Genomic DNA, 1,153,433 nt, shown 5'->3' with positions numbered 1-1,153,433 from the left:
CGTTGTCCATTTTTCACTCCATTTCACGTGACGTAAGCTGACGGAATCATCAGAAGAAAGCAGCAGTCGGCCAGTCACAGAAATGAAAGGCAGCGGATACTCGCGTTGACAGTAGCCTTCGCCCTTCGTTGCGTGCTCCGGTTCAATATCGGCTGCAAGGTGCATCCAATAGTGAGGCCCGGTCGCCAATAAGTCAATAGTCAGGTGGCTTCTCACAGATGTTTGAACGGCACGGCTACGTCATCGAACCATAATGACCTGATGCAGAGGACAAAATGGATCATCAAAACAAAATGGATAACAGATCCTTGTAGCTTACTGCATATGGAGAATTTAACTAGTCATTTATTATCGCAAATCTGCTTGCTTCATCCCCAGTGAACGCGACTGAAGCACACTCTCAAGGATGTCCTAGAAAAACGGCGCCCTTGCTGTCTACAAAATTTCTGCTGCTTTATGTAACTAGAGTGCGGCCAAGAGTTTCCGTTGTTCTGGTTCGAATAAGTGCCAGAGGCGCTTGTTGCTCTCGCCGCCTCGATTCTTCTTTCTTTTCCTGGGCATAAGCACAATAAACAGTTTGCGTTTTGAAGCCGTTGCCTGCTGCGTTTACTACCCACCGACCAGCTCCCCTTTGTGGGGCAACGCCACGTGACCCTGCGTTTCAGCCTTCACTAAGCACAGTGACTCAAGAACAAGTCCTCAAACTTGATATTTTATTGAAGTACCTGAAGTTCTGCTGAACTTAGCGCAAGGCACACTATTGCCACGTATCATTGCAGTGTTTGTTCGTTCACGCTCAAGGCAGCAGGAAAGGGTCGTTATCACTTTTGTTCATGACGCGAGAAGCGACCAGACTAATCTCGATTGTTCGCAGCCATGAAAGGCTGCATATAGGTTTTTCCAGATTACCGTAGATGATCTTGACCTGTTATCTGGAAGTTTCCTTGCCGGGTTTAAATTGAGCGATGCCGCGAGCGCGGACATTCGTAGTTCGACGATCGCCGAGCACGCCTGTTGCTTACGCCGCCGCCGAGTGATTCAGTTCTTTTGAGGGCGCAAGTCAGCCCAAACAAAGAGCTTCGTTTGAAAGTCCTTGTTGCTGTCTTCCTGACCGCTGGACTGCCGTCACTACAACGTGACATCTGGTGGAGGTGCTGGGTAGCCTTTCATGTTCCGGACACCCCCAACAAGTCGTGACGCCAGCCCTCTGAGTCATCTACCGCAGGACCTGAGTCCAGTCCACCGCGCAAGCCGACGCCTAAAAGGGGACGCACCTGACTTCGGCACCCTGCCGGACCCTACCCGGAAGCGAAAGCAAGTACCAACGTCCATCATGACCTTGCCCCAGACGACCACTCCAATCATTCTGCAGCAGCCCCGGGTGCCACCAACCTTCGATGCTTCGCCTGGCGCCGACCCCGAGGAATGGCTGGAGCAGTTCGATCGTGTGGCTGTCTTCAACAACTGGGACGATGCCATGAAATTTAGGTACGTCTTCTTCGCCCTGGAGGGACCAGCAAGAGTCTGGTTCGAGAATGAGGAAGCCAGCCTTGCCAACTGGGAAACCTTCAAGGAACAGCTTCTGAAGACCTTCACAAACGTCGTGCGAAAGGAGAGAGAGCCCAGCAGCTGCTACAGTCTCGCATACAACATCCAAACGAGACCGTTGCAGTGTATACTGAGGAGATGAAGCGTCTCTTCCGGCGTGCCGACATGAACATGAAGGAAGAAGAGAAGGTGAAGTTGCTTATGCGAGGAGTTAAAGAGCAACTCTTTGCCGGCCTCGTCCGCAACCCACCGAAAACCGTCGCGGAATTCGTAGAAGGGGCATCCACAATGGAAAAAACCCTTGACGACCGAGCCCGCCAATATGACCGCCAGCAGCGCGTCTCCTCAGCAAACTGCCTGGACACCGTTAACAACGATAACTTGCGGGAGGTTATCCGTCAAGTTGTGCGAGAAGAGCTCCAACGATTGCTGCCAACGGGAACGCAGCCGCAACTTTCATCGCTCACTGACGTCATCCGGGACGAGGTTCAACAGGCCTTGGGTGTGACGCCGACACCCACGCAGCCACTGCAGCCCCCAGCCATGACTTACGCCGCAGCTGTGCGCCGCCCTGCCCCTCGACGCCAGGACCCAAGCCCCTATCGCCCTCAGCCAGCTGCGTTGGACCGCCGCCCACTCGCCCCAACCCGCCCGTCCTACAAGCGACGCGCGCAGCCGAGGAAATGCGACGAGTGGAGAACTCCCGACCAGCGCCGCCCACTATGCTTCCACTGTGGCGAAGCCGGTCACGTCCTCCGGCACTGCCCATACAGACGACTGGGCATCCGAGGGTTCTTTTACGACGCTCCACGACCCCGACCCGGGCAGCGACCAGCCGAAATCGAGGAGTTTTTGCGCCGGAAAGAATGCTCACCGCCCAGCCGCCTATCACGTTCCCCGTCGCCTTCGTCTCCGCGCTTTGTATCTCCTAGCCGAGGCTACGCAGTGCGTGGACGCTCCCCCAGCCCCCGAAGGTTAAACTGAATAAAGCAGCCTCTGGAGGTGAGGTTGCTTCCGAGCGCAAGCACAAAGATCCTCCATCGACGAAAACCCAAGTCCATGCCTCAACTACGACGACAACTACGACGACAACTACGACGACAATTACGACGACAATTACGACGACAACACCGACGACAACACCGACGACAACAACGCCGACAACAACGACGACAGCACCGACAACGACGACGACGACAACGCGGCCAGACTTGAAACTTTTACCGCTGCCCAGTGAAGTAACGTCGGAGTACGCCCACCGCAGCCTTACTACTCGACGAAGCCGAGATCGGACACCGAAGACAACGTACAATACGAGAACGCGAACAAGTGACCTTGAAGTTACGGTCGACGGTCACGCGGTTACTGCCTTGGTCGACACTGGAGCTGACTACTTTGTCATGAGTGGCCCACTCGCTGTCCGACTCAGGAAGGTAACAACAACTTGGGATGGCCCGCTGATCCGCACCGCAGGTGGCAACCTGATTACGCCGTCAGGACGCTGCACCGCGAGAGTTAGTGTAAACGGGAGAACCTATGCGACAACCTTCCTGATCCTACAGCAATGCTCGCGAGACGCGATTTTGGGAATGGACTTCCTGAATGAACATCGAGCGATCATCGACCTTCGATCTAAGTCGATCAAGCTTTCCACGGACAAAGCCATATCTGCAGCGACGACAGCGACTCATCCCGTTGCCTTGAACGTCCTCGACGAAGCATTGAGCGTGCCGCCCCGATCAAGTGTCGTCGCCTGCATAGGTACTGGAGACATCGAAACTGCCGAAGGCGTCATCGAGGGGAACACCCAGCTACTCCTGGATCGAGGACTGGCCGTCGCAAGGGGAGTCGCCCAAATCCGAAATGGCCAAGCCCAGGTCTTGCTAACCAACTTCACCGAAGAATACCGGCACCTAAACAAAGGTACGACGATCGCTTTCCTCGACGAGCTGGCAGACATCAGAGACATATTTGCCCTACCCGACCAACCTGTAGAACCATCTGACCAACGCCGTCAACCAACGTTCGATATCAACCCAGCATTACCACGGAGCAGACAAGACCAAATACGCAGTCTTCTTCAAGAGTACAGCGATTGCTTCTCATCAGCATCGAATGTGCGACGAACGAGGCTTGCCAAGCACCGAATTGTCACAGACGAACACGCCCGACCACTGCGACAGAGCCCTACCGCGTATCGCCGCTAGAACGCCAAGCTATCCGTAAGCAAGTTGAGGAAATGCTTCGTGACGACGTTATGCAGCCATCAAGGAGCCCCTGGGCAGCACCAGTCGTCCTAGTGAAAAAGAAAGACGGCACCCTTCGCTTTTGCGTCGATTACCGCCGCTTGAACAGCATTACGAAGAAGGATGTCTACCCCCTCCCCCGCATCGACGATACATTGGACCGGCTGTGCAACGCTAAGTACTTCTCATCGATGGACCTGAAGAGCGGCTACTGGCAAATTGAAGTCGACGAAAGAGATCGCGAAAAGACTGCGTTCATCACGCCAGACGGACTCTTCGAGTTCAAGGTGATGCCATTCGGCCTCTGCTCTGCCCCAGCGACGTTCAAGCGAGTAATGGATACGGTGCTCGCAGGCTTGAAGTGGCTGATTTGCCTAGTCTACTTAGATGACGTTGTTGTCTTCTCCTCAAGCTTTGAAGACCACCTCAGAAGGCTTTGGATAGTGCTGGAAACAATCAAGTCTTCAGGCCTGACACTGAAACCAGAGAAGTGCCACTTCGCCTACGAGGAGCTGCTGTTCCTTGGTCACGTCGTAAGCAAGGATGGAGTTCGCCCCGACCCCCAGAAGACGGCTGCGATCGCAGAGTTTCCACAGCCTAATGACAAGAAGGCTATACGCAGATTCCTTGGATTGTGCGCTTATTACCGACGATTCGTCAAGAACTTTTCGCGCATCGCTGAACCTTTGACTCAACTTACCAAGGCTGACGTGCCTTTTATATGGGAAAGGCCACAAGAGGAAGCTTTCAACGAGCTGAAGCGCCGCTTACAGTCCCCTCCTGTGCTCGGGCACTTTGATGAAAACGCCGAAACCGAAGTTCATACCGATGCAAGCGGGGTGTGCTTAGGAGCGGTCCTCGTTCAGAAAAACGGCAGACAGGAGAAAGTTATCGCGTACGCTAGCCGTTCACTGTCGAGAGCCGAAGCCAACTATTCGACGACAGAGAAAGAATGTCTCGCCATTATTTGGGCCACGTCCAAATTTCACCCCTACCTATACGGACGACCATTCAAGGTTGTGAGCGATCACCATGCTCTGTGCTGGCTGGCCAATTTGAAAGATCCCTCCGGCCGCCTTGCTCGTTGGAGCCTGCGTCTTCAAGAATTTGACATAACTGTAGTCTACAAATCTGGCCGCAAACATTCCGATGCTGACTGCCTATCGCGAGCCCCCGTAGACGCAGCACCGGAAGAGGAAGACGACGATGCTTTCCTAGGACCGGTAAGCGCCAGCAGTTTCGCGCAGCAGCAGCGCTCGGATCCTGAGTTGCAAAGCCTAGTTGATTATTTGAAAGGCAAGACCACCTCGCCTCCCCGGGGGTTCAAGCGCCAACTGTCGTCCTTCGTCCTTAACAATAATGTCCTCCTGAAGAAAAACTTCGCGCCCAACAGGACAGTACATCTTCTTGTCGTGCCCAAGAATCTTAGGCAAGAAATTATGCAGGCATGTCATGATGAGCCGACTGCAGGGCATCTCGGGATTGCTCGCACGTTGCACCGCATCCAGGAGAAGTACTATTGGCCACGGCTAGCTACCGACGTTTCCCATTACGTGAAAACGTGCCGTGAGTGTCAGCGACGCAAAACGCCTCCGACTAGACCAGCCGGACTCCTGAACCCCATACCACCGCCAACTAAGCTTTTTCAGCAAATAGGGATGGACCTCCTCGGCCCCTTTCCGACCTCTTCATCAGGAAACAAGTGGATCATCGTGGCCACCGACTACATGACCCGCTACGCCGAAGCAAAAGCGTTGCCTAGTGGTACCGCAACAGAAGTCGCAAAATTTTTTGTCGAACAAATTCTGCTGCGACACGGCGCCCCGGAAGTGCTCATCACAGACAGAGGAACGGCGTTTACAGCGGAGCTGACGCAAGTCATTTTAAACTACAGCCAGACAAGCCATCGGAGGACCACTGCCTATCATCCACAAACCAACGGACTCACAGAGCGTCTGAACAAGACCATCGCAGACATGCTCTCCATGTACATCGACGCCGAACACAAGACGTGGGACTCCATTCTGCCCTACGTGATCTTCGCTTATAATACTGCCGTCCAGGAGACAACCAGGTTTACCCCATTCCAGCTGGTATACGGCAGGAAGCCCACGACAACACTCGACGCAATGCTCCCGCACGTTTCTGACGAAGACAACCTCGACGTCGCCGCCTACCTTCATCGCGCCGAGGAAGCCCGAAGACTTGCGCGGCTTCGCATTCAAGACCAGCAGCACACCGACGCCCGACGCTACAATCTGCGCCGACGAGACACGCATTACAAGCCAGGTGATCGTGTTTGGATATGGACGCCAGTTCGCCGCCGTGGAGTGAGTGAAAAGTTGCTGCGACGCTACTTTGGCCCGTACAAGGTTCTCCGTCGCATCGGTGACCTCGACTACGAAGTCATCCCCGACGGCACGGCAGCATCTCAGCGACGCCGCGCACGCCCGGAAGTTGTACATGTCGTACGCCTGAAGCCATATTATGAACGCTAAAGGACTGGAAGTTTTCATTGTCCGTGTTTATTTTCATTTTAAAGCATCGAGACGATGCTTCTTTGGAAGGGGGGTAATGCCACGTATCATTGCAGTGTTTGTTCGTTCACGCTCAAGGCAGCAGGAAAGGGTCGTTATCACTTTTGTTCATGGCGCGAGAAGCGACCAGACTAATCTCGATTGTTCGCAGCCATGAAAGGCTGCATCTAGGTTTTTCTAGATTACCGTAGATGATCTTGACCTGTTATCTGGAAGTTTCCTTGCCGGGTTTAAATTGAGCGATGCCGCGAGCGGCGGACATTCGTAGTTCGACGACCGCCGAGCACGCCTGTTGCTTACGCCGCCGCCGAGTGATTCAGTTCTTTTGAGGGCGCAAGTCAGCCCAAATAAAGAGCTTCGTTTGAAAGTCTTTGTTGCTGTCTTCCTGACCGCTGGACTGCCGTCACTACAACGTGACACTATGGGCATGATCCTCGTGCTGATCGGCACATTGCTTCGGTTGTTTTTCTTGCACACTGCCGAACTCGGGCATGTGACCAAGAGAGTGTTCACAGCGGTCCTTATTGTGAACCTCAGCGTTCTGATGCAAGTGCTTTGGAACCTGTATATTATCTTGTTCGCATGTGCATGCCTCTCCGAATCCTTGTTGTATGCATGGGATATTTCGGACTTTCCCAAAGAGGAAAGGGCAGAACCGAACATTTACAGAGCAAAGGAGACCCGAATCGAAGAGACCCCTGTTGCAACAAGAACCCAGAGTGGACAGCCTCACACTCCCGTTACAGAAGCACAAGTAATATATTTGCAAGCCTGCCTTGAATTTGCATTCATCGCTATCATAACATTGTGCTAGTGCGTTGCCGAGTGGGGGCGTGTATTGTTCGGACAACTGCCGAATAACATGCGCGAAAACATCATTGAAGAGATAATGTATTTGGGCATTCGCCATTGAGTGTGCGAGCGCATGCATATGTGCCCGAGTTTTGAGTTTTGTGAATATTGTTGCACAATATTCTTAAAGGAAGGGGCAGAGATCTAGGAAATGGCGAAAGGTGACAAACACAACTTCAACGAGTTTTAATCGCCACTGAGAGGCAAAAGAAGATAAGTAATTACTTAATACTTGACTACCTTCTTTTGCCTCTCAGTGGCGAATAAAACTCGTCGCATATGTGTTTGTCACCTTTGGCCATTTCATACCTCACAATGCCCGGCGCGTTCACAGCAACTTGCACTGCCACGATTGCAGACTGGCTCGCGCGGGCGCCGCAACCACCGTTCACATATCGGCCTGCCGGCGCATTGGGGTCGTCGCGCGTTGCCACCAGCTGTTTCCGTTCACTCAAGCCACGGTTGAGAGCAGCACAATCGTGGGGCGCGAATGCGCTAGTCAGGTGTTTTTTTTTTTGTATTTCGCGGGTTTTCTTCGGAGCTCGTAAAAAAGATACACGTGAGGTTTATTATGTCGCAAATAAATGGAATGGGGGTTTCTGAAGCTACTTTCCCACTTTGCTATTCACATTTGCTGTCTAAGTCAATATTTACGCATTTAGAAAAATTATCTTAATTGCTAATTAATTGCACAACACAAAATTGCCTATGATGCGCACGCCGGTTTGTAGATGTATGTAAGTGGTTTCCCTTGCTTACCTCAAATATTTTATTTTTTAACCCTTGGCTAAAGTTAGCGTGCACACCCTGTATATAGCAGTGTGTGTGTGGCTGCCCTCGCCACCATCGCTCGACGGCGCAGTTCCAAGGAATGGCGTAAACCTATGACGTCGAACCTTACAGAATGTCGGAGTCGTTTCTACTCGATGCTGACAGAGAGGACGCAGCATTCAGTGTACTAAGTGATGCCCCTCCCTCTTCACTCGCGCGTAGCCGGCGGCGCCGCACCACAAAGATCTCGAAGAATCTCGAAGCCAATCTGAGAGCATGACCAATGGGGACGCGTGCCGGCACGAGAAGGAGAAAGATTGCACAGCCTATACTGTGTGTATGTCCATGCCTCTTCTTGGCGCGAAGAGCCAGCACACGTGGACCACGCCTATATATGAACGGCTTGATAGCTGTCGGTCAGCCCCAGCAGCGTTTCAGCCTCAGAGAAGCGTGCACGCTTGACTCCCACGACAACACCACTCGTGCAACCACGGTCGAAGGAGGCAGCGCGTGCCAGGCTGCGGGACGGCTTTGTCGTGAACCTGTGGCCGTCGGGCTGTCACAGTGGCCGGTGAAGAAATGTGTTTGGTTTCTTGGCCTCTCTTAGGATACTGCACTTTAGTTGCAATAACTCATTTGCATTGCAATCTCTCAAGTGTAACTTTGCACTAGTCGCATTGTTTTGTTAATCACTTTGTGTGTGCTCGTACGGGCGATTGTGAAATCCTCTGTATATTACCCTTCGTCCTGTTAATGGCATCATCCGTGGTCTGTAAATTACAGACCACGGATCATGTCATTAACAGGACGAAGGGTAATGTCGCGGATAACTACGCCCACTCGCTGCGTTGTCAAGTGCGCATATAAGAAGCGGCCCATTCCGCCCATCATTCATTGTGAATAAGGGACCCGTACGGGTCCCGAAACGTCAAGTCTTTTATAATCCATCTTTTGGCGAGTGTATGTTTTAATTTACCACAATGCCTCTCCCTCGCCAGACAGGATTCTGTCGTACCCTTGATTAGGCAAGGACAGCTTCCCCAGGCCTGGTCACCCGGGTTCAAAAAGCCGTTCAGCCGTGACCTCGCCTGTTCGCTGCCGGAGCTCGTCTCCTCGAGCCGTTCGCGCCATGCCCCGTGTCTCATCTTTTCTTCTCTTTTTCCAAGCGAGCATCAGGCCGCCGCTAGTCCTGCAGGGCGCTTGTGGCATCACAAATATGCCCCCCCCCCCCCCCTTCGAGAAGTTTTTGTTTTCATGAAAAGAAAACTTTTGCACGAAGTACTGTTCGGAGCACTGCAGCACACCAGACTGAACACTTTCTCACGCACAGCACCAACCACTGGCTGTTGTCAGTCTGTCTCACGCGCACATTGAAAGAAAAAATGCACCGATATACAAAGTCTAATTTGACAATTCTATATAGATGGCAAGGTTATACACAGAGCACATCACCTAAGGACGAAGGACAGGAATACTACTGCAAAAAAAAAACACAAAAATGTTGTTCACATGGCACAATGTCCGCCGAAACAAACGAAAAAGCACACAACAGGAACAAAAAAATGGTTTGCCATTAAGGTGAAATCTGACAAGACCATGGGATTCGACATCAGGTGATTCCATCCCACACTAGCCTAGAAACGCGCCTATGAAATATGGGATGACCGACCAATGGGCACTCGAAAGATCCGGCAGAACAACAAGCTGGTTTTCATAAGTACACAGGGCGGAAAAATAAGGCACAACGGCTTCTGCACAGATATCTCTGCTATATAGTAGTCAACCGAGGGCTTGACGCTTTGTGCCGTTTTTGCCGTTTCAACCCCGGAGCCCTTGCGAGATTCAGAACAATACCCCTTCTCTATCGCCTTTACAACGGATAAACCGAATTCATAGGGTGGAGAATTCGCTCCTGCCTTTTCGTGAGCTTGAATAAAACCATTCTGTGGGCAAGGATATTAATGAGAAGTGGTTGCGGCAGCACATCAGTGTCTTCCACAACTTCTACAATGAAGCACAGGTCATGGCAGCCTGATATTTGGGGCTCTTTCAACCATTTCCTCACAGCAAGGACTGGCGCCGTTGCATCCCCTGATTGGCATGAAATCGTTACAGTACCACGCTCGATTTTGTCGCGAATTTCGCCTTCCAAACAAGAATAGACGTCTATTCGGCCTGCTTGAGTCAGTCCATGTTTACTAGCAGAGTCCTGTACGATGCTGCATTCTGTCTCCATGTGCTCTTACTCGTCATGTCTTATCGATGCGGCCGATATAACCAAATGCACGAACTTATGTACTACTTCATCTTCGAAAGAACCCCAACTCGAAGAAAGCTTCCAGTGCTCTTTGAGTGCGTCGCTACTTGCAAACACCTTCAATGAGCTGCCATCACATCTGGCACTGCCAGTTACCTCCGCAGGCTAACACAGAAATACACCGAATGCCTGAAACCGATCTGTCCGAGCACAAATGAAATAATTGTAGAAGGAATCACACACATTGCCTCCAAGGTAATCTGCTGGATTGACAGTTCCAGCTCTGCTGTGCATCTCGTAGCCACTCTGTGCGCAAGTAGTAACATGATGGACTACACATTTGTGGTCGTCTACACCCTTGTGCTTGAAGACACCATGCCCTAGAATTCAATTCCTAGCACACGAAAGGACCAGCAATCTCCTCTACGAACGCTGTCCTCTGTCCTGGTAGAAGAACCTCTACTTTTCCTAAAGGCAGTTTTTGAGTCATTTGCTCTTCATACATCGCTATAAGGGCACACTCCTGGCCACTGTCGGCCTGCGTTGAGCGGAGTTCTACATCTAGACAGCCTTCTAGGCAAGGTGCTGCTGCTTCGGTACTAGGCTCCAAACTCGCCATTCTTGTCACGTCCTCGACAGCTCTCTGATAGCCCGACCCATGTCCAGTTGGCAATAGGACTATTGTGTCATGTGAGAGCTCAACACTTTCCGCGAGGCTAAGTGCCTTCTTTGCATATAACGAAGCCACATGCAACTCGAGCACACGATGATCTTTTTCAAGACGCGATAATTCTTCCATACGATGGGATATCTCTGCCATGCGGCATGCTATCTCCGCTCGCCGTTAAGCTGCACGCTCCTCACGCGCTCCCCGCAGTGCGTCACTGACATATCCCCGCAGTGCGGCTCCCTGAAGCCCCATGAGCTCTCCTGCAGCTACCAGCTCGAGCGCACTGATCCTCTTTCACGAACACCTGAAACTGGCAAACATTGCTCGGTCTGGTCCCGTCGTAGCGGACGCCAAATTTGTGAGATGAAAAGTCCCCCAAGCAGGTTCGAGCGTCCTCCGAGGTGGGGTCCCGGAGGATCCAGAAAATTATCCCCGACCGAGCACGTGTTTGGATAGAACAAAAATAGCTTTACTTAAAGTCAATCAGTCATAGGTGGGTAGAGAAGCGTGCGGCCGAAGCTCGAGGAGCGGTGCCGGCGTGGGAATCCGCGGTCCGTCGCCAGAAAGGCGCCGCGGCCAAGCACCACCGCAGGCCTGTTCTCCTAGCGGCCGGAAATCGGGCGCGGAGCACTAGCCGCAGTGGCTTCGATGACGCACAAAAGAGAGAGAATGGCCGCCCAGGTACAGGACACCCGGGCGCTGCCAGGGAGGAGCCTTTTCACAGTAGCAGGTCCTGACCACGGGACGACAGGCCTGAACCGACTGCAGGGCCGGCAGGATACCCGGACGGGCAGCACCAGCCTGTGCCCACCACGGCGCCCACTATCCCAGGCAGCAAGAGGCAGGCGGGAGACGGGAGACAGCAGGCTCCTGGTTGCGCTGAACTAGGCGAGGACGGCTTCCCCAGGCCTGGTCACCTGGGTTCAAGAAGGCGTTCAGCCGTGACCTCGCCTGTTCGTTGCCCGAGCTCGCTCCTCAGGCCGTTCGCGCCACGCCCCGTGTCTCTTCCTTTCTTCACTTTCTCCAAGCGAGCGTCAGGCCACCGCTAGTGCTGCAGGGCGCTTGTGGGATCACAATTACGAGGTAGTGGGGCGACGGGGACGGCGACGGCAGCAGTCCGGGATCAGGTCGGCGAAGCACACCCAAGCGTGCACACCCAAGCACTGCCACCCCGTCTTCGCCTGTTGTTGTTGTAGCCTTTGACAGAATGGCACATACCCACACTGGGGGATCGGCCAATAATTGGGAGGTAAATGGTGGTATTCACCTGTACATAGTGAAGGCAAAAGAAAAGCACACGGGAGAGGAACACCGGGGGTGTCTACCACAAGAAGGGCAGTGAGGGGATGAAAAATAATATATATATATATATATATATATATATATATATATATATATATATATATATATATATATATATAAGTAAAGAGTTGAAGTACACTTCTTAAAGAAACATTTATTTACCGACGGTTTCGGACGGTGGACCGTCCTTCATCAGGGTAAGGACGGTCCACCGTCCGAAACCGTCGGTAAATAAATGTTTCTTTAAGAAGTGTACTTCAACTCTTTACTTATGTTGTTAGCAGTCGAGCAAGTTTTTTCATCGTAATATATATATATATATATATATATATATATATATATATATATATATATATATATATATATATAACCTCCCCTTGTCAAAACACATTAATGAAAAAAAAACACCCATTTGAAGCACTTAAATTAACAGTCTTACAGGGTGGGTTCAACAACACCCGGCAACGGGAGCAACGCGAGTCGTACTTTATTTATAAGTTTGGAACAATTGCCCAAGGCCTTAATGAGAACCGGGGCGCTTTGTTTTCAATACGCCCTTTGAAAATCTAGTACTGGCCACGGAGTACCGGCATGACAAGCCTCGCAAGCTTTCCCCGTACGCTTACACCGATGTCCTCATCGCACACCGCGCTCTTACCTTCCCCCGTTCGACCATCTTGACGAGAGCGACGCCGTCAAAGAATCCTAAACACTCCCGCCATTCATAGTGGCCCCACGCGACGATTCTTCCCCAAAGTCGCCTCCGTTTCCGGCCTTTTCCTTTCCTTTTTTTTTGTTGCTTCTGTGGGTGAGTGCAGGTGAGCTCATCTACACTACACGTGTGTCTCGTTAAATTCCACTCTGCCCACCTCGACTCATCCTGCCAAAGAAGTTGCACATGGCGGTAGTCCCTCCCCTCCCCCCGCCTTTTGCTCCATTGTATCTTGTTTACTAGTTTAAGTGGACAACATTTTGAGTGCATCTAAAATCTATGCTGTACTTCGGCGACTGTTTGTCTCCATACACTTTGCTAGCAGTCCGCTGTGTTAGGACTCAGTTCTCCGTCCATTCTCCCCTCCCGCTCATTTTTTCCTCCCCTTTTCTCCTTTTTGTTCTTTTCTCCCCGAGACCGCATACGTGGGTGGCGGGCGACGACGTTTACCCTCCCCGCTCCCTGTCCCGCTTGTGTATTTTTGTTATTTTTTTCTTTTTTTCTCTTCCCTGAGCTGTTCTTCCTTCTGCATCGCCGGCTTGTTTTGGCTCATGTGTCGAACACCTGTACAGATTAAGACCCTTTAAGAAGAGAAGGAAGAACCATGTAACTTCAGTCTTGAAAAAGGACAGGCTCTGTCCGAAACGTCGACTCCTAATAAATGTTTACTTAAAAAAGCGTTTCTCAATTTAGCATCTTATATATATATATATATATATATATATATATATACAGAGAGAGAGAGAGAGAGAGAGAAAAGAGAGAGATTAATTAAAAAAATAATGAAGCATAAAAAAGAAAATACAGAATGCTTTAGCAAGGCAGTCGATGAGATTCCAGAAAGAAATTTTGAACAGCGTCACAAACAGACTTGTGGCTGGACCCAAGTGTGGTGGCACCAAATGATAGCAAGTGTGGGCTGCTCAAACTAAGGCCAAGTTCCTGTAAGGGCAACTCCAGCAGTCTTCTTCTGAAAGAGGTGAAACGACGACAATGGAGCCAAAAATGATCGATAGATTCAGGCTCACGGCAAAATGCACACAGGGGAGATAACGCCAAACCAGATCTCTGCAGATAGAAATTTAGAGAGGGGATGCGGCAGCGCAACCTCGTCATAGATACTTCTAGCTGCCGAGATTGAGAAATTTTCCTGCTCCAGGAATATTTCAGATGCTCATATTCCGCCGATGTTAAAATCGCTGTGTCTTGCGCGCTTAATAACGCTCGTCGCCGGAACCTAGATGCTGTGATATACGCTGTAGGCGGGATGATGGGCAACACGGTGCCGCCTAGGGAAGCCTTTGCGAGGTAATCCGCGATCTCATTTACAGTCACGCTGCTGTGGCCGGGTACCGATATCAAGTGGACAAGGCTCATATGCGAAGGAAGTAGCGATAAAGAAGTGCTTAAAGTGTGAAAGTCAACATGCGATGCGAGGGACGAACACAAGGATAAAGAATCGGTAATGACTGCCACTGCAGAAATAGAAGCATCAAGCTTGCGCAGAGCAAGAACTACTGCCAGAAACTCAGCTTGGAAAATAGGGGTTGAATCCGGAAGGCGCAGCTAAAAGAATCTGTCTAAACTCGGACAGAAAATTCCCACTTCTGCCTTTTCGTTGCACTGAGAGGTGTCGGTTGCTATTGCAATTTTTGTAGGTAGGGACATTAAATGATCTTCTAATAGTCCATTTATAATACGGGGTGGTAAAAGTTTCGCGTTTTGAGGAAAAATGTTGTCGAAAACAATGTGGACAGAGGACCCACTGCTTAGTGCTGGAAGGATGTTGTAAATCTGCATGTTTAAAGGCTCAAGCAGCCTTTGCACAAACACAACCTGTGGGGTATGAAAACGAGGCCAGTGGACACCAAAAAAGGAGGTCGGTAGGCAACAGAAAAGGCTTTGCGAACGGTGAAAATGGGATTCAAAATTTTGAGGAAAGTCTGCATAGTTAGAAAATGAAATCTGGATAACAGAGGGCGAATGCGGTCCTCAAGGTACAGCACATTGGTAGCCACGAATTTGGGGACGCCAAGGCACATCCGAAGCACCTCTCTCTCCTAAAGGATGAGAGGACGAAGTTTGTATGAAGCCGAGCCTGAAAACAACACAGAGCCAAATTCTAAAATTGGCCTGACATACAATACGTAAATCATTAGGAGCGTATCCCTGCGCATACCGTACCTGTGACTGCATAACCTCCGTAACATGCCTGCGGCACGAGTCCCTTTCTCAGCAACATGGTCAATGTGAGGCCGCCAGGTGAGTTTGTCGTCATAAATGACGCCTAGGTATTTTAGGGATTGAACTTGAGGAATTGGTTGAAATTTGCATGAAAGAGAGGCCACAACAGGATCCTGTAGAGGAAAAACAAGAACGGCACACTTGTTAACATTTAATTTGAGGTGTAAATGCTCAACCACTCCTCAACAGAACTCAAATATGATTGCAATTGATCATAGAGGGAATGTATATCAGGCGCAGCAGCAAAAAATGCAATGTCGTCTGCAAAGAAGTAAGTGCGAACATGGTGGTGGAGAGGATTGGAGCTCAGAAGAATATTGAACAGCACAGGCGAAAGGACAGCTCCTTGCGGAACACCTCTCGTCTGTTTGTACCTCTCGGATTGCACCCCATTATGGACGCAGGAGAATTCCCTCTTATAGAGAAATGCAGATATCCAAGCAACTAAATATTCTGGAAACTGGAGGTACTGTAACCTGTGTGTTAGGATGGGATGCTCTACACTGTCGTAAGCTTTAGAGACGTCGAGCGTAACCAAAGCAGCTTAGAGACGTTGACGACTAGCAAGAAGAGTACGACTCTCAAGATCTACATGTGCATTCCATATCGAACATCGCGGCCGGAAGCCGTGTTGACACGGGCTGAGAGTAGTTCTGCGGTCCACGAAGGCAGAAACCCGCATAAGTAACACCCTTTCTATTAATTTTACCACGTCTGATGTTAGCGAAATAGGCCTAATATTTGACAATTCAGAGCCACCACCCTGGTTTTTAAGTAAAGGGATCACCTTCGCCAGCTTCCACTCAGAAGGGATCCAAGATTGTTTGATAGAATAGTTGACCAGGTGTAACAAAGAGCCCGGAGACGCCTCAAATAGAATCTTGAGCATCTTTGAAGTGACACCATCAGGACCGGAGAAGAAGCTGGTAATCTCTAACCAACTTGAGAAAGCTCCGAAAGAGTAACTTTAGCGAAATAATTATTTGGAGTCCTTGGCGCAAACAACATGGGACGTAAAGGAAATAGAGACGAGAAAAGCTTATGCAGGCCCGCGGCAATTGATTCAACCGCCTCGACAGCTTCCTAAGATGACATAACCAGTGACTGTAAATCAAAAGAAGGCATGACCTGTTTTCTGGACCGTAAAAAGCCAAATAATGCCCGTTGGTTGCCCGACTTTGAGAGATAATCAAAATGTTCAGAGTGATATTTCTCTTTCGAACGAGAAACTGTGCGTTTACAGGTGGCTGCTATGAATTTATATTCTTTCCAGTTATTTGGGCATTGGTTATAAAGAAACTTTTTCCATGCTGCCTCTCTCCGCCTGTAATCCCTCGTACAGTCCGCGTTCCACCAATGATTAAAGGGATTCCCTTTTGACGGCCGCCCCAGGAACTCCCACTTTTTTCCGGCATTCCTCTAAAGGCCGGCATATGCTTGTTGACTTGTGGTCCTTGGCGATGTTAGAAACTGACGCGAGGGCAGAGCGCAACATTGTCTGAAATTTGTCATAATTTACATGCGTCCGCAGCGGACGATCCGTAGTTGTTACACGACATATGATATCAAAACGAACAGGTATATGGTCACTTGAGGAGCTGCAATCAACAGTCGACCAATTCATTATGCCAATTCCAGGACTGGTTAATGATAGATGTAAAACGGATTTAGACTGAGCGCAAAGGTAAGTGGCCGATCCAGAATTTGAACACATAAGGCTGTTATCAGAAACCCAGTCCCAAAAGGCGCTTCCCACAGAGATTTCTGCGGTAGCCCCAATACACATGGCGGGAACTGAAATCACCAGCCATGAGAATTGGGTTTCCACAGCTAGCAAGAAGCGAATCTAGCGGTCTCTTATCCTGGACTCCATAGGGGAAGAAAAACATTTACTAAGGAAAATGGGGAGCACCCGGGAAGAACAAAGTCTAATGCTAAAATCTGACAGTCAGGGGACATTAGCTGAAAATATACCTTAGCCTTGTGACAAATCTTAAAGAAACTAACGTTAGCAAACCTTCTCCTCGTGACTGGCGATCTAGACGAAATTAACGATAATTTTTAATGTGAAAATGTCTGTCAGCTGAAAGCCACGTTTCTTGAAGAATTATGACATCCGGATTAAGCTGGGAAGAAGTACAGTGCAATTCTGTTGAAGCTGTAAGAATAGAGCGACAGTTCCACTGTAAAACACGCAACGACGCTATGGTTTCGAGACCAGAGCAGCAGCAGCTGACTGCTCTAAAATGATATCCTTCGGCATAGTGCCAAGCTGCTGCTTCTTTGATTTGGATTGTGAACGAGGAGAAGTAGATGAAGGAGATATTGGGGACCCGCTGCGCTTTAGGACCCGCACATCAGGCGCCATCATCTCGGAATCAGAGATAATTCCAGCGTCACTGGAAGTACCCGAAGTAAGTACAGTGTTGGGGGCAGAAGTTTGTTCCTGGGACTGAGATCTCGCAGATAGTGAAGAACGGACAAGAGGAGGGGTAATTACATTCGATAGAGAAGCCAAACTGGCCTGCACAGCATTAGTAAGCTGGGAAGTGAGGACGTTGATGAGGCATTCCGAAACACTTGCAGCAATTCTCTCTACCGTTTTTCTCATGGACGCCTCCACAGCAGACACAATTGCCTGAGTCAGCGACGAATCTAATATCATTCCCTGATGAGCGGTCACCCCTGCATACCCGTATGCCCGTTCCTTAATCTCCAGTACAGCTTCTCGGCGCGAACACCGTTTCCTGTCTATAGACCAGAATACGATACTCTCGAACCGGACGAGCCATGCGCATACTCCGGAACCCAGCGACCGGCCGCCATCTTTGCTGGACTGCCAAAACGCGTTCGCGCAGCGTTCGCGTGTACGTGGGTGTGTGTGTCTGCGGTGCTTTTCGATGAGCCAATATGTCTATTCCTGCCGCAACGAAGTACAAAGCTTCATCAGGGCTTCACTGCGCCATTTATGGATGTGCGAATAACCAACGGAAAAGAAGCAGGCTGCTGACCACCGTATGCGACGAGCACGGCGTACGTCGCGAGTTGTGCCGCTGTGGCATATTCAGCCTGCATCGCTTTCCGCCGGGCATAAAAAAACGCCGAGCTCCGCCACAAGTGGATTACTGCGGTTCATAGAAAGGACTATGTTCCCAGCGCAAATGCAAGAGTAAGTTGATTTTCGTTAAAATGCCGGTGCGACTGCCTCGTTGCCGCAGCCACCGCGCTATGCTTACGATGTCGCGGCACCTGGTAACTGCGTAATGGCATATGCAGGTCTGCTCGGACCAATTTATCGACCAGCGGCCAACGGAGCTGAACCCTGTGCCTATGCTTCACCTCGGCTACGCTAAGAAGGTAAACGCTACGTTCAGTTTACACCACCTTGCTGCGTGCGCACTGAGCGGCGCCGGCCTGCACTGTACGTAGCGCGGCGCGGCGATGCTCGCTTGAACAAATTTGATTTGTGGGATAAGGAATCCTGCTACGCAACATGGTTTTTCTATCGTTTAACATAATAATGGTCGGAGTGATGATCAGGCTAAGTTATTTCTATAAGGTTAGTGCTTTTGCTAGTTGCTACAATACTCAGATAGCCTACAAATGTAGAGCTTGCCAGAGCTCCATTTACATTATTCGCTGCACAAAGAATGACACGTACACACGTTGATAATAAGTGGTTTTGAAAGGAACAGCGAGGTTTTGCTATGTGGTGAAAGTTGATGCGTTGATGCACTGTACAGAGGAGTCACCTAATAATGTTACATCAGAGAAGTGTTTTGCAAATGAAATGAAAGGAATGAAAAGAACGATTACAAAGCTGAAATACATTTCAAATTTTCTTTAATTAAGGATCGTTTACATCGATACCAGGGAGCCGTAGACTAAAAGCCACGCAAACGGCTTGACGAAGCCCACGGTCCCATACACTTGATATAGGCTGACACGGCAGGAAATCGTAAATTAGGAATATACACACACTGCCCGCATGCAAGCAGGAAAATAAAATTGAAACCAGAAAGAAGGAAATACAAATCCACTAAGAGAAATCAGCTTACACAATGCTTTTTAAATTGCTGAGAAGCAGAAAGTGAAGCATTCGCATTCCGTAGTTAGTGCGAGTGCGTGGAACTTTCCACTTTTGCGACGTTCGAGTGTCACGCACATTTCTTGTTTTTGTGAGACGGGAAACAGTATTAAAGAAATTGTTATTGTACTTATGCCCATTTTATAGCTCTTAAGAAGGGTCATTTGATAAAGGTCACGTATTGAGAGTAAGTTGAGGTCTTTAAAAAAGGGGTTCAGTATGACAGCATGCCTATATTTAGTTATAGCACGGACTGCTTTCTTTTGAATCTTATGAAGTTAGGTAATGTTGGTAAAAGTGGTGGTTCCCACACTAAATGACAGTAGTTAATGCCGGGCATGAATAAACTATTGTAAATTATGTGTTTGATGCTTCTTGGTAAATAGAACTGTAATTTGTTAAGTATTCCGCACACGCGGGAAACACTGGCTGCAACCAAATCTATGTGCATGTTCCAGGTCATATGTTCTTCAAAGATTACGGCAAGACATTTTATTTGAGGGACAATTTCAATTTGAGATGTTCCGTATCTTATTTCTAAATTAGTGTTTATTCCGCGGTTTTTTGGCCGGAACAGCACGGCTTTTGTTTTAGTTGCATTAATTGCAAGAGAGTTTGCCTTGTTCCATAAGGAAAGTCTTGCTAACACAGGGTTGGCATCGTTAACCACGTCAGTTAGATCTCGCCCAGTGAAAAGCAATGGGGTGTCATTCGCGTAAATGATGAATTCAGTAGCGTTATCTGTGTTAACGACACCATTTATATAAAGACAGAAGAGTAGCGGCCCCAGTATGCTTCCAGTATGCTGAAATGTGAAACAAATGTGAAACATGATTGTTAATGCATACTTGCAGCTTGCCGTGTTTTAGATACGATTGTAATAATTCATAAAAAACTCCTCGAAAACCATAATGTTTCAGTTTTTAGACAAGGTAGTGTGATTAATTCGGGCGAATGCTTTTGAATAGTCCACAAACACAGCCAGAGAGCACTCATCGCGTTCAAAGGATTCTAATATTCCTTCTTTCTGTAACAAAAGTGCATGTTCTGTACAGATGCCCTTCATGAATCCAAACTGAACGCTTGTAATTATATGGTGCTTACTGATAAAGGAAGTCATGCGTGTACGTATCAGCTTTTCGAAGCCTTTTGAAAATACGGGAAGTATGGATATTAGTCGACAATTGGAAAATGTATTTTTATCACCACCTTTATGTATTACAGTCACTTTCGTCTCCTGCATTCTTTTCGGAAAAACTCCTTCAATGAAAGAAAGGTTAAAAATGTATGTTAAGAAAGGGGAAATTGCGTCTATAACTTCTTTGACTGCTTTAATTTGCAAACCATCGACATCACGGCAATAAGTGTTGTTCAGCGATCTAAACACACTCACTACCTCTCCTTCAGTGGTAGGAGCGAAGAACGCACTTTCACGCGTCTGATTCCTAAGGAAAAGCATTCAATCTTCGTTATGGCTGCCACACAATGATCTAAAGTAATCGTTAAAAGAGGTCGCTAAATCTGTACCTCTAATGGCTGTGCCGTATACTGTAATGTCATCAATATCTGTCTTCTCGCGACTCTTACGCCCTAAAAGCATATTTAATCGTCGCCACACAATATCTCTATTTTGCATTGCATTTTTGTCATAAGATTGTATTATTGTCAAAAAAGGTTGTGTAAGTATCTCCTTTTTTCGCACCGCAAAAGTGTATTCACCTTATTTCTTTGGGCTTTGGATTGCAGTACAGTTCCAGCATTTATGTTATTTATAAATACTGCATAGAGTTTTTTTAATACGTATTTCTTTGAGGCATTTCTTGGTAATCCTCGGCTTTCTGCCTTTGCGCGCTTGATTTAATGTTAGATAAGTAAAATGTTCATCTTAAGCAGGGAAGAACTTCTTCAGAAACACTTCATACGCTGTTTTGACTGTGTTGGCGCGCCAAACATCTGACCAATCTGTTTGCAAGATTTCCAACCAAGGGCGGCGAAGAGTGCACAGATTTGCTCTTCTTTGTTCCTGGCAGCCTGGGCATTCATATGTATCAAGGTTATGTTTCTCTTATATTTAGCACGTACCGCACCGACTTGGCATGGTGTGAAAAAGTTGTCGCCCATATTCAATCCATGCGTTATGTTGTCGTGAAAAGAGGGAAACTTGCTCATACTATCTTATCTAGATCACGAATGTGGGTAATGCGCAAAGTCTGTGAAGAGTCAGACTTTGCGTATATATTGCCACTCCTGGTCCACGTATAGCTCCAGCCTTTTTCCTTCTTTCTTGCAACAGTCATGCTAAAAAGTTTTTTTAGTTGAGGACACATATGTTCGTTTACGAACAGTGAAGCATCATCTGAGAAAACAAGATCTGGGGTTTAAATGCGTATTTTTAGAGCTTTTTCAAACACAGAATTGCACTTTGCTTTTCTCGAGAATTGAACGATTATGTTCGATTGGTTGCAATCCTTGACTAGCACCCTTTGGGAGACTTTGACGTCATTTACAGTGATTTTTTGTTTTATGTTGTTCCCTATCTTTTCTAGGAGGGCTTGCAAGCTTTCACCTTTTTGAAGTCGGAATACCTTTGATTTCTACATTCCTATTCCTAGAGTATTGCTCGAGTTGTGTTATTTTCTGCTCGTTTGCGAGCACTGTTTTCCTCAGCTCTGTACATTCAGAACAAAGCGCAGCATTTTCAACTTTTATTGGAATATTTTCTTCTCTCGTGAGTTTCAGCTCAGCGCTCAGGTCTTCAAAGCATTTATTAAAAAATTAAAGGCTTTTATGTACTTCTGATTGCTCTTTCTAAAATTCTCTTTCAAGGGACCCTCGCATTTCCTTCAGATCTTGGGGTATCTGTTTTAGAGCTTTGACAATTTCTAAATTCATTTTGACAAAAAGCCGCGGTGGCTCAGCGGTTATGGTGCTCGGTTGCTGACCCAAAAGACGCGGGTTCAATCCCGGCCGCGGCGGCTAGAATTTCTTTGGAGGAGAAATTCTAGAGGCCCGTGTACTGTACGATGTCAGTGCACGTTACAGAACCCCAGGTGGTGGAAATTTCCGGAGCCCTCCACTACGGCGTCTCTCATAGCCTTAGTCGCTTTGGGACGTTAAACCCCATAAACCAACCATAAACCAAACCAAAAACACTTTCAATGAGCTTGGCAGCAGCAGCAAAGAAGCAAATACCTCAAAATAAAGAAACTTTTTTCCAACCTGCAAAGGGATGAACTGCAGGCTTGAAAGATGCAACGTTTCCTCGGTGCCGCTGCCGCCATGGCAAACAGAAACCGGATACAGCTGGCGAGGCAAGGCGGTCAAGATTTTGACTAGTACCGTCTACAACCAATGTGTTATGCCCGTAAACATTTCATACTTACTCTACTCTCGGTTACGGGGGCGGCAGAGATTTTTTTGTATATGGTTTGAGAGGAGCGTCGGAAGGCCTAGTCGTGCCAGTCAGATTTTTTCAGTTTCGCGGAAACCTTTGTTGCTCATAATTTATCAGCTGTGTGCAGTTGCGGTACTTAAAAATTAAGTCACGTTTTGGTTTACTTTACTTTCTCACCCTCTTAGTCGACATATTGATTCTATGTTAAGCCTAACTAGACTTAGGAAAGCGAGTCTTTCGGTTTTATTGTGCAGCTCCGCACCTTCTTTCGCTCGTCGTTTTGCGAATTTTCCTTATTCGGATAACAGTATACTGGGCTCACCCGTACATCTTTGTTACATATCGGTGGAGCAATAAGAGCTGCTAGGCTCAAGCGCGTATTTGCCTTCGTTATTTTTTTGTCTGTGTGCAGCGTTCGTTAAAATACCCTAGAAAGTGAAAGCACTCTGAAACTTGTATGCGGGCTACAAATACCCTTAAGGAAGCTTTGCAGTTATGGCATCGAGCTTTTGTTACGAAGCCACAGTCGACGCAGCTCTCATGCGTGCCTTCTCTTACAAGCAGTGACTCTAAGTGGAATGTATTTGACCGCGACCTCGCGACACTAGTGGCTCATTCCATTCCCAGATACGGAGCAATCGAAGCACCTCAAAAGTGTTCTCTCAAAAAATTAGCTTCGGTTCAACTACTGCTGAGCCTGGTTAAAGAGCGAAAGCTATGGCGCGTCGGGCAACGATAAGCGGCTTGGCGCCTGTAACATTGAGTGTGTTTGGGACACTGGATAGGCAGCGCACCCACCATGCCACCCTGACAGGTGCCAGTGATTGGTTTACGGAGAGTGCGAGCTCACCCAATGAACGCTGCGGCCTATTGCAGCACTGCTGCGTGTCTGCCACAACGTTGTCAGCGCATACGCATGCAGGCCACACTCTCTCTCTCATCACCCCACGTACCTATGCGCGCGATTCAGGCGTACATTGACCCAGGGAGCCAGTTATGCACACTTCCTTTCCTTAAAATCATCGGAGTGTAAAATGTTGTCAACGCCAACGCCAATTAACACAATGAACACCGGCGGCCTATGGCTTCAATGCCGCATTTCTGCCGACACGTTGCCAATGCCAAAGCATGCAGCGCACATCTGTCACTACCGCCACCGCCACATGGCTTAAAGCACGACTGAAGAGCCCATTCTTCCAAGAGGGCAGTTATGCGCCTTTCCTCACCTTTCCAAACTGCCGTCCCATTGGTTTCGTAGCTTAAAGCGCGACTAAGGTGTACACTGTCCCAGGGGGCCAGTTTTGGGCCTTTCCTTTCCTTTCGAAGGTCAAGTTGATTTGAAGGTGAAATCTAGGCACCCGGCGATCGAAGCACGAGATCCCGTAGTGAAGCTTTCCATTCAAAAGCAGCGGCGTTCCAGTAGGCGAACAGGGGCGCGATTACGAGTCGCCTGAAATTGTCTTAATCGGAAAGTGTCTCAAAAAGTGTCTCATTTGCCCCGTTCCTATTGGTCGGTCGTGACCAGCGGCCATATTGTTTTTTGCGTCACCGGCCCACGTCATAAAACGGGCAGAAGTATTGACGTTGCTTACCTAATTATGCGAGCCGATTGAGACGATTTTTCGGGATTGTAACGAGTGGTCTCAAACCGCTTGAGACAGAAAATGGCGGTTGTTTACATGGCCGGTGGCCGCGCGAGCAGCGGTGTAAGAGGGTGCATGAAGACGGTTTTGACGTGCCGGACGAGTTGTTTCGACGTTTTGACACAGGAAGGAGCATAATGGCTGCGCGACGAACTCGCCGTTGAACTTGGAGGTGTGCGGGTGAGTGCGCGGTCAGTGGAGCGGCAAGTGCCTGTGCGCGCCTTCGCCGCCGGTGGGTTTCAAGACACCGTAGGAAATGAAGTAAACGTCGGTGTAGCCCAACCGACTGTGCAAGTGTTTGCGGTGAGTTGCTGAGACCACTGTCAAAGTTAAGTCGCAGAAGGTGCGCGCTTTCCGGCGAGACCCCTTAAGACAAGGCGGCGGCGAAGGTGGACTTCCTTTGCATAAACTTTCGCCACCGCAGTGTCCCCGGCGGCGTCATCCGACCATCATCCGAACGGAACGGCAACAACACCAACACGAATGTCAAGTGCTTAACCCGAAGCGGGCGGCATGAGTTGGCATGAGTTGGTTACGAGGCGGCATGAGTGATTGTTGGCGCAGTGACCAGGCGTGCCGGCTCTTAATTCCCGCAGTGAGATTGCAAGCTCCCAGCAGCTGCACCAGTCTGCTTCCGTATGTCGGCAGTTGCTGCAGTGTGATTATTCATGGTCGCCTTGTATTTTCTGAACAAAAATAAAAAGAATCACGCATCGCCTTTGGAGCACATTTGCCATCAATAGCAGGCTAGGTGAGTTCACACTGGCGAGACGCGGAGGTCGCGCGACAGGCTTAAATCGATTTGTTACGCTCCCTCCCCGCTTTACATGTGATTCGCGAACCGTAACTAATTGACCGAAATCGGTCGCCTAGAATACTAGCGCGACGTTTGAAACTCGCCTGTTTGAACTTGCCTTGAAGCTGCCTTCGCCGGTTTTCGAGCCAAGCGCTCCTTCCAAATTGATCTCGGCAGACTCGTAGCAATCATTGCCTTTAAGCAGATTTTTCCGCGCACTTAAGACGTCTGCGCAGTACTTTGATTCTACGTAATGTTTAAAAAAAAGAGGACAGCCGTCGAATCAGCTGATTTTTTTTTTCTGTCTGCCATGTTTACGATGGGTGAATATGTGGGTGGAGGGATAAGGCTGAATGTAGCTGAATCCTTTGAGTCAGGCGGCAGCTCACGCCACCTAGCCGACGCTTTTCCGCCGTCAGCGCACCCTCGCGGCAGAAAAAGTGGCTGAAGAGCAAGCTTAATTGCAAATTTGAGGACGCTTCTTCTTTTGCTTCATGTCGTTGAGTTTGAAACATAGTTTGTTAGTGAAATAAAATATTCTTCAAATTATTAACGGTGTGTTTACAGAAAAACTTTAGCATACGGTCTCTTATGGCGCAACTAAATGCTTCCTGGGTGGAACCCTACTATTAGACACCACAACCTCGCTGCTAATAGGTTGATTCCGCCGTCAACGACTCGCGGTGTCGTCATTTTGACGTCAGAGTCTCAAAATTGAGACAAAAACTCGTAATCGCGCCCCAGGAACAGGAGCAATGCGATCCGATCCCAGAACAAGGAGCAGTTTGGCGACGCCGAGAGCAGTCGGGAGGAGATGGAGTTGCTCCCGCGCGATACGCGGAGTGCAAAAGAAGTCAGGTTACGCAAACGCGTCATATGCTCTTTTATTGCGAAGCAATACTACTTTAGGTACCACCTCAGACCGTTCCAGCGCGAGGCGGTGGTAGCCACCACTTGACCTTTGGCACGACCATTGGCATGACGTGATACTATGTGTGTAAAAACGGGGCCTCATCTCGCGCCGACGCAGCGCGAGGCTGGTACGCACCAACGGCGGCCTAACTCTCGCTCCTCTCACCAGGGGGGCCACGAGCGGAGTGACGTCATACCATCTGTGTAAAAACGGGGCCCGATCTCGCGCCGTCGCAGCGCGAGGCTGGTAGGCACCAACGGCGCCCTAACTCTAGCTCCTCTCACCAGGGGGGCCGCGAGCGGAGTGACGTCATAACATCTGTGTAAAAACGGGGCCCCATCTCGGAGTGTATCTGTTCTCGCTTCGGCGAGCGCGGCTTCGGCCGCTTATTTGTTTTTTGAGCAGCGTCCGCTCCGGCGGATGCAGTTGTTGCTGCGACGCGCGTCTTTCCTTTCCTCTCTCTCCTTCCTCTGATCTTTTAACTGTCTTCTATCTGCACGTGGCAGCGGTGGTGGCGCTTGGCTCGAGCCAGTAGCAGGCCCGTGCAATTTCCTTTTCATCCTTCTCTCAGTCACAACAACAACAACAACAACGCGCCGTCGCAGCGCGAGGCTGGTAGGCACCAACGCCGGTTCGCTCCTTTCGTCAACCCTGTCAGATGCCGCCTCAAGCAAGCAAGACACTTCGGCTATGCGTCATTAGCCGTGTCAGTACATGGGAAACCAATAAAATAGCGGAACCTATCGTATTGCTTCGCAATTACCTGGCTTGACCAAGCTAAGCCACAGCCAGTTTTTTTACGTTTCCTTTATTTTGGCTCGACTTGTGCGCCAAAGAAATGACGGCTGAGGACAAACAATTGCGTTCTAGCGTGAATTTGTGGCCGTTGAAAGCAGAGAAGACACGATTGACTCGGCATTGTATGTTCAGCTTCAGTCGTTTGGTGAGCGCGAGATGGCGGCCGTGAAACCTCATAGAATAGCTGAACATTATAATAGAGACGTTGGGCGACACCAGCAGTGGCAGCTGCTTACAGTTGGATTGACAGCGTTCCAACCGTGTTTCGGACACGAGTGGAACACGCGCAGAGTTGCAATTGCGTCTCATTGCACTTTGGCCCGTATTGTACAAGACGGGAACGGCCAGTCAGCGAAGTTGGGAGAATTAAGGGGTTCGGAGTGAAGAGTGGCTTTAAAAAGTGCCGAAAACACTTCGGAAATTCTAAAGTGCGCTTGGCGGAAGCCTTGTGGTCAATCCGCTGCAGCTTCCCCGAGGTAGGTAGGAAAGACATTTATTGCTCTAGAAAGGTGCTAGTAGCACAGGAGAAAGAAGAGGTCCATCTTCCTTCTTCTCACAGGGTCGGTGCCCCTATTCCAGGGCTCCGCTGAGCTTCGCTGCTCGTTGGGCGTGCTGGATCAGACCTTGTTGGCAACTCAGATCGCCGCTGGAGAGCCGGCTCTCCTACTGTTCTGCACTCGGGTCTTTGCGAAAGTTGTCGTTTTTACTGCATTCCCACGTGATGTGGTACAACGATGATTTGCTGCCACACCACGGGCAAGTGTCCCGATATTGCGTCGGGTAAATCTTGCTAAGGATATGCAGGTTTGGGAATGTTCCTGTCTGCAATCTTCGCCAATACACTGCCTCTAATTGATTTAGATCAGGATGAGGCGCCGGATAGCGGATCCGTACCCCCTTATAGTAATTGAGAATGTCTGAGTATGTAGGGCCGACTCAATCGTGTAGATCGTCCGATTGGGAGGAAGCTCGGCTCGTATACCCTCGAGCTACCTCGTCGGCGCGTTCGTTCCCCGCTATGTCGGTGTGTCCTGGTACCCAGTAAATGCTATGTGCGACTTTTGGTGGGGTCGCGCTCTGGAGGAGCCGGAGCGCGGCGCGACCTATGCGGCCGGTCATGTAGTTACGGCACGCTTCTCTCGAATCTGAGGATGGTAAGGGACATGTTGCTTCGATAAACGGCTACCGCCGCTAGAGCTACGGCCAGCTCCTCCCCTTCGGTTACCGTGCAATCCCTCACTGAGGCACTAGCTAATTCCTTTAAGTTCGAATCAATAACTACCGCCACTGTGCTGTTATGTGAGCTTCCTGTATACGGAGCCGCGTCCGTGTATACCGTTGTGGATTTTGTAGCTAGAGTTTGTTGTGCATACCTCGCCCGGGCTCCCCTACGGGCCGCATGCAAGTTGGGGTCCATGTTCCGGGGAAGGGAGCGAACGTTTAGCGTCTGGCGAATTGCGTCCGCTATGCTCGCAGTACGATTCTCGAATTCCGCAGTTCCGCCTAGCCCCAGTCGCCTAAGGAGCGAGCGCCCCGTAGGAGTCTGCTGGAGCGTAGCTAACTGCGTGACCAGTTGGGCTTCTTTGATCTCTTCGAAGGTGTTGTGAATTCCAAGAGCCAGTAGTTTTTCTTTGGAGGTATTCATTGGTAGATGCAGGGCTGTCTTGTAAGCTTTGCGGAGTATGGTATCTGCACTGTCCACTTCTCCTTTGTTGAGGTTGAAGTACGGGAGGGCGTAACCCACGCGACTAACCACCAGGCTCTGAACCAGGCGCAGGGTATCCCCCTCTCGCAAGCTGCTCCGCTTCTGCGACACGCGCGTGATCATTCTGGCGACCTGAGTGGTTGATTGCTTGAAAAGACCGAGCGTATGGCCGCATCACTGGTTGCTCTGCAGCCACATTCCCAAGACTCGTATCTTGTCTCGTTCGGGAATTAGCTGTCCTTCGAGGGAGACATTGATGGACCCTTCGTTGTGTTTCCCTTTGTGGACTCGCAGGAGTTCTGATTTTTCGGTGGAGCAGGCGAGGCCTCGTGCACTGACATATTCTTCCACGCAGGTAGCCGCTGCTTGCAGTCGTTCTTCTTTCTGGCCGAGCGACCCAGTGGTAACCCAGACCGTGACGTCGTCAGCGTATATTGCGTGCTGTATGCCTTCGATCTTCTCGAGTTGTCTCGCGAGGTCGATCATGGCCACGTTGAAAAGTAGTGGCGAGATGACGGACCCTTGAGGTGTGCCTTTGTTGGGGGTCGAAAATTTAGCGCTGCGAAGGTCTCCGAGCCCAACCGTTGCAGTGCGGTTGGAGAGAAAGGCCTTCACGTAGCTGTGAATCTTCTCGCCGCAGTGGAGTTTGTCGAGTCCTTCCATTACAGCCGTGTGGCTAACGTATCAAAGGATCCTTTGATGTCGAGGGCCATAATCCCGTTCTCGCCTACGCTCGGGACGTTGGTGAGGACTTCCGCCGCAGTGTTGCGCGTGCATGCCTTTAAGGCAGCGAACACTTCTTCCCTGCTGATCGGCCTGTCTAAGTGGGTGTTCGGTTTCCCCAGGTATGGTTTCGCGTATGCCGCAGACAAGGTCGTGCCGTAGCATTTCTCTTTGGCCTTATCTAGCAGTTCCTCTTCCGTACCCTCGAAGGTGTGGACGAGTCTGCGGATAGCTTTGCCGCTTTCGGCCCTTGTTTGGGTAGGGTCGAGGAGGGTCTTGAGTATACGCCACGTTTTGGCCGTGCTGAGGGTGCCGTCCAGCGAGCTACTGAACTGCTGCCAGCTCTGCCTGGCCAGTTGGGTCGCGTACTCCTCCGCTATCTTGGTGACTTCTGCGATCTTGAGCTTGAGCTTCCTGTTAAAGCGCTGCTTCTTCCAGCGCTTGGTGAGTCCTCGACGTGCCTCCCATAGCCTGATGAGCCGAGGGTCCACCTCTGGTGTTTGCTCGGTGCGATCCACTTCCTGAGTGTACCGCTTCTGCATGTCTTTAAGTTGTTGGCACCACTCATCTATGGAAGTAATCCCCCCTTCCAGGTCCGCGCCAGCCTTGCGGAAAGCCGGCCAGTTGGTGATCTTGGCCGTGCCGAGCTTGCGCTTGATGTTGGTGGCTGCTATCGTAGTCTTCAGGATATAGTGGTCACTGCCTAGATTCTCCAGCAGATTCTCCCACGTTGCGTGCTTCACTCCCCTGACAAACGTTAAGTCCGGACACGTATCCGGGCAGGTCGAAGTGCCAAGTCGCGTTGGTTGAAGTTCGTCTGTTAAGAGGGTACATTGGATCGCTTCCGCCGTGTCCTCGACCTGTATACCTTTGTGATTATTAGTGGGGTATCCCCATTGCTGTCCGCGAGCGTTGAAGTCGCCTACAATGAGCAACGAGTTGCTTTTCGCAAGTTTTCTGGCCCCTAGAAAGAGTGTATCAAAACTCGCATCCCGCTGGCGAAGCGGGCTATAGAGGTTTACGAGAAAGGCACTCTTTTCCTTACGCTTCTTTCGGGAAAAATTTCCGTCACTAAGTGTTCAATTCTGGTGTTGGCAATTGGGTCATAGGGTATGGCTACCAACTTTTTGCTGAACAAGGCTGCCGTGCGTCCGCTATCGTAGCACGTGTATCCCCTGAGTGACGGTGTCGTGTTAGTTTCCTGCAAAGCTATTATATCGGGTGTGGAGCCTTGCGTATGTAAAAACTCCATTAGGAGTCCCTGCTTTTGGCGGTACCCCCTGCAGTTCCATTGCCAGATTTCTAGTGGAGTTTGTTTAGCCATGGTTTTGGGCATTCTTCTGATTGGAGCCTTCAGTTCCGAAACGGCGCTAGTGTATGAGCCTGTCCCGGTCCTCGTTTCTTATTCTTCGCGTATTTTGACTTTTGACGTGGTTGCGGAAACTTTGGTCCTGCAACGCAACAATTTCTGCAGTAATGTGACGTTCTGTTCTGACAGGTTGAGTTGGACCTGCATGGCATCTAATCTTGCATGAGTTTGGCGGAACTGTCCTTCGGTGCGAATCATGAAATCCTCCATGCGCTGCATGAAAGCTCTTAATTCTTCGGGGTTCACTGCTAAGGGGGTTGGAGATCGTTGCACTTCGGTCGAACCGCTTGGCGCGTGGCGGGCTTCCCGCATGTGTGGTTTTTATTGTCTGGCGATTGCGGTCGCTCTTTTATTGTAGCGTTTGAGACTGCAGCTCTTTGGCGACCGTTTCACGACGTCGCCGTCGCCGTTGCCCTTTCGGCGTTCATTGTTTTCATTGGCGTTGACGTTGACGTTTTACACTCCAATCATTTTAAGGAAAGGAAGTGCGAAAACTGGCTTCTGGGTCAGTGGACGCCTGAATCGTGCTGATGTGTTTTTGGTGCGGCCGGATGAGCCGTTGCCTAGCAAACCGTCGCGGTGGACACCCGAACTGCACCATATCGGAAAGGGTGAAGTGGGAGTGAAATAAGAAAGTGAAAGACGGGGCGTGTATAGTGAAGAAAATGAAAACTGTATTTGAGGAAAGGAAATTAAGCAGTAACTGTCTCGCATATCTTGGTGGACTCCAGTCATTCGTTTGTAGAGGAAAGGAGGAAGTGGGAGTTAAAGGAAAAAGAGGGGCCGTAATGAAGAAAACGAATTTAATGAAAGGAAATTGCGGAGGAGGGTGTGCCGCTGCGCGGAGGAGATGCACAACTGGTGGAACGATTTCAGTGCAATGGACACCGCTAGCATGGACGGACAGCACGAACATGAGCTATTAACGGGATTCGCCTTAACAATGCGAAAGTTATAATGTGCCGCTGCTCGTCGTGAAGGTAAGGTCAAACTCGTCTAGCCTTACAGCCGTACCGGCCACACAAAGCAAACGCGTTCATCGCACAGGATGCGCGGAAACTAGACGACCAGGTCACGTGATACAGCTTCGCTCGCACGCCTGCTCTCCGAGAGCACAGAAAGTTTCAATTGGTGGTGGTGTGACATTTTTTATTCGAACATCCTTTTTGTTAGGCGTTCAGTACATCCTGGGCCAAGGCGACGAGGGCACGTTGCAGTCTCAGATCCAGGGAGGCGAGCCAGATGGGCCACGGTGGGGGTGGGGGGAAAGGATAGGCGGGGGACTGGAAGGCTGCGTGACACTGTGTAAGGCAGTGTTCTATGTCTGCATATGTGTGTGGACAGTTCGGGCACTGAGGTGTGGAAGTGTACCGGTATAGGTAACGTTTGGCTGGTGTATGTAGGAGATTAAACTGTATTCGGCCAAGAATGCGAGCTTCACGGATCGATAAGGATGGGTGCGGTGGTGGTAAATCAGCTAAATCCAATTTTTGCTGCGCGTAGTATTCGTCGACAGTGCGTTTGTAAGCCCTGACCGCCTGCTCCGTGGGTGGGCTCATCCATGGGATCCCCGGCGCCCGGTGTATAGTTTCGCAGGCAAGCTGGTGAGCCAGCTCATTGCCGGGGATGCCCATGTGACCAGGGATTCACCGAAGGGTCACCGGTCGTGGGCTTAATGCTAAGAGGGCGGCATCTAAGGCCGATCGAGTAGGGAAAGGGAGGGCCTTTCATGTAAGGCACGCAGAGCTCCCTGCGAATCTGTATAGACAACGTATTGGGCGGCGGGGGGCAGGGTGGCAAAGTGTGTGATGGCATCGGCGATCCCGTGTATTTCTAGGGCGAGCGTGGAGGGTGGGGAGGTGTATGGACCGGTTGTGTGAGTGCTGGTTGTAGAGAGGGAAGGGTGGAAGAAGAAGGCTGCTGTGGAGCCCGCGGTTTCCATGAGACAGGCGTCTGTGTAGGCCACCGCCGCAGCGTCCAAAGGTGGTTTGTGGTTGTATGCGTATGCCTGGCGGCGGCCTGCGTGTGTGTGTGCGGACATGTTGCGTGGAATGGGTGCGAGGCGGAGGTTAGGGGGATAGATCGGAGACTGCGGTGGGTCTGGGAAAGAGATGGGTGTGTAGGGAGTCTGGGAAAGTATCCACAGTCCAGCTGGTGTACTGGACAGGCGGATGATCTCTCTCTCCCGGTGCAGGTTAAGGAGGGCTTGAAAAGGATGGAAGAGGCCTGTTCTGTACAGGGTGTCTGTAGAAGCCTGAGGGGGAAGTTCTAGTGTTGCTTTATATAGTGTATTGAGGGCCCGGGTTAGTTTGTCTTGTTGTGTACTTGTAAGTGGGAGAGAACTCAGTTGCAGTCTCGCTGTGCCATTGCGCTTCTGATTGCTCTTTGCTTCTGCTCCTGTTCTGCCTATGCAATGCCCCTAGGCCGACGCTACTGGCTGAAAAGCCTCCTTCCAGGGAAAATAGACCCGACATCACATTCCTCTCCTGAGCTTTCATCCCGCACGCGTCGAGAGCAAGGTGTTTGTAACATTTCATGCACCGATGATGATATTCTAATATTTATGCCTAATACACCAATGAAAACAAGCGGGGCGCGTTTTTTCATTGGTAACTTGCTGTGAGCAGAGCGAATTGCTCAGACAAGCTGCACGCGAGCGAAAATAAAAAACGGCAGGGGTTTAGATCTGGTTAAACTTGGTAAATTGCGTTAGCAATGGTGCCCGCGTTCTTCTGGCGATTCTTCGGCGCGTTGCCTTCGCCTGGTAGCACTGGGGCGTTCCTGAGCACTCAAGTGTTGAGATTCATCGGTGACCGATGACGTGGAACCACTCTGCGAGGTTGAGCGTTGTCGCCGAGCTGCATCCTTAGCACGACACTTTGCAAGACGTTCTTCACGCTGTTCTGACTTCTCTTGTGCACGTTGTCGCTTTCTCGCTTCTTCCTGTCGCTGACACTTCTGCTTATAAGACTGCTTATAGGAATGCATAGGAAAGCATTCACGCCAAGACAAGCACGCATTTTTTGACGCTTTACAGCGCGGGAGCATGGGCGCCGCCGTAATTGTTCATGTGACCATTCCGTCACACAGCCGGGGAGTCCGGAGAACCCCATCGCCCGTTCGGCTGTAGGCCTTGCCATTCGGTATGATGATGAAAAAACTTTATTTGCACCCGTCAAGGAATCGGAGGGCGATTAAGACTTGAGTCTTGACCGCCGTCATCTTCCTCCCCTTTCAGCAGGCTGGGATCCCTTGGGATTCAGCGGAGTCTAGGGCCAGACGGATGACTTCTTTTTGTTCTTCTTCTTTCTGACTGGCCGTTAAAGCCTCCGAGGACTCTATATTCCTGTCTGTTTTGTTCTGGCTAGGGCATGTCCACACCATGGGGAACATGCCTGCTATTTCATTACACTGTTTACACCTCGGGTCTTGGATCGCCGAATGCCATCTGCTAAGTGCGAGTGGGTTCGGAAAAACTCCATCCTGTAACTTTCTCCATATGACCTCTTCCTTTTTGCTCAGGCCCTTGCATCCTCCAGGTAGTGTCTGTCTTCCTAATCTGTAATGGCTAAGAATATATTGGTACGTGTTGAGCTCCTCGTCCCTCTGAAGGGGCTCTCTGCTCGACAAGACCGCATTGGGGTCCCGGCATGTGAGTCCTCGGGCCAATGCGTGCGCTGCCTCGTTTCCCCGAAGGCCCTCGTGGGCCGGAGTCCAAACAAGGTTAATTAGCTCTGCCGGTGTCGGGCCGGCAGTAAGAATTTTGACTGCTTCGACAGGTACTCTACCTTCGTTGTAGTTGCGGATAGCCGATTTGGAATCTGTCATAATCACCCTGACATTCCGTTGAGTTGGAGCCAGCGCAATGGCTACCTCCTCAGCCGCTGTTGCCTCTCTGTCGGATGCTGCAGCACGAGACTCGGTCTCCGCCCTCCCTGGTCGCTAGGGCTACGAATCCCGTTCTGCCTTCATATTCCGCCGCGTCCGTGTAAACCACGTCCTCTCTGTTGGCTAATTTTTCTGTACAGCTTTCGCTCTGTCCTTTCGCCTACCCTCACGGTATACCGCATGCATATTCCTTGGCAGTGGTAGGATTCTGATTTTGTTCCTTATGTCTTTTGGGATATTCTCCGTGTGTTTGAGCCGCGATCGAGGTGCGAAGCCTAGCTTTTCTAGTATTTTTAACCCTGAATGGCTGCGTAGGACTCGTAGTTGTTGCGCTACTCTGGTAGCCTCAATGAGCTCGTCTCGTCTAGTGTGTTTGAAATCCCCATGTTCCGAATTATCTGGGTGGTGTGCACGGGGTGAGGCCCAGAGCGGTTTTGACGCCTTTCCTAATTAGGATTTCAATCTTGTTTTTTTTCTGCTTTGGCTAGCCGTAGGTATGGTGCCACGTATGTGATTCTGCTGATTACGAATGATTGAACTAGTCTTAAGAGGTTTGTCTCCTACATTCCCGCGTGTTTATTTGCTATGCTTTTGTGTAGCCTACACGTCTGGCCTACACTCGATTCGAGTTATTGTATCGTTTCGGTGTTCTTAACGTTTGTCTGTATCCTAAGACCCAGTACTCCAATCATCTCCACTGAGGGTATTTTGTCCCTGTTTACCGCTAGCGTTATTCCATGTTCATGGGGCTTTGTCTCTTTTGTAGGCCGAGGAAGAGCGCTTCCGAGTTCTCGGCAGAACATTTGAGTCCTTGTTTTAGGTACGACTCAATTTCCTCGATCGCTCTTTGGAGGGTACCTTCGATATGCGCGTCACTGCCTCTGGTAACCCAGAGGATGAGGTCGTCCGCGTATATTGTGTGGTTGAGTCCTTCTATACCCGCCAATTTCTCTGGTAAGCCAGTCATTACAATGTTGAAGAGTGTTGGTGATAGGACCGAACATTGGGGAGTACCTTTGTTGCCCAGCCTTATGCCTTTCTCTTCCTTCCCTACTAGGCTGATAGTAACTGTTCTGTTTGAAAGAAAGTCCTTCACGTAGTTGTATACCTTTCCCCCTACATTTAGAGTTTCTAAGCGTTCTAGTAAGGCTGCGTGGTCAACGTTGTCAAAAGCTTTGGCCACGTCTCGCCCGAGTATTACTCTGGTATGAGCTGTTTCGTTGTCTAGCACTTGTTCTTTGAAGTATAACATCATTGAAGCATAACATCGCATGCAGAAAGATCTGTCCTGAATCCGATCATCGTGTCGGGGTAAAGTTTTTGTTCTTCTAGGAATCTGTTTAGCCTCGTTTCAATAACGTGCTCCAATAGCTTACCTACACATGAGGTAAGCGAAATGGGCCTCAGGTTTTCGAGACTTAGCTTCTTACCTGGTTTCGGAATAAGGACTAGGTTGGGCGCTTTCCACGTAGGTGGGATTCGGCCCTTGTCCCCACATTCCTGCATGCACGCTGTTAGGTTTCTAATTGATGCATCATACAAATTCCTCAGCATGCGATTGCTGATTCTGTCTGGACCTGCCGCTGTTTTAGTTGTGAGTATGTTCAACTCCGCCCTAGCCTCTCCGATGGTGATGGGCCCATCCAGAAGAGGATTATCTTTGCCATTGTACTCGGGCAGGGGTGTCGGTGATGGGCACCTCAAATACCTGTCCCTCACTTCAGAGATTAGTTGGTCGCTAGTGCCTTCGTATTTATATACGAGTTTCTGTAGTTGTTGTCGTGCCTCATACTTTGTCTTGTCCGGGTCTAAGAGATGTCTGAGCATTTTGCACGTGTTGGCTTTGCTGATTCTCCGGTCCATTTGATCGCAGATACTACCCCAGTTTTGTCTGCTTAAGTTCAGCATGGGCTCCTCTATATCTCTATTCTGTTTGGCTAGAAGCTTACGTATGTTTCTGTTCCCCTTGTTTTGAGCAAGTTTTGCTTCTAGCTCCCTTTGCTTGCGCCACAGGCCTATCATACGCCTGTCCACCTCTTCTTGCGTTTCGTCTGCTTCCACCTCTTCGGTGGCTTCTTTAACTGCCGCGAGAATGTCTGTGCCCCAAGATTCTATGTCCCTGATTGCGTCTCGGGTATGAAGGTTCGCCCTGAATAGATCACAATTTACCGCTGCGACCTTGTTGGGTTTCGGTGTGGGCTATCCGTCTTCTACCACGATCTCAATAATTTTGTGGTCGCTTCCACTACCTCCCCCGTGTTACACCACCTTGCCGTGATTTGGCCTCCGGTGAGTGTTAATTCAGGTGTAGTGTCCCTACTCACGCTATTGCCCTGTCTTGTTGGTTTGATGGGGTCAATGATTAAGATGAGCTCATTTTGGAGAATGCTGTCCCAGAGTTCTCTGCCCTTGATTTGCGTAAATTTGTATCCCCATGCGGGGTAATGAGCGTTAATGTCCCCGACAATGACGATAGAGTTTTTGCCCGCTATCTGTTTCGTTGTTGCGAATAGCCTGTCAAAGCCACAATCCTCTCTCTGTTTCGGAGAGCTGTACACGTTTAAGATGAATAGGCTTTTCTCTCTTCGCTTACGCGGTATCTTTCGATTAGTGTGTGATCTAATTGGACGTGCCCTGTCTCGTGCTGCAGCGTGGTTACGTTGCGTTTGACAAGGGTGGCAACCTGCGTATTGTCCCCTCAGCACGGGTACGATTTGTAACCGGGCAGCTTCCCGTTTTTGCCGCACTGTTTTAAAGCTAAAATTTCGGGTTTGTCTCCCTTTGCAAGGAACGATTGTAAAACGGCCCGTTTACGCAGAAAGCCCCTACAGTTCCACTGCCAGATAGTATTATTGTTTCTTGGCCAAGGCATTTTTGGTTGCTTGTAATTCCGCGTATATCCATTGGTCCCTGTTTTCAAATTCCGCCGTGAGAGCAGCGTCTCGCTTTGCAAATTCTACTCTGATCGTTTCTGTGACTTGTTTCATGAATTGCATTAGTGTTCCGTTCAGTAGTTTCATGTCCTGCTATTGTTTGTCGTTTCGTTGATCGAATTTGGTCTCAAGATCCGACTCTTCCGTACGTTTCTTTTTTAATCGGGCTTTTTCAACCTTCACTGTGTCAACCTCTTTATCCTGCTCCACCTGCATAGGCGCCATTGCCTTTTCCTGTTGCGGTTTGTTTTCTAGGGCAGTTTAGCTGTCGTTCCTAGCATTTTGATCCACTCTTCTGGCTTCTTAATATAATCAGTTAGCCTTAATCTGATCTGCCTGCTGTTTAATGAGCTTTTTTTAATTATTTAACTGTCCCGGAGTCCTGAGCAACTTTAGCTGGCCAGCTCACCTTTACTGCTTGCTCCTTGCGACGCTGTTGCTGTCCGGTTTGTAGCCGGGGGAAGGACTCTGACCGAACCTCGTTTTGCTGTTGTTGTTGTTGTTGTCCTCTAGAAAATGGCGCATACCCACTGCGGGGGATTGGCCAAGACACAGGCGGCAACTGATAGGTGTACAAAATGTTAAACAAGAAAATAATGGTGGGGAAAAATAAAATAATCATGATAATAATAGCAATTAGGAAATAAATGAAAGGATCTCAGATGTGTAATTGAAATAGGTTAAACAAATGCTGTAAGATTGCTGCCGGATCTATTACGGGAGCGGCTGTTCCTTCGGTCTTCTTTCTTCGCTTCTTCAGCCTCCTGTTTGGCTCCCCATTGGCGTTTCTTGACAATATAAGGGGTGCGAAAGAGATTTTTGCACCTCTTGTCCCCGGTGTAGTGTTCTTTGCCGCATAGATGGCACTGCGGTGTGCATTGGTGCCCCTCGGGGGGCGATGTCGTGCCACAGCCGCGGCACTTGGTCGCCTCACTGTCGCAGACGTCCGAGCGGTGGCCAAGTCCTCCGCACTTGTAGCAGACCTCATAGCGTTTCTTGTGAAGAAAACACTTGAAAATGATTGCGCTCAAGACTACTCTGCGTGGTACTTTCCCTTCATCGAAGGTGATTAGGAAATATTTGGTCTTGCCCATTCTTCGTGCGTCTATGACTAGAGGGTTGAATCCGTTAATGCTCATTCCTTCTAGTACATACTTGTGTGTGTATTCCTCATCGATTCCATGGATGACTCCCCTGCCGCAACTCTCTGGTGCGTTCATGTAGGTGGTCACACCGCGTTCCTTGTCTCCGATCTTGACAGTTTCAATTTTCTCCACCTTCCTCGCGTTTTCGTAGCAATGCGAGTGGTAGGTAATCGTTCCTTGCTTGGCGTTTATAGCTAGTCTGGCCTTCAGTGCCTCCTCGTTCTTGATTCCGGCTTTCTCCCTGATGGACGCCGCAATTCTCATCTCGGTGGTGCTCTTCAGCATTGTAAGTCCTTCTTTGGGCCGCAGAACTACTTTCCATCCGGTCGCTGGAAGTCTCAGGAGGTCTGAGGCTATTGAACGTTGAGCGAGTTTCCGTCCCGCCTCTCTCTAGGCTCTCGTGCCGCTGCCGTCGGTAGTCGCAACAGTGGCGGCATTCGCTTCCGCCGCGTCTGCGGCACCATGTTGGCGTCCTAGGTGGCGTTCTTCGTTCTCCATTCTTTCGGCTCGCTTCTTCAGCCTCATGATCCATTCGTCTTTTCCTTGTTCCTTGGGATCGATGTCGGTTCCCACCACCGTCACTTCCATCGTCATTGTGGAGCTGGCCGTGGTCGGCGGTGGCGGGAGCTCGCCGGTCGCCGCCTCCCCGGTCGAAGTAAGCCTACCATGGCGTGTAACGCTGGCGAAATTGGAATGACGATACAGTCTTTAAAGATGCACTTGCCGGCACAAATGTGGTATCCTCGGGTTCCTTGTACCTTAGGAAACAGGTTTAAAACACATTTACGGTCAACGTAGGAAAAAATCCGCCATTAAACCACTCAGTTCGCGGAGCCGACGTGTCCGTGTCCGTACTCCTCGACGCTCGCTGACCGGACCTGCTCTTCGGTAAATTGTTTCTTGAGGAAAGGAAATGTGTATGTCTCGCATATCTGGACGAACACCTGAACCTCTCCGTAACAGGAAGAGGAACGCCGCGTTTGAGCGCGGAGCGATCGGACGCATGGCGCATCGCGCCGTCAATTTTCGGTTGGAACCGTGGCAGTCTGATGTAACACCTATCAAACCTGTGCGACTTCATCCGTGAAGTCAGCAGGATCCTAGAGACCCCGATCTGACCCAGTTACGCCCAATTTCGGCCATTTCGAGCAACCCTCCGCATCACCACGTAGCGGTCGAGCTGAGCCTAACGACTCCGGCTCCCCCGCAAAGGGTTGCGGAGACGCCCACCGGTCAACCTCTCAACATGGCTCTGGCTGAGCAAAGCGGCTACGTTCCCACGACTTCGTCGTGGTCGTCTGTCAATGTAAGCCAGCCAGGGGACGGCCCATCCACCATTTCGGCGCAGCAAGCTTTCGTTTTTCAAGTCGTTGAGAGCCGGCGCTGCCGCCGGCAGAACGCACGAGGAGCTGCAATGCCGAAGAGTCCTGTCGACAACTCAGCAACGGGAGACGCTCGCACTCCGTCTTCTAAATCTCCACTGAAGACTTCTTCACCACTCTCCAAGTGCAGGCCCAAGCCAACAGACATGATGAAGCCTGTCGATTACTTGATCGTGCTGAGGCCACGCAGTATGGTCGCCCTCAAGACAGCCTTTCAGCAGTGAACTCGGGGCTGCCATATCTCAACTCATCGGTAGGCAGCACATTCACAACGTTGCTATTTCTCCAAATTGAGAACAAAACATAATTGTCTGTGGCACGCAGAACCCCGAAGTAGGTAAAAAGCTCCTCACGGACATTCAACTCCCCACGAGCAAAGGATCACTCACGCTTCACGGACACCTCAAGTTCACCGGTGAAGTGTGTTCCGGTGTGATTTCTGTTCACAACCTAGGAACAAGTGAGTCCCAGAAACATAATGTGCAGTGGCGCGGTGGTGAAGTAGTCCATGGGCGGAAGCTGGGACAATCGAACGTAGCTGTACTGACTTTCGAAGGACGCAACGTTCCACGTTGCGTCCCTATAACGCACAACTGACTCCCGCCAAGGAATACAAAAAAGCAGTGACAGCGTGCTACCGTTGCGGCACACTGGGGCACTGGGTGGACAACTATCCCACCCCGGTCAAAGAAAGATGCGGCCTTAGTGGCCAAAACGTGGGTGTTGGTACTGAGGTTATGGCCCCCCACGATTGCAATCCGATGTGCACAATCAGCGGGGGCCCGAACCTCACTAGCTCTCCCGCGAAAGCACCAGCAAATTCATCCGGCTTCCGCAGCCAGGGCCCAGGACGCCAATCAAGCCACCAAAGGGAGCCAATTCTGGCCAGAAGACGCCACGCCATGGCGTGCCGCCTCCCCCTAGAAAGACAGCAGCAGTAACGCCACCTCCTGGAGAAGCAAAGTTCCCAGCTCTCAGCGCTTCATCTGGTGGCGCCACCTGCAACCAACCCAAGGTAGGCAGCTGGGCGACGGCCGCCTCCTCTCCTTCCCGTCCTCCCTCCTCCCCCACCAGCACCACCCAGACATGGGAACTAAAGCGCGCGCTCGCCCTCTTGCGAGCTCAAAACGACAAACTAGTCATCGAGCTTTACTCGCTCTAAGCCCAATTACCTACTCCGCCCGCGTCGAACGACGAGAAAGGGAGGTTCTTAATCCTGCGGAGGGTCGCGCCGCGGCCCTGAAGACTCGGGTGACCGCGATCAAAACACAATTGGCTGACCTCCCCAAAATTATCCACGATACCATCGCGCGTCACAAGGAGAGTGCTATCGCACAGGTGACACAAGTCATAACACACATTATCAAAAAATGGATAAAAGACAATCCGCGTGTTATAACACGCACAGGGCCCATCAGGGACGCTAACCGCCCCTCAAAATTCAATACAGCGATTCCCGATGAGCTTGACTCTTCGGAAGACTCCTGCACGTCAGCGCGCCCCACCCTCCGCCTCCGATCATTGCCCCCAACCCTATGTCGCGAGCAAGAACAACTCAGTCGCTTACACTAACGCAGTGGAACTGCCGAAGTCTCAAGAACCGCAAGAAGCGGGCTGATCTCCGCCTCTATCTTGAGACCCTTGAGTTCCTCGTCCCCATGGTTGCCCTTCATGAACCCGGCGCCGGTGCCAAACTCACAAACTACACTACATTTCAACACAACCCGCAGACATGTACACGCTTTCACAAGCGATATACTGCGCAGGAGGTCACGCTTCCCAAAACACCGCCTTTCCCATAGACGATGGTGTCAGTGCTGCTCCTAAAGCGGTCTGACCCACCTATAACTATAGCCAAACGGGCGAGTTGGTGGTACATATTGAATGCCAACAGCGCAAACGACGCAGACAAAGTAGAAGAAGACACAGGACAAGCGCTGACTCACAACTGAAATTTTATTCAAGGAAAGTAGTACATTTTATAGAAAAAGTGGCCAACTTATCAGCTAGTGAACACAACCCATGTTTCTACGTGGCATCAAGGTATGCAACCTAACTCTTATATAATGAAATAGATGGCTTACTGACGCATAACCTTGTTTTTTTCCTCATGTGATATGCTTCCATAATCTTTGTTTGGGTGTTTGTAGAGGATATCACAGTAAGGCAATGAAGGAAAACAAGATTGGCATTCTCGAACATGGTCAACTAGATTATTAGATTTGTTAGCTTCCAGATTATTTGCATGCTCTTTCAAACGTGTATTGATGCAACGCCCCTGTGTCCTGTGTCTTCTTCTACTTTGTCTGCGTCGTTTGCGCTGGTGGCATTCAATATGTACCACCTATAACATTTACTGCCCACCGAGACTTAAGAACGTCACGTTCAATGAAATTTTCACCCAAGCTAAGCAGGTGACACCGCCTTTCACATACACGATGGTGTGAATGCTGCCCCTAAAACGGTCTGACCCACCTATACACATTCTAAACATATACTGCCCACCGAAACTCAAGAACGTCGCGTTCAATGAAATTTTCACCCAAGCTATGCAGGTGGCGGGAATGGCGGGAAGGGATCCCCTCCTGATCGTCGGCGTCTTCAACGGCCCGAGTAGGCTATTGGGGTACCCCCGAGAGGACAGGCGTGGGCGGAAGCATGCGGAACTTTTTTCCACACTTTAACTCACCCTACACACTGACCCCGCTAACCCAACACGTGTCGGCAATTCGATTCAACCAGATACTTGCCCGGACATCACATTTACACGCAACATACGCCATGCCGACTGGCTGAATACAGAGGACACTCAGGGTAGTGATCACAGTATAATCAGCACAACCATTTACATGCGTCCTCTGAAACGCCCACTAGCACAAGCTCGTGTCCCGGACTGGACGGCTTTCCTCTCCTCTCTACCTATCGTAGACCCCTTCCAGTCGGGGTACGATGCCTGGTCCAAATCGCTCACGTCTCCACTAAGAGGACACGAAAAGCAGATACAGCTCACAGAAACACAAACGGACGTGGAAAACCACTTGCTCCACCTTTGGGAAACACGCCGCAGCCTTACCAAACGGTGGAAGAAACAGAAACATAGCAGCGCCTAAGGAAACGCATCCTCGAACTTCCACAACAGCCAGCGGAATATGCTACTCAGCTTGCCGACACTAACTGGGTGGACCAGTGGAACGCGGCTGCGCGCCAGATGTCTGGCCGTAACACGTGGCGCCTTTTCCGCGCTCTCATCGATCCAATACAAACACGCACGGAAACCCAACGCCAGTTCCATAGGGTCTTGCCCAACTTTACAGGAACTACAACACAGCTAGCGCATACGCTCAGGGGTGGATACCTGTGCACCACTAAGGCCCCCCGGCCGGCGGAATACTCGTATGCAGGCGAAGATCACAGGGTGCTGGACATCCCGTTCCATCTCCACTACCTCTGGGCGGCCTTAAGCATGATGAAGCGGGATAGTGTACCTGGGCCAGATAAAGTTGCGGTCAAGCTCTTGGCCAACCGTCCAGACGCAGCCTACGCAGCGCTCCTCGACTACATCGATAGCATTTGGGACGGAGAAACTTCCCTCCCTCTTCATTGGAAATTGGCTCTCGTGACCTTCATGCCGAAGGCCGGCAAACCTATTGATGTGGAGAACCTTCGCCCCATCTCCCTCACGTCTTGTGTCGGCAAGCTGATGGAGAGGATGGTGCACGACAGACTCTCCGATTATCTCGAAACACAGCGCATTTTCGCGGACACCATATTCGGTTTTCGCCCTCACAAATCAGCAAAGAATATACTTCTGCAGCTCCACCACGACATCTTAGATCCTGTCGAATGTCCCCCCACAAAGACAAGGTGGTCCTTGCCTTGGATCCTAAACGCGCATTCCACAACGTCCAACAGAAAGTAACCCGGGACCCCCTCAGTAACACCAATTGTGGCCACAAAACATTCCATTACATAAGACAATTTCTTACAGACTGTCAAGACTATACACACGTACAAGATGTGGAGCACGGGCCATACACCATCAGCTGGAGGGGAACACCTCAAGGCGCGGTCCTGTCTCCCCTGCTCTTCAATTCGGCAATGCTTCGTGTTCCCTCCAACTTGTCCTCTTTGCGCGGGATACATCACGCTCTTTATGCGGATGACATTACAATCTGGGCCACGCAAGGTAACCTGGGCCACATGGAATCCTGCCTGCAAGCAGCGACTACCCTAGTCGACGACTACGCGGCCTACTGCGGACTCAAGTGCGCCCCAGCTGAATCAGAATTTGTGCACTTACGTCCCTCCCCTCGAGACACAACTCCGCTTCGCATCAGTCTCCCCTCGGGACCGATCCGGGAGGCCAAGGAGATCCGTGTCCTCGGCCTCTTCATACACCACCACCGCAGGGTCGACACCACCCTAGCGAAACTTCGCACGGTGGGAGGCCCGGTAAGCCGCATGGTCCGCCGGGTCTCCAACAAGCGGGGTGGATTACGAAGCAAGGATTTACTACGGCTTTCCCATGCTTTCGTAACGAGTATGATCCTCGCCTCAACCCCCTACTTGCACCTGCGCAAACACGATGATGACCAACTGGAGGTCATCCACAGGAAGGTCATCAAGCGGGCTCTCGATCTCCCGGTCGCTACATCCAACCAGAGACTACTGGCCTTGGGTGGGGTGAACACATTCCGGGCACATCGAGAAGCCCACTTAGTCAACTAATACACGCGTCTTGCACAGACCACGTCTGGTCACCGCCTCTTGGACCGACTACACATCAAAGACGACTACCACAATGAGGAAAGGGACAGAGTGCCAGAACCCTGGAGACGCGCCCTCACGGTCGGACCCTATCCCCGTAACATGTCCAGAGAAGGCCATATCGGTCGTCACCAGGCGCGCGGGGAAGCGTTGGCTCGATAGTATGGTAACACACAACACGTGTATTACGTGGACGTTGCCGGCCCACTCCACGGGGAGTGGTACAAGGCCGCAGTCGTGCACAACACAAACGCAGTTACCGGGCTCACTTTCAAAGCCTACAGCGCAACACACGCGGAGGAGATTGCCATTGCTCTGGCTCTCACTAATCCCAAGTCGAACCACGTCGTCACTAGTGGTGCGCGAATAGTGGTTTTTTGATTCGAAGCGAATTCGAAGCGAATAGCAATTTTCTTCGAATAATTTCGAAGCGAATAGTTCGAATAGTACTTCTGGCACTAAAAAAAGGCTGAATGACAGTAGGCCTTTCCAAAACCATTTATTTTCCTAACACACGAGGCCATTACAAACTGCACTGAGGCTTTATTTAAAACCATGCTTCAAAATTTTAAGAGAGCACCTAAAGTGAGTTAAGAACAATTTTTACCGCTTTTGTATTAAAAAGTTAAAACACATAAAAATACCGCCTGCTTTCTAATCAGAAATTAGAGATAAATACAGAAAATAACAGTATAACAGAACGGTGCCAGTAGTACAGCCAGTAACTGAAACCATAGGAGTAACTGCACTACACTGCAGCAAGAGCACTGAGAACAATAATGAAAAAAAAAGGATATTCTGCACTACCGGTGACCAGTGGTCGAACGGGTCGAATGTCTAACACTGAGCTCGGCAATCACGTTCGGTGCACCGACTTGCCACTTGGGTTGCTTGAGTTTCTATAGTTTAGGATCCTCACTTCTTGGCTTGGATTGCGCCTTCTTTTCGGTTACGCCGATGGGACTGCTGCAGCCAAAGATGTTAAAATCGAACATAGGCTGACCGGACCTCCTAGCAGCACTGGCAGCATCGCACCATCGCGTATCCAAAGCTCCCACAACGCCGATAGGTTGGCCGTACTGTCGGGGACATAGCGTTCAGGACGCTCCGCGCGCGGTTCAAATGTATCGCCATCACCTTGCGGCCGGAGATTGGCGCGTCTATTTCGCTATCCGAGGGGTGCTCGTATGGAAACGTTGGCTCTGCTCTGTCTCTCTTTCGTTTAGGGCGGCAAACTGGCGCTCTTCCCAGCCTATGCCGTCACTCTGAGAAGGCGTGTCGCACGATGCATTTTTTTTTGCATTTCACTAGCAGCTCGTGGCTGATGTATGCCGGAGCGTTGCTTCGCTTATCAAACTGAAGGATCTGAACATCGTTCCGGTTACATTAAAACTCTAAAAAAACTCTTAAAACTCTAAATCTCTAAAACTCTTAAAACTCTAGCGCAGCAAGCGAAACGTCATTCGCACCGCTCGCGCCTCCTGGCAAAATTGTCCCCAGTAGTACCTCCGAGCAGCACTTAGCATCGCGCTTCCAAAAATGATCTGAGCCTCCAACGTACCGGATGCCCGAGTTGCGGCGACGGAGGGCGGCACACCACCCGAAGACGGCTCAATGCCCTGATTACGACGGCGTTCCGTTCCCACCAATCCGCAAGCCGTCACAATAGCAAGAAAAGACGCCAGTCATAGACGGATGCAATCATTCCGACCTACTAAAGTTCGGCAGTCACGTATGCGTCAGCAACCTCCCCGATGCCGAGCGTTAACGGCAGTAATCCTCCACGGGTGCAAAAAAAGCTTGGCGTTATCACATGCTAAATACGCCCTTTCCATTGAAGTAAGTATACACTTCGGCGACATCGGGTCCCCGCGCTGCCGCTGCATTTTCCTCGCCTCCGCCGGTAATACGATGGCTTGCTTCAATGCTGCCGAGGGAACGGTCGCCCATGTTCGGTACGCATGATTCGTCACCTGATAGGGTGAAGCGATAGCGCGGTAGGGCTGCGTGTTTATCGTCGCATCTGTCCTATCAGATAATCTTTTCCGCAGCTCTATTGAAAAAAAAAGGGGGCCGGGAGGTGGGGGGGGGGGGGGGTTAAAAGCGGTAAGGCGATGCCCGCGTTCGAGTACTTGAGGTGTGCGAGCTCATCGATAACGTCACCGCCAGCCATAGAATAAAGGGTTCGCTGACAATAAACGGAGGTTTCTTGTTTTGAAGCTTAGACGACTGTCGGCTGTGTTCTTCCTTCATTGCGTCTGCCTCGACATGGTGGTAGGGACGCGACTTATGGCAACCTTAGTGCGGAGGTTCGAAGACGGCCAGAACACACGATCTGTCGCAAGAGCGCGTCGCCCTCACCTTTCTTTCGCGTGTCGCTGGGTTCGCACCCCGGCGCGATCGTGATTTGCGTATTGGCTGATCCCCGAGCGTTGAAAGTGCGATAAAAAAAAGGCCATCTATGCGGCAATACTCGGAACCGAAACCACATAAAGCAAGCGGGCAAGCGTCCCAGTAACACTATTCGCGCGAGACGAATACTTCGAAATTTCGAATACCGAGAATTCGGTTCGAAGCGAATATCGAATACCGTGCTATTCGATCGAATATTCGAAATTATCGAATATTCGCACACCCCTAGTCCTCACCGACTCGCAAGGGGCCTGCCGGAACAATGAGCTGGGCTGGGCTCCCCCGCTTGCCTGGCGCATACTGCAAATACCTGCCTATGCGAAGATCCAACTGCACGCAACCTGATTGAGGGCCCCGGACAACAGGGAACTCCATGGAAATGAACAGGCCGATCAGGCCGCCCGCGCACTCTCTCCCCGGGCTATCTCCCTGTTCTTGGAAGGCTACTTCCAATCAGACTATCTGGCCCTTACATTCAAACACATCCGCGATTACTACGAGGAGCATCGGCGCTACCCGGCCCCTTCTAAGGGTCTGGATCGACCGGAACAACGCCTCCTCCAAATTTTCTCTCAGCACTGTACTATGCCCGGTGGTGCTTAAACATTTCAGTAATCCTTTGATGGCGCGTGCCAGTTCTGTGGGGAGGTTGGCTGACACCTTGCACATGGTTTGGGCGTGTCAAACAAACCCATCTACCCCCCTCAACTCCAACCGCACCAGAGGGGACTGGCAGGCGGCCCTGCTCGGCTGTCGCCACCTAAAGACCCAAAAGGCCTTGGTTCGACGGACGCGGGCGGCGTTGCATGCCAATAGGCCCCAGAATAGGGGCTCCACCTAGTATTGTGAGGCAAAGGGCCAATAGTGTCCTACCCCAATCCCCTTTCTGTGAAAAAATTATTAGACGATAAATGTTTTTCACCACCACCACCACAGGAAGGGCGGAAGATGGGAGTGAATGAAGACACCGCACTCACTAAATGCGCCTTTGATCATTCAAACCCATCGAGCTGGCATGGCGCAATAGCTAGCGCTCTCGTCTCCCACTCCGGATACCCTGCTTCGATTCCCCAACTCGGCCACTTTCTTACTCGGTGTTATTTATGCGGTCTGACTAGAAATCAGGCTAATTGCTTAACCGATATCATTAGAGTACCATCGATGCACTGCGCGCCACTGCGCGCCAAGGCCAGAAGCGGCGAGCCTCATAGTGGCGCCATCTGTCGTAGACGGAGCAAACTACTGGCGCCGCTGCCGCGTGGCGCTCCGGTGGTGCTGCCATCTGGCGCAGCACGGTAGAAGCAACGCTGTTCAAGCTCATCCATCCCTACCGACCGGGTCTACGCGTCGAGGCGAAACCTACAGTAGTACTACTGACGCACTAACACTGAGAGGAAAAGCGCGTCTGGTACCACTAGCGCGATGTCGTCTTTCTCACGCCTCTGTCGCCGCAGCAACGCTAAGGCTGCGTGCGAATTTGGCCGAAGGCAAGAACTACCCAGCTCTTTCACGTACTTGATCTCTTCCCTCACGGCATAGTTTTGGTGTTAACAACCAGCTCCCAGGCGAGAAAAAGTTTGGTTGTCAGGAAACTAGAGGACAAAAACATTTTTGTAGGAATACATCACTACGGCAGGTTTCAAGCCGTCGTCGTGGCTGCGCCTCGGCCGTGTCGGTGCCGGAGAGCATAGCCGTTCTCATGGCAACCGCCGCAGCTGTGATGGGACTTGGCCTTGCCTGGCTCTTCGTGCGTTTAGTGTGGCTACAGCGGCCGTGTGGTTGCCGGCGCTCCACCAGCTGCACATGTGCGTGACGTCTCCACACACCGCTCGCCTCGCACGGCGTTTAGCGCGGTTAGCGTGCCTGCGGCGGCCGTGTCGGTGCCGGCGCTCCGCCAGCTGCGCATGCGCAATAGAGCGGATAGGCGGCGCGGCGGTTGTATAAAGGGGCGTTTGGCGATGCAGCCCCGGCTAGGACACCTGAACATCGAGAGAACAAACTCCGCAGAACTGCGCATGCGCGCCCAGAGAGCAGGTGGAAAGGAGGACGGTTGGCGGATGTGACGCCGGAGGGTTTTTCGGTTTTCTGTTTTTGCGGCATGTAACTCTCAAACCCAGACGCCTAAAGTTATGCCGAGGCTGGCCGAGGCCGAGGATGGCGCGCGTTTCAGAGAACGGGCGAACTCGTGCATGCTCCAGCGCCTCGTTGCGCTATCTGCGCTTTCGTTTCTCTCTCGTGAATCGGCCCGCTGCTGTTTTGGTAGATGCGAGCTCGGTGAATTTTGCTCTCAGTTCATGGTTTAGGCAGTCCTACCTTCAACCTTTTCCATACTGAGGTGAGTGCTGTCAAAGTAATTCGTTGTGCACGCGCGATGCTGTTTCCTACTTGCCCGCCAACCAGATAAAAAGTGTTCGTCGTCGCTCTGTCACCGCCTTGTGGCTTGTTGAAAGAGCTGCTGCACGACTGCGCAAGTATGTGACGGTCTCGATTATTAATGCGGCGTCTTCTGATGTAAATTTCGCGACATCATGCGGGTGAAGGCGCGCGAGGAGACCGCGGAGTGGCGTCGAGTAGGTCATTTTTTCGCGCTTGAGAGGACTGTTGCATGTTTGTTACTGTGCACCTATAGATAGTCGGTTGCCTCTAACGAAGGTTTGTCTTTTTCAAGATTCATCTCCTTCGCTCATGGCCTCTGTACAATTTGGCCGCAGCTGTTATTTCTGTGTGTGCCAGCGTAAACGCGCTGGACTGTGGGATTTTACTGCCTTCCTCGCAGCTTCAGCAGATGGGGTACGTGACTTGCGCTATGAAAGCGTCGGGATTCCCGACAGGTAGGTGGCGTTTACATGTGCAGACCAGTTGTATGTTTTCCTTCCTTTTTCACGCGGTGCTGCAATGCAGGAGATCAGCTTCTTTGTGATACTTCCGAAGAGCGAAAGAAGGGGTTGCTGGCCAGCGGAGAGCCTAAGTTTAAATATGAGCTGGCTCAGTGTGAAAAAAATAACTGGCGTACCTGGGAGTGCCACGAACCTTCTGTACAGCATGAGACTGCAGCAATGCATTCATTGTGCTTATCCGCTCAGGCCCGTCACTGCCAAGTAACTCATGTGTAAGGCGACGGATGCCGCAAGGAATACGTGACTTCATTAGCCTTCAGCTAGCACTAGGTCGATGCCCATGGAAATATTTATCGTTTTACAACCGAAATAACTGCATTGGTATAATTCTTTCAGTTTGTTTAAACATTTGGGATGCCTGTCCCTACCATAGTTTCCCAACACTTGTTCTGTGTGCTCCAATGCATTCGAGGAAGCTATGGCAAAGATTTCCAGAAAAAAAATTAATGCATTCATAAGTAACAGGCAGTGCGTGCCTTTAAGCCGCTGCCAAGGGCACTGAGAGGGTATTCAGACAAACCAAAGATGACGCTGAGCCAGCATGTCTTTTGGAGGAGAGCTAGCGGCTGCTGTGTGGACTTCACGTGGCTGTCAAGGGACAAGGCAGCAGCTGCTATAACCACTTTCCAGAACAGTTCATCCATGCAAGCAGCATATGCAGCATTTACCGTATCAGTGAATCCACTACACTGTTTCGTTTGTTGTAATTAATTGTTTTGGAAATGCACATCTAGTGCATTTACGAAACAATTAATTCGTGTGTGTATCAACCAGCAGCTACCAATGTCGTTACTTCGTTTTTCTGCTGCAGCAGGAGCCCTCACTTGCTGTACTCAATTCTCGGAGCGAGTTTGTTGAATTCATTTGTGCAAACTGGCCGTGTTTGTAGCATTACTCTGATCTGCAGCTTCTGCAGCGTGCACCTTTATTTATTTGCAGATCCTTCCACCAGCTGGATTCTACCTTGACCTCATTACCACAGTGAGCCGAGATTGGTATGGCGTAATGCATACTTTCGCTGTTTCCACAGGTTCAGAGCATGCTCCTGGTCAAGTTTTAAAAAGTTTGAATTTTTGAAAGCATGCCCGCAATGTATTTACTTTTATTGTGGAGTGTGTATTTTGGCACCTCTGCATTTTACGGTACGCTGTTGTTTGGAAAGTTGTTCGGAGCACTTTCGGCTACGTGATTTGCAGAGAGAGAAGTTGGGGAAACACAAATGCACCTATGTAATTTGCCTACGGAATGAAAGCAGCAGATTTAGATCTGTACAAGTCTGTACTAGATTCATAAGCAGACAGTGTGCCATATAGAACAAGCTATACACAGCCTCTTGTACATATATAACAGCTATTGTTCTGTGGGAGCACCCTTTATGTGAAGCTGCTGTGGTGGCTCAGTGATTATTTTGCTCTGCTGCTGACCTGAAATATGCGGGTTTCCTAATGCCTAAAATTCCTAAAAAAAAAAGTCTTGTGTGGAAGCACTGTGCGATGTCAGTGCACATTAAAGAACCCCAGTTGGTCGAAATTTCCGGAGCCCTTCACTATGGCGTCCCTCACAGCCTGAGTTGCTTTAGGACGTTAAACCCTCATAAACCATAAACCTACATGTGCGGTGGTGTCCAAAACATAGCTTTGTTGAAGGTATCTTGGCATGTAATAGGCCACAGCTTCTTGCAATCACTTGAGAGCGTCTGTTGCAACTTCTATGAGGCAACATGCCCCCAGATCTGTCGCCGTGTATAGCAGTTGCTTGGGTATACTAGAATTCAAGACAACCCTTCGTCTGGTTGCCTTTGAGTCAGGTGCCCAAGTGGTTCAAAGTTGAAACTCTTAATGGACTACAGACACCTATTTTTAGTTGCATGTTTTCTTCTTGCAAATGACGCATTGGACAGTGAACTTATGAATCACCACTTGCTTTTGCCTGCAACTGCTAAATAATTTATAACTGAATTTCTTATTTCATGTTGTTCTTGTTTCAGTTTTATCAACCGAACAATGGCAGTGACATGTAGTTGGCCTTTAGGTTGCGTCAGCAGGAAGAAACTTCATTATACATGCTTTTACGTTGGTTTGATTCAATACAACATTTAAACCAGCCTGCTTCTAGAAATGGAATGGCAACAAATGACGTATCAGCAGTTGTATTGCCGTTTTTATCGTGTCTCATGTGACCTAGATACCAACTACACATCACAGCCATCGTTCAGTTGATGAAAGCGAAACAACGTCAAGAAGAAATATAATTCTAAATTATTTACCGGCCATAGGCAAATATCGCACAGTGGTACATGTATATTAATGTCTAATGCATCATTTGAAAGAAAACACGAAACAAAAATTTGGTGTCTGTACTATTTTAGGCACCCTGTGAAATACTCTTGTGGAAGTGCTACACTGCATTGACAGCATTTTTGCTGTTTTCCTTCATGCGTTTTATCACCTGGAGAGTTTTTCTGTAGGTAATGTGCAAACACAAAGAATTGAAACTTCTGTTTCTTCAAGTGAGGACTAAATTTATCTTAATATCTAATATTTTATTATTGTATTATTAGTGCACGATTTATATTGATGTTTCTTCTTCCAAAACTTCAGGGCCTTATTTAGCTCTCTTAGGCTGTTGTGCCATTCTTTAAATCTCTAGAGCTGGTTAACTGCTTCATGTTTTTGTGCTTTCTGTTGTAGTATTTCTGCTCTGTTAGCAAGAAAGATTAATCTCCAGCAAAGTGCGCCCTCCCAAACAGAGTGGTAACATGCTCGGTTTATTAATACCCCTCCGTCTATTCGTTATACTCCTGTGTACATGTAGGTCTTTGAGGAACTGAAGTTTTTGTGCAGAGGTGAGTATATATAGTTTGGAATTGAGATTTGAACTTACTGTTGTAAACCACAATTCTCAATTTCGCAGTACATGCACCATGACATGGTGCACCATGTCATGGTGCATGTACTCGTGTGGGAAAAAGTAACACACCTGTCCCCTTTGTTTCAAACTGCATTTGATTTCCACTCTTTGGAGTGCAACTTTATTAAATCAAGCTTTGACTATAGAATGACAGCAGCAGCTTTGTTAGCCGGGCCACCATCAATGCAGACAACAGTACCGTCGATACACCCAGCTCTGTATGGCATTTGCGAGTGCACCGTAAGCACAGTTAGAGTAGTTCTAGGCAGTGGTGGCGGCAACGAAGACAGCACACTATTGGAGAGATCAGTTGCCAGTGCTGATCAGTGGCAGTCGTGGAAGTAAGCCAGAATCTTGAGCTTCTTTCAGCAGCAGTCCTAGTGGGCAGGTCGATGCAGGCGTAAGTCATGAGCAGGAACAGGGCAGTCTGAAGTCCATAGTCACCACTCATGGGGAATGCTGGGAGAGAAGAAGGTATCTGGGTTCACAGACATACTTTGGTGAGGAGTAGCTCAGCTGCAAAAGAGCAATGTCATTAGAGGGCAGGGACTGCGGAACTTTTTTGGGGGGTTGGGGGGCAGGACTTGGAGTTTGTTCAGTTATTTGTTTATTTATTCCATGTTTTACTAAAATGATTATTGAATTTTATTTACTTTTTGTTTTTACTCTTATATTTTACTGCTCAAAAATATATTTGTTATTGCATGTAAAACTTAAATTGAAATCGGCAGCTTTATAACCTTTTCCAACCTAGCGACCACTACACTGGACATCAGAAAAAAAAGCAATGAAAAAAATCAAACAAAGCTAAATCAAAACCAAAACCATTTCGACGGCTTCTGGAAGAGACGAGGAATATCTCCATCATGATAGTTCCTCTCTTGGCCGCATCTTTTTAGGAGGGCAGCTTCCACGAGCAGACCGCCACGCGCAACGTGCTCAAGCAAACAATTTCTTTTAAAGTTTCCTCGTCATCCAATTCAAATATATAAATTCTAGCAAGTGAATCAAATTTCATTTGAAAGAATGCGGTTAAAAGTTTGCCCTAGTTGTGAGTAGTTTTTTCGCAATGTGATAATATTTTTATCTCCAATGTACTGGTCACTACGATTTAATTGTTCGTATTGTTCTAATCCGTGCGCAAGCAGGTTACATTTGATTTTCAATATTGTTTGGTGCCAAAATTAAATAACTCCCACTATCGTTCGAGAAACACCCTGATGTGGATTTGTCGTCCAAGTAATATACTTCTGAGCACCATTCGGTTGTTTTATTTGTAGGAAAGACTACCTAATGAGGAAATTCAGGAAATTTTGTTTGGAGACTACTCAAACCTTGATGTCAATTCGTACTCAGGCGGCAAAGCGGAAAAATTCCAACCACAGTCTGTGCTTCATAGTGAAGAAAGTAGCTACAATTCTTAAAGTGAAGATGAAAATGTGCTATTCCTAGGGCAACAAATAAATCCCCGTGTTCAGTATACTGGACATGGTTCTCCCTTGAAAACCGCTGTACTTACTGCCCTCGTAATTTGTTTACAAGCTTTTTAATAGCTTCTTAACGAGATAAAACCACCACAAATTTTTGTGCTCGCCACAAAAATTCGGGATGAAAAGGGATAAAGATGTAGATGCAAGGAGTGATCAACTGCATTCAGAAAGTTTGCGCATAGTCTGTGTGAGTTCTGCAGATCACATTCATGAACAGGGGTCAGTACAACTAGTACTGTAGCGATGTGATTGGTTGAGGATACTCAGATGAAATGCTTTATGACTGCCTATAAAGCAACTAGCTGAGCCGCGCTGTGCTTTACATTAATAATGTCCTAAATCTGAATGTCAGAAATCTCATCTGGGTGCATATATTAAGTTAGTCCGTAAGGTGTATTACAGTATATTTAAGAAAGTGATGAATACATGCATGATACAGTAAAATACAGTGAACATTCCAGTAACTTGCATAAACATTTCTTTCATAACAGCTATATATGAAAATCAAACTTTATTTGGCTGTTAGCACTCCCCTTCCCCCCCTTATATGAATGTGCCAGTCATGCCAAAATTAAATTTATTCATTCATTTACTTGGCCGTCATGTTCAACAATGGGAAATGGACACTTGCTGCTGGAGGAGTAAGGTAGAAATTGAAAGCTCCACCTTAAGGGTATGACGCGATGAGTTGAACGTAGTGGGTTCTTTCCCATAAATGCAGAACATCATTCTCTACTTCACACTCATAGATCCCCGGAAGTTTTCATACGACTCCTGGCGCAGTGGTTAAGCGATGCACCACTGCTCTGCGATGGCAGGTGCTGTCACCGGTGGGACTTGAGCGACAAAGGTTGCTCTTCCTGAGCGACCAATCATTAATTTAACTGCCACCCGCCACGGTCACCAGAAAATCCGGTGTCAGCGTCGGCATTGTGAGCGAAAAACCGCGTGCATGGCTCGGGCAGGTGGTGCCCATAGAGCAACCTAGGAGGCAGGTGGGCCATCTTGGTCACGTGACCTTGAGGCGTCATCACAACCTGCCCACCAGATAGTGAGCAAACTGCCCACCACGGCAGGTGGCAGTTAAATTAATGATTGGTCGCTCGGGAAGAGCAACGTGGGGCTCACCACTGGGAGTACCTGTCATCGCAGGGCGCAGTGGTTCATCGCTTAACTGCTGCACCACTGCTCCAGGAGGGGCATGTGGAGTCCCAGGAGACCAATAACGCTATTGTGTCATACCCTTAGGGCCGATATTAAGTGTCCCTTCCAATTTTTCTTATTCTAGGTCGTGGTCTAAATCTGCAATTCCTTCTGTTTCGGTTGCTATAATTTTTTATCAACTGCATAAAAACCTGCATACTTTAATTGTGGCGGTCAGTGCAATTGCTTCATCCACTACGCATTTCACTGTGCTAAGCAAAAACTTATTCAAGTTGTCAGGAAGCATGGGTAACCACAAGGGGAAAGTTGCACTTCTACTGCCAGGGCAGCTGTGGTGGTTCTTTTGTGTGCTTGCAGGTCCAGATCAGCTTCTTCAAGCCCTTGTGCTGCACTGACAGCATCCAAGCAAGTTGTATTCCTTCGGTCAAGGAGGATGTTGTTTTCTGAAAATGTTCTGCGAGGACTACAGCAATGCATCGATTGCTCCAATGATGACATACTGCGTGCAGCATGAGAAACCAAATGGCAATAGAAAGAGCACATACAGATACCAGCACTGCCTCACAAGTTCAGGCTGCAGATATTATTTTGTCACAGCTACAAGACAGTGCTGGCACGCATATGTGTTTGCTCTATTGCTGTCTAATTTCTCACACTGTGCACAGTTTTATGTGCTGCCTCCAACTAGCCCAGCTTGCATTGCAACCTCATTCACGGCTGATAGGAGACTGTGCATGCAAGCTGCTGTTTACAGAAGTGGTATACAGGGTGCTCCGTATTTATCAGTCGGGGTTGTAAAAAAATTCTCCTGCGCAAACTACTTACCTGTCTGGACTTGAGCACTGGCCATAACGTAGCTTATTATAGTCTGCGTTTTCAATAATTGGTTTAAACATCAGAACTTGCTTGAATTGTCTGGAAACGGCTAAAAACTACACTTGTCTGCACGGAGAATTTTCGTCTAGGTAAGCGGAGCAGCATATTTGACAGGCTGTGCCAACTGGGGTACTGCGAGACCTACCCCAGCTCCGAGCAGGGATATTGTTTGCCTCGCAGTTCACCAGATGGCAAAGCCTCTCAAACCGGCTATCCCGCTCGCCTCCATGAAAATTCCGCGCGCAGACGACTCCAGTCCTTCACCGATTCTTGGCAGTCCAGGCAAGTTCCGGCGTTAAAGTATTTATCGGAAAACACAGATATCATAAGCTACCCTGTGGTCTGTGCTTTAGCAGAAATATACCAGTGGTTTGCGCAAGATAATTTTTTTACAACCCTGACTGATAAATATGGAGCACCCTGTACATGGTGCCTGTACCATGCAGTGAATGCACTGGCAAAAAGTACTGCAAAAAGCGATCTACATTACGATGGTCATTTTTCTTTCCACGATTTCATTCCAGAGTGAAACAGTTATATTTTACTTCTGTTTTCGGAAAAAAAGGACACACAAACACGTACAAAAAAAAACACGCAGTGGCTCAGTGGTTATGGTGCTTGGTACCTAACCCGAAAGACGTGGGTTCAATCCTAGCTGTGGCAGTTCCATTTCAATGGAGGCGAGATGCTGGAGTCCTGTGTACTGTGCGATGTGTCAGTGCATGTTAAAAGACCCCGGGTGGTTAAACCCACAGCCCTTCCTCCACTATGGCATCCCTCATAGCCCGAGTCGCTTTGGAACGTTAACCCAATAAACCAGACCAAACCTGTTCTTGCAAAATGTGCTTCTAGTTCCTCACTCTCATGCTTTTTGCTCTCATTCGGAACATAACACTGCACAGTGCTGTGACCGACAAGAAAAATGACCTGTAGTTGATCTCCCGCTCTTGGCTTCCACTTACCAAATCCTGGCAAATCCTGCGGCTGATAGCAAGGGCCTTGACGAGTCGGAGAGTGCTGCTTCACGCATGCATTTTCCGTGCCCCACTATTCGGCGGATCATGCGGGTGACATTGAGACCTGAGGTGCGGAGTGTCTACAGGGTGTGGGTGGGTTTTCCATCATGTTGAACCCAGAGGCCAAGGACCCGGATAAGCGGGGCATTTCTCAATGAGATGGTCATGGCTTCGGAGGCAGATAGAGCCAGGTGACTTGTAGCGGGGTCCGTGTGTTTGAATCACTTCAGTTTTTTCCAGGGCTTGTTGTGTGCCACTGCTGGTGAAGAAATCCTCAACGGTTAGGATGGCTTTTTGAAGAGCCTCTTTCTTGGCTGCGAGGAAGCCCCGTGTAGACCTTGAGGAAATATTGTCTGCATACGTGGTGTAGCTGAGGTCCTGTTGAGCTGCTATTTGGGCCAAGGGGGCCGTAGCAGTATTAAAAAGGAGTGGGGAGAGGACAGCTCCTTGCAAGGTGCCCTTATTATGAGTGTCGAAGGGTTGGGATCGCATAGTGCCTATGCCGATTGTGGCGGTGCGGTTGGAGAGGAAGGCGGTGATGTACTGATAGATGCGGGTGCTGTAGTCGATATGATTAAGGTTGTTCAGGATGGCTGTGTGGGTGAAGTCGTCAAATGCCCCCTTGAAGTTCGCCTCCAGATGGCATGCCCGTGAGTACGTCGTTTTTAGCAGGAGGAAGGCGTCTTGGGTGGAAAGTCCAGGGTGGAAACCGATCATGTACAGGGGAAAGAGGTTTTTAGCATCAGTACGGTTTCGGAGATGGGTATGAACGATCTGTTCATAGATCTTGCCCAGGCAAGACATGAATGGGGCAGAGTGCCTTAACTGAAGGAGGTTTGTTGAACTTGGGAATGAGGATGACCTCCACATGTTTCCACTCTGGGGGAAGCTTTGGCTGGTGCATGGCACAGGGATAATGGCAGATCATTGGGAGAGCCCTTTATCCTGCACAGGCATGATGAATCGAAAACGCAGTTTCAAATGTATTTGACCGCCATTCAGAGTTATCTGTCTGAACAAACATTCAAGGTCCGTGTAGGGAATTCCTTATCTAAGCAGTTTTTCACATCAGAATGGTTTCCCTCAAGGCGGCGTTCTTAGCTGCACGCTTTTCATGGTCAAAATGAATTACTTGAAGAGCATCCTACCGAGATCAATATCCTACACTATTTATGTTGATGATTTGCAAATAAGCTACAAGTCGTGTAATTTGTCCATCTGTGAGCAGCAAATTCAGCTAGGAGTGAACAAAGTATCAAAGTGGGCACACAAGAACAGATTTAAACTCAACACAGAAAAGACAGTCAGTGTACTCTAAAAAAAAACGTGGTGTTAGACCTGAACCCGACATCACACTGAACGGGCAGAGTATTGCTGTCCAAAAAGACCACAAATTTCTTGGCGTCATAGTTGACGAAAAGCTTATGTTCGTCACACACATTGAGCAGTTAAGGCTTAAATGTATGAAGGCAGTGAACCTTCTAAAAATCGTGTCACACCAGTCGTGGGGTACAGATGGAGACTGCCTGCTGAGTCTTCTAAATGGCGTAGTTCTATCATGTATAGACTACTGCTGAGTAGCGTACGAGTCAACTCGAAGAACCACCTTAAAAATGGTCGATGCAGTGTACCACCTGGGTCTGCGGTTGGCTACTGGTGCTTTCCGTACAAGCCCAATTGCTAGTTTGTACAATAAGGTGGACTGATAGCCATTTGAACTAAGGCGAAGTTTACAAGTATAGCATACGCCACCAAGGTATTATCTCATGCCGACCATCCATGCAGTGTGCTTATGCGAAACCCGACCAGTACACTGACTGTTTTCAAAGAGACCGTCTGAAACCCCACCTTCACCTATTAGAGTCGCCACACTTGTCCAAGAAATGAGTATACCAGTCTCTAATACTGATGACTTCTTCTAGAGACGTGATTGCTCCCTGGGAAGTGCATCCAGTTGTCTGTGAAAGAACTTTTTGTGAGGTTGGCAAGCATGGGTCGCCAATTGGCATAAAACAGCACTTCATGTCCCTAAAAGCAAAGTATCAGTGCACAGAGTTTTACACTGATGACTCCAAGACATCTTCAGTTTCGCGGTGGCTCAGTGGTTACGGCGCTCGGCTGCTGACCCGAGAGACGCGGGTTCGATCCCGGCCGCGGCGGCCAAATTTTGATGGAGGCGAAATTCTAGAGGCTCGTGTGCTGTGCGATATCAGTGCACTTTAAAGAACCCCAGGTGGTCGACATTTCCAGAGACCTTCACTACGGCGTCCCTCATAGCCTGAGTAGCTTTGGGGCGTTAAACCCCAATAAAACCAAACCAAACCAAAACCAAACATCTTCAGTTTTCATGTGCAGTTCACAGCTGTCAATTTTCTGAGACAAAAACAACGAATAGACACAAGCATATTTACTGCAGAATGTCATGGTATCCTGCTGGCTGTTAGGTCCATCCTGCAAAAGAAAATCCTTACCTCTGTTATTTACTGTGATTCCTTAAGTGTGGTTATAGCCCTGTCCCCTGGGAAACCCTATAAAAGCCCCATTATGAATCCCCTGCGCGCAAACTTCCATTTTTGCGCACACATTGAACCTTAAAATTACAATATGCTGGGTACCAGGTCACTGTGGCATCGATGGAAATAAGGGAGCTGATAGGCTTGCTGCGTCAGCTGCTGAACTGCGTCTTATCAATGTTAACCAACTTCCATACCAGGACCTCAGGCCACATATTAGAGGACTACACTCCGCAATGAGTGACAGCAGGACTGGGATGAACAGAGAACAAACTGCACACAATAAAACCAAGGATTGGAAGGTATGCCACGGAAAAACAAAATAGATTCAAAGAAGTTGCTCTCTGCACACTGAGGATAGAACATACATCACACACTTGCATCTTTTAAAGGACACCAGCACCGCAGTGCGCAAGATGTGGAGTCTACCATCTCAGTTGTGCACATTTTAATCGTGTGCCCGAGATTCGAAACAGAAAGACGGCAGCACTTCCCAGAGCTATACACATACAAAATACCATTGCACCCTTCTTTATTTTTAGGTGATGACTGCATGCTTTCATTGGGTAGGGTTTTCAGAATTTTAACACATGTAGGATTTCTGCAAGAGATCTCTTACTCCAAGCAACCTCAGCCCCTCCTCATTGCTGAGGAGAAGGCTGAGCTTAGCCGTAGCTGCTAGATGCCTCGCTCTTCTTTTCCAAACAAGGACTGCGGTTGAGGCTACCTGGCTTCGTCTTTTATATGCAACAATTCTTAACACAATTTTTTATTGCGAAAGCCATACTACTTGCACTTTCACGCCTTTGCCGTGCCGCAGCGGTGACCACCACTGACCTCCATTTGACCTTGATTGCATTAGATTGGATCAGATCAGATTGGATTGGATTGGTTTGGATTGTATAACCGATGCATCACCACAAGTCTAACCACAAGCACCAACACCAGCTACACTACCAGCTGTACCATGGCGTAGGTACGGATATTGCTTTCGCAATTACCGGGCTTAACCAAGCTAAGCCACAGCGAATCTTTGGCACTATACACCTCTTTAGGCCATTCTAGCTGATTTATACACCCTCCTGACACACTGTGGTCATGAACATACTCACTACTCTTGGGCTCTATACACCCGGTATTGATTTTAACACGTGTAGTACATACTTTAGCCTGAGCCAACCAAAAACCTTGTGTTTGGCGCTCTTTGGCCTTAGATGCCCTTGAGTCAAGAAAACCCAGCATCATCATCAGTTTCCAATGTATTTCAACTTCACTGCCCATCACTGAGTGGGAAGCTTATTTGCCCAATTTATTCCATGTCAAGGTTTCATTATGAACGGAGTGAAAAGACACAAGACTAACAGTCTTTCACTTGGTCTTCATCTTTTTGCGCTTTTTGTCATGAGCTATTTCCACTTGCCTGTTAACTGTCCATTTATCACCATGTTTTTGACCTGCAGTAACTGGGGAAACTCTTATTTTCTTGGGAATGTTGCAGTTATATTACAACTGAATCAGACCACATCTCTTTCTTTGCCACTTCTGTTCCACTGAGACAATGGATTTTCTACAGCGTAAAAAAAAGTTTAGCATTGCTCAACAGCAGGTGCTTGTGTGCAGACCCGCAAAGAGACTCGTACGCGCACACTGAAACTAGTGAGTTCAAATGACGCGCCGTTGCGAAGGCTTGAGTGACAGCACTACAGATGGCGACACTGACGAAAACCCACCGAACTATTTTTTTTTTTTTTCAAAAAGCAGTGCACTTAAAAAAAGTTAAAATATCGTGCTTGTGATTTTGTGCACTGTTAGTCTTTCTCTAATTAAAAGGCGTAGTTTCGCCTGCAACAAAATTTCAGTAATGGCGCTGCGTGCGCTTTTCTCATTGCCCCTCCCCTTTTTTTTGTGTGTGACGTAGTGCTAGGGTCGTGGCGCGTGTATGAAATGTGTTGTAAATGATGTGTGTCGTGTTATTACTGTCCTTTTTGTGCTCTGCTGCACCTGTCGTATGCTTTTGCCAGGTGCTGTAAATGCTAACGAACCATAAAGTGACATATGTTCAGGCAGGCATCCCTGCAGAGTGCCGGCGAACCTTCTCACTCAATGAGCATCATTTCGGTAAGTTCAGCAAGACAACTGTCAGTTCTGCGTAAGGAAAAGGTGGTGTGTGTTAATAATTTCTCGAATGTCAACATACTTGAGTGCCATGGTGGCAAGTACCGCGCCTGCCGTTCGCATATCGTCCACAAATCGGAACGATTTGCTTCGGCACGTTGAACTCCACGGAACTTAGCGGCTAAAAAATATTTTTTGCCAGCATATGAGCTTGTCTGCGCGAAACGTATGCCAGAAATGTTTTCACTTGAATTGAGCACGAATAGGATGCGCGCGGCTTTCACTGGCAGTTCTAGCTAGACCATCGAAACCATGAAACATCGGGTTTACATTCGCAGCTGACATCGGACGCAACCTTTCGAGCTGATATTGCAAGTGTGCTGCTCGGTGTCTTAATCTTTTATGCATGATCATCGTAAGGTTTTAGCTTGCCGACTAATTGGAAATGTATGTTTGAAATGTGCTGGCCGCTTCTTTTCTTTGTGGAGTGTAATAGTAGTTGTCTAGGAAGGAAACGTTTGCACAAATGGGAAGCTTTGCTTAAGTGGTGCACTGCAGAGCAAGAAAGCGTGATTATTCTTTAGCTGATGGGGTTACATACTCGTTGACCTGATTTCTGTAAGTACAGTGCACTAATACGTAAAGCTGTCGATTGGTTCCTTCCTCATGTATTCTTTTAAAGCAGATTTACTGAGCGTAACCGCGCAAAAATGTGTAGTGTCTCATATTTTCCAAGTTTTTAGGGAAAGCACTGAAACAGGCTAACTGAATGAGACGGCGTAGGATCTTCCTCTGTTCCTGCTCAAATCTGAAGGCAACAGATTTCATCTCATTTTGTCAGCTTGATTTCTGCTTAACTCACTTGAATATTGTGGATAGCCATTTGGCTTCCCAGTGCGCATCCCTCTGCCTGTTAGGATAGCCGTTTTTATAGACCAGAACATGGAGGAAGCCTGTTCGTCCATCTTATCCGCTGATAGCTACCTGCCCCGTGGAAGTGGTGTGTGGTCAGCCATCGTGGGGTCTGTGATGCCGTGTACGAGTCATCTCATGTTGTTGCTTTTATGCAGCCCACCTTTGTGCACTTTGGTGCAATGCTCTTTCATGCTTCTCAGAAAGGGCAGTATTTATTCTGTTCTGGCATCATTTATGGAGTTCACGCTTGCACTTTTGCATTGTTCGGTTGATCGACATCTGAAAGCTGTAAAGGACCTTGAGGATTTACCCAGTGCATTCAACTCTGGCTGCAGTATGTGCATGCAGTCAGTAAAAGTGCCATTATTTTTGTGTATACAAAATAAAGTTCTACCTTTTGCATGTTTATTTTTATTATCCAGAAAATATTAGTTGCTGCTAAGAAAGGCTGCAGTGTAGAAGAAGCTTTTGAATGCCTTTTTGCTGTTTTATGTGCCTGGTTATTACTGTCTAGCACACTAAACTTTGCAGCCTATGTGCAAAATATGAGAACATTTTTACTTTACTTATCACTAGAAAAAACTAGGGAAAAAATGTTTCAGTCCGCCAAAATGTCTAATTCTATACACTGGTGTGATGCGTGTTAGTCCTCTACTTCTTAATATAAAACCACACTAAAACAAGCAAAGGAGTCACTTTTCAATCACACTTTGCCACTGAGGCTAACTGATAACCAACAATTTCGGAGCGTTGCTAACAAAACGGATTACTCTGCAGTTAATCTAAAAGCATCAGGTGGCCAGGTAATATCGCATAACCTCGTTATCCACCTTGTAATTTCCTTCTTGTGAACCCCATTGTTATGAACCTGTGGGGGTTGAAAAAATCAAGATCTCACCGCCATGCGGTATGGACAACATCAACTCTAAACTTCAAAAAAAATATGAAAGCTTTTAGGGCTATAATTCATTTCTAAACTGTTTGAGCAATTTATGGAGTCTGGTTGGGTCCCCAATGATTGGAAGGTGGTTTTAATGCACAAGTCTGAAGACAAGCATTCTTCTATTAACTACCAACCCATTTCATTTATTAGCATCCTCTGTAAGACCATGGAACATGGCATCTACTCTCTCCTTGCAAGTTTCGTAGAGTCAAATTCCTTTCTCAGTTACTGCCAGCAAGGGTTTCATGAAACATTTTTATGCAAGACACAGCTTTTTTTGTATTACACACGATGTGCATTTCATCCTGGTCAGGGTTCTATGGCAGACTGCATGTTCCTCGATTTGTACCGTGACTACAAGCGCACCTTCTTCACAAAATCAGATGCCTCCCAACTCGCCAAACCATATACCCAGGATGAAAAGAACTGCCTCTGGAACTCGCCAAGTCATCATTACCCCTTTCTCCATTCCATCGACCCACAGCTCAAATCAAGACTACCACTTGGGCCTCCGCGTCATCTAGAAACAGTTTATCATTGTGTTTGTCTTAGTGTTGCGTTTACGAACAGTCTACGATACTGCTTCAAGCAAGCAGACAGTCCGTATTGTGACAACTGCAGCTCAGTTGAGACTGTGCTTCATATCCTCTTCGAATGTCCAGCGCACGCCAACGGACGTGCGCGCTACGAACAATGCATGCAGTCCGTCACCCGAGTGCCACTCACAGTGGACTCTATTAGGTTATTCACAGACAGCAGCAACGTACAATCATATTCTTATTTGCCTATTTCGACGCTATTGGTGTTTTAGACAAACTCTAAATTGCCAAACACTTGATCACCCTGCTGTCCATGCACAGAACTTGACTTTGGTCTCATCCAAAGAAGCCATCATGCGGTGAGCTACTGCGTTGCAACCCTCTTCAATGACTGCACTGTTTTCTACCATTCTCCTTCCATCTTTACTTCCCTATTCCCTCCCCTACGCAGATTAGCATGTCACCGAATATTCACGCCGGCTAAAATCTGTTTTTCATTAAATAGCTCTTTCTCTCGATTTCTGGAAAGCCTTTGAAAAAGTTCAAATTCAGTAACCTCGTCTTCCCTCCTTAACTAGTATTCTCAATGTGTGACTGCAGATCAACTTATCTCCTGTTCTTCTCCAGTGGGCTCAGGCATTCCCCAGGGTTCTTGGGCCCTTACTTTTTCTCGTTTGTATTAATGACATGACTAACAATGCTGCCTCTTCTGTCTTTAGGCTCTGAAATTAACAGCGACTCTTACGCTTCTATTCTTCAACCTGATATTAACCGAGTTTTGAAACGAACATGGCACTAGGAACTTAACATTAACAAGTGTGTGCTTAATGTGGCGTTGTAACAGCCACTTTTAAACTTTGCAATACTCCCTTGGAAACTGTCTTTGTACTAATACTTCAGTGTGCATATAACTTCTCACCTCTTAGAAATTGCATTTTGAATTTACTGCTAACAATGCTAACCGTACGTTAGGGTGTCTGTATCTGCATCAAAATTCTACCTTTCCTCTAGCTCAGTAAAATTACTTCACTCGTTCTGTCTAAATTGGAGTATGTACCATAAGTCTGTGGTAGATCACTAGCATCTGAATCTGAATCTGCACAAAACCAACCATTGCGATTCATGCTTTCCAGTTATCACCATAGCTCCAGTGTTACCGCTGTGAAGGCTACCTTATGATTGCCGCTGCTCTCATGCCAAAGAAAAATTTCTTGCTTATGTCCTGTTCACAAGATATATGATACCAATCCTCTCCTTAAGAGGTGGCTGCTAACCAGGCCTACATGTTACAGGCTGCATAGATCATCTCCACAAAATAGGTGTTCCTTCATGTCACACTGAACATTTCTTTTATTAATTTGGCCGCCGCGGTGGCTCAGTGGCTATGGTGCTCGGCTGCTGACCCGAAAGACGCGGGTTCGATCCCGGCCGTGGCGGTTGAATTTCTTTGGAGAAGAAATTCTAGAGGCCCGTGTACTGTGCGATGTCAGTGCACATTAAAGAACCCCAGGTGGTCGAAATTTCCGGAGCCCTCCACTACGGCGTCTCTCATAGCCTTAGTCGCTTTGGGACGTTAAACCCCATAAACCTAAACCAAATTCATCCCCAGTACCTGTGCGAGTTGGAACGACCTTCCCAACCATGTAGTTGACATTACTAATACTTTTTTAATACTGCCATATCTAGTCTCTCTCTTCAAATTTTTGTGTTTTCTTGGAATTTGTTTTCACTGGCCTATTTCCCACAATAATTGTCTTTCTGCCGCATTTGTTCTTGCTGTTTTCTTTTTCTTTTCTTTCTATACTTTATGGTATTTACTGTACGTTATCCCACTCCCCTCTGTATTGCCTTCAGGCCCTGAGGGTAATTAATAAATAATGGTGGTACACACAGGTTGTTTTTGATATGCATTCTTCAGCGTCATACTTGATCTCCAGTTTCAGGCGAGGTGCAATCTAATTATCGGGCTGTGCGAGTATTTTTACAAATACATGATGTCCTGTATCCACGTTTTGTAGAACTTGGCTCATGGGCAGTGGTTATGCGGTGTCCACTTTCAGCTAATGTATTCCATTTTAGCATGGCCATGGTATTGCTATGAATTCGGTCACATGTATTTTTAACAGTGCTGTTAGTGGACAGCCATATCCAGTTTTTTTCATCATGTTGCACGAGTTGTCTGGCGTATGGCTGTTGAAAAATACCGGATGGTTACCGAAGCTTTTGCAATCATTGTGGTCAATTACGCACCTTTTAGGCCTTCTCATGATGATGTGTGCCTGTCACCAGAAATGTTCTAAATTGTGCTTAAATAATGTACGCCTGACAATCTCGAGCCTTTCTGTCCTCAAAACTGCTTCAGAATACAGCGATTTTCAAATCTTAGTGACCAATCATCCCACCAAAGAATCGCCAGTCTGTATGCTAGTCATCGATGTTGGTCTCTCTGCCTCTTCCTGCGTGATGGCACATTTGCCAGGAACACATGTATGTATTGCCAAGTTTAATTTAAGAAACCATATGCCGTATTTTTCTGGAGAGAAAAAAAGCTGCTGTGAAGCTCTCATCTTCACTGTAATCTTTTTTGCTTAATAAACACCAAAAAGGTCAGGAACCAGACGTCCTAATGAACTAAAATTGGTTAGTGCACATTACAGTTACTGGTTTTGAGGCCTAGGCTGCAATGGTAGGTACAGACGAGGTTAACTTGGCTGCCTTACACGATCTTAACCATTCTCGAGATATTTGTCAACAATCTTGAAATGCATATTTTCTGCTACTCATGAAAGATGAGGGACAAGGAGAATGCTACACAGTGTACGCCAGACCGGTCACAGACTAGTGCAGTGACATGAGTTGAAGGAGTAGAGGCACCAAATTTTTCGGCTTGTGCTTTTGCCCTGGAATAAAGTACGAAACATTAGTAAACATTGATCATCGCGTGGAGTTCATCAGTACTCAATAAATAATTTGTAATTTTTTTTTCCATTGTAGTTTCAGTTGCCATATCACTAGCAAGTACAAGGTCATGTAAGGCATACAGAAGCGACAGTATAACCACTGCTCTGTAGCTTTAATGCATTGAAACACTAGCACTAAACTGCTCCAGAAGCCAGAATGGCAGCACGTGAACAAAGAGCTATTATAGTTCAGACTGTGTATGCCTCGCATGATCGGATGCTTACTTGTGATGCCACAACCATCTTTCAACTGCTGAAACCAAAACTGCATCGAAGAATTAATCCAATAATAAGGTTAGGCAAAAATAAAGTACACCGAATTCAGTTTTCAAAATTTGGTTATAAGTGAAAAAGGATAGTCAGTATTCTTTAATAGACACGTTACACGCACTAGGGCAAAGAAGAAAATTAAGTTAGGAGGGTAGATGTATAGGCCAGTTGGTGAGACATGAAGGAGCTAGACACCGCAGCGGACACGGGACAGAGAAAGACGACGACACAGGGCGGCGGTACTTGCAACTGTGTCGTCTTCTTTCTCTGTCCCGTGTCCGCTGCGTGTCTAGCTCCTTCAAGAAAATTAAGATTAAGTAGCGCAGTCATGCGTTCTAAGGTATATTACTCTGCTATTCTGCACACCTCTGCAAACTGGGAGGCTTCAAGCAGTCAAATTGATGGGCTATAGTGCAGAGGGTCATAAAACAGCCAACACCCGGATCCACTAGCTCAATGTTTTCTTCAGCTATTTCCTTGGGGCTTATTGTGAGGCCCTCTCTCCCGTCTCCTACCTTGTGCCATATGAGTGGGCTTGTTTGAAAACAAACTGTAAACTGCAGGAATGGCGGTCTACGAAAAGTCAAGGCCTTGGAAGGTCTTCCTTCCTACAAGGCGCAGTCAACACACAGACGCCTCAGGTTTGTGGCACTTCAGCACCACACCGCGTGATGAGGACCACACGTTCCAGAGACTAACAGTGAAGAAGTGAGCGCGGGCAGAGTCGTGCGCTCAGACCTAGCTGAATGGTGGCTCCCATTCAGTTGCTGCTATCGTTTTGAGTGTGTGGTCTGTGCTGTAACTGTACTTAAATGGCTTCGTGGAATGCACAAGGTGCTCGTGGGCATCAGCGTGCTACAGGTAAGGTGGCTTTCTGGTGCCAAAAGGGGAGACTCGACCCTGCTTTTGGTGGAGTGATGTCTCGAGAGAGCAGGCAGGGCCAAGACAGGGTGCTGACGCCAGTCCAAAAGAGAGGAGCCACTGCGCTCTGCACTTGTTAGGCTGGTCAGGCTGATGGAGTTGTGTGAGAAGGGAGCTCTGGCCCAACATTCCTGATTGTTAAATTTGCATGATAGCAACTGCCTTGGTTGATTTGTAGACAGGTTGTAAATAAACTGCTGCATGTTGTTAACTGCCATCACCCACTTAGTGCAGTTGCTTAGTTGAGTGGGCTCCTCCACTGTATGTAGGGACACTCATGCGAAGCCATACACAAGTGCCACGAAAAAGTATGATATTCCGGCTACCTCGATGGTTAAGCAGCAGTTCCGTCGCTGTCAACATGCAGACCACGTGAGACCCAACCTCTCTCTCCATTCAGTGCAGAAACCCAACATCAGCATGACAACCTAGCTTTTGCAAGTCAAATTGCACTTGTATTTTTGACTTACAGTTTCTTCCATTTCTTTTTTATAGGTGATGGCATTTCTAAGTACAGCTGTAAATTTTTTGTGCCATTTTTGTGTTGATTACTAGTAAATCAAATCTCTGGCTGAAAAAAGGTTAAAAGAAATTCTAGGCAACTTTCTACCACACAAGAGTACCATATTATGTTGCCGAAAAAAATTAATTCTGAAATAAGCGCCAAAAAAAGTCAGCCAAATTTTAGAAAATAAAAACCGAAAAGCCTGACACCTGTATATAAGTTCACTACTGAGCGCAGGTGAATTTCACATTGTGATTTACGTTGGCTAATGTCTTACACATCATTGAAATGCAAAAATACAATATGAAAATTTTGGTGTCCCTAAACCTTGAACAGTTGTCAGCAGTTCCTTGTTTGAAACTGGACAGTGGCACGCACACAGCACCGAAAGTGGCACCCATGTAAAGCTTGTGCAACCAGTGAGGGACACAGACGCTGCTTCGGATCTGTACAATGGCTTGCCTAACTTGTCATTATTGGGACCCACAATCAGTTGTCTGTCATCAACGCTTAATGAGATAAGCTGCATGCATGGACAATGACTGCCTACGGACTTAAAAGGACAAACTGAACAAAACACCCTACTAGGTTAAGTAGGAAACAAAATGACCCTGCCTCATATTGGCAGATCCAAGCATTATAATACCCGTGGAGTCAGAATAATTTTTATTTACCACTGAAAATTGCATAAATCAAGCTGAAGCAACATTCCGCAGAGCAAAACTGCCATTATTGGTGTATCTGGCTCAGTGGTTTGGCGCTCGGCTACTGAGCCGGGGTTTCCGGGTTCAAACCCGGCCGTGGCAGTCGCACTTTGATGGAGGTGAAACGCAGACGCCCATGTGCACGTTAAAGATTCCTAGGTGATCAAATTTATTCCGGAGCCCTCCACTACGGCACCTCTTCCTCTCTTTCTTCTTCCACTATCACCTTGATCCCTTCCCTTGCAGTGCTGTTCAGGTGCCCACCAAGATACGAGACATTTCCTTTCCTCAAAGACCAAAAATGGTGCAAAACCATGTGACGACATCTCAGTAAAATGTGATATAGAGTTGATTTTTTTTAACTTTTGCACAATTTTATTTTGAAAAGCATGAGAGATACATCAATGTGGCCTGTTGAGTTGGATTGTACAGCAAGGCAGACATTATGTGCCTCATATGAATTTATAGCATGCCATCGTGGTTCGGCCACAGAAGACGACGACAGTCCCAGCACACCTGCCAAGCACGCGCAGACTAGATTTCGTGGCTGCTCAACTGGATGCCGGAGGCACTGTCCCGTTCCCGCCTGGATGAGTGGGTCCTGCCAGATATATTTGTGGAGACCCGACAACGACTTGTGTCTGCGATTCATCTCCACAAATTTGGTTATCCGGACGTGATACATCGATAGGTCGCCCTCGACCCTACGTGCCTCCACCATACCGACAAACTGTCTTTGATGCCCCCATTCTTTGGCCCATCCTGGCATCCGCGCAACACAGCGCCTTGTCACGGCTTGTTATGTCTGGTCTTGCATCAACATCGACGTTCACTGGTGCTCGCGCACATGGCTCAGCTGTCAGCAAAGCAAAGTGCACCGACACACTGCGACTCCGCTTGGCACCTTCCCGCCTCCCCGCTTCAGCCACCTGCACGTTGATATTGTCGGTCCCCTTCCTCCCTGCGGGAACCACCGCTACCTGTTAACCTGCACTGACAGGTTCACGAGATGGCCTGAAGCGATGCCCCTTCTAGACATAACCGCAGAGTCGATCAGAACAGCACTCATCACACTCTGGGTAAGCAGCTATGGTGTCCCTTCCACCATTACAACTGATCGTGGCTGTCAGTGCAACTCCACATTACTTGCCGACCTAACTCGGCTCCCCGGCATCAATCACATCAAGACGACCTCTTACCACCTAATTTCGAATGGTGTCATTGCGCATTTTCACCGGAAGTTGAAGGCTTCAGTTATGGCATCCGCTTTTCCTTTGCCATGGATCAAGTGCCTACCCCTACTCCTGCTTGGTTCCCGCACCGCACTTCGCAGTGGCTCTTCTACCTGTGCAGCAGAGCTAACGTTTGGCACTACTCTCCGTGTTCCTAGAGAATTCTTCTAGACCTCGCCACCCATGCCTGCTGACATCTGAGATTACGCATACCGTCTACACAGCGCTATGAGCACTGTCGTTCCGCCACATCAGTGCCAGTATTCCGTCGTATCCATGTCCCTCCCAGACATTCAGCAGTGCACTCACATCTTTGTTCGCCACGACGCTGTACGCCCACCCTTGCGGCCACCATACGATGGTCCGTTCAGGTGCTCTGGTGTGCTTCTAAGCACTTTCTTCAGCTCATCAATGGCCGAGAGGACACAATCTCAGTTGACCGCCTTGAACCTGCTCACCTTGACACCGACGTCATCGCCAACTGCGCAGCTGCATCCTCACCCGACCGTGCCAGTCCTCGTCGCGTACGATTTGCGCCAAGAGTATCCGCTTTTCGCCGTTCACACTTTGCTCATGGTTTCATCGCTAGAGGGGGGGCCCTATAGCGTGCCATCTTGGTCCGGCCGCAGAAGATGGCGACAGCCCCAGCACGCCTGCCAAGCACGCGCAGACTGGATTTCAGGGCTGCTCAACTGGATGCCGGCGGCACGCTGTCCCGTTTCTGCCTGGCTGAGCGAGTCCTGTCAAATAAATTTGTGGAGACCCAACAATGACTTGTGTCTGTGATTCATCTCCACAGACTAATGATGAATTAACTAAAATCAACTAATTTTTTATAGCAAAAGGCAAGGTTATATTGCAAAATTGATGGCAGTCAGCATTGAAGGTAAGCTGCATTTTTTAAATTTTATTAATTACCAGTGCGGTTCAAAATATTGACCACCAAAAGTATGCATTTGAAAGCTAGCCGAGTTTGCATTCCTGCATTGGATATTTATAACAAGCCTTCTCCCACACTTCTTACGTGTCAGAAACAGCAGGTGCAATTGGAGCATTTGATGATGTAGAAGAAGTTGATTTCGGCGATGCCAGGTGCAGTGACTGCATTCTATAATTAGTGTGTGAAAATCAGCTCAACAAGGTTTCAAATGCACGTTTTTGACGATATTTCGAATGATATCGCATATTAAGAAACTTTAAAAACGGGACTCATCTTCGATGTTGAAGGCCAGCAATTTCGCAGTAGAACTTTGCCCCCTACAATGAAAACTTAAATAGTTCATCTAGGTTAACTAATCGTCTAATTCTTGATCCATATGAGGTACCTAATATCCGCCTTACTGTACTAATGTAGCTCAACAGACTGCACCAAAAATCGCAGTTTTTTGAAGAAAAAAAATCTGTAAAGGTTAAAAAGAATCACCCTGTATGTGGTTAAATGGCCACAGTTAAAGTGCCACTGTGTTTTGCATCTGTCAGTCACAGTCAGTCAGTGTCAGTCTGTCAGTGTGCTAAAACTCATCAGCAAGACATACGTGAGTGTGCTGGCTTTCAAATGCAGAGAGGCAGGTTAACACTGATTGCCAAGCTCAGTTTCTGATTCCTTAGTTTTGTCAGTGTGCAATTGCTACTGCACTCACCATTCATTGTTTCCAACATTGGGAGTACTACAAACAACTGTAACCGCTGAACGAAACTTTACCCATAAAATGCATGCCATTTCTAACAAAACCATTGCCAAATTGCGTGTCTTGCATACTAAAGGTTCATCGTCATCAGCCTGACTACGCCCACTGCAGGGCAAAGGCCTCTCCCATGTCTCTCCAATTGATCCTAACCTTCGCCAGTTGCGGCCACTGTAGTTACTTCTAATTACAAAATTACAGGTAATCAATTACCTGTAACACATTATGTACATCTCTGGCACTGGCTACCTGTGTGTTTGAGGTCGTGATGCACTGTGTCAAGATGTGCAATGGTGCTGTTCAATCCAACATTCCCGTCGTCTCAACACACCCGTGGCTTTTGCATTTCCCTCTCTCTCGGGATTCCGTGTAAAGGATACCCAATGGATGCCTACCTGTGGCATCCATGTCAATGTTCTGATGTGACCTTTGTCAATTAAAGTATAATTTGAAAAATCTATTTGGCTTACTGTTATAAACTTTTTCTGCTTTTAACTGAGAAGCCAACGTGTAACTATGCGCGACCAAGTTCTTTCTTGGAGTCCGATTCTCAAGTTCATCAACTCTATCGTAAAGCACTAACTGCATGAGGCGATGATTTGCAGCAATGAGCTGAGGGCCGCTGAACCACTGTCACTCAGGTTCTAGGTTTGTAGGAAACTTCGCCCATCGCCCAGTCATCTTGTTCCACTCCTTAAACCGGGAAAATCACCACTCGACATTTCAGCATACCGCCCAACTGCACTCTCCAGCAGTGTCGGGAGAATCATGGAATGTTGTTAACACATGCGGAATTGTACCTGGAGCGATACCAAATCTACCCTGGATTTATGTCTGGGTTTCAACGTGGCCGCTCTTACATCGACAATATGGCTGACCTGTAATATCCGTCCAGCACCAAAAAAATTTGAAAAGATTGACCGTGGCGCTGTTCTTGGACATAAAGGGCGCCTACAACAACGTAACACAGGCCATTTTGGATGCATTAGAAACTGCTGAGATTTGAGGCCTCATGTTCAGCTGGATACGCAGCTATTTGGTCGAGAGGTCGTGTTTTGTTCAGACTCAAGACGGACCAATCTCTTTGCATCTAAATTCACGCGGAGTCCCACAGGGTGGAGTGCTGCGCCCAATACTTTTCAACCTTGCTCTCATCAGCCTGGTTGACTCATTGCCACAATCTGTTCAGATCTCTGTATATGCCGATAATATCTGTATTTGGGCATCAAGCGTGACCCGTCCCTAAGCTCATGCAAGACTGCAAAAGGCGGCAACGATACTGACGTTATACCTTCGTCAGCAGGGCCTAAATATTTTGACAGAGAAATGTTCCCACGTGGCATTCACACGAAAAAAAAATGACAAGTTACCCCATATATATTAATGGCAACGCCATTCCCTATGAGAGAAGTCACCGCTTTGTTGGCACTATTATCGATGGGAACCTGTCGTGGAGTCTCCATCTCTACCTCATGCGAAAGAGACTGACAGCGATTGTTCATATTCTCTCCTTCCTCAGGGGAAAGCCCTGGGGCACATCTGTGCACTCGATGCTTCTACTATACCGTTCGCTGTCCCTGGGATAGATGCGGCATACCTTTCCCATTTTAAGCAATATTAGAAAGACAAACCTTCAGACACTTCATAGTGTTCAAGCGCGTGCTCTACAAATCTGCCTTGGACTACCTAAATGTGCCTCAACAGCAAGCACAATTTTTGTCGCTGGGGGGCATCCTGTTACTTCATACATTGCTATTGAAACCATGAGAACACACATTCGGCACCTCACACGAGTTCCGAGTCATCATCTTGAAGCTCTTCCAACGCTCAGACCACATACTGCATTGGCAAAAGTAATTCAAGCTCATCGTGCCTATCTTCCTTCGCAGTTCACTCATGCTTCAAGACCATGCTCACCCATATGGAGTCTATGAACCTCGGGTACACCTCTCTATTCCGGGAATTACTAAGAAATCTGGTGTATCATTGCCTGCTCTCAAACAACTGACACTGCATCATCTGCATTTTAACCATAAACACCGCCTACATGTCTACCCACATGGCTCAGTCACTTCAACAGGCTCTGCTGGGTCTGTGGTGATACCGGCCACGTCTATTTTAATGAAGGTGAGGACTACCTATCTCACCTCTTCAACTGGTGACAATGCAAGCAACATGGCTGGCAAGTACTCCGGCATGCAGGCGCAATTGAAAAAAATCAACCCTCAAGCTAATTTTATCCCTTGCATGGAGACTGAGATTCTGAGGCGGGTCAATGTTGAACATCTGATCAACAAACTCTCCCTGCAGAAGGCCCAAAAACGCTTGTAGAACTTGTAGAATGTGGGTTAACATCCGTGCCTTTCCGCCCTCTCTGTATCTATCTATCGCCCATTACCCGAAAAAAAAAATGGCTCGTCAAAGTAGCCAACAGAAAAAGGTGTTGCGGGTACAAATGTGACTAGTTTTTATCACATCTGCTTGCGCTAGCACACCCATGTGCGCCAGTCATGGGCTCCAGCAGTCGGGAGCGTGCCCGTGTCGGATGCACGATAACGCATTCACCTTCTTACGTATAGAGTGTACTAAAAATAGCCGCGTTGCATCAAGCGGCACGAGAAAGGCAGAGATGCGGAACAGGCACAGAGGCGGCCATAGCCCTGGTGTTAAAAAGGGAAGGTCAGGGGCTCTTTCGCGGGGAGAGGACTACTGACGGCGGGAGTGCTTGCCCGATTGCGTCATACATAAGTGTGTGCTCGGGCGCTTATGTCCAATTTCTTTATGCCTATTCGGACAGGTTACCATTGCCTAGCCTAGGCGCTTCATTTTTCGAACTCGCGCAGGCGTTTATGTTGTGCTTTGTTTTACGTTGCCATAATAAAGGCACCTTTTTTGTTGAACCTGCGTTGTTTGTCGGGTCATTCGCCATTCCCGAACCCCTTTGGATCAAAAGGCATGGATTCCAGCATTTAATAAAGACAATAGTTCACTGCTCCCAGTAGCTGCATCCACAATTCACTTCGGCAAGCCCAGCAATGATACGTATTTTACAAGAAGAGTTTGTGTTTTCAGCATGGTTTAAGCGAGCAAGCTGCCAACATGCATACACAATTCACTGAAAGTTTGGTAGGAGCTGTGGAAAATTGAAGGGAGTATAGGCTGCACCTCTCACTTATTACATTTTATAGCACCTCAGAAATGTAATTAGGCACCACTGTGCAGTGTACTAGTGCAGGTGTCTGATAACACAAGGTCACTGAAGCAGCCACAACCAAGCAACACTGCTGAACGCGCCGCTCTGCTGCCAAGTTTCGCTTCACACGGGTGTACCAGTGGCAGTGGCAACGGTAGGCAATTGCCGTTGTCACTGTACAGTACGTCGCGACGAATGTCACTTCATGCTGTTACACTTCAGGTAAGATCAAATGCGCTTTTTCTGCCGACATACATTTTCTTTTTAATTGTTTACATGTTTTCAATGTGTTATGTGCCATTAGTGAGACTTTGGCCCAGAAATTTGCTCAAACAAGATTTTTTGTTTTTCTATTGCTTTCCCTTGTTTGATGAGAACATTATAAATAGAGGATCTCATGTTACTTAGCCCAGCCACATACCGCATTAACATTTCTTTTTTATTCGGGACAGTGTTTGACTCGATAACACAGATCATAAACGCGAGCAGGGCCGCAGGAAAAGAAGAAAACGATTGTCACTTCTGTAGGCACCCATCAGTTGTAAAAGTGCTCATACTGAACAAGGTTCATGCCTGTGGAACAAGGGTCCTCAAGTTGCTGCGGAACCCTGTGTCCCGACTTCACACCTTCCTACCTAACATGGACAAAAATACCCAAATGCTATTTGTAACAACTGGATGAACAGTGAAATATCCTGCTATCAGTAGCCATACTATTAATCAGTCCCAAAATAAAGTGGGCAAAGGGAAGAGGGAAGAGAAAGGAGACTGATCTCGGGAACCAAAAAAGTACTCCAAGGAGCCCATTTTCAAAACCCCCGCTTTGAAAGGAGTCCGAGTCTAGCTTGTTTACATGGCACACTGTATGCTTACGAATCCAGTGCAGATTTGCGCAGGCCTAAATCTTCCATTCATTGTGAACCTGGCAAGGAACTGCACACGCACATTTGTGTTTCCCCAACTTCTCTCTCTGCAAATCACGTAGCCGAAAGTGCTCCGAACAACTTTCCAAACAACAGCGTACCGTAAAATGCAGAGGTGCCAAAATACACACTCCACAATAAAAGTAAATACATTGCGGGCATGCTTTCAAAAATTCAAACTTTTTAAAACTTGACCAGGAGCATGCTCTGAACCTGTGGAAACAGCGAAAGTATGCATTACGCCATACCAATCTCGGCTCACTGTGGTAATGAGGTCAAGGTAGAATCCAGCTGGTGGAAGGATCTGCAAATAAACAAAGGCGCACGCTGCAGAAGCTGCAGATCAGAGTAATGCTACAAACACGGCCAGTTTGCACAGATGAATTCAACAAACTCGCTCCGAGAATTGAGTACAGCAAGTGAGGGCTCCTGCTGCAGCAGAAAAACAAAGTAACGACATTGGTAGCTGCTGGTTGATACACACACGAATTAATTGCTTCGTAAATGCACTAGATGTGCATTTCCAAAACAATTAATTACAACAAACGAAACAGTGTAGTGGATTCACTGATACGGTAAGTGCTGCATATGCTGCTTGCATGGATGAACTGTTCTGGAAAGTGGTTATAGCAGCTGCTGCCTTGTCCCTTGACAGCCACGTGAAGTCCACACAGCGGCCGCTAGCTCTCCTCCAAAAGACATGCTGGCTCAGCGTCATCTTTGGTTTGTCTGAATACACTCTCAGTGCCCTTGGCAGCGGCTTACAGGCACACACTGCCTGTTACTTATGAATGCATTAATTTTTTTCTGGAAATCTTTCCCATAGCTTCCTCGAATGCATTGGAGCACACAGAACAAGTGTTGGGAAACTATGGTAGGGACAGGCATCCCAAATGTTTAAACAAACTGAAAGAATTATACCAATGCAGTTATTTCGGTTGTAAAACGATAAATATTTCCATGGGCATCGACCTAGTGCTAGCTGAAGGCTAATGAAGTCACGTATTCCTTGTGGCATCCGTCGCCTTACACATGAGTTACTTGGCAGTGACGGGCCTGAGCGGATAAGCACAATGAATGCATTGCTGCAGTCTCATGCTGTACAGAAGGTTCGTGGCACTCCCAGGTACGCCAGTTATTTTTTTCACACTGAGCCAGCTCATATTTAAACTTAGGCTCTCCGCTGGCCAGCAACCCCTTCTTTCGCTCTTCGGAAGTATCACAAAGAAGCTGATCTCCTGCATTGCAGCACCGCGTGAAAAAGGAAGGAAAACATACAACTGGTCTGCACAGGTAAACGCCACCTACCTGTCGGGAATCCCGACGCTTTCATAGCGCAAGTCACGTACCCCATCTGCTGAAGCTGCGAGGAAGGCAGTAAAATCCCACAGTCCAGCGCGTTTACGCTGGCACACACAGAAATAACAGCTGCGGCCAAATTGTACAGAGGCCATGAGTGAAGGAGATGAATCTTGAAAAAGACAAACCTTCGTTGGAGGCAACCGACTATCTATAGGTGCACAGTAACAAACATGCAACAGTCCTCTCAAGCGCGAAAAAATGACCTACTCGACGCCACTCCGCGGTCTCCTCGCGCGCCTTCACCCGCACGATGTCGCGAAATTTACAATAGAAGACGCCGCATTAATAATCGAGACCGTCACATACTTGCGCAGTCGTGCATCAGCTCTTTCAACAAGCCACAAGGCGGTGACAGAGCGACGACGAACACTTTTTATCTGGTTGGCGGGCAAGTACGAAACAGCATCGCGCGTGCACAATGAATTACTTTGACAGCACTCACCTCAGTCTGGAAAAGGTTGAAGGTAGGACTGCCTAAACCATGAACTGAGAGCAAAATTCACCGAGCTCGCATCTACCAAAACAGCAGCGGGCCGATTCACGAGAGAGAAACGAAAGCGCAGATAGCGCAACGAGGCGCTGGAGCATGCACGAGTTCGCCCGTTCTCTGAAACGCGCGCCATCCTCGGCCTCGGCCAGCCTCGGCATAACTTTAGGCGTCTGGGTTTGAGAGTTACATGCCGCAAAAACAGAAAACCGAAAAACCCTCCGGCGTCACATCCGCCAACCGTCCTCCTTTCCACCTGCTCTCTGGGCGCGCATGCGCAGTTCTGCGGAGTTTGTTCTCTCGATGTTCAGGTGGCTAGGACTGGCAGACAGATATATCGAGATATGGCAGACAGGCGTCGTTTCATTTCATTAAAAGCAATCTTCATTTCATTTTCCTCCCCTTAGGTGCAGTTCGGGTGTCCATCGGGATATAAGAGACAGGCGTCGTTTCCTTTCCTTCGGCCAAGGCGTCGCGCCGAACGGGCCATGCGTGGACTCCTTGGCAACCCTGCAACACGCTGTCGCGTCCCACTTTTAAAAACGGAGCTTAAGCATCATCCAATTTTGAAGCGAGCACAATACGCTAGATAAAGCCAGCTTCACTGTCGCGAAGTTTTACCTTTATGTGACCTTCATCCTACCACACTACTAAACACGGCGCAACGGCGGTGATTCCCTCTCAGAGGAGACACTTGAACGCGCCGTGTTCCCCTTTTCCAACTCATAATCATGAAGAACCTCAAGAAGAAGAAAAAGTGATCATCACAAAAGCCCATGCCACGCTGCTAACAAATAAAGTAAGAGAAAAGGTGCATATCTGGCCCCTGGGACAGGACACAGTCGCACAAACCTCAAAATGGAAGAGCGGGAGCTTCGAAAGCAGGGGAAAGGCGCATAACTGAAGCAATGGAATGAATGAATCAATGAATTCATTCATTCATTCATTTAATCATTCGAAAGCGAAGGAAAGCCACATAACTGAAGCAATGAAAAGGCACATCGCTGGGACTCTCTTACAGTGGGTACCTTAGTCGCGTTTTCGTATTAGTGTGGAAACATTAGATGGCTATGCTCTTGCCGAATGACTTGCTAAATGTGTACCCGCAAATTCGTCCCTTGATGTTATTGCTCATACGACGTCATGAGACATTAGAAAAGGATATCAAAATTTTGGTCGAGGTGGGAATCGAACCCGGCCGCTCGCGTCCGAGATGACGGGAGAGGATGGTGCCGCATTTAAAGAATGAAGTCACACCCGAGCTGAGTGACAATCCCTGCCATTTGAGAACTGTAGAGAGAAGGAATGATAGAAAACGCGCGGCGCAAAACCGTGTCTGCCGAAGCGAGATGGATGGATGGAATAAACTTTAATGTCCACGAATAAGACGATCTACCCATCCCCCAACACGCAGGTCAGGGGGCCGGTGCCGCCGCCTTAGATGCAGACTGCAAGGCCTTGGGTCTCAAGAGCGTCTTGGAGTTGGACGAGCACGAGCTGGAGCTCAGGGACCCAGCTACGCAGCAGGGTCTCCCAGGTGTCTGTACTGTCCATATTTTACATACCCCCGAGTGAGTACGGGCGTTCCCATATTATGTGGTCCAGGGTCTCCCTCGCTCCACAAAGGTTGCATTTATCGCTCCTGGCCTCGGGGAACATGTGGTTCGCCATAACCGGGTGCGGATAGTGTTTGCAGTGCCTGCACGCCCCTGCTTGTCTGCTGTCTAATTTTATGTCTGGCGGGGTAGCAGTCTACGCTCCGATATATAATGCTGCGTGATCTCCCCATATTTTAGCATGCACTCTCCGCTCCCTCTGGTATCGAGGGGCCAGCAGCGCCTCGGCAGTAAAGATCTCGAGCCAGTTCGTGGACCATCTCGTTGCTGAGGACGCCTACAAGCGCCAGAGTCCAAATTATTTTAATTCTCCCATGTAGCGTTCTCTAGCCTAGGACTCTGGCCGCTAAGGGCGAGATCATTCCCTTGCGAAAATTTCGTATGGCAGTTTTGCTCGCACTGATGACACACTTCGCTTCCGTTCCACAGCAAGCTAACGCGATCGCACTTTCCTCGGCAATTCTGTGCTCTGCCTGCGTAAAGTGGCAGCTGTCACGGGATTGCCCCGGCCGCTGACGGCCGTTGCCACCATAAAACCGCCACCACCTCCCACCGCATCTACATAGGAAACCTCATGTTCCGAAATTTTGCCGCGTCTACTAATTTCGGCTCGTTTTTGCCTCAGTGTGTTCGTTTTACTCTGGGCACATGTTCTTTGGCAGGGGGCGAGGGAGGGGGGGGGGGCGGAATCATGAGATTTTGTCTGACTTTTCTATCCACCTCCGCCTTAAAGGCCAAAATTCGCGGTCCCAATGTGAAACGCGTCCGCTCGCTTTGGTATCCCAGTTCCCAGCCCCCCCCCCCCCCCCCCCGATGTGAGCATTGGTTTTTTGGGGAAAGACAGTTGCGCAGTATATGCCTCACATATGTCGGTGGACACCTGAACAGCGCTGTAAGGAAAGGGAGAAAGGTGGGAGTGAAATATAAGAGAAGGAAATGCGGTAGTGGAGGTCTCCGGAATAATTACGACCACCTGGGGATCTTTACCATGCACTTACAACGCAAAGAACACGGGCGCCTTGCGTCCGCCTTAATCGAAACGCGGCCGTCTTTTCTGATTCACCTCCATCGAAACGCTGGCGCCACGGTCGGTATCCATCCCGATTACTTCGGCTCATGATGGCCGATAGGGGCCCGAGTGGGCGGACACGTTTAATAAATGCTCTGGAGGCAACTCCAGACCAGGGACGGTATTACGAGTTTTTGCCTCACTTTTGACGCTCTGACGTCAAAATGACGATACCGCGAGACGTTGACCGCGGAATCAACCAATTAGCAGCGAGGTTGTGGTGGCTAATAGTAGGGTTCCACCCAGGAAGCATTTAGTTGCGCAATAGGGGCCGTATGCTAACATTTTGCTGTAAACACGCCATTAATAAAATGAACAATGTTTTATTTTCCTAACAAACTCCTTCAAACCTCACAACATCAAGCAAAACAGGAAGGGTTCTCAGTTTTGCAATTAAGTTTGCTCTTCAGTCACTTTTGCTGCCGCGAGGGTGCGCTGACACTGGAAAAGCGTAGGTAGCGTCGGCTAGGTGGCGTGAACTGCTGTCTGATTCAAAGGATTCAACCATGGATTCAGCCTTATCCCTACACGCACATACTCAGCCATCGTAAACATGACAGCCAGAAAAAAAATCAGCTTATTGACGGCTGTCCTTTTTTTTACACACTACATAGAATCAAGGTACTTTGCGGACATCTTAAGTGCGCGGAAAAATGTATTTAAACGCAGCGATTCCTACGGGTCTCCCGAGATCAATTTGCAAGGAGGTCTTGGCTCGAAAAAAAGCGAAGGCAGCTTTAAGGCAAGTTCACACTGGCGAGCTGCAAACGTCGCGCTAGTTTTCTAGGCGACCGATTTCGGTCAATTAGTTACGGTTTGCGAAGCACATGTAAAGCGGGGAGGGAGCGTAATAAATCGATTTAAGCCTGTCGCGCCACCTCCGCGACTCGCCAGTGTGAACTCACCTTGCCGATGGCAAATGGGCTCCAAGGGCGATGCGTGATTATATTTATTTTAGAGCGCAGCTCTTTGGCGTCCGTTCCTGGGTTTCGCGTCGGCGTCGGCGTCGGCGTCGGCCTCGTAACCAGCTCCGCCCCCAATGTCACGCTTTTCAATTGGTCGAAATGCTCGTGACGTCACAGTGCGCGAATTTCAAATGGGGCCAATTGTACTTTGGCTAGTAACCATGCAACCAATCAAAGGGATCGTATAGTGATGCTGCAACTAAGTTGGACTGAGTTTAGTTAATTGCTTAATTAATCAATTAGCCAAATTAATATAGAGGAGAATGAAGATGTCAGAAGAAAAGAAAAGAAAGACGCGCGCCGCAGCGACAACAGCGTCCGCGGAAGGAGACGCTGCTGGAAAAAAACATAAGTACGAAGCCGCGTTCCCTCCACCACCACGCACTTCCCCACTCAGCAAGACGTTGCTCGTTTCATATACGTTGTGTCGAACATCCTAGACAGTTCCAACAATTGACAGGTTAATGACAGAACACGATGGATAGAAATACAATAATATAAATATGAAATAGCCTAATTAACCTTTCTAGTTAGACCGCATAAACCAATAAAACCGAGAACGAAATTGGTCGAGTTGGGGAATCGAACCAGGGTCTCCGGAGTGCGATACGAGCACGCTAGCCACTCCGTAATGCCAGCTGAATGGTTTGGAATGAACAAAGGCGCGTCTAGCTAATACGGCGTCTTCGTTCACTCCCATCTTCCCCCTTTCCCTTACGGCGAGGTGCAGGTGTCCACGCAGATATGCGAAAGAGATACATTTCCTTTCCTCAAAAAATAAATTTACCGTCCAGCAAGGCGTACAGCCGAATTGGCGATGGCGTTCTGTGGACTCCCTGGCAGCGTTGCAAGACGCTGTCGCGTTCCAGTCTTACAGGCGAAGCTTAACATGTTAACCACACATCAGTAACACACGCAGACAGCCAATGGACGCGTCATTCGCTGGCAGCACTTGATTCATCATTCACAACCACATTCTTAACGTACGCTCCCTTGCCGCACATGTCAAGGACGTACACCACGATCACATTCTGCGCCATTCCTCTGTACTTTGCTTTGCTGAAACCTGGATGGATCCCGAAGAGCCTCTCGAAATCATAGATTTCCTATACTGCTGTGGTGCTCGCAGAGACCACAACAGAGCGGCGGGAGTCGCTATCTACTTGCGCACAGGTCTCTCTGCAATACCAGTCGAAATGTTTGGCACGTCACATGAAGTTGGCGAACTGTGCGCCGCAAAGTTGCCCAACGGCTTGCTGGTAGTAGCTGCCTACTTCGCCCCTACCGCACTCACGAAAGACGTCGTGCACTTCCTGCAACTCGCATTAACCGTCCATCGATCCACACCGATGTTAGTAGTGGGGGACTTTAATGTTGACATAAAGACAAACAGCAATTTCCTAACACTTATGCGGGAGAACATCCCGTTCCTCTAGCTCGTAACGCGTCCCACGGCTGTGACAACCTCGCGAGGCACTTGTATAGATCTCGTCTTTGAGAATCAAGCATTGGTGTACCAAGTCGAACATATATCAGTCTATTTCTCCGACCACAAAGCTTCCTTCATGACTGTCAAGAACTGTTAGTGGAATCTTTGTTAAAGGAATACGTGTGAAAAATAAAAAAAAAAATCTGTGATAGCGCATACATGTGTTGCTCGATTTCTTTGCCTCAATCTATCGAAAAGGTGAAACAGCTTATTTGCTGCGCTCAAATTTCGCATTAGGAAGTAACGTAATCGTCGGTAATTTTTTGTTCAAAAAAACCAAGCGACCATGAATAATCACACTGCAGCAACTCCCGACATACGGAACCAGACCGGTGCAGCTGCTGGGAGCTTGCAATCTCACTGCGGGAATTAAAAGAGGGCACGCCCGGTCACTGCGGCAACAATCACTCTTCCGCTTCGTAACCAACTCATGCCGCCCGCTTCGGGTTAAGCACTTCATATTCGTGTTGGTGTTGTTGCCGTTCCGTTCGGATGATGCTCGGATGACGCCGCCGGGGATATTGCGGTGGCGAAAGTTGATGCGAAGGAAGTCCTCCTTCGCCGCCGCCTTGTCTTGGGGGTCTCGCCGGAAAGCGCGCACCTTCTGCGACTTAACTTTAACAGTGGTCTCCGCAACCCACCGCAACCCACCGCAGACACTTGCTCACAGTCGGTTGGGCTACGCCGACGTTTACTTCATTTACTACGCTGTCTTGAAACCCACCGGCGACGAAGGCGCGCACAGGCACTTGCCGTTCCACTGACCGCGCACTCACCCGCACACCTCCAAGTTCAACGGCGTGTTCGTCGCATATGCATTATGCTCCGGCCTATGTCAAAACGTCGGAACAACTCGTCCGGCACGTCAAAACAGTCTTCATGAACCCTCTTACACCGCTGCTCGCGCGGCCACCGGCCATGTAAACAACCACCATTTTCGGTCTCAGGCGGTTTGAGACCACTCGTTCCAATCCCGAAAAATCGTCTCAATCGGCTCGTATATTTAGGTATGCAACTTCAACACTTCTGCACGTTTATGGCGTCAGCCGGTGACGAAAAAAAACAATATTGCCGCTGGTCACGACCGATCAGTAGGAACGGAGCAAATAAGACACTTTTTGAGACACTTTCCGATTGAGATGATTTTGAGCGACTCGTAATCGCGCCCCAGGACTCTTCCTACCCCTCATCTTCTATCCTACTTCCGCCCCGTTTCCCCCCGTGAACACTCTCTGCGGAGAAGCGCGCGCCATTCTGGACGACATCCTCTTCGGCTGCCCTGCCCATCCTCCCCCGCAGGGACAGCCCGCCATCGGAACATGGGAGGCCCTCCTCGCGTCGCAGGACCCGTACACGCAACTTTACTTTGTGAACCGCGGTGCCCGTGCCATGGCCCTACGTGGCCTGGAGACATGCGCGTAATGTGAGGGCTGTGCGATGGCCCTGAGACCTTGCACGGTCCAAACTCGCTTGTATATTAAGTTTTCGATTCACCCATTCATACGGCTCAGTAGACGGGTGCTTTGACCCACCGCGGCGAGTATGCGCGGCAGCTGGCTTCACCAACACATGTAGCAGCTGGAAACGAAGTCCCAGCGATGTCAACACTGGTTGGCCCAAAAAGAAATTGGCTTTCGAGGAAAGGAAATGGGCAGTATCTGTCTCGCGTATCTCGGTGGACACCTGGACCACGCTGTACACCTTAACCGCGCCGTAAGGGAAGGACGGATGGCGGGAGTGACGGAAGGCCTGAAAGTGTTTGGTTTTGGGGGGTTTAATATCTCTGAGCAACTCAGGCTATCAGTGCCGCCGTAGTGGAGCGCTCCGGAAATTTTGACGGCCTGAGGTTCTTTAACGTGTACTGACATCGCCCAGCAGACGGGCCGGTAGTATTTCTCTTTTATCAAAATTCGACCACCCCGGCCGGAATTGGAACCTGCGTCTTTCGGTGAATTGCTATGGTGCGCGCGTTCTTCTTGCCATTCTTCGGCGCGTTGCAATTCGCCTGATAGCATTTCGCCTGATAGCGTTCACGTGAACCACTCTGCGAGGTAGAACGTTGTCGCCAACCTACATCCTTAGCACGACGCTTCGCAAAAAGTTCTTCACGCTGTTCTGGCGTCTCTTGTGCATGTTGTCGCTTTCTCCCTTCTTGTCGCTGCCACGTCTGCAATCCTATGTGCTTAATCTGCGGGGGCCCGCACCTCACCAGCTCCCGCGAATGCACCGCCAAATTCATTAAGTTGCTGCATCCAGGGCCCAGGACGCCATCCAAGGGAGCCAATGCCGGCGCTACACGGGGAGGGCGGCAGCAAAACAACCAGAAGACGCCACGGCGTGGCGTGATGCCTCCCCCTGGCAAGACTGCTGCAAGACTGCGCTGCCTGCAACCAACCCAAGGTAGGCAGCTGGGCGAGGGTCGGCTCCTCTCCTTCCCCTCCTCCCTCCTCCGCCACCAGCACCGCCGAGACGCAGGAACTCAAGCGCGAGCTCGCCCTCTTGCGAGCTCAAAACGAAAAACTAGCCAGCGAGCTTAACTCGCTCAAATCCCAATTCCATACTCCGCCCGCGTCGAGCGATGAGGCAGAAAACATTACAGGGACATCCCTCCTCCTGTGGAGAGTCGCGCCGCGGCCATGGAGACCCGGGTTACCGCAATTGAAACACAATTGGCTTAGCTCCCCAAAATTATCCATGATAACATCATCCATCAGGTGGAGAGTATCATCGCACAGGTGACACAAGCCGTAACGCACATTATCCAAAAATGGATAAAAGACAATCCGCGCGTCCTTAAACGCGTAGGCCCCATCAGGGACGCTAACCGCCCCTCAAAATTAAATAGAGCCATTCCCGATGACTTCGACTTTTCGGAAGACTCCTGCACGTCTGCACCGGGCACTAGCGGTCTGGGGAGTCTGAACAAAGTGACCCCACCCTCCGCCTCCGACCATGGCCCCCAACCCTAAGTCGCGAGCAAGAACAACTCAGCCGCTTACACTAATGCAGTGGAATTGCCGGGGTCTCAAGAACCACAAGAAGCGGACTCATCTCCGCCTCTTTCTTGAGAACCTTGAGTTCCTCGTCGCCGTGGTTGCCCTTCAGGAACCCGGCGCCTGTACAAAACTCACAAACTACACTACATTTCAACACAACCCGCAGACATGTATACTTGTTCACAAGCGATACACTGCGCAGGAGGTCACACTTCCCACAACACCGTCTTTCCCATACACGATGGTTTCAGTGCTGCCCCTAAAGCGGTCTGACCCACCTGTACACATTCTAAATATTTAATGTCCACCGAAACTTAAGAACGTCACGTTCAATGAAATTTTCACTCAAGCTCTGCAGGTGGCGGGTAGGGATCCCCTCCTAATCGTCGGCGATTTCAACGCCCCGAGCAGGCTATGGGGATACCCCCGGGAGGACAGGCGTGGGAGGAAGCTTGCGGAACTTCTTTCCACACTTGTACTCACCCTGCACACTGACCCCGCCAACCCAACACGTGTCAGCAATTCCATTCAACGAGATACTTGCCCGGACCTCACATTTACACGCAACATACGCCATGCCGACTGGCTGAATACAGAGGACACTCTAGGTAGTGATCACTGTATAATCAACACAACCATTTACATGCGTCCCCTGAAACGCCCACTAAACCAAGCTCGTATCTCTGACTGGACGAATTTCCGCACCTCTCTACCTATCGTAGACCCCCTCCAGTCGGGATACGACGTGTGGTCCAGAACGCTCACCTCTACACTCACACAACACGAAAAGCAGATACAGCTCACAGAAACACAAACAGACGTGGATAACCACCTTCTCCACCTTTGGGAGGCCCGTCGAGACCTCACGAAGCGATGAAAGAAACAGAAACATAACAGACTCCTAAAGAACCGCATCCTCGAACTCACACAACAGGCAGCGGAATATGCTACTCAGCTAGCCGACACTAACTGGGTGGACCGGTGCAACGCGGCTGCTCGCCAGATGTCTAGCCCCAACACGTGGCGCCTGTTCAGCGCTCTCATCGATCCAATACAAACACGCAAAGAAACCCAACGCCAATTACATAGGGCCTTGCACAACTTTACAGGAACGATAAAACAGCTAGCGCACACGCTCAGGCATCGATACCTGTGCACCACTAAGGACCATCGGCAGGCGGCGTTCTCGTATGCAGGCGAAGAGAACACGGAGCTGGACAAGCCTTTCCAACTCCACGACCTCCGGGCAGCCTTAAGCGAAATGAAGGTTACGGTCAAGCTCTTGGCCAACCTTCCCGACGCAGCCTACGCCGCGCTCCTCAAATACATCAATAGCATTTGGGGCGGAGAGACTCCTCTCCCTCTCGATTGGAAATCGGCTCTCGTGACCTTTATTCCGAAGGCCGGAAAACCTATTGATGTGGAGAACCTTCGCCCCATCTCCCTCACGTCTTGTGTCGGCAAGCTGATGGAGACGATGGTGCGCAATAGACTCTCACATTTTCTGGAAACACAGCACACTTTCGCGGACACCATGTTCGGTTTTCGCCCTCACAAGTCAGCACAGGATATGCGTCTGCAACTTCACCACGACATCTTAGATCCTGTCGAATGTCCCCACAACGACAAGGTGGTCCTGGCCTTGGATCTGAAATGCGCATTCGACAACGTCAAACACGAAGTAATCCAGGACCACCTCAGTAACACCAACTGTGGCCACAAAACATTCAACTACATAAAACAATTTCTTACAGACCGTCAAGCCTACATACGCATACAAGATGCGGAACACGGGCCATACACCATCGGGGGGGGGGACGCTGAGGGTGCGCGTAGGGAGAAGACGTGCGCACATCGGCTCCGCTTCTGATCGGTCCTTATTGCGGTCTGTCAACTCGGACCCCACGAATCTTGGCACCATCGTCTCCGCGAAGATCAGCGGGACAAGTGGGCACCACTTTCATCCAGGTGGGCCCATTTCTGACAAAATTCTGAGATTTTGAAGATTTCGCCCACCGCCGCGGCGCTAAGCCTAACGGCGGCGGGGCGTCCGCCGGCGTTCGCCAGCCCCGGCTGGGGATTCCCCGGCGATGGCGGCTCCCACTACGGTTACCGGCTATGATCCGGTATCCATGCAAGTCGTACGCATGGAGACCGCTCAACCCGAGGACCTTCCAACATCGGAAGATGACTGTTTGGCAGATATGGTCAAAATCTGGAGACGCCGGCAGAAGACGAACGCTCCCAAAGCAAATGGAGCCGCCGCCCAGCACCAGGCGGCAGTTCGGTCCCCGAACGCTTCGCCAGGGAGTGTCGGTGGCGCGGCCTTGAAGGCCGCAACATGCAAACCCCGGTGGCGGCCGCAGCAGACGCCACGCATTGGACGCGACGAACTCATCGTGGTGCTCAAGCCACGCAAGACGCTGGATCTGAAGGCCACCTTCGCTCCAGGTGAAGCCGGAGTTGCCGTGCGCAGCATCATACGGGACTGTGGAGAGGTGCAACTCTGTGTGGCCCGTGTGGGACCAAAATGTGCTAGTGTGTGGGCTGAACTCTGTGCCAGCCGCTGAGAAGCTCCTCGGCGATGTCACGCTGACGGTCAGCGACCGCCAGCTTCTGTTTCGCGGGCATGCCAAGGCTTCTGGCGAGGTCTGCAAGGGAGTGATCAACGTTCACCCCGGCGAAACGTCGGCCTCCCTCAAGCAGAAGCTGGAGTGGAGACACGGAGAAATCCTATCTGTGCGCAAACTGGGCGGCACCGCCATCGCAGTGGTCACCTTTCAAGGGAAGAAGGTACCCCGCCAAATCTTCTACAGCGACCAGGGCATCCCCGTGAGGCTGTACAAAAAGACGATCCCCGTTTGTCATCTATGCGGCACGGTGGGGCACCGGGCTGACATCTGCCCGCGGCCGCAGTCGGGACGCTGCGGCCTCTGCGGCTCTCAGGTGGCCACCACACCCGACGGCATAGCACAACATGAGTGCACCCCCCGATGTCTGCTGTGCGCGGGTGCCCACTTCACCGGTGCTGCCGGCTGCGTCGGCAAGTACCGGAAACCGATCAAGCCAGGACTATCACAAAGTCAAAGCAAGCGGAAGACGACTCAGAAGCAAGCTCCGCCCACCAATGCCAAGGACAGCAAGTCCACTTCTGCACCGGGCAAGTCCGGGCATGTCAAGACGGCTGTGAAGTCCGGGACCCAGGCGAGGTCGCCGAACTTCAGCGCTGGGGATTTCCCGCCTCTAGCGACCGCCCAAAACAAGGTGAGCGATTGGGCTAGGGCTGCCTCCGGGCCTCTCTCCCCCTCTCTCTCTCCAACAGAAGCCGCCCTACAGAGGCAAAATGTTGAACTTAGGCGCCAAACAGAATTCTTAGCGCGGAAAATTCAGGAGCTGGAGGCTAAGTTAGAGGGACGTAAAGAACCTCAAGATGGTCCTTCCGAGCCTATAGAACTAGCCGAGCCGGAGGACCGAGATGAGAGTGCCTCGGTCGCATCTGGGCTGACAAGCGTGTCGCACAGTGGTTGGTAGGCTGCCAATGGTGGAGAGCCGCCTGTACAACCTGGAGAGCGAAATTGATGCTCTGCCAGGTAAAATCATGGAAGCGGTCCGGGGCTCCATTCAGCAACTTCTTCAGGCCTAATTGGCAAAAATCATGCCTGCTATAGCGGCACAGGTTACTGAGACAGCTCTCTCTGTCGTTCAGGACCAAATTGCAGCTCAACTCAGTCAAAGCCGCTCCCGCTCGCGGTCTCCGCGACCAGACCTCCGCAGGCGGAAGGTGGTCCTTCGCCAGGCCACAGGCTCACTAGAAAACATTCCGGCCGCTCTCTCTCCGGACGTGCTGGTGCCTCTGCCTGAGGCCCCATCACCTTCGGGGGTGGACCCTGGCCCCCAAAATTAAATAATCACGTTCACGATGGCTAGCCGACCCCAGCGGAAAGCCAACAACAATTCGGAGCAATTCGAGATCATACAGTGGAACTGCAGGGGTCTACGGAGCTGGAAGAAACGGTCACACCTCCAGCTCTACCTGCAGTCTCTCGGTACCGAACCGGCGCTCCTAGCTATTCAGGAACCCGGCGCAGATGCTAAATACACAGGGTATATATAGCTCGTTTAAAGGCGGTCCTACAACGTGCATCCTGGTGAACAAAGCGTACACCGCAGTCCCAGTAGACCTCGAACTGGAGACTGAACAGGAATATAGTATGGTCAAGGTCCTGCCGCTCAAGCGCCGCGACCCATCAATACATGTCCTTAACATTTACTGCCCCCCGCATAAGCCGCGCGTGACCTTCAATGAAATCTTCTACCGCGCGCTCAAATCGGCTGACAAGGAACCTCTAGTGATCGTTGGGGACTTCAATGCTCCAAGCCTACATTGGGGCTAACACTTTGAGAAGGCCAGAGGACGCAAGCTGGCGGAGCTCATCTCCACACTTCGTCTTACACTCCTCACGGATCCGTGTTGTCCCACACGTGTGGGCAACTCGGTTACGCGAGACACATGCCCTGACCTGACTCTCGTTACGAACACCAGAGATGCTACCTGGGAGAACCTGGGAGAGACTCTTGGTAGCGATCACTGCCTTCTCCGGGTTACTCTTCTGGCGAAGGCGGCTCGCAAAAAGTGGGGCCACACTAAATTGACCGATTGGCATAAGTTTCGAACAAAAGAGATACCTCCCGACCTCTTTTCCGGCGGATATGCGCAGTGGGCAAAGCAATTAGACACAATACAAAGACAACACGTCACGACACTTCAGACCACTGAACAGATCCCTGCAGTGGACAATCACCTCCTGCACTTGTGGGAGGCTCGCCGGAGTCTTACCAAACGGTGGAAGAAGCAAAAGCTGAATCGCAAACTTAAGGCTCGCATTGTCGACCTCACGGAGCAGGCTGCGGCGTATGCTGCCCAGCTCACCGATTCAAACTGGATAGAGAAGTGTAATTCGGCAGCGCGTCAGATGAGCTCGAGAGGAACATGGCGCTTCTTTCGCAGTCTCATCGACCCCGCTCAAACGAGAGGGGAGACGCAAAGACAGCTCCGGCGGGCTTTGCACGGGTACCAAGGTACGACGGCTCAACTCGCGGACACCCTGTGCGACAGATATCTCTGCCGTATAGAGGACCCAGTTGGGCCCGAGTACGAGTACGCGGGAAAGCCGAATCCCGACATTGATGCCCCTTTTGAGTTCGCGACCTTAAGGCGGCTTTAGCTAAAATGCGGCGAGGTACGGCTCCGGGTCGGGATCGCATAACAGTCAATCTGTTGGCCAACCTCCTAGATTCGGCCTACCTCCACTTGCTAGGGTACATTAACCAGATTTGGGACGGGCGTCCACTCCCTCCCGAATGGAAGACCTCCTTGGTCACTTTCATCCCTAAGCCAGGCAAGCCAGTGAATACCGACAACCTGAGGCCCATCTCACTAACCTCTTGTGTGGGCAAGCTTATGGAGACGATGGTTAGGGATCGCCTCTCTCCACACATAGAGACCAAGGGCCTCTTTGCAGACACTATGTTCGGGTTCCGACCGCATATGTCTGCGCAGGACGTCCTCCTCCCCTGCTGAAAAAAAGTTCTATGATGCAATAACCTCATAGATCATTCATCATAGAATATCATACAATCTGTATGACATATCATACAATCTGTATGATATATCATACGAATTGTATGATATATCATACAGATTGTATGATATGTCATACAGATTGTATGATATTCTATGATGAATGATCTATGAGGTTATTGCATCATAGAACTTTTTTTCAGCAGGGTCCAGTTACACCGCTACATAATACGACCCACTGCCATGCGCCACAACGACAAGGCCATCCTTGCCCTTGATCTTAAGGGGGCCTTTGACAACGTTCGTCATAGCAGCATCTTAGCTAACTTGAGTACCATTGATTGTGGGCGCAAGGCATTCACATATGTAAGAGACTTTCTCTCGAAGCGTCAGGCCTTCCTCAAGATTGAGGATGACGAATACGGACCATACACGATGGGTACACGGGGTACACCCCAAGGGGCGGTCTTGTCGCCACTTCTTTTCAACATTGCCATGATGCAGCTTCCCCACCAATTGGCCCGGGTGGAAGGCATTCATCACGCACTATACGCGGACGACATAACAATTTGGACTACCGAAGGGAGCCTTGGGGAAATGGAGGACCGCCTTCTGCGGGCCGCCACCATAACCGATAGCTACGCTATCGGCTGTGGTCTCCAATGTGCTCCCGCAAAATCGGAACTTCTGCGCATCAGATCCGATCCTAAGGACAACACGAGTTTGCAAATCTCTCTGACAGGAGGCCCTATGAAAGAGGTCGGGGAGCTCCGCATACTAGGTCTGTTCATCCAAAACAGGCTCAGCCCGGAATCCACTATTGCCAAACTCAAGCGCGTAGGCGAACAGGTCGGACGCATGATCTATCGCGTTTCTAACAAGCGCGGCGGGTTGCGAGGCAGGGACGCGCTTCGGCTCGCCCATGCCTTCGTGACCAGCAGGATCCTCTACTCCGCTCCCTACGTTCGCACTACGAAACAACAAGAAGTAAGAATCGACACCATCGTTAGAAAGGCTACAAAGCGAGCACTGGGCCTCCCAGTGGCCACCTCCAATGCTAAGTTCTCGGCGTTGGGAGTGATCAACTCCTACGAGGAGTTACGAGAGGCCCACCTCGTGAACCAATATACGCGACTCTCGCAGACGGCATCCGGGCGCCGCCTGCTAGACCGCTTGCACACCCAACACGAGTGCACTCCAGAGGAGACGTGTCGGATTCCGGAGCTATGGCGTCACAAGCTCTGGGTCCCTCCACTCCCGCGCAACATGGACACACATACACACGAAGGCAGACGAGAGGCGCGCGCTCGGGCCCTCGAACACCAACACGGATCCAAACAGGGTGTATACTACGTTGACGTGGCAGGGCCGTCGTCCAATGGATTCTACACGGCCGCAGTAGTTCACCAGGATCAATGCGTTAACGGGCTCTCCTTTCGGGCTCGAAATTCAGCACAGGCTGAGGAAGTAGCCATTGCGCTTGCCGCCTCGGACTTGAATTCGAAGGTAATCGTGACAGGTTCGCGTCGAGCCTGTCAACACTACCTGGCTGGCGAGATTTCACCTTTAGCCTGGAGTATATTAAAGCGCGCAGTGAGGGAATCTGACCCTTCGCCCAAACGCATAATTTGGACTCCAGGCCATCAGGGCGTTAGAGGTAATGAGGCTGCGGACGCGGCTGCCCGAGCGCTTACCTACCGGGCACCTCACCCAGGCTCTTCCGGCTCGGAGATTGTGCAACTGCTTCTGCGGTTCAGAGAAATTCTGGACGACTATTGCGAACGCCATCGTCTTTTCCCGGTCCCTGCTAAGGGCCTGAGTAAAGCTGATGAGCGAACTCTGAGGCACTTGCAGACCAACACTCTGTTGTGTCCTGCAATAGTGCAACATTTCGACCCCAAAATTAATGGGCGCTGCCCTCACTGTGGGGAAGTTTCCGATACCTTCCACATGGTTTGGGCCTGTCAAAAGAATCCTTCCCTTCCCCCCAATCCTTCCCCTTCCCGAGAGGCATGGGAGGCAGCCCTGCTCAACTGCTCGGGGCTGGAGTCTCAAAGGGCTCTAGTCCAACGGGCGCGAGTAGCGGCCTCGTCCAGCGGGGTCCCGGACTAAGGACTCCACCTAGGTAAAGGGCCATTTTTTGTCTGCAAACTCTCCTGTTGTTTATTAAAAAGTTTTCACCACCACCTACACCATCGGCTCGAGGGGAACACCTCAAGGCGCGGTCCTGTCTCCGCTCCTCTTCAATTTGGCAATGCTTCATCTTCCCTCCAAATTGTCTTCTTTGCCCGGGATACATCACTCTCTTTATGCGGATGACATTACAATCTGGGCCACGCAAGGTAACCTGGGCCACATGGAATCCTGCCTGCAAGCAGCGGCGACCCTAGTCGACGACTACGCGGCCTACTGCGGACTCCAGTGCGCCCCATCTAAATCAGAATTTGTGCACATACGTCCCTCCCCTCGGGACACAACACCGCTTTGCATTAGTCTCCCCTCGGGACTGATCCGGGAGTCCAAGGAGATCCGTGTCCTTGGTCTCTTCATACACCATCAACGCAGGGTCGACATTACCCTAGCCAAACTTCGCACAGTGGAAGACCAGGTGGGCCGCATGGTCCGCCTTGTCTCCAACAGGCGGGGCCGATTACGAAGCAAGGATGCACTGCGGCTTGCCCATGCTTTCGTAACGAGTAGAATCCTCTACTCAACCCCCTACTTGCACCTGCGCAAACATGATGATGACCAACTGGAGGTCATCCACCGGAAAGTCATCAAGCGGGCTCTCGACCTCCCGGTCACCACGTCCAACCAGCGACTTCTGGCCTTGGGCGTGGTAAACACATTCCGGGAGCTTCGAGAAGCCCACTTAGTCAACCAATACACGCGTCTTGCACAGACCACGTCCGGTCGCCGTCTCTTGGACCGGCTACACATCAAACGTGACTACCATATTGAGGAAAGGGAGAAAGTGCCAGAACCCTGGAGACGCGCCCTCCGGGTCCGACCCCTTCCCCGCCAGGCGCGCGCGGAAGCGTTGGCGCGATACTATGGTAACCAACAACATGTGTATTACGTGGACGTTGCCGACCCACACCACGGGGTGTGGTACACGGCCGCAGTCGTACACAACACAAACACAGTTAACGGGCTCACTTTCAAAGCCTACAGCGCAACACACGCGGAGGAGATTGCCATTGCTCTGGCTCTCACTACTCCCAAGTCGAAACACATCATCACTGACTCGCGAGGGGCTCGTCGGAACTATGTGTTGGGCTGGGCTTCCCCGCTTGCCTGGCGCATATTGGAATATAGATGCCGATGCGAAGATCCAACTCCACGCAACCTGATTTGGGCCCCCGGTCACCAGGGCCTACAGGGAAACGAACAGACCGATCAGGCCGCCCGCGCACTCTCTCCGCGGGCTATCTCCGTGTCCTTGGAAGCCTACTCCCAATCAGACAATCTGGCCCTTACATTCAAACACATCATTGATTACTACAAGGAGGAGCACCGGCGCTACCCGGCCGCTTGTAAGGGACTGGATCGCGCTGACGAGCGCCTCCTCATCAAAATTCTTACTAACACTGTACTGTGCCCGGCGGTACTTAAACATTTCAACGCATCCTTTGATGGCACGTGCCAGTTCTGTGGGGAGGTGGCTGACACCTTCCACATGGTTTGGGCGTGTCAATCCAACCCATCTATCTCCCCCAACCCCAACCCCACCAGAGAGGACTGGGAGGCGGCCCTGCTCGGCTGTCAGGACCTAAAGACCCAAAAGGCCTTGGTTCACCGGACGCCGGCGACGTTGCTTGCCAATGGGGCCCCGGAATAGGGGCTCCACCTAGTATTGTTAGGGGAAAGGGCCAATAGGGCCTACCCCAATCACCTCTCTGTAAAAAAAATTTATTGCACTATAAATGTTTTTCACCACCACCACCTTAGGGGACTGCATAGCAAAGCATTCACGCCAGGGCAAGCGCGCATTTATAGACGCTTAACAGTGCGGGAGCATGGGTGCCGCCATATTTGGTCACGTGAGCATTCCGCCAAGCGGCGTGGGAGTCCACAGAACGCCATCGCCCGTTCGGCTGTACGCCTTGCTCGTCGATAAATTGTTTTTTTTTTGGGGGGGGGGAAGGAAATGTATCTCTCTCGCATATTTGGATGGGCACCTGAATCTCTCCATAACGGGGGGTGGACACCCAACTGCGCGGGAACGCGGACGTGCTCTGCATGGGCTCCGTGAATCGTCAGTGTTTTTGACCGCAAAACCCCAGTTTATTGCAAAGTATTTATTGAATGTGTTCCGTGAGGTTACGAGGACCATCTGGACACCAATTTTATCTCTGTGAGTAGAATCTATTTCCACTTACGGGACATTGAAATATTGAGGCGGCGAGAGTCACGCTAACCCTAACACCGACGTAGCGTCGGCCGTGGCCGGAGCAGGAGACGCATGGGCTTCGCTGGCCCTACCGGGGCTGAGCAGCCTCGACGGCGGCATGGCGTCAGCATCGACTGCGACACACATTACGGCCCCGGTTATTGAAAATAGCCCGGGTAGGGACCAGCCCCAAGCCATGGAGCTTGCAAGCACCAACAACGCCGGAGGTACGAGGGGACCGCAAGAACAACCAAGAGTCTACCCAGTCAACGAGACCCCGTGGCGAGTGATGAAGGAATTAGTGGAGCGCAGAGCCCAGAAGGATAGGAAAGCTACCGGTCAAGCAAGTACACCTTCCGAGGCAAACAAGACACCAGTGAGCACGAGCGAGCCGCAGCAGCAGAAACCTGGGACGCCAGGACCGACCGTCATGGTCCCGAACGCGCCACCGGCGTCCGCTGTAAACAACCAACTAAAGAGACTCGCTGGTAACAGGCGAGATTTCGTATAGCTCCCGAAAGGAGGATACAAAATCGTATTCCGACCGATGATCCACAACCTAAGAGTGGGAGATTTCAAGCCCAGCGATTACATACAAGCCGTGGTGAAGGAATGCAACCTGGTCTACATCGGCGACATGCTTGTCGCGGTGAAAGCCATCTCAAACATAATATTAGTCCGGACGCCAGAGGGTGCGAAAGCAGAAGCCCTGCAAAAGACGACGAAGTTGTGTCTCGGAGACAAACAATTCGAGTTCAATGCCTACTGCTCCACGGCGGAGGGAACTGTCCGGGGTGTGGTGCATGGAGTGATGGCCGGCACCACGCAAGAAATCCTAATGAACCACATCCAAGTAGCAACGCCGGGAATTCGTGCAGTCTACGCAAGAATGCTCGGGAAGTCAGAGTCAGCGCTCATCGCGTTCGACGGACCGAGGTTGCCCAAGCACACCTACGAAGCAGGTGTGCTTCAGATGCCACCTGCAGGGGCACCGATCAGACGTCTGCCCGGAACCACAACCCATTCCGCAGTGCCCTAGATGCAAACGTGCCAACGTCGACGGACACGAGTGTGGAGAGCCCAGGTGTGAGTGGTGCGGCGAAGCTCACGCCACAGGCGATATAGGATGCAAGAGACGTCTCAAACAAAAAGGCTAGCAGAACCAGCAAGGCAAGAAAAAAGAAAGTAATTACCACGGTGGCCACAGGCCGCGGTGGTTCGACAGCGAGGAAGCCGAAACGAGAGGAAAGAACGGATCTTCGAGATCTGCGTCCCGGAACAGGCGCGGCAGCAGCAGAAGCCGAACGCCGTTCTTCAAAGATGGAGACTTTCCGGGGCTAGCAGACGCGAGATCCACCGACCACGGTGGCGGCAACGCCTGGGTTCCAGGGAACGCCCATAACGCTTCCACATCTAAACAGAAGACCAAGAAGTCCAAGAAGGTGAGTCAGTCTATGAGCGAGTCTCCAGTCTATCCCACTGCTATAGACTATTCGATACAGACTAGATTCGAAGCTCTAGAAAAAACAAACAGGGAACTTAGAGAGGAAAATGAACGACTAAAAAGGAGGCTTTCATTTATAGAACAGCGACAACAAAGAGAACATGATACAAACCGAGGAAAAGTACACGGAGTACAATCGCCCACGACGACAACACGCACGCAGGGGCCTGCAGCCGTACAACCGCAAGTAAGGGAAGAAATAGATGCTACTACACCACTACACCAAATACGGGAGCAACAGAAAACAGTCTTGACGACGCTGGAACAAATCATGACCAGACTGAACGCGACCGATCAGAGACTGGCAGAACTGTTCAGGAGACAAAACTAGAGAGCACCAGAACAGGTCGACCTAAACGAAAGCGCGAAGATCTTCGTGGCGCAGCAGTAGTGTCACATCATGGCTAGCGCAGAAGAAAAATTTACAATATGGCATGGAAACTGTAGAGGATTTAGAAAAAAAAAACGATTTCCACATACATGTAATGCAGCATAAACACCCACCTACTGTAATAGCGCTGCAAAAAACTAACACTTCGCCGAAGATAATCGGCTACGACACCATAGTAGATGAAAGATATAAAAAAGTGGCCATTTTATGTCAGAAGGGGGTCACTACGCACAAGCACACGACACCAGAAGAAGATATAGAACACCTTTTAATAGAGGTAATACCTAAGAAGCGCGGGGAGAAGAGCCTATTCGTACTTAAAATTTACTCACCACCGCGCAAGAAGAGACATGACTTCAGAGAAATCATTAGAGCGGTGATCGGCCTGGTAAAACAAAACCACCTTGTGATTGTAGGAGATTTCAATGCTCCGCACAAAGAGTGGGGCTACAACATGAATACGAAGAAAGGAAAAACCATCCTAGATGGAGTGGATACGCACGGGCTGGAAATCGTTACCGATAGCAGATACCCTACTAGGATCGGAAACAGCGTTTCAAGAGACACTAGCCCTGATTTGACCATCATAGGAAATATCCTAGACTATGAATGGTCTAACACCGGGGAGCAGTTCGGAAGTGACCACTACGTAATTCAAACGCAAATTAAACTTACAAGGTTCAGCACAATCCAGAGGAAGAAAAAAATCACAGATTGGAAAACATTTCGGGAACAGTTGGAGAATGAAGGCGGAAGAACTGCGATAACGGACATCGAAAAGTGGACCAAACGACTACGGGAGGTCCACAGAGACAATACTACGACGCTAGAGGTTACCGATGAATTTCCACGTGCGGATAAACGAATGCTACATCTTTGGGAGGCTCGTAGGGGGCTGACAAAAAGATGGAAGAAACAAAAACATAACAGAAATTTGACTCAGAATAGCTCAAATCAATAAGGAGATAGAAGACCACACCGCAAACTTACTTAGAGATAATTGGCACCAAATTTGCAATGAACTAAACGGCAACCTGGGTAGCGCTAAAACATGGGCGCTGCTCAGGCACCTCATAGACCCGACAAAATCGAAGAGAGAAAACAGCAGAACGATAGAACGTATCACGCACAATTTTCAGGGAACGGACGCCCAGATTACAGATTTTCTTTGGTCCAGGCACGTCCGAAGCACGCAGGTGCCACCCTCCACCATGGTGTATTCAGGGACAAGGAACTCGAAGCAGGATGAACCCATAAAAGAATACGAGGTATACGCGGCTGCCAGGTCATTCACGAGGAACACAACACCGGGAAAAGATCAAGTAACCAATGCAATGATCAGAAACCTCAGTGATGACCAAATCGAAAGCCTGACCGGACTAATCAACGAGCACTGGGAAAGGGGCACGGTCCCGGCGGAGTGGAAACACGCTGAGATTATCGTGATACCTAAACCAGGGAAAACACCCAGTTTACAGAACCTTAGGCCAATATCACTAACTTCCTGCCTTGGTAAACTATACGAGAAAGTGGTCAAGACTGGACTGAGCAACTACATGGAGGACAACGGTCTGTTTCCGGATACCATGTTCGGGTTCAGAACGGACCTCTACACGCAACACGTGATGCTCCAGTTAAGAGACATGGTACTAAAACCAATATCGGGAACTCGAGAAGGCGTAATTTTGGCTGTAGACCTCAAGGGGGTCTTCGACAACATCAGCCACAACGCCATTCTAGCAGAACTCTCGACAACAAACTGTGGGGAGAGGATCTTCGCATACGTAAAGGCCTTTTTGTCTAACAGAACAGCAACGATCGGCATCAACAACATTAGGTCAGAAAAGAAGACGACGCCAAACTGAGGGACACCACAAGGATCCATCATCTCACCTTTGCTCTTTAACATAGCAATGATTGGATTAACTAGGAGACTGAAAAAGATCAAAGATGTAGAACATTCAATTTACGCGGACGACATAACAGTGTGGACGACAAAAGGATCGACAGGAAACAAGCAAGAAATACTGCAAAGAGCGGCGGATGAGATCGGTCAATTTGCTTTATTTAGCGGGATGCAGTACTCTCCAGAAAAATCTGAATTTATTAGACTTCACAAAAACAAAGAGGACAGGGGAACGATAGAATTAGAGATAGATGGACAACCCGTAAGAAGGACAAATAAGCTTCGCATCTTGGGAATGTGGCTGCAGGAGAAAGGCAAACGGGACCATACCATCCAGCTCTTGGAATACTCCACGAAACAGATATGCAGGATGTTAAGTCGGATTACGAACAAGAGAAAAGGGGTGAAGGAGCGAGATGCGTTACGGATCACTTCTGCGCTCATCATACCGAGGATGACGTACGCGCTTCCGTACCTACAACCTAATAAAGGGGAAAATAACAAAATGGAAACATGCATCAGAAAGGCGTATAACAAACCTTAGGCGTCATGACCTGCGCCTCGACAGAAAAGCTAATCAATATGGGTGTGTACGGCACCTATGAGGAGCCCATAGCTCTAGCCCTGACTGAAGCCCATCGGCAGGGACTGAGTTACTGGATAGCGACGGATTCTCAGGCTGCAGCGAGGGCATACAGATATGGAAGGATCGGCCAGAAAGCCGCGAGGATTCTCTTCGCACAAAACGAACAAAGACATGGATCAAACAACACACACACTCAACACACCGTCAATTTGGGTCCCTGACACTGGGGTTGAGGGAAATGCTGCTAACGCCCACTTCGAAGGCCAGAAGTGTCAGACCTCCTAGTGGCGCCATCTGTCCTAGACAGAGCAAACTGATTGCGCCGCCGGCGCTGCTACCTGGCGGAGCGCGGCTGATGAAACAGCGCCCTACCTGCTCGGCGAAGTCGCTGTTCATGGTCATGGCCATGGTCATCCATCCCTACTGACCGGGGCTACGCGACCAGGCGAAGCCTACTGTATTATTGCTAACGCAACAAAAGTTGGCAGTGGCTGAGCTCTGCTATGCCAGGATATACGTAGCCTGAGCAGTGATGTCATGTGGCTCTGCGCCGGCGGCAGAAGTGGCAAGCGCGCGCGGTGAGGCGCGCCTGCTGTGCGCAGTCACGTTCACTGTAAAAAAAAATGCTCCACAGTACAGAGAAACCCGCTGGTAATGCGTTGCCGGAGGGTTTTCCGCAACATGAATACAGCGACTCCGTCCGACGGTTGTCACATTCTTGGTAACGGAAAGTTACGCTATGCTATGCACGAGAATGAAATCGTTTTTTTGCAACGAATGCTTTTGTTGTGTCCTTATTAAAGGCCCCGTAATGTGTATGCATACTTCCTCCGTTCACTTGGAAGTCATCTGATCTAGAACGGAAATAATCTGCATTGTAATTATGTACTATCGAGAGCAAAAATAACAGACCCCTGCCAGCGTGTGCCGATCCACGCCAAACTGCATGTGAGCACCGCCTGACGAAGCGCTCCTAGTGCCGAGACCAGCTCAGTGGCGTGCGCCCATCTCGAGGAACGCTACGCATTGCGTCCCACTGCACTTGTCTCAGCATCTGGAGTGCTTCGTCAAGCGGCGCTTGCATGCAGTTTGGCACAGATCGGCATGCGCTGGCAGAGGTCTGTTATTTTTGCTCTCGATAATACTTTCAGTAGTACATGCACATGCATCTGTGTATAGCTTCTGCCCAGAACGTTCACTGCAGATATAGCAGTCCAGAGGCCGAGGAAATAAGTATTATGTACAAGACTTTCATGCATATTATGTATGGCACACGTACAAAGAATGCAGCTTAGAATGAAAGAGTGGCAAGTGTTTGGGTGAGTACAAGTACATACGTTTTATTTTCATGACAAATTGTATACGCTGTACCTCTAAACATTGCTGTCGGATTCATCTGAAAAGATAAAAAAATCCTCATTTAGTAGCCACACAACACAAATTATAAATTTCACAAATACATTTGAACCATCCGCTATTGAACAATCGGCTTTCGTAGAAGCTTGTAAAAGCTATTTACTCAGAACCAAACCAATATGATTCATTGCCTAAAATTGATTTTTCATAACAGTAAACAGCAAAAACCACAGGGCCAGGAAGAAGCAGACAAAATGCGCTTACTCGGACACCACTGTGTGCATGAAAGTCTTTACGGTTGTCTACAATTTCGTGGAAATAGAAAGTAGCTAAGGATGGGTGCCAAATACAATTCAATGCAGATGCCTTTCATTACATAGTACTCAATGCACAACTTAGCGAGCAAGGAACATTGGTAACATCTGAAAAAGGCCGGACACTTGCCCACAAGCATGATGATTATTGTGATTTTTGATGGCGCGAGGGAATCTGAGGACAAAGAGCACCATGGCACAAGGTATTTTCTACATCTCAAGGTGGGGCAACGAACCATTTGGCAGGCATTTTACCCTAAAGACGAGCACCAGGTGAGGAGAAAGCTTGTACCCATTGGATTGGTGGTAACCCAGCACTTGCCAACAAGCAATCAGGAAGCATACTTCCCCGAAACCTTATGCTTTCAGTCATAGTTTCCATTATCTCAGCATCTGTAAGAAAATGTACTAATCTCTGATGTCAGGGAAAATGCAGTCACAGGTGCTGGTTGCAGCTCACTAAGGTATTCAAATATCTCTGCAGTGTGCCTCACGAGGAACAGATGCTCAAGTTTCCACAAAGGGCTCTTTGCAGAAATTTAACTGAAGGCCGCTGCCATGTTAACCTTTTCAAAATGATGGCCCAGAAAGACGAAGTGTCGTCATGTGTCTGATGTAGAAAAAGGATGAAGGCATGAATCTTCCAGCTTCTTCAACAGCTGTGATGTGTTTGCTACTGGTATTGCTTGGTTTGGTTATTGGGGTTTAACGTCCCAAAGCAACTCAGGCTATGAGACACACCGTAGTGAAGGCCTCCGTAAATTTCGACCATCTGGGGTTCTTTAACGTGCACTGACATCGCACAGCACACGGGCCTCTAGAATTTCGCCTTCATCGAAATTCAGCCGCCGCGGCCGGGATCGAACCCGCGTCTTTCGGATCAGCAGCCGAGCGCCGTAACCACTGAGCCACTGCGGCAGGGCTGTTGCTGGTATTGCTTCGCACAGCTTCAGTCTTCTCTGACATTTCGTGAAATCATTCCATATCTGTGAAAGATCTCGCTCGCAAACATTTTGGTTCTAATGAAGGAGCAAAAAAGACCCATGTCCTAGGCCTTTTTGTGACACTAAAGGAAGGCTCACCTTTTAGGGTCATTATTAAGAAGAGGTTCATGTGGCAACAAACTTTGAAACAACTTCTGCAAGGGCTGAGTGTTCTGAAGCCTAAGAATTTCTCATGAGGCGCCCTGTAGATTGAGTGCTCTGAAGCCTAACAATCTCTCATGAGGTGCCCTGTAGATGCATCAGAACACCTCAGTGAGCTGTTACTGGGCACTGTGAATGCTCTGTCACTTGATATCAAGGGTATGTACTTTTCCCCGACACATGCAGCAATGATGTATATGTCGAGCGAAAGCATAAAAGACTTCGAAGAGGTGCGCTTCCAGATTGCTTGCGGAGGAAAGCACAAGAGTCTGGCCATGGTCAGCTGTTACCTTTCCTTCTTGCTTGTTGAGTTCTGCAGTGAGTACTACGTAATGACAGAAGGTATCTGCATCGACTCATGTTTACCATGTCTGTGCGACCTCCATCTTGCACGACACGACAGGCAACTCCATAATGCCCTTCATGCACCGAGTGTCAGTGTGTTCTGTCAGCTTCCTGGTCCTGTGTTTTCTATTCTTAAAGTTATTACTGCCTTCATTCTACACTCCATGAAGCCTGAATGTGCTACACTGGGTTGCTCCACGTGTCATGCAGTAACCTGGCCATTTTTTTCATACATCGGAGGCACTCAGGTCGCAATCCATGCTTACTATATTCAGCAGATAAGTGTACATGTGAGACATCATTTATAACCAATTTTAACAGTGGTATTTCGTGTAAGAATACCTAAATGCTACTCAATTTTTGCTCAAATTTTCAGATACACACTCTTATTCAGATTAAAAACATAATTTGGCTACTGTGCTCTCGTGATGCCACGTCTCGAGTTTGCATCAGTAGCTTGGAATAGTGCCTCTGTTACCTCTGGCAATGAAATCGAAAATGTTCAGCAGAAGATTGTATGCACCCTTTGTGATAGATATATTGAGCGCTGTCGTTTCTAAGACTACGACTTTCTTCTAGCAGACCTCTTTATGACAGGTGACTCACGCGTGACATGCATTTTCTACATAAAGTTGTGCTCGGCTCTATTGACTGTGAGCGGTTATTGATGTTACTGCGATTTCGTGTGCCTCAGGGAAAAACCACCAAATGCTATGATAGATTTTATCCTGACATGCATGCCATTTCACCAATGACTCGTTTGCAAATAATACAATTCAACTTTTTATGACACAGAAATATTTGCCTAATTTGCTTTTTTCATTGTTTATTTCATTATGCTTCTTTTTCTTTACTATTATTATCATCGTATTGGTGATCATTTTTCTGTATTATGTCTGTTCACGTCATGGTGTTTGTATTGACTTAGCGTGCACTCGTTTAGGCCAATTGGCTGTTCAGGCACATTTAAAATAAAATATCTACCTATCTATTTAAGCAGAAGCACAGCACCAAAGTACTCACCAACTTTTTGAAGCAGTGCGCGCAAGTTCTCGTGCCGACATGAATACAGGTACTTTGGAATGCATACTGTCCAAGTCTTCATCACGCCATGCCACTCCAACTCTCTGGTAGCAAAATTTTCCACTAAAAAAAAAGCAATTTTGTTTGTTAGACTAGTAATATTAAATTTTACTATATACTAGGAACTTCTCATCATTCTACCCCAGACTAAACCATTCCAGTGATCATCATGTTTTGAATTTTGTTGTATATGATCACGAAATGTGTATTAACATGTTAGAAATTCTGGTCAAAATAAATCTAAGTATTGTTTAAAAAATCTGGGCACAAGGAAGAAGGAAGCTAGCCAGATAGCCTGGACGAATGTTTTCAGTTTCATGCAAGCATCAGTACCCTTGCACACAAAATGTACAATTTAGTGGGTTTACCCTTCCAGAATGGAATTTCATGCTGCAAACATCCAGCTATGCGAAAAAAATTTTAACTTCCATTCCAGACAAAGGAAAGAAAATTCCTCTGGTTTTTCTTCACAAGCCTCTGCAAGTATACAATTCAGTGAATCTACTCTGCAAGTACATGAACCTACCAGCACGAGACAATGACAAGAAAGGAGACAAAACAGGCACTGACTCGCAAATGAAGTTTATGGAAGCAAACAGGGAGTACATACCCAAACAACACCACAAACCACACAGTTACAGATAAGCTATACCACAACATGAGTAAAAGATCGCCCTTAACTTTCTCTTATCTAGACAGTAAAACTCGTTGCATATTAACGTGATGGACAGCACACTCAGAGATTTGTCACCGGGTCATAAGATGTGTCTAGCCTCGATAATTTTCCGGTTAATCTGCTCCGAATGTATCGCCAAAATGAATGTTGCCAAAAGGAATGGCTAGCAGCCTTCACATTCCTTGCGATGTACAGATAAGTTAGAACCCCTACCAATATCCAAATATCTGTTGTGCTCCCGTAGTCTTACATTCACACATCTTCGAGTTTGACCAACATAAACCCAACCCCAAGATAACAGTATCCGATACACCACATACATTTTACAAGGCACATATGCTTTTCCCGGACCAAATTCACAAAATTATTCTTCACAATTTTACAGATTGTAGACAACTTATTAGGGCCAAGAGCACCATTTCTGCGCCATACCTTCTGACCGCATTTTTCAAATTGTGCGACAATCTACGTATATACAGTAACACAGTCGATCTTTTGGCATCTCGATGGCTGGCCCCGGCCGTATCCTGCCAATCTCTGTGAAGGGGTTTTAGCTTTAACATGCTAAAGGGAAGAATGGCGCAGCATCAAGTAATAAGGACAGCAGGACAGCAAGCACACACACAAGTGCCAACCTTGGAGCGGACACAAAATCCAAGAGCGCGTTCTTGACAATCAGCACTGACAGTAAAGGAAATGAGAAAACACTGATTTGAATATTCAAGATCGAATGAGCCCGATCCTTGACTGCCAACGCTGAATGTTAAGCACACGCTCTTGGATTCTGTATCCGCTCCAAGGTTGGCACTAATGCGTGTGTGCTCTCCTGCTGTCCTCATTACATGATGCTGTGCCATTCTTACCTTTAGCATCTTATACGCTCAGCTTTAACAATTTATCACACACTCTTGCAATAGCATGGTTGGGGAATAATGCTTTCGTAAGCCTTAAAATCTGCTCTTGGAGACCACTTGTCATGCTGTGAAAGCATCACTTCATCAATACCGAGCCTAGCCTAGATGACGTAATGCTATCTTTTACTAGCTTAGAATGGTTCGGCCAATAGTCAAGTAGCTGCTTGACATTCCTGGGTGAATATCGGCAGCATACATGACATGTGCAGAACATCAAGGTGAAGCCCAGAAACCACAGCTCTTTTTGATGGGACATTTCCTCCAAGGAAAACCTAAGACAAAGAAAGGCCTTGCTCCTTAAACAACTTGACAATATGCACAGGTCCCACACTATCGCAACCTTTTGTAAAAGACCAGAAAATCAGACGCAGTGAAGATTTTCCCCCAGCCCAGCGCAAGTTCTTGGCAATCACTCCATCCACCCTGCTTAAGAGAATATTACTTAGCACAGGGGCATTAAATCGATGCATATACTAGACTTTTGAACATATGCCGCGCAGCCATACTCCACAAACATGCTCTTCAAATAAAAAGGGGTAGGTCCAAAAAAAAAAGACTATTACGCACCTGTTCCCAAACACAAGCTCATCATTGTGCTCCGATATACACATTCACAAGCTTTTCAAGAGGTCCTCATACGGGATGGAATAAAATAGTTCTACATCGACACTAACCGCCAGACAATCCACTAGATTGCCATTCATAAGATACTCAACCACGCTGCGAATTGAGTACGAGAAACGGATCTTCAAGATGTGAAGTAAACACATGCTTTTGCAAATAACCAGACAAAATTTTGAAAGAACCCTTTTCTGAAATTTATCTGAAGAGCATGCTAGTGAATAGCATTTATTTTAAGAGCATGGTTGTAGACTATTGTAGTGTGGTATGTGTTCAAAAATCTGGTATATGTAGTGGTTCGAAGATGGGCCTTGTGCTAAGAGATATTTTAAGCAGGGTGGATAGAATGATTGTCAAGGACTTGCATGGACTGGGGGAAAAATCTTTGCTATGTTGATGATTTTCTGGTGTTTTACAAAGGCTCTGATAGTTTGGGACATGAACATATTCTCCAGCTGTTTAAGGAGCAAGGCCTTTGTCTTATGTTTACCTTGGAGCAAATGTCGCCACAAAAAGAGCTGCGGTTTTTGGACCTTACCTTGATGATCTGCACACACCATGTGCGCTGGTGGTATTCACCCAGGAGTGTTAAGCTGCTACTTGGACACAGGTTGGCTATTCCAAGCTAGTGAAAGATAGCATTGGACTGTCAAGCCTGGGCTCAGAATTGATGAAGTCATGCTTTCACAGCAAGACTACTAGTTTCCAAGAGCACATTTTAGGTTAATGAACGCAGGATTTCATAACCAGGTTATTGCAAGAGCATACAATAGATTGTTAAAGAAGCCGAAAGCTTTTCACGGTGACCGGTGCAATCAGGCCGGGGCCAGCCAACAAGATGCCAAAAGACTGGTTGTGTTACCATACGTACATAGATTGTCGCACAAATTGAAAAATGCGGCCAGAAGGTATGATGGAAAAGCGATTTTCTTGGCCCCTAATAAGTTAGTTAATACATATAAAATTGTTAAGAATAATTCTGTGAATGTGGCTCGAGAAAAGTACACATGTGGAGTGAAATGTATATGTACCTTGTAAAATGAACATGGTATCAGACACTATATCTTGTGGTCGGGTCTATATAGGTCAAACTGGAAGGTGTATCAATGTAAGATTACAGGAGCACAAGAGGGTAGGGGTTCTAACTTTTCTGTATATTGCAAGGGATGTGAAGGCTGCTACCTTTCCTTTTGGCAGTAAATTTAGAGTAGACTATTGAGGCTAGACACACCTTAAGATTCGGTGACTAATGTGCAAGTGTGTTGTCTATCGCACTAACACGCAATGAGTTGGACTATCTCGATCAGGGGAATGTTCAGGGGCATTGACTTATGTTGTCATGTATGCTTATCTGTAATTGTGTGGTTTGTGGTGTTGCTTGGCTTCTTCATGTATTCCCTATTCACTTCAATAAACTTTGGCCACGACTCAGCGACTGTCTTGTCTCTTGTCTCGTCTTTCGCACTGGTAGATTCACCATGATGTCTCACCTCTGCAGAAATCCAACACGACATTTTCCTCTTCACACTTGAGGTTCAGTACATATTAAGGCCAACACTAGTCATCCGCAAGAAGACTTCATGGCTCCATTAACACCGCCTCCTGCTTACAAGACACAGTGCGGCATTCATTGTAGATTCTACCTGCAACACAGAACGCAAAGTTTTAGTTTGAGTGGACTAAACTAGGAAAGAAGCACAAAATATCTACAGCCAAACGGCCGAGCTGAAAGAAACAGAGGGTAGTGTAATAGTGAATATACTGATATAGTTTTATGTAACATCTTCTGTTCATATAAAATGTACACTTTTTTTTTCTTATGCTGACGCCTGGGAATAAAGTGATACTGATATTGCATGCAAGGTATATGTATGATATATTGTGATATTCAACACTGCTACCATTGGCTTAGCCAACTGTTTATGCATAACAAAAATGCAGTATCACATAAATACTGATACAGTACTATTAGTGTTAATATTAGCAGTGCAGGTTCGATGAAAAAAAGGGGCCTAGTGCTAGCTGCCATTCCCACAGCAGGCTTGTGACCAATCGCCAGTTTAAAGGAAAAAGGAATGACTGAAAAGGGAGAGAGCCAGTAGGAAGACAGGCATAAAAGGACTTAGGATACAATAGGCAAGCAAAGTTATTTAGACAGCAACCACAAAAGAAACATTAACACCGAAGTAAAGATGTACAAGACCAACCATACCATTGTGCAGAGTGGAAAACTTGTTAACCTCATTTAGCCCAAAATATATTTTCATATATACTTGATACTTGTGCTATAAAGTGATTATATTCATTAATAGCATAACTGACCGACTGAAACCAAAAGAGGGATGAAGGGCGGTGAATGAGCCCTAGGCGTGATGCTTTTGCCTTCCTAGTGGGACACAGAAGGATCATTCAGTTGAACATCGGGTCTCTGAGATTAATATGTAGTTTAATATTAGCGGAAAAATAGAAGTAGTAACAACAAAGCAAGCAATGTAGCTGGACATTGTTCTATGCACATGAGAAAAAAAAAGCATTATGAATAACCAAGTATGAAATGTTTGTAGCTGCACATTTCTTCACACACGTGTCTCGTTTAGATGGGGTACCTGCTATGGCAGTAGTGCACAATCAGGCTGGAATGAAATGCAAACAGCGCCTATGAACAAGACAAAATATTTCACCTGTGTGATTTCAGCTTGAGTATGCAGCTAGCCTGAATCCTGTTTCAGGGTAAGAGATCTACCTAATACACATATATGAACCCTTTCTAAATGTATACCTCGCTGCAAAGTAGAAAAGTACTGCACATGTATGTTCGCATTTCGTTCCGGCCTAACTGTAAATGCATAACGTGTGTCTAATGCATATCATTATCAGTCAAGGCTGTCACTTCCAACACCAAGCAGATATGTGAAACCTGTAAGAACTCCTTGAAGGCAAGAGTCTGGAGACAAGCTTCTACACCCACTCTGAAAAATGTAGATTTGGTGTTTATTGTGGCATATAATTACTTCTGCATTAATAGCGAGCATGTAAGGCCAATACAGGGTGCTTCTGAATTTGGTCGCCTAAAATTTGCTTGGGAGAACGCAAAATAATGCTAAAGAGCAATCTATAGACACAATATTGCATGCTGAATAAGCAACAAGAAAAAAAGAAGGAAATGCTCTGGAAGCACATTCAGTCATTCAAGAAAAAAATGATGAGGCATGCTGATGCTGCTACTTCAATAGAAAAAAGCCACTACTGCTTACAACAAATGCTTTCTCTGAGCAAGCAATGAAAGAGAGCTGTAACTCATGAAACCTCACGCCATTCTTTTTACAAAAAAAGGAATTTAATAGGTTGCAATGCAAGAATCCCGGCCATAATAGTATTCTCCTCACACTTGGGTTACACAAGCCAAGGCTTTTAACAGCATGTGTTTTTGCATGTGTTCATTTTGAAGCTTTATGTGGTTGAAGCGACACAAAATATTTACTTCCCCATGAACCTGTGCGTGTAGCATAATCACAGAAAATATTTTTTACACTGGACAGAAATACAACAGCATAGTGGCGTGACTGACAGACAAAGGCTTCAGGGACAGTGCAAGACAATGATCTGAAATCCTACACAACAGACCTGCGACATTACAATGGCTAAATCCTTGATAGTAGCATTTAACAGCCATCTAAATGCTCGTGCGCAACAGGTGGGAGCGCTTTACTGCGAAGCAACAGTAAACCTTTGCCACTAGTCTAAACAAAAGTGCGCCTCATCGCGACTTCCGCTAAACTTTTTTGGTCCCAGTGCGACAAAGCAAGTACACAAGAGGCTCGAGTGGCAACAATACGACTTGTTAGGCTATCATGTCATCATCTTAACATAAACAATGCATGTGGTCTCTGTTCCAGACTGCCAATCAGCCTCGAGAAGACAAAGATGCTTATAAAAAAGAACAAAGCAACAACCTCTCAAACCTCACAGTGAACATAGAAGTAGAAGAACCATGTAACCTAGCCAATAGTTCGAAGCTAAGCCGCAGAAGAAAATATGTTAAGGTCAGGACTGAGCAAACAGAAAATCATGGAGGAAACCTAAAAGCAGCAACAAGCAATGAGAGTGGAGTTGCCTTGATGTTCATTGTCAATACCTACAGCTCAAAATAAAGGAAATCAGGGTATAAGAAACACAGCATTTCATATTATGCTTTGAGCAAATGCAGTGAGAATGAAACAGGGTAGAGACTTGCCTTATAACATTTTCACTCTTTACTTTGCACCAGAGGAAAATAAATGTGTGTGCAGTTCACCTACTGCTTGGCACTGTCCTAGAAGGAATGAATCCAGGTCTCGAAAAGTCTACAGAGAGAATACTGATGCTGCATGTGCATTTCTCTCTAGACTCCCTCGTTTATTCCTTCCCTTAGGTTCAGGAGTCCACCGAGAGAAGTGAGACAGTTACTGCCCCATTTTCTTTCCTCAAAACCAATTTTCATTTCATTTTTCTGAACTGTCCTGAAATGTGTATAAGTTACCAATTTTTTTAGTGCTTAATTACTGTAATTTTTGCAAGGAATATGAGGTTGATGAACAGAAAAAAAAATGTCTGGAATGGTACCTTTGGTAACTTGGCACCTGGACAAACAGCTGACCCACTGGGCGTCCCTAGGGGCTCTGCTGCGAGGCGCCCCTAGCAACAGTAGCCGGTTGTCCAGATCCAAAGGAACCACGCGAATGATTACCGAAAAGTTTAAGGATAGCAGATGCATGAACACAAAACAGCTTTTCAGCACTGTTGCGGTGGGATGAACGGTTCCAAATCTCTAGACTATACCTGGTAATAAATAAATTATCAGAAGACCATCTCGAGCGCAGAATGATCTCAAATAGAGTTCAGTAAAGCAGAAAGTTGGGCTAGTTGGTATCGATCCATCTAAAAACGGCGCAGAGAAAAACACGCAGAACACAGGGAGAGCGGACAGGACATGCACATTCAACACGCACTACCAACATGGACAGCTTGTGCTTAATTGAATCCAAAAGTTTACGCTGACCGACCAATGTTACTTCAAATAGAAACAGAAAGCGCATGCACGTTGTACTGATGTTACCGTGAACACAACATGCGACGAGACACAGGGTTACAATACAAACAAAAAAACCGCTTTCAAAATTTGAAAACAAATTGCTCACCTTCTCACAAGTTCACCAAACCGGAGACGATGCCGTGTGGCTGCCGCCAGTCACTCGCGATGCACAGAAACAATAAAAAATGCAATGCCGCTGACTTTCCTTGAGCAATTTTCAGTCGATTAAACTTCAAACTGTTCGCACCGACCACCGTTCACCTCACCAAGCATGTGTGCACGGAAGAAGTAAAATTCATGCGGGCAAGTGCCGCGCAAAACGTTGAGCACGATGCCATTTGTAGAGCTTTGGTGGCGAGCAGAACTGCACGGGAAATTCATAGCCCCATTCGCGTATTCGCTTCCGTGCTTACATCGCTGACGCCGCAAAAGCGCACCACCTTGAAAACATATCAGACGTAGTTAATTTTACCGTAGCTTTTTTAGCTGACAACTTGAATGGTTTTACATATTAAAATTTTATTTTCGTTTCATGAGCGTTGTTACCACAAGAGCGCAGGGCATGCAGCTTGGCCATGACGAGTCGAAGCGCTAGCCAAGCCCGCAGTCGGAACGGTCGGAACCATGCGCGGAGTTGCGGAGTATGTGTGGTGTTGAGTGAACAGGCGCTTTAGAACGGTTTTTGTTCTTCCGTGTTCGCTGCGTGCGTCCTGCGCGCTGTATTGTCGTTACGGTGTGTGTATGTGTGCGGCCCGTACGCCGCATTGGAGTGTACGACCGCTTGCTGTACCATGCGGCATCGATGCATAGTAAAACGACCGTGCAGAATGTGCGTCACAATGCCAGTGGCCCTGCACTAAACAGGAGACGAAGCCGGCGGAAAAGCTGTTCACCCTCGTGGGACTGCAAGAATCTGGCGAGGAACAGTCGACGCGTGTTTCTGTGGATGATTTCGTTTATCAAACTAAAAAACTCAGCACTGGCCAATAGCAGTGATGAGCTGCGGCTGCGTCATGATAAACACCTGTCGAATGTTTATTACAAGCTTGTCGGATGTGAACGTGGCCATGAGTGGTATTCGTCGAGCAGCGGCCCTCAGGAGGTGGAACCAGTCGATACCCGAAGACAATTACTGTTTGCCCGCGCCCTGGCGCCTCGCTTCCCACCGCATGCGTTGGCGTTATTTATATCTGAATTTCACACGTAGTTGAACTGTCGCAAACATTACAGCCGCATCTTTCAAACGTGCCGTGTGAAGTGGACCCTTTTTCATATATTTTTGAGGGAGGGGGTGGGGGGAATGAGCGGCTGCTCAAATGCCATTCTTTATTATTTTGAGCTTATTTTCCATATATGTGCCAGGTTGTCCCATTCTTGCCTCTTGGTTGCATGTAAGCAGTGCATTTATTGGGCATAAATTTCTTTCCTGTTGTATTGGCACAGGGTTAATGATTCTCATTGTATTGTGGTGACACATCATTGTATACACTCCTTGTAGAATGTCTAAGGGGGTAATAAATTACTGAGCAGAGAGTATGCCCTGTGATAAATGCGAGGAATATTACTGATTTACTTCACACTTGGCATGTTCTGTTGTCGTTAGTGGTTATGTATGCCTTGCCTGCTGCTTTCCAGTGTAGGGGCGAGAGGCATGTCAAGCTCCACGTAGCAGCTTTTTTCCTTCCACTCTTTACTGGTCAACATGGTAAAATAAACTGAACATAATGCATGCTTGCTGAGACTTAGCTTAGACTACAATTCATTTATTTACTCTCAGGGCCTATCAGCGCCAGACAGAGGAGTGGGTGGCTAACAAAAATACATGTGTAATAGGCAGATTAGTTAAGGTGATTATACACAGCATACTTGAAGGCGTCGGATGCAGTGATGAACATGACGAAGGCAGAGAAGATGTGACAGTTGGAAACATAGAAAAGTAGAGATCTGCGTGAGCTTGCATATGACTTAAGGTGAACGCTAGCAAAAAAGAAGGTGCAGAGGACTGAGGCCAGAGTTAAAGCTAGTTTAACAAAGAAAAGAACCTCCCAGCAAGCCAAAATGAGCACATGCAAGCAGTTACGTAAACACAGAACATGGAACATCAAACTTTTTGGATAGAAGAAAAGCCAAGGCACATTTCTCATTGCTGTGTTGCCTAAAAAGTTGGTGTCTAGTTGTTCACCTTCGTATCCAGTCATTCCACACCTAGCAACTGAAATGCCATCAAGAAGGAGCATCTCCAATCACTCTAATTGCATGGGAGGTACACATCTCCAGATGTCAGAGGCTTGGTGTCTCATTTTAGTCTAGATAGTTTGGTAGATATAAACATTACCGCATGTAAGAGGCATGTGGTAGCCTTGCAGGGGGTGTATTTTGTAAGTCTTACAGCATGTTGTGCAATGCTGGCATGTTTCGTTATTTACATTGCAGTAATATGTTAGCACAGGCGAGAAAGTTTGTAACTGAGCAGAAAAAAACAATATTCATGCCATGTCTTAGCCGCATTCTTAGTACCATATAAAAACAGTGCGTATAAGGAACCCCTCATTTTTTTGTCAAATTTTTCTTTCTGAGCACTGGTTTTTTGCAAGTTAGCAGGGTTCTACAGTCTTCTGTGGCTGTCGACTGGCCCACATGTTTGTCAAAGCTGCAGAGTTCATGATGGGTCGTGTCAGTGCAAGCTAAATAAGGGTGTATAGGAAATTCATGCTTCCAGAGTACATTCCAGAAAAAACAGCTATTATTTCCTAGTCAGGATGAGGGAGCAGCACCGACAGTGCACATCCTCCTTGTCACTGCAGCAATTATGGCTGCTCACTGCTTTTTGGCAGCGTTTCATTTATCGGCAGGAAGACCAGGCATGAATGGCCGGCTATAGGTACCTAATAAATTAAACATTGCAATGAGCAATATTTTGTTGTGCCTGTGCTTTTGTTATCCATGAAGGAGTTAGCGTTTTTGATTGATGGTTGTGTAGCAAAGATGTGACTGCTACATTGCACTGCATTCACAAATTTGTTTGCCCATGCTTTTGGGTTTCTCAGTGGTTCGTTTCCTTATCAAACGGCAGACGGAAATTCTGCTTTCACGTTGTGCACTTTCATCATGTTTGTAATGTATTTTCAGCTGGTGTTCAGTTTTAATTTGGAGAAGTTGTCTAACCATTGTCTGTGTCTAAATGTTTTTTTAACTCTTGACCTCATTGCGCTGCATTTCTAAATTATTTATTGAATGCATTTATTAATTTTTACCCTGTCATGTGGCTAGCAACATAGTGAAAACATTTTTTATGAAGTCAACGTCCTTCTTTTAAAGTTATAGCAAAGTAAGTCCTTTGTTATTTAATGTTGCTCACAACTTGTAGCAATCCCTCAACGTTGAAGCAACATTATGCGTCACTTGGGTCTAATTTGATTATCACCCCCCCTCGGATCTTCACCTTTGCACACGTGGTTAATTTCATTTTTGCCATGCTAGTTTGCGGACATTGTTGAACAAGTGTAAACCACACAGATCGGAAATGGGACATCATGTGGTGCCTAGTCCGGGGGCCAACAGTTACGGCGAGTAATACGTTTCAGAAAATGCATAATACGGCCAGCCACCTTCACGAATGTGTTACGGATGGACCCTCCATTTTAGATGCAACAGAGCAAGCGTTTGCTCTGTTATGGAGAGTTTGTACGTAACATTCACGGAATTTTTTTGCAGTGTTACTCACTCTTCGCGGATGCGCAGTATGGACGACGGAGGGAGCACGCGAAACGGCGAGACTGCGGCCAATGTAGCTGATGCTGCAAAATAAGTTGTCTGCAATTGTACATAAATATCTGGGTCGAATTCTTACCTCAATCCAGCGAAAAGCTGGAACAGCTGATGAGCTGCGCTCAAATTTCGCATTACCAAGTAATGTAATCGTCGGCAGTTTTTTCCATCGTTCATCCTCTCCTGCCTGCACATGGCAGCGGTAGTGTGTCAGCTCTGGTGTGACGTCTCTGAATTTTGTGTTATGCTGTCACGTCATCTCGCACGCCGGCGGCCCGGGTTCGAGTCCAAACTAGACCTCCAATTGTTTATTTTTTATTCTAAAACCTCTTGAATTAGTTTCTCATGATGGCACATACCGAATCACTGGGGACAAATTTCTGGCGTCAGAATTAGCGGACACTTCCGGCGTTAGCGTCGCCATTTAATTTCACATTTAATAAGCAGTGTTGGAGGTTGCATAAGGGGCAGGGCAGTTAGCAGTCGTCATGAATGAAAAATTGTTTTTGAATAATGAAATGACGCATTTTCTCGTATATATGGTTGGGCATCCGGGCCGAGAGGGAAAAACCAGGAAGTGAGAAATTAGCTGTGGTTCAAACCACTCTTGAACCTAGTTGGAGAGTGAATGCTATAGTGTATCGGTCAGCTATGCACGGCTGGGCGTATGTATCGTTAAGTGCGTTCCGGACACTGGATAGCCGGACATCCTGCCGCCCTGGCAAGTGACAGTTATGGTTGATCGCAAGAGTTTGCTCACCCAATGAGCGCTGCTGCCTGTTGCTGCTGTGCCGCGTGTCTGGCACAAAGTTGTCCCCGCTAACGCAGGCAGCCCACATCTCGCCACCCCACGTATCTCAAAGCGCGAATCAGGCGTCCATTGACCCAGGCAGCCAGATAGCTATACAACTTCCTTTTTTAAACTAATAGGAGTATAAAACCCGAACACCAAAGAACACAATTAACGCGGATGACCTTTGGCATCAAGCCGCGTTTCTGCCACAATGTTGTCAATGCCAACGCAATGTCAGTACATCTGTCGCTACCACGTAGTTTAAAGAACGACTGAGGTGGATGGATGGATGGAAACAACTTTATTACAAAAAAAAGAAACATCCAGGGTGGCCCCCTACTGGTCCATGAGTCCACGGGCTTGTGCTTCACGTAAAGCCCGATCCACCAGCCACTTCTAGCCGTTGGGCTGAGCGGTCCGTAAAGCAGCCTCCCAGGAAGAATGAGTGGGATTGAGGATTAGCGGTACTGCCTTTGGGGAAGGACATTCCCAAAGGTAATGGAAAAGTGTGGATCTGGGCACGCCACAGGTGTTACAATCAGGAGGAAAGGTGGGGTGGAGCATGAGAGACGGTGGGGTGAAATAAAACAGCCTGTCTGTAATTCTCGCCATGTGGCGCTGGATAAGGGCGACAAGGTACTGTGGGGTGGTGGCAGTGTCATGTGGCTGAATATGTAAAATGTGGTGATTTGGTGATATGTAGAGAGGACCGATGGGGCTTCTTGTGCAGGGTTGGGTGCCTGATCATCCGGAGTCCGGGAGGAGAGTTCTCGGGCCAGCGCATGAACTCGATCATTACCGGGCATCGAGGCATGCCCAGGGACCCACGATAGAGTAACCGTTCGGTCGAGAGAGGTGGCCACGGTAAGAATACGGTGTGTTGCCGGCGTCTGTGCAAATTTCGGTTAAGCTTGTTCGAGCTCGAGCTCTCGACGCGCGCACTCGACACACAAATCGCTTCGTCGTCGTAGGTGCTGGCGCACTGTCTTCATCGTTGCAATATATACATATATATATATATATATATATATATATATATATATATATATATATATATAAGATAAAGTCACCAGAAATTGAAAAAACATGACATTTAATTCAGGACGTTTCGGCTGGAGGACCAGCCGAAACATTACGCGTCCGATGCTATAACGCTGAGCTACAGCGACGGCTCCCAAATATTCTGCTCTCAGGGGTATTTATTTCTAAAAATAACTTTACCTTGAGAGTGTTCATGAGCGCCACCCACGTTCTTAAGCGGCGGATGTAGCACGTCCTGACTTACCGCTGAAATGACGTAGAACGTCATCGAATGGCGAGGGTAGAAGCTGTGTGAAATACCTCTTATCCTTCCTATGGCGTCAAGGCTGCCAGAACCGATGCCCTCGCTAAGTAAGTAAGCAAACAATTGAAGGGGAATGAGGGGCTCATTACAAATATGAGAGAACCCAACAGCCACAGAAACCAAGGGACAGAGGGGATTTTAATTAATTTATTTTGTGCAGTTGTTCGATTTAGAATATTACTGAATATGTTATCACTTGAAGCTAATTGATTAGAAAAGCAGAAGAAAAAACAACCACATGCCGTCGGTAGGATCCGAACGCACGGCCTCCGAATTACGCGTCCGGTGCTCTACCACTGAGCTACGGTGACGGCTGTCAAATCTTCTGCTTTCGGGGGTATTTATGTTTACAAATAACCTAACCTTGGGAGACAAGGAAAGGGGAATGAGGGGCTCGTTATAAATCTGCGAGAAGCCAACAGCCACAGAAACCAAGCGGCACAGGGGACTTTTAATTTTTAATTATTTATTTATTTTGTGGTGTTGATCAATTTATAATATTACTGAATATGATATCGCTTAAAGCTAATTGATTAGAAAAGCAGAAGAAAAAACAACCACATGCCGCCGGTGGGATCTGGCAGCCTTGATGCCTTAGGAAGCATAAGAAGGTTCTCACAGAGCTCCCACCCTCACCGTTCGATGACGTTCTACGTCACATCAGCGGTCACTCAGGACGTGCTACGTCCGCCGCTTAAGAACGTGGGTGGCGCTGGTGAACACTCCCAAGGTTAGGTTATTTGTAAATATATATGCCCCCGGAAGCAGAAGGTTTGACTGCCGTCGCCGTAGCTCACCGGTAGAGCACCAGACGCGTAAATCGGAGGTCGTGGGTTCGGATCCCAATGGCGGCATGTGGTTGTTCTTTCTTCTGCTTTTCTAATCAGTTACCTTTAAGGGATAACAGATTCAGTAATATTACAAATTGATCAACACCACAAAATATTTAAATAAAATTAAAAATCCCCTATGCCCCTTGGTTTCTGTGGCTGTTGGCTTCTCTGATACCTTTGGAGTGTTCATCAGCGACACCCACGTTTTTAAGCGGCAGACGTAGCACGTCCTGAGCTAACGCTGATATGATGTAGAACGTCGTCGAACGGCGAGGGTGGAAGCTGTGTGACAACCCTCCTATGCTTCCGATGGCGTCAAGGCTGCCAGAACCGAGGCCCTCGCTAAGCAATTAAGCTAAGAAGCGAAGGGGAATTAGGGGCTCGTTATAAATCGGTGGCTCGTTGTAAGGGCGGTGTGGAATGACACACCGCCAATCCAACGCAGTCTGGGAGTTTCTTGGAACCTGAAAAAGGATGTCTTCACATTTACGACTCCAATCCAAGAGATGCCATTCACTCGGCGCGGTGTCTTGTCAGTGGTGAATAGCCTGTACGACCCACTTGGGTTTGTTGCTCCAGTCATCGTTCAAGGGAAGTCCCTCCTCCGACAGCTAGTCGTTGGGACATGCGTCTGGGACTGTCCACTTCCTGAAGAATAGGGCCGCGTGGGAGACGTGGAAAGACTCCCTGCAAGTACTCGAGCAGCTGGATATACCTCGCACCTATTCCCCTGCCTCGCTCACTACCGCACAGCGCAAGGTATTGCACATATTCTCCGGCGCATCAACCAACGCTGTGGTTGCAGTGGCTTACCTCAGAGTGACATATCTAGATGGGGCGTGCCATGTCGAGTTCGTCATAGGAAAGGCTAAGCTAGCACCACAGCCGGAACACACCATCTCAAGGCTTGAACTGTGCGGCGCGGTGTTGGCAGTGGAGCTAGCAGAGCTCATCAGTCGTGAAATAGATATGGAACTCGATGCTGTAAGTTTCTACGCTGACAGCAAGGTGGTCCTAGGTTACATATATAATCAGACTCGGAGGTTTTATGTGTATGTCGGTAACAGGGTCGAATGCATCAGGAGCTCTACACGGCCAGAGCAATGGCACTAAGTTCCTTCCGACATGAACCCTGCGGACCTCGGAACGAGGTCTGTGCCATCAGCTCAAATCGCAGGATCGGTCTGGCTGACAGGCCCGGAGTTTTTCTATCATCAAGAACACTGCCCGCGGGTAATGAAGGACAAGTTTGACTTGGTCGATGCTGATTCTGACACGGAGGTGCGGCTCCAGGCAACTGTTCTCACAACCAGTGCAGGCAGGCAGGCAGGCAGGCAGGCAGGCAGGCAGGCAGGCAGGCAGGCAGGCAGGCAGGCAGGCAGGCCGGCAGGTAGGTAGGTAGGTAGGTAGGTAGGTAGGTAGGTAGGTAAGGTAGGTAAGGTAGGTAAGGTAGGTAAGGTAGGTAAGGTAGGTAAGGTAGGTAGGTAGGTAGGTAGGTAGGTAGGTAGGTAGGTAGGGTAGGTAGGTAGGTAGGGTAGGTAGGGTAGGTAAGGTAGGTAGGGTAGGTAGGGTAGGTAAGGTAGGTAGGTAAGGTAGGTAGGTAAGGTAGGTAGGTAAGGTAGGTAAGGTAGGTAGGTAAGGTAGGTAGGTAAGGTAGGTAAGGTAGGTAGGTAGGTAGGTAGGTAGGTAGGTAGGTAGGTGGGTAGGTGGGTAGGTGGGTAGGTGGGTGGGTGGGTGGGTGGGTAGGTAGGTAGGTAGGTAGGTAGGTAGGTAGGTAGGTAGGTAGGTAGGTAGGTAGGTAGGTAGGTAGGTAGGTAGGTAGGTAGGTAGGTAGGTAGGTAGGTAGGTAGGTAGGTAGGTAGGTAGGTAGGTAGGTAGGTAGGTAGGTAGGTAGGTAGGTAGGTAGGTAGGTAGGTAGGTAGGTAGGTAGGTAGGTAGGGTAGGTAGGGTAGGTAAGGTAGGTAGGGTAGGTAAGGTAGGTAGGGTAGGTAAGGTAGGTAGGGTAGGTAAGGTAGGTAAGGTAGGTAGGTAAGGTAGGTAGGTAAGGTAGGTAGGTAAGGTAGGTAGGTAAGGTAGGTAGGTAAGGTAGGTAGGTAAGGTAAGGTAGGTAAGGTAGGTAGGTAGGTAGGTAAGGTAGGTAGGTAGGTAGGTAAGGTAGGTAGGTGGGTGGGTGGGTGGGTGGGTGGGTGGGTGGGTGGGTGGGTGGGTGGGTGGGTGGGTAGGTAGGTAGGTGGGTAGGTAGGTAGGTGGGTAGGTAGGTAGGTGGGTAGGTGGGTAGGTAGGTAGGTAGGTAGGTAGGTAGGTAGGTAGGTAGGTAGGTAGGTAGGTAGGTAGGTAGGTAGGTAGGTAGGTAGGTAGGTAGGTAGGTAGGTAGGTAGGTAGGTAGGTAGGTAGGTAGGTAGGTAGGTAGGTAGGTAGGTAGGTAGGTAGGTAGGTAGGTAGGTAGGTAGGTAGGTAGGTAGGTAGGTAGGTAGGTAGGTAGGTAGGTAGGTAGGTAGGTAGGTAGGTAGGTAGGTAGGTAGGTAGGTAGGTAGGTAGGTAGGTAGGTAGGTAGGTAGGTAGGTAGGTAGGTAGGTAGGTAGGTAGGTAGGTAGGTAGGTAGGTAGGTAGGTAGGTAGGTAGGTAGGTAGGTAGGTAGGTAGGTAGGTAGGTAGGTAGGTAGGTAGGTAGGTAGGTAGGTAGGTAGGTAGGTAGGTAGGTAGGTAGGTAGGTAGGTAGGTAGGTAGGTAGGTAGGTAGGTAGGTAGGTAGGTAGGTAGGTAGGTAGGTAGGTAGGTAGGTAGGTAGGTAGGTAGGTAGGTAGGTAGGTAGGTAGGTAGGTAGGTAGGTAGGTAGGTAGGTAGGTAGGTAGGTAGGTAGGTAGGTAGGTAGGTAGGTAGGTAGGTAGGTAGGTAGGTAGGTAGGTAGGTAGGTAGGTAGGTAGGTAGGTAGGTAGGTAGGTAGGTAGGTAGGTAGGTAGGTAGGTAGGTAGGTAGGTAGGTAGGTAGGTAGGTAGGTAGGTAGGTAGGTAGGTAGGTAGGTAGGTAGGTAGGTAGGTAGGTAGGTAGGTAGGTAGGTAGGTAGGTAGGTAGGTAGGTAGGTAGGTAGGTAGGTAGGTAGGTAGGTAGGTAGGTAGGTAGGTAGGTAGGTAGGTAGGTAGGTAGGTAGGTAGGTAGGTAGGTAGGTAGGTAGGTAGGTAGGTAGGTAGGTAGGTAGGTAGGTAGGTAGGTAGGTAGGTAGGTAGGTAGGTAGGTAGGTAGGTAGGTAGGTAGGTAGGTAGGTAGGTAGGTAGGTAGGTAGGTAGGTAGGTAGGTAGGTAGGTAGGTAGGTAGGTAGGTAGGTAGGTAGGTAGGTAGGTAGGTAGGTAGGTAGGTAGGTAGGTAGGTAGGTAGGTAGGTAGGTAGGTAGGTAGGTAGGTAGGTAGGTAGGTAGGTAGGTAGGTAGGTAGGTAGGTAGGTAGGTAGGTAGGTAGGTAGGTAGGTAGGTAGGTAGGTAGGTAGGTAGGTAGGTAGGTAGGTAGGTAGGTAGGTAGGTAGGTAGGTAGGTAGGTAGGTAGGTAGGTAGGTAGGTAGGTAGGTAGGTAGGTAGGTAGGTAGGTAGGTAGGTAGGTAGGTAGGTAGGTAGGTAGGTAGGTAGGTAGGTAGGTAGGTAGGTAGGTAGGTAGGTAGGTAGGTAGGTAGGTAGGTAGGTAGGTAGGTAGGTAGGTAGGTAGGTAGGTAGGTAGGTAGGTAGGTAGGTAGGTAGGTAGGTAGGTAGGTAGGTAGGTAGGTAGGTAGGTAGGTAGGTAGGTAGGTAGGTAGGTAGGTAGGTAGGTAGGTAGGTAGGTAGGTAGGTAGGTAGGTAGGTAGGTAGGTAGGTAGGTAGGTAGGTAGGTAGGTAGGTAGGTAGGTAGGTAGGTAGGTAGGTAGGTAGGTAGGTAGGTAGGTAGGTAGGTAGGTAGGTAGGTAGGTAGGTAGGTAGGTAGGTAGGTAGGTAGGTAGGTAGGTAGGTAGGTAGGTAGGTAGGTAGGTAGGTAGGTAGGTAGGTAGGTAGGTAGGTAGGTAGGTAGGTAGGTAGGTAGGTAGGTAGGTAGGTAGGTAGGTAGGTAGGTAGGTAGGTAGGTAGGTAGGTAGGTAGGTAGGTAGGTAGGTAGGTAGGTAGGTAGGTAGGTAGGTAGGTAGGTAGGTAGGTAGGTAGGTAGGTAGGTAGGTAGGTAGGTAGGTAGGTAGGTAGGTAGGTAGGTAGGTAGGTAGGTAGGTAGGTAGGTAGGTAGGTAGGTAGGTAGGTAGGTAGGTAGGTAGGTAGGTAGGTAGGTAGGTAGGTAGGTAGGTAGGTAGGTAGGTAGGTAGGTAGGTAGGTAGGTAGGTAGGTAGGTAGGTAGGTAGGTAGGTAGGTAGGTAGGTAGGTAGGTAGGTAGGTAGGTAGGTAGGTAGGTAGGTAGGTAGGTAGGTAGGTAGGTAGGTAGGTAGGTAGGTAGGTAGGTAGGTAGGTAGGTAGGTAGGTAGGTAGGTAGGTAGGTAGGTAGGTAGGTAGGTAGGTAGGTAGGTAGGTAGGTAGGTAGGTAGGTAGGTAGGTAGGTAGGTAGGTAGGTAGGTAGGTAGGTAGGTAGGTAGGTAGGTAGGTAGGTAGGTAGGTAGGTAGGTAGGTAGGTAGGTAGGTAGGTAGGTAGGTAGGTAGGTAGGTAGGTAGGTAGGTAGGTAGGTAGGTAGGTAGGTAGGTAGGTAGGTAGGTAGGTAGGTAGGTAGGTAGGTAGGTAGGTAGGTAGGTAGGTAGGTAGGTAGGTAGGTAGGTAGGTAGGTAGGTAGGTAGGTAGGTAGGTAGGTAGGTAGGTAGGTAGGTAGGTAGGTAGGTAGGTAGGTAGGTAGGTAGGTAGGTAGGTAGGTAGGTAGGTAGGTAGGTAGGTAGGTAGGTAGGTAGGTAGGTAGGTAGGTAGGTAGGTAGGTAGGTAGGTAGGTAGGTAGGTAGGTAGGTAGGTAGGTAGGTAGGTAGGTAGGTAGGTAGGTAGGTAGGTAGGTAGGTAGGTAGGTAGGTAGGTAGGTAGGTAGGTAGGTAGGTAGGTAGGTAGGTAGGTAGGTAGGTAGGTAGGTAGGTAGGTAGGTAGGTAGGTAGGTAGGTAGGTAGGTAGGTAGGTAGGTAGGTAGGTAGGTAGGTAGGTAGGTAGGTAGGTAGGTAGGTAGGTAGGTAGGTAGGTAGGTAGGTAGGTAGGTAGGTAGGTAGGTAGGTAGGTAGGTAGGTAGGTAGGTAGGTAGGTAGGTAGGTAGGTAGGTAGGTAGGTAGGTAGGTAGGTAGGTAGGTAGGTAGGTAGGTAGGTAGGTAGGTAGGTAGGTAGGTAGGTAGGTAGGTAGGTAGGTAGGTAGGTAGGTAGGTAGGTAGGTAGGTAGGTAGGTAGGTAGGTAGGTAGGTAGGTAGGTAGGTAGGTAGGTAGGTAGGTAGGTAGGTAGGTAGGTAGGTAGGTAGGTAGGTAGGTAGGTAGGTAGGTAGGTAGGTAGGTAGGTAGGTAGGTAGGTAGGTAGGTAGGTAGGTAGGTAGGTAGGTAGGTAGGTAGGTAGGTAGGTAGGTAGGTAGGTAGGTAGGTAGGTAGGTAGGTAGGTAGGTAGGTAGGTAGGTAGGTAGGTAGGTAGGTAGGTAGGTAGGTAGGTAGGTAGGTAGGTAGGTAGGTAGGTAGGTAGGTAGGTAGGTAGGTAGGTAGGTAGGTAGGTAGGTAGGTAGGTAGGTAGGTAGGTAGGTAGGTAGGTAGGTAGGTAGGTAGGTAGGTAGGTAGGTAGGTAGGTAGGTAGGTAGGTAGGTAGGTAGGTAGGTAGGTAGGTAGGTAGGTAGGTAGGTAGGTAGGTAGGTAGGTAGGTAGGTAGGTAGGTAGGTAGGTAGGTAGGTAGGTAGGTAGGTAGGTAGGTAGGTAGGTAGGTAGGTAGGTAGGTAGGTAGGTAGGTAGGTAGGTAGGTAGGTAGGTAGGTAGGTAGGTAGGTAGGTAGGTAGGTAGGTAGGTAGGTAGGTAGGTAGGTAGGTAGGTAGGTAGGTAGGTAGGTAGGTAGGTAGGTAGGTAGGTAGGTAGGTAGGTAGGTAGGTAGGTAGGTAGGTAGGTAGGTAGGTAGGTAGGTAGGTAGGTAGGTAGGTAGGTAGGTAGGTAGGTAGGTAGGTAGGTAGGTAGGTAGGTAGGTAGGTAGGTAGGTAGGTAGGTAGGTAGGTAGGTAGGTAGGTAGGTAGGTAGGTAGGTAGGTAGGTAGGTAGGTAGGTAGGTAGGTAGGTAGGTAGGTAGGTAGGTAGGTAGGTAGGTAGGTAGGTAGGTAGGTAGGTAGGTAGGTAGGTAGGTAGGTAGGTAGGTAGGTAGGTAGGTAGGTAGGTAGGTAGGTAGGTAGGTAGGTAGGTAGGTAGGTAGGTAGGTAGGTAGGTAGGTAGGTAGGTAGGTAGGTAGGTAGGTAGGTAGGTAGGTAGGTAGGTAGGTAGGTAGGTAGGTAGGTAGGTAGGTAGGTAGGTAGGTAGGTAGGTAGGTAGGTAGGTAGGTAGGTAGGTAGGTAGGTAGGTAGGTAGGTAGGTAGGTAGGTAGGTAGGTAGGTAGGTAGGTAGGTAGGTAGGTAGGTAGGTAGGTAGGTAGGTAGGTAGGTAGGTAGGTAGGTAGGTAGGTAGGTAGGTAGGTAGGTAGGTAGGTAGGTAGGTAGGTAGGTAGGTAGGTAGGTAGGTAGGTAGGTAGGTAGGTAGGTAGGTAGGTAGGTAGGTAGGTAGGTAGGTAGGTAGGTAGGTAGGTAGGTAGGTAGGTAGGTAGGTAGGTAGGTAGGTAGGTAGGTAGGTAGGTAGGTAGGTAGGTAGGTAGGTAGGTAGGTAGGTAGGTAGGTAGGTAGGTAGGTAGGTAGGTAGGTAGGTAGGTAGGTAGGTAGGTAGGTAGGTAGGTAGGTAGGTAGGTAGGTAGGTAGGTAGGTAGGTAGGTAGGTAGGTAGGTAGGTAGGTAGGTAGGTAGGTAGGTAGGTAGGTAGGTAGGTAGGTAGGTAGGTAGGTAGGTAGGTAGGTAGGTAGGTAGGTAGGTAGGTAGGTAGGTAGGTAGGTAGGTAGGTAGGTAGGTAGGTAGGTAGGTAGGTAGGTAGGTAGGTAGGTAGGTAGGTAGGTAGGTAGGTAGGTAGGTAGGTAGGTAGGTAGGTAGGTAGGTAGGTAGGTAGGTAGGTAGGTAGGTAGGTAGGTAGGTAGGTAGGTAGGTAGGTAGGTAGGTAGGTAGGTAGGTAGGTAGGTAGGTAGGTAGGTAGGTAGGTAGGTAGGTAGGTAGGTAGGTAGGTAGGTAGGTAGGTAGGTAGGTAGGTAGGTAGGTAGGTAGGTAGGTAGGTAGGTAGGTAGGTAGGTAGGTAGGTAGGTAGGTAGGTAGGTAGGTAGGTAGGTAGGTAGGTAGGTAGGTAGGTAGGTAGGTAGGTAGGTAGGTAGGTAGGTAGGTAGGTAGGTAGGTAGGTAGGTAGGTAGGTAGGTAGGTAGGTAGGTAGGTAGGTAGGTAGGTAGGTAGGTAGGTAGGTAGGTAGGTAGGTAGGTAGGTAGGTAGGTAGGTAGGTAGGTAGGTAGGTAGGTAGGTAGGTAGGTAGGTAGGTAGGTAGGTAGGTAGGTAGGTAGGTAGGTAGGTAGGTAGGTAGGTAGGTAGGTAGGTAGGTAGGTAGGTAGGTAGGTAGGTAGGTAGGTAGGTAGGTAGGTAGGTAGGTAGGTAGGTAGGTAGGTAGGTAGGTAGGTAGGTAGGTAGGTAGGTAGGTAGGTAGGTAGGTAGGTAGGTAGGTAGGTAGGTAGGTAGGTAGGTAGGTAGGTAGGTAGGTAGGTAGGTAGGTAGGTAGGTAGGTAGGTAGGTAGGTAGGTAGGTAGGTAGGTAGGTAGGTAGGTAGGTAGGTAGGTAGGTAGGTAGGTAGGTAGGTAGGTAGGTAGGTAGGTAGGTAGGTAGGTAGGTAGGTAGGTAGGTAGGTAGGTAGGTAGGTAGGTAGGTAGGTAGGTAGGTAGGTAGGTAGGTAGGTAGGTAGGTAGGTAGGTAGGTAGGTAGGTAGGTAGGTAGGTAGGTAGGTAGGTAGGTAGGTAGGTAGGTAGGTAGGTAGGTAGGTAGGTAGGTAGGTAGGTAGGTAGGTAGGTAGGTAGGTAGGTAGGTAGGTAGGTAGGTAGGTAGGTAGGTAGGTAGGTAGGTAGGTAGGTAGGTAGGTAGGTAGGTAGGTAGGTAGGTAGGTAGGTAGGTAGGTAGGTAGGTAGGTAGGTAGGTAGGTAGGTAGGTAGGTAGGTAGGTAGGTAGGTAGGTAGGTAGGTAGGTAGGTAGGTAGGTAGGTAGGTAGGTAGGTAGGTAGGTAGGTAGGTAGGTAGGTAGGTAGGTAGGTAGGTAGGTAGGTAGGTAGGTAGGTAGGTAGGTAGGTAGGTAGGTAGGTAGGTAGGTAGGTAGGTAGGTAGGTAGGTAGGTAGGTAGGTAGGTAGGTAGGTAGGTAGGTAGGTAGGTAGGTAGGTAGGTAGGTAGGTAGGTAGGTAGGTAGGTAGGTAGGTAGGTAGGTAGGTAGGTAGGTAGGTAGGTAGGTAGGTAGGTAGGTAGGTAGGTAGGTAGGTAGGTAGGTAGGTAGGTAGGTAGGTAGGTAGGTAGGTAGGTAGGTAGGTAGGTAGGTAGGTAGGTAGGTAGGTAGGTAGGTAGGTAGGTAGGTAGGTAGGTAGGTAGGTAGGTAGGTAGGTAGGTAGGTAGGTAGGTAGGTAGGTAGGTAGGTAGGTAGGTAGGTAGGTAGGTAGGTAGGTAGGTAGGTAGGTAGGTAGGTAGGTAGGTAGGTAGGTAGGTAGGTAGGTAGGTAGGTAGGTAGGTAGGTAGGTAGGTAGGTAGGTAGGTAGGTAGGTAGGTAGGTAGGTAGGTAGGTAGGTAGGTAGGTAGGTAGGTAGGTAGGTAGGTAGGTAGGTAGGTAGGTAGGTAGGTAGGTAGGTAGGTAGGTAGGTAGGTAGGTAGGTAGGTAGGTAGGTAGGTAGGTAGGTAGGTAGGTAGGTAGGTAGGTAGGTAGGTAGGTAGGTAGGTAGGTAGGTAGGTAGGTAGGTAGGTAGGTAGGTAGGTAGGTAGGTAGGTAGGTAGGTAGGTAGGTAGGTAGGTAGGTAGGTAGGTAGGTAGGTAGGTAGGTAGGTAGGTAGGTAGGTAGGTAGGTAGGTAGGTAGGTAGGTAGGTAGGTAGGTAGGTAGGTAGGTAGGTAGGTAGGTAGGTAGGTAGGTAGGTAGGTAGGTAGGTAGGTAGGTAGGTAGGTAGGTAGGTAGGTAGGTAGGTAGGTAGGTAGGTAGGTAGGTAGGTAGGTAGGTAGGTAGGTAGGTAGGTAGGTAGGTAGGTAGGTAGGTAGGTAGGTAGGTAGGTAGGTAGGTAGGTAGGTAGGTAGGTAGGTAGGTAGGTAGGTAGGTAGGTAGGTAGGTAGGTAGGTAGGTAGGTAGGTAGGTAGGTAGGTAGGTAGGTAGGTAGGTAGGTAGGTAGGTAGGCAGGCAGGCAGGCAGGCAGGCAGGCAGGCAGGTAGGCAGGCAGGCAGGTAGGTAGGTAGGTAGGTAGGTAGGCAGGTAGGCAGGTAGGCAGGCAGGCAGGCAGGCAGGCAGGCAGGTAGGTAGGTAGGTAGGTAGGTAGGTAGGTAGGATAACTTTATTCTATAGAGCCCAAGGTTTTTTATGTGATCAGATGAGTCCATCCGCAACCGTCGGTTGCCCCTATTCCATGGCTCCGCTGGATGCTGCCGTCAGCTGAGCTCGCCGTATCAAACCGATCTGGTCATCGCGGCAGTCGCTGGAGAGCAGACCCTCCCATTGCTCCACACTTGGGTTTTGTATAACTGGGACGATGTCGACTTTTTGACATGCCCATGTGATGTGATACAGTTTAGGTTTTTCATGACACCACGGACAGTTGTGTGCGTAAAGTGTGGGGTGAATTTTACTCAGTGTGTTTAGATTTGGATATGACCCCGTTTGAAGTTGTCTCCATGTGACAGCCTCTTCTATGTTTAAAGATTTGTGCGGTGGTCGGTACCGCATCCTGCTGCCTTTGTAGTTGTTTAGTATGGCCGAGTATTCCTGAGGTACTGGCAGGGATTCCTCAAGGTCGTTGACGTTGGATGCTCGGTAGTTAGTATATCCTCGAGCTATCCTGTCTGCCTCTTGGTTTCCTGCCACCCCCGTGCGCCCCGGTACCCAGATGATCTTATGTTTGATCGGCTTGTGTGGTTTTGCATGTGTTTGTTGCGTCTTTCAGTCTACAGAGCGGAGTATGCGGAGCGCTCTGTGACAGACTCTGCCGCAAAGATAGTTGTGGCAGGCTGCTTGTGAATCAGTAAGAATTGAGGAGTTTTTTTTCGAAATGAGCCAAATCCACAAACCGAAAGTAACGCAACCCCAACTGTAGTGGCAAGCTAAGCCAGTCAACTTTCCTTTAAAAAAGAGATCAGAACAAAATGGGTCAAATCACACCAACTGAGCTAGCCCGTAGATCACGTTTCAAATCGAAAACGAGCCAAATCCTTCCACTGCGTGGATCGAAATGAGCCAAATCCGTTCAACCAATAGGAGACTGACCCGAAGACCACGTGATTCAGCCAACATGGCAGACTCCTTGTAGGCTCGTGCCGGCGGTGCTCGTGCGTGATAGCGCGGACTGCGTGGTCTGTTTCGCGAGCTCCTTTGTTTTTTCAAGACTTTTGCTTTGACGGACTTAGTTCCGCATGGATTGCGACGGGTATGAAGAGGTCGGTGAACGTTCCCTGGAAGGCGTACTGTACGGAATTAATGAGATCAACGTCCAACCTGCCTTTCATGGTTACTGAAACGAAGGTTTTTTACATTCAGAGAAATGTGACAGGCCGAAGCCCTCAAATTAGAGCCGAACCCCACTACAGGGTTTCGGTGTCTAATTTTGCATCGGTCCTAAAGAGGGGAAAGACCCTTGTACAAACACCGGAACAGTGCGAGCTGTATGCACACCACCTCAACGAACTGAAGGTGAGAGGCGTGACCAACCTTCTGGTGACTCAATTTGGTGTGTCATGGAACGAAAACGAAGAACTTGCGTATTTTCAGGCTGCCTTTCGTCGCTGTGAAGAAAAGGAGCCCATGAAGATTGGGAAGAAGGCTGCTTATGCTGCTAGGAAGACGGGCCTGCTATCCATGTATGAGTGTAAAGTGGGTGACGCATACTTGTAATTTTTTTTCTGCTAAAGACACAGCACAAGCATTTTTCCATATTGTTTTGAATGTAACCTGAAACATACTGCAGTAATAATAAAGTTTCGAGAAGAAAGTTGAGTCGAATCCAATGCTTCACTTCGATATGAGCCAAATCCAATGTTTCTATTGTTGTATAGGCCAAACTATGCACGTAAATTTTTGGCGATTAGTGCTGTTCGACTGCTCTATCTGCCCCATAAAACTTGTGAGGTACTAGGTTGAATAGCAGCGCATTCCTTTCAGACAAGAAATTATGGCCTTGTTCTAAGTTTCTGTTTTGGTGGATCTGGCTCATTTCGAAAAAAAACTCTTCAATTGTCAGTGACCGCCCAGTCCGATAGCCCTCCGCTGCCGCTAGAGCGACGGCCGCTTCTTCAGCCTCAGCTATCATGCAGTCTTTCAGGGAAACGCTGGTAATCTCGTGTAATTCCGAGTTGACTGCAGTTGCCACTGCGTTGTTGGTGCCTTGTCCCCTAGTCATCGCATATGTGGCAGCGTCGACATACACTGTTGTATCCTGGTATACGTGTGTTTTCTGTAAGCGGTCGGCCCTTGCCTCTCTTCGGTCTTTGTGGAGGTTCGGGTCCATGTTTCTTGGTATCGGTGCCACCTTGAGCGTGCTGCGGTACTCATCGGGGATCGTTTTAGTTCTCAATATTTCTCGAATTTGTTCGCTGTAGCCCAGTTTCTTTAAAAGTACTCTGCCTGTGGGGGTCTGCTGTAGTCTGCGCATTTGGGCAACATGCTGCGCTTCCCGTAATTCCTCGAACGTGTTGTGCAGTCCCAAGGCTAAGAGCTTTTCAGTTGAGGTGTTATGGGGTAGTCGAAGCGCGGTTTTATACGCTTTGCGCAAAATCGCGTCCGCCTGTTGTATTTCACTTTTGATATGATGGTAGTACGGGAGACTGTATGTCGCCCGGCTTACCACTAGGCTCCTGACCAGCTTGAGTGTGTCATCTTCTCGCATGCCATGACGTCTGTGTGAGATGCGCGTAATCATGCGGGCCACTTGGAGTGTAGATGCCTTTAATAGCGCAAGGGTGTGAGTACAGCGTTGATTTGACTGTATCCACATCCCTAGTACCCGTATGAGTGTCTTCTCTGGTATTGGTTCTCCTTCGAGGTAAACTTGTAGTCGAAGTTCTTTACTGGTAGGGACTGTTCGGTTCCGTTTTCCTCTCCAAACCCGTAAGAGCTCAGATTTTTCGGTCGAGCATGCTAGCCCTCTTGCTTTGACATAGCTTTCAACGCAGGTGGCCGCCTCTTGTAGCCTATCCTCTTTCTCGCCGAGTGAGCCAGTGTTAGTCCATATTGTGATGTCGTCGGCATAAATGGCATGGTGGATGTCGTCAACCAGTGTAGACGTGCAAGAACTCTGCAGCAGGCGGTTCGAGCGCTTCTCGAGTTGGATTAAGCTGACTTGCGCAGTTGCAATGCTTGTGCGGCTGGTGAGCAAATTTTGGGGCACCTCTCGCAACGTGTCAGACTGCCCGCATAACAGCTCATCTCACCAATTAGGGCCTTCTACAGAACACCTAGCCCGAGCGAAGGCAGTCATTATTCTGTCTGTCCAGAAAGAAGCCTTTTCAGAAGAGTTGAAAAGCTTGCAACAAGGAAAGCGACTCCTGAAGTCAAGCCCTCTGTGGAGACTGGACCCATGGGTCGATTCCGACGGGCTTTTGAGGATTGGTGGCAGACTAGAGAGAGCCAACTATTTCGACCAGCAAGAGCGGAAGCCCATCATCTTGCCAGGAGGACACCATGTCACCACCCTGATTGTGCGGCGTTACCACGAGCAGGTCAAACACCAAGGACGCCATTTTACTGAGGGAGTGGCCAAGGCAGCTGGGTTCTGGATCGTCGGAGCTAAGCGTAGCATCGCCTCATACATACACAGTTGTGTTACGTGTTGCAAGCTCAGAGGAAGGCAGCTGCAGCAGAAAATGGCAGACCGGCCTGCAGAAAGACTAAGCACCGAGCCACCTTTCACTTATGTCGGCAGGGAAGTATTTTAGGAACGTTACTTTATAATCTCTATCTGAATGATGTCGTAACTATTACCCCTAAAGCAAAATTTATTATCTATGCAGATGACACTACTATTTTTTTTTGCTCGCAATATTAATCTTCTTGTTGAACAATGTAACAGTGCAATGAAATCCTTAGAGGAATGGTCGAGAGTAAATGCAATGAAGGTAAATGAAAGCAAAACAAAAGCGATTATATTCAGGGCGAAAAACAAGCACATACCTCCGCATCAAGATATCATAATAAACTCACGATGCATCGCTTTATTCGAGAATTTCAAATGTCTGGGTGTCACCTTTTCCGCAAAGATGTTCTGTGATAATCACGTCAAGCATGTTCTAAGCAAAAGTCAAATAACTGGGGTAGTAGGTGGTTTAAGGTATATCATTCCCACACGCATCAAACGTGTGCTTTATCATTCACTCTTTCAGTCACACTTGAACTATTGTCAACTAGTATGGGAAAACATAACATCCACTAATATAGAACACATCAACTTGTTACAGAAAAAGTATCTCCGAAACACATATAATGCTTCTTATGCTGCTTCCACCTCAACTTGCTTTAGGAACTCTGGTGTAATTCCAGCTCACAATCTCTGTAGATATCGCTTAAGCCATGTATATAAGCAAGAAATCCACAGGAATATCAAGAATATACGTAACCTATCCCATTTACAAGACAGAACTCCAAGTTACCTTACAAGACAATTCGAGGATTGGTCAGTACCAATGTCATGTTCAAGTTACGGGAAACAGTGCCTTTAGTACACAATACCAACTCTTTTGAATTATTATAATTCTGTCCGTTTTGACCTCTTCACGGCAACCTACAAGGACCTCCGGCAGATCTTTTTCGTTTCGTTAACGAGTACTTAGTCTGTATCATATTAAATATATATGTATATGTTTGCATATCAATAATATGTTACGTGATGCCGCCACTCTGCCAAAATAAGGGATTGTGGACCCGTCAAGCTGTCCAAAGACAGCTTTTTTTTCTACAATCCCCCATCTGTATTTGATGGCAAATAAAGATTTTCATTTCATTTCATTTCATAGATATATTTGGCCCGTGACAAGTCGCTTGCCGTCGGACCAGAGGCGGTGAGGCCCAAAGCAAAAGGTGGGCCGTGCTCTTCACTTGCATGAGTATCTACGCTGTTCACATCGAAGTGATCGAGAGAAAAGACACCTCAAGTTAATGCTCTCCGAAGATTCTTCGCCATAAGGGACCCCGGCAAAGCAACTGAGGTCCGATCGGGACGAATTTTGTTGGAGCGTGCTCACAACTAAAACTGGACAGCAGTGGCCCAGACCATGAGAAGCTAGGATCATTCCTGTCAGACCAAGGATGCACTTGGGTATTCAAACTCTCTCCTGCTTCTCACATGGTAGTAGTGTGGGAAAGAATGATAGGAGTCGCACGGCGAATTTTGGACTCCATGCTTCTTGATAGTACCTCTCGTCGCCTTACTCACGAAGTCTTGGTAACCTTCTTGGCGGAAGTCTCGGGGATCATAAATTCCCGACCCCTCGTTCCTGTCTCAACGGACCCCGAGTGCTGGGAAGTGCTGACTCCTTCAACGATCCTGACCCAGAAAGTCGGCGGCAACACAGTGCGACCAGCCTTCGGTGAAAAGAATATGTATCGGCGACAGTGGCGGCAGGTTCAGTGGCTGGCCGACGCCTTTTGGTGCCGTTGGCGACGCGAGTTCCTTACCACCCTGCAGAGTCATCGGAAGTGCAGGGGAAAACTCGAAATCTCAAGGCAGGTGACCAGTGCTCCTGAGCGACAGCCAAGTTTATCGCAACGAGTGGCCTATGGGACTCATTGTGAACGCCATCGCGAGTGCGGACGGCAGGGTGCGAAAGGTCGAGATCAAGACGGCGACGCGGGGAGTGATAAAGACGGTTCTCCGTCCTGTGACTGAGACAGTCCTGCTTATTCCGTGAAGCAGTTCTGCTTATTCCCCGTCTGGTTATATGTATAACCAGACGGGGAGTGTGCTGTCCCGAGTCCAGTTTGAATATCCCGCCGGTGCCAGCTTCATCTGCGAACACTGGACTTCTCTTCTCCCTGCTCTTTCTCTTCCTTCCTCCCGTGCGCCTTCCCTCTCGCCCGCGCGCTTTCTCCCTCTTTACACCTCCCTCCGGGGTTTCATCTTACGTAACTCGTCTCTCTTTCGTTCCTTACCGCGCTGCACGACTGTAGCAGCACCGCGTTTTTACAGGTTGTAAATGCCTGGATAAATGTTGATTTTCCTTGTGTTTGCGACCTGTCATCTATCTGAAGAGTGGCCGCAGCCCCAACGCGTGCCACGGAATCAGAATAGTGGTGTATATTAAAAATTATGTTGTGAACGCTCCGTCTTCACTAGGGCGAACGCTCTGCCTTCACTAGGGCGAACGCTCTGCCTTCACTAGGGCGAACGCTCTGCCTTCACTAGGGCGAGGCCCTGTCTTCACTACGGCGAACGCCATGTATCCCGAACGCTAAGCGCACGCTCCTCACGCTTTCTCTCGTCCCTTCCTCCTGTCCTTACCCTCACCAGGTCACCTATATAAGCTGGCTGACCGGGATGAATAAACGCGCTTTCTATCCCCAGCGTCCGTTTGTGTTCCATGGAAGCACGGCACGCGCAATGCGCGTACGAGCCTTGTAACAGTGGCGACGAGCGCAAAGCGAACCCACGACAAGTGCCAACCTGAAACGTCGGTAAAGGCTGAGTCACTGGACACAACCATCTCGGCCATGGCACATCACCAGCTTCCCAGAGTATGACGAACGCTGTGACAACTGGAGAGCCTATCTGACGAAAGTTGAAGCCTACTTCGAAGCAAATGGAATAGAAGATTCAATGAAGAAGAGGGCGTTGCTCATTTCTGCACTGAGCACAAGCACAGTACAAGTACTTTAAGGGACAGTTCCACCGAAGAAGCCTAATGCGCTGAAGTACGAAGAAGTAATTCAAGTCATAAGTGCGTATTTTGACCCAAAACGCCACGAAGTGACGGAGCGCTCCCGCTTTTTCAACCGGCGTCAGCTGGAAGGTGAGTCTGCTCATACATTTATTGTTGAAGTTCACCAAATAGCGGATGGCTGCCACTTCGTAAGCATGCTCGACGGAATGCTTCGCGACAATATAGTATACGCCGTCAGGTCTAGTGTCTGCAAAAGCAGTTGCTGGCGAAAACAGACCTCCCCGTGAAGTAAGCCGAAGCGATAGCGCTTAGCTCCGAGGCAGCAGAAAAGGACGCTAACGCGATTTCTTCAGGCTTGACGGCCGTAATGAAAACAAACGCGCGGAGACGGACCAGCGAGGAGCCGGTATTAGAGTGTGGACGGTGGGGAAGCACAAAACACAATGGAAAGGCGTGCAGCTGGATTAAAGCTCGATGCTGCCGCCGCGGCAGGTTCGGGCACCTTGCGAAAAAGTGCATTACCGACGACAGCAAGGAACGCCAGAAAACCCTTTCTCAAGGCAGGTCAAGCCAAGCTTTAAATGTAACAGAGGAAGCATTGGATGACGCGGCCGACAGCATGCACATCTGGACTTTGGTTGCGTGTCGGAAGTCTCAGTTGGAACCTGCGATTCGCCGAACGTTCACGTGGTGTGACAGCAATATACCGATGATTGTCGATACTGGTTCAGCTGTGTGTGTTGTGCCTAGGCAACGTTTTGAGCAGCACACGAAACAGTGGCCACCATTATCACTGTGCAACATAGAACTTTCCTCTTACCTAGCGACCTTGCGAACAAGACAGTCTACCTCCTTGTTGTACCTGTAAGTCTGCGCGGAGAAGTTCTTCAGGCCTGACACGACGAGCCGACAGCTGGACATCTCGGGTTTTCTCGCACCCTCTGCCGCATTCAAGACAAGTATTACTGGCCCCGACTGACTGCCGATGTCGCACATTATGTGAAAACCTGCCGAGATTGTCAGCGACGACAGACCCCCCCCAACCCGACCACCAGGAATTCTGAACCCCACTGAACTCACCTCAAGGCCCTTTCAGCAGATCGGCATGGACTTGCTTGGCCCGTTCCCGAAATCAACATCTGGAAATAAGTGGATCATTATAGCGACCGACTACCTCACCCGCTACGCCGAGGCGAAATCCCTACCGAGCGGAAAATTCTTCTGCGACACGGCGCCCCTGATGTGCTCATCACTGACAGAGGAACAGCATTCACGGCGGAACTGACGCAAGCCATCCTCCATTACAGCCAAACCAGCCACCGGAGAACACCTGCATACCATCCGCAGACCAACGGACTGACCGAGCGCCTCAACAAAACCATCGCCGATATGCTCGCCATGTATGTCGATGCCGAACACAAGACCTGGGACGTCATCTTGCCTTAGGTAGTCTTCGCCTACAACACTGCAGTGCAGGAGACCACCCAGATGACGCCTTTTAGGCTCGTCCATGGCAGAGAGGCCACGACCATGCTGGACGCCATGCTACCGAACGTTAACGTGAAAGATAACGTCGCCGTCGCCGCCTACCTACAACGTGAAGAAGCCCGAAGACTTGCCGATTAAGGATCAAAGACCAGCAGCGGTGAATTGGGCAGCGAAGTCCTCCCTGACCAAATGACTGCATCCCAGCGACGCCGCGTGCGACCCGAAGTATTCCATGTTGTACGCCTAAAGCCCTATCATGCACGCTAAAGGACGCCTTGTTTCCACATTCGGTGCTTATTTTTGCACAATCCGTTTTTGATTATTGATTGTTGATTATGTTCTAAAGCATCGAGTCGATGGTTCTTTGAGAGCGGAGTAATGCAGCGAATCTTTGTAGCGTTTGTTTGTTGTGTTTATTTGTTCATGCTTCATGGCTGCCGGCACGCCGCTTTATCTTTTCGTTTGTGACGCAAGACGCGTCTAGAATTATCTCGATTGATCGCATCCAGGCGGACCCGATTCTACTTTGTGCCAGAAAGTTCTAGAACCTTCCACGCTTTATCTGGATGGTTCGCTATCAGCTTTAAAAATAGCACGGCCGACAGCGGCGGGTATTCTGTTCGACGACCGCCGAGCACGCTTGTTGCTACGCCGCCGCCGCGTGATTCAGTTCTTTGCGGGCGCAAGTCAGCCCGGATAAAGCGTTTCGTTTCGAAGACGTTCTCGCTGTTTTCCTGTTCGCCGTACTGCGGTCACCACTATGTGACAATATCGTCAGCGCAGAGTGCGTGTTTTATGCCCTCCACCTGAGCCGCTCGGCCGGGCAGGTGAATCATGGCGATGTTGAAAAGGAACGGCGATGTTGAAAAGGAACGGCGATAACACCGCCCCCTGTGGTGTACCTCTTGTACCCATAGAGTACGGGCCGCATTCCTAGTCCTCGATCCGGAGGAACAGCTGACGCGCAGAGAGGAAGTCGCTGACATAGGCGACGACCTTCGCCCCGCAGTTAGTGGTGTTCAAGTTAGTATGATACCATGTTTAACAATGGCCAGGCTGTCCTTGCGTGGGAGGATCAGCAGGGAAGCCTAGGAGGATGTGGTCCAGGTTGGCTTTCGATTCTCCGCAGAGAGCGCACTCTAGGGAAATAGGGTGGAAGTGGGATAAAAGCTGAGGGGTAGGAAGAGCTCGGGTGTGGTGTCTCCTCCTGAGAATTTGTTGGGAGTCGGATAGGCGGGTGTGGGGACCGGGGTAGAGTCGACGGGTGAGGCGTGCTTATTGAGTCAGTTCTGAGAACGCGTGTGCCCGCTCCCTAAAGAAATCCCGGCTGGGGTTGCCATTCTCACGGTAAATAAGTCATCGCGCTATGTTATCGGCGGCCTCATTTCCGCGATTGCCAGAGTGAGCCGGCGCCCACACGAGCTCAATAGGGCAATCGAAATTTAGTGTGCACATTCTCAATATCTGCCAGACCTCTCCAACCCTACGCGCTACCATCGTACCACGTGCTAACACAACCCCCCTCTTTTCCGCGGTCAAGCCAGACCTCGCCAACCCTGGGCGCTACCATCATCCAATACCACGTGCTAACACGACCCCCCTCTTTTCCGCGGTCAAGCCAGACCTCGCCAACCCTAGGCGCTACCATCACCCAGTACCACGTGCTAACCGACCCCCCTCTCTTCCGCGGGCACGCCGACGAAGACGTCGACGACTGGCTCTCCACGTTTGACCGCGTGAGCCGCCATAATAACTGGGACAGCACCACTAAACTGTCCATGGTCTTCTTCTACCAGTGGGGTGTTGCCCTTCAGTGATGTAGGAACTGTGAAGCAATCCTTCCGACTTGGTCGCGATTTATAACTGCCTTTAGGGTGCATTCGGCCGGCCTGCCGTTCGATAGCTTTGCTCCGAAGAACGGCTCTGTGGTCTCGCCCAGCGGATGCTGACCGCGCGAAAACATCCTTTTTTCACCCCAGATGGCTTATGGAATTAATGTTAACAAGTGTAAATTTATGCGTGTGTCAAGAAATGCTAATGAACTTCCAGTGTATTCTCTTAATAACGCACATTTAGATCCGGTAACTACTTACAGTATCTTGGCCTTCACATCACCTCTGATCTAACATGTGAAGTTCACATCGCGCATATAATATCCAATGCTAATCGAATGCTTGGCTACTTACGACGCAATTTTTCTAAGGCACCATCCTCTTTAAAATTACTCCTTTACAAAACTCTAATACGGCCCAAACTCGAATACGCCGCGTCAATTTGGGATCCCGGCCTAACAAACCTAACACAAGCTTTGGAAATGGTTCAGAATAACTACTCGCTTCATTTTTTGTAACTATACCAGAACAGCAAGCATCAGTGCCATGAAATCTAGCCTAAACCTACCATCCTTATCATCACGTCGCAAAATTTTTCGCCTTTCCCTTTTTCACAAGTTGTTCTATCACCCGCAGTTTCATACCGAACTTATCTCACCCCCTCAGTACGTATCATCAAGACTAGATCACATTCATAAGGTTGGCATCCCTTTCTGCAGAACTAGAACTTTTTTTCAGTCATTCCTACCACGCACATCGAATGAGTGGAATCACCTTCCTTCTTCGACGGCCACCATCACCGATTATCGTTTATTCAAGAATGTCATAGCTAACATTGTTTAATTAGGGTGTATTTTATCCTGTGTTATTGTATTTTTTCTTTCCCTGAACGCCTTAGCTAACAATGTATGTGTAGTAGTCATGTTTGTACTTTGCCTGTTTAATTAACTCCTGTTTGTTAAATTTCATTTTTTGTAACCACTCCCCTCTGTAATGTCGTAATGGCCCCGAGGGTATAATAAAAAATAAATAAATAAATAAATAAATAAATAAATAAATAAATAAATAAATAAATAACAATTTAACTTGATCTCTTTTGGCTTAATAAACACACTTTGACATTCGAGCGAATGATGGACACTGTCTTGAGCGGACTCAAGTGGCATTCCTACCTTTGTTTCTTTGATGATATGGTCTTGTTCTCTCCGGACTTTCCTACCCACCTCCGTCTCTAGCACGCCCTTACTTGTCCGAGTGCTCCTGTCCTTCAAATAAATCTGCATAAGTGTTGCTTCGCCACTAAGAACCTCTATTTTTTGGGCCATGTGGTCTCCAAGGCTGGCGTTCTTCTCGATTCCGCAAAACTTCGTACGGTCGCTGATTTTCCCAAGCCCTCAAATCTTGAAGAACTGTGAAGGTTTATATGTTTATCTTCGTATTTTCAGCTCTTTATTTGAAAACTTTCTTCTATTCTCATAACGTTAACCCGCGTGCTCTTTTCAAGCGACAATCTGTCCACTTGGACACCAGCTTGCAATGACGCCTTTACCACCTTACGCCACTTTCTCGTGTCACCCTCGATTCTACGACATTTTCACCCCTCTGCACCGGCTAAAATCCACACTGACGCCAGTGGAGTGGGTCTTGGCGCAGCGATCGCGCAGCCGATGCCGGCTTCTGGTGAATGCGTGGTGGCTTACGCAAGTCGTACCTTAACAAAAGCTGAATCGGTGTATTTGATGACCGGAAAAGGATGCTTTGCCTTCTTCTGAGCGATTGGAAAATTCCGCCCTTACTTCTATATCCGTGCGTTTTGCTTCGTGACGGATAATCATGCCCTCTTTTGGCTCTCTTCTCTGAAGGATCCATCTGGCCTTCTCGCTAGTTAGGCTCTCCGCCTGCAGGAGTACGACATTCATGTCGCTTACCGCTCCGGCGGCAAACATTCTGATGCTGACGCCCTTTCCCATACACGTATTCCGAGTGACTCGTCTCCACCATTAACAATTTGTCGTCCCTTGAATTCTGAGACATGCCGTCTGAACAGAGCAAGAGACATTGGATTGCCGCCCTCATCACTCTGCTGTCTCCTTCCCGCCATTCTGCTTCTCCAGCTCTCCAACGCCAAGCTCGCCACTTCGCCGTTCGGAATTATTTGCTCTACCGCCGTACCTATCTCTCCAAGGGGCGCAAGTGGCTCCTGGTTATTCCCCGCCACCTGAGCTCTGACATTTGCGCAAGTTTCCACGATGAACTCGAGTGCGCTTATGCCGGAGTGTTTCAATCGTATGCACACTTGCCTCTGCTGTACTATTGGCGAAGCATGTACTGCTTTGTGCGGCAATATGTACGCTTGTATATGTAATGCGAAGGCAATATGTAATGCGAAGGCAAGATAACCGCTGGTCCTTAATGGTAACGGAGTGGATTCCAAGGGAGCAAACGTAGCAGGGGACGGCAGAAAGTTAGGTGGGCGGATGAGATTAAGAAGTTTGCGGGGAGACAGCGGCGGCAACTGACAAAGGACAGGGTTAATTGGAGAGACATGGGAGAGGCCTTTGCCCTGCAGTGGGTGTAGTCAGGCTGATGATGATGATGTCCGCTTGCTCAGTTTGCCAATACCGAAAGCCACCGCCTCGCCTTCACACCTCACCCATGCTGCCACTCACCTGCACTGAAGACCCATTCGGCCGCGTTGGGATCGATCTTTGCGGTACCCTTCCACCGACTCCTGACGGCCATCGTAATGTCATCGTCGCCATCGAACCACTCACCCGTCACGGGGAAGCCGCGCAGTTGTTGTCCGCCTCCGCGATTGATGTTGCCCCTTTCATCTTTCATCGCCTCATCCTTCGACATGGCGCACTGTAAGAACTTAGTGACCGTGGCCGAGTATTTCTTTTGGATGTCGTCGAGGCAGTAATGAAGGAATGTCAAATTATTCAGCGCACTACTCTGCTTACCATCCCCAAACCAACGGCTTAGTTGAGCGTTTCAATCGTACTCACAGAGACATGCTCGCTAAGTATGTGAACCGCTACCACTTTAATTTGGAGAAAATCCTTCCCTTCGAAATATACGCGTATAATACCGCGCTGCAAGCTACCACTGGGTTGTAGCCCTTTGCTTTCCCTACTGTCGGGAACCTATGTGCACAATTGACACCATCTTCCTGTATCGCCCTGACGCTTCAGAGTAAATGCTGCTTTCCCAGGCTGCTCAGTACGCCGAAGAGTGCCGCTAGCTTTCCGGTGAATTCACAACAGGAACACAGCAACGCCAGCAACTCAGCGCCCTCCTACCCTCCAGATTCACTCGTCTAGCTCTGGGTCCCTTTCCCCCTTCCCGTCCTCTGCATCAAACATTTGTCTGGCTAAACAGTCCCTTCCACTTAATCGCACAAACTTCGCCGGTCGTTTACCGCGTCGAGCAGCTCCCCTGCTCATCGGATCGGCTTCGTCCTGGGCGCGAAATTGTCCACGCCGAATGGATAAAGGAGGTAGCGAAAGGAAGGAAGAAAGTGGTGGCGCAATGGAGGTATCGATGAATGATTTCGGCCACCTGGGGATCACTAACGAGCACTGACATTCGCACACCACAGGGGCGCCTCTTGCGTGTCGCCTCCATCGAAACACTTCGGTCGCGATCGGATTCGCACACGGCTCCCGCTCAGTACACGAACGCCTTAAGCACTGAGCCACCACGGACCTGCATTTCCCGTTAATCGAAACACAGCCGCCTCGCCGAGATCTCGCGCTTTCTGCTGAACAGCCTAACGCCCTTAGCACTGCGTCACTGCTGCTGCTATTAACGCGGCGTTACTGCACCGTGGGCATTGAGGTAAAATTTTGGTTTTAGGGGGTTTAGCGTCCAACATCGACTCGGGCTCTGATGTACCCCGAAGTGGATGGCTGCGAATAATTTCGACAACCTGGGGTTCTATGCACAGATTTCACAATCTACACTGGCCTCTAGTATTTCTCCTCCATTGAAACGCGACCTCCGCGTGCCTGATCGCGCCCGCGTCTTTTGGGTCACCAGCCGCGCACCATAAGCACTGAGCCACCGTTCCGGCTAGAAGTGCAGGAGGTCAGAACAGGTTAGTTGGTGCAAGACTCGCTGCTCGCTGTTCCCAAATATGTACGGCTGAGCAAAAAAAAAATACCTGTCCAATCCGTGCTGCGGCTGATTGTTCCGCTGGAAGAATTCATGCGTGCTGACCCATGTTCTGTTGCCATACACAAGGTTCGGTCTATCAGGAAACATTTAATCACGCCTGCCGTCTGTGCTGTCGCGCAGGACAGCGAGCAACGGCATGTTTTCAGAGGCATTATCAGGCCTATCATGTATTGCTGCTGCGCAAATGTCGCATTAATAAAGTTCATTATTATTATTATTAAGCAAAATAAATAGCTCTTGCTGGTTACATCGATTTGTCGTGCAAAGATGTAATCAATGCACATTGCAGCTCTGGTACTGGTTTGAAGTGGGTTGTTAGCAGTTGCTGCACCGAGTAGTTCGCCAGTGAAAACGGAACCACTCTGATTTCTTAGCGTCGACGTTAAAGTTGGCACAGATTATGAGGGGAGCGTCCGGTGACTACGTAATGCGTTTTGTGATATTCACGTAGTTCGTAAAAGCTATGACTATGGAATTTTTATGGGTGTTTCGGCTGTGTTTGCCGAAATGTATATACGCGCTGTCACTTCGTCTCGCGCTCATTAGTCCCGAGATATCGGCTTTTCGGCCATCTCGCTAGGGTTACTGTATATGCTACTATATATGCTACCAAAGGTAGCAGAGTTGCGCATAGGTCCGCCATAATGCCTGTCAAGCAACCGAGTTCATGCGGCAAAGCCGCACTCGGTTTGTGCAGGCGACATGCCTAGCACATCACCGATCGACCGTGGGCGCTTTTCTGAGGAATGTAAAAACTTTTTCCCTTGACTTTAAAAAAAAAAATCGGAACAGCTGACTGCGTAACCCCGTCAAAAAATATAGTCGACAAAAAGCGCTGCTCTTACTAGCGCGTTCCGTGAGCTCCGGCAGCAGCCAATTCCTACAGTCGCCTTTCCCGAACTGTTTACCTGACAACTTAAGGGCAGACTCAGTATTCTAAATACGCCGTACAAATGCAGCCTTGATTCATCTTCGCAGCGACATTTAATTGCCGCACCTGCGTTAAAAAACCTGTTCATAATTCCCGTTATTGATTCCGAAACTCCTGCAAAAAAGTTATTAGGCGGAACTAAAGAACAGTATAAAATCCAGAATGCAGTTTACTCATAAATGTTAGTTTACTCATTTGCAGTTTACTCAGAATGCAGTTTACTCATAGAAACTGCATAAATGTTAGTATCTGTAGTAAACAATCAGTTGCCTAAACATGTTTTCACTCGCTTAAAAATATTTTGCCATTCAGGTTTTATGCCAACAGGAATAAATACAATACGCAGAGCCCTATTATAGCAGACACGTACAAGCGCAAAAAAAACGGACAGAGATGAGACTTGGACAACACGAACGATTTGAGCATTTAAGCAGCGTAACCAATAAAGAGCAGAGCCGCAAGTCCAGCCTCTTTTCGCTAAAGAAACCTCACTGCAACTTGTAGCAAAAAAAAAAAACACAACGCGTGAGCTACGCGCATGAACAGTACCAGAAGTAAACAATAATTTGATGATGGATGCGCTTCGAAATTGGCCGGCTGTCAATGCAGTTCGCTGCCGCAGCGATGTCGGGTACTGCAAATTTGTCCCGAGCGTCGCTTTCTCCGCAGCACACGGTTGCTTGGACACCACGTCATGGCGTTCTGTCAATGGAGGCGCGAGCGGCGTTTTGAAAACAGACGCGCACCTCTCCTACCTTTGGTAGCAAATACACTAACTGTACACATCGCAGACAAAGGGCGCAATCTTGCGCCATCAACGCGTCTCTTGCTTGAGGGCTGGGTACCGCGCGGCGGTGGCAATCCGCGCCGGGCGCACGCGCTACTCTCCCAAACTAATAACCTTGAGCCTTGTGTCATTATTAATGCGAAAGCATATCTTGGCTATGTCGCCGGGGTCGTGTCGCGAAAGCGCGGCACCAAAACGTGTCCGCAGTGATTGTGACGTTATTAGAAGCGGTAGCATGAAACGAACAGTTGTGATTGATAGAGGACGAAGCGAGTATGATGAGCAAAAAAATAATGGCAATTGGATGCAGAAATATTTATACAAGCCAGTAATATAAAAAAAATGTCGAAATAGCGCTGACAGCGATATAATGAGTGGAACGGAAAACATACGTGTACGGCAAAATAATGGAATAGTCACTGAAAATAAAGATCGAAACGGATTGAAACGTGTTTGATGAGTGATAATTAACAAAACGAAGAGATTGGTTGATTAGATGAATTAGTTAATTAACTCATTACACGGTTGAATCGGCTAGACGGCTATATAAGTGGGTGGGAAAGCAACCGTGGCGGCAAATTTGAAAGCCGAGAAATGTTTGAGATGAAAAGACGGTATAATCAGAGTAAATGAGATTAATTAATGTAATAAAATTAGATGTTAGGAAAATAATGAATTAAAATCGAACATTGTAAGTGATATACAACCAATAATTCGATAATTGATCGTTGAGTCGATCGATAATTAGTGATCAATAAATGAATATTTAATGATGAGTTTCATGTAACTACAGACTAAGGTAATTGTGGTGATTAATTCATTTGAGTAACGAAAAACAACTAAAACGATTGGCTCTGGTTTAGCTCTGGTTAAACCTAGGCAGTAGCGATAGCATTCGTCACCAGACCTCGGCGCTGAGATTCGTCATTAGAGGCTAAGCGAGCCCGTCTAGCGGCATCGCTTTCACAGCGTTCGGCCAACCGTTCACAACGCTCCTCTGCTCTTCAGTCTCTTCAGCGTGCTGTCTCCTCTTCATTTCCAAGGCAATCCCTGGCCTCCTTCAGGCTGGCAGACTTCTCACCATCCATATTGGGGACTCAACGATGGCTGTGGTGAAGCGAGCTCTCCCCGTCTATATTCGCGGTTATCACAGCTGCGGAGCGCGGGATGTGACATCACGCAGAGGGCGCAGCGAGCGCCCAACGTCAGGAGCGGTGGCCGCGCGGCGACCGCGACGAGCCGGCTTCCCGGAGGATCATCACCATCATCAAAACTTCTATTTCCACCAAAATTAAACCCCTTTTTGGACCCCCCGGCACGCAGCCCTAAGGGAGCCCTACTCAGGAGACTCGGAAACCAAGGTCTGGTGAAGATGCATTGTGGTTTCATGGACTCAGCAGCCAGGCGGATATCTTGTTGCTGTTGAGCGGGCTCCTCGCTCCGCAGCAAGGTCTCCCAGGCTTCTGTCTTCTGTTTTTTGTTCGGCGTCCGGGCTGCTAGCACACTCCCATATTACGTGGTGGAGAGTGCCCCTCTCTCCGCACGTTATGCGATATTGGTCTTTCTCCTCTTTCGACAGTATGTATACCTAGAAGAGGCTTAGATGTTTCCCCCCTTGTAATCTACCCCACACTATTGCGTCCTGGTTTCTGAAGGAACAGTCGGGCGGCGGATGGACCCTACTGCTCAGCATAAAATGTTCCGTGATCTCGTTGTATAAAATCAAGCTATCTTTCATGTATATGCAAGAGGGCTGTTCTTGTTTAATAGCAAGTTTATTGTTTACTAGCCGGAGAATCGAGGCCCGTGGTGTGACGTCACACAGAGGGCGCGGCGAGTGCCCAACGGCAGAAGCGGTGACCGTGACGAACCGAGTTGCTGCAAAATCGACGGGCGTGGTGTGATGTCACTGTGCGGCCACGGCTTAAAGTGCGGCAGTGGCGAAGAGGCGAAAATCCGGCCTAGCGTAGCTCTCGCTACAAAAGAAATGAGAACGTTCGAACGAAATGCGAAAATAAGAGAGGCAACGCGAATCAACAAGAGGGAAGGAGAGGCAAAGAGAACCATTCGGGTAGTCGCATGTGGGTAGCCGCAGTGATTAACGTTTTTTTGTAGGTAGGAATCTTCGCATATAGTACTGCTTCGCATGACTATATATGAACCAATAATTACAAAAATACAAGTTAATTTTTTAAATGTATCTCAGCCTCAGTAGGGCACCTAACAATGTCCTCTAGCCTTCGCGGCGGTTGAATTTCTTTGGAGGAGAAATTCGAGGCCCGTGTACTGTGCGATGTCAGTGCACGTTAAAGAACCCCAGGTGGTCGAAATTTCTGGAGCCCTCCACTACGGCGTCTCTCAGAGCCTCAGTCGCTTTGGGACGTTAAACCCCATAAACCAAACCAAAGCTTCGTCAGTTGGTAGACCTCTTCTAGTAACATTGGCATTCATGGCCGAAGCCTTGGCGGAAAATGGAAACTTAAAATGCAGTCGCTAAATGCACTCCCGCATAATACGAATATGTCCGATTTGCAAGCTACCCCGGCTTAGTGGAAAACGAAAGCTGATTGGCATTACTAGCCGAGAGGTCCGGTGTGGTAGGGCCATTTTTACATTTCAGAACTGACTGCCGGTTCGGCGATCAGTAGGCCTCTTATGGCGTGTATGTGCTCATGCGCATACTCTGCCGCTTTCCGCCTGCGGTCTTCCGCTCGACCGCGTTCCCGGTACACTTCACAAGCTCCAAGGCCAGCTTACTCGGTGCGAATAGTCTTGTTCCCAATGTATGTTCTTATTCTGTCTAAACTCTTTCGAGGGAGCGAACTGTCTCACTGACCAAGTGGTCGAAATCGCTATGGGGGGTGGTGCCCTCATATAAATTAAGACACCTAAGTAGCCGCGATTAATCCAAGCCGCTGCTGCACCCGACAATGTCGTTTCTGTGTATGCAGAAGTTCCACGTCTGTTGTCGAGTTATTGTCCCTCTTGCACCGGCGGAAGATTACAGTCACTCCGAATAGGAGGCCCATAAATGGGACAGGGGATCACTGAAGGCATTTCTACGGTCGCTCCACAGCTCCGTCGGGTGCCGCCAGTCCTTACGCCTCCGTCAAGCGTCAGGTCACCCTCTTCTGCTGGCGGCGAGCGACAACGAAGCTATACGAGACGCGGACTCGACGCCGAAGAAACGGTGTCTTGTGTTTCGGCGTCCACGGCACTGTTTGAGTACCCAGCAAAGTTTGAGTTACTAAGGCAGTTACATCCTCCATTGAAACGCGACCAGGATTTGATTTTTGTCGTCAGGTTTAGCAGGGAAATGCCCGTGGAAACCATAAACGATGGCGACGGTGGCTGAAGAATGCACCAGCGAGATGCTTGAGCAAATGAAAGGAATGGGTATCATGCGTATAATATCGTAAAAGGCACACGTGAGCTCAGTATTTGGCGAATGCGGATGAAGGAGCGCGCGATGAAGGGCACTGGCAGTTGTTTTGAAATTATCAGTTAGCAGGTGCCTAGACACTCGTTGCCCTAGACTGCGACAGCACAAGGAGCCCGCCGAGACATTTTCCGGTGCTTGCCATTTGCTGACGTCACTTTTGAATGGGGGCTTCCGGTTGCGTGACGCCACCTCCGAGTGGGAAAGCTGAACTTCATGGCGTGCTTGTCATGGCCACATATGACGTGGCATGTTCAGGGATCCATCACATCATCCTCACACACAACGTAGCCAGCTCGATGGCTCAGTGCTTATTTATAGTGCTCGACTGTTAACCCAAAAGACGGTGGCTTGATCCCTGCCGTGGCGGTCGCATCTTGAATAGGGTGATAATTTATTAATTAATTTATTTAAAACGTGCCCACAACGGCATAAATGGCATTACAGCGGGGAGAGGGTAGTACAATGAAAGGGGAACAAAATTTAAAGATGAACCGTAATGAAAACCAAAAAAAATGCACAAGAATAAACTCTGCTACAACGAACCATAAAAATAGGCTGGAAAAATTGCACCCAAAGCACGCGTAAGAGTGTCTGGCAATTACAGGAGAAGAGACGATGAATGCGAAAAGTATCCATGTTTACAAAACTACAGTGCACAAACAATACAGTGGCAGCGAAAAAAATGACGAAAACGCTGAGGCAGCGTATGAGTTTCGAGCGTTAGCAATATCGACGAATATGGCGTTGACCCATCTCCGCTATATCCGGTACAAATTTTTCGCTGCATTCGGATATATTTTTAATGCCAACAAACAGAATGCAAGAAGAGATCGTTTGGCACCACTTCGAATTTCCTACGTCAAATAGCTTGACCCTAATGGATATTTCAAGATTTAAGAAGCCTGAGGAACCGAAGGTCACCTATGCAAATCACTATATCACCTACGCTTTGAGTTGATTAGTAATGTCGTGCTCCGTAACGCGGTGAATTTTTTCATAACCCTAAGAATTCCAAACATTCTACGCCAATTAGGTGGTTCATGATCTTGCAGCAGGGCTACCGCCCCCTAGTCCCCTTTTAATGATCTTATGCTTCACACTAACGCGACTTCGAGTAATGCAAGTATTAGAGCCAACGCTCCGAAAAGGAGTACTTTCCAGCGATGATGGCGACAGCTTTGGGGTAACTGGTTCCAATCCAAAACTGTCCGGGGAAAAATGCCATGTTAAGTCTTAGTCATACTTTATTTCTCTATTTTGGTTGACATGGTCTCGTCGTAAAGTAACAATCAGGAGCAAGAAAGTACAGGCCCGTGTGCTGTGCGATTCTCACGGCACATTAATGAAATCCAGGTGCTCTAAATAACCCGCCCTCTTCCACGTGACACCGGACGCCGCCAGACGCACCGACGGACGCTTACGCTTTCCAAAATACACTTTTTTTTCGGAAGCTGAGGCCATTCTTACCAAATTCACGTTGAAGACAGGAACAACCTGGCTGGCTCACTTTTTAAAGCGGACACTGACATCTTTCTCAAAGCTATTTAGCTTAAGCTTGTAGTACCTCGGGCGCTCTCGGCGAATCTAAGTTCTAAGCTTCCGTGAAGCATAATGCGTCTGGTTTGCGCCTGTACTCGAAGATAATCTCTCGTGTCTGTACCTTGACCAAATGCTGTTCTCTGCAGGTGACAAGAAATTCCCTCTCATCCATAGGCTTATGCGTTGTTGATATCTCTCGGCCAGGAAGAAAACAAACTGTTTATAAATGGACCAAATACGCTTTCTTAAGAAAACATAACCAAACAATCTGCATTGATCTGAGCGTCGAGGGCGTGACACACGCGCTGCATGAGCGGCGGTGCGCGAGTTGCTACGTGATCACTCCGGTCGCTCATTGTAGCTCACAGTCGATACGCACAGATGGAGGACGATGCCAGGAAAAACGGAATAAAACGGCAAGGTCAGGAGCACATTTTCTCTCGCTATTACTTTGGTCCCATTGCTGTTCGCCGACAACCGTACTGTCATTTAAAATGTTCGATCCGAACATTCACCTTGTACGATAGCGAAAATTTACATTTTCCAGTTCATCAGAAATGTAATTTTAAGATTTTGTCCATTTGCTGCGTTTATCATTATTGTCAGCAGTCCAATAAGCTCATCAGTAAAAGTGCATCCTTAAAAATACTACCAGATTCTCTTCTACGAAAACAATCTATCTTCAGACAATGGCAAACGCTTGCATCCCGTGAGCCCTGCTGGTGTCAAAATCACACATGTCAAAAATGAGTTCAAGCGCAGCGCTTAAGCATTCGATAATATTTACGTGTGGACATGAGCTTGGATAGGCATTTCACAAAACATTTAAAATTTGAGCGCGAACTACCAATGGTTTAGTGAGATATAAGCCTACAAATTTTCTATACCTCGGCTTCTTCACCCCATGCCTACCATGCAGCTGCTTCCTATTCCTTAGACCGCAGAAGTGAGTGGAAATGCGTAAACAGCGATGCCGATAGCAACAAAGATCCCGCAGGTGCTATTGTGTTAAAATTAATAGCATGTTCTTCTGTTACTGAGGCTCGAGTGGAATATTTGTGTTGTGGTGTCAATTGAAACCATAAGGGTTGAAACGACTAGGATGAGTTCTGTCGGATATGGACAGCTCCTTGCAAATGTTGAGAGCGGCAGGTGTGTGTGTGATATCTCGGTTTCCGGTCGACCTTAAAGCAACCCAAACTCGGGGAGGCAAGGTAATAATCGCTGTGCGTCTCCACTCTCCAGATATGCAGCGAGCATGTGCTTGATGTTGCGGCTCACGCTTTCCGTGGGATCGGCCTGGGCTCTGTATGTGGTTCTGAAACGCGTAAGCCAAGGCCACATAGGAGTCCACGAAGAGTACAGCAGTGACGCAGGATGCATTGTCAATTTACAATTGCCTGGGATAGCCGAATTCTCTCAACACCTCTACCAGATTTCCATGATTAGGCATGCAGTCAGCGCTCGTATAGGGAACAGTTCCTCCAATATACTGAAATGGACTAACAACAAGCAGAGATTGGTTTCCACTCGGGGTCCTAGGGTAAGATCCCATGACGTCGGAAGCCGCAATTGTCCAAGGAACCTTAGCATTTATCGGCTAGAAGAGCCCGGGAAGGGGTCCGCCACATGGCTTCTTGCTTTGGCAAAACCACGCACGAGCGGGCTTTGCGAATCGCATCCTGCTTCATGCCACGCCAGCTAGTGAGGCGGCACAAGTTAAGTTACTCTTAGGGCCACTAGCATCACAATGGCGGTCAGTGGGTTGTGCTGCGGCGTAACGACGACAACATAAAATAACTACAGTTCTTGCGCACACTACAACACCCTATCGTGTGTGCATGTTTTGTCCTTTTTTTGCGTTGTCATCGTTGCGCCGTAGTATATTCGGCAACTTGCATGCCCAGCACTGTACGCGTCATCAAATACGTCTGAAAGAAAGCCTGAGCTAGTAAGTATCGCTCGCAGCCGGGATTCGATACGGGAAACTGTGCTAATTATGTTAGCGCTCGATATTCGATCGCTGCCTCAGCGTCGGTCCATTATGGAAGTCTTTTGTAGAGAGCATCCAAAATAAAATGTTCCTGCAGGAAACATGCTGAAATGCCTGCCACTGATTTGTTCTGACATTGGGGAGTGCAAAGCGGCTAATATCAACCTTCCTGTCACAGAAGGTCAGTTACAGGGTTTTCAAATCGCCGCTTCAGAAATGGGAAGGTAATACCCCTTTGTCTGGATGGACAGACAGAAAAACTTAATTTGTGGCGAGTTATAGAACCCGCTGGTTCCCTGGGCCACTGCGCAGTCCCGCAGAGCTGCAGATTGGTCATGTCAGGACAGGACGTAGGCATTCCTAGTCACTGCATCAAGCTGCGATGTCGGGTCTGCAGACGTGGGCAGTACCTCCCAGTCTTCTCAGCTCGGTATTTTAATATATCTCACGTTACAAACGAGGGAAATCGCGTCCTTGGATATTTTCAACGAACCCTACGACTAGTACCCCCATCACTGAAATCCCTTGCTTATTTAACACTTATTCGTCCCAAATTGGAACATGCATGCGCGATCTCGGACCATCATCAAACTAACCTTTCCACTACTCTCGAATCTGTACAGAATCGCTCAGCTCGTTCCATTTTCTCAGCCTATTGTTATCTTGTATGTGTAACTGAACTAAAACGGAATGCTCAGCTCACCACCTTAGCGAACAGCTGGATAATTTCCAGAATGTGTTTGTTCCATAAGTTCTATTATCATTCATTTCTCAACTCTATTATCAGCCCCGCACATCGCATCTTCAGTCGTACAAAGCATGGGTAGGCCGTCTATCCTCCCCCGCCCGCACCTCTGCGCTTCTGTCATCATTTTTCGTTCATACAGCAAGGGGCTGGAATGACCTGCCAAAAGCCATCGTGGATCAGACGGACTCATCGTCATTCATATCGTCCATCGAAGAAATGGACTGCGGAGTATTTCACCCCCTCATGTGATACCCCCTCAATAGGGCCTTCGAGGTACAAATAAATAAAAAAAAATTAGAAAAACAGATGCTAAGCACGGGATGTGGAGAGATTGCCACGGAGGCCGTCAGAAACCTGAGCCCAGTTACCTTTCCAAAGAGAGGCATCACCGCATCCTATTTGTGATTGAATCTGGACAAGTTTGAGCTTTATTTTGCTACTGTACTTTTGAGTGTTCATTTCTGCGTTATGTTATCTTGGAGCTGGGCGAGCTGACTATCAATAACGGAACTGTGTGGGGTAAAGTTTAGCGTTTCAGTATGCTGGCGAATCTCTTTCTGGAACTGATTAATCGAAGTGTTTAGGTCTAAGGGTACCGATGTTGGCTGCGCTTGCCTAATTTTGCGGAGCTCGTACCAATTAGTGTGCTAAACGGTAAATTTCCGCTGAGGTTGGCGATTGTTTAGCGTTGTGCGAATTATATGGTGACCGCTGCCTAGTGTGGTGTTCTTTCCAACTGAAGGTGTGACAAGTTTCTACCAAGCGCGAGGTCTGGGCTAGTATCGGCAGTAACACTGTTACCAATCCGCGTAGGCAGGCGAAAATCAATAAAGATGGTGACGTGGAGCACCAGGGTTTCATTTTATAACACTATGCCTCTGTGGTTGCATGTTGTGCCGATAACTCCAGTCTACGTGAGATCCATTAAAATCGATCTAATGAGTAAGGCGTTCGATCCGGCAATTGCGTTGTGGAGTTGAGGAGTGGAGCGAGTGGGTTAATCCGCTGGCGTGGGAGACGATAGCAGTTAAGGAGCATGGGGGATTTTGCGGGGGTGGGCACTAAAATTTCAATAAATAAGGTTGTGAGCGATAGGGCAGCTAACTGCGTGCTGCACGCACTGCAAAGACATACACACGTATATGGCCACCCGAGGAACATCAATTTTCTGAAGGGATAAAAGCGCAACCTCTCAGTTGCCTGCAAACATTGGCAGCCTAAATAGCGTTGATGTCGGTGGGGATGATAATTGGTCATAATTCTCAGTAGAGGATCGCGCCTTCGCTGAGAAAGCCCCTGCAATTGCATTCAATACTGTGTAAAGATATATGGCCCGTCGGAGGAGCCATGTTGTTGGGTGGTGAGGGTAAGGAGCGGTGTGGAGTGGGACTGAGGGAGGAGAGGCTGGTAAGAGTAAAGGAATGATGTGAGCTAAACGCCCCTCTTACTTGGTCATGGTGCTTGGGATGACACTGTCCATTAGACTAGTAATGGTAGCTTCAATCATCTGGCAGTGTGCAGTGACCTGCGCTGTGAAGCGCTCTATGAGCCTGGCTTCCAAGTTTTCAGTGAACTCCTGAAGTTTGTGTTTAAGGTGGTCGAGCTGGACTGCGCTGGACTCAGGCCTCTGTATTTTTCGGGGGAGCTTCGGGGGTTGGGTGGGCTCAGTGGATCAGGTGGTGGATGAGGACATAGGGCAGAGATGGCAGTAGAAAGGGCTGTCCTGAGCTGCTTTACGTGTTCCCGCAGAACTTCCTCGCTCGGGTCAAGGGAGGTCGTAGTGTTTCCCCGGAAGCCTTGGAGGCCATGTTGATCTGGACGGGAGGTTTGAGCGGAGCGAAGGAAAGTCCGTCTTATTGGGGAGCATTCTTTTCTGGGATGATGGGCTGCGTGGCTTGGCGGAGGGATTTCTTGCCTTGCACGAGCCAGTGCCCATGAGGATGTCGGGATGCAGGAGGGCACATCTTGCAGTTCATGTTTGTCTCCTCACCGCGGATAAAGACCAGTCTTGGGATGCGGGCACACGTGATACCTGTGGCCAGGCCGGCGGCATTTTTTGCACACGTCTGGACTTCCCTTCTGCAGAGTGCACCTGTAAGCTACACTCTTGTAGCCTTTGGTATGAACACTGGTTCGTGCCTAAAATTATTAGAATCGCATGAGTCCTACGCATTCTTTCGGGCTGCGGTGATATAGCGTACGGGTTGCGAGTCTGGAGGTTCCATAGCATCTGCTCCGGTTTTTCCTCCCAGTAGGTTTGCGAGATGACTCCGCGTAGCAGCCGACGGCTGTGCAATGTATGCTGCCACAGTGTCTCTTGGAGAACCACTTACTTTAAGCTGGACGAGGTGGAGGGCGATTGTCTCGTGCGGCGTAGCGACTGTTAAGCTGTTATTCACATGGGTGGATGCTGAGTTGAAAATCCCATAGGTCACGTCCAGCGGTGCTGGTTTGCATGGCTTGCGTGAGTGGCTGCCACTTGGTAGCTTGCATACCGAGGCCTCTTCTTGGTCGGAAAACGACCCATATAGCGCCGTGGGGGACTTACGCAATTTCTTTACTTCGCAGTTGAACTGCGTGCATCACGAGCCACCTGGTGCGTGACGTCACAGCAGATGATAAACGGGGGCCCAGCTCGCGCCGTCGCGCGAGACGTCGCGACCAAGGAGGACCACGTGATGCGTGACGTAACGACATAGGAGAAACGGGGCCCCAGCTAGCGCAGTCGCGCGAGGCGTCGCAACAAAGGAGGACGCCTCCTTGGTCGCTTCGCATATGACTAGTTTCGCATCTGACTAGGCTTAACCTAAGCAAAGCCTCAGCCATTTTTTCTATTTCGCCCGGTAATGCACGCTAAAAGATGCATAGAGCTGGAGTTCGCGTACGTGGACCGTCTACATGAAACAAGTTCCGCAGTAGTGATTTTAAAACGTTTTAATGCGTTCAGTGCTTTGTGAAATTGTGACAAAACTGCACGGCTAAGCTTCTTAGTGGAACACGCACCGGATTAGCATTATGGAGAGAAAACCCTCAGTAGTCTTTAAAAAAAAAAGATTTTACAGAGCATTAATAATTTGGCTATGTTTCACTTAAGTAAACTTATCCTCAGAAATCTTAAGGTCATTACAATAACTAAAAGGTATCATTATCAACTGCTACGCGAATATAAACTCCGCGTTAAGGAAAATCAAAGGCTGTTTTTGGACATGTCGAACTTAGAATAAATAGGCAACGCGGCCTATAGTACGAGGACAACAGACCGTTGAAAAGTGTTAAAATGCCGCACGAACTATCGGTTTCACAGTCTTAGGAGAAACATGCCTCGATTACTAAATAAACATATTAAAGCAGAAACAGATATTTTATAACTAAATTTCCGGAACCTGAAGGCGCTGTTTTATTAATTTGCATGTCCGTAATACACACCACGCATCACATAAACAAAACACCGTGTAGATAGATTTCTCCACTGTTTCATTACAACTGTCTTTATTCCCCGACCGTGACATGAGCTTGTCGCCGTACATTAATAAAGATGTCAAGTTATAATTTTGTTTGTTTCTGTATATGTCTGTACCTTTGTTTCTGGACTGTGTTGCTTCGTTGCCGTCAATGCCAGGGGGACCAATAATTTTTTAAGCCGTAAAGGGACGGCTTTTTTACTTGGCCCTTTTCCCAATATGTACGTCATGTTGTGAAGAACAAATAAAATGAATGAAATGAAATGAATGCCAAATTCCGTCATAAGCTCTCAGGGTAACGAGGAAATGGCAGGAGTCTATTAATGGTCATATGTTTCCGAGATAATATCGGTAATTAGTTTGAACTGTAGTGAAGCTGTGCCGAACCCGTAGACGTAAAAGAAAACGAGGACTGTAGCCACCCGGCAGACTACGAGGCAACAACTACGAGTCTCGAAACCAGAACATCGATGCTGCGTTTCTGACGGATACCTGTGGCACGTGCTTTAAATCCTGCCGTACACTTAGGGAGGTCACAGGTTTCGATGTTCACTGTCCACCCTGGCGCTCCGCAACCATCGGCTCCACACCTCGATGACTGCCACCGGCAGCACCAGCTCCGGCCCCACTTCTCCCTCCCGACAACCTCGCCCCCGCCCCCCCCCCCCCCCCACGACAGCCTCAATTCCATCAGCCCGCCTCGTTGCTTGCCGCCTCATCACTACCGGCTGCCTTCACCGCCGCCGTTCACAACGGCCTCTTTCCTAATCAAAGCGCCCAGCTCCTCGACTTCCACCATAGATTCTGCACTTATTTTGACGCCCAGCAACCATCGTTGGGTCGAACCTCAACAGTGGCTCATCGCATCTTCACTGATGAGCATGCGCTATTACACCAACATCCCTACCATGTATCCGTCTCAGAGCGCCGCATTATTGATGAGCGAGTAGATGACATGCTCCGAACGGGCGTGATTCAGCCTTCCAACAGCCCCTGGGCTTCGCCGGTCGTCTTACTTTAAAAAAAGACGCATCTTTTCGGTTCTGTGTCGATTAACAACGTTTGAATGCAATCACATGCAAGGACGTCTACCCCCTACCACGCATAGATGACGCGCTTGACTGTCTGCATGGCGCCGAACTTTTCTCCTCTCTCGATCTACAGTCTGGCTACTGGCAAGTCTCCATGGCGGTGTTTGATCGGGCCAGGACAGCTTACGTCTCTCACTATGGGATCTACGAGTTCAACGTCATGCCGTTCGACCTATACAACGCTCCCGCCACCATTGAACGCATGATGGACACTATCGTTCGGGGTTTGAAGTGGCACACATGTCTTTGCTACTTGGAAGAGACTTGTGGTGTTTTCCTCCGACATCGCTACCCACCTCACTCGCCTTGAGGCGGTCTTGAAGTGCCTGACTGACGCCGGTCTGCAGCTCAATCTGAAGAAGTGCCGTTTCGCCGCCCGCCAACTAACCATTTTAGGGCATTCCGTGTCAAAAGAAGGCATCCTTCCTATCCCAGCCAAACTCCGAGCTGTCGCTGCGCTCCCGAAACCGACTTCAATCAAGGAACTCGGCAGCTTTATTGGTTTGTGTGCTTACTTTCGGCGCTTCGTCCGAAACTTTGCGACCATCATTGCCCCCTTGACGCAAATTCTTGGTGGCCACAGCGACCTTTATGCCTGGTCGCCCTCTTGCCATAGTGCGTTCATGAAACGGCGCACCATACTTACCTCGCCTCCCATTTTACGCCACTTTGACCCGGCTGCGCCTACCAAAGTTCACGCCGACGCCCGTCATGCCGGCCTCGGCGCTGTTCTGGCCCGACGCAAATCTGTCGATGAAGAATACGTCGTGGCGCACGCGAGTCGGACTCTAACCAAGGCCGAGATCAATTTTCCGTCACCGAAAAGGAATGTTTCGCCATCGTCTGGGCACTTCAGAAATCTCGGCCGTACTTGTACGGGCGCCTATTCGATGTTGTTACTGACCACCATCCTCTTTGCTGGTTATCTTCAATGAAAGACCCCACCGGTCGTCTCGCCCGCTGGTCGCTTCGACTGCAAGAATATGATATCCGCGTCGTCTACCAGACTGGGAGTAAGCACATTGATGCCGACGCTTTATCCCGCTCTCTTGTGCCCCCCGACGTCCGGTTTTCGTCTGCCTCCAGCTCCGTCTTGTCTTTCCTGTCCGTTGACGACATGCCTGCAGAACAACGCAAAAACCCCTGGCCGGCGTTACTCACCGCACTCCTCACCAACTCGTCGCCCTCGTCGGCCCCGCGTGCCCTTTGTCGTCAGGCGCAGCACTTCGCTTTTTGTGACGACCTCTACAAACGCAATTACATGCCAGACGGCAGTAGGTGGCTGCTTGTCGTACCTCGCCACCTCAGCAGTGCTGTCTGCACTTCTTACCACAACGACTTCCAGTGTGGCCATGCGGGTCTGTTGAAGACTTATGAACGGTTGCGACAGCGCTTCTACTGGCGCGGCATGTATACCTTCGTTGTTAGGTATGTGCGCTCGTGTACCGATTGCCAGCATCACAAGCCTCCTACCCCACATCCTCATGCTCCGCTCCAGTCTCTCCCTTGCCCAGACCGACCATTTGATCGTTTTGGCATCGATCTCTATGGGGTTCTGCCGCACACGCCAGCGGGGAATCGGTGGATAATCGTGGCCGTCTATAACCTCACTCGATACGCGGAAACTGCAGAACTTCCGGCCGCCACCTCAACTGATGTCGCCTCCTTTCTTCTTCGCCACTTCATTTTGAGGCATGGCGCCCCTCGCGAACTTCTCAGCCATAGAGGCAAACCGTTCTTATCTGAAGTTGTTGCAGCGCTCCTCCATGAATGTCACACAGTTCACCGGACCACAAGCGCTTACCATCCTCAAACCAATGGCTCACGCAACGCTTCAATCGCACACTGGGCGATATGCTGTACACGTACATCGCCTCCGATCACTCCATTTGGGACCGGATTCTGCCATTTGTTACCTATGCCTACAATGCCGCTGTACAAGCAACAAAGAGATTCTCTCCATTCTTTCTCCTGTAGGGTCGCGAGCCTTCGCCTCCGCTAGACACCATTCTGCCCTACCGACCGGATATTTCGGAGTACACGTCGTTTTACGAAGCTGCCCGGCACGCTGAAGAGTGCCGCCAGCTGGCGCGTTCCCTGACACAGAAGATCAGTGCCACAACAAAGTCCGCGTCGACAATAGTCCCTCCGCCCTTCTTCCTGGTGATCGCGTCTGGCTGTGGGTCCCTTCGGCACCACTGGGCCTGCCCAGCAAGCTGGTTGCGAAATATCACAGAACCAACGTTTCATTCAACAGACTTCCCGTGCTAACTACCTCGTTGAACCTTTAGCTCACTCCAGCGACCTTCGCCGCCATGGCCGTGAGATCGTTCACGTCGAGCGCTTGAAGCCATACTATGATCCCGCCATCATTTCGTCGCCCTGAGTTGCCAGGATGGCTTCCCCTTTCCTGAATGGGAGGGGGGGAGGGGGTGGAGATTGTAGTAAAGAAGTTGGGCCCAACCCGTAGACGTAAAAGAAGACGAGGAGTGTAGCTGCCCGGCATACTACGAGGCAGCAACTACGAGCTTCGAAACCAGAACATCGGTGCTGCGTTTCTGACGGCTACCAGTGCTCTAAATCCCGCCGTAAAGAAAAAGCAAATGGGCAGTATTGGAATTTATCATCGACATTTCCATTCCCAAAATTAGCTGATGCCAGATATTGTATGTCTTGAAGGATGTGCGCGCCTTAGTGTAGCTTTACCTGCGTATCTAGGACCCTTCCCACCTTCTACTTTTCCACGCACATTTAGCAGCATTTTCGGCACAAGACAAAAGCTATTTTCATATCTTTCGTTCGCAAAAATGCATGAAATGAACAGTATTAATTTTTATTAATTCCGCATGTAATACAATCCCAATATTGAACTAATTTGGCTCTTCTCATCTTCAAAAGGTGGAAGAAAACTATTTTTTGAAGCTTAACCAGAAAAAAAAATCGGAAGAAGAGGCCACCTTGACTAGCTCTCTGCTGTAGTATGTTCTCCACACTGCTCTTGCTGAAATAATTTAACCGGCGCGTTCCTTTGCTGAGCGTCCGTCCCGGAGTTAGTGATCTCACGAACTGAAAACTGCTTTATCAACAATTATAAACACCCAGTTATGTCTTCTGTGCCAGGCCTCAGTAGTTTTTGCTTGAAAACGATAGGCGTTGGGCGCTAAGCACAGGACGAGTCATCAACGAAGGGAGGAGAAAAAAGAGAAGGGGAGTTGTGTGAGCTTATGGGCAGGGTCCTCATTCCAGAGCTCCACTGGCTTGAGCTGCCCTGCGGACCTGTTGTATTAGGGGGCCCTTTTGTACTCCAGACTACCGCTGGTCAGCAGCGCCTCCATCCGCTCAAAAGACGAGTTCTCCATCTATATGAGTGTTGGCTTGGCCTCGCATCACCACAAGTTGTGGAAGAATGTAGGACGAGCCTGGCACCAGGGACGCGAGACGGAGTATAATGTTGGGTGCATAATATGCACACAATGGATGCTTCGAAATGTGTTCATCAATATCTACTGCGAAGAGAGGGTATCTGGGTGTCTAATTTCCTGTCAGGTGGGAGGAAGTTTCTCCTTTGAAGAGGATGAAACTCGAGGCGTCGTTCGTTGAACCTGGAAGGTAGATGAGTAAAAGCGACCACAGTGTGTGGCCCCGCTCTGTTGATGATGCCTTTGAGTTAGACCATGTGCCCTCTCGTTTACCTCCAGTCCCTCATGCTCTGGGGATAATGTTAATAGGTGGTGCTTGGTGAGGGCTTTAGTGCCCATGAGGCGGCTGACGTGCTTGCAAACTCGGCCTCTCAAGAAGTTTCGACACGCATGTTATGTTTGTTATTACATGAGCGCTTTGGCTTTGGGACTCGTAATGCCTAATGGCGGTGTTCTTCGCGGCGGCTGGTGTTTCGGACCTTACTGAAGCAGTGAACAGTGTACAGAAGTGGTGGTCCACTGCCGCCACTGCGTACTTGTCGCGGTGCAGGTATGCTGCCGCGTCCAAATATTCCACGTTCGGCGAATTGGCTTTGCGAAGCCGTAAGGTAGGACACTGGCGCTCGTCGTGTGCCTGTGTGAACGTCTTTAAGCATGTTTAGATATCGGGGTAATAGCGATATCTTTCCTATGTTGTTTTACTGAGGTTTCAACATCCAGTGCACGAGTCAGTGCAACTGTGCCTGCTCGGAGTATGATAGTTCGCCTAGCTTCGGTCTAGCTTAGTATTTGAGATGCACGGAAGGCTTCTGTTCCGTAAAGATTCGCAGGGTGGTAGGACGCTCCGTCGAGGTCTTTTTTGGAAGGGTAAAAGCCGTATTGTATATCGCCCTTATGATGGAGTCAAGTTGCTCTTCCTGACCCTTTGGTAGCATGTGAAACTGGAGTCTGATGTGACTCGGCTGAGTACCAGTGCTTACACCAGCCGCCGGGCGTCTTCTCGCATTGTTTGGCGATATTTGGTATTGCGGCTGATCATGTGAGCTATTTGGCTTGATGCGGTTTTGCGAGTCTGGTGGTGTGGATGTCACGAAGGTTGTATCTAAATGACCAAGAATGCGGATTAGGTTAACTTCCCTGATGGTTGACCCTCGATCGTGACGCTGATGGAACCTGGAGAGACGTATCTCGGGCCATGTACCCTTATGACCTCTGGTTTCTCCGGGGCGCGGAGTTGGCTTCTTTGAGAGGCGAATTCCTCGACGATCCAGGCTGCTGATTGTAAGATGGCTTCTTTTTAACCCAGGAGGCCTTTGTGGCCCATATACCTATATCATTCGGGTACATGGTAAAGCCAAAATTTATAAGTGCTTGTAGTGCACGCGATAGCCTGAGGCGTTGCTTTGTGTGGCATATCTTTGACATCGAAACGGGTTTGACCAATGCCCACTTTGGCCGTGCGGCCCGTGAGGAACGCACGCATATAAATTAACTATTCGTCGCAGTTGAGGTCATTTATGGCTTGGAAGGGTCGCCTTGTGGGATGTATTGTCGAAGGCGCCCTTTAAGTATAAGGCCAACGCGAGATGTTCTTGACATCTGGCGATGTTGGTAAGCATTTCGCGCAGGAGCTGGAAGGATTGTTGGGCCTACTGCCATGGCCTGAAGCCGACCTTAGTAGGCGGAAAGAGATAATGTCCTGAATATAATTTTGGTTGGGGGTGTGAATGACCTGTTCATATGATGTTACGAGACACTGGCCCGAGGGAATCAAGAGACAGTCGCTTGCCGTGCTTGGCAATGGTGATAACTTCATGTGGTCACTTCCTTTTCCCAGAAGTCATCACTGAATAGTCAGTGATGGCTTTGGTATGCGGATGACTATGATTACGAATAATAGCGTTTGTGATTTTATGCGCTCCAGTAGCGGTGTTCGGCTGCGATGCACGGGCTGCGGCATGCACCCCAGATGTTTTTATTGGGGCATCAAGGATAGGTGTTTGAGACCGTTCCCGGTGGTGGAAGAAGATGGTATTGGAGTGTCGCGAATATAACGCGCCTACAGGGCTTCCGTGAGCTCCTTGTCGGACCCATAAAATTGTTGAGCTATTGTTTATAGGGCACGATTAGTGGCCGATTTGGCTTTGTAGGGTTGAGTCTGCTGAGGATGGGCCAGATATGAGCAGTACTCAGGGCTTCTTAAAAGCGCCTTCCACTTCTTTTCCCTTCCTTTCACTGAACTGTACCCAATTCTGTTGGGCCAGTTGGCTGGAATAATGTTGTGCTTGCTCTCTGACCGAAGCTTATGCGCAGACACAGTTCGTTATTGAGTCTCTACTGTTTCCAACACCTAAAAAGATTTTCTTTTCCCACAACAGTAGAAGATGTCGATGGACTTCCGGAGTGGCGGCCGTGCGAACGCATTATTATATCGTATGTTTTGTGTCCACTCTGCTACGTTCTTGATCCTTCTTTCGGGAGTGGGGGGGGGGGGGGGGGGGGGGGGGTGGGGGAGCATTTACGAAACGCTTCCCAATTAGTGATGTTCTTATCCCCCATGCTAAGTTTGAGCTTGCGAGAAGTCGTGATTGCTGCACTCAGGATGCAATGATCACTCCCTAGGGTCTCTCCGAGGTTGATCCATGTGGCTTTGGCAGCGTTCTTCGTAAAACATACATCAAGGGTGGTGTCTGTGCGTATGCTGCTGCCGATTCTGGTAGGTGTTGTGAAGTCCCTAGCTAGCCTGAAGCCATCCCTGTCCGATGGTTCCAACAAGGAGGTGCCCTTTCTGGTGTCCTTTTTTTATATACCCTAAGGCCGTATGGGAGGCGTTCAGGTGGCCCAACACCAGAAGCTGGTTTTTGCCTGCTATTCAAGCACATTCCTGGATAACGTTTCCGAACTGTTCCGCACGCAGTGGGCTATATAGGTTTAATATAAAAGTGCTGCGTTTCCCTCGCTTTTGCGAAAGGACTTCCAGTAATATGTGGTTAATCACGGTAAGTTTGGGGGCCTGTGCCACTGAGGCTATAGATTTTGATACATACACAATGACGCGTGGGCAATCCGGATTAAAAGCCTGTAGTAGCCTCTTAGGCAGGCAGATTGCGATACTATTCCTTGAAGACTGATGATCGCGAGTGGAGTAGGGAAGGTCTGAATGAAGGATTGTAGCGAGATTTCTTATTTATGGAAGGAGCCATTTTCCACTGCCATATTTCCATTTTATTTGGGATGTCAGGAAAAGTATTAGTAGAGGCTGCCGTCGAGGCTCCATTCTGCATCACTGCCGTCACTTGTATTGATGCGCCTGTATACCTTCGCTCTTGGGTTATAGCGTGGGCTGTGTACCAGGACACGAACGCTGCGTTGGAGCTCGGTTACGGTTTGCCCTAGCTCTGTACTGGTCTACGTCTTAGCTTGCATCTGGTTGGCAAACTACTGCTACTGGGTGATGAGAGTTTGAATTGCAGCTTGTAAGCTTAGGGAACTAGGGAGTTCTGCAGAGGATGCCATTACTTGCGCAGTGGGTCTTCTCTAGTTTCCGCCTTTTTTTGACAGTTGTGCTGACTCTGTTACTTGTGCTTTTACGCGCTGTAGGCGCCAATTTAGCTCACTGACTTGTTCTCTAAAGTGTGTGTTGTCCGTGCGTTGTTGGGAAGATTAGGAGCAGATGTTTGAAGGACGAGAGACGCTCAAAGCTCGCCACACCACCTGGTCATTGGTGTTGGGTGTTGTCATTTTCGTGGATATCTTGAGGTTCTTCCCAGTAGATGTTGACGGAATGTAGGATCGGTCTTCTGCATGGCGTAGGTCAACCTTGGATCTCGAGTGGGAACGTAATCTCGACCGCGATAGCGATGAGGTTATTGATTAGAGCTGAGCAACCTGAACCTTAGGTTGGATGCATTGTCGGCTCTGCAATGATGTTCTGGATTTGGCTCGTTTGCAAGTTGCACGTTTTATTGGGTAGGACAGGATGCTTTTAGCGGTGTCGTGTGTCTGGCTTAAGGCGTTTTTGGCAATCCCAGGACCCTGTGTTGCGGGCCTCTCCGCAAGCTGCGTAGCGTGAATATCATGTAAGGAGTTCAGCTGCATCCCTCGTACCACAGTTGCGGCAGATCTTTTTTATTTTATTTATTGATCTTTTATCTTTTATCTTGATGTCTTGTGTTCGGCACATATACGACCAGCGTCCGATGCTCTCTGGCATACCTGGAAGAATTGATGGGTAGGCTTATAGGGGCAGCATGCCATTCCTCCCGCGTAGTATTAGACCCAACGGGGAGGAGTCGGCGAGCTGTAAGTGATGACCGCTGAAGTCGATTTACCGAGCATGCGGGCTTGCAGGAATTCTAACTCCTTGGGTGCGAACTCTGAGGTGGGACATGAGCTCGTCCGCCGGTGTGTTGTGTCCCAGTACGGGTATGACTCCTCTCAATACTCTGTCTGGTGCAGCCACGTATGTGTTGCGGTATTTCATGCATTCGAGCGTGATCTGGGAGATTTTCTTTAGTAGTACGGCTACCTCCTGGTGAGGGGTGCTGATTCTAATGAAGTTAAAGCCGGGCCGAAGTCGAAGCAGGAATTTAGAAACTTTTGTGCGCTTGTAGACGTTTAGCGTTGTTAAAGCTATGGTCTTCCGGCGGGATCCGCAGTGCTGGTCCCTCCTCCTTCGAGCGTTGCTCGTAAAACTCGGGTGCAATGTCCTCTACTTCCCATTCAATTGAGTCTTGACTTCTTCCGGCAGCAGTAGGCATTGCACAAAATCCTCTGGGGCCAGGCTAGCAAGCGGTGCAGTTTCTATATGGCACGCAGACGTGACGCGGGGCTTGACGTGCACCGACGGAGGGGCGTTTGACTTAGCGCATTAGTGTCGCCTCTGTCTTCGAAGGCAGCGTTCCAAAAATAGGGAGCACTCACGGCCAACGAAGGTCTCTCAAAGGACCCGGCCTGCACTGAAGATTTCGGAACCGCATATGAGGCGATTCGGCAAAAGGGCAAAAGGTTGACGGAGCCCATACAGAGCGTGTCCTCTCCGCTAGGCTCCTCAGGGTTCATCCCCGAGTCATTAAGCACTAATATATTCTGATGCAAAATTAAAGTTTCCATACGAAGCTATATAAGCGGGCTTTCCCAGGGAACGTGTTTTGGGTAGCACTATCACAAAAACGCGGTAGTATTACAGCATCAGGAGGTGCGGACAAATGTAAGCAGAGCACGCCTTCGAACCCCTCTCGGAAGTTGCTAACTGCAATTGGCAGCTATGGCGTATGTATGGAGGTTTATTTTTCTTTTATTTTCAATAGGAAAGGCATAGCTGCACTACAAACGGAATAGCGTACTGCGTTTAATTTCGCAAGGCGAAAGATTTTTATATATTTTCACGCAGTAGTGGTTTCGAGAGCAACCTAACGTCTTCCGGTAAGTCAGAAATGTCCCAATATCAAATGCTTTCTTACCAACAATCGATCTTTGAAACTCTTTTGTACTTGAGGGGCATAGCCGCGGGACTCAGCTGATCTCGAAAGCTTGGCTACAGCGCACTGTGCAGGCAAACAAAGCATGAGAGCCAGCACACCTTACAGCCGCCTCTGTGGCTGCACTACCTCCTGTTAAATGGCATTTACACACACCCCTACTGCAGTCAAAATATTAGCAACAAAGAAAATGTGTCATGCAAATGTTCGCAAGGACTGGAAAAAAAATGTGCAAGAGAAATCAATGAAGGAAGTAAGTTTAATGTAAGCCTACTAGGGTAAATGACTCTGCGGCAATTTATATTTGCAAAACATCCAAAACAAAGCACATGAGTATATCTCGCTCTTTTATCCTTCTACCCTTAAATTCTAGTTAAGGAGAAAGAGGAATTGTGTAACGAGAAAAAAAATTAATCTCTTGCTTCGGCCGTCAAGAAAGCGATCACCTTCAAGTGTTTCGCGAGACAATGCAGACATAAAAGAGGGCCCCACAGGACTTTCGCGCACTTGCATTGATCTCAGGGCATTGTTATCGTGTCCCGGAACGTGACGAAGCAGATGTGACTTCCCTGCTTTGTTGCAAAGAACAGTTCATTCTAAAGATTGCACATAAAGCAAATATTCGTACAGCTTCACGTGCAGCAGACCACGCATTGGGCCGGAAAAAGACTCGACTGCAGCGCCGTTATTTGGCGTGGCCGCCAGTGGGGCCAGAGTTTTGGTGGAGCTGCGAAACTAGTTGCACTAACGATGGTCCAGCCAGTCTGTTAAGACTAGTGGCATGTAGCGCTTCCATGGCAGGCCCTTGCTAAATCGCTCGCTTTGTCAATGCGCCATTTTTTATGTTAAGAGCCATGCACCACGTGGTTGCAGCCATGGAACTAGAAGCGCTTGTGCTCAGTTCATGCTAATGCTTAGGTCGACACGCTTTATGGCGGCTGGTCTTTGTGGCACTCTCTTGCCTTAGTGAAATCCACTGCACAACCATCATGGCCTACATTTCTCCGAGGGAAGGGGAGGGAATCTCTTCGCAGTGAATCATCGCAGTTTTTGCGAGACTTTGTCACGCTATAAATCTATGTATACCGAGGGGCGTCTTCAGCCGGAGAGTGCATCTTGCAAACTTGTTTCTTTCTACACCCAGGTCCAATTCATCCACGTCAAAAACTACAAGTTGGACATTTTCAGAAACGCTGCACAAGGAGGAGTCTTGGCATATTCCGTCCCATGCCATGCCCGACGGGGCAAACTGGTCAGTGGCATCAGCTGTCCTGGCGAGCGCGTTCTACATAGCGCCGCAAATGCGCTAAGCTCGAAGGAAGACCCTTACAGCTTATTTTCGCTTTTTCTAGAGCGAGTTCTAGAATTAAGACTTTATCGGTTAGGGGACAGGGAATATGCCTACTGGCACCCTGTTATTTCCTGTCCCGCTAACCGGTTGGGTCCCCCTATTCTAAAGCTCTTAAACATCTGATGGACTTTGGAGTGGGGCGAATGAGGCCTGCGGAGAGTGGGCAGTGCGACAGGCGGGACTGCAACAGGTAAACTGGTTGCTTGGGAAAGGAAATGGCGCAGTGTCTGTGTCACATATGTCGGTGGACACCTCAACCGCGCTGTAAAGAAGCCATAAAGCAGCGTGTGAGAGAAGGAAGGAAAGAGGTGCCGTTGTGGAGGGCTTTGCAGTAATTTAGACCTCCTGGGGATCTCTAACGTGCGCTGGCATCGCATAGCACACGGGCGCCTTTTGCGTTTCGTCTCGATCGAAAGGCTGCCTGCGGGGTCGAGTTCTTAGACTCGGTAGACGAGCGGCCTAACCACTGAGCCATCACAGCGGGTCGGGACTGATCTGTTCCTGTGAAATTGGGTCTCGTGTCTTGTAACGCTGCCTTTGAAATCGCCAACCGGAACGGAACAGCTGAGGGATGCTTACGAGTGCTTTTCATACCTGCCTTTTGTTCATGCGTATTGTGTTCATCCGTACTGCGTTCATAGAGGTGGAGCAAAACCTGTGTTGAAAAGCGTTTTAAAATCAACCAGGACACACTTAAGCACTGTTGACATAAAACACCTTTGGAATAAGAGCACTCACTACTACTTCAGCCAGTGATTGATACTGAATTTCCTAACTGTTATCTGTGCCTCAGGTGGGTTGTTTTTAAAAGCAGTATTTAGTAGCAATGGATCACTGCCCGCGGTGTCTTGTAATGCTACACTGGGCAATTCGGGCAGTGAACAAAATTGGGTTTTTATTGCTTGAAAAGATCGATCACTGCAGAGATGCCAAAATTATAGCGCTTACAATTTCGTTATATTATTGTTGTTTAGGTACTATCTAATAATCTGCTGACGAATCACAGCTGAGAGCGAAAGCAGGTTCTTAATGTGTGACTATACAAACAAGAGAGAGATAAGGAAATTCTTTCGCTTAAAACATGCATTTTGCGGACCCGACCCATCCAGACAAAAGCATTTTTTTGCCGGAAACACTTTATGGACGCTCTTTTTTTACGTATATTGTAATATTATACTATGACAGTTACTACATCCGCAGACCAGGACAATTTTCCAGTTTTTCTTGGTATTAAACTTGTTGCTGTTGTCAAAAGCGTTCCCCATTAGTTTAAATGGAAGTTTTAAGAGCTCGATGCGATAGATGGAAACAGGGAAAAGAAAGATTTCGGTACACAGCCCAAAAGACCATTACCTTCAAGATTTCCATACCAGTATTGTGCATTTACTCAATATTCAGTATTTTTTTCAAGAATCTTAGACATGTGCATTCGTGCTTAAGCAGTAGCAACGCAATAATTATGTGGCCATATGTTCACGGCAGAATTACCTGTGTCCGACTATAATTTCTAATGAAATGAATATCGCAAATTCGGTACCTTCCACAGGATCATGACGCTGCAGGTCTCGAAAGTTTTCTTAAAGCCATCCTGGCAAGAAGAGGCCACGACGAACTGACCAAGGTAATGACAGCCGTTATTTCCACATGCGTGCAGTAGATATACCTTCAATGCCCACATCTGCTCACAGATGTACCGAGGCTGTTCTCTGCAGAGGGGCAAGCTCATAATCCTCCTCTAACTGCCACTGGTGGTCGATACACATGGGTGCTTGGTAAAACACCGAACACTCTTGACACAGGAAAGCTGTTCCTACTTCTCGCTTTTCACTTCCCCATGTCGCTTCCAATATTTGCTTCACGCCGTAACTACTGTGCCCTCTCCCTCCGCACAGCAGCTGCTGGGCTTCTTTTATGCAATAAGTGTCACCGTGCAAGTCACCCCTGCCACCGCAGTGTTGCCTTTTGCTGACGCCTGCGACAACGCTAGAGAATGGAGTATGAGTTTGACAACCCTCGCTGTGAAGTCTTATTTTGCTTGTTTGTGTACAAACCGCTTAACGAGAATTTTTAGCCTATGGGTTACATAAGCCTCTGTCCCGAATTTATGGCGTTTTCCCGCATGTGGCCTCTGCCCGTCCTCTAAATCTAATTGAAGCAGTAGAGCATAAGAAAAAAATCCAGAGGGGCCTTTTAATGTGATTATTGTAGAGCAGCCACTAGCCTCTTAAGGGGGGACACTGTGCCTAAAATAATTTTCGATCCTTAAACACCGACAGCTCAATCCAGGCCGATCAATAATTTTTATGCAGTTTTCACAATATCATATCATTTTAAGCTATCTGTTGAAATTGCTAACCAATTACAATTACCATCCTTGTAAAGTCATCCCGGTCACATTGAACAGTCAAAACAAACAAACTAGAGACCATAATTGTATTCCTCAGTGTCAATATTTATGCTTTCATTCTGAAATGCTGTAAGGACGAGTGGTCGCAGAAAATTTGAAAGCTGAGAAAATTAAACTTAATATATTTGCACACCACGTTTAACTCGACCAACAGCAAGATCAAACCTGGCAGTAAACGATGCAAGCAAAGAGATGTCCTTTGTGTTTGCATCGTTTATCGCCATGTTTGATCTTCCTCTTGGTCAAAAGAAGTTTGGCTGCTGACCAGGGGAAGATGGCGGAATGCCCCATTCGCAGGGGCCACCAGAAGCGAGATTCGCTCAATTGTCGACGACCACACATTGATGAAGTGCATATTTAGTAGTATTTTGCTACGAGTCGGGTGAATACTCGAGTATAGGAAAATTATTTTAAATATAGGACTACCACCGAGTAACTTATAATCACTGAGCCCCTTCTGATTTCCTACCGCGGGGAAAATATATGACAGTATTTGAGGTTTTGCTTTTAGTCTCCGGCTAGAAAACCACCACATCAGGCTCTATTGCTGGGCACGCCATCGGTCCAGTAAGTCAGGCGCCCTTCGCCGAGTAAGTAGGAGGTATCAAGCCTGTTAAAATGCGCGCACACTGCAAATGGGACATATAAGATCGCGATACAGCATGCCGTTGGGCTATTTGGTGCATCGTAAAATTGTAACACGATGGGAGTCAGCGCATGCAAAGACGCGTGGACGGGCGCTAGCCTTCAAACTGTGTTTTTTTGAAACCTACAGGGGCGGTGAAAAGAAATGGGAACACAGCAGCTTTTTAGCAACCAGCTTAAATCACGATAAAAAGAAATAAAAGCGTAGCGCGTAGGCACCGCGTTGTTTGCGTTTCTTTCCATCGCGATAGAGCAACTACCGCGCGTAATATCGGACGTAAATGTATCCTCGACTACTCACATGCCACGCGCATTGATGACACCTCTCATCATTATTACCTACCGTCCAGGTAAGCACGCTTCAAAGATTTCCTGCTTTTGAACAACTGCCCAGTTTGCCTTATTTGAAGCTCCTGCAATAGACGAATGTCCTCCTATAAGTCTTTTCATCCTATGGAGTTATCCTGCAAGCGTTTAACGCAACTGGTTTTCTGTCCTATATGCTTTCCCAAGTCAACGGACTGCGATAACTACACCAGCCTCGCACTCGAGGAAGGCTTTAACATAAGTTTTATCTCACAGGCCCCTTTTTCATGAAAGTTTTTATAAAGTTAGACTTGTAATGCACAGTCGCTGTGTTTAAGAACAAGGAATGTGCATGCCTGGAGGGTACCTACTCCATAAAATGGGGCCTGCTCACGCCTAAAACACCGGAACAAGTCTCCATCGACGAAATATCCACCGTGCTCTCCGGCCGCTACACTGCGATGCCTTCCGGGGGGGCTTGCCGCTTCAAATTCAATAGTCGCTCTCGCCACCCGGAAGAATATGTCAGCGACTAATTGCATCACTTAAAAAGCTTTCAGCAAACTGAGTAGGTAGAGCACCTTCCTTCCTGACGTGCTTAGGGACAGACTCCTCTGCGCCTGTAATAACGTGCCAATGCAGCGGCACCTGCCTGAAGAGTCAAACCTAACGTTCGAGTCAGAAGTCAAGCTCCTGTTTGAAATGAAGATGGCGAAAAAACTTTAGCATACTAATGCAAGCTCAGTGTATGGCCGAAGCGCACCCAGTTCACAGTGCCATGCCCAGAGCATATGAAACAGACGATAAATTGCTATTGCAGGGGATAGCTGCTCTATGCTGCTCAGGCAGGCCTCTTAGAATGAAGGTGGCCACTGGGGCCAGTGTGAGCGCAATTGGGGAGGCCGCATTCCAAGATCGGCTACCTGAACCGTCAGTAGACCATGAGACATGATTCTGAAGAGTAATTGCGGAAGAATGACACCCGGTAGGGGAAAGGTAACCGTTCCGGTCCTGCTCGGACGAAGAGGGGCAACCCTGCCTTTATTTTTAGCTTCGGACCAGTCTCCAACCTTTCTCGGACGAAAGTGGATTAGTGCACTGCAGCTCCATCTCAATGACGTCAGATACATTGAATCACGAGCGTTAAGGAGCTGCTGACGTGCTACAAAGAAGTATTTTCAGAGGCACTAGGAACATTCAAAGGTGTGAAAGCCAAAATTGTCGTCAAGGAAGATCCAGTTCCCAAATTCTTCAAACCGCAAACAATTACTTTCGCAATGCAAGACAAGGTCGCAGAAAAGTTGCAAAGAATAGAACGAGAAGGGGTACTTACACCAGTAAGAACATCCGGTGGGGCAGCCGCAGTTGTTCCTGTGCTCAGTTAAGACGGCCGCGTGCGCATATGTGGCGACTTCAATGTCACTAAGGTGACACAGTGCTCGAAAAATATCCCCTTGCCGCGAATCGTAAAAAGCACCCAGGTGTGGAAAAAAAGAAAGCAATCGCGCGGAGCCAGATCCGGTGAGAAGGGGTCAACATCAACATTGCACCAAAAGTGCGATTTTTAAAAATCTTTCGACACCAGATGGCCTATCGGAGTAGCTTCAGCGCCAGCCATATTCAAGAGAGAACTAAAACATTTGCTACAGGACATGCGACACATCACCGTGTACTTCGATAACGACTTGGTAACGGGAATGGACTACGCAGAACACTTGAAGAACGTGGCCAGTGTGCCACACCGTCTACAGCAAGCAGGCGTCAGGCTCAATTTAGATTTATGTTCATTCTAGCAACTGTGGGCCATGTCATAAACGCAGATGTAGTGAGGCCAACACCAAGGAAGATAGAAGCTGTCCTGAATGCCACAAGTCCCAAAGACGCCAGGCATCTTCAATGCGTTTTCTACCTAAGATTTCGACAGTTGTCCGGCTCTTGAATCTGCTACTTACAAAAACTCTGTGGAAGTAGGTAAGTGTAGAGTATCGAGCTTTCAAAAAAAGTTAAGATGTACTGACTTCTGCGTCGGTACTACATCGTTTCGATTCGTCCAAGCAAATCTTTCTCAGCTGCAACACTTCATCATCAGGAATAGGAGCTACTCTCGAACACAGACAAAACACGGAAACATCCTATTGATTTCGCATCGAGGAGCCGAATTCGAGCAGAAAAAAATTAGTCAGCTATAAACAGAAGCCCTTGCCTCAATTTTCGGCGCCTCGAAGTTTCATCGGTATCCCTGGGGCCAACATTCTGATGTTGTAACTGGTCACAAAGCACTTCTGGGCCTTTTCGGCCAAGACAAGCCCATTCTCACCGAGTATGATAACTTGGTCAATTACCCTGTTAGCGTACAAATAAACGCCTGTGTACCACCCTGGCACCAGCATCAGCAATGCTGACGCACTGACGCGGCTACAGGCTCCTACAGAGCCCGGTACAGTACCCAAGCCTACTGGCATCTTCATGCTTGAATGCTCATATCTTTGACTTCGTCATCCGCCATCGCCAAAGCTACAAATCGTGCTTCCTACGCCGGGCGCTCCTTAGTGTAGATGAGCTGCCAAGAGGAGGTAATCGGACACAATTTCAGAAGAACCATACAGAGTTTACTGTTCAGGAGAACTGCGTCTGGCGAGGAGCATGAGTCTTTCCTGAAGAACTGCAAGCAAAAGTTCTTGAACTGATTCGTGAAAATCACCCAGGTGTGGAAAAAGACAGCAGTCGCGCGGAGCCAGATCCGGTGAGAAGGGGTCAACATCAACATTGCACACAAAGTGCGATTTTAAAAAATCTTTCGACACCCGAGAATGGGACGGAAAGCATGAATCCGTGGCTGTTTCCGAAGAAACCATGGTCTACACTGTTTGTCAAGTTTGGTGGTCCATTCCAAAGACAATACTTTTTCAGCCTAGCCAATGCCTACTCTAAATGGGTAGAGGTGCTTCCCTTTTATGCAACTTAAGCGGACGCCACGATTCGATGCCTCCGAAGCATATTTTGCGCGCATGGCATACCAGACATCATTGTCTCCGACAACGGCACCGCATTCAAGTAGACAATGAAGGCGGCGCCTGGGTATATCCAAACATCGAGCGGATCCTGCTTTCCTGCAGGACGACGCCACACGCGTTCTCTGGGTCCCCACCCGCTGAGATCCTCATGGACAGGCAGCTGCAAGCGCCCACTCAAGGAATGCACCTCGGCCTAAGAACGTATGTGGACTTCAAGCGATTGAAGCAAAAGATGCGCTGCGTTAGTAACGTACGCAAAAGCTCTTTGCTTTCGTCCGGCGAGCACTTCTTTGTTCAAAACATCCGTCCACGCCCAGCTTCGATTGCCGGAACGGTTCGCCATCCCACAACATCTTCGTCGCTTCAAATACGAGGAACGCTGTGGACCACGGACCACGTGCGGCCGCGAAATAGGCCCGCCGTTCTCTCAGACTTCTTCAGCAAAAACGGCATCAGGCGAAACCGGTTTCCGCCATTGCACCCAGCATCGAATGGAGCAGCGGAAAACGTCAAGTAGACAATGAAGGCGGCGCCTGGGTATATCCAAACATCGAGCGGATCCTGCTTTCCTGCAGGACGACGCCACACGCGTTCTCTGGGTCCCGACCCGCTGAGATCCTCATGGACAGGCAGCTGCAAGCGCCCACTCAAGGAATGCACCTCGGCCTAAGAACGTATGTGGACTTCAAGCGATTGAAGCAAAAGATGCGCTGCGTTAGTAACGTACGCAAAAGCTCTTTGCTTTCGTCCGGCGAGCACTTCTTTGTTCGAAACATCCGTCCACGCCTAGCTTCGATTGCCGGAACGGTTCGCCATCCCACATCTTCGTCGCTTCAAATACGAGGAACGCTGTGGACCACGGACCACGTGCGGCCGCGAAATAGGCCCGCCGTTCTCTCAGACGAGGAGGAGCCTCTTGCTGCACCTGGCGCGACAGCGGACAGAGCTGTCGTCCCCGCCTCAATGTGCGGGATCACCCCCAGCTTCGCCGGTCTTCCCGGATCCGAATACTGTTAGCTACTATGGACTATAGAAGCGCAAACATGGCACCGTTTGTGCCCAGGTGCCGTGCAGCAGGCTTCATAACAAAGGCAGGGATCTGACGATTCCCCAGAGCAGCGGGTGCCTTCTCAGCGGCACCCAGTTACAGGGGGAGAGAGAAACAATAATAAAATCTCTTCCTTTTACAGGAAGAGAAGAACTCCTCGGGGCACGTCGGTGACTCGTTTCATCGTTCGCTTTCAGGCTCGCCCACTTAAAATACAATAACAGCAGTCGTGCATGGAAATGCGTCATGGCGGTAAATTTTACCCTCAGTACAGTCGACGTTTAGTGGAAGTCTCAGCAAAATTAATAGCTTCCAATTTCTCGGCTGCTATGTTACAAATCATGACCCTTTAGTAGCGCCAAATATGAAGCAGCATAAAGCCTGTTATTAGAGTTCCTTTGAAACACATGCGAGTACATGCTGGCTACACGTACTATCGCATCACCATATGAAAGAAAAATCGGCTCCTTGCCTAGTGGTTCTGAGGTAGCGTCTCTTTGCAAGCGTGGAATTCTTTTGCATAAGGCTTATTGCGTGCTTCTTTCCCAGGGCTTGTTTTTTAAAAACATTATGTGGAATCTGATCAGGTGAATTATTCCTTATATTTCAATCATAACTTAAGTGACAGTTTAGAGTTCAAGATCCTTAATGTTGAGATTTTTTTTAAAAACTGCATGCTTCTTTATTGTAATGAATCTCTATAGCAGCCTCAGCTGTTCTGTAGCCGCATTTCCTAGCATATGGAGGAGCTTCAACTATTTATTTTGCAGCAAGGAGCCTATTGTCATTTGCGTGAAATATATGGAGCACATTTTGAAATCTTTGGCTGGAAAATTATATTCTAGGTACAACTGCTTCGGGTGTCTGGGGTTGTACATTGTACCCAACAAAGGGCACGTCAAAAATCCTTCATGCATTTCATTCTTGACTGAATTGAGAAATTCGGACCTTTTTTTCTTCGTTGTGCATAAATATGCTCAAATACTAAAGTTCATATTTTTTTTTAATCAGCTTGGGTGCCTTGGTGTGGTGCAGGGCGTGTCTCTGGCCGGTTTTTTTCGGAACGAGACGAAAGTCCCCATGTACTCCTACAAGGGCTCTTTGACTTATCCACCGTGCAGCGAGGGTGTCACGTGGCTATACAATACAAAGCAAGTGGAATTTCAAGAAACTACCGTGAGTCGCTTGCATGTTATACCAATATGAACTTCCGCCGAGGCTATCTCTTTAAGGAACCACTTTTTTCCTCGGCCGGAAGCGCCGGCCAGGTGTTAAACGTAAACGCAGGTAGCGATGCAACTGCTTTCAGTTCCAAGGCCAGTCTTCGCAGTATGCGCAGATTTCGCGCGCTGAAAATATAAGGCGCGCTGTAGAAAATGTTTAGCCAGTTTTTTGTTAGCACGTTCTAGCTACCACCGATTTCTTCGTTCGTTGTGAAGTCAGTATCCTTAAGCTTGCGCACATAAGTCTTTTTTTTAATGGAAACTACCGGTTGTCGCAAAGATTCTCGCAAAGCAGCGACATTGATTGCACAAAAATAGCTTCCTTTCTTCCCAATAGATTTGCAATCGGGGCTAATCCATATTTTAGGTTTAAGGTCATCATGGCAGTCAAAGTATGTTACAAACTAAAAGTGAGCATCTCACGAGAAGTTCTCAGTGCCTAATCACTTAAATTCGAGATCTTTAGGCTTTTATCGCAGTGTTCTACCACATATTTCTTCGTTTCATGTGAGGTGAGCATCTGTGCCTTGAAACTGCAGACCCGAACGACGCACGATCGATCCCGGCCGTCGCGGACGAATTTCGATGGAGGCGAAACACTAGAGACCCGTGTAATGTGCGATGTCAGTGCAGGATGAAGAACCCCAGACAGTCGAAATTTCCGGAGCGATTCACCACGGCATCTCTCATGGCCTGAGTTGCTTTGTAACGTTGAACCTAACAAACCAAACCAAACAAAACGGGGCTTCTATGCAAACTACCAAATGTAGCAACATCAATTGAACCTTCCAGGTCAACTAAATCAGTGTCATGTGTGTGAAAAGCATAGAAAACTCATTTGTGAGGAGTGCGGTGGGTTGCGGGTTGTGCGGTCGTTTGAAATGGTGTACATTGTTCAAATGTCTTGAGACGGCTGAAAGCATAAACTTTCACTGCAGAATAATACGTGCTCTCACTTACCCGAACACTGAGAGGAATATGGTAAAGAGAGATTCCTGAAATAGTGCACGGTGAAAGAGCTTGGAGAGCACGCAAACTGGTCGAGGCTTATAAACCGAAAATCCCTGGTGGATTAGCAGTGCTAACCTTGGAGGATTGTGTGAAACCAGGTTATTGGAGAGGGACAGCAGCGCCAGGTGCCCCAAAGCGCGATTTCTTTCCTGTCATGACGCTCACAGATGGAAGTCAAGGCGAAGATTTGCACTGCACATCACGAGTGTGATCGCCTGTTGCAATAGCTTAGTGCTCATGTGCAGTGGCCAGTGATGCTTATCTGTTCGCCCTGCCTCATGTTTGAAGCAAAGTAACTGCAATAGTTATTCGATACCTCCACGTTGCCCAAGGTGAGCCTCATTCAAAGTTAGAAGGGTGATAGTTGCAGCTAGCAGGTCGTTCACATGAGGTTCCATGGCGCAAAATGACGGGACAAGGCAGGACACAAGCGCTAAACTTCAACTAAACGCTGAACTTCCACCACTAAACGCTTTATTGGCGCTTAGAGGGGTTTATAAAGGTTCAAAGCAAGCGCGTGAGGTAGGGGGGGGGGGAGAGGGGGGAGGAATCAGACATCTTGAAAAACACATTGCAACCGAAGGAAACATAAAAACTAGCTAGCACGTTTTACAAGTTGCACTGTGCACTGCATACAAGAAATAAATGTCTTTTATTGATAGCGCTTAACCGCTTACTGCATGATTCATTTATTTCTCGCTAAAAAAATTAGTGAGCTCCAGTAAAGCGAAGGAACCGATACGAACCTTGGTTCTAAGTAAAACTATCTGGTTGCTGCATTTCAGCAAAATATTTACGCACATCATGTTGGCACGCCTTGGAGACAGCGGGTCTTTTGTGACAATATAACCGCACCACACTAAATCACAGAAAGCGTATTCATTCAGAGAAAAGTATTTTTTTTAGATACCCAGCCAACCTAGCGACTAAAATGCATGTGTAACAGTAGTGGTGCGTCTTTTGTTGCAACCTTTAGAAGCAGAATACCATTTCTCATCCAAGTCGAACCTAATCACGCGACTACTCAAGGGCGGCGTTCAGCGCGCCTAGTTCACTAGGCAAATGGCAGCTTTTCTTATCCATAAACTGCCTTCGAAGCCCCAGTGACACCAATAGGGCCACATGGTTGGCTGCTTCGACAAACACTCTGATTTAGTTAAATAGCGCACCTCTCTAAGATTCCTGTTCACCATTACATCTGAATAGGCTCGCGTATATGGTTTGCTTTGTTCGAACGCGGAAATTTTCCTCAGAAAATGTGTGCTGTCTAATCTTGTATCGGCTTTGTTGTTGCCGTGCAACAACTATGCCCGTTGCGTCACTGTGAAATCCAGTTTCTTTGGCATCCCTTCCAATGCTTCTCCGCAATTTATGGGCCGTATTCCTGCCTTTAATATAATGCACTTGCAGAAAACTACCACCATTATTCCTTGCTTTATGTCCGTAAAGATTATTTCCCTCTTCGTCTCTCTTGACTCCCGCGCTTTTGCTGCCTGTACTAGCTGTAGACAGTCCTCTTCCTCACACCAGCTGCCGGAAAGATATGGGAACTTTCCTTTCGGTATGGAATAGGCTAGTGTCCTGTAACCGCTTTCATCCTTTAATCAGGAGGAGTAATTAAGAAGGCCGCGTAATTTCGCCGAATACGAAAAAGCTTGTAACATGACTCGATTGTGGGTAATTTATGTTTAGAGCTTAATTCATGGAACACCACATAGGTACAATTATTCATAGCTGCATGCTGCATCAAATACAATACGGAAGTAAACACCTCTCTTGAGGGCAGTTTGACGGATTATCGTGACGACAAAGAGCTAATTTATGAAAAAATTAATTCTGGGGGGTTTCTAGCGCAGTTTCGCATCTGCAGTCAGGGCCAACGCCATTCCGCTAGCTCGACCACAGCTGCGGCCATGAAGAACCACACCACCGAGGAATAGCCCGCAGGCAAAACCATTTATTGGGATTTCCCAATTCTGACGGCCTTACTCGGTTGCGCACAAGCAGCAACGGTGGCCCGAGTAGGAAGGGTGTTTGAGTGCTGCCGGCCCAGCAAAATACGAGTATGCAGGCGAATCAGAAGCCGCTTTTCTTCCTTTGAGAGACCTTCACAAGGGCGGGAATAACGGCCATGGCCATATTGATGAAGTAAATGTCTTTGAAGGAGTAAGCTGGAGTGAATTCGAGATCCTGAACGTCGGAATCAGAGGGGAATGTCCGGTTAGAAGGCGCGCCTCAAGGCCCATGCGAGGAGGACCCCAAACTATACGCCGGTGAGCGGGGTCCTCGGTCTAGAGGCTGTTTTGGAGGAGGTGGTAGGCTAGTTACGGTACCCAGCCCTGCTCGGCGTTGTGCCATGCAACAGCTTGCCCTAGAGGGTCTCACTTAATATGGCATGCGTGGTATGGTGATGCGGTTTTTTGTTGTCGACGTAAACAAGCCCAGGAAATCGCTCTTCTCTTTAGCTCAGCCGTCTCCACGTACCACGAGGCACTGAACGTTATTCAAAGTAACCGCGCGAATTTCAGATTTTCACTACATCTGATCGATTTTGTTGTCCGTCTGAAATGGTTGGTGCGAGCGCAGGAAGCATTTTATAGGTAAGATTTTTCAACGAGGAGGAAGAGTCTTCAGTGATGAGTGTCTCGCTCTAGAGCTTGGGTTTCTCAGAGTAAAACATTCCTACTCAGTTACGAGGTGTTCGCTACTGGTGACAAATAGATGATGTTACTTGATAAATGTCAAGGTGTTATATGACTTATTAACACATAATCATATTCTTGCACTGTGGTCACTACACAATGTAGAAATGATCAAGGGGCTTAGTGTCCCAAAGCGGCTCACGCTATGAGGGATCACGTAGTAGAGACCTCCAGAAAATTTCGACCGCAAAGGGTTGCGGTCTTGCACTGAGATCGCACAATGGGTCTCCAGCAGTGCGACCGCTATGGCAAAAATTGAACACGCGTCATTTGGGAACGCAGCCGAGTGGCGTAACCACAGTCACCGCGGCGGCATATATAATTAGGGAGCTCCTCTGGAGCTATTTAGTGGTAATGCATGTGTGATAACTGCTTTTAAACCAACCTCAATGAAAACATAATAATTAAGAGCTGCAATTTTTGTGTAAAATATACGGCAGCGGTTCAGTTAGTTTTAAAGCTAACTCTTCTATACAAATAAGTGCTTTATATAATGACTGCAGTAGCATTGAACGTAATTCTCCCTAGAGGAAAACGATTATATAGGCACATGTGCATGAAGGTAAAGAGGTAATTTTCGGAGGCAAAGGAGAAACTGAGCTTTAAGTTAAGCGCAAGAATTAAATCACGGTTGGTGGTATGAACCGATACCACTGATCAGGGGCTTGCCATAGCCCATATAAGGCCGTCTCGGCGTATTCTTAAACCCAGAAAAGGCTTCTAAGCTGAAAGGGTGGAGATCCCGTGATAATGAAGCACAGATCATAGGACTCCAAGAGTTCTGAACGCATGAGAATCATTTCTAATGGATTATCTGCAGAGCTTAATTTTGTGCCTTGAGGCAGATCTGTCGAGTGCAAACATAAGCCACTTCTGTTGGCCGAATATCATTAGGTGTTCACGGCGAAACCACATAGGTCGTATAGATGGGCATCATATGATGCGCTGGCAGGACACTCACTGTACAAGGGAGGGAATTGTCAATTTCATACGTTTTAAGCATTTTCCATAGCGCCCTACGAATGTCTACTTTACAGTTTTCAGGCAGGTCGTTTGCAAGTCTCATTTGCGCCTTAAGCAAAGGACGCGCACACTCCAGGTACCCACTATCGACGCACAAGCGGAAGTCTATTGCAAAAGTCTTACCTATTGTATCTTTGTAGTTGTGTGCCTTACTATAGTGTTTGCCTCATGTTCCATGCGGTTTTTGCTTTCAGCTTGAGGCCCTACTCACCACGGTACCCAACAGCGGCTCGCGGCCAAAGGTTGATGTATGGTCGGAACATAATCTCCGCATCTATTCGGTATACAAGTCTAACCCCCAAACTCTGAAAGCTTCCTTACCTCAGTAAGGGAGCCTTCACTGCAGTGAGGAGCCCTCATGTCAATCTGAAAGCTTCCTTACTGAGGAGCCCTAAGTAAGGTCGTCCTTGGTGCCTCCTCACAGTTGAGGCAGCTGCCAGCTGCCTTCATGCGTCCTTACGTCGCTCCTGGCCCTGGAGGAGTGCTTCACCTCACTGCTGCCACAAGTGACTCCGCACACTCATGCGGGCGGCGAGACGCGGCGCAAGGACGCGAGCCCAGCGTGAGTGCAGTTGAGCTGGCGGGGGAAAATGGCAGCGTGGACTGACCGCTACGCGGGCGACTACACGCAATTTTTTAACCGTGCTTGTGAATACGCATTCGATGAAGTGTACCTGTATCCTCGAACAGCTAGGTTGCTTCCCGACGCGGTGAATCCAGTGGAAGTGCACTCAGAGGAAGAATTTGCGTTCAGATTCTGCAACGGTGTGGCTCTGTCACACTTGGGCATTCGGCGGCGAGAGCGAGCGAAATCCACCGCCGCCGAAATGTTGCCTCGTTCACACCTCCCGGCCACCACGTCGCCGCTCGTGTGTGCATACTTACGTACGCTAAACGCAGGTATTTTGCGGGACGTTACAACGTTTCTCAAATTTCCACTTTTAATTCAGCTTATGCAAACAGCGACGCAATGACATGACGATTGACGTTTACGTGGCTATTCCCTTTGCATCTGGTGGACGAGTTTTCCGCCTAGCCCAGCCTAGTGGCGCCATCTCGTTGTTAGGACGGAAACCATTTCTGTCAACAAACCGATGGCCTTAAGCCTAACAGCTGCTGAATCGCCAATCTAAATAAAAAATTAAGGCAAATTTATCACTCATACTTTCCTTAGAGGCGAGATGAGAGGAAGCGAAAGACCGATGGCCCATTTATGGCCAGCGAACGCACTGAAAAACGCAGTAACGACGACGAATTCAGTTTGAATCGAGGGGCCCAGCTTCGAAGGGCGCCGCCATGTTTGTTGTCAGCACGGGAATGCAACTTCCTGCTCGGCGTCCTATTGGCCAATGTGAAGGAACCCTCAAACCCAGACACGCGGCATGCGTTCCTTACTTGAGGAGAGGCGAGGAGAGCTTTCAGAGTAAGCTGGCTTCCTCCATCGAACATTCGCGGAAAGGCGGCCTCACGTAAGGTTAGGAAGGCTTCTAAGGAAAGGAAGCTTTCAGAGTTTGGGCCTAAATCTGCGTAAGAATAAAACCTCACTGACCGCATGCCAGAGTATCGAGGACACTTGCTGCTCGCCGCGCGAATCATACTTCCGTTACGAAAATGCATGGTTGACTTTATGTTGAAACTACAGCAGCCCGCAACACACCCTGTTGAAAGAATGTTGAAAACGTGGAGAGTTTTTGGTGATGCAGTGTGTACAGCATGTGGAGCGCATGTTGATAACTGGCACATGAATTGCTCTTGAGTATGCGCTAAATTAACACAAAACAAAAGAAAAAAATCCTATTAATACATTCGCATTGCGCCAGATGGACTGACGACCGATGCAATTCCCGGCGGTATATTCACATTTTTGCTGCCATATCTCGTTAACGTGACGCTGACCTCCCCACTCGTGTAGTGCTCCAGATATACGCACAAACATACTTGTGCATACATATAAATACACATCCATCAGATAAACTGCATGGAACAGTATTTCACACTAGGCTATGGCATGAAATAAAAGTTCATAACTTTTCAATCATAAGCGCAATCTCGGTTCAACCCTTATATAGTCCTGCCCACCGGCGTTCGGATCTGCGCAGGTAGTGCCCTACCGATCAGCAAAGTTATGTCAATTATTACTATTAATATTTCTTTTCATGTAGTAGAAGTAATCGAGTTCACATGCATTGATCTGTTAGTTGGAGGCCTTGATTCATGCATAAACAATAGAAATGAACCCCTAAAAAAGCTCGCCTTTTTTATGAGCGCACATACGAATCCTCCTATGTAGGTATGCCTGATAGAGCATATTGCACTACAAGCACTTTTTTCTATGCCAGAAAATGACTGAGCGGTTTACGAGAATTTTAACAGGTGCTGCATGCGTTCTTAATATGTAAAATGTTATACAGCAGCCGAAGAGTTGTACACAAATGCATACAGTAGCGAATGTAATCATCAAGCTACTGAGAGATGCAGTCGAGCACAGCAATGAGATATCCCAGCAGTAACGAAAGGGGAAGAAAAGGAAGCCTTAGGATCAATGCGAAGGGGGAAAGCAGCTGGTGAGGATCAGGTAACAGCAGATTTTTTGAAGTACGGAAGAGACATTGTGTTAGAAAAACTTGCCAACTTGTATACGCAATCAATGCCTTGTACCAGAAGCTTGGAAGAACGCTAACATTATCTTAATTCATATTAAAGGAGAAGTCAAGGACTTGAAAAATTAGACCTATCAGCTTACTGTCCGTTGCCTACAAAGTGTTTACTAATGTAATCGCTAACAGAGTCAGGACAGCCTTAGACTTCAGTCAACCAAATAATCAGCAGGCTTTCGTAAAGGATACTTTACAATAGACCACATTCATGCTATAAGTCACATGACAAAGAAATCCGCAGAATATAACAAATCCCTATATATAGCATTTATTGATTACGAGAAAGCATTTCACTCAGAGCAAACCTTAGCTTTCATGCAGGCATTGGGGAGTCATGGTGTGGCACAGTGTTATGCGAAAATATTGGAAAATATTTGTAACGATTGCACAGCTACTATAGTTCTCCATAAAATCAGCAGTAAAATTCCAATACAGAAAGGTGTCAGGCAGGGAGAAACAATCTCGGCAATGCTATTCACCGCTTGGTTACAGGAGCTATTCCGGGGTCTGAAATGGCAAGAGTTGGGGATAAGAGTCAATGTAGAATACCTGAGTAATTTGCGATTCGCCGATGACATTGCCTTGCTAAGCCACTCAGGACATGAACTGCAAAACATGATCGATGAGTTAGACAGGCAGAGCAGAACGGTCGGGCTTAGAATTAACATGCACAAAGCGAAAGTAACGTTCAGCAGCCTAGCAAGGGAACAGCAGTTCGCAGTTGGTAGCGAGCTGCTGGGAGTAGTAAGAGAATATGTCTACTTAGGGCTCATAGTGACCTCTGATCCGGATCATGAGAGCGAAATAGCTAGAAGAATAAGAATGGGGTGGAGCGCATATGGCAGGTGCTCTCAGATCATGAATGGTAGTTTACCAATATCCCTGAACAGAAAAGTATACAACAGCTGCATCTTACCGGTACTCACCTATGGTGCAGAAACGTGGAAGCTAACAAAGAGGGTTCAGCTTAAGTTAAGGACAACGGAGCGACCTATGGAAAGAAAAATTGGTAGGTGTAACGTTACGAGATTAGAAGAGGGCGGAGTGGGTCGGGGAACAAACGCGGGTTAATAACATCCTAGTTGAAATCAATAGGATGAAGTTGGCTTGGGCCGGGTATGTAATGCGAAAGCAAGATAACCGCTGGTCCTTAAGGGCAACGGAGTGGATTCCTTGAGAAGGCAAACGTAGCAGGGGACGGCAGAATGTTCGGTGCGTGGATGAGGTTAAGAAGTTTGCGGGGATACAGTGGCCGCAACTGGCAAAGGACAGGGTTAATTGGAGAGACATGGAAGACGACTTTGCCCTGTAGTGGGTGTAGTCAGGCTGATGATGTTGATGATGATGATCATACAGTACCGGCGCTACGCGTGGCGCTGGTACTGTCGTGTATGTTTCTGTCTTCTCCCCGTATTTCGCGCAGTTTTCTTTTTACATGATTCAAGAGTACCCTTAGCGAAAAAGAGGATGTGCTTAAAATGCATTTCAAACATATTGTATTAATTTCATATCTATTTCGCATTTTTTTGTCCCTATGCTTAAACTAAATGCTTTCTAAGCATACTGCAAAAAGTATTTTGAACTTTCTTTAATATACGTGAAAAGCGCATTTTTGCCCGCTTGGCATATTTATAATGCATTAAAAATATACTAAAAATATACAATAAATACATTAGATAACACTAGAAATACACTAAAAATATACATTTAATACATTAACCCTTTGAGGGTCGAATTATTTTGAAGAAAACTTTCCCAGGTGGTCAAATTACTTTATTGCGGATCTTGAATCTACAAAATGTATATAATCGAGAATAAATAGTAAAAAAAATTAGGAACAGTACTTTGGTGACAGCATCACTCACAACTGGAAAATGTTCAATAGAATAGAATAGCAATGGTGATAAGCAAGCTAAGAGCAGCACCAATAAAGATAGAAATCAACTTTCGCCGCCTCTGCAAAACAGTGCCCACAAAGAGAAAACACGTTTCGTGCGACTCCGTTGCGATCCCGCAGCGGTATCGAAACCGCGTAGGCGCGTTGCCACAGAGGGCGAAAATACCTCGCGAGCAACGGTGATAAGCAAGCTAAGAGCAGCGCCAATAAAGATAGAAATCAACTTCGGCAGCCCCTCCAAGATAGTGCTGACAAAAAGAAAACTCAAATTTCGCACGACTCCGTTGCGATCACGCGGCGAAACCAAAACCTACAAAAGGGGTGTTGCCGCAGTCTGTGCCGCCGCGCTAAAGCTAGACATAAGTTCTGCTTATCTCCGTAAGAAGGCAGCACAAAATTCAAACACTTCTTGTAAGTCCTAAGAGGTGGAAGCACCCCCCAGTGAGCACGCATTGTTCTATTGGCGCAAAATTTCAAACAGAAAATCGAAACCGAACCCGTACGGCAAAGACCTTGCGGGACAGAAAACCGCCGCCGTACATATACGGCAAAAACCTTCAAAGGGTTAAAAATATATTGCTAGAATTGCTAGTCGAAACTTGCGTCAGATATAGGTCGGGAGTCGAACTGTCAACCAATAGATACACGGGCGTCTAAGTGAGCCGGTCGGCCTTCTCAATTGTGGTCCTTTTCGCTGGCATATTCAGGCCCGGAAATTCCCAACGCGTCTTTGTCGGTATCATGCTATCAAGTTCTCCGCACGTAGTGTAAATAAGTGGTGATTACGATCCTGCTAGAAGTTACCATAAACTATTGGACTTAGAACAGAAAAGCCTTGAGCAGTTTGGTAATTCATCGCAACACTGTAATCATAGCGCGGGAACAACGCAGGCGTTCTCGTCACGTCTCGTCTTTGTCCTGCGATGTTCCCGCGCTATGATTACTGTATTGCAACGAAAGGACAACAGGAAAGGGGGAGTTTTCACTGTTTCCTAAAATGTCATTTCGAGCACTGGATTGTTCCATGGTAGCTTGAAGTGTAATGCAAATATTTTTACGCGGACTACCGATTTGTTAGAAATTAACTATACCTGGACGGATGAATTGCGTATTTACTTTAGAAACATTGCCAACATAAAAATGCAATTTCCCGAAACTCGGTTTCGAGCTTTCGGTTATTCAACGGCAGCTTGAAGTGTGCTGCAAATATGCTAAGGCGGACTGCCAATTTGCTAGAATTTAAGTATTGTTTGGACGAATTAGTTGCGTATTGACGGAAGTCCGCTTCAAATACGTTGACAACACGCAAATGCCATTTCCCGAAACGCGATTTCGAGCCACTCGACTGTTTAACAGCAGCTAGAGGTATGCTGCAAATACGTTTAGAAGGGCTGTCCGTTTGTTAGAATTCAAGTATACTACGGATGAATTAACTTCATATTTACGAAAGTAGACTTTTAATACATTGACAAGATGCTAAAACTGCATACATATACGCTTACAAGGACTGCCCGTTTTTTAGAATTGGAGTATACTTTGGATGAATTAATTTCATCTTTCTGAAATTACACTTTTAATACACTGACAAGATGCTAATGCTGAGTACACATTTTTTCACGTATTTGAAAAGTGCTAGAAGTATGCTTTAAGGGAGGTATATTTGGCATATTTTAAGAATATATATTTCGAATACCAAGCATGAAATTCCAGGAAAGTATTTCCTACATATTTTTAGTGCATTCATGAACACAAAATATGTCTAAAATGCAATCTAAATAGCCCGCCGTATATTTCAAACGTATTAGCTTTTGCTAAGGGTAGAAGAATATTTCTAACGTAGTATTACATTCTCCTGTCGGAACAGCTCATAGAGTCGCACACAGTGTCACGGATGGTTGCAAACCACGTATTGTCAAATATATTTCTCAAAGAAAAAACAGCAGTAATTCAATAGTAATTATGCACCATATTTGTTAGGTTTTGGGGCACAGACCATCTGTTGAGTGAGTGTTGTGTAAACATAACTAAAGTTAAATTTCAGTTAAATTTCTGTTGGCTGAACACATGCTCAGCATTGCGTGAACAGAAAAACAAAGCTAATTTTTATAACGGTTGCCGGCCATACACTGGAGTGACGCCAATTTGGTTCTATCGTATCTCTCGTGCCTTAGACACACTCTGTACAAGTCTGGAAATGATCCCTGTAGCCCATATGTTCGGAACGGCTAAACCCTGCTGCTAGCCGTGGCAGTGGTAGTAAGTGCTCACCCTATCTCCCACACTGTGCAAGTGCACCTAAAACTTGGGAGCAGACCCTGCCCCCCTCCATATATGAATCCATGAGAATAGCTGTTTGCTACGCCGTACTGGTGTACAAAAAATCTAAAAGATGTTGCCGGCAAATGCAATTGCCGGCAGTGCACCCGCCCGTGCATGCCCTTTGACCGTTACTGGCTGTCAGGCCCTCATCAGCTGGCTGTAAAACTCTCAATGCAATGTACTGGCTCCATCTGATGGCCCAAGAGGCAGGCTGCATAATTTTTCACAGGTTCATTGCGGTTCGCAGCGGCCGTACAGCCGGGCAAGCCGATCGGCGGATCGGCTGCTCGGATTTGTGCAACTTAACCGTATGATTGCCCCTCGGTTGCGACGGCGAAGTGTGCAAGAAATAACACCTGAAAATCAGATCTGTTACTGTTTGGTCCTTAGACGAATATATAGAGTTTTTAGTAGCCAGTCACATGGGCAGGCCGAGAAAATCTCTTCATGCTGCCACGCGCCTTCAGCGTTCAAAGCTATGATTATCCCCAGATATAATCATTACAGTTCGTTGAGAACCTGGTTAGCACAATGCTACACAAAAATCCAGTCAAACAGGTTAAGAGTCTTCCTTACAGTTATTTAATTAATTGATTTAAATATTTAGTGCAGTAGTAAGCTAGAACAATTCTCCGGAGAAAAGTGGTTGGGAGAAAACCAAGCACATCGCAGGGTGTGTCATGTGAAAATGCAAATGTAGAAGATCGATTTATACATCGGTCTTTCTCTAATCTGCAACCATAGTTGCCAGCCGTTCCCTAAATCTCATCAGTTCGGAGTGCCGGCTTGCCTAACCCAAACGTCTAGATATTTAGCCAATTTAACATGTTGCTGCGTAGCTTCAAGGAACGCAGATTCCACGTTCCCCGGATTGAAGTGGCTAGGAGAAAATTTGCGTCAAAGTGTGTGTGCCACAGAAAAGTGTGCCTGCGAAGTTTTATGGTATGCATTCTGTGTGTGTGCAAGCATATAAACCAGAGAAAAGGCTTCGAAGGGGAAACTCAAGATGCCACACTTTATGCGTGCCTAAAGAACTAACAAACATCACACTACACGCACAAAGATAATACTGCAGACAACCACCGCAGTCCTACCACACTAAGGGTCCTGGCGAGTAAATCACAGCCGCACTCATACAGGCTTGATACCAAAAGCGGGTGGTCCGCACGCTATGTCGGACGCGGAGTACGGACAAAATCCCAGGTGGTACCTTGTTTCATGAGACGCCGCTTTTCTACGACAGGAATTTTGAGGATTAGGTGAAGCTGGATGCCGACGTAGGAGCGTCCTCACACCGGTGACGAGGTCTGGGAGGTAAAACCAGCGGCTGGCTGTGTCGGCGTTTTGGAGGGGTTAACACAACGCTCACCTTCCGAATACGCGGTCAGCGTCGTGATCCACGGGACCGGGGCATCAGCCTATGGAACCACTTCGAATCAGTGGGCCTTACGATGAAACACCTCTGGCAGCTGCCGACGGCCGTGCGCCAGCGTCCTCCGCACCTGGAACGTTCCTCCTCCTGTTCACCTCGCAACTCCTCCTTTTATACCTCTTCATTTTCTTCTTCTTCCGCCTCGTTTTCGGATTCGTGGTCTTCTTCTCCATCTCCTTAAAATACCACTGCACTCACCTTTCTTCGCCCTTCTATTTCTCTCAAGTGTCACGTTCCACTTAACATGCCTTTTCATAGGTCTATCGTTTTCTTTTTCTCTCGTGACAGTGTTTCACGCGAAAAAAGTGGCAGTGGCTTAGATAACCTATGCCAGGATATACGTAGCGAAAGGTACAAATTTATCTTGGTTACACCTTTTCAGATAGCTTTGGTTTCTCCCCCGAGTTGCGTGATAAAATCACGTGATCGGATACACGGCGGGCCTTCACGTCGTCTTCCATCGCCGCATCGCCTTCCGGCTAGGCCAGGGCACGCCGCTCCGCGTCGCGATGTATCTCCAGGCCAGGCGCTCTCTCTCTGCTCCGGCATCTCAGCCTCTGGCTTGGCCGCGCGCGGTTCATTGTTCCTGTTCTCGGCAGCCAGCCGCCAGGCCGCAACCTAGGGAGTCGGAGAGTTGAGATTCTCCAGTCTCCAGAGCCGCTTGACAGCGCCAGACTCTCCTTATTCCATATGTAAATTGATATAAACCGCGGCGGTGTCACCCTGCATTTATACGGCGACGCAGCTTCCCTGCGCATGCGCAGTAGCGCGCGCCCTGCATGATCACATCTGGCTAGGGGCCGGCGCGCGTAATGACTTCACTCGACTCCTCGCGCATGCGCACAGCTGGCGAAACGATGCGATCGGAGCGGCGACGAGGCGGGAGGTGAGGCGCGCGCCGACTGCGCACTGTCACGTCACTCAGCTCCTCGCGCATGCGCAGAACTGCACCTGTTCGAGTTACGCGAAACGGGGAATCTGTGCACAATGTAGCTGCTACAAAAGCTACAGATACTTCTCCAACAGTTAACATACGTATACTCCTCCGTAGCCTCACTCTAATCTTTGTGCACTACTGGCAAGACGAACGCCACCCGGAAAGCGCCACCCCTCACAATCATTAGGTGCGCTGCTTGTTCTAGTAGCCCATTGGTCACCTCCGCGGATCGGGCTTGGCCGACCCAGGCCTTCTGGCTCACCAGGTCGGAGCAGCCGATGAAGGCTGCCTCGCAGTCCTCCTGGCTGGGCTTGTGTTTTGGGGCGAGGTTCTGGGTTGATTGACATGTACACATCATGTTGAAGGTGTCCGATGACCTCCCCGCATATTGCGGGCAATGTCCTGTACATGCAGTCTCCGAAGATTTTTCCCCTCAATGCAGGCAATGTCCTGTACATGCAGGATCAGTGTTATAAAACTTCCGTGCACAGCAGTGTTTATGTAAAGGCGGAGGAGAGTGCGTTCGTCTACCTTTGTAAGGCCCTTACAGGGATTAGAATAAATTGCCGGACCGAATTGTTATAACTGAATAATTTCTCAAAAATTGAGGCCATGAATGGGTTGGAGATCCGTTTCGGAAGGTTCTGCAGGTGTTTCCCGGAGAGTGAGAGCGTGGGTGATGGCGTCTACCGTTTCATTGCCTTCGAGGCTCACTTGAGCAGGAGCCCACACGATCGCTCGAGACGGGGAGGCTCCGAGGTAGTCGCTATATTAAAGGATGTGATAAGCAAAGTGAGCAATGTACCCCTATTGAATAGTTCTGCAGGCCCCTCTCCAGTCGGGGGTGATGACTGTATGGTCCAGGGACCGTATTACGGATCGCTCTTACTCCAAAACATTATCAAAAACGTTGTCACTGCACCGTTCTGGTCAGCCGTGACCGGCAGCCATACTGATTTTTTGCGTTACCGGCTGACGTCGTAAACGTGCCGGATGTTGCTTACCTAATTATGCGAGCTGATTAAGAATTTTTTTGACAGCGAAGAAAGTTGTGTGGATGTGTTTGAGACCGAGTATGGCGGCTGTTTACATCTCGGGCGTCCCCGCGAGCAACAGTGTAGGAGGGTGCATGAAGACTGTTTTGAAGCGCACACGAGTTTTTCAGTTGTTTCGAGGCTTCGACATAGGAAGGAGACTGCACAGTGTCTGTGCGACGTACTCGCCGATGAACAGGGAGGTGTGCTTGTCACAGCGTTCCCATTGGAGCTGCAAGTGCTGTGCGCGCTGCGCTTCTTCGCCACCAGTGTTCTAGGCACCGTAGAAAGTGAAGCACGCGTCCGCGTTGCCCAACCGACTTGTCAACGTTGGATGGCAGAAGGTGCGCGCCTTCCGGCGAGACTCGAAGACAAGACACCACATCGGGTGGCTCGATGGCATACTCATCGCCAGCAAAATGCCCCGGGGCTCTCCTGCAGACATGCTGCAAAGGGTTCTACGCTGCGGGCATCATGATAGTGAGTAGACCTTAGCGTCTGTTTTTGATGACATGAATTCGGTTAAATCCGGACCATGGCAACAAACCTTGAGGGGTAGCTTTGTGCTGTGCACGTTTTCTTCTAACATCTGTGGCGCTACCATGCGCACTCTGGCCATGGGCCCGCGCTAACCCGTATCCTTCAAAGACGCGTTCGTCTCGCAGCATTCCACGATGGCGGAAGGCCAGCTACACGACGGAGATTTTTTCATTGTAAGCAGTAAAAAAGCCCTGTCAACCGTCGGGCCACCTAAATTGCAGATAGAGAGCTTCAGCACTATGGATTGGCCCGGATCTGCTTACAGCTACGTTACACCAAAGCAGACTGATTACAGTATGGTAGTGTATTGCCAACCTTTACATTATTTATAATTGTAGCAGAAGCACAGGAAGCATATAACATTGTTGAAATACATGGCATTTCCTGTCTAAGAAACCAACACAAAATGTACCTGACGGCACTTGTGTTGTATAGACAATCATAGCGCATCATTTTTCTCAGTATGATGGTAAAAGTTGTCCTTACAGCAGTGCTCAGTCGTGCATCTCAATCATGCATTGTCTGGCAGTGGGCTACTTAGCACGAGTCGTCCATTTTATAGAAAAGCGCCCCGCAAGGCTTTTTAGATCACCGAGGAAGGGCATGCGTAACAGCGTAATTTTTTGTTATGCAGGAGACAATGTCTGCCCACTGGAGCCATGGCTGCTTGCGCCAGTGGCGTGGCACCACATACCCGACCCAGCAGATGGCCTGTACCACAATCCAAAAGCTTTCACGCAATTTGTCGTTGACGCTGCGTCGGTGCGCCGCGGAGCTGCTTCTGGTGCTTGCGAAGGTACTGGACACACCAGTGTCAGTGGGAGTGCGCATTGTGCATAAACATCGCGCGTAACGCACTTCACAACCTCTGTTTGGATGCGCCCATGTTTTCAGAGGGTGCAGGTGACCTGCCACTGACCAAAATTATGGGCCGCAACTAAATGCTGGCAGCCTAGTAGACTGCTTCCCTCCTGACCTACCTCCTTGGGAGAGCAATGTGCTACGGTATTCTCGGCCTCTTTAGGGCGACTCGGCTCCAGAGGCAGGCGTACCGAAAGATGGTGCAGCTGCAGTGATTGCCGCGTGTCGGCGCACAGCACGCATCTGCAAGAGTGTGAGCAACTGTATGATTTTGTGTCCTTGGCCAGTGTGTGTGTGGCGAGAAGCCTGCAGTGACAAAAGAAGTACCCCCACCAGCTGCCACTCCATTGACAGTGCGTTCGCCAGTATACCTCTGTAAGGAGCCAGCGCCTCACTGCAGCCAGAGAAGGCGACGAGGTGGCGGACGAAGAAAAAAGGCGGAAGTGGAACTTGGCGAAGAGAGCGTGCGAGGCAGAACAGGAAGAACGCGGTCGGCGACGGACGTGGACCATATCTGCTGGCTTCCCAATTTCGCCGGCTTGGGCCTCAGCCGCGGACGCCCCGGCTACCAGACCTGGACAGCCGTCATCAAGAGCCTGACCCACCAGACCCTGGCGCCGCTGTTCCCTTCCTGTCCGGCAGCCTCTGAACACCGTCACCCCCGCTGCTTACCCGGCTGCCGTACCTGGAGGCCATGCCCGTAACACACAGATGTGACGGCTTCCTGCGCCAGCGTTGAGACCCGCCGGGACATCGGCGTCAACCGTACGCCAACGGTGTGGCGCTGACGCTGCCCCCGGGGAGACTGCCGTCAGCACCACGTCTCCGTTAGGGCATAGACCTGAGCCTACTGACTGCGCCGACGCCCCGCCACACGTCCTCGCTCGACGCACCAACTACCCGCCACACTCATCACTCGGACACGAAAAACTTGATTGCAGCATTCCTTTTTTTCAGCTCTGCCTTTCACCTATCGAGAATGTTTTGTTTTTCCGTTCTCGTTTTTTGTTGTTTCCTTTCAACTCCTCCTTCCTTCCTCTACAGGCCCTCGTTGATTTCTTTTACTTTTTACGCGTGGTAAATTTATCCTGCAGTCTTTCCCCACAAAATCTGCCAGCCCGTCAGCACCGTGTTGCACGACCTCTTTCTCCCACCCTCACCGTTCGATGACGTTCTACGTCACATCAGCGGTCACTCAGGACGTGCTACATCCGCCGCTTAAGAACGTGGGTGGCGCTGGTTAACACTCCCAAGGTTAGGTTATTTGTAAATATATATGCCCCTGGAAGCAGAAGGTTTGACTGCCGTCGCCGTAGCTCAGCGGTATAGCACCAGACGCGTAAATCGGAGGTCGTGGGTTCGGATCCCAGTGGCGGCATGTGGTTGTTTTTTCTTCTGCTTTTCTAATCAATTAGCTTTAAGGGATAACAGACGCAGTAATGTTATAAATTGATCAACACCACAAAATATTTAAATAAAAATTAAAAATCCCCTATGCCCCTTGGTTTCTGTGGCTGTTGGCTTCTCTCATAACCTTGGGAGTGTTCATCAGCGAAACCCACGTTTTTAAGCGGCGGACGTAGCCTGTCCTGAGCTGACGCTGATATGATGTAGAACGTCGTCAAACGGCGAGGGTGGAAGCTGTGTGACAACCCTCTTATGCTTCCGATGGCGTCAAGGCTGCCAGAACCGAGGCCCGCGCTAAGCAATTAAGCAAAGAAGCGAAGGGGAATGAGGGACTCGTTATAAATCGGTGGCTCGTTATAAGGGCGGTGTGCAATGGCACACCGCCAATGCAACGCAGTCTGGGAGTTTCTTGGAACCTGAAAAAGCATGTCTTCACATTTACGACTTCAATCCAACAGATGCCATTCACTCGGCGCGGTGTCTTGTCAGTGGTGAATAGCCTGTACGACCCACTTGGGTTTGTTGCTCCAGTCATCATTCAAGGGAAGTCCCTCCTCCGACAGCTAGTCGTTGGGACATGCGTCTGGGACTGTCCACTTCCTGAAGAATAGGGCCGCGTGGGAGACGTGGAAAGACTCCTTGAAAGTACTCGAGCAGCTGGATATACCTCGCACCTATTCCCCTGCCTCACTCACTACTGCACAGCGCAAGGAATTGCACATATTCTCCGGCGCATCAACCAACGCTGTGGTTGCAGTGGCTTACCTCAGAGTGACATATCTAGATGGTGCGTGCCATGTCGAGTTCGTCATAGGAAAGGCTAAGCTAGCACCACAGCCGGAACACACCATCCCAAGGCTTGAACTGTGCGGCGCGGTGTTGGCAGTGGAGCTAGCAGAGCTCATCAGTCGTGAAATAGACATGGAACTTGATGCTGTAAGTTTCTACACTGACAGCAAGGTGGTCCTAGGTTACATACATAATCAGACTCGGAGGTTTTATGTGTATGTCAGTAACAGGGTCGAACGCATCAGGAGCTCTACACGGCCAGAGCAATGGCACTACGTTCCTTCCGACATGAACCCTGCGGACCTCGGAACGAGGTCTGTGCCAGCAGCCCAAATGGCAGGATCGGTCTGGCTGACAGGCCCGGAGTTTTTCTATCATCAAGAACACTGCCCTCGGGTAACGAAGGACAAGTTTGACTTCGTCGATGCTGATTCTGACACGGAGGTGCGGCTCCAGGCAACTGTTCTCACAACCAGTGTAGACGTGCAAGAACTCGGCAGCAGGCGGTTCGAGCGCTTCTCGAGTTGGATTAAGCTGACTTGCGCAGTTGCAATGCTTGTGGGGCTGGTGAGCAAATTTCGGGGCACCTCTCGCAACGTGTCAGACTGCCCGCATAACAGCTCATCTCACCAATTAGGGCCTTCGACAGAACACACAGCCCGAGCGAAGGCAGTCATTATTCTGTCTGTCCAGAACGAAGCCTTTTCAGTAGAGTTGATAAGCTTGCAACAAGGAAACAGACTCCTGAAGTCAAGCCCTCTGTGGAGACTGGACCCATGGGTCGATTCCGACGGGCTTTTGAGGATTGGTGGCAGACTAGGGAGAGCCAACTTTTCGACCAGCAAGAGCGGAAGCCCATCATCTTGCCAGGACGACACCATGTCACCACCCTGATTATGCGGCATTACCACGAGCAGGTCAAACACCAAGGACGCCATTTTACTGAGGGAGCGGCCAAGGCAGCTGGGCTCTGGATCGTCGGAGCTAAGCGTAGCATCGCCTCATACATACACAGTTGTGTTACGTGTTGCAACCTCAGATGAAGGCAGCTGCAGCAGAAAATGGCAGACCTGCCTGCAGAAAGACTAAGCACCGAGCCACATTTCACTTATGTCGGCAGGGAAGTATTTTAGGAACTTTACTTTATAATCTCTATCTGAATGATATCGTAACTATTACCCGTAAAGCAAAATTTATTATCTATGGAGATGACACTACTATTTTTATTGCTTGCAATAATATTAATCTTCTTGTTGAACAATGTAACAGTGCAATGAAATCCTTAGAGGAATGGTCGAGAGTAAATGCAATAAAGGTAAATGAAAGCAAAACAAAAGCGATTATATTCAGGGCGAAAAACAAGCACATACCTCCGCATCAAGATATCATAATAAACTCACGATGAATCGCTTTATTCCAGAATTTCAAATGTCTGGGTGTCACCTTTTCCGCAAAGATGTCCTGTGATAATCACGTCAAGCATGTTCTAAGCAAAATAAGTCAAATAACTGGGGTAGTAGGTGGTTTAAGGTATATCCTTCCCACACGCATCAAACGTTTGCTTTATCATTCACTCTTTCAGTCACACTTGAACTATTGTCAACTAGTATGGGAAAACTTAACATCCACTAATATAGAGCACATCCACTTGTTACAGAAAAAGTATCTCCGACACACATATAATGCTTCTTATGCTGCTTCCACCTCAACTTGCTTTAGCAACTCTGGTGTAATTCCAGCTCACAATCTCTACAGATATCGCTTAAGCCATGTATATAAGCAAGAAATCCACAGGAATATCAAGAATATACGTAACCTATCCCAATTACAAGACAGAACTCGGAGTCACCTTACAAGACACTTCAAGGATTGGTCAGTACCAATGTCACGTTCAAGTTACGGGAAACAGTGCCTTAAGTACACAATACCAACGCTTTTGAAATATTATAATTCTGTCCGTTTTGACCTCTTCACGGCAAGCTACAAGAACCTCCGCCAGATGTATTTGGTTTCGTTAACGAGTACTTAGTCTGTATCATATTAAATATATATGTATATGTTTGCATATCAAGAACATGTTACGTGATGCCGCCACTCTGCCAAAATAAGGGATTGTGGACCCGTCGAGCTGTCCAAAGACAGCTTTTTTTTCTACAATCCCCCATCTGTATTTGATGGCAAATAAAGATTTTCATTTCATTTCATTTCATAGATATATTTGGCCCGTGGCAAGTCGTTTCCCGTCGGACCAGAGGCGGTGAGGCCCAAAGCAAAAGGTGCGCCGTGCTCTTCACTTGCATGAGTATCCACGCTGTTCACATCGAAGTGATCGAGAGCATAGCCACCTCAAGTTTTATTAATGCTCTCCGAAGATTCTTCGCCATAAGTGACCCCGGCAAAGCAACTGAGGTCCGATTGCGGGACGAATTTTGTTGGAGTGTGCTCACAACTAAAACTGAACACCAGTGGCCCAGACCATGAGAAGCTAGGATCATTCCTGTCAGACCAAGGATGCACTTGGGTATTCAAACCCCCTCATGCTTCTCACATGGGATGAGTGTGGGAAAGAATGATAGGAGTCACACGGCGAATTTTGGACTCCATGCTTCTTGAGAGTACCTCTCGTCGCCTTACTCATGAAGTCTTGGTAACCTTCTTGGCGGAAGTCTCGGGGATCATAAATTCCCGACCCCTCGTTCCTGTCTCAACGGACCTCGAGTGCCGGGAAGTGCTGACTCCTTCAACGCTCCTGACCCAGAAAGTCAGCGGCAACACAGTGCGACCAGCCTTCGGTGAAAAGAACATGTATCGGCGACAGTGGCGGCAGGTTCAGTGGCTGGCCGATGCGTTTTGGTGCCGTTGGCGACCCGAGTTCCTTACCACCCTGCAGAGCCATCGGAAGTGCAGAGGACAACTAGAAATCTCAAGGCAGGTGACCAGTGCTCCTGAGCGACAGCCAGGTTTATCGCAACGAGTGGCCTATGGGACTCATTGTGAACGCCATCGCGAGTGCGGACGGCAGGGTGCGAAAGGTCGAGATCAAGACGGCGACACGGGGAGTGATAAAGACGGTTCTCCGGCCTGTGACTGAGACAGTCCTGCTTATTCATGAGGCAGTTCTGCTTATTCCCCGTCTGGTTATATGTATAACCAGACGAGGAGTGTGCTGTCCCGAGTCCAGTTTGAATATCCCGCCGGTGCCAGCTTCATCTGCGAACACTGGACTTCTCTTCTCCCCGATCTTTCTCTTCCTTCCCCCCGTGCGCCTTCCCTCTCGCCCGCGTGCTTTCTCCCTCTTTACACCTCTCTCCGGGGTTTCATCCTACGTAACTCGTCTCTCTTTCGTTCCTTCTACCGCGCTGCACGACTGTAGCAGCACCGCGTTTTTACAGGTTGTAAATGCCTGGATAAATGTTGCTTTTCCTTGTGTTTGCGACCTGTCACCTATCTGAGGAGTGGCCGCAGCCCCAACGCGTGCCACGGAATCAGAATAGTGGTGTATATCAAAAATTATGTTGTGAACGCTCTGTCTTCACTAGGGCGAACGCTCTGCCTTCACTACGGCGAACGCTCTGCCTTCACTAGGGCGAGGCCATGTCTTCGCTACGGCGAACGCCATGTCTCCCGAACGCTAAGCGCACGCTCCTCAAGCTTTCTCTCGTCCCTTCCTCCTGTCCTTACCCTCACCAGGTCACCTATATAAGCTGGCTGACCGGGATGAATAAACGCGCTTTCTATCCCCAGCGTCCGTTTGTGTTCCATGGAAGCACGGCACGCGCAATGCGCGTACGAGCCTTGTAACAGTGGCGACGAGCGCAAAGCGAACCCACGACAAGTGCCAACCTGAAACGTCGGTAAAGGCTGAGTCGCTGGACACAACCATCTCGGCCATGGCACATCACCAGCTTCCCCGAGTATGACGAACGCTGTGACAACTGGAGAGCCTATCTGACGAAAGTTGAAGCCTACTTCGAAGCAAATGGAATAGAAGATTCAATGAAGAGGGCGTTGCTCATTTCTGCACTGAGCACAAGCACAGTACAAGTACTTTCAGGGACAGTTCCACCGAAGAAGCCTAATGCGCTGAAGTACGAAGAAGTAATTCAAGTCCTAAGTGTGTATTTTCCCCCAAAACGCCACGAAGTAACGGAGCGCTCCCGCTTTTTCAACCGGCGTCAGCTGGAAGGTGAGTCTGCTCATACGTTTATTGTTGCAGTTCACCAAATAGCGGATGGCTGCCACTTCGGAAGCATGCTCGACAGAATGCTTCGCGACAATATAGTATGCGCCGTCAGGTCTAGTGTCTGCAAAAGCAGTTGCTGGCGAAAACAGACCTCACCGTGAAGGAAGCCGAAGCGATAGCGCTTAGCTCCGAGGCAGCAGAAAAGGACGCTAACGCGATTTCTTCAGGCTTGACGGCCGCAATGAAAATAAACGCGCGGAGACGGACCAGCGAGGAACCGGTATTAGAGTGTGGACGGTGGGGAAGCACAAAACACAATGGAAAGGCGTGCAGCTGGATTAAAGCTCGATGCTGCCGCCGCGGCAGGTTCGGGCACCTGGCGAAAAAGTGCCTTAGCGACGACAGCAAGGAACGCCAGAAAACCCATTCTCAAGGCAGGTCAAGCCAACCTTTAAACGTAATCGAGGAAGCATTGGATGACGCGGCCGACAGCATGCACATCTGGACTTTGGTTGCGTGTCGGAAGTCTCAGTTGGAACCTGCGATTCGCCGAACGTTCACGTGGTGTGACAGCAATATGCCGATTATTGTCGATACTGGTTCAGCTGTGTGTGTTGTGCCTAGGCAACGTTTTGAGCAGCAGAAGAAACAGTGGCCACCATTATCACTGTGCACTATAGAACTTTCCTCTTACCTAGCGACCTTGCCACTTCTGGGGCAGTTGGATATGCCTGTCTCGTATAAATGGACTGTCGTCGAGGGCTCATTATTATCGATTGCCCAGGAGAAAGCCTCTGCGGACGCGCCTTGATATCAAAACTCAGCAACGCAGGGTCCTCAGTCCTCAACATCGGGGCAAAGCTGGGGGCGAAGCTCGGGGCGCCCCTCGGGAAAAACTGTGCATCAACTTTGGGCGTGGTGATCTCGGACTTCCAAGACGTCGTCAGCACAGAATTGGGCCTGATTGACGGACCACCAGTGCATCTTCAACCGAAAGAAGGAGCCCCACAAAAATTCTGTAAGGCCCGTTCTCTTCCATTTGCTGGGCGCGACAAGGTATCCAAAGAGATTGAAGGGCTGGTAACCATCGGAGTGTTGTCCCCTGTAACAAACGCAGAGTGGGCTATAGCAGTTGTGCCAGTACTACAAAAAGGATGGCACCGTTCGAATCGAATCTGCGCAGATTTCAAAGTAACCCTAAACCCTGCATGTGAGCTGGAGGAATGCCCGCTACCTGTCATTGATGACATTTTTGCGTCCTTGAATGGTGGCGAGCAATTCAGCACGCTCGACCTGCGTGACGCCTATAATCAGGTCCCTCTCGATGACCAGTCCGAGGAATTGTGCGTTATCAATACGCATCGGGGGTTGTCCTGCTACAACCGCTTGCCTTTCGGTACAGCTTCCGCGCCTGCAACTTTTCAACGGAAAATCGACAATGTTTTGAAAGGCATATCAGGTGCCCAGGCTTACCTCGACGATATACTGATATCGGAAAAACACGGTGGAACCGACACATGAAGGCTGGCGCTCCGCATAGAAATTACAGAAGTCGCAGTTAAGTGACTAGCAAAGCACGTTCCCGCTGCTCTTCCTCTTCGCTTCGAGCGCACGTACGGCCATCAGGCGGTAGTTCAGGGGACACTTTCACTGTCTAAATTACTTAGACGCGAAAGCGTTTTCCGTACCACTTTGACTGCATCTGTGGCACTGGTGACGTCACCACTGGATAACGTCACACAATTATTGACTTAGTATGAAGGAATAAAAATTACTAATTAACGCCTAATTAGGCCTACTTCATAATGACTAGATGCAAATTAGCCGCTAATTATTGCCACTTGAACTTCGCCTTTAGGAGTACAACGCGACCGCGTGTTGCAGCGCTGCCAGGGAGTCCCCACCCGTTCTGTCCGATGCCTTGCCCTTTGAACGCACCTTTTTTGAAGAAAGGAAATGGCGCAGTACGTCTCTGTCACTTCAGCGGACACCTGCACCGCACCGTTCAGGAAGGGAGGAAGTGGGAGTGAAGAAAGAAAGAGAAAGAGGGGCCGTAATGAAGAAAATGAAAATAGCATTTGAGGAAAGGAAATTCCGCAGTAACTGTCTCACAAATCTCGTTGGACACTCATCATTCGTTTGTATAGGAAGGAAGTGGTAGTTAAAGAACAAAGAGAAAGAGGGGGCATAATAAAAACAATGAAAATTTTATTTGAGGAAAGGAAATTCCGCAGTAACTGTCTCATATAACTCGTTCGACACCGCTCCAAAAGCGTGATGCCTCTACTGACAAGCTTGTGCTGTCAGCCTTCTGTCGACAATGATGAGGCATTAACGGCTTTCGCCTTGAAGCCGACCCCTCCTCTTCCTTCTCGTAATGTACGCCACTGCCCCAACAGATAGAGCTCGACGGCAGCGACTCCCAATGGTCTCGTTCTAGCGTAGTCAAGCCGCGCGGGGATGCAGGAATCACGCGGTGAGCGGCGAACAACGCAGCGCGCATCCAAGGCGCGTTCACCAAGAAGCTTGCGGCTTGCTGGCCGTTCGTTCGGCGCGGCAGCTACGCAAGCGTTCGGGGCATCAGGTTTGTCGAGGATGATGTTGCCTAGAACTACGAGTGCAACTTCAGAACGCGCGTTTCAGCAAGGCGCCTGCCAGCACTTCTACCTGATTTGCAGCTCCGCGCCTATATTTCACTGCTACATAGGGTCAGCAGCATAAGGTTCAGAGAATGGCCAATTCGGAATATATGGGCATTAATAAAATAACGCTCTCGCGACCTGTACACATGTTAATATGTAAAATGACTTATTACAGTGTACCTCTTCCCCTGTCCTTTCTACTATCCTTTCACTCCTTTCATTTCACTTCTACACTGCCTGCTTTGTTCCTTTTGTTCCGCTACCGCAGCTCAGGTGCTTCCAGCAAAGATAGGAGATGCCGGGGAGAGGAAAAATATTTTCCTTCCATTTATTATGTCACTAAAAGCCCTTACTACCACTTAAATCTCTCCGCCGAATTTTAGGGGAAAGGAAAGTGCGCAGTATATGTCTCACATACAGCAGACACGCGCAGTAAGGGAATGGAGGAAGCTTGGAGCGAAAGAATAAAGCGAAAAGTAGCTGCGGTAGTGAATGGATTGATGGACGGATTTAAAACTTTATTATGCAAGCGAGTTTGGACCTTGCAAGGTCTCAGGGCAACCGCACAGCCCTCACATTACGCGCATGTGTTCAGGCCACGTAGGACCATGGCACTAGCAACCCGCTTCACACAGCGAAGTTGCGTGCCCGGGTCCTGCAACGCAAGGAGGGCCTTGCATTCGTTTCATGTTCCTATGGCGGGTGGTGGAGGTGGCGAAAAATTTTAATACTCAAAGAGAGTTCGAGGGGACTCCAGCTCGGGACTCCAGCGTGGAGCAGTTGAGGAGGGCAGTCTCCCATGCCTCTCGGGTTGGGGTGGGGAAAGGGACAAGGCGAGGATTCTTAGTAGATGCCCACACCATGTGAAAGATATCGCACATCTCTCCACAGTGCGGGCAGCGCCCATCTGTGTTCGGATCAAAGTTTTTTGCTATGGCAGGACAGAGAAGAGTTCTTGTCTCCAGGCGCCCCAGAGTTCGCTCCTTCAACTTACTCAGCCCCTTGGCAGGTGGCGGGTAGAGGCGGTGGCTCTCGCACTAATGAATTAGGATTTCGCGGAACCGAAGAAGCGGTTTATGAGCTTCTGTGCCAGGAGAGCTAGGGTGAGGAGCCCGGTGTGTGAGCACTCGGGCGGCCGCATCAGCGGCCTCATCGCCTCGTAGACCATGGTGGCGCCCAGATCACGTTTGTGCGATTTGGATCGGCGGGAGCGCGTCTTAGGATTTGGGAGGCAAGAGGTGATATTTGCCCGGCAATATAATGTTCACAGGCCCGGCGAGAGTGTGTGAAAACCGTTCTCGATTTTGGATCGGCGGCAGCGAGAGCTATTGCAACTTCCTCCGCTCGTGTTGAATTTGGGGCCAGAAAAGATAGCCCATCGACATTCATTCTCCGGTGGACTACGGCCGCCGTGTAGAATCCCGCGGCCGACGGCCCTGTGATGTCCACGTAGTAGACGCCCTATGTAGATCCATATTGCCTCTCGAGCGTGCGAATCCACGCTTGTCGTCTACCTTCATGTGAAGCCATGTCCATGTTACGCGGGAGCGGAGCGACACGGAGCATGTGGCGCCACAGCACTGGGATGTTCTCCGTCTTCGCTGGCATGCATGTGTGTTGGATGAGTAAGCGGTTTAGCAGGCGGCGCCCAGGAGCCGACTACGATAGCCGCGTATATTTGTTCACGAGGTGGCCCTCCCGCAACTCCTGATAGGATTTTGCCACTCCCAACGCTTCAGTTTGGCGTTGGAGGTAGCAACCGGGAGGTCCAGTGCTCGCTTTGTTCCCTTCTTGATGATGGCGTCAATGCGCTCGTCTTGTTGTTTGGTGGCGTGTAGGTACGGCACGTCATAGGTTATCTGGCTCGTCACGAAGGCCTGGGTGAGCCGAAGCACGTCCCTGCCCCGCAGACCATCCCGCTTGTGGGAAACGCGGTGCAGCATGCGCCCTACCTGTTCACCTATGCGCTTGAGTTTTGCAATTGTAGAGTCCGGCCTAAGATTGTTATTGATGAACAGACCCAGGATCCGGAGCTCTGCCACTTCTCTGATGGGACCGCCCGGCAAATATATATGTAGAGACTGTTGTCCTTGTGGTTTGTCCTGGCGTGTAGAAGCTCTGATTTGGCGGGAACACATTGGAGACCACAGGCAGCAGCATATGCATCGACTATGGAGGCGGCCTGCTGAAAGCGGTCCTCCATCTCCCCAAAGGACCCCTCGGTGGTCCAGATTGTAATATTGCCCCGAATATTTGTAGCGTTTGTTTGTTGTGTTTATTTGTTCATGTCAGGGTTGGCGCGCTTGAAAAGGCGTTTCATATCTTCCACATACGTAGTAACGGTCTCGTTTTGGTGTTGAAATCGCGACTGCAGCAGGATCTCCGCTCTTTCCTTGCGTACCACGCTAGTGAACGTAGCCAGTAGTTGCTTCTTGAAGGTCGCCCAGGTCGTGAGGGAAGATTCGCGGTTTTCAAACCATGTTCTGGCGGAGCCGTCCAATGCAAAATAAACGTTTCGAAACTTAGCGCTGTCGTCCCAGGCGTTCAGCGCTGCTACATGATCGTACATGTCCAGTCAGTCTTCCCCATCTTCGTGTGGTTCTCCACGAAAAGTCGGTGGCTCACGGGGCTCGCCCACTTTCGACATAAAACCAGCCCTGCCCCGGGCCAGAGAAGACCAGATCCGCAATCTTCTTCGGAACTACAGCCAGTGCTTCTCATCGTCGCCAAAAGTCCGACAAACGCCAATTGCCAAACATCGCATTATAACCGACCAGCACGCCCGACCTCTCCGCCAGAGCCCCTACCGAGTGCCGCCGCGAGAACGACAAGCCATCCGGGACCAAGTTATCCAGCCTTAAAAGAGCCCCTGGGCGGCACCTGTTGTTCTAGTGAGAAAGAGAGACGGTGCACTTTGATTCTGCGTTGATTACCGTGCTTGAACAACATAACAAAGAAGGACATCTACCCCCTCGCTCGCATCGACGACACACTGGACCGGCTCTGCAACGCCAGATATTTCTCATCGATGGACCTCAAGAGCGGCGACTGGCAAATTGAGGTCCATGAAAGAGATCGCGAGAAGACCGCATTCCTCACTCCAGATGGCCTCTTCGAGTTCAAGCTGATGCCGTTTGGTCTCTGTTCCGCACCGGCGGCATCTCAACGAGTAAAGGATACAGTGCTGGCAGGCCTGAAGTGGCAGATTTGTCTGGTATATTTAGATGAAGTCGTTGTCTTCGCCTCCAGCTTAGAGGAACACCTGAAAAGGCTTCGAACAGTACTAGACGCAAAAAACTCGTCCGGGCTAACCTTAAATGCAGAGAAGTGCCACTTTGCCTATGAAGAGCTGCTGTTTCTAGGCCACATTGTTAGCAAGAAGGGAGTACGGCCAGACCCGCAGAAAATAGCTGCTATCGCAATGTTTCCGCCACCGGCCGATAAGAAAGCTGTGCGCAGATTCCTCGGACTGTCCGCGTATTACCGACGTTTCTTAAAAACTTTTCGCGCATCGCCGAGCCACTGACCCACCTGACAAAGGCAGATGTGCCATTTAAATGGGAAGCGCCGCAAATAGAAGCCTTCAAGGAACTTCAGCGCCGTTTACAGACCCCACCGATCCTTGCGCACTTTGATGAAAACGCCGAGACTGAAATTCATACCGACGCAAGTAGTGTGGGCCTAGGTGCTATCCTCGTTCAGAAAATTGACGGAGTGAAGAAGGTCATCGCGTACGCTAGCCGTTCCCTGTCCAAATCCGAAGCAAATTATTCGACAACTGAGAAGGAGTGCCTTGTCATCATCTGGGCTACGTCGAAATTCCGCCCCTACCTGTACGGACGACCGTTGAAGGTGGTGAGCGATCACCACGGACTGTGCTGGCTCGCCAGTTTGAAGGACCCCTCTGGCCGCACCGCTCGATGGAGCCTACGGCTCCAGGAGTTTGATGTAACCGTCGTTTACGAGTCCGGACGCAAGCACTCTGACGCCGACTGCCTGTCACGAGCCCCTGTAGATGCACCGCCGCTGGACGATGATGAGGACGCCTTCCTGGGACCCATCAGCTGCAGCTCTTTTTTACAACAGCAACGCGCGGACCCCGACATAAAATGCCTCATCGAATACTTGGAAGGCAAGGTGTCTTCACCCCCCGCCTCGTTCAACCGAGGATTGTCTCCGTTCTGTTTACGGAATGATGTCCTCGTGAAGAACTTTGCAGCGAACAAGACAGCCTACCTCCTTGTACCTGTAAGTCTGCGCGGAGAAGTTCTTCAGGCCTGACACGACGAGCCGACAGCTGGACATCTCGGGTTTTCTCGCACCCTCCGCCGCATTCAAGACAAGTATTACTGGCCCCGACTGTCTGCCTATGTCGCACATTATGTGAAAACCTGCCGAGATTGTCAGCGACGAAAGACCCCTCTAATCAGACCACCAGGAATTCTGAACCCCATTGAACTCACCTCAAGGCCCTTTCAGCAGATCGGCATGGACTTGCTTGGCCCGTTCCCGAAATCAACATCTGGAAATAAGTGGATCATTATAGCGACCGACTACCTCACCCGCTATGCCGAGGCAAAAGCCCTACCGAGCGGAACATTCTTCTGCGACACGGCGCCCCTGATGTGCTCATCACTGACAGAGGAACAGCATTCACGGCGGAACTGACGCAAGCCATCCTCCATTACAGCCAAACCAGCCACCGGAGAACAACTGCATACCACCCGCAGACCAACGGACTGACCGAGCGCCTCAACAAAACCATCGCCGATAAGCTCGCCATGTATGTCGATGCCGAACACAAGACCTGGGACGTCATCTTGCCTTAGGTAGTCTTCGCCTACAACACTGCAGTGCAGGAGACCACCCAGATGACGCCTTTTAGGCTCGTCCATGGCAGAGAGGCCACGACCATGCTGGACGCCATGCTACCGAACGTTAACGTGAAATATAACGTCGCCGTCGCCGCCTACCTACAACGCGCAGAAGCCCGAAGACTTGCCGATTAAGGATCAAAGACCAGCAGCGGACCGACGCCACACGCTACAGCCTACGACGACACAACGCGGTATACAAGCCAGGAGGCCGAGTCTGGGTTTGGACGCCCATTCGCCGCCTAGGATTGATCGAAAAGCTTTTGCGGCGCAATTTCGGCCTGTACAAGGTTCTTCGTTGGATTGGTGAATTGGACAGCGAAGTCGTCTCTGACCAAATGACTGCATCCAAGCGACGCCGCGTGCGACCCAAAGTAGTCCATGTTGTACGCCTAAAGCCCTATCATGCACGCTAAAGGACGCCTTGTTTCCACATTCGGTGCTTATATTTGCACAATCCGTTTTTGATTGTTGATAGCCGCATTATGTTTAAAGCATCGAGTCGATGGTTCTTTGAGAGGGGAGTAATGCCGCGAATCTTTGTAGCGTTTGTTTGTTGTGTTTATTTGTTCATGCTTCTTGGCCGCCGGCACGCCGCTTTATCGCTTCGTTTGTGACGCAAGACGCGCCTAGAATTATCTAGATTGATCGCATCGAGGCGGATCCGATTCTACTTTGTGCCGGGAAGTTCTAGAACCTTCCACGCTTTATCTGGATGCTTCGCTATCAGCTTTAAAAATAGCACGGCCGACAGCGGCGGGTATTCTGTACGACGACCGCCGAGCACGCTTGTTGCTACGCCGCCGCCGCCGAGTGATTCAGTTCTTTGCGGGCGCAAGTCAGCCCGAATAAAGCGTTTCGTTTCGAAGACGTTCTCGCTGTTTTCCTGTTCGCCGTACTGCAGTCACCACTACGTGACAATATCGTCAGCGCAGAGTGCGTGTTTAAATGCCCTCCACCTGAACCACTCGGCCGGGCAGGTGAATCATGGAGATATTGAAAAAGAACGGCGATAACACCGCCCCCTGTGGTGTACCTCTTGTACCCATAGAGTACGGGCCGCATTCCTTGTCCTCGATCCGGAGGAACACCTGACGCGCAGAGAGGAAGTCGCTGACATAGGCGACGACCTTCACCCCGCAGCTAGTGGTGTTCAAGTTAGACAGTATGATACCATGTTTAACAATGGCGGGCTGTCCTTGCGTGGGAGGATCAGCAGGGAAGCCTAGGAGGCTGTGGTCCAGGTTGGCTTGCGATTATCCGCAGAGAGCGCACTCTAGGGAAATAGGGTGGAAGTGGGATAGAAGCTGAGGCGTAGGAAGGGCTCGGGTGTGGTGTCTCCTCCTGAGCATTTGTTGGGAGTCGGATAGGCGGGGGTGGGGAGCGGGGTAGAGTCGACGGGTGAGGCGTGCTTATTGAGTCAGTTCTGAGAACGCGTGTGCCCGCTCCCTAGAGAAATCTCGGCTGGGGTTGCCATTCTCAAGGTAAATAGGTCATCGCGCTATGTTATCGGCGGCCTCATTTCCGCGATTGCCAGAGTGAGCCGGCGCCCACACGAGCTCAATACACCAATCGAAATTTAGTGTGCACATTCTCAATATCTGCCAGACCTCTCCAACCCTACGCGCTACCATCGTACCACGTGCTAACACGACCCCCCTCTTTTCCGCGGTCAAGCCAGACCTCCCCAACCCTGGGCGCTACCATCATCCAGTACCACGTGCTAACACGACCCCCCTCTTTTCCGCGGTCAAGCCAGACCTCGCCAACCCTAGGCGCTACCATCACCCAGTACCACGTGCTAACACGACCCCCCTCTCTTCCGCAGCCACGCCGATGAAGACGTCGACGACTGGCTCTCCACGTTTGACCGCGTGAGCCGCCATAATAACTGGGACAGCACCACTAAACTGTCCATGGTCTTCTTCTACCAGTGGGGTGTTGCCCCTCAGTGGTGTAGGAGCTGTGAAGCGATCCTTCCGACTTGGTCGCGATTTACAACTGCCTTTAGGGTGCATTCGGCCTGCCTGCCGTTCGAGAGCTTTGCTCCGAAGAACGGCTCTGTGGTCTCGCCCAGCGGACCCTGTCCGCGCGAAAACGTCCTTTTTCACCCCAGATGGCTTATGGAATTAAATGTTAACAAGTGTAAATTTATGCGTGTGTCAAGAAATGCTAATGAACTTCCTGTGTATTCTCTTAAGAACGCACCTTTATATCCGGTAACTACTTACAAGTATCTTGGCCTTCACATCACCTCTGATCTAACATGTGCCGTTCACATCGCGCATATAATATCCAATGCTAATCGAATGCTTGGCGACTTAGGACGCAATTTTTCTAAAGGACCATCCTCTTTAAAATTACTCCTTTACAAAACTCTAATACGGCCCAAACTCGCATACGCCGCGTCAATTTGGGATCCCGGCCTAACAAACCTAACACAAGCTTTGGAAATGGTTCAGAATAACTACTCGCTTCATTCTTTCTAACTATACCAGAGCAGCAAGCATCAGTGCCATGAAATCTAGCCTTAACCTACCATCCTTATCATCACGTCTCAAAATTTCTCGCCTTTCCCTTTTTCACAAGTTATTCTATCACCCGCAGTTTCATACCGAACTTATCTCACCCCGTCAGTACGCATCATAAAGACTAGATCACATTCATAAGGTTGGCATCCCTTTCTGCAGAACTAAAACTTTTTTTCAGGCATTCCTACCATGCACATCGAATGAGTGGAATCACCTTCCTTCTTCGACGGCCACCATCACCGATCATCGTTCATTCGAGAATGTCATAGCTAACATTGTTTAACTATGATGTATGTTATACTGTGTTATTGTTTTTTGTCTTTCCCTGAACGCCTTTGCTAATAATGTATGTATAGTAGTCATGTTTGTACTTTGCCTGTTTAATTAACTCCTGTTTGTTAAATTTCATTTTTTGTAACCACTCCCCTCTGTAATGCCGTAATGGCCCCGAGGGTATAATAAATAAATAAATAAATAAACAAGAATTTAACTTGATCTCTTTTGGCTTAATAAACACACTTTGACATTCGAGCGAATGATGGACACTGTCTTGAGCGGACTCAAGTGACATTCCTACCTTTGTTTCTTTGATGATATTGTCTTGTTCTGTCAAGACTTTCCTACCCACCTCCGTCTATAGCACGTCCTAACTTGTCCGAGTGCTCCTGTCCTTGAAATAAATCTGCATAAGTGTTGCTTCGCCACTAAGAACCTCTATATTTTGGGCCATGTGGTCTCCAAGGCTGGCGTTCTTCTCGATTCCGCAAAACTTCGTACTGTTGCTGATTTTCCCAAGCCACTAAATCTTGAAGAAGTGTGAAGGTTTATATGTTTATGTTCGAATTTTCAGCTCTTGATTTGAAAACTTTCTTATATTCTCATCACGTTAACCCGCGTGCTCTCTTCCAGCGACAATCTGTCCACTTGGACACCAGCTTGCAATGACGCCTTTACCACCTTACGCCACTTTCTCGTGTCACCCTCGATTCTACGACATTTTCACCCCACTGCACCGGCTAAAATGCACACTGACGCCGGTGGAGTGGGTCTTGGCGCAGCGATCGCGCAGCCGATGCCGGCTTCTGGTGAATGCGTGGTGGCTTACGCAAGTCGTACTTTAACAAAAGCTGAATCGGTGTATTTGGTGACCGGAAAAGGATGCTTTGCCTTCATCTGAGCGATTGGAAAATTCCGGCCTTACTTCTATATCCGTGCGTTTTGCTCCGTGACGGATAATCATGCCCTCTTTTGGCTCTCTTCTCTGAAGGATCCATCTGGCCTTCTTGCTAGTTAGGCCCTCCGCCTGCAGGAGTACGACATTCATGTCGCTTACCGCTCCGGCGGCAAACATTCTGATGCTGACGCCCTTTCCCATACACCTATTCCGAGTGACTCGTCTCCACCATTAACAATTTGTCGTCCCTTGAAATCTCAGACATGCCGTCTGAACAGAGAAAGAGACATTGGATTGCCGCCGTCATCACTCTGCTGTCTCCTTCCCGCCATTCCGCTTCTCCAGCTCTCGAACGCCAAGCTCGCCACTTCGCCGTTCGGCATTATTTGCTCTACCGCCGTACCTACACTGCAAAAAAATTCCGTGAATGTTACGTACAAACTCTCCATAACAGAACAAACGCTTGCTCTGTTGAATCTAAAATGGAGGGTCCATCCGTAACACATTCGTGAAGGTGGCTGGCCGTATTATGCATTTTCTGAAACGTATGACTCGCCGTAACTGTTGGCCCCCGGACTAGGCACGATATGACGTCCCATTTCCGATCTGTCCTGAATTTTTTAGCTTGATAAACGCAATCATCCACCGAAACGCGTGTCGACTGTTCCTCGCCAGATTCTTGCAGTCCCACGCGGGTGAGCAGCTTTTCCGCCGGCTTCAAGTCTCCTCTTTCGTGCAGGGCCACTGGCATTGTAACGCACATTCTGCACGGTCGTTTTACTATGCATCGATGCCGCATGGGACAGCAAGCGGTTGTACACTCCACTGCGGCGTACGGGCCGCACACATACACACACCGTAACGATAATACAGCGCGCAGGACGCACGCAGTGAACACGGAAGAACAAAAACCGTTCTAAAGCACCTGTTCACTCAACCAACTCAACAACACACATACTCCGCGCATGGTTCCGACTGCGGGCTTGGCTAGCGCTTCGACTCGTCACGGCCAAGCTGCATGCACTGCGCTCTTGTGGTAACAACGCTCATGAAACGAAAAGAAAATTTTAATATGTAAAACCATTCAAGTTGTCAGCTAAAAAAGCTACGGTAAAATTAAATACGTCTGATATGTTTTCAAGGTGGTGCGCTTTTGCGGTGTCAGCGACGTAAGCATGGATGCGAATACGCGAATGATGCTATGAATTTCCCGTGCAGCTCTGCTAGCCACCACCGTAGCTCTGCAAATGGCATCGTGCTCGGCTTTTTGCGCGGCTAACTTGCCCGCACGAATTTTATTTCCTCCGTGCACACATGCTTGGTGAGGTGAACGGTGGTCGGTGCGAACAGTTTGAAGTTTAATCGACTGAAAATTGCTCAAGGAAAGTCAGCGGCATTCATTTTTATTGTTTCTGTGCATCGCGAGTGACTGGCGGCAGCCACACGGCATCGTCTCCGGTTTGGTGAACTTGTGAGAAGGTGAGCAATTAATTTTGTTCTCAGATTTTGAAAGCGGTTTTTTGTTTCTATTGTAACCCTGTGTCTCGTCGCATGGTAACATCAGGGTAACATCAGCACAACGTGCATGCGCTTTGTGTCTCTATTTGAAGTAACATTGGTCGATCAGCGTTAACTTTTGGATTCAATTAAGCACAGGCTGTCCATATTGGTAGTGCGTGTCGAATGTGCTTTGAGATCATTCTGCGCTCGAGATGGTCTTCTGATAATTTATTTATTACCAGGTATGGTCTAGAGATTTGAAACCGTTCATTCCACTGCAACAGTGCTGAAAAGCTGTTTTGTGTTCATGCATCTGCTGTCCTTAAACTTTTCAGTAATCATTCGCGTGGTTCCTTTGGATCTGGACGACCGGCTACTGTTGCTAGGGGCGCCTCGCAGCAGAGCCCTTGGGGACGCCCAGTGGGTCAGCTGTTTGTCCAGGTGCCAAGTTACCAAAGGTACCATTCCAGACTTTTTTTTCTGTCCATCAACCTCATATTCCTTGCAAAAATTACAGTATGTAATTAGGCAATAAAAAAATTGGTAACTTATACACATTTCAGAACAGTTGAGAGAAATGAAATTAAAATTGGTTTTTGAGGAAAGGAAATGGGGCAGTAACTGTCTCACTTCTCTCGGTGGATTCCTGAACCTAAGGGAAGGAATAAACGAGGGAGTCTAGAGAGAAATGCACATGCAGCATCAGTATTCTCTCTGTAGACTTTTCAAAACCTGGATTCATTCCTTCTAGGACAGTGCCAAGCAGTAGGTGAACTGCACACAATTCTGTTTTCCTCTGGTGCAAAGTAAAGAGTGAAAATTTTATAAGACAAGTCTCTACCCTGTTTCATTCTCACTGCATTTTCTCAAAGCATAGTATGAAATGCTGTATTTCTTATACCCTGGTTTGCTTTACTTTGAGCAGTAGGTATTGACAATGAACATCAAGGCAACTCCACTCTCATTGCTTGTTGCTGCTTTTAGGTTTCCTCCATGATCTTCTCTTTGCTCAGTCCTGGCCTTAACATATTTTCTTCTGCTGCTTAGCTTCAAACTATTGCCTAGGTTACATGGTTCTGCTACTTCTATGTTCACTGTGAGGTTTGAGAGCTTGTTGCTGTGTTCTTTTTTTTATAAGCATCTTTGTCTTCTCGAGGCTGATTGGCAGTCCGGAACAGGGACCACATGCATTGTTTATGTTAAGATGACGACATGATAGCCTAACACATCGTATCGTTGCCATTCGAGCCCCCTGTGTACTTGCTTTGTTGCACTGGGAGCAAAAAAGTTTAGTGGAAGTCGCAATGAGGCGCACTTTTGTTTAGACTAGTGGCAAAGGTTTACTGTTGCATCGCAGTAAAGTGCTCCCACCTGTTGCGCACGAGTATTTAGATGGCTGTTAAATACTACTATCAAGGATTTAGCCATTGTGATGTCGCAGGTCTGTTGTGTAGGATTTCAGATCATTGTCTTGCACTGTCCCTGAAGCCTGTTGTGTGTCAGTCACGCCACTATGCTGTTGTATTTCTGTCCAGTGTAAAAAATATTTTCTGTGATTATGCTAAACGCACAGGTTCATGGGGAAGTAAATATTTTGTGTCGCTTCAACCGGGTAATGCTTCAGAATGAACACAGGCAAAAACACATACTGTTAAAAGCCTTGGCTTGTGTAACCCAAGTGTGAGGAGAATACTATTATGGCAGGGATTCTTGCATTGCAACCTTTTAAATTCCTTTTTTGTAAAAAGAATGACATGAGGTTTCATGAGTTACAGCTCTCTTTCATTGCTTGCTCAGAGAAAGCATTGTAAGTAAGCAGTAGTCGCTTTTTTTCTATTGTTCAAGTAGCAGCATCAGCATGCCTCATCATTTTTGTCTTGAATGATTGAAGGTGCTTTCAGAGCATTGCCTTCTTTTTTTCATGTTGTTTATTCAGCATGCAATATTGTGTCTATAGATTGCTCTTTAGCATTATTTTGCGTTCTCCCAAGCAAATTTTAGGCGACCAAATTCAGAAGCACCCTGTATTGGCCTTACATGCTCGCTATTAATGCAGAAGTAATTATATGCCGCACTAAACACCAAATCTACATCCTTCAAAGTGGGTCTAGAAGCTTGTCTCCAGACTCTTGCCTTCAAGGAGTTCTTACACGTTTCACATATCTGCTTGGTGTTGGAAGTGACAGCCTCGACTGATAATGATATGCATTAGACACACATTATGCATTTACAGTTAGGACGGAACGAAATGCGAACATACATGTGCAGTACTTTTCTAATTTGCAGCGAGGTATACATTTAGAAAGGGTTCATATATGTGTATTAGGTAGATCTCTTAACCTGAAACAAGAATCAGGCTAGCTGCATACTCAAGCTGAAATCACACAGGTGAAATATTTTGCCTTGTTCATAGGCGTTGTTTGCATTTGATTCCAGCCTGATTGTGCACTACTGCCATAGCAGGTACCCTATCTAAATGAGACACTCTCTTGTAGCAAATCATGCGCATATGTTTTAGACACGTGTGTGAAGAAATGTGCAGCTACAAACATTGCATACTTGGTTATTCATAATGCTTTTTTTCTCATGTGCATAGAACAATGTTCAGCTACATTGCTTGCTTTGTTATTACTACTTCTATTTTTCCGCTAATATTAAACTACATATTAATCTCAAAGACCCGATGTTCAACTGAATGATCCTTCTGTGTACCACTAGGACGGTAAAAGCATCACGCCTAGGGCTCATTCACCGCCCTTCATCCCTGTTTTGGTTTCAGTCGGTCAGTTATGCTATTAATGAATGTAATCACTTTATAGCACAAGTATATATGAAAATATATTTTGGGCTAAATGAGGTTAACAAGTTATCCACTCTGCACAATGGTATGGTTAGTCTTATACATCTTTACTTGGGTGTTAATGTTTCTTTTGTGGTTGCTGTCTAAATAACTTTGCCTGCCTATTGTATCATAAGTCCTTTTATGCCTGTCTTCCTTCCTACTGGCTCTCTCCCTTTTCAGTCATTCCTTTTTCCTTTAAACTGGCGATTGGTCACAAGCCTGCTGTGGGAATGGCAGCTGGCACTAGGCCCCCTTTTTTTTCATTGAACCTGCACTGCTAATATTAACACTAATAGTACTGTATCAGTATTTATGTGATACTGCATTTTTTGTTATGCATAATAGTTGGCTAAGCCAATGGTAGCAGTGTTGAATATCACAATATATCATGCATATATCTTGCATGCTATATCAGTATCAGTTTATTCACTTTGGATGAAGGTTATACAAACAGGGTGATAAAAGCATCTGGGCCCTTAGCAAGCTGCTAGTTCGGGCCCATGCAATAAGTGCACAAAATAGTGTACCCAGGCGTCAGCATAAGAAAAAAAAGTGTACATTTTATATGAATAGATGATGTTACACAAAACTATATCAGTATATTCACTATTACACTACCCTCAATTTCTTTCAGCTTGGCCGTTTGGCTGTAGATATTTTGTGCTACTTTCCTAATTAGTCCACTCAAACTAAAACTTTGCGTTCTGTGTTGCAGGTAGAATCTACAATGAATGCCGCACTTTGTCTTGTAAGCAGGAGGCGGTGTTAATGGAGCCATGAACTTTTCTTGCGGATGACTGGCGTTGGCCTTATTATGCACTGAACCTCAAGTGTGAAGAGGAAAATGTCGTGTTGGATTTCTGCAGAGGTGAGACATCATGGTGAATCTACCAGTGTGAAAGACGAGACAAGAGACAAGACAGTCGCTGAGTCGCGGCCAAAGTTTATAGAAGTGAATAGGGAATACATGAAGAACCCATGCAACACCACAAACCACACAATTACAGATAAGCATACATGACAATATGAGTCAATGCCCCTGAACATTCCCCTGATCGAGATAGTCCAACTCATTGCGTGTTAGTGCGATAGACAACACACTTGCACATTAGTCACCGAGTCGTAAGGTGTGTCTAGCCTCAATAATCTACCAGTTAATTTTCTCTGAATTTACTGCCAAAATGTGTGCTGCCAAAAGGAAAGGGTAGCAGCCTTCACATCCCTTGCAATATACAGAAAAGTTAGAACCCCTACCCTCTTGTGCTCTTGTAATCTTACATTGATACACCTTCCAGTTTGACCTATATAGACCCGACCACAAGATATAGTGTCTGATACCATGTTCATTTTACAAGGTATATATGCATTTCACTCCACATGTGTACTTTTCTCTAGCCACATTCAGAGAACTATTCTTAACAATTTCGCATATTTTAAACAACTTATTAGGTGCAAAGAAAATTGCTTTTCCATCATACCTTCTGGCCGCATTTTTCTATTTGTGCGACAATTTATCTACGTTCGGTAACACAACCGGTCTTTTGGCATCTCGCTGTCTGGCCCCGGCCTGATTGCGCCGGTCGCCGTGAAAAGCTTTCGGCTTCTTTAGCAATTTATTGTATGCTCTTGGAATAACATGGTTAGGAAATCCTGCGTTCATTAACCTAAAATGTGCTCTTGGAAACTAGTCGTCATGCTGTGAAAGCATGACTTCATCAATTCTGAGCCCAGGCGTGACAGTCCAATGCTATCTTTCAGTAGCTCGTAATAGCCAACCTGTGTCCAAGTAGCAGCTTAACACTCCTGGGTGAATATTACCAGCACACATGGTGTGTGCAGATCATCAAGGTAAGGTCCAGAAACCGCAGCTCTTTTTGTGGCGACATTTGCTCCAAGGTAAACCTAAGACAAAGGCCTTGCTCCTTAAACAGCTTGAGAATATGTTCACGTCCCAAATTATCAGAACCTTTGCAAAAGACCAGAAAATCATCAACATAGCAAAAGATTTTTTCCCCAGTCCATGCAAGTCCTTGACAATCATTCTATTCACCCTACTTAAAATATCTCTTAGCACAAGGCCCATCTTCGAACCAGATTTTTGAACACATACCACACTACAGTACTCTACAACCATGCTCTTAAAATAAATGCTATTCACTAGCATGCTCTTCAGATAAATTTCAGAAAAGGGTTCTTGCAAAATTTTGTCTGGTTATTTGCAAAAGCATCTGTCTACTTCGCAGCGTGGTTGAGTATCTGAAGAATGGCAATCCAGCGGATTGTCTGGCGGTTAGTGTCGATGTAGAACTATTTTATTCCATCCCGTATGAGGACCTTATGAAACGCTTGTGAATGTGTATATCGGAGCACAATGATGAGCTTGTGTTTAGTAACAGGTGCGTAATAGTCTTTTTTTTGGACTTACCTACTTTTATTTGAAGAGCATGTTTCTGGAGTATGGCTGTGCGGCATATGTTCAAAAGTCCAGTATATGTATCGATTGAATGCCTCTGTGCTAAGTAATATTCTCTTAAGCAGGGTGGATGGAGTGATTGCCAAGAACTTGCATGGGCTGGGGGAAAATCTTTCACTGCGTCTGATTTCTGGTCTTTTACAAAAGGTTGCGATAGTGTGGGACCTGTGCATATTGTCAAGTTGTTTAAGGAGCAAGGCCTTTCTTTGTCTTAGGTTTTCCTTAGAGGAAATGTCCCATCAAAAAGAGCTGCGGTTTCTGGGCTTCACCTTGATGTTCTGCACATGCCATGTATGCTGCCGATATTCACCCAGGAGTGTCAAGCAGCTACTTGACTATTGGCCGAACCATTCTACGCTAGTGAAAAATAGCATTGTATCATCTAGGCTAGGCTCGGTAGATGAATTGATGCTTTCACAGCATGACAAGTGGTCTCCAAGAGCAGATTTTAAGGCTTACGAAAGCATTATTCCCCAACCATGCTATTGCAGGAGTGTGTGATAAATTGTTAAAGCTGAGCGTATAAGATTGACCAAGTTGGTCAGACATGATAAAGGTAAGAATGGCGCAGCATCATGTAACGAGGACAGCAGGAGAGCACACACGCATTAGTGCCAACCTTGTAGTGGATACAGAATCCAAGAGCGTGTGATTGACATTCAGTGTTGGCAGTCAAGGATCGGGCTCATTCAATCTTGAATGTTCAAATGAGTGTTTTCTCATTTCCTTGACTATCAGTGCTGATTGTCAAGCACGTGCTCTTGGATTCTGTATCCGCTCCAAGGTTGGCACTTGTGTGTGTGCTTGCTGTCCTGCTGTCCTTATTACTTGATGCTGCACCATTCTTCTCTTTAGCATGTTAAAGCTAAAACCCCTTCACAGGGATTGGCAGGATACGGCCGGGGCCAGCCTCGAGATGCCAAAAGATCGACTATGTTACTGTACATACGTAGATTGTCGCACAATTTGAAAAATATGGTCAGAAGTTATGACGCAGGAATGGTGCTCTTGGCCCCTAATAAGTTGTCTACAATCTGTAAAATTAAGAATAAATGTATGAATTTGGTCCGGGAAAAGCATATGTGCCTTGTAAAATGTATGTGGTGTATTGGATACTGTTATCTTGGGGTTGGGTTTATGTTGGTCAAACTCGAAGGTGTGTGAATGTAAGACTACGGGAGCACAAGAGATATTTGGATATTGGTAGGGGTTCTAACTTATCTTACATCGCAAGGAATGTGAAGGCTGCTAGCCATTCCTTTTGGCAACACTCACTTTGGCGATACATTTGGAGCAGATTAACCGGAAAATTATCGAGGCTAGACACATCTTATGACTCGGTGACAAATCTGTGAGTGTGCTGTCCATCGTGTCAACATGCGACGAGTTGGACTATCTAGATGAGAGGAAAGTTAAGGGCGATCTTTTACTCATGTTGTGGTATAGCTTATCTGTAACTGTGTGGTTTGTGGTGTTGTTTGGCTTTTCTATGTACTCCCTGTTTACTTCAATAAACTTCAGTTGCGAGTCAGCGCCTGCTTTGTCTCCTTTCTTGTCATTGTCTCGTGCTGGTAGGTTCACGTACTTGCAGAGTAGATTCACTGAATTGTATACTTGCAGAGGCTTGTGAAGAAAAACCAGAGGAATTTTCTTTCCTTTGTCTGGAATGGAAGTTAAAAATTTTTTTTCGCATAGCTAGATGTTTGCAGCATGAAATTCCATTCTGGAAGGGATCCACTAAATTGTATATTTTATGTGCAAGGGTACTGATGCTTGCATGAAACTGAAAACATTCGTCCAGGCTATCTGGCTAGCTTCCTTCTTCCTTATGCCCAGATTTTTTTAAACAATACTTTGTCAGATTTATTTTGACCAGAATTTCTAACATGTTAATTACACCACATTTTGTGATCATATACAACAAAATTAAAAACATGATGGTCACTGGTGTATGGTTTAGTCTGGGGTAGAATGATGCGAAGTACCTAGTATATAGTAAAATTTAATATTACTAGTCTAACACAAACAAAATTGCTCTTTTTTTTAGTGGAAAATTTTGCCACCAGAGTCGGAGCGGCATGGCATGATGAAGACTTGGACAGTATGCATTCCAAAGTACCTGTATTCATCTCGGCACGAGAACTTGCGCACAGTGCTTCAAACAGTTGGTGAGTACCCCTTGGTGCTGTGCTTCTGCTTAAATGGATAGGTAGATATTTTGTTTTAAATGTGCCTGAACAGCCAATTGGCCGAAACGAGTGCACACTAAGTCAATACAAATACCATGACGTGAACAGACATAATACAGAAATATGGTCACAAATACGATGATAATAATAGTAAAGAAAAACAAGCATTATGAAATAAACAATGAAAACAGCAAATTAGGCAAATGTTTCTGTGTTATAAAAAGTTGAATTGTATTATTTGCAAATAAGTCATTGGTGAAATGGCATGCATGTCAGGATAAAATCTATCATAGTATTTGGTGGTTTTTCCCTGAGGCACACGAAATCGCAGTGACATCAATAACTGCTCACAGTCAATAGAGCCAAGCACAACGTTATGTAGAAAATGCATGTCACGCGTGAGTCACCTGTCATAAAGAGTAGACATACCAAGGTCTACTAGAAGAAAGTCGGTAGTCTTAGAAACGACAGCGCTCAATATATCTATCACAAAGGATGCATACAATCTTCCGCTGAACATTTTCGATTTCATTGCCAGAGGTAACAGAGGCACTATTCCAAGCTACTGATGCAAACTCAGGACCTGGCATCACGAGAGCACAGCAGCCAAATTATGTTTTTAATCTGAATAAGAGTGTGTATCTGAAAGTTTGAGCAAAAATTGAGTAGCATTTAGATATTCTTGCACGAAATACCACTGTTAAAATTGGTTATAAATGATTTGTCTCACATGTACGCTTATGTGCTGAATATAGTAAGCATGGCTTGCGACCTGAGTGCCTCCAATATATGAAAACCCAGTGTAGCACATTCAGGCTTCATGGAGTGGACAATGAAGGCAGTAATAAATTTAAGAACAGAAAACACAGGACCAGGAAGCTGACCGAACACACTGACACTCGGTGCATGAAGGGCATTATGGAGTTGCCTGTCGTGTCGTGCAAGATGGAGGTTGCACAGAAAGATGTTAAACATGAGTCGATGCAAATACCTGCTGTCATTACGTAGTACTCACTGCAGAACTCAGCAAGCAAAAAGCAAAGGTAACAGCTGAGCATGGCCAGACTCTTGTGCTTTCCTCCGCAAGCAATCTGGAAGTGCAACTCTTCGAAGTCTTTTATGCTTTCGCTCGACATATACATCATCACTGCATGCGTCGAGGAAAAGTACATACTCTTGATGTCAAGTGACAGAGCACTCACAGGGCCCAGTAACAGCTCACTTAGGTGTTCTGATGCATCTACAGGGCACCTCATGAGAGATTCTTAGGCTTCAGAGCACTCAATCTACAGGGCGCTTCATGAGAAATTCTTAGGCTTCAGAACACTCAGCCCTTGCAGAAGTTCTTTCAAAGTTTGTTGCCACATGGAACTCTTCGTAATAATGACCCTAAAAGCGAGCCTTCCTTTAGTGTCACGAAAAAAAAGGCCTAGGACATGGGTCTTTTTTGCTCCTTCATTAGAACCAAAATGTTTGCGAGCGAGATCTTTCACAGATTTGGAATGATTTCGCGAAATGTCAAAGAGAAGACTGAAGCTGTGCGAAGCAATACCAGCAACAGCCCTACCGCGGTGGCTCAGTGGTTACGGCGCTCGGCTGCTGACCCGAAAGACGCGGGTTCGATCCCGGCCGCGGCGGCCAAATTTCGATGGAGGAGAAATTCTAGAGGCCCGTGTGCTGTGTGATGTGAGTGCACGTTAAAAAACCCCAGGTGGTCGAAATTTCCGGAGCCCTTCAACACGGCATCCCTCATAGCCCGAGTTGCTTTGGGACGTTAAACCCTAATAACCAAACCAAACCACATCACAGCTGTTGAAGAAGCTGAAGGATTCATGCCTTCATCCTTTTTCTACATCAGACACATGACGACACTTTGTCTTCCTGGCCCATCATTTTAAAAAGGTTAACATAGCAGCAGCCTTCGGTTAAATTTCTGCAAAGAGCCCTTTGTGGAAACTTAAGCATCTGTTCCTTGTGAGGCACACTGCAGAGATATTTGAATACTTTAGTGAGTTTCAACCAGCACCTGTGACTGCATTTTCACTGACATCAGAGATTAGTACATTTTCGTGCAGATACTGAGATAATGGAAACTATGACTGAAAGCATAAGGTTTCGGGGAAGTATGCTTCCTGATTGCTTGTGGGCAAGGGCTGGGTAACCACCAATACAATGGGTACAAGCTTTCTCCTCACCTGGTGCTCGTCTTCTTTAGGGTGAAATGCCTGCCAAATGGTTCATTGCCCCACCTTGAGATGAAGAAAATACCTTGTGCCATGGTGCTCTTTGTCCTCAGATTCCCTCGCGCGATCAAAAATCACAATCATCATCATGCTTGTGGGCAAGTGTCTGGCCTTTTTCAGGTGTTACCAATGTTCCTTGCTCGCTAAGTTGTGCATTGAGTACTATGTAATGAAAAGCATCTGCATTGAATTGTATTTGGCACCCATCCTTAGCTACTTTCTATTTGCACAAAATTGTTGACAACCGTAAAGACTTTCATGCACACAGTGGTGTCCGAGTAAGCTCATTTTGTCTGCTTCTTCCTGGCCCTGTGGTTTTGGCTGTTTACTGTTATGAGAAATGAATTTTAGGCAATGAATCACGTTGGTTTGGTTCTCAGTAAATGGCTTTTGCAAGCTTCTACGAAAGCCGATTGTTCAATAGCAAATGGTTCAAATGTATTTGTGAAATTTATAATAGGTGTTGTGTGGCAAATACATGAGGATTTTTTTATCTTTTCAGATGAATCCGACAGCAATGTTTAGAGGTACAATGTGTGCAGTTTGTCATGAAAATAAAACGTATGTACTTGTACTCAACCAAACACTTGCCACTCTTTCATTCTAAGTTGCATTCTTTGTACGTGTGCAATACATAATATGCATGAAAGTCTTGTACATAATACTTATTTCCTCGGCCTCTGGACTGCTATATCTGCAGTGAACATTCTGGGCAGAAGCTATACACAGATGCATGTGCATGTACTACTGAAAGTATCATCGAGAGCAAAAATAACAGACCCCTGCCAGCGCATGCTGATCTGTGCCAAACTGCATGCAAGCGCCGCTTGACGAAGCACTCCAGATGCCGAGACGAGCGCAGTGGCACGCAATGCATAGCGCTCCTCGAGATGGGCGCACGCCACTGCGCTGGTCTCGGCACTAGGAGCGCTTCGTCAGGCGGTGCTCGCATGCAGTTTGGCGCGGATTGGCACGCGCTGGCAGGGGTCTGTTATTTTTGCTCTCGATAGTACATAATTACAATGCAGATTATTTCCGTTCTAGATCAGATGACTTCCTAATGAACGGAGGAAGTATGCATACACATTACGGGAACTTTAATAAGAACACAACAGAAGCATTCGTTGCAAAGAAACGATTTCATTCTCGTGAATAGCATAGCGTAACTTTCCGTTACCAAGAATGTGACAACCGTCGGACGGAGTCGCTGTATTCATGTTGCGGAAAACCCTCCGGCAACGCATTACCAGCGGGTTTCTCTGTACTGTGGAGCATTTTTTTTTACAGTGTATCTCTCCAAGGGGCGCAAGTGGCTCCTGGTTATTCCCCGCCACCTGAGCTCTGACATCTGCGCAAGTTTCCACGTTGAACTCGAGTGCGCTTAAGCCGGAGTGTTTCAATCGTATGCACACTTGCCTCTGCTGTACTATTGACGAAGCATGTACTGATTTGTGCGGCAATATGTCCGCTTGTATATGTAATGCGAAGGCAAGACAACCGCTGGTCCTTAATGGTAACGAACTGGATTCCAAGGGAGCAAACGTAGCAGGGGACGGCAGAAAGTTAGGTGGGCGGATGAGTTTAAGAAGTTTGCGGGGATACAGTGGCGGCAACTGACAAAGGACAGGGTTAATTGGAGAGACATGGGAGAGGTCTTTGCCCTGCAGTGGGTGTAGTCAGGCTGATGATGATGATGTCCACTTGTGCAGTTTGCCAATACCGAAAGCCACCGCCTCGCCTTCACACCTCACCCATGCTGCCACTCACCTGCACTGAAGACCCATTCGGCCGCGTTGGGATCGATCTTTGCGGTACCCTTCCACCGACTCCTGACGGCCATCGTAATGTCATCGTCGCCATCGAACCACTCACCCGTCACGGGGAAGCCGCGCAGTTGTTGTCCGCCTCCGCGATTAATGTTGCCCCTTTCATCTTTCATCGCCTCATCCTTCGACATGGCGCACTGTAAGAACTTAGTGACCGTGGCCGAGTATTTCTTTTGGAAGTCGTCGAGGCAGTAATGAAGGAATGTCAAATTATTCAGCGCACTACTCTGCTTACCATCCCCAAACCAACGGCTTAGTTGAGCGTTTCAATCGTACTCACAGAGACATGCTCGCTAAGTATGTGAACCGCTACCACTTTAATTCGGAGAAAATCCTTCCCTTCGAAATATACGCGTATAATACTGCGCTGCAAGCTACCACTGGGTTGTAGCCCTTTTGCCTTCCCTACTGTCGGGAACCTATGTGCACAATTGACACCATCTTCCTGTATCGCCCTGACGCTTCAGAGTAAACGCTGCTTTCCCAGGCTGCTCAGTACGCCGAAGAGTGCCGCCAGCTTTCCGGTGAATTCACAACAGGAACACAGCAACGCCAGTAACTCAGCGCCCTCCTACCCTCCAGATTCACTCGTCTAGCTCTGGGTCCCTTTCCCCCTTCCCGTCCTCTGCATCAAACTTTTGTCTGGCTAAACAGTCCCTTCCACTTAATCGCACAAACTTCGCCGGTCATTTACCGCGTCGAGCAGCTCGCCTGCTCATCGGATCGGCGTCGTCATGGGCGCGAAATTGTCCACGCCGAATGGATAAAGGAGGTAGCGAAAGGAAGGAAGAAAGTGGTGGCGCAATGGAGGTATCGATGAATGATTTCGGCCACCTGGGGATCACTAACGAGCACTGACATTCGCACAGCACAGGGGCGCCTCTTGCGTGTCGCCTCCATCGAAACACTTCGGAGGCGATCGGATTCGCACACGGCTCCCGCTCAGTACACGAACGCCTTAAGCACTGAGCCACCACGGGCCTGCATTTCCCGTTAATCGAAACACAGCCGCCTCGCCGAGATCTCGCGCTTTCTGCTGAACAGCCTAACGCCCTTAGCACTGCGTCACTGCTGCTGCTATTAACGTGGCGTTACTGCACCGTGGGCATTGAGGTAAAATTTTGGTTTTAGGGGGTTTAGCGTCCAACATCGACTCGGGCTCTGATGTACCCTGAAGTGGATGGCTGCGAATAATTTCGACAACCTGGGGTTCTATGCACAGATTTCGCTATCTACAGTGGCCTCTAGTATTTCTCCTCCATTGAAACGCGACCGCTGCGTGCCTGATCGCGCCCGCGTCTTTTGGGTCACCAGCCGCGCACCATAAGCACTGAGTCACCGTTCCGGCTCGAAGTGCAAGAGGTCAGAACAGGTTAGTTGGTGCAAGACTCGCTGCTCGCTGTTCCCAAATATGTACGGCTAAGCAAAAAAAAAAAAAAATACCTGTCCAATCCGTGCTGCGGCTGATTGTTCCGCTGGAAGAATTCATGCGTGCTGACCCATGTTCTGTTGCCATACACAAGGTTCGGTCTATCAGGAAACATTTAATCACGCCTGCCGTCTGTGCTGTCGCGCAGGACAGCGAGCAACGGCATGTTTTCAGAGGCATTATCAGGCCTATCATGTATTGCTGCTGCGCAAATGTCGCTTTAATAAAGTTCATTATTATTATTATTAAGCAAAATAAATAGCTCTTGGTGGTTACACCCATTTGTCGTCAAAGATACGTCGCCGATTTCTGGCCATAAAGACGACGCTGCCTTTCAACGTACCGTCACCTGCATCGACAGTGCTGCCGCCTGATTCCAGAGACGCCAAACTTGTAACTGCCGTGGCGCTTCGAACCAGTGGGCGGTGTTTTTCGGCAAAGCTCATCACTTCGGCAGTGGCAGCGATGGACTAAGGACGCTCAGTAACCGCGAACGTCTGTTTTTGCAGGTTGGTGTTCTTTTTCCGTTGCGTTACCTTCGTAAACTGTATTGTGACCTCGCCCTCGCTGCTACTGCCAAGTGTCTGTTGTGAAACTTTTGCCGTTTCTGGGATTGAGTTGTAAAGTGTTTGTATGTCTGTAGATTGTGAATTATGGGAGGGAAGGCTGAAATTGAGAAGTTGCTAGCAGACTTTCGCAGAGAGATGCGTGCAGACATCAGGGAGCTAAAAGATAGCATTCGCTTCTGTAGCGACACTTATGATGAGGTCAAGGAAATAGGGAGTGATGTCAAGGCCCTCAGAAAAGAAATACAAGCACTCACGGATCAAAATCAACAGCTAAAGATCGAAAACCAAAGGCTTGAAAAACGCCTTAATGAGCTCGAGCAGCACAATCGGGCAATAACTTGGAGATTAAGGGTGTTCCAGAAGAGCATGACTCGGCTACTGTTGTAAAAAAAATTCGTGAAGTGGTTGGCGAAGCCATTCATGACGCAGATATCGATATCTGCCACAGAGTCCCGACCATGAAAGAAAGTGGTAAGAATATTGTTGTCCGGTTTGTAAGTCGCGCAAAGAGGAATGCACTGCTTGCCAAGACCAAGAAAAAGAAAATTTCCACAGTTGACCTTGGTATCAGCGATCCAAGTGATCCAAGTGTCCCTGCTTACATAAACGAACATTTGACGAGGCTGAACAAAAAAATTCTTGGCGCTACGGTTGCAAAGACAAAACAAGCTAAATGGAAGTTTGTCTGGACAAGCGGGGGCAAAATCTTTGCGCGAAAGGATGAATCATCCGATGTCATCCACGTTGCTGCAGAAGATGACATTGCTCTTATTCAGTGATTGTACCCCAGTTCTCGCTTTATCAACACAAATTGTTTAGCACATACCTCGCATCTAAATGGGTAAATGTACGGAAAGTTCCGCACTCAGTGAAAAGCTCAGCATTTTTCAACCATCCTTCTCTCTTTTTTACATGAATTTACGAAGCATTCGCAACAAACATGATGACTTAGTTAGCTACCTTGATGAACTACGAGTGAATTTTGATGCGCTGATGTTTTGTGAGACATGGCTATGTAAAACAGATACCTCGCCTCAAGTTCAAAATTATTCATGCATAAGGTTGGACAGAGGCGGTAAAGGGGGTGGCGTTGCCATTTACCTGAGGCGACAGTTTGCAAGTGAAGTAATTGAAGACATAACTACTTCAGATGGTGATCTTGAATGCTTGGGGCTTGATGCACAGAACTTCATACTTGTGGTTGTGTACAGACCACCAACTGGCTACAAGCGACCTTTCTTGGCAAAGCTGGAGGGGGTCCTTGAATCCTGTAAATCTTATCAAAAACCATTCTTTATCATGGGTGATATTAACATTAATACAATTTCTGATGAAATCCATTCGCCTGATTTTAACAATCTTGTTGCATCGTATGGATGCGTGGACAGTATACGGGTACCAACTCGAATCACGCCCAGTTGTTCTACATCCATTGATGTGTGTGTCACTGACAGTAACGCATCGGATTTCATTTCCGGCACGCTTGCATGTGACATCACTGACCATCTACCTCTTTTTTTCGCCACACATTGCTTATCCTATAAGGTATACAATGACGACCATTTTCAGTATAGAAATATCAATGAGGTATCATTAATAATTTTAAAGCTTTAATTCAACAAGCGGATTGGTCACCCGTGTGCCAAGAGCATGAAGCAAACATTGCGTATGAAACATTCTTACACATATTCAAAAACTGCTATGATTCTGCATTTCCCCTTCAGAAATCAAAGAAACGTAGCAGGAAAATAAGGAAACCGTGGATTAATAATGCACTATACAAAAGAATAATAACTAAAAACAAAATGTTTTACAAATTTCTTGCCAGTAAAGACAGAAACCTTTTTGCTCAACTCAAAAAATTTCGAAACCAATTACATGCTGATATAAAGAAGTCCAAGTTACAGTATTATGAAACCATGTTTTCAAAAACAAGAAGCAATTCTGCGAAAATATGGAAACAAGTCAACACCCTAACGGGAAAAAGCCTAAAATCCACTTCAGTTGAACAGATAACAGTAAACTACCATATTCTCAGTGGAAGAGAGTTAGCTGATGAAATCAACAAGTATTTTATTAATGCAGCAATGTACCTTCAATCCCCAGCCGAACCCAGAACCCAGGCAGGATCACAAACAAACTGTATAGTGCTAAGTGCCGTTACACCGTCGGAAATCGACAAACTGATAAAGCAATTAAAGCCAAACGCGGCCTGTGGTTATGACGACATCCATGCCTCAACTGTTAAGTATCTAGCTCCTGAAATAAGTCATCTATTATCACATCTAATTAACATATCTCTGTTGACTGGAACTTTTCCCGACCTGCTTAAAATAGCTAAAGTGATACCTGTACACAAGGGAGGTACGCGAAATGATTTTGGTAATTATAGACCAATTTCAGTCTTACCGGTTTTTTCGAAGGTGTATGAAAAGGCTATAAATAATCGCTTGACCATGTTCATGCTAAAGTACAGTATAATCTCACCATCTCAATTCGGGTTTCAAAGAAACAAGACACCCGAAAAGACCTTGCTCAAAGTAAAAACATTAATTATAAAAAATTTTGAAGCAAAATTATATACGCTTGGAATTTTTCTTGATCTACGAAAGGCCTTTGATTCTGTTAACCATGAAATATTGCTCTACAAGCTTCATGTATGTGGAATTAGAGGCGTTGCTTCAGACCTCATTAAAAGCTATTTATCATTAAGATACCAGTCTATAAACTTGAAAGGAGAGCGCTCTCAAAACCTAGAAATAAAACTAGGGGTACCCCAAGGTTCCATATTAGGTCCCACACTTTTCTTGTTGTATATAAATGATATTACGGAAGTTAAGTATACGCCTGACATAACTCTCTTTGCTGACGACAGTAGTTTATTTGTCACAGGTAAATGTACAAAGGATGTAGAAAAAGCGGCTAATCTTTATCTCTCTCAGCTGTCTACTTGGCTACAGGACAACTGCCGACAACTGAATACGCACAAAACGAAGTTTATACTTTTCAAGCACGTTAACAAACCTACTAAAGAAAGCATTACTCTTAACTTCAGACTACAACGCATTGATCAGGTACCAACACAGAAATTTTTAGGTGTCTGGTGATGTCACTGTGCGGCCACGGCTTAAAGTGCGGCGGTGGCGAAGAGGCGAAAATCCGGCTTAGCGTAGGTATCGCTACAAAAGAAATGAGAACGTTCGAACGAAATGTGAAAATAAGAGAGGCAACGCGAATCAACAAGAGGGAAAGAGAGGAAAAGAGAACCATGCGGGTAGTCGCATGTGGGTAGCCGCAGTGATTAACGTTTTTTTGTAGGTAGGAATCTTCGCATATAGTACTGCTTCACATCACTATATACGAACCAATAATTACAAAAATACACGTTAATTTTTTTAATGTATCTCAGCCTCAGTAGGGCACCTAACAATGTCCTCTAGCCTTCGTCAGTTGAGAAGAATGGCCTGAGGGGCGAGTTGGTGCATGATGAAATGAACGGCGGCGCAACAACAACACAACAAGAGAGGGGAGACCACATGCGCATGTGGCGTCCCCTCTCTTGTTGTGTTCTTCTTGTTGCGCCGCCGTTCATTTCTTCTTCGTCAGTTGGTAGACCTCTTCTAGTAACATTGGCATTGATGGCCGAAGCCTTGGCGGAAAATGGAAACTTAAAATGCAGTCGCTAAATGCACTCCCGCACAATACGAATATCTCCGATTTGCAAGCTACCCCGGCTTAGTGGAAAACGAAAGCTGATTGGCATTACTAGCCGAGAGGTCCTGTGTGGTAGGGCCATTTTTACATTTCAGAACTGACTGCCGGTTCGGCTATCAGTAGGCCTCTTATGGCGTGTATGTGCTCATGCGCATACTCTGCCGCTTTCCGCCTGCGGTCTTCCGCTCGACCGCGTTCCCGGTACACTTCACAAACTCCAAGGCCAGCTTACTCGGTGCGAATAGTCTTCTTCCCAATGTATGTTCTTATTCTGTCTAAACTCTTTCGAAGGAGCGAACTGTCTCACTGGCCAAGTGGTCGAAATCGCTATGGGAGGTGGTGGTGGTGCCCTCATATAAATTAAGACACTAAGTAGCCGGGATTAATCCAAGCCGCTGCTGCACCCGACAGTGTCGTTTCTGTGAATGCAGAAGTTCGTCTGTTGCCGAGTTTTTGTCCCGCTTGCACCGGCGGTAGGTTACAGTCACTCCGAATAGGAGGCCCATACATGGGTCAGGGGATCACTGAAGGCCTATCTACGGTCTCTCCACAGCTCCGTCGGGTGCCGCCAGTCCGTACGCCTCCGTCAAGCGTCAGGTCACCCTCTTCTGCTGGCGGCGAGCGACAACGAAGCTATACGAGACGCGGACTCGACGCCGAAGAAACGGTGTCTTGTGTTTCGGCGTCCACGGCCCTGTTTGAGTACCCACCAAAGTTTGAGTTACTAACGCAGTTACATCCTCCATTGAAACGCGACAAGGATTTGATTCGTGTCGTCAGGTTTAGCATAGAAATGCCCGTGGAAACCATAAACGATGGCGACGGTGGCTGAAGAATGCACCAGCGAGATGCTTGAGCAAATGAAAGGAATGGCTATCATGCGTATAATATCGTAAAAGGCTTACGTGAGCTCAGTATTTGGCGAATGCGGATGAAGGAGCGCGCGATGAAGGGCACTGGGAGTTGTTTTAAAATTATCAGTTAGCGGGTGCTTAGACACTCGTTGCCCTTGACTGCGACAGCACAAGGAGCCCGCCGAGACATTTTCCGGTGCTTGCCATTTGCTGACGTCACTTTTGAATGGGGCTTCCGGCTGCGTGACGCCACCTCCGAGTGGGAAAGTTGAACTTCATGGCGTGCTTGTCATGGCCACATATGACGTGGCATGTTCAGGGATCCATCACATCATACTCATACACAACGTAGCCAGCTCGATGGCTTAGTGCTTATTTATAGTGCTCGACTGCTAACCCAAAAGAGGGTGGCTTGATCCCTGCCGTGGCGGTCGCATCTTGATGGGGTTGATAATTTATTAATTAATTTATTTAAAACGCTACTCACAACGGAATAAATGGCATTACAGTGGGGAGAGGGTAGTACAATGAAAGGGGAACAAAATTTAAAGATGAACCGTAATGCAAACTAAAAAAATGCACAAGAAAAACTTTGCTACAACGAACCATAAAAATAGGCTGGAAAAATTGCACCCAAAGCACGCGCAAGAGTGTCTGGCAATTACAGGAGAACAGACCATGAATGCGAAAAATATTCATGTTTACAAAACTACATTGCACAAAGAATACAGTGGCAGCGAAAAAAATGACGAAAACGCTGAGGCAGCGTACGAGTTTCGAGCGTTAGCAATATCGACGAATATGGCGTCTACCCATCTCCGCTATATCCGGTACAAATTTTTCGCTGCATTCGGATATATTTTTAATGCCAAAAAATAGAATGCAAGAAGAGATCGTTTGACACCACTTCGAATTTCCTACGTTAAATAGCTTGACCCTAATGGATATTTCAAGATTTAAGAAGCCTGAGGAACCGAAGGTCATCTATGCAAATCACTATATCACCTACGCTTTTTATTTGATTAGTAATGTCGTGCTCCGTAACGCGGTGAATTGTTTCATAACCCTAAGAATTCCAAACATTCTACGCCAATTAGGTGGTTCATGATCTTGCAGCAGGGCTAACGCCCCCTAGTCCCCTTTTAATGGTCTTGTGCTTCACACTAACGCGACTTCGAGTAATGCAAGTATTAGAGCCAACGCTCTGAAAAGGAGTCCTTTCCAGCGATGATGGCGACAGCTTTGGGGTACGTGGTTCCAATCCAAAACTGTCCGGGGAAAAATGCCATGTTAAGTCTGAGTCTCACACTTTATTTCACTACTATGGTTGACATGGTCTACTCGTAAAGAAACAATCAGGAGCAAGAAATTACAGGCCCCTGTGCTGTGCGATTCTCACGGCACATTAATGAAATCCAGGTGCTCTAAATTACCCGCCCTCTTCCACGTGACACCGGACGCCGCCAGACGCACCGACGGACGCTTACGCTTTCCAAAATACACTTTTTTTTTCGGAAGCAGAGGCCATTCTTAACAAATTCACGTTGAAGACAGGAACAACCTGGCTGGCTCACTTTTTAAAGCGGACACTGACATCTTTCTCGAAGCTATTTAGCTTAAGCTTGTAGTACGTCGGGCGCTCTCGGCGAATCTAAGTTCTAAGCTTCCGTGAAGCATAATGCGTCTGGTTTGTGCCTGTACTCGAAGATAATCTCTCGTGTCTGTACCTTGACAAAATGCTGTTCTCTGCAGGTGACAAGAAATTCCCTCTCATCCATAGGCTTATGCGTTGTTCATATCTCTCGGCTAGGAAGAAAACAAAATGTTTATAAACGCACCAAATACGCTTTCTTAAGAAAACATAACCAAACAATCAGCATTGATCTGAGCGTCGAGGGCGTGACACACGCGCTGCATGAGCGGCGGTGCGCGAGTTGCAGCGTGATCACTCCGGTCGCTCATTGTAGCTCACAGTCGATACGCACAGATAGAGGACGATATCAGGAAAAAGGGAATAAAACGGCAAGGTCAGGAGCACATTTGCTCTCGCTATTACTTTGGTCCCATTGCTGTTCGCCGACAACCGTACTGTCATTTAAAAAGTTCGATCCGAGCATTCACCTTGTACGATAGCGAAAATTTACATTTTCCAGTTCATCAGAAATGTAATTTTAAGATTTCGTCCATTTGCTGCGCTTAACATTATTGTCACCAGTCCAATAAGCTCATCAGTAAAAGTGCATCCTTAAAAATACTACCAGATTCTCTTCTACAAAAAAAATCTATCTTCAGACAATGGCAAACGCTTGCATCCCGTGAGCCCTGCTGGTGTCAAAATCACACATGTCAAAAATGAGTTCAAGCGCAGCGCTTCAGCATTCGATAATATTTACGTGTGGACATGAGCTTGGATAGGCATTTCACAAAACATTTAAAATTTGAGCTCAAACTACCAATGGTTTAGTGAGATATAAGCCTACAAATTTTCTATACCTCGTCTTCTTCACCCCATGCCTACCATGCAGCTGCTTCCTCTTCCTTAGACCGCAGAAGTAAATGGAAATGCGTAAACAGCGATGCCGATAGCAACAAAGATCCCGCAGGAGCTATTGTGTTAAAATTAATAGCATGTTCTTCCGTTACTGAGGCTCGAGTGGAATATTTGTATTGTGGTGTCAATTGAAACCATAAGGGTTGAAAGGACTAGGATGAGTTCTATCGGATATGGACAGCTCCTTGCCAATGTTGAGAGCGGCAGGTGTGTGTGATATCTCGGTTTCCGGTCGACCTTAAAGCAACCCAAACTCGGGGAGGCAAGGTAATAATCGCTGTGCGTCTCCACTCTCCAGATATGCAGCGAGCATGTGCTTGATGTTGCGGCTCACGCTTTCCGTGGGATTGGCCTGGGCTCTGTATGTGGTTCTGAAACGCGTAAGCCAAGGCCACATAGGAGTCCACGAAGAGTACAGCAGTGAAGGAGGATGCATTGTCAATTTACAATTGCCTGGGGTAGCCGAATTCTCTCAACACCTCTACCAGATTCCCATGGTTAGGCATGCAGTCAGCGCTCATATAGGGAACAGCTCCTCCAATATACTGAAATGGACTGACAACAAGCAGAGATTGGTTTCCACTCGGAGTCCCAGGGTAAGATCCCATGACGTCGCAAGCCGCAATTGTCCAAGGAACCTTAGCATTTATCGGCTAGAAGCGCCCGGGAAGGGGTCCGCCACATGGCTTCTTGCTTTGGCAAAACGACGCACGAGCGGGCTTTGCGAATCGCATCCTGCTTCATGCCACGCCAGCGAGTGAGGCGGCATAAGTTAAGTTAGTCTTAGAGCCACTAGCATCACAATGGCAGCCTGTGGGTTGTGCTGCAGCGTAACGACGACAACACAAAATAACGACAGTTCATGCGCACACTGCCACACCCTACCGTGTGTGCATGTTTTGTCCTTTTTTTGCGTTGTCATCGTTGCGCCGTAGTATATTCGGCAACTTGCATGCCCAGCACTGTACGCGTCATCAAACACGTCAGAAAGAAAGCCTGAGCTAGTAAGTATCGCTCGCGGCCGGGATTCGATACGGGAAACTATGCTAATTATGGTAGCGCTCGATATTCGATCGCTGCCTCAGCGTCGGTCCATTATGGAAGTCTTTTGTAGAGAGCATCCAAAAAAAAAAATGTTCCTGCAGGAAATGTGCTGAAATGCCTGTAACTGATTTGTTTTGACATTGGGGAGTGCAAAGCGGCTAAAATCAACCTTCCTGTCACAGAAGCTCAGTTACAGAATTTTCAAGTCGCCGCTTCAGAAATGGGAAGGTAATACCCCTTTGTCTGGATGGACAGACAGAAAAACTTAATTTGTGGCGAGTTATAGAACCCGCTGGTTCCCTGGGCCACTGCGCAGTCCCGCAGAGCTGCAGATTGGTCATGTCAGGACAGGAAGTAGGCATTCCTAGTCACTGCATCAAGCTGCGATGTCGGGTCTGCAGACGTGGGCAGTACCTCCCAGTCTTCTCAGCTCGAGATGGCGTGCTGTCCCTGCGGGGCAAGATGAGCAGGGTAGCCGAAAGAGATTTGGGAGATGTACCATGAAGGCAACCACATAGGAAGCATGCAGGGCATGGGCCACAATTGTGGGCTAACAGCTCACGGGATGACAGAGAGCGGCTCTAGTGGCGTCTGAAGAAGCTCTGTTGGGAGCGTATAAGAAAGGGTGGAAATGAGGGGGGGGGGGGGGGTAAGTGCGACGATCCAACGGGGTATTTGGCATACAGTGGGCGAAAAGGTGCTTGTCTTCCATGCACGTCTTTAGCCGGGCAAGCATTATGTGCTGAAGGCCTTGCTTAGGCAGGTTGTAAGAGAAATAGGGCGGACATTTTCTAGGGTGGTAGGATTATGACGTTCTGGAATAAAGATGATATTTCAATGCTTCCAGGAGTCAGGAAGAGTACCTGCTTCCCAACATTCGTTGAAACCGTGAAAAGGTCTGATATAAAATCATCGACAAGATTTCAGATGGTTGCATTGGTAATCTGACCATCTCCGGTTGCGGTGTTGCGTAATTTTAATGGGGGGAGGCTCGAAATTCAGTCTGTAATAAGGCCGTCAAAGTCGGGCTTGGGTCCACCTCTGTTATCGGGGTACTTAAAAGGGAAGCCGGGGGTGGAATAGAGACATTCCACCTGCGCGAGAAAGGCGTCTGTGTCCTGTCGATGCCTTCTGAGTCTGGGATTTTGAACTACTTGGGTTCTAGCATGCACTGTAGTCGGTCTATACCGACCTATATCTAACAGCGTTGACATTTTGCTTCTCCAATATGACATTCAGCACGTAACAACGTGGTGTATTACATGGCTCAGGTAATAAATGTGGAAAAATCATCTCTGCTATCATTCCACCGACTTCATTCACAACTATCTTCAAGATATCTATTCGGGAATGGAGAATATCTCTTCAGTATCAACTTACAAGTATTTAGGCATCCATTTGATAACTGATCTAAATTGGTCTTTTCATATATCTCACGTTACAAACGAGGGAAATCGCGTCCATGGTTATTTTCAACGAACCCTGCGACTAGTACCCCCATCACTGAAATTCCTAGCTTATTTTACACTTATTCGTCCCAAATTGGAACATGCATGCGCGATCTGGGACCATCATCAAACTAACCTATCCACTACTCTCGAGTCTGTACAGAATCGCTCAGCTTGTTTCATTTTCTCAGCCTATTGTTATCATGTAAGTGTAACTGAACTAAAACGGAATGCTCAGCTCACCACCTTAGCGAACCGCTGGATAATTTCCAGAATGTGTTTGTTTCATAAGTTCTATTATCATCCATTTCTCAACTCTATTATCAGCCCCGCACATCGCATCTTCAGTCGTACAAACTATGGGTAGGCCGTCTATCCTCCCCCGCCCGCACTTCTGCGCTTCTGTCATCATTTTTCGTTCATACAGCAAGGGACAAATGACCTGCCAAACGCCATCGTGGATCAGACCGACTCCTCCTCATTCATATCGTCCATCGAAGAAATGGACTGCTGAGTATTTCAGCCCCTCATGTGATACCCCCTCAATAGAGCCTTTGAGGTACAAATAAATAAAAAAAATTAGAAAAACAGGTGCTAAGCACGGGATGTGGAGAGATTGCCGCGGAGGCCGTCACAAACCTGAGCCCAGTTACCTTTCCAAAGAGAGGCATTACCGCATCCTATTTGTGATTGAATCTGGGCAAGTTTGAGCTTAATTTTCCTACTGTACTTTTGAGTGTCCATTTCTGCGTTATGTTATCTTGGAGGTGGGCGAGCTGACTGTCAATAAGGGAACTGTGTGGGGTAAAGTTTAGCGTTTCAGTATGCTGTGAATGTCTTTCTGGAACTGATTAATCGAAGTGTTTAGGTCTAAGGGTACCGATGTTGGCTGCGCTTGCCTAATTTTGCGGAGCTCGTACCAATTAGTGTGCTAAACGGTAAATTTGCGCTGAGGTGGGCGATTGTTTAGGGTTGTGCGAATTATATGGTGACCGCTGCCTAGTGTGGTGTTCTTTCCAACTGAAGGTGGGACAAGTTTCTACCAAGCGCGAGGTCTGGGCTAGTATCGGCAGTAACACTGTTACCAATCCGCGTAGGCAGGCGAAAATCAATAAAGATGGTGACGTGGAGCACCAGGGTTTCATTTTATAACACTATGCCTCTGTGGTTGCATGTTGTGCCGATAACTCCAGTCTACGTGAGCGCCATTAAAATCGATCTAATGAGTAAGGCGTTCGATCCGGCAATTGCGTTGTGGAGTTGAGGAGTGGAGCGAGTGGGTTAATTCGCTGGCGTGGGAGACGATAGCAGTTAAGGAGCATGGGGGATTTTGCAGGGGTGGGAACTAAAATTTCAATAAATAAGGTTGTGAGCGATAGGGCAGCTAACTGCGTGCTCCACGCACTGCAAAGGCATACACGCGTATATGGCCACCCGAGGAAGATCAATTTTCTGAAGGGATAAAAGCGCATCCTCTCAGTTGCCTGTAAACAATGACAGCCTAAATAGCGTTGATGTCGGTGAAGATGATAACTGGCAATAATTCTCAGGACAGGATCGCGCCTTCGCTGAGAAAGCCCCTGCAATCGCATTCAATACTCTCTAAAGATATATGGCCCATCGGAGGAGCCATGTTGTTGGGTGGTGAGGGTAAGGAGCGGTGTGGAGTGGGACTGAGGGAGGAGAGGCTGGTAAGAGTTAAAGAATGAGGTGAGCTAAACGCCCCTCTTACTTGGTCATGATGCTTGGGATGACACAGTCCATTACACTAGTAATGGTAGCTTCAATCATCTGGCACTGTGCAGTGACCTGCGCTGCGAAGCGCTCTATGAGCCTGGCTTCCAAGTTTTCAGCGAACTCCTGAAGTTTGTGTTTAAGGTCGTCGAGCTGGACTGCGCTCTACTCAATCCTCCGTATTTTTCGGGGGAGCTTCGGGGGTTGGGTAGGCTCAGTGGATGAGGTTGTGGATGAGGACATAGGGCAGAGATGGCAGTAGAAAGGGCTGTCCTGAGCTGCTTTACGTGTTCCCGCAGAACTTTTTCGTTCGGGTCCAGGGAGGTCCTAGTGTTTCTCCGGAAGCCTTGGAGGCCATGCTGATGTGGACGGGAGGTTTGAGCGGAGCGAAGGATAGTCCGTCTTATTCGGGAGCATTGTTTTCTGGGATGATGGGCTGCGTGGCTTGGCGGAGCGATTTCTTGCCTTGCACGAGCCAGTGCCCATGAGGTGCCGGTCTCCACAAAGAATGCATGTCGGGATGCCGGAGGGCACATCTTGTAGTTCACGTTTGTCTCCTCACCGCGGAGAAAGACCAGTCTTGGGATGCGGGCACATGTGATACCTGTGGCCAGGCCGGCGGCATTTTTTGCACACGTCTGGACTTCCCTTCTACAGAGTGCACCTGTAAGCTACTCTTGTAGCCTTTGGTATGAGCACTGGTTCGTGCCCAAAATTATTAGAATCGCATGAATCCTACGCATTCTTTCGGGCTGCGGTGATATAGCGTACGGGTTGCGAGTCTGGAGGTTCCATAGCATCTGCTCCGGTTTTTCCTCCCAGTACCCTACTGAAAAAATGTATGAGAAATGAACGAGAATTCTAGGAGATGTATGTGTTATGAATGAGATATCTACGAGATGGGGTGATTTGTACAAGAATTCTATGATGTCTCGTAAAGCTTCTATGATGCCTCGTACAACTGTACAAGATCTCTACGTTGTCTCGTTCATATGCACCACGTCTCGTACATATGAACGAGACATCTTAGAGATCTCGTTCAATTATCGCGTAAAAACTCGTAGCCGTCATACACGGTCTCGTACAGCAGACTGAACCTTGTAGGGCTCGTACGCAGCGTCGTAAAGACGTCATACAGCTGGCGTAAAATCGCACTGGCGTCATACATTGCCTTTTATTGAAGCCTATCATATAGGCCTCATCCACAAAGACCGTAGAGGATCCCACTTGTCACTCGGAAGGCCTGGGTGTGCAGTTACAAAAACGTCTAATAATCGCACTGGGCATGAAAAAATAGAATGCATCGATCGATCACTTGTGCAGCTGATGTTAAGGTAACCAAACTGTGTGGCTATATGCAACACCACTAAATTCGTACCTATAGTTTGTTCGTCCTTAATCTCTTGAATGTATAATTTCACAGGCAAAATTTCACAATTTCATTCAAGTTTGCTAAAGACAAATAAATATATAAAGTTGAAAATTATAATCAGTTAATCAGTCAAATATGGTAAGTGATCATAAAGTATTGCATTGAATCGGTCTTATTAATAATGAAAAAGATATGCGGAAAATGTGTGTTTATTACTTCTTAAAAAATCACATACATGGTAACAGTAGAAAATTTGTTTACTTACATATAAGAGAAACACATCAAATATTATTTACAGAAGACAATACATAAAATAACAATGATAACATCAAGAAGCAGATATACCCCACAGCACTGCAGAGGGACAAAAAAATTAAGGGTGCACTTTGTTGACCTACTAAAGTGCGGCGAGGCGAAACCCTTAAGCGCGGTGTTGCTACTTGTGTCACTGATGTGTGGTTAAGATGTAAGCTTCGCCTCCAATAGTGGAACACGTCAGCATCTTGCAACGTTGCCAGGGAATCCACAGAATGCCATCGCCCATTTGGCTCTACCCCTTGCTTGTCGGTAAATTAGTTTTTGAAAAAAGGAAATGTATTTGTCTGGAATATCTCGGACACCTTAACCTAGCCTAAAGGAAGGCAGGAAGATGGGAGTGAACGAGGACACCTTATTCACTAGACGTGCCTTTGTTCATTCCAAACCATCGTACTGGCATGGCGGAGTGGTTAGCGTGCTCGTCTTGCGCTGCGGAGACTCTGGTTCGATTCCCCAACTCGGTCAATTTCCTACTTGGTTTTATTTATCTTTCTGGCCTGACTAGAAATGTTAATTAGGCTAATTGGTTAATTAACTGAACTCAGACCCTCTTACTTGGAGCATCACTATACCATCCCTTTAATTGGTTGTATGGTTACTAGCCAAAGTACAATTAGCCCCGTTTGAAATTCGCGCTCTGTGACGTCATGACCACTTCGACCAATAAAAAAGCGTGACATTTCTGTCAACAACTCCTCCTTACAGCGATGAGGCATTAAAGGCTTCCGCCTTAAAAATCAACCTAGCTGTTATCAATGCTACAACAAAAGAAACCAAAATAAGAAAACATTCATGATAGTGTTAGTGATGACCGAAAAAGGTAAGGGGGAGCAGGTAAGAATACCCACGCACACACAATGTTTGGGGAATAAAAACGGATAATATATTGTGGTTACAATTCAAGTTCGCGCACTTCAAAAGGGTTCGCACTGTCTTGCACGCACGTCCGCTCAGATCGCTCGCGCACCACACACTCTCGCTGCGCTTCTTGCCGCCGACGCTGATGAGTCGACGCGCCGCACTCGCGAAAACACAAAGCATCACAAACACAAACGGCGTCCTGACGGCACCGGGATGAATTGGAAGAGGATAGGCAGGAGATGCGGTGTGCACTCCGGACCGACCAACGCACCGAGCCACATTCACGTGAGCGCCAGTCGAGGCAGGCGATGCGGTGTGCACTCTGGACCGACCGGCGCACTGAGCCAGATTCACGTGAGCCTCTTGAGTCGAGGGGATGACTGCCGCCGTCTCGACGGGAGTAGGCGCCGATGAGAAATTGCGTCGTATGATCGCCTACATTCGGGCGTCCTGACAGAATTTAACGTCCTCGTTAAAACCAACGAACAAAAGCTTAGAACGAACAGAAACAGTGCGCACACGTAAAAGAAATATTTAACTGACGGGAACATCAGTCAGCAGAAGTTGCCTGCATGCTCAAACGATTCGTAAAATGCTGTTTATCTCTTCACCGCTCGCTTGCGTGTTGAACGCCTCGGAAGCGGTATACTGTCCGCCTCAGTCCTATTCTCTTCTTCCTCAGCCGACAACTCATCGTCTTCTAGACAATCTTGATATGTTGTCGACGTCCAGCCTTTTAGCTGCGAAACGTGAGCTGTGGTCGCAAAACGGGTGTTCTTGCCCTGATCAAGCTCGGTCACCCTGTACGTGTCTGACGGTAAGACCTGAGTGACCAACAAAGGCCCTCTGTATTTCGGCTGAGCCTTCGTCGGCTTCCCTGTTTGTTCAGGCGCTCTGGTCATGAATACGATGTCGCCGGCACTGAAGAGACGCGCTGGGAAGTGTCTGCGGTCGTAGGCTGTCTTGCCGTTCTTCTGTTCGGCGAGAATGCGCTGACGAGCACGAGTTCGCATTTCCTTGAGATTCCCGGACTGGGCGTCGTCGCTGCTCACAATTCTTTTCAGCGCGGTGCCGTAAAAGTTCGGCTGGTATCCGTACAGCATCTCGAACGGTCTTTTCCCAGATGTCTTGACGGAATTATTGATGTCGCGCTCTGCCTTGCCAAGGTTTGCGTCCCAGTCGCGCTGGCTGGGGTCGTCCATTGAAGTCGTAAGGACCGGCAGAATGGTTCTATTCACTCTCTCCACGAGGCCGTTTGCCTGTGGGTGGCGTGTCGAGTTGAGCACATGGTGTATGGATCGCGCAGTGCAAAATTCTTCGAAGGCGCGCGATGTGAAACAACTGCCTCTATCGGTAATAACAGTTCATGGAAGGCCCCTTTCAAGGACGAACTCTTCCAGTGCACGGAGCATGTGCTTCGTTGAAGTGTCGTGTGTAGCGATGAGTGTCACGAATCTTGTGAGGTTGTCAATGAATACAAGTAGATACTGGTTGCGCTTCTTGCTTGGGACGAACGGCCCCATGTGATCCATGTGTATTGCCTCGAACGGTCGTTTACCTGGTGGGATCGGATGTAGAAGACCGGCTCATCTGCCGGCAGGCGCTTTGTTGTATATACACTGGAAACATTGAGAAATATGCTTCCAGATGTAATTCCTCATTCACGGGAACCAAAAGTTCTCTTGAAGTTTGGAGACTGTCTTGTCGACTGCGAAATGTCCCATAAAATCATGAGACTGTACCACAAATGCCTTTCTCGTGCACTTGGGTAGTACGAACTAGAACACTGTTCTTCCGTCTCGTTCGAGTTCTCTCACTAGCCTGCCTTCTCTAAGGCTGTAGTCTTTTACTTTCGCCTTCTCTTCTTTGGTACGTGCGCTCCCAGGCTTCTCCAGAACGGTTATAAGTTCTCGCAGTTCTTCATCTCCTCTCTGAAGAACATTTACTTGATCGGCGAGTTCACATGTAATACACACTTCAAACCTGTCTTCAAGCAGGGAGTCCATTTTCAGGACGGCCGTGCATCGGCCACCCCTTAGCCGATGCTGCGTCTCCACCTCCCTCGAAGTCCGCGATGTTCTTACTCAGGTTATGCATCATATGATAGCTGGGTGTTGCCGCGCTTGGAGTTCCTGATGGAAGGACGAGTCGCTCCAATAGGCTTGTCAGAAGCCGGTCCTTTTCACGCATTGCGCTCAGCAGCTCCGTCACAGTAACGCTCTCGCTCGCCTTAGCGCCATCCTGGGCGTCGCTGGTGTCCACTCCTTCTCCAGGTGTATCGCTCATGATTCGCTCTGTGCACGCGCCCAAGTCACTGAATTCGCACTCGCAGTCTTCTCCGGTTCTTGTTGGCTTTGACCCCACTTCTGATATGTTAGTGATGACCAAAAAAGGGAAGGGGGAGCGGGTAAGAATACCCACACACACACAATTTTTGGGGAATAAAAACGGATATATTGTTGTTACAATTCAAGTTCGCGCACTTCAAAAGGGTTCGCACTGTCTTACACGCACGTCCGCTGAGATCGCTCGCGCACCACACACTCTCACTGCGCTTCTTGCCGCCGACGCGCTGCACTCGCGAAAACACAAAGCATCACAAACACAAATGGCGTCCTGACGGCGCCGGGATGAAATGGAAGAGGATAGGCAGGAGGACCGACCAACGCACCGAGCCACATTCACGTGAGCGCCACTCGAGGCAGGCGATGCGGTGTGCACTCTGGACCGACCGGCGCACCGAGCCAGATTCACGTGAGCCTCTTGAGTCGAGGGGACGACTGCCGCCGTCTCGACGGGGGTAGGCGCCGATGAGAAATTGCGTCGTACGATGGCTTACAATAGTGCATCTCTCACTGAGCAGCACTGTCCTCTAGAACCTTGACAGGTAGGTAGAGGAGCCCCATCAACACATCAAGCAAGACTCCATATATGCAGTTTGGGCTAATTACAATATACTGTTAATTAAAGCAGTGACAAGGATTTACTGCTGGATTCTCTGCAGAGCAGGTCAAACAGCGGATACAAGTAAACAACAAAATAGAACGAGGTTAATATGGATGAAATGACATCACATAAAACAAGGAACTTGTACATTCTTGCCCATTCTTGCGTGTTTTGTACAGTTTCCGCTGTTTTCACGATTGTGACTCCTTAAAACCATATTCCTCGCTTAATCACGCTCGATAATGTTCGGCAGTGTACAAACATAACATCGTCCTTCAGTCTTCATATCAATGAACAAACACGGCGTTGCAATATCTGAGGGCCTGGGCACAGCACACGTTGTAACAGGTGAGCGGACGCACTCTCTAATGTGTGGAGGAAATTCTACACCACTCTGCTCCACAACTAACTTCTGACAAATGAGAAGAACTGTCTCAGAAGGTTCAACATCTGGTTCAAGCACATGCAGGATGTGGCGAACAAGCAAAAAATCCCCATACGAAGCCAGTACAGCAGAGGAGTCGCTTTTTTTTGCCTTTCTGTACTGCTCACTGTTGATTATAGTGCCTTCGAAGCTGATTCTGTGGTACTCATTTATGATGCTGATCGGCACACTCAAAGTGTTGTACACCACATGTAGCTCCTGTGGCGTCAGAGATCCCTTTACTGGTGCACCGAAGAGACACACGTCACCAACCCGAAGAGCTTTTTTGGTAGTCCCATTGGCCACCAAGCTAGAGCAGAAAGACATAACCTTTTCTGGCATAGAAAGCATCTGGAGTGCTAGCTCTAATTCCTGCTCAATGATTACTCTCTCTATGATTTGAGATGGTCCCCCCTTTGCAGCATTAACCATTTTTGTCACTTTACCATTGCCACTTTCGAACGGAAAAGCTGAATGAGCCCATAGTGGTCCGAGATTTTTGACACTTGAAGTGAGGTGCAAAAGTTGATGAAGGTTGAATGTCATAAAGCGGGCCCCATACAGTTCTTCTGTTTTTGAGACATACGCTGTCAGCAGATTTTCTGAAAAAGAAAAGTCATGTAGCTATAGTAAATAAAATAATAAAAGTAAACAAATTCATGCTCATGTTTCTGTCACATATAAGGTGTTCAAAAGAAATATATAAAATAGCTGCTCAAATGAGTTACTTAAGCTCTTTATGTAATTATGAAAAAAGCTTTCAATTTTCTTGTTGTCTTAATGCACATGAAGGCCAATGTAATCGAACAATGAACATCCATAGACTCGTGCACAATCAGCGAAATTAATTTTCAGACTTTGAAGATCGCATCTGCGTACCTAAGAAACAGGTAAATTTAAGCACCTTGTTTCACTTTCACTGCACGCATTTTATGAAAATAAAAGCATGTAGTAATCATGCATCCTTTGGAAAAGTGGGATGGGTCCAATTTACCTGCACGCTGAAGACGTGCTGTTGATATCTCCATCATCAGCAAAGAGTAGATTCCTTCCATCAACAGAGCTGCATGTTTCCAAAATCGTGGCTGCAAAACTCCAAGCGTTACTGGGAGGCAGTAGAACAGCAGCCAGTGTTTCCATTCACTGGCCTTCCAGAAACACCGGTTAACCAGGGATCTCGGAAGCCGTGTGAAGCTGTGAGGTGGCCGGATACTCAAAAGTCTCTTCTCCAAAGTGGCTACGGTTGATGGAGTGCCTGCAAAAAATAGCGAATAATATGCACCTACGAGCAAGCCATATAATTAAGCATGAACCATTGCATTAGGAAAAACTACAATACAGCGTGCTGTTACACAAAGTACGTGCTGCTGACAGTGTCATGCGCATGTGGCATTTTAAGGTCTTGGCTTCACATGATCTGTACGTTGCATATAACATTGCTTCTTTTCATCGAAACAAAGGTGCTAATGGGGAATGGCAACAGCAAGCCAGTCGCAGTACAGCTAGGTACCAGCCTGAGAGTCGCTGCCCCCGTAAAACTGTGTATACACTACGATACCGTAGTATCATGAAAATAGCTTGAAAAGAAATAAAACAAATGATGCTGTGATACCGTCCAATCACGAATTGAGGTTGGTAAGTGGAATACTCACCGATGTAGAAAGGCTCATGAGAATTCGTCGAGTCCAGCCAATACTCTGTCATCTGCCTGGCAACGCCAAGCAAGACACAGTGCATGTACTCCACTGCCAGGCCATTGACGACATCAAAATTTTTCAAATTGATCAGAGGCGACGGCCCCTTCAGGCCATTCACATGTACACCATATTCAAGGGCCCGGTCCATATCCTGAAGCACACCGGCTGCCGTCCTTGGGTTCTTTATGGTAATTTCACGGTAACACCGAGCACCTGAAATTATGCACTTGAAATTAGTTCTGGAACGAACTTGATAAGAAAATTTGAAAGTAAAAACTGAAACAAAAAAGGTGGCGATATGCATACCGTGACAAAAAATCAAGCCATCATTGTAAACGGTTATGGCTAACAAGAGACATTAATCTATTGTTTAATTATATGGACTATTGATATGCTATATAATCAATAGCATAAGTAAAAATGTTGCTGTGTGAATATTTGCATGTATTTCTAACAGTTACCTTAATGATTTTAACAAAATCGATGCGAATTCTTGATGCGGCATATTATGGTTTTGCTGGCAAATACGCATGTCTTTTTGTCCTTAAAGCATTTCATAAAAGCACTTGTGTACCACGATAAGTGGGGGCCTGCATGGTTGATGTTTAGACAGTGATGTATGATATCATGCAAGTAAGACCTCTCATTATAGTTAAACAATGAAAATCATACCTTGAACCATTTCTCCGCATGTTTCACACCATGGGCAACCAAACCTTCCGTTGAATTGGACGTAGTTGGCCACTGCAGCACGAGCAGGAGCATCCAGTGTGCAGCAAATCACGTGGACAGTTGACCTTATAGTTTCTTGGCCACATGTCCACAAAAGCGTCCCAACGGATGTAATAGCTTCGACAAATTTGTCAATGAAGACACCCATATTTGGATGCTTCGGGCCGAACCAAAGACCAGCCAGGACTGGAGTTTTTTGGCGAAGCTTTGGAGGAAGCTCATTGATTATCAGCTGTATCGGCCATACCGACGTTTTTGAGGACTTGTACACCGGGCTCCCATCAGTATTAATGGTAACAGTGAGGTCGCCAGAAGAAATGTGTCCTTGGCTGCGGAGGTTTTTGTAGAGATTTCCAGTTGTTATGTCCCAGATTCCATCTTCTGTAAAATTTTGTTCTATCTTTCTCATTTGCTGTAGTATCAAATCCTTGCATGTTTCGATTTTGTGAAGAAGTTGCTTTTTCAAGTTAAGAATAGAAAAAAAACAACCTCGTTCTTTGAGCTGCGATTTTCTTAGCGCTCTTTTGCACGTGTCACACCGCATCTGATCTGGCACACTACAGTCGCTGCGCAAAAGGCTGCCGCAAACATCACAATAGTAGTGGTGTTCTACACTGCCGTTCACTTGAGGCGCCCATAGCTTCCTAAGCAGGTATTTGCTCCGAGGCAGTACATCACGCTCAAGACCAAACAGTCCGTTGATGAGCCGAAGCAAGCCGTCAACGGCGTCCCATGGCATCCCATGTGCAACCACGAAGGCTAAAATCATCACGATGGCGGCCGCTTTTGTTGTTGAGGAGCCGGGAAGAGTTTCGTCTCCGTATTCATCCAGAGTAGCACCAAGAGTTTCCTCATAGTGCATGGATTCCCCTACTCCGGCACTACACGCGCTTTCGTCGTCTTCGTGCGATGGTGGCACGTTGTTCTCAGTGCTGCTTGACGGACACGGCGAGCCACCGGTGACAGCGCCAGAGGCTACAGAAGCTTCGGCAGTATCGTCGTCCGTTGCGGCTGCTTCATTCACGACCTCTAGCCGCTGCCTGTAGCGACGCGTCGATGCAGGCACAGAAAATTCATGATCCTCGTGCAGGTATTCTTTGCGCCTCTTCCTCTCCGAGCGATCGCACATTGTGTAGAGTCAAAAAAAAAAAGACACACGAAAAGTCAAAGCGCAACTTGTTCAAGTGCAGGTAACACGAACCATCGATAACGGCAAATGCCTTCACCCTACAACAAAAGGTAGTACATACAAATTAGAAATCGGCCAGAATCAACGACAGGATATTACAACGAAGCCAGCACTTCGACATTTGATGGGCTAGCAAGGCATAGAGACATAGTTGGTTATATTAACTCTATGCATAGAGCACACGGGAGATGTTATACAGCGCCACGCACGAGAGCAGGGTTTCAACTGAACATTAAAAGAGTACAAAAAACTAAATTTTGGGTGCATGTTTTCTTGTTTGTATTGATGCGTAAGGCATTATTATACATGGGTTACCACCTGGTATTCTTCCTACTACCGCTACATAATTTATAATCGCATTTCTTTCTCGTGCTGTTTCGGTTTCGGTTCAACAGCCGACTCAGCACTACATCAACGTGTACTTACAGGTCAAGTGAGACATGAAAAACGTTCATATCATCGCTGCTTCCACATTTGTTGTCATTCCGGCTCTTGAAGAATGGCTTGAGCACTGCAGTAAATCAAAACGATGAAGCAGCGATTATATGGACGTTTTTCCATGCCTCACGTGACACAAAAGCACACACTGTCGTCACAGCCATCGTACGGGTGTTGAAACCGAAACCGAAACAGCACGACAGAAAAAAAATTGTTTATCAATTATTTAACAGTCCTAGGCGAATATCACACGGTGGTTCATTCATAGTGGTGTCTTCCGCATCATTGTAGAGAAGAAAGCATGCCACCAAAATTAGGTGTCTATACTTCTTTAATTCTTTACAGGGAGGAGAACAAAAAACAGAGGGAACGACAAGGGCGGAAGTGTACCACAGGATCCAAGAACCAAACAAAACCAACAAAACAAAAAGAAGGCAAAGCAAAAGCTAAGGGCGAAGCGCCACACGAAGTATACTCAAGGTGCATTATTTGGCATTGATGTAAGCGCGGCTTAGGGCAGCTTAGGGCACCATGGTCGCATCCCCTTTCAGCTCCAGCCTCTAGTAAAGGCACAATACTTGCTCTCTATCCCTTTGTGTTCCCAGCAGGGGTACGAGCGCGAGAAGAAAGCAGCTAAGGCGAGCCACCTGCTCTGCAAGCAAATGCAGTATTAACCCTCTCAACAAGTGCCGTTTACAACCGGTCTCGAAATCTGGTAGCAGCGAGAGTACTGCGGGCTAATTGGTGTAACATGACAAAAGTAAGTAGTGAAAGAAACAGGACGTGGTAATAACTTCCGGGGATTCCGGTTCATACAGATTAAGGGGCAGCCCCACCCTTTCCGGCCGAATTTCGACGAAGGCGAAATTCTAGAGGCCCGTGTGCTGTGCGATGTCAGTGCACGTTAAAGAACCCCAGGTGGTCGAAATTTCCGGAGCCCTTCACTACGACGTCCATTACAACGTGAGTCATTTCGTGACGTTAAACCCCAATAAACCAAACCAAACCACTTTTTTTTAAAATAGATACAGTGAAAGGCGACTGACTCATACTTCATCGCACTTGTCTCGCTGACAAAATTCTTTTCGCCTTCAGTAAGGTAAACGCGGTTGCTACTGGAAATAGCCTCTCGCCATGCTTCCAGGCTAGTTCCGTCTTTGGGAACACTAAAGAGCTAGGCCTGCTTCATGTAGCTTGTGTAGCTCCCATTGCAGCCATGTAATTATAATTTTCTTGCAGTAGCCAAATACGCGCAATATTCACGACAATGGACCGAAGCATGTGCGTCTCTGCAGTCTCATTCGAAAGGAGCACAGTCGGGTCCTTCGCATTGTTTGCACACCTGTGAGCTCAGCTCGGTCATGAATCAGTGATTGCTACTTGTGGCACGATTACATGACACGGCTCTTAAAACCTTTGTGTGCGCCTGCTCCGAGGCGCAGAGCCGGCGAGCGCCCAACGTCGTCTGCTCGAGCAGACGACGCCGCTCCTCTCTATGGTCGGAAATATAGGTGCTTGGACAGCGAGCTGGATAAAAGCCTGTACCGTCTCAGAATTAAGTTGTTGAACAAAGATAATAGGGATATATCAAGGTTGGCTAATTTGATGACGAATCTGGCAAACTTTCTGCTCGTGCGCCATGAATAGGGGAGGCATCTCTCCGTGCTGCCCCCAGCGGCGGGGCCGTTTTCCGGTCACATGATTTTTTTCTTTCCTCCATGTGGCCACATGTTTGCGTGCTCGTCTCATGCTCGTTCGTCGTCGTTGTTGTTTGTGTGCTAGTGTGCTCAGGCCTCGCCCGCGTTGTTTTTGCCGTTTAGCTGTGTTACCTTTCATCGCAGTAAGACCGCGGTCGAAGATGACAGCACCGTCATACGCGTACGTTGAATACAAGGACGGCGCAAAAGCCATCGTGCATATTTCAATGGTGAAGGACTTCGAACCGAAGGACGTGTGGGAAGTGACAAACAACAGGAAGATTTATTGGCGGCCGGGCGATGGCGGCCATGAAGGCGAAGAAGGATTCTACGACGGCGATGTTGTGATTCTAGGACGTAAGTACGCATTTCAGATGTCGATTTTCTTATACCGCTATCTCAGTAGCTAATATAATATCATTCAAATTGAATAGCGTTAGCATCAAATATCTTTAATGAGCTGGCGCATGGGACATTGAATGTCGTTGGGTTCGAATGATGTCCGAATTCGAGCCGCTCGATCTCGTACTTCGATGATGTCTCGAGACGTCATGTACGCAGCAGAAACAAGGAAAGAGAAAGATAATGTGCGCGCCGCCAAAGTTTAAATTTCTTTAATCCAGTTCTGCTAAAAAATTTGTTAATTTTGTAATGAAACAATTCGCAAAGTAGGTTGTCGGTCGTGGATAGCCATTCCTCTCGTATCCGGCAGCGGCCGAGGACAAGGCACGGCCCTGCCAGGGACCGTCAGTCATTTTGGGTTCTATGCTTCTTGTTGGTTGGCGTTCCGCGTGCGTTTAGCTCTGGATTGCTTGAAGTTGTAACTTAGCTCCTCACGTTTACGATGTCATCTGCACGTTTCGCGTTTCTCCACTTTACACCATGTTAGTCATGTTGCATGTATATTATAGTGCCTAGAATATTAAGCACCATATCGTTTGTTTACGTTTATTGAATATTTCCTGTACATTGCTATTGCTTTTGATGTTCAAAGTGCGGCAGCGTGATCGTGTAGCTGCTGGCTGCGCCCGCGTATATGAAGGGCACGAATTTAAAAATTCATTCTTTTTAACCAGCCATAGGTATTATGCAGAGCGGCAAAAGGCGATGGTGTAGAGGGGGAGCTGAAAATCCAAAGGCTACACCTTATAGCTAACAGACCACAACTGAAGGTACCAATCAAGAACATACAACTGGAAGTATTCATGTGATTTCATGGATATTATTTGGTGTCCTACTCCCAGCTTCAGGGCGCAGGTTGGTGGAGGAAGGGCTAAGGCAATTACACACACACTGTAGCTTCTTGACATGCTTCATGGGCACCAAAGGTATTGTTCCTGGAAGGAGGGTGCTTGTTGAGATGCCAGCTGTACAGTAGAACTGCAAAGCAAATTGAGCCCCTTCTTTACTCCTCCTTAGATACCTGCCTGCCGCGAATTATTTTCAACTACCCAGAGCATTCAGTGTCCACTGACATTTCACGGCACACGGGCATTTTTGATTGTCATCACAAAAATACAGCTGCCACGGTTTGAATAAAAAATTAGTCTGTAGCGGTTTGCTTTGATCGAAGGGCACGCTGCTGTCTCAGCTAGGCTGGATAAAGATTAAAGAAAATCCAATCATTCTTTTGAATTGGGATGAAGTGAACATTGTAAGGAGTAGAGTATCTGTCAGTGTTTTCTTGTAATTCCTACTTTAATAATTAGTAGATCCTAGGCCCAATCCCCGCTGCGGCACCCGTGCGATTCAATGGGAGTGAAATGCACAAGGTCCCCCCATGTGCAGTGATGACAGAGCGTGTGACGTTGAAGAACCCCAAATTGTATAAATTATTCTGCCGTGGGATAAATTATTCAATAGCCCGCCACTATGGCGTTTTGAAGCCCATCTGCCGTTTGGGATGTTAAACCCCAAAATTCACTTTATAGTCGACATTAATAATTCACTCTTTTAATATGGGTTTGAAGAGTTAGACCAAAAATTTTTGCTTGCGTGTTCTGTTCTTTCAGATGATGTGCTAGACATTAGTATACATGAATTACATAGTGGTATTAGGCTACGACCACTAAATGATTTATAATTAGATTTCCTCTTTATGCTGGTTCGGTTTTGCTCTCATCAGCGATTTGATTGCTGTGACATGTGGTTCATGTTTCAGTCATGTGTAGCATGAAAAAAAAAAGCCAATATGACTGCTGATGCGTCGTACCGCCTGTTGCAGCAGGCTTGTTTGTGTTGCAGAAATTAAAACAAATTAACAACCTTAGTTTTTTAGCAGCTGTCATGACCTGAACACACACTGTTACTTGTCATTGCTATTGCTTGGTTGATGAACCCAAACCCAGAAAAAGCTTCAAGAAGAAATTGAATTATAAATAATTTAGTCGTAGTGGTTGAATACCACATTGTGAACCATCTGTATTTTAAAAGCCAACACATCCTTTGCAAGAAGAAAACATGTGACTGAAATTTGTGTCTATGGTTGTTTAAATGCTCAATTAAGATTTGGAAAGTTGTTGAGTGCCATGAAAATGGTGTGGAATAGATGCTTCTGAAAAACTACCCTTTGCATGGCTCAAGCTTGTTTTTTTAGCACAAATAAAAGCCCGTGAAAATTTTGGAAGTATTATGGGGCAGCTTGCTCCATGTGCTCAAATTCGCTGCGACTGCAGCACTTCTATCTTCGACTTCATAAAGGGCCACTTGTGTATCCCTTCTGCACTACCCACGAGGCTTTACATTGCCGGTGGTTTCGAGCTATGTGCTAGCAGCCGTTGGTGGTAAGCGTATTTCACCAGAGGTCAGACTACTACAGAAGCAATGATTTATCACTCACTGCTGCTGCTTTTGGCTGTTGTCAATGGCCAATATTGAGTAGAGTGCGAAGTTCTGCTAGCCAAAAGAGGTAATGAAAATTACATTGAGTGGCTTTCACTTCACGTTGTGTAGCTGCCAATAGCAGTGTTGTGTTCCTTTAGCGTAGCAATGGTTTTAATTCACACTGATTACATTCTTACATCAATCATTGTCTGGCCACACACACCACAGCTCAGCAGCATCTCTGTCAGTTCACACAGACGCACACGTAACTGTTGCTACTGGGTCGGTTGCTGGGGCAGTGGCTCCATCTGCCGTAATGTGCACGACACACATGCATACACAGCATGCAGAGTCGGGACGACAACAATTAGTGGCTCCTCTTTGATATAACAAATTAGTAGCTGCTGCTGCGCTGCTTTAAGGGTGTCTTGGACCGTGAGAAAAAGAACAGAGAAAATGCTTAAACTAAGCAGAAAAAAAAACGATGAGTGCCAATATTTCAGTGGCGCATTTTGGCCGGCTGCCCGCAGAATAGATGTTTTCTTTAAACACGGATGTAATAGCTGTGCTCGGTTTGTGGGAGAAAACCTCAGTAAAGTTTTTGTCACATGGTTTGTACTTGCACAGTCCTTCAAGGCTTGCAAATATTACTCAGTAAAATTAATTTCTTTTGCAGTTGACAAGGCAGACCTCATCAAAAGGATGATGAAGAAACGGAAGAGTGTGCCACGCACAGTGATAGAAGAGGCAAGCCACCGGGTCATCAATCGACCATTAGAGGTAGCCTTACTGCTCATGTGAATTCTGTAGCCTTTGCATTTAATGCATTACTGTAATTTTGTTTTCATATTTGTTTCAAGGCTCATCAGCTGAACCCCACAGCAAAAGAAATGAAAAAAAGTGCAGCTTCTGCAAAAAGAGCAACAATGAAGCATATCGCCAAAAAGCGGGCACAAGCCTGTCAGTCTGGCACAGACAGCGACGATGACGTGGTGCCTGGCAAACTGTTGAGGAGAGCTGAAAAGCGGATCTTAACGCTTGAAGAGAAACTCAAGACATCAGAGAGGGCCCGGCTGGATGAAGTGCAGCGAAATCATGAGCTCCAGGAGCTCGTGGGCACGACCATAAGTAAGTGGCTAATTAATATTGCAAACATCTGATTGTCCCAGAAAGAAAAAAAAAAATAAGTGGCTTTTGCGCTGTTTGAAGCAGGCAGCATAAGAAAGATGTCGGCAATGCAGTAATTTTTATTTTTGGAAATAAAAAATATGTACTTTGCTTTCAGTAAAACCTGTGTCTAGTGTGCAGTTTGACTGAGCATTTAGTGTATGACTTTGCTCTGGAAGTGCACAAGCAGGATATTAAACCATTATCTTGCAGTGAAGTGAGTACTGACTATAAATCATTGCTGCAAGGGGCTCCTGGATTTGATTGGCAGGGAGTTAGGAACAATTTCTCATCGGTTGCATTTTGCAAGCCATGCTTGGGTATTTCTGAGGCGAAAATATCAGACATTTAAATCTCATGGCTGGCAACTGTGCTAAATATCGATTAATGCCCACTGAAAGCTCTTATTGTGGAATGTCCAATTGGTCATTGTGTTCATGGCTTCTGCAGGGCGACTGGAACACAACGTGATGGCTGCACTAGCATGCATGAAAACGCAAGCAGCTTCGAGGCAGCCATCTGAGGTATGAATCACAGTACAATAACGTTGCATTATCTCTCATCTACAGATATACATTCAGTGTAATGAACCTCATACTATATGTGCAGCATATTTGTGTCGCTTTTTATGTTTAGGTAAAACCCATATGCTCACTTGTGTCTCGATGTGCTCTAAGAATTAACTAGCTAACATAACGCATGGTTGGCAACATCTTTAAACTAATTTTTCATTTTTAATGCCTTCCTAGATCAGGGTCCCGAAGAGAAGACTGAAAGATTTAAAGCACACTGATAGGAAATCACAGTATGATTCTAGAGATTGTACAGCCAATGTAAGGTGGCTATTTCTACAAAATAATTGCCTGCCTATGGGTAGCACAACATGGCAATCCTGTAGCCATTCAACGCCATGGCGATTCGAGGCATTCACCGAAATATCTTTGCTCTTCGATGTGTTGAACGCTTTCTTGACACCACTTTCAGGAGACTGACTTTGACCCAGCCAACCGAGAGCTGCAGAGTCCAAACTCAGCAGCCCGCTCCCAAGATTCAGTCATGGAGATGGTACTCCCCCAAGAGGCTTGTGAGAGCTACCAGCAGGAGGCCAGCCCTGTGTCTGAATATCTGGGGCCAGTAATTGCCCCTCCGAACACAAACAGAACTTCAGGCACCCCTGAGAGGCAAGAGGTGCCACCAAACCTTCAGCTGTCATCCTTATGCAACAGGCAGGCCAACCTGCAAGAGCCAGAAGAGCACCAGCCATCACCCAGGTCGCAGATTCAAGTAAGAGGCTCTGTGTCTCTTGAAAGCTTCACAAATGCGGGCATCTTTTTGTGCTACTGAAGTCATTAGGTCTCCTGATAAACAACCAGTTCAATTCTTTTTTCGCGGCAACAAAGTTTTGAAACATAGGAGTCAGTGCCCGAGCATTGAAAATGGCTTGTAGATGAGAGGAATACCTTAGTTTCGAAGCACACGCAGGAGCTGCCTGCTAGTCCCTTTTTACACATATGAATAGCTGCATGCAGCTTTGGTGCCGATGATGATTGCTGTTCTTTCAAAGCGATGGAGGAAGTAGCAGGAGAAACCGGACCACAGCACGATGGAACCTACCAGTCATGCTGTGCAAATGAAGCTTTTATTATATACCACTTCGGCTGCTGAATTCTGGATTTTCTCTTTTTTTTAGCCTGTGTTCTGTAGTGCAGGTAGTCTTGGACCAAGAAGAGCCATCAAAACCTGAAGGCATTGAATATAGTTGCTGTCACTGTGTGTAGTGTATATGTAGATTTTACTATCAGAAATGCTTTCATGGCTCATGCACCCACGTGTAACGATAATGCAGTCGGTGCGCGTTCTTGTGTGTGACGCTGGTCATTGCTGCTTGCATGTTTTGTCATTTCCCCTCTCCCATAGTTACGTGTAGCCTTCTTGCTTGCTTAAATGAAGCTTTCACTGTTTCTTCTCTCCTCTGGCTTCATAAGAAGTAGGACTCTTGCCCTTATTTCGCTGCCTCTTATTTTAGTTTAACAGCAGCTGTGGAGGCTGACTGGCGATCATAATTAGTGCTGCTCCGAGTAGACATGAAGAGGCCATATTGTGAACTTTATTTTGGTTAGAGGTCTCGAGCCCTAAGACCTCAACCCTTGGTAACTCCTCTGCTTATGTAACGCCCTCTTTGGCACACCCGTTTCTTTTGTCCGCAACTTGTTGCATGTACTCCCATCCATATGCTCAAGTTGTCGCTGATGCGCTCACTGCATTCTTTTGACCTGAAGGCTAATGAGTAATTTCATGCTAATTGTGGTGCAAAGTTTACTTCAGTACGCCCATGCTAGACTCAAGAGTGAGCTGCTGGTCATGTTGGCAAATTTTCTTCCTGTTTGTAAGCATTGAAAGAGGATATGCGGCTTTGATTTCTACTAAAATGTGTAATAAATTGCAGACACTCCAGCCAGCAGCTGCTGGAGGCGACACTATTTCAAAGGCTCCACTCTTCGTGGCTGTGGATGGAAAGGCAAGCTCAATTTTACACTTTACAACAAACTGCTTTTCACTTATATTTGTGTGGGTGATGATAATCCTGAATAGACACCAAATTTTAGTTGCATATTTTCTCCTTTTTATTAATGTTTAAGACATCTCAATAGATGAAAAACAGCTGGTATTTCCCAACAACTGAATACTTTATAATTGACATTCTTTGAAAAGCCAAATGATGGCTATAATGTCAAATGTCAGTGTAGTTCACGAGGTATACAAGAAGCTTAAATTTAAAAATGTGCCTTAATTAAAAAAAGGGGGGGACTGGTTTTAAAAGGCCACTGCGATGTTTTCTTCGGTGCGTATTAATCACATTAAATTGAATCAGCATGCGTTCCAGAGGACAGTGTAAAAAGAATTATTCAAATCGAAGCATGCAAATGAGTTATTACTTTTAAAATTTAAAATAAAGAGATGAGATGAAAACTCGTTTCGCTCGCCTGTTTCACCCACCCAGTACTGAGATAAGGCGCTACCAATTGGAACTGTGCCTAGTAGGCAGTGGAAGCTTGCATGCGATTTTAGAGCGCAGCTCTTTGGCGTCCGTTCCTGGGTTTCGCGTCGGCGTCGGCCTCGTAACCAGCTCCGCCCCCCTTTCATCCCCCCAGTGCTATCGGCGTCAGCGGCATCAGTCAGTCACTGCTATCTCTTCCCTCCTCCCTTTATTGTGTTGTCCGCTTGCTGCGCGCGCTTCTGCCCCCATCGTTTGCCGCTGGGTGTACACGCCGCCCCCCTCCCCCCTCTTCCTGCGAGTCTCCGGTTGTCAAAGCGCCGGCTCGAACTTAATTCCTTTCTTCGCTCCTCCTCCAATGCAACCCCTGTGCGTTGGCAATCAGAGAGCCAGATCGGTGGCGGCGGATCTGTATATGTGCACCGCCCGAGCCGAAATTAAAAATAAAAAAAAATTCTGTGATAGCGCATACATGTGTTGCTCGATTTATTTGCCTCAATCTATCGAAAAGGTGAAACAGCTTATTTGCTGCGCTCAAATTTCGCATTAGGAAGTAACGTAATCGTCGGTAATTTTTTGCTATGCTGGTGCAGCCCACATCTGAGCATTTGGAGGGCAGGGCAGAGCCCAACAAAAGAAGCTCCTAGATGTTCCTTTGTTGGTTAGATTTAAGGTATCCCCCTCCACCTATTATCCCCACCCTCGCCTCCCGTCGTGTCTGCCCTTTCTCCACATTTTTGGGAAAGGTGTGTGGACCGGCTTTTTTTTCCTGCCTTGGACTTCGCGAGTCGAAATATGACGAAAATGTTATTTTCGCAAATTTTTGGCTCTCGAAACCTATGTCCCCCCTCACATGCTCAGGTGGGAAGTGAAATGTTTTTAGAGCATGTAAATGGCCGACCCTGGTGCATTTGACAAGAGCTTTAGCATTGCCCTTTTTTTCTTCAGCAAAATGGAAGGTCAAGAAAAAAAGTGTGATGTGTAGGCGAGCACTGTGCACCTAATGCAACGCTATTAAAGCATTCTCATTTGTGACTTGGTAAAGCACTGCTAACTTTATGCTGCCTGCTCTGCCCATGACAGACTACAGTTGAATGGTGGTTCTGAGGTTAGTGGCAGTGGCTGCTTTTATCAGTCAGCAAAACGTAGCTGTCTTGGGCAGTAGTGTGAACAAGAACCTTGGCAGATTTCTCGAATAAAGATAAGAAAATGATGCTCTCTCTAACCTCCTCTTTTCTCACAGCGCTCAGTTAGAACTGAGTACTTTCATTGAGTTGGAATTTTCAATTGAGTTCACTAAAATGTTTTGCTTCTTTTGTTAGGTCCACATTGGCGATAACTTTTTCATCGACGCTGAGAGATGGAAATGGATGTCCGCGGCAAGCACAGACTCCCAGTTTACCAGAGAAATCATGCGCTACTTCTGGGATTCAGCGACGCTGAAGAACAGGAGCGTTACAGGAAGAGCTTGCCAATACAAGCTGAAAGACGGGGCCCCGGCAAAGCCAGCACTGACGCCCGAAAAGCTCAAAGCAGTGCGGAGTGAGTAGGCTTACATTGCTTAAATGAAATCTCAATGTGATTCAACGAATTGTAAAGGCTTGAATATGTCAAGCTTTCAGCTAAACCATGTCAGGTTCTTTTTTCCGTCACTGAAATCTTGAATGGTAACGTAATCGCCTTCCTGCTTTATTCTTTAAAACAGTGTTATCAGTCTCTTTTGCTATTTTTATTTTACTAGTAGCCTTTCAGCACTACATTATGGCACCCGCTGTGTATAAACAAAAAAATGGGGACACAGGCAACTACTATGTGTGAACTCGGATGTTTTCGCCATGAGGACAGAATATGGCATATGGTCCCATGCACAGTGATGTGATTGCTGCGCCAAACTGTGCCAAAAGGCATAGCTTGCAACATGCTGCTACATTAGGCCAAATTACAAGAAGTCTGCGCCAGGCCTGCACCGGAACTCCGTATTTCCATGGGAACAAAATTCTCGGGAGCTGCGTTTTATCCCTCGTGAACATATGTATGCTGGCCTGGTGCCCGTTGCTTCCCAGAGTCATGAAAACAGGAGCGAAATAGGCCTGCAGCACACAGGGATTTACTCTGGTCATCCTGCGGCGGGGAGGGTACGCTGGGTATGCGCATGGCACAAACATTCACAATTGGTGCCGGCCATGAATTCCATGTCATTGCTCGGCATAGTCAACTGCACGCAACTTCAGTTTTGCATCGTCATGTTGAGTGAGAACAGTAAGAACAGTGCACGATGCGCGCAAAGTCATACAGGTGCCTCGCATGCGACGCTAAAATTGGAACTCTCGAGAAAGTGACTGTACTGGTGCAGCGGCGGCACTTCACGCCGCCGCTTTAGTATACTGCCGCATTCATCTGATTGATGCAAGATTACTTGTTCATAGCTGCAGGGTAGCATTTTAAATAGTTTTAGCGTAGTGCGATTCGCATCATCATCATCAGCCTGACTACACCCACTGCAGGGCAAAGGCCTTTCCCATGTCTCCCTCCATTTAACCCTGTCCTTTGCTAGTTGCCGCCACTGTATCCCCGCAAACTTCTTAATCTCATCCGCCCACCTAACTTTCTGCCGTCCCCTGCTACGTTTGCTTTCTCTTGGAATCCACACCGTTACCCTTAAGGACCAGCGGTTATTTTGCCTTCGCATTACATGCCCTGCCCAAGCCCATTTCTTCCTCTTGATTTCAACTAGGATGTCATTAACTCGCGTTTGTTCCCTCACCCGCTCCGCCCTCTTCCGATCTCTTAACGTCACACCTGTCATTTTCCTTTCCATAGCTCGCTGCGTTGTTCTTAACTTAAGCTGAACCCTCTTTGTTACGTGGAGGCGATTCGCATACTGCTACCGTAAACCGTGCCCACGTTGAGCTATCTGCACGTGCTTTGATCGCCTTGAAGAGCGCACATCGGCCATTGTGCAGGCATAGTTTTGTCTGCGACTCATCTGCGAAAGCGGACCATGCTGTAGTAAAACTAGCTGATAACTTGATTGTTTTCTTTTACACATTGTTTTTCTTTTCAAACATATCTGCTACGAACAGCAAAATATGGTGTGCGGTGACGCGTGACACTTTGTCCTATGTGAGTTGCACCGAGCTGCTCCGTAGTGGCTTCGGCCATCTTATCACTGCATGTATGTATAGGCGCACTAGGTCCATTCAAGAGGCAGAATAAAGGACGTCAGGACAGCGTTGAGATGTCGTGCAGACTGGGTTATTTTTCGCTCCAAGGGAACAACATAAGTGGGAAGGAGGAAACAAGCGAGAGAGAGAGGCACGGTTCCCTTTCATCGCGTCCCCCACATATGAATCCAGTGATGGACCCGAAGTGTCTTTTTTAGAAGTGAATAATAAAAGTGTTGTACTTTCAAGGCAGGCGTTCTTGGAATTTTCAGTGATTGCATCAATTTAACTTCTTTCTGCATCCATCTGTAGGATGTCTAATTTCTGTGCAGCAGTCATTCCTAACAGAATTAATTGTTTTGAATAGCCAGTATATGTTAACTAGCAAGCCTGCTTGGAATTGGAACAAAACTTCATTTTGTCATGCTTACAAAGGGCACATTGTGCTGAAGACCACCGATTCAATGTGTGATTAACAGTGGCTTGTGTTTATCTGCTTTTTTGCGAAGAACAGAATTTTGCCACTTTTCTTTTTCAGCTGCATTTCGAGATTTCTTGTCCTTCAATCACAGTGACTTGAATCGGTTTTCTGATTTGTATTTTTTTTTCTTTGTAGGGGCTTATGGTGCATATGTGCAGGGACACCCGAATGAAAAGCGCAGTGAGGACGAGAGGATAAAGTTCCTGAACAAACATCTGGCCTCCATGCTACGTGACATGCATTAATAAAGGATGTCCGCGAAAGCATTGCAGTCCTTCAAGCTGAGCTTTAGAGCACCATCCTTTTTACGCATGCGTGGTGCAGCAACATTATGATGCATATTTTGAAGACATTTTAAAAAAATTTTTTATTATTATTTACAAAATACTGCGGACACTTGGTCCAAGCAGGGTGGGCGAACAAGTCAATCAAACAGCAAAAAACGCAACAGTTCAAAAAAAAGAACAACACAATACAGCATTAATTGGTTACAACTCATGAGACAATGGTTTAACTAGCTGATTCTAATCTGTTATTGTGCGTGGAAAGAACGAAAACTTGTCTGTTCTAGCGAATATAGGGGTTAGAGAAGTGGAATGGTGTTGACGAGTTTGTCTGGTTGGTGCCGGCGTTAAGTATGATGAGGGATCCAAACCAAGTTTGTTATGTAATAAGAGAAATAAATTCTAACCTAAGCTTTCTTCTCCAATGTTCAAGTAGTTCAATTTTATGAATCTTGAATGCAAATACCACAAGGTTAATGTGGATTCACAAGGCAGACCATTGCCCATGGTACAGGCATTGTGACATTTCTCTTTTTCATGGGCTTCATGCATGGCCAACATTGCTGGTGAGCGTAGCAGGGTGAAAGATTATGTCTATCTTTTGCCCTGCTATGCTCACCAATATCGTTCCCTACAGAACAATGTTTTCCTGTGCAGGAACAAATTATGTAGATAGGAGGCCTGCGTCTTTTTTTAAAGTACATTCTGGACATCGACGGTAGTCCCCAGATGGTGACAGCACGAGTGACTATTTGTGTTGATAGGTTAGTGTCTGATTATATGATTTTTTTATTGTGAGTGTCGTTACGGTGGAGCAATTGCCAGCAGAAACCACAAGGCTAATCCCACCTGAAGCATACATCTCAACTCATGTTCAGATTGTGATGCCTGGTCGATGGGTAATTAAATTGTGGTACCGTGATCCAAGCATTATGATTCTTGTAGTACATCATGAAAATAAGTCTGAAACTAATAACATATCTCTCTCATATTACCCTTTAGTTTTATGACTTGAAATTATGCCATCATGCCTCGAGTATGCATTGCACACCTTCTAGCTGTACGACCTCGTTGACTACACGACCTCTTACGGTGTACGACCTCTTAGAGTGTACGACCTCTTAGGGTGTACGACCTCTTAGGGTGTACGACCTCGTAGAGTGTACGTCCTCATAGGGTGTACGTCCTCGTGGGGTGTACGTCCTCATAAGGTGTACGTCCTCATAGGGTGTACGCAGCAATAATTGCGTACAGAATTCTCATACATATCTTGTACATTTTTTTTCAATAGGGTAGGCTTGCGAGATGACTCCGCGTACCATCCGACGGCTGTGCAATGTACGCTGCCACAGTGTCTCTTGGAGAACCACTTACTTTAAGCTGGTCGAGGTGGAGGGCGATTGTCTCGTGCGGGGTAGCGACTGTTAAGGTGTTATTCACATGGGTGGATGCTGAGTTGAAAATCCCATAGGTGACGTCCAGCGGTGCTGGTTTGCATGGCTTGCGTGAGTGGCTGCCACTTGGTAGCTTGCATACCGAGGCCTCTTCTTGGTCGGAAAACGACCCATATAGCGCCGTGAGGGACTTACGCAATTTGTTTACTTCGCAGTTGAACTGCGTGCATCACGAGCAGCTGAATGAATTAATGAATAAACTTTTGTTAATCCACCGACAAGGAACTCCCAGATCCCCTCCCGCAGACTCAGGACTAGTGAAGCTGCTTCACGGCTTCAGCCGCCAGACGGGTGACTTGCTGCAGGATGGCGCCGTCCTCGCTCCGTAGCAAAACTTCCCAGGCTTCTGGACTGTTTGTTGATGCCGGCGCGCGGGGAATTGCCGCATTGCCATATGATGTTATCGAGGGTGCCCCTTTTTCCGCAGTTCTTACATTTTGCGTCGTTTGCATCCCCCGTCTGTGTCAAGCAGACCCATACCGGGCAGATGTTATTTACGGCTTGTATCCTCCTCCAGATACGCGCCTCATTGTTGGAGAGTCGCCGAACTCCAAGACATCGGAGTGGTCGAGAAAGCGTACTACTATAGATGAAGTACTTCCTTTCAAACAGTCATGAAATTCAGAGATTTCGAATCCCCCAAGACAAAACTAGCGAGCAAGGGCACCCTTCAGAGATCTTTCCTATCCTCGTTTCTATTTGATTCAGCATTGAGTGCACTCCCCCATTTCTGGATTGAATTCAAGTCTTATTGTTCAGCCGGTACGCGGGCGATATAAACTTCTGGATAAACAAAGGTAGCGACGCGGAGATGGAACAAATGCTGCAAGCTGCCGCAGAAACAGTAGCCAGGTACGCCGCAGGCATAGGTCTATCATTAACATACTCCGCGGAAAAATCGGAATTTTTTCGTCTACAGCCCCGGGAAGAAGACGTAAACGTAAAAATCGATGTAGAAAGCAAGGCCGTCCCGACAGTGGATGAATTTAGAATTTATCAATCTTCATTCACGGAAACGGACCAAACGCAACTACACGGCGGAAGTAACGGGTAACAAGCGGGAAGCATAGAGCGGCAGTATCGGCAGTGGTAAATAGAGCCAATGGGTCAACAGCCTAAGTTCCAATGGCGCTCGCTCAGCGTCAGTACCCGACCGCATACAATTATTAGCGAGAGCTAAACAGCCGCATGAAATATCGAAAAATGTACAATTTCAGAGGAAGCCATGCGCATCTTTAAAATGAACCTAATTAATAGCGAAAAATCCGTAATGTGGACGCCTGCGCAGGAAATTGCTCCCGGCAACGAGGCTGCGCACGGGCTCGCTCGGGATCTGTAGTGCCGAGGGGTAGTACAGCAACGCGAATAGAGAAGATTAAAAGATAGATAGCCACATGTAACGAGTGTACTGAACACTATAAATCGCAGAGGACATTTGAATTCTTCGATTTTCCTCACGCGCAGCTGTTGTTGAGGCCTTTATGTCGGCTTCAAATCGGAGGAGCAGCCGACGCGGTATTCTTAGCTGCAACAGACGCTGCTTGCGGGAATACGGCCGGTGTTTTCGCGTTTGACTCCACCCTTGTACGCACGGAGTATCATAGTCCACTCACTTCGTTCAAGGTCTTCGCCCCTGGGCTTGCATCTCCATGGCTGTTGGGGGTAGTTGTACTGCCCTTGAGTAGACCAGCGTGGCGGTTAGGCTCGCCTTGTTGAGGGGAGGCTTAACTCAGCGGCGTGGCTGGCGGAGACGCTTCCACCGGAGAGTTAACGTAGATCACCACGCCCTGTTCCTCCAGTGGTAGATTAAAAAACGTGTAACCCAACTTCTATGAATGGAAGAACGGTGGAATACATTCGCCGAATTTCCTGCAACGAGCATACTTAAAATTTCTCTTCAACCATATGTAAACATAACATACAGCAAAAGCGAACAATTTGTTTTACATAAAAATTAAATTCCATGTTTGGAATCGCCTTCCGAAGATACTTGTTGCCTGAAGATTTGTTCCCCTTAATTGAGAAAAAAAATCTAGATCGAAAGCAGAACAGCGGCGCAGAAAGGAATAAAGGACGGAGTGAAAGAAGAAAGCATGAACGAGGTGCCGTTATTTTGTTGTTGTTAGCGGTTATTCATTAATAAAATTAAAAATGGAAGAAAGATTTTCTTAGCCGCAGCATCATTCATCAAAACCTGAAGCACCTGGGCTGCGACTATTTATAGCGGGAATAAAAGAACAAGGAGAGGGAAAGAATGGGGAAGCGATAGTAAGAAAGGAATGGGGTTGTGCAGCGATATACACTTTGTACAAATACAAGATATGGGAATCCGCTGCGGAGGGATCCTGAATGCTGTCGACTAGCTAGGGATCTCTTCACATGCACAGACATCGCTTCACACACGGTGGCTTGAGGAGGAAAACTGATAGGGGTATCTGTCACAGCCGGTGTCGCCGCTTCTGCGAACGCGGTTGTTGCTACGCGCGCCTGTTTTCTCTTTCCTCTCATATATTTAAACTCTGCTCTACCTGCATGTGGCAGCGGTTGTGGCTGAGCACGAGCCAGTGGGAAGTACCGTGCTGTTTCCTCTTCCTCCTCCTTTCATTCGCAACAACAAAACATGGCCGCCTTCTGCGTTTCGCCCTCATCGAAACGAGGCCAGCAGGGTACGAATTGCGCTAGCTGCAAAAATATCTGCCTACGACATATGTTTCTTCTTTCACTCCCACCTTCTATCTCTTCCGTTAAGGCGCCGTTCGGGTGTCTAACGAGTTGTTTGAGAATTAGTGCGCCATTTCCCTTTCTTACATATTTCTCAATTTTGCACTTGTCGGTTACCCTGTGCGCTATTAGGTAGGTACATGGGCGCAGGTATAACGAGAAAGAGATCACTTCTTCACGAAAACCAACACATTTTTCTTAAATTTATTCCAAAGCTAGAGCAAAGGTTCATCAACTTCCATCATTGATACTGGGTAGGTCTTCGAAAAACTCCCAGCTTTTGTCATCTAAGGTGGTTTAAACGGGGGGATTTACATAGAGAAACGGGGTATTTTTAACGAAAATTAGTTTGTTAGCTGAAATTTTCTTTGAGAGACACTGGCTGTTCAACCTGCCTGCACTGCCTCGCGTATTTTTCCGTATCTAGCTTCACAGTGATGTTACTCCACGCGTATGGGGAATGTTTGTCGGATTATTCCTTAAATTACTTTTACTATTCTATTTACAGAACGGCCTGAAGTTTGAAAATGCCTGTTGCGCAGCTTTCACTGACGCATCATGGTTGATATTCCGGCGGCTGCTAAAATCAATCTTCTATTAATTTATACTAATATGGCAAATGTTTAAGCTTATACTGTTAACATATTATTTTTTAAGCGAACAACATGCACCATTCACAATTCTCTGTATACTGTTAACGTGTTGTTAGACTTGGCTCAAGCATAGTCATCGTTCGCACAGCATGCACCATTTGCACATACTCGCATATGCCGCAGCACTGGCAAATCCAATCTGTTTATCGCTCGGCGCCTTTACAGAGCAGTTTTTGCGTAGCTTACCAATAACAAGGGTTAATGCATTGTGAGTATTTTTATTTTCGAGCACAAATCTGGCTTATCTTTCATAGTTTCACTGGCAGCATGCACCATTGATGCTGACTGGTAACGCTTCTATTTGCTGTCAACCTCATATATGCTATGCTATTTACGCATTTGGAGTGCGGTTTTCCAGGTGGTCGCAAATATTACAGTGCCATCCATTACGGTGTCTCTCATAGCCCTACGTCGATTTGGAACGCTCGAAGCCACCGTACCGTTATACACTGTACCGTTGCCATGCTAAGGCGTTCCCAACATAACACCCTACAAATCGAATCTAATTCCTGCCCGGTAGGCGCATTTAGATGAGGCGAAATGCAAAAACATACCTGTGGTACGCGAGTCTGTGCATGTTCAGAATCAAACCGAAGCATTACGTCCCTCACACACATTTTCGCGTGGATTCTTCGGCAGCCTCCAAAGCCGTTATTTAGTTGAAATGCTAAATAGGTTGCACTGTTCTATTCTTATAGAACGGCCTCAAGTTTGAAAACCATACTGCAAGAAACCGGCACCTTTGACAGAGCTCCTGGTGGGTATTCTTCAGTGGCGGCGGTGCACTCATGTGCCGCACTACCGCATTGAGCGGGAAAGCAATACGTCTATTAAGAGAGAAAAAAAATGCAATTTCACAAAGATGTAAGCCGTACATGTGTTGCTGAATTCTTTTTTTTGTTTAGAATTGCTGCTATATAACTTAAAACTAAACTGCGCTTACTATAGTACATATATTGTACTTTTACAGCTATGGGGTCAGCAACTCGTCGCATCAGTCCACGGCCAGGATGATCTACCACAATTACAGCATGCTCAAGTTACGTCATAATCTAATGTCACCTCAGTATGTCGCGAGTAGTAATGCATGTGGAGGGTTCGACCTCCATCGCGACCATGTTAGTCTTTTTCTCGACAGGAAACGTAAGTAAACGCCCTGGACACGAAAAGCGCACTCTATGAAGCTTGCTGAATGTACTAACTCGTTTCTCTCCTGCGCGGGCGTTGCGCGGCTGCTGCATTGCACCCCCCACCCTCTCGATTGGCAACTGACAATACATTAACTTCAGAGGGCGCTTCCTCTCAAGTTAACTGTTAAGGATTATTAACTCGCAAATGCTGATTTCAAGTTAAACAGAAGCTCCGCATCTTGCTGTGGCTCGAAATGTGCTTTTACCGAGTTAAGTACCAAAGGCAGAACAGTTTTAGTTGTTAACTTGAAAGCGGGTCCCGCCGACCCTCTTCAAGTTAAGAAAGACGACGGAGCGTAGACTAGATATATAATACCGGACGCAGCGTATCGTACGTTTATGCTTTTGTTGGCGCAGTACTGTGTAGCCCAGGCGTGATAATCCATAGCACGCATGACAAAGCGGGTGCGTTATCTTCGCTTCTGGCGCAGAACAAGAAAAGCCAGAAGACAAAAATGGGACTGAAGAGCCGACCGTCGCGGCCACAATACCCACCAAGGCCCCCAGTCCAGGTACCTGCACACCTGAATGGAATTTCACAGGTAATATTGCAGGGTGGCTCATGTATAGAGTTGTCTTAAACGCAAAGCAATCAGGAGTAGAGGAAATTTACAGAGTACCGAGGTTAGCCTCTCGATTCATATTTAATAAATATCGCCGAGTTCACTCTCCCTCAGAGCTGTTTCACATTGCAGACCTTCCCAACTTAGAATTAAGGACGAAATTCGACAGGCTACAGTTTCTGTTCCTTATTATCAGTAACGCAATTAAAATCAATAGGACCGATTATTTCGACATTCGTTCTAATGAATCATCTAGACATCGCCATAGCATGTATACTCCGCCTCCAGTAACTCGTAACGATGCATTTAAATATACATTTTTCCCCAGAGCAATAAAATAATGCAACATGCTTCCTGATTCCGTAGTTCAATCTTCTTCGCTCAGTGCATTTTTGGTTAATTTAGAGTCTTTTATTTATTCCGGGAGCGCGCTGTGCTAACATGACTGGGTTAAGTCCGTGTATTGTGTTTCGTGTATTTATTGAGTGTTTTACTGTGTAGATGCTCTTGAGTGTGCGTGATTATGTTTTTTGTTGCTCTCTTCTACAATGTAATAGGGCACTGTGTAACCTTCTCTCGTCCTCTTTAATGATTTGTTTCGTGTACAATGCGCTTGATGACAGATTTGTTGGTATTTTTGCTCTCTTTTTTTCCTACCACTCCTGTAATCACCCTTGAATAGGGTTAACAGTATCAGTAAACAAACAAACAAACAAATTCAGCTCCGGCGGGCCCTTATCACTGCGAACAACTGACAGGCGGACTAATAGACCAACCGAACATGCTAACAGCACCGCACGTAGATAGTAAACCAAAAAACCTGCTGGACGCTTAAGCTTCGCCTTTAGGAGTGAAACACGACAGCGTGTTGCAGCGCTTCCAGGGCGGCCTCTGAACGCCAGCGCCCGTTCGGCGCGACGCTTTGCCTATTGGAAAAATCTAAAATTGCTTTTTTTAGGAAAGGAAATGACGCAGTAAGTCACTCATGTTAATGGGCACCTGAACCGCGCATTATACAGTTCTTGTTCCGCAGCCCGGGATTACAGGTCACCGGTTCCCTCAAATATAGGTCGCCGCTTCGAATCCCTGTCACGAGCGAGGCTCTAACTAGTACGTTTATGGGGCACGCAACGCGGAATCGTATGACGCTATCGTGAACATTCTGCGGCAATTTTTACGCAGCTCCCGATGATTTCCGAAGCGCGGTGCCGACTACTACTACAACGTCGACGGCTTTCGGCAGAACAAGCTCTATACTGTATCGCATAAATATAAAACTAAAGGTTTAGCTCATTAGCTCAAACTAGCTCAAACTAGCTCATTTAGCTCAAACTAAAGGTTTAGCTCCATACCTATAATTCGCTTGGCGGAGATTCACAAAGCATTGCAGGGCTGATGGGCGGCTGATGTCCTCCTAGTGGCACATAAGGCTCCTGGGGTTGGCTTACGGGACCCCTTTGGCAGGTACCCGGCCACCGTAGGTCATGGGCTTGGTTTCTTGGGCAAGATCCGTCATGCGTGAAGCCTGTCTGCTGTTATTGAGGGATAGCATCCTCCAGTGTTGGGACGTGAGGCACCGCTGCTGTCGGCAGCAAACAGCACAGTTATTAGTTGCAGTTACTAGCAGATGTTGGCGGGTGGAATGCGGCGTACAAAGTTTGAAGGTTTCATTGGCTTCTCTGAACATTCAGCGACTTCTCTATAGTGCTTGCTTCCCGGAGATGTCCGACGGTCGTCGGGGAATCGCGCTCGAGTCTGGCAAAAGTTGCTCTTTGACACCCAGCATCAGGGCGTTTTCAAACACCCCATTCAGTGTAAGAACATGGCCCAAAATTTCCTGCGCGCTGCATACACCCCCCCCCCCCCCCCCCCTGACGATTTTATGGTCGTGGAGGTAAACGGACGACTTTCGATAATGTTCTGCTTTTATAAGAATTTACAGAAGTCTCATTGATTAATGTTCTGCTGTATCTGCGTTTTCTGTGAATTCTCGGAAGGGTGATGTACGTAGGGGGGAGGAGGGGGGGGGGGGCTTTATAATCGAAATCGCAAGTTAAGCAGAAAAGTCACTCTATTTCGCTATTGCATGACATATGGCAGTATATTTAATTTTAATTCTCACGTCAGCTTAATTTTCCGTCTTTCGAGTTTTCTCAAATGATCAGGAACTGCATCGAAAATCAAAACTGCTTTTATTTTTTTAAACGATTCTGTGGCCCTGCGCAGGTTCGCATGCATGGGTGGAAGTTTTGACAAGTGCAATTCGTTCGCAGTTGCTTACTTTGTTGTCGACTTTGTATATATTGCCGCACTTACGGCGCTAGGATCGGTGGCTGCCCTTACAAAAATTTTAGTATCATTCTTTAGAAAGCCTTTCGACAATTGTTAATAGAACCTATCAACATTGAACAGAAAGTCTTTTGAACGTCTTTATACATTGTAGTAACAACCTATCAACCGTCTTCCGACAATTGGCCACCGATATCCAAAAGACTCAAGTACATTGAAAGTCTTTACACTTCTTATCAACCACATACCGACAATGTCTACCAACACCCTATCAACGGTCTTCCGACAATTGGCCATCGTTATCCAAAAGTCTCAAGTACATAGACAGTCTTTACACTTCTTATCAACCACATACCGACAATGTCTACCAACACCCTATCAACGGTCTTCCGACAATTGGCCATCGTTATTCAAAAGACTCAAGTACGAAGAAAGTATAATTCTTACATCAACGTTTAGAAAAGTGTGTCTTAACTACACAGTACAACACTTTTACCAACATAGTGTTATCACATCAAAATCATTTTGTGAACACTGTATCCTGGACTGCTTAAAGAATAATAGAAGCAAAATGCAAATGATTATATTTATTGTGCACAAATGTACATAAGCGCTAGAAGATATGCATGATGCATCAAAATATTTTATGGAGAAGAATAGAGGAACAGAATATTGCCTTCGGCACAGTTCCCCTCAGTTCCCTCTTAGTAACAATGACTGACAAAAAGAAATTTAAAAAGATAACAGGTTTTAATTCACGATGTTTCGGCTAGAGGTCCAGCCTTTTTCTAGTATAGTAAAGCATTCAAAATAAAAGCTGTGTGCTTCAAATGCTGTAGTACACTTGAAAACGGCTGGCCCTCCAACCAAAACGTCGCGAATTAAATACCGTTAGGTTTTTCTTACATATATACGAGGTGTTTCAGGGAAGACTAAGTAATTTTCAAAAAACAGGTATTTTGAGATGAATATATGGCTTTTTCAGCATAGTATTGCCAGTGTTGGCAGGCACCAGAAAACTGGTGAATCGTCTTACCTAGTAAGCTGGTTAACTAATTTTTTTAATGAACTTTTTAACTATCAGAGTTAGGCGTCTAGTTGCAATTAGAGACTTGTAGCAGTTACATGAACTGGAGGGGTTGCTCTCCCTGTGTGCTTTCAAAAGAGCATGTATTTTCGCACGATGCAGCCAAATTTTGTCGAGCCACAGCGGCGAAAGTAATGTTTTGTACATTCTAAAAACTGATATGGCTACTACTCACGACCGGCTAAAAGTCTCTAACTGCAACCAGTTGCAAACCTGTGTTAGTTAAAAAGTTAATTATCAGAAATTAGTTAACCAGCTTACTAAATACACCTCACCAGCTTTCTGGTGTCTGCTAACACTGGCAATACTATGCAGCAAAAGCCATATTTTTGAAAACTATTTATTCTTCCCTGAAACGCTTGGTGCATATAAATACTGCTCACTTTCCTGTACAACATGAGAAATGAAAAAATTTCTTCTCTAACATGACGGTTCCATGAGCCACATAACAAACCCGTGGAAAAAAACGGTGCGTGCATACACACACACCTCTCCAAAACAGCTAAAAAATCCCACACAGTGAAACAATGCTTACGCTGCCTTAAGACCAACATTAAAGGCTGCAAACACTAGTCAATTAAAAGTCAGACAGGATGCCAAACATATGATAAATGTCCACATGGATGTAGATATCAAGCTATGAGCTGATTTTAATAAACATACAGCAGCACAGAAATTCTTAAGCAACTTTGTTGGTGCACTATCCTGACACTAGTCCTCAAAGTCAGGCAGCCTGCTTGTTCATCATCATCATCATCCCGACTACGCCCACTGCAGGGCAAAAGGCCTCTCATGTCTCTCCAATTAACCCTGTCGTTACTTGTCTGCATCACCAGCGGAAGAGGTAGCGTCTTAGTGATGAGACGTGTGCACCAATTAACAGGTAGCCTCCTCCATGGCGGAATGCAGCAGCAAGAGAACTGCAAAAGAAAACATTCAACGCACACAGTTATAGTAACTTCTAATAGAATCAAACACAGAGAAGCAATAATCAGTTAAATGTGCACTAAAATTCAGCACTCCGAGTGAGTTTGATAAGTCTGGTGAGTAATAGCATAAGCAGCAGTCACAAGACTAGAGCTAAATGCAATGCTTCCCTGAAAAAGAAAAAGCTATAACATGCTTTTCTGTTCAATTCTGCCCCCCCCCCCCCTCCATTCAAAGACTGAATGATATTCACAGGAACTGACATTAACGTGTTACGCCTAATTAGGCTACCACAAAGATATTTAGCCATTCCTGTCATGTGAAGATAAGATGCAGGCCATCAAATATGAAAATTGTTTTGTGTTTCTGATCTGTCAGTACAAAAATTCAGGCAGCTTTTGTTTTCAAAAGTGATCGCACAAACACATTGCAATATAACGCATATGTTTCTTTCCCTTAGAGCGGCTAGGAGGGAGTAACTTAACTTTACTTGCTGTTCATTTTATTTACCAGCTTGTAGATAATGTTGCATCATTTGGAGCTATGCCAGGTGTGAGGGGAAAATGTATGAACAAAGAGTACAGAGGTAAGCAAGTTCTCAGGGCAAGAGTGGCACACTCTAAAGCAAATGAATCAAAATATTAAGGCACACACTGCGTCAGATACAACACTTGTAAGTAAAGATGCATAGAACTACAAGCGATAAAAGCCTCAGCAACGTGTCCCTAAGGGAGCAGCTGGACTGGTAGTTTTTTATTTGTCCCACAGCACATCCCTCCAGTGCTGAGGCCTGCTAATATCTGTTTAAGGGGAAACAAGCAAACAAGTGTTCCAAAGGAGTACTTAGGTTGTTCTTTAGGAAATTACCTGTTACTAATTGCAGCAATAAATACCTTGAGAAAGTAAATTAAGTTGTTTACACAGCTTATTACAAACCTTGATGGCACGGGAGAGAGGCAACATCAAACGCATTGTTTCAAGTACAGCAAGGGGTCATGTTAAGGTCACAGCAATATTTGTTGACTTAAGCTCAGCTAGTGTAATGGAACCAGTAACTGAACTTCGGCATGAATAAAAATAACAATGCACCAATACTCAATTCCAAATGCATTTCAACTGTACAGTGCAGTCGGGTGTGACAAAAGGAGTGTGAAAGAAAACCTCAGCAATGCTCATGACATATCGAATAAGCACCTTTCTTCTGTACAGCTTCAATATAAGCTTTACAGGGTTTCATGTAATGCAAGGATAATCTGGTAAGTTATCAATTATTGATGCTAGCAACACCTATGCTTCTAAAGCAGAGTGCTCCACTTGAACGCTAATATTCAATTATGCAATTATGCCTGTTAGCCTATGCCTGGCATACAGTTACCACACCACTGGTTCACTTCAAACATGCCATACCTTGTAAGAGGTAGGTACTGCTGAAGTATACCTATAAAATTTATTTGCTGTTTTTAGATTACTGTATAAAGGTCATGAAGCAGATAATTGTTTTAATTTGGTCTATACTATGATCAAGATTCCCAAGCACGAGAGGCATGAGGGAAAAACTATAAAAAAGCATTTCACACTATTACACCATGCGCTTGACGGGGGAGTGCTTTCATGACGCCCGCAATATCTTTTCCCTTTCTCTTGGTCCTCTTTTAAAAGATCAAAAAAAATGAAAGAAAGGGGGAGCCTGGACCAGAAGACTCTTGTCAGGCTAAAAAAGACAAGGAAAAAATACCCACTCGTGTACCTATCCTTTTACAAGTGGCACATGCTTGATAGCCAGTGCCAATGGCTGACAGGCTGCACCAGCAGGTCTTGATGTCATTTGCCTCCGGTTGAGGTAGCACTGGCTCGATGACAGATGAAAGCTGGTGCAAAAGTAGCGTGATGATACCGGTGGAGCAGCCGTACAGAGCTTGACTGCTGGCACATTTGAAGAAAGGCTGTATTAGAGCCATGCTTTCATAAACATCATCACAGAAGCCACATCCCACTGCAACCTCCAGCTGTTCAGTGCAATGTGTTCAGGAGTGGAGGCTAACGATTAATTGCCTACGCCTCCTATAGTTTGCATAAAAATGGTTTACAAAGCTAGTCATACTTTTCTTAGAGCTATTATTCGCGAATCACGTTATAATTTATCACTTCGGGCTGAAAATATGGGAGTGACATGAATGTACTGAATGTAATCCAAATAAAATGACTACAAACTTTCCACTGTGCGATTACCTCAGCTGCACTGCAAACGAATGGTTCTGCTATTTTTAATCGTCGTTACGTTGACCACAGGTATTAAGAACCACAGCACTTAACGTGAATGAGATGTGGAACGGGCAATGCTCCATATCCAGTAAACACTCAGACAGCAGAATCAAAAGACGCACGCCGATACAAGCACTTTTCGTTCTTATGGTCTCCTTTTCACGCACTGCTCCTGTTCAGTCGGAATAACGAATCAAGCAGCACCCCATAGTTCTCAGCACGACCGATAAAGCCGGTCGTGGTTCTCAGTGTGCAACCAAATTCTATCACATAACTTCTCCGCCGAGTAGCTGACGCTAAGAGCGCAAGGCGGCGGGTTAAAAGTTGCATAGTTGGCAAGCGAGCGTGTCAGAACACCTTCTCTCTGCAAACGATCGCGTGGTGCTCGCATTTTGCATCTCACTGCGAACAACACGGGAAGAGCAACCCAAATGCATTCGCAGCCCTCAAGCATCCCCCCGACATATCGCAGAAGTCACTTTCCAGTTCTGTACTTACATTCGTCAACGTTCGCGGCAAGCCGTTTCTTCTATCGGGCATCGGGCGCCGGCCGCTCTCGGCGTGGTTGGATGCAGTACGTCAGAGCAGTTTTTGAGAACTGCATGCGCGTAAGAACGTCTTCCGCAGCACTGGAGCCAACTGTCACCTTCCAGCGCCTCCTCTATGTTTAGATGCCGGTCAGATCGTGCGCCGAACAATGAGAGCTCGCGGGACGCCGCGCTTCGCACCGTTGCCGCAGTGGGGCGCCACCAGCTGACACTATCGCCGGCCAACCCCTGGATGACCGGCCCAGCACCCGCGCTGCACGCTTGCTGTGCAGGTTACTGAATCGGCTGCATTCCCACGCTACGTTTTGGTTTATCGAATACAAAAACTTTGCATTACTCTTATATGTCGCAAGCAGGCGGATTTTACGACTGGGTTTAAACTGGCTCATTCACTAGCTCTGCCGTTGTTTTCACAAAAAGCTATGCAACGCGCTTTCGTTTAATATATGCCACTTTATCCTGAGCAATGAATGCTTTTATGTTTCTCAGCTTCATGAATGATAAATGATGACGACACAAATACAAGGCAGGGCGATTATATTTTCGGCACAGTGGACAAAATCACAAAACACTAGAAATGACAAAAGCAACACAACGTCCACTCCTTACAGTTTGAGCACCTTACGCGACAATGGCTTTTTCGCGTACATTTTTGCCACAGAGTTCTTGTCTGTGATGTTCACGGCGTGATTGCTCAGCAGCGGCTTAATAAACTTGCGGCATAAAAGCAGTAAAAACTGTTTCCTGTGAGCCATGTCTTCGTTCTTGCATTCCAAGATTGGAAGGTCCATCAAAATGTTGACAGCACGCTCCACACTAGTTTTCAGTGGTTTTTCAATTGCTTTCCTGTAATCAAGCACAATGCCCACAAACCTCTTGAGGCTTATCAAAACAGAAACTAGCTCTTTGGTCGGGTACTTCAGTCCTCCCCTGTCTTGGTAAGCAATGATGCCATCCACAGGAGCATTTCCTTTAGGCTTCTCAACAATTTCATTGCAGCCTTCGCAGCACAGCTTCTCTGCCACAACACGGGCCAAATATCCTCCTATCAGAGCTAAGTTGGCAATCTCTGGCTTGGGAAGCCATTGAGTCTGCCTAACACACACCTCTCGCAGCCTATTTTCTGCTGCCAGTGGAAAAAATGTCATGTCTGGGTGGTTAGCGTTCAGGGTGCTGGGGCTTGAAATTGCTGTGGCAGCACAGAATGATGTTGAAGCATTTACATTGTTTTGCAATGATGAAGAAACGATGCCGGTCTTCAATATTTTTTCAAGGCCAGATAGCGCACTTCTTACGTCCATAGCATCGTTGCACCCTGCTGTTCTCCGAAGAAATCCAAATAGTGCCTCAATTGGGTCACTAGAGAATTTTCGTGTTAGCACAAACATGAATTTTTTTTCATAGAGCAGGAACCTGATGCACATGACATTTGAGGTTGTGGTAAGCACCAGTGCGTTGTAAGTCTCTTTGCTCAAGAAGCTATCAGGGTGACTTTCATCCTTTAGCCTTTTCAGATAGTCCAGGAAGGTTTTCTCCAGCCATTCCAACCTAGAGTCATTTGGATCAGTGAAGTGCCGAGTGTCAGGATCATTCTTATGGATATGCTGCTGCGTGTTACTAACATCCATTAGAACAAACCTCTTGTGCATCGCAACCATAAATTACACAGTTGGGCCAACTGTTAATGTCGCAAGTGTGGTCTGCCTGATCCTTCATGTACTGCAGTGCAGCTGTGACAGGGGGCGAAATGATCTGTACGGCATGTCTGACGCTCATTTTTTCTATATTTGTGGGGTACAAATGTTTGCGGGTCAGAAACCTTATTGGTTTCAATGATGAAAGCTGATCATCGGGAGAACCAAGGTGTAAAAGCAGGCGTTCAGCTGTCGCCGTAAACAAAGCGCGAACGCGAAGCCTTGGTGCGGTGGGACGGCAGCCGAGTCGCCGAGTACTGACAGCTGCCAGCGCCACGAGCGGCGAAAGCAGGCGAATGGGTGAGGGCGATAGGAGAGGGCTAGCGGCGTGAGGCGCAGTCTTTCTGCCCGGCAATAAAAAAATAGAGGAGGCGCTGCACCTTCCGAGTTCAGTCACACTACCACAACACTAACGAGGCGGCACATTCAACACAAACAAACCGAAGAAAGGCACCCACAACTTCACAACCGTCGCACACCGTCAACAAAGAGTCGTTTCAGCGTACTCAAAAAGGTAGTGTAGCGCGCGGGCTACATGGGACGCGCAATCCGCCGCCAGCGAACGGAAAGGGGGCGCTAAGTTCGCCTATTGTTACACACTTAAAAAAAAAGCATTTAAAAAGCTCTTTTTGTCAGATAGTTGTGCATTAAATGTCAAAATATTTTGTTTCAATTACAAAGTCATTAAATTGATAATAATTTAGGCGAAAAAATGACTATTCACAACCATCTGCTTCTGGCGGCGCTGCGAACGAAAGCTTGCAGAGGCGGGCAGCTACAGGCGACGGAGCTGGGCTCATGCGGGAAGCCGGACCCACTACATGGCAGCACTAACTATTTAGTTCTAAGACTATAATCGAGCTCCCCGTAACTGCGTCGCAGAATCAGGAATGATGATGATGTTGGCGAACGCTAATGGTTTCGGTTTTGATTTTCTCATATTGTGTCGCTTAGTGTACACGGCTTGGCTCATGCCATTTAGTGTAAGTACGTCTGTGTGCCTTGGGGATGCGAGCGTTTGCACGCCGCTCTAGCGTGACATGCGAAACTTTCAAGGCCGCGCTGCAGCATTGCCTCTGTTTTGTGTGTGTTTATATCACGCCACTGGACACCTTGCACGCTCTTTGCTCGAGCGAGCCGCGCCGACAGTCGCGCTACCGTAGTATTTTTGTGTGCTACCGTGATTGATTTTTGCCTCTGCCTTTCGCGGTCCTCTGCTCGGCCTCACGTCCGCTGATGCCAGTAAAAAAAGGCGAAGAATGAACACGTTTTCGCGCGTCTGCTCGCTATGAGTACGTTAAAACCCAACACTTTATTCCAGGGTTTCTTAGTCATTGCATTACGGGAAGATAGAAAATACAGCTATCGCCACGTTTTCCCTCGCCACAGCATCGTACCGTGTTTGCGTTGAAGGAGATGCAAGTTAAGATGCGGAAGAGGCACTGCGCCGGTGCTTTAGCGGTGCTCAAAGCGGGGGCTGCTCTCACCCTAGCTTTTTCCATACTGGAAGCTCCTCTGTGGCTCAGTACTAGTGAAAAATGTAACAAGTCAAGAATGAGGGCTTAAAGTGCTCCAATTGCCGTGCACCTTCCTCATGCAAAGCCCTTGTTACCGGAGTTGAGTACAGCGGGCCGCTGTTACCTGTTTTGTGTCTCTATAGTTCTCTTATAGTATCAGCCGCCGAACATGAATAAAAATTAATATTGCCTTGCGCGAAATTTCGCATGTAGAGTCGCTGAGGAACAAAGCAGCTTGAGTTCTCGAAGCTGTAAGCCTGCACACGTTACACAGAATTTACTCAGAGCGCGAAGCGGGACGGCCCTTTTCGCGCGGGTTTTTCAGTCCCGTGCGATCAGCCATTGCTGGTCGCTCGAGGAGGAGGGTAGTGAGAGGGTTTAAATTCGGCGCTCCCACGTGGAGTGGCATCAAGTGTACCGGGCACTTTTGCATGGCGGGCAGTGTGCAGGTTATTGTGAGGGGAAGAAAGTGTGCTTGCGGTGGAGGTTCAGGAAGGAGTTCTCCTGAAGCTGGCGATATAATTTGGGCGCCTTTTGAGCTAGCGAGAACGTGTCATTCAATGAGTGTGGAAACACATCGGTGCAATGCTAAACTTGAATTTTTTTTTCTAGCTCGCAACAATAATCCCTCTGAAACCTCAGAGCGAAACGCTCTTACCACTAGTGTGTTTTAGCACCGTCGTACGGTACATTACTGTTCGACTGCACGTTAAAATATGACCTATCAAGAATTGCAACAATAGCAACACCATCATGTTATCGAATTGGCAGAGTGGTTGTACAGCTCTGCTGAAACTCTTTGTTAGTTCTGAAATGTTAAATCTGATGAATGACTGCCTGAGTACAGAATTTAAGGCCGAATACGAAGCACAAAGCATTGTTTTCGTGTGGAAGAAGCCATCACTGAAACTTATTCGCTGTAACGAAGTCATCATTGCGCTTATGTAACTCAATATGTCACTAACTCCTATTTTTGCTTAGAAAGTTTTTAACTTCATTGAAGTGCGAGGCAATAAAACTTGAGTATTCTATGAATTCATTCACTTTGTACCAAAATTATTTCGCTTGGTGGTAACTTTTTTCGTACAATACTTCATACAATGAAAAAATTACCGACGATTACGTTACTTCCTAATGCGAAATTTGAGCGCAGCAAATAAGCTGTTTCACCTTTTCGATAGATTGAGGCAAAGAAATCGAGCAACACATGTATGCGCTATCACAGAATTTTTTTTTAATTTTTCACACGTATTCGCAATTTCGGCTCGGGCGGTGCACATACACAGATCCGGCGCCACCGACCTGGCTCTGATTGCCACCGCACAGGGGTTGCATTGGAGGAGGAGCGAAGAAAGGAATTAAGTTCGAGCCGGCGCTTTGACAACCGGAGACTCGCAGGAAGAGGGGGGAGGGGGGCGGCGTGTACACTCAGCGGCAAATGATGGGGGCAGAAGCGCGCGCAGCAAGCGGACAACACGATAAAGGGAGGAGGGAAGAGATAGCAGCGACTGACTGATGCCGCTGACGCCGATAGCGCTGGGGGGATGGAAGGGGGGGCGGAGCTGGTTACGAGGCCGACGCCGACGACGACGCGAAACACAGGAACGGACGCCAAAGAGCTGCGCTCTAAAAGTGTCACTAAATATCTTCGATTCAGGGCGCATTTCTGAATTTCGGGATGAATGTTCTGTTATGAACTTTGCCCTTTTTCCCGCACTCGAGAATTCAAAAGCAGTAAGGCTAGTATTGAGAAAATTGAACTGAAATTTCTAAAAAACCACAGTGTGCTCGGCTATGAGAATGTGATTGCAAATTTTTGTTTCGTCTTCAAGGTTAGTTTAGTTGCCGCTTTGAAGTTGTCGGCTACAGTACTTGATTACTTAAGGCTTTGATTCGCATCACCAAAATGCTTTCTCGGTTTGTAGTATATTTCTATTGACAGCATATAAGCAGTAATAAAATTGTATGAACTTTCTATCAAGAAATGTTGATAAAATATGCCCGGCTAAGAAAATGTGACTGCAAATGTTTGTTTCGTGTTCAAGGTTGCTTTAGTTGCTTTGACATGTTAGGCTAGAGTACTTAATTAATTTAGGCATTTATTCCCATGATAAAACGTTCTGTCGGTGTCTTGTATGTTTCTACTGACAGCAGTACATAGAAAGCAGTAAGGAAGTTGTATGAACTTCCTGTCAACGAATGTTAATAGAATATGCTCGGCTAAGAGAATGTGGCTGTAATGTTTGTTGCGTGTTCAAGGTTGTTTTAATAGCTTTGAAGTGTTCGCCCACGGTACATGATTTGAGGCAACTATTCGCATGAGCAAAAATGTTTTAAAATGTTTCTAGAGTATTTCTGCTCACAGCAGTCCGTAAAGTACATAAAGTATTAAAATGGAATATATCTTCTGTTTTAAAACGTTTTCCCATATCCTGATTTGATTCCAAACGCATTTCCTGCGAATAATGTTGGTCGCTTTTCGACATAGTGAAATTGTTGACTAGCTGCAACAGATTCCACCATGCAATTAGGCAAGATGTCGTCACGATTATGCGAACTACATAGTGTTAATCACCTCGAACACAATGCAGTTTGTTCATTTATTTCTCTCGATGTGTCAAACTGTACCCAGATTTTCTAGTAACTTTCTATTGACCGCAGTAAATACAAAGAAGTAATAGTCTACCAACATTGTATTAACAAAGGTGCATAGAATGTAAAAATTATTTTCTAGTAACTTTCTAGTGACAGGAGTACATACAAAGAAGTAACTTCTACCAACGTTGTATGAACAATTGTTGACAGAATATAAAAGTTAATACAAGGTTACTAGAGTCAATAGAGTGTTAATACAAATTCTGAAGAAAGTTGATATCCATTTTTGTAAGGGTGCGCTCTGCCCAATGTGCTCAACAGGTACTGTTCTGCCAGCGATAGAACGTTCTACCGGCGTCCGTGACAATATTATGTGAAAAGTAGTGGAAATAGCCGAGATTTTTACACAAGTGTTTTTTTTGCCGCAATAAATGTCGTTTCCGGATCAAGTCCTCAGAGTCCGGTATGCACTCGTATTTTGATGTAAATATTGCATTTATCCGAACAACTAGCCCTTCTGCTTTATTAAAGAAGAAGAATGACCAACATATTGTTTGCGCGCCGGCTCTTTCCTTTTCTAACCGCCGGCGTGGACCCCCCAAGAAATATTTCTGGCTACGCAATTGCCCTGCTTCTTTGCCTATGTTATTTCGGGATTTGCTCGATGAAACGGGCGCCCCATTCCTTCGACGTATGCGCCCACTCCTTCGTCCGGATCTTATTGTTACAGCTAGCGCTTTTCTTGAAGAACAGGCTCCCCAGCGCCAGTCCTCAGAATGTCCGAGTCTCATACCTCAACCTGAGTCCTCGGCCTCAGATTGAGTCCTCAGGAGCTCATTCTTAAATGTGTCTCATCTCCTCAGGAAGATTTCGTGGTTCTCGTAGTACCTACGAGGAACCCCATCAAGTGCAAAGAAAAAGTTTTGAAGGTTCATAGCACCGTCCCAGTTGAATACGCAGACCTGCTACTCGCCCGTAGTTTAACAATACTGCAGATTGGGCGAGTTGGTTAACATACATCTTGAAAAATTTAGCGCGACACACAAGGACAGAAAGAGTAGACGACACGAGCGCTCGTGTCGTCTACTCTTTCTGTCCTTGTGTGTCGCGCTAAATTTTTCAAGATGTCGCCCGTAGTGTTGCAACGAGCCATTAGCGTTCGGGGATGCTTGAGGATAAGCTGAGCTAACGCCTTTAGCGGGGTCATCATCGAGTCGAGCCTTTTGTTCCGGGTTCGAGTAGGGTCCGGGAGAAGGCTGTGTTCAGGCTGAAGCTTTTGAAGATGGCGGCTGCTCAGCAGGTCGTCGTCTGTCGGAGCGGCTTCGGTGGCCATCCCGGTGCTCGCTCCTTGCGGACTGCTTCGGCTGCTTCGGCGCCTCCTATCGGGCGTGAGTGACAAGCACATCTTTCGGAACTTCCATAAGATGTGACGTATTGGCGACGGCAGTCCAGCAGTGAAAAAAATAGCGAAAAAGGCATCCAAGAGAATGGTTCATTGGACGGAGCTGCGTGAGGAGATGACTGAATAACTCGGCTGCGGCTGTATCAAAAAATGTGCGCCGTGGTCACTGAACAGCGAGAAAACCGAGGAGCCGGTTGTATAAGCCAATATTGAGAGGTATTGAAATAAATTTATGTAAATTAGCGAATTCTTTTGAGCGACGGGTCCTGTGGTGCGCCGGAGGACCGGACGTAGAGACAAGGATTATTCGTTATAAAATAAAGTGTAAAAAAACTGTTGCCGGTTGCTATGGGATCTAACATTTAATAGTAGCCTTTAGTGTGTAAGATTGTCGTGAGGTTTTCACGCTCACGCGATGACATTACGGTAAGTGCACGGGGTAGTAGGTCGGATTAAAGTGTAGACAATGTCATGTGTTCACGCAGATATATCAGCGTGGAAAGACCTAACTTGCTATTCAGAAAACAAGTGCGGAACGGGCACGTCACAGTCTGCCATCAATCTAGAAAGTGGTGCTGCTACCTTGGGTGTACAATATGACAGTGAAAGCCAACTATCAAGCGCTTTTGAAATTCAACGTGACATTCGACAAATTCTGTAAGTGCGCACTGGCAGTGTTTGTGTGCATTCCATATTAGAGTGCCTCCCTGGCAGTGAGCCTCTATATTCTCCACTTCTTGGTGGGGATAATTACGTTTTACGAGAAATTCGTCATTACCAGGGATTTGGGACTGCAGCAAGCACTAATTGCGCATAGCGGCTAATAGCGCTGCAATGCCAGCCAAAAATGTCATTCTTAAGTCTGGTGCATTGGCGCACTATTTTTAAATGTTCAAAGCCATCCGCCACGTGGCTGTTGACCGCCAAAGGAACTAGAGGCGCTTGTCCAGAATTCCTGGCAGTGAGACCTCATTTATGGACACAACGCTTTTAAATTTCTGCTTTGATAAAATTTAGTCCGGTGGTGGTAGTGGACAGTGCTGTGGTGCACAAAGCCGGAAATATGGTGTCTTTTGGCGCCAGCCTCTTTGGATGGAAGCGCATAAGTTGTAGCGGTACTAGAAGTGCTCTCCGATAAGCAAGCTGTGAGCAGGGCTTCTATTAAATATTCGGTTCGCCGTTTCTTGGGCGGCATATTTCCAATGCTTCCGTAAATCTTCTGCGGCCCCAAATCTCTCTAATTTGAGGTAACACCAATTCGCTATTGGCGTTAGCAGCCACTTCTGTTGTTGCACTTGCACAGCTTGTGCACTCAGTCGCTGCTGCATACGGCTGCTGAGACCAGACCAGGCGGGCTAATACTGCAACCGCACGACGTAAGTTGACCTTCCCATCCTTCATGCGTACCTGTCGACTTGAGCAGTTGGGATGCATTTTTTTTTTACCGCCCGTGCGAAGAGATTTTATTCCTCGCAAAAATAGTGCGCGAAAGTTTGCAGCTTCGTTCAGTAGCCTTATCCCGTCTTCTCTCGTCTCCGAATCGCAGTGCGAATGACTATTGAAGAACCCTCAAAGGCAACCATCACAATCAACACGATTGAGTTCTACGACCCAAAGAAGTACTTCTTGAAAGAAGTCCACTTCCGCTTTCGAGCCACGATCAAGGATGAAGATGGGAGCAAGCACACTATTTCCTGACCACACACTCAGGCATAAACGTGTAGCCTTGGAGGTGCGTTTGACTCGCAGGCTTATGCTGAGGAACGGCAAGTAATATCACGTGAAGCAGGAATCATTCCTTAACCAGCAATTATGGACAGCGCCCAGCCCAATGATAATAGAATTGAACCAGTTTGGCAGCTTCCCATCCTGGTAATCCGCGGAAGGTGGTCCTTGTACAGGTCACGAGGTTAGCGCTGCAATAATCTTGCTTCCCGTTGAGTGCTGTCGTCTCCTGCTGGCCTAAGGAAAACGCAGGAACAAGAGGCGAGGTAACAATGCTCGCGTGCGTTTTCTTTATAGTTTTTAGTTTTTATTTAGCTGACCTTTATTCGATACTGATGCTAAGTGCATAAATCGCCGGTATTGGCTCTCAGCTCTGGCTGTAAACATAATGTCAGTTTTCATTGTTTATCATTCAGTGTCAAAACGTGTTGCCTGTATGAAACAGGTGCAGAAACAGTGTTCGTGCATCAGTGCTTAGACAAATTGTATTTCTAATTGCATGTATACCGTGAATATACTGAGATCAACTTTCAGACGAGCGTACACAGGAGCTAATTGAGCCCTATATGGTGCTAAACTGTTTTTATGCGAAGCATACTAAAATAGCCCAACCCAGCTCCTGTCGTTACCATTGACCTTTCGTGACGTCCATGTCATACCACGTGGTGCGTGACGTCACAGCAGATGGAAAACGGGGGCCCAACTCGCGCCGTCGCGCGAGGCGTCGTGACCAAGGATGACCACGTGGTGCGTGACGTCACAGCAGATGAGAAACGGGGGCCCAGCTCGCGCCGTCGCGCGAGGCGTCGCGACCAAGGAGGGCCACGTGATGCGTGTCGTAACGACATAGTAGAAACGGGGCCCCAGCTAGCGCAGTCGCGCGAGGCGTCGCGACCAACGAGGACGCCTCCTTGGTCGCTTCGCATATGACTAGCTTCGCATCTGACTAGGCTTAACCTAAGCTAAGCCTCAGCCATTTTTTCTATTTCGCCCGGTAATGCACGCTAAAAGATGCATAGAGCTGGAGTTCGCGTACGTGGACCGTCTGCATGAAACAAGTGCCGCAGTAGTCTTTTTAAAACGTTTTAATGCGTACAGTGCTTTGTGAAATTGTGGCAAAACTGCACGGCTAATGCTTCTTTGTGGAACACGCACTGGATTAGCATTATGGAGAGAAAAACCTCAGTAGTCTTTTAACAAAAAAGATTTTACGATCATTAATAATTTGGCTATGTTTCACTTAAGTAAACTTATCTTCAGAAATCTTACGGTCATTACAATAACTAAAACGTATCATTATCAACTGCTACGCGAATATAAACTCCGCGTCAAGGAAAATCAAAGGCTGTTTTTGGACATGTCGAACTTAGAATAAATAGGCAACGCGGCCTATAATACGACGACAAGAGACCGTTGAAAAGTGTTAAAATGCCGCACGAACTATGGGTTTCAGTCTTAGGAATAACATGCCTCGATTACTAAATAAACATATTAAAGCAGAAACTGATATTTTAAAACTAAATTTCCGGAACCTGAAGGCGTTGTTTTATTAATTTGCATGTCCCTAATACACACCACGCATTACATAAACAAAACACCTTGTAGAGATATTTCTCCACTGTTTCATTACAACTGTCTTTATTCCCCGACCATGACATGAGCTTGTCGCCGTACATTAATAAAAATGTCAAGTTATAATTTTGTTTGTTTCTGTATATGTCTGTACCTTTGTTTCTGGACTGTGTTGCTTCGTTGCCGTCAATGCCAGGGGACCAATAATTTTTACAAGCCGTAAAGGGACGGCTTTTTTTCTTGGCCCTTTTCTTAATGTATACGTCATGTTGTGAAGAACAAAAAAATGAGGTTATGGTTTATGGGGTTTAACGTCCCAAAGCGACTAAGGCTATGATAGACGCCGTAGTGGAGGGCCCCGGAAATTTCGACCACCTGGGGTTCTTTAACGTGCACTGACATCGCACAGTAGACGGGCCTCGAATTTCTCCTGCAAAGAAATTTAACCGCCGCGGCCGGGATCGAACCCGCGTCTTTCGAGACAGCAGCCGAGCACCATAGCCACTGAGCCAGCGCGGCGGCCCACAAATAAAATAAATGAAATGAAATGAATGCCAAATTCCGTCATAAGCTCTCAGGGTAACGAGGAAATGGCAGGAGTCTAATAATGGTAATATGTTTCCGAGATAACATCGGTAATTAGTTTGAACTGTAGTGAAGTTGTGCCGAACCCGTAGACGTAAAAGGAAACGAGGAGTGTAGCCACCCGGCAGACTACGAGGCAACAACTACGAGTCTCGAAACCAGAACATCGGTGCTGCGTTTCTGACGGATACCTGTGGCACGTGCTTTAAATCCTGCCGTACACTTGGTGGAGGTCGCAGGTTTCGATGTTCACTGTCCACCCTGGCGCTCCGCAACCATCGGCTACACACCTCGATGACTGCCACCGGCAGCACCAGCTCCGGCCCCGCTTCTCCCTCCCGACAACCTCGCCCCCCCCCCCGACAGCCTCAATGCCATCAGCCCGCCTCATCACTACCGGCTGCCTTCACCGCCGCCGTTCACAACGGCCTCTTTCCTAATCAAAGCGCCCAGCTCCTCGACTTCCAGCATAGATTATGCACTTATTTTGACGCCCAGCAACCATCGTTGGGTCGAACCTCAACAGTGGCTCATCGCATCTTCACTGATGAGCATGCGCCATTACACCAACATCCCTACCATGTATCCGTCTCAAAGCGCCGCATTATTGATGAGCGAGTCGATGACATGCTCCGAAGAGGCGTGATTCAGCCTTCCAACAGCCCCTGGGCTTCGCCGGTCGTCTTACTTTAAAAAAAGACGCATCTTTTCGGTTCTGTGTCGATTAACAACGTTTGAATGCAATCATACGCAAGGACGTCTACCCCCTGCCACGCATAGATGACGCGCTTGACTGTCTGCATGGCGCTGAATTCTTCTCCTCTCTCGATCTACGGTCTGGCTACTGGCAAGTCTCCATGGCGGAGGGTGATCGGGCCAGGACAGCTTACGTCACTCACTATGGGATCTACGAGTTCAACGTCATGCCGTTCGGCCTATACAACGCTCCCGCCACCATTGAACGCATGATGGACACTATCGTTCGGAGTTTGAAGTGGCACACATGTCTTTGCTACTTGTACGACATTGTGGTGTTTTCCTCCGACATCGCTACCCACCTCACTCGCCTTGAGGCGGTCTTGAAGTGCCTGACTGACGCCGGTCTGCAGCTCAATCTGAACAAGTGCCGTTTCGCCGCCCGCCAACTAACCATTTTAGGGCATTCCGTGTCAGAAGAAGGCATCCTTCCTGACCCTGTCAAACTCCGAGCTGTCGCTGCGTTCCCGAAACCGACTTCAATCAAGGAACTCGGCAGCTTTATTGGTTTGTGTGCTTACTTTCGGCGCTTCGTCAGAAACTTTGCGACCATCATTGCCCCTTTGACGCAAATTCTTGGTGGTCACAGCGCCCTATCTGCCTGGTCGCCCTCTTGCGATAGTGCGTTCATGAAACGGCGCACCATACTTACCTCGCCTCCCATTTTACGCCACTTTGACCCGGCTGCGCCTACCAAAGTTCACGCCGACGCCCGTTATGCCGGCCTCGGCGCTATTCTGGCCCAATGCAAATTTGGCGATGAAGAATACGTCGTGGCGCCCGCGAGATGGACTCTAACCAAGGCCGAGATCAATTATTCCGTCACCGAAAAGGAATGTTTGGCCATCGTCTGAGCACTTCAGAAATCTCGGCCGTACTTGTACGAGCTCCCATTCGATGTTGTTACTGACCACCATCCTCTTTTCTGGTTATTTTCACTGAAAGACCTCACCGGTCGTCTCTCCCGCTGGTTGCTTCGACTGCAAGAATATGATATCCGCGTCGTCTACCAGACTGGGAGTAAGCACATTGATGCCGACGCTTTATCCCGCTCTCCGGTGCCCCCCGACGTCCGGTTTCCGTCTGCCTCCAGCTCCGTCTTCTCTTCACTGTCCGTTGACGACATGCCTGCAGAACAACGCAAAAACCCCTGGCCGGCGTCACTCACCGCACTCCTCACCAACTTGTCGCCCTCGTCGGCCCCGAGTGCCCTTTGTCGTCAGGCACAGCACTTCGCTCTTCGCGACGACCTCTACAAATGCAATTACATGCCGGACGGCAGTAGGTGGCTGCTTGTCGTACCTCGCCACCTCAGCAGTGCTGTCTGCGCTTCTTACCACAACGGCCTTCAGTGTGGCCATGCGGGTCTGTTGAAGACTTATGAACGGTTGCGACAGCGCTTCTACTGGCGCGGCATGTACACCTTCGTTGTTAGGTATGTGCGCTCGTGTACCGATTGCCAGAACCGGAAGCCTCCTACCCCACATCCTCATGCTCCGCTCCAGTCTCTCCCTTGCCCAGACCGACCATTTGATCGTTTTGGCATCGATCTCTATGGGGTTCTGCCGCACACGCCAGCGGGGAATCGCTGGATAATCGTGGCCGTCTATCACCTCACTCGATACGCGGAAACTGCAGAACTTCCGGCTGCCACCTCAACTGATGTCGCCTCCTTTCTTCTTCGCCACTTCATTTTGAGGCATGGCGTACCTCGCGAACTTTTCAGCCATAGAGGCAAACCGTTCTTATCTGAAGTTGTTGCAGCGCTCCTCCATGAATGTCACACAGTTCACCGGACCACAAGCGCTTACCACCCTCAAACCAATGGCTCACGCAACGCTTCAATCGCACACTGGGCGATATGCTGTACACGTACATCGCCTCCGATCACTCCATTTGGGACCGGATTCTGCCATTTGTTACCTATACCTACAATGCCGCTGTACAAGCAACAAACAGATTCTCTCCATTCTTTCTCCTGTAGGGTCGCGAGCCTTCGCCTCCGCTAGACACCATTCTGCCCTACCGACCGGATATTTCGGAGTACACGTCGTTTTACGAAGCTGCCCGGCACGCTGAAGAGTGCCGCCAGCTGGCGCGTTCCCTGACACAGAAGATCAGTGCCACAAGAAAGCCCGCGTCGACAATAGTCCCTCCGCCCATACCTTTCTTCCTGGTGATCGCGTCTGGCTGTGGGTCCCTTCGGCACCACTGGGCCTGCCCAGCAAGCTGGTTCCGAAATATCACAGGACCAACGTTTCATTCAACAGACTTCCCGTGCTAACTACCTCGTTGAACCTTTAGCTCACTCCAGCGACCTTCGCCGCCGTGGCCGTGAGATCGTTCACATCGAGCGCTTGGAGCCATACTATGATCCCGCCATCATTTCGTCGCCCTCAGTTGCTAGGATGGCTTCCCCTATCCTGAAGGGGAGGGGGGGGTGTGGAGATTGTAGTAAAGAAGTTGGGCCGAACCCGTAGACGTAAAAGAGGACGAGGAGTGTAGCTGCCCGGCAGACTACGAGGCAGCAACTACGAGCTTCGAAACCAGAACATCGGTGCTGCGTTTCTGACGGCTACCAGTGCTCTAAATCCCGCCGTAAAGAAAACGCAAATGGGCAGTATTGGAATTTATCATCGACATTTCCATTCCCAAAATTAGCTGATGCCAGATATTGTATGTCTTAAAGGATGTGCGCGCCTTAGTGTAGCTTTACCTGCGTATCTAGGACCCTTCCCACCTTCTACTTTTCCACGCACATTTAGCAGCATTTTCGGCACAAGACAAAAGCTATTTTCATATCTTTCGTTCGGAAGAATGCATGAAATGAACAGTATAAATTTTTATTAATTTTGGCTCTTCTCTTCTTCAAAAGCTATTGAACTACATAATTTGGCTCTTCTCATCTTCAAAATGTGGAAGAAAACTATTTTTTGAGGCTTAACCAGAAAAAAAAATCGAAAGAGGAGGCCACCTTGACTAGCTCTCTGCTGTAGTATGTTCTCCACACTGCTCTTGCTGAAATAATTTAACCGGCGCGTTCCTTTGCTGAGCGTCCGTCCCGGAGTTAGTGATCTCACGAACTGAAAACTGCTTTGTCAACAATTATAAACACCCAGTTATGTCTTCTGTGGCAGGCCTCAGTAGTTTTTGTTTAAAAACGACAGGTGTTGGGCGCTAAGCACAGGACGAGTCATCAAGGAAGGGAGGAGAAAAAAGAGAAGGGGAGTTGTGTGAGCTTATGGGCAGGGTCCTCATTCCAGAGCTCCACTGGCTTGAGCTGCCCTGCGAACCTGTTGTATTAGGGCCCTTTTGTACTCCAGACTACAGCTGGTCAGCAGCGCCTCCAACCGCTCAAAAGACGTGTTCGCCGTCTATAGAGTGTTGGCTTGGCCTCGCATCACCACAAGTTGTGGAAGTATGTAGGACGAGCCTGGCACCAGGGACGCGAGACGGAGTATAATGTTGGGTGCATAAGATGCACACAATGGATGCTTCGAAATCTGTTCATCAATATCTACTGCGAAGAGAGGGTATCTGGGTGTCTAATTTCCTGTCAGGTGGAAGGAAGTTTCTCCTTTGAAGAGGCTGAAACTCGGGGCGTCGTTCGTTGTACCTGGAAGGTAGATGAGTAAAAGCGACCACGGTGTGTGGCCCCGCTCTGTTGATGATGCCTTTGAGCTAGAGCATGTGCCCACTCGTTTACCTCCAGTCCCTCATGCTCTGGGGATAATGTTATTAGGTGGTGCTTGGTGACGGCTTTAGTGCCCATGAGGCTGCTGACGTGCTTGCAAACTCGGCCTCTGAAGAAGTTTCGACACGCATGTTATGTTTGTTATTACATGAGCGCTTTGGCTTTGGGACTCGTAATGCCTAATGGCGGTGTTCTTCACGGCGGCTGGTGTTTCGGCCCTTACTGAAGCATTGAACAGTGTACAGAAGTGGTGGTCCACTGCCGCCACTGCGTACTTGTCGCGGTGCAGGTATGCTGCCGCGTCCAAATATTCCACGTTCGGCGAATTGGCTCTGCGAAGCCGTAAGGTAGGACACTGGCGCTCGTGGTGTGCCTGTGTGAACGTCTTTAAGCATGTTTAGATATCGGGGTAATAGCGATATATTTTCTGTGTTGTTTTACTGAGTTTTGAGCATCCAGTGCACGAGTCAGTGCAACTGTGCCTGCTCGGAGTATGATAGTTCGTCTAGCTTCGGTCTAGCTTAGTATTTGAGATGCACGGAAGGCTTCTGTTCCGTAAAGATTCCCAGGGCGGTAGGACGCTCCGTCGAGGTGTTTTTTCGAAGGGTAAAAGCCGTATTGTATATCGCCCTTATGATGGAGTCAAGTTGCTCTTCCTGACCCTTTGGTAGCATGTGAAACTGTAGTCTGATGTGACTCGGCTGAGTACCAGTGCTTACACCAGCCGCCGGGCGTCTTCTCGCATTGTTTGGCGATATTTGGTATTGCGGCTCATCATGTGAGCTATTTGGTTTGATGCGGTTTTACGAGTCTGGTGGTGTGGATGTCACAAAGGTTGTATCTAAATGACCAAGAATGCGGATTAGGTTAGCTTCCCTGATGGCTTGACCCTCGATCGTGACGCTGATGGAACCTGGAGAGACGTATCTCGGGCCATGTACCCTTATGACCTCTGGTTTCTCCAGGGCGCGGAGTAGGCTTTTTTGAGAGGCGAATTCCTCGATGATCCAGGCTGCTGATTGTAAGATGGCTTCTTTTTAACCCAGGAGGCCTTTGTGGCCCATATAGTTATATCATTCGGGTACATGGTAAAGCCAAAATTTGTAAGTGCTTGTAGTGCACGCGATAGCCTGAGGCGTTGTTTTGTGTGGCATATCTTTTGACATCGAAACGGGTTTGACCAATGCCCTCTGTGGTCGTGCGACCCGTGAGGAACGCACGCATACAAATTAACTATTCGTCGCAGTTGAGGTCATTTATGGCTTGGAAGGGTCGCCTTGTGGGATGTATTGTCGAAGGCGCCCTTTAAGTATAAGGCCAAGGCGAGATGTTCTTGACCTCTGGCGATGTTGGTAAGCATTTCGCGCAGGAGCTTGAAGGATTGTTGGGCCTACAGCCATGGCCTGAAGCCGACCATAGTAGGCGGGAAGAGATAATGTCCTGAATATAATTTTGGTTGGGGGTGTGAATGACCTGTTCATAGGATGTTACGAGACACTGGCCGGAGGGAATCAAGAGACAGTCTGTCACGGGTTTGGCGACTAGTCGACATCATCACAGAGTCCGGACAAAGAGGGGGTGGCCGTTTGATGCCCGGTGTAGCCGGTAAGGAAACGCAGTGACTGAGACCGAGGCGTGTTTAAGAGGAAACAACAACAAAACAACGTTTATAGTTTCGATTGAACAATGCGGCAGCTTTTACAGACACATAATTTACATTCTACAAAACAATTGCGGAAGGCACATAGCAGTAAACACACTGAATTAAGTTATACATTGAATATTTCTACACAAGTGAGAGGCCAATTAGATACAGTCGATCAAAAGTCAGAAGGTGAACAAACATACAGTCAACCGGGAAGCGCGGCTGCATTCCATCCACAAAAACGCAGTCAGTGCGGCCCCCGAAGGCGACGTCCGTCCAGGGCAGCTTGCGGTTTCGAGGATGCGGTGCGGCGGCTCGGAGACCCGGGAGTTCGCGGCGGCAGCGTTTCCACCGACGAGCGGACTGAAGTTCGTTTCCATACGGCCCCCTTTTAAAGCCCTCGGGCGCTAGCGAGCGAGCACTCGCGGCGCCACAGCGTCGGCGTAGAAAAAAACAAAACACCAAAAAGCGCGACGAGAGCACGTAGGCACCTACGCATTGACTCTGCTTGGCCGCCATCTTGGAGGAGGAAAAAATTAACGCACAACTAAAAAGAAGCCCCAGGCTTCGACTCTCGATTCGGTGACCTTGGAAACGCAAAAAAGTAAAACACAACCAAAAAGGCAGTCACGTAGGCCGCAGCTTCTTTCCCTCTAATGGTCAGCTCAAGACTTCGGCAGTATCGGAGCCGACTTTGAGCCGCCTCCGCTTTCGCAATGCGAGGGGTTGTCTACATAACTGAAAAAAAGCGTGCATGCATTCTTGCTCTTCCCGAGACACATACAAACAAATGCAGACGCATTAGTTTTATACAAACAAAAGTAATTTACAGGCTTCCGCCACTTCCGTGACACGGCCCCCCACTTTCGGAATATTATCCGATAATAATCTAAACCCACAGAAGTCGGCGAGCCGGCCTGTGCACAGATATACAGCGCGTAACAGACCACTTATATAGATCTAGCACACACACAGTTCAAGTCAGCGTGTATACATGCACCATAATACTTGAATAAATTAATAGCGAAAATTAATAGCGCGCGACAAATCTACAGCCTGCTAAGAAAATCAGCACCGACATTGTCCTTGCCCTTTATATGCTCGACGGTAAACTGATATTCTTGGAGCAGCAAGCTCCAGCGCAGGACTCTGCTGTTTAGCTGTTTGGCTCTCTGGATGTAGCTCAGTGGTTGGCGGTCTGTCTGAACTAAAAACGGTACCCCATACAGGTAGGTGGAAAACTTCTGTATTCCCCAAACTAACGCTAAGCACTCCCTCTCGATTGTGCTGTATGCTGCTTCCCTGGGGAGCAATGTTCTGCTCGCGTATGCCACCGGGTGAAGCGTTCCGTCATGCCGCTGCATTAGTACCGCGCCAAGGCTGGTATCAGAGGCATCCGTGCGCAGCACAAACTGTTTGGAGAAGTCTGGCAGCCGTATTAACGGAGGGCTTGAGACCCGACGCTTGAGCTCTTCGAAAGCTTTCTGATGGGCCGGCGTCCACCTTACGACGTTCCTCTCTCCCTTTCTCGTCAGCTGGGTGAGGGGCTCGCTTATTCTTGCGTAGTCGGGTATGAAGTCGCGGTAATACCCCGACAAGCCAAGGAAAGCGCGTACCTGACGCTTTGTTCCAGGAGTTGGCGCCGCCTGTATCTTGTCGAGCGTTTTCCCGAGTGGTGCCAGCTCACCTCTGCCAATGCGATGCCCGAGGAACTCGATGCTTTCCATCCCGAATTCGCATTTGCTTGGTCGTACTGTCAGGCCGGCCATCTCGATTCTCGCAAACAGCTGCCTCAGCGAAGAAAGATGCTCCTCCCACGTAGCACTGGCAACGAGGACATCATCATAATAGTGCTGCACTCCGGGAATTCCCTCCACCACTCTTTGCATCAATCTTGAAAATACTGCCGGGGCAGTTTTTATGCCGAACGGCATAAAACGGAATTGAAAGAGACCCGATGTCGTTGAAAACGCCGTTTTGGGCTTGGACTCTTCAGTCAATGGGATTTGCCAACATCCTTTGGCAAAGTCTACCTTTGAGAAGTATTTCTTCTCTCCAGCTGCAGCGAAGACCGCGTCCGCTCTGGGCATTGGCTCCGAATCGGCAACCAGGACGTCGTTCAGGCGTCGGAAATCAATGCAAAGCCGGTTCGTGCCGTCAGGTTTCTTCACCCAGAGGACCGGTGAATTGTAGGGTGACTGGGACTTTTCGATTATTCCCAGTCGCTCCATCTGCTGCATCTCTCTTTCTACGGCTTCTCTCGTCGCAAACGGAAGTGGGTATTGTTTTACGTGGACCGGAGTGCGGGTAGTGAGCTCAAACTGGCACCCGGCCCAGTCCGTCTTGCCCGGGACGTCGGAGAAGATGCGAGAGTGTTCTGAAATGACTTTTCGGAGCTGTCTCCGTTGATCCGCTGTGAAATCATTAGAAAGCTTCACATGTCGCTCGCCCTCCGACTGTTCAAGCGCCGGAACAGGAATGGCTCCCTCGCTGTCGGATTCGGTGACGCCGCAGATCGCGTGGCACACGCGTTCTATTGGCTGGCTTTCCCGCTCTTCGTACTTTTTAGGCAGGTTGGCGTGAAAAATCTTCCTCCCTCCGGCTGTCTCGATAACGTAGTCGGCCTCTCCTTTCTTCTCCCTGATCTCGAAGGGCCCCTTCCACTGAAGCAGCAGCTTGTTGTTGTCCGTAGGCAGCAAAATCAGGACCTTGTCTCCCGGATCAAACATCCTCTCTTTGGTTTTCCGGTTGTACAGTTTTGCGTAGCGCGCCCCGGCCTTTTCGAGCTCCTCGTGCGCTAGCTTGCACGTGTCTTCCAGTCGATTACGGAGGTCAAAGACGTGCTGGTATGTAGTCTTCGCCTCCTCGTCGAGGTGATTTGTCCAGAGCTCCTTTAAAATGGCCAGGGGTCCCCTCACGTGCCGCCCATACAAAAGCTCGAAGGGTGAAAAGCCCGAACTTGCCTGTGGGACTTCCCTGTATGCGAAGAGCAACGGCGCCAGATAGCGGTTCCAGTCTCGCGGCTTTTCGGCGCACATTCTCTTCAACATCAATTTCAGGGTGCCGTTGAATTGTTCGACCATCCCGTTCGCCATGGGGTGGTACGGCGTGGTATGCAGCTGGCGTATGGGGAGAAGTCGGGCCACCTCCTTCATCAAGTCAGAAGTAAAATTGGTGCCCCGGTCGCTTAGGACTTCGTTAGGGACTCCAAACCGAGAAAACATCTCGACCAGTGCCTCAGCGACCCTCTCAGTTTCCACGCTCGGCAGCGCTACGGCCTCTGGGTACCGGGTAGCATAGTCCATTAAGGTCAGGATGTACCGGTTGCCATGTTTGGAAGGGGGCTGGATTGGGCCCACAATGTCTATGGCCACTCTTTTGAATGGCGTTTCGATGAGCGGCGTCCTCCCCAGCGGCACCCGGGCGACCCGGCCCTTCAGGATTGTCCTCTGGCAGATGTCACAGGAGGCGACAAATCGCTTCACGTCCGCGGTGATACCCGGCCAGAAAAAATCTTCCAAAATCCGGTCCTTTGTCTTTTGGGCGCCTAAATGTCCGGCCATTATTCCGTCGTGCGCAGTTTTCAGCACCGCCTCTCGATGACACTTTGGAATGACGAGCTGGCACACGATCCGCCCAGTTTTCTCGGTGTAGATTCGGTACAGTACTTCATCCTCTTTCTGGAATTCTATTTTGCCTTGCGAATCCCTACACGACACTTTCTTGCCAATTTGGGAGAAGCAGTGCTTGAGCGACTGGTCCTCGGCTTGCTCCTCTGCATAACTCTTCCTGCTTGGCTCCACTGCGACGCCGGGGGTTTTAAGCGCTTGGAACTTCTTGTTTTGCTCCCTTGCTTTCGCTCTTATTACAGCCGCTGCAACTTCCTCTTCAGCGAGCTCGTTGCTGACCGGTTGATCAACCAATTCCTTCGGGTCATCTGGAGCTCTTGCGCCTTCTACGTTTCCGAGAATTAAATCATACGGCGGCTCCTCCATGCAGAGCGCCGAGATAATCCCAGAAAAATACGGGGTGTCGATGTGAACCCGCGCCTCAGGCAGCATCTTAGCTGTTCCATTCACTAGATAAACTGGCCTCTTCTCTCCTGTGAGCTGGTCGTCGTTGATGAGCTCTCGTCTCACGATCGCCGTATTGCATCCGGTATCCCGCAGTACCGATATGCTCTTGCCTGCCAATGTTCCAGCCACCACCGGCAGTCCTTCAACGAGGAATTTCGGTCGCGTCATCATGACCGCGTTCACAACGGGAATTTTATCTCCATTTTTGAGCTCCAGGTAGCCATCACGAATGCTCTCCTCACTGACGTTCTTGGCGGGTGAGTAGACGCACGATGCCTGTGCCCTATCCTTTACCGCTGAGCGGCACGCATCTGCCTTGTGTCCCTTTCGACCGCACTTGAAACAGGTGACGCTAGTACTGTTACTGGTGTGGGTACGGCACTGTGAAGCCTGATGCCCAATGCGGTTGCAAAGGTAACAGCGAGGCGGAGCTCGTTGATTGATTCTCTTTCATTCGCTTTCGGGCCTCCCGGCATCGTCTCGGTTGTATTTCTTCAATTTGGAGAGATTCAGGCTTCCTTGCGCTTCTAAAAACTGATCAGCTAGGTCCAACATCTCTCCTAGCGATTTTGCTTTCCTCTCCTTCAGGTAAAGTGCCAAGTTGGAATGAGAGCCTTGTAGGAATCTTTCCTTAATGAGGAGCTCTCTGAGTTCCTGAAACTCTGTCTTGATGCCTGAAAGTTCGATCCAGCGGTCAAAATAGTGGCTGAGACACGCTGAGAACTGAGCTGCAGTTTCGCCATCCACCGGTTTTCCTGTATTGAATTTCTCTCGAAAGCCTTCTGCGGTGAAACGAAATCTCTTCAAAAGGGCGGTTTTCACCTTCGTATAATCCGCTGCATCACCCGGCGGCAAACGCCCATAAACACTAAGGGTTTCCCCACTCAGACAAGTAGCTAGCGCTGTCGACCACTGGCTCTCCGGCCACTTCTGGCTCTTCGCAATGCTTTCAAATCCTTTGATATACGCATCTAAATCATCCTTCCGGTTGTCAAATGGGATCAGGAGTTTACTTGTGTTTAACTTCAAATCACCTTTGTCCTGGCTCCCTTCTTTCTCTCTTGCCTCTTTCTCTAGCCGCTGAGGCTCTATTTTTAAACGCATAATCTCTATCTGACGTTCGTCAGCTGCCTTCGCGGCCGCGCGCTCCGCCTCAGCGGCCGCGCGCTCCTGCTCTGCGGCCGCGCGCTCCTGCTCCGCGGCTGCGCGCTTCTGCTCCGCTCTCTCTCGGGCAAACGCCCGCTCTTCGCGCTGCTTATCTTCGGCCCATTTTCGCTCTTCGCGCAGCTTATCTTCGACCCATTTTCTGAGCTCAGCGTTTGTCAGCCCCAACTGGCTACCCATAGCTATCAACCTTTCCAAATCCATGCTTCTATCTCCAAGCACACTTTCAATAACACAGCCACAAGCTCAGCACAAAGCAAATCCTGTTGATACACGACACCTCTCTTAAGTCGGCACAGTTCAGCACCTCAACAAGCCTTCCTCTCAGTTCACCACGTTCTCTTCGCATCAAACGTCCTGTCGCGGACGCCAGTTAATTGTCACGGGTTCGGTGATGATGTCGACTAATCACCGAACCCGTGACACAGTCGCTTGCCGTGCTTGGCAATGGTGATAACTTCATGTGGTCACTTCCTTTTCCCAGAAGTCATCACTGAATAGTCAGTGATGGGTTTGGTATGCGGATGACTATGATTACGAGTAATAGCGTTTGTGATTTTATGCGCTCCAGTAGCGGTGTTTGGCTGCGATGCACGGGCTGCGGCATGCACCCCAGATATTTTATTGGGGCATCAAGTATGGGTTTTTGAGACCGTTGCCGGTGGTAGAAGAAGATGGTATTGGAGTGTCGCCAATATAACGCGCCTACAGGGCTTCCGTGAGCTCCTTGTCGGACCCATAGAATTGTTGAGCTATTGTTTATAGGGCACGATTAGTGGCCGATTTGGATTTGTAGGGTTGAGTCTGCTGAGGATGGGCCAGATATGAGCAGTACTCAGGGCTCCTTAAAAGCGCCTTCCACTTCTTTTCCTTTCCTTTCACTGAACTGTACCCAATTCTGTTGCGCCAGTTGGCTGCAATAATGTTGAGCTTGCTCTCTGACCGAAGACAATGCGCAGACACAGTTGGTTATTGAGTCTCAACTGTTTCCAACACCTAAAAAGATTTTCTTTTCCCACAACAGTAGAAGATGTCGATGGACGTCCGGAGTGGCGGCCGTGCGAAAGCATTATTATATCGTATGTTTTGTGTCCACTCTGCTATGTTCTTGTCCTTCTTTCGGGTGTGGGGGGCGGGTGAGCATTTACGAAACGCTTCCCAACTAGTGATCTTATCCCCCATGCTAAGTTTGAGCTTGGGAGAAGTCGAGATTGCTGCACTCAGGATGCAATGATCACTCCCTAGTGTCTCCCCGAGGTTGATCCATGTGGCTTTGGCAGCGTTCTTCGTAAAACATACATCAAGGGTGGTGTCTGTGCGTATGCTGCTGCCGATTCTGGTAGGTATTGTGAAGTCCCTAGCTAGCCTGAAGCCATCCCTGTCCGATGGTTCCAGCAAGGAGGTGCCCTTTCTGGTGTCCTTTTTGTTATATACCCTAAGGCCGTATGGGAGGCGTTCAGGTGGCCCAACACCAAAAGCTGGTTTTTGCCTGCTATTCGACCACATTCCTGGATAACGTTTCCGAACTGTTCCGCACGAAGTGGGCTATATAGGTTTAATATAAAAGTGCTGCATTTCCCTCGCTTTTGCGAAAGGACTTCCAGCAATATGTGGTTAATCACGGTAAGTTTGGCGGCGTGTGCCACTGAGGCTATAGATTTTGATACACAATGACGCGTGGGCAATACGGATTAAAAGCCTGTAGTAGCCTCTTAGGCAGGCAGATTGCGATACTATTCTTTGAAGACTGATGATCGCGAGTGGAGTAGGGAAGGTCTGAATGAAGGATTGTAGCGAGATTTCTTATTTATGGAAGGAGCCATTCTCCACTGTCATATTTCCATTTCATTTGGGATGTCAGGAAAAGTATTAGTAGAGGCTGCCGTCGAGGCTCCATTCTGCATCACTGCCGTCACTTGTATTGATGCGCCTGTATACCTTCGCTCTTGGGTTATAGCGTGGGCTGTGTAGCAGGACACGCACGCTGCGTTGGAGCTCGGTTACGGTTTGCCCTAGCTCTGTACTGGTCTACGTCTTAGCTTGCATGTGGTTGGCAAACTACTGCTACTGGGTGATGAGAGTTTGAATTGCAGCTTGTAAGCTTCGGAAACTAGGGAGTTCTGAAAAGGATGCCATTACTTGCGCAGTGGGTCTTCTCTAGTTTGCGCCCTTTTTGACAGTTGAGCTGACTCTGTGACTTGTGCTTCTACGCGCTGTAGGCGCCAATTTAGCTCACTGACTTGTTCTCTAAATTGTGTGTTGTCCTTCCGTTGTTGGGAAGATTAGGAGCGGATGTTTGAAGGACGAGAGACGCTCAAAGCTCGCTACACCACCTGGTCATTGGTGTTGGGTGTTGTCATTTTCGTGGATATCTTTTGGTTCTTCCCAGTAGATGTTGACGGAATGTAGGATCGGTCTTCTGCATGGCGTAGGTCAACCTTGGATCTCGAGTGGGAACGTAATCTCGACCGCGAGAGCGATGAGGTTATTGATTAGAGCTGAGCAACCTGAACCTTAGGTTGGATGCACTGTCGGCTCAGCAAAGATGTTCTTGATTTGGCTCGTTTGCAAGTTGCACGTTTTATTGGGTAGGACAGGATGCTTTTAGCGGTGTCGTGTGTCTGGCTTAAGGCGTTTTAGGCAATCCCTGGACCCTGTGTTGCGGGCCTCTCCGCAGGCTGCGTAGCGTGAATATCATGTAAGGAGTTCAGCTGCATCCCTCGTACCACAGTTGCGGCAGATCTTTTTTATTTTATTTATTTATCTTTTATCTTTTATCTTGATGTCTGTGTATCTTTTATCTTTTATCTTGATGTCTTGTGTTCGGCACATATACGACCAGTGTCCGATGCTCTCTGGCATACCTGGAAGAATTGATGGGTAGGCTTATAGGGGCAGCATGGCATTCCTCCCTCGTAGTATTAGACCCAACGGGGAGGAGTCGGCGAGCTGTAAGTGATGACGGCTGTCGTCGATTTACCGAGCATGCGGGCTTGCAGGAATTCTAACTCATTGGGTGCGAACTCTGAGGTGGGACATGAGCTCGTCCGCCGGTGTGTTGTGTCCCAGTACGGGTATGACTCCTCTCAATACTCCGTCTGGTGCAGCCACGTATGTGTTGCGGTATTTCATGCATTCGAGCGTGATCTGAGAGATTTTCTTTAGTAGTACGGCTACCTCCTGGTGAGGGGTGCTGATTATAATGATGTTAAAGCCGGGCCGAAGTCGAAGCAGGAATTTAGAAACTTTTGTGCGCGTAGACGTTTAGCGTTCAGTTAAAGCTAGGGTCTTCCGGCGGCATCCGCAGTGCTGGTCCCTCCTCCTTCGAGCGTTGCTCGTAAAGCTCGGGTGCAATGTCCTCTACTTCCCATTCAATTGAGTCTTGACTTCTTCCGGCAGCAGTAGGCATTGCACAAAATCCTCTGGGGCCAGGGTAGCAAGCGGTGCAGTTTCTATATGGCACGCAGACGTGACGCGGGGCTTGACGTGCACCGACGGAGGGGCGTTTGACTTAGCGCATTAGTGTCGGCTCTGTCTTCGAAGGCAGCGTTCCAAAAATAAGGAGCACTCAAGGCCAACGAAGTTCTCTCAGAGGTCCAGGCCTGCAGTGAAGATTTCGGAACCGCATATGAGGCGATTCAGCAAAAGGGCAAAAGGTTGACGGAGCCCATACAGAGCGTGTCCTCTCCGCTAGGCTCCTCAGGGTTCGTCCCCGAGTCATTAAGCACTGATATATTCTGATGGAAAATTAAAGTTTCCATACGAAGCTACATAAGCGGGTTTTCCCAGGGAACGTGTTTTGGGTAGCACTATCACAAAAACGCGGTAGTAGTACAGCATCAGGAGGTGCGGACAAACGTAAGCAGAGCACGTCTTCGAACCCCTCTCGGATGTTGCTAACTGCAATTGGCAGCTATGGCGTATGTATGGAGGTTTCTTTTGCTTTTATTTTCAATAGCAAAGGCATGGCTACACTACAAACGGAATAGCGTACTGCGTTTACTTATGTCCCCACCTCTTCAACTCGCAAGGCGAAAGATTTTTTTATATTTTCACGCAGTAGTGGTTTCGAGAGCAACCTAACGACTTCCGGTAAGTCAGAAATGTCCGAATATCAAATGCTCTCTCACCAACAATCGTTCTTTGCAACTCTTTTGTACTTGAGGGGCATAGCCGCGGGACTCAGCTGATCTCGAAAGCTTAGCTACAGCGCACTGTGCAGGCAAACAAAGCATGAGAGCCAGCACACCTTATAGCCGCCTCTGTGGCTGCACTACCTTCTGGTAAATGGTATTTACACACACCCCTACTGCAGTCAAAATATTAGCAACGAAGAAAATGTGTCCTGCAAATGTTCGCAAGCACTGGAAAAAAATGTGCAAGAGAAATCAATGAAGGAAGTTTAATGTAAGCCTACTAGGGTAAATGACTCTGCGGCAATTTATATTTGCAAAACGTCCAAAACAAAGCACAAGAGTATATTTCGCTCTTTTATCCTTCTACCCTTAAATTCTAGTTAAGGAGAAAGAGGAATTGTGTAACGAGAAAAAAAAATTAATCTCTTGCTTCGGCCGTCAAGAAAGCGATCACCTTCAAGTGTTTCGCGAGACAATGCAGACATAAAAGAGGGCACCACAGGTCTTTCGCGCACTTGTATTAATCTCAGGGCATTGTTATCGTGTCCCGGAACGTGAGGAAGCAGATGTGACTTCCCTGCTTTGTTGCGAAGAACAGTTCATTCTAAAGATTGCACATAAAGCAAATATTCGTACAGCTTCACGTGCAGCTGACCACGCATTGGGCCGGAAAAAGACTTGACTGCAGCGCCGTTATTTGGCGTGGCCGCCAGTGGGGCCAGAGTTTAGGTGGAGCTGCGAAACTAGTTGCACTAACGGTGGTCCAGCCAGTCTGTTAAGACTAGTGGCATGTAGCGCTTCCATGGCAGGCCCTCGCTAAATCGCTTGTTTTGTCAATGCGCTGTTTTTTATGTTAAGAGCCATGCACCACGTAGTTGCAGCCATGGAACTAGAAGCGCTAGTGCTCAGTTCATGCTAATGTTTATGTCGACACGCTTTTTGGCGGCTGGTCTTTGTGGCACTCTCTTGCCTTAGTGAAATCCACTGCACAACCATCATGTCGTACATTTCTCCGAGCGAAGGGGAGGGAATCTCTTCGCAGTGAATCATTGCAGTTTTTGCGAGACTGTGTCACGCTATAAATCTATGTATACCGCGGGGCGTCTTCAGCCGGAGAGTGCATCTTGCAAACTTGTTTCTTTCTACACCCAGGTCCAATTCATCCACGTCAAAAACTACAAGTTTTACATTTTCAGAAACGCTGCACAAGGAGGAGTCTTGGCATATTCCGTCCCATGCCAAGCCCGACGGGGCAAACTGGTCAGTGGCATCAGCTGTCCTGGCGAGCGCGTTCTACATAGGGCCGCAAATGCGCTAAGCTCGAAGGAAGACCCTTACAGCTTATTTTCAATTTTTCTAGAGCGAGTTCTAGAATTAAGACTTTATCGGTTAGGGAAACAGGGAATATCCCTACTGGCACCCTGTTATTTCCTGTCCCGCAAACCGGTTGGGTCCCCCTATTCTAAAGCTCTTAAACATCTGATGGACTTTCGAGTAGGGCGAATGAGGCCTGCGGAGAGTGGGCAGTGCGACAGGCGGGACTGCAATAGGTAAACTGGTTGTTTGGGAAAGGAAATGGCGCAGTGTCTCTGTCACATATGTCAGTGGACACCCCAACCGCGCTGTAAAGAAGCCATGAAAGAGCGTGTGAGAGAAGGAAGGAATGAAGTGCCGTTGTGGAGGGCTTTGCAGTAATTTAGACCTCCTGGGGATCTCTAACGTGCGCTGGCATCGCATAGCACACGGGCGCCTTTTGCGTTTCGTCTCGATCGAAATGCTGCCTGCGGGGTCGGGTTCTTAGACTCGGTAGACGAGCGCCCTAACCACTGAGCCATCGCAGCGGGTCGGGACTGATCTGCTCCTGTGAAATTGGGTCTCGTGTCTTGTAACGCTGCCTTTGAAATCGTCAACCGGAACGGTACAGCTGAGGGATGCTTACGAGTGCTTTTCATGCCTGCCTTTTGTTCATGCGTATTTTGTTCATCCGTACTGCGTTCATAGAGGTGGAGCAAAACCTGCGTTTAAAAGCGTTTTAAAATCAATCAGGACACACTTAAGCACTGTTGACATAAACCACATTTGGGGTAAGAGCACTCACTACTACTTCAGCCAGTGACTGATACTGAATTTCCTAACTGTTATCTGTGCCTCAGCTGGGTTGTGTTTAAAAGCAGTATTTAGTAGCAATGGCTCACTGCCCGCGGTGTCTTGTAATACTACTCTGGGCAATTCGGGCAGTGAACAAAATTGGGTTTTTATTGCTTGACTAGATCGATCACTGCAGAGACCAAAATTATAGCGCTTACAATTTCGTTCTATTATTCTTGTTTAGGTACTATCTAATAATCTGCTGACGAATCACAGCTGAGAGCGAAAGCAGGTTCTTAATGCGTGACTATACAAACAAGAGAGAGATAAGGAAATTCTTTCGCTTAAAGCATGCATTGTGCGGACCCGACCCATCCAGACAAAAGCATTTTTTTGCCGGAAACACTTTATGGACGCTCTTTTTTTACGTATATTGTAATATTATAGTATGACAGTTACTACATCCGCAGACCAGGACAATTTTCCAGTTTTTCTTGGTATTAAACTTGTTGCTGTTGTCAAAAGCGTTCCCCATTAGTTTAAATGGGAGTTTTAAGAGCTCGATGCGATAGATGGAAACAGGGAAAAGAAAGATTTCGGTACACAGCCCAAAAGACTATTACCTTCAAGATTTCCATACCAGTATTGTGCATTTACTCAATATTCAGTATTTTTTTCAAGAATCTTAGACATGTGCATTCGTGCTTAAGCAGTAGCAACGCAATAATTATGTGGCCATATGTTCACGGCAGAATTACCTGTGTCCGACTATAATTTCTAATGAAATGAATATCGCAAATTCGGTACCTTCCACAGGATCATGTGGATGCAGGTCTGGAAAGTCTTCTTAAAGCAATCCTAGCAAGAATAGGCCATGACGAACTGACCAAGGTAATGACAGCCGTGATTTGCACATGCGTGCAGTAGATATACCTTCAATGCCCACATCTGCTCACAGATGTACCGAGGCTGTTTTTTGCAGAGGGGCAAGCTCATAATCTTCCTCTAACTGCCACTGGTGGTCGATAAACATGGGTGCTTGGTAAAACACCGAACACTCTTGAAACAGGAAAGCTGCTCCTACTTCTCGCCTTTCACTTCCCCATGTCGCTTCCAATATTTGCTTCACGCCGTAACTACTGTGCCCTCTCCCTCCGCACAGCAGCTGCTGGGCTTCTTGTATGCAATAAGTGTCACCGTGCAAGTCACCCCTGCCACCGCAATGTTGCCTTTTTGCTGACGCCTGCGACAACGCTAGAGAATGGAATATGAGTTTGACAACCCTCGCTTTGAAGTCTTATTTTGCTTGTTTGTGTACAAACCGCATAACGAGAATTTTGAGCCTATGGGTTACATAAGCCTCTGTCCCGAATTTATGGCGTTTTCCCGCAAGTGGCCTCTGCCCGTCCTCTAAATATAATTGAAGCGGTAGAGCATAAGGAAAAAATCCAGAGGGGCCTTTTAAAGTCATTTGTGTAGAGCAGCCACTAGCCTCTTAAGGGGAGACACTGCGCCTAAAATAATTTTCGATCCTTAAACACCGACAGCTCAATCCAGGCCGATCAATAATTTTTATGCAGTTTTCACAATATCATATCATTTTAAGCTAGCTGTTAAAATTGCTAACCAATTACAATTAACATCCTTGTAAAGTCATCCCGGTGACGTTGAACTGTCAAAACAAACAAACTAGAGACCATCATTGTATTCCTCAGTGTCAATATTTATGCTTTCATTCTGAAATGCTGTAAGGACGAGTGGTCGCAGAAAATTTGAAAGCTGAGATAATTAAACTTAATATATTTGCACACCACGTTTTACTCGACCAAAAGCAAGATCAAACCTGGCAGTAAACGATGCAAGCAAAGAGATGTCCTTTGTGTTTGCATCGTTTATCGCCATGTTTGATCTTCCTCTTGGTCAAAAGAAATTTGGCTGCTGACCAGGGGAAGATGGCGGAATGCCCCATTCGCAGGGGCCACCAGAAGCGAGATTCGCTCAATTGTCGACGACCACACATTGATGAAGTGCATATTTAGTAGTATTTTGCTACGAGTCGGGTGAATACACGAGTATAGGAAAATTATTTTAAATATAGGACTACCACCGAGTAACTTAAAATTACTGAGCCCCTTCTGATTTCCTACCGCGGGGAAAATATATGACAGTATTTGAGGTTTTGCTTTTAGTTTCCGGCTAGAAAACCACCACTTCAGGCCCTATTGCTGGGCACGCCATTGGTCCAGTAAGTCAGGCGCCCTTCGCCGAGTAAGTAGGAGGTATCAAGCCTGTTAAAATGCGCACACACTGCAAATGGGACATATAAGATCGCGATACAGCATGCCGTTGGGCTGTTTGGTGCATCGTAAAATTGTAACGCGATGGGAGTCAGCGCATGCAAAGACGCGTGGACGGGCGCTAGCCTTCAAACTGTGTTTTTTTGAAACCTATAGGGGCGGTGAAAAGAAATGGGAACACAGCAGATTTTTAGCAACCAGCTTAAATCACGATAAAAAGAAATAAAAGCGTAGCGCGTAGGCACCGCGTTGTTTGCGTTTCTTTCCATCGCGATAGAGCAACTACCGCGCGTAATATCGGACGTCAATGTATCCTCGACTACTCACATGCCACGCGCATTGATGACACCTTTCATTATTACCTACCGTCCAGGTAAGCACGCTTCAAAGATTTCCTGCTCTTGCTTTCCTGCTGTCCTGCCCAGTTTGCCTTCTTTGAAGCTCCTGCAATAAATAGACGAATGTCCTCCTATGTCTTTTCATCCTAGGGAGTTATCCTGCAAGCGTTTAACGCAACTGGTTTTCTGTCCTATATACTTTCCCAAGTCAACGGACTGCGATAACTACACCAGCCTCGCACTCGACGAAGGCTTTAACATATGTTTTATCTCACAGGCCCCTTTTTTATGAAATTTTTTTATAAAGTTAGACTTGTAATTCACAGTCGCTGTGTTTAAGAACAAGGAACGTGCATGCCTGGAGGGTAAATGGTGATCAAAGGTGTCATCAACGCGCGTGTCTTGTGAGTAGTTGAGGATGCGCATGCGCCGTTTGCTTAGTTCAAACAAGAATTGTTCCAATAAATCACACTGGCAAGTAGAGTGCCCACCCGTCTCTTAACGTCTCGTTTTATTGCGTAGGTGCCTTGTAGCCGCGGAGACATCCATTGCGTTAATTTAAACCTGTAATATCAATATGCCATTCAAAACAGCCGCTTGAACCGGAACCGAATATGAACAAGTCGACGCGCTGCCCCAGATGTTTTTGGAAAATTCTCTGAACGAAAGTCGGATGAAGCAGCATCCTAGCAAGTCTAGAAACGCAACTGAGGACGCATCTGAATCACCAGGCTTCCCGCGCATCAAGGGCGCCGCCCTCCATGCCGCAGGTGGTCACTCTAAACTTTTACGTCCCGCTTTTTTCACGAGCACTTCGAAAACGGCCGCCCTGCGGAAAACGAAGTGGCAGATTGCACATTATTAGAGGACGGCGAGGGAACGTCTGAAAGTGGCGTTGGCGGTCAAACGACAGTCAATAAGCGCGGCATGGAGAAGGCAAGAGGGTGGAATCTATCGTTCAGGAAATCTCGAAAAAAATGACCTTCTCGGGTTGGCGACATTAGTTTTCGACATAGAAGCGAAATTTGGTGGTTGAGGAATGAGGAGTTTTTGAAAAATTATCGTCGGCAGAAAACATCAGAAAACATCCATTCTATATGCCTTCACAATTCATAACCAGTTGCCATAATGCGGTCTGCTCGGTCTCAGTGAAAGTGCTGTTCTCCGGAGAGAAAGCACACCATAAAAGCTACCTCTCGATTGGCTGGTTTGTACAAATTGACAAGTATGTAAATAAGCAAAATATAAGCAGCATCACCGAAGAATCGACGTCGGCAATTTACAAGAGCGGATATCATGTACGATAGGTGGGGAAAGCAAAGCTGCCAGTTGATTTCGAGAGAGTAGGCTCGAGTCGGAATCCGGCGGTGGCTGCTACATAGTTGTTTTGATAGGCCAAACTTTGAGCGCAGCCGGCTCGGGTGGATTGATGAATATTCCCCAAAGCATCAGACGCCACGGACGCCGTAGGCGCCTTCTCAGCGGCGCCCAACTGCACGGCGAACAGGGTAAGCGATAAACGATGCCCCTTTTTAAGGGAGACGGGCTAGACTGACTCCCGCTAGGAACGTGTACTGTCGGTTTACAGTGCGCCTCTTCCTGCGCCCTCCTCAGGACACGTCGGTGATCTGTTTCGACGTTCGCTTTCAGGCTCGCTACTTACAATCCCAGAACAACTGTGGCGACGAGGTAAAAGTTTTCCGGGATCGCGTTACTTTACCTGCAACCATGCCTACCTTCGGATCAGTTGAGCTAATCCACTGCTGCGGAAGAGCTTGGACGGAGTACTTGGAGCGTGTAAATCTCTTCTTCGACGCCGACCGCGTTCCGGAGGTGAGGAACAGGCGCGTGTTCTTGACCTGCTGCGGCCCAGTACCTACTCCATAAAATGGGGCCTGCTCACGCCTAAAACACCGGAACAAGTCTGCATCGACGAAATGTTCACCGTGCTCTCGGGCCACTACACTGCGATGCCTTCCGGGGAGGCTTGCCGCTTCAAATTCAATAGTTGCTCTCGCCAACCGGAAGAATATGTCAGCGACTAATTGCATCACTTAAAAAGCTTTCAGCAAACTGAGTGGGTACGGCACCGTCCTTCCTGACATGCTTAGGGACAGACTCCTCTGAGCATGTAATAACGTGCCAATGCAGCGGCACCTGCCTGAAGAGTCAATCCTAACGTTCGAGTCAGAAGTCAAGCTCCTGTTTGAAATGAAGATGGCGGAAAAACATTAGCATACTAATGCAAGCTCAGGGTATGGCCGAAGCGCACCCAGTTCACAGTGCCATGCCCAGCGCATATGAAACAGACGATAAATTGCTATTGCAGGGGATAGCTGCTCTATGCTGCTCAGGCAGACCTCTTAGAATGAAGGTGGCCACTGGGGCGAGTGTCAGAGCAATTGGGGAGGCCGCATTCCAAAATCGGCTACCTGAGCCGTCAGTAGACCCATGAGACGTGATTCTGAAGAGTAATTGCGGAAGAATGACACCCGGTAGGGGAGAGGTAACCGTTCCGGTCCTGGTCGGACGCAGAGGGGCAACCCTGCCTTTATTTTTAGCTTCGGACCAGTCTCCAACCTTTCTCGGACGAAAGTGGATTAGTGCGCTGCAGCTCCATCTCAATGACGTCAGATACATTGATTCACGAGCGTTAAGGAGCTGCTGACTTGCTATAAAGAAGTATTTTCAGAGCCACTGGGCACATTCAAAGGTGTGAAGGCCAAAATTGTCGTCAAGCAAGATCCAGTTCCTAAATTCTTCAAACCGCAAACAATTCCTTTCGCAATGCAAGACAAGGTCGCAGAAAAGTTGCAAAGAATAGAGCGAGAAGGGGTACTTACACCAGTAAGAACATCCGACGGGGCAGCCGCAGTTGTTCCTGTGCTCAGTTAAGACTGCTGCGTGCGCACATGTGGCGACTTCAAGGTCACTAAGGTGACACAGTGCTCGAAAAATATCCCCTTGCGCGATTCGTGAAAATCACCCAGGTGTGGAAAAAAAGAAAGCAATCGCGCGGAGCCAGATCCGGTGAGAAGGGGTCAACATCAACATTGCACACAAAGTGCGATTTTTAAAAATCTTTCGACACCAGATGGCCTATCGGAGTAGCTTCAGCGCCAGCCATATTCAAGAGAGAACTAAAACATTTGCTACAGGACATGCGACACATCACCGTGTACATTGATAACGACTTGGTAACGGGAATGGACTACGCAGAACACTTGAAGAACGTGGCCAGTGTGCCACACCGTCTACAGCAAGCAGGCGTCAGGCTCAATTTAGATTTATGTTCATTCTAGCAACTGTGGGCCATGTCATAAACGCAGATGTAGTGAGGCCAACACCATGGAAGATAGAAGCTGTCCTGAATGCCACAAGTCCCAAGGACGCCAGGCATCTTCAACGCGTTTTCTACCTAATATTTCGACAGTTGTCCGGCTCTTGAATCTGCTACTTACAAAAACTCTGTGGAAGTAGGTAAGTGTAGAGTACCGGGCTTTCAGAGAAATTTAAGATGTACTGACTTCTGCATCGCTACTACATCGTTTCGATTCGTCCAAGCAAATCTTTCTCAGCTGCAACACTTCATCATCAGGAATAGAAGCTACTCTCGCACACAGACAAAACACGGGAACATCCTATTGATTTCGCATCGAGGAGCCGAATTCGAGCAGAAAAAAATTAGTCAGCTATAAACAGAAGCCCTTGCCTCAATTTTCGGCGTCTCGAAGTTTCATCGGTATCCCTGGAGCCAACATTCTGATGTTGTAACTGGTCACAAATCACTTCTGGGCCTTTTCGGGCAAGACAAGCCCATTCTCACCGAGTATGATAACTTGGTCAATTACCCTGTTAGCGTACAAATAAACGCCTGTGTACCACCCCGGCACCAGCATCAGCAACGCTGACGCACTGACGCGGCTACAGGCTCCTACAGAGCCCGGTACACTACCCAAGCCTACTGGCATCTTCATGCTTGAAGGCTCATATGTTTGACTTCTCCGTCGTCCGCCATCGCCAAAGCTACAAATCGTGCTGCCTACGCCGGGCGCTCCTTAGTGTAGATGAGCTGCCAAGAGGAGGTAATTGGACACAATTTCAGAAGAACCATACAGAGTTTAGTGTTCAGGAGAACTGCGTCTGGCGAGGAGCACGAGTCATTCCTGAAGAACTGCAAGCAAAAGTTCTTGATCTGATTCATGAAAATCACCCAGGTGTGGAAAAACAGACAGCAGTCGCGCGGAGCCAGATCCGGTGAGAAGGGGTCAACATCAACATTGCACACAAAGTGCGATTTTTAAAAATCTTTCGACACCAGATAATGGGACGGAAAGCATGAATCCGTGCCTGTTTCCGAAGAAACCATGGTCTAGACTGTCAACTTTGGTGGTCCATTCCAAAGACACAACTTTTTAAGCCTAGTCAATGCCTAATCTAAATGGGTAGAGGTGCTTCTCTTTTATGCACCTTAAGCGGACGCCACGATTCGATGCCTCCGAAGCATATTTTGCGCACATGGCATACCAGACATCATTTTCTCCGACAACGGCACCGCATTCACTTGCGATAAGTACGCAGACTTCTTCAGCAAAAACGGCATCAGGCGAAACCGGATTTCGCCATTGCACCCACCATCGAATGGAGCAGCGGAAAACGTCATGTAGACAATGAAGAAGGCGGCGCCTGGGGATGTCCAAACATCGAGCGGATCCTGCTTTCCTGCAGGACGACGCCACACGCGTTCTCTGGGTCCCCACCCGCTGAGCTCCTCATGGACAGGCAGCTGCAAGCGCCCACTCAAGGAATGCACCTCGGCCTAAGAACGTATGTGGACTTCAAGCGATTGAAGCAAAACATGCGCTGCGTTAGTAACGTACGCAAAAGCTCTTTGCTTTCGTCCAGCGAGCACGTATTTGTTCGAAACATCCGTCCACGCCCAGCTTCGATTGCCGGAATGGTTCGCCATCCCACAAGATCTTCGTCGCTGCAAATACGAGAAACGCTGTGGACCACGTGCGGCCGCGAAATAGGCCCGCCGTTCTCTCAGACGAGGAGGGGCCTCTTGCTGCACCTGGCGCGACAGCGGACAGAGCTGTCGTCCCCACCTCAATGTGCGGGACTCTATCACCCCCAGCTTCGCCGGTCTTCCCGGATACGAATACTGTTAGCTACTATGGACTATAGAAGCGCAAACATGGCAATGTTTGTCCCCACGTGCCGTGCAGCAGGCTTTATAACAAAGGCAGGGATCTGACGATTCCCCAGAGCAGCGGGTGCCTTCTCAGCGGCACCCAGTTACAGGGGGAAAGAGAAACAATAATAAACGCTCTTCCTTTTACAGGAAGAGAAGAACTCCTCGGGGCACGTGAGGTGACTCGATTCATCGTTCGCTTTCAGGCTCGCCCACTTAAAATACCATAACAGCAGTCGTGCATGGAAATGCGTCATGGCGGTGAAATTTTACCCTCAGTACAGTCGACGTTTAGTGGAAGTCTCAGCGAAATTAATAGCTTCCGATTTCTCGGCTGCTATGTTACAAATCATGACCCTTTAGTAGCGCCAAATATAAAGCAGCATAAAGCCTGTTATTAGAGTTCCTTTGAAACACATACGAGTACATGCTGGCTACACGTACTATCGCATCACCATATGAAAGAAAAATCGGCTGCTTGCCTAGTGGTTCTGAGGTAGCGTCTGTTTGCAAGCGTGGAATTCTTTTGCATAAGGCTTATTGCGTGCTTCTTTCCCAGGGCTTGTTTTTTAAAAACAACATTATATGGAATCTGATCAGATGAATTATTCCTTATATTTCAATCATAACTTAAGTGACAGTTTAGAGTTCAAGATCCTTAATGTTGAGATTTTTTTGAAAAACTGCATGCTTCTTTATTGTAATGAATCTCTATAGCAGCCTCAGCTGTTCTGTAGCCGCATTTCATAGCATCTGGAGGAGCTTCAACTATTTATTTTGCAGCAAGGAGCCTATTGTCATTTCCGTGAAATATATGGAGCACATTTTCAAATCTTTGGCTGGATAATTATATTCTAGGTACAACTGCTTCGGGTGTCTGGGGTTGTACATTGTACCCAATAAAGGGCACGTCAAAAATCCTTCATGCATTTCATTCATGATGAATTGAGAAATTCGGACCTTTTTTTCTTCGTTGTGCATAAATATGCTCAAATACTAAAGTTCATATTTTTTTTTAAATCAGCTTGGGTGCCTTGGTGTGGTGCAGGGCGTGTCTCTGGCCGGTTTTTTTCGGAACGGGACGAAAGTCCCCATGTACTCCTACAAGGGCTCTTTGACTTATCCACCGTGCAGCGAGGGTGTCATGTGGCTATATAGTACAGAGAAAGTGGAATTTCAAGAAACTACGGTGAGTCGCTTGCATGTTATACCATTATGAACTTCCGCCGAGCCTATCTCTGGAAGGGACCACTTTTTTCCTCGGCCGGGAGCGCCGGCCAGGTGTTAAACGTAAACGCAGGTAGCGATGCAACTGCTTTCACTTCCAAGGCCAGTCTTCGCAATATGCGGAGATTTCGCGCGCTGAGAATATAAGGCGCGCTGTAGAAAATGTTTAGCCAGTTTTTTCTTAGCACGTTCTAGCTACCACCGATTTCTTCGTTTGTTGTGAAGTGAGCATCCTTCAGCTTGCGCACATAAGTCTTTTTTTTTAATAGAAACTGGCGGTTGTCGCAAAGATTCTCTCAAAACAGTGACATTGATTGCACAAAAATATGTTCCTTTCTTCCCAATAGATTTGCAATCGGGGCTAATCCATATTTTAGGTTTAAGGTCATCATGGCAGTCAAAGTATGCTCACAAACTAAAAGTGAGCATCTCAGGACAAGTTCTCAGTGCCTAATCACTTAAATTCGAGATCTTTAAGCGTTTGTCGCAGTGTTCTACCACATATTTCATCGTTTCATGTGAGGTGAGCATCTGTGCCCTAAAACTGCAGATCCGAACGACGCAGGTTCGATCCCGGCCGCCGCGGACGAATTTCGATGGAGGCGAAACACTAGAGACCCGTGTAATGTGCGATGTCAGTGCAGGATGAAGAACCCCAGGCGGTCAAAATTTCCGGAGCGATTCACTACGGCATGTCTCATGGCCTGAGTTGCTTTGGAACGTTGAACCTAATAAACCAAACCAAACAAAACGGGGCGTCTATGCAAAATACCAAATGTAGCAACATCAATTGAACCTTCCAGGTCAACTAACTCAGTGTCATGTGTGTGAAAAGCATAGAAACTCATTTGTGAGGAGTGCGGTGGGTTGCGGGTTGTGCGGACGTTTGAAATGGTATACATCGTTCAAATATCTTGAGGCGGCTGAAAGCATAGACTGTCACTGCAGAATAATACGTGCTCTCACTTACCCGAACACTGAGAGGAATATGGTAAAAGAGATTCCTGAAATAGTGCACGGTGAAAGAGCATGGAGAGCACGCAAACTGGTCGAGGCTTATAAAATGAAAATCCCTGGTGGATTAGCAGTGCTAACCTTGGAGGATTGTGTGAAACCAGGTTATTGGAGAGGGACAGCAGCGCCAGGTGCCCCAAAGCGCGATTTCTTTCCTATCATGACGCTCACAGATGGAAGTCAAGGCGAAGACCTGCACTGCACATCACGAGTGTGATCGCCTGTTGCAATAGCTTAGTGCTCGTGTGCAGTGGCCAGTGATGCTTATCTGTTCGCCCTGCCTCATGTTTGAAGCAAAGTCACTGCAATAGTTATTCGATACCTCCACGTTACCCAAGGTGATCCTCATTCAAAGTTAGAAGGGTGATAGCTGCAGCTAGCAGGTCGTTCACATGAGGTCCATGGCGCAAAATGACGGGACAAGGCAGGACACGAGCGCTAAACTTCAACTAAACGCTGAACTTCCACTAAACGCTTTATTGGCGCTTAGAAGGGTTTATAAAGGTTCAAAGCAAGGGCGTGAGGTAGGGGGGGGGAGAGGGGGGAGGAATCAGACATCTTGAAAAACACATTGCAACCGAAGAAAATATAAAATCTAGCTAGCACGTTTTACAAGTCGCACTGTGCACTGCATACAAGAAATAAATGTCTTTTATTGATAGCGCTTAACCGCTTACTGCACGATTCATTTATTTCTCGCTAAAAAAATTAGTGAGCTGCAGTAATGCGAAGGAACCGATACGAACCTTGGTTCTAAGTAAAACTATCTGAATGCTGCGTTTCAGTAAAATATTTACGCACATCATGTTGGCACGCCTTGGAGATAGCGGGGCTTTTGTGACAATATAACCGCACCACACTAAATCACAGAAAGCTTATTCATTCAAAGAAAAGTATTTTTTTAGATACCCAGCCAACCTAGCCACTAAAATGCATGTGTAACAGTAGTGGTGCGTCTTTTGTTGCAACCTTTAGAAGCAGAATACCATTGCTCATCCAAGTCGAACCTAATCACGCGACTACACAAGGGCGGCGTTCAGCGCGCCTAGTTCACTAGGCAAATGGCAGCATTTCTTATCCCTAAACTGCCTTCGAAGCCCCAGTGACACCAATAGGGCCATATGGTTGGCTGCTTCGATAAACACTCTGATTTAGTTAAATAACGCACCTCTCTATGATTCCTGTTCACCATTACATCTGAATAGGCTCGCGTATATGGTTTGCTTTGTTTGAACGCGGAAATTTTCCTCAGAAAATGTGTGATGTCTAATCTTGTATCGGCTTTGTTGTTGCCTTGCAACAACTGTGCCCGTTGCGTCACTGTGAAATCCAGTTTGTTTGGCATCCCTTCCAATGCTTCTCCGCAATTTATGGGCCATTTTCCTGCCTTTAATATATTGCACTTGAGGAAAACTACCACCATTATTCCCTGCTTTATGTCCGTAAAGATTATTTCCCTCTTCGTCTCTCGTGACTCCCGCGCTTTTGCTGCCTGTACTAGCTGTAGACAGTCCTCTTCCTCACACCACCTGCCGGAAAGATATGGGAACTTTCCTTTCGGTATGGAATAGGCTGGTGTTCTGTAACCGCTTTCATCCTTTAATCACGAGGAGTAATTAAGAAGGCCGCGTAATTTCGCCGAATACGAAAAAGCTTGTAACATCGTTCGATTGTGGGTAATTTATTTTTAGAGCTGAATTCATGGAACAGCACATAGGTACAATTATTCATAGCTGCATGCTGCATCAAATAGAATACGGAAGTAAGCACCTCTCTTATGGGCAGTTTGACGGATTATCGTGACGACAAAGAGCTAATGTATGAAAAAATAAATTTGGGCGGGGGGGGGGGGTTTCTAGCGCAGTTTCGCATCTGCACTCAGGGCCAACGCCATTCCGCTAGCTCGACCACAGCTGCGGCCATAAAGAACCAGACCACCGAGGAATAGCCCGCAGGCAAAACCATTTATTGGGATCTCCCAATTCTGACGGCCTTACTCGGTTGCGCACAAGCAGCAATGTGGCCCGAGTAGGAAGGGTGTTTGAGTGCTGCCGGGCACAGCAAAATACGAGTATACAGGCGAATCAGAAGCCGCTTTTCTGCCTTTGAGAGACCTTCACAAGGGCGGGAATAACGGCCATGGCCATATTGATGAAGTAAATGTCTTTGAAGGAGTAAGCTGGAGTGAATTCGAGATCCTGAACGTCTGAGTCAGAGGGGAATGTCCGGTTAGAAGGCGCGCCTCAAGGCCCATGCGAGGAGGACCCCAAACGATACGCCGGTGAGCGGGGTCCCCAGTCTAGAGGCTGTTTTGGAGGAGGTAGTAGGCTAGTTACGGCACCCAACCCTGCTTGGCGTTGTGCCATGCAACAGCTTGCCCTAGAGGGTCTCACTTAATACGGCAGGCGTGGTATGGTGATGCGGTTTTTTGTTGTCGACGTAAACAAGCCCAGGAAATCGCTCTTCTCTTTAGCTCAGCCGTCTCCATGTACCACGAGGGACTGAACATTATGCAAAGTAACCGCGCGAATTTCAGATTTTCACTACATCTGATCGATTTTGTTGCCCGTCTGAAATGGTTGGTGCGAGCGCAGAAAGCATTTTATAGGTAAGATTTTTCAACGAGGAGGAAGTCTGCAGTGATGAGTGTCTCGCTCTAGAGCTTGGGTTTCTCAGAGTAAAACATCCCTACTCAGTTACGCGGTGTTCGCTGCTGGTGTCAAATAGATGATGTTACTTCATAAATGTCAAGGTGTTATATGACTTATTAACACATAATGATATTCTTGCACTGTGGTCACTACACAATGTAGAAATGATTAAGGGGCTTAATGTCCCAAAGCGGCTCAGGCTAGAGGGACGACGTAGTAGAGACCTCCAGAAAATTTCGACCGCAAGGGGTTGCGGTCTTGCACTGAGATCCCACAATGGGTCTCCAGCAGTGCGACCGCTAGGGCAAAAATTGAACCCGCGTCATTTAGGAACGCAGCCGAGTGGCATAACCACAGTCACCGCGGCGGCATATATAATTAGGGAGCTCCTCTGGAGCTATTTAGTGGTAATGCATGTGTGAAAACGGCTTTTAAACCAACCTCAATGAAAACAATAATTAAGAGCAGCATTTTTTGTGTAAAATATACGGCAGCGGTTCAGTTAGTTTTAAAGCCGACTCTTCCATACAAATAAATGCTTTATATATTGACCGTAGTAGCATTGAACGTTATTCTCACTACAGGAAAACGATTATATAGGCACATGTGCATGAAGGTAAAGAGGTAATTTTCGGAGGCAAAGGAGAAACTGAGCTTTAAGTTAAGCGCAAAAAATTAAATCACGGTTGGTGGTATGAACCGATACCACTGATCAGGGGCTTGCCTTATAAGGCTGTCTCGGCGTATTCGTAAACCCAGAACAGACTTCTAAGCTGAAAGGGTGGAGATCCCGTGATAATGAAGCACAGATCACAGGACTCCAAGAGTTCTGAACGCATGAGAATCATTTCTAATGGATTATCTGCAGAGCTTAATTTTGTGCCTTGAGGCAGATCTGTCGAGTGCAAACATACCCTATCAGAAAATCCAACAGGCTGTAGGTCTGTTGGCAATCCGTAAATTGGGACCCTGCTGGTGTCGGGCCTGCTGGTGTTGGGCCTATTGGTGTTGGGCCTATTGGTGTTGGGTGTATTGCTGTCGGGCCTATTGGTGTTGGACCTAATGGTGTCGGCCTACTGGAATCGGCCTACTGGTATTGGCCTGGTGGTGTCGGCCTACTGGTATTGGCCTGCTTTTGTGCATGCCTGAAGGCCTGTTGGCCCGTGAGCATGAAGCTCACGCAGACACATGACCATGGCACCTTCACATTGTTTCTACACACAATCCTGCTGGTATCTTTGGACAAGCTTAAAACGATTATCTGAATACTAGAAAAGGAGAACTTGGATAAACTGGAAAATTATTTCTGCATGCTGCAAATAAATGGTGCAATAACTTTTTTAGCAAAATGTGTGTCTCTAGATAACAGTCACAAAAAATTTCACAGAACACCTTTATTATGTTGCGCACTATTTGCGCTGTACATCACCCAGTTTCTGAGCAAGATGCTTGCGCACTGCTTTCAGCCGTTTTGCAGACTCCTCTGGGCTTGTGTCCCCCATGTAGAGGCGGAACAAAGCTGCAGAAAGAATAAATATTAAGGGCAATGTATGGATTGAGGGGCATTACACAAAAATTTCCACAAGCAACTCTCAAAAGAAGAAGTAAAGCAAAGACGCCCAATGCAGTCAAGGACTGCAGTTTCAAAAGTTGCATATAGTGCATTATATATAGCCAAATGAAAAATTGCTTTGTGACTAAGGGCCAGCCCAATCTGGAACACAATAGCCACTGGTGGTTCATACAAGTGCATTGTAGCACTTTGCCTTTGGCAACATACATTTTACACAATAAACTGACAAAATAGTGGCAGCATAAAAGCACCATCATGCTACTCTGCAAGGAAGAAACTTTTTTCTGAGATGATTCGACGCGGTCAAGAGCTTTTAGGTAGTCAGTGCAGACTGCGACATATTCATGAGAAGGACTAGCTGTATTTGCTTAGTGGTTAGGATTTCAGATACCGAGCCTGAGTATTCAGGCTCGAACCCAGTCGCGGCCACCCAATTTCGATGAAGGCAAAATGCAAAAGGCGTCCATGTGCTGGACGATGTCAGTAAAGGTTTAACACTTCTGGTGATGTAAAATTATTCCAGAACACTCTACTACAGCATCCCTCATAGGCTGAGTAACCTTGGGACGTTAAATTCCACACACCACAACAAATTTATGAGAAGCCTTCTTAAAATATATGAACTCAATCTCAGACTGCTGAGCTAAATCCAGCTAGGCCAACTTCAATTTCTCCTCCGTATCTCTGTAAGCTCTGCCACGGACAAACATTTAACGCTTCAATAATAACTATGGGCAGAATACAATGAATTCTTAGTTAAGAGCAGAAGAACAAGTTTAAGTAATACAGCTTGCTGCAGAACCAGCTTCATTAACTGCTGTGGTATAGCGCAGTGTTCTGCATTGAAAAAAATGCAAACATGATAACTTTAAAAGTGAGTGAGCTGCCATTAATTACAGGACACAGCTCTGGATCTGTGAACTATAAGCAGTGTTGTCCGGTGGTGAAAATTCCTTGAACAATGGGTCTGTCATGACTTCCTAAATTTGTTTAATTCCAGTTTTATTAACATACTTTGCACGTACACGATGATGCAAATGATGATGCATTTAATGTGACCAGTTCCAGCAAACAGCTTCCTGCTTGTCTAGTGTTTGTAAATAACCTGTGGACAAGTTGTATCCTGAAGTGCAGTCATTGAAACATTTTTCCTTCTGTACCAAAACTCACAGCCCACAAGGTATGATGAGAAGTTTAGGTTCCAAATTATTGTTACGTCGCCATTTACTAACTGAGCAACGCTAGACATAAAGCAAAAGAGTCACCAAAGGGTCAACACACCTTTCAAAGAAGTCAGCTTCTGCGGCGTCAATGCAGGCTTTGGCTCTGTCTTGCCCAGAGACAGGCTTCTGTTTGAAAGCGTTCCAGTCAAACTCCTGTTTTTTAACTCTTCTGTGCTCCAGTACACCTGAGCCGCCATCCGGCAGAACATCGAGTCGGATGGCGCCTGGAAGAGCCTAGTCCACACCTGTGGCTCCACCCAGGCACCGCTTCCAGCATAGACCTGCAAAATATGTGCACACAGCTGTTAATACTTTCCTGCGGCCTATTTTTTTCAGACCTCTTTCTGCGCTCTGAGGCTATAAGTACCTTGACAGAGGAGCTTTCAGTAGCACCATCAAGCATTACATAGTACTCTAGCACATGATGGTGACTTAAGGTCACTTGACAATGACGCAAAACAAAAACTGTCACGCTATTTAGCACTTTTTGTATAGTCCCCTCAAAGCCAATATGACAGGCTGGGCAACTGTTTTCTCCTGAGTCTCATGGTATGGAGCACAAGAAATGCAGAAGTCATGAATATCACAATAGCATCCATATGAAAGCAGTTCTACCACACCTTATGAGTTTTTAGAGTGTTGCATTGTCACTTTTTTCAAGCGTCACATTAGTGTATTGCCCACATAAGACTTCAAACTCCAATAACAACAGCAACGCGTAATATGACAAAACATTGCTCCAGATTCCATACTCCACAAAAGCTTGAGCTATCAATCAGAAAAAGCTACTACGGGTTCTTTACAAAAATAGTGTTCCAGTTTAGACATGAATGCAAAAACGACTGCCTAAATTTGTCTTTGAGCAATATAGTTAAGGAGAAAGTGGATTCTACATCTGGCCCCAAAATATTCAAAGCTAATACACCACTGATGATAACATGGGCTTATGCAACTCGTTCAATACATTGGACATTGTTAGCAGTTTAAGCATGATCAATGCACCTGTGTTGCGAACAGGCTTACCAGCTGCACAACTAAAGTGCCTGACAGCAGGTTAGAAATGCAGGAGAGGCTTTTGTAAATTTACTGCTCACATGAAACAGCAGTTCAGTATGACAAATTAACTCTCCTTGCAAGCACCCAATTAGCAGCTTGAAGTCTTCTGCCACATCGAAAAGCAGCAATTAATATGCTTGTGCTACAGGTTATTCCCTTAGAGGTGCTATCTTCCTGACCTATGCACTCTTAAAACTAAACAAAAAATTAAGCAGACTCAAAATGTTATTGAGTAGGCTTAATTTAACATAGGGTCGGATATACGGCACTCTCTTGGGGCAGCAGTCACATTTTAGCCATGTATTTCTTCGCCTTTTGTTAAAAAAAATGGTGTTCTGCATGTTTTCCTTAAACGAAATTTACCAATGCCCCACCACCTCCCTCCATAAATGCTCCCCTGAGACTCATTTAAAATGAATACTGTAGCTGTCTGCCTACCTGTTCACATCTATCTATAATAATTCAAAAAGCCTACTTTAGACCATAAGAAATTTGTCGTCCCATTTAAGCTGACAAGATATTTTATATTTTAAAGCACAGTCCTTACAGTAAAACTGGGAGCCATGGAACACCATCTCCACCAGATGTTTACATGCTTGCTTGTAAAAAAGAAAGGTGATTACTTTTCCATCATCCCTGGTAGAGCCCACTTGTATGTCAGCTTCAGTGACAGGGCAGTGGCCATGGCCTCCTTCTCCTGCACAAAGACAAAAATTGACTTTTTGTTTTGGACACCAAAAAAAGTATAAAATGTGCATGCACAGGGATGATCAAACCATAAAATGATCAATTAACATAGCTTCTTATATACTTAACTTTTTCATGGGGGCTGGAATATTCAAACACTGCATGTGGTACCTCTACTCCGAAACTGATATAAAAAAAAGCAGTGCTCGTCGTGGCTTGTACCACAGGTACACAAGTAAAAAGTAGTTGTAGAGGCGTTGCTTTTCAGTTAAAGCTTGCACTAAGGTGTGCAGATAATCTAGACAGTTGCGTGGCTATATTAGGCAAAACAACCATGGAAAGTCATTCGAGGAAATGGTAATCTTCTGAAAGCGTTCCATTTATTCTCACTCTAAAGGAGTTATAGCATTTTTTCGCACTGTATGGAGAATGCAATGGTGCTAAATAACTGAGAAATACCAAAATTATTTGACACTCATTAGCTTTTAAGCATTAAGCAAACTCTCCCAGGCAAGTCAGCTTCAGCTTATAAACACTATATTTTGAAGTGGATCAAAATTGTCAAATCACCAAACCAACAATCGAGTAATCTTACCAAGTAGACCTGGGCTCTCCAGGGGACCAGCACTTGTCGAGGCTTGTCCTGCGGATGGAGTGAGTAAAAAGGAGTTCCAGATGTGTTATTCTTCCACTATTACCTGCAATAAGGCACGCAGGCACTCCAGACTGTTGCATGGCTAATGCAGGCAAAGAAGCCGTGCAAAGCCTTGGCAGTAAGACGAACAGGTAGTCTTCAGAAAGTGCTTTCATGTATTGTTGCTTTCAAAGAATTAATCAGGGCATTCTTTTCGTACTGCATGGGCCGTGCAATGGTGCTAAGTAATTCTCAGCAACATCAAATTGGTCTGATGCTCATTGGCTTTCAAGCATTAAGCAAACTTTCCCAGGCGAGTCGGCTTCAGCTTATGAACACTATATTTTGAAGCAGATCAAAATTTTCAGATCACCAAACCAACACGGGAGTACAATGGGAATCTTACCAAGCAGACCTGGGCTCTCCAGGGAAGAAGTGCTCGTCAAGGCTTGTCCTGCACGTACAGCAAGTAATAAGTTAGCCAACTACCGAGGCTTTTTTCTCCCAACATACGACTACGATCGAAAACAGCGCTAAATTGTCAGATCACTAAACCCAAAACATGAAAGAGTATCTTACCAAGCAGACCTGGGCTCTGGGAAGCAGTGCTCGTTGAAGCTTGTCCTGTAGGTGCAGCAAGTAACAAGTTAGCCAACTACCGAGGCTTTTTTCTCCCAACATACGACTACGATCCAAAACAGCGCTAAACTGTCAGATCACTAAACCCAAAACATGAAAGAGTATCTTACCAAGCAGACCTGGGCTCTGGGAAGCAGTGCTCGTTGAAGCTTGTCCTGTAGGTGCAGCAAGTAATAAGTTAGCCAACTACCGAGGCTTTTTTCTCCCAACATACGACTACGATCCAAAACAGCACTAAACTGTCAGATCACTAAACCCAAAACATGAAAGTGTATCTTACCAAGCAGACCTGGGCTCTCCAGGGAAGCAGTGCTCGCCGAGGCTTGTCCTGTAGGAACAGCAAGTTATAAGGAGCTGCAGAGGAATTTCTCTTCCATAATTATTTGCAGTAAGGCATGCCAGTACTTCCGACTGTTGCACGGCCACATCAGACAAAGCAGCCGTGCAAAGTCTCGCCAGTGAAAGGTATACTTACGTCAGCACTTTCATTTTAGCCTCACATTCAAGGAGTTAAGCATAGCATCTGTGTCAGTCTACATGGTAATGCAACGGTGCTCTATCATTCTGATAACTCTCAAATTGACCCGGTTCAACTAAAAAGTGTTCTCTCCCTAGGTTCAAGAAGTTTACAGATTCTGCTTACAAACACACGTCCTGAAATGTCATGAAACTGCCACCAGCAAACCCCATTTCAACAAACCAATACGTGTTTAGAATGTATACACCTTACCATGCTGAACTTGGCACTGTGGGGATGCAACGCTCGCCGAGGCTTGTCCTGCAGATATTACAAGTAAAGAGCTTCAGAGGCATTCAAATCAGTTTAGAAAAGTAAAAGAATGCAAGTGGACAAATAATTACTTACCATTCTTCTCCATACTATCTAGTGCGGGCTGATACACAATATTCAGTGGAAGATCAGAGGCAGCTGCATATATCAGCCTCACTTCTGAAAAAGAAAAATAAATTTAAAAGTAATCCCTTCTTTCCCCCTTACATATCATAGCACATAAGAGTGAATAATTCGGTTTTTAAGTACATAAGTTTAGTTGCCTAAAACACTTCTGTTAATTCATTACTCCAGCTTCCTATACCTGAGGATATCAATGCCAATCAGGTATCACATAAATTCATCAAACACAGGCCATTGAGCTGGCACTTAATGATTTTGCTCACAGCGCAACTTAATACCGAGAAAAGATTACTGATAGCATTACCTTGTTATTTGGAAAGCCCATACAATTACTTCCAATGTCATAATTGAGTAAACATTGCCGTATCGAACAATAAATTTTCTCTGAAGTAGAGTTTAGAGAAAAGGTAAAAATTTATTGTCCCCTATGGCAATGTTCACCAGTGCCACGACACTGGAAGAAATTGTATCGGCTTTACAAACAGCAATGCAACGCTACCGATAATCTTTGCTAGGTTTCTTCATACAACTCTTTTTTTTACCTGTATACAAGAGTTTACTTCCACGTTATCCAGCTTGTCGCCTTCCACCATGCTATCCAAATCTCTGCTATAGTTGCAAGCAGTACCTGCGTGTCATGAAACTGAACTCCTGCTGTTGGATACTGTTTGCAAACGAAATCTGCCTTGCCTACTCTGCAACACTGAGGCCGCAGGAGGGGTAATTCCATGGTTCACAGGCTGCAGTACTGGTACATACTTTAGCAGAAAAGTTGCAATCTGGGTCAGCTGGTGCACTGTATTGAACAAATAACCCAGGCAAACGCTGAAGGACAAGGAAGGGACGAGGCGCACACTGCAACTGGAACTAACAACAGTGTTCTAATGAAGCACATCCATCTCCCAAGAAAACTTGCTGCACAGTTGTTAGTTTCAGTCGCAGTGTGCACCTTGTCTCTTCCCTGTCCTTCGTCCTGTGGCTGGGTTATTTGTTCAATACAATGCTAACCTTCCTGCTTCAGTCTGGCAACTTCTATGACATACTCAGGCTTCCTGTTTATGATCAAAAGCCTAGCTATGTGCATGGAAAAATCAGACCTTTTTCACTGATTTCTAATCAGCTCAGTCCTGTGACAGCCGCAGCTAGCCTATTTTAGAACATTTCTTTTGGTGCCGGCACTGCATGGTTGTGGGCACACTGCATCTTCCAAATAACAGCACTATAGAATGCTTACACCTTGTTTATTCTACTGCACTGCAGTTATAATGCATGAACGAGGAACAATATTCAGCACTTATACATGTTAGTTTCATTTTTTTTGTAGTCTTCCTAAATTAGAAGCAAAGAAATATATATGAGGAATATGTTAAAGGGACGCAAAACAAAAATTTAGGTTCACCTGTATCAGTACGGTAGCGTGTTCAAAACAAACTGAAAACAAAGCTTTCATAAGCTAGAACCTAGAAACGAAATACAGGTGTAGCCATCACTGGCCGTTCTCATGAATGAAGCATGTGTATCAACATCAATTTTATTGCGCGCATCTCAGAGGATATGCTAGACCATCATTAACTTCAAAACGGTGGCAACCTGTCCTTTTCAGCAAAGACTTCAAAAGTTTGAATCAGCCAGTGGAAAGATTTCCAATCTGATTTTACCAGCAATAATTATGTCCTTTGCTGCCAAATTAACAACAACATACCAGTGAAGAGGCTAAGATTCAATTTTCACTGAAAACAATGCAATTGTTCTTTATACCCAATGGAAATCTGGTACTCAGCACGAAGGGCTACATAAAACACTAGATCATTTCTGTAATGCAGCTCATCAGCTTATAATGGCCTAAATAGAAGCGAAACATGCTCTTTCTTCTGAGCTCCCAACAAAAATACTGCAGATTACTGTTTCATAATGCACTAAGATTTCACTTGGCCACTTAGCAATGCGCGTCCACCATCAACTAGCCTCCTTTCCAACTTTTGTTGACATAAGCAGTGCCGAACTGTGTGCTGGCATGCCATTAATGTGCGCTACCAAAGTCATGCATATGCCACCCTGTTTTTTTAATGTGCAGTGAAAATGAAAGCTAAGAAATTAAGGAAGCTTCCGCTAGCTAAGATATTGAATGAATGAATATGCAGAGCATGCACTGATATATATTCTGAACGCGATGAGCACATGCAGAAACAAAAATTTCCGATAAATGAAAAAACCTGGCCTGCCTCAAAAAAGAAAAAAAAGATTTTAAATTCTTTTTTAATGCTTAATGATCTCCCGTTAAGTTAAAAGGCACATGATACACCGAGGGTTCTTTGCACAGACCAGCTGCCTATCCTCTTCCTGTCTTTTTGGAAACTTATAGCCAGCGAGTTAACTGGAAATTTGAGGAAGCAATCACGACAGCAACAAGCATCCCTCCACACAGCTATGATGGATTTCAGAAGTTTAGAAGTACCTGTTCCCCACCATCTTCACAACACATTTACAAGTGTGTGTCTGTGTGGGGGAAACAAAAAAATTGTTTCACACTACACATGATTCTGTAGATGGATCTGAAAGTATGCTCTGCATCAAGACATAACAGCTCCAAAGAAGCTAACTTTTCAAGAAAATTTACCAGCATCGAAGAGCTTGGAAGTAAAGCTGCGCTGCAGTTCCATATTCAGAATACGGAGCTGTCCAACTTCGCCCTTAAGAGCTTCAAATTCAGCTGTAGCTGGCTGGTCACCCCTTGCTTGCTTCAACGCAGCCAGTTCAATCTCCAAGGCCTCTGTTTTGCGCTTCAGCTCGTTGTGCAATCCAACAGGAACCATGTCGACGGCTCCATCCACCACTGCCTCCTCAATCAACTGCAGCTCCTGTTGGCGCTGCACATCAAGCCGTAGCTTTTTTGCTGACTTTGTCACCTGCAACTGAATAGGCGCAATTAAAATTTCCTACTGAACTGTTTCCTACTGAACACACCAAAATATGCAATCCATCAGGATTAATCCTGACAGCAGCATGCCACAGCATAATGGGGAAAGTTGTGCAATGCACTAGTACAGGGGGGAGGAGGAGGGGGGGGGGGCAAACTGTAGGTCGCGAGCTACATGTGGCTCTTCACAGGTCCAAGTGCAGGTCGCAATTCTCCTATATCTGCAACTTGCAACTTCCTACGCAAGAGCTCAAGTTCAAAAATTCTTTTCTCCCTTTAAACAAAAATTACCTCGATTAAAATGTAAGAAATGAAAGGCAATAAATTGTTCTATGTAACCTGTCATTGTTTGTATTTTTACTTGGATCACCTCAGGGTGAAATTAACCAGTGTTTTGGCTCTAAATGCACTTTTTTGCAACCTTAGTATTTTTCTTACTTCAATGTACACAGTTTCATCACCTGTAACATTGGTTATAAGTTCTAGACATCTAGAGAAGCCAAACGGCGATTTCTGAATATGCGAGAGCAAGTTGGTATAAAAAAACAGCAGAAATGGTGCATTTTCATATTTTCTTTAATTAAAAAAAAAAAAGATTTGAGCCGTAAAAACCTATACGCTCTGATTTATGCCGAAAGCCAGAATCTGCGCAAATGTCACTGAAAAAATTGTGGAGTGTTTTCTAAAAATTTGTTTTTCATTAATCTTTTCTCTTAATTAGTTTGTTCACAGAAGGTTGTGGCCAAGTACTACACCAGGGTGGCCAAATCCTGCTCTGGTGAGGAAGTGCGTTGTCGGTTCTGGTCACCGAGATCAGGCCGCACTTCAGGCCTGGTTATGCAGTTCCATCGACAGGCAGAGTATTTTTTTTGTGGGGGGAGACATGGGAGAGGCCTTTGCTCTGCAGTGGGCGTAGGCAGGCTGATGATGATGATTAATCTTTTCTAAATGTTATTATTTTCCAAATGTTAATATTATAGTAGAATACAACTTAAAAAAACAGCAGTTGCTAACACTGGGGCGCAGTCGCCGCTTTCCAATTGGAACAGAAACAAAATCAGCCTGACTTTTGTAAACGGAACAGTAAACGAAATCAGCTTGAATGTTTGATTTTATAAACAATCCCCATATCAAAATTCAAAAGCTCATAATTTTTTTTCTTGCAATAAGCTTGTTTATAGGTAACAAGGTATGTTTAAGCAACGGACTACTTTTTCGTCGTGGAGGAATTCTTGCGCGGAGGCTAAATATATGGGCGGAGCTTCACTGCAGACTTAAGTTGTATCCGACTATAAGTGTTTTTATTAAAGCCTTCTCTAAATGTTCAAGCTGCACTGACCTCACAAATAAATTTTTTCAACGAAAATGTTTCAGGCTTTGATTAGGCACATTGGCATAACTTGCCATGAATATTTTTGAACAAACTGTAGATGGCTGTGTGCAACGTCTGGGGTGTTTGGCATGGAATGACCCAGTAGAACTGTGTTTGGTCACTCAGAGTCAACCCCTAAGAAGGCTGCTAGCCTGGTGCACAAAGGTCAGCTGACCTTGCAAGCTGATCCAAGTTGAGCCAGGAATCACGTGGAAGAGTGTGTGGGGAAAGGAGCATACTAAATGTCAGCACGGCATCCTAGTAGGCAGTGTATTTAATGTGGAGCAGTCCCTGAATATAGATTAGCTGTCCGTTCATCTTCGTGTGTACACCTTCTTCCCATGGCCATATTTTTTAACACTGCTTTCAATAAATGTAACTCACCTGCCCGACAACCTACTTAGGATCAAATATTTTACAGCTTGAAATAGAAGTGGATATCTGGAGGCAATGATCTGTCTTCAAGGCCAGTCACAAGCCCCACCTTGTGAGCTGTTCATCAAGTAGACACACACTTTTACAGTGCAAAACTGCACATTTGAAAGTAATATTACCAGCCTTTAAAAGCTATGACTTTACCTTTCCTTTTGTCCTTTTCTTCCCTTCGGGTGGTATAAGAGGTCTTCGGTGTCGTTTTTCATTGTAGATGTCCATTTCCTCCTTTGATTCTGCACAGCACATAGAGAAAGTTAGAAGCAATGTGCATTGATAAAAGGTTAAGAATGTATCATGGAGCTGCACCGCATATTATTTTGAATTTTTCCAATCTGATATGCACACAACCTTTACAAAATGTTCAATTTTTTTGTATTGTAATGGAACAAACCTGCATCCGCGAATTCTGTGTACAAGTTCCTCTCCGTCTACTGCAATCATACTGTATGCAGCTTACCAGATGATGATGATTGCAGATCTTACTGGTTTAAAGGCAGCTTTGTCCAAAGAGCACCATGGCACAAGGAATTTTCGTCTACTCAAGGTGAAATTAGAGACACATTTTTCGAGCATTTTACCGCACATATGCCAAACACCAGGCCAAGGGAAACCTTGCACACACTGCATCATCTCTGAGCACCTGGGGGCACTGTATGGGGATTGAACCCAACACCGCTTGCACGCAAGGTGGATGCTCAAACCAAGAGGGCACAGCTGCGGTACTTCACGCTGCATTCATATGTCCTTTGTTGAGCAAGAATTAGTTGAAGACACATTAATTAACGTCTTAAGCAGTAAAAGCTTGATTACAATTTCTAAGCACATACACACTTCATTTTAGTGTTTGAGGTTGAGCACATATTCCCTCCTTTTGTCCTGCCTTGAGGGCAGGAACTCTGTATGGTAATAAATTATAAAACACTAAAAACAGAGAAACACATGCTCGGCTGAGCCACTATAGCAACATGTACCCCACAGCGTTTTGCCTCAAGGAGGGCATCCCTGCTGAAAAAAACTTCTATGATGCAATAACCTCATAGAGGCTTCATCATAGAATATCATGCAATCTGAATGATATATCATACAATTTGTATGTTATTCTATGACATCTCTATGATGACTATGATTTATAGAAATGTATGACATTTCTATGATAATTTTCTATGATTTGTATGATAAGTCTATGATATTTGTATGATAAACTGTATGAGTTTATTGCAACATAGAACTTTTTTCAGCAGGGATGGCAGTTAAAACTATTACCATTATTTATAAAATATACCTTAATTTAATATATATATGTGTATACATACATACTACATAAAACTTTGTATGCTGATTTCACATTTGGATTTTACGCTCCGCTAGCTGCAACAGTTACTGAGTCATTAAAACTAATACCCTCATATAGTCCTCCCCGGGACATCAATGGTTAATAAGGAAGTATACAAGTGTATAATTAGTAGTACACAAAGCCTTGTTGTGTGCAATAAAGCCATTTTTTTCTTATACATGAAGCCCAATACTCACTGAAATAAAATTAAAAACACGAGCAGAAACCCGCGAAATACACGAGGCACCGCGACCCGCGAAACCGGCGGCACCGGCACCGGGAGGCACCGGCGGGGTATCAGAAGCGCAATTCGTTGACAATGTTAGACAACTACGCATGAGAAAACAAGTCATTTTATGAACTTCGCAACCTTTCGTTATAATTATTCGCTAGAAGACAGGTGAAGATACGAGAATTACAAAAAAAAAGAGAAATCGAAACTTTAGAGCACATGTTTTCCATTCGCCGCTTCCCGCGACCTCAACTTGCGCGCTTTGCGTGGTTTACTTGTCATGCCTCAAAATATTTTCACGAGCCCTTGACGAAGCGACAAATATCTATAATATAGCCAATGGATCCCCGAAAGTGCTCCATTTTGAGCTCTCAAGACGGTTGTGTCGTTGCGTAGAGCAGCGCGCGCACAGGTGCGGAAGTCATGCATACTTAGGGCACGCGCTTGTATATACACCTTCCTAATACCGCAAAAAGTTGTTCAGCCGCAAAAAAAAAAATACAATGGATGGCCTTTTGGCGACTTACCTGTCATGTGTATGATTCTGGCATCGTAGTAACCGCCAGCGGTGAAGTCGTCGCCGCACCAGTAGACGCTGTAGTTTTTTCCCGGATCGAAATCCGCGACGTTCTTTGGTTCAAATGACTGAACTTTAGTGTGTTCAACAACAGCAGTTGTATGATCACACACGTACTCACAGTAGACGAACATTTCGGGAACAATTAAAACGAACCGCAAATGCGCACTAAGTTTGCAACGCGACGCGCCTTGATTTGGCAATGGACGCATCTCAACTACGCGGACAAAACTATAAGGCGTGCATAGGCTTTCATGCATCATGCGCAGCAAAATATAGTGCCACCTGTAAGCGATCGTACGACGCAATTTCTCATCGGCGCCTACTCCCGTCGAGACGGCGGCAGTCGTCCCCTCGACTCAAGAGGCTCACGTGAATCTGGCTCGGTTTGCCGGTCGGTCCAGAGTGCACACCGCATCGCCTGCCTCGAGTGGCGCTCACGTGAATGTGGCTCGGTGCGTTGCTCGGTCCGGAGTGCATACCGCATCTCCTGCCTATCCTCTTCCATTTCATCCCGGTGCCGTCAGGACGCCGTTTGTGTTTGTGATGCTTTGTGTTTTCGCGAGTGCGGCGCGTCGACTCATCAGCGTCGGCGGCAAGAAGCGCAGCGAGAGTGCGTGGTGCGCGAGCGATCTGAGCGGACGTGCGTGTAAGACAGTGCGAACCCTTTTGAAGTGCGCGAACTTGAATTGTAACCACAATATATCCGTTTTTATTCCCCCAAAATTGTGTGTGCGTGGGTATTCTTACTCGCTCCCCCTTCCCATTTTCGGTCATCTCTAACACACCATACAAGTACTTTTCCCACGTAAAACGTGCTGTTATAATTTATAGCTGTACTCGTATATACATGCGTGCTTTTATGTACGAAAAGGCAAAATGTCCAAGCAACCTTGCTCAAATAGTTTATGATTTTTTATTTCGACTTCGAAATTCATACGAAGTACATGCAGAATTCAGTGTCGCCATTTTAGCGATTTTCCCGCTAAATTAAGTGACTGTTGTTGCCTCTTAGCGGGAAAAATGTTTGTCTAGCGGCTAGCAGATTTTTTAGCGGATTTTGAATCTTTATTTCGTGGGTCTCATTGTTTTACCGGATTTCAGGACGTGAAGTGTATCTGAACGAAATGAGCAATTCTCTTCGTAGGCTTCAGTAAAAAAATAGTGGCCGGCGGGTTATGTGCGAGGAAGGGAATTTATCAGCGGTGCCGGCCGCTGGCTCGTTGGTGTGGCCAGTCAATTGGCGTGGGCCGTTGCATGGCAATAGTGTACTAGAATTAGTACACTATAATGGCACGCCTCGAAGAAGCCCACGGAGAGATTCGTAGCTTGCGCCTCTCCGCACCTGGCTGCTGTAGGGTTTCAACTGATTCTATGCATGACACCATGCATCGACCCTGCGAGGCGCGGTGAAAGGCGCCTAGGCGCCTCGGTCACTTTGCTACACCCTATCTCGCAGATTACTTCGGAACCAGCGTCTTAAAAAAAAATCAGTCACTCTACACTTTGAACGCTCACTCAGTGCTTCCTCCTTGCTTCTTTGAGCAGAATAAAGCAGTCCGCTTGGTATACAGGGTGTTTCACCTAAGACTTTCTGCAATTTTTAAAAATAAGCTATTTGAATTAGATGCGCGCTTTCTGTGGCATAGCATTGTCAGTGGTGTACTACATCATAATGCAGCTAAGGCGTGCTAACTAGCAGGCTTTATAACCAACATTTAATAATTAACTTTTAAACTATTACCGTTGAGCTCCTTAATTATTGAGAGGCATGTAGCCCATCGTAAGTAATACCCATATCAGTTTTTAGAATTTCGAAAATGCGGTTACCCTTGGCGCTGTGGCCCAACAAATTTCGCCTACATGTACTGAGCTAGTCCGAGTAATGTGTACTTGGAGTTATGGACACAACTTGAAATGTAGGAGACAGTGTGTCCTGTTTTGTCTTAATTCACATTGAATCAATCAACAACAATATTTATTCTAAATAATGTGCACATGTATGAACTACATCTTGAGGTGAGGGTACAAATATGCTTCCCTTCCTTTTTTCTTTATTAGTATGAAAAAAGCGTGCAGATTCATGCTGATATGCATCCTTTAAATTAAGGAACTATGAGTGGTACTTTACTTTTGGCTTTGGCAGTGCGCTGCTAGTTGCAGGCACGAGAATTAGCTGCATTGATGTGCGAAGAAGATGGACGGATCTTAAATGTTCTGTTCTCAGACTTGTACAACTGTACACACATATATACTTCACGGCACGGGCGGGCACATTACAATATTTTATTTTCTTATCCCGCCAGATGGTACTGGTCCGCAAAACCGGAAAATCAAACGAGCCGGCAACTGCGCGTAACGTGTGCGTCGACGTGAGCTGTACGTTCCTCTATGTATGTAGCCAGCGTACGCTACGCTTCAAACTAGTCCAGACATGTAATTTAGTTGTCGCATATGCGAAATGACCTCTTTGGCACGAATTACGCGGTCTGGATACGCTGTACGAAAGGATCGCGTCGATGAAGAAAAGTATATCGCATACAGGGCAAATGCATAGCTTTAATGCGAATTCGTATGATTGCTGAGCGCTTGTCAGTCGGCCGCGAACCGAAACTTGGCGTCAGATATAATCTTGCCAATATTTGTTAAAGAAATGCAATCGCGGGATTGGTTTTGACTGTTCGATGCCACCATCCGGCTGGGTCACGGTCGCTGTTTGTTACGCGTTCATATGCAATGCACATTTCACAAATGTTTATACGTAGGAAGGAACGCATATATAGCTGCGCGGCGAGCCTTAACAGCACATTGTCGGCTTGCATATTCATCGACCCACTGCAAGGAAGCATGGCGATATGCGTTAGATCTGCGCGCTACGATAACATCCAGTGCTATTCGCACTCTTGCAAAACACATCCAGCAGCCGTCGAATGAATTGCGTAGACGCGAAGGCAATACGAGGGGGTACCCAAAAGAAACCGGACTAAATTTTTTGGTCGGCAAAGCTTCTGTGGTACCGCGTTTTGCCACTAGGAGCGCATAGAACGAACATTCCAGAGTCAGTAAGCCGAGTGCCGTCGTTGAAGGAGGTCAGGCTAGTTTAGGCAGAGTTTTAGAGTGACGACTGTTTTGTGTGAATGTCGTTTTTGCAATGGCTGATTTTCGTGAACAGCGCGCGCCGGTGAAATTCTGATTTTTGCTCGGAAAAAGTTGAATGGAAACTCTTGAAATATTAAGAAAGACGTACAAGGACGATGCTATGGGGACAACTCAAGTGTTCCTGAATCGAATCCTGAATCAAAGCAACAATCATGCCAATGGAAAACTTCAAATTCACCTCGCCTCAAGAAAGCTCGTCAGGTGAAACCAAACCTCAAAACAATGCTGATTTGTTTTTTCGCCGTGAGAGGAGTCGTCCATTGAGAATTTGTTCCGCAGGGTCAGACAGTTAGCAAGGCTTTCTACTTGGATGCTCTGAAAAGATTGGGCAACAGTGTGCGGTGGAAGCGGCCAGATTTGTGGCGGTCGGGTGGCTGGTTTTTCCATCATGACAATGCCCCTGCTCACAAAGCCCTGTCTGTCTCTACGACAATTTTGGACCAAAAATGGCATTACCCCTATTCCTCAACCCTCATACTCTCCCGACCTTGCCCCGTGCTACTTTCTTTGTTTCCTAGAATGAAAAAATAGGTGAATAGAAAGCGTTTCGCCGATGTTGCTGAGGTGAAGAAAAAAACGACGGAGGCACTGTCAAGCATCACAAAAGATGAATTTAAACAATGTTTTGAAAAATGGAATGAAAGATTCGACAAGCGTATCATTGCAAGTGGGGAATACTTTGAAGGAGATTGAAGGTCTGTGCTTAAAATGTGAACAAATAAGTTCAAAGAAAAATAAGTCCGGTTTCTTTTGGGTACCCCCTCGTATATGCGTGACTGAGCTCGGCGATGCATAGAGCTAATCGGCGATGTATGCATTGATCAGTGTGGTATCTACTTTGACAAACTGATTCGAGCTTCACTGCCCATTTTAACGAACACACCGCACATGCATGGAGACTGGATCGCGTTGATATGTTGAAAATCGAGCCGCGATTCTTTTCTATTAGTGCACAGAAAATTACCTATGACACGGAAGGAGACCATCCGAAGCAAAGCATGCTGACTGAATAACCGTACGGGTTGTCTTCATGGCATACAGTGTCAATATTTTGCTGCGCATACAAATTTACCTGTTTGCACGTTGCTATTGGCTACATGGCGTGTTCACCCAACAAGTTTCCTGCTTGCGATTCAAGCCACTTATTGGTGTTGGCTTACTGGCGTCTTTGACCAACAGCTGTACCAGTCAGGATTTTCTTTCCCATTCAAGCCACTCTGTTGGTGTTGGCATAATTTCGCGTTCCGCCAACACGGCCCAATAAGGAATCTGTTGGTGTTGGCTTACTGGCTTGTTTGACAAACAGAGTGCCAATAGCAATTCCTGTTTGCCATTCAAGGGCCAACAAGGAGAGACTGTTGGATTTTTTGATAGGGTAAGCCACTTCTGTTGGCCGAATATCATTAGGTGTTCACGGCGAAACCACATAGGTCGTATAGATGGGCATCATATGATGCGCTGGTAGGACACTCACTGTACAAGAGAGGGAATTGTCAATTTCATACGTTTTAAGCATTTTCCATAGCGCCCTACGAATGTCTACTTTACAGTTTTCAGGCAGGTCGTTTGTAAGTCTCACTTGCGCCTTAAGCAAAGGACGCGCACACTCCAGGTACCCACTATCGACGCACAAGCGGAAGTCTATTGCAAAAGTCTTACCTATTGTATCTTTGTAGTTGTGTGCCTTACTATAGTGTTTGCCTCAAGTTCCATGCTGTTTTTGCTTTCAGCTTGAGGCCCTACTCAACACGGTACCCAACAGCGGCTCGCGGCCAAAGGTTGAGGTATGGTCGGAACATAATCTCCGCACCTATTCGGTATACAAGTTTAAATCTGCGTAAGAATAAAACCTCACTGATCGCATGCCAGAGTATCGAGGACACTTGCTGCTCGCCCCGCGAATCATACTTCTGTTACGAAAACATGGTTGACTTTATGTTGAAACTACAGCAGCCCGCAACACACCCTGTTGAAAGTATGTTGAAAACGTGGAGAGATTTCGGTGATGCAGTGTGTACAGCATATGGAGCGCTTGTTGATAACTGGCACATGAATTTCTCTTGAGTATGCGCTAAATTAACACAACACAAAATAAAGAAATCCTATTAATACATTCGCATTGTGCAGATGGACTGACGACCGATGCAATTCCCGGCGGTATATTCACATTTTTGCTGCCATTTCTCGTTAACGTGACGCTGAGCTCCCCACTCGTGTAGTGCTCCAGATATACGCACAAACATACTTGTGCATACATATAAATACACATCCATCAGATAAACAGCATGGAACAGTATTTCACACTAGGCTATGGCATGAAATAAAAGTTCATAACTTTTCAATCATAAGCGCAATCTCGGTTCAACCCTTATATAGTCCTGCCCACCGGCGTCCGGATCTGCGCAGGTAGTGCCCTGCCGATCAGCAAAGTTATGTAAATTATTACTATTAATATTTCTTTTCATGTAGTAGAAGTAATCGAGTTCGCATGCATTGATCTGTTAGTTGGAGGCCTTGATTCATGCATAAACAATTGAAATGAACCACTAAAAAATATCGCCTTTTTTATGAGCGCACATACTAATCCTCCTATGTAGGTATGCCTGATAGAGCATATTGCACTACAAGCACTTTTTTCTATGCCAGAAAATGACTGAGCGGTTTACGAGAATTTTAACAGGTGCTGCATGCGTTCTTAATACGTAAAATGTTATACAGCAGCCGAAGAGTTGTACACAAATGCATACAGTAGCGAATGTGATCATCAAGCTACTGAGAGATGCAGTCGAGCACAGCAATGAGATATCCCAGCAGTAACGAAAGGGGAAGAAAAGGAAGCCTTAGGATCAATGCGAAGGGGGAAAGCAGGTGGTGAGGATCAGGTAACAGCAGATTTTTTGAAGTACGGAAGAGACATTGTGTTAGAAAAACTTGCCAACTTGTATACGCAATCAGTGCCTTGTACCAGAAGCTTGGAAGAACGCTAACATTATCTTAATTCATATTAAAGGAGAAGTCAAGGACTTGAAAAATTAGACCTATCAGCTTACTGTCCGTTGCCTACAAAGTGTTTACTAATGTAATCGCTAACAGAGTCAGGACAGCCTTATACTTCAGTCAACCAAATAATCAGGCAGGCTTTCGTAAAGGATAGTTTACAATAGACCACATTCATGCTATAAGTCAGATGACAAAGAAATCCGCAGAATATAACAAATCCCTATATATAGCCTTCATTGATTACGAGAAAGCATTTGACTCAGTGGAAACCTCAGCTTTCATGCAGGCATTGGGGAGTCATGGTGCGGCACAGTGTTATGCGAAAATATTGGAAAATATTTGTAACGATTGCACAGCTACTATAGTTCTCCATAAAATCAGCAGTAAAATTCCAATACAGAAAGGTGTCAGGCAGGGAGAAACAATCTCGACAATGCTATTCACCGCTTGCTTACAGGAGCTATTCCGGGGTCTGAAATGGCAAGAGTTGGGGATAAGAGTCAATGTAGAATACCTGAGTAATTTGCGATTCGCCGATGACATTGCCTTGCTAAGCCACTCAGGACATTAACTGCAAAACATGATCGATGAGTTAGACAGGCAGAGCAGAACGGTGGGGCTAAGAATTAACATGCACAAAGCCAAAGTAATGTTCAGCAGCCTAGCAAGGGAACAGCAGTTCGCAGTTGGTAGCGAGCTGCTGGGAGTAGTAAGAGAATATGACTACTTAGGGCTCATAGTGACCTCAGATCCGGATCATGAGAGGGAAATAGCTAGAAGAATAAGAATTGGGAGTAGCGCATATGGCAGGTGCTCTCAGATCATGAATGGTAGTTTACCAATATCCCTGAACAGAAAAGTATACAACAGCTGCATCTTACCGGTACTCACCTATGGTGCAGAAACGTGGAAGCTAACAAAGAGGGTTCAGCTTAAGTTAAGGACAACGGAGCGACCTATGGAAAGAAAAATTGGTTGGTGTAACGTTACGAGATTAGAAGAGGGCGGAGTGGCTCGGGGAACAAACGCGGGTTAATCACGTCCTAGTTGAAATCAATAGGATGAAGTTGGCCTGGGCCGTGTATGTAATGCGAAGGCAAGATAACCGCTGGTCCTTAAGAACAACGGAGTAGATTCCTTAAGAAGGCAAACGTAGCAGGGGACGGCAGGAAGTTCGGTGCGTGGATGAGGTTAAGAAGTTTGCGGGGATAGAGTGGCCGCAACTGGCAAAGGACAGGGTTAATTGGAGAGACATGGAAGACGGCTTTGCCCTGCAGTGGGTGTAGTTAGGCTGATGATGTTGATGGTGATGATCATACAGTACCGGCGCTACGTCTGGCGCTGGTACTGTCGTGTATGTTTCTGTTTTCTCCCCGCATTTCGCGCAGTTTTCTTTTTGCATGATTCAAGAGTACCCTTAGCGAAAAAGAGGATGTGCTTAAAATTCATTTCAAACGTATTGTAATAATTTCATATTTATTTCGCATTTTTTTGTTCCTATGCTTAAACTAAATGCTTTCTAAGCATACTGCAAATAATATTTTGAACTTTCTTTAATATACGTGAAAAGTGCATTTTTGCCCGCTTGGCATATTTATAATGCATTAAAAATATACTAAAGATATACAATAAATACATTAGATAATACTAGAAATGCACTAAAATATACATTTAATACATTAAAATTATATTCACTTCGACTTCAAAAAGGTCTTCACAGAATGAGAAGGGTGAATGCTTCAACTGCAGAACAAATCGGACAAGCGCAGTTACAAGCGCATTAGGTCACGGGATGACATGGGAACGGCAAAGATAGGAAACAACAAATCCTCCAACAATCGCCATACTTCGCTTGTTTTATATATAGCCACCGAGAGCGATGCACTAACTTGCCCGGTGAGGCGTTATTTGCGCAAAGACTGGGCACAAACATTATCCCAGGTGTGCCCTACTGGTCGCGTTCAAATCGGGAGGCGATGTAGAACAGAATTGCTAGTCGTAACTTCCGTTAGATATAGGTCAGGAGACGAACTGTCAACCAATAGATACACGGGCGTGTAAGTGAGCCGGTCGGCCTTGTCAATTGTGGTCCTTTTCGCTGGCATATTCAGGCCCGGAAATTCCCAAGGCGTCTTTGTCGGTATCATGTTATCACGTTCTCCGCACGTAGTGTAAATAAGTGGTGATTACGATCCTGCTAGAAGTTACGATAAACTACTGGACTTAGAACAGAAAAGCCTTGGGCAGGTTGGTAATTCATCGCAAGACTGTAACCATAGCACGGGAACAACGCAGGCGTTCTCGTCACGTCTCGTCTTTGTCCTGCGATGTTCCCGCGATATGATTACTGTATTGCAACGAAAGGACGACAGAAAAGGGGGAGTTTTCACTGTTTCCTAAAATGTCATTTCGAGCTCTAGATTGTTCCACGGTAGCTTGAAGTGTAATGCAAATATTTTTACGCGGACTACCGATTTGTTAGAAATTAACTACCTGGACGGATTAACTGCGTATTTACTTTAGAAACATTGCCAACATAAGAATGCAATTTCCCGAAACTCGGTTTCGAGCATTCCGTTATTCAACGGCAGCTTGAAGTGTGCTGCAAATATGCTAAGGCGGACTGCCAATTTGCTAGAATTTAAGTATTCTTTGGACAAATTAGTTGCGTATTTACGGAAGTCGACTTCAAATACGTTGACAACACGCAAATGCCATTTCCCGAAACGCGATTTCGAGCACTCGACTGTTCAACAGCAGCTAGAGGTGTGCTGCAAATACTTTTAAAAGGGCTGTCCGTTTGTTAGAATTTAAGTATACTACGGATGAATTAACTTCATATTTACGAAAGTAGACTTTTAATACATTGACAAGATGCTAAAACTGCATACATATACGCTTCCAAGGACTGCCCGTTTTTTAGAATTGGAGTATACTTTGGATGAATTAATTTCATCTTTCTGAAATTACACTGTTAATACACTGACATGATGCTAATGCTGCGTACATATTTTTTCACATATTTGAAAAGTGCTCGAAGTATGCTTTAAGGGAGGTATATTTGGCATATTTTAAGAATATATATTTCGAATACCAAGCATGAAATTCCAGGAAAGTATTTCCTACATATTCTTAGTGCATTCATGAATACAAAATATGTCTAAAATGCAATCTAAATAGCCCGCCGTATATTTCAAACGTATTAGTTTTTGCTAAGGGTAGAAGAATATTTCTAAAGTAGTATTACATTCTCCTGTCGGAACAGCTCATAGAGTCGCACACAGTGTCACGGATGGTTGCAAACCACGTATTGTCAAATATATTTCTCAAAGAAAAAACAGCAGAAATTAAATAGTAATTATGCACCATATTTGTTGAGTTTTGGGGCACATACCTTCTGTTGAGTGAGTGTTGTGTAAACATAACTAAAGTTAAATTTCAGTTAAATTTCTGTTGGCTGAACACATGCTCAACATTGCGTGAACAGAAAAACAAAGCTCATTTTTATAACGGTTGCCAGCCATACACTGGAGTGACGCCAATTTGGTTCTATCGTATCTCTCGTGCCTTAGACACACTCTGTACAAGTCTGGAAATGATCCCTGTAGCCCATATTTTCTGAACGGCTGAACCCTGCTGCTAGCCGTGGCAGTGGTAGTAAGTGCTCACCCTATCTCCCACACTGTGCAAGTGCACCTAAAACTTGCGAGCAGACTCTGCCCCCCTCCATATATGAATCCATGAGAATAGCTGTTTGCTACGCCGTACTGGTGTACAATAAAACTAAAAGATGTTGCCGGCAAATGCAATTGCCGGCAGCGCTCCCGCCCGTGCATGCCCTTTGACCATTACTGGCTGGCAGGCCCTCATCAGCTGGCTGTAAAACTCTCAATGCAATGTTCTGGCTCCATCTGATGGCACAAGAGGCAAGCTGCATAATTTTCCACAGGTTCATTGCGGTTCGCAGCGGCCGTACTGCCGGGCAAGCCGATCGGCGGATCGGCTGCTCGGCCTTGTGCAACTTAACCGTATGATTGCAAATCGGTTGCGACGGCGAAGTGTGCAAGAAATAACACCTGAAAATCAGATGTGTTACTGTTTGGTCCTTAGACGAATATAGAGAGTTTTTAGTACCAGTCACATGGGCAGGTCGAGAAAATCTCTTAATGCTGCCACGCGCCTTCAGCGTTCAAAGCTATGATTATCCCCAGATATATTCATTACAGTTCGTTGAGAACCTGGTTAGCACAATTCTACACAAAAATCCAGTCAAACAGGTTAAGAGTCTTCCTTACAGTTATTTAATTAAGTGCTTTAAATATTTAGTGCAGTAGTAAGCTAGAACAATTCTCCGGAGAAAACTGGTTGGGAGAAAACCAATCACATCGCAGGGTGTGTCATGTGAAAATGCAAATGTAGAAGATCGGTTTATGCATCCGTCTTTCTCTAATCTGCAACTATAGTTGGCAGCCGTTCCCTTAATCTCATCAGTTCGGAGTGCCGGCTTGCCTAACCCAAACGTCTAGATATTAAGGCGGAAGCCTTTAATGCCTCATCGTTGTGAGCAGGAGCTGTCGACAGAAATGTCACGCTTTTCAATTGGTCGAAACGGTCGTGACGTCACAGTGCGCGAATTTCAAACGGGGCCAATTGTACTTGTGCTACTAACCATGCAACCAATTAAAGGGATCGTAAGTAAGTTTGACTGAGTTTAGTTAATTGCTGACTTAACCAATTAGTCTAACTAACCTATCTAGTAAGACCAGATAAATAAAACCGAGTAAGAAATTGGCCGAGCTTGGGAATCGAACCCCGGTCTCCGGAGTGCGAGTCGAGCACGCTACCACTCCGCCATGCCAGCTCGATGGTTTGGAATGAACAAAGGTGCGTCTAGTGAATACGGTGTTCTCGTTCACTCCCATCTTCCTCTCTTTCCGTTACGGCGAGGTTTAGGTGTCCACCGAGATATAACAGAGAGATACATTTCCTTTCCTCAAAAACCAATTTACCGACGAGCAAGGCGTATTTGTCCGCGTTTCAGATTGGTCCAAATTGTCGTGACGCGCGCGAATTTTGACGGGTGTCCACCGAAATATGTGAAACAGTTAGCACACAGCTTATGCTGGTGACGAGGGCCAAGGCAGCGGCAGAGGCCAACGGGATCCTGGACTAGGGAAGACCGACCACTGAAGCTCCACATCTATCTATCCCCATTCCCCTACTCCCTAACTCTTCCTTTTGAAAAAAAAAATAATAAATGTTTTCACTACTACTACACTACTGCGCAACTTCCTTTCCTCAAATACAATTTTCGACTAGTGTCTACTGAGATATGTGAGAGAGCTAATGCGCATTTTCCTTTCCTCAAATACAATTTTCATTTTCTTCATTATGGCCCCTCTTTCTTCGTTCACTCACACTTCCTCCCTTCCTGTACGGTGCGGCTCGGGTGTCCACCGAGATGACTGAGAATTACAGCCCCATTTCCTTTCCTCAAAAAGCGTTGCGTTCAAAGGGCAATGCATCGTGCCCAACGGGTTGTGGCGTTCCTTGAACTCCGTGGCAGCGCTACAACGCGCTGTCGCGTTCCACTCCTAAAGGCGAAGCTTGAGCGTCATTAATTGGCAGTTAATACACCAACAGAATGGGAAGTGAACAATCGCGCAGCAGAATGCAGCACTCAGGCTTTCGCCTTTCACCACTTTAGCCGCTAAAGTTCCTCGCAACTTTTTAGCCAAATTAACATGTTGCTGCGTAGCTTCAAGGAACGCAGATTCCACGTTCCCCGGATTGAAGCGGCTAGGAGAAAATTTGCGTCAAAGTGTGTGTGCCACAGAAAAGTGTGGTTGCGAAGTTTTATGGTATGCATTCTGTGTGTGTGCAAGCATATAAACCAGAGAAAAGGCTTCGAAGGGGAAACTCAAGATGCCACAATTTATGCGTGCCTAAAGAACTAACAAAACAGCGCACTGCACGCACAAAGATAATCCTGCAGACAACCACCGTAGTCCTACCACACTAAAGGTCCTGGCGAGTAAATCACAGCCGCACTCATACAGGCTTGATACCAAAAGCGGGTGGTCCGCACGCTATGTCGGACGCGGAGTACGGACAAAATCCCAGGTGGTACCTTGTTTCAAGAGACGCCGCTGTTCTACGACAGGAATTTTGAGGATTAGGTGAAGCTGGATGCCGACGTAGGAGCGTCCTCACACCGGTGACGAGGTCTGGGAGGTAAAACCAGCGGCTGGCTGAGTCGGCGTTTCGGAGGTGTTAACACAACGCTCACCTTCCGAATACGCGGTCAGCGTCGTGATCCACGGGACCGGGGCATCAGCCTATGGGGACCACTTCGAGTCAGTGGGCCTTACGATCAAACACCTCTGGCAGCAGCCGGCGGCCGTGCGCCAGCGTCCTCCGCACCTGGAACGTTCCTCCTCCTGTCCACCTCGCAACTCCTCCTTTTATACCTCTTCATTTTCTTCTTCTTCTGCCTCGTTTTCGGATTCGTGGTCTTCTTCTCCATCTCCTTAAAAATACCACGGCACTCTCCTTTCTTCGCCCTTCTATTTCTCTCAAGTGTTACGTGCCAATTAACATGCCTTTTCATAGGTCTATCGTTTTCTTTTTCTCTCGTGACAGTGTTTCACGCGAAAAAATTGGCAGTGGCTTAGTTAACCTATGCCAGGATATACGTAGCGAGAGGTACAAATTTATCTTGGTTACACCTTTTCAGATAGCTTTGGTTTCTCTCCCGAGTTGCGTGATAAAATCACGTGATCGGATACACGGCGGACCTTCACGTCGTCTTCCATCGCCGCATCGCCTTCCGGCTAGGCCAGGGCACGCCGCTCCGCGTCGCGATGTATCTCCAGGCCAGGCGCTCTCTCTCTGCTCCGGCATCTCAGCCTCTGGCTTGGCCGCGCGCGGTTCATTGTTCCTGTTCTCGGCAGCCAGCCGCCAGGCCGCAACCTAGGGAGTCGGAGAGTTGAGATTCTCCAGTCTCCAGCGCCGCTTGGCAGCGCCAGACTCTCCTTATTCCATATGCAAATTGCTATAAACCGCGGCGGTATCACCCTGCATTTATACGGCGACGCAGCTTCCCTGCGCATACGCAGTAGCGCGCGCCCTGCATGATCACATCTGGCTAGGGGCCGGCGCGCGTAATGACTTCACTCGACTCCTCGCGCATGCGCTCAGCTGGCGAAATGATGCGATCGGTGCGGCGACGAGGCGGGAGGTGAGGCGCGCGCCGACTGCGCACTGACACGTCACTCAGCTCCTCGCGCATGCGCAGAACTGCACCTGTTCGAGTTACGCGAAACGGGGAATCTGTGGACAATGTAGCTGGTACAAAAGCTACAGATACTTCTCCAACAGTTAATATACTTATACTCCTCCGTAGCCTCACTCTTATCTTTGTGCACTACTGGCAAGACGAACGCAACCCGGAAAGCGCCACCCCTCACAATCATTAGGTGGGCTGCTTGTTCTAGTAGCCCATTGGTCACCTCCGCGGATCGGGCTTGGCCGACCCAGGCCTTCTGGCTCACCAGGTCGGAGCAGCCGATGAAGGCTGCCTCGCAGTCCTCCTGGCTGGGCTTATGTTTTGGGGCGAGGTTCGGGGTTGATTGACATGTACACATCATGTTGAAGGTGTCCGATGACCTCCCCGCATAGTGCGGGCAATGTCCTGTACATGCAGTCTCCGAAGAATTCTCCCCTCAATGCAGGCAATGTCCTTTACATGCAGGATCAGTGTTATAAAACTTCGTGCACAGCAGTGTTTATGTAAAGGCGGAGCAGAGTGCGTCCGTCTACCTTTGTAAGGCCCCTACAGGGATTAGAATAAATTTCCGGACCGAATTGTTACAACTGAATAATTTCTCATAAATTGAGGGCATGAATGGGTTGGAGATCCGTTTCGGAAGGTTCTGAAGGTGTTTCCCGGAGAGTGAGAGCGTGGGTGATGGCATCTACCGTTTCATTGCCTTCGAGGCCCACTTGAGCAGGAGCCCACACGATCGCTCGAGACGGGGAGGCTCCGAGGTAGTCGCTATTTTAAAGGATGTGATAAGCAAAGTAAGGAATGTACCCCTATTCAATAGTTCTGCAGGCCCCTCTCGAGTCGGGGGTGATGACTCGATGATCCAGGGACCGTATTACGGATCGCTCTTACTCAAAAACATTATCAAAAACGTTGTCACTGCACCGTTCTGATCAGCCGTGACCGGCAGCCATATTGATTTTTGTGTTAGCGGCTGACGTCGTAAACGTGCCGGATGTTGCTTACCTAATTATGCGAGCTGATTAAGAATTTTTTTGACAGCGAAGAAAGTTGTGTGGATGTGTTTGAGACCGAGAATGGCGGCTGTTTATATCACGGGTGTCCCCGCGAGCAACAGTGTAGGAGGTTGCATGAAGACTGTTTTGAAGCTCACACGAGTTTTTCAGTTGTTTCGAGGCTTCGACATAGGAAGGAGACTGCACAGTGTCTGTGCGACGTACTCGCCGATGAACTGGGAGGTGTGCTTGTCACAGCGTTCTCATTGGAGCGGCAAGTGCTGTGCGCGCTGCGCTTCTTCACACCAGTGTTCAAGGCACCGTAGAAAGTGAAGCACGCGTCGGCGTTGCCCAACCGACTTGGACAAAGTGTTTGCGCATTGTCAACGTTGGATGGCAGAAGGTGCGCGCCTTCCGGCGAGACTCGAAGACAAGACATCGCATCGGGTGGCTCGATGGCATACTCATCGCCAGCAAAACGCCCCGGGGCTCTCCTGCAGACATGCTGCAAGGGGTTCTACGCTGCGGACGTCATGATAGTGAGTAGACCTTAGCTTCAGTTTTTGATCACATGAATTCGTTTAAATCCGGTATCTTGGCAACAAACCTTCAGGGGTAACATTGTGCTGTGCACGTTTTCTTCTAGCATCTGTGGCGCTACCATGCGCACTCTGGCCATGGGCCCGCGCTACCCGTATCCTTCAAAGACGAGTTCGTCTCGCGGCATTCCGCGATGGCGGAAGGCCAGCTACACGACGGAGATTTTTTCATTGTAAGCAGTAAAAAACCCCTGTCAACCGTCGGGCGACCTAAATTGCATATAGAGAGCTTCATCACTATGAATTGGCCCGGATCTGCTTACAGCTACGTTACACCAAAGCAGACTGATTACAGTATGGTAGTGTATTGCCACCCTTTACATTATTTATAATTGTAGCAGAAGCACAGGAAGCATATAACATTGTTGAAATACATGGCATTTCTTGTCTAAGAAACCAACACAAAATGTACCTGACGGCACTTGTGTTGTATAGAGAATCATAGCGCATCATTTTTTTTCAGTATGATGGTAAAAGTTGTCCTTACAGCAGTGCTCAGTCGTGCATCTCAATCATGCATTGTCTGGCAGTGGGCTACTTAGCACGAGTCGTCCATTTTATAGTAGAGCGTCCCGCAAGGCTTTTTAGATCACCGAGGAAGGGCATACGTAACAGCGTAATTTTTTGTTATGCAGGAGACAATGTCTGCCCACTGGAGCCATGGTTGCTTGCGCCAGTGGCGTGGCACCACATACCCGACCCAGCAGATAGCCTGTACCACATTCCAAAAGCTTTCACGCAATTTGTCGTTGACGCTACGTCGGTGCGCCGCGGAGCTGCTTCTGGTGCTTGCGAAGGCACCGGACACACCACTGTCAGTGGGTGTGCGCAGTGTGAATAAACATCGCGCGTAACGCACTTCACAACCTCATTTTGGATGCGCCCATGTTATCAGAGGGTGCAGGTGACCTGCCACTGACCAAAATTATGGGCCGCCACTAAATGCTGGCAGCCTAGTAGACTGCTTCCCTCCTCACCTACCTCCTTGGGACAGCAATGTGCTACGGTATTCTCGGCCTCCTTAGGGCGACCCGGCTCCAGAGGTAGGCGTACCTAATGATGGTGCAGCGGCAGTGATTGCCGCGTGTCGGTGCACAGCACGCATCTGCAAGAGTGTGAGCAACTGTGTGATTTTGTGTCCTTGGCCAGTGTGTGTGTGGTGAGAAGCCTGCAGTGACAAAAGAAGTACCCCCACCAGCTGTCACTCCATTGACAGTGCGTTCGGCAGTATACCTCTGTAAGGAGCCAGCGCCTCACTGCAGCCAGAGAAGGCGCACGAGGTGGCGGACGAAGAAAAAAGGCGGAAGTGGAACTTGGCGAAGAGAGCGTGCGAGGCAGAACAGGAAGAACGCGGTCGGCGACGGACGTGGACCATATCTGCTGGCTTCCCGATTTCGCCGGCTTGGGCCTCAGCCGCAGACGCCCCGGCTACCAGACCTGGACAGCCGTCATCAAGAGCCTGACCCACCAGACCCTGGCGCCGCTGTTCCCTTCCTGTCCGGCAGCCTCTGAACACCGTCACCCCCACTGCTTACCCGGCTGCCGTACCTGGAGCCCGGAACACACAGATGTGACGGCTTCCTGCGCCAGCGTTGAGACCCGCCGGGACATCGGCGTCAACCGTACGCCAACGCTGTGGCGCTGACGCTGCCCCCGGGAAGACTGCCGTCAGCACCACGTCTCCGTTAGGGCATCGACCTGAGCCTACTGACTTTGCCGACGCCCCGCCACATGTCCTCGCTCGACGCACCAACTACCCGCCACACTCATCACTCGGACATGAAAAACTTGATTGCAGCATTCCTTTTTTTGAGCTCTGCCCTTCACCTATCGAGAATGTTTTGTTTTTCCGTTCTCGTTTTTTGTTGTTTCCTTTCAACTCCTCCTTCCTTCCTCTACAGGCCCTCGTTGATTTCTTTTACTTTTTACGCGTGGTAAATTTATCCTGCAGTCTTTCCCCTCAAACTCTGCCAGCCCGTCAGCACCGTGTTGCACGACCTCTTTCCCAACACGGAATACATCTTGAAACAGCGCGCCAGATGTGTGAAAAGCATTATTGTGCACTCTCTTTTGCCAATGCTTACGTGAACCCACCTGCCCCTTTCCTGCTATTACTTTCCAGCTTGGTACAGTGCCTGCGGTCATTATTCGTGTGATGAACATGCATAAGGCAAAAGTGTAGTGCCGGAATGAGGCACTAAATATTTGTGGCGCTTTTTTTAGTGCAGCATACACTGGGTAAGCCTGTTTATTTTTTTAGGAAAAGAATTTCAAAAGAGCGCTTCTGTTGCAAAAAGGCAGTGTACATACAAGCATGCTTTAATTTTGACATACAATAACCATATTGCATTTCGAAGTGCAGTTGAGAAAAAAGTTGAGTTCAAAATGCCTACTTTCTTTTATACAGAGACTGCCTGTGTACACTGTGCTAGAGTAATGCATGGCAGATTATTAGTAATGCATTTTCAGTATTAGGAAACGCTTTAGCACTTACAAAATGCGTAAATATCAGAGATAAACAATCAACCTGACAATATGTGACTAGGGGTTTCCCTGGGTGCTAAATAGCTGTAAGTACAGCAAGGAGAACGCTGTAAACAAAAGCATAATAAATTTTGTAAGATGCAGGGGCCGCAGTGGCTGCTGAATGACTAAACAGTCCTTACTGGTAGACAAGGATGTGTAAAAATCAGTGCCGCCGCGGTGGCTAAGCGGTTATGGTGCTCGGCTGCTGACCCAAAAGACGCGGGTTCGATCCCGGCCGCGGCGGCTGGAATTTCTTTGGAGGAGAAATTCTAGAGGCCCGTGTACTGTGCGATGTCAGTGCACGTTAAAGAACCCCAGGTGGTCGAAATTTCCGGAGCCCTCCACTACGGCGTCTCTCATAGCCTTAGTCGCTTTGGGACGTTAAACCCCACAAACCAAACCAAACTAAAAATCAGATACATCATTGAGGAGATAGTGCGCGAGTAGAAGTCATTTTAAAGTAACAAAATGTGCAACACCTTACTGGGAATGTTTAGCAGCTCAAGGATATACAGGCAGATAAGTTACGGGAATCTTGAGCACTCAGGGATTGCCCCATAACTGACACCTAGCTTGGTTTGTGATCGAACAAGGCTATGCAGTCTTGTCCATGATGACCCGAGATAGTCACATTGCCAAACGGCTCGAGAAATTTTTTAATCTACGTAGTGTGTGAGAAGTGTAGTTGTTTTCAAGCCAATTTTCCTGTTTGAATTTGTTATCCCAATCGTTTACAACTTTAGTCATTAGTATTTTGTACAAACTGAAGGCTACCTTTCCTTCTGGAATGGCCTATATACAGCCTGCCTGAGCTAAGATGGACCAAGATTTAAAGAAACAATAAAACGTGTTCTTCTGAGCTGAAATGAAGTGCATGTTAGCAGCTTTGAGAAGCATGTAAAATCCTTCAAACACTGTCCTCACCACACCCAGCGATTCCAATACGATTGCTCCGTCTGACCTGCAAAATGCAACATATTGCACACCACTGCCACCTCCTACTTCGATTGCCTCTGCTTTACCTCGCGTCTACCCTTGCCTGGTGCTCGGCTTATTTAGCACGATATGCTTGAGAAATGGGTCTTTCACCCTACCTTGAGCAAACAAAAAATACCCTTGTGTCATGGTGCTCCTTGGCGGCAGATGCCCTCGGGCCATAAAAATTCACTACCATCATGCTCTGCTTCATTTCCAAGGATCATACGCAAATGTAAACACTGCCTCTACACATTAACTGTACAAAAATCAGGTGCTGCGTGCCAGCGAACGCACAACTTGCTCAGCTTGCTGTCCTGTTAGTCGTTACACAAGCCATACAAGCAACCCACTTCTTCCTTTGTTTAACCGCTGATGAGTGAGATCAGCAAATGACCTTGATGGAACAAGCTCTTTCCCTCCACGGTAACAATAGTAGAGTTCCCTAACCAATTTTGTCTCTCTCCAAACAAAATATATGTGGGGTAAACATCACAATTTCAGCATCTCGCAGAGGGACTTTCGCCGAGCGGGACAGCCACAACACATACGGAACATCAAGTGGTTATACCCATGTTTTCGTTACGAGGAAGTGTGATTGTTTCCAGTGGCCGGGCTCTCAGTGCAGTGCTCCTAGCAGCTGCGCCTCTCTGCTTCCGTATGTCGGCAGCTGGTGCAGTCTGATTCATTGTCTTGTGGTATTTTTAAACAAAAATTAAAAAGTGCACGTTACCCTGAAAACACATTTGTCATCGAGAGTAGGCGCCGACCGAAGACATTGGCTAAATTTTTCTTCGTCGATTTTTCAGATGTCCTTGCAAGTTGATCTCGGCACATCCGTAGCAATCACCACCTTCAAACAGAATTCTCCGCGCACTTAAATCCGCAGGCGCGCTCTAGACGACGCGTAAAAAGCAGGAGTGCCATGGAATGAGCTTTTTTTTTCTTGCTGCCATGTTCCTGATGGATGGATCGATAAATGGGTGGATGGACATGGCTGAATCCTTTAAATCGGGCGGCAGCTTGCGCTACCTAGCCGACACTTCTTTACGGTTAGCGTACCCTCGCGGCAGCAAAAGTCACTGAAGAGCAAACTCAATTGCAAACCTGCCAAGGCTTCTTGTTTTGCCTGGAGTTCTTGACTTCGAAACAGATTTTGTTAGCAAAATAACACATTGTTCATTTTAAGCACCGCGTGTTTGGAGCAAAACGCTAGCCTCGCGACGTCATTTGAAGATCACGCTCTCAAAACAGAGAGCGACATTTCGGGTGGTTCGTAATTTGGCCCCTGGTCGGCGGCGGCTAGTGAAAGGCTCGCAGAAAACCAAGTGCATCACAGGGTGCGCAAGTGAAATACCTGCTACTGTAGATTAGCTGATATATCGCTTTTGCTAAATCTCTTAACATAATGCAGCACAGCTTTTTAATGCTCATATGTTAGTGTTTAACGCCGCCGGCACGCGCATAATAGATAAATTGGTGATGCAAGGTGCAACTGTATATATGTCGTAGTATCGAAGCCAGGCTGAAGTGATTCAACATTGTTCCAAACTGTTGTGGTCATTTTGTACGCTTCAAGTTTAGTTGAGCTTTAAACTGCGCATGGCTGAAAGTGGCAGGCATTCTTTCTGATGACCGCAGAGGACGCTTGAGGGCGGCGCCGCCGAGTCATTTAGTTCTTAAGGGCGCTAGTCAGCGAAATGGTGTTTCGCTTGGAAGCCACTGCCGCAGTCTTCCTGCACGCCGGACTGCAGTCAGCACTACGTGCCAATAGCCTCCTGCCGTGCCGTAATGAGTATGCATTTCCGGCAGGACGAACTCCAGACATACATATCGATTTAGTCAGGCAAAATTCACCAGTTAATAGGAAATTTGCGAGGAAGGGCTATCGCATTTGCCTGATTACTCTTATTTTCCAAGTTAGTCGGAGTACCGTAGCTTGGAGAACAATAAGGGCATCAGAGATTGCGTCATGTGGAAAAATGGGCTGATGGTATAGCATGGTTAAACCTGGTAAAAAGGGATAACTTCATCTTTGATCTCTTCTACACGCCACCGACGGATGGCTTCATTCCAACAGCGGTCTCTGGCTTCCTCCAGCAGAACTGACTCGTCCATCTCTAGCCAGGGCTGGACCGCCAAACGCCTCTTGTATACAACCGCCTCGCCTCCTCTCCGCTCCACTGCGGAGCGACGGTTTCGACACGTCCGCCGCAGCCATGCTAACCGCGCGAAGCACTGCGTGAGGCGAGTGGTGTGTCGTGACGTCACGCGCATGCTCAGTAGGCGGAGCGCCGGCACAGACACGGCCGCCGCAGCCACGCTAACACCACCAAGTGCCAGGCAAGGCGAGGCCCCATCCCAGCTGCACCGGTTACCATGACAACGGCTATGCTCTCTGGCACCGACACGGCTGAAGCGCAGCCACCTTGACGGTTTGAAACCTGGCGCGGTGTAGCGGTCGCTTCAAAACTGCTACTGTAGACTGTAGATGAATTAACACCTCGCACACGCGTGTTTCCGACAGCCGCTATCTTTGCGCAGTGTTGGCATGCTGAGTCTTTGCCTTCGCTCCTCTTCGCTGTCGATCGCAGCGCTGCCGCCGCGCTGCCGGTATTTACAGCAGTGATGATGATTACCACATTTTAAATTTAAATAATATAATAATAACGGCCGACGTAGGGCACGTGTCCTTGAGGCGTCATCACAACCTGCGCACCTGATTGTGAACTGCGCTCCGCCACAGTGGGCAGTGGCCAACCTGGGTCTCACAACCCCCACCGGTGGCAGGACCAACCATCGCACTATAGTAGCACATCGCTTAACCGCAGCACCACTGCGCCTGGAGTTTTGTAAATGCTCCCAGCTATCTCTGAATGCAGAGCGTGACCATTTCTGTATTTATGAGCGTTAATCCATTAACGTTCTAATGTTATATCTTTCAAGCGGAGATCAAGTGTCAACATACTTGGTTTATGAGTAAATGTTTTAAGGGTGACAAAGCAGAACAACCTTGGTTGGCAGCTTCCGGCACTTCGTTTTGCAAACTAAAGGAGCTCTGAACTACCTTCGGAGGAGAGCAAATAAACTCCCTCTATCACTACAATGTCTCGACTTCTAAGCCTGAGCCAGACAGTAAACTTCAAGAAGATGCAAAGAAGCGGCAATCGCGCGCGAAAGTTGGAGAATTCTTTCTGGCAACTGTTTCATGATTGCGCATGAAACATGAAACAGATTCATGTGAAATCTTGGGTTCATAAGGGTCTCTCACTTTCGCTGTTTACGTACTATTTTAATCGAATGGCTGGCACTGCTCTAACTAAAAAACCACCTAGAGAGAATAGCCTCCCTTTCTTTGTGTCACGTGCGATAAATATATGAAACAGGTGCAAATACCCATCACGTTGTTCAACATTTACTTTCGAAGGCACTCGTCTCCGACACCTGATATTTGGTTAGACTGCTCACAATCTCTCAGTGGCTGAGGTGGCCAGTTGCTTAATCTAAGGTCGCGGGTTCGATCCCGGCCGCAGGGCCGCATTTTGATGACGGCGAAATGAACAATCCGCGTGTGTTGTGCGATGTGAGAGGACGTTCACGAACACCAGCTTGTTTACATTGATCTTCAGTCCTCTAATACGGCGTCTTTTATAGCCCATGTGTCGCTTCGACACGTTATCAGCAGATATTACTATTGTGATATGTATCGGTAAAAGACTTTTTATTGCGCATCCGAATGCTGTTTGTTGCACGCGACGCAAAATAAGCAAGGAAAAGAGGGCTTGTACCCAGTAAACCACATACACTTTATAGATGTCTATTACATGTACCGCCTGGACATGATTAATCTCCATCAGACATCCATATATATCTGGCTGACTTAGAAACAATGTCCCCACAACTGCAAAATGCCCCTCCATATCTGGTAACAAGGACGTACTATAGAGGTTGCAGGAGGACGTTAGGGATATGCCGTGGACCTTCTTTGTGTAGCCCATGTAGACTTATTGGAACATAGTGGAGATGTTGCTTTTCAGTGTGGAATGTTGTTGTAAAGGTAAGTATGAATATTACCATTTAGGTTTGCCAAGGGCATTCAAAAATATTGATATGATATTCTCACGGCTAGAGATTCGGGACACCCAGGACACGTTTTACTGGCATGCCCCAGGCAGCACCGAACTCCCGAGCTGAACACAAAGAAGAGCCGACGAAGAAGAAAGCACTGCCCCCACCATCTCTAGAGGGAAAGCTGGCCATTCAGCCCATGCATACCAGTGGGCAACGCATGAAAGCCGCCATGATCCAGCGGTTTGTGTATGTTGCCAGCTGTTTAGACACTCTCTAAATCTGGACAAAGAACGGAGTTGGAACCTGGCAACGTAGACCGTGGGAAGATGGCGGTATGCAGAGTAGCTATCGACTACTCTAAACTGCTGTAAACAACGGGAAAATCGCCGCGTTTAGACCATTTCCAATTGTATGCAGTGTCGCATACCGACTGCAGTTTCATGTAGGTGGCTTCTGTGTACTGAATTGTTATTTGAAGGCAATTACAGCGATTGTGACGCGCTTGGAGTGTATTTCGTCCGTAGAGCGCGCGGGAGTTTGCATGTCCTCTGTTGCCGAGTGCAAATACACGTCAGAAATTTGCTTTGGCCCCAAAAGGACGAACACAATTCGCAAAGGAAACGTATGCCCAAGGTAAATGGAGCAAATGCTCTGCCTGGTTTCTTTTGAATGTTCAGCGTTTTGTTGTATTAAATGTCGAAGGTTTGTTTAACTACCGCGGGCCTCTCGCATTTTTTTTTATCCTTCGCCGAGCGAGACTGCGCCGTGTCTTTACTCGCGCGGGACGAGCTCATAATGGTTTTTTTTCGTACGCAGCAACGCCCAGAGCTTGATCACGAATGACTGAAACAAGGTGGAGGCAGAAATATATGAAACAGCATGTACCGCTCGGGAAACTTTCGTTCGATGTGTAGCATTGTGCACACTAAATTGTGAGTGCTTGGTTGGTTGTTGTGGTGTTTTGTGTTTTGTGCTTTTGCTTCTAATGTATGACACTGCTTTTTTGCTGCGATTTTTTTATTCCTCTGTTTGGTTTAAAAACCTTTTTATGAGAAGCTTGTGCCGCTAGTGCTTTATACGCACGGGATACAAAAGAGTCCTGCGATTACATGTATGCTGTCTTGTTTTCATGCCGATTTCCTGTCACTGGCTTTGTTCGGAGCGATAATGAGCTGTGTCGCATGCTTGAGCTGAGGATGATTAGTGTGCCTCTTTTCCGTCTAATAAACAGTTGGTAGAATGCGTATGTGTTGTCCTTCTTCTTGTGCCGTTGTCGTTGCGGGGCCGTTCATTTCAACAGTGTTACCTTTAATTACCGCATGCATTAGTGCTGAACAACGTAATAAAAATGCATTTAAACCAGAACACCTACATCCTTTATAAACAGCACCAATGTGTACTCTGTCAAGCAGATTGAGGCAATGGCGTTAAGAAAGCCGAATACCGTGAAAAAGTAAACGGCAGCAAAGTTGATTCGCTTCGTGTCATCGGCCTTTAAAGAGAAATTCCGAGAACGGGAGATTTTCGTTCACACCCTTTGCAGTACGCTGTTGTCGCTAACTGTGCATATGTACCACTTCCCACGTTTACTCACAAAATGATGCGAAATGTCCAATTCTTTTGGAGCTTTTGACATGCAGCAACGCACGAAGGTGGCATCGCGGTGCACGAGAGCGCGAGTGCCTTGTTGTATGCAGCTCCCCATAGTTAAGCAACTTGAAATCAGATTCAAAAGCAGAAGTTTAAAACCGAAACTCCGAGAGCGTGTTCTCAGTTTACTCGTGAACATGTTCACAATCGTCCGATATTAAAAGAAATGACCACAATCAGTATGCTACAGATTACAAAACGTATTTAAAACATTCAAAATATGCGTATGAGTGACATAAAATTATTTTCTCTGCCGTAGTTTTCCGAATTCAAATTCGAACTTCACCCATCCTTGATTTCGCGAGAAAAACTATGCTGGCCACATTAATGTGCTGTAAGACGGCGTCCAAGATGGCGACTTACATGCGTGGACCCATGGAGGAAGGAAAACTAAGGAGAGGCCCTTCGTATTCCCAATGCATTGGCGAGAATGTGGCGGAAGTGACGTCAAATTTTAGGCTTAAAATGTCGGGCCACTAGCAACGTTGTCGTTGTTGCTAAGAAAACTCGGGCCACTAGCAACGGCGTACGGCGTCGTTAGCGTCGTTGTTGCTAGGGGCCCGAGTGTTTCTCGGTGGCGGTGGACGGGCTTACGGCTCGGTGGGTTCGGCCTTGCGTGTTAAAGTCTACATGCCTGGCGTCGTGAGGTTACGCACGCATCTAATACTGCTTTTAAATGCAGCAAATAACCGCTCATTTGATATTTTGTTCGTCAAACTTGGTGTCGTTACGCGGAGCGATCGATGCATTGAAATGAATCTCGCGAAAAGGTGGCAATCCGGAACCGCGCTTCGACACGCGAAGAAGCGTAGATTGTTTTGATCAGCGAACTTTCGCACCTCACCAAACAGCACAGAAACATGAAGCCGCTCTCGGCGATGCTGAGCTGTGTGTCGAAGGCCACACGGCGGGTGTACGGTAGCCCGAGGAGGATGGTGAGCTGAGCTATAAGCGGCGCGCAATGTCGTCTTTCTTCGCCTGGCGTCGGAAAAGGTTCACCGCACCTGTGCGCCGGTCTGTGTCTAGGTGCGTGTTTGCGGGGAGGGAGGTGGAGGAGTGTAGCGGCGAGCGGCGCGGTTTTTTTTTATTCCTTCCTTTTACGAAGCGCTTGCGAGCCGCGTACCCCGCCCCGTAGCTCGGTGGAGAAAGAAGATAGTGAGGAGAGCCGATCCAACTTCCGGTTGCGGGGCGGCTTCAAAAAAAGTGACGTCAGGGCCTCTCCTTAGTTCTTTCCTTCCTCCATGCGTGGACCGCTTTGCTGAATCAGCTTTAAGGCTCATTCACACTTGCGAGTCGCAAAGGGCGTGCGACTCGCAGTCGCTTGCGACCAAGTAGCAGCTCGACAACACCGTTGTTCACACTTGCAAGCGCGACCAGCGGGTCGCCTTCTCGTTAGATTCTCGTTTGAAGCGAAAACTCTCGGGAATGACGTTGTAATTCGCGCGCTTTCAAGAGTTTGCCTGTTTTGGCCGCGCCTCCTGTACTCGCGCTCGATAGTCTACACTGCTATTCGCAATGTAATACAACTACCCGAGCGAAGATTAGGTTGTCGTGACGGTTTTGATGTGCACCGAGGTCGTACAAGCGTCACGAAGACAGAGGCGCGCTTCTCTGTACGGCCGGCCTACCAGCTTGCAGTATGTCGGCCGCCGCGGCGTCACAAAAATGCGCAAAGATTGCTTGTTCGCGTTCATACCAAGCCCTTGGGTACAGGAATGTAAAAAATGAATCATTTTTGAAGATCGCTGGCCAGTACCGAGTTGCTGGTAGAAGGGATAACAGCGACAAAAGCAAATTTCTTCCCAGAGCCGCTTTGCTGCTGCTGCTCCATGCGGCTCGACTGTTGTCTGCTAGCTCCGCTGCTGAAGGCGTCGCAGAAGTCGAGCATGTCTTGAAATTATTATGATACAAGGTCCGCAATAAAGTGGTGACGAAAGCAGCATCTTAATTACTAGCGCTGGCCAGGATCCGAAGCGCCCTCAGTTGCGACATCGATATGAAACCGGCTAGGCTTAGCGACGACTACGGCAGCCCGCTGGGAGCAGCGCAGGTCGTCGCCCGGCGCGCCCGCGAGCGGTGTCGTTGCCGGAAGCTTGGCTCGCTCGCTGATTGGTTCAGAGCTTTGCGACTCGCAGTCGCGAGGCTGAGAAATCGAGCACCGAGCGACTGGCCCGCGACTGTCGCTTTTCGACCAGAGCGACCGTTTGCGACTGTCGCTTTTCGACCAAAACAGTCGCGCGACCTCTGCGACTCGCAAGTGTGAACGGGCCTTTACCCCCCTGCCCGCCACCATGGGTAAGGCTAGCCAGAATAGCAGTTAAGGCAGTTCGGCCGGGAGGCGGCGCCACGAGAATGCACAGGAATGTGGCATTGCTCCCCCTCCCCCTTCAGGAAAGCGCCGCCCTCGGCGCGGCAGGTCGTGCGGGCCGACAGCCGCGTTCCCGGGCGCGAGATTTTGAGGCATGAACACCTGCTGTTCATGGAGGGCCCGTTCTGAGGCGCAGTAGTCCTGGTGCATAAAGCAGTTATCGGGGAGGGGCGCGAAATCAGCCTTGTCGGTCGTCTTGATCTCGTACGCGAGGAGTGAGAGGCACTAACACAATCATCTTATAAGCGGACAGCTGGACAATATGGGCGGTCAGGATGGAGAAAGCCAGCACCTTTACGCTCTCAGTCGTCTGGACATTGGCTACTTCCAGTTTGAGGAGCGCGCGGTCGTTGAGCGTTCCCGACACCGAGGCGTGGGGACTCTGTCCGACGAAGTTTTCAAGCCGCAGCGTGTTGTGGTCGGACAGCACAGCGAGTGTGGGATGGACATCGACGTTGCCAAATTCCATGAGGCAGTTCTGGCCGATCACCATCGCGACGGGTGCGCACGCTGAAGACCTTAGTAAAGAAAGAGAGGCTAGAGAAGAGTGAGCTGCTAGAGGGCGTGGTAACATAAGGGAGTACTGCATCCCAGTTGCGGTGGTCCTCGTCGACATACATGGAAATCATGTCGGCGATCGTCTTATTTAATCGCTCAGTCAGTGCATTAGTTTGCGGGTGATAAGCTGTTGTTCGTCCGTGACTGGTAACGCTGAGTCGCCTAACTTCCTGTGTCAGCGCCGAGGTAAAGGCCGTTCCTCTGTCAGTTATAACGACTGTGGGTGCGCCATGATGAAGCACGATGTTGTGCATGAAGAAGGTGGCAATTTCCGCAGCTGTTCCACGGGCAAGAGCTTTCGTCTTACAGTATCGACTTAAGTAGTGGGTGGCGATCACAATGTACCGGTTACGCAGCGAAGACTCCGGAAAGGGGCCGAGCAAGTCATGCCGACCTGTAAGAAGGAATTTGTGGTGGATCAATAGGCTGCAGTAGTCCGGCCGACTTATTCGAGGACGTCTTGCGACGTGGACACTCACGGCAACTTCTGACGTAGCATTTCACAACCTCCGCGAGCTTGGGCCAGTAAAACTTATGCCGTTTGCGTGCCAACGTTCGGGAGGAACCAAAGTGACCAGAGGAAGGGTCATCGTGACACGCGTGCAAGACTTCATCGCGAAAGGCATTACGTACAACGAGCAGATAGACAGCCTCCATCGGCCCACAGTGTTTTGTTTTTTTTGTACAGGATGCCGTCTCGTAAACAGAATGATGACAAGCCGCGTGAAAAGATTCACGGCGGAGTCTGAGCGCTTCGTTCAAGATAGTCAATCAGAACCGTAATTAAATGTCGTCTCGTTGGCGTTGAGCCAGGCCGGACGCGGAGATGGCCCCAAGAAAAAGGGAATCGTCGTCAAGGTCGGCGCAGTTGGTTGGAAGAGGGGCACGTGAAAAACAATCTGCATCACTGTGTTCTTGCCCTGACTTAGGCACGATGGTGACATCAAATTCTTGCAGTCGGAGGCTTCAGCGTGCGAGTCGCAATACAACCAATACAGCGAGTGGTGGTCGCTAATCACTCGGAAATGGCGGCCATACAAATAGGCTCGGAATTTCGTTACTGCGCGCACAATACCCAGGCATTCTTTTTCGGTGGTGGAATAGTTCACCTCAGATCGTGATAACATGCGGCTTGCGTAAGCGATTACACGTTCGACACCATTCTGCCACTGTACAAGGACCGCGCCAAGGCCAACGTTACTCGCGTCTGTGTGCAGTTCTGTGTCAGCTGCCTCATCTACGTGCCCAATTATGGGTGTGCTTTGAAGACCCGTGCGTAGCTCTTCGAAAGCACGTTGTTGCTCCCGACCCCAGAAGAACGGGGCGTTATTTTGGTGAGGCGGGTAAGAGGCTCAGCTATGCGGGAGAAGTTCTCAGAACGCCGATAATAGGCGCAAAGACCCAGAAAACGGCGCACACTTCGCTTGTGTGCAGGAGTGGGAAAAGAAGGAACGGAGGCAGTCTGGTAGGGGTCTGGGCTGACGCCCTTGGCGCTCACAATGTGGCCCAAATACTTCAGGTCCTCGAAAGCGAAGTGACATTTTTCTGGCTTAAGGGAGAGACTGGCTGAACGGACCGCTTCGAAAACATCGCGCTGAGGTGTTCTTCGAAAGTATCGGAGAAGATGACAACATCATCCAGGTACACGAGGCAGGACTTCCATTTGAGGTCAGAAAGCACAGTGTCCTTCACCCGTTGGAAAGTTGCCAGAGCTGAGCATAGACCGAAGGGCAGTACCCGGAATTCGTACGAACCGTCCGGGATAGTAAACGCGGTCTTCTGTCGGTCACGTTCGTCCACCTCTATTTGCCAGTAGCCACTGCGTAAACCGAGAGATGAAAAGTATTTAGCGTGGCGCAGCCGGTCTAGGGAGTGATCAATGCGCGGCAAAGGATGAACATCTTCCTTAATTACTTTGTTGAGACGCCAGTAATCAACATAAAACCGTAGGGTCCCATATTTCTTTGAAACTAGGAGCACAGGCGAAGACGACGGGCTCTTCGATGGCTGTATCATGTCGTCCTGGAGCATTTCTTGAATGTACCTTCGAATTGCATCTCGTTCCTTTGAAGATATCCGCTACGGCGACAGGCGTAATGGTCTCTGGCTTTCGTCAACTAATATTCGATGTTTTCTTATCGGCGTTTCTCTAGCTCTGGAGGTTGAGGCAAAACAGTCTCGGAAAGAGTCAATGACAGTCTGCAGCTTGCACTTTTGCCTAGGCAGGAGATTCGGGTTCACGTCCAGTTTAACCGGAGCATTCGTTCATTCTACTGATTTCGTAGTCCCGATCAACACGTACTCTCCGGCGAATTCCCCGAGTTCTTCAAAATAAGCAATCGTTGTGTTGGCCGCTAAACGTTGGGGTTCACAACCGAAATTTGTTATCAAAAGCTCGGCTCGCTTATTGTTCAATTCTATAGTCCCGCGAGCTACACACACTTTCCAACCCAGGAGCAGCGAGATGTTGGCTTCAGCGATTCCAGGAGTGCCGGCGCTGTTATCGCACTGCACAGTTACTAACATTCTGGTTAGCGACGGAATCGCCACGTCATCATCGCACACCCGCAACTTAGTCCTGCGTTGCTGGGGTTCATCGACAACAGTGCGGTGTGAAGCAAACGAGAGAATCAGCTCCTTTAAGTCGATGACTGCCCCATATTCTCGGAGGAAATCTAAACCGAGCATCAGATCTTTAGAGCACACAGGAAGCACAGCAAAGCAGCCGGGGAAAGTGACGTTGCGGATCTGAATTTGCACGCTGCAGATGCCGGTCGGCGTCACAACATGGCCGCCGGCTGTGAGGTTCTGCGGCCCAGTCCAAGGTGTCAAAACCTTTCTGAGGGTCGTGGCTAGCCGGCTGCTTATCGCAGAAAAGTCAGCGCCGGTATCCACCAGTGCTGTTATTTCCCAATTATCGGCGGTTACTGGGATTTCAGTACAAGCCAATCGCTGGCTCTGTCGGTGGGCTCGTCGAGTCAGTTGGTCGTCGGTCTCGTCTTCGCTGAAAATCGTCGCGTGGAGGCCCTTGCCTCTGTCCAGCTGACATCAATTATTGGCATACTGAAAGAACACAACGTTTTTATTTTGGAAACATTTTGGAACAACATTTATTGATATATCAAAAGCGTCTTCGTATACCCAAAATCATAATGTCTATATAGACGTCTATATAAAGAGAATATGACTATACATAGATCAATACCCAGGTGAAAATTTCTAACTGGTTCCAGTGTAACTGTTTTAAGGGACACATTTCCAGTTGTTGCAACTGGAAATTTGTTCCTTAAACCAGTTGGGACTGGAACGACATGCAGCTGACCCCTCTTACAATTCCAGATGGAACGGAGACCTACTGCATCCCAGCCACAGACTTCCCTATGGAGTCGTCGGGACGTCCAAGCATTCCAGCTAGCTCACACGGGAGTACAAAATACTGCTGATGACTTCCGAATGAGTCAGTGTTGTCTTGCGCTCGGCGCTTTCACTGAATCTTCTCGTTGGGCATAATCGTCAGGTTTACAGCTGCGGTGGCATCAATACTCTTCTGCCCAGCCCGATAAGTCAGGGTTGCTGCAAAAGAAAGCATAATTGTTCACCTTTATAGGTGACAAGAGAATAGCACAGCAACCACAACAAACAAACCCAGTAATTTACGCCACTTTTAACGACGCAAGTCTATGAAGCGTCAAAGGTTGCCCTTGCAGCACTAAGAGGCAGTCGTGCTGAGCGGAGTGTGCTTGCACACGCACTTCGGCACACCATCCGAACGCATGCCCACATTTCGGTAGTAGAGGCCAGTTGCATACATCACCAGCCTTTGTTTCAATACACAGCGAGTTTGGCAAAACACTAAACAAGTGAGCGTAAAAATATAACGTGCCGATAAATGCGTTAGAAGTTTTTTCATTACGAACACAAAAAAGCATAAAATACAGTTCAATGAGTAAACTGAGACTGAGTACACACCAGGAAAGGTCACGATTCCTGCCGGTGAAAAAGACTTGTAGTCCTAATTCGTACTGACGGGTCCACTTCGCCGAGTAGTAAAAGCAAGCAAACCGTCTTCCTTCAGCTCCATCAAGGAAAGAACGGTTGAACAATCTCGCCAGCAATAATAAGGCAATAATTAATTCTTGTCGAGGTTCTTCAAACACAACGTTCCCACGGAACACGATGAGAAATCGCACACGCCGTGCGCTCTACCACTTCCACCATGGCTGAACCTAGCCTCGTGCGGAGTGTGCGAAACTGACACATACGAGGGGGTGCTGAGAAGTTCCTGGCTTTGCACAGAAAGAATGTAGCCAGAGTTTTGAAAGTGCCTATTTATTCAACATATTCTCTCCTGAGTCTGATGCAATTATTGCATTGTTCTTTCTACTTTTCTAGTCCATTTCAAAAAAATTATGTGACAGATCGTCAAACCAGCCTTCAGCAGCAAGTTTGACGTCAGCAATGTCGTCGAAATGACGACCCTTCAGATGTTTCTTCAAGTTCGGAAACAGATGGTAGTCAGAAGGAGCCATGGTGAAATGAATACAGGGGATGGTGGACCAATTAGAAATCCAGGGCCCTCAGTTTGCCAGTCACAACTTTGAACAAATGCGCAGATGCATTGTCCTGCAGCAAAAGGATTCCTTTGCTGAGCTTTCTCCAGAGTTTTTCTTCCTAATTGCCCCTTTCAGCTTGTCGAGGAGGCCGGCGTAATATTCTCCGCATATACTACAGCCTTGAGGTAGGTCGTCTATCAATAGAACTCCATCGTTGGCCCAAAAATTTGGAGGCCATGACTTTTTTGCCGATTTTTGGGCGCAGAATTTATTCGGTCGCGGGGACCCACTGTGGCGCCATTCCTCTGACTGTTCCTTAGTTTTGGGATCATAAATGTGGAGCCATGTTTCATCCTCAGCCAGTAATCTATTCAAAAAGTCTTTTGTAGTATCAAAATGAGTCAAAACAGCTCTGGATGCCTCAACTCGAGCCTCCTTCTGTTCACTGTTCAAACATTTCGACACCCACTTCGCTGAAAGCATGCACATGTCTAGGATATCCGTAATAATAAACCCAACTCGCTCCCGGGAGATGTCCAGTATCTGGGCTATCTCTTTGGCGGATATTCGCCAAGTCTCAAGAATCAGCTTACGGAGAGAATCATTTGTTGCCGGCTCTGTTGAGGTTGTGGGGCCCCCACTACCGGGCTCATCTTCAACAGTGAAATGTCCAGTCTTGAAACGAGCAGCGCAGGTTTTGACAGTGCTGTAGGAGGGACACTTCTCCCCTAGTGTTTGTGACATCTCACTGTGAATGTCCATTGCAGACTTTCTCTATAGAAACAAAAACTTCATCACGACCCGTCACTCCACAGGCGTGAAACTTGCTTGTGCCTCTGCCATCTCACGTTCTACCAGAAATTAAAAATAGTTATAAAAACAAGAAACATCTGATACTCGCACAATTACATAAAAAGATATCATGCTTTTTATGATACCCAACTAATTTTTCAGTTCGACATGAAAGGGGGCAAAGCCAGGAACTTTTCAGCATCCCCTCGTATTTTGTATCGTCTCTTTTTTGTACTTAGTAGCAGGCTTGCTGTGGCACGAAAAATAAGTTAATAATTTTGAAATTGTAGCATATTACTTTTTTGCAGCTGCAATCACCCTGCGCAGTTTGCGCTATTTATGATAAAATACGATACGAACTACAACGCGATGGCGGCGTAGACAATTCATCGCGCTTTCCCCGCCGACACCTGTCCGCGGCCCAGAACAGGCATATCGGCAGCGCATGTAGCATGAAGGCAAGATAACCAATTATCATTAGGGTAACGGGTTGGATTCAGAGAGAATGCAAGCACAGCAGAGAGGATCAGTGCAGGTGGGCAGATGAGGTTCGGAAGTTTGCTGGGATAATGGGGCCTCTGCTGGCACAGGGTTAACTGGAGAAACTTTTGGCCTGCAGTGGACGTGATTACAGTGTTGGCATGATAAAAAAAAGCGGGACTCAAGAAGTTTATTCTCATGAAATACGAGGCCACACATTCAGCTACACAAATGCCTAAGCTTTCCTCAGTTCAACATTTCAATAGTTAGTTATCATTGCTAGCGCGATTAGCGGATTTAACACATTTTTTAGAAAATTTAACTCCCAAAAATTGAACTGAACCAATTTTTGTACTTTAAATAGTTAGATAAGTTGAATAAAACATGCTTAATGATAAAAAATGGTTATTATATAGACCTGGCTGCTAAATAACAAGAAAGTTTTTTAGTGTGTCGTCACTTTTCAGTGTGCTTGAGATAGCTTGCAGGCTGTAGCACAAGGAATAAATTGAATGCAAGAATAATAATGAAATAACAATGCGAAGCCTGACCAAAGTGACTGGCATTTCAAACCAACTGCGTACAGTTGAGTCAGAAACTTAATGCGTGTACATTCAGATTTGTCTTTACTACTTCCCGTATTTTTCTTCTTTCTAGGTAGGAAAATGTTGCCGTGAAGCGAGCACGAAAAAACACTAAAACACAGGCAGCGCTGGTCATGCCTCCGATTTGTAGTCAACAGCGATTTCCAACTTTACATGCAGTAAGGCAACACGAAATATCGAACTGTTGAAAAATATGGAATTCTTAAATTATATATCTCACTTACATACCCAGGAGGTGACAAGTTATATCTACGAGGAGCCTAGGTTAAGGCAGATATAATGTCGTGGGTACGTCTCCAGCTTTTCCACAAAAAAAGGTTGGTAGATAAGACGGGTGAGAGATTTTGCTTTTGTACATAGACGTTCAGACTTAATCTGGACATCTATGGGAGGTTTGTGGTTTGCTGGGTTGTTTTAAATGAAAACAGCATTTCCACTTGCTCGGAAAGTAAAACTCCGTACATGAGTGAGCCCAAGAAAAGCGGAAGTTGGTCGAAATAAAACACAAAGAGGCTACTGTAAGGAAGCAGCGCACTTAACACAAAATAAAAATGAAATCAGACGAGATATAGCAGCTCAACTGCAGAAACGTCTAAAATGACCGCCATTCCAAATCTGTCTCGGATACAAGGAGTAAGGCACTTGCCCACATTATAAACATAATTCTCATCCCTGCAGCATTCAGAACATTAAGAGTGATACATGTTGGTCGGAACAATGTAATGACGACGCAAAATATGCTGGTTAAAGCAGCTACTCCCACAGTATCTCAAAGCATTACGACCCGTAGCGTTGCAGAGAAAGGCTCTAAACTCTTTGAACTCTTAGGCAAAGATAACAAAACAAGTCAAAGCACATCAGAGTGTGCATATCCTTGACAAGAAATGAAACAAATAATACAAATAAGTATTGTACAGGCTGCCATTGCGGAGGTGTCATATGTGTAACTGAGCCTTAAGATGATTTGAAGTGGAGTAGCGCTCAATGCACAACCGCTTCGATAAAGTCTACAGTGGCTGCTAAGACATTTGACACCTCAGATGCATGGAGCAGTGAGCTCATCGCACTTGCACATCCATTGTGACAATGAAAGTGCGTGTCGTAAGTCAACAGTCTAGTACATGGTCCAAGGGTAGCAATCATAGAAGTAGATGAGGTACTGTACATATCCACCTTGAGGTGTGGAGTCGTATGGAACAAGCCAGTGTGTATAACAGCCAATGTGGTATTGAGTGTTGCAGCATTGGCCTGCACCTTGGAGTACGGAACTTGTGTTACTGATGCCAGACTTGCTGTAAATAAGGAACAGGTCCCTATAAACCAAAGCAAATGTGTGCAAGGGAACTGTTTATCCATGAAAGCATTTGTATTCATCCAGCTGGCTCATGGCCAAGGCAGCCACATTTGACTAAAGCCTACGCTGAAAACCAGTCCGCATGCTAATAATGCTGATACATGCACGCAAAACGTATCTTGTGTTCTCGAACACTGCGTCTTTCTCTTCTGTCGTGGGGATAACTAGGAGATAAACAAATGTGGTGACGCGCATGAAGGTTTTGCAACATGCAAACCATGCAAAAGCTTCATTTGCTGGCAGGCTAAGCATACCATCATGAACTGAGTAATGTACTCTGAACCCTCCAGCGTGAGTCACTGCACCCATTTGCCAGGCTGCACTTCCAGGCACTAAAATAATTCAGGCTTTAGTTGTGTTTAAAAAACATCTGCAAGCACGTCTATGCACATGTACAGTCCAAATGTGTACAGAGCCGGTCACAGTTCTAGAGTGCTAGAAAGGTGCCGGTCGGGTGGAATGCAGAGAAACTATGGAGCAGGAATTGGCTTCCATTATTAATGCTAGCGCTCGGGAGCAGCTGAATAGGGACATGAACGCACAGGCAACAGCGCCTTACTGCTAGCAAAGCATCTGCCAAAATATTTCAGTTTATTTGCTCCGCAGCACACCGTCCGAGCACTCTATAGCCAAGTGGGATTCACTTTTTACTGTGCAGGGCTATTTAGTGAGTCATTGGAATGTTTGTCAATCCACAAGTAGCTCATTTTAGTGCTGGTAATATATAGACACGCACAAGTGCCATACTTCATTGCAAAGCTACAAAAACACTAGAAACGCATGAACATCTTAACGAAAAACAGCTATACTAAATGAGAAATGAACATGCAAATTACATTCGAAATGTAGAAGTTTTGGACAGCCAAAAACTGCGTCATAACTTATTTAAACTGGAAAGTTTTCGCAAGAAAAAGAGCTGCATTACCTTCACTGTGGCGCTACGGTGCCGGGCAGGAGCATGGCGTAGCCATTCACGGATGGCTGCTTGAACGATGTATTAACTGAATTCATGGCTCCTCTGAACGGCACCTATGAGAAAAATTTCTTCCATATAATTTTTCCTCTCTAGATTTACAGCCACAAGTTTTATTCTGAATTTCTTAAAGCTTACAAAACTTAAACAACAATCATAAAGCATTTAGTCAAATAGTCAGGGGAAGTATTCATTGCAGTAAATTTCACAAAGGCTGTTAAGCATGCGAACATTTTCTTGATAGATATCAACCACAAGAAACGCTCAAGTTTGGCATGAAAGTTTGGCCTCCATCAAAAAGTATTTACTTACTTATTAGTCATGAGCACAGCCAGAGGTCATTGAAAGCATGTTTCCCTTTCTTGCCCAACCATGAAACATGGCATTCAAGGCCGTCTTCCAGCAAGCATCGCAGCAGCTGTCTAGTAAATGACGTAACATTTCCTCCCACGTTTACAGAAATTTCTTGAATCTAGGCAAATTTAAGTGAAGATACAAAATTTAAAGTCACATTAAAGTCTCATATCTAAAGCATAGCCGAAGGCTGCCTCTTAGGAAAACAGCATTAAGAAATTTACATTAGTGTAGGCACAACAACTTGACAATTCTCGTTGTTACCGGTATAAAAATTTTATAAGTGTTATAGTACACGCACAGATTTAGGTGAAGACTGCAATAATGCACCGACACGGAGATTGCAGTTCAATCTCTCTCTGATCCATGTAAAGCCATATCAAACTATTTCAATGCCGCATAGTGTTTAAAGGGAGAAGTAATGGACGTTTTCTGTTCTGGGGAAACGAGGTCCTTCGACTGTTTGCGAACCATTGCCATAAGCAGTTCGCCATGAGGCTGCTGGGCAATCTTCAAGAGAGAAAGCGTGCTCAGTACCTGACACGGGAACTCTGGAATTCAGTGTAGGTAAATGAGACGAGAAGGTAAATAAGCAAGACTGCAAGACAAGCAAACTATTGAAAACTGTCAAATATTCGATTGTTATCCGGGCCACACCACAGCAGTTTCAAAAATAATTAAAACGAGGCAACAAATGTCCACTAACATAAACCATGCAGAACGAAACTGTCAAGTAGTGTGAAAACATAAATCGTGCACAACTGCTCGCGTGCAGAAGCTTAAGGCAGAGTAGTCTGTATATTTATTGAACCTTCATGCCTGCTCTATGAACTCTCACCTATATGCATGATAGAGTAAAAGCACATAGGCATATGTAACAGGTCGAATGTGAGAAGTGCAGACAAATTTGAAGTTTTCCTTTCATCTTCAGTCACCTTCAGGGGGCATCAGCTTTCGCCGTGACCAATAATTCACTACATCCTGGCCTGCAGTTGACGGCAGGCCTGTATAAATGATTGGTGTGCGTGTTCAAACAATCACAAAACGTACAACACAAACACCACTATGCCTTTGGACCAGAGTAAAGAAGCCTATGCAGTAGGATACAAGAGAACTGCGATATTTAGCTTGACTCAGAGATGGTGGAAATTCGACTGCTGTGTTAGTGGTGCAAGGGCAAACAGTTCTGTAGTGTATATTTTCTTCCAATCATCTAAAGGTCATATCTACATGTTGAGTGCCACACAGACTACACTAAAGGGCTAGCAAATAATTTAGCATTCAAATTTCGTCTCATGTTGTTTCAACTTTAATGCTTGAAAGTGGCTGTGATGTAAAAGAGAAGTCACATGCCGTGAGAGGAACGCGAAATCTGTTATTGGCATTCATTTCAACTCTTGAAGCTAGTTAGCAAAAGCTACACATTGAATTAAAGCAATGAAGCATAGATCATACGACAATTATTGTAGGCCTCACGTGGCTCAGTACATTTTAATGCCACAGTCACATTTTTTGGGGGGAATTGAGATGAAAGCATGTGGCACATTAAATTAGAGATTATTACTGGGAGCTGGTGAACGTCACATACGGACCAATGCTTATTTATGTAACACGAAGCATAAAACTTCGCAAAACAAAAGCATAAAAACAAGATAACTTGAATCCACAAGTGAAAATACTAAATTGCACTAATTCAAACGACGCATGAAAATTCGCAAAACAAAAGCATCAAAATAACTTAGCTTGAATCTACAAGTAAAAAAATATTTCCAAAATTGAAAGTTAATTGCACCACATTCATTTCATGTGAGCTTTTCAAAATAGACCATTCTATTCAGTCTATATGAGGCCTTTAGCTGAAAAACTAAATTTTGTTTTTAAGTTACCCGCCGAGGTGGCTCCGTGGTTTAGGCGCTTGGAGTACCCGGGTTCAAACACGACTGCGGCGGCCGCGTTTTTATGGAGGCGGAACGTAAAAGGAACGCAAAAGGGACCCCTGTGCTGTGCGATGTCAGTGTATGGTAAAGATCCCCAGATGGTCGAAATTATTCCTCCTCTACCGCACCTCCTTCTGTCTTTCTTCTTTCACCCCCACCTTCCCGTTCCCTTAAGGGTCCGCCGAGATATGTGAGGCAGATACTTCGCCATTTTCTTTTCCTCAAAAACCAATTTAGCATTTTCCTGCCCTGTAAAGCTTAATGGCCAGGTCTGTTGGTTATTTGACACATAAAGCTTTCTGTGTCTTGTCATCACAAGATCAGACTTCACCAACTTCCTTGTAACCTCTACAGCTGCAGTATATAGGAAAAAGAGAAAATGGCTTGCATTCCCCTTTCATTACCACATAACTCCTGCAAGAAAAAGCTGTGCAGCATGCCGCAAGAATTAGCAATGCAGTTTCTACTGAGTGAATCTCACTAGTATCAGTCTCCGCGGGCAACTCGTGGCTTAGATCTGAAAGTTCAGCAAAAGATGTTAAGCTTTTGTGGTTAATGCTACTTTACGAATTATTACCTTCATCGTCAGGTAATTTTACAGCTTTGTCGTTTGCTGAAAGTTCAATGCACGCATGTGAGACAGCTGCAGAGTTGCCCTATGCAATATACTTGCTTTTGCTAGAGGATGGTATTGGAAAATTCCTAGGTGGAGTCATCGCTAAGTAGTGACTCGGTCGTGACAGCTGAAAAAAAAAGAGTGTGCACAGAACAGCTGAAATCAAACACTATAGTATAAATAACTCAGCCGCCATCACTCATTACCTTTCGCTTCTCCATATTCTCACTATAAAGGTCGGATGTGTATTGCGCACGGTCAAGCTTGCGTCTCGCATCTTCATAGCGGCCTGAAACCAAACCAGTGCCTTCCGCTTAACGCTTTCGCTGCGTAGCCCCTCATCATAGTGTTGATCTCTGTGCGTCGGGACCCACCGGTGGATCACCTGATGCTTCCCTCGGGTGCAGCTTGACACACCGGTGGGGCAAACATCTGAACCTATTATTTTAACCTGCTGAAAGATGGCTTTACTGGCATTTTCGGTGGTCTACAGCTTGTGCGCGCTGCTTGAAACATGTATGCTAGCGCAGAAGGTCATCGCGTGGTTCACTAGGCCCGTGCATTTCCAGGAATTTGCTTTACCTCGGGCTGTATTTTATAAGAAACCGTTGTCCATTTTTCACTCCATTTCACGTGACGTAAGCTGACGGAATCATCAGAAGAAAGCAGCAGTCGGCCAGTCACAGAAATGAAAGGCAGCGGATACTCGCGTTGACAGTAGCCTTCGCCATTCGTTGCGTGCTCCGGTTCAATATTGGCTGCAAGGTGCATCCAATAGTGAGGCCCGGTCGCCAATAAGTCAATAGTCAGGTGGCTTCTCACAGATGTTTGAACGGCACGGCTACGTCATCGAACCATAATGACCTGATGCAGAGGACGAAATGGATCATCAAAACAAAATCGATAATAGATCCTTGTAGCTTACGGCATATGGAGAATTTAACTAGTCATTTATTATCGCAAATCTGCTTGCTTCATCCCCAGTGAACGCGACTGAAGCACACTCTCAAGGATGTCCTAGAAAAACGGCGCCCTTGCTGTCTACAAAATTTCTGCTGCTTTATGTAACTAGAGTGCGGCCAAGAGTTTCCGTTGTTCTGGTTCGAATAAGTGCCAGAGGCGCTTGTTGCTCTCGCCGCCTCGATTCTTCTTTCTTTTCCTGGGCATAAGCACAATAAACAGTTTGCGTTTTGAAGCCGTTGCCTGCTGCGTTTACTACCCACCGACCAGCTCCCCTTTGTGGGGCAACGCCACGTGACCCTGCGTTTCAGCCTTCACTAAGCACAGAGACTCAAGAACAAGTCCTCAAACTTGATATTTTATTGAAGTACCTGAAGTTCTGCTGAACTTAGCGCAAGGCACACTATGGACATGATCCTCGTGCTGATCCGCACATTGCTTCGGTTGTTTTTCTTGCACACTGCTGAACTCCGGCATGTGACCAAGAGAGTGTTCACAGCGGTCCTTATTGTGAACCTCAGCGTTCTGATGCAAGTGCTTTGGAACCTGTATATTATCTTGTTCGCATGTGCATGCCTCTCCGAATCCTTGTTGTATGCATGGGATATTTCGGAGTTTCCCAAAGAGGAAACGGCAGAACCGAACATTTACAGAGCAAAGGAGACCCGAATCGAAGAGACCCCTGTTGCAACAAGAACCCAGAGTGGACAGCCTCACACTCTCGTTACAGAAGCACAAGTAATATATTTGCAAGCCTGCCTTGAATTTGCATGCTTCGCTATCATAACATTGTGCTAGTGCGTTGCCGAGTGGGGGCGTGTATTATTCTGACAACTGCCGAATAACATGCGCGAAAACATCATTGAAGAGATAATGTATTTGGGCATTCGCCATTGAATGTGCGAGCGCATGCATGTGTGCCCGAGTTTTGAGTTTTGTGAATATTGTTGCACAATATTCTTAAAGGAAGGGGCAGAGAGCTAGGAAATGGCGAAAGGTGACAAACACAACTTCAACGAGTTTTAATCGCCACTGAGAGGCAAAAGAAGATGAGTAATTACTTAATACTTGACTACCTTCTTTTGCCTCTCAGTGGCGAATAAAACTCGTCGCATATGTGTTTGTCACCTTTGGCCATTTCATACCTCACAATGCCCGGCGCGTTCACAGCAACTTGCACTGCCACGATTGCAGACTGGCTCGCGCGGGCGCCGCAACCACCGTTCACATATCGGCCTGCCGGCGCATTGGGGTCGTCGCGCGTTGCCACCAGCTGTTTCCGTTTACTCAAGCGACGGTTGAGAGCAGCACAATCGTGGGGCGCGAATGCGATAGTCAGGTGTTTTTTTTTTTTGTATTTCGCGGGTTTTCTTCGGAGCTCGTAAAAAAGATACACGTGAGGTTTATTATGTCGCAAATAAATGGAATGGGGGTTTCTGAAGCTACTTTCCCACTTTGCTATTCACATTTGCTGTCTAAGTCAATATTTACGCATTTAGAAAAATTATCTTAATTGCTAATTAATTGCCCAACACAAAATTGCCTATGATGCGCACGCCGGTTTGTAGATGTATGTAAGTGGTTTCCCTTGCTTACCTCAAATATTTTATTTTTTAACCCTTGGCTAAAGTTAGCGTGCACACCCTGTATATAGCAGTGTGTGTGTGGCTGCCCTCGCCACCATCGCTCGACGGCGCAGTTCCAAGGAATGGCGTAAACCTATGACGTCGAACCTTACAGAATGTCGGAGTCGTTTCTACTCGATGCTGACAGAGAGGACGCAGCATTCAGTGTACTAAGTGATGCCCCTCCCTCTTCACTCGCGCGTAGCCGGCGGCGCCGCACCACAAAGATCTCGAAGAATCTCGAAGCCAATCTGAGAGCATGACCAATGGGGACGCGTGCCGGCACGAGAAGGAGAAAGATTGCACAGCCTATACTGTGTGTATGTCCATGCCTCTTCTTGGCGCGAAGAGCCAGCACACGTGGACCACGCCTATATATGAACGGCTTGATAGCTGTCGGTCAGCCCCAGCAGCGTTTCAGCCTCAGAGAAGCGTGCACGCTTGACTCCCACGACAACACCACTCGTGCAACCACGGTCGAACGAGGCAGCGCGTGCCAGGCTGCGGGACGGCTTTGTCGTGAACCTGTGGCCGTCGGGCTGTCACAGTGGCCGGTGAAGAAATGTGTTTGGTTTCTTGGCCTCTCTTAGGATACTGCACTTTAGTTGCAATAACTCATTTGCATTGCAATCTCTCTCAAGTGTAACTTTGCACTAGTCGCATTGTTTTGTTAATCACTTTGTGTGTGCTCGTACGGACGATTGTGAAATCCTCTGTATATTACCCTTCGTCCTGTTAATGACATCATCCGTGGTCTGTAAATTACAGACCACGGATCATGTCATTAACAGGACGAAGGGTAATGTCGCGGATAACTACGCCCACTCGCTGCGTTGTCAAGTGCGCATATAAGAAGCGGCCCATTCCGTCCATCATTCATTGTGAATAAGGGACCCGTACTGGTCCCTACACGTCAAGTTTTTTATAATCCATCTTTTGGCGAGTGTATGTTTTAATTTACCACAATGCCTCTCCCTCGCCAGACAGGATTCTGTCGAACCCTTGATTAGGCAAGGACAGCTTCCCCAGGCCTGGTCACCCGGGTTCAAAAAGCCGTTCAGCCGTGACCTCGCCTGTTCGCTGCCGGAGCTCGTCTCCTCGCGCCGTTCACGCCATGCCCCGTGTCTCATCTTTTCTTCTCTTTTTCCAAGCGAGCATCAGGCCGCCGCTAGTCCTGCAGGGCGCTTGTGGCATCACAAATATGCCCCCCGCCCTTCGAGAAGTTTTTGTTTTCATGAAAACAAAACTTTTGCACGAAGTACTGTTCGGAGCACTGCAGCACACCAGACTGAACACTTTCTCACGCACAGCACCAACCACTGGCTGTTGTCAGTCTGTCTCACGCGCACATTGGAAGAAAAAATGCACCGATATACAAAGTCTAATTTGACAATTCTATATAGATGGCAAGGTTATACACAGAGCACATCACCTAAGGACGAAGGACAGGAATACTACTGAAAAAAAAACACAAAAATGTTGTTCACATGGCACAATGTCCGCCGAAACAAACGAAAAAGCACACAACAGGAACAAAAAAAAAGGTTTGCCATTAAGGTGAAATCTGACAAGACCATCGGATTCGACATCAGGTGATTCCATCCCACACTAGCCTAGAAACGCGCCTATGAAATGTGTGGGATGACCGACCAATGGGCACTCGAAAGATCCGGGAGAACAACAAGCTGGTTTTCATAAGTACACAGGGCGGAAAAATAAGGCACAACGGCGTCTGCACAGATATCTCTGCTATATAGTAGTCAACCGAGGGCTTGACGCTTTGTGCCGTTTTTGCCGTTTCAACCCCGGAGCCCTTGCGAGATTCAGAATAATACCCCTTCTCTATCGCCTTTACAACGGATAAACCGAATTCATAGGATGGAGAATTCGCTCCTGCCTTTTCGTGAGCTTGAATAAAACCATTCTGTGGGCAAGGCTATTAATGAGAAGTGGTTGCGGCAGCACATCAGTGTCTTCCACAACTTCTACAATGAAGCACAGGTCATGGCAGCCTGATATTTGGGGCTCTTTCAACCATTTCCTAACAGCAAGGACTGGCGCCGTTGCATCCCCTGATTGGCATGAAATCGTTACAGTACCACGCTCGATTTTATCGCGAATTTCGCCTTCCAAACAAGAATAGACGCCTACTCGGCCTGCTTGAGTCAGTCCATGTTTACCAGCAGAGTCCTGTACGATGCTGCATTCTGTCTCCATGTGCTCTTACTCGTCATGCCTTATCGATGCGGCCGATGTAACCAAATGCACAAACTTATGTACTACTTCATCTTCGAAAGAACCCCAACTCGAAGAAAGCATCCAGTGCTCTTTGAGTGCGTCGCTACTTGCAGACACCTTCAATGAGCTGCCATCACATCTGGCACTGCCAGTTACCTCCGCAGGCTAACACAGAAATACACCGAATGCCTGAAACCGATCTGTCCGAGCACAGATGAAATAAATGTAGCAGGAATCACACACATTGCCCCCAAGGTAATCTGCTGGATTGACAGTTCCAGTTCTGCTGTGCATCTCGTAGCCACTCTGTTCGCAAGTAGTAACATGATGGACTACACATTTGTGGTCGTCTACACCCTTGTGCTTGAAGACACCATGCCCTAGAATTCAATTCCTAGCACACGAAAGGACCAGCAATCTCCTCTACGAACGCTGTGCTCTGTCCTGGTAGAAGAACCTCTACTGTTCCTAAAGGCAGTTTTTGAGTCATTTGCTCTTCATACATCGCTATAAGGGCACACTCCTGGCCACTGTCGGCCTGCGTTGAGCGACGTTCTACATCTAGACAGCCTTCTACGCAAGGTGCTGCTGCTTCGGTACTAGGCTCCAGACTCGCCATTCTTGTCACGTCCTCGACAGCTCTCTGATAGCCCGACCCATGTCCAGTTGGCAATAGGACTACTGTGTCATGTGAGAGCTCAACACTTTCCGCGAGGCTAAGTGCCTTCTTTGCATCTAACGAAGCCACATGCAACTCGAGCACACGATGATCTTTTTCAAGACGCGATAGTTCTTCCATACGATGGGATATCTCTGCCATGCGGCATGCTATCTCCGCTCGCCGTTAAGCTGCACGCTCCTCACGCGCTCCCCGCAGTGCGTCACTGACATATCCCCGCAGTGCGGCTCCCTGAAGCCCCATGAGCTCTCCTGCAGCAACCAGCTCGAGCGCACTGATCCTCTTTCACGAACACCTGGAACTGGCAAACATTGCTCGTTCTGGTCCCGTCGTAGCGGACGCCAAATTTGTGAGATGAAAAGTCCCCCAAGCAGGTTCGAGCGTCCTCCGAGGTGGGGTCCCGGAGGATCCAGAAAATTATCCCCGACCGAGCACGCGTTTGGATAGAACAAAAATAGCTTTACTTAAAGTCCATCAGTCATAGGTGGGTAGAGAAGCGTGCGGCCGAAGCTCGAGGAGCGGTGCCGGCGTGGGAATCCGCGGTCCGTCGCCAGAAAGGAGCCGCGGCCAAGCACCACCGCAGGCCTGTTCTCCTAGCGGCCGGAAATCGGGCGCGGAGCACTAGCCGCAGTGGCTTCGACGACGCACCAAAGAGAGAGAATGGCCGCCCAGGTACAGGACACCCGGGCGCTGCCAGGGAGGCGCCTTTTCACAGTAGCAGGTCCCAACCACGGGACGACAGGCCTGAACCGACTGCAGGGCCGGCAGGATACCCGGACGGGCAGCACCAGCCTGTGCCCACCACGGCGCCCACTATCCCAGGCAGCAAGAGGCAGGCGGGAGACGGGAGACAGCAGGCTCCTGGTTGCGCTGAACTAGGCGAGGACAGCTTCCCCAGGCCTGGTCACCTGGGTTCAAGAAGGCGTTCAGCCGTGACCTCGCCTGTTCGTTGCCCGAGCTCGCTCCTCAGGCCGTTCGCGCCACGCCCCGTGTCTCTTCCTTTCTTCACTTTCTCCAAGCGAGCGTCAGGCCACCGCTAGTGCTGCAGGGCGCTTGTGGGATCACATTTACGAGGTAGTGGGGCGACGGGGACGGCGACGGCAGCAGTCCGGGATCAGGTCGGCGAAGCACACCCAAGCGTGCACACCCAAGCACTGCCACCCCGTCTTCGCCTGTTGTTGTTGTAGCCTTTGACAGAATGGCACATACCCACACTGGGGGATCGGCCAATAATTGGGAGGTAAAGGGTGGTATTCACCTGTACATAGTGAAGGCAAAAGAAAAGCACACGGGAGAGGAACACCGGGGGTGTCTACCACAACAAGGGCAGTGAGGGGATGAAAAATAATATATATATATATATATATATATATATATATATATATATATATATATATATATATATATATATATATATATATATATAGCCTCCCCTTGTCAAAACACATTAATGAAAAAAAAACACCCATTTGAAGCACTTAAATTAACAGTCTTACAGGATGGGTTCAACAACACCCGGGAACGGGAGCAACGCGAGTCGTACATTATTTATAAGTTTGGAACAATTGCCCAAGGCCTTAATGAGAACCGGGGCGCTTTGTTTTCAATACGCCCTTTGAAAATCTAGTACTGGCCTCGGAGTGCCGGCATGACAAGCCTCGCAAGCTTTCCCTGTACGCTTACACCGATGTCCTCATCGCACACCGCGCTCTTACCTTCCCCCGTTCGACCATCTTGACGAGAGCGACGCCGTCAAAGAATCCTAAACACTCCCGCCATTCATAGTGGCCCCACGCGACGATTCTTCCCCAAAGTCGCCTCCGTTTCCGGCCTTTTCCTTTTTTTTGTTGCTTCTGTGGGTGAGTGCAGGTGAGCTCATCTACACTAAACGTGTGTCTCGTTAAATTCCACTCTGCCCACCTCGACTCATCCTGCCAAAGAAGTTGCACATGGCGGTAGTCCCCCCCCCCCCCCCCCCCTTTTGCTCCATTGTATCTTGTTTACTCGTTTAAGTGGACAACATCTGAGTGCATCTAAAATCTATGCTGTACTTCGGCGACTGTTTGTCTCCATACACTTTGCTAGCAGTCCGCTGTGTTAGGACTCAGTTCTCCGTCCATTCTCCCCTCCCGCTCATTTTTTCCTCCCCTTTTCTCCTTTTTGTTCTTTTCTCCCCGAGACCGCATACGTGGGTGGCGGGCGACGACGTTTACCCTCCCCGCTCTCTGTCCCGCTTGTGTATTTTTGTTATTTTTTTTTCTCTTCCCTGAGCCGTTCTTCCTTCTGCATCGCCGGCTTGTTTTGGCTCATGTGTCGAACACCTGTACAGATTAAGACCCTTTAAGAAGAGAAGGAAGAACCATGTAACTTCAGTCTTGAAAAAGGACAGGCTCTGTCCGAAACGTCGACTCCTAATGAATGTTTACTTAAAAAAGCGTTTCTCAATTTCGTATCTTATATATATATATATATATATATATATATATGTATATATATATATATATATATATATGTATATATATATAGAGAGAGAGAGAGAAAAAAGAGAGAGATTAATTAGAAAAATAATGAAGCATAAAAAAGAAAATACAGAATGCTTTAGCAAGGCAGTCGATGAGATTCCAGAAAGAAATTTTGAACAGCGTCACAAACAGACTTGTGGCTGGACCCAAGTGTGGTGGCACCAAATGATAGCAAGTGTGGGCTGCTCAAACTAAGGCCAAGTTCCTGTAAGGGCAACTCCAGCAGTCTTCTTCTGAAAGAGGTGAAACGACGACAATGGAGCCAAAAATGATCGATAGATTCAGGCTCACGGCAAAATGCACACAGGGGAGATAACGCCAAACCAGATCTCTGCAGATAGAAATTTAGAGGGGGGATGCGGCAGCGCAACCTCGTCATAGATACTTCTAGCTGCCGAGATTGAGAAATTTTCCTGCTCCAGGAATATTTCAGATGCTCATATTCCGCCCATGTTAAAATCGCTGTGTCTTGCGCGCTTAATAACGCTCGTCGCCGGAACCTAGATGCTGTGATATACGCTGTAGCCGGGATGATGGGCAACACGGTGCCGCCTAGGGAAGCCTTTGCGAGGTAATCCGCGATCTCATTTACAGTCACGCTGCTGTGGCCGGGTACCGATATCAAGTGGACAAGGCTCATATGCGAAGGAAGTAGCGATAAAGAAGTGCTTAAAGTGTGAAAGTCAACATGCGATGCGAGGGACGAACACAAGGATAAAGAATCGGTAATGACTGCCACTGCAGAAATAGAAGGATCAAGCTTGCGCAGAGCAAGAACTACTGCCAGAAACTCAGCTTGGAAAATAGGGGTTGAATCCGTAAGGCGCAGCTAAAAGAACCAGTCTAAACTCGGACAGAAAAGTCCCACTTCTGCCTTTTCGTTGCACTGAGAGGTGTCGGTTGCTATTGCAATTTTTGTAGGTAGGGACATTAAATGATCTTCTAATAGTCCATTTATAATACGGAGTGGTAAAAGTTTCGCGTTTTGAGGAAAAATGTTGTCGAAAACAATGTGGACAGAGGACCCACTGCTTAGTGCTGGAAGGATGTTGTAAATCTGCATGTTTAAAGGCTCAAGCAGCCTTTGCACGAACACAACCTGTGGGGTATGAAAAGGAGGCCAGTGGACACCAAAAAAGGAGGTCGGTAGGCAACAGAAAAGGCTTTGCGAACGGTGAAAATGGGATTCAAAATTTTGAGGAAAGTCTGCATAGTTAGAAAATGAAATCGGGATAACAGAGGGCGAATGCGGTCCTCAAGGTACAGCACATTGGTAGCCACGAATTTGGGGACGCCAAGGCACATCCGAAGCACCTCTCTCTCCAAAAGGATGAGAGGACAAAGTTTGTATGAAGCCGAGCCTGAAAACAACACAGAGCCAAATTCTAAAATTGGCCTGACATACAATACGTAAATCATTAGGAGCATATCCCTGCGCATACCGTACCTGTGACCGCATAACCTCCGTAACATGCCTGCGGCACGAGTCCCTTTCTCAGCACCATGGTCAATGTGAGGCCGCCAGGTGAGTTTGTCGTCATAAATGACGCCTAGGTATTTTAGGGATTGAACTTGAGGAATTGGTTGAAATTTGCATGAAAGAGAGACCACAACAGGATCCTGTAGAGGAAAAACAAGAACGGCACACTTGTTAACATTTAATTTGAGGTGTAAATGCTCAACCACTGCTCAACAGAACTCAAATATGATTGCAATTGATCATAGAGGGAATGTATATCAGGCGCAGCAGCAAAAAATGCAATGTCGTCTGCAAAGAAGTAAGTGCGAACATGGTGGTGGAGAGGATTGGAGCTCAGAAGAATATTGAACAGCACAGGCGAAAGGACAGCTCCTTGCGGAACACCTCTCGTCTGTTTGTACCTCTCGGATTGCACCCCATTATGGACGCAGGAGAATTCCCTCTTATAGAGAAATGCAGATATCCAAGCAACTAAATATTCTGGAAACTGGAGGTACTGTAACCTGTGTGTTAGGATGGGATGCTCTACATTGTCGTAAGCTTTAGAGACGTCGAGCGTAACCAAAGCAGCTTAGAGACGTTGACGACTAGCAAGAAGAGTACGACTCTCAAGATCTACATGTGCATTCCATATCGAACATCGCGGCCGGAAGCCGTGTTGACACGGGCTGAGAGTAGTTCTGCGGTCCACGAAGGCAGAAACCCGCATAAGAAACACCCTTTCTATTAATTTTACCACGTCTCATGTTAGCGAAATAGGCCTAATATTTGACAATTCAGAGCCACCAACCTGGTTTTTAAGTAAAGGGATCACCTTCGCCAGCTTCCACTCAGAAGGGCTCCAAGATTGTTTGATAGAATAGTTGACCAGGTGTAACAAAGAGCCCGGAGACGCCTCAAATAGAATCTTGAGCATCTTTGAAGTGACACCATCAGGACCGGGAGCAGAAGCTGGTAATCTCTAACCAACTTGAGAAAGCTCCGAAAGAGTAACTTTAGCGAAATAATTATTTGGAGTCCTTGGCGCAAACAACATGGGACGTAAAGGAAATAGAGACGAGAAAAGCTTATGCAGGCCCGCGGCAATTGATTTAACCGCCTCGACAGCTTCCTAAGGTGACATAACCAGTGACTGTAAATCAAAAGAAGGCATGACCTGTTTTCTGGACCGTAAAAAGCCAAATAATGCCCGTCGGTTGCCCGACTTTGAGAGATAATCAAAATGTTCAGAGTGATATTTCTCTTTCGAACGAGAAACTGTGCGTTTACAGGTGGCTGCTATGAATTTACATTCTTTCCAGTTATTTGGGCATTGGTTATAAAGAAACTTTTTCCATGCTGCCTCCCTCCGCCTGTAATCCATCGTACAGTCCGCGTTCCACCAATGATTAAAGGAATTCCCTTTTGACGGCCGCCGCAGGAACTCCCACTTTTTTCCGGCATTTCTCTAAAGGCAGGCATATGCTTGTTGACTTGTGGTCCTTGGCGATATTAGAAACTGACGCGAGGGCAGAGCGCAACATTGTCTGAAATTTGTCATAATTTACATACGTCCGCAGCGGACGATCCGTAGTTGTTACACGACATATGATATCAAAACGAACAGGTATATGGTCACTTGAGGAGCCGCAATCAACAGTCGACCAATTCATTATGCCAATTCCAGGACTGGTTAATGATAGATGTAAAACGGATTTAGACTGAGCGCAAAGGTAAGTGGCCGATCCAGAATTTGAACACATAAGGCTGTTATCAGAAACCCAGTCCCAAAAGGCGCTTCCCACAGAGATTTCTGCGGTAGCCCCAATACACATGGCGGGAACTGAAATCACCAGCCATGAGAATTGGGTTTCCACAGCTAGCAAGAAGCGAATCTAGCGGTCTCTTATCCTGGACTCCATAGGGGAAGAAAAACATTTACTAAGGAAAATGGGGAGCACCCGGGAAGAACAAAGTCTAATGCTAAAATCTGACAGTCAGGGGACATTAGCTGAAAATATACCTTAGCCTTGTGACATATCTTAAAGAAACTAACGTTAGCAAACCTTCTCCTCGTGACTGGCGATCTAGACGAAATTAACGATAATTTTTAAAGTGAAAATGTCTGTCAGCTGAAAGCCACGTTTCTTGAAGAATTATGACATCCGGATTAAGCTGGGAAGAAGTACAGTGCAATTCTGTTGAAGCTGTAAGAATAGAGCGACAGTTCCACTGTAAAACACGCAACGACGCTATGGTTTCGAGACCAGAGCAGCAGCAGCTGCCTGCTCTAAAATGATATCCTTCGGCATAGTGCCAAGCTGCTGCTTCTTTGATTTGGATTGTGAACGAGGAGAAGTAGATGAAGGAGATATTGGGGACCCGCTGCGCTTTAGGACCCGCACATCAGGCGCCATCATCTCGGAATCAGAGATAATTCCAGCGTCACTGGAAGTACCCGAAGTAAGTACAGTGTTGGGGGCAGAAGTTTGTTCCTGGGACTGAGATGTCGCAGATAGTGAAGAACGGACAAGAGGAGGGGTAATTACATTCGATAGAGAAGCCAAACTGGCCTGCACAGCATTAGTAAGCTGGGAAGTGAGGACGTTGATGAGGCATTCCGAAACACTTGCAGCAATTCTCTCTACCGTTTTTCTCATGGACGCCTCCACAGCAGACACAATTGCCTGAGTCAGCGACGAATCTAATATCATTCCCTGATGAGCGGTCACCCCTGCATACCCGTACGCCCGTTCCTTAATATCTAGTGCAGCTTCTCGGCGCGAACACCGTTTCTTGTCTATAGACCAGAATACGATACTCTCGAACCGGACGAGCCATGCGCATACTCCGGAACCCAGCGACCGGCCGCCATCTTTGCTGGACTGCCAAAACACGTTCGCGCAGCGTTCGCGTGTACGTGGGTGTGTGTGTCTGCGGTGCTTTTCGATGAGCCAATATGTCTATTCCTGCCGCAACGAAGTACAAAGCTTCATCAGGGCTTCACTGCGCCTTTTATGGATGTGCGAATAACCAACGGAAAAGAAGCAGGCTGCTGACCACCGTATGCGACGAGCACGGCGTACGTCGCGAGTTGTGCCGCTGTGGCATATTCAGCCTGCATCGCTTTCCGCCGGGCATAAAAAAATGCCGAGCTCCGCCACAAGTGGATTACTGCGGTTCATAGAAAGGACTATGTTCCCAGCGCAAATGCAAGAGTAAGTTGATTTTCGTTAAAATGCCGGTGCGACTGCCTCGTTGCCGCAGCCACTGCGCTATGCTTACGATGTCGCGGCACCTGGTAACTGCGTAATCGCATATGCAGGTCTGCTCGGACCAATTTATCGACCAGCGGCCAACGGAGCTGAACCCTGTGCCTATGCTTCACCTCGGCTACGCTAAGAAGGTAAACGCTACGTTCAGTTTACACCACCTTGCTGCGTGCGCACTGAGCGGCGCCGGCCTGCACTGTACGTAGCGCGGCGCGGCGATGCTCGCTTGAACAAATTTGATTTGTGGGATAAGGAATCCTGCTGCTCAACATGGTTTTTCTATCGTTTAACATAATAATGGTCGGAGTGATGACTCAGGCTAAGTTATTTCTATAAGGTTAGTGCCTTTGCTAGTTGCTACAATACTCAGATAGCCTACAAATGTAGAGCTTGCCAGAGCTCCATTTACATTATTCGCTGCACAAAGAATGACACGTACACACGTTGATAATAAGTGGTTTTGAAAGGAACAGCGAGGTTTTGCTATGTGGTGAAAGTAGATGCGTTGGTGCACTGTACAGAGGAGTCACCTAATAATGTTACATCAGAGAAGTGTTTTCCAAACGTAGAGAACTTTCAAATGGTTATGCTGCATGAAAGAACCGCCAGTGTGGTAATTCTGAAAGGGAGCTAATTATGTTGTATAGAAAACAGCCGATGCAGAAGTGTGGAAATCGATATTGCTAATTAGAGCACAAAATTGGCTGAATGCTCTAAACATAATAGATATGAGCTAATGTGAACGGATATTTCTGTTTCAAAGAAAGAGTCTCAGACTTTTTTTGTCATTTTCAAATTAGAGTCATTTGTTTCAACTGTAAAGTTGCCTTAATGTGGGGAGGCTGCCATTTGATTAAAATGTATTCTAAATAAGGCTTCATAAGCAAATTATACCTTTGATCTGGAAATTGCTTAAATGCCCAGTGGGACAAGGGACAGACAAACGGAACATAGCCACCATTAGACGCAGCGCTGGGTGCTAGAAGGAAGTTGTGTCTCACTGTTGTCATTATCTCATTTCTGTTATTGTGTTCAGTGTAACTGCAGGTAGAAGTGTCAGTATTTTAATGCTTTTAAGTTGACTTGTTACATAAGAAATAAACAAAAAAGCCAAACTATATATGAGAAGGATTCCAATAAATTATTGCATCCTTATTTGTGTAAATGTAAATATTGCTTGTTTCCGTCTTCTGTGTACATCTAAATTATGTCCTGCTGTTCTGAGTGAGATTTGAGATAAGAAAATTGTGTAACCTTTTATATTGTCAACACAGGTTGTCGAGGGAAGGCGGAAGCTGTTGAGGCAGGCAAGTTACCGTGTTAAGAGGCGACACAAGAAGGCCGCAGAGCACAGCCCACAAGAGCAAAACGACAGTGAGACTGCACAAGCCATGGACATGACATCAATTCATGTCCGCTGCAATTGTGGACACAGGGTTTGCCTCCGCCATCGCCAGATGTGCAGAGCGACCTTGGCATGAGGCTGAAATTCACCTTATATGATTGTTCTAGGAACCCGTCACAAAATCTTCTATGAAACGTAAGAGCGCGAACGATACCCATACCCGCGGCCGCCTCGCGTGGCAGTCCAGTGCCGCCGTTTTGCCGCGCGCCCCATAGATGGCGCCACAGCTCTCTCAAAATGGTGGATTTCAATTTACCCGCCGTATTCTGGTCTATAAGCTCCAAGATCCGAATCTCCTGCGCACGAGAGGGGCAGTTGGAGGAATTAGCAGCGTGGGCGCCACAGCAAAGACAGCACTTCTCATTCTGCTCAGAGCAAGTGCTCGTGTCATGACTCTCTCCACAGGAACAACAACGCAAGGTGGATTTGCAACTGCTGGCGCTATGGCCGTAGCGTCAGCAGTTGATGCACTGCAGAGGCCCAGACGACAACTGGTCAACCCGAAAAATTAGAGGCCAGGCCTTTATTTCACTGGGGCAAGACGTGCCGGCAAAGGTGGCAATCACCGACTTTGTGGGCACCCGCATGTTGCGATTATCTCTGTTACAGCGGTGCACAGTAACGACACCTGCGGCGGACAGCAGATCAAGGGTCTCAACTGGAGACAGCGAAGAGCCGACGCCTCGGACAATGCCCTTCGTACAAGCCAGATGTGGTGGGATAAAAGAGCTTACCAGGAGAGATGCAAAAGACGAGGTAGCTAGGAGATCTCTGACGCAGGCGAGGTCTGAGGATCTGCAGAGAATACCGCCGCGTCCAAAATGGCGGACCTCACCAGCGCAACCGGGATGCTGCCGACGCCACTGTGCAAAAAATCCTCCAAGGGCAAGACTTCAGGGGAAAGGGATGCCGACCAGGAGGAGCTCCCCTGGCCGGGAGACTGGGCAGACATACCCCGGGCTTACGGCCTCACCGTGTGCTTGATTCCCACAAAACGATAAGGGAAAAGGCTCAGAGAGAAAAAAACCTCAACCAACCACCCGAAACTCAACCGATCGTTCCTAATGGCACAAACCACGTGCCATCATCGGACGCATCTTCTTCTTTATCCTTACAATCGACCCAGGGACAAGACGAGCCGTCCTGGCGACTTAGTGTGATAGCAAGACAGCGGGGTCGTAGCATGGCTTGAGGCGCTGGATATGAACGGTCTCCCGTCCGTGGCGGTGCAGACCACGAGACAACGTGAGGGGTTCCACGACATAATTAACGGGAGAGGCGTGCTCCAGTACACCGTAGAGACCTTGGTACTTGGTTAGAAGTTTTTAGGAGAGACCGGAAGTTCCTGAAGGGTTCCAGAGCCACACAAGTGCTACATAAGAATAGCTCGGTGAGGTGTGGTTTTGGTCGAGAGGGCAGCGCTGGCGATATGGGGTGTCAGTGGTGAGTGAGCAGGCGACTTGGCTGTAGGCTTCGGTGTGTTGCGCGGCTTCGGAAACAGGCCGATATACGGATATACGGTGGTAAGGAGCATTGTGTCGATAGTAGCAGAGGGTTAGCGGCCGTAAAGTAGGAAGAAAAGAGAGAAGTCGGTGGTGGACTGCGTAGCGGTATAGTACGCATTAGTTACGTACGGAAGAAGAGATCCCAATTCGTGTGGTCAGAAGCGAGGTACTTGGACGCCATCTCTCCGAGAGTGCGGTGAAATCGTTCAGCGAGGCCATTGGTCTGCCGATGACAGACGGTGGTGGTTCGGTGAATCGTGCTGCACTCTTTGAGAAGATCTAAGAACACGCGGCCTCGGTCAGTGAGCAGTTCAGGAGGTGCACCGCGACGTAGGATGAATCGGTGCAAAATGAAGGAGGCGACGTCCGTCGCTGTGGCAGCCGGAAGGGCAGCAGTTTCGACATATTGTGTCAGGTGATCCACCGCCTCAATAGTCCAACGGTTGCCGGCTGCAGTGTATGGAAGCGGACTGTATAAATAAATGCCAACACGGCCAAATGGGCGTTTAGGGCATGGTAACGGCTGCAGCTCTGTTGCAGAACGAAGGGGAGGTGTCTTGCGACGTTGGTAGGGAATGCATGAGCGTACGTACTTCATGGTGAAGGTGCACATTCCACGCCAGTAGTAGCGCATCGTGTGCGGGTATTGGTCCTGAAGACACCCGCTTGACCGCTGTGCAGGTAGCATGAAAATATTGACGCCAGCGCTCGTGCAGACGGAAGCGCCTCTCATAACAAGTTTACTTCATCCGTTTCGCTTTGTCCACACGACTCTTCTTTCGCTTTGACCTTGTCAATTAAGTCCGCACGACTCTTTGCCCACAGTGACGGGATTTGAAGGCGCAGGCTCCTTTCCCAAGCAATGCAGCCCTAGGAAGCCGAGCGCCAGGCCGGGGCATAGCTTGTACGCATTTTGAGAAAACAGGTGGGTAACCGGCCGGTGGCGGGAGTCGAACCCACCACCTCCCGAAGGCGAAGCGGGTGCTCTACCACGAGGCCACGGCTGCGGTGGAATAAAACGGCGTGTGACGGCGGCATAGCTGAGATTCGGTGGCTGAGGCTGCACAGGGCCGGCAACAGGTATTGGTGTACAAGTGCCTAGAGCTTGCTGGACCTCCTCACGGACAACGTCAGCAAGAGTGCTAGGCGGGGGTTTTTCCTTGTCCGGAAAGTGATTTGCCAGTTCCTCCCTCACAATACATCGCATCATCTCACGTAAGGAGTCTGCCGACTTCACCGTGGCGCCCTCCACAGTGGCCGTGAGCATCGACGCTGTTGTACGGTCGTACTGTCGGGCCCTCATGTCCAAAGACTTTTCGATGGTGTTCGCCTCCTTTACGAAGTCAGCTACCGTGACTGGAGAACTTCGAACCAGGCCGGCGAACACCTGCTCCTTGACGCCTTTCATAAGGAAGCTCACCTTCCTCTCCTCCGACATGTTTGGGTCGGCACGCCGGCACAGCCTCTTCATTTCCTCAGCATACACCGTCACACTCTCGCTGGGGAGTTGATGTCTGGCTTTTAAAAGCAGGTCGGCATTCTCCCTGCGCGACGTGCTGTCCTTGAAGGTTTGGAGGAACTCTGTCTTGAACGTATCCCACGTTCCAAGGCCAGATTCATTGTTCAGAAACCAGGTCCTCGCGTAGTCTTCAAGGGCGAAATAAACATGCCGCATCTTGCAGTCAGCGCCCCAACCATTGTAGATGGCCACTCGGTCATACTGGTCTAGCCAGTCTTCGGCGTCCTCGTGTGGTTGACCGCGAAAATGGGGTGGCTCTCGCTGGTGGTGGAGCAGTACCGGCGACAATGTAGCTGGAGGATTCATCGTTGTAGGACCTGCCCTCCGTGAACAATGGGAAACAGGGAGCAGTCCAAATTTATTTATTTATTTATTTATTTATTTATTTATTTATTTATTTATTTATTTATTTATTTATTACCTCAAAGGCCCCGGTTGTGGGGCATTACATGAGGGATGGGCGGATTACATGCAGATTATATAAAAATTACAGAGTACATAAAGATCAGGATACATAAAGATTACAGGATACATAAAGATTACAGGATACATAAAGATTGCTGATTACATAAGGATGGCCTCAATCTTTTTTTTGAAGTCGATGCAGTTGACGATGAGTACGGCTTCCGGCGGCAGATCGTTCCAGTCCCGAGATGATATGACAAAAAAAGAACGGAAATGAGATGTTGTTCTTGCAGCGGGTGGGTATACGGTCTTGATGTGGTTGTTGCGGCTAGAAGGACGATGAGCTGTTGATATGATAGATGATCCTAAAGGTGAATGATAGAACTTGTGGAATAGGCATAGTCGAGTTATTTTTCTTCTAGTTTCAAGGTTAGGCAAGGATGCTCTGGATTTTAAAGAGGACACGCTAGTATAGTAAGAGTAGTCACAATAAATAAAACGGATAGCGCGGTTTTGAACTTTTTCAAGGATTATAGAAAGGTTAGATTGATGAGGATCCCATACTGCTGACGCGAATTCTAGTTTAGGTCGGACGAATGTTTTATAAGCTAATAATTTGATAGAAGGGGTAGTAAAACGAAGATTTCGACGTAGGAAGCCAAGGGTGCGGTTAGCGTCATTAGCGATGTTTGTGATATGCGAAGACCATGTTAGGGTATGAGTTAAGGTGATGCCAAGATACTTACAGGAAAGAACAGATGATACTTCAGAACCGAAAAGAACATATTTTGAGGGAATATGGGATTGCCTGCGATGAAAAGAAAGCATGCATGTTTTAGTAATATTAAGGGACATTAGCCAATGCTTGCACCAAGTTTCGATTTGGGTTAGATCAGTTTGGAGGGTGTCAGAGTCAGTTCTGCTGGTAATAGGGCGGTAGATTACACAGTCGTCGGCAAATAATCGGATGTTTGAGTTGACGTTAGAGGGAAGATCGTTAATGTAGATTAGAAAAAGCAAGGGTCCAAGCACTGTGCCTTGTGGTACACCTGAAGTAACGGGGGAAAGAGGTGACGATGATTTGTTGGCGTAGACAAATTGCTCTCTGTTGGTCAAAAAATTTTGTAGCCATTTTAACACCAAGGGGGTAAGGTTAAGACGTGAAAGTTTTAGTAGTAATCTTTTGTGGGGTACCTTATCAAAAGCTTTTTCAAAGTCAAGGAAGAGCGTGTCAACGGGAATGTTTAGGTCAAGATGAGAGCTAAGATCATTAACAAAAAGGGCTAGTTGGGTGTCACAGGAAAGTCCTTTTAGAAAGCCGTGTTGGTTAGGATGAAAAAACTTGAGCGAAACTAAAAATTTAACGATGTGAGAATAAATAATATGTTCCATTAGTTTTGAACAGATGCTCGTAAGAGAAATAGGGCGGTAGTTTTTACATGAAAACGATGAACCTTTCTTGGGGACTGGAACGATCTTACCGATTTTCCAGTCTTGCGGAAGCACGCCTGATGATAATGACTGTTGAAAAAGATGGCACAAAATGACACTAACCACGTTTTTAGTATTTTTTAGCACTTTAGAGTTCAAGCCATCAATGCCAGATGACGATGACACTTTCAATGATTCAATTAGTTTCATAATACCATTGCTATCGAACAAAATGTCTGGCATAGCTGGATGATCGAAGACAGGGAAGTGCGGTAACTCGCCGTCCGGTTCGTTAGTAAAAACTGAACAGAAAAAAGAATTTAGAACGCGACAGACATCATGTTCCGGAATGAGATTATGGTCCTCATCATGTAAAGTAATAGGTGTGTTGCGTGAAGGATTAATGGATTTCCAAAACTTGTTAGGATTAGTGAGAAGCATAGAAGGTAATACTGATGAAAAAAAGGAACGTTTAGTTTGGTTTACCAGAGATTGGAATGTTTTTTCAGCACAATGGTACTTTTTCCATGAGCAGTCAGTGTTCACACGTCTGGCTGTACGGAAAAGCCGTTTCTTCTTGTTATTAAGGCGCTTCAGATCGTTGTTAAACCACGGTGACGATGATTTTTCTGTGATCGTGATAGTACGGATGTGCTTATCTATTAGTTGATGCATTTTGTGTGTGAAAAGGGACCAGTTAGTTTCTACTGACCGGCTTGAAAAGTCATGGACGAACCACGCCCCAAAATCGGTTAGTTCTGTGTTCATGGCAGCGTAATTACCTTTGTCGTATAATGTAAGTGTTTTTTTGGTTTTCTTCAAACTTGGGACTTGGAATGAAAATGTGCTTAGTATAATGGAGTGGTCACTAAGTCCGGGTAAATGAAGTGGCGTAGAAACTTTATCAGGGTGGGAAGTGAGAATGAGATCGAGAATGTTGGAGGAATGATCAGTTTGCCTAGTAGGTTCAGATACGACTTGAGACAAGCCAAAGGTTAGGCACGTGTTAACAAAGTCACTTACAATGTTATTTTTTGATGTAATGGTGGGAAGATCGGACCAGGTAATGTCAGGAAAATTGAAGTCACCATAAAAAAGAATGGGTATGTGCTGATAGGACGTAGTTATCACGCGGAGTGCTTCGTGTAAGTGGGCAACAAAGGAATCAGTTAGATCAGGGGGCCGATAGCAAACACCAATGATAACAGGAGGGAACGAGGCATGACACTTAATGAAAAGGAGTTCGAGAGGGGAATCAAGTTTAATCTCGGAACAAGGATAAGAATGATGAACACCTATTAGTACACCTCCTCCTCGCCTATTAATTCTGTCGCGTCTAAAGATATTGAAATCAGGAAACATGGAAGTTACTTCGGAGTCAGCTACTGTTGAATTTAGCCATGTTTCGGTTAGTACAATTATGTTGATCTCCGTAGTGTGTATAAGACTTGAGAGGGAATCTAACTTCGGTACAAGGCTGCGAATATTAGTGTAAAGAATGGACAAAGGGCGGAGCTTAGGCTTTTCCGGAGGATTACGTAGTAGCTATGGGGTGCGGGGAACAACTTCGTTTGAAATATGGTCATAAATGTAGGTAGTGCTGCCGATGATTAACTTATTGTAGCGGAGTTTGTATTTTTCACTTTGTGATTTACCAAATGCAAGTAGCTGTTTCCTGGCAGAGAGGGTAGTTTTCGAGTAATCTTCCGAAATACTGTAGGAACTGTTCTTTAGTTTGCTAGCAGAGGAAAGAATTTTCTCTTTTGTTTTGTAGTGAGCAAAGTTAACAATGATTGGTCTGTTTTTGTTGGCATCAAATTTTCCTAATCTGTGACATCTTTCAATGTCTGTGGGGCTGATTGTTATATCTAGTTTTTCTTTGCATACCGTCGTGATCAAGTTTTCAGATTCAGCCCATGTTTCAGGGTTAGTGTCTTTTAATCCAAAAAATAATAAATTCGAGCGGCGCGCCCTGTCTTCGTAATCAACCAGCTTAGACATAATGTTTGATATTTCACCGGCATTGTGCTCCGCAAGTTCCCTAACATCGCTGATATCGGTTTTTATTGCGGCAAATGTTGCGCAATCATCTTCAATCTTTGCTAGTCTGGTTTTTATTTCCCCCAGCGCTTTGTCGTTTTCAGTTAACGTGCAACGAATTGTTTTCATTTCTGACAACAAAGATGCCTGGCCAGATCGCAGTTCTTGCAAAGCCTCCATTATGTCAGAGTTATCTTGCGGAGCAGCGCCGCGGGTGTTGGGACCCGGGTTAACCTCAACGTCACCCGACAAGATCAGCAGTTGACGTATGACGCCAACACATTCAAAGGTAATTGCGACACAACACTGTGGGCTCGGCAGCACTAGCAAGGCCGCATAACGCGTACGCCGCGCAAATAGCGATTGATCATACCTCACCTGCACGACAAAGAGGCGATGTAGGTGAGTGTACGTTGGCATCGTTGCAGTGCTGCCGAGCCCATTAAGCGGCGCGGGCGGTGATGCAGTCCTTAAGTAGCTTGCACGCTCTGGTGACGTAGTCATGCTGGTTATCGTTGGGAGGAGGGTGGGCGGGTAGACTGGAGCATGCGCCGTACTCGGGCAGGAACCAAAGTTGGCGTCCGTGCAGTATTCCGTGGTAGGCCAGCTGAAGGGGGCACGAAGAAGGCACTGTGCCGACTCAAGTGAGCCAGCTGACTGCGGTCCGGCCGGGATGGAGGACGGAAGGTCGGAGTTCCGGGGACAAGAGGACGACGTTCCCGGCCGAAGAGTGCTGCCGATGGCTCCTCTCGCGTCAACACCACCAGCAGGCGGACAGAAAGGCACGAGCGCGAACATCAGCATCTGCACGACAAAGAGGCGATGTAGGTGAGTGTACGTTGGCATCGTTGCAGTGCTGCCGAGCCCATTCGGGAGGTAAGCCCTGTAATCGGCGACTGCCCTGGTGGACTGGCGTGTCTACCTTCGGTATTTGTACGGGGCTCGAATTGCGGCTTGAAGGGGGCGTACGGTGCATTAACGACGTACCCAGCACCTGCCCCAGATGTCACGTTGGTAATCAGCGGCTGAGGGTCCACAGCGGGTCAACAGACGTGCGCTTCCAGATGACTTTCACTTTCACACACACACTTCCTCTTCTCCTAGAGAGGCGCTTCCGTCTGCACGAGCGCTGGCGTCATTCCACCGTTTTATTCCACCGCAGCCGAACCGACGTTACGACACACCTGCCTCCGCCGCTGCACGAACTCCACCTCCCCAGCCGAATTCTCCACAGCGGCTAGGACGCCGCAGAACGGATGTCTGGAGAGCGCCAGACAATCAGCCGCTGTGCTACCACTGCGGTGAGGCTGGACATGTTTATCGTCGCTGCCCATACAGGGAGATGGGCCTTCGAGGATTCCCCGTCGGTTGTCATCGTCCGATGTATGGAGAACGACCGCAGGAGATCGCGGACTACATCTCGCAAGCGGACTCCGTACAGCGCCGTTTCTCTCGATCTCCATCGCCGCGTCGCTACAGTTCCCCGGGCTGAGGCCAGTCTCAGAGTCCCCGCAGGGGAAACTAGATGCAGCCGCCTCTGGAGGTGCGGCTGCTCAACGACAAAGTATACAAGATCCTCCATCGCCGCAAGACAGTTCGCAACCAACGCCGAATTCCGTAGCCGTACCGACGATTCTTGAGCCCACGTACCTCAAAACTAGCCGATGTCCTGACGCACCCCTCCATGGCCGCGACGCCTTTCCTCGATGCCGAACTCCTTCGACGCACCGCGCCGAGACCGAACGCCTCGACATCCCCAAAGTAAGACACCACCAACTGCCGACTTGGAGATTTTGGTTGACGGCGCCGATGTAACTGCGCTGGTGGATACTGGTGCCGATTATTCAGTACTTAGCGGACAATTCGCCGCGGCACTAAAAAAGTTCACAACCGCTTGGATGGCCCACAGTTGCGTACTGCAGGAGGACATTTATTTACACCTACGGGAACGTGCACGTCGAAGGTAACCGTGCAAGGCCAAACATTCTTGGCGACGTTCGTAGTGTTAGCGGAGTGCTCCCGAGACGTCATACTCGGTATGGACTTTCTGACCGAGAACGGTGCAGTTATTGATCTGCAATCGCAGTCCGTCAAGTTCTCGACCGAGAAGGCCATATCCGTGGATAGTGTTCTCCCAGCGGCGCTGCACATTCTGGACGAACACGTGACCGTGCCTCCACGTTCCAGTGTGATGGTAACCGTCGGCTCAAAGCACATAAGGGAACTTGAGGGTGTCGTCGAAAGCAAGCAGCTGTTGCTACTGGACAGAGGAATTTCCGTCGCCAGGGCTGTTGTCTTCCTTGACGATAGCAAGGTCAACGTTCTTCTCACCAACTTCAGCAACGAACACCAACACCTTAACAAGGGAACTACTGTGGCGTATATTGACGCTCTTAGTGAAAATAGGTTTGTGCACAGTTTAACATCTGCTTCAACAACTGAGCCCGACGGACTTGCTGGTGTCAAGTACGATATTAACCCAACCTTGCCGCCCGACCAGCGAGACAAAGTACGGGAACTGCTCAGTCGCTACCGTGGTGCCTTCGTGTCCTCGCCACGCGTCGGGCGGACGCATCTTGCGAAACATCGCATTATTACAGACGAAAATGTTCCGCCACTCCGGCAGTCACCTTATCGAGTGTCTACCAAAGAACGAGAGGCTATTACCACACAGGTAAAAGAAATGCTCGCAAACGACGTTATTCGCCCTTCTAGGAGCCCGTGGGCGGCACCTGTTGTGCTTGTGAGGAAAAAGGACGGCACCTTACGATTCTACGTTGACTACAGTCGGTTAAACAACATCACTAAAAAGGATGTGTATCCGCTGCCCAGAATTGACGACGCCTTGGATCGCTTATGCAACACAAGATATTTTTCTTCCATGGGTTTGAAGTCTGGATATTGGCAAATTGAGGTAGACGAAAGAGACCGCGAAAAGGCGGCATTCATCACTCCACACGGGTTGTACGAGTTTCAGGTGATGCCATTTGGTCTTTGCTCGGCACCCGCGACTTTCCAAAGGCTCATGGACACCATCCTTGCGGATTTGAAGTGGCAAACTTGTCTGGTCTACCTGGACGACGTCATCGTTTGTGCCCCGTCTTTCGAGGAGCACCTTCGTCGCCTCGAGGAGGTCTTGCAGGCCATAACATCATCAGGGCTTACTCTCAAAGCCGAAAAATGCCATTTTGCTTATGAAGAGCTAGTTTTTAGGCCATATCGTCAACCAAGAAGGGGTTCTTCCGGATCCTGAAAAAACATCTGCCATTGCCAATTTTCCACCGCCGCGTGACCAAAAGGAAGTTCGTCGCTTCCTCGGGCTATGCGCATATTACCGCCGCTTCGTGGAGAATTTCTCTAAAATTGCTTCACCCCTTACTGATCTGACAAAAGCGCATGTACCGTTCAAGTGGGAACCTCCGCAGCAGAAGGCGTTTCAAGAGCTTCAACGCCGCCTGCAGTCACCCCCCGCTCTGGCGCACTTTGATGAGCTTGCTGACACACGGGTCCACACCGATGCGAGCAACGTTGGTTTGGGTGCTGTCCTTGTTCAAGTTCAGCGGGACCAAGAACGTGTCATCGCCTATGCCAGCCGTGCACTCTCCAAGATAGAGGCCAACTATTCTGCCTCTGAAAAAGAGTGCCTCGCCATCGTGTGGGCAGTTTCCAAGTTCAGACCATACCTTTATGGCCGATCCTTCAAAGTAGTGACCGATCATCACGCCCTATGCTGGCTGATCAATCTCAAGGATCCTTCCGGCCGCCTAGCTAGATGGAGCCCTCGACTTCAAGAATTCGATATCACCGTCATCTACAAATCCGGTCACACACATGCAGACGCAGACTGTTTATCTCGTGCTCGCGTGGAACCAGCTGCGGATGATGCTGCTGACGACGAAGAAATATTCCTGAGTGCCGTCCATACCAACGATTTCGCCGAGCATCAACGCGCCGACCCCGCTCTTCGCGACGTCATTCGTTATCTTGAAGGAGCCAGCAGCACAGTTCCTAAAGCCTTCAGGCGCTCTTTGTCGTCTCTCTGCACACGTAACGGTGTTCTCTTTAAGAACTTCGCTGCCAACACTAGGCCGTACTTGCTGGTCGTCCCCGTGTCCCTACACAATGAAATTCTTCATGCCCGCCATGACGAACCAGCTTCCGGCCACCTTGGGATTACTAGAACACAAGCCAGAATTCAAGAGAAGTACTACTAGCCGCGTCTGGGTCATGACGTTGCACACTACGTCCGCACTTGCCGGGATTGCCAGCGCCGTAAGGTCCCGTCCGTGAAGCCAGCCGGATTCCTCAAGCCCATTGAGCCGCCTTCACATGCATTTCAACAAGTCGGCATGGACTTGCTGGGACCCTTCCCTACATCAAGCTCAGGGAAAAGGCGGATAATAGTAGCCACTGATTATCTCACGCGTTATGCAGAGACAGTATCCCTTCCGAGTAGCACCGCCCTCGACGTAGCCCAGTTTTTTGTGCATCAAATCGTCTTACGTCATGGAGCTCCACAAGTTTTGATTACGGACAGAGCGGCTGCCTTCTCCTCTGAGCTCTTGCACCATATTCTAGTTTTTGCTCACACCAGTCATTGTAGGACGACTTCTTATCATCCCCAAACTAACGGACTGACGGAACGTCTAAACAAGACGCTTACAGACATGCTTTCCATGTACGTGGACGTGGAACATCAAACCTGGGACGACGTCCTGCCCTATGTCACGTTCCCGTATAATACAGCCGTCCAAGAAACCACCAACATGACACCCTTTAGCCTCGTTTATGGCCGTCAGGTGACGACAACACTCGATGCCATGCTGCCCCATGACGATGACCACCCAAATGACGACGTTGCATCCTTCTTACAACGCGCCGAAGCTGCCCGCCAACTCGCATGGCTTCGCATTCAAGATCAACAGGGCCAGGACGCGCAACGCTACAACCTACGGAGACGGCTTGTTGAATACCTCCCGGGTGACCTCGTCTGAGTTTCGTCCCCAATCCGACGACGCGGCCTAAGTGAAAAGCTCTTGCGCCGCCATTTCGGTCCTTACCGAATTGTGCGATGCCTTGGAGCCCTGAATTATGAGGTCGTCTCTCACGAGCCTTCGCTTGAAGCCCTACTACGAAAGGGCGCACTAACTCTTCTCGAGACCACCCCTGCGTTCGTGGCGGCATCGGGTCGAGGCCTTCGCAGGAGGGAGTCTAATGACGCCAGCGCTCGTGCAGACGGAAGCGCCTCTCAAGAAGAAGAAGAAGTGTGTGTGTGAAAGTGAAAGTGATCTGGAAGCGCACGTCTGTTGACCCGCTGTGGACCCTCAGCCGCTGATTACCAACGTGACAATATGCGCATATCTCCGATCGTAAGTGACGTGAAAGAACAAGCAGCCACTTGCGGCCTTCGGAGCTGTTGTTGCGGCGTAAAGTAGGTTCTCACGAATCGAAAAATGGCCAACTTGCCGGTGGAGCGCACGTGACGATGAAGCAGCCGTCGGGTTGGCGAGAAAGTCGAGAAGGGAAGGAATCCATGGATCCATGTGCTTCTCTGAAGGCATGTCGCTGATGCGAACGAAGGGCAGAGAAACGCCTTAGGTGGAAAGTCTGGCGATCTCGGCTGGAAGGGGGCAGCGGAACAGTGCACCGGCGTCTTGATGGTTGCCGCCGGTGCGATATACGACACGGATATCATACTCTTGCAAGCGATGGGCCCACATAGTGATGCGGCCGGAGCGGTCTTTCAGGTTGCAAAGCCAATAGAGCACGATGGTGGTCGGTTACAACGTCAAAAGGGCGCCCATAGTTGTGCGGTCGTAACTTCGCGAGGGCCCAAGCAATCGTCAAACACACGTTTTCAGTTACAGAGTAATTACGTTCTGCTGCTGTGAGTGTGCAGCTAGAATAGGCAACGACGTATTCGTCAAAGCCGGGTTTTCGGTGGGCGAGGACAGCGCTGCGTCTACTGGCGTCTCTGTGAGAACTTCGTTAGGAGCGGCGCAGAATGGCGCAGAATGGTTGTAGATTGGGCGCAGAATGGCGCAGAAATGGCGCAGAATGGGCGGCGCCGTGAGGAGGCGGCGCAAGGTGTTGTATGCGTCGCGCTGGAGACCGCAGTGATAAATCGTACTTCCAGGCAGCAGCTGGGTCAAAAGCGCACCGATGGACACAAAGTTGCGAGTAAACTGACGGAAATACGCGTACAAACCCAAGAAGCTGCGCCGGACTTTGATGGAGATAGGTTTCGGAAAATCAACCACAGCACGGAGTTTCGCTGGGTTGGGACTGACCCCCTGCTTAGAGACAACATGGCCTAAGATGGTTAACTGAAGGGCGGCAAAACGGCATTTTTTTTAGTACAGCTGTAAGCCGGCGTCAGAGAGGCAGGTGAAGACGTGCTTAAAATGGGAGAGGTGGGTGTTAAATTCCGGGGAAAAGACCATGATGCCGTCGAGGCAGCAAAAGCATGCCTTCCACTCAAGTCCATGCAAAATAGTGTCCATCATTCTCTCAAAAGTAGCGGGGGCGTTAAATAGTACAACGGGCATCGCCGGAAATTCATACAAGCCATCCTTTGTCACTAAGGTGATTTGTCACTAAGGTGATCAACAGACCAACGGGGGGCGTAGACATCACGCGCTACAGCGAGAAATCCATCAGGCAAGCTATCGCATCAGCGAGCGGCATTACCGCGACCGAGGCTGACAAAGGCCAATCCAGAACGAACTGTACAAAGAACGTGTTCACCATATCGACGCCGGTGCAGGCAAACGTACTACGTTACGTCGCAGTCAAACAAATCAAGATGGAAGGCAAAGACATCATCATGACGGCGTAAATCGCTCCTCCGAACAAGGCCTTGCAGGGCATCATCTACCGGGCTTACGATGGCGAAACTCAGCAATAAATGATGACAGAACTTCGCAAAAGAATCCCTGAAATTGTGCAAGCACGAACCATGGGAAGAACATCAAAGTCCCTCCTGCTCCACTTCGACGCGGACGAATTGCCAGATAGCATCGTATACTTCGGCGTCCTGTATCCGGTCTACCCCTTCATTCCAAAAGTAGAGACGCGCACGAACTGCAGAAGAGTCGGACACAGAAGAGACGTATGTCCGGAGCCACCGCAACAACGGTGCCCGCACTGCGGCAACCAGCACCTCAAGGAAGAAATCTGCGACCCAGTCTGCATTGTCTGCGGAGAAGGGCACCGCACAGGTGATAACAGCTGCAAGAAAAGATTTCAACGACCCCACACTAAAACGTCGGAGCACCAGTCAAGATCAAAATCCCGGAACAGCGACGGCTCAACATCCACCCAAAGGAAGGACCGCTCGAGCTCCTTCCCGCCCTTAGACAGCGGACACAGCAGCCGCCGCAGTGGACGCAGCAGCAGCCGCAGTGGAGGAGACAGCGGCACCAGCAGCCGGACGCAGAGCCCCGGACCGAAACAGGTGAGCTGGGCGGGAGTGGCCTCTCACGGAAAGGGTACGGAGCTGCAGTTATTACAGCCTAAACTCGATCAGGCACTCCACCACATTGAAATACTTACGGACCGAATCAAACGCTTGGAACAGGAAAACAGTAAACTAAAAGCACCCGCCAAATCTAAGGACCCTCCTCCAAAACCACTTGCAATGCAGGAAGTTACAGAAATGGAAACTACTGTGTCCGCAACAGTCGACACCCCAGTAAGCGCAGTAAGCAAGGAAGAAACACCTCGCAAAAAACGAGCAGTAGCTGATGTTATAAATCCCTCATTGCAGGATAGAGTCCAAAAACTGAAACAAAAAGCGGAAGAGCACAGTCAGAAACTCGATAACTTAACACAAACAGTGGACAATTTATCACAAAGACTCGAACAACACATACAGGATGTAAATCACAAGTTCGGCGTAATCGACGCCATTCTACAGGAAATTTTACGTCGGCTTCCCCCGTCAGCTCAAGGGGCGCCAATCTATCTATCCCAGCACAATGGCCAATCCTAAAACCATAACAATTTGGCTGTGGAACTGCAGATCTATGCGCAACAAAAAAGCAGATCTGCAATTACACATTCAATCGCAATCCGAAAAACCTGACGTAATAGCGATCCAAGAACCCAGAATATCTCGACTAAAACTGCCAGGGTACCGGGCAGTTCTGCCATGTCACATCACAGAACGACCTTTAACCACTACGATGGTACAGAGAAACCTTACCGTGGTTAACCACGACATTGAAAACGTAGAGCTCGACTGTATATTAATCGAAATTTTAACAAGCAAAACAAACTCCTCTTCTCTGTTCATACTGAACGCATACAGCCACTGCAGGGCGCAGGCTGGACCAGCGAAAGCCGCTATACTGAAAGACCTACAAATTGCAGGACAAAAGCCAACCCTAATTGTGGGCGACATCAACGCTCAACACGTGCAATGGGGACACGCAACTATATCTAAGAAAGGCACGGCCCTAATTGATTTTATCCAGCAAAGAGGGCTAACCCAATACACGGATCCCATGCATCCTACCAGGATAGGCAACAGCGTGAGCAGGGCCACGTGCCCGGACCTCACGGTAGGCAAAAATCTCCCAGACTTAAGCTGGAGCAACACCAGACAAAATCTGGGAGGTGACCATTATATCATAGCATATAAAATCACCATTGGCAAGCTCAAACCCCAACCCAGAAAAAACAAGATCGCCGACTGTGAGAAACTTAGGATGACCCACGACCAAAATCAGGAGCCGATCACAGACCTAGAACAGTGGACACAAACCCTCCTATCAGACATGGGAAATGCCACTAAAGTACTAGTACATGACCTAGGCGTAAATGCGAGTGACAGCCGGCTTACACACATGTGGGAGGCAAGGCAAAGCCTAGAAAAAAGATGGCTTAAACAAAAATACAACGAAAAGCTTACAAACAAGATACTCACACTCACAGAAGAAATTCAACACCACTCCGCAGAAATCACAAGGCAGCAATGGGACCATATCTGCGAAAATGCAAATAGCAATCTAGGCATGAGAGAGACGTGGAATCTTCTGCGGCATCTCCTTGATCCGGAATCAAACAAAGCTACGACTCAAAGGGAAATCATCAAAGTTTTAAACATGGACCGAGGCACGGACCAAGATATTAAAAACACGCTACAGCAGAAATACTTCTGCACAACCCGAAAGACGCAGTCACTACCAGATTATAAAAGACAACCTAACCCCCTCCTGGACGCTGACATAACAATAGCGGAAATAAGAGCAGCCCTCCATAAGATACGCACGACATCCGCCCCGGGAGAAGACGGCATTAACAATAAGACACTCAGAAACCTAAAAGACGCTTCCATCACAGCCCTCACGCATTCTGCGAAGAAGTGTTGGAGGGAGGGAAAATTCCCAGCGGCTTGGAAACGTGTCAATGTCAAATTCATCACAAAACCGGGCAAAAAGCTCGCGCTCGAAAACCTCAGACCTATTTCGCTTACATCTTGCATAGGAAAACTGATAGAGCACGTCATACTAGACAGACTCGAGTCTCATATGCACAAAAAGAATTTATATCCAGACACTATGATTGGCTTTAAACCACGTTTATCAACACAGGACACGATGCTCAGACTAGCAAACGAAGTCCTATCTCAGGAGCAAGAAAGGAGCACCAGGGCAATCTTAGCTCTAGATTTAACAAAAGCGTTTGATAACGTCAAACACAAAGCAATCCTAGAATCTCTTTCACCGTTGAATGTGGGCGAAATAGCGTTTAACTCCAACAAGGACCTTCCCTCTGATAGAGCGGCTAAAATTCAAATTGGCGAAATCAAATCCGACACCTTCAGTTTAGTAGACAGAGGAATGCCGCAAGGATCGGTCCTCTCCTCCTTCTTGTTCAATATAACCCTCATCAAAATGGCACACGCACTCGCGAAAATCCCAGACCTAGAACACTCTTTGTACGCGGACGATATCACCCTTTGGACAACCAAGGGGAGTATCGCCACAATACAAGATACGCTACAACAAGCGGCAGATGTAGTAGTAGAGGAGGCACAAGCCGCGGTGCTCGCGTGTTCCCCCAAAAATCTGAAGTCCTCATCCTACACCAAAGCGTCAAAGGAAAAATAAAGCGCCTGAGATCAAAATCTCCCAGGAAGGGGCAGCCATTCGAGAAGTGGAGACACGAAGAATCTTAGGAATGCTGATACAGTGAAACCAAAAAAACAACACGTTAATTAAGAAACTGAGAAACACTGTCAACCAAATCTCCTTCCTCATCAGACGAATCGCGAATAGGCGAGGAGGAGTTAAAGAAGCCGAGACCAGGAGACTAATACAAGCCTTCTTTCTTAGCACAGTCAACTACACTACACCATACGTCAACCTTACAGTGAGAGAAAGAAACGACCTGGATTCGCTAATTAGGCAGTCCTACAAAATTGCGCTCAACCTCCCTCGTCATACTCCAAATGAAAAACTATTACAGTTAGGAATTCATAACACCTTACCGGAAATGATAGAAGCACACCTCACCGCGCAATATGAAAGCCTATCAGGCACTGAAACGGGACGTTTAATCCTAAAGAAAGCAGGAATACAATATGAAGGAATCCGTACACACACCTTGTCAAATCCAAGACACGTACACGAACACTTAACAGTCCCTCTTCTGCCCAAAAACATGCATCCACACTACGATACGGACAAAAGAAAGGCTAGGGCACAAAAACTTCACGAAATATTTTCAGTTCAGAAAGACACGGCGCACGTGGACGTGGCAGAACATGCGGACAGAGACGCCTTTTCTCTGGCAGTTGTCGATCATCGAGGTTCTCCACTTGCATCGGCGACAATAGATAAAACAAAATTTCCGGAGGAGGCCGAAGAAGCTGCCATTGCTTTAGCCATTATCTCCACCACTGCCAAATACATCATAAGTGACTCCAAAACAGCAATTCGAAATTCTGAAAAACGAAGGGCCCACTCAGCAGCCATCAAAATCTTACAAAAAATCTCCTATACCAGCCAGATAACATTGATCTGGGTCCCCGCCCATTCGGACCATCCTTGAAACGAGGCGGCGCACCAATTTGCCCGAGGATTCGTGGTTAACCGGGAGGTGCGCGACCCCAAGCTCAGGTCGGCCAAGGAGCGAATGACAACCTACAAAGAAATTACTACCCACTTCAAGAAAGAAAGACAGATTTTCCCAGAAGCACATAAATCCCTGAGTAAAACACAACTCAAGTCAGTTGGCGGCAGCTCCAAACAGACACTTTCTTTAATCCGTACATGTACTCCATATGGTTCCCGGAGCAGTACAGCCCCGTCTGTTCCCTCTGTGGGCACCAGGAGGCAGACACACCGCACATCCTATACTCATGTACTCAAGACAAGCCATCGCACAGTCTGCAGCTCTCTACCCAATCTCAGTGGGAGGCCGCGCTGCTCATCTCAAACCCTGAGGTTCAACTTCGAGTCACAGAGCGAGCCGAAGAGGTCGCCGAACGACGTCGTCGGTCGGCCACCTGGCGTCCGTCCTAGAAGAGGAGCCCACCGCGGGGAGGGGAACATCACCTCAATCTGCGCCTAAGACTTCCTCTTTAATAAAGTTTACCTCCTCCTCCTAGTAACCATGCAACCAATTAAAGAGATCGTGTAGTGATGCTACAAGTAATTGGGACTGAGTTTAGTAAATTGCTTAATTACCCAATTAGGCAAATTAACCCTTCTAGTCCGGCCAGATAAATAAATAAAAACGAGTAGGAAGTTGGTGGAGTTCGGGAATCGAACCCCGGTCTCAGAAGTGCGAGACGAGCATGCTAATCACTCCGCCATGCCAGCTCTTTTTTTTTCTTTATTGCCTGTCTTTGGGTCATGACATTGCACAACAAAAATACACACAACGCTATATACATACGACACTGTCGTGGTCAGCCAGCACGAGACTGGCTTCGTCAGCTTAAAATTCCCGCAACATACACAACGGCTCTAGTCTTGAGAGCCATTCGGGAGGCTCCGCAGCTGCTTTTTGGATTGCAAGAAACCAGTCCACGCTTTCCCGAAAATAAATTCGGGCCGGTCGTGCGTCTTTGTCACAATGGTAGCCTGCCATTCTGGAGCGCCATATACAGTGGAGGCCCAAGAGCATTATGAGATCAAAAGGTGCCCCATCCTCATTATCAGTGCTTAAATAGCGAATTCCGTGCGCGTCAAGTGGTAGCTCTTTCTTTATGGTCCTTTGTAACACGTCCCAAAAATAAACCCCTTCCCAGCAATGCAAAAAAACATGGTCTATTGTTTCAGGCTGTTTACAAATTAAGCAGTTCGATCCCCACGGTAAAAAGAAATCCTTTCCCTCTAGAAACTTTTTAAACGGGTAACGTCCCGGTGTGTAAATTAAAAAAGAAAGTCTACTCCTGGTGGCACCTGCATTGTCTTCACCCTTTTTAAAACATCCCCTCCCGGACCTCCACTGTACAAGGCCCTGTACATGGGCTCTGGGAAAACAGTATCACAAAGATCATTGTACAACTTTTTCCTTTTGCTTTTCCACAAATAATCGGTGGAAAAACGTGCCGAAAGAAACCGAACGCTTGCTACAATCTCTTTGTAGTAACCAAAACTTCCACCAGAGAGCTCTTCTGTGGATACCACAAACTCCGGCAGCAATCGCCGCAGCTTCACTTGGCACACGGTGCGCAAGAACGGGTCTATGACGTCGCGAAAAAAGAAAAAACGGTTCACCAGCTGCCTTAAAAAGAGGTGCCCTAGCCCTAGCCCCCCGTCTTTTACCCGCCGGAACAGGTTCGTTCTGCTACGACGTTCCCATTCGGACGCCCATATGAAAACTGCAAAAGTCCTTTGTAGCTTCTGAACGTTCACACGCGAGCAATGCAAAACCTGCATCACATACCAGAGTTTGCTAATAAAAAAAAGATTGCAGACTGTAGCTCTGGCGAAAATTGAAAGGTTGCTGCCTTTCCATTTCCCAGCTCGGTCACGTGCGTCTTTAGTTTGCTCTTTCCAATAGTACTCGCTATCGCGATAAGCATCGAGCGGAACGCCCAAATACTTGCCCGGGGTCGTCGCCCACGGTACGTTGGCGAAATGGTCCGGGTGGGATGGCCACCATCCATGCCAGAGCCCAAGGCACTTGGACCAGTTAACGCCGCTACCTGTGACTTCGCTGAACGCGCGTACACACCCGACAGCTTCACTTATGCTCCCCTGATCAACCGTAAATACAGAAACGTCATCTGCATAGGCCAGCAGCTTAACTTCAGCTGCTTGTAACCTAAAGCCATTAATACTATTGTTTTCTATGATTTTCATGCACAGCGTTTCGATGTAAATACAAAACAAGAGAGGGCTGAGGGGGCAGCCCTGACGCACCGAACGCTGCACGCTAATGGGCGCCCCCAGACTCTTGTTAACAATCAGCCTCGTCGTGCAGTTTCGATACGCCAGGGCTACACCCTTACGGATAAATGAACCGACGTTCACATGGTCTAAAACGGCAAATAAAATTTCATGAGAAACACAATCAAATGCCTTTTCAAGATCAATCTGAAGCATCGCTACTCGCCCATTGATGTCATCACAGCTATCAAGCACACTGCGCGCTTTGTGAATGTTGGAAAAAATTGAGCGCCCTTTGATTCCACATGTCTGGTGGGGTCCAACAATATCCAATATCACTGTCTGCAGTCTACGCGCCAATACCTTCATAAAAATTTTGTAGTCCACATTAGTGAGTGCTATGGGTCGATACGCTGTAACCAATTGTAATTTCTCTATATCATCCGTTTTAGGTATGAGCACTGTATGGGAGGTCCCAAAAGACGGAGGCAATACGTTTATTTTATAGGCTTCATTGAAAATTGTGCACAGCACTGGGTAATTTCGTGCTTAAATTCTTTATAAAATGCCGCACTGAATCCATCTGGTCCTGGTGATTTTCCTAGGTTTAACTGATCTATCGCGTGCTCTACCTCGCTGTGAGTTATTGTTAGTTCCATTTTCTTTTTGCTTTCTTCGTCAAGCCGTGGCATTGCACCAAGAAACTGATGCGTAAAGGCTACTGCGTCTACAGGAGTCGATGAAAAAAGCCTCTGGTAATATTCATTAAAGGCTTCTTTGATGTGGTCAGTGTCTGCCGATAAGACACCCCCCCATTCTATTTTATCGATGTGATTTCTTTCAGCGCGCGCTTTTTCTAGACCAAGAGCACGTTTCGATGGCGCTTCGCCAGCAGCTGTGTCTTCCGCCCTTGCCCTCACTAGTGCTCCGCGATAACGCCGTTCTTCCATAAGCTCTATCTTTTGTTTTGTTTTCCTGACATCTTCTATCCATTTCCCAGGCTCTTTGCATTCCTGCTTCATCAGCGTTTGAAGCAGTGCCCTTAGCTCACCTTCGTCTTGTTTTTCCTTATAACGAATACATGTCGCCCTTTCTATTGCTTTGATTTTTAAAGATCCTTTACTTAGCTCCCACTGTTGCCAAATCTTCAAGTTCTTGCGCGGGTTTATTTTACCTATTTCGTCCTTTACTGCTCTGCAGTAGATTTCGTCTTGAAGAAGCGTGTTGTTTAGTTTCCACATTTCCCACGAAAATGCCTTGCTTCGGTTCACACTTCCCAGGTAGCACTCAACTAAACAGTGGTCTGAGAAGGAGACTCCCACAACTTCATAATGGTTGCAAACAGGGGCAAGGTCGACTGATGCGTAAATGCGGTCCAGCCGTGCATGGCTTGAGCCCTGGAAATGAGTGAACTGCACTGTCCGCGCACCCTCAATAAGTTCAGCCACATCCTCAAGGTTTCCGTTCTCGATCATTCGCATCAACACTTCAGTGCTCCTGTCTCGAAACCCCCGGATGCCTGACCTATTGCGCGCGTTAAGAACACAATTGAAGTCGCCTAATACAATGAGCCACCTCTCCGTACAAAGGCGCTCTTGGAGGCTTTGGAAAAAGGCAACCCTTTTCTCAACCACATTCGGCGCGTACACAGTAACAATGCGCCACTCATTGCCGTTTAGACAAAAATCAAGCACAATACACCGGCCATACACACACGAAAAATAAGCCTGCACCTCTAGCCCCGGCATCTTCTTTACAAAAAGCACGCAGCCAGCCGATGTTCCCACTGCTTGACTGACGACAGCATAAAATCTAGTCGTGAAACGTCGCACCATGCTGTCGGTTCCTTCGTTGCCGTCCACTTTCGTCTCCTGCACGGCCAATACATCTATCTCGCGCTCCGTAAGAAGTCGGTACACCTGACCTTGTTTCTTCCTTGCCGCCAGGCCCCTCACATTCAATGTAGCGACTCTAAAGGCGGAGGCGGGAGCCATTTTTACACAAGAGGAAGGAACCAACAGCACGGTGCTTACCTTCCACGTCTAGCGCGCCGCTAGACGCCACTGTTGCCGCCGGTATCATCCGGCGCAAGAACATCAGTCTGCTCGAGTAGTACCTTGCCTGCGGAGGAGTACCGTTTGTCATCTGCATGGTTTGGGCGTGGCCGTAGCGACGAACGCCGGGCTTGAGTCGTCTTTGCAGGGGGCTCCTCGACGCCGGGTGCTACCACTTTGTCCCCTTCAGGGCTGGCCTGGTCATGGGAACGCTTCGCCGGGGTGTTAAGGGGGGGCGAGACGCTTGTTTTGCGGGCGCCGGTATTCTCGTGGTGGTCCTCGTTCAGGTCCTTTCCCTCGACGACTACGGGCTCTGATGGGCACGCCCCGTTCTCTGGCGTCTCGTTAGAGACGCCGAGGGAGCCTCCCGTCGGCTGTTGGCTCTCTGTTTCGTCGGCCGCTTTGGTGTCGTCACTGGGAGTCCCTGACGTCGCAAGTGTGGAAGCCGACTTGCCCGCCTCGTCCGTACAAGTGGCTACTTCCTCCGCCTCAGCGATGTCCATGAGTTCCGCAGTGTCGTTCGCCTTTCCGAGCCCGGTAGCTGACGCGTAGGTACGGACGCAGTCCGCGTCCATGTGTCCGTAGCGCCTGCACAGGGAACACCTGGGCACCTTGCAGTCGCGGCGAACGTGACCCGTGCCGTGGCAACGCAGGCACTGCATCGGTCGCCCAGGGACAACAACGAGGGCCAGCTCACCGGCTACTCGGACCTGGTGTGGCAAATCATCCACCTTGATTCCCGGCTTCAACTTCAGTAGCACGGTCCTGGTGGTCGAGCCTTTCTCCTTCAAGCCTTGGACACGCCAACGCTCCCGCGTCACCTCCGTCACGTTGCCGAACGCCGCGAAAGCAGTCCGGATGTCGTCGTCCGCCACACCGTGCAGCATCCAATGCAGGCGCAGCTTTACCTGCTGATCTTCAGGGTCGAAAATAATGCACCGGCGCCCTTTCACTTGTAGCTCTTTGCAGGCAGCAAGTTTCTTCGCAGCTTCTGAGGTGCTCATCGTCACCGCCCACACGTGGTTAATCTGATACGCCCCCAACGCCACGACGTCGGGGAGCGCACCAGCGTTGGCCAGGGCGTCCCGAAAATCTTCCACCGTGTAGGGCCTCGCTCTCACGTCTCCGTGAAGAAACACCGTGTTAAGAACAACACGTCCTGTAGGCAAGTTAGGCAAAACAATTTCGTATTCCTGATCTGCGTCGGCAGCTAACCTGTTTCCGCGGCCAGCAAGTGCCGCTATCGCCGCTCCGCCGGAGCTCATGATCCTGCGTCCGTCACGCTCGGTGGCCGGAAGCTCTCTCTCCGCCATGCCAGCTCGATGGTTTGGAATGAACGAAGGCGCGTCTAGTGAATACGGTGTCTTCGTTCACTCCCATCTTACTTCCTTCCAGTTACGGCAGGCTTTAGGCGTCCAACCAGATATGCGAGACAGACACATTTCCTTTCCTCAAAAACCAATTTACCGACGAGCAAGGCGTACAATCACACGGGCGATGGCGTTCTATAGACTCCCTGGCAGCGTTGGAAGACGCTGTCGCGTTTCACTCTTAGAGGCGAAGCCTAACACTTAACAACGCATCAGTGACACAAGCAGCAACACCGCGCTTAAGGCTTTCGCCTCACCGCACTTTAGGTCAACAAAGTGCCCCCCGGATTTTGGGGCGGATGGCCTCTTTCATAGGAACTTGCCAGTACCCGGAATGCAAATCCAGGGAGGAAAGGAGTTCTGCCCCTTGCAACGAATCCACAGCGTCGTCTATGCACGGGAGGTGATAGACGTCCTAGCGCCTAATCCTATTAAGGCGGCGGTAGTCTACACCGAAGCGTATGAAGCCATCCTTCTTTTTCACGAGCACTATAGGCGACACCCAAGGGCAGCTTGAGCGCTGAATGACGCCACTCTGGAGCATCTTGTCGACTTGGTCTTCAAAGACACAGGATAGGGACGTTGTCGCAGCGGTGCGTGGTGACCTGTGTCGACGCCATGGGTGACACTGGAGGCTTGACCCAAGGAACTTTGATGAGTCAAATGACCAGCGAAACTCATGAAGTAAAGTAACAATCTGTGCCCTTTTCAGCGCTGGAAGGTTGTCGTCGATGGAGCGAAGGAATGCTTCGGTCGATGATGGAATCGGGCGGAGCAGTAGGTGGTCTGAGGGCCGCTATGGAGAGGTGGGCGCGTCGTCCGAATCTTCCTGGATGTGCAGAGATGCGAATGGTTGTACGTTCCCGACACATTCACCTAGGCGCAAGGCGTTGGGGGATGAAAATGGGTTAGAGGCGAAAAGTACGGAAAGGCCAGCGGATATAGTCAGTACGGCGTATAGCATAGGAAGACGCTTGCGGTGCAGAAAGATAGTGGACGGTGTGAAGACGACAGTGTTGTCGCGAAGAGAGCCGCAAGAGAGGGGTACAAGCACCGAAAAACAGGTAAGCAGGTCAATGTCTTCGGCAACGAGGGCTTTAACGCAGGCAGCAGAAGGGGCAGCGTCCAAGACAGCTTCGGAGAGGTCAGAGAACTCGACATCAGCTCGAGCATAATCGATGATAGCAGCATGGGACTGGGACGATAGTCAAAGCCCAGGATAACAGCATGAGATCATCAGGGCAGTACGACGAACTCGTCTCGTCGGCATAGATGGTCCCCTTCATGACAACTCGAGCGGTACACGCTGCAGACGGCTGGATGTTCTGAGCGCTTCCAATGAGCAGTGAGAGTCCAGCAATTGGCGTCCTCACTTTTTTTAATTAACTACACTGTTTTACGTCCATGACGGAAACCGCAGAGCCAGTGTAGACAAGCGCCATGACAGAAACGCCGTCGACGGATAATTCAATGAGGTTACCGGCTCGTGGGTGAGGCGTTTCGAAGTTCGAAGGGGACGCAGTTCTGCCTCAGGAATGGGGGAGCCTAGTTTTCCTGCTGGTTAGAGGTGGGGAGACGTCGCATATGCGAGATAGACCCAGCTATGTCGTGGAGTAGAGGGCCGGCGGCTGCAGAGGGCAGAACTGTCCGGGGAGAAAGCACGACTTCGCGGCGGTGCAGCAGGCACAGAGTACTGTCTCGTTGGAGGCCAGTACCCAGGAGCTTCGGGAGGAATTTCTACGTGTGGAAGACAACGGCGGATATGCCGGGCTACATGACCAGGGAGGCCACAAAAGAAGCAAATTGCCCGATTGTCCGCTGTGCGCAAGGAATCGCTGACCCTTGAAGTAGGTCGACGGTAAGGCACCGGCCCTCGCAGATGCGCCAAAGGCGCACTATAGATTGGCGGCTGCGGTATTGCGACGGCATCGGCATAAGTCACATGAGCCACGAAAGGAGGCGGTCTCGCGAAGGCGTCGGCATATGTGAGCGGAACCGCCACAGGTTGTGGTCTAGCGACAACATCAGCCTATGGAGACGGAACCGTGACAGGTGGTGATGGATCGGCTGGTGGAAGAGCCTCAGGCATTTGTTATTGAATTGCATGTTGGAGTGCTGGAGCCAGATATGATGGTCGGTCTTGAGCGCTCGGCAGAAAGGAAAGTTCACGTGCCACTCTTTCCCGGAAGAATTTACCACATGAAATCGTACTCACTCACCTAAGCCGGACCGACTGCGGCCTGAACACATTTCGACACATATGCCAGCTTCTAATCGGTCGTCAAGCTAACACCCGCGTCCAGGATAGAGAGCACGGTCCCTACCTATTCGGCAGGAGGGGAACCCCAAGGCGCGGTACTTTCCCCACTGCTCTCAGTCTGGCTATGATGCACCTGACGGCCCAGCTGGGCGGTGGCGCCGGCGTGCAGCGCGCCATGTACAGTCTGGGACAAAAGTCTCCTGACCACATGTTCCTCTAATGAAGCCGATACCTCTGCCATTAGTCTGCGGCTGGAGACCACACTTGCCGAGGTAAAAGTTAAATTTCTGTTCTTTCATCTCCACCTGTGCGGTCTCCAGCCGCTGTCTGATAGTAGAGTTATAAGCTTCGTTTGAGGAACACGTGGTCCGGAGACTTTTGTCCCCGACTGTACGCCGATGACATTACTCTGTGGGCCACGCAGGGTAGCACCGGGGTCATTGAAACCAGCATGCAAACAGCGGCGACTATAGTAGACCGCTACGCCCACCGCTGCGGTCCTCATTTTTCCCCTCAAAAATCGAAATTTGTGCACCTCCGCCCCTCACAACAGTGCACAACTAAAATATCTCTTTCTATTGAGAATGGTCCCATACATGAAAGTGATGAGATACGGGTACTCCACTCTACATCCACAAACACAGATGGCTAGACGTTACATTGGCCAAACTGCGTAAGCTGGGGCACAAGGTGGGCCGCATGGTCCCCCGGGTTTCCAACAAACAGGGGGTTATGAAGTCAGCATGCCTTGCGGCTGGCAAACGCCTTCGTAACTAGCACCTTACCTTATATGGGCCCTTCGTAACCATACCTTATAGGGGCCCCTGCTAATTAGGGGTTGGCAGGAAACGAGGCAGCAGACGCATCCGCCCGCGCGCTCTCTCACCGGGCTGTTTTCTCCTCCCCACCCGCTCAGGAACCCGATGTAAAAAAAAAAATAACCCGGTCTATACGTTCAAAGATATTAAAACCTATTATCAAGATAGTAATCGCATTTACCCTAACCCGTGTAAAGGCCTCAAGAAGGTGAATGAGTGACTCCTCCGCCTTCTCATCAATAAATTGCTGTGCCCGGCTGCACTAAAACATTTTCACCCATCCTTTAGGGGCAGCTGCCGGCACTGTAGTGTGGTGTCTTCGGACACCTATCACATGGTGTTGGCCTGCCCCTCCAACCCGGCCATTCCCTCCATCCTCAACCCAACCCGGGAGGACTGGGAGGCGTCCCTGCTCAGCTGCCACGACTTACATGCCCAACAACCCTTAGTCGGGCGCGCCCGGGCGGCGCCAACCACCACTGGGGTTCCAAACAAGGGACCTCCACATAGTGTTTGTAAGGAGGGGTCCCTTACGGTCTGATCCAAACATACCTCCTGTCCCTTCGAAATAAATCTTTTCACCACCCCCCCGCACGATGTCGTTAATCTGCTGTAGCAGCGAGGGGTCAGGAGCAGGCGTGAGCGTAGCAAGCGACTCAACCTGCTCTGCCCGCTGCCTATGCAGAATCTTCTGCTTGTGCAACTGCTAAAAGCATTGAAAGATCCTGAAAACTTTAGTAACGGTGCGCAAGTCGCGCGCTAAGAGCATCTGAAAGGGGTCGTCATCAATGCCTTTCAAGATGTGTTGGTCTTGGCGGCTCCCGGCATATGAGGATTGACCCGCTTGCAGAAGTGAACGACATCTTCGATGTAGCTAGTGAAGCTTTCACTAGCCTGCCGAGATCGTTCGTGCAATCGCTGTTCGGCTCGGAGTCGCCTGACAGCCGGTTGACCAAATACTTCTGAAAATTTAGTCTTGAAGGTCAACCAGGTTTGAATATCTGCCTCATGGTTGCGATACCAGAGCTTAGCCACACCGGCGAGATAAAAAAAGGACGTTGTTTAGCAAAAGCCTGTAAGCAACCACTATTTATAGATCTCTGAAGTGCGACCGTTCAGCCGTAGAGGCATTGTCTGCAATCCTCTTGTATTGCTTGCATCACAGACCTGTTCCTGTCCGTGACTCATTGCAGGTGAAAGCCTTCTTCCCGGAAGAGCTCGCATGCTCCAAAGAAATTGACCGTGGTGTCGATCAGCATCTTCCCCGCAGGAAACTGGAAGAATTTCAGGATGCAGGTGTGGGCGTTCTTTCTGTCTACCGGTGCAGCAGAGAATTAAACGATTTCCGCATACCGACAGAATCAGTCGTAAAAACAAGTGCTTGCTCCCTTCTGAACGCAAGGCCTCGCCTGTAGTTTTCCGTGTGCACTTCCTGAAGCCGCGTCCTCTGCAATACACCAACTGCTGGTTGTTTGGTCATAGTGAAAAAGCGCGGAAATCGGTGACCCGCTGCCATGTTTGTGGAAACAGCCATTCGGCTGAGGGCCTGTGCTGGGCCCCAGTGTTGTCGCTGCAATTGCAACCTCTCAGTTGATGAAGTCAACTGTTTGAAACAAGATGACGAACAAAAGCTCTTCTACACAATACAGGTGAAGGAATGGTCTAAGCAAATTCGTATGCATGTCTGCACCTGAAGAATAATTCATACGACAGCCATACGCGATCACCTGTTGGAGATGTCCAGTCAAGTCTGACGGCTTAGATGGTGTCCACAATAGAACAGGCTTTTTCTGTGCTGGTGAAGCAAATGCTGTGCCCTTTTACCGAGGCTTTATTTCAACTTTTTCCATGCAAATCTATGCTTTCTCAATCATCTGTTCTGGCGGCGACGTCTCCATATCTTCCAAATTGTGCTGCTAATACTAGTCATTCCATGTCGCCTCTGACGCATCCCAACTCCCGCTGCCACCATCGCTCCTTGCAGTGTCTCTCGCGTCGATATTTGCACCACGGATGTTGAAATGCTCTGCCCTTCTGAGAAGTGTCGAGCTCTTTCTGCACCGTCGAAGTCTTCTGTTCCACAATCCAAAACAAGAAAGGAGCCCCAAATAATCCCCCAGACTGATGTATTGAAGGATGTTGTTGCTGCCTCTTTCATCAGTCAGTAATCACGGCGAGCCTAAAGATTATGCAGTGGAATCGCCTCTCCGTTCTTTCTTCCCTCCACGACCTTGAAAATGTTTATAAACTTAATCTAGATATAGTGATTTTGCAAGAAACGTTGCTCTGTCCAGTTCAATCATTTTCAATGAAAAAATTTCGCGTATTCAGAGTAGATCGCATTAACGGCCGCGGCGGCAGGTTAGTAACTATGATCTCTAAAAAAATATGTTACAAGGCCTCTATCTCGCAGAAATTACACTCCCTGACCGTGAATTGTTGGCGTTCAACACCTCCCTTCCGCAGTGCGCCAGTTGAATTTGCAAACGCCTACTTCAGTGTAGGCGTTCGCAGGCCAGGCTGTTTGGATAGCTTACTCAAATGCGCAAACAGTAGAATTATGGCCGGAGATTTTAATTCGCACCACAGTGTCTGGGAGTTCAGACTTCTGCTGCCAGCTTCTTTGGTAATGGATGGCCATGCATGCTGTGCGCTTCTGCAATTCCGGAGCAGCAACCTTAATGCGAGGAGCTTCTCGCTCAGTCATAGATTTAACATTAGCAGCTCGTGTGGTTCAGGTATCTACGTGGCCAACAGAGACTCAGATACATCTAGTGACCACCTTCCAAAAACGTTTACTATTCCTCCTCTCCCCTCAGAAAAGTTGGTGCAACCATGACATCGGTAAGTCACATTTCTTATAAAAAATTGATGTCAGCCTCACTTCGCTCTATAGTTAGCTCGTGTCGGGCAGAAAGAGCTTAGCGGGCAATCTCCTTTCTTCAAGATGCTGCTGCGCGTTCTGTATTCTCCGTGTGAGCTACAGCCCCTGACACCTACCTGCCTCCAAGGTGGACGGGAGTGTATGCGAACGCTTACCGTCGTAGAAAAGCAGCCTGGAAAATCCGTTCGTATAATCAGAGCCCACCTAATTGAATAAATGATAAGTTTTATGCGCCTTCCAAAGAGGCAAGAGAGAAATAAAAAATCAAAATAAGAATAAAATAAACATTGAAATATATATCTCTCAAGCCCCTGAACGAGAATGTTCTGTATAAATTCGTGGCGTAGAATAAGAACGTTTTGCTTATGTCACCAGTTTCCACTCCCGCCAGCATATTCAGAAAAACGTTATTGAAGGCGAACGTGCTATGGATCGGTTGACGGGAGTAGGTAAAATTAGAGATCACTGCGGCTGCCACAGATTACTGCGGCTACCATCATTTTATGTGTTAATTTAACTACTGAATTAGCGTAATGATTGCATGCTGTAATTAAAGGTCGATTTATTTGCCCTGAATATTCCTTCTTCTATCTTTCGGCAACCATTTTGGTTTTTGAAATTTGGCGCCATGGTTGCTGTTCCTTCCACTTCCTGTCCAGCCTATTTAACCATTCAATGGTTTTGATGATGTTTAAGTAACTAATTAATGCATGCCCAAGAAATGTCATCAAAAATATTTCAATTTATTTGAAACTTTTGTTAAACTCAATTGCATTTTTTTGCACTATTTGGCCATCCACGGCTCTTTTCTCGTCCAATAATTACATGAAGGTTTGTGATATTTCGACTTTTCTTCAACAGTTTGAATTAATCAACTGTAGATAATAAAGTAGTCATCCTACCGACATAGCTGTTTCGCGCAGCATCCTCGCGTCGATTAGAACCACTCGTTTGATGCTACCTGTTCTGAGAGCGTCACAACTGCTGCGGACTCGTTTTGGGTTATATTCGCAGGATATCGCTTGGAGTTATTTCGTTCGTATCCTTGATTATACTCCTAAATTCTTTGCAGGGTTTTTGCTATTGGTCTGGCCCTTCTCAAAATTCCGAGGCATGTAGCACGGGTACTTAACCTTAGTCTGAGTCTCTCTCCAAAATTCCGGCAACTCTCTATTGAATCGTTCCCTTAGGTTTTTTGCTCCGCGCACAATAGGGGCGGTCCGCTTTGTCTGGTGGTGGTGGTGATGAAAACTTTTATTTTGTGAAAAAGAGTTTGGGAGCCACAGAGTGGCCCCTCTGCATGGTCGGCGTCCCTAGTCCGGGACACCGCATGACGAGGCCCCGTCTCTCGCCCGTTTCACGAGAGCCCTTTGGGACTCAGGCGAGGAGCAGTTGAGGAGGGCAGTCTACCATGCCTCTCTGGAAGGGGTAGGGGAAGGGGGAAGGTGGGGATTTTGAGTACATGCCCACATCATGTGGAGGATATCACAGGTCTCCCCACAGTGTGGGCATCGCCAATCCGTGTTAGGATCGTATTGTTTTATTATTGCAGGACAGAGTAGAGTACCTGTCTGCAGGCGCATTAAAGTTCGCTCCTCCGTCTTACTCAGCCCTTTCGCAGGGGCCGGGAAAAGGCGGTGGTTGTCGCTATAATGTGTTAATATTTCCCGGAATCGCAGCAGCGGCTAGTTAGTCTCCGAGCCAGAAGAGCTGGGATGAGGAGCCCGGTGAGTAAGCGCTCGGGCAGCCGCGTCAGCGGCCTCATTACCTCGTAAGCCCTGGTGGCCAGGAGCCCAAATGATTCGTTTGGGTGTTGGATCAGTGGCAGTCCGTCGTAGAATACAAGCAGCTAAGGGGGAGATCTCCCCTGCCAAGTAATGTTCACATGCTTTTCGGGAGTCCGTGATGATTATTCTCGAATTGGCGTGGGCGGCAGCAAGCGCAATCGCAACTTCCTCGGCCCGCATTGAATTCGGGGCTCGAAAGGAGAGTCCATCGACGTGCATTTCCTGGTCAACGACAGCGGCCGAGTAAAAGCCCGTGGGCGATGGCCCTGCTACGTCTACATAATATACACCGGGTCGGGAGCCGTGTTGTCTCTCAAGAGCCCGAGCCCGCGCTTGTCGTCTGTTTTCATGCATGTCGGTGTCCATGTTACGGGGGAGCGGGGAGACCCAGAGCATATGGCGCCATAGTAATGGGATACGCTCCGCCTCCTCTGGAGTGCAGTCGTGTTGGATGTGTAAGCGGTTTAGCAGGCGGCGCCCAGGAGCCGTCTGTGTGAGCCGCGTGTATTGGTTCGCGAGGTGGGCCTCCCGCAGCTCCTGGTAGGAGTTTAGCACCCCCAATGCTTGGAGTTTGGCATTAGAGGTAGCCACCGGGAGATCCAGGGCTCGCTTAGTTGACTTGCGGATGATGGCGTCTATTCGCGCCTCATCTTGCTTAGTAGTGCGAAGATATGGCACGGCGTAGAGGATCCGGCTAGTCACGAAGGCAAAGACGAGCCGAAGCGCGTCCCTGCCCCGCAGACCACCCCGCTTGTTGGAAACGCGGCGGATCATGCGCCCTACCTGTTCGCCTACTCTCTTGAGTTTCGCAATAGTGGTGTACGGTCTGAGTCTCTGGTGAATGAAAAGGCCGAGAATACGGAGCTCCTCCACCTCTGTAATAGGACCTCCTGACAGAGAGATGTGTATTGCTGTCCTATCCTTTGGGTTCGCTCTGACATGCAGAAGCTCTGATTTCGCTAGAGCACATTGGAGCCCGCAGTCATTAGCATACGCATCGACTATGGAAGCAGCCTGCTGAAGGCGGTCCTCCATGTCCCCAAGGCTCCCCTGAGTGGTCCAAATTGTAATATCATCTGCATATAACGCGTGTTGAATGCCTTCCACTCAGGCCAATTGGCTTGGGAGGCGCATCATAGCAATGTTGAACAGGAGCGGTGATAACACTGCTCCCTGAGGGGTACACTCTAAGAACTGCTACTCCTGCATTAAGAGTAAAAGAGCCTTGCTACTCCTGCAGGTCTCAATCTACTCTCTCTACAAACGAGAAAGAGTGAAAGGTCCTATTCACTCCTCTTGACAAAAGAGTAAAATGGCATTTCCACTCCTGCATACCCCAAGGGAGTTCAGTGCTTGTTTTACTCCTCCGCCAAAGGAATTAACAAACAAATGATAACGTTCATGCGGCTCCACAGGCTGCACAATAGATATCATTGCTCATCGTAGCAGGCAACTCGTATTATTTTCTTATGCCGCAAAGAATAATCTACAGCGAGGACGCGTTGTTCATTTTGCTAAGAGCGCTCGCCAGGCATTCCTTCAAACTTGCGTTTAACTGTATTTTCGCGGAAGCACTTACTATATACGTATACGTGAACTACGTGAACTAAGGGACTCGCTACTGCAAACGGGCATTGAATGCCCATTCACACTTGCAAGTAGCAAAGGGCATGCGACCCGCAGTCGCTTGCGACCAGGCAGCAGCTCCACGACACCGTTCCTCACACCTACAAGGGTGACCTGCGGGTCGCCTGCTCGTTTGATTCTCACGTGAAATGAGGTCTCGGGAATGACGTCAGTCACGCGCTTTGGCCCAGGCTCCTGCGCCCTCGCGCTCGGTCTTTTAAAGTGGTCTGGTTCCTCGTTATTAGCAGTGTGCTGCTACAACCTGAGCGAAGAGGAGAATATCGTGGCGGTTTTTGATGTGCGCCACGGCCATACAAGCGTAAGGGCGCGCTAGCTTCTCGGGGCCGGCCTGCCAGCCTGGATGCCGGCTGCCGGCGTCAGAAAAATGCACTGGTATTGTTTGTTCACGAACAAAGCTCTGGGATAGAGTATCATTAGCCAATGTCGAGTTGTTGGTAGAAGCGATAACAGCCATACAAATTTCCTCCCATAGCCGCTTTGCTGCTGCTCTGGAGTTCGCCTGGCCTCTGCTATAGCTCCGCTCCTGAAGGGGTCGCGGAAACCGAGCATATATTTATTTCCCTATGACGCGGGGTTCAGAGTAAAACGGTGCCGAGGGTAGCACCTAAGTGCTGGCCAGTTTCGAAGCGCATTCAGCTACAGCATCTATGTGAAATCGGCTAGGTTTAGCGACGACAAGGGCAGCCATCGAGCAGCGCACAGTTCGTCGCCCGGGGCGACCGCGGGCGGCGTCGTTGCCGAAAGCTCGACTCGCTCAATGATTCGCTCCGTAGCTTGCGAATCGCGCACGCAAGGCTGGAAAATCGAGCAGCGACTGGCCTGCGATTGAGCGAGCCTTTATGCCCACGTTTGCAGCACAGGTGAACAAATTTAGCACACATGTATGCATGGAATATCGGCTGCGTTGCGGCGATTCTTAAGCTCGTACTCGACGCCATCATCACCGTTCGGGTGGACCCGAGCATATCTTTATTTCACTACGAGACATAGTTCACAATAAAACGTACTTACAATGCAAAGAGTAGCACCTCAGCGCTAGCCAGTTTCGAAGCGCTCTCAGCTCTGGCATCGAAGTGAAACCTCCTAGGCTTAGCTACGAATACGGCAGCCAGGGAGCAGGCAGAAGCTTGTCGCGCGGCGCGCTCGCGAGCAGCGTCATTGCTGAAAGCTCGGTTCGCTCACAGATTGGCTCAGAAACTTGCTAATTGTACTCGCAAGGCTGGCAAATCGAGCAGCTAGCTGCTGGCCTGCGACTGAGCGCACGTTCGCAGTACAGGTGAACAACAATTAGCGCATGAATGCTTGGGATACCGGCTGCGTTGCGGGCACGTTAAGGCGATTCTTAAGCTCGTCCTCGACGCCATCGTCACCGTACGTGACACACAGGCTGAGAACTTGAATTCGAGTACGTGCTAAAGTAAGCTGCGTATTTCTCGGAACAATCTGAACTCGAAAAGACAGTTGCTTCTGTCGGCTTCCATGCATGTGGGCTCTTGCTAGTGAAAGTACACTCGAACGGGGTGCGGCGAGTGCGGGCCGCTGTTGCATATAAGCTAAAGTGTGAAGCAAGTATCGTCGTAGTTCCGTAACGCAGTTGATATCACAGTAATCCGCTTGTACGGGTCACATTTAAGCTCTGTTTCATGCAGATCTCCGTCGAGCATGCCAGTGTCGCGTAGAGTAATGCATCGCAGCTGCTCTTTGTCCTACCGCTCGCGTCGAACATATCCTTGATATGGACCAGTTTGCGATACGGTGCGTTTCTTTGCCTTTTTTGTCGCATTTAAGGGATTTTCGCTGCCGTCAATCGAAATTGCATTCCGTCAACAGCGTCGTCTGCGCCGTCGTCTGCTAGGACACCCGGAGATGGGATCACAGGATCGCAGCTTCTACAAACGACATGTCAGCAAAAGTATCTAAAAGCGCTTTGGTATTCGCATTTAATAAAGAAATAAAAGGAAAAAATATACTTTGTTTTTGTTGCGAACACAATTCAAATATGGTAATAAAAAAAGCGCATTTGTAGGCTTTTTCAACGAAGCAAAACTGCAGCCGTCGTCACGTTTTGTGTTATTTGGGTTTTCGTAGCATTGTTTGAGTGCTCGTGCGGTGGACGTGTATGAAGAACACAAGTGTGTTTTGGAAACCAACAACGAGAATTACGCCCTGTCAACACTGGTGATTTTGAACGGGTAATGCCGTGAAGAAAGGTAGCGCTACGACTTCTTGTCATCTGGAGAGGCAACGAAGAAGAATGTGCGGTTTTGCTAAGCCTTGATGAGCCGTCTGAACGGTGAGGCCCGTGTACGTTTCTTTACTTCTGATCTCTATTCGCACGCGTTATTAGTGTGCGCCTATATAGGGATGGCAGTGCAGGCAGTCTGCGTGCGGTTGCCTCAGCTATAATGCGTTAAGGCCGATTCACACGACGGTCCGTTCGCCCGCGGCCCGCGCACTACGTATTCATGCGTCACCACATTGAGATGCGCGCTGTCGGCCGCGGCAACTGTTGCTCCATAGTCTCTATCTGCGTTTAGTACTCGGGTGCCGCGGTGAATAAAAATGCCACCAGTTATCACAACAGAGTTATGCGGTCGCTTGCTAGCGCTGCGAAAAACAACAATGTTTACTACATTCCAATAGCATAGATTTGTGCTACGTAGGAGAGGATGATGAGCGTGCAGTGCCACGTTAGGAAGCGCTCTTGCTAGGCCAGCTGCAGACAGACAAGGGAACTGACAACGGTCGAGTTGCCTCGCGGCTGGTGCCCGTCGGATTGATTTGTGCTACTTAGAAGATGACGATGAGCGGCAGTGCCGCGCGACAGAGCACTCGCGCTAGGCCAGCTGCCAACAGACAGGGCTGGGGCATATCCCTTGCCTAGTCGTTTGTAAATTTTTATCTGTGCTTCCCCATGGAACAGAATTTGACACAGTATTATGTCAGTTAGATCGTTCTTGCGTCTGCCCTGAGGTGTAGGTGTCGATGCTTCCTCGCCTTCAGATTTTGAGAACTGTTTGGGATGCAACTGCGCACTTATTTAGGATTTCCAGCTTTTTGCTATATCCCTCGTTTGTGCGGCCCGCTTTCAAGTCGTTCGCTATATCGGTGATGGTTTGTTATTGATTTTCACTTTCTCTTATTTATTCTTTGTTGACTGCCACCAGCTGTGCTGCCGGCGATTCTCCGCGCTCGGAACTATTCCCAGGCACGAGACCCTACCCACAGACCTCCCTGCACCACACTCACCAGTTTTCTTCGGTATTTTTTTCCCTTGCTCTTACTTGCATTGCCACTAGGCAGTTTTTATTTCTGTGCAGATTTGTTAAATGCAATACCAACTTTCGTTTCATGCTGTAATGTGAGATATCGTGCTTCTTGCTAATGAATGCATGCCTTTTCCATCCTCTCGTCATTTGTGCAAAGCAGACGGGTCTACTGGTCGCTACGTTCAATTTAAAAATACCTTCGGTGCTGCTGCAAAGCACCCTAGTAGTAATAATTAAATCCTGTGCATGCTATATTCGAATAGTCACGCTCTTTTCATCATGCATAAAAATAGTGGTATTCAAGCCTGCTCATCTTTCTATACGGTTGTGACAGTCATGTAAATCTACTGAAAAAATGTATATCGGTGCATCACATACAATCTGTTCATTTCTTTTGTCATGGGCCATCTCATTGCTTTTTGTGTTCCTATGTTAATACCTTATTCTAATTTATGAAGCAGTAGACAATTTCTTCTCTTGTCATTCATGACATTGTTACGGCCACTGACAGCAGTTGCTCTGACATATTTATTTGCAGTTGCCAGCTGCCAGTATCTACTGGGTCATTCGTGCTTCCAGCTTTTGGCTGTGCTATCTCTCCTCAGCTGTTTGTGGTAGGTATTGTTTTCCAGTGATGCATACCTTACCTGCCTATTTAGAAAAATTTCGTAGACATAGGCTCACAGCCGGGTTTAGAAAGGCATGCAGAGCTCTACGTGCACTTAGCAGCAGTACCTCCCTGTATAATCACATGAATCTGATCCTGAATTACATGGATGTAATTGCATGATCTGTATGAAATAGTCGCTCGTGAAGCTTTTGACTGCTGCTGTTAACATAATGGAGTTTACACTGCTTCAGGTGCAGTGACTATTTCACACATGTTGCCTCTTATGCATATGTGCCCTCTGAAAGGGCGAACATATTCCTTTATCCCTTTAAAAAACATTGTGTTCTATCATGATGCTTTACCGGTATTTCTGGTGTATAGACCAAAATGTCACTCAGTATTGTAACATGAAGCGGGAACTCAGTTTGTCCAATGTTTTAGAGGTAACATGAAGCGGGAACTGAGTTTGTCCAATGTTTTAGGGGTCCTAAAACATTGGACCAACACAGTTCCCACTCGAGTTATTGATCAATTCGCTCTCGCCCTACCATAACCTTGCCGTCCAGGTTGGACAAATTTGTAGAGCGACTGCTCCAGTGAGTGGTGGTTCTGAGTTCGAACACCGGACCAGGACGAATCTTTCTTTAACTACGAAGTTTCTGTGAAACTGTGTAGCTTTCCTTTGTAGCCATTTGGCTGTGCTCGAGTGGATGTCAATTAGTAATTACTCCTTATTACAGATCTTTTGTCAACGCCAAACTGATTCAGTAGCAACAAATAGTAGAAGGGTAAAAGCATGCTGCTCCCAAAAATTCGTTAAGCATGTTATAAAATGTGTGCTGTATTGTTTTAACTGCTGCAAAGAAATAACGGTGATGTTAGATGCCCAGCCCCTATTAGGTAAACATAGCTCGCAATTAACACAGTCGATGTAAAAGAAATATGGACTTCAACCCTCACGACGACCCTCACCCCAGTAAAACAAAAAGTGCCAGTGTTGCCATACTTGAGAGCTTTGCTCTTTAAAAGTGCAGTAGACTGCTACTCAAAGTTGACAAAAAAATGCGTCTCGTTTTCTCCATGTGCATTCCACAGTGCTTATGCCATTTTCACTGGCCATTGACATTCAGTCGCATGATGTGCACCCCGCTCCTCGAGTTGATTTTGTTTGTCTTGTGAACCTGCCGTCAAAATCAGTGGAGGATAATGCTTCCCCAGTTGATCTGCAGTTAACCTTGTCCTTTGCCAGCTGCTGTCACCCTTTCTCCACAGAGAAGGGCGGTGGGAGTCCAAGCCAGGTGGAGTTGAAATATTTGACTAGTAGTGGACAGGGATCCTGCGGTTTGTTGAGAACACAGGCAAATTGGAGACTTATGGAAGAATTTTTTTACCAGCCAAAAAAGACGCATACACAAGAGAGAACGGCACAGGACAAGGGCTGGTAAAAGCCATAGTCCTCTGTGGTTCCCTGTTGTGTATGTGTGTTCCTTGGCGGGTAAAATATTCCTCCGTAAGTCTCCAATTTGCCGGTGTCCTCCACAGATTGGAGGATCCCTGTCTGTTACTAGTCAAATTTCACTACTCCACCTGGATTGGACTCCCACTGCCCTTCTCAAACTTTTGAAATCCTGTTGCCCTAGCAGATCATCAGCTGTGGGTTGTATTACTTCCGATTCAGTGAAATTTGACATCTAGCGGACAGGGATCCTAGAATTTGTGGAGTACACAGGCAAACTGGAGACTTATAGAAGAATTTTTTTACCAGCCAAGGAAGACGCATACACAAGATTCGTTGTTTGTGTTTCACAACTGAAAGTTCTAAATGCGTGCAGAAGTGTATCGTGCATTCGCACGTATTTTGGAAACTCAATTTTTGCAGCGTTAGTTTTTCGGAATTGGAGCTGTAGCATTGCCGCCACAGAATCCCGCTCGTTAACAAAGCGCACACTTATTTGCTAGGTATATATTCGGTATACCGCAACCAGTATACGTCACTGTTTGGAAGGTTCTGTCGCGAAATTTCTGATTGTGCAAGGTAGCTTTTCATTTAAAATCAAGCGCTCGCTATTTGCTTTTTCCTGTGCATATTCATCGGTCGTTTCAATTCGGAAGCGTTGGTGCTGCAAGACGTGCATACGGAAGCTACGTTTGTGCACAAAGCTCCTGAATTTTTGAAAGCGCAGCTGTGACAGTTCTCGTTGTCATAAATAAGTACAAAGCAGCCTAATCTTTTTGGACACACCATTTCATGCTCTTAGCTGTTTCTGAGAAACAGGCTGCCTTTTTTTCTGTTTTTGGTGTGAAACATTCCTAACAACTTCTTTCTTTCTCCATGCACAGATAGCCTATGCATACACGGGCAGCTTTATTGCAATATTTAGGGCAATATTTATAACAGGTGCAGTGAGCCTTGGTGCATGTGGACAGAAATTAAGCTAGGGTGGGGTGGGGTATTTTCGCACAGGGTAATGTTATGCGGAGGGTCTGGCGTATTGAAACCGAGTCCTTCTGAGCTCTTATTAGACGTCCCAGCACCAGGACAGTAGATGAGGCTTTTCTTCTTTGTTGCCTTAAGCCTGCCTTAAGAGTCGGAATCACAATGAATGACAAAGCCGCAATTATATTGCAGTTTTCCTCATGCCTCCCCTGGCTTATACTGACCTTTGATGCCATTGCCATTGCTCAGTTTTCAAAAGTGAAGCAGGAGAGAGAAGATATTTAATTACAAATTATTTAGCAGTCATAGGCGAATACTGTGTGGTTATCCGTGCATAGTAATGCCTTATGCATCATTAAAAAAAAATGTGCAACTGAAATTTGCTCGGCTGCTGACCCAAAAGACGCGGGTTCGATCCCGGCCGCGGCGGCTGGAATTTCTTTGGAGGAGAAATTCTAGAGGCCCGTGTACTGTGCGATCCCTTAGCGAAAAAGAGGATGTGCTAAAAATGCATTTCAAACGTATTGTATTAATTTCATATTTATTTCGCATTTTTTCGTCCCTATGCTTAAACTGCAATACGAATGCTTTCTAAGTATACTAGGAATAATATTTTAAACGTTCTTAAAAATACGTGAAAAATACATTTTTGCCCGCTTAGCATATTTATAATGCATTAAAAATACAATAAAAATATACATCAGAAATATACTAAAAATAAACATTTAATACATTAAAAATGTGTTTACTCGGGCTTAAAACAAGTCTACTGGGCGGCTCCTTGGAATGACACGGGTTAATTCATCAACTGGAGTGTTAACAAATCGTACACGGGTATTTATCATTAATCAACAGGAGTCTGATATTATAAGGTCACGTGATTGAATGGGAACGGGAGATACCTACATACAGCATACCAAGACGACAGCGACACAGCAAACAACAAATCCTACGACAAGCGCTGTACTTGGCTTGCCGTATATATACCCAGCGAGCGACGCACTATTTTGCACGGTGATGCCTTTTTTTGCGCAAATACTGTGGGCTTCCAAATTATCGCAGAAGTACCCTACTGGTCGCGTTCGAATCTGGGATTAATTGAGAACAGAATTACTAGTTGAAACTTGCGTCAGGCACAGGTCAGGAGTCGAACTGTCAACCAACAGATACATGGGCGTGTAAGGGAGCCGGTCTGCCCTATTTTCTAGTGAAGCAGCGCAACGGCACAAGGCCAACGGAAGAAGAGGACAAACACAGCGCTGAACTGACAACAAATGTTTATTCCGGATGCAATCAGCATATATATACATCAGCACCTTTGAAAAAACAACAAAAGAAAGAGATAGGAGCGGAAGGTATCATCCCAGTCACTATGCGCATGCAGCTGTATCGCGTGTACATCGGTCAAATGACATCAGATAGTTGTGCTCTTTCAACGAAATGGCTACGGAAGGTGTGCTGATACAATTCTCATCCAGCTTCATGATTTCAGATGCCTCGATTATCTCTCTAGTAAGTTTATCTTTGTGTTTGGTAACTACATGGCTGTTTCTGAATTTCGGAAAACAGGAACAATCCCGACAGTGAATACCTATGTGGCGGGCCGCATTCTTAACGTTGTTTCCATGCTCTCTAAATCTTTCATTTAGACAACGGCCCGTTTGGCCGATGTATGAAGCACCACACGTCAGCGGGACTGAATACACCACGTTATCTTGGCATGGCACGTACTTCGTCCTGTGGTTTTTCTTGCAGTCACGACCAGATTCTGATCTTTTATCCTGGCCGTTCACCCTCGCACACAAGCCACTGAGTCTCACAGGCGCTGAAAAAACAGCATCAACTCCAGCCTTTTTACCTATTCTTTTGAGATTGTGGGACAAGACATGGACATAGGGTATAATTGCCAGATTTCTTTGTTTAGAAAGAGGAGCAGCGTTGCCCCCCTTTAGCTTTTTCAAAATCCCTTCTGCTACTGAGGCCAGAATATGAAGGGGGTATTTTGCATCGGTTAGTCTTTCAACCTGATTGAAGAAACTATGTTTTATCTTGTGTGGACAAGATTTTTTCATGGCATTTTGAAAACATGACGCCACAATGCCTCTTTTCACGAGCTTCGAATGGGCTGAGCTATAAGGAAGTAAGGGCTTTTTGCTTCTAGGTTCAAAAGCCCAGCATACATGGAAATCATTGAAATATAAGGTCAAATCAAGGAACTTAATGCGATCGTTCACAGCCACTTCATGTGTAATTTCCAGCGGAGAAAGCACTTCCGAGAACATCGCGCACAGGTCATTCACTTCCGAAGCGAACCTAGCCGGGTCACAATCTAGCAAAATAAGGTAATCATCTACATATCTGAACACTCTGGAAACTGTAGAGTTCATCAGCGATTGTTCGAGTGCCCTGTCAAGCTTAGCTAGAAAGATGTCACTAAGCAAAGGAGCGATACAAGATCCTATGCAGATCCCATTCTTTTGAATAAAAACAGTGCCTTCCCATTCTGCATAGGTTGACTGAAGGTACACTTGCAGCAGGTCTAAAAAGCTCTCTGCAGAAATGCCACAGGCATTCTGAAATGCTACCGCTCCGTAGTCGTCAATTGCTTCACTAACGCACTTTAACAGCTTGTCATGAGGGATGGAATAATACAGGTCTTTTACGTCAATGGAAAATGCGCGTAATGACTTGGTCTGGTTAGTTTTTAAAAATTCAATCACTGCCCTGCCACACGGGGTCCTTTCCGCTGGCTTATTCGGACCCAGAAGTACCCAAGGCGCTTTTCCTGGTATAATGCTATCACGTTCTCACACGGAAATGTTCGAATGACATTGAGTGGAATGGCATTCGAGAATAGGAATGACATTCGGACTCGATGGACTGCCGCGGTGCTGCACGACACTTTCGAAACGAATTCGAAAGCCTCAGCTCGTTTTCAGTGTACAGCGACGATGACGACGGCGGTCACACTGGTCCGACAACGACAGTATATATCACGCTGAACAACAGCATGTAATTATAGTGAAATATCTAGTTTACTATAATATGATTCTAGAGGGACACGTTTTTCAGGCCAACGACACCGACGAATCCGGTCGGCGGACGGTCAGCCTTGTCAGCGGCTGAGCGAGAGCACGGTGATGAGGCGGCGGTGTGTGTATGCTCGCACTTCTAAATGAGCGAAACGAACGGCTATATTTCACGTGTGCATACCTGAACACTCACCAGCGATAAGCGCTTGCAAAATCAGTTTCAATCGACGACGGCTCTGTTCCCTTCCGCGACGACTAGGCCCAGCGAGTTCGCAGGGTTGGATCTGTGATTTCGGCGGTTGTGAAGAGCGAATCACAAACTTTAGCGAATGCAAACGGTCACCAGGTGTAGTTTTGGCAACAGTGACCTGAAATCAACTATTGCTTACATCGCAGGGCACGCGTACGATGAACGGGTATCGCCGGTGTGACCCAGACTGCCGAGCCGTGCTTTACGGCCAGCAGCAGTCGTCGCCGTCGCTAGCTTGTGGATAACAAGTTAGGCCGTTTCAGTTAAAGCGAACAGTCGCCATACATACTTCTGGATAAAGTAGGTTAAAAAAAAATACTGGTCACGTCGGAGAAAGCCGGGACAAGAAGCGAGAAGCGCCAGTCCTGCGCGATGCCAACAACCCGGCTTTCTCAGGCGTGCGATCGCATCATCGCTTCCCACACATTGTAGCACTGCGTAAACAATCACTAGTACAACCAGCAAAAAAGAAAACAGATTGTTTATTAGAACCAAAGCGCAGATTGCGTTTTATGTTATGTAAACAAGCGATGTAAACAACAGTATGAGTGCAGTCGTCCTCATCGGCGCACTCCCGGGGAAATTTCATGCTGACGCGGTTAATATTCATTGGCGTAATATTATCTTCAAGCACTCCCTTAGACAGAACACGTGTAGCATCGTTAGATGACATTCGGCTGGAAGGCATTCGAAGCGCCCGTGTAGCAGGGGTATAAGTGGTGATCACCTTCCTGCTAGAAGTTACCATAAACGAAAGGATGACAAGAAAGGGAAAGTTTTCACTCTTCGCTGAAACGTCATTTCGAGCCCTAGATTGTTCCACGGTAGCTTCAAGTGTAATGCAAATATGTTTACGCGGACAACCCATATGTTAGAATTTAAATATACTTCAGACGGATTAATTGCGTATTTACGAAAGTACACTTTAAATAGATGGCCAGCACCAAAATGCGATGTCCCGAAACTCGATTTTGAGCATTAGATTGTTCAACGACAGCTTGTAGTGCGCTGCAAATATGCTAATGCGGACTGCCAATTTGCTAGAATTTCAGTGTTCTTTGGACGAATTAATTACGTATTTACGGAAGTACACTTCAAATACATTGACGACACGCAAATGCCATTTCCCGAAACACGATTTCGAGCACTCGACTGTTCATGGCAGCTAGAAGTGTGCAAAGACGTTTAAAAGGACTGCCCGTTTGTTAGGATTGAAATATATTTCGGATGAATTAATTTCATATTTACGAAAGTTCACTTTTAATACATTGACAAGATGCTAAAACTGCATACATATACGTTTACAAGGGCTGCCCGTTTTCTAGAATTGAAGTATACATTCGATGAATTAATTTCATATTTCCGAAAATACACTTTTAATACACTGACAAGATGCTAAAACTGCATGCATATTTTTTCATGTATTTGAAAAGTGCTCGAAGTATGCTTTAAGTGAGGTATTTTTGGCACATTTTAAAAATATATTTCGAATACCAAGCATGAAATTTCAGAAACGTATTTCCTACATATTTTTAGTTCATTCATGAATACAAAATATGTTTAAAATACATTTTAAATAGACCTCCGTATATTCCAAACGTATTAGTTTTTGCTAAGGGATGTCAGTGCACGTTAAAGAACCCCAGGTGGTCGAAATTTCCGGAGCCCTTCACTACGTCGTCTCTCATAGCCTGGGTTGCTTTGGGACGTTAAACACCATAAACCAACCCAAACCAAACTGAAATTTGTTGTCTGCCTCTTTGAGATGAAAAATTTTGAATTTTTCCTTCACTATTTTAGAGCATGAAATTCAGTTAATGGTATCTGAGAAACAGGAATTGCAACAGCCATTTCTCTTCAGCAAGAAAACTGTCATTGGTTTAAGTGTTTTCCCGATTCAAGGTTACCCTATATTTTAAACTGCACAATGTATTATGTGACAAGAAACCGTCAAGCACAATAGGTGTGGTTTTAGAAATGACTGGAAGTGATAAGGGAATACATTTACTTAGAGCAGGTAGTGACCGCTGATCCGGATCATGAGGAATATGAATATGAATATGAATATGAACTAGAGGAATATGAATGGGGTGGAGTGCATATGGCAGGTTTTCTCAGATCATGAATGGCAGTTTTTCAATACCCCTCAAGAGAAAAGTATACAACAGCTGTATCCTACCGGTATTCACCTATGGGGCAGAAACGTGGAGGCTAACGAGAGTTCAGCTTAAGTTAAGGACAACGCAACGAGCTATGGAAATAAAAAATTACCGACGATTACGTTACTTCCTAATGCGAAATTTGAGCGCAGCAAATAAGCTGTTTCACCTTTTCGATAGTGAGTCAACCCCAGCTGCGGAGTTGGTTTCAGGGACAACGCCGCCGATGCCGACACAAACAATATGATACCCTCGCTTCCGCAGCGCTAAGAACCAGGTCTAGCCGTGGGAAGGTGGTCACGTATTCGTCGACGTGCCGGGGCCTACGTGAAATAACCGGCGCGTCGGCAACTAAAGAGCACCCTATCCGCCACACAAGAAGAGGGGGGGGACCCTTTCCTCCTCTTTCTGCATGGCGGCGACGGTGTTCTATGCAGTCACGTTATCTGGACTCTCTAGCGCCGTCAGCAGCATCCAGCGGTATCAGTCGGTCGCTGCTAGCGCTGGGGGGATGAAAGGGGGGCGGAGCTGGTTACGAGGCCGACGACAACGCCGACGACGACGCGAAACCCAGGAACGGACGCCAAAGAGGTGCGCTCTAAAATGATAGGCGTAACGTTAAGAGATCGGAAGCAGGCGGAGTGGGTGAGGGAACAAACGCGGGTTGAAGACATCCTAGTCGAAACAGGAGAACAAAGGGTGCTTGGGCAGGGCATGTAAGACGAAGGCAAGATAATCGCTGGTCCTTAAGGGTAACGGAGTGGATTCCAAGAGAAGGCAAGCGTAGCAGGAAGCAGCAAAAAGTTCCATGGGCGGAGGTTTGCAGGAACACGGTGGACATAGCTGGCGAAGGACAGGGTTAATTGGAGAACATGGGAGAGGCCTTTGCCTTGCAGTGGGCGTAGTCAGGCTGATCATGATACTTGCAGAAGAGCTTGCTCATGTTAAAATTTTCATTTGGTAAATATGTGCTTGTTTTACATGCACACAGCTTTTGAAAGGACTAGCATAGTGATAATTGCATTGGGCTTCATAAAATTGTAGCTCTGAATGAAGGTTTGCAATGAAACGTGTCTGCACTTGGTCACAATATTGGTCATGTCACCACATGTCACCATGTCACCATATTGTCATGTCACCATATTGGTCATGTCACCACACTAGTGGTGACATGACACACGATCAGTACATTCTAGTTGTATTCGTTCTTTTTTTTCATGGGGTTACATGCAGGATAGTATGAAAAGGGCATTGGAATTGACTCTTACTTGCATTATGTTCATTCATGTTTGCAGGCACCCGGAGAAATGCACGCATAGCCAAAGCTCCTTCACTCAGCCGAGCAAGCTACGGCATCATCCAGCATGTTAGTTTCTTTTGACCGCTTACAGCTCACTGCGGTGGATTTGGTAGATGGGTTTACTTTGCTTTTTGCAGTGTTCTTGGCATTTAATGTCAAGTACACCCCAAAAACAAAGCGGGCTTGTCTGCTGCTTGAGACACTAATGGGGCTTGATCCTAGCGAGCGCCTCCCGAGCGTGTTTTGGGCAGCCACAGCAATCACAGCAATGACTTGAGAAATAAAAGTTATCAGTGTTGTACATTTGTGTCATTATTTCTTGAACCATTGTTATTCCCAACGCAGACAGAGCACCATACTAATGTGCAAACTGTAGTGTATCCATAAAGTAGTTGTATGAGCAAAAATTATTCTACTCAAAGATTATAATCCCTTTTGCTCATTACTCTTTTGTAGATGTAGCGCAGGTGGATCCTGCAAAACATATGACCAATTTGCTCTGAAGAATATGCGAAATAAGAAAATTAGTAGGACACATTGAAAACACGTGAAACTCCTTTTGAAGGAGTAAAATAAGATCTGGGCTGATACTCCTTGAAGGAGTATAGTCACTCTAACAAACGGAGTCCTGGAACTCTACCTGAAAGAGTAGTAGGATGCTGTTTCAATGTGGTAGCTTTACTCCCTCGGAGGAGTGCCTGTACTCTATTGCAGGAGTAGTACAGTACTCCTTGAGTAGGTGTTGGATCACTCTTTGTCCAGAGGGAGTAATTTTATTCTGGAAAAAGGAGTGGAATATGGGACAAGCGAATACTCCTTCAAAGTGTGTTCTGGGCACTCCTCTGCACTCCTTTAGTTCTAAGAGTGTACCCCGTGTTCCCATCATGTAAGGGCCGTATTCCTCGTCCTCAATCCGAAGAAAGGCCTGGCGATTAGACAAGAAATCTCTTACATACGCGTAGGTCCTAGCCCCACAATCGGTAGAACTCAAGTTGGCCAGGATGCTTCCGTGTTTCACATTGTCGAAAGTCTCTTTCAGACCAAGCGCAAGGATGGCTTTGTCATTGTGTTCCATTGTTGTGGGTCGTATTACATCCCTGTGCAGCTGGAGAAGGACATCCTGTGCAGACATGTGAGGGCGAAACCCGCACATGGTGACTGCAAAGAAGCCCTTACTCTCCAGGTATGGAGAGAGGGGATCCCGTACCATCGTCTCCATAAGCTTGCCCGCACATGAGGTCAGTGATATGGGCCTCAGGTGGTCCGTATTCACGGCCTTACCTGTTTTAGGGATAAACGTCACAAGTGACGTTTTCCACTCGGGAGGGAGTGGACGCCCGTCCCAGATCTGGTTGATGTATTCTAATAAATGAAGGTAGGCTGAATCCGGTAGGTTCGCCAACAGGTTCACTGTTATGTGGTCCCGTCCCGGAGCCGTACCCCAGCGCATTTTTGCTAAGGCCGCCTTAAGGTCGTGCAACTCAAAAGGGGCATCGAGTGTTTCATTAGGCCTGCCAGAGTACATGTACTCTGGCCCAGGCGGGTCCTCCATACGACAGAGATATCTGCCGCACAGAGTGTCCGCAAGTTGCGCCGTCGTACCTTGGAACCCTTGCAGAGCCCGCCGGAGCTGCTTTTGCGTCTCCCCTCTTGTTTGGGAGGGGTCGATTAGACTGCGAAAGAGACGCCACGTCCCCTTCGAGCTCATCTGATGAGCTGCGGCGTCGCAGCGTGCTATCCAATTTGAATCTGAGAGCTCGGCAGCATACGCTGCAGCCTGCTCTGTGAGTTTGGCTATGCGGTCGCGTAATTTGCGATTAGTTTTCTGCTTTTTCCACCGTTTAGTTAAGCTCCGGCGCGCCTCCCACAAATGCAGGAGGTGGGTGTCCACTGCGGGGATCTCTTCGGTGGTTTGTAGTGTTGTGACGTGTTGTTTCTGAATGTTGTATATGTGGTTAGCCCACTCCGCGTAGCCGCAGGAAAATAGTACGGGAGGGATAGTGTGATTCCGGAATTTGTGCCAATCGGTCAGTTTGGCCTGACCCCATTTTTTTCGCGCTGCCTTTGCCTCGAGTGTAATCCGGAGAAGGAGGTGATCGCTACCTAGAGAATCTCCCAAGTTCTCCCAGGCAGCCACTCTAGCATTTTTAACGAGAGAAAGGTCTGGACACGTGTCGCGGGTTACCGAATTCCCCACTCGAGTGGGATACGCCGGGTCCGTGAGCAATGTGAGGCTGAGGGTGGAGATGATCTCCGCCAGCTTACGTCCTCTTGCCTGTTCCAAGTGGTAGCCCCAATGAAGGCTGGGAGCATTGAAGTCTCCAACGATCACTAGAGGCTCTTTGGCTGCCAATTTTATCGCGCGAAGGAAGATTTCATTGAAAGTTACGCGCGGCTTACGCGGAGGGCAGTATATGTTGAGGATATGTATTGACGGGTCGCGGCGACTGAGAGGCAGTACTCGGACCATAGTATATTCTTGCTCGGTACTCAAGTCTAAGTCGACCTGAACCACGGTGTAAGCCTAATTCACCAGGATGCACGTAGAGGGGCTCCCCTGAAAGGTGCTGTAGCCTGATAATTTAGCGTCTATGCCGGGCTCCTGCAGGGCAATGAGCGCCGGCATGTCACCTAGGGACTGCAGGTAAAGCTGGAGGTGTGACCGCTTTTTCCAAGCTCTGAAACCCCTGCAGTTCCATTCGATGATCTGGAATTTTTCAAAGTTTTTAGCATTCCTATTACATCTGGTAGCCATCTTGTTGTATTTATTTAAGGGCGATCGGATTAGCTCTGGCCGGGAGCCGGCGCAACCCCAGTGAGGGGCCGCACCGCAATATTTTAAGGTCCCTCAGATGAGGTTAGGACTCCCCGTGTCTCTACCAGCTCTGTCGTTCCGTGCGGGCGCCAAGGGATTCTCGTAAAGTAGTCTTTGCGGCTACTTACAAAATTACGTTATTGCAACTGGTGTTCTACCTTGTTAACTATACATAAAATTTCCCCGAATGTACACAATGTGTACTTTATTCTATCTTTGGTAACTTTAATTTGTTTATTTCGCAATGGCTTTTTTGAGCACAAAGCACACAGCACAGGACGGCGTTCACTGGCAGTCAGCGTTTCTAGCAGCACCAAACCGAAGCACGCGCTGCCGAGAGCAGTCAGGCTGCCGCGCGGGCAATTTTTCGTTGATGAAATGAAAATTTTTCAGCAATTAACATACCTTTTTGTCTATTTTCAGTCATTCCACTATTCCACTTCGCCGCATCACGCCTTTTTTCCCGTGCCAATGCATCCTTCGCATTCGCCGCTGTACCACGGACAATCCCCCCGCATGAGCATCTGCTATTTTTACAGAGAAGACAAAGAAGGCATGCACAGCTCCCGCCTCCTCTCGAACGCGCTGCGCCGAGACGCCAGAGCCGGGCTTTCTCGTGCCGCGCCAGCAGCACGCAGAAGAAATTCGATGCCTTGCCGCTGTGGTCCCGGACTCTACGCTCCTGAGCTGGTACCCTGACCCGGTTGCTGGCCTCCGTGGAGGCACTCCACTTCGTGCTGGTGGCCTGCACTTGTCCTGGGTCGGAAGGCATCGCCACTGCAGACGTCGACAAGGCAATGGTGAGCTTTTTGTACCGTTTTCGCCGGCGACAGCAGGGGAGAGGCATTGACAGGAATCAGTGATTGTAGTAACTTGAGGATTTTTCTCCTCTCGCCTCCAGCCGAAGCCTTTGTGCGTTCTTGCAGCGCTGGGATGCCTTTCTGAAGGGTGTTGGCTAGGGAGGTGACCAGAGTCAGAAGAAACTTGAATCGAGGCATTTGTTGGCTAAGCCTCGTTAAGAAAAAGGCTGAAGTGGACCGTAACCCTACTAGCCTAAACTTGTTTTCCCACCGGTCCTGCTTTCGTAGTTAATTTATTGCGGTTTCTTTTTTTACAGTGACATGTTTTTACTGAGACTTTTTATTGAAAATTGTTTTGCAGCTTGCGTTTGCTTATGCGTACCTTAATGGTTGTCCTAGCACGCCTCGCTCAGCCTTGACGGGTCCTTGCACTTCCGGCCAGCTCTTGTTTTACGTTAGTCCTGCATGTGCGCTCGTTCTCATTTCTTGTGCAGCATCTGTTGCGTCACAATTTTTTAAAATGCCTTCTTTGGTCGAGACGCTAGAGCACTTAGCCGTGTATTTTCGAGCCGCATCAATTAACCGAAGGGTCTTGTTAAGCTTAAAGGGGTCGTTGACCCTTCCAGCACCTTTTGTTTTCACCAGACCCGTGCACGTGCTCTCGTTTTTCATATTGCATTACGCATCTTGTGCCAGTTGCGGTTTCTTAAGGCGGGAGGGTAATGCACTCACCCTTACATGTTCGTGTTTTAAGCATGAAATGCTTTTAGCTCCCGTTGTGGCAGTGTGGTGCCGTCACGCCGAGACCGAGAGCGAACACCCGGGCACTAAATTCCACTCATCTGGGCACTGAAACGAGATCATCCGGGCACCATACGGGATTTAACGAGACTATGCGCTCCTACAGGACCGGCACACAAGCACCGGTAGCGTCGCGCCGAACGTGTGGTGGCGTCCCTTCGTTCCTGTACGGTGCAGTTCGGGTGTCCACCGAGATGACAGAGAATTACTGCGCCATTTCTTTTCCTCAAAAAGCGTTGCGTTCAAAGGCCTCGCGCTGAACGGGTGGTGGCGTTCCTCCCTTCCGTTACGGTGCGCTTCTGGTGTCCACCCAGGTGACAGAGAATTACTGTGCCATTGCCTTTCCTCAAAAAGCGTTGCGTTCAAAGTCCAAGGCATCGCAATGAGCGGGTGGTGGATAGGTAGGTAGGAAAGACTTTTAATGCTCTAGAACGGTGCTAGTAGCAGACGAGAAAGAGGTCCATCTTCCTTCTTCTCACAGGGTCGGTGCCCCTAATTCAGGGGTGGTGGTGGTGAAAACATTTATTCAGAACGGACAGGAGGTGTTTGGATCAGCCCGTGAGGGGCCGATCCTTACAAACAGTAGGTGGAGGTCCCTAGTTTGGGACCTCAGTGGCGGTAGCCGCCGCCCGGGCGCGCCCGACTAAGGCTTGTTGGGCCTGTAAGTCGTGGCAGCCGAGCAGGATCGCCTCCCAGTCCTCCCGGGTTGGGTTGGAGATAGGGGGAATGGCCGGGTTGGAGGGGCAGGCCCACACCATGTGATAGGTGTCCGAAGACACCGCACACAGTGCGGGCAGTTGCCGCTAAAGGAGGGGTCGAAATGTTTTAGGGCTGCCGGGCACAGCAATGCATCGGTGAAGAGGCGGAGAAGCCGCTCATCCGCCTTCTTGAGGCCTTTACATGGGCTAGGGTAAAGGCGATGGCTATCTTGATAGTAGGTTGCGATATTTTTGAACGTATAGACCGGATTAAAGGCGGGTTCTTGATCACGTGGGGAGGAGAAAACAGCCCGGTGAGAGAGCGCACGGGCGGCTGCGTCTGCTGCCTCGTTTCCTGCCAACCCCTGATGAGCAGGGGCCCATATGAGGTAACGGTGTGCGCGGTCCGTATCCCGTATGCAATTTTAAGGCGGAAGCCTTTAATGTCTCATCGTTGTAAGCAGCAGTTGTCGACAGAAAATGTCACGCTTTTCAATTGGTGGAAACGGTCGTGACGTCACAGTGCGCAAATTTCAAACGGGGCCAATTGTACTTAGGCTAGTAACCATGCAACCAATTGAAGGGATCGTATAGTGATGCTCCAAGTAAGTGTGACAGAGCTTAGTTAATTGCTTAATTACTAATTAGCCTAATTAGCTTTACTAGTCAGGCCATATAAATAAATAAAACCGATTAAGAAATTGCTCGAGCTCAGGAATCGAACCCCGGTCTTCGGCGTGAGAGACGAGCACGCTATCCACTCCGCCATGCCAGATCGATGGTTTGGAATGAACAAAGGCGCGTTTAGTGAATACGGTGTCTTCACTCACTCTCATCCTCCTCCATTCCCTTCCGGCGAGGTTTAGGTGTCCACCGACAAATGAGAGACAGATACATTTCCTTTCCTCAAAAGCCAATTTACCGACGAGCGAGGCCTAGAACCGAATGGGCGATGGCGTTCTATGGACTCCTTGGCAGCGTTGCAAGACGCTGTCGCGTTCCACTCTTAGGGGCGAAGCTTAACATCTTAACCACACATCAGTGACCACACTTCAGGTCAAAAAAGTGCCCCCCTGAATTTTGTGAGACAGTTACTGCGTAATTTCCTTTCCTCAAATACAATTTTCATTTTCTTCATTACGGCTCCTCTTTATCTATCTTCTTTCACTCCCACTTCCTCCCTTCCTCTACGGTGCGGTTCAGGTGTACACCGAGATGACAGAGAATTACTGCGCCATTTCCTTTCCTCAAAAAAGCATTGCGTTCAAAGGGCGAGGCATCGCGCCGAACGAGTGGTGGCGTTCCGTGGACACCCTGGCAGCGCAACAACACGCTGTCGCGTTCGACTCCTAAAGGCGAAGATTAAGCGTCATTAATTAGAAGTTAATTAGTATTCAGCCATTAATCAGTAATTAACCATAAATTAGCGATTTGTCATCACTTAGTAATTAGTACTCAATTATATGTGATGCCACCAGTGCCACAGAAACAGCGAAGGTGGTGCGGAAAACGCTTCCGCTTCTACCCACTTTAGACTGTCAAATTGCCCCTGAATTTTTGGTATATTCGATAGGCTAGGAAGGGAGTGCAGCCTTGTTCGACGTTCCGACAGGCCCCTCGCGAGTCGGTGATTATGTATTTTGAATTGGAATGTGAGGCCGCGAGAGCAATCGCGACCTCTTCTGCTTGTGTTGCACTGCGGGCTCTGAAACTGAGGCCGTTAACTGTGTTGCTGTTGTGAACTAGAGCGGCCGTGTACCATCCCCCGTGGTGAGGGCCGGAGGCGTCCACGTAGTCTACACCTGTTTTGTTGCTATTCCAGGGCTCCGCTGAGCTTCGCTGCTCGTTGGGCGTGCTGGATCAGACCTTGTTGGCAACCCAGATCGCCGCTGGAGAGCCGGCTCCCACACCACTGTTCTGCACTCGGTTCTTTGCGAAAGCTGTCGTTCTTACTGCATTCCCACGTGATGTGGTACAACGATGGTTTGCTGCCACACCACGGGCAAGTGTCCCCATATTGCGTCGGGTAAATCTTGCTAAGGATATGCAGGTTTGGGAATGTTCCTGTCTGCAATCTGCGCCAATATACTGCCTCTAGTTGATTTAGATCAGGATGAGGCGGCGGATAGCGGATCCGTACCCCATTATAGTAGTTGAGAATGTCTGAGTACGTAGGGCCGACTCGGTCGGGTAGATCGTCCGATTGGGAGGAAGCTCGGCTCGAATACCCTCGAGCTGCCTCGTCGGCGCGTTCATTCCCCGCTATGTTGGTGTGTCCTGGCACCCAGTAAATGCTCTGTGTGACTTTTGGTGCGGTCGCGCTCTGGAGGAGCCGGAGCACGGCGCGACCTATGTGGCCGTTCATGTAGTTACGGCACGCTTCTCTCGAATCTGTAAGGATGGTAAGGGACATGTTGCTTCGATAACCGGCTACCGCAGCTAGAGCTACGGCCAGCTCCTCCCCTTCGGTTACCGTGCAATCCCTCACTGAGGCGCTAGCTAATTCGTTTAGGTTGGAATCAATAACTAAGGCCACTGTGCTGTTATGTGATCTTCCTGTATACGGAGCCGCGTCCGTGTATACCGTTGTGGATTTTGTAGCTAGATTTTTCTGTACATACTTCGCCCGGGCTGCTCTACGGGCCGCATGCAAGTTGGGGTCCATGTTCCGGGGAAGGGAGCGAACCTTTAGCGTCTGGCGAATTGCGTCCGGTATGCTCGCAGTACGATTCTCGAATTCCGCAGGCCGATCGTATGGCCGCATCGCTGGTTGCTCTGCAGCCACATTCCCAAGACTCGTATCTTGTCTCGTTCGGAAATTAGCTTTCCTTCGAGGGAGACATTGAGGGACCCTTATTTGTGTTTCCCTTTGTGGACTCGCCGGAGTTCGGATTTTTCGGTGGAGCAGGCGAGGCCACGTGAACTGACATATTCTTCCCCGCAGGTAACCGCTGCTTGCAGTCGTTGTTCTTTATGGCCGAGCGACCCAGTGGTAACCCAGACCGTGACGTCGTCAGCGTATATTGCGTGTTGTATGCCTTCGATCTTCTCGAGTTGTCTCGCGAGGCCGATCATGGCCACGTTGAAAAGTAATGGCGAGATGACTGACCCTTGAGGTGTGCCTTTGTTGGGGGTCGAAAATTTAGCGCTGCGAAGGTCTCCGAGGCCAACCGTTGCAGTGCGGTTGGAGAGAAAGGCATTCACGTAGCTGTGAATTTTCTCGCCGCAGTGGAGGTTGTCGAGTCCTTCCATTACAGCCGTGTGGCTAACGTTGTCAAAGGCCCCTTTGACGTCGAGGGCCATAACCACGTTCTCGCCTACGCTCGGGACGTTGGTGAGGACTTCCTCTTTGAGTTGTAAGAGGAAGTCGTGGGTGGAGAGGTGGGCTCGGAAGCCGAACATACTGTGGGGGTACAGGTCTTCGTCTTCCATGTAGCTTTGGAGCCTCCGAGTAACGACTCGCTCGTAGAGCTTGCCTAGGCAGGAGGTGAGTGAGATAGGTCGGACATTTTCGATCTGGAGTTTCTTACCCGGTTTGGGGATCATTACGACCTCTGCATGCTTCCACTCTTCAGGAACCGTTCCTGCGGCCCAGTGCCCGTCGAGGAAGGTGGTCACTTGGTCGACCGCCTCGTCGCAGAGGTTGCGTATGAGTGCGTTCTGGATCTTGTCTGCTCCCGCCGCAGTGTTGCGCGTGCATGCCTTTACGGCAGCGAACACTTCTTCCCTGGTGATCGGCCTGTCTAAGTGGGTGTTCGTTTTCCCCAGGTATGGTTTCGCGTATGCAGCAGGCAAGGTCGTGCCGTAGCATTTCTCTTTGGTCTTATCTAGGAGTTCCTCTTCCGTACCCTCGAAGGTGTGGATGAGTCTGCTGATAGCTTTCCCGCTTTCGGCCCTGGTTTGGGTAGGGTCGAGGAGGGTCTTGAGTATGCGCCACGTTTTGGCCGTGCTGAGTGTGCCGTCCAGCGAGCTACTGAACTGCTGCCAGTTCCTCTCACCTTTCCGGTGCGGTTCGGGTGTCCACCGAGATGACAGAGAGTTACTGCGCCATTTCCTTTCCTCAAAAAGCCTTGCATTCAAAGGGCAAAGCGTCGCGCCGAACGTGTGGGGGCGTTCCTCCCTTCCTTTACGCCGCGGTTCAGATCTCCACCGAGATGTCAGAGAATTACTGCGCCATTTCCTTTCCTCAAAAAGCGTTGCGTTCAAAGGGCAAGGCTTTGCACCGAACGGGTGGTGCCGTTCCTCCCTTTCTTTACTGTGCGCTTCGGGTCTCCACCTAGATGGCAGAGAATTAGTGCGCCATTTCCTTTCCTCAAAAAGCCTCGCGTTCAAAGGGCAATGCATTGCGCCGAAGGGGTGCTGGTGTTCCTCCCTTCCTGTAGGGTGTGGTTCGGGGGGGTGTAGTTCGTGTTGGTTTTGTTGAGTACGCAGGGTGACCAGATCTTTGGCAGTCACTGATTCAAGCTGCCATTTTTATGCGAAGAATATTACTAGAGGTACACTACAGCCCTTCGCCGTGGTTACGCGCCGTGCACACCACGTGGTACAGTGACGTTACACCACGTGACATACCACGTGACACATGACGTCACGACAGAAGAAGACGGGGTCCACCTCGCGCCGTCGCTGTGGTTGCACGCCGTGCACACCACGTGGTACAGTGACGTCACACCGCGTGACATGCCACGTGACTCATCACGTCACGACAGAGGAAGACGGGGGTCCTCCTCGCGCCGTCGCTATGGTTGCACGCCGTGCAGACCACGTGGTCCAGTGACGTCCACCGCGTGACATACCACGTGACACATGACGTCACGACAGAGGAAGACGGGGGTCCACCTCGCGCCGTCGCTGTGGTTGCACGCCGTGCAGACCACGTGGTATGGTGACGTCACACCACGTGACACAATGAAGTCACGACAGATCGCCGTCACGCACTGGGAGAGGGAGAACGATGCCATCGCACAGACGCCGGAATGTCCTCGAGCGGCATTCCCGCGCATTTCGAACGCGCGTTCACACTCGGTGTAGGTGAAACGCTCGCACCACCGGGCAGGCGGAAGCGGCTTCCGTGTCAATCGAGGCGCTCACCCAAAGCGCGTCTCGGGGTTAGTCGGCGTTCCGCTGTAGCCATGCCGTTGTCTTCTAGTGGTTGTATTAAAATGACCAAGTATTTAACCAAGGAAAGCCATGTATTACCAAGCCTAGCCACCAATATGCTTCGCATCTGACTAGGCTTAATCTTAGCTAAGCCTCAGCCATTTTTTATTAACACACACAGAGAGAGCAAAGCAAAGGTGAAACGGTGACGGCGCACCAACGTATACATGGCGCCATCTTGTGACTGGCCATTACAATACTAACGCCCCCCCCTTAATGGACTGTCATTGCACCGACACTTTTGATGCCCAAGCATTCATAGTGCTTGAGAGTCGTTCTTCCATTTAAGGCCATAGTGAAGAGGTCAGCACAGTTCTTCGACGACTCGATGTACTGGAATTGTAACTTTAACTCTTCGACCTTTTCTCTCAGAAAATAATCCTTTTGGTCAATATGTTTGCTTTTATCTGAAGTAACTTGGCTTTTCCATGCGCAATTGCACCCTGCTTGTCAGCCATTAAAATGTGTGGTTCGCGCATGAATTCGTGCGCATTAAGTTCCTTCATGAGGTTTTGGAACCACATTACTTCCTTTGCAGCGTGACACATTGCTACATATTCTGCTTCGACTGTTGACATTGCAGTGCTTCGCTGCTTCTTGCTACTCCAGTAAATCTCAGAACCAGCTAGCGTGGACACGTACCCGCTGAATGACTTCCTGTCAGCTTTGTCACTAGCCCAGTCTGCGTCGAAAAAAGCTTGTATGCACTTCTTAGTTCTCTGGTAGACTAGTGCATTATTCTTTGTACGTTTCACACAGCGAAGAATATGCTTTAGCCCATTCCAATGTTCTTCTGTGGGATGTTCGTTGAACTGGCTCATGTAAGTAGTCGCAAAAGCCAAGTCCGGCCTTGTGCCTCCGGTAAGATAAAGCAATGCACCAATTGCTTGTCTGTGCTTGCGAGGTAGGTCCTCACTTGATAAATTATTCCCTCCTCTCCTGAGTTATTGTCTCCTCTTTGGTACTTGCTTCCATGATGCAAAGGGGACGATACTGCCTCTGCGTCTGACATGCCAAACGTCTCCAGTATGATGTTAGTGTAGGCCGTCTTTTCCTGGGTTAGTTTTCCACCTCTTTCTCTCTTCAGTCGTATGGAAAGAATGTAGCTAGCCTCACCCAAGTCTTTTGCATCGAATACTTGACCCAAGCGGCTCTTGAAGTCGGCAATCTCATTCTCATCTTATGCGATGATCAGCAAGTCATCAACGTAGACTCCTACCGTGAGGTTCTTCGTCTTGTTCATATAAACAGAGGGTTCTGCTTTTGACCTTGTAATCCCCTCTGAGTTGAGCATATATTCCAAAGCAAGGTTCCACTTCCAGACTGTCGTAGCCCGTAAAGGCTCTTCTTCAGAAGGCAGACTTCAACCTCTTACAGTCATTCAAAGGCTGCGGTAGTTTCATGTAGACGCTCTCCTTTAGAATATCATTTAAGTATGCTGTCGGGATGTCCATCTGGTGCATCTTCCAATTTCTCTCAACTGCTATGGCCAGCAGTGTCCTGATGGACTTCAGCTTCACCACAACAGAGAACGTTTCCTTGTAATCGGTACCTTTCACTTGTGAATATCCGCATGCAACCAAACGTGCTTTGTACCGCTCTTGGTCACCATTTTCGTTCTACTTCTTGCGGAACACCCACTTGCATTTTAAGACTTGTCTGTCTTTCGGTCGTGGCACTACCTCCCATCTATTGGAAGCTTCTAGGCTGTCCAGTTCACTCTGAATAGCTGCTTTCCATTCGTCCTTGTCTGGTGAAGATAAGGCTTCATGTAGAGTTTCGGGATCTCTATGGCAGTTTTGCCAGGCTATGCAGCAGCCGTGTCATTCATTTTGACGTGGTTTCTCGTTTGCTAGTCTTTCCGACGGTCTTAGTGCCTGTGTACCACAATTTGCCACGCTGCACAGTCGCTGCGTAGCCCCCTCGGTATGTGTAGTTGCCTCGTCTTCATCAGCTAATGAGGCAACATCTTCAGCACAGTTGTAATCAGTATCATTGCGATCTAAACTACCAACATCATGTGGCTCGCTCAAGCTGTCTTCAACTTGTAACATGACAGTGCAATCAGTGTCGCTATGTGCTTCAGTCTTGCTACTTGTAACTTGGGTAAGCTTGCATGGGAAGGACTCTTCTTCAAAGGTAACGTCTCGACTTACAAAAAAGCGATCTTCCTTCTGGTTCCACAGCTTGTACCCCTTCACTCCTTCTGGGTAGCCGACCAATATGCACTCCTCTGCTTTTGGGCCCAACTTGCTCCCCTTGCACCGTCTGTTTCGCACACTCCATGCTCTGCACCCAAACACTCTTAGGTGGTCCAGTTTCACTTCTCCGCCTGTCCACAGAGCTTCTGGTGACTCTCCTCCAATCGCCTTCGATGGGCACTTGTTTCTGATGTGACCTGCAGTGTCAACGGCATCAGCCCAGAGCCTTTTGATGACACCTGATTCGATGAGGAGGCACCTCGTCATGTCAAGCAACGTTTGGTTCATTCTCTCTGCGACTCCATTCTGCTCAGGTGTGCCAGGAATGGTCAGTTGGTGCTTTATACCATGCTTGGCCAGGTACTCGTTGAACTCATCGCTTGAGTACTCTCCTCCATTGTCACTGCGCAAGGTCTTCACCTTCATATTGTGCAGATTTTCCGCCGTGCGTCTGTAATGGTCAAATTTCTCAATTACTTCACTCTTGGCCTTCATGGGGTACACAACAGTATATCCAGAGTAGTCGTCTATGAAGGTAACAAAGTAATTTGAGTCCCGTTTGGTCGTTGGTGTGATCTTTCCAACCACAACTGAATGCACCAGCTCCAGTGGAACCTTAGCCCGTGTTGTCTCACCCTTTAGGAAACTGTCTTCCCTTATCTTTCCAAAACAACATGTGTCACATTTGTCCTTCACAGGGTCTTCAGTAGCTCCGCAGAGACGTCGAACAGCATCCTGGTAAAGGTGGCCTAGTCCTCTCTGCCACAAAGCCGTGTCTTTGGTCTTTGCCATCTTCGTTGACATAATCTCTTCTTTGACAGAGTACAGTCGTCCTTCTCGAGTTGCAGTAAGGATCAGTTCACCAGTGTGCTTTGTAACTTCGGCATTTCCCCCGGCGAACGTCACTTTCAAACCTCGCTCTTCAATTCTTCCGACTGATAGTAGGTTGCCGTTCAACTCGGGTACATAAAGGACGTCTTCTAGCGGGATGAATGACCCACCACACTCTTCAGATAGTTGAATCTGAACTCATCCTTTCCCCATGACACACATGGATTATTTGCTAGCCGTTTCCACTCTTGACTCGCATGGCTTGAAGTCACTGATCTTTGCCTTGTGCGATGTCATGTGATCTTTAGCACCGCTATCAAGATGCCACACATGAGGAGGCGATGTTATCACATTTTTGGCTCATAAAGCCATCTGTGTTGCAATATTTGCCTGTGATGAGTTTCTCTTCTTCTGGTCATCCCCTTCGTCTTGAAACTGGTCACAATCTTTGGCTATACGACCAATTTTGCCACAAGCAAAGCATCGCGCCTTCTTTTGCATACTTGAGGTACATTGACGAACCTTCTCTTCCTTCTTTACCGTGAGTTGATGATTCACCTTCTCGTTGGGTTGCTTGCTCTCAGTCCTTAAACGAGCTTTAGTGACTAGGGTCCTCGTCTGACTCTCTTCGCCGCTTAACCGATCTTCCTCACGACGCAGCTTTCTCTTTTCTTCGATCAGCAGCCTTGTCTTCACTACTTTGGCCGAGAGGGTTTGTTCGTCTTGCTCCATGTTCAGAATGAGCGGTTCATATGAGTCAGGAAGTCCCATTAGCATCACTAATGCAACCTCTCTGTCTGTAAATGCATAGCCTGCGCTTGACAACTTCCTATGCAGGACCATCAATCTTCCTAGGTACTCTTGCATTGACTCTTCTCTCTACACTTTCACATTGAAATAATCGCGCATCGATTGGAGTATATGCAAGAGTCCTAACTTTGAGTGCATTTCCAGCAGCGTATTCCAGGCTTCATTTGCAGTTTTGTAAGTCCCGATGTCATCCAGGTAGTTGTCCTCGACGATATGGAACAGAAAGGTCAGGGCCTTGTTGTCAGTCTGCTTTTCTCGCTCGTTGATTTCTTTATTCAAGAATCCGAGGTCGATCGCTTCCCAGCATCCCTTCTGTACGAGAGGAGCTCTTGCCCTTATCGACCATGGGTGATAGTTATCTCATGACAACTTCAGCAGTCTCAACTCGTCTAATGCCATGTTCGCTGATACTCGAACGCAAGGGGGACAATGCACTGCTTTTTCGTAGCTGTTTCTCAATTAGTGTACGCGAAAACGATTTTTCAGTCACTTCTTTCCGAAAAATTTCGCCACTAAGATGCACTGAAAAGATTCTGTCAGTCACTTCTTCCTAAGAATTTTGCTGTACTCACGCCGGACGAGTCGAAGCGTCTTCCGTACACATCCAACACGGAGTCTCCAGCAACGCCGGTGTCGCGTGGCGGTCAGTTTTTCTTCCAACAAAAAACGCACTACTCATTTCACGGGCACACACCACTTGTCAGTCACTTCTTCCCGACAGTTTCACGCAGCCCACGCCTGTCTAAAACTTCCGAAGACATCGGCACGACGTAGTGAAGGTGGTGTAGCTTAACGTTCTTTTCTTCAACGTGGTCGCACCTTTTCATCACTCAGTCAAGACAATTTTCTCATTTCTTCCAAAAATGCGGTTGGTGCGTTGTCTTCGGCCCATAACCTGTTGGTCTTGTTGAGTACGCAGAGTGACCAGATATTTGGGAGTCGCGGATTGAGTGGATTTGGCACGAAGCCAACAGAACGACACACACTGTCAAGCTGCCATTTTTTATTAACACACACACTCCTCGTTTCATCTTCGGGCACCTTCATTCGCGCTAATTTACTTATGTCCTTGTATTAATACATGCTGCTCACGTGAATGATAATTGTTCAGGTACGTCTTGAAAAAAAATGGGCAGAGGTGAGATGAGCTGAAGAAACTTTATTTTCGCCAGAAGAAGACCCGTGCCCCTCCGGGTCCGCACGCAGGCGTCCGGGGAGAGGCATTATCGCAGCTGGAAGACTAGCAACGATATAGTCGCGCAGCTTCTGCTGCCAGGCGGGTAGCGTATCGTTGTATGCTAAGGTCGGCACTTCTGAGTATGGTCTCCCATTCCTCTGCATTATTAATTCTGCCATATCCTGGGGCACTGGGGCATCTCCATAGTAGGTGTTCGAGTGTAGCGGTATGCCGGCAGAACCTGCACACATCCGCATCCTGCCTCGGGTCACCTCCTGTCTAGCTCCTCCAGAGCGGGGATGCGAAGTTTCTAGCTTGGAGTCTTCTCCAGTCATAGGCCTCGGCCGAGCTAAGCGATCTATCCGGAGGAGGATAGATTCTTTTGTTCTTTTTCTGATTGTCTGTAATGCTATTAAAGGTATTGGTTTCTTCTTTAGTGCTGAATTCGTATGAGGCGTTAACGGCTCCCCGGGGTAAAGAGGAGCGGGAGACCTGTGGGCAGCCTCGTTTCCAACCAGACCCGAGTGGGATGGGGTCCAGATGATTAGTATATTGTGGGCTGGGATAAAGTCTTTTAGATATTTAGTCGCCATTTCGTGGACGTGTGCCTTGCTGTAATTTCTAATTGCGGCTTTGCAGTCGCTTACTACGTATTTGGTACCTGGCTGAGTTAGATCGATCGCTATTGCAACCTACTCCGCCACAAGGGGTTTTAAGTCAAGGTGTCTTAGAACGCCTAACGTTCTGCCTGTGTCCCCGACGGCTACGGAGACGGTGTCTCCTAGCGTGCCTACGGCGGCATCAGTGTAGGCCATGGTTCCCAGTGGCATCTTGCCTAGCTTAGCAGCCATCTTTGCGACCCTGCTTTTCCTTCTGCCTTTGTCGAGGATGGGATGCTGTTTCTCGGTATGGGAGCGATAATAAAATGCTGTCTTATTTCTCTTCCCAGATCTGTTCTGGTGTTCACTGTGCTATCTACGATTACCGATTTCGCTAGGTCTAGGTTTTGTTGAGTACGCAGGGTGACCACGTCTTTGGGAGTCGCGGATTGAGTGGATTTGGCACGAAGCCAACGGGACGACATACACTATCAACCTGCCATTTTTTATTAACACACACACAGAGAGCAAAGCAAAGGTGAAACGGCGACGGCGCACCAATGGATACATGGCGCCACCTCGTTACTGGCCATTACACTACTAACAGTTCGGGTGACCACCGAGATGACAGAGAATTACTGCGCCATTTTCTTTCCTTAAAAAACGCTGCGTTCAAAGGGCAAGGCATCGCGCCGAACGGGTGGTGGCGTTCCTCCCACCTGTACGGTGCGGTTCGAATGTCCACCGAGATGACAGAGAATTACTGCGCCATTTCCTTTCCTGAAAAGCCTTGCGTTCAAAGGGCAAGGCATAGCGCCGAACTTGTGGTGGCGTTCCTCCCAGTACGGTGCGCTACAACACGTGTCGTGTTCCACTCATAAAGGCGGAGGTTAAGCGTCATTAATTAACAGTTAATTAGTATGTAGTCATTAATCAGCATTTAGTCACTAATTACTAATCTGTCCTTACTTCGCCATCAATTATGTGCGACATAATCTTGTGGTGACGTCACCAGTGTAACACAGGCAAAGTGGTACAAATAACAGAGGAATGAAAATGAAAGAAGCCAACAGCCACAGAAACCAAGGGGCACAGGGGATTTTTAATTTTTTTATTTATTTATTTTGTGGTGTTGATCAATTTAGAATATTACTGAATATGTTATCGCTTAAAGCTAATTGATAAGAAAAGCAGAAGAAAAAACAACCACTGCCGCCGGTGGGATCCGAACCCACGACCTCCGGACGCGTAATTCGGAGGTCGTGGGTTCGGATCCCACCGGCGGCAGTGGTTGTTTTTTCTTCTGCTTTTCTAATCAATTAGCTTTAAGCGATAACATATTCAGTAATATTCTAAATTGATCAACACCACAAAATAAATGAATAAAAAAAATTAAAAATCCCCTGTGCCCCTTGGTTTCTGTGGCTGTTGGCTTCTTTCATATTTATAACGAGCACCTCGTCCTCCTTCCCTTGTTTGCTTAGAGGAATGAAAAGAACGATTACAAAGCTGAAATACATTTCAAATTTTCTTTATTTCAGCATCGTTTACATCGATACCAGAGAGCCGTAGACTAAAAGCCACGCAAACGGCTTGACGAAGCCCACGGTCCCATACACTTGATATAGGATGACACGGCAGGAAATCGTAAAGTAGGAATATACACACACTGCCCGCATGCAAGCAGGAAAATAAAATTGAAACCAGAAAGAAGGAAATACAAATCCACTAAGAGAAATCAGCTTACACAATGCTTTTTAAATTGCTGAGAAGCAGAAAGTGAAGCATTTGCATTCCGTAGTTAGTGCGAGTGCGTGGAACTTTCCACTTTTGCGACGTTCGAGCGTCACGCACTTTTCTTGCTTTTGTGAGACGGGAAACAGTATTAAAGAAATTGTTATTGTACTTATGCCCATTTTATAGCGCTTAAGAAGGGTCATTTGATGAAGGTCACGTATTGAGAGTAAGTTGAGGTCTTTAAAAAAGGGGTTCAGTATGACAGCATGTCTATATTTAGTTATAGCACGGACTGCTTTCTTTTGAATCTTATGAAGTTAGGTAATGTTGGTAAAAGTGGTGGTTGCCCACACTAAATGACAGTAGTTAATGCCGGGCATGAATAAACTATTGTAAATTATGTGTTTGATGCTTCTTGGTAAATAGAACTGTAATTTGTTAAGTATTCCGCACACGCGGGGAACACTGGCTGCAACCAAATCTATGTGCATGTTCCAGGTCATATGGTCTTCAAAGAGTACGGCAAGACATTTTATTTGAGGGACAATTTCAATTTGAGATGTTCCGTATCTTATTTCTAAATTAGTGTTTATTCCGCGGTTTTTTGGCCGGAACAGCACGGCTTTTGTTTTAGTTGCATTAATTGCAAGAGAGTTTGCCTTGTTCCATAAGGAAAGTCTTGCTAACACAGGGTTGGCATCGTTAACCACGTCAGTTGGATCTCGCCCAGTGAAAAGCAATGGGGTGTCATTCGCGTAAATGATGAATTCAGTAGCGTTATCTGTGTTAACAACACCATTTATATAAAGACAGAAGAGTAGCGACCCCAGTATGCTTCCAGTATGCTGAAATGTGAAACAAATGTGAAACATGATTGTTAATGCATACTTGCTGCTTGCCGTGTTTTAGATACGATTGTAATAATTCATAAAAAACTCATCGAAAACCATGTTTCAGTTTTTAGACAAGGTAGTGTGATTAATTCGGGCGAATGCTTTTGAGTAGTCCACAAACACAGCCAGAGAGCACTCATCGCGTTCAAAGGATTCTAATATTCCTTCTTTCTGTAACAAAAGTGCATGTTCTGTACAGATGCCCTTCATGAATCCAAACTGAACGCTTGTAATTATATGGTGCTTACTGATAAAGGAAGTCATGCGTGTATGTATCAGCTTTTCGAAACCTTTTTAAAATACGGGAAGTATGGATATTAGTCGACAATTGGAAAATGTATTTTTATCACCACCTTTATGTATTACAGTCACTTTCGCCTCCTGCATTCTTTTCGGAAACACTCCTTCAATGAAAGAAAGGTTAAAAATGTATGTTAAGAAAGGGGAAATTGCGTCTATAACTTCTTTGACTGCTTTAATTTGCAAACCATCGACATCACGGCAATAAGTGTTGTTCAGCGATCTAAACACACTCACTACCTCTCCTTCAGTGGTAGGAGCGAAGAACGCACTTTCACGCGTCTGATTCCTAAGGAAAAGCATTCAATCTTCGTTATGGCTGCCACACAGAGATCTAAAGTAATCGTTTAAAGAGGTCGCTAAATCTATACCTCTAACGGCTGTGCCGTATACTGTAATGTCATCAATATCTGTCTTCTCGCTACTCTTACGCCCTAAAAGCATATTTAATCGTCGCCACACAATATCTCTATTTTGCATTGCATTTTTGTCATAAGATTGTATTATTGTCAAAAAAAGGTTGTGTAAGTATCTCGTTTTTTCGCACCGCAAAAGTGTATTCACATTATTTCTTTGGCCTTTGGATTGCAGTACAGTTCCAGCATTTATGTTATTTATAAATATTGCATAGAGTTTTTTTAATACGTATTTCTTTGAGGCATTTCTTGGTAATCCTCGGCTTTCTGCCTTTGCGCGCTTGATTTAATGTTAGATAAGTAAAATGTTCATCTTAAGCAGGGAAGAACTTCTTCAGAAACACTTCATACGCTGTTTCGACTGTGTTGGCGCGCCAAACATCTGACCAATCTGTTTGCAAGATTTCCTTTCTTAATGCCGTCAGGTTAAAGCTGTTTATGTCTCTGAACGTTCTGGAGTTCTGAGGTGCGAGATGTGGCATTGAAGTTTATTGAGCTGTAATAAGAAGTATAGGTAGATGGTCACTAATAGGTGCACAGATTACACCAGACGTTGAATCTGGATCATCAATGTTAGTAATGAACATATCAAGCAATGTTGATATACTACTCTGAATGCCTGTTGGAAGCGTTATTGTTTTAAAAAAGCCACTTCACCCCAAAATTCTGCACAATTCTTGCTGTTGCGGGGATATTTTAAGAGCATCTATATTCAAATCTCCCGCTAGAACCAATTTGATATGGCTGTCGTTAACCACGCCAAGGTAATCGTCAAAAAAGGACAAGAAATTCGGCACACTTCCTTTTGGAGGTCGGTGTAAACCACAGAAAAGGTAGTCGCTGTAGCGGAAAGTCAGTATTTCATAGTGAGACGTTATACAAGGGCGGGAATCCACAAGATGACAAGGTATAGCATTTTTTGCCATTAACATAACGCCTCCCCCATTCATTTTTAGTGAAGCGATTTAAAAAGGTTTTGTAGCCAGGCGGTCTAAGCACATCTGTTTCACTTCTATACCATGTTTCTGTTACCATAAAAATATCGGGTTCAAAACCAAGGGCGGCGAAGAGTGCAGAGATTTGCTCTTCTTTGTTCCTGGCAGCCTGGGCATTCATATGTATCAAGGTTATGTTTCTCTTATATTTAGCACGTACCGCACCGACTAGGCATGGTGTGAAAAAGTTGTCGCCCATATTCAATCCATGCGTTATGTTTCGTGAAAAGAGGGAAACTTGCTCATACTATCTTATCTAGATCACGAATGTGGGTAATGCGCAAAGTCTGTGAAGAGTCAGACTTTGCGTATATATTGCCACTCCTGGTCCACGTATAGCTCCAGCCTTTTTCCTTCTTTCTTGCAACAGTCATGCCAAAAAATTTTTTTAGTTGAGGACACATATGTTCGTTTACGAACAGTGAAGCATCATCTGTGAAAACAAGATCTGGGGTTTAAATGCGTATTTTTCGAGCTTTTTCAAACACAGAATTGCACTTTGCTTTTCTCGAGAATTGAACGATTATGTTCGATTGGTTGCAATCCTTGACTGGCACCCTTTGGCAGACTTTGACGTCATTTACTGTGATTGGTTGTTTTATGTTGTTCCCTATCTTTTCTAGGAGGGCTGGCAAGCTTTCACCTTTTGAAGTCGGAATGCCTTTGATTTCTACATTCCTATTCCTAGAGTATTGCTCGAGTTGTGTTATTTTCTGCTCGTTTGCGAGCACTGTTTTCCTCAGCTCTGTACATTCAGAACAAAGCGCAGCATTTTCAACTTTTATTGGAATATTTTCTTCTCTCGTGAGTTTCAGCTCAGCGGTCAGGTCTTCAAAGCATTTATTAAAAAATTCAAGGCTTTTATGTACTTCTGATTGCTCTTTCTAAATCTCTTTCAAGGGACCCTCGCATTTCCTTCAGATCTTGGGGTATCTGTTTTAGAGCTTTGACAATTTCTGGATTCATTTTGACAAAAAGCCGCGGTGGCTCAGCGGTTATGGTGCTCGGTTGCTGACCCAAAAGACGCGGGTTCAATCCCGGCCGCGGCGGCTAGAATTTCTTTGGAGGAGAAATTCTAGAGGCCCGTGTACTGTACGATGTCAGTGCACGTTACAGAACCCCAGGTGGTCGAAATTTCCGGAGCCCTCCACTACGGCGTCTCTCATAGCCTTAGTCGCTTTGGGACGTTAAACTCCATAAACCAACCATAAACCAAACCAAAAACACTTTCAATGAGCTTGGCAGCACCAGCAGCAGTAACAAAGAAGCAAATACCTCAAAATAAAGAAACTTTTTCCAACCTGCAAAGGGATGAACTGCAGGCTTGAAAGATGCAACGTTTCCTCGGTGCCGCTGCCGCCATGGCAAACAGAAACCGGATACAGCTGGCGAGGCAAGGCGGTCAAGATTTTGACTAGTACCGTCTACAACCAATGTGTTATGCCCGTAAACATTTCATACTTACTCTACTCTCGGTTACGGGGGCGGCAGAGATTTTTTTGTATATGGTTTGAGAGGAGCGTCGGAAGGCCTAGTCGTGCCAGTCAGATTTTTTCAGTTTCGCGGAAACCTTTGTTGCTCATAATTTATCAGCTGTGTGCAGTTGCGGTACTTAAAAATTAAGTCACGTTTTGCTTTACTTTACCTTCTTACCCATACCTCTTAGTCGACATATTGATTCTATGTTAAGCCTAACTAGACTTAGGAAAGCGAGTCTTTCGGTTTTATTGTGCAGCTCCGCACCTTCTTTCGCTCGTCGTTTTGCGAATTTTCCTTATTCGGATAACAGTATACTGGGCTCACCCGTACATCTTTGTTACATATCGGTGGAGCAATAAGAGCTGCTAGGCTCAAGCGCGTATTTGCCTTCGTTATTTTTTTGTCTGTGTGCAGCGTTCGTTAAAATACCCTAGAAAGTGAAAGCACTCTGAAACTTGTATGCGGGCTACAAATACCCTTAAGGAAGCTTTGCAGTTATGGCATCGAGCTTTTGTTACGAAGCCACAGTCGACGCAGCTCTCATGCGTGCCTTCCGTTACAAGCAGTGACTCTAGGTGGAATGTATTTGACCGCGACCTCGCGACACTAGTGGCTCATTCCATTCCCAGATACGGAGCAATCGAAGCACCTCAAAAGTGTTCTCTCAAAAAATTAGCTTCGGTTCAACTACTGCTGAGCCTGGTTACAGAGCGAAAGCTATGGCGCGTCGGGCAACGATAAGCGGCTTGGCGCCTGTAACATTGAGTGTGTTTGGGACACTGGATAGGCAGCGCACCCACCATGCCACCCTGACAGGTGCCAGTGATTGGTTTATGGAGAGTGCGAGCTCACCCAATGAACGCTGCGGCCTATTGCAGCACTGCTGCGTGTCTGCCACAACGTTGTCAGCGCTAACGCATGCAGGCCACACTCTCTCTCTCATCGCCCCACGTACCTATGCGCGCGATTCAGGCGTACATTGACCCAGGGAGCCAGTTATGCACACTTCCTTTCCTTAAAATCATCGGAATGTAAAATGTTGTCAACGCCAACGCCAATTAACACAACGAACACCGGCGGCCTATGGCTTCAATGCCGCATTTCTGCCGCAACGTTGCCAATGCCAAAGCATGCAGCGCACATCTGTCACTACCGCCACCGCCACATGGCTTAAAGCACCACTGAAGAGCCCATTCTTCCAAGAGGGCAGTTATGCGCCTTTCCTCACCTTTCCAAACTGCCGTCCCATTGGTTTCGTAGCTTGAAGAGCGACTAAGGTGTACACTGTCCCAGGGGGCCAGTTTTGGGCCTTTCCTTTGCTTTCGAAGCTCAAGTTGATTTGAACGTGAAAACTAGGCACCCGGCGATCGAAGCACGAGATCCCGTAGTGAAGCTTTCCATTCAAAAGCAGCGGCGTTCCAGTAGGCGAACAGGGGCGCGATTACGAGTCGCTCGAAATTGTCTCAATCGGAAAGTGTCTCAAAAAGTGTCTCATTTGCCCCGTTCCTATTGGTCGGTCGTGACCAGCGGCCATATTGTTTTTTTGCGTCACCGGCCGACGTCATAAAACGGGCAGAAGTATTGACGTTGCTTACCTAATTATGCGAGCCGATTGAGACGATTTTTCGGGATTGTAACGAGTGGTCTCAAACCGCTTGAGACAGAAAATGGCGGTTGTTTACATGGCCGGTGGCCGCGCGAGCAGCGGTGTAAGAGGGTGCATGGAGACGGTTTTGACGTGCCGGACGAGTTGTTTCGACGTTTTGACACAGGAAGGAGCATAATGGCTGTGCGACGAACTCGCCGTTGAACTTGGAGGTTGAGTGCGCGGTCAGTGGAGCGGCAAGTGCCTGTGCGCGCCTTCGCCGCCGGTGGGTTTCAAGACACCGTAGGAAATGAAGTAAACGTCGGTGTAGCCCAACCGACTGTGCAAGTGTTTGCGGTGAGTTGCTGAGACCACTGTCAAAGTTAAGTCGCAGAAGGTGCGCGCTTTCCGGCGAGACCCCTTAAGACAAGGCGGCGGCGAAGGTGGACTTCCTTTGCATAAACTTTCGCCACCGCAGTGTCCCCGGCGGCGTCATCCGACCATCATCCGAACGGAACGGCAACAACACCAACACGAATGTCAAGTTCTTAACCCGAAGCGGGCGGCATGAGTTGGCATGAGTTGGTTACGAGGCGGCATGAGTGATTGTTGGCGCAGTGACCAGGCGTGCCGGCTCTTAATTCCCGCAGTGAGATTGCAAGCTCCCAGCAGCTGCACCAGTCTGCTTCCGTATGTCGGCAGTTGCTGCAGTGTGATTATTCATGGTCGCCTTGTATTTTCTGAACAAAAATAAAAAGAATCACGCATCGCCTTTGGAGCACATTTGCCATCAATAGCAGGCTAGGTGAGTTCACACTGGCGAGACGCGGAGGTCGCGCGACAGGCTTAAATCGATTTGTTACGCTCCCTCCCCGCTTTACATGTGCTTCGCGAACCGTAACTAATTGACCGAAATCGGTCGCCTAGAATACTAGCGCGACGTTTGCAACTCGCCTGTTTGAACTTGCCTTGAAGCTGCCTTCGCCGGTTTTCGAGCCAAGCGCTCCTTCCAAATTGATCTCGGCAGACTCGTAGCAATCATTGCCTTTAAGCAGATTTTTCCGCGCACTTAAGACGTCTGCGCAGCACTTTCATTCTACGTAATGTTTAAAAAAAAGAGGACAGCCGTCGAATCAGCTGATTTTTTTTTCTGTCTGCCATGTTTACGATGGGTGAATATGTGGGTGGAGGGATAAGGCTGAATGTAGCTGAATCCTTTGAGTCAGGCGGCAGCTCACGCCACCTAGCCGACGCTTTTCCGGCGTCAGCGCACCCTCGCGGCAGAAAAAGTGGCTGAAGAGCAAGCTTAATTGCAAATTTGAGGACGCTTCTTCTTTTGCTTCATGTCGTTGAGTTTGAAACATAGTTTGTTAGTGAAATAAAATATTCTTCAAATTATTAACGGTGTGTTTACAGAAAAACTTTAGCATACGGTCTCTTATGGCGCAACTAAATGCTTCCTGGGTGGAACCCTACTATTAGACACCACAACCTCGCTGCTAATAGGTTAAATCCGCCGTCAACGACTCGCGGTGTCGTCATTTTGACGTCAGAGTCTCAAAATTGAGACAAAAACTCGTAATCGCGCCCCAGGAACAGGAGCAATGCGATCCGATCCCAGAACAAGGAGCAGTTTGGCGACGCCGAGAGCAGTCGGGAGGAGATGGAGTTGCTCCCGCGCGATACGCGGAGTGCAAAAGAAGTCAGGTTACGCAAACGCGTCATATGCTCTTTTATTGCGAAGCAATACTACTTTAGCTACCACCTCAGACCGTTCCAGCGCGAGGCGGTGGTAGCCACCACTTGACCTTTGGCACGACCATTGGCATGACGTGATACTATGTGTGTAAAAACGGGGCCTCATCTCGCGCCGACGCAGCGCGAGGCTGGTACGCACCAACGGCGGCCTAACTCTCGCTCCTCTCACCAGGGGGGCCACGAGAGGAGTGACGTCATACCATCTGTGTAAAAACGGGGCCCGATCTCGCGCCGTCGCAGCGCGAGGCTGGTAGGCACCAACGGCGCCCTAACTCTAGCTCCTCTCACCAGGGGGGCCGCGAGCGGAGTGACGTCATAACATCTGTGTAAAAACGGGGCCCCATCTCGGAGTGTATCTGATCTGTTCTCGCTTCGGCGAGCGCGGCTTCGGCCGCTTCTTTTTGAGCAGCGTCCGCTCCGGCGGACGCAGTTGTTGCTGCGACGCGCGTCTTTTCTTTCCTTTTTCTCTTTCCTCTGATCTTTTAACTCTCCTCTATCTGCACGTGGCAGCGGTGGTGGCTTGGCTCGAGCCAGTAGCAGGCCCGTGCAATTTCCTCTTCATTCTTCTCTCAGTCACAACAACAACAACAGTGTATCTGTTCTCGCTTCGGCGAGCGCGGCTTCGGCCGCTTATCTGTTTTTTGAGCAGCGTCCGCTCCGGCGGATGCAGTTGTTGCTGCGACGCGCGTCTTTCCTTTCCTCTCTCTCCTTCCTCTGATCTTTTAACTCTCTTCTATCTGCACGTGGCAGCGGTGGTGGCGCTTGGCTCGAGCCAGTAGCAGGCCCGTGCAATTTCCTTTTCATCCTTCTCTCAGTCACAACAACAACAACAACAACGCGCCGTCGCAGCGCGAGGCTGGTAGGCACCAACGCCGGTTCGCTCCTTTCGTCAACCCTGTCAGATGCCGCCTCAAGCAAGCAAGACACTTCGGATATGCGTCATTAGCCGTGTCAGTACATGGGAAACCAATAAAATTGCGGAACCTATCGTATTGCTTCGCAATTACCTGGCTTGACCAAGCTAAGCCACAGCCAGTTTCTTTACGTTTCCTTTATTTTGGCTCGACTTGTGCGCGAAAGAAATGACGGCTGAGGATAAACAATTGCGTTCTAGCGCGAATTTGTGGCCGTTGAAAGCAGAGAAGACACGATTGACTCGGCATTGTATGTTCAGCTTCAGTCGTTTGGTGAGCGTGAGATGGCGGCCGTGAAACCTCATAGAATAGCTGAACACTATTATAGAGACGTTGGGCGACACCAGCAGTGGCAGCTGCTTACAGTTGGATTGACAGCGTTCCAACCGTGTTTCGGACACGAGTGGAACACGCGCAGGGTTGCAATTGCGTCTCATTGCACTTTGGCCCGTATTGTACAAGACGGGAACGGCCAGTCAGCGAAGTTGGGAGAATTAAGGGGTTCGGAGTGAAGAGTGGCTTTAAAAAGTGCCGAAAACACTTCGGAAATTCTAAAGTGCGCTTGGCGGAAGCCTTGTGGTCAATCCGCTGCAGCTTCCCCGAGGTAGGTAGGAAAGACATTTATTGCTCTAGAAAGGTGCTAGTAGCAGACGAGAAAGAAGAGGTCCATCTTCCTTCTTCTTACAGGGTCGGTGCCCCTATTCCAGGGCTCCGCTGAGCTTCGCTGCTCGTTGGGCGTGCTGGATCAGACCTTGTTGGCAACTCAGATCGCCGCTGGAGAGCCGGCTCTCCCACTGTCCTGCACTCGGGTCTTTGCGAAAGTTGTCGTTTTTACTGCATTCCCACGTGATGTGGTACAACGATGATTTGCTGCCACACCACGGGCAAGTGTCCCGATATTGCGTCGGGTAAATCTTGCTAAGGATATGCAGGTTTGGGAATGTTCCTGTCTGCAATCTTCGCCAATACACTGCCTCTAATTGATTTAGATCAGGATGAGGCGGCGGATAGCGGATCCGTACCCCCTTATAGTAATTGAGAATGTCTGAGTATGTAGCGCCGACTCAATCGTGTAGATCGTCCGATTGGGAGGAAGCTCGGCTCGTATTCCCTCGAGCTACCTCGTCGGCGCGTTCGTTCCCCGCTATGTCGGTGTGTCCTGGTACCCAGTAAATGCTATGTGCGACTCTTGGTGGGGTCGCGCTCTGGAGGAGCCGGAGCGCGGCGCGACCTATGCGGCCGTTCATGTAGTTACGGCACGCTTCTCTCGAATCTGAGGATGGTAAGGGACATGTTGCTTCGATAAACGGCTACCGCCGCTAGAGCTACGGCCAGCTACTCCCCTTCGGTTACCGTGCAATCCCTCACTGAGGCACTAGCTAATTCCTTTAAGTTCGAATCAATAACTACCGCCACTGTGCTGTTATGTGAGCTTCCTGTATACGGAGCCGCGTCCGTGTATACCGTTGTGGATTTTGTAGCTAGAGTTTGTTGTGCATACCTCGCCCGGGCTCCCCTACGGGCCGCATGCAAGTTGGGGTCCATGTTCCGGGGAAGGGAGCGAACGTTTAGCGTCTGGCGAATTGCGTCCGGTATGCTCGCAGTACGATTCTCGAATTCCGCAGTTCCGCCTAGCCCCAGTCGCCTAAGGAGCGAGCGCCCCGTAGGAGTCTGCTGGAGCCTAGCTAACTGCGTGACCAGTTGGGCTTCTTTGATCTCTTCGAAGGTGTTGTGAATTCCAAGAGCCAGTAGTTTTTCTTTGGAGGTATTCATTGGTAGATGCAGGGCTGTCTTGTAAGCTTTGCGGAGTATGGTATCTGCACTGTCCACTTCTCCTTTGTTGAGGTTGAAGTACGGGAGGGCGTAACCCACGCGACTAACCACCAGGCTCTGAACCAGGCGCAGGGTATCCCCCTCTCGCAAGCCGCTCCGCTTCTGCGACACGCGCGTGATCATTCTGGCGACCTGAGTGGTTGATTGCTTGAAAAGTCCGAGCGTATGGCCGCATCGCTGGTTGCTCTGCAGCCACATTCCCAAGACTCGTATCTTGTCTCGTTCGGGAATTAGCTGTCCTTCGAGGGAGACATTGATGGACCCTTCGTTGTGTTTCCCTTTGTGGACTCGCAGGAGTTCTGATTTTTCGGTGGAGCAGGCGAGGCCTCGTGCACTGACATATTCTTCCACGCAGGTAGCCGCTGCTTGCAGTCGTTCTTCTTTCTGGCCGAGCGACCCAGTGGTAACCCAGACCGTGACGTCGTCAGCGTATATTGCGTGCTGTATGCCTTCGATCTTCTCGAGTTGTCTCGCGAGGTCGATCATGGCCACGTTGAAAAGTAGTGGCGAGATGACGGACCCTTGAGGTGTGCCTTTGTTGGGGGTCGAAAATTTAGCGCTGCGAAGGTATCCGAGCCCAACCGTTGCAGTGCGATTGGAGAGAAAGGCCTTCACGTAACTGTGAATCTTCTCGCCGCAGTGGAGGTTGTCGAGTCCTTCCATTACAGCCGTGTGGCTAACGTATCAAAGGATCCTTTGATGTCGAGGGCCATAATCCCGTTCTCGCCTACGCTCGGGACGTTGGTGAGGACTTCCGCCGCAGTGTTGCGCGTGCATGCCTTTAAGGCAGCGAACACTTCTTCCCTGCTGATCGGCCTGTCTAAGTGGGTGTTCGGTTTCCCCAGGTATGGTTTCGCGTATGCCGCAGACAAGGTCGTGCCGTAGCATTTCTCTTTGGCCTTATCTAGCAGTTCCTCTTCCGTACCCTCGAAGGTGTGGACGAGTCTGCGGATAGCTTTGCCGCTTTCGGCCCTTGTTTGGGTAGGGTCGAGGAGGGTCTTGAGTATACGCCACGTTTTGGCCGTGCTGAGGGTGCCGTCCAGCGAGCTACTGAACTGCTGCCAGCTCTGCCTGGCCAGTTGGGTCGCGTACTCCTCCGCTATCTTGGTGACTTCTGCGATCTTGAGCTTGAGCTTCCTGTTAAAGCGCTGCTTCTTCCAGCGCTTGGTGAGTCCTCGACGTGCCTCCCATAGCCTGATGAGCCGAGGGTCCACCTCTGGTGTTTGCTGGGTGCGATCCACTTCCTGAGTGTACCGCTTCTGCATGTCTTTAAGTTGTTGGCACCACTCATCTATGGAAGTAATCCCCCCTTCCAGGTCCGCGCCAGCCTTGCGGAAAGCCGGCCAGTTGGTGATCTTGGCCGTGCCGAGCTTGCGCTTGATGTTGGTGGCTGCTATCGTAGTCTTCAGGATATAGTGGTCACTGCCTAGATTCTCCAGCAGATTCTCCCACGTTGCGTGCTTCACTCCCCTGACAAACTTTAAGTCCGGACACGTATCCGGGCAGGTCGAAGTGCCAAGGCGCGTTGGTTGAAGTTCGTCTGTTAAGAGGGTACATTGTATCGCTTCCGCCGTGTCCTCGACCTGTATACCTTTGTGATTATTAGTGGGGTATCCCCATTGCTGTCCGCGAGCGTTGAAGTCGCCTACAATGAGCAACGAGTTGCTTTTCGCAAGTTTGCTGGCCCCTAGAAAGAGTGTATCAAAACTCGCATCCCGCTGGCGAAGCGGGCTATAGAGGTTTACGAGAAAGGCACTCTTTTCCTTACGCTTCTTTCGGGAAAAATTTCCGTCACTAAGTGTTCAATTCCGGTGTTGGGAATTGGGTCATAGGGTATGGCTACCAACTTTTTGCTGAACAAGGCTGCCGTGCGTCCGCTATCGTAGCACGTGTATCCCCTGAGTGACGGTGTCGTGTTAGTTTCCTGCAAAGCTATTATATCGGGTGTGGAGCCTTGCGTATGTAAAAACTCGATTATGAGTCCCTGCTTTTGGCGGTACCCCCTGCAGTTCCATTGCCAGATTTCTAGTGGAGTTGGTTTAGCCATGGTTTTGGGCATTCTTCTGATTGGAGCCTTCACTTCCGAAACGGCGCTCGTGTATGAGCCTGTCCCGGTCCTCGTTTCTTATTCGTTGCGTATTTTGACTTTTGACGTGGTTGCGGAAACTTTGGTCCTGCAACGCAACAATTGCTGCAGTAATGTGACGTTCTGTTCTGACAGGTTGAGTTGGACCTGCATGGCATCTAATCTTGCATGAGTTTGGCGGAACTGTGCTTCGGTGCGAATCATGAAATCCTCCATGCGCTGCATGAAAGCTCTTGATTCTTCGGGGTTCACTGCTAAGGGGGTTGGAGATCGTTGCACTTCGGTCGAACCGCTTGGCGCGTGGCGGGCTTCCCGCATGTGTGGTTTTTATTGTCTTTGGCGATTGCGGTCGCTCTTTTATTGTAGCGTTTGAGACTGCAGCTCTTTGGCGACCGTTTCACGACGTCGCCGTTGCCCTTTCGGCGTTCATTGTTTTCATTGGCGTTGACGTTGACGTTTTACACTCCAATCATTTTAAGGAAAGGAAGTGCGAAAACTGGCTTCTGGGTCACTGGACGCCTGAATCGTGCTGATGTGTTTTTGGTGCGGCCGGATGAGCCGTTGCCTAGCAAACCGTCGCGGTGGACACCCGAACTGCACCATATCGGAAAGGGTGAAGTGGGAGTGAAATAAGAAAGTGAAAGAGGGGGCGTGTATAGTGAAGAAAATGAAAACTGTATTTGAGGAAAGGAAATTAAGCAGTAACTGTCTCGCATATCTTGGTGGACTCCAGTCATCCGTTTGTAGAGGAAAGGAGGAAGTGGGAGTTAAAGGAAAAAGAGGGGCCGTAATGAAGAAAACGAATTTAATGAAATGAAATTGCGGAGGAGGGTGTGCCGCTGCGCGGAGGAGATGCACAACTGGTGGAACGATTTCAGTGCAATGGACACCGCTAGCATGGACGGACAGCACGAACATGAGCTATTAACGGGATTCGCCTTAACAATGCGAAAGTTATAATGTGCCGCTGCTCGTCGTGAAGGTGTCAAACTCGTCTAGCCTTACCGCCGTACCGGCCACACAAAGCAAACGCGTTCATCGCACAGGATGCGCGGAAACTAGACGACCAGGTCACGTGATACAGCTTCGCTCGCACGCCTGCTCTCCGAGAGCACAGAAAGTTTCAATTGGTGGTGGTGTGACAGTTTTTATTCGAACATCCTTTTTGTTAGGCGTTCAGTACATCCTGGGCCAAGGCGACGAGGGCACGTTGCAGTCTCAGATCCAGGGAGGCGAGCCAGATGGGCCACGGTGGGGGTGGGGGGAAAGGATAGGCGGGGGACTGGAAGGCTGCGTGGCACTGTGTAAGGCAGTGTTCTATGTCTGCATATGTGTGTGGACAGTTCGGGCACTGAGGTGTGGAATTGTACCGGTATAGGTAACGTTTGGCTGGTGTATGTAGGAGATTAAACTGTATTCGGCCAAGAATGCGAGCTTCACGGATCGATAAGGATGGGTGCGGTGGTGGTAAATCAGCTAAATCCAATTTTTGCTGCGCGTAGTATTCGTCGACAGTGCGTTTGTAAGCCTTGACCGCCTGCTCCGTGGGTGGGCTCATCCATGGGATCCCCGGCGCCCGGTGTATAGTTTCGCAGGCAAGCTGGTGAGCCAGCTCATTGCCGGGGATGCCCATGTGACCAGGGATTCACCGAAGGGTCACCGGTCGTGGGATTAATGCTAACAGGGCGGCATCTAAGGCCGATCGAGTAGGGAAAGGGAGGGCCTTTCATGTAAGGCACGCAGAGCTCCCTGCGAATCTGTATAGACAACGTATTGGGCGGCGGGGGGTAGGGTGGCAAAGTGTGTGATGGCATCGGCGATCCCGTGTATTTTTAAGCATGAAATGCTTTTAGCCCCCGTTGTCGGCAGTGTGGTGACGTCACGCCGAGACCGAGAGCCATCATCCGGGCACTGAAATCCACTCATCCGGGCACTGAATTCCACTCATCCGGGCACTGAATTCCACTCATCCGGGCACTGAAATCCACTCATCCGGGCACTGAATTCCACTCATCCAGGCACTGAATTCTACTCATCCGGGCACTGAATTCCAGTCATCCGGGCACTGAAATCCACTCATCCGGGCACTGAATTCCAGTCATCCGGGCTCTGAAACGAGAACATCCGGGCACCGTACGAGACTTAACGAGATTTAACGAGACTCTCTAAGCCCTCCTACGCGACCGGCATGCAAGCGCCGGTCGGTCTCCAAACGAGACAAAAAATAACTGCTGCCAGTGCCTTCTCAATGTTTATCAAGATATCAGTGGAGCTGTGGGTTTGATAATGCACGGAATTATAATTTCCGATTTCTAATAACGCGTGCAAAAAGCACATAAATGCCACGTTACACTTCGTTGTCATACGTGATCCGGGGGAGAAGCGCTGCGTTCAAAGGGCAAGGCATCGCGCCGAACGGGTGGTGGCGTTCCTCCCTTCCTTTACGGTGCGGTTCGGGTGTCCACCGAGATGGCAGAGAATTACTGCGCCATTTCCTTTCCTCAAAAAACCTTGCGTTCAAATGGCAAGGCATCGCGCTGAACGGGTGGTGGCGTTCCTCCCTTTCTGTACGGTGCGGTTCGGGTGTCCACATTAGGCCCGTAAACATTTCATGCTTACTCTTCTCTCGTTTACGGGAGAGGCAGAGATTTTTTCTAGGGCGAGCGTGGAGGGTAGGGAGGTGTATGGACCGGTTGTGTGAGTGCTGGTTGTAGAGAGGGAAGGGTGGAAGAAGAAGGCTGCTGTGGAGCCCGCGGTTTCCATGAGACGCGTCTGTGTAGGCCACCGCCGCAGCGTCCAAAGGTGGTTTGTGGTTGTATGCGTATGCCTGGCGGCGGCCTGCGTGTGTGTGTGCGGACATGTTGCGTGGAATGGGTGCGAGGCGGAGGTTAGGGGGATAGATCGGAGACTGCGGTGGGTCTGGGAAAGAGATGGGTGTGTAGGGAGTCTGGGAAAGTATCCACAGTCCAGCTGGTGTACTGGACAGGCGGATGATCTCTCTCTCCCGGTGCAGGTTAAGGAGGGCTTAAAAAGGGTGGAAGAGGCCTGTTCTGTACAGGGTGTCTGTAGAAGCCTGAGGGGGAAGTTCTAGTGTTGCTTTATATAGTGTATTGAGGGCCCGGGTTAGTTTGTCTTGTTGTGTACTTGTAAGTGGGAGAGAACTCAGTTGCAGGCTCGCTGTGCCATTGCGCTTCTGATTGCTCTTTGCTTCTGCTCCTGTTCTGCCTATGCAATGCCCCTAGGCCGACGCTACTGGCTGAAAAGCCTCCTTCCAGGGAAAATAGACCCGACATCACATTCCTCTCCTGAGCTTTCATCCCGCACGCGTCGAGAGCAAGGTGTTTGTAACATTTCATGCACCGATGATGATATTCTAATATTTATGCCTAATACACCAATGAAAACAAGCGGGGCGCGTTTTTTTCAGTGGTAACTTGCTGTGAGCAGAGCGAATTGCTCAGACAAGCTGCACGCGAGCGAAAATAAAAAACGGCAGGGGTTTAGATCTGGTTAAACTTGGTAAATTGCGTTAGCAATGGTGCCCGCGTTCTTCTGGCGATTCTTCGGCGCGTTGCCTTCGCCTGGTAGCACTGGGGCGTTCCTGAGCACTCAAGTGTTGAGATTCATCGGTGACCGATGACGTGGAACCACTCTGCGAGGTTGAGCGTTGTCGCCGAGCTGCATCCTTAGCACGACACTTTGCAAGACGTTCTTCACGCTGTTCTGACTTCTCTTGTGCACGTTGTCGCTTTCTCGCTTCTTCCTGTCGCTGACACTTCTGCTTATAAGACTGCTTATAGGAATGCATAGGAAAGCATTCACGCCAAGGCAAGCACGCATTTTTTGACGCTTTACAGCGCGGGAGCATGGGCGCCGCCGTAAGTGGTCATGTGACCATTCCGTCACACAGCCGGGGAGTCCGCAGAACCCCATCGCCCGTTCGGCTGTAGGCCTTCCCATTCGGTATGATGATGAAAAAACTTTATTTGCACCCGTCAAGGAATCGGAGGGCGATTAAGACTTGAGTCTTGACCGCCGTCATCTTCCTCCCCTTTCAGCAGGCTGGGATCCCTTGGGATTCAGCGGAGTCCAGGGCTAGACGGATGACTTCTTTTTGTTCTTCTTCTTTCTGACTGGCCATTAAAGCCTCCGAGGACTCTATATTCCTGTCTGTTTTGTTCTGGCTAGGGCATGTCCACACCATGTGGAACATGCCTGCTATTTCATTACACTGTTTACACCTCGGGTCTTGGATCGCCGAATGCCATCTGCTAAGTGCGAGTGGGTTCGGAAAAACTCCATCCTGTAACTTTCTCCATATGACCTCTTCCTTTTTGCTCAGGCCCTTGCATCCTCCAGGTAGTGTCTGTCTTCCTAATCTGTAATGGCTAAGAATATATTGGTACGTGTTGAGCTCCTCGTCCCTCTGAAGGGGCTCTCTGTTCGACAAGACCGCATTGGGGTCCCGGCGTGTGAGTCCTCGGGCCAATGCGTGCGCTGCCTCGTTTCCCCGAAGGCCCTCGTGGGCCGGAGTCCAAACAAGGTTAATTAGCTCTGCCGGTGTCGGGCCGGCAGTAAGAGTTTTGACTGCTTCGACAGGTACTCTACCTTCGTTGTAGTTGCGGATAGCCGATTTGGAATCTGTCATAATCACCCTGACATTCCGTTGAGTTACAGCCAGCGCAATGGCTACCTCCTCAGCCGCTGTTGCCTCTCTGTCGGATGCTGCAGCACGAGACTCGGTCTCCGCCCTCCCTGGTCGCTAGGGCTACGAAACCCGTTCTGCCTTCATATTCCGCCGCGTCCGTGTAAACCACGTCCTGTCTGTTGGCTAATTTTTCTGTACAGCTTTCGCTCTGTCCTTTCGCCTACCCTCATGGTATACCGCATGCATATTCCTTGGCAGTGGTAGGATTCTGATTTTGTTCCTTATGTCTTTTGGGATATTCTCCGTGTGTTTGAGCCGCGATCGAGGTGCGAAGCCTAGCTTTTCTAGTATTTTTAACCCTGAATGGCTGCGTAGGACTCGTTGTTGTTGCGCTACTCTGGTAGCCTCAATGAGCTCGTCTCGTCTAGTGTGTTTGAAATCCCCATGTTCCGAATTTTCTGGGTGGTGTGCACGGGGTGAGGCCCAGAGCGGTTTTGACGCCTTTCCTAATTAGGATTTCAATCTTGTTTTTTTTTCTGCTTTGGCTAGCCGTAGGTATGGTGCCACGTATGTGATTCTGCTGATTACGAATGATTGAACTAGTCTTAAGAGGTTCGTCTCCTACATTCCCGCGTGTTTATTTGCTATGCTTTTGTGTAGCCTACACGTCTGGCCTACACTCGATTCGAGTTATTGTATCGTTTCGGTGTTCTTAACGTTTGTCTGTATCCTAAGACCCAGTACTCCAATCATCTCCACTGAGGGTATTTTGTCCCTGTTTACCGCTAGCGTTATTCCATGTTCATGGGGCTTTGTCTCTTTTGTAGGCCGAGGAAGAGCGCTTCCGAGTTCTCGGCAGAACATTTGAGTCCTTGTTTTAGGTACGACTCAATTTCCTCGATCGCTCTTTGGAGGGTACCTTTGATATGCGCGTCACTGCCTCTGGTAACCCAGAGGATGAGGTCGTCCGCGTATATTGTGTGGTTGAGTCCTTCTATACCCGCCAATTTCTCTGGTAAGCCAGTCATTGCAATGTTGAAGAGTGTTGGTGATAGGACCGAACATTGGGGAGTACCTTTGTTGCCCAGCCTTATGCCTTTCTCTTCCTTCCCTCCTAGGCTGATAGTAACTGTTCTGTTTGAAAGAAAGTCCTTCACGTAGTTGTATACCTTTCCCCCTTCATTTAGAGTTTCTAAGCGTTCTAGTAAGGCTGCGTGGTCAACGTTGTCAAAAGCTTTGGCCACGTCTCGCCCGAGTATTACTCTGGTATGAGCTGCTTCGTTGTCTACCACTTGTTCTTTGAAGTATAACATCATTTAAGCATAACATCGCATGCAGAAAGATGTGTCCTGAATCCAATCATCGTGTCGGGGTAAAGTTTTTGTTCTTCTAGGAATCTGTTTAGCCTCGTTTCAATAACGTGCTCCATTAGCTTACCTACACATGAGATAAGCGAAATGGGCCTCAGGTTTTCGAGACTTAGCTTCTTACCTGGTTTCGGAATAAGGACTAGGTTGGGCTCTTTCCACGTAGGTGGGATTCGGCCCTTGTCCCCACATTCCTGCATGCACGCTGTTTGGTTTCTAATTGATGCATCATACAAATTCCTCAGCATGCGATTGCTGATTCTGTCTGGACCTGCCGCTGTTTTAGTTGTGAGTATGTTCAACTCCACCCTAGCCTCTCCGATGGTGATGGGCCCATCCAGAAGAGGATTATCTTTGCCATTGTACTCGGGCAGGGGTGTCGGTGATGGGCACCTCAAATACCTCTCCCTCACTTCAGAGATTAGTTGGTCGCTAGTGCCTTCGTATTTATATACGAGTTTCTGTACTTGTTGTCGTGCCTCATACTTTGTCTTGTCCGGGTCTAAGAGATGTCTGAGCATTTTGCACGTGTTGGCTTTGCTGATTCTCCGGTCCATTTGATCGGAGATACTACCCCAGTTTTGTCTGCTTAAGTTCGGCATGGGCTCCTCTATATCTCTATTCTGTTTGGCTAGAAGCTTACGTATGTTTCTGTTCCCCTTGTTTTGAGCAAGTTTTGCTTCTAGCTCCCTTTGCTTGCGCCACAGGCCTATCATACGCCTGTCCACCTCTTCTTGCGTTTCGTCTGCTTCCACCTCTTCGGTGGCTTCTTTAACTGCCGCGAGAATGTCTGTGCCCCAAGATTCTATGTCCCTGATTGCGTCTCGGGTATGAAGGTTCGCCCTGAATAGATCCCAATTTACCGCTGCGACCTTGTTGGGTTTCGGTGTGGGCTATCCGTCTTCTACCACGATCTCAATAATTTTGTGGTCGCTTCCACTACCTCCCCCGTGTTACACCACCTTGCCGTGATTTGGCCTCTGGTGAGTGTTAATTCAGGTGTAGTGTCCCTACTCACGCTATTGCCCTGTCTTGTTGGTTTGATGGGGTCAATGATTAAGATGAGCTCATTTTGGAGAATGCTGTCCCAGAGTTCTCTGCCCTTGATTTGCGTAAATTTGTATCCCCATGCGGGGTAATGAGCGTTAATGTCCCCGACAATGACGATAGAGTTTTTGCCAGCTATCTGTTTCGTTGTTGCGAATAGCCTGTCAAAGCCACAATCCTCTCTCTGTTTCGGAGAGCTGTACACGTTTAAGATGAATAGGCTTTTCTCTCTTCGCTTACGCGGTATCTTTCGATTAGTGTGTGATCTAATTGGACGTGCCCTGTCTCGTGCTGCAGCGTGGTTACATTGCGTTTGACAAGGGTGGCAACCTGCGTATTGTCCCCTCAGCACGGGTACGATTTGTAACCGGGCAGCTTCCCGTTTTTGCCGCACTGTTTTAAAGCTAAAATTTCGGGTTTGTCTCCCTTTGCAAGGAACGATTGTAAAACGGCCCGTTTACGCAGAAAGCCCCTACAGTTCCACTGCCAGATAGTATTATTGTTTCTTGGCCAAGGCATTTTTGGTTGCTTGTAATTCCGCGTATATATATTGGACCCTGTTTTCAAAATCCGCCGTGAGAGCAGCGTCTCGCTTTGCAAATTCTACTCTGATCGTTTCTGTGACTTGTTTCATGAATTGCATTAGTGTTCCGTTCAGTAGTTTCATGTCCTGCTGTTGTTGGTCGTTTCGTTGATCGAATTTGGTCTCAAGATCTGACTCTTCCGTACGTTTCTTTTTTAATCGGGCTTTTTCACTGTGTCTACCTCTTTATCCTGCTCCACCTGCATAGGCGCCATTGCCTTTTCCTGTTGCGGTTTGTTTTCTAGGGTTGTTTAGCTGTCGTTTCTAGCATTTTGATCCACTCTTCTGGCTTCTTAATATAATCAGTTAGCCTTAATCTGATCTGCCTGCTGTTTAATGTTTTTTTTAATTATTTAACTGTCCCGGAGTCCTGAGAAACTTTAGCTGGCCAGCTCACCTTTGCTGCTTGCTCCTTGCGTTGCTGTTGCTATCCTGTTTGTAGCGGGGAGAAGGACTCTGACCGAAACCTCGTTCTGCTGCCGGATCTATTACGGGAGCGGCTGTTCCTTCTGTCTTCTTTCTTCGCTTCTTCATCCTCCTGTTTGGCTCCCCATTGGCGTTTCTTGACAATATAAGGGGTGCGAAACAGATTTTTGCACCTCTTGTCGCCGGTGTAGTGTTCTTTGCCGCATAGATGGCACTGCGGTGTGCATTGGTGCCCCTCGAGGGGCGATGTCGTGCCACAGGCGCGGCACTTGGTCGCCTCTCTGTCGCAGACGTCCGAGCGGTGGCCAAGTCCTCCGCACTTGTAGCAGACCTCATAGCGTTTTTTGTGAAGAAAACACTTGAAAGTGATTGCGCTCAAGACTACTCTGCGTGGTACTTTCCCTTCTTCGAAGGTGATTAGGAAATATTTGGTCTTGCCCATTATTCGTGCGTCTATGACTAGAGGGGTGAATCCGTTAAGGCTCAGTCCTTCTAGTGCATACTTGTGTGTGTATTCCTCATCGATTCCATGGATGACTCCCCTGCCGCAACTCTCTGGTGCGTTCATGTAGGTGGTCACACCGCGTTCCTTGTCTCCGATCTTGACAGTTTCAATTTTCTTCACCTTCCTCGCGTTTTCGTAGCAAGGCGAGTGGTAGGTAATTGTTCCTTGCTTGGCGTTTATAGCTAGTCTGGCCTTCAGTGCGTCCTCGTTCTTGATTCCGGCTTTCTCCCTGATCGACGCCGCAATTCTCATCTCGGTGGTGCTCTTTAGCATTGTAAGTCCTTCTTTGGGACGCAGAACTACTTTCCATCCGGTCGCTGGAAGTCTCAGGAGGTCTGAGGCTATTGAACGTTGAGCGAGTTTCCGTCCCGCCTCTCTCTAGGCTCTCGTGCCGCTGCCGTCGGTCGTCGCACCGGTGGCGGCATTCGCTGCCGCCGCGTCTGGGGCACCTTGTTGGCGTCCCAGGTGGCGTTCTTCGTTCTCGATTCTTTCGGCTCGCTTCTTCAGCCTCATGATTCATTCCTCTTTTTCTTGTTCCTTGGGGTCGATGTCGGTTCCCACCACAGTCACTTCCATCGTCATCGTGGAGCTGGCCGTGGTCGGCGGTGGCGGGAGCTCGCCGGTCGCCGCCTCCCCGGTCGAAGTAAGCCTACCATGGCGTCTAACGCTGGCGAAATTGGAATGACGATACAGTCTTTAAAGATGCACTTGCCGGCACAAATGTGGTATCCTCGGGTTCCTTGTACCTTAGGAAACAGGTTTAAAACACATTTACGGTCAACGTAGGAAAAAATCCGCCATTAAACCACTCAGTTTGCGGAGCCGACGTGACCGCGTCCGTACTCCTCGACGCTCGCTGGCGGACCTGCTCTTCGGTAAATTGTTTCTTGAGGAAAGGAAATGTGTATGCCTCGCATATCTCGATGAACACCGGGACCTCTCCGTAACAGGAAGGGGAACGCCGCGTTTGAGCGCGGAGCGATCGGACGCGTGGCGCATCGCTCCGTCAATTTTCGGCTGGAACCGTGGAAGTCTGATGTAACACCTATCAAACCTGTGAGACTTCATCCGTGAAGTCAGCAGGATCCTAGAGACCCCGATCTGACCCAGTTACGCCCAATTTCGGCCATTTCGAGCAACCATCCGCATCACCACGTAGCGGTCGAGCTGAGCCTAACGACTCCGGCTCCCCCGCAAAGGGTTGCGGAGAAGCCCACCGGTCAACCTCTCAACATGGCTCTGGCTGAGCAAAGCGGCTACGTCCCTACGACTTTGTCGTGGTCGTCTGTCAATGTAAGCCAGCCAGGGGACGGCCCATCCACCTTTTCGGCGCAGCAAGCTTTCGTTTTTCAAGTCGTTGAGAGCCGGCGCTGCCGCCTGCAGAACGCACGAGGAGCTGCAATGCCGAAGAGTCCTGTCGACAACTCAGCAACGGGAGACGCTCGCACTCCGTCTTCTAAATCTCCACTGAAGACTTTTTCACCACTCTCCGAGTGCAGGCCCAAGCCAACAGTCATGATGAACCCTGACGATTACTTGATCGTGCTGATGCCATGCAGTATGGTCGCCCTCAAGACAGCCTTCAGCAGTGAACTCGGCGCTGCCATATCGAAACTCATCGGTAGGCAGCACATGCACAGCATTGCTATTTCTCCAAATTGGGAACAAAACATAATTTTCTGTGGCACGCAGAACCCCGAAGTAGGTAAAAAGCTCCTCACGGACATTCAACTCCCCACGAGCAAAGGATCACTCACGCTTCACGGACACCTCAAGTTCACCGGTGAAGTGTGTTCCGGTGTGATTTCTGTTCACAACCTAGGAACAAGTGAGTCCCAGAAACATAATGTGCAGTGGCGCGGTGGTGAAGTAGTCCATGGGCGGAAGCTGGGACAATCGAACGTAGCTGTACTGACTTTCGAAGGACGCAACGTTCCGCGTTGCGTCCCTATAACGCACAACTGACTCCCGCCAAGGAATACAAAAAAGCAGTGACAGCGTGCTACCGTTGCGGCACACTGGGGCACTGGGTGGACAACTATCCCACCCCGGTCAAAGAAAGATGCGGCCTTAGTGGCCAAAACGTGGGTGTTGGTACTGAGGGTATGGCCCCCCACGATTGCAATCCGATGTGCACAATCAGCGGGGGCCCGAACCTCACTAGCTCTCCCGCGAAAGCACCAGCAAATTCATCCGGCTTCCGCAGCCAGGGCCCAGGACGCCAATCAAGCCACCCAAGGGAGCCAATTCTGGCCAGAAGACGCCACGCCATGGCGTGCCGCCTCCCCCTAGAAAGACAGCAGCAGTAACGCCACCTCCTGGAGAAGCAAAGTTCCCAGCTCTCAGCGCTTCATCTGGTGGCGCCACCTGCAACCAACCCAAGGTAGGCAGCTGGGCGAGGACCGCCTCCTCTCCTTCCCGTCCTCCCTCCTCCCCCACCAGCACCACCCAGACATGGGAACTAAAGCGCGCGCTCGCCCTCTTGCGAGCTCAAAACGGCAAACTAGTCATCGAGCTTTACTCGCTCTAAGCCCAATTACCTACTCCGCCCGCGTCGAGCGACGAGAAAGGGAGGTTCTTAATCCTGCGGAGGGTCGCGCCGCGGCCCTGAAGACTCGGGTGACCGCGATCAAAACACAGTTGGCTGACCTCCCCAAAATTATCCACGATACCATCGCGCGTCACATGGAGAGTGCTATCGCACAGGTGACACAAGTCATAACACACATTATCAAAATATGGATAAAAGACAATCCGCGTGTTCTAACACGCACAGGGCCCATCAGGGACGCTAACCGCCCCTCAAAATTCAATACAGCGGTTCCCGATGAGCTTGACTCTTCGGAAGACTCCTGCACGTCAGCGCGCCCCACCCTCCGCCTCCGACCATTGCCCCCAACCCTATGTCGCGAGCAAGAACAACTCAGTCGCTTACACTAACGCAGTGGAACTGCCGAAGTCTCAAGAACCGCAAGAAGCGGGCTGATCTCCGCCTCTATCTTGAGACCCTTGAGTTCCTCGTCGCCATGGTTGCCCTTCATGAACCCGGCGCCGGTGCCAAACTCACAAACTACACTACATTTCAACACAACCCGCAGACATGTACACGCTTTCACAAGCGATATACTGCGCAGGAGGTCACGCTTACCAAAACACCGCCTTTCCCATAGACGATGGCGTCAGTGCTGCTCCTAAAGCGGTCTGACCCACCTATAACTATAGCCATACGGGCGAGTTGGTGGTACATATTGAATGCCAACAGCGCAAACGACGCAGACAAAGTAGAAGAAGACACAGGACAAGCGCTGACTCACAAATGAAATTTTATTCAAGGAAAGTAGTACATTTTATAGAAAAAGTGGCCAACTTATCAGCTAGTGAACACAACCCATGTTTCTACGTGGCTTCAAGATATGCAACCTCACTCTCATATAATGAAATAGATGGCTTACTGACGCATAACCTTGTTTTTTTCCTCATGTGATATGCTTCTATAATCTCACGTGTTAATCAGGACGGGTGTTCGTAGAGGATATCACAGTAAGGCAATGAAGGAAAACAAGATTGGCAGTCTCGAACATGGTCAACTAGATTATTAGATTTGTTAGCTTCCAGATTATTTGCATGCTCTTTCAAACGTGTATTGATGCAACGCCCCTGTGTCCTGTGTCTTCTTCTACTTTGTCTGCGTCGTTTGCGCTGTTGGCATTCAATATGTACCACCTATAACATTTACTGCCCACCGAGACTTAAGAACGTCACGTTCAATGAAATTTTCACCCAAGCTATGCAGGTGACACCGCCTTTCACATACACGATGGTGTCAATGCTGCCCCTCAAACGGTCTGACCCACCTATACACAATCTAAACATATACTGCCCACCGAAACTCAAGAACGTCGCGTTCAATGAATTTCACCCAAGCTATGCAGGTGGCGGGAATGGCGGGAAGGGATCCCCTCCTGATCGTCGGCGTCTTCAACGGCCCGAGTAGGCTATTGGGGTACCCCCCAGAGGACAGGCGTGGGCGGAAGCATGCGGAACTTTTTTGCACACTTTAACTCACCCTACACACTGACCCCGCTAACCCAACACGTGTCGGCAATTCGATTCAACCAGATACTTGCCCGGACCTCACATTTACGCGCAACATACGCCATGCCGACTGGCTGAATACAGAGGACACTCAGGGTAGTGATCACAGTATAATCAGCACAACCATTTACATGCGTCCCCTGAAACACCCACTAGCACAAGCTCGTGTCCCGGACTGGACGGCTTTCCTCTCCTCTCTACCTATCGTAGACCCCTTCCAGTCGGGGTACGATGCCTGGTCCAAATCGCTCACGTCTCCACTAACAGGACACGAAAAGCAGATACAGCTCACAGAAACACAAACGGACGTGGAAAACCACTTGCTCCACCTTTGGGAGACCCGCCGCAGCCTTACCAAACGGTGGAAGAAACAGAAACATAACAGCGCCTAAGGAAACGCATCCTCGAACTTCCACAACAGCCAGCGGAATATGCTACTCAGCTAGCCGACACTAACTGGGTGGACCAGTGCAACGCGGCTGCGCGCCAGTTGTCTGGCCGTAACACGTGGCGCCTGTTCCGCGCTCTCATCGATCCAATACAAACCCGCACGGAAACCCAACGCCAGTTCCATAGGGTCTTGCCCAACTTTACAGGAACTACAACACAGCTAGCGCAAACGCTCAGGGGTGGATACCTGTGCACCACTAAGGCCCCCCGGCCGGCAGAATACTCGTATGCAGGCGAAGATCACAGGGTGCTGGACATCCCGTTCCATCTCCACTACCTCTGGGCTGCCTTAAGCATGATGAAGCGGGATAGTGTACCTGGGCCAGATAAAGTTGCGGTCAAGCTCTTGGCCAACCGTCCCGACGCAGCCTACGCAGCGCTCCTCGACTACATCGATAGCATTTGGGACGGAGAAACTTCCCTCCCTCTTCATTGGAAATTGGCTCTCGTGACCTACATGCCGAAGGCCGGCAAACCTATTGATGTGGAGAACCTTCGCCCCATCTCCCTCACGTCTTGTGTCGGCAAGCTGATGGAGAGGATGGTGCACGACAGACTCTCCGATTATCTCGAAACACAGCGCATTTTCGCGGACACCATATTCGGTTTTCGCCCTCACAAATCAGCAAAGAATATACTTCTGCAGCTCCACCACGACATCTTAGATCCTGTCGAATGTCCCCCCACAAAGACAAGGTGGTCCTTGCCTTGGATCCTAAACGCGCATTCCACAACGTCCAACACGAAGTAACCCTGGACCCCCTCAGTAACACCAATTGTGGCCACAAAACATTCCATTACATAAGACAATTTCTTACAGACTGTCAAGACTATACACGCGTACAAGATGTGGAACACGGGCCATACACCATCAGCTCGAGGGGAACACCTCAAGGCGCGGTCCTGTCTCCCCTGCTCTTCAATTCGGCAATGCTTCGTGTTCCCTCCAACTTGTCCTCTTTGTGCGGGATACATCACGCTCTTTATGCGGATGACATTACAATCTGGGCCACGCAAGGTAACCTGGGCCACATGGAATCTTGCCTGCAAGCAGCGACTACCCTAGTCGACGACTACGCGGCCTACTGCGGACTCAAGTGCGCCCCAGCTGAATCAGAATTTGTGCACTTACGTCCCTCCCCTCGAGACACAACTCCGCTTCGCATCAGTCTCCCCTCGGGACCGATCCGGGAGGCCAAGGAGATCCGTGTCCTCGGCCTCTTCATACACCACCACCGCAAGGTCGACACCACCCTAGCGAAACTTCGCACGGTGGGAGGCCCGGTAAGCCGCATGGTCCGCCGGGTCTCCAACAAGCGGGGTGGATTACGAAGCAAGGATTTACTACGGCTTTCCAATGCTTTCGTAACGAGTATGATCCTCGCCTCAACCCCCTACTTGCACCTGCGCGAACACGATGATGACCAACTGGAGGTCATCCACAGGAAGGTCATCAAGCGGGCTCTCGATCTCCCGGTCGCTACATCTAACCAGAGACTACTGGCCTTGGGTGGGGTGAACACATTCCGGGAACATCGAGAAGCCCACTTAGTCAACTAATACACGCGTCTTGCACAGACCACGTCTGGTCACCGCCTCTTGGACCGACTACACATCAAAGACGACTACCACAATGAGGAAAGGGACAGAGTGCCAGAACCCTGGAGACGCGCCCTCACGGTCGGACCCTATCCCCGCAACATGTCCAGAGAAGGCCATATCGGTCGTCACCAGGCACGCGGCGAAGCGTTGGCTCGATAGTATGGTAACACACAACACGTGTATTACGTGGACGTTGCCGGCCCACTCCACGGGGAGTGGTACAAGGCCGCAGTCGTGCACAACACAAACGCAGTTACCGGGCTCACTTTCACAGCCTACAGCGCAACACACGCGGAGGAGATTGCCATTGCTCTGGCTCTCACTAATCCCAAGTCGAAACACGTCGTCACTAGGGGTGCGCGAATAGTGGTTTTTTTTTATTCGAAGCGAATTCGAAGCGAATAGCAATTTTCTTCGAATAATTTCGAAGCGAATAGTTCGAATAGTACTTCTGGCACTAAAAAAAGGCTGAATGACAGTAGGCCTTTCCAAAACCATTTATTTTCCTAACACACGAGGCCATTACAAACTGCACTGAGGCTTTATTTAAAACCATGCTTCAAAATTTTAAGAGAGCACCTAAAGTGAGTTAAGAACAATTTTTACCGCTTTTGTATTAAAAAGTTAAAACACATAAAAATACCGCCTGCTTTCTAATCAGAAATTAGAGATAAAATACAGAAAATAACAGTATAACAGAACGGTGCCAGTAGTACAACCAGTAACTGAAACCATAGGAGTAACTGCACTACACTGCAGCAAGAGCACTGAGAACAATAATGAAAAAAAAAAGGATATTCTGCACTACCGGTGACCAGTGGTCGAACGGGTCGAATGTCTAACACTGAGCTCGGCAATCACGTTCGGTGCACCGACTTGCCACTTGCGTTGCTTGCGTTTCTATAGTTTAGGATCCTCACTTCTTGGCTTGGATTGCGCCTTCTTTTCGGTTACGCCGATGGGACTGCTGCAGCCAAAGATGTTAAAATCGAACATAGGCTGACCGGACCTCCTAGGAGCACTGGCAGCATCGCACCATCGCGTATGCAAAGCTCCCACAACGCCGATAGGTTGGCCGTACTGTCGGGGACATAGCGTTCAGGACGCTCCGCGCGCGGTTCAAATGTATCGCCATCACCTTGCGGCCGGAGATTGGCGCGTCTATTTCGCTATCCGAGGGGTGCTCGTATGGAAATGTCGGCTCTGCTCTGTCTCTCTTTCGTTTAGGGCGGCAAACTGGCGCTCTTCCCGGCCTATGCCGTCACTCTGACAAGGCGTGTCGCACGATGCATTTTTTTTTGCATTTCACTAGCAGCTCGTGGCTGATGTATGCCGGAGCGTTGCTTCGCTTATCAAACTGAAGGATCTGAACATCGTTCCGGTTACATTAAAACTCTAAAAAAACTCTTAAAACTCTAAAACTCTTAAAACTCTAGCGCAGCAAGCGAAACGTCATTCGCACCGCTCGCGCCTCCTGGCAAAATTGTCCCCAGTAGTACCTCCGAGCAGCACTTAGCATCGCGCTTCCAAGAATGATCTGAGCCTCCAACGTACCGGAGTGCCCGATTTGCGGCGACGGAGGGCGGCACACCGCCCGAAGACGGCTCAATGCCCTGATTACGACGGCGTTCCGTTCCCACCAATCCGCAAGCAGTCACAATAGCAAGAAAAGACGCCAGTCATAGACGGATGCGATCATTCCGACCTACTAAAGTTCGGCAGTCACGTATGCGTCAGCAACCTCCCCGATGCCGAGCGTTAACGACAGTAATCCTCCACGGGTGCAAAAAAAGCTTGGCGTTATCACATGCTAAATACGCCCTTTCCATTGAAGTAAGTATACACTTCGGCGACATCGGGTCCCCGCGCTGCCGCTGTATTTTCCTCGCCTCCGCCGGTAATACGATGGCTTGCTTCAATGCTGCCGAGGGAACGGTCGCCCATGTTCGGTACGCATGATTCGTCACCTGATAGGGTGAAGCGATAGCGCGGTAGGGCTGCGTGTTTATCGTCGCATCTGTCCTATCAGATAATCTTTACCGCAGCTCTATTGAAAAAAAATAGGGGGCCGGGGGGTGGGGGGGGGGGGGTTAAAAGCGGTAAGGCGATGCCCGCGTTCGAGTACTTGAGGTGTGCGAGCTCATCGATAACGTCACCGCCAGCCATAGAATAAAGGGTTCGCTGACAATAAACGGAGGTTTCTTGTTTTGAAGCTTAGACGACTGTCGGCTGTGTTCTTCTTTCATTGCATCTGTCTCGACATGGTGGCAGGGACGCGACTTATGGCAACTTTAGTGCGGAGGTTCGAAGACGGCCAGAACACACGATCTGTCGCAAGAGCGCGTCGCCCTCACCTTTCTTTCGCGTGTCGCTGGGTTCGCACCCCGGCGTGATCGTGATTTGCGTATTTTACTGATCCCCGAGCGTTGAAAGTGCGATAAAAAAAAGGCCATCTATGCGGCAATACTCGGAACCGAAACCATATAAAGCAAGCGGGCAAGCGTCCCAGTAACACTATTCGCGCGAGACGAATACTTCGAAATTTCGAATACCGAGAATTCGGTTCGAAGCGAATATCGAATACCGTGCTATTCGATCGAATATTAGAAATTATCGAATATTCGCACACCCCTAGTCCTCACCGACTCGCAAGGGGCCTGCCGGAACAATGAGCTGGGCTGGGCTCCCCCGCTTGCCTGGCGCATATTGCAAATACCTGCCTATGCGAAGATCCAACTGCACGCAACCTGATTGAGGGCCCCGGACAACAGGGAACTCCATGGAAATGAACAGGCCGATCAGGCCGCCCGCGCACTCTCTCCCCGGGCTATCTCCCTGTTCTTGGAAGGCTACTTCCAATCAGACTATCTGGCCCTTACATTCAAACACATCCGCGATTACTACGAGGAGCATCGGCGCTACCCGGCCCCTTCTAAGGGTCTGGATCGACCGGAACAACGCCTCCTCCAAATTTTCTCTCAACACTGTACTATGCCCGGTGGTGCTTAAACATTTCAGTAATCCTTTGATGGCGCGTGCCAGTTCTGTGGGGAGGTTGGCTGACACCTTGCACATGGTTTGGGCGTGTCAAACAAACCCATCTACCCCCCTCAACTCCAACCGCACCAGAGGGGACTGGCAGGCGGCCCTGCTCGGCTGTCGCCACCTAAAGACCCAAAAGGCCTTGGTTCGACGGACGCGGGCGGCGTTGCATGCCAATAGGCCCCAGAATAGGGGTTCCACCTAGTATTGTGAGGCAAAGGGCCAATAGTGTCCTACCCCAATCCCCTTTCTGTGAAAAAATTATTAGACGATAAATGTTTTTCACCACCACAACCACAGGAAGGGCGGAAGATGGGAGTGAATGAAGACACCGCACTCACTAAACGCGCCTTTGATCATTCAAACCCATCGAGCTGGCATGGCGCAATAGCTAGCGCTCTCGTCTCCCACTCCGGATACCCTGCTTCGATTCCCCAACTCGGCCACTTTCTTACTCGGCGTTATTTATGCGGTCTGACTAGAAATCAGGCTAATTGCTTAACCGATATCATTAGAGTACCATCGATGCACTGCGCGCCACTGCGCGCCAAGGCCAGAAGCGGCGAGCATGGAGGTAAAAAAAACTAGGAGAGAGTGCACTCAGCCTCTGCAAGCCATCCTCCTCTGACGCCGCTGCCGAGGGCCCTTTTGCGCACTGACTCATGGGAAATAGGCCCTCCTCCACAGTTACCAGACTGCCAACCAGCGGTGCTTTTTAGTGAACGTCCGTGCTCCGATGTAGCGCAGAAGCGCAGCGCCTGTGTTGCAGCTTTGGCGGAATGCGTACCGAGCTCGAGGTTGTCTGAAGGCTCCGCGTCTCAACACTTCTGTTGATTACACTCTTGAGTTTTTGGGTGCACTGTAGAAAACTGCAGGTAAACATTTCATCAAAGGGTGCGGCCGCGACCTCGTCACTGTTCAACTGCGGTTCATAAAGAGAATGGAGAGGAATTCCTTTCGTCGTTATACTCATATACGGAGCGTTTATTTCAGCGCATGCTATAAGCGGAGAACTCGAGAGTAGACGAAGAAACGAGCCTATAAAAAAGGGCGCAGCGGCTTCCAGAGCACTCACGGCGGACGGACGTGTTTTGACGAGCGCTTCGGCGCGCTGCGCAAGATTCTATTTCTCAGGCGGACTTCGGCCCGCCCATGGGCCCGGCACAAGTCGTGCCGAATACGCTCGCGCACATACGCGGTTCCGACGTGAAATGCAGCAGTGAAGTATTTCTCTCCCTCTCTCTGTCGAGAGAGAGTGCCGGCGGCTTTACGTCTGCCCCTGCGCGGGGTCTCCCGGCCACTGCCCACAATCACTTACAAAAAGAAGTAAACTGTATGTATACATAGCCGCGCGCTCGTAGCGTCCTGTCTCGGACTAATCGCGCGCGCGGCACACTGCACTAGCGGCCGGGGTGGGTCCGAGGTGGCACCCACGGAGCGTTTGTGTCACGGGTGCACTACCTGGCGAAGAGCAAGCGGGAAGTCAAGCCCGCCTGCTCGATGAACGCACAGAGGCTCACCATTGTTCTGTCACGGTTGCGCGCACTGCCGCGCGGCCACAGGAGCGCTTCGAGACTGTCCGGGATGATTCCCAACGCCCTGCAGGCCGCGAGAATCTCGCCACGCGGCACTGCAGAAGCGGCACAGCGAAGGAGCATGTGCTCCAATATCTCCACTGCGCCGCAGTCAGCGCACGCGTCGCTCGGGGACGGTGGCCGCTGCGGCGAGCGAGCAGTTTGCGCTTACCACGGAGCCGTCAGTTAACACAAGCAGATGGTCGCGCAGTTGCTCGTAGAACGAAAGAGCGAAACCGAAACCGAAATCCAGCTAAGAACTACCACTGCCTTGTCACGTGAGGGCCTATTTCCCATGATTCTTTTCATTATATTTTTTATGACTAGGCTTCAAGATTGTGACGTCATGCTCCCTCCTAGTTTTTCTTTCTCCATGGCGGCGAGCCTCATAGTGGCGCCATCTGTCGTAGACGGAGCAAACTGCCTGGCGCCGCTGCCGCGTGGCGCTCAGCTGGTGCTGCCATCTGGCGCAGCACGGTAGAAGCAACGCTGTTCAAGCTCATCCATCCCTACCGACCGGGTCTACGCGTCGAGGCGAAACCTACAGTAGTACTACTGACGCACTAACACTGAGAGGAAAAGCGCGTCTGGTACCACTAGCGCGATGTCGTCTTTCTCACGCCTCTGTCGCCGCAGCAACGCTAAGGCTGCGTGCGAATTTGGCCGAAGGCAAGAACTACCCAGCTCTTTCACGTACTTGATCTCTTCCCTCACGTCATAGTTTTGGTGTTAACAACCAGCTCCCAGGCGAGAAAAAGTTTGGTTGTCAGGAAACTAGAGGACAAAAACATTTTTGTAGGAATACATCACTACGGCAGGTTTCAAGCCGTCGTCGTGGCTGCGCCTCGGCCGTGTCGGTGCCGGAGAGCATAGCCGTTCTCATGGCAACCGCCGCAGCTGTGATGGGACTTGGCCTTGCCTGGCTCTTCGTGCGTTTAGTGTGGCTGCAGCGGCCGTGTGGGTGCCGGCGCTCCACCAGCTGCACATGTGCGTGATGTCTCCACACACCGCTCGCCTCGCACAGCGTTTAGCGCGGTTAGCGTGGCTGCGGCGGCCGTGTCGATGCCGGCGCTCCGCCAGCTGCGCATGCGCAATAGAGCGGATAGGCGGCGCGGCGGTTGTATAAAGGGGCGTTTGGCGATGCAGCCCCGGCTAGGACTGGCAGACAGATATATCGAGATATGGCAGACAGGCGTCGTTTCATTTCATTAAAACCAATCTTCATTTCATTTTCCTTCCCTTAGGTGCAGTTCGGGTGTCCATCGAGATATAAGAGACAGGCGTCGTTTCCTTTCCTTCGGCCAAGGCGTCGCGCCGAACGAGCCATGCGTGGACTCCTTGGCAACCCTGCAACACGCTGTCGCGTCCCACTTTTAAAAACGGAGCTTAAGCATCATCCAATTTTGAAGCGAGCACAATACGCTAGGTAAAGCCAGCTTCACTGTCGCGAAGTTTTACCTTTATGTGACCTTCATCCTACCACACTACTAAACACGGCGCAACGGCGGTGATTCCCTCTCAGAGGAGACACTTGAACGCGCCGTGTTCCCCTTTTCGAACTCATAATCATGAAGAACCTCAAGAAGAAGAAAAAGTGATCATCACAAAAGCCCATGCCACGCTGCTAACAAATAAAGTAAGAGAAAAGGTGCATATCTGGCCCCTGGGACAGGACACAGTCGCACAAACCTCAAAATGGAAGAGCGGGAGCTTCGAAAGCAGGGGAAAGGCGCATAACTGAAGCAATGCAATGAATGAATCAATGAATTCATTCATTCATTCATTTAATCATTCGAAAGCGAAGGAAAGCCACATAACTGAAGCAATGAAAAGGCACATCGCTGGGACTCTCTTACAGTGGGTACCTTAGTCGCGTTTTCGTATTAGTGTGGAAACATTAGATGGCTATGCTCTTGCCGAATGACTCGCTAAATGTGTACCCGGAAATTCGTCCCTTGATGTTATTGCTCATACGACGTCATGAGACATTAGAAAAGGATATCAAAATTTTGGTCGAGGTGGGAATCGAACCCGGCCGCTCGCGTCCGAGATGACGGGAGAGGATGGTGCCGCATTTTTAGAGAATGAAGTCACACCCGAGCTGAGTGACAATCCCTGCCATTTGAGAACTGTAGAGAGAAGGAATGATAGAAAACGCGCGGCGCAAAGCCGTGTCTGCCGAAGCGAGATGGATGGATGGAATAAACTTTAATGTCCACGAATAAGACGATCTACCCATCCCCCAACACGCAGGTCAGGGGGCCGGTGCCGCCGCCTTAGATGCAGACTGCAAGGCCTTGGGTCTCAAGAGCGTCTTGGAGTTGGACGAGCACGAGCTGGAGCTCAGGGACCCAGCTACGCAGCAGGGTCTCCCAGGTGTCTGTACTGTCCATATTTTACATACCCCCGGGTGAATACGGGCTTTCCCATATTATGTGGTCCAGGGTCTCCCTCGCTCCACAAAGGTTGCATTTATCGCTCCTGGCCTCGGGGAACATGTGGTTCGCCATAACCGGGTGCGGATAGTGTTTGCAGTGCCTGCACGCCCCTGCTTGTCTGCTGTCTAATTTTATGTCTGGCGGGGTAGCAGTCTACGCTCCGATATATAATGCTGCGTGATCTCCCCATATTTTAGCATGCACTCTCCGCTCCCTCTGGTATCGAGGGGCCAGCAGCGCCTCGGCAGTAAAGATCTCGAGCCAGTTCGTGGACCATCTCGTTGCTGAGGACGCCTACAAGCGCCAGAGTCCAAATTATTTTAATTCTCCCATGTAGCGTTCTCTAGCCTAGGACTCTGGCCGCTAAGGGCGAGATCATTCCCTTGCGAAAATTTCGTATGGCAGTTTTGCTCGCACTGATGACACACTTCGCTTCCGTTCCACAGCAAGCTAACGCGATCGCACTTTCCTCGGCAATTCTGTGCTCTGCCTGCGTAAAGTGGTAGCTGTCACGGGATTGCCCCGGCCGCTGACGGCCGTTGCCACCATAAAACCGCCACCACCTCCCACCGCATCTACATAGGAAACCTCATGTTCCGAAATTTTGCCGCGTCTACTAATTTCGGCTCGTTTTTGCCTCAGTGTGTTCGTTTTACTCTGGCAGGGGGCGAGGGAGGGGGGGGGGCGGAATCATGAGATTTTGTCAGACTTTTCTATCCACCTCCGCCTTAAAGGCCAAAATTCGCGGTCCCAATGTGAAACGCGTCCGCTCGCTTTGGTATCCCAGTTCCCAGCCCCCCCCCCCCCCGATGTGAGCATTGGTTTTTTGGGGAAAGACAGTTGCGCAGTATATGCCTCACATATGTCGGTGGACACCTGAAAAGCGCTGTAAGGAAAGGGAGAAAGGTGGGAGTGAAATATAAGAGAAGGAAATGCGGTAGTGGAGGTCTCCGGAATAATTACGACCACCTGGGGATCTTTACCATGCACTTACGACGCAAAGAACACGGGCGCCTTGCATCCGCCTTAATCGAAACGCGGCCGTCTTTTCTGATTCACCTCCATCGAAACGCTGGCGCCACGGTCGGTATCCATCCCGATTACTTCGGCTCATGATGGCCGATAGGGGCCCGAGTGGGCGGACACGTTTAATAAATGCTCTGGAGGCAACTCCAGACCAGGGACGGTATTACGAGTTTTTGTCTCACTTTTGACGCTCTGACGTCAAAATGACGATACCGCGAGACGTTGACCGCGGAATCAACCAATTAGCAGCGAGGTTGTGGTGGCTAATAGTAGGGTTCCACCCAGGAAGCATTTAGTTGCGCAATAGGGGCCGTATGCTAACATCTTGCTGTAAACACGCCATTAATAAAATGAACAATGTTTTATTTTCCTAACAAACTCCTTCAAACCTCACAACATCAAGCAAAACAGGAAGGGTTCTCAGTTTTGCAATTAAGTTTGCTCTTCAGTCACTTTTGCTGCCGCGAGGGTGCGCTGACACTGGAAAAGCGTAGGTAGCGTCGGCTAGGTGGCGTGAACTGCTGCCTGATTCAAAGGATTCAGCCATGGATTCAGCCTTATCCCTACACGCACATACTCAGCCATCGTAAACATGACAGCCAGAAAAAAAATCAGCTTATTGACGGCTGTCCTTTTTTTGACACACTACATAGAATCAAGGTACTTTGCGGACATCTTAAGTGCGCGGAAAAATCTATTTAAACGCAGTGATTGCTACGGGTCTGCCGAGATCAATTTGCAAGGAGCTCTTGGCTCGAAAAAAAGCGAAGGCAGCTTTAAGGCAAGTTCACACTGGCGAGCTGCAAACGTCGCGCTAGTATTCTAGGCAACCGATTTCGGTCAATTAGTTACGGTTTGCGAAGCACATGTAAAGCGGGGAGGGGGCGTAATAAATCGATTTAAGCCTGTCGCGCGACCTCCGCGTCTCGCCAGTGTGAACTCACCTAGCCTGCTATTGATGGCAAATGTGCTCCAAAGGCGATGCGTGATTCTTTTTATTTTTGTTCAGAAAATACAAGGCGACCATGAATAATCACACTGCAGCAACTGCCGACATACGGAAGCAGACTGGTGCAGCTGCTGGGAGCTTGCAATCTCACTGCGGGAATTAAAAGAGGGCACGCCCGGTCACTGGGGCAACAATCACTCTTCCGCTTTGTAACCAACTCATGCCGCCCGCTTCGGGTTAAGCACTTCATATTCGTGTTGGTGTTGTTGCCGTTCCGTTCGGATGATGCTCGGATGACGCCGCCGGGGATATTGCGGTGGCGAAAGTTTATGCGAAGGAAGTCCTCCTTCGCCGCCGCCTTGTCTTGGGGGTCTCGCCGGAAAGCGCGCACCTTCTGCGACTTAACTTTAACAGTGGTCTCCGCAACCCACCGCAACCCACCGCAGACACTTGCTCACAGTCGGTTGGGCTACGCCGACGTTTACTTCATTTACTACGCTGTCTTGAAACCCACCGGCGACGAAGGCGCGCACAGGCACTTGCCGTTCCACTGACCGCGCACTCACCCGCACACCTCCAAGTTCAACGGCGAGTTCGTCGCATATGCATTATGCTCCGGCCTATGTCAAAACGTCGGAACAACTCGTCCGGCACGTTAAAACAGTCTTCATGAACCCTCTTACACCGCTGCTCGCGCGGCCACCGGCCATGTAAACAACCACCATTTTCGGTCTCAGGCGGTTTGAGACCACTCGTTCCAATCCCGAAAAATCGTCTCAATCGGCTCGTATATTTAGGTATGCAACTTCAACACTTCTGCACGTTTATGGCGTCAGCCGGTGACAAAAAAAAACAATATTGCCGCTGGTCACGACCGATCAATAGGAACGGAGCAAATAAGACACTTTTTGAGACACTTTCCGATTGAGACGATTTTGAGCGACTCGTAATCGCGCCCCAGGACTCTTCCTACCCCTCATCTTCTATCCTACTTCCGCCCCGTTTCCCCCCGTGAACACTCTCTGCGGAGAAGCGCGCGCCATTCTGGACGACATCCTCTTCGGCTGCCCTGCCCATCCTCCCCCGCAGGGACAGCCCGCCATCGGAACATGGGAGGCCCTCCTCGCGTCGCAGGACCCGTACCCGCAACTTTACTTTGTGAACCGCGGTGCCCGTGCCATGGCCCTACGTGGCCTGGAGACATGCGCGTAATGTGAGGGCTGTGCGATGGCCCTGAGACCTTGCACGGTCCAAACTCGCTTGTATATTAAGTTTTCGATTCACCCATTCATACGGCTCAGTAGACGGGTGCTTTGACCCACCGCGGCGAGTATGCGCGGCAGCTGGCTTCACCAACACATGTAGCAGCTGGAAACGAAGTCCCAGCGATGTCAACACTGGTTGGCCCAAAAAGAAATTGGCTTTCGAGGAAAGGAAATGGGCAGTATCTGTCTCGCGTATCTCGGTGGACACCTGGACCACGCTGTACACCTTAACCGCGCCGTAAGGGAAGGACGGATGGCGGGAGTGACGGAAGGCCTGAAAGTGTTTGGTTTTGGGGGGTTTAATATCTCTGAGCAACTCAGGCTATCAGTGCCGCCGTAGTGGAGCGCTCCGGAAATTTTGACGGCCTGAGGTTCTTTAACGTGTACTGACATCGCCCAGCAGACGGGCCGGTAGTATTTCTCTTTTATCGAAATTCGACCACCCCGGCCGGAATTGGAATCTGCGTCTTTCGGTGAATTGCTATGGTGCGCGCGTTCTTCTTGCCATTCTTCGGCGCGTTGCAATTCGCCTGATAGCATTTCGCCTGATAGCGTTCACGTGAACCACTCTGCGAGGTAGAACGTTGTCGCCAACCTACATCCTTAGCACGACGCTTCGCAAAAAGTTCTTCACGCTGTTCTGGCGTCTCTTGTGCATGTTGTCGCTTTCTCCCTTCTTGTCGCTGCCACGTCTGCAATCCTATGTGCTTAATCTGCGGGGGCCCGCACCTCACCAGCTCCCGCGAATGCACCGCCAAATTCATTAAGTTGCTGCATCCAGGGCCCAGGACGCCATCCAAGGGAGCCAATGCCGGCGCTACACGGGGAGGGCGGCAGCAAAACAACCAGAAGACGCCACGGAGTGGCGTGATGCCTCCCCCTGGCAAGACAGCAACGCTAACGCCACCACCCGGAGCAGCGGAGTTCCCAGCTCTCAGCGCTTCATCTGGCGGCGCTGCCTGCAACCAACCCAAGGTAGGCAGCTGGGCGAGGGTCGGCTCCTCTCCTTCCCCTCCTCCCTCCTCCGCCACCAGCACCGCCGAGACGCAGGAACTCAAGCGCGAGCTCGCCCTCTTGCGAGCTCAAAACGAAAAACTAGCCAGCGAGCTTAACTCGCTCAAATCCCAATTCCATACTCCGCCCGCGTCGAGCGACGAGGCAGAAAACATAACAGACAGGGACATCCCTCCTCCTGTGGAGAGTCGCGCCGCGGCCATGGAGACCCGGGTTACCGCAATTGAAACACAATTGGCTTAGCTTCCCAAAATTATCCATGATAACATCATCCATCAGGTGGATAGTATCATCGCACAGGTGACACAAGCCGTAACGCACATTATCCAAAAATGGATAAAAGACAATCCGCGCGTCCTTAAACGCGTAGGCCCCATCAGGGACGCTGACCGCCCCTCAAAATTCAATAGAGCCATTCCCGATGACTTCGACTTTTCGGAAGACTCCTGCACGTCTGCACCGGGCACTAGCGGTCTGGGCAGTCTGAACAAAGTGACCCCACCCTCCGCCTCCGACCATGGCCCCCAACCCTAAGTCGCGAGCAAGAACAACTCAGCCGCTTACACTAATGCAGTGGAACTGCCGGGGTCTCAAGAACCACAAGAAGCGGACTCATCTCCGCCTCTTTCTTGAGAACCTTGAGTTCCTCGTCGCCGTGGTTGCCCTTCAGGAACCCGGCGCCTGTACAAAACTCACAAACTACACTACATTTCAACACAACCCGCAGACATGTATACTTGTTCACAAGCGATACACTGCGCAGGAGGTTACACTTCCCACAACACCGTCTTTCCCATACACGATGGTTTCAGTGCTGCCCCTAAAGCGGTCTGACCCACCTGTACACATTCTAAATATTTAATGTCCACCGAAACTTAAGAACGTCACGTTCAATGAAATTTTCACTCAAGCTCTGCAGGTGGCGGGTAGGGATCCCCTCCTAATCGTCGGCGATTTCAACGCCCCGAGCAGGCTATGGGGATACCCCCGGGAGGACAGGCGTGGGAGGAAGCTTGCGGAACTTCTTTCCACACTTGTACTCACCCTGCACACTGACCCCGCCAACCCAACACGTGTCAGCAATTCCATTCAACGAGATACTTGCCCGGACCTCACATTTACACGCAACATACGCCATGCCGACTGGCTGAATACAGAGGACACTCTAGGTAGTGATCACTGTATAATCAACACAACCATTTACATGCGTCCCATGAAACGCCCACTAAAACAAGCTCGTATCTCTGACTGGACGACTTTCCGCACCTCTCTACCTATCGTAGACCCATTCCAGTCGGGATACGACGTGTGGTCCAGAACGCTCACCTCTACACTCACACAACACGAAAAGCAGATACAGCTCACAGAAACACAAACAGACGTGGATAACCACCTTCTCCACCTTTGGGAGGCCCGTCGAGACCTCACGAAGCGATGAAAGAAACAGAAACATAACAGACTCCTAAAGAACCGCATCCTCGAACTCACACAACAGGCAGCGGAATATGCTACTCAGCTAGCCGACACTAACTGGGTGGACCGGTGCAACGCGGCTGCTCGCCAGATGTCTAGCCCCAACACGTGGCGCCTGTTCAGCGCTCTCATCGATCCAATACAAACACGCACAGAAACCCAACGCCAATTACATAGGGCGTTGCACAACTTTACAGGAACGATAAAACAGCTAGCGCACACGCTCATGGATCGATACCTGTGCACCACTAAGGACCCCCGGCAGGCGGCGTTCTCGTATGCAGGCGAAGAGAACACGGAGCTGGACAAGCCATTCCAACACCACGTCCTCCGGGCAGCCTTAAGCGAAATGAAGCGGGGCACTGCACCCGGGCGCGACAAGGTTACGGTCAAGCTCTTGGCCAACCTTCCCGACGCAGCCTACGCCGCGCTCCTCAAATACATCAATAGCATTTGGGGCGGAGAGACTCCTCTCCCTCTCGATTGGAAATCGGCTCTCGTGACCTTTATTCCGCAGGCCGGAAAACCTATTGATGTGGAGAACCTTCGCCCCATCTCCCTCACGGCTTGTGTCGGCAAGCTGATATAGACGATGGTGCGCGATAGACTCTCAGATTTTCTGGAAACACAGCACACTTTCGCGGACACCATGTTCGGTTTTCGCCCTCACAAGTCAGCACAGGATATGCTTCTGCAACTTCACCACGACATCTTAGATCCTGTCGAATGTCCCCACAACGACAAGGTGGTCCTGGCCTTGGATCTGAAATGCGCATTCGACAACGTCAAACACGAAGTAATCCAGGACCACCTCAGTAACACCAACTGTGGCCACAAAACATTCAACTACATAAAACAATTTCTTACAAACCGTCAAGCCTACATACGCATACAAGATGCGGAACACGGGCCATACACCATCGGGGGGGGGGGGGGGACGCTGAGGGCGCGCGTAGGGAGAAGACGTGCGCACATCGGCTCCGCTTCTGATCGCTCCTTATTGCGGTCTGTCAACTCGGACCCCACGAATCTTGGCACCATCGACTCCGCGAAGATCAGCGGCACAAGTGGGCACTACTTTCATCAAGGTGGGCCCATTTCTGACAAAATTCTGAGATTTTGAAGATTTCGCCCACCGCCGCGGCGCTAAGCCTAACGGCGGCGGGGCGTCCGCCGGCGTTCGCCAGCCCCGGCTGGGGATTCCCCGGCGATGGCGGCTCCCAATACGGTTACCGGCTATGATCCGGTGTCCATGCAAGTCGTACGCATGGAGACCGCTCAACCCGAGGACCTTCCAACATCGGAAGTTGACTGTTTGGCAGATATGGTCAAAATCTGGAGACGCCGGCAGAAGACGAACGCTCCCAAAGCAAATGGAGCCGCCGCCCAGCACCAGGCGGCAGTTCGGTCCCCGAACGCTTCGCCAGGGAGTGTCGGTGGCGCGGCCTTGAAGGCCGCAACATGCAAACCCCGGTGGCGGCCGCAGCAGACGCCACGCATTGGACGCGACGAACTCATCGTGGTGCTCAAGCCACGCAAGACGCTGGATCTGAAGGCCACCTTCGCTCCAGGTGAAGCCGGAGTTGCCGTGCGCAGCATCATACGGGACTGTGGAGAGGTGCAACTCTCTGTGTGGCCCGTGTGGGACCAAAATGTGCTAGTGTGTGGGCTGAACTCTGTGCCAGCCGCTGAGAAGCTCCTCGGCGATGTCACGCTGACGGTCGGCGACCGCCAGCTTCTGTTTCGCGGGCATGCCAAGGCTTCTGGCGAGGTCTGCAAGGGAGTGATCAACGTTCACCCCGGCGAAACGTCGGCCTCCCTCAAGCAGAAGCTGGAGTGGAGACACGGAGAAATCCTATCTGTGCGCAAGCTGGGCGGCACCGCCATCGCAGTGGTCACCTTTCAAGGGAAGAAGGTACCCCGCCAAATCTTCTACAGCGACCAGGGCATCCCCGTGAGGCTGTACAAAAAGACGATCCCCGCCTGTCATCTATGCGGCACGGTGGGGCACCGGGCTGACATCTGCCCGCGGCCGCAGTCGGGACGCTGCGGCCTCTGCGGCTCTCAGGTGGCCACCACACCCGACGGCATAGCACAACATGAGTGCACCCCCTGATGTCTGCTGTGCGCGGGTGCCCACTTCACCGGTGCTGCCGGCTGCGTCGGCAAGTACCGGAAACCGATCAAGCCAGGACCATCACAAAGTCAAAGCAAGCGGAAGACGACTCAGAAGCAAGCTCCGCCCACCAATGCCAAGGACAGCAAGTCCACTTCTGCGCCGGGCAAGTCCGGGCATGTCAAGACGGCTGTGAAGTCCGGGACCCAGGCGAGGTCGCCGAGCTTCAGCGCTGGGGATTTCCCGCCTCTAGCGACCGCCCAAAACAAGGTGAGCGATTGGGCTAGGGCTGCCTCCGGGCCTCTCTCCCCCTCTCTCTCTCCAACAGAAGCCGCCCTACAGAGGCAAAATGTTGAACTTGGGCGCCAAACAGAATTCTTAGCGCGGAAAATTCATGAGCTGGAGGCTAAGTTAGAGGGACGTAAAGAACCTCAAGCTGGTCCTTCCGAGCCTATAGAACTAGCCGAGCCGGAGGACCGAGATGAGAGTGCCTCGGTCGCATCTGGGCTGACAAGCGTGTCGCAGCAGTCGGCCACCACAGTGGTTGGTAGGCTGCCAATGGTGGAGAGCCGCCTGTACAACCTGGAGAGCGAAATTGATGCTCTGCCAGGTAAAATCATGGAAGCGGTCCGGGGCTCCATTCAGCAACTTCTTCAGGCCGAATTGGCAAAAATCATGCCTGCTATAGCGGCACAGGTTACTGAGACAGCTCTCTCTGTCGTTCAGGACCAAATTGCAGCTCAACTCAGTCAAAGCCGCTCCCGCTCGCGGTCTCCGCGACCAGACCTCCGCAGGCGGAAGGTGGTCCTTCGCCAGGCCACAGGCTCACTAGAAAACATTCCGGCCGCTCTCTCTCCGGACGTGCTGGTGCCTCTGCCTGAGGCCCCATCACCTTCGGGGGTGGAACCTGGCCCCCAAAATTAAATAATCACGTTCACGATGGCTAGCCGACCCCAGCGGAAAGCCAACAACAATTCGGAGCAATTCGAAATCATACAGTGGAACTGCAGGGGTCTACGGAGCTGGAAGAAACGGTCACACCTCCAGCTCTACCTGCAGTCTCGGTACCGAACCGGCGCTCCTAGCTCTTCAGGAACCCGGCGCAGATGCTAAATTCACAGGGTATAGCTCGTTTCAAGGCGGTCCTACAACGTGCATACTGGTGAACAAAGCGTACACCGCAGTCCCAGTAGACCTCGAACTGGAGACTGAACAGGAATATAGTATGGTCAAGGTCCTGCCGCTCAAGCGCCGCGACCCATCAATACATGTCCTTAACATTTACTGCCCCCCGCATAAGCCGCGCGTGACCTTCAATGAAATCTTCTACCGCGCGCTCAAATCGGCTGACAAGGAACCTCTAGTGATCGTTGGGGACTTCTATGCTTCAAGCCTACATTGGGGCTACCACTTTGAGAAGGCCAGAGGACGCAAGCTGGCGGAGCTCATCTCCACACTTCGTCTTACACTCCTCACGGATCCGTGTTGTCCCACACGTGTGGGCAACTCGGTTACGCGAGACACATGCCCTGACCTGACTCTTGTTACGAACACCAGAGATGTTACCTGGGAGAACCTGGGAGAGACTCTTGGTAGCGATCACTGCCTTCTCCGGGTTACTCTTCTGGCGAAGGCGGCTCGCAAAAAGTGGGGCCACACTAAATTGACCGATTGGCATAAGTTTCGAACAAAAGAGATACCTCCCGTGCTCTTTTCCGGCGGATATGCGGAGTGGGCAAAGCAATTAGACACAATACAAAGACAACATGTCACGACACTTCAGACCACTGAACAGATCCCTGCAGTGGACAATCACCTCCTGCACTTGTGGGAGGCTCGTCGGAGTCTTACCAAACGGTGGAAGAAGCAAAAGCTGAATCGCAAACTTAAGGCTCGCATTGTCGACCTCACGGAGCAGGCTGCGGCGTATGCTGCCCAGCTCACCGATTCAAACTGGATAGAGAAGTGTAATTCGGCAGCGCGTCAGATGAGCTCGAGAGGAACATGGCGCTTCTTTCGCAGTCTCATCGACCCCGCTCAAACGAGAGGGGAGACGCAAAGACAGCTCCGGCGGGCTTTGCACGGGTACCAAGGTACGACGGCTCAACTCGCGGACACCCTGTGCGACAGATATCTCTGCCGTATAGACGACCCATTTGGGCCCGAGTACGAGTACGCGGGAAAGCCGAATCCCGACATTGATGCCCCTTTTGAGTTACACGACCTTAAGGCGGCTTTAGCTAAAATGCGGCGAGGTACGGCTCCGGGTCGGAATCGCATAACAGTCAATCTGTTGGCCAACCTTCCAGATTCGGCCTACCTCCACTTGTTAGGGTACATTAACCAGATTTGGGACGGGCGTCCACTCCCTCCCGAATGGAAGACCTCCTTGGTCACTTTCATCCCTAAGCCAGGCAAGCCAGTGAATACCGACAACCTGAGGCCCATCTCACTAACCTTGTGTGGGCAAGCTTATGGAGACGATGGTTAGGGATCGCCTCTCTCCACACATAGAGACCAAGGGCCTCTTTGCAGACACTATGTTCGGGTTCCGACCGCATATGTCTGCGCAGGACGTCCTCCTCCAGTTACACCGCTGCATAATACGACCCACTGCCATGAGCCACAACGACAAGGCCATCCTTGCCCTTGATCTTAAGAGGGCCTTTGACAACGTTCGTCATAGCAGCATCTTAGCTAACTTGAGTACCATTGATTGTGGGCGCAAGGCATTCACATATGTAAGAGACTTTCTCTCGAAGCGTCAGGCCTTCCTCAAGATTGAGGATGACGAATACCGACCATACACGATGGGTACACGGGGTACACCCCAAGGGGCGGTCTTGTCGCCACTTCTTTTCAACATTGCCATGATGCAGCTTCCCCACCAATTGGCCCGGGTGGAAGGCATTCATCACGCATTATACGCGGACGACATAACAATTTGGACTACCGAAGGGAGCCTTGGGGAAATGGAGGACCGCCTTCAGCGGGCCGCCACCATAACCGATAGCTACGCTATCGGCTGTGGTCTCCAATGTGCTCCCGCAAAATCGGAACTTCTGCACATCAGATCCGATCCTATGGACAACACGAGTTTGCAAATCTCTCTGACGGGAGGCCCTATCAAAGAGGTCGGGGAGCTCCGCATACTAGGTCTGTTCATCCATAACAGGCTCAGCCCGGAATCCACTATTGCCAAACTCAAGCGCGTAGGGAGAACAGGTCGGACGCATGATCCATCGCGTTTCTAACAAGCGCGGCGGGTTGCGAGGCAGGGACGCGCTTCGGCTCGCCCATGCCTTCGTGACCAGCAGGATCCTCTACTCCGCTCCCTACCTTCGCACTACGAAACAACAAGAAATAAGAATCGACACCATCGTTAGAAAGGCTACAAAGCGAGCACTGGGCCTCCCAGTGGCCACCTCCAATGCTAAGTTGTCGGCGTTGGGAGTGATCAACTCCTACCAGGAGTTACGAGAGGCCCACCTCGTGAACCAATATACGCGACTCTCGCAGACGGCATCCGGGCGCCGCCTGCTAGACCGCTTGCACATCCAACACGAGTGCACTCCAGAGGAGACGTGTCGGATTCCGGAGCTATGGCGTCACAAGCCCTGGGTCCCTCCACTCCCGCGCAACATGGACACACATACACACGAAGGCAGACGAGAGGCGCGCGCTCGGGCCCTCGAACACCAACACGGATCCAAACAGGGTGTATACTACGTTGACGTGGCAGGGCCGTCGCCCAATGGATTCTACACGGCCGCAGTAGTTCACCAGGATCAATGCGTTAACGGGCTCTCCTTTCGGGCTCGAAATTCAGCACAGGCTGAGGAAGTAGCCATTGCGCTTGCCGCCTCGGACTTGAATTCGAAGGTAATCGTGACAGATTCGCGTCGAGCCTGTCAACACTACCTGGCTGGCGAGATTTCACCTTTAGCCTGGAGTATATTAAAGCGCGCAGTACGGGAATCGGACCCTTCGCCCAAACGCATAGTTTGGACTCCAGGCCATCAGGGCGTTAGAGGTAATGAGGCTGCGGACGCGGCTACCCGAGCGCTTACCTACCGGGCACCTCACCCAGGCTCTTCCGGCTCGGAGATTGTGCAACCGCTTCTGCGGTTCAGAGAAATTCTGGACGACGATTGCGAACGCCATCGTCTTTTCCCGGTCCCTGCTAAGGGCCTGAGTAAAGCTGATGAGCGAACTCTGAGGCGCTTGCAGACCAACACTCTGTTGTGTCCTGCAATAGTGCAACATTTCGACCCCAAAATTTATGGGCGCTGCCCTCACTGTGGGGAAGTTTCCGATACCTTCCACATGGTTTGGGCCTGTCAAAAGAATCCTTCCCTTCCCCCCAATCCTTCCCCTTCCCGAGAGGCATGGGAGGCAGCCCTGCTGAACTGCTCGGGGCTGGAGTCTCAAAGGGCTCTAGTCCAACGGGCGCGAGTAGCGGCCTCGTCCAGCGGGGTCCCGGACTAAGGACTCCACCTATGTAAAGGGCCATTTTTGGTCTGCAAACTCTCCTGTTGTTTATTAAAAATTTTTCACCACCACCTACACCATCGGCTCGAGGGGAACACCTCAAGGCGCGGTCCTGTCTCCCCTGCTCTTCAATTCGGCAATGCTTCATCTTCCCTCCAAATTGTCTTCTTTGCCCGGGATACATCATGCTCTTTATGCGGATGACATTACAATCTGGGCCACGCAAGGTAACCTGGGGCCACATGGAATCCTGCCTGCAAGCAGCGGCGACCCTAGTCGACGACTACGCGGCCTACTGCGGACTCCAGTGCGCCCCATCTAAATCAGAATTTGTGCACATACGTCCCTCCCCTCGGGACACAACTCCGCTTTGCATCAGTCTCCCCTCGGGACTGATCCGGGAGTCCAAGGAGATCCGTGTCCTTGGTCTCTTCATACACCATCAACGCAGGGTCGACATTACCCTAGCCAAACTTCGCACAGTGGAGGACCAGGTGGGCCGCATGGTCCGCCGGGTCTCCAACAGGCGGGGCGGATTACGAAGCAAGGATGCACTGTGGCTTGCCCATGTTTTCGTAACGAGTAGAATCCTCTACTCAACCCCCTACTTGCACCTGCGCAAACATGATGTTGACCAACTGGAGGTCATCCACCGGAAAGTCATCAAGCGGGCTCTCGACCTCCCGGTCACCACGTCCAACCAGAGACTTCTGGCCTTGGGCGTGGTAAACACATTCCGGGAGCTTCGAGAAGCCCACTTAGTCAACCAATACACGCGTCTTGCACAGACCACGTCCGGTCGCCGTCTCTTGGACCGGCTACACATCAAACGTGACTACCATATTGAGGAAAGGGAGAAAGTGCCAGAACCCTGGAGACGCGCCCTCCGGGTCCGACCCCTTCCCCGCCAGGCGCGCGCGGAAGCGTTGGCGCGATACTATGGTAACCAACAACATGTGTATTACTTGGACGTTGCCGGCTCACACCACGGGGTGTGGTACACGGCCGCAGTCGTACACAACACAAACACAGTTAACGGGCTCACTTTCAAAGCCTACACGCAACACACGCGGAGGAGATTGCCATTGCTCTGGCTCTCACTACTCCCAAGTCGAAACACATCATCATTGACTCGCGAGGGGCCTGTCGGAACTATGAGTTGGACTGGGCTCCCCCGCTTGCCTGGCGCATATTGGAATATAGCTGCCGATGCGAAGATCCAACTCCACGCAACCTGATTTGGGCCCCCGGTCACCAGGGCCTACAAGGAAACGAACAGACCGATCAGGCCGTCCGCGCACTCTCTCCCCGGGCTATCTCCGTGTCCTTGGAAGCCTACTCCCAATCAGACAATCTGGCCCTTACATTCAAACACATCACTGATTACTACAAGGAGGAGCACCGGCGCTACCCGGCCCCTTGTAAGGGACAGGATCGCGCTGACGACCGCCTCCTCATCAAAATTCTTACTAACACTGTACTGTGCCCGGCGGTACTTAAACATTTCAACGCATCCTTTGATGGCACGTGCCAGTTCTGTGGGGAGGTGGCTGACACCTTCCACATGGTTTGGGCGTGTCAATCCAACCCATCTATCTCCCCCAACCCCAACCCCACCAGAGAGGACTGGGAGGCGGCCCTGCTCGGCTGTCAGGACCTAAAGACCCAAAAGGCCTTGGTTCACCGGACGCCGGCGGCGTAGCTTGCCAATGGGGCCCCGGAATAGGGGCTCCGCCTAGTATTGTTAGGGGAAAGGGCCAATAGGGCCTACCCCAATCACCTCTCTGTAAAAAAAATTTATTGCACTATAAATGTTTTTCACCACCACCACCTTAGGGGACTGCATAGCAAAGCATTCACGCCAGGGCAAGCGCGCATTTATAGACGCTTAACAGTGCGGGAGCATGGGTGCCGCCATATTTGGTGACGTGAGCATTCCGCCAAGCGGCCTGGGAGCCCACAGAACGCCATCGCCCGTTCGGCTATACGCCTTGCTCGTCGATAAATTGTTTTTTTTTTGGGGGGGGGGAAGGAAATGTATCTCTCTCGCATATTTGGATGGACACCTGAATCTCTCCATAACGGGGGGTGGACACCCAACTGCGCGGGAACGCGGACGTGCTCTGCATGGGCTCCGTGAATCGTCAGTGTTTTTGACCGCAAAACCCCAGTTTAATGCAAAGTATTTATTGAATGTGTTCCGTGAGGTAACGAGGACCATCTGGACACCAATTTTATCTCTGTGAGTAGAATCTATTTCCACTTACGGGACATTGAAATATTGATGCGGCCAGAGTCACGCTAACCCTAACACCGACGTAGCGTCGGCCGTGGCCGAAGCAGGAGACGCATGGGCTTCGCTGGCCCTACCGGGGCTGAGCAGCCTCGACGGCGGCATGGCGTCAGCATCGACTGCGACACACATTACGGCCCCGGTTATTGAAAATAGCCCGGGTACGGACCAGCCCCAAGCCATGGAGCTTGCAAGCACCAACAACGCCGGAGGTACGAGGGGACCGCAAGAACAACCAAGAGTCTACCCAGTCAACGAGACCCCGTGGCGAGTGATGAAGGAATTAGTGGAGCGCAGAGCCCAGAAGGATAGGAAAGCTACCGGTCAAGCAAGTACACCTTCCGAGGCAAACAAGACACCAGTGAGCACGAGTGAGCCGCAGCAGCAGAAACCTGGGACGCCAGGAACGACCGCCAAGGTCCCGAACGCGCCACCGGCGTCCGCTGTAAACAACCAACTAAAGAGACTCGCTGGTAACAGGCGAGATTTCGTATAGCTCCCGAAAGGAGGATACAAAATCGTATTCCGACCGATGATCCACAAACTAAGAGTGGGAGATTTCAAGCCCAGCGATTACATACAAGCCGTGGTGAAGGAATGCAACCTGGTCTACATCGGCGACATGCTTGTCGCGGTGAAAGCCATCTCAAACATAATAATAGTCCGGACGCCAGATTGTGCGAAAGCAGAAGCAATGCAAAAGACGACGAAGTTGTGTCTCGGAGACAAACAATTCGAGTTCAATGCCTACTGCTCCACGGCGGAGGGAACTGTCCGGGGTGTGGTGCATGGAGTGATGGCCGGCACCACGCAAGAAATCTTAATGAACCACATCCAAGTAGCAACGCCGGGAATTCGTGCAGTCTACGCAAGAATGCTCGGGAAGTCAGTCAGCGCTCATCGCGTTCGACGGACCGAGGTTGCCCAAGACAGTCGCAGTGATGGGAGGACTGTATAGAGTTTACCCTTACCAACCTACGAAGCAGGTGTGCTTCAGATGCCACCTGCAGGGGCACCGATCAGACGTCTCCCCGGAACCACAACCCATTCCGCAGTGCCCTAGATGCAAACGTGCCAACGTCGACGGACACGAGTGTGGAGAGCCCAGGTGTGAGTGGTGCGGCGAAGCTCACGCCACAGGCGATATAGGATGCAAGAGACGTCTCAAACAAAAAGGCCAGCAGAACCAGCTAGGCAAGAGAAAAGAAAGTAATTACCACGGTGGCCACAGGCCGCGGTGGTTCGACAGCGAGGAAGCGGAAACGAGAGGAAAGAACGGATCTTCGAGATCTGCGTCCCGGAACAGGCGCGGCGGCAGCAGAAGCCGAACGCCGTTCTTCAAAGATGGAGACTTTCCGGGGCTAGCAGACGCGAGATCCACCGACCACGGTGGCGGCAACGCCTGGGTTCCAGGGAACGCCCATAACGCTTCCGCATCTAAACAGAAGACCAAGAAGTCCAAGAAGGTGAGTCAGTCTATGAGCGAGTCTCCAGTCTATCCCACTGCTATAGACTATTCGATACAGACTAGATTCGAAGCTCTAGAAAAAACAAACAGGGAACTTAGAGAGGAAAATGAACGACTAAAAAGGAGGCTTTCGTTTATAGAACAGCGACAACAAAGAGAACATGATACAAACCGAGGAAAAGTACACGGAGTACAATCGCCCACGACGACAACACGCACGCAGGGGCCTGCAGCCGTACAACCGCAAGTAAGGGAAGAAATAGATGCTACTACACCACTACACCAAATACAGGAGCAACAGAAAACAGTCTTGACGACGCTGGAACAAATCATGACCAGACTGAACGCGACCGATCAGAGACTGGCAGAACTGTTCAGGAGACAAAACTAGAGAGCACCGGAACAGGTCGACCTAAACGAAAGCGCGAAGATCTTTGTGGCGCAGCAGTAGTGTCACATCATGGCTAGCGCAGAAGAAAAATTTACAATATGGCAATGAAACTGTAGAGGATTTAGAAAAAAAAACGATTTCCACATACATGTAATGCAGCATAAACACCCACCTACTGTAATAGCGCTGCAAAAAACTAACACTTCGCCGAAGATAATCGGCTACGACACCATAGTAGATGAAAGATATAAAAAAGTGGCCATTTTATGTCAGAAGGCGGTCACTACGCACAAGCACACGACACCACAAGACGATATAGAACACCTTTTAATAGAGGTAATACCTAAGAAGCGCGGGGAGAAGAGCCTATTCGTACTTAACATTTACTCACCACCGCGCAAGAAGAGACATGACTTCAGAGAAATCATTAGACCGGTGATCGGCCTGGTGAAACAAAACCACCTTGTGATTGTAGGAGATTTCAATGCTCCGCACAAAGAGTGGGGCTACAACATGAATACGAAGAAAGGAAAAACCATCCTAGATGGAGTGGATACGCACGGGCTGGAAATCGTTACCGATAGCAGATACCCTACTAGGGTCGGAAACAACGTTTCAAGAGACACTAGCCCTGATTTGACCATCATAGGAAATATCCTAGACTATGAATGGTCTAACACCGGGGAGCAGTTCGGAAGTGACCACTACGTAATTCAAACGCAAATTAAACTTACAAGGTTCAGCACAATCCAGAGGAAGAAAAAAATCAGATTGGAAAACATTTCGGGAACAGTTGGAGAATGAAGGCGGAAGAACTGCGATAACGGACATCGAAAAGTGGACCAAACGACTACGGGAGGTCCACAGAGACAATACTACGACGCTAGAGGTTACCGATGAATTTCCACGTGCGGATAAACGAATGCTACATCTTTGGGAGGCTCGTAGGGGGCTGACAAAAAGATGGAAGAAACAAAAACATAACAGAAAATTGTCTCAGAATAGCTCAAATCAATAAGGAGATAGAAGACCACACCGCAAACTTACTTAGAGATAATTGGCACCAAATTTGCAATGAACTAAACGGCAACCTGGGTAGCGCTAAAACATGGGCGCTGCTCAGGCACCTCATAGACCCGACAAAATCGAAGAGAGAAAACAGCAAAACGATAGAACGTATCACGCACAATTTTCAGGGAACGGACGCCCAGATTACAGATTTTCTTTGGTCCAGGTACGTCGGAAGCACTCAGGTGCCACCCTCCACCATGGTGTATTCAGGGACAAGGAACTCGAAGCTGGATGAACCCATAAAAGAATACGAGGTATACGCGGCTGCCAGGTCATTCACGAGGAACACAACACCGGGAAAAGATCAAGTAACCAATGCAATGATCAGAAACCTCAGTGATGACCAAATCGAAAGCCTGACCGGACTAATCAACGAGCACTGGGAAAGGGGCACGGTCCCGGCGGAGTGGAAACACGCTGAGATTATCGTGATACCTAAACCAGGGAAAACACCCAGTTTACAGAACCTTAGGCCAATATCACTAACTTCCTGCCTTGGTAAACTATACGAGAAAGTGGTCAAGACTAGACTGAGCAACTACATGGAGGACAACGGTCTGTTTCCGGATACCATGTTCGGGTTCAGAACGGACCTCTCCACGCAAGACGTGATGCTCCAGTTAAGAGACATGGTACTAAAACCAATATCGGGAACTCGAGAAGGCGTAATTTTGGCTGTAGACCTCAAGGGGGTCTTCGACAACATCAGCCACAACGCCATTCTAGCAGAACTCTCGACAACAAACTGTGGGGAGAGGATCTTCGCATACGTAAAGGCCTTCCTGTCTAACAGAACAGCAACGATCGGCATCAACAACATTAGGTCAGAAAAGAAGACGACTCCAAACAGAGGGACACCACAAGGATCCATCATCTCACCTTTGCTCTTTAACATAGCAATGATTGGATTAACTAGGAGACTGAAAAAGATCAAAGATGTAAAACATTCAATTTATGCGGACGACATAACAGTGTGGACGACAAAAGGATCGACAGGAAACAAGCAAGAAATACTGAAAAGAGCGGCGGATGAGATCGGTCAATTTGCTTTATTTAGCGGGATGCAGTGCTCTCCAGAAAAATCTGAATTTATTAGACTTCACAAAAACAAAGAGGACAGGGGAACGATAGAATTAGAGATAGATGGACAACCCGTAAGAAGGACAAATAAGCTTCGTATCTTGGGAATGTGGCTGCAGGAGAAAGGCAAACGGGACCATACCATACAGCTCTTGGAACACTCCACGAAACAGATATGCAGGATGTTAAGTCGGATTACGAACAAGAGAAAAGGGGTGAAGGAGCGAGATGCGTTACGGATCACTTCTGCGCTCATCATACCGAGGATGACGTACGCGCTTCCGTACCTACAACCTAATAAAGGGGAAAAGAACAAAATGGAAACATGCATCAGAAAGGCGTATAACAAACCTTAGGCGTCATGACCTGGGCCTCGACAGAAAAGCTAATGAATATGGGTGTGTACGGCACCTATGAGGAGCACAGCGAAACCATGCTCAGATTTCAACTCGAAAGACATAAAAGAACAGCCGCTGGCCGCGCACTACTGCTAAAGCTAGGATACCCGGTAGAAGGCGAAGGCGAAGACAAGACAGACATTGACAGCCAAATTAAGAGCACTTTCTTGGTTAAACCAGTGGCCAGAAACATGGACCCGAAGAACCACGAAGGAAGACCGGCGGCGAGATCCTTGGAGTTGGACAGGTTCCTAAAGAAGAAACAGATGGTTCTGTATGTTGACGCGTCCAAGTACAGAACGAAGGAAAACGCTAGGGCGGTAGCAGTAGTGAACGCCAATGGGAAGATAATTACTGGTGCATCAGTGCGCACAAGGACAACACAAGCAGCGGAAGAGATCGCCATAGCTCTAGCCCTGACTGAAGCCCATCGGCAGGGACTGAGTTACTGGATAGCGACGGATTCTCAGGCTGCAGCGAGGGCATACAGAGATGGAAGGATCGGCCAAAAAGCCGCGAGGATTCTCTTCGCACAAAACGAACAAAGACATGGATCAAACAACACACACATTCAACACACCGTCAATTTGGGTCCCTGACACTGGGGTTGAGGGAAATGCTGCTAACGCCCACTTCGAAGGCCAGAAGTGTCAGACCTCCTAGTGGCGCCATCTGTCCTAGACAGAGCAAACTGATTGCGCCGCCGGCGCTGCTACCTGGCGGAGCGCGGCTGATGAAACAGCGCCCTACCTGCTCGGCGAAGTCGCTGTTCATGGTCATGGCCATGGTCATCCATCCCTACTGACCGGGGCTACGCGACCAGGCGAAGCCTACTGTATTATTGCTAACGCAACAAAAGTTGGCAGTGGCTGAGCTCTGCTATGCCAGGATATACGTAGCCTGAGCAGTGATGTCATGTGGCTCTGCGCCGGCGGCAGAAGTGGCAAGCGCGCGCGGTGAGGCGCGCCTGCTGTGCGCAGTCACGTTACTCACTCTTCGCGGATGCGCAGTATGGACGACGGAGGGAGCACGCGAAACGGCGAGACTGCGGCCAATGTAGCTGATGCTGCAAAATAAGTTGTCTGCAATTGTACATAAATATCTGGGTCGAATTCTTACCTCAATCCAGCGAAAAGCTGGAACAGCTGATGAGCTGCGCTCAAATTTCGCATTACCAAGTAATGTAATCGTCGGCAGTTTTTTCCATCGTTCATCCTCTCCTGCCTGCACATGGCAGCGGTAGTGTGTCAGCTCTGGTGTGACGTCTCTGAATTTTGTGTTATGCTGTCACGTCATCTCGCACGCCGGCGGCCCGGGTTCGAGTCCAAACTAGACCTCCAATTGTTTATTTTTTATTCTAAAACCTCTTGAATTAGTTTCTCATGATGGCACATACCGAATCACTGGGGACAAATTTCTGGCGTCAGAATTAGCGGACACTTCCGGCGTTAGCGTCGCCATTTAATTTCACATTTAATAAGCAGTGTTGGAGGTTGCATAAGGGGCAGGGCAGTTAGCAGTCGTCATGAATGAAAAATTGTTTTTGAATAATGAAATGACGCATTTTCTCGTATATATGGTTGGGCATCCGGGCCGAGAGGGAAAAACCAGGAAGTGAGAAATTAGCTGTGGTTCAAACCACTCTTGAACCTAGTTGGAGAGTGAATGCTATAGTGTATCGGTCAGCTATGCACGGCTGGGCGTATGTATCGTTAAGTGCGTTCCGGACACTGGATAGCCGGACATCCTGCCGCCCTGGCAAGTGACAGTTATGGTTGATCGCAAGAGTTTGCTCACCCAATGAGCGCTGCTGCCTGTTGCTGCTGTGCCGCGTGTCTGGCACAAAGTTGTCCCCGCTAACGCAGGCAGCCCACATCTCGCCACCCCACGTACCTCAAAGCGCGAATCAGGCGTCCATTGACCCAGGCAGTCAGATAGCTATACAACTTCCTTTTTTAAACTAATCGGAGTATAAAACCCGAACACCAAAGAACACAATTAACGCGGATGACCTTTGGCATCAAGCCGCGTTTCTGCCACAATGTTGTCAATGCCAACGCAATGTCAGTACATCTGTCGCTACCACGTAGTTTAAAGAACGACTGAGGTGGATGGATGGATGGAAACAACTTTATTACAAAAAAAAGAAACATCCAGGGTGGCCCCCTACTGGTCCAGGAGTCCACGGGCTTGTGCTTCACGTAAAGCCCGATCCACCAGCCACTTCTAGCCGTTGGGCTGAGCGGTCCGTAAAGCAGCCTCCCAGGAAGAATGAGTGGGATTGAGGATTAGCGGTACTGCCTTTGGGGAAGGACATTCCCAAAGGTAATGGAAAAGTGTGGATCTGGGCACGCCACAGGTGTTACAATCAGGAGGAAAGGTGGGGTGGAGCATGAGAGACGGTGGGGTGAAATAAAACAGCCTGTCTGTAATTCTCGCCATGTGGCGCTGGATAAGGGCGACAAGGTACTGTGGGGTGGTGGCAGTGTCATGTGGCTGAATTTGTAAAATGTGGTGATTTGGTGATATGTAGAGAGGACCGATGGGGCTTCTTGTGCAGGGTTGGGTGCCTGATCATCCGGAGTCCGGGAGGAGAGTTCTCGGGCCAGCGCATGAACTCGATCATTACCGGGCATCGAGGCATGCCCAGGGACCCACGATAGAGTAACCGTTCGGTCGAGAGAGGTGGCCACGGTAAGAATACGGTGTGTTGCCGGCGTCTGTGCAAATTTCGGTTAAGCTTGTTCGAGCTCGAGCTCTCGACGCGCGCACTCGACACACAAATCGCTTCGTCGTCGTAGGTGCTGGCGCACTGTCTTCATCGTTGCAATATATATATATATATATATATATAAGATAAAGTCACCAGAAATTGAAAAAACATGACATTTAATTCAGGACGTTTCGGCTGCAGGACCAGCCGAAACATTACGCGTCCGATGCTATAACGCTGAGCTACAGCGACGGCTCCCAAATATTCTGCTCTCAGGGGTATTTATTTCTAAAAATAACTTTACCTTGAGAGTGTTCATGAGCGCCACCCACGTACTTAAGCGGCGGATGTAGCACGTCCTGACTTACCGCTGAAATGACGTAGAACGTCATCGAATGGCGAGGGTAGAAGCTGTGTGAGATACCTCTTATCCTTCCTATGGCGTCAAGGCTGCCAGAACCGATGCCCTCGCTAAGCAAGTAAGCAAACAATTGAAGGGGAATGAGGGGCTCATTACAAATATGAGAGAACCCAACAGCCACAGAAACCAAGGGACAGAGGGGATTTTAATTAATTTATTTTGTGCAGTTGTTCGATTTAGAATATTACTGAATATGTTATCACTTGAAGCTAATTGATTAGAAAAGCAGAAGAAAAAACAACCACATGCCGTCGGTAGGATCCGAACGCACGGCCTCCGAATTACGCGTCCGGTGCTCTACCACTGAGCTACGGTGACGGCTGTCAAATCTTCTGCTTTCGGGGGTATTTATGTTTACAAATAACCTAACCTTGGGAGACAAGGAAAGGGGAATGAGGGGCTCGTTATAAATCTGCGAGAAGCCAACAGCCACAGAAACCAAGCGGCACAGGGGACATTTAATTTTTAATTATTTATTTATTTTGTGGTGTTGATCAATTTATAATATTACTGAATATGATATCGCTTAAAGCTAATTGATTAGAAAAGCAGAAGAAAAAACAACCACATGCCGCCGGTGGGATCTGGCAGCCTTGATGCCTTAGGAAGCATAAGAAGGTTCTCACAGAGCTCCCACCCTCACCGTTCGATGACGTTCTACGTCACATCAGCGGTCACTCAGGACGTGCTACGTCCGCCGCTTAAGAACGTGGGTGGCGCTGGTGAACACTCCCAAGGTTAGGTTATTTGTAAATATATATGCCCCCGGAAGCAGAAGGTTTGACTGCCGTCGCCGTAGCTCAGCGGTAGAGCACCAGACGCGTAAATCGGAGGTCGTGGGTTCGGATCCCAATGGCGGCATGTGGTTGTTTTTTCTTCTGCTTTTCTAATCAGTTACCTTTAAGGGATAACAGATTCAGTAATATTACAAATTGATCAACACCACAAAATATTTAAATAAAATTAAAAATCCCCTATGCCCCTTGGTTTCTGTGGCTGTTGGCTTCTCTGATACCTTTGGAGTGTTCATCAGCGACACCCACGTTTTTAAGCGGCGGACGTAGCACGTCCTGAGCTAACGCTGATATGATTTAGAACGTCGTCGAACGGCGAGGGTGGAAGCTGTGTGACAACCCTCATATGCTTCCGATGGCGTCAAGGCTGCCAGAACCGAGGCCCTCGCTAAGCAATTAAGCTAAGAAGCGAAGGGGAATTAGGGGCTCGTTATAAATCGGTGGCTCGTTGTAAGGGCGGTGTGCAATGGCACACCGCCAATCCAACGCAGTCTGGGAGTTTCTTGGAACCTGAAAAAGGATGTCTTCACATTTACGACTTCAATCCAAGAGATGCCATTCACTCGGCGCGGTGTCTTGTCAGTGGTGAATAGCCTGTACGACCCACTCGGGTTTTTTGCTCCAGTCATCGTTCAAGGGAAGTCCCTCCTCCGACAGCCAGTCGTTGGGACATGCGTCTGGGACTGTCCACTTCCTGAAGAATAGGGCCGCGTGGGAGACGTGGAAAGACTCCCTGCAAGTACTCGAGCAGCTGGATATACCTCGCACCTATTCCCCTGCCTCGCTCACTACCGCACAGCGCAAGGTATTGCACATATTCTCCGGCGCATCAACCAACGCTGTGGATGCAGTGGCTTACCCCAGAGTGACATATCTAGATGGGGCGTGCCATGCCGAGTTCGTCATAGGAAACGCTAAGCTAGCACCACAGCCGGAACACACCATCCCAAGGCTTGAACTGTGCGGCGCGGTGTTGGCAGTGGAGCTAGCAGAGCTCATCAGTCGTGAAATAGATATGGAACTTGATGCTGTAAGTTTCTACGCTGACAGCAAGGTGGTCCTAGGTTACATACATAATCAGACTCGGAGGTTTTATGTGTATGTCGGTAACAGGGTCGAATGCATCAGGAGCTCTACACGGCCAGAGCAATGGCACTAAGTTCCTTCCGACATGAACCCTGCGGACCTCGGAACGAGGTCTGTGCCATCAGCTCAAATGGCAGGATCGGTCTGGCTGACAGGCCCGGAGTTTTTCTATCATCAAGAACACTGCCCGCGGGTAATGAAGGACAAGTTTGACTTGGTCGATGCTGATTCTGACACGGAGGTGCGGCCCCAGGCAACTGTTCTCACAACCAGGGTAGATAGATAGATAGATAGATAGATAGATAGATAGATAGATAGATAGATAGATAGATAGATAGATAGATAGATAGATAGATAGATAGATAGATAGGATAACTTTATTCGGCTCTAGCCCAAGGTTTTTTATGTGATCAGATGAGTCCATCCGCAACGGTCGGTTGCCCTTATTCCAGGGCTCAGCTGGATGCTGCCGTCAGCTGAGCTTGCCGTATCAAACCGATCTGGTCATCGCGGCAGTCGCTGGAGAACAGACCCTCCCATCGCTCCACACTTGGGTTTTGTATAACTGGGACGATGTCGACTTTTTGACATGCCCATATGATGTGATACAGTTTAGGTTTTTCATGACACCACGGACAGTTGTGTGCGTAAAGTGTGGGGTGAATTTTACTCAGTGTGTTTAGATTTGGATATGACCCCGTTTGAAGTTGTCTCCATGTGACAGCCTCTTCTATGTTTAAAGATTTGTGCGGTGGTGGGTACCGCATCCTGCTGCCTTTGTAGTTTAGTATGGCCGAGTATTCCTGAGGTACTGGCAGGGATTCCTCAAGGTCGTTGACGTTGGATGCTCGGTAGTTAGTATATCCTCGAGCTATCCTGTCTGCCTCTTGGTTTCCTGCCACCCCCGTGTGCCCCGGTACCCAGATGATCTTATGTTTGATCGGCTTGTGTGGTTTTGCATGTGTTTGTTGCGTCTTCCAGTCTACAGAGCGGAGTATGCGGAGCGCTCTGTGACCGACTCTGCCGCAAAGATAGTTGCGGCAGGCTGCTTGTGAATCAGTAAGAATTGTCAGTGACCGCCCAGTCCGATAGCCCTCCGCTGCCGCTAGAGCGACGGCCGCTTCTTCAGCCTCAGCTATCGTGCAGTCTTTCAGGGAAACGCTGGTAATCTCGTGTAATTCCGAGTTGACTGCAGTTGCCACTGCGTTGTTGGTGCCTTGTCCCCTAGTCATGGCATATGTGGCAGCGTCGACATACACTGTTGTATCCTGGTATGCGTGTGTTTTCTGTAAGCGGTCGGCCCTTGCCTCTCTTCGGTCTTTGTGGCGGTTCGGGTCCATGTTTCTTGGTATTGGTGCCACCTTGAGCGTGCTGCGGTACTCATCGGGGATCGTTTTAGTTCTCAATATTTCTCGAATTTGTTCGCTGTAGCCCAGTTTCTTTAAAAGTACTCTGCCTGTGGGGGTCTGCTGTAGTCTGCGCATTTGGGCAACATGCTGCGCTTCCCGTAATTCCTCGAACGTGTTGTGCAGTCCCAAGGCTAAGAGCTTTTCAGTTGAGGTGTTATGGGGTAGTCGAAGCGCGGTTTTATACGCTTTGCGCAAAATCGCGTCCGCCTGTTGTATTTCACTTTTGATATGATTGTAGTATGGGAGACTGTATGTCGCCCGGCTTACCACTAGGCTCCTGACCAGCTTGAGTGTGTCTTCTTCTCGCATGCCATGACGTCTGTGTGAGATGCGCGTAATCATGCGGGCCACTTGGAGTGTAGATGCCTTTAATAGCGCAAGGGTGTGAGTACAGCGTTGATTTGACTGTATCCACATCCCTAGTACCCGTATGAGTGTCTTCTCTGGTATTGGTTCTCCTTCGAGGTAAACTTGTAGTCGAAGTTCTTTACTGGTAGGGACTGTTCGGTTCCGTTTTCCTCTCCAAACCCGTAAGAGCTCAGATTTTTTGGTCGAGCATGCTAGCCCTCTTGCTTTGACATAGCTTTCAACGCAGGTGGCCGCCTCTTGTAGCCTATCCTCTTTCTCGCCGAGTGAGCCAGTGTTAGTCCATATTGTGATGTCGTCGGCATAAATGGCATGGTGGATGTCGTCAACCAGTGTAGACGTGCAAGAACTCTGCAGCAGGAGGTTCGAGCGCTTCTCGAGTTGGATTAAGCTGACTTGCGCAGTTGCAATGCTTGTGCGGCTGGTGAGCAAATTTCGGGGCACCTCTCGCAACGTGTCAGACTGCCCGCATAACAGCTCATCTCACCAATTAGGGCCTTCTACAGAACACCTAGCCCGAGCGAAGGCAGTCATTATTCTGTCTGTCCAGAATGAAGCCTTTTCTGAAGAGTTGAAAAGCTTGCAACAAGGAAAGCGACTCCTGAAGTCAAGCCCTCTGTGGAGACTGGACCCATGGGTCGATTCCGACGGGCTTTTGAGGATTGGTGGCAGACTAGAGAGAGCCAACTATTTTGACCAGCAAGAGCGGAAGCCCATCATCTTGCCAGGAGGACACCATGTCACCACCCTGATTGTGCGGCGTTACCACGAGCAGGTCAAACACCAAGGACGCCATTTTACTGAGGGAGTGGCCAAGGCAGCTGGGTTCTGGATCGTCGGAGCTAAGCGTAGCATCGCCTCATACATGCACAGTTGTGTTACGTGTTGCAAGCTCAGAGGAAGGCAGCTGCAGCAGAAAATGGCAGACCGGCCTGCAGAAAGACTAAGCACCGAGCCACCTTTCACTTATGTCGGCAGGGAAGTATTTTAGGAACTTTATAATCTCTATCTGAATGATGTCGTAACTATTACCCCTAAAGCAAAATTTATTATCTATGCAGATGACACTACTATTTTTTTTTGCTCGCAATATTAATCTTCTTGTTGAACAATGTAACAGAGCAATGAAATCCTTAGAGGAATGGTCGAGAGTAAATGCAATGAAGGTAAATGAAAGCAAAACAAAAGCGATTATATTCAGGGCGAAAAACAAGCACATACCTCCGCATCAAGATATCATAATAAACTCACGATGCATCGCTTTATTCGAGAATTTCACATGTCTGGGTGTCACCTTTTCCGCAAAGATGTTCTGTGATAATCACGTCAAGCATGTTCTAAGCAAAAGTCAAATAACTGGGGTAGTAGGTGGTTTAAGGTATATCATTCCCACACGCATGAAACGTGTGCTTTATCATTCACTCTTTCAGTCACACTTGAACTATTGTCAACTAGTATGGGAAAACATAACATCCACTAACATAGAACACATCAACTTGTTACAGAAAAAGTATCTCCGAAACACATATAATGCTTCTTATGCTGCTTCCACCTCAACTTGCTTAACAACTCTGGTGTAATTCCAGCTCACAATCTCTGTAGATATCGCTTAAGCCATGTATATAAGCAAGAAATCCACAGGAATATCAAGAATATACGTAACCTATCCCATTTACAAGACAGAACTCCAAGTTACCTTACAAGACAATTCGAGGATTGGTCAGTACCAATGTCATGTTCAAGTTACGGGAAACAGTGCCTTAAGTACACAATACCAACGCTTTTGAAGTATTATAATTCTGTCCGTTTTGACCTCTTCACGGCAACCTACAAGGACCTCCGGCAGATGTTTTTCGTTTCGTTAACGAGTACTTAGTCTGTATCATATTAAATATATATCTATATGTTTGCATATCAAGAATATGTTACGTGATGCCGCCACTCTGCCAAAATAAGCGATTGTGGACCCGTCAAGCTGTCCAAAGACAGCTTTTTTTTCTACAATCCCCCATCTGTATTTGATGGCAAATAAAGATTTATTTCATTTCATTTCATAGATATATTTGGCCCGTGACAAGTCGCTTGCCGTCGGACCAGAGGCGGTGAGGCCCAAAGCAAAAGGTGCGCCGTGCTCTTCACTTGCATGAGTATCCACGCTGTTCACATCGAAGTGATCGAGAGCATAGCCACCTCAAGTTTTATTAATGCTCTCCGAAGATTCTTCGCCATAAGTGACCCCGGCAAAGCAACTGAGGTCCGATTGCGGGACGAATTTTGTTGGAGTGTGCTCACAACTAAAACTGGACACCAGTGGCCCAGACCATGAGAAGCTAGGATCATTCCTGTCAGACCAAGGATGCACTTGGGTATTCAAACCCCCTCATGCTTCTCACATGGGATGAGTGTGGGAAAGAATCATAGGAGTCACGCGGCGAATTTTGGACTCCATGCTTCTTGAGAGTACCTCTCGTCGCCTTACTCATGAAGTCTTGGTAACCTTCTTGGCGGAAGTCTCGGGGATCATAAATTCCCGACCCCTCGTTCCTGTCTCAACGGACCTCGAGTGCCGGGAAGTGCTGACTCCTTCAACGCTCCTGACCCAGAAAGTCGGCGGTAACACAGTGCGACCAGCCTTCGGTGAAAAGAATATGTATCGGCGACAGTGGCGGCAGGTTCAGTGGCTGGCCGATGCCTTTTGGTGCCATTGGCGACCCGAGTTCCTTACCACCCTGCAGAGCCATCGGAAGTGCAGAGGACAACTAGAAATCTCAAGGCAGGTGACCAGTGCTCCTGAGCGACAGCCAGGTTTATCGCAACGAGTGGCCTATGGGACTCATTGTGAACGCCATCGCAAGTGCGGACGGCAGGGTGCGAAAGGTCGAGATCAAGACGGCGACGCGGGGAGTGATAAAGACGGTTCTCCGTCCTGTGACTGAGACAGTCCTGCTTATTCCGTAAGGCAGTTCTGCTTATTCCCCGTCTGGTTATATGTATAACCAGACGGGGAGTGTGCTGTCCCGAGTCCAGTTTGAATATCCCGCCGGTGCCAGCTTCATCTGCGAACACTGGACTTCTCTTCTCCTCGCTCTTTCTCTTCCTTCCTCCCGTGCGCCTTCCCTCTCGCCCGCGCGCTTTCTCCCTCTTTACACCTCCCTCCGGGGTTTCATCTTACGTAACTCGTCTCTCTTTCGTTCCTTACCGCGCTGCACGACTGTAGCAGCACCGCGTTTTTACAGGTTGTAAATGCCTGGATAAATGTTGATTTTCCTTGTGTTTGCGACCTGTCATCTATCTGAGGAGTGGCCGCAGCCCCAACGCGTGCCACGGAATCAGAATAGTGGTGTATATTAAAAATTATGTTGTGAACGCTCCGTCTTCACTAGGGCGAACGCTCTGCCTTCACTAGGGCGAACGCTCTGCCTTCACTAGGGCGAACGCTCTGCCTTCACTAGGGCGAGGCCCTGTCTTCACTACGGCGAACGCCATGTATCCCGAACGTAAGCGCACGCTCCTCACGCTTTCTCTCGTCCCTTCCTCCTGTCCTTACCCTCACCAGGTCACCTATATAAGCTGGCTGACCGGGATGAATAAACGCGCTTTCTATCCCCAGCGTCCGTTTGTGTTCCATGGAAGCACGGCACGCGCAATGCGCGTACGAGCCTTGTAACAGTGGCGACGAGCGCAAAGCGAACCCACGACAAGTGCCAACCTGAAACGTCGGTAAAGGCTGAGTCACTGGACACAACCATCTCGGCCATGGCACATCACCAGCTTCCCAGAGTATGACGAACGCTGTGACAACTGGAGAGCCTATCTGACGAAAGTTGAAGCCTACTTCGAAGCAAATGGAATAGAAGATTCAATGAAGAAGAGGGCGTTGCTCATTTCTGCACTGAGCACAAGCACAGTACAAGTACTTTAAGGGACAGTTCCACCGAAGAAGCCTAATGCGCTGAAGTACGAAGAAGTAATTCAAGTCCTAAGTGCGTATTTTGACCCAAAACGCCACGAAGTAACGGAGCGCTCCCGCTTTTTCAACCGGCGTCAGCTGGAAGGTGAGTCTGCTCATACATTTATTGTTGAAGTTCGCCAAATAGGGGATGGCTGCCACTTCGGAAGCATGCTCGACAGAATGCTTCGCGACAATATAGTATGCGCCGTCAGGTCTAGTGTCTGCAAAAGCAGTTGCTGGCGAAAACAGACCTCCCCGTGAAGTAAGCCGAAGCGATAGCGCTTAGCTCCGAGGCAGCAGAAAAGGACACTAACGCGATTTCTTCAGGCTTGACGGCCGTAATGAAAACAAACGCGCGGAGACGGACCAGCGAGGAGCCGGTATTAGAGTGTGGACGGTGGGGAAGCACAAAACACAATGGAAAGGCGTGCAGCTGGATTAAAGCTCGATGCTGCCGCCGCGGCAGGTTCGGGCACCTTGCGAAAAAGTGCCTTACCGACGACAGCAAGGAACGCCAGAAAACCCTTTCTCAAGGCAGGTCAAGCCAAGCTTTAAATGTAACAGAGGAAGCATTGGATGACGCGGCCGACAGCATGCACATCTGGACTTTGGTTGCGTGTCGGAAGTCTCAGTTGGAACCTGCGATTCGCCGAACGTTCACGTGGTGTGACAGCAATATACCGATGATTGTCGATACTGGTTCAGCTGTGTGTGTTGTGCCTAGGCAACGTTTTGAGCAGCACAAGAAACAGTGGCCACCATTATCACTGTGCAACATAGAACTTGCCTCTTACCTAGCGACCTTGCCACTTCTGGGGCAGTTGGATATGCCTGTCTCGTATAACGGGACTGTCGTCGAGGGCTCATTAATTGTTATCGATTGCCCAGGAGAAAGCCTCTGCGGACGCGCCTTGATATCAAAACTCAGCAACGCAGGGTCCTCAGTCCTCAACATCTGGGCAAAGATGGGGGCGCAGCTCGGGGCGCCCCTCGGGAAGAACTGTGCATCAACTTTGGGCGTTGTGATCTCGGACTTCAAAGACGTCGTCAGCACAGAATTGGGCCTGGTTGACGGACCACCAGTGCATCTTCAACCGAACGAAGGAGCCACACCAAAATTCTGTAAGGCCCGTTCTCTTCCATTTGCTGGGCCCGACAAGGTATCCAAAGAGATTGAAAGGCTGGTAACCATCGGAATGTTGTCCCCTGTAACAAACGCAGAGTGGGCTATAGCAGTTGTGCCAGTACTAAAAAAAGGATGGCACCGTTCGAATCGAATCTGCGCAGATTTTAAAGTAACCCTAAACCCTGCATGTGAGCTGGAGGAATGCCCGCTACCTGTCATTGATGACATTTTTGCGTCCTTGAATGGTGGCGAGCAATTCAGCACGCTCGACCTGCGTGACGCCTATAATCAGGTCCCTCTCGATGACCAGTCCGAGGAATTGTGCGTTATCAATACGCAGCGGGGGTTGTCCTGCTACAACCGCTTGCCTTTCGGTACAGCTTCCGCGCCTGCAACTTTTCAACGGAAAATCGACAATGTTTTGCAAGGCATATCAGGTGCCCAGGCTTACCTCGACGATATACTGATATCGGGAAAACACGGTGGCACCGACACATGAAGGCTGGCGCTCCGCATAGAAATTACAGAAGTCGCAGTTAAGTTACTAGCAAAGCACGTTCCCGCTGCTCTTCCTCTTCGCTTCGAGCGCACGTACGGCCATCAGGCGGTAGTTCAGGGGACACATTCGCTGTCTAAATTACTTAGAGGCGAAAGCGTTTTCCGTACCACTTTGACTGCCTCTGTGGCACTGGTGACCCACTGGATAACGTCACACAATTATTGACTCAGTACGAAGGAATAAAAATTACTAATTAATGCCTAATTAGGTCTACTTCATAATGACTAGATGCAAATTAGCCGCTAATTATTGCCACTTGAACTTCGCCTTTAGGAGTAGAACGCGACCGCGTGTTGCAGCGCTGCCAGGGAGTCCCCACCCGTTCTGTCCGATGCCTTGCCCTTTGAACGCACCTTTTTTGAGGAAAGGAAATGGCGCAGTACGTCTCTGTCACTTCAGCGGACACCTGCACCGCACCGTTCAGGAAGGGAGGAAGTGGGAGTGAAGAAAGAAAGAGAAAGAGGGGCCGTAATGAAGAAAATGAAAATAGCATTTGAGGAAAGGAAATTACGCAGTAACTGTCTCACAAATCTCGTTGGACACTCATCATTCGTTTGTATAGGAAGGAAGTGGTAGTTAAAGAACAAAGGGAAAGAGGGGGCAAAATAAAAACAATGAAAATTTTATTTGAGGAAAGGAAATTCCGCAGTAACTGTCTCACAAATCTCGTTGGACACCCATCATTCGTTTGTATAGGAAGGAAGTGGTAGTTAAAGAACAAAGGGAAAGAGGGGCAAAATCAAAACAATGAAAATTTTATTTGAGGAAAGGAAATTCCGCAGTAACTGTCTCACAAATCTCGTTGGACGCTCATCATTCGTTTGTATAGGAAGGAAGGAAGTGGTAGTTAAAGAACAAAGAGAAAGAGGGGGCAAAATAAAAACAATGAAAATTTTATTTGAGGAAAGGAAATTCCGCAGTAACTGTCTCATATAACTCGTTCGACACCGCTCCAAAAGCGTGATGCCTCTACTGACAAGCTTGTGCTGTCAGCCTTCTGTCGACAATGATGAGGCATTAACACGGCTTTCGCCTTGAAGCCGACCCCTCCTCTTCCTTCTCGTAATGTACGCCACTGCCCCAACAGATAGAGCTCGACGGCAGCGACTCCCAATGGTCTCGTTCTAGCGTAGTCAAGCCGTGCGGGGATGCAGGAATCACGCGGTGAGCGGCGAACAACGCAGCGCGCATCCAAGGCACGTTCACCAAGAAGCTTGCGGCTTGCTGGCCGTTCGTTCGGCGCGGAAGCTACGCAAGCGTTCGGGGCATCGGGTTTGTCGAGGATGATGTTGCCTAGAACTACGAGTGCAACTTGAGAACGCGCGTTTCAGCAAGGCGCCTGGCAGCGCTTCTACCTGATTTGCAGCTCCGCGCCTATATTTCACTGCTACATAGGGTCAGCAGCATAAGGTTCAGAGAATGGCCAATTCGGAATATATGGGCATTAATAAAATAACGCTCTCGCGACCTGTACATATGTTAATATGTAAATAGACATATTACAGTGTACCTCTTCCCGTGTCCTTTCTACTATCCTTTCACTCCTTTCATTTCACTTCTACACTGCCTGCTATCCTTTTGTTCCGCTGCCGCAGCTCAGGTGCTTCCAGCAAAGATAGCAGATGCCGGGGAGAGCAAAAATCGTTTCCTTCCATTTATTATGTCACTAAAAGCCCTTACTACCACTTAAGTCTCTCCGCCGAATTTCAGGAGAAAGGAAATTGCGCAGTATATGTCTCATATACACCAGACACGCGCTGTAAGGGAATGGAGAAAGCTTGGAGCGAAAGAAGAAAGAGAAAAGGAGCTGCGGTAGTGAACGGATTGATGGACGGATGCAAAAATTTATTATGCAAGCGAGTTTGGACCTTGCAAGGGCAACCGCACAGCCCTCACATTACGCGCATGTGTTCAGGCCACGTAGGACCATGGCACTAGCAACCCGCTTCTCACAGCGAAGTTGCGTGCCCGGGTCCTGCCACGCAAGGAGGGTCTTGCATTCGTTTCATGTTCCTATGGCGGGTGGTGGTGGTGGCGAAAAATTTTAATACTCAAAGAGAGTTCGAGGGTCAAAAAACCCCGTGCATGGTCGGTATACTTAGTCCGGCACACCGCACGACGATATCCCGTCTCGCGACCGATTTACTAGAGCCCTTCGGGACTCCAGCGTGGAGCAGTTGAGGAGGGCAGTCTCCCATGCCTCTCGGGTTGGGGTGGGGGAAGGGACAAGGCGAGGATTCTTAGTAGATGCCCACACCATGTGAAACATATCGCACATCTCTCTACAGTGCGGGCAGCGCCCATCTGTGTTCGGATCAAAGTTTTTTGCTATGGCAGGACAGAGAAGAGTTCTTGTCTGCAGGCGCCCCAGAGTTCGCTCCTTCGGCTTACTCAGCCCCTTGGCAGGTGGCGGGTAGAGGCGGTGGCTCTCGCACTAATGAATTAGGATTTCGCGGAACCGAAGAAGCGGTTTATGAGCTTCTGTGCCAGGAGAGCTAGGGTGAGGAGCCCGGTGTGTGAGCACTCGGGCGGCCGCATCAGCGGACTCATCGCCTCGTAGACCCTGGTGACGCCCAGATGACGTTTGTGCGAGTTGGATCGGCGGGAGTGCGTCTTATGATATGGGAGGCAAGAGGTGATATTTGCCGGCAATATAATGTTCACAGGCCCGGCGAGAGTGTGTGATAACCGTTCTCGATTTTGGATCGGCGGCAGCGAGAGCTATTGCAACACCCTCCGCTCGTGTTGAATTTGGGGCCAGAAAAGATAGCCCATCGACCTTCATTCTCCGGTGGACTACGGTGCCGTGTAGAATCCCGCGGGCGACGGCCCTGTGATGTCCACGTAGTAGACGCCCTATGTAGATCCATATTGCCTCTCGAGCGTGCGAATCCACGCTTGTCGTCTACTTTCATGTGAAGCCATGTCCATGTTACGCGGGAGCGGAGCGACACGGAGCATGTGGCGCCTCAGCACTGGGATGTTCTCCGTCTTCGCTGGCATGCATGTGTGTTGGATGAGTAAGTGGTTTAGCAGGCGGCGCCCAGGAACCGACTACGATAGCCGCGTATATTTGTTCACGAGGTGGCCCTCCCGCAACTCCTGATAGGATTTTGCCACTCCCAACGCTTCAGTTTGGCGTTGGAGGTAGCAACAGGGAGGTGCAGTGCTCGCTTTGTTCTCTTCTTGATGATGGCGTCAATGCGCTCGTCTTGTTGTTTGGTGGTGTGTAGGTACGGCACGTCATAGGTGATCTGGCTGGTCACGAAGGCCTGAGTGAGCCGAAGCGCGTCCCTGCCCCGCAGACCATCCCGCTTGTGGGAAACGCGGTGTAGCATGCGCCGTACCTGTTCACCTATGCGCTTGAGTTTTTCAATTGTAGAGTCCGGCCTAAGATTGTTATTGATGAACAGACCCAGAATCCGGAGCTCTGCCACTTCTCTGATGGGACCGCCCGGCAAATATATATGAAGAGACTGTTGTGCTTGTGGTTTGTCCTGGCGTGTAGAAGCTCTGATTTGGCGGGAACACATTGGAGACCACAGTCAGCAGCATATGCATCGACTATGGAGGCGGCCTGCTGAAGGCTGTCCTCCATCTCCCCAAAGCACCCCTCGGTGGTCCAGATTGTAATATTGCCCCGAATGTTTGTAGCGTTTGTTTATTGTGTTTATTTGCTCATGTCAGGGTTGGCGCGCTTGAAAAGGCGTTTCATATCTTCCACATACGCAGTAACGGTCTCGTTTGGGTGTTGAAATCGCGACTGCAGCAGGATCTCCGCTCTTTCCTTGCGTACCACGCTAGTGAACGTAGCCAGTAGTTGCGTCTTGAAGGTCGCCCAGGTCGTGAGGGAAGATTCGTGGTTTTCAAACCACGTTCTGGTGGAGCCGTCCAATGCAAAATAAACGTTTCGAAGCTTAGCGCTGTCGTCCCAAGCGTTCAGCGCTGCTACATGATCGTACATGTCCGGTCAGTCTTCCCCATCTTCGTGTGGTTCTCCACGGAAAGTCGGTGGTTCACGAGGCTCGCCCACTTTCGACATACAACCAGCCCTGCCAAGGGCCAGACAAGACCAGATCCGCAATCTTCTTCGGAGCTACAGCCAGTGCTTCTCGTCGTCGCCAAAAGTCCGACAAACGCCAATTGCCAAACATCGCATTATAACCGACCAGCACGCCCGACCTCTCCGCCAGAGCCCCTACCGAGTGTCGCCGCGAGAACGACAAGCCATCCGGGACCAAGTGGAAGAAATGCTGTGCGACGGCGTTATCCAGCCTTCAAAGAGCCCCTGGGCGGCACTTGTTGTTCTAGTGCGAAAAAAAGACGGTGCACTTCGATTCTGCGTTGATTACTGTGATTGAACAACATCACAAAGAAGGACATCTACCCCCTTGCTCGCATCGACGACACACTGGACCGGCTCTGCAACGCCAGATATTTCTCATCGATGGACCTCAAGAGCGGCTACTGGCAAATTTAGGTCGATGAAAGAGATCGCGAGAAGACCGCATTCATCACTTCAGATGGCCTCTTCGAGTTCAAGGTGATGCCGTTTGGTCTCTGTTCCGCACCAGCGACCTCTCAACGAGTAATGGATACAGTGCTGGCAGGCCTGAAGTGGCAGATTTGTCTGGTATATTTAGATGACGTCGTTGTCTTCACCTCCAGCTTTGAGGAGCACCTGAAAAGGCTTCGAACAGTACTAGACGCAATCAAATCGTCCGGGCTAACCTGAAATGCAGAGAAGTGCCACTTTGCCTATGAAGAGCTGCTGTTTCTAGGCCACATTGTCAGCAAGGAGGCAGTACGGCCAGACCCGCAGAAAACAGCTGCTATCGCAATGTTTCCGCCACCGGCCGATAAGAAAGCTGTGCGCAGATTCCTCGGACTGTCCGCGTATTACCGACGTTTCGTAAAAACTTATCGCGCATCGCCGAGCCACTGACCCACCTGACAAAGGCAGATGTGCCATTTAAATGGGAAGCGCCGCAAATAGAAGCCTTCAAGGCACTTCAGCGCCATTTACAGACCCCACCGATCCTTGCGCACTTTGATGAAAACGCCGAGACTGTAATTCATACCGGCGCAAGTAGTGTGGGCCTAGGTGCTATCCTCGTTCAGAAAATTGACGGAGTGAAGACGGTCATCGCGTACGCTAGCCGTTCCCTGTCCAAAGCCGAAGCAAATTCGACAACTGAGAAGGAGTGCCTTGCCATCATCTGGGCTACGTCGAAATTCCGCCCCTACCTGTACGGACGACCGTTCAAGGTGGTGAGCGATCACCACGGAGTGTGCTGGCTCGCCAGTTTGAAGGACCCCTCCGGCCGCCTCGCTCGATGGAGCCTACGGCTCCAGGAGTTTGATGTAACCGTCGTTTACAAGTCCGGAAGCAATCACCCTGACGCCGACTGCCTGTCACGAGCCCTTGTAGATGCACCGCCGCCGGACGACGATGAGGACGCCTTCCTGGGACCCATCAGCTCCAGCTCTTTTGTACAACAGCAACGCGCGGACCCCGACATAAAATGCCTCATCGAATACTTGGAAGGCAAGGTTTCTTCACCCCCCGCCTCGTTCAACCGAGGATTGTCTCCGTTCTGTTTACAGAACGATGTCCTCGTGAAGAACTTTGCAGCGAACAAGACAGTCTACCTCCTTGTTTTACCTGTAAGTCTGCGCGGAGAAGTTCTTCAGGCCTGACACGACGAGCCGACAGCTGGACATCTCGGGTTTTCTCGCACCCTCTGCCGCATTCAAGACAAGTATTACTGGCCCCGACTGACTGCCGATGTCGCACATTATGTGAAAACCTGCCGAGATTGTCAGCGACGAAAGACCCCCCCCCCCAACCCGACCACCAGGAATTCTGAACCCCACTGAACTCACCTCAAGGCCCTTTCAGCAGATCGGCATGGACTTGGTTGGCCCGTTCCCGAAATCAACATCTGGAAATAAGTGGATCATTATAGCGACCGACTACCTCACCCGCTACGCCGAGGCGAAATCCCTACCGAGCGGAACATTCTTCTGCGACACGGCGCCCCTGATGTGCTCATCACTGACAGAGGAACAGCTTTCACAGCGGAACTGACGCAAGCCGTCCTCCATTACAGCCAAACCAGCCACCGGAGAACACCTGCATACCATCCGCAGACCAACGGACTGACCGAGCGCCTCAACAAAACCATCGCCGATATGCTCGCCATGTATGTCGATGCCGAACACAAGACCTGGGACGTCATCTTGCCTTAGGTAGTCTTCGCCTACAACACTGCAGTGCAGGAGACCACCCAGATGACGCCTTTTAGGCTCGTCCATGGCAAAGAGGCCACGACCATGCTGGACGCCATGCTACCGAACGTTAACGTGAAAGATAACGTCGCCGTCGTCGCCTACCTACAACGTGAAGAAGCCCGAAGACTTGCCGATTAAGGATCAAAGACCAGCAGCGGTGAATTGGGCAGCGAAGTCCTCCCTGACCAAATCCCAGCGACGCCGCGTGCGACCCGAAGTATTCCATGTTGTACGCCTAAAGCCCTATCATGCACGCTAAAGGACGCCTTGTTTCCACATTCGGTGCTTATTTTTGCACAATCCGTTTTTGATTGTTGAATGTTGATTATGTTCTAAAGCATCGAGTCGATGGTTCTTTGAGAGGGGAGTAATGCAGCGAATCTTTGTAGCGTTTGTTTGTTGTGTTTATTTGTTCATGCTTCATGGCTGCCGGCACGCCGCTTTATCACTTCGTTTGTGACGCAAGACGCGTCTAGAATTATCTCGATTGATCGCATCCAGGGGGACCCGATTCTACTTTGTGCCAGAAAGTTCTAGAACCTTCCACGCTTTATCTGGATGGTTCGCTATCAGCTTTAAAAATAGCACGGCCGACAGCGGCGGGTATTCTGTTCGACGACCGCCGAGCACGCTTGTTGCTACGCCGCGGCCGCGTGATTCAGTTCTTTGCGGGCGCAAGTCAGCCCGGATAAAGCGTTTCGTTTCGAAGACGTTCTCGCTGTTTTCCTGTTCGCCGTACTGCGGTCACCACTATGTGACAATATCGTCAGCGCAGAGTGCGTGTTTTAAGCCCTCCACCTGAGCCGCTCGGCCGGGCAGGTGAATCATGGCGATGTTGAAAAGGAACGGCGATAACACCGCCCCCTGTGGTGTACCTCTTGTACCCATAGAGTACGGGCCGCATTCCTAGTCCTCGATCCGGAGGAACAGCTGACGCGCAGAGAGGAAGTCGCTGACATAGGCGACGACCTTCGCCCCGCAGTTAGTGGTGTTCAAGTTAGTATGATACCATGTTTAACAATGGCCGGCTGTCCTTGCGTGGGAGGATCGGCAGGGCAGCCTAGGAGGATGTGGTCCAGGTTGGCTTGCGATTCTCCGCAGAGAGCGCACTCTAGGGAAATAGGGTGGAAGTGGGATAGAAGCTGAGGGGTAGGAAGAGCTCGGGTGTGGTGTCTCCTCGTGAGCATTTGTTGGGAGTCGGATAGGCGGGTGTGGGGAGCGGGGTAGAGTCGACGGGTGAGGCGTGCTTATTGAGTCAGTTCTGAGAACGCGTGTGCCCGCTCCCTAAAGAAATCCCGGCTGGGGTTGCCATTCTCACGGTAAATAAGTCATCGCGCTATGTTATCGGCGGCCTCATTTCCGCGATTGCCAGAGTGAGCCGGCGCCCACACGAGCTCAATACGGCAATCGAAATTTAGTGTGCACATTCTCAATATCTGCCAGACCTCTCCAACCCTACGCGCTACCATCGTACCACGTGCTAACACAACCCCCCTCTTTTCCGCGGTCAAGCCAGACCTCGCCAACCCTGGGCGCTACCATCATCCAGTACCACGTGCTAAAACGACCCCCCTCTTTTCCGCGGTCAAGCCAGACCTCGCCAACCCTAGGCGCTACCATCACCCAGTACCACGTGCTAACCGACCCCCCTCTCTTCCGCGGGCACGCCGATGAAGACGTCGACGACTGGCTCTCCACGTTTGACCGCGTGAGCCGCCATAATAACTGGGACAGCACCACTAAACTGTTCATGGTATTCTTCTACCAGTGGGGTGTAGCCCTTCAGTGGTGCAGGAACTGTGAAGCAATCCTTCCGACTTGGTCGCGATCGATAACTGCCTTTAGGGTGCATTCGCCCGGCCTGCCGTTCGATAGCTTTGCTCCGAAGAACGGCTCTGTGGTCTCGCCCAGCGGATCCTGACCGCGCGAAAACATCCTTTTTTCACCCCAGATGGCTTATGGAATTAATGTTAACAAGTGTAAATTTATGCGTGTGTCAAGAAATGCTAATGAACTTCCAGTGTATTCTCTTAATAACGCACATTTAGATCCGGTAACTACTTACAGTATCTTGGCCTTCACATCACCTCTGATCTAACATGTGCCGTTCACATCGCGCATATAATATCCAATGCTAATCGAATGCTTGGCTACTTACGACGCAATTTTTCTAAAGCACCATCCTCTTTAAAATTACTCCTTTACAAAACTCTAATACGGCCCAAACTCGAATACGCCGCGTCAATTTGGGATCCCGGCCTAACAAACCTAACACAAGCTTTGGAAATGGTTCAGAATAACTACTCGCTTCATTCTTTCTAACTATACCAGAACAGCAAGCATCAGTGCCATGAAATCTAGCCTAAACCTACCATCCTTATCATCACGTCGCAAAATTTTTTGCCTTTCCCTTTTTCACAAGTTATTCTATCACCCACAGTTTCATACCGAACTTATCTCACCCCCTCAGTACGTATCATCAAGACTAGATCACATTCATAAGGTTGGCATCTCTTTCTGCAGAACTAGAACTTTTTTTCAGTCATTCCTACCACGCACATTGAATGAGTGGAATCACCTTCCTTCTTCGACGGCCACCATCACCGATTATCGTTTATTCAAGAATGTCATAGCTAACATTGTTTAATTAGGATGTATTTTATCCTGTGTTATTGTATTTTTTCTTTCCCTGAACGCCTTAGCTAACAATGTATGTGTAGTAGTCATGTTTGTACTTTGCCTGTTTAATTAACTCCTGTTTGTTAAATTTCATTTTTTGTAACCACTCCCCTCTGTAATGTCGTAATGGCCCCGAGGGTATAATAAAAAATAAATAAATAAATAAATAAATAAATAAATAAATAACAATTTAACTTGATGTATTTTGGCTTAATAAACACACATTGACATTCGAGCGAATGATGGACACTGTCTTGAGCGGACTCAAGTGGCATTCCTACCTTTGTTTCTTTGATGATATTGTCTTGTTCTCTCCGGACTTTCCTACCCACCTCCGTCTATAGCACGTCCTTACTTGTCCGAGTGCTCCTGTCCTTCAAATAAATCTGCATAAGTGTTGCTTCGCCTCAAAGAACCTCTATTTTTTGGGCCATGTGGTCGCCAAGTCTGGCGTTCTTCTCGATTCCGCAAAACTTCGTACGGTCGCTGATTTTCCCAAGCCATCAAATCTTGAAGAACTGTGAAGGTTTATACGTTTATCTTCGTATTTTCAGCTCTTTATTTGAAAACTTTCTTCTATTCTCATCACGTTAACCCGCGTGCTCTCTTCCAGCGACAATCTGTCCACTTGGACACCAGCTTGCAATGACGCCTTTACCACCTTACGCCACTTTCTCGTGTCACCCTCGATTCTACGACATTTTCACCCCTCTGCACCGGCTAAAATCCACACTGACGCCAGTGGAGTGGGTCTTGGCGCAGCGATCGCGCAGCCGATGCCGGCTTCTGGTGAATGCGTGGTGGCTTACGCAAGTCGTACCTTAACAAAAGCTGAATCGGTGTATTTGATGACCGGAAAAGGATGCTTTGCCTTCTTCTGAGCGATTGGAAAATTCCGCCCTTACTTCTATATCCGTGCGTTTTGCTCCGTGACGGATAATCATGCCCTCTTTTAGCTCTCTTCTCTGAAGGATCCATCTGGCCTTCTCGCTAGTTAGGCCCTCCGCCTGCAGGAGTACGACATTCATGTCGCTTACCGCTCCGGCGGGAAACATTCTGATGCTGACGCCCTTTCCCATACACGTATTCCGAGTGACTCGTCTCCACCATTAACAATTTGTCGTCCCTTGAAATCTCAGACACGCCGTCTGAACAGAGCAAGAGACATTGGATTGCCGCCCTCATCACTCTGCTGTCTCCTTCCCGCCATTCTGCTTCTCCAGCTCTCCAACGCCAAGCTCGCCACTTCGCCGTTCGGAATTATTTGCTCTACCGCCGTACCTATCTCTCCAAGGGGCGCAAGTGGCTCCTGGTTATTCCCCGCCACCTGAGCTCTGACATTTGCGCAAGTTTCCACGATGAACTCGAGTGCGCTTATGCCGGAGTGTTTCAATCGTATGCACACTTGCCTCTGCTGTACTATTGGCGAAGCATGTACTGCTTTGTGCGGCAATATGTCCGCTTGTATATGTAATGCGAAGGCAATATGTAATGCGAAGGCAAGATAACCGCTGGTCCTTAATGGTAACGGAGTGGATTCCAAGGGAGCAAACGTAGCAGGGGACGGCAGAAAGTTAGGTGGGCGGATGAGATTAAGAAGTTTGCGGGGAGACAGCGGCGGCAACTGACAAAGGACAGGGTTAATTGGAGAGACATGGGAGAGGCCTTTGCCCTGCAGTGGGTGTAGTCAGGCTGATGATGATGATGTCCGCTTGCTCAGTTTGCCAATACCGAAAGCCACCGCCTCGCCTTCACACCTCACCCATGCTGCCACTCACCTGCACTGAAGACCCATTCGGCCGCGTTGGGATCGATCTTTGCGGTACCCTTCCACCGACTCCTGACGGCCATCGTAATGTCATCGTCGCCATCGAACCACTCACCCGTCACGGGGAAGCCGCGCAGTGTTTGTCCGCCTCCGCGATTGATGTTGCCCCTTTCATCTTTCATCGCCTCATCCTTCGACATGGCGCACTGTAAGAACTTAGTGACCGTGGCCGAGTATTTCTTTTGGAAGTCGTCGAGGCAGTAATGAAGGAATGTCAAATTATTCAGCGCACTACTCTGCTTACCATCCCCAAACCAACGGCTTAGTTGAGCGTTTCAATCGTACTCACAGAGACATGCTCGCTAAGTATGTGAACCGCTACCACTTTAATTTGGAGAAAATCCTTCCCTTCGAAATATACGCGTATAATACCGCGCTGCAAGCTACCACTGGGTTGTAGCCCTTTGCTTTCCCTACTGTCGGGAACCTATGTGCACAATTGACACCATATTCCTGTATCGCCCTGACGCTTCAGAGTAAATGCTGCTTTCCCAGGCTGCTCAGTACGCCGAAGAGTGCCGCTAGCTTTCCGGTGAATTCAAACAGGAACACAGCAACGCCAGCAACTCAGCGCCCTCCTACCCTCCAGATTCACTCGTCTAGCTCTGGGTCCCTTTCCCCCTTCCCGTCCTCTGCATCAAACTTTTGTCTGGCTAAACAGTCCCTTCCACTTAATCGCACAAACTTCGCCGGTCGTTTACCGCGTCGAGCAGCTCGCCTGCTCATCGGATCGGCTTCGTCATGGGCGCGAAATTGTCCACGCCGAATGGATAAAGGAGGTAGCGAAAGGAAGGAAGAAAGTGGTGGCGCAATGGAGGTATCGATGAATGATTTCGGCCACCTGGGGATCACTAACGAGCACTGACATTCGCACACCACAGGGGCGCCTCTTGCGTGTCGCCTCCATCGAAACACTTCGGTCGCGATCGGATTCGCACACGGGTCCCGCTCAGTACACGAACGCCTTAAGCACTGAGCCACCACGGACCTGCATTTCCCGTTAATCGAAACACAGCCGCCTCGCCGAGATCTCGCGCTTTCTGCTGAACAGCCTAACGCCCTTAGCACTGCGTCACTGCTGCTGCTATTAACGTGGCGTTACTGCACCGTGGGCATTGAGGTAAAATTTTGGTTTTAGGGGGTTTAGCGTCCAACATCGACTCGGGCTCTGATATACCCCGAAGTGTTTGGCTGCGAATAATTTCGACAACCTGGGGTTCTATGCACAGATTTCACAATCTACACTGGCCTCTAGTATTTCTCCTCCATTGAAACGCGACCGCCGCGTGCCTGATCGCGCCCGCGTCTTTTGGGTCACCAGCCGCGCACCATAAGCACTGAGCCACCGTTCCGGCTAGAAGTGCAAGAGGTCAGAACAGGTTAGTTGGTGCAAGACTCGCTGCTCGCTGTTCCCAAATATGTACGGCTGAGCAAAAAACAATACCTGTCCAATCCGTGCTGCGGCTGATTGTTCCGCTGGAAGAATTCATGCCTGCTGACCCATGTTCTGTTGCCATACACAAGGTTCGGTCTATCAGGAAACATTTAATCCCGCCTGCCGTCTGTGCTGTCGCGCAGGACAGCGAGCAACGGCATGTTTTCAGAGGCATTATCAGGCCTATCATGTATTGCTGCTGCGCAAATGTCGCATTAATAAAGTTCATTATTATTATTATTAAGCAAAATAAATAGCTCTTGCTGGTTACATCGATTTGTCGTGCAAAGATGTAATCAATGCACATTGCAGCTCTGGTACTGGTTTGAAGTGGGTTGTTAGCAGTTGCTGCACCGAGTAGTTCGCCAGTGAAAACGGAACCACTCTGATTTCTTAGCGTCGACGTTAAAGGTGGCACAGATTATGCGGGGAGCGTCCAGTGACTACGTAATGCGTTTTGTGATATTCACGTAGTTCGTAAAAGCTATGACTATGGAATTTTTATGGGTGTTTCGGCTGTGTTTGCCGAAATGTATATACGCGCTGTCACTTCGTCTCGCGCTCATTAGTCCCGAGATATCGGCTTTTCGGCCATCTCGCTAGGGTTACTGTATATGCTACTATATATGCTACCAAAGGTAGCAGAGTTGCGCATAGGTCCGCCATAATGCCTGTCAAGCAACCGAGTTCATGCGGCAAAGCCGCACTCGGTTTCTGCAGGCGACATGCCTAGCACATCACCGATCGACCGTGGGCGCTTTTCTGAGGAATGTAAAAACTTTTTCCCTTCACTGTAAAAAAAAATCGGAACAGCTGACTGCGTAACCCCGTCAAAAAATATAGTCGACAAAAAGCGCTGCTCTTTCTAGCGCGTTCCGTGAGCTGCGGCAGCAGCCAATTCCTACAGTCGCCTTTCCCGAACTGTTTACCTGACAACTTAAGGGCAGACTCAGTATTCTAAATACGCCGTACAAATGCAGCCTTGATTCATCTTCGCAGCGACATTTAATTGCCGCACCTGCGTTAAAAAACCTGTTCATAATTCCCGTTATTGATTCCGAAACTCCTGCAAAAAAGTTATTAGCCGGAACTAAAGAACAGTATAAAATCCAGAATGCAGTTTACTCATAAATGTTAGTTTACTCATTTTCAGTTTACTCAGAATGCAGTTTACTCATAGAAACTGCATAAATGTTAGTATCTGTAGTAAACAATCAGTTGCCTAAACATGTTTTCACTCGCATAAAAATATTTTGCTATTCACGTTTTATGCCAACAGGAATAAATGCAATACGCAGAGCCCTATTATAGCAGACACGTACAAGCGCAAAAAAAAACGGACAGAGATGAGACTTGGACAACACGAACGATTTTAGCATTTAAGCAGCGTAACCAATAAAGAGCAGAGCCGCAAGTCCAGCCTCTTTTCGCTAAAGAAACCTGAATGCAACTTGTAGCAAAAAAAAAAAAACACAACGCGTGAGCTACGCGCATGAACAGTACCAGAAGTAAACAATAATTGGATGATGGATGCGCTTCGAAATTGGCCGGCTGTCAATGCAGTTCGCTGCCGCAGCGATGTCGGGTACTGCAAATTTGTCCCGAGCGTCGCTTTCTCCGCAGCACACGGTTGCTTGGACACCATGTCATGGCGTTCTGTCAATGGAGGCGCGAGCGGCGTTTTGAAAACAGACGCGCACCTCTCCTACCTTTGGTAGCATATACACTAACTGTACACATCGCAGACAAAGGGCGCAATCTTGCGCCATCAACGCGTCTCTTGCTTGAGGGCTGGGTACCGCGCGGCGGTGGCAATCCGCGCCGGGCGCACGCGCTACTCTCCCAAACTAATAACCTTGAGCCTTGTGTCATTATTAATGCGAAAGCATATCTTGGCTATGTCGCCGGGGTCGTGTCGCGAAAGCGCGGCACCAAAACGTGTCCGCAGTGATTGTGACGTTATTAGAAGCGGTAGCATGAAACGAACAGTTGTGATTGATAGAGGACGAAGCGAGTATGATAAGCAAAAAAATAATGGCAATTGGATGCATAAATATTTATACAAGCCAGTAATATAAAAAAATCTCGAAATAGCGCTGACAGCGATATAATGAGTGGAACGGAAAACATACGTGTACGGCAAAATAATGGAAGAATAGTCACTGAAAATAAAGATTGAAACGGATTGAAACGTGTTTGATGAGTGATAATTAACAAAACGAAGAGATTGGTTGATTAGATGAATTAGTTAATTAACTCATTACACGGTTGAATCGGCTAGACGGCTATATAAGTGGGTGGGAAAGCAACCGTGGCGGCAAATTTGAAAGCCGAGAAATGTTTGAGATGAAAAGACGGTATAATCAGAGTAAATGTGATTAATTAATGTAATAAAATTAGATGTTAGGAAAATAATGAATTAAAATCGAGCATTGTAAGTGATATACAACCAATAATTCGATAATTGATCGTTGAGTCGATCGATAATTAGTGATCAATAAATGAATATTTAATGATGAGTTTCATGTAACTACAGACTAAGGTAATTGTGGTGATTAATTCATTTGAGTAATGAAAAACAACTAAAACGATTGGATCTGGTTTAGCTCTGGTTAAACCTAGGCAGTAGCGATAGCATTCGTCACCAGACCTCGGCGCTGAGATTCGTCATTAGAGGCTAAGCGAGCCCGTCTAGCGGCATCGCTTTCACAGCGTTCGGCCAACCGTTCACAACGCTCCTCTTCTCTTCAGTCTCTTCAGCGTGCTGTCTCCTCTTCATTTCCAAGGCGATCCCTGGCCTCCTTCAGGCTGGTAGACTTCTCACCATCCATATTGGGGACTCAACGATGGCTGTGGTGAAGCGAGCTCTCCCCGTCTATATTCGCGGTTATCACAGCTGCGGAGCGCGGGATGTGACATCACGCAGAGGGCGCAGCGAGCGCCCAACGTCAGGAGCGGTGGCCGCGCGGCGACCGCGACGAGCCGGCTTCCCGGAGGATCATCACCATCATCAAAACTTCTATTTCCACCAAAATTAAACCCCTTTTTGGACCCCCCGGCACGCAGCCCTAAGGGAGCCCTACTTAGGAGACTCGGAAACCAAGGTCTGGTGAAGATGCATTGTGGTTTCACGGACTCAGCAGCCAGGCGGATATCTTGTTGCTGTTGAGCGGGCTCCTCGCTCCGCAGCAAGGTCTCCCAGGCTTCTATCTTCTGTTTTTTGTTCGGCGTCCGGGCTGCCAGCACACTCCCATATTACGTGGTGGAGAGTGCCCCTCTCTCCGCACGTTATGCAATATTGGTCTTTCTCCTCTTTCGACAGTATGTATACCTAGAAGAGGCTTAGATGTTTCCCCCCTTGTAATCTACCCCACACTATTGCGTCCTGGTTTCTGAAGGAACAGTCGGGCGGCGGATAGACCCTACTGCTCAGCATAAAATGTTCCGTGATCTCGTTGTATAAAATCCAGGGTTGCCAGATTGGGCTATTAATAGCCAAATTGGGCTACTTTTTGTCCGAGTTGGCGTCAGAAATTTCGTTTTGGCTATGTGGCTACTTTTGGGCTACATCTTTTTCACGCCTGAAAGAAAAAGTTAAAGTAGTTATAATGTGCTCTGTTACAATTATACAGTGACAGAAATAAAAGGCATGATAGAATCAAAATGCAGGCTATAGCCGGTTAAAGAAATTGAGCGTGTCTGCTACAAAATGACAATTTGAAAACGCTGTGTTCGAGAAAACTTGTGTGTCAGGCGGTCAAGGATCATGGCCTTCCGATTTCTTTTATAAAGAGCGGACACTACGTGAAAGTTGTCCCCAGGAAACACTTCACGGCCTCTAGATTCCACTTAATCCGCGAACCAACGCCAACCGCGCGCGCGCGCCACGGAACATAGTGTGTTGCTGTCTGCACATGTGAGCGTTCGCGGGTTACCTTGGCGCCAGAATAGACTGAAAACACTAAGGGAACTTAAGTCTCCTTACGTGGTGCGAATGCGTAAGCATTAAATGCTACTGTTTCGCTTCTGTTGCGTGGTTTCGTGATCCTCACATGTTAACCGTTAACCGTAGATATGGCCTAGTGGTTTGGGCGCCCGCTTCGGCTGCGGTAGGTGCCTGGTTGGAAACCCACCGCCAGGCATGTTCTTTTCTTGTGTTTTTTATTCTAGCTCTGCGGACACATTCTGCTCAAGATACACATGAGGCAAATAATTCTTACGCATTAATAAGGTATTTTTCTCTTTCTTCCTATTCCCGTGGTTGGACAGAGCAAGCGCGCCACTCGCAAGAACCTACACTGTTTTCTGCAGCCTTAAGCGGCACACGTGCAGCCCTAGAGATTCATTGCGAGCTACGCGAGAGCACCGTGTCAGTTGCGTAATCCGCGTGCACTCAGTCATGGCGCCATCCTTCGGCGCGGCGCGGAACCCACTGTAACTAATGAAGGCGGGGGAAGTTCGTGGCATGACATGGTATTAGATCCGTCGCTACGAGAACTTTCAGAACGGGCAAGTGGGCGAAGTACATCCGGAACTACGAGGAGGAATGGAAAAAAGAGTCGGTTTTCTCATTACTGCGAACGTACTGTTAGACTGAAGATAAAATCGACATAGATTATCATCTAATGGCATATATCCTTGATTTATTCTGAGCTCATGCATATCGTCGAATGTAGTTTCAAGAAGGCGCATGCTAGATGCTTTGAGGACGTGACGCTCTCAGTGAGAACCTTTCCCTTAATGCATAAAACTGAAATGTGAGGCTGCGTAAGTATACAGCAAGGTACTTTCACTGTCGATGTGCCTAACCTGCGCGCAAACATTTAAAAGGTGAAGTATTCCTAAACTTGAGCTGCGATTGCGTTATTTAGCACCGCCGTTCTTTTCCGCGTGATGACTGGCTGTCGTCATCCGCCTCAGGTGATATAGCCTACTGCCGCGCCTGCAGAGTCAAACTGCGGCCCATCTTCAGGACCTGGTTAGCGCACCTGGTTAGGCGCAGTGGTTAGCGCACATGACGGAGGCGAAACGTAACAACGGAAAGAACACGCCGTGCGCACCACCTCAGACAACATGTGCGTAAAAAAATCTAATATGTAAATATTCTTGCCGAAAATTAATTCAATATGCTTAAGAAATGTCGTCACAAACAGGGTTGCCAGATTGGGCTATTAATAGCCAAATTGGGCTACTTTTTGTCCGAGTTGGCGTCAGAAATTTCGTTTTGGCTATGTGGCTACTTTTGGGCGACATCTTTTTCATGCGTGAAAAACAAAAGTTAAAGTAGTTATAATGTGCTCTGTTACAATTATACAGTGACAGAAATAAAAGGCATGCTGGAATCAAGATGCAGGCTATAGACCTTTGCAATATGGGCGCCCTGGGCGCTCCCACACTGTTCACTGGGCTGTCGTGAGCACCACGCGCAAGCACGGTGGAGGCTGCGTCGGAACCGGTTTCCGACAGTCGAGAGAGAAGACGTTTCGACGACTCGCTTGCCCGATGCAAAGGTCTATAGCAGGTTAAAGAAATTGAGCGCGTCTGCTACAAAATGACAATTTATAAACGCTGTGTTCGAGAAAACATGTGTGTCAGGCGGTCAAGGATCATGGCCTTTCGATTTCTTATATAAAGAGTGGACACTACGTGAAAGTTGCACCCCGGAACCCTCGCGCGCGTGCCACCGAACATACACTGTTGCCGTCTGCACATGTGAGCGTTCTCCCATTGACGGTGCACCACGGGTGACCATGGTACCAGAATGGAGGGAAAACACTAAGAGAACTTAAGTCTCCCTACGTGGTGCGAACGCGTAAGCATTAAATGCTACTGTTTCGCTTCTGTTGCCTGGTTTCCTGATCCTCACATGTTCACCGTTAACCGTAGACGTGGCCTATAGTGGTTTGGGCGTCCGCTTCGGCTGCGGTAGGTGGCTGGTTGGAAAACCACCGCCAGGCATGACCTTTTCTTGTATTGTTTATTCTGGTTCTGTGGACACATTCTGCTCAAGATACGCATGAGGCAAGTAATGCTTACGCATTAATAAGGTCTTTTTCTGTTTCTTCTTATTCTCGTGCTGGACACAGTAAGCGTGCCACTCGCAAGAGCTTAGGCTTTTTCTGCAGCCTCAAGCGGCACACGTGCAGCCCTCGAGATTCAACGCGAGCGACGCGAGAGCGCCATGTCCGTTGCGTAATCTGCATGCACTCATGCAGAGCCATGGAGCCATCCTTCGGCGCGGAGCGAAACCCACTGTAACTAACGAAGGCGGCGGAAGTTAGTGGTATCACGTGGCATTAGATTCGTCGCTACGAGAACTTTCAGAATGGGCAAATGGGCGAAGTACAGCCCCCGTCAAAAGTATAAAACACAAGGGGTTTTCCTCGAAGCTGTTTAGCGTGGCTCCCTGGCGCACCAAGTAGTCCAAACTTAAGGAGGAGCCGCCGCGGTGGCTCAGCGGTTATGGTGCTCGGCTGCTGTCCCGAAAGACGTGGGTTCGATCCCAGCCGCGGCGGCTCGAATTTCTTTGGAGGAGAAATTCTAGAGGCCCGTGTACTGTGCGATGTCAGTGCACGTTAAAGAACCCCAGGTGGTCGAAATTTCCGGAGCCCTCCACTACGGCGTCTCTCATAGCCTTAGTCGCTTTGGGACGTTAAACCCCATAAACCAACCAACCAACCAACCAAACTTAAGGAGGATTGAGGACTCAATGCCTTTTCTCTTTCGAGAGATCACGGTTGCTGAGGGTGCATAACGAGCCATGCTGCAGGCCTCACAATCAAACCACATGGGCTGTATACTTTTGACGGGGGGTGTACGTCCAGAACTACAAAAAGAAATGGAAAAGGGAGCCGGAATTCAAGGGTAATATGTTTTTCTCATTATTGTGAACGTGCTGTTAGACTGAAGATAAAATCGACAAAGATTATCATCTAATGGCATATATCCTTGATTTATTCTGAACTTATGCATATCGTAGAATGTAGCTTCAAGAAGTTGCATGCTAGATGCTTTCAGGTGACGCTCTCAGTGAGAACCTTTCTCTTAAAGCATAAAATTGAAATGTGAGGCTGCGAAAGTATACAGTAAGGTATTTTCACTGTCGATGTGTCTAATCTGCGCGCGAACATTTAAAAGGTGATATATTCCTTAACTAGAGCTGCGATTCCGTTATATAGCTCGTTTGTCGTTTTTGTTTCGTCCTCGTGTTTTTCCGCGCTGTTTTACCATGGACCGTTATATAGCGCCGCCGTTCTTTTCCGCGTGCTGAATCGTTGTCGTCACCCGCCTCAGGTGATATGGCCTACTGCCGCGCCTGCAAAGTGGAACTGCGGCCCCATCTTTAGGACCTGGTTAGCGCACCTGGTTAGCCGCACTGGTTAGCGCGCATGACGGGTGCGAAACGTAACAACGGAAAGAACACGCCGTGCGCACCCCCTCAGACATCATGTGCGGGAAAGAAATCTAATATGTAAATATTCCTGCCGAAAATTAATTCAATATGCTTAAGAAATGTCGTCACAAAAACAATTATTTTTGGCTACTTTTGGGCTACGCAAAAATTTCGCTTTTGGCTACGTTTTGGCTACTACGGAGGCCAATTTGGCTACCTGAGGTCGGAGCCATCTGGCAACCCTGGTCACAAAAACAAATATTTTTGGCTACTTTTGGGCTACGCAAAAATTTCGCTTTTGGCTACGTTTGGGCTACTACAGAGGCCAATTTGGCTATCTGAGGTCGGAGCGATCTGGCAACCCTGATAAAATCAAGCTATCTTTCATGTATATGCAAGAGGGCTGTTCTTGTTTAATAGCAAGTTTATTGTTTACTAGCCGGAGAATCGAGGCCCGTGGTGTGACGTCACACAGAGGGCGCGGCGAGTGCCCAACGGCAGAAGCGGTGACCGTGACGAACCGAGTTGCTGCAAAATCGACGGGCGTGGTGTGATGTCACTGTGCGGCCACGGCTTAAAGTGCGGCAGTGGCGAAGAGGCGAAAATCCGGCCTAGCGTAGCTCTCGCTACAAAAGAAATGAGAACGTTCGAACGAAATGTGAAAATAAGAGAGGCAACGCGAATCAACAAGAGGGAAGGAGAGGCAAAGAGAACCATTCGGGTAGTCGCATGTGGGTAGCCGCAGTGATTAACGTTTTTTTGTAGGTAGGAATCTTCGCATATAGTACTGCTTCGCATGACTATATATGAACCAATAATTACAAAAATACATGTTAATTTTTTAAATGTATCTCAGCCTCAGTAGGGCACCTAACAATGTCCTCTAGCCTTCGCGGCGGTTGAATTTCTTTGGAGGAGAAATTCGAGGCCCGTGTACTGTGCGATGTCAGTGCACGTTAAAGAACCCCAGGTGGTCGAAATTTCCGGAGCCCTCCACTACGGCGTCTCTCAGAGCCTCAGTCGCTTTGGGACGTTAAACCCCATAAACCAAACCAAAGCTTCGTCAGTTGGTAGACCTCTTCTAGTAAAATTGGCATTCATGGCCGAACCCTTGGCGGAAAATGGAAACTTAAAATGCAGTCGCTAAATGCACTCCCCCATAATACGAATATGTCCGATTTTCAAGCTACCCCGGCTTAGTGGAAAACGAAAGCTGATTGGCATTACTAGCCGAGAGGTCCGGTATGGTAGGGCCATTTTTACATTTCAGAACTGACTGCCGGTTCGGCGATCAGTAGGCTTGTTATGGCGTGTATGTGCTCATGCGCATACTCTGCCGCTTTCCGCCTGCGGTCTTCCGCTCGACCGCGTTCCCGGTACACTTCACAAGCTCCAAGGCCAGCTTACTCGGTGCGAATAGTCTTGTTCCCAATGTATGTTCTTATTCTGTCTAAACTCTTTCGAAGGAGCGAACTGTCTAACTGACCAAGTGGTCGAAATCGCTATGGGGGGTGGTGCCCTCATATAAATTAAGACACCTAAGTAGCCGCGATTAATCCAAGCCGCTGCTGCACCCGACAATGTCGTTTCTGTGTATGCAGAAGTTCCACGTCTGTTGTCGAGTTATTGTCCCTCTTGCACCGGCGGAAGATTACAGTCACTCCGAATAGGAGGCCCATAAATGGGACAGGGGATCACTGAAGGCATTTCTACGGTCGCTCCACAGCTCCGTCGTGTGCCGCCAGTCCTTACGCCTCCGTCAAGCGTCAGGTCACCCTCTTCTGCTGGCGGCGAGCGACAACGAAGCTATACGAGACGCGGACTCGACGCCGAAGAAACGGTGTCTTGTGTTTCGGCGTCCACGGCACTGTTTGAGTACCCACCAAAGTTTGAGTTACTAAGGCAGTTACATCCTCCATTGAAACGCGACCAGGATTTGATTCGTGTCGTCAGGTTTAGCAGGGAAATGCCCGTGGAAACCATAAACGATGGCGACGGTGGCTGAAGAATGCACCAGCGAGATGCTTGAGCAAATGAAAGGAATGGGTATCATGCGTATAATATCGTAAAAGGCACACGTGAGCTCAGTATTTGGCGAATGCGGATGAAGGAGCGCGCGATGAAGGGCACTGGCAGTTGTTTTGAAATTATCAGTTAGCAGTTGCCTAGACACTCGTTGCCCTAGACTGCGACAGCACAAGGAGCCCGCCGAGACATTTTCCGGTGCTTGCCATTTGCTGACGTCACTTTTGAATGGGGGCTTCCGGTTGCGTGACGCCACCTCCGAGTGGGAAAGCTGAACTTCATGGCGTGCTTGTCATGGCCACATATGACGTGGCATGTTCAGGGATCCATCACATCATCCTCACACACAACGTAGCCAGCTCGATGGCTCAGTGCTTATTTATAGTGCTCGACTGCTAACCCAAAAGACGGTGGCTTGATCCCTGCCGTGGCGGAAGCATCTTGATGGGGGTGATAATTTATTAATTAATTTATTTAAAACGCTGCCCACAACGGCATAAATGGCATTACAGGGGGGAGAGGGTAGTACAATGAAAGGGGAACAAAATTTAAAGATGAACCGTAATGAAAACCAAAAAAAATGCACAAGAATAAACTCTGCTACAAAGAACCATAAAAATAGGCTGGAAAAATTGCACCCAAAGCACGCGTAACAGTGTCTGGCAATTACAGGAGAACAGACCATGAATGCGAAAAGTATCCATGTTTACAAAACTACATTGCACAAACAATACAGTGGCAGCGAAAAAAATGACGAAAACGCTGAGGCAGCGTATGAGTTTCGAACGTTAGCAATATCGACGAATATGGCGTTGACCCATCTCCGCTATATCCGGTACAAATTTTTCGCTGCATTCGGATATATTTTTAATGCCAACAAACAGAATGCAAGAAGAGATCGTTTGGCACCAATTCGGATTTCCTACGTCAAATAGCTTGACCCTAATGGATATTTCAAGATTTAAGAAGCCTGAGGAACCGAAGGACACCTATGCAAATCACTATCACCTACGCTTTGATTTGATTAGTAATGTCGTGCTCCGTAACGCGGTGAATTTTTTCATAACCCTAAGAATTCCAAACATTCTACGCCAATTAGGTGGTTCATGATCTTGCAGCAGGGCTACCGCCCCCTAGTCCCCTTTTAATGATCTTATGCTTCACACTAACGCGACTTCGAGTAATGCAAGTATTAGAGCCAACGCTCCGAAAAGGAGTACTTTCCAGCGATGATGGCGACAGCTTTGGGGTAACTGGTTCCAATCCAAAACTGTCCGGGGAAAAATGCTATGTTAAGTCTTAGTCATACTTTATTTCTCTATTTTGGTTGACATGGTCTCGTCGTAAAGAAACAATCAGGAGCAAGAAAGTACAGGCCCGTGTGCTGTGCGATTCTCACGGCACATTAATGAAATCCAGGTGCTCTAAATTACCCGCCCTCTTCCACGTGACACCGGACGCCGCCAGACGCACCGACGGACGCTTACGCTTTCCAAAATATACTTTTTTTTCGGAAGCTGAGGCCATTCTTACCAAATTCACGTTGAAGACAGGAACAACCTGGCTGGCTCACTTTTTAAAGCGGACACTGACATCTTTCTCAAAGCTATTTAGCTTAAGCTTGTAGTACCTCGGGCGCTCTCGGCGAATCTAAGTTCTAAGCTTCCGTGAAGCATAATGCGTCTGGTTTGCGCCTGTACTCGAAGATAATCTCTCGTGTCTGTACCTTGACCAAATGCTGTTCTCTGCAGGTGACAAGAAATTCCCTCTCATCCATAGGCTTATGCGTTGTTGATATCTCTCGGCTAGGAAGAAAACAAACTGTTTATAAACGCACCAAATACGCTTTCTTAAGAAAACATAACCAAACAATCTGCATTGATCTGAGCGTCGAGGGCGTGACACACGCGCTGCATGAGCGGCGGTGCGCGAGTTGCTACGTGATCACTCCGGTCGCTCATTGTAGCTCACAGTCGATACGCACAGATGGAGGACGATGCCCGGAAAAAGGGAATAAAACGGCAAGGTCAGGAGCACATTTTCTCTCGCTATTACTTTGGTCCCATTGCTGTTCGCCGACAACCGTACTGTCATTTAAAAAGTTCGATCCGAACATTCACCTTGTACGATAGCGAAAATTTACATTTTCCAGTTCATCAGAAATGTAATTTTAAGATTTTGTCCATTTGCTGCGTTTATCATTATTGTCAGCAGTCCAATAAGCTCATCAGTAAAAGTGCATCCTTAAAAATACTACCAGATTCTCTTCTACGAAAACAATCTATCTTCAGACAATGGCAAACGCTTGCATCCCGTGAGCCCTGCTGGTGTCAAAATCACACATGTCAAAAATGAGTTCAAGCGCAGCGCTTAAGCATTCGATAATATTTACGTGTGGACATGAGCTTGGATAGGCATTTCACAAAACATTTAAAATTTGAGCGCGAACTACCAATGGTTTAGTGAGATATAAGCCTACAAATTTTCTATACCTCGGCTTCTTCACCCCATGCCTGCCATGCAGCTGCTTCCTATTCCTTAGACCGCAGAAGTGAGTGGAAATGCGTAAACAGTGATGCCGATAGCAACAAAGATCCCGCAGGTGCTATTGTGTTAAAATTAATAGCATGTTCTTCTGTTACTGTGGCTCGAGTGGAATATTTGTGTTGTGGTGTCAATTGAAACCATAAGGGTTGAAACGACTAGGATGAGTTCTGTCGGATATGGACAGCTCCTTGCAAATGTTGAGAGCGGCAGGTGTGTGTGTGATATCTCGGTTTCCGGTCGACCTTAAAGCAACCCAAACTCGGGGAGGCAAGGTAATAATCGCTGTGCGTCTCCACTCTCCAGATATGCAGCGAGCATGTGCTTGATGTTGCGGCTCACGCTTTCCGTGGGATTGGCCTGGGCTCTGTATGTGGTTCTGAAACGCGTAAGCCAAGGCCACATAGGAGTCCACGAAGAGTACAGCAGTGACGCAGGATGCATTGTCAATTTACAATTGCCTGGGATAGCCGAATTCTCTCAACACCTCTACCAGATTCCCATGATTAGGCATGCAGTCAGCGCTCGTATAGGGAACAGTTCCTCCAATATACTGAAATGGACTAACAACAAGCAGAGATTGGTTTCCACTCGGGGTCCTAGGGTAAGATCCCATGACGTCGGAAGCCGCAATTGTCCAAGGAACCTTAGCATTTATCGGCTAGAAGAGCCCGGGAAGGGGTCCGCCACATGGCTTCTTGCTTTGGCAAAACCACGCACGAGCGGGCTTTGCGAATCGCATCCTGCTTCATGCCACGCCAGCTAGTGAGGCGGCACAAGTTAAGTTACTCTTAGGGCCACTAGCATCACAATGGCGGTCAGTGGGTTGTGCTGCGGCGTAACGACGACAACATAAAATAACTACAGTTCTTGCGCACACTACAACACCCTATCGTGTGTGCATGTTTTGTCCTTTTTTTGCGTTGTCATCGTTGCGCCGTAGTATATTCGGCAACTTGCACGCCCAGCAATGTACGCGTCATCAAATACGTCTAAAAGAAAGCCTGAGCTAGTAAGTATCGCTCGCAGCCGGGATTCGATACGGGAAACTGTGCTAATTATGTTAGCGCTCGATATTCGATCGCTGCCTCAGCGTCGGTCCATTATGGAAGTCTTTTGTAGAGAGCATCCAAAATAAAATGTTCCTGCAGGAAACATGCTGAAATGCCTGCCACTGATTTGTTCTGACATTGGGGAGTGCAAAGCGGCTAATATCAACCTTCCTGTCACAGAAGCTCAGTTACAGGGTTTTCAAGTCGCCGCTTCAGAAATGGGAAGGTAATACCCCTTTGTCTGGATGGACAGACAGAAAAACTTAATTTGTGGCGAGTTATAGAACCCGCTGGTTCCCTGGGCCACTGCGCAGTCCCGCAGAGCTGCAGATTGGTCATGTCAGGACAGGACGTAGGCATTCCTAGTCACTGCATCAAGCTGCGATGTCGGGTCTGCAGACGTGGGCAGTGCCTCCCAGTCTTCTCAGCTCGGTATTTTCATAAATATCACGTTACAAACGAGGGAAATCGCGTCCTTGGATATTTTCAACGAACCCTGCGACTAGTACCCCCATCACTGAAATCCCTAGCTTATTTAACACTTATTCGTCCCAAATTGGAACATGCAAGCGCGATCTGGGACCATCATCAAACTAACCTTTCCACTACTCTCGAATCTGTACAGAATCGCTCAGCTCGTTCCATTTTCTCAGCCTATTGTTATCTTGTATGTGTAACTGAACTAAAACGGAATGCTCAGCTCACCACCTTAGCGAACCGCTGGATAATTTCCAGAATGTGTTTGTTCCATAAGTTCTATTATCATTCATTTCTCAACTCTATTATCAGCCCCGCACATCGCATCTTCAGTCGTACAAACCATGGGTAGGCCGTCTATCCTCCCCCGCCCGCACTTCTGCGCTTCTGTCATCACTTTTCGTTCATACAGCACGGGACTGGAATGACCTGCCAAACGCCATCGTGGATCAGACGGACTCATCGTCATTCATATCGTCCATCGAAGAAATGGACTGCGGAGTATTTCACCCCCTCATGTGATACCCCCTCAATAGGGCCTTTGAGGTACAAACAAATAAAAAAAATTAGAAAAACAGATGCTAAGCACGGGATGTGGAGAGATTGCCACGGAGGCCGTCAGAAACCTGAGCCCAGTTACCTTTCCAAAGAGAGGCATTACCGCATCCTATTTGTGATTGAATCTGGACAAGTTTGAGCTTTATTTTGCTACTGTACTTTTGAGTGTTCATTTCTGCGTTATGTTATCTTGGAGCTGGGCGAGCTGACTATCAATAACGGAACTGTGTGGGGTAAAGTTTAGCGTTTCAGTATGCTGGCGAATCTCTTTCTGGAACTGATTAATCGAAGTGTTTAGGTCTAAGGGTACCGATGTTGGCTGCGCTTGCCTAATTTTGCGGAAATCGTACCAATTAGTGTGCTAAACGGTAAATTTGCGCTGAGGTGGGCGATTGTTTAGCGTTGTGCGAATTATATGGTGACCGCTGCCTAGTGTGGTGTTCTTTCCAACTGAAGGTGGGACAAGTTTCTACCAAGCGCGAGGTCTGGGCTAGTATCGGCAGTAACACTGTTACCAATCCGCGTAGGCAGGCGAAAATCAATAAAGATGGTGACGTGGAGCACCAGGGTTTCATTTTATAACACTATGCCTCTGTGGTTGCATGTTGTGCCGATAACTCCAGTCTACGTGAGATCCATTAAAATCGATCTAATGAGTAAGGCGTTCGATCCGGCAATTGCGTTGTGGAGTTGAGGAGTGGAGCGAGTGGGTTAATCCGCTGGCGTGGGAGACGATAGCAGTTAAGGAGCATGGGGGATTTTGCGGGGGTGGGCACTAAAATTTCAATAAATAAGGTTGTGAGCGATAGGGCAGCTAACTGCGTGCTGCACGCACTGCAAAGACATACACACGTATATGGCCACCCGAGGAACATCAATTGTCTGAAGGGATAAAAGCGCAACCTCTCAGTTGCCTGCAAACATTGGCAGCCTAAATAGCGTTGATGTCGGTGGGGATGATAATTGGTCATAATTCTCAGTAGAGGACAGCGCCTTCGCTGAGAAAGCCCCTGCAATTGCATTCAATACTGTGTAAAGATATATGGCCCGTCGGAGGAGCCATGTTGTTGGGTGGTGAGGGTAAGGAGCGGTGTGGAGTGGGACTGAGGGAGGAGAGGCTGGTAAGAGTAAAGGAATGATGTGAGCTAAACGCCCCTCTTACTTGGTCATGGTGCTTGGGATGACACTGTCCATTAGACTAGTAATGGTAGCTTCAATCATCTGGCAGTGTGCAGTGACCTGCGCTGTGAAGCGCTCTATGAGCCTGGCTTCCAAGTTTTCAGTGAACTCCTGAAGTTAGTGTTTAAGGTGGTCGAGCTGGACTGCGCTCTACTCAGGCCTCTGTATTTTTCGGGGGAGCTTCGGGGGTTGGGTAGGCTCAGTGGATCAGGTTGTGGATGAGGACATAGGGCAGAGATGGCAGTAGAAAGGGCTGTCCTGAGCTGCTTTACATGTTCCCGCAGAACTTCCTCGTTCGGGTCAAGGGAGGTCCTAGTGTTTCTCCGGAAGCCTTGGAGGGCACGTTGATCTGGACGGGAGGTTTGAGCGGAGCGAAGGAAAGTCCGTCTTATTGGGGAGCATTCTTTTCTGGGATGATGGGCTGCGTGGCTTGGCGGAGGGATTTCTTGCCTTGCACGAGCCAGTGCCCATGAGTGCCGGTCTCCACAAAGAATGCATGTCGGGATACAGGAGGGCACCTCTTGCAGTTCATGTTTGTCTACCGCGGAGAAAGACCAGTCTTGGGATGCGGGCACATGTGATACCTGTGGCCAGGCCGGCGGCATTTTTTGCACACGTCTGGACTTCCCTTCTACAGAGTGCACCTGTAAGCTACTCTTGTAGCCTTTGGTATGAGCACTGGTTCGTGCCTAAAATTATTAGAATCGCATGAGTCCTACGCATTCTTTCGGGCTGCGGTGATATAGCGTACGGGTTGCGAGTCTGGAGGTTCCATAGCATCTGCTCCGGTTTTTCATCCCAGCAGGTTTGCGAGATGACTCCGCGTAGCAGCCGACGGCTGTGCAATGTACGCTGCCACAGTGTCTCTTGGAGAACCACTTACTTTAAGCTGGACGAGGTGGAGGGCGATTGTCTCGTGCGGCGTAGCGACTGTTAAGGTGTTATTCACATGGGTGGATGCTGAGTTGAAAATCCCATAGGTCACGTCCAGCGGTGCTGGTTTGCATGGCTTGCGTGAGTGGCTGCCACTTGGTAGCTTGTATACCGAGGCCTCTTCTTGGTCGGAAAACGACCCATATAGCGCCGTGGGGGACTTACGCAATTTCTTTACTTCGCAGTCGAACTGCGTGCATCACGAGCAGCTGAATGAATTAATGAATAAAACTTTTATTAATCCACCGACAAGGAACTCCCAGATCCCATCCCGCAGACTCAGGACTAGTGAAGCTGCTTCACGGCTTCAGCCGCCAGACGGGTTACTTGCTGCTGGATGGCGCCGTCCTCGCACCGTAGCAAAACTTCCCAGGCTTCTGGACTGTTTGTTTATGCCGGCGCGCGGGGAATTGCCGCATTGCCATATGATGTTATCGAGGGTGCCCCTCTTTCCGCAGTTCTTACATTTTGCGTCGTTTGCATCCCCCGTCTGTGTCAAGCAGACCCATACAGGGCAGATGTTATTTACGGCTTGTATCCTCCTCCAGATACGCGCCTCATTGTTGGAGAGTCGCCGGACTCCAAGACATCGGAGTGGGCGAGAAAACGTACTACTATAGATGAAGTACTTCCTTCCAAACGGTCATGAAATTCAGAGATTTCGAATCCCCCAAGACAAAACTAGCGATCAAGGGCACCCCTCAGAGATCTTTCCTATCCTCGTTTCTATTTGATTCAGAATTGAGTGCACTCCCCATTTCTGCATTGAATTCAAGTCTTATTGTTCAGCAGGTACGCGGGCGATATAAACTTCTGGATAAACAAAGGTAGCGACGCGGAGATGGAACAAATGCTGCAAGCTGCCGCAGAAACAGTAGCCAGGTACGCCGCAGGCATAGGTCTATCATTAACATACTCCCCGGAAAAATCGGAATTTTTTCGTCTATAGCCCCGGGAAAAAGACGTAAACGTAAAAATCGATGTAGAAAGCAAGGCCGTCCCGACAGTGGATGAATTTAGAATTAAGGAATGTTCATTCACGGAAATGGACCAAACGCAACTACACGGCGGAAGTAACGGGTAACAAGCGGGAAGCATAGAGCGGCAGTACCGGCAGTGGTAAATAGAGCCAATGGGTCAACGGCCTAAGTTCCAATGGCGCTCGCTCAGCGTCAGTACCCGACCGCATACAAATATTAGCGAGAGCTAAACAGCCGCATGAAACATCGAAAAATGTACAATTTCAGAGGAAGCCATGCGCATCTTTAAAATGAACCTAATTAATAGCGAAAAATCCGTAATGTGGACGACTGCGCAGGAAATTGTCCCCGGCAACGAGGCTGCGCACGGGCTCGCTCGGGATCTGTAGTGCCGAGGGGTAGTACAGCAACCCGAATAGAGAAGATTAAAAGATAGATAGTTACATGCAACGAATGTACCGAACACTATAAATCGCAGAGGACATTTCAACTCTCCGATTTTCCTCACGCGCAGCTGTTGTTGAGGCCTGTATGTCGACTTCAAATCGGAGGGGCAGCCGACGTGGTATTCTTAGCTGCAACAGACGCTGCTTGCGGGAATACGGCCGGTGTTTCCGCGTTTGACTCCACCCTCGTACGCACGGAGTATCATAGTCCACTCACTTCGTTCAAGGTCTTCGCCCCTGGGCTTGCATCTCCATGGCTGTTGGGGGTAGTTGTACTGACCTTCAGTAGATCAGCGTGGCGGTTAGGCTCGCCTTGTTGAGGCGAGGCTTAACTCAGCGGCGTGGCTGGCGGAGACGCTTCCACCGGAAGAGTTAACGTTGATCACCGCGCCCTGCTCCTCCAGTGGTAGATTAAAAAACGTTTAACCCAACTTCTGTGAAAGGAAGGACGGTGTAATACATTCGCCGAATTTCCTGCAACGAGCATACTTAAAATTTCTCTTCAATCATATGTATAACATACAGCAAAAGCGCACAATTTGTTTTACATGAAATTAAATTCCATGTTTGGAATCACCTTCCGAAGATACTTGTTGCCTGAAGATTTGTTCCCCTTAATTGACAAAAAAACATCTAGATCGAAAGCAGAACAGCGGCGCAGAAAGGAATAAAGGACGGAGTGAAAGAAGAAAGCATGAACGAGGTGCCGTTATTTTGTTGTTGTTAGCGGTTATTCATTAATAAAATTAAAAATGGAAGAAAGATTTTCCTAGCCGCAGCATCGTTCATCAAAACCTGAAGCACCTGGGCTGCGACTATTTATAGCGGGAATAAAAGAACAAGGAGAGGGAAAGAATGGGGAAGCGATAGTAAGAAATGAATGGGGTTGTGCAGCGATATACACTTTGTACAAATACAAGATAAGGGAATCCGCTGCGGAGCGATCCTGAATGCTGTCGACTAGCTAGGGATCTCTTCACATGCACAGACATCGCTTCACACACGGGAGCTTGAGGAAGAAAACTGATAGGGGTATCTGTCACAGCCGGTGTCGCCGCTTCTGCGAACGCGGTTGTTGCTACGCGCGCCTATTTTCTCTTTCCTCTCATATATTTAAACTCCGCTCTACCTGCATGTGGCAGCGGTTGTGGCTGAGCACGAGCCAGTGGGAAGTACCGTGCTATTTCCTCTTCCTCCTCCTTTCATTCGCAACAACAAAACATGGCTGCCTTATCGAAACGAGGCCAGCAGGGTACGAATAGCGGCAGCTGCAAAAATATCTGCCTACGAGATATGTTTCTTCTTTCACTCCCACCTTCTATCTCTTCCGTTAAGGCGCCGTTCGGGTGTCTAACGAGTTGTTTGAGAACTAGTGCGCCATTTCCCTTTCTTACATATTTCTCACTTTTGCACTTGTCGGTTACCCTGTGCGATATTAGGTAGGTACATGGGCGACACTTCTTCACGAAAACCAATACATTTTTCTTAAATTTATTCCAAAGCTAGCGCAAAGGTTCATCAAGTTCCATCACTGATAATGGGTAGGTCTTCGAAAAACTGCCAGCTTTTGTCATCTTAGGTGGTTTAAACGGGTTTGGAGATTTACATAGAGAAACGGGGTATTTTTAGCGAAAATTAGTTTGTTAGCTGAAATTTTCTTTGAGAGACACTGGCTGTTCAACCTGCCTGCACTGCCTCGCGTATTTTTCCGTATCTAGCTTCCCAGTGATGTTACTCCACGCGTATGGGGAATGTTTGTCGGATTATTCCTTAAATTACTTTTACTATTCTATTTACAGAACGGCCTGAAGTTTGAAAATGCTTGTTGCGCAGCTTTCACTGACGCATCATGGTTGGTATTCCGGCGGCTGCTAAAATCAATCTTCTATTAAATTATACTAATATGGCAACTGTTTAATCTTGTACTGTTAACATATTATTTTTTATTAAGCGAACAACATGCACCATTCACAATTCTCTGTATACTGTTAACGTGTTACACTTGGCTCAAGCATAGTCATCGTTCGCACAGCATGCACCATTTGCATATACTTGTATATGCCGCAGCACTGCCAAATCCAATCTGTTTATCGCTCGGTGCCTTTACAGAGCAGTTTTTGCGTAGCTTACCAATAACAAGGGTTAATGCATTGTAAGTATTTTTATTTTCGAGCACAAATCTGGCTTATCTTTCATAGTTTCACTGGCAGCATGCACCGTTGGTGCTGACTGGTAACGCTTATATTTGCTGTCAACCTTATATATGCTATGCTATTTATGCATTTGGAGTGCGGTTTTCCAGGTGGTCGCAAATATTACGGTGTCATCCATTACGGTGTCTCTCATAGCCCTACGTCGATTTGGAACGCTCGAAGCCACCGTACCGTTATACACTGTACCGTTGCCATGCTAAGGCATTCCCAACACAACACCCTACAAATCGAATCGAATCCCTGCACCGGTAGGCGCATTTAGATGAGGCGAAATGCAAAAACATACCTGTGGTACGCGAGTCTGTGCATGTTCAGAATCAAACCGAAGCATTACGTCCCTCACACACATTTTCGCGCGGATTCTTCGGCAGCTTCCAAAGGCGTTATTTAGTTGAAATGCTAAATAGGTTGCACTGTTCTATTTTTATAGAACGGCCTCAAGTTTGAAAACCATACTGCAAGAAACCGGCACCTTTGACAGAGCTCCTGGTGGGTATTTTTCAGTGGCGGCGGTGCACTCATGTTCCGCACTACCGCATTGTGCGGGAAAGCAAAACTTCTATTGAGAGAAAAAAAATGCAATTTCAGAAAGATATAAGCCGTACATGTGTTGCTGAATTCTTTTTTTTTGTTTAGAATTGCTGCTATATAACTTAACACTAAACTGCGCTTACTGTAGTACATATATTGTACTTTTACAGCTATGGGGTCAGCTACTCGTCGCATCAGTCCACGGCCAGGATGAGCTGCAAGAATTACAGCATGCTCAAGTTACGTCATAATCTAATATCACCTCTATATGTCGCTAGTGATAATGCATGTGGAGGGTTCGACCTCCATCGCGACCATGTTAGTCCTTTTCTCGACAGGAAACGTAAGTAAACGCCCTGGACATGAAAAGCGCACTCTATGAAGCTTGCTGAATGTACTAACTCGTTTCTCTCCTGCGCGGGCGCTGCGCGGCTGCTGCATTGCACCCCCCCACCCTCTGGATTGGCAACCGACAATATATTAACTTCAGAGGGCGCTTCCTCTCAAGTTAACTGTTAAGGATTATTAACTCGCAAAAGCTGATTTCAAGTTAAACAGAAGCTCCGCATCTTGCTGTGGCTCGAAATCTGCTTCTACCGAGTTAAGTACCAAAGGCAGAACAGTTTTAGTTGTTAACTTGAAAGCGGGTCCCGCCGGCCCTCTTCAAGTTAAGAAAGACGACGGAGCGTAGACTATATATAGAATACCGGACGCAGCGTGTCGTACGTTTATGCTTTTGTTGGCGCAGTACTGTGTAGCCCAGGCGTGATAATCCATAGCACGCATGACAAAGCGGGTGCGTTATCTTCGCTTCTGGCGCAGAACAAGAAAAGCCAGAAGACAAAAATGGGACTGAAGAGCCGACCGTCGCGGCCACAATACCCACCAAGGCCCCCAGTCCAGGTACCTGCACACCTGAATGGGATTTCACAGGTAATATTGCAGGGTGGCTCATGTACAGAGTTGTCTTAAACGCCAAGCAATCAGGAGTACAGGAAATTTACAGAGTACCGAGGTTAGCCTCTCGATTCATATTTAATAAATATCGCCGAGTTCACTCCCCCTCAGAGCTGTGTCACATTGCAGACCTTCCCAAGTTAGAATTAAGGACGAAATTCGACAGGCTCAAGTTTATGTTCCTTATTATCAGTAACGCAATTAAAATCAATAGGACCGATTATTTCGACATTCGTTCTAATGAATCATCTAGACATCGCCATAGCATGTATATTCCGCCTCCAGTAACTCGTAACGATGCATTTAAATATACTTTTTTCCCCAGATCAATAAAAGAATGCAACATGCTTCCCGATTCCGTAGTTCAATCTTGTTCGCTCAGTGCATTTTTCGTTAATTTAGACTCTTTTATGTATTCCGGGAGCGCGCTGTGCTAACATGACTAGGTTAAGTCCGTGTATTGTGTTTCGTGTATTTATTGAGTGTTTTACTGTGTAGATGCTCTTGAGTGTGCGTGATTATGTTTTTTGTTGCTCTCTTCTACAATGTAATAGGGCACTGAGTACCCTTCTCTCGTCCTGTTTAATGATTTGTTACGTGTACAATGCGCTTGATGACAGATTTGTTGGTATTTTTGCTCTCTTTTTTTCCTACCACTCCTGTAATCACCTTTCAATGGGGTTAACAGTATCAGTAAACAAACAAACAAATTCAGCTCCGGCGGGCCCTTATCACTGCGAACAACAGACAGGCGGACTAATAGACCAACCGACCATGCTAACAGCACCGCACGTAGATAGTAAAACAAAAAACCTGCAGGACGCTTAAGCTTGGCCTTTAGGAGTGAAACACGAAAGCGTGTTGCAGCGCTTCCAGGGCGGCCTCTGAACGCCAGCGCCTGTTCGGCGCGACGCTTTGCCTATTGGAAAAATCTAAAATTGCTTTTTTTAGGAAAGGAAATGATGCAGTAAGTCACTCATCTTAGTGGGCACCTGAACCGCGCATTATACAGTTCTTGTTCCGCAGCCCGGAATTATAGGTCACCGGTTCCCTCAAATATAGGTCGCCGGTTCGAATCCCTGTCAGGAGCTAGGCTCTAACTTGTACGTTTATGGGGCACGCAACGCGGAATCGTATGACAATATCGTGAACATTCTGCGGCAATTTTTACGCAGCTCCCGATGATTTCCGAAGCGCGGTGCCGACTACTAATACAACGTCGACGGCTTTCGGCAGAACAAGCTCTATACTGTATCGCATAAAAATAAAACTAAAGGTTTAGCTCATTTAAACCTAGTTATACCAAACGAAAGCAGGTGATATGCGCGGGGTGTTCAGATGTCGTTTACTAACAACGTTGCAAAGTCTCCTGCGCAACGTTCCATGATAGCCCGGCTTCGCCCTGATGCCGCGAACTGCGTACGCGAGTGGTGGGCTCCTCTTGAAGTTGCGGACGAGCTCCCGACGAATCACGTGGTCTGACAGCGCGTGAGAGCATGCGCGGCGGCTCCAGCTTCGGCGACGGACAGAGCTCGCGTGGTGGTGGCGGAACCACTGCGGCCAATGACGTGGCTGGTCACATGGTCATGCCAGCGGACCTCCGGAGCGGTTGAAGGTCAAAGCGACGGAGTCGAATGCAGCAGGTCTCCTAGGATTAATGAAATCAAACTGCCCCTGGTAAACCTGACACTGGTGGGATGTAAATGGTGAAAACACCGTAACGCCTTTTTGAAAGTTGTCGCCTGAGGATCGCACATGCGCCCCTTACTCATGCCTTACACTCGTGAAATAAGCAGAGACTTTTTGTGACCTTTGTGTGGGCTTACAGTAAACACTTCTTTTCTTGCAGAAAGCTTGTAAAAATTACGAAAACAGCATCACACTATATTTTAAGAAAAGCTCTACTCCTTTACCGCACATTGAAAGGCTGCTTTGCTTTTATCAACCCTACCTTACACATGATGCCCTCAGCTGCATATGCGGCATAAAATGAAACACACATACGCACAGAAAAATACAGAAACGTGCTGTTCGAAACGGAAAAGGCAAAGAAGCTTATAGGAACATCAAAATTTGAACTGTCTGCGAATGCAATCACTCTCGCAGAACATTCAAAATCGTCGTCCATTTGTGCTGCATTGATGACAGTTTTCGCACAGCCGGGCAGCCGTGTGCAAGATACGGACACGTGTTGCTGAGTAGAGCTACGGTACCAGGCTTACCTAGACATTTTTCCGTGGTTGCTGGCCGGGGCGTAGTCGCAGAGTGCCAAAAAAATTACCGACGATTACGTTACTTCCTTGAGGCAAAGAAATCGAGCAAGACATGTATGCGCTATCACAGATTTTTTTTTTATTTTTCACACGTATTCGCAATTTCGGCTCGGGCGGTGCACATATACAGATCCGCCGCCACCGATCTGGCTCTCTGATTGCCACCGCACAGGGGTTGCATTGGAGGAGGAGCGAAGAAAGGAACTAAGTTCGAGCCGGCGCTTTGACAACCGGAGACTCGCAGGAAGAGGGGGGAGGGGGGCGGCGTGTACACCCAGCGGGAAACGATGGGGTCAGAAGCGCGCGCACCAAGCGGACAACACGATAAAGCGAGGAGGGAAGAGATAGCAGCGACTGACTGATGCCGCTGACGCCGATAGCGCTGGGGGGATGAAAGGGGGGCGGAGCTGGTTACGAGGCCGACGACAACGCCGACGCCGACGACGACGCGAAACCCAGGAACGGACGCCAAAGAGCTGCGCTCTAAAAAAGCCACGAGGTTTGATACGACTGTACGACTAGTGACGAAGAATGTGGCCGGCTTCATTGCAGTAATAGCAGAGTAGGCGGTTCTCGGTGGGGAAGGGGGGGGGTCCTCCATACCTACAATTCGCTTGGCGGAGATTCACAAAGCATTGCAGGGCTGATGGGCGGCTGATGTCCTCCTAGTGGCACATAAGGCTCCTGGGGTTGGCTTACGGGACCCCTTTGGCACCGTAGGTCATAGGCTTGGTTTCTTGGGCAAGAGCCGTCATGCGTGAAGCCTGTCTGCTGTTATTGAGGGATAGCACCCTTCAGTGTTGGGACGTGAGGCACCGCTGCTGTCGGCAGCAAACAGCACAGTTATTAGTTGGAGTTACCAGCAGATGCTGGCGGGTGGAATGCGGCGTACAAAGTTTAAAGGTTTCATGGGCTTCTCTGAACATTCAGCGCCTTCTCTATAGTGTTTGCTTCCCGGAGATGTCCGACGGTCGTCGGGGGATCACGCTCGAGTCTGGCAGAAAGTTGCTCTTTGACACCCTGCATCAGGGCGTTTTGAAACACCCCATTCAGTGTAAAAACATGGCCCAAAATTTCGTGCGCGCTGCATACACCCCCCTCCCCGCTGACGATTTTATGGTCCCGGAGGTAAACGGACGACTTTCGATAATGTTCCGCTTTTATAAGAATTTACAGAAGTCTTATTGATTAATGTTCTGCTGTATCTGCGTTTTCTGGGAATTCTCGGAAGGCTGATGTACGTAGGGGGGAGGGGGGGGGGGGGGCTTTTTAATCGAAATCGCGTTAACAAGAAAAGTCACTCTATTTCGCTATTGCATGACATGTGGCACTATATTTAATTTTAATTCTCACGTCAGCTTACTTTTCCGTCTTTCGAGTTTTCTCAAATGATCAGGAACTGCATCGAAAATCAAAACTGCTTTTATTTTTTTAAGCAATTCTGAGGCCCCTTACTGACCATGTCTACCAACACCCTATCAACGGTCTTCCGACAATTGGCCATTGTTATTCAAAAGACTCAAGTACGAAGAAAGTATAATTCCTACATCAACGTTCGGAAAAGTGTGTCTTAACTACACAGTACAACACTTTTACCAACATAGTGTTATCACTTCAAAATCATTTTGTGAACACTGTATCCTGGACTGCTTAAAGAATAATAGAAGCCAAATGGAAATTATTACATTTATTGTGCACAAGTGTACATACGCGCTAGAAGATATGCATGATGCATCAAAATATTTTATGGAGAACAATAGAGGAACAGAATATTGCCTTCGGCACAGTTCCCCTGAGTTCCCTCTCAGTAACAATGACTGACAGAAAGAAATTGAAAAACATAACAGGTTTTAATTCACGATGTTTCGGCTAGAGGTCCAGCCTTTTTCTAGTATAGTAAAGCATTCAAAATAAAAGCTGTGTGCTTCAAATGCTGTAGTACGCTTGAAAACGGCTGGCCCTCCAACCAAAACGTCGCGAATTAAATACCGCTAGGTTTTTCTTACATATATACGAGGTGTTTCAGGGAAGACTAAGTAATTTTCAAAAAACAGGTATTTTGAGATGAATATATAGCTTTTTCAGCATAGTATTACCAGTGTTGGCAGGCACCAGAAAACTGGTGAATCGTCTTACCTTATAAGCTGGTTAACTAATTTTTATTAATGAACTTTTTAACTATCAGAGTTAGGCGTCTAGTTGCAATTAGATATTTGTAGCAGTTACATGAACTGGAGGGGTTGCTCCCCCTGTGTGCTTTCAAAAGCGCATGTATTTTCGCACGATGCAGCCAAATTTTGTCGAGCCACAGCGGCGAAAGTAATGTTTTGTACATTCTAAAAACTGATATGGCTACTACTCACGACAGGCTAAAAGTCTCTAACTGCAACCAGTTGCAAACCTGCGTTAGTTAAAAAGTTAATTATCAGAAATTAGTTAACCAGCTTACTAAATACACCTCACCAGCTTTCTGGTGTCTGCTAACACTGGTAATACTACGCAGCAAAAGCCATATTTTTGAAAACTATTTATGCTTCCCAGAAACGCCTGGTGCATATAAATACTGCTCACTTTCCTGTACAACACAGAAATGAAAAAAATTCTTCTGTAACATGAAGGTTCCATGAGCCACATAACAAACCCGTGGAAAAAAATGGTGCATGCATACACACACACCTCTCCAAAAGAGCTAAAAAATCCCACACAGTGAAACAATGCTTACGCTGTCTTCAGACCAACATTAAAGGCTGCAAACAATAGTCAATTAAAAGTCAAACAGGATGCCAAGCATATGCTAAATGTCCACATGGATGTAGATATCAAGCTATGAGCTGATTTTAATAAACATACAGCAGCACAGAAATTCTTAAGCAACTTTGTTGGTGCACTATCCTGACACTAGTCCTCAATATGAGGCAGCCTGCTTGTTCATCATCATCATCATCCCGACTACGCCCACTGCAGGGCAAAAGGCCTCTCTCATGTCTCTCCAATTAACCCTGTCGTTACTTGTCTGCATCACCAGCGGAAGAGGTAGCGTCTTAGTGATGAGACGTGTGCACCAATTAACAGGTAGCCTCCTCCATGGCGGAATGCAGCAGCAAGAGAACTGCAAAAGAAAACATTCAACGCACACAGTTATAGTAACTTCTAATAGAATCAAACACAGAGATGCAATAATCAGTTAAATGTGTACTAAAATTCAGCACTCCGAGTGAGTTTGATAAGGCTGGTGAGTAATAGCATAAGCAGCAGTCACAAGACTAGAGCTAAATGCAATGCTTCCTTGAACAAGAAAAAGCTATAACATGCTGTAGTGTTCAATTCTGCCCCCCCCATTCAAAGACTGAATGATATTCACAGGAACTGACTTTAACGTGTTACGCCTAATTAGGCTACCACAAAGATATTTAGCCATTCCAGTCATGTGAAGATAAGATGCAGGCCATCAAATATGAAAATTGTTTTGTGTTTCTGATTTGTCTGTACAAAAATTCAGGCAGCTTTTGTTTTCAAAAGTGATGGCACAAACACATTGCAATATAACGCATATGTTTCTTTCCCTTAGAGCGGCTAGGAGGGAGTAACTTAACTTTACTTGCTGTTCATTTTATTTACCAGCTTGTAGATAATGTAGCATCATTTGGAGCTATGCCAGGTGTGAGGGGAAAATGTGTGAACAAAGAGTACAGAGGTAAGCAAGTTCTCAGGGCAAGAGTGGCACACTCTAAAGCAAATGAATCAAAATATTAAGGCACACACTGCGTCAGATACAACACTTGTAAGTAAAGATGCATAGAACTACAAGCGATAAAAGCCTCAGCAACGTGCCCCTAAGGGAGCAGCTGGACTGGTAGTTTTTTATTTGTCCCACAGCACATCCCTCCAGTGCTGAGGCCTGCTCATATCTGTTTAAGGGGAAACAAGCAAACAAGTGTTCCAAAGGAGTACTTAGGTTGTTCTTTAGGAAATTACCTGTTACTAATTGCAGCAATAAATACCTTGAGAAAGTAAATTAAGTTGTTTACACAGCTTATTACAAACTTTGATGGCACGGGAGAGAGGCAACATCAAACGCATTGTTTCAAGTACAGCAAGGGGTCATGTTAAGGTCACAGCAATATTTGTTGACTTAAGCTCAGCTAGTTTAATGAAACCAGTAACTGAACTTCGGCATGAATAAAAATAACAATGCACCAATACTCAATTCCAAATGCATTTCAACTGTACAGTGCAGTCGGGTGTGACAAAAGGAGTGTGAAAGAAAACCTCAGCAATGCTCATGACATATCGAATAAGCACCTTTCTTCTGTACAGCTTCAATATAGGCTTTACAGGGTTTCATGTAATGCAAGGATAATCTGGTAAGTTATCAATTATTGATGCTAGCAACACTTATGTTCTAAAGCAGAATGCTCCACTTGAACGCTAATATTCAAATATGCAATTATGCCTGTTAGGCTATGCCTGGCATACAGTTACCACACCACTGGTTCACTTCAAACATGCCATACCTTGTAAGAGGTAGGTACTGCTGAAGTAAACCTATAAAATTTATTTGCTGTTTTTAGATTACTGTATAAAGGTCATGAAGCAGATAATTGTTTTAATTTGGTCTATATTATGATCAAGATTCCCAAGCACGAGAGGCATGAGGGAAAAACTATAAAACAGCATTTCACACTATAACACCATGCGCTTGACTGGGGGAGTGCTTTCATGACGCCCGCAATATCTTTTCCCTTTCTCTTGGTCCCCTTTTAAAAGATGAAAAAAAAAATGAAAGAAAGGGGGAGCCTGGACCAGAAGACTCTTGACAGGGAAGGACACAAGGAAAAAATACCCACTCGTGTACCTATCCTTTTACAAGTGGCACATGCTTGATATCCAGTGCCAATGGCTGACAGGCTGCACCAGCAGGTCTTGATGTCATTTGCCTCCGGTTGAGGTAGCACTGGCTCGATGACAGATGAAAGCTGGTGCAAAAGTAGCGTGATGATACCGGTGGAGCAGCCGTACAGAGCTTGACTGCTGGCACATTTGAAGAAAGGCTGTATTAGAGCCATGCTTTCATAAACATCATCACAGAAGCCACATCCCATTGCAACCTCCAGCTGTTCAGTGCAATGTGTTCAGGAGTGGAGGCTAACGATTAATTTGCCTACGCCTCCTATAGTTTGCAGAAAAATGGTTTACAAAGCTAGTCATACTTTTCTTAGAGCTATTATTCGCGAATCACGTTATAATTTATCACTTCGGGCTGAAAATATGGGAATGACATGAATGTACTGAATGTAATTCAAATAAAATGACTACAAACTTTCCACTGTGCGATTACCTCAGCTGCACTGCAAAGGAATGGTTCTGCTATTTTTAATCGTCGTTACGTTGACCAGAGGTATTAAGAACTACAGCACTTGACGTGAATGAGATGTGGAACGGGCAATGCTTCATATCCAGTAAACACTCAGACAGCAGAATCAAAAGACGCACGCCGATACAAGCACTTTTCGTTCTTACGGTCTCCTTTTCACGCACTGCTCCTGTTCAGTCGGAATGACGAATCAAGCAGCACCCCATAGTTGTCAGCACGACCGATAAAGCCGGTCGTGGTTCTCAGAGTGCAACCAAATTCTATCACATAACTTCTCCGCCGAGTAGATGACGCAAAGAGCGCAAGGCGGCGGGTTAAAAGTTGCATAGTTGGCAAGCGAGCGTGTCAGAACACCTTCTCTCTACAAACGATCGCGTGCCCGATCAAAACGCACGACAGAATTTTTTGTCGCGTATCTGTCGCGCGACAAAATTTTGTGTCGCGCGACAAGCTCTCTTGTAGTGCATTGTGTCGTGCGACAGGGGCTCGTGTCGTGGGTTCTTTCTCGCGACAAAAGTGTTTGTAGTGGGTTCTGTCGCACGACAGTCATCATTCCTGTATTTTGTAGTGTGCAGAAGGTGCCTGTCGCAGGATTTGTCGCGCGACAGGTTTCTGTCGTAGGTGCTGTCGTGCTTCAGGGAGGGTCGTGCCGCGCGACAGGGCCTGCGTGCCTCGACAGAGTTGCCTGTCGCGGGTTCAGTCGCGCGACACTACAGCCTGTCGAGGTATCTGTCTTGCGACAGATACCTGTCGTGGGTCTGTCTTGCGACAGATACCTGTCGTGGGTTCTGTCTTGGGACAAATATCTGTCGTGGGTTCTGTCTTGGGACAAATATCTGTGGAGGCAAGTGTCGTGTTAGAGGTTGCAGTCGATGGTAATTGTGGTTTTCTACAGAAATCTCGAATTTCTGTAGCGCCATCGTGGGATAGTGATAGGCGGACATTCACCAATTTCGTGTTAAATCGCTTGCACTTTGGCGAGCCACGAAGACGATGCGACTTGCTTTGATCGATTGGCGACGATCATCGAGGGAATTAAATGAAGTGTTAATTCACAAACGCGACTCGAGTTTGCAACTCGCTTCCCTACCTAGCTACCGGCCGCACGAAAATTGGCGGGGAGAGAGGCGCCGCTCGCAATCAATCTTCCCTTCAGTTCGCACATGACAGTGTGAGCGAAAGAAGACCATGCTCAAGAGAAAGCATATGCACCAGCGAGAATGCTAGCGGTGCCTGCGAATGAGGCAGTGCTTGCGGTAGTGGCATGCTGCGAGCCACGCGAGCGTCTTCATTCCATCCGGCGCGAGCATGACGAATAGCGCTACTGAAGGTCAGTGTACTCGTGGCTGCTGTGACCTGTGCGTCTCGCAACATACTGTACCCACTACCACATGCGGAGAAAAGGCTAAGGTCACATATACGCGTCGCTTAACGTCACGTAATGAGAGTAACCTGATGGCGAAAAAGCTGGAAGATTACTCGCAGTAATCGTCCTGCTATCACAAAGGCAGCATGTATGTTACGCACGCATGACCTGTTGCCTGTATAAATGATCAAGGCGACTCCCATATCAAGTTTCCACGTTTCAGTTTTTAGCCGCGCATGCTGCAAGATCATCATAAAATATGAAAAAAATATATATATATTCTTACGTACGACTTCGTTCATTGCTTCCATTGAAAATTTCATGACAGTGACACAACCATCTCGCTAAATATAGAGAACAGCGTACGAATCCTAAGGCCTAGTACAGCCTTGAGCGTGTTTGAACACGGACGCCTAGAAAGGGCGCGCGCGTGGACCGTTGCGTCGCGCCTGCGCTGTAATTTCCCGGAGGAGCAAGAACCCGAATATTTGCCAGTCGACGTGGCGTTACCCCGCGACGCCAAGGATTGGGTGGCGAGTTCTGCGACATGAAGTCGCGCCGCAAGAATTCGGTCAGTGAGTGAGTTCCCCATGAGGATGTATTAGTTCGGGGCTCCCCCTCCGTGACCAAGGGGCTTAATTAACTCGCGCGAACTCTGTGACTCCCTACTGTAAACGTGCGTTTAATGTCCATTCACACTCGCAATAGCAAAGGCCATGCGGCCAGCAGTCGCTTGCGATCGGGCAGCAGCTCCACGACACTTCCTCACACCTACAAGAGTGACCTGCAGCTCGCCTGCTCGTTTGATTCTCACGTGAAATGAGAAGTCTTGGGACTGACGTCAGTCGATCGCGCGCTTTGGTTCAGTCTCCTGCGCCCTCGCGCCTCGTCCTCTAGAGTGTTCTGGTCCCTCACGCTCGGTCCACTAAAGTGTTCTGGTCCCTCGCTATTAACAGTGTGCTACGACAACCTGAGCGAAGAGTAGAATGTCGGGGCGGTTTTGACGTGCGCCACTGCCATGCAAGCGTAAGGGCGCTCTTCTCGGGACCGGCCTGCCAGCCTGGAAGCCGGCGTCAGAAAAATTCACTGGTATTGTTTGTTCACGTCCATTTACTAAGCTCTGGGATAGAGTATCGTTAGCCAATATCGAGTTGTTGGTAGAAGCGGTAACAGCAAAACAAATTTTCTCCCACAGCCGCTTCTGCTGCCCATTGCAGCTCGCCTGGCTTCTGCTAGCTCTGCTCCTGAAGGGGTCGCGGAAACCGAGCTTATTCCACTATGACGCGGGGCTCACAGTAAAACGGTGGCGAGGGTAGCACCTCAGTGCTAGCCAGTTCCGAATCGCACTCAGCTTAGGCGTCGATGTGCAATCGGCTAAGCTTAGCGACGACAAGGGTAGCTAGAGAGCAGCGCGCAGTTCGTCGGCCGGCGCGCCCGCGGGCGGCGTCGTTGCCGAAAGCTCGGCTCGCTCAATGATTGGCTCAGTAGCTCGCGAACTGAGCAGGCAAGGCTGGAAAATCGAGCAGCGAGCGTCTGTCCTGCGACTGAGCGAGACTTTATTCTCACGTTTGCATGCAGCATAGGTGAACAAATTTAGCACACATATATGCATCGAATATCTGCTGCCTTACAGCGTTTATTAAACTCGTCCTCGACGTCACCGTTAGCGCGGAAACCGCGCATATCTTTATTTCACTACGAGACATGGTTCACAGTACAACGTACAGTGAAGAGAGTAGCACCTCAGCGCTAGCCAGTTCGAAAGCACTCTCAGCTCTGGCATCGATATGAAACCTGCCAGGCTTAGCGACGAATACGACATCCAGGGAGCAGTGCAAACTTGTCGCCCGGCGCGCTCGCGGGCAGTGTCATTTCTGAAAGCTCAGCTCCCGCAATGCTCAGCAGCCAGCGACTTGGGCTCGCAAGGCTGGAAAACTGAGCAGCTAGCGGCTGGACTGCGACTGAGCCCACGTTTGCAGCACAGGTAAACAACTTTTAGCTCACATACAGTAAAAGCTCGTTAATTCGACACTGATGGGACCGCGAAAAATTGTCGAATTATCCGAATGTCGAATTATCGAATGAACAACAAAAAACAATGTTTGCCGCAACAGGACGTATACCTTTATTTGGCAAGGAAATCTGTAATCACCGTCTGCTTTTTCGAGCGAATTTGAGCGACTACGATAGCTCTAACAGCTGCCAGGTGCTCCGCGGCACACGCGCCGTCAGGGATTTGTTCACAGAAGTCCTCCCGCACAGACAAGGCTTCTGCGGCTTCTTTCACCGTGCACTTCGGCATTTGGGACAACTGCTCACAATCGTAAATCGTCGTCGTTGTCAGCGCCTGTCACTTCAATTATTTCATCCTCGGTCAGCTGACAGGACACAAAGGCGAGGCGCGCAGGCCCTGCGCGCTACCCACCCGAAAGCAGCGCGGGGAGGAGGTGGGGAGGAGGTGAAGGGAGCGCGGCTCCCCGCTTATCTGTTTTTTCAGCCAGCGTTCGCGGGGACGGCGTTGTTGCTGGGACGCTTGTCTTATCTTTTCTCTTTATCTTTCCTCTGATCTTTTAACTCTCCTCTATCTGCACATGGCAGCGGTGGTGGCTCGGCTGAGCCAGTAGGCAATCCCTTGCAATTTCCTTTCACCCTTCTCTCAGTCGCAACAAAACAGCAACAACAAGCAGCGCAGTAAACACGCTGACAAAGCGCGCATTTACCAAAAAAGGCGCCGTAAATAACCGCGATCGTAGCGACTGCTGCGACACAACAAAGCACAAAAAAAAAAAGACGCCAGCCGCTTCGGCCGCCGCTAACTCGCTTCCTCGGATGGATGGATGGATGATAATATGACCATACGGATGGCCTATCAGCCGTACAGTAGCGCCGCTCATGGCAGTTTTTTTTTCTTTTTGCTCTCGGCAAACCGGCTTGGCGGGCTGCGGAGTGAAGTCGAATTAACCGACGCACGGCAAAATTTGTTCGAATTAACGAGAGTTTCGCCCCATAGACTCCTATGTATAATTGTAGGGACCTCGCGCGCGCGTCGAATTATCCGATTTTCCGAATTAACGGGGGTCGAATTAACGAGCTTTCACTGTATACGCTTGGGATACCGGCTTCGTTGCGGCCACCTTAAGGTGATTCTTACGCTCGTCATCGAGGCCATCATCACCGCTCGTGACGCACTGGCTGAGAACTACAATTCGAGTGCGTGCTAAAACAAGCTGCTCGTATTTCGCGGAACAATCTGAACTCGAAAACACAGTTGCTTCTATCGGCTTCCATGTGGGCTCTTGCTCAATTGGGAAAGTACACGCGAGCAAGATGCGGCGAGTGCGAGCCGCTGTTGCATATCAGCTAAAGTGTGACGCAACTATCGGCGTAGTTTCGCAAAGCAGTTGATATCAAAGTTATCCGCTTGTACGGGTCACAGTTAAGCCCTCAGTTTCGTGTAAATCTCCGTCGAGGGTGCCCGCGTCAGTCAAAGTAATGCATCGCAGCTGCTCTCAGTCCTACCGCTCACGTCCAACATATCCTTGATATGCACCAGCTTGAGGTACGGTGCATTGCTTTGCCCGTTTTGTCGCAATTAAGAGATTTTAGCTGGCAGCAAACGAAATTTCATTCCGTCAACAGCGTCGTCTGCGCCGTCGTCTGCTCCATCGTCTGCTAGAACATCCGGGGCACCCTGGGTGATGGGATCACAGGATCGCAGCTTCTACAAAAATATTTAAAAGCGCTTTAGTGTTCGCACTTAATAAAAAAATAAATTTAAAACAATTGAAATATTTTTGTTCTGAACATAATTCAAATATTAGTAGTAAAAAAGCGCATTTGAGTTGCAGTTTTTCAACGACGCAAAAACAAGGGCAAAGCCGCTGGCGCCGGCGCCATGTCAGTGCGTGCGTTGCCTCACGTTTTGTGTTATTTGGATTTTCATGGCATTGTTTGAGTGCTTGTGCGGCGGACATGTGTGAAGAACAGAAGTGTGTTTTGGAAGCCAACGACGAGTATTACGCCCAGTCAACATCGGTGAGTTTGGACGGGCAAAGCCGTGAAAAAAGGCAGCGCTACGACGTCTTGTCATCTGGAAAGGCAATGAAGACGACGGCGCGGTTTTACTAAGCCTGGATGAGCTGCATGATTGGTGAGTACCGTCACCGCTTCTCTATTACTGATCTGTATTCACACGCGTTATTAGTGTGCGGCTATATAGGGATGGCAGTGGAGGCAGTCTGCGTGCGGTTGCCTCAGCTATAATGCGTTGCCTGAAAAGAACGGACGTATAGCCTGCGTGACAAGTCTTGCTTCATAGTCTATGTCTGCGTTTAGTACTCAGGTGCCGTGGTAAATAAAAATGCCACCAGAGATCACAGCAGAGTTATGCGGTCGCTTGCTAGCGCTGCGAAAAACTACAATGTTTACTACATTCAACTGGCATGGATTTGTACTGCGTAGAAGACGACGATCAGTGCCGCGGGTGAGAGCGCTTTTGCGTGGACAGCTGAGAACAGGCGAGGGAACTGACAACGGGTGATTTTGATCGCGGCTGGTACCCATCGGATGGATTTGTGCTATCTAGAAGATTATTATGAGCGGCAGTGCTGCGCGATGAAGCACTCGCGCTAGGCGAACTGCGAACAGACGACGGATGGTTTTGCTCGGTGTTGGTGCTCATCGGATCAGTGCTTACTTCTTAATATTCGTCATGCAAATTATTTTGAAGACAGTGATCGCATGTGGAAGGCTGGCGCATATGTACTAGTCATTTGTAAACTTTTTATCTGTGCTTCCCCATTGGAACAGAATTTGGCAATATTATGTCAGTTAGGTCGTTCTTGTGTCTTCCCTGAACTGTAGGCGTCCATGCTTCCTCTCCTTCAGGGCACTGAACTGTTGGGGATGCAACTGCACACTTATTTGGGATTTCAAGCTTTTTGCTGTATGCCTCGCTTATGCGGCCCGCTTTCAGGTCGTTCGCAATTGGTGATGGTTTGTTATTCATTTTCACTTTCTCTTATTTATTCTTGGTTGACTGCCGGCAGCAGTTCTCCGCGCTCGGAACTGTTCCCAGGCACGGAACCCTACCCACAGACCTCCCTGCACCTCACTCACCAGTGTTCTTCGGTATTTTTTTTGCTCTTGCCCCTACTTGCATTACCACTCGACAAATGTTTTGCTGTTTTTATTTGTGTGGAATTTGTTAAATGCACTACTAATTTTCGTATCATGCTCAGTTGTGACGTGAGATATCGGGCTCCTTGGTATTGAATGCATGTCTTTTGCATTTTCTCTTCTCATTTATGCAAGGTAAACTGGTCGACTGGGTGCTATGTTCAATTTAAGAATACATTAGACGCTGGTGCAAGGCACCCTAATAGTAATTAACTAAAGCCTGCGCATGCTATATTCGAATAGTTGGGCTCTTTTCATCATGCATAAGAATAAAGCGGTATTCCAGCCAGCTCATCTTTCAATGTGGTTATGACAGTCATGTAAATGTACTCAAAGAATGTGTATGGGTGTTTCACATACAATCTCCTTATTTATTTTGTCATGGGCCACCTCATTGCTTTTTGTGTTCCTATATTAATACCTCATTTTAGTTTCTGAAGCAGTCGACAGTTTGTTTTGTTGTCATTCATGACATTGTCACTGGCACTGACAGCTGTTGGTCGGGACGTATTTATCTGCAGTTGCCAGCTGCCAGCATCTGCTGGGCCATGCGTGCTTCCTGCCTTCAGCTGTGCCATCCCTCCAAGCCATTCATGGTAATTATCTTTTTCAGTTACGCATACCTTACCTGCCTGTTTTGAAAAATATTTTCAACATAGGCTCACTGCTGTGTTTAAAAATGCATGCAGAACTCTACATGCACTTTACAGCAGTACCTCAGCTTATTACATGAACTGCAAATTTGTACGAAATATAGCCGCACATGTAGCTCTTGACACTGCGCTGTTATTATAAAGTTGAGCCTGCTTCAGGTGCAGTGACTATTCCACACCTGTTGCCTTTTATGCATGTGTGTCCTCTAAAAGGGCCAAAATGTTCGTTTATCTTTTCAAAAAGTTTTGCTGTACAATAATACTTTAATGGTATTTAGTGCTTGTACATTGAAATGTCAGTCAGTAAAGTAACATTGTATGATGACACCAAATCTTGCGTGGCATAGCATCCTTGCAGCGTACTTGGCAAGTCAGCGCAGATGTATTGCTGGTTTATTGCTGTGGCGTGTGGTTATACTGTACAGTTTGTACCTCTACGTTCTTGACAGTATCCTTGAAAAATTTAAAATTGGTTTTTGAGCCAAGGAAGTGACAGAGTAACTGTCTCACATCTTGATAGGCACCTGAACAATGATGCAAGGGAAGGGATAAAGGAGGGAGTTAAAGAAGAAAAGAGGTGCCGTAGCAGAGGGCTGCAGAATAATTTTGGCCACCTGGGGATCTTTATCCTGCACTGACATCAAACAGCATGCAGTTTAGCCTGTGTTCACTTGGGCCTGCATAAAAAAAAACGAGCAGACCTTCTTAGAACTAACATTTCATTGCACCAGCTACTTTGTAGCTTTGACTGCAGTGACCTGAAATCAACTGTTGTTTACTTTGCACAACCCACATACCCTGAACAAGATGTGATGATGCTAGATGAGGTGACCCTCTCTGCATAGCAGCGGGTTGGTTCAGGAAATGCGAACACTCATGGAGAACCGCTCAGTTATATTTGATTTCATGTTATTGTAGTATTAATGGTGAGTTGTAGTATAAGTGATGAATTCTTGCAAATGACTGAGGACATCAATACTCAGTGTGAAAATGAGAGCTAAATCAATACTTAATAATCAGGAAAGAGGCCTTTTTATGAAATGCAGTAAGGTACTGGAAGTCGAAACAGAATACACCTCGGCCAGGTCATGCACAGATATAGAGCATTTGAAAGAAATGGTTGGGAGAATAAGAAAGGGGTTTATTGCCTTAGGCATGCACTCAGAAGTTACGAGCAGCACCTTGCAGTATGCTCAAAAAGAAATTTTAAACTGCTTTGCCTTTGCTAAGCTGTCGGGAAAAGTGGGGTACTTTACAAAGGGCTTAAAATTGAGAACAGTGCGGTGAACCACTCAGGAAAATCATAGGGTTAATGATAAGAGATTGGGAGAGAACTGAGTTGGTTGGAAATAAATGCGAATTAAAATCTGAGCGGGAATCATAAATGGACATAGGCAGGACATACATTTTTTAAAGAAGCTGGCTATCCTTTTGGATAGTGGAGCGGTTACTCACAGCAGGAAATTGTGCTGTTCTTGCTTTCATTTTATGGACATATGCTTTGTGTCTTACATCTCTTGGCCTGCCATAGGCAGCATGTGCTCATAATAAATTTTTACCTGTCTAATTATGTGGCACAGGGAGAATTGAACTATATAACCTCATCAATGCACACCCTCTCTGAAGTGAACTTTGTCAGCCCCGTCAGTCACCACATTGATGCATGTCACCCCAAATGGGAGCCGTCATGGTGGCTGAGTGGTTATTGTGCTTGGCTGCTGACCCGGAAGAGGCAGGTTCGATTCCAGCCAGTTTTGATTCCAGCTGTACTAGTCTCATTTCAATGGAGACGAAATGCTAGAGGCCCAGGTACCGTGTGATGTCAGCACACCTAAAGAATTTTCCATTCCTCTACAATAGCGCCCTGTATAGCCTGCGCCGCTTTGTGGCATTAAACCCTTTAAAACCAAGTAAAGTAATGAATACATCATTTCCAAAAATTGTTTAAATTTATTATTTTCTAAACGTTAACAATTTTCTGCACCTGTTTTCCTTCGTCTTTCCCTCTTATTTCCTCCCTCATGCTGAGTAACAGGTCAGTGATTTTAAGTAAATATTTTGTTCATTTCATTAGCAAAGTTTCTCTGTCTCTCTCTATTGCTTTGCTTTTTGTATCTGCAGTATAGTATTATGCAGAAATATGTCAAGATTAGATCCAAGAGATATGGCCTAGATTTTAAGTTCTATAGTCAACCACACATTACTTATTACGCTATCAAGGCTTTTTTTTGGCATGTGCTACCTGGTACAGAACTGATGTGGCCTACAGCGGTAAATATTGTTTGAATGTGCATAAATTGAATAGGAAGGCAAATTTCCCATTTGACTATGTGAATAGATTGGGCAATCATCATGTGCTCACAAAGCTCATAAACTTTTCTGTTTACAAAACTTTCTGTAAAAGGCACTGACTCACTGAAATACACTACAGTTACTTTTGCCTAATCCTGATATTATTTACTGAAGATTGGTTTGAGGGAAAGTCCACTGAGCTCGAATGAGTGCACGGCAGCTTGTCTTTGTCCAAAGTATTTGGAGAATAATGAATTTTGTTACCTGGCAGAGATAAAGCAAGGATGGCAGTGTTTTGTAATGTCCACAGGGCATTCTTCCAAAGCCCAGTATGCATGTAATTCCTTCATTTTGTGCAACATAAAATGTCTTCCCTTTACACTCATGGTTGAAACAAAATGCTATTTGAATACTTCACCACTCAAAAAATGAAGGCCATTGTGCTGCTCTACAAAATATCAGGCTGCAGCGGTTGTTGCGAGGCAAATTCACCAGGTTGTCATCATCATCAGTCTAACACCCAATGCAGGGCAGAGGCCTCTCCCATGTCTCTCCAATTAACCCTGTCCTTCGCCAGTTGTGGCCACCGTATCCCCACAAACTTCTTAATCTCATCCGCCCGCCTAACTTTCTGCTGCCCCCTGCTACGTTTGCCTTCTCTTGGAATCCACTCTATCACTCTTAAGGACCACTGGTTATCTTGCCTTTGCATTACATCTCCTGCCCAAGCCCATTTCTTCCAAATAACCCACGTTTTTTTCACACCTAATTGTCAGGCTCCGCGTTTTTTTCTCACCTATTCGTCAAGCTGCAAGCCACTTGCACGCTCTACAAACCTATTTAAAGTACATTATCCAGCATTGTTGGCATGGAGTGTGTAGTGCTAAAACAAAAAATAATACAATAGCTGATGATCTGCTAGAGCAACAGAATTCCAAGAGTTTGAGAAGGGCAGTGGGAGAACTAGCAAGGTGGGATAGCGAAATTCGACAAGCAGTGGACAGGGATCCTGCAACTTGTAGAGGACAGGCAAATTGGAGACTTGTGGAAGGGGCTGTAGTCTTGAGTGCGCCTAGCCGGCCTTGTGATGCATTGTATAGGGCCCTTTGTTTTTGAGTAAAACTGGTTTCTCCTGATTGTTGCATTCCAGAAAGATTCATCAAGATTGGGTTAAACCCAAGTTTCGCGTGCAAATGTGCCTGTAAGAAAGTGTAGATTGATAATGCATGAAGCTAAAGAACCACTGGAGAGTAGTGGATATGTCTCGTATTTCTTCGTAGCTATATTGTTTAAACAGTGCTGGCTATTTTAATTCCTTTTTAATGCTTATTGCTTGTCGAGTTGCATAAAATTTTAGGATAAATTGAAAACTGCAGGTAGGTTTAATTACAATAATTATACCCGTATTTCTGAAGCTCTGTTCGAAGAGAGGTCCACATTTTGTGTGCATGCTTTGAATTTGATTATTTTCACACTGCAGAATGGAGGACAGGTCTGCTGTGAGAGTTTTTTTGCAATGAAGCGAGAGCAAGTGGTGCGGAATGCTTGTTACTGTGTCGCCCTGCCAATATTTCTAGAACCCCTGGGACCACTGAGCTTGTGAGTATCTATGACTCAAAAGGTCGGAGCTGATTGCCCATTCCGTGGTTGTCTGTATTAACCGGTGCAAGGCCAAGGGCTCATAGCTAACAAGCATATGACACCATAGAACTAGATGCAGTCAGGCTGGGACTGTGCAGTATGTCAGTGTTAACGAGGTCGTGATAAACGAGGTTTACTCTGCGAAGCTAGTGTGAAATAATAATTGTTCTTATGGAAAATATCGTTTTTTCTTAGTCATTGCAGCAATACAAGCATATCAAATCTGATATTTCTCACTCATCCCTCTATGTTTCAGTTTCAAGGGACCAAGAGTTGCGTGGAAGTCGTGCAAGCCACAAAGTTGCGTGCGGCTTGAGCCAGCAATCAGGAGCAGGCTGGGAATTTGCGAATTGCCAGTGGTATTCGCTCAGTCAAGCAGGCTTTACTGTAAGTACAGTGTTTTCGCCATAGCATTTCTTTGAAAAGTACGCATTGAGCTTGAATAGGACAAGCTGTCGGTCTAGTTGGTCTGATCCTTTGTGGTTGACAGAGCTTAGAAACACAGACTGGGGTCAGAAAGAAAAAATATGAGGGCACAGGTGCTGACTACAGATTTATTCCAGAATCACCGAAACACTGCATATATAACCAAAACACAGGCGCCAACAGGTGGCAATGTTATGCACTCGTGGCAACAATAAGTGATATGGCCAATAGTGGGAAAACAACACAAACTAGAAAGAGAAACCAAGACTATAGAGCAGGATAACAAGGTTAAAGGAATAGTTTTAAGCAAGTCATTTTTAAGACCACCAGCACGTGAAACAGTGGAACGGTTTGACCAAAAGTTTCAAGTACTGGTCTGATAACACGGAACTAAAACACTACACGCAAACACAGATCAAGGGCAGTGAAATAAAAGTAAAATGGCAAGAAAAAACATGCCGTGAAAAGAAAATGGTGATTGGGCAAGCAAACAAGAATTGGTCTACAAAGGTGAAGTGAGCTAAAAAACTGAAAGAATAAAAGGGGAATAAATGCACATGAGCAACAAAGGTGAAGCCAAGAATTAACATGGCTACAGGAGGAAGATGAGCTACTGTAAAAACGAGAGAGATAAAATATCAATAAATGAAATGAAATTTAAGCGCACACGAAAAACGCACACAAGAGGAGATACACACAGGACAGGCGCTAACTTCATCTGATTTATTCGCAGGTAAGAGAGCGAAAATATATACATAAAACGAGGCATGCGCAGTAAAGAAACAGATCGTCATATCACAATGCGTGCTCAAGGTATCTGTATTCTGCCTGCAAAGGATTAACTGATGTATCACTCACACAGTCATGCCCCCTCTTCCTGATGTGAAATGCTTCTAATAATTCACGTGCCGTCTTATCACCGCTCCTGCCAAGAATCTTTATCTCCTTCAGCCGCGGCTCGCACGCTCTGCAGTTCGCACAATGGTCAGCCAAATGTGTCCCTCCACCCCTTAATGCCCGCAAATGTTCCCCCGCCCGGTCATTGACACACTGCCCAGTCTGGCCTATGTAAGCCCTACCGCAGGTCAAAGGTATCTCGTAAACGACACCGGAACAGCAGTCGACATACTTCTTTGAGTGCTTCTTCCTGCAGCCACTCTTCTTTTCCGTGCACGAAATGCGTGAGCAAAGGTGGGCAAGTTTCTTCGGTGCGGAGAACACCACAGGAACGCCGTGTCGGCTTGCCACCTTCTTCACATGATGGGCAACCTTGTGGATATACGGAACCACTACTGGTTTAAACGAGTTCCTTTCTAGTACGTTCGCTTTGGCGAACATGACCTGCTTGGTTTTTCGAAGAAGGGCCTCGGCCACAGAAACAATGACCGCGCAGGGGAACCCAGCCATAAGTAGCCGGCGTACTTGCTTATTAAAGCTACACTGCATAGCATGCGGGCACGACTTCGAGAGAGCAGACCCCAGGCATAGGCCGGCAATAGACCTCTTAACTGTTTTGGAATGAGCGGAATCAAAAGGTAAAAGCTCTTTCTGTGCCCTCGGAGCGTACTCCCAACAAACATGATCAACTCCTATAGTAAAATTGACATCTAAAAACTGCAACGAACCTTGTAAAGGGAGTTCGTGCGTAAATCTCAATCCCCTCCCGTTCTGCTGAAAGCTCTCCAGGATGCTGCCAACTGCTTCGGTGTAAGAAATGTTGTTTAGTTTTTTCAAAACAATAAGAAAATCGTCTACGTACCTAAAAACTTTCAGCACTCCCTTCCCATTAAAGCTTTGCTCAAGGGCGCGGTCAATAAAAGCTAAAAACAGGTTACAAAGCACAGGGGCTACGCAGGACCCAATGCAGATCCCTTGTCTCTGACGATAAAATTTATTCTCAAAAGAGATAAAAGTGACACCTAAATAAAACTCAAGAACGCGCATAAAATTGTCCACTGTAAGACCGCATGAGTTCTGGAACTCCACCTCTCCGCTTTCTTCTATCGCGCTCCTAACATCACCGAACAAAACATCGTGGGGCACAGAATAAAACAGATCTTCCACATCTACCGAGAACATATACCCAACTGCAGAATTACCCTCGAGAAACTGTACAACCTGCAGCGAGTTTTTTACAGTAAAGGGGTCATGGACCTGTAGAGAGCCTAGGTGTTTCTGCAGGTACCTACTGAGGACGTGCCTATGTACCTATGTCGGCTCGGTCATTGTTTCTGTGGCCGAGGCCCTTCTTCGAAAAACCAAGCAGGTCATGTTCGCCAAAGCGAACGTACTAGAAAGGAACTCGTTTAAACCAGTAGTGGTTCCGTATATCCACAAGGTTGCCCATCATGTGAAGAAGGTGGCAAGCCGACACGGCGTTCCTGTGGTGTTCTCCGCACCGAAGAAACTTGCCCACCTTTGCTCACGCATTTCGTGCACGGAAAAGAAGAGTGGCTGCAGGAAGAAGCACTCAAAGAAGTATGTCGACTGCTGTTCCGGTGTCGTTTACGAGATACCTTTGACCTGCGGTAGGGCTTACATAGGCCAGACTGGGCGGTGTGTCAATGACCGGGCGGGGGAACATTTGCGGGCATTAAGGGGTGGAGGGACACATTTGGCTGACCATTGTGCGAACTGCAGAGCGTGCAAGCCGCGGCTGAAGGAGATAAAGATTCTTGGCAGGAGCGGTGATAAGACGGCACGTGAATTATTAGAAGCATTTCACATCAGGAAGAGGGGGCATGACTGTGTGAGTGATACATCAGTTAATCCTTTGCAGGCAGAATACAGATACCTTGAGCACGCATTGTGATATGACGATCTGTTTCTTTACTGCGCATGCCTCGTTTTATGTATATATTTTCACTCTCTTACCTGCGAATAAATCAGATGAAGTTAGCGCCTGTCCTGTGTGTATCTCCTCTTGTGTGCGTTTTTCGTGTGCGCTTAAATTTCATTTCATTTATAGCTATGCACCATCTAGCCCAAACAGAAGTTTTGTTAAATTATAAAATATCAAAATGTGAAATTAAATTAGTATTAAAGATAAAAGCAAACAAAAACGCGAAAATAGAGGAGTTGGCAGAAAAGTCAAGGCATGCAAGATGTTTTTAAAACCAGGGCTAGGTCAAACATCCTGAAGAAAGGCAATCTTTTTTTCTGAGGGTGTTCTTGCCCATTAATCCTCGAGCCTCAAAATCCTGGCGGCTCCCACCAGTTCATGTCGGCTTATTCTGGTGCTTTTTTAACACAATGGCACTTTTTCGAACATGGGTGGCATGGCTTTTTTCGGTCACAGTTTTGGCAATGGACTTGCAGATTTAGGACGTGCTTGTAGGCCAGTTGGTTGGAAATCGTTAGAAAAACCGCAAAACAGAATGGGACAAAGGCAGGCAAAACACAAGGCGGTACGACAACTGAACATTTATTGAAGAAATGAGTGCTCATATGGATCAGTTGCGCATGTAATCTGCAAACAATCATTGCGAAAACAACCTAGGGAGGGAAACAAATTCAAATTCTTTCTGAAAAATGGACACAGAAGGCGTGCTATCCCACCTATCTGGCTTCGACCTCAGGATGGCAACAGCCTTGAGAATTTCTTTCCAACTGGCCCTTTATTCATCCAATAATAATGTGCAGTTCAGTTTAGGTTAAGTCTTTACAACTGGGACAGTGGACAGGCAGGCAAGGTCGTCCGGGCCTACCCAAGGAATGCTAATACTCTTGCAAGGGAGTGTTTCACCATCTACCAATTTGGCCGGTATAAAATCGACCACAGCTGAGAGGAATCGTGTACACCACCCCCGTTGCACATGGCATGAGGCATTCAAAAAGTACCGCCAACGGGCATGTTGTACGAGATTCCCCTCAGCTGTGGCCAGTTTTATATCGTCCAAAGTGGTAGATGTTTACACATTTGTTTGCAGGAGTATGCGTGTTCCTTGAGTAGACCCGGAGGCATTTGCCGTCCCACTCACTGTCTCATTGTAGACTGCTATCCCAAACTGAACTGCACACAGATTATTGGATGAAGAAAGAAGCAGTTGGAAAGAGAAATTGTCGAGGCTGTTGCCATCTTGAGGTCAGAGCCAGATAAGTGTGTCAGCACGCCTACTGTGTTCATTTTTCAGGAAAATTAGCGTTTCTGTCTGTGTTTCCCCCGGTTGTTTTTGTTTCGTTTTTGAGCAGGTGATTGTCATATTTGCTCAGCTCTATGGTTGCCATTGAATTTTTTTGCCTCTTTACGATTGTTTGCAGATTACACACGTGACTTGTCTATATAAGCACTGCTGTTCAATAAATTTTCAGTTGTCAGTACGGCCTTGTGTTGTCACCTGCCTCTGTGTGATAGTTTTGTGGTTTTGCTCTTTCCGACTGGCAGATTCCCGAGAAATGTACCCGATAAATCAATCTTATGCTCCCTTATCCTTTCATTGATGCCAATGTATACCTTGCCGCAAGACAAAAGGATTGATTAAATGCCCTCCGCGCATGGCGCTAAGGGTTTTCTGTGCTGCGTGGTGCAGCGTCTTTTTTTTTCATTTAGGATTCCGCAACTGCAATAGGTGCTAGGGGGTCAGAAAAGGCAATGTCTACTCCTGCTTTCTCTCCGATTTTCTTAAGGTTCTGTGAAATTTACCTTTAGAAAATTCGAGAGATAGAGTAGATGCTTTTTTTGCTGCCGCCCCCCCCCATCACCTATCACACCTCTCTAGGATCGTCAATGAAAAAGAAAAAAGAAACAGGCTGCACTGCATTGCACAGAAACCCTTAGTGGCATGCACAAGAAGTGCTTTCTCAATCCCTTTTTCTTGCTGCAAGGTATACATTGGCATCAATGGAAGGCTAAGAGAGCATTACACTGATTTATCGGGTACATCTCTTAGGTACCTGCAAGTCCACTGCTGATAATGGGACGCAAAAAAGCCATGCTGCCCAAAGTTCGAGAAAGCCACTGTGTTAATAGAGCCCCGTAATAAGCTGACGCAATGCAATGGTGGAAGCCGCAGAGATTTTCAGGCTCCGGGGTGAATGTAAAGAACACGCTTGGTTTCACTCGGAGGATTGCCTTTCTTTGTGGACGTACTTGATCTAGCCCTGGTTCTACATGTGTGTTACATGCCTTGCCTCTTCTGCCAACTTACCTCTTTTGGTGTTTTTCCTTGATTTTTGCCTTCATACTGGTTATTGAATTTCACTTTTTTATATTTTATCTCTCGGCTTCACTGTACGTCATCTTCCACTTTTAACCATCTTAATTGTTGGCTTCACCTTTGTGGCTCATGCGCGTTTTTATTCCCCTTTTATCCTTTTAATTTTTAGCACACTTCACCTTCGCTTGTTGCTTAATTCTCGTTTGCTTACCCAATCGCCATTTTGCTTCTATTGCGTGTTTTTTCTTGCCATTTCTCCTTCATTTTTTTTTTCACTGGGCTTGGTCTGTGTTTGTGTATAAGGTTTTTTAGTTCCATTTTATCAGACCAGTTCTTAAATATTCTTTCGGTCAAACCTATCCACTGTTGGCAGTCTTTTAAAAATGACTTGCTTATAAATTTTTCTCTCACCTTGTTCTGGTTTTATCCTGTGCTGTGTCCTCTAGTTTTTGCTTCTAGCTTTTGTTGTTTTTCCACTACTTCTCATACCACTTCTTGTTACGAGTGCATAAATCGCTGCGTGTTGGTGCCTGTGGTGTGGGTATTTATGCAGTATGTCGGCAGTTCTGGGAAAAGTTTTAAGTTCAGTGCCTGTGCCATCATCTTTTTTGTTTCTGTCCCTTGTCTGTATGTCTGAGTGCTGTCAACCACAATCGGTGCATTGAGCTGACTGCTCTGCAGCTACCCATGTGTATGCAATGAAGTGGCTTCAAGAATAATGTACACAAAAAAATTGATTCTTTAAAATTTCTGGCATGTTTTTTAGGAAAACATTTGGCATTTAAAGGGCTAAGAGTGCTCTGAAAATCTAAAAATTATGTGCTTCTTGGGGCCTTTCCTCAAATTTCACATCACCTTGTAGCGTGATGCAAGACGTTCAAGTTGTTACCCACAGTTTACTTTTTTGTTGCCCACTTATTGGCTGCCACCTTCTTTGGGAGGCAGTGTCATGGGGTTTGGGAGACAATCTGATTCCTGTGTGTTGGCTGAAGCTGTCTAAGATTTTGGATGTGGGGAGCAGGTTCACGGTGCCAACTTTTGGCTGTAACTACAGTTTGGCCATGACTGTTAGTCCTTTTCTGTGTTGCAGTGTCATTTATGTAATGCATAATTTGATGATGAAGCAGTCTCAGGGGTTGCGGTGCTCAGCTGTTGACTTCAAAGACACAGGATCGATCCTGGCCGCGGCAGTCGCATTCTGATGGAGACAAAATGCTGGAAGCTTGTGTACTGTGCGATGTCAGTGCACGTGAAAGAACCCCATGTGGATGAAATTATCAGAGCCCTTCACTATGGCATCCCTCATAGCCTGAGTCACTTGGGACATTAAACCCCATAAATCCAAACCCATTTTGGTACTTCTCAGCTTCGCCGCTGGCCTCTGCAGGCCAGCGAAACCTCCCACAAGTTGACGAACGGCAGTTTTTACACCATTCGTAAATGCCTACATAGACGCTACATCATTGGTGGCAAAGGTTGCCAGATGTGCAAGCGTTTCCGGTAGTTTTTCTCTGTTGCTTTCGTCAGGCAGCTTGCAAAAGATGTTTTACTAGGCTAATAAACGGTGAGGTTCTTTGTGTTCTTAAGGTGGTGCAGCGTGATAAAACAGACACATAATAGCCATGCCATGCTTTTTTGTAGCCAAAGGCAATTTTTCGCCTTATTCTCATCATCATTTGCCTTTCATGCTTCCTCGAGGGACGGCAGTTGGAAGAAGGTCTCTAGAGCAGCTCCTTGTCTGAATAAATGCCGAGTGGCATTCTTCAATCCTAACTGCCCATCAAATGGAAGAGCAGTTGTTTTCTCCACTCCACAGAGTGGAGACGGAGTATCGAGTTGAGGCGCACTTCTGAATTCGGCGGTTAGCCTTTCATAGGCAGCAGATATGCGCAATAAACTTTATTTGCTGTTAATCTTCCAGTTAAACACCAAATCCTCCTCATTCCTCATCAGTGCACACACTGTGTAAGGAACTTTGTCACTCCATTTGTCACCACTTTGATGTATGCCATCCCTAATTCAGGGGCTGTATAATTTTTGAAATTTTGTTGAAATTGCTTGAAAACCTTTGCAATTTCCTGCACCTCTCTTTTTCCCCCAAGTCCCAAACCTACGCAGAGTGCAAGTGGGTTTTTAAACTCCAGCTAAATTTTGTTATTCATCAAAGGGCTTTTCTCTCTACTGCTTTGCTGGGTGTATCTGAAGTATAATATTATGCACCAGTGTGTGAAGCTTTGCTCCCAGAGCTATTAGCCCGAGGTAGTAATTTTAGAGCATTGCGTTGCGTTCTCAGCCTGGTTGCGTTTTGAGCCTGAGTTGTGCTGATTCCACGGATAGAACCCAAGTTGGCAGCCTCCAATGCAGCAGTGTATCCCAGTAGTTGCCATGGGAGCCGAGGTGGTTAGATAATGGAATAAAATAATAGCAGGTGGCAGTGTGATGCTCGAGCACCACAGCTCGAAACTAAACTATATCGATCAGTATATGTATATCTGTCTGGCAGGCATTAAAGTCTGGCTGCTTAGTCACGACATTCCTGTAAAATTAGTGGGTGAACCGTTTGGCATGAATGTACCAGATGGTGTCATACGATTCAGCCTATCGTGCAGCATAAACTTACTAGTTAAGTTAGAGCCTTTCTTGCAGCACGGATTCGAACTGACAACCTATGTTAGGTGTATTAATGCTCATTATTCGATCTGCTCATTTTTTATATTCAACCACACTAACATTACTTATTACCCCATCTGTGCAGATTCCTTCTGGCACTATTTGAAGCTGAAGGGTTGCTCGGCTGAGAATCTCCAAAAGTACCACAAGAAGGTGACGCGCTACCTGGCACAGAAGTGCTGTGGCCTGCGGCGGTAAATATCTGTTCAAGCCAATAGTCTCTTGTTATATGCATGAATAGATTGGGTAAGCTCATGTGCTTACAAAACTCGTAACTTGACTGTATTTCCTAACTGTCTGTATGGTACACTTAGGCACTGGAATAACCTGCAAATCGCACTGGAATTTGCCTACTATAGTGAGATACTGCTTTACCCAAGTTCTGCTTAAGGATAGTCTGCTACTGAGATGACGCACAGAAGATTATATTTATGAACCAGACTGTTAACAGCACTTATGGACCACATTAGCAGACTGTTCTGAGACCGCACGCAGCCAGGCTTTTCAGCGTGGAAGAGGCGGCTTTAGACAAGGCAGGCGAGCGCTCTGTTCCTGCACATTAAGTAGCTGTCGGATGAATCTCGAAAAAATATGAACGACGCGCCAGGAATATGACTACTACAACCCTTCGGAGATGTGCAGTGCACAGTATACGGCCATGCCAGCGACATGTCTTTCTGTTCAAACTTTCTCTAAAACCGCTTTCACTACGCAGAAGCAGGTTGCAGTATCTGTACTAAGAATCTCTTAGTGAAGCAGCGCAACGGCACAAGGCCAAGGGAAGAAGGGGACAAAAACAGCGCTGAACTGACAACAAATGTTTATTCCGGATGCTAACAGCATATATATACTCTTTTGCACCTTAGAAAAAACAAAGAAACAGAGAGCAGCAGAAAGTATCAATCCCAGTCATTATGCGCATGCAGCTGTATCGCGTGTACATCGATCATTTGAAATCAGGAAGTTGTGCTCTTTCACCGAGATGGGAACGGAAGGAGTGCTGATACAATTCGCACCCAGCTTCATGATCTCAGATGCCTCAATAATCTCTCGTGTAAGCTTATCCTTGTGTTTGGTAACAACTTGGCTGTTTTTGAATTCTGGGTAACATGAACAGTCACGACAGTGAGTACCTATGTGGCGGGCCGTGTTCTTGACATTGTTTGCGTGCTCTTTAAGTCTTTCATTAAGACACCGGCCAGTTTGGCCGATGTATGACCCACCACACTTCAACGGGACTGAGTACACCACGTTGTCTTGGCATGGCACATACTTCATCCTGTGGTTTTTCTTGCAATTATGACCAGATTCCGATCTTTTATCCGGGCGATTAACTCTCGCACACAAGCCACTCAGTCTGACAGGAGCCGAAAAAACAACATCTACTCCTGCCTTTTTGCCTATTCTCTTCAAATTGTGGGACACAACATGAACATAAGGTATTACTGCCTGATTTTTTTGCTTGGAATGGGGGACAGCTTTGCCCTCCTTCAGCTTTTTCAATATCCCTTCTGCTACTGATGCCAGAATATGAAGGGGGTATTTTGCGTCTGTTAGCCTATCAACCTGATTGGAGAAACTAAATTCAAACTTGTGTGGGCAGGATTTTTGCATGGCATTTTGAAAGCATGACGCCACAATGCCTCTTTTAACAAGCTTCGAATGGGCTGAGCTGTATGGAAGTAAGGGCTTTTTACCCCTAGGATCAAATGCCCAGCATACATGGAAATCAGTAAAATATAAGGTCAGATCAAGGAACTTAATGCGATCATTCACAGCCACTTCATGCGTAATTTCCAGCGGCGAAAGCACTTCACAGAATATCGCGCACAGGTCATTCACTTCCGCAGCGAAGCTAGCCGGGTCACAATCTAGTAAAATTAGGTAATCATCTACATATCGGAACACTCTTGCAACTGTTGAGCTCATGAGTGATTGTTCGAGTGCCCTGTCAAGCTTAGCAAGGAACATGTCACTTAGCAATGGAGCGATGCAAGATCCTATGCAGATCCCATTCTTTTGAATAAAAACAGTTCAAAAGAATGGGATCTGCATAGGATCTTGCATCGCTCCATTGCTAAGTGACATGTTCCTTGCTAAGCTTGACAGGGCACTCGAACAATCACTCATGAGCTCAACAGTTGCAAGAGTGTTCCGATATGTAGATGATTACCTAATTTTACTAGATTGTGACCCGGCTAGCTTCGCTGCGGAAGTGAATGACCTGTGCGCGATATTCTGTGAAGTGCTTTCGCCGCTGGAAATTACGCATGAAGTGGCTGTGAATGATCGCATTAAGTTCCTTGATCTGACCTTATATTTTACTGATTTCCATGTATGCTGGGCATTTGATCCTAGGGGTAAAAAGCCCTTACTTCCATACAGCTCAGCCCATTCGAAGCTTGTTAAAAGAGGCATTGTGGCGTCATGCTTTCAAAATGCCATGCAAAAATCCTGCCCACACAAGTTTGAATTTAGTTTCTCCAATCAGGTTGATAGGCTAACAGACGCAAAATACCCCCTTCATATTCTGGCATCAGTAGCAGAAGGGATATTGAAAAAGCTGAAGGAGGGCAAAGCTGTCCCCCATTCCAAGCAAAAAAATCAGGCAGTAATACCTTATGTTCATGTTGTGTCCCACAATTTGAAGAGAATAGGCAAAAAGGCAGGAGTAGATGTTGTTTTTTCGGCTCCTGTCAGACTGAGTGGCTTGTGTGCGAGAGTTAATCGCCCGGATAAAAGATCGGAATCTGGTCATAATTGCAAGAAAAACCACAGGATGAAGTATGTGCCATGCCAAGACAACGTGGTGTACTCAGTCCCGTTGAAGTGTGGTGGGTCATACATCGGCCAAACTGGCCGGTGTCTTAATGAAGGACTTAAAGAGCACGCAAACAATGTCAAGAACGCGGCCCGCCACATAGGTACTCACTGTCGTGACTGTTCATGTTACCCAGAATTCAAAAACAGCCAAGTTGTTACCAAACACAAGGATAAGCTTACACGAGAGATTATTGAGGCATCTGAGATCATGAAGCTGGGTGTGAATTGTATCAGCACTCCTTCCGTTGCCATCTCGGTGAAAGAGCACAACTTCCTGATTTCAAATGATCGATGTACACGCGATACAGCTGCATGCGCACAATGACTGGGATTGATACTTTCTGCTGCTCTCTGTTTCTTTGTTTTTTCTAAGGTGCAAAAGAGTATATATATGCTGTTAGCATCCCGAATAAACATTTGTTGTCAGTTCAGCGCTGTTTGTCCCCTTCTTCCCTTGGCCTTGTGCCGTTGCGCTGCTTCACTAAGATATGTCAGACCAACTCGCCCACCAGTTCATGTTGTACTAAGAATTCGTATCTTAAAGGAAAAAAGAAAGCGCAATGTCCACCTTTGGCACGATTTCTGCAGTGATGTGCGTTCTGCCGGCTGACAGTACACCGCTTGCTTGGTGTTGTAGGCCTAACATGTGCTTTACTCAAGGTGTAGCGAGAAGCGCTTTTGAACTAGCCACCAGCGATCACAGAAATGTCTACTCTTTTTACCGCCTCTACAATAACTTTATGGTGGTATGAACGTGCAGTTTTTATTCCCGCAACGTCTTCGTAAGTGAAGCGCGCGGAAAAACGGGCCAGGCGGACCGCCTCGCACTGATAGATGCGGGTTGCATGCACGGACTCATTCTGAGCCGTTGGCAGAACAGTCATTACAGGCCATGATGCACTTGGTCACACGTTGCATGCACGTCTGCATCTTGATTTCTATCTGGAAACAGCTTGGTTGACGTCACTTCTGTCAGTAAAGTGCTCTGCATGCCAATGTCTCTCCCATTCCGGACGGTTCCCGCCAGCAATCGTATGAAGCGGCGTGTGCATATTCTTCAGTTGTATAATTGAGGCTTTAATGCATTATTCCTATGGGTTTACGTCGGGCCCGTGCCAATTTGATGTTAAATGTGGATCGTTGCATGAAAGGGGAATGCATAATCAAGATTCCACTGTATGACTTTTGTAACATTTGCATGCATTTGTTGTGTATGCATACTATATATATCACTGTTCTTTTTCTTCACCTAGGACAGTCTGAACAAGAGAGACCTGCTGAAGAAAAATTCTGTATATATGTAAATAAATAGTCGATTTGCTCGAAGTGAGGCGTTTTTATACCTGGCTGTACTGCAGGAATGCATCGAATGTTCAGAGTCAGACTGCTGCTCTGTAGCTGCATATTAATTGACAAATAAAGCGTACTTGGTAATGACTACAGGAATACAACACACTACACAAATGCACTACAGAAGGCAGACTACAGAGATACGACACTACAGAATTACGTCACTACAGAAGACAGACTACAGAAATACTACACTACAGAAAGACTACAGAAATACTACACTACAGAAGACAGACTACAGAAATACTACACTACAGAAGACAGACTACAGAAGTACGACACTACAGACTACAGAGGACAGACTACAGAAATACTACATGCCCAAAATACGACAGACTACAGAAGTTTTCTGTCGTAAATTCCTGTAGTGCGTTTTGACTGGGTGGTGCTCGCATTTTGCATCTCACTGCGAACAACACGGGAAGACCAACCCAAATGCATTCGCAGCCCTCAAGCATCCCCCCGACACATCGCAGAAGTCACTTTCCAGTCCTGTACTTACATTCGTCAACGTTCGCGGCAAGCCGTTTCTATCGGGCATCGGGCATCGGGCGCCGGCCGCTCTCGGCGTGGTTGGGTGCAGTACGTCAGAGCAGTTTTTGAGCACTGCATGCGCGTATGAACGTCTTCCGCAGCACTGGAGCCAACTGTCACCTTCCGAGTTCAGTCACACTACCACAACACTAACGAGGCCGCACATTCAACACAAACAAACCGAAGAAAGGCACCCACAACTTCACAACCGTCGCACTCCGTCAACAAACACTCGTTTCAGCGTACTAAAAGAGGTAGTGTAGCGAGCGGCCAACATGGTACGTGCAATCCGCCGCCAGCGAACGGAAAGGGGGCGCTAAGTTCGCCTATTGTTACACACTTTAAAAAAAGCATTGAAGAAGCCCTTTTTGTCAAATAATTGTGCATTAAATGACAAAATATTTTGTTTCAATTACAAAGTCATTAAATTGATAATAATTGAGGCGAAAAAATGCAACTATTCACAACCATCTGCTTCTGGCGGCGCTGCGAACGAAAGCTTGCAGAGGCGGGCAGCTACAGGCGATGCAGCTGGGCTCATGCGGGAAGCCGGAGCCACTACATGGCAGCACTAAATATTTAGTTCTAAGACTATAACCGAGCTCCCCGTAACTGCGTTGCAGAATCAGGAATGATGATGATATGGGCCAACGCTAATGGTTTCGGTTTTGATTTTCTCATATTGTGTCGCTTAGTGTACACGGCTTGGCTCATGCCATTTAGTGTAAGTACGTCTGTGTGCCTTGGGCACGCTAGCGTTCGCACGCCGCTCTAGCGTGACATGCGAAACTTTCAAGGCCGCGCTGCAGCATCGCCTCTGTTTTGTGTGTGTTTATATCACGCCACTGGACACCTTGCACTCTTAGCTCGAGCGAGCCGCGCCGACAGTCGCGCTACCGTAGTATTTTTGTGTGCTACCGTGATTGATTTTTGCCTCTGCCTTTCGCGGTCCTCTGTTCGGCCTCACGTCCGCTGATGCCAGTAAAAAAAGGCGAAGAATGAACACGTTTTCGCGCGTCTGCTCGCTATGAGTACGTTAAAACCCAACACTTTATTCCAGGGTTTCTTAGTCATTGCATTACGGGAAGATAGAAAATACAGATATCGCCACGTTTTCCCTAGCCACAGCTTCGTACCGTGTTTGCGTTGAAGGAGATGCAAGTGAAGATACAGAAGAGGCACTTCGCAGGAGCTTTAGCGGTGCTCAAAGCGGGGGCTGCTCTCACCCTAGCTTTTTTCATACTGTAAGCTCCTCTGTGGCTCAGTACTAGTGAAAAATGTAACAAGTCAAGAATGAGGGCTTAAAGTGCTCCAATTGCCGTGCACCTTCCTCATGCAAAGCCCTTGTTACCGGAGTTGAGTACAGCAGGCCGCTGTTACCTGTTTTGTTTCTCTATACTTCTCTTTATAGTATCGGTCGCCGAACATGAATAAAAATTAATATTGCCTTGCGCGAAATTTCGCATGCAGAGTCGCTGAGGAACGAAGCAGCTTGAGTTCTCGAAGCTGTAAGCCTGCACACGTTACACAGAATTTACTCAGAGCGCGAAGCGGATCGGCCCTTTTCGCGCGGGGTTTTCAGTCCATTGCGATCAGCCATTGCTGGTCGCTCGAGGAGGAGGGTAGTGAGAGGGTTTAAATTCGGCGCTCCCACGTGGAGTGGCATAAAGTGTACCGGGCACTTTTGCATGGCGGGCAGTGTGCAGGTTATTGTGAGGGGAAGAAAGTGTGCTTGCGGTGGACGCTCAGGAAGGAGTTCTCCTGAAGCTGGCGATATAATTTGGGCGCCTTTTGAGCTAGCGAGAACGTGTCATTCGATGAGTGTGGAAACACATCGGTGCAATGCAAAACTTGAATTTTTTTCTAGCTCGCAACAATAATCCCTCTGGAACCTCAGAGCGAAACGCTCTTACCACTAGTGTGTTTTAGCACCGTCGTACGGTGCATTACTGTTCGACTGCACGTTAAAATATGACCTATCAAGAATTGCAACAATAGCAACACCATCGTGTTATCGAATTGGCAGAGTTGTTGTACAGCTCTGCTGAAACTCTTTGTTAGTTCTGAAATGTTAAATCTGATTAATGACTGCCTGAGTACAGAATTTAAGGCCGAATACGAAGCAGAAAGCATTGTTTTCGTGTGGAAGAAGCCATCACTGAAACTAATTCGCTGGAACGAAGTCATCATTGCGCTTATGTAACTCAATATGCCACTAACTCCTATTTTTGCTTCGAAAGTTTTTAACTTCCTTGAAGTGCGAGGCAATAATACTTGAGTATTCTATGAATTCATTCACTTTGTACCAAAATTATTTTGTTTGCTGGTAACTTTTTTCGTTCAATACTTCATACAATGAAAAAGTGTCACTAAATATCTTCGATTCAGGGCGCATTTCTGAATTTCGGGATGAATGTTCTGTTATGAACTTTGCCCTTTTTCCCGCACTCGAGAATGCGAAAGCAGTAACGCTAGTACTGAAAAAATTGGACTGAAATTTCTAAAAAACCACAGTGTGCTCGGCTATGAGAATGTGATTGCAAAGTTTTGTTTCGTCTTCAAGGTTAGTTTAGTTGCCGCTTTGAAGTTGTCGGCTACAGTACTTGATTACTTAAGGCTTTTATTCGCATCACCAAAATGCTTTCTCGGTTTGTAGCATATTTCTATTGACAGCATATAAGCAGTAATCAAATTGTATGAACTTTCTATCAAGAAATGTTGATAAAATATGCCCGGCTAAGAAAATGTGACTGCAAATGTTTGTTTCGTGTTCAAGGTTGCTTTAGTTGCTTTGACATGTTAGGCTAGAGTACTTAATTAATTTAGGCATTTATTCCCATGATAAAACGTTCTGTCGGTGTCTAGTATGTTTCTACTGAGAGCAGTACATAGAAAGCAGTAAGGAAGTTGTATGAACTTCCTGTCAACGAATGTTAATAGAATATGCTCGGCTAAGAGAATGTGGCTGTAATGTTTGTTGCGTGTTCAAGGTTGTTTTAATAGATTTGAAGTGTTCGCCCACTGTACATGATTTGAGGCAACTATTCGCATGAGCAAAAATGTTTTGTCAGTTTCTAGAGTATTTCTGCTCACAGCAGTCCGTAAAGTACATGAAGTATTAAAATGGAATATATCTTCTGTATTAAAACGTTCTTCCATATCCTGATTTTATTCCAAACGCATTTCCTGCGAAAAATGTTGTTCGCTTTTCGTTATAGTGAAATTGTTGTCTAGCTGCAACAGATTCCACCATGCAATCAGGCAAGATGTCGTCACGATTATGCGAACTACATAGTGTTAATCACCTCGAACACAATGCAGTTTGTTCATTTATTTCTCTCGATGTGTCAAACTGTACCCAGATTTTCTAGTAACTTTCTATTGACAGGAGTAAATACAAAGAAGTAACAGTCTACCAACATTGTATTAACAAAGGTGCATAAAATGTAAAAATTATTTTTTAGTAACTTTCTATTGACAGGAGTACATACAAAGAAGTAACTTCTACCAACGTTGTATGAACAATTGTTGATAGAATGTAAAAGTTAATACAAGGTTACTAGAGTCAATAGAGTGTTAATACAAATTCTAAAGGTAGTTGATATCCATTTTTGTAAGGGTGCGCTCTGCCGAATGTCCTCACCAGGTACTGTTCTGCCAGCAATAGAACGTTCTACCGGCGTCCGTGACAATATAATGTGAAAAGTAGTGGAAATAGCCGAGATTTTTATACAATTGTTTTTCTCTGCCGCAATAAATGTCGTTTACGGATCAAGTCCTCAGAGTCCGGTATGGACTCGTATTTTCATGTAAATATTGCATTTATCCGAACAACTAGCCCTTCTGCTTTATTAAAGAAGAAGAATGACCAACATACTGTTTGCGCCGGCTCTTTCCTTTTCTAACCGCCGGCGTATACCCCCCAAGAAATATTTCTGGCTACGCAATTTCCCTGCTTCTTTCCCTATGTTATTTCGGGATTTGCCCGATGAAACGGACGCCCCATTTCTTCGACGTATGCCCCCACTCCTTCGTCCGGATCTTATTGTTACAGCTAGCGCTTTTCTTGAAGAACAGGCTCCCCAGCGCCAGTCCTCAGAATGCCCGAGTCTCATGCCTCAACCTGAGTCCTCGGCCTCAGATTGAGTCCTCAGGAGCTCATTCTTAAATGTGTCTCATCTCCTCAGGAAGATTTCGTGGCTCTCGTAGTACCTACGAGCAACCCCATCAAGTGCAAAGAAAAAGTTTTGAAGGTTCATAGCACCGTCCCAGTTGAATACGCAGACCTGCTACTCGCCCGTAGTGTTGCAACGAGCCATTAGCGTTCGGGGATGCTTGAGGATAAGCTGAGCTAACACCTTTAGCGGGGTCATCATCGAGTCGAGCCTTTTGTTCCGGGTTCGAGTAGGGTCCGGGAGAAGGCTGTGTTCAGGTTAAAGCTTTTGAAGGTGGCGGCTGCTTAGGAGGTCGTCGTCTGTCGGAGCGGCTTCGGTGGCCATCCCGGTGCTCGCTCCTTGAGGAATGCTTCGGCTGCTTCGGCGCCTCCTATCGGGCGTGAGTGACAAGCACATCTTTCGGAACTTCCACAAGATGTGACGTATTGGCGACGGCAGTCCAGCAGTGAAAAAAATAGCGAAAAAGGCATCCAAGAGAATGGTTCATTGGACGGAGCTGCGTCAGGAGATGACTGAATAACTCGGCTGCGGCTGTATCAAAAAATGTGCGCCGTGGTCACTGAACAGCGAGAAAACCGAGGAGCCGGTTATATAGGCCAATATTGAGAGGTATTGCAATAAATTCATGTAAATTAGCGAATTCGTTTGAGCGCAGGGTCCTGTGGTGCGCCGGAGGACCGGACGTAGAGACAAGGATTATTCGTTATAAAATAAAGTGTAAAAAAACTGTTGCCGGTTGCTATGGGATCTAACATTTAATAGTAGTCATTAGTGTGTAAGATTGTCGTGAGGTTTTCACGCTCACGCGATGACATTACGGTAAGTGCACGGGGTAGTAGGTCGGATTAAAGTGTAGACAATGTCATGTGTTCACGCAGATATATCAGCGTGGAAGGACCTAACTTGCTATCCAGAAAACAAGTGCGGAACGGGCACGTCACAGTCTCCCATCGATCTAAAAAGTTTGGTGCGGCTACCTTGGGTCTACAATATGACAGTGAAAGCCAACTATCAAGCGCTTTTGAAATTCAACGTGACATTCGACAAATTCCGTAAGTGCGCACTGGCAGTGTTTTTGTGCATTCCATATTAGAGTGCCTCCCTGGCAGTGAGCCTCTATTTTCTGCACTTATTGGTGGGGATAATTACGTTTTACGAGAAATTCGTCATTACCAGGAATTTGGGACTGCAGCAAGCCACTACTTGCGCATAGCGGCTAATAGCGCTGCAATGCCAGCCAAAAATGTCATTCTTAAGTCTGGTGCATTGGCGCACTATTTTTAAATGTTCAAAGCCATCCGCCACGTGGCTGTTGACCGCCAAAGAAACTAGAGGCTTTGTCCAGAATTCCTGGCAGTGAGACATCATTTATGGACACAACGCTTTTAAATTTCTGCTTTGATAAAATTTAGTCCGGTAGTAGTAGTGGACAGTGCCGTGGTGCACACAGCCGGAAATATGGTGTCTTTTGGCGCCAGCCTCTTTGGATGGAAGCGAATAAGTTGTAGCGGTACTAGAAGGGCTCTCAGATTAGCAAGCTGTGAGCAGGGCTTCTATTAAAGATTCGTTTCGCCGTTTCTTCGGCGGCATATTTCCAATGCTTCCGCATATCTTCTGCGGCCCCAAATCTCTATAATTGGAGGTAACACCAATTCGCTATTGGCGTTAGCAGCCACTTGTGTTGTTGCACTTGCACAGCTTTTGCGCTCAGTCGCTGCTGCATACGGCTGCTGAGACCGGACCAGGCGGGCTAATAGTGCAACCGCACGATCTAAGTTGACCTTCACATCCTTCATGCGTACCTGTCGACTTGAGCAGTTGGGATGCATTTTTTTTTTACCGGCCGTGCGAGGAGATTTTATTCCCCGCAAAAATTGTGCGCGAAAGTTTGCAGCTTTTTTCAGTAGCCTTATCCCGTCTTCTCTCGTCTCCCAATCGCAGTGCGAATGACTATTGAAGAACCCTCAAAGGCAACCATCACAATCAACACGATTGAGTTCTACGACCCAAAGAAGTACTTCTTGAAAGAAGTCCACTTCCGCTTTCGAGCCACGATCAAGGATGAAGACAGGAGCGAGGACATTGTATTTCCTGACCACACACTCAGGGGTCAACGTGCAGACTTGGAGGTGCGTTTGATTCGCAGGCTTATGCTGAGGAACGGCAAGTAATATCACGTGAAGCAGGAATCATTCCTTAAGCAGGAATTTTGGACACCGCCCAGCCCAATGATATTAGAATTGAACCAGTTTGGCAGCTTCCCATACTGGTAATCCGCGGAAGGTGGTCCTTGTAAAGGTCACGAGGTTAGCACTGCAATAATCTTGCTTCCCGTTGAGTGCTGTCGTCTCCTGCTGGCCTAGGAAAACGCAGGAACAAGAGGCGAAGTAACAATGCTCGCGTGCGTTTTCTTTATAGTTTTTAGTTTTTATTTAGCTGACCTTTATTCGATACTGATGCTAAGTGCATAAATCGCAGGTATTGGCTCTCAGCTCTGGCTGTAAACATAATGTCAGTTTCCATTGTTTATCATTCAGCGTCAAAACGTGTTGGCTGTATGAAACAGGTGCAGAAACAGTGGTCGTGCATCAGTGCTTAGACAAATTGTATTTCTAATTGCATGTATACCGTGAACATACTGAGATCAACTTTCAGACGAGCGTACAGAGGAGCTAATTGAGCTCTATATGGCGCTAAACGGTTTTTATGCGAAGCATACTAAAATAGCCCAACCCAGCTCCTCGAGCGCGGCGGTGTCGTTACCATTGACCTTTCGTGACCTCCATGTCATACCACGTGATGCGTGACGTCACAGCAGATGGAAAACAGGGGCCCAACTCGCGCCGTCGCGCGAGGCGTCGTGACCAAGGATGGCCACGTGGTGCGTGACGTCACAGCAGATGAGAAACGGGGGCCCAGCTCGCGCCGTCGCGCGAGACGTCGCGACCAAGGAGGACCACGTGATGCGTGACGTAACGACATAGGAGAAACGGGGCCCCAGCTAGCGCAGTCGCGCGAGGCGTCGCGACCAAGGAGGACGCCTCCTTGGTCGCTTCGCATGACTAGCTTCGCATCTGACTAGGCTTAACCTAAGCAAAGCCTCAGCCATTTTTTCTATTTCGCCCGGTAATGCACGCTAAAAGATGCATAGAGCTGGAGTTCGCGTACGTGGACCGTCTGCATGAAACAAGTTCCGCAGTAGTGATTTTAAAACGTTTTAATGCGTTCAGTGCTTTGTGAAATTGTGACAAAACTGCACGGCTAAGCTTCTTAGTGGAACACGCACCGGATTAGCATTATGGAGAGAAAACCCTCAGTAGTCTTTTAAAAAAAAAGATTTTACGGAGCATTAATAATTTGGCTATGTTTCACTTAAGTAAACTTATCCTCAGAAATCTTAAGGTCATTACAATAACTAGAAGGTATCATTATCAACTGCTACGCGAATATAAACTCCGCGTCAAGGAAAATCAAAGGCTGTTTTTGGACATGTCGAACTTAGAATAAATAGGCAACGCGGCCTATAATACGAGGACAACAGACCGTTGAAAAGTGTTAAAATGCCGCACGAACTATGGGTTTCACAGTCTTAGGAGAAACATGCCTCGATTACTAAATAAACATATTAAAGCAGAAACAGATATTTTATAACTAAATTTCCGGAACCTGAAGGCGCTGTTTTATTAATTTGCATGTCCCTAATACACACCACGCATCACATAAACAAAACACCTTGTAGAGATATTTCTCCACTGTTTCATTACAACTGTCTTTATTCCCCGACCGTGACATGAGCTTGTCGCCGTACATTAATAAAAATGTCAAGTTATAATTTTGTTTGTTTCTGTATGTCTGTACCTTTGTTTCTGGACTGTGTTGCTTCGTTGCCGTCAATGCCAGGAGGACCAATAATTTTTTAAGCCGTAAAGGGACGGCTTTTTTACTTGGCCCTTTTCCCAATGTGTACGTCATGTTGTGAAGAACAAATAAAATGAATGAAATGAAATGAATGCCAAATTCCGTCATAAGCTCTCAGGGTAACGAGGAAATGGCAGGAGTCTATTAATGGTCATATGTTTCCGAGATAATATCGGTAATTAGTTTGAACTGTAGTGAAGCTGTGCCGAACCCGTAGACGTAAAAGAAAACGAGGAGTGTAGCCACTCGGCAGACTACGAGGCAACAACTACGAGTCTCGAAACCAGAACATCGATGCTGCGTTTCTGACGGATACCTGTGGCACGTGCTTTAAATCCTGCCGTACACTTAGGGAGGTCGCAGGTTTCGATGTTCACTGTCCACCCTGGCGCTCCGTAACCATCGGCTCCACACCTCGATGACTGCCACCGGCAGCACCAGCTCCGGCCCCGCTTCTCCCTCCCGACAACCTCGCCCCCCCCCCCCCCCGACAGCCTCAATTCCATCAGCCCGCCTCGTTGGTTGCCGCCTCATCACTACCGGCTGCCTTCACCGCCGCCGTTCACAACGGCCTCTTTCCTAATCAAAGCGCCCAGCTCCTCGACTTCCAGCATAGATTCTGCACTTATTTTGACGCCCAGCAACCATCGTTGGGTCGAACCTCAACAGTGGCTCATCGCATCTTCACTGATGAGCATGCGCTATTACACCAACATCCCTACCATGTATCCGTCTCAGAGCGCCGCATTATTGATTAGCGAGTCGATGACATGCTCCGAAGGGGCGTGATTCAACCTTCCAACAGCCCCTGGGCTTCGCCGGTCGTCTTACTTTAAAAAAAGACGCATCTTTTCGGTTCTGTGTCGATTAACAACGTTTGAATGCAATCACACGCAAGGACGTCTACCCCCTACCACGCATAGATGACGCGCTTGACTGTCTGCATGGCGCCGAATTTTTCTCCTCTCTCGATCTACAGTCTGGCTACTGGCAAGTCTCCATGGCGGTGTTTGATCGGGCCAGGACAGCTTACGTCACTCACTATGGGATCTACGAGTTCAACGTCATGCCGTTCGACCTATACAACGCTCCCGCCACCATTGAACGCATGATGGACACTACCGTTCGGGGTTTGAAGTGGCACACATGTCTTTGCTACTTGGAAGAGACTTGTGGTGTTTTCCTCCGACATCACTACCCACCTCACTCGCCTTGAGGCGGTCTTGAAGTGCCTCAACAAAACTTGGGTAGGGCCTAGTTGGTACATGATGTTGTGAAGGTAAAGGATGCGCAATCAAAGGACGAACCACGAAGAAAGACACAGGGACACACACAAGCGCACTAACAACTGTTTATTTCTTCCTTGAAACGCTTACTTATACACCTGGCTTATACACCTGGCCTGACTGACGCCGGTCTGCAGCTCAATCTGAAGAAGTGCCGTTTCGCCGCCCGCCAACTAACCATTTTAGGGCATTCCGTGTCAAAAGAAGGCATCCTTCCTATCCCAGCCAAACTCCGAGCTGTCGCTGCGCTCCCGAAACCGACTTCAATCAAGGAACTCGGAAGGTTTATTGGTTTGTGTGCTTACTTTCGGCGCTTCGTCCGAAACTTTGCGGCCATCATTGCCCCCTTGACGCAAATTCTTGGTGGCCACAGCGACCTTTATGCCTGGTCGCCCTCTTGCGATAGTGCGTTCATGAAACGGCGCACCATACTTACCTCGCCTCCCATTTTACGCCACTTTGACCCGGCTGCGCCTACCAAAGTTCACGCCGACGCCCGTCATGCCGGCCTCGGCGCTGTTCTGGCCCGACGCAAATCTGTCCATGAAGAATACGTCGTGGCGCACGCGAGTCGGACTCTAACCAAGGCCGAGATCAATTTTCCGTCACCGAAAAGGAATGTTTCGCTATCGTCTGGGCACTTCAGAAATCTCGGCCGTACTTGTACGGGCGCCCATTCGATGTTGTTACTGACCACCATCCTCTTTGCTGGTTATCTTCAATGAAAGACCCCACCGGTCGTCTCGCCCGCTGGTCGCTTCGACTGCAAGAATATGATATCCGCGTCGTCTACCAGACTGGGAGTAAGCACATTGATGCCGACGCTTTATCCCGCTCTCTTGTGCCCCCCGACGTCCGGTTGCCGTCTGCCTCCAGCTCCGTCTTGTCTTTCCTGTCCGTTGACGACATGCCTGCAGAACAACGCAAAAACCCCTGGCCGGCGTCACTCACCGCACTCCTCACCAACTCGTCGCCCTCGTCGGCCCCGCGTGCCCTTTGTCGTCAGGCGCAGCACTTCGCTTTTTGTGACGACCTCTACAAACGCAATTACATGCCAGACGGCAGTAGGTGGCTGCTTGTCGTACCTCGCCACCTCAGCAGTGCTGTCTGCACTTCTTACCACAACGACCTCCAGTGTGGCCATGCGGGTCTGTTGAAGACTTATGAACGGTTGCGACAGCGCTTCTACTGGCGCGGCATGTATACCTTCGTTGTTAGGTATGTGCGCTCGTGTACCGATTGCCAGCATCACAAGCCTCCTACCCCACATCCTCATGCTCCGCTCCAGTCTCTCCCTTGCCCAGACCGACCATTGGATCGTTTTGGCATCGATCTCTATGGGGTTCTGCCGCACACGCCAGCGGGAAATCGGTGGATAATTAATAGTGGCCGTCTATAACCTCACTCGATACGCGGAAACTGCAGAACTTCCGGCCGCCACCTCAACTGATGTCGCCTCCTTTCTTCTTCGCCACTTCATTTTGAGGCATGGCGCCCCTCGCGAACTTCTCAGCCATAGAGGCAAACCGTTCTTATCTGAAGTTGTTGCAGCGCTCTTCCATGAATGTCACACAGTTCACCAGACCACAAGCGCTTACCATCCTCAAACCAAAGGGCTCACGCAACGCTTCAATCGCACACTGAGCGATATGCTGTCCATGTACATCGCCTCCGATCACTCCATTTGGGACCGGATTCTGCCATTTGTTACCTATGCCTACAATGCCGCTGTACAAGCAACAAACAGATTCTCTCCATTCTTTCTCCTGTAGGTTCGCGAGCCTTCGCCTCCGCTAGACACCATTCTGCCCTACCGACCGCATATTTCGGAGTACACGTCGTTTTACGAAGCTGCCCGGCACGCTGAAGAGTGCCGCCAGCTGGCCCGTTCCCTGACACAGAAGATCAGTGCCACAACAAAGTCCGCGTCGACAATAGTCCCTCCGCCCTTCTTCCTGGTGATCGCGTCTGGCTGTGGGTCCCTTCGGCACCACTGGGCCTGCCCAGCAAGCTGGTTGCGAAATATCACAGAACCAACGTTTCATTCAACAGACTTCCCGTGCTAACTACCTCGTTGAACCTTTAGCTCACTCCAGCGACCTTCGCCGCCATGGCCGTGAGATCGTTCACGTCGAGCGCTTGAAGCCATACTATGATCCCGCCATCATTTCGTCGCCCTGAGTTGCCAGGATGGCTTCCCCTTTCCTGAATGGGAGGGGGGGAGGGGGTGGAGATTGTAGTAAAGAAGTTGGGCCCAACCCGTAGACGTAAAAGAAGACGAGGAGTGTAGCTGCCCGGCATACTACGAGGCAGCAACTACGAGCTTCGAAACCAGAACATCGGTGCTGCGTTTCTGACGGCTACCAGTGCTCTAAATCCCGCCGTAAAGAAAAAGCAAATGGGCAGTATTGGAATTTATCATCGACATTTCCATTCCCAAAATTAGCTGATGCCAGATATTGTATGTCTTGAAGGATGTGCGCGCCTTAGTGTAGCTTTACCTGCGTATCTAGGACCCTTCCCACCTTCTACTTTTCCACGCACATTTAGCAGCATTTTCGGCACAAGACAAAAGCTATTTTCATATCTTTCGTTCGCAAAAATGCATGAAATGAACAGTATTAGTTTTTATTAATTCCGCATGTAATACAATCCCAATATTGAACTAATTTGGCTCTTCTCTTCTTCAAAAGCTATTTAACTACATAATTTGTCTCTTCTCATCTTCAAAAGGTGGAAGAAAACTATTTTTTGAAGCTTAACCAGAAAAAAAATCGGAAGAAGAGGCCACCTTGACTAGCTCTCTGCTGTAGTATGTTCTCCACACTGCTCTTGCTGAAATAATTTAACCGGCGCGTTCCTTTGCTGAGCGTCCGTCCCGGAGTTAGTGATCTCACGAACTGAAAACTGCTTTGTCAACAATTATAAACACCCAGTTATGTCTTCTGTGCCAGGCCTCGGTAGTTTTTGCTTGAAAACGATAGGTGTTGGGCGCTAAGCACAGGACGAGTCATCAACGAAGGGAGGAGAAAAAAGATAAGGGGAGTTGTGTGAGCTTATGGGCAGGGTCCTCATTCCAGAGCTCCACTGGCTTGAGCTGCCCTGCGGACCTGTTGTATTAGGGGGCCCTTTTGTACTCCAGACTACCGCTGATCAGCAGCGCCTCCAACCGCTCAAAAGACGTGTTCTCCGTCTATATGAGTGTTGGCTTGGCCTCGCATCACCACAAGTTGTGGAAGAATGTAGGACGAGCCTGGCACCAGGGACACGAGACGGAGTATAATGTTGGGTGCATAAGATGCACACAATGGATGCTTCGAAATGTGTTCATCAATATCTACTGCGAAGAGAGGGTATCTGGGTGTCTAATTTCCTGTCAGGTGGGAGGAAGTTTCTCCTTTGAAGAGGCTGAAACTCGAGGCGTCGTTCGTTGAACCTGGAAGGTAGATGAGTAAAAGCGACCACAGTGTGTGGCCCCGCTCTGTTGATGATGCCTTTGAGTTAGAGCATGTGCCCTCTCGTTTACCTCCAGTCCCTCATGCTCTGGGGATAATGTTATTAGGTGGTGCTTGGTGAGGGCTTTAGTGCCCATGAGGCGGCTGACGTGCTTGCAAACTCGGCCTCAAGAAGTTTCGACACGCATGTTATGTTTGTTATTACATGAGCGCTTTGGCTTTGGGACTCGTAATGCCTAATGGCGGTGTTCTTCGCGGCGGCTGGTGTTTCGGCCCTTACTGAAGCAGTGAACAGTGTACAGAAGTGGTGGTCCACTGCCGCCACTGCGTACTTGTCGCGGTGCAGGTATGCTGCCGCGTCCAAATATTCCACGTTCGGCGAATTGGCTTTGCGAAGCCGTAATGTAGGACACTGGCGCTCGTCGTGTGCCTGTGTGAACGTCTTTAAGCATGTTTAGATATCGGGGTAATAGCGATATATTTCCTGTGTTGTTTTACTGAGGTTTCAACATCCAGTGCACGAGTCAGTGCAACTGTGCCTGCTCGGAGTATGATAGTTCGCCTAGCTTCGGTCTAGCTTAGTATTTGAGATGCACGGAAGGCTTCTGTTCCGCAAAATTCCAGGGTGGTAGGACGCTCCGTCGAGGTGTTTTTTGGAAGGGTAAAAGCCGTATTGTATATCGCCCTTATGATGGAGTCAAGTTGCTCTTCCTGACCCTTTGGTAGCATGTGAAACTGGAGTCTGATGTGACTTGGCTGAGTACCAGTGCTTACACCAGCCCCCGGGCGTCTTCTCGCATTGTTTGGCGATATTTGGTATTGCGGCTGATCATGTGAGCTATTTGGCTTGATGCGGTTTTGCGAGTCTGGTGGTGTGGATGTCACGAAGGTTGTATCTAAATGACCAAGAATGCGGATTAGGTTAACTTCCCTGATGGCTTGACCCTCGATCGTGACGCTGATGGAACCTGGAGAGACGTATCTCGGGCCATGTACCCTTATGACCTCTGGTTTCTCCAGGGCGCGGAGTAGGCTTCTTTCAGAGGCGAATTCCTCGATGATCCAGGCTGCTGATTGTAAGATGGCTTCTTTTTAACCCAGGAGGCCTTTTTGGCCCATATAGTTATATCATTCGGGTACATGGTAAAGCCAACATTTGTAAGTGCTTGTAGTGCACGCGATAGCCTGAGGCGTTGCTTTGTGTGGCGTATCTTTGACATCGAAACGGGTTTGACCAATGCCCACTTTGGCCGTGCGACCCGTGAGGAACGCACGCATATAAATTAACTATTCGTCGCAGTTGAGGTCATTTATGGCTTGCAAGGGTCGCCTTGTGGGATGTATTGTCGAAGGCGCCCTTTAAGTATAAGGCCAACGCGAGATCTTCTTGACCTCTGGCGATGTTGGTAAGCATTTCGCGCAGGAGCTGGAAGGATTGTTGGGCCTACTGCCATGGCCTGAAGCCGACCATAGTAGGCGGAAAGAGATAATGTCCTGAATATAATTTTGGTTGGGGGTGTGAATGACCTGTTCATATGATGTTACGAGACACTGGCCCGAGGGAATCAAGAGACAGTCGCTTGCCGTGCTTGGCAATGGTGATAACTTCATGTGGTCACTTCCTTTTCCCAGAAGTCATCACTGAATAGTCAGTGATGGCTTTGGTATGCGGATGACTATGATTACGAATAATAGCGTTTGTGATTTTATGCGCTCCAGTAGCGGTGTTCGGCTGCGATGCTGTCTGCGGCATGCACCCCAGATGTTTTTATTGGGGCATCAAGGATAGGTGTTTGAGACCGTTCCCGGTGGTAGAAGAAGATGGTATTGGAGTGTCGCGAATATAACGCGCCTACAGGGCTTCCGTGAGCTCCTTGTCGGACCCATAGAATTGTTGAGCTATTGTTTATAGGGCACGATTAGTGGCCGATTTGGCTTTGTAGGGTTGAGTCTGCTGAGGATGGGCCAGATATGAGCAGTACTCAGGGCTCCTTAAAAGCGCCTTCCACTTCTTTTCCCTTCCTTTCACTGAACTGTACCCAATTCTGTTGGGCCAGTTGGCTGGAATAATGTTGTGCTTGCTCTCTGACCGAAGCCTATGCGCAGACACAGTTGGTTATTGAGTCTCTACTGTTTCCAACACCTAAAAAGATTTTCTTTTCCCACAACAGTAGAAGATGTAGATGGACTTCCGGAGTGGCGGCCGTGCGAAAGCATTATTATATCGTATGTTTTGTGTCCACTGTGCTATGTTCTTGTCCTTCTTTCGGGTGTGGGGGGGCGGGGGAGCATTTACGAAACGCTTCCCAATTAGTGATGTTCTTATCCCCCATGCTAAGTTTGAGCTTGCGAGAAGTCGTGATTGCTGCACTCAGGATGCAATGATCACTCCCTAGGGTCTCTCCGAGGTTGATCCATGTGGCTTTGGCAGCGTTCTTCGTAAAACATACATCAAGGGTGGTGTCTGTGCGTATGCTGCTGCCGATTCTGGTAGGTGTTGTGAAGTCCCTAGCTAGCCTGAAGCCATCCCTGTCCGATGGTTCCAGCAAGGAGGTGCCCTTTCTGGTGTCCTTTTTTTATATACCCTAAGGCCGTATGGGAGGCGTTCAGGTGGCCCAACACCAAAAGCTGGTTTTTGCCTGCTATTCGACCACATTCCTGGATAACGTTTCCGAACTGTTCCGCACGAAGTGGGCTATATAGGTTTAATATAAAAGTGCTGCGTTTCCCTCGCTTTTGCGAAAGGACTTCCAGCAATATGTGGTTAATCACGCTAAGTTTGGTGGCGTGTGCCACTGAGGCTATAGATTTTGATACATACACAATGACGCGTGGGCAATCCGGATTAAAAGCCTGTAGTAGCCTCTTAGGCAGGCAGATTGCGATACTATTCCTTGAAGACTGATGATCGCGAGTGGAGTAGGGAAGGTCTGAATGGAGGATTGTAGCGAGATTTCTTATTTATGTAAGGAGCCATTTTCCACTGCCATATTTCCATTTTATTTGGGATGTCAGGAAAAGTATTAGTAGAGGCTGCCGTCGAGGCTCCATTCTGCATCACTGCCGTCACTTGTATATATGCGCCTGTATACCTTCGCTCTTGGGTTATAGCGTGGGCTGTGTACCAGGACACGAACGCTGCGTTGGAGCTCGGTTACGGTTTGCCCTAGCTCTGTACTGGTCTACGTCTTAGCTTGCATCTGGTTGGCAAACTACTGCTACTGGGTGATGAGAGTTTGAATTGCAGCTTGTAAGCTTAGGGAACTAGGGAGTTCTGCCGAGGATGCCATTACTTGCGCAGTGGGTCTTCTCTAGTTTCCGACTTTTTTTGACAGTTGTGCGGACTCTGTTACTTGTGCTTTTACGCGCTTTAGGCGCCAATTTAGCTCAATGACTTGTTCTCTAAAGTGTGTGTTGTCCGTGCGTTGTTGGGAACATTAGGAGCAGATGTTTGAAGGACGAGAGACGCTCAAAGCTCGCCACACCACCTGGTCATTGGTGTTGGGTGTTGTCATTTTCGTGGATATCTTGAGGTTCTTCCCAGTAGATGTTGACGGAATGTAGGATCGGTCTTCTGCATGGCGTAGGTCAACCTTGGATCTCGAGTGGGAACGTAATCTCGACCGCGAGAGCGATGAGGTTATTGATTAGAGCTGAGCAACCTGAACCTTAGGTTGGATGCACTGTCGGCTCTGCAAAGATGTTCTGGATTTGGCTCGTTTGCAAGTTGCACGTTTTATTGGGTAGGACAGGATGCTTTTAGCGGTGTCGTGTGTCTGGCTTAAGGCGTTTTTGGCAATCCCAGGACCCTGTGTTGCGGGCCTCTCCGCAGGCTGCGTAGCGTGAATATCATGTAAGGAGTTCAGCTGCATCCCTCGCACCACAGTTGCGGCAGATCTTTTTTATTTTATTTATTGATCTTTTATCTTTTATCTTGATGTCTTGTGTTCGGCACATATATGACCAGTGTCCGATGCTCTCTGGCATACCTGGAAGAATTGATGGGTAGGCTTATAGGGGCAGCATGCCATTCCTCCCGCGTAGTATTAGACCCAACGGGGAGGAGTCGGCGAGCTGTAAGTGATGACCGCTGTCGTCGATTTACCGAGCATGCGGGCTTGCAGGAATTCTAACTCCTTGGGTGCGAACTCTGAGGTGGGACATGAGCTCGTCCGCCGGTGTGTTGTGTCCCAGTACGGGTATGACTCCTCTCAATACTCTGTCTGGTGCAGCCACGTATGTGTTGCGGTATTTCATGCATTCGAGCGTGATCTGGGAGATTTTCTTTAGTAGTACGGCTACCTCCTGGTGAGGGGTGCTGATTCTAATGATGTTAAAGCCGGGCCGAAGTCGAAGCAGGAATTTAGAAACTTTTGTGCGCTTGTAGACGTTTAGCGTTGTTAAAGCTATGGTCTTCCGGCGGCATCCGCAGTGCTGGTCCCTCCTCCTTCGAGCGTTGCTCGTAAAACTCGGGTGCAATGTCCTCTACTTCCCATTCAATTGAGTCTTGACTTCTTCCGGCAGCAGTAGGCATTGCACAAAATGCTCTGGGGCCAGGCTAGCAAGCGGTGCAGTTTCTATATGGCACGCAGACGTGACGCGGGGCTTGACGTGCACCGACGGAGGGGCGTTTGACTTAGCGCATTAGTGTCGCCTCTGTCTTCGAAGGCAGCGTTCCAAAAATAGGGAGCACTCACGGCCAACGAAGTTCTCTCAGAGGTCCCGGCCTGCACTGAAGATTTCGGAACCGCATATGAGGCGATTCGGCAAAAGGGCAAAAGGTTGACGGAGCCCATACAGAGCGTGTCCTCTCCGCTAGGCTCCTCAGGGTTCATCCCCGAGTCATTAAGCACTAATATATTCTGATGCAAAATTAAAGTTTCCATACGAAGCTATATAAGCGGGCTTTCCCAGGGAACGTGTTTTGGGTAGCACTATCACAAAAACGCGGTAGTATTACAGCATCAGGAGGTGCGGACAAATGTAAGCAGAGCACGCCTTCGAACCCCTCTCGAAAGTTGCTAACTGCAATTGGCAGCTATGGCGTATGTATGGAGGTTTATATTTCTTTTATTTTCAATTGGAAAGGCATAGCTACACTACAAACGAAATAGCGTACTGCGTTTAATTATGTCCCCACCTCTTCAACTCGCAAGGCGAAAGATTTTTATATATTTTCACGCAGTAGTGGTTTCGAGAGCAACCTAACGACTTCCGGTAAGTCAGAAATGTCCCAATATCAAATGCTTTCTTACCAACAATCGATCTTTGCAACTCTTTTGTACTTGAGGGGCATAGCCGCGGGACTCAGCTGATCTCGAAAGCTTGGCTACAGCGCACTGTGCAGGCAAACAAAGCATGAGAGCCAGCACACCTTACAGCCGCCTCTGTGGCTGCACTACCTCCTGTTAAATGGCATTTACACACACCCCTACTGCAGTCAAAATATTAGCAACGAAGAAAATGTGTCATGCAAATGTTCGCAAGGACTGGAAAAAAAATGTGCAAGAGAAATCAATGAAGGAAGTAAGTTTAATGTAAGCCTACTAGGGTAAATGACTCTGCGGCAATTTATATTTGCAAACATCCAAAACAAAGCACATGAGTATATCTCGCTCTTTTATCCTTCTACCCTTAAATTCTAGTTAAGGAGAAAGAGGAATTGTGTAACGAGAAAAAAAATTAATCTCTTGCTTCGGCCGTCAAGAAAGCGATCACCTTCAAGTGTTTCGCGAGACAATGCAGACATAAAAGAGGGCCCCACAGGACTTTCGCGCACTTGCATTGATCTCAGGGCATTGTTATCGTGTCCCGGAACGTGGCGAAGCGGATGTGACTTCCCTGCTTTGTTGAAAAGAACAGTTCATTCTAAAGATTGCACATAAAGCAAATATTCGTACAGCTTCACGTGCAGCAGACCACGCATTGGGCCGGAAAAAGACTCGACTGCAGCGCCGTTATTTGGCGTGGCCGCCAGTGGGGCCAGAGTTTTGGTGGAGCTGCGAAACTAGTTGCACTAACGATGGTCCAGCCAGTCTGTTAAGACTAGTGGCATGTAGCGCTTCCATGGCAGGCCCTTGCTAAATCGCTCGCTTTGTCAATGCGCCGTTTTTTATGTTAAGAGCCATGCACCACGTGGTTGCAGCCATGGAACTAGAAGCGCTTGTGCTCAGTTCATGCTAATGCTTAGGTCGACACGCTTTATGGCGGCTGGTCTTTGTGGCACTCTCTTGCCTTAGTGAAATCCACTGCACAACCATCATGGCCTACATTTCTCCGAGGGAAGGGGAAGGGAATCTCTTCGCAGTGAATCATAGCAGTTTTTGCGAGACTTTGTCACGCTATAAATCTATGTATACCGAGGGGCGTCTTCAGCCGGAGAGTGCATCTTGCAAACTTGTTTCTTTCTACACCCAGGTCCAATTCATCCACGTCAAAAACTACAAGTTGGACATTTTCAGAAACGCTGCACAAGGAGGAGTCTTGGCATATTCCGTCCCATGCCTTGCCCGACAGGGCAAACTGGTCAGTGGCATCAGCTGTCCTGGCGAGCGCGTTCTACATAGCGCCGCAAATGCGCTAAGCTCGAAGGAAGACCCTTACAGCTTATTTTCGCTTTTTCTAGAGCGAGTTCTAGAATTAAGACTTTATCGGTTAGGGGACAGGGAATATGCCTACTGGCACCCTGTTATTTCCTGTCCCGCTAACCGGTTGGGTCCCCCTATTCTAAAGCTCTTAAACATCTGATGGACTTTGGAGTAGGGCGAATGAGGCCTGCGGAGAGTGGGCAGTGCGACAGGCGGGACTGCAACAGGTAAACTGGTTGTTTGGGAAAGGAAATGGCGCAGTGTCTGTGTCACATATGTCGGTGGACACCTCAACCGCGCTGTAAAGAAGCCATAAAGCAGCGTGTGAGAGAAGGAAGGAAAGAGGTGCCGTTGTGGAGGGCTTTGCAGTAATTTAGACCTCCTGGGGATCTCTAACGTGCGCTGGCATCGCATAGCACACGGGCGCCTTTTGCGTTTCGTCTCGATCGAAAGGCTGCCTGCGGGGTCGAGTTCTTAGACTCGGTAGACGAGCGGCCTAACCACTGAGCCATCACAACGGGTCGGGACTGATCTGTTCCTGTGAAATTGGGTCTCGTGTCTTGTAACGCTGCCTTTGAAATCGCCAACCGGAACGGAACAGCTGAGGGATGCTTACGAGTGCTTTTCATACCTGCCTTTTGTTCATGCGTATTGTGTTCATCCGTACTGCGTTCATAGAGGTGGAGCAAAACCTGTGTTGAAAAGCGTTTTAAAATCAATCAGGACACACTTAAGCACTGTTGACATAAAACACGTTTGGAATAAGAGCACTCACTACTACTTCAGCCAGTGATTGATACTGAATTTCCTAACTGTTATCTGTGCCTCAGCTGGGTTGTTTTTAAAAGCAGTATTTAGTAGCAATGGATCACTGCCCGCGGTGTCTTGTAATGCTACACTGGGCAATTCGGGCAGTGAACAAAATTGGGTTTTTATTGCTTGAAAAGATCGATCACTGCAGAGATGCCAAAATTATAGCGCTTACAATTTCGTTCTATTATTGTTGTTTAGGTACTATCTAATAATCTGCTGACGAATCACAGCTGAGAGCGAAAGCAGGTTCTTAATGTGTGACTATACAAACAAGAGAGAGATAAGGAAATTCTTTCGCTTAAAGCATGCATTGTGCGGACCCGACCCATCCAGACAAAAGCATTTTTTTGCCGGAAACACTTTATGGACGCTCTTTTTTTACGTATATTGTAATATTATAGTATGACAGTTACTACATCCGCAGACCAGGACAATTTTCCAGTTTTTCTTGGTATTAAACTTGTTGCTGTTGTCAAAAGCGTTCCCCATTAGTTTAAATGAGAGTTTTAAGAGCTCGATGCGATAGATGGAGACAGGGAAAAGAAAGATTTCGGTACACAGCCCAAAAGACCATTACCTTCAAGATTTCCATACCAGTATTGTGCATTTACTCAATATTCACTATTTTTTTCAAGAATCTTAGACATGTGCATTCGTGCTTAAGCAGTAGCAACGCACTAATTATGTGGCCATATGTTCACGGCAGAATTACCTGTGTCCGACTATAATTTCTAATGAAATGAATATCGCAAATTCGGTACCTTCCACAGGATCATGACGCTGCAGGTCTCGAAAGTGTTCTTAAAGCCATCCTGGCAAGAAGAGGCCACGACGAACTGACCAAGGTAATGACAGCCGTTATTTCCACATGCGTGCAGTAGATATACCTTCAATGCCCACATCTGCTCACAGATGTACCGAGGCTGTTCTCTGCAGAGGGGCAAGCTCATAATCCTCCTCTAACTGCCACTGGTGGTCGATACACATGGGTGCTTGGTAAAACACCGAACACTCTTGACACAGGAAAGCTGTTCCTACTTCTCGCTTTTCACTTCCCCATGTCGCTTCCAATATTTGCTTCACGCCGTAACTACTGTGCCCTCTCCCTCCGCACAGCAGCTGCTGGGCTTCTTTTATGCAATAAGTGTCACCGTGCAAGTCACCCCTGCCACCGCAGTGTTGCCTTTTGCTGACGCCTGCGACAACGCTAGAGAATGGAGTATGAGTTTGACAACCCTCGCTGTGAAGTCTTATTTTGCTTGTTTGTGTACAAACCGCTTAACGAGAATTTTTAGCCTATGGGTTACATAAGCCTCTGTCCCGAATTTATGGCGTTTTCCCGCATGTGGCCTCTGCCCGTCCTCTAAATCTAATTGAAGCAGTAGAGCATAAGAAAAAAATCCAGAGGGGCCTTTTAATGTGATTATTGTAGAGCAGCCACTAGCCTCTTAAGGGGGGACACTGTGCCTAAAGTAATTTTCGATCCTTAAACACCGACAGCTCAATCCAGGCCGATCAATAATTTTTATGCAGTTTTCACAATATCGTATCATTTTAAGCTATCTGTTGAAATTGCTAACCAATTACAATTAACATCCTTGTAAAGTCATCCCGGTCACATTGAACAGTCAAAACAAACAAACTAGAGACCATAATTGTATTCCTCAGTGTCAATATTTATGCTTTCATTCTGAAATGCTGTAAGGACGAGTGGTCGCAGAAAATTTGAAAGCTGAGAAAATTAAACTTAATATATTTGCACACCACGTTTAACTCGACCAAAAGCAAGATCAAACCTGGCAGTAAACGATGCAAGCAAAGAGATGTCCTTTGTGTTTGCATCGTTTATCGCCATGTTTGATCTTCCTCTTGGTCAAACGAAGTTTGGCTGCTGACCAGGGGAAGATGGCGGAATGCCCCATTCGCAGGGGCCACCAGAAGCGAGATTCGCTCAATTGTCGACGCCCACACATTGATGAAGTGCATATTTAGTAGTATTTTGCTACGAGTCGGGTGAATACACGAGTATAGGAAAATTATTTTAAATATAGGACTACCACCGAGTAACTTATAATCACTGAGCCCCTTCTGATTTCCTACCGCGGGGAAAAAATATGACAGTATTTGAGGTTTTGCTTTTAGTCTCCGGCTAGAAAACCACCACATCAGGCCCTATTGCTGGGCACGCCATTGGTCCAGTAACTCAGGCGCCCTTCGCCGAGTAAGTAGGAGGTATCAAGCCTGTTAAAATGCGCGCACACTGCAAATGGGACATATAAGATCGCGATACAGCATGCCGTTGGGCTATTTGGTGCATCGTAAAATTGTAACACGATGGGAGTCAGCGCATGCAAAGACGCGTGGACGGGCGCTAGCCTTCAAACTGTGTTTTTTTGAAACCTACAGGGGCGGTGAAAAGAAATGGGAACACAGCAGCTTTTTAGCAACCAGCTTAAATCACGATAAAAAGAAATAAAAGCGTAGCGCGTAGGCACCGCGTTGTTTGCGTTTCTTTCCATCGCGATAGAGCAACTACCGCGCGTAATATCGGACGTAAATGTATCCTCGACTACTCACATGCCACGCGCATTGATGACACCTCTCATCATTATTACCTACCGTCCAGGTAAGCACGCTTCAAAGATTTCCTGCTTTTGAACAACTGCCCAGTTTGCCTTATTTGAAGCTCCTGCAATAGACGAATGTCCTCCTATAAGTCTTTTCATCCTAGGGAGTTATCCTGCAAGCGTTTAACGCAACTGGTTTTCTGTCCTATATGCTTTCCCAAGTCAACGGACTGCGATAACTACACCAGCCTCGCACTCGAGGAAGGCTTTAACATATGTTTTATCTCACAGGCCCCTTTTTCATGAAAGTTTTTATAAAGTTAGACTTGTAATTCACAGTCGCTGTGTTTAAGAACAAGGAACGTGCATGCCTGGAGGGTACCTACTCCATAAAATGGGGCCTGGTCACGCCTAAAACACCGGAACAAGTCTCCATCGACGAAATGTCCACCGTGCTCTCGGGCCACTACACTGCGATGCCTTCCGGGGGGGGGGGGGGGGGGGCTTGCCGCTTCAAATTCAATAGTCGCTCTCGCCACCCGGAAGAATATGTCAGCGACTAATTGCATCACTTAAAAAGCTTTCAGCAAACTGAGTAGGTAGAGCACCTTCCTTCCTGACGTGCTTAGGGACAGACTCCTCTGCGCCTGTAATAACGTGCCAATGCAGCGGCACCTGCCTGAAGAGTCAAACCTAACGTTCGAGTCAGAAGTCAAGCTCCTGTTTGAAATGAAGATGGCGAAAAAACTTTAGCATACTAATGCAAGCTCAGTGTATGGCCGCAGCGCACCCAGTTCACAGTGCCATGCCCAGCGCATATGAAACAGACGATAAATTGCTATCGCAGGGGATAGCTGCTCTATGCTGCTCAGGCAGGCCTCTTAGAATGAAGGTGGCCACTGGGGCCAGTGTCAGCGCAATTGGGGAGGCCGCATTCCAAAATCGGCTACCTGAACCGTCAGTAGACCCACGAGACATGATTCTGAAGAGTAATTGCGGAAGAATGACACCCGGTAGGGGAAAGGTATCCGTTCCGGTCCTGGTCGGACGAAGAGGGGCAATCCTGCCTTTATTTTTAGCTTCGGACCAGTCTCCAACCTTTCTCGGACGAAAGCGGATTAGTGCGCTGCAGCTCCATCTCAATGACGTCAGATACATTGAATCACGAGCGTTAAGGAGCTGCTGACGTGCTACAAAGAAGTATTTTCAGAGGCACTAGGAACATTCAAAGGTGTGAAAGCCAAAATTGTCGTCAAGGAAGATCCAGTTCCCAAATTCTTCAAACCACAAACAATTACTTTCGCAATGCAAGACAAGGTCGCAGAAAAGTTGCAAAGAATAGAACCAGAAGGGGTACTGACACCAGTAAGCACATCCGGCGGGGCAGCCGCAGTTGTTCCTGTGCTCAGTTAAGACGGCCGCGTGCGCATATGTGGCGACTTCAAGGTCACTAAGGTGACACAGTGCTCGAAAAATATCCCCTTGCTGCGATTCGTGAAAATCACCCAGGTGTGGAAAAAAAGAAAGCAATCGCGCGGAGCCAGATCCGGTGAGAAGGGGTCAACATCAACATTGCACCAAAAGTGCGATTTTTAAAAATCTTTCGACACCAGATGGCCTATCGGAGTAGCTTCAGCGCCAGCCATATTCAAGAGAGAACTAAAACATTTGCTACAGGACATGCGACACATCACCGTGTACTTTGATAACGACTTGGTAACGGGAATGGACTACGCAGAACACTTGAAGAACGTGGCCAGTGTGCCACACCGTCTACAGCAAGCAGGCGTCAGGCTCAATTTAGATTTATGTTCATTCTAGCAACTGTGGGCCATGTCATAAACGCAGATGTAGTGAGGCCAACACCAAGGAAGATAGAAGCTGTCCTGAATGCCACAAGTCCCAAAGACGCCAGGCATCTTCAATGCGTTTTCTACCTAAGATTTCGACAGTTGTCCGGCTCTTGAATCTGCTACTTACAAAAACTCTGTGGAAGTAGGTAAGTGTAGAGTATCGAGCTTTCAAAAAAAGTTAAGATGTACTGACTTCTGCGTCGGTACTACATCGTTTCGATTCGTCCAAGCAAATCTTTCTCAGCTGCAACACTTCATCATCAGGAATAGGAGCTACTCTCGAACACAGACAAAACACGGAAACATCCTATTGATTTCGCATCGAGGAGCCGAATTTGAGCAGAAAAAAATTAGTCAGCTATAAACAGAAGCCCTTGCCTCAATTTTCGGCGCCTCGAAGTTTCATCGGTATCCCTGGGGCCAACATTCTGATGTTGTAACTGGTCACAAAGCACTTCTGGGCCTTTTCGGCCAAGACAAGCCCATTCTCACCGAGTATGATAACTTGGTCAATTACCCTGTTAGCGTACAAATAAACGCCTGTGTACCACCCTGGCACCAGCATCAGCAATGCTGACGCACTGACGCGGCTACAGGCTCCTACAGAGCCCGGTACAGTACCCAAGCCTACTGGCATCTTCATGCTTGAATGCTCATATCTTTGACTTCGTCATCCGCCATCGCCAAAGCTACAAATCGTGCTTCCTACGCCGGGCGCTCCTTAGTGTAGATGAGCTGCCAAGAGGAGGTAATCGGACACAATTTCAGAAGAACCATACAGAGTTTACTGTTCAGGAGAACTGCGTCTGGCGAGGAGCATGAGTCTTTCCTGAAGAACTGCAAGCAAAAGTTCTTGAACTGATTCGTGAAAATCACCCAGGTGTGGAAAAAGACAGCAGTCGCGCGGAGCCAGATCCGGTGAGAAGGGGTCAACATCAACATTGCACACAAAGTGCGATTTTAAAAAATCTTTCGACAGCAGAGAATGGGACGGAAAGCATGAATCCGTGGCTGTTTCCGAAGAAACCATGGTCTACACTGTTTGTCAAGTTTGGTGGTCCATTCCAAAGACAATACTTTTTCAGCCTAGCCAATGCCTACTCTAAATGGGTAGAGGTGCTTCCCTTTTATGCAACTTAAGCGGACGCCACGATTCGATGCCTCCGAAGCATATTTTGCGCGCATGGCATACCAGACATCATTGTCTCCGACAACGGCACCGCATTCAAGTAGACAATGAAGGCGGCGCCTGGGTATATCCAAACATCGAGCGGATCCTGCTTTCCTGCAGGACGACGCCACACGCGTTCTCTGGGTCCCCACCCGCTGAGATCCTCATGGACAGGCAGCTGCAAGCGCCCACTCAAGGAATGCACCTCGGCCTAAGAACGTATGTGGACTTCAAGCGATTGAAGCAAAAGATGCGCTACGTTAGTAACGTACGCAAAAGCTCTTTGCTTTCGTCCGGCGAGCACTTCTTTGTTCAAAACATCCGTCCACGCCCAGCTTCGATTGCCGGAACGGTTCGCCATCCCACAACATCTTCGTCGCTTCAAATACGAGGAACGCTGTGGACCACGGACCACGTGCGGCCGCGAAATAGGCCCGCCGTTCTCTCAGACTTCTTCAGCAAAAACGGCATCAGGCGAAACCGGTTTCCGCCATTGCACCCAGCATCGAATGGAGCAGCGGAAAACGTCAAGTAGACAATGAAGGCGGCGCCTGGGTATATCCAAACATCGAGCGGATCCTGCTTTCCTGCAGGACGACGCCACACGCGTTCTCTGGGTCCCGACCCGCTGAGATCCTCATGGACAGGCAGCTGCAAGCGCCCACTCAAGGAATGCACCTCGGCCTAAGAACGTATGTGGACTTCAAGCGATTGAAGCAAAAGATGCGCTGCGTTAGTAACGTACGCAAAAGCTCTTTGCTTTCGTCCGGCGAGCACTTCTTTGTTCGAAACATCCGTCCACGCCTAGCTTCGATTGCCGGAACGGTTCGCCATCCCACAACATCTTCGTCGCTTCAAATACGAGGAACGCTGTGGACCACGGACCACGTGCGGCCGCGAAATAGGCCCGCCGTTCTCTCAGACGAGGAGGAGCCTCTTGCTGCACCTGGCGCGACAGCGGACAGAGCTGTCGTCCCCGCCTCAATGTGCGGGATCGCCCCCAGCTTCGCCGGTCTTCCCGGATCCGAATACTGTTAGCTACTATGGACTATAGAAGCGCAAACATGGCACCGTTTGTGCCCACGTGCCGTGCAGCAGGCTTCATAACAAAGGCAGGGATCTGACGATTCCCCAGAGCAGCGGGTGCCTTCTCAGCGGCACCCAGTTACAGGAGGAGAGAGAAACAATAATAAAATCTCTTCCTTTTACAGGAAGAGAAGAACTCCTCGGGGCACGTCGGTGACTCGTTTCATCGTTCGCTTTCAGGCTCGCCCACTTAAAATACAATAACAGCAGTCGTGCATGGAAATGCGTCATGGCGGTAAATTTTACCCTCAGTACAGTCGACGTTTAGTGGAAGTCTCAGCAAAATTAAGAGCTTCCAATTTCTCGGCTGCTATGTTACAAATCATGACCCTTTAGTAGCGCCAAATATGAAGCAGCATAAAGCCTGTTATTAGAGTTCCTTTGAAACACATGCGAGTACATGCTGGCTACACGTACTATCGCATCACCATATGAAAGAAAAATCGGCTCCTTGCCTAGTGGTTCTGAGGTAGCGTCTCTTTGCAAGTGTGGAATTCTTTTGCATAAGGCTTATTGCGTGCTTCTTTCCCAGGGCTTGTTTTTTAAAAACATTATGTGGAATCTGATCAGGTGAATTATTCCTTATATTTCAATCATAACTTAAGTGACAGTTTAGAGTTCAAGATCCTTAATGTTGAGATTTTTTTTAAAAACTGCATGCTTCTTTATTGTAATGAATCTCTATAGCAGCCTCAGCTGTTCTGTAGCCGCATTTCCTAGCATATGGAGGAGCTTCAACTATTTATTTTGCAGCAAGGAGCCTATTGTCATTTGCGTGAAATATATGGAGCACATTTTGAAATCTTTGGCTGGAAAATTATATTCTAGGTACAACTGCTTCGGGTGTCTGGGGTTGTACATTGTACCCAACAAAGGGCACGTCAAAAATCCTTCATGCATTTCATTCTTGACTGAATTGAGAAATTCGGACCTTTTTTTCTTCGTTGTGCATAAATATGCTCAAATACTAAAGTTCATATTTTTTTTTAATCAGCTTGGGTGCCTTGGTGTGGTGCAGGGCGTGTCTCTGGCCGGTTTTTTTCGGAACGAGACGAAAGTCCTCATGTACTCCTACAAGGGCTCTTTGACTTATCCACCGTGCAGCGAGGGTGTCACGTGGCTATACAATACAGAGCAAGTGGAATTTCAAGAAACTACCGTGAGTCGCTTGCATGTTATACCAATATGAACTTCCGCCGAGGCTATCTCTGGAAGGAACCACTTTTTTCCTCGGCCGGAAGCGCCGGCCAGGTGTCAAACGTAAACGCAGGTAGCGATGGAGCGTCGCAAAGATTCTCTCAAAACAGCGACATTGATTGCACAAAAATAGCTTCCTTTCTTTCCAATAGATTTGCAATCGGGGCTAATCCATTTTTTAGGTTTAAGGTCATCATGGCAGTCAAAGTATGCTCACAAACTAAAAGTGAGCATCTCAGGACAAGTTCTCAGTGCCTAATCACTTAAATTCGAGATCTTTAAGCGTTTGTCGCAGTGTTCTACCACATATTTCATCGTTTCATGTGAGGTGAGCATCTGTGCCTTAAAACTGCAGACCCGAACGACGCAGGTTCGATCCCGGCCGCCGCGGACGAATTTCGATGGAGGCGAAACACTAGAGACCCGTGTAATGTGCGATGTCAGTGCAGGATGAAGAACCCCAGACAGTCGAAATTTCCGGAGCGATTCACCACGGCATCTCTCATGGCCTGAGTTGCTTTGTAACGTTGAACCTAATAAACCAAACCAAACAAAACGGGGCTTCTATGCAAACTACCAAATGTAGCAACATCAATTGAACCTTCCAGGTCAACTAAATCAGTGTCATGTGTGTGAAAAGCATAGAAACTCATTTGTGAGGAGTGCGGTGGGTTGCGGGTTGTGCGGTCGTTTGAAATGGTGTACATTGTTCAAATGTCTTGAGACGGCTGAAAGCATAAACTGTCACTGCAGAATAATACGTGCTCTCACTTACCCGAACACTGAGAGGAATATGGTAAAGAGAGATTCCTGAAATAGTGCACGGTGAAAGAGCTTGGAGAGCACGCAAACTGGTCGAGGCTTATAAAACGAAAATCCCTGGTAGATTAGCAGTGGTAACCTTGGAGGATTGTGTGAAACCAGGTTATTGGAGACGGACAGCAGTGCCAGGTGCCCCAAAGCGCGATTTCTTTCCTGTCATGACGCTCACAGAGGGAAGTCAAGGCGAAGATTTGCACTGCACATCACGAGTGTGATCGCCTGTTGCAATAGCTTAGTGCTCATGTGCAGTGGCCAGTGATGATTATCTGTTCGCCCTGCCTCATGTTTGAAGCAAAGTCACTGCAATAGTTATTCGATACCTCCACGTTGCCCAAGGTGAGCCTCATTCAAAGTTAGAAGGGTGATAGTTGCAGCTAGCAGGTCGTTCACATGAGGTTCCATGGCGCAAAATGACGGGACAAGGCAGGACACAAGCGCTAAACTTCAACTAAACGCTGAACTTCCACCACTAAACGCTTTATTGGCGCTTAGAGGGGTTTATAAAGGTTCAAAGCAAGGGCGTGAGGTGGGGGGGGAGAGGGGGGAGGAATCAGACATCTTGAAAAACACATTGGAACCGAAGGAAACATAAAAACTAGCTAGCACGTTTTACAAGTTGCACTGTGCACTGCATACAAAAAATAAATGTCTTTTATTGATAGCGCTTAACCGCTTACTGCACGATTCATTTATTTCTCGCTAAAAAAATTAGTGAGCTCCAGTAAAGCGAAGGAACCGACACGAACCTTGGTTCTAAGTAAAACTATCTGGTTGCTGCGTTTCAGCAAAATATTTACGCACATCATGTTGACACGCCTTGGAGACAGCGGGTCTTTTGTGACAATATAACCGCACCACACTAAATCACAGAAAGCTTATTCATTCAGAGAAAAGTATTTTTTTTAGATACCCAGCCAACCTAGCGACTAAAATGCATGTGTAACAGTAGTGGTGCGTCTTTTGTTGCAACCTTTAGAAGCAGAATAGCATTTCTCATCCAAGTCGAACCTAATCACGCGACTACTCAAGGGCGGCGTTCAGCGCGCCTAGTTCACTAGGCAAATGGCAGCTTTTCTTATCCCTAAACTGCCCTCGAAGCCCCAGTGACACCAACAGGGCCACATGGTTGGCTGCTTCGACAAACACTCTGATTTAGTTAAATAGCGCACCTCTCTAAGATTCCTGTTCACCATTACATCTGAATAGGCTCGCGTATATGGTTTGCTTTGTTCGAACGCGGAAATTTTCCTCAGAAAATGTGTGCTGTCTAATCTTGTATCGGCTTTGTTGTTGCCGTGCAACAACTATGCCCGTTGCGTCACTGTGAAATCCAGTTTCTTTGGCATCCCTTCCAATGCTTCTCCGCAATTTATGGGCCGTATTCCTGCCTTTAATATAATGCACTTGCAGAAAACTACCACCATTATTCCTTGCTTTATGTCCGTAAAGACTATTTCCCTCTTCGTCTCTCTTGACTCCCGTGCTTTTGCTGCCTGTACTAGCTGTAGACAGTCCTCTTCCTCACACCAGCTGCCGGAAAGATATGGGAACTTTCCTTTCGGTATGGAATAGGCTAGTGTCCTGTAACCGCTTTCATCCTTTAATCAGGAGGAGTAATTAAGAAGGCCGCGTAATTTCGCCGAATACGAAAAAGCTTGTAACATCACTCGATTGTGGGCAATTTATTTTTAGAGCTTAATTCATGGAACACCACATAGGTACAATTATTCATAGCTGCATGCTGCATCAAATACAATACGGAAGTAAACACCTCTCTTGAGGGCAGTTTGACGGATTATCGTGACGACAAAGAGCTTATAAAATTCTGGGGGGTTTCTAGCGCAGTTTCGCATCTGCACTCAGGGCCAACGCCATTCCGCTAGCTCGACCACAGCTGCGGCCATGAAGAACCACACCACCGAGGAATAGCCCGCAGGCAAAACCATTTATTGGGATTTCCCAATTCTGACGGCCTTACTCGGTTAAGCACAAGCAGCAACGGTGGCCCGAGTAGGAAGGGTGTTTGAGTGCTGCCGGGCCCAGCAAAATACGAGTATGCAGGCGAATCAGAAGCCGCTTTTCTTCCTTTGAGAGACCTTCACAAGGGCGGGAATAACGGGCATGGCCATATTGATGAAGTAAATGTCTTTGAAGGAGTAAGCTGGTGTGAATTCGAGATCCTGAACGTCGGAATCAGAGGGGAATGTCCGGTTAGAAGGCGCGCCTCAAGGCCCATGCGAGGAGGACCCCAAACTATACGCCGGTGAGCGGGGTCCCCGGTCTAGAGGCTGTTTTGGAGGAGGTGGTAGGCTAGTTACGGTACCCAGCCCTGCTCGGCGTTGTGCCATGCAACAGCTTGCCCTAGAGGGTCTCACTTAATATGGCATGCGTGGTATGGTGAAGCGGTTTTTTGTTGTCGACGTAAACAAGCCCAGGAAATCGCTCTTCTCTTTAGCTCAGCCGTCTCCACGTACCACGAGGCACTGAACGTTATTCAAAGTAACCGCGCGAATTTCAGATTTTCACTACATCTGATCGATTTTGTTGTCCGTCTGAAATGGTTGGTGCGAGCGCAGGAAGCATTTTATAGGTAAGATTTTTCAACGAGGAGGAAGAGTCTTCAGTGATGAGTGTCTCGCTCTAGAGCTTGGGTTTCTCAGAGTAAAACATTCCTACTCACTTACGAGGTGTTCGCTACTGGTGACAAATAGATGATGTTACTTGATAAATGTCAAGGTGTTATATGACTTATTAACACATAATGATATTCTTGCACTGTGGTCACTACACAATGTAGAAATGATCAAGGGGCTTAGTGTCCCAAAGCGGCTCACGCTATGAGGGATCACGTAGTAGAGACCTCCCGAAAATTTCGACCGCAAGGGGTTGCGGTCTTGCACTGAGATCGCACAATGGGTCTCCAGCAGTGCGACCGCCATGGCAAACATTGAACACGCGTCATTTGGGAACGCAGCCGAGTGGCGTAACCACAGTCACCGCGGCGGCATATATAATTAGGGAGCTCCTCTGGAGCTATTTAGTGGTAATGCATGTGTGAAAACTGCTTTTAAACCAACCTCAATGAAAACATAATAATTAAGAGCTGCAATTTTTGTGTAAAATATACGGCAGCGGTTCAGTTAGTTTTAAAGCCGACTCTTCTATACAAATAAATGCTTTATATATTGACTGCAGTAGCATTGAACGTAATTCTCCCTAGAGGAAAACGATTATATAGGCACATGTGCATGAAGGTAAAGAGGTAATTTTCGGAGGCAAAGGAGAAACCGAGCTTTAAGTTAAGCGCAAGAATTAAATCACGGTTGGTGGTATGAACCGATACCACTGATCAGGGGCTTGCCATAGCCCATATAAGGCCGTCTCGGCGTATTCTTAAACCCAGAAAAGGCTTCTAAGCTGAAAGGGTGGAGATCCCGTGATAATGAAGCACAGATCATAGGACTCCAAGAGTTCTGAACGCATGAGAATCATTTCTAATGGATTATCTGCAGAGCTTAATTTTGTGCCTTGAGGCAGATCTGTCGAGTGCAAACATAAGCCACTTCTGTTGGCCGAATATAATTAGGTGTTCACGGCGAAACCACATAGGTCGTATAGATGGGAATCATATGATGCGCTGGTAGGACACTCACTGTACAAGGGAGGGAATTGTCAATTTCATACGTTTTAAGCATTTTCCATAGCGCCCTACGAATGTCTACTTTACAGTTTTCAGGCAGGTCGTTTGCAAGTCTCATTTGCGCCTTAAGCAAAGGACGCGCACACTCCAGGTACCCACTATCGACGCACAAGCGGAAGTCTATTGCAAAAGTCTTACCTATTGTATCTTTGTAGTTGTGTGCCTTACTATAGTGTTTGCCTCATGTTCCATGCGGTTTTTGCTTTCAGCTTGATGACCTACTCACCACGGTACCCAACAGCGGCTCGCGGCCAAAGGTTGATGTATGGTCGGAACATAATCTCCGCATCTATTCGGTATACAAGTCTAAATCTGCGTAAGAATAAAACCTCACTGACCGCATGCCAGAGTATCGAGGACACTTGCTGCTCGCCCCGCGAATCATACTTCCGTTACGAAAATGCATGGTTGACTTTATGTTGAAACTACAGCAGCCCGCAACACACCCTGTTGAAAGAATGTTGAAAACGTGGAGAGTTTTTGGTGATGCAGTGTGTACAGCATGTGGAGCGCATGTTGATAACTGGCACATGAATTGCTCTTGAGTATGCGCTAAATTAACACAAAACAAAATAAAAAAATCCTATTAATACATTCGCATTGCGCCAGGTGGACTGACGACCGATGCAATTCCCGGCGGTATATTCACATTTTTGCTGCCATATCTCGTTAACGTGACGCTGACCTCCCCACTCGTGTAGTGCTCCAGATATACGCACAAACATACTTGTCCATACATATAAATACACATCCATGAGATAAACTGCATGGAACAGTATTTCACACTAGGCTATGGCATGAAATAAAAGTTCATAACTTTTCAATCATAAGCGCAATCTCGGTTCAACCCTTATATAGTCCTGCCCACCGGCGTCCGGATCTGCGCAGGTAGTGCCCTGCCGATCAGCAAAGTTATGTCAATTATTACTATTAATATTTCTTTTCATGTAGTAGAAGTAATCGAGTTCACATGCATTGATCTGTTAGTTGGAGGCCTTGATTCATGCATAAACAATAGAAATGAACCCCTAAAAAAGCTCGCCTTTTTTATGAGCGCACATACGAATCCTCCTATGTAGGTATGCCTGATAGAGCATATTGCACTACAAGCACTTTTTTCTATGCCAGAAAATGACTGAGCGGTTTACGAGAATTTTAACAGGTGCTGCATGCGTTCTTAATATGTAAAATGTTATACAGCAGCCGAAGAGTTGTACACAAATGCATACAGTAGCGAATGTAATCATCAAGCTACTGAGAGATGCAGTCGAGCACAGCAATGAGATATCCCAGCAGTAACGAAAGGGGAAGAAAAGGAAGCCTTAGGATCAATGCGAAGGGGGAAAGCAGCTGGTGAGGATCAGGTAACAGCAGATTTTTTGAAGTACGGAAGAGACATTGTGTTAGAAAAACTTGCCAACTTGCATACGCAATCAATGCCTTGTACCAGAAGCTTAGAAGAACGCTAACATTATCTTAATTCATATTAAAGGAGAAGTCAAGAACTTGAAAAATTAGACCTATCAGCTTACTGTCCGTTGCCTACAAAGTGTTTACTAATGTAATCGCTAACAGAGTCAGGACAGCCTTTGACTTCAGTCAACCAAATAATCAGCAGGCTTTCGTAAAGGATACTTTACAGTAGACCACATTCATGCTATAAGTCACATGACAAAGAAATCCGCAGAATATAACAAATCCCTATATATAGCATTTATTGATTACGAGAAAGCATTTCACTCAGAGCAAACCTTAGCTTTCATGCAGGCATTGGGGAGTCATGGTGTGGCACAGTGTTATGCGAAAATATTGGAAAATATTTGTAACGATTGCACAGCTACTATAGTTCTCCATAAAATCAGCAGTAAAATTCCAATACAGAAAGGTGTCAGGCAGGGAGAAACAATCTCGGCAATGCTATTCACCGCTTGGTTACAGGAGCTATTCCGGGGTCTGAAATGGCAAGAGTTGGGGATAAGAGTCAATGTAGAATACCAGAGTAATTTGCGATTCGCCGATGACATTGCCTTGCTAAGCCACTCAGGACATGAACTGCAAAACATGATCGATGAGTTAGACAGGCAGAGCAGAACGGTCGGGCTTAGAATTAACATGCACAAAGCCAAAGTAACGTTCAGCAGCCTAGCAAGGGAACAGCAGTTCGCAGTTGGTAGCGAGCTGCTGGGAGTAGTAAGAGAATATGTCTACTTAGGGCTCATAGTGACCTCTGATCCGGATCATGAGAGCGAAATAGCTAGAAGAATAGGAATGGGGTGGAGCGCATATGGCAGGTGCTCTCAGATCATGAATGGTAGTTTACCAATATCCCTGGACAGAAAAGTATACAACAGCTGCATCTTACCGGTACTCACCTATGGTGCAGAAACGTGGAAGCTAACAAAGAGGGTTCAGCTTAAGTTAAGGACAACGGAGCGACCTATGGAAAGAAAAATTGGTAGGTGTAACGTTACGAGATTAGAAGAGGGCGGAGTGGGTCGGGGAACAAACGCGGGTTAATAACATCCGAGTTGAAATCAATAGGATGAAGTTGGCTTGGGCCGGGTATGTAATGCGAAAGCAAGATAACCGCTGGTCCTTAAGGGCAACGGAGTGGATTCCTTGAGAAGGCAAACGTAGCAGGGGACGGCAGAATGTTCGGTGCGTGGATGAGGTTAAGAAGTTTGCGGGGATACAGTGGCCGCAACTGGCAAAGGACAGGGTTAATTGGAGAGACATGGAAGACGACTTTGCCCTGTAGTGGGTGTAGTCAGGCTGATGATGTTGATGATGATGATCATACAGTACCGGCGCTACGCGTGGCGCTGGTACTGTCGTGTATGTTTCTGTCTTCTCCCCGTATTTCGCGCAGTTTTCTTTTTACATGATTCAAGAGTACCCTTAGCGAAAAAGATGATGTGCTTAAAATGCATTTCAAACATATTGTATTAATTTCATATCTATTTCGCATTTTTTTGTCCTTATGCTTAAACTAAATGCTTTCTAAGCATACTGCAAATAGTATTTTGAACTTTTTTTAATATACGTGAAAAGTTCATTCTTGCCCGCTTGGCATATTTATAATGCATTAAAAATATACTAAAAATATACAATAAATACATTAGATAACACTAGAAATACACTAAAAATATACATTTAATACATTAACCCTTTGAGGGTCGAATTATTTTGAAGAAAACTTTCCCAGGTGGTCAAATTACTTTATTGCGGATCTTGAATCTACAAAATGTATATAATCGAGAATAAGTAGTAAAAAAATTAGGAACAGTACTTTGGTGACAGCATCACTCACAACTGGAAAATGTTCAATAGAATAGAATAGCAACGGTGATAAACAAGCTAAGAGCAGCACCAATAAAGATAGAAATCAACTTTCGCCGCCTCTGCAAAACAGTGCCCACAAAGAGAAAACACGTTTCGTGCGACTCCGTTGCGATCCCGCAGCGGTATCCAAACCGCGTAGGCGCGTTGCCACAGAGGGCGAAAATACCTCGCGAGCAACGGTGATAAGCAAGCTAAGAGCAGCGCCAATAAAGATAGAAATCAACTTCGGCAGCCCCTGCAAGATAGTGCTGACAAAAAGAAAACTCAAATTTCGCGCGACTCCGTTGCGATCACGCGGCGAACCCAAAACCTACAAAAGGGGTGTTGCCGCAGTCTGTGCCGCCGCGCTAAAGCTAGACTAAGTTCTGCTTATCTCCGTAAGAAGGCAGCACAAAATTCAAACACTTCTTGTAAGTCCTAAGAGGTGGAAGCACCCCCCAGTGAGCACGCATTGTTCTATTGGCGCAAAATTTCAAACAGAAAATCGAAACCGTACCCGTACGGCAAAGACCTTGCGGGACAGAAACCGCCGCCGTACATATACGGCAAAAACCTTCAAAGGGTTAAAAATATATTGCTAGAATTGCTAGTCGAAACTTGCGTCAGATATAGGTCGGGAGTCGAACTGTCAACCAATAGATACACGGGCGTCTAAGTGAGCCGGTCGGCCTTCTCAATTGTGGTCCTTTTCGCTGGCATATTCAGGCCCGGAAATTCCCAAGGCGTCTTTGTCGGTATCATGCTATCACGTTCTCCGCACGTAGTGTAAATAAGTGGTGATTACGATCCTGCTAGAAGTTACCATAAACTATTGGACTTAGAACAGAAAAGCCTTGAGCAGGTTGGTAATTCATCGCAACACTGTAATCATAGCGCGGGAACAACGCAGGCGTTCTCGTCACGTCTCGTCTTTGTCCTGCGATGTTCCCGCGCTATGATTACTGTATTGCAACGAAAGGACGACAGGAAAGGGGGAGTTTTCACTGTTTCCTAAAATGTCATTTCGAGCACTGGATTGTTCCATGGTAGCTTGAAGTGTAATGCAAATATTTTTACGCGGACTACCGATTTGTTAGAAATTAACTATACCTGGACGGATGAATTGCGTATTTACTTTAGAAACATTGCCAACATAAAAATGCAATTTCCCGAAACTCGGTTTCGAGCTTTCGGTTATTCAACGGCAGCTTGAAGTGTGCTGCAAATATGCTAAGGCGGACTGCCAATTTGCTAGAATTTAAGTATTGTTTGGACGAATTAGTTGCGTATTGACGGAAGTCCGCTTCAAATACGTTGACAACACGCAAATGCCATTTCCCGAAACGCGATTTCGAGCCACTCGACTGTTTAACAGCAGCTAGAGGTATGCTGCAAATACGTTTAGAAGGGCTGTCCGTTTGTTAGAATTCAAGTATACTACGGATGAATTAACTTCATATTTACGAAAGTAGACTTTTAATACATTGACAAGATGCTAAAACTGCATACATATACGCTTACAAGGACTGCCCGTTTTTTAGAATTGGAGTATACTTTGGATGAATTAATTTCATCTTTCTGAAATTACACTTTTAATACACTGACAAGATGCTAATGCTGAGTACACATTCTTTCACGTATTTGAAAAGTGCTAGAAGTATGCTTTAAGGGAGGTATATTTGGCATATTTTAAGAATATATATTTCGAATACCAAGCATGAAATTCCAGGAAAGTATTTCCTACATATTTTTAGTGCATTCATGAACACAAAATATGTATAAAATGCAATCTAAATAGCCCGCCGTATATTTCAAACGTATTAGCTTTTGCTAAGGGTAGAAGAATATTTCTAACGTAGTATTACATTCTCCTGTCGAAACAGCTCATAGAGTCGCACACAGTGTCACGGATGGTTGCAAACCACGTATTGTCAAATATATTTCTCAAAGAAAAAACAGCAGTAATTCAATAGTAATTATGCACCATATTTGTTGAGTTTTGGAGCACAGACCATCTGTTGAGTGAGTGTTGTGTAAACATAACTAAAGTTAAATTTCAGTTAAATTTCTGTTGGCTGAACACATGCTCAGCATTGCGTGAACAGAAAAACAAAGCTCATTTTTATAACGGTTGCCGGCCATACACTGGAGTGACGCCAATTTGGTTCTATCGTATCTCTCGTGCCTTAGACACACTCTGTACAAGTCTGGAAATGATCCCTGTAGCCCATGTGTTCGGAACGGCTAAACCCTGCTGCTAGCCGTGGCAGTGGTAGTAAGTGCTCACCCTATCTCCCACACTGTGCAAGTGCACCTAAAACTTGGGAGCAGACCCTGCCCCCCTCCATATATGAATCCATGAGAATAGCTGTTTGCTACGCCGTACTGGTGTACAAAAAATCTAAAAGATGTTGCCGGCAAATGCAATTGCCGGCAGTGCACCCGCCCGTGCATGCCCTTTGACCGTTACTGGCTGTCAGGCCCTCATCAGCTGACTGTAAAACTCTCAATGCAATGTACTGGCTCCATCTGATGGCCCAAGAGGCAGGCTGCATAATTTTTCACAGGTTCATTGCGGTTCGCAGCGGCCGTACAGCCGGGCAAGCCGATCGGCGGATCGGCTGCTCGGCTTTGTGCAACTTAACCGTATGATTGCCCCTCGGTTGCGACGGCGAAGTGTGCAAGAAATAACACCTGAAAATAAGATCTGTTACTGTTTGGTCCTTAGACGAATATATAGAGTTTTTAGTAGCCAGTCACATGGGCAGGCCGAGAAAATCTCTTCATGCTGCCACGGGCCTTCAGCGTTCAAAGCTATGATTATCCCCAGATATAATCATTAGAGTTCGTTGAGAACCTGGTTAGCACAATGCTACACAAAAATCCAGTCAAACAGGTTAAGAGTCTTCCTTACAGTTATTTAATTAATTGATTTAAATATTTAGTGCAGTAGTAAGCTAGAACAGTTCTCCGGAGAAAAGTGGTTGGGAGAAAACCAAGCACATCGCAGGGTGTGTCATGTGAAAATGCAAATGTAGAAGATCGGTTTATACATCGGTCTTTCTCTAATCTGCAACCATAGTTGCCAGCCGTTCCCTTAATCTCATCAGTTCGGAGTGCCGGCTTGCCTAACCCAAACGTCTAGATATTTAGCCAATTTAACATGTTGCTGCGTAGCTTCAAGGAACGCAGATTCCACGTTCCCCGGATTCAAGTGGCTAGGAGAAAATTTGCGTCAAAGTGTGTGTGCCACAGAAAAGTGTGCCTGCGAAGTTTTATGGTATGCATTCTGTGTGTGTGCAAGCATATAAACCAGAGAAAAGGCTTCGAAGGGGAAACTCAAGATGCCACACTTTATGCGTGCCTAAAGAACTAACAAAACAGCACACTACACGCACAAAGATAATACTGCAGACAACCAACGCAGTCCTACCACACTAAGGGTCCTGGCGAGTAGATCACAAGCGCACTCATACAGGCTTAATACCAAAAGCGGGTGGTCCGCACGCTATGTCGGACGCGGAGTACGGACAAAATCCCAGGTGGTACCTTGTTTCATGAGACGCCGCTTTTCTACGACAGGAATTTTGAGGATTAGGTGAAGCTGGATGCCGACGTAGGAGCGTCCTCACACCGGTGACGAGGTCTGGGAGGTAAAACCAGCGGCTGGCTGAGTCGGCGTTTTGGAGGGGTTAACACAACGCTCACCTTCCGAATACGCGGTCAGCGTCGTGATCCACGGGACCAGGGCATCAGCCTATGGAACCGCTTCGAATCAGTGGGCCTTACGATGAAACACCTCTGGCAGCAGCCGACGGCCGTGCGCCAGCGTCCTCCGCACCTGGAACGTTCCTCCTCCTGTTCACCTCGCAACTCCTCCTTTTATACCTCTTCATTTTCTTCTTCTTCCGCCTCGTTTTCGGATTCGTGGTCTTCTTCTCCATCTCCTTAAAAATACCACTGCACTCACCTTTCTTCGCCCTTCTATTTCTCTCAAGTGTCACGTTCCAATTAACATGCCCTTTCATAGGTCTATCGTTTTCTTTTTCTCTCGTGACAGTGTTTCACGCGAAAAAAATGTCAGTGGCTTAGATAACCTATGCCAGGATATACGTAGCGAAAGGTACAAATTTATCTTGGTTACACCTTTTCAGATAGCTTTGGTTTCTCCCCCAAGTTGCGTGATAAAATCACGTGATCGGATACACGGCGGGCCTTCACGTCGTCTTCCATCGCCGCATCGCCTTCCGGCTAGGCCAGGGCACGCCGCTCCGCGTCGCGATGTATCTCCAGGCCAGGCGCTCTCTTTCTGCTCCGGCATCTCAGCCTCTGGCTTGGCCGCGTGCGGTTCATTGTTCCTGTTCTCGGCAGCCAGCCGCCAGGCCGCAACCTAGGGAGTCGGAGAGTTGAGATTCTCCAGTCTCCAGCGCCGCTTGACAGCGCCAGACTCTCCTTATTCCATATGCAAATTGATATAAACCGCGGCGGTGTCACCCTGCATTTATACGGCGACGCAGCTTCCCTGCGCATGCGCAGTAGCGCGCGCCCTGCATGATCACATCTGGCTAGGGGCCGGCGCGCGTAATGACTTCACTCGACTCCTCGCGCATGCGCACAGCTGGCGAAACGATGCGATCGGAGCGGCGACGAGGCGGGAGGTGAGGCGCGCGCCGACTGCGCACTGTCACGTCACTCAGCTCCTCGCGCATGCGCAGAACTGCACCTGTTCGAGTTACGCGAAACGGGGAATCTGTGGACAATGTAGCTGCTACAAAAGCTACAGATACTTCTCCAACAGTTAACATACGTATACTCCTCCGTAGCCTCACTCTAATCTTTGTGCACTACTGGCAAGACGAACGCCACCCGGAAAGCGCCACCCCTCACAATCATTAGGTGCGCTGCTTGTTCTAGTAGCCCATTGGTCACCTCCGCGGATCGGGCTTGGCCGACCCAGGCCTTCTGGCTCACCAGGTCGGAGCAGCCGATGAAGGCTGCCTCGCAGTCCTCCTGGCTGGGCTTGTGTTTTGGGGCGAGGTTCTGGGTTGATTGACATGTACACATCATGTTGAAGGTGTCCGATGACCTCCACGCATAGTGCGGGCAATGTCCTGTACATGCAGTCTCCGATGATTTTTCCCCTCAATGCAGGCAATGTCCTGTACATGCAGGATCAGTGTTATAAAACTTCCGTGCACAGCAGTGTTTATGTAAAGGCGGAGGAGAGTGCGTTCGTCTACCTTTGTAAGGCCCCTACAGTTATTAGAATAAATTTCCGGACCGAATTGTTATAACTGAATAATTTCTCAAAAATTGAGGCCATGAATGGGTTGGAGATCCGTTTCGGAAGGTTCTGCAGGTGTTTCCCGGAGAGTGAGAGCGTGGGTGATGGCGTCTACCGTTTCATTGCCTTCGAGGCCCACTTGAGCAGGAGCCCACACGATCGCTCGAGACGGGGAGGCTCCGAGGTAGTCGCTATATTAAAGGATGTGATAAGCAAAGTGAGCAATGTACCCCTATTGAATAGTTCTGCAGGCCCCTCTCGAGTCGGGGGTGATGACTGTATGGTCCAGGGACCGTATTACGGATCGCTCTTACTCCAAAACATTATCAAAAACGTTGTCACTGCACCGTTCTGGTCAGCCGTGACCGGCAGTCATATTGATTTTTTGCGTTACCGGCTGACGTCGTAAACGTGCCGGATGTTGCTTACCTAATTATGCGAGCTGATTAAGAATTTTTTTGACAGCGAAGAAAGTTGTGTGGATGTGTTTGAGACCGAGTATGGCGGCTGTTTACATCTCGGGCGTCCCCGCGAGCAACAGTGTAGGAGGGTGCATGAAGACTGTTTTGAAGCGCACACGAGTTTTTCAGTTGTTTCGAGGCTTCGACATAGGAAGGAGACTGCACAGTGTCTGTGCGACGTACTCGCCGATGAACTGGGAGGTGTGCTTGTCACAGCGTTCTCATTGGAGCTGCAAGTGCTGTGCGCGCTGCGCTTCTTCGCCACCAGTGTTCTAGGCACCGTAGAAAGTGAAGCACGCGTCGGCGTTGCCCAACCGACTTGTCAACGTTGGATGGCAGAAGTTGCGTGCCTTCCGGCGAGACTCTAAGACAAGACACCACATCGGGTGGCTCGATGGCATCCTCATCGCCAGCAAAACGCCCCGGGGCTCTCCTGCAGACATGCTGCAAAGGGTTCTACGCTGCGGGCATCATGATAGTGAGTAGACCTTAGCGTCGGTTTTTGATGACATGAATTCGGTTAAATCCTGACCATGGCAACAAACCTTCAGGGGTAGCTTTGTGCTGTGCACGTTTTCTTCTAACATCTGTGGCGCTACCATGCGCACTCTGGCCATGGGCCCGCGCTAACCCGTATCCTTCAAAGACGCGTTCGTCTCGCAGCATTCCACGATGGCGGAAGGCCAGCTACACGACGGAGATTTTTTCATTGTAAGCAGTAAAAAAGCCCTGTCAACCGTCGGGCCACCTAAATTGCAGATAGAGAGCTTCAGCACTATGGATTGGCCCGGATCTGCTTACAGCTACGTTACACCAAAGCAGACTGATTACAGTATGGTAGTGTATTGCCACCCTTTACATTATTTATAATTGTAGCAGAAGCACAGGAAGCATATAACATTGTTGAAATACATGGCATTTCCTGTCTAAGAAACCAACACAAAATGTACCTGACGGCACTTGTGTTGTATAGACAATCATAGCGCATCATTTTTCTCAGTATGATGGTAAAAGTTGTCCTTACAGCGTGCTCAGTCGTGCATCTCAATCATGCATTGTCTGGCAGTGGGCTACTTAGCACGAGTCGTCCATTTTATAGAAAAGCGTCCCGCAAGGCTTTTTAGATCACCGAGGAAGGGCATGCGCAACAGCGTAATTTTTTGTTATGCAGGAGACAATGTCTGCCCACTGGAGTCATGGCTGCTTGCGCCAGTGGCGTGGCACCACATACCCGACCCAGCAGATGGCCTGTACCACATTCCAAAAGCTTTCACGCAATTTGTCGTTGACGCTGCGTCGGTGCGCCGCGGAGCTGCTTCTGGTGCTTGCGAAGGTACTGGACACACCAGTGTCAGTGGGAGTGCGCAGTGTGCATAAACATCGCGCGTAACGCACTTCACAACCTCTGTTTGGATGCGCCCATGTTATCAGAGGGTGCACGTGACCTGCCACTGACCAAAATTATGGGCCGCAACTAAATGCTGGCAGCCTAGTAGACTGCTTCCCTCCTGACCTACCTCCTTGGGAGAGCAATGTGCTACGGTATTCTCGGCCTCTTTAGAGCGACCCGGCTCCAGAGGCAGGCGTACCGAAAGATGGTGCAGCTGCAGTGATTGCCGCGTGTCGGCGCACAGCACGCATCTGCAAGAGTGAGAGCAACTGTATGATTTTGTGTCCTTGGCCAGTGTGTGTGTGGCGAGAAGCCTGCAGTGACAAAAGAAGTACCCCCACCAGCTGCCACTCCATTAACAGTGCGGTCGCCAGTATACCTCTGTAAGGAGCCAGCGCCTCACTGCAGCCAGAGAAGGCGACGAGGTGGCGGACGAAGAAAAAAGGCGGAAGTGGAACTTGGCGAAGAGAGCGTGCGAAGCAGAAAAGGAAGAACGCGGTCGGCGACGGACGTGGACCATATCTGCTGGCTTCCCAATTTCGCCGGCTTTGGCCTCAGCCGCGGACGCCCCGGCTACCAGACCTGGACAGCCGTCATCAAGAGCCTGACCCACCAGACCCTGGCGCCGCTGTTCCCTTCCTGTCCGGCAGCCTCTGAACACCGTCACCCCCGCTGCTTACCCGGCTGCCGTACCTGGAGGCCATGCCCGTAACACACAGATGTGACGGCTTCCTGCGCCAGCGTTGAGACCCGCCGGGACATCGGCGTCAACCGTACGCCAACTCTGTGGCGCTGACGCTGCCCCCGGGGAGACTGCCGTCAGCACCACGTCTCCGTTAGGGCATAGACCTGAGCCTACTGACTGCGCCGACGCCCCGCCACACGTCCTCGCTCGACGCACCAACTACCCGCCACACTCATCACTCGGACACGAAAAACTTGATTGCAGCATTCCTTTTTTTCAGCTCTGCCTTTCACCTGTCGAGAATGTTTTGTTTTTCCGTTCTCGTTTTTTGTTGTTTCCTTTCAACTCCTCCTTCCTTCCTCTACAGGCCCTCGTTGATTTCTTTTACTTTTTACGCGTGGTAAATTTATCCTGCAGTCTTTCCCCACAAAATCTGCCAGCCCGTCAGCACCGTGTTGCACGACCTCTTTCTCAGCACGGAATAGATCTTGATACAGCGCGCCAGATGTGTGAAAAGCATTATTGTGCACTCTCTTTTGCCAATGCTTACGTGAACCCACCTGCCCCTTTCCTGCTATTACTTTCCAGCTTGGTAGAGTGCCTGCGGTCATTATTCGTGTGATGAACATGCATAAGGCAAAAGTGTAGTGCTGGAATGAGGCACTAAACATTTGTGGCGCTTTTTTAAGTGCAGCATACACTGAGTAAGCCTGTTTATTTTTTTTAGGAAAAGCATTTCAAAAGTGCGCTTCTGTTGCAAAAAGGCAGTGTACATACAAGCACGCTTTAATTTTGACACACAATAACCGTATTGCATTTCGAAGTGCAGTTGAGAAAAAAGTTGAGTTCAAAATGCCTATTCGCTTTTATACAGAGACTGCCTGTGTACACTGTGCGAGAGTAATGCATGGCAGATTATAAGTAATGCACTTTCAGTATTAGGAAACGTTTTAGCACTTACAAAATGCGTAAATATCAGAGATAAACAATCAACCTGACATTATGTGACTAGGGGTTTCCCTGGGTGCTAAATAGCTATAAGTACAGCAAGGAGAACGCTGTAAACAAAAGCATAATAAATTTTGTAAGATGCAGTGGCCGCAGTGGCTGCTGAATGACTAAACAATCCTTACTGGTAGACAAGGATGTGTAAAAATCAGATACATCATTGAGGAGATGGTGCGCGAGTAGAAGTTATTTTAAAGTAACAAAATGTGCAACACCTTACTGGGAATCTTTAGCAGCTCAAAGCATATACAAGCAAATAAATTACGGGAATCTTGAGCACTCAGTGATTGCCCCATAACTGACACCTAGCTTGGTTTGTTATCGAACAAGGCTATGCAGTCTTGTGCATGATGACCCGAGATAGTCACATTGCCAAACGGCTCGAGAAGTTTTTTAAGCTACATAGTGTGTGAGAAGTGTAGTTGTTTTCAAGCCAATTTTCCTGTTTGAATTTGTTATCCCAACGTTTACAACTTTAGTCATTAGTATTTTGTACGAACTGAAGGCTACCTTTCCTTCTGGAATGGCCTATATACAGCGTGCCTGGGCTAAGATAGACCAAGATTTAAAGAAACAAAAAAAATTACCGACGATTACGTTACTTCCTAATGCGAAATTTGAGCGCAGCAAATAAACTGTTTGACCTTTTCGATAGATTGAGGCAAAGAAATCGAGCAACACATGTATGCGCTATCACAGAGTTTTTTTTTTATTTTTCACACGTATTCCTTTAACAAAGAATCCACTAACAGTTCTTGACAGTCATGAAGGAAGCTTTGTGGTCGGAGAAATAGACTGATATATGTTCCACTTGGTACACCAATGCTTGATTCTCAAAGACTAGATCTATACAAGTGCCTCGCGAGGTTGTCACAGCCGTGGGACACGTTACGAGCGAGAGGAACGAGATGTTCTCCCGCATAAGTGTTAGGAAATTGCTGTTTGTCTTTATGTCAACATTAAAGTCCCCCACTACTAACATCGGTGTGGATCGATGGACGGTTAATGCGAGTTGCAGGAAGTGCACCACGTCTTTCGTGAGTGCGGTAGGGGCGAAGTAGGCAGCTACTACCAGCAAGCCGTTGGGCAACTTTGCGGCGCACAGTTCGCCAACTTCATGTGACGTGCCGAACATTTCGACTGGTATTGCAGAGAGACCTGTGCGCAAGTAGATAGCGACTCCCGCCGCTCTGTTGTGGTCTCTGCGAGCACCACAGCAGTATAGGAAATCTATGATTTCGAGAGGCTCTTCGGGATCCATCCAGGTTTCAGCAAAGCAAAGTACAGAGGAATGGCGCAGAATGTGATCGTGGTGTACGTCCTTGACATGTGCGGCAAGGGAGCGTACGTTAAGAATGTGGTTGTGAATGATGAATCAAGTGCTGCCAGCGAATGACGCGTCCATTGGCTGTCTGCGTGTGTTACTGATGTGTGGTTAACATGTTAAGCTTCGCCTGTAAGAGTGGAACGCGACAGCGTCTTGCAACGCTGCCAGGGAGTCCACAGAACGCCATCGCCAATTCGGCTGTACGCCTTCCTGGACGGTAAATTTATTTTTTGAGGAAAGGAAATGTATCTCTCTAGCATATCTGGGTGGACACCTGCACCTCGCCGTAAGGGAAAGGGGGAAGATGGGAGTGAAAGAAGACGCCGTATTATCTAGACGCGCCTTTGTTCATTCCAAACCATTCAGCTGGCATTACGGAGTGGCTAGCGTGCTCGTATCGCACTCCGGAGACCCTGGTTCGATTCCCCAACTCGACCAATTTCGTTCTCGGTTTTATTCATTGATGCGGTCTAACTAGAAAGGTTAATTAGGCTATTTCATATTTATATTATTGTATTTCTATCCATCGTGTTCTGTCATTAACCTGTCAATTGTTGGAACTGTCTAGGATGTTCGACACAACGTATATGAAACGAGCAACGTCTTACTGAGTGGGGAAGTGCGTGGTGGTGGAGGGAACGCGGCTTCGTACTTATCTGTTTTTTTTCAGCAGCGTCTCCTTCCGCGGACGCTGTTGTCGCTGCTGCGCGCGTCTTTCTTTTCTTTTCCTCTGACCTCTCCATTCTCCTCTATATTAATTAGGCTAATTGATTAATTAAGCAATTAACTAAACTCAGTCCAACTTAGTTGCAGCATCACTATACGATCCCTTTGATTGGTTGCATGGTTACTAGCCAAAGTACAATTGGCCCCATTTGAAATTCGCGCACTGTGACGTCACGAGCATTGCGACCAATTCAAAAGCGTGACATTGGTGGCGGAGCTGGTTACGAGGCCGACGACGACGCGAAACCCAGGAACGGACGCCAAAGAGCTGCGCTCTAAAACGTATTCTTCTGAGCTGAAATGAAGTGCATGTTAGCAGCTTTGAGAAGCATGTAAAATCCTTCAAACACTGCCCTCACCACAACCAGCGATTCCAAAACGATTGCTCCGTCTGACCTGCAAAATGCAACATATTGCACACCACTGCCACGTCCTACTTCAATTGCCTCTGTTTTACCTCGCGTCTTCCCTTGCCTGGTGCTCGGCTTATTTAGCACGATATGCTTGAGAAATGGGTCTTTCATCCTACCTTGAGCAAACAAAAAATACCCTTGTGCCATGGTGCTCCTTGGCGGCAGATGCCCTCGGGCCATAAAAATTCACTACCATCATGCTCTGCTTCATTTCCAAGGATCATACGCAAATGTAAACACTGCCTCTACACATTAACTGTACAAAATCAGGTGCTGCGTGCCAGCGAACGCACAACTTGCTCAGCTTGCTGTCCTGTTAGTCGTTACACAAGCCATACAAGCAACCCACTTCTTCCTTTGTTTAACCCCTGATGAGTGAGATCAGCAAATGACCTTGATGGAACAAGCTCTTTCCCTCCACGGTAACAATAGTAGAGTTCCCTAAGCAATTTTGCCTCTCTATAAACAAAATAAATGTGGGGTAAACATCACAATTTCAGCATCTCGCAGAGGGACATTCGCCGAACGGGACAGCCACAACACCTACGGAATATCAAGTGGTTATACCCATGTGGGTGGTATCAGTTCGTTACGAGGAAGTGTGATTGTTTCCAGTGGCCGGGCTCTCAGTGCGGTGCTCCTAGCAGCTGCGCCTCTCTGCTTCCGTATGTCGGCAGCTGCTGCAGTCTGATTCATGGTCTTGTGGTATTTTTAAACAAAAATTAAAAAGTGCACGTTACCCTGAAAACACATTTGTCATCGAGAGTAGGCGCCGACCGAAGACATTGGCTAAATTTTTCTTCGTCGATTTCTGAGATGTCCTTGCAAGTTGATCTCTGCACATCCGTAGCAATCGCCACCTTCAAACAGAATTTTAAATCCGCAGGCGCGCTCTAGACGACGCGTAAAAAGCAGGAGTGCCATGGAATGAGCTTTTTTTTTCTTGCTGCCTTGTTCCTGATGGATGGATCGATAAATGGGTGGATGGATATGGCTGAATCCTTTAAATCGGGCGGCAGCTTGCGCTACCTAGCCGACACTTCTTTACGGTTAGCGTACCCTCGCGGCAGCAAAAGTCACTGAAGAGCAAACTCAATTGCAAACCTGCCAAGGCTTCTTGTTTTGCCTGGAGTTCTTGACTTCGAAACAGAGTTTTTTAGCAAAATAACACCTTGTTCATTTTAAGCACCGCTTGTTTGGAGCAAAACGCTAGCCTCGCGACGTCATTTGAAGATCACGCTCTCAAAACAGAGAGCGACATTTCGGGTGGTTCGTAATTTGGCCCCTGGTCGGCGGCGGCTAGTGAAAGGCTCGTAGTATCGTAGTATATGTCGTAGTATCGAAGCCAGCCTGAAGTGATTCAACGTTGTTCCAAACTGTTGTGGTCATTTTGTACGCAAGTTTAGTTGAGCTTTAAACTGCGCATGGCTGAAAGTGGCAGGCATTCTTTCTGATGACCGCCGAGGACGCTTGCTGCGGCGGCGCCGCCCAGTCATTTAGTTCTTAAGGGCGCAAGTCAGCGAAATGGTGTTTCGCTTGGAAGCCACTGCCGCAGTCTTCCTGCACGCCGGACTGCAGTCAGCACTACGTGCCAATAGTCTCCTACCGTGCCGTAATGAGTATGCATTTCCGGCAGGACGAACTCCAGACATACATATCTATTTAGTCAGGCAAAATTCACCAGTGAATGGCAAATTTGCTAGGAAGTGCTATCGCATTTGCCTGATTACTCTTATTTTCCAAGTTAGTCGGAGTACCGTAGCTTGGAGAACAATAAGGGCATCAGAGATTGTGTCATGTAGAAAAATGGGCTGATGGTTTAGCATGGTTAAACATGGTAAAAAGGGATAACTTCATCTTCGATCTCTTCTGCACGCCGCCCCCGGAGGGCTTCATTCCAACAGCGGTCTCTGGCTTCCTCCAGCAGAACTGACTCGTCCATCTCTAGCCAGGGCTGGATCTCCAAACGCCTCCTGTATACAACCGCCTCGCCTCCTCTCCGCTCCACTGCGGAGCGACGGTTTCGACACGTCCGCCACAGCCATGCTAAAGGCCGATTCACACGACGGACCTTTCGCCCGCGGCCCGCGCACTACGTGTTCATGCGTCAGCACATTAAGAGGCGCGCTGCCGGCCGTGAGAGGCCGCGGCCGGCAGAGCGCCTCTAAATGTGATGACGCATGAACACGTAGTGCGCGGGCCGCGGGCGAACGGTCCGTCGTGTGAATCGGCCTTAACCGCCCGAAGCACTGGGCTTCTTCGATTAACAGCGCTCGGGCAGCCCGCTGGCGACCCGCAAGTTCGTCTCTGACAGGAAAACGCATCATGGTCACGTGGGCTGGCGGCCACCGGAACCAGCCGGTCGGCAATCACGGCGGCAAGCAAGTCGCGGATCACGGAGGGCAGATGCTCTCTCTAGCTTCGCGTTCTGCGTCTCATTGCTACGCACGCGTACGGTAGAAATAGGCTGCTTGGTATCGAAAACAACGACTTGCAGTTATTGAGGGCTGCGTGCCGCAGACTGCAGAACATGCAGCTGATCAAGCTCGCAAATCGGCAACGACAACGCGAGCGTGTGCCTTCGGTGCACTGTACGTGTAAGCTTCGAGAAATCCACAAAAGCATGCGATGAGCAATCGCAATGTAACGTGTTTCAGTCGTATCCACATAGGACGGAAAAACTGCCCGTGCGTTGTTTATAAAACGTACGACAAGCCGTACTCTCGGATTATTGCGTTTGCTTACTACGCAGTAAGTATATATGACTGGTATGACCGCCGACGATCGACCCTGGTGGACTCTGCTGTGGTCGTTGCGATTTCTACGCTCGTAACCTGCTTCCTGTAGCTGTAAGCAGAAAAGAATCGGGATACGTTCGTTCAACTGTAGTCTGTCGGCCGCCGGCTTTTGCTGCGGGCAAGGAACGCATAATCTCGGCAAAATTTGCGCATATCAGCTTGTTGAACGCCCATCTAGAACAAGCGGGTGCGCTGCATAAATTTAGCTGCGTATCGTTTCTGTAATAATACAGCTTTATAGCAGAGAACTGCCACTGAAATGAAAGGCGCTACAATAAAGCCCTGCGTGTCGGCGCCTCACGTTCCGCGTACGTGTGTTTGCATGACGATCAGCGCTAGAGCTCATTTTTATCTATTTTTTTAAAATGAGCCAAACGCGAGGAGGTGCATGCCTGCGGTACTTCTCAGATATTTTGAGCATATGTAGCAGAAGGCCCGACCATGAAGCTGTACAACACTTGGCCGTGACGACAGAATCAGCACTTGGTCGGCTCGACAGTTCTGTGTGGCCACATATATATGCCCGCAGAGATGTCTCGAGTAATGTGCTCGTGAGGGCTTTTAATAAAGGACATGTTTCAGTCAAGCGTTTTTCAAAGCATATCCACTTTTGCACTGCGCCAAACGCAATGAAGACCATATATACGCTCTCGTACCGCGCTCAACCAACACTTCGTAAGACACGGTCAGCACATGCATATATATATATGCGCGCGTCTGAACGCGTACTCGGAACTGGAATCCGGCTGCTCTCGTGAAAGGCCTCGAACACCATCGCAATATCCGCCGGGCGCACGAAATTAACAGCCGAAATATTTTGTGAATCAGAAGTATGCGATCGTAATATGAAGCGAGCAATTGTGCTTTCGAGGTGGTGAGACGATCGAAATGTGATCGCGCATACGCACGCAAAACGTATCAATAAACAGCGAGAACTACCGCAAAAGGTATCATTGCAGGCGACACAGTCGATATGCACCGTGGCCTAGTCGAAACAAGCGCCTGCATCGCGCAAAACATCGCATGAAGAACCGCGGTCCTTCTAGTCCTTATAAAAATGGCCGCGCGAGCTTCCCGCGACCATACACCTCTCTGTCGTCTGCTAGCTGCCCGAGAGCTGCCAGCACAAAATCGTCCTGGCGAGTCTGGCCGCCGGCTGGCAGCCCGAAACCGCCCAGCCAGAGAAAAACGAACGCGTTCCGGGCGGCCACCGGAAGTGGGCGGAGCAACCCGAGAAAATCGAACGCGCTCCGGCAGCCCGCAAGCAACCCGCGGGCTGCCAGAGGCGGATAATCGAAGAAGCCCACTGCGTGAGGCGAGCGGTGTGTCGTGTGACGTCACGCGCATGCTCAGTAGGCGGAACGCCGGCACAGACACGGCCACCGCAGCCACGCTAACACCACGAAGTGCCAGGCAAGGCGAGGCCCCATCCCAGCTGCAGTGGTTGCCATGACAACGGCTATGCTCTCTGGCACCGACACGGCTGAAGCGCAGCCACCTTGACGGTTTGAAACCTGGCGCGGTGTAGCGGTCGCTTCAAAACTGCTACTGTAGACTGTAGATGAATTAATACCTCGCACACGCGTGTTTCCGACAGCCGCTATCTTTGCGCAGTGTTAGCATGCTGAGTCTTTGCCTTCGCTCCTCTTGGCTGTCGATCGCAGCGCTGCCGCCGCGCTGCCTGTATTTACAGCAGTGATGATGATTAGCACATTTTAAATTTAAATAATATAATAATAACGGCCGACGTAGGGCACGTGTCCTTGAGGCGTCATCACAACCTGCGCACCTGATTGTGAACTGCGCTCCGCCTTAGTGGACTGTGGCCAACCTGGGTCTCACAACCCCCACCGGTGGCAGGACCAACCATCGCACTATAGTGGCACATCGCATAACCGCAGCAACACTGCGCCTGGAGTTTTGTAAATGCTCCCAGCCATCTCAGATCAGAGCGTGACCATTTCTGTATTTATGAGCTTTAATCCATTAACGTTCTGTTATATCTTTCAAGCGGAGATCAAGTGTCAACATACTTGGTTTATGAGTAAATGTTTTAACGGTGACAAAGCAGAACAACCTTGGTTGGCAGCTTCCTGCACTTCGTTTTGCAAACTAAAGGAGCTCTGAACTACCTTCGGAGGAGAGCACATAAACTCCCTCTATCACTACAATGTCTCGACTTCTAAGCCTGAGCCAGACAGTAAACTTCAAGAAGATGCAAAGAAGCGGCAATCGCGCCCGGAAGTTGGAGAATCCTTTCTGGCAACTGTTTCATGATTGCGCATGAAGCATGAAACAGATTCATGGGTTCATCTTGGGTTCATAAGGGTTTCTCCCTTTCGCTGTTTACGTACTATTTTAATCGAATGGCTGGCACTGCACTAAATTAAAAACCACCTAGAGAGAATAGCCTCCCTTTCTTTGTGTCACGTGCGATAAATAGAGCAGCCATTAAAGCCTCCCAGGACTCTATATTCCTGTCTGGTTTGTTCTGGCTAGGGCATGTGCACACCATGTGGAACATGGCTGCTATTTCATTACACTGTTTACACCTCGGGTCTTGGATCGCCGAATGCCATGTGCTAAGTGCGAGTGGGTTCGGAAAAACTCCCGCCTGCAACTTTCTCCATATGACCTCTTCCTTTTTGCTCAGGCCCTTGCATCCTCCAGGTAGTGTCTGTCTTCCTAATCTGTAATGGCTAAGAATATATTGGTACGTGTTCAGCAACTCGTCCCTCTGAAGGGGCTCTCTGCTCGACAAGACCGCATAGGGGTCCCGGTGTGTGAGTCTTCGGGCCAATGCGTGCGCTGTCTCGTTTCCCCGAAGGCCCTCGTGGGCCGGAGTCCAAACAAGGTTAATTAGCTCTGCCGGTGTCGGGCCGGCAGTAACAATTTTGACTGCTTCGACAGGTACTTTACCTTCGTTGTAGTTGCGGATAGCCGATTTAGATTCTGTTATAATCACCCTGACATTCCGTTGAGTTAGAGCCAGCGCAATGACTACCTCCTCAGCCGCTGTTGCCTCTCTCTGTCGGATGCTGCAGCACGAGACTCGGTCTCCGCCCTCCCTGGTCGCTAGGGCTACGAAACCCGTTCTGCCTCCATATTCCGCCGCGTCCGTGTAAACCACGTCCTGTCTGTTGGCTAATTTTTCTGTAGAGCTTTCGCTCTGTCCTTTTCGCCTACCCTCATGGTGTACCGGATGCATAATCCTTGGCAGTGGTAGGATTCTGATTTTGTTCCTTATGTCTTTTGGGATATCCTCCGTGTGTTTGAGCCGCGATCGAGGTGCGAAGCCTAGCTTTTCTAGTATTTTTAACCCTGAATGGCTGTGTAAGACTCGTAGTTGTTGCGCTACTCTGGTAGCCTCAATGAGCTCGTCTCGTCTAGTGTGTTTGAAATCCCCATGTTTCGAATTTTCTGGGTGATGTGTACGGGGTGAGGCCCAGAGCGGTTTTGACGCTTTCCTAATTAGGATTTCAATCTTGTTTTTTTTTCTGCTTTGGCTAGCCGTAGGTATGGTGCCACGTATGTGATTCTGCTGATTACGAATGATTGAACTAGTCTTAAGAGGTTCGTCTCCTACATTCCCGCGTGTTTATTTGCTATACTTTTGAGTAGCCTACACGTCTGGCCTACACTCGATTCGAGTTATTGTATCGTTTCTGTGTTCTTACCGTTTGTCTGTATCCTAAGACCCAGTACTCCAAACATCTCCACTGAGGGTATTTTGTCCCTGTTTACCGCTAGCGTTATTCCATGTTCATGGGGCTTTGTCTCTTTTGTAGGCCGAGGAAGAGCGCTTCCGAGTTCTCGGCAGAACATTTGAGTCCTTGTTTTAGGTACGACTCAATTTCCTCGATCGCTCTTTGGAGGGTACCTTCGATATGCGCGTCACTGCCTCTGGTAACCCAGAGGATGAGGTCGTCCACGTATATTATATGGTTGAGTCCTTCTATACCCGCCAATTTCTCTGGTAAGCCAGTCATTGCAATGTTGAAGTGTGTTGGTGATAGGACCGAGCATTGGGGAGTACCTTTGTTGCCCAGCCTTATGCCTTTCTCTTCCTTCCCTCCTAGGCTGATGGTAACTGTTCTGTTTTAAAGAAAGTCATTCACGTAGTTGTATACCTTTCCCCCTACATTTAGAGTTTCTAAGCGTTCTAGTATGGCTGCGTGGTCAACGTTGTCAAAAGCTTTGGCCACGTCTCGCCCGACTATTACTCTGGTATGAGCTGCTTCGTTGTCTAGCACTTGTTCTTTGAAGTATAACATCGTTGAAGCATAACATCGCACGCAGAAAGATGTGTCCTGAATCCGATCATCGTGTCGGGGTAAATTTTTTGTTCTTCTAGGAATCTGTTAGCCTCGTTTCAATAACGTGCTCCATTAGCTTACATACACATGAGGTAAGCGAAATGGGCCTCAAGTTTTCGAGGCTTAGCTGCTTACCTGGTTTCGGAATAAGGACTAGGTTGGGCTCTTTCCACGTAGGTGGGATTCGGCCCTTGTCCCAACATTCCTGCATGCACGCTGTTAGGTTTCTAATTGATGCATCATACAAATTTCTCAGCATGCGATTGCTGATTCTGTCTGGACCTGCCGCTGTTTTAGTTCTGTGTATGTTCAACTCCGCCCTAACCTAATCCAACTCCGCCCTAACTCCGCCCTAGATAATCCAGAAGAGGATTATCTGCGCCATTGTACTCGGACAGGGGTGTCGGTGATGTGCACCTCAAATACCTGTCCCTCACTTCAGAGATTAGTTGGTCGCTAGTGCCTTCGTATTTATATACGAGTTTCTGTAGTTGTTGTCGTGCCTCATACTTTGTCTTGTCCGGGTCTAAGAGATGTCTGAGCATTTTGCACGTGTTGGCTTTGCTGATTCTCCGGTCCATCTGATCGCAGATACTACCCCAGTTTTGTCTGCTTAAGTTCAGCACGGGGTCCTCTATATCTCTATTCTGTTTGGCTAGAAGATTACGTATGTTTCTGTTCCCCTTGTTTTGAGCAAGTTTTGCTTCTAGCTCCCTTTTCTTGCGCCACAGGCCTATCATACGCCTGTCCACCTCTTCTTGCGTTTCGTCTGTTTCCACCTCTTCGGTGGCTTCTTTAACTGCCGCGAGAATGTCTGTGCCCTAAGATTCTATGTCTCTGATTGCGTCTCGGGTATGAAGGTTCGCCCTGAATAGATGCCAATTTACCGCTGCGACCTTGTTGGGTTTCGGTGTGGGCTATCCGTCTTCTACCACGATCTCAATAATTTTGTGGTCGCTTTCAGTACCTCCCCCGTGTTACACCACCTTGCCGTGATTTGGCCTCCGGTGAGTGTTAAGCCAGGTGTAGTGTCCCTAATCACGCTATTGCCCTGTCTTGTTGGTTTGATGGGGTCAATGATTAAGATGAGCTCATTTTGGAGAATACTGTCCCAGAGTTCTCTGTCTTTGATTTGCGTAAATGTGTATCCCCATGCGGGGTAATGAGCGTTAAAGTACCCGACAATGACGATAGGGTTTTTGCCCGCTATCTGTTTCGTTTTTGCGAATAGCCTGTCAAAGCCACAATCTTCTCTCTGTTTCGGAGAGCTGTACACGTTTAAGATGAATAGGCTTTTCTCTCTTCGCTTACGCGGTATCTTTCGATTAGAGTGTGATCTAATTGGACGCGCCCTGTCTCGTGCCGCAGCGCGGTAACGTTGCGTTTGACAAGGGTGGCAACCTGCTTATTGTCCCCTCAGCACGGGTACGATTTGTAACCGGGCAGCTTCGCGTTTTTCCCGCACTGTTTTAAAGCTATAATATCGGGTTTGTCTCCCTTTGCAAGGAACGATTGTAAAACGGCCCGTTTGCGCAGAAAGCCCCTACAGTTCCACTGCCAGATAGTATTATTGTTTCTTGGCCAAGGCATTTTTGGTTGCTTGTAATTCCGCGTATATCCATTGGTCCCTGTTTTCAAATTCCGCCGTGAGAGCAGCGTCTCGCTTTGCAAATTCTACTCTGATCGTTTCTGTGACTTGTTTCATGAATTGCATTAGTGTTCCGTTCAGTAGTTTCATGTCCTGCTGTTGTTTCTCGTTTGGTTGTTCGAATTTGGTCTCAAGATCCGACTCTTCCGTACGTTTCTTTTTTAATCGGGCTTTTTCAACCTTCACTGTGTCTACCTCTTTATCCTGCTCCACCTGCATAGGCGCCATTGCCTTTTCCTGTTGCGGTTTGTTTTCTAGGGTTGTTTAGCTGTCGTTTCTCGCATTTTGATCCGCTCTTCTGGCTTCTTAATATAATCAGTTAGCCTTAATCTGATCTGCCTGCTGTTTAATGAGTTTTTTTTTAATTATTTAACTGTCCCGGAGTCCTGAGAAACTTTAGCTGGCCAGCTCACCTTTGCTGCTTGCTCCTTGCGACGCTGTTGCTGTCCGGTTTGTAGCCGGGGGAAGGACTCTGACCGAACCTCGTTTTGCTGCCGGATCTATTACGGGAGCGGCTGTTCCTTCGGTCTTCTTTCTTCGCTTCTTCAGCCTCCTGTTTGGCTCCCCATTGGCGTTTCTTGACAATATAAGGGGTGCGAAAGAGATTTTTGCACCTCTTGTCCCCAGTGTAGTGTTCTTTGCCGCATAGATGGCACTGCGGTGTGCATTGGTGCCCCTCGGGGGGCGATGTCGTGCCACAGCCGCGGCACTTGGTCGCCTCACTGTCGCAGACGTCCGAGCGGTGGCCAAGTCCTCCGCACTTGTAGCAGACCTCATAGCGTTTCTTGTGAAGAAAACACTTGAAAATGATTGCGCTCAAGACTACTCTGCGTGGTACTTTCCCTTCATCGAAGGTGATTAGGAAATATTTGGTCTTGCCCATTCTTCGTGCGTCTATGACTAGAGGGTTGAATCCGTTAATGCTCAGTCCTTCTAGTACATACTTGTGTGTGTATTCCTCATCGATTCCATGGATGACTCCCCTGCCGCGACTCTCTGGTGCGTTCATGTAGGTGGTCACTCCGCGTTCCTTGTCTCCGATCTTGAGTTTCAATTTTCTCCACCTTCCTCGCGTTTTCGTAGCAAGGCGAGTGGTAGGTAATCGTTCCTTGCTTGGCGTTTATAGCTAGTCTGGCCTTCAGTGCCTCCTCGTTCTTGATTCCGGCTTTCTCCCTGATGGACGCCGCAATTCTCATCTCGGTGGTGCTCTTCAGCATTGTAAGTCCTTCTTTGGGCCGCAGAACTACTTTCCATCCGGTCGCTGGAAGTCTCAGGAGGCCTGAGGCTATTGAACGTTGAGCGAGTTTCCGTCCCGCCTCTCTCTAGGCTCTCGTGTCGCTGCCGTCGGTAGTCGCAACAGTGGCGGCATTCGCTGCCGCCGCGTCTGCGGCACCATGTTGGCGTCCTAGGTGGCGTTCTTCGTTCTCCATTCTTTCGGCTCGCTTCTTCAGCCTCATGATCTATTCCTCTTTTCCTTGTTCCTTGGGATCGATGTCGGTTCGCACCACCGTCACTTCCATCGTCATCGTGGAGCTGGCCATGGTCGGCGGTGGCGGGAGCTCGCCGGTCGCCGCCTCCCCGGTCGAAGTAAGCCTACCATGGCGTGTAACGCTGGCGAAATTGGAATGACGATAGTCTTTAAAGATGCACTTGCCGGCACAAATGTGGTATCCTCGGGTTGCTTGTACCTTAGAAAACAGGTTTAAAACACATTTACGGTCAACGTAGGACAAAATCCGCCATTAAACCACTCAGTTCGCGGAGCCGACGTGTCCGCGTCCGTACTCCTCGACGCTCGCTGACCGGACCTGCTCTTCGGTAAATTGTTTCTTGAGGAAAGGAAATGTGTATGTCTCGCATATCTGGATGAACACCTGAACCTCTCCGTAACAGGAAGGGGAACGCCGCGTTTGAGCGCGGAGCGATCGGACGCATGGCGCATCGCTCCGTCAATTTTCGGCTGGAACCGTGGAAGTCTGATGTAACACCTATCAAACCTGTGCGACTTCATCCGTGAAGTCAGTAGGATCCTAGAGACCCCGATCTGACCAAGTTAGCCCAATTTCGGCCATTTCGAGCAACCCTCCGCATCACCACGTAGCGGTCGAGCTGAGCCTAACGACTCCGGCTCCCCCGCAAAGGGTTGCGGAGACGCCCACCGGTCAACCTCTCAACATGGCTCTGGCTGAGCAAAGCGGCTATGTCCCCACGACTTTGTCGTGGTCGTCTGTCAATGTAAGCCAGCGAGGGGACGGCCCATCCGCCATTTCGGCGCAGCAAGCTTTCGTTTTTCAAGTCGTTGAGAGCCGGCGCTGCCGCCGGCAGAACGCACGAGGAGCTGCAATGCCGAAGAGTCCTGTCGACAACTCAGCAACGGGAGACGCTCGCACTCCGTCTTCTAAATCTCCACTGAAGACTTTTTCACCACTCTCCAAGTGCAGGCCCAAGCCAACAGTCATGATGAACCCTGACGATTACTTGATCGTGCTGAGGCCACGCAGTATGGTCGCCCTCAAGACAGCCTTTCAGCAGTGAACTCGGCGTTGCCATATCGCAACTCATCGGTAGGCAGCACATGCACAACATTGCTATTTCTCCAAATTGAGAACAAAACATAATTGTCTGTGGCACGCAGAACCCGAAGTAGGTAAAAAGCTACTCACGGACATTCAACTCCCCACGAGCAAAGGATCACTCACGCTTCACGGACACCTCACGTTCACCGGTGATGCGTGTTCCGGTGTGATTTCTGTTCACAACCTAGGAACAAGTGAGTCCCTGAAACATAATGTGCAGTGGCGCGGTGGTGAAGTAGTCTATGGGCGGAAGCTGGGACAATCGAACGTAGCTGTACTGACTTTCAAAGGACGCAACGTTTCGCGTTGCGTCCCTATAACGCCCAACTGACTCCCGCCAAGGAATACAAAAAAACAGTGACAGCGTGCTACCGTTGTGGCACACTGGGGCACTGGGTTGACAACTATCCCACCCCGGTCAAAGAAAGGTGCGGCCTTAGTGGCCAAAACGCGGGTGTTGGTACTGAGGGTATGGCCCCCCACGATTGCAATCCGATGTGCACAATCAGCGGGGGCCCGAACCTCGCTAGCTTTCCCGCGAAAGCACCAGCAAATTCATCCGGCTTCCGCAGCCAGGGCCCAGGACGCCAATCAAGGCACCCAAGGGAGCCAATTCTGGCCAGAAGACGCCACGCCATGGCGTGCCGCCTCCCCCTAGAAAGACAGCAGCAGTAACACCACCTCCTTGAGAAGCAATGTTCCCAGCTCTCAGCGCTTCATCTGGTGGCGCCACCTGCAACCAACCCAAGGTAGGCAGCTAGGCGAGGGTCGCCTCCTCTCCTTCCCGTCCTCCCTCCTCCCCCACCAGCACCACCCAGACATGGGAACTAAAGCGCGCGCTCGCCCTCTTGCGAGCTCAAAACGACAAACTAGTCATCGAGCTTTACTCGCTCTAAGCCCAATTACCTACTCCGCCCGCGTCGAGCGACGAGAAAGGGAGGTTCTTAATCCTGCGGAGAGTCGCGCCGCGGCCCTGGAGACTCGGGTGACCGCGATCAAAACACAATTGGCTGACCTCCCCAAAATTATCCACGATACCATCGCGCGTCAGATGGAGAGTGTCATCACACAGGTGACACAAGTCATAACACACATTATCAAAAAATGGATAAAAGACAAACCGCGCGTCCTAACACGCATAGGGCCCATCAGGGACGCTAACCGCCCCTCAAAATTCAATACAGCGGTTCCCGATGAGCTTGATTCTTCGGAAGACTCCTGCACGTCAGCGCGCCCCACCCTCCGCCTCCGACCATTGCCTCCAACCCTATGTCGCGAGCAAGAACAACTCAGTCGCTTACACTAACGCCGTGGAACTGCCGAAGTCTCAAGAACCGCAAGAAGCGGGCTGATCTCCGCCTCTATCTTGAGACCCTTGAGTTCCTAGTCGCCGTGGTTGCCCTTCATGAACCCGGTGCCGGTGCCAAACTCACAAACTACACTACATTTCAACACAACCCGCAGACATGTACACCCTTTCACAAGCGATATACTACGCAGGAGGTCACACTTCCCACAACACCGCCTTTCCCATAGACGATGGTGTCAGTGCTGCTCCTAAAACGGTCTGACCCACCTATACACATTCTAAACATTTACTGCCCACCGAAACTCAAGAACGTCGCGTTCAATGAAATTTTCACCCAAGCAATGCAGGTGGCGGGAATGGCGGGAAGGGATCCCCTCCTGATCGTCGGCGTCTTCAACGCCCCGAGTAGGCTATTGGGGTACCCCCGAGAGGACAGGCGTGGGCGGAAGCATGCGGAACTTTTTTCCACACTTTAACTCACCCTACACACTGACCCCGCTAACCCAACACGTGTCGGCAATTCGATTCAACCAGATACTTGCCCGGACCTCACATTTACACGCAACATACGCCATGCCGACTGGCTGAATACAGAGGACATTCAGGGTAGTGATCACAGTATAATCAGCACAACCATTTACATGCGTCCCCTGAAACGCCCACTAGCACAAGCTCGTGTCCCGGACTGGACGGCTTTCCTCTCCTCTCTACCTATCTAGACCCCTTCCAGTCGGGGTACGATGCCTGGTCCAAATCGCTCACGTCTCCACTAAGAGGACACGAAAAGCAGATACAGCTCACAGAAACACAAACGGACGTGGAAAACCACTTGCTCCACCTTTGGGAGACCCGCCGCAGCCTTACGAAACGGTGGAAGAAACATAAACATAACAGCGCCTAAGGAAACGCATCCTCGAACTTCCACAACAGGCAGCGGAATATGCTACTCAGCTAGCGGACACTAACTGGGTGGACCAGTGCAACGCGGCTGCGCGCCAGATGTCTGGCCGTAACACGTGGCGCCTGTTCCGCGCTCTCATCGATCCAATACAAACACGCACGGAAACCCAACGCCAGTTCCACAGGGTCTTGCCCAACTTTACAGGAACTACAACACAGCTAGCGCATACGCTCAGGTGTGGATACCTGTGCACCACTAAGCCCCCGGCCGGCGGAATACTCGTATGCAGGCGAAGATCACAGGGTGCTGGACATCCCGATCCATCTCCACTACCTGTGGGCTGCCTTAAGCATGATGAAGCGGGATACTGTACCTGGGCCGGACAAAGTTGCGGTCAAGCTCTTGGCCAACCGTCCCGACGCAGCCTACGCAGCGCTCCTCAAATACATCAATAGCATTTGGGACGGAGAAACTTCCCTCCCTCTTCATTGGAAATTGGCTCTCGTGACCTTCATGCCAAAGGCCGGCAAACCTATTGTTGTGGAGAACCTTCGCGCCATCTCCCTCACGTCTTGTGTCGGCAAGCTGATGGAGACGATGGCGCACGACAGACTCTCCGATTATCTCGAAACACAGCGCACTTTCGCGGACACCATACTCGGTTTTCGCCCTCACAAATCAGCAAAGGATATACTTCTCCAGCTCCACCACGACATCTTAGATCATGTCGAATGTCCCCCCACAAAGACAAGGTGGTCCTTCCCTTGGATCCTAAACGCGCATTCGACAACGTCCAACACGAAGTAATCCTGGACCCCCTCAATAACACCAATTGTGGCCACAAAACATTCCATTACATAAGACAATTTCTTACAGACCGTCAAGACTATATACGCGTACAAGATGCGGAACACGGGCCATACACCATCAGCTCGAGGGGAACACCTCAAGGCGCGGTCCTGTCTCCCCTGCTCTTCAATTCGGCAATGCTTCGTGTTCCCTACAACTTGTCCTCTTTGCGCGGGATACATCACGCTCTTTATGCGGATGACATTACAATCTGGGCCACGCAAGGTAACCTGGGCCACATGGAATCCTGCCTGCAAGCAGCGACTACCCTAGTCGACGACTACGCGGCCTACTGCGGACTCGAATGCGCCCCAGCTGAATCAGAATTTGTGCACTTACGTCCCTCCCCTCGAGACACAACTCCGCTTCGCATCAGTCTCCCCTCGGGACCGATCCGGGAGGCCAAGGAGATCCGTGTCCTCGGCCTCTTCATACACCACCACCGCAAGGTCGACACCACCCTAGCGAAACTTCGCACGGTGGGAGGCCCGGCAAGCCGCATGGTCCGCCGGGTCTCCAACAAGCGGGGTGGATTACGAAGCAAGGATTTACTACGGCTTTCCCATGCTTTCGGAACGAGTATGATCCTCGCCTCAACCCCCTACTTGCACCTGCGCAAACACGATGATGACCAACTGGAGGTCATCCACAGGAAGGTCATCAAGCGGGCTCTGGATCTCCTGGTCGCTATATCCAACCAGAGACTACTGGCCTTGGGTGGGGTGAACACATTCCGGGCACATCGAGAAGCCCACTTAGTCAACTAATACACGCGTCTTGCACAGACCACGTCCGGTCACCGCGTCTTGGACCGACTACACATCAAAGACGACTACCACATTGAGGAAAGGAAGAGAGTGCCAGAACCCTGGAGACGCGCCCTCACGGTCTGACCCCTTCCCCGTAACATGTCCAGAGAAGGCCATTTCGTTCGTCACCAGGCGCGCGGGGAAGCGTTGGATCGATACTATGGTAACACACAACACGTGTATTACGTCGACGTTGCCGGCCCACTCCACGGGGAGTGGTACAAGGCCGCAGTCGTGCACAACACAAACGCAGTCAACGAGCTCACTTTCAAAGCCTACAGCGCAACACACGCGGAGGAGATTGCCATTGCTCTGGCTCTCACTAATCCCAAGTCGAAACACGTCGTCACTAGGGGTGCGCGAATAGTGGTTTTTTGATTCGAAGCGAATTCGAAGCGAATAGCAATTTTCTTCGAATAATTTCGAAGCGAATACTTCGAATAGTACTTCTGGCACTAAAAAAAGGCTGAAAGACAGTAGGTCTTTCCAAAACCATTCATTTTCCTAACACACGAGGCCATTACAAACTGCACTGGGGCTTTATTTAAAACCATGCTTCAAAATTTTAAGAGAGCACCTAAAGTGAGTTAAGAATAATTTTTACCGGCTTTGTAATAAAAAGTTAAAACACATAAAAATACCACCTGCTTTCTAATCAGAAATTAGAGACAAAATACAAAAATAACAGTATAACAGAACGGTGCCAGTAGTACAACCAGTAACAGAAACCATAGGAGTAACTGCACTACACTGCAGCAAGAGCACTGAGAACAATAATAAAAAACAAGGATATTCTGCACTACCGGTGACCAGTGGTCGAACGGGTCGAATGTCTAACACTGAGCTAGGCAATCAAGTGCGGTGCACCGACTTGCCACTTGCGTTGCTTGCGTTTCTATAGTTTAGGATCCTCACTTCTTGGCTTGGATTGCGCCTTCTTTTCGGTTACGCTGATGGGACTGCTGCAGCCAAAGATGTTAAAATCGAACATAGGCTGAACGTACCTCCTAGCAGCACTGGCAGCATCGCACCATCGCGTATCCAAAGCTCCCACAACACCGATAGGTTGGCCGTACTATCGGGGACATAGCGTTCAGGACGCGCCGCGCTTGGCTCAAATGAATCGCCATCACCTTGCGGCCGGAGATTAGCGCGTCTATTTCGCTATCCGAGGGGTGCTCGTATGAAAACGTCGGCTCTGCTCTGTCTCTCTTTCGCTTAGGGCGGCAAACTGGCGCTCTTCCCGGCCTATGCCGTCACTCTGACAAGGCGTGTCGCACGATGCATTTTTTTTGCATTTCACTAGCAGCTCGTGGCTGATGTATGCCGGAGCGTTGCTTCGCTTATCAAGCTGAAGGATCTGAACATCGTTCCGGTTACATTCCCAGACTGGCAAGAATACAAGCGGCTGTACAAAACTCTAGCGCAGCAAGCGAAACGTCATTCGCACCGCTCGCGCCTCCTGGCAAAATTGTCCCCAGTAGAACCTCCGAGCAGCACTTAGCATCGCGCTTCCAAGAATGCTCTGAGCCTACAACGTACCGGAGTGCCCGAGTTGCGGCGACGGAGGGCGGCACACCATCCGAAGACGGCTCAATGCCCTGATTACGACGGCGCTCCGTTCCCACCAATCCGCAAGCAGTCAGAATAGCAAGAAAAGACGCCAGTCATAGATGGACGAGATCATTTCGATCTACTAAAGTTCGGCAGTCACGTATGCGTCCGCAACCTCCCCGATGCCGAGCGTTAACGGCAGTAATCCTCCACGGGTGCAAAAAAAGCTTGGCGTTATCACATGCTAAATACGCCCTTCCCATTGAAGTAAGTATACACTTCGGCGACATCGAGTCCCCGCGCTGCCGCTGTATTTTCCTCGCCTCCGCCGCTAATACGATGGCTTGCTTCAATGCTGCCGAGGGAACGGTCGCCCAAGTTCGGTACGCATGATTCGTCACCTGATAGGGTGAAGCGATAGCGCGGTAGGGCTGCGTGTTTATCGTCGCATCTGTCCTATCAGATAATCTCTTCCGCAGCTCTAGTGGAAAAAGAAAGGGGCCGGGGGGTGGGGGTTAAAAGCAGTAAGGCGATGCCCTCGTTCGAATACTTATTGCACTATTCCTGTAATCCTGGAGCACCTCAGTAACACCAACTGTGGCCACAAAACATTCAACTACATAAAACAATTTTTTACAGACCGTCAAGCCTACATACGCATACAAGATGCGGAACACGGGCCATACACCATCGGCTCGAGGGGAACACCTCAAGGCGCGGTCCTGTCTTCCCTCCTCTTCAATTTGGCAATGCTTCATCTTCCCTCCAAATTGTCTTCTTTGCCCGGGATACATCACGCTCTTTATGCACATGACATTACAATCTGGGCCACGCAAGGTAACCTGGGCCACATGGAATCCTGCCTGCAAGCAGCGGCGACCCTAGTCGACGACTACGCGGCCTACTGCGGACTCCAGTGCGCCCCATCTAAATCAGAATTTGTGCACATACGTCCCTCCCCTCGGGACACAACTCCGCTTTGCATCAGTCTCCCCTCGGGACCGATCCGGGAGTCCAAGGAGATCCGTGTCCTTGGTCTCTTCATACACCATCAACGCAGGGTCGACACTACCCTAGCCAAACTTCGCACAGTGGAAGACCAGGTGGGCCGCATGGTCCGCCGGATCTCCAACAGGCGGGGCGGATTACGAAGCAAGGATGCACTGCGGCTTTCCCATGCTTTCGTGACGAGTAGGATCCTCTACTCAACCCCCTACTTGCACCTGCGCAAACATGATGATGACTAACTTGAGGTCATCCACCGGAAAGTCATCAAGCGGGCTCTCGACCTCCCGGTCACCACGTCCAACCAGCGACTTCTGGCCTTGGGCGTGGTAAACACATTCCGGGAGCTTCGAGAAGCCCACTTAGTCAACCAATACACGCGTCTTGCACAGACCACGTCCGGTGGCTGCCTCTTGGACCGGCTACACATCAAACATGACTACCATATTGAGAAAGGAAGAGAGGTCCAGAACCCTGGAGACGCGCCCTTCGGGTCCGACCCCTTCCCCGCAACATCTCTAGAGAAGACCATAGCGGTCGTCGCCAGGCGCGCGCGGAAGCGTTGGCGCGATACTATGGTAACCAACAACATGTGTATTACTTGGACGTTGCCGGCCCACACCACGGGGTGTGGTACACGGCCGCAGTCGTACACAACACAAACATAGTTAACGGGCTCACTTTCAAAGCCTACAGCGCAACACACGCGGAGGAGATTGCCATTGCTCTGGCTCTCACTACTCCCAAGTCGAAACACATCATCATTGACTCGCGAGGGGCCTGTCGGAACTATGAGTTGGGCTGGGCTCCCCCGCTTGCCTGGCGCATATTGGAATATAGCTGCCGATGCGAAGATCCAACTCCACGCAACCTGATTTGGGCCCCCGGTCACCAGGGCCTACAGGGAAACGAACAGGCCGATCAGGCCGCCCGCGCACTCTCTCCCCGGGCTTGTCTCCCTGTCCTTGGAAGCCTGCTCCCAATCAGACAATCTGGCCCTTACATTCAAACACATCACCGATTACTACAAGGAGGAGCACCGGTGCTACCCGACCCCTTGTAAGGGACTGGATCGTGGTGACGAGCGCCTCCTCATCAAAATTCTTACTAACACTGTACTGTGCCCGGCGGTACTTAAACATTTCAACGTATCCTTTGATGGCACGTGCCAGTTCTGTGGGGAGGTGGCTGACACCTTCCACATGGTTTGGGCGTGTCAATACAACCCATCTATCTCCCCCAACCCCAACCCCACCAGAGAGGACTGGGAGGCGGTCCTGCTCGGCTGTCAGGACCTAAAGACCCAAAAGGCCTTGGTTCACCGGACGCGGGCGACGTTGCTTGCCAATGGGGCCCCGGAATAGGGGCTCCACCTAGTATTGTTAGGGGAAAGGGCCAATAAGGCCTAACCCAATCACCTCTCTGTAAAAAAAGAATTTATTGCACAATAAATGTTTTTCACCACCACCACCTTAGAGGACTGCATAGCAAAGCGTTCACGCCATGGCAAGCGCGCATTTATGGACGCTTAACAGCGCGGGAGCATGGGTGCCGCCATATTTGGTCACGTGAGCATTCCGCCAAGCGGCCCCACAGAACGCCATCGCCCGTTGGGCTGTACGCCTTGCTCGTCGAGAAATTGTTTTTTTTTTTTTTTGGGGGGGGGGGGGAAGGAAATGTATCTCTCGCATATTTCGATGGACACCTGAATCTCTCCATAACGGGGGGTGGACACCCAACTGCGCGGGAACGCGGACGTGCTCTGCATGGGCTCCGTGAATCGTCAGTGTTTTTGACCGTAAAACCCCAGTTTAATGCAAAGTGTTTATTGGATGTGTTCCGTTAGGTTACGAGGACCATCTGGACACCAATTTTGTCTCTGTGAGTAGAATCTATTTCCACTTACGGGACATTGAAATCTTGAGGCGGCGAGAGTCACGCTAACCCTAACACCGACGTAGCGTCGGCCGTGGCCGAAGCAAGCGACGCATGGGCTTCACTGGCCCTACCGGGGCTGAGCAGCCTCGACGGCGGCATGGCGTCAGCTTCGACTGCGGCACACATTACGGCCCCGGTTATAAAAATAGCCCGGGTACGGACCAGCCCCAAGCCATGGAGCTTGCAAGCACCAACAACGCCGGAGGTACGAGGGGACCGCAAGAACAACCAAGAGTCTACCCAGTCAACGAGACCCCTTGGCGAGTGATGAAGGAATTAGTGGAGCGCAGAGCCCAGAAGGATAGGAAAGCTACCGGTCAAGCAAGTACACCTTCCGAGGCAAACAAGACACCAGTGAGCACGAGCGAGCCGCAGCAGGAGAAACCTGGGACGCCAGGACCGACCGCCATGGTCCCGAACGCGCCACCGGCGTCCGCTGTAAACAACCAACTAAAGAGACTCGCTGGTAACAGGCGAGATTTCGTATAGCTCCCGAAAGGAGGATACAAAATCGTATTCCGACCGAAGATCCACAACCTAAGAGTGGGAGATTTCAAGCCCAGCGATTACATACAAGCCGTGGTGAAGGAATGCAACCTGGTCTACATCGGCGACATGCTTGTCGCGGTGAAAGCCATCTCAAACATAATAATAGTCCGGACGCCAGAGGGTGCGAAAGCAGAAGCCCTGCAAAAGACGACGAAGTTGTGTCTCGGAGACAAACAATTCGAGTTCAATGCCTACTGCTCCACGGCGGAGGGAACTGTCCGGGGTGTGGTGCATGGAGTGATGGCCGGCACCACGCAAGAAATCCTAATGAATCACATCCAAGTAGCAACGCCGGGAATCCGTGCAGTCTACGCAAGAATGCTCTGGAAGTCAGAGTCAGCGCTCATCGCGTTCGACGGACCGAGGTTGCCCAAGACAGTCGCAGTGATGGGAGGACTGTGCAGAGTTTACCCTTACCAACCTACGAAGCAGGTGTGCTTCAGATGCCGCCTGCAGGGGCACCGATCAGACGTCTGCCCGGAACCACAACCCATTCCGCAGTGCCCTAGATGCAAACGTGCCAACGTCGACGGACACGAGTGTGGAGAGCCCAGGTGTGAGTGGTGCGGCGAAGCTCACGCCACGGGCGATATAGGATGCAAGAGACGTCTCAAGCAAAAAGGCCAGCAGAACCAGCAAGGCAAGAAAAAAGAAAGTAATTACCACGGTGGCCACAGGCCGCGGTGGGTCGACAGCGAGGAAGCCGAAACGAGAGGAAAGAACGGATCTTCGAGGTCTGCGTCTCGGAACAGGCGCGGCGGCAGCAGAAGCCGAACGCCGTTCTTCAAAGATGGAGACTTTCCGGGGCTAGCAGACGCGAGATCCACCGACCACGGTGGCGGCAACGCCTGGGTTCCTGAGAACGCCCATGACGCTTCCGCATCTAAACAGAAGACCAAGAAGTCCAAGAAGGTGAGTCAGTCTAGGAGCGAGTCTCCAGTCTATCCCACTGCTCTAGACTATTCGATGCAGGCTAGATTTGAAGCTCTAGAAAAAACAAACAGGGAACTTAGAGAGGAAAATGAACGACTAAAAAAGAGGCTTTCGTTTATAGAACAGCGACAACAAAGAGAAGAACATGATAAAACCGAGGAAAAGTACACGGAATACAATCGCCCACGACAACAACACGCACGCAGGGGCCTGCAGCCGTACAACCGCAAGTAAGGGAAGAAATAGATGCTACTACACCCCTACACCAAATACAGGAGCAACAGAAAACAGTCTTGACGACGCTGGAACAAATCATGACCAGACTGAACGCGACCGATCAGAGATTGGCAGAACTATTCAGGAGACAAAACAAGAGAGCACCGGAACAGGTCGACCTAAACGAAAGCGCGAAGATCTTCGCGGCGCAGCAGTAGTGTCACATCATGGCTAACGCAGAAGAAAAATTTACAATATGGCAATGGAACTGTAGAGGATTTAGAAAAAAAAACGATTTCAACATACATGTAATGCAGCATAAACACCCACCCACCCGCGCTCATACCCGACTCCTCAGTGCCGACGTGCCCTGCCAGAGGCACGGCCGAACATCTCCTGTGGAGCTGCCCTACCTTTGACGCAGTACGGGAAAGAGCACTCAAGTCCCTGGGCGGGCTTCGACCTGGAACCCTGCAGGAATGGGTCGATCCGCCATCGCACATCGGGCCATCAGACGCACTCCGGCTCTGGCGAACTTTTCTTTCCTACTTCAAGGAAGATGAAGGGCCAGGCCATCACTTCGCGGAGCCGACCTCGGGACGACACTACCTCGAGGAAGAAGCGGACACCGGGCCCCAACCCGCACTCCGACCTTCACCCCCACCCCCATCCTCACCCCCACCCTTAACCACTCCCCCACCCCAACCTCCATGAAGCACCTTAGTTCTGCCGCAAGGTATCGGCCTACTAAATGCAGAAATAAAGACGTTTAAAAAAAAAACACCCACCTACTGTAATAGCGCTGCAAGAAACTAACACTTCGCCGAAGATAGTCGGCTACGACACCATAGTAGATGAAAGATATAAAAAAAGTGTCCATTTTATGTCAGAAGGGGGTCACTACGCACAAGCACACGACACCAGAAGAAGATATAGAACACCTTTTAATAGAGGTAATACCTAAGAAGCGCGGGGAGAAGAGCATATTCGTACTTAACATTTACTCACCACCGCGCAAGAAGAGACATGACTTCAGAGAAATCATTAGAGCGGTGATCGGCCTGGTAAAACAAAACCACCTTGTGATTGTAGGAGATTTCAATGCTCCGCACAAAGAGTGGGGCTACAACATGAATACAAAGAAAGGAAAAACCATCCTAGATGGAGTGGATACGGACGGGCTGGAAATCGTTACCGATATCAGATACCCTACTAGGGTCGGAAACAGCTTTTCAAGAGACACTAGCCCTGATTTGACCATCATAGGAAATATCCTAGACTACGAATGGTCTAACACCGGGGAGCAGTTCGGAAGTGACCACTACGTAATTCAAACGCAAATTAAACTTACAAGGTTCAGCACAATCCAGAGGAAGACAAAAATCACAGATTGGAAAACATTTCGGGAACAGTTGGAGAATGAAGGCGGATGAACTGCGATAACGGACATCGAAAAGTGGACCAAACGACTACGGGAGGTCCACAGAGACAATACTACGACGCTAGAGGTTACCGATGAATTTCCACGTGCGGATAAACGATTGCTACATCTTTGGGAGGCTCGTAGGGGGCTGACAAAAAGATGGAAGAAACAAAAACATAACAGAAAATTGAGACTCAGAATAGCTGAAATCAATAAGGAGATAGAAGACCACACCGCAAACTTACTTAGAGATAATTGGCACCAAATTTGCAATGAACTAAACGGCTACCTGTGTAGCGCTAAAACATGGGCGCTGCTCAGGCACCTCATAGACCCGACAAAATCGAAGAGAGAAAACTGCAAAACGATAGAACGTATCACGCACAATTTTCAGGGAACGGACGCCCAGATTACAGATTTTCTTTGGTCCAGGTACGTCGGAAGCACGCAGGTGCCACCGTCCACCATGGTGTATTCAGGGACAAGGAATTCGAAGCTGGATGAACCGATAAACGAATACGAGGTATACGTGACTGCCAGGTCATTCACGAGGAACACAACACCGGGAAAAGATCAAGTAACCAATGCAATGATCAGAAACCTCAGTGATGACCAAATCGAAAGCCAGACCGGACTAATCAACGAGCACTGGGAAAGGGGCACGGTCCCGGCGGAGTGGAAACACGCTGAGATTATCGTGATACCTAAACCAGGGAAAACACCCAGTTTAGAGAACCTTAGGCCAATATCACTAACTTCCTGCCTTGGTAAACTATACGAGGAAGTGGTCAAGACTAGACTGAAAACTACATGGAGGACAACGGTCTGTTTCCGGATACCATGTTCGGGTTCAGAACGGGCCTCTCCACGCAAGACGCGATGCTCCAGTTAAGAGACATGATACTAAAACAAATATCGGGAACTCGAGAAGGCGTAATTTTGGCTGTAGACCTCAAGGGGGCCTTCGACAACATCAGCCACAACGCCATTCTCGCAGAACTCTCGACAACAAACTGTGGGGAGAGGATCTTCGCATACGTAAAGCCATTCCTATCTAACAGAAAGCAACGATCGTCATCAACAACATTAGGTCAGAAAAGAATACGACGCCAAACTGAGGGACACCACAAGGATCCATCATCTCACCTTTGCTCTTCAACATAGCAATGATTGGATTAACTAGGAGACTGAAAAAGATCAAAGATGTAGAACATTCAATTTATGCGGACGACATAACAGTGTGGACGACAAAAGGATCGACAGGAAACAAGGAAGAAATACTGCAAAGAGCGGCGGATGAGATCGGTCAGTTTGCTTTATTTAGCGGGTTGCAGTGCTCTCCAGAAAAATCTGAATTTATTAGACTTCACAAAAACAAAGAGAACAGGGGAACGATAGAATTAGAGATAGATGGACAACCCGTAAGAACGACAAATAAGCTTCGCATCTTGGGAATGTGGCTGCAGGAGAAAGGCAAACGCGACCATACCATCCAGCTCTTGGAACACTCCACGAAACAGATATGCAGGGTGTTAAGCCGGATTACGAACAAGAGAAAAGGGGTGAAGGAGCGAGATGCTTTACGGATCACTTCTGCGCTCATCATACCGAGGATGACGCACGCGCTTCCGTACCTACAACCTAATAAAGGGGAAAAGAACAAAATGGAAACATGCATCAGAAATGCGTATAAGCAAGCCTAAGGCGTCATGACCTGCGCCTCGACAGAAAAGCTAATGAATTTGGGTGTGTACGGCACCTATGAGGAGCACAGCGAAACCATGCTCAGATTTCAACTCGAAAGATTTAAAAGAACAGCCGCTGGCCGCGCACTACTGCTAAAGCTAGGATACCCGGTAGAAGGCGAGGGCGAAGACAAGACAGACATTGACAGCCAAATTAAGAGCACTTTCTTGGTTAAACCAGTGCCCAGAAACATGGACCCGAAGAACCACGAAGGAAGACGGGCGGCGAGATCGTTGGAGTTGGACAGGTTCCTAAAGAAGAAACAGATGGTTCTGTATGTTGACGCGTCCAAGTACAGAACGAAGAAAAACGCTAGGGCGGTAGCAGTAGTGAACGCCAATGGGAAGATAATTACTGGTGCATCAGTGCGCACAAGGACAACACAAGCAGTGGAAGAGATCGCCATAGCTCTAGCCCTGACTGAAGCCCATCGGCAGGGACTGAGTTACTGGATAGCGCCGGATTCTCAGGCTGCAGCGGGCGCATACAGAGATGGAAGGATCGGCCAAAAAGCCGCGAGGATTCTCTTCGCACAAAACCAACAAAGACATGGATCAAACAACACACACATTCAACACACCATCATTTGGGTCCCTGACACTGGGGTTGAGGGAAATCTCATGGCAGACACCGTTGTTCGAGGATTCACGAACCGGAGGGCGGGTTTCCCGGTCGAACCCTTCAGCACGCCAGAATCTTACGGGGAGGCAATGAAGGCGTTGTTGGGAGCGCGCAAGAAGTACTCGGCTCCGGCGGATATCCTCAACAGAGAACAGGCCACTACGCTCAGACGACTACAAACAGACACCTACCCAAGCAGAGCCATGTATCATAAAATGTGGCCGAACAGATACGCGAAAGAGTGCATGTGGTGTGGGGGCTACGCCACAACGTACCACGCCACGTGGGGCTGTGAGAAAAGCCCTTTTCTACCAAAGGTAAATAGCCCTAGTCTAGAGCAGTGGGAGGCCCTACTGGCTGGCTCCGTCCCGAGCACACAGCTTATGCTGGTGACGAGGGCCAAGGCAGCGGCGGAGGCCAACGGGATCCTGGACTAGGGAAGACCGACCACTGAAGGTCCACATCTATCTATCCCCAACCCCCTACTCCCTTACTCTTCCTTTTGTGAAAATAAATGTTTTTACTACTACTACTACTACTCGCCATAACGGCAAGGGAGGAAGACGGGAGTGAACGAAGACACCGTATTCACTAGACGCGCCTTTGTTCATTACAAGCAATCGAGCTGGCATGGCGGAGTGGTTAGCGTGCTCGTCTCACTCCGGAGACCCTGGTTCGATTCCCCAACTCGACCAATTTCGTACTCGGTGTTGTTTATTATTGCGAAAGCAATACTACGCTAGGTTTTGAGCCGTCAGCCTGGTCCCGGCGGTAACCACGTTTGACCTTTAGGCGACCCCGTAGTGAAGTCAGACCGAGCGAAGGAAAAACTGGAGACCAGCTCGGCTCGTCGGAGCGGTCTCAGGGTAACCACGGCGCGCCGCGCACCTGCTGCGCGGCGCAGCCGCAAGGAGGCGCTGGCCGTGGTGACGTCACATAGAGCGGATAGAAAACTGGAGACCAGCTGGGCTCGTCGCCGCAGTCCCAAGGTAACCACGCCGCTGCTGCTCTTTCTCTCTATCCTTCCCTTCCTCTCTCTGAGAGAAGATTACGTGTGGGTGTGTATATATAAGGTGTTTCGAACAAGGCCTCGTTAGAAGTCATGTCGACCTACAAATATAAGAAGCTGAGATGATTTGATGATTTGCTATCACAACCTACCGGGCTTAACCAAACTAAGCCTCTGTCAATTTTTTATGTGGTCTGACTAGAAATTCGGCTAATTACAGCTGGGTTGTTTAAGAGTCACTTGACGTGCGTATAGAAGCTGCGCAGCAGCGTTTCGCACTGTGCGCCAATGCTTCTAACGCCCACTTCGAAGGCCAGAAGTGTCAGACCTCCTAGTGGCGCCATCTGTCCTAGACAGAGCAAACTGATTGCGCCGCCGGCGCTGCTACCTGGCGGAGCACGGCTGATGAAACAGCGCCCTACCTGCTCGGCGCAGTCGCTGTTCATGGTCATGGCCATGGTAATCCATCCCTACTGACCGGGGCTACGCGACCAGGCGAAGCCTACTGTATTATTGCTAACGCAACAAAAGTTGGCAGTGGCTGAGCTCTGCTATGCCAGGATATACGTAGCCTGAGCAGTGACGTCATGTGGCTCTGCGCCGGCAGCAGAAGTGGCAAGCGCGCGCGTTGAGGCGCGCCTGCTGTGCGCAGTCACGTTACTCACTCTTCGCGCATGCGCAGTATGGACGACGGAGGGAGCACGCGAAACGGCGAGACTGCGGCCAATGTAGCTGATGCTGCAAAATAAGTTGTCTGCAATTGTACATAAATATCTGGGTCGAATTCTTACCTCAATCTAGCGAAAAGCTGGAACAGCTGACGAGCTGCGTTCAAATTTCGCATTAGCAAGTAATGTAATGGTCGGCTGTTTTTTCCATCGTTCATCCTCTCCTGCCTGCACATGGCAGCGGTAGTGTGTCAGCTATGGTGTGACGTCGCTCTGAATTTTGTGTTGTGCTGTCACGTCACCTCGCACGCCGGCGGCCCGGGTTCGAGTCCAAACTAGACCTCCAATTGTTTATTTTTTATTCTAAAACCTCTTGAATTAGTTTCTCATGATGGCACATACCGAATCACTGGGGAAAAATTTCTGGCGTCAGAATTAGCGGACACTTCCGGCGTTAGCGTCGCCATTTAATTTCACATTTAATAACCAGTGTTATTAAATGTTATTAATAAGTGTTATTAATAACCATTTAATAACAAGAGGAAGCATACCTCTCCAGGCTGCCAGAATCGATGCCCTCGCTAAGCAAGTAAGCAAACAATTGAAGGGGGATGAGGGGCTCGTTACAAATATGAGAGAACCCAACAGCCGCAGAAACCAAGGGACAGAGGGGATTTTAATTAATTTATTTTGTGCAGTTGTTCGATTTAGAATATTACAGAATATGTTATCGCTTGAAGCTAATTGATTAGAAAAGCAGAAGAAAAAACAACCACATGCCGCCGGAGGGAACCGAACCCACGACCTCCGAATTACGCGTCCGGTGCTCTACCGCAGTGCTACGGCGACGGCTGTCAAACCTTCTCTTTTCGGGGGTATTTATGTTTAAAAATAACCTAACCTCTGGAGTGTTCACTAGCGCCACCCACGTTCTTAAGTGGCGGATGTAGCACGTCCTGAGTGACCGCTGATGTGACGTAGAACGTCATCGAACGGTGATGGTGGGAGCTGTGTGAGAACCCTCTTATGCTTCGTAAGGCATCAAGGCTGCCAGAACCGAGGCCCTCGGTAAGCAATTAAGCAGACAAGGAAAGGGGAATGAGTGGCTCGTTATAAATATTGGAGAAGCCAACAGCCACAGAAACCAAGGGGCACAGGGGATTTTTGATATTTATTTATTTATTTTGTATTGTTGATCAATTTATAATATTACTGGATATGATATCGCTTAAAGCTAATTGATTAGAAAAGCAGAAGAAAAAACAACCACATGCCGCCGGTGGGATCTGGCAGCCTTGATGCCTTAGGAAGCATAAGAGGGTTCTCACAGAGCTCCCACCCTCACCGTTCGATGACGTTCTACGTCACATCAGCGGTCACTCAGGACGTGCTACATCCGCCGCTTAAGAACGTGGGTGGCGCTGGTGAACACTCCCAAGGTTAGGTTATTTGTAAATATATATGCCCCTGGAAGCAGAAGGTTTGACTGCCGTCGCCGTAGCTCAGCGGTAGAGCACCAGACGCGTAAATCGGAGGTCGTGGGTTCGGATCCCAGTGGCGGCATGTGGTTGTTTTTTCTTCTGCTTTCCTAATCAATTAGCTTTAAGGGATAACAGATTCAGTAATGTTATAAATTGATCAACACCACAAAATATTTAAATAAAAACTAAAAATCCCCTATGCCCCTTGGTTTCTGTGGCTGTTGGCTTCTCTCATAACCTTGGGAGTGTTCATCAGCGATACCCACGTTTTTAAGCGGCGGACGTAGCCTGTCCTGAGCTAACGCTGATATGATGTAGAACGTCGTCGAACGGCGAGGGTGGAAGCTGTGTGACAACCCTCTTATGCTTCCGATGGCGTCAAGGCTGCCAGAACCGAGGCCCTCGCTAAGCAATTAAGCAAAGAAACGAAGGGGAATGAGGGGCTCGTCATAAATCGGTGGCTCGTTATAAGGGCGGTGTGCAATGGCACACCGCCAATGCAACGCAGTCTGGGAGTTTCTTGGAACCTGAAAAAGGATGGCTTCACATTTACGACTTCAATCCAAGAGATGCCATTCACTCGGCGCTGTGTCTTGTCAGTGGTGAATAGCCTGTACGACCCTCTTGGGTTTGTTGCTCCAGTCATCATTCAAGGGAAGTCCCTCCTCCGACAGCTAGTCGTTGGGACATGCGTCTGGGACTGTCCACTTCCTGAAGAATAGGGCCGCGTGGGAGACGTGGAAAGACTCCTTGCAAGTGCTCGAGCAGCTGGATATACCTCGCACCTATTCCCCTGCCTCACTCACTACTGCACAGCGCAAGGAATTGCACATATTCTCCGGCGCATCAACCAACGCTGTGGTTGCAGTGGCTTACCTCAGAGTGACATATCTAGATGGTGCGTGCCATGTCGAGTTCGTCATAGGAAAGGCTAAGCTAGCACCACAGCCGGAACACACCATCCCAAGGCTTGAACTGTGCGGCGCGGTGTTGGCAGTGGAGCTAGCAGAGCTCATCAGTCGTGAAATAGACATGGAACTTGATGCTGTAAGTTTCTACACTTACAGCAAGGTGGTCCTAGGTTACATACATAATCTCACTCGGAGGTTTTATGTGTATGTCAGTAACAGGGTCGAACGCATCAGGAGCTCTACACGGCCAGAGCAATGGCACTACGTACCTTCCGACATGAACCCTGCGGACCTCGGAACGAGGTCTGTGCCAGCAGCCCAAATGGCAGGATCGGTCTGGCTGACAGGCCCGGAGTTTTTCTATCATCAAGAACACTGCCCTCGGGTAACGAAGGACAAGTTTGACTTCGTCGATGCTGATTCTGACATGGAGGTGCGGCTCCAGGCAACTGTTCTCACAACCAGTGTAGACGTGCAAGAACTCGGCAGCAGGCGGTTCGAGCGCTTCTCGAGTTGGATTAAGCTAACTTGCGCAGTTGCAATGCTTGTGGGGCTGGTGAGCAAATTTCGGGGCACCTCTCGCAACGTGTCAGACTGCCCGCATAACAGCTCATCTCACCAATTAGGGCCTTCGACAGAACACATAGCCCGAGCAAAGGCAGTCATTACTCTGTCTGTCCAGAACGAAGCCTTTTCAGTAGAGTTGATAAGCTTGCAACAAGGAAAGAGACTCCTGAAGTCAAGCCCTCTGTGGTGGGTCGATTCCGACGGGCTTTTGAGGATTGGTGGCAGACTAGAGAGAGCCAACTTTTCGACCAGCAAGAGCGGAAGCCCATCATCTTGCCAGGACGACACCATGTCACCACCCTGATTATGCGGCATTACCACGAACAGGTCAAACACCAAGGACGCCATTTTACTGAGGGAGCGGCCAAGGCAGCTGGGCTCTGGATCGTCGGAGCTAAGCGTAGCATCGCCTCATACATACACAGTTGTGTTACGTGTTGCAAGCTCAGAGGAAGGCAGCTGCAGCAGAAAATGGCAGACCTGCCTGCAGAAAGATTAAGCACCTAGCCACCTTTCACTTATGTCGGCAGGGAAGTATTTTAGGAACTTTACTTTATAATCTCTATCTGAATGATATCGTAGCTATTACCCGTAAAGCAAAATTTATTATCTATGGAGATGACACTACTATTTTTATTGCTTGCAATAATATTAATCTTCTTGTTGAACAATGTAACAGTGCAATGAAATCCTTAGAGGAATGGTCGAGAGTAAATGCAATGAAGGTAAATGAAAGCAAAACAAAAGCGATTATATTCAGGGCGAAAAACAAGCACATACCTCCGCATCAAGATATCATAATAAACTCACGATGCATCGCTTTATTCCAGAATTTTAAATGTCTGGGTGTCACCTTTTCCGCAAAGATGTCCTGTGATAATCACGTCAAGCATGTTCTAAGCAAAATAAGTCAAATAACTGCGGTAGTAGGTGGTTTAAGGTATATCCTTCCCACACGCATCAAACGTTTGCTTTATCATTCACTCTTTCAGTCACACTTGAACTATTGTCAACTAGTATGGGAAAACTTAACATCCACTAATATAGAGCACATCCACTTGTTACAGAAAAAGTATCTCCGACACACATATAATGCTTCTTATGCTGCTTCCACCTCAACTTGCTTTAGCAACTCTGGTGTAATTCCAGCTCACAATCTCTACAGATATCGCTTAAGCCATGTATATGAGCAAGAAATCCACAGGAATATCAAGAATATACGTAACCTATCCCAATTACAAGACAGAACTCGGAGTCACCTTACAAGACACTTCGAGGATTGGTCAGTACCAATGTCACGTTCAAGTTACGGGAAACAGTGCCTTAAGTACACAATACCAACGCTTTTGAAATATTATAATTCTGTCCGTTTTGACCTCTTCACGGCAACCTACAAGAACCTCCGCCAGATGTATTTGGTTTCGTTAACGAGTACTTAGTCTGTATCATATTAAATATATATGTATATGTTTGCATATCAAGAATATGTTACGTGATGCCGCCACTCTGCCAAAATAAGGGATTGTGGACCCGTCGAGCTGTCCAAAGACAGCTTTTTTTCTACAATCCCCCATCTGTATTTGATGGCAAATAAAGATTTTCATTTCATTTCATTTCATTTCATAGATATATTTGGCCCGTGGCAAGTCGCTTCCCGTCGGACCAGAGGCGGTGAGGCCCAAAGCAAAAGGTGCGCCGTGCTCTTCACTTGCATGAGTATCCACGCTGTTCACATCGAAGTGATCGAGAGCATAGCCACCTCAAGTTTTATTAATGCTCTCCGAAGATTCTTCGCCATAAGTGGCCGCGGCAAAGCAACTGAGGTCCGATTGCGGGACGAATTTTGTTGGAGTGTGCTCACAACTAAAACTGGACACCAGTGGCCCAGACCATGAGAAGCTAGGATCATTCCTGTCAGACCAAGGATGCACTTGGGTATTCAAACCCCCTCATGCTTCTCACATGGGATGAGTGTGGGAAAGAATGATAGGAGTCACACGGCGAATTTTGGACTCCATGCTTCTTGAGAGTACCTCTCGTCGCCTTACTCATGAAGTCTTGGTAACCTTCTTGGCGGAAGTCTCGGGGATCATAAATTCCCGACCCCTCGTTCCTGTCTCAACGGACCTCGAGTGCCGGGAAGTGCTGACTCCTTCAACGCTCCTGACCCAGAAAGTCGGCGGCAACACAGTGCGACCAGCCTTCGGTGAAAAGAATATGTATCGGCGACAGTGGCGGCAGGTTCAGTGGCTGGCCGATGCCTTTTGGTGCCGTTGGCGACCCGAGTTCCTTACCACCCTGCAGAGCCATCGGAAGTGCAGAGGACAACTAGAAATCTCAAGGCAGGTGACCAGTGCTCCTGAGCGACAGCCAGGTTTATCGCAACGAGTGGCCTATGGGACTCATTGTGAACGCCATCGCAAGTGCGGACGGCAGGGTGCGAAAGGTCGAGATCAAGACGGCGACACGGGGAGTGATAAAGACGGTTCTCCGTACTGTGACTGAGACAGTCCTGCTTATTCATGAGGCAGTTCTGCTTATTCCCCGTCTGGTTATATGTATAACCAGACGGGGATTGATTGTAAAACATTTTATTCGCCGGGAAGAGCTTGGCAAGAGGTCGCGTTAAGTGGTCGAGAGTACATAGCCCTCGACGACTTTGTCAGCCCACTCCACCGCCAAAACTTGCGTTATGGGGTCAGAGCTAGCCAGCACGGTCTCCCACCGCTCGAGATATGGAGCTGTAACTAGATCACCCGGAGGTGGCTCTATTTTGCAGTCCCACAGGATGTGATCGTAGGTAGCACGTTGGCCACAGTGTTTGCAGTTTGGGTTGTAAAGATCTGGATAAATGTGCGCGAGGAGTGATGGGGTGCGTATCGATCTCGTCTGTAGACGACGACACGTAACCTCTTGTTCTTTAGTAAGTCTTTTGTCTGGAGGGGGGAAAATTCTCCTCTCTAATTTAAAATGATTGGTGAGATCATGATATGTGATCATGGAGTCCTTCGTGAAATTCAGGGAGCCAGACTCATCCACTGCCCGGTCGACGAAACCTCGGACTTTATTGTGGGCTGCCTCGTTTCCCGGATTCCCCGAATGGGCTGGGACCCATATCAATTCGGAATAATTTGGTGAGAATTTGGTTGCGTTAAGGATTCTAATAAGGGAGTAATTACTCAATGGCATCCACCCGAGCGCAGCCATACGGCTACAAAGGAAAGCTATACAGCTTTCTCAGAAACTTCGTAGTTAAAGAAAAATTCGTCCTGGTCCGGGGTTCGAACCCAGGACCACCGCTACACCGGAGCAGTCGCTCTACCAATTGAGCTAACCAGGACGGCAAGCTTATGGTAGGGCGAGATCGAATTGATCAATAACTCGAAGTGGGAACAGTGTTGGTCAAATGTTTAGGGGAATCCCCCAAGGTGGAGTAGATTTGTAATAAGGGAGTAATTACTCAATGGCATCCACCCGAGCGCAGCCATACGGCTACAAAGGAAAGCTATACAGCTTTCTCAGAAACTTCGTAGTTAAAGAAAAATTCGTCCTGGTCCGGGGTTCGAACCCAGGTGTTTGTAATTCGCCCTTTAGCGAAATTATTGACACCCATTTTGGAATCGCTGAGGATGATGCTCCCTTGGGTATGTGCTAGGGCGAGGGCTATAGCCGCCTCTTCTGCCGTTTCAGAGGATTTCGTTTTGATTGTCGCCGAGACGATGTGGTCGCCATTCTCGTTCACAACCACAATTGCAAAGGCATTGGTATTTTTGTATTCTGCTGCATCTACATAAAGTGTTGCAGCGCACTGTCTGTATTTGTTATGTAAGGCTTTGGCTCGTGCTTGTCTTCTACCCTCATGGTGTAAGGGGTGCATGTTTTTGGGGAGTGGAGTGTGCTGTCCCGAGTCCAGTTTGAATATCCCGCCGGTGCCAGCTTCATCTGCGAACACTGGACTTCTCTTCTCCCCGCTCTTTCTCTTCCTTCCTCCCGTGCGCCTTCCCTCTCGCCCGCGTGCTTTCTCCCTCTTTACACCTCCCTCCGGGGTTTCATCCTACGTAACTCGTCTCTCTTTCGTTCCTTCTACCGCGCTGCACGACTGTAGCAGCACCGCGTTTTTACAGGTTGTAAATGCCTGGATAAATGTTGCTTTTCCTTGTGTTTGCGACCTGTCATCTATCTGAGGAGTGGCCGCAGCCCCAGCGCGTGCCACGGAATCAGAATAGTGGTGTATATCAAAAATTATGTTGTGAACGCTCTGTCTTCACTAGGGCGAACGCTCTGCCTTCACTAAGGCGAACGCTCTGCCTTCACTAGGGCGAGGCCATGTCTTCACTACGGCGAACGCCATGTCTCCCGAACGCTAAGCGCACGCTCCTCACGCTTTCTCTCGTCCCTTACTCCTGTCCTTACCCTCACCAGGTCACCTATATAAGCTGGCTGACCGGGATGAATAAACGCGCTTTCTATCCCCAGCGTCCGTTTGTGTTCCATCGAAGTACGGCACGCGCAATGCGCGTACGAGCCTTGTAACAGTGGCGACGAGCGCAAAGCGAACCCACGACAAGTGCCAACCTGAAACGTCGGTAAAGGCTGAGTCGCTGGACACAACCATCTCGGCCATGGCACATCACCAGCTTCCCCGAGTATGACGAACGCTGTGACAACTGGAGAGCCTATCTGACGAAAGTTGAAGCCTACTTCGAAGCAAATGGAATAGAAGATTCAATGAAGAAGAGGGCGTTGCTCGTTTCTGCACTGAGCACAAGCACAGTACAAGTACTTTCAGGGACAGTTCCACCGAAGAAGCCTAATGCGCTGAAGTACGAAGAACTAATTCAAGTCCTAAGTGTGTATTTTCACCCAAAACGCCACGAAGTAACGGAGCGCTCCCGCTTTTTCAACCGGCGTCAGCTGGAAGGTGAGTCTGCTCATACGTTTATTGTTGAAGTTCACCAAATAGCGGATGGCTGCCACTTCGGAAGCATGCTCGACAGAATGCTTCACGACAATATAGTATGCGCCGTCAGGTCTAGTGTCTGCAAAAGCAGTTGCTGGCGAAAACAGACCTCACCGTGAAGGAAGCCGAAGCGATAGCGCTTAGCTCCGAGGCAGCAGAAAAGGACGCTAACGCGATTTCTTCAGGCTTGACGGCCGTAATGAAAATAAACGCGCGGAGACGGACCAGCGAGGAACCGGTATTAGAGTGTGGACGGTGGGGAAGCACAAAACACAATGGAAAGGCGTGCAGCTGGATTAAAGCTCGATGCTGCCGCCGCGGCAGGTTCGGGCACCTGGCGAAAAAGTGCCTTAGCGACGACAGCAAGGAACGCCAGAAAACCCATTCTCAAGGCAGGTCAAGCCAAGCTTTAAATGTAATCGAGGAAGCATTGGATGACGCGGCCGACAGCATGCACATCTGGACTTTGGTTGCGTGTCGGAAGTCTCAGTTGGAACCTTCGATTCGTCGAACGTTCACGTGGTGTGACAGCAATATACCGATTATTGTCGATACTGGTTCAGCTGTATGTGTTGTGCCTAGGCAACGTTTTGAGCAGCAGAAGAAACAGTGCCCACCATTACCACTGTGCAACATAGAACTTTCCTCTTACCTAGCGACCTTGCCACTTCTGGGGCAGTTGGATATGGCTGTCTCGTATAACGGGACTGTCGTCGAGGGCTCATTAATTATTATCGATTGCCCAGGAGAAAGCCTCTGCGGACGCGCCTTGATATCAAAACTCAGCAACGCAGGGTCCTCAGTCCTCAACATCGGGGCAAAGCTGGTGGCGAAGCTCGGGGCGCCCCTCGGAAAGAACTGTGCATCAACTTTGGGCGTGGTGATCTCGGACTTCCAAGACGTCGTCAGCACAGAATTGGGCCTGATTGACGGACCACCAGTGCATCTTCAACCGAAAGAAGTAGCCCCACCAAAATTCTGTAAAATTCTCTTCCATTTGTTGGGCGCAACAAGGTATCCAAAGAGATTGAAGGGCTGGTAACCATCGGAGTGTTGTCCCCTGTAACAAACGCAGAGTGGGCTATAGCAGTTGTGCCAGTACTAAAAAAAGGATGGCACCGTTCGAATCGAATCTGCGCAGATTTCAAAGTAACCCTAAACCCTGCATGTGAGCTGGAGGAATGCCCGCTACCTGTCATTGATGACATTTTTGCGTCCTTGAATGGTGGCGAGCAATTCAGCACGCTCGACCTGCGTGACGCCTATAATTAGGTCCCTCTCGATGACCAGTCCAAGGAATTGTGCGTTATCAATACGCAGCGGGGGTTGTCCTGCTACAACCGCTTGCCTTTCGGTACAGCTTCCGCGCCTGCAACTTTTCAAAGGAAAATCGACAATGTTTTGCAAGGCATATCAGGTGCCCAGGCTTACCTCGACGATATACTGATATCGGGAAAAACACGGTGGCACCGACACATGAAGGCTGGCGCTCCGCATAGAAATTACAGAAGTCGCAGTTAAGTGACTAGCAAAGCACGTTCCCGCTGCTCTTCCTCTTCGCTTCGAGCGCACGTACGGCCATCAGGCGGTAGTTCAGGGGACACTTTCACTGTCTAAATTACTTAGACGCAAAAGCGTTTTCCGTACCACTTTGACTGCATCTGTGGCACTGGTGACGTCACCACTGGATAACGTCACACAATTATTGACTTAGTATGAAGGAATAAAAATTACTAATTAATGCCTAATTAGGCCTACTTCATAATGACTAGATGCAAATCAGCCGCTAATTATTGCCACTTGAACTTCGCCTTTAGGAGTAGAACGCGACCGCGTGTTGCAGCGCTGCCAGGGAGTCCCCACCCGTTCTGTCCGATGCCTTGCCCTTTGAACGCACCATTTTTGAGGAAAGGAAATGGCGCAGTACGTCTCTGTCACTTCAGCGGACACCTGCACCGCACCGTTCAGGAAGGGAGGAAGTGGGAGTGAAGAAAGAAAGAGAAAGAGGGGCCGTAATGAAGAAAATGAAAATAGCATTTGAGGAAAGGAAATTACGCAGTAACTGTCTCACAAATCTCGTTGGACACTCATCATTCGTTTGTATAGGAAGGAAGTGGTAGTTAAAGAACAAAGAGAAAGAGGGGGCATAATAAAAACAATGAAAATTTTATTTGCGGAAAGGAAATTCCGCAGTAACTGTCTCATGTAACTCGTTCGACACCGCTCCAAAAGCGTGATGCCTCTACTGACAAGCTTGTGCTGTCAGCCTTCTGTCGACAATGATGAGGCATTAACGGCTTTCGCCTTGAAGCCGACCCCTCCTCTTCCTTCTCGTAATGTACGCCACTGCCCCAACAGATAGAGCTCGACGGCAGCGACTCCCAATGGTCTCGTTCTAGCGTAGTCAAGCCGCGCGGGGATGCAGGAATCACGCGGTGAGCGGCGAACAACGCAGCGCGCATCCAAGGCGCGTTCACCAAGAAGCTTGCGGCTTGCTGGCCGTTCGTTCGGCGCGGCAGCTACGCAAGCGTTCGGGGCATAGGGTTTGTCGAGGATGATGTTGCCTAGAACTACGAGTGCAACTTGAGAACGCGCGTTTCAGCAATGCGCCTGGCAGCACTTCTACCTGATTTTCAGCTCCGCGCCTATATTTCACTGCTACATAGGGTCAGCAGCATAAGGTTCAGAGAATGGCCAATTCGGAATATATGGGCATTAATAAAATAACGCTCTCGCGACCTGTATATATGTTAATATGTAAATAGACATATTACAGTGTACCTCTTCCCGTGTCCTTTCTACTATCCTTTCACTCCTTTCATTTCACTTCTACACTGCCTGCTATCCTTTTGTTCCGCTGCCGCAGCTCAGGTGCTTCCAGCAAAGATAGGAGATGCCGGGGAGAGGAAAAATATTTTCCTTCCATTTATTATGTCACTAAAAGCCCTTACTACCACTTAAATCTCTCCGCCGAATTTTAGGGGAAAGGAAAGTGCGCAGTATATGTCTCACATACAGCAGACACGCGCAGTAAGGGAATGGAGAAAGCTTGGAGCGAAAGAAGAAAGAGAAAAGGAGCTGCGGTAGTGAATGGATTGATGGACGGATGCAAAAATTTATTATGCAAGCGAGTTTGGACCTTGCAAGGTCTCAGGGCAACCGCACAGCCCTCACATTACGCGCATGTGTTCAGGCCACGTAGGACCATGGCACTAGCAACCCGCTTCACACAGCGAAGTTGCGTGCCCGGGTCCTGCAAAGCAAAGAGGGCCTTGCATTCGTTTCATGTTCCTATGGCGGGTGGTGGTGGTGGCGAAAAATTTTAATACTCAAAGAGAGTTCGACGGTCAAAAAACCCCGTGCATGGTCGGTATACTTAGTCCGGCACACCGCACGACGATATCCCGTCTCGCGCCCGATTTACTAGAGCCCTTCGGGACTCCAGCGTGGAGCAGTTGAGGAGGGCAGTCTCCCATGCCTCTCGGGTTGGGGTGGGGGAAGGGACAAGGCGATGATTCTTAGTAGATGCCCACACCATGTGAAAGATATCGCACATCTCTCCACAGTGCGGGCATCGCCCATCTGTGTTCGGATCAAAGTTTTTTGCTATGGCAGGACAGAGAAGACTTCTTGTCTCCAGGCGCCCCAGAGTTCGCTCCTTCAACTTACTCAGCCCCTTGGCAGGTGGCGGGTAGAGGCGGTGGCTCTCGCACTAATGAATTAGGATTTCACGGAACCGAAGAAGCGGTTTATGAGCTTCTGTGCCAGGAGAGCTAGGGTGAGGAGCCCGGTGTGTGAGCACTCGGGCGGCCGCATCAGCGGCCTCATCGCCTCGTAGACCATGGTGGCGCCCAGATCACGTTTGTGCGAGTTGGATCGGCGGGAGCGCGTCTTAGGATTTGGGAGGCAAGAGGTGATATTTGCCGGCAATATAATGTTCACAGGCCCGGCGAGAGTGTGTGAAAACCGTTCTCGATTTTGGATCGGCGGCAGCGAGAGCTATTGCAACTTCCTCCGCTCGTGTTGAATTTGGGGCCAGAAAAGAGAGCGCATCGACATTCATTCTCCGGTGGACTACGGCCGCCGTGTAGAATCCCGCGGGCGACGGCCCTGTAATGTCCACGTAGTAGACGCCCTATGTAGATCCATATTGCCTCTCGAGCGTGCGAATCGACGCTTGTCGTCTACCTTCATGTGAAGCCATGTCCATGTTACGCGGGAGCGGAGCGACACGGAGCATGTGGCGCCTCAGCACTGGGATGTTCTCCGTATTCGCTGGCATGCATGTGTGTTGGATGAGTAAGCGGTTTAGCAGGCGGCGCCCAGGAACCGACTACGATAGCCGCGTATATTTGTTCACGAGGTGGCCCTCCCGCAACTCCTGATAGGATTTTGCCACTCCCAACGCTTCAGTTTGGCGTTGGAGGTAGCAACCGGGAGGTGCAGTGCTCGCTTTGTTCTCTTCTTGATGATGACGTCAATGCGCTCGTCTTGTTGTTTGGTGGTGTGTAGGTACGGCACGTCATAGGTGATCTGGCTGGTCACGAAGGCCTGAGTGAGCCGAAGCGCGTCCCTGCCCCGCAGACCATCCCGCTTGTGGGAAACGCGGTGTAGCATGCGCCGTACCTGTTCACCTATGCGCTTGAGTTTTTCAATTGTAGAGTCCGGCCTAAGATTGTTATTGATGAACAGACCCAGAATCCGGAGCTCTGCCACTTCTCTGATGGGACCGCCCGGCAAATATATATGAAGAGACTGTTGTGCTTGTGGTTTGTCCTGGCGTGTAGAAGCTCTGATTTGGCGGGAACACATTGGAGACCACAGTCAGCAGCATATGCATCGACTATGGAGGCGGCCTGCTGAAGGCTGTCCTCCATCTCCCCAAAGCACCCCTCGGTGGTCCAGATTGTAATATTGCCCCGAATGTTTGTAGCGTTTGTTTATTGTGTTATTTGCTCATGTCAGGGTTGGCGCGCTTGAAAAGGCGTTTCATATCTTCCACATACGCAGTAACGGTCTCGTTTGGGTGTTGAAATCGCGACTGCAGCAGGATCTCCGCTCTTTCCTTGCGTACCACGCTAGTGAACGTAGCCAGTAGTTGCTTCTTGAAGGTCGCCCAGGTCGTGAGGGATGATTCGCGGTTTTCAAACCATGTTCTGGCGGAGCAGTCCAATGCAAAATAAACGCTTCGAAACTTAGCGCTGTCGTCCCAGGCGTTCAGCGCTGCTACATGATCGTACATGTCCAGTCAGTCTTCCCCATCTTCGTGTGGTTCTCCACGAAAAGTCGGTGGCTCACGGGGCTCGCCCACTTTCGACATAAAACCGGCCCTGCCCCGGGCCAGAGAAGACCAGATCCGCAATCTTCTTGGGAACTACAGCCAGTGCTTCTCGTCGTCGCCAAAAGTCCGACAAACGCCAATTGCCAAACATCGCATTATAACCGACCAGCACGCCCGACCTCTCCGCCAGAGCCCCTACCGAGTGCCGCCGCGAGAACGACAAGCCATCCGGGACCAAGTTATCCAGCCTTAAAAGAGCCCCTGGGCGGCACCTGTTGTTCTAGTGAGAAAGAAAGACGGTGCACTTTGATTCTGCGTTGATTACCGTGCTTGAACAACATAACAAAGAAGGACATCTACCCCCTCGCTCGCATCGACGACACACTGGACCGGCTCTGCAACGCCAGATATTTCTCATCGATGGACCTCAAGAGCGGCGACTGGCAAATTGAGGTCCATGAAAGAGATCGCGAGAAGACCGCATTCCTCACTCCAGATGGCCTCTTCGAGTTCAAGCTGATGCCGTTTGGTCTCTGTTCCGCACCAGCGACATCTCAACGAGTAAAGGATACAGTGCTGGCAGGCCTGAAGTGGCAGATTTGTCTGGTATATTTAGATGAAGTCGTTGTCTTCGCCTCCAGCTTTGAGGAACACCTGAAAAGGCTTCGAACAGTACTAGACGCAAAAAACTCGTCCGGGCTAACCTTAAATGCAGAGAAGTGCCACTTTGCCTATGAAGAGCTGCTGTTTCTAGGCCACATTGTTAGCAAGAAGGGAGTACGGCCAGACCCGCAGAAAATAGCTGCTATCGCAATGTTTCCGCCACCGGCCGATAAGAAAGCTGTGCGCAGATTCCTCGGACTGTCCGCGTATTACCGACGTTTCGTAAAAACTTTTCGCGCATCGCCGAGCCACTGACCCACCTGACAAAGGCAGATGTGCCATTTAAATGGGAAGCGCCGCAAATAGAAGCCTTCAAGGAACTTCAGCGCCGTTTACAGACCCCACCGATCCTTGCGCACTTTGATGAAAACGCCGAGACTGAAATTCATACCGACGCAAGTAGTGTGGGCCTAGGTGCTATCCTCGTTCAGAAAATTGACGGAGTGAAGAAGGTCATCGCGTACGCTAGCCGTTCCCTGTCCAAATCCGAAGCAAATTATTCGACAACTGAGAAGGAGTGCCTTGTCATCATCTGGGCTACGTCGAAATTCCGCCCCTACCTGTACGGACGACCGTTGAAGGTGGTGAGCGATCACCACGGACTGTGCTGGCTCGCCAGTTTGAAGGACCCCTCTGGCCGCACCGCTCGATGGAGCCTACGGCTCCTTGAGTTTGATGTAACCGTCGTTTACAAGTCCGGACGCAAGCACTCTGACGCCGACTGACTGTCACGAGCCCCTGTAGATGCAGCGCCGCAGGACGACGATGAGGACGCCTTCCTGGGACCCATGAGCTGCAGCTCTTTTGTACAACAGCAACGCGCGGACCCCGACATAAAATGCCTCATCGAATACTTGGAAGGCAAGGTTTCTTCACCCCCCGCCTCGTTCAACCGAGGATTGTCTCCGTTCTGTTTACGGAATGATGTCCCCGTGAAGAACTTTGCAGCGAACAAGACAGCCTACCTCCTTGTACCTGTAAGTCTGCGCGGAGAAGTTCTTCAGGCCTGACACGACGAGCCGACAGCTGGACATCTCGGGTTTTCTCGCACCCTCCGCCGCATTCAAGACAAGTATTACTGGCCTCGACTGTCTGCCTATGTCGCACATCATGTGAAAACCTGCCGAGATTGTCAGCGACGAAAGACCCCTCTAACCAGACCACCAGGAATTCTGAACCCCATTGAACTCCCCTCAAGGCCCTTTCAGCAGATCGGCATGGACTTGCTTGGCCCGTTCCCGAAATCAACATCTGGAAATATTTGGATCATTATAGCGACCGACTACCTCACCCGCTACGCCGAGGCAAAAACCCCACCGAGCGGAACATTCTTCTGCTACACGGCGCCCCTCATGTGCTCATCACTGACAGAGGAACAGCATTCACGGCGGAACTGACGCAAGCCATCCTCCATTACAGCCAAACCAGCCACCGAGAACAACTGCATACCACCCGCAGACCAACGGACTGACCGAGCGCCTCAACAAAACCATCGCCGATAAGCTCGCCATGTATGTCGATGCCGAACACAAGACTTGGGACGTCATCTTGCCTTAGGTAGTCTTCGCCTACAACACTGCAGTGCAGGAGACCACCCAGATGACGCCTTTTAGGCTCGTCCATGGCAGAGAGGCCACGACCATGCTGGACGCCATGCTACCGAACGTTAACGTGAAATATAACGTCGCCGTCGCCGCCTACCTACAACGCGCAGAAGCCCGAAGACTTGCCGATTAAGGATCAAAGACCAGCAGCGGACCGACGCCACACGCTACAACCTACGACGACACAACGCGGTATACAAGCCAGGAGGCCGAGTCTGGGTTTGGACGCCCATTCGCCGCCTAGGATTGATCGAAAAGCTTTTGCGACGCAATTTCGGCCCGTACAAGGTTCTTCGTTGGATTCGTGAATTGGACAGCGAAGTCGTCCCTGACCAAATGACTGCATCCAAGCGACGCCGCGTGCGACCCAAAGTAGTCCATGTTGTACGCCTAAAGCCCTATCATGCACGCTAAAGGACGCCTTGTTTCCACATTCGGTGCTTATATTTGCACAATCCGTTTTTGATTGTTGATAGCCGCATTCTGTTTAAAGCATCGAGTCGATGGTTCTTTGAGAGGGGAGTAATGCCGCGAATCTTTGTAGCGTTTGTTTGTTGTGTTTATTTGTTCATGCTTCATGGCTGCCGGCACGCCGCTTCATCGCTTCGTTTGTGACGCAAGACGCGCCTAGAATTATCTCGATTGATCGCATCGAGGCGGATCCGATTCTACTTTGTGCCAGAAAGTTCTAGAACCTTCCACGCTTTATCTGGATGGTTCGCTATCAGCTTTAAAAATAGCACGGCCGACAGCGGCGGGTATTCTGTACGACGACCGCCGAGCACGCTTGTTGTTACGCCGCCGCCGCCGAGTGATTCAGTTCTTTGCGGGCGCAAGTCAGCCCGAATAAAGCGTTTCGTTTCGAAGACGTTCTCGCTGTTTTCCTGTTCGCCGTACTGCAGTCACCACTACGTGACAATATCGTCAGCGCAGAGTGCGTGTTTTATGCCCTCCACCTGAACCGCTCGGCCGGGCAGGTGAATCATGGAGATGTTGAAAAAGAACGGCGATAACACCGCCCCCTGTGGTGTACCTCTTGTACCCATAGAGTACGGGCCGCATTCCTTGTCCTCGATCCGGAGGAACACCTGACGCGCAGAGAGGAAGTCGCTGACATAGGCGACGACCTTCACCCCGCAGTTAGTGGTGTTCAAGTTAGACAGTATGATACCATGTTTAACAATGGCGGGCTGTCCTTGCGTGGGAGGATCAGCAGGGAAGCCTAGGAGGATGTGGTCCAGGTTGGCTTGCGATTATCCGCAGAGAGCGCACTCTAGGGAGATAGGGTGGAAGTGGGATAGAAGCTGAGGCGTAGGAAGAGCTCGGGTGTGGTTTCTCCTCCTGAGCATTTGTTGGGAGTCGGATAGGCGGGGGTGAGGAGCGGGGTAGAGTCGACGGGTGAGGCGTGCTTATTGAGTCAGTTCTGAGAACGCGTGTGCCCGCTCCCTAGAGAAATCTCGGCTGGGGTTGCCATTCTCACGGTAAATAAGTCATCGCGCTATGTTATCGGCGGCCTCATTTCCGCGATTGCCAGAGTGAGCCGGCGCCCACACGAGCTCAATACACCAATCTAAATTTAGTGTGCACATTCTCAATATCTGCCAGACCTCTCCAACCCTACGCGCTACCATCGTACCACGTGCTAACACGACCCCCCTCTTTTCCGCGGTCAAGCCAGACCTCCCCAACCCTGGGCGCTACCATCATCCAGTACCACGTGCTAACACGACCCCCCTCTTTTCCGCGGTCAAGCCAGACCTCGCCAACCCTAGGCGCTACCATCACCGAGTACCACGTGCTAACACGACCCCCCTCTCTTCCGCGGCCACGCCGATGAAGACGTCGACGACTGGCTCTCCACGTTTGACCGCGTGAGCCGCCATAATAACTGGGACAGCACCACTAAACTGTCCATGGTCTTCTTCTACCAGTGGGCTGTTGCCCTTCAGTGGTGTAGGAGCTGTGAAGCGATCCTTCCGACTTGGTCGCGATTTACAACTGCCTTTAGGGTGCATTCGGCCTGCCTGCCGTTCGAGAGCTTTGCTCCGAAGAACGGCTCTGTGGTCTCGCCCAGCGGACCCTGTCCGCTCGAAAACGTCCTTTTTCACCCCAGATGGCTTATGGAATTAAATGTTAACAAGTGTAAATTTATGCGTGCGTCAAGAAATGGTAATGAACTTCCTGTGTATTCTCTTAAGAACGCACCTTTATATCCGGTAACTACTTACAAGTATCTTGGCCTTCATATCACCTCTGATCTGACATGTGCCGTTCACATCGCGCATATAATATCCAATGCTAATCGAATGCTTGGCGACTTAGGACGCAATTTTTCTAAAGGACCATCCTCTTTAAAATTACTCCTTTACAAAACTCTAATACGGCCCAAACTCGAATACGCCGCGTCAATTTGGGATCCCGGCCTAACAAACCTGACACAAGCTTGGGAATGGTTCAGAATAACTACTCGCTTCATTCTTTCTAACTATACCAGAGCAGCAGGCATCAGTGCCATGAAATCTAGCCTTAACCTACCATCCTTATCCTCACGTCTCAAAATTTCTCGCCTTTCCCTTTTTCACAAGTTATTCTATCACCCGCAGTTTCATACCGAACTTATCTCACCCCCTCAGTACGCATCATAAAGACTAGATCACATTCATAAGGTTGGCATCCCTTTCTGCAGAACTAAAACTTTTTTTCAGTCATTCCTACCACGCACATCGAATGAGTGGAATCACCTTCCTTCTTCGACGGCCACCATCACCGATCATCGTTCATTCAAGAATGTCATAGCTAACATTGTTTAACTATGATGTATTTTATACTGTGTTATTGTTTTTTTTCTTTCCCTGAACGCCTTAGCTAACAATGTATGTATAGTAGTCATGTTTGTACTTTGCCTGTTTAATTAACTCCTGTTTGTTAAATTTCATTTTTTGTAACCACTCCCCTCTGTAATGCCGTAATGGCCCCGAGGGTATAATAAACAAATAAATAAATAAATAAATAAAGAAGAATTTAACTTGATCTCTTTTGGCTTAATAAACACACTTTGACATTCGAGCGAATGATGGACACTGTCTTGAGCGGACTCAAGTGGCATTCCTACCTTTGTTTCTTTGATGATATTGTCTTGTTCTCTCCGGACTTTCCTACCCACCTCCGTCTATAGCACGTCCTTACTTGTCCGAGTGCTCCTGTCCTTCAAATAAATCTGCATAAGTGTTGCTTCGCCACTAAGAACCTCTATATTTTGGGCCATGTGGTCTCCAAGGCTGGCGTTCTTCTCGATTCCGCAAAACTTCGTACGGTTGCTGATTTTCCCAATCCATCAAATCTTGAAGAAGTGTGAAGGTTTATATGTTTATGTTCGAGTTTTCAGTTCTTGATTTGAAAACTTTCTTCTATTCTCATCACGTTAACCCGCGTGCTCTCTTCCAGCGACAATCTGTCCACTTGGACACCAGCTTGCAATGACGCCTTTACCACCTTACGCCACTTTCTCGTGTCACCCTCGATTCTACGACATTTTCACCCCACTGCACCGGCTAAAATGCACACTGACGCCAGTAGAGTGGGTCTTGGCGCAGCGATCGCGCAGCCGATGCCGGCTTCTGGTGAATGCGTGGTGGCTTACGCAAGTCGTACCTTAACAAAAGCTGAATCGGTGTATTTGGTGACCGGAAAAGGATGCTTTGCCTTCATCTGAGCGATTGGAAAATTCCGGCCTTACTTGTATATCCGTGCGTTTTGCTCCGTGACGGATAATCATGCCCTCTTTTGGCTCTCTTCTCTGAAGGATCCATCTGACCTTCTTGCTAGTTAGGCCCTCCGCCTGCAGGAGTACGACATTCATGTCGCTTACCGCTCCGGCGGCAAACATTCTGATGCTGACGCCCTTTCCCATACACCTATTCCGAGTGACTCGTCTCCACCATTAACAATTTGTCGTCCCTTGAAATCTCAGACATGCCGTCTGAACAGAGAAAGAGACATTGGATTGCCGCCCTCAACACTCTGCTGTCTCCTTCCCGCCATTCCGCTTCTCCAGCTCTCGAACGCCAAGCTCGCCACTTCGCCGTTCGGCATTATTTGCTCTACCGCCGTACCTATCTCTCCAAGGGGCGCAAGTGGCTCCTGGTTATTCCCCGCCACCTGAGCTCTGACATCTGCGCAAGTTTCCACGTTGAACTCGAGTGCGCTTAAGCCGGAGTGTTTCAATCGTATGCACACTTGCCTCTGCTGTACTATTGACGAAGCATGTACTGATTTGTGCGGCAATATGTCCGCTTGTATATGTAATACGAAGGCAAGATAACCGCTGGTCCTTAATGGTAACGAAGTGGATTCCAAGGGAGCAAACGTAGCAGGGGACGGCAGAAAGTTAGGTGGGCGGATGAGATTAAGAAGTTTGCGGGGATACAGTGGCGGCAACTGACAAAGGACAGGGTTAATTGGAGAGACATGGGAGAGGTCTTTGCCCTGCAGTGGGTGTAGTCAGGCTGATGATGATGATGTCCGCTTGTGCAGTTTGCCAATACCGAAAGCCACCGCCTCGCCTTCACACCTCACCCATGCTGCCACTCACCTGCACTGAAGACCCATTCGGCCGCGTTGGGATCGATCTTTGCGGTACCCTTCCACCGACTCCTGACGGCCATCGTAATGTCATCGTCGCCATCGAACCACTCACCCGTCACGGGGAAGCCGCGCAGTTGTTGTCCGCCTCCGCGATTGATGTTGCCCCTTTCATCTTTCATCGCCTCATCCTTCGACATGGCGCACTGTAAGAACTTAGTGACCGTGGCCGAGTATTTCTTTTGGAAGTCGTCGAGGCAGTAATGAAGGAATGTCAAATTATTCAGCGCACTACTCTGCTTACCATCCCCAAACCAACGGCTTAGTTGAGGGTTTCAATCGTACTCACAGAGACATGCTCGCTAAGTATGTGAACCGCTACCACTTTAATTCGGAGAAAATCCTTCCCTTCGAAATATACGCGTATAATACTGCGCTGCAAGCTACCACTGGGTTGTAGCCCTTTTGCCTTCCCTACTGTCGGGAACCTATGTGCACAATTGACACTATCTTCCTGTATCGCCCTGACGCTTCAGAGTAAACGCTGCTTTCCCAGGCTGCTCAGTACGCCGAAGAGTGCCGCTAGCTTTCCGGTGAATTCACAACAGGAACACAGCAACGCCAGCAACTCAGCGCCCTCCTACCCTGCAGATTCACTCGTCTAGCTCTGGTCCCTTTCCCCCTTCCCGTCCTCTGCATCAAACTTTTGTCTGGCTAAACAGTCCCTTCCACTTAATCGCACAAACTTCGCCGGTCATTTACCGCGTCGAGCAGCTCGCCTGCTCATCGGATCGGCGTCGTCATGGGCGCGAAATTGTCCACGCCGAATGGATAAAGGAGGTAGCGAAAGGAAGGAAGAAAGTGGTGGCGCATTGGAGGTATCGATGAATGATTTCGGCCACCTGGGGATCACTAACGAGCACTTACATTCGCACAGCACAGGGGCGCCTCTTGCGTGTCGCCTCCATCGAAACACTTCGGAGGCGATCGGATTCGCACACGGCTCCCGCTCAGTACACGAACGCCTTAAGCACTGAGCCACCACGGACCTGCATTTCCCGTTAATCGAAACACAGCCGCCTCGCCGAGATCTCGCTCTTTCTGCTGAACAGCCTAACGCCCTTAGCACTGCGTCACTGCTGCTGCTATTAACGTGGCGTTACTGCACCGTGGGCATTGAGGTAAAATTTTGGTTTTAGGGGGTTTAGCGTCCAACATCGACTCGGGCTCTGATGTACCCCGAAGTGGATGGCTGCGAATAATTTCGACAACCTGGGGTTCTATGCACAGATTTCGCTATCTACACTGGCCTCTAGTATTTCTGCTCCATTGAAACGCGACCGCTGCGTGCCTGATCGCGCCCGCGTGTTTTGGGTCACCAGCCGCGCACCATAAGCACTGAGTCACCGTTCCGGCTCGAAGTGCAAGAGCTCAGAACAGGTTAGTTGGTGCAAGACTCGCTGCTCGCTGTTCCCAAATATGTACGGCTGAGCAAAAAAAAAAATACCTGTCCAATCCGTGCTGCGGCTGATTGTTCCGCTGGAAGAATTCATGCGGGCTGACCCATGTTCTGTTGCCATACACAAAGTTCGGTCTATCAGGAAACATTTAATCACGCCTGCCGTCTGTGCTGTCGCGCAGGACAGCGAGCAACGGCATGTTTTCAGAGGCATTATCAGGCCTATCATGTATTGCTGCTGCGCAAATGTCGCTTTAATAAAGTTCATTATTATTATTATTAAGCAAAATAAATAGCTCTTGGTGGTTACATCCATTTGTCGTCAAAAATACGTCGCCGATTTCTGGCCATAAAGACGACGCTGCCTTTCAACGTACCGTCACCTGCATCGACAGTGCTGCCGCCTGATTCCAGAGACGACAAACTTGTAACTGCCGTGGCGCTTCGAACCAGTGGGCGGTGTTTTTCGGCAAAGCTCATCACTTCGGCAGTGGCAGCAATGGACTAAGGACGCTCAGTAACCGCGAACGTCTGTTTTTGCAGGTTGGTGTTCTTTTTCCGTTGCGTTACCTTCGTAAACTGTATTGTGACCTCGCCCTCGCTGCTACTGCCAAGTGTGTGTTGTGAAACTTTTGCCGTTTCTGGGATTGAGTTGTAAAGTGTTTGTATGTCTGTAGATTGTGAATTATGGGAGCGAAGGCTGAAATTGAGAAGTTGCTAGCAGACTTTCGCAGAGAGATGCGTGCAGACATCAGGGAGCTAAAAGACAGCATTCGCTTCTGTAGCGACACTTGTGATGAGGTCAAGGAAATAGGGAGTGATGTCAAGGCCCTCAGAAAAGAAATACAAGCACTCACGGATCAAAATCAACAGCTAAAGATCGAAAACCAAAGGCTTGAAAAACGCCTTAATGAGCTCGAGCAGTACAATCGGGGCAATAACTTGGAGATTAAGAGTGTTCCAGAAGAGCATGACTCGGCTACTGTTGTAAAAAAAATTCGTGAAGTGGTTGGCGAAGCCATTCATGACGCAGATATCGATATCTGCCACAGAGTCCCGACCATGAAAGAAAGTGGTAAGAATATTGTTGTCCGGTTTGTAAGTCGCGCAAAGAGGAATGCACTGCTTGCCAAGACCAAGAAAAAGAAAATTTCTACAGTTGACCTCGGTATCAGCGATCCAAGTGATCCAAGTGATCCAAGTGTCCCTGCTTACATAAACGAACATTTGACGAGGCTGAACAAAAAAATTCTTGGCGCTACGGTTGCAAACACAAAACAAGCTAAATGGAAGTTTCTCTGGACAAGCGGGGGCAAAATCTTTGCGCGAAAGGATGAATCATCCGATGTCATCCACGTTGCTACAGAAGATGACATTGCTCTTATTCAGTGATTGTACCCCAGTTCTCGCTTTGTCAACACAAATTGTTTAGCACATACCTCGCATCTAAATGGGTAAATGTACTGAAAGTTCCGCACTCAGTGAAAAGCTCAGCATTTTTCAACCATCCTTCTCTCTTTTTTACATGAATTGACGAAGCATTCGCAACAAACAAGATGACTTAGTTAGCTACCTTGATGAACTACGAGTGAATTTTGATGCGCTGATGTTTTGTGAGACATGGTTATGTAAAACAGATACCTCGCCTCAAGTTCAAAATTATTCATGCATAAGGTTGGACAGAGGCGGTAAAGGGGGTGGCGTTGCCATTTACCTGAGGCGACAGTTTGCAAGTGAAGTAATTGAACACATAACTACTTCAGATGGTGATCTTGAATGCTTGGGGCTTGATGCACAGAACTTCATACTTGTGGTTGTGTACAGACCACCAACTGGCTACAAGCGACCTTTCTTGGCAAAGCTGGAGGGGGTCCTTGAATCCTGTAAATCTTATCAAAAACCATTCTTTATCATGGGTGATATTAACATTAATACAATTTCTGATGAAATCCATTCGCCTGATTTTAACAATCTTGTTGCATCGTATGGATGCGTGGACAGTATACGGGTACCAACTCGAATCACACCCAGTTGTTCTACATCCATTGGTGTGTGTGTCACTGACAGTAACGCATCGGATTTCATTTCCGGCACGCTTGCATGTGACATCACTGACCATCTACCTCTTTTTTTCGCCACACATTGCTTATCCTATAAGGTATACAATGACGACCATTTTCAGTATAGAAATATGAATGAGGTATCACTAAATAATTTTAAAGCTTTAATTCAACAAGTGGATTGGTCACCCGTGTGCCAAGAGCATGAAGCAAACATTGCGTATGAAACATTCTTACACATATTCAAAAAATGCTATGATTCTGCATTTCCCCTTCAGAAATCAAAGAAACGTAGCAGGAAAATAAGGAAACCGTGGATTGATAATGCACTATACAAAAGAATAATAACTAAATACAAAATGTTTTACAAATTTCTTGCCAGTAAAGACAGAAACCTTTTTGCTCAACTCAAAAAATTTCGAAACCAATTACATGCTGATATAAAGAAGTCCAAGTTACAGTATTATGAAACCATGTTTTCAAAAACAAGAAGCAATCCTGCGAAAATATGGAAACAAGTCAACACCCTAACGGGAAAAAGCCTAAAATCCACTTCAGTAGAACAGATAACAGTAAACGACCATATTCTCAGTGGAAGAGAGTTAGCTGATGAAATCAACAAGTATTTTATTAATACACTGTAAAAAATTTCACACCTTTAAAGGGAACATACTGACTAACACACCCTCGCACCCGACAAAATAGGAGTTTCTGTTACTCGTGCACCCGTCCTGCACCCGTCTGCAACCTAGAATTTTAGGGGCGGGTGCATATGGTCAAAATACCCGCCAGTGCCGGCAAGGGTGTTCCTTTAAAAAATGTAAAGCTGGCTTCACCTCAGTTATGCATGCCGGACTAATTGGGGAAGGGAACTGTAAAAAACATAAAATATAGCTGTAGCTCGTGCGTTTTATGGGACAAAATGTGTTGGCGTGGTTACTGTGACAACAACACGTGCACGTGTGAAGCAGTAACATGCGTTTTCGGCATTTTATCCACGTTTCACTGATGCATCGACGCGATTGTTAAGGCAACATTCCACATGGCGATCCCAACTTAACTAATTATGAAGGCAGCACAAACGCTCTGACGGGGGCGATAGTATGCGCTTTTGAGGATTGCACTTTGAGGCATGGTTTACATCTTTCGCACCCGAGAACATACATGCAGCGGCGAGAAAAATATTGGTTCACTCGCAGCTGAAAAAAAAAAGAGTTATTGATTTTATTACGGCCGCCGCGCCGCTGCGGAAAGTGCTGACGCACTGTCAAGCCGCTGCTAAGAGCGGCGGCCGTTCACTTCGCCACGGTCAGCGGGCACACTCAGTTTCCATGCTCAGTTTGCTCGAAAACGCCGTTGAGAGCGTTGCAATTTGGTAGCACACGAGCGTAGTCACGTGGTATCTTTTCATATTTCGCGGGCTTTCTTTAGATGCCGGAAAAAAGGACCCCGTAGGAGATACGATGCTACAATAAACTGTATTCGTTGTTTATAAACCTGCTCTACAACCTAACGTAATGGTCTTGGCACTAAAGTGAATATATGAAAAATTGCATAATTCATCTTAGTTAATTAATTAAGTGCAATACAAAATATTCTGAGGAGCGCCACATGATGGCGAACAATGCATCGTTGGTTTCAGCTGGCTGCGGTGTACCGCTTTTTTTAAATCCTTGGTTCAAGTTACGTGAAACACCCTGCATATTTTTCAAACGGAGTACTGTCAGCGCGAAATCATTCTACTTTACGCACGAAACTACGCGCAAAAAACAAGACCAAAATTAGCAATTTCTTGAAGTAACCTCTGTGTCAACTGGAAGAACGGTAATGATGGAGACCTGAAGTTAATTAGGGTCCCAGAAGAGCTTGAGAAGCTCAAAGAGCAAAGGGAAGAAAACAAAAATTTTATTTTGCCCCGACGTACGTAGCTCTCCAAAACTGAGCGAGTAGCAGAAGGTACCTGTGCAAACCCATTACAAAAAAGTTAAATGCTGCGGTATACAGCGTTTAATGTCTGAAAGCTAAACCTGAGCTATCGGAGACACCGTAGTGGAGGACTCCATACCATTTTCGGCAATCGTGGGTCCTTTAACGTGCACTGACATTCGCACAACACACGGACAATTTAGGCATTTAGTGCTTCCAGTTTCCGTTCTGGACAAACTAGCGAACATCGTCTACGCACAGCAGCGCACAGGACAGAGAACATGAGCTAGAACTTTTAGAACCTTAAGCGAACATTTCGATCCTCCCGCTGATCTCGTAACAGGCGCGCCGCGAGTGGAAGCACGCTGTGCGGGCCCATGAGAGCGCCAAGGCAGCTGAAGGTCTACTGGACCGCAGAAAAATCTGTCGCGATCAGACCTTGCAGTCGGCATTCGGCCTTATGTGTTGCTCTCAATCACCGCTGCGTTTTGTTGATTAATTTAAGTTTATGAAGAGCAATGCCACAGGCCTTGGAGCATTATGCCTATCCATCATAACATAGCGCCCTCCCGCTCATCTTATACCTCTCTGAGCCTCCTCACCACGAATGCCCTGGCACCGTCCCTGTGCGGCCCTTCGAAGGTGTCGCTTGACGGTGGGGGTGCCGTCCCAAAATATGCTACGCCGTGACTGCCATACATTTCATGCTCCCTCCACTTTCGACGACGATATAGGCTACACTTTTTTATATATATTTCGCCACCATCGAAATGCAGCCGCTGGAGTGAACGTAAAAAGAAAGAAACGGCAAGGGGGCCAATTCATGGTAACTTTTGAATACGAAGAAATATATCTAATTTAATCACTTCGCATTTTCCGTAACTGGTAACGGTTGGCAATCGTTGCGTATGCTGTTCCGATGCTGCAAATACATTCTAGCTTCCGTACGCACTGTAAAAAACCCAATAAACTGAATTCAAAACTGAAAGTAAAACTGAAAGTGAAACTACATTTCCGCCGCTAGGCGGCCATCGGTACCGTCAGGCCTTTGTTGATTTTTTCCTGCCTGTTGTGTACGGTGTGGCGTCGGTCGTGGTGTGCGGATTTCAGCAGTTGACGTGAACTGTGTTTTCGACCGCGTTTTTCGAGGTACCGCGTTGAACTGAAGTGTTTTTTGTGCATATATAACTGGAGTAGTGCGTAGGTTCGTTCACTGCTGTTCAAGTACTCGTATCTCACGTATCGGAACAGAAGCAGCCTTTGGAGGCTCTGCCGAATGCGTTTCTTTGTTGTAGATTGCCAGAAAGGCCGGCGCTCGCTCACGGTTTAAAGGTTTGATATCAGAAATCACGGGCGAAGTTATAATGTGCGCTGTTTATGCACCAGAATGCATTTTGTAATGTAGAAACGTCCTGAAGTCGGCGTTAGTGAAAAACTAGCGTTGCCGTGACTTGGAGACGTATGTACTTCATCAGCTCGGCACGACTACACACCTGCCTCGAATGGTAAGCAATACTATGTCTTCATGCATGCTGGTTTGCATTATTCAAAGCATATTTTATGGAAGAGCGGCCTCAAGACTTGCCGCTTCTAGTACCAAAGTGCCAAGATCTGCAGACAGACAGCTCTTTCCGTGTATCCAGGAAGAGAAGCAGCACTGAACAGAGTTCGCCGAGAATGATTCTACTCAGAGCTGTTTTTGTTTTGACGAAACGAATGTTGCAGAGTACTGCCTCATGCTACTTAAGAGCTCTAGTATGTGTGTTCTGTCAAATTTAAAGCCGTTTAACGCTATTTCGTGAAATTCCCTGTCCTACGGTTTATCTGCACGTGGTAATTTTTCCGCCCGTGCGTAAGGTCTATTCCGTATCTGTGCGTAAAATGCGTTGCGTCAGCGTGACGTCTGATATAAGCTTTCAATTTTGTGTGCTGCAGGCGCTGACCACTGATCGTTTGTGCATCAGGCCATGTTTTTGCATAAATTTGTTGACGCTGCTATCTATTTTGGTTTTTAATTGTTTTTAGAACGGCATCCAGATTAAAGAATCCAGTGCTGTTCCAGCTAGGTATATTTAGCTTGCTTTTTCAAGTTTTTAAAAGCTTCATTGTTTGGCCGTAGTGACCTAATTTCTGAATTTTGGCGGCCTCTAATCGTGATGGTATTAAATGGATGTCTGCAGGGGAAACATCTACATCCACATGGGAGTCCACAGCCACAGCTTGCACCTTGTTGCCGCTGGGAAGTATTCACGAGCAGTATGGAAGCAAAGGTGTGTTTTAGTTCTTGCTGCAAGCTTCTTTTTATGTTGTATGCTAGGTTCTTTTTTGGGCCATTTTCCCTTCTTTCCTTCATCAGGCCGCTTCATGAAACAGGGTACATAGCCTAGGGTTCGACAGAATCCTGTCTGGCGAGGGAGCGGCATAGTGGTGAAATAAAACGTACACTCGCCAAAAGATGGTTTATAAAAAAACTTAGTTTGACGTTTCGGGACCCGTACGTTTCCCCGGAGTGGTGTACAAAATCCCCTGCAAAAACTGCGATGCATCATACATTGGCGAATCAGGCGATTTCAGAAGAAGATTAAGAGAACATAAAAACGACGTCAACAAATGTCGCACCTCATCGAACCCGCTGGCAGAGCATGCTCAAGAAAAGAACCACACCATTGACTGGGAGAACGCCACAATATTAGATACCATGAAACCCACATCGTCACGACTGCTTTTAGAATCTTTTTATATACAGACCACGGATCATGTCATTAACAGGACGAAGGGTAATCTCCCGGATAACTACGCCCACTCACTGCGTTGTCAAGTGCGCATATAAGAAGCGGCCCATTCCGTCCATCATTCATTGTGAACAAGGGACCCGTACGGGTCCCGAAACGTCAAACTAAGTTTTTTTTTATAAACCATCTTTTGGCGAGTGTACGTTTTATTTCACCACCATAGCCTAACCATGCCCTCATTTATTTGTACATCCTTGCTAGTTCGTTGTCAGCATGGGGTTATTGCAAACCCGTTTGAGTGTCGTTAAACGTAGTTTTCTCGTCATCATCATCATCCTGATTACACCCACTGCAGGGCAAAGGCAGTCCTTTGCCAGCTGCGGCTACCATATCCCTGCGAACTTGGTACTAGCATTTGGTGATAAAAAGTGCGCTACCACGTAATGTCTTAATCTCCTCCTCTCAAAAAGTATGTGTTCACAAGCAGGAGAAGTACACAGTCCTGTGTACTTCTGCTTGTGAACGCGTCCTTTCCACGAGTGTCTCACAATTTGAAAAGAATAGGAGCTAGGCCTGGTGTGCGAGTAGTATTCTCTGCTCCAAGCAAATTGCAACGTCTCCGCAAGAGTGTCAACCGTGAAGGGTTGCCACCTGCAGAATGCGAAAAGAACCGAGAATTCTCTTATGTACAAGTGCCCCAAAAATGTGGCGCACAGAAGTGAGCTATCCCGCGGTACGTGCTCTATCAGTCAAACAGGACATGTCTAAACGACTGTCTGAGCGAACACAAGAGCCCCTTAAAACCACCTCCTGAAAGCAATATGGTCAAATATTGGCTGTCGTGTGAAAACTGCACCTCTGCTTTCAGCCGTACAACCATACTGTACACGCATAAGGACCAGCACACGCGGGAGATTGTTGTTGATGCGTTTTATCCGTCAGGAGCAAGACAAATGCATCTGCAAACATTCTGTTGTGCTCAGATGCAAAAAACTATACTTCGTCTCACAAGATGTTTGCAGCACTACGGAAGGTAGAGCTCTCTCGTCCAATCAGGGCTGCAGAAACGCAGAAAATAGTCCCTCGAATATTTGAGGAGTGTATGACTATTAATCAAAACAATAAGCATTGCAACTAAAAACATGGTTTGGACAGGTATATTTAAATGGTAGGGAGTGTTTCAATCACTGGTGATATTACCAGACAAAGCCCGTACGGACACAGCTCTGCGGAGGCCTGCTGCGAGGTAGTGATGCGTTGCCACTTTCCAACATGGCGTCGGTCGAGTCTGTTGTGTCTCCTGTGTGCTCTACATCGACAGTGCGCTATTTCCCCAAGCAGGCGAAGCAGGTGGCTTCGCGACAACAGAGGAACTGATCAGAACAGGTTGCGACAAAAAAAAAAAGTGGGGCTAGTCCCTTTGGAACGGGCGTCCACCTGTCCAAAAACAAACCAAAATAGAATAAAAAGACATCAAGTGCCACCTGCTAGAGGTAGAAAGAAGCCACCTGGACATCAGGTGGATTGAGCCACAGGCGCGTAGGAACACACTAATTTAGTGCGCGCCATCCTGATTGGACGAGAGAGCTCTACCTTTCGTAGTGCTGCAAACATCTTGTGAGACGGAGTATAGGCTACCTCAGCAGCTTAGACGGCAGGGTAACAGTTTCTTCTACATTTTTAAACATTTTTTTTTGTTTTTATTCGCCAGCATTTTTGCCTTTCGCAGTCAATCTTTAATGCAGTGCCACATGTTTTGCAAGCTGGCAAACTGTCGCGAAAAAAAATGTTGTTTATGCTCTTTTTTCACCTGTTTATTGTGTGGCAGCAATTACGATCGTCAGTCTTGAGTCAGCGCCTAGTCTGTCTTGTTCTTTCATACCATTATAGTCATGCTGTGCCCTTCATGCTGACAAACATGTACCGACTAGCTCAAGAAAGTAACCTTTTACATTGTGGAGCCATTTTACCCATTGCATAAGCATGGTTTGAATGAATGACCATTCAGGTTGCTATTGCATATTTTTGGAACCGAACAAGCTTAAATTTTGCAAGCTTACCAAACTCTTAGGATGCTTATGTTTGTTATTACCTGCATTAAGTCTTCTTTCCTGCTCACGTCTACAGAGGGCAAAATGCTAGACTCATTATATTGCGGGGACTATATTTGGTAGACTGGCAGGAACAATACCACCATCCAAGTGCGTAGGGGAGTGGGAGTTCTCAGTGTCACGGTTATACATCTGCACAATGTAAAGATTCAGATTGGTGTCCTCTTTGTAACTTGTAATTGTAATTTTTCTAGTGTTACAGAAGCCTCTTACAGCCCAGCCAATTTATTGACCTATATGGAAGCTGCTATATGCCTGGTGATAAGTAGGCTGTGTATTGTGTTGCTGTGCAATACAGAATAAGGTGATTCCACGCCACGTTATCCAGACTTTTGTACTCGACTGCACTTGATTTCCTACAGAAACAAAAAAATCATAGCTTATTTTATTACCATGACAAAGATTTTTAAAGCATGTTCTTGGCAGAAAAAAAGAAGTTTCGTGTTGTGGCCACAGTCTTATGTTTACAAGCAATAGCAAAGCTAAGTCTTACAAAAAACTTGTTAAAAATAAACACTTTATGCATGACTGAAACTTTTTCATATAAATAAAGGACGTGCTTCTATATCCAATAAATTGGACTCATGCATAAAACATGAAAGAAGGTACAAAAATATTGGAAATTGATATTTTTTATTCAATTTATGTTCTCATAACAGTCACTTCAACTATTTTGCTGGGTTATCCAAAAGGCAAAGAATGTGATAAAAGTGTTTCAGAGATGAAAAAAATGCAAGGCATGTCAGTCAGCTGAAAAAAAATATTTTTGAGGCATATTCAGCCGCCAGTGGCTCAGTGAGGTTGGCCTCATTTATTTTCTAATGGCTGTGACATTTCTAAAATTTTAATTGGAGCAATTTTCGTTTTAGGCGTGAAAATAATTTCGCAATTTGAGTCTCTACCTTCAACCCCAGCATTGCTGGCTGCTTGCTCGACACTGCGGTGCACGCTAGAGCCGGCGTCAAGGAGACACAAAGCTTTGCTGCACGGTACTCCATGTGGATGCTCCTCAAATTTTGGTTTTGACGTGTCTGCTGCCATGTTCGCTCACATTTTGTCAGTTTGAACTCGAGCATGACTTGTGTCCAGCGTGCACCATTGAGAGAGATAAAAAAGGCTTGATGTGGTGAAAAATGCTTATTTTAATGGTAGCACTCTTGTAAACCGCCTAGTGAGTTCACCTTTGTTTTCTTGAATCATTTGTTGGAGCACCCAGATAGCTACGACACTCTTAATGGTTTTCTCCGCCCATCTAAACAGCTTATAGAGGATCAGTATTTAACCTTTCTATGGCCTCTGAATGCTTTCTGTTGCTGCAGGGGGCCTCACACTTCCACCAATGCCGTCACAAGCGCTCTTCCCATGTGATCAGGTGAAAAAGTCCATTCCACTGAAAAGTTTAATTTTCCTGGTAGTAGAGGTTTTAACTCTGATTGGTCATACCACAAACAGTGCTTCCCTGTGTCGAGGAACGAGAGCCGTTCTGCCATGTGGCCCCTTCATTTTTACTTTTTGTAAATCTATCCTTCAGCAGATTTCATTATTGCCGAAGCTGCTGGCATCGAAGACCAGCACACCACTGTATTCGTGCAGCGGAGTGCTGGTTTTGTGTAATTTACAGCTGGTGGCAAAGTGTGCTGGAGTGAAAAGGAAGCACTGAGCAGTGTCGATGTTGAATGCAGGGACTCAACTTGTAAGATTGTTTTCTCGCTTAAAACAAAAAAAGAGCCCCAAATAAACTAAGAATAAATGCCATTAAATGGTACTGTTTAAATTTCTATCTTTCATAATTTAATTAAGATCACCTCATTATGTAGTAGACTACTGAATATGTCACAAAAAGCAAATTCTCTCGACTTTAGAATCCTTTCGCTGTCTTGCCTTACATGTTTTGCTCTCTGAAACATTTTTATCACCTTTGCCTTCTCGACAGCTTAGAAAATAGAATAACTACTGTGAGAACATGAAATTTGATAAAAGATTTCAAATTTTTATATTTTGTACTTATTACATGTTTTATTTAAAACAAAATAAGTTCAATTTACTGCATTGGATATGGAATACCTTTAATTTATATAACAGAAACTTCATAGTCCTGCGTAAGAACGTTTCTTTTTACAAATTTTTTTGCAAGGTTAGGTTTGGCTATCACTTTCAAACATGAAATGGCGGCCACGACGGGAAAAAATTACTCCGCCTAAAACAAGCTGGGATAATGTTTGCCTAGGTAATGCAATAAGCCATGAATTTTTTTAAAGAAATAGAAGATTCAGTGCTAAGCCTGGAACAGTTGGCATGGAATGACCCAATGGCATATAAATGCCAACTGTGCGCTGATTTGAAGAAGCCTTTATAATATTTTTGTAGCTCAGTTAATATTGTGTAGGTTGAATGTAGGTTGAATGCAATTTTTTCTGCTTGCATAATTGGAATGGTTCCATATCATGCCGTTTATTTCGCATCTTGTATGCAAACTTGTATTGCATTGCCAATATTTTTTGCTGCTAGCATTCACCCCATATGAATACTGCTGCTCCTGAGCAGCATACTCAACTGATCCACTGGAATGGTATCACTGTGTGTACCTTTGGTAAATTTCTGGGAAAAATGTATTCATTCACCTGGCTGCTTCGTAGTTTCATGTTTCATATGTAATGACAGATGAAATGCCGATCTGTCCTAAGGATGAATGTGGCCATTTGTTAACACCATTTTACAGTAGTGATATTTGCAAGATGATCAATTCTATTTATCTACTTTGTACTTTTGTTCACTACATGGTGCATGTATGCCTCTAAGAAAGGAAACGCGAACCAGAAAGGAAACAGCTTGGAACCCATTGTGGTCTTTTTCCAGATGTAGACTTCATCTCTTAATGTGTGATAGTATATTAGTCTAGACAAAGCAGCGTGCAGGGTAACAGGGCACTGACAGGAACACACAGGTACTGCGCTGACTAACAATTGAGGAATTTATCGCTTTGCTCACTATATATACAGGAAATATGATCCAAAATACAAAAGAAGGAAAGTCATGGAATCATAATTTGGTCAAATCTGTTGGGCTTATTTATCCAGATAGTCAATTTCTTTTTTCGTTGGCGTTAGTGATGATGTGCTTCCATAGGTTGAACAATTCGTATGTGTCATGCACGTCTCTTATATCTCGGCATGAGCTGTTAATTATATTTCCTAAGAATTTTACATCATCGAAAGTGGGGGGTGCACTCACAGTTCGACACATGTCTTGCTAGTTTGCTACTGTATCCTGTCTCAGTATTGCCGACTTGTTCTATTAGACAAATGTTGACACGCTGACCTTATTTCCCAACATACGACGCTCCGCATGAGAGAGGGATCTCGTAAGCGAAGCCACAGTCGCATGTTGTGAATTTGTTTCGGTGCTTCATCTTGTGTTGGCGCGTTGCATACTACGTTCAGCTACTTTCTGCAAAAAAAGTAAATGAATCCATCACAAAGAACTTCCGCAAGCTGCAAAAGAAGGTTAAGCGCCAAACAGTGAAGAACGAAACCTAAAAACTTGTCTCAAGCCAACAACCTGTCCAAATTAGTGCTGGCTATGACGAAAAGTGATGGCCTATGCCTGAATGCCTTCGCTATTGCAAAAACACGGAACAATAACTGGCCTTTCAGAGTAATTGTCGCTGAACGAGGATCAAGGCAGCAACCCTTAGGGCAGTATCTGCAAGAATTGCTCTCCTTGTTCACCGTGGGAGACCTCTTCCTGGTGAAGAAGCCAGAAGTGTCCGCATTCCTCTCGAACAGCTGTACAGAAGAGTTGTCATCTCATTCTGATCAAGGACTTAGACTGCACGCTGCTAAATGCTGCCTTGTTTGAGACGATAAGAGAAGGCATTAATTCAGTGGGAGCAGTACAATTCCAGAACCTGTGCAGAATTAATGCGGATAGATTCCTCGAGTTGCTAGCCATCTACTTCCGTTCTACCTATGTAAAGTTTAATGATGTGTGCATACAGTGGCAGGGAGTCTGCACCAGTTCCAGCGTTGCACTAATTCTCATTGTGCAGCTAGCCTGTTAAGATAGCCAACTATTAAAAAGCTGTGCATGGCGCCAGTTTGATAATGACCTTCCGATTTGTGGACGACTTCTTAGTAACCCACAAGCTTCATTACCAAGGGTAACACAAAGTCATTGTTGACATCTTCAAGACCTTCTCCAAAGTTCTTGCTAACTTTGAGCTGACCAAAGAAATGCCACTGGAGGTACAGCTTCCCGATCTATGGCTGTACTTTGTAGAGACCCATATGTGCTTGCGTTACTTCCCAAGGTCGAAAAAAAGGCTGTTGCTACTGGCGCACTGAAAAATATCCTAAATAGCTCGTGTATTGACCGTCAGCAAGAATTCCTTGAGGCCCACCTGACATGGCTACCTGAAGCTGATTTCCCAGATGACCTCATCTGCAGCCTTGGCTTCAGGATAAAGAAATTTGCCTGTCTACCTGTAAAAGGCTTCAGAAAGAACGGAACGTAGCTGTCATAGCATATTACTATGGGGTTTAGCTCAGCAGCAGGCGCGACGGGTTGCACTCAGAAGGCACCCCAAACCAAGTCACTCCGAGCGCTAGCTGCAGCGTGCCTGTTGTCATCAACTGCCCAGTGTCTAAACAACGTCCTCTTCGCCTTGCAACTTGCACTGTAGCACTACCCCCTCCGCCTCGCGGAAGGAAGCACAGCCCCTGGGCGCCCTAAGGTGGTGTGAATGGTAGGGCTTAAGACAGGTGACGTGCACGAGCTTTGTGGAGTGGGCCGGGGGAACAGTGCGGGAGTGCAGGGACGTGATTTCATAGGTCACATTGCTCAGTTGCCTGAAGAGAAGACGCGGTAAGGACCCACGTAACGAGGCAGCAGCTTCTCACCCAGGCCCACATGGTGCGCAGGGAGCCAGGGGAGTACGTGGAAGCCGGGAGGGTAGTGGGCAACACGGTGATTAAGGTCATAGGTGCATGGTATCAGCCACGCACTAAAGAAAGTGGTCAGGCAGGCTGGTGTGAACTTAGTATGCAACACGCCCAGCTAGGGTGCTTCAAAGACAGCCTGGTATAAAAGAAGGCTGTCAAATCCATAGCATGCGACAGTGACTTAGGCACCATGTTTACTAAGTTCACACCAGCTCGCCTTACCACTTTCTCTTGCGCGTGGCTGATACCATGCACATATGCCGTCACAGCTAACTTCCGTTCTTTCTGAAGCCTCGTTGGGGTGGATCAGCAAATTTTTTTCATTATCTTCAAGCCAAGGCTGCAGACGAGGTCATCCGGGAAACCAGCTTCAGGTAACTATGTCAGTTGGGCCTCAACGCTTTCCTACTGACAGTCAATACACAATCCGTTTGAGACATTTTTTAGTGTGCCAGTAGCAACAGTCTTTTTTTCGACTGCGGGACATAACACCAGTACATATGGGCCTCTGATGTACAGCCATAAATCGAGAAGCTGTACCTCCAGCAAGGACTTCGGAGAAGGTCTTGAATATGTGAACAATGCCGTTGTGTTGCCCTTGTTTATGAAGCTTGTGGATTACTAGGAAGTCGTCCAAAAATTGGGAGGTCATTATCAAATTGGTGATAAGCAAAGCTTTTTAATAGTTCGCTATCTTGACAGGCTAGCAGGACAATGAGAATTAGTGCAACGCAGGAACTGGTGCATAATCCTTGCCACTCTATGTGCAGATAATTAAACTAAAATAACAGATGGTTAGCAACTCGAGGAATCTATCAGCATTAATTCTGCATTGGTTCTGGAATCATGCTGCTCCCATTGAATCAATGCCTTCTCTTACCGTCTCAAACAAGGTGGAATGTGGCAGCGTGTAATGTTAGTCCTTGATGACAATGAGAAGACACTCCTTCTGGACGGCTGTTCAAGAGGAATGCGGACACTTCTGGCTTCTTTACCAGGAAAAGGTCTTCCATGGTGAGCTAGGAGAGCAATTCTTGCAGATACTGCCCTAAGGGTTGCTGCCACGATCCTTGTTCAGAGACAATTACTCTGAAAGGCCAGTTATCGTTCCGTGTTTTTGCCATAAAGAAGGCATTCAGGCATAGGCCCTCACTCTTCTTCACAACCAGCCCTACTTTGGTCAAGTTGTTGGCTTGACCTTCTTTTGCAGCTTGTGGAAGTTCTTTGCAGTGGCTTCATTTGCTTTTTCACAGAAAGTAGCTGAATGTAGTATGCAATGCTCCTAGCAAAGGTGCTTCAATAACAGCCCAGCATAAGACGAAGCACAGAAACAAATTCACGACATGCGACAGTGGCTTAGTTTACAAGATCTATCCGCCACGCGGAGCGTCCTGTGTTGGGAAATAAGGTCAGCATGTTAACATTTATGTAATGCAACATGTCGGCAATACTGAGAAAGGATATCGTAGCAAGCTACCAAGACACATATCGGACTGTGAGTGTGTATCACACTTTCGACAATGTAAAATTCTGAGGAAATGTAAGAGATGTGTATGGTACATAAGAATTGTTCAACCTGTTTAAGCACATCATCACTAACTCTAAGCAAAAAAGAAATTGACTACCTGGATAAATAATCACGACAGATTTGACAAAATGACGATTCCATGACTTTCCTTCTTTGTAATTTGGATGATGCTTTCTGTATTCATTGCAAACTAAACAATAAATTCCTCAGTTATCACTGCACCTGTCTTGTCTGTGTCCTGTTATCCTGCGTGGTTTTGCAAAGATTCATGCACCAACTGGCCCAGCTCCTTTTCTTGTAGTTTAGTGGCCTTGTGCAAATCTTTCTTGATGGATTTTTGAGTTTACTGGCTGCAGACATGGGAGATATGTTAACTTAGCACTGTTGCCTGCCTTTCAAGATGTCACTTGCTTGATATAATAATGAATGCATGCTTTGCATTAGTTGCAGCTGACCACTCTCATGGAAGGGGTTGTGTTGCTGACTTTGATCAGATACTGTGCTTTCTGTTGTTACAGTGAATTTTGCACATTACTTGTTGTTCGGTTTATTGTAAAGCATTTTCAAGTGCGCTATTTTCGTCTTTGTTGTCATGGTGTTTTGTGCCTTTTATAGTCGGTTTACCCTCCATACAGGCCAGTGGTTTGCACTAGCTTGTAGCAGTTCGTGCAGAATTAATTGCATGACCTGACCACCTTCGTTCCATTTCATAACATCTAGCTTTTTAGCTAAAACATTGTTTGTATAATGCCGTTTAGAGCTATTTTTTCTAAACCACAGTGGCCTCTTTGGAATGTTTCAAAAAATAACAGCTGGTGCTTGCTCGCCGCATGGGCAGATTTTCTTCTTTCTGTTAGCGTTAGCATGCATAATAAAACACACTGTTAATGAGCAATATGTTGGAATTTATCAGCAACATTGAACAGTGTAAACTGGTATGAAATATTTTACTGTTTTTGTCTAAAATGCAGACTCGCACCATGAATGCTGTTCACCGAAGACAATCCTGAGGTGGCTGAGAACCTGTTCGACGAGGGAGGATGGCTACTCAGCAGGCTTACCACTGCGGCTCACTCCACAACTGCGCCATAATGTCGGGAATATGGGTGTTCAGCATAAGTTGCCCTAAGTTTGCTTTTTGCTTATTCCTGGGAGTTAGCGTCACAGTTCAAGCCTTCTTCAGGCTGGTATATAAGGCTGCACAAGCATGAATTTTTCATTCTGTTTGCTCTGAAAAATTTGGGAGGTAGAGTAAGTGCTATGGAACCTTATTCTTGCAGCACCATAAGCCCAATAAAAGCAGGTATGGTGCTGTTGTACCTTAAAATTTTTAGTTCTTTGGATGGCAGTAAGGAATTCATTGGAGAAGCTTCTTGTGCCTTGTTTTATGGATGTGTTTTGTTCTAATAAAAATTTTCCACATTTCTGCAGTTTTGTGATTTGTTTGTCAATAAACGTTTTTCTTAGGTGCACACCGCCTGTTTACTGCTATGAAGAGCTCCAGTAATACAGGTATATTGCATTACTTAGGCATTATAATGGTAAATTTAAAGGACGCTTAAGAAAAGTAATAAAAGTGGGGACAAATTATGAACCCATTGCATGCTTTTTTCCTGAAGGGTGTAGGGGTGTAAGAAGCGTTAAACGCCTGTGGCTCGGTGGTAAAGTGTGTGATACACCTCAGCACCTTTGGGTCAAATTTTATCATTTTTGGGCTGGTTCTTTCCTGAAACACCCCACCTTAAAGATGTATTCAAGTCACAAAACTCCTTTCTGGGCCGGGTGCAAGGGTGCGAGTTATAGACACCTGGAAACTCCTTTACAGGTGTTTTATTTTTTACAGTGTACAGCAATGTACCTTCAATCCCCAGCCGAACCCAGAACCCAGGCAGGATCACAAACAAACTGTATAGTGCTAAGTGCCGTTACACCGTCGGAAATCGACAAACTGATAAAGCAATTAAAGCCAAACGCGGCCTGTGGTTTCCATGCCTCAACTGTTAAGTATCTAGCTCCTGAAATAAGTCATCTATTATCACATCTAATTAACATATCTCTGTTGACTGGAACTTTTCCCGACCTGCTTAAAATAGTTAAAGTGATACCTGTACACAAGGGAGGTACGCGAAATGATTTTGGTAATTATAGACCAATTTCAGTCTTACCGGTTTTTTCGAAGGTGTATGAAAAGGCTATAAATAATCGCTTGACCATGTTCATGCTAAAGTACAGTATAATCTCACCATCTCAATTCGGGTTTCAAAGAAACAAGACACCCGAAAAGACCTTGCTCAAAGTAAAAACATTAATTATAAAAAATTTTGAAGCAAAACTATATACGCTTGGAATTTTTCTTGATCTACGAAAGGCCTTTGATTCTGTTAACCATGAAATATTGCTCTACAAGCTTCATGTATGTGGAATTAGAGGCGTTGCTTCAGACCTCATTAAAAGCTATTTATCATTAAGATACCAGTCTATAAACTTGAAAGGAGAGCGCTCTCAAAACCTAGAAATAAAACTAGGGGTACCCCAAGGTTCCATATTAGGTCCCACACTTTTCTTGTTGTATATAAATGATATTACGGAAGTTAAGTATACGCCTGACATAACTCTCTTTGCTGATGACAGTAGTTTATTTGTCACAGGTAAATGTACAAACGATGTAGAAAAAGCGGCTAATCTTTATCTCTCTCAGCTGTCTACTTGGCTACAGGACAACTGCCGACAACTGAATACGCACAAAACGAAGTTTATACTTTTCAAGCACGTTAACAAACCTACTAAAGAAAGCATTACTCTTAACTTCAGACTACAACGCATTGATCAGGTACCAACACCGAAATTTTTAGGTTTCTGGTTTAGTGAGGATTTATTTTGGACCCCACATATTAATCACCTATTAACAGATCTCTCTCGCGCTGTGGGCTGTATGAGTCGTATAGCTCCACTTATCCCTCTTTGGCTGAAAAAAACTCTATACTACACTTCATTTTACTCACGTCTACTCTATGCAATATTAGTGTGGGGCACTACGACGAAAGGAAATTATGATAGGTTGCTTGTGCTGCAAAAACGCGTTCTACGTCTCTTTGAAAATTATAAAGGCAGAATAAGTGACTTACCAACCCAGCCACTATTCTTAAGACACGACCTGTTACCGGCCAATAAAGTATATTACTTTAAACTGATGCAATTAATCCACAAAGAAAAGCTTTACACTACACTTTCAGGTAAGTCGCCACACTACAGCTTCCGAACTCATACACATACAACTAAAAGAATTAGAACTAATTATGGTGAACAGGATATTGATTATCAAGTAATAAAGATACTTAACCGCCATGGACGCTACATTGATTTTACGCTAGCATATAAGTCATTCAAATCAACTTATAAAGAATTTTTACAGATCACTGAAGATAATTTATACATATAGGTACCCGTAAGGCATATGCAAACCTTTGGTTTTTGTAAATTTTCCCCGGTTTTCTTTCAGTGTCATCCATCACAAACGCTAATTCGTGTCTTCACTAAAATGTGTTGTCGCGAAACCTATGTTTTTTGTGTTGCTTCACCGCGGAAGTTTGTTTAATCTATAGCCATCATTCTGTGTTTATATGTATTTTATATTCTTCTGTCATTATGTATATCGTTTCAACAGGAGGAAAACCTGTATATGTATTCAAGCTGCCCACTGCTAATTTCAGACGGGAGACGAGGCCTTGTCAGGCTCCATGCCTTTTGCCTTGTCTGCCACTTTAAGTTTAAAGAAAATAAAATGTTTCTCTCTCTCTCTCTCTCGCTCAGATTGCAGCTCTGGTACTGGTTTGAAGTGGGTTGTTAGCAGTTGCTGCACCGAGTAGTTCGCCAGTGAAAACGGAACCACTGGGATTTCTTAGCGTCGACGTTAAAGGTGGCACAGATTATGAGGGGAGCGTCCGGTGACTACGTAATGCATTTTGTGATATTCACGTAGTTCGTAAAAGCTATGACTATGGAATTTTTGTGGGTGTTTCGGCAGTGTTTGCCGAAATGTATATACGCGCAGTCACTTCGTCTCGCGCTCATTAGTCCCGAGATATCGGCTTTTCGGCCATCTCGCTAGGGTTACTGTATATGCTACTATATATGCTACCAAAGGTAGCAGAGTTGCGCATAGGTCCGCCATATTGCCTGTCAAGCAACTGAGGTCATGCGGCAAAGCCGCACTCGGTTTCTGCAGGCGACATGCCTAGCACATCACCGATCGATCGTGGGCGCTTTTCTGAGGATTGTAAAAACGTTTTCCCTTGACTGTAAAAAAAAAAATCGGAACAGCTGACTGCGTAACCCCGTCAAAAAATATAGTCGACAAAAAGCGCTGCTCTTTCTAGCGCGTTCCGTGAGCTGCGGCAGCAGCCAATTCCTACAGTCGCCTTTCCCGAACTGTTTACATGACAACTTAAGGGCAGACTCAGTATTCTAAATACGCCGTACAAATGCAGCCTTGATTCATCTTCGCAGCGACATTTAATTGCCGCACTTGCGTTAAAAAACCTGTTCATAATTCCCGTTATTGATTCCGAAACTCCTGCAAAAAAGTTATTAGCCGGAACTAAAGAACAGTACAAAATCCAGAATGCAGTTTACTCGAAACTGCATAAATGTTCGTATCTGTAGTAAACAATGAGTTGCCTAAACATGTTTTCACTCGCTTAAAAATATTTTGGCATTCAGGTTTTATGCCAACAGGAATAAATACAATACGCAGAGCCCTATTTTAGCAGACACGTACAAGCGCAAAAAAAAACGGACAGAGATGAGACTTGGACAACACAAACGATTTTAGCCTTTAAGCAGCGTACGCAATAAAGAGCAGAGCCGCAAGTCCAGCCTCTTTTCGCTAAAGAAACCTCAATGCAACTTTTAGCAAAAAAAAAAAAACACAACGCGAAAGCTACGCGCATGAACAGTACCAGACGTAAACAATAATTGGATGATGGATGCCCTTCGAAATTGGCCGGCTGTCAATGCAGTTCGCTGCCGCAGCGATGTCGGGTACTACAAATTTGTCCCGAGCGTCGCTTTGTCCGCAGCACACGGTTGCTTGGACACCACGTGATGGCGTTCTGTCAATGGAGGCGCGAGCGGCGTTTTGAAAACAGACGCGCACCTCTCCTACCTTTGGTAGCATATACACTAACTCTACACATCGCAGACAAAGGGCGCAATCTTGCGCCATCAACGCGTCTCTTGCTTGAGGGCTGGGTACCGCGCGGCGGTGGCAATCCGCGCCGGGCGCACGCGCTACTCTCCCAAACTAATAACCTTGAGCCTTGTGTCATTATTAATGTGAAAGCATATCTTGGCTATGTCGCCGGGGTCGTGTCGCCAAAGCGCGGCACCAAAACGTGTCCTCAGTGATTGTGACGTTATTAGAAGCGGTAGCATGAAACAAGCAGTTGTGATTGATAGAGGACGAAGCGAGTATGATGAGCAAAAAAATAATGGCAATTGGATGCATAAATATTTATACAAGCCAGTAGTATAAAAAAAATGTCGAAATAGCGCTGACAACGATATAATGAGTGGAACGGAAAACATACGTGTACGGCAAAATAATGGAAGAATAGTCACTGAAAATAAAGATTGAAACGGATTGAAACGTGTTTGATGAGTGATAATTAACAAAACGAAAAGATTGGTTGCTTGGATGAATTACTTAATTAAAACTCATTACACGGTTTAATAGCCTAGACGGCTATATAAGTGGGTGGGAAAGCAACCGTGGCGGCAAATTTGAAAGCCGAGAAATGTTTGAGATGAAAAGAGGGTATAATCAGAGTAAATGAGATTAATTAATGTAATAAAATTAGAAGTTAGGAAAATTATGAATTAAAATCGAACATTGTAAGTGATATACAACCAATAATTCGATAATTGATCGTTCGGTCGATCGATAATCAGTCATCAATAAATGAATATTTAATGATAAGTTTCATGTAACTACAGACTAAGGTAATTGTGGTGATTAATTCATTTGAGTAATGAAAAACAACTAAAACGATTGGCTGTGGTTTAGCTCTGGTTAAACCTAGGCAGTAGCGATAGCATTCGTCACCACAGCTCGGCGCTGAGATTCGTCATTAGAGGCTAAGCGAGCCCGTCTAGCGGCATCGCTTTCACAGCGTTCGGCCGACCGTTCACCACGCTCCTCTTCTCTTCAGTCTCTTCAGCGTGCTGTCTCCTCTTCATTTCCAACGCGATCCCTGGCCTCCTTCAGGCTGGCAGACTTCTCACCATCCATACTGGGGACTCAACGATGGCTGCGGTGAAGCGAGCTCTCCCCGTCTATATTCGCGGTTATCACAGCTGCGGAGCGCGGGGTGTGACGTCACGCAGAGGGCGCAGCGAGCGCCCAACGTCAGGAGCGGTGGCCGCGCGGCGACCGCGACGAGCCGGCTTCCCGGAGGATGATCACCATCATCAAAACTTCTATTTCCACCAAAATTAAACCCCTTTTTGGACCCCCCGGCACGCAGCCCTAAGGGAGCCCTACTCAGGAGACTCGGAAACCAAGGTCTGGTGAAGATGCATTGTCGTTTCACGGCATCAGCAGCCAGGCGGATATCTCGTTGCTGTTGAGCGGGTTCCTCGCTCCGCAGCAAGGTCTCCCAGGCTTCTATCTTCTGTTTTTTGTTCGGCATCCGGGCTGCCAGCACACTCCCATAATACGTGGTGGAGAGTGCCCCTCTCTCCGCACGTTATGCAATATTGGTCTTTCTCCTCTTTCGACATTATGTATACCTAGAAGAGGCTTAGATGTTTTCCCCCTTGCAATCTACCCCACACAGTTTCGTCCTCGTTTCTGAAGGAACAGTCGGGCGGCGGATAGACCCTACTACTCAGCTTAAAATTTTCCGTGATCTCGTTGTATAAAATCAAGCTATCTTTCGTGTATATGCAAGAGGGCTGTTCTTGTTTAATAGGAAGCTTATTGTTTACTAGCCGGAGAATCGAGGCCCGTGGTGTGACGTCACACAGAGGGCGCGGCGAGTGCCCAACGGCAGAAGCGGTGACCGTCTCGAGCCGAGTTGGTGCAAAATCGACGGGCGTGGTGTGATGTCACTGTGCGGCCACGGCTTGAAGTGCGGCGGTGGCGAAGAGGCGAAAATCCGGCTTAGCGTAGGTATCCCTACAAAAGAAATGAGAACGTTCGAATGAAATGTGAAAATAAGAGAGGCAACGCGAATCAACAAGAGGGAAGGAGAGGCAAAGAGAACCATGCGGGTAGTCGCATGTGGGTAGCCGCAGTGATTAGCGTTTTTATGTAGGTAGGAATCTTCGCATATAGTACTGCTTCACATCACTATATACGAACCAATAATTACAAAAATACACGTTAATTTTTTTAATGTATCTCAGCCTCAGTAGGGCACCTAACAATGTCCTCTAGCCTTCGTCAGTTGAGAAGAATGGCCTGAGGGGCGAGTTGGTGCATGATGAAATGAACGGCGGCGCAACAAGAAGAACACAACAAGAGAGGGGAGACCACATGCGCATGTGGTGTCCCCTCTCTTGTTGTGTTCTTCTTGTTGCGCCGCCGTTCATTTCTTCTTCGTCATTTGGTAGACCTCTTCTAGTAACATTGGCATTGATGCCCGAAGCCTTGGCGGAAAATGGAAACTTAAAATGCAGTCGCTAAATGCACTCCCGCACAATACGAATATCTCCGATTTGCAAGCTACCCCGGCTTAGTGGAAAACGAAAGCTGATTGGCATTACTAGCCGAGAGGTCCTGTGTGGTAGGGCCATTTTTACATTTCAGAACTGACTGCCGGTTCGGCTATCAGTAGGCCTCTTATGGCGTGTATGTGCTCATGCGCATACTCTGCCGCTTTCCGCCTGCGGTCTTCCGCTCGACCGCGTTCCCGGTACACTTCACAAACTCCAAGGCCAGCTTACTCGGTGCGAATAGTCTTCTTCCCAATGTATGTTCTTAATCTGTCCAAACTCTTTCGAAGGAGCGAACTGTCTCACTGGCCAAGTGGTCGAAATCGCTATGGGAGGTGGTGGTGGTGCCCTCATATAAATTAAGACACTAAGTAGCCGCGATTAATCCAAGCCGCTGCTGCACCCGACAGTGTCGTTTCTGTGAATGCAGAAGTTCGTCTGTTGCCGAGTTATTGTCCCGCTTGCACCGGCGGTAGGTTACAGTCACTCCGAATAGGAGGCCCATACATGGGTCAGGGGATCACTGAAGGCCTATCTACGGTCTCTCCACAGCTCCGTCGGGTGCCGCCAGTCCGTACGCCTCCGTCAAGCGTCAGGTCACCCTCTTCTGCTGGCGGCGAGCGACAACGAAGCTATACGAGACGCGGACTCGACGCCGAAGAAACGGTGTCTTGTGTTTCGGCGTCCACGGCCCTGTTTGAGTACCCACCAAAGTTTGAGTTACTAAGGCAGTTACATCCTCCATTGAAACGCGACAAGGATTTGATTCGTGTCGTCAGGTTTAGCATAGAAATTCCCGTGGAAACCATAAACGATGGCGACGGTGGCTGAAGAAAGCACCAGCGAGATGCTTGAGCAAATGAAAGGAATGGCTATCATGCGTATAATATCGTAAAAGGCTTACGTGAGCTCAGTATTTGGCGAATGCGGATGAAGGAGCGCGCGATGAAGGGCACTGGCAGTTGTTTGGAAATTATCAGTTAGCGGGTGCTTAGACACTCGTTGCCCTTGACTGCGACAGCACAAGGAGCCCGCCGAGACATTTTCCGGTGCTTGTCATTTGCTGATGTCACTTTTGAATGGGGGCTTCCGGCTGCGTGACGCCACCTCCGAGTGGGAAAGTTGAACTTCATGGCGTGCTTGTCATGGCCACATATGACGTGGCATGTTCAGGGATCCATCACATCATACTCACACACAACGTAGCCAGCTCGATGGCTTAGTGCTTATTTATAGTGCTCGACTGCTAACCCAAAAGAGGGTGGCTTGATCCCTGCCGTGGCGGTCGCATCTTGATGGGGTTGATAATTTATTAATTAATTTATTTAAAACGCTACTCACAACGGAATAAATGGCATTACAGTGGGGAGAGGGTAGTACAATGAAAGGGGAACAAAATTTAAAGATGAACCGTAATGCAAACGAAAAAAATTCACAAGAAAAACTTTGCTACAACGAACCATAAAAATAGGCTGGAAAAATTGCACCCAAAGCACGCGCAAGAGTGTCTGGCAATTACAGGAGAACAGACCATGAATGCGAAAAATATTCATGTTTACAAAACTACATTCCACAAACAATACAGTGGCAGCGAAAAAAATGACGAAAACGCTGAGGCAGCGTACGAGTTTCGAGCGTTAGCAATATCGACGAATATGGCGTCTACCCATCTCCGCTATATCCGGTACAAATTTTTCGCTGCATTCGGATATATTTTTAATGCCAAAAAATAGAATGCAAGAAGAGATCGTTTGACACCGCTTCGAATTTCCTACGTCAAGTAGCTTGACCCTAATGGATATTTCAAGATTTAAGAAGCCTGAGGAACCGAAGGACATCTATGCAAATCACTATATCACCTACGCTTTGATTTGATTAGTAATGTCGTGCTCCGTAACGCAGTGAATTGTTTCATAACCCTAAGAATTCCAAACATTCTACGCCAATTAGGTGGTTCATGATCTTGCAGCAGGGCTACCGCCCCCTAGTCCCCTTTTAATGGTCTTGTGCTTCACACTAACGCGACTTTGAGTAATGCAAGTATTAGAGCCAACGCTCTGAAAAGGAGTCCATTCCAGCGATGATGGCGACAGCTTTGGGTTAAGTGGTTCCAATCCAAAACTGTACGGGGAAAAATGCCATGTTAAGTCTGAGTCTCATACTTTATTTCACTATTTTGGTTGACATGGTCTCGTCGTAAAGAAACAATCAGGAGCAAGAAATTACAGGCCCGTGTGCTGTGCGATTCTCACGGCACATTAATGAAATCCAGGTGCTCTAAATTACCCGCCCTCTTCCACGTGACACCGGACGCCGCCAGACGCACCGACGGACGCTTACGCTTTCCAAAATACACTTTTTTTTCGGAAGCAGAGGCTATTCTTAACAAATTCACGTTGAATACAGGAACAACCTGGCTGGCTCACTTTTTAAAGCGGACACTGACATCTTTCTCGAAGCTATTTAGCTTAAGCTTGTAGTACGTCGGGCGCTCTCGGCGAATCTAAGTTCTAAGCTTCCGTGAAGCATAATGCGTCTGGTTTGTGCCTGTACTCGAAGATAATCTCTCGTGTCTGTACCTTGACAAAATGCTGTTCTCTGCAGGTGACAAGAAATTCCCTCTCATCCATAGGCTTATGCGTTGTTCATATCTCTCGGCTAGGAAGAAAACAAAATGTTTATAAACGCACCAAATACGCTTTCTTAAGAAAACATAACCAAACAATCAGCATTGATCTGAGCGTCGAGGGCGTCACACACGGGCTGCATGAGCGGCGGTGCGCGAGTTGCAGCGTGATCACTCCGTCGCTCATTGTAGCTCACAGTCGATACGCACAGATGGAGGACGATATCAGGAAAAAGAGAATAAAACGGCAAGGTCAGGAGCACATTTGCTCTCGCTATTACTTTGGTCCCATTGCTGTTCGCCGACAACCGTACTGTCATTTAAAAAGTTCGATCCGAGTATTCACCTTGTACGATACCGAAAATTTACATTTTCCAGTTCATCAGAAATGTAATTTTAAGATTTCGTCCATTTGCTGCGTTTAACATTATTGTCACCAGTCCAATAAGCTCATCAGTAAAAGTGCATCCTTAAAAATACTACCAGATTCTCTTCTACAAAAACAATCTATCTTCAGACAATGGCAAACGCTTGCATCCCGTGAGGCCTGCTGGTGTCAAAATCACACATGTCAAAAATGAGTTCAAGCGCAGCGCTTAAGCATTCGATAATATTTACGTGTGGACATGAGCTTGGATAGGCATTTCACAAAACATTTAAAATTTGAGCTCAAACTACCAATGGTTTAGTGAGATATAAGCCTACAAATTTTCTATACCTCGTCTTCTTCACCCCATGCCTACCATGCAGCTGCTTCCTCTTCCTTAGACCGCAGAAGTGAATGGAAATGCGTAAACAGCGATGCCGATAGCAACAAAGATCCCGCAGGAGCTATTGTGTTAAAATTAATAGCATGTTCTTCCGTTACTGAGGCTCGAGTGGAATATTTGTATTGTGGTGTCAATTGAAACCATAAGGGTTGAAAGGACTAGGATGAGTTCTATCGGATATGGACAGCTCCTTGCCAATGTTGAGACCGGCAGATGTGTGTGATATCTCGGTTTCCGGTCGACCTTAAAGCAACCCAAACTCGGGGAGGCAAGGTAATAATCGCTGTGCGTCTCCACTCTCCAGATATGCAGCGAGCATGTGCTTGATGTTGCGGCTCACGCTTTCCGTGGGATTGGCCTGGGCTCTGTATGTGGTTCTGAAACGCGTAAGCCAAGGCCACATAGGAGTCCACGAAGAGTACAGCAGTGAAGCAGGATGCATTGTCAATTTACAATTGCCTGGGGTAGCCGAATTCTCTCAACACCTGTACCAGATTCCCATGGTTAGGCATGCAGTCAGCGCTCGTATAGGGAACAGTTCCTCCAATATACTGAAATGGACTGACAACAAGCAGAGATTGGTTTCCACTCGGAGTCCCAGGGTAAGATCCCATGACGTCGCAAGCCGCAATTGTCCAAGGAAGCTTAGCATTTATCGGCTAGAAGCGCCCGGGAAGGGGTCCGCCACATGGCTTCTTGCTTTGGCAAAACGACGCACGAGCGGGCTTTGCGAATCGCATCCTGCTTCATGCCACGCCAGCGAGTGAGGCGGCACAAGTTAAGTTAGTCTTAGAGCCACTAGCATCACAATGGCAGCCTGTGGGTTGTGCTGCAGCGTAACGACGACAACACAAAATAACGACAGTTCATGCGCACACTGCCACACCCTACCGTGTGTGCATGTTTTGTCCTTTTTTTGCGTTGTCATCGTTGCGCCGTAGTATATTCGGCAACTTGCATGCCCAGCACTGTACGCGCCATCAAACACGTCAGAAAGAAAGCCTGAGCTAGTAAGTATCGCTCGCGGCCGGGATTCGATACGGGAAACTATGCTAATTATGTTAGCGCTCGATATTCGATCGCTGCCTCAGCGTCGGTCCATTATGCAAGTCTTTTGTAGAGAGCATCCAAAAAAAAAATGTTCCTGCAGGAAATGTGCTGAAATGCCTGTAACTGATTTGTTTTGACATTGGGGAGTGCAAAGCGGCTAAAATCAACCTTCCTGTCACAGAAGCTCAGTTACAGGGTTTTCAAGTCGCCGCTTCAGAAATGGGAAGGTAATACCCCTTTGTCTGGATGGACAGACAGAAAAACTTAATTTGGGGCAAGTTATAGAACCCGCTGGTTCCCTGGGCCACTGCGCAGTCCCGCAGAGCTGCAGATTGGTCATGTCAGGTCAGGACGTAGGCATTCCTAGTCACTGCATCAAGCTGCGATGTCGGGTCTGCAGACGTGGGCAGTACCTCCCAGTCTTCTCAGCTCGAAATGGCGTGCTGTCCCTGCGGGGCAAGATGAGCAGGGTAGCCGAAAGAGATTTGGGAGATGTACCATGAGGGCAACCACATAGGAAGCATGCAGGGCATGGGCCACAATTGTGGGCTAACAGTTCACGGGATGACAGAGAGCGGCTCTAGTGGCGTCTGAAGAAGCTCTGTTGGGAGCATATAAGAAAGGGTGGAAATGAGGGGGGGGGGGGGGGGGTAAGTGCGACGATCGAACGGGGTATTTGGCATACATTGGGCGAAAAGGTGCTTGTATTCCATGCACGTCTTTAGCCGGGCAAGCATTATGTGCTGAAGGCCTTGCTTAGACAGGTTGTAAGAGAAATAGGGCGGAAATTTTCTAGGGTGGTAGGATTATGGCGTTCTGTAATAAAGATGATATTTCAATGCTTCCAGGAGAAAGGAAGAGTACCTGCTTCCCAACATTCGTTGAAACCGTGAAAAGGTCTGATATAAAATCATCGACAAGATTTCAGATGGTTGCATTGGTAATCTGACCATCTCCGGTTGCGGTGTTGCGTAATTTTAATGGGGGGAGGCTCGAAATTCAGTCTGTAATAAGGCCGTCAAAGTCGGGCTTGGGTCCACCTCTGTTATCGGGGTACTTAAAAGGGAAGCCGGGGGTGGAATAGAGACATTCCACCTGCGCGAGAAAGGCGTCTGTGTCCTGTCGATGCCTTCTGAGTCTGGGATTTGAACTACTTGGGTTCTAGCATGCACTGTAGTCGGTCTATACCAACCTATATCTAACAGCGTTGACATTTTGCTTCTCCAATATGACATTCAGCACGTAACAACGTGGTGTATTACATGGCTCAGGTAATAAATGTGGAAAAATCACCTCTGCTATCATTCCACCGACTTCATTCACAACTATCTTCAATATATCTATTCGGGAATGGAGAATATCTCTTCAGTATCAACTTACAAGTATTTAGGCATCCATTTGATAACTGATCTAAATTGGTCTTTTCATATATCTCACGTTACAAACGAGGGAAATCGCGTCCATGGTTATTTTCAACGAACCCTGCGACTAATACCCCCATCACTGAAATTCCTAGCTTATTTTACACTTATTCGTCCCAAATTGGAACATGCATGCTTGATCTGGGACCATCATCAAACTAACCTTTCCACTACTCTCGAATCTGTACAGAATCGCTCAGCTCGTTTCATTTTCTCAGCCTATTGTTATCATGTAAGTGTAACTGAACTAAAACGGAATGCTCAGCTCACCACCTTAGCGAACCGCTGGATAACTTCCAGAATGTGTGTGTTTCATAAGTTCTATTATCATCCATTTCTCAACTCTATTATCAGCCCCGCACATCGCATCTTCAGTCGTACAAACCATGGGTAGGCCGTCTATCCTCCCCCGCCCGCACTTCTGCGCTTCTGTCATCATTTTTCGTTCATACAGCAAGGGACAAATGACCTGCCAAACGCCATCGTGGATCAGACCGACTCATCGTCATTCATATCGTCCATCGAAGAAATGGACTGCTGAGTATTTCAGCCCCTCATGTGATACCCCCTCAATAGAGCCTTTGAGGTACAAATAAATAAAAAAAAATTAGAAAAACAGGTGTTAAGCACGGGATGTGGAGAGATTGCCGCGGAGGCCGTCACAAACCTGAGCCCAGTTACCTTTCCAAAGAGAGGCATTACCGCATCCTATTTGTGATTGAATCTGGGCAAGTTTGAGCTTAATTTTCCTACTGTACTTTTGAGTGTCCATATCTGCGTTATGTTATCTTGGAGGTGGGCGAGCTGACTGTCAATAAGGGAACTGTGTGGGGTAAAGTTTAGCGTTTCAGTATGCTGTGAATGTCTTTCTGGAACTGATTAATCGAAGTGTTTAGGTCTAAGGGTACCGATGTTGGCTGCGCTTGCCTAATTTTGCGGAGCTCGTACCAATTAGTGTGCTAAACGGTAAATTTTCGCTGAGGTGGGCGATTGTTTAGGGTTGTGCGAATTATATGGTGACCGCTGCCTAGTGTGGTGTTCTTTCCAACTGAAGGTGGGACAAGTTTCTACCAAGCGCGAGGTCTGGGCTAGTATCGGCAGTAACACTGTTACCAATCCGCGTAGGCAGGCGAAAATCAATAAAGATGGTGACGTGGAGAACCAGGTTTCATTTTATAACACTATGCCTCTGTGGTTGCATGTTGTGCCGATAACTCCAGTCTACGTGAGCGCCATTAAAATCGATCTAATGAGTAAGGCGTTCGATCCGGCAATTGCGTTGTGGAGTTGAGGAGTGGAGCGAGTGGGTTAATTCGCTGGCGTGGGAGACGATAGCAGTTAAGGAGCATGGGGGATTTTGCGGGGGTGGGAACTAAAATTTCAATAAATAAGGTTGTGAGCGATAGGGCAGCTAACTGCGTGTTCCACGCACTGCAAAGACATACACGCGTATATGGCCACCCGAGGAAGATCAATTTTCTGAAGGGATAAAAGCGCATCCTCTCAGTTGCCTGTAAACAATGGCAGCCTAAATAGCGTTCATGTCGGTGAAGATGATAACTGGCAATAATTCTCAGGACAGGATCGCGCCTTCGCTGAGAAAGCCCCTGCAATTGCATTCAATAATCTCTAAAGATATATGGCCCGTAGGAGGAGCCATGTTGTTGGGTGGTGAGGGTAAGGAGCGGTGTGGAGTGGGACTGAGGGAGGAGAGGCTGGTAAGAGTTAAAGAATGAGGTGAGCTAAACGCCCCTCTTACTTGGTCATGATGCTTGGGATGACACAGTCCATTACACTAGTAATGGTAGCTTCAATCATCTGGCACTGTGCAGTGACCTGCGCTGCGAAGCGCTCTATGAGCCTGGCTTCCAAGTTTTCAGCGAACTCCTGAAGTTTGTGTTTAAGGTCGTCGAGCTGGACTGCGCTCTACTCAATCCTCCGTATTTTTCGGGGGAGCTTCGGGGGTTGGGTAGGCTCAGTGGATCAGGTTGTGGATGAGGACACAGGGCAGAGATGGCAGTAGAAAGGGCTGTCCTGAGCTGCTTTACGTGTTCCCGCAGAACTTTTTCGTTCGGGTCCAGGGAGGTCCTAGTGTTTCTCCGGATGCCTTGGAGGCCATGCTGATGTGGACGGAAGGTTTGAGCGGAGCGAAGGATAGTCCGTCTTATTCGGGAGCATTGTTTTCTGGGATGATGGGCTGCGTGGCTTGGCGGAGGGATTTCTTGCCTTGCACGAGCGAGTGCCCATGAGGTGCCGGTCTCCACAAAGAATGCATGTCGGGATGCAGGAGGGCACATCTTGTAGTTCATGTTTGTCTCCTCACCGCGGAGAAAGACCAGTCTTGGGATGCAGGCACACGTGATACCTGTGGCCCGGCAGGCGGCATTTTTCGCACTCGTCTGGACTTCCCTTCTACAGAGTGCACCTGTAAGCTACACTCTTGTAGCCTTTGGTATGAGCACTGGTTCGTGCCCAAAATTATTAGAATCGCATGAATCCTACGCATTCTTTCGGGCTGCGGTGATATAGCGTACGGGTTGCGAGTCTGGAGGTTCCATAGCATCTGCTCCGGTTTTTCCTCCCAGTAGGCTTGCGAGATGACTCCGCGTAGCATCCGACGGCTGTGCAATGTACGCTGCCACAGTGTATCTTGGAGAACCACTTACTTTAAGCTGGACGAGGTGGAGGGCGATTGTCTCGTGCGGGGTAGCGACTGTTAAGGTGTTATTCACATGGGTGGATGCTGAGTTGAAAATCCCATAGGTGACGTCCAGCGGTGCTGGTTTGCATGGCTTGCGTGAGTGGCTGCCACTTGGTAGCTTGCATACCGAGGCCTCTTCTTGGTCGGAAAACGACCCATATAGCGCCGTGGGGGACTTACGCAATTTGTTTACTTCGCAGTTGAACTGCGTGCATCACGAGCAGCTGAATGAATTAATGAATAAAACTTTTGTTAATCCACCGACAAGGAACTCCCAGATCCCCTCCCGCAGACTCAGGACTAGTGAAGCTGCTTCACGGCTTCAGCCGCCAGACGGGTGACTTGCTGCTGGATGGCGCCGTCCTCGCTCCGTAGCAAAACTTCCCAGGCTTCTGGACTGTTTGTTTATGCCGGCGCGCGGGGAATTGCCGCATTGCCATATGATGTTATCGAGGGTGCCCCTTTTTCCGCAGTTCTTACATTTTGCATCGTTTGCATCCCCCGTCTGTGTCAAGCAGACCCATACCGGGCAGATGTTATTTACGGCTTGTATCCTCCTCCAGATACGCGCCTCATTGTTGGAGACTCGCCGGACTCCAAGACATCGGAGTGGGCGAGAAAACGTACTACTATAGATGAAGTACTTCGTTTCAAACAGTCATGAAATTCAGAGATTTCGAATCCCCCAAGACAAAACTAGCGAGCAAGAGCACCCCTCAGAGATCTTTCCTATCCTCGTTTCTATTTGATTCAGCATTGAGTGCACTCCCCCATTTCTGGATTGAATTCAAGTCTTATTGTTCAGCAGGTACGCGGGCGATATAAACTTCTGGATAAACAAAGGTAGCGAAGCGGAGATGGAACAAATGCTGCAAGCTGCCGCAGAAACAGTAGCCAGGTACGCCGCAGGCATAGGTCTATCATTAACATACTCCCCGGAAAAATCGGAATTTTTTCGTCTACAGCCCCGGGAAGAAGACGTAAACGTAAAAATCGATGCAGAAAGCAAGGCCGTCCCGACAGTGGATGAATTTAGAATTTATCAATCTTCATTCACGGAAACGGATCAAACGCAACTACACGGCGGAAGTAACGGGTAACAAGCGGGAAGCATAGAGCGGCAGTATCGGCAGTGGTAAATAGAGCCAATGGGTCAACGGCCTAAGTTCCAATGGCGCTCGCTCAGCGTCAGTACCCGACCGCATACAATTATTAGCGAGAGCTAAACAGCCGCATGAAATATCGAAAAATGTAGAATTTCAGAGGAAGCCATGCGCATCTTTAAAATGAACCTAATTAATAGCGAAAAATCCGTAATGTGGACGCCTGCGCAGAAAATTGCTCCCGGCAACGAGGCTGCGCACGGGCTCGCTCGGGATCTGTAGTGCCGAGGGGTAGTACAGCAACGCGAATAGAGAAGATTAAAAGATAGATAGCCACATGTAACGAGTGTACTGAACACTATAAATCGCAGAGGACATTTGAATTCTTCGATTTTCCTCACGCGCAGCTGTTGTTGAGGCCTTTATGTCGGCTTCAAATCGGAGGAGCAGCCGACGTGGTATTCTTAGCTGTAACAGACGCTGCTTGCGGGAATACGGGCGGTGTTTTCGCGTTTGACTCCACCCTTGTACGCACGGAGTATCATAGTCCACTCACTTCGTTCAAGGTCTTCGCCCCTGGGCTTGCATCTCCATGGCTGTTGGGGGTAGTTGTACTGCCCTTGAGTAGACCAGCGTGGCGGTTAGGCTCGCCTTGTTGAGGCGAGGCTTAACTCAGCGGCGTGGCTGGCGGAGACGCTTCCACCGGAGAGTTAACGTAGATCACCACGCCCTGTTCCTCCAGTGGTAGATTAAAAAACGTTTAACCCAACTTCTGTGAAAGGAAGGACGGTGTAATACATTCGCCGAATTTCCTGCAACGAGCATACTTAAAATTTCTCTTCAATCATATGTATCACATACAGCAAAAGCGCACAATTTGTTTTACATGAAATTAAATTCCATGTTTGGAATCACCTTCCGAAGATACTTGTTGCCTGAAGATTTGTTCCCCTTAATTGACAAAAAAACATCTAGATCGAAAGCAGAACAGCGGCGCAGAAAGGAATAAAGGACGGAGTGAAAGAAGAAAGCATGAACGAGGTGCCGTTATTTTGTTGTTGTTAGCGGTTATTCATTAATAAAATTAAAAATGGAAGAAAGATTTTCTTAGCCGCAGCATCGTTCATCAAAACCTGAAGCTCCTGGGCTGCGGCTATTTATAGCGGGAATAAAAGAACAAGGAAAGGGAAAGAATGGGGAAGCGATAGTAAGAAAGGAATGGGGTTGTGTAGCGATATACACTTTGTACAAATACAAGATATGGGAATCCGCTGCGGAGGGATCCTGAATGCTGTCGACTAGCTAGGGATCTCTTCACATGCACAGACATCGCTTCACACACGGTGGCTTGAGGAGGAAAACTGATAGGGGTATCTGTCACAGCCGGTGTCGCCGCTTCTGCGAACGCGGTTGTTGCTACGCGCTCCTGTTTTCTCTTTCCTCTCATATATTTAAACTCCGCTCTACCTGCATGTGGCAGCGGTTGTGGCTGAGCACGAGCCAGTGGGAAGTACCGTGCTATTTCCTCTTCCTCCTCCTTTCATTCGCAACAACAAAACATGGCCGCCTTCTGCGTTTCGCCCTCATCGACACGAGGCCAGCAGGGTACGAATTGCGCTAGCTGCAAAAATATCTGCCTACGACATATGTTTCTTCTTTCACTCCCACCTTCTATCTCTTCCGTTAAGGCGCCGTTCGGGTGTCTAACGAGTTGTTTGAGAATTAGTGCGCCATTTCCCTTTCTTACATATTTCTCAATTTTGCACTTGTCGGTTACCCTGTGCGCTATTAGGTAGGTACATGGGCGCAGGTTCTTCACGAAAACCAACACATGTTTCTTAAATTTATTCCAAAGCTAGCGCAAAGGTTCATCAACTTCCATCACTGATACTGGGTAGGTCTTCGAAAAACTCCCAGCTTTTGTCATCTAAGGTGGTTTAAACGGGGGGATTTACATAGAGAAACGGGGTATTTTTAACGAAAATTAGTTTGTTAGCTGAAATTTTCTTTGAGAGACACTGGCTGTTCAACCTGCCTGCACTGCCTCGCGTATTTTTCCGTATCTAGCTTCCCAGTGATGTTACTCCACGCGTATGGGGAATGTTTGTCGGATTATTCCTTAAATTACTTTTACTATTCTATTTACAGAACGGCCTGAAGTTTGAAAATGCTTGTTGCGCAGCTTTCACTGACGCATCATGGTTGGTATTCCGGCGGCTGCTAAAATCAATCTTCTATTAATTTATACTAATATGGCAAATGTTTAAGCTTATACTGTTAACATATTATTTTTTATGCGAACAACATGCACCATTCACAATTCTCTGTATACTGTTAACGTGTTGTTAGACTTGGCTCAAGCATAGTCATCGTTCGCACAGCATGCACCATTTGCACATACTCGCATATGCCGCAGCACTGGCAAATCCAATCTGTTTATCGCTCGGCGCCTTTACAGAGCAAATTTTGCGTAGCTTACCAATAACAAGGGTTAATGCATTGTGAGTATTTTTATTTTCGAGCACAAATCTGGCTTATCTTTCATAGTTTCACTGGCAGCATGCACCGTTGATGCTGACTGGTAACGCTTCTATTTGCTGTCAACCTCATATATGCTATGCTATTTATGCATTTGGAGTGCGGTTTTCCAGGTGGTCGCAAATATTACAGTGCCATCCATTACGGTGTCTCTCATAGCCCTACGTCGATTTGGAACGCTCGAAGCCACCGTACCGTTATACACTGTACCGTTGCTATGCTAAGGCGTTCCCAACATAACACCCTACAAATCGAATCGAATTCCTGCCCCGGTACGCGCATTTAGATGAGGCAAAATGCAAAAACATACCTGTGGTACGCGAGTCTGTGCATGTTCAGAATCAAACCGAAGCATTACGTCCCTCACACACATTTTCGCGTGGATTTTTCGGCAGCTTCCAAAGCCGTTATTTAGTTGAAATGCTAAATAGGTTGCACTGTTCTATTCTTATAGAACGGCCTCAAGTTTGAAAACCATACTGCAAGAAACCGGCACCTTTGACAGAGCTCCTGGTGGGTATTCTTCAGTGGCGGCGGTGCACTCATGTGCCGCACTACCGCATTGAGCGGGAAAGCAATACGTCTATTAAGAGAGAAAAAAAATGCAATTTCACAAAGATGTAAGCCGTACATGTGTTGCTGAATTCTTTTTTTTTGTTTAGAATTGCTGCTATATAACTTAAAACTAAACTGCGCTTACTGTAGTACATATATTGTACTTTTACAGCTATGGGGTCAACTACTCGTCGCATCAGTCCACTGCAAGGATGAGCTACAAGAATTACAGCATGCTCAAGTTACGTCATAATCTAATGTCACCTCAATATGTCGCGAGTGATAATGCATGTGGAGGGTTCGACCTCCATCGCGACCATGTTAGTCCTTTTCTCGACAGGAAACGTAAGTAAACGCCCTGGACACGAAAAGCGCACTCTATGAAGCTTGCTGAATGTACTAACTCGTTTCTCTCCTGCGCGGGCGTTGCGCGGCTGCTGCATTGCACCCCCCACCCTCTCGATTGGCAACTGACAATACATTAACTTCAGAGGGCGCTTCCTCTCAAGTTAACTGTTAAGGATTATTAACTCGCAAAAGCTGATTTCAAGTTAAACAGAAGCTCCGCATCTTGCTGTGGCTCGAAATCTGCTTTTACCGAGTTAAGTACCAAAGGCAGAACAGTTTTAGTTGTTAACTTGAAAGCGGGTCCCGCCGGCCCTCTTCAAGTTAAGAAAGACGACGGAGCGTAGACTAGATATATAATACCGGACGCAGCGTATCGTATGTTTATGCTTTTGTTGGCGCAGTACTGTGTAGCCCAGGCGTGATAATCCATAGCACGCATGACAAAGCGGGTGCGTTATCTTCGCTTCTGGCGCAGAACAAGAAAAGCCAGAAGACAAAAATGGGACTGAAGAGCCGACCGTCGCGGCCACAATACCCACCAAGGCCCCCAGTCCAGGTACCTGCACACCTGAATGGAATTTCACAGGTAATATTGCAGGGTGGCTCATGTACAGAGTTGTCTTAAACGCAAAGCAATCAGGAGTACAGGAAATTTACAGAGTACCGAGGTTAGCCTCTCGATTCATATTTAATCAATATCGCCGAGTTCACTCTCCCTCAGAGCTGTGTCACATTGCAGACCTTCCCAAGTTAGAATTAAGGACGAAATTCGACAGGCTCAAGTTTCTGTTCCTTATTATCAGTTACGCAATTAAAATCAATAGGACCGATTATTTCGACATTCGTTCTAATGAATCATCTAGACATCGCCATAGCATGTATACTCCGCCTCCAGTAACTCGTCACGATGCATTTAAATACACTTTTTTCCCCAGAGCAATAAAATAATGCAACATGCTTCCTGATTCCGTAGTTCAATCTTCTTCGCTTAGTGCATTTTTGGTTAATTTAGAGTCTTTTATTTATTCCGGGAGCGCGCTGTGCTAACATGACTGGGTTAAGTCCGTGTATTGTGTTTCGTGTATTTATTGAGTGTTTTACTGTGTAGATGCTCTTGAGTGTGCGTGATTATATTTTTTGTTGCTCTCTTCTACAATGTAATAGGGCACTGTGTAACCTTCTCTCGTCCTCTTTAATGATTTGTTTCGTGTACAATGCGCTTGATGACAGATTTGTTGGTATTTTTGCTCTCTTTTTTTCCTACCACTCCTGTAATCACCCTTGAATAGGGTTAACAGTATCAGTAAACAAACAAACAAACAAATTCAGCTCCGGCGGGCCCTTATCACTGCGAACAACTGACAGGCGGACTAATAGACCAACCGAACATGCTAACAGCACCGCACGTAGATAGTAAACCAAAAAACCTGCAGGACGCTTAAACTTCGCCTTTAGGAGTGAAACACGACAGCGTGTTGCAGCGCTTCCAGGGCGGTCTCTGAACGCCAGCGCCCGTTCGGCGCGACGCTTTGCCTATAGGAAAAATCTAAAATTGCTTTTTTTAGGAAAGGAAATGACGCAGTAAGTCACTCATGTTAATGGGCACCTGAACCGCGCATTATACAGTTCTTGTTCCGCAGCCCGGGATTATAGGTCACCGGTTCCCTCAAATATAGGTCGCCGCTTCGAATCCCTGTCACGAGCTAGGCTCTAACTAGTACGTTTATGGGGCACGCAACTCGGAATCGTATGACGCTATCGTGAACATTCTGCTGCAATTTTTACGCAGCTCCCGATGATTTCCGAAGCGCGGTGCCGACTACTACTACAACGTCGACGGCTTTCGGCAGAACAAGCTCCATACTGTATCGCATAAAAATAAAACTAAAGGTTTAGCTCATTAGCTCAAACTAGCTCAAACTACCTCATTTAGCTCAAACTAAAGGTTTAGCTCCATACCTATAATTCGCTTGGCGGAGATTCACAAAGCATTGCAGGGCTGATGGGCGGCTGATGTCCTCCTAGTGGCTCATAAGGCTCCTGGGGTTGGCTTACGGGACCCCTTTGGCAGGTACCCGGGCACCGTAGGTCATGGGCTTGGTTTCTTGGCCAAGATCCGTCATGCGTGAAGCCTGTCTGCTGTTATTGAGGGATAGCATCCTTCAGTGTTGGGACGTGAGGCACCGCTGCTGTCGGCAGCAAACAGCACAGTTATTAGTTGCAGTTACTAGCAGATGTTGGCGGGTGGAATGCGGCGTACAAAGTTTGAAGGTTTCATGGGCTTCTCTGCACATTCAGCGCCTTGTCTATAGTGCTTGCTTCCCGGAGATGTACGACGGTCGTCGGGGGATCGCGCTCGAGTCTGGCAAAAGTTGCTCTTTGACACCCAGCATCAGGGCGTTTTGAAACACCCCATTCAGTGTAAGATCATGGCCCAAAATTTCCAGCGCGCTGCACACCCCCCCCCCCCCCCCCCTGACGATTTTATGGTCGTGGAGGTAAACAGACGACTTTCGATAATGTTCTGCTTTTATAAGAATTTACAGAAGTCTCATTGATTAATGTTCTGCTGTATCTGCGTTTTCTGTGAATTCTCGGAAGGGTGATGTACGTAGGGGGAGGGGGGGGGGCTTTATAATCGAAATGGCAAGTTAAGCAGAAAAGTCACTCTATTTCGCTATTGCATGACATCTGGCAGTGTATTTAATTTTAATTCTCACGTCAGCTTACTTTTCTGTCTTTCGAGTTTTCTCAAATGATCAGGAACTGCATCGAAAATCAAAACTGCTTTTATTTTTTTAAACGATTCTGTGGCCCTGCGCAGGTTCGCATGGATGGGTGGAAGTTTTGACAAATGCCATTCGTTCGCAGTTGCTTACTTTGTTGTCGACTTTGTATATATTGCCGCACTTACGGCGCTAGGATCGGCGGCTGCCCTTACAAAAATTTTAGTAACATTCTTTAGAAAGCCTTTCGACAATTGTTAATAGAACCTATCAACATTGAACAGAAAGTCTTTTGAACGTCTTTATACATTGTAGTAACAACCTATCAACTGTCTTCCGACAATTGGCCACCGATATCCAAAAGACTCAAGTACATAGAAAGTCTTTACACTTCTTATCAACCACATACCGACAATGTCTACCAACACCCTATCAACGGTCTTCCGACAATTGGCCATCGTTATCCAAAAGTCTCAAGTACATAGAAAGTCTATACACTTCTTATCAACCACATACCGACAATGTCTACCAACACTTTATCAACGGTCTTCCGACAATTGGCCATCGTTATTCAAAAGACTCAAGTACGAAGAAAGTATAATTCTTACATCAACGTTTAGAAAAGTGTGTCTTAACTACACAGTACAACACTTTTACCAACATAGTGTTATCACATCAAAATCATTTTGTGAACACTGTATCCTGGACTGCTTAAAGAATAATAGAAGCAAAATGCAAATGATTACATTTATTGTGCACGAATGTACATAAGCGCTAGAAGATATGCATGATGCATCAAAATATTTTATGGAGAATAATAGAGGAACAGAATATTGCCTTCGGCACAGTTCCCCTCAGTTCCCTCTTAGTAACAATGAATGACACAAAGAAATTGAAAAAGATAACAGGTTTTAATTCACGATGCTTCGGCTAGAGGTCCAGCCTTTTTCTAGTATAGTAAAGCATTCAAAATAAAAGCTGTGTGCTTCAAATGCTGTAGTACACTTGAAAAACGGCTGGCCCTCCAACCAAAACGTCGCGAATTAAATACCGTTAGGTTTTTCTTACATATATACGAGGTGTTTCAGGGAAGACTAAGTAATTTTCAAAAAACAGGTATTTTGAGATGAATATATAGCTTTTTCAGCATAGTATTACCAGTGTTGGCAGGCACCAGAAAACTGGTGAATCGTCTTACCTAGTAAGCTGGTTAACTAATTTTTTTAATGAACTTTTTAACTATCAGAGTTAGGCGTCTAGTTGCAATTAGAGACTTGTAGCAGTTACATGAACTGGAGGGGTTGCTCTCCCTGTGTGCTTTCAAAAGCGCATGTATTTTCGCACGATGCAGCCAAATTTTGTCGAGCCACAGCGGCGAAAGCAATGTTTTGTACATTCTAAAAACTGATATGGCTACTACTCACGACCGGCTAAAAGTCTCTAACTGCAACCAGTTGCAAACCTGTGTTAGTTAAAAAGTTAATTATCAGAAATTAGTTAACCAGCTTACTAAATACACCTCACCAGCTTTCTGGTGTCTGCTAACACTGGCAATACTATGCAGCAAAAGCCATATTTTTGAAAACTATTTATTCTTCCCTGAAACGCTTGGTGCATATAAATACTGCTCACTTTCCTGTACAACATGAGAAATGAAAACATTTCTTCTGTAACATGACGGTTCCATGAGCCACATAACAAACCCGTGGAAAAAAACGGTGCATGCATACACACACACCTCTCCAAAACAGCTAAAAAATCCCACACAGTGAAACAATGCTTACGCTGTCTTAAGACCAACATTAAAGGCTGCAAACACTAGTCAATTAAAAGTCAGACAGGATGCCAAACATATGATAAATGTCCACTTGGATGTAGATATCAAGCTATGAGCTGATTTTAATAAACATGCAGCAGCACAGAAATTCTTAAGCAACTTTGTTGGTGCACTATCCTGACACTAGTCCTCAATGTCAGGCAGCCTGCTTGTTCATCATCATCATCATCCCGACTACGCCCACTGCAGGTCAAAAGGCCTCTCTCAGGTCTCTCCAATTAACCCTGTCGTTACTTGTCTGCATCACCAGCGGAAGAGGTAGCGTCTTAGTGATGAGACGTGTGCACCAATTAACAGGTAGCCTCCTCCATGGCGGAATGCAGCAGCAAGAGAACTGCAAAAGAAAACATTCAACGCATACAGTTATAGTAACTTCTAATAGAATCAAACACAGAGAAGCAATAATCAGTTAAATGTGCACTAAAATTCAGCACTCCGAGTGAGTTTGATAAGGCTGGTGAGTAATAGCATAAGCAGCAGTCACAAGACTAGAGCTAAATGCAATGCTTCCCTGAACAAGAAAAAGCTATAACATGCTTTTCTGTTCAATTCTGCCCCCCCCCTCCATTCAAAGACTGAATGATATTCACAGGAACTGACATTAACGTGGTACGCCTAATTAGGCTACCACAAAGATATTTAGCGATTCCTGTCATGTGAAGATAAGATGCAGGCCATCAAATATGAAAATTGTTTTCTGTTTCTGATTTGTCAGTACAAAAATTCAGGCAGCTTTTGTTTTCAAAAGTGATCGCACAAACACATTGCAATATAACGCATATGTTTCTTTCCCTTAGAGCGGCTAGGAGGGAGTAACTTAACTTTACTTGCTGTTCATTTTATTTACCAGCTTGTAGATAATGTAGCATCATTTGGAGCTATGCCAGGTGTGAGGGGAAAATGTATGAACAAAGAGTACAGAGGTAAGCAAGTTCTCAGGGCAAGAGTGGCACACTCTAAAGCAAATGAATCAAAATATTAAGGCACACACTGCGTCAGATACAACACTTGTAAGTAAAGATGCATAGAACTACAAGCGATAAAAGCCTCAGCAACGTGCCCCTAAGGGAGCAGCTGGACTGGTAGTTTTTTATTTGTCCCACAGCACATCCCTCCAGTGCTGAGGCCTGCTCATATCTGTTTAAGGGGAAACAAGCAAACAAGTGTTCCAAAGGAGTACTTAGGTTGTTCTTTAGGAAATTACCTGTTACTAATTGCAGCAATAAATACCTTGAGAAAGTAAATTAAGTTGTTTACACAGCTTATTACAAACCTTGATGGCACGGGAGAGAGGCAACATCAAACGCATTGTTTCAAGTACAGCAAGGGGTCATGTTAAGGTCACAGCAATATTTGTTGACTTAAGCTCAGCTAGTGTAATGGAACCAGTAACTGAACTTCGGCATGAATAAAAATAACAATGCACCAATACTCAATTCCAAATGCATTTCAACTGTACAGTGCAGTCGGGTGTGACAAAAGGAGTGTGAAAGAAAACCTCAGCAATGCTCATGACATATCGAATAAGCACCTTTCTTCTGTACAGCTTCAATATAAGCTTTACAGGGTTTCATGTAATGCAAGGATAATCTGGTAAGTTATCTATTATTGATGCTAGCAACACCTATGCTTCTAAAGCAGAGTGCTCCACTTGAACGCTAATATTCAATTATGCAATTATGCCTGTTAGCCTATGCCTGGCATACAGTTACCACACCACTGGTTCACTTCAAACATGCCATACCTTGTAAGAGGTAGGTACTGCTGAAGTAAACCTATAAAATTTATTTGCTGTTTTTAGATTACTGTATAAAGGTCATGAAGCAGATAATTGTTTTAATTTGGTCTATACTATGATCAAGATTCCCAAGCACGAGAGGCATGAGGGAAAAACTATAAAAAAGCATTTCACACTATTACACCATGCGCTTGACTGGGGGAGTGCTTTCATGACGCCCGCAATATCTTTTCCCTTTCTCTTGGTCCTCTTTTAAAAGATGAAAAAAAATGAAAGAAAGGGGGAGCCTGGACCAGAAGACTCTTGTCAGGCTAAAAAAGACAAGGAAAAAATACCCACTCGTGTACCTATCCTTTTACAAGTGGCACATGCTTGATATCCAGTGCCCATGGCTGACAGGCTGCACCAGCAGGTCTTGATGTCATTTGCCTCCGGTTGAGGTAGCACTGGCTCGATGACAGATGAAAGCTGGTGCAAAAGTAGCGTGATGATACCGGTGGAGCAGCCGTACAGAGCTTTACTGCTGGCACATTTGAAGAAAGGCTGTATTAGAGCCATGCTTTCATAAACATGCAAGAACATGCAGTATTATGAAATAAATAAATAAATAAATAAACATCATCACAGAAGCCACATCCCATTGCAACCTCCAGCTGTTCAGTGCAATGTGTTCAGGAGTGGAGGCTAACAATTAATTTGCCTACGCCTCCTATAGTTTGCATAAAAATGGTTTACAAAGCTAGTGATACTTTTCATAGAGCTATTATTCGCGAACCACGTTATAATTTATCACTTCGGGCTGAAAATATGGGAGTGACATGAATGTACTGAATGTAATTCAAATAAAATGACTATAAACTTTCCACTGTGCGATTACCTCAGCTGCACTGCAAAGGAATGGTTCTGCTATTTTTAATCGTGGTTACGTTGACCACAGGTATTAAGAACCACAGCGCTTGACGTGAATGAGATGTGGAACGGGCAATGCTCCATATCCAGTAAACACTCAGACAGCAGAATCAAAAGACGCACGCCGATACAAGCACTTTTCGTTCTTATGGTCTCCTTTTCACGCACTGCTCCTGTTCAGTCGGAATAACGAATCAAGCAGCACCCCATAGTTCTCAGCACGACCGATAAAGCCGGTCGTGGTTCTCAGTGTGCAACCAAATTCTATCACATAACTTCTCCGCCGAGTAGCTGACGCTAAGAGCGCAAGGCGGCGGGTTAAAAGTTGCATAGTTGGCAAGCGAGCGTGTCAGAACACCTTCTCTCTGCAAACGATCGCGTGGTGCTCGCATTTTGCATCTCACTGCGAACAACACGGGAAGACCAACCCAAATGCATTCGCAGCCCTCAAGAATCCCCCCGACATATCGCAGAAGTCACTTTCCAGTTCTGTACTTACATTCGTCAACGTTCGCGGCAAGCCGTTTCTTCTATCGGGCATCGGGCGCCGGCCGCTCTTGGCGTGGTTGGGTGCAGTACGTCAGAGCAGTTTTTGAGAACTGCATGCGCGTAAGAACGTCTTCCGCAGCACTGGAGCCAACTGTCACCTTCCAGCGCCTCCTCTGTTTAGATGCCGGTCAGATCGTGCGCCGAACAATGACAGCTCGCGGGACGCCGCGCTTCGCACCGTTGCCGCAGTGGGGCGCCACCAGCTGACACTATCGCCGGCCAACCCCTGGCTGACCGGCCCAGCACCCGCGCTGCACGCTTGCTGTGCAGGTTACTGAATCGGCTGCATTCCCACGCTACGTTTTGGTTTATCGAATACAAAAACATTGCATTACTCTTATATGTCGCAAGCAGGGGGATTTTACGACTGGGTTTAAACTGGCTCATTCACTAGCTCTGCCGTTGTTTTCACAAAAAGCTATGCAACGCGCTTTCGTTTAATATATGCCACTTTATCCTGAGCAATGAATGCTTTTATGTTTCTCAGCTTCATGAATGACAAATGATGACGACACAAATACAAGGCAGGGCGATTATATTTTCGGCACAGTTGACAAAATCACAAAACATTAGAAATGACAAAAGCAACACAACGTCCACTCCTTACAGTTTGAGCACCTTACGCGACAATGGCTTTTTCGCGTACATTTTTGCCACAGAGTTCTTGTCTGTGATGTTCACGGCGTGATTGCTCAGCAGCGGCTGAATAAACTTGCGGCATAAAAGCAGTAAAAACTGTTTCCTGTGAGCCATGTCTTCGTTCTTGCATTCCAAGATTGGAAGGTCCATCAGAATGTTGACAGCACGCTCCACACTAGTTTTCAGTGGTTTTTCAATTGATTTCCTGTAATCAAGCACAATGTCCACAAACCTCTTGAGGCTTATCAAAACAGAAACTAGCTCTTTGGTCGGGTACTTCAGTCCTCCCCTGTCTTGGTAAGCAATGATGCCATCCACAGGAGCATTTCCTTTAGGCTTCTCAACAATTTCATTGCAGCCTTCGCAGCACAGCTTCTCTGCCACAACACTGGCCAAATATCCTCCTATCAGAGCTAAGTTGGCAATCTCTGGATTGGGAAGCCATTGAGTCTGCCTAACACACACCTCTCGCAGCCTATTTTCTGCTGCCAGTGGAAAAAATTTCTTGTCTGGGTGGTTAGCGTTCAGGGTGCTGGGGCTTGAAATTGCTGTGGCAGCACAGAATGATGTTGAAGCATTTACATTGTTTTGCAATGATGAAGAAACGATGCCGGTCTTCAATATTTTTTTCAAGGCCAGATAGCGCACTTCTTACGTCCATAGCATCGTTGCACCCTGCTGTTCTCCGAAGAAATCCAAATAGTGCCTCAATTGGGTCACTAGAGAATTTTCGTGTTAGCACAAAGATGAATTTTTTTTCGTAGAGCAGGAACCTGATGCACATGACATTTGAGGTTGTGGTAAGCACCAGTGCGTTGTAAGTCTCTTTGCTCAAGAAGCTATCAGGGTGACTTTCATCCTTTAGCCTTTTCAGATAGTCCAGGAAGGTTTTCTCCAGCCATTCCAACCTAGAGTCATTTGGATCAGTGAAGTGCCGAGTGTCAGGATAATTCTTATGGATATGCTGCTGCGTGTTACTAACATCCATTAGAACAAACCTCTTGTGCATCGCAACCATAAATTACACAGTTGGGCCAACTGTTAATGTCGCAAGTGTGGTCTGCCTGATCCTTCATGTACTGCAGTGCAGCTGTGACAGGGGGCGAAATGATCTGTACGGCATGTCTGACGCTCATTTTTTCTATATTTGTGGGGTACAAATGTTTGCGGGTCAGAAACCTTATTGGTTTCAATGATGAAAGCTGATCATCGGGAGAACCAAGGTGTAAAAGCAGGCGTTCAGCTGTCGCCGTAAACAAAGCGCGAACGCGAAGCCTTGGTGCGGTGGGACGGCAGCCGAGTCGCCGAGTACTGTCAGCTGCCAGCGCCACGAGCGGCGAAAGCAGGCGAATGGGTGAGGGTGATAGGAGAGGGCTAGCGGCGTCAGGCGCAGCCTTTCTGCCGGGCATCAAAAAAATAGAGGAGGCGCTGCACCTTCCGAGTTCAGTCACACTACCACAACACTAACGAGGCGGCACATTCAACACAAACAAACCGAAGAAAGGCACTCACAACTTCACAACCGTCGCACACCGTCAACAAAGAGTCGTTTCAGCGTACTCAAAAAGGTAGTGTAGCGCGCGGGCTAAATGGGACGCGCAATCCGCCGCCAGCGAACGGAAAGGGGGCGCTAAGTTCGCCTATTGTTACACACTTAAAAAAAAGCATTTAAAAAGCTCTTTTTGTCAGATAGTTGTGCATTAAATGTCAAAAGATTTTGTTTCAATTACAAAGTCATTAAATTGATAATAATTTAGGCGAAAAAATGACTATTCACAACCATCTGCTTCTGGCGGCGCTGCGAACGAAAGCTTGCAGAGGCGGGCAGCTACAGGCGACGGAGCTGGGCTCATGCGGGAAGCCGGAGCCACTACATGGCAGCACTTACTATTTAGATCTAAGACTATAATCGAGCTCCCCGTAACTGCGTCGCAGAATCAGGAATGATGATGATGTTGGCGAACGCTAATGGTTTCGGTTTTGATTTTCTCATATTGTGCCGCTTAGTGTACACGGCTTGGCTCATGCCATTTAGTGTAAGTACGTCTGTGTGCCTTGGGGATGCGAGCGTTTGCACGCCGCTCTAGCGTGACATGTGAAACTTTCAAGGCCGCGCTGCAGCATCGCCTCTGTTTTGTGTGTGTTTATATCACGCCACTGGACACCTTGCACGCTCTTTGCTCGAGCGAGCCGCGCCGACAGTCGCGCTACCGTAGTATTTTTGTGTGCTACCGTGATTGATTTTTGCCTCTGCCTTTCGCGGTCCTCTGCTCGGCCTCACGTCCGCGGATGCCAGAAAGAAAAGGCGAAGAATGAACACGTTTTCGCGCGTCTGCTCGGTATGACTACGTTAAAACCCAACACTTTATTCCAGGGTTTCTTAGTCATTGCATTACGGGAAGGTAGAAAATACAGCTATCGCCACGTTTTCCCTCGCCACAGCATCGTACCGTGTTTGCGTTGAAGGAGATGTAAGTTAAGATGCGGAAGAGGCACTGCGCCGGTGCTTTAGCGGTGCTCAAAGCGGGGGCTGCTCTCACCCTAGCTTTTTCCATACTGCAAGCTCCTCTGTGGCTCAGTACTAGTGAAAAATGTAACAAGTCAAGAATGAGGGCTTAAAGTGCTCCAATTGCCGTGCACCTTCCTCATGCAAAGCCCTTGTTACCGGAGTTGAGTACAGCTGGCCGCTGTTACCTGTTTTGTTTCTCTATAGTTCTCTTATAGTATCAGCCGCCGAACATGAATAAAAATTAATATTGCCTTGCGCGAAATTTCGCATGTAGAGTCGCTGAGGAACAAAGCAGCTTGAGTTCTCGAAGCTGTAAGCCTGCACACGTTACACAGAATTTACTCAGAGCGCGAAGCGGGACGGCCCTTTTCGCGCGGGTTTTTCAGTCCCGTGCGATCAGCCATTGCTGGTCGCTCGAGGAGGAGGGTAGTGAGAGGGTTTAAATTCGGCGCTCCCACGTGGAGTGGCATAAAGTGTACCGGGCACTTTTGCATGGCGGGCAGTGTGCAGGTTATTGTGAGGGGAAGAAAGTGTGCTTGCGGTGGAGGTTCAGGAAGGAGTTCTCCTGAAGCTGGCGATATAATTTGGGCGCCTTTTGAGCTAGCGAGAACGTGTCATTCAATGAGTGTGGAAACACATCGGTGCAATGCTAAACTTGAATTTTTTTTTCTAGCTCGCAACAATAATCCCTCTGAAACCTCAGAGCGAAACGCTCTTACCACTAGTGTGTTTTAGCACCGTCGTACGGTACATTACTGTTCGACTGCACGTTAAAATATGACCTATCAAGAATTGCAACAAGAGCAACACCATCATGTTATCGAATTGGCAGAGTGGTTGTACAGCTCTGCTGAAACTCTTTGTTAGTTCTGAAATGTTAAATCTGATGAATGACTGCCTGAGTACAGAATTTAAGGCCGAATACGAAGCACAAAGCATTGTTTTCGTGTGGAAGAAGCCATCACTGAAACTTATTCGCTGTAACGAAGTCATCATTGCGCTTATGTAACTCAATATGTCACTAACTCCTATTTTTGCTTAGAAAGTTTTTAACTTCATTGAAGTGCGAGGCAATAATACTTGAGTATTCTATGAATTCATTCACTTTGTACCAAAATTATTTCGCTTGCTGGTAACTTTTTTCGTACAGTACTTCATACAATGAAAAAATTACCGACGATTACGTTACTTCCTAATGCGAAATTTGAGCGCAGCAAATAAGCTGTTTCGCCTTTTCGATAGATTGAGGCAAAGAAATCGAGCAACACATGTATGCGCTATCACAGAATTTTTTTTTAATTTTTCACACGAATTCGCAATTTCGGCTCGGGCGGTGCACATACACAGATCCGGCGCCACCGATCTGGCTCTCTGATTGCCACCGCACAGGGATTGCATTGGAGGAGGAGCGAAGAAAGGAATTAAGTTCGAGCCGGCGCTTTGACAACCGGAGACTCGCAGGAAGAGGGGGGAGGGGGGCGGCGTGTACACCCAGCGGCAAATGATGGGGGCAGAAGCGCGCGCAGCAAGCGGACAACACGATAAAGCGAGGAGGGAAGAGATAGCAGCGACTGACTGATGCCGCTGACGCCGATAGCGCTGGGGGGATGGAAGGGGGGGCGGAGCTGGTTACGAGGCCGACGCCGACGACGACGCGAAACACAGGAACGGACGCCAAAGAGCTGCGCTCTAAAAGTGTCACTAAATATCTTCGATTCAGGGCGCATTTCTGAATTTCGGGATGAATGTTCTGTTATGAACTTTGCCCTTTTTCCCGCACTCGAGAATTCAAAAGCAGTAAGGCTAGTATTGAGAAAATTGAACTGAATTTTCTAAAAAACCACAGTGTGCTCGGCTATGAGAATGTGATTGCAAATTTTTGTTTCGTCTTCAAGGTTAGTTTAGTTGCCGCTTTGAAGCTGTCGGCTACAGTACTTGATTACTTAAGGCTTTTATTCGCATCACCAAAATGCTTTCTCGGTTTGTAGTATATTTCTATTGACAGCATATAAGCAGTAATAAAATTGTATGAACTTTCTATCAAGAAATGTTGATAAAATATGCCCGGCTAAGAAAATGTGACTGCAAATGTTTGTTTCGTGTTCAAGGTTGCTTTAGTTGCTTTGACATGTTAGGCTAGAGTACTTAATTAATTTAGGCATTTATTCCCATGATAAAACGTTCTGTCGGTGTCTAGTATGTTTCTACTGACAGCAGTACATTGAAAGCAGTAAGGAAGTTGTATGAACTTCCTGTCAACGAATGTTAATAGAATATGCTCGGCTAATAGAATGTGGCTGTAATGTTTGTTGCGTGTTCAAGGTTGTTTTAATAGCTTTGAAGTGTTCGCCCACGGTACATGATTTGAGGCAACTATTCGCATGAGCAAAAATGTTTTAAAATGTTTCTAGAGTATTTCTGCTCACAGCAGTCCGTAAAGTACATAAAGTATTAAAATGGAATATATCTTCTGTTTTAAAACGTTTTCCCATATGCTGATTTGATTCCAAACGCATTTCTTGCGAATAATGTTGGTCGCTTTTCGATATAGTGAAATTGTTGACTAGCTGCAACAGATTCCACCATGCAATTAGGCAAGATGTCGTCACGATTATGCGAACTACATAGTGTTAATCACCTCGAACACAATGCAGTTTGTTCATTTATTTCTCTCGATGTGTCAAACTGTACCCAGATTTTCTAGTAGCTTTCTATTGACCGCAGTAAATACAAAGAAGTAATAGTCTACCAACATTGTATTAACAAAGGTGCATAGAATGTAAAAATTATTTTCTAGTAACTTTCTAGTGACAGGAGTACATACAAAGAAGTAACTTCTACCAACGTTGTATGAAGAATTGTTGACAGAATGTAAAAGTTAATACAAGGTTACTAGAGTCAATAGAGTGTTAATACACATTCTGAAGAAAGTTGATATCCATTTTTGTAAGGGTGCGCTCTGCCCAATGTGCTCACCAGGTACTGTTCTGCCAGCGATAGAACGTTCTACCGGCGTCCGTGACAATATTATGTGAAAAGTAGTGGAAATAGCCGATATTTTTACACAAGTGTTTTTTTTTTTTTGCCGCAATAAATGTCGTTTCCGGATCAAGTCCTCAGAGTCCGGTATGCACTCGTATTTTGATGTAAATATTGCATTTATCCGAACAACTATCCCTTCGGCTTTATTAAAGAAGAAAAATGACCAACATATTGTTTGCGCCGGCTCTTTCCTTTTCTAACCGCCGGCGTATACCCCCCAAGAAATATTTCTGGCTACGCAATTGCCCTGCTTCTTTGCCTATGTTATTTCGGGATTTGCCCGATGAAACGGGCGCCCCATTCCTTCGACGTATGCCCCCACTCCTTCGTCCGGATCTTATTGTTACAGCTAGCGCTTTTCTTGAAGAACAGGCTCCCCAGCGCCAGTCCTCAGAATGTCCGAGTCTCATGCCTCAACCTGAGTCCTCGGCCTCAGATTGAGTCCTCAGGAGCTCATTCTTAAATGTGTCTCATCTCCTCAGGAAGATTTCGTGGTTCTCGTAGTACCTACGAGGAACCCCATCAAGTGCAAAGAAAAAGTTTTGAAGGTTCATAGCACCGTCCCAGTTGAATACGCAGACCTGCTACTCGCCCGTAGTGTTGCAACGAGCCATTAGCATTCGGGGATGCTTGAGGATAAGCTGCGCTAACGCCTTTAGCGGGGTCATCATCGAGTCGAGCCTTTTGTTCCGGGTTCGAGTAGGGTCCGGGAGAAGGCTGTGTTCAGGCTGAAGCTTTTGAAGATGGCGGCTGCTCAGCAGGTCGTCGTCTGTCGGAGCGGCTTCGGTGGCCATCCCGGTGCTCGCTCCTTGGGGAGTGCTTCGGCTGCTTCGGCGCCTCCTATCGGGCGTGAGTGACAAGCACATCTTTCGGAACTTCCACAAGATGTGACGTATTGGCGACGGCAGTCCAGCAGTGAAAAAAATAGCGAAAAAGGCATCCAAGAGAATGGTTCATTGGACGGAGCTGCGTGAGGAGATGACTGAATAACTCGGCTGCGGCTGTATCAAAAAATGTGCGCCGTGGTCACTGAACAGCGAGAAAACCAAGGAGCCGGTTATATAAGCCAATATTGAGAGGTATTGAAATAAATTTATGTAAATTAGCGAATTCTTTTGAGCGCAGGGTCCTGTGGGGCGCCGGAGGACCGGACGTAGAGACAAGGATTATTCGTTATAAAATAAAGTGTAAAAAAACTGTTGCCGGTTGCTATGGGATCTAACATTTAATAGTAGTCATTAGTGTGTAAGATTGTCGTGAGGTTTTCACGCTCACGCGATGACATTACGGTAAGTGCACGGGGTAGTAGGTCGGATTAAAGTGTAGACAATGTCATGTGTTCACGCAGATATATCAGCGTGGAAAGACCTAACTTGCTATTCAGAAAACAAGTGCGGAACGGGCACGTCACAGTCTGCCATCAATCTAGAAAGTTTGGTGCTGCTACCTTGGGTCTACAATATGACAGTGAAAGCCAACTATCAAGCGCTTTTGAAATTGAACGCGACATTCGACAAATTCTGTAAGTGCGCACTGGCAGTGTTTGTGTGCATTCCATATTAGAGTGCCTCCCTGGCAGTGAGCCTCTATATTCTCCACTTCTTGGCGGGGATAATTACGTTTTACGAGAAATTCGTCATTACCAGGGATTTGGGACTGCAGCAAGCCACTAATTGCGCATAGCGGCTAATAGCGCTGCAATGCCAGCCAAAAATGTCATTCTTAAGTCTGGTGCATTGGCGCACTATTTTTAAATGTTCAAAGCCATCCGCCACGTGGCTGTTGACCGCCAAAGAAACTAGAGGCGCTTGTCCAGAATTCCTGGCAGTGAGACCTCATTTATGGACACAACGCTTTTAAATTTCTGCTTTGATAAAATTTAGTCCGGTGGTGGTAGTGGACAGTGCTGTGGTGCACACAGCCGGAAATATGGTGTCTTTTGGCGCCAGCCTCTTTGGATGGAAGCGAATAAGTTGTAGCGGTACTAGAAGGGCTCTCAGATTAGCAAGCTGTGAGCAGGGCTTCTATTAAAGATTCGGTTCGCCGTTTCATGGGCGGCATATTTCCAATGCTTCCGTAAATCTTCTGCGGCCCCAAATCTCTCTAATTCGAGGTAACACCAATTCGCTATTGGCGTTAGCAGCCACTTGTGTTGTTGCACTTGCACAGCTTGTGCACTCAGTCGCTGCTGCATACGGCTGCTGAGACCAGACCAGGCGGGCTAATACTGCAACCGCACGATGTAAGTTGACCTTCACATCCTTCATGCGTACCTGTCGACTTGAGCAGTTGGGATGCATTTTTTTACCGCCCGTGCGAAGAGATTTTATTCCCAGAAAAAATAGTGCGCGAAAGTTTGCAGCTTCCTTCAGTAGCCTTATCCCGTCTTCTCTCGTCTCCGAATCGCAGTGCGAATGACTATTGAAGAACCCTCAAAGGCAACCATCACAATCAACACGATTGAGTTCTACGACCCAAAGAAGTACTTCTTGAAAGAAGTCCACTTCCGCTTTCGAGCCACGATCAAGGATGAAGATGGGAGCAAGCACACTATTTCCTGACCACACACTCAGGCATAAACGTGTAGCCTTGGAGGTGCGTTTGACTCGCAGGCTTATGCTGAGGAACGGCAAGTAATATCACGTGAAGCAGGAATCATTCCTTAACCAGCAATTTTGGACAGCGCCCAGCCCAATGATAATAGAATTGAACCAGTTTGGCAGCTTCCCATCCTGGTAATCCGCGGAAGGTGGTCCTTGTGCAGGTCACGAGGTTAGCGCTGCAATAATCTTGCTTCCCGTTGAGTGCTGTCGTCTCCTGCTGGCCTAAGGAAAACGCAGGAACAAGATTCGAAGTAACAATGCTCGCGTGCGTTTTCTTTATAGTTTTTAGTTTTTATTTAGCTGACCTTTATTCGATACTGATGCTAAGTGCATAAATCGCCGGTATTGGCTCTCAGCTCTGGCTGTAAACATAATGTCAGTTTTCATTGTTTATCATTCAGTGTCAAAACGTGTTGCCTGTATGAAACAGGTGCAGAAACAGTGGTCGTGCATCAGTGCTTAGACAAATTGTATTTCTAATTGCATGTATACCGTGAATATACTGAGATCAACTTTCAGACGAGCGTACACAGGAGCTAATTGAGCCCTATAAGGCGCTAAACTGTTTTTATGCGAAGCATACTAAAATAGCCCAACCCAGCTCCTGTCGTTACCATTGACCTTTCGTGACCTCCATGTCATACCACGTGGTGCGTGACGTCACAGCAGATGGAAAACGGGGGCCCAACTCGCGCCGTCGCGCGAGGCGTCGTGACCAAGGATGACCACGTGGTGCGTGACGTCACAGCAGATGAGAAACGGGGGCCCAGCTCGCGCCGTCGCGCGAGGCGTCGCGACCAAGGAGGGCCACGTGATGCGTGTCGTAACGACATAGTAGAAACGGGGCCCCAGCTAGCGCAGTCGCGCGAGGCGTCGCGACCAACGAGGACGCCTCCTTGGTCGCTTCGCATATGACTAGCTTCGCATCTGACTAGGCTTAACCTAAGCTAATCCTCAGCCATTTTTTCTATTTCGCCCGGTAATGCACGCTAAAAGATGCATAGAGCTGGAGTTCGCGTACGTGGACCGTCTGCATGAAACAAGTGCCGCAGTAGTCATTTTAAAACGTTTTAATGCGTACAGTGCTTTGTGAAATTGTGGCAAAACTGCACGGCTAATGCTTCTTTGTGGAACACGCACTGGATTAGCATTATGGAGAGAAAAACCTCAGTAGTCTTTTAACAAAAAAGATTTTACGGATCATTAATAATTTGGCTATGTTTCACTTAAGTAAACTTATCTTCAGAAATCTTAAGGTCATTACAATAACTAAAAGGTATCATTATCAACTGCTACGCGAATATAAACTCCGCGTCAAGGAAAATCAAAGGCTGTTTTTGGACATGTCGAACTTAGAATAAATAGGCAACGCGGCCTATAATACGAGAATACGAGGACAAGAGACCGTTGAAAAGTGTTAAAATGCCGCACGAACTATGGGTTTCACAGTCTTAGGAATAACATGCCTCGATTACTAAATAAACATATTAAAGCAGAAACTGATATTTTAAAACTAAATTTCCGGAACCTCAAGGCGTTGTTTTATTAATTTGCATGTTCCTAATACACACCACGCATTACATAAACAAAACACCTTGTAGAGATATTTCTCCACTGTTTCATTACAACTGTCTTTATTCCCCGACCATGACATGAGCTTGTCGCCGTACATTAATAAAAATGTCAAGTTATAATTTTGTTTCTTTCTGTATATATCTGTACCTTTGTTTCTGGACTGTGTTGCTTCGTTGCCGTCAATGCCAGGGGGACCAATAATTATTACAAGCCGTAAAGGGACGGCTTTTTTTCTTGGCCCTTTTCCCAATGTGTACGTCATGTTGTGAAGAACAAAAAAATTAGGTTATGGTTTATGGGGTTTAACGTCCCAAAGCCACTAAGGCTATGATAGACGCCGTAGTGGAGGGCTCCGGAAATTTCGACCACCTGGGGTTTTTAACGTGCACTGACATCGCACAGTACACGGGCCTCAAATTTCTCCTGCAAAGAAATTTAACCGCCGCGGCCGGGATCGAACCCGCGTCTTTCGAGGCAGCAGCCGAGCACCATAGCCACTGAGCCAGCGCGGCGGCCCACAAATAAAATGAATGAAATGAAATGAATGCCAAATTCCGTCATAAGCTCTCAGGGTAACGAGGAAATGGCAGGAGTCTAATAATGGTCATATGTTTCCGAGATAACATCGGTAATTAGTTTGAACTGTAGTGAAGTTGTGCCGAACCCGTAGACGTAAAAGAAAACGAGGAGTGTAGCCACCCGGCAGACTACGAGGTAACAACTACGAGTCTCGAAACCAGAACATCGGTGCTGCGTTTCTGACGGATACCTGTGGCACGTGCTTTAAATCCTGCCGTACACTTGGTGGAGGTCGCAGGTTTCGATGTTCACTGTCCACCCTGGCGCTCCGCAACCATCGGCTCCACACCTCGATGACTGCCACCGGCAGCACCAGCTCCCGCCCCGCTTCTCCCTCCCGACAACCTCGCCCCCCCCCCCCCCCCCCGACAGCCTCAATGCCGTCAGCCCGCCTCATCACTACCGGCTGCCTTCACCGCCGCCGTTCACAACGGCCTCTTTCCTAATCAAAGCGCCCAGCTCCTCGACTTCCAGCATAGATTATGCACTTATTTTGACGCCCAGCAACCATCGTTGGGTCGAACCTCAACAGTGGCTCATCGCATCTTCACTGATGAGCATGCGCCATTACACCAACATCCCTACCATGTATCCGTCTCAAAGCGCCGCATTATTGATGAGCGAGTCGATGACATGCTCCGAAGAGGCGTGATTCAGCCTTCCAACAGCCCCTGGGCTTCGCCGGTCGTCTTACTTTAAAAAAAGACGCATCTTTTCGGTTCTGTGTCGATTAACAACGTTTGAATGCAATCACACGCAAGGACGTCTACCCCCTGCCACGCATAGATGACGCGCTTGACTGTCAGCATGGCGCCGAATTCTTCTCCTCTCTCGATCTACGGTCTGGCTACTGGCAAGTCTCCATGGCGGAGGGTGATCGGGCCAGGAGAGCTTACGTCACTCACTATGGGATCTACGAGTTCAACGTCATGCCGTTCGGCCTATACAACGCTCCCGCCACCATTGAACGCATGATGGACACTATCGTTCGGAGTTTGAAGTGGCACACATGTGTTTGCTACTTGTACGACATTGTGGTGTTTTCCTCCGACATCGCTACCCACCTCACTCGCCTTGAGGCGGTCTTGAAGTGCCTGACTGACGCCGGTCTGCAGCTCAATCTGAAGAAGTGCTGTTCCGCCGCCCGCCAACTAACCATTTTAGGGCATTCCGTGTCAAAAGAAGGCATCCTTCCTGACCCAGCCAAACTCCGAGCTGTCGCTGCGTTCCCGAAACCGACTTTAATCAAGGAACTCGGCAGCTTTATTGGTTTGTGTGCTTACTTTCGGCGCTTCGTCAGAAACTTTGCGACCATCATTGCCCCTTTGACGCAAATTCTTGGTGGTCACAGCGCCCTATCTGCCTGGTCGCCCTCTTGCGATAGTGCGTTCATAAAACGGCGCACCATACTTACCTCGCCTCCCATTTTACGCCACTTTGACCCGGCTGCGCCTACCAAAGTTCACGCCGACGCCCGTTATGCCGGCCTCGGCGCTATTCTGGCCCGACGCAAATCTGGCGATGAAGAATACGTCGTGGCGCACGCGAGTTGGACTCTAACCAAGGCCGAAATCAATTATTCCATCACCGAAAATGAATGTTTGGCCATCGTCTGGGCACTTCAGAAATCTCGGCCGTACTTGTACGAGCGCCCATTCGATGTTGTTACAGACCACCATCCTCTTTTCTGGTTATTTTCACTGAAAGACCTCACCGGTCGTCCGCCCGCTGGTTGCTTCGACTGCAAGAATATGATATCCGCGTCGTCTACCAGTCTGGGAGTAATCACATTGATGCCGACGCTTTATCCCGCTCTCCGGTGCCCCCCGACGTCCGGTTTCCGTCTGCCTCCAGCTCCGTCTTCTCTTCACTGTCCGTTGACGACATGCCTGCAGAACAACGCAAAAACCCCTGGCCGGCGTCACTCACCGCACTCCTCAACAACTTGTCGCCCTCGTCGGCCCCGAGTGCCCTTTGTCGTCAGGCACAGCACTTCGCTCTTCGCGACGACCTCTACAAACGCAATTACATGCCAGACGGCAGTAGGTGGCTGCTTGTCGTACCTCGCCACCTCAGCAGTGCTGTCTGCGCTTCTTACCACAACGACCTCCAGTGTGGCCATGCGGGTATGTTGAAGACTTATGAACGGTTGCGACAGCGCTTCTACTGGCGCGGCGTGTACACCTTCGTTGTTAGGTATGTGCGCTCGTGTACCGATTGCCAGAATCGCAAGCCTCCTACCCCACATCCTCATGCTCCGCTCCAGTCTCACCCTTGCCCAGACCGACCATTTGATCGTTTTGGCATCGATCTATATGGGGTTCTGCCGCACACGCCAGCGGAGAATCGCTGGATAATCGTGGCCGTCTATCACCTCACTCGATACGCGGAAACTGCAGAACTTCCGGCTGCCACCTCAACTGATGTCGCCTCCTTTCTTCTTCGCCACTTCATTTTGAGGCATGGCGCCCCTCGCGAACTTTTCAGCCATAGAGGCAAACCGTTCTTATCTGAAGTTGTTGCAGCGCTCCTCCATGAATGTCACACAGTTCACCGGACCACAAGCGCTTACCACCCTCAAACCAATGGCTCACGCAACGCTTCAATCGCACACTGGGCGATATGCTGTACACGTACATCGCCTCCGATCACTCCATTTGGGACCGGATTCTGCCATTTGTTACCTATACCTACAATGCCGCTGTACAAGCAACAAACAGATTCTCTCCATTCTTTCTCCTGTAAGGTCGCGAGCCTTCGCCTCCGCTAGACACCATTCTGCCCTACCGACCGGATATTTCGGAGTACACGTCGTTTTACGAAGCTGCCCGGCACGCTGAAGAGTGCCGCCAGCTGGCGCGTTCCCTGACACAGAAGATCAGTGCCACAAGAAAGCCCGCATCGACAATAGTCCCTCCGCCCATACCTTTCTTCCTGGTAATCGCGTCTGGCTGTGGGTCCCTTCGGCACCACTGGGCCTGCCCAGCAAGCTGGTTGCGAAATATCACAGGACCAACGTTTCATTCAACAGACTTCCCGTGCTAACTACCTCGTTGAACCTTTAGCTCACTCCAGTGACCTTCGCCGCCGTGGCCGTGAGATCGTTCACGTCGAGCGCTTGAAGCCATACTATGATCCCGCCATCATTTCGTCGCCCTGACTTGCCAGGATGGCTTCCCCTTTCCTGAATGGGAGGGGGGGAGGGGGTGGAGATTGTAGTAAAGAAGTTGGGCCCAACCCGTAGACGTAAAAGAAGACGAGGAGTGTAGCTGCCCGGCAGACTACGAGGCAGCAACTACGAGCTTCGAAACCAGAACATCGGTGCTGCGTTCCTGACGGCTACCAGTGCTCTAAATCCCGCCGTAAAGAAAAAGCAAATGGGCAGTATTGGAATTTATCATCGACATTTACATTCCCAAAATTAGTTGATGCCAGATATTGTATGTCTTGAAGGATGTGCGCGCCTTAGTGTAGCTTTACCTGCGTATCTAGGACCCTTCACACCTTCTACTTTTCCACGCACATTTAGCAGCATTTTCGGCACAAGACAAAAGCTATTTTCATACCTTTCGTTCGGAAGAATGCATGAAATGAACAGTATTAATTTTTATTAATTTTGGCTCTTCTCTTCTTCAAAAGCTATTGAACTACATAATTTGGCTCTTCTCATCTTCAAAATGTGGAAGAAAACTATCTTTTGAGGCTTAACCAGAAAAAAAATCGAAAGAGGAGGCCACCTTGACTAGCTCCCTGCTGTAGTATATTCTCCACACTGCTCTTGCTGAAATAATTCAACCGGCGCGTTCCTTTGCTGAGCGTCCGTCCTGGAGTTAGTGATCTCACGAACTGAAAACTGCTTTGTCAACAATTATAAACACCCAGTTATGTCTTCTGTGGCAGGCCTCAGTAGTTTTTGCTGGAAAACGATAGGTGTTGGGCGCTAAGCACAGGACGAGTCATCAAGGAAGGGAGGAGAAAAAAGAGAAGGGGAGTTGTGTGAGCTTATGGGCAGGGTCCTCATTCCAGAGCTCCACTGGCTTGAGCTGTCCTGCGAACCTGTTGTATTAGGGCCCTTTTGTACTCCAGACTACCGCTGGTCAGCAGCGCCTCCAACCGCTCAAAAGACGTGTTCTCCGTCTATAGAGTGTTGGCTTGGCCTCGCATCACCACAAGTTGTGGAAGAATGTAGGACGAGCCTGGCACCAGGGACGCGAGACGGAGTATAATGTTGGGTGCATAAGATGCACACAATGGATGCTTCGAAATCTGTTCATCAATATCTACTGCGAAGAGAGGGTATCTAGGTGTCTAATTTCCTGTCAGGTGGGAGGAAGTTTCTCCTTTGAAGAGTCTGAAACTCGGGGCGTCGTTCGTTGTACCTGGAAGGTAGATGAGTAAAAGCGACCACGGTGTGTGGCCCCGCTCTGTTGATGATGCCTTTGAGATAGAGCATGTGCCCACTCGTTTACCTCCAGGCCCTCATGCTCTGGGGATAATGTTATTAGGTGGTGCTTGGTGACGGCTTTAGTGCCCATGAGGCGGCTGACGTGCTTGCAAACTCGGCCTCTCAAGAAGCTTCGACGCGCATGTTATGTTTGTTACTACATGAGCGCTTTGGCTTTGGGACTCGTAATGCCTAATGGCGGTGTTCTTCGCGGCGGCTGGTGTTTCGGCCCTTACTGAAGCATTGAACAGTGTACAGAAGTGGTGGTCCACTGCCGCCACTGCGTACTTGTCGCGGTGCAGGTATGCTGCCGCGTCCAAATCTTCCACGTTCGGCGAATTGGCTCTGCGAAGCCGTAAGGTAGGACACTGGCGCTCGTCGTGTGCCTGTGTGAACGTCTTTAAGCATGTTTAGATATCGGGGTAATAGCGATATATTTTCTGTGTTGTTTTACTGAGTTTTGAGCATCCGGTGCACGAGTCAGTGCAACTGTGCCTGCTCGGAGTATGATAGTTCGTCTAGTTTCGGTCTAGCTTAGTATTTGAGATGCACGGAAGGCTTCTGATCCGTAAAGATTCCCAGGGTGGTAGGACGCTCCGTCGAGGTGTTTTTTCGAAGGGTAAAAGCCGTATTGTATATCGCCCTTCTGATGGAGTCAAGTTGCTCTTCCTGACCCTTTGGTAGCATGTGAAACTGGAGTCTGATGTGACTCGGCTGAGTACCAGTGCTTACACCAGCCGCCGGGCGTCTTCTCGCATTGTTTGGCGATATTTGGTATTGCGGCTGATCATGTGAGCTATTTGGTTTGATGCGGTTTTACGAGTCTGGTGGTGTGGATGTCACGAAGGTTGTATCTAAATGACCAAGATTGCGGATTAGGTTAACTTCCCTGATGGCTTGACCCTCGATCGTGACGCTGATGGAACCTGGAGAGACGTATCTCGGGCCATGTACCCTTATGACCTCTGGTTTCTCCAGGGCGCGGAGTAGGCTTCTTTGAGAGGCGAATTCCTCGATGATCCAGGCTGCTGATTGTAAGATGGCTTCTTTTTAACCCAGGAGGCCTTTGTGGCCCATATAGTTATATCATTCGGGTACATGGTAAAGCCAACATTTGTAAGTGCTTGTAGTGGACGCGATAGCCTGAGGCGTTGTTTTGTGTGGCATATCTTTTGACATCGAAACGGGTTTGACCAATGCCCACTGTGGTCGTGCGACCCGTGAGGAACGCACGCATATAAATTAACTATTCGTCGCAGTTGAGGTCATTTATGGCTTGGAAGGGTCGCCTTGTGGGATGTATTGTCGAAGGCGCCCTTTAAGTATAAGGCCAAGGCGAGATGTTCTTGACCTCTGGCGATGTTGGTAAGCATTTCTCGCAGGAGCTTGAAGGATTGTTGGGCCTACAGCCATGGCCTGAAGCCGACCATAGTAGGCGGGAAGAGATAATGTCCTGAATATAATTTTGGTTGGGGGTGTGAATGACCTGTTCATAGGATGTTACGAGACACTGGCCGGAGGGAATCAAGAGACAGTCTGTCACGGGTTCGGCGACTAGTCGACATCATCACAGAGTCCGGACAAAGAGGGGGTGGCCGTTTGATGCCCGGTGTAGCCGGTAAGGAAACGCAGTGACTGAGACCGAGGCGTGTTTAAGAGGTAACAACAACAAAACAACGTTTATAGTTTCGATTGAACAATGCGGCAGCTTTTACAGACGCATAATTTACATTCTACAAAACAATTGCGGAAAGCACATAGCAGTAAACACACTGAATTAGGTTATACATTGAATATTTCTACACAAGTCAGAACATAAGTGAGAGGCCAATTAGATACAGTCGATCAAAAGTCAGAAGGTGAACAAACATACAGTCAACCGGGAAGCGCGGCTGCATTCCATCCACAAAAACGCAGTCAGTGCGGCCCCCGAAGGCGACGTCCGTCCAGGGCAGCTTGCGGTTTCGAGGATGCGGTGCGGCGGCTCGGAGACCCGGGAGTTCGCGGCGGCAGCGTTTCCACCGACGAGCGGACTGAAGTTCGTTTCCATACGGCCCCCTTTTAAAGCCCTCGGGCGCTAGCGAGCGAGCACTCGCGGCGCCACAGCCTCGGCGTAGAAAAAAACAAAACACCAAAAAGCGCGACGAGAGCACGTAGGCACCTACGCATTGACTCTGCATGGCCGCCATCTTGGAGGAGGAAAAAATTAACGCACAACTAAAAAGAAGCCCCAGGCTTCGACTCTCGATTCGGTGACCTTGGAAACGCAAAAAAGTAAAACACAACCAAAAAGGCAGTCACGTAGCCGCAACTTCTTTCCCTCTAATGGTCAGCTCAAGACTTCGGCAGTATCGGAGCCGACTTTGAGCCGCCTCCGCTTTCGCAATGCGAGGGGTTGTCTACATAACTGAAAAAAAGCGTGCATGCATTCTTGCTCTTCCCGAGACACATACAAAGAAATGCGGACGCATTAGTTTTATACAAACAAAAGTAATTTACAGGCTTCCGCCACTTCCGTGACACGGCCACCCCACTTTCGGAATATTATCCGATAATAATCTAAACCCACAGAAGTCGGCGAGCCGGCCTGTGCACAGATATACAGCGCGTAACAGACCACTTATATAGATCTAGCACACACACAATTCAAGTCAGCGTGTATACATGCACCATAATACTTGAATAAATTAATAGCGAATATTAATAGCGCGCGACAAATCTACAGCCTGCTAAGAAAATCAGCACCGACATTGTCCTTGCCCTTTATATGCTCGACGGTAAACTGATATTCTTGGAGCAGCAAGCTCCAGCGCAGGACTCTGCTGTTTAGCTGTTTGGCTCTCTGGATGTAGCTCAGTGGTTGGCGGTCTGTCTGAACTAAAAACGGTACCCCATACAGGTAGGTGGAAAACTTCTGTATTCCCCAAACTAACGCTAAGCACTCCCTCTCGATTGTGCTGTATGCTGCTTCCCTGGGGAGCAATTTTCTGCTCGCGTATGCCACCGGGTGAAGCGTTCCGTCATGCCGCTGCATTAGTACCGCGCCAAGGCTGGTATCAGAGGCATCCGTGCGCAGCACAAACTGTTTGGAGAAGTCTGGCAGCCGTATTAACGGAGGGCTTGAGACCCGACGCTTGAGCTCTTCGAAAGCTTCCTGATGGGCCGGCGTCCACCTTACGACGTTCCTCTCTCCCTTTCTCGTCAGCTGGGTGAGGGGCTCGCTTATTCTAGCGTAGTCGGGTATGAAGTCGCGGTAATACCCCGACAAGCCAAGGAAAGCGCGTACCTGACACTTTGTTCCAGGAGTTGGCGCCGCCTGTATCTTGTCGAGCGTTTTCCCGAGTGGTGCCAGCTCACCTCTGCCAATGCGATGCCCGAGGAACTCGATGCTTTCCATCCCGAATTCGCATTTGCTTGGTCGTACTGTCAGGCCGGCCATCTCGATTCTCGCAAACAGCTGCCTCAGCGAAGAAAGATGCTCCTCCCACGTAGCACTGGCAACGAGGACATCATCATAATAGTGCTGCACTCCGGGAATTCCCTCCACCACTCTTTGCATCAATCTTGAAAATACTGCCGGGGCAGTTTTTATGCCCAACGGCATAAAACGGAATTGAAAGAGACCCGATGTCGTTGAAAACGCCGTTTTGGGCTTGGACTCTTCAGTCAATGGGATTTGCCAACATCCTTTGGCAAAGTCTACCTTTGAGAAGTATTTCTTCTCTCCAGCTGGAGCGAAGACCGCGTCCGCTCTGGGCATTGGCTCCGAATCGGCAACCAGGACGTCGTTCAGGCGTCGGAAAGCAATGCAAAGCCGGTTCGTGCCGTCAGGTTTCTTCACCCAGAGGACCGGTGAATTGTAGGGTGACTGGGACTTTTCGATTATTCCCAGTCGCTCCATCTGCTGCATCTCTCTTTCTACGGCTTCTCTCGTCGCAAACGGAAGTGGGTATTGTTTTACGTGGACCGGAGTGCGGGTAGTGAGCTCAAACTGGCACCCGGCCCAGTCCGTCTTGCCCGGGACGTCGGAGAAGATGCGAGAGTGTTCTGAAATGACTTTTCGGAGCTGTCTCCGTTGATCCGCTGTGAAATCATTAGAAAGCTTCACATCTCGCTCGCCCTCCGACTGTTCAAGCGCCGGAACAGGAATGGCTCCCTCGCTGTCGGATTCGGTGACGCCGCAGATCGCGTGGCACACGCGTTCTATTGGCTGGCTTTCCCGCTCTTCGTACTTTTTAGGCAGGTTGGCGTGAAAAATCTTCCTCCCTCCGGCTGTCTCGATAACGTAGTCGGCCTCTCCTTTCTTCTCCCTGATCTCGAAGGGCCCCTTCCACTGAAGCAGTAGCTTGTTGTTGTCCGTAGGCAGCAAAATCAGGACCTTGTCTCCCGGATCAAAGATCCTCTCTTTGGTTTTCCGGTTGTACAGTTTTGCGTAGCGCGCCCCGGCCTTTTCGAGCTCCTCGTGCGCTAGCTTGCACGTGTCTTCCAGTCGATTACGGAGGTCAAAGACATGCTGGTATGTAGTCTTCGCCTCCTCGTCGAGGTGATTTGTCCAGAGCTCCTTTAAAATGGCCAGGGGTCCCCTCACGTGCCGCCCATACAAAAGCTCGAAGGGTGAAAAGCCCGAACTTGCCTGTGGGACTTCCCTGTATGCGAAGAGCAACGGCGCCAGATAGCGGTCCCAGTCTCGCGGCTTTTCGGCGCACATTCTCTTCAACATCAATTTCAGGGTGCCGTTGAATTTTTCGACCATCCCGTTCGCCATGGGGTGGTACGGCGTGGTATGCAGCTGGCGTATGGAGAGAAGTCGGGCCACCTCCTTCATCAAGTCAGAAGTAAAATTGGTGCCCCGGTCGCTTAGGACTTCGTTAGGGACTCCAAACCGAGAAAACATCTCGACCAGTGCCTCAGCGACCCTCTCAGTTTCCACGCTCGGCAGCGCTACGGCCTCTGGGTACCGGGTAGCATAGTCCATTAAGGTCAGGATGTACCGGTTGCCATGTTTGGAAGGGGGCTGGATTGGGCCCACAATGTCTATGGCCACTCTTTTGAATATCGTTTCGATGAGCGGCGTCCTCCCTAGCGGCACCCGGGCGACCCGGCCCTTCGGGATTGTCCTCTGGCAGATGTCACAGGAGGCGACAAATCGCTTCACGTCCGCGGTGATACCCGGCCAGAAAAAAATCTTCCAAAATCCGGTCCTTCGTCTTTTGGGCGCCTAAATGTCCGGCCATTATTCCGTCGTGCGCAGTTTTCAGCACCGCCTCTCGATGACACTTTGGAACGACGAGCTGGCACACGATCCGCCCAGTTTTCTCGGTGTAGATTCGGTACAGTACTTCATCCTCTTTCTGGAATTATATTTTGCCTTGCGAATCCCTACACGACACTTTCTTGCCAATTTGGGAGAAGCAGTGCTTGAGCGACTGGTCCTCGGCTTGCTCCTCTGCATAACTCTTCCTGCTTGGCTCCACTGCGACGCCGGGGGTTTTAAGCGCTTGGAACTTCTTGTTTTGCTCCCTTGCTTTCGCTCTTGTTACAACCGCTGCAACTTCCTCTTCAGCAAGCTCGTTGCTAACCGGTTGATCAACCAATTCCTTCGGGTCATCTGGAGCTCTTGCGCCTTCTACGTTTCCGAGAATTAAATCATACGGCGGCTCCTCCATGCAGAGCGCCGAGATAATCCCAGAAAAATACGGGGTGTCGATGTGAACCCGCGCCTCAGGCAGCATCTTAGCTGTTCCATCCACTAGATAAACTGGCCTCTTCTCTCCTGTGAGCTGGTCGTCGTTGATCAGCTCTCGTCTCACGATCGCCGTATTGCATCCGGTATCCCGCAGTACCGATATGCTCTTGCCTGCCAATGTTCCAGCCACCACCGGCAGTCCTTCAACGAGGAATTTCGGTCGCGTCATCATGACCGCGTTGACAACGGGAATTTTATCTCGATTTTTGAGCTCCAGGTAGCCATCACGAATGCTCTCCTCACTGACGTTCTTGGCGGGTGAGTAGACGCACGATGCCTGTGGCCTATCCTTTACCGCTGAGCGGCACGCATCTGCCTTGTGTCCCTTTCGACCGCACTTGAAACAGGTGACGCTAGTACTGTTACTGGTGTGGGTACGACGCTGTGAAGCCTGATGCCCAATGCGGTTGCAAAGGTAACAGCGAGGCGGTGCTCGTTGATTGATTCTCTTTCCTTCGCTTTCGGGCCTCCCGGCATCGTCTCGGCTGTATTTCTTCAATTTGGAGAGATTCAGGCTTCCTTGCGCTTCTAAAAACTGATCAGCTAGGTCCAACATCTCTCCTAGCGATTTTGCTTTCCTCTCCTTCAGGTAAAGTGCCAAGTTGGAATGAGAGCCTTGTAGGAATCTTTCCTTAATGAGGAGCTCTCTGAGTTCCTGAAACTCTGTCTTGATGCCTGAAAGTTCGATCCAGCGGTCAAAATAGTGGCTGAGACGCGCTGAGAACTGAGCTGCAGTTTCGCCATCCGCCGGTTTTCCTGCATTGAATTTCTCTCGAAAGCCTTCTGCGGTCAAACGAAATCTCTTCAAAAGGGCGGTTTTCACCTTCGTATAATCCGCTGCATCACCCGGCGGCAAACGCCCATAAACACTAAGGGTTTCCCCACTCAGACAAGTAGCTAGCGCTGTCGACCTCTGGCTCTCCGGCCACTTCTGGCTCTTCGCAATGCTTTCAAATCCTCTGATATACGCATCTAAATCATCCTTCCGTTTGTCAAATGGGATCAGGAGTTTACTTGTGTTTAACTTCAAATCACCTTTGTCCTGGCTCCCTTCTTTCTCTCTTGCCTCTTTCTCTAGTCGCTGAGACTCTATTTTTAAACGCATAATCTCTATCTGACGTTCGTCAGCTGCCTTCGCGGCCGCGCGCTCTGCCTCAGCGGCCGCGCGCTCCTGCTCCGCGGCTGCGCGCTCCTGCTCCGCTCTCTCTCGGGCAAACTCCCGCTCTTCGCGCTGCTTATCTTCGGCCCATTTTCGCTCTTCGCGCAGCTTATCTTCGACCCATTTTCTGAGCTCAGCGTTTGTCAGCCCCAACTGGCTACCCATAGCTATCAACCTTTCCAAATCCATGCTTCTATCTCCAAGCACACTTTCAATAACACAGCCACAAGCTCAGCACAAAGCAAATCCTGTTGATACACGACACCTCTCTTAAGTCGGCACAGTTCAGCACCTCAACAAGTCTTCCTCTCAGTTCACCACGTTCTCTTCGCATCAAACGACCTGTCGCGGACGCCAGTTAATTGTCATGGGTTCGGTGATGATGTCGACTAATCACCGAACCCGTGACACAGTCGCTTGCCGTGCTTGGCAATGGTGATAACTTCATGTGCTCACTTCCTTTTCCCAGAAGTCATCACTGAATAGTCAGTGATGGCTTTGGTATGCGGATGACTATGATTACGAATAATAGCGTTTGTGATTTTATGCGTTCCAGTAGCGGTGTTTGGCTGCGATGCACGGGCTGCGGCATGCACCCCATATGTTTTTATTGGGGCATCAAGTATGGGTTTTTGAGACCGTTGCCGGTGGTAGAAGAAGATGGTATTGGAGTGTCGCCAATATAACGCGCCTACAGGGCTTCCGTGAGCTCCTTGTCGGACACATAGAATTGTTGAGCTATTGTTTATAGGGCACGATTAGTGGCCGATTTGGATTTGTAGGGTTGAGTCTGCTGAGGATGGGCCAGATATGAGCAGTACTCAGGGCTCCTTAAAAGCGCCTTCCACTTCTTTTCCTTTCCTTTCACTGAACTGTACCCAATTCTGTTGCGCCAGTTGGCAGGAATAATGTTGAGCTTGCTCTCTGACCGAAGCCAATGCGCAGACACAGTTGGTTATTGAGTCTGAACTGTTTCCAACACCTAAAAAGATTTTCTTTTCCCACAACAGTAGAAGATGTCGATGGACTTCCGGAGTGGCGGCCGTGCGAAAGCATTATTATATCGTATGTTTTGTGTCCACTCTGCTATGTTCTTGTCCTTCTTTCGGGTGTGGGGGGCGGGTGAGCATTTACGAAACGCTTCCCAACTAGTGATCTTATCCCCCATGCTAAGTTTGAGCTTGGGAGAAGTCGAGATTGCTGCACTCAGGATGCAATGATCACTCCCTAGTGTCTCCCCGAGGTTGATCCATGTGGCTTTGGCAGCGTTCTTCGTAAAACATACATCAAGGGTGGTGTCTGTGCGTATGCTGCTGCCGATTCTGGTAGGTATTGTGAAGTCCCTAGCTAGCCTGAAGCCATCCCTGTCCGATGGTTCCAGCAAGGAGGTGCCCTTTCTGGTGTCCTTTTTTTATATACCCTAAGGCCGTATGGGAGGCGTTCAGGTGGCCCAACACCAAAAGCTGGTTTTTGCCTGCTATTCGACCACATTCCTGGATAACGTTTCCGAACTGTTCCGCACGAAGTGGGCTATATAGGTTTAATATAAAAGTGCTGCGTTTCCCTCGCTTTTGCGAAAGGACTTCCAGCAATATGTGGTTAATCACGGTAAGTTTGGTGGCGTGTGCCACTGAGGCTATAGATTTTGATACACAATGACGCGTGGGCAATCCGGATTAAAAGCCTGTAGTAGCCTCTTAGGCAGGCAGATTGCGATACTATTCCTTGAAGACTGATGATCGCGAGTGGAGTAGGGAAGGTCTGAATGAAGGATTGTAGCGAGATTTCTTATTTATGGAAGGAGCCATTCTCCACTGTCATATTTCCATTTCATTTGGGATGTCAGGAAAAGTATTAGTAGAGGCTGCCGTCGAGGCTCCATTCTGCATCACTGCCGTCACTTGTATTGATGCGCCTGTATACCTTCGCTCTTGGGTTATAGCGTGGGCTGTGTAGCAGGACACGCACGCTGCGTTGGAGCTCGGTTACGGTTTGCCCTAGCTCTGTACTGGTCTGCGTCTTAGCTTGCATGTGGTTTGCAAACTACTGCTACTGGGTGATGAGAGTTTGAATTGCAGCTTGTAAGCTTCGGAAACTAGGGAGTTCTGCAAAAGGATGCCATTACTTGCGCAGTGTGTCTTCTCTAGTTTGCGCCCTTTTTGACAGTTGTGCTGACTCTGTGACTTGTGCTTCTACGCGCTGTAGGCGCCAATTTAGCTCACTGACTTGTTCTCTAAAGTGTGTGTTGTCCGTGCGTTGTTGGGAAGATTAGGAGCGGATGTTTGAAGGACGAGAGACGCTCAAAGCTCGCCACACCACCTGGTCATTGGTGTTGGGTGTTGTCATTTTCGTGGATATCTTTTGGTTCTTCCCAGTAGATGTTGACGGAATGTAGGATCGGTCTTCTGCATGGCGTAGGTCAACCTTGGATCTCGAGTGGGAACGTAATCTCGACCGCGAGAGCGATGAGGTTCTTGATTAGAGCTGAGCAACCTGAACCTTAGGTTGTATGCATTGTCGGCTCTGCAAAGATGTTCTGGATTTGGCTCGTTTGCAAGTTGCACGTTTTATTGGGTAGGACAGGATGCTTTTAGCGGTGTCGTGTGTCTGGCTTAAGGCGTTTTTGGGAATCCCTGGACCCTGTGTTGCGGGCCTCTCCGCAGGCTGCGTAGCGTGAATATCATGTAAGGAGTTCAGCTGCATCCCTCGTACCACAGTTGCGGCAGATCTTTTTATTTTATTTATTGATCTTTTATCTTTTATCTTGATGTCTTGTGTTCGGCACATATATGACCAGTGTCCGATGCTCTCTGGCATACCTGGAAGAATTGATGGGTAGGCTTATAGGGGCAGCATGCCATTCCTCCCGCGTAGTATTAGACCCAACGGGGAGGAGTCGGCGAGCTGTAAGTGATGACGGCTGTCGTCGATTTACCGAGCATGCGGGCTTGCAGGAATTCTAACTCATTGGGTGCGAACTCTGAGGTGGGACATGAGCTCGTCCGCCGGTGTGTTGTGTCCCAGTACGGGTATGACTCCTCTCAATACTCCGTCTGGTGCTGCCACGTATGTGTTGCGGTATTTCATGCATTCGAGCGTGATCTGAGAGATTTTCTTTAGTAGTACGGCTACCTCCTGGTGAGGGGTGCTGATTATAATGATGTTAAAGCCGGGCCGAAGTCGAAGCAGGAATTTAGAAACTTTTGTGCGCTTGTTGACGTTTAGCGTTCAGTTAAAGCTAGGGTCTTCCGGCGGCATCCGCAGTGCTGGTCCCTCCTCCTTCGAGCGTTGCTCGTAAAGCTCGGGTGCAATGTCCTCTACTTCCCATTCAATTGAGTCTTGACTTCTTCCGGCAGCAGTAGGCATTGCACAAAATCCTCTGGGACCAGGGTTGCAAGCGGTGCAGTTTCTATATGGCACGCAGACGTGATGCGGGGCTTGACGTGCACCGACGGAGGGGCGTTTGACTTAGCGCATTAGTGTCCCATCTGTCTTCGAAGGCAGCGTTCCAAAAATAAGGAGCACTCAAGGCCAACGAAGTTCTCTCAGAGGTCCAGGCCTGCACTGAAGATTTCGGAACCGCATATGAGGCGATTCAGCAAAAGGGCAAAAGGTTGACGGGGCCCATACAGAGCGTGTCCTCTCCGCTAGGCTCCTCAGGGTTCGTCCCCGAGTCATTAAGCACTGATATATTCTGATGCAAAATTAAAGTTTCCATACGAAGCTATATAAGCGGGTTTTCCCAGGGAACGTGTTTTGGGTAGCACTATCACAAAAACGCGGTAGTAGTACAGCATCAGGAGGTGCGGACAAACGTAAGCAGAGCACGCCTTCGAACCCCTCTCGGAAGTTGCTAACTGCAATTGGCAGCTATGGCGTATGTATGGAGGTTTCTTTTTCTTTTATTTTCAATAGGAAAGGCATGGCTACACTGCAAACGGAATAGCGTACTGCGTTTACTTATGTCCCCACCTCTTCAACTCGCAAGGCGAAAGATTTTTTTTATATTTTCACGCAGTAGTGGTTTCGAGAGCAACCTAACGACTTCCGGTAAGTCAGAAATGTCCGAATATCAACTGCTCTCTCACCAACAATCGATCTTTGCAACTCTTTTGTACTTGAGGGGCATAGCCGCGGGACTCAGCTGATCTCGAAAGCTTAGCTACAGCGCACTGTGCAGGCAAAGAAAGCATGAGAGCCAGCACACCTTACAGCCGCCTCTGTGGCTGCACTACCTTCTGGTAAATGGTATTTACACACACCCCTACTGCAGTCAAAATATTAGCAACGAAGAAAATGTCATGCAAATGTTCGCAAGCACTGGAAAAAAATGTGCAAGAGAAATCAATGAAGGAAGTTTAATGTAAGCCTACTAGGGTAAATGACTCTGCGGCAATTTATATTTGCAAAACGTCCAAAACAAAGCACATGAGTATATTTCGCTCTTTTATCCTTCTACCCTTAAATTCTAGTTAAGGAGAAAGAGGAATTGTGTAACGAGAAAAAAAAATTAATCTCTTGCTTCGGCCGTCAAGAAAGCGATCACCTTCAAGTGTTTCGCGAGACAATGCAGACATAAAAGAGGGCACCACAGGACTTTCGCGCACTTGTATTAATCTCAGGGCATTGTTATCGTGTCCCGGAACGTGACGAAGCAGATGCGACTTCCCTGCTTTGTAGCGAAGAACAGTTCATTCTAAAGATTGCACATAAAGCAAATATTCGTACAGCTTCACGTGCAGCAGACCACGCATTGGGACGGAAAAAGACTCGACTGCAGCGCCGTTATTTGGCGTGGCCACCAGGGGGGCCAGAGTTTTGGTGGAGCTGCGAAACTAGTTGCACTAACGGTGGTCCAGCCAGTCTGTTAAGACTAGTGGCATGTAGCGCTTCCATGGCAGGCCCTCGCTAAATCGCTCGTTTTGTCAATGCGCTGTTTTTTATGTTAAGAGCCATGCACCACGTGGTTGCAGCCATGGAACTAGAAACGCTAGTGCTCAGTTCATGCTAATGTTTAGGTCGACACGCTTTTTGGCGGCTGGTCTTTGTGGCACTCTCTTGCTTTAGTGAAATCCACTGCACAACCATCATGGCGTACATTTCTCCGAGCGAAGGGGAGGGAATTTCTTCGCCGTGAATCATTGCAGTTTTTGCGAGACTGTGTCACGCTATAAATCTATGTATACCGCGGGGCGTCTTCAGCCGGAGAGTGCATCTCGCAAACTTGTTTCTTTCTACACCCAGGTCCAATTCATCCACGTCAAAAACTACAAGTTGGACATTTTCAGAAATGCTGCACAAGGAGGAGTCTTGGCATATTCCGTCCCATGCCATGCCCGACGGGGCAAACTGGTCAGTGGCATCAGCTGTCCTGGCGAGCGCGTTCTACATAGCGCCGCAAATGCGCTAAGCTGGAAGGAAGACCCTTACAGCTTATTTTCGCTTTTTCTAGAACGAGTTCTAGAATTAAGACTTTATCGGTTAGGGGAACAGGGAATATCCCTACTGGCACCCTGTTGTTTTCTGTCCCGCAAACCGGTTGAGTCCCCCTATTCTAAAGCTCTTAAACATCTGATGGACTTTCGAGTAGGGCGAATGAGGCCTGCGGAGAGTGGGCAGTGCGACAGGCGGGACTGCAATAGGTAAACTGGTTGTTTGGGAAAGGAAATGGCGCAGTGTCTGTGTCACATATGTCGGTGGACACCTCAACCGCGCTGTAAAGAAGCCATAAAGCAGCGTGTGAGAGAAGGAAGGAAAGAAGTGCCGTTGTGGAGGGCTTTGCAGTAATTTAGACCTCCTGGGGATCTCTAACGTGCGCTGGCATCGCATAGCACACGGGCGCCTTTTGCGTTTCGTCTCGATCGAAATGCTGCCTGAGGGGTCGGGTTCTTAGACTCGGTAGACGAGCGCCCTAACCACAGAGCCATCGCAGCGGGTCGGGACTGATCTGCTCCTGTGAAATTGGGTCTCGTGTCTTGTAACGCTGCCTTTGAAATCGTCAACCGGAACGGAACAGCTGAGGGATGCTTACGAGTGCTTTTCATGCCTGCCTTTTGTTCATGCGTATTTTGTTCATCCGTACTGCGTTCATAGAGGTGGAGCAAAACCTGCGTTTAAAAGCGTTTTAAAATCAATCAGGACACACTTAAGCACTGTTGACATAAACCACATTTGGGATAAGAGCACTCACTACTACTTCAGCCAGTGATTGATACTGAATTTCCTAACTGTTATCTGTGCCTCAGCTGGGTTGTGTTTAAAAGCAGTATTTAGTAGCAATGGCTCACTGCCCGCGGTGTCTTGTAATACTACACTGGGCAATTCGGGCAGTGAACAAAATTGGGTTTTTATTGCTTGACTAGATCGATCACTGCAGAGACCAAAATTATAGCGCTTACAATTTCGTTCTATTATTGTTGTTTAGGTACTATCTAATAATCTGCTGACGAATCACAGCTGAGAGCGAAAGCAGGTTCTTAATGTGTGACTATACAAACAAGAGAGAGATAAGGAAATTCTTTCGCTTAAAACATGCATTGTGCGGACCCGACCCATCCAGACAAAAGCATTTTTTAGCCGAAAACACTTTATGGGCGCTCTTTTTATACGTATATTGTAATATTTTAGTATGACAGTTCCTACATCCGCAGACCAGGACAATTTTCCAGTTTTTCTTGGTATTAACCTTGTTGCTGTTGTCAAAAGCGTTCCCCATTTGTTTAAATGGGAGTTTTAAGAGCTTGATAGATGGAAACAGGGAAAAGAAAGATTTCGGTACACGGCCCAAAGGACCATTACCTTCAAGATTTCCATACCAGTATTGTGCAATTACTCAATATTCAGTATATTTTCAAGAATCTTAGACATGTGCATTCGTGCTTAAGCAGTAGCAACGCACTAATTATGTGGCCAGATGTTCACGGCTGAATTACCTGTGTCCGAATATAATTTCTAATGAAATGAATATCGCAAATTCGGTACCTTCCAGGATGCAGGTCTGGAAAGTCTTCTTAAAGCAATCCTAGCAAGAATAGGCCATGACGAACTGACCAAGGTAATGACAGCGGTTATTTGCACATGCGTGCAGTAGATATACCTTCAATGCCCACATCTGCTCACAGATGTACCGAGGCTGTTTATTGCAGAGGGGCAAGCTCATAATCCTCCTCTAACTGCCACTGGTGGTCGATAAACATGGGTGCTTGGTAAAACACCGAACACTCTTGACACAGGAAAGCTGCTCCTACTTCTCGCCTTTCACTTCCCCATGTCGCTTCCAATATTTGCTTCACGCCGTAACTACTGTGCCCTCTCCCTCCGCACAGCAGCTGCTGGGCTTCTTGTATGCAATAAGTGTCACCGTGCAAGTCACCCCTGCCACCGCAATGTTGCCTTTTTGCTGACGCCTGCGACAACGCTAGAGAATGGAATATGAGTTTGACAACCCTCGCTTTGAAGTCTTATTTTGCTTGTTTGTGTACAAACCGCATAACGAGAATTTTTAGCCTATGGGTTACATAAGCCTCTGTCCCGAATTTATGGCGTTTTCCCGCAAGTGGCCTCTGCCCGTCCTCTAAATCTAATTGAAGCGGTAGAGCATAAGAAAAAAATCCAGAGGGGCCTTTTAAAGTCATTTGTCTAGAGCAGCCACTAGCCTCTTAAGGGGAGACACTGCGCCTAAAATAATTTTCGATCCTTAAACACCGACAGCTCAATCCAGGCCGATCAATAATTTTTATGCAGTTTTCACAATATCATATCATTTTAAGCTAGCTGTTAAAATTGCTAACCAATTACAATTAACATCCTTGTAAAGTCATCCCGGTGACGTTGAACAGTCAAAACAAACAAACTAGAGACCATCATTGTATTCCTCAGTGTCAATATTTATGCTTTCATTCTGAAATGCTGTAAGGACGAGTGGTCGCAGAAAATTTGAAAGCTGAGATAATTAAACTTAATATATTTGCACACCACGTTTTACTCGACCAAAAGCAAGATCAAACCTGGCAGTAAACGATGCAAGCAAAGAGATGTCCTTTGTGTTTGCATCGTTTATCGCCATGTTTGATCTTCCTCTTGGTCAAAAGAAATTTGGCTGCTGACCAGGGGAAGATGGCGGAATGCCCCATTCGCAGGGGCCACCAGAAGCGAGATTCGCTCAATTGTCGACGACCACACATTGATGAAGTGCATATTTAGTAGTATTTTGCTACGAGTCGGATGAATACACGAGTATAGGAAAATTATTTTAAATATAGGACTACCACCGAGTAACTTACAATTACTGAGCCCCTTCTGATTTCCTACCGCGGGGAAAATATATGACAGTATTTGTGGTTTTGCTTTTAGTTTCCGGCTAGAAACCACCACTTCAGGCCCTATTGCTGGGCACGCCATTGGTCCAGTAAGTCAGGCGCCCTTCGCCGAGTAAGTAGGAGGTATCAAGCCTGTTAAAATGCGCGCACACTGCAAATGGGACATATAAGATCGCGATACAGCATGCCGTTGGGCTATTTGGTGCATCGTAAAATTGTAACGCGATGGGAGTCAGCGCATGCAAAGACGCATGGACGGGCGCTAGTCTTCAAACTGTGTTTTTTTGAAACCTACAGGGGCGGTGAAAAGAAATGGGAACACAGCAGCTTTTTAGCAACCAGCTTAAATCACGATAAAAAGAAATAAAAGCGTAGCGCGTAGGCACCGCGTTGTTTCCGTTTCTTTCCATCGCGATAGAGCAACTACCGCGCGTAATATCGGACGTAAATGTATCCTCGACTACTCACATGCCACGCGCATTGATGACACCTTTCATTATTACCTACCGTCCAGGTAAGCACGCTTCAAAGATTTCCTGCTCTTGAACAACTGCCCAGATTGCCTTCTTTGAAGCTCCTGCAATAAATAGACGCATGTCCTCCTATAAGTCTTTTCATCCTAGGGAGTTATCCTGCAAGCGTTTGACGCAACTGGTTTTCTGTCCTATATACTTTCCCAAGTCAACGGACTGCGATAACTACACCAGCCTCGCACTCGACGAAGGCTTTAACATATGTTTTATCTCACAGGCCCCTTTTTTATGAAATTTTTTTATAAAGTTAGACTTGTAATTCATAGTCGCTGTGTTTAAGAACAAGGAACGTGCATGCCTGGAGGGTAAATGGTGATCAAAGGTGTCATCAACGCGCGTGTCTTGTGAGTAGTTGAGGATGCGCATGCGCCGTTTGCTTAGTTCAAACAAGAATTGTTCCAATAAATCACACTGGCAAGTAGAGTGCCCACCCGTCTCTTAACGTCTCGTTTTATTGCGTAGGTGCCTTGTAGCCGCGGAGACATCCATTGCGTTAATTTAAACCTGTAATATCAATATCCCATTCAAAACAGCCGCTTGAACCGGGACCGAATATGAACAAGTCGACGCGCTGCCCCAGATGTTTTTGGAAAATTCTCTGAACGAAAGTCGGATGAAGCAGCATCCTAGCAAGTCTAGAAACGCAACTGAGGACGCATCTGAATCACCAGGCTTCCCGCGCATCAAGGGCGCCGCCCTCCATGCCGCAGGTGGTCACTCTAAACTTTTACGTCCCGCTTTTTTCACGAGCACTTCGAAAACGGCCGCCCTGCGGAAAACGAAGTGGCAGATTGCACATTATTAGAGGACGGCGAGGGAACGTCTGAAAGTGGCGTTGGCGGTCAAACGACATTCAATAAGCGCGGCATGGAGAAGGCAAGAGGGTGGAATCTATCGTTCAGGAAATCTCGAAAAAAATGACCGTCTCGGGTTGGCGACATTAGTTTTCGACATACAAGCGAAATTTGGTGGTTGAGGAATGAGGAGTTTTTGAAAAATTATCATCGGCAGAAAACATCAGAAAACATCCATTCTATATGCCTTCACAATTCATAACCAGCTGCCATAATGCGGTCTGCTCGGTCTCAGTGAAAGTGCTGTTCTCCGGAGAGAAAGCACACCATAAAAGCTACCTCTCGATTGGCTGGTTTGTACAACTTGACAAGTATGTAAATAAGCAAAATATAAGCAGCATCACCGAAGAATCGACGTCGGCAATTTACAAGAGTGGATATCATGTACGATAGGTGGGGAAAGCAAAGCTGCCAGTTGAATTCGAGAGAGTAGGCTCGAGTCGGAATCCGGCGGTGGCTGCTACATAGTTGTTTTGATAGGCCAAACTTTGAGCGCAGCCGGCTCGGGTGGATTGATGAATATTCCCCAAAGCATCAGACGCCACGGACGCCGTAGGCGCCTTCTCAGCGGCGCCCAACTGCACGGGGAACAGGGTAAGCGATAAACGATGCCCCTTTTAAGGGAGACGGGCTAGACTGACTCCCGCTAGGAACGTGTACTGTCGGTTTACAGTGCGCCTCTTCCTGCGCCCTCCTCAGGACACGTCGGTGATCTGTTTCGACGTTCGCTTTCAGGCTCGCTACTTACAATCCCAGAACAACTGTGGCGACGAGGTAAAAGTTTTCCGGGATCGCGTTACTTTACCTGCAACCATGCCTACCTTCGGATCAGTTGAGCAAATCCACTGCTGCGGAGGAGCATGGACGGAGTACTTGGCGCGTGTAAATCTCTTCTTCGACGCCGACCGCGTTCCGGAGGAGAGGAACAGGAGCGTGTTCTTGACCTGCTGCGGCCCAGTACCTACTCCATAAAATGGGGCCTGCTCACGCCTAAAACACCGGAACAAGTCTGCATCGACGAAATGTTCACCGTAATCTCGGGCCACTACACTGCGATGCCTTCCGGGGGGGCTTGCCGCTTCAAATTCAATAGTCGCTCTCGCCAACCGGAAGAATATGTCAGCGACTAATTGCATCACTTAAAAAGCTTTCAGCAAACTGAGTGGGTACGGCACCTTCCTTCCTGACATGCTTAGGGACAGACTCCTCTGCGCCTGTAATAACGTGCCAATGCAGCGGCACCTGCCTGAAGAGTCAAACCTAACGTTCGAGTCAGAAGTCAAGCTCCTGTTTGAAATGAAGATGGCGGAAAAACTTTAGCATACTAATGCAAGCTCAGGGTATGGCCGAAGCGCACCCAGTTCACAGTGCCATGCCCAGCGCATATGAAACAAACGATAAATTGCTATCGCAGGGGATAGCTGCTCTATGCTGCTCAGGCAGACCTCTTAGAATGAAGGTGGCCACTGGGGCGAGTGTCAGCGCAATTGGGGAGGCCGCATTCCAAAATCGGCTACCTGAGCCGTCAGTAGACCCATGAGACGTGATTCTGAAGAGTAATTGCGGAAGAATGACACCCGGTAGGGGAGAGGTAACCGTTCCGGTCCTGGTCGGACGCAGAGGGGCAACCCTGCCTTTATTTTTAGCTTCGGACCAGTCTCCAACCTTTCTCGGACGAAAGTGGATTAGTGCGCTGCAGCTCCATCTCAATGACGTCAGATACATTGATTCACGAGCGTTAAGGAGCTGCTGACTTGCTATAAAGAAGTATTTTCAGAGCCACTGGGCACATTCAAAGGTGTGAAAGCCAAAATTGTCGTCAAGCAAGATCCAGTTCCTAAATTCTTCAAACCGCAAACAATTCCTTTCGCAATGCAAGACAAGGTCGCAGAAAAGTTGCAAAGAATAGAGCGAGAAGGGCTACTTACACCAGTAAGAACATCCGACGGGGCAGCCGCAGTTGTTCCTGTGCTCAGTTAAGACTGCTGCGTGCGCCCATGTGGCGACTTCAAGGTCACTAAAGTGACACAGTGCTCGAAAAATATCCCCTTGCCGCGATTCGTGAAAATCACCCAGGTGTGGAAAAAATGAAAGCAATCGCGCGGAGCCAGATCCGGTGAGAAGGGGTCAACATCAACATTGCACACCAAGTGCGATTTTTAAAAATCTTTCGACACCAGATGGCCTATCGGAGTAGCTTCAGCGCCAGCCATATTCAAGAGAGAACTAAAACATTTGCTACAGGACATGCGACACATCACCGTGTACATTGATAACGACTTTGGTAACGGGAATGGACTACGCAGAACACTTGAAGAACGTGGCCAGTGTGCCACACCGTCTACAGCAAGCAGGCGTCAGACTCAATTTAGATATATGTTCATTCTAGCAACTGTGGGCCATGTCATAAACGCAGATATAGTGAGGCCAACACCATGGAAGATAGAAGCCGTCCTGAATGCCACAAGTCCCAAAGACGCCAGGCATCTTCAACGCGTTTTCTACCTAAGATTTCGACAGTTGTCCGGCTCTTGAATCTGCTACTTACAAAAACTCTGTGGAAGTAGCTAAGTGTAGAGTACCGAGCTTTCAGAGAAAGTTAAGATGTACTGACTTCTGCATCGGTACTACATCGTTTCGATTCGTCCAAGCAAATCTTTCTCAGCTGTAACACTTCATCATCAGGAATAGGAGCTACTCTCGCACACAGACAAAACACGGGAACATCCTATTGATTTCGCATCGAGGAGCCGAATTCGAGCAGAAAAAAATTAGTCAGCTATAAACAGAAGCCCTTGCCTCAATTTTCGGCGTCTCGAAGTTTCATCGGTATCCCTGGGGCCAACATTCTGATGTTGTAACTGGTCACAAAGCACTTCTGGGCCTTTTCGGGCAAGACAAGCCCATTCTCACCGAGTATGATAACTTGGTCAATTACCCTGTTAGCGTACAAATAAACGCCTGTGTACCACCCCGGCACCAGCATCAGCAACGCTGACGCACTGACGCGGCTACAGGCTTCTACAGAGCCCGGTACACTACCCAAGCCCACTGGCATCTTCATGCTTGAAGGCTCATATGTTTGACTTCTCCGTCGTCCGCCATCGCCAAAGCTATAAATCGTGCTGCCTACGCCGGGCGCTCCTCAGTGTAGATGAGCTGCCAAGAGGAGGTAATTGGACACAATTTCTGAAGAACCATACAGAGTTTAGTGTTCAGGAGAACTGCGTCTGGCGAGGAGCATGAGTCTTTCCTGAAGAACTGCAAGCAAAACTTCTTGAACTGATTCGTGAAAATCACCCAGGTGTGGAAAAACAGACAGCAGTCGCGCGGAGCCAGATCCGGTGAGAAGGGGTCAACATCAACATTGCACACAAAGTGCGATTTTTAAAAATCTTTCGACACCAGATAATGGGACGGTAAGCATGAATCCGTGCCTGTTTCCGAAGAAACCATGGTCTAGACTGTTTGTCAACTTTGGTGGTCCATTCCAAAGACACAACTTTTTAAGCCTAGTCAATGCCTACTCTAAATGGGTAGAGGTGCTTCTCTTTTATGCACCTTAAGCGGACGCCACGATTCGATGCCTCCGAAGCATATTTTGCGCACATGGCATACCAGACATCATTTTCTCCGACAACGGCACCGCATTCACTTGCGATAAGTACGCAGACTTCTTCAGCAAAAACGGCATCAGGCGAAACCGGATTTCGCCATTGCACCCACCATCGAATGGAGCAGCGGAAAACGTCATGTAGACAATGAAGAAGGCGGCGCCTGGGGATGTCCAAACATCGAGCGGATCCTGCTTTCCTGCAGGACGACGCCACACGCGTTCTCTGGGTCCCCACCCGCTGAGCTCCTCATGGACAGGCAGCTGCAAGCGCCCACTCAAGGAATGCACCTCGGCCTAAGAACGTATGTGGACTTCAAGCGATTGAAGCAAAACATGCGCTGCGTTAGTAACGTACGCAAAAGCTCTTTGCTTTCGTCCAGCGAGCACGTCTTTGTTCGAAACATCCGTCCACGCCCAGCTTCGATTGGCGGAATGGTTCGCCATCCCACAAGATCTTCGTCGCTGCAAATACGAGGAACGCTGTGGACCACGTGCGGCCGCGAATTAGGCCCGCCGTTCTCTCAGACGAGGAGGGGCCTCTTGCTGCACCTGGCGCGACAGCGGACAGAGCTGCCGTCCCCACCTCAATGTGCGGGACTCTATCACCCCCAGCTTCGCCGGTCTTCCCGGATACGAATACTGTTAGCTACTATGGACTATAGAAGCGCAAACATGGCAATGTTTGTCCCCACGTGCCGTGCAGCAGGCTTCATAACAAAGGCAGGGATCTGACGATTCCCCAGAGCAGCGGGTGCCTTCTCAGCGGCACCCTGTTATAGGGGGAAAGAGAAACAATAATAAACGCTCTTCCTTTTACAGGAAGAGAAGAACTCCTCGGGGCACGTCGGTGACTCGATTCATCGTTCGCTTTCAGGCTCGCCCACTTAAAATACCATAACAGCAGTCGTGCATGGAAATGCGTCATGGCGGTGAAATTTTACCCTCAGTACAGTCGACGTTTAGTGGAAGTCTCAGCGAAATTAATAGCTTCCAATTTCTCGGCTGCTATGTTACAAATCATGACCCTTTAGTAGCGCCAAATATGATGCAACATAAAGCCTGTTATTAGAGTTCCTTTGAAACACATACGAGTACATGCTGGCTACACGTACTATCGCATCACCATATGAAAGAAAAATTGGCTGCTTGCCTAATGGTTCTGAGGTAGCGTCTCTTTGCAAGCGTGGAATTCTTTTGCATAAGGCTTATTGCGTGCTTCTTTCCCAGGGCTTGTTTTTAAAAACATTATATGGAATCTGATCAGATGAATTATTCCTTATATTTCAATCATAACTTAAGTGACAGTTTAGAGTTCAAGATCCTTAATGTTGAGATTTGTTTGAAAAACTGCATGCTTCTTTATTGTAATGAATCTCTATAGCAGCCTCAGCTGTTCTGTAGCCGCATTTCATAGCATCTGGAGGAGCTTCAACTATTTATTTTGCAGCAAGGAGCCTATTGTCATTTCCGTGAAATATATGGAGCACATTTTCAAATCTTTGGCTGGAAAATTATATTCTAGGTACAACTGCTTCGGGTGTCTGGGGTTGTACATTGTACCCAACAAAGGACACGTCAAAAATCCTTCATGCATTTCATTCATGACTGAATTGAGAAATTCGGACCTTTTTTTCTTCGTTGTGCATAAATATGCTCAAATACTAAAGTTCATATTTTTTTTTAAATCAGCTTGGGTGCCTTGGTGTGGTGCAGGGCGTGTCTCTGGCCGGTTTTTTTCGGAACGGGACGAAAGTCCCCATGTACTCCTACAAGGGCTCTTTGACTTATCCACCGTGCAGCGAGGGTGTCATGTGGCTATATAGTACAGAGTAAGTGGAATTTCAAGAAACTACGGTGAGTGGCTTGCATGTTATACCATTATGAACTTCCGCCGAGGCTATCTCTGGAAGGGACCACTTTTTTCGTCGGCCGGAAGCGCCGGCCAGGTGTTAAACGTAAACGCAGGTAGCGATGCAACTGCTTTCAGTTCCAAGGCCAGTCTTCGCAATATGCGCAGATTTCGCGCGCTGAAAATATAAGGCGCGCTGTAGAAAATGTTTAGCCAGTTTTTTCTTAGCACGTTCTGGCTACCACCGATTTCTTCGTTTGTTGTGAAGTGAGCATCCTTCAGCTTGCGCACATAAGTCTTTTTTTTAATAGAAACTAGCGGTTGTCGCAAAGATTCTCTCAAAACAGTGACATTGATTGCACAAAAATATCTTTCTTTCTTCCCAATAGATTTGCAATCGGGGCTAATCCATATTTTAGGTTTAAGGTCATCATGGCAGTCAAAGTATGCTCACAAACTAAAAGTGAGCATCTCAGGACAAGTTCTCAGTGCCTAATCACTGAAATTCGAGATCTTTAAGCGTTTGTCGCAGTGTTCTACCACATATTTCATCGTTTCATGTGAGGTGAGCATCTGTGCCTTGAAACTGCAGACCCGAACGACGCAGGTTCGATCCCGGCCGCCGCGGACGAATTTCGATGGAGGCGAAACACTAGAGACCCGTGTAATGTGCGATGTCAGTGCAGGATGAAGAACCCCAGGCGGTCAAAATTTCCGGAGCGATTCACTACGGCATGTCTCATGGCCTGAGTTGCTTTGGAACGTTGAACCTAATAAACCAAACCAAACAAAACGGGGCGTCTATGCAAACTACCAAATGTAGCAACATCAATTGAACCTTCCAGGTCAACTAAATCAGTGTCATGTGTGTGAAAAGCATAGAAACTCATTTGTGAGGAGTGCGGTGGGTTGCGGGTTGTGCGGTCGTTTGAAATGGTATACATCGTTCAAATATCATGAGACGGCTGAAAGCATAAACTGTCACTGCAGAATAATACGTGCTCTCACTTACCCGAACACTGAGAGGAATATGGTAAAAGAGATTCCTGAAATAGTGCACGGTGAAAGAGCATGGAGAGCACGCAAACTGGTCGAGGCTTATAAAAGGAAAATCCCTGGTGGATTAGCAGTGCTAACCTTGGAGGATTGTGTGAAACCAGGTTATTGGAGAGGGACAGCAGCGCCAGGTGCCCCAAAGCGCGATTTCTTTCCTATCATGACGCTCACAGATGGAAGTCAAGGCGAAGACTTGCACTGCACGTCACCAGTGTTATCGCCTGTTGCAATAGCTTAGTGCTCATGTGCAGTGGCCAGTGATGCTTATCTGTTCGCCCTCCCTCATGTTTGAAGCAAAGTCACTGCAATAGTTATTCGATACCTCCACGTTGCCCAAGGTGACCCTCATTCAAAGTTAGAAGGGTGATAGCTGCAGCTAGCAGGTCGTTCACATGAGGTTCCATGGCGCAAAATGACGGGACAAGGCAGGACACAAGCGCTAAACTTCAACTAAACGCTGAACTTCCACTAAACAATTATTGGCGCTTAGAAGGGTTTATAAAGGTTCAAAGCAAGGGCGTGAGGTAGGGGGGGGAGAGGGGGGAGGCATCAGACATCTTGAAAAACACATTGCAACCGAAGAAAATATAAAATCTAGCTAGCACGTTTTACAAGTCGCACTGTGCACTGCATACAAGAAATAAATGTCTCTTATTGATAGCGCTTAACCGCTTACTGCACGATTCATTTATTTCTCGCTAAAAAAATTAGTGAGCTCCAGTAATGCGAAGGAACCGATACGAACCTTGGTTCTAAGTAAAACTATCTGAATGCTGCGTTTCAGTAAAATATTTACGCACATCATGTTGACACGCCTTGGAGATAGCGGGGCTTTTGTGACAATATAACCGCACCACACTAAATCACAGAAAGCTTATTCATTCAAAGAAAAGTATTTTTTTAGATACCCAGCCAACCTAGCCACTAAAATGCATGTGTAACAGTAGTGGTGCGTCTTTTGTTGCAACCTTTAGAAGCAGAATACCATTGCTCATCCATGTCGAACCTAATCACGCGACTACACAAGGGCGGCGTTCAGCGCGCCTAGTTCACTAGGCAAATGGCAGCATTTCTTATCCCTAAACTGCCTTCGAAGCCCCAGTGACACCAATAGGGCCATATGGTTGGCTGCTTCGATAAACACTCTGATTTAGTTAAATAACGCACCTCTCTATGATTCCTGTTCACCATTACATCTGAATAGGCTCGCGTATATGGTTTGCTTTGTCGAGCGCGGAAATTTTCCTCAGAAAATGTGTGCTGTCTAATCTTGTATCGGCTTTGTTGTTGCCGTGCAACAACTGTGCCCGTTGCGTCACTGTGAAATCCAGTTTGTTTGGCATCCCTTCCAATGCTTCTCCGCAATTTATGGGCCATTTTCCTGCCGTTAATATATTGCACTTGAAGAAAACTACCACCATTAATCCCTGCTTTATGTCCGTAAAGATTATTTCCCTCTTCGTCTCTCGTGACTCCCGCGCTTTTGCTGCCTGTACTAGCTGTAGACAGTCCTCTTCCTCACACCACCTGCCGGAAAGATATGGGAACTTTCCTTTCGGTATGGAATAGGCTGGTGTTCTGTAACCGCTTTCATCCTTTAATCACGAGGAGTAATTAAGAAGGCCGCGTAATTTCGCCGAATACGAAAAAGCTTGTAACATCGTTCAATTGTGGGTAATTTATTTGTAGAGTTGAATTCATGGAACAGCACATAGGTACAATTATTCATAGCTGCATGCTGCATCAAATACAATACGGAAGTAAGCACCTCTCTTATGGGCAGTTTGACGGATTATCGTGACGACAAAGAGCTAATTTATGAAAAAATAAATTCTGGGGGGGGGGTTTCTAGCGCAGTTTCGCATCTGCACTCAGGGCCAACGCCATTCCGCTAGCTCGACCACAGCTGCGGCCATGAAGAACCACACCACCGAGGAATAGCCCGCAGGCAAAACCATTTATTGGGATCTCCCAATTCTGACGGCCTTACTCGGTTGCGCACAAGCAGCAATGTGGCCCGAGTAGGAAGGGTGTTTGAGTGCTGCCGGGCACAGCAAAATACGAGTATACAGGCGAATCAGAAGCCGCTTTTCTGCCTTTGAGAGACCTTCACAAGGGCGGGAATAACGGCCATGGCCATATTGATGAAGTAAATGTCTTTGAAGAAGTAAGCTGGAGTGAATTCGAGATCCTGAACGTCTGAGTCAGAGGGGAATGTCCGGTTAGAAGGCGCGCCTCAAGGCCCATGCGAGGAGGACCCCAAACGATACGCCGGTGAGCGGGGTACACGGTCTAGAGGCTGTTTTGGAGGAGGTGGTAGGCTAGTTACGGTACCCGACCCTGCTTGGCGTTGTGCCATGCAACAGCTTGCCCTAGAGGGTCTCACTTAATACGGCATGCGTGGTATGGTGATGCGGTTTTTTGTTGTCGACGTAAACAAGCCCAGGAAATCGCTCTTCTCTTTAGCTCAGCCGTCTCCACGTACCACGAGGCACTGAACATTATTCAAAGTAACCGCGCGAATTTCAGATTTTCACTACATCTCATGGATTTTGTTGCCCGTCTGAAATGGTTGGTGCGAGCGCAGAAAGCATTTTATAGGTAAGATTTTTCAACGAGGAGGAAGTCTGCAGTGATGAGTGTCTCGCTCAAGAGCTTGGGTTTCTCAGAGTAAAACATCCCTACTCAGTTACGCGGTGTTCGCTGCTGGTGTCAAATAGATGATGTTACTTCATAAATGTCAAGGTGTTATATGACTTATTAACACATAATGATATTCTTGCACTGTGGTCACTACACAATGTAGAAATGATTAAGAGGCTTAATGTCCCAAAGCGGCTCAGGCTATGAGGGATCACGTAGTAGAGACCTCCAGAAAATTTCGACCGCAAGGGGTTGCGGTCTTGCACTGAGATCCCACAATGGGTCTCCAGCAGTGCGACCGCTATGGCAAAAATTGAACCCGCGTCATTTGGGAACGCAGCCGAGTGGCATAACCACAGTCACCGCGGCGGCATATATAATTAGGGAGCTCCTCTGGAGCTATTTAGTGGTAATGCATGTGTGAAAACGGCTTTTAAACCAACCTCAATGAAAACAATAATTAAGAGCTGCATTTTTTGTGCAAAATATACGGCAGCGGTTCAGTTAGTTTTAAAGCCGACTCTTCCATACAAATAAATGCTTTATATATTGACCGCAGTAGCATTGAACGTTATTCTCACTACAGGAAAACAATTATATAGGCACATGTGCATGAAGGTAAAGAGGTAATTTTCGGAGGCAAAGGAGAAACTGAGCTTTAAGTTAAGCGCAAAGAATTAAATCACGGTTGGTGGTATGAACCGGTACCACTGATCAGGGGCTTGCCTTATAAGGCTGTCTCGGCGTATTCGTAAACCCAGAACAGACTTCTAAGCTGAAAGGGTGGATATCCCGTGATAATGAAGCAGAGATCACAGGACTCCAAGAGTTCTGAACGCATGAGAATCATTTCTAATGGATTATCTGCACAGCTTAATTTTGTGCCTTGAGGCAGATCTGTCGAGTGCAAACATAAGCCACTTCTGTTGGCCGAATATCATTAGGTGTTCACGGCGAAACCACATAGGTCGTATAGATGGGCATCATATGATGCGCTGGTAGGACACTCACTGTACAAGAGAGGGAATTGTCAATTTCATACGTTTTAAGCATTTTCCATAGCGCCCTACGAATGTCTACTTTACAGTTTTCAGGCAGGTCGTTTGCAAGTCTCACTTGCGCCTTAAGCAAAGGACGCGCACACTCCAGGTACCCACTATCGACGCACAAGCGGAAGTCTATTGCACAGTGGGCACAGCACCACGACTGCAATGGAGCGTTCACCGATGTTGCTCTTTCAGGTGGCCCTTTTTCTCGGCGCGTCTCTGGAGGCACAGTCCGCAAAATCCTGCGCGAGCTCTACCGGGCCTGATGGACGCGAAAATTGGAAGCGGTCGCCACTTCTGGACAGCTGCCACCGCCTCTGCTGGCAACCGGGATGGACCACACGTGTCGACGCTATCACCACAGGATGCACAGTATATCAACCGCCATTTCACCGCGCCCCGCTGGGGCACAGCACCACGACTGCAATGGAGCGCTCACCGATGTGGCTCTTTCAGGTCAGTTACCTTGACTGCTCCTACGGCCGCGTAAAGAGCGACAATCGTTTTCTTATTGTGGCGTTGTGCCCCAGTGAGTGGTCTGTTGCTTTCATGAACTGTGACAATTTTGTAAAAGACCTGCTGTGTAGAATTTTATTGCTTCTGTCAGGGGATGTTGAATCGAATCCTGTCCCTGGAACGGAAGAAGTTCTAGCAACTGTTTTGGAAACTGTGCAAAGAATTGAATTAGGCCAGGATGATATCCGCAACGACCTTCGCGCTTTAAAGAATTGGCAGGCGTCCGTTGATGTCGAGTTGAGACAGCTGTCAGCTCGAATTCGGGTGCTAGAGGTGGACACTGCTGCTCTAAAAAGCAGTAGTGCTTCACCAGTTCAGGCGCCTGAGGTTGCTCTCGAAATCTCGGACAAGTTAAAGTCTATCGAATCGCGCTGCGATGATGCCGAAAACCGTCTACGCCGTTCCAATCTCCTTTTCTTCGGCCTACCTGACACCTCTGACGAAACATGGTCATCCGCTGAGACAAAAGTTATAAACTTATGCTCGGAAACCCTCGGTATAACAGTCGAGCCGTCTCAAATAGAGCGCGCACATCGCCTCGGGAAGTACCAGGAAGGCAAATGCAGACCTGTCATTGTTAAATTTGCACTTTTCAAAGACAAACAGCTCGTTCTGGAAAAGGGGCCCAAATTCAAGAATACAAATTATGCTGTACGAGAAGATTTTTCGTTAAAAACACGAATATCAAGGAAACACCTACTTGATTTTGCGAAGTCACAAAACGCCACGTATAAGCTTAGCGTAGACAGACTGCACATCGGTGACGCCACCTTCGTATTTGATGCTGCGTCTGGGAGCGTCATTCGATCTACAAGATAGCTCACACGGGAAAAGATAGCTGGTACAATCGATCATTCAAACTCTACTTCTCGTAATCAAACGCCATCACGTTTACACTTATCATGCACTAATATGCGTAGTTTGCTACCCAAACGTGTTGAACTATGTTCTTACCTTGAGAACAGTGAGTGTGACATTTTAGCATTAACTGAAACGTGGCTTAATCTTGATATTTCTGACACTGAGGTACTGCCCGATACCAACGAGTACATAATCTTCCGAAAAGATAGAGAAAACAAAAGAGGAGGAGGTGTCCTAATAGCCGTCAGGAAGCGTATAGCATCTCATCTTGTTAATTTACCCAGTCCCCTTGAGATTATATGGATCTGCATTACGTCATCATTCGTTAATTCAATAATAGGTGCATGTTACAGACCACCAGATAGCTCCGCAGCTTTCATATCTCACTTGCGCGATAACCTCAGTGCCATAAGGACCAAGTTTCCTAAAGCAAATATTTTTCTGATGGGGGACTTCAATGTCCCGGACATTGACTGGTCTAACCTCACCTCTGACTCTCGCTGTTCTAAAGACTTCATCGACTTAACTTTAGATTTTTCTTTAACTCAGTTAGTAAACCAACCCACACGCGGAACGAATATTCTTGACCTTGTTTTGACTTCATGCCCCGACAATTCAAGCACCGTCTCTACTAGTGAGGGATTCAGTGACCATCTGATTCTTAATTTTGCAGTTAGCATCCCATCACATACGCGGTATCTCACGTCTAAGCTCATCTTCAACTATAAAAAAGCTGATTGCAATGCTCTTAACGTTGCTCTGCAAGAATTTTGCTCCTCGTACCTTTCCACTTTCTCTTCCCGTACCGTCAATGAAAACTGGACCTTATTTAAAGAAAAGTTGCTGTCATTAATGGTTGCTCACGTACCACAAATTTCATTTCGGGTCAACATTTCTAAGCCATGGTATCATAGGTCACTTCGCACAATTAAGAATAAAAAGAAGCGCTTATTTAAAGCAATGAAAAAATCTGGATCTCCCTCTCTGAAACTGCAACAGAAAGACTGCGAAAAACAATACTGCCGTGCCGTTCGTAAAGCGAGACATCAATTTTATTCTCATGATCTTCAATCCCTTATGCGCAACAACCCTAAAAAGTTCTGGCGTGCAATATCCCCAGCTAACACTCATGCCCAAATCGCTCTACAGGACAATACCGGAAATTTCATTACTGACGAAGAAAGTGCGACTATCTTTAACAATTATTTTACTTCAGTGTTCACCCATGAAGATCTTTCTAACGTTCCTGCCACCGCCGAAGTCGACTACAGATATATGACCCCTATTGAATTAACTGTTGAAGGCATCGCGTCACTAATCAAAAACCTTAAAATGTCCACTAGCTCTGGTGCTGACGGAATCAACGCCAAAATTCTTAAACTCACTATAAACTCGAGCAGCTTAATCTTGTATCACATTTTTCAGCAGTCTTTATCTACAGGTGAACTTCCGTTTGATTGTAAAATAGGCAAAGTCATCCCCATGTTCAAATCCGGAGACAGAAGTAACATCAGTAACTACCGACCTATATCTTTAACCAGTATTGCATGTAAGCTTCTAGAACATATCATTGCTTGAAATGTTGCGCAGCACCTTGAACAAAACCGCTTTTTTTACCCACATCAGCACGGTTTTAGAAAAGGACTGTCGTGCGATACACAACTCATGGAATTTACGCACGAAATTCTGACTAACATGAATGATAACCAACAGACTGATTGCATTTTCATCGACTTTTCTAAGGCATTTGATCGGGTAGCACATTGTCGTTTAATTGCCAAATTCTCTGCTTTAAATATCGACTCATTAACGCTATCATGGATTACAAATTTTCTCTCATTTCGCAAACAATTTACCAGTATAAATAATTGTTCATCCTCTCTGAAGTATCGTCCGGTGTTCCCCAGGGCAGTGTCCTGGGCCCGTTACGCTCCTGAAACTCACACCAGCGGGCCGTTTCTACGCCCTCCAGATGCATTGTCCCTCGAGGTCCTCGCCATTGCGCATGCACTCCAGTCATTTGCCCTCCTTCCCTCTCTTCAAGAGTACACAGTCTATTCAGACTCACAAGCCGCTATACACCACATACAGAAACGCACCCTAACCCCTTCTCTTCAACAGGAGGTCGAACGAGCGGTCTCCGCATTGCAGCCTTCCATCGTTTTCCTCCGCTGGGTCCCTGGGCATTCAGGGATTGACGGCAATGAGCTGGCTCATCAGCTCGCCCGTGACACACTTTTCCGGGCACCGTTGATCCCCTGGCCCAAGCCCTCGGAGGACGGTGGGAGACTCACCCTTCGCCGCACCATAAAAGAGGTCTACCTCGAGCTCCGCCTCGACAAACGCCTTTACCCTCCCCCTCATCCATCACTCACAGTGCCGGAGGCTCGCCTTCTTCGGCACGTTCAAATGAATGCAATCATCACCCCGTCTCGCCTCTTTCTCTATCGCTATCGATCGGACCCTTCCTGTCCCAACTGCCCCTGTATCTATGCGGACCTTGCCCATTGCCTCTTCTATTGCCCGGCTGCTCAGCAGTCGGGTTCCTACCCCCCACCTTCTTTATCCATCACCACCTGGCTCGACTGGCTTGGCGCTGAAGGGGAGGAAGAACAGCGACTTCTGGTCGCCCAGGCGGTCGACATGCTCGGCCTGTAAATTTTGGCTGAATAAACGTCTTCTACTACTACTACTACTATATTAACGATCTGCCAACCGACATTACCTCTAACATCCGTTTGTTTGCTGACGACTGCATTATTTACCGCAGAATTTCTAATCCATCCGATCATATCGCTTTACAGAAAGATCTAGACCATATAACAAACTGGTGTTCCATGTGGCTAATGCCGGTCAACACTGATAAGTGTAAATTAATGACTTTCAGCCGTAAACTTTCAAACTCTTCTTTCACCTACTCGCTCAGCAGTAATCATGTGACAACAGCGTCCTCATATAAATATCTCGGCATTCACCTAATCAAAACCTTTCCTGGTCGACACACATGAATAAAATTACAGCTAAGGCTTCACGAACCCTTGGATACTTAAAGCGTAATCTTCATGGTGCACCATCTGACACTCGAAAACTAGCCTACCAGACGTTTGTCCGCCCACAACTAGAATTTGCATCACCCATCTGGTCACCTCACCAAGCGTATCTAACACGTAATCTCGAATCTATACAGAACCGTACTGCACGCTTCATCGCTCGCGATTATAACCGCCATTCCAGCGTCACTAACATCAAGTTATCGCTATCACTTAAGTCTTTAGAATCACGTCGTACCGTAGCTCTTCTTTGTTTATTTCATAAAATGATTTTCAGTCTTCACAGTCACACATTACCTTTGTCACGGCCATGTCGCACATCTCATCGCCTCCATAATCATAGCAGCTTTACGCGTCTTTTTGGTCATACAAAAGCATTCAACATGTCTGCTCTCCCACGTGCCATAAACTATTGGAACAGCCTTCCTGACGATGCTACTAATACCAGAAATCCTGCTACATTTCGTGATAAAATAACCGCAATCCTCGCCTAGTGTCTCAGTTCTCTGTATTCTTGCGAAAAATGTTTTATTGCTGCTTAGTGTGAACTAACTTGTGCACTTTTTAGCCTCACTGTCAAATCGTGTTCCATTTCCATGTTGCAACATTTTGAAACTTGTAATTATTGTGTGTTGTATTACTTTATTTGTATTCTACTGAGTGCCTCCTGCTAACTATTGTATAACGTTTTTCTTCTGTCGGTTTTTTTTGTTCTTTTGTGTTTTTTTTTGCACTGTTCTCTAACTTCAATGTACTGCCCCACTCACACAATGCTCCAATGTAAAGGAGCCTGTGAGTAACTTGAATAAATAAATAAAAAGTCTTACCTATTGTATCTTTGTAGTTGTGTGCCTTACTATAGTGTTTGCCTCAAGTTCCATGCGGTTTTTGCTTTCAGCTTGAGGCCCTACTCAACACGGTACCCAACAGCGGCTCGCGGCCAAAGGTTGAGGTATGGTCGGAACATAATCTCCGCACCTATTCGGTATACAAGTTTAAATCTGCGTAAGAATAAAAGCTCACTGATCGCATGCCAGAGTATCGAGGACACTTGCTGCTCGCCCGCGAATCATACTTCTGTTACGAAAATGCATGGTTGACTTTATGTTGAAACTACAGCAGCCCGCAACACACCCTGTTGAAAGTATGTTGAAAACGTGGAGAGATTTCGGTGATGCAGTGTGTACAGCATGTGGAGCGCATGTTGATAACTGGCACATGAATTTCTCTTGAGTATGCGCTAAATTAACACAAAACAAAATAAAGAAATCCTATTAATACATTCGCATTGTGCAGATGGACTGACGACCGATGCAATTCCCGGCGGTATATTCACATTTTTGCTGCCATTTTTCGTTAACGTGACGCTGAGCTCCCCACTCGTGTAGTGCTCCAGATATACGCACAAACATACTTGTGCATACATATAAATACACATCCATCAGATAAACTGCATGGAACAGTATTTCACACTAGGCTATGGCATGAAATAAAAGTTCATAACTTTTCAATCATAAGCGCAATCTCGGTTCAACCCTTATATAGTCCTGCCCACCGGCGTCCGGATCTGCGCAGGTAGCGCCCTGCCGATCAGCAAAGTTATGTAAATTATTACTATTAATATTTCTTTTCATGTAGTAGAAGTAATCGAGTTCACATGCATTGATCTGTTAGTTGGAGGCCTTGATTCATGCATAAACAACTGAAATGAACCACTAAAAAATATCGCCTTTTTTATGAGCGCACATACGAATCCTCCTATGTTTGTATGCCTGATAGAGCATATTGCACTACAAGCACTTTTTTCTATGCCAGAAAATGACTGAGCGGTTTACGAGAATTTTAACAGGTGCTGCATGCGTTCTTAATATGTAAAATGTTATACAGCAGCCGAAGAGTTGTACACAAATGCATACAGTAGCGAATGTGATCATCAAGCTACTGAGAGATGCAGTCGAGCACAGCAATGAGATATCCCAGCAGTAACGAAAGGGGAAGAAAAGGAAGCCTTAGGATCAATGCGAAGGGGGAAAGCAGCTGGTGAGGATCAGGTAACAGCAGATTTTTTGAAGTACGGAAGAGACATTGTTTTAGAAAAACTTGCCAACTTGTATACGCAATCAATTGCTTATACCAGAAGCTTGGAAGAACGCTAACATTATCTTAATTCATATTAAAGGAGAAGTCAAGGACTTGAAAAATTAGACCTATCAGCTTACTGTCCGTTGCCTACAAAGTGTTTACTAATGTAATCGCTAACAGTCAGGAGAGCCTTAGACTTCAGTCAACCAAATAATCAGCAGGCTTTCGTAAAGGATAGTTTACAATAGACCACATTCATGCTATAAGTCAGATGACAAAGAAATCCGCAGAATATAACAAATCCCTATATATAGCCTTTATTGATCACGAGAAAGCATTTGACTCAGTGGAAACCTCAGCTTTCATGCAGGCATTGGGGAGTCATGGTGCGGCACAGTGTTATGCGAAAATATTGGAAAATATTTGTAACGATTGCACAGCTACTATAGTTCTCCATAAAATCAGCAGTAAAATTCCAATACAGAAAGGTGTCAGGCAGGGAGAAACAATCTCGACAATGCTATTAACCGCTTGCTTACAGGAGCTATTCCGGGGTCTGAAATGGCAAGAGTTGGGGATAAGAGTCAATGTAGAATACCTGAGTAATTTGCGATTCGCCGATAACATTGCCTTGCTAAGCCACTCAGGACATTAACTGCAAAACATGATCGATGAGTTAGACAGGCAGAGCAGAACGGTGGGGCTAAGAATTAACATGCACAAAGCCAAAGTAATGTTCAGCAGCCTAGCAAGGGAACAGCAGTTCGCAGTTGGTAGCGAGCTGCTGGGAGTAGTAAGAGAATATGACTACTTAGGGCTCATAGTGACCTCTGATCCGGATCATGAGAGGGAAATAGCTAGAAGAATAAGAATTGGGTGTAGCGCATATGGCAGGTGCTCTCAGATCATGAATGGTAGTTTACCAATATCCCTGAACAGAAAAGTATACAACAGCTGCATCTTACCGGTACTCACCTATGGTGCAGAAACGTGGAAGCTAACAAAGAGGGTTCAGCTTAAGTTAAGGACAACGGAGCGACCTATGGAAAGAAAAATTGGTAGGTGTAACGTTACGAGATTAGAAGAGGGCGGAGTGGCTCGGGGAACAAACGCGGGTTAATCACATCCTAGTCGAAATCAATAGGATGAAGTTGGCCTGGGCCGGGTATGTAATGCGAAGGCAAGATAACCGCTGGTCCTTAAGAACAACGGAGTAGATTCCTTAAGAAGGCAAACGTAGCAGGGGACGGCAGGAAGTTCGGTGCGTGGATGAGGTTAAGAAGTTTGCGGGGATAGAGTGGCCGCAACTGGCAAAGGACAGGGTTAATTGGAGAGACATGGAAGACGACTTTGCCCTGCAGTGGGTGTAGTTAGGCTGATGATGTTGATGATGATGATCATACAGTACCGGCGCTACGCCTGGCGCTGGTACTGTCGTGTATGTTTCTGTCTTCTCCCCGTATTTCGCGCAGTTTTCTTTTTGCATGATTCAAGAGTACCCTTAGCGAAAAAGAGGATGTGCTTAAAATTCATTTCAAACGTATTGTATTAATTTCATATTTATTTCGCATTTTTTTGTTCCTATGCTTAAACTAAATGCTTTCTAAGCATACTGCAAATAATATTTTGAACTTTCTTTAATATACGTGAAAAGTGCATTTTTGCCCGCTTGGCATATTTATAATGCATTAAAAATATACTAAAGATATACAATAAATACATTAGATAACACTAGAAATGCACTAAAAATATACATTTAATACATTAAAATTATATTCACTTCGACTTCAAAAAGGTCTTCACAGAATGAGAAGGGTTAATGCTTCAACTGCAGGACAAATCGGACAAGCGCAGTTACAAGCGCATTAGGTCACGAGATGGCATGGGAACGGCAAAGATAGGAAACAACAAATCCTCCAACAATCGCCATACTTGGCTTGTTTTATATATAGCCACCGAGAGCGATGCACTAACTTGCCCGGTGAGGCGTTATTTGCGCAAAGACTGGGCACAAACATTATCCCAGGTGTGCCCTACTGGTCGCGTTCAAATCGGGAGGCGATGTAGAACAGAATTGCTAGTCGAAACTTGCGTCAGATATAGGTCAGGAGACGAACTGTCAACCAATAGATACACGGGCATCTAAGTGAGCCGGTCGGCCTTGTCAATTGTGGTCCTTTTCGCTGGCATATTCAGGCCCGGAAATTCCCAAGGCGTCTTTGTCGGTATCATGTTATCACGTTCTCCGCACGTAGTGTAAATAAGTGGTGATTACGATCCTGCTAGAAGTTACGATAAACTACTGGACTTAGAACAGAAAAGCCTTGGGCAGGTTGGTAATTCATCGCAAGACTGTAACCATAGCACGGGAACAACGCAGGCGTTCTCGTCACGTCTCGTCTTTGTCCTGCGATGTTCCCGCGATATGATTACTGTATTGCAACGAAAGGACGACAGAAAAGGGGGAGTTTTCACTGTTTCCTAAAATGTCATTTCGAGCTCTAGATTGTTCCACGGTAGCTTGAAGTGTAATGCAAATATTTTTACGTGGACTACCGATTTGTTAGAAATTAACTACCTGGACAGACTAACTGCGTATTTACTTTAGAAACATTGCCAACATAAGAATGCAATTTCCCGAAACTCGGTTTCGAGCATTCGGTTATTCAACGGCAGCTTGAAGTGTGCTGCAAATATGCTAAGGCGCACTGCCAATTTGCTAGAATTTAAGTATTCTTTGGACGAATTAGTTGCGTATTTACGGAAGTCCACTTCAAATACGTTGACAACACGCAAATGCCATTTCCCGAAACGCGATTTCGAGCACTCGACTGTTCAACAGCAGCTAGAGGTGTGCTGCAAATACGTTTAAAAGGGCTGTCCGTTTGTTAGAATTCAAGTATACTACGGATGAATTAACTTCATATTTACGAAACTACACTTTTAATACATTGACAAGATGCTAAAACTGCATACATATACGCTTCCAAGGACTGCCCGTTTTTTAGAATTGGAGTATACTTTGGATAAATTAATTTCATCTTTCTGAAATTACACTTTTAATACACTGACATGATGCTAATGCTGCGTACATATTTTTTCACATATTTGAAAAGTGCTCGAAGTATGCTTTAAGGGAGGTATATTTGGCATATTTTAAGAATATATATTTCGAATACCAAGCATGAAATTCCAGGAAAGTATTTCCTACATATTCTTAGTGCATTCATGAATACAAAATATGTCTAAAATGCAATCTAAATAGCCCGCCGTATATTTCAAACGTATTAGTTTTTGCTAAGGGTAGAAGAATATTTCTAAAGTAGTATTACATTCTCCTGTCGGAACAGCTCATAGAGTCGCACACAGTGTCACGGATGGTTGCAAACCACGTATTGTCAAATATATTTCTCAAAGAAAAAACAGCAGAATTATGCACCATATTTGTTGAGTTTTGGGGCACATACCTTCTGTTGAGTGAGTGTTGTGTAAACATAACTAAAGTTAAATTTCAGTTAAATTTCTGTTGGCTGAACACATGCTCAACATTGCGTGAACAGAAAAACAAAGCTCATTTTTATAACGGTTGCCAGCCATACACTGGAGTGACGCCAATTTGGTTCTATCGTATCTCTCGTGCCTTAGACACACTCTGTACAAGTCTGGAAATGATCCCTGTAGCCCATATTTCATGAACGGCTGAACCCTGCTGCTAGCCGTGGCAGTGGTAGTAAGTGCTCACCCTATCTCCCACACTGTGCAAGTGCACCTAAAACTTGCGAGCAGACTCTGCCCGCCTCCATATATGAATCCATGAGAATACCTGTTTGCTACGCCGTACTGGTGTACAATAAAACTAAAAGATGTTGCCGGCAAATGCAATTGCCGGCAGCGCTCCCGCCCGTGCATGCCCTTTGACCATTACTGGCTGGCAGGCCCTCATCAGCTGGCTGTAAAACTCTCAATGCAATGTTCTGGCTCCATCTGATGGCACAAGAGGCAAGCTGCATAATTTTCCACAGGTTCATTGCGGTTCGCAGCGGCCGTACTGCCGGGCAAGCCGATCGGCGGCCGTGCGCCAGCGTCCTCCGCACCTGGAACGTTCCTCCTCCTGTCCACCTCGCAACTCCTCCTTTTATACCTCTTCATTTTCTTCTTCTTCTGCCTCGTTTTCGGATTCGTGGTCTTCTTCTCCATGTCCTTAAAAATACCACGGCACTCTCCTTTCTTCGCCCTTCTATTTCTCTCAAGTGTTACGTGCCAATTAACATGCCTTTTCATAGGTCTATCGTTTTCTTTTTCTCTCGTGACAGTGTTTCACGCGAAAAAATTGGCAGTGGCTTAGTTAACCTATGCCAGGATATACGTAGCGAGAGGTACAAATTTATCTTGGTTACACCTTTTCAGATAGCTTTGGTTTCTCCCCCGAGTTGCGTGATAAAATCACGTGATCGGATACACGGCGGACCTTCACGTCGTCTTCCATCGCCGCATCACCTTCCGGCTAGGCCAGGGCACGCCGCTCCGCGTCGCGATGTATCTCCAGGCCAGGCGCTCTCTCTCTGCTCCGGCATCTCAGCCTCTGGCTTGGCCGCGCGCGGTTCATTGTTCCTGTTCTCGGCAGCCAGCCGCCAGGCCGCAACCTAGGGAGTCGGAGAGTTGAGATTCTCCAGTCTCCAGCGCCGCTTGGCAGCGCCAGACTCTCGTTATTCCATATGCAAATTGCTATAAACCGCGGCGGTGTCACCCTGCATTTATACGGCGACGCAGCTTCCCTGCGCATGCGCAGTAGCGCGCGCCCTGCATGATCACATCTGGCTAGGGGCCGGCGCGCGTAATGACTTCACTCGACTCCTCGCGCATGCGCACAGCTGGCGAAACGATGCGATCGGAGCGGCGACGAGGCGGGAGGTGAGGCGCGCGCCGACTGCGCACTGTCACGTCACTCAGCTCCTCGCGCATGCGCAGAACTGCACCTGTTCGAGTTACGCGAAACGGGGAATCTGTGGACAATGTAGCTGGTACAAAAGCTACAGATACTTCTCCAACAGTTAATATACGTATACTCCTCCGTAGCCTCACTCTTATCTTTGTGCACTACTGGCAAGACGAACGCAACCCGGAAAGCGCCACCCCTCACAATCATTAGGTGCGCTGCTTGTTCTAGTAGCCCATTGGTCACCTCCGCGGATCGGGCTTGGCCGACCCAGGCCTTCTGGCTCACCAGGTCGGAGCAGCCGATGAAGGCTGCCTCGCAGTCCTCCTGGCTGGGCTTGTGTTTTGGGGCGAGGTTCGGGGTTGATTGACATGTACACATCATGTTGAAGGTGTCCGATGACCTCCCCGCATAGTGCGGGCAATGTCCTGTACATGCAGTCTCCGAAGATTTCTCCCCTCAATGCAGGCAATGTCCTGTACATGCAGGATCAGTGTTATAAAACTTCCGTGCACAGCAGTGTTTATGTAAAGGCGGAGCAGAGTGCGTCCGTCTACCTTTGTAAGGCCCTTACAGGGATTAGAATAAATTTCCGGACCGAATTGTTATAACTGAATAATTTCTCATAAATTGAGGGCATGAATGGGTTGGAGATCCGTTTCGGAAGGTTCTGAAGGTGTTTCCCGGAGAGTGAGAGCGTGGGTGATGGCATCTACCGTTTCATTGCCTTCGAGGCCCACTTGAGCAGGAGCCCACACGATCGCTCGAGACGGGGAGGCTCCGAGGTAGTCGCTATTTTAAAGGATGTGATAAGCAAAGTAAGGAATGTACCCCTATTCAATAGTTCTGCAGGCCCCTCTCGAGTCGGGGGTGATGACTCGATGGTCCAGGGACCGTATTACGGATCGCTCTTACTCAAAAACATTATCAAAAACGTTGTCACTGCACCGTTCTGGTCAGCCGTGACCGGCAGCCATATTGATTTTTGCGTTAGCGGCTGACATCGTAAACGTGCCGGATGTTGATTACCTAATTATGCGAGCTGATTAAAAATTTTTTTGACAGCGAAGAAAGTTGTGTGGATGTGTTTGAGACCGAGAATGGCGGCTGTTTATATCACGGGTGTCCCCGCGAGCAACAGTGTAGGAGGTTGCATGAAGACTGTTTTGAAGCTCACACGAGTTTTTCAGTTGTTTCGAGGCTTCGACATAGGAAGGAGACTGCACAGTGTCTGTGCGACGTACTCGCCGATGAACTGGGAGGTGTGCTTGTCACAGCGTTCTCATTGGAGCGGCAAGTGCTGTGCGCGCTGCGCTTCTTCACACCAGTGTTCAAGGCACCGTAGAAAGTGAAGCACGCGTCGGCGTTGCCCAACCGACTTGGACAAAGTGTTTGCGCATTGTCAACGTTGGATGGCAGAAGGTGCGCGCCTTCCGGCGAGACTCGAAGACAAGACATCGCATCGGGTGGCTCGATGGCATACTCATCGCCAGCAAAACGCCCCGGGGCTCTCCTGCAGACATGCTGCAAGGGGTTCTACGCTGCGGACGTCATGATAGTGAGTAGACCTTAGCTTCTGTTTTTGATCACATGAATTCGGTTAAATCCGGTACCTTGGCAACAAACCTTCAGGGGTAACATTGTGCTGTGCACGTTTTCTTCTAGCATCTGTGGCGCTACCATGCGCACTCTGGCCATGGGCCCGCGCTACCCGTATCCTTCAAAGACGAGTTCGTCTCGCGGCATTCCGCGATGGCGGAAGGCCAGCTACACGACGGAGATTTTTTCATTGTAAGCAGTAAAAAACCCCTGTCAACCGTCGGGCGACCTAAATTGCATATAGAGAGCTTCATCACTATGAATTGGCCCGGATCTGCTTACAGCTACGTTACACCAAAGCAGACTGATTACAGTATGGTAGTGTATTGCCACCCTTTACATTATTTATAATTGTAGCAGAAGCACAGGAAGCATATAACATTGTTGAAATACATGGAATTTCTTGTCTAAGAAACCAACACAAAATGTACCTGACGGCACTTGTGTTGTATAGAGAATCATAGCGCATCATTTTTCTCAGTATGATGGTAAAAGTTGTCCTTACAGCAGTGCTCAGTCGTGCATCTCAATCATACATTGTCTGGCAGTGGGCTACTTAGCACGAGTCGTCCATTTTATAGGGGAGCGTCCCGCAAGGCTTTTTAGATCACCGAGGAAGGGCATACGTAACAGCGTAATTTTTTGTTATGCAGGAGACAATGTCTGCCCACTGGAGCCATGGTTGCTTGCGCCAGTGGCGTGGCACCACATACCCGACCCAGCAGATGGCCTGTACCACATTCCAAAAGCTTTCACGCAATTTGTCGTTGACGCTACGTCGGTGCGCCGCAGAGCTGCTTCTGGTGCTTGCGAAGGCACCGGACACACCACTGTCAGTGGGTGTGCGCAGTGTGAATAAACATCGCGCGTAACGCACTTCACAACCTCATTTTGGATGCGCCCATGTTATCAGAGGGTGCAGGTGACCTGCCACTGACCAAAATTATGGGCCGCCACTAAATGCTGGCAGCCTAGTAGACTGCTTCCCTTCTCACCTACCTCCTTGGGAGAGCAATGTGCTACGGTATTCCCGGCCTCCTTAGGGCGACCCGGCTCCAGAGGCAGGCGTACCTAATGATGGTGCAGCGGCAGTGATTGCCGCGTGTCGGTGCACAGCACGCATCTGCAAGAGTGTGAGCAACTGTGTGATTTTGTGTCCTTGGCCAGTGTGTGTGTGGCGAGAAGCCTGCAGTGACAAAAGAAGTACCCCCACCAGCTGCCACTCCATTGACAGTGCGTTCGGCAGTATACCTCTGTAAGGAGCCAGCGCCTCACTGCAGCCAGAGAAGGCGCACGAGGTGGCGGACGAAGAAAAAAGGCGGAAGTGGAACTTGGCGAAGAGAGCGTGCGAGGCAGAACAGGAAGAACGCGGTCGGCGACGGACGTGGACCATATTTGCTGGCTTCCCAATTTCGCCGGCTTGGGCCTCAGCCGCAGACGCCCCGGCTACCAGACCTGGACAGCCGTCATCAAGAGCCTGACCCACTAGACCCTGGCGCCGCTGTTCCCTTCCTGTCAGGCAGCCTCTGAACACCGTCACCCCCACTGCTTACCCGGCTGCCGTACCTGGAGCCCGGAACACACAGATGTGACGGCTTCCTGCGCCAGCGTTGAGACCCGCCGGGAGATCGGCGTCAACCGTACGCCAACGCTGTGGCGCTGACGCTGGCCCCGGGGAGACTGCCGTCAGCACCACGTCTACGTTAGGGCATCGACCTGAGCCTACTGACTTTGCCGACGCCCCGCCACATGTCCTCGCTCGACGCACCAACTACCCGCCACACTCATCACTCGGACACGAAAAACTTGATTGCAGCATTCCTTTTTTTGAGCTCTGCCCTTCACCTATCGAGAATGTTTTGTTTTTCCGTTCTCGTTTTTTGTTGTTTCCTTTCAACTCCTCCTTCCTTCCTCTACAGGCCCTCGTTGATTTCTTTTACTTTTTACGCGTGGTAAATTTATCCTGCAGTCTTTCCCCTGAAACTCTGCCAGCCCGTCAGCACCGTGTTGCACGACCTCTTTCCCAACACGGAATACATCTTGAAACAGCGCGCCAGATGTGTGAAAAGCATTATTGTGCACTCTCTTTTGCCAATGCTTACGTGAACCCACCTGCCCCTTTCCTGCTATTACTTTCCAGCTGCGGTCATTATTCGTGTGATGAACATGCATAAGGCAAAAGTGTAGTGCCGGAATGAGGCACTAAATATTTGTGGCGCTTTTTTTAGTGCAGCATACACTGAGTAAGCCTGTTTATTTTTTTAGGAAAAGAATTTCAAAAGAGCGCTTCTGTTGCAAAAAGGCAGTGTACATACAAGCATGCTTTAATTTTGACATACAATAACCATATTGCATTTCGAAGTGCAGTTGAGAAAAAAGTTGAGTTAAAAATGCCTACTTTCTTTTATACAGAGACTGCCTGTGTACACTGTGCTAGAGTAATGCTTGGCAGATTATAAGTAATGCATTTTCAGTATTAGGAAACGTTTTAGCACTTACAAAATGCGTAAATATCAGAGATAAACAATCAACCTGACAATATGTGACTAGGGGTTTCCCTGGGTGCTAAATAGCTGTAAGTACAGCAAGGAGAATGCTGTAAACAAAAGCATAATAAATTTTGTAAGATGCAGTGGCCGCAGTGGCTGCTGATTGACTAAACAATCCTTACTGGTAGACAAGGATGTGTAAAAATTAGATACATCATTGAGGAGATAGTGCGCGAGTAGAAGTTATTTTAAAGTAACAAAATGTGCAACACCTTACTGGGAATGTTTAGCAGCTCAAGGATATACAGGCAGATAAATTACGGGAATCTTGAGCACTCAGTGATTGCCCCATAACTGACACCTAGCTTGGTTTGTGATCGAACAAGGCTATGCAGTCTTGTCCATGATGACCCGAGATAGTCACATTGCCAAACGGCTCGAGAAGTTTTTTAATCTACATAGTGTGTGAGAAGTGTAGTTGTTTTCAAGCAAATTTTCCTGTTTGAATTTGTTATCCCAATCGTTTACAACTTGAGTCATTAGTATTTTGTATAAACTGAAGGCTACCTTTCCTTCTGGAATGGCCTATATACAGCCTGCCTGAGCTAAGATAGACCAAGATTTAAAGAAACAATAAAACGTGTTCTTTTGAGCTGAAATGAAGTGCATGTTAGCAGCTTGGAGAAGCATGTAAAATCCTTCAAACACTCTCCTCACCACACCCAGCGATTCCAATACGATTGCTCCGTCTGACCTGCAAAATGCAACATATTGCACACCACTGCCACGTCCTACTTCGATTGCCTCTGCTTTACCTCGCGTCTACCCTTGCCTGGTGCTCGGCTTATTTAGCACGATTTGCTTGAGAAATGGGTCTTTCACCCTACCTTGAGCAAACAAAAAATACCCTTGTGCCATGGTGCTCCTTGGCGGCAGATGCCCCCGGGCCATAAAAATTCACTACCATCATGCTCTGCTTCATTTCCAAGGATCATACGCAAATGTAAACACTGCCTCTACACATTAACTGTACAAAAATCAGGTGCTGCGTGCCAGCGAACGCACAACTTGCTCAGCTTGCTGTCCTGTTAGTCGTTACACAAGCCATACAAGCAACCCACTTCTTCCTTTGTTTAACCCCTGATGAGTGAGATCAGCAAATGACCTTGATGGAACAAGCTCTTTCCCTCCACGGTAACAATAGTAGAGTTCCCTAACCAATTTTGCCTCTCTCCAAACTAAATATATGTGGGGTAAACATCACAATTTCAGCATCTCGCAGAGGGAATTTCGCCGAGCGGGACAGCCAGAACACATACGGAACATCAAGTGGTTATACCCATGTGTTCGTTACGAGGAAGTGTGATTGTTTCCAGTGGCCGGGCTCTCAGTGCAGTGCTCCTAGCAGCTGCGCCTCTCTGCTTCCGTATGTCGGCAGCTGGTGCAGTCTGATTCATTGTCTTGTGGTATTTTTAAACAAAAATTAAAAAGTGCACGTTACCCTGAAAACACATTTGTCATCGAGAGTAGGCGCCGACCGAAGACATTGGCTAAATTTTTCTTCGTCGATTTTTGAGATGTCCTTGCAAGTTGATCTCGGCACATCCGTAGCAATCGCCACCTTCAAACAGAATTCTCCGCGCACTTAAATCCGCAGGCGCGCTCTAGACGACGCGTAAAAAGCAGGAGAGGCATGGAATGAGCTTTTCTTTTTCTTGCTGCCATGTTCCTGATGGATGGATCGATAAATGGGCGGATGGACATGGCTGAATCCTTTGAATCGGGCGGCAGCTTGCGCTACGTAGCCTACACTTCTTTACGGTTAGCGTACCCTCGCGGCAGCAAAAGTCACTGAAGAGCGAACTCAATTGCAAACCTGCCAAGGCTTCTTGTTTTGCCTGGAGTTCTTGTCTTCGAAACAGATTTTGTTAGCAAAATAACACCTTGTTCATTTTAAGCACCGCTTGTTTGGAGCAAAACGCTAGCCTCGCGACGTCATTTGAAGATCACGCTCTCAAAACAGAGAGCGACATTTCGGGTGGTTCGTAATTTGGCCCCTGGTCGGCGGCGGCTAGTGAAAGGCTCGCAGAAAACCAAGTGCATCACAGGGTGCGCAAGTGAAATACCTGCTACTGTAGATTAGCTGATATATCGCTTTTGCTAAATCTCTTAACATAATGCAGCACAGCTTTTTAATGCTCATATGTTAGTGTTTAACGCCGCCGGCACGCGCATAATAGATAAATTGGTGATGCAAGGTGCAACTGTATATATGTCGTAGTATCGAAGCCAGGCTGAAGTGATTCAACATTGTTCCAAACTGTTGTGGTCATTTTGTACGCTTCAAGTTTAGTTGAGCTTTAAACTGCGCATGGCTGAAAGTGGCAGGCATTCTTTCTGATGACCGCAGAAGACGCTTGCTGCGGCGGCGCCGCCGAGTCATTTAGTTCTTAAGGGCGCAAGTCAGCGAAATGGCGTTTCGCTTGGAAGCCACTGCCGCAGTCTTCTACACGCCGGACTGCAGTAAGCACTACGTGCCAATAGTCTCCTGCCGTGCCGTAATGAGTATGCATTTCCGGCAGGACGAACTCCAGACATACATATCGATTTAGTCAGCCAAAATTCACCAGTTAATGGGAAATTTGCGAGGAAGGGCTATCGCATTTGCCTGATTACTCTTTTTTTCCAAGTTAGTCGGAGTACCGTAGCTTGGAGAACAATAAGGGCATCAGAGATTGCGTCATGTGGAAAAATGGGCTGATGGTTTAGCATGGTTAAACCTGGTAAAAAGGGATAACTTCATCTTCGATCTCTTCTGCACGCCACCGACGGATGGCTTCATTCCAACAGCGGTCTCTGGCTTCCTCCAGCAGAACTGACTCGTCCATCTCTAGCCAGGGCTGGACCGCCAAACGCCTCTTGTATACAACCGCCTCGCCTCCTCTCCGCTCCACTGCGGAGCGACGGTTTCGACACGTCCGCCGCAGCCATGCTAACCGCGCGAAGCACTGCGTGAGGCGAGTGGTGTGTCGTGACGTCACGCGCATGCTCAGTAGCCGGAGCGCCGGCACAGACACGCCCGCCGCAGCCACGCTAACACCACCAAGTGCCAGGCAAGGCGAGGCCCCATCCCAGCTGCAGCGGTTGCCATGACAACGGCTATGCTCTCTGGCACCGACACGGCTGAAGCGCAGCCACCTTGACGGTTTGAAACCTGGCGCGGTGTAGCGGTCGCTTCAAAACTGCTACTGTAGACTGTAGATGAATTAACACCTCGCACACGCGTGTTTCCGACAGCCGCTATCTTTGCGCAGTGTTGGCATGCTGAGTCTTTGCCTTCGCTCCTCTTCGCTGTCGATCGCAGCGCTGCCGCCGCGCTGCCGGTATTTACAGCAGTGATGATGATTAGCACATTTTAAATTTAAATAATATAATAATAACGGCCGACGTAGGGCACGTGTCCTTGAGGCGTCATCACAACCTGCGCACCTGATTGTGAACTGCGCTCTGCGACAGTGGGCAGTGGCCAACCTGGGTCTCACAACCCCCACCGGTGGCAGGACCAACCATCGCACTATAGTGGCACATCGCTTAACCGCAGCACCACTGCGCCTGGAGTTTTGTAAATGCTCCCAGCTATCTCTGAATGCAGAGCGTGACCATTTCTGTATTTATGAGCGTTAATCCATTAACGTTCTAATGTTATATCTTTCAAGCGGAGATCAAGTGTCAACATACTTGGTTTATGAGTAAATGTTTTAAGGGTGACAAAGCAGAACAACCTTGGTTGGCAGCTTCCTGCACTTCGTTTTGCAAACTAAAGGAGCTCTGAACTACCTTCGGAGGAGAGCAAATAAACTCCCTCTATCACTACAATGTCTCGACTTCTAAGCCTGAGCCAGACAGTAAACTTCAAGAAGATGCAAAGAAGCGGCAATCGCGCGCGGAAGTTGGAGAATTCTTTCTGGCAACTGTTTCTGATTGCGCATGAAACATGAAACAGATTCATGTGAAATCTTGGGTTCATAAGGGTCTCTCACTTTCGCTGTTTACGTACTATTTTAATCGAATGGCTGGCACTGCTCTAACTAAAAAACCACCTAGAGAGAATAGCCTCCCTTTCTTTGTGTCACGTGCGATGAATATATGAAACAGGTGCAAATACCCATCACGTTGTCCAACATTTACTTTCGAAGGCACTCGTCTCCGACACCTGATATTTGGTTAGACTCCTCACAATCTCTCAGTGGCTGAGGTGGCCAGTTGCTTAATCTAAGGTCGCGGGTTCGATCCCGGCCGCAGGGCCGCATTTTGATGACGGCGAAATGAACAATCCGCGTGTGTTGTGCGATGTGAGAGGACGTTCACGAACACCAGCTGGTCTACGTTGATCTTGAGTCCTCTAATACGGCGTCTTTTATAGCCCATGTGTCGCTTCGACACGTTATCAGCAGATATTACTATTGTGATATGTATCGGTAAAAGACTTTTTATTGCGCATCCGAATGCTGTTTGTTGCACGCGACGCAAAATAAGCAAGGAAAAGAGGGCTTGTACCCAGTAAACCACATACACTTTATAGATGTCTATTACATGTACCGTCTGGACATGATTAATCTCCATCAGACATCCATATATATCTGGCTGACTTAGAAACAATGTCCCCACAACTGCAAAATGCCCCTCCAGATCTGGTAACAAGGACGTACTATAGAGGTTGCAGGAGGACGTTAGGGATATGCCGTGGAACTTCTTTGTGTAGCCCATGTAGACCTATTGGAACATAGTGGAGATGTTGCTTTTCAGTGTGGAATGTTGTTGTAAAGGTAAGTATGAATATTACCATTTAGTTTTGCCAAGGGCATTCAAAAATATTGATATGATATTCTCACGGCTAGAGAGTCGGGACACCCAGAACACGTTTTACTGGGATGCCCCAGGCAGCACCGAACTCCCTAGCTGAACACAAAGAAGAGCCGACGAAGAAGAAAGCACTGCCCCCACCATAGAGTTAATATAACCAACTCTAGAGGGAAAGCTGGCCATTCAGCCCATGCATACCAGTGGGCAACGCATGAAAGCCGCCATGATCCAGCGGTTTGTGTATGTTGCCAGCTGCTTAGACACTCTCTAAATCTGGACAAAGAACGGAGTTGGAACCTGGCAACGTAGACCGTGGGAAGATGGCGGTATGCAGAGTAGCTATCGACTACTCTAAACTGCTGTAAACAACGGGAAAATCGCCGCGTTTAGACCATTTCCAATTGTATGCAGTGTCGAATACCGACTGCAGTGTCATGTAAGTGGCTTGTGTGTACTGAATTGTTATTTGAAGGCAATTACCGCGATTGTGACGCGCTTGGATTGTATTTCGTCCGTAGAGCGCGCGGGATTTTGCATGTCCTCTGTTGGCGAGTGCAAATACACGTCGGAAATTTGCTTTGGCCCCAAAAGGACGAACACAATTCGCAAAGGAAACGTATGCCCAAGGTAAATGGAGCAACTGCTCTGCCTGGTTTCTTTTGAATGTTCAGCGTTTTGTTATATTAAATGTCGAAGGTTTGTTAAACTACCGCGGGCCTCTCGCATTCTTTTTATCCTTCGCCGAGCGAGAATGCGCCGTGTCTTTACTCGCGCGGGACGAGCTCATAATGGGTTTTTTTCGTACGCAGCAACGCCGAGAGCTTGATCACGAATGACTGAAACAAGGTGGAGGCAGAAATATATGAAACAGCATGTACCGCTCGGGAAACTTTCGTTCGATGTGTAGCATTGTGCACACTAAATTGTGAGTGCTTGGTTGGTTGTTGTGGTGTTTTTGTGTTTTGTGCTTTTGCTTCTAATGTATGACACTACTTTTTTGCTGCGATTTTTTTTTATTCCTCTGTTTGGTTTAAGAACCTTTTTATGAGAAGCTAGTGCCGCTAGTGCTTTATACGCACGGGATACAAAAGAGTCCTGCGATTACATGTATGCTGTCTTGTTTTCATGCCGATTTCCTGTCACTGGCTTTGTTCGGAGCGATAATGAGCTGTGTCACATGCTTGAGCTCAGGATCATTAGTGTGCCTCTTTTCCGTCTAATAAACAGTTGGTAGAGTGCGTATGTGTTGTCCTTCTTCTTGTGCCGTTGTCGTTGCGGGGCCGTTCATTTCAACAGTGTTACCTTTAATTACCGCATGCATTAGTGCTGAACAACGTAATAAAAATGCATTTAAACCAGAACGCCTACATCCTTTATAAGTAGCACCAATGTGTACTCTGTCAAGCAGATGTAGGCAATGGCGTTAAGAAAGCCGAATACCGTGAAAAAGTAAACGGCAGCAAAGTTGATTCGCTTCGTGTCATCGGCCTTTAAAGGGAAATTCCGAGAACGGGAGATTTTCGTCCACACCCTTTGCAGTACGCTGTTGTCGCTAACTGTGCATATGTACCACTTCCCACGTTTACTCACAAAATGATGCGAAATGACCGATTCTTTTGGAGCTTTTGACATGCAGCAACGCACGAAGGTGGCATCGCGGTGCACGAGAGCGCGAGTGCCTTGTCGTATGCAGCTCCCCATAGTTAAGCAACTTGAAATCAGATTCAAAAGCAGAAGTTTAAAACCGAAACTCCGAGAGCGTGTTCTCAGTTTACTCGTGAACATGTTCGCAATCGTCCGATATTAAAAGAAATGACGACAGTCAGTATGCTACAGATTACAAAACGTATTTAAAACATTGAAAATATGCGTATGAGTGACATAAAATTATTTTCTCTGCCGTAGTTTTCCGAATTCAAGTTCGAACTTCACCCATCCTTGATTTCGCGAGAAAAACTGTGCTGGCCACATTATTGTGCTGTAAGATGGCGTCCAAGATGGCGACTTACATGCGTGGACCCATGGAGGAAGGAAAAATAAGGAGAGGCCCTTCGTATTCCCAATGCATTGGCGAGAATGTGGCGGAAGTGACGTCAAAATTTAGGCTTAAAAAGTCGGGCCACTAGCAACGTTGTCGTTGTTGCTAAGAAAACTCGGGCCACTAGCAACGGCGTACGGCGTCGTTAGCGTCGTTGTTGCTAGGGGCCCGAGTGTTTCTCGGTGGCGGTGGACGGGCTTACGGCTCGGTGGGTTCGGCCTTGCGTGTTAAAGTCTACATGCCTGGTGTCGTGAGGTTACGCACGCATCTAATACTGCTTTTAAATGCAGCAAATAAACGCTAATTTGATATTTTGTTCGTCAAACTTGGTGTCGTTACGCGGAGCGATCGATGCATTGAAATGAATCTCGCGAAAAGGTGGCAATCCGGAACCGCGCTTCGACACGCGAAGAAGCGTAGATTGTTTTGATCAGCGAACTTTCGCACCTCACCAAACAGCACAGAAACATGAAGCCGCTCTCGGCGATGCTGAGCTGTGTGTCGAAGGCCACACGGCGGGTGTACGGTAGCCCGAGGAGGATGGTGAGCTGAGCTATAAGCGGCGCGCAATGTCGTCTTTCTTCGCCTGGCGTCGGAAAAGGTTCACCGCACCTGTGCGCCGGTCTGTGTCTAGGTGCGTGTTTGCGGGGAGGGAGGTGGAGGAGTGTAGCGGCGAGCGGCGCGGTTTTTTTTATTCCTTCCTTTTACGAAGCGCTTGCGAGCCGCGTACCCCGCCCCGTAGCTCGGTGGAGAAAGAAGATAGTGAGGAGAGCCGATCCAACTTCCGGTTGCGGGGCGGCTTCAACAAAAGTGACATCAGGGCCTCTCCTTAGTTCTTTCCTTCCTCCATGCGTGGACCGCTTTGCTGAATCAGCTTTACCCCCCTGCCCGCCACCATGGGTAAGGCTAGCCAGAATAGCAGTTAAGGCAGTTCGGCCGGGAGGCGGCGCCACGAGAATGCACAGGAATGTGGCATTGCTCCCCCTCCCCCCTCAGGAAAGCGCCGCCCTCGGCGCGGCAGGTCGTGCGGGCCGACAGCCGCGTTCCCGGGCGCGAGATTTTGAGGCATGAACACCTGCTGTTCATGGAGGGCCCGTTCTGAGGCGCAGTAGTCCTGGTGCATAAAGCAGTTATCGGGGAGGGGCGCGAAATCAGCCTTGTCGGTCGTCTTGATCTCGTACGCGAGGAGGGAGAGGCACTAACACAATCATCTTATAAGCGGACAGCTGGACAATATGGGCGGTCAGGATGGAGAAAGCCAGCAACTTTACGCTCTCAGTCGTCTGGACATTGGCTACTTCCAGTTTGAGGAGCACGCGGTCGTTGAGCGTTCCCGACACCGAGGCGTGGGGACTCTGTCCGATGAAGTTTTCAAGCCGCAGCGTGTTGTGGTCGGACAGCACGGCGAGTGTGGGATGGACATCGACGTTGCCGAATTCCATGAGGCAGTTCTGGCCGATCACCATCGCGACGGGTGCGCACGCTGAAGACCTTAGTAAAGAAAGAGAGGCTAGAGAAGAGTGAGCTGCTAGAGGGCGTGGTAACATAAGGGAGTACTGCATCCCAGTTGCGGTGGTCCTCGTCGACATACATGAAAATCATGTCGGCGATCGTCTTATTTAATCGCTCAGTCAGTCCATTAGTTTGCGGGTGATAAGTGTTGTTCGTCCGTGACTGGTAACGCTGAGTCGCCTAACTTCCTGTGTCAGCGCCGAGGTAAAGGCCGTTCCTCTGTCAGTTATAACGTCTGTGGGTGCGCCATGACGAAGCACGATGTTGTGCATGAAGAAGGTGGCAATTTCCGCAGCTGTTCCACGGGCAAGAGCTTTCGTCTTACAGTATCGACTTAGGTAGTGGGTGGCGATCACAATGTACCGGTTACGCAGCGAAGACTCCGGAAAGGGCCCGAGCAAGTCATGCCGACCTGTAAGAAGGAATTTGTGGTGGATCAATAGGCTGCAGTAGTCCGGCCGACTTATTCGAGGACGTCTTGCGGCGTGGACACTCACGGCAACTTCTGACGTAGCATTTCACAACCTCCGCGAGCTTGGGCCAGTAAAACTTATGCCGTTTGCGTGCCAACGTTCGGGAGGAACCAAAGTGACCAGAGGAAGGGTCATCGTGACACGCGTGCAAGACTTCATCGCGAAAGGCATTAGGTACAACGAGCAGATAGACAGCCTCCATCGGCCCACAGTGTTTTGTTTTTTTTTGTACAGGATGCCGTCTCGTAAACAGAATGATGACAGGCCGTGTGAAAAGATGCACGGCGGAGTCTGAGCGCTTCGTTCAAGATAGTCAATCAGAACCGTAATTAAATGTCGTCTCGTTGGCGTTGAGCCAGGCCGGACGCGCAGATGGCCCCAAGAAAAAGGGAATCGTCGTCAAGGTCCGCGCAGTTGGTTGGAAGTGGGGCACGTGACAAACAATCTGCATCACTGTGTTCTTGCCCTGATTTAGGCACGATGGTGACATCAAATTCTTGCAGTCGGAGGCTTCAGCGTGCGAGTCGCAATACAACCAATACAGCGAGTGGTGGTCGCTAATCACTCGGAAATGGCGGCCATACAAATAGGCTCGGAATTTCGTTACTGCGCGCACAATACCTAGGCATTCTTTTTCGGTGATGGAATAGTTCACCTCAGATCGTGATAACATGCGGCTTGCGTAAGCGATTACACGTTCGACACCATTCTGCCACTGTACAAGGACCGCGCCAAGGCCAACGTTACTCGCGTCTGTGTGCAGTTCTGTGTCAGCTGCCTCATCTACGTGCCCAATTATGGGTGTGCTTTGAAGACCCGTGCGTAGCTCTTCGAAAGCACGTTGTTGCTCCCGACCCCAGAAGAACGGGGCGTTATTTTGGTGAGGCGGGTAAGAGGCTCAGCTATGCAGGAGAAGTTCTCAGAACGCCGATAATAGGCGCAAAGACCCAGAAAACGGCGCACACTTCGCTTGTGTGCAGGAGTGGGAAAAGAAGGAACGGAGGCAGTCTGGTAGGGGTCTGGGCTGACGCCCTTGGCGCTCACAATGTGGCCCAAATACTTCAGCTCCTCGAAAGCGAAGTGACATTTTTCTTGCTTGAGGGAGAGACTGGCTGAACGGACCGCTTCGAAAACATCGCGCTGAGGTGTTCTTCGAAAGTATCGGAGAAGATGACAACATCATCCAGGTACACGAGGCAGGACTTCCATTTGAGGTCAGAAAGCACAGTGTCCTTCACCCGTTGGAAAGTTGCCAGAGCTGAGCATAGACCGAAGGGGAGTACCCGGAATTCGTACGAACCGTCCGGGATAGTAAACGCGGTCTTCTGTCGGTCACGTTCGTCCACCTCTATTTGCCAGTAGCCACTGCGTAAACCGAGAGATGAAAAGTATTTAGCGTGGCGCAGCCGGTCTAGGGAGTGATCAATGCGCGGCAAAGGATGAACATCTTCCTTAATTACTTTGATGAGACGCCAGTAATCAACATAAAACCGTAGGGTCCCATATTTCTTTGAAACTAGGAGCACAGGCGAAGACGACGGGCTCTTCGATGGCTGTATCATGTCGTCCTGGAGCATTTCTTGAATGTACCTTCGAATTGCATCTCGTTCCTTTGAAGATATCCGCTACGGCGACAGGCGTAATGGTCTCTGGCTTTCGTCAACTAATATTCGATGTTTTCTTATCGGCGTTTCTCTAGCTCTGCAAGTTGAGGCAAAACAGTCTCGGAAAGAGTCAATGACAGTCTGCAGCTTGCACTTTTGCCTAGGCAGGAGATTCGGGTTCACGTCCAGTTTAACCGGAGCATTCGTTCATTCTACTGATTTCGTAGTCCCGGTCAACACGTACTCTCCGGCGAATTCCCCGAGTTCTTCAAAATAAGCAATCGTTGTGTTGGCCGCTAAACGTTGGGGTTCACAACCGAAATTTATCAAAAGCTCGGCTCGCTTATTGTTCAATTCTATAGTACCGCGAGCTACACACACTTTCCAACCCAGGAGCAGCGAGATGTTGGCTTCAGCGATTCCAGGAGTGCCGGCGCTGTCATCGCACTGCACAGTTACTAACATTCTGGTTATCGACGGAATCGCCACGTCATCATCGCACACCCGCAACTTAGTCCTGCGTTGCTGGGGTTCATCGACAACAGTGCGGTGTGAAGCAAACGAGAGAATCAGCTCCTTTAAGTCGATGACTGCCCCATATTCTCGGAGAAAATCTAAACCGAGCATCAGATCTTTAGAGCACACAGGAAGCACAGCAAAGCAGCCGGGGAAAGTGACGTTGCGGATCTGAATTTGCACGCTGCAGACGCCGGTCGGCGTCACAACATGGCCGCCGGCTGTGAGGTTCTGCGGCCCAGTCCAAGGTGTCAAAACCTTTCTGAGGGTCGTGGCTAGCCGGCTGCTTATCGCAGAAAAGTCAGCGCCGGTATCCACCAGTGCTGTTATTTCCCAATTATCGGCGGTTACTGGGATTTCAGTACAAGCCAATCGCTGGCTCTGTCGGTGGGCTCGTCGGGTCAGTTGGTCGTCGGTCTCGTCTTCGCTGAAAATCGTCGCGTGGAGGCCCTTGCCTCTGTCCAGCTGACATGAATTATTGACATACTGAAAGAACACAACGTTTTTATTTTGGAAACATTTTGGAACAACATTTATTGATATATCAAAAGCGTCTTCGTATACCCAAAATCATAATGTCTATATAGACGTCTATATAAAGAGAATATGACTATACATAGATCAATACCCAGGTGAAAATTTCTAACTGGTTCCAGTGTAACTGTTTTAAGGGACACATTTCCAGTTGCTGCAACTGGAAATTTGTTCCTTAAACCAGTTGGGACTGGAACGACATGCAGCTGACCCCTCTTACAATTCCAGATGGAACGGAGACCTACTGCATCCCAGCCACAGACTTCCCTATGGAGTCGTCGGGACGTCCAAGCATTCCAGCTAGCTCACACGGGAGTACAAAATACTGCTGATGACTTCCGAATGAGTCAGTGTTTTCTTGCGCTCGGCGCTTTCACTGAATCTTCTCGTTGGGCATAATCGTCAGGTTTACAGCTGCGGTGGCATCAATACTCTTCTGCCCAGCCCGATAAGTCAGGGTTGCTGCAAAAGAAAGCATAATTGTTCACCTTTATAGGTGACAAGAGAATAGCACAGCAACCACAACAAACAAACCCAGTAATTTACGCCACTTTTAACGACGCAAGTCTATGAAGCGTCAAAGGTTGCCCTTGCAGCACTAAGAGGCAGTCGTGCTGAGCGGAGTGTGCTTGCACACGCACTTCGGCACACCATCCGAACGCATGCCCACATTTCGGTAGTAGAGGCCAGTTGCATACATCACCAGCCTTTGTTTCAATACACAGCGAGTTTGGCAAAACACTAAACAAGTGAGCGTAAAAATATAACGTGCCGATAAATGCGTTAGAATTTTTTTCATTACCAACACAAAAAAGCATAAAATACAGTTCAATGAGTACACTGAGACTGAGTACACACCAGGAAAGGTCACGATTCCTGCCGGTGAAAAAGACTTGTAGTCCTAATTCGTACTGACTGGTCCACTTCGCCGAGTAGTAAAAGCAAGCAAACCGTCTTCCTTTAGCTCCATCAAGGAAAGAACGGTTGAACAATCTCGCCAGCAATAATAAGGCAATAATTAATTCTTGTCGAGGTTCTTCAAACACAACGTTCCCACGGAACACGATGAGAAATCGCACACGCCGTGCGCTCTACCACTTCCACCATGGCTGAACCTAGCCTCGTGCGGAGTGTGCGAAACTGACACATACGAGGGGGTGCTGAGAAGTTCCTGGCTTTGCACAGAAAGAATGTAGCCAGAGTTTTGAAAGTGCCTATTTATTCAACATATTCTCTCCTGAGTCTGATGCAATTATTGCATTGTTCTTTCTACTTTTCTAGTCCATTTCAAAAAAATTATGTGACAGGTCGTCAAACCAGCCTTCAGCAGCAAGTTTGACGTCAGCAATGTCGTCGAAATGACGACCCTTCAGATGTTTCTTCAAGTTCGGAAACAGATGGTAGTCAGAAGGGGCCATGGTGAAATGAATACAGGGGATGGTGGACCAATTGGAAATCCAGGGCCCTCAGTTTGCCAGTCACAACTTTGAACAAATGCGCAGATGCATTGTCCTGCAGCAAAAGGATTCCATTGCTGAGCTTTGTCCAGCGTTTTTCTTCCTAATTGCCCCTTTCAGCTTGTCGAGGAGGCCGGCGTAATATTCTCCGCATATACTACAGCCTTGAGGTAGGTCGTCTACCAATAGAACTCCATCGTTGGCCCAAAAATTTGGAGGCCATGACTTTTTTGCCGATTTTTGGGCGCAGAATTTCTTCGGTCGCGGGGACCCACTGTGGCGCCATTCCTCTGACTGTTCCTTAGTTTTGGGATCATAAATGTGGAGCCATGTTTCATCCTCCGCCAGTAATCTATTCAAAAAGTCTTTTGTAGTATCAAAATGAGTCAAAACAGCACTGGATGCCTCAACTGGAGCCTCCTTCTGTTCACTGTTCAAACATTTCGACACCCACTTCGCTGAAAGCATGCACATGTCTAGGATATCCGTAATAATAAACCCAACTCGCTCCCGGGAGATGTCCAGTATCTGGGCTATCTCTTTGGCGGATATTCGCCAAGTCTCAAGAATCAGCTTACGGAGAGAATCATTTGTTGCCGGCTCTGTTGAGGTTGTGGGGCCCCCACTACCGGGCTCATCTTCAACAGTGAAATGTCCAGTCTTGAAACGAGCAGGGCAGGTTTTGACAGTGCTGTAGGAGGGACACTTCTCCCCTAGTGTTTGTGACATCTCACTGTGAATGTCCTTTGCAGACTTTCTCTATAGAAACAAAAACTTCATCACGACCCGTCACTCCACAGGCGTGAAACTTGCTTGTGCCTCTGCCATCTCACGTTCTACCAGAAATTAAAAATAGTTATAAAAACAAGAAACATCTGATACTCGCACAATTACATAAAAAGATATCATGCTTTTTTATGATACCCAACTAATTTTTCAGTTCGACATGAAAGGGGGCAAAGCCAGGAACTTTTCAGCATCCCCTCGTATTTTGTATCGTCTCTTTTTTGTACTTAGTAGCAGGCTTGCTGTGGCACGAAAAATAAGTTAATAATTTTGAAATTGTAGCATATTACTTTTTTGCAGCTGCAATCACCCTGCGCAGTTTGCGCTATTAATGATAAAATACGATACGAACTACAACGCGATGGCGGCGTAGACAATTCATCGCGCTTTCCCCGCCGCCACCTGTCCGCGGCCCAGAACAGGCATATCGGCAGCGCATGTAGCATGAAGGCAAGATAACCAATTATCATTAGGATAACGGGCTGGATTCAGAGAGAATGCAAGCACAGCAGAGAGGATCAGTGCAGGTGGGCAGATGAGGTTCGGAAGTTTGCTGGGATAAGGGGGCCGCTGCTGGCACAGGGTTAACTGGAGAAACTTTTGGCCTGCAGTGGACGTGATTACAGTGTTGGCATGATGAAAAAAAGCGGGACTCAAGAAGTTTATTCTCATGTAATACGAGGCCACACATTCAGCTACACAAATGCCTAAGCTTTCCTCAGTTCAACATTCCAATGGTTAGTTATCATTGCTAGCGAGATTAGCGGATTTAACACATTTTTTAGAAAATTTAACTCCCAAAAATTGAACTGAACCAATTTTTGTACTTTAAATAGTTGAATAAGTTGAATAAAACATGCTTAATGATAAAAAATGGTTATTATATATACCTGGCTGCTAAATAACAAGAAAGTTTTTTAGTGTGTCGTCACTTTTCAGTATGCTTGAGATAGCTTGCAGGCTGTAGCACAAGGAATAAATTGAATGCAAGAATAGTAATGAAATAACAATGCGAAGCCTGACCAAAGTGACTGGCATTTCAAACCAACTGCGTACAGTTGAGTCAGAAACTTAATGCGTGTACATTCAGATTTGTCTTTACTACTTCCCGTATTTTTCTTCTTTCTAGGTAGGAAAATGTTGCCGTGAAGCGAGCACGAAAAAACACTAAAACACAGGCAGCGCTGGTCATGCCTCCGATTTGTAGTCAACAGCGATTTCCAACTTTACATGCAGTAAGGCAACACGAAATATAGAACTGTTGAAAAATATGGAATTCTTAAATTATATATCTCACTTACATACCCAGGAGGTGACAAGTAATATCTACGAGGAGCCTAGGTTAAGGCAGATATAATGTCGTGGGTACGTCTCCAGCTTTTCCACGAAAAAAGGTTGGTAGATAAGACGGGTCAGAGATTTTGCTTTGGTACATAGACGTTCAGACTTAATCTGGACATCTATGGGAGGTTTGTGGTTTGCTGGGTTGTTTTAAATGAAAACAGCATTTCCACTTGCTCGGAAAGTAAAACTCCGTACATGAGTGAGCCCACGAAAAGCGGAAGTTGGTCGAAATAAAACACAAAGAGGCTACTGTAAGGAAGCAGCGCACTTAACACAAATAAAAATGAAATCAGACGAGATATAGCACCTCAACTGCAGAAACGTCTAAAATGACCGCCATTCCAAATCTGTCTCGGATACAAGGAGTAAGGCACTTGCCCACATTATAAACATAATTCTCATCCCTGCAGCATTCAGAACATTAAGAGTGATACATGTTGGTCGGAACAATGTAATGACGACGCAAAATATGCTGGTTAAAGCAGCTACTCCCACAGCATCTCAAAGCATTACGACCTGTAGCGTTGCAGAGAAAGGCTCTAAACTCTTTGAACTCTTAGGCAAAGATAACAAAACAAGTCAAAGCACATCAGAGTGTGCATATCCTTGACAAGAAATGAAACAAATAATACAAATAAATATTGTACAGGCTGCCATTGCGGAGGTGTCATATGTGTAACTGAGCCTTAAGATGATTTGAAGTGGAGTAGCGCTCAATGCACAACCGCTTCGATAAAGTCTACAGTGGCTGCTAAGACATTTGACACCTCAGATGCATGGAGCAGTGAGCTCATCGCACTTGCACATCCATTGTGACAATGAAAGTGCGTGTCGTAAGTCAACAGTCTAGCACATGGTCCAAGGGTAGGAATCATAGAAGTAGATGAGGTACTGTACATATCCACCTTGAGGTGTGGAGTCGTATGGAACAAGCCAGTGTGTATAACAGCCAATGTGGTATTGAGTGTTGCAGCATTGGCCTGCAGCTTGGAGAACGGAACTTGTGTTACTGATGCCAGACTTGCTGTAAATAAGGAACAGGTCCCTATAAACCAAAGCAAATGTGTGCAAGGGAACTGTTTATCCATGAAAGCATTTGTATTCATCCAGGTGGCTCATGGCCAAGGCAGCCACATTTGACTAAAGCCTACGCTGAAAACCAATCCGCATGCTAATAATGCTGATACATGCACCCAAAACGTATCTTGTGTTCTCGAACACTGCGTCTTTCTCTTCTGTCGTGGGGATAACTAGGAGATAAACAAATGTGGTGACGCGCATGAAGGTTTTGCAACATGCAAACCATGGAAAAGCTTCATTTGCTGGCAGGCTAAGCATACCATCATGAGCCTTTTCCACCGACACAACGTTATTCCAATGAAATCCATGTATAACTATAGGCTTTGCTATAAATATAAACTCGCCATAATGAAAAATGATGACTTCTTACTTACACTTGCTAGGTTAGAGCAAAGCAGAACTGTGTATGATACCCGCGCAGCAGAGCCCTGGAATGTTAAGAAATGCCGTACAAACTACGGCAAACAAATGTTGCAGCATACCTTACCGACACTTCTGAACCAGTTGTACTGCCACAAGAATCTTGATGTCTCCAATATTTCTCTGAAAGAATTGCCCCAAATATTCGTGTAGTTTTTTTTTTTTCTTGCTATTACCATTTTGAGTGCACCTGTCAGTTCTGCTGTCCTTTATTTTCTCCTCCCTGTGTTTGCCTTTATAGTCTCTTTGACCTAATATAGTTCTTTTTTCTTTTACAAGCAGAATGTACTGCTTACTGAAAGTACATGTGTCATTCTATGTACAGAACATACGAGTTTTTTCTTACAATTTGTTTGATGTCCTATTCCGCCGCCGTTAATGCTGCACTGTAAGAGGCAGCCAGGACCTCTCAAGCTGTCTACACAGCTTTTTCCCTGGCTGTCCTCGCAACACCTAGTTGCGGAAATAAACCTTCAAACCTTCAAACCTTAAACTGAGTAATGTACTCTGAACCCTCCAGCGTGAGTCACTGCACCCATTTGCCAGGCTGCACTTCCAGGCACTAAAATAATTCAGGCTTTAGTTGTGTTTAAAAAACATCTGCAAGCACGTCTATGCACATGTACAGTCCAAATGTGTACAGAGCCGGTCACAGTTCTAGAGTGCTAGAAAGGTGCCGGTCGGGTGGAATGCAGAGAAACTATGGAGCAGGAATTGGCTTCCATTATTAATGCTTGCGCTCGGGAGCAGCTGAATAGGGACATGAACGCACAGGCAACAGCGCCTTACTGCTAGCAAAGCATCTGCCAAAATATTTCAGTTTATTTGCTCCGCAGCACACCGTCCGAGCACTCTATAGCCAAGTGGGATTCACTTTTTACTGTGCAGGGCTATTTAGTGAGTCATTGGAATGTTTGTCAATCCACAAGTAGCTCATTTTAGTGCTGGTAATTTATAGACACGCACAAGTGCCATACTTCATTGCAAAGCTACAAAAACACTAGAAACGCATGAACATCTTAACGAAAAACAGCTATACTAAATGAGAAATGAACATGCAAGTTACATTCGAAATGTAGAAGTTTTGGACAGCCAAAAACTGCGTCATAACTTATTTAAACTGGAAAGTTTTCGCAAGAAAAAGAGCTGCATTACCTTCACTGTGGCGCTACGGTGCCGGGCAGGAGCATGGCGTAGCCATTCACGGATGGCTGCTTGAACGATGTATTAACTGAATTCATGGCTCCTCTAAACGGCACCTATGAGAAAAATTTCTTCCATATAATTTTTCCTCTCTAGATTTACAGCCACAAGTTTTATTCTGAATTTCTTAAAGCTTACAAAACTTAAACAACAATCATAAAGCATTTAGTAAAATAGTCAGGGGAAGTATTCATTGCAGTAAAATTCACAAAGGCTGTTAAGCATGCGAACATTTTCTTGATAGATATCAACCACAAGAAACGCTCAAGTTTGGCATGAAAGTTTGGCCTCCATCAAAAAGTATTTACTTATTAGTCATGAGCACAGCCAGAGGACATTCAAAGCATGTTTCCCTTTCTTGCCCAACCATGAAACATGGCATTCAAGGCCGTCTTCCAGCAAGCATCGCAGCAGCTGTCTAGTAAATGACGTCACATTTCCTCCCACTTTTACAGAAAGTTCTTGAATCTAGGCAAATTTAAGTGAATTTACAAAATTTAAAGTCACACTAAAGTCTCATATCTAAAGCATAGCCGAAGGCTGCCTCTTAGGAAAACAGTATTAAGAAATTTACATTAGTGTAGGCACTACAACTTGACAATTCTCGTTGTTACCGGTATAAAAAATTTATAAGTGTTATATTACACGCACAGATTTAGGTGAAAACTGCAATAATGCACCGACACGGAGATTGCAGTTCAATCTCTCTCTGATCCATGTAAAGCCATATCAAACTATTTCAATGCCGCGTAGTGTTTAAAGGGAGAAGTAATGGACGTTTTCTGTTCTGGGGAAACGAGGTCCTTCGACTGTTTGCGAACCATTGGAATAAGCAGTTCGCCATGAGGCTGCTGGGCAATCCTCAAGAGAGAAAGCGTGCTCAGTACCTGACACGGGAACTCTGGAATTCAGTGTAGGTAAATGAGACGAGAAGGTAAATAAGCAAGACTGCAAGACAAGCAAACTATTGAAAACTGTCAAATATTCGATTGTTATCCGGGCCACACCACAGCAGTTTCAAAAATAATTAAAACGAGGCAACAAATGTCCACTAACATAAACCATGCAGAACGAAACTGTCAAGTAGTGTGAAAACATAAATCGTGCACAACTGCTCGCGTGCAGAAGCTTAAGGCAGAGTAGTCTGTATATTTATTGAACCTTCATGCCTGCTCTATGAACTCTCACCTATATGCATGATAGAGTAAAAGCACATAGGCATATGTAACAGGTCGAATGTGAGAAGTGCAGACAAATTTGAAGTTTTCTTTTCATCTTCAGTCACCTTCAGGGGGCATCAGCTTTCGCCGTGACCAATAATTCACTACATCCTGGCCTGCAGTTGACGGCAGGCCTGTATAAATGATGGGTGTGCGTGTTAAAACAATCACAAAACGTACAACACAAACACCACTATGCCTTTGGACCAGAGTAAAGAATCCTATGCAGTAGGATACAAGAGAACTGCGACATTTAGCTTGACTCAGAGATGGTGGAATTTCGACTGCTGTGTTAGTGGTGCAAGGGCAAACAGTTCTGTAGTGTATATTTTCTTCCAATCATCTAAAGGTCATATCTACATGTTGAGTGCCACACAGACTACACTAAAGGGCTAGCAAATAATTTAGCATTCAAATTTCGTCTCATGTTGTTTCAACTTTAATGCTTGAAAGTGGCTGTGGTGTAAAAGAGAAGTCACATGCCGTGAGAGGAACGCGAAATCTGTTATTGGCATTCATTTCAACTCTTGAAGCTAGTTAGCAAAAGCTACACATTGAATTAAAGCAATGAAGCACAGATCATACGAAATTATTGTAGGCCTCACGTGGCTCAGTACATTTTAATGCAACAGTCACATTTTTTGGGGGCAATTGAGCTGAAAGCATATGGCACATTAAATTAGAGATTATTACTGGGAGCTGGTGAACGTCACATACGGACCAATGCTTATTTATGTAACACGAAGCATAAAACTTCGCAAAACAAAAGCATAAAAACAAGATAACTTGAATCCACAAGTAAAAAATACTAAATTGCACTAATTCAAACGACGCATGAAAATTCGCAAAACAAAAGCATCAAAATAACTTAGCTTGAATCTACAAGTAAAAAAATATTTCCAAAATTGAAAGTTAATTGCACCACATTCATTTCATGTGAGCTTTTCAAAATAGACCATTCTATTCAGTCTTTATGAGGCCTTTAGCTGAAAAACTAAATTTTGTTTTTAAGTTACCCGCCGAGGTAGCTCCGTGGTTTAGGCGCTTGGAGTACCCGGGTTCAAACACGACTGCGGCGGCCGCGTTTTTATGGAGGCGGAACGTAAAAGGAACGCAAAAGGGACCCGTGTGCTGTGCGATGTCAGTGTATGGTAAAGATCCCCAGATGGTCGAAATTATTCCTCCTCTACCGCACCTCCTTCTGTCTTTCTTCTTTCACCCCCACCTTCCCGTTCCCTTAAGGGTCCGCCGAGATATGGGAGGCAGATACTTCGCCATTTTCTTTTCCTCAAAAACCAATTTAGCATTTTCCTGCCCTGTAAAGCTTAATGGCCAGGTCTGTTGGTTATTTGACACATAAAGCTTTCTGTGTCTTGTCATCACAAGATCAGACTTCACCAACTTGCTTGTAACCTCTACAGCTGCAGTATATAGGAAAAAGAGAAAATGGTTTGCATTCCCCTTTCATTACCACATAACTCCTGCAAAAAAAAGCTGTGCAGCATGCCGCATGAAATATACATATAAATTAGCAATGCAGTTTCTACTGAGTGAATACTCGCTAGTATCAGTCTCCGCGGGCAGCTCGTGGCTTAGATCTGAAAGTTCAGCAAAAGATGTTAAGCTTTTGTGGTTAATGCTACTTTACGAATTATTACCTTCATCGTCAGGTAATTTTACAGCTTTGTCGTTTGCTGAAAGTTCAATGCACGCATGTGAGACAGCTGCAGAGTTGCCCTATGCAATATACTTGCTTTTGCTAGAGGATGGTATTGGAAAATTCCTAGGTGGAGTCATCGCTAAGTAGTGACTCGGTCGTGACAGCTAAAAAAAAAAGAGTGTGCACAGAACAGCTGAAATCAAACACTATAGTATAAATAACTCAGCCGCCATCACTCATTACCTTTCGCTTCTCCATATCCTCACTATAAAGGTCGGATGTGTATTGCGCACGGTCAAGCTTGCGTCTCGCATCTTCATAGCGGCCTGAAACCAAACCAGTGCCTTCCGCTTAACGCTTTCGCTGCGTAGCCCCTCATCATAGTGTTGATCTCTGTGCGTCGGGACCCACCGGTGGATCACCTGATGCTTCCCTCGGGTGCGGCTTGACACACCGGTGGGGCAAACATCTGAACCTATTATTTTAACCTGCTGAAAGATGGCTTTACTGGCATTTTCGGTGGTCTACAGCTTGTGCGCGCTGCTTGAAACATGTATGCTAGCGCAGAAGGTCATCGCGTGGTTCACTAGGCCCGTGCATTTCCAGGAATTTGCTTTTCCTCGGGCTGTATTTTATAAGAAACCGTTGTCCATTTTTCACTCCATTTCACGTGACGTAAGCTGACGGAATCATCAGAAGAAAGCAGCAGTCGGCCAGTCACAGAAATGAAAGGCAGCGGATACTCGCGTTGACAGTAGACTTCGCCCTTCGTTGCGTGCTCCGGTTCAATATCGGCTGCAAGGTGCATCCAATAGTGAGGCCCGGTCGCCAATAAGTCAATAGTCAGGTGGCTTCTCACAGATGTTTGAACGGCACGGCTACGTCATCGAACCATAATGACCTGATGCAGAGGACAAAATGGATCATCAAAACAAAATGGATAATAGATCCTTGTAGCTTACTGCATATGGAGAATTTAACTAGTCATTTATTATCGCAAATCTGCTTGCTTCATCCCCAGTGAACGCGACTGAAGCACACTCTCAAGGATGTCCTAGAAAAACGGCGCCCTTGCTGTCTACAAAATTTCTGCTGCTTTATGTAACTAGAGCGCGGCCAAGAGTTTCCGTTGTTCTGGTTCGAATAAGTGCCAGAGGCGCTTGTTGCTCTCGCCGCCTCGATTCTTCTTTCTTTTCCTGGGCATAAGCACAATAAACAGTTTGCGTTTTGAAGCCGTTGCCTGCTACGTTTACTACCCACCGACCAGCTCCCCTTTGTGGGGCAACGCCACGTGACCCTGCGTTTCAGCCTTCACTAAGCACAGAGACTCAAGAACAAGTCCTCAAACTTGATATTTTATTGAAGTACCTGAAGTTCTGCTGAACTTAGCGCAAGGCACACTATTGCCACGTATCATTGCAGTATTTGTTCGTTCACGCTCAAGGCAGCAGGAAAGGGTCGTTATCACTTTTGTTCATGACGCGAGAAGCGACCAGACTAATCTCGATTGTTCGCAGCCATGAAAGGCTGCATCTAGGTTTTTCCAGATTACCGTAGATGATCTTGACCTGTTATCTGGAAGTTTCCTTGCCGGGTTTAAATTGAGCGATGCCGCGAGCGCGGACATTCGTAGTTCGACGATCGCCGAGCACGCCTGTTGCTTACGCCGCCGCCGAGTGATTCAGTTCTTTTGAGGGCGCAAGTCAGCCCAAACAAAGAGCTTCGTTTGAAAGTCCTTGTTGCTGTCTTCCTGACCGCTGGACTGCCGTCACTACAACGTGACATCTGGTGGAGGTGCTGGGTAGCCTTTCATGTTCCGGACACCCCCAACAAGTCGTGACGCCAGCCCTCTGAGTCATCTACCGCAGGACCTGAGTCCAGTCCACCGCGCAAGCCGACGCCTAAAAGGGGACGCACCTGACTTCGGCACCCTGCCGGACCCTACCCGGAAGCGAAAGCAAGTACCAACGTCCATCATGACCTTGCCCCAGACGACCACTCCAATCATTCTGCAGCAGCCCCGGGTGCCACCAACCTTCGACGCTTCGCCTGGCGCCGACCCCGAGGAATGGCTGGAGCAGTTCGATCGTGTGGCTGTCTTCAACAACTGGGACGATGCCATGAAATTTAGGTACGTCTTCTTCGCCCTGGAGGGACCAGCAAGAGTCTGGTTCGAGAATGAGGAAGCCAGCCTTGCCAACTGGGAAACCTTCAAGGAACAGCTTCTGAAGACCTTCACAAAAGTCGTGCGAAAGGAGAGAGAGCCCAGCAGCTGCTACAGTCTCGCATACAACATCCAAACGAGACCGTTGCAGTGTATACTAAGGAGATGAAGCGTCTCTTCCGGCGTGCCGACATGAACATGAAGGAAGAAGAGAAGGTGAAGTTGCTTATGCGAGGAGTTAAAGAGCAACTCTTTGCCGGCCTCGTCCGCAACCCACCGAAAACCGTCGCGGAATTCGTAGAAGAGGCATCCACAATGGAAAAAACCCTTGACGACCGAGCCCGCCAATATGACCGCCAGCAGCGCGTCTTCTCAGCAAACTGCCTGGACACCGTTAACAAGGATAACTTGCGGGAGGTTATCCGTCAAGTTGTGCGAGAAGAGCTCCAACGATTGCTGCCAACGGGAACGCAGCCGCAACTTTCATCGCTCACTGACGTCATCCGGGACGAGGTTCAACAGGCCTTGGGTGTGACGCCGACACCCACGCAGCCACTGCAGCCCCCAGCCATGACTTACGCCGCAGCTGTGCGCCGCCCTGCCCCTCGACGCCAGGACCCAAGCCCCTATCGCCCTCAGCCAGCTGCGTTGGACCGCCGCCCACTCGCCCCAACCCGCCCGTCCTACAAGCGACGCGCGCAGCCGAGGAAATGCGACGAGTGGAGAACTCCCGACCAGCGCCGCCCACTATGCTTCCACTGTGGCGAAGCCGGTCACGTCCTCCGGCACTGCCCATACAGACGACTGGGCATCCGAGGGTTCTTTTACGACGCTCCACGACCCCGACCCGGGCAGCGACCAGCCGAAATCGAGGAGTTTTTGCGCCGGAAAGAATGCTCACCGCCCAGCCGCCTATCACGTTCCCCGTCGCCTTCGTCTCCGCACTTTGTATCTCCTAGCCGAGGCTACGCAGTGCGTGGACGCTCCCCCAGCCCCCGAAGGTTAAACTGAATAAAGCAGCCTCTGGAGGTGAGGTTGCTTCCGAGCGCAAGCACAAAGATCCTCCATCGACGAAAACCCAAGTCCATGCCTCAACTACGACGACAACTACGACGACAACTACGACGACAACTACGACGACAATTACGACGACAATTACGACGACAACACCGACGACAACACCGACGACAACACCGACGACAACAACGCCGACAACAACGACGACAGCACCGACAACGACGACGACGACAACGCGGCCAGACTTGAAACTTTTACCGCTGCCCAGTGAAGTAACGTCGGAGTACGCCCACCGCAGCCTTACTACTCGACGAAGCCGAGATCGGACACCGAAGACAACGTACAATACGAGAACGCGAACCAGTGACCTTGAAGTTACGGTCGACGGTCACGCGGTTACTGCCTTGGTCGACACTGGAGCTGACTACTCTGTCATGAGTGGCCCACTCGCTGTCCGACTCAGGAAGGTAACAACAACTTGGGATGGCCCGCTGATCCGCACCGCAGGTGGCAACCTGATTACGCCGTCAGGACGCTGCACCGCGAGAGTTAGTGTAAACGGGAGAACCTATGCGACAACCTTCCTGATCCTACAGCAATGCTCGCGAGACGCGATTTTGGGAATGGACTTCCTGAATGAACATCGAGCGATCATCGACCTTCGATCTAAGTCGATCAAGCTTTCCACGGACAAAGCCATATCTGCAGCGACGACAGCGACTCATCCCGTTGCCTTGAACGTCCTCGACGACGCATTGAGCGTGCCGCCCCGATCAAGTGTCGTCGCCTGCATAGGTACTGGAGACATCGAAACTGCCGAAGGCGTCATCGAGGGGAACACCCAGCTACTCCTGGATCGAGGACTGGCCGTCGCAAGGGGAGTCGCCCAAATCCGAAATGGCCAAGCCCAGGTCTTGCTAACCAACTTCACCGAAGAATACCGGCACCTAAACAAAGGTACGACGATCGCTTTCCTCGACGAGCTGGCAGACATCAGAGACATATTTGCCCTACCCGACCAACCTGTAGAACCATCTGACCAACGCCATCAACCAACGTTCGATATCAACCCAGCATTACCACGGAGCAGACAAGACCAAATACGCAGTCTTCTTCAAGAGTACAGCGATTGCTTCTCATCAGCATCGAATGTGCGACGAACGAGGCTTGCCAAGCACCGAATTGTCACAGACGAACACGCCCGACCACTGCGACAGAGCCCTACCGCGTATCGCCGCTAGAACGCCAAGCTATCCGTAAGCAAGTTGAGGAAATGCTTCGTGACGACGTTATGCAGCCATCAAGGAGCCCCTGGGCAGCACCAGTCGTCCTAGTGAAAAAGAAAGACGGCACCCTTCGCTTTTGCGTCGATTACCGCCGCTTGAACAGCATTACGAAGAAGGATGTCTACTCCCTCCCCCGCATCGACGATACATTGGACCGGCTGTGCAACGCTAAGTACTTCTCATCGATGGACCTGAAGAGCGGCTACTGGCAAATTGAAGTCGACGAAAGAGATCGCGAAAAGACTGCGTTCATCACGCCAGACGGACTCTTCGAGTTCAAGGTGATGCCATTCGGCCTCTGCTCTGCCCCAGCGACGTTCAAGCGAGTAATGGATACGGTGCTCGCAGGCTTGAAGTGGCAGATTTGCCTAGTCTACTTAGATGACGTTGTTGTCTTCTCCTCAAGCTTTGAAGACCACCTCAGAAGGCTTTGGATAGTGCTGGAAACAATCAAGTCTTCAGGCCTGACACTGAAACCAGAGAAGTGCCACTTCGCCTACGAGGAGCTGCTGTTCCTTGGTCACGTCGTAAGCAAGGATGGAGTTCGCCCCGACCCCCAGAAGACGGCTGCGATCGCAGAGTTTCCACAGCCTAATGACAAGAAGGCTATACGCAGATTCCTTGGATTGTGCGCTTATTACCGACGATTCGTCAAGAACTTTTCGCGCATCGCTGAACCTTTGACTCAACTTACCAAGGCTGACGTGCCTTTTATATGGGAAAGGCCACAAGAGGAAGCTTTCAACGAGCTGAAGCGCCGCTTACAGTCCCCTCCTGTGCTCGGGCACTTTGATGAAAACGCCGAAACCGAAGTTCATACCGATGCAAGCGGGGTGTGCTTAGGAGCGGTCCTCGTTCAGAAAAACGGCAGACAGGAGAAAGTTATCGCGCACGCTAGCCGTTCACTGTCGAGAGCCGAAGCCAACTATTCGACGACAGAGAAAGAATGTCTCGCCATTATTTGGGCCACGTCCAAATTTCGCCCCTACCTATACGGACGACCATTCAAGGTTGTGAGCGATCACCATGCTCTGTGCTGGCTGGCCAATTTGAAAGATCCCTCCGGCCGCCTTGCTCGTTGGAGCCTGCGTCTTCAAGAATTTGACATAACTGTAGTCTACAAATCTGGCCGCAAACATTCCGATGCTGACTGCCTATCGCGAGCCCCCGTAGACGCAGCACCGGAAGAGGAAGACGACGATGCTTTCCTAGGACCGGTAAGCGCCAGCAGTTTCGCGCAGCAGCAGCGCTCGGATCCTGAGTTGCAAAGCCTAGTTGATTATTTGAAAGGCAAGACCACCTCGCCTCCCCGGGGGTTCAAGCGCCAACTGTCGTCCTTCGTCCTTAACAATAATGTCCTCCTGAAGAAGAACTTCGCGCCCAACAGGACAGTACATCTTCTTGTCGTGCCCAAGAATCTTAGGCAAGAAATTATGCAGGCATGTCATGATGAGCCGACTGCAGGGCATCTCGGGATTGCTCGCACGTTGCACCGCATCCAGGAGAAGTACTATTGGCCACGGCTAGCTACCGACGTTTCCCATTACGTGAAAACGTGCCGTGAGTGTCAGCGACGCAAAACGCCTCCGACTAGACCAGCCGGACTCCTGAACCCCATACCACCGCCAACTAAGCTTTTTCAGCAAATAGGGATGAACCTCCTCGGCCCCTTTCCGACCTCTTCATCAGGAAACAAGTGGATCATCGTGGCCACCGACTACATGACCCGCTACGCCGAAGCAAAAGCGTTGCCTAGTGGTACCGCAACAGAAGTCGCAAAATTTTTTGTCGAACAAATTCTGCTGCGACACGGCGCCCCGGAAGTGCTCATCACAGACAGAGGAACGGCGTTTACAGCGGAGCTGACGCAAGTCATTTTAAACTACAGCCAGACAAGCCATCGGAGGACCACTGCCTATCATCCACAAACCAACGGACTCACAGAGCGTCTGAACAAGACCATCGCAGACATGCTCTCCATGTACATCGACGCCGAACACAAGACGTGGGACTCCATTCTGCCCTACGTGATCTTCGCTTATAATACTGCCGTCCGGGAGACAACCAGGTTTACCCCATTCCAGCTGGTATACGGCAGGAAGCCCACGACAACACTCGACGCAATGCTCCCGCACGTTTCTGACGAAGACAACCTCGACGTCGCCGCCTACCTTCATCGCGCCGAGGAAGCCCGAAGACTTGCGCGGCTTCGCATTCAAGACCAGCAGCACACCGACGCCCGACGCTACAATCTGCGCCGACGAGACACGCATTACAAGCCAGGTGATCGTGTTTGGATATGGACGCCAGTTCGCCGCCGTGGATTGAGTGAAAAGTTGCTGCGACGCTACTTTGGTCCGTACAAGGTTCTCCGTCGCATCGGTGACCTCGACTACGAAGTCATCCCCGACGGCACGGCAGCATCTCAGCGACGCCGCGCACGCCCGGAAGTTGTACAGGGTCGTCCACTCTTGGGGTGATCACCGCTCCCCGTGGCTGCGCTCCGCGGAGCGCCAGTGCGTCCGGCGCGGCCGCGCATCGAAGCAAAGCTGTGCATGCGCGGGGGGGAACTAGGGGAGGTGCTTCGCGTCGTCTGCTACAGCGCTGGAGCGCGCCGCTCTTGCTTTGCTGTGAAGCGCACTTCACTGAGCTCCAGCGACTGAGGGACCGAGACGGCATCGCGGGAAAGAGCACTTTAATCGCGGCAGCGTATTGGTTTCGCCTAGAGCATGTGAACAGCCTGTTTCTTCACCGTCAGAAAGTCAATTCAATGCAGAAACTGAAACAAGCATCTCCGCAGATAAACGACTTAAGCATTGCCCCCCCCCCCCCCCGATTGATGAGGATAAAATGACTAAAGCGCTATTCTTTTGCGCGCTGTGCTGGTGCTATTTTTTGTTGTTGCCGCAACTGTTAGTGCCGTGTGTCTGGAGATCCTATCAGGCGCGCTTTTCTTGGTTTAGGGCGATGACGTGATGAGCATAGCGCGCAGTTTCGTGCATCGCTTGATGCTATATCGAATTTGATTAATGGGGCTAATAAAATGGCCAACATCCGTGTAAAATCAGGAAAAAAAAATTGAGCGATTGTTCACTCGTATATATATTTTGTTCATTTGCTTGTCATTTCTTCTACCATTAAGCCGGGCAATAAAAACAGTACTTTGACAGAAGCTAATCAGTGATCTCAGCTTCTCCGCGGCTATTTTATTGTTGTGTTAATGTCGCTCGTAGGTGTTCGTGGATCGCTTTACGGGATGTGCGACACTGCGCTGTCCGGCATAGCAACTGATTTCTGCGATCAAAGGGTCGCAACCTTACGCCCCATAGTCATATTTCTAGATCCGATAAAAAATACAACTTATTTACGTCATGTGAAGCCGCGGTGGCTCAGTGGTTAGGGCTTCCGACTGCTGATCCCGAGGGTGCGGGTTCGATCCCGGCCGCGTTTCGATGAAGACGAAACGCAAGGCGCCTTTGTACTGTGCGATGTCATTGCACGTTAAAGAACCCCAGGTGGTCGAAATTCTCCGGAGCCCTCCACTATGGCGTCCCACATATCCTGAGTCGCTTAATGTCGTTAAACCCGATAAACAAACCAACTAACAAATTATTTTGATTACCATCACTTGATGTAAAATCGCCGAAGCAGTTCCGGTTCGTTGTGGGATACCTGACGCGGGAAGTCGCATTCTAACGTAGATTAATCGCAAATCAATTCTTTGATTATTACATTCATAAGCTGTTGTAAGGCAGGTAGCACTGACGTTTCTTTTTTCTTTTTTGAGTCTCTGGGATCAATGCACACTGTCTGAGAATGCTGTTTGTGTTCGTTTTGAATAGGCGGTTGGAGGGGAAAAGCTATGAGAGACGTGTCTGTTTTCTAGCTTACAATTAAGCTGTATTCTGTGAGAAAGAAGCAACACAGAGAAGTCAAGTGAAAGAGGAAAGAAATGAGTGACATATATTTACAAAAACATTTTCTGCACAGTTAGACACGGAAAAGACGTTGAGTAAAAGACATGACACTTTAGACGTAAGAGGCACAACTATTTCTGCCTGAAAACAAACGAAGTGAGTCACCATCTCTCTTGAAGACGGTACTTGTGAGGGTGCCCTTCACCTCAGAAAAAGTGGTCGGGGTGGGGGAAAATGCATAACCCAAGTTGAAAGGAGGAGACAAGCGATGGGGCTCGTGCGATACTTTGGTATGGATATGTGAGCGTTTCTTGCTTACTGGTGTGCCTTTTTTTTTGGTCTGTTTTCTCCTGGGCCCATATCTTCGCTCTAATCGCTGTTGGCGTCATTGCAGAGCAGTTCTTTCTTAAAACTCTACTCTGTTCAGTAGCGAGTGGCTTCGCCACCACCGTCAATGCCAGCTCGCATTCTGCTTGGCATGGAGCTGTACAGCGAACGACAAAAGCTAGTGTTGGACCTAAGGCGATCCCACTCCTCTTCCACAGCTGTCCAAAGCGCGTCCGCTGAGAGGCTGTGGAGTTGTCGGCGTGCCATAGAAAATTTCATTCTGCCCCAAACCCTCTCGATGACGTTGATGTCGGGTGATTGTGGTGGCCAGTCCAGAACTGCCACGCCACGGTCGTCCAGGTAGGCACCGACCTTTCTTGCCTTGTGAATCGGAGAGTTGTCGTGCTGCAGGATAAATTCATTGTCCGGAAATGGTCCTCCGACTAGATACGGCAGCAGCACGTCGTCCAGGATTGAACAGTATGAGTCCGCATTGAAGCGGCCCTGGATTTGAACAAGAGGTCCAAGTCCTTCAGCAGTCATTACGCCCCAGACGCTCACAGCAGAGCGGCCGCTAGCTGCGACCCGCTGGATAAACTCCGGCATGTATCTATAAAAAAAAATTGTATTTCCTTTTTTAAACAAGCAGATGCAGAGTCTGGACTGAGAGTAATGAATACCGAAATGTTCTGACCTCTTAAGATTTTGGCTAGGCACTAACAGGCTGAAACGCAATTGAACTCGTCCCCAGAGTCAAATATACAGCCACCGTGCCTTTCCTGTCATTCCAGTGGTTATCACGGAATATAATACGAAAGGAATGAACAAAGACCCCGGTGGCCGCACATTTTGTCATTTTTGATCTCATTACAATATGGCGCAGGCTACCGATCCCAACTCGCGGGAACGAAACCTGGCCGCGGCGGCCGTGTTAGGAGCGGTCGAAATGTAAAACGCATTTGATGTATGCGATATCATAACATTTTAAAGACCGCTTAGACGGTCAAGGTTCTTTTAGCGCGCTGTTCTATGGCGTCTCACATAGCCTATGTGACATAAGACGTTAAATCTAAAATACAAGCACCAACATAGATCACGATTTATGCCCAGCTTCAGGCAAACATTTCTTCGCTCGTGGGTCCAGCACAACGCTAGTAAATCGGAGATTGTCTTTGGTTTCAAAATTTTCTAAACTCTTTGGCAGGAAGTAAATACGGGATACAGAAACGTATATATAATCTGGGATGAAACCCAAAAATCGTTGCGCTGAAAATATGGCTTGCGAGATGACATTTATTAGCTCAATATTTCCTTTAAAACACGGAAGAAAAAGCGCAACATGAATTATAATTTGAACACATGCTATCATTGAAATTTTTTGAATAGAGTAACAAGCTATCAACATCTTCGTTTCCATATCTGTGCAAAGTTCCTGCGCACTTGCAAGACATGAGAGCTCACGCTAATTATGCTTACCGGCAGTTCTCGGGGCGCCAAACTCGCTGCCTCTGGTCCCATCTTGTTGTAAAGGTGGACTCATCTGTGAAGACGACTTTTCTCCATTCGTTTTCGGTCCACTGCTCATGCTGAAGGGCGAAATTTACGCGCTTTACTTTGTTGGCCGCGCTCACTATTGGCTTTTGCGCCGCCGTTCTGCTTTTCAGACCTGCCGCGTAGAGGCGACGCTTGATAGTCGTGTCTGAGACGCCATCCAGCCCGAGGTTATTCTTAATTTCGCGAACAGTTGAAGTGGGGTTGTCAGCCACCGCCGCAACAATGGCCATGTCGTCCTCTTCCGTGGTCACTTTGGGCCGGGCTTTACGGGGAGCATCAGCAATTCTTCCTTCCTTTTTGTACGCCTGGATGATTCGATTCACAGTTTTAAATGGCCGATTAGTCATCTCTGATATAACTCTTTGGGAATAGTTTTGAAGGCAGAGATCTACAATGCGCCGTCTTTCATTTTCTGGCACCCGCGACATGGCTACCTTTTCGAAAGTGCACCGGGAAATGAAATGGGCCTGCGCTGTCAAAGAGTTTTTGTCGCCGAAGGGGCATGGGAAGCAGCAAAAGATAAAAGCAATCCATATTCCAAAGCTGATCGCACGATGATCATGCAAGCCGACAGAACTGCGGTCAGAGTAAAAACGTCCGCTGGCCTTCGCTTTTACGAACAATCCGAGAATCATTCGCTTGAGAGTGGCCAGCCCCTTCGTTGAGCAGTCATGAGCAGCCACGTATCAGCATCGCAAGCTGATAAGAGCGGGTAGCATGACTCGGCTACCACAGACCGCCATCCTATACATCTCGGACATGATTCAAGCTGAACTCGCGCTGGTGCTGTGCGGCTTCGTATCATTGAGAAACCCGCTGCCGTGACTCAGTGACTTTCGCTCTGCCCCTGATCCAAACGTTGCGGGTTCAACCGCAGCCGCGGAGGCAGTACTTCGATGGAGACAATATAGAATAAAACGTGTTCCACGGCTGCTTGGTTCATTCTGAAGAAAGGTCAACTTTTGCAACTCAAAAAGAAGGTCGAACACACAGATAGTCAATGGACAGGACAGGCGCTGTCCTGTGGCCAGGAGCGGGCAGCGGCTGTCCTGTCCATGGACTATCTGTGTTCGTCCTTCTTTTGCCCTATAACATTTCACCTTTATAGCGACATTATATGGCTTATCGGCAACGAAACCCGGATGTTGCTGTTTGCAAAAGTGGTCCAAAAACTCAGATGACGTAATCAAGGAAAGCCAGACATCATAATTGAAATATAGCCTAGACATCAGAGATGTGTGTACGGGATAATAGTTAGCAGTATTAATAGTTAGTAGTGATAATAGTGAAAGGTCTTTAGGACAAAGTCCTTAAGGTGAAAGGCCTTTGCAATAGAGACCTTTAGGTAAAGGACATTATTATTAATGGTGAAAGGCAGTAATGATAAACAATAAAGGCCTTCAGAAAAAAGTTTTATGGCAAAGACCTTTAGGTCAAAGGCATTTAGGACAAATACCTTTAGCTAAAAGGCCTTTAGGTAAAGGGCATAATAAATGCTGATAGTCATTATGAGATTGTTAAATGCCTTCGGGTCGAACGCTTTTTGTGGTAAATGATTATAGGCCAAAGACCTTCTGGACAAAGGCCTTTATGGTAAAGGTGGGGGAAACCTTTAATAGAACACGCAGCAGAATTCATGATGACCCATAAATGATTTCGCATTCACAGCACGCAAGCAGTGTTAAGTGACCTCGGTAATTTTAATGACATAATGCAATAACGCCCGTGGCTCTGCTATGGAAACGCACGTTAATAAACCCCGAGCGGTTTATATTAACCAGAGGCCTCAGCGGTGACCAAATAGTTTGATCAGCCTTCGTGCGTGCCGGATGTGTGGGATTCCATCTGCAGAGCGACGGGTGTTGGCCGTTTTATTAGCCCCATTAATCAAATTCGATATAGCATCAAGCGATGCACGAAACTGCGCGCTATGCTCATCACGTCATCGCCCTAAACCAAGAAAAGCGCGCCTGATAGGATCTCCAGACACACGGCACTAACAGTTGCGGCAACAACAAAAAATAGCACCAGCACAGCGCGCAAAAGAATAGCGCTTTAGTCATTTTATCCTCATCAATCGGGGGGGGGGGGGGGGGGGGGGCAATGCTTAAGTCGTTTATCTGCGGAGATGCTTGTTTCAGTTTCTGCATTGAATTGACTTTCTGACGGTGAAGAAACAGGCTGTTCACATGCTCTAGGCGAAACCAATACGCTGCCGCGATTAAAGTGCTCTTTCCCGCGATGCCGTCTCGGTCCCTCAGTCGCTGGAGCTCAGTGAAGTGCGCTTCACAGCAAAGCAAGAGCGGCGCGCTCCAGCGCTGTAGCAGACGACGCGAAGCACCTCCCCTAGTTCCCCCCGCGCATGCACAGCTTTGCTTCGATGCGCGGCCGCGCCGGACGCACTGGCGCTCCGCGGAGCGCAGCCACGGGGAGCGGTGATCACCCCAAGAGTGGACGACCCTGTACATGTCGTACGCCTGAAGCCATATTATGAACGCTAAAGGACTGGAAGTTTTCATTGTCCGTGTTTATTTTCATTTTAAAGCATCGAGACGATGCTTCTTTGGAAGGGGGGGTAATGCCACGTATCATTGCAGTGTTTGTTCGTTCACGCTCAAGGCAGCAGGAAAGGGTCGTTATCACTTTTGTTCATGGCGCGAGAAGCGACCAGACTAATCTCGATTGTTCGCAGCCATGAAAGGCTGCATCTAGGTTTTTCCAGATTACCGTAGATGATCTTGACCTGTTATCTGGAAGTTTCCTTGCCGGGTTTAAATTGAGCGATGCCGCGAGCGGCGGACATTCGTAGTTCGACGACCGCCGAGCACGCCTGTTGCTTACGCCGCCGCCGAGTGATTCAGTTCTTTTGAGGGCGCAAGTCAGCCCAAATAAAGAGCTTCGTTTGAAAGTCTTTGTTGCTGTCTTCCTGACCGCTGGACTGCCGTCACTACAACGTGACACTATGGGCATGATCCTCGTGCTGATCGGCACATTGCTTCGGTTGTTTTTCTTGCACACTGCCGAACTCGGGCATGTGACCAAGAGAGTGTTCACAGCGGTCCTTATTGTGAACCTCAGCGTTCTGATGCAAGTGCTTTGGAACCTGTATATTATCTTGTTCGCATGTGCATGCCTCTCCGAATCCTTGTTGTATGCATGGGATATTTCGGAGTTTCCCAAAGAGGAAAGGGCAGAACCGAACATTTACAGAGCAAAGGAGACACGAATCGAAGAGACCCCTGTTGCAACAAGAACCCAGAGTGGACAGCCTCACACTCCCGTTACAGAAGCACAAGTAATATATTTGCAAGCCTGCCTTGAATTTGCATGCATCGCTATCATAACATTGTGCTAGTGCGTTGCCGAGTGGGGGCGTGTATTGTTCGGACAACTGCCGAATAACATGCGCGAAAACATCATTGAAGAGATAATGTATTTGGGCATTCGCCATTGAGTGTGCGAGCGCATGCATGTGTGCCCGAGTTTTGAGTTTTGTGAATATTGTTGCACAATATTCTTAAAGGAAGGGGCAGAGAGCTAGGAAATGGCGAAAGGTGACAAACACAACTTCAACGAGTTTTAATCGCCACTGAGAGGCAAAAGAAGATAAGTAATTACTTAATACTTGACTACCTTCTTTTGCCTCTCAGTGGCGAATAAAACTCGTCGCATATGTGTTTGTCACCTTTGGCCATTTCATACCTCACAATGCCCGGCGCGTTCACAGCAACTTGCACTGCCACGATTGCAGACTGGCTCGCGCGGGCGCCGCAACCACCGTTCACATATCGGCCTGCCGGCGCATTGGGGTCGTCGCGCGTTGCCACCAGCTGTTTCCGTTCACTCAAGCCACGGTTGAGAGCAGCACAATCGTGGGGCGCGAATGCGCTAGTCAGGTGTTTTTTTTTTTGTATTTCGCGGGTTTTCTTCGGAGCTCGTAAAAAAGATACACGTGAGGTTTATTATGTCGCAAATAAATGGAATGGGGGTTTCTGAAGCTACTTTCCCACTTTGCTATTCACATTTGCTCTCTAAGTCAATATTTACGCATTTAGAAAAATTATCTTAATTGCTAATTAATTGCCCAACACAAAATTGCCTATGATGCGCACGCCGGTTTGTAGATGTATGTAAGTGGTTTCCCTTGCTTACCTCAAATATTTTATATTTTAACCCTTGGCTAAAGTTAGCGTGCACACCCTGTATATAGCAGTGTGTGTGTGGCTGCCCTCGCCACCATCGCTCGACGGCGCAGTTCCAAGGAATGGCGTAAACCTATGACGTCGAACCTTACAGAATGTCGGAGTCGTTTCTACTCGATGCTGACAGAGAGGACGCAGCATTCAGTGTACTAAGTGATGCCCCTCCCTCTTCACTCGCGCGTAGCCGGCGGCGCCGCACCACAAAGATCTCGAAGAATCTCGAAGCCAATCTGAGAGCATGACCAATGGGGACGCGTGCCGGCACGAGAAGGAGAAAGATTGCACAGCCTATACTGTGTGTATGTCCATGCCTCTTCTTGGCGCGAAGAGCCAGCACACGTGGACCACGCCTATATATGAACGGCTTGATAGCTGTCGGTCAGCCCCAGCAGCGTTTCAGCCTCAGAGAAGCGTGCACGCTTGACTCCCACGACAACACCACTCGTGCAACCACGGTCGAACGAGGCAGCGCGTGCCAGGCTGCGGGACGGCTTTGTCGTGAACCTGTGGCCGTCGGGCTGTCACAGTGGCCGGTGAAGAAATGTGTTTGGTTTCTTGGCCTCTCTTAGGATACTGCACTTTAGTTGCAATAACTCATTTGCATTGCAATCTCTCTCAAGTGTAACTTTGCACTAGTTGCATTGTTTTGTTAATCACTTTGTGTGTGCTCGTACGGGCGATTGTGAAATCCTCTGTATATTACCCTTCGTCCTGTTAATGGCATCATCCGTGGTCTGTAAATTACAGACCACGGATCATGTCATTAACAGGACGAAGGGTAATGTCGCGGATAACTACGCCCACTCGCTGCGTTGTCAAGTGCGCATATAAGAAGCGGCCCATTCCGCCCATCATTCATTGTGAATAAGGGACCCGTACGGGTCCCGAAACGTCAAGTTTTTTATAATCCATCTTTTGGCGAGTGTATGTTTTAATTTACCACAATGCCTCTCCCTCGCCAGACAGGATTCTGTCGTACCCTTGATTAGGCAAGGACAGCTTCCCCAGGCCTGGTCACCCGGGTTCAAAAAGCCGTTCAGCCGTGACCTCGCCTGTTCGCTGCCGGAGCTCGTCTCCTCGCGCCGTTCGCGCCATGCCCCGTGTCTCATCTTTTCTTCTCTTTTTCCAAGCGAGCATCAGGCCGCCGCTAGTCCTGCAGGGCGCTTGTGGCATCACAAATATGCCCCCCCCCCCCCCCTTCGAGAAGTTTTTGTTTTCATGAAAACAAAACTTTTGCACGAAGTACTGTTCGGAGCACTGCAGCACACCAGACTGAACACTTTCTCACGCACAGCACCAACCACTGGCTGTTGTCAGTCTGTCTCACGCGCACATTGAAAGAAAAAATTCACCGATATACAAAGTCTAATTTGACAATTCTATATAGATGGCAAGGTTATACACAGAGCACATCACCTAAGGACGAAGGACAGGAATACTACTGCAAAAAAAAAACACAAAAATGTTGTTCACATGGCACAATGTCCGCCGAAACAAACGAAAAAGCACACAACAGGAACAAAAAAAAGGTTTGCCATTAAGGTGAAATCTGACAAGACCATCGGATTCGACATCAGGTGATTCCATCCCACACTAGCCTAGAAACGCGCCTATGAAATGTGTGGGATGACCGACCAATGGGCACTCGAAAGATCCGGCAGAACAACAAGCTGGTTTTCATAAGTACACAGGGCGGAAAAATAAGGCACAACGGCTTCTGCACAGATATCTCTGCTATATAGTAGTCAACCGAGGGCTTGACGCTTTGTGCCGTTTTTGCCGTTTCAACCCCGGAGCCCTTGCGAGATTCAGAACAATACCCCTTCTCTATCGCCTTTACAACGGATAAACCGAATTCATAGGATGGAGAATTCGCTCCTGCCTTTTCGTGAGCTTGAATAAAACCATTCTGTGGGCAAGGATATTAATGAGAAGTGGTTGCGGCAGCACATCAGTGTCTTCCACAACTTCTACAATGAAGCACAGGTCATGGCAGCCTGATATTTGGGGCTCTTTCAACCATTTCCTCACAGCAAGGACTGGCGCCGTTGCATCCCCTGATTGGCATGAAATTGTTACAGTACCACGCTCGATTTTGTCGCGAATTTCGCCTTCCAAACAAGAATAGACGCCTACTCGGCCTGCTTGAGTCAGTCCATGTTTACTAGCAGAGTCCTGTACGATGCTGCATTCTGTCTCCATGAGCTCTTACTCGTCATGTCTTATCGATGCGGCCGATATAACCAAATGCACGAACTTATGTACTACTTCATCTTCGAAAGAACCCCAACTCGAAGAAAGCTTCCAGTGCTCTTTGATTGCGTCGCTACTTGCAAACACCTTCAATGGGCTGCCATCACATCTGGCACTGCCAGTTACCTCCGCAGGCTAACACAGAAATACACCGAATGCCTGAAACCGATCTGTCCGAGCACAAATGAAATAAATGTAGAAGGAATCACACACATTGCCTCCAAGGTAATCTGTTGGATTGACAGTTCCAGCTCTGCTGTGCATCTCGTAGCCACTCTGTTCGCAAGTAGTAACATGATGGACTACACATTTGTGGTCGTCTACACCCTTGTGCTTGAAGACACCATGCCCTAGAATTCAATTCCTAGCACACGAAAGGACCAGCAATCTCCTCTACGAACGCTGTGCTCTGTCCTGGTAGAAGAACCTCTACTTTTCCTAAAGGCAGTTTTTGAGTCATTTGCTCTTCATACATCGCTATAAGGGCACACTCCTGGCCACTGTCGGCCTGCGTTGAGCGGAGTTCTACATCTAGACAGCCTTCTAGGCAAGGTGCTGCTGCTTCGGTACTAGGCTCCAGACTCGCAATTCTTGTCACGTCCTCGACAGCTCTCTGATAGCCCGACCCATGTCCAGTTGGCAATAGGACTATTGTGTCATGTGAGAGCTCAACACTTTCCGCGAGGCTAAGTGCCTTCTTTGCATCTAACGAAGCCACATGCAACTCGAGCACACGATGATCTTTTTCAAGACGCGATAATTCTTCCATACGATGGGATATCTCTGCCATGCGGCATGCTATCTCCGCTCGCCGTTAAGCTGCACGCTCCTCACGCGCTCCCCGCAGTGCGTCACTGACATATCCCCGCAGTGCGGCTCCCTGAAGCCCCATGAGCTCTCCTGCAGCTACCAGCTCGAGCGCACTGATCCTCTTTCACGAACACCTGAAACTGGCAAACATTGCTCGGTCTGGTCCCGTCGTAGCGGACGCCAAATTTGTGAGATGAAAAGTCCCCCAAGCAGGTTCGAGCGTCCTCCGAGGTGGGGTCCCGGAGGATCCAGAAAATTATCCCCGACCGAGCACGTGTTTGGATAGAACAAAAATAGCTTTACTTAAAGTCAATCAGTCATAGGTGGGTAGAGAAGCGTGCGGCCGAAGCTCGAGGAGCGGTGCCGGCGTGGGAATCCGCGGTCCGTCGCCAGAAAGGCGCCGCGGCCAAGCACCACCGCAGGCCTGTTCTCCTAGCGGCCGGAAATCGGGCGCGGAGCACTAGCCGCAGTGGCTTCGATGACGCACCAAAGAGAGAGAATGGCCGCCCAGGTACAGGACACCCGGGCGCTGCCAGGGAGGCGCCTTTTCACAGTAGCAGGTCCTGACCACGGGACGACAGGCCTGAACCGACTGCAGGGCCGGCAGGATACCCGGACGGGCAGCACCAGCCTGTGCCCACCACGGCGCCCACTATCCCAGGCAGCAAGAGGCAGGCGGGAGACGGGAGACAGCAGGCTCCTGGTTGCGCTGAACTAGGCGAGGACGGCTTCCCCAGGCCTGGTCACCTGGGTTCAAGAAGGCGTTCAGCCGTGACCTCGCCTGTTCGTTGCCCGAGCTCGCTCCTCAGGCCGTTCGCGCCACGCCCCGTGTCTCTTCCTTTCTTCACTTTCTCCAAGCGAGCGTCAGGCCACCGCTAGTGCTGCAGGGCGCTTGTGGGATCACAATTACGAGGTAGTGGGGCGACGGGGACGGCGACGGCAGCAGTCCGGGATCAGGTCGGCGAAGCACACCCAAGCGTGCACACCCAAGCACTGCCACCCCGTCTTCGCCTGTTGTTGTTGTAGCCTTTGACAGAATGGCACATACCCACACTGGGGGATCGGCCAATAATTGGGAGGTAAATGGTGGTATTCACCTGTACATAGTGAAGGCAAAAGAAAAGCACACGGGAGAGGAACACCGGGGGTGTCTACCACAAGAAGGGCAGTGAGGGGATGAAAAATAATATATATATATATATATATATATATATATATATATATATATATATATATATATGTATATATATAACCTCCCCTTGTCAAAACACATTAATGAAAAAAAAAACACCCATTTGAAGCACTTAAATTAACAGTCTTACAGGGTGGGTTCAACAACACCCGGCAACGGGAGCAACGCGAGTCGTACTTTATTTATAAGTTTGGAACAATTGCCCAAGGCCTTAATGAGAACCGGGGCGCTTTGTTTTCAATACGCCCTTTGAAAATCTAGTACTGGCCACGGAGTACCGGCATGACAAGCCTCGCAAGCTTTCCCCGTACGCTTACACCGATGTCCTCATCGCACACCGCGCTCTTACCTTCCCCCGTTCGACCATCTTGACGAGAGCGACGCCGTCAAAGAATCCTAAACACTCCCGCCATTCATAGTGGCCCCACGCGACGATTCTTCCCCAAAGTCGCCTCCGTTTCCGGCCTTTTCCTTTCCTTTTTTTTTGTTGCTTCTGTGGGTGAGTGCAGGTGAGCTCATCTACACTACACGTGTGTCTCGTTAAATTCCACTCTGCCCACCTCGACTCATCCTGCCAAAGAAGTTGCACATGGCGGTAGTCCCCCCCTCCCCCCGCCTTTTGCTCCATTGTATCTTGTTTACTAGTTTAAGTGGACAACATTTTGAGTGCATCTAAAATCTATGCTGTACTTCGGCGACTGTTTGTCTCCATACACTTTGCTAGCAGTCCGCTGTGTTAGGACTCAGTTCTCCGTCCATTCTCCCCTCCCGCTCATTTTTTCGTCCCCTTTTCTCCTTTTTGTTCTTTTCTCCCCGAGACCGCATACGTGGGTGGCGGGCGACGACGTTTACCCTCCCCGCTCCCTGTCCCGCTTGTGTATTTTTGTTATTTTTTTCTTTTTTTCTCTTCCCTGAGCTGTTCTTCCTTCTGCATCGCCGGCTTGTTTTGGCTCATGTGTCGAACACCTGTACAGATTAAGACCCTTTAAGAAGAGAAGGAAGAACCATGTAACTTCAGTCTTTAAAAAGGACAGGCTCTGTCCGAAACGTCGACTCCTAATAAATGTTTACTTAAAAAAGCGTTTCTCAATTTCGCATCTTATATATATATATATATATATATATATATATATAGAGAGAGAGAGAGAGAGAGAGAAAAGAGAGAGATTAATTAAAAAAATAATGAAGCATAAAAAAGAAAATACAGAATGCTTTAGCAAGGCAGTCGATGAGATTCCAGAAAGAAATTTTGAACAGCGTCACAAACAGACTTGTGGCTGGACCCAAGTGTGGTGGCACCAAATGATAGCAAGTGTGGGCTGCTCAAACTAAGGCCAAGTTCCTGTAAGGGCAACTCCAGCAGTCTTCTTCTGAAAGAGGTGAAACGACGACAATGGAGCCAAAAATGATCGATAGATTCAGGCTCACGGCAAAATGCACACAGGGGAGATAACGCCAAACCAGATCTCTGCAGATAGAAATTTAGAGGGGGGATGCGGCAGCGCAACCTCGTCATAGATACTTCTAGCTGCCGAGATTGAGAAATTTTCCTGCTCCAGGAATATTTCAGATGCTCATATTCCGCCGATGTTAAAATCGCTGTGTCTTGCGCGCTTAATAACGCTCGTCGCCGGAACCTAGATGCTGTGATATACGCTGTAGCCGGGATGATGGGCAACACGGTGCCGCCTAGGGAAGCCTTTGCGAGGTAATCCGCGATCTCATTTACAGTCACGCTGCTGTGGCCGGGTACCGATATCAAGTGGACAAGGCTCATATGCGAAGGAAGTAGCGATAAAGAAGTGCTTAAAGTGTGAAAGTCAACATGCGATGCGAGGGACGAACACAAGGATAAAGAATCGGTAATGACTGCCACTGCAGAAATAGAAGCATCAAGCTTGCGCAGAGCAAGAACTACTGCCAGAAACTCAGCTTGGAAAATAGGGGTTGAATCCGGAAGGCGCAGCTAAAAGAATCAGTCTAAACTCGGACAGAAAATTCCCACTTCTGCCTTTTCGTTGCACTGAGAGGCGTCGGTTGCTATTGCAATTTTTGTAGGTAGGGACATTAAATGATCTTCTAATAGTCCATTTATAATACGGGGTGGTAAAAGTTTCGCGTTTTGAGGAAAAATGTTGTCGAAAACAATGTGGACAGAGGACCCACTGCTTAGTGCTGGAAGGATGTTGTAAATCTGCATGTTTAAAGGCTCAAGCAGCCTTTGCACGAACACAACCTGTGGGGTATGAAAACGAGGCCAGTGGACACCAAAAAAGGAGGTCGGTAGGCAACAGAAAAGGCTTTGCGAACGGTGAAAATGGGATTCAAAATTTTGAGGAAAGTCTGCATAGTTAGAAAATGAAATCTGGATAACAGAGGGCGAATGCGGTCCTCAAGGTACAGCACATTGGTAGCCACGAATTTGGGGACGCCAAGGCACATCCGAAGCACCTCTCTCTCCAAAAGGATGAGAGGACGAAGTTTGTATGAAGCCGAGCCTGAAAACAACACAGAGCCAAATTCTAAAATTGGCCTGACATACAATACGTAAATCATTAGGAGCGTATCCCTGCGCATACCGTACCTGTGACTGCATAACCTCCGTAACATGCCTGCGGCACGAGTCCCTTTCTCAGCAACATGGTCAATGTGAGGCCGCCAGGTGAGTTTGTCGTCATAAATGACGCCTAGGTATTTTAGGGATTGAACTTGAGGAATTGGTTGAAATTTGCATGAAAGAGAGGCCACAACAGGATCCTGTAGAGGAAAAACAAGAACGGCACACTTGTTAACATTTAATTTGCGGTGTAAATGCTCAACCACTCCTCAACAGAACTCAAATATGATTGCAATTGATCATAGAGGGAATGTATATCAGGCGCAGCAGCAAAAAATGCAATGTCGTCTGCAAAGAAGTAAGTGCGAACATGGTGGTGGAGAGGATTGGAGCTCAGAAGAATATTGAACAGCACAGGCGAAAGGACAGCTCCTTGCGGAACACCTCTCGTCTGTTTGTACCTCTCGGATTGCACCCCATTATGGACGCAGGAGAATTCCCTCTTATAGAGAAATGCAGATATCCAAGCAACTAAATATTCTGGAAACTGGAGGTACTGTAACCTGTGTGTTAGGATGGGATGCTCTACACTGTCGTAAGCTTTAGAGACGTCGAGCGTAACCAAAGCAGCTTAGAGACGTTGACGACTAGCAAGAAGAGTACGACTCTCAAGATCTACATGTGCATTCCATATCGAACATCGCGGCCGGAAGCCGTGTTGACACGGGCTGAGAGTAGTTCTGCGGTCCACGAAGGCAGAAACCCGCATAAGTAACACCCTTTCTATTAATTTTACCACGTCTGATGTTAGCGAAATAGGCCTAATATTTCACAATTCAGAGCCACCACCCTGGTTTTTAAGTAAAGGGATCACCTTCGCCAGCTTCCACTCAGAAGGGATCCAAGATTGTTTGATAGAATAGTTGACCAGGTGTAACAAAGAGCCCGGAGACGCCTCAAATAGAATCTTGAGCATCTTTGAAGTGACACCATCAGGACCGGGAGAAGAAGCTGGTAATCTCTAACCAACTTGAGAAAGCTCCGAAAGAGTAACTTTAGCGAAATAATTATTTGGAGTCCTTGGCGCAAACAACATGGGACGTAAAGGAAATAGAGACGAGAAAAGCTTATGCAGGCCCGCGGCAATTGATTCAACCGCCTCGACAGCTTCCTAAGATGACATAACCAGTGACTGTAAATCAAAAGAAGGCATGACCTGTTTTCTGGACCGTAAAAAGCCAAATAATGCCCGTCGGTTGCCCGACTTTGAGAGATAATCAAAATGTTCAGAGTGATATTTCTCTTTCGAACGAGAAACTGTGCGTTTACAGGTGGCTGCTATGAATTTATATTCTTTCCAGTTATTTCGGCATTGGTTATAAAGAAACTTTTTCCATGCTGCCTCCCTCCGCCTGTAATCCCTCGTACAGTCCGCGTTCCACCAATGATTAAAGGAATTCCCTTTTGACGGCCGCCCCAGGAACTCCCACTTTTTTCCGGCATTCCTCTAAAGGCAGGCATATGCTTGTTGACTTGTGGTCCTTGGCGATGTTAGAAACTGACGCGAGGGCAGAGCGCAACATTGTCTGAAATTTGTCATAATTTACATGCGTCCGCAGCGGACGATCCGTAGTTGTTACACGACATATGATATCAAAACGAACAGGTATATGGTCACTTGAGGAGCTGCAATCAACAGTCGACCAATTCATTATGCCCATTCCAGGACTGGTTAATGATAGATGTAAAACGGATTTAGACTGAGCGCAAAGGTAAGTGGCCGATCCAGAATTTGAACACATAAGGCTGCTATCAGAAACCCAGTCCCAAAAGGCGCTTCCCACGGAGATTTGTGCGGTAGCCCCAATACACATGGCGTGAACTGAAATCACCAGCCATGAGAACTGGGTTTCCACAGCTAGCAAGAAGCGAATCTAGCGGTCTCTTATCCTGGACTCCATAGGGGAAGAAAAACATTTACTAAGGAAAATGGGGAGCACCCGGGAAGAACAAAGTCTAATGCTAAAATCTGACAGTCAGGGGACATTAGCTGAAAATATACCTTAGCCTTGTGACAAATCTTAAAGAAACTAACGTTAGCAAACCTTCTCCTCGTGACTGGCGATCTAGACGAAATTAACGATAATTTTTAATGTGAAAATGTCTGTCAGCTGAAAGCCACGTTTCTTGAAGAATTATTACATCCGGATTAAGCTGGGAAGAAGTACAGTGCAATTCTGTTGAAGCTGTAAGAATAGAGCGACAGTTCCACTGTAAAACACGCAACGACGCTATGGTTTCGAGACCAGAGCAGCAGCAGCTGCCTGCTCTAAAATTATATCCTTCGGCATAGTGCCAAGCTGCTGCTTCTTTGATTTGGATTGTGAACGAGGAGAAGTAGATGAAGGAGATATTGGGGACCCGCTGCGCTTTAGGACCCGCACATCAGGCGCCATCATCTCGGAATCAGAGATAATTCCAGCGTCACTGGAAGTACCCGAAGTAAGTACAGTGTTGGGGGCAGAAGTTTGTTCCTGGGACTGAGATCTCGCAGATAGTGAAGAGCGGACAAGAGGAGGGGTAATTACATTCGATAGAGAAGCCAAACTGGCCTGCACAGCATTAGTAAGCTGGGAAGTGAGGACGTTGATGAGGCATTCCGAAACACTTGCAGCAATTCTCTCTACCGTTTTTCTCATGGACGCCTCCACAGCAGACACAATTGCCTGAGTCAGCGACGAATCTAATATCATTCCCTGATGAGCGGTCACCCCTGCATACCCGTATGCCCGTTCCTTAATCTCCAGTACAGCTTCTCGGCGCGAACACCGTTTCCTGTCTATAGACCAGAATACGATACTCTCGAACCGGACGAGCCATGCGCATACTCCGGAACCCAGCGACCGGCCGCCATCTTTGCTGGACTGCCAAAACGCGTTCGCGCAGCGTTCGCGTGTACGTGGGTGTGTGTGTCTGCGGTGCTTTTCGATGAGCCAATATGTCTATTCCTGCCGCAACGAAGTACAAAGCTTCATCAGGGCTTCACTGCGCCATTTATGGATGTGCGAATAACCAACGGAAAAGAAGCAGGCTGCTGACCACCGTATGCGACGAGCACGGCGTACGTCGCGAGTTGTGCCGCTGTGGCATATTCAGCCTGCATCGCTTTCCGCCGGGCATAAAAAAACGCCGAGCTCCGCCACAAGTGGATTACTGCGGTTCATAGAAAGGACTATGTTCCCAGCGCAAATGCAAGAGTAAGTTGATTTTCGTTAAAATGCCGGTGCGACTGCCTCGTTGCCGCAGCCACCGCGCTATGCGTACGATGTCGCGGCACCTGGTAACTGCGTAATGGCATATGCAGGTCTGCTCGGACCAATTTATCGACCAGCGGCCAACGGAGCTGAACCCTGTGCCTATGCTTCACCTCGGCTACGCTAAGAAGGTAAACGCTACGTTCAGTTTACACCACCTTGCTGCGTGCGCACTGAGCGGCGCCGGCCTGCACTGTACGTAGCGCGGCGCGGCGATGCTCGCTTGAACAAATTTGATTTGTGGGATAAGGAATCCTGCTACGCAACATGGTTTTTCTATCGTTTAACATAATAATGGTCGGAGTGATGATCAGGCTAAGTTATTTCTATAAGGTTAGTGCTTTTGCTAGTTGCTACAATACTCAGATAGCCTACAAATGTAGAGCTTGCCAGAGCTCCATTTACATTATTCGCTGCACAAAGAATGACACGTACACACGTTGATAATAAGTTGTTTTGAAAGGAACAGCGAGGTTTTGCTATGTGGTGAAAGTTGATGCGTTGATGCACTGTACAGAGGAGTCACCTAATAATGTTACATCAGAGAAGTGTTTTGCAAATGAAATGAAAGGAATGAAAAGAACGATTACAAAGCTGAAATACATTTCAAATTTTCTTTAATTAAGGATCGTTTACATCGATACCAGGGAGCCGTAGACTAAAAGCCACGCAAACGGCTTGACGAAGCCCACGGTCCCATACACTTGATATAGGCTGACACGGCAGGAAATCGTAAATTAGGAATATACACACACTGCCCGCATGCAAGCAGGAAAATAAAATTGAAACCAGAAAGAAGGAAATACAAATCCACTAAGAGAAATCAGCTTACACAATGCTTTTTAAATTGCTGAGAAGCAGAAAGTGAAGCATTCGCATTCCGTAGTTAGTGCGAGTGCGTGGAACTTTCCACTTTTGCGACGTTCGAGTGTCACGCACTTTTCTTGTTTTTGTGAGACGGGAAACAGTATTAAAGAAATTGTTATTGTACTTATGCCCATTTTATAGCGCTTAAGAAGGGTCATTTGATAAAGGTCACGTATTGAGAGTAAGTTGAGGTCTTTAAAAAAGGGGTTCAGTATGACAGCATGCCTATATTTAGTTATAGCACGGACTGCTTTCTTTTGAATCTTATGAAGTTAGGTAATGTTGGTAAAAGTGGTGGTTCCCACACTAAATGACAGTAGTTAATGCCGGGCATGAATAAACTATTGTAAATTATGTGTTTGATGCTTCTTGGTAAATAGAACTGTAATTTGTTAAGTATTCCGCACACGGGGGAAACACTGGCTGCAACCAAATCTATGTGCATGTTCCAGGTCATATGTTCTTCAAAGAGTACGGCAAGACATTTTATTTGAGGGACAATTTCAATTTGAGATGTTCCGTATCTTATTTCTAAATTAGTGTTTATTCCGCGGTTTTTTGGCCGGAACAGCACGGCTTTTGTTTTAGTTGCATTAATTGCAAGAGAGTTTGCCTTGTTCCATAAGGAAAGTCTTGCTAACACAGGGTTGGCATCGTTAACCACGTCAGTTGGATCTCGCCCAGTGAAAAGCAATGGGGTGTCATTCGCGTAAATGATGAATTCAGTAGCGTTATCTGTGTTAACGACACCATTTATATAAAGACATAAGAGTAGCGGCCCCAGTATGCTTCCAGTATGCTGAAATGTGAAACAAATGTGAAACATGATTGTTAATGCATACTTGCAGCTTGCCGTGTTTTAGATACGATTGTAATAATTCATAAAAAACTCCTCGAAAACCATAATGTTTCAGTTTTTAGACAAGGTAGTGTGATTAATTCGGGCGAATGCTTTTGAATAGTCCACAAACACAGCCAGAGAGCACTCATCGCGTTCAAAGGATTCTAATATTCCTTCTTTCTGTAACAAAAGTGCATGTTCTGTACAGATGCCCTTCATGAATCCAAACTGAACGCTTGTAATTATATGGTGCTTACTGATAAAGGAAGTCATGCGTGTATGTATCAGCTTTTCGAAACCTTTTGAAAATACGGGAAGTATGGATATTAGTCGACAATTGGAAAATGTATTTTTATCACCACCTTTATGTATTACAGTCACTTTCGTCTCCTGCATTCTTTTCGGAAAAACTCCTTCAATGAAAGAAAGGTTAAAAATGTATGTTAAGAAAGGGGAAATTGCGTCTATATCTTCTTTGACTGCTTTAATTTGCAAACCATCGACATCACGGCAATAAGTGTTGTTCGGCGATCTAAACACACTCACTACCTCTCCTTCAGTGGTAGGAGCGAAGAACGCACTTTCACGCGTCTGATTCCTAAGGAAAAGCATTCAATCTTCGTTATGGCTGCCACACAATGATCTAAAGTAATCGTTAAAAGAGGTCGCTAAATCTGTACCTCTAATGGCTGTGCCGTATACTGTAATGTCATCAATATCTGTCTTCTCGCTACTCTTACGCCCTAAAAGCATATTTAATCGTCGCCACACAATATCTCTATTTTGCATTGCATTTTTGTCATAAGATTGTATTATTGTCAAAAAAGGTTGTGTAAGTATCTCCTTTTTTCGCACCGCAAAAGTGTATTCACCTTATTTCTTTGGGCTTTGGATTGCAGTACAGTTCCAGCATTTATGTTATTTATAAATACTGCATAGAGTTTTTTTAATACGTATTTCTTTGAGGCATTTCTTGGTAATCCTCGGCTTTCTGCCTTTGCGCGCTTGATTTAATGTTAGATAAGTAAAATGTTCATCTTAAGCAGGGAAGAACTTCTTCAGAAACACTTCATACGCTGTTTCGACTGTGTTGGCGCGCCAAACATCTGACCAATCTGTTTGCAAGATTTCCAACCAAGGGCGGCGAAGAGTGCAGAGATTTGCTCTTCTTTGTTCCTGGCAGCCTGGGCATTCATATGTATCAAGGTTATGTTTCTCTTATATTTAGCACGTACCGCACCGACTAGGCATGGTGTGAAAAAGTTGTCGCCCATATTCAATCCATGCGTTATGTTGTCGTGAAAAGAGGGAAACTTGCTCATACTATCTTATCTAGATCACGAATGTGGGTAATGCGCAAAGTCTGTGAAGAGTCAGACTTTGCGTATATATTGCCACTCCTGGTCCACGTATAGCTCCAGCCTTTTTCCTTCTTTCTTGCAACAGTCATGCCAAAAAGTTTTTTTAGTTGAGGACACATATGTTCGTTTACGAACAGTGAAGCATCATCTGAGAAAACAAGATCTGGGGTTTAAATGCGTATTTTTCGAGCTTTTTCAAACACAGAATTGCACTTTGCTTTTCTCGAGAATTGAACGATTATGTTCGATTGGTTGCAATCCTTGACTAGCACCCTTTGGGAGACTTTGACGTCATTTACAGTGATTGGTTGTTTAATGTTCCCTATCTTTTCTAGGAGGGCTGGCAAGCTTTCACCTTTTTGAAGTCGGAATACCTTTGATTTCTACATTCCTATTCCTAGAGTATTGCTCGAGTTGTGTTATTTTCTGCTCGTTTGCGAGCACTGTTTTCCTCAGCTCTGTACATTCAGAACAAAGCGCAGCATTTTCAACTTTTATTGGAATATTTTCTTCTCTCGTGAGTTTCAGCTCAGCGCTCAGGTCTTCAAAGCATTTATTAAAAAATTCAAGGCTTTTATGTACTTCTGATTGCTCTTTCTAAAATTCTCTTTCAAGGGACCCTCGCATTTCCTTCAGATCTTGGGGTATCTGTTTTAGAGCTTTGACAATTTCTAAATTCATTTTGACAAAAAGCCGCGGTGGCTCAGCGGTTATGGTGCTCGGTTGCTGACCCAAAAGACGCGGGTTCAATCCCGGCCGCGGCGGCTAGAATTTCTTTGGAGGAGAAATTCTAGAGGCCCGTGTACTGTACGATGTCAGTGCACGTTACAGAACCCCAGGTGGTCGAAATTTCCGGAGCCCTCCACTACGGCGTCTCTCATAGCCTTAGTCGCTTTGGGACGTTAAACCCCATAAACCAACCATAAACCAAACCAAAAACACTTTCAATGAGCTTGGCAGCAGCAGCAAAGAAGCAAATACCTCAAAATAAAGAAACTTTTTTCCAACCTGCAAAGGGATGAACTGCAGGCTTGAAAGATGCAACGTTTCCTCGGTGCCGCTGCCGCCATGGCAAACAGAAACCGGATACAGCTGGCGAGGCAAGGCGGTCAAGATTTTGACTAGTACCGTCTACAACCAATGTGTTATGCCCGTAAACATTTCATACTTACTCTACTCTCGGTTACGGGGGCGGCAGAGATTTTTTTGTATATGGTTTGAGAGGAGCGTCGGAAGGCCTAGTCGTGCCAGTCAGATTTTTTCAGTTTCGCGGAAACCTTTGTTGCTCATAATTTATCAGCTGTGTGCAGTTGCGGTACTTAAAAATTAAGTCACGTTTTGGTTTACTTTACCTTCTCACCCTCTTAGTCGACATATTGATTCTATGTTAAGCCTAACTAGACTTAGGAAAGCGAGTCTTTCGGTTTTATTGTGCAGCTCCGCACCTTCTTTCGCTCGTCGTTTTGCGAATTTTCCTCATTCGGATAACAGTATACTGGGCTCACCCGTACATCTTTGTTACATATCGGTGGAGCAATAAGAGATTATGTTCGATTGGTTGCAATCCTTGACTAGCACCCTTTGGGAGACTTTGACGTCATTTACAGTGATTGGTTGTTTTATGTTGTTCCCTATCTTTTCTAGGAGGGCTGGCAAGCTTTCACCTTTTTGAAGTCGGAATACCTTTGATTTCTACATTCCTATTCCTAGAGTATTGCTCGAGTTGTGTTATTTTCTGCTCGTTTGCGAGCACTGTTTTCCTCAGCTCTGTACATTCAGAACAAAGCGCAGCATTTTCAACTTTTATTGGAATATTTTCTTCTCTCGTGAGTTTCAGCTCAGCGCTCAGGTCTTCAAAGCATTTATTAAAAAATTCAAGGCTTTTATGTACTTCTGATTGCTCTTTCTAAAATTCTCTTTCAAGGGACCCTCGCATTTCCTTCAGATCTTGGGGTATCTGTTTTAGAGCTTTGACAATTTCTAAATTCATTTTGACAAAAAGCCGCGGTGGCTCAGCGGTTATGGTGCTCGGTTGCTGACCCAAAAGACGCGGGTTCAATCCCGGTCGCGGCGGCTAGAATTTCTTTGGAGGAGAAATTCTAGAGGCCCGTGTACTGTACGATGTCAGTGCACGTTACAGAACCTTAGGTGGTCGAAATTTCCGGAGCCCTCCACTACGGCGTCTCTCATAGCCTTAGTCGCTTTGGGACGTTAAACCCCATAAACCAACCATAAACCAAACCAAAAACACTTTCAATGAGCTTGGCAGCAGCAGCAGCAGTAACAAAGAAGCAAATACCTCAAAATAAAGAAACTTTTTTCCAACCTGCAAAGGGATGAACTGCAGGCTTGAAAGATGCAACGTTTCCTCGGTGCCGCTGCCGCCATGGCAAACAGAAACCGGATACAGCTGGCGAGGCAAGGCGGTCAAGATTTTGACTAGTACCGTCTACAACCAATGTGTTATGCCCGTAAACATTTCATACTTACTCTACTCTCGGTTACGGGGGCGGCAGAGATTTTTTTGTATATGGTTTGAGAGGAGCGTCGGAAGGCCTAGTCGTGCCAGTCAGATTTTTTCAGTTTCGCGGAAACCTTTGTTGCTCATAATTTATCAGCTGTGTGCAGTTCCGGTACTTAAAAATTAAGTCACGTTTTGGTTTACTTTACCTTCTCACCCTCTTAGTCGACATATTGATTCTATGTTAAGCCTAACTAGACTTAGGAAAGCGAGTCTTTCGGTTTTATTGTGCAGCTCCGCACCTTCTTTCGCTCGTCGTTTTGCGAATTTTCCTTATTCGGATAACAGTATACTGGGCTCACCCGTACATCTTTGTTACATATCGGTGGAGCAATAAGAGCTGCTAGGCTCAAGCGCGTATTTGCCTTCGTTATTTTTTTGTCTGTGTGCAGCGTTCGTTAAAATACCCTAGAAAGTGAAAGCACTCTGAAACTTCTATGCGGGCTACAAATACCCTTAAGGAAGCTTTGCAGTTATGGCATCGAGCTTTTGTTACGAAGCCACAGTCGACGCAGCTCTCATGCGTGCCTTCGGTTACAAGCAGTGACTCTAGGTGGAATGTATTTGACCGCGACCTCGCGACACTAGTGGCTCATTCCATTCCCAGATACGGAGCAATCGAAGCACCTCAAAAGTGTTCTCTCAAAAAATTAGCTTCGGTTCAACTACTGCTGAGCCTGGTTAAAGAGCGAAAGCTATGGCGCGTCGGGCAACGATAAGCGGCTTGGCGCCTGTAACATTGAGTGTGTTTGGGATAGGCAGCGCACCCACCATGCCACCCTGACAGGTGCCAGTGATTGGTTTACGGAGAGTGCGAGCTCACCCAATGAACGCTGCGGCCTATTGCAGCACTGCTGCGTGTCTGCCACAACGTTGTCAGCGCATACGCATGCAGGCCACACTCTCTCTCTCATCGCCCCACGTACCTATGCGAGCGATTCAGGCGTACATTGACCCAGGGAGCCAGTTATGCACACTTCCTTTCCTTAAAATCATCGGAGTGTAAAATGTTGTCAACGCCAACGCCAATTAACACAATGAACACCGGCGGCCTATGGCTTCAATGCCGCATTTCTGCCGCAACGTTGCCAATGCCAAAGCATGCAGCGCACATCTGTCACTACCGCCACCGCCACATGGCTTAAAGCACGACTGAAGAGCCCATTCTTCCAAGAGGGCAGTTATGCGCCTTTCCTCACCTTTCCAAACTGCCGTCCCATTGGTTTCGTAGCTTAAAGCGCGACTAAGCTGTACACTGTCCCAGGGGGCCAGTTTTGGGCCTTTCCTTTGCTTTCGAAGCTCAAGTTGATTTGAAGGTGAAATCTAGGCACCCGGCGATCGAAGCACGAGATCCCGTAGTGAAGCTTTCCATTCAAAAGCAGCGGCGTTCCAGTAGGCGAACAGGGGCGCGATTACGAGTCGCCTGAAATTGTCTCAATCGGAAAGTGTCTCAAAAAGTGTCTCATTTGCCCCGTTCCTATTGGTCGGTCGTGACCAGCGGCCATATTGTTTTTTGCGTCACCGGCCGACGTCATAAAACGGGCAGAAGTATTGACGTTGCATACCTAATTATGCGAGCCGATTGAGACGATTTTTCGGGATTGTAACGAGTGGTCTCAAACCGCTTGAGACAGAAAACGGCGGTTGTTTACATGGCCGGTGGCCGCGCGAGCAGCGGTGTAAGAGGGTGCATGAAGACGGTTTTGACGTGCCGGATGAGTTGTTTCGACGTTTTGACACAGGAAGGAGCATAATGGCTGTGCGACGAACTCGCCGTTGAACTTGGAGGTGTGCGGGTGAGTGCGCGGTCAGTGGAGCGGCAAGTGCCTGTGCGCGCCTTCGCCGCGGGTGGGTTTCAAGACACCGTAGGAAATGAAGTAAACGTCGGTGTAGCCCAACCGACTGTGCAAGTGTTTGCGGTGAGTTGCTGAGACCACTGTCAAAGTTAAGTCGCAGAAGGTGCGCGCTTTCCGGCGAGACCCCTTAAGACAAGGCGGCGGCGAAGGTGGACTTCCTTTGCATAAACTTTCGCCACCGCAGTGTCCCCGGCGGCGTCATCCGACCATCATCCGAACGGAACGGCAACAACACCAACACGAATGTCAAGTGCTTAACCCGAAGCGGGCGGCATGAGTTGGCATGAGTTGGTTACGAGGCGGCATGAGTGATTGTTGGCGCAGTGACCAGGCGTGCCGGCTCTTAATTCCCGCAGTGAGATTGCAAGCTCCCAGCAGCTGCACCAGTCTGCTTCCGTATGTCGGCAGTTCCTGCAGTGTGATTATTCATGGTCGCCTTGCATTTTCTGAACAAAAATAAAAAGAATCACGCATCGCCTTTGGAGCACATTTGCCATCAATAGCAGGCTAGGTGAGTTCACACTGGCGAGTCGCGGAGGTCGCGCGACAGGCTTAAATCGATTTGTTACGCTCCCTCCCCGCTTTACATGTGCTTCGCGAACCGTAACTAATTGACCGAAATCGGTCGCCTAGAATACTAGCGCGACGTTTGCAACTCGCCTGTTTGAACTTGCCTTGAAGCTGCCTTCCCCGGTTTTCGAGCCAAGCGCTCCTTCCAAATTGATCTCGGCAGACTCGTAGCAATCATTGCCTTTAAGCAGATTTTTCCGCGCACTTAAGACGTCTGCGCAGTACTTTGATTCTATGTAATGTTTAAAAAAAGAGGACAGCCGTCGAATCAGCTGATTTTTTTTCTGGCTGCCATGTTTACGATGTGTGAATATGTGGGTGGAGGGATAAGGCTGAATGTAGCTGAATCCTTTGAGTCAGGTGGCAGCTCACGCCACCTAGCCGACGCTTTTCCGCCGTCAGCGCACCCTCGCGGCAGAAAAAGTGGCTGAAGAGCAAGCTTAATTGCAAATTTGAGGACGCTTCTTCTTTTGCTTCATGTCGTTGAGTTTGAAACATAGTTTGTTAGTGAAATAAAATATTCTTCAAATTATTAACGGTGTGTTTACAGAAAAACTTTAGCATACGGTCTCTTATGGCGCAACTAAATGCTTCCTGGGTGGAACCCTACTATTAGACACCACAACCTCGCTTCTAATAGGCTGATTCCGCCGTCAACGACTCGCGGTGTCGTCATTTTGACGTCAGAGTCTCAAAATTGAGACAAAAACTCGTAATCGCGCCCCAGGAACAGGAGCAATGCGATCCGATCCCAGAACAAGGAGCAGTTTGGCGACGCCGAGAGCAGTCGGGAGGAGATGGAGTTGCTCCCGCGCGATAAGCGGAGTGCAAAAGAAGTCAGGTTACGCAAACGCGTCATATGCTCTTTTATTGCGAAGCAATACTACTTTAGCTACCACCTCAGACCGTTCCAGCGCGAGGCGGTGGTAGCCACCACTTGACCTTTGGCACGACCATTGGCATGACGTGATACTATGTGTGTAAAAACGGGGCCTCATCTCGCGCCGACGCAGCGCGAGGCTGGTACGCACCAACAGCGGCCTAACTCTCGCTCCTCTCACCAGGGGGGCCACGAGCGGAGTGACGTCATACCATCTGTGTAAAAACGGGGCCCGATCTCGCGCCGTCGCAGCGCGAGGCTTGTAGGCACCAACGGCGCCCTAACTCTAGCTCCTCTCACCAGGGGGGCCGCGAGCGGAGTGACGTCATAACATCTGTGTAAAAACAGGGCCCCATCTCGGAGTGTATCTGTTCTCGCTTCGGCGAGCGCGGCTTCGGCCGCTTATCTGTTTTTTGAGCAGCGTCCGCTCCGGCGGATGCAGTTGTTGCTGCGACGCGCGTCTTTCCTTTCCTCTCTCTCCTTCCTCTGATCTTTTAACTCTCTTCTATCTGCACGTGGCAGCGGTGGTGGCGCTTGGCTCGAGCCAGTAGCAGGCCCGTGCAATTTCCTTTTCATCCTTCTCTCAGTCACAACAACAACAACAACAACGCGCCGTCGCAGCGCGAGGCTGGTAGGCACCAACGCCGGTTCGCTCCTTTCGTCAACCCTGTCAGATGCCGCCTCAAGCAAGCAAGACACTTCGGCTATGCGTCATTAGCCGTGTCAGTACATGGGAAACCAATAAAATAGCGGAACCTATCGTATTGCTTCGCAATTACCTGGCTTGACCAAGCTAAGCCACAGCCAGTTTTTTTACGTTTCCTTTATTTTGGCTCGACTTGTGCGCCAAAGAAATGACGGCTGAGGACAAACAATTGCGTTCTAGCGTGAATTTGTGGCCGTTGAAAGCAGAGAAGACACGATTGACTCGGCATTGTATGTTCAGCTTCAGTCGTTTGGTGAGCGCGAGATGGCGGCCGTGAAACCTCATAGAATAGCTGAACATTATAATAGAGACGTTGGGCGACACCAGCAGTGGCAGCTGCTTACAGTTGGATTGACAGCGTTCCAACCGTGTTTCGGACACGAGTGGAACACGCGCAGGGTTGCAATTGCGTCTCATTGCACTTTGGCCCGTATTGTACAAGACGGGAACGGCCAGTCAGCGAAGTTGGGAGAATTAAGGGGTTCGGAGTGAAGAGTGGCTTTAAAAAGTGCCGAAAACACTTCGGAAATTCTAAAGTGCGCTTGGCGGAAGCCTTGTGGTCAATCCGCTGCAGCTTCCCCGAGGTAGGTAGGAAAGACATTTATTGCTCTAGAAAGGTGCTAGTAGCACACGAGAAAGAAGAGGTCCATCTTCCTTCTTCTCACATGGTCGGTGCCCCTATTCCAGGGCTCCGCTGAGCTTCGCTGCTCGTTGGGCGTGCTGGATCAGACCTTGTTGGCAACTCAGATCGCCGCTGGAGAGCCGGCTCTCCCACTGTTCTGCACTCGGGTCTTTGCGAAAGTTATCGTTTTTACTGCATTCCCACGTGATGTGGTACAACGATGATTTGCTGCCACACCACGGGCAAGTGTCCCGATATTGCGTCGGGTAAATCTTGCTAAGGATATGCAGGTTTGGGAATGTTCCTGTCTGCAATCTTCGCCAATACACTGCCTCTAATTGATTTAGATCAGGATGAGGCGGCGGATAGCGGATCCGTACCCCCTTATAGTAATTGAGAATGTCTGAGTATGTAGGGCCGACTCAATCGTGTAGATCGTCCGATTGGGAGGAAGCTCGGCTCGTATACCCTCGAGCTACCTCGTCGGCGCGTTCGTTCCCCGCTATGTCGGTGTGTCCTCGTACCCAGTAAATGCTATGTGCGACTTTTGGTGGGGTCGCGCTCTGGAGGAGCCGGAGCGCGGCGCGACCTATGCGGCCGGTCATGTAGTTACGGCACGCTTCTCTCGAATCTGAGGATGGTAAGGGACATGTTGCTTCGATAAACGGCTACCGCCGCTAGAGCTACGGCCAGCTCCTCCCCTTCGGTTACCGTGCAATCCCTCACTGAGGCACTAGCTAATTCTTTTAAGTTCGAATCAATAACTACCGCCACTGTGCTGTTATGTGAGCTTCCTGTATACGGAGCCGCGTCCGTGTATACCGTTGTGGATTTTGTAGCTAGAGTTTGTTGTGCATACCTCGCCCGGGCTCCCCTACGGGCCGCATGCAAGTTGGGGTCCATGTTCCGGGGAAGGGAGCGAACGTTTAGCGTCTGGCGAATTGCGTCCGCTATGCTCGCAGTACGATTCTCGAATTCCGCAGTTCCGCCTAGCCCCAGTCGCCTAAGGAGCGAGCGCCCCGTAGGAGTCTGCTGGAGCCTAGCTAACTGCGTGACCAGTTGGGCTTCTTTGATCTCTTCGAAGGTGTTGTGAATTCCAAGAGCCAGTAGTTTTTCTTTGGAGGTATTCATTGGTAGATGCAGGGCTGTCTTGTAAGCTTTGCGGAGTATGGTATCTGCACTGTCCACTTCTCCTTTGTTGAGGTTGAAGTACGGGAGGGCGTAACCCACGCGACTAACCACCAGGCTCTGAACCAGGCGCAGGGTATCCCCCTCTCGCAAGCTGCTCCGCTTCTGCGACACGCGCGTGATCATTCTGGCGACCTGAGTGGTTGATTGCTTGAAAAGTCCGAGCGTATGGCCGCATCACTGGTTGCTCTGCAGCCACATTCCCAAGACTCGTATCTTGTCTCGTTCGGGAATTAGCTGTCCTGTCAGCGCTGTGTCGTCCATTTTCTTGTCTTTTGTGCTCGTCTTCGTTCGCGCTGTTTATTCAAGATGCTTAACCAACTAGCCCGCCAAAACGTGTTAATGTCCTTCGAGGGAGACATTGATGGACCCTTCGTTGTGTTTCCCTTTGTGGACTCGCAGGAGTTCTGATTTTTTCGGTGGAGCTGGCGAGGCCTCGTGCACTGACATATTCTTCCACGCAGGTAGCCGCTGCTTGCAGTCGTTCTTCTTTCTGGCCGAGCGACCCAGTGGTAACCCAGACCGTGACGTCGTCAGCGTATATTGCGTGCTGTATGCCTTCGATCTTCTCGAGTTGTCTCGCGAGGTCGATCATGGCCACGTTGAAAAGTAGTGGCGAGATGACGGACCCTTGAGGTGTGCCTTAGTTGGGGGTCGAAAATTTAGCGCTGCGAAGGTCTCCGAGCCCAACCGTTGCAGTGCGGTTGGAGAGAAAGGCCTTCACGTAGCTGTGAATCTTCTCGCCGCAGTGGAGGTTGTCGAGTCCTTCCATTACAGCCGTGTGGCTAACGTATCAAAGGATCCTTTGATGTCGAGGGCCATAATCCCGTTCTCGCCTACGCTCGGGACGTTGGTGAGGACTTCCGCCGCAGTGTTGCGCGTGCATGCCTTTAAGGCAGCGAACACTTCTTCCCTGCTGATCGGCCTGTCTAAGAGGGTGTTCGGTTTCCCCAGGTATGGTTTCGCGTATGCCGCAGACAAGGTCGTGCCGTAGCATTTCTCTTTGGCCTTATCTAGCAGTTCCTCTTCCGTACCCTCGAAGGTGTGGACGAGTCTGCGGATAGCTTTGCCGCTTTCGGCCCTTGTTTGGGTAGGGTCGAGGAGGGTCTTGAGTATACGCCACGTTTTGGCCGTGCTGAGGGTGCCGTCCAGCGAGCTACTGAACTGCTGCCAGCTCTGCCTGGCCAGTTGGGTCGCGTACTCCTCCGCTATCTTGGTGACTTCTGCGATCTTGAGCTTGAGCTTCCTGTTAAAGCGCTGCTTCTTCCAGCGCTTGGTGAGTCCTCGACGTGCCTCCCATAGCCTGATGAGCCGAGGGTCCACCTCTGGTGTTTGCTCGGTGCGATCCACTTCCTGAGTGTACCGCTTCTGCATGTCTTTAAGTTGTTGGCACCACTCATCTATGGAAGTAATCCCCCCTTCCAGGTCCGCGCCAGCCTTGCGGAAAGCCGGCCAGTTGGTGATCTTGGCCGTCCGAGCTTGCGCTTGATGTTGGTGGCTGCTATCGTGGTCTTCAGGATATAGAGGTCACTGCCTAGATTCTCCAGCAGATTCTCCCACGTTGCGTGCTTCACTCCCCTGACAAACGTTAAGTCCGGACACGTATCCGGGCAGGTCGAAGTGCCAAGTCGCGTTGGTTGAAGTTCGTCTGTTAAGAGGGTACATTGGATCGCTTCCGCCGTGTCCTCGACCTGTATTCCTTTGTGATTATTAGTGGGGTATCCCCATTGCTGTCCGCGAGCGTTGAAGTCGCCTACAATGAGCAACGAGTTGCTTTTCGCAAGTTTTCTGGCCCCTAGAAAGAGTGTATCAAAACTCGCATCCCGCTGGCGAAGCGGGCTATAGAGGATTACGAAAAGGCACTCTTTTCCTTACGCTTCTTTCGGGAAAAATTTCCGTCACTAAGTGTTCAATTCTGGTGTTGGGAATTGGGTCATAGGGTATGGCTACCAACTTTTTGCTGAACAAGGCTGCCGTGCGTCCGCTATCGTAGCACGTGTATCCCCTGAGTGACGGTGTCGTGTTAGTTTCCTGCAAAGCTATTATATCGGGTGTGGAGCCTTGCGTATGTAAAAACTCCATTAGGAGTCCCTGCTTTTGGCGGTACCCCCTGCAGTTCCATTGCCAGATTTCTAGTGGAGTTTGTTTAGCCATGGTTTTGGGCATTCTTCTGATTGGAGCCTTCAGTTCCGAAACGGCGCTCGTGTATGAGCCTGTCCCGGTCCTCGTTTCTTATTCTTTGCGTATTTTGACTTTTGACGTGGTTGCGGAAACTTTGGTCCTGCAACGCAACAATTTCTGCAGTAATGTGACGTTCTGTTCTGACAGGTTGAGTTGGACCTGCGTGGCATCTAATCTTGCATGAGTTTGGCGGAACTGTCCTTCGGTGCGAATCATGAAATCCTCCATGCGCTGCATGAAAGCTCTTAATTCTTCGGGGTTCACTGCTAAGGGGGTTGGAGATCGTTGCACTTCGGTCGAACCGCTTGGCGCGTGGCGGGCTTCCCGCATGTGTGGTTTTTATTGTCTGGCGATTGCGGTCGCTCTTTTATTGTAGCGTTTGAGACTGCAGCTCTTTGGCGACCGTTTCACGACGTCGTCGTCGCCGTTGCCCTTTCGGCGTTCATTGTTTTTATTGGCGTTGACGTTGACGTTTTACACTCCAATCATTTTAAGGAAAGGAAGTGCGAAAACTGGCTTCTGGGTCAGTGGACGCCTGAATCGTGCTGATGTGTTTTTGGTGCGGCCGGATGAGCCGTTGCCTAGCAAACCGTCGCGGTGGACACCCGAACTGCACCATATCGGAAAGGGTGAAGTGGGAGTGAAATAAGAAAGTGAAAGAGGGGGCGTGTATAGTGAAGAAAACGAAAACTGTATTTGAGGAAAGGAAATTAAGCAGTAACTGTGTCGCATATCTTGGTTGACTCCAGTCATTCGTTTGTAGAGGAAAGGAGGAAGTGGGAGTTAAAGGAAAAAGAGGGGCCGTAATGAAGAAAACGAATTTAATGAAAGGAAATTGCGGAGGAGGGTGTGCCGCTGCGCGGAGGAGATGCACAACTGGTGGAACGATTTCAGTGCAATGGACACCGCTAGCATGGACGGACAGCACGAACATGATCTATTAACGGGATTCGCCTTAACAATGCGAAAGTTATAATGTGCCGCTGCTCGTCGTGAAGGTAAGGTCAAACTCGTCTAGCCTTACAGCCGTACCGGCCACACAAAGCAAACGCGTTCATCGCACAGGATGCGCGGAAACTAGACGACCAGGTCACGTGATACAGCTTCGCTCGCACGCCTGCTCTCCGAGAGCACAGAAAGTTTCAATTGGTGGTGGTGTGACATTTTTTATTCGAACATCCTTTTTGTTAGGCCTTCAGTACATCCTGGGCCAAGGCGACGAGGGCACGTTGCAGTCTCAGATCCAGGGAGGCGAGCCAGATGGGCCACGGTGGGGGTGGGGGGAAAGGAGAGGCGGGGGACTGGAAGGCTGCGTGGCACTGTGTAAGGCAGTGTTCTATGTCTGCATATGTGTGTGGACAGTTCGGGCACTGAGGTGTGGAATTGTACCGGTATAGGTAACGTTTGGCTGGTGTATGTAGGAGATTAAACTGTATTCGGCCAAGAATGCGAGCTTCACGGATCGATAAGGATGGGTGCGGTGGTGGTAAATCAGCTAAATCCAATTTTTGCTGCGCGTAGTATTCGTCGACAGTGCGTTTGTAAGCCCTGACCGCCTGCTCCGTGGGTGGGCTCTTCCATGGGATCCCCGGCGCCCGGTGTATAGTTTCGCAGGCAAGCTGGTGAGCCAGCTCATTGCCGGGGATGCCCATGTGACCAGGGATTCACCGAAGGGTCACCGGTCGTGGGCTTAATGCTAAGAGGGCGGCATCTAAGGCCGATCGAGTAGGGAAAGGGAGGGCCTTTCATGTAAGGCACGCAGAGCTTCCTGAGAATCTGTATAGACAACGTATTGGGCGGCGGGGGGTAGGGTGGCAAAGTGTGTGATGGCATCGGCGATCCCGTGTATTTCTAGGGCGAGCGTGGAGGGTGGGGAGGTGTATGGACCGGTTGTGTGAGTGCTGGTTGTAGAGAGGGAAGGGTGGAAGAAGAAGGCTGCTGTGGAGCCCGCGGTTTCCATGAGACAGGCGTCTGTGTAGGCCACCGCCGCAGCGTCCAAAGGTGGTTTGTGGTTGTATGCGTATGCCTGGCGGCGGCCTGCGTGTGTGTGTGCGGACATGTTGCGTGGAATGGGTGCGAGGCGGAGGTTAGGGGGATAGATGGGAGACTGCGGTGGGTCTGGGAAAGAGATGGGTGTGTAGGGAGTCTGGGAAAGTATCCACAGTCCAGCTGGTGTACTGGACAGGCGGATGATCTCTCTCTCCCGGTGCAGGTTAAGGAGGGCTTGAAAAGGGTGGAAGAGGCCTGTTCTGTACAGGGTGTCTGTAGAAGCCTGAGGGGGAAGTTCTAGTGTTGCTTTATATAGTGTATTGAGGGCCCGGGTTAGTTTGTCTTGTTGTGTACTTGTAAGTGGGAGAGAACTCAGTTGCAGTCTCGCTGTGCCATTGCGCTTCTGATTGCTCTTTGCTTCTGCTCCTGTTCTGCCTATGCAATGCCCCTAGGCCGACGCTACTGGCTGAAAAGCCTCCTTCCAGGGAAAATAGACCCGACATCACATTCCTCTCCTGAGCTTTCATCCCGCACGCGTCGAGAGCAAGGTGTTTGTAACATTTCATGCACCGATGATGATATTCTAATATTTATGCCTAATACACCAATGAAAACAAGCGGGGCGCGTTTTTTCAGTGGTAACTTGCTGTGAGCAGAGCGAATTGCTCAGACAAGCTGCACGCGAGCGAAAATAAAAAACGGCAGGGGTTTAGATCTGGTTAAACTTGGTAAATTGCGTTAGCAATGGTGCCCGCGTTCTTCTGGCGATTCTTCGGCGCGTTGCCTTCGCCTGGTAGCACTGGGGCGTTCCTGAGCACTCAAGTGTTGAGATTCATCGGTGACCGATGACGTGGAACCACTCTGCGAGGTTGAGCGTTGTCGCCGAGCTGCATCCTTAGCACGACACTATGCAAGACGTTCTTCACGCTGTTCTGACTTCTCTTGTGCACGTTGTCGCTTTCTCGCTTCTTCCTGTCGCTGACACTTCTGCTTATAAGACTGCTTATAGGAATGCATAGGAAAGCATTCACGCCAAGACAAGCACGCATTTTTTGACGCTTTACAGCGCGGGAGCATGGGCGCCGCCGTAAGTGTTCATGTGACCATTCCGTCACACAGCCGGGGAGTCCGCAGAACCCCATCGCCCGTTCGGCTGTAGGCCTTGCCATTCGGTATGATGATGAAAAAACTTTATTTGCACCCGTCAAGGAATCGGAGGGCGATTAAGACTTGAGTCTTGACCGCCGTCATCTTCCTCCCCTTTCAGCAGGCTGGGATCCCTTGGGATTCAGCGGAGTCCAGGGCCAGACGGATGACTTCTTTTTGTTCTTCTTCTTTCTGACTGGCCATTAAAGCCTCCGAGGACTCTATATTCCTGTCTGTTTTGTTCTGGCTAGGGCATGTCCACACCATGTGGAACATGCCTGCTATTTCATTACACTGTTTACACCTCGGGTCTTGGATCGCCGAATGCCATCTGCTAAGTGCGAGTGGGTTCGGAAAAACTCCCGCCTGTAACTTTCTCCATATGACCTCTTCCTTTTTGCTCAGGCCCTTGCATCCTCCAGGTAGTGTCTGTCTTCCTAATCTGTAATGGCTAAGAATATATTGGTACGTGTTCAGCTCCTCGTCCCTCTGAAGGGGCTCTCTGCTCGACAAGACCGCATTGGGGTCCCGGCATGTGAGTCCTCGGGCCAATGCGTGCGCTGCCTCGTTTCCCCGAAGGCCCTCGTGGGCCGGAGTCCAAACAAGGTTAATTAGCTCTGCCGGTGTCGGGCCGGCAGTAAGAATTTTGACTGCTTCGACAGGTACTCTACCTTCGTTGTAGTTGCGGATAGCCGATTTGGAATCTGTCATAATCACCCTGACATTCCGTTGAGTTAGAGCCAGCGCAATGGCTACCTCCTCAGCCGCTGTTGCCTCTCTGTCGGATGCTGCAGCACGAGACTCGGTCTCCGCCCTCCCTGGTCGCTAGGGCTACGAATCCCGTTCTGCCTTCATATTCCGCCGCGTCCGTGTAAACCACGTCCTGTCTGTTGGCTAATTTTTCTGTACAGCTTTCGCTCTGTCCTTTCGCCTACCCTCACGGTATACCGCATGCATATTCCTTGGCAGTGGTAGGATTCTGATTTTGTTCCTTATGTCTTTTGGGATATTCTCCGTGTGTTTGAGCCGCGATCGAGGTGCGAAGCCTAGCTTTTCTAGTATTTTTAACCCTGAATGGCTGCGTAGGACTCGTTGTTGTTGCGCTACTCTGGTAGCCTCAATGAGCTCGTCTCGTCTAGTGTGTTTGAAATCCCCATGTTCCGAATTTTCTGGGTGGTGTGCACGGGGTGAGGCCCAGAGCGGTTTTGACGCCTTTCCTAATTAGGATTTCAATCTTGTTTTTTTTCTGCTTTGGCTAGCCGTAGGTATGGTGCCACGTATGTGATTCTGCTGATTACGAATGATTGAACTAGTCTTAAGAGGTTTGTCTCCTACATTCCCGCGTGTTTATTTGCTATGCTTTTGTGTAGCCTACACGTCTGGCCTACACTCGATTCGAGTTATTGTATCGTTTCGGTGTTCTTAACGTTTGTCTGTATCCTAAGACCCAGTACTCCAATCATCTCCACTGAGGGTATTTTGTCCCTGTTTACCGCTAGCGTTATTCCATGTTCATGGGGCTTTGTCTCTTTTGTAGGCCGAGGAAGAGCGCTTCCGAGTTCTCGGCAGAACATTTGAGTCCTTGTTTTAGATACGACTCAATTTCCTCGATCGCTCTTTGGAGGGTACCTTCGATATGCGCGTCACTGCCTCTGGTAACCCAGAGGATGAGGTCGTCCGCGTATATTGTGTGGTTGAGTCCTTCTATACCCGCCAATTTCTCTGGTAAGCCAGTCATTGCAATGTTGAAGAGTGTTGGTGATAGGACTGAACATTGGGGAGTACCTTTGTTGCCCAGCCTTATGCCTTTCTCTTCCTTCCCTCCTAGGCTGATAGTAACTGTTCTGTTTGAAAGAAAGTCCTTCACGTAGTTGTATACCTTTCCCCCTACATTTAGAGTTTCTAAGCGTTCTAGTAAGGCTGCGTGGTCAACGTTGTCAAAAGCTTTGGCCACGTCTCGCCCGAGTATTACTCTGGTATGAGCTGTTTCGTTGTCTAGCACTTGTTCTTTGAAGTATAACATCATTGAAGCATAACATCGCATGCAGAAAGATCTGTTCTGAATCCGATCATCGTGTCGGGGTAAAGTTTTTGTTCTTCTAGGAATCTGCTTAGCCTCGTTGCAATAACGTGCTCCAATAGCTTACCTACACATGAGGTAAGCGAAATGGGCCTCAGGTTTTCGAGACTTAGCTTCTTACCTGGTTTCGGAATAAGGACTAGGTTGGGCGCTTTCCACGTAGGTGGGATTCGGCCCTTGTCCCCACATTCCTGCATGCACGCTGTTAGGTTTCTAATTGATGCATCATACAAATTCCTCAGCATGCCATTGCTGATTCTGTCTGGACCTGCCGCTGTTTTAGTTGTGAGTATGTTCAACTCCGCCCTAGCCTCTCCGATGGTGATGGGCCCATCCAGAAGAGGATTATCTTTGCCATTGTACTCGGGCAGGGGTGTCGGTGATGGGCACCTCAAATACCTGTCCCTCACTTCAGAGATTAGTTGGTCGCTAGTGCCTTCGTATTTATATACGAGTTTCTGTAGTTGTTGTCGTGCCTCATACTTTGTCTTGTCCGGGTCTAAGAGATGTCTGAGCATTTTGCACGTGTTGGCTTTGCTGATTCTCCGGTCCATTTGATCGCAGATACTACCCCAGTTTTGTCTGCTTAAGTTCAGCATGGGCTCCTCTATATCTCTATTCTGTTTGGCTAGAAGCTTACGTATGTTTCTGTTCCCCTTGTTTTGAGCAAGTTTTGCTTCTAGCTCCCTTTGCCTGCGCCACAGGCCTATCATACGCCTGTCCACCTCTTCTTGCGTTTCGTCTGCTTCCACCTCTTCGGTGGCTTCTTTAACTGCCGCGAGAATGTCTGTGCCCCAAGATTCTATGTCCCTGATTGCGTCTCGGGTATGAAGGTTCGCCCTGAATAGATCACAATTTACCGCTGCGACCTTGTTGGGTTTCGGTGTGGGCTATCCGTCTTCTACCACGATCTCAATAATTTTGTGGTCGCTTCCACTACCTCCCCCTGTTACACCACCTTGCCGTGATTTGGCCTCCGGTGAGTGTTAATTCAGGTGTAGTGTCCCTACTCACGCTATTGCCCTGTCTTGTTGGTTTGATGGGGTCAATGATTAAGATGAGCTCATTTTGGAGAATGCTGTCCCAGAGTTCTCTGCCCTTGATTTGCGTAAATTTGTATCCCCATGCGGGGTAATGAGCGTTAATGTCCCCGACAATGACGATAGAGTTTTTGCCCGCTATCTGTTTCGTTGTTGCGAATAGCCTGTCAAAGCCACAATCCTCTCTCTGTTTCGGAGAGCTGTACACGTTTAAGATGAATAGGCTTTTCTCTCTTCGCTTACGCGGTATCTTTCGATTAGTGTGTGATCTAATTGGACGTGCCCTGTCTCGTGCTGCAGCGTGGTTACGTTGCGTTTGACAAGGGTGGCAACCTGCGTATTGTCCCCTCAGCACGGGTACGATTTGTAACCGGGCAGCTTCCCGTTTTTGCCGCACTGTTTTAAAGCTAAAATTTCGGGTTTGTCTCCCTTTGCAAGGAACGATTGTAAAACGGCCCGTTTACGCAGAAAGCCCCTACAGTTCCACTGCCAGATAGCATTATTGTTTCTTGGCCAAGGCATTTTTGGTTGCTTGTAATTCCGCGTATATCCATTGGTCCCTGTTTTCGAATTCCGCCGTGAGAGCAGCGTCTCGCTTTGCAAATTCTACTCTGATCGTTTCTGTGACTTGTTTCATGAATTGCATTAGTGTTCCGTTCAGTAGTTTCATGTCCTGCTGTTGTTTGTCGTTTCGTTGATCGAATTTGGTCTCAAGATCCGACTCTTCCGTACGTTTCTTTTTTAATCGGGCTTGTTCAACCTTCACTGTGTCAACCTCTTTATCCTGCTCCACCTGCATAGGCGCCATTGCCTTTTCCTGTTGCGGTTTGTTTTCTAGGGCAGTTTAGCTGTCGTTCCTAGCATTTTGATCCACTCTTCTGGCTTCTTAATATAATCAGTTAGCCTTAATCTGATCTGCCTGCTGTTTAATGAGCTTTTTTTAATTATTTAACTGTCCCGGAGTCCTGAGAAACTTTAGCTGGCCAGCTCACCTTTGCTGCTTGCTCCTTGCGACGCTGTTGCTGTCCGGTTTGTAGCCGGGGGAAGGACTCTGACCGAACCTCGTTTTGCTGCCGGATCTATTACGGGAGCGGCTGTTCCTTCGGTCTTCTTTCTTCGCTTCTTCAGCCTCCTGTTTGGCTCCCCATTGGCGTTTCTTGACAATATAAGGGGTGCGAAAGAGATTTTTGCACCTCTTGTCCCCGGTGTAGTGTTCTTTGCCGCATAGATGGCACTGCGGTGTGCATTGGTGCCCCTCGGGGGGGCGATGTCGTGCCACAGCCGCGGCACTTGGTCGCCTCACTGTCGCAGACGTCCGAGCGGTGGCCAAGTCCTCCGCACTTGTAGCAGACCTCATAGCGTTTCTTGTGAAGAAAACACTTGAAAATGATTGCGCTCAAGACTACTCTGCGTGGTACTTTCCCTTCATCGAAGGTGATTAGGAAATATTTGGTCTTGCCCATTCTTCGTGCGTCTATGACTAGAGGGTTGAATCCGTTAATGCTCAGTCCTTCTAGTACATACTTGTGTGTGTATTCCTCATCGATTCCATGGATGACTCCCCTGCCGCAACTCTCTGGTGCGTTCATGCAGGTGGTCACACCGCGTTCCTTGTCTCCGATCTTGACAGTTTCAATTTTCTCCACCTTCCTCGCGTTTTCGTAGCAAGGCGAGTGGTAGGTAATCGTTCCTTGCTTGGCGTTTATAGCTAGTCTGGCCTTCAGTGCCTCCTCGTTCTTGATTCCGGCTTTCTCCCTGATGGACGCCGCAATTCTCATCTCAGTGGTGCTCTTCAGCATTGTAAGTCCTTCTTTGGGCCGCAGAACTACTTTCCATCCGGTCGCTGGAAGTCTCAGGAGGTCTGAGGCTATTGAACGTTGAGCGAGTTTCCGTCCCGCCTCTCTCTAGGCTCTCGTGTCGCTGCCGTCGGTAGTCGCAACAGTGGCGGCATTCGCTGCCGCCGCGTCTGCGGCACCATGTTGGCGTCCTAGGTGGCGTTCTTCGTTCTCCATTCTTTCGGCTCGCTTCTTCAGCCTCATGATCCATTCGTCTTTTCCTTGTTCCTTGGGATCGATGTCGGTTCCCACCACCGTCACTTCCATCGTCATTGTGGAGCTGGCCGTGGTCGGCGGTGGCGGGAGCTCGCCGGTCGCCGCCTCCCCGGTCGAAGTAAGCCTACCATGGCGTGTAACGCTGGCGAAATTGGAATGACGATACAGTCTTTAAAGATGCACTTGCCGGCACAAATGTGGTATCCTCGGGTTGCTTGTACCTTAGGAAACAGGTTTAAAACACATTTACGGTCAACGTAGGAAAAAATCCGCCATTAAACCACTCAGTTCGCGGAGCCGACGTGTCCGCGTCCGTACTCCTCGACGCTCGCTGACCGGACCTGCTCTTCGGTAAATTGTTTCTTGAGGAAAGGAAATGTGTATGTCTCGCATATCTGGACGAACACCTGAACCTCTCCTTAACAGGAAGAGGAACGCCGCGTTTAAGCGCGGAGCGATCGGACGCATGGCGCTTCGCGCCGTCAATTTTCGGCTGGAACCGTGGCAGTCTGATGTAACACCTATCAAACCTGTGCGACTTCATCCGTGAAGTCAGCAGGATCCTAGAGACCCCGATCTGACCCAGTTACGCCAAATTTCGGCCATTTCGAGCAACCCTCCGCATCACCACGTAGCGGTCGAGCTGAGCCTAACGACTCCGGCTCCCCCGCAAAGGGTTGCGGAGACGCCCACCGGTCAACCTCTCAACATGGCTCTGGCTGAGCAAAGCGGCTACGTCCCCACGACTTTGTCGTGGTCGGCTGTCAATGTAAGCCAGGGGACGGCCCATCCACCATTTCGGCGCAGCAAGCTTTCGTTTTTCAAGTCGTTGAGAGCCGGCGCTGCCGCCGGCAGAACGCACGAGGAGCTGCAATGCCGAAGAGTCCTGTCGACAACTCAGCAACGGGAGACGCTCGCACTCCGTCTTCTAAATCTCCACTGAAGACTTTTTCACCACTCTCCAAGTGCAGGCCCAAGTCAACAGTCATGATGAAGCCTGTCGATTACTAGATCGTGCTGAGGCCACGCAGTATGGTCGCCCTCAAGACAGCCCTTCAGCAGTGAACTCGGGGCTGCCATATCGCAACTCATCGGTAGGCAGCACATTCACAACGTTGCTATTTCTCCAAATTGAGAACAAAACATAATTGTCTGTGGCACGCAGAACCCCGAAGTAGGTAAAAAGCTCCTCACGGACATTCAACTCCCCACGAGCAAAGGATCACTCACGCTTCACGGACACCTCAAGTTCACCGGTGAAGTGTGTTCCGGTGTGATTTCTGTTCACAACCTAGGAACAAGTGAGTCCCAGAAACATAATGTGCAGTGGCGCGGTGGTGAAGTAGTCCATGGGCGGAAGCTGGGACAATCGAACGTAGCTGTACTGACTTTCGAAGGACGCAACGTTCCGCGTTGCGTCCCTATAACGCACAACTGACTCCCGCCAAGGAATACAAAAAAGCAGTGACAGCGTGCTACCGTTGCGGCACACTGGGGCACTGGGTGGACAACTATCCCACCCCGGTCAAAGAAAGATGCGGCCTTAGTGGCCAAAACGTGGGTGTTGGTACTGAGGGTATGGCCCCCCACGATTGCAATCCGATGTGCACAATCAGCGGGGGCCCGAACCTCACTAGCTCTCCCGCGAAAGCACCAGCAAATTCATCCGGCTTCCGCAGCCAGGGCCCAGGACGCCAATCAAGCCACCCAAGGGAGCCAATTCTGGCCAGAAGACGCCACGCCATGGCGTGCCGCCTCCCCCTAGAAAGACAGCAGCAGTAACGCCACCTCCTGGAGAAGCAAAGTTCCCAGCTCTCAGCGCTTCATCTGGTGGCGCCACCTGCAACCAACCCAAGGTAGGCAGCTGGGCGACGGCCGCCTCCTCTCCTTCCCGTCCTCCCTCCTCCCCCACCAGCACCACCCAGACATGGGAACTAAAGCGCGCGCTCGCCCTCTTGCGAGCTCAAAACGACAAACTAGTCATCGAGCTTTACTCGCTCTAAGCCCAATTACCTACTCCGCCCGCGTCGAGCGACGAGAAAGGGAGGTTCTTAATCCTGCGGAGGGTCGCGCCGCGGCCCTGAAGACTCGGGTGACCGCGATCAAAACACAATTGGCTGACCTCCCCAAAATTATCCACGATACCATCGCGCGTCACATGGAGAGTGCTATCGCACAGGTGACACAAGTCATAACACACATTATCAAAAAATGGATAAAAGACAATCCGCGTGTTCTAACACGCACAGGGCCCATCAGGGACGCTAACCGCCCCTCAAAATTCAATACAGCGGTTCCCGATGAGCTTGACTCTTCGGAAGACTCCTGCACGTCAGCGCGCCCCACCCTCCGCCTCCGACCATTGCCCCCAACCCTATGTCGCGAGCAAGAACAACTCAGTCGCTTACACTAACGCAGTGGAACTGCCGAAGTCTCAAGAACCGCAAGAAGCGGGCTGATCTCCGCCTCTATCTTGAGACCCTTGAGTTCCTCGTCGCCATGGTTGCCCTTCATGAACCCGGCGCCGGTGCCAAACTCACAAACTACACTACATTTCAACACAACCCGCAGACATGTACACGCTTTCACAAGCGATATACTGCGCAGGAGGTCACGCTTCCCAAAACACCGCCTTTCCCATAGACGATGGTGTCAGTGCTGCTCCTAAAGCGGTCTGACCCACCTATAACTATAGCCAAACGGGCGAGTTGGTGGTACATATTGAATGCCAACAGCGCAAACGACGCAGACAAAGTAGAAGAAGACACAGGACAAGCGCTGACTCACAACTGAAATTTTATTCAAGGAAAGTAGTACATTTTATAGAAAAAGTGGCCAACTTATCAGCTAGTGAACACAACCCATGTTTCTATGTGGCATCAAGGTATGCAACCTCACTCTTATATAATGAAATAGATGGCTTACTGACGCATAACCTTGTTTTTTTCCTCATGTGATATGCTTCCATAATCTTTGTTTGGGTGTTTGTAGAGGATATCACAGTAAGGCAATGAAGGAAAACAAGATTGGCATTCTCGAACATGGTCAACTAGATTATTAGATTTGTTAGCTTCCAGATTATTTGCATGCTCTTTCAAACGTGTATTGATGCAACGCCCCTGTGTCCTGTGTCTTCTTCTACTTTGTCTGCGTCGTTTGCGCTGGTGGCATTCAATATGTACCACCTATAACATTTACTGCCCACCGAGACTTAAGAACGTCACGTTCAATGAAATTTTCACCCAAGCTATGCAGGTGACACCGCCTTTCACATACACGATGGTGTCAATGCTGCCCCTAAAACGGTCTGACCCACCTATACACATTCTAAACATATACTGCCCACCGAAACTCAAGAACGTCGCGTTCAATGAAATTTTCACCCAAGCTATGCAGGTGGCGGGAATGGCGGGAAGGGATCCCCTCCTGATCGTCGGCGTCTTCAACGGCCCGAGTAGGCTATTGGGGTACCCCCGAGAGGACAGGCGTGGGCGGAAGCATGCGGAACTTTTTTCCACACTTTAACTCACCCTACACACTGACCCCGCTAACCCAACACGTGTCGGCAATTCGATTCAACCAGATACTTGCCCGGACATCACATTTACACGCAACATACGCCATGCCGACTGGCTGAATACAGAGGACACTCAGGGTAGTGATCACAGTATAATCAGCACAACCATTTACATGCGTCCCCTGAAACGCCCACTAGCACAAGCTCGTGTCCCGGACTGGACGGCTTTCCTCTCCTCTCTACCTATCGTAGACCCCTTCCAGTCGGGGTACGATGCCTGGTCCAAATCGCTCACGTCTCCACTAAGAGGACACGAAAAGCAGATACAGCTCACAGAAACACAAACGGACGTGGAAAACCACTTGCTCCACCTTTGGGAAACACGCCGCAGCCTTACCAAACGGTGGAAGAAACAGAAACATAGCAGCCCTAAGGAAACGCATCCTCGAACTTCCACAACAGCCAGCGGAATATGCTTCTCAGCTAGCCGACACTAACTGGGTGGACCAGTGCAACGCGGCTGCGCGCCAGATGTCTGGCCGTAACACGTGGCGCCTTTTCCGCGCTCTCATCGATCCAATACAAACACGCACGGAAACCCAACGCCAGTTCCATAGGGTCTTGCCCAACTTTACAGGAACTACAACACAGCTAGCGCATACGCTCAGGGGTGGATACCTGTGCACCACTAAGCCCCCCCGGCCGGCGGAATACTCGTATGCAGGCGAAGATCACAGGGTGCTGGACATCCCGTTCCATCTCCACTACCTCTGGGCTGCCTTAAGCATGATGAAGCGGGATAGTGTACCTGGGCCAGATAAAGTTGCGGTCAAGCTCTTGGCCAACCGTCCCGACGCAGGCTACGCAGCGCTCCTCGACTACATCGATAGCATTTGGGACGGAGAAACTTCCCTCCCTCTTCATTGGAAATTGGCTCTCGTGACCTTCATGCCGAAGGCCGGCAAACCTATTGATGTGGAGAACCTTCGCCCCATCTCCCTCACGTCTTGTGTCGGCAAGCTGATGGAGAGGATGGTGCACGACAGACTCCGATTATCTCGAAACACAGCGCATTTTCGCGGACACCATATTCGGTTTTCGCCCTCACAAATCAGCAAAGAATATACTTCTGCAGCTCCACCACGACATCTTAGATCCTGTCGAATGTCCCCCCACAAAGACAAGGTGGTCCTTGCCTTGGATCCTAAACGCGCATTCCACAACGTCCAACAGAAAGTAACCCTGGACCCCCTCAGTAACACCAATTGTGGCCACAAAACATTCCATTACATAAGACAATTTCTTACAGACTGTCAAGACTATACACACGTACAAGATGTGGAGCACGGGCCATACACCATCAGCTCGAGGGGAACACCTCAAGGCGCGGTCCTGTCTCCCCTGCTCTTCAATTCGGCAATGCTTCGTGTTCCCTCCAACTTGTCCTCTTTGCGCGGGATACATCACGCTCTTTATGCGGATGACATTACAATCTGGGCCACGCAAGGTAACCTGGGCCACATGGAATCCTGCCTGCAAGCAGCGACTACCCTAGTCGACGACTACGCGGCCTACTGCGGACTCAAGTGCGCCCCAGCTGAATCAGAATTTGTGCACTTACGTCCCTCCCCTCGAGACACAACTCCGTTTCGCATCAGTCTCCCCTCGGGACCGATCCGGGAGGCCAAGGAGATCCGTGTCCTCGGCCTCTTCATACACCACCACCGCAAGGTCGACACCACCCTAGCGAAACTTCGCACGGTGGGAGGCCCGGTAAGCCGCATGGTCCGCCGGGTCTCCAACAAGCGGGGTGGATTACGAAGCAAGGATTTACTACGGCTTTCCCATGCTTTCGTAACGAGTATGATCCTCGCCTCAACCCCCTACTTGCACCTGCGCAAACACGATGATGACCAACTGGAGGTCATCCACAGGAAGGTCATCAAGCGGGCTCTCGATCTCCCGGTCGCTACATCCAACCAGAGACTACTGGCCTTGGGTGGGGTGAACACATTCCGGGCACATCGAGAAGCCCACTTAGTCAACTAATACACGCGTCTTGCACAGACCACGTCTGGTCACCGCCTCTTGGACCGACTACACATCAAAGACGACTACCACAATGAGGAAAGGGACAGAGTGCCAGAACCCTGGAGACGCGCCCTCACGGTCGGACCCTATCCCCGTAACATGTCCAGAGAAGGCCATATCGGTCGTCACCAGGCGCGCGGGGAAGCGTTGGCTCGATAGTATGGTAACACACAACACGTGTATTACGTGGACGTTGCCGGCCCACTCCACGGGGAGTGGTACAAGGCCGCAGTCGTGCACAACACAAACGCAGTTACCGGGCTCACTTTCAAAGCCTACAGCGCAACACACGCGGAGGAGATTGCCATTGCTCTGGCTCTCACTAATCCCAAGTCGAAACACGTCGTCACTAGGGGTGCGCGAATAGTGGTTTTTTGATTCGAAGCGAATTCGAAGCGAATAGCAATATTCTTCGAATAATTTCGAAGCGAATAGTTCGAATAGTACTTCTGGCACTAAAAAAAGGCTGAATGACAGTAGGCCTTTCCAAAACCATTTATTTTCCTAACACACGAGGCCATTACAAACTGCACTGAGGCTTTATTTAAAACCATGCTTCAAAATTTTAAGAGAGCACCTAAAGAGAGTTAAGAACAATTTTTACCGCTTTTGTATTAAAAAGTTAAAACACATAAAAATACCGCCTGCTTTCTAATCAGAAATTAGAGATAAATACAGAAAATAACAGTATAACAGAACGGTGCCAGTAGTACAGCCAGTAACTGAAACCATAGGAGTAACTGCACTACACTGCAGCAAGAGCACTGAGAACAATAATGAAAAAAAAAAGGATATTCTGCACTACCGGTGACCAGTGGTCGAACGGGTCGAATGTCTAACACTGAGCTCGGCAATCACGTTCGGTGCACCGACTTGCCACTTGGGTTGCTTGAGTTTCTATAGTTTAGGATCCTCACTTCTTGGCTTGGATTGCGCCTTCTTTTCGGTTACGCCGATGGGACTGCTGCAGCCAAAGATGTTAAAATCGAACATAGGCTGACCGGACCTCCTAGCAGCACTGGCAGCATCGCACCATCGCGTATCCAAAGCTCCCACAACGCCGATAGGTTGGCCGTACTGTCGGGGACATAGCGTTCAGGACGCTCCGCGCGCGGTTCAAATGTATCGCCATCACCTTGCGGCCGGAGATTGGCGCGTCTATTTCGCTATCCGAGGGGTGCTCGTATGGAAACGTTGGCTCTGCTCTGTCTCTCTTTCGTTTAGGGCGGCAAACTGGCGCTCTTCCCAGCCTATGCCGTCACTCTGACAAGGCGTGTCGCACGATGCATTTTTTTTTGCATTTCACTAGCAGCTCGTGGCTGATGTATGCCGGAGCGTTGCTTCGCTTATCAAACTGAAGGATCTGAACATCGTTCCGGTTACATTAAAACTCTAAAAAAACTCTTAAAACTCTAAAACTCTAAAACTCTTAAAACTCTAGCGCAGCAAGCGAAACGTCATTCGCACCGCTCGCGCCTCCTGGCAAAATTGTCCCCAGTAGTACCTCCGAGCAGCACTTAGCATCGCGCTTCCAAAAATGATCTGAGCCTCCAACGTACCGGATGCCCGAGTTGCGGCGACGGAGGGCGGCACACCACCCGAAGACGGCTCAATGCCCTGATTACGACGGCGTTCCGTTCCCACCAATCCGCAAGCCGTCACAATAGCAAAAAAAGACGCCAGTCATAGACGGATGCAATCATTCCGACCTACTAAAGTTCGGCAGTCACGTATGCGTCAGCAAGCTCCCCGATGCCGAGCGTTAACGGCAGTAATCCTCCACGGGTGCAAAAAAAGCTTGGCGTTATCACATGCTAAATACGCCCTTTCCATTGAAGTAAGTATACACTTCGGCGACATCGGGTCCCCGCGCTGCCGCTGTATTTTCCTCGCCTCCGCCGGTAATACGATGGCTTGCTTCAATGCTGCCGAGGGAACGGTCGCCCATGTTCGGTACGCATGATTCGTCACCTGATAGGGTGAAGCGATAGCGCGGTAGGGCTGCGTGTTTATCGTCGCATCTGTCCTATCAGATAATCTTTTCCGCAGCTGTATTGAAAAAAAAGGGGGCCGGGGGGTGGGGGGGGGGGTTAAAAGCGGTAAGGCGATGCCCGCGTTCGAGTACTTGAGGTGTGCGAGCTCATCGATAACGTCACCGCCAGCCATAGAATAAAGGGTTCGCTGACAATAAACGGAGGTTTCTTGTTTTGAAGCTTAGACGACTGTCGGCTGTGTTCTTCCTTCATTGCGTCTGCCTCGACATGGTGGTAGGGACGCGACTTATGGCAACCTTAGTGCGGAGGTTCGAAGACGGCCAGAACACACGATCTGTCGCAAGAGCGCGTCGCCCTCACCTTTCTTTCGCGTGTCGCTGGGTTCGCACCCCGGCGTGATCGTGATTTGCGTATTGGCTGATCCCCGAGCGTTGAAAGTGCGATAAAAAAAAGGCCATCTATGCGGCAATACTCGGAACCGAAACCACATAAAGCAAGCGGGCAAGCGTCCCAGTAACACTATTCGCGCGAGACGAATACTTCGAAATTTCGAATACCGAGAATTCGGTTTGAAGCGAATATCGAATACCGTGCTATTCGATCGAATATTCGAAATTATCGAATATTCGCACACCCCTAGTCCTCACCGACTCGCAAGGGGCCTGCCGGATCAATGAGCTGGGCTGGGCTCCCCCGCTTGCCTGGCGCATACTGCAAATACCTGCCTATGCGAAGATCCAACTGCACGCAACCTGATTGAGGGCCCCGGACAACAGGGAACTCCATGGAAATGAACAGGCCGATCAGGCCGCCCGCGCACTCTCTCCCCGGGCTATCTCCCTGTTCTTGGAAGGCTACTTCCAATCAGACTATCTGGCCCTTACATTCAAACACATCCGCGATTACGACGAGGAGCATCGGCGCTACCCGGCCCCTTCTAAGGGTCTGGATCGACCGGAACAACGCCTCCTCCAAATTTTCTCTCAACACTGTACTATGCCCGGTGGTGCTTAAACATTTCAGTAATCCTTTGATGGCGCGTGCCAGTTCTGTGGGGAGGTTGGCTGACACCTTGCACATGGTTTGGGCGTGTCAAACAAACCCATCTACCCCCCTCAACTCCAACCGCACCAGAGGGGACTGGCAGGCGGCCCTGCTCGGCTGTCGCCACCTAAAGACCCAAAAGGCCTTGGTTCGACGGACGCGGGCGGCGTTGCATGCCAATAGGCCCCAGAATAGGGGCTCCACCTAGTATTGTGAGGCAAAGGGCCAATAGTGTCCTACCCCAATCCCCTTTCTGTGAAAAAATTATTAGACGATAAATGTTTTTCACCACCACCACCACAGGAAGGGCGGAAGATGGGAGTGAATGAAGACACCGCACTCACTAAATGCGCCTTTGATCATTCAAACCCATCGAGCTGGCATGGCGCAATAGCTAGCGCTCTCGTCTCCCACTCCGGATACCCTGCTTCGATTCCCCAACTCGGCCACTTTCTTACTCGGTGTTATTTATGCGGTCTGACTAGAAATCAGGCTAATTGCTTAACCGATATCATTAGAGTACCATCGATGCACTGCGCGCCAAGGCCAGAAGCGGCGAGCCTCATAGTGGCGCCATCTGTCGTAGACGGAGCAAACTGCCTGGCGCCGCTGCCGCGTGGCGCTCCGGTGGTGCTGCCATCTGGCGCAGCACGGTAGAAGCAACGCTGTTCAAGCTCATCCATCCCTACCGACCGGGTCTACGCGTCGAGGCGAAACCTACAGTAGTACTACTGACGCACTAACACTGAGAGGAAAAGCGCGTCTGGTACCACTAGCGCGATGTCGTCTTTCTCACGCCTCTGTCGCCGCAGCAACGCTAAGGCTGCGTGCGAATTTGGCCGAAGGCAAGAACTACCCAGCTCTTTCACGTACTTGATCTCTTCCCTCACGGCATAGTTTTGGTGTTAACAACCAGCTCCCAGGCGAGAAAAAGTTTGGTTGTCAGGAAACTAGAGGACAAAAACATTTTTGTAGGAATACATCACTACGGCAGGTTTCAAGCCGTCGTCGTGGCTGCGCCTCGGCCGTGTCGGTGCCGGAGAGCATAGCCGTTCTCATGGCAACCGCCGCAGCTGTGATGGGACTTGGCCTTGCCTGGCTCTTCGTGCGTTTAGTGTGGCTGCAGCGGCCGTGTGGGTGCCGGCGCTCCACCAGCTGCACATGTGCGTGACGTCTCCACACACCGCTCGCCTCGCACGGCGTTTAGCGCGGTTAGCGTGGCTGCGGCGGCCGTGTCGGTGCCGGCGCTCCGCCAGCTGCGCATGCGCAATAGAGCGGATAGGCGGCGCGGCGGTTGTATAAAGGGGCGTTTGGCGATGCAGCCCCGGCTAGGACACCTGAACATCGAGAGAACAAACTCCGCAGAACTGCGCATGCGCGCCCAGAGAGCAGGTGGAAAGGAGGACGGTTGGCGGATGTGACGCCGGAGGGTTTTTCGGTTTTCTGTTTTTGCGGCATGTAACTCTCAAACCCAGACGCCTAAAGTTATGCCGAGGCTGGCCGAGGCCGAGGATGGCGCGCGTTTCAGAGAACGGGCGAACTCGTGCATGCTCCAGCGCCTCGTTGCGCTATCTGTGCTTTCGTTTCTCTCTCGTGAATCGGCCCGCTGCTGTTTTGGTAGATGCGAGCTCGGTGAATTTTGCTCTCAGTTCATGGTTTAGGCAGTCCTACCTTCAACCTTTTCCAGACTGAGGTGAGTGCTGTCAAAGTAATTCATTGTGCACGCGCGATGCTGTTTCGTACTTGCCCGCCAACCAGATAAAATGTGTTCGTCGTCGCTCTGTCACCGCCTTGTGGCTTGTTGAAAGAGCTGCTGCACGACTGCGCAAGTATGTGACGGTCTCGATTATTAATGCGGCGTCTTCTGATGTAAATTTCGCGACATCATGCGGGTGAAGGCGCGCGAGGAGACCGCGGAGTGGCGTCGAGTAGGTCATTTTTTCGCGCTTGAGAGGACTGCTGCATGTTTGTTACTGTGCACCTATAGATAGTCGGTTGCCTCTAACGAAGGTTTGTCTTTTTCAAGATTCATCTCCTTCGCTCATGGCCTCTGTACAATTTGGCCGCAGCTGTTATTTCTGTGTGTGCCAGCGTAAACGCGCTGGACTGTGGGATTTTACTGCCTTCCTCGCAGCTTCAGCAGATGGGGTACGTGACTTGCGCTATGAAAGCGTCGGGATTCCCGACAGGTAGGTGGCGTTTACATGTGCAGACCAGTTGTATGTTTTCCTTCCCTTTTCACGCGGTGCTGCAATGCAGGAGATCAGCTTCTTTGTGATACTTCCGAAGAGCGAAAGAAGGGGTTGCTGGCCAGCGGAGAGCCTAAGTTTAAATATGAGCTGGCTCAGTGTGAAAAAAATAACTGGCGTACCTGGGAGTGCCACGAACCTTCTGTACAGCATGAGACTGCAGCAATGCATTCATTGTGCTTATCCACTCAGGCCCGTCACTGCCAAGTAACTCATGTGTAAGGTGACGGATGCCGCAAGGAATACGTGACTTCATTAGCCTTCAGCTAGTACTAGATCGATGCCCATGGAAATATTTATCGTTTTACAACCGAAATAACTGCATTGCTATAATTCTTTGAGTTTGTTTAAACATTTGGGATGCCTGTCCCTACCATAGTTTCCCAACACTTGTTCTGTGTGCTCCAATGCATTCGAGGAAGCTATGGCAAAGATTTCCAGAAAAAAAATTAATGCATTCATAAGTAACAGGCAGTGCGTGCCTTTAAGCCGCTGCCAAGGGCACTGAGAGGGTATTCAGACAAACCAAAGATGACGCTGAGCCAGCATGTCTTTTGGAGGAGAGCTAGCGGCTGCTGTGTGGACTTCACGTGGCTGTCAAGGGACAAGGCAGCAGCTGCTATAACCACTTTCCAGAACAGTTCATCCATGCAAGCAGCATATGCAGCATTTACCGTATCAGTGAATCCACTACACTGTTTCGTTTGTTGTAATTAATTGTTTTGGAAATGCACATCTAGTGCATTTACGAAACAATTAATTCGTGTGTGTATCAACCAGCAGCTACCAATGTCGTTACTTTGTTTTTCTGCTGCAGCAGGAGCCCTCACTTGCTGTACTCAATTCTCGGAGCGAGTTTGTTGAATTCATTTGTGCAAACTGGCCGTGTTTGTAGCATTACTCTGATCTGCAGCTTCTGCAGCGTGCACCTTTATTTATTTGCAGATCCTTCCACCAGCTGGATTCTACCTTGACCTCATTACCACAGTGAGCCGAGATTGGTATGGCGTAATGCATACTTTCGCTGTTTCCACAGGTTCAGAGCATGCTCCTGGTCAAGTTTTAAAAAGTTTGAATTTTTGAAAGCATGCCCGCAATGTATTTACTTTTATTGTGGAGTGTGTATTTTGGCACCTCTGCATTTTACGGTACGCTGTTGTTTGGAAAGTTGTTCGGAGCACTTTCGGCTACGTGATTTGCAGAGAGAGAAGTTGGGGAAACACAAATGCACCTATGTAATTTGCCTACGGAATGAAAGCAGCAGATTTAGATCTGTACAAGTCTGTACTAGATTCATAAGCAGACAGTGTGCCATATAGAACAAGCTATACACAGCCTCTTGTACATATATAACAGCTATTGTTCTGTGGGAGCACCCTTTATGTGAAGCTGCTGTGGTGGCTCAGTGATTATTTTGCTCTGCTGCTGACCTGAAATATGCGGGTTTCCTAATGCCTAAAATTCCTAAAAAAAAAAGTCTTATGTGGAAGCACTGTGCGATGTCAGTGCACATTAAAGAACCCCAGTTGGTCGAAATTTCCGGAGCCCTTCACTATGGCGTCCCTCACAGCCTGAGTTGCTTTAGGACGTTAAACCCTCATAAACCATAAACCTACATGTGCGGTGGTGTCCAAAACATAGCTTTGTTGAAGGTATCTTGGCATGTAATAGGCCACAGCTTCTTGCAATCACTTGAGAGCGTCTGTTGCAACTTCTATGAGGCAACATGCCCCCAGATCTGTCGCCGTGTATAGCAGTTGCTTGGGTATACTAGAATTCAAGACAACCCTTCGTCTGGTTGCCTTTGAGTCAGGTGCCCAAGTGGTTCAAAGTTGAAACTCTTAATGGACTACAGACACCTATTTTTAGTTGCATGTTTTCTTCTTGCAAATGACGCATTGGACAGTGAACTTATGAATCACCACTTGCTTTTGCCTGCAACTGCTAAATAATTTATAACTGAATTTCTTATTTCATGTTGTTCTTGTTTCAGTTTTATCAACCGAACAATGGCAGTGACATGTAGTTGGCCTTTAGGTTGCGTCAGCAGGAAGAAACTTCACTATACATGCTTTTACGTTGGTTTGATTCACTACAACATTTAAACCAGCCTGCTTCTAGAAATGGAATGGCAACAAATGACGTATCAGCAGTTGTATTGCCGTTTTTATCGTGTCTCATGTGACCTAGATACCAACTACACATCACAGCCATCGTTCAGTTGATGAAAGCGAAACAACGTCAAGAAGAAATATAATTCTAAATTATTTACCGGCCATAGGCAAATATCGCACAGTGGTACATGTATATTAATGTCTAATGCATCATTTGAAAGAAAACACGAAACAAAAATTTGGTGTCTGTACTATTTTAGGCACCCTGTGAAATACTCTTGTGGAAGTGCTACACTGCATTGACAGCATTTTTGCTGTTTTCCTTCATGCGTTTTATCACCTGGAGAGTTTTTCTGTAGGTAATGTGCAAACACAAAGAATTGAAACTTCTGTTTCTTCAAGTGAGGACTAAATTTATCTTAATATCTAATATTTTATTATTGTATTATTAGTGCACGATTTATATTGATGATTCTTCTTCCAAAACTTCAGGGCCTTATTTAGCTCTCTTAGGCTGTTGTGCCATTCTTTAAATCTCTAGAGCTGGTTAACTGCTTCATGTTTTTGTGCTTTCTGTTGTAGTATTTCTGCTCTGTTAGCAAGAAAGATTAATCTCCAGCAAAGTGCGCCCTCCCAAACAGAGTGGTAACATGCTCGGTTTATTAATACCCCTCCGTCTATTCGTTATACTCCTGTGTACATGTACGTCTTTGAGGAACTGAAGTTTTTGTGCATAGGTGAGTATATATAGTTTGGAATTGAGATTTGAACTTACAGTTGTAAACCACAATTCTCAATTTCGCAGTACATGCACCATGACATGGTGCACCATGACATGGTGCATGTACTCGTGTGGGAAAAAGTAACACACCTGTCCCCTTTGTTTCAAACTGCATTTGATTTCCACTCTTTGGAGTGCAACTTTATTAAATCAAGCTTTGACTATAGAATGACAGCAGCAGCTTTGTTAGCCGGGCCACCATCAATGCAGACAACAGTACCGTCGATACACCCAGCTCTGTATGGCATTTGCGAGTGCACCGTAAGCACAGTTAGAGTAGTTCTAGGCAGTGGTGGCGGCAACGAAGGCAGCACACTATTGGAGAGATCAGTTGCCAGTGCTGATCAGTGGCAGTCGTGGAAGTAAGCCAGAATCTTGAGCTTCTTTCAGCAGCAGTCCTAGTGGGCAGGTCGATGCAAGCGTAAGTCATGAGCAGGAACAGGGCAGTCTGTAGTCCATAGTCACCACTCATGGGGAATGCTGGGAGAGAAGAAGGTATCTGGGTTCACAGACATACTTTGGTGAGGAGTAGCTCAGCTGCAAAAGAGCAATCTCATTAGAGGGCAGGGACTGCGGAACTTTTTTGGGGGGTTGGGGGGCAGGACTTGGAGTTTGTTCAGTTATTTGTTTATTTATTCCATGTTTTACTAAAATGATTATTGAATTTTATTTACTTTTTGTTTTTACTCTTATATTTTACTGCTCAAAAATATATTTGTTATTGCATGTAAAACTTAAATTGAAATCGGCAGCTTTATAACCTTTTCCAACCTAGCGACCACTACACTGGACATCAGAAAAAAAAGCAATGAAAAAAATCAAACAAAGCTAAATCAAAACCAAAACCATTTCGACGGCTTCTGGAAGAGACGAGGAATATCTCCATCATGATAGTTCCTCTCTTGGCCGCATCTTTTTAGGAGGGCAGCTTAAACGAGCAGACCGCCACGCGCAACGTGCTCAAGCAAACAATTTCTTTTAAAGTTTCCTCGTCATCCAATTCAAATATATAAATTCTACCAAGAGAATCAAATTTCATTTGAAAGAATGTGGTTAAAAGTTTGCCCTAGTTGTGAGTAGTTTTTTCGCAATGTGATAATATTTTTATCTCCAATGTACTGGTCACTACGATTTAATTGTTCGTATTGTTCTAATCCGTGCGCAAGCAGGTTACATTTGATTTTCAATATTGTTTGGTGCCAAAATTAAATAACTCCCACTATCGTTCGAGAAACACCCTGATGTGGATTTGTCGTCCAAGTAATATACTTCTGAGCACCATTCGGTTGTTTTATTTGTAGGAAAGACTCTAACTAATGAGGAAATTCAGGAAATTTTGTTTGGAGACTACTCAAACCTTGATGTCAATTCGTACTCAGGTGGCAAAGCGGAAAAATTCCAACCACAGTCTGTGCTTCATAGTGAAGAAAGTAGCTACAATTCTTAAAGTGAAGATGAAAATGTGCTATTCCTAGGGCAACAAATAAATCCCAGTGTTCAGTATACTGGACATGGTTCTCCCTTGAAAACCGCTGTACTTACTGCCCTCGTAATTTGTTTACAAGCTTTTTAATAGCTTCTTAACGAGATAAAACCACCACAAATTTTTGTGCTCGCCACAAAAATTCGGGATGAAAAGGGATAAAGATGTAGATGCAAGGAGTGATCAACTGCATTCAGAAAGTTTGCGCATAGTCTGTGTGAGTTCTGCAGATCACATTCATGAACAGGGGTCAGTACAACTAGTACTGTAGCGATGTGATTGGTTGAGGATACTCAGATGAAATGCTTTATGACTGCCTATAAAGCAACTAGCTGAGCCGCGCTGTGCTTTACATTAATAATGTCCTAAATCTGAATGTCAGAAATCTCATCTGGGTGCATATATTAAGTTAGTCCGTAAGGTGTATTACAGTATATTTAAGAAAGTGATGAATACATGCATGATACAGTAAAATACAGTGAACATTCCAGTAACTTGCATAAACATTTCTTTCATAACAGCTATATATGAAAATCAAACTTTATTTGGCTGTTAGCACTCCCCTTCCCCCCCTTATATGAATGTGCCAGTCATGCCAAAATTAAATTTATTCATTCATTTACTTGGCCGTCATGTTCAACAATGGGAAATGGACACTTGCTGCTGGAGGAGTAAGGTAGAAATTGAAAGCTCCACCTTAAGGGTATGACGCGATGAGTTGAACGTAGTGGGTTCTTTCCCATAAATGCAGAACATCATTCTCTACTTCACACTCATAGATCCCCGGAAGTTTTCATACGACTCCTGGCGCAGTGGTTAAGCGATGCACCACTGCTCTGCGATGGCAGGTGCTGTCACCGGTGGGACTTGAGCGACAAAGGTTGCTCTTCCTGAGCGACCAATCATTAATTTAACTGCCACCCGCCACGGTCACCAGAAAATCCGGTGTCAGCGTCGGCATTGTGAGCGAAAAACCGCGTGCATGGCTCGGGCAGGTGGTGCCCATAGAGCAACCTAGGAGGCAGGTGGGCCATCTTGGTCACGTGACCTTGAGGCGTCATCACAACCTGCCCACCAGATAGTGAGCAAACTGCCCACCACGGCAGGTGGCAGTTAAATTAATGATTGGTCGCTCGGGAAGAGCAACGTGGGGCTCACCACTGGGAGTACCTGTCATCGCAGGGCGCAGTGGTTCATCGCTTAACTGCTGCACCACTGCTCCAGGAGGGGCATGTGGAGTCCCAGGAGACCAATAACGCTATTGTGTCATACCCTTAGGGCCGATATTAAGTGTCCCTTCCAATTTTTCTTATTCTAGGTCGTGGTCTAAATCTGCAATTCCTTCTGTTTCGGTTGCTATAATTTTTTATCAACTGCATAAAAACCTGCATACTTTAATTGTGGCGGTCAGTGCAATTGCTTCATCCACTACGCATTTCACTGTGCTAAGCAAAAACTTATTCAAGTTGTCAGGAAGCATGGGTAACCACAAGGGGAAAGTTGCACTTCTACTGCCAGGGCAGCTGTGGTGGTTCTTTTGTGTGCTTGCAGGTCCAGATCAGCTTCTTCAAGCCCTTGTGCTGCACTGACAGCATCCAAGCAAGTTGTATTCCTTCGGTCAAGGAGGATGTTGTTTTCTGAAAATGTTCTGCGAGGACTACAGCAATGCATCGATTGCTCCAATGATGACATACTGCGTGCAGCATGAGAAACCAAATGGCAATAGAAAGAGCACATACACATACCAGCACTGCCTCACAAGTTCAGGCTGCAGATATTATTTTGTCACAGCTACAAGACAGTGCTGGCACGCATATGTGTTTGCTCTATTGCTGTCTAATTTCTCACACTGTGCACAGTTTTATGTGCTGCCTCCAACTAGCCCAGCTTGCATTGCAACCTACATTCACGGCTGATAGGAGACTGTGCATGCAAGCTGCTGTTTACAGAAGTGGTATACAGGGTGCTCCGTTTTTATCAGTCGGGGTTGTAAAAAAATTCTCCTGCGCAAACTACTTACCTGTCTGGACTTGAGCACTGGCCATAACGTAGCTTATTATAGTCTGCGTTTTTCAATAATTGGTTTAAACATCAGAACTTGCTTGAATTGTCTGGAAACGGCTAAAAACTACACTTGTCTGCACGGAGAATTTTCGTCTAGGTAAGCGGAGCAGCATATTTGACAGGCTGTGCCAACTGGGGTACTGCGAGACCTACCCCAGCTCCGAGCAGGGATATTGTTTGCCTCGCAGTTCACCAGATGGCAAAGCCTCTCAAACCGGCTATCCCGCTCGCCTCCATGAAAATTCCGCGCGCAGACGACTCCAGTCCTTCACCGATTCTTGGCAGTCCAGGCAAGTTCCGGCGTTAAAGTATTTATCGGAAAACACAGATATCATAAGCTACCCTGTGGTCTGTGCTTTAGCAGAAATATACCAGTGGTTTGCGCAAGATAATTTTTTTACAACCCTGACTGATAAATATGGAGCACCCTGTACATGGTGCCTGTACCATGCAGTGAATGCACTGGCAAAAAGTACTGCAAAAAGCGATCTACATTACGATGGTCATTTTTCTTTCCACGATTTCATTCCAGAGTGAAACAGTTATATTTTACTTCTGTTTTCGGAAAAAAAGGACACACAAACACGTACAAAAAAAAAACACGCAGTGTCTCAGTGGTTATGGTGCTTGGTACCTAACCCGAAAGACGTGGGTTCAATCCTAGCTGTGGCAGTTCCATTTCAATGGAGGCGAGATGCTGGAGTCCTGTGTACTGTGCGATGTGTCAGTGCATGTTAAAAGACCCCGGGTGGTTAAACCCACAGCCCTTCCTCCACTATGGCATCCCTCATAGCCCGAGTCGCTTTGGAACGTTAACCCAATAAACCAGACCAAACCTGTTCTTGCAAAATGTGCTTCTAGTTCATCACTCTCATGCTTTTTGCTCTCATTCGGAACATAACACTGCACAGTGCTGTGACCGACAAGAAAAATAACCTGTAGTTGATCTCCCGCTCTTGGCTTCCACTTACCAAATCCTGGCAAATCCTGCGGCTGATAGCAAGGGCCTTGACGAGTCGGAGAGTGCTGCTTCACGCATGCCTTTTCCGTGCCCCACTATTCGGCGGATCATGCGGGTGACATTGAGACCTGAGGTGCGGAGTGTCTACAGGGTGTGGGTGGGTTTTCCATCATGTTGAACCCAGAGGCCAAGGACCCGGATAAGCGGGGCATTTCTCAATGAGATGGTCATGGCTTCGGAGGCAGATAGAGCCAGCTGACTTGTAGCGGGGTCCGTGTGTTTGAATCACTTCAGTTTTTTCCAGGGCTTGTTGTGTGCCACTGCTGGTGAAGAAATCCTCAACGGTTAGGATGGCTTTTTGAAGAGCCTCTTTCTTGGCTGCGAGGAAGCCCCGTGTAGACCTTGAGGAAATATTGTCTGCATACGTGGTGTAGCTGAGGTCCTGTTGAGCTGCTAGTTGGGCCAAGGGGGCCGTAGCAGTATTAAAAAGGAGTGGGGAGAGGACAGCTCCTTGCAAGGTGCCCTTATTATGAGTGTCGAAGGGTTGGGATCGCATAGTGCCTATGCCGATTGTGGCGGTGCGGTTGGAGAGGAAGGCGGTGATGTACTGATAGATGCGGGTGCTGTAGTCGATATGATTAAGGTTGTTCAGGATGGCTGTGTGGGTGAAGTCGTCAAATGCCCCCTTGAAGTTCGCCTCCAGATGGCATGCCCGTGAGTACGTCGTTTTTAGCAGGAGGAAGGCGTCTTCGGTGGAAAGTCCAGGGTGGAAACCGATCATGTACAGGGGAAAGAGGTTTTTAGCATCAGTACGGTTTCGGAGATGGGTATGAACGATCTGTTCATAGATCTTGCCCAGGCAAGACATGAATGGGGCAGAGTGCCTTAACTGAAGGAGGTTTGTTGAACTTGGGAATGAGGATGACCTCCACATGTTTCCACTCTGGGGGGAGCTTTGGCTGGTGCATGGCACAGGGATAATGGCAGATCATTGGGAGAGCCCTTTATCCTGCACAGGCATGATGAATCGAAAACGCAGTTTCAAATGTATTTGACCGCCATTCAGAGTTATCTGTCTGAACAAACATTCAAGGTCCGTGTAGGGAATTCCTTATCTAAGCAGTTTTTCACATCAGAATGGTTTCCCTCAAGGCGGCGTTCTTAGCTGCACGCTTTTCATGGTCAAAATGAATTACTTGAAGAGCATCCTACCGAGATCAATATCCTACACTATTTATGTTGATGATTTGCAAATAAGCTACAAGTCGTGTAATTTGTCCATCTGTGAGCAGCAAATTCAGCTAGGAGTGAACAAAGTATCAAAGTGGGCACACAAGAACAGATTTAAACTCAACACAGAAAAGACAGTCAGTGTACTCTAAAAAAAAACGTGGTGTTAGACCTGAACCCGACATCACACTGAACGGGCAGAGTATTGCTGTCCAAAAAGACCACAAATTTCTTGGCGTCATAGTTGACGAAAAGCTTATGTTCGTCACACACATTGAGCAGTTAAGGCTTAAATGTATGAAGGCAGTGAACCTTCTAAAAATCGTGTCACACCAGTCGTGGGGTACAGATGGAGACTGCCTGCTGAGTCTTCTAAATGGCGTAGTTCTATCATGTATAGACTACTGCTGAGTAGCGTACGAGTCAACTCGAAGAACCACCTTAGAAATGGTCGATGCAGTGTACCACCTGGGTCTGCGGTTGGCTACTGGTGCTTTCCGTACAAGCCCAATTGCTAGTTTGTACAATAAGGTGGACTGATAGCCATTTGAACTAAGGCGAAGTTTACAAGTATAGCATACGCCACCAAGGTATTATCTCATGCCGACCATCCATGCAGCGTGCTTATGCGAAACCCGACCAGTACACTGACTGTTTTCAAAGAGACCGTCTGAAACCCCACCTTCACCTATTAGAGTCGCCACACTTGTCCAAGAAATGAGTATACCAGTCTCCAATACTGATGACTTCTTCTAGAGACGTGATTGCTCCCTGGGAAGTGCATCCAGTTGTCTGTGAAAGAACTTTTTGTGAGGTTGGCAAGCATGGGTCGCCAATTGGCATAAAACAGCACTTCATGTCCCTAAAAGCAAAGTATCAGTGCACAGAGTTTTACACTGATGACTCCAAGACATCTTCAGTTTGGCCCTGCCGCGGTGGCTCAGTGGTTACGGCGCTCGGCTGCTTACCCGAGAGACGCGGGTTCGATCCCGGCCGCGGCGGCCAAATTTTGATGGAGGCGAAATTCTAGAGGCTCGTGTGCTGTGCGATATCAGTGCACTTTAAAGAACCCCAGGTGGTCGACATTTCCAGAGACCTTCACTACGGCGTCCCTCATAGCCTGAGTAGCTTTGGGGCGTTAAACCCCAATAAAACCAAACCAAACCAAAACCAAACATTTTCAGTTTTCATGTGCAGTTCACAGCTGTCAATTTTCTGAGACAAAAACAATGAATAGACACAAGCATATTTACTGCAGAATGTCATGGTATCCTGCTGGCTGTTAGGTCCATCCTGCAAAAGAAAATCCCTACCTCTGTTATTTACTGTGATTCCTTAAGTGTGGTTATAGCCCTGTCCCCTGGGAAACCCTATAAAAGCCCCATTATGAATCCCCTGCGCGCAAACTTCCATTTTTGCGCACACATTGAACCTTAAAATTACAATATGCTGGGTACCAGGTCACTGTGGCATCGATGGAAATGAGGGAGCTGATAGGCTTGCTGCGTCAGCTGCTGAACTGCGTCTTATCAATGTTAACCAACTTCCATACCAGGACCTCAGGCCACATATTAGAGGACTACACTCCGCAATGAGTGACAGCAGGACTGGGATGAACAGAGAACAAACTGCACACAATAAAACCAAGGATTGGAAGGTATGCCACGGAAAAACAAAATAGATTCAAAGAAGTTGCTCTCTGCACACTGAGGATAGAACATACATCACACACTTGCATCTTTTAAAGGACACCAGCACCGCAGTGCGCAAGATGTGGAGTCTACCATCTCAGTTGTGCACATTTTAATCGTGTGCCCGAGATTCGAAACAGAAAGACGGCAGCACTTCCCAGAGCTATACACATACAAAATACCATTTGCACCCTTCTTTATTTTTAGGTGATGACTGCATGCTTTCATTGGGTAGGGTTTTCAGAATTTTAACACATGTAGGATTTCTGCAAGAGATCTCTTACTCCAAGCAACCTCAGCCCCTCCTCATTGCTGAGGAGAAGGCTGAGCTTAGCCGTAGCTGCTAGATGCCTCGCTCTTCTTTTCCAAACAAGGACTGCGGTTGAGGCTACCTGGCTTCGTCTTTTATATGTAACAATTCTTAACACAATTTTATTGCGAAAGCCATACTACTTGCACTTTCACGCCTTTGCCGTGCCGCAGCGGTGACCACCACTGACCTCCATTTGACCTTTATTGCATTAGATTGGATCAGATCAGATTGGATTGGATTGGTTTGGATTGTATAACCGATGCATCACCACAAGTCTAACCACAAGCACCAACACCAGCTACACTACCAGCTGTACCATGGCGTAGGTACGGATATTGCTTTCGCAATTACCGGGCTTAACCAAGCTAAGCCACAGCGAATCTTTGGCACTATACACCTCTTTAGGCCATTCTAGCTGATTTATACACGCTCCTGACACACTGTGGTCATGAACATACTCACTACTCTTGGGCTCTATACACCCGGTATTGATTTTAACACGTGTAGTACATACTTTAGCCTGAGCCAACCAAAAACCTTGTGTTTGGCGCTCTTTGGCCTTAGATGCCCTTGAGTCAAGAAAACCCAGCATCATCATCAGTTTCCAATGTATTTCAACTTCACTGCCCATCACTGAGTGGGAAGCTTATTTGCCCAATTTATTCCATGTCAAGGTTTCATTATGAACGGAGTGAAAAGACACAAGACTAACAGTCTTTCACTTGGTCTTCATCTTTTTGCGCTTTTTGTCATGAGCTATTTCCACTTGCCTGTTAACTGTCCATTTATCACCAAGTTTTTGACCTGCAGTAACTGGGGAAACTCTTATTTTCTTGGGAATGTTGCAGTTATATTACAACTGAATCAGACCACATCTCTTTCTTTGCCACTTCTGTTCCACTGAGACAATGGATTTTCTACAGCGTAAAAAAAAGTTTAGCATTGCTCAACAGCAGGTGCTTGTGTGCAGACCCGCAAAGAGACTCGTACGCGCACGCTGAAACTAGTAAGTTCAAATGACGCGCCGTTGCGAAGGCTTGAGTGACAGCACTACAGATGGCGACACTGACGAAAACTCACCGAACTATTTTTTTTTTTCAAAAAGCAGTGCACTTAAAAAAAGTTAAAATTTGGTGCTTGTGATTTTGCGCACTGTTAGTCTTTCTCTAATTAAAAGGCGTAGTTTCGCCTGCAACAAAATTTCAGTAATGGCGCTGCGTGCGCTTTTCTCATTGCCCCTCCCCTTTTTTTTGTGTGTGACGTAGTGCTAGGGTCGTGGCGCGTGTATGAAATGTGTTGTAAATGATGTGTGTCGTGTTATTACTGTCCTTTTTGTGCTCTGCTGCACCTGTCGTATGCTTTTGCCAGGTGCTGTAAATGCTAACGAACCATAAAGTGACATATGTTCAGGCAGGCATCCCTGCAGAGTGCCGGCGAACCTTCTCACGCAATGAGCATCATTTCGGTAAGTTCAGCAAGACAACTGGCAGTTCTGCGTAAGGAAAAGGTGGTGTGTGTTAATAATTTCTCGAATGTCAACATACTTGAGTGCCATGGTGGCAAGTACCGCGCCTGCCGTTCGCATATCGTCCACAAATCGGAACGATTTGCTTCGGCACGTTGAACTCCACGAAACTTAGCGGCTAAAAAATATTTTTGTGCCAGCATATGAGCTTGTCTGCGCGAAACGTGTGCCAGAAATGTTTTCGCTTGAATTGAGCACGAATAGGATGCGCGCGGCTTTCACTGGCAGTTCTAGCTAGACCATCGAAACCATGAAACATCGGGTTTACATTCGCAGCTGACATCGGACGCAACCTTTCGAGCTGATATTGCAAGTGTGCTGCTCGGTGTCTTAATCTTTTATGCATGATCATCGTAAGGTTTTAGCTTGCCGACTAATTGGAAATGTATGTTTGAAATGTGCTGGCCGCTTCTTTTCTTTGTGGAGTGTAATAGTAGTTGTCTAGGAAGGAAACGTTTGCACAAATGGGAAGCTTTGCTTAAGTGGTGCACTGCAGAGCAAGAAAGCGTGATTATTCTTTAGCTGATGGGGTTACATACTCGTTGACCTGATTTCTGTAAGTACAGTGCACTAATACGTAAAGCTGTCGATTGGTTCCTTCCTCATGTATTCTTTTAAAACAGATTTACTGAGCATAACCGCGCAAAAATGTGTAGTGTCTCATATTTTCCAAGTTTTTAGGGAAAGCACTGAAACAGGCTAACTGAATGAGACGGCGTAAGATCTTCCTCTGTTCCTGCTCAAATCTGAAGGCAACAGATTTCATCTCATTTTGTCAGCTTGATTTCTGCTTAACTCACTTGAATATTGTGAATAGCCATTTGGCTTCCCAGTGCGCATCCCTCTGCCTGTTAGGATAGCCGTTTTTATAGACCAGAACATGGAGGAAGCCTGTTCGTCCATCTTATCCGCTGATAGCTACCTGCCCCGTGGAAGTGGTGTGTGGTCAGCCATCGTGGGGTCTGTGATGCCGTGTACGAGTCATCTCATGTTGTTGCTTTTATGCAGCCCACCTTTGCGCACTTTGGTGCAATGCTCTTTCATGCTTCTCAGAAAGGGCAGTATTTATTCTGTTCTGGCATCATTTATGGAGTTCACGCTTGCACTTTTGCATTGTTCGGTTGATCGACATCTGAAAGCTGTAAAGGACCTTGAGGATTTACCCAGTGCATTCAACTCTGGCTGCAGTATGTGCATGCAGTCAGTAAAAGTGCCATTATTTTTGTGTATACAAAATAAAGTTCTACCTTTTGCATGTTTATTTTTATTATCCAGAAAATATTAGTTGCTGCTAAGAAAGGCTGCAGTGTAGAAGAAGCTTTTGAATGCCTTTTTGCTGTTTTATGTGCCTGGTTATTACTGTCTAGCACACTAAACTTTGCAGCCTATGTGCAAAATATGAGAACATTTTTACTTTACTTATCACTAGAAAAAACAAGGGAAAAAATGTTTCAGTCCGCCAAAATGTCTAATTCTATACACTGGTGTGATGCGTGTTAGTCCTCTACTTCTTAATATAAAACCACACTAAAACAAGCAAAGGAGTCACTTTTCAATCACACTTTGCCACTGATGCTAACTGATAACCAACAATTTCGGAACGTTGCTAACAAAACGGATTACTCTGCAGTTAATCTAAAAGCATCAGGTGGCCAGGTAATATCGCATAACCTCGTTATCCACCTTGTAATTTCCTTCTTGTGAACCCCATTGTTATGAACCTGTGGGGGTTGAAAAAATCAAGATATCACCGCCATGCGGTATGGACAACATCAACTCTAAACTTCAAAAAAAATGTGAAAGCTTATAGGGCTATAATTCATTTCTAAACTGTTTGAGCAATTTATGGAGTCTGGTTGGGTCCCCAATGATTGGAAGGTGGTTTTAATGCACAAGTCTGAAGACAAGCATTCTTCTATTAACTACCAACCCATTTCATTTATTAGCATCCTCTGTAAGACCATGGAACATGGCATCTACTCTCTCCTTGCAAGTTTCGTAGAGTCAAATTCCTTTCTCAGTTACTGCCAGCAAGGGTTTCATGAAACATTTTTATGCAAGACACAGCTTTTTTTGTATTACACACGATGTGCATTTCATCCTGGCCAGGGTTCTTTGGCAGACTGCATGTTCCTCGATTTGTACCGTGACTACAAGCGCACCTTCTTCACAAAATCAGATGCCTCCCAACTCGCCAAACCATATACCCAGGATGAAAAGAACTGCCTCTGGAACTCGCCAAGTCATCATTACCCCTTTCTCCATTCCATCGACCCACAGCTCAAATCAAGACTACCACTTGGGCCTCCGCGTCATCTAGAAACAGTTTATCATTGTGCTTGTCTTAGTGTTGCGTTTACGAAGAGTCTACGATACTGCTTCAAGCAAGCAGACAGTCCGTATTGTGACAACTGCAGCTCAGTTGAGACTGTGCTTCATATCCTCTTCGAATGTCCAGCGCACGCCAACGGACGTGCGCGCTACGAACAATGCATGCAGTCCGTCACCCGAGTGCCACTCACAGTGGACTCTATTAGGTTATTCACAGACAGCAGCAACGTACAATCATATTCTTATTTGCCTATTTCGACGCTATTGGTGTTTTAGACAAACTCTAAATTGCCAAACACTTGATCACCCTGCTGTCCATGCACAGAACTTGACTTTGGTCTCATCCAAAGAAGTCATCATGCGGTGAGCTACTGCGTTGCAACCCTCTTCAATGACTGCACTGTTTTCTACCATTCTCCTTCCATCTTCACTTCCCTATTCCCTCCCCTACGCAGATTAGCATGTCACCGAATATTCACGCCGGCTAAAATCTGTTTTTCATTAAATAGCTCTTTCTCTCGATTTCTGGAAAGCCTTTGAAAAAGTTCAAATTCAGTAACCTCGTCTTCCCTCCTTAACTAGTATTCTAAATGTGTGACTGCAGATCAACTTATCTCCTGTTCTTCTCCAGTGGGCTCAGGCATTCCCCAGGGTTCTTGGGCCCTTACTTTTTCTCGTTTGTATTAATGACTTGACTAACAATGCTGCCTCTTCTGTCTTTAGGCTCTGAAATTAACAGCGACTCTTACGCTTCTATTCTTCAACCTGATATTAACCGAGTTTTGAAACGAACATGGCACTAGGAACTTAACATTAACAAGTGTGTGCTTAATGTGGCGTTGTAACAGCCACTTTTAAACTTTGCAATACTCCCTTGGAAACTGTCTTTGTACTAATACTTCAGTGTGCATATAACTTCTCACCTCTTAGAAATTGCATTTTGAATTTACTGCTAACAATGCTAACCGTACGTTAGGGTGTCTGTATCTGCATCAAAATTCTACCTTTCCTCTAGCTCAGTAAAATTACTTCACTCGTTCTGTCTAAATTGGAGTATGTACCATAAGTCTGTGGTAGATCACTAGCATCTGAATCTGAATCTGCACAAAACCAACCATTGCGATTCATGCTTTCCAGTTATCACCATAGCTCCAGTGTTACCGCTGTGAAGGCTACCTTATGATTGCCGCTGCTCTCATGCCAAAGAAAAATTTCTTGCTTATGTCCTGTTCACAAGATATATGATACCAATCCTCTCCTTAAGAGGTGGCTGCTAACCAGGCCTACATGTTACAGGCTGCATAGATCATCTCCACAAAATAGGTGTTCCTTAATGTCACACTGAACATTTCTTTTATTAATTTGGCCGCCGCGGTGGCTCAGTGGCTATGGTGCTCGGCTGCTGACCCGAAAGACGTGGGTTCGATCCCGGCCGTGGCAGTTGAATTTCTTTGGAGGAGAAATTCTAGAGGCCCGTGTACTGTGCGATGTCAGTGCACATTAAAGAACCCCAGGTGGTCGAAATTTCCGGAGCCCTCCACTACGGCGTCTCTCATAGCCTTAGTCGCTTTGGGACGTTAAACCCCATAAACCTAAACCAAATTCATCCCCAGTACCTGTGCGAGTTGGAACGACCTTCCCAACCATGTAGTTGACATTACTAATACTTTTTTAATACTGCCATATCTAGTCTCTCTCTTCACATTTTTGTGTTTTCTTTGAATTTGTTTTCACTGGCCTATTTCCCACGATAATTGTCTTTCTGCCGCATTTGTTCTTGCTCTTTTCTTTTTCTTTTCTTTCTATACTTTATGGTATTTACTGTACGTTATCCCACTCCCCTCTGTAATGCCTTCAGGCCCTGAGGGTAATTAATAAATAATGGTGGTACACACAGGTTGTTTTTGATATGCATTCTTCAGCGTCATACTTGATCTCCAGTTTCAGGCGAGGTGCAATCTAATTATCGGGCTGTGCGAGTAGTTTTACAAATACATGATGTCCTGTATCCACGTTTTGTAGAACTTGGCTCATGGGCAGTGGTTATGCGGTGTCCACTTTCAGCTAATGTATTCTATTTTAGCATGGCCATGGTATTGCTATGAATTCGGTCACATGTATTTTTAACAGTGCTGTTAGTGGACAGCCATATCCAGTTTTTTTCATCATGTTGCACGAGTTGTCTGGCGTATGGCTGTTGAAAAATACCGGATGGTTACCGAAGCTTTTGCAATCATTGTGGTCAATTACGCACCTTTTAGGCCTTCTCATAAAGATGTGTGCCTGTCACCAGAAATGTTCTAAATTGTGCTTAAATAAAGTACGCCTGACAATCTCGAGCGTTTCTGTCCTCAAAACTGCTTCAGAATACAGCGATTTTCAAATCTTAGTGACCAATCATCCCACCAAAGAATCGCCAGTCTGTATGCTAGTCATCGATGTTGGTCTCTCTGCCTCTTCCTGCGTGATGGCACATTTGCCAGGAACACATGTATGTATTGCCAAGTTTAATTTAAGAAACCATATGCCGTATTTTTCTGGAGAGAAAAAAAGCTGCTGTGAAGCTCTCATCTTCACTGTAATCTTTTTTGCTTAATAAACACCAAAAAGTTCAGGAACCAGACGTCCTAATGAACTAAAATTGGTTAGTGCACATTACAGTTACTGGTTTTGAGGCCTAGGCTGCAATGGTAGGTACAGACGAGGTTAACTTGGCTGCCTTACACGATCTTAACCATTCTCGAGATATTTGTCAACACTCTTGAAATGCATATTTTCTGCTACTCATGAAAGATGAGGGACAAGGAGAATGCTACACAGTGTACGCCAGACCGGTCACAGACTAGTGCAGTGACATGAGTTGAAGGAGTAGAGGCACCAAATTTTTCGGCTTGTGCTTTTGCCCTGGAATAAAGTACGAAACATTAGTAAACATTGATCATCGCGTGGAGTTCATCAGTACTCAATAAATAATTTGTAATTTTTTTTTCCATTGTAGTTTCAGTTGCCATATCACTAGCAAGTACAAGGTCATGTAAGGCATACAGAAGCGACAGTATAACCACTGCTCTGTAGCTTTAATGCATTGAAACACTAGCACTAAACTGCTCCAGAAGCCAGAATGGCAGCACGTGAACAAAGAGCTATTATAGTTCAGACTGTGTATGCCTCGCATGATCGGATGCTTACTTGTGATGCCACAACCATCTTTCAACTGCTGAAACGAAAACTGCATCGAAGAATTAATCCAATAATAAGGTTAGGCAAAAATAAAGTACACCGAATTCAGTTTTCAAAATTTGGTTATAAGTGAAAAAGGATAGTCAGTATTCTTTAATAGACACGTTACACGCACTAGGGCAAAGAAGAAAATTAAGTTAGGAGGGTAGATGTATAGGCCAGTTGGTGAGACATGAAGGAGCTAGACACCGCAGCGGACACGGGACAGAGAAAGACGACGACACAGGGCGGCGGTACTTGCAACTGTGTCGTCTTCTTTCTCTGTCCCGTGTCCGCTGCGTGTCTAGCTCCTTCAAGAAAATTAAGATTAAGTAGCGCAGTCATGCGTTCTAAGGTATATTACTCTGCTATTCTGCACACCTCTGCAAACTGGGAGGCTTCAAGCAGTCAAATTGATGGGCTATAGTGCAGAGGGTCATAAAACAGCCAACACCCGGATCCACTAGCTCAATGTTTTCTTCAGCTATTTCCTTGGGGCTTATTGTGAGGCCCTCTCTCCCGTCTCCTACCTTGTGCCATATGAGTGGGCTTGTTTGAAAACAAACTGTAAACTGCAGGAACGGCGGTCTACGAAAAGTCAAGGCCTTGGAAGGTCTTCCTTCCTACAAGGCGCAGTCAACACACAGACGCCTCAGGTTTGTGGCACTTCAGCACCACACCGCGTGATGAGGACCACACGTTCCAGAGACTAACAGTGAAGAAGTGAGCGCGGGCAGAGTCGTGCGCTCAGACCTAGCTGAATGGTGGCTCCCATTCAGTTGCTGCTATCGTTTTGAGTGTGTGGTCTGTGCTGTAACTGTACTTAAATGGCTTCGTGGAATACACAAGGTGCTCGTGGGCATCAGCGTGCTACAGGTAAGGTGGCTTTCTGGTGCCAAAAGGGGAGACTCGACCCTGCTTTTGGTGGAGTGATGTCTCGAGAGAGCAGGCAGGGCCAAGACAGGGTGCTGACGCCAGTCCAAAAGAGAGGAGCCACTGCGCTCTGCACTTGTTAGGCTGGTCAGGCTGATGGAGTTGTGTGAGAAGGGAGCTCTGGCCCAACATTCCTGATTGTTAAATTTGCATGATAGCAACTGCCTTGGTTGATTTGTAGACAGGTTGTAAATAAACTGCTGCATGTTGTTAACTGCCATCACCCACTTAGTGCAGTTGCTTAGTTGAGTGGGCTCCTCCACTGTATGTAGGGACACTCATGCGAAGCCATACACAAGTGCCACGAAAATTATGATATTCCGGCTACCTCGATGGTTAAGCAGCAGTTCCGTCGCTGTCAACATGCAGACCACGTGAGGCCCAACTTCTCTCTCCATTCAGTGCAGAAACCCAACATCAGCATGACAACCTAGCTTTTGCAAGTCAAATTGCACTTGTATTTTTGACTTACAGTTTCATCCATTTCTTTTTTATAGGTGATGGCATTTCTAAGTACAGCTGTAAATTGTTTGTGCCATTTTTGTGTTGATTACTAGTAAATCAAATCTCTGGCTGAAAAAAGGTTAAAAGAAATTCTAGGCAACTTTTTACCACACAAGAGTACCATATTATGTTGCCGAAAAAAATTAATTCTGAAATAAGCGCCAAAAAAAGTCAGCCAAATTTTAGAAAATAAAAACCGAAAAGCCTGACACCTGTATATAAGTTCACTACTGAGCGCAGGTGAATTTCACATTGTGATTTACGTTGGCTAATGTCTTAAACATCATTGAAATGCAAAAATACACTATGAAAATTTTGGTGTCCCTAAACCTTGAACAGTTGTCAGCAGTTCCTTGTTTGAAACTGGACAGTGGCACGCACACAGCACCGAAAGTGGCACCCATGTAAAGCTTGTGCAACCAGTGAGGGACACAGACGCTGCTTCGGATCTGTACAATGGCTTGCCTAACTTGTCATTATTGGGACCCACAATCAGTTGTCTGTCATCAACGCTTAATGAGATAAGCTGCATGCATGGACAATGACTGCCTACGGACTTAAAAGGACTAACTGAACAAAACACCCTACTAGGTTAAGTAGGAAACAAAATGACCCTGCCTCATATTGGCAGATCCAAGCATTATAATACCCGTGGAGTCAGAATAATTTTTATTTACCACTGAAAATTGCATAAATCAAGCTGAAGCAACATTCCGCAGAGCAAAACTGCCATTATTGGTGTATCTGGCTCAGTGGTTTGGCGCTCGGCTACTGAGCCGGGGTTTCCGGGTTCAAACCCGGCCGTGGCAGTCGCACTTTGATGGAGGTGAAACGCAGACGCCCATGTGCACGTTAAAGATTCCTAGGTGATCAAATTTATTCCGGAGCCCTCCACTACGGCACCTCTTCCTCTCTTTCTTCTTCCACTATCACCTTGATCCCTTCCCTTGCAGTGCTGTTCAGGTGCCCACCAAGATACGAGACATTTCCTTTCCTCAAAGACCAAAAATGGTGCAAAACCATGTGACGACATCTCAGTAAAATGTGATATAGAGTTGATTTTTTTAAACTTTTGCACAATTTTATTTTGAAAAGCATGAGAGATACATCAATGTGGCCTGTTGAGTTGGATTGTACAGCAAGGCAGACATTATGTGCCTCATATGAATTTATAGCATGCCATCGTGGTTCGGCCACAGAAGACGACGACAGTCCCAGCACACCTGCCAAGCACGCGCAGACTAGATTTCGTGGCTGCTCAACTGGATGCCGGAGGCACTGTCCCGTTCCCGCCTGGATGAGTGGGTCCTGCCAGATATATTTGTGGAGACCCGACAACGACTAGTGTCTGCGATTCATCTCCACAAATTTGGTGATCCGGACGTGATACATCGATAGGTTGCCCTCGACCCTACGTGCCTCCACCATACCGACAAACTGTCTTTGATGCCCCCATTCTTTGGCCCATCCTGGCATCCGCGCAACACAGCGCCTTGTCACGGCTTGTTATGTCTGGTCTTGCATCAACATCGACGTTCACTGGTGCTCGCGCACATGGCTCAGCTGTCAGCAAAGCAAAGTGCACCGACACACTGCGACTCCGCTTGGCACCTTCCCGCCTCCCCGCTTCAGCCACCTGCACGTTGATATTGTCGGTCCCCTTCCTCCCTGCGGGAACCACCGCTACCTGTTAACCTGCACTGACAGGTTCACGAGATGGCCTGAAGCGATGCCCCTTCTAGACATAACCGCAGAGTCGATCAGAACAGCACTCATCACACTTTGGGTAAGCAGCTATGGTGTCCCTTCCACCATTACAACTGATCGTGGCTGTCAGTGCAACTCCACATTACTTGCCGACCTAACTCGGCTCCCCGGCATCAATCACATCAAGACGACCTCTTACCACCTAATTTCGAATGGTGTCATTGCGCATTTTCACCGGAAGTTGAAGGCTTCAGTTATGGCATCCGCTTTTCCTTTGCCATGGATCAAGTGCCTACCCCTACTCCTGCTTGGTTCCCGCACCGCACTTCGCAGTGACTCTTCTACCTGTGCAGCAGAGCTAACGTTTGGCACTACTCTCCGTGTTCCTAGAGAATTCTTCTAGACCTCGCCACCCATGCCTGCTGACATCTGAGATTACGCATACCGTCTACACAGCGCTATGAGCACTGTCGTTCCGCCACATCAGTGCCAGTATTCCGTCGTATCCATGTCCCTCCCAGACCTTCAGCAGTGCACTCACATCTTTGTTCGCCACGACGCTGTACGCCCACCCTTGCGGCCACCATACGATGGTCCGTTCAGGTGCTCTGGTGTGCTTCTAAGCACTTTCTTCAGCTCATCAATGGCCGAGAGGACACAATCTCAGTTGACCGCCTTGAACCTGCTCACCTTGACACCGACGTCATCGCCAACTGCGCAGCTGCATCCTCACCTGACCGTGCCAGTCCTCGTCGCGTACGATTTGCGCCAAGAGTATCCGCTTTTCGCCGTTCACACTTTGCTCATGGCTTCATCGCTAGAGGGGGGGCCCTATAGCGTGCCATCTTGGTCCGGCCGCAGAAGATGGCGACAGCCCCAGCACGCCTGCCAAGCACGCGCAGACTGGATTTCAGGGCTGCTCAACTGGATGCCGGCGGCACGCTGTCCCGTTTCTGCCTGGCTGAGCGAGTCCTGTCAAATAAATTTGTGGAGACCCAACAATGACTCGTGTCTGTGATTCATCTCCACAGACTAATGATGAATTAACTAAAATCAACTAATTTTTTATAGCAAAAGGCAAGGTTATATTGCAAAATTGATGGCAGTCAGCATTGAAGGTAAGCTGCATTTTTTAAATTTTATTAATTACCAGTGCGGTTCAAAATATTGACCACCAAAAGTATGCATTTGAAAGCTAGCCGAGTTTGCATTCCTGCATTGGATATTTATAACAAGCCTTCTCCCACACTTCTTACGTGTCAGAAACAGCAGGTGCAATTGGAGCATTTGATGATGTAGAAGAAGTTGATTTCGGCGATGCCAGGTGCAGTGACTGCATTCTATAATTAGTGTGTGAAAATCAGCTCAACAAGGTTTCAAATGCACGTTTTTGACGATATTTCGAATGATATCGCATATTAAGAAAATTTAAAAACGGGACTCACCTTCGATGTTGAAGGCCAGCAATTTCGCAGTAGAACTTTGCCCCCTACAATGAAAACTTAAATAGTTCATCTAGGTTAACTAATCGTCTAATTCTTGATCCATATGAGGTACCTAATATCCGCCTTACTGTACTAATGTAGCTCAACAGACTGCACCAAAAATCGCAGTTTTTTGAAGAAAAAAAATCTGTAAAGGTTAAAAAGAATCACCCTGTATGTGGTTAAATGGCCACAGTTAAAGTGCCACTGTGTTTTGCATCTGTCAGTCACAGTCAGTCAGTGTCAGTCTGTCAGTGTGCTAAAACTCATCAGCAAGACATACGTGAGTGTGCTGGCTTTCAAATGCAGAGAGGCAGGTTAACACTGATTGCCAAGCTCAGTTTCTGATTCCTTAGTTTTGTCAGTGTGCAATTGCTACTGCACTCACCATTAATTGTTTCCAACATTGGGAGTACTACAAACAACTGTAACCGCTGAACGAAACTTTACCCATAAAATGCATGCCATTTCTAACAAAACCATTGCCAAATTGCGTGTCTTGCATACTAAAGGTTCATCGTCATCAGCCTGACTACGCCCACTGCAGGGCAAAGGCCTCTCCCATGTCTCTCCAATTGATCCTAACCTTCGCCAGTTGCGGCCACTGTAGTTACTTCTAATTACAAAATTACAGGTAATCAATTACCTGTAACACATTATGTACATCTCTGGCACTGGCTACCTGTGTGTTTGAGGTCGTGATGCACTGTGTCAAGATGTGCAATGGTGCTGTTCAATCCAACATTCCCGTCGTCTCAACACACCCGTGGCTTTTGCATTTCCCTCTCTCTCGGGATTCCGTGTAAAGGATACCCAATGGATGCCTACCTGTGGCATCCATGTCAATGTTCTGATGTGACCTTTGTCAATTAAAGTATAATTTGAAAAATCTATTTGGCTTACTGTTATAAACTTTTTCTGCTTTTAACTGAGAAGCCAACGTGTAACTATGCGCGACCAAGTTCTTTCTTGGAGTCCGATTCTCAAGTTCATCAACTCTATCGTAAAGCACTAACTGCATGAGGTGATGATTTGCAGCAATGAGCTGAGGGCCGCTGAACCACTGTCACTCAGGTTCTAGGTTTGTAGGAAACTTCGCCCATCGCCCAGTCATCTTGTTCCACTCCTTAAACCGGGAAAATCACCACTCGACATTTCAGCATACCGCCCAACTGCACTCTCCAGCAGTGTCGGGAGAATCATGGAATGTTGTTAACACATGCGGAATGGTACCTGGAGCGATACCAAATCTACCCTGGATTTATGTCTGGGTTTCAACGTGGCCGCTCTTACATCGACAATATGGCTGACCTGTAATATCCGTCCAGCACCAAAAAAATTTGAAAATATTGACCGTGGCGCTGTTCTTGGACATAAAGGGCGCCTACAACAACGTAACACAGGCCATTTTGGATGCATTAGAAACTGCTGAGATTTGAGGCCTCATGTTCAGCTGGATACGCAGCTATTTGGTCGAGAGGTCGTGTTTTGTTCAGACTCAAGACGGACCAATCTCTTTGCATCTAAATTCACGCGGAGTCCCACAGGGTGGAGTGCTGCGCCCAATACTTTTCAACCTTGCTCTCATCAGCCTGGTTGACTCATTGCCACAATCTGTTCAGATCTCTGTATATGCCGATAATATCTGTATTTGGGCATCAAGCGTGACCCGTCCCTAAGCTCATGCAAGACTGCAAAAGGCGGCAACGATACTGACGTTATACCTTCGTCAGCAGGGCCTAAATATTTTGACAGAGAAATGTTCCCACGTGGCATTCACACGAAAAAAAAATGACAAGTTACCCCATATATATTAATGGCAACGCCATTCCCTATGAGAGAAGTCACCGCTTTGTTGGCACTATTATCGATGGGAACCTGTCGTGGAGTCTCCATCTCTACCTCATGCGAAAGAGACTGACAGCGATTGTTCATATTCTCTCCTTCCTCAGGGGAAAGCCCTGGGGCACATCTGTGCACTCGATGCTTCTACTATACCGTTCGCTGTCCCTGGGATATATGCGGCATACCTTTCCCATTTTAAGCAATATTAGAAAGACAAACCTTCAGACACTTCATAGTGTTCAAGCGCGTGCTCTACAAATCTGCCTTGGACTACCTAAATGTGCCTCAACAGCAAGCACAATTTTTGTCGCTGGGGGGCATCCTGTTACTTCATACATTGCTATTCAAACCATGAGAACACACATTCGGCACCTCACACGAGTTCCGAGTCATCATCTTGAAGCTCTTCCAATGCTCAGACCACATACTGCATTGGCAAAAGTAATTCAAGCTCATCGTGCCTATCTTCCTTCGCAGTTCACTCATGCTTCAAGACCATGCTCACCCATATGGAGTCTATGAACCTCGGGTACACCTCTCTATTCCGGGAATTACTAAGAAATCTGGTGTATCATTGCCTGCTCTCAAACAACTGACACTGCATCATCTGCATTTTAACCATAAACACCGCCTACATGTCTACCCACATGGCTCAGTGACTTCAACAGGCTCTGCTGGGTCTGTGGTGATACCGGCCACGTCTATTTTAATGAAGGTGAGGACTACCTATCTCACCTCTTCAACTGGTGACAATGCAAGCAACATGGCTGGCAAGTACTCCGGCATGCAGGCGCAATTGAAAAAAATCAACCCTCAAGCTAATTTTATCCCTTGCATGGAGACTGAGATTCTGAGGCGGGTCAATGTTGAACATCTGATCAACAAACTCTCCCTGCAAAAGGCCCAAAAACGCTTGTAGAACTTGTAGAATGTGGGTTAACATCCGTGCCTTTCCGCCCTCTCTGTATCTATCTATCGCCCATTACCCGAAAAAAAATGGCTCGTCAAAGTAGCCAACAGAAAAAGGTGTTGCGGGTACAAATGTGACTAGTTTTTATCACATCTGCTTGCGCTAGCACACCCATGTGCGCCAGTCATGGGCTCCAGCAGTCAGGAGCGTGCCCGTGTCGGATGCACGATAACGCATTCACCTTCTTACGTATAGAGTGTACTAAAAATAGCCGCGTTGCATCAAGCGGCACGAGAAAGGCAGAGATGCGGAACAGGCACAGACGCGGCCATAGCCCTGGTGTTAAAAAGGGAAGGTCAGGGGCTCTTTCGCGGGGAGAGGACTACTGACGGCGGGAGTGCTTGCCCGATTGCGTCATACATAAGTGTGTGCTCGGGCGCTTATGTCCAATTTCTTTATGCCTATTCGGACAGGTTACCATTGCCTAGCCTAGGCGCTTCATTTTTCGAACTCGCGCAGGCGTTTATGTTGTGCTTTGTTTTACGTTGCCATAATAAAGGCACCTTTTTTGTTGAACCTGCGTTGTTTGTCGGGTCATTCGCCATTCCCGAACCCCTTTGGATCAAAAGGCATGGATTCCAGCATTTAATAAAGACAATAGTTCACTGCTCCCAGTAGCTGCATCCACAATTCACTTCGGCAAGCCCAGCAATGATACGTATTTTACAAGAAGAGTTTGTGTTTTCAGCATGGTTTAAGCGAGCAAGCTGCCAACATGCATACACAATTCACTGAAAGTTTGGTAGGAGCTGTGGAAAATTGAAGGGAGTATAGGCTGCACCTCTCACTTATTACATTTTATAGCGCCTCAGAAATGTAATTAGGCACCACTGTGCAGTGTACTAGTGCAGGTATCTGGTAACACAAGGTCACTGAAGCAGCCACAACCAAGCAACACTGCTGAACGCGCCGCTCTGCTGCCAAGTTTCGCTTCACACGGGTGTACCAGTGGCAGTGGCAACGGTACGCAATTGCCGTTGTCACTGTACAGTACGTCGCGACGAATGTCACTTCATGCTGTTACACTTCAGGTAAGATCAAATGCGCTTTTTCTGCCGACATACAACATTTTCTTTTTAATTGTTTACATGTTTTCAATGTGTTATGTGCCATTAGTGAGACTTTGGCCCAGAAATTTGCTCAAACAAGATTTTTTGTTTTTCTATTGCTTTCCCTTGTTTGATGAGAACATTATAAATAGAGGATCTCATGTTACTTAGCCCAGCCACATACCGCATTAACATTTCTTTCTTATTCGGGACAGTGTTTGACTCGATAACACAGATCATAAACGCGAGCAGGGCCGCAGGAAAAGAAGAAAACGATTGTCAGTTCTGTAGGCACCCATCAGTTGTAAAAGTGCTCATACTGAACAAGGGTCATGCCTGTGGAACAAGGGTCCTCAAGTTGCTGCGGAACCCTGTGTCCCGACTTCACACCTTCCTACCTAACATGGACAAAAATACCCAAATGCTATTTGTAACAACTGGATGAACAGTGAAATATCCTGCTATCAGTAGCCATACTATTAATCAGTCCCAAAATAAAGCGGGCAAAGGGAAGAGGGAAGAGAAAGGAGACTGATCTCGGGAACCAAAAAAGTACTCCAAGGAGCCCATTTTCAAAACCCCCGCTTTGAAAGGAGTCCGAGTCTAGCTTGTTTACATGGCACACTGTATGCTTACGAATCCAGTGCAGATTTGCGCAGGCCTAAATCTTCCATTCATTGTGAACCTGGCAAGGAACTGCACACGCACATTTGTGTTTCGCCAACTTCTCTCTCTGCAAATCACGTAGCCGAAAGTGCTCCGAACAACTTTCCAAACAACAGCGTACCGTAAAATGCAGAGGTGCCAAAATACACACTCCACAATAAAAGTAAATACATTGCGGGCATGCTTTCAAAAATTCAAACTTTTTAAAACTTGACCAGGAGCATGCTCTGAACCTGTGGAAACAGCGAAAGTATGCATTACGCCATACCAATCTCGGCTCACTGTGGTAATGAGGTCAAGGTAGAATCCAGCTGGTGGAAGGATCTGCAAATAAACAAAGGCGCACGCTGCAGAAGCTGCAGATCAGAGTAATGCTACAAACACGGCCAGTTTGCACAGATGAATTCAACAAACTCGCTCCGAGAATTGAGTACAGCAAGTGAGGGCTCCTGCTGCAGCAGAAAAACAAAGTAACGACATTGGTAGCTGCTGGTTGATACACACACGAATTAATTGCTTCGTAAATGCACTAGATGTGCATTTCCAAAACAATTAATTACAACAAACGAAACAGTGTAGTGGATTCACTGATACGGTAAATGCTGCATATGCTGCTTGCATGGATGAACTGTTCTGGAAAGTGGTTATAGCAGCTGCTGCCTTGTCCCTTGACAGCCACGTGAAGTCCACACAGCGGCCGCTAGCTCTCCTCCAAAAGACATGCTGGCTCAGCGTCATCTTTGGTTTGTCTGAATACCCTCTCAGTGCCCTTGGCAGCGGCTTACAGGCACACACTGCCTGTTACTTATGAATGCATTAATTTTTTTCTGGAAATCTTTCCCATAGCTTCCTCGAATGCATTGGAGCACACAGAACAAGTGTTGGGAAACTATGGTAGGGACAGGCATCCCAAATGTTTAAACAAACTGAAAGAATTATACCAATGCTGTTATTTCGGTTGTAAAACGATAAATATTTCCATGGGCATCGACCTAGTGCTAGCTGAAGGCTAATGAAGTCACGTATTCCTTGTGGCATCCGTCGCCTTACACATGAGTTACTTGCAGTGACGGGCCTGAGCGGATAAGCACAATGAATGCATTGCTGCAGTCTCATGCTGTACAGAAGGTTCGTGGCACTCCCAGGTACGCCAGTTATATTTTTCACACTGAGCCAGCTCATATTTAAACTTAGGCTCTCCGCTGGCCAGCAGCCCCTTCTTTCGCTCTTCGGAAGTATCACAAAGAAGCTGATCTCCTGCATTGCAGCACCGCGTGAAAAAGGAAGGAAAACATACAACTGGTCTGCACAGGTAAACGCCACCTACCTGTCGGGAATCCCGACGCTTTCATAGCGCAAGTCACGTACCCCATCTGCTGAAGCTGCGAGGAAGGCAGTAAAATCCCACAGTCCAGCGCGTTTACGCTGGCACACACAGAAATAACAGCTGCGGCCAAATTGTACAGAGGCCATGAGTGAAGGAGATGAATCTTGAAAAAGACAAACCTTCGTTAGAGGCAACCGACTATCTATAGGTGCTCAGTAACAAACATGCAACAGTCCTCTCAAGCGCGAAAGAATGACCTACTCGACGCCACTCCGCGGTCTCCTCGCGCGCCTTCACCCGCACGATGTCGCGAAATTTACATCAGAAGACGCCGTATTAATAATCGAGACCGTCACATACTTGCGCAGTCGTGCAGCAGCTCTTTCAACAAGCCACAAGGCGGTGACAGAGCGACGACGAACACTTTTTATCTGGTTGGCGGGCAAGTACGAAACAGCATCGCGCGTGCACAATGAATTACTTTGACAGCACTCACCTCAGTCTGGAAAAGGTTGAAGGTAGGACTGCCTAAACCATGAACTGAGAGCAAAATTCACCGAGCTCGCATCTACCAAAACAGCAGAGGGCCGATTCACGAGAGAGAAACGAAAGCGCAGATAGCGCAACGAGGCGCTGGAGCATGCACGAGTTCGCCCGTTCTCTGAAACGCGCGCCATCCTCGGCCTCGGCCAGCCTCGGCATAACTTTAGGCGTCTGGGTTTGAGAGTTACATGCCGCAAAAACAGAAAACCGAAAAACCCTCCAGCGTCACATCCGCCAACCGTCCTCCTTTCCACCTGCTCTCTGGGCGCGCATGCGCAGTTCTGCGGAGTTTGTTCTCTCGATGTTCAGGTGGCTAGGACTGGCAGACAGATATATCGAGATATGGCAGACAGGCGTCGTTTCATTTCATTAAAAGCAATCTTCATTTCATTTTCCTCCCCTTAGGTGCAGTTCGGGTGTCCATCGGGATATAAGAGACAGGCGTCGTTTCCTTTCCTTCGGCCAAGGCGTCGCGCCGAACGGGCCATGCGTGGACTCCTTGGCAACCCTGCAACACGCTGTCGCGTCCCACTTTTAAAAACGGAGCTTAAGCATCATCCAATTTTGAAGCGAGCACAATACGCTAGATAAAGCCAGCTTCACTGTCGCGAAGTTTTACCTTTATGTGACCTTCATCCTACCACACTACTAAACACGGCGCAACGGCGGTGATTCCCTCTCAGAGGAGACACTTGAACGCGCCGTGTTCCCCTTTTCCAACTCATAATCATGAAGAACCTCAAGAAGAAGAAAAAGTGATCATCACAAAAGCCCATGCCACGCTGCTAACAAATAAAGTAAGAGAAAAGGTGCATATCTGGCCCCTGGGACAGGACACAGTCGCACAAACCTCAAAATGGAAGAGCGGGAGCTTCTAAAGCAGGGGAAAGGCGCATAACTGAAGCAATGGAATGAATGAATCAATGAATTCATTCATTCATTCATTTAATCATTCGAAAGCGAAGGAAAGCCACATAACTGAAGCAATGAAAAGGCACATCGCTGGGACTCTCTTACAGTGGGTACCTTAGTCGCGTTTTCGTATTAGTGTGGAAACATTAGATGGCTATGCTCTTGCCGAATGACTCGCTAAATGTGTACCCGGAAATTCGTCCCTTGATGTTATTGCTCATACGACGTCATGAGACATTAGAAAAGGATATCAAAATTTTGGTCGAGGTGGGAATCGAACCCGGCCGCTCGCGTCCGAGATGACGGGAGAGGATGGTGCCGCATTTAAAGAATGAAGTCACACCCGAGCTTAGTGACAATCCCTGCCATTTGAGAACTGTAGAGAGAAGGAATGATAGAAAACGCGCGGCGCAAAACCGTGTCTGCCGAAGCGAGATGGATGGATGGAATAAACTTTAATGTCCACGAATAAGACGATCTACCCATCCCCCAACACGCAGGTCAGGGGGCCGGTGCCGCCGCCTTAGATGCAGACTGCAAGGCCTTGGGTCTCAAGAGCGTCTTGGAGTTGGACGAGCACGAGCTGGAGCTCAGGGACCCAGCCACGCAGCAGGGTCTCCCAGGTGTCTGTACTGTCCATATTTTACATACCCCCGAGTGAGTACGGGCGTTCCCATATTATGTGGTCCAGGGTCTCCCTCGCTCCACAAAGGTTGCATTTATCGCTCCTGGCCTCGGGGAACATGTGGTTCGCCATAACCGGGTGCGGATAGTGTTTGCAGTGCCTGCACGCCCCTGCTTGTCTGCTGTCTAATTTTATGTCTGGCGGGGTAGCAGTCTACGCTCCGATATATAATGCTGCGTGATCTCCCCATATTTTAGCATGCACTCTCCGCTCCCTCTGGTATCGAGGGGCCAGCAGCGCCTCGGCAGTAAAGATCTCGAGCCAGTTCGTGGACCATCTCGTTGCTGAGGACGCCTACAAGCGCCAGAGTCCAAATTATTTTAATTCTCCCATGTAGCGTTCTCTAGCCTAGGACTCTGGCCGCTAAGGGCGAGATCATTCCCTTGCGAAAATTTTGTATGGCAGTTTTGCTCGCACTGATGACACACTTCGCTTCCGTTCCACAGCAAGCTAACGCGATCGCACTTTCCTCGGCAATTCTGTGCTCTGCCTGCGTAAAGTGGCAGCTGTCACGGGATTGCCCCGGCCGCTGACGGCCGTTGCCACCATAAAACCGCCACCACCTCCCACCGCATCTAAATAGGAAACCTCATGTTCCGAAATTTTGCCGCGTCTACTAATTTCGGCTCGTTTTTGCCTCAGTGTGTTCGTTTTACTCTGGGCACATGTTCTTTGGCAGGGGGCGAGGGAGGGGGGGGGGGGGGGGCGGAATCATGAGATTTTGTCTGACTTTTCTATCCACCTCCGCCTTAAAGGCCAAAATTCGCGGTCCCAATGTGAAACGCGTCCGCTCGCTTTGGTATCCCAGCCCCCCCCCCCCCCCCCCCGATGTGAGCATTGGTTTTTTGGGGAAAGACAGTTGCGCAGTATCTGCCTCACATATGTCGGTGGACACCTGAACAGCGCTGTAAGGAAAGGGAGAAAGGTGGGAGTGAAATATAAGAGAAGGAAATGCGGTAGTGGAGGTCTCCGGAATAATTACGACCACCTGGGGATCTTTACCATGCACTTACAACGCAAAGAACACGGGCGCCTTGCATCCGCCTTAATCGAAACGCGGCCGTCTTTTCTGATTCACCTCCATCGAAACGCTGGCGCCACGGTCGGTATCCATCCCGATTACTTCGGCTCATGATGGCCGATAGGGGGCCCGAGTGGGCGGACACGTTTAATAAATGCTCTGGAGGCAACTCCAGACCAGGGACGGTACTACCAGTTTTTGTCTCACTTTTGACGCTGTGACGTCAAAATGACGATACCGCGAGACGTTGACCGCGGAATCAACCAATTAGCAGCGAGGTTGTGGTGGCTAATAGTAGGGTTCCACCCAGGAAGCATTTAGTTGCGCCATAGGGGCCGTATGCTAACATTTTGCTGTAAACACGCCATTAATAAAATGAACAATGTTTTATTTTCCTAACAAACTCCTTCAAACCTCACAACATCAAGCAAAACAGGAAGGGTTCTCAGTTTTGCAATTAAGTTTGCTCTTCAGTCACTTTTGCTGCCGCGAGGGTGCGCTGACACTGGAAAAGCGTAGGTAGCGTCGGCTAGGTGGCGTGAACTGCTGTCTGATTCAAAGGATTCAGCCATGGATTCAGCCTCATCCCTACACGCACATACTCAGCCATCGTAAACATGACAGCCAGAAAAAAAATCAGCTTATTGACGGCTGTCCTTTTTTTTACACACTACATAGAATCAAGGTACTTTGCGGACATCTTAAGTGCGCGGAAAAATCTATTTAAACGCAGCGATTCCTACGGGTCTCCCGAATTCAATTTGCAAGGAGCTCTTGGCTCGAAAAAAAGCGAAGGCAGCTTTAAGGCAAGTTCACACTGGCGAGCTGCAAACGTCGCGCTAGTTTTATAGGCGACCGATTTCGGTCAATTAGTTACGGTTTGCGAAGCACATGTAAAGCGGGGAGGGAGCGTAATAAATCGATTTAAGCCTGTCGCGCCACCTCCGCGACTCGCCAGTGTGAACTCACCTTGCCGATGGCAAATGGGCTCCAAGGGCGATGCCTGATTATATTTATTTTAGAGCGCAGCTCTTTGGCGTCCGTTCCTGGGTTTCGCGTCGGCGTCGGCGTCGGCGTCGGCCTCGTAACCAGCTCCGCCCCCAATGTCACGCTTTTCAATTGGTCGAAATGCTCGTGACGTCACAGTGCGCGAATTTCAAATGGGGCCAATTGTACTTTGGCTAGTAACCATGCAACCAATCAAAGGGATCGTATAGTGATGCTGCAACTAAGTTGGACTGAGTTTAGTTAATTGCTTAATTAATCAATTAGCCAAAATTAATATAGAGGAGAATGAAGATGTCAGAAGAAAAGAAAAGAAAGACGCGCGCCGCAGCGACAACAGCGTCCGCGGAAGGAGACGCTGCTGGAAAAAAACATAAGTACGAAGCCGCGTTCCCTCCACCACCACGCACTTCCCCACTCAGTAAGACGTTGCTCGTTTCATATACGTTGTGTCGAACATCCTAGACAGTTCCAACAATTGACAGGTTAATGACAGAACACGATGGATAGAAATACAATAATATAAATATGAAATAGCCTAATTAACCTTTCTAGTTAGACCGCATAAATCAATAAAACCGAGAACGAAATTGGTCGAGTTGGGGAATCGAACCAGGGTCTCCGGAGTGCGATACGAGCACGCTAGCCACTCCGTAATGCCAGCTGAATGGTTTGGAATGAACAAAGGCGCGTCTAGCTAATACGGCGTCTTCGTTCACTCCCATCTTCCCCCTTTCCCTTACGGCGAGGTGCAGGTGTCCACCCAGATATGCGAAAGAGATACATTTCCTTTCCTCAAAAAATAAATTTACCGTCCAGCAAGGCGTACAGCCGAATTGGCGATGGCGTTCTGTGGACTCCCTGGCAGCGTTGCAAGACGCTGTCGCGTTCCACTCTTACAGGCGAAGCTTAACATGTTAACCACACATCAGTAACACACGCAGACAGCCAATGGACGCGTCATTCGCTGGCAGCACTTGATTCATCATTCACAACCACATTCTTAACGTACGCTCCCTTGCCGCACATGTCAAGGACGTACACCACGATCACATTCTGCGCCATTCCTCTGTACTTTGCTTTGCTGAAACCTGGATGGATCCCGAAGAGCCTCTCGAAATCATAGATTTCCTATACTGCTGTGGTGCTCGCAGAGACCACAACAGAGCGGCGGGAGTCGCTATCTACTTGCGCACAGGTCTCTCTGCAATACCAGTCGAAATGTTTGGCACGTCACATGAAGTTGGCGAACTGTGCGCCGCAAAGTTGCCCAACGGCTTGCTGGTAGTAGCTGCCTACTTCGCCCCTACCACACTCACGAAAGACGTCGTGCACTTCCTGCAACTCGCATTAACCGTCCATCGATCCACACCGATGTTAGTAGTGGGGGACTTTAATGTTGACATAAAGACAAACAGCAATTTCCTAACACTTATGCGGGAGAACATCCCGTTCCTCTCGCTCGTAACGCGTCCCACGGCTGTGACAACCTCGCGAGGCACTTGTATAGACCTCGTCTTTGAGAATCAAGCATTGGTGTACCAAGTCGAACATATATCAGTCTATTTCTCCGACCACAAAGCTTCCTTCATGACTGTCAAGAACTGTTAGTGGAATCTTTGTTAAAGGAATACGTGTGAAAAATAAAAAAAAAACTCTGTGATAGCGCATACATGTGTTGCTCGATTTCTTTGCCTCAATCTATCGAAAAGGTGAAACAGCTTATTTGCTGCGCTCAAATTTCGCATTAGGAAGTAACGTAATCGTCGGTAATTTTTTGTTCAAAAAAACCAAGCGACCATGAATAATCACACTGCAGCAACTCCCGACATACGGAACCAGACCGGTGCAGCTGCTGGGAGCTTGCAATCTCACTGCGGGAATTAAAAGAGGGCACGCCCGGTCACTGCGGCAACAATCACTCTTCCGCTTCGTAACCAACTCATGCCGCCCGCTTCGGGTTAAGCACTTCATATTCGTGTTGGTGTTGTTGCCGTTCCGTTCGGATGATGCTCGGATGACGCCGCCGGGGATATTGCGGTGGCGAAAGTTGATGCGAAGGAAGTCCTCCTTCGCCGCCGCCTTGTCTTGGGGGTCTCGCCGGAAAGCGCGCACCTTCTGCGACTTAACTTTAACAGTGGTCTCCGCAACCCACCGCAACCCACCGCAGACACTTGCTCACAGTCGGTTGGGCTACGCCGACGTTTACTTCATTTACTACGCTGTCTTGAAACCCACCGGCGACGAAGGCGCGCACAGGCACTTGCCGTTCCACTGACCGCGCACTCACCCGCACACCTCCAAGTTCAACGGCGAGTTCGTCGCATATGCATTATGCTCCGGCCTATGTCAAAACGTCGGAACAACTCGTCCGGCACGTTAAAACAGTCTTCATGAACCCTCTTACACCGCTGCTCGCGCGGCCACCGGCCATGTAAACAACCACCATTTTCGGTCTCAGGCGGTTTGAGACCACTCGTTCCAATCCCGAAAAATCGTCTCAATCGGCTCGTATATTTAGGTATGCAACTTCAACACTTCTGCACGTTTATGGCGTCAGCCGGTGACGAAAAAAAACAATATTGCCGCTGGTCACGACCGATCAGTAGGAACGGAGCAAATAAGACACTTTTTGAGACACTTTCCGATTGAGACGATTTTGAGCGACTCGTAATCGCGCCCCAGGACTCTTCCTACCCCTCATCTTCTATCCTACTTCCGCCCCGTTTCCCCCCGTGAACACTATCTGCGGAGAAGCGCGCGCCATTCTGGACGACATCCTCTTCGGCTGCCCTGCCCATCCTCCCCCGCAGGGACAGCCCGCCATCGGAACATGGGAGGCCCTCCTCGCGTCGCAGGACCCGTACACGCAACTTTACTTTGTGAACCGCGGTGCCCGTGTCATGGCCCTACGTGGCCTGGAGACATGCGCGTAATGTGAGGGCTGTGCGATGGCCCTGAGACCTTGCACGGTCCAAACTCGCTTGTATATTAAGTTTTCGATTCACCCATTCATACGGCTCAGTAGACGGGTGCTTTGACCCACCGCGGCGAGTATGCGCGGCAGCTGGCTTCACCAACACATGTAGCAGCTGGATACGAAGTTCCAGCGATGTCAACACTGGTTGGCCCAAAAAGAAATTGGCTTTCGAGGAAAGGAAATGGGCAGTATCTGTCTCGCGTATCTCGGTGGACACCTGGACCACGCTGTACACCTTAACCGCGCCGTAAGGGAAGGACGGATGGCGGGAGTGACGGAAGGCCTGAAAGTGTTTGGTTTTGGGGGGTTTAATATCTCTGAGCAACTCAGGCTATCAGTGCCGCCGTAGTGGAGCGCTCCGGAAATTTTGACGGCCTGAGGTTCTTTAACGTGTACTGACATCGCCCAACAGACGGGCCGGTAGTATTTCTCTTTTATCGAAATTCGACCACCCCGGCCGGAATTGGAACCTGCGTCTTTCGGTGAATTGCTATGGTGCGCGCGTTCTTCTTGCCATTCTTCGGCGCGTTGCAATTCGCCTGATAGCATTTCGCCTGATAGCGTTCAAGTGAACCACTCTGCGAGGTAGAACGTTGTCGCCAACCTACATCCTTAGCACGACGCTTCGCAAAAAGTTCTTCACGCTGTTCTGGCGTCTCTTGTGCATGTTGTCGCTTTCTCCCTTCTTGTCGCTGCCACGTCTGCAATCCTATGTGCTTAATCTGCGGGGGCCCGCACCTCACCAGCTCCCGCGAATGCACCGCCAAATTCATTAAGTTGCTGCATCCAGGGCCCAGGACGCCATCCAAGGGAGCCAATGCCGGCGCTACACGGGGAGGGCGGCAGCAAAACAACCAGAAGACGCCACAGCGTGGCGTGATGCCTCCCCCTGGCAAGACTGCTGCAAGACTGCGCTGCCTGCAACCAACCCAAGGTAGGCAGCTGGGCGAGGGTCGGCTCCTCTCCTTCCCCTCCTCCCTCCTCCGCCACCAGCACCGCCGAGACGCAGGAACTCAAGCGCGAGCTCGCCCTCTTGCGAGCTCAAAACGAAAAACTAGCCAGCGAGCTTAACTCGCTCAAATCCCAATTCCATACTCCGCCCGCGTCGAGCGATGAGGCAGAAAACATGACAGGGACATCCCTCCTCCTGTGGAGAGTCGCGCCGCGGCCATGGAGACCCGGGTTACCGCAATTGAAACACAATTGGCTTAGCTCCCCAAAATTATCCATGATAACATCATCCATCAGGTGGAGAGTATCATCGCACAGGTGACACAAGCCGTAACGCACATTATCCAAAAATGGATAAAAGACAATCCGCGCGTCCTTAAACGCGTAGGCCCCATCAGGGACGCTAACCGCCCCTCAAAATTCAATAGAGCCATTCCCGATGACTTCGACTTTTCGGAAGACTCCTGCACGTCTGCACCGGGCACTAGCGGTCTGGGGAGTCTGAACAAAGTGACCCCACCCTCCGCCTCCGACCATGGCCCCCAACCCTAAGTCGCGAGCAAGAACAACTCAGCCGCTTACACTAATGCAGTGGAACTGCCGGGGTCTCAAGAACCACAAGAAGCGGACTCATCTCCGCCTCTTTCTTGAGAACCTTGAGTTCCTCGTCGCCGTGGTTGCCCTTCAGGAACCCGGCGCCTGTACAAAACTCACAAACTACACTACATTTCAACACAACCCGCAGACATGTATACTTGTTCACAAGCGATACACTGCGCAGGAGGTCACACTTCCCACAACACCGTCTTTCCCATACACGCTGGTTTCAGTGCTGCCCCTAAAGCGGTCTGACCCACCTGTACACATTCTAAATATTTAATGTCCACCGAAACTTAAGAACGTCACGTTCAATGAAATTTTCACTCAAGCTCTGCAGGTGGCGGGTAGGGATCCCCTCCTAATCGTCGGCGATTTCAACGCCCCGAGCAGGCTATGGGATACCCCCGGGAGGACAGGCGTGGGAGGAAGCTTGCGGAACTTCTTTCCACACTTGTACTCACCCTGCACACTGACCCCGCCAACCCAACACGTGTCAGCAATTCCATTCAACGAGATACTTGCCCGGACCTCACATTTACACGCAACATACGCCATGCCGACTGGCTGAATACAGAGGACACTCTAGGTAGTGATCACTGTATAATCAACACAACCATTTACATGCGTCCCCTGAAACGCCCACTAAAACAAGCTCGTATCTCTGACTGGACGACTTTCCGCACCTCTCTACCTATCGTAGACCCCCTCCAGTCGGGATACGACGTGTGGTCCAGAACGCTCACCTCTACACTCACACAACACGAAAAGCAGATACAGCTCACAGAAACACAAACAGACGTGGATAACCACCTTCTCCACCTTTGGGAGGCCCGTCGAGACCTCACGAAGCGATGAAAGAAACAGAAACATAACAGACTCCTAAAGAACCGCATCCTCGAACTCACACAACAGGCAGCGGAATATGCTACTCAGCTAGCCGACACTAACTGGGTGGACCGGTGCAACGCGGCTGCTCGCCAGATGTCTAGCCCCAACACGTGGCGCCTGTTCAGCGCTCTCATCGATCCAATACAAACACGCACAGAAACCCAACGCCAATTACATAGGGCCTTGCACAACTTTACAGGAACGATAAAACAGCTAGCGCACACGCTCAGGCATCGATACCTGTGCACCACTAAGGACCATCGGCAGGCGGCGTTCTCGTATGCAGGCGAAGAGAACACGGAGCTGGACAAGCCTTTCCAACTCCACGACCTCCGGGCAGCCTTAAGCGAAATGAAGCGGGGCACTGCACCCGGGCGCGACAAGGTTATGGTCAAGCTCTTGGCCAACCTTCCCGACGCAGCCTACGCCGCGCTCCTCAAATACATCAATAGCATTTGGGGCAGAGACTCCGCTCCCTCTCGATTGGAAATCGGCTCTCGTGACCTTTATTCCGAAGGCCGGAAAACCTATTGATGTGGAGAACCTTCGCCCCATCTCCCTCACGTCTTGTGTCGGCAAGCTGATGGAGACGATGGTGCGCGATAGACTCTCACATTTTCTGGAAACACAGCACACTTTCGCGGACACCATGTTCGGTTTTCGCCCTCACAAGTCAGCACAGGATATGCGTCTGCAACTTCACCACGACATCTTAGATCCTGTCGAATGTCCCCACAACGACAAGGTGGTCCTGGCCTTGGATCTGAAATGCGCATTCGACAACGTCAAACACGAAGTAATCCAGGACCACCTCAGTAACACCAACTGTGGCCACAAAACATTCAACTACATAAAACAATTTCTTACAGACCGTCAAGCCTACATACGCATACAAGATGCGGAACACGGGCCATACACCATCGGGGGGGGGGGGGGGGGGACGCTGAGGGTGCGCGTAGGGAGAAGACGTGCGCACATCGGCTCCGCTTCTGATCGCTCCTTATTGCGGTCTGTCAACTCGGACCCCACGAATCTTGGCACCATCGTCTCCGCGAAGATCAGCGGCACAAGTGGGCACCACTTTCATCAAGGTGGGCTCATTTCTGACAAAATTCTGAGATTTTGAAGATTTCGCCCACCGCCGCGGCGCTAAGCCTAACGGCGGCGGGGCGTCCGCCGGCGTTCGCCAGCCCCGGCTGGGGATTCCCCGGCGATGGCGGCTCCCACTACGGTTACCGGCTATGATCCGGTGTCCATGCAAGTCGTACGCATGGAGACCGCTCAACCCGAGGACCTTCCAACATCGGAAGATGACTGTTTGGCAGATATGGTCAAAATCTGGAGACGCCGGCAGAAGACGAACGCTCCCAAAGCAAAAGGAGCCGCCGCCCAGCACCAGGCGGCAGTTCGGTCCCCGAACGCTTCGCCAGGGAGTGTCGGTGGCGCGGCCTTGAAGGCCGCAACATGCAAACCCCGGTGGCGGCCGCAGCAGACGCCACGCATTGGACGCGACGAACTCATCGTGGTGCTCAAGCCACGCAAGACGCTGGATCTGAAGGCCACCTTCGCTCCAGGTGAAGCCGGAGTTGCCGTGCGCAGCATCATACGGGACTGTGGAGAGGTGCAACTCTGTGTGGCCCGTGTGGGACCAAAATGTGCTAGTGTGTGGGCTGAACTCTGTGCCAGCCGCTGAGAAGCTCCTCGGCGATGTCACGCTGACGGTCGGCGACCGCCAGCTTCTGTTTCGCGGGCATGCCAAGGCTTCTGGCGAGGTCTGCAAGGGAGTGATCAACGTTCACCCCGGCGAAACGTCGGCCTCCCTCAAGCAGAAGCTGGAGTGGAGACACGGAGAAATCCTATCTGTGTGCAAACTGGGCGGCACCGCCATCGCAGTGGTCACCTTTCAAGGGAAGAAGGTACCCCGCCAAATCTTCTACAGCGACCAGGGCATCCCCGTGAGGCTGTACAAAAAGACGATCCCCGCCTGTCATCTATGCGGCACGGTGGGGCACCGGGCTGACATCTGCCCGCGGCCGCAGTCGGGACGCTGCGGCCTCTGCGGCTCTCAGGTGGCCACCACACCCGACGGCATAGCACAACATGAGTGCACTCCCCGATGTCTGCTGTGCGCGGGTGCCCACTTCACCGGTCCTGCCGGCTGCGTCGGCAAGTACCGGAAACCGATCAAGCCAGGACCATCACAAAGTCAAAGCAAGCGGAAGACGACTCAGAAGCAAACTCCGCCCACCAATGCCAAGGACAGCAAGTCCACTTCTGCACCGGGCAAGTCCGGGCATGTCAAGACGGCTGTGAAGTCCGGGACCCAGGCGAGGTCGCCGAACTTCAGCGCTGGGGATTTCCCGCCTCTAGCGACCGCCCAAAACAAGGTGAGCGATTGGGCTAGGGCTGCCTCCGGGCCTCTCTCCCCCTCTCTCTCTCCAACAGAAGCCGCCCTACAGAGGCAAAATGTTCAACTTAGGCGCCAAACAGAATTCTTAGCGCGGAAAATTCAGGAGCTGGAGGCTAAGTTAGAGGGACGTAAAGAACCTCAAGATGGTCCTTCCGAGCCTATAGAACTAGCCGAGCCGGAGGACCGAGATGAGAGTGCCTCGGTCGCATCTGGGCTGACAAGCGTGTCGCACAGTGGTTGGTAGGCTGCCAATGGTGGAGAGCCGCCTGTACAACCTGGAGAGCGAAATTGATGCTCTGCCAGGTAAAATCATGGAAGCGGTCCGGGGCTCCATTCAGCAACTTCTTCAGGCCGAATTGGCAAAAATCATGCCTGCTATAGCGGCACAGGTTACTGAGACAGCTCTCTCTGTCGTTCAGGACCAAATTGCAGCTCAACTGAGTCAAAGCCGCTCCCGCTCGCGGTCTCCCCGACCAGACCTCCGCAGGCGGAAGGTGGTCCTTCGCCAGGCCACAGGCTCACTAGAAAACATTCCGGCCGCTCTCTCTCCGGACGTGCTGGTGCCTCTGCCTGAGGCCCCATCACCTTCGGGGGTGGAACCTGGCCCCCAAAATTAAATAATCACGTTCACGATGGCTAGCCGACCACAGCGGAAAGCCAACAACAATTCGGAGCAATTCGAGATCATACAGTGGAACTGCAGGGGTCTACGGAGCTGGAAGAAACGGTCACACCTCCAGCTCTACCTGCAGTCTCTCGGTACCGAACCGGCGCTCCTAGCTATTCAGGAACCCGGCGCAGATGCTAAATACACAGGGTATATATAGCTCGTTTCAAGGCGGTCCTACAACGTGCATCCTGGTGAACAAAGCGTACACCGCAGTCCCAGTAGACCTCGAACTGGAGACTGAACAGGAATATAGTATGGTCAAGGTCCTGCCGCTCAAGCGCCGCGACCCATCAATACATGTCCTTAACATTTACTGCCCCCCGCATAAGCCGCGCGTGACCTTCAATGAAATCTTCTACCGCGCGCTCAAATCGGCTGACAAGGAACCTCTAGTGATCGTTGGGGACTTCAATGCTCCAAGCCTACATTGGGGCTAACACTTTGAGAAGGCCAGAGGACGCAAGCTGGCGGAGCTCATCTCCACACTTCGTCTTACACTCCTCACGGATCCGTGTTGTCCCACACGTGTGGGCAACTCGGTTACGCGAGACACATGCCCTGACCTGACTCTCGTTACGAACACCAGAGATGCTACATGGGAGAACCTGGGAGAGACTCTTGGTAGCGATCACTGCCTTCTCCGGGTTACTCTTCTGGCGAAGGCGGCTCGCAAAAAGTGGGGCCACACTAAATTGACCGATTGGCATAAGTTTCGAACAAAAGAGATGCCTCCCGAGCTCTTTTCCGGCGGATATGCGCAGTGGGCAAAGCAATTAGACACAATACAAAGACAACACGTCACGACACTTCAGACCACTGAACAGATCCCTGCAGTGGACAATCACCTCCTGCACTTGTGGGAGGCTCGCCGGAGTCTTACCAAACGGTGGAAGAAGCAAAAGCTGAATCGCAAACTTAAGGCTCGCATTGTCGACCTCACGGAGCAGGCTGCGGCGTATGCTGCCCAGCTCACCGATTCAAACTGGATAGAGAAGTGTAATTCGGCAGCGCGTCAGATGAGCTCGAGAGGAACATGGCGCTTCTTTCGCAGTCTCATCGACCCCGCTCAAACGAGAGGGGAGACGCAAAGACAGCTCCGGCGGGCTTTGCACGGGTACCAAGGTACGACGGCTCAACTCGCGGACACCCTGTGCGACAGATATCTCTGCCGTATAGAGGACCCAGTTGGGCCCGAGTACGAGTACGCGGGAAAGCCGAATCCCGACATTGATGCCCCTTTTGAGTTCGCGACCTTAAGGCGGCTTTAGCTAAAATGCGGCGAGGTACGGCTCCGGGTCGGGATCGCATAACAGTCAATCTGTTGGCCAACCTCCCAGATTCGGCCTACCTCCACTTGCTAGGGTACATTAACCAGATTTGGGACGGGCGTCCACTCCCTCCCGAATGGAAGACCTCCTTGGTCACTTTCATCCCTAAGCCAGGCAAGCCAGTGAATACCGACAACCTGAGGCCCATCTTACTAACCTCTTGTGTGGGCAAGCTTATGGAGACGATGGTTAGGGATCGCCTCTCTCCACACATAGAGACCAAGGGCCTCTTTGCAGACACTATGTTCGGGTTCCGACCGCATATGTCTGCGCAGGACGTCCTCCTCCCCTGCTGAAAAAAAGTTCTATGATGCAATAACCTCATAGATCATTCATCATAGAATATCATACAATCTGTATGACATATCATACAATCTGTATGATATATCATACGAATTGTATGATATATCATACAGATTGTATGATATGTCATACAGATTGTATGATATTCTATGATGATTGATCTATGAGGTTATTGCATCATAGAACTTTTTTTCAGCAGGGTCCAGTTACACCGCTACATAATACGACCCACTGCCATGCGCCACAACGACAAGGCCATCCTTGCCCTTGATCTTAAGGGGGCCTTTGACAACGTTCGTCATAGCAGCATCTTAGCTAACTTGAGTACCATTGATTGTGGGCGCAAGGCATTCACATATGTAAGAGACTTTCTCTCGAAGCGTCAGGCCTTCCTCAAGATTGAGGATGACGAATACGGACCATACACGATGGGTACACGGGGTACACCCCAAGGGGCGGTCTTGTCGCCACTTCTTTTCAACATTGCCATGATGCAGCTTCCCCACCAATTGGCCCGGGTGGAAGGCATTCATCACGCACTATACGCGGACGACATAACAATTTGGACTACCGAAGGGAGCCTTGGGGAAATGGAGGACCGCCTTCTGCGGGCCGCCACCATAACCGATAGCTACGCTATCGGCTGTGGTCTCCAATGTGCTCCCGCAAAATCGGAACTTCTGCGCATCAGATCCGATCCTAAGGACAACACGACTTTGCAAATCTCTCTGACGGGAGGCCCTATGAAAGAGGTCGGGGAGCTCCGCATACTAGGTCTGTTCATCCATAACAGGCTCAGCCCGGAATCCACTATTGCCAAACTCAAGCGCGTAGGCGAACAGGTCGGACGCATGATCCATCGCGTTTCTAACAAGCGCGGCGGGTTGCGAGGCAGGGACGCGCTTCGGCTCGCCCATGCCTTCGTGACCAGCAGGATCCTCTACTCCGCTCCCTACGTTCGCACTACGAAACAACAAGAAGTAAGAATCGACACCATCGTTAGAAAGGCTACAAAGCAAGCACTGGGCCTCCCAGTGGCCACCTCCAATGCTAAGTTCTCGGCGTTGGGAGTGATCAACTCCTACCAGGAGTTACGAGAGGCCCACCTCGTGAACCAATATACGCGACTCTCGCAGACGGCATCCGGGCGCCGCCTGCTAGACCGCTTGCACATCCAACACGAGTGCACTCCAGAGGAGACGTGTCGGATTCCGGAGCTATGGCGTCACAAGCTCTGGGTCCCTCCACTCCCGCGCAACATGGACACACATACACACGAAGGCAGACGAGAGGCGCGCGCTCGGGCCCTCGAACACCAACACGGATCCAAACAGGGTGTATACTACGTTGACGTGGCAGGGCCGTCGTCCAATGGATTCTACACGGCCGCAGTAGTTGACCAGGATCAATGCGTTAACGGGCTCTCCTTTCGGGCTCGAAATTCAGCACAGGCTGAGGAAGTAGCCATTGCGCTTGCCGCCTCGGACTTGAATTCGAAGGTAATCGTGACAGGTTCGCGTCGAGCCTGTCAACACTACCTGGCTGGCGAGATTTCACCTTTAGCCTGGAGTATATTAAAGCGCGCAGTGAGGGAATCGGACCCTTCGCCCAAACGCATAGTTTGGACTCCAGGCCATCAGGGCGTTAGAGGTAATGAGGCTGCGGACGCGGCTGCCCGAGCGCTTACCTACCGGGCACCTCACCCAGGCTCTTCCGGCTCGGAGATTGTGCAACCGCTTCTGCGGTTCAGAGAAATTCTGGACGACTATTGCGAACGCCATCGTCTTTTCCCGGTCCCTGCTAAGGGCCTGAGTAAAGCTGATGAGCGAACTCTGAGGCACTTGCAGACCAACACTCTGTGGTGTCCTGCAATAGTGCAACATTTCGACCCCAAAATTAATGGGCGCTGCCCTCACTGTGGGGAAGTTTCCGATACCTTCCACATGGTTTGGGCCTGTCAAAAGAATCCTTCCCTTCCCCCCAATCCTTCCCCTTCCCGAGAGGCATGGGAGGCAGCCCTGCTCAACTGCTCGGGGCTGGAGTCTCAAAGGGCTCTAGTCCAACGGGCGCGAGTAGCGGCCTCGTCCAGCGGGGTCCCGGACTAAGGACTCCACCTAGGTAAAGGGTCATTTTTTGTCTGCAAACTCTCCTGTTGTTTATTAAAAAGTTTTCACCACCACCTACACCATCGGCTCGAGGGGAACACCTCAAGGCGCGGTCCTGTCTCCGCTCCTCTTCAATTTGGCAATGCTTCATCTTCCCTCCAAATTGTCTTCTTTGCCCGGGATACATCACGCTCTTTATGCGGATGACATTACAATCTGGGCCACGCAAGGTAACCTGGGCCACATGGAATCCTGCCTGCAAGCAGCGGCGACCCTAGTCGACGACTACGCGGCCTACTGCGGACTCCAGTGCGCCCCATCTAAATCAGAATTTGTGCTCATACGTCCCACCCCTCGGGACACAACCCCGCTTTGCATCAGTCTCCCCTCGGGACTGATCCGGGAGTCCAAGGAGATCCGTGTCCTTGGTCTCTTCATACACCATCAACGCAGGGTCGACATTACCCTAGCCAAACTTCGCACAGTGGAAGACCAGGTGGGCCGCATGGTCCGCCGGGTCTCCAACAGGCGGGGCCGATTACGAAGCAAGGATGCACTGCGGCTTGCCCATGCTTTCGTAACGAGTGGAATCCTCTACTCAACCCCCTACTTGCACCTGCGCAAACATGATGATGACCAACTGGAGGTCATCCACCGGAAAGTCATCAAGCGGGCTCTCGACCTCCCGGTCACCACGTCCAACCAGCGACTTCTGGCCTTGGGCGTGGTAAACACATTCCGGGAGCTTCGAGAAGCCCACTTAGTCAACCAATACACGCGTCTTGCACAGACCACGTCCGGTCGCCGTCTCTTGGACCGGCTACACATCAAACGTGACTACCATATTGAGGAAAGGGAGAAAGTGCCAGAACCCTGGAGACGCGCCCTCCGGGTCCGACCCCTTCCCCGCCAGGCGCGCGCGGAAGCGTTGGCGCGATACTATGGTAACCAACAACATGTGTATTACGTGGACGTTGCCGGCCCACACCACGGGGTGTGGTACACGGCCGCAGTCGTACACAACACAAACACAGTTAACGGGCTCACTTTCAAAGCCTACAGCGCAACACACGCGGAGGAGATTGCCATTGCTCTGGCTCTCACTACTGCCAAGTCGAAACACATCATCACTGACTCGCGAGGGGCCCGTCGGAACTATGTGTTGGGCTGGGCTTCCCCGCTTGCCTGGCGCATATTGGAATATAGATGCCGATGCGAAGATCCAACACCACGCAACCTGATTTGGGCCCCCGGTCACCAGGGCCTACAGGGAAACGAACAGACCGATCAGGCCGCCCGCGCACTCTCTCCCCGGGCTATCTCCGTGTCCTTGGAAGCCTACTCCCAATCAGACAATCTGGCCCTTACATTCAAACACATCATTGATTACTACAAGGAGGAGCACCGGCGCTACCCGGCCGCTTGTAAGGGACTGGATCGCGCTGACGAGCGCCTCCTCATCAAAATTCTTACTAACACTGTACTGTGCCCGGCGGTACTTAAACATTTCAACGCATCCTTTGATGGCACGTGCCAGTTCTGTGGGGAGGTGGCTGACACCTTCCACATGGTTTGGGCGTGTCAATCCAACCCATCTATCTCCCCCAACCCCAACCCCACCAGAGAGGACTGGGAGGCGGCCCTGCTCGGCTGTCAGGACCTAAAGACCCAAAAGGCCTTGGTTCACCGGACGCCGGCGGCGTTGCTTGCCAATGGGGCCCCGGAATAGGGGCTCCACCTAGTATTGTTAGGAGAAAGGGCCAATAGGGCCTACCCCAATCACCTCTCTGTAAAAAAAATTTATTGCACTATAAATGTTTTTCACCACCACCACCTTAGGGGACTGCATAGCAAAGCATTCACGCCAGGGCAAGCGCGCATTTATAGACGCTTAACAGTGCGGGAGCATGGGTGCCGCCATATTTGGTCACGTGAGCATTCCGCCAAGCGGCGTGGGAGTCCACAGAACGCCATCGCCCGTTCGGCTGTACGCCTTGCTCGTCGATAAATTGTTTTTTTTTTGGGGGGGGGGAAGGAAATGTATCTCTCTCGCATATTTGGATGGACACCTGAATCTCTCCATAACGGGGGGTGGACACCCAACTGCGCGGGAACGCGGACGTGCTCTGCATGGGCTCCGTGAATCGTCAGTGTTTTTGACCGCAAAACCCCAGTTTATTGCAAAGTATTTATTGAATGTGTTCCGTGAGGTTACGAGGACCATCTGGACACCAATTTTATCTCTGTGAGTAGAATCTATTTCCACTTACGGGACATTGAAATATTGAGGCGGCGAGAGTCACGCTAACCCTAACACCGACGTAGCGTCGGCCGTGGCCGGAGCAGGAGACGCATGGGCTTCGCTGGCCCTACCGGGGCTGAGCAGCCTCGACGGCGGCATGGCGTCAGCATCGACTGCGACACACATTACGGCCCCGGTTATTGAAAATAGCCCGGGTAGGGACCAGCCCCAAGCCATGGAGCTTGCAAGCACCAACAACGCCGGAGGTACGAGGGGACCGCAAGAACAACCAAGAGTCTACCCAGTCAACGAGACCCCGTGGCGAGTGATGAAGGAATTAGTGGAGCGCAGAGCCCAGAAGGATAGGAAAGCTACCGGTCAAGCAAGTACACCTTCCGAGGCAAACAAGACACCAGTGAGCACGAGCGAGCCGCAGCAGCAGAAACCTGGGACGCCAGGACCGACCGTCATGGTCCCGAACGGGCCACCGGCGTCCGCTGTAAACAACCAACTAAAGAGACTCGCTGGTAACAGGCGAGATTTCGTATAGCTCCCGAAAGGAGGATACAAAATCGTATTCCGACCGATGATCCACAACCTAAGAGTGGGAGATTTCAAGCCCAGCGATTACATACAAGCCGTGGTGAAGGAATGCAACCTGGTCTACATCGGCGACATGCTTGTCGCGGTGAAAGCCATCTCAAACATAATATTAGTCCGGACGCCAGAGGGTGCGAAAGCAGAAGCCCTGCAAAAGACGACGAAGTTGTGTCTCGGAGACAAACAATTCGAGTTCAATGCCTACTGCTCCACGGCGGAGGGAACTGTCCGGGGTGTGGTGCATGGAGTGATGGCCGGCACCACGCAAGAAATCCTAATGAACCACATCCAAGTAGCAACGCCGGGAATTCGTGCAGTCTACGCAAGAATGCTCGGGAAGTCAGAGTCAGCGCTCATCGCGTTCGACGGACCGAGGTTGCCCAAGACAGTCGCAGTGATGGGAGGACTGTATAGAGTTTACCCTTACCAACCTACGAAGCAGGTGTGCTTCAGATGCCACCTGCAGGGGCACCGATCAGACGTCTGCCCGGAACCACAACCCATTCCGCAGTGCCCTAGATGCAAACGTGCCAACGTCGACGGACACGAGTGTGGAGAGCCCAGGTGTGAGTGGTGCGGCGAAGCTCACGCCACAGGCGATATAGGATGCAAGAGACGTCTCAAACAAAAAGGCCAGCAGAACCAGCAAGGCAAGAAAAAAGAAAGTAATTACCACGGTGGCCACAGGCCGCGGTGGTTCGACAGCGAGGAAGCCGAAACGAGAGGAAAGAACGGATCTTCGAGATCTGCGTCCCGAAACAGGCGCGGCGGCAGCAGAAGCCGAACGCCGTTCTTCAAAGATGGAGACTTTCCGGGGCTAGCAGACGCGAGATCCACCGACCACGGTTGCGGCAACGCCTGGGTTCCAGGGAACGCCCATAACGCTTCCGCATCTAAACAGAAGACCAAGAAGTCCAAGAAGGTGAGTCAGTCTATGAGCGAGTCTCCAGTCTATCCCACTGCTCTAGACTATTCGATACAGACTAGATTCGAAGCTCTAGAAAAAACAAACAGGGAACTTAGAGAGGAAAATGAACGACTAAAAAGGAGGCTTTCATTTATAGAACAGCGACAACAAAGAGAACATGATACAAACCGAGGAAAAGTACACGGAGTACAATCGCCCACGACGACAACACGCACGCAGGGGCCTGCAGCCGTACAACCGCAAGTAAGGGAAGGAATAGATGCTACTACACCACTACACCAAATACAGGAGCAACAGAAAACAGTCTTGACGACGCTGGAACAAATCATGACCAGACTGAACGCGACCGATCAGAGACTGGCAGAACTGTTCAGGAGACAAAACTAGAGAGCACCAGAACAGGTCGACCTAAACGAAAGCGCGAAGATCTTCGTGGCGCAGCAGTAGTGTCACATCATGGCTAGCGCAGAAGAAAAATTTACAATATGGCAATGAAACTGTAGAGGATTTAGAAAAAAAAACGATTTCCACATACATGTAATGCAGCATAAACACCCACCTACTGTAATAGCGCTGCAAAAAACTAACACTTCGCCGAAGATAATCGGCTACGACACCATAGTAGATGAAAGATATAAAAAAGTGGCCATTTTATGTCAGAAGGGGGTCACTACGCACAAGCACACGACACCAGAAGAAGATATAGAACACCTTTTAATAGAGGTAATACCTAAGAAGCGCGGGGAGAAGAGCCTATTCGTACTTAAAATTTACTCACCACCGCGCAAGAAGAGACATGACTTCAGAGAAATCATTAGAGCGGTGATCGGCCTGGTAAAACAAAACCACCTTGTGATTGTAGGAGATTTCAATGCTCCGCACAAAGAGTGGGTCTACAACATGAATACGAAGAAAGGAAAAACCATCCTAGATGGAGTGGATACGCACGGGCTGGAAATCGTTACCGATAGCAGATACCCTACTAGGATCGGAAACAGCGTTTCAAGAGACACTAGCCCTGATTTGACCATCATAGGAAATATCCTAGACTATGAATGGTCTAACACCGGGGAGCAGTTCGGAAGTGACCACTACGTAATTCAAACGCAAATTAAACTTACAAGGTTCAGCACAATCCAGAGGAAGAAAAAAATCACAGATTGGAAAACATTTCGGGACAGTTGGAGAATGAAGGCGGAAGAACTGCGATAACGGACATCGAAAAGTGGACCAAACGACTACGGGAGGTCCACAGAGACAATACTACGACGCTAGAGGTTACCGATGAATTTCCACGTGCGGATAAACGAATGCTACATCTTTGGGAGGCTCGTAGGGGGCTGACAAAAAGATGGAAGAAACAAAAACATAACAGAAAATTGACTCAGAATAGCTCAAATCAATAAGGAGATAGAAGACCACACCGCAAACTTACTTAGAGATAATTGGCACCAAGTTTGCAATGAACTAAACGGCAACCTGGGTAGCGCTAAAACATGGGCGCTGCTCAGGCACCTCATAGACCCGACAAAATCGAAGAGAGAAAACAGCAAAACGATAGAACGTATCACGCACAATTTTCAGGGAACGGACGCCCAGATTACAGATTTTCTTTGGTCCAGGCACGTCCGAAGCACGCAGGTGCCACCCTCCACCATGGTGTATTCTGGGACAAGGAACTCGAAGCTGGATGAACCCATAAAAGAATACGAGGTATACGCGGCTGCCAGGTCATTCACGAGGAACACAACACCGGGAAAAGATCAAGTAACCAATGCAATGATCAGAAACCTCAGTGATGACCAAATCGAAAGCCTGACCGGACTAATCAGCGAGCACTGGGAAAGGGGCACGGTCCCGGCGGAGTGGAAACACGCTGAGATTATCGTGATACCTAAACCAGGGAAAACACCCAGTTTACAGAACCTTAGGCCAATATCACTAACTTCCTGCCTTGGTAAACTATACGAGAAAGTGGTCAAGACTAGACTGAGCAACTACATGGAGGACAACGGTCTGTTTCCGGATACCATGTTCGGGTTCAGAACGGACCTCTCCACGCAAGACGTGATGCTCCAGTTAAGAGACATGGTACTAAAACCAATATCGGGAACTCGAGAAGGCGTAATTTTGGCTGTAGACCTCAAGGGGGTCTTCGACAACATCAGCCACAACGCCATTCTAGCAGAACTCTCGACAACAAACTGTGGGGAGATGATCTTCGCATACGTAAAGGCCTTTTTGTCTAACAGAACAGCAACGATCGGCATCAACAACACTAGGTCAGAAAAGAAGACGACGCCAAACAGAGGGACACCACAAGGATCCATCATCTCACCTTTGCTCTTTAACATAGCAATGATTGGATTAACTAGGAGACTGAAAAAGATCAAAGATGTAGAACATTCAATTTACGCGGACGACATAACAGTGTGGACGACAAAAGGATCGACAGGAAACAAGCAAGAAATACTGCAAAGAGCGGCGGATGAGATCGGTCAATTTGCTTTATTTAGCGGGATGCAGTACTCTCCAGAAAAATCTGAATTTATTAGACTTCACAAAAACAAAGAGGACAGGGGAACGATAGAATTAGAGATAGATGGACAACCCGTAAGAAGGACAAATAAGCTTCGCATCTTGGGAATGTGGCTGCAGGAGAAAGGCAAACGGGACCATACCATCCAGCTCTTGGAACACTCCACGAAACAGATATGCAGGATGTTAAGTCGGATTACGAACAAGAGAAAAGGGGTGAAGGAGCGAGATGCGTTACGGATCACTTCTGCGCTCATCATACCGAGGATGACGTACGCGCTTCCGTACCTACAACCTAATAAAGGGGAAAATAACAAAATGGAAACATGCATCAGAAAGGCGTATAACAAACCTTAGGCGTCATGACCTGCGCCTCGACAGAAAAGCTAATCAATATGGGTGTGTACGGCACCTATGAGGAGCACAGCGAAACCATGCTCAGATTTCAACTCGAAAGACATAAAAGAACAGCCGCTGGCCGCGCACTACTGCTAAAGCTAGGATACCCGGTAGAAGGCGAGGGCGAAGACAAGACAGACATTGACAGCCAAATTAAGAGCACTTTCTTGGTTAAACGAGTGGCCAGAAACATGGACCCGAAGAACCACGAAGGAAGACGGGCGGCGAGATCCTTGGAGTTGGACAGGTTCCTAAAGAAGAAACAGATGGTTCTGTATGTTGACGCGTCCAAGTACAGAACGAAGGAAAACGCTAGGGCGGTAGCAGTAGTGAACGCCAAAGGGAAGATAATTACTGGTGCATCAGTGCGCACAAGGACAACACAAGCAGCGGAAGAGATCGCCATAGCTCTAGCCCTGACTGAAGCCCATCGGCAGGGACTGAGTTACTGGATAGCGACGGATTCTCAGGCTGCAGCGAGGGCATACAGATATGGAAGGATCGGCCAGAAAGCCGCGAGGATTCTCTTCGCACAAAACGAACAAAGACATGGATCAAACAACACACACATTCAACACACCGTCAATTTGGGTCCCGGACACTGGGGTTGAGGGAAATGCTGCTAACGCCCACTTCGAAGGCCAGAAGTGTCAGACCTCCTAGTGGCGCCATCTGTCCTAGACAGAGTAAACTGACTGCGCCGCCGGCGCTGCTACCTGGCGGAGCGCGGCTGATGAAACAGCGCCCTACCTGCTCGGCGAAGTCGCTGTTCATGGTCATGGCCATGGTCATCCATCCCTACTGACCGGGGCTACGCGACCAGGCGAAGCCTACTGTATTATTGCTAACGCAACAAAAGTTGGCAGTGGCTGAGCTCTGCTATGCCAGGATATACGTAGCCTGAGCAGTGACGTCATGTGGCTCTGCGCCGGCGGCAGAAGTGGCAAGCGCGCGCGGTGAGGCGCGCCTGCTGTGCGCAGTCACGTTACTCACTCTTCGCGCATGCGCAGTATGGACGACGGAGGGAGCACGGGAAACGGCGAGACTGCGGCCAATGTAGCTGATGCTGCAAAATAAGTTGTCTGCAATTGTACATAAATATCTGGGTCGAATTCTTACCTCAATCCAGCGAAAAGCTGGAACAGCTGATGAGCTGCGCTCAAATTTCGCATTACCAAGTAATGTAATCGTCGGCAGTTTTTTCCATCGTTCATCCTCTCCTGCCTGCACATGGCAGCGGTAGTGTGTCAGCTCTGGTGTCACGTCTCTCTGAATTTTGTGTTATGCTGTCACGTCATCTCGCACGCCGGCGGCCCGGGTTCGAGTCCAAACTAGACCTCCAATTGTTTATTTTTTATTCTAAAACCTCTTGAATTAGTTTCTCATGATGGCACATACCGAATCACTGGGGAGAAATTTCTGGCGTCAGAATTAGCGGACACTTCCGGCGTTAGCGTCGCCATTTAATTTCACATTTAATAAGCAGTGTTGGAGGTTGCATAAGGGGCAGGGCAGTTAGCAGTCGTCATGAATGAAAAATTGGTTTTGAATAATGAAATGACGCATTTTCTCGTATATATGGTTGGGCATCCGGGCCGAGAGGGAAAAACCAGGAAGTGAGAAATTAGCTGTGGTTCAAACCACTCTTGAACCTAGTTGGAGAGTGAATGCTATAGTGTATCGGGCAGCTATGCACGGCTGGGCGTATGTATCGTTAAGTGCGTTCCGGACACTGGATAGCCGGACATCCTGCCGCCCTGGCAAGTGACAGTTATGGTTGATCGCAAGAGTTTGCTCACCCAATGAGCGCTGCTGCCTGTTGCTGCTGTGCCGCGTGTCTGGCACAAAGTTGTCCCCGCTAACGCAGGCAGCCCACATCTCGCCACCCCACGTACCTCAAAGCGCGAATCAGGCGTCCATTGACCCAGGCAGCCAGATAGCTATACAACTTCCTTTTTTAAACTAATCGGAGTATAAAACCCGAACACCAAAGAACACAATTAACGCGGATGACCTTTGGCATCAAGCCGCGTTTCTGCCACAATGTTGTCAATGCCAACGCAATGTCAGTACATCTGTCGCTACCACGTAGTTTAAAGAACGACTGAGGTGGATGGATGGATGGAAACAACTTTATTAAAAAAAAAAGAAACATCAAGGGTGGCCCCCTACTGGTCCAGGAGTCCACGGGCTTGTGCTTCACGTAAAGCCCGATCCACCAGCCACTTCTAGCCGTTGGGCTGAGCGGTCCGTAAAGCAGCCTCCCAGGAAGAATGAGTGGGATTGAGGATTAGCGGTACTGCCTTTGGGGAAGGACATTCCCAAAGGTAATGGAAAAGTGTGGATCTGGGCACGCCACAGGTGTTACAATCAGGAGGAAAGGTGGGGTGGAGCATGAGAGACGGTGGGGTGAAATAAAACAGCCTGTCTGTAATTCTCGCCATGTGGCGCTGGATAAGGGCGACAAGGTACTGTGGTGTGGTGGCAGTGTCATGTGGCTGAATTTGTAAAATGTGGTGATTTGGTGATATGTAGAGAGGACCGATGGGGCTTCTTGTGCAGGGTTGGGTGCCTGATCATCCGGAGTCCGGGAGGAGAGTTCTCGGGCCAGCGCATGAACACGATCATTACCGGGCATCGAGGCATGCCCAGGGACCCACGATAGAGTAACCGTTCGGTCGAGAGAGGTGGCCACGGTAAGAATACGGTGTGTTGCCGGCGTCTGTCCAAATTTCGGTTAAGCTTGTTCGCGCTCGAGCTCTCGACGCGCGCACTCGACACACAAATCGCTTTGTCGTCGTAGGTGCTGGCGCACTGTCTTCATCGTTGCAATATATATATATATATATATATATATATATATATATATATATATATATATATATATATATATATATATATTTATATATATATATATATATATATATATATATATATATATATAAGATAAGGTCACCAGAAATTGAAAAAACATGACATTTAATTCAGGACGTTTCGGCTGGAGAACCAGCCGAAACATTACGCGTCCGATGCTATAACGCTGAGCTACAGCGACGGCTCCCAAATATTCTGCTCTCAGGGGTATTTATTTCTAAAAATAACTTTACCTTGAGAGTGTTCATGAGCGCCACCCACGTTCTTAAGCGGCGGATGTAGCACGTCCTGACTTACCGCTGAAATGACGTAGAACGTCATCGAATGGCGAGGGTAGAAGCTGTGTGAGATACCTCTTATCCTTCCTATGGCGTCAAGGCTGCCAGAACCGATGCCCTCGCTAAGCAAGTAAGCAAACAATTGAAGGGGAATGAGGGGCTCATTACAAATATGAGAGAACCCAACAGCCACAGAAACCAAGGGACAGAGGGGATTTTAATTAATTTATTTTGTGCAGTTGTTCGATTTAGAATATTACTGAATATGTTATCACTTGAAGCTAATTGATTAGAAAAGCAGAAGAAAAAACAACCACATGCCGTCGGTAGGATCCGAACGCACGGCCTCCGAATTACGCGTCCGGTGCTCTACCACTGAGCTACGGTGACGGCTGTCAAATCTTCTGCTTTCGGGGGTATTTATGTTTACAAATAACCTAACCTTGGGAGACAAGGAAAGGGGAATGAGGGGCTCGTTATAAATCTGCGAGAAGCCAACAGCCACAGAAACCAAGCGGCACAGGGGACTTTTAATTTTTATTTATTTATTTATTTTGTGTTGTTGATCAATTTATAATATTACTGAATATGATATCGCTTAAAGCTAATTGATTAAAAAAGCAGAAGAAAAAACAACCACATGCCGCCGGTGGGATCTGGCAGCCTTGATGCCTTAGGAAGCATAAGAAGGTTCTCACAGAGCTCCCACCCTCACCGTTCGATGACGTTCTACGTCACATCAGCGGTCACTCAGGACGTGCTACGTCCGCCGCTTAAGAACGTGGGTGGCGCTGGTGAACACTCCCAAGGTTAGGTTATTTGTAAATATATATGCCCCCGGAAGCAGAAGGTTTGACTGCCGTCGCCGTAGCTCAGCGGTAGAGCACCAGACGCGTAAATCGGAGGTCGTGGGTTCGGATCCCAATGGCGGCATGTGGTTGTTCTTTCTTCTGCTTTTCTAATCAGTTACCTTTAAGGGATAACAGATTCAGTAATATTACAAATTGATCAACACCACAAAATATTTAAATAAAATTAAAAATCCCCTATGCCCCTTGGTTTCTGTGGCTGTTGGCTTCTCTGATACCTTTGGAGTGTTCATCAGCGACACCCACGTTTTTAAGCGGCAGACGTAGCACGTCCTGAGCTAACGCTGATATGATGTAGAACGTCGTCGAACGGCGAGGGTGGAAGCTGTGTGACAACCCTCTTATGCTTCCGATGGCGTCAAGGCTGCCAGAACCGAGGCCCGCGCTAAGCAATTAAGCTAAGAAGCGAAGGGGAATTAGGGGCTCGTTATAAATCGGTGGCTCGTTGTAAGGGCGGTGTGCAATGACACACCGCCAATCCAACGCAGTCTGGGAGTTTCTTGGAACCTGAAAAAGGATGTCTTCACATTTACGACTCCAATCCAAGAGATGCCATTCACTCGGCGCGGTGTCTTGTCAGTGGTGAATAGCCTGTACGACCCACTTGGGTTTGTTGCTCCAGTCATCGTTCAAGGGAAGTCCCTCCTCCGACAGCTAGTCGCTGGGACATGCGTCTGGGACTGTCCACTTCCTGAAGAATAGGGCCGCGTGGGAGACGTGGAAAGACTCCCTGCAAGTACTCGAGCAGCTGGATATACCTCGCACCTATTCCCCTGCCTCGCTCACTACCGCACAGCGCAAGGGTGGGTGGGTGGGTGTGTGGGTGGGTGGGTGGGTAGGTGGGTAGGTAGGTAGGTAGGTAGGTAGGTAGGTAGGTAGGTAGGTAGGTAGGTAGGCAGGCAGGCAGGCAGGCAGGCAGGCAGGCAGGCAGGCAGGCAGGCAGGCAGGTAGGTAGGTAGGTAGGTAGGTAGGTAGGTGGGTGGGTGGGTGGGTGGGTGGGTGGGTGGGTGGGTAGGTAGGTAGGTAGGTAGGATATCCTCGAGCTATCTTGTCTGCCTCTTGGTTTCCTGCCACCCCCGTGTGCCCCGGTACCCAGATGATCTTATGTTTGATCGGCTTGTGTGGTTTTGCATGTGTTTGTTGCGTCTTTCAGTCTACAGAGCGGAGTATGCGGAGCGCTCTGTGACAGACTCTGCCGCAAAGATAGTTGCGGCAGGCTGCTTGTGAATCAGTAAGAATTGTCAGTGACCGCTCAGTCCGATAGCCCTCCGCTGCCGCTAGAGCGACGGCCGCTTCTTCAGCCTCAGCTATCGTGCAGTCTTTCAGGGAAACGCTGGTAATCTCGTGTAATTCCGAGTTGACTGCAGTTGCCACTGCGTTGTTGGTGCCTTGTCCCCTAGTCATCGCATATGTGGCAGCGTCGACATACACTGTTGTATCCTGGTATACGTGTGTTTTCTGTAAGCGGTCGGCCCTTGCCTCTCTTCGGTCTTTGTGGAGGTTCGGGTCCATGTTTCTTGGTATCGGTGCCACCTTGAGCGTGCTGCGGTACTCATCGGGGATCGTTTTAGTTCTCAATATTTCTCGAATTTGTTCGCTGTAGCCCAGTTTCTTTAAAAGTACTCTGCCTGTGGGGGTCTGCTGTAGTGTGCGCATTTCGGCAACATGCTGCGCTTCCCGTAATTCCTTGAACGTGTTGTGCAGTCCCAAGGCTAAGAGCTTTTCAGTTGAGGTGTTATGGGGTAGTCGAAGCGCGGTTTTATACGCTTTGCGCAAAATCGCGTCCGCCTGTTGTATTTCACTTTTGATATGATGGTAGTACGGGAGACTGTATGTCGCCCGGCTTACCACTAGGCTCCTGACCAGCTTGAGTGTGTCATCTTCTCGCATGCCATGACGTCTGTGTGAGATGCGCGTAATCATGCGGGCCACTTGGAGTGTAGATGCCTTTAATAGCGCAAGGGGTGTGAGTACAGCGTTGATTTGACTGTATCCACATCCCTAGTACCCGTATGAGTGTCTTCTCTGGTATTGGTTCTCCTTCGAGGTAAACTTGTAGTCGAAGTTCTTTACTGGTAGGGACTGTTCGGTTCCGTTTTCCTCTCCAAACCCGTAAGAGCTCAGATTTTTCGGTCGAGCATGCTAGCCCTCTTGCTTTGACATAGCTTTCAACGCAGGTGGCCGCCTCTTGTAGCCTATCCTCTTTCTCGCCGAGTGAGCCAGTGTTAGTCCATATTGTGATGTCGTCGGCATAAATGGCATGGTGGATGTCGTCAACCAGTGTAGACGTGCAAGAACTCTGCAGCAGGCGGTTCGAGCGCTTCTCGAGTTGGATTAAGCTGACTTGCGCAGTTGCAATGCTTGTGCGGCTGGTGAGCAAATTTCGGGGCACCTCTCGCAACGTGTCAGACTGCCCGCTTAACAGCTCATCTCACCAATTAGGGCCTTCTACAGAACACCTAGCCCGAGCGAAGGCAGTCATTATTCTGTCTGTCCAGAAAGAAGCCTTTTCAGAAGAGTTGAAAAGCTTGCAACAAGGAAAGCGACTCCTGAAGTCAAGCCCTCTGTGGAGACTGGACCCATGGGTCGATTCCGACGGGCTTTTGAGGATTGGTGGCAGACTAGAGAGAGCCAACTATTTCGACCAGCAAGAGCGGAAGCCCATCATCTTGCCAGGAGGACACCATGTCACCACCCTGATTGTGCGGCGTTACCACGAGCAGGTCAAACACCAAGGACGCCATTTTACTGAGGGAGCGGCCAAGGCAGCTGGGTTCTGGATCGTCGGAGCTAAGCGTAGCATCGCCTCATACATACACAGTTGTGTTACGTGTTGCAAGCTCAGAGGAAGGCAGCTGCAGCAGAAAATGGCAGACCGGCCTGCAGAAAGACTAAGCACCGAGCCACCTTTCACTTATGTCGGCAGGGAAGTATTTTAGGAACGTTACTTTATAATCTATCTGAATGATGTCGTAACTATTACCCCTAAAGCAAAATTTATTATCTATGCAGATGACACTACTATTTTTTTTTTGCTCGCAATATTAATCTTCTTGTTGAACAATGTAACAGTGCAATGAAATCCTTAGAGGAATGGTCGAGAGTAAATGCAATGAAGGTAAATGAAAGCAAAACAAAAGCGATTATATTCAGGGCGAAAAACAAGCACATACCTCCGCGTCAAGATATCATAATAAACTCACGATGCATCGCTTTATTCGAGAATTTCAAATGTCTGGGTGTCACCTTTTCCGCAAAGATGTTCTGTGATAATCACGTCAAGCATGTTCTAAGCAAAAGTCAAATAACTGGGGTAGTAGGTGGTTTAAGGTATATCATTCCCACACGCATCAAACGTGTGCTTTATCATTCACTCTTTCAGTCACACTTGAACTATTGTCAACTAGTATGGGAAAACATAACATCCACTAATATAGAACACATCAACTTGTTACAGAAAAAGTATCTCCGAAACACATATAATGCTTCTTATGCTGCTTCCACCTCAACTTGCTTTAGCAACTCTGGTGTAATTCCAGCTCACAATCTCTGTAGATATCGCTTAAGCCATGTATATAAGCAAGAAATCCACAGGAATATCAAGAATATACGTAACCTATCCCATTTACAAGACAGAACTCCAAGTTACCTTACAAGACAATTCGAGGATTGGTCAGTACCAATGTCATGTTCAAGTTACGGGAAACAGTGCCTTAAGTACACAATACCAACGCTTTTGAATTATTATAATTCTGTCCGTTTTGACCTCTTCACGGCAACCTACAAGGACCTCCGGCAGATGTTTTTCGTTTCGTTAACGAGTACTTAGTCTGTATCATATTAAATATATATGTATATGTTTGCATATCAATAATATGTTACGTGATCCCGCCACTCTGCCAAAATAAGGGATTGTGGACCCGTCAAGCTGTCCAAAGACAGCTTTTTTTTCTACAATCCCCCATCTGTATTTGATGGCAAATAAAGATTTTCATTTCATTTCATTTCATAGATATATTTGGCCCGTGACAAGTCGCTTGCCGTCGGACCAGAGACGGTGAGGCCCAAAGCAAAAGGTGGGCCGTGCTCTTCACTTGCATGAGTATCCACGCTGTTCACATCGAAGTGATCGAGAGAAAAGACACCTCAAGTTAATGCTCTCCGAAGATTCTTCGCCATAAGGGACCCCGGCAAAGCAACTGAGGTCCGATCGGGACGAATTTTGTTGGAGCGTGCTCACAACTAAAACTGGACAGCAGTGGCCCAGAGCATGAGAAGCTAGGATCATTCCTGTCAGACCAAGGATGCACTTGGGTATTCAAACTCTCTCCTGCTTCTCACATGGTAGTAGTGTGGGAAACAATGATAGGAGTCGCACGGCGAATTTTGGACTCCATGCTTCTTGATAGTACCTCTCGTCGCCTTACTCACGAAGTCTTGGTAACCTTCTTGGCGGAAGTCTCGGGGATCATAAATTCCCGACCCCTCGTTCCTGTCTCAACGGACCCCGAGTGCTGGGAAGTGCGGACTCCTTCAACGCTCCTGACCCAGAAAGTCGGCGGCAACACAGTGCGACCAGCCTTCGGTGAAAAGAATATGGATCGGCGACAGTGGCGGCAGGTTCAGTGGCTGGCCGACGCCTTTTGGTGCCGTTGGCGACGCGAGTTCCTTACCACCCTGCAGAGTCATCGGAAGTGCAGAGGAAAACTCGAAATCTCAAGGCAGGTGACCAGTGCTCCTGAGCGACAGCCAGGTTTATCGCAACGAGTGGCCTATGGGACTCATTGTGAACGCCATCGCGAGTGCGGACGGCAGGGTGCGAAAGGTCGAGATCAAGACGGCGACGCGGGGAGTGATAAAGACGGTTCTCCGTCCTGTGACTGAGACAGTCCTGCTTATTCCGTGAAGCAGTTCTGCTTATTCCCCGTCTGGTTATATGTATAACCAGACGGGGAGTGTGCTGTCCCGAGTCCAGTTTGAATATCCCGCCGGTGCCAGCTTCATCTGCGAACACTGGACTTCTCTTCTCCCTGCTCTTTTTCTTCCTTCCTCCCGTGCGCCTTCCCTCTCGCCCGCGCGCTTTCTCCCTCTTTACACCTCCCTCCGGGGTTTCATCTTACGTAACTCGTCTCTCTTTCGTTCCTTACCGCGCTGCACGACTGTAGCAGCACCGCGTTTTTACAGGTTGTAAATGCCTGGATAAATGTTGATTTTCCTTGTGTTTGCGACCTGTCATCTATCTGAGGAGTGGCCGCAGCCCCAACGCGTGCCACGGAATCAGAATAGTGGTGTATATTAAAAATTATGTTGTGAACGCTCCGTCTTCACTAGGGCGAACGCTCTGCCTTCACTAGGGCGAACGCTCTGCCTTCACTAGGGCGAACGCTCTGCCTTCACTAGGGCGAGGCCCTGTCTTCACTACGGCGAACGCCATGTATCCCGAACGCTAAGCGCACGCTCCTCACGCTTTCTCTCGTCCCTTCCTCCTGTCCTTACCCTCACCAGGTCACCTATATAAGCTGGCTGACCGGGATGAATAAACGCGCTTTCTATCCCCAGCGTCCGTTTGTGTTCCATGGAAGCACGGCACGCGCAATGCGCGTACGAGCCTTGTAACAGTGGCGACGAGCGCAAAGCGAACCCACGACAAGTGCCAACCTGAAACGTCGGTAAAGGCTGAGTCACTGGACACAACCATCTCGGCCATGGCACATCACCAGCTTCCCAGAGTATGACGAACGCTGTGACAACTGGAGAGCCTATCTGACGAAAGTTGAAGCCTACTTCGAAGCAAATGGAATAGAAGATTCAATGAAGAAGAGGGCGTTGCTCATTTCTGCACTGAGCACAAGCACAGTACAAGTACTTTAAGGGACAGTTCCACCGAAGAAGCCTAATGCGCTGAAGTACGAAGAAGTAATTCAAGTCATAAGTGCGTATTTTGACCCAAAACGCCACGAAGTAACGGAGCGCTCCCGCTTTTTCAACCGGCGTCAGCTGGAAGGTGAGTCTGCTCATACATTTATTGTTGAAGTTCACCAAATAGCGGATGGCTGCCACTTCGTAAGCATGCTCGACAGAATGCTTCGCGACAATATAGTATACGCCGTCAGGTCTAGTGTCTGCAAAAGCACTTGCTGGCGAAAACAGACCTCCCCGTGAAGTAAGCCGAAGCGATAGCGCTTAGCTCCGAGGCAGCAGAAAAGGACGCTAACGCGATTTCTTCAGGCTTGACGGCCGTAATGAAAACAAACGCGCGGAGACGGACCAGCGAGGAGCCGGTATTAGAGTGTGGACGGTGGGGAAGCACAAAACACAATGGAAAGGCGTGCAGCTGGATTAAAGCTCGATGCTGCCGCCGCGGCAGGTTCGGGCACCTTGCGAAAAAGTGCATTACCGACGACAGCAAGGAACGCCAGAAAACCCTTTCTCAAGGCAGGTCAAGCCAAGCTTTAAATGTAACAGAGGAAGCATTGGATGACGCGGCCGACAGCATGCACATCTGGACTTTGGTTGCGTGTCGGAAGTCTCAGTTGGAACCTGCGATTCGCCGAACGTTCACGTGGTGTGACAGCAATATACCGATGATTGTCGATACTGGTTCAGCTGTGTGTGTTGTGCCTAGGCAACGTTTTGAGCAGCACACGAAACAGTGGCCACCATTATCACTGTGCAACATAGAACTTTCCTCTTACCTAGCGACCTTGCGAACAAGACAGTCTACCTCCTTGTTGTACCTGTAAGTCTGCGCGGAGAAGTTCTTCAGGCCTGACACGACGAGCCGACAGCTGGACATCTCGGGTTTTCTCGCACCCTCTGCCGCATTCAAGACAAGTATTACTGGCCCCGACTGACTGCCGATGTCGCACATTATGTGAAAACCTGCCGAGATTGTCAGCGACGACAGACCCCCCCAACCCGACCACCAGGAATTCTGAACCCCACTGAACTCACCTCAAGGCCCTTTCAGCAGATCGGCATGGACTTGCTTGGCCCGTTCCCGAAATCAACATCTGGAAATAAGTGGATCATTATAGCGACCGACTACCTCACCCGCTACGCCGAGGCGAAATCCCTACCGAGCGGAACATTCTTCTGCGACACGGCGCCCCTGATGTGCTCATCACTGACAGAGGAACAGCATTCACGGCGGAACTGACGCAAGCCATCCTCCATTACAGCCAAACCAGCCACCGGAGAACACCTGCATACCATCCGCAGACCAACGGACTGACCGAGCGCCTCAACAAAACCATCGCCGATATGCTCGCCATGTATGTCGATGCCGAACACAAGACCTGGGACGTCATCTTGCCTTAGGTAGTCTTCGCCTACAACACTGCAGTGCAGGAGACCACCCAGATGACGCCTTTTAGGCTCGTCCATGGCAGAGAGGCCACGACCATGCTGGACGCCATGCTACCGAACGTTAACGTGAAAGATAACGTCGCCGTCGCCGCCTACCTACAACGTGAAGAAGCCCGAAGACTTGCCGATTAAGGATCAAAGACCAGCAGCGGTGAATTGGGCAGCGAAGTCCTCCCTGACCAAATGACTGCATCCCAGCGACGCCGCGTGCGACCCGAAGTATTCCATGTTGTACGCCTAAAGCCCTATCATGCACGCTAAAGGACGCCTTGTTTCCACATTCGGTGCTTATTTTTGCACAATCCGTTTTTGATTGTTGATTGTTGATTATGTTCTAAAGCATCGAGTCGATGGTTCTTTGAGAGCGGAGTAATGCAGCGAATCTTTGTAGCGTTTCTTTGTTGTGTTTATTTGTTCATGCTTCATGGCTGCCGGCACGCCGCTTTATCACTTCGTTTGTGACGCAAGACGCGTCTAGAATTATCTCGATTGATCGCATCCAGGCGGACCCGATTCTACTTTGTGCCAGAAAGTTCTAGAACCTTCCACGCTTTATCTTGATGGTTCGCTATCAGCTTTAAAAATAGCACGGCCGACAGCGGCGGGTATTCTGTTCGACGACCGCCGAGCACGCTTGTTGCTACGCCGCCGCCGCGTGATTCAGTTCTTTGCGGGCGCAAGTCAGCCCGGATAAAGCGTTTCGTTTCGAAGACGTTCTCGCTGTTTTCCTGTTCGCCGTACTGCGGTCACCACTATGTGACAATATCGTCAGCGCAGAGTGCGTGTTTTATGCCCTCCACCTGAGCCACTCGGCCGGGCAGGTGAATCATGGCGATGTTGAAAAGGAACGGCGATAACACCGCCCCCTGTGGTGTACCTCTTGTACCCATAGAGTACGGGCCGCATTCCTAGTCCTCGATCCGGAGGAACAGCTGACGCGCAGAGAGGAAGTCGCTGACATAGGCGACGAGCTTCGCCCCGCAGTTAGTGGTGTTCAAGTTAGTATGATACCATGTTTAACAATGGCCTGCTGTCCTTGCGTGGGAGGATCGGCAGGGCAGCCTAGGAGGATGTGGTCCAGGTTGGCTTTCGATTCTCCGCAGAGAGCGCACTCCAGGGAAATAGGGTGGAAGTGGGATAGAAGCTGAGGGGTAGGAAGAGCTCGGGTGTGGTGTCTCCTCCTGAGCATTTGTTGGGAGTCGGATAGGCGGGTGTGGGGAGCGGGGTAGAGTCGACGGGTGAGGCGTGCTTATTGAGTCAGTTCTGAGAACGCGTGTGCCCGCTCCCTAAAGAAATCCCGGCTGGGGTTGCCATTCTCACGGTAAATAAGTCATCGCGCTATGTTATCGGCGGCCTCATTTCCGCGATTGCCAGAGTGAGCCGGCGCCCACACGAGCTCAATACGGCAATCGAAATTTAGTGTGCACATTCTCAATATCTGCCAGACCTCTCCAACCCTACGCGCTACCATCGTACCACGTGCTAACACAACCCCCCTCTTTTCCGCGGTCAAGCCAGACCTCGCCAACCCTGGGCGCTACCGTCATCCAATACCACGTGCTAACACGACCCCCCTCTTTTCCGCGGTCAAGCCAGACCTCGCCAACCCTAGGCGCTACCATCACCCAGTACCACGTGCTAACCGACCCCCCTCTCTTCCGCGGGCACGCCGACGAAGACGTCAACGACTGGCTCTCCACGTTTGACCGCGTGAGCCGCCATAATAACTGGGACAGCACCACTAAACTGTCCATGGTCTTCTTCTACCAGTGGGGTGTTGCCCTTCAGTGATGTAGGAACTGTGAAGCAATCCTTCCGACTTGGTCGCGATTTATAACTGCCTTTAGGGTGCATTCGGCCGGCCTGCCGTTCGATAGCTTTGCTCCGAAGAACGGCTCTGTGGTCTCGCCCAGCGGATGCTGACCGCGCGAAAACATCCTTTTTTCACCCCAGATGGCTTATGGAATTAATGTTAACAAGTGTAAATTTATGCGTGTGTCAAGAAATGCTAATGAACTTCCAGTGTATTCTCTTAATAACGCACATTTAGATCCGGTAACTACTTACAGTATCTTGGCCTTCACATCACCTCTGATCTAACATGTGCCGTTCACATCGCGCATATAATATCCAATGCTAATCGAATGCTTGGCTACTTACGACGCAATTTTTCTAAAGCACCATCCTCTTTAAAATTACTCCTTTACAAAACTCTAATACGGCCCAAACTCGAATACGCCGCGTCAATTTGGGATCCCGGCCTAACAAACCTAACACAAGCTTTGGAAATGGTTCAGAATAACTACTCACTTCATTTTTTCTAACTATACCAGAACAGCAAGCATCAGTGCCATGAAATCTAGCCTAAACCTACCATCCTTATCATCACGTCGCAAAATTTTTCGCCTTTCCCTTTTTCACAAGTTATTCTATCACCCGCAGTTTCATAGCGAACTTATCTCACCCCCTCAGTACGTATCATCAAGACTAGATCACATTCATAAGGTTGGCATCCCTTTCTGCAGAACTAGAACTTTTTTTCAGTCATTCCTACCACGCACATCGAATGAGTGGAATCACCTTCCTTCTTCGACGGCCACCATCACCGATTATCGTTTATTCAAGAAAGTCATAGCTAACATTGTTTAATTAGGATGTATTTTATCCTGTGTTATTGTATTTTTTCTTTCCCTGAACGCCTTAGCTAACAATGTATGTGTAGTAGTCATGTTTGTACTTTGCCTGTTTAATTAACTCCTGTTTGTTAAATTTCATTTTTTGTAACCACTCCCCTCTGTAATGTCGTAATGGCCCCGAGGGTATAATAAAAAATAAATAAATAAATAAATAAATAACAATTTAACTTGATGTATTTTGGCTTAATAAACACACATTGACATTCGAGCGAATGATGACACTGTCTTGAGCGGACTCAAGTGGCATTCCTACCTATGTTTCTTTGATGATATTGTCTTGTTCTCTCCGGACTTTCCTACCCACCTCCGTCTCTAGCACGTCCTTACTTGTCCGAGTGCTCCTGTCCTTCAAATAAATCTGCATAAGTGTTGCTTCGCCACTAAGAACCTCTATTTTTTGGGCCATGTGGTCTCCAAGGCTGGCGTTCTTCTCGATTCCGCAAAACTTCGTACGGTCGCTGACTTTCCCAAGCCCTCAAATCTTGAAGAACTGTGAAGGTTTATATGTTTATCTTCGTATTTTCAGCTCTTTATTTGAAAACTTTCTTCTATTCTCATCACGTTAACCCGCGTGCTCTCTTCCAGCGACAATCTGTCCACTTGGACACCAGCTTGCAATGACGCCTTTACCACCTTACGCCACTTTCTCGTGTCACCCTCGATTCTACGACATTTTCACCCCTCTGCACCGGCTAAAATCCACACTGACGCCAGTGGAGTGGGTCTTGGCGCAGCGATCGCGCAGCCGATGCCGGCTTCTGGTGAATGCGTGGTGGCTTACGCAAGTCGTACCTTAACAAAAGCTGAGTCGGTGTATTTGATGACCGGAAAAGGATGCTTTGCCTTCTTCTGAGCGATTGGAAAATTCCGCCCTTACTTCTATATCCGTGCGTTTTGCTCCGTGACGGATAATCATGCCCTCTTTTGGCTCTCTTCTCTGAAGGATCCATCTGGCCTTCTCGCTAGTTAGGCTCTCCGCCTGCAGGAGTACGACATTCATGTCGCTTACCGCTCCGGCGGCAAACATTCTGATGCTGACGCCCTTTCCCATACACGTATTCCGAGTGACTCGTCTCCACCATTAACAATTTGTCGTCCCTTGAATTCTCAGACATGCTGTCTGAACAGAGCAAGAGACATTGAATTGCCGCCCTCATCACTCTGCTGTCTCCTTCCCGCCATTCTGCTTCTCCAGCTCTCCAACGCCAAGCTCGCCACTTCGCCGTTCGGAATTATTTGCTCTACCGCCGTACCTATCTCTCCAAGGGGCGCAAGTGGCTCCTGGTTATTCCCCGCCACCTGAGCGCTGACATTTGCGCAAGTTTCCACGATGAACTCGAGTGCGCTTATGCCGGAGTGTTTCAATCGTATGCACACTTGCCTCTGCTGTACTATTGGCGAAGCATGTACTGCTTTGTGCGGCAATATGTCCGCTTGTATATGTAATGCGAAGGCAATATGTAATGCGAAGGCAAGATAACCGCTGGTCCTTAATGGTAACGGAGTGGATTCCAAGGGAGCAAACGTAGCAGGGGACGGCAGAAAGTTAGGTGGGCGGATGAGATTAAGAAGTTTGCGGGGAGACAGCGGCGGCAACTGACAAAGGACAGGGTTAATTGGAGAGACATGGGAGAGGCCTTTGCCCTGCAGTGGGTGTAGTCAGGCTGATGATGATGATGTCCGCTTGTTCAGTTTGCCAATACCGAAAGCCACCGCCTCGCCTTCACACCTCACCCATGCTGCCACTCACCTGCACTGAAGACCCATTCGGCCGCGTTGGGATCGATCTTCGCGGTACCCTTCCACCGACTCCTGACGGCCATCGTAATGTCATCGTCGCCATCGAACCACTCACCCGTCACGGGGAAGCCGCGCAGTTGTTGTCCGCCTCCGCGATTGATGTTGCCCCTTTCATCTTTCATCGCCTCATCTTTCGACATGGCGCACTGTAAGAACTTAGTGACCGTGGCCGAGTATTTCTTTTGGATGTCGTCGAGGCAGTAATGAAGGAATGTCAAATTATTCAGCGCACTACTCTGCTTACCATCCCCAAACCAACGGCTTAGTTGAGCGTTTCAATCGTACTCACAGAGACATGCTCGCTAAGTATGTGAACCGCTACCACTTTAATTTGGAGAAAATCCTTCCCTTCGAAATATACGCGTATAATACCGCGCTGCAAGCTACCACTGGGTTGTAGCCCTTTGCTTTCCCTACTGTCGGGAACCTATGTGCACAATTGACACCATCTTCCTGTATCGCCCTGACGCTTCAGAGTAAATGCTGCTTTCCCAGGCTGCTCAGTACGCCGAAGAGTGCCGCTAGCTTTCCGGTGAATTCACAACAGGAACACAGCACCGCCAGCAACTCAGCGCCCTCCTACCCTCCAGATTCACTCGTCTAGCTCTGGGTCCCTTTCCCCCTTCCCGTCCTCTGCATCAAACATTTGTCTGGCTAAACAGTCCCTTCCACTTAATCGCACAAACTTCGCCGGTCGTTTACCGCGTCGAGCAGCTCCCCTGCTCATCGGATCGGCTTCGTCCTGGGCGCGAAATTGTCCACGCCGAATGGATAAAGGAGGTAGCGAAAGGAAGGAAGAAAGTGGTGGCGCAATGGAGGTATCGATGAATGATTTCGGCCACCTGGGGATCACTAACGAGCACTGACATTCGCACACCACAGGGGCGCCTCTTGCGTGTCGCCTCCATCGAAACACTTCGGTCGCGATCGGATTCGCACACGGCTCCCGCTCAGTACACGAACGCTTTAAGCACTGAGCCACCACGGACCTGCATTTCCCGTTAATCGAAACACAGCCGCCTCGCCGAGATCTCGCGCTTTCTGCTGAACAGCCTAACGCCCTTAGCACTGCGTCACTGCTGCTGCTATTAACGCGGCGTTACTGCACCGTGGGCATTGAGGTAAAATTTTGGTTTTAGGGGGTTTAGCGTCCAACATCGACTCGGGCTCTGATGTACCCCGAAGTGGATGGCTGCGAATAATTTCGACAACCTGGGGTTCTATGCACAGATTTCACAATCTACACTGGCCTCTAGTATTTCTCCTCCATTGAAACGCGACCTCCGCGTGCCTGATCGCGCCCGCGTCTTTTGGGTCACCAGCCGCGCACCATAAGCACTGAGCCACCGTTCCGGCTAGAAGTGCAAGAGGTCAGAACAGGTTAGTTGGTGCAAGACTCGCTGCTCGCTGTTCCCAAATATGTACGGCTGAGCAAAAAAAAAAATACCTGTCCAATCCGTGCTGCGGCTGATTGTTCCGCTGGAAGAATTCATGCGTGCTGACCCATGTTCTGTTGCCATACACAAGGTTCGGTCTATCAGGAAACATTTAATCACGCCTGCCGTCTGTGCTGTCGCGCAGGACAGCGAGCAACGGCATGTTTTCAGAGGCATTATCAGGCCTATCATGTATTGCTGCTGCGCAAATGTCGCATTAATAAAGTTCATTATTATTATTATTAAGCAAAATAAATAGCTCTTGCTGGTTACATCGATTTGTCGTGCAAAGATGTAATCAATGCACATTGCAGCTCTGGTACTGGTTTGAAGTGGGTTGTTAGCAGTTGCTGCACCGAGTAGTTCGCCAGTGAAAACGGAACCACTCTGATTTCTTAGCGTCGACGTTAAAGTTGGCACAGATTATGAGGGGAGCGTCCGGTGACTACGTAATGCGTTTTGTGATATTCACGTAGTTCGTAAAAGCTATGACTATGGAATTTTTATGGGTGTTTCGGCTGTGTTTGCCGAAATGTATATACGCGCTGTCACTTCGTCTCGCGCTCATTAGTCCCGAGATATCGGCTTTTCGGCCATCTCGCTAGGGTTACTATATATGCTACTATATATGCTACCAAAGGTAGCAGAGTTGCGCATAGGTCCGCCATAATGCCTGTCAAGCAACCGAGTTCATGCGGCAAAGCCGCACTCGGTTTGTGCAGGCGACATGCCTAGCACATCACCGATCGACCGTGGGCGCTTTTCTGAGGAATGTAAAAACTTTTTCCCTTGACTGTAAAAAAAAAATCGGAACAGCTGACTGCGTAACCCCGTCAAAAAATATAGTCGACAAAAAGCGCTGCTCTTACTAGCGCGTTCCGTGAGCTCCGGCAGCAGCCAATTCCTACAGTCGCCTTTCCCGAACTGTTTACCTGACAACTTAAGGGCAGACTCAGTATTCTAAATACGCCGTACAAATGCAGCCTTGATTCATCTTCGCAGCGACATTTAATTGCCGCACCTGCGTTAAAAAACCTGTTCATAATTCCCGTTATTGATTCCGAAACTCCTGCAAAAAAGTTATTAGGCGGAACTAAAGAACAGTATAAAATCCAGAATGCAGTTTACTCATAAATGTTAGTTTACTCATTTGCAGTTTACTCAGAATGCAGTTTACTCATAGAAACTGCATAAATGTTAGTATCTGTAGTAAACAATCAGTTGCCTAAACATGTTTTCACTCGCTTAAAAATATTTTGCCATTCAGGTTTTATGCCAACAGGAATAAATACAATACGCAGAGCCCTATTATAGCAGACACGTACAAGCGCAAAAAAAACGGACAGAGATGAGACTTGGACAACACGAACGATTTGAGCATTTAAGCAGCGTAACCAATAAAGAGCAGAGCCGCAAGTCCAGCCTCTTTTCGCTAAAGAAACCTCACTGCAACTTGTAGCAAAAAAAAAAAACACAACGCGTGAGCTACGCGCATGAACAGTACCAGAAGTAAACAATAATTTGATGATGGATGCGCTTCGAAATTGGCCGGCTGTCAATGCAGTTCGCTGCCGCAGCGATGTCGGGTACTGCAAATTTGTCCCGAGCGTCGCTTTCTCCGCAGCACACGGTTGCTTGGACACCACGTCATGGCGTTCTGTCAATGGAGGCGCGAGCGGCGTTTTGAAAACAGACGCGCACCTCTCCTACCTTTGGTAGCATATACACTAACTGTACACATCGCAGACAAAGGACGCAATCTTGCGCCATCAACGCGTCTCTTGCTTGAGGGTTGGGTACCGCGCGGCGGTGGCAATCCGCGCCGGGCGCACGCGCTACTCTCCCAAACTAATAACCTTGAGCCTTGTGTCATTATTAATGCGAAAGCATATCTTGGCTATGTCGCCGGGGTCGTGTCGCGAAAGCGCGGCACCAAAACGTGTCCGCAGTGATTGTGACGTTATTAGAAGCGGTAGCATGAAACGAACAGTTGTGATTGATAGAGGACGAAGCGAGTATGATAAGCAAAAAAATAATGGCAATTGGATGCATAAATATTTATACAAGCCAGTAATATAAAAAAATCTCGAAATAGCGCTGACAGCGATATAATGAGTGGAACGGAAAACATACGTGTACGGCAAAATAATGGAAGAATAGTCACTGAAAATAAAGATTGAAACGGATTGAAACGTGTTTGATGAGTGATAATTAACAAAACGAAGAGATTGGTTGATTAGATGAATTAGTTAATTAACTCATTACACGGTTGAATCGGCTAGACGGCTATATAAGTGGGTGGGAAAGCAACCGTGGCGGCAAATTTGAAAGCCGAGAAATGTTTGAGATGAAAAGACGGTATAATCAGAGTAAATGAGATTAATTAATGTAATAAAATTAGATGTTAGGAAAATAATGAATTAAAATCGAACATTGTAAGTGATATACAACCAATAATTCGATAATTGATCGTTGAGTCGATCGATAATTAGTGATCAATAAATGAATATTTAATGATGAGTTTCATGTAACTACAGACTACGGTAATTGTGGTGATTAATTCATTTGAGTAATGAAAAACAACTAAAACGATTGGCTCTGGTTTAGCTCTGGTTAAACCTAGGCAGTAGCGATAGCATTCGTCCCCAGACCTCGGCGCTGAGATTCGTCATTAGAGGCTAAGCGAGCCCGTCTAGCGGCATCGCTTTCACAGCGTTCGGCCAACCGTTCACAACGCTCCTCTGCTCTTCAGTCTCTTCAGAGTGCTGTCTCCTCTTCATTTCCAAGGCGATCCCTGGCCTCCTTCAGGCTGGCAGACTTCTCACCATCCATATTGGGGACTCAACGATGGCTGTGGTGAAGCGAGCTCTCCCCGTCTATATTCGCGGTTATCACAGCTGCGGAGCGCGGGATGTGACATCACGCAGAGGGCGCAGCGAGCGCCCAACGTCAGGAGCGGTGGCCGCGCGGCGACCGCGACGAGCCGGCTTCCCGGAGGATCATCACCATCATCAAAACTTCTATTTCCACCAAAATTAAACCCCTTTTTGGACCCCCCGGCACGCAGCCCTAAGGGAGCCCTACTCAGGAGACTCGGAAACCAAGGTCTGGTGAAGATGCATTGTGGTTTCACGGACTCAGCAGCCAGGCGGATATCTTGTTGCTGTTGAGCGGGCTCCTCGCTCCGCAGCAAGGTCTCCCAGGCTTCTATCTTCTGTTTTTTGTTCGGCGTCCGGGCTGCCAGCACACTCCCATATTACGTGGTGGAGAGTGCCCCTCTCTCCGCACGTTATGCAATATTGGTCTTTCTCCTCTTTCGACAGTATGTATACCTAGAAGAGGCTTAGATGTTTCCCCCCTTGTAATCTACCCCACACTATTGCGTCCTGGTTTCTGAAGGAACAGTCGGGCGGCGGATAGACCCTACTGCTCAGCATAAAATGTTCCGTGATCTCGTTGTATAAAATCAAGCTATCTTTCATGTATATGCAAGAGGGCTGTTCTTGTTTAATAGCAAGTTTATTGTTTACTAGCCGGAGAATCGAGGCCCGTGGTGTGACGTCACACAGAGGGCGCGGCGAGTGCCCAACGGCAGAAGCGGTGACCGTGACGAACCGAGTTGCTGCAAAATCGACGGGCGTGGGGTGATGTCACTGTGCGGCCACGGCTTAAAGTGCGGCAGTGGCGAAGAGGCGAAAATCCGGCCTAGCGTAGCTCTCGCTACAAAAGAAATGAGAACGTTGGAACGAAATGTGAAAATAAGAGAGGCAACGCGAATCAACAAGAGGGAAGGAGAGGCAAAGAGAACCATTGGGGTAGTCGCATTTGGGTAGCCGCAGTGATTAACGTTTTTTTGTAGGTAGGAATCTTCGCATATAGTACTGCTTCGCATGACTATATATGAACCAATAATTACAAAAATACATGTTAATTTTTTAAATGTATCTCAGCCTCAGTAGGGCACCTAACAATGTCCTCTAGCCTTCGCGGCGGTTGAATTTCTTTGGAGGAGAAATTCGAGGCCCGTGTACTGTGCGATGTCAGTGCACGTTAAAGAACCCCAGGTGGTCGAAATTTCCGGAGCCCTCAACTACGGCGTCTCTCAGAGCCTCAGTCGCTTTGGGACGTTAAACCCCATAAACCAAACCAAAGCTTCGTCAGTTGGTAGACCTCTCCTAGTAACATTGGCATTCATGGCCGAAGCCTTGGCGGAAAATGGAAACTTAAAATGCAGTCGCTAAATGCACTCCCGCATAATACGAATATGTCCGATTTGCAAGCTACCCCGGCTTAGTGGAAAACGAAAGCTGATTGGCATTACTAGCCGAGAGGTCCGGTGTGGTAGGGCCATTTTTACATTTCAGAACTGACTGCCGGTTCGGCGATCAGTAGGCCTCTTATGGCGTGTATGTGCTCATGCGCATACTCTGCCGCTTTCCGCCTGCGGTCTTCCGCTCGACCGCGTTCCCGGTACACTTCACAAGCTCCAAGGCCAGCTTACTCGGTGCGAATAGTCTTGTTCCAAATGTATGTTCTTATTCTGTCTAAACTCTTTCGAGGGAGCGAACTGTCTCACTGACCAAGTCGTCGAAATCGCTATGGGGGGTGGTGCCCTCATATAAATTAAGACACCTAAGTAGCCGCGATTAATCCAAGCCGCTGCTGCACCCGACAATGTCGTTTCTGTGTATGCAGAAGTTCCACGTCTGTTGTCGAGTTATTGTCCCTCTTGCACCGGCGGAAGATTACAGTCACTCCGAATAGGAGGCCCATAAATGGGACAGGGGATCACTGAAGGCATTTCTACGGTCGCTCCACAGCTCCGTCGGGTGCCGCCAGTCCTTACGCCTCCGTCAAGCGTCAGGTTACCCTCTTCTGCTGGCGGCGAGCGACAACGAAGCTATACGAGACGCGGACTCGACGCCGAAGAAACGGTGTCTTGTGTTTCGGCGTCCACGGCACTGTTTGAGTACCCAGCAAAGTTTGAGTTACTAAGGCAGTTACATCCTCCATTGAAACGCGACCAGGATTTGATTTTTGTCGTCAGGTTTAGCAGGGAAATGCCCGTGGAAACCATAAACGATGGCGACGGTGGCTGAAGAATGCACCAGCGAGATGCTTGAGCAAATGAAAGGAATGGGTATCATACGTATAATATCGTAAAAGGCACACGTGAGCTCAGTATTTGGCGAATGCGGATGAAGGAGCGCGCGATGAAGGGCACTGGCAGTTGTTTTGAAATTATCAGTTAGCAGGTGCCTAGACACTCGTTGCCCTAGACTGCGACAGCACAAGGAGCCCGCCGAGACATTTTCCGGTGCTTGCCATTTGCTGACGTCACTTTTGAATGGGGGCTTCCGGTTGCGTGACGCCACCTCCAAGTGGGAAAGCTGAACTTCATGGCGTGCTTGTCATGGCCACATATGACGTGGCATGTTCAGGGATCCATCACATCATCCTCACACACAACGTAGCCAGCTCGATGGCTCAGTGCTTATTTATAGTGCTCGACTGTTAACCCAAAAGACGGTGGCTTGATCCCTGCCGTGGCGGTCGCATCTTGAATAGGGTGATAATTTATTAATTAATTTATTTAAAACGTGCCCACAACGGCATAAATGGCATTACAGCGGGGAGAGGGTAGTACAATGAAAGGGGAACAAAATTTAAAGATGAACCGTAATGAAAACCAAAAAAAATGCACAAGAATAAACTCTGCTACAACGAACCATAAAAATAGGCTGGAAAAATTGCACCCAAAGCACGCGTAAGAGTGTCTGGCAATTACAGGAGAAGAGACCATGAATGCGAAAAGTATCCATGTTTACAAAACTACAGTGCACAAACAATACAGTGGCAGCGAAAAAAATGACGAAAACGCTGAGGCAGCGTATGAGTTTCGAGCGTTAGCAATATCGACGAATATGGCGTTGACCCATCTCCGCTATTTCCGGTACAAATTTTTCGCTGCATTCGGATATATTTTTAATGCCAACAAACAGAATGCAAGAAGAGATCGTTTGGCACCACTTCGAATTTCCTACGTCAAATAGCTTGACCCTAATGGATATTTCAAGATTTAAGAAGCCTGAGGAACCGAAGGTCACCTATGCAAATCACTATATCACCTACGCTTTGAGTTGATTAGTAATGTCGTGCTCCGTAACGCGGTGAATTTTTTCATAACCCTAAGAATTCCAAACATTCTACGCCAATTAGGTGGTTCATGATCTTGCAGCAGGGCTACCGCCCCCTAGTCCCCTTTTAATGATCTTATGCTTCACACTAACGCGACTTCGAGTAATGCAAGTATTAGAGCCAACGCTCCGAAAAGGAGTACTTTCCAGCGATGATGGCGACAGCTTTGGGGTAACTGGTTCCAATCCAAAACTGTCCGGGGAAAAATGCCATGTTAAGTCTTAGTCATACTTTATTTCTCTATTTTGGTTGACATGGTCTCGTCGTAAAGTAACAATCAGGAGCAAGAAAGTACAGGCCCGTGTGCTGTGCGATTCTCACGGCACATTAATGAAATCCAGGTGCTCTAAATAACCCGCCCTCTTCCACGTGACACCGGACGCCGCCAGACGCACCGACGGACGCTTACGCTTTCCAAAATATACTTTTTTTTCGGAAGCTGAGGCCATTCTTACCAAATTCACGTTGAAGACAGGAACAACCTGGCTGGCTCACTTTTTAAAGCGGACACTGACATCTTTCTCAAAGCTATTTAGCTTAAGCTTGTAGTACCTCGGGCGCTCTCGGCGAATCTAAGTTCTAAGCTTCCGTGAAGCATAATGCGTCTGGTTTGCGCCTGTACTCGAAGATAATCTCTCGTGTCTGTACCTTGACCAAATGCTGTTCTCTGCAGGTGACAAGAAATTCCCTCTCATCCATAGGCTTATGCGTTGTTGATATCTCTCGGCCAGGAAGAAAACAAACTGTTTATAAACGCACCAAATACGCTTTCTTAAGAAAACATAACCAAACAATCTGCATTGATCTGAGCGTCGAGGGCGTGACACACGCGCTGCATGAGCGGCGGTGCGCGAGTTGCTACGTGATCACTCCGGTCGCTCATTGTAGCTCACAGTCGATACGCACAGATGGAGGACGATGCCAGGAAAAACGGAATAAAACGGCAAGGTCAGGAGCACATTTTCTCTCGCTATTACTTTGGTCCCATTGCTGTTCGCCGACAACCGTACTGTCATTTAAAAAGTTCGATCCGAACATTCACCTTGTACGATAGCGAAAATTTACATTTTCCAGTTCATCAGAAATGTAATTTTAAGATTTTGTCCATTTGCTGCGTTTATCATTATTGTCAGCAGTCCAATAAGCTCATCAGTAAAAGTGCATCCTTAAAAATACTACCAGATTCTCTTCTACGAAAACAATCTATCTTCAGACAATGGCAAACGCTTGCATCCCGTGAGCCCTGCTGGTGTCAAAATCACACATGTCAAAAATGAGTTCAAGCGCAGCGCTTAAGCATTCGATAATATTTACGTGTGGACATGAGCTTGGATAGGCATTTCACAAAACATTTAAAATTTGAGCGCGAACTACCAATGGTTTAGTGAGATATAAGCCTACAAATTTTCTATACCTCGGCTTCTTCACCCCATGCCTACCATGCAGCTGCTTCCTATTCCTTAGACCGCAGAAGTGAGTGGAAATGCGTAAACAGCGATGCCGATAGCAACAAAGATCCCGCAGGTGCTATTGTGTTAAAATTAATAGCATGTTCTTCTGTTACTGAGGCTCGAGTGGAATATTTGTGTTGTGGTGTCAATTGAAACCATAAGGGTTGAAACGACTAGGATGAGTTCTGTCGGATATGTTTGTTTGTTTGTTTGTTTATGGGGTTTAACGTCCCAAAGCGACTAAGGCTATGAGAGACGCCGTAGTGAAGGGCTCCGGAAATTTCGACCACCTGGGGTTCTTTAACGTGCACTGACATCGCACAGTACACGGGCCTCTAGAATTTCTCCTCCAAAGAAATTCTCTAGCCGCCGCGGCCGGGATCGAACCCGCGTCTTTCGGGTCAGCAGCCGAGCACCATAGCCACTGAGCCACCGCGGCGGCTGTCGGATATGGACAGCTCCTTGCAAATGTTGAGAGCGGCAGGTGTGTGTGTGATATCTCGGTTTCCGGTCGACCTTAAAGCAACCCAAACTCGGGGAGGCAAGGTAATAATCGCTGTGCGTCTCCACTCTCCAGATATGCAGCGAGCATGTGCTTGATGTTGCGGCTCACGTTTTCCGTGGGATTGGCCTGGGCTCTGTATGTGGTTCTGAAACGCGTAAGCCAAGGCCACATAGGAGTCCACGAAGAGTACAGCAGTGACGCAGGATGCATTGTCAATTTACAATTGCCTGGGATAGCCGAATTCTCTCAACACCTCTACCAGATTCCCATGATTAGGCATGCAGTCAGCGCTCGTATAGGGAACAGTTCCTCCAATATACTGAAATGGACTAACAACAAGCAGAGATTGGTTTCCACTCGGGGTCCTAGGGTAAGATCCCATGACGTCGGAAGCCGCAATTGTCCAAGGAACGTTAGCATTTATCGGCTAGAAGAGCCCGGGAAGGGGTCCGCCACATGGCTTCTTGCTTTGGCAAAACCACGCACGAGCGGGCTTTGCGAATCGCATCCTGCTTCATGCCACGCCAGCTAGTGAGGCGGCACAAGTTAAGTTACTCTTAGGGCCACTAGCATCACAATGGCGGTCAGTGGGTTGTGCTGCGGCGTAACGACGACAACATAAAATAACTACAGTTCTTGCGCACACTACAACACCCTATCGTGTGTGCATGTTTTGTCCTTTTTTTGCGTTGTCATCGTTGCGCCGTAGTATATTCGGCAACTTGCACGCCCAGCAATGTACGCGTCATCAAATACGTCTGAAAGAAAGCCTGAACTAGTAAGTATCGCTCGCGGCCGGGATTCGATACGGGAAACTGTGCTAATTATGTTAGCGCTCGATATTCGATCGCTGCCTCAGCGTCGGTCCATTATGGAAGTCTTTTGTAGAGAGCATCCAAAATAAAATGTTCCTGCAGGAAACATGCTGAAATGCCTGCCACTGATTTGTTCAGACATTGGGGAGTGCAAAGCGGCTAATATCAACCTTCCTGTCACAGAAGCTCAGTTACAGGGTTTTCAAATCGCCGCTTCAGAAATGGGAAGGTAATACCCCTTTGTCTGGATGGACAGACAGAAAAACTTAATTTGTGGCGAGTTATAGAACCCGCTGGTTCCCTGGGCCACTGCGCAGTCCCGCAGAGCTGCAGATTGGTCATGTCAGGACAGGACGTAGGCATTCCTAGTCACTGCATCAAGCTGCGATGTCGGGTCTGCAGACGTGGGCAGTACCTCCCAGTCTTCTCAGCTCGGTATTTTCATATATCTCACGTTACAAACGAGGGAAATCGCGTCCTTGGATATTTTCACGAACCCTACGACTAGTACCCCCATCACTGAAATCCCTTGCTTATTTAACACTTATTCGTCCCAAATTGGAACATGCATGCGCGATCTGGGACCATCATCAAACTAACCTTTCCACTACTCTCGAATCTGTACAGAATCGCTCAGCTCGTTCCATTTTCTCAGCCTATTGTTATCTTGTATGTGTAACTGAACTAAAACGGAATGCTCAGCTCACCACCTTAGCGAACCGCTGGATAATTTCCAGAATGTGTTTGTTCCATAAGTTCTATTATCATTCATTTCTCAACTCTATTATCAGCCCCGCACATCGCATCTTCAGTCGTACAAAGCATGGGTAGGCCGTCTATCCTCCCCCGCCCGCACCTCTGCGCTTCTGTCATCATTTTTCGTTCATACAGCAAGGGGCTGGAATGACCTGCCAAAAGCCATCGTGGATCAGACGGACTCATCGTCATTCATATCGTCCATCGAAGAAATGGACTGCGGAGTATTTCACCCCCTCATGTGATACCCCCTCAATAGGGCCTTCGAGGTACAAATAAATAAAAAAAAATTAGAAAAACAGATGCTAAGCACGGGATGTGGAGAGATTGCCACGGAGGCCGTCAGAAACCTGAGCCCAGTTACCTTTCCAAAGAGAGGCATCACCGCATCCTATTTGTGATTCAATCTGGACAAGTTTGAGCTTTATTTTGCTACTGTACTTTTGAGTGTTCATTTCTGCGTTATGTTATCTTGGAGCTGGGCGAGCTGACTATCAATAACGGAACTGTGTGGGGTAAAGTTTAGCGTTTCAGTATGCTGGCGAATCTCTTTCTGGAACTGATTAATCGAAGTGTTTAGGTCTAAGGGTACCGATGTTGGCTGCGCTTGCCTAATTTTGCGGAGCTCGTACCAATTAGTGTGCTAAACGGTAAATTTCCGCTGAGGTTGGCGATTGTTTAGCGTTGTGCGAATTATATGGTGACCGCTGCCTAGTGTGGTGTTCTTTCCAACTGAAGGTGTGACAAGTTTCTACCAAGCGCGAGGTCTGGGCTAGTATCGGCAGTAACACTGTTACCAATCCGCGTAGGCAGGCGAAAATCAATAAAGATGGTGACGTGGAGCACCAGGGTTTCATTTTATAACACTATGCCTCTGTGGTTGCATGTTGTGCCGATAACTCCAGTCTACGTGAGATCCATTAAAATCGATCTAATGAGTAAGGCGTTCGATCCGGCAATTGCGTTGTGGAGTTGAGGAGTGGAGCGAGTGGGTTAATCCGCTGGCGTGGGAGACGATAGCAGTTAAGGAGCATGGGGGATTTTGCAGGGGTGGGAACTAAAATTTCAATAAATAAGGTTGTGAGCGATAGGGCAGCTAACTGCGTGCTGCACGCACTGCAAAGACATACACACGTATATGGCCACCCGAGGAACATCAATTGTCTGAAGGGATAAAAGCGCAACCTCTCAGTTGCCTGCAAACATTGGCAGCCTAAATAGCGTTGATGTCGGTGGGGATGATAATTGGTCATAATTCTCAGTAGAGGATCGCGCCTTCGCTGAGAAAGCCCCTGCAATTGCATTCAATACTGTGTAAAGATATATGGCCCGTCGGAGGAGCCATGTTGTTGGGTGGTGAGCGTAAGGAGCGGTGTGGAGTGGGACTGAGGGAGGAGAGGCTGGTAAGAGTAAAGGAATGATGTGAGCTAAACGCCCCTCTTACTTGGTCATGGTGCTTGGGATGACACTGTCCATTAGACTAGTAATGGTAGCTTCAATCATCTAGCAGTGTGCAGTGACCTGCTCTGTGAAGCGCTCTATGAGCCTGGCTTCCAAGTTTTCAGTGAACTCCTGAAGTTTGTGTTTAAGGTGGTCGAGCTGGACTGCGCTGGACTCAGGCCTCTGTATTTTTCGGGGGAGCTTCGGGGGTTGGGTAGGCTCAGTGGATCAGGTTGTGGATGAGGACATAGGGCAGAGATGGCAGTAGAAAGGGCTGTCCTGAGCTGCTTTACGTGTTCCCGCAGAACTTCCTCGTTCGGGTCAAGGGAGGTCCTAGTGTTTCTCCGGAAGCCTTGGAGGCCATGTTGATCTGGACGGGAGGTTTGAGCGGAGCGAAGGAAAGTCGGTCTTATTGGGGAGCATTCTTTTCTGGGATGATGGGCTGCGTGGCTTGGCGGAGGGATTTCTTGCCTTGCACGAGCCAGTGCCCATGAGGATGTCGGGATGCAGGAGGGCACATCTTGCAGTTCATGTTTGTCTCCTCACCGCGGATAAAGACCAGTCTTGGGATGCGGGCACACGTGATACCTGTGGCCAGGCCGGCGGCATTTTTTGCACACGTCTGGACTTCCCTTCTACAGAGTGCACCTGTAAGCTACACTCTTGTAGCCTTTGGTATGAACACTGGTTCGTGCCTAAAATTATTAGAATCGCATGAGTCCTACGCATTCTTTCGGGCTGCGGTGATATAGCGTACGGGTTGCGAGTCTGGAGGTTCCATAGCATCTGCTCCGGTTTTTCCTCCCAGCAGGTTTGCGAGATGACTCCGCGTAGCAGCCGACGGCTGCGCAATGTACGCTGCCACAGTGTCTCTTGGAGAACCACTTACTTTAAGCTGGACGAGGTGGAGGGCGATTGTCTCGTGCGGCGTAGCGACTGTTAAGCTGTTATTCACATGGGTGGATGCTGAGTTGAAAATCCCATAGGTCAAGTCCAGCGGTGCTGGTTTGCATGGCTTGCGTGAGTGGCTGCCACTTGGTAGCTTGCATACCGAGGCCTCTTCTTGGTCGGAAAACGACCCATATAGCGCCGTGGGGGACTTACGCAATTTGTTTACTTCGCAGTTAAACTGCGTGCATCACGAGCAGCTGAATGAATTAATGAATAAAACTTTTATTAATCCACCGACAAGGAACTCCCAGATCCCATCCCGCAGACTCAGGACTAGTGAAGCTGCTTCACGGCTTCAGCCGCCAGACGGGTTACTTGCTGCTGGATGGCGCCGTCCTCGCACCGTAGCAAAACTTCCCAGGCTTCTGGACTGTTTGTTTATGCCGGCGCGCGGGGAATTGCCGCATAGCCATATGATGTTATCGAGGGTGCCCCTCTTTCCGCAGTTCTTACATTTTGCGTCGTTTGCATCCCCCGTCTGTGTCAAGCAGACCCATACCGGGCAGATGTTATTTACGGCTTGTATCCTCCTCCAGATACGCGCCTCATTGTTGGAGAGTCGCCGGACTCCAAGACATCGGAGTGGGCGAGAAAACTTACTACTATAGATGAAGTACTTCCTTCCAAACAGTCATGAAATTCAGAAATTTCGAATCCCCCAAGACAAAACTAGCGATCAAGGGCACCCCTCAGAGATCTTTCCTATCCTCGTTTCTATTTGATTCAGAATTGGGTGCACTCCTCATTTCTGCATTGAATTCAAGTCTTATTGTTCAGCAGGTACGCGGGCGATATAAACTTCTGGATAAACAAAGGTAGCGACGCGGAGATGGAACAAATGCTGCAAGCTGCCGCAGACACAGTAGCCAGGTACGCCGCAGGCATAGGTCTATCATTAACATACTCCCCGGAAAAATCGGAATTTTTTCGTCTATAGCCCCGGGAAGAAGACGTAAACGTAAAAATCGATGTAGAAAGCAAGGCCGTCCCGACAGTGGATGAATTTAGAATTTAGGAATGTTCATTCACGGAAACGGACCAAACGCAACTACACGGCGGAAGTAACGGGTAACAAGCGGGAAGCATAGAGCGGCAGTATCGGCAGTGGTAAATGGAGCCAATGGGTCAACGGCCTAAGCTCCAATGGCGCTCGCTCAACGTCAGTACCCGACCGCATACAAATATTAGCGAGAGCTAAACAGCCGCATGAAATATCGAAAAATGTATAATTTCAGAGGAAGCCATGCGCATCTTTAAAATGAACCTAATTAATAGCGAAAAATCCGTAATGTGGACGACTGCGCAGGAAATTGTTTCCGGCAACGAGGCTGCGCACGGGCTCGCTCGGGATCTGTAGTGCCGAGGGGTAGTACAGCAACGCGAATAGAGAAGATTAAAAGATAGATAGCCACATGCAACGAGTGTACCGAACACTATAAATCACAGAGGACATTTCAACTCTCCGATTTTCCTCACGCACAGCTGTTGTTGAGGCCTTTATGTCGACTTCAAATCGGAGGGGCAGCCGACGTGGTATTCTTAGCTGCAACAGACGCTGCTTGCGGGAATACGGCCAGTGTTTCCGCGTTTGATTCCACCCTCGTACGCACGGAGTATCATAGTCCACTCACTTCGTTCAAGGTCTTCGCCCCTGGGCTTGCATCTCCATGGCTGTTGGGGGTAGTTGTACTGCCCTTCAGTAGATCAGCGTGGCGGTTAGGCTCGCCTTGTTGAGGCGAGGCTTAACTCAGCGGCGTGGCTGGCGGAGACGCTTCCACCGGAGAGTTAACGTAGATCACCACGCCCTGTTCCTCCAGTGGTAGATTAAAAAACGTTTAACCCAACTTCAGTGAAAGGAAGGACGGTGGAATACATTCGCCGAATTTCCTGCAACGAGCATACTTAAAATTTCTCTTCAATCATATGTATAACATACAGCAAAAGCGCACAATTTGTTTTACATGAAATTAAATTCCATGTTTGGAATCACCTTCCGAAGATACTTGTTGCCTGAAGATTTGTTCCCCTTAATTGACAAAAAAACATCTAGATCGAAAGCAGAACAGCGGCGCAGAAAGGAATAAAGGACGGAGTGAAAGAAGAAAGCATGAACGAGGTGCCGTTATTTTGTTGTTGTTAGCGGTTATTCATTAATAAAATTAAAAATGGAAGAAAGATTTTCCTAGCCGCAGCATCGTTCATCAAAACCTGAAGCACCTGGGCTGCGACTATTTATAGCGGGAATAAAAGAACAAGGAGAGGGAAAGAATGGGGAAGCGATAGTAAGAAATGAATGGGGTTGTGCAGCGATATACACTTTGTACAAATACAAGATAAGGGAATCCGCTGCGGAGCGATCCTGAATGCTGTCGACTAGCTAGGGATCTCTTCACATGCACAGACATCGCTTCACACACGGGAGCTTGAGGAAGAAAACTGATAGGGGTATCTGTCACAGCCGGTGTCGCCGCTTCTGCGAACGCGGTTGTTGCTACGCGCGCCTGTTTTCTCTTTCCTCTCATATATTTAAACTCTGCTCTACCTGCATGTGGCAGCGGTTGTGGCTGAGCACGAGCCAGTGGGAAGTACCGTGCTATTTCCTCTTCCTCCTCCTTTCATTCGCAACAACAAAACATGGCCGCCTTCTGCGTTTCGCCCTCATCGAAACGAGGCCAGCAGGGTACGAATTGCTGCAGCTGCAAAAATATCTGCCTACGACATATGTTTCTTCTTTCACTTTCACCTTCTATCTCTTCCGTTAAGGCGCCGTTCGGGTGTCTAACGAGTTGTTTCAGATTACTGCGCCATTTCCCTTTCTTACATATTTCTCAGTTTTGCACTTGTCGGTTACCCTGTGCGATATTAGGTAGGTACATGGGCGCAGGTATAACGAGAAAGAGAACACTTCTTCACGAAAACCAATACATTTTTCTTAAATTTATTCCAAAGCTAGCGCAAAGGTTCATCAACTTCCATCACTGATAATGGGTAGGTCTTCGAAAAACTGCCAGCTTTTGTCATCTTAGGTGGTTTAAACGGGTTTGGAGATTTACATAGAGAAACGGGGTATTTTTAACGAAAATTAGTTTGTTAGCTGAAATTTTCTTTGAGAGACACTGGCTGTTCAACCTGCCTGCACTGCCTCGCGTATTTTTCCGTATCTAGCTTCCCAGTGATGTTACTCCACGCGTATGGGGAATGTTTGTCGGATTATTCCTTGAATTACTTTTACTATTCTATTTACAGAACGGCCTGAAGTTTGAAAATGCTTGTTGCGCAGCTTTCACTGACACATCATGGTTGGTATTCCGGCGGCTGCTAAAATCAATCTTCTATTAATTTATACTAATATGGCAACTGTTTAATCTTGTACTGTTAACATATTATTTTTTATTAAGCGAACAACATGCACCATTCACAATTCTCTGTATACTGTTAACGTGTTACACCTGGCTCAAGCATAGTCATCGTTCGCACAGCATGCACCATTTGCATATACTTGTATATGCCGCAGCACTGGCAAATCCAATCTGTTTATCGCTCGGTGCCTTTACAGAGCAGTTTTTGCGTAGCTTACCAATAACAAGGGTTAATGCATTGTAAGTATTTTTATTTTCGAGCACAAATCTGGCTTATCTTTCATAGTTTCACTGGCAGCATGCACCGTTGATGCTGACTGGTAACGCTTCTATTTGCTGTCAACCTCATATATGCTATGCTATTTATGCATTTGGAGTGCGGTTTTCCAGGTGGTCGCAAATATTACGGCGTCATCCATTACGGTGTCTCTCATAGCCCTACGTCGATTTGGAACGCTCGAAGACACCGTACCGTTATACACTGTACCGTTGCCATGCTAAGGCATTCCCAACATAACACCCTACAAATCGAATAGAATCCCTGCCCCGGTAGGCGCATTTAGATGAGGCGAAATGCAAAAACATACCTGTGGTACGCGAGTCTGTGCATGTTCAGAATCAAACCGAAGCATTACGTCCCTCACACACATTTTCGCGCGGATTCTTCGGCAGCTTTCAAAGGCGTTATTTAGTTGAAATGCTAAATAGGTTGCACTGTTCTATTTTTATAGAACGGCCTCAAGTTTGAAAACCATACTGCAAGAAACCGGCACCTTTGACAGAGCTCCTGGTGGGTATTCTTCAGTGGCGGCGGTGCACTCATGTTCCGCACTACCGCATTGTGCGGGAAAGCAAAACTTCTATTAAGAGAGAAAAAAAATGCAATTTCAGAAAGATATAAGCCGTACATGTGTTGCTGAATTCTTTTTTTTTGTTTAGAATTGCTGCTATATAACTTAAAACTAAACTGCGCTTACTGTAGTACATATATTGTACTTTTACAGCTATGGAGTCAGCTACTCGTCGCATCAGTCCACGGCCAGGATGAGCTACAAGAATTACAGCATGCTCAAGTTACGTCATAATCTAATGTCACCTCTATATGTCGCTAGTGATAATGCATGTGGAGGGTTCGACCTCCATCGCGACCGTGTTAGTCCTTTTCTCGACAGGAAACGTAAGTAAACGCCCTGGACATGAAAAGCGCACTCTATGAAGCTTGCTGAATGTACTAACTCGTTTCTCTCCTGCGCGGGCGCTGCGCGGCTGCTGCATTGCACCCCCCCACCCTCTCGATTGGCAACCGACAATATATTAACTTCAGAGGGCGCTTCCTCTCAAGTTAACTGTTAAGGATTATTAACTCGCAAAAGCTGATTTCAAGTTAAACAGAAGCTCCGCATCTTGCTGTGGCTCGAAATCTGCTTCTACCGAGTTAAGTACCAAAGGCAGAACAGTTTTAGTTGTTAACTTGAAAGCGGGTCCCGCCGGCCCTCTTCAAGTTAAGGAAGACGACGGAGCGTAGACTATATATAGAATACCGGACGCAGCGTGTCGTACGTTTATGCTTTTGTTGGCGCAGTACTGTGTAGCCCAGGCGTGATAATCCATAGCACGCATGACAAAGCGGGTGCGTTATCTTCGCTTCTGGCGCAGAACAAGAAAAGCCAGAAGACAAAAATGGGACTGAAGAGCCGACCGTCGCGGCCACAATACCCACCAAGGCCCCCAGTCCAGGTACCTGCACACCTGAATGGGATTTCACAGGTAATATTGCAGGGTGGCTCATGTACAGAGTTGTCTTAAACGCCAAGCAATCAGGAGTACAGTAAATTTACAGAGTACCGAGGTTAGCCTCTCGATTCATATTTAATAAATAGCGCCGAGTTCACTCCCCCTCAGAGCTGTGTCACATTGCAGACCTTCCCAAGTTAGAATTAAGGACGAAATTCGACAGGCTCAAGTTTATGTTCCTTATTATCAGTAACGCAATTAAAATCAATAGGACCGATTATTTCGACATTCGTTCTAATGAATCATCTAGACATCGCCATAGCATGTATATTCCGCCTCCAGTAACTCGTAACGATGCATTTAAATATACTTTTTTCCCCAGATCAATAAAAGAATGCAACATGCTTCCCGATTCCGTAGTTCAATCTTGTTCGCTCAGTGCATTTTTCGTTAATTTAGACTCTTTTATGTATTCCGGGAGCGCGCTGTGCTAACATGACTGGGTTAAGTCCGTGTATTGTGTTTCGTGTATTTATTGAGTGTTTTACTGTGTAGATACTCTTGAGTGTGCGTGATTATGTTTTTTGTTGCTCTCTTCTACAATGTAATAGGGCACTGTGTAACCTTCTCTGGTCCTGTTTAATGATTTGTTACGTGTACAATGCGCTTGATGACAGATTTGTTGGTATTTTTGCTCTCTTTTTTTCCTACCACTCCTGTAATCACCTTTCAATGGGGTTAACAGTATCAGTAAACAAACAAACAAATTCAGCTCCGGCGGGCGCTTATCACTGCGAACAACAGACAGGCGGACTAATAGACCAACCGAACATGCTAACAGCACCGCACGTAGATAGTAAAACAAAAAACATGCAGGACGCTTAAGCTTGGCCTTTAGGAGTGAAACACGAAAGCGTGTTGCAGCGCTTCCAGGGCGGCCTCTGAACGCCAGCGCCCGTTCGGCGCGACGCTTTGCCTATTGGAAAAATCTAAAATTGCTTTTTTTAGGAAAGGAAATGATGCAGTAAGTCACTCATCTTAGTGGGCACCTGAACCGCGCATTATACAGTTCTTGTTCCGCAGCCCGGAATTATAGGTCACCGGTTCCCTCAAATATAGGTCGCCGGTTCGAATCCCTGTCAGGAGCTAGGCTCTAACTTGTACGTTTATGGGGCACGCAACGCGGAATCGTATGACAATATCGTGAACATTCTGCAGCAATTTTTACGCAGCTCCCGATGATTTCCGAAGCGCGGTGCCGACTACTAATACAACGTCGACGGCTTTCGGCAGAACAAGCTCTATACTGTATCGCATAAAAATAAAACTAAAGGTTTAGCTCATTTAAACCTAGTTATACCAAACGAAAGCAGGTGATATGCGCGGGGTGTTCAGATGTCGTTTACTAACAACGTTGCAAAGTCTCCTGCGTAACGTTCCATGATAGCCCGGCTTCGCCCTGATGCCGCGAACTGCGTACGCGAGTGGTGGGCTCCTCTTGAATTTGCGGACGAGCTCCCGACGAATCACGTGGTCTGACAGCGCGTGAGAGCATGCGCGGCGGCTCCAGCTTCGGCGACGGACAGAGCTCGCGTGGTGGTGGCGGAACCACTGCGGCCAATGACGTGGCTGGTCACATGGTCATGCCTGCGGACCTCCGGAGCGGTTGAAGGTCAAAGCGACGGAGTCGAATGCAGCAGGTCTCCTAGGATTAATGAAATCAAACTGCCCCTGGTAAACCTGACACTGGTGGGATGTAAATGGTGAAAACACCGTAACGCCTTTTTGAAAGTTGTCGCCTGAGGATCGCACATGCGCCCCTTACTCATGCCTTACACTCGTGAAATAAGCAGAGACTTTTTGTGACCTTTGTGTGGGCTTACAGTAAACACTTCTTTTCTTGCAGAAAGCTTGTAAAAATTACGAAAACAGCATCTCACTATATTTTAAGAAAAGCTCTACTCCTTTACCGCACATTGAAAGGCTGCTTTGCTTTTATCAACCCTACCTTACACATGATGCCCTCAGCTGCATATGCGGCATAAAATGAAACACACATACGCACAGAAAAATACAGAAACGTGCTGTTCGAAACGGAAAAGGCAAAGAAGCTTATAGGAACATCAAAATTTGAACTGTCTGCGAATGTAATCACTCTCGCAGAACATTCAAAATCGTCGTCCATTTGTGCTGCATTGATGACAGTTTTCGCACAGCCGGGCAGCCGTGTGCAAGATACGGACACGTGTTGCTGAGTAGAGCTACGGTACCAGGCTTGCCTAGACATTTTTCCGTGGTTGCTGGCCGGGGCGTAGTCGCAGAGTGCCAAAAAAATTACCGACGATTACGTTACTTCCTAATGCGAAATTTGAGCGCAGCAAATAAGCTGTTTCACCTTTTCGATAGATTGAGGCAAAGAAATCGAGCAACACATGTATGCGCTATCACAGAATTTTTTTTTTATTTTTCACACGTATTCGCAATTTCGGCTCGGGCGGTGCACATATACAGATCCGCCGCCACCGATCTGGCTCTGAATGCCACCGCACAGGGGTTGCATTGGAGGAGGAGCGAAGAAAGGAATTAAGTTCGAGCCGGCGCTTTGACAACCGGAGACTCGCAGGAAGAGGGGGGAGGGGGGCGGCGTGTACACCCAGCGGCAAACGATGGGGGCAGAAGCGCGCGCAGCAAGCGGACAACACGATAAAGGGAGGAGGGAATAGATAGCAGCGACTGACTGATGCCGCTGACGCCGATAGCGCTGGGGGGATGAAAGGGGGGCGGAGCTGGTTACGAGGCCGACGACAACGCCGACGCCGACGACGACGCGAAACCCAGGAACGGACGCCAAAGAGCTGCGCTCTAAAAAAGCCACGAGGTTTGATACGACTGTACGACTAGTGACGAAGAATGTGGCCGGCTTCATTGCAGTAATAGCAGAGTAGGCGGTTCTCGGTGGGGAAGGGGGGGGGGGGGGTCCTCCATACCTACAATTCGCTTGGCGGAGATTCACAAAGCATTGCAGGGTTGATGGGCGGCTGATGTCCTCCTAGTGGCACATAAGGCTCCTGGGGTTGGCTTACGGGACCCCTTTGGCAGGTACCCGGGCACCGTAGGTCATGGGCTTGGTTTCTTGGGCAAGAGCCGTCATGCGTGAAGCCTGTCTGCTGTTATTGAGGGATAGCACCCTTCAGTGTTGGGACGTGAGGCACCGCTGCTGTCGGCAGCAAACAGCACAGTTATTAGTTGGAGTTACCAGCAGATGCTGGCGGGTGGAATGCGGCGTACAAAGTTTAAAGGTTTCATGGGCTTCTCTGAACATTCAGCGCCATCTCTATAGTGTTTGCTTCCCGGAGATGTCCGACGGTCGTCGGGGGATCACGCTCGAGTCTGGCAGAAAGTTGCTCTTTGACACCCTGCATCAGGGCGTTTTGAAACACCCCATTCAGTGTAAAAACATGGCCCTAAATTTCGTGCGCGCTGCATACACCCCCCCCCCCTCCCCGCTGACGATTTTATGGTCGCGGAGGTAAACGGACGACTTTCGATAATGTTCCGCTTTTATAAGAATTTACAGAAGTCTTATTGATTAATGTTCTGCTGTATCTGCGTTTTCTGTGAATTCTCGGAAGGCTGATGTACGTAGGGGGGAGGGGGGGGGGGGGGCTTTTTAATCGAAATCGCAAGTTAAGCAGAAAAGTCACTCTATTTCGCTATTGCATGACATGTGGCACTATATTTAATTTTAATTCTCACGTCAGCTTACTTTTCCGTCTTTCGAGTTTTCTCAAATGTTCAGGAACTGCATCGAAAATCAAAACTGCTTTTATTTTTTTAAGCAATTCTTAGGCCCCTTACCGACCATGTCTACCAACACCCTATCAACGGTCTTCCGACAATTAGCCATCGTTATCCAAAAGACTCAAGTACATAGAAAGTCTTTACACTTCTTATCAACCACATACCGACAATGTCTACCAACACCCTATCAACGGTCTTCCGACAATTGGCCGTCGTTATTCAAAAGACTCAAGTACGAAGAAAGTATAATTCCTACATCAACGTTCGGAAAAGTGTGTCTTAACTACACAGTACAACACTTTTACCAACATAGTGTTATCACTTCAAAATCATTTTGTGAACACTGTATCCTGGACTGCTTAAAGAATAATAGAAGCCAAATGGAAATTATTACATTTATTGTGCACAAGTGTACCTACGCGCTAGAAGATATGCATGATGCATCAAAATATTTTATGGAGAACAATAGAGGAACAGAATATTGCCTTCGGCACAGTTCCCCTCAGTTCCCTCTTAGTAACAATGACTGACAGAAAGAAATTGAAAAACATAACAGGTTTTAATTCACGATGTTTCGGCTAGAGGTCCAGCCTTTTTCTAGTATAGTAAAGCATTCAAAATAAAAGCTGTGTGCTTCAAATGCTGTAGTACGCTTGAAAACGGCTGGCCCCCCAACCAAAACGTCGCGAATTAAATACCGTTAGGTTTTTCTTACATATATACGAGGGGTTTCAGGGAAGACTAAGTAATTTTCAAAAAACAGGTATTTTGAGATGAATATATAGCTTTTTCAGCATAGTATTACCAGTGTTGGCAGGCACCAGAAAACTGGTGAATCGTCTTACCTTATAAGCTGGTTAACTAATTTTTATTAATGAACTTTTTAACTATCAGAGTTAGGCGTCTAGTTGCAATTAGATATTTGTAGCAGTTACATGAACTGGAGGGGTTGCTCTCCCTGTGTGCTTTCAAAAGCGCATGTATTTTCGCACGATGCAGCCAAATTTTGTCGAGCCACAGCGGCGAAAGTAATGTTTTGTACATTCTAAAAACTGATATGGCTACTACTCACGACAGGCTAAAAGTCTCTAACTGCAACCAGTTGCAAACCTGCGTTAGTTAAAAAGTTAATTATCAGAAATTAGTTAACCAGCTTACTAAATACACCTCACCACCTTTTTGGTGTCTGCTAACACTGGTAATACTATGCAGCAAACGCCATATTTTTGAAAACTTTATGCTTCCCAGAAACGCCTGGTGCATAGAAATACTGCTCACTTTCCTGTACAACAGAGAAATGAAAAAAATTCTTCTGTAACATGAAGGTTCCATGAGCCACATAACAAACCCGTGGAAAAAATGGTGCATGCATACACACACACCTCTCCAAAAGAGCTAAAAAATCCCACACAGTGAAACAATGCTTACGCTGTCTTAAGACCAACATTAAAGGCTGCAAACACTAGTCAATTAAAAGTCAAACAGGATGCCAAGCATATGCTAAATGTCCACATGGATGTAGATATCAAGCTATGAGCTGATTTTAATAAACATACAGCAGCACAGAAATTCTTAAGCAACTTTGTTGGTGCACTATCCTCACACTAGTCCTCAATATCAGGCAGCCTGCTTGTTCATCATCATCATCATCCCGACTACGCCCACTGCAGGGCAAAAGGCCTCTCTCATGTCTCTCCAATTAACCCTGTCGTTACTTGTCTGCATCACCAGCGGAAGAGGTAGCGTCTTAGTGATGAGACGTGTGCACCAATTAACAGGTAGCCTCCTCCATGGCGGAATGCAGCAGCAAGAGAACTGCAAAAGAAAACATTCAACGCACACATTTATAGTAACTTCTAATAGAATCAAACACAGAGATGCAATAATCAGTTAAATGTGTACTAAAATTCAGCACTCCGAGTGAGTTTGATAAGGCTGGTGAGTAATAGCATAAGCAGCAGTCACAAGACTAGAGCTAAATGCAATGCTTCCTTGAACAAGAAAAAGCTATAACATGCTGTTGTGTTCAATTCTGCCCCCCCATTCAAAGACTGAATGATATTCACAGGAACTGACATTAACGTGTTACGCCTAATTAGGCTACCACAAAGATATTTAGCCATTCCAGTCATGTGAAGATAAGATGCAGGCCATCAAATATGAAAATTGTTTTGTGTTTCTGATTTGTCTGTACAAAAATTCAGGCAGCTTTTGTTTTCAAAAGTGATGGCACAAACACATTGCAATATAACGCATATGTTTCTTTCCCTTAGAGCGGCTAGGAGGGAGTAACTTAACTTTACTTGCTGTTCATTTTCTTTACCAGCTTGTAGATAATGTAGCATCATTTGGAGCTATGCCAGGTGTGAGGGGAAAATGTGTGAACAAAGAGTACAGAGGTAAGCAAGTTCTCAGGGGAAGAGTGGCACACTCTAAAGCAAATGAATCAAAATATTAAGGCACACACTGCGTCAGATACAACACTTGTAAGTAAAGATGCATAGAACTACAAGCGATAAAAGCCTCAGCAACGTGCCCCTAAGGGAGCAGCTGGACTGGTAGTTTTTTATTTGTCCCACAGCACATCCCTCCAGTGCTGAGGCCTGCTCATATCTGTTTAAGGGGAAACAAGCAAACAAGTGTTCCAAAGGAGTACTTAGGTTGTTCTTTAGGAAATTACCTGTTACTAATTGCAGCAATAAATACCTTGAGAAAGTAAATTAAGTTCTTTACACAGCTTATTACAAACTTTGATGGCACGGGAGAGAGGCAACATCAAACGCATTGTTTCAAGTACAGCAAGGGGTCATGTTAAGGTCACAGCAATATTTGTTGACTTAAGCTCAGCTAGTGTAATGGAACCAGTAACTGAACTTCGGCATGAATAAAAATAACAATGCACCAATACTCAATTCCAAATGCATTTCAACTGTACAGTGCAGTCGGGTGTGACAAAAGGAGTGTGAAAGAAAACCTCAGCAATGCTCATGACATATGGAATAAGCACCTTTCTTCTGTACAGCTTCAATATAAGCTTTACAGGGTTTCATGTAATGCAAGGATAATCTGGTAAGTTATCAATTATTGATGCTAGCAACACTTATGTTCTAAAGCAGAATGCTCCACTTGAACGCTAATATTCAAATATGTAATTATGCCTGTTAGGCTATGCCTGGCATACAGTTACCACACCACTGGTTCACTTCAAACATGCCATACCTTGTAAGAGGTAGGTACTGCTGAAGTAAACCTATAAAATTTATTTGCTGTTTTTAGATTACTGTATAAAGGTCATGAAGCAGATAATTGTTTTAATTTGGTCTATACTATGATCAAGATTCCCAAGCACGAGAGGCATGAGGGAAAAACTATAAAACAGCATTTCACACTATAACACCATGCGCTTGACTGGGGGAGTGCTTTCATGACGCCCGCAATATCTTTTCCCTTTCTCTTGGTCCTCTTTTAAAAGATGAAAAAAAAATGAAAGAAAGGGGGAGCCTGGACCAGAAGACTCTTGACAGGCTAAAAAACACAAGGAAAAAATACCCACTCGTGCACCTATCCTTTTACAAGTGGCACATGCTTGATATCCAGTGCCAATGGCTGACAGGCTGCACCAGCAGGTCTTGATGTCATTTGCCTCCGGTTGAGCTAGCACTGGCTCGATGACAGATGAAAGCTGGTGCAAAGGTAGCGTGATGATACCGGTGGAGCAGCCGTACAGAGCTTGACTGCTGGCACATTTGAAGAAAGGCTGTATTAGAGCCATGCTTTCATAAACATCATCACAGAAGCCACATCCCATTGCAACCTCCAGCTGTTCAGTGCAATGTGTTCAGGAGTGGAGGCTAACGATTAATTTGCCTACGCCTCCTATAGTTTGCATAAAAATGGTTTACAAAGCTAGTCATACTTTTCTTAGAGCTATTATTCGCGAATCACGTTATAATTTATCACTTCGGGCTGAAAATATGGGAATGACATGAATGTACTGAATGTAATTCAAATAAAATGACTACAAACTTTCCACTGTGCGATTACCTCAGCTGCACTGCAAAGGAATGGTTCTGCTATTTTTAATCGTCGTTACGTTGACCACAGGTATTAAGAACTACAGCACTTGACGTGAATGAGATGTGGAACGGGCAATGCTCCATATCCAGTAAACACTCAGACAGCAGAATCAAAAGACGCATGCCGATACAAGCACTTTTCGTTCTTATGGTCTCCTTTTCACGCACTGCTCCTGTTCAGTCGGAATGACGAATCAAGCAGCACCCCATAGTTGTCAGCACGACCGATAAAGCCGGTCGTGGTTCTCAGTGTGCAACCAAATTCTATCACATAACTTCTCCGCCGAGTAGCTGACGCAAAGAGCGCAAGGCGGCGGGTTAAAAGTTGCATAGTTGGCAAGCGAGCGTGTCAGAACACCTTCTCTCTGCAAACGATCGCGTGGTGCTCGCATTTTGCATCTCACTGCGAACAACACGGGAAGACCAACCCAAATGCATTCGCAGCCCTCAAGCATCCCCCCGACACATCGCAGAAGTCACTTTCCAGTCCTGTACTTACATTCGTCAACGTTCGCGGCAAGCCGTTTCTATCGGGCATCGGGCATCGGGCGCCGGCCGCTCTCGGCGTGGTTGGGTGCAGTACGTCAGAGCAGTTTTTGAGCACTGCATGCGCGTAAGAACGTCTTCCGCAGCACTGGAGCCAACTGTCACCTTCCGAGTTCAGTCACACTATCACAACACTAACGAGGCCGCACATTCAACACAAACAAACCGAAGAAAGGCACCCACAACTTCACAACCGTCGCACTCCGTCAACAAACACTCGTTTCAGCGTACTAAAAGAGGTAGTGTAGCGAGCGGCCAACATGGAACGTGCAATCCGCCGCCAGCGAACGGAAAGGGGGCGCTAAGTTCGCCTATTGTTACACACTTTAAAAAGAGCATTGAAAAAGCCCTTTTTGTCAAATAATTGTGCATTAAATGACAAAATATTTTGTTTCAATTACAAAGTCATTAAATTGATAATAATTGAGGCGAAAAAATGCAACTATTCACAACCATCTGCTTCTGGCGGCGCTGCGAACGAAAGCTTGCAGAGGCGGGCAGCTACAGGCGATGCAGCTGGGCTCATGCGGGAAGCCGGAGCCACTACATGGCAGCACTAAATATTTAGTTCTCAGACTATAACCGAGCTCCCCGTAACTGCGTTGCAGAATCAGGAATGATGATGATATGGGCCAACGCTAATGGTTTCGGTTTTGATTTTCTCATATTGTGTCGCTTAGTGTACACGGCTTGGCTCATGCCATTTAGTGTAAGTACGTCTGTGTGCCTTGGGGACGCTAGCGTTCGCACGCCGCTCTAGCGTGACATGCGAAACTTTCAAGGCCGCGCTGCAGCATCGCCTCTCTTTTGTGTGTGTTTATATCACGCCACTGGACACCTTGCACTCTTAGCTCGAGCGAGCCGCGCCGACAGTTGCGCTAACGTAGTATTTTTGTGTGCTACCGTGATTGATTTTTGCCTCTGCCTTTCGCGGTCCTCTGTTCGGCCTCACGTCCGCTGATGCCAGTAAAAAAAGGCGAAGAATGAACACGTTTTCGCGCGTCTGCTCGCTATGAGTACGTTAAAACCCAACACTTTATTCCAGGGTTTCTTAGTCATTGATTACGGGAAGATAGAAAATACAGCTATCGCCACGTTTTCCCTCGCCACAGCTTCGTACCTTGTTTGCGTTGAAGGAGATGCAAGTGAAGATACAGAAGAGGCACTTCGCAGGTGCTTTAGCGGTGCTCAAAGCGGGGGCTGCTCTGACCCTAGCTTTTTCCATACTGGAAGCTCCTCTGTGGCTCAGTACTAGTGAAAAATGTAACAAGTCAAGAATGAGGGCTTAAAGTGCTCCAATTGCCGTGCACCTTCCTCATGCAAAGCCCTTGTTACCGGAGTTGAGTACAGCAGGCCGCTGTTACCTGTTTTGTTTCTCTATACTTCTCTTTATAGTATCGGTCGCCGAACATGAATAAAAATTAATATTGCCTTGCGCGAAATTTCGCATGCAGAGTCGCTGAGGAACGAAGCAGCTTGAGTTCTCGAAGCTGTAAGCCTGCACACGTTACACAGAATTTACTCAGAGCGCGAAGCGGATCGGCCCTTTTCGCGCGGGGTTTTCAGTCCATTGCGATCAGCCATTGCTGGTCGCTCGAGGAGGAGGGTAGTGAGAGGGTTTAAATTCGGCGCTCCCACGTGGAGTGGCATAAAGTGTACCGGGCACTTTTGCATGGCGGGCAGTGTGCAGGTTATTGTGAGGGGAAGAAAGTGTGCTTGCGGTGGACGCTCAGGAAGGAGTTCTCCTGAAGCTGGCGATATAATTGGGCGCCTTTTGAGCTAGCGAGAACGTGTCATTCGATGAGTGTGGAAACACATCGGTGCAATGCTAAACTTGAATTTTTTTCTAGCTCGCAACAATAATCCCTCTGAAACCTCAGAGCGAAACGCTCTTACCACTAGTGTGTTTTAGCACCGTCGTACGGTGCATTACTGTTCGACTGCACGTTAAAATATGACCTATCAAGAATTGCAACAATAGCAACACCATCGTGTTATCGAATTGGCAGAGTGGTTGTACAGCTCTGCTGAAACTCTTTGTTAGTTCTGAAATGTTAAATCTGATTAATGACTGCCTGAGTACAGAATTTAAGGCCGAATACGAAGCAGAAAGCATTGTTTTCGTGTGGAAGAAGCCATCACTGAAACTAATTCGCTGGAACGAAGTCATCATTGCGCTTATGTAACTCAATATGCCACTAACTCCTATTTTTGCTTCGAAAGTTTTTAACTTCCTTGAAGTGCGAGGCAATAATACTTGAGTATTCTATGAATTCATTCACTTTGTACCAAAATTATTTTGTTTGCTGGTAACTTTTTTCGTTCAATACTTCATACAATGAAAAAGTGTCACTAAATATCTTCGATTCAGGGCGCATTTCTGAATTTCGGGATGAATGTTCTGTTATCAACTTTGCCCTTTTTCCCGCACTCGAGAATGCGAAAGCAGTAAGGCTAGTACTGAAAAAATTGGACTGAAATTTCTAAAAAACGACAGTGTGCTCGGCTATCAGAATGTGATTGCAAAGTTTTGTTTCGTCTTCAAGGTTAGTTTAGTTGCCGCTTTGAAGTTGTCGGCTACAGTACTTGATTACTTAAGGCTTTTATTCGCATCACCAAAATGCTTTCTCGGTTTGTAGTATATTTCTATTGACAGCATATAAGCAGTAATAAAATTGTATGAACTTTCTATCAACAAATGTTGATAATATATGCCCGGCTAAGAAAATGTGACTGCAAATGTTTGTTTCGTGTTCAAGGTTGCTTTAGTTGCTTTGACATGTTAGGCTAGAGTACTTAATTAATTTAGGCATTTATTCCCATGATAAAACGTTCTGTCGGTGTCTAGTATGTTTCTACTGACAGCAGTACATAGAAAGCAGTAAGGAAGTTGTATGAACTTCCTGTCAACGAATGTTAATAGAATATGCTCGGCTAAGAGAATGTGGCTGTAATGTTTGTTGCGTGTTCAAGGTTGTTTTAATAGATTTGAAGTGTTCGCCCACTGTACATGATTTGAGGCAACTATTCGCATGAGCAAAAATGTTTTGTCAGTTTCTAGAGTATTTCTGCTCACAGCAGTCCGTAAAGTACATGAAGTATTAAAATGGAATATATCTTCTGTATTAAAACGTTTTCCCATATCGTGATTTTATTCCAAACGCATTTCCTGCGAAAAATGTTGGTCGCTTTTCGATATAGTGAAATTGTTGTCTAGCTGCAACAGATTCCACCATGCAATCAGGCAAGATGTCGTCACGATTATGCGAACTACATAGTGTTAATCACCTCGAACACAATGCAGTTTGTTCATTTATTTCTCTCGATGTGTCAAACTGTACCCAGATTTTCTAGTAACTTTCTATTGACAGGAGTAAATACAAAGAAGTAACAGTCTACCAACATTGTATTAACAAAGGTGCATAAAATGTAAAAATTATTTTCTAGTAACTTTCTATTGACAGGAGTACATACAAAGAAGTAACTTCTACCAACGTTGTATGAACAATTGTTGATAGAATGTAAAAGTTAATACAAGGTTACTAGAGTCAATAGAGTGTTAATACAAATTCTAAAGGTAGTTGATATCAATTTTTGTAAGGGTGCGCTCTGCCGAATGTCCTCACCAGGTACTGTTCTGCCAGCAATAGAACGTTCTACCGGCGTCCGTGACAATATAATGTGAAAAGTAGTGGAAATAGCCGAGATTTTTATACAATTGTTTTTCTCTGCCGCAATAAATGTCGTTTACGGATCAAGTCCTCAGAGTCCGGTATGAACTCGTATTTTCATGTAAATATTGCATTTATCCGCACAACTAGCCCTTCTGCTTTATTAAAGAAGAAGAATGATCAACATATTGTTTGCGCGCCGGCTCTTTCCTTTTCTAACCGCCGGCGTATACCCCCAAGAAATATTTCTGGCTACGCAATTTCCCTGCTTCTTTCCCTATGTTATTTCGGGATTTGCCCGATGAAACGGACGCCCCATTTCTTCGACGTATGCCCCCACTCCTTCGTCCGGATCTTATTGTTACAGCTAGCGCTTTTCTTGAAGAACAGGCTCCCCAGCGCCAGTCCTCAGAATGCCCGAGTCTCATGCCTCAACCTGAGTCCTCGGCCTCAGATTGAGTCCTCAGGAGCTCATTCTTAAATGTGTCTCCTCTCCTCAGGAAGATTTCGTGGCTCTCGTAGTACCTACGAGCAACCCCATCAAGTGCAAAGAAAAAGTTTTGAAGGTTCATAGCACCGTCCCAGTTGAATACGCAGACCTGCTACTCGCCCGTAGTGCTGCAACGAGCCATTAGCGTTCGGGGATGCTTGAGGATAAGCTGAGCTAACGCCTTTAGCGGGGTCATCATCGAGTCGAGCCTTTTGTTCGGGGTTCGAGTAGGGTCCGGGAGAAGGCTGTGTTCAGGTTAAAGCTTTTGAAGGTGGCGGCTGCTTAGGAGGTCGTCGTCTGTCGGAGCGGCTTCGGTGGCCATCCCGGTGCTCGCTCCTTGAGGAATGCTTCGGCTGCTTCAGCGCCTCCTATCGGGCGTGAGTGACAAGCACATCTTTCGGAACTTCCACAAGATGTGACGTATTGGCGACGGCAGTCCAGCAGTGAAAAAAATAGCGAAAAAGGCATCCAAGAGAATGGTTCATTGGACGGAGCTGCGTCAGGAGATGACTGAATAACTCGGCTGCGGCTGTATTAAAAAATGTGCGCCGTGGTCACTGAACAGCGAGAAAACCGAGGAGCCGGTTATATAAGCCAATATTGAGAGGTATTAAAATAAATTTATGTAAATTATCGAATTCTTTTGAGCGCAGGGTCCTGTGGTGCGCCGGAGGACCGGACGTAGAGACAAGGATTATTCGTTATAAAATAAAGTGTAAAAAAACTGTTGCCGGTTGCTATGGGATCTAACATTTAATAGTAGTCATTAGTGTGTAAGATTGTCGTGAGGTTTTCACGCTCACGCGATGACATTACGGTAAGTGCACGGGGTAGTAGGTCGGATTAAAGTGTAGACAATGTCATGTGTTCACGCAGATATATCAGCGTGGAAGGACCTAACTTGCTATCCAGAAAACAAGTGCGGAACGGGCACGTCACAGTCTCCCATCGATCTAGAAAGTTTGGTGCGGCTACCTTGGGTCTACAATATGACAGTGAAAGCCAACTATCAAGCGCTTTTGAAATTCAACGTGACATTCGGCAAATTCCGTAAGTGCGCACTGGCAGTGTTTTTGTGCATTCCATATTAGAGTGCCTCCCTGGCAGTGAGCCTCTATTTTCTGCACTTCTTGGTGGGGATAATTACGTTTTACGAGAAATTCGTCATTACCAGGAATTTGGGACTGCAGCAAGCCACTAATTGCGCATAGCGGCTAATAGCGCTGCAATGCCAGCCAAAAATGTAATTCTTAAGTCTGGTGCATTGGCGCACTATTTTTAAATGTTCAAAGCCATCCGCCACGTGGCTGTTGACCGCCAAAGAAACTAGAGACGCTTGTCCAGAATTCCTGGCAGTGAGACCTCATTTATGGACACAACGCTTTTAAATTTCTGCTTTGATAAAATTTAGTCCGGTAGTAGTAGTGGACAGTGCCGTGGTGCACACAGCCGGAAATATGGTGTCTTTTGGCGCCAGCCTCTTTGGATGGAAGCGAATAAGTTGTAGCGGTACTAGAAGGGCTCTCAGATTAGCAAGCTGTGAGCAGGGCTTCTATTAAAGATTCGTTTCGCCGTTTCTTCGGCGGCATATTTCCAATGCTTCCGCATATCTTCTGCGGCCCCAAATCTCTATAATTGGAGGTAACACCAATTCGCTATTGGCGTTAGCAGCCACTTGTGTTGTTGCACTTGCACAGCTTTTGCACTCAGTCGCTGCTGCATACGGCTGCTGAGACCGGACCAGGCGGGCTAATAGTGCAACCGCACGATCTAAGTTGACCTTCACATCCTTCATGCGTACCTGTCGACTTGAGCAGTTGGGATGCATTTTTTTTTACCGGCCGTGCGAGGAGATTTTATTCCCCGCAAAAATTGTGCGCGAAAGTTTGCAGCTTCTTTCTGTAGCCTTATCCCGTCTTCTCTCGTCTCCCAATCGCAGTGCGAATGACTATTGAAGAACCCTCAAAGGCAACCATCGCAATCAACACGATTGAGTTCTACGACCCAAAGAAGTACTTCTTGAAAGAAGTCCACTTCCGCTTTCGAGCCACGATCAAGGATGAAGACGGGAGCGAGGACATTGTATTTCCTGACCACACACTCAGGCGTAACCGTGCAGACTTGGAGGTGCGTTTGATTCGCAGGCTTATGCTGAGGAACAGCAAGTAATATCACGTGAAGCAGGAATCATTCCTTAAGCAGGAATTTTGGACAGCGCCCAGCCCAATGATAATAGAATTGAACCAGTTTGGCAGCTTCCCATACTGGTAATCCGCGGAAGGTGGTCCTTGTGGAGGTCACGAGGTTAGCACTGCAATAATCTTGCTTCCCGTTGAGTGCTGTCGTCTGTGGCTGGCCTAGGAAAACGCAGGAACAAGAGGCGAAGTAACAATGCTCGCGTGCGTTTTCTTTATAGTTTTTAGTTTTTATTTAGCTGACCTTTATTCGATACTGATGCTAAGTGCATAAATCGCCGGTATTGGCTCTCAGCTCTGGCTGTAAACATAATGTCAGTTTCCATTGTTTATCATTCAGCGTCAAAACGTGTTGGCTGTATGAAACAGGTGCAGAAACAGTGGTCGTGCATCAGTGCTTAGACAAATTGTATTTCTAATTGCATGTATACCGTGAACATACTGAGATCAACTTTCAGACGAGCGTACAGAGGAGCTAATTGAGCTCTATATGGCGCTAAACGGTTTTTATGCGAAGCATACTAAAATAGCCCAACCCAGCTCCTCGAGCGCGGTGGTGTCGTTACCATTGACCTTCCGTGACCTCCATGTCATACCACGTGGTGCGTGACGTCACAGCAGATGGAAAACGGGGGCCCAACTCGCGCCGTCGCGCGAGGCGTCGTGACCAAGGATGGCCACCTGGTGCGTGACGTCACAGCAGATGATAAACGGGGGCCCAGCTCGCGCCGTCGCGCGAGACGTCGCGACCAAGGAGGACCACGTGATGCGTGACGTAACGACATAGGAGAAACGGGGCCCCAGCTAGCGCAGTCGCGCGAGGCGTCGCAACCAAGGAGGACGCCTCCTTGGTCGCTTCGCATATGACTAGCTTCGCATCTGACTAGGCTTAACCTAAGCAAAGCCTCAGTCATTTTTTCTATTTCGCCCGGTAATGCACGCTAAAAGATGCATAGAGCTGGAGTTCGCGTACGTGGACCGTCTACATGAAACAAGTTCCGCAGTAGTGATTTTAAAACGTTTTAATGCGTTCAGTGCTTTGTGAAATTGTGACAAAACTGCACGGCTAAGCTTCTTAGTGGAACACGCACCGGATTAGCATTATGGAGAGAAAACCCTCAGTAGTCTTTTAAAAAAAAAAGATTTTACGGAGCATTAATAATTTGGCTATGTTTCACTTAAGTAAACTTATCCTCAGAAATCTTAAGGTCATTACAATAACTAAAAGGTATCATTATCAACTGCTACGCGAATATAAACTCCGCGTCAAGGAAAATCAAAGGCTGTTTTTGGACATGTCGTACTTAGAATAAATAGGCAACGCGGCTTATAATACGAGGACAACAGACCGTTGAAAAGTGTTAAAATGCCGCACGAACTATGGGTTTCACAGTCTTAGGAGAAACATGCCTCGATTACTAAATAAACATATTAAAGCAGAAACAGATATTTTATAACTAAATTTCCGGAACCTGAAGGCGCTGTTTTATTAATTTGCATGTCCCTAATACACACCACGCATTACATAAACAAAACACCTTGTAGAGATATTTCTCCACTGTTTCATTACAACTGTCTTTATTCCCCGACCATGACATGAGCTTGTCGCCGTACATTAATAAAAATGTCAAGTTATAATTTTGTTTGTTTCTGTATATGTCTGTACCTTTGTTTCTGGACTGTGTTGCTTCGTTGCCGTCAATGCCAGGGGAGCAATAATTTTTACAAGCCGTAAAGGGACGGCTTGTAAAAATTATCCAGAGGGGCCTTTTAATGTGATTATTGTAGAGCAGCCACTAGCCTCTTAAGGGGGGACACTGTGCCTAAAATAATTTTCGATCCTTAAACACCGACAGCTCAATCCAGGCCGATCAATAATTTTTATGCAGTTTTCACAATATCATATCATTTTAAGCTATCTGTTGAAATTGCTAACCAATTACAATTACCATCCTTGTAAAGTCATCCCGGTCACATTGAACAGTCAAAACAAACAAACTAGAGACCATAATTGTATTCCTCAGTGTCAATATTTATGCTTTCATTCTGAAATGCTGTAAGGACGAGTGGTCGCAGAAAATTTGAAAGCTGAGAAAATTAAACTTAATATATTTGCACACCACGTTTAACTCGACCAACAGCAAGATCAAACCTGGCAGTAAACGATGCAAGCAAAGAGATGTCCTTTGTGTTTGCATCGTTTATCGCCATGTTTGATCTTCCTCTTGGTCAAAAGAAGTTTGGCTGCTGACCGGTGGAAGATGGCGGAATGCCCCATTCGCAGGGGCCACCAGAAGCGAGATTCGCTCAATTGTCGACGACCACACATTGATGAAGTGCATATTTAGTAGTATTTTGCTACGAGTCGGGTGAATACACGAGTATAGGAAAATTATTTTAAATATAGGACTACCACCGAGTAACTTATAATCACTGAGCCCCTTCTGATTTCCTACCGCGGGGAAAATATATGACAGTATTTGAGGTTTTGCTTTTAGTCTCCGGCTAGAAAACCACCACATCAGACCCTATTGCTGGGCACGCCATCGGTCCAGTAAGTCAGGCGCCCTTCGCCGAGTAAGTAGGAGGTATCAAGCCTGTTAAAATGCGCGCACACTGCAAATGGGACATATAAGATCGCGATACAGCATGCCGTTGGGCTATTTGGTGCATCGTAAAATTGTAACACGATGGGAGTCAGCGCATGCAAAGACGCGTGGACGGGCGCTAGCCTTCAAACTGTGTTTTTTTGAAACCTACAGGGGCGGTGAAAAGAAATGGGAACACAGCAGCTTTTTAGCAACCAGCTTAAATCACGATAAAAAGAAATAAAAGCGTAGCGCGTAGGCACCGCGTTGTTTGCGTTTCTTTCCATCGCGATAGAGCAACTACCGCGCGTAATATCGGACGTAAATGTATCCTCGACTACTCACATGCCACGCGCATTGATGACACCTCTCATCATTATTACCTACCGTCCAGGTAAGCACGCTTCAAAGATTTCCTGCTTTTGAACAACTGCCCAGTTTGCCTTATTTGAAGCTCCTGCAATAGACGAATGTCCTCCTATAAGTCTTTTCATCCTAGGGAGTTATCCTGCAAGCGTTTAACGCAACTGGTTTTCTGTCCTATATGCTTTCCCAAGTCAACGGACTGCGATAACTACACCAGCCTCGCACTCGAGGAAGGCTTTAACATAAGTTTTATCTCACAGGCCCCTTTTTCATGAAAGTTTTTATAAAGTTAGACTTGTAATTCACAGTCGCTGTGTTTAAGAACAAGGAACGTGCATGCCTGGAGGGTACCTACTCCATAAAATGGGGCCTGCTCACGCCTAAAACACCGGAACAAGTCTCCATCGACGAAATGTCCACCGTGCTCTCGGGCCACTACACTGCGATGCCTTCCGGGGGGGCTTGCCGCTTCAAATTCAATAGTCGCTCTCGCCAACCGGAAGAATATGTCAGCGACTAATTGCATCACTTAAAAAGCTTTCAGCAAACTGAGTAGGTAGAGCACGTTCCTTCCTGACGTGCTTAGGGACAGACTCCTCTGCGCCTGTAATAACGTGCCAATGCAGCGGCACCTGCCTGAAGAGTCAAACCTAACGTTCGAGTCAGAAGTCAAGCTCCTGTTTGAAATGAAGATGGCGAAAAAACTTTAGCATACTAATGCAAGCTCAGTGTATGGCCGAAGCGCACCCAGTTCACAGTGCCATGCCCAGCGCATATGAAACAGACGATAAATTGCTATCGCAGGGGATAGCTGCTCTATGCTGCTCAGGCAGGCCTCTTAGAATGAAGGTGGCCACTGGGGCCAGTGTCAGCGCAATTGGGGAGGCCGCATTCCAAAATCGGCTACCTGAACCGTCAGTAGACCCATGAGACATGATTCTGAAGAGTAATTGCGGAAGAATGACACCCGGTAGGGGAAAGGTAACCGTTCCGGTCCTGGTCGGACGAAGAGGGGCAACCCTGCCTTTATTTTTATCTTCGGACCAGTCTCCAACCTTTCTCGGACGAAAGTGGATTAGTGCGCTGCAGCTCCATCTCAATGACGTCAGATACATTGAATCACGAGCGTTAAGGAGCTGCTGACGTGCTACAAAGAAGTATTTTCAGAGGCACTAGGAACATTCAAAGGTGTGAAAGCCAAAATTGTCGTCAAGGAAGATCCAGTTCCCAAATTCTTCAAACCGCAAACAATTGCTTTCGCAATGCAAGACAAGGTCGCAGAAAAGTTGCAAAGAATAGAACGAGAAGGGGTACTTACACCAGTAAGAACATCCGGTGGGGCAGCCGCAGTTGTTCCTGTGCTCAGTTAAGACGGCCGCGTGCGCATATGTGGCGACTTCAATGTCACTAAGGTGACACAGTGCTCGAAAAATATCCCCTTGCCGCGATTCGTGAAAATCACCCAGGTGTGGAAAAAAAGAAAGCAATCGCGCGGAGCCAGATCCGGTGAGAAGGGGTCAACATCAACATTGCACCAAAAGTGCGATTTTTAAAAATCTTTCGACACCAGATGGCCTATCGGAGTAGCTTCAGCGCCAGCCATATTCAAGAGAGAACTAAAACATTTGCAACAGGACATGCGACACATCACCGTGTACTTTGATAACGACTTGGTAACGGGAATGGACTACGCAGAACACTTGAAGAACGTGGCCAGTGTGCCACACCGTCTACAGCAAGCAGGCGTCAGGCTCAATTTAGATTTATGTTCATTCTAGCAACTGTGGGCCATGTCATAAACGCAGATGTAGTGAGGCCAACACCAAGGAAGATAGAAGCTGTCCTTAATGCCACAAGTCCCAAAGACGCCAGGCATCTTCAATGCGTTTTCTACCTAAGATTTCGACAGTTGTCCGGCTCTTGAATCTGCTACTTACAAAAACTCTGTGGAAGTAGGTAAGTGTAGAGTATCGAGCTTTCAAAAAAAGTTAAGATGTACTGACTTCTGCGTCGGTACTACATCGTTTCGATTCGTCCAAGCAAATCTTTCTCAGCTGCAACACTTCATCATCAGGAATAGGAGCTACTCTCGAACACAGACAAAACACGGAAACATCCTATTGATTTCGCATCGAGGAGCCGAATTCGAGGAGAAAAAAATTAGTCAGCTATAAACAGAAGCCCTTGCCTCAATTTTCGGCGCCTCGAAGTTTCATCGGTATCCCTGGGGCCAACATTCTGATGTTGTAACTGGTCACAAAGCACTTCTGGGCCTTTTCGGCCAAGACAAGCCCATTCTCACCGAGTATGATAACTTGGTCAATTACCCTGTTAGCGTACAAATAAACGCCTGTGTACCACCCTGGCACCAGCATCAGCAATGCTGACGCACTGACGCGGCTACAGGCTCCTACAGAGCCCGGTACAGTACCCAAGCCTACTGGCATCTTCATGCTTGAATGCTCATATCTTTGACTTCGTCATCCGCCATCGCCAAAGCTACAAATCGTGCTTCCTACGCCGGGCGCTCCTTAGTGTAGATGAGCTGCCAAGAGGAGGTAATCGGACACAATTTCAGAAGAACCATACAGAGTTTACTGTTCAGGAGAACTGCGTCTGGCGAGGAGCATGAGTCTTTCCTGAAGAACTGCAAGCAAAAGTTCTTGAACTGATTCGTGAAAATCACCCAGGTGTGGAAAAAGACAGCAGTCGCGCGGAGCCAGATCCGGTGAGAAGGGGCCAACATCAACATTGCACACAAAGTGCGATTTTAAAAAATCTTTCGACACCAGAGAATGGGACGGAAAGCATGAATCCGTGGCTGTTTCCGAAGAAACCATGGTCTACACTGTTTGTCAAGTTTGGTGGTCCATTCCAAAGACAATACTTTTTCAGCCTAGCCAATGCCTACTCTAAATGGGTAGAGGTGCTTCCCTTTTATGCAACTTAAGCGGACGCCATGATTCGATGCCTCCGAAGCATATTTTGCGCGCATGGCATACCAGACATCATTGTCTCCGACAACGGCACCGCATTCAAGTAGACAATGAAGGCGGCGCCTGGGTATATCCAAACATCGAGCGGATCCTGCTTTCCTGCAGGACGACGCCACACGCGTTCTCTGGGTCCCCACCCGCCGAGATCCTCATGGACAGGCAGCTGCAAGCGCCCACTCAAGGAATGCACCTCGGCCTAAGAACGTATGTGGACTTCAAGCGATTGAAGCAAAAGATGCGCTGCGTTAGTAACGTACGCAAAAGCTCTTTGCTTTCGTCCGGCGAGCACTTCTTTGTTCAAAACATCCGTCCACGCCCAGCTTCGATTGCCGGAACGGTTCGCCATCCCACAACATCTTCGTCGCTTCAAATACGAGGAACGCTGTGGACCACGGACCACGTGCGGCCGCGAAATAGGCCCGCCGTTCTCTCAGACTTCTTCAGCAAAAACGGCATCAGGCGAAACCGGTTTCCGCCATTGCACCCAGCATCGAATGGAGCAGCGGAAAACGTCAAGTAGACAATGAAGGCGGCGCCTGGGTATATCCAAACATCGAGCGGATCCTGCTTTCCTGCAGGACGACGCCACACGCGTTCTCTGGGTCCCGACCCGCTGAGATCCTCATGGACAGGCAGCTGCAAGCGCCCACTCAAGGAATGCACCTCGGCCTAAGAACGTATGTGGACTTCAAGCGATTGAAGCAAAAGATGCGCTGCGTTAGTAACGTACGCAAAAGCTCTTTGCTTTCGTCCGGCGAGCACTTCTTTGTTCGAAACATCCGTCCACGCCTAGCTTCTATTGCCGGAACGGTTCGCCATCCCACAACATCTTCGTCGCTTCAAATACGAGGAACGCTGTGGACCACGGACCACGTGCGGCCGCGAAATAGGCCCGCCGTTCTCTCAGACGAGGAGGAGCCTCTTGCTGCACCTGGCGCGACAGCGGACAGAGCTGTCGTCCCCGCCTCAATGTGCGGGATCGCCCCCAGCTTCGCCGGTCTTCCCGGATCCGAATACTGTTAGCTACTATGGACTATAGAAGCGCAAACATGGCACCGTTTGTGCCCACGTGCCGTGCAGCAGGCTTCATAACAAAGGCAGGGATCTGACGATTCCCCAGAGCAGCGGGTGCCTTCTCAGCGGCACCCAGTTACAGGGGGAGAGAGAAACAATAATAAAATCTCTTCCTTTTACAGGAAGAGAAGAACTCCTCGGGGCACGTCGGTGACTCGATTCATCGTTCGCTTTCAGGCTCGCCCACTTAAAATACAATAACAGCAGTCGTGCATGGAAATGCGTCATGGCGGTAAATTTTACCCTCAGTACCGTCGACGTTTAGTGGAAGTCTCAGCAAAATTAATAGCTTCCAATTTCTCGGCTGCTATGTTACAAATCATGACCCTTTAGTAGCGCCAAATATGAAGCAGCATAAAGCCTGTTATTAGAGTTCCTTTGAAACACATGCGAGTACATGCTGGCTACACGTACTATCGCATCACCATATGAAAGAAAAATCGGCTCCTTGCCTATTGGTTCTGAGGTAGCGTCTCTTTGCAAGCGTGGAATTCTTTTGCATAAGGCTTATTGCGTGCTTCTTTCCCAGGGCTTGTTTTTTAAAAACATTATGTGGAATCTGATCAGGTGAATTATTCCTTATATTTCAATCATAACTTAAGTGACAGTTTAGAGTTCAAGATCCTTAATGTTGAGATTTTTTTTAAAAAACTGCATGCTTCTTTATTGTAATGAATCTCTATAGCAGCCTCAGCTGTTCTGTAGCCGCATTTCCTAGCATATGGAGGAGCTTCAACTATTTATTTTGCAGCAAGGAGCCTATTGTCATTTGCGTGAAATATATGGAGCACATTTTGAAATCTTTGGCTGGAAAATTATATTCTAGGTACAACTGCTTCGGTTGTCTGGGGTTGTACATTGTACCCAACAAAGGGCACGTCAAAAATCCTTCATGCATTTCATTCTTGACTGAATTGAGAAATTCGGACCTTTTTTTCTTCGTTGTGCATAAATATGCTCAAATACTAAAGTTCATATTTTTTTTAATCAGCTTGGGTGCCTTGGTGTGGTGCAGGGCGTGTCTCTGGCCGGTTTTTTTCGGAACGAGACGAAAGTCCCCATGTACTCCTACAAGGGCTCTTTGACTTATCCACCGTGCAGCGAGGGTGTCACGTGGCTATACAATACAAAGCAAGTGGAATTTCAAGAAACTACCGTGAGTCGCTTGCATGTTATACCAATATGAACTTCTGCCGAGGCTATCTCTGGAAGGAACCACTTTTTTCCTCGGCCGGAAGCGCCGGCCAGGTGTTAAACGTAAACGCAGGTAGCGATGCAACTGCTTTCAGTTCCAAGGCCAGTCTTCGCAGTATGCGCAGATTTCGCGCGCTGAAAATATAAGGCGCGCTGTAGAAAATGTTTAGCCAGTTTTTTGTTAGCACGTTCTAGCTACCACCGATTTCTTCGTTCGTTGTGAAGTCAGTATCCTTAAGCTTGCGCACATAAGTCTTTTTTTTAATGGAAACTACCGGTTGTCGCAAAGATTCTCGCAAAACAGCGACATTGATTGCACAAAAATAGCTTCCTTTCTTCCCAATAGATTTGCAATCGGGGCTAATCCATATTTTAGGTTTAAGGTCATCATGGCAGTCAAAGTATGTTACAAACTAAAAGTGAGCATCTCACGAGAAGTTCTCAGTGCCTAATCACTTAAATTCGAGATCTTTAGGCTTTTATCGCAGTGTTCTACCACATATTTCTTCGTTTCATGTGAGGTGAGCATCTGTGCCTTGAAACTGCAGACCCGAACGACGCACGATCGATCCCGGCCGTCGCGGACGAATTTCGATGGAGGCGAAACACTAGAGACCCGTGTAATGTGCGATGTCAGTGCAGGATGAAGAACCCCAGACAGTCGAAATTTCCGGAGCGATTCACCACGGCATCTCTCACGGCCTGAGTTGCTTTGTAACGTTGAACCTAATAAACCAAACCAAACACAACGGGGCTTCTATGCAAACTACCAAATGTAGCAACATCAATTGAACCTTCCAGGTCAACTAAATCAGTGTCATGTGTGTGAAAAGCATAGAAACTCATTTGTGAGGAGTGCGGTGGGTTGCGGGTTGTGCGGTCGTTTGAAATGGTATACATCGTTCAAATGTCTTGAGGCGGCTGAAAGCATAAACTGTCACTGCAGAATAATACGTGCTCTTACTTACCCGAACACTGAGAGGAATATGGTAAAGAGAGATTCCTGAAATAGTGCACGGTGAAAGAGCTTGGAGAGCACGCAAACTGGTCGAGGCTTATAAAACGAAAATCCCTGGTGGATTAGCAGTGGTAACCTTGGAGGATTGTGTGAAACCAGGTTATTGGAGACGGACAGCAGTGCCAGGTGCCCCAAAGCGCGATTTCTTTCCTGTCATGACGCTCACAGATGGAAGTCAAGGCGAAGATTTGCACTGCACATCACGAGTGTGATCGCCTGTTGCAATAGCTTAGTGCTCATGTGCAGTGGCCAGTGATGCTTATCTGTTCGCCCTGCCTCATGTTTGAAGCAAAGTCACTGCAATAGTTATTCGATACCTCCACGTTGCCCAAGGTGAGCCTCATTCAAAGTTAGAAGGGTGATAGTTGCAGCTAGCAGGTCGTTCACATGAGGTTCCATGGCGCAAAATGACGGGACAAGGCAGGACACAAGCGCTAAACTTCAACTAAACGCTGAACTTCCACCACTAAACGCTTTATTGGCGCTTAGAGGGGTTTATAAAGGTTCAAAGCAAGGGCGTGAGGTAGGGGGGGGGGAGAGGGGGGAGGAATAAGACATCTTGAAAAACACATTGCAACCGAAGGAAACATAAAAACTAGCTAGCACGTTTTACAAGTTGCACTGTGCACTGCATACAAGAAATAAATGTCTTTTATTGATAGCGCTTAACCGCTTACTGCACGATTCATTTATTTCTCGCTAAAAAAATTAGTGAGCTCCAGTAAAGCGAAGGAACCGATACGAACCTTGGTTCTAAGTAAAACTATCTGGTTGCTGCGTTTCAGCAAAATATTTACGCACATCATGTTGACACGCCTTGGAGACAGCGGGTCTTTTGTGACAATATAACCGCACCACACTAAATCACAGAAAGCTTATTCATTCAGAGAAAAGTATTTTTTTTAGATACCCAGCCAACCTAGCGACTAAAATGCATGTGTAACAGTAGTGATGCGTCTTTTGTTGCAACCTTTAGAAGCAGAATACCATTTCTCATCCAAGTCGAACCTAATCACGCGACTACTCAAGGGCGGCGTTCAGCGCGCCTAGTTCACTAGGCAAATGGCAGCTTTTCTTATCCCTAAACTGCCTTCGAAGCCCCAGTGACACCAATAGGGCCACATGGTTGGCTGCTTCGACAAACACTCTGATTTAGTTAAATAGCGCACCTCTCTAAGATTCCTGTTCGCCATTACATCTGAATAGGCTCGCGTATATGGTTTGCTTTGTTCGAACGCGGAAATTTTCCTCAGAAAATGTGTGCTGTCTAATCTTGTATCGGCTTTGTTGTTGCCGTGCAACAACTATGCCCGTTGCGTCACTGTGAAATCCAGTTTCTTTGGCATCCCTTCCAATGCTTCTCCGCAATTTATGGGCCGTATTCCTGCCTTTAATATAATGCACTTGCAGAAAACTACCACCATTATTCCTTGCTTTATGTCCGTAAAGATTATTTCCCTCTTCGTCTCTCGTGACTCCCGCGCTTTTGCTGCCTGTACTAGCTGTAGACAGTCCTCTTCCTCACACCAGCTGCCGGAAAGATATGGGAACTTTCCTTTCGGTATGGAATAGGCTAGTGTCCTGTGACCGCTTTCATCCTTTAATCAGGAGGAGTAATTAAGAAGGCCGCGTAATTTCGCCGAATACGAAAAAGCTTGTAACATCACTCGATCGTGGGTAATTTATGTTTAGAACTTAATTCATGGAACACCACATAGGTACAATTATTCATAGCTGCATGCTGCATCAAATACAATACGGAAGTAAACACCTCTCTTGAGGGCAGTTTGACGGATTATCGTGACGACAAAGAGCTAATTTATGAAAAAATAAATTCTGGGGGGTTTCTAGCGCAGTTTCGCATCTGCAGTCAGGGCCAACGCCATTCCGCTAGCTCGACCACAGCTGCGGCCATGAAGAACCACACCACCGAGGAATAGCCCGCAGGCAAAACCATTTATTGGGATTTCCCAATTCTGACGGCCTTACTCGGTTGCGCACAAGCAGCAACGGTGGCCCGAGTAGGAAGGGTGTTTGAGTGCTGCCGGGCCGAGCAAAATACGAGTATGCAGGCGAATCAGAAGCCGCTTTTCTTCCTTTGAGAGACCTTCACAAGGGCGGGAATAACGGCCATGGCCATATTGATGAAGTAAATGTCTTTGAAGGAGTAAGCTGGAGTGAATTCGAGATCCTGAACGTCGGAATCAGAGGGGAATGTCCGGTTAGAAGGCGCGCCTCAAGGCCCATGCGAGGAGGACCCCAAACTATACGCCGGTGAGCGGGGTCCTCGGTCTAGAGGCTGTTTTGGAGGAGGTGGTAGGCTAGTTACGGTACCCAGCCCTGCTCGGCGTTGTGCCATGCAACAGCTTGCCCTAGAGGGTCTCACTTAATACGGCATGCGTGGTATGGTGATGCGGTTTTTTGTTGTCGACGTAAACAAGCCCAGGAAATCGCTCTTCTCTTTAGCTCAGCCGTCTCCACGTACCACGAGGCACTGAACGTTATTCAAAGTAACCGCGCGAATTTCAGATTTTCACTACATCTGATCGATTTTGTTGTCCGTCTGAAATGGTTGGTGCGAGCGCAGGAAGCATTTTATAGGTAAGATTTTTCAACGAGGAGGAAGAGTCTTCAGTGATGAGTGTCTCGCTCTAGAGCTTGGGTTTCTCAGAGTAAAACATTCCTACTCACTTACGAGGTGTTCGCTACTGGTGACAAATAGATGATGTTACTTGATAAATGTCAAGGTGTTATATGACTTATTAACACATAATCATATTCTTGCACTGTGGTCACTACACAATGTAGAAATGATCAAGGGGCTTAGTGTCCCAAAGCGGCTCACGCTATGAGGGATCACGTAGTAGAGACCTCCAGAAAATTTGCACTGAGATCGCAATAATGGGTCTCCAGCAGTGCGACCGCCATGGCAAACATTGAACACGCGTCATTTGGGAACGCAGCCGAGTGGCGTAACCACAGTCACCGCGGCGGCATATATAATTAGGGAGCTCCTCTGGAGCTATTTAGTGGTAATGCATGTGTGAAAACTGCTTTTAAACCAACCTCAATGAAAACATAATAATTAAGAGCTGCAATTTTTGTGTAAAATATACGGCAGCGGTTCAGTTAGTTTTAAAGCCGACTCTTCTATACAAATAAATGCTTTATATATTGACTGCAGTAGCATTGAACGTAATTCTCCCTAGAGGAAAACGATTATATAGGCACATGTGCATGAAGGTAAAGAGGTAATTTTCGGAGGCAAAGGAGAAACTGAGCTTTAAGTTTAGCGCAAGAATTAAATCACGGTTGGTGGTATGAACCGATACCACTGATCAGGGGCTTGCCATAGCCCATATAAGGCCGTCTCGGCGTATTCTTAAACCCAGAAAAGGCTTCTAAGCTGAAAGGGTGGAGATCCCGTGATAATGAAGCACAGATCATAGGACTCCAAGAGTTCTGAACGCATGAGAATCATTTCTAATGGATTATCTGCAGAGCTTAATTTTGTGCCTTGAGGCAGATCTGTCGAGTGCAAACATAAGCCACTTCTGTTGGCCGAATATCATTAGGTGTTCACGGCGAAACCACATAGGTCGTATAGATGGGCATCATATGATGCGCTGGCAGGACACTCACTGTACAAGGGAGGGAATTGTCAATTTCATACGTTTTAAGCATTTTCCATAGCGCCCTACGAATGTCTACTTTACAGTTTTCAGGCAGGTCGTTTGCAAGTCTCATTTGCGCCTTAAGCAAAGGACGCGCACACTCCAGGTACCCACTATCGACGCACAAGCGGAAGTCTATTGCAAAAGTCTTACCTATTGTATCTTTGTAGTTGTGTGCCTTACTATAGTGTTTGCCTCATGTTCCATGCGGTTTTTGCTTTCAGCTTGAGGCCCTACTCACCACGGTACCCAACAGCGGCTCGCGGCCAAAGGTTGATGTATGGTCGGAACATAATCTCCGCATCTATTCGGTATACAAGTCTAAATCTGCGTAAGAATAAAACCTCACTGACCGCATGCCAGAGTATCGAGGACACTTGCTGCTCGCCCCGCGAATCATACTTCCGTTACGAAAATGCATGGTTGACTTTATGTTGAAACTACAGCAGCCCGCAACACACCCTGTTGAAAGAATGTTGAAAACGTGGAGAGTTTTTGGTGATGCAGTGTGTACAGCATGTGGAGCGCATGTTGATAACTGGCACATGAATTGCTCTTGAGTATGCGCTAAATTAACACAAAACAAAATAAAAAAATCCTATTAATACATTCGCATTGCGCCAGATGGACTGACGACCGATGCAATTCCCGGCGGTATATTCACATTTTTGCTGCCATATCTCGTTAACGTGACGCTGACCTCCCCACTCGTGTAGTGCTCCAGATATACGCACAAACATACTTGTGCATACATATAAATACACATCCATCAGATAAACTGCATGGAACAGTATTTCACACTAGGCTATGGCATGAAATGAAAGTTCATAACTTTTCAATCATAAGCGCGATCTCGGTTCAACCCTTATATAGTCCTGCCCACCGGCGTCCGGATCTGCGCAGGTAGTGCCCTGCCGATCAGCAAAGTTATGTCAATTATTACTATTAATATTTCTTTTCATGTAGTAGAAGTAATCGAGTTCACATGCATTGATCTGTTAGTTGGAGGCCTTGATTCATGCATAAACAATAGAAATGAACCCCTAAAAAAGCTCGCCTTTTTTATGAGCGCACATACGAATCCTCCTATGTAGGTATGCCTGATAGAGCATATTGCACTACAAGCACTTTTTTCTATGCCAGAAAATGACTGAGCGGTTTACGAGAATTTTCACAGGTGCTGCATGCGTTCTTAATATGTAAAATGTTATACAGCAGCCGAAGAGTTGTACACAAATGCATACAGTAGCGAATGTAATCATCAAGCTACTGAGAGATGCAGTCGAGCACAGCAATGAGATATCCCAGCAGTAACGAAAGGGGAAGAAAAGGAAGCCTTAGGATCAATGCGAAGGGGGAAAGCAGCTGGTGAGGATCAGGTAACAGCAGATTTTTTGAAGTACGGAAGAGACATTGTGTTAGAAAAACTTGCCAACTTGTATACGCAATCAATGCCTTGTACCAGAAGCTTGGAAGAACGCTAACATTATCTTAATTCATATTAAAGGAGAAGTCAAGGACTTGAAAAATTAGACCTATCAGCTTACTGTCCGTTGCCTACAAAGTGTTTACTAATGTAATCGCTAACAGAGTCAGGACAGCCTTAGACTTCAGTCAACCAAATAATCAGCAGGCTTTCGTAAAGGATACTTTACAATAGACCACATTCATGCTATAAGTCACATGACAAAGAAATCCGCAGAATATAACAAATCCCTATATATAGCATTTATTGATTACGAGAAAGCATTTCACTCAGAGCAAACCTTAGCTTTCATGCAGGCATTGGGGAGTCATGGTGTGGCACAGTGTTATGCGAAAATATTGGAAAATATTTGTAACGATTGCACAGCTACTATAGTTCTCCATAAAATCAGCAGTAAAATTCCAATACAGAAAGGTGTCAGGCAGGGAGAAACAATCTCGGCAATGCTATTCACCGCTTGGTTACAGGAGCTATTCCGGGGTCTGAAATGGCAAGAGTTGGGGATAAGAGTCAATGTAGAATACCTGAGTAATTTGCGATTGGCCGATGACATTGCCTTGCTAAGCCACTCAGGACATGAACTGCAAAACATGATCGATGAGTTAGACAGGCAGAGCAGAACGGTCGGGCTTAGAATTAACATGCACAAAGCCAAAGTAACGTTCAGCAGCCTAGCAAGGGAACAGCAGTTCGCAGTTGGTAGCGAGCTGCTGGGAGTAGTAAGAGAATATGTCTACTTAGGGCTCATAGTGACCTCTGATCCGGATCATGAGAGCGAAATAGCTAGAAGAATAAGAATGGGGTGGAGCGCATATGGCAGGTGCTCTCAGATCATGAATGGTAGTTTACCAATATCCCTGAACAGAAAAGTATACAACAGCTGCATCTTACCGGTACTCACCTATGGTGCAGAAACGTGGAAGCTAACAAAGAGGGTTCAGCTTAAGTTAAGGACAACGGAGCGACCTATGGAAAGAAAAATTGGTAGGTGTAACGTTACGAGATTAGAAGAGGGCGGAGTGGGTCGGGGAACAAACGCGGGTTAATAACATCCGAGTTGAAATCAATAGGATGAAGTTGGCTTGGGCCGGGTATGTAATGCGAAAGCAAGATAACCGCTGGTCCTTAAGGGCAACGGAGTGGATTCCTTGAGAAGGCAAACGTAGCAGGGGACGGCAGAATGTTCGGTGCGTGGATGAGGTTAAGAAGTTTGCGGGGATACAGTGGCCGCAACTGGCAAAGGACAGGGTTAATTGGAGAGACATGGAAGACGACTTTGCCCTGTAGTGGGTGTAGTCAGGCTGATGATGTTGATGATGATGATCATACAGTACCGGCGCTACGCGTGGCGCTGGTACTGTCGTGTATGTTTCTGTCTTCTCCCCGTATTTCGCGCAGTTTTCTTTTTACATGATTCAAGAGTACCCTTAGCGAAAAAGAGGGTGTGCTTAAAATGCATTTCAAACATATTGTATTAATTTCATATCTATTTCGCATTTTTTTGTCCCTATGCTTAAACTAAATGCTTTCTAAGCATACTGCAAATAGTATTTTGAACTTTCTTTAATATACGTGAAAAGTGCATTTTTGCCCGCTTGGCATATTTATAATGCATTAAAAATATACTAAAAATATACAATAAATACATTAGATAACACTAGAAATACACTAAAAATATACATTTAATACATTAACTCTTTGAGGGTCGAATTATTTTGAATAAAACTTTCCCAGGTGGTCAAATTACTTTATTGCGGATCTTGAATCTACAAAATGTATATAATCGAGAATAAATAGTAAAAAAAATTAGGAACAGTACTTTGGTGACAGCATCACTCACAACTGGAAAATGTTCAATAGAATAGAATAGCAATGGTGATAAGCAAGATAAGAGCAGCACCAATAAAGATAGAAATCAACTTTCGCCGCCTCTGCAAAACAGTGCCCACAAAGAGAAAACACGTTTCGTGCGACTCCGTTGCGATCCCGCAGCGGTATCGAAACCGCGTAGGCGCGTTGCCACAGAGGGCGAAAATACCTCGCGAGCAACGGTGATAAGCAAGCTAAGAGCAGCGCCAATAAAGATAGAAATCAACTTCGGCAGCCCCTGCAAGATAGTGCTGACAAAAAGAAAACTCAAATTTCGCACGACTCCGTTGCGATCACGCGGCGAAACCAAAACCTACAAAAGGGGTGTTGCCGCAGTCTGTGCCGCGGCGCTAAAGCTAGACATAAGTTCTGCTTATCTCCGTAAGAAGGCAGCACAAAATTCAAACACTTCTTGTAAGTCCTAAGAGGTGGAAGCACCCCCCAGTGAGCACGCATTGTTCTATTGGCGCAAAATTTCAAACAGAAAATTGAAACCGTACCCGTACGGCAAAGACCTTGCGGGACAGAAAACCGCCGCCGTACATATACGGCAAAAACCTTCAAAGAGTTAAAAATATATTGCTAGAATTGCTAGTCGAAACTTGCGTCAGATATAGGTCGGGAGTCGAACTGTCAACCAATAAATACACGGGCGTCTAAGTGAGCCGGTCGGCCTTCTCAATTGTGGTCCTTTTCGCTGGCATATTCAGGCCCGGAAATTCCCAACGCGTCTTTGTCGGTATCATGCTATCACGTTCTCCGCACGTAGTGTAAATAAGTGGTGATTACGATCCTGCTAGAAGTTACCATAAACTATTGGACTTAGAACAGAAAAGCCTTGAGCAGTTTGGTAATTCATCGCAACACTGTAATCATAGCGCGGGAACAACGCAGGTGTTCTCGTCACGTCTCGTCTTTGTCCTGCGATGTTCCCGCGCTATGATTACTGTATTGCAACGAAAGGACGACAGGAAAGGGGGAGTTTTCACTGTTTCCTAAAATGTCATTTCGAGCACTGGATTGTTCCATGGTAGCTTGAAGTATAATGCAAATATTTTTACGCGGACTACCGATTTGTTAGAAATTAACTATACCTGGACGGATGAATTGCGTATTTACTTTAGAAACATTGCCAACATAAAAATGCAATTTCCCGAAACTCGGTTTCGAGCTTTCGGTTATTCAACGGCAGCTTGAAGTGTGCTGCAAATATGCTAAGGCGGACTGCCAATTTGCTAGAATTTAAGTATTGTTTGGACGAATTAGTTGCGTATTGACGGAAGTCCGCTTCAAATACGTTGACAACACGCAAATGCCATTTCCCGAAACGCGATTTCGAGCCACTCGACTGTTTAACAGCAGCTAGAGGTATGCTGCAAATACGTTTAGAAGGGCTGTCCGTTTGTTAGAATTCAAGTATACTACGGATGAATTAACTTCATATTTACGAAAGTAGACTTTTAATACATTGACAAGATGCTAAAACTGCATACATATACGCTTACAAGGACTGCCCGTTTTTTAGAATTGGAGTATACTTTGGATGAATTAATTTCATCTTTCTGAAATTACACTTTTAATACACTGACAAGATGCTAATGCTGAGTACACATTTTTTCACGTATTTGAAAAGTGCTAGAAGTATGCTTTAAGGGAGGTATATTTGGCATATTTTAAGAATATATATTTCGAATACCAAGCATGAAATTCCAGGAAAGTATTTCCTACATATTTTTAGTGCATTCATGAACACAAAATATGTCTAAAATGCAATCTAAATAGCCCGCCGTATATTTCAAACGTATTAGCTTTTGCTAAGGGTAGAAGAATATTTCTAACGTAGTATTACATTCTCCTGTCGGAACAGCTCATAGAGTCGCACACAGTGTCACGGATGGTTGCAAACCACGTATTGTCAAATATATTTCTCAAAGAAAAAACAGCAGTAATTCAATAGTAATTATGCACCATATTTGTTAGGTTTTGGGGCACAGACCATCTGTTGAGTGAGTGTTGTGTAAACATAACTAAAGTTAAATTTCAGTTAAATTTCTGTTGGCTGAACACATGCTCAGCATTGCGTGAACAGAAAAACAAAGCTAATTTTTATAACGGTTGCCGGCCATACACTGGAGTGACGCCAATTTGGTTCTATCGTATCTCTCGTGCCTTAGACACACTCTGTACAAGTCTGGAAATGATCCCTGTAGCCCATATGTTCGGAACGGCTAAACCCTGCTGCTAGCCGTGGCAGTGGTAGTAAGTGCTCACCCTATCTCCCACAGTGTGCAAGTGCACCTAAAACTTGGGAGCAGACCCTGCCCCCCTCCATATATGAATCCATGAGAATAGCTGTTTGCTACGCCGTACTGGTGTACAAAAAATCTAAAAGATGTTGCCGACAAATGCAATTGCCGGCAGTGCACCCGCCCGTGCATGCCCTTTGACCGTTACTGGCTGTCAGGCCCTCATCAGCTGGCTGTAAAACTCTCAATGCAATGTACTGGCTCCATCTGATGGCCCAAGAGGCAGGCTGCATAATTTTTCACAGGTTCATTGCGGTTCGCAGCGGCCGTACAGCCGGGCAAGCCGATCGGCGGATCGGCTGCTCGGATTTGTGCAACTTAACCGTATGATTGCCCCTCGGTTGCGACGGCGAAGTGTGCAAGAAATAACACCTGAAAATCAGATCTGTTACTGTTTGGTCCTTAGACGAATATATAGAGTTTTTAGTAGCCAGTCACATGGGCAGGCCGAGAAAATCTCTTCATGCTGCCACGCGCCTTCAGCGTTCAAAGCTATGATTATCCCCAGATATAATCATTACAGTTCGTTGAGAACCTGGTTAGCACAATGCTACACAAAAATCCAGTCAAACAGGTTAAGAGTCTTCCTTGCAGTTATTTAATTAATTGATTTAAATATTTAGTGCAGTAGTAAGCTAGAACAATTCTCCGGAGAAAAGTGGTTGGGAGAAAACCAAGCACATCGCAGGGTGTGTCATGTGAAAATGCAAATGTAGAAGATCGGTTTATACATCGGTCTTTCTCTAATCTGCAACCATAGTTGCCAGCCGTTCCCTAAATCTCATCAGTTCGGAGTGCCGGCTTGCCTAACCCAAACGTCTAGATATTTAGCCAATTTAACATGTTGCTGCGTAGCTTCAAGGAACGCAGATTCCACGTTCCCCGGATTGAAGTGGCTAGGAGAAAATTTGCGTCAAAGTGTGTGTGCCACAGAAAAGTGTGCCTGCGAAGTTTTATGGTATGCATTCTGTGTGTGTGCAAGCATATAAACCAGAGAAAAGGCTTCGAAGGGGAAACTCAAGATGCCACACTTTATGCGTGCCTAAAGAACTAACAAAACAGCACACTACACGCACAAAGATAATACTGCAGACAACCACCGCAGTCCTACCACACTAAGGGTCCTGGCGAGTAAATCACAGCCGCACTCATACAGGCTTGATACCAAAAGCGGGTGGTCCGCACGCTATGTCGGACGCGGAGTACGGACAAAATCCCAGGTGGTACCTTGTTTCATGAGACGCCGCTTTTCTACGACAGGAATTTTGAGGATTAGGTGAAGCTGGATGCCGACGTAGGAGCGTCCTCACACCGGTGACGAGGTCTGGGAGGTAAAACCAGCGGCTGGCTGTGTCGGCGTTTTGGAGGGGTTAACACAACGCTCACCTTCCGAATACGCGGTCAGCGTCGTGATCCACGGGACCGGGGCATCAGCCTATGGAACCACTTCGAATCAGTGGGCCTTACGATGAAACACCTCTGGCAGCAGCCGACGGCCGTGCGCCAGCGTCCTCCGCACCTGGAACGTTCCTCCTCCTGTTCACCTCGCAACTCCTCCTTTTATACCTCTTCATTTTCTTCTTCTTCCGCCTCGTTTTCGGATTCGTGGTCTTCTTCTCCATCTCCTTAAAATAACACTGCACTCACCTTTCTTCGCCCTTCTATTTCTCTCAAGTGTCACGTTCCAATTAACATGCCTTTTCATAGGTCTATCGTTTTCTTTTTCTCTCGTGACAGTGTTTCACGCGAAAAAAATTGGCAGTGGCTTAGATAACCTATGCCAGGATATACGTAGCGAAAGGTACAAATTTATCTTGGTTACACCTTTTCAGATAGCTTTGGTTTCTCCCCCGAGTTGCGTGATAAAATCACGTGATCGGATACACGGCGGGCCTTCACGTCGTCTTCCATCGCCGCATCGCCTTCCGGCTAGGCCAGGGCACGCCGCTCCGCGTCGCGATGTATCTCCAGGCCAGGCGCTCTCTCTCTGCTCCGGCATCTCAGCCTCTGGCTTGGCCGCGCGCGGTTCATTGTTCCTGTTCTCGGCAGCCAGCCGCCAGGCCGCAACCTAGGGAGTCGGAGAGTTGAGATTCTCCAGTCTCCAGAGCCGCTTGACAGCGCCAGACTCTCCTTATTCCATATGCAAATTGATATAAACCGCGGCGGTGTCACCCTGCATTTATACGGCGACGCAGCTTCCCTGCGCATGCGCAGTAGCGCGCGCCCTGCATGATCACATCTGGCTAGGGGCCGGCGCGCGTAATGACTTCACTCGACTCCTCGCGCATGCGCACAGCTGGCGAAACGATGCGATCGGAGCGGCGACGAGGCGGGAGGTGAGGCGCGCGCTGACTGCGCACTGTCACGTCACTCAGCTCCTCGCGCATGCGCAGAACTGCACCTGTTCGAGTTACGCGAAACGGGGAATCTGTGCACAATGTAGCTGCTACAAAAGCTACAGATACTTCTCCAACAGTTAACATACGTATACTCCTCCGTAGCCTCACTCTAATCTTTGTGCACTACTGGCAAGACGAACGCCACCCGGAAAGCGCCACCCCTCACAATCATTAGGTGCGCTGCTTGTTCTAGTAGCCCATTGGTCACCTCCGCGGATCGGGCTTGGCCGACCCAGGCCTTCTGGCTCACCAGGTCGGAGCAGCCGATGAAGGCTGCCTCGCAGTCCTCCTGGCTGGGCTTGTGTTTTGGGGCGAGGTTCTGGGTTGATTGACATGTACACATCATGTTGAAGGTGTCCGATGACCTCCCCGCATAGTGCGGGCAATGTCCTGTACATGCAGTCTCCGAAGATTTTTCCCCTCAATGCAGGCAATGTCCTGTACATGCAGGATCAGTGTTATAAAACTTCCGTGCACAGCAGTGTTTATGTAAAGGCGGAGGAGAGTGCGTTCGTCTACCTTTGTAAGGCCCTTACAGGGATTAGAATAAATTGCCGGACCGAATTGTTATAACTGAATAATTTCTCAAAAATTGAGGCCATGAATGGGTTGGAGATCCGTTTCGGAAGGTTCTGCAGGTGTTTCCCGGAGAGTGAGAGCGTGGGTGATGGCGTCTACCGTTTCATTGCCTTCGAGGCTCACTTGAGCAGGAGCCCACACGATCGCTCGAGACGGGGAGGCTCCGAGGTAGTCGCTATATTAAAGGATGTGATAAGCAAAGTGAGCAATGTACCCCTATTGAATAGTTCTGCAGGCCCCTCTCGAGTCGGGGGTGATGACTGTATGGTCCAGGGACCGTATTACGGATCGCTCTTACTCCAAAACATTATCAAAAACGTTGTCACTGCACCGTTCTGGTCAGCCGTGACCGGCAGCCATACTGATTTTTTGCGTTACCGGCTGACGTCGTAAACGTGCCGGGTGTTGCTTACCTAATTATGCGAGCTGATTAAGAATTTTCTGACAGCGAAGAAAGTTGTGTGGATGTGTTTGAGACCGAGTATGGCGGCTGTTTACATCTCGGGCGTCCCCGCGAGCAACAGTGTAGGAGGGTGCATGAAGACTGTTTTGAAGCGCACACGAGTTTTTCAGTTGTTTCGAGGCTTCGACATAGGAAGGAGACTGCACAGTGTCTGTGCGACGTACTCGCCGATGAACTGGGAGGTGTGCTTGTCACAGCGTTCTCATTGGAGCTGCAAGTGCTGTGCGCGCGGCGCTTCTTCGCCACCAGTGTTCTAGGCACCGTAGAAAGTGAAGCACGCGTCGGCGTTGCCCAACCGACTTGTCAACGTTGGATGGCAGAAGGTGCGCGCCTTCCGGCGAGACTCGAAGACAAGACACCACATCGGGTGGCTCGATGGCATACTCATCGCCAGCAAAATGCCCCGGGGCTCTCCTGCAGACATGCTGCAAAGGGTTCTACGCTGCGGGCATCATGATAGTGAGTAGACCTTAGCGTCTGTTTTTGATGACATGAATTCGGTTAAATCCGGACCATGGCAACAAACCTTCAGGGGTAGCTTTGTGCTGTGCACGTTTTCTTCTAACATCTGTGGCGCTACCATGCGCACTCTGGCCATGGGCCCGCGCTAACCCGTATCCTTCAAAGACGCGTTCGTCTCGCAGCATTCCACGATGGCGGAAGGCCAGCTACACGACGGAGATTTTTTCATTGTAAGCAGTAAAAAAGCCCTGTCAACCATCGGGCCACCTAAATTGCAGATAGAGAGCTTCAGCACTATGGATTGGCCCGGATCTGCTTACAGCTACGTTACACCAAAGCAGACTGATTACAGTATGGTAGTGTATTGCCACCCTTTACATTATTTATAATTGTAGCAGAAGCACAGGAAGCATATAACATTGTTGAAATACATGGCTTTTCCTGTCTAAGAAACCAACACACAATGTACCTGACGGCACTTGTGTTGTATAGACAATCATAGCGCATCATTTTTCTCAGTATGATGGTAAAAGTTGTCCTTACAGCAGTGCTCAGTCGTGCATCTCAATCATGCATTGTCTGGCAGTGGGCTACTTAGCACGAGTCGTCCATTTTATAGAAAAGCGCCCCGCAAGGCTTTTTAGATCACCGAGGAAGGGCATGCGTAACAGCGTAATTTTTTGTTATGCAGGAGACAATGTCTGCCCACTGGAGCCATGGCTGCTTGCGCCAGTGGCGTGGCACCACATACCCGACCCAGCAGATGGCCTGTACCACATTCCAAAAGCTTTCACGCAATTTGTCGTTGACGCTGCGTCGGTGCGCCGCGGAGCTGCTTCTGGTGCTTGCGAAGGTACTGGACACACCAGTGTCAGTGGGAGTGCGCATTGTGCATAAACATCGCGCGTAACGCACTTCACAACCTCTGTTTGGATGCGCCCATGTTTTCAGAGGGTGCAGGTGACCTGCCACTGACCAAAATTATGGGCCGCAACTAAATGCTGGCAGCCTAGTAGACTGCTTCCCTCCTGACCTACCTCCTTGGGAGAGCAATGTGCTACGGTATTCTCGGCCTCTTTAGGGCGACTCGGCTCCAGAGGCAGGCGTACCGAAAGATGGTGCAGCTGCAGTGATTGCCGCGTGTCGGCGCAGAGCACGCATCTACAAGAGTGTGAGCAACTGTATGATTTTGTGTCCTTGGCCAGTGTGTGTGTGGCGAGAAGCCTGCAGTGACAAAAAAAGTACCCCCACCAGCTGCCACTCCATTGACAGTGCGTTCGCCAGTATACCTCTGTAAGGAGCCAGCGCCTCACTGCAGCCAGAGAAGGCGACGAGGTGGCGGACGAAGAAAAAAGGCGGAAGTGGAACTTGGCGAAGAGAGCGTGCGAGGCAGAACAGGAAGAACGCGGTCGGCGACGGACGTGGACCATATCTGCTGGCTTCCCAATTTCGCCGGCTTGGGCCTCAGCAGCGGACGCCCCGGCTACCAGACCTGGACAGCCGTCATCAAGAGCCTGACCCACCAGACCCTGGCGCCGCTGTTCCCTTCCTGTCCGGCAGCCTCTGAACACCGTCACCCCCGCTGCTTACCCGGCTGCCGTACCTGGAGGCCATGCCCGTAACACACAGATGTGACGGCTTCCTGCGCCAGCGTTGAGACCCGCCGGGACATCGGCGTCAACCGTACGCCAACGCTGTGGCGCTGACGCTGCCCCCGGGGAGACTGCCGTCAGCACCACGTCTCCGTTAGGGCATAGACCTGAGCCTACTGACTGCGCCGACGCCCCGCCACACGTCCTCGCTCGACGCACCAACTACCCGCCACACTCATCACTCGGACACGAAAAACTTGATTGCAGCATTCCTTTTTTTCAGCTCTGCCTTTCACCTATCGAGAATGTTTTGTTTTTCCGCTCTCGTTTTTTGTTGTTTCCTTTCAACTCCTCCTTCCTTCCTCTACAGGCCCTCGTTGATTTCTTTTACTTTTTACGCGTGGTAAATTTATCCTGCAGTCTTTCCCCACAAAATCTGCCAGCCCGTCAGCACCGTGTTGCACGACCTCTTTCTCCCACCCTCACCGTTCGATGACGTTCTACGTCACATCAGCGGTCACTCAGGACGTGCTACATCCGCCGCTTAAGAACGTGGGTGGCGCTGGTTAACACTCCCAAGGTTAGGTTATTTGTAAATATATATGCCCCTGGAAGCAGAAGGTTTGACTGCCGTCGCCGTAGCTCAGCGGTATAGCACCAGACGCGTAAATCGGAGGTCGTGGGTTCGGATCCCAGTGGCGGCATGTGGTTGTTTTTTCTTCTGCTTTTCTAATCAATTAGCTTTAAGGGATAACAGATTCAGTAATGTTATAAATTGATCAACACCACAAAATATTTAAATAAAAATTAAAAATCCCCTATGCCCCCTGGTTTCTGTGGCTGTTGGCTTCTCTCATAACCTTGGGAGTGTTCATCAGCGACACCCACGTTTTTAAGCGGCGGACGTAGCCTGTCCTGAGCTGACGCTGATATGATGTAGAACGTCGTCAAACGGCGAGGGTGGAAGCTGTGTGACAACCCTCTTATGCTTCCGATGGCGTCAAGGCTGCCAGAACCGAGGCCCGCGCTAAGCAATTAAGCAAAGAAGCGAAGGGGAATGAGGGACTCGTTATAAATCGGTGGCTCGTTATAAGGGCGGTGTGCAATGGCACACCGCCAATGCAACGCAGTCTGGGAGTTTCTTGGAACCTGAAAAAGCATGTCTTCACATTTACGACTTCAATCCAAGAGATGCCATTCACTCGGCGCGGTGTCTTGTCAGTGGTGAATAGCCTGTACGACCCACTTGGGTTTGTTGCTCCAGTCATCATTCAAGGGAAGTCCCTCCTCCGACAGCTAGTCGTTGGGACATGCGTCTGGGACTGTCCACTTCCTGAAGAATAGGGCCGCGTGGGAGACGTGGAAAGACTCCTTGCAAGTACTCGAGCAGCTGGATATACCTCGCACCTATTCCCCTGCCTCACTCACTACTGCACAGCGCAAGGAATTGCACATATTCTCCGGCGCATCAACCAACGCTGTGGTTGCAGTGGCTTACCTCAGAGTGACATATCTAGATGGTGCGTGCCATGTCGAGTTCGTCATAGGAAAGGCTAAGCTAGCACCACAGCCGGAACACACCATCCCAAGGCTTGAACTGTGCGGCGCGGTGTTGGCAGTGGAGCTAGCAGAGCTCATCAGTCGTGAAATAGACATGGAACTTGATGCTGTAAGTTTCTACACTGACATCAAGGTGGTCCTAGGTTACATACATAATCAGACTCGGAGGTTTTATGTGTATGTCAGTAACAGGGTCGAACGCATCAGGAGCTCTACACGGCCAGAGCAATGGCACTACGTTCCTTCCGACATGAACCCTGCGGACCTCGGAACGAGGTCTGTGCCAGGAGCCCAAATGGCAGGATCGGTCTGGCTGACAGGCCCGGAGTTTTTCTATCATCAAGAACACTGCCCTCGGGTAACGAAGGACAAGTTTGACTTCGTCGATGCTGATTCTGACACGGAGGTGCGGCTCCAGGCAACTGTTCTCACAACCAGTGTAGACGTGCAAGAACTCGGCAGCAGGCGGTTCGAGCGCTTCTCGAGTTGGATTAAGCTGACTTGCGCAGTTGCAATGCTTGTGGGGCTGGTGAGCAAATTTCGGGGCACCTCTCGCAACGTGTCAGACTGCCCGCATAACAGCTCATCTCACCAATTAGGGCCTTCGACAGAACACACAGCCCGAGCGAAGGCAGTAATTATTCTGTCTGTCCAGAACGAAGCCTTTTCAGTAGAGTTGATAAGCTTGCAACAAGGAAAGAGACTCCTGAAGTCAAGCCCTCTGTGGAGACTGGACCCATGGGTCGATTCCGACGGGCTTTTGAGGATTGGTGGCAGACTAGGGAGAGCCAACTTTTCGACCAGCAAGAGCGGAAGCCCATCATCTTGCCAGGACGACACCATGTCACCACCCTGATTATGCGGCATTACCACGAGCAGGTCAAACACCAAGGACGCCATTTTACTGAGGGAGCGGCCAAGGCAGCTGGGCTCTGGATCGTCGGAGCTAAGCGTAGCATCGCCTCATACATACACAGTTGTGTTACGTGTTGCAAGCTCAGATGAAGGCAGCTGCAGCAGAAAATGGCAGACCTGCCTGCAGAAAGACTAAGCACCGAGCCACCTTTCACTTATGTCGGCAGGGAAGTATTTTAGGAACTTTACTTTATAATCTCTATCTGAATGATATCGTAACTATTACCCGTAAAGCAAAATTTATTATCTATGGAGATGACACTACTATTTTTATTGCTTGCAATAATATTAATCTTCTTGTTGAACAATGTAACAGTGCAATGAAATCCTTAGAGGAATGGTCGAGAGTAAATGCAATGAAGGTAAATGAAAGCAAAACAAAAGCGATTATATTCAGGGCGAAAAACAAGCACATACCTCCGCATCAAGGTATCATAATAAACTCACGATGCATCGCTTTATTCCAGAATTTTAAATGTCTGGGTGTCACCTTTTCCGCAAAGATGTGCTGTGATAATCACGTCAAGCATGTTCTAAGCAAAATAAGTCAAATAACTGGGGTAGTAGGTGGTTTAAGGTATATCCTTCCCACACGCATCAAACGTTTGCTTTATCATTCACTCTTTCAGTCACACTTGAACTATTGTCAACTAGTATGGGAAAACTTAACATCCACTAATATAGAGCACATCCACTTGTTACAGAAAAAGTATCTCCGACACACATATAATGCTTCTTATGCTGCTTCCACCTCAACTTGCTTTAGCAACTCTGGTGTAATTCCAGCTCACAATCTCTACAGATATCGCTTAAGCCATGTATATAAGCAAGAAATCCACAGGAATATCAAGAATATACGTAACCTATCCCAATTACAAGACAGAACTCGGAGTCACCTTACAAGACACTTCAAGGATTGGTCAGTACCAATGTCACGTTCAAGTTACGGGAAACAGTGCCTTAAGTACACAATACCAACGCTTTTGAAATATTATAATTCTGTCCGTTTTGACCTCTTCACGGCAACCTACAAGAACCTCCGCCAGATGTATTTGGTTTCGTTAACGAGTACTTAGTCTGTATCATATTAAATATATATGTATATGTTTGCATATCAAGAATATGTTACGTGATGCCGCCACTCTGCCAAAATAAGGGATTGTGGACCCGTCGAGCTGTCCAAAGACAGCTTTTTTTCTACAATCCCCCATCTGTATTTGATGGCAAATAAAGATTTTCATTTCATTTCATTTCATAGATATATTTGGCCCGTGGCAAGTCGTTTCCCGTCGGACCAGAGGCGGTGAGGCCCAAAGCAAAAGGTGCGCCGTGCTCTTCACTTGCATGAGTATCCACGCTGTTCACATCGAAGTGATCGAGAGCATAGCCACCTCAAGTTTTATTAATGCTCTCCGAAGATTCTTCGCCATAAGTGACCCCGGCAAAGCAACTGAGGTCCGATTGCGGGACGAATTTTGTTGGAGTGTGCTCACAACTAAAACTGGACACCAGTGGCCCAGACCATGAGAAGCTAGGATCATTCCTGTCAGACCAAGGATGCACTTGGGTATTCAAACCCCCTCATGCTTCTCACATGGGATGAGTGTGGGAAAGAATGATAGGAGTCACACGGCGAATTTTGGACTCCATGCTTCTTGAGAGTACCTCTCGTCGCCTTACTCATGAAGTCTTGGTAACCTTCTTGGCGGAAGTCTCGGGGATCATAAATTCCCGACCCCTCGTTCCTGTCTCAACGGACCTCGAGTGCCGGGAAGTGCTGACTCCTTCAACGCTCCTGACCCAGAAAGTCAGCGGCAACACAGTGCGACCAGCCTTCGGTGAAAAGAATATGTATCGGCGACAGTGGCGGCAGGTTCAGTGGCTGGCCGATGCGTTTTGGTGCCGTTGGCGACCCGAGTTCCTTACCACCCTGCAGAGCCATCGGAAGTGCAGAGGACAACTAGAAATCTCAAGGCAGGTGACCAGTGCTCCTGAGCGACAGCCAGGTTTATCGCAACGAGTGGCCTATGGGACTCATTGTGAACGCCATCGCGAGTGCGGACGGCAGGGTGCGAAAGGTCGAGATCAAGACGGCGACACGGGGAGTGATAAAGACGGTTCTGCGGCCTGTGACTGAGACAGTCCTGCTTATTCATGAGGCAGTTCTGCTTATTCCCCGTCTGGTTATATGTATAACCAGACGAGGAGTGTGCTGTCGCGAGTCCAGTTTGAATATCCCGCCGGTGCCAGCTTCATCTGCGAACACTGGACTTCTCTTCTCCCCGATCTTTCCCTTCCTTCCCCCCGTGCGCCTTCCCTCTCGCCCGCGTGCTTTCTCCCTCTTTACACCTCCCTCCGGGGTTTCATCCTACGTAACTCGTCTCTCTTTCGTTCCTTCTACCGCGCTGCACGACTGTAGCAGCACCGCGTTTTTACAGGTTGTAAATGCCTGGATAAATGTTGCTTTTCCTTGTGTTTGCGACCTGTCATCTATCTGAGGAGTGGCCGCAGCCCCAACGCGTGCCACGGAATCAGAATAGTGGTGTATATCAAAAATTATGTTGTGAACGCTCTGTCTTCACTAGTGCGAACGCTCTGCCTTCACTACGGCGAACGCTCTGCCTTCACTAGGGCGAGGCCATGTCTTCACTACGGCGAACGCCATGTCTCCCGAACGCTAAGCGCACGCTCCTCAAGCTTTCTCTCGTCCCTTCCTCCTGTCCTTACCCTCACCAGGTCACCTATATAAGCTGGCTGACCGGGATGAATAAACGCGCTTTCTATCCCCAGCGTCCGTTTGTGTTCCATGGAAGCACGGCACGCGCAATGCGCGTACGAGCCTTGTAACAGTGGCGACGAGCGCAAAGCGAACCCACGACAAGTGCCAACCTGAAACGTCGGTAAAGGCTGAGTCGCTGGACACAACCATTTCGGCCATGGCACATCACCAGCTTCCCCGAGTATGACGAACGCTGTGACAACTGGAGAGCCTATCTGACGAAAGTTGAAGCCTACTTCGAAGCAAATGGAATAGAAGATTCAATGAAGAGGGCGTTGCTCATTTCTGCACTGAGCACAAGCACAGTACAAGTACTTTCAGGGACAGTTCCACCGAAGAAGCCTAATGCGCTGAAGTACGAAGAAGTAATTCAAGTCCTAAGTGTGTATTTTCACCCAAAACGCCACGAAGTAACGGAGCGCTCCCGCTTTTTGAACCGGCGTCAGCTGGAAGGTGAGTCTGCTCATACGTTTATTGTTGCAGTTCACCAAATAGCGGATGGCTGCCACTTCGGAAGCATGCTCGACAGAATGCTTCGCGACAATATAGTATGTGCCGTCAGGTCTAGTGTCTGCAAAAGCAGTTGCTGGCGAAAACAGACCTCACCGTGAAGGAAGCCGAAGCGATAGCGCTTAGCTCCGAGGCAGCAGAAAAGGACGCTAACGCGATTTCTTCAGGCTTGACGGCCGCAAAGAAAATAAACGCGCGGAGACGGACCAGCGAGGAACCTGTATTAGAGTGTGGACGGTGGGGAAGCACAAAACACAATGGAAAGGCGTGCAGCTGGATTAAAGCTCGATGCTGCCGCCGCGGCAGGTTCGGGCACCTGGCGAAAAAGTGCCTTAGCGACGACAGCAAGGAACGCCAGAAAACCCATTCTCAAGGCAGGTCAAGCCAACCTTTAAATGTAATCGAGGAAGCATTGGATGACGCGGCCGACAGCATGCACATCTGGACTTTGGTTGCGTGTCGGAAGTCTCAGTTGGAACCTGCGATTCGCCGAACGTTCACGTGGTGTGACAGCAATATACCGATTATTGCCGATACTGGTTCAGCTGTGTGTGTTGTGCCTAGGCAACGTTTTGAGCAGCAGAAGAAACAGTGGCCACCATTATCACTGTGCACTATAGAACTTTCCTCTTACCTAGCGACCTTGCCACTTCTGGGGCAGTTGGATATGCCTGTCTCGTATAACGGGACTGTCGTCGAGGGCTCATTATTATCGATTGCCCAGGAGAAAGCCTCTGCGGACGCGCCTTGATATCAAAACTCAGCAACGCAGGGTCCTCAGTCCTCAACATCGGGGCAAAGCTGGGGGCGAAGCTCGGGGCGCCCCTCGGGAAAAACTGTGCATCAACTTTGGGCGTGGTGATCTCGGACTTCCAAGACGTCGTCAGCACAGAATTGGGCCTGATTGACGGACCACCAGTGCATCTTCAACCGAAAGAAGGAGCCCCACCAAAATTCTGTAAGGCCCGTTCTCTTCCATTTGCTGGGCGCGACAAGGTATCCAAAGAGATTGAAGGGCTGGTAACCATCGGAGTGTTGTCCCCTGTAACAAACGCAGAGTGGGCTATAGCAGTTGTGCCAGTACTACAAAAAGGATGGCACCGTTCGAATCGAATCTGCGCAGATTTCAAAGTAACCCTAAACCCTGCATGTGAGCTGGAGGAATGCCCGCTACCTGTCATTGATGACATTTTTGCGTCCTTGAATGGTGGCGAGCAATTCAGCACGCTCGACCTGCGTGACGCCTATAATTAGGTCCCTCTCGATGACCAGTCCAAGGAATTGTGCGTTATCAATACGCAGCGGGGGTTGTCCTGCTACAACCGCTTGCCTTTCGGTACAGCTTCCGCGCCTGCAACTTTTCAACGGAAAATCGACAATGTTTTGAAAGGCATATCAGGTGCCCAGGCTTACCTCGACGATATACTGATATCGGAAAAACACGGTGGCACCGACACATGAAGGCTGGCGCTCCGCATAGAAATTACAGAAGTCGCAGTTAAGTGACTAGCAAAGCACGTTCCCGCTGCTCTTCCTCTTCGCTTCGAGCGCACGTACGGCCATCAGGCGGTAGTTCAGGGGACACTTTCACTGTCTAAATTACTTAGACGCGAAAGCGTTTTCCGTACCACTTTGACTGCATCTGTGGCACTGGTGACGTCACCACTGGATAACGTCACACAATTATTGACTTAGTATGAAGGAATAAAAATTACTAATTAACTCCTAATTAGGCCTACTTCATAATGACTAGATGCAAATTAGCCGCTAATTATTGCCACTTGAACTTCGCCTTTAGGAGTACAACGCGACCGCGTGTTGCAGCGCTGCCAGGGAGTCCCCACCCGTTCTGTCCGATGCCTTGCCCTTTGAACGCACCTTTTTTGAGGAAAGGAAATGGCGCAGTACGTCTCTGTCACTTCAGCGGACACCTGCACCGCACCGTTCAGGAAGGGAGGAAGTGGGAGTGAAGAAAGAAAGAGAAAGAGGGGCCGTAATGAAGAAAATGAAAATAGCATTTGAGGAAAGGAAATTCCGCAGTAACTGTCTCACAAATCTCGTTGGACACTCATCATTCGTTTGTATAGGAAGGAAGTGGTAGTTAAAGAACAAAGAGAAAGAGGGGGCATAATAAAAACAATGAAAATATTATTTGAGGAAAGGAAATTCCGCAGTAACTGTCTCATATAACTCGTTCGACACCGCTCCAAAAGCGTGATGCCTCTACTGACAAGCTTGTGCTGTCAGCCTTCTGTCGACAATGATGAGGCATTAACGGCTTTCGCCTTGAAGCCGACCCCTCCTCTTCCTTCTCGTAATGTACGCCACTGCCCCAACAGATAGAGCTCGACGGCAGCGACTCCCAATGGTCTTGTTCTAGCGTAGTCAAGCCGCGCGGGGATGCAGGAATCACGCGGTGAGCGGCGAACAACGCAGCGCGCATCCAAGGCGCGTTCACCAAGAAGCTTGCGGCTTGCTGGCCGTTCGTTCGGCGCGGCAGCTACGCAAGCGTTCGGGGCATCAGGTTTGTCGAGGATGATGTTGCCTAGAACTACGAGTGCAACTTCAGAACGCGCGTTTCAGCAAGGCGCCTGGCAGCACTTCTACCTGATTTGCAGCTCCGCGCCTATATTTCACTGCTACATAGGGTCAGCAGCATAAGGTTCAGAGAATGGCCAATTCGGAATATATGGGCATTAATAAAATAACGCTCTCGCGACCTGTACACATGTTAATATGTAAAATGACTTATTACAGTGTACCTCTTCCCCTGTCCTTTCTACTATCCTTTCACTCCTTTCATTTCACTTCTACACTGCCTGCTTTGTTCCTTTTGTTCCGCTACCGCAGCTCAGGTGCTTCCAGCAAAGATAGGAGATGCCGGGGAGAGGAAAAATATTTTCCTTCCATTTATTATGTCACTAAAAGCCCTTACTACCACTTAAATCTCTCCGCCGAATTTTAGGGGAAAGGAAAGTGCGCAGTATATGTCTCACATACAGCAGACACGCGCAGTAAGGGAATGGAGGAAGCTTGGAGCGAAAGAATAAAGCGAAAAGTAGCTGCGGTAGTGAATGGATTGATGGACGGATTTAAAACTTTATTATGCAAGCGAGTTTGGACCTTGCAAGGTCTCAGGGCAACCGCACAGCCCTCACATTACCGCATGTGTTCAGGCCACGTAGGACCACGGCACTAGCAACCCGCTTCACACAGCGAAGTTGCGTGCCCGGGTCCTGCAACGCAAGGAGGGCCTTGCATTCGTTTCATGTTCCTATGGCGGGTGGTGGAGGTGGCGAAAAATTTTAATACTCAAAGAGAGTTCGAGGGGACTCCAGCTCGGGACTCCAGCGTGGAGCAGTTGAGGAGGGCAGTCTCCCATGCCTCTCGGGTTGGGGTGGGGAAAGGGACAAGGCGAGGATTCTTAGTAGATGCCCACACCATGTGAAAGATATCGCACATCTCTCCACAGTGCGGGCAGCGCCCATCTGTGTTCGGATCAAAGTTTTTTGCTATGGCAGGACAGAGAAGAGTTCTTGTCTCCAGGCGCCCCAGAGTTCGCTCCTTCAACTTACTCAGCCCCTTGGCAGGTGGCGGGTAGAGGCGGTGGCTCTCGCACTAATGAATTAGGATTTCGCGGAACCGAAGAAGCGGTTTATGAGCTTCTGTGCCAGGAGAGCTAGGGTGAGGAGCCCGGTGTGTGAGCACTCGGGCGGCCGCATCAGCGGCCTCATCGCCTCGTAGACCATGGTGGCGCCCAGATCACGTTTGTGCGATTTGGATCGGCGGGAGCGCGTCTTAGGATTTGGGAGGCAAGAGGTGATATTTGCCCGGCAATATAATGTTCACAGGCCCGGCGAGAGTGTGTGAAAACCGTTCTCGATTTTGGATCGGCGGCAGCGAGAGCTATTGCAACTTCCTCTGCTCGTGTTGAATTTGGGGCCAGAAAAGATAGCCCATCGACATTCATTCTCCGGTGGACTACGGCCGCCGTGTAGAATCCCGCGGCCGACGGCCCTGTGATGTCCACGTAGTAGACGCCCTATGTAGATCCATATTGCCTCTCGAGCGTGCGAATCCACGCTTGTCGTCTACCTTCATGTGAAGCCATGTCCATGTTACGCGGGAGCGGAGCGACACGGAGCATGTGGCGCCACAGCACTGGGATGTTCTCCGTCTTCGCTGGCATGCATGTGTGTTGGATGAGTAAGCGGTTTAGCAGGCGGCGCCCAGGAGCCGACTACGATAGCCGCGTATATTTGTTCACGAGGTGGCCCTCCCGCAACTCCTGATAGGATTTTGCCACTCCCAACGCTTCAGTTTGGCGTTGGAGGTAGCAACCGGGAGGTCCAGTGCTCGCTTTGTTCCCTTCTTGATGATGGCGTCAATGCGCTCGTCTTGTTGTTTGGTGGCGTGTAGGTACGGCACGTCATAGGTGATCTCGCTCGTCACGAAGGCCTGGGTGAGCCGAAGCACGTCCCTGCCCCGCAGACCATCCCGCTTGTGGGAAACGCGGTGCAGCATGCGCCCTACCTGTTCACCTATGCGCTTGAGTTTTGCAATTGTAGAGTCCGGCCTAAGATTGTTATTGATGAACAGACCCAGGATCCGGAGCTCTGCCACTTCTCTGATGGGACCGCCCGGCAAATATATATGTAGAGACTGTTGTCCTTGTGGTTTGTCCTGGCGTGTAGAAGCTCTGATTTTGCGGGAACACATTGGAGACCACAGGCAGCAGCATATGCATCGACTATGGAGGCGGCCTGCTGAAAGCGGTCCTCCATCTCCCCAAAGGACCCCTCGGTGGTCCAGATTGTAATATTGCCCCGAATATTTGTAGCGTTTGTTTGTTGTGTTTATTTGTTCATGTCAGGGTTGGCGCGCTTGAAAAGGCGTTTCATATCTTCCACATACGTAGTAACGGTCTCGTTTGGGTGTTGAAATCGCGACTGCAGCAGGATCTCCGCTCTTTCCTTGCGTACCACGCTAGTGAACGTAGCCAGTAGTTGCTTCTTGAAGGTCGCCCAGGTCGTGAGGGAAGATTCGCGGTTTTCAAACCATGTTCTGGCGGAGCCGTCCAATGCAAAATAAACGTTTCGAAACTTAGCGCTGTCGTCCCAGGCGTTCAGCGCTGCTACATGATCGTACATGTCCAGTCAGTCTTCCCCATCTTCGTGTGGTTCTCCACGAAAAGTCGGTGGCTCACGGGGCTCGCCCACTTTCGACATAAAACCAGCCCTGCCCCGGGCCAGAGAAGACCAGATCCGCAATCTTCTTCGGAACTACAGCCAGTGCTTCTCATCGTCGCCAAAAGTCCGACAAACGCCAATTGCCAAACATCGCATTATAACCGACCAGCACGCCCGACCTCTCCGCCAGAGCCCCTACCGAGTGCCGCCGCGAGAACGACAAGCCATCCGGGACCAAGTTATCCAGCCTTCAAAGAGCCCCTGGGCGGCACCTGTTGTTCTAGTGAGAAAGAAAGACGGTGCACTTTGATTCTGCGTTGATTACCGTGCTTGAACAACATAACAAAGAAGGACATCTACCCCCTCGCTCGCATCGACGACACACTGGACCGGCTCTGCAACGCCAGATATTTCTCATCGATGGACCTCAAGAGCGGCGACTGGCAAATTGAGGTCCATGAAAGAGATCGCGAGAAGACCGCATTCCTCACTCCAGATGGCCTCTTCGAGTTCAAGCTGATGCCGTTTGGTCTCTGTTCCGCACCAGCGACATCTCAACGAGTAAAGGATACAGTGCTGGCAGCCCTGAAGTGGCAGATTTGTCTGGTATATTTAGATGAAGCCGTTGTCTTCGCCTCCAGCTTTGAGGAGCACCTGAAAAGGCTGCGAACAGTACTAGACGCAAAAAACTCGTCCGGGCTAACCTTAAATGCAGAGAAGTGCCACTTTGCCTATGAAGAGCTGCTGTTTCTAGGCCACATTGTTAGCAAGAAGGGAGTACGGCCAGACCCGCAGAAAACAGCTGCAATCGCAATGTTTCCGCCACTGGCCGATAAGAAAGCTGTGCGCAGATTCCTCGGACTGTCCGCGTATTACCGACGTTTCGTAAACTTTTCGCGCATCGCCGAGCCACTGACCCACCTGACAAAGGCAGATGTGCCATTTAAATGGGAAGCGCCGCAAATAGAAGCCTTCAAGGAACTTCAGCGCCGTTTACAGACCCCACCGATCCTTGCGCACTTTGATGAAAACGCCGAGACTGAAATTCATACCGACGCAAGTAGTGTGGGCCTAGGTGCTATCCTCGTTCAGAAAATTGACGGAGTGAAGAAGGTCATCGCGTACGCTAGCCGTTCCCTGTCCAAATCCGAAGCAAATTATTCGACAACTGAGAAGGAGTGCCTTGTCATCATCTGGGCTACGTCGAAATTCCGCCCCTACCTGTACGGACGACCGTTGAAGGTGGTGAGCGATCACCACGGACTGTGCTGGCTCGCCAGTTTGAAGGACCCCTCTGGCCGCACCGCTCGATGGAGCCTACGGCTCCAGGAGTTTGATGTAACCGTCGTTTACAAGTCCGGACGCAAGCACTCTGACGCCGACTGCCTGTCACGAGCCCCTGTAGATGCACCGCCGCTGGACGACGATGAGGACGCCTTCCTGGGACCCATCAGCTGCAGCTCTTTTGTACAACAGCAACGCGCGGACCCCGACATAAAATGCCTCATCGAATACTTGGAAGGCAAGGTTTCTTCACCCCCCGCCTTGTTCAACCGAGGATTGTCTCCGTTCTGTTTACGGAATGATGTCCTCGTGAAGACCTTTGCAGCGAACAAGACAGCCTACCTCCTTGTACCTGTAAGTCTGCGCGGAGAAGTTCTTCAGGCCTGACACGACGAGCCGACAGCTGGACATCTCGGGTTTTCTCGCACCCTCCGCCGCATTCAAGACAAGTATTACTGGCCCCGACTGTCTGCCTATGTCGCACATCATGTGAAAACCTGCCGAGATTGTCAGCGACGAAAGACCCCTCTAATCAGACCACCAGGAATTCTGAACCCCATTGAACTCACCTCAAGGACCTTTCAGCAGATCGGCATGGACTTGCTTGGCCCGTTCCAGAAATCAACATCTGGAAGTAAGTGGATCATTATAGCGACCGACTACCTCACCCGCTACGCCGAGGCAAAAGCCCTACCGAGCGGAACATTCTTCTGCGACACGGCGCCCCTGATGTGCTCATCACTGACAGAGGAACAGCATTCACGGCGGAACTGACGCAAGCCATCCTCCATTACAGCCAAACCAGCCACCGGAGAACAACTGCATACCACCCGCAGACCAACGGACTGACCGAGCGCCTCAACAAAACCATCGCCGATAAGCTCGCCATGTATGTCGATGCCGAACACAAGACCTGGGACGTCATCTTGCCTTAGGTAGTCTTCGCCTACAACACTGCAGTGCAGGAGACCACCCAGATGACGCCTTTTAGGCTCGTCCATGGCAGAGAGGCCACGACCATGCTGGACGCCATGCTACCGAACGTTAACGTGAAATATAACGTCGCCGTCGCCGCCTACCTACAACGCGCAGAAGCCCGAAGACTTGCCGATTAAGGATCAAAGACCAGCAGCGGACCGACGCCACACGCTACAACCTACGACGACACAACGCGGTATACAAGCCAGGAGGCCGAGTCTGGGTTTGGACGCCCATTCGCCGCCTAGGATTGATCGAAAAGCTTTTGCGACGCAATTTCGGCCGGTACAAGGTTCTTCGTTGGATTGGTGAATTGGACAGCGAAGTCGTCCCTGACCAAATGACTGCATCCAAGCGACGCCGCGTGCGACCCAAAGTAGTCCATGTTGTACGCCTAAAGCCCTATCATGCACGCTAAAGGACGCCTTGTTTCCACATTCGGTGCTTATATTTGCACAATCCGTTTTTGATTGTTGATAGCCGCATTATGTTTAAAGCATCGAGTCGATGGTTCTTTGAGAGGGGAGTAATGCCGCGAATCTTTGTAGCGTTTGTTTGTTGTGTTTATTTGTTCATGCTTCATGGCTGCCGGCACGCCGCTTTATCGCTTCGTTTGTGACGCAAGACGCGCCTAGAATTATCTCGATTGATCGCATCGAGGCGGATCCGATTCTACTTTGTGCCAGGAAGTTCTAGAACCTTCCACGCTTTATCTGGATGGTTCGCTATCAGCTTTAAAAATAGCACGGCCGACAGCGGCGGGTATTCTGTACGACGACCGCCGAGCACGCTTGTTGCTACGCCGCCGCCGCCGAGTGATTCAGTTCTTTGCGGGCGCAAGTCAGCCCGAATAAAGCGTTTCGTTTCGAAGACGTTCTCGCTGTTTTCCTGTTCGCCGTACTGCAGTCACCACTACGTGACAATATCGTCAGCGCAGAGTGCGTGTTTTATGCCCTCCACCTGAACCACTCGGCCGGGCAGGTGAATCATGGAGATATTGAAAAAGAACGGCGATAACACCGCCCCCTGTGGTGTACCTCTTGTACCCATAGAGTACGGGCCGCATTCCTTGTCCTCGATCCGGAGGAACACCTGACGCGCAGAGAGGAAGTCGCTGACATAGGCGACGACCCTCACCCCGCAGTTAGTGGTGTTCAAGTTAGACAGTATGATACCATGTTTAACAATGGCGGGCTGTCCTTGCGTGGGAGGATCAGCAGGGAAGCCTAGGAGGCTGTGGTCCAGGTTGGCTTGCGATTATCCGCAGAGAGCGCACTCTAGGGAAATAGGGTGGAAGTGGGATAGAAGCTGAGGCGTAGGAAGAGCTCGGGTGTGGTGTCTCCTCCTGAGCATTTGTTGGGAGTCGGATAGGCGGGGGTGGGGAGCGGGGTAGAGTCGACGGGTGAGGCGTGCTCATTGAGTCAGTTCTGAGAACGCGTGTGCCCGCTCCCTAGAGAAATCTCGGCTGGGGTTGCCATTCTCAAGGTAAATAGGTCATCGCGCTATGTTATCGGCGGCCTCATTTCCGCGATTGCCAGAGTGAGCCGGCGCCCACACGAGCTCAATACACCAATCGAAATTTAGTGTGCACATTCTCAATATCTGCCAGACCTCTCCAACCCTACGCGCTACCATCGTACCACGTGCTAACACGACCCCCCTCTTTTCCGCGGTCAAGCCAGACCTCCCCAACCCTGGGCGCTACCATCATCCAGTACCACGTGCTAACACGACCCCCCTCTTTTCCGCGGTCAAGCCAGACCTCGCCAACCCTAGGCGCTACCATCACCCAGTACCACGTGCTAACACGACCCCCCTCTCTTCCGCGGCCACGCCGATGAAGACGTCGACGACTGGCTCTCCACGTTTGACCGCGTGAGCCGCCATAATAACTGGGACAGCACCACTAAACTGTCCATGGTCTTCTTCTACCAGTGGGGTGTTGCCCTTCAGTGGTGTAGGAGCTGTGAAGCGATCCTTCCGACTTGGTCGCGATTTACAACTGCCTTTAGGGTGCATTCGGCCTGCCTGCCGTTCGAGAGCTTTGCTCCGAAGAACGGCTCTGTGGTCTCGCCCAGCGGACCCTGTCCGCGCGAAAACGTCCTTTTTCACCCCAGATGGCTTATGGAATTAAATGTTAACAAGTGTAAATTTATGCGTGTGTCAAGAAATGCTAATGAACTTCCTGTGTATTCTCTTAAGAACGCACCTTTATATCCGGTAACTACTTACAAGTATCTTGGCCTTCATATCACCTCTGATCTAACATGTGCCGTTCACATCGCGCATATAATATCCAATGCTAATCGAATGCTTGGCGACTTAGGACGCAATTTTTCTAAAGGACCATCCTCTTTAAAATTACTCCTTTACAAAACTCTAATACGGCCCAAACTCGCATACGCCGCGTCAATTTGGGATCCCGGCCTAACAAACCTAACACAACCTTTGGAAATGGTTCAGAATAACTACTCGCTTCATTCTTTCTAACTATACCAGAGCAGCAAGCATCAGTGCCATGAAATCTAGCCTTAACCTACCATCCTTATCATCACGTCTCAAAATTTCTCGCCTTTCCCTTTTTCACAAGTTATTCTATCACCCGCAGTTTCATACCGAACTTATCTCACCCCGTCAGTACGCATCATAAAGACTAGATCACATTCATAAGGTTGGCATCCCTTTCTGCAGAACTAAAACTTTTTTTCAGTCATTCCTACCATGCACATCGTATGAGTGGAATCACCTTCCTTCTTCGACGGCCCCCATCACCGATCATCGTTCATTCGAGAATGTCATAGCTAACATTGTTTAACTATGATGTATGTTATACTGTGTTATTGTTTTTTGTCTTTCCCTGAACGCCTTAGCTAATAATGTATGTATAGTAGTCATGTTTGTACTTTGCCTGTTTAATTAACTCCTGTTTGTTAAATTTCATTTTTTGTAACCACTCCCCTCTGTAATGCCGTAATGGCCCCGAGGGTATAATAAATAAATAAATAAATAAATAAATAAATAAACAAGAATTTAACTTGATCTCTTTTGGCTTAATAAACACACTTTGACATTCGAGCGAATGATGGACACTGTCTTGAGCGGACTCAAGTGGCATTCCTACCTTTGTTTCTTTGATGATATTGTCTTGTTCTCTCAAGACTTTCCTACCCACCTCCGTCTATAGCACGTCCTTACTTGTCCGAGTGCTCCTGTCCTTGAAATAAATCTGCATAAGTGTTGCTTCGCCACTAAGAACCTCTATATTTTGGGCCATGTGGTCTCCAAGGCTGGCGTTCTTCTCGATTCCGCAAAACTTCGTACTGTTGCTGATTTTCCCAAGCCACTAAATCTTGAAGAAGTGTGAAGGTTTATATGTTTATGTTCGAATTTTCAGCTCTTGATTTGAAAACTTTCTTATATTCTCATCACGTTAACCCGCGTGCTCTCTTCCAGCGACAATCTGTCCACTTGGACACCAGCTTGCAATGACGCCTTTACCACCTTACGCCACTTTCTCGTGTCACCCTCGATTCTACGACATTTTCACCCCACTGCACCGGCTAAAATGCACACTGACGCCGGTGGAGTGGGTCTTGGCGCAGCGATCGCGTAGCCGATGCCGGCTTCTGGTGAATGCGTGGTGGCTTACGCAAGTCGTACTTTAACAAAAGCTGAATCGGTGTATTTGGTGACCGGAAAAGGATGCTTTGCCTTCATCTGAGCGATTGGAAAATTCCGGCCTTACTTCTATATCCGTGCGTTTTGCTCCGTGACGGATAATCATGCCCTCTTTTGGCTCTCTTCTCTGAAGGATCCATCTGGCCTTCTTGCTAGTTAGGCCCTCCGCCTGCAGGAGTACGACATTCATGTCGCTTACCGCTCCGGCGGCAAACATTCTGATGCTGACGCCCTTTCCCATACACCTATTCCGAGTGACTCGTCTCCACCATTAACAATTTGTCGTCCCTTGAAATCTCAGACATGCCGTCTGAACAGAGAAAGAGACATTGGATTGCCACCCTCATCACTCTGCTGTCTCCTTCCCGCCATTCCGCTTCTCCAGCTCTCGAACGCCAAGCTCGCCACTTCGCCGTTCGGCATTATTTGCTCTACCGCCGTACCTACACTGCAAAAAAATTCCGTGAATGTTACGTACAAACTCTCCATAACAGAACAAACGCTTGCTCTGTTGAATCTAAAATGGAGGGTCCATCCGTAACACATTCGTGAAGGTGACTGGCCGTATTATGCATTTTCTGAAACGTATGACTCGCCGTAACTGTTGGCCCCCGGACTAGGCACGATATGACGTCCCATTTCCGATCTGTGTGGTTTACTCTTGTTCGGCAATGTCCGCAAACTAGCATGGCGAAAATGAGATTAACCCCATGTGCAAAGGTGAAGATCCGAGGGGGGGGGGGGGGGGGTGATAATCAAATTAGACCCAAGAGACGCATAATGTTGCTTCAACGTTGAGGGACTGCTACAAATTGTAAGCAACATTAAATAACAAAGGACTTACTTTGCTATAACTTTAAAAGAAGAACGTTGACTTCATAAAAAAATGTTTTCACTGTTGTTAACCACATGACAGGGTAACAATTAATAAATGCATTTAATAAATCATGTAGAAATGCAGCATAATGAGGTCAAGAGTTAAAAAAACATTTAGACACAGACAATGGTTAGACAACTTCTCTAAATTGAAACTGAATACCAGCGGAAAATACATTACAAACATGATGAAAGTGCACAAGGTGAAAGCCGAATTTCCGTCTGCCGTTTGAGAAGGAAACGAACCAATGAGAAAGCCAAAAGCATGGGCAAACAGATTTGTGAATGCAGTGCAATGTAGCAGTCACATCTTTGCTACACAACCATCAATCAAAAATGCTAACTCCTTCACGGATAAAAAAAGCACAAACACAACAAAATATTGCTCATTGCAATGTTCAATTTATTAGGTACCTATAGCCGGCCATTCATGCCTGGTCTTCCTGCGGATAAATGAAACGCTGCAAAAAAGCAGTGAGCAGCCATAATTGCTCTAGTGACAAGGAGGATGTGCACCGTCGGTGCTGCTCTCTCATCCTGAGCAGGAAATAATAGCTGTTTTTTTCTGGAATGTACTCTGGAAGCGTGAATTTCCTATCCACCTTTATTTAGCTTGCACTGACACGACCCATCATGAACTCTGCAGCTTTGACAAACATGCGGGCCAGTCGACAGCTACAGAAGACTGTAGAACCCTGCTAACTTGCAAAAAACCAGTGCTCAGAAAGAAAAATTTGAAAAAAAATGAGGAGTTCCTTATACGCACTATGTTTTATATGGTACAAAGAATGCGGCTAAGACATGGCATGAATATTGTTTTTTTCTGCTCAGTTACAAACTTTCTCGCCTGTGCTAACATATTACTGCAATGTAAATAATGAAACATGCCAGCATTGCACAACATGCTGTAAGACTTACAAAATACACCCCCTGCAAGGCTACCACATGCCTCTTACATGTGGTAATGTTTATATTTACCAAACTATCTAGTCTAAAATGAGACACCAAGCCTCCGACATCTCATGATGTGTACCTCCCATGCAATTAATTAGAGGGATTGGAGATGCTCCTCCTTGATGGCATTTCATTCGCTAGGTGTGGAAGGACCGGATATGAAGGTGAACAACTGGACACCCACTTTTTAAGCAACGTCACAATGAGCAATGTGCCTTGGCTTTTCTTCCATCCAAAAAGTTTTATGTTCCATGTTTACGTAACTGCTTCCATGTGCTCACTTTGGATTGCTGGGAGGTTCTTTTCTTTGTTAAACTAGCTTTAACTCTGGCCTCAGTCCTCTGCACCTTCTTAATTTTTTGCTAGTGTTCACCTTAAGTCATGTGCAAGCTCACGCAGATCTCTACTTTTCTACGTTTCCAACTGTCACATCTTCTCTGCCTTTGTCATGTCCATCACTGCATCCGACGCCTTCAAGTATGCTGTGTATAATCACCTTAACTAATCTGCCTATTACACATGTATTTTTGTTAGCCACCCACTCCTCTCTCCGGCGCCGATAGGCCCTGACAGTAAATAAATGAATTGTAGTCTTAGCTAAGTCTCAGCAAGCATGCATTATGTTCAGTTTATTTTACCATGTTGACCAGTAAAGAGTGGACAGGAAAAAGCTGCTAAGTGGAGCTTGACATGCCTCTCGCCCCTACACTGGAAAGCAGCAGGCAAGGCATACGTAACCACTAACGACAACGGAACATGCCAAGTGCGAATTAAATCAGTAATGTTCCTCGCATTTATCACAAGGCATACTCTCTGCTCAGTAATTTATTACCCCCTTAGACATTCTGCAAGGAGTGTATACAATGATGTGCCACCACAATACAATGAGAATCATTAACCCTGTGCCAATACAACAGCAAAAAAATTAAAGCCCAATAAATGTATTGCTTACATGCAACCAAGAGGTAAGAATGGGCCAACCTGGCACATATAATGAAAATAAGCTCAAAATAATAAAGAATGACATTCGAGCAGCCGCTCATTCCCCCACCCCCTCCCACAAAAAAACATGAAAAAGGGTCCTCTTCACACGGCACGTTTGAAAGATGCGGCTGTAATATTTGCGAAAGTTTAACTACGTGTGAAATTCAGATATAAATAACGCTAACGCATGCGGTTGGAAGCGAGGCGCCAGGGCGTGGGCAAACAGTAATCGTCTTCAGGTATCGACTGGTTCCACCTCCTGAGGGCCGCTGCTCGACGAATACCACTCATGGCCACGTTCACATCCAACAAGCTTGTAATAAACATTAGACAGGTGTTTATCATGACGCAGCAGCAGCAGCTCATCAGTGCTATTGGCCAGTCCTGAATTTTTTAGCTTGATAAACGCAATCATCCACCGAAACGCGTGTCGACTGTTCCTCGCCAGATTCTTGCAGTCCCACGCGGGTGAGCAGCTTTTCCGCCGGCTTCAAGTCTCCTCTTTCGTGCAGGGCCACTGGCATTGTAACGCACATTCTGCACGGTCGTTTTACTATGCATCGATGCCGCATGGGACAGCAAGCGGTTGTACACTCCACTGCGGCGTACGGGCCGCACACATACACACACCGTAACGATAATACAGCGCGCAGGACGCACGCAGTGAACACGGAAGAACAAAAACCGTTCTAAAGCACCTGTTCACTCAACCAACTCAACAACACACATACTCCGCGCATGGTTCCGACTGCGGGCTTGGCTAGCGCTTCGACTCGTCACGGCCAAGCTGCATGCACTGCGCTCTTGTGGTAACAACGCTCATGAAACAAAAGAAAATTTTAATATGTAAAACCATTCAAGTTGTCAGCTAAAAAAGCTACGGTAAAATTAAATACGTCTGATATGTTTTCAAGGTGGTGCGCTTTTGCGGTGTCAGCGACGTAAGCATGGATGCGAATACGCGAATGATGCTATGAATTTCCCGTGCAGCTCTGCTAGCCACCACCGTAGCTCTGCAAATGGCATCGTGCTCGGCTTTTTGCGCGGCTAACTTGCCCGCACGAATTTTACTTCCTCCGTGCACACATGCTTGGTGAGGTGAACGGTGGTCGGTGCGAACAGTTTGAAGTTTAATCGACTGAAAATTGCTCAAGGAAAGTCAGCGGCATTCATTTTTATTGTTTCTGTGCATCGCGAGTGACTGGCGGCAGCCACACGGCATCGTCTCCGGTTTGGTGAACTTGTGAGAAGGTGAGCAATTAATTTTGTTCTCAGATTTTGAAAGCGGTTTTTTGTTTCTATTGTAACCCTGTGTCTCGTCGCATGGTAACATCAGGGTAACATCAGCACAACGTGCATGCGCTTTGTGTCTCTATTTGAAGTAACATTGGTCGATCAGCGTTAACTTTTGGATTCAATTAAGCACAGGCTGTCCATATTGGTAGTGCGTGTCGAATGTGCTTTGAGATCATTCTGCGCTCGAGATGGTCTTCTGATAATTTATTTATTACCAGGTATGATCTAGAGATTTGAAACCGTTCATTCCACTGCAACAGTGCTGAAAAGCTGTTTTGTGTTCATGCATCTGCTGTCCTTAAACTTTTCAGTAATCATTCGCGTGGTTCCTTTGGATCTGGACGACCGGCTACTGTTGCTAGGGGCGCCTCGCAGCAGAGCCCTTGGGGACGCCCAGTGGGTCAGCTGTTTGTCCAGGTGCCAAGTTACCAAAGGTACCATTCCAGACTTTTTTTTCTGTCCATCAACCTCATATTCCTTGCAAAAATTACAGTATGTAATTAGGCACTAAAAAAATTGGTAACTTATACACATTTCAGAACAGTTGAGAGAAATGAAATTAAAATTGGTTTTTGAGGAAAGGAAATGGGGCAGTAACTGTCTCACTTCTCTCGGTGGATTCCTGAACCTAAGGGAAGGAATAAACGAGGGAGTCTAGAGAGAAATGCACATGCAGCATCAGTATTCTCTCTGTAGACTTTTCAAAACCTGGATTCATTCCTTCTAGGACAGTGCCAAGCAGTAGGTGAACTGCACACAATTCTGTTTTCCTCTGGTGCAAAGTAAAGAGTGAAAATTTTATAAGACAAGTCTCTACCCTGTTTCATTCTCACTGCATTTTCTCAAAGCATAGTATGAAATGCTGTATTTCTTATACCCTGGTTTGCTTTACTTTGAGCAGTAGGTATTGACAATGAACATCAAGGCAACTCCACTCTCATTGCTTGTTACTGCTTTTAGGTTTCCTCCATGATCTTCTCTTTGCTCAGTCCTGGCCTTAACATATTTTCTTCTGCTGCTTAGCTTCGAACTATTGCCTAGGTTACATGGTTCTGCTACTTCTATGTTCACTGTGAGGTTTGAGAGCTTGTTGCTGTGTTCTTTTTTTTATAAGCATCTTTGTCTTCTCGAGGCTGATTGGCAGTCCGGAACAGGGACCACATGCATTGTTTATGTTAAGATGACGACATGATAGCCTAACACATCGTATCGTTGCCATTCGAGCCCCCTGTGTACTTGCTTTGTTGCACTGGGAGCAAAAAAGTTTAGTGGAAGTCGCAATGAGGCGCACTTTTGTTTAGACTAGTGACAAAGGTTTACTGTTGCGTCGCAGTAAAGTGCTCCCACCTGTTGCGCACGAGTATTTAGATGGCTGTTAAATACTACTATCAAGGATTTAGCCATTGTGATGTCGCAGGTCTGTTGTGTAGGATTTCAGATCATTGTCTTGCACTGTCCCTGAAGCCTGTTGTGTGTCAGTCACGCCACTATGCTGTTGTATTTCTGTCCAGTGTAAAAAATATTTTCTGTGATTATGCTAAACGCACAGGTTCATGGGGAAGTAAATATTTTGTGTCGCTTCAACCGGGTAATGCTTCAGAATGAACACAGGCAAAAACACATACTGTTAAAAGCCTTGGCTTGTGTAACCCAAGTGTGAGGAGAATACTATTATGGCAGGGATTCTTGCATTGCAACCTTTTAAATTCCTTTTTTGTAAAAAGAATGACATGAGGTTTCATGAGTTACAGCTCTCTTTCATTGCTTGCTCAGAGAAAGCATTGTAAGTAAGCAGTAGTCGCTTTTTTTCTATTGTTCAAGTAGCAGCATCAGCATGCCTCATCATTTTTGTCTTGAATGATTGAAGGTGCTTTCAGAGCATTGCCTTCTTTTTTTCATGTTGTTTATTCAGCATGCAATATTGTGTCTATAGATTGCTCTTTAGCATTATTTTGCGTTCTCCCAAGCAAATTTTAGGCGACCAAATTCAGAAGCACCCTGTATTGGCCTTACATGCTCGCTATTAATGCAGAAGTAATTATATGCCGCACTAAACACCAAATCTACATCCTTCAAAGTGGGTCTAGAAGCTTGTCTCCAGACTCTTGCCTTCAAGGAGTTCTTACACGTTTCACATATCTGCTTGGTGTTGGAAGTGACAGCCTCGACTGATAATGATATGCATTAGACACACATTATGCATTTACAGTTAGGACGGAACGAAATGCGAACATACATGTGCAGTACTTTTCTAATTTGCAGCGAGGTATACATTTAGAAAGGGTTCATATATGTGTATTAGGTAGATCTCTTAACCTGAAACAAGAATCAGGCTAGCTGCATACTCAAGCTGAAATCACACAGGTGAAATATTTTGCCTTGTTCATAGGCGTTGTTTGCATTTCATTCCAGCCTGATTGTGCACTACTGCCATAGCAGGTACCCTATCTAAATGAGACACTCTCTTGTAGCAAATCATGCGCATATGTTTTAGACACGTGTGTGAAGAAATGTGCAGCTACAAACATTGCATACTTGGTTATTCATAATGCTTTTTTTCTCATGTGCATAGAACAATGTTCAGCTACATTGCTTGCTTTGTTATTACTACTTCTATTTTTCCGCTAATATTAAACTACATATTAATCTCAAAGACCCGATGTTCAACTGAATGATCCTTCTGTGTACCACTAGGACGGTAAAAGCATCACGCCTAGGGCTCATTCACCGCCCTTCATCCCTGTTTTGGTTTCAGTCGGTCAGTTATGCTATTAATGAATGTAATCACTTTATAGCACAAGTATATATGAAAATATATTTTGGGCTAAATGAGGTTAACAAGTTATCCACTCTGCACAATGGTATGGTTAGTCTTATACATCTTTACTTGGGTGTTAATGTTTCTTTTGTGGTTGCTGTCTAAATAACTTTGCCTGCCTATTGTATCATAAGTCCTTTTATGCCTGTCTTCCTTCCTACTGGCTCTCTCCCTTTTCAGTCATTCCTTTTTCCTTTAAACTGGCGATTGGTCACAAGCCTGCTGTGGGAATGGCAGCTGGCACTAGGCCCCCTTTTTTTTCATTGAACCTGCACTGCTAATATTAACACTAATAGTACTGTATCAGTATTTATGTGATACTGCATTTTTTGTTATGCATAATAGTTGGCTAAGCCAATGGTAGCAGTGTTGAATATCACAATATATCATGCATATATCTTGCATGCTATATCAGTATCAGTTTATTCACTTTGGATGAAGGTTATACAAACAGGGTGATAAAAGCATCTGGGCCCTTAGCAAGCTGCTAGTTCGGGCCCATGCAATAAGTGCACAAAATAGTGTACCCAGGCGTCAGCATAAGAAAAAAAAGTGTACATTTTATATGAATAGATGATGTTACACAAAACTATATCAGTATATTCACTATTACACTACCCTCAATTTCTTTCAGCTTGGCCGTTTGGCTGTAGATATTTTGTGCTACTTTCCTAATTAGTCCACTCAAACTAAAACTTTGCGTTCTGTGTTGCAGGTAGAATCTACAATGAATGCCGCACTTTGTCTTGTAAGCAGGAGGCGGTGTTAATGGAGCCATGAACTTTTCTTGCGGATGACTGGCGTTGGCCTTATTATGCACTGAACCTCAAGTGTGAAGAGGAAAATGTCGTGTTGGATTTCTGCAGAGGTGAGACATCATGGTGAATCTACCAGTGTGAAAGACGAGACAAGAGACAAGACAGTCGCTGAGTCGCGGCCAAAGTTTATAGAAGTGAATAGGGAATACATGAAGAACCCATGCAACACCACAAACCACACAATTACAGATAAGCATACATGACAATATGAGTCAATGCCCCTGAACATTCCCCTGATCGAGATAGTCCAACTCATTGCGTGTTAGTGCGATAGACAACACACTTGCACATTAGTCACCGAGTCGTAAGGTGTGTCTAGCCTCAATAATCTACCAGTTAATTTTCTCTGAATTTACTGCCAAAATGTGTGCTGCCAAAAGGAAAGGGTAGCAGCCTTCACATCCCTTGCAATATACAGAAAAGTTAGAACCCCTACCCTCTTGTGCTCTTGTAATCTTACATTGATACACCTTCCAGTTTGACCTATATAGACCCGACCACAAGATATAGTGTCTGATACCATGTTCATTTTACAAGGTATATATGCATTTCACTCCACATGTGTACTTTTCTCTAGCCACATTCAGAGAACTATTCTTAACAATTTCGCATATTTTAAACAACTTATTAGGTGCAAAGAAAATTGCTTTTCCATCATACCTTCTGGCCGCATTTTTCTATTTGTGCGACAATTTATCTACGTTCGGTAACACAACCGGTCTTTTGGCATCTCGCTGTCTGGCCCCGGCCTGATTGCGCCGGTCGCCGTGAAGAGCTTTCGGCTTCTTTAGCAATTTATTGTATGCTCTTGGAATAACATGGTTAGGAAATCCTGCGTTCATTAACCTAAAATGTGCTCTTGGAAACTAGTCGTCATGCTGTGAAAGCATGACTTCATCAATTCTGAGCCCAGGCGTGACAGTCCAATGCTATCTTTCAGTAGCTCGTAATAGCCAACCTGTGTCCAAGTAGCAGCTTAACACTCCTGGGTGAATATTACCAGCACACATGGTGTGTGCAGATCATCAAGGTAAGGTCCAGAAACCGCAGCTCTTTTTGTGGCGACATTTGCTCCAAGGTAAACCTAAGACAAAGGCCTTGCTCCTTAAACAGCTTGAGAATATGTTCACGTCCCAAATTATCAGAACCTTTGCAAAAGACCAGAAAATCATCAACATAGCAAAAGATTTTTTCCCCAGTCCATGCAAGTCCTTGACAATCATTCTATTCACCCTACTTAAAATATCTCTTAGCACAAGGCCCATCTTCGAACCAGATTTTTGAACACATACCACACTACAGTACTCTACAACCATGCTCTTAAAATAAATGCTATTCACTAGCATGCTCTTCAGATAAATTTCAGAAAAGGGTTCTTGCAAAATTTTGTCTGGTTATTTGCAAAAGCATCTGTCTACTTCGCAGCGTGGTTGAGTATCTGAAGAATGGCAATCCAGCGGATTGTCTGGCGGTTAGTGTCGATGTAGAACTATTTTATTCCATCCCGTATGAGGACCTTATGAAACGCTTGTGAATGTGTATATCGGAGCACAATGATGAGCTTGTGTTTAGTAACAGGTGCGTAATAGTCTTTTTTTTGGACTTACCTACTTTTATTTGAAGAGCATGTTTCTGGAGTATGGCTGTGCGGCATATGTTCAAAAGTCCAGTATATGTATCGATTGAATGCCTCTGTGCTAAGTAATATTCTCTTAAGCAGGGTGGATGGAGTGATTGCCAAGAACTTGCATGGGCTGGGGGAAAATCTTTCACTGCGTCTGATTTCTGGTCTTTTACAAAAGGTTGCGATAGTGTGGGACCTGTGCATATTGTCAAGTTGTTTAAGGAGCAAGGCCTTTCTTTGTCTTAGGTTTTCCTTAGAGGAAATGTCCCATCAAAAAGAGCTGCGGTTTCTGGGCTTCACCTTGATGTTCTGCACATGCCATGTATGCTGCCGATATTCACCCAGGAGTGTCAAGCAGCTACTTGACTATTGGCCGAACCATTCTACGCTAGTGAAAAATAGCATTGTATCATCTAGGCTAGGCTCGGTAGATGAATTGATGCTTTCACAGCATGACAAGTGGTCTCCAAGAGCAGATTTTAAGGCTTACGAAAGCATTATTCCCCAACCATGCTATTGCAGGAGTGTGTGATAAATTGTTAAAGCTGAGCGTATAAGATTGACCAAGTTGGTCAGACATGATAAAGGTAAGAATGGCGCAGCATCATGTAACGAGGACAGCAGGAGAGCACACACGCATTAGTGCCAACCTTGTAGCGGATACAGAATCCAAGAGCGTGTGATTGACATTCAGTGTTGGCAGTCAAGGATCGGGCTCATTCAATCTTGAATGTTCAAATCAGTGTTTTCTCATTTCCTTGACTATCAGTGCTGATTGTCAAGCACGTGCTCTTGGATTCTGTATCCGCTCCAAGGTTGGCACTTGTGTGTGTGCTTGCTGTCCTGCTGTCCTTATTACTTGATGCTGCACCATTCTTCTCTTTAGCATGTTAAAGCTAAAACCCCTTCACAGGGATTGGCAGGATACGGCCGGGGCCAGCCTCGAGATGCCAAAAGATCGACTATGTTACTGTACATACGTAGATTGTCGCACAATTTGAAAAATATGGTCAGAAGTTATGACGCAGGAATGGTGCTCTTGGCCCCTAATAAGTTGTCTACAATCTGTAAAATTAAGAATAAATGTATGAATTTGGTCCGGGAAAAGCATATGTGCCTTGTAAAATGTATGTGGTGTATTGGATACTGTTATCTTGGGGTTGGGTTTATGTTGGTCAAACTCGAAGGTGTGTGAATGTAAGACTACGGGAGCACAAGAGATATTTGGATATTGGTAGGGGTTCTAACTTATCTTACATCGCAAGGAATGTGAAGGCTGCTAGCCATTCCTTTTGGCAACACTCACTTTGGCGATACATTTGGAGCAGATTAACCGGAAAATTATCGAGGCTAGACACATCTTATGACTCGGTGACAAATCTGTGAGTGTGCTGTCCATCGTGTCAACATGCGACGAGTTGGACTATCTAGATGAGAGGAAAGTTAAGGGCGATCTTTTACTCATGTTGTGGTATAGCTTATCTGTAACTGTGTGGTTTGTGGTGTTGTTTGGCTTTTCTATGTACTCCCTGTTTACTTCAATAAACTTCAGTTGCGAGTCAGCGCCTGCTTTGTCTCCTTTCTTGTCATTGTCTCGTGCTGGTAGGTTCACGTACTTGCAGAGTAGATTCACTGAATTGTATACTTGCAGAGGCTTGTGAAGAAAAACCAGAGGAATTTTCTTTCCTTTGTCTGGAATGGAAGTTAAAAATTTTTTTTCGCATAGCTAGATGTTTGCAGCATGAAATTCCATTCTGGAAGGGATCCACTAAATTGTATATTTTATGTGCAAGGGTACTGATGCTTGCATGAAACTGAAAACATTCGTCCAGGCTATCTGGCTAGCTTCCTTCTTCCTTGTGCCCAGATTTTTTTAAACAATACTTTGTCAGATTTATTTTGACCAGAATTTCTAACATGTTAATTACACCACATTTTGTGATCATATACAACAAAATTAAAAACATGATGGTCACTGGTGTATGGTTTAGTCTGGGGTAGAATGATGCGAAGTACCTAGTATATAGTAAAATTTAATATTACTAGTCTAACACAAACAAAATTGCTCTTTTTTTTAGTGGAAAATTTTGCCACCAGAGTCGGAGCGGCATGGCATGATGAAGACTTGGACAGTATGCATTCCAAAGTACCTGTATTCATCTCGGCACGAGAACTTGCGCACAGTGCTTCAAACAGTTGGTGAGTACCCCTTGGTGCTGTGCTTCTGCTTAAATGGATAGGTAGATATTTTGTTTTAAATGTGCCTGAACAGCCAATTGGCCGAAACGAGTGCACACTAAGTCAATACAAATACCATGACGTGAACAGACATAATACAGAAATATGGTCACAAATACGATGATAATAATAGTAAAGAAAAACAAGCATTATGAAATAAACAATGAAAACAGCAAATTAGGCAAATGTTTCTGTGTTATAAAAAGTTGAATTGTATTATTTGCAAATAAGTCATTGGTGAAATGGCATGCATGTCAGGATAAAATCTATCATAGTATTTGGTGGTTTTTCCCTGAGGCACACGAAATCGCAGTGACATCAATAACTGCTCACAGTCAATAGAGCCAAGCACAACTTTATGTAGAAAATGCATGTCACGCGTGAGTCACCTGTCATAAAGAGTAGACATACCAAGGTCTACTAGAAGAAAGTCGGTAGTCTTAGAAACGACAGCGCTCAATATATCTATCACAAAGGATGCATACAATCTTCCGCTGAACATTTTCGATTTCATTGCCAGAGGTAACAGAGGCACTATTCCAAGCTACTGATGCAAACTCAGGACCTGGCATCACGAGAGCACAGCAGCCAAATTATGTTTTTAATCTGAATAAGAGTGTGTATCTGAAAGTTTGAGCAAAAATTGAGTAGCATTTAGATATTCTTGCACGAAATACCACTGTTAAAATTGGTTATAAATGATTTGTCTCGCATGTACGCTTATGTGCTGAATATAGTAAGCATGGCTTGCGACCTGAGTGCCTCCAATATATGAAAACCCAGTGTAGCACATTCAGGCTTCATGGAGTGGACAATGAAGGCAGTAATAAATTTAAGAACAGAAAACACAGGACCAGGAAGCTGACCGAACACACTGACACTCGGTGCATGAAGGGCATTATGGAGTTGCCTGTCGTGTCGTGCAAGATGGAGGTTGCACAGAAAGATGTTAAACATGAGTCGATGCAAATACCTGCTGTCATTACGTAGTACTCACTGCAGAACTCAGCAAGCAAAAAGCAAAGGTAACAGCTGAGCATGGCCAGACTCTTGTGCTTTCCTCCGCAAGCAATCTGGAAGTGCAACTCTTCGAAGTCTTTTATGCTTTCGCTCGACATATACATCATCACTGCATGCGTCGAGGAAAAGTACATACTCTTGATGTCAAGTGACAGAGCACTCACAGGGCCCAGTAACAGCTCACTTAGGTGTTCTGATGCATCTACAGGGCACCTCATGAGAGATTCTTAGGCTTCAGAGCACTCAATCTACAGGGCGCTTCATGAGAAATTCTTAGGCTTCAGAACACTCAGCCCTTGCAGAAATTCTTTCAAAGTTTGTTGCCACATGGAACTCTTCGTAATAATGACCCTAAAAGCGAGCCTTCCTTTAGTGTCACAAAAAAAAGGCCTAGGACATGGGTCTTTTTTGCTCCTTCATTAGAACCAAAATGTTTGCGAGCGAGATCTTTCACAGATTTGGAATGATTTCGCGAAATGTCAAAGAGAAGACTGAAGCTGTGCGAAGCAATACCAGCAACAGCCCTACCGCGGTGGCTCAGTGGTTACGGCGCTCGGCTGCTGACCCGAAAGACGCGGGTTCGATCCCGGCCGCGGCGGCCAAATTTCGATGGAGGAGAAATTCTAGAGGCCCGTGTGCTGTGTGATGTGAGTGCACGTTAAAAAACCCCAGGTGGTCGAAATTTCCGGAGCCCTTCAACACGGCATCCCTCATAGCCCGAGTTGCTTTGGGACGTTAAACCCTAATAACCAAACCAAACCACATCACAGCTGTTGAAGAAGCTGAAAGATTCATGCCTTCATCCTTTTTCTACATCAGACACATGACGACACTTTGTCTTCCTGGCCCATCATTTTAAAAAGGTTAACATAGCAGCAGCCTTCGGTTAAATTTCTGCAAAGAGCCCTTTGTGGAAACTTAAGCATCTGTTCCTTGTGAGGCACACTGCAGAGATATTTGAATACTTTAGTGAGTTTCAACCAGCACCTGTGACTGCATTTTCACTGACATCAGAGATTAGTACATTTTCTTGCAGATACTGAGATAATGGAAACTATGACTGAAAGCATAAGGTTTCGGGGAAGTATGCTTCCTGATTGCTTGTGGGCAAGGGCTGGGTAACCACCAATACAATGGGTACAAGCTTTCTCCTCACCTGGTGCTCGTCTTCTTTAGGGTGAAATGCCTGCCAAATGGTTCATTGCCCCACCTTGAGATGAAGAAAATACCTTGTGCCATGGTGCTCTTTGTCCTCAGATTCCCTCGCGCGATCAAAAATCACAATCATCATCATGCTTGTGGGCAAGTGTCTGGCCTTTTTCAGGTGTTACCAATGTTCCTTGCTCGCTAAGTTGTGCATTGAGTACTATGTAATGAAAAGCATCTGCATTGAATTGTATTTGGCACCCATCCTTAGCTACTTTCTATTTGCACAAAATTGTTGACAACCGTAAAGACTTTCATGCACACAGTGGTGTCCGAGTAAGCTCATTTTGTCTGCTTCTTCCTGGCCCTGTGGTTTTGGCTGTTTACTGTTATGAGAAATGAATTTTAGGCAATGAATCACGTTGGTTTGGTTCTCAGTAAATGGCTTTTGCAAGCTTCTACGAAAGCCGATTGTTCAATAGCAAATGGTTCAAATGTATTTGTGAAATTTATAATAGGTGTTGTGTGGCAAATACATGAGGATTTTTTTATCTTTTCAGATGAATCCGACAGCAATGTTTAGAGGTACAATGTGTGCAGTTTGTCATGAAAATAAAACGTATGTACTTGTACTCAACCAAACACTTGCCACTCTTTCATTCTAAGTTGCATTCTTTGTACGTGTGCAATACATAATATGCATGAAAGTCTTGTACATAATACTTATTTCCTCGGCCTCTGGACTGCTATATCTGCAGTGAACATTCTGGGCAGAAGCTATACACAGATGCATGTGCATGTACTACTGAAAGTATCATCGAGAGCAAAAATAACAGACCCCTGCCAGCGCATGCTGATCTGTGCCAAACTGCATGCAAGCGCCGCTTGACGAAGCACTCCAGATGCCGAGACGAGCGCAGTGGCACGCAATGCATAGCGCTCCTCGAGATGGGCGCACGCCACTGCGCTGGTCTCGGCACTAGGAGCGCTTCGTCAGGCGGTGCTCGTATGCAGTTTGGCGCGGATTGGCACGCGCTGGCAGGGGTCTGTTATTTTTGCTCTCGATAGTACATAATTACAATGCAGATTATTTCCGTTCTAGATCAGATGACTTCCAAATGAACGGAGGAAGTATGCATACACATTACGGGAACTTTAATAAGAACACAACAGAAGCATTCGTTGCAAAGAAACGATTTCATTCTCGTGAATAGCATAGCGTAACTTTCCGTTACCAAGAATGTGACAACCGTCGGACGGAGTCGCTGTATTCATGTTGCGGAAAACCCTCCGGCAACGCATTACCAGCGGGTTTCTCTGTACTGTGGAGCATTTTTTTTTACAGTGTATCTCTCCAAGGGGCGCAAGTGGCTCCTGGTTATTCCCCGCCACCTGAGCTCTGACATCTGCGCAAGTTTCCACGTTGAACTCGAGTGCGCTTAAGCCGGAGTGTTTCAATCGTATGCACACTTGCCTCTGCTGTACTATTGACGAAGCATGTACTGATTTGTGCGGCAATATGTCCGCTTGTATATGTAATGCGAAGGCAAGACAACCGCTGGTCCTTAATGGTAACGAACTGGATTCCAAGGGAGCAAACGTAGCAGGGGACGGCAGAAAGTTAGGTGGGCGGATGAGTTTAAGAAGTTTGCGGGGATACAGTGGCGGCAACTGACAAAGGACAGGGTTAATTGGAGAGACATGGGAGAGGTCTTTGCCCTGCAGTGGGTGTAGTCAGGCTGATGATGATGATGTCCACTTGTGCAGTTTGCCAATACCGAAAGCCACCGCCTCGCCTTCACACCTCACCCATGCTGCCACTCACCTGCACTGAAGACCCATTCGGCCGCGTTGGGATCGATCTTTGCGGTACCCTTCCACCGACTCCTGACGGCCATCGTAATGTCATCGTCGCCATCGAACCACTCACCCGTCACGGGGAATCCGCGCAGTTGTTGTCCGCCTCCGCGATTAATGTTGCCCCTTTCATCTTTCATCGCCTCATCCTTCGACATGGCGCACTGTAAGAACTTAGTGACCGTGGCCGAGTATTTCTTTTGGAAGTCGTCGAGGCAGTAATGAAGGAATGTCAAATTATTCAGCGCACTACTCTGCTTACCATCCCCAAACCAACGGCTTAGTTGAGCGTTTCAATCGTACTCACAGAGACATGCTCGCTAAGTATGTGAACCGCTACCACTTTAATTCGGAGAAAATCCTTCCCTTCGAAATATACGCGTATAATACTGCGCTGCAAGCTACCACTGGGTTGTAGCCCTTTTGCCTTCCCTACTGTCGGGAACCTATGTGCACAATTGACACCATCTTCCTGTATCGCCCTGACGCTTCAGAGTAAACGCTGCTTTCCCAGGCTGCTCAGTACGCCGAAGAGTGCCGCCAGCTTTCCGGTGAATTCACAACAGGAACACAGCAACGCCAGTAACTCAGCGCCCTCCTACCCTCCAGATTCACTCGTCTAGGTCTGGGTCCCTTTCCCCCTTCCCGTCCTCTGCATCAAACTTTTGTCTGGCTAAACAGTCCCTTCCACTTAATCGCACAAACTTCGCCGGTCATTTACCGCGTCGAGCAGCTCGCCTGCTCATCGGATCGGCGTCGTCATGGGCGCGAAATTGCCCACGCCGAATGGATAAAGGAGGTAGCGAAAGGAAGGAAGAAAGTGGTGGCGCAATGGAGGTATCGATGAATGATTTCGGCCACCTGGGGATCACTAACGAGCACTGACATTCGCACAGCACAGGGGCGCCTCTTGCGTGTCGCCTCCATCGAAACACTTCGGAGGCGATCGGATTCGCACACGGCTCCCGCTCAGTACACGAACGCCTTAAGCACTGAGCCACCACGGGCCTGCATTTCCCGTTAATCGAAACACAGCCGCCTCGCCGAGATCTCGCGCTTTCTGCTGAACAGCCTAACGCCCTTAGCACTGCGTCACTGCTGCTGCTATTAACGTGGCGTTACTGCACCGTGGGCATTGAGGTAAAATTTTGGTTTTAGGGGGTTTAGCGTCCAACATCGACTCGGGCTCTGATGTACCCTGAAGTGGATGGCTGCGAATAATTTCGACAACCTGGGGTTCTATGCACAGATTTCGCTATCTACAGTGGCCTCTAGTATTTCTCCTCCATTGAAACGCGACCGCTGCGTGCCTCATCGCGCCCGCGTCTTTTGGGTCACCAGCCGCGCACCATAAGCACTGAGTCACCGTTCCGGCTCGAAGTGCAAGAGGTCAGAACAGGTTAGTTGGTGCAAGACTCGCTGCTCGCTGTTCCCAAATATGTACGGCTAAGCAAAAAAAAAAAAATACCTGTCCAATCCGTGCTGCGGCTGATTGTTCCGCTGGAAGAATTCATGCGTGCTGACCCATGTTCTGTTGCCATACACAAGGTTCGGTCTATCAGGAAACATTTAATCACGCCTGCCGTCTGTGCTGTCGCGCAGGACAGCGAGCAACGGCATGTTTTCAGAGGCATTATCAGGCCTATCATGTATTGCTGCTGCGCAAATGTCGCTTTAATAAAGTTCATTATTATTATTATTAAGCAAAATAAATAGCTCTTGGTGGTTACACCCATTTGTCGTCAAAGATACGTCGCCGATTTCTGGCCATAAAGACGACGCTGCCTTTCAACGTACCGTCACCTGCATCGACAGTGCTGCCGCCTGATTCCAGAGACGCCAAACTTGTAACTGCCGTGGCGCTTCGAACCAGTGGGCGGTGTTTTTCGGCAAAGCTCATCACTTCGGCAGTGGCAGCGATGGACTAAGGACGCTCAGTAACCGCGAACGTCTGTTTTTGCAGGTTGGTGTTCTTTTTCCGTTGCGTTACCTTCGTAAACTGTATTGTGACCTCGCCCTCGCTGCTACTGCCAAGTGTCTGTTGTGAAACTTTTGCCGTTTCTGGGATTGAGTTGTAAAGTGTTTGTATGTCTGTAGATTGTGAATTATGGGAGGGAAGGCTGAAATTGAGAAGTTGCTAGCAGACTTTCGCAGAGAGATGCGTGCAGACATCAGGGAGCTAAAAGATAGCATTCGCTTCTGTAGCGACACTTATGATGAGGTCAAGGAAATAGGGAGTGATGTCAAGGCCCTCAGAAAAGAAATACAAGCACTCACGGATCAAAATCAACAGCTAAAGATCGAAAACCAAAGGCTTGAAAAACGCCTTAATGAGCTCGAGCAGCACAATCGGGCAATAACTTGGAGATTAAGGGTGTTCCAGAAGAGCATGACTCGGCTACTGTTGTAAAAAAAATTCGTGAAGTGGTTGGCGAAGCCATTCATGACGCAGATATCGATATCTGCCACAGAGTCCCGACCATGAAAGAAAGTGGTAAGAATATTGTTGTCCGGTTTGTAAGTCGCGCAAAGAGGAATGCACTGCTTGCCAAGACCAAGAAAAAGAAAATTTCCACAGTTGACCTTGGTATCAGCGATCCAAGTGATCCAAGTGTCCCTGCTTACATAAACGAACATTTGACGAGGCTGAACAAAAAAATTCTTGGCGCTACGGTTGCAAAGACAAAACAAGCTAAATGGAAGTTTGTCTGGACAAGCGGGGGCAAAATCTTTGCGCGAAAGGATGAATCATCCGATGTCATCCACGTTGCTGCAGAAGATGACATTGCTCTTATTCAGTGATTGTACCCCAGTTCTCGCTTTATCAACACAAATTGTTTAGCACATACCTCGCATCTAAATGGGTAAATGTACGGAAAGTTCCGCACTCAGTGAAAAGCTCAGCATTTTTCAACCATCCTTCTCTCTTTTTTACATGAATTTACGAAGCATTCGCAACAAACATGATGACTTAGTTAGCTACCTTGATGAACTACGAGTGAATTTTGATGCGCTGATGTTTTGTGAGACATGGCTATGTAAAACAGATACCTCGCCTCAAGTTCAAAATTATTCATGCATAAGGTTGGACAGAGGCGGTAAAGGGGGTGGCGTTGCCATTTACCTGAGGCGACAGTTTGCAAGTGAAGTAATTGAAGACATAACTACTTCAGATGGTGATCTTGAATGCTTGGGGCTTGATGCACAGAACTTCATACTTGTGGTTGTGTACAGACCACCAACTGGCTACAAGCGACCTTTCTTGGCAAAGCTGGAGGGGGTCCTTGAATCCTGTAAATCTTATCAAAAACCATTCTTTATCATGGGTGATATTAACATTAATACAATTTCTGATGAAATCCATTCGCCTGATTTTAACAATCTTGTTGCATCGTATGGATGCGTGGACAGTATACGGGTACCAACTCGAATCACGCCCAGTTGTTCTACATCCATTGATGTGTGTGTCACTGACAGTAACGCATCGGATTTCATTTCCGGCACGCTTGCATGTGACATCACTGACCATCTACCTCTTTTTTTCGCCACACATTGCTTATCCTATAAGGTATACAATGACGACCATTTTCAGTATAGAAATATCAATGAGGTATCATTAATAATTTTAAAGCTTTAATTCAACAAGCGGATTGGTCACCCGTGTGCCAAGAGCATGAAGCAAACATTGCGTATGAAACATTCTTACACATATTCAAAAACTGCTATGATTCTGCATTTCCCCTTCAGAAATCAAAGAAACGTAGCAGGAAAATAAGGAAACCGTGGATTAATAATGCACTATACAAAAGAATAATAACTAAAAACAAAATGTTTTACAAATTTCTTGCCAGTAAAGACAGAAACCTTTTTGCTCAACTCAAAAAATTTCGAAACCAATTACATGCTGATATAAAGAAGTCCAAGTTACAGTATTATGAAACCATGTTTTCAAAAACAAGAAGCAATTCTGCGAAAATATGGAAACAAGTCAACACCCTAACGGGAAAAAGCCTAAAATCCACTTCAGTAGAACAGATAACAGTAAACTACCATATTCTCAGTGGAAGAGAGTTAGCTGATGAAATCAACAAGTATTTTATTAATGCAGCAATGTACCTTCAATCCCCAGCCGAACCCAGAACCCAGGCAGGATCACAAACAAACTGTATAGTGCTAAGTGCCGTTACACCGTCGGAAATCGACAAACTGATAAAGCAATTAAAGCCAAACGCGGCCTGTGGTTATGACGACATCCATGCCTCAACTGTTAAGTATCTAGCTCCTGAAATAAGTCATCTATTATCACATCTAATTAACATATCTCTGTTGACTGGAACTTTTCCCGACCTGCTTAAAATAGCTAAAGTGATACCTGTACACAAGGGAGGTACGCGAAATGATTTTGGTAATTATAGACCAATTTCAGTCTTACCGGTTTTTTCGAAGGTGTATGAAAAGGCTATAAATAATCGCTTGACCATGTTCATGCTAAAGTACAGTATAATCTCACCATCTCAATTCGGGTTTCAAAGAAACAAGACACCCGAAAAGACCTTGCTCAAAGTAAAAACATTAATTATAAAAAATTTTGAAGCAAAATTATATACGCTTGGAATTTTTCTTGATCTACGAAAGGCCTTTGATTCTGTTAACCATGAAATATTGCTCTACAAGCTTCATGTATGTGGAATTAGAGGCGTTGCTTCAGACCTCATTAAAAGCTATTTATCATTAAGATACCAGTCTATAAACTTGAAAGGAGAGCACTCTCAAAACCTAGAAATAAAACTAGGGGTACCCCAAGGTTCCATATTAGGTCCCACACTTTTCTTGTTGTATATAAATGATATTACGGAAGTTAAGTATACGCCTGACATAACTCTCTTTGCTGACGACAGTAGTTTATTTGTCACAGGTAAATGTACAAAGGATGTAGAAAAAGCGGCTAATCTTTATCTCTCTCAGCTGTCTACTTGGCTACAGGACAACTGCCGACAACTGAATACGCACAAAACGAAGTTTATACTTTTCAAGCACGTTAACAAACCTACTAAAGAAAGCATTACTCTTAACTTCAGACTACAACGCATTGATCAGGTACCAACACAGAAATTTTTAGGTGTCTGGTGATGTCACTGTGCGGCCACGGCTTAAAGTGCGGCGGTGGCGAAGAGGCGAAAATCCGGCTTAGCGTAGGTATCGCTACAAAAGAAATGAGAACGTTCGAACGAAATGTGAAAATAATAGAGGCAACGCGAATCAACAAGAGGGAAAGAGAGGAAAAGAGAACCATGCGGGTAGTCGCATGTGGGTAGCCGCAGTGATTAACGTTTTTTTGTAGGTAGGAATCTTCGCATATAGTACTGCTTCACATCACTATATACGAACCAATAATTACAAAAATACACGTTAATTTTTTTAATGTATCTCAGCCTCAGTAGGGCACCTAACAATGTCCTCTAGCCTTCGTCAGTTGAGAAGAATGGCCTGAGGGGCGAGTTGGTGCATGATGAAATGAACGGCGGCGCAACAACAACACAACAAGAGAGGGGAGACCACATGCGCATGTGGCGTCCCCTCTCTTGTTGTGTTCTTCTTGTTGCGCCGCCGTTCATTTCTTCTTCGTCAGTTGGTAGACCTCTTCTAGTAACATTGGCATTGATGGCCGAAGCCTTGGCGGAAAATGGAAACTTAAAATGCAGTCGCTAAATGCACTCCCGCACAATACGAATATCTCCGATTTGCAAGCTACCCCCGCTTAGTGGAAAACGAAAGCTGATTGGCATTACTAGCCGAGAGGTCCTGTGTGGTAGGGCCATTTTTACATTTCAGAACTGACTGCCGGTTCGGCTATCAGTAGGCCTCTTATGGCGTGTATGTGCTCATGCGCATACTCTGCCGCTTTCCGCCTGCGGTCTTCCGCTCGACCGCGTTCCCGGTACACTTCACAAACTCCAAGGCCAGCTTACTCGGTGCGAATAGTCTTCTTCCCAATGTATGTTCTTATTCTGTCTAAACTCTTTCGAAGGAGCGAACTGTCTCACTGGCCAAGTGGTCGAAATCGCTATGGGAGGTGGTGGTGGTGCCCTCATATAAATTAAGACACTAAGTAGCCGGGATTAATCCAAGCCGCTGCTGCACCCGACAGTGTCGTTTCTGTGAATGCAGAAGTTCGTCTGTTGCCGAGTTATTGTCCCGCTTGCACCGGCGGTAGGTTACAGTCACTCCGAATAGGAGGCCCATACATGGGTCAGGTGATCACTGAAGGCCTATCTACGGTCTCTCCACAGCTCCGTCGGGTGCCGCCAGTCCGTACGCCTCCGTCAAGCGTCAGGTCACCCTCTTCTGCTGGCGGCGAGCGACAACGAAGCTATACGAGACGCGGACTCGACGCCGAAGAAACGGTGTCTTGTGTTTCGGCGTCCACGGCCCTGTTTGAGTACCCACCAAAGTTTGAGTTACTAACGCAGTTACATCCTCCATTGAAACGCGACAAGGATTTGATTCGTGTCGTCAGGTTTAGCATAGAAATGCCCGTGGAAACCATAAACGATGGCGACGGTGGCTGAAGAATGCACCAGCGAGATGCTTGAGCAAATGAAAGGAATGGCTATCATGCGTATAATATCGTAAAAGGCTTACGTGAGCTCAGTATTTGGCGAATGCGGATGAAGGAGCGCGCGATGAAGGGCACTGGGAGTTGTTTTAAAATTATCAGTTAGCGGGTGCTTAGACACTCGTTGCCCTTGACTGCGACAGCACAAGGAGCCCGCCGAGACATTTTCCGGTGCTTGTTATTTGCTGACGTCACTTTTGAATGGGGCTTCCGGCTGCGTGACGCCACCTCCGAGTGGGAAAGTTGAACTTCATGGCGTGCTTGTCATGGCCACATATGACGTGGCATGTTCAGGGATCCATCACATCATACTCACACACAACGTAGCCAGCTCGATGGCTTAGTGCTTATTTATAGTGCTCGACTGCTAACCCAAAAGAGGGTGGCTTGATCCCTGCCGTGGCGGTCGCATCTTGATGGGGTTGATAATTTATAAATTAATTTATTTAAAACGCTACTCACAACGGAATAAATGGCATTACAGTGGGGAGAGGGTAGTACAATGAAAGGGGAACAAAATTTAAAGATGAACCGTAATGCAAACTAAAAAAATGCACAAGAAAAACTTTGCTACAACGAACCATAAAAATAGGCTGGAAAAATTGCACCCAAAGCACGCGCAAGAGTGTCTGGCAATTACAGGAGAACAGACCATGAATGCGAAAAATATTCATGTTTACAAAACTACATTGCACAAAGAATACAGTGGCAGCGAAAAAAATGACGAAAACGCTGAGGCAGCGTACGAGTTTCGAGCGTTAGCAATATCGACGAATATGGCGTCTACCCATCTCCGCTATATCCGGTACAAATTTTTCACTGCATTCGGATATATTTTTAATGCCAAAAAATAGAATGCAAGAAGAGATCGTTTGACACCACTTCGAATTTCCTACGTTAAATAGCTTGACCCTAATGGATATTTCAAGATTTAAGAAGCCTGAGGAACCGAAGGTCATCTATGCAAATCACTATATCACCTACGCTTTTATTTGATTAGTAATGTCGTGCTCCGTAACGCGGTGAATTGTTTCATAACCCTAAGAATTCCAAACATTCTACGCCAATTAGGTGGTTCATGATCTTGCAGCAGGGCTAACGCCCCCTAGTCCCCTTTTAATGGTCTTGTGCTTCACACTAACGCGACTTCGAGTAATGCAAGTATTAGAGCCAACGCTCTGAAAAGGAGTCCTTTCCAGCGATGATGGCGACAGCTTTGGGGTACGTGGTTCCAATCCAAAACTGTCCGGGGAAAAATGCCATGTTAAGTCTGAGTCTCACACTTTATTTCACTACTATGGTTGACATGGTCTACTCGTAAAGAAACAATCAGGAGCAAGAAATTACAGGCCCGTGTGCTGTGCGATTCTCACGGCACATTAATGAAATCCAGGTGCTCTAAATTACCCGCCCTCTTCCACGTGACACCGGACGCCGCCAGACGCACCGACGGACGCTTACGCTTTCCAAAATACACTTTTTTTTTCGGAAGCAGAGGCCATTCTTAACAAATTCACGTTGAAGACAGGAACAACCTGGCTGGCTCACTTTTTAAAGCGGACACTGACATCTTTCTCGAAGCTATTTAGCTTAAGCTTGTAGTACGTCGGGCGCTCTCGGCGAATCTAAGTTCTAAGCTTCCGTGAAGCATAATGCGTCTGGTTTGTGCCTGTACTCGAAGATAATCTCTCGTGTCTGTACCTTGACAAAATGCTGTTCTCTGCAGGTGACAAGAAATTCCCTCTCATCCATAGGCTTATGCGTTGTTCATATCTCTCGGCTAGGAAGAAAACAAAATGTTTATAAACGCACCAAATACGCTTTCTTAAGAAAACATAACCAAACAATCAGCATTGATCTGAGCGTCGAGGGCGTGACACACGCGCTGCATGAGCGGCGGTGCGCGAGTTGCAGCGTGATCACTCCGGTCGCTCATTGTAGCTCACAGTCGATACGCACAGATAGAGGACGATATCAGGAAAAAGGGAATAAAACGGCAAGGTCAGGAGCACATTTGCTCTCGCTATTACTTTGGTCCCATTGCTGTTCGCCGACAACCGTACTGTCATTTAAAAAGTTCGATCCGAGCATTCACCTTGTACGATAGCGAAAATTTACATTTTCCAGTTCATCAGAAATGTAATTTTAAGATTTCGTCCATTTGCTGCGCTTAACATTATTGTCACCAGTCCAATAAGCTCATCAGTAAAAGTGCATCCTTAAAAATACTACCAGATTCTCTTCTACAAAAAAAATCTATCTTCAGACAATGGCAAACGCTTGCATCCCGTGAGCCCTGCTGGTGTCAAAATCACACATGTCAAAAATGAGTTCAAGCGCAGCGCTTCAGCATTCGATAATATTTACGTGTGGACATGAGCTTGGATAGGCATTTCACAAAACATTTAAAATTTGAGCTCAAACTACCAATGGTTTAGTGAGATATAAGCCTACAAATTTTCTATACCTCGTCTTCTTCACCCCATGCCTACCATGCAGCTGCTTCCTCTTCCTTAGACCGCAGAAGTGAATGGAAATGCGTAAACAGCGATGCCGATAGCAAGAAAGATCCCGCAGGAGCTATTGTGTTAAAATTAATAGCATGTTCTTCCGTTACTGAGGCTCGAGTGGAATATTTGTATTGTGGTGTCAATTGAAACCATAAGGGTTGAAAGGACTAGGATGAGTTCTATCGGATATGGACAGCTCCTTGCCAATGTTGAGAGCGGCAGGTGTGTGTGATATCTCGGTTTCCGGTCGACCTTAAAGCAACCCAAACTCGGGGAGGCAAGGTAATAATCGCTGTGCGTCTCCACTCTCCAGATATGCAGCGAGCATGTGCTTGATGTTGCGGCTCACGCTTTCCGTGGGATTGGCCTGGGCTCTGTATGTGGTTCTGAAACGCGTAAGCCAAGGCCACATAGGAGTCCACGAAGAGTACAGCAGTGAAGGAGGATGCATTGTCAATTTACAATTGCCTGGGGTAGCCGAATTCTCTCAACACCTCTACCAGATTCCCATGGTTAGGCATGCAGTCAGCGCTCATATAGGGAACAGCTCCTCCAATATACTGAAATGGACTGACAACAAGCAGAGATTGGTTTCCACTCGGAGTCCCAGGGTAAGATCCCATGACGTCGCAAGCCGCAATTGTCCAAGGAACCTTAGCATTTATCGGCTAGAAGCGCCCGGGAAGGGGTCCGCCACATGGCTTCTTGCTTTGGCAAAACGACGCACGAGCGGGCTTTGCGAATCGCATCCTGCTTCATGCCACGCCAGCGAGTGAGGCGGCATAAGTTAAGTTAGTCTTAGAGCCACTAGCATCACAATGGCAGCCTGTGGGTTGTGCTGCAGCGTAACGACGACAACACAAAATAACGACAGTTCATGCGCACACTGCCACACCCTACCGTGTGTGCATGTTTTGTCCTTTTTTTGCGTTGTCATCGTTGCGCCGTAGTATATTCGGCAACTTGCATGCCCAGCACTGTACGCGTCATCAAACACGTCAGAAAGAAAGCCTGAGCTAGTAAGTATCGCTCGCGGCCGGGATTCGATACGGGAAACTATGCTAATTATGGTAGCGCTCGATATTCGATCGCTGCCTCAGCGTCGGTCCATTATGGAAGTCTTTTGTAGAGAGCATCCAAAAAAAAAAATGTTCCTGCAGGAAATGTGCTGAAATGCCTGTAACTGATTTGTTTTGACATTGGGGAGTGCAAAGCGGCTAAAATCAACCTTCCTGTCACAGAAGCTCAGTTACAGAATTTTCAAGTCACCGCTTCAGAAATGGGAAGGTAATACCCCTTTGTCTGGATGGACAGACAGAAAAACTTAATTTGTGGCGAGTTATAGAACCCGCTGGTTCCCTGGGCCACTGCGCAGTCCCGCAGAGCTGCAGATTGGTCATGTCAGGACAGGAAGTAGGCATTCCTAGTCACTGCATCAAGCTGCGATGTCGGGTCTGCAGACGTGGGCAGTACCTCCCAGTCTTCTCAGCTCGAGATGGCGTGCTGTCCCTGCGGGGCAAGATGAGCAGGGTAGCCGAAAGAGATTTGGGAGATGTACCATGAGGGCAACCACATAGGAAGCATGCAGGGCATGGGCCACAATTGTGGGCTAACAGCTCACGGGATGACAGAGAGCGGCTCTAGTGGCGTCTGAAGAAGCTCTGTTGGGAGCGTATAAGAAAGGGTGGAAATGAAGGGGGGGGGGGGTAAGTGCAACGATCCAACGGGGTATTTGGCATACAGTGGGCGAAAAGGTGCTTGTCTTTAGCCGGGCAAGCATTATGTGCTGAAGGCCTTGCTTAGGCAGTTTGTAAGAGAAATAGGGCGGACATTTTCTAGGGTGGTAGGATTATGACGTTCTGGAATAAAGATGATATTTCAATGCTTCCAGGAGTCAGGAAGAGTACCTGCTTCCCAACATTCGTTGAAACCGTGAAAAGGTCTGATATAAAATCATCGACAAGATTTCAGATGGTTGCATTGGTAATCTGACCATCTCCGGTTGCGGTGTTGCGTAATTTTAATGGGGGGAGGCTCGAAATTCAGTCTGTAATAAGGCCGTCAAAGTCGGGCTTGGGTCCACCTCTGTTATCGGGGTACTTAAAAGGGAAGCCGGGGGTGGAATAGAGACATTCCACCTGCGCGAGAAAGGCGTCTGTGTCCTGTCGATGCCTTCTGAGTCTGGGATTTGAACTACTTGGGTTCTAGCATGCACTGTAGTCGGTCTATACCGACCTATATCTAACAGCGTTGACATTTTGCTTCTCCAATATGACATTCAGCACGTAACAACGTGGTGTATTACATGGCTCAGGTAATAAATGTGGAAAAATCATCTCTGCTATCATTCCACCGACTTCATTCACAACTATCTTCAAGATATCTATTCGGGAATGGAGAATATCTCTTCAGTATCAACTTACAAGTATTTAGGCATCCATTTGATAACTGATCTAAATTGGTCTTTTCATATATCTCACGTTACAAACGAGGGAAATCGCGTCCATGGTTATTTTCAACGAACCCTGCGACTAGTACCCCCATCACTGAAATTCCTAGCTTATTTTACACTTATTCGTCCCAAATTGGAACATGCATGCGCGATCTGGGACCATCATCAAACTAACCTTTCCACTACTCTCGAGTCTGTACAGAATCGCTCAGCTTGTTTCATTTTCTCAGCCTATTGTTATCATGTAAGTGTAACTGAACTAAAACGGAATGCTCAGCTCACCACCTTAGCGAACCGCTGGATAATTTCCAGAATGTGTTTGTTTCATAAGTTCTATTATCATCCATTTCTCAACTCTATTATCAGCCCCGCACATCGCATCTTCAGTCGTACAAACTATGGGTAGGCCGTCTATCCTCCCCCGCCCGCACTTCTGCGCTTCTGTCATCATTTTTCGTTCATACAGCAAGGGACAAATGACCTGCCAAACGCCATCGTGGATCAGACCGACTCCTCGTCATTCAAATCGTCCATCGAAGAAATGGACTGCTGAGTATTTCAGCCCCTCATGTGATACCCCCTCAATAGAGCCTTTGAGGTACAAATAAATAAAAAAAATTAGAAAAACAGGTGCTAAGCACGGGATGTGGAGAGATTGCCGCGGAGGCCGTCACAAACCTGAGCCCAGTTACCTTTCCAAAGAGAGGCATTACCGCATCCTATTTGTGATTGAATCTGGGCAAGTTTGAGCTTAATTTTCCTACTGTACTTTTGAGTGTCCATTTCTGCGTTATGTTATCTTGGAGGTGGGCGAGCTGACTGTCAATAAGGGAACTGTGTGGGGTAAAGCTTAGCGTTTCAGTATGCTGTGAATGTCTTTCTGGAACTGTATAATCGAAGTGTTTAGGTCTAAGGGTACCGATGTTGGCTGCGCTTGCCTAATTTTGCGGAGCTCGTACCAATTAGTGTGCTAAACGGTAAATTTGCGCTGAGGTGGGCGATTGTTTAGGGTTGTGCGAATTATATGGTGACCGCTGCCTAGTGTGGTGTTCTTTCCAACTGAAGGTGGGACAAGTTTCTACCAAGCGCGAGGTCTGGGCTAGTATCGGCAGTAACACTGTTACCAATCCGCGTAGGCAGGCGAAAATCAATAAAGATGGTGACGTGGAGCACCAGGGTTTCATTTTATAACACTATGCCTCTGTGGTTGCATGTTGTGCCGATAACTCCAGTCTACGTGAGCGCCATTAAAATCGATCTAATGAGTAAGGCGTTCGATCCGGCAATTGCGTTGTGGAGTTGAGGAGTGGAGCGAGTGGGTTAATTCGCTGGCGTGGGAGACGATAGCAGTTAAGGAGCATGGGGGATTTTGCAGGGGTGGGAACTAAAATTTCAATAAATAAGGTTGTGAGCGATAGGGCAGCTAACTGCGTGCTCCACGCACTGCAAAGGCATACACGCGTATATGGCCACCCGAGGAAGATCAATTTTCTGAAGGGATAAAAGCGCATCCTCTCAGTTGCCTGTAAACAATGACAGCCTAAATAGCGTTGATGTCGGTGAAGATGATAACTGGCAATAATTCTCAGGACAGGATCGCGCCTTCGCTGAGAAAGCCCCTGCAATCGCATTCAATACTCTCTAAAGATATATGGCCCATCGGAGGAGCCATGTTGTTGGGTGGTGAGGGTAAGGAGCGGTGTGGAGTGGGACTGAGGGAGGAGAGGCTGGTAAGAGTTAAAGAATGAGGTGAGCTAAACGCCCCTCTTACTTGGTCATGATGCTTGGGATGACACAGTCCATTACACTAGTAATGGTAGCTTCAATCATCTGGCACTGTGCAGTGACCTGCGCTGCGAAGCGCTCTATGAGCCTGGCTTCCAAGTTTTCAGCGAACTCCTGAAGTTTGTGTTTAAGGTCGTCGAGCTGGACTGCGCTCTACTCAATCCTCCGTATTTTTCGGGGGAGCTTCGGGGGTTGGGTAGGCTCAGTGGATGAGGTTGTGGATGAGGACATAGGGCAGAGATGGCAGTAGAAAGGGCTGTCCTGAGCTGCTTTACGTGTTCCCGCAGAACTTTTTCGTTCGGGTCCAGGGAGGTCCTAGTGTTTCTCCGGAAGCCTTGGAGGCCATGCTGATGTGGACGGGAGGTTTGAGCGGAGCGAAGGATAGTCCGTCTTATTCGGGAGCATTGTTTTCTGGGATGATGGGCTGCGTGGCTTGGCGGAGGGATTTCTTGCCTTGCACGAGCCAGTGCCCATGAGGTGCCGGTCTCCACAAAGAATGCATGTCGGGATGCCGGAGGGCACATCTTGTAGTTCATGTTTGTCTCCTCACCGCGGAGAAAGACCAGTCTTGGGATGCAGGCACACGTGATACCTGTGGCCCGGCCGGCGGCATTTTTCGCACTCGTCTGGACTTCCCTTCTACAGAGTGCACCTGTAAGCTACACTCTTGTAGCCTTTGGTATGAGCACTGGTTCGTGCCCAAAATTATTAGAATCGCATGAATCCTACGCATTCTTTCGGGCTGCGGTGATATAGCGTACGGGTTGCGAGTCTGGAGGTTCCATAGCATCTGCTCCGGTTTTTCCTCCCAGTATCCCTACTGAAAAAATGTATGAGAAATGAACGAGAATTCTAGGAGATGTATGTGTTATGAATGAGATATCTACGAGATGGGGTGATTTGTACAAGAATTCTATGATGTCTCGTAAAGCTTCTATGATGCCTCGTACAACTGTACAAGATCTCTACGTTGTCTCGTTCATATGCACCACGTCTCGTACATATGAACGAGACATCTTAGAGATCTCGTTCAATTATCGCGTAAAAACTCGTAGCCGTCATACACGGTCTCGTACAGCAGACTGAACCTTGTAGGGCTCGTACGCAGCGTCGTAAAGACGTCATACAGCTGGCGTAAAATCGCACTGGCGTCATACATTGCCTTTTATTGAAGCCTATCATATAGGCCTCATCCACAAAGACCGTAGAGGATCCCACTTGTCACTCGGAAGGCCTGGGTGTGCAGTTACAAAAACGTCTAATAATCGCACTGGGCATGAAAAAATAGAATGCATCGATCGATCACTTGTGCAGCTGATGTTAAGGTAACCAAACTGTGTGGCTATATGCAACACCACTAAATTCGTACCTATAGTTTGTTCGTCCTTAATCTCTTGAATGTATAATTTCACAGGCAAAATTTCACAATTTCATTCAAGTTTGCTAAAGACAAATAAATATATAAAGTTGAAAATTATAATCAGTTAATCAGTCAAATATGGTAAGTGATCATAAAGTATTGCATTGAATCGGTCTTATTAATAATGAAAAAGATATGCGGAAAATGTGTGTTTATTACGTCTTAAAAAATCACATACATGGTAACAGTAGAAAATTTGTTTACTTACATATAAGAGAAACACATCAAATATTATTTACAGAAGACAATACATAAAATAACAATGATAACATCAAGAAGCAGATATACCCCACAGCACTGCAGAGGGACAAAAAAATTAAGGGTGCACTTTGTTGACCTACTAAAGTGCGGCGAGGCGAAACCCTTAAGCGCGGTGTTGCTACTTGTGTCACTGATGTGTGGTTAAGATGTAAGCTTCGCCTCCAATAGTGGAACACGTCAGCATCTTGCAACGTTGCCAGGGAATCCACAGAATGCCATCGCCCATTTGGCTCTACCCCTTGCTTGTCGGTAAATTAGTTTTTGAAAAAAGGAAATGTATTTGTCTGGAATATCTCGGACACCTTAACCTAGCCTAAAGGAAGGCAGGAAGATGGGAGTGAACGAGGACACCTTATTCACTAGACGTGCCTTTGTTCATTCCAAACCATCGTACTGGCATGGCGGAGTGGTTAGCGTGCTCGTCTTGCGCTGCGGAGACTCTGGTTCGATTCCCCAACTCGGTCAATTTCCTACTTGGTTTTATTTATCTTTCTGGCCTGACTAGAAATGTTAATTAGGCTAATTGGTTAATTAACTGAACTCAGACCCTCTTACTTGGAGCATCACTATACCATCCCTTTAATTGGTTGTATGGTTACTAGCCAAAGTACAATTAGCCCCGTTTGAAATTCGCGCTCTGTGACGTCATGACCACTTCGACCAATTGAAAAGCGTGACATTTCTGTCAACAACTCCTCCTTACAGCGATGAGGCATTAAAGGCTTCCGCCTTAAAAATCAACCTAGCTGTTATCAATGCTACAACAAAACAAACCAAAATAAGAAAACATTCATGATAGTGTTAGTGATGACCGAAAAAGGTAAGGGGGAGCGGGTAAGAATACCCACGCACACACAATGTTTGGGGAATAAAAACGGATAATATATTGTGGTTACAATTCAAGTTCGCGCACTTCAAAAGGGTTCGCACTGTCTTGCACGCACGTCCGCTCAGATCGCTCGCGCCCCACACACTCTCGCTGCGCTTCTTGCCGCCGACGCTGATGAGTCGACGCGCCGCACTCGCGAAAACACAAAGCATCACAAACACAAACGGCGTCCTGACGGCACCGGGATGAAATGGAAGAGGATAGGCAGGAGATGCGGTATGCACTCCGGACCGACCAACGCACCGAGCCACATTCACGTGAGCGCCAGTCGAGGCAGGCGATGCGGTGTGCACTCTGGACCGACCGGCGCACTGAGCCAGATTCACGTGAGCCTCTTGAGTCGAGGGGATGACTGCCGCCGTCTCGACGGGAGTAGACGCCGATGAGAAATTGCGTCGTATGATCGCCTACATTCGGGCATCCTGACAGAATTTAACGTCCTCGTTAAAACCAACGAACAAAAGCTTAGAACGAACAGAAACAGTGCGCACACGTAAAAGAAATATTTAACTGACGGGAACATCAGTCAGCAGAAGTTGCCTGCATGCTCAAACGATTCGTAAAATGCTGTTTATCTCTTCACCGCTCGCTTGCGTGTTGAACGCCTCGGAAGCGGTATACTGTCCGCCTCAGTCCTATTCTCTTCTTCCTCAGCCGACAACTCATCGTCTTCTAGACAATCTTGATATGTTGTCGACGTCCAGCCTTTTAGCTGCGAAACGTGAGCTGTGGTCGCAAAACGGGTGTTCTTGCCCTGATCAAGCTCGGTCACCCTGTACGTGTCTGACGGTAAGACCTGAGTGACCAACAAAGGCCCTCTGTATTTCGGCTGAGCCTTCGTCGGCTTCCCTGTTTGTTCAGGCGCTCTGGTCATGAATACGATGTCGCCGGCACTGAAGAGACGCGCTGGGAAGTGTCTGCGGTCGTAGGCTGTCTTGCCGTTCTTCTGTTCGGCGAGAATGCGCTGACGAGCACGAGTTCGCATTTCCTTGAGATTCCCGGACTGGGCGTCGTCGCTGCTCACAATTCTTTTCAGCGCGGCGCCGTAAAAGTTCGGCTGGTATCCGTACAGCATCTCGAACGGTCTTTTCCCAGATGTCTTGACGGAATTATTGATGTCGCGCTCTGCCTTGCCAAGGTTTGCGTCCCAGTCGCGCTGGCTGGGGTCGTCCATTGAAGTCGTAAGGACCGGCAGAATGGTTCTATTCACTCTCTCCACGAGGCCGTTTGCCTGTGGGTGGCGTGTCGAGTTGAGCACATGGTGTATGGATCGCGCAGTGCAAAATTCTTCGAAGGCGCGCGATGTGAAACAACTGCCTCTATCGGTAATAACAGTTCATGGAAGGCCCCTTTCAAGGACGAACTCTTCCAGTGCACGGAGCATGTGCTTCGTTGAAGTGTCGTGTGTAGCGATGAGTGTCACGAATCTTGTGAGGTTGTCAATGAATACAAGTAGATACTGGTTGCGCTTCTTGCTTGGGACGAACGGCCCCATGTGATCCATGTGTATTGCCTCGAACGGTCGTTTACCTGGTGGGATCGGATGTAGAAGACCGGCTCATCTGCCGGCAGGCGCTTTGTTGTATATACACTGGAAACATTGAGAAATATGCTTCCAGATGTAATTCCTCATTCACGGGAACCAAAAGTTCTCTTGAAGTTTGGAGACTGTCTTGTCGACTGCGAAATGTCCCATAAAATCATGAGACTGTACCACAAATGCCTTTCTCGTGCACTTGGGTAGTACGAACTAGAACACTGTTCTTCCGTCTCGTTCGAGTTCTCTCACTAGCCTGCCTTCTCTAAGGCTGTAGTCTTTTACTTTCGCCTTCTCTTCTTTGGTACGTGCGCTCCCAGGCTTCTCCAGAACGGTTATAAGTTCTCGCAGTTCTTCATCTCCTCTCTGAAGAACATTTACTTGATCGGCGAGTTCACATGTAATACACACTTCAAACCTGTCTTCAAGCAGGGAGTCCATTTTCAGGACGGCCGTGCATCGGCCACCCCTTAGCCGATGCTGCGTCTCCACCTCCCTCGAAGTCCGCGATGTTCTTACTCAGGTTATGCATCATATGATAGCTGGGTGTTGCCGCGCTTGGAGTTCCTGATGGAAGGACGAGTCGCTCCAATAGGCTTGTCAGAAGCCGGTCCTTTTCACGCATTGCGCTCAGCAGCTCCGTCACAGTAACGCTCTCGCTCGCCTTAGCGCCATCCTGGGCGTCGCTGGTGTCCACTCCTTCTCCAGGTGTATCGCTCATGATTCGCTCTGTGCACGCGCCCAAGTCACTGAATTCGCACTCGCAGTCTTCTCCGGTTCTTGTTGGCTTTGACCCCACTTCTGATATGTTAGTGATGACCAAAAAAGGGAAGGGGGAGCGGGTAAGAATACCCACACACACACAATTTTTGGGGAATAAAAACGGATATATTGTGGTTACAATTCAAGTTCGCGCACTTCAAAAGGGTTCGCACTGTCTTACACGCACGTCCGCTGAGATCGCTCGCGCACCACACACTCTCACTGCGCTTCTTGCCGCCGACGCGCTGCACTCGCGAAAACACAAAGCATCACAAACACAAATGGCGTCCTGACGGCGCCGGGATGAAATGGAAGAGGATAGGCAGGAGGACCGACCAACGCACCGAGCCACATTCACGTGAGCGCCACTCGAGGCAGGCGATGCGGTGTGCACTCTGGACCGACCGGCGCACCGAGCCAGATTCACGTGAGCCTCTTGAGTCGAGGGGACGACTGCCGCCGTCTCGACGGGGGTAGGCGCCGATGAGAAATTGCGTCGTACGATGGCTTACAATAGTGCATCTCTCACTGAGCAGCACTGTCCTCTAGAACCTTGACAGATAGGTAGAGGAGCCCCATCAACACATCAAGCAAGACTCCATATATGCAGTTTGTGCTAATTACAATATACTGTTAATTAAAGCAGTGACAAGGATTTACTGCTGGATTCTCTGCAGAGCAGGTCAAACAGCGGATACAAGTAAACAACAAAATAGAACGAGGTTAATATGGATGAAATGACATCACATAAAACAAGGAACTTGTACATTCTTGCCCATTCTTGCGTGTTTTGTACAGTTTCCGCTGTTTTCACGATTGTGACTCCTTAAAACCATATTCCTCGCTTAATCACGCTCGATAATGTTCGGCAGTGTACAAACATAACATCGTCCTTCAGTCTTCATATCAATGAACAAACACGGCGTTGCAATATCTGAGGGCCTGAGCACAGCACACGTTGTAACAGGTGAGCGGACGCACTCTCTAATGTGTGGAGGAAATTCTACACCACTCTGCTCCACAACTAACTTCTGACAAATGAGAAGAACTGTCTCAGAAGGTTCAACATCTGGTTCAAGCACATGCAGGATGTGGCGAACAAGCAAAAAATCCCCATACGAAGCCAGTACAGCAGAGGAGTCGCTTTTTTTTGCCTTTCTGTACTGCTCACTGTTGATTATAGTGCCTTCGAAGCTGATTCTGTGGTACTCATTTATGATGCTGATCGGCACACTCAAAGTGTTGTACACCACATGTAGCTCCTGTGGCGTCAGAGATCCCTTTACTGGTGCACCGAAGAGACACACGTCACCAACCCGAAGAGCTTTTTTGGTAGTCCCATTGGCCACCAAGCTAGAGCAGAAAGACATAACCTTTTCTGGCATAGAAAGCATCTGGAGTGCTAGCTCTAATTCCTGCTCAATGATTACTCTCTCTATGATTTGAGATGGTCCCCCCTTTGCAGCATTAACCATTTTTGTCACTTTACCATTGCCACTTTCGAACGGAAAAGCTGAATGAGCCCATAGTGGTCCGAGATTTTTGACACTTGAAGTGAGGTGCAAAAGTTGATGAAGGTTGAATGTCATAAAGCGGGCCCCATACAGTTCTTCTGTTTTTGAGACATACGCTGTCAGCAGATTTTCTGAAAAAGAAAAGTCATGTAGCTATAGTAAATAAAATAATAAAAGTAAACAAATTCATGCTCATGTTTCTGTCACATATAAGGTGTTCAAAAGAAATATATAAAATAGCTGCTCAAATGAGTTACTTAAGCTCTTTATGTAATTATGAAAAAAGCTTTCAATTTTCTTGTTGTCTTAATGCACATGAAGGCCAATGTAATCGAACAATGAACATCCATAGACTCGTGCACAATCAGCGAAATTAATTTTCAGACTTTGAAGATCGCATCTGCGCACCTAAGAAACAGGTAAATTTAAGCACCTTGTTTCACTTTCACTGCACGCATTTTATGAAAATAAAAGCATGTAGTAATCATGCATCCTTTGGAAAAGTGGGATGGGTCCAATTTACCTGCACGCTGAAGACGTGCTGTTGATATCTCCATCATCAGCAAAGAGTAGATTCCTTCCATCAACAGAGCTGCATGTGTCCAAAATCGTGGCTGCAAAACTCCAAGCGTTACTGGGAGGCAGTAGAACAGCAGCCAGTGTTTCCATTCACTGGCCTTCCAGAAACACCGGTTAACCAGGGATCTCGGAAGCCGTGTGAAGCTGTGAGGTGGCCGGATACTCAAAAGTCTCTTGTCCAAAGTGGCTACGGTTGATGGAGTGCCTGCAAAAAATAGCGAATAATATGCACCTACGAGCAAGCCATATAATTAAGCATGAACCATTGCATTAGGAAAAACTACAATACAGCGTGCTGTTACACAAAGTACGTGCTGCTGACAGTGTCATGCGCATGTGGCATTTTAAGGTCTTGGCTTCACATGATCTGTACGTTGCATATAACATTGCTTCTTTTCATCGAAACAAAGGTGCTAATGGGGAATGGCAACAGCAAGCCAGTCGCAGTACAGCTAGGTACCAGCCTGAGAGTCGCTCCCCCCGTAAAACTGTGTATACACTACGATACCGTAGTATCATGAAAATAGCTTGAAAAGAAATAAAACAAATGATGCTGTGATACCGTCCAATCACGAATTGAGGTTGGTAAGTGGAATACTCACCGATGTAGAAAGGCTCATGAGAATTCGTCGAGTCCAGCCAATACTCTGTCATCTGCCTGGCAACGCCAAGCAAGACACAGTGCATGTACTCCACTGCCAGGCCATTGACGACATCAAAATTTTTCAAATTGATCAGAGGCGACGGCCCCTTCAGGCCATTCACATGTACACCATATTCAAGGGCCCGGTCCATATCCTGAAGCACACCGGCTGCCGTCCTTGGGTTCTTTATGGTAATTTCACGGTAACACCGAGCACCTGAAATTATGCACTTGAAATTAGTTCTGGAACGAACTTGATAAGAAAATTTGAAAGTAAAAACTGAAACAAAAAAGGTGGCGATATGCATACCGTGACAAAAAATCAAGCCATCATTGTAAACGGTTATGGCTAACAAGAGACATTAATCTATTGTTTAATTATATGGACTATTGATATGCTATATAATCAATAGCATAAGTAAAAATGTTGCTGTGTGAATATTTGCATGTATTTCTAACAGTTACCTTAATGATTTTAACAAAATCGATGCGAATTCTTGATGCGGCATATTATGGTTTTGCTGGCAAATACGCATGTCTTTTTGTCCTTAAAGCATTTCATAAAAGCACTTGTGTACCACGATAAGTGGGGGCCTGCATGGTTGATGTTTAGACAGTGATGTATGATATCATGCAAGTAAGACCTCTCATTATAGTTAAACAATGAAAATCATACCTTGAACCATTTCTCCGCATGTTTCACACCATGGGCAACCAAACCTTCCGTTGAATTGGACGTAGTTGGCCACTGCAGCACGAGCAGGAGCATCCAGTGTGCAGCAAATCACGTGGACAGTTGACCTTATAGTTTCTTGGCCACATGTCCACAAAAGCGTCCCAACGGATGTAATAGCTTCGACCAATTTGTCAATGAAGACACCCATATTTGGATGCTTCGGGCCGAACCAAAGACCAGCCAGGACTGGAGTTTTTTGGCGAAGCTTTGGAGGAAGCTCATTGATTATCAGCTGTATCGGCCATACCGACGTTTTTGAGGACTTGTACACCGGGCTCCCATCAGTATTAATGGTAACAGTGAGGTCGCCAGAAGAAATGTGTCCTTGGCTGCGGAGGTTTTTGTAGAGATTTCCAGTTGTTATGTCCCAGATTCCATCTTCTGTAAAATTTTGTTCTATCTTTCTCATTTGCTGTAGTATCAAATCCTTGCATGTTTCGATTTTGTGAAGAAGTTGCTTTTTCAAGTTAAGAATAGAAAAAAAACAACCTCGTTCTTTGAGCTGCGATTTTCTTAGCGCTCTTTTGCACGTGTCACACCGCATCTGATCTGGCACACTACAGTCGCTGCGCAAAAGGCTGCCGCAAACATCACAATAGTAGTGGTGTTCTACACTGCCGTTCACTTGAGGCGCCCATAGCTTCCTAAGCAGGTATTTGCTCCGAGGCAGTACATCACGCTCAAGACCAAACAGTCCGTTGATGAGCCGAAGCAAGCCGTCAACGGCGTCCCATGGCATCCCATGTGCAACCACGAAGGCTAAAATCATCACGATGGCGGCCGCTTTTGTTGTTGAGGAGCCGGGAAGAGTTTCGTCTCCGTATTCATCCAGAGTAGCACCAAGAGTTTCCTCATAGTGCATGGATTCCCCTACTCCGGCACTACACGCGCTTTCGTCGTCTTCGTGCGATGGTGGCACGTTGTTCTCAGTGCTGCTTGACGGACACGGCGAGCCACCGGTGACAGCGCCAGAGGCTACAGAAGCTTCGGCAGTATCGTCGTCCGTTGCGGCTGCTTCATTCACGACCTCTAGCCGCTGCCTGTAGCGACGCGTCGATGCAGGCACAGAAAATTCATGATCCTCGTGCAGGTATTCTTTGCGCCTCTTCCTCTCCGAGCGATCGCACATTGTGTAGAGTCAAAAAAAAAAGACACACGAAAAGTCAAAGCGCAACTTGTTCAAGTGCAGGTAACACGAACCATCGATAACGGCAAATGCCTTCACCCTACAACAAAAGGTAGTACATACAAATTAGAAATCGACCAGAATCAACGACAGGATATTACAACGAAGCCAGCACTTCGACATTTGATGGGCTAGCAAGGCATAGAGACATAGTTGGTTATATTAACTCTATGCATAGAGCACACGGGAGATGTTATACAGCGCCACGCACGAGAGCAGGGTTTCAACTGAACATTAAAAGAGTACAAAAAACTAAATTTTGGGTGCATGTTTTCTTGTTTGTATTGATGCGTAAGGCATTATTATACATGGGTTACCACCTGGTATTCTTCCTACTACCGCTACATAATTTATAATCGCATTTCTTTCTCGTGCTGTTTCGGTTTCGGTTCAACAGCCGACTCAGCACTACATCAACGTGTACTTACAGGTCAAGTGAGACATGAAAAACGTTCATATCATCGCTGCTTCCACATTTGTTGTCATTCCGGCTCTTGAAGAATGGCTTGAGCACTGCAGTAAATCAAAACGATGAAGCAGCGATTATATGGACGTTTTTCCATGCCTCACGTGACACAAAAGCACACACTGTCGTCACAGCCATCGTACGGGTGTTGAAACCGAAACCGAAACAGCACGACAGAAAAAAAATTGTTTATCAATTATTTAACAGTCCTAGGCGAATATCACACGGTGGTTCATTCATAGTGGTGTCTTCCGCATCATTGTAGAGAAGAAAGCATGCCACCAAAATTAGGTGTCTATACTTCTTTAATTCTTTACAGGGAGGAGAACAAAAAACAGAGGGAACGACAAGGGCGGAAGTGTACCACAGGATCCAAGAACCAAACAAAACCAACAAAACAAAAAGAAGGCAAAGCAAAAGCTAAGGGCGAAGCGCCACACGAAGTATACTCAAGGTGCATTATTTGGCATTGATGTAAGCGCGGCTTAGGGCAGCTTAGGGCACCATGGTCGCATCCCCTTTCAGCTCCAGCCTCTAGTAAAGGCACAATACTTGCTCTCTATCCCTTTGTGTTCCCAGCAGGGGTACGAGCGCGAGAAGAAAGCAGCTAAGGCGAGCCACCTGCTCTGCAAGCAAATGCAGTATTAACCCTCTCAACAAGTGCCGTTTACAACCGGTCTCGAAATCTGGTAGCAGCGAGAGTACTGCGGGCTAATTGGTGTAACATGACAAAAGTAAGTAGTGAAAGAAACAGGACGTGGTAATAACTTCCGGGGATTCCGGTTCATACAGATTAAGGGGCAGCCCCACCCTTTCCGGCCGAATTTCGACGAAGGCGAAATTATAGAGGCCCGTGTGCTGTGCGATGTCAGTGCACGTTAAAGAACCCCAGGTGGTCGAAATTTCCGGAGCCCTTCACTACGACGTCCATTACAACGTGAATCATTTCGTGACGTTAAACCCCAATAAACCAAACCAAACCACTTTTTTTTAAAATAGATACAGTGAAAGGCGACTGACTCATACTTCATCGCACTTGTCTCGCTGACAAAATTCTTTTCGCCTTCAGTAAGGTAAACGCGGTTGCTACTGGAAATAGCCTCTCGCCATGCTTCCAGGCTAGTTCCGTCTTTGGGAACACTAAAGAGCTAGGCCTGCTTCATGTAGCTTGTGTAGCTCCCATTGCAGCCATGTAATTATAATTTTCTTGCAGTAGCCAAATACGCGCAATATTCACGACAATGGACCGAAGCATGTGCGTCTCTGCAGTCTCATTCGAAAGGAGCACAGTCGGGTCCTTCGCATTGTTTGCACACCTGTGAGCTCAGCTCGGTCCTGAATCAGTGATTGCTACTTGTGGCACGATTACATGACACGGCTCTTAAAACCTTTGTGTGCGCCTGCTCCGAGGCGCAGAGCCGGCGAGCGCCCAACGTCGTCTGCTCGAGCAGACGACGCCGCTCCTCTCTATGGTCGGAAATATAGGTGCTTGGACAGCGAGCTGGATAAAAGCCTGTACCGTCTCAGAATTAAGTTGTTGAACAAAGATAATAGAGATATATCAAGGTTGGCTAATTTGATGACGAATCTGGCAAACTTTCTGCTCGTGCGCCATGAATAGGGGAGGCATCTCTCCGTGCTGCCCCCAGCGGCGGGGCCGTTTTCCGGTCACATGATTTTTTTCTTTCCTCCATGTGGCCACATGTTTGCGTGCTCGTCTCATGCTCGTTCGTCGTCGTTGTTGTTTGTGTGCTAGTGTGCTCAGGCCTCGCCCGCGTTGTTTTTGCCGTTTAGCTGTGTTACCTTTCATCGCAGTAAGACCGCGGTCGAAGATGACAGCACCGTCATACGCGTACGTTGAATACAAGGACGGCGCAAAAGCCATCGTGCATATTTCAATGGTGAAGGACTTCGAACCGAAGGACGTGTGGGAAGTGACAAACAACAGGAAGATTTATTGGCGGCCGGGCGATGGCGGCCATGAAGGCGAAGAAGGATTCTACGACGGCGATGTTGTGATTCTAGGACGTAAGTACGCATTTCAGATGTCGATTTTCTTATACCGCTATCTCAGTAGCTAATATAATATCATTCAAATTGAATAGCGTTAGCATCAAATATCTTTAATGAGCTGGCGCATGGGACATTGAATGTCGTTGGGTTCGAATGATGTCCGAATTCGAGCCGCTCGATCTCGTATTTCGATGATGTCTCGAGACGTCATGTACGCAGCAGAAACAAGGAAAGAGAAAGATAATGTGCGCGCCGCCAAAGTTTAAATTTCTTTAATCCAGTTCTGCTAAAAAATTTGTTAATTTTGTAATGAAACTATTCGCAAAGTAGGTTGTCGGTCGTGGATAGCCATTCCTCTCGTATCCGGCAGCGGCCGAGGACAAGGCACGGCCCTGCCAGGGACCGTCAGTCATTTTGGGTTCTATGCTTCTTGTTGGTTGGCGTTCCGCGTGCGTTTAGCTCTGGATTGCTTGAAGTTGTAACTTAGCTCCTCACGTTTACGATGTCATCTGCACGTTTCGCGTTTCTCCACTTTACACCATGTTAGTCATGTTGCATGTATATTATAGTGCCTAGAATATTAAGCACCATATCGTTTGTTTACGTTTATTGAATATTTCCTGTACATTGCTATTGCTTTTGATGTTCAAAGTGCGGCAGCGTGATCGTGTAGCTGCTGGCTGCGCCCGCGTATATGAAGGGCACGAATTTAAAAATTCATTCTTTTTAACCAGCCATAGGTATTATGCAGAGCGGCAAAAGGCGATGGTGTAGAGGGGGAGCTGAAAATCCAAAGGCTACACCTTATAGCTAACAGACCACAACTGAAGGTACCAATCAAGAACATACAACTGGAAGTATTCATGTGATTTCATGGATATTATTTGGTGTCCTACTCCCAGCTTCAGGGCGCAGGTTGGTGGAGGAAGGGCTAAGGCAATTACACACACACTGTAGCTTCTTGACATGCTTCATGGGCACCAAAGGTATTGTTCCTGGAAGGAGGGTGCTTGTTGAGATGCCAGCTGTACAGTAGCACTGCAAAGCAAATTGAGCCCCTTCTTTACTCCTCCTTAGATACCTGCCTGCCGCGAATTATTTTCAACTACCCAGAGCATTCAGTGTCCACTGACATTTCACGGCACACGGGCATTTTTGATTGTCATCACAAAAATACAGCTGCCACGGTTTGAATAAAAAATTAGTCTGTAGCGGTTTGCTTTGATCGAAGGGCACGCTGCTGTCTCAGCTAGGCTGGATAAAGATTAAAGAAAATCCAATCATTCTTTTGAATTGGGATGAAGTGAACATTGTAAGGAGTAGAGTATCTGTCAGTGTTTTCTTGTAATTCCTACTTTAATAATTAGTAGATCCTAGGCCCAATCCCCGCTGCGGCACCCGTGCGATTCAATGGGAGTGAAATGCACAAGGTCCCCCCATGTGCAGTGATGACAGAGCGTGTGACGTTGAAGAACCCCAAATTGTATAAATTATTCTGCCGTGGGATAAATTATTCAATAGCCCGCCACTATGGCGTTTTGAAGCCCATCTGCCGTTTGGGATGTTAAACCCCAAAATTCACTTTATAGTCGACATTAATAATTCACTCTTTTAATATGGGTTTGAAGAGTTAGACCAAAAATTTTTGCTTGCGTGTTCTGTTCTTTCAGATGATGTGCTAGACATTAGTATACATGAATTACATAGTGGTATTAGGCTACGACCACTAAATGATTTATAATTAGATTTCTTCTTTATGCTGGTTCGGTTTTGCTCTCATCAGCGATTTGATTGCTGTGACATGTGGTTCATGTTTCAGTCATGTGTAGCATGAAAAAAAAAAGCCAATATGACTGCTGATGCGTCGTACCGCCTGTTGCAGCAGGCTTGTTTGTGTTGCAGAAATTAAAACAAATTAACAACCTTAGTTTTTTAGCAGCTGTCATGACCTGAACACACACTGTTACTTGTCATTGCTATTGCTTGGTTGATGAACCCAAACCCAGAAAAAGCTTCAAGAAGAAATTGAATTATAAATAATTTAGTCGTAGTGGTTGAATACCACATTGTGAACCATCTGTATTTTAAAAGCCAACACATCCTTTGCAAGAAGAAAACATGTGACTGAAATTTGTGTCTATGGTTCTTTAAATGCTCAATTAAGATTTGGAAAGTTGTTGAGTGCCATGAAAATGGTGTGGAATAGATGCTTCTGAAAAACTACCCTTTGCATGGCTCAAGCTTGTTTTTTTAGCACAAATAAAAGCCCGTGAAAATTTTGGAAGTATTATGGGGCAGCTTGCTCCATGTGCTCAAATTCGCTGCGACTGCAGCACTTCTATCTTCGACTTCATAAAGGGCCACTTGTGTATCCCTTCTGCACTACCCACGAGGCTTTACATTGCCGGTGGTTTAGAGCTATGTGCTAGCAGCCGTTGGTGGTAAGCGTATTTCACCAGAGGTCAGACTACTACAGAAGCAAAGATTTATCACTCACTGCTGCTGCTTTTGGCTGTTGTCAATGGCCAATATTGAGTAGAGTGCGAAGTTCTGCTAGCCAAAAGAGGTAATGAAAATTACATTGAGTGGCTTTCACTTCACGTTGTGTAGCTGCCAATAGCAGTGTTGTGTTCCTTTAGCGTAGCAATGGTTTTAATTCACACTGATTACATTCTTACATCAATCATTGTCTGGCCACACACACCACAGCTCAGCAGCATCTCTGTCAGTTCACACAGACGCACACGTAACTGTTGCTACTGGGTCGGTTGCTGGGGCAGTGGCTCCATCTGCCGTAATGTGCACGACACACATGCATACACAGCATGCAGAGTCGGGACGACAACAATTAGTGGCTCCTCTTTGATATAACAAATTAGTAGCTGCTGCTGCGCTGCTTTAAGGGTGTCTTGGACCGTGAGAAAAAGAACAGAGAAAATGCTTAAACTAAGCAGAAAAAAAAACGATGAGTGCCAATATTTCAGTGGCGCATTTTGGCCGGCTGCCCGCAGAATAGATGTTTTCTTTAAACACGGATGTAATAGCTGTGCTCGGTTTGTGGGAGAAAACCTCAGTAAAGTTTTTGTCACATGGTTTGTACTTGCACAGTCCTTCAAGGCTTGCAAATATTACTCAGTAAAATTAATTTCTTTTGCAGTTGACAAGGCAGACCTCATCAAAAGGATGATGAAGAAACGGAAGAGTGTGCCACGCACAGTGATAGAAGAGGCAAGCCACCGGGTCATCAATCGACCATTAGAGGTAGCCTTACTGCTCATGTGAATTCTGTAGCCTTTGCATTTAATGCACTACTGTAATTTTGTTTTCATATTTGTTTCAAGGCTCATCAGCTGAATCCCACAGCAAAAGAAATGAAAAAAAGTGCAGCTTCTGCAAAAAGAGCAACAATGAAGCATATCGCCAAAAAGCGGGCACAAGCCTGTCAGTCTGGCACAGACAGCGACGATGACGTGGTGCCTGGCAAACTGTTGAGGAGAGCTGAAAAGCGGATCTTAACGCTTGAAGAGAAACTCAAGACATCAGAGAGGGCCCGGCTGGATGAAGTGCAGCGAAATCATGAGCTCCAGGAGCTCGTGGGCACGACCATAAGTAAGTGGCTAATTAATATTGCAAACATCTGATTGTCCCAGAAAGAAAAAAAAAATAAGTGGCTTTTGCGCTGTTTGAAGCAGGCAGCATAAGAAAGATGTCGGCAATGCAGTAATTTTTATTTTTGGAAATAAAAAATATGTACTTTGCTTTCAGTAAAACCTGTGTCTAGTGTGCAGTTTGACTGAGCATTTAGTGTATGACTTTGCTCTGGAAGTGCACAAGCAGGATATTAAACCATTATCTTGCAGTGAAGTGAGTACTGACTATAAATCATTGCTGCAAGGGGCTCCTGGATTTGATTGGCAGGGAGTTAGGAACAATTTCTCATCGGTTGCATTTTGCAAGCCATGCTTGGGTATTTCTGAGGCGAAAATATCAGACATTTAAATCTCATGGCTGGCAACTGTGCTAAATATCGATTAATGCCCACTGAAAGCTCTTATTGTGGAATGTCCAATTGGTCATTGTGTTCATGGCTTCTGCAGGGCGACTGGAACACAACGTGATGGCTGCACTAGCATGCAAGAAAACGCAAGCAGCTTCGAGGCAGCCATCTGAGGTATGAATCACAGTACAATAACGTTGCATTATCTCTCATCTACAGATATACATTCAGTGTAATGAACCTCATACTATATGTGCAGCATATTTGTGTCGCTTTTTATGTTTAGGTAAAACCCATATGCTCACTTGTGTCTCGATGTGCTCTAAGAATTAACTAGCTAACATAACGCATGGTTGGCAACATCTTTAAACTAATTTTTCATTTTTAATGCCTTCCTAGATCAGGGTCCCGAAGAGAAGACTGAAAGATTTAAAGCACACTGATAGGAAATCACAGTATGATTCTAGAGATTGTACAGCCAATGTAAGGTGGCTATTTCTACAAAATAATTGCCTGCCTATGGGTAGCACAACATGGCAATCCTGTAGCCATTCAACGCCATGGCGATTCGAGGCATTCACCGAAATATCTTTGCTCTTCGATGTGTTGAACGCTTTCTTGACACCACTTTCAGGAGACTGACTTTGACCCAGCCAACCGAGGGCTGCAGAGTCCAAACTCAGCAGCCCGCTCCCAAGATTCAGTCATGGAGATGGTACTCCCCCAAGAGGCTTGTGAGAGCTACCAGCAGGAGGCCAGCCCTGTGTCTGAATATCTGGGGCCAGTAATTGCCCCTCCGAACACAAACAGAACTTCAGGCACCCCTGAGAGGCAAGAGGTGCCACCAAACCTTCAGCTGTCATCCTTATGCAACAGGCAGGCCAACCTGCAAGAGCCAGAAGAGCACCAGCCTTCACCCAGGTCGCAGATTCAAGTAAGAGGCTCTGTGTCTCTTGAAAGCTTCACAAATGCGGGCATCTTTTTGTGCTACTGAAGTCATTAGGTCTCCTGATAAACAACCAGTTCAATTCTTTTTTCGCGGCAACAAAGTTTTGAAACATAGGAGTCAGTGCCCGAGCATTGAAAATGGCTTGTAGATGAGAGGAATACCTTAGTTTCGAAGCACACGCAGGAGCTGCCTGCTAGTCCCTTTTTACACATATGAATAGCTGCATGCAGCTTTGGTGCCGATGATGATTGCTGTTCTTTCAAAGCGATGGAGGAAGTAGCAGGAGAAACCGGACCACAGCACGATGGAACCTACCAGTCATGCTGTGCAAATGAAGCTTTTATTATATACCACTTCGGCTGCTGAATTCTGGATTTTCTCTTTTTTTTAGCCTGTGTTCTGTAGTGCAGGTAGTCTTGGACCAAGAAGAGCCATCAAAACCTGAAGGCATTGAATATAGTTGCTGTCACTGTGTGTAGTGTATATGTAGATTTTACTATCAGAAATGCTTTCATGGCTCATGCACCCACGTGTAACGATAATGCAGTCGGTGCGCGTTCTTGTGTGTGACGCTGGTCATTGCTGCTTGCATGTTTTGTCATTTCCCCTCTCCCATAGTTACGTGTAGCCTTCTTGCTTGCTTAAATGAAGCTTTCACTGTTTCTTCTCTCCTCTGGCTTCATAAGAAGTAGGACTCTTGCCCTTATTTCGCTGCCTCTTATTTTAGTTTAACAGCAGCTGTGGAGGCTGACTGGCGATCATAATTAGTGCTGCTCCGAGTAGACATGAAGAGGCCATATTGTGAACTTTATTTTGGTTAGAGGTCTCGAGCCCTAAGACCTCAACCCTTGGTAACTCCTCTGCTTATGTAACGCCCTCTTTGGCACACCCGTTTCTTTTGTCCGCAACTTGTTGCATGTACTCCCATCCATATGCTCAAGTTGTCGCTGATGCGCTCACTGCATTCTTTTGACCTGAAGGCTAATGAGTAATTTCATGCTAATTGTGGTGCAAAGTTTACTTCAGTACGCCCATGCTAGACTCAAGAGTGAGCTGCTGGTCATGTTGGCAAATTTTCTTCCTGTTTGTAAGCATTGAAAGAGGATATGCGGCTTTGATTTCTACTAAAATGTGTAATAAATTGCAGACACTCCAGCTAGCAGCTGCTGGAGGCGACACTATTTCAAAGGCTCCACTCTTCGTGGCTGTGGATGGAAAGGCAAGCTCAATTTTACACTTTACAACAAACTGCTTTTCACTTATATTTGTGTGGGTGATGATAATCCTGAATAGACACCAAATTTTAGTTGCATATTTTCTCCTTTTTATTAATGTTTAAGACATCTCAATAGATGAAAAACAGCTGGTATTTCCCAACAACTGAATACTTTATAATTGACATTCTTTGAAAAGCCAAATGATGGCTATAATGTCAAATGTCAGTGTAGTTCACGAGGTATACAAGAAGCTTAAATTTAAAAATGTGCCTTAATTAAAAAAAGGGGGGGACTGGTTTTAAAAGGCCACTGCGATGTTTTCTTCGGTGCGTATTAATCACATTAAATTGAATCAGCATGCGTTCCAGAGAACAGTGTAAAAAGAATTATTCAAATCGAAGCATGCAAATGAGTTATTACTTTTAAAATTTAAAATAAAGAGATGAGATGAAAACTCGTTTCGCTCGCCTGTTTCACCCACCCAGTACTGAGATAAGGCGCTACCAATTGGAACTGTGCCTAGTAGGCAGTGGAAGCTTGCATGCGATTTTAGAGCGCAGCTCTTTGGCGTCCGTTCCTGGGTTTCGCGTCGGCGTCGGCCTCGTAACCAGCTCCGCCCCCCTTTCATCCCCCCAGTGCTATCGGCGTCAGCGGCATCAGTCAGTCACTGCTATCTCTTCCCTCCTCCCTTTATTGTGTTGTCCGCTTGCTGCGCGCGCTTCTGCCCCCATCGTTTGCCGCTGGGTGTACACGCCGCCCCCCTCCCCCCTCTTCCTGCGAGTCTCCGGTTGTCAAAGCGCCGGCTCGAACTTAATTCCTTTCTTCGCTCCTCCTCCAATGCAACCCCTGTGCGTTGGCAATCAGAGAGCCAGATCGGTGGCGGCGGATCTGTATATGTGCACCGCCCGAGCCGAAATTAAAAATAAAAAAAAATTATGTGATAGCGCATACATGTGTTGCTCGATTTATTTGCCTCAATCTATCGAAAAGGTGAAACAGCTTATTTGCTGCGCTCAAATTTCGCATTAGGAAGTAACGTAATCGTCGGTAATTTTTTGCTATGCTGGTGCAGCCCACATCTGAGCATTTGGAGGGCAGGGCAGAGCCCAACAAAAGAAGCTCCTAGATGTTCCTTTGTTGGTTAGATTTAAGGTATCCCCCTCCACCTATTATCCCCACCCTCGCCTCCCGTCGTGTCTGCCCTTTCTCCACATTTTTGGGAAAGGTGTGTGGACCGGCTTTTTTTTCCTGCCTTGGACTTCGCGAGTCGAAATATGACGAAAATGTTATTTTCGCAAATTTTTGGCTCTCGAAACCTATGTCCCCCCTCACATGCTCAGGTGGGAAGTGAAATGTTTTTAGAGCATGTAAATGGCCGACCCTGGTGCATTTGACAAGAGCTTTAGCATTGCCCTTTTTTTCTTCAGCAAAATGGAAGGTCAAGAAAAAAAGTGTGATGTGTAGGCGAGCACTGTGCACCTAATGCAACGCTATTAAAGCATTCTCATTTGTGACTTGGTAAAGCACTGCTAACTTTATGCTGCCTGCTCTGCCCATGACAGACTACAGTTGAATGGTGGTTCTGAGGTTAGTGGCAGTGGCTGCTTTTATCAGTCAGCAAAACGTAGCTGTCTTGGGCAGTAGTGTGAACAAGAACCTTGGCAGATTTCTCGAATAAAGATAAGAAAATGATGCTCTCTCTAACCTCCTCTTTTCTCACAGCGCTCAGTTAGAACTGAGTACTTTCATTGAGTTGGAATTTTCAATTGAGTTCACTAAAATGTTTTGCTTCTTTTGTTAGGTCCACATTGGCGATAACTTTTTCATCGACGCTGAGAGATGGAAATGGATGTCCGCGGCAAGCACAGACTCCCAGTTTACCAGAGAAATCATGCGCTACTTCTGGGATTCAGCGACGCTGAAGAACAGGAGCGTTACAGGAAGAGCTTGCCAATACAAGCTGAAAGACGGGGCCCCGGCAAAGCCAGCACTGACGCCCGAAAAGCTCAAAGCAGTGCGGAGTGAGTAGGCTTACATTGCTTAAATGAAATCTCAATGTGATTCAACGAATTGTAAAGGCTTGAATATGTCAAGCTTTCAGCTAAACCATGTCAGGTTCTTTTTTCCGTCACTGAAATCTTGAATGGTAACGTAATCGCCTTCCTGCTTTATTCTTTAAAACAGTGTTATCAGTCTCTTTTGCTATTTTTATTTTACTAGTAGCCTTTCAGCACTACATTATGGCACCCGCTGTGTATAAACAAAAAAATGGGGACACAGGCAACTACTATGTGTGAACTCGGATGTTTTCGCCATGAGGACAGAATATGGCATATGGTCCCATGCACAGTGATGTGATTGCTGCGCCAAACTGTGCCAAAAGGCATAGCTTGCAACATGCTGCTACATTAGGCCAAATTACAAGAAGTCTGCGCCAGGCCTGCACCGGAACTCCGTATTTCCATGGGAACAAAATTCTCGGGAGCTGCGTTTTATCCCTCGTGAACATATGTATGCTGGCCTGGTGCCCGTTGCTTCCCAGAGTCATGAAAACAGGAGCGAAATAGGCCTGCAGCACACAGGGATTTACTCTGGTCATCCTGCGGCGGGGAGGGTACGCTGGGTATGCGCATGGCACAAACATTCACAATTGGTGCCGGCCATGAATTCCATGTCATTGCTCGGCATAGTCAACTGCACGCAACTTCAGTTTTGCATCGTCATGTTGAGTGAGAACAGTAAGAACAGTGCACGATGCGCGCAAAGTCATACAGGTGCCTCGCATGCGACGCTAAAATTGGAACTCTCGAGAAAGTGACTGTACTGGTGCAGCGGCGGCACTTCACGCCGCCGCTTTAGTATACTGCCGCATTCATCTGATTGATGCAAGATTACTTGTTCATAGCTGCAGGGTAGCATTTTAAATAGTTTTAGCGTAGTGCGATTCGCATCATCATCATCAGCCTGACTACACCCACTGCAGGGCAAAGGCCTTTCCCATGTCTCCCTCCATTTAACCCTGTCCTTTGCTAGTTGCCGCCACTGTATCCCCGCAAACTTCTTAATCTCATCCGCCCACCTAACTTTCTGCCGTCCCCTGCTACGTTTGCTTTCTCTTGGAATCCACACCGTTACCCTTAAGGACCAGCGGTTATTTTGCCTTCGCATTACATGCCCTGCCCAAGCCCATTTCTTCCTCTTGATTTCAACTAGGATGTCATTAACTCGCGTTTGTTCCCTCACCCGCTCCGCCCTCTTCCGATCTCTTAACGTCACACCTGTCATTTTCCTTTCCATAGCTCGCTGCGTTGTTCTTAACTTAAGCTGAACCCTCTTTGTTACGTGGAGGCGATTCGCATACTGCTACCGTAAACCGTGCCCACGTTGAGCTATCTGCACGTGCTTTGATCGCCTTGAAGAGCGCACATCGGCCATTGTGCAGGCATAGTTTTGTCTGCGACTCATCTGCGAAAGCGGACCATGCTGTAGTAAAACTATCTGATAACTTGATTGTTTTCTTTTACACATTGTTTTTCTTTTCAAACATATCTGCTACGAACAGCAAAATATGGTGTGCGGTGACGCGTGACACTTTGTCCTATGTGAGTTGCACCGAGCTGCTCCGTAGTGGCTTCGGCCATCTTATCACTGCATGTATGTATAGGCGCACTAGGTCCATTCAAGAGGCAGAATAAAGCACGTCAGGACAGCGTTGAGATGTCGTGCAGACTGGGTTATTTTTCGCTCCAAGGGAACAACATAAGTGGGAAGGAGGAAACAAGCGAGAGAGAGAGGCACGGTTCCCTTTCATCGCGTCCCCCACATATGAATCCAGTGATGGACCCGAAGTGTCTTTTTTAGAAGTGAATAATAAAAGTGTTGTACTTTCAAGGCAGGCGTTCTTGGAATTTTCAGTGATTGCATCAATTTAACTTCTTTCTGCATCCATCTGTAGGATGTCTAATTTCTGTGCAGCAGTCATTCCTAACAGAATTAATTGTTTTGAATAGCCAGTATATGTTAACTAGCAAGCCTGCTTGGAATTGGAACAAAACTTCATTTTGTCATGCTTACAAAGGGCACATTGTGCTGAAGACCACCGATTCAATGTGTGATTAACAGTGGCTTGTGTTTATCTGCTTTTTTGCGAAGAACAGAATTTTGCCACTTTTCTTTTTCAGCTGCATTTCGAGATTTCTTGTCCTTCAATCACAGTGACTTGAATCGGTTTTCTGATTTGTATTTTTTTTTCTTTGTAGGGGCTTATGGTGCATATGTGCAGGGACACCCGAATGAAAAGCGCAGTGAGGACGAGAGGATAAAGTTCCTGAACAAACATCTGGCCTCCATGCTACGTGACATGCATTAATAAAGGATGTCCGCGAAAGCATTGCAGTCCTTCAAGCTGAGCTTTAGAGCACCATCCTTTTTACGCATGCGTGGTGCAGCAACATTATGATGCATATTTTGAAGACATTTAAAAAAAATTTTTTATTATTATTTACAAAATACTGCGGACACTTGGTCCAAGCAGGGTGGGCGAACAAGTCAATCAAACAGCAAAAAACGCAACAGTTCAAAAAAAAGAACAACACAATACAGCATTAATTGGTTACAACTCATGAGACAATGGTTTAACTAGCTGATTCTAATCTGTTATTGTGCGTGGAAAGAACGAAAACTTGTCTGTTCTAGCGAATATAGGGGTTAGAGAAGTGGAATGGTGTTGACGAGTTTGTCTGGTTGGTGCCGGCGTTAAGTATGATGAGGGATCCAAACCAAGTTTGTTATGTAATAAGAGAAATAAATTCTAACCTAAGCTTTCTTCTCCAATGTTCAAGTAGTTCAATTTTATGAATCTTGAATGCAAATACCACAAGGTTAATGTGGATTCACAAGGCAGACCATTGCCCATGGTACAGGCATTGTGACATTTCTCTTTTTCATGGGCTTCATGCATGGCCAACATTGCTGGTGAGCGTAGCAGGGTGAAAGATTATGTCTATCTTTTGCCCTGCTATGCTCACCAATATCGTTCCCTACAGAACAATGTTTTCCTGTGCAGGAACAAATTATGTAGATAGGAGGCCTGCGTCTTTTTTTAAAGTACATTCTGGACATCGACGGTAGTCCCCAGATGGTGACAGCACGAGTGACTATTTGTGTTGATAGGTTAGTGTCTGATTATATGATTTTTTTATTGTGAGTGTCGTTACGGTGGAGCAATTGCCAGCAGAAACCACAAGGCTAATCCCACCTGAAGCATACATCTCAACTCATGTTCAGATTGTGATGCCTGGTCGATGGGTAATTAAATTGTGGTACCGTGATCCAAGCATTATGATTCTTGTAGTACATCATGAAAATAAGTCTGAAACTAATAACATATCTCTCTCATATTACCCTTTAGTTTTATGACTTGAAATTATGCCATCATGCCTCGAGTATGCATTGCACACCTTCTAGCTGTACGACCTCGTTGACTACACGACCTCTTACGGTGTACGACCTCTTAGAGTGTACGACCTCTTAGAGTGTACGACCTCTTAGGGTGTACGACCTCTTAGGGTGTACGACCTCGTAGAGTGTACGTCCTCATAGGGTGTACGTCCTCGTGGGGTGTACGTCCTCATAAGGTGTACGTCCTCATAGGGTGTACGCAGCAATAATTGCGTACAGAATTCTCATACATATCTTGTACATTTTTTTTCAATAGGGTAGGCTTGCGAGATGACTCCGCGTACCATCCGACGGCTGTGCAATGTACGCTGCCACAGTGTCTCTTGGAGAACCACTTACTTTAAGCTGGTCGAGGTGGAGGGCGATTGTCTCGTGCGGGGTAGCGACTGTTAAGGTGTTATTCACATGGGTGGATGCTGAGTTGAAAATCCCATAGGTGACGTCCAGCGGTGCTGGTTTGCATGGCTTGCGTGAGTGGCTGCCACTTGGTAGCTTGCATACCGAGGCCTCTTCTTGGTCGGAAAACGACCCATATAGCGCCGTGAGGGACTTACGCAATTTGTTTACTTCGCAGTTGAACTGCGTGCATCACGAGCAGCTGAATGAATTAATGAATAAACTTTTGTTAATCCACCGACAAGGAACTCCCAGATCCCCTCCCGCAGACTCAGGACTAGTGAAGCTGCTTCACGGCTTCAGCCGCCAGACGGGTGACTTGCTGCAGGATGGCGCCGTCCTCGCTCCGTAGCAAAACTTCCCAGGCTTCTGGACTGTTTGTTGATGCCGGCGCGCGGGGAATTGCCGCATTGCCATATGATGTTATCGAGGGTGCCCCTTTTTCCGCAGTTCTTACATTTTGCGTCGTTTGCATCCCCCGTCTGTGTCAAGCAGACCCATACCGGGCAGATGTTATTTACGGCTTGTATCCTCCTCCAGATACGCGCCTCATTGTTGGAGAGTCGCCGAACTCCAAGACATCGGAGTGGTCGAGAAAGCGTACTACTATAGATGAAGTACTTCCTTTCAAACAGTCATGAAATTCAGAGATTTCGAATCCCCCAAGACAAAACTAGCGAGCAAGGGCACCCTTCAGAGATCTTTCCTATCCTCGTTTCTATTTGATTCAGCATTGAGTGCACTCCCCCATTTCTGGATTGAATTCAAGTCTTATTGTTCAGCCGGTACGCGGGCGATATAAACTTCTGGATAAACAAAGGTAGCGACGCGGAGATGGAACAAATGCTGCAAGCTGCCGCAGAAACAGTAGCCAGGTACGCCGCAGGCATAGGTCTATCATTAACATACTCCGCGGAAAAATCGGAATTTTTTCGTCTACAGCCCCGGGAAGAAGACGTAAACGTAAAAATCGATGTAGAAAGCAAGGCCGTCCCGACAGTGGATGAATTTAGAATTTATCAATCTTCATTCACGGAAACGGACCAAACGCAACTACACGGCGGAAGTAACGGGTAACAAGCGGGAAGCATAGAGCGGCAGTATCGGCAGTGGTAAATAGAGCCAATGGGTCAACAGCCTAAGTTCCAATGGCGCTCGCTCAGCGTCAGTACCCGACCGCATACAATTATTAGCGAGAGCTAAACAGCCGCATGAAATATCGAAAAATGTACAATTTCAGAGGAAGCCATGCGCATCTTTAAAATGAACCTAATTAATAGCGAAAAATCCGTAATGTGGACGCCTGCGCAGGAAATTGCTCCCGGCAACGAGGCTGCGCACGGGCTCGCTCGGGATCTGTAGTGCCGAGGGGTAGTACAGCAACGCGAATAGAGAAGATTAAAAGATAGATAGCCACATGTAACGAGTGTACTGAACACTATAAATCGCAGAGGACATTTGAATTCTTCGATTTTCCTCACGCGCAGCTGTTGTTGAGGCCTTTATGTCGGCTTCAAATCGGAGGAGCAGCCGACGCGGTATTCTTAGCTGCAACAGACGCTGCTTGCGGGAATACGGCCGGTGTTTTCGCGTTTGACTCCACCCTTGTACGCACGGAGTATCATAGTCCACTCACTTCGTTCAAGGTCTTCGCCCCTGGGCTTGCATCTCCATGGCTGTTGGGGGTAGTTGTACTGCCCTTGAGTAGACCAGCGTGGCGGTTAGGCTCGCCTTGTTGAGGGGAGGCTTAACTCAGCGGCGTGGCTGGCGGAGACGCTTCCACCGGAGAGTTAACGTAGATCACCACGCCCTGTTCCTCCAGTGGTAGATTAAAAAACGTGTAACCCAACTTCTATGAATGGAAGAACGGTGGAATACATTCGCCGAATTTCCTGCAACGAGCATACTTAAAATTTCTCTTCAACCATATGTAAACATAACATACAGCAAAAGCGAACAATTTGTTTTACATAAAAATTAAATTCCATGTTTGGAATCGCCTTCCGAAGATACTTGTTGCCTGAAGATTTGTTCCCCTTAATTGAGAAAAAAAATCTAGATCGAAAGCAGAACAGCGGCGCAGAAAGGAATAAAGGACGGAGTGAAAGAAGAAAGCATGAACGAGGTGCCGTTATTTTGTTGTTGTTAGCGGTTATTCATTAATAAAATTAAAAATGGAAGAAAGATTTTCTTAGCCGCAGCATCATTCATCAAAACCTAAAGCACCTGGGCTGCGACTATTTATAGCGGGAATAAAAGAACAAGGAGAGGGAAAGAATGGGGAAGCGATAGTAAGAAAGGAATGGGGTTGTGCAGCGATATACACTTTGTACAAATACAAGATATGGGAATCCGCTGCGGAGGGATCCTGAATGCTGTCGACTAGCTAGGGATCTCTTCACATGCACAGACATCGCTTCACACACGGTGGCTTGAGGAGGAAAACTGATAGGGGTATCTGTCACAGCCGGTGTCGCCGCTTCTGCGAACGCGGTTGTTGCTACGCGCGCCTGTTTTCTCTTTCCTCTCATATATTTAAACTCTGCTCTACCTGCATGTGGCAGCGGTTGTGGCTGAGCACGAGCCAGTGGGAAGTACCGTGCTGTTTCCTCTTCCTCCTCCTTTCATTCGCAACAACAAAACATGGCCGCCTTCTGCGTTTCGCCCTCATCGAAACGAGGCCAGCAGGGTACGAATTGCGCTAGCTGCAAAAATATCTGCCTACGACATATGTTTCTTCTTTCACTCCCACCTTCTATCTCTTCCGTTAAGGCGCCGTTCGGGTGTCTAACGAGTTGTTTGAGAATTAGTGCGCCATTTCCCTTTCTTACATATTTCTCAATTTTGCACTTGTCGGTTACCCTGTGCGCTATTAGGTAGGTACATGGGCGCAGGTATAACGAGAAAGAGATCACTTCTTCACGAAAACCAACACATTTTTCTTAAATTTATTCCAAAGCTAGAGCAAAGGTTCATCAACTTCCATCATTGATACTCGGTAGGTCTTCGAAAAACTCCCAGCTTTTGTCATCTAAGGTGGTTTAAACGGGGGGATTTACATAGAGAAACGGGGTATTTTTAACGAAAATTAGTTTGTTAGCTGAAATTTTCTTTGAGAGACACTGGCTGTTCAACCTGCCTGCACTGCCTCGCGTATTTTTCCGTATCTAGCTTCACAGTGATGTTACTCCACGCGTATGGGGAATGTTTGTCGGATTATTCCTTAAATTACTTTTACTATTCTATTTACAGAACGGCCTGAAGTTTGAAAATGCCTGTTGCGCAGCTTTCACTGACGCATCATGGTTGATATTCCGGCGGCTGCTAAAATCAATCTTCTATTAATTTATACTAATATGGCAAATGTTTAAGCTTATACTGTTAACATATTATTTTTTAAGCGAACAACATGCACCATTCACAATTCTCTGTATACTGTTAACGTGTTGTTAGACTTGGCTCAAGCATAGTCATCGTTCGCACAGCATGCACCATTTGCACATACTCGCATATGCCGCAGCACTGGCAAATCCAATCTGTTTATCGCTCGGCGCCTTTACAGAGCAGTTTTTGCGTAGCTTACCAATAACAAGGGTTAATGCATTGTGAGTATTTATTTTTATTTTCGAGCACAAATCTGGCTTATCTTTCATAGTTTCACTGGCAGCATGCACCGTTGATGCTGACTGGTAACGCTTCTATTTGCTGTCAACCTCATATATGCTATGCTATTTACGCATTTGGAGTGCGGTTTTCCAGGTGGTCGCAAATATTACAGTGCCATCCATTACGGTGTCTCTCATAGCCCTACGTCGATTTGGAACGCTCGAAGCCACCGTACCGTTATACACTGTACCGTTGCCATGCTAAGGCGTTCCCAACATAACACCCTACAAATCGAATCTAATTCCTGCCCGGTAGGCGCATTTAGATGAGGCGAAATGCAAAAACATACCTGTGGTACGCGAGTCTGTGCATGTTCAGAATCAAACCGAAGAATTACGTCCCTCACACACATTTTCGCGTGGATTCTTCGGCAGCCTCCAAAGCCGTTATTTAGTTGAAATGCTAAATAGGTTGCACTGTTCTATTCTTATAGAACGGCCTCAAGTTTGAAAACCATACTGCAAGAAACCGGCACCTTTGACAGAGCTCCTGGTGGGTATTCTTCAGTGGCGGCGGTGCACTCATGTGCCGCACTACCGCATTGAGCGGGAAAGCAATACGTCTATTAAGAGAGAAAAAAAATGCAATTTCACAAAGATGTAAGCCGTACATGTGTTGCTGAATTCTTTTTTTTGTTTAGAATTGCTGCTATATAACTTAAAACTAAACTGCGCTTACTATAGTACATATATTGTACTTTTACAGCTATGGGGTCAGCAACTCGTCGCATCAGTCCACGGCCAGGATTATCTACCACAATTACAGCATGCTCAAGTTACGTCATAATCTAATGTCACCTCAATATGTCGCGAGTAGTAATGCATGTGGAGGGTTCGACCTCCATCGCGACCATGTTAGTCTTTTTCTCGACAGGAAACGTAAGTAAACGCCCTGGACACGAAAAGCGCACTCTATGAAGCTTGCTGAATGTACTAACTCGTTTCTCTCCTGCGCGGGCGTTGCGCGGCTGCTGCATTGCACCCCCCACCCTCTCGATTGGCAACTGACAATACATTAACTTCAGAGGGCGCTTCCTCTCAAGTTAACTGTTAAGGATTATTAACTCGCAAATGCTGATTTCAAGTTAAACAGAAGCTCCGCATCTTGCTGTGGCTCGAAATGTGCTTTTACCGAGTTAAGTACCAAAGGCAGAACAGTTTTAGTTGTTAACTTGAAAGCGGGTCCCGCCGACCCTCTTCAAGTTAAGAAAGACGACGGAGCGTAGACTAGATATATAATACCGGACGCAGCGTATCGTACGTTTATGCTTTTGTTGGCGCAGTACTGTGTAGCCCAGGCGTGATAATCCATAGCACGCATGACAAAGCGGGTGCGTTATCTTCGCTTCTGGCGCAGAACAAGAAAAGCCAGAAGACAAAAATGGGACTGAAGAGCCGACCGTCGCGGCCACAATACCCACCAAGGCCCCCAGTCCAGGTACCTGCACACCTGAATGGAATTTCACAGGTAATATTGCAGGGTGGCTCATGTATAGAGTTGTCTTAAACGCAAAGCAATCAGGAGTAGAGGAAATTTACAGAGTACCGAGGTTAGCCTCTCGATTCATATTTAATAAATATCGCCGAGTTCACTCTCCCTCAGAGCTGTTTCACATTGCAGACCTTCCCAACTTAGAATTAAGGACGAAATTCGACAGGCTACAGTTTCTGTTCCTTATTATCAGTAACGCAATTAAAATCAATAGGACCGATTATTTCGACATTCGTTCTAATGAATCATCTAGACATCGCCATAGCATGTATACTCCGCCTCCAGTAACTCGTAACGATGCATTTAAATATACATTTTTCCCCAGAGCAATAAAATAATGCAACATGCTTCCTGATTCCGTAGTTCAATCTTCTTCGCTCAGTGCATTTTTGGTTAATTTAGAGTCTTTTATTTATTCCGGGAGCGCGCTGTGCTAACATGACTGGGTTAAGTCCGTGTATTGTGTTTCGTGTATTTATTGAGTGTTTTACTGTGTAGATGCTCTTGAGTGTGCGTGATTATGTTTTTTGTTGCTCTCTTCTACAATGTAATAGGGCACTGTGTAACCTTCTCTCGTCCTCTTTAATGATTTGTTTCGTGTACAATGCGCTTGATGACAGATTTGTTGGTATTTTTGCTCTCTTTTTTTCCTACCACTCCTGTAATCACCCTTGAATAGGGTTAACAGTATCAGTAAACAAACAAACAAACAAATTCAGCTCCGGCGGGCCCTTATCACTGCGAACAACTGACAGGCGGACTAATAGACCAACCGAACATGCTAACAGCACCGCACGTAGATAGTAAACCCAAAAACCTGCTGGACGCTTAAGCTTCGCCTTTAGGAGTGAAACACGACAGCGTGTTGCAGCGCTTCCAGGGCGGCCTCTGAACGCCAGCGCCCGTTCGGCGCGACGCTTTGCCTATTGGAAAAATCTAAAATTGCTTTTTTTAGGAAAGGAAATGACGCAGTAAGTCACTCATGTTAATGGGCACCTGAACCGCGCATTATACAGTTCTTGTTCCGCAGCCCGGGATTACAGGTCACCGGTTCCCTCAAATATAGGTCGCCGCTTCGAATCCCTGTCACGAGCGAGGCTCTAACTAGTACGTTTATGGGGCACGCAACGCGGAATCGTATGACGCTATCGTGAACATTCTGCGGCAATTTTTACGCAGCTCCCGATGATTTCCGAAGCGCGGTGCCGACTACTACTACAACGTCGACGGCTTTCGGCAGAACAAGCTCTATACTGTATCGCATAAATATAAAACTAAAGGTTTAGCTCATTAGCTCAAACTAGCTCAAACTAGCTCATTTAGCTCAAACTAAAGGTTTAGCTCCATACCTGTAATTCGCTTGGCGGAGATTCACAAAGCATTGCAGGGCTGATGGGCGGCTGATGTCCTCCTAGTGGCACATAAGGCTCCTGGGGTTGGCTTACGGGACCCCTTTGGCAGGTACCCGGCCACCGTAGGTCATGGGCTTGGTTTCTTGGGCAAGATCCGTCATGCGTGAAGCCTGTCTGCTGTTATTGAGGGATAGCATCCTCCAGTGTTGGGACGTGAGGCACCGCTGCTGTCGGCAGCAAACAGCACAGTTATTAGTTGCAGTTACTAGCAGATGTTGGCGGGTGGAATGCGGCGTACAAAGTTTGAAGGTTTCATTGGCTTCTCTGAACATTCAGCGACTTCTCTATAGTGCTTGCTTCCCGGAGATGTCCGACGGTCGTCGGGGAATCGCGCTCGAGTCTGGCAAAAGTTGCTCTTTGACACCCAGCATCAGGGCGTTTTCAAACACCCCATTCAGTGTAAGAACATGGCCCAAAATTTCCTGCGCGCTGCATACACCCCCCCCCCCCCCCTGACGATTTTATGGTCGTGGAGGTAAACGGACGACTTTCGATAATGTTCTGCTTTTATAAGAATTTACAGAAGTCTCATTGATTAATGTTCTGCTGTATCTGCGTTTTCTGTGAATTCTCGGAAGGGTGATGTACGTAGGGGGGAGGAGGGGGGGGGGGGGCTTTATAATCGAAATCGCAAGTTAAGCAGAAAAGTCACTCTATTTCGCTATTGCATGACATCTGGCAGTATATTTAATTTTAATTCTCACGTCAGCTTACTTTTCCGTCTTTCGAGTTTTCTCAAATGATCAGGAACTGCATCGAAAATCAAAACTGCTTTTATTTTTTTAAACGATTCTGTGGCCCTGCGCAGGTTCGCATGCATGGGTGGAAGTTTTGACAAGTGCAATTCGTTCGCAGTTGCTTACTTTGTTGTCGACTTTGTATATATTGCCGCACTTACGGCGCTAGGATCGGCGGCTGCCCTTACAAAAATTTTAGTATCATTCTTTAGAAAGCCTTTCGACAATTGTTAATAGAACCTATCAACATTGAACAGAAAGTCTTTTGAACGTCTTTATACATTGTAGTAACAACCTATCAACCGTCTTCCGACAATTGGCCACCGATATCCAAAAGACTCAAGTACATTGAAAGTCTTTACACTTCTTATCAACCACATACCGACAATGTCTACCAACACCCTATCAACGGTCTTCCGACAATTGGCCATCGTTATCCAAAAGTCTCAAGTACATAGACAGTCTTTACACTTCTTATCAACCACATACCGACAATGTCTACCAACACCCTATCAACGGTCTTCCGACAATTGGCCATCGTTATTCAAAAGACTCAAGTACGAAGAAAGTATAATTCTTACATCAACGTTTAGAAAAGTGTGTCTTAACTACACAGTACAACACTTTTACCAACATAGTGTTATCACATCAAAATCATTTTGTGAACACTGTATCCTGGACTGCTTAAAGAATAATAGAAGCAAAATGCAAATGATTATATTTATTGTGCACAAATGTACATAAGCGCTAGAAGATATGCATGATGCATCAAAATATTTTATGGAGAAGAATAGAGGAACAGAATATTGCCTTCGGCACAGTTCCCCTCAGTTCCCTCTTAGTAACAATGACTGACAAAAAGAAATTTAAAAAGATAACAGGTTTTAATTCACGATGTTTCGGCTAGAGGTCCAGCCTTTTTCTAGTATAGTAAAGCATTCAAAATAAAAGCTGTGTGCTTCAAATGCTGTAGTACACTTGAAAACGGCTGGCCCTCCAACCAAAACGTCGCGAATTAAATACCGTTAGGTTTTTCTTACATATATACGAGGTGTTTCAGGGAAGACTAAGTAATTTTCAAAAAACAGGTATTTTGAGATGAATATATGGCTTTTTCAGCATAGTATTGCCAGTGTTGGCAGGCACCAGAAAACTGGTGAATCGTCTTACCTAGTAAGCTGGTTAACTAATTTTTTTAATGAACTTTTTAACTATCAGAGTTAGGCGTCTAGTTGCAATTAGAGACTTGTAGCAGTTACATGAACTGGAGGGGTTGCTCTCCCTGTGTGCTTTCAAAAGAGCATGTATTTTCGCACGATGCAGCCAAATTTTGTCGAGCCACAGCGGCGAAAGTAATGTTTTGTACATTCTAAAAACTGATATGGCTACTACTCACGACCGGCTAAAAGTCTCTAACTGCAAACAGTTGCATACCTGTGTTAGTTAAAAAGTTAATTATCAGAAATTAGTTAACCAGCTTACTAAATACACCTCACCAGCTTTCTGGTGTCTGCTAACACTGGCAATACTATGCAGCAAAAGCCATATTTTTGAAAACTATTTATTCTTCCCTGAAACGCTTGGTGCATATAAATACTGCTCACTTTCCTGTACAACATGAGAAATGAAAAAATTTCTTCTCTAACATGACGGTTCCATGAGCCACATAACAAACCCGTGGAAAAAAACGGTGCATGCATACACACACACCTCTCCAAAACAGCTAAAAAATCCCACACAGTGAAACAATGCTTACGCTGCCTTAAGACCAACATTAAAGGCTGCAAACACTAGTCAATTAAAAGTCAGACAGGATGCCAAACATATGATAAATGTCCACATGGATGTAGATATCAAGCTATGAGCTGATTTTAATAAACATACAGCAGCACAGAAATTCTTAAGCAACTTTGTTGGTGCACTATCCTGACACTAGTCCTCAAAGTCAGGCAGCCTGCTTGTTCATCATCATCATCATCCCGACTACGCCCACTGCAGGGCAAAAGGCCTCTCATGTCTCTCCAATTAACCCTGTCGTTACTTGTCTGCATCACCAGCGGAAGAGGTAGCGTCTTAGTGATGAGACGTGTGCACCAATTAACAGGTAGCCTCCTCCATGGCGGAATGCAGCAGCAAGAGAACTGCAAAAGAAAACATTCAACGCACACAGTTATAGTAACTTCTAATAGAATCAAACACAGAGAAGCAATAATCAGTTAAATGTGCACTAAAATTCAGCACTCCGAGTGAGTTTGATAAGTCTGGTGAGTAATAGCATAAGCAGCAGTCACAAGACTAGAGCTAAATGCAATGCTTCCCTGAAAAAGAAAAAGCTATAACATGCTTTTCTGTTCAATTCTGCCCCCCCCCCTCCATTCAAAGACTGAATGATATTCACAGGAACTGACATTAACGTGTTATGCCTAATTAGGCTACCACAAAGATATTTAGCCATTCCTGTCATGTGAAGATAAGATGCAGGCCATCAAATATGAAAATTGTTTTGTGTTTCTGATCTGTCAGTACAAAAATTCAGGCAGCTTTTGTTTTCAAAAGTGATCGCACAAACACATTGCAATATAACGCATATGTTTCTTTCCCTTAGAGCGGCTAGGAGGGAGTAACTTAACTTTACTTGCTGTTCATTTTATTTACCAGCTTGTAGATAATGTTGCATCATTTGGAGCTATGCCAGGTGTGAGGGGAAAATGTATGAACAAAGAGTACAGAGGTAAGCAAGTTCTCAGGGCAAGAGTGGCACACTCTAAAGCAAATGAATCAAAATATTAAGGCACACACTGCGTCAGATACAACACTTGTAAGTAAAGATGCATAGAACTACAAGCGATAAAAGCCTCAGCAACGTGCCCCTAAGGGAGCAGCTGGACTGGTAGTTTTTTATTTGTCCCACAGCACATCCCTCCAGTGCTGAGGCCTGCTAATATCTGTTTAAGGGGAAACAAGCAAACAAGTGTTCCAAAGGAGTACTTAGGTTGTTCTTTAGGAAATTACCTGTTACTAATTGCAGCAATAAATACCTTGAGAAAGTAAATTAAGTTGTTTACACAGCTTATTACAAACCTTGATGGCACGGGAGAGAGGCAACATCAAACGCATTGTTTCAAGTACAGCAAGGGGTCATGTTAAGGTCACAGCAATATTTGTTGACTTAAGCTCAGCTAGTGTAATGGAACCAGTAACTGAACTTCGGCATGAATAAAAATAACAATGCACCAATACTCAATTCCAAATGCATTTCAACTGTACAGTGCAGTCGGGTGTGACAAAAGGAGTGTGAAAGAAAACCTCAGCAATGCTCATGACATATCGAATAAGCACCTTTCTTCTGTACAGCTTCAATATAAGCTTTACAGGGTTTCATGTAATGCAAGGATAATCTGGTAAGTTATCAATTATTGATGCTAACAACACCTATGCTTCTAAAGCAGAGTGCTCCACTTGAACGCTAATATTCAATTATGCAATTATGCCTGTTAGCCTATGCCTGGCATACAGTTACCACACCACTGGTTCACTTCAAACATGCCATACCTTGTAAGAGGTAGGTACTGCTGAAGTATACCTATAAAATTTATTTCCTGTTTTTAGATTACTGTATAAAGGTCATGAAGCAGATAATTGTTTTAATTTGGTCTATACTATGATCAAGATTCCCAAGCACGAGAGGCATGAGGGAAAAACTATAAAAAAGCATTTCACACTATTACACCATGCGCTTGACGGGGGAGTGCTTTCATGACGCCCGCAATATCTTTTCCCTTTCTCTTGGTCCTCTTTTAAAAGATAAAAAAAAAATGAAAGAAAGGGGGAGCCTGGACCAGAAGACTTTTGTCAGGCTAAAAAAGACAAGGAAAAAATACCCACTCGTGTACCTATCCTTTTACAAGTGGCACATGCTTGATAGCCAGTGCCAATGGCTGACAGGCTGCACCAGCAGGTCTTGATGTCATTTGCCTCCGGTTGAGGTAGCACTGGCTCGATGACAGATGAAAGCTGGTGCAAAAGTAGCGTGATGATACCGGTGGAGCAGCCGTACAGAGCTTGACTGCTGGCACATTTGAAGAAAGGCTGTATTAGAGCCATGCTTTCATAAACATCATCACAGAAGCCACATCCCACTGCAACCTCCAGCTGTTCAGTGCAATGTGTTCAGGAGTGGAGGCTAACGATTAATTGCCTACGCCTCCTATAGTTTGCATAAAAATGGTTTACAAAGCTAGTCATACTTTTCTTAGAGCTATTATTCGCGAATCACGTTATAATTTATCACTTCGGGCTGAAAATATGGGAGTGACATGAATGTACTGAATGTAATTCAAATAAAATGACTACAAACTTTCCACTGTGCGATTACCTCAGCTGCACTGCAAACGAATGGTTCTGCTATTTTTAATCGTCGTTACGTTGACCACAGGTATTAAGAACCACAGCACTTGACGTGAATGAGATGTGGAACGGGCAATGCTCCATATCCAGTAAACACTCAGACAGCAGAATCAAAAGACGCACGCCGATACAAGCACTTTTCGTTCTTATGATCTCCTTTTCACGCACTGCTCCTGTTCAGTCGGAATAACGAATCAAGCAGCACCCCATAGTTCTCAGCATGACCGATAAAGCCGGTCGTGGTTCTCAGTGTGCAACCAAATTCTTGCACATAACTTCTCCGCCGAGTAGCTGACGCAAAGAGCGCAAGGCGGCGGGTTAAAAGTTGCATAGTTGGCAAGCGAGCGTGTCAGAACACCTTCTCTCTGCAAACGATCGCGTGGTGCTCGCATTTTGCATCTCACTGCGAACAACACGGGAAGAGCAACCCAAATGCATTCGCAGCCCTCAAGCATCCCCCCGACATATCGCAGAAGTCACTTTCCAGTTCTGTACTTACATTCGTCAACGTTCGCGGCAAGCCGTTTCTTCTATCGGGCATCGGGCGCCGGCCGCTCTCGGCGTGGTTGGATGCAGTACGTCAGAGCAGTTTTTGAGAACTGCATGCGCGTAAGAACGTCTTCCGCAGCACTGGAGCCAACTGTCACCTTCCAGCGCCTCCTCTATGTTTAGATGCCGGTCAGATCGTGCGCCGAACAATGAGAGCTCGCGGGACGCCGCGCTTCGCACCGTTGCCGCAGTGGGGCGCCACCAGCTGACACTATCGCCGGCCAACCCCTGGATGACCGGCCCAGCACCCGCGCTGCACGCTTGCTGTGCAGGTTACTGAATCGGCTGCATTCCCGCGCTACGTTTTGGTTTATCGAATACAAAAACTTTGCATTACTCTTATATGTCGCAAGCAGGCGGATTTTACGACTGGGTTTAAACTGGCTCATTCACTAGCTCTGCCGTTGTTTTCACAAAAAGCTATGCAACGCGCTTTCGTTTAATATATGCCACTTTATCCTGAGCAATGAATGCTTTTATGTTTCTCAGCTTCATGAATGATAAATGATGACGACACAAATACAAGGCAGGGCGATTATATTTTCGGCACAGTGGACAAAATCACAAAACACTAGAAATGACAAAAGCAACACAACGTCCACTCCTTACAGTTTGAGCACCTTACGCGACAATGGCTTTTTCGCGTACATTTTTGCCACAGAGTTCTTGTCTGTGATGTTCACGGCGTGATTGCTCAGCAGCGGCTTAATAAACTTGCGGCATAAAAGCAGTAAAAACTGTTTCCTGTGAGCCATGTCTTCGTTCTTGCATTCCAAGATTGGAAGGTCCATCAAAATGTTGACAGCACGCTCCACACTAGTTTTCAGTGGTTTTTCAATTGCTTTCCTGTAATCAAGCACAATGCCCACAAACCTCTTGAGGCTTATCAAAACAGAAACTAGCTCTTTGGTCGGGTACTTCAGTCCTCCCCTGTCTTGGTAAGCAATGATGCCATCCACAGGAGCATTTCCTTTAGGCTTCTCAACAATTTCATTGCAGCCTTCGCAGCACAGCTTCTCTGCCACAACACGGGCCAAATATCCTCCTATCGGAGCTAAGTTGGCAATCTCTGGATTGGGAAGCCATTGAGTCTGCCTAACACACACCTCTCGCAGCCTATTTTCTGCTGCCAGTGGAAAAAATGTCTTGTCTGGGTGGTTAGCGTTCAGGGTGCTGGGGCTTGAAATTGCTGTGGCAGCACAGAATGATGTTGAAGCATTTACATTGTTTTGCAATGATGAAGAAACGATGCCGGTCTTCAATATTTTTTCAAGGCCAGATAGCGCACTTCTTACGTCCATAGCATCGTTGCACCCTGCTGTTCTCCGAAGAAATCCAAATAGTGCCTCAATTGGGTCACTAGAGAATTTTCGTGTTAGCACAAAGATGAATTTTTTTTCATAGAGCAGGAACCTGATGCACATGACATTTGAGGTTGTGGTAAGCACCAGTGCGTTGTAAGTCTCTTTGCTCAAGAAGCTATCAGGGTGACTTTCATCCTTTAGCCTTTTCAGATAGTCCAGGAAGGTTTTCTCCAGCCATTCCAACCTAGAGTCATTTGGATCAGTGAAGTGCCGAGTGTCAGGATCATTCTTATGGATATGCTGCTGCGTGTTACTAACATCCATTAGAACAAACCTCTTGTGCATCGCAACCATAAATTACACAGTTGGGCCAACTGTTAATGTCGCAAGTGTGGTCTGCCTGATCCTTCATGTACTGCAGTGCAGCTGTGACAGGGGGCGAAATGATCTGTACGGCATGTCTGACGCTCATTTTTTCTATATTTGTGGGGTACAAATGTTTGCGGGTCAGAAACCTTATTGGTTTCAATGATGAAAGCTGATCATCGGGAGAACCAAGGTGTAAAAGCAGGCGTTCAGCTGTCGCCGTAAACAAAGCGCGAACGCGAAGCCTTGGTGCGGTGGGACGGCAGCCGAGTCGCCGAGTACTGACAGCTGCCAGCGCCACGAGCGGCGAAAGCAGGCGAATGGGTGAGGGCGATAGGAGAGGGCTAGCGGCGTCAGGCGCAGTCTTTCTGCCCGGCAATAAAAAAATAGAGGAGGCGCTGCACCTTCCGAGTTCAGTCACACTACCACAACACTAACGAGGCGGCACATTCAACACAAACAAACCGAAGAAAGGCACCCACAACTTCACAACCGTCGCACACCGTCAACAAAGAGTCGTTTCAGCGTACTCAAAAAGGTAGTGTAGCGCGCGGGCTAAATGGGACGCGCAATCCGCCGCCAGCGAACGGAAAGGGGGCGCTAAGTTCGCCTATTGTTACACACTTAAAAAAAAGCATTTAAAAAGCTCTTTTTGTCAGATAGTTGTGCATTAAATGTCAAAATATTTTGTTTCAATTACAAAGTCATTAAATTGATAATAATTTAGGCGAAAAAATGACTATTCACAACCATCTGCTTCTGGCGGCGCTGCGAACGAAAGCTTGCAGAGGCGGGCAGCTACAGGCGACGGAGCTGGGCTCATGCGGGAAGCCGGACCCACTACATGGCCGCACTAACTATTTAGTTCTAAGACTATAATCGGGCTCCCCGTAACTGCGTCGCAGAATCAGGAATGATGATGATGTTGGCGAACGCTAATGGTTTCGGTTTTGATTTTCTCATATTGTGTCGCTTAGTGTACACGGCTTGGCTCATGCCATTTAGTGTAAGTACGTCTGTGTGCCTTGGGGATGCGAGCGTTTGCACGCCGCTCTAGCGTGACATGCGAAACTTTCAAGGCCGCGCTGCAGCATTGCCTCTGTTTTGTGTGTGTTTATATCACGCCACTGGACACCTTGCACGCTCTTTGCTCGAGCGAGCCGCGCCGACAGTCGCGCTACCGTAGTATTTTTGTGTGCTACCGTGATTGATTTTTGCCTCTGCCTTTCGCGGTCCTCTGCTCGGCCTCACGTCCGCTGATGCCAGTAAAAAAAGGCGAAGAATGAACACGTTTTCGCGCGTCTGCTCGCTATGAGTACGTTAAAACCCAACACTTTATTCCAGGGTTTCTTAGTCATTGCATTACGGGAAGATAGAAAATACAGCTATCGCCACGTTTTCCCTCGCCACAGCATCGTACCGTGTTTGCGTTGAAGGAGATGCAAGTTAAGATGCGGAAGAGGCACTGCGCCGGTGCTTTAGCGGTGCTCAAAGCGGGGGCTGCTCTCACCCTAGCTTTTTCCATACTGGAAGCTCCTCTGTGGCTCAGTACTAGTGAAAAATGTAACAAGTCAAGAATGAGGGCTTAAAGTGCTCCAATTGCCGTGCACCTTCCTCATGCAAAGCCCTTGTTACCGGAGTTGAGTACAGCGGGCCGCTGTTACCTGTTTTGTTTCTCTATAGTTCTCTTATAGTATCAGCCGCCGAACATGAATAAAAATTAATATTGCCTTGCGCGAAATTTCGCATGTAGAGTCGCTGAGGAACAAAGCAGCTTGAGTTCTCGAAGCTGTAAGCCTGCACACGTTACACAGAATTTACTCAGAGCGCGAAGCGGGACGGCCCTTTTCGCGCGGGTTTTTCAGTCCCGTGCGATCAGCCATTGCTGGTCGCTCGAGGAGGAGGGTAGTGAGAGGGTTTAAATTCGGCGCTCCCACGTGGAGTGGCATAAAGTGTACCGGGCACTTTTGCATGGCGGGCAGTGTGCAGGTTATTGTGAGGGGAAGAAAGTGTGCTTGCGGTGGAGGTTCAGGAAGGAGTTCTCCTGAAGCTGGCGATATAATTTGGGCGCCTTTTGAGCTAGCGAGAACGTGTCATTCAATGAGTGTGGAAACACATCGGTGCAATGCTAAACTTGAATTTTTTTTTCTAGCTCGCAACAATAATCCCTCTGAAACCTCAGAGCGAAACGCTCTTACCACTAGTGTGTTTTAGCACCGTCGTACGGTACATTACTGTTCGACTGCACGTTAAAATATGACCTATCAAGAATTGCAACAATAGCAACACCATCATGTTATCGAATTGGCAGAGTGGTTGTACAGCTCTGCTGAAACTCTTTGTTAGTTCTGAAATGTTAAATCTGATGAATGACTGCCTGAGTACAGAATTTAAGGCCGAATACGAAGCACAAAGCATTGTTTTCACTGAAACTTATTCGCTGTAACGAAGTCATCATTGCGCTTATGTAACTCAATATGTCACTAACTCCTATTTTTGCTTAGAAAGTTTTTAACTTCATTGAAGTGCGAGGCAATAAAACTTGAGTATTCTATGAATTCATTCACTTTGTACCAAAATTATTTCGCTTGCTGGTAACTTTTTTCGTACAATACTTCATACAATGAAAAAATTACCGACGATTACGTTACTTCCTAATGCGAAATTTGAGCGCAGCAAATAAGCTGTTTCACCTTTTCGATAGATTGAGGCAAAGAAATCGAGCAACACATGTATGCGCTATCACAGAATTTTTTTTTAATTTTTCACACGTATTCGAAATTTCGGCTCGGGCGGTGCACATACACAGATCCGGCGCCACCGACCTGGCTCTGATTGCCACCGCACAGGGGTTGCATTGGAGGAGGAGCGAAGAAAGGAATTAAGTTCGAGCCGGCGCTTTGACAACCGGAGACTCGCAGGAAGAGGGGGGAGGGGGGCGGCGTGTACACTCAGCGGCAAATGATGGGGGCAGAAGCGCGCGCAGCAAGCGGACAACACGATAAAGGGAGGAGGGAAGAGATAGCAGCGACTGACTGATGCCGCTGACGCCGATAGCGCTGGGGGGATGGAAGGGGGGGCGGAGCTGGTTACGAGGCCGACGCCGACGACGACGCGAAACACAGGAACGGACGCCAAAGAGCTGCGCTCTAAAAGTGTCACTAAATATCTTCGATTCAGGGCGCATTTCTGAATTTCGGGATGAATGTTCTGTTAGGAACTTTGCCCTTTTTCCCGCACTCGAGAATTCAAAAGCAGTAAGGCTAGTATTGAGAAAATTGAACTGAAATTTCTAAAAAACCACAGTGTGCTCGGCTATGAGAATGTGATTGCAAATTTTTGTTTCGTCTTCAAGGTTAGTTTAGTTGCCGCTTTGAAGTTGTCGGCTACAGTACTTGATTACTTAAGGCTTTGATTCGCATCACCAAAATGCTTTCTCGGTTTGTAGTATATTTCTATTGACAGCATATAAGCAGTAATAAAATTGTATGAACTTTCTATCAAGAAATGTTGATAAAATATGCCCGGCTAAGAAAATGTGACTGCAAATGTTTGTTTCGTGTTCAAGGTTGCTTTAGTTGCTTTGACATGTTAGGCTAGAGTACTTAATTAATTTAGGCATTTATTCCCATGATAAAACGTTCTGTCGGTGTCTTGTATGTTTCTACTGACAGCAGTACATAGAAAGCAGTAAGGAAGTTGTATGAACTTCCTGTCAACGAATGTTAATAGAATATGCTCGGCTAAGAGAATGTGGCTGTAATGTTTGTTGCGTGTTCAAGGTTGTTTTAATAGCTTTGAAGTGTTCGCCCACGGTACATGATTTGAGGCAACTATTCGCATGAGCAAAAATGTTTTAAAATGTTTCTAGAGTATTTCTGCTCACAGCAGTCCGTAAAGTACATAAAGTATTAAAATGGAATATATCTTCTGTTTTAAAACGTTTTCCCATATCCTGATTTGATTCCAAACGCATTTCCTGCGAATAATGTTGGTCGCTTTTCGACATAGTGAAATTGTTGACTAGCTGCAACAGATTCCACCATGCAATTAGGCAAGATGTCGTCACGATTATGCGAACTACATAGTGTTAATCACCTCGAACACAATGCAGTTTGTTCATTTATTTCTCTCGATGTGTCAAACTGTACCCAGATTTTCTAGTAACTTTCTATTGACCGCAGTAAATACAAAGAAGTAATAGTCTACCAACATTGTATTAACAAAGGTGCATAGAATGTAAAAATTATTTTCTAGTAACTTTCTAGTGACAGGAGTACATACAAAGAAGTAACTTCTACCAACGTTGTATGAACAATTGTTGACAGAATATAAAAGTTAATACAAGGTTACTAGAGTCAATAGAGTGTTAATACAAATTCTGAAGAAAGTTGATATCCATTTTTGTAAGGGTGCGCTCTGCCCAATGTGCTCAACAGGTACTGTTCTGCCAGCGATAGAACGTTCTACCGGCGTCCGTGACAATATTATGTGAAAAGTAGTGGAAATAGCCGAGATTTTTACACAAGTGTTTTTTTTGCCGCAATAAATGTCGTTTCCGGATGAAGTCCTCAGAGTCCGGTATGCACTCGTATTTTGATGTAAATATTGCATTTATCCGAACAACTAGCCCTTCTGCTTTATTAAAGAAGAAGAATGACCAACATATTGTTTGCGCGCCGGCTCTTTCCTTTTCTAACCGCCGGCGTGGACCCCCCAAGAAATATTTCTGGCTACGCAATTGCCCTGCTTCTTTGCCTATGTTATTTCGGGATTTGCTCGATGAAACGGGCGCCCCATTCCTTCGACGTATGCGCCCACTCCTTCGTCCGGATCTTATTGTTACAGCTAGCGCTTTTCTTGAAGAACAGGCTCCCCAGCGCCAGTCCTCAGAATGTCCGAGTCTCATACCTCAACCTGAGTCCTCGGCCTCAGATTGAGTCCTCAGGAGCTCATTCTTAAATGTGTCTCATCTCCTCAGGAAGATTTCGTGGTTCTCGTAGTACCTACGAGGAACCCCATCAAGTGCAAAGAAAAAGTTTTGAAGGTTCATAGCACCGTCCCAGTTGAATACGCAGACCTGCTACTCGCCCGTAGTTTAACAATACTGCAGATTGGGCGAGTTGGTTAACATACATCTTGAAAAATTTAGCGCGACACACAAGGACAGAAAGAGTAGACGACACGAGCGCTCGTGTCGTCTACTCTTTCTGTCCTTGTGTGTCGCGCTAAATTTTTCAAGATGTCGCCCGTAGTGTTGCAACGAGCCATTAGCGTTCGGGGATGCTTGAGGATAAGCTGAGCTAACGCCTTTAGCGGGGTCATCATCGAGTCGAGCCTTTTGTTCCGGGTTCGAGTAGGGTCCGGGAGAAGGCTGTGTTCAGGCTGAAGCTTTTGAAGATGGCGGCTGCTCAGCAGGTCGTCGTCTGTCGGAGCGGCTTCGGTGGCCATCCCGGTGCTCGCTCCTTGCGGACTGCTTCGGCTGCTTCGGCGCCTCCTATCGGGCGTGAGTGACAAGCACATCTTTCGGAACTTCCATAAGATGTGACGTATTGGCGACGGCAGTCCAGCAGTGAAAAAAATAGCGAAAAAGGCATCCAAGAGAATGGTTCATTGGACGGAGCTGCGTGAGGAGATGACTGAATAACTCGGCTGCGGCTGTATCAAAAAATGTGCGCCGTGGTCACTGAACAGCGAGAAAACCGAGGAGCCGGTTGTATAAGCCAATATTGAGAGGTATTGAAATAAATTTATGTAAATTAGCGAATTCTTTTGAGCGACGGGTCCTGTGGTGCGCCGGAGGACCGGACGTAGAGACAAGGATTATTCGTTATAAAATAAAGTGTAAAAAAACTGTTGCCGGTTGCTATGGGATCTAACATTTAATAGTAGCCTTTAGTGTGTAAGATTGTCGTGAGGTTTTCACGCTCACGCGATGACATTACGGTAAGTGCACGGGGTAGTAGGTCGGATTAAAGTGTAGACAATGTCATGTGTTCACGCAGATATATCAGCGTGGAAAGACCTAACTTGCTATTCAGAAAACAAGTGCGGAACGGGCACGTCACAGTCTGCCATCAATCTAGAAAGTGGTGCTGCTACCTTGGGTGTACAATATGACAGTGAAAGCCAACTATCAAGCGCTTTTGAAATTCAACGTGACATTCGACAAATTCTGTAAGTGCGCACTTGCAGTGTTTGTGTGCATTCCATATTAGAGTGCCTCCCTGGCAGTGAGCCTCTATATTCTCCACTTCTTGGTGGGGATAATTACGTTTTACGAGAAATTCGTCATTACCAGGGATTTGGGACTGCAGCAAGCACTAATTGCGCATAGCGGCTAATAGCGCTGCAATGCCAGCCAAAAATGTCATTCTTAAGTCTGGTGCATTGGCGCACTATTTTTAAATGTTCAAAGCCATCCGCCACGTGGCTGTTGACCGCCAAAGGAACTAGAGGCGCTTGTCCAGAATTCCTGGCAGTGAGACCTCATTTATGGACACAACGCTTTTAAATTTCTGCTTTGATAAAATTTAGTCCGGTGGTGGTAGTGGACAGTGCTGTGGTGCACAAAGCCGGAAATATGGTGTCTTTTGGCGCCAGCCTCTTTGGATGGAAGCGCATAAGTTGTAGCGGTACTAGAAGTGCTCTCCGATAAGCAAGCTGTGAGCAGGGCTTCTATTAAATATTCGGTTCGCCGTTTCTTGGGCGGCATATTTCCAATGCTTCCGTAAATCTTCTGCGGCCCCAAATCTCTCTAATTTGAGGTAACACCAATTCGCTATTGGCGTTAGCAGCCACTTCTGTTGTTGCACTTGCACAGCTTGTGCACTCAGTCGCTGCTGCATACGGCTGCTGAGACCAGACCAGGCGGGCTAATACTGCAACCGCACGACGTAAGTTGACCTTCCCATCCTTCATGCGTACCTGTCGACTTGAGCAGTTGGGATGCATTTTTTTTTTACCGCCCGTGCGAAGAGATTTTATTCCTCGCAAAAATAGTGCGCGAAAGTTTGCAGCTTCGTTCAGTAGCCTTATCCCGTCTTCTCTCGTCTCCGAATCGCAGTGCGAATGACTATTGAAGAACCCTCAAAGGCAACCATCACAATCAACACGATTGAGTTCTACGACCCAAAGAAGTACTTCTTGAAAGAAGTCCACTTCCGCTTTCGAGCCACGATCAAGGATGAAGATGGGAGCAAGCACACTATTTCCTGACCACACACTCAGGCATAAACGTGTAGCCTTGGAGGTGCGTTTGACTCGCAGGCTTATGCTGAGGAACGGCAAGTAATATCACGTGAAGCAGGAATCATTCCTTAACCAGCAATTATGGACAGCGCCCAGCCCAATGATAATAGAATTGAACCAGTTTGGCAGCTTCCCATCCTGGTAATCCGCGGAAGGTGGTCCTTGTACAGGTCACGAGGTTAGCGCTGCAATAATCTTGCTTCCCGTTGAGTGCTGTCGTCTCCTGCTGGCCTTAGGAAAACGCAGGAACAAGAGGCGAAGTAACAATGCTCGCGTGCGTTTTCTTTATAGTTTTTAGTTTTTATTTAGCTGACCTTTATTCGATACTGATGCTAAGTGCATAAATCGCCGGTATTGGCTCTCAGCTCTGGCTGTAAACATAATGTCAGTTTTCATTGTTTATCATTCAGTGTCAAAACGTGTTGCCTGTATGAAACAGGTGCAGAAACAGTGTTCGTGCATCAGTGCTTAGACAAATTGTATTTCTAATTGCATGTATACCGTGAATATACTGAGATCAACTTTCAGACGAGCGTACACAGGAGCTAATTGAGCCCTATATGGTGCTAAACTGTTTTTATGCGAAGCATACTAAAATAGCCCAACCCAGCTCCTGTCGTTACCATTGACCTTTCGTGACGTCCATGTCATACCACGTGGTGCGTGACGTCACAGCAGATGGAAAACGGGGGCCCAACTCGCGCCGTCGCGCGAGGCGTCGTGACCAAGGATGACCACGTGGTGCGTGACGTCACAGCAGATGAGAAACGGGGGCCCAGCTCGCGCCGTCGCGCGAGGCGTCGCGACCAAGGAGGGCCACGTGATGCGTGTCGTAACGACATAGTAGAAACGGGGCCCCAGCTAGCGCAGTCGCGCGAGGCGTCGCGACCAACGAGGACGCCTCCTTGGTCGCTTCGCATATGACTAGCTTCGCATCTGACTAGGCTTAACCTAAGCTAAGCCTCAGCCATTTTTTCTATTTCGCCCGGTAATGCACGCTAAAAGATGCATAGAGCTGGAGTTCGCGTACGTGGACCGTCTGCATGAAACAAGTGCCGCAGTAGTCTTTTTAAAACGTTTTAATGCGTACAGTGCTTTGTGAAATTGTGGCAAAACTGCACGGCTAATGCTTCTTTGTGGAACACGCACTGGATTAGCATTATGGAGAGAAAAACCTCAGTAGTCTTTTAACAAAAAAGATTTTACGATCATTAATAATTTGGCTATGTTTCACTTAAGTAAACTTATCTTCAGAAATCTTACGGTCATTACAATAACTAAAACGTATCATTATCAACTGCTACGCGAATATAAACTCCGCGTCAAGGAAAATCAAAGGCTGTTTTTGGACATGTCGAACTTAGAATAAATAGGCAACGCGGCCTATAATACGACGACAAGAGACCGTTGAAAAGTGTTAAAATGCCTTACGAACTATGGGTTTCACAGTCTTAGGAATAACATGCCTCGATTACTAAATAAACATATTAAAGCAGAAACTGATATTTTAAAACTAAATTTCCGGAACCTGAAGGCGTTGTTTTATTAATTTGCATGTCCCTAATACACACCACGCATTACATAAACAAAACACCTTGTAGAGATATTTCTCCACTGTTTCATTACAACTGTCTTTATTCCCCGACCATGACATGAGCTTGTCGCCGTACATTAATAAAAATGTCAAGTTATAATTTTGTTTGTTTCTGTATATGTCTGTACCTTTGTTTCTGGACTGTGTTGCTTCGTTGCCGTCAATGCCAGGGGACCAATAATTTTTACAAGCCGTAAAGGGACGGCTTTTTTTCTTGGCCCTTTTCTTAATGTATACGTCATGTTGTGAAGAACAAAAAAATGAGGTTATGGTTTATGGGGTTTAACGTCCCAAAGCGACTAAGGCTATGATAGACGCCGTAGTGGAGGGCCCCGGAAATTTCGACCACCTGGGGTTCTTTAACGTGCACTGACATCGCACAGTAGACGGGCCTCGAATTTCTCCTGCAAAGAAATTTAACCGCCGCGGCCGGGATCGAACCCGCGTCTTTCGAGACAGCAGCCGAGCACCATAGCCACTGAGCCAGCGCGGCGGCCCACAAATAAAATAAATGAAATGAAATGAATGCCAAATTCCGTCATAAGCTCTCAGGGTAACGAGGAAATGGCAGGAGTCTAATAATGGTCATATGTTTCCGAGATAACATCGGTAATTAGTTTGAACTGTAGTGAAGTTGTGCCGAACCCGTAGACGTAAAAGGAAACGAGGAGTGTAGCCACCCGGCAGACTACGAGGCAACAACTACGAGTCTCGAAACCAGAACATCGGTGCTGCGTTTCTGACGGATACCTGTGGCACGTGCTTTAAATCCTGCCGTACACTTGGTGGAGGTCGCAGGTTTCGATGTTCACTGTCCACCCTGGCGCTCCGCAACCATCGGCTACACACCTCGATGACTGCCACCGGCAGCACCAGCTCCGGCCCCGCTTCTCCCTCCCGACAACCTCGCCCCCCCCCCGACAGCCTCAATGCCATCAGCCCGCCTCATCACTACCGGCTGCCTTCACCGCCGCCGTTCACAACGGCCTCTTTCCTAATCAAAGCGCCCAGCTCCTCGACTTCCAGCATAGATTATGCACTTATTTTGACGCCCAGCAACCATCGCTGGGTCGAACCTCAACAGTGGCTCATCGCATCTTCACTGATGAGCATGCGCCATTACACCAACATCCCTACCATGTATCCGTCTCAAAGCGCCGCATTATTGATGAGCGAGTCGATGACATGCTCCGAAGAGGCGTGATTCAGCCTTCCAACAGCCCCTGGGCTTCGCCGGTCGTCTTACTTTAAAAAAAGACGCATCTTTTCGGTTCTGTGTCGATTAACAACGTTTGAATGCAATCATACGCAAGGACGTCTACCCCCTGCCACGCATAGATGACGCGCTTGACTGTCTGCATGGCGCTGAATTCTTCTCCTCTCTCGATCTACGGTCTGGCTACTGGCAAGTCTCCATGGCGGAGGGTGATCGGGCCAGGACAGCTTACGTCACTCACTATGGGATCTACGAGTTCAACGTCATGCCGTTCGGCCTATACAACGCTCCCGCCACCATTGAACGCATGATGGACACTATCGTTCGGAGTTTGAAGTGGCACACATGTCTTTGCTACTTGTACGACATTGTGGTGTTTTCCTCCGACATCGCTACCCACCTCACTCGCCTTGAGGCGGTCTTGAAGTGCCTGACTGACGCCGGTCTGCAGCTCAATCTGAACAAGTGCCGTTTCGCCGCCCGCCAACTAACCATTTTAGGGCATTCCGTGTCAGAAGAAGGCATCCTTCCTGACCCTGTCAAACTCCGAGCTGTCGCTGCGTTCCCGAAACCGACTTCAATCAAGGAACTCGGCAGCTTTATTGGTTTGTGTGCTTACTTTCGGCGCTTCGTCAGAAACTTTGCGACCATCATTGCCCCTTTGACGCAAATTCTTGGTGGTCACAGCGCCCTATCTGCCTGGTCGCCCTCTTGCGATAGTGCGTTCATGAAACGGCGCACCATACTTACCTCGCCTCCCATTTTACGCCACTTTGACCCGGCTGCGCCTACCAAAGTTCACGCCGACGCCCGTTATGCCGGCCTCGGCGCTATTCTGGCCCAATGCAAATTTGGCGATGAAGAATACGTCGTGGCGCCCGCGAGATGGACTCTAACCAAGGCCGAGATCAATTATTCCGTCACCGAAAAGGAATGTTTGGCCATCGTCTGAGCACTTCAGAAATCTCGGCCGTACTTGTACGAGCTCCCATTCGATGTTGTTACTGACCACCATCCTCTTTTCTGGTTATTTTCACTGAAAGACCTCACCGGTCGTCTCTCCCGCTGGTTGCTTCGACTGCAAGAATATGATATCCGCGTCGTCTACCAGACTGGGAGTAAGCACATTGATGCCGACGCTTTATCCCGCTCTCCGGTGCCCCCCGACGTCCGGTTTCCGTCTGCCTCCAGCTCCGTCTTCTCTTCACTGTCCGTTGACGACATGCCTGCAGAACAACGCAAAAACCCCTGGCCGGCGTCACTCACCGCACTCCTCACCAACTTGTCGCCCTCGTCGGCCCCGAGTGCCCTTTGTCGTCAGGCACAGCACTTCGCTCTTCGCGACGACCTCTACAAACGCAATTACATGCCGGACGGCAGTAGGTGGCTGCTTGTCGTACCTCGCCACCTCAGCAGTGCTGTCTGCGCTTCTTACCACAACGGCCTTCAGTGTGGCCATGCGGGTCTGTTGAAGACTTATGAACGGTTGCGACAGCGCTTCTACTGGCGCGGCATGTACACCTTCGTTGTTAGGTATGTGCGCTCGTGTACCGATTGCCAGAACCGGAAGCCTCCTACCCCACATCCTCATGCTCCGCTCCAGTCTCTCCCTTGCCCAGACCGACCATTTGATCGTTTTGGCATCGATCTCTATGGGGTTCTGCCGCACACGCCAGCGGGGAATCGCTGGATAATCGTGGCCGTCTATCACCTCACTCGATACGCGGAAACTGCAGAACTTCCGGCTGCCACCTCAACTGATGTCGCCTCCTTTCTTCTTCGCCACTTCATTTTGAGGCATGGCGTACCTCGCGAACTTTTCAGCCATAGAGGCAAACCGTTCTTATCTGAAGTTGTTGCAGCGCTCCTCCATGAATGTCACACAGTTCACCGGACCACAAGCGCTTACCACCCTCAAACCAATGGCTCACGCAACGCTTCAATCGCACACTGGGCGATATGCTGTACACGTACATCGCCTCCGATCACTCCATTTGGGACCGGATTCTGCCATTTGTTACCTATACCTACAATGCCGCTGTACAAGCAACAAACAGATTCTCTCCACTCTTTCTCCTGTAGGGTCGCGAGCCTTCGCCTCCGCTAGACACCATTCTGCCCTACCGACCGGATATTTCGGAGTACACGTCGTTTTACGAAGCTGCCCGGCACGCTGAAGAGTGCCGCCAGCTGGCGCGTTCCCTGACACAGAAGATCAGTGCCACAAGAAAGCCCGCGTCGACAATAGTCCCTCCGCCCATACCTTTCTTCCTGGTGATCGCGTCTGGCTGTGGGTCCCTTCGGCACCACTGGGCCTCCCCAGCAAGCTGGTTCCGAAATATCACAGGACCAACGTTTCATTCAACAGACTTCCCGTGCTAACTACCTCGTTGAACCTTTAGCTCACTCCAGCGACCTTCGCCGCCGTGGCCGTGAGATCGTTCACATCGAGCGCTCGGAGCCATACTATGATCCCGCCATCATTTCGTCGCCCTCAGTTGCTAGGATGGCTTCCCCTATCCTGAAGGGGAGGGGGGGGGTGTGGAGATTGTAGTAAAGAAGTTGGGCCGAACCCGTAGACGTAAAAGAGGACGAGGAGTGTAGCTGCCCGGCAGACTACGAGGCAGCAACTACGAGCTTCGAAACCAGAACATCGGTGCTGCGTTTCTGACGGCTACCAGTGCTCTAAATCCCGCCGTAAAGAAAACGCAAATGGGCAGTATTGGAAGTTATCATCGACATTTCCATTCCCAAAATTAGCTGATGCCAGATATTGTATGTCTTGAAGGATGTGCGCGCCTTAGTGTAGCTTTACCTGCGTATCTAGGACCCTTCCCACCTTCTACTTTTCCACGCACATTTAGCAGCATTTTCGGCACAAGACAAAAGCTATTTTCATATCTTTCGTTCGGAAGAATGCATGAAATGAACAGTATAAATTTTTATTAATTTTGGCTCTTCTCTTCTTCAAAAGCTATTGAACTACATAATTTGGCTCTTCTCATCTTCAAAATGTGGAAGAAAACTATTTTTTGAGGCTTAACCAGAAAAAAAAATCGAAAGAGGAGGCCACCTTGACTAGCTCTCTGCTGTAGTATGTTCTCCACACTGCTCTTGCTGAAATAATTTAACCGGCGCGTTCCTTTGCTGAGCGTCCGTCCCGGAGTTAGTGATCTCACGAACTGAAAACTGCTTTGTCAACAATTATAAACACCCAGTTATGTCTTCTGTGGCAGGCCTCAGTAGTTTTTGTTTAAAAACGACAGGTGTTGGGCGCTAAGCACAGGACGAGTCATCAAGGAAGGGAGGAGAAAAAAGAGAAGGGGAGTTGTGTGAGCTTATGGGCAGGGTCCTCATTCCAGAGCTCCACTGGATTGAGCTGCCCTGCGAACCTGTTGTATTAGGGCCCTTTTGTACTCCAGACTACAGCTGGTCAGCAGCGCCTCCAACCGCTCAAAAGACGTGTTCGCCGTCTATAGAGTGTTGGCTTGGCCTCGCATCACCACAAGTTGTGGAAGAATGTAGGACGAGCCTGGCACCAGGGTCGCGAGACGGAGTATAATGTTGGGTGCATAAGATGCACACAATGGATGCTTCGAAATCTGTTCATCAATATCTACTGCGAAGAGAGGGTATCTGGGTGTCTAATTTCCTGTCAGGTGGAAGGAAGTTTCTCCTTTGAAGAGGCTGAAACTCGGGGCGTCGTTCGTTGTACCTGGAAGGTAGATGAGTAAAAGCGACCACGGTGTGTGGCCCCGCTCTGTTGATGATGCCTTTGAGCTAGAGCATGTGCCCACTCGTTTACCTCCAGTCCCTCATGCTCTGGGGATAATGTTATTAGGTGGTGCTTGGTGACGGCTTTAGTGCCCATGAGGCTGCTGACGTGCTTGCAAACTCGGCCTCTCAAGAAGTTTCGACACGCATGTTATGTTTGTTATTACATGAGCGCTTTGGCTTTGGGACTCGTAATGCCTAATGGCGGTGTTCTTCACGGCGGCTGGTGTTTCGGCCCTTACTGAAGCATTGAACAGTGTACAGAAGTGGTGGTCCACTGCCGCCACTGCGTACTTGTCGCGGTGCAGGTATGCTGCCGCGTCCAAATATTCCACGTTCGGCGAATTGGCTCTGCGAAGCCGTAAGGTAGGACACTGGCGCTCGTGGTGTGCCTGTGTGAACGTCTTTAAGCATGTTTAGATATCGGGGTAATAGCGATATATTTTCTGTGTTGTTTTACTGAGTTTTGAGCATCCAGTGCACGAGTCAGTGCAACTGTGCCTGCTCGGAGTATGATAGTTCGTCTAGCTTCGGTCTAGCTTAGTATTTGAGATGCACGGAAGGCTTCTGTTCCGTAAAGATTCCCAGGGCGGTAGGACGCTCCGTCGAGGTGTTTTTTCGAAGGGTAAAAGCCGTATTGTATATCGCCCTTATGATGGAGTCAAGTTGCTCTTCCTGACCCTTTGGTAGCATGTGAAACTGTAGTCTGATGTGACTCGGCTGAGTACCAGTGCTTACACCAGCCGCCGGGCGTCTTCTCGCATTGTTTGGCGATATTTGGTATTGCGGCTCATCATGTGAGCTATTTGGTTTGATGCGGTTTTACGAGTCTGGTGGTGTGGATGTCACAAAGGTTGTATCTAAATGACCAAGAATGCGGATTAGGTTAGCTTCCCTGATGGCTTGACCCTCGATCGTGACGCTGATGGAACCTGGAGAGACGTATCTCGGGCCATGTACCCTTATGACCTCTGGTTTCTCCAGGGCGCGGAGTAGGCTTTTTTGAGAGGCGAATTCCTCGATGATCCAGGCTGCTGATTGTAAGATGGCTTCTTTTTAACCCAGGAGGCCTTTGTGGCCCATATAGTTATATCATTCGGGTACATGGTAAAGCCAAAATTTGTAAGTGCTTGTAGTGCACGCGATAGCCTGAGGCGTTGTTTTGTGTGGCATATCTTTTGACATCGAAACGGGTTTGACCAATGCCCTCTGTGGTCGTGCGACCCGTGAGGAACGCACGCATACAAATTAACTATTCGTCGCAGTTGAGGTCATTTATGGCTTGGAAGGGTCGCCTTGTGGGATGTATTGTCGAAGGCGCCCTTTAAGTATAAGGCCAAGGCGAGATGTTCTTGACCTCTGGCGATGTTGGTAAGCATTTCGCGCAGGAGCTTGAAGGATTGTTGGGCCTACAGCCATGGCCTGAAGCCGACCATAGTAGGCGGGAAGAGATAATGTCCTGAATATAATTTTGGTTGGGGGTGTGAATGACCTGTTCATAGGATGTTACGAGACACTGGCCGGAGGGAATCAAGAGACAGTCTGTCACGGGTTTGGCGACTAGTCGACATCATCACAGAGTCCGGACAAAGAGGGGGTGGCCGTTTGATGCCCGGTGTAGCCGGTAAGGAAACGCAGTGACTGAGACCGAGGCGTGTTTAAGAGGAAACAACAACAAAACAACGTTTATAGTTTCCATTGAACAATGCGGCAGCTTTTACAGACACATAATTTACATTCTACAAAACAATTGCGGAAGGCACATAGCAGTAAACACACTGAATTAAGTTATACATTGAATATTTCTACACAAGTGAGAGGCCAATTAGATACAGTCGATCAAAAGTCAGAAGGTGAACAAACATACAGTCAACCGGGAAGCGCGGCTGCATTCCATCCACAAAAACGCAGTCAGTGCGGCCCCCGAAGGCGACGTCCGTCCAGGGCAGCTTGCGGTTTCGAGGATGCGGTGCGGCGGCTCGGAGACCCGGGAGTTCGCGGCGGCAGCGTTTCCACCGACGAGCGGACTGAAGTTCGTTTCCATACGGCCCCCTTTTAAAGCCCTCGGGCGCTAGCGAGCGAGCACTCGCGGCGTCACAGCGTCGGCGTAGAAAAAAACAAAACACCAAAAAGCGCGACGAGAGCACGTAGGCACCTACGCATTGACTCTGCTTGGCCGCCATCTTGGAGGAGGAAAAAATTAACGCACAACTAAAAAGAAGCCCCAGGCTTCGACTCTCGATTCGGTGACCTTGGAAACGCAAAAAAGTAAAACACAACCAAAAAGGCAGTCACGTAGGCCGCAGCTTCTTTCCCTCTAATGGTCAGCTCAAGACTTCGGCAGTATCGGAGCCGACTTTGAGCCGCCTCCGCTTTCGCAATGCGAGGGGTTGTCTACATAACTGAAAAAAAGCGTGCATGCATTCTTGCTCTTCCCGAGACACATACAAACAAATGCAGACGCATTAGTTTTATACAAACAAAAGTAATTTACAGGCTTCCGCCACTTCCGTGACACGGCCCCCCACTTTCGGAATATTATCCGATAATAATCTAAACCCACAGAAGTCGGCGAGCCGGCCTGTGCACAGATATACAGCGCGTAACACACCACTTATATAGATCTAGCACACACACAGTTCAAGTCAGCGTGTATACATGCACCATAATACTTGAATAAATTAATAGCGAAAATTAATAGCGCGCGACAAATCTACAGCCTGCTAAGAAAATCAGCACCGACATTGTCCTTGCCCTTTATATGCTCGACGGTAAACTGATATTCTTGGAGCAGCAAGCTCCAGCGCAGGACTCTGCTGTTTAGCTGTTTGGCTCTCTGGATGTAGCTCAGTGGTTGGCGGTCTGTCTGAACTAAAAACGGTACCCCATACAGGTAGGTGGAAAACTTCTGTATTCCCCAAACTAACGCTAAGCACTCCCTCTCGATTGTGCTGTATGCTGCTTCCCTGGGGAGCAATGTTCTGCTCGCGTATGCCACCGGGTGAAGCGTTCCGTCATGCCGCTGCATTAGTACCGCGCCAAGGCTGGTATCAGAGGCATCCGTGCGCAGCACAAACTGTTTGGAGAAGTCTGGCAGCCGTATTAACGGAGGGCTTGAGACCCGACGCTTGAGCTCTTCGAAAGCTTTCTGATGGGCCGGCGTCCACCTTACGACGTTCCTCTCTCCCTTTCTCGTCAGCTGGGTGAGGGGCTCGCTTATTCTTGCGTAGTCGGGTATGAAGTCGCGGTAATACCCCGACAAGCCAAGGAAAGCGCGTACCTGACGCTTTGTTCCAGGATTTGGCGCCGCCTGTATCTTGTCGAGCGTTTTCCCGAGTGGTGCCAGCTCACCTCTGCCAATGCGATGCCCGAGGAACTCGATGCTTTCCATCCCGAATTCGCATTTGCTTGGTCGTACTGTCAGGCCGGCCATCTCGATTCTCGCAAACAGCTGCCTCAGCGAAGAAAGATGCTCCTCCCACGTAGCACTGGCAACGAGGACATCATCATAATAGTGCTGCACTCCGGGAATTCCCTCCACCACTCTTTGCATCAATCTTGAAAATAGTGCCGGGGCAGTTTTTATGCCGAACGGCATAAAACGGAATTGAAAGAGACCCGATGTCGTTGAAAACGCCGTTTTGGGCTTGGACTCTTCAGTCAATGGGATTTGCCAACATCCTTTGGCAAAGTCTACCTTTGAGAAGTATTTCTTCTCTCCAGCTGCAGCGAAGACCGCGTCCGCTCTGGGCATTGGCTCCGAATCGGCAACCAGGACGTCGTTCAGGCGTCGGAAATCAATGCAAAGCCGGTTCGTGCCGTCAGGTTTCTTCACCCAGAGGACTGGTGAATTGTAGGGTGACTGGGACTTTTCGATTATTCCCAGTCGCTCCATCTGCTGCATCTCTCTTTCTACGGCTTCTCTCGTCGCAAACGGAAGTGGGTATTGTTTTACGTGGACCGGAGTGCGGGTAGTGAGCTCAAACTGGCACCCGGCCCAGTCCGTCTTGCCCGGGACGTCGGAGAAGATGCGAGAGTGTTCTGAAATGACTTTTCGGAGCTGTCTCCGTTGATCCGCTGTGAAATCATTAGAAAGCTTCACATGTCGCTCGCCCTCCGACTGTTCAAGCGCCGGAACAGGAATGGCTCCCTCGCTGTCGGATTCGGTGACGCCGCAGATCGCGTGGCACACGCGTTCTATTGGCTGGCTTTCCCGCTCTTCGTACTTTTTAGGCAGGTTGGCGTGAAAAATCTTCCTCCCTCCGGCTGTCTCGATAACGTAGTCGGCCTCTCCTTTCTTCTCCCTGATCTCGAAGGGCCCCTTCCACTGAAGCAGTAGCTTGTTGTTGTCCGTAGGCAGCAAAATCAGGACCTTGTCTCCCGGATCAAACATCCTCTCTTTGGTTTTCCGGTTGTACAGTTTTGCGTAGCGCGCCCCGGCCTTTTCGAGCTCCTCGTGCGCTAGCTTGCACGTGTCTTCCAGTCGATTACGGAGGTCAAAGACGTGCTGGTATGTAGTCTTCGCCTCCTCGTCGAGGTGATTTGTCCAGAGCTCCTTTAAAATGGCCAGGGGTCCCCCTCACGTGCCGCCCATACAAAAGCTCGAAGGGTGAAAAGCCCGAACTTGCCTGTGGGACTTCCCTGTATGCGAAGAGCAACGGCGCCAGATAGCGGTTCCAGTCTCGCGGCTTTTCGGCGCACATTCTCTTCAACATCAATTTCAGGGTGCCGTTGAATTGTTCGACCATCCCGTTCGCCGTAGGAGAGTTTAGGTGGAGCTGCGAAACTAGTTGCACTAACGGTGGTCCAGCCAGTCTGTTAAGACTAGTGGCATGTAGCGCTTCCATGGCAGGCCCTCGCTAAATCGCTTGTTTTGTCAATGCGCTGTTTTTTATGTTAAGAGCCATGCACCACGTAGTTGCAGCCATGGAACTAGAAGCGCTAGTGCTCAGTTCATGCTAATGTTTAGGTCGACACGCTTTTTGGCGGCTGGTCTTTGTGGCACTCTCTTGCCTTAGTGAAATCCACTGCACAACCATCATGTCGTACATTTCTCCGAGCGAAGGGGAGGGAATCTCTTCGCAGTGAATCATTGCAGTTTTTGCGAGACTGTGTCACGCTATAAATCTATGTATACCGCGGGGCGTCTTCAGCCGGAGAGTGCATCTTGCAAACTTGTTTCTTTCTACACCCAGGTCCAATTCATCCACGTCAAAAACTACAAGTTTTACATTTTCAGAAACGCTGCACAAGGAGGAGTCTTGGCATATTCCGTCCCATGCCAAGCCCGACGGGGCAAACTGGTCAGTGGCATCAGCTGTCCTGGCGAGCGCGTTCTACATAGGGCCGCAAATGCGCTAAGCTCGAAGGAAGACCCTTACAGCTTATTTTCAATTTTTCTAGAGCGAGTTCTAGAATTAAGACTTTATCGGTTAGGGAAACAGGGAATATCCCTACTGGCACCCTGTTATTTCCTGTCCCGCAAACCGGTTGGGTCCCCCTATTCTAAAGCTCTTAAACATCTGATGGACTTTCGAGTAGGGCGAATGAGGCCTGCGGAGAGTGGGCAGTGCGACAGGCGGGACTGCAATAGGTAAACTGGTTGTTTGGGAAAGGAAATGGCGCAGTGTCTCTGTCACATATGTCAGTGGACACCCCAACCGCGCTGTAAAGAAGCCATGAAAGAGCGTGTGAGAGAAGGAAGGAATGAAGTGCCGTTGTGGAGGGCTTTGCAGTAATTTAGACCTCCTGGGGATCTCTAACGTGCGCTGGCATCGCATAGCACACGGGCGCCTTTTGCGTTTCGTCTCGATCGAAATGCTGCCTGCGGGGTCGGGTTCTTAGACTCGGTAGACGAGCGCCCTAACCACTGAGCCATCGCAGCGGGTCGGGACTGATCTGCTCCTGTGAAATTGGGTCTCGTGTCTTGTAACGCTGCCTTTGAAATCGTCAACCGGAACGGTACAGCTGAGGGATGCTTACGAGTGCTTTTCATGCCTGCCTTTTGTTCATGCGTATTTTGTTCATCCGTACTGCGTTCATAGAGGTGGAGCAAAACCTGCGTTTAAAAGCGTTTTAAAATCAATCAGGACACACTTAAGCACTGTTGACATAAACCACATTTGGGGTAAGAGCACTCACTACTACTTCAGCCAGTGACTGATACTGAATTTCCTAACTGTTATCTGTGCCTCAGCTGGGTTGTGTTTAAAAGCAGTATTTAGTAGCAATGGCTCACTGCCCGCGGTGTCTTGTAATACTACTCTGGGCAATTCGGGCAGTGAACAAAATTGGGTTTTTATTGCTTGACTAGATCGATCACTGCAGAGACCAAAATTATAGCGCTTACAATTTCGTTCTATTATTCTTGTTTAGGTACTATCTAATAATCTGCTGACGAATCACAGCTGAGAGCGAAAGCAGGTTCTTAATGCGTGACTATACAAACAAGAGAGAGATAAGGAAATTCTTTCGCTTAAAACATGCATTGTGCGGACCCGACCCATCCAGACAAAAGCATTTTTTTGCCGGAAACACTTTATGGACGCTCTTTTTTTACGTATATTGTAATATTATAGTATGACAGTTACTACATCCGCAGACCAGGACAATTTTCCAGTTTTTCTTGGTATTAAACTTGTTGCTGTTGTCAAAAGCGTTCCCCATTAGTTTAAATGGGAGTTTTAAGAGCTCGATGCGATAGATGGAAACAGGGAAAAGAAAGATTTCGGTACACAGCCCAAAAGACTATTACCTTCAAGATTTCCATACCAGTATTGTGCATTTACTCAATATTCAGTATTTTTTTCAAGAATCTTAGACATGTGCATTCGTGCTTAAGCAGTAGCAACGCAATAATTATGTGGCCATATGTTCACGGCAGAATTACCTGTGTCCGACTATAATTTCTAATGAAATGAATATCGCAAATTCGGTACCTTCCACAGGATCATGTGGATGCAGGTCTGGAAAGTCTTCTTAAAGCAATCCTAGCAAGAATAGGCCATGACGAACTGACCAAGGTAATGACAGCCGTGATTTGCACATGCGTGCAGTAGATATACCTTCAATGCCCACATCTGCTCACAGATGTACCGAGGCTGTTTTTTGCAGAGGGGCAAGCTCATAATCTTCCTCTAACTGCCACTGGTGGTCGATAAACATGGGTGCTTGGTAAAACACCGAACACTCTTGAAACAGGAAAGCTGCTCCTACTTCTCGCCTTTCACTTCCCCATGTCGCTTCCAATATTTGCTTCACGCCGTAACTACTGTGCCCTCTCCCTCCGCACAGCAGCTGCTGGGCTTCTTGTATGCAATAAGTGTCACCGTGCAAGTCACCCCTGCCACCGCAATGTTGCCTTTTTGCTGACGCCTGCGACAACGCTAGAGAATGGAATATGAGTTTGACAACCCTCGCTTTGAAGTCTTATTTTGCTTGTTTGTGTACAAACCGCATAACGAGAATTTTGAGCCTATGGGTTACATAAGCCTCTGTCCCGAATTTATGGCGTTTTCCCGCAAGTGGCCTCTGCCCGTCCTCTAAATATAATTGAAGCGGTAGAGCATAAGGAAAAAATCCAGAGGGGCCTTTTAAAGTCATTTGTGTAGAGCAGCCACTAGCCTCTTAAGGGGAGACACTGCGCCTAAAATAATTTTCGATCCTTAAACACCGACAGCTCAATCCAGGCCGATCAATAATTTTTATGCAGTTTTCACAATATCATATCATTTTAAGCTAGCTGTTAAAATTGCTAACCAATTACAATTAACATCCTTGTAAAATCATCCCGGTGACGTTGAACTGTCAAAACAAACAAACTAGAGACCATCATTGTATTCCTCAGTGTCAATATTTATGCTTTCATTCTGAAATGCTGTAAGGACGAGTGGTCGCAGAAAATTTGAAAGCTGAGATAATTAAACTTAATATATTTGCACACCACGTTTTACTCGACCAAAAGCAAGATCAAACCTGGCAGTAAACGATGCAAGCAAAGAGATGTCCTTTGTGTTTGCATCGTTTATCGCCATGTTTGATCTTCCTCTTGGTCAAAAGAAATTTGGCTGCTGACCAGGGGAAGATGGCGGAATGCCCCATTCGCAGGGGCCACCAGAAGCGAGATTCGCTCAATTGTCGACGACCACACATTGATGAAGTGCATATTTAGTAGTATTTTGCTACGAGTCGGGTGAATACACGAGTATAGGAAAATTATTTTAAATATAGGACTACCACCGAGTAACTTACAATTACTGAGCCCCTTCTGATTTCCTACCGCGGGGAAAATATATGACAGTATTTGAGGTTTTGCTTTTAGTTTCCGGCTAGAAAACCACCACTTCAGGCCCTATTGCTGGGCACGCCATTGGTCCAGTAAGTCAGGCGCCCTTCGCCGAGTAAGTAGGAGGTATCAAGCCTGTTAAAATGCGCACACACTGCAAATGGGACATATAAGATCGCGATACAGCATGCCGTTGGGCTGTTTGGTGCATCGTAAAATTGTAACGCGATGGGAGTCAGCGCATGCAAAGACGCGTGGACGGGCGCTAGCCTTCAAACTGTGTTTTTTTGAAACCTATAGGGGCGGTGAAAAGAAATGGGAACACAGCAGATTTTTAGCAACCAGCTTAAATCACGATAAAAAGAAATAAAAGCGTAGCGCGTAGGCACCGCGTTGTTTGCGTTTCTTTCCATCGCGATAGAGCAACTACCGCGCGTAATATCGGACGTCAATGTATCCTCGACTACTCACATGCCACGCGCATTGATGACACCTTTCATTATTACCTACCGTCCAGGTAAGCACGCTTCAAAGATTTCCTGCTCTTGCTTTCCTGCTGTCCTGCCCAGTTTGCCTTCTTTGAAGCTCCTGCAATAAATAGACGAATGTCCTCCTATGTCTTTTCATCCTAGGGAGTTATCCTGCAAGCGTTTAACGCAACTGGTTTTCTGTCCTATATACTTTCCCAAGTCAACGGACTGCGATAACTACACCAGCCTCGCACTCGACGAAGGGTTTAACATATGTTTTATCCCACAGGCCCCTTTTCTATGAAATTTTTTTATAAAGTTAGACTTGTAATTCACAGTCGCTGTGTTTAAGAACAAGGAACGTGCATGCCTGGAGGGTAAATGGTGATCAAAGGTGTCATCAACGCGCGTGTCTTGTGAGTAGTTGAGGATGCGCATGCGCCGTTTGCTTAGTTCAAACAAGAATTGTTCCAATAAATCACACTGGCAAGTAGAGTGCCCACCCGTCTCTTAACGTCTCGTTTTATTGCGTAGGTGCCTTGTAGCCGCGGAGACATCCATTGCGTTAATTTAAACCTGTAATATCAATATGCCATTCAAAACAGCCGCTTGAACCGGAACCGAATATGAACAAGTCGACGCGCTGCCCCAGATGTTTTTGGAAAATTCTCTGAACGAAAGTCGGATGAAGCAGCATCCTAGCAAGTCTAGAAACGCAACTGAGGACGCATCTGAATCACCAGGCTTCCCGCGCATCAAGGGCGCCGCCCTCCATGCCGCAGGTGGTCACTCTAAACTTTTACGTCCCGCTTTTTTCACGAGCACTTCGAAAACGGCCGCCCTGCGGAAAACGAAGTGGCAGATTGCACATTATTAGAGGACGGCGAGGGAACGTCTGAAAGTGGCGTTGGCGGTCAAACGACAGTCAATAAGCGCGGCATGGAGAAGGCAAGAGGGTGGAATCTATCGTTCAGGAAATCTCGAAAAAAATGACCTTCTCGGGTTGGCGACATTAGTTTTCGACATAGAAGCGAAATTTGGTGGTTGAGGAATGAGGAGTTTTTGAAAAATTATCGTCGGCAGAAAACATCAGAAAACATCCATTCTATATGCCTTCACAATTCATAACCAGCTGCCATAATGCGGTCTGCTCGGTCTCAGTGAAAGTGCTGTTCTCCGGAGAGAAAGCACACCATAAAAGCTACCTCTCGATTGGCTGGTTTGTACAAATTGACAAGTATGTAAATAAGCAAAATATAAGCAGCATCACCGAAGAATCGACGTCGGCAATTTACAAGAGCGGATATCATGTACGATAGGTGGGGAAAGCAAAGCTGCCAGTTGATTTCGAGAGAGTAGGCTCGAGTCGGAATCCGGCGGTGGCTGCTACATAGTTGTTTTGATAGGCCAAACTTTGAGCGCAGCCGGCTCGGGTGGATTGATGAATATTCCCCAAAGCATCAGACGCCACGGACGCCGTAGGCGCCTTCTCAGCGGCGCCCAACTGCACGGCGAACAGGGTAAGCGATAAACGATGCCCCTTTTTAAGGGAGACGGGCTAGACTGACTCCCGCTAGGAACGTGTACTGTCGGTTTACAGTGCGCCTCTTCCTGCGCCCTCCTCAGGACACGTCGGTGATCTGTTTCGACGTTCGCTTTCAGGCTCGCTACTTACAATCCCAGAACAACTGTGGCGACGAGGTAAAAGTTTTCCGGGATCGCGTTACTTTACCTGCAACCATGCCTACCTTCGGATCAGTTGAGCTAATCCACTGCTGCGGAAGAGCTTGGACGGAGTACTTGGAGCGTGTAAATCTCTTCTTCGACGCCGACCGCGTTCCGGAGGTGAGGAACAGGCGCGTGTTCTTGACCTGCTGCGGCCCAGTACCTACTCCATAAAATGGGGCCTGCTCACGCCTAAAACACCGGAACAAGTCTGCATCGACGAAATGTTCACCGTGCTCTCGGGCCACTACACTGCGATGCCTTCCGGGGGGGCTTGCCGCTTCAAATTCAATAGTTGCTCTCGCCAACCGGAAGAATATGTCAGCGACTAATTGCATCACTTAAAAAGCTTTCAGCAAACTGAGTGGGTACGGCACCGTCCTTCCTGACATGCTTAGGGACAGACTCCTCTGAGCATGTAATAACGTGCCAATGCAGCGGCACCTGCCTGAAGAGTCAATCCTAACGTTCGAGTCAGAAGTCAAGCTCCTGTTTGAAATGAAGATGGCGGAAAAACATTAGCATACTAATGCAAGCTCAGGGTATGGCCGAAGCGCACCCAGTTCACAGTGCCATGCCCAGCGCATATGAAACAGACGATAAATTGCTATTGCAGGGGATAGCTGCTCTATGCTGCTCAGGCAGACCTCTTAGAATGAAGGTGGCCACTGGGGCGAGTGTCAGAGCAATTGGGGAGGCCGCATTCCAAAATCGGCTACCTGAGCCGTCAGTAGACCCATGAGACGTGATTCTGAAGAGTAATTGCGGAAGAATGACACCCGGTAGGGGAGAGGTAACCGTTCCGGTCCTGGTCGGACGCAGAGGGGCAACCCTGCCTTTATTTTTAGCTTCGGACCAGTCTCCAACCTTTCTCGGACGAAAGTGGATTAGTGCGCTGCAGCTCCATCTCAATGACGTCAGATACATTGATTCACGAGCGTTAAGGAGCTGCTGACTTGCTATAAAGAAGTATTTTCAGAGCCACTGGGCACATTCAAAGGTGTGAAGGCCAAAATTGTCGTCAAGCAAGATCCAGTTCCTAAATTCTTCAAACCGCAAACAATTCCTTTCGCAATGCAAGACAAGGTCGCAGAAAAGTTGCAAAGAATAGAGCGAGAAGGGGTACTTACACCAGTAAGAACATCCGACGGGGCAGCCGCAGTTGTTCCTGTGCTCAGTTAAGACTGCTGCGTGCGCACATGTGGCGACTTCAAGGTCACTAAGGTGACACAGTGCTCGAAAAATATCCCCTTGCCGCGATTCGTGAAAATCACCCAGGTGTGGAAAAAAAGAAAGCAATCGCGCGGAGCCAGATCCGGTGAGAAGGGGTCAACATCAACATTGCACACAAAGTGCGATTTTTAAAAATCTTTCGACACCAGATGGCCTATCGGAGTAGCTTCAGCGCCAGCCATATTCAAGAGAGAACTAAAACATTTGCTACAGGACATGCGACACATCACCGTGTACATTGATAACGACTTGGTAACGGGAATGGACTACGCTGAACACTTGAAGAACGTGGCCAGTGTGCCACACCGTCTACAGCAAGCAGGCGTCAGGCTCAATTTAGATTTATGTTCATTCTAGCAACTGTGGGCCATGTCATAAACGCAGATGTAGTGAGGCCAACACCATGGAAGATAGAAGCTGTCCTGAATGCCACAAGTCCCAAGGACGCCAGGCATCTTCAACGCGTTTTCTACCTAATATTTCGACAGTTGTCCGGCTCTTGAATCTGCTACTTACAAAAACTCTGTGGAAGTAGGTAAGTGTAGAGTACCGGGCTTTCAGAGAAATTTAAGATGTACTGACTTCTGCATCGCTACTACATCGTTTCGATTCGTCCAAGCAAATCTTTCTCAGCTGCAACACTTCATCATCAGGAATAGAAGCTACTCTCGCACACAGACAAAACACGGGAACATCCTATTGATTTCGCATCGAGGAGCCGAATTCGAGCAGAAAAAAATTAGTCAGCTATAAACAGAAGCCCTTGCCTCAATTTTCGGCGTCTCGAAGTTTCATCGGTATCCCTGGAGCCAACATTCTGATGTTGTAACTGGTCACAAATCACTTCTGGGCCTTTTCGGGCAAGACAAGCCCATTCTCACCGAGTATGATAACTTGGTCAATTACCCTGTTAGCGTACAAATAAACGCCTGTGTACCACCCCGGCACCAGCATCAGCAACGCTGACGCACTGACGCGGCTACAGGCTCCTACAGAGCCCGGTACACTACCCAAGCCTACTGGCATCTTCATGCTTGAAGGCTCATATGTTTGACTTCTCCGTCGTCCGCCATCGCCAAAGCTACAAATCGTGCTGCCTACGCCGGGCGCTCCTTAGTGTAGATGAGCTGCCAAGAGGAGGTAATTGGACACAATTTCAGAAGAACCATACAGAGTTTAGTGTTCAGGAGAACTGCGTCTGGCGAGGAGCACGAGTCATTCCTGAAGAACTGCAAGCAAAAGTTCTTGATCTGATTCATGAAAATCACCCAGGTGTGGAAAAACAGACAGCAGTCGCGCGGAGCCAGATCCGGTGAGAAGGGGTCAACATCAACATTGCACACAAAGTGCGATTTTTAAAAATCTTTCGACACCAGATAATGGGACGGAAAGCATGAATCCGTGCCTGTTTCCGAAGAAACCATGGTCTAGACTGTTTGTCAACTTTGGTGGTCCATTCCAAAGACACAACTTTTTAAGCCTAGTCAATGCCTAATCTAAATGGGTAGAGGTGCTTCTCTTTTATGCACCTTAAGCGGACGCCACGATTCGATGCCTCCGAAGCATATTTTGCGCACATGGCATACCAGACATCATTTTCTCCGACAACGGCACCGCATTCACTTGCGATAAGTACGCAGACTTCTTCAGCAAAAACGGCATCAGGCGAAACCGGATTTCGCCATTGCACCCACCATCGAATGGAGCAGCGGAAAACGTCATGTAGACAATGAAGAAGGCGGCGCCTGGGGATGTCCAAACATCGAGCGGATCCTGCTTTCCTGCAGGACGACGCCACACGCGTTCTCTGGGTCCCCACCCGCTGAGCTCCTCATGGACAGGCAGCTGCAAGCGCCCACTCAAGGAATGCACCTCGGCCTAAGAACGTATGTGGACTTCAAGCGATTGAAGCAAAACATGCGCTGCGTTAGTAACGTACGCAAAAGCTCTTTGCTTTCGTCCAGCGAGCACGTATTTGTTCGAAACATCCGTCCACGCCCAGCTTCGATTGCCGGAATGGTTCGCCATCCCACAAGATCTTCGTCGCTGCAAATACGAGAAACGCTGTGGACCACGTGCGGCCGCGAAATAGGCCCGCCGTTCTCTCAGACGAGGAGGGGCCTCTTGCTGCACCTGGCGCGACAGCGGACAGAGCTGTCGTCCCCACCTCAATGTGCGGGACTCTATCACCCCCAGCTTCGCCGGTCTTCCCGGATACGAATACTGTTAGCTACTATGGACTATAGAAGCGCAAACATGGCAATGTTTGTCCCCACGTGCCGTGCAGCAGGCTTCATAACAAAGGCAGGGATCTGACGATTCCCCAGAGCAGCGGGTGCCTTCTCAGCGGCACCCAGTTACAGGGGGAAAGAGAAACAATAATAAACGCTCTTCCTTTTACAGGAAGAGAAGAACTCCTCGGGGCACGTGAGGTGACTCGATTCATCGTTCGCTTTCAGGCTCGCCCACTTAAAATACCATAACAGCAGTCGTGCATGGAAATGCGTCATGGCGGTGAAATTTTACCCTCAGTACAGTCGACGTTTAGTGGAAGTCTCAGCGAAATTAATAGCTTCCGATTTCTCGGCTGCTATGTTACAAATCATGACCCTTTAGTAGCGCCAAATATAAAGCAGCATAAAGCCTGTTATTAGAGTTCCTTTGAAACACATACGAGTACATGCTGGCTACACGTACTATCGCATCACCATATGAAAGAAAAATCGGCTGCTTGCCTAGTGGTTCTGAGGTAGCGTCTGTTTGCAAGCGTGGAATTCTTTTGCATAAGGCTTATTGCGTGCTTCTTTCCCAGGGCTTGTTTTTTAAAAACAACATTATATGGAATCTGATCAGATGAATTATTCCTTATATTTCAATCATAACTTAAGTGACAGTTTAGAGTTCAAGATCCTTAATGTTGAGATTTTTTTGAAAAACTGCATGCTTCTTTACTGTAATGAATCTCTATAGCAGCCTCAGCTGTTCTGTAGCCGCATTTCATAGCATCTGGAGGAGCTTCAACTATTTATTTTGCAGCAAGGAGCCTATTGTCATTTCCGTGAAATATATGGAGCACATTTTCAAATCTTTGGCTGGATAATTATATTCTAGGTACAACTGCTTCGGGTGTCTGGGGTTGTACATTGTACCCAATAAAGGGCACGTCAAAAATCCTTCATGCATTTCATTCATGATGAATTGAGAAATTCGGACCTTTTTTTCTTCGTTGTGCATAAATATGCTCAAATACTAAAGTTCATATTTTTTTTTAAATCAGCTTGGGTGCCTTGGTGTGGTGCAGGGCGTGTCTCTGGCCGGTTTTTTTCGGAACGGGACGAAAGTCCCCATGTACTCCTACAAGGGCTCTTTGACTTATCCACCGTGCAGCGAGGGTGTCATGTGGCTATATAGTACAGAGAAAGTGGAATTTCAAGAAACTACGGTGAGTCGCTTGCATGTTATACCATTATGAACTTCCGCCGAGCCTATCTCTGGAAGGGACCACTTTTTTCCTCGGCCGGGAGCGCCGGCCAGGTGTTAAACGTAAACGCAGGTAGCGATGCAACTGCTTTCACTTCCAAGGCCAGTCTTCGCAATATGCGGAGATTTCGCGCGCTGAGAATATAAGGCGCGCTGTAGAAAATGTTTAGCCAGTTTTTTCTTAGCACGTTCTAGCTACCACCGATTTCTTCGTTTGTTGTGAAGTGAGCATCCTTCAGCTTGCGCACATAAGTCTTTTTTTTTAATAGAAACTGGCGGTTGTCGCAAAGATTCTCTCAAAACAGTGACATTGATTGCACAAAAATATGTTCCTTTCTTCCCAATAGATTTGCAATCGGGGCTAATCCATATTTTAGGTTTAAGGTCATCATGGCAGTCAAAGTATGCTCACAAACTAAAAGTGAGCATCTCAGGACAAGTTCTCAGTGCCTAATCACTTAAATTCGAGATCTTTAAGCGTTTGTCGCAGTGTTCTACCACATATTTCATCGTTTCATGTGAGGTGAGCATCTGTGCCCTAAAACTGCAGATCCGAACGACGCAGGTTCGATCCCGGCCGCCGCGGACGAATTTCGATGGAGGCGAAACACTAGAGACCCGTGTAATGTGCGATGTCAGTGCAGGATGAAGAACCCCAGGCGGTCAAAATTTCCGGAGCGATTCACTACGGCATGTCTCATGGCCTGAGTTGCTTTGGAACGTTGAACCTAATAAACCAAACCAAACAAAACGGGGCGTCTATGCAAACTACCAAATGTAGCAACATCAATTGAACCTTCCAGGTCAACTAACTCAGTGTCATGTGTGTGAAAAGCATAGAAACTCATTTGTGAGGAGTGCGGTGGGTTGCGGGTTGTGCGGACGTTTGAAATGGTATACATCGTTCAAATATCTTGAGGCGGCTGAAAGCATAGACTGTCACTGCAGAATAATACGTGCTCTCACTTACCCGAACACTGAGAGGAATATGGTAAAAGAGATTCCTGAAATAGTGCACGGTGAAAGAGCATGGAGAGCACGCAAACTGGTCGAGGCTTATAAAATGAAAATCCCTGGTGGATTAGCAGTGCTAACCTTGGAGGATTGTGTGAAACCAGGTTATTGGAGAGGGACAGCAGCGCCAGGTGCCCCAAAGCGCGATTTCTTTCCTATCATGACGCTCACAGATGGAAGTCAAGGCGAAGACCTGCACTGCACATCACGAGTGTGATCGCCTGTTGCAATAGCTTAGTGCTCGTGTGCAGTGGCCAGTGATGCTTATCTGTTCGCCCTGCCTCATGTTTGAAGCAAAGTCACTGCAATAGTTATTCGATACCTCCACGTTACCCAAGGTGATCCTCATTCAAAGTTAGAAGGGTGATAGCTGCAGCTAGCAGGTCGTTCACATGAGGTCCATGGCGCAAAATGACGGGACAAGGCAGGACACAAGCGCTAAACTTCAACTAAACGCTGAACTTCCACTAAACGCTTTATTGGCGCTTAGAAGGGTTTATAAAGGTTCAAAGCAAGGGCGTGAGGTAGGGGGGGGGAGAGGGGGGAGGAATCAGACATCTTGAAAAACACATTGCAACCGAAGAAAATATAAAATCTAGCTAGCACGTTTTACAAGTCGCACTGTGCACTGCATACAAGAAATAAATGTCTTTTATTGATAGCGCTTAACCGCTTACTGCACGATTCATTTATTTCTCGCTAAAAAAATTAGTGAGCTCCAGTAATGCGAAGGAACCGATACGAACCTTGGTTCTAAGTAAAACTATCTGAATGCTGCGTTTCAGTAAAATATTTACGCACATCATGTTGGCACGCCTTGGAGATAGCGGGGCTTTTGTGACAATATAACCGCACCACACTAAATCACAGAAAGCTTATTCATTCAAAGAAAAGTATTTTTTTAGATACCCAGCCAACCTAGCCACTAAAATGCATGTGTAACAGTAGTGGTGCGTCTTTTGTTGCAACCTTTAGAAGCAGAATACCATTGCTCATCCAAGTCGAACCTAATCACGCGACTACACAAGGGCGGCGTTCAGCGCGCCTAGTTCACTAGGCAAATGGCAGCATTTCTTATCCCTAAACTGCCTTCGAAGCCCCAGTGACACCAATAGGGCCATATGGTTGGCTGCTTCGATAAACACTCTGATTTAGTTAAATAACGCACCTCTCTATGATTCCTGTTCACCATTACATCTGAATAGGCTCGCGTATATGGTTTGCTTTGTTTGAACGCGGAAATTTTCCTCAGAAAATGTGTGATGTCTAATCTTGTATCGGCTTTGTTGTTGCCTTGCAACAACTGTGCCCGTTGCGTCACTGTGAAATCCAGTTTGTTTGGCATCCCTTCCAATGCTTCTCCGCAATTTATGGGCCATTTTCCTGCCTTTAATATATTGCACTTGAGGAAAACTACCACCATTATTCCCTGCTTTATGTCCGTAAAGATTATTTCCCTCTTCGTCTCTCGTGACTCCCGCGCTTTTGCTGCCTGTACTAGCTGTAGACAGTCCTCTTCCTCACACCACCTGCCGGAAAGATATGGGAACTTTCCTTTCGGTATGGAATAGGCTGGTGTTCTGTAACCGCTTTCATCCTTTAATCACGAGGAGTAATTAAGAAGGCCGCGTAATTTCGCCGAATACGAAAAAGCTTGTAACATCGTTCGATTGTGGGTAATTTATTTTTAGAGCTGAATTCATGGAACAGCACATAGGTACAATTATTCATAGCTGCATGCTGCATCAAATAGAATACGGAAGTAAGCACCTCTCTTATGGGCAGTTTGACGGATTATCGTGACGACAAAGAGCTAATGTATGAAAAAATAAATTTGGGGGGGGGGGGGGTTTCTAGCGCAGTTTCGCATCTGCACTCAGGGCCAACGCCATTCCGCTAGCTCGACCACAGCTGCGGCCATAAAGAACCAGACCACCGAGGAATAGCCCGCAGGCAAAACCATTTATTGGGATCTCCCAATTCTGACGGCCTTACTCGGTTGCGCACAAGCAGCAATGTGGCCCGAGTAGGAAGGGTGTTTGAGTGCTGCCGGGCACAGCAAAATACGAGTATACAGGCGAATCAGAAGCCGCTTTTCTGCCTTTGAGAGACCTTCACAAGGGCGGGAATAACGGCCATGGCCATATTGATGAAGTAAATGTCTTTGAAGGAGTAATCTGGAGTGAATTCGAGATCCTGAACGTCTGAGTCAGAGGGGAATGTCCGGTTAGAAGGCGCGCCTCAAGGCCCATGCGAGGAGGACCCCAAACGATACGCCGGTGAGCGGGGTCCCCAGTCTAGAGGCTGTTTTGGAGGAGGTAGTAGGCTAGTTACGGCACCCAACCCTGCTTGGCGTTGTGCCATGCAACAGCTTGCCCTAGAGGGTCTCACTTAATACGGCAGGCGTGGTATGGTGATGCGGTTTTTTGTTGTCGACGTAAACAAGCCCAGGAAATCGCTCTTCTCTTTAGCTCAGCCGTCTCCATGTACCACGAGGGACTGAACATTATGCAAAGTAACCGCGCGAATTTCAGATTTTCACTACATCTGATCGATTTTGTTGCCCGTCTGAAATGGTTGGTGCGAGCGCAGAAAGCATTTTATAGGTAAGATTTTTCAACGAGGAGGAAGTCTGCAGTGATGAGTGTCTCGCTCTAGAGCTTGGGTTTCTCAGAGTAAAACATCCCTACTCAGTTACGCGGTGTTCGCTGCTGGTGTCAAATAGATGATGTTACTTCATAAATGTCAAGGTGTTATATGACTTATTAACACATAATGATATTCTTGCACTGTGGTCACTACACAATGTAGAAATGATTAAGGGGCTTAATGTCCCAAAGCGGCTCAGGCTAGAGGGACGACGTAGTAGAGACCTCCAGAAAATTTCGACCGCAAGGGGTTGCGGTCTTGCACTGAGATCCCACAATGGGTCTCCAGCAGTGCGACCGCTAGGGCAAAAATTGAACCCGCGTCATTTAGGAACGCAGCCGAGTGGCATAACCACAGTCACCGCGGCGGCATATATAATTAGGGAGCTCCTCTGGAGCTATTTAGTGGTAATGCATGTGTGAAAACGGCTTTTAAACCAACCTCAATGAAAACAATAATTAAGAGCAGCATTTTTTGTGTAAAATATACGGCAGCGGTTCAGTTAGTTTTAAATCCGACTCTTCCATACAAATAAATGCTTTATATATTGACCGTAGTAGCATTGAACGTTATTCTCACTACAGGAAAACGATTATATAGGCACATGTGCATGAAGGTAAAGAGGTAATTTTCGGAGGCAAAGGAGAAACTGAGCTTTAAGTTAAGCGCAAAAAATTAAATCACGGTTGGTGGTATGAACCGATACCACTGATCAGGGGCTTGCCTTATAAGGCTGTCTCGGCGTATTCGTAAACCCAGAACAGACTTCTAAGCTGAAAGGGTGGAGATCCCGTGATAATGAAGCACAGATCACAGGACTCCAAGAGTTCTGAACGCATGAGAATCATTTCTAATGGATTATCTGCAGAGCTTAATTTTGTGCCTTGAGGCAGATCTGTCGAGTGCAAACATATCTGTTGGCCGAATATCATTAGGTGTTCACGGCGAAACCACATAGGTCGTATAGATGGGCATCATATGATGCGCTGGTAGGACACTCACTGTACAAGAGAGGGAATTGTCAATTTCATACGTTTTAAGCATTTTCCATAGCGCCCTACGAATGTCTACTTTACAGTTTTCAGGCAGGTCGTTTGCAAGTCTCACTTGCGCCTTAAGCAAAGGGCGCGCACACTCCAGGTACCCACTATCGACGCACAAGCGGAAGTCTATTGCAAAAGTCTTACCTATTGTATCTTTGTAGTTGTGTGCCTTACTATAGTGTTTGCCTCAAGTTCCATGCTGTTTTTGCTTTCAGCTTGAGGCCCTACTCAACACGGTACCCAACAGCGGCTCGCGGCCAAAGGTTGAGGTATGGTCGGAACATAATCTCCGCACCTATTCGGTATACAAGTTTAAATCTGCGTAAGAATAAAACCTCACTGATCGCATGCCAGAGTATCGAGGACACTTGCTGCTCGCCCCGCGAATCATACTTCTGTTACGAAAACATGGTTGACTTTATGTTGAAACTACAGCAGCCCGCAACACACCCTGTTGAAAGTATGTTGAAAACGTGGAGAGATTTCGGTGATGCAGTGTGTACAGCATATGGAGCGCTTGTTGATAACTGGCACATGAATTTCTCTTGAGTATGCGCTAAATTAACACAACACAAAATAAAGAAATCCTATTAATACATTCGCATTGTGCAGATGGACTGACGACCGATGCAATTCCCGGCGGTATATTCACATTTTTGCTGCCATTTCTCGTTAACGTGACGCTGAGCTCCCCACTCTTGTAGTGCTCCAGATATACGCACAAACATACTTGTGCATACATATAAATACACATCCATCAGATAAACAGCATGGAACAGTATTTCACACTAGGCTATGGCATGAAATAAAAGTTCATAACTTTTCAATCATAAGCGCAATCTCGGTTCAACCCTTATATAGTCCTGCCCACCGGCGTCCGGATCTGCGCAGGTAGTGCCCTGCCGATCAGCAAAGTTATGTAAATTATTACTATTAATATTTCTTTTCATGTAGTAGAAGTAATCGAGTTCGCATGCATTGATCTGTTAGTTGGAGGCCTTGATTCATGCATAAACAATTGAAATGAACCACTAAAAAATATCGCCTTTTTTATGAGCGCACATACTAATCCTCCTATGTAGGTATGCCTGATAGAGCATATTGCACTACAAGCACTTTTTTCTATGCCAGAAAATGACTGAGCGGTTTACGAGAATTTTAACAGGTGCTGCATGCGTTCTTAATACGTAAAATGTTATACAGCAGCCGAAGAGTTGTACACAAATGCATACAGTAGCGAATGTGATCATCAAGCTACTGAGAGATGCAGTCGAGCACAGCAATGAGATATCCCAGCAGTAACGAAAGGGGAAGAAAAGGAAGCCTTAGGATCAATGCGAAGGGGGAAAGCAGGTGGTGAGGATCAGGTAACAGCAGATTTTTTGAAGTACGGAAGAGACATTGTGTTAGAAAAACTTGCCAACTTGTATACGCAATCAGTGCCTTGTACCAGAAGCTTGGAAGAACGCTAACATTATCTTAATTCATATTAAAGGAGAAGTCAAGGACTTGAAAAATTAGACCTATCAGCTTACTGTCCGTTGCCTACAAAGTGTTTACTAATGTAATCGCTAACAGAGTCAGGACAGCCTTATACTTCAGTCAACCAAATAATCAGGCAGGCTTTCGTAAAGGATAGTTTACAATAGACCACATTCATGCTATAAGTCAGATGACAAAGAAATCCGCAGAATATAACAAATCCCTATATATAGCCTTCATTGATTACGAGAAAGCATTTGACTCAGTGGAAACCTCAGCTTTCATGCAGGCATTGGGGAGTCATGGTGCGGCACAGTGTTATGCGAAAATATTGGAAAATATTTGTAACGATTGCACAGCTACTATAGTTCTCCATAAAATCAGCAGTAAAATTCCAATACAGAAAGGTGTCAGGCAGGGAGAAACAATCTCGACAATGCTATTCACCGCTTGCTTACAGGAGCTATTCCGGGGTCTGAAATGGCAAGAGTTGGGGATAAGAGTCAATGTAGAATACCTGAGTAATTTGCGATTCGCCGATGACATTGCCTTGCTAAGCCACTCAGGACATTAACTGCAAAACATGATCGATGAGTTAGACAGGCAGAGCAGAACGGTGGGGCTAAGAATTAACATGCACAAAGCCAAAGTAATGTTCAGCAGCCTAGCAAGGGAACAGCAGTTCGCAGTTGGTAGCGAGCTGCTGGGAGTAGTAAGAGAATATGACTACTTAGGGCTCATAGTGACCTCAGATCCGGATCATGAGAGGGAAATAGCTAGAAGAATAAGAATTGGGAGTAGCGCATATGGCAGGTGCTCTCAGATCATGAATGGTAGTTTACCAATATCCCTGAACAGAAAAGTATACAACAGCTGCATCTTACCGGTACTCACCTATGGTGCAGAAACGTGGAAGCTAACAAAGAGGGTTCAGCTTAAGTTAAGGACAACGGAGCGACCTATGGAAAGAAAAATTGGTTGGTGTAACGTTACGAGATTAGAAGAGGGCGGAGTGGCTCGGGGAACAAACGCGGGTTAATCACATCCTAGTTGAAATCAATAGGATGAAGTTGGCCTGGGCCGTGTATGTAATGCGAAGGCAAGATAACCGCTGGTCCTTAAGAACAACGGAGTAGATTCCTTAAGAAGGCAAACGTAGCAGGGGACGGCAGGAAGTTCGGTGCGTGGATGAGGTTAAGAAGTTTGCGGGGATAGAGTGGCCGCAACTGGCAAAGGACAGGGTTAATTGGAGAGACATGGAAGACGGCTTTGCCCTGCAGTGGGTGTAGTTAGGCTGATGATGTTGATGGTGATGATCATACAGTACCGGCGCTACGTCTGGCGCTGGTACTGTCGTGTATGTTTCTGTTTTCTCCCCGCATTTCGCGCAGTTTTCTTTTTGCATGATTCAAGAGTACCCTTAGCGAAAAAGAGGATGTGCTTAAAATTCATTTCAAACGTATTGTAATAATTTCATATTTATTTCGCATTTTTTTGTTCCTATGCTTAAACTAAATGCTTTCTAAGCATACTGCAAATAATATTTTGAACTTTCTTTAATATACGTGAAAAGTGCATTTTTGCCCACTTGGCATATTTATAATGCATTAAAAATATACTAAAGATATACAATAAATACATTAGATAATACTAGAAATGCACTAAAATATACATTTAATACATTAAAATTATATTCACTTCGACTTCAAAAAGGTCTTCACAGAATGAGAAGGGTGAATGCTTCAACTGCAGAACAAATCGGACAAGCGCAGTTACAAGCGCATTAGGTCACGGGATGACATGGGAACGGCAAAGATAGGAAACAACAAATCCTCCAACAATCGCCATACTTGGCTTGTTTTATATATAGCCACCGAGAGCGATGCACTAACTTGCCCGGTGAGGCGTTATTTGCGCAAAGACTGGGCACAAACATTATCCCAGGTGTGCCCTACTGGTCGCGTTCAAATCGGGAGGCGATGTAGAACAGAATTGCTAGTCGTAACTTCCGTTAGATATAGGTCAGGAGACGAACTGTCAACCAATAGATACACGGGCGTGTAAGTGAGCCGGTCGGCCTTGTCAATTGTGGTCCTTTTCGCTGGCATATTCAGGCCCGGAAATTCCCAAGGCGTCTTTGTCGGTATCATGTTATCACGTTCTCCGCACGTAGTGTAAATAAGTGGTGATTACGATCCTGCTAGAAGTTACGATAAACTACTGGACTTAGAACAGAAAAGCCTTGGGCAGGTTGGTAATTCATCGCAAGACTGTAACCATAGCACGGGAACAACGCAGGCGTTCTCGTCACGTCTCGTCTTTGTCCTGCGATGTTCCCGCGATATGATTACTGTATTGCAACGAAAGGACGACAGAAAAGGGGGAGTTTTCACTGTTTCCTAAAATGTCATTTCGAGCTCTAGATTGTTCCACGGTAGCTTGAAGTGTAATGCAAATATTTTTACGCGGACTACCGATTTGTTAGAAATTAACTACCTGGACGGATTAACTGCGTATTTACTTTAGAAACATTGCCAACATAAGAATGCAATTTCCCGAAACTCGGTTTCGAGCATTCGGTTATTCAACGGCAGCTTGAAGTGTGCTGCAAATATGCTAAGGCGGACTGCCAATTTGCTAGAATTTAAGTATTCTTTGGACAAATTAGTTGCGTATTTACGGAAGTCGACTTCAAATACGTTGACAACACGCAAATGCCATTTCCCGAAACGCGATTTCGAGCACTCGACTGTTCAACAGCAGCTAGAGGTGTGCTGCAAATACTTTTAAAAGGGCTGTCCGTTTGTTAGAATTTAAGTATACTACGGATGAATTAACTTCATATTTACGAAAGTAGACTTTTAATACATTGACAAGATGCTAAAACTGCATACATATACGCTTCCAAGGACTGCCCGTTTTTTAGAATTGGAGTATACTTTGGATGAATTAATTTCATCTTTCTGAAATTACACTGTTAATACACTGACATGATGCTAATGCTGCGTACATATTTTTTCACATATTTGAAAAGTGCTCGAAGTATGCTTTAAGGGAGGTATATTTGGCATATTTTAAGAATATATATTTCGAATACCAAGCATGAAATTCCAGGAAAGTATTTCCTACATATTCTTAGTGCATTCATGAATACAAAATATGTCTAAAATGCAATCTAAATAGCCCGCCGTATATTTCAAACGTATTAGTTTTTGCTAAGGGTAGAAGAATATTTCTAAAGTAGTATTACATTCTCCTGTCGGAACAGCTCATAGAGTCGCACACAGTGTCACGGATGGTTGCAAACCACGTATTGTCAAATATATTTCTCAAAGAAAAAACAGCAGAAATTAAATAGTAATTATGCACCATATTTGTTGAGTTTTGGGGCACATACCTTCTGTTGAGTGAGTGTTGTGTAAACATAACTAAAGTTAAATTTCAGTTAAATTTCTGTTGGCTGAACACATGCTCAACATTGCGTGAACAGAAAAACAAAGCTCATTTTTATAACGGTTGCCAGCCATACACTGGAGTGACGCCAATTTGGTTCTATCGTATCTCTCGTGCCTTAGACACACTCTGTACAAGTCTGGAAATGATCCCTGTAGCCCATATTTTCTGAACGGCTGAACCCTGCTGCTAGCCGTGGCAGTGGTAGTAAGTGCTCACCCTATCTCCCACACTGTGCAAGTGCACCTAAAACTTGCGAGCAGACTCTGCCCCCCTCCATATATGAATCCATGAGAATAGCTGTTTGCTACGCCGTACTGGTGTACAATAAAACTAAAAGATGTTGCCGGCAAATGCAATTGCCGGCAGCGCTCCCGCCCGTGCATGCCCTTTGACCATTACTGGCTGGCAGGCCCTCATCAGCTGGCTGTAAAACTCTCAATGCAATGTTCTGGCTCCATCTGATGGCACAAGAGGCAAGCTGCATAATTTTCCACAGGTTCATTGCGGTTCGCAGCGGCCGTACTGCCGGGCAAGCCGATCGGCGGATCGGCTGCTCGGCCTTGTGCAACTTAACCGTATGATTGCCCCTCGGTTGCGACGGCGAAGTGTGCAAGAAATAACACCTGAAAATCAGATGTGTTACTGTTTGGTCCTTAGACGAATATAGAGAGTTTTTAGTACCAGTCACATGGGCAGGTCGAGAAAATCTCTTAATGCTGCCACGCGCCTTCAGCGTTCAAAGCTATGATTATCCCCAGATATATTCATTACAGTTCGTTGAGAACCTGGTTAGCACAATTCTACACAAAAATCCAGTCAAACAGGTTAAGAGTCTTCCTTACAGTTATTTAATTAAGTGCTTTAAATATTTAGTGCAGTAGTAAGCTAGAACAATTCTCCGGAGAAAACTGGTTGGGAGAAAACCAATCACATCGCAGGGTGTGTCATGTGAAAATGCAAATGTAGAAGATCGGTTTATGCATCCGTCTTTCTCTAATCTGCAACTATAGTTGGCAGCCGTTCCCTTAATCTCATCAGTTCGGAGTGCCGGCTTGCCTAACCCAAACGTCTAGATATTAAGGCGGAAGCCTTTAATGCCTCATCGTTGTGAGCAGGAGCTGTCGACAGAAATGTCACGCTTTTCAATTGGTCGAAACGGTCGTGACGTCACAGTGCGCGAATTTCAAACGGGGCCAATTGTACTTGTGCTACTAACCATGCAACCAATTAAAGGGATCGTAAGTAAGTTTGACTGAGTTTAGTTAATTGCTGACTTAACCAATTAGTCTAACTAACCTATCTAGTAAGACCAGATAAATAAAACCGAGTAAGAAATTGGCCGAGCTTGGGAATCGAACCCCGGTCTCCGGAGTGCGAGTCGAGCACGCTACCACTCCGCCATGCCAGCTCGATGGTTTGGAATGAACAAAGGTGCGTCTAGTGAATACGGTGTTTTCGTTCACTCCCATCTTCCTCTCTTTCCGTTACGGCGAGGTTTAGGTGTCCACCGAGATATAACAGAGAGATACATTTCCTTTCCTCAAAAACCAATTTACCGACGAGCAAGGCGTATTTGTCCGCGTTTCAGATTGGTCCAAATTGTCGTGACGCGCGCGAATTTTGACGGGTGTCCACCGAAATATGTGAAACAGTTAGCACACAGCTTATGCTGGTGACGAGGGCCAAGGCAGCGGCAGAGGCCAACGGGATCCTGGACTAGGGAAGACCGACCACTGAAGCTCCACATCTATCTATCCCCATCCCCCTACTCCCTAACTCTTCCTTTTGAAAAAAAAAATAATAAATGTTTTCACTACTACTACACTACTGCGCAACTTCCTTTCCTCAAATACAATTTTCGACTAGTGTCTACTGAGATATGTGAGAGAGCTAATGCGCATTTTCCTTTCCTCAAATACAATTTTCATTTTCTTCATTATGGCCCCTCTTTCTTCGTTCACTCACACTTCCTCCCTTCCTGTACGGTGCGGCTCGGGTGTCCACCGAGATGACTGAGAATTACAGCCCCATTTCCTTTCCTCAAAAAGCGTTGCGTTCAAAGGGCAATGCATCGTGCCCAACGGGTTGTGGCGTTCCTTGAACTCCGTGGCAGCGCTACAACGTGCTGTCGCGTTCCACTCCTAAAGGCGAAGCTTGAGCGTCATTAATTGGCAGTTAATACACCAACAGAATGGGAAGTGAACAATCGCGCAGCAGAATGCAGCACTCAGGCTTTCGCCTTTCACCACTTTAGCCGCTAAAGTTCCTCGCAACTTTTTAGCCAAATTAACATGTTGCTGCGTAGCTTCAAGGAACGCAGATTCCACGTTCCCCGGATTGAAGCGGCTAGGAGAAAATTTGCGTCAAAGTGTGTGTGCCACAGAAAAGTGTGGTTGCGAAGTTTTATGGTATGCATTCTGTGTGTGTGCAAGCATATAAACCAGAGAAAAGGCTTCGAAGGGGAAACTCAAGATGCCACAATTTATGCGTGCCTAAAGAACTAACAAAACAGCGCACTGCACGCACAAAGATAATCCTGCAGACAACCACCGTAGTCCTACCACACTAAAGGTCCTGGCGAGTAAATCACAGCCGCACTCATACAGGCTTGATACCAAAAGCGGGTGGTCCGCACGCTATGTCGGACGCGGAGTACGGACAAAATCCCAGGTGGTACCTTGTTTCAAGAGACGCCGCTGTTCTACGACAGGAATTTTGAGGATTAGGTGAAGCTGGATGCCGACGTAGGAGCGTCCTCACACCGGTGACGAGGTCTGGGAGGTAAAACCAGCGGCTGGCTGAGTCGGCGTTTCGGAGGTGTTAACACAACGCTCACCTTCCGAATACGCGGTCAGCGTCGTGATCCACGGGACCGGGGCATCAGCCTATGGGGACCACTTCGAGTCAGTGGGCCTTACGATCAAACACCTCTGGCAGCAGCCGGCGGCCGTGCGCCAGCGTCCTCCGCACCTGGAACGTTCCTCCTCCTGTCCACCTCGCAACTCCTCCTTTTATACCTCTTCATTTTCTTCTTCTTCTGCCTCGTTTTCGGATTCGTGGTCTTCTTCTCCATCTCCTTAAAAATACCACGGCACTCTCCTTTCTTCGCCCTTCTATTTCTCTCAAGTGTTACGTGCCAATTAACATGCCTTTTCATAGGTCTATCGTTTTCTTTTTCTCTCGTGACAGTGTTTCACGCGAAAAAATTGGCAGTGGCTTAGTTAACCTATGCCAGGATATACGTAGCGAGAGGTACAAATTTATCTTGGTTACACCTTTTCAGATAGCTTTGGTTTCTCTCCCGAGTTGCGTGATAAAATCACGTGATCGGATACACGGCGGACCTTCACGTCGTCTTCCATCGCCGCATCGCCTTCCGGCTAGGCCAGGGCACGCCGCTCCGCGTCGCGATGTATCTCCAGGCCAGGCGCTCTCTCTCTGCTCCGGCATCTCAGCCTCTGGCTTGGCCGCGCGCGGTTCATTGTTCCTGTTCTCGGCAGCCAGCCGCCAGGCCGCAACCTAGGGAGTCGGAGAGTTGAGATTCTCCAGTCTCCAGCGCCGCTTGGCAGCGCCAGACTCTCCTTATTCCATATGCAAATTGCTATAAACCGCGGCGGTATCACCCTGCATTTATACGGCGACGCAGCTTCCCTGCGCATACGCAGTAGCGCGCGCCCTGCATGATCACATCTGGCTAGGGGCCGGCGCGCGTAATGACTTCACTCGACTCCTCGCGCATGCGCTCAGCTGGCGAAATGATGCGATCGGTGCGGCGACGAGGCGGGAGGTGAGGCGCGCGCCGACTGCGCACTGACACGTCACTCAGCTCCTCGCGCATGCGCAGAACTGCACCTGTTCGAGTTACGCGAAACGGGGAATCTGTGGACAATGTAGCTGGTACAAAAGCTACAGATACTTCTCCAACAGTTAATATACTTATACTCCTCCGTAGCCTCACTCTTATCTTTGTGCACTACTGGCAAGACGAACGCAACCCGGAAAGCGCCACCCCTCACAATCATTAGGTGGGCTGCTTGTTCTAGTAGCCCATTGGTCACCTCCGCGGATCGGGCTTGGCCGACCCAGGCCTTCTGGCTCACCAGGTCGGAGCAGCCGATGAAGGCTGCCTCGCAGTCCTCCTGGCTGGGCTTATGTTTTGGGGCGAGGTTCGGGGTTGATTGACATGTACACATCATGTTGAAGGTGTCCGATGACCTCCCCGCATAGTGCGGGCAATGTCCTGTACATGCAGTCTCCGAAGAATTCTCCCCTCAATGCAGGCAATGTCCTTTACATGCAGGATCAGTGTTATAAAACTTCGTGCACAGCAGTGTTTATGTAAAGGCGGAGCAGAGTGCGTCCGTCTACCTTTGTAAGGCCCCTACAGGGATTAGAATAAATTTCCGGACCGAATTGTTACAACTGAATAATTTCTCATAAATTGAGGGCATGAATGGGTTGGAGATCCGTTTCGGAAGGTTCTGAAGGTGTTTCCCGGAGAGTGAGAGCGTGGGTGATGGCATCTACCGTTTCATTGCCTTCGAGGCCCACTTGAGCAGGAGCCCACACGATCGCTCGAGACGGGGAGGCTCCGAGGTAGTCGCTATTTTAAAGGATGTGATAAGCAAAGTAAGGAATGTACCCCTATTCAATAGTTCTGCAGGCCCCTCTCGAGTCGGGGGTGATGACTCGATGATCCAGGGACCGTATTACGGATCGCTCTTACTCAAAAACATTATCAAAAACGTTGTCACTGCACCGTTCTGATCAGCCGTGACCGGCAGCCATATTGATTTTTGTGTTAGCGGCTGACGTCGTAAACGTGCCGGATGTTGCTTACCTAATTATGCGAGCTGATTAAGAATTTTTTTGACAGCGAAGAAAGTTGTGTGGATGTGTTTGAGACCGAGAATGGCGGCTGTTTATATCACGGGTGTCCCCGCGAGCAACAGTGTAGGAGGTTGCATGAAGACTGTTTTGAAGCTCACACGAGTTTTTCAGTTGTTTCGAGGCTTCGACATAGGAAGGAGACTGCACAGTGTCTGTGCGACGTACTCGCCGATGAACTGGGAGGTGTGCTTGTCACAGCGTTCTCATTGGAGCGGCAAGTGCTGTGCGCGCTGCGCTTCTTCACACCAGTGTTCAAGGCACCGTAGAAAGTGAAGCACGCGTCGGCGTTGCCCAACCGACTTGGACAAAGTGTTTGCGCATTGTCAACGTTGGATGGCAGAAGGTGCGCGCCTTCCGGCGAGACTCGAAGACAAGACATCGCATCGGGTGGCTCGATGGCATACTCATCGCCAGCAAAACGCCCCGGGGCTCTCCTGCAGACATGCTGCAAGGGGTTCTACGCTGCGGACGTCATGATAGTGAGTAGACCTTAGCTTCAGTTTTTGATCACATGAATTCGTTTAAATCCGGTATCTTGGCAACAAACCTTCAGGGGTAACATTGTGCTGTGCACGTTTTCTTCTAGCATCTGTGGCGCTACCATGCGCACTCTGGCCATGGGCCCGCGCTACCCGTATCCTTCAAAGACGAGTTCGTCTCGCGGCATTCCGCGATGGCGGAAGGCCAGCTACACGACGGAGATTTTTTCATTGTAAGCAGTAAAAAACCCCTGTCAACCGTCGGGCGACCTAAATTGCATATAGAGAGCTTCATCACTATGAATTGGCCCGGATCTGCTTACAGCTACGTTACACCAAAGCAGACTGATTACAGTATGGTAGTGTATTGCCACCCTTTACATTATTTATAATTGTAGCAGAAGCACAGGAAGCATATAACATTGTTGAAATACATGGCATTTCTTGTCTAAGAAACCAACACAAAATGTACCTGACGGCACTTGTGTTGTATAGAGAATCATAGCGCATCATTTTTTTTCAGTATGATGGTAAAAGTTGTCCTTACAGCAGTGCTCAGTCGTGCATCTCAATCATGCATTGTCTGGCAGTGGGCTACTTAGCACGAGTCGTCCATTTTATAGTAGAGCGTCCCGCAAGGCTTTTTAGATCACCGAGGAAGGGCATACGTAACAGCGTAATTTTTTGTTATGCAGGAGACAATGTCTGCCCACTGGAGCCATGGTTGCTTGCGCCAGTGGCGTGGCACCACATACCCGACCCAGCAGATAGCCTGTACCACATTCCAAAAGCTTTCACGCAATTTGTCGTTGACGCTACGTCGGTGCGCCGCGGAGCTGCTTCTGGTGCTTGCGAAGGCACCGGACACACCACTGTCAGTGGGTGTGCGCAGTGTGAATAAACATCGCGCGTAACGCACTTCACAACCTCATTTTGGATGCGCCCATGTTATCAGAGGGTGCAGGTGACCTGCCACTGACCAAAATTATGGGCCGCCACTAAATGCTGGCAGCCTAGTAGACTGCTTCCCTCCTCACCTACCTCCTTGGGACAGCAATGTGCTACGGTATTCTCGGCCTCCTTAGGGCGACCCGGCTCCAGAGGTAGGCGTACCTAATGATGGTGCAGCGGCAGTGATTGCCGCGTGTCGGTGCACAGCACGCATCTGCAAGAGTGTGAGCAACTGTGTGATTTTGTGTCCTTGGCCAGTGTGTGTGTGGTGAGAAGCCTGCAGTGACAAAAGAAGTACCCCCACCAGCTGTCACTCCATTGACAGTGCGTTCGGCAGTATACCTCTGTAAGGAGCCAGCGCCTCACTGCAGCCAGAGAAGGCGCACGAGGTGGCGGACGAAGAAAAAAGGCGGAAGTGGAACTTGGCGAAGAGAGCGTGCGAGGCAGAACAGGAAGAACGCGGTCGGCGACGGACGTGGACCATATCTGCTGGCTTCCCGATTTCGCCGGCTTGGGCCTCAGCCGCAGACGCCCCGGCTACCAGACCTGGACAGCCGTCATCAAGAGCCTGACCCACCAGACCCTGGCGCCGCTGTTCCCTTCCTGTCCGGCAGCCTCTGAACACCGTCACCCCCACTGCTTACCCGGCTGCCGTACCTGGAGCCCGGAACACACAGATGTGACGGCTTCCTGCGCCAGCGTTGAGACCCGCCGGGACATCGGCGTCAACCGTACGCCAACGCTGTGGCGCTGACGCTGCCCCCGGGAAGACTGCCGTCAGCACCACGTCTCCGTTAGGGCATCGACCTGAGCCTACTGACTTTGCCGACGCCCCGCCACATGTCCTCGCTCGACGCACCAACTACCCGCCACACTCATCACTCGGACACGAAAAACTTGATTGCAGCATTCCTTTTTTTGAGCTCTGCCCTTCACCTATCGAGAATGTTTTGTTTTTCCGTTCTCGTTTTTTGTTGTTTCCTTTCAACTCCTCCTTCCTTCCTCTACAGGCCCTCGTTGATTTCTTTTACTTTTTACGCGTGGTAAATTTATCCTGCAGTCTTTCCCCTCAAACTCTGCCAGCCCGTCAGCACCGTGTTGCACGACCTCTTTCCCAACACGGAATACATCTTGAAACAGCGCGCCAGATGTGTGAAAAGCATTATTGTGCACTCTCTTTTGCCAATGCTTACGTGAACCCACCTGCCCCTTTCCTGCTATTACTTTCCAGCTTGGTACAGTGCCTGCGGTCATTATTCGTGTGATGAACATGCATAAGGCAAAAGTGTAGTGCCGGAATGAGGCACTAAATATTTGTGGCGCTTTTTTTAGTGCAGCATACACTGGGTAAGCCTGTTTATTTTTTTAGGAAAAGAATTTCAAAAGAGCGCTTCTGTTGCAAAAAGGCAGTGTACATACAAGCATGCTTTAATTTTGACATACAATAACCATATTGCATTTCGAAGTGCAGTTGAGAAAAAAGTTGAGTTCAAAATGCCTACTTTCTTTTATACAGAGACTGCCTGTGTACACTGTGCTAGAGTAATGCATGGCAGATTATTAGTAATGCATTTTCAGTATTAGGAAACGCTTTAGCACTTACAAAATGCGTAAATATCAGAGATAAACAATCAACCTGACAATATGTGACTAGGGGTTTCCCTGGGTGCTAAATAGCTGTAAGTACAGCAAGGAGAACGCTGTAAACAAAAGCATAATAAATTTTGTAAGATGCAGTGGCCGCAGTGGCTGCTGAATGACTAAACAGTCCTTACTGGTAGACAAGGATGTGTAAAAATCAGTGCCGCCGCGGTGGCTAAGCGGTTATGGTGCTCGGCTGCTGACCCAAAAGACGCGGGTTCGATCCCGGCCGCGGCGGCTGGAATTTCTTTGGAGGAGAAATTCTAGAGGCCCGTGTACTGTGCGATGTCAGTGCACGTTAAAGAACCCCAGGTGGTCGAAATTTCCGGAGCCCTCCACTACGGCGTCTCTCATAGCCTTAGTCGCTTTGGGACGTTAAACCCCACAAACCAAACCAAACTAAAAATCAGATACATCATTGAGGAGATAGTGCGCGAGTAGAAGTCATTTTAAAGTAACAAAATGTGCAACACCTTACTGGGAATGTTTAGCAGCTCAAGGATATACAGGCAGATAAGTTACGGGAATCTTGAGCACTCAGGGATTGCCCCATAACTGACACCTAGCTTGGTTTGTGATCGAACAAGGCTATGCAGTCTTGTCCATGATGACCCGAGATAGTCACATTGCCAAACGGCTCGAGAAATTTTTTAATCTACGTAGTGTGTGAGAAGTGTAGTTGTTTTCAAGCCAATTTTCCTGTTTGAATTTGTTATCCCAATCGTTTACAACTTTAGTCATTAGTATTTTGTACAAACTGAAGGCTACCTTTCCTTCTGGAATGGCCTATATACAGCCTGCCTGAGCTAAGATGGACCAAGATTTAAAGAAACAATAAAACGTGTTCTTCTGAGCTGAAATGAAGTGCATGTTAGCAGCTTTGAGAAGCATGTAAAATCCTTCAAACACTGTCCTCACCACACCCAGCGATTCCAATACGATTGCTCCGTCTGACCTGCAAAATGCAACATATTGCACACCACTGCCACCTCCTACTTCGATTGCCTCTGCTTTACCTCGCGTCTACCCTTGCCTGGTGCTCGGCTTATTTAGCACGATATGCTTGAGAAATGGGTCTTTCACCCTACCTTGAGCAAACAAAAAATACCCTTGTGTCATGGTGCTCCTTGCCGGCAGATGCCCTCGGGCCATAAAAATTCACTACCATCATGCTCTGCTTCATTTCCAAGGATCATACGCAAATGTAAACACTGCCTCTACACATTAACTGTACAAAAATCAGGTGCTGCGTGCCAGCGAACGTACAACTTGCTCAGCTTGCTGTCCTCTTAGTCGTTACACAAGCCATACAAGCAACCCACTTCTTCCTTTGTTTAACCGCTGATGAGTGAGATCAGCAAATGACCTTGATGGAACAAGCTCTTTCCCTCCACGGTAACAATAGTAGAGTTCCCTAACCAATTTTGTCTCTCTCCAAACAAAATATATGTGGGGTAAACATCACAATTTCAGCATCTCGCAGAGGGACTTTCGCCGAGCGGGACAGCCACAACACATACGGAACATCAAGTGGTTATACCCATGTTTTCGTTACGAGGAAGTGTGATTGTTTCCAGTGGCCGGGCTCTCAGTGCAGTGCTCCTAGCAGCTGCGCCTCTCTGCTTCCGTATGTCGGCAGCTGGTGCAGTCTGATTCATTGTCTTGTGGTATTTTTAAACAAAAATTAAAAAGTGCACGTTACCCTGAAAACACATTTGTCATCGAGAGTAGGCGCCGACCGAAGACATTGGCTAAATTTTTCTTCGTCGATTTTTCAGATGTCCTTGCAAGTTGATCTCGGCACATCCGTAGCAATCACCACCTTCAAACAGAATTCTCCGCGCACTTAAATCCGCAGGCGCGCTCTAGACGACGCGTAAAAAGCAGGAGTGCCATGGAATGAGCTTTTTTTTTTCTTGCTGCCATGTTCCTGATGGATGGATCGATAAATGGGTGGATGGACATGGCTGAATCCTTTAAATCGGGCGGCAGCTTGCGCTACCTAGCCGACACTTCTTTACGGTTAGCGTACCCTCGCGGCAGCAAAAGTCACTGAAGAGCAAACTCAATTGCAAACCTGCCAAGGCTTCTTGTTTTGCCTGGAGTTCTTGACTTCGAAACAGATTTTGTTAGCAAAATAACACATTGTTCATTTTAAGCACCGCGTGTTTGGAGCAAAACGCTAGCCTCGCGACGTCATTTGAAGATCACGCTCTCAAAACAGAGAGCGACATTTCGGGTGGTTCGTAATTTGGCCCCTGGTCGGCGGCGGCTAGTGAAAGGCTCGCAGAAAACCAAGTGCATCACAGGGTGCGCAAGTGAAATACCTGCTACTGTAGATTAGCTGATATATCGCTTTTGCTAAATCTCTTAACATAATGCAGCACAGCTTTTTAATGCTCATATGTTAGTGTTTAACGCCGCCGGCACGCGCATAATAGATAAATTGGTGATGCAAGGTGCAACTGTATATATGTCGTAGTATCGAAGCCAGGCTGAAGTGATTCAACATTGTTCCAAACTGTTGTGGTCATTTTGTACGCTTCAAGTTTAGTTGAGCTTTAAACTGCGCATGGCTGAAAGTGGCAGGCATTCTTTCTGATGACCGCAGAGGACGCTTGCTGCGGCGGCGCCGCCGAGTCATTTAGTTCTTAAGGGCGCTAGTCAGCGAAATGGTGTTTCGCTTGGAAGCCACTGCCGCAGTCTTCCTGCACGCCGGACTGCAGTCAGCACTACGTGCCAATAGCCTCCTGCCGTGCCGTAATGAGTATGCATTTCCGGCAGGACGAACTCCAGACATACATATCGATTTAGTCAGGCAAAATTCACCAGTTAATAGGAAATTTGCGAGGAAGGGCTATCGCATTTGCCTGATTACTCTTATTTTCCAAGTTAGTCGGAGTACCGTAGCTTGGAGAACAATAAGGGCATCAGAGATTGCGTCATGTGGAAAAATGGGCTGATGGTATAGCATGGTTAAACCTGGTAAAAAGGGATAACTTCATCTTCGATCTCTTCTGCACGCCACCGACGGATGGCTTCATTCCAACAGCGGTCTCTGGCTTCCTCCAGCAGAACTGACTCGTCCATCTCTAGCCAGGGCTGGACCGCCAAACGCCTCTTGTATACAACCGCCTCGCCTCCTCTCCGCTCCACTGCGGAGCGACGGTTTCGACACGTCCGCCGCAGCCATGCTAACCGCGCGAAGCACTGCGTGAGGCGAGTGGTGTGTCGTGACGTCACGCGCATGCTCAGTAGGCGGAGCGCCGGCACAGACACGGCCGCCGCAGCCACGCTAACACCACCAAGTGCCAGGCAAGGCGAGGCCCCATCCCAGCTGCACCGGTTACCATGACAACGGCTATGCTCTCTGGCACCGACACGGCTGAAGCGCAGCCACCTTGACGGTTTGAAACCTGGCGCGGTGTAGCGGTCGCTTCAAAACTGCTACTGTAGACTGTAGATGAATTAACACCTCGCACACGCGTGTTTCCGACAGCCGCTATCTTTGCGCAGTGTTGGCATGCTGAGTCTTTGCCTTCGCTCCTCTTCGCTGTCGATCGCAGCGCTGCCGCCGCGCTGCCGGTATTTACAGCAGTGATGATGATTACCACATTTTAAATTTAAATAATATAATAATAACGGCCGACGTAGGGCACGTGTCCTTGAGGCGTCATCACAACCTGCGCACCTGATTGTGAACTGCGCTCCGCCACAGTGGGCAGTGGCCAACCTGGGTCTCACAACCCCCACCGGTGGCAGGACCAACCATCGCACTATAGTAGCACATCGCTTAACCGCAGCACCACTGCGCCTGGAGTTTTGTAAATGCTCCCAGCTATCTCTGAATGCAGAGCGTGACCATTTCTGTATTTATGAGCGTTAATCCATTAACGTTCTAATGTTATATCTTTCAAGCGGAGATCAAGTGTCAACATACTTGGTTTATGAGTAAATGTTTTAAGGGTGACAAAGCAGAACAACCTTGGTTGGCAGCTTCCGGCACTTCGTTTTGCAAACTAAAGGAGCTCTGAACTACCTTCGGAGGAGAGCAAATAAACTCCCTCTATCACTACAATGTCTCGACTTCTAAGCCTGAGCCAGACAGTAAACTTCAAGAAGATGCAAAGAAGCGGCAATCGCGCGCGAAAGTTGGAGAATTCTTTCTGGCAACTGTTTCATGATTGCGCATGAAACATGAAACAGATTCATGTGAAATCTTGGGTTCATAAGGGTCTCTCACTTTCGCTGTTTACGTACTATTTTAATCGAATGGCTGGCACTGCTCTAACTAAAAAACCACCTAGAGAGAATAGCCTCCCTTTCTTTGTGTCACGTGCGATAAATATATGAAACAGGTGCAAATACCCATCACGTTGTCCAACATTTACTTTCGAAGGCACTCGTCTCCGACACCTGATATTTGGTTAGACTGCTCACAATCTCTCAGTGGCTGAGGTGGCCAGTTGCTTAATCTAAGGTCGCGGGTTCGATCCCGGCCGCAGGGCCGCATTTTGATGACGGCGAAATGAACAATCCGCGTGTGTTGTGCGATGTGAGAGGACGTTCACGAACACCAGCTTGTTTACATTGATCTTCAGTCCTCTAATACGGCGTCTTTTATAGCCCATGTGTCGCTTCGACACGTTATCAGCAGATATTACTATTGTGATATGTATCGGTAAAAGACTTTTTATTGCGCATCCGAATGCTGTTTGTTGCACGCGACGCAAAATAAGCAAGGAAAAGAGGGCTTGTACCCAGTAAACCACATACACTTTATAGATGTCTATTACATGTACCGCCTGGACATGATTAATCTCCATCAGACATCCATATATATCTGGCTGACTTAGAAACAATGTCCCCACAACTGCAAAATGCCCCTCCATATCTGGTAACAAGGACGTACTATAGAGGTTGCAGGAGGACGTTAGGGATATGCCGTGGACCTTCTTTGTGTAGCCCATGTAGACCTATTGGAACATAGTGGAGATGTTGCTTTTCAGTGTGGAATGTTGTTGTAAAGGTAAGTATGAATATTACCATTTAGGTTTGCCAAGGGCATTCAAAAATATTGATATGATATTCTCACGGCTAGAGATTCGGGACACCCAGGACACGTTTTACTGGCATGCCCCAGGCAGCACCGAACTCCCGAGCTGAACACAAAGAAGAGCCGACGAAGAAGAAAGCACTGCCCCCACCATCTCTAGAGGGAAAGCTGGCCATTCAGCCCATGCATACCAGTGGGCAACGCATGAAAGCCGCCATGATCCAGCGGTTTGTGTATGTTGCCAGCTGTTTAGACACTCTCTAAATCTGGACAAAGAACGGAGTTGGAACCTGGCAACGTAGACCGTGGGAAGATGGCGGTATGCAGAGTAGCTATCGACTACTCTAAACTGCTGTAAACAACGGGAAAATCGCCGCGTTTAGACCATTTCCAATTGTATGCAGTGTCGCATACCGACTGCAGTTTCATGTAGGTGGCTTCTGTGTACTGAATTGTTATTTGAAGGCAATTACAGCGATTGTGACGCGCTTGGAGTGTATTTCGTCCGTAGAGCGCGCGGGAGTTTGCATGTCCTCTGTTGCCGAGTGCAAATACACGTCAGAAATTTGCTTTGGCCCCAAAAGGACGAACACAATTCGCAAAGGAAACGTATGCCCAAGGTAAATGGAGCAACTGCTCTGCCTGGTTTCTTTTGAATGTTCAGCGTTTTGTTGTATTAAATGTCGAAGGTTTGTTTAACTACCGCGGGCCTCTCGCATTTTTTTTTATCCTTCGCCGAGCGAGACTGCGCCGTGTCTTTACTCGCGCGGGACGAGCTCATAATGGGTTTTTTTCGTACGCAGCAACGCCCAGAGCTTGATCACGAATGACTGAAACAAGGTGGAGGCAGAAATATATGAAACAGCATGTACCGCTCGGGAAACTTTCGTTCGATGTGTAGCATTGTGCACACTAAATTGTGAGTGCTTGGTTGGTTGTTGTGGTGTTTTGTGTTTTGTGCTTTTGCTTCTAATGTATGACACTGCTTTTTTGCTGCGATTTTTTTATTCCTCTGTTTGGTTTAAAAACCTTTTTATGAGAAGCTTGTGCCGCTAGTGCTTTATACGCACGGGATACAAAAGAGTCCTGCGATTACATGTATGCTGTCTTGTTTTCATGCCGATTTCCTGTCACTGGCTTTGTTCGGAGCGATAATGAGCTGTGTCGCATGCTTGAGCTGAGGATGATTAGTGTGCCTCTTTTCCGTCTAATAAACAGTTGGTAGAATGCGTATGTGTTGTCCTTCTTCTTGTGCCGTTGTCGTTGCGGGGCCGTTCATTTCAACAGTGTTACCTTTAATTACCGCATGCATTAGTGCTGAACAACGTAATAAAAATGCATTTAAACCAGAACACCTACATCCTTTATAAACAGCACCAATGTGTACTCTGTCAAGCAGATTGAGGCAATGGCGTTAAGAAAGCCGAATACCGTGAAAAAGTAAACGGCAGCAAAGTTGATTCGCTTCGTGTCATCGGCCTTTAAAGAGAAATTCCGAGAACGGGAGATTTTCGTTCACACCCTTTGCAGTACGCTGTTGTCGCTAACTGTGCATATGTACCACTTCCCACGTTTACTCACAAAATGATGCGAAATGTCCAATTCTTTTGGAGCTTTTGACATGCAGCAACGCACGAAGGTGGCATCGCGGTGCACGAGAGCGCGAGTGCCTTGTTGTATGCAGCTCCCCATAGTTAAGCAACTTGAAATCAGATTCAAAAGCAGAAGTTTAAAACCGAAACTCCGAGAGCGTGTTCTCAGTTTACTCGTGAACATGTTCCCAATCGTCCGATATTAAAAGAAATGACCACAATCAGTATGCTACAGATTACAAAACGTATTTAAAACATTCAAAATATGCGTATGAGTGACATAAAATTATTTTCTCTGCCGTAGTTTTCCGAATTCAAGTTCGAACTTCACCCATCCTTGATTTCGCGAGAAAAACTATGCTGGCCACATTAATGTGCTGTAAGATGGCGTCCAAGATGGCGACTTACATGCGTGGACCCATGGAGGAAGGAAAACTAAGGAGAGGCCCTTCGTATTCCCAATGCATTGGCGAGAATGTGGCGGAAGTGACGTCAAATTTTAGGCTTAAAAAGTCGGGCCACTAGCAACGTTGTCGTTGTTGCTAAGAAAACTCGGGCCACTAGCAACGGCGTACGGCGTCGTTAGCGTCGTTGTTGCTAGGGGCCCGAGTGTTTCTCGGTGGCGGTGGACGGGCTTACGGCTCGGTGGGTTCGGCCTTGCGTGTTAAAGTCTACATGCCTGGCGTCGTGAGGTTACGCACGCATCTAATACTGCTTTTAAATGCAGCAAATAACCGCTCATTTGATATTTTGTTCGTCAAACTTGGTGTCGTTACGCGGAGCGATCGATGCATTGAAATGAATCTCGCGAAAAGGTGGCAATCCGGAACCGCGCTTCGACACGCGAAGAAGCGTAGATTGTTTTGATCAGCGAACTTTCGCACCTCACCAAACAGCACAGAAACATGAAGCCGCTCTCGGCGATGCTGAGCTGTGTGTCGAAGGCCACACGGCGGGTGTACGGTAGCCCGAGGAGGATGGTGAGCTGAGCTATAAGCGGCGCGCAATGTCGTCTTTCTTCGCCTGGCGTCGGAAAAGGTTCACCGCACCTGTGCGCCGGTCTGTGTCTAGGTGCGTGTTTGCGGGGAGGGAGGTGGAGGAGTGTAGCGGCGAGCGGCGCGGTTTTTTTTTTATTCCTTCCTTTTACGAAGCGCTTGCGAGCCGCGTACCCCGCCCCGTAGCTCGGTGGAGAAAGAAGATAGTGAGGAGAGCCGATCCAACTTCCGGTTGCGGGGCGGCTTCAAAAAAAGTGACGTCAGGGCCTCTCCTTAGTTCTTTCCTTCCTCCATGCGTGGACCGCTTTGCTGAATCAGCTTTACCCCCCTGCCCGCCACCATGGGTAAGGCTAGCCAGAATAGCAGTTAAGGCAGTTCGGCCGGGAGGCGGCGCCACGAGAATGCACAGGAATGTGGCATTGCTCCCCCTCCCCCTTCAGGAAAGCGCCGCCCTCGGCGCGGCAGGTCGTGCGGGCCGACAGCCGCGTTCCCGGGCGCGAGATTTTGAGGCATGAACACCTGCTGTTCATGGAGGGCCCGTTCTGAGGCGCAGTAGTCCTGGTGCATAAAGCAGTTATCGGGGAGGGGCGCGAAATCAGCCTTGTCGGTCGTCTTGATCTCGTACGCGAGGAGTGAGAGGCACTAACACAATCATCTTATAAGCGGACAGCTGGACAATATGGGCGGTCAGGATGGAGAAAGCCAGCACCTTTACGCTCTCAGTCGTCTGGACATTGGCTACTTCCAGTTTGAGGAGCGCGCGGTCGTTGAGCGTTCCCGACACCGAGGCGTGGGGACTCTGTCCGACGAAGTTTTCAAGCCGCAGCGTGTTGTGGTCGGACAGCACAGCGAGTGTGGGATGGACATCGACGTTGCCGAATTCCATGAGGCAGTTCTGGCCGATCACCATCGCGACGGGTGCGCACGCTGAAGACCTTAGTAAAGAAAGAGAGGCTAGAGAAGAGTGAGCTGCTAGAGGGCGTGGTAACATAAGGGAGTACTGCATCCCAGTTGCGGTGGTCCTCGTCGACATACATGGAAATCATGTCGGCGATCGTCTTATTTAATCGCTCAGTCAGTGCATTAGTTTGCGGGTGATAAGCTGTTGTTCGTCCGTGACTGGTAACGCTGAGTCGCCTAACTTCCTGTGTCAGCGCCGAGGTAAAGGCCGTTCCTCTGTCAGTTATAACGACTGTGGGTGCGCCATGATGAAGCACGATGTTGTGCATGAAGAAGGTGGCAATTTCCGCAGCTGTTCCACGGGCAAGAGCTTTCGTCTTACAGTATCGACTTAAGTAGTGGGTGGCGATCACAATGTACCGGTTACGCAGCGAAGACTCCGGAAAGGGGCCGAGCAAGTCATGCCGACCTGTAAGAAGGAATTTGTGGTGGATCAATAGGCTGCAGTAGTCCGGCCGACTTATTCGAGGACGTCTTGCGACGTGGACACTCACGGCAACTTCTGACGTAGCATTTCACAACCTCCGCGAGCTTGGGCCAGTAAAACTTATGCCGTTTGCGTGCCAACGTTCAGGAGGAACCAAAGTGACCAGAGGAAGGGTCATCGTGACACGCGTGCAAGACTTCATCGCGAAAGGCATTAGGTACAACGAGCAGATAGACAGCCTCCATCGGCCCACAGTGTTTTGTTTTTTTTTGTACAGGATGCCGTCTCGTAAACAGAATGATGACAAGCCGCGTGAAAAGATTCACGGCGGAGTCTGAGCGCTTCGTTCAAGATAGTCAATCAGAACCGTAATTAAATGTCGTCTCGTTGGCGTTGAGCCAGGCCGGACGCGGAGATGGCCCCAAGAAAAAGGGAATTGTCGTCAAGGTCGGCGCAGTTGGTTGGAAGAGGGGCACGTGAAAAACAATCTGCATCACTGTGTTCTTGCCCTGACTTAGGCACGATGGTGACATCAAATTCTTGCAGTCGGAGGCTTCAGCGTGCGAGTCGCAATACAACCAATACAGCGAGTGGTGGTCGCTAATCACTCGGAAATGGCGGCCATACAAATAGGCTCGGAATTTCGTTACTGCGCGCACAATACCCAGGCATTCTTTTTCGGTGGTGGAATAGTTCACCTCAGATCGTGATAACATGCGGCTTGCGTAAGCGATTACACGTTCGACACCATTCTGCCACTGTACAAGGACCGCGCCAAGGCCAACGTTACTCGCGTCTGTGTGCAGTTCTGTGTCAGCTGCCTCATCTACGTGCCCAATTATGGGTGTGCTTTGAAGACCCGTGCGTAGCTCTTCGAAAGCACGTTGTTGCTCCCGACCCCAGAAGAACGGGGCGTTATTTTGGTGAGGCGGGTAAGAGGCTCAGCTATGCGGGAGAAGTTCTCAGAACGCCGATAATAGGCGCAAAGACCCAGAAAACGGCGCACACTTCGCTTGTGTGCAGGAGTGGGAAAAGAAGGAACGGAGGCAGTCTGGTAGGGGTCTGGGCTGACGCCCTTGGCGCTCACAATGTGGCCCAAATACTTCAGGTCCTCGAAAGCGAAGTGACATTTTTCTGGCTTAAGGGAGAGACTGGCTGAACGGACCGCTTCGAAAACATCGCGCTGAGGTGTTCTTCGAAAGTATCGGAGAAGATGACAACATCATCCAGGTACACGAGGCAGGACTTCCATTTGAGGTCAGAAAGCACAGTGTCCTTCACCCGTTGGAAAGTTGCCAGAGCTGAGCATAGACCGAAGGGCAGTACCCGGAATTCGTACGAACCGTCCGGGATAGTAAACGCGGTCTTCTGTCGGTCACGTTCGTCCACCTCTATTTGCCAGTAGCCACTGCGTAAACCGAGAGATGAAAAGTATTTAGCGTGGCGCAGCCGGTCTAGGGAGTGATCAATGCGCGGCAAAGGATGAACATCTTCCTTAATTACTTTGTTGAGACGCCAGTAATCAACATAAAACCGTAGGGTCCCATATTTCTTTGAAACTAGGAGCACAGGCGAAGACGACGGGCTCTTCGATGGCTGTATCATGTCGTCCTGGAGCATTTCTTGAATGTACCTTCGAATTGCATCTCGTTCCTTTGAAGATATCCGCTACGGCGACAGGCGTAATGGTCTCTGGCTTTCGTCAACTAATATTCGATGTTTTCTTATCGGCGTTTCTCTAGCTCTGGAGGTTGAGGCAAAACAGTCTCGGAAAGAGTCAATGACAGTCTGCAGCTTGCACTTTTGCCTAGGCAGGAGATTCGGGTTCACGTCCAGTTTAACCGGAGCATTCGTTCATTCTACTGATTTCGTAGTCCCGATCAACACGTACTCTCCGGCGAATTCCCCGAGTTCTTCAAAATAAGCAATCGTTGTGTTGGCCGCTAAACGTTGGGGTTCACAACCGAAATTTGTTATCAAAAGCTCGGCTTGCTTATTGTTCAATTCTATAGTCCCGCGAGCTACACACACTTTCCAACCCAGGAGCAGCGAGATGTTGGCTTCAGCGATTCCAGGAGTGCCGGCGCTGTTATCGCACTGCACAGTTACTAACATTCTGGTTAGCGACGGAATCGCCACGTCATCATCGCACACCCGCAACTTAGTCCTGCGTTGCTGGGGTTCATCGACAACAGTGCGGTGTGAAGCAAACGAGAGAATCAGCTCCTTTAAGTCGATGACTGCCCCATATTCTCGGAGGAAATCTAAACCGAGCATCAGATCTTTAGAGCACACAGGAAGCACAGCAAAGCAGCCGGGGAAAGTGACGTTGCGGATCTGAATTTGCACGCTGCAGATGCCGGTCGGCGTCACAACATGGCCGCCGGCTGTGAGGTTCTGCGGCCCAGTCCAAGGTGTCAAAACCTTTCTGAGGGTCGTGGCTAGCCGGCTGCTTATCGCAGAAAAGTCAGCGCCGGTATCCACCAGTGCTGTTATTTCCCAATTATCGGCGGTTACTGGGATTTCAGTACAAGCCAATCGCTGGCTCTGTCGGTGGGCTCGTCGGGTCAGTTGGTCGTCGGTCTCGTCTTCGCTGAAAATCGTCGCGTGGAGGCCCTTGCCTCTGTCCAGCTGACATCAATTATTGGCATACTGAAAGAACACAACGTTTTTATTTTGGAAACATTTTGGAACAACATTTATTGATATATCAAAAGCGTCTTCGTATACCCAAAATCATAATGTCTATATAGACGTCTATATAAAGAGAATATGACTATACATAGATCAATACCCAGGTGAAAATTTCTAACCGGTTCCAGTGTAACTGTTTTAAGGGACACATTTCCAGTTGTTGCAACTGGAAATTTGTTCCTTAAACCAGTTGGGACTGGAACGACATGCAGCTGACCCCTCTTACAATTCCAGATGGAACGGAGACCTACTGCATCCCAGCCACAGACTTCCCTATGGAGTCGTCGGGACGTCCAAGCATTCCAGCTAGCTCACACGGGAGTACAAAATACTGCTGATGACTTCCGAATGAGTCAGTGTTTTCTTGCGCTCGGCGCTTTCACTGAATCTTCTCGTTGGGCATAATCGTCAGGTTTACAGCTGCGGTGGCATCAATACTCTTCTGCCCAGCCCGATAAGTCAGGGTTGCTGCAAAAGAAAGCATAATTGTTCACCTTTATAGGTGACAAGAGAATAGCACAGCAACCACAACAAACAAACCCAGTAATTTAAGCCACTTTTAACGACGCAAGTCTATGAAGCGTCAAAGGTTGCCCTTGCAGCACTAAGAGGCAGTCGTGCTGAGCGGAGTGTGCTTGCACACGCACTTCGGCACACCATCCGAACGCATGCCCACATTTCGGTAGTAGAGGCCAGTTGCATACATCACCAGCCTTTGTTTCAATACACAGCGAGTTTGGCAAAACACTAAACAAGTGAGCGTAAAAATATAACGTGCCGATAAATGCGTTAGAATTTTTTTCATTACGAACACAAAAAAGCATAAAATACAGTTCAATGAGTAAACTGAGACTGAGTACACACCAGGAAAGGTCACGATTCCTGCCGGTGAAAAAGACTTGTAGTCCTAATTCGTACTGACGGGTCCACTTCGCCGAGTAGTAAAAGCAAGCAAACCGTCTTCCTTCAGCTCCATCAAGGAAAGAACGGTTGAACAATCTCGCCAGCAATAATAAGGCAATAATTAATTCTTGTCGAGGTTCTTCAAACACAACGTTCCCACGGAACACGATGAGAAATCGCACACGCCGTGCGCTCTACCACTTCCACCATGGCTGAACCTAGCCTCGTGCGGAGTGTGCGAAACTGACACATACGAGGGGGTGCTGAGAAGTTCCTGGCTTTGCACAGAAAGAATGTAGCCAGAGTTTTGAAAGTGCCTATTTATTCAACATATTCTCTCCTGAGTCTGATGCAATTATTGCATTGTTCTTTCTACTTTTCTAGTCCATTTCAAAAAAATTATGTGACAGATCGTCAAACCAGCCTTCAGCAGCAAGTTTGACGTCAGCAATGTCGTCGAAATGACGACCCTTCAGATGTTTCTTCAAGTTCGGAAACAGATGGTAGTCAGAAGGAGCCATGGTGAAATGAATACAGGGGATGGTGGACCAATTGGAAATCCAGGGCCCTCAGTTTGCCAGTCACAACTTTGAACAAATGCGCAGATGCATTGTCCTGCAGCAAAAGGATTCCTTTGCTGAGCTTTCTCCAGAGTTTTTTCTTCCTAATTGCCCCTTTCAGCTTGTCGAGGAGGCCGGCGTAATATTCTCCGCATATACTACAGCCTTGAGGTAGGTCGTCTATCAATAGAACTCCATCGTTGGCCCAAAAATTTGGAGGCCATGACTTTTTTGCCGATTTTTGGGCGCAGAATTTATTCGGTCGCGGGGACCCACTGTGGCGCCATTCCTCTGACTGTTCCTTAGTTTTGGGATCATAAATGTGGAGCCATGTTTCATCCTCAGCCAGTAATCTATTCAAAAAGTCTTTTGTAGTATCAAAATGAGTCAAAACAGCTCTGGATGCCTCAACTCGAGCCTCCTTCTGTTCACTGTTCAAACATTTCGACACCCACTTCGCTGAAAGCATGCACATGTCTAGGATATCCGTAATAATAAACCCAACTCGCTCCCGGGAGATGTCCAGTATCTGGGCTATCTCTTTGGCGGATATTCGCCAAGTCTCAAGAATCAGCTTACGGAGAGAATCATTTGTTGCCGGCTCTGTTGAGGTTGTGGGGCCCCCACTACCGGGCTCATCTTCAACAGTGAAATGTCCAGTCTTGAAACGAGCAGCGCAGGTTTTGACAGTGCTGTAGGAGGGACACTTCTCCCCTAGTGTTTGTGACATCTCACTGTGAATGTCCATTGCAGACTTTCTCTATAGAAACAAAAACTTCATCACGACCCGTCACTCCACAGGCGTGAAACTTGCTTGTGCCTCTGCCATCTCACGTTCTACCAGAAATTAAAAATAGTTATAAAAACAAGAAACATCTGATACTCGCACAATTACATAAAAAGATATCATGCTTTTTATGATACCCAACTAATTTTTCAGTTCGACATGAAAGGGGGCAAAGCCAGGAACTTTTCAGCATCCCCTCGTATTTTGTATCGTCTCTTTTTTGTACTTAGTAGCAGGCTTGCTGTGGCACGAAAAATAAGTTAATAATTTTGAAATTGTAGCATATTACTTTTTTGCAGCTGCAATCACCCTGCGCAGTTTGCGCTATTTATGATAAAATACGATACGAACTACAACGCGATGGCGGCGTAGACAATTCATCGCGCTTTCCCCGCCGACACCTGTCCGCGGCCCAGAACAGGCATATCGGCAGCGCATGTAGCATGAAGGCAAGATAACCAATTATCATTAGGGTAACGGGTTGGATTCAGAGAGAATGCAAGCACAGCAGAGAGGATCAGTGCAGGTGGGCAGATGAGGTTCGGAAGTTTGCTGGGATAATGGGGCCTCTGCTGGCACAGGGTTAACTGGAGAAACTTTTGGCCTGCAGTGGACGTGATTACAGTGTTGGCATGATAAAAAAAAGCGGGACTCAAGAAGTTTATTCTCATGAAATACGAGGCCACACATTCAGCTACACAAATGCCTAAGCTTTCCTCAGTTCAACATTTCAATAGTTAGTTATCATTGCTAGCGCGATTAGCGGATTTAACACATTTTTTAGAAAATTTAAGTCCCAAAAATTGAACTGAACCAATTTTTGTACTTTAAATAGTTAGATAAGTTGAATAAAACATGCTTAATGATAAAAAATGGTTATTATATAGACCTGGCTGCTAAATAACAAGAAAGTTTTTTAGTGTGTCGTCACTTTTCAGTGTGCTTGAGATAGCTTGCAGGCTGTAGCACAAGGAATAAATTGAATGCAAGAATAATAATGAAATAACAATGCGAAGCCTGACCAAAGTGACTGGCATTTCAAACCAACTGCGTACAGTTGAGTCAGAAACTTAATGCGTGTACATTCAGATTTGTCTTTACTACTTCCCGTATTTTTCTTCTTTCTAGGTAGGAAAATGTTGCCGTGAAGCGAGCACGAAAAAACACTAAAACACAGGCAGCGCTGGTCATGCCTCCGATTTGTAGTCAACAGCGATTTCCAACTTTACATGCAGTAAGGCAACACGAAATATCGAACTGTTGAAAAATATGGAATTCTTAAATTATATATCTCACTTACATACCCAGGAGGTGACAAGTTATATCTACGAGGAGCCTAGGTTAAGGCAGATATAATGTCGTGGGTACGTCTCCAGCTTTTCCACAAAAAAAGGTTGGTAGATAAGACGGGTGAGAGATTTTGCTTTTGTACATAGACGTTCAGACTTAATCTGGACATCTATGGGAGGTTTGTGGTTTGCTGGGTTGTTTTAAATGAAAACAGCATTTCCACTTGCTCGGAAAGTAAAACTCCGTACATGAGTGAGCCCAAGAAAAGCGGAAGTTGGTCGAAATAAAACACAAAGAGGCTACTGTAAGGAAGCAGCGCACTTAACACAAAATAAAAATGAAATCAGACGAGATATAGCAGCTCAACTGCAGAAACGTCTAAAATGACCGCCATTCCAAATCTGTCTCGGATACAAGGAGTAAGGCACTTGCCCACATTATAAACATAATTCTCATCCCTGCAGCATTCAGAACATTAAGAGTGATACATGTTGGTCGGAACAATGTAATGACGACGCAAAATATGCTGGTTAAAGCAGCTACTCCCACAGCATCTCAAAGCATTACGACCCGTAGCGTTGCAGAGAAAGGCTCTAAACTCTTTGAACTCTTAGGCAAAGATAACAAAACAAGTCAAAGCACATCAGAGTGTGCATATCCTTGACAAGAAATGAAACAAATAATACAAATAAGTATTGTACAGGCTGCCATTGCGGAGGTGTCATATGTGTAACTGAGCCTTAAGATGATTTGAAGTGGAGTAGCGCTCAATGCACAACCGCTTCGATAAAGTCTACAGTGGCTGCTAAGACATTTGACACCTCAGATGCATGGAGCAGTGAGCTCATCGCACTTGCACATCCATTGTGACAATGAAAGTGCGTGTCGTAAGTCAACAGTCTAGTACATGGTCCAAGGGTAGCAATCATAGAAGTAGATGAGGTACTGTACATATCCACCTTGAGGTGTGGAGTCGTATGGAACAAGCCAGTGTGTATAACAGCCAATGTGGTATTGAGTGTTGCAGCATTGGCCTGCACCTTGGAGTACGGAACTTGTGTTACTGATGCCAGACTTGCTGTAAATAAGGAACAGGTCCCTATAAACCAAAGCAAATGTGTGCAAGGGAACTGTTTATCCATGAAAGCATTTGTATTCATCCAGCTGGCTCATGGCCAAGGCAGCCACATTTGACTAAAGCCTACGCTGAAAACCAGTCCGCATGCTAATAATGCTGATACATGCACGCAAAACGTATCTTGTGTTCTCGAACACTGCGTCTTTCTCTTCTGTCGTGGGGATAACTAGGAGATAAACAAATGTGGTGACGCGCATGAAGGTTTTGCAACATGCAAACCATGCAAAAGCTTCATTTGCTGGCAGGCTAAGCATACCATCATGAACTGAGTAATGTACTCTGAACCCTCCAGCGTGAGTCACTGCACCCATTTGCCAGGCTGCACTTCCAGGCACTAAAATAATTCAGGCTTTAGTTGTGTTTAAAAAACATCTGCAAGCACGTCTATGCACATGTACAGTCCAAATGTGTACAGAGCCGGTCACAGTTCTAGAGTGCTAGAAAGGTGCCGGTCGGGTGGAATGCAGAGAAACTATGGAGCAGGAATTGGCTTCCATTATTAATGCTAGCGCTCGGGAGCAGCTGAATAGGGACATGAACGCACAGGCAACAGCGCCTTACTGCTAGCAAAGCATCTGCCAAAATATTTCAGTTTATTTGCTCCGCAGCACACCGTCCGAGCACTCTATAGCCAAGTGGGATTCACTTTTTACTGTGCAGGGCTATTTAGTGAGTCATTGGAATGTTTGTCAATCCACAAGTATCTCATTTTAGTGCTGGTAATATATAGACACGCACAAGTGCCATACTTCATTGCAAAGCTACAAAAACACTAGAAACGCGTGAACATCTTAACGAAAAACAGCTATACTAAATGAGAAATGAACATGCAAATTACATTCGAAATGTAGAAGTTTTGGACAGCCAAAAACTGCGTCATAACTTATTTAAACTGGAAAGTTTTCGCAAGAAAAAGAGCTGCATTACCTTCACTGTGGCGCTACGGTGCCGGGCAGGAGCATGGCGTAGCCATTCACGGATGGCTGCTTGAACGATGTATTAACTGAATTCATGGCTCCTCTGAACGGCACCTATGAGAAAAATTTCTTCCATATAATTTTTCCTCTCTAGATTTACAGCCACAAGTTTTATTCTGAATTTCTTAAAGCTTACAAAACTTAAACAACAATCATAAAGCATTTAGTCAAATAGTCAGGGGAAGTATTCATTGCAGTAAATTTCACAAAGGCTGTTAAGCATGCGAACATTTTCTTGATAGATATCAACCACAAGAAACGCTCAAGTTTGGCGTGAAAGTTTGGCCTCCATCAAAAAGTATTTACTTACTTATTAGTCATGAGCACAGCCAGAGGTCATTGAAAGCATGTTTCCCTTTCTTGCCCAACCATGAAACATGGCATTCAAGGCCGTCTTCCAGCAAGCATCGCAGCAGCTGTCTAGTAAATGACGTAACATTTCCTCCCACGTTTACAGAAATTTCTTGAATCTAGGCAAATTTAAGTGAAGATACAAAATTTAAAGTCACATTAAAGTCTCATATCTAAAGCATAGCCGAAGGCTGCCTCTTAGGAAAACAGCATTAAGAAATTTACATTAGTGTAGGCACAACAACTTGACAATTCTCGTTGTTACCGGTATAAAAATTTTATAAGTGTTATAGTACACGCACAGATTTAGGTGAAGACTGCAATAATGCACCGACACGGAGATTGCAGTTCAATCTCTCTCTGATCCATGTAAAGCCATATCAAACTATTTCAATGCCGCATAGTGTTTAAAGGGAGAAGTAATGGACGTTTTCTGTTCTGGGGAAACGAGGTCCTTCGACTGTTTGCGAACCATTGCCATAAGCAGTTCGCCATGAGGCTGCTGAGCAATCTTCAAGAGAGAAAGCGTGCTCAGTACCTGACACGGGAACTCTGGAATTCAGTGTAGGTAAATGAGACGAGAAGGTAAATAAGCAAGACTGCAAGACAAGCAAACTATTGAAAACTGTCAAATATTCGATTGTTATCCGGGCCACACCACAGCAGTTTCAAAAATAATTAAAACGAGGCAACAAATGTCCACTAACATAAACCATGCAGAACGAAACTGTCAAGTAGTGTGAAAACATAAATCGTGCACAACTGCTCGCGTGCAGAAGCTTAAGGCAGAGTAGTCTGTATATTTATTGAACCTTCATGCCTGCTCTATGAACTCTCACCTATATGCATGATAGAGTAAAAGCACATAGGCATATGTAACAGGTCGAATGTGAGAAGTGCAGACAAATTTGAAGTTTTCCTTTCATCTTCAGTCACCTTCAGGGGGCATCAGCTTTCGCCGTGACCAATAATTCACTACATCCTGGCCTGCAGTTGACGGCAGGCCTGTATAAATGATTGGTGTGCGTGTTCAAACAATCACAAAACGTACAACACAAACACCACTATGCCTTTGGACCAGAGTAAAGAAGCCTATGCAGTAGGATACAAGAGAACTGCGATATTTAGCTTGACTCAGAGATGGTGGAAATTCGACTGCTGTGTTAGTGGTGCAAGGGCAAACAGTTCTGTAGTGTATATTTTCTTCCAATCATCTAAAGGTCATATCTACATGTTGAGTGCCACACAGACTACACTAAAGGGCTAGCAAATAATTTAGCATTCAAATTTCGTCTCATGTTGTTTCAACTTTAATGCTTGAAAGTGGCTGTGATGTAAAAGAGAAGTCACATGCCGTGAGAGGAACGCGAAATCTGTTATTGGCATTCATTTCAACTCTTGAAGCTAGTTAGCAAAAGCTACACATTGAATTAAAGCAATGAAGCATAGATCATACGACAATTATTGTAGGCCTCACGTGGCTCAGTACATTTTAATGCCACAGTCACATTTTTTGGGGGGAATTGAGATGAAAGCATGTGGCACATTAAATTAGAGATTATTACTGGGAGCTGGTGAACGTCACATACGGACCAATGCTTATTTATGTAACACGAAGCATAAAACTTCGCAAAACAAAAGCATAAAAACAAGATAACTTGAATCCACAAGTGAAAATACTAAATTGCACTAATTCAAACGACGCATGAAAATTCGCAAAACAAAAGCATCAAAATAACTTAGCTTGAATCTACAAGTAAAAAAATATTTCCAAAATTGAAAGTTAATTGCACCACATTAATTTCATGTGAGCTTTTCAAAATAGACCATTCTATTCAGTCTATATGAGGCCTTTAGCTGAAAAACTAAATTTTGTTTTTAAGTTACCCGCCGAGGTGGCTCCGTGGTTTAGGCGCTTGGAGTACCCGGGTTCAAACACGACTGCGGCGGCCGCGTTTTTATGGAGGCGGAACGTAAAAGGAACGCAAAAGGGACCCCTGTGTTGTGCGATGTCAGTGTATGGTAAAGATCCCCAGATGGTCGAAATTATTCCTCCTCTACCGCACCTCCTTCTGTCTTTCTTCTTTCACCCCCACCTTCCCGTTCCCTTAAGGGTCCGCCGAGATATGTGAGGCAGATACTTCGCCATTTTCTTTTCCTCAAAAACCAATTTAGCATTTTCCTGCCCTGTAAAGCTTAATGGCCAGGTCTGTTGGTTATTTGACACATAAAGCTTTCTGTGTCTTGTCATCACAAGATCAGACTTCACCAACTTCCTTGTAACCTCTACAGCTGCAGTATATAGGAAAAAGAGAAAATGGCTTGCATTCCCCTTTCATTACCACATAACTCCTGCAAGAAAAAGCTGTGCAGCATGCCGCAAGAAATATGCATATAAATTAGCAATGCAGTTTCTACTGAGTGAATCTCACTAGTATCAGTCTCCGCGGGCAACTCGTGGCTTAGATCTGAAAGTTCAGCAAAAGATGTTAAGCTTTTGTGGTTAATGCTACTTTACGAATTATTACCTTCATCGTCAGGTAATTTTACAGCTTTGTCGTTTGCTGAAAGTTCAATGCACGCATGTGAGACAGCTGCAGAGTTGCCCTATGCAATATACTTGCTTTTGCTAGAGGATGGTATTGGAAAATTCCTAGGTGGAGTCATCGCTAAGTAGTGACTCGGTCGTGACAGCTGAAAAAAAAAGAGTGTGCACAGAACAGCTGAAATCAAACACTATAGTATAAATAACTCAGCCGCCATCACTCATTACCTTTCGCTTCTCCATATTCTCACTATAAAGGTCGGATGTGTATTGCGCACGGTCAAGCTTGCGTCTCGCATCTTCATAGCGGCCTGAAACCAAACCAGTGCCTTCCGCTTAACGCTTTCGCTGCGTAGCCCCTCATCATAGTGTTGATCTCTGTGCGTCGGGACCCACCGGTGGATCACCTGATGCTTCCTTCGGGTGCAGCTTGACACACCGGTGGGGCAAACATCTGAACCTATTATTTTAACCTGCTGAAAGATGGCTTTACTGGCATTTTCGGTGGTCTACAGCTTGTGCGCGCTGCTTGAAACATGTATGCTAGCGCAGAAGGTCATCGCGTGGTTCACTAGGCCCGTGCATTTCCAGGAATTTGCTTTACCTCGGGCTGTATTTTATAAGAAACCGTTGTCCATTTTTCACTCCATTTCACGTGACGTAAGCTGACGGAATCATCAGAAGAAAGCAGCAGTCGGCCAGTCACAGAAATGAAAGGCAGCGGATACTCGCGTTGACAGTAGCCTTCGCCATTCGTTGCGTGCTCCGGTTCAATATTGGCTGCAAGGTGCATCCAATAGTGAGGCCCGGTCGCCAATAAGTCAATAGTCAGGTGGCTTCTCACAGATGTTTGAACGGCACGGCTACGTCATCGAACCATAATGACCTGATGCAGAGGACGAAATGGATCATCAAAACAAAATCGATAATAGATCCTTGTAGCTTACGGCATATGGAGAATTTAACTAGTCATTTATTATCGCAAATCTGCTTGCTTCATCCCCAGTGAACGCGACTGAAGCACACTCTCAAGGATGTCCTAGAAAAACGGCGCCCTTGCTGTCTACAAAATTTCTGCTGCTTTATGTAACTAGAGTGCGGCCAAGAGTTTCCGTTGTTCTGGTTCGAATAAGTGCCAGAGGCGCTTGTTGCTCTCGCCGCCTCGATTCTTCTTTCTTTTCCTGGGCATAAGCACAATAAACAGTTTGCGTTTTGAAGCCGTTGCCTGCTGCGTTTACTACCCACCGACCAGCTCCCCTTTGTGGGGCAACGCCACGTGACCCTGCGTTTCAGCCTTCACTAAGCACAGAGACTCAAGAACAAGTCCTCAAACTTGATATTTTATTGAAGTACCTGAAGTTCTGCTGAACTTAGCGCAAGGCACACTATGGACATGATCCTCGTGCTGATCCGCACATTGCTTCGGTTGTTTTTCTTGCACACTGCTGAACTCCGGCATGTGACCAAGAGAGTGTTCACAGCGGTCCTTATTGTGAACCTCAGCGTTCTGATGCAAGTGCTTTGGAACCTGTATATTATCTTGTTCGCATGTGCATGCCTCTCCGAATCCTTGTTGTATGCATGGGATATTTCGGAGTTTCCCAAAGAGGAAACGGCAGAACCGAACATTTACAGAGCAAAGGAGACCCGAATCGAAGAGACCCCTGTTGCAACAAGAACCCAGAGTGGACAGCCTCACACTCTCGTTACAGAAGCACAAGTAATATATTTGCAAGCCTGCCTTGAATTTGCATGCTTCGCTATCATAACATTGTGCTAGTGCGTTGCCGAGTGGGGGCGTGTATTATTCTGACAACTGCCGAATAACATGCGCGAAAACATCATTGAAGAGATAATGTATTTGGGCATTCGCCATTGAATGTGCGAGCGCATGCATGTGTGCCCGAGTTTTGAGTTTTGTGAATATTGTTGCACAATATTCTTAAAGGAAGGGGCAGAGAGCTAGGAAATGGCGAAAGGTGACAAACACAACTTCAACGAGTTTTAATCGCCACTGAGAGGCAAAAGAAGATGAGTAATTACTTAATACTTGACTACCTTCTTTTGCCTCTCAGTGGCGAATAAAACTCGTCGCATATGTGTTTGTCACCTTTGGCCATTTCATACCTCACAATGCCCGGCGCGTTCACAGCAACTTGCACTGCCACGATTGCAGACTGGCTCGCGCGGGCGCCGCAACCACCGTTCACATATCGGCCTGCCGGCGCATTGGGGTCGTCGCGCGTTGCCACCAGCTGTTTCCGTTTACTCAAGCGACGGTTGAGAGCAGCACAATCGTGGGGCGCGAATGCGATAGTCAGGTGTTTTTTTTTTTTGTATTTCGCGGGTTTTCTTCGGAGCTCGTAAAAAAGATACACGTGAGGTTTATTATGTCGCAAATAAATGGAATGGGGGTTTCTGAAGCTACTTTCCCACTTTGCTATTCACATTTGCTGTCTAAGTCAATATTTACGCATTTAGAAAAATTATCTTAATTGCTAATTAATTGCCCAACACAAAATTGCCTATGATGCGCACGCCGGTTTGTAGATGTATGTAAGTGGTTTCCCTTGCTTACCTCAAATATTTTATTTTTTAACCCTTGGCTAAAGTTAGCGTGCACACCCTGTATATAGCAGTGTGTGTGTGGCTGCCCTCGCCACCATCGCTCGACGGCGCAGTTCCAAGGAATGGCGTAAACCTATGACGTCGAACCTTACAGAATGTCGGAGTCGTTTCTACTCGATGCTGACAGAGAGGACGCAGCATTCAGTGTACTAAGTGATGCCCCTCCCTCTTCACTCGCGCGTAGCCGGCGGCGCCGCACCACAAAGATCTCGAAGAATCTCGAAGCCAATCTGAGAGCATGACCAATAGGGACGCGTGCCGGCACGAGAAGGAGAAAGATTGCACAGCCTATACTGTGTGTATGTCCATGCCTCTTCTTGGCGCGAAGAGCCAGCACACGTGGACCACGCCTATATATGAACGGCTTGATAGCTGTCGGTCAGCCCCAGCAGCGTTTCAGCCTCAGAGAAGCGTGCACGCTTGACTCCCACGACAACACCACTCGTGCAACCACGGTCGAACGAGGCAGCGCGTGCCAGGCTGCGGGACGGCTTTGTCGTGAACCTGTGGCCGTCGGGCTGTCACAGTGGCCGGTGAAGAAATGTGTTTGGTTTCTTGGCCTCTCTTAGGATACTGCACTTTAGTTGCAATAACTCATTTGCATTGCAATCTCTCTCAAGTGTAACTTTGCACTAGTCGCATTGTTTTGTTAATCACTTTGTGTGTGCTCGTACGGACGATTGTGAAATCCTCTGTATATTACCCTTCGTCCTGTTAATGACATCATCCGTGGTCTGTAAATTACAGACCACGGATCATGTCATTAACAGGACGAAGGGTAATGTCGCGGATAACTACGCCCACTCGCTGCGTTGTCAAGTGCGCATATAAGAAGCGGCCCATTCCGTCCATCATTCATTGTGAATAAGGGACCCGTACTGGTCCCTACACGTCAAGTTTTTTATAATCCATCTTTTGGCGAGTGTATGTTTTAATTTACCACAATGCCTCTCCCTCGCCAGACAGGATTCTGTCGAACCCTTGATTAGGCAAGGACAGCTTCCCCAGGCCTGGTCACCCGGGTTCAAAAAGCCGTTCAGCCGTGACCTCGCCTGTTCGCTGCCGGAGCTCGTCTCCTCGCGCCGTTCACGCCATGCCCCGTGTCTCATCTTTTCTTCTCTTTTTCCAAGCGAGCATCAGGCCGCCGCTAGTCCTGCAGGGCGCTTGTGGCATCACAAATATGCCCCCCGCCCTTCGAGAAGTTTTTGTTTTCATGAAAACAAAACTTTTGCACGAAGTACTGTTCGGAGCACTGCAGCACACCAGACTGAACACTTTCTCACGCACAGCACCAACCACTGGCTGTTGTCAGTCTGTCTCACGCGCACATTGGAAGAAAAAATGCACCGATATACAAAGTCTAATTTGACAATTCTATATAGATGGCAAGGTTATACACAGAGCACATCACCTAAGGACGAAGGACAGGAATACTACTGAAAAAAAAAACACAAAAATGTTGTTCACATGGCACAATGTCCGCCGAAACAAACGAAAAAGCACACAACAGGAACAAAAAAAAAGGTTTGCCATTAAGGTGAAATCTGACAAGACCATCGGATTCGACATCAGGTGATTCCATCCCACACTAGCCTAGAAACGCGCCTATGAAATGTGTGGGATGACCGACCAATGGGCACTCGAAAGATCCGGGAGAACAACAAGCTGGTTTTCATAAGTACACAGGGCGGAAAAATAAGGCACAACGGCGTCTGCACAGATATCTCTGCTATATAGTAGTCAACCGAGGGCTTGACGCTTTGTGCCGTTTTTGCCGTTTCAACCCCGGAGCCCTTGCGAGATTCAGAATAATACCCCTTCTCTATCGCCTTTACAACGGATAAACCGAATTCATAGGATGGAGAATTCGCTCCTGCCTTTTCGTGAGCTTGAATAAAACCATTCTGTGGGCAAGGATATTAATGAGAAGTGGTTGCGGCAGCACATCAGTGTCTTCCACAACTTCTACAATGAAGCACAGGTCATGGCAGCCTGATATTTGGGGCTCTTTCAACCATTTCCTAACAGCAAGGACTGGCGCCGTTGCATCCCCTGATTGGCATGAAATCGTTACAGTACCACGCTCGATTTTATCGCGAATTTCGCCTTCCAAACAAGAATAGACGCCTACTCGGCCTGCTTGAGTCAGTCCATGTTTACCAGCAGAGTCCTGTACGATGCTGCATTCTGTCTCCATGTGCTCTTACTCGTCATGCCTTATCGATGCGGCCGATGTAACCAAATGCACAAACTTATGTACTACTTCATCTTCGAAAGAACCCCAACTCGAAGAAAGCATCCAGTGCTCTTTGAGTGCGTCGCTACTTGCAAACACCTTCAATGAGCTGCCATCACATCTGGCACTGCCAGTTACCTCCGCAGGCTAACACAGAAATACACCGAATGCCTGAAACCGATCTGTCCGAGCACAGATGAAATAAATGTAGCAGGAATCACACACATTGCCCCCAAGGTAATCTCCTGGATTGACAGTTCCAGCTCTGCTGTGCATCTCGTAGCCACTCTGTTCGCAAGTAGTAACATGATGGACTACACATTTGTGGTCGTCTACACCCTTGTGCTTGAAGACACCATGCCCTAGAATTCAATTCCTAGCACACGAAAGGACCAGCAATCTCCTCTACGAACGCTGTGCTCTGTCCTGGTAGAAGAACCTCTACTGTTCCTAAAGGCAGTTTTTGAGTCATTTGCTCTTCATACATCGCTATAAGGGCACACTCCTGGCCACTGTCGGCCTGCGTTGAGCGACGTTCTACATCTAGACAGCCTTCTACGCAAGGTGCTGCTGCTTCGGTACTAGGCTCCAGACTCGCCATTCTTGTCACGTCCTCGACAGCTCTCTGATAGCCCGACCCATGTCCAGTTGGCAATAGGACTACTGTGTCATGTGAGAGCTCAACACTTTCCGCGAGGCTAAGTGCCTTCTTTGCATCTAACGAAGCCACATGCAACTCGAGCACACGATGATCTTTTTCAAGACGCGATAATTCTTCCATACGATGGGATATCTCTGCCATGCGGCATGCTATCTCCGCTCGCCGTTAAGCTGCACGCTCCTCACGCGCTCCCCGCAGTGCGTCAGTGACATATCCCCGCAGTGCGGCTCCCTGAAGCCCCATGAGCTCTCCTGCAGCAACCAGCTCGAGCGCACTGATCCTCTTTCACGAACACCTGGAACTGGCAAACATTGCTCGTTCTGGTCCCGTCGTAGCGGACGCCAAATTTGTGAGATGAAAAGTCCCCCAAGCAGGTTCGAGCGTCCTCCGAGGTGGGGTCCCGGAGGATCCAGAAAATTATCCCCGACCGAGCACGCGTTTGGATAGAACAAAAATAGCTTTACTTAAAGTCCATCAGTCATAGGTGGGTAGAGAAGCGTGCGGCCGAAGCTCGAGGAGCGGTGCCGGCGTGGGAATCCGCGGTCCGTCGCCAGAAAGGCGCCGCGGCCAAGCACCACCGCAGGCCTGTTCTCCTAGCGGCCGGAAATCGGGCGCGGAGCACTAGCCGCAGTGGCTTCGACGACGCACCAAAGAGAGAGAATGGCCGCCCAGGTACAGGACACCCGGGCGCTGCCAGGGAGGCGCCTTTTCACAGTAGCAGGTCCCAACCACGGGACGACAGGCCTGAACCGACTGCAGGGCCGGCAGGATACCCGGACGGGCAGCACCAGCCTGTGCCCACCACGGCGCCCACTATCCCAGGCAGCAAGAGGCAGGCGGGAGACGGGAGACAGCAGGCTCCTGGTTGCGCTGAACTAGGCGAGGACAGCTTCCCCAGGCCTGGTCACCTGGGTTCAAGAAGGCGTTCAGCCGTGACCTCGCCTGTTCGTTGCCCGAGCTCGCTCCTCAGGCCGTTCGCGCCACGCCCCGTGTCTCTTCCTTTCTTCACTTTCTCCAAGCGAGCGTCAGGCCACCGCTAGTGCTGCAGGGCGCTTGTGGGATCACATTTACGAGGTAGTGGGGCGACGGGGACGGCGACGGCAGCAGTCCGGGATCAGGTCGGCGAAGCACACCCAAGCGTGCACACCCAAGCACTGCCACCCCGTCTTCGCCTGTTGTTGTTGTAGCCTTTGACAGAATGGCACATACCCACACTGGGGGATCGGCCAATAATTGGGAGGTAAAGGGTGGTATTCACCTGTACCTAGTGAAGGCAAAAGAAAAGCACACGGGAGAGGAACACCGGGGGTGTCTACCACAAGAAGGGCAGTGAGGGGATGAAAAATAATATATATATATATATATATATATATATATATATATATATATATATATATATATATATAGCCTCCCCTTGTCAAAACACATTAATGAAAAAAAAAACACCCATTTGAAGCACTTAAATTAACAGTCTTACAGGATGGGTTCAACAACACCCGGGAACGGGAGCAACGCGAGTCGTACATTATTTATAAGTTTGGAACAATTGCCCAAGGCCTTAATGAGAACCGGGGCGCTTTGTTTTCAATACGCCTTTTGAAAATCTAGTACTGGCCTCGGAGTGCCGGCATGACAAGCCTCGCAAGCTTTCCCTGTACGCTTACACCGATGTCCTCATCGCACACCGCGCTCTTACCTTCCCCCGTTCGACCATCTTGACGAGAGCGACGCCGTCAAAGAATCCTAAACACTCCCGCCATTCATAGTGGCCCCACGCGACGATTCTTCCCCAAAGTCGCCTCCGTTTCCGGCCTTTTCCTTTTTTTTGTTGCTTCTGTGGGTGAGTGCAGGTGAGCTCATCTACACTAAACGTGTGTCTCGTTAAATTCCACTCTGCCCACCTCGACTCATCCTGCCAAAGAAGTTGCACATGGCGGTAGTCCCCCCCCCCCCCCCTTTTGCTCCATTGTATCTTGTTTACTCGTTTAAGTGGACAACATCTGAGTGCATCTAAAATCTATGCTGTACTTCGGCGACTGTTTGTCTCCATACACTTTGCTAGCAGTCCGCTGTGTTAGGACTCAGTTCTCCGTCCATTCTCCCCTCCCGCTCATTTTTTCCTCCCCTTTTCTCCTTTTTGTTCTTTTCTCCCCGAGGCCGCATACGTGGGTGGCGGGCGACGACGTTTACCCTCCCCGCTCTCTGTCCCGCTTGTGTATTTTTGTTATTTTTTTTTCTCTTCCCTGAGCCGTTCTTCCTTCTGCATCGCCGGCTTGTTTTGGCTCATGTGTCGAACACCTGTACAGATTAAGACCCTTTAAGAAGAGAAGGAAGAACCATGTAACTTCAGTCTTGAAAAAGGACAGGCTCTGTCCGAAACGTCGACTCCTAATGAATGTTTACTTAAAAAAGCGTTTCTCAATTTCGTATCTTATATATATATATATATATATATATATATGTATATATATATATATATATATATATATATATATATATGTATATATATATATAGAGAGAGAGAGAGAAAAAAGAGAGAGATTAATTAGAAAAATAATGAAGCATAAAAAAGAAAATACAGAATGCTTTAGCAAGGCAGTCGATGAGATTCCAGAAAGAAATTTTGAACAGCGTCACAAACAGACTTGTGGCTGGACCCAAGTGTGGTGGCACCAAATGATAGCAAGTGTGGGCTGCTCAAACTAAGGCCAAGTTCCTGTAAGGGCAACTCCAGCAGTCTTCTTCTGAAAGAGGTGAAACGACGACAATGGAGCCAAAAATGATCGATAGATTCAGGCTCACGGCAAAATGCACACAGGGGAGATAACGCCAAACCAGATCTCTGCAGATAGAAATTTAGAGGGGGGATGCGGCAGCGCAACCTCGTCATAGATACTTCTAGCTGCCGAGATTGAGAAATTTTCCTGCTCCAGGAATATTTCAGATGCTCATATTCCGCCGATGTTAAAATCGCTGTGTCTTGCGCGCTTAATAACGCTCGTCGCCGGAACCTAGATGCTGTGATATACGCTGTAGCCGGGATGATGGGCAACACGGTGCCGCCTAGGGAAGCCTTTGCGAGGTAATCCGCGATCTCATTTACAGTCACGCTGCTGTGGCCGGGTACCGATATCAAGTGGACAAGGCTCATATGCGAAGGAAGTAGCGATAAAGAAGTGCTTAAAGTGTGAAAGTCAACATGCGATGCGAGGGACGAACACAAGGATAAAGAATCGGTAATGACTGCCACTGCAGAAATAGAAGGATCAAGCTTGCGCAGAGCAAGAACTACTGCCAGAAACTCAGCTTGGAAAATAGGGGTTGAATCCGTAAGGCGCAGCTAAAAGAACCAGTCTAAACTCGGACAGAAAAGTCCCACTTCTGCCTTTTCGTTGCACTGAGAGGTGTCGGTTGCTATTGCAATTTTTGTAGGTAGGGACATTAAATGATCTTCTAATAGTCCATTTATAATACGGAGTGGTAAAAGTTTCGCGTTTTGAGGAAAAATGTTGTCGAAAACAATGTGGACAGAGGACCCACTGCTTAGTGCTGGAAGGATGTTGTAAATCTGCATGTTTAAAGGCTCAAGCAGCCTTTGCACGAACACAACCTGTGGGGTATGAAAAGGAGGCCAGTGGACACCAAAAAAGGAGGTCGGTAGGCAACAGAAAAGGCTTTGCGAACGGTGAAAATGGGATTCAAAATTTTGAGGAAAGTCTGCATAGTTAGAAAATGAAATCGGGATAACAGAGGGCGAATGCGGTCCTCAAGGTACAGCACATTGGTAGCCACGAATTTGGGGACGCCAAGGCACATCCGAAGCACCTCTCTCTCCAAAAGGATGAGAGGACAAAGTTTGTATGAAGCCGAGCCTGAAAACAACACAGAGCCAAATTCTAAAATTGGCCTGACATACAATACGTAAATCATTAGGAGCGTATCCCTGCGCATACCGTACCTGTGACTGCATAACCTCCGTAACATGCCTGCGGCACGAGTCCCTTTCTCAGCACCATGGTCAATGTGAGGCCGCCAGGTGAGTTTGTCGTCATAAATGACGCCTAGGTATTTTAGGGATTGAACTTGAGGAATTGGTTGAAATTTGCATGAAAGAGAGACCACAACAGGATCCTGTAGAGGAAAAACAAGAACGGCACACTTGTTAACATTTAATTTGAGGTGTAAATGCTCAACCACTGCTCAACAGAACTCAAATATGATTGCAATTGATCATAGAGGGAATGTATATCAGGCGCAGCAGCAAAAAATGCAATGTCGTCTGCAAAGAAGTAAGTGCGAACATGGTGGTGGAGAGGATTGGAGCTCAGAAGAATATTGAACAGCACAGGCGAAAGGACAGCTCCTTGCGGAACACCTCTCGTCTGTTTGTACCTCTCGGATTGCACCCCATTATGGACGCAGGAGAATTCCCTCTTATAGAGAAATGCAGATATCCAAGCAACTAAATATTCTGGAAACTGGAGGTACTGTAACCTGTGTGTTAGGATGGGATGCTCTACATTGTCGTAAGCTTTAGAGACGTCGAGCGTAACCAAAGCAGCTTAGAGACGTTGACGACTAGCAAGAAGAGTACGACTCTCAAGATCTACATGTGCATTCCATATCGAACATCGCGGCCGGAAGCCGTGTTGACACGGGCTGAGAGTAGTTCTGCGGTCCACGAAGGCAGAAACCCGCATAAGAAACACCCTTTCTATTAATTTTACCACGTCTCATGTTAGCGAAATAGGCCTAATATTTGACAATTCAGAGCCACCAACCTGGTTTTTAAGTAAAGGGATCACCTTCGCCAGCTTCCACTCAGAAGGGCTCCAAGATTGTTTGATAGAATAGTTGACCAGGTGTAACAAAGAGCCCGGAGACGCCTCAAATAGAATCTTGAGCATCTTTGAAGTGACACCATCAGGACCGGGAGCAGAAGCTGGTAATCTCTAACCAACTTGAGAAAGCTCCGAAAGAGTAACTTTAGCGAAATAATTATTTGGAGTCCTTGGCGCAAACAACATGGGACGTAAAGGAAATAGAGACGAGAAAAGCTTATGCAGGCCCGCGGCAATTGATTTAACCGCCTCGACAGCTTCCTAAGGTGACATAACCAGTGACTGTAAATCAAAAGAAGGCATGACCTGTTTTCTGGACCGTAAAAAGCCAAATAATGCCCGTCGGTTGCCCGACTTTGAGAGATAATCAAAATGTTCAGAGTGATATTTCTCTTTCGAACGAGAAACTGTGCGTTTACAGGTGGCTGCTATGAATTTACATTCTTTCCAGTTATTTGGGCATTGGTTATAAAGAAACTTTTTCCATGCTGCCTCCCTCCGCCTGTAATCCATCGTACAGTCCGCGTTCCACCAATGATTAAAGGAATTCCCTTTTGACGGCCGCCGCAGGAACTCCCACTTTTTTCCGGCATTTCTCTAAAGGCAGGCATATGCTTGTTGACTTGTGGTCCTTGGCGATGTTAGAAACTGACGCGAGGGCAGAGCGCAACATTGTCTGAAATTTGTCATAATTTACATGCGTCCGCAGCGCACGATCCGTAGTTGTTACACGACATATGATATCAAAACGAACAGGTATATGGTCACTTGAGGAGCCGCAATCAACAGTCGACCAATTCATTATGCCAATTCCAGGACTGGTTAATGATAGATGTAAAACGGATTTAGACTGAGCGCAAAGGTAAGTGGCCGATCCAGAATTTGAACACATAAGGCTGTTATCAGAAACCCAGTCCCAAAAGGCGCTTCCCACAGAGATTTCTGCGGTAGCCCCAATACACATGGCGGGAACTGAAATCACCAGCCATGAGAATTGGGTTTCCACAGCTAGCAAGAAGCGAATCTAGCGGTCTCTTATCCTGGACTCCATAGGGGAAGAAAAACATTTACTAAGGAAAATGGGGAGCACCCGGGAAGAACAAAGTCTAATGCTAAAATCTGACAGTCAGGGGACATTAGCTGAAAATATACCTTAGCCTTGTGACATATCTTAAAGAAACTAACGTTAGCAAACCTTCTCCTCGTGACTGGCGATCTAGACGAAATTAACGATAATTTTTAAAGTGAAAATGTCTGTCAGCTGAAAGCCACGTTTCTTGAAGAATTATGACATCCGGATTAAGCTGGGAAGAAGTACAGTGCAATTCTGTTGAAGCTGTAAGAATAGAGCGACAGTTCCACTGTAAAACACGCAACGACGCTATGGTTTCGAGACCAGAGCAGCAGCAGCTGCCTGCTCTAAAATGATATCCTTCGGCATAGTGCCAAGCTGCTGCTTCTTTGATTTGGATTGTGAACGAGGAGAAGTAGATGAAGGAGATATTGGGGACCCGCTGCGCTTTAGGACCCGCACATCAGGCGCCATCATCTCGGAATCAGAGATAATTCCAGCGTCACTGGAAGTACCCGAAGTAAGTACAGTGTTGGGGGCAGAAGTTTGTTCCTGGGACTGAGATGTCGCAGATAGTGAAGAACGGACAAGAGGAGGGGTAATTACATTCGATAGAGAAGCCAAACTGGCCTGCACAGCATTAGTAAGCTGGGAAGTGAGGACGTTGATGAGGCATTCCAAAACACTTGCAGCAATTCTCTCTACCGTTTTTCTCATGGACGCCTCCACAGCAGACACAATTGCCTGAGTCAGCGACGAATCTAATATCATTCCCTGATGAGCGGTCACCCCTGCATACCCGTACCCCCGTTCCTTAATATCCAGTGCAGCTTCTCGGCGCGAACACCGTTTCTTGTCTATAGACCAGAATACGATACTCTCGAACCGGACGAGCCATGCGCATACTCCGGAACCCAGCGACCGGCCGCCATCTTTGCTGGACTGCCAAAACACGTTCGCGCAGCGTTCGCGTGTACGTGGGTGTGTGTGTCTGCGGTGCTTTTCGATGAGCCAATATGTCTATTCCTGCCGCAACGAAGTACAAAGCTTCATCAGGGCTTCACTGCGCCTTTTATGGATGTGCGAATAACCAACGGAAAAGAAGCAGGCTGCTGACCACCGTATGCGACGAGCACGGCGTACGTCGCGAGTTGTGCCGCTGTGGCATATTCAGCCTGCATCGCTTTCCGCCGGGCATAAAAAAATGCCGAGCTCCGCCACAAGTGGATTACTGCGGTTCATAGAAAGGACTATGTTCCCAGCGCAAATGCAAGAGTAAGTTGATTTTCGTTAAAATGCCGGTGCGACTGCCTCGTTGCCGCAGCCACTGCGCTATGCTTACGATGTCGCGGCACCTGGTAACTGCGTAATCGCATATGCAGGTCTGCTCGGACCAATTTATCGACCAGCGGCCAACGGAGCTGAACCCTGTGCCTATGCTTCACCTCGGCTACGCTAAGAAGGTAAACGCTACGTTCAGTTTACACCACCTTGCTGCGTGCGCACTGAGCGGCGCCGGCCTGCACTGTACGTAGCGCGGCGCGGCGATGCTCGCTTGAACAAATTTGATTTGTGGGATAAGGAATCCTGCTGCTCAACATGGTTTTTCTATCGTTTAACATAATAATGGTCGGAGTGATGACTCAGGCTAAGTTATTTCTATAAGGTTAGTGCTTTTGCTAGTTGCTACAATACTCAGATAGCCTACAAATGTAGAGCTTGCCAGAGCTCCATTTACATTATTCGCTGCACAAAGAATGACACGTACACACGTTGATAATAAGTGGTTTTGAAAGGAACAGCGAGGTTTTGCTATGTGGTGAAAGTAGATGCGTTGGTGCACTGTACAGAGGAGTCACCTAATAATGTTACATCAGAGAAGTGTTTTCCAAACGTAGAGAACTTTCAAATGGTTATGCTGCATGAAAGAACCGCCAGTGTGGTAATTCTGAAAGGGAGCTAATTATGTTGTATAGAAAACAGCCGATGCAGAAGTGTGGAAATCGATATTGCTAATTAGAGCACAAAATTGGCTGAATGCTCTAAACATAATAGATATGAGCTAATGTGAACGGATATTTCTGTTTCAAAGAAAGAGTCTCAGACTTTTTTTGTCATTTTCAAATTAGAGTCATTTGTTTCAACTGTAAAGTTGCCTTAATGTGGGGAGGCTGCCATTTGATTAAAATGTATTCTAAATAAGGCTTCATAAGCAAATTATACCTTTGATCTGGAAATTGCTTAAATGCCCAGTGGGACAAGGGACAGACAAACGGAACATAGCCACCATTAGACGCAGCGCTGGGTGCTAGAAGGAAGTTGTGTCTCACTGTTGTCATTATCTCATTTCTGTTATTGTGTTCAGTGTAACTGCAGGTAGAAGTGTCAGTATTTTAATGCTTTTAAGTTGACTTGTTACATAAGAAATAAACAAAAAAGCCAAACTATATATGAGAAGGATTCCAATAAATTATTGCATCCTTATTTGTGTAAATGTAAATATTGCTTGTTTCCGTCTTCTGTGTACATCTAAATTATGTCCTGCTGTTCTGAGTGAGATTTGAGATAAGAAAATTGTGTAACCTTTTATATTGTCAACACAGGTTGTCGAGGGAAGGCGGAAGCTGTTGAGGCAGGCAAGTTACCGTGTTAAGAGGCGACACAAGAAGGCCGCAGAGCACAGCCCACAAGAGGAAAACGACAGTGAGACTGCACAAGCCATGGACATGACATCAATTCATGTCCGCTGCAATTGTGGACACAGGGTTTGCCTCCGCCATCGCCAGATGTGCAGAGCGACCTTGGCATGAGGCTGAAATTCACCTTATATGATTGTTCTAGGAACCCGTCACAAAATCTTCTATGAAACGTAAGAGCGCGAACGATACCCATACCCGCGGCCGCCTCGCGTGGCAGTCCAGTGCCGCCGTTTTGCCGCGCGCCCCATAGATGGCGCCACAGCTCTCTCAAAATGGTGGATTTCAATTTACCCGCCGTATTCTGGTCTATAAGCTCCAAGATCCGAATCTCCTGCGCACGAGAGGGGCAGTTGGAGGAATTAGCAGCGTGGGCGCCACAGCAAAGACAGCACTTCTCATTCTGCTCAGAGCAAGTGCTCGTGTCATGACTCTCTCCACAGGAACAACAACGCAAGGTGGATTTGCAACTGCTGGCGCTATGGCCGTAGCGTCAGCAGTTGATGCACTGCAGAGGCCCAGACGACAACTGGTCAACCCGAAAAATTAGAGGCCAGGCCTTTATTTCACTGGGGCAAGACGTGCCGGCAAAGGTGGCAATCACCGACTTTGTGGGCACCCGCATGTTGCGATTATCTCTGTTACAGCGGTGCACAGTAACGACACCTGCGGCGGACAGCAGATCAAGGGTCTCAACTGGAGACAGCGAAGAGCCGACGCCTCGGACAATGCCCTTCGTACAAGCCAGATGTGGTGGGATAAAAGAGCTTACCAGGAGAGATGCAAAAGACGAGGTAGCTAGGAGATCTCTGACGCAGGCGAGGTCTGAGGATCTGCAGAGAATACCGCCGCGTCCAAAATGGCGGACCTCACCAGCGCAACCGGGATGCTGCCGACGCCACTGTGCAAAAAATCCTCCAAGGGCAAGACTTCAGGGGAAAGGGATGCCGACCAGGAGGAGCTCCCCTGGCCGGGAGACTGGGCAGACATACCCCGGGCTTACGGCCTCACCGTGTGCTTGATTCCCACAAAACGATAAGGGAAAAGGCTCAGAGAGAAAAAAAACCTCAACCAACCACCCGAAACTCAACCGATCGTTCCTAATGGCACAAACCACGTGCCATCATCGGACGCATCTTCTTCTTTATCCTTACAATCGACCCGGGGACAAGACGAGCCGTCCTGGCGACTTAGTGTGATAGCAAGACAGCGGGGTCGTAGCATGGCTTGAGGCGCTGGATATGAACGGTCTCCCGTCCGTGGCGGCGCAGACCACGAGACAACGTGAGGGGTTCCACGACATAATTAACGGGAGAGGCGTGCTCCAGTACACCGTAGAGACCTTGGTACTTGGTTAGAAGTTTTTAGGAGAGACCGGAAGTTCCTGAAGGGTTCCAGAGCCACACAAGTGCTACATAAGAATAGCTCGGTGAGGTGTGGTTTTGGTCGAGAGGGCAGCGCTGGCGATATGGGGTGTCAGTGGTGAGTGAGCAGGCGACTTGGCTGTAGGCTTCGGTGTGTTGCGCGGCTTCGGAAACAGGCCGATATACGGATATACGGTGGTAAGGAGCATTGTGTCGATAGTAGCAGAGGGTTAGCGGCCGTAAAGTAGGAAGAAAAGAGAGAAGTCGGTGGTGGACTGCGTAGCGGTATAGTACGCATTAGTTACGTACGGAAGAAGAGATCCCAATTCGTGTGGTCAGAAGCGAGGTACTTGGACGCCATCTCTCCGAGAGTGCGGTGAAATCGTTCAGCGAGGCCATTGGTCTGCCGATGACAGACGGTGGTGGTTCGGTGAATCGTGCTGCACTCTTTGAGAAGATCTAAGAACACGCGGCCTCGGTCAGTGAGCAGTTCAGGAGGTGCACCGCGACGTAGGATGAATCGGTGCAAAATGAAGGAGGCGACGTCCGTCGCTGTGGCAGCCGGAAGGGCAGCAGTTTCGACATATTGTGTCAGGTGATCCACCGCCTCAATAGTCCAACGGTTGCCGGCTGCAGTGTATGGAAGCGGACTGTATAAATAAATGCCAACACGGCCAAATGGGCGTTTAGGGCATGGTAACGGCTGCAGCTCTGTTGCAGAACGAAGGGGAGGTGTCTTGCGACGTTGGTAGGGAATGCATGAGCGTACGTACTTCATGGTGAAGGTGCACATTCCACGCCAGTAGTAGCGCATCGTGTGCGGGTATTGGTCCTGAAGACACCCGCTTGACCGCTGTGCAGGTAGCATGAAAATATTGACGCCAGCGCTCGTGCAGACGGAAGCGCCTCTCATAACAAGTTTACTTCATCCCTTTCGCTTTGTCCACACGACTCTTCTTTCGCTTTGACCTTGTCAATTAAGTCCGCACGACTCTTTGCCCACAGTGACGGGATTTGAAGGCGCAGGCTCCTTTCCCAAGCAATGCAGCCCTAGGAAGCCGAGCGCCAGGCCGGGGCATAGCTTGTACGCATTTTGAGAAAACAGGTGGGTAACCGGCCGGTGGCGGGAGTCGAACCCACCACCTCCCGAAGGCGAAGCGGGTGCTCTACCACGAGGCCACGGCTGCGGTGGAATAAAACGGCGTGTGACGGCGGCATAGCTGAGATTCGGTGGCTGAGGCTGCACAGGGCCGGCAACAGGTATTGGTGTACAAGTGCCTAGAGCTTGCTGGACCTCCTCACGGACAACGTCAGCAAGAGTGCTAGGCGGGGGTTTTTCCTTGTCCGGAAAGTGATTTGCCAGTTCCTCCCTCACAATACATCGCATCATCTCACGTAAGGAGTCTGCCGACTTCACCGTGGCGCCCTCCACAGTGGCCGTGAGCATCGACGCTGTTGTACGGTCGTACTGTCGGGCCCTCATGTCCAAAGACTTTTCGATGGTGTTCGCCTCCTTTACGAAGTCAGCTACCGTGACTGGAGAACTTCGAACCAGGCCGGCGAACACCTGCTCCTTGACGCCTTTCATAAGGAAGCTCACCTTCCTCTCCTCCGACATGTTTGGGTCGGCACGCCGGCACAGCCTCTTCATTTCCTCAGCATACACCGTCACACTCTCGCTGGGGAGTTGATGTCTGGCTTTTAAAAGCAGGTCGGCATTCTCCCTGCGCGACGTGCTGTCCTTGAAGGTTTGGAGGAACTCTGTCTTGAACGTATCCCACGTTCCAAGGCCAGATTCATTGTTCAGAAACCAGGTCCTCGCGTAGTCTTCAAGGGCGAAATAAACATGCCGCATCTTGCAGTCAGCGCCCCAACCATTGTAGATGGCCACTCGGTCATACTGGTCTAGCCAGTCTTCGGCGTCCTCGTGTGGTTGACCGCGAAAATGGGGTGGCTCTCGCTGGTGGTGGAGCAGTACCGGCGACAATGTAGCTGGAGGATTCATCGTTGTAGGACCTGCCCTCCGTGAACAATGGGAAACAGGGAGCAGTCCAAATTCGGGAGGTAAGCCCTGTAATCGGCGACTGCCCGGGTGGACTGGCGTGTCTACCTTCGGTATTTGTACGGGGCTCGAATTGCGGCTTGAAGGGGGCGTACGGTGCATTAACGACGTACCCAGCACCTGCCCCAGATGTCACGTTGGTAATCAGCGGCTGAGGGTCCACAGCGGGTCAACAGACGTGCGCTTCCAGATGACTTTCACTTTCACACACACACTTCCTCTTCTCCTAGAGAGGCGCTTCCGTCTGCACGAGCGCTGGCGTCATTCCACCGTTTTATTCCACCGCAGCCGAACCGACGTTACGACACACCTGCCTCCGCCGCTGCACGAACTCCACCTCCCCAGCCGAATTCTCCACAGCGGCTAGGACGCCGCAGAACGGATGTCTGGAGAGCGCCAGACAATCAGCCGCTGTGCTACCACTGCGGTGAGGCTGGACATGTTTATCGTCGCTGCCCATACAGGGAGATGGGCCTTCGAGGATTCCCCGTCGGTTGTCATCGTCCGATGTATGGAGAACGACCGCAGGAGATCGCGGACTACATCTCGCAAGCGGACTCCGTACAGCGCCGTTTCTCTCGATCTCCATCGCCGCGTCGCTACAGTTCCCCGGGCTGAGGCCAGTCTCAGAGTCCCCGCAGGGGAAACTAGATGCAGCCGCCTCTGGAGGTGCGGCTGCTCAACGACAAAGTATACAAGATCCTCCATCGCCGCAAGACAGTTCGCAACCAACGCCGAATTCCGTAGCCGTACCGACGATTCTTGAGCCCACGTACCTCAAAACTAGCCGATGTCCTGACGCACCCCTCCATGGCCGCGACGCCTTTCCTCGATGCCGAACTCCTTCGACGCACCGCGCCGAGACCGAACGCCTCGACATCCCCAAAGTAAGACACCACCAACTGCCGACTTGGAGATTTTGGTTGACGGCGCCGATGTAACTGCGCTGGTGGATACTGGTGCCGATTATTCAGTACTTAGCGGACAATTCGCCGCGGCACTAAAAAAGTTCACAACCGCTTGGATGGCCCACAGTTGCGTACTGCAGGAGGACATTTATTTACACCTACTCGAACGTGCACGTCGAAGGTAACCGTGCAAGGCCAAACATTCTTGGCGACGTTCGTAGTGTTAGCGGAGTGCTCCCGAGACGTCATACTCGGTATGGACTTTCTGACCGAGAACGGTGCAGTTATTGATCTGCAATCGCAGTCCGTCAAGTTCTCGACCGAGAAGGCCATATCCGTGGATAGTGTTCTCCCAGCGGCGCTGCACATTCTGGACGAACACGTGACCGTGCCTCCACGTTCCAGTGTGATGGTAACCGTCGGCTCAAAGCACATAAGGGAACTTGAGGGTGTCGTCGAAAGCAAGCAGCTGTTGCTACTGGACAGAGGAATTTCCGTCGCCAGGGCTGTTGTCTTCCTTGACGATAGCAAGGTCAACGTTCTTCTCACCAACTTCAGCAACGAACACCAACACCTTAACAAGGGAACTACTGTGGCGTATATTGACGCTCTTAGTGAAAATAGGTTTGTGCACAGTTTAACATCTGCTTCAACAACTGAGCCCGACGGACTTGCTGGTGTCAAGTACGATATTAACCCAACCTTGCCGCCCGACCAGCGAGACAAAGTACGGGAACTGCTCAGTCGCTACCGTGGTGCCTTCGTGTCCTCGCCACGCGTCGGGCGGACGCATCTTGCGAAACATCGCATTATTACAGACGAAAATGTTCCGCCACTCCGGCAGTCACCTTATCGAGTGTCTACCAAAGAACGAGAGGCTATTACCACACAGGTAAAAGAAATGCTCGCAAACGACGTTATTCGCCCTTCTAGGAGCCCGTGGGCGGCACCTGTTGTGCTTGTGAGGAAAAAGGACGGCACCTTACGATTCTACGTTGACTACAGTCGGTTAAACAACATCACTAAAAAGGATGTGTATCCGCTGCCCAGAATTGACGACGCCTTGGATCGCTTATGCAACACAAGATATTTTTCTTCCATGGGTTTGAAGTCTGGATATTGGCAAATTGAGGTAGACGAAAGAGACCGCGAAAAGGCGGCATTCATCACTCCACACGGGTTGTACGAGTTTCAGGTGATGCCATTTGGTCTTTGCTCGGCACCCGCGACTTTCCAAAGGCTCATGGACACCATCCTTGCGGATTTGAAGTGGCAAACTTGTCTGGTCTACCTGGACGACGTCATCGTTTGTGCCCCGTCTTTCGAGGAGCACCTTCGTCGCCTCGAGGAGGTCTTGCAGGCCATAACATCATCAGGGCTTACTCTCAAAGCCGAAAAATGCCATTTTGCTTATGAAGAGCTAGTTTTTAGGCCATATCGTCAACCAAGAAGGGGTTCTTCCGGATCCTGAAAAAACATCTGCCATTGCCAATTTTCCACCGCCGCGTGACCAAAAGGAAGTTCGTCGCTTCCTCGGGCTATGCGCATATTACCGCCGCTTCGTGGAGAATTTCTCTAAAATTGCTTCACCCCTTACTGATCTGACAAAAGCGCATGTACCGTTCAAGTGGGAACCTCCGCAGCAGAAGGCGTTTCAAGAGCTTCAACGCCGCCTGCAGTCACCCCCCGCTCTGGCGCACTTTGATGAGCTTGCTGACACACGGGTCCACACCGATGCGAGCAACGTTGGTTTGGGTGCTGTCCTTGTTCAAGTTCAGCGGGACCAAGAACGTCTCATCGCCTATGCCAGCCGTGCACTCTCCAAGATAGAGGCCAACTATTCTGCCTCTGAAAAAGAGTGCCTCGCCATCGTGTGGGCAGTTTCCAAGTTCAGACCATACCTTTATGGCCGATCCTTCAAAGTAGTGACCGATCATCACGCCCTATGCTGGCTGATCAATCTCAAGGATCCTTCCGGCCGCCTAGCTAGATGGAGCCCTCGACTTCAAGAATTCGATATCACCGTCATCTACAAATCCGGTCACACACATGCAGACGCAGACTGTTTATCTCGTGCTCGCGTGGAACCAGCTGCGGATGATGCTGCTGACGACGAAGAAATATTCCTGAGTGCCGTCCATACCAACGATTTCGCCGAGCATCAACGCGCCGACCCCGCTCTTCGCGACGTCATTCGTTATCTTGAAGGAGCCAGCAGCACAGTTCCTAAAGCCTTCAGGCGCTCTTTGTCGTCTCTCTGCACACGTAACGGTGTTCTCTTTAAGAACTTCGCTGCCAACACTAGGCCGTACTTGCTGGTCGTCCCCGTGTCCCTACACAATGAAATTCTTCATGCCCGCCATGACGAACCAGCTTCCGGCCACCTTGGGATTACTAGAACACAAGCCAGAATTCAAGAGAAGTACTACTAGCCGCGTCTGGGTCATGACGTTGCACACTACGTCCGCACTTGCCGGGATTGCCAGCGCCGTAAGGTCCCGTCCGTGAAGCCAGCCGGATTCCTCAAGCCCATTGAGCCGCCTTCACATGCATTTCAACAAGTCGGCATGGACTTGCTGGGACCCTTCCCTACATCAAGCTCAGGGAAAAGGCGGATAATAGTAGCCACTGATTATCTCACGCGTTATGCAGAGACAGTATCCCTTCCGAGTAGCACCGCCCTCGACGTAGCCCAGTTTTTTGTGCATCAAATCGTCTTACGTCATGGAGCTCCACAAGTTTTGATTACGGACAGAGCGGCTGCCTTCTCCTCTGAGCTCTTGCACCATATTCTAGTTTTTGCTCACACCAGTCATTGTAGGACGACTTCTTATCATCCCCAAACTAACGGACTGACGGAACGTCTAAACAAGACGCTTACAGACATGCTTTCCATGTACGTGGACGTGGAACATCAAACCTGGGACGACGTCCTGCCCTATGTCACGTTCCCGTATAATACAGCCGTCCAAGAAACCACCAACATGACACCCTTTAGCCTCGTTTATGGCCGTCAGGTGACGACAACACTCGATGCCATGCTGCCCCATGACGATGACCACCCAAATGACGACGTTGCATCCTTCTTACAACGCGCCGAAGCTGCCCGCCAACTCGCATGGCTTCGCATTCAAGATCAACAGGGCCAGGACGCGCAACGCTACAACCTACGGAGACGGCTTGTTGAATACCTCCCGGGTGACCTCGTCTGAGTTTCGTCCCCAATCCGACGACGCGGCCTAAGTGAAAAGCTCTTGCGCCGCCATTTCGGTCCTTACCGAATTGTGCGATGCCTTGGAGCCCTGAATTATGAGGTCGTCTCTCACGAGCCTTCGCTTGAAGCCCTACTACGAAAGGGCGCACTAACTCTTCTCGAGACCACCCCTGCGTTCGTGGCGGCATCGGGTCGAGGCCTTCGCAGGAGGGAGTCTAATGACGCCAGCGCTCGTGCAGACGGAAGCGCCTCTCAAGAAGAAGAAGAAGTGTGTGTGTGAAAGTGAAAGTGATCTGGAAGCGCACGTCTGTTGACCCGCTGTGGACCCTCAGCCGCTGATTACCAACGTGACAATATGCGCATATCTCCGATCGTAAGTGACGTGAAAGAACAAGCAGCCACTTGCGGCCTTCGGAGCTGTTGTTGCGGCGTTAAAGTAGGTTCTCACGAATCGAAAAATGGCCAACTTGCCGGTGGAGCGCACGTGACGATGAAGCAGCCGTCGGGTTGGCGAGAAAGTCGAGAAGGGAAGGAATCCATGGATCCATGTGCTTCTCTGAAGGCATGTCGCTGATGCGAACGAAGGGCAGAGAAACGCCTTAGGTGGAAAGTCTGGCGATCTCGGCTGGAAGGGGGCAGCGGAACAGTGCACCGGCGTCTTGATGGTTGCCGCCGGTGCGATATACGACACGGATATCATACTCTTGCAAGCGATGGGCCCACATAGTGATGCGGCCGGAGCGGTTTTTCAGGTTGCAAAGCCAATAGAGCACGATGGTGGTCGGTTACAACGTCAAAAGGGCGCCCATAGTTGTGCGGTCGTAACTTCGCGAGGGCCCAAGCAATCGTCAAACACACTTTTTCAGTTACAGAGTAATTACGTTCTGCTGCTGTGAGTGTGCAGCTAGAATAGGCAACGACGTATTCGTCAAAGCCGGGTTTTCGGTGGGCGAGGACAGCGCTGCGTCTACTGGCGTCTCTGTGAGAACTTCGTTAGGAGCGGCGCAGAATGGCGCAGAATGGTTGTAGATTGGGCGCAGAATGGCGCAGAAATGGCGCAGAATGGGCGGCGCCGTGAGGAGGCGGCGCAAGGTGTTGTATGCGTCGCGCTGGAGACCGCAGTGATAAATCGTACTTCCAGGCAGCAGCTGGGTCAAAAGCGCACCGATGGACACAAAGTTGCGAGTAAACTGACGGAAATACGCGTACAAACCCAAGAAGCTGCGCCGGACTTTGATGGAGATAGGTTTCGGAAAATCAACCACAGCACGGAGTTTCGCTGGGTTGGGACTGACCCCCTGCTTAGAGACAACATGGCCTAAGATGGTTAACTGAAGGGCGGCAAAACGGCATTTTTTTTAGTACAGCTGTAAGCCGGCGTCAGAGAGGCAGGTGAAGACGTGCTTAAAATGGGAGAGGTGGGTGTTAAATTCCGGGGAAAAGACCATGATGCCGTCGAGGCAGCAAAAGCATGCCTTCCACTCAAGTCCATGCAAAATAGTGTCCATCATTCTCTCAAAAGTAGCGGGGGCGTTAAATAGTACAACGGGCATCGCCGGAAATTCATACAAGCCATCCTTTGTCACTAAGGTGATTTGTCACTAAGGTGATCAACAGACCAACGGGGGGCGTAGACATCACGCGCTACAGCGAGAAATCCATCAGGCAAGCTATCGCATCAGCGAGCGGCATTACCGCGACCGAGGCTGACAAAGGCCAATCCAGAACGAACTGTACAAAGAATGTGTTCACCATATCGACGCCGGTGCAGGCAAACGTACTACGTTACGTCGCAGTCAAACAAATCAAGATGGAAGGCAAAGACATCATCATGACGGCGTAAATCGCTCCTCCGAACAAGGCCTTGCAGGGCATCATCTACCGGGCTTACGATGGCGAAACTCAGCAATAAATGATGACAGAACTTCGCAAAAGAATCCCTGAAATTGTGCAAGCACGAACCATGGGAAGAACATCAAAGTCCCTCCTGCTCCACTTCGACGCGGACGAATTGCCAGATAGCATCGTATACTTCGGCGTCCTGTATCCGGTCTACCCCTTCATTCCAAAAGTAGAGACGCGCACGAACTGCAGAAGAGTCGGACACAGAAGAGACGTATGTCCGGAGCCACCGCAACAACGGTGCCCGCACTGCGGCAACCAGCACCTCAAGGAAGAAATCTGCGACCCAGTCTGCATTGTCTGCGGAGAAGGGCACCGCACAGGTGATAACAGCTGCAAGAAAAGATTTCAACGACCCCACACTAAAACGTCGGAGCACCAGTCAAGATCAAAATCCCGGAACAGCGACGGCTCAACATCCACCCAAAGGAAGGACCGCTCGAGCTCCTTCCCGCCCTTAGACAGCGGACACAGCAGCCGCCGCAGTGGACGCAGCAGCAGCCGCAGTGGAGGAGACAGCGGCACCAGCAGCCGGACGCAGAGCCCCGGACCGAAACAGGTGAGCTGGGCGGGAGTGGCCTCTCACGGAAAGGGTACGGAGCTGCAGTTATTACAGCCTAAACTCGATCAGGCACTCCACCACATTGAAATACTTACGGACCGAATCAAACGCTTGGAACAGGAAAACAGTAAACTAAAAGCACCCGCCAAATCTAAGGACCCTCCTCCAAAACCACTTGCAATGCAGGAAGTTACAGAAATGGAAACTACTGTGTCCGCAACAGTCGACACCCCAGTAAGCGCAGTAAGCAAGGAAGAAACACCTCGCAAAAAACGAGCAGTAGCTGATGTTATAAATCCCTCATTGCAGGATAGAGTCCAAAAACTGAAACAAAAAGCGGAAGAGCACAGTCAGAAACTCGATAACTTAACACAAACAGTGGACAATTTATCACAAAGACTCGAACAACACATACAGGATGTAAATCACAAGTTCGGCGTAATCGACGCCATTCTACAGGAAATTTTACGTCGGCTTCCCCCGTCAGCTCAAGGGGCGCCAATCTATCTATCCCAGCACAATGGCCAATCCTAAAACCATAACAATTTGGCTGTGGAACTGCAGATCTATGCGCAACAAAAAAGCAGATCTGCAATTACACATTCAATCGCAATCCGAAAAACCTGACGTAATAGCGATCCAAGAACCCAGAATATCTCGACTAAAACTGCCAGGGTACCGGGCAGTTCTGCCATGTCACATCACAGAACGACCTTTAACCACTACGATGGTACAGAGAAACCTTACCGTGGTTAACCACGACATTGAAAACGTAGAGCTCGACTGTATATTAATCGAAATTTTAACAAGCAAAACAAACTCCTCTTCTCTGTTCATACTGAACGCATACAGCCACTGCAGGGCGCAGGCTGGACCAGCGAAAGCCGCTATACTGAAAGACCTACAAATTGCAGGACAAAAGCCAACCCTAATTGTGGGCGACATCAACGCTCAACACGTGCAATGGGGACACGCAACTATATCTAAGAAAGGCACGGCCCTAATTGATTTTATCCAGCAAAGAGGGCTAACCCAATACACGGATCCCATGCATCCTACCAGGATAGGCAACAGCGTGAGCAGGGCCACGTGCCCGGACCTCACGATAGGCAAAAATCTCCCAGACTTAAGCTGGAGCAACACCAGACAAAATCTGGGAGGTGACCATTATATCATAGCATATAAAATCACCATTGGCAAGCTCAAACCCCAACCCAGAAAAAACAAGATCGCCGACTGTGAGAAACTTAGGATGACCCACGACCAAAATCAGGAGCCGATCACAGACCTAGAACAGTGGACACAAACCCTCCTATCAGACATGGGAAATGCCACTAAAGTACTAGTACATGACCTAGGCGTAAATGCGAGTGACAGCCGGCTTACACACATGTGGGAGGCAAGGCAAAGCCTAGAAAAAAGATGGCTTAAACAAAAATACAACGAAAAGCTTACAAACAAGATACTCACACTCACAGAAGAAATTCAACACCACTCCGCAGAAATCACAAGGCAGCAATGGGACCATATCTGCGAAAATGCAAATAGCAATCTAGGCATGAGAGAGACGTGGAATCTTCTGCGGCATCTCCTTGATCCGGAATCAAACAAAGCTACGACTCAAAGGGAAATCATCAAAGTTTTAAACATGGACCGAGGCACGGACCAAGATATTAAAAACACGCTACAGCAGAAATACTTCTGCACAACCCGAGAGACGCAGTCACTACCAGATTATAAAAGACAACCTAACCCCCTCCTGGACGCTGACATAACAATAGCGGAAATAAGAGCAGCCCTCCATAAGATACGCACGACATCCGCCCCGGGAGAAGACGGCATTAACAATAAGACACTCAGAAACCTAAAAGACGCTTCCATCACAGCCCTCACGCATTCTGCGAACAAGTGTTGGAGGGAGGGAAAATTCCCAGCGGCTTGGAAACGTGTCAATGTCAAATTCATCACAAAACCGGGCAAAAAGCTCGCGCTCGAAAACCTCAGACCTATTTCGCTTACATCTTGCATAGGAAAACTGATAGAGCACGTCATACTAGACAGACTCGAGTCTCATATGCACAAAAAGAATTTATATCCAGACACTATGATTGGCTTTAAACCACGTTTATCAACACAGGACACGATGCTCAGACTAGCAAACGAAGTCCTATCTCAGGAGCAAGAAAGGAGCACCAGGGCAATCTTAGCTCTAGATTTAACAAAAGCGTTTGATAACGTCAAACACAAAGCAATCCTAGAATCTCTTTCACCGTTGAATGTGGGCGAAATAGCGTTTAACTCCAACAAGGACCTTCCCTCTGATAGAGCGGCTAAAATTCAAATTGGCGAAATCAAATCCGACACCTTCAGTTTAGTAGACAGAGGAATGCCGCAAGGATCGGTCCTCTCCTCCTTCTTGTTCAATATAACCCTCATCAAAATGGCACACGCACTCGCGAAAATCCCAGACCTAGAACACTCTTTGTACGCGGACGATATCACCCTTTGGACAACCAAGGGGAGTATCGCCACAATACAAGATACGCTACAACAAGCGGCAGATGTAGTAGTAGAGGAGGCACAAGCCGCGGTGCTCGCGTGTTCCCCCAAAAATCTGAAGTCCTCATCCTACACCAAAGCGTCAAAGGAAAAATAAAGCGCCTGAGATCAAAATCTCCCAGGAAGGGGCAGCCATTCGAGAAGTGGAGACACGAAGAATCTTAGGAATGCTGATACAGTGAAACCAAAAAAACAACACGTTAATTAAGAAACTGAGAAACACTGTCAACCAAATCTCCTTCCTCATCAGACGAATCGCGAATAGGCGAGGAGGAGTTAAAGAAGCCGAGACCAGGAGACTAATACAAGCCTTCTTTCTTAGCACAGTCAACTACACTACACCATACGTCAACCTTACAGTGAGAGAAAGAAACGACCTGGATTCGCTAATTAGGCAGTCCTACAAAATTGCGCTCAACCTCCCTCGTCATACTCCAAATGAAAAACTATTACAGTTAGGAATTCATAACACCTTACCGGAAATGATAGAAGCACACCTCACCGCGCAATATGAAAGCCTATCAGGCACTGAAACGGGACGTTTAATCCTAAAGAAAGCAGGAATACAATATGAAGGAATCCGTACACACACCTTGTCAAATCCAAGACACGTACACGAACACTTAACAGTCCCTCTTCTGCCCAAAAACATGCATCCACACTACGATACGGACAAAAGAAAGGCTAGGGCACAAAAACTTCACGAAATATTTTCAGTTCAGAAAGACACGGCGCACGTGGACGTGGCAGAACATGCGGACAGAGACGCCTTTTCTCTGGCAGTTGTCGATCATCGAGGTTCTCCACTTGCATCGGCGACAATAGATAAAACAA

The 1,153,433-nt window shown here is 47.9% G+C and overlaps 8 protein-coding genes and 6 long non-coding RNA genes across 20 annotated transcripts; 6 read left to right on the top strand and 8 right to left on the bottom strand.

The window, feature by feature from the left end:
- Positions 1 to 49,244: 49,244 nt before the first annotated feature.
- LOC149361415 (uncharacterized) lies at positions 49,245 to 56,077 on the top strand. Of its 2 annotated transcripts, none has more exons than XR_016288406.1 (3): positions 49,245 to 49,429; positions 50,931 to 50,986; positions 55,913 to 56,077. It is a non-coding gene; the product is annotated as an uncharacterized LOC149361415 (long non-coding RNA). The 2 variants fall into 2 exon arrangements; XR_016288405.1 differs by lacking the exon at positions 49,245 to 49,429 and adding an exon at positions 49,735 to 49,925.
- On the bottom strand, positions 53,169 to 78,857 carry LOC149361414 (uncharacterized). Its single transcript, XR_016288404.1, has 4 exons — positions 78,670 to 78,857; positions 77,114 to 77,169; positions 71,523 to 71,804; positions 53,169 to 53,360 (listed from the first exon to the last, which is right to left on the bottom strand). It is a non-coding gene; the product is annotated as an uncharacterized LOC149361414 (long non-coding RNA).
- Positions 78,858 to 102,369: 23,512 nt separating this feature from the next.
- Positions 102,370 to 113,067, bottom strand: LOC149361413 (uncharacterized). 2 transcript variants are annotated; one of them, XR_016288402.1, is made up of 4 exons: positions 112,842 to 113,067; positions 109,155 to 109,307; positions 105,394 to 105,516; positions 102,370 to 102,606 (listed from the first exon to the last, which is right to left on the bottom strand). It is a non-coding gene; the product is annotated as an uncharacterized LOC149361413 (long non-coding RNA). The 2 variants fall into 2 exon arrangements; XR_016288403.1 differs by lacking the exon at positions 112,842 to 113,067 and adding an exon at positions 112,267 to 112,314.
- A 129,006-nt stretch (positions 113,068 to 242,073) lies between these two features.
- LOC149361412 (uncharacterized) lies at positions 242,074 to 244,564 on the bottom strand. Its single transcript, XM_089568072.1, has 4 exons — positions 244,543 to 244,564; positions 243,924 to 244,181; positions 243,266 to 243,526; positions 242,074 to 242,873 (listed from the first exon to the last, which is right to left on the bottom strand). Exons 1-4 carry the CDS (start codon positions 244,562 to 244,564, stop codon positions 242,074 to 242,076), a joined length of 1,341 nt encoding a protein of 446 aa, XP_089424198.1.
- On the bottom strand, positions 244,509 to 245,842 carry LOC149361411 (uncharacterized). Its single transcript, XM_089569509.1, has one exon. It carries the CDS (start codon positions 245,827 to 245,829, stop codon positions 244,621 to 244,623), a length of 1,209 nt encoding a protein of 402 aa, XP_089425635.1. The 5' UTR covers positions 245,830 to 245,842; the 3' UTR covers positions 244,509 to 244,620.
- Positions 245,843 to 319,221: 73,379 nt separating this feature from the next.
- On the bottom strand, positions 319,222 to 327,937 carry LOC149361410 (uncharacterized). The gene is made up of 10 exons (XM_089568071.1): positions 327,544 to 327,937; positions 325,596 to 325,684; positions 323,345 to 323,639; positions 320,680 to 320,763; positions 320,545 to 320,592; positions 320,095 to 320,142; positions 319,925 to 319,969; positions 319,755 to 319,799; positions 319,568 to 319,629; positions 319,222 to 319,239 (listed from the first exon to the last, which is right to left on the bottom strand). The coding sequence occupies exons 1-10, from the start codon at positions 327,854 to 327,856 to the stop codon at positions 319,222 to 319,224; spliced, it is 1,047 nt and encodes a 348-aa protein (XP_089424197.1). The 5' UTR covers positions 327,857 to 327,937.
- Positions 327,938 to 375,973: 48,036 nt separating this feature from the next.
- Positions 375,974 to 482,894, top strand: LOC149361409 (uncharacterized). The gene is made up of 3 exons (XM_089568070.1): positions 375,974 to 375,995; positions 430,087 to 430,347; positions 482,419 to 482,894. Exons 1-3 carry the CDS (start codon positions 375,974 to 375,976, stop codon positions 482,892 to 482,894), a joined length of 759 nt encoding a protein of 252 aa, XP_089424196.1.
- Positions 482,895 to 556,198: 73,304 nt separating this feature from the next.
- Positions 556,199 to 1,036,212, top strand: LOC149361402 (uncharacterized). Of its 4 annotated transcripts, none has more exons than XM_089572676.1 (6): positions 556,199 to 556,545; positions 557,444 to 557,525; positions 558,095 to 558,169; positions 562,416 to 562,546; positions 570,497 to 570,605; positions 1,036,194 to 1,036,212. In XM_089572676.1, the coding sequence occupies exons 1-6, from the start codon at positions 556,530 to 556,532 to the stop codon at positions 1,036,195 to 1,036,197; spliced, it is 417 nt and encodes a 138-aa protein (XP_089428802.1). In that variant the 5' UTR covers positions 556,199 to 556,529; the 3' UTR covers positions 1,036,198 to 1,036,212. The 4 variants fall into 4 exon arrangements, with proteins under 4 accessions (XP_089428802.1, XP_089428799.1, XP_089428798.1 ...); XM_089572673.1 differs by lacking the exon at positions 1,036,194 to 1,036,212 and adding an exon at positions 574,493 to 574,555 and having other exon boundaries at positions 557,447 to 557,525; XM_089572672.1 differs by lacking the exon at positions 1,036,194 to 1,036,212 and adding an exon at positions 574,493 to 574,555.
- LOC149361408 (carbonic anhydrase 6-like) lies at positions 580,175 to 608,068 on the top strand. Its single transcript, XM_089567452.1, has 6 exons — positions 580,175 to 580,345; positions 581,235 to 581,422; positions 594,370 to 594,477; positions 596,123 to 596,197; positions 603,048 to 603,188; positions 607,958 to 608,068. Exons 1-6 carry the CDS (start codon positions 580,285 to 580,287, stop codon positions 608,066 to 608,068), a joined length of 684 nt encoding a protein of 227 aa, XP_089423578.1. The 5' UTR covers positions 580,175 to 580,284.
- Positions 675,343 to 687,465, top strand: LOC149361407 (uncharacterized). The gene is made up of 3 exons (XR_016288401.1): positions 675,343 to 676,229; positions 676,905 to 676,994; positions 687,007 to 687,465. It is a non-coding gene; the product is annotated as an uncharacterized LOC149361407 (long non-coding RNA).
- On the top strand, positions 849,780 to 856,785 carry LOC149361406 (uncharacterized). Its single transcript, XR_016288400.1, has 3 exons — positions 849,780 to 849,907; positions 851,409 to 851,464; positions 856,393 to 856,785. It is a non-coding gene; the product is annotated as an uncharacterized LOC149361406 (long non-coding RNA).
- LOC149361405 (uncharacterized) lies at positions 871,814 to 879,309 on the bottom strand. Of its 2 annotated transcripts, none has more exons than XR_016288398.1 (3): positions 879,157 to 879,309; positions 877,602 to 877,657; positions 871,814 to 872,291 (listed from the first exon to the last, which is right to left on the bottom strand). It is a non-coding gene; the product is annotated as an uncharacterized LOC149361405 (long non-coding RNA). The 2 variants fall into 2 exon arrangements; XR_016288399.1 differs by lacking the exon at positions 871,814 to 872,291 and adding an exon at positions 872,769 to 872,808.
- Positions 1,026,745 to 1,029,235, bottom strand: LOC149361404 (uncharacterized). Its single transcript, XM_089567451.1, has 4 exons — positions 1,029,214 to 1,029,235; positions 1,028,595 to 1,028,852; positions 1,027,937 to 1,028,197; positions 1,026,745 to 1,027,544 (listed from the first exon to the last, which is right to left on the bottom strand). The coding sequence occupies exons 1-4, from the start codon at positions 1,029,233 to 1,029,235 to the stop codon at positions 1,026,745 to 1,026,747; spliced, it is 1,341 nt and encodes a 446-aa protein (XP_089423577.1).
- Positions 1,029,221 to 1,030,554, bottom strand: LOC149361403 (uncharacterized). The gene has a single exon (XM_089569508.1). It carries the CDS (start codon positions 1,030,498 to 1,030,500, stop codon positions 1,029,292 to 1,029,294), a length of 1,209 nt encoding a protein of 402 aa, XP_089425634.1. The 5' UTR covers positions 1,030,501 to 1,030,554; the 3' UTR covers positions 1,029,221 to 1,029,291.
- Positions 1,036,213 to 1,153,433: the final 117,221 nt, after the last annotated feature.

This window comes from Amblyomma mixtum, chromosome 2, assembly GCF_055824585.1.
Source record: "Amblyomma mixtum isolate Tamu chromosome 2, ASM5582458v1, whole genome shotgun sequence".
NCBI lineage: Eukaryota > Metazoa > Arthropoda > Arachnida > Ixodida > Ixodidae > Amblyomma > Amblyomma mixtum.
The sequence above is the reverse complement of the archived record's forward strand: the minus strand, read 5'-3'. Positions and strand labels throughout refer to the sequence as shown.

What these genes read in the sequence shown, in the direction of transcription:
- LOC149361412 (XM_089568072.1), bottom strand. Translation starts at nt 244,564, where the DNA reads ATGCAGGCCCCCACTTATCGTG. An exon ending in TCATGAGCCTTTCTACATCG is followed by an intron (nt 243,527 to 243,923) that starts GTGAGTATTCCA and finishes TATTTTTTGCAG; the next exon opens with GCACTCCATCAACCGTAGCC. An exon ending in AGCACGTCTTCAGCGTGCAG is followed by an intron (nt 242,874 to 243,265) that starts GTAAATTGGACC and finishes TTTCTTTTTCAG; the next exon opens with AAAATCTGCTGACAGCGTAT.
- LOC149361411 (XM_089569509.1), bottom strand. Translation starts at nt 245,829, where the DNA reads ATGTGCGATCGCTCGGAGAGGAAGAGGCGCAAAGAATACCTGCACGAG.
- LOC149361410 (XM_089568071.1), bottom strand. Translation starts at nt 327,856, where the DNA reads ATGATGCATGAAAGCCTATGCACGCCTTATAGTTTTGTCCGCGTAGTT. An exon ending in TTCCAAGCTCTTCGATGCTG is followed by an intron (nt 320,764 to 323,344) that starts GTAAATTTTCTT and finishes TTTCTTTTTCAG; the next exon opens with AAGTGAGGCTGATATATGCA. An exon ending in ACAGTGCCAAGTTCAGCATG is followed by an intron (nt 320,143 to 320,544) that starts GTAAGGTGTATA and finishes CTGTTCCTACAG; the next exon opens with GACAAGCCTCGGCGAGCACT.
- LOC149361409 (XM_089568070.1), top strand. Translation starts at nt 375,974, where the DNA reads ATGGTCAATGTGAGGCCGCCAG. An exon ending in GGTCAATGTGAGGCCGCCAG is followed by an intron (nt 375,996 to 430,086) that starts GTGAGTTTGTCG and finishes CTATTTTTACAG; the next exon opens with AGAAGACAAAGAAGGCATGC. An exon ending in CAGACGTCGACAAGGCAATG is followed by an intron (nt 430,348 to 482,418) that starts GTGAGCTTTTTG and finishes TGCTGCATCCAG; the next exon opens with GGCCCAGGACGCCATCCAAG.
- LOC149361402 (XM_089572672.1), top strand. An exon ending in TCACTCACCAGTGTTCTTCG is followed by an intron (nt 557,526 to 558,094) that starts GTATTTTTTTTG and finishes ATTTATCTGCAG; the next exon opens with TTGCCAGCTGCCAGCATCTG. An exon ending in AAGTGCTGTGGCCTGCGGCG is followed by an intron (nt 570,606 to 574,492) that starts GTAAATATCTGT and finishes CACCTAGGACAG; the next exon opens with TCTGAACAAGAGAGACCTGC.
- LOC149361408 (XM_089567452.1), top strand. Translation starts at nt 580,285, where the DNA reads ATGACAGTGAAAGCCAACTATCAAGCGCTTTTGAAATTCAACGTGACA. An exon ending in TTGCCCGACAGGGCAAACTG is followed by an intron (nt 594,478 to 596,122) that starts GTCAGTGGCATC and finishes TACCTTCCACAG; the next exon opens with GATCATGACGCTGCAGGTCT. An exon ending in TGGAATTTCAAGAAACTACC is followed by an intron (nt 603,189 to 607,957) that starts GTGAGTCGCTTG and finishes TTTTGCTTTCAG; the next exon opens with CTTGATGACCTACTCACCAC.
- LOC149361404 (XM_089567451.1), bottom strand. Translation starts at nt 1,029,235, where the DNA reads ATGCAGGCCCCCACTTATCGTG. An exon ending in GCAGGCCCCCACTTATCGTG is followed by an intron (nt 1,028,853 to 1,029,213) that starts GTACACAAGTGC and finishes GCATAATTTCAG; the next exon opens with GTGCTCGGTGTTACCGTGAA. An exon ending in AGCACGTCTTCAGCGTGCAG is followed by an intron (nt 1,027,545 to 1,027,936) that starts GTAAATTGGACC and finishes TTTCTTTTTCAG; the next exon opens with AAAATCTGCTGACAGCGTAT.
- LOC149361403 (XM_089569508.1), bottom strand. Translation starts at nt 1,030,500, where the DNA reads ATGTGCGATCGCTCGGAGAGGAAGAGGCGCAAAGAATACCTGCACGAG.